This window comes from Cardiocondyla obscurior, linkage group LG20, assembly GCF_019399895.1.
Source record: "Cardiocondyla obscurior isolate alpha-2009 linkage group LG20, Cobs3.1, whole genome shotgun sequence".
Lineage (NCBI taxonomy): Eukaryota > Metazoa > Arthropoda > Insecta > Hymenoptera > Formicidae > Cardiocondyla > Cardiocondyla obscurior.
Window position 1 is genome coordinate 1,327,528 of NC_091883.1, and position 1,153,433 is coordinate 2,480,960.

The 1,153,433-nt window shown below is 42.6% G+C and overlaps 24 protein-coding genes, 6 long non-coding RNA genes and 2 other non-coding genes across 91 annotated transcripts in view; 14 read left to right on the forward strand and 18 right to left on the reverse strand.

The window, feature by feature from the left end:
* The first annotated feature begins 37,789 nt into the window (after nucleotides 1–37,789).
* LOC139110345 (uncharacterized) lies at nucleotides 37,790–73,559 on the forward strand. Its single transcript, XR_011546984.1, has 3 exons — nucleotides 37,790–38,058; nucleotides 38,171–39,376; nucleotides 70,559–73,559. It is a non-coding gene; the product is annotated as an uncharacterized lncRNA (long non-coding RNA).
* LOC139110289 (uncharacterized) lies at nucleotides 53,498–57,700 on the reverse strand. Its single transcript, XM_070669936.1, has 2 exons — nucleotides 57,520–57,700; nucleotides 53,498–57,213 (listed from the first exon to the last, which is right to left on the reverse strand). The coding sequence occupies exons 1-2, from the start codon at nucleotides 57,649–57,651 to the stop codon at nucleotides 53,866–53,868; spliced, it is 3,480 nt and encodes a 1,159-aa protein (XP_070526037.1). The 5' UTR covers nucleotides 57,652–57,700; the 3' UTR covers nucleotides 53,498–53,865.
* A 72,634-nt stretch (nucleotides 73,560–146,193) lies between the features above and the next one.
* LOC139110339 (organic cation/carnitine transporter 2) lies at nucleotides 146,194–161,147 on the reverse strand. Of its 2 annotated transcripts, none has more exons than XM_070670043.1 (11): nucleotides 159,417–161,147; nucleotides 153,905–153,993; nucleotides 152,990–153,137; nucleotides 152,603–152,822; nucleotides 152,398–152,504; nucleotides 151,512–151,666; nucleotides 150,643–150,832; nucleotides 150,172–150,304; nucleotides 149,639–149,951; nucleotides 148,574–148,758; nucleotides 146,194–148,347 (listed from the first exon to the last, which is right to left on the reverse strand). In XM_070670043.1, the coding sequence occupies exons 1-11, from the start codon at nucleotides 159,446–159,448 to the stop codon at nucleotides 148,141–148,143; spliced, it is 1,779 nt and encodes a 592-aa protein (XP_070526144.1). In that variant the 5' UTR covers nucleotides 159,449–161,147; the 3' UTR covers nucleotides 146,194–148,140. The 2 variants fall into 2 exon arrangements, with proteins under 2 accessions (XP_070526144.1, XP_070526145.1); XM_070670044.1 differs by lacking the exon at nucleotides 159,417–161,147 and adding an exon at nucleotides 156,173–159,352.
* A 1,203-nt stretch (nucleotides 161,148–162,350) lies between these two features.
* Klhl10 (kelch-like protein 10) lies at nucleotides 162,351–166,000 on the reverse strand. Its single transcript, XM_070670288.1, is given in 8 exon segments — nucleotides 162,351–162,663; nucleotides 162,736–162,940; nucleotides 163,216–163,374; nucleotides 163,472–163,641; nucleotides 163,930–164,099; nucleotides 164,200–164,652; nucleotides 164,733–165,048; nucleotides 165,243–166,000. Coding segments are annotated over 8 exon segments (2,013 nt in total). The 5' UTR covers nucleotides 165,470–166,000.
* Hn (phenylalanine hydroxylase) lies at nucleotides 163,216–174,519 on the forward strand. Of its 3 annotated transcripts, none has more exons than XM_070670047.1 (8): nucleotides 163,216–163,358; nucleotides 172,218–172,346; nucleotides 172,416–172,570; nucleotides 172,769–172,951; nucleotides 173,047–173,243; nucleotides 173,349–173,611; nucleotides 173,737–173,966; nucleotides 174,041–174,519. In XM_070670047.1, exons 3-8 carry the CDS (start codon nucleotides 172,485–172,487, stop codon nucleotides 174,201–174,203), a joined length of 1,122 nt encoding a protein of 373 aa, XP_070526148.1. In that variant the 5' UTR covers nucleotides 163,216–163,358; nucleotides 172,218–172,346; nucleotides 172,416–172,484; the 3' UTR covers nucleotides 174,204–174,519. The 3 variants fall into 3 exon arrangements, with proteins under 3 accessions (XP_070526148.1, XP_070526146.1, XP_070526147.1); XM_070670045.1 differs by lacking the exon at nucleotides 163,216–163,358 and adding an exon at nucleotides 170,294–170,746; XM_070670046.1 differs by lacking the exon at nucleotides 163,216–163,358 and adding an exon at nucleotides 171,068–171,972.
* LOC139110341 (mitochondrial basic amino acids transporter) lies at nucleotides 166,674–169,776 on the reverse strand. 3 transcript variants are annotated; one of them, XM_070670049.1, is made up of 4 exons: nucleotides 169,567–169,776; nucleotides 169,008–169,212; nucleotides 168,262–168,389; nucleotides 166,674–168,020 (listed from the first exon to the last, which is right to left on the reverse strand). In XM_070670049.1, the coding sequence occupies exons 2-4, from the start codon at nucleotides 169,045–169,047 to the stop codon at nucleotides 166,983–166,985; spliced, it is 1,206 nt and encodes a 401-aa protein (XP_070526150.1). In that variant the 5' UTR covers nucleotides 169,048–169,212; nucleotides 169,567–169,776; the 3' UTR covers nucleotides 166,674–166,982. The 3 variants fall into 3 exon arrangements, with proteins under 3 accessions (XP_070526150.1, XP_070526151.1, XP_070526149.1); XM_070670050.1 differs by having other exon boundaries at nucleotides 169,008–169,219; XM_070670048.1 differs by having other exon boundaries at nucleotides 169,008–169,256.
* On the reverse strand, nucleotides 174,475–179,590 carry Clk (circadian locomoter output cycles kaput protein Clock). The gene is made up of 12 exons (XM_070670040.1): nucleotides 178,906–179,590; nucleotides 178,504–178,617; nucleotides 178,282–178,430; nucleotides 177,988–178,079; nucleotides 177,682–177,886; nucleotides 177,496–177,591; nucleotides 177,228–177,303; nucleotides 176,916–177,154; nucleotides 176,616–176,851; nucleotides 176,062–176,490; nucleotides 175,823–175,996; nucleotides 174,475–175,588 (listed from the first exon to the last, which is right to left on the reverse strand). The coding sequence occupies exons 2-12, from the start codon at nucleotides 178,539–178,541 to the stop codon at nucleotides 175,178–175,180; spliced, it is 2,145 nt and encodes a 714-aa protein (XP_070526141.1). The 5' UTR covers nucleotides 178,542–178,617; nucleotides 178,906–179,590; the 3' UTR covers nucleotides 174,475–175,177.
* Nucleotides 179,591–180,658: 1,068 nt separating this feature from the next.
* Nucleotides 180,659–531,510, reverse strand: LOC139110336 (protein muscleblind). 22 transcript variants are annotated; one of them, XR_011546981.1, is made up of 10 exons: nucleotides 511,041–511,667; nucleotides 238,808–238,984; nucleotides 237,534–237,614; nucleotides 234,980–235,165; nucleotides 225,316–225,534; nucleotides 217,511–217,672; nucleotides 213,035–213,076; nucleotides 212,381–212,510; nucleotides 194,332–194,416; nucleotides 192,950–193,088 (listed from the first exon to the last, which is right to left on the reverse strand). XR_011546981.1 is itself a non-coding variant. In XM_070670021.1 (10 exons), the coding sequence occupies exons 3-10, from the start codon at nucleotides 511,224–511,226 to the stop codon at nucleotides 211,065–211,067; spliced, it is 2,499 nt and encodes an 832-aa protein (XP_070526122.1). In that variant the 5' UTR covers nucleotides 511,227–511,378; nucleotides 511,674–513,164; nucleotides 531,406–531,510; the 3' UTR covers nucleotides 207,675–211,064. The 22 variants fall into 22 exon arrangements, 21 of the variants coding, with proteins under 21 accessions (XP_070526140.1, XP_070526132.1, XP_070526122.1 ...); XM_070670021.1 differs by lacking the exons at nucleotides 192,950–193,088; nucleotides 194,332–194,416 and adding exons at nucleotides 511,674–513,164; nucleotides 531,406–531,510 and having other exon boundaries at nucleotides 207,675–212,510; nucleotides 511,041–511,378; XM_070670020.1 differs by lacking the exons at nucleotides 192,950–193,088; nucleotides 194,332–194,416 and adding exons at nucleotides 511,674–513,164; nucleotides 525,684–526,547 and having other exon boundaries at nucleotides 207,675–212,510; nucleotides 511,041–511,378.
* LOC139110338 (acetylcholinesterase 2) lies at nucleotides 483,795–616,598 on the reverse strand. 2 transcript variants are annotated; one of them, XM_070670041.1, is made up of 7 exons: nucleotides 616,414–616,598; nucleotides 612,136–613,331; nucleotides 587,829–587,971; nucleotides 585,405–585,557; nucleotides 582,897–583,060; nucleotides 581,840–581,997; nucleotides 572,175–581,573 (listed from the first exon to the last, which is right to left on the reverse strand). In XM_070670041.1, exons 2-7 carry the CDS (start codon nucleotides 613,304–613,306, stop codon nucleotides 581,443–581,445), a joined length of 1,920 nt encoding a protein of 639 aa, XP_070526142.1. In that variant the 5' UTR covers nucleotides 613,307–613,331; nucleotides 616,414–616,598; the 3' UTR covers nucleotides 572,175–581,442. The 2 variants fall into 2 exon arrangements, with proteins under 2 accessions (XP_070526143.1, XP_070526142.1); XM_070670042.1 differs by lacking the exons at nucleotides 572,175–581,573; nucleotides 581,840–581,997; nucleotides 582,897–583,060 and adding an exon at nucleotides 483,795–487,147.
* Remo (Remoulade) lies at nucleotides 551,059–558,597 on the reverse strand. Of its 3 annotated transcripts, none has more exons than XM_070670015.1 (13): nucleotides 558,487–558,597; nucleotides 558,049–558,257; nucleotides 557,836–557,979; nucleotides 557,691–557,762; nucleotides 557,527–557,598; nucleotides 557,339–557,410; nucleotides 557,136–557,219; nucleotides 556,731–557,060; nucleotides 556,516–556,652; nucleotides 555,603–556,457; nucleotides 555,284–555,530; nucleotides 554,919–555,212; nucleotides 551,059–554,810 (listed from the first exon to the last, which is right to left on the reverse strand). In XM_070670015.1, exons 2-13 carry the CDS (start codon nucleotides 558,231–558,233, stop codon nucleotides 552,482–552,484), a joined length of 4,821 nt encoding a protein of 1,606 aa, XP_070526116.1. In that variant the 5' UTR covers nucleotides 558,234–558,257; nucleotides 558,487–558,597; the 3' UTR covers nucleotides 551,059–552,481. The 3 variants fall into 3 exon arrangements, with proteins under 3 accessions (XP_070526116.1, XP_070526115.1, XP_070526117.1); XM_070670014.1 differs by having other exon boundaries at nucleotides 558,366–558,558; XM_070670016.1 differs by lacking the exon at nucleotides 557,527–557,598 and having other exon boundaries at nucleotides 558,366–558,558.
* Nucleotides 558,912–563,574, forward strand: LOC139110342 (actin maturation protease). Of its 8 annotated transcripts, XM_070670053.1 has the most exons (5): nucleotides 559,244–559,618; nucleotides 559,914–560,313; nucleotides 560,450–560,782; nucleotides 560,908–561,128; nucleotides 562,490–563,574. In XM_070670053.1, the coding sequence occupies exons 2-4, from the start codon at nucleotides 560,099–560,101 to the stop codon at nucleotides 561,107–561,109; spliced, it is 750 nt and encodes a 249-aa protein (XP_070526154.1). In that variant the 5' UTR covers nucleotides 559,244–559,618; nucleotides 559,914–560,098; the 3' UTR covers nucleotides 561,110–561,128; nucleotides 562,490–563,574. The 8 variants fall into 8 exon arrangements, with proteins under 8 accessions (XP_070526155.1, XP_070526157.1, XP_070526158.1 ...); XM_070670054.1 differs by lacking the exons at nucleotides 559,244–559,618; nucleotides 562,490–563,574 and adding an exon at nucleotides 558,912–559,063 and having other exon boundaries at nucleotides 560,908–561,753; XM_070670056.1 differs by lacking the exons at nucleotides 559,244–559,618; nucleotides 562,490–563,574 and adding an exon at nucleotides 558,973–559,114 and having other exon boundaries at nucleotides 560,908–561,753.
* LOC139110344 (venom allergen 5) lies at nucleotides 563,690–568,790 on the reverse strand. The gene is made up of 7 exons (XM_070670059.1): nucleotides 567,477–568,790; nucleotides 565,106–565,227; nucleotides 564,839–564,920; nucleotides 564,544–564,704; nucleotides 564,240–564,340; nucleotides 564,071–564,165; nucleotides 563,690–563,979 (listed from the first exon to the last, which is right to left on the reverse strand). Exons 1-7 carry the CDS (start codon nucleotides 567,571–567,573, stop codon nucleotides 563,933–563,935), a joined length of 705 nt encoding a protein of 234 aa, XP_070526160.1. The 5' UTR covers nucleotides 567,574–568,790; the 3' UTR covers nucleotides 563,690–563,932.
* Nucleotides 616,599–617,246: 648 nt separating the features above from the next.
* Nucleotides 617,247–629,835, reverse strand: LOC139110362 (uncharacterized). Its single transcript, XR_011546988.1, has 4 exons — nucleotides 629,631–629,835; nucleotides 629,296–629,487; nucleotides 620,938–621,043; nucleotides 617,247–620,817 (listed from the first exon to the last, which is right to left on the reverse strand). It is a non-coding gene; the product is annotated as an uncharacterized lncRNA (long non-coding RNA).
* A 1,026-nt stretch (nucleotides 629,836–630,861) lies between these two features.
* Nucleotides 630,862–636,942, forward strand: Scat (VPS54 subunit of GARP complex scat). 2 transcript variants are annotated; one of them, XM_070670176.1, is made up of 13 exons: nucleotides 630,862–631,120; nucleotides 631,358–631,736; nucleotides 631,846–631,948; nucleotides 632,046–632,209; nucleotides 632,301–632,500; nucleotides 632,638–632,823; nucleotides 632,937–633,063; nucleotides 633,151–633,405; nucleotides 633,492–633,914; nucleotides 634,010–634,290; nucleotides 634,531–634,748; nucleotides 634,877–635,090; nucleotides 635,173–636,942. In XM_070670176.1, the coding sequence occupies exons 1-13, from the start codon at nucleotides 631,023–631,025 to the stop codon at nucleotides 635,432–635,434; spliced, it is 2,910 nt and encodes a 969-aa protein (XP_070526277.1). In that variant the 5' UTR covers nucleotides 630,862–631,022; the 3' UTR covers nucleotides 635,435–636,942. The 2 variants fall into 2 exon arrangements, with proteins under 2 accessions (XP_070526277.1, XP_070526278.1); XM_070670177.1 differs by having other exon boundaries at nucleotides 631,116–631,252.
* A 96-nt stretch (nucleotides 636,943–637,038) lies between these two features.
* On the forward strand, nucleotides 637,039–639,780 carry LOC139110414 (cytoplasmic dynein 2 light intermediate chain 1). The gene is made up of 6 exons (XM_070670211.1): nucleotides 637,039–637,222; nucleotides 637,292–637,393; nucleotides 637,559–637,885; nucleotides 637,968–638,125; nucleotides 638,281–638,524; nucleotides 638,650–639,780. Exons 1-6 carry the CDS (start codon nucleotides 637,115–637,117, stop codon nucleotides 638,719–638,721), a joined length of 1,011 nt encoding a protein of 336 aa, XP_070526312.1. The 5' UTR covers nucleotides 637,039–637,114; the 3' UTR covers nucleotides 638,722–639,780.
* Numb (NUMB endocytic adaptor protein) lies at nucleotides 639,364–678,533 on the forward strand. 3 transcript variants are annotated; one of them, XM_070670206.1, is made up of 11 exons: nucleotides 639,364–639,780; nucleotides 651,553–651,597; nucleotides 670,285–670,449; nucleotides 670,540–670,611; nucleotides 671,015–671,233; nucleotides 671,594–671,780; nucleotides 671,904–672,161; nucleotides 672,364–672,384; nucleotides 672,787–672,972; nucleotides 673,096–673,592; nucleotides 673,717–678,533. In XM_070670206.1, the coding sequence occupies exons 3-11, from the start codon at nucleotides 670,312–670,314 to the stop codon at nucleotides 674,008–674,010; spliced, it is 1,872 nt and encodes a 623-aa protein (XP_070526307.1). In that variant the 5' UTR covers nucleotides 639,364–639,780; nucleotides 651,553–651,597; nucleotides 670,285–670,311; the 3' UTR covers nucleotides 674,011–678,533. The 3 variants fall into 3 exon arrangements, with proteins under 3 accessions (XP_070526307.1, XP_070526305.1, XP_070526306.1); XM_070670204.1 differs by lacking the exons at nucleotides 639,364–639,780; nucleotides 651,553–651,597 and adding an exon at nucleotides 658,039–659,843; XM_070670205.1 differs by lacking the exons at nucleotides 639,364–639,780; nucleotides 651,553–651,597; nucleotides 672,364–672,384 and adding an exon at nucleotides 658,039–659,843.
* On the forward strand, nucleotides 646,924–647,089 carry LOC139110514 (U1 spliceosomal RNA). The gene has a single exon (XR_011547011.1). It is a non-coding gene; the product is annotated as a U1 spliceosomal RNA (small nuclear RNA).
* LOC139110416 (uncharacterized) lies at nucleotides 648,461–649,741 on the reverse strand. The gene is made up of 4 exons (XM_070670213.1): nucleotides 649,593–649,741; nucleotides 649,347–649,529; nucleotides 648,990–649,262; nucleotides 648,461–648,784 (listed from the first exon to the last, which is right to left on the reverse strand). Exons 1-4 carry the CDS (start codon nucleotides 649,632–649,634, stop codon nucleotides 648,581–648,583), a joined length of 702 nt encoding a protein of 233 aa, XP_070526314.1. The 5' UTR covers nucleotides 649,635–649,741; the 3' UTR covers nucleotides 648,461–648,580.
* On the reverse strand, nucleotides 662,436–685,164 carry LOC139110421 (uncharacterized). The gene is made up of 3 exons (XR_011546997.1): nucleotides 684,750–685,164; nucleotides 684,579–684,622; nucleotides 662,436–664,077 (listed from the first exon to the last, which is right to left on the reverse strand). It is a non-coding gene; the product is annotated as an uncharacterized lncRNA (long non-coding RNA).
* On the forward strand, nucleotides 678,687–681,225 carry LOC139110418 (uncharacterized). The gene is made up of 2 exons (XM_070670215.1): nucleotides 678,687–680,087; nucleotides 680,203–681,225. Exons 1-2 carry the CDS (start codon nucleotides 679,911–679,913, stop codon nucleotides 680,419–680,421), a joined length of 396 nt encoding a protein of 131 aa, XP_070526316.1. The 5' UTR covers nucleotides 678,687–679,910; the 3' UTR covers nucleotides 680,422–681,225.
* Nucleotides 685,165–716,097: 30,933 nt separating the features above from the next.
* On the forward strand, nucleotides 716,098–1,113,043 carry LOC139110408 (CUGBP Elav-like family member 2). Of its 20 annotated transcripts, none has more exons than XM_070670183.1 (17): nucleotides 716,100–716,863; nucleotides 763,200–763,299; nucleotides 767,694–767,876; nucleotides 991,788–991,957; nucleotides 1,035,759–1,035,841; nucleotides 1,057,607–1,057,655; nucleotides 1,094,543–1,094,748; nucleotides 1,096,556–1,096,684; nucleotides 1,097,010–1,097,286; nucleotides 1,098,172–1,098,264; nucleotides 1,099,574–1,099,615; nucleotides 1,100,082–1,100,111; nucleotides 1,101,465–1,101,587; nucleotides 1,101,733–1,101,780; nucleotides 1,102,596–1,102,826; nucleotides 1,102,943–1,103,093; nucleotides 1,105,775–1,113,043. In XM_070670183.1, exons 1-16 carry the CDS (start codon nucleotides 716,764–716,766, stop codon nucleotides 1,103,068–1,103,070), a joined length of 1,992 nt encoding a protein of 663 aa, XP_070526284.1. In that variant the 5' UTR covers nucleotides 716,100–716,763; the 3' UTR covers nucleotides 1,103,071–1,103,093; nucleotides 1,105,775–1,113,043. The 20 variants fall into 20 exon arrangements, with proteins under 20 accessions (XP_070526289.1, XP_070526287.1, XP_070526284.1 ...); XM_070670184.1 differs by having other exon boundaries at nucleotides 1,105,778–1,113,043; XM_070670185.1 differs by having other exon boundaries at nucleotides 1,102,943–1,103,089; nucleotides 1,105,778–1,113,043.
* On the reverse strand, nucleotides 932,464–933,709 carry LOC139110420 (uncharacterized). Its single transcript, XR_011546996.1, has 4 exons — nucleotides 933,504–933,709; nucleotides 933,087–933,234; nucleotides 932,847–932,939; nucleotides 932,464–932,737 (listed from the first exon to the last, which is right to left on the reverse strand). It is a non-coding gene; the product is annotated as an uncharacterized lncRNA (long non-coding RNA).
* A 1,039-nt stretch (nucleotides 1,113,044–1,114,082) lies between the features above and the next one.
* Nucleotides 1,114,083–1,115,506, reverse strand: LOC139110422 (uncharacterized). The gene is made up of 3 exons (XR_011546998.1): nucleotides 1,115,106–1,115,506; nucleotides 1,114,869–1,115,038; nucleotides 1,114,083–1,114,547 (listed from the first exon to the last, which is right to left on the reverse strand). It is a non-coding gene; the product is annotated as an uncharacterized lncRNA (long non-coding RNA).
* Nucleotides 1,115,507–1,115,511: 5 nt separating this feature from the next.
* LOC139110407 (repetitive organellar protein-like) lies at nucleotides 1,115,512–1,121,185 on the forward strand. The gene is made up of 6 exons (XM_070670181.1): nucleotides 1,115,512–1,115,976; nucleotides 1,116,438–1,116,553; nucleotides 1,117,119–1,117,727; nucleotides 1,119,009–1,119,926; nucleotides 1,120,031–1,120,310; nucleotides 1,120,502–1,121,185. Exons 1-6 carry the CDS (start codon nucleotides 1,115,892–1,115,894, stop codon nucleotides 1,120,648–1,120,650), a joined length of 2,157 nt encoding a protein of 718 aa, XP_070526282.1. The 5' UTR covers nucleotides 1,115,512–1,115,891; the 3' UTR covers nucleotides 1,120,651–1,121,185.
* Nucleotides 1,121,186–1,121,670: 485 nt separating this feature from the next.
* On the forward strand, nucleotides 1,121,671–1,123,573 carry LOC139110415 (SPRY domain-containing SOCS box protein 3). The gene is made up of 5 exons (XM_070670212.1): nucleotides 1,121,671–1,122,270; nucleotides 1,122,380–1,122,585; nucleotides 1,122,689–1,122,917; nucleotides 1,123,013–1,123,240; nucleotides 1,123,327–1,123,573. The coding sequence occupies exons 1-5, from the start codon at nucleotides 1,122,228–1,122,230 to the stop codon at nucleotides 1,123,431–1,123,433; spliced, it is 813 nt and encodes a 270-aa protein (XP_070526313.1). The 5' UTR covers nucleotides 1,121,671–1,122,227; the 3' UTR covers nucleotides 1,123,434–1,123,573.
* Nucleotides 1,123,236–1,124,999, reverse strand: Ogg1 (8-oxoguanine DNA glycosylase). The gene is made up of 3 exons (XM_070670209.1): nucleotides 1,124,747–1,124,999; nucleotides 1,124,290–1,124,595; nucleotides 1,123,236–1,124,217 (listed from the first exon to the last, which is right to left on the reverse strand). Exons 1-3 carry the CDS (start codon nucleotides 1,124,875–1,124,877, stop codon nucleotides 1,123,629–1,123,631), a joined length of 1,026 nt encoding a protein of 341 aa, XP_070526310.1. The 5' UTR covers nucleotides 1,124,878–1,124,999; the 3' UTR covers nucleotides 1,123,236–1,123,628.
* A 462-nt stretch (nucleotides 1,125,000–1,125,461) lies between these two features.
* Nucleotides 1,125,462–1,129,932, reverse strand: LOC139110412 (uncharacterized). The gene is made up of 5 exons (XM_070670208.1): nucleotides 1,129,061–1,129,932; nucleotides 1,128,109–1,128,330; nucleotides 1,126,311–1,126,640; nucleotides 1,125,923–1,126,201; nucleotides 1,125,462–1,125,809 (listed from the first exon to the last, which is right to left on the reverse strand). Exons 1-5 carry the CDS (start codon nucleotides 1,129,075–1,129,077, stop codon nucleotides 1,125,617–1,125,619), a joined length of 1,041 nt encoding a protein of 346 aa, XP_070526309.1. The 5' UTR covers nucleotides 1,129,078–1,129,932; the 3' UTR covers nucleotides 1,125,462–1,125,616.
* Nucleotides 1,129,933–1,131,122: 1,190 nt separating this feature from the next.
* LOC139110419 (uncharacterized) lies at nucleotides 1,131,123–1,135,544 on the reverse strand. The gene is made up of 5 exons (XR_011546995.1): nucleotides 1,135,360–1,135,544; nucleotides 1,134,600–1,135,015; nucleotides 1,133,737–1,134,239; nucleotides 1,133,212–1,133,350; nucleotides 1,131,123–1,132,781 (listed from the first exon to the last, which is right to left on the reverse strand). It is a non-coding gene; the product is annotated as an uncharacterized lncRNA (long non-coding RNA).
* Nucleotides 1,135,545–1,135,654: 110 nt separating this feature from the next.
* Nucleotides 1,135,655–1,140,379, forward strand: LOC139110406 (zinc finger protein 432). 2 transcript variants are annotated; one of them, XM_070670178.1, is made up of 4 exons: nucleotides 1,135,655–1,136,087; nucleotides 1,136,182–1,137,865; nucleotides 1,138,163–1,138,322; nucleotides 1,138,515–1,140,379. In XM_070670178.1, exons 2-4 carry the CDS (start codon nucleotides 1,136,478–1,136,480, stop codon nucleotides 1,139,163–1,139,165), a joined length of 2,199 nt encoding a protein of 732 aa, XP_070526279.1. In that variant the 5' UTR covers nucleotides 1,135,655–1,136,087; nucleotides 1,136,182–1,136,477; the 3' UTR covers nucleotides 1,139,166–1,140,379. The 2 variants fall into 2 exon arrangements, with proteins under 2 accessions (XP_070526279.1, XP_070526280.1); XM_070670179.1 differs by having other exon boundaries at nucleotides 1,135,655–1,136,038.
* Nucleotides 1,140,380–1,141,535: 1,156 nt separating this feature from the next.
* Nucleotides 1,141,536–1,149,710, forward strand: Ypel (Yippee-like). The gene is made up of 5 exons (XM_070670214.1): nucleotides 1,141,536–1,141,792; nucleotides 1,146,031–1,146,391; nucleotides 1,146,563–1,146,606; nucleotides 1,147,152–1,147,260; nucleotides 1,147,341–1,149,710. Exons 2-5 carry the CDS (start codon nucleotides 1,146,290–1,146,292, stop codon nucleotides 1,147,428–1,147,430), a joined length of 345 nt encoding a protein of 114 aa, XP_070526315.1. The 5' UTR covers nucleotides 1,141,536–1,141,792; nucleotides 1,146,031–1,146,289; the 3' UTR covers nucleotides 1,147,431–1,149,710.
* Nucleotides 1,149,711–1,150,025: 315 nt separating this feature from the next.
* LOC139110411 (uncharacterized) lies at nucleotides 1,150,026–1,152,896 on the forward strand. Its single transcript, XM_070670207.1, has 5 exons — nucleotides 1,150,026–1,150,327; nucleotides 1,150,469–1,150,815; nucleotides 1,150,895–1,151,166; nucleotides 1,151,258–1,151,486; nucleotides 1,151,569–1,152,896. Exons 1-5 carry the CDS (start codon nucleotides 1,150,296–1,150,298, stop codon nucleotides 1,151,739–1,151,741), a joined length of 1,053 nt encoding a protein of 350 aa, XP_070526308.1. The 5' UTR covers nucleotides 1,150,026–1,150,295; the 3' UTR covers nucleotides 1,151,742–1,152,896.
* Nucleotides 1,152,897–1,153,407: 511 nt separating this feature from the next.
* The window catches only part of Trnac-gca (transfer RNA cysteine (anticodon GCA)), a 72-nt gene continuing 46 nt past the window's right edge, over nucleotides 1,153,408–1,153,433 (reverse strand). Inside the window, exon 1 of the tRNA in view lies at nucleotides 1,153,408–1,153,433. This exon is cut by the window's right edge and continues 46 nt beyond it. This is a non-coding gene — a tRNA (tRNA-Cys).

Consider the following 1,153,433-nt stretch of genomic DNA (forward strand, 5'->3'; position numbering starts at 1 on the left):
TATTTTCTGCTTGGCGTATTGATTATTATTTCATAACGTTATAAAACACATTAGCTCGCCGTGTGTTTCGGCATCGCGGTATATACCGAAATTTGTAATCACCGGAGCGAAAAGATCACCGCAAATTGAATATAACACATCACATCGATCGTATGTTTAAAAAACTAATTAATTAATTAATTATTAATTAAGAGTACAAATTCGTCATATGTACATAGTCTCGTCGAATTCCGTTTTAATTTCGTGAGTATTTTCCAAAATTTCAACGAAATAGCAAACGATGTAAAAAAGTCAAATATGAGATTTATAATTAGCAATGTAAATTATTTAAAAACAAAAACGGCGGCTTTTTGTGCTAAATAAAACACAATAATATTTAATATATTAATCGCAAGTACTTGTTCAATTGAATTATTTCTAACAAATTGTACGCGTATACTGCCCGATTTAAAGCTCTATTTAAATTAATAATTTTTTTTTATTAAGTACATATCACTATTTTATAATCTTTGAAACTTTTGCTTCATGCCTCAGGATTATCTATAACGAACCTCTAAATGGCTATGCCGCGTCGCGGAATGCGAGATGCGATCCCGAGTTTCATTCGAGAGATTGTCGCCCAGAAATTCGTAGTTGCGACTTCTAACAGGTGCCGAACGATAATTACTGTAGTGCCGGACGAGAGAGATGACCGCGGGAGATATACGACCTAGATGTTTTGATACTCCCAAGACTTTTGCGAGAGCGACTCCGCTTTGGGAACAATAGCACGAGAGACAGAGAAACTGTTAGCAGCTAAAAGAGCGAGTGGAAAGAGATAGAGGTAGAAGATGTAAAAAAAAGGGGGGGACAGAAAGAAAGGGGGACAATGGACGACGAAGGGCCGTGCATGGTTAGAAAGGCGAGATGATGGTGCAGGTAAAGAGAGAGAGAAAAAAAAGGAAGACGGTGGTAAAGGGGCGATCGATGGAGAGACGGGAACGGAAAAAGGGGAAGGAAGAGAGAGAAAGAGGAAGCGCCGCAGCTCAGTCGTCCTAATGAGCTCTCCGGCTCCGGGACGAAAATAATTATAGAAATTTCCTGCCGATGAACGAAGCACCTTAAGAAAGATTGCCTTCCATTAATAAGCCACAGACGTATTTGCCTCCAGAATTATAATCAGGCTACGAACGGAGAGCGCTCGTGTTTCCGTGAAATTCGTGCGCCGTTCGTGGCACGCCGGAACGGTTCGGTCTACAATAGATTAATATGCTTAGCCCACGTTCATCGGGACGATGAATCACGTCGCGTCTTATTGATTTCTTTTTTCCCCCTTTTATTTTTTATCCACGTAAGAAAAAAAAAAAAAAAAAAAAAAAAGAAAAGAAAAAGATACGTGCCGAGAGTGTTCTGGATAATTAGTACGTTTTAAAAATATTTTTGTACAATAATCAGTTGTAATTACTCGAATAGTCCGTATCGCGGTAGATGACTATAATATTCGAATACATTTACATCGGTAGAGTTGATTTATTGACGAATCTATTATCGAAATTGATTTGCTATTACTAATGGGCTGTGAATTGGTACAATGTGGAAACTGATTGATGATAACGACTCGCCATTACGGATCAGATAGTGAAAATGAAAGTCTCTCGCAACGTTAAGCCGTAGCACTTGCTTCGCTTGTGCGAGTTCTATAACTATTAATTACTGTCAGGCAGTTCGTTAATTATATAGCATAGAGCCATCTTCGTTAGAGTCCTTATTTCACGATGAAAAGTGCATCTATAATTTCGGCGAAATTACATTTTCGTCCTTTCAAGCTCGGCTTACAATCGGTAACATCATCAGGGTGGATACTACGGTTGATTGCACCAAACACGTATCATTCATTTAAAGTGATTTTTAATTATTAAACTATTCGATATAGAACTTTCGACGCGCCAATAATTTACTGTTTCGAGACTTTTACGCACCGCAATGTGCTCTCGCATTCCAGCTGATCGACGCATTCAAAGCTTTATCAAGAGATATTTATATAAAATATATATATATAAATTTTTTAATTAATATTTAGTTAATAACACGATGCTGCCCGGCAGCACAATAAAAACGGCTTCAAACCGTTCGACATTGAAGAAGATAATTAACGAGCTTCAGTTTTAATATTTCATGAAGTTCTCATTGCTTGCTGATTACTTTCTTAAATACCAAATGGTTTTCGAGTTCTTTTTACCCCGGTAGGATAGTAACCCCTGTCTGGTAACGCAATCGCACCGCGGCCTGACTCCACGGCACTTACTCAGACTGACTCAACAGACAAAGCTATCGATCGATCAAGACAAAGCGATCGATCAAGAAAGGGCGCAAATGGCAGCGCGGTGCTGCCTGCCGCTTCGGCAAACCGCCGCATCGATTGTCAGCGAGATCATTTTTCACTCGAAACGACGGGGCGGGTTTTCGCGCCCGGGACGAACGGAGACGAGCTCTGGAGCCCGCGGGACTTGCGGGCGCGCAAGTATTTTGCATATGAAAGGTTCGCCTTTGCTTTCTGCCAATACATAAGCCGCTAAGTTTGTTGTCACGCGGCAAGCGACGTGAGTGGCAGCTCGCGTTGCCGCACGAGTGCATTTCGCGTCTCCCCATTGCGTTGGTAGGGCGGGAGGGAAAGAAACCACTTCGATGCGCGGCGGTGATGCATTCTGACGCTCGACGCGGGTGTACGTTTCGCGGATCGGTTTCTCGAAGGCGCAAGAGCGATTCGCACCGATCGATGCGTCGGTGTGTGGGGGTATGTGCGTGTGTGTGCGTGCGTGCACGTGTGTTCATGTTTGCTTGCACGGCATGCACCGTCAGAGCGTGTTATGCGAGGAGCGACACGAAACGCACTGCAATTTGATCGATCGTGAATCTTGATCGTCGTACTGTTCGGTTCGTGCTAATCCGAGCTGGCTTTCATGACGAAACATTCCTCACACTCGAATGAAAATCAATCTTCACTGACATAAATTACTATTAATTAGGCAAAGGTGCGCCATTAATTAGCTTTACTTTTTATATTTACGTTAATATTTAGAAAAAAAAAAAAAAACAGAGTTATAATTTAATTTTTTTTTTTTTTATTGTTGCAATAATTTAGAAGGTTTTTAAAAAAATGCAGAAAAAAATTATATTAAGAAAGAAAAGAAAAGATAGAATTATTTTCGGATTGCTACCAAATCCTGAGGAACTGTTATTCTATTTAAGTTGTAGGGAGCAAATTAGTTGGACACCGCGTACATCTACGTGCGATGTTTATTTTAGTGTTCGACCGCGACTTATGTGATCGTGCAACGCAACATGACGTCGGACTGATAACAGTATTCGACGGCTAATACCCTGTTAGGAATTCATTTAAATACCCGTCTGTTTGGGAAGACGTCGAGTCGTATCGAAAAAAAAAGCCCGAAGCGTAACATATTTTTAATCTAACACCCGAGAACAAACCGATACGCGACGGTCCGTGGATCAATGTACGCGCGCAGTAATTGCTAATCAGAAATAAAGTTACACGCCCGTAAAAAGTAACGTCTCGCAATAACGTGTATATAGGATTTCACGGCGAAACCATTTCCACCCTCGATACCAGGGAATGTTTTCGCATCTCACGCGTCCACGAGCGACCGGGTGGAGATGCCTCGAGCCAGCGTGGCCATCAATATTCTTTAAGTTCGATTTATTTTACGATATCTGACGATATCTGCCGACGCAGTCGCTTCGCGTCCCGGAATGCCGATAGGTATCCTTAATCATTTTTTGCTGGCCGCCCGATCTGGAAAAGGAAGCGGGTAGTCGCTGACCAGACCGAGACTGATGTTTCCGAGAAGCATCCATTGTCGTCGGTTATCACGGCCACTCGTGCGTGACACCAGTAACAGCTTCGCTAAAACGTCACGCTCGTTCCGCTCTGACCTTGATAATGCAGGAATTTCATGCCGCTGACAGCCCACGGGCTTGCCACTTTTACGAACTGCAACTTTATTACGGGTCAATAACAGCGGTAGCCCCCAAAGTGTGAATTATGAATTTATAAAATCCGACCGACACGAAACGCGCATTACCTTCGAATTGGCGGAATTTTAGTGCTGTCGATTAATAAAATATTGATAATACTCGGCCGCGCTGTATTAACGCAATGTATCGCACGTAATGGACTAATTGTGCGCTTAATATAATAAAATCTCGTGAAATATATTCGGCTATCCATATCGCTTCGCGTCAAGTGGCATGATGAGCTCAACGACACATCCGAAAAGTATTTTTCGCTGAAATTGTCATCGAAAGAGCGACAAATAAATATCAATTTTTTCCCTCCCCTTATTTATCGTTTATATCTATCGATTAAGTTATGCAACTTATATTAAAGTCACCGCACGTTATTTGCGAAGTAAACGAATTACTTTATTCTCGTGTCTTCGTCAAAGTCTGTTTTTTCATTTTTTATTTTTCTTTATAATTAAAACGACAAAGATGGGCTACTGTGCAATAGATGTACGTAAGTATAATTTTCAAATATAATAAAGAAACTAATAAAACATTCATAGAAAAATACAACCTGGCGGACAAGTATCAATTCTCGTGTTTGAAGCACTGATTAAGGAACAAAATAATAAAGCGAATTGAAAATGTATATAAAAATGTAAATAAAAAAAAAAAAAATAATTAAATCTAAATTACAAGTTCAAATTTCACTCGAGTACTTGATAAAAGTACAATAGTCTCGTAAAAGTGCGGACAAATTATATTACCGTAAAAACGTGAGTGAGAAATTGCTAGACGCGCCTGTACCCCCGTAAGATATATCGTAATTCCGCTATTTTCGCGGCCGTTAGCAATTTCCTTCCCCCTTCGAAATTCTCGCGGATCGTTACAATCCCAGCGATGGATGTTTGGATCCCTCGCAAATATGAATTATTAAATTTGGACAAAGGTTCACGCCTCGACGGTGTACTCGCGCGAATGTACGTGCCTTACAATAAGACGACCGAATGCAGGCGAACTCCCTGTAATCAAGTGCAATCTCGGCGACTGCTTATTTACACCTCGAGACTCGTGAAAGCCGTGCAACGAGAGGCATCGCGATGAGGACCTGTCTGCAAAAATCGGCATAATTATACTTATCGGCACAAACGCGACTTATTTCACGTACTTATTATTAAAAAAAAAAAATAACTAACGCCCGAATTTAATTATGGCCGCGAATTGGGTGGAATTTCTTAAAAAGCAGCGTGATCGGGAGGCTAGAATAATCGAATGCGAAGTTTTAGTTTTAAAATTTGTTGAAAGCAAATACAAAGCCGCCCAATTAATACCGGTCGGAAAACGTTGTGATATAATTACAGAAATTATTCGCCGCACACTCCGGTTCCGATCGAATGTTTTGCGACGACTCGTCGATGACTCGAAACGGTTTCTTTTTTCTAAAAGTCTCGCTTTCTCTCTTTATTTCTTTTCGCTCGCGTGCGACGATTACGTGTGTTTAAAGGTGATAGCGCTACGTTACGTGATCTTATACACAGTACCTCAGGATTTAGTGACGATCCGAAAATAATTCTATCTCGCTGCGCTTACGTTAAGAACTTTCCTATCCGATTTGGAAATCAATTAGTGGCAGATTTAGTTTCAACGTAAGAGGCGAGTCGCGCGCGTTGCCGATGCGCAATCTTATCGTCCGGAATAGCGCCTGGAAATGGCGGGAAAAAAGAAGTTTTAATTAAACCTAGAATAAGAGTTTAATCGAGCAAGAGGGATTAATTGCCCGGGGGGGAGGGAGGGAGAGAGAGAGAGAGGGATTAAAACGACCGTAGGGTCAAAGGAAACTGGTCTCTCCAGTCTTAGTCTCTTCCGTGCGGTAGTCTCGCGACTTCAGAAATACCTCAGGCAAAGCCATCCGTATAAATATGCGCGTGAAATCTCGCTGTGAATGTTCTATTACGTCTAATTAACGGAACGCCTGACTTCACGCGCACAATGAACGCCGACGTGGGTCCCGCTTTTCATTTTCAAGCTATCTCATCCTATCAAATTCTTCTAATTCCCGACGATCCGTGGGCGAAACGCGGCTTCTTTGTGCGAAGCACGCTAGAGTGAACAGTGGCGAATTTAAAAGAACCTTATGACCAACTCTTTTTTTTTTTTTCTCTCTTACAAAAATCTCGTCACTGTTGTCTCACGCGGGGTTTTTTTTTTTTTTTAGTACGTTACAAATTTACTGTACAACTCTTTTCAGGTTTATGTTCGGGAGGCCAGAATAACCAGGTGTGAAATTTGGTTTAAAATTTATTGAAAGCAACGCGCCAAGTAAATTAATTGTGTTATTGCGTTCAAGTCTTTCGAGTATTAATTTTGATAAATCTTATTATTTTACCGAGTTCCTCGAAAGAAAATGGAACTATTTAATCTCGATTTGATCGAACTAGATATATATTTCGCGCTGTGCCAAGTTTCATTTCGAAGGTACGGTATATAACACGACCGACAAGCGTTTTTAATACTGCGAGTATGTTCTAACATTAGTTGATAACGAAGCAGACGTGTGCTGAGAAATAACAGGTTCGTTTCTAGAAGGCACCCGAGTAAGACTACGTATATCTTTGCTTGAAGGAAAACTCGTTGGATATCTACGGCGCCTATTATTGGAGCTATAACGATACACGATCGCCGTTATAACGATTTTAATTAAACGACTTCTAGAAGGATCCTCGTGTAATGAAGCGACAAATTAATTGCAATTCAAGGAAGCGTTTCATCTTTTTCGACGCGACATTAATGTTTAGTTATAATTAAATAATCTACGGCCAACAACGTGTTGCTGGTTCACTTACCTTTGTATCTTCCGGTTAGAGTTAGGTTGGGCCAGATTATTTTTCATCCTTCCTTCCTTCCTTCCTTCCTTCCTTCCTTCCTTCAGTGGCAGTTTCTGGATCATCCCGATGTGTTGCGGCACTTCACACTATATTATATTGTTCTGTCTGTCTTTATTGTCTTTAACACTATCACTCGCGAGACAACTGACCGAATAATGACCGAATAATTCTTCGGTCGGTTCTCGCCGGCGCAGCGAACGACTTCGAGAATATGCAGCAGGCGGCGAACGAGGCGGGCCGCGATACGAAATGTTCCCCGCGCACTTTACTTTCTTCAAGTTCTTAAGAAATCACTTGTTCGGAACGAACTGAGAACCACGGTCGCGACGAGAGAGATAGGCGAGGTGCGGATCTCTCACTCTAAAAGTGGCGGTTACCGGAACCTGCCGAATAAAATTCATGATGGGAGCCGGAGTCTCGAAAATACCCGAATAATACGCGGAGCAATTCACGGTGGACGCTTCGCGCGCGCCGCGCGCGCTACGTTACTTTGTCGTTTCAAAGCACTTTTTCTAGGCCCAAAACGAAGCACAAAACGACGATTGATGTAACATTGATGTGCAAAAAATTATTGTCTGTTCCCGACTCGACCACGTCGACACTTATTTGTACGCGACACTTTCCTATCCGCGACCGAAAATATGCGAAATTACGGAGCGATTACGAATACGTCCTCACGCCCGCGTGTCCGTAATTAGACTGACCGTTTGAGACTTCGGCCCTTGGATAGAGGGAGACAGCGGTATAAAAAAAGTGAGACAGCAATAGATCTCGACCGTCGTCGTTGTCCATGTCTCGCGGAGTTCCCAAAAGCGTCGAGCTCCGCACTGATAATTATGTATTGTACGTACGTGATTTTAATACGGCGGAGAACGTAAAAATAGTTGACGAATTGTTTCACGAATAATTTTAACTGTACAGTCGCCGTCAGATTTTACCAAGTATTGTTCGATGTCCTGGCACCGTTCACAACGTATACTGTGTCAAACAATAGTATGCTTTACGGTGATTCGATTTATATCGGATTTTTTGCCGCATGTTGCACATCAGGCGCGCCGCGTGGCCACGGCATGTCGAAGTCTCGTGTAAAATAGATTCACGTCCGTTTGCCAAACAAGTCTATCACTGCCAACGCGAACGGAAAATGCATTGAACGAACCCGTTGTTAGTACGATGACACGGTGCTACACGTATTAACTGTTTCACACATTTACAGTTTCTCGATGACGCGGCATGATTATTTTAATAAGTCTTAGCATCGTGTGTCATTGAATTATGCAACGCGACAATTTAATTTGCACGTAATATGTATTAATGTGTCCAGGCGAAGACGATCTTTGCAATTTTCCATCCTCCTCCTCACCCCTCACCCCCTCACCGTGCCTCACTCTCGCCTGACCTTCGCTCATGAGTGGTTGTAGTGGAACTACGTCGAGGCTGCGGCTAGGGAGATTAGAAACCCCTAGCGCGCCGACCAATCACAGCGCGCTATCGATCGCCAGATCGCGCCGACCAATCACAGCGCGCTATCGATCGCCTGATCCAGAGAGTTCGTACCTGGCATACGTGACTCCTCACATAACAGGTAGAGAGTACGTGTTGCACGTGGTTCTCGAGACGAAGATGTTCAGGCTCCTGCGGGTGTGCTCTCACGGATTATGATCGCGTACATATGTCTCGCCTTGCTCTGGAAGGTCTGTAACCTGCAATGTACTGCACGGGACACCGCCGCATTCATCCACCGATATTCAATCAAAGTAACTCGTCTCGTTCTTTATTCCGCCGTGATACATGCGCGTACTTGCAGTCGGGCGACGATACGAGAGTGAAAGCTAGAACGTTCGCATGAGAGCATGAGATCTGCACCTCGCTCGTCTCTCTCGTCGCGGCCGGGATTCTCAGTGCGTTTCGAACAAGTGATTTCTTAAGAACTCGAAGAAAATTAAGTGCGCGGGGAACATTTCGTGTCGCGGCCCGCCTCGTTCGCCTCCTGGTGCACGTTCTCGAAGTCATTCGTCCCGCTGACGAGAACCGATCGAAGAATTAAAAGGACCTCGCTCTAAATCACGCCCAATATCTTGTGCCAGGATTCTCAGTGCGTTTCGAACAAGTGATTTCTTAAGAACTCGAAAAAAATAAAGTGCGCGGGGAACATTTCGTGTCGCGGCCCGCCTCGTTCGCCTCCTGGTGCACGTTCTCGAAGTCGTTCGTCCCGCTGATGAGAACCGACCGAAAAATTAAAAGGACCACGCTTTAAATCACACGCAATATCTTGTGCCGGGATCAAAGACGACCGGAGCGAAGACCCGAAGTAAACAGTGCCACGAATCTTGAGAGTGTAAATAAACACAACGTATGGTCGTCCGTCGCGCTCAAGTGTAATCATAAAAAATCGCCGCGATAATCCACCGGCATTCTTTTGGTCGTTCGTCCTGCGAGTGATAGTGTTAAAGACTATAAAGACAGTCAGAACAATATAATATAGTGACAAGTGCTGCAACACGTCGGGATGATCCAGAATCTGCCACAGAAGGAAGGAAGGAAGGAAGGAAGGAAGGAAGGAAGGAAGGAAGGACGAAAAATAATCTAACCTAACCAAATTCTAACCGGAAAATAAAAAGGTAAGTGAACTGGCAACACGCCGTAAATTACTCAATTTTAATTATCATCTAGAAATTATTACAATTAAATAATGCGTCCAATTATAATGATCCACGTAAATTAAGATCTTTCGAAAACTGTGCACGCGTAGCACACGCAAGGTTTCTTCAAGTAAATATAAAAAATAAAATTTCAATTTTCTATAATTAACATTAAACGAGCTTTTCAGTGGAGTCTTAATTTAAGGCTTAATTTTTAAATATATTAGTATTGTACAATTCCTCAATTAAAAAGAAATAATATGCGCAACTTTTTATAATATGATTAATTTTCCGTGATATCCGTTATTAGTTTTATATTTGGGAAAAATTTTACGAGACGTAAAAGCTTTAGTGGCGCAATAATAAAAGTCTCTAACCAAACGTCGCGGAAGAAATCACTGATACGAAAGCAATCGGCAATCAGTTCGCGACTGTCTTTCAATAACGGAGAACGCCCGATGGTGGTATTTACAATTTATCGAAAGTTCGTGACGCACCGTAGACTCCACCGGAAAGGAGCAGTAAAGGAGAATTGAAAGCTCCGCTCGGTACAATAAAGTATCGGAATTTACAGAACGGTTCTCCGCGGTCGTGCACCACGCCGCGACTTTTACTTTTGAATAAGTCGAGCCGTCGCGACGCGTTATTAAAGCGTATTCGAGTATTTGCCGTTTCAATATGCAAATCAGCGGGTCGTGGGCGGAGAAACACCGCCGTTTCTCAAAGAAAAGAATCGCACGAGAAAGAACGGCAAACAGCAGCCACACGAGCGCGGCGGCGGCGGCGGCGACGGCAATGTAATATCATTAATACCACTTGTTTTAAATTCGTGAGAAAGCGAGAGAAAGAAACGCGAAACAGAACGAAACTTAAACGTGCAATTTCGTGCACACGGTACTCGGGGACGACGCGCGTTGAACCCCCGCGGAAAGTACCCCGGCGAAAAGTTTCTCGGGATAAAAGGAACTGCCGCGGCCAACACTTTCAAACGACCGTATTTCGACCGGTATTATCCGCGAGGAACGGGAGGAGAGAAACGAACTGCCGGATGCCGCAAATGAGACAGGCGCGCTTCCCTCCGTAAGAGCACGGGAGTTCTTCTTAAGGAGATTGACCATCAGCGTCGAACAAAGTCCAGAACCGCAATGCCACTCATCGGTGTAGACACCGATCTGCGCGTCGTTCCGGCTCCGTCGGAATGGAACGGCGCACGGAACTTTGATCCCGCCTTAAACGAATTCGCGAAAATTGCATTGTTGCTGCAGCACAATTTTGCCCGCGTGCCGACTATGATCTCATATCCGCCAGTTTCCGGTGAACTTCTCGCCGTCGCGAGTCACGGTGGCAAATAGCTATTTAAGTTTGGCCCCCTCATAAATTTCATTAGCGTTATAGACGTCTTTATGTACTTTGTTAGACGTATAACAAATGTAACAAGTGTTTACTTTTGTTTGCCAATTGGAGTATCCATGTAAAAAAATTCTTTTTTTTTTTTTTGTATTACGCTTTGCTTTAACAAAGTTTTGATTGTACATACATCGTCATATTAACAGCAATTCGTACGTAATATTAATTTTGTTTGATAGGATTCATTGTAATTCATATCAATTCTGAGATCGACGCTCTTTTTGTTAGAGCCTCTCATCCCTACATCGAATTCCAACCATCTACTTTGCTCGGTCGTATATTCGTTCAATTTAAATCGATTCTTTCATGTGATGCGGCACGTTGAAGTTTTCTTTTTCAACGGAAACACATTGTAGAGATACGTATTTCGCGTTAATTAAAATGATCTTTATCGAATTACAGCTATTTCTTTTATACATACATATATTATATATATGATATTAGATATTACAAAGCGCGCGTTCTGGGCACGTTATTTTTTTTTGCTCTACGTTAAATAAATTTGTTTTACATTTAACAATTTTCGGCTACAAGCCACAAATGTTTTATGTTATATGGTACTTTAAACACTTTCCGTTCCCTTAAATGTAATTTAATGTTAATTTCTTTGCCGGCGGTCGAGCGGGACGCAATGCAGTTAATGTACAAAATAATAAAAATTAAGCCGAAATTTTCTCTCGCCGCACAAAGTGAGTCAAACAAGAAAACAAATCGACGTCGCGATAAAAGCTGCAACAATCAGGCAACGTTAGAACCTCGACATCTTTTGAAATAGGAATCTATTAATATTTATATAGATATAGATGACAAAGCTAATAGGATTTAAAAGAGTTGCGCCTTGAATTTGATTTTCAATAAAAGCTCTGCGTCGCGTCTTTTGCTTCAAGTAGCGTTTTCTTCGGTTAATCTTTCCAACAATTCAAAGATTGCGCAGTGATGCGCGTGGATCGAACCCCGTACTCGAACCGCGGAAGACGACTTTTTTTTTTTTCTTTTTCGTCCCAGTAGTCATTCTAGATCGTTAATTTGACGTATAGAGAGTTGAACGTTGAGAATGCAAGTATAGACCGTATGTACGTGGTCCGGTTTCAATGCGGTGGAGATCCCTTTCAAGTTGCACCGGCAGAACCTGAACGACATTTAACCGGAAACTTGATATCGGGTGGACATTCACCGTTGTGAGTTCTTTCAATTGATTGTACCCGGCACGACAATAAGGATCAACGACATCGTGGAGCGTATCGCGAGACGGAAGAAACGGCAGTAAGCGCTGTAAACGCAAGAAAATGAAGCAAAGCTTGTCGTTCTCTGTGTATAATCGCGTCACATTGTATCGGTGAGGCTTGAATATTTCGATCTACCGGGCGTTCAGAAGTCGACAATAAAATAGAGAGCGTATCGCGGTCGCGGACCACGGGGAAGAAAAAGTAACGAGGGACAATAAAAGTTCTATTAATTATCGTCGATGGCGAAAAAACGCCAATTTTACCGATGACTCCGGCTTTTAACGATCGGAGATTCGCATGTCGGTCGGTCGACCGTGTTCAGCTTGAATATTCAAATCGCTTTTCAATGCGAACGCTGGTCGGAACGATGTTGCGCCTCCATCCGACAGGACGTGAATCAATGAGCTTCCATTATTATTTACTTCGGAAGATTGATCATCCCGAGTTTTTAACGTTCTTATCAACGTCCCGCGGTGAGCGTCGAATATCGAAAGCTGCCGAATTGAGGTAATTACTTGCGTGATTTACAACGCGCCGCGACAATTTCCTGTAACTATAGGCCCACGCATCGACCACGACCACGTACTCATACGACTAATAACTCAAAAAAAAAAAAAAAATACATCTTAAAACAACCGGACGTAAAAACATAAATACAATTAAATGCAGTAAATATTTATTTAATTTTAAATAATTTTTTAAACAAAAAAATTGCAGATTTAAATTTAGCGATTAATTGACAACGATATCTGAATATTCGTAATACACCGGAAATCTATTTTGCAGTACTCGCGGTGGCATGTTTGCATAGCGGTTTGAGTTGCAAGACATTCTGTAGTTTAGATTACAATACCGTTGTGACTACAACGCAATGCAACGTCAGATTTATATAGTATCTTCGAACATGATCTCAGCCATACGAATCGCACATTGGAGTGACAATGCATTGGCATTTGAATACTCAAATGTCGATACTAGACGTCTATAATTTGATTTCTAGATAATAGCATGAGTATCGTAAATAAATATTAAAAAATTCCTTATTTCTCTTATCGGTAAAATAAGAGAAAAGAAAAACAAAATTATATACATCTATTACGAGTGAAAGATACTCCATAATTTTGACGGTAAAAAGTTCTATTATACAAATCGATACTTACTAAATCTCTTACATCTTTCTCTGAGAATAAATCGATACTGTCTTATGAGCTGCACAAGCTCTCGTTTAAATAAAAATAAACGCCGGCGGCGCACGTAGCAAAGTTTCATTAAGTTTTCGAAAAGCTCGCTTAATGTTTGTCTTTGAAAGAACTACTTCGCGGGACAAACAAACCGTCCCGCGGGGATAAAATGAGCTACGCGTGCAGCAATGAAGGCAAGGCTTTCCTACATTTGAAAATGTAAAAAGAGAGTATCCTCGGCGACACAACGGCACTTAAAGAAAAAACAAATAGCATTCTTGTAAAAGCTTGCAAAGATATTAAATATTTAAAGAGGTTAAATTTACATGTAAATCCGTGTGTACCTGGAAAAATTTTACGCTACGTTCTATACGCTCTTTTTTTTTTATCATACACATTAATTTATATGATTTGATGTTCGTGAGACACATATTCCAAAATTATGTTAAACATTTCGCCTTTGTTAAATGTAAGTGCAAATAGAAAATTACTAAAAGAAAAATTACGTGCGAAATACATTCGATTAATCAGAATCTCCAATAAATACAAAGCGCCTTTGCAACGTTAATTGGAATAATTAAGATTGTCGTGTAAATGGAATAGAAGAATAATTGTCCAATGATAAAGCGATTGTGTTATCGATTAAATTTTAAAATAACTATCATGCTCTTATTGTATTTTTTCAAATTATTCATGTAGATGTTAATTTTATTATTAAACAGTTATTATTTTATTTAATCGACAATCACGATTTTCTCGCTTAATGCTATTTTAATTAGAGAGAAAGAAAAACACACACAAAAAAAAAAAAGAACAAACTGAGAATGCGGTGTGCGTAGTTAAAAGTAAACTTTCTTCGATAAGACGATTCAAACGGCAATTCGGTAATTACTCTTCTTGTTTCATTAATAAACTTAACACTTGCTCGTCTTTCATCGCCGTAATCCGGCGAGACGGCTGACCTCGATATAGAGTTTCACGGACAACAAACACAGTCAGAAAGTCGGTAGATTGCGCTACCTACTAAATATCATCGTGCTAATTGGCTCGAGTTTCCGCGGATCGCTTCTAATTACGCGATAAATGATTTCGCGAGCTTTCGAGACGTAGACGTATCGTGATACTCGATCGATTTTGCATTTCGCACTGACGACGACGACGACGACGACCGTGTCGACGAAATATCGATGGCGTTGTTACGATATACACAGCTAATTTCGAGACAATGGTCCATCGAGAGCCTTTGTTTCGTCGTAAGGTAGAAAAAAAAAAAAAAAAGAAGAGAAACAGCAGCAGCAGCAGCACTCGGCGTGTTTTCGTCTCGTAGACTAATGAGCGGCGTGTCGCGCGGGATAACGCGGGGAGCGACTAATCTAATATCGAAGCGAAATTACGCATAAGGGATGCAAATCCCGGCCGGTTCGCCTGCTCTCGTCCGTCGGCGCGCGTCCTAATAAACTCCTTTCATTAGAGCCGCCCCACACCGTGCCATACGCCGAATGAACAAACTGTGCAGTCGTAACACTGCCTTGGCGACAGCTGCGGGACGAAGTGGCTGCGCGCACCGGTAGTCGCTCAGCCTCTCGCGGTTTTCTCTCCCTTCGACGTCCTCGTTCGTTTCGCCCTGTCCCTCGTGTTTTCATCTTTCTTCTTCTCCTCCCTCCCTCCCTCCATCCCTATCTTTCTTTTTCGTTTTGTCATCGCTCTCTCCGCGCTATCCAGCCTCAAGGTGTCCCTTTCTCACAGCCGTCGGCGCATTGGCGTATCTCATTCTTTTTCCGTCTCTCTTTCTCTCGGGTTTACTTCTTTTCATCTCGAGCGCTACTGCAAACTTTCGACGTGTCTTCGCTGTCTCGCTCCCTCCGTTTCTTCTTCACTTGAGTGAATGATCTTTTGGTCCCTATTCCTCTCGCGCGGTCTTTATCGCGAGCTACGCCGCGAGCAACACAGCCACGGCGAGCCAGAGCGCGCACGGAATTTCCCGCTTGCTCGCTACCCTCGCTCTTCATTTGGTCTTCGAGCCGGTGTGCCGGCGACCGAACAAATATCAAATAAATGAGACGGCTGCGCGAAACCTCGACGTTTTAATTACTGGTGTTTAGTCGCGGCACACCGGGAGTCAAGAGCTTGCGTGCCTCAGCCTCCTCGCTTCGTTCGCGTCGCTGCTACTCTTGCCTTCTCCCCGTCTCCATCTCTTTTTCTTCCTCGGAGAACACTCACCACTGCTAATGCGCCGACGGTGTTCTCTCTACCTTTTTCCCTGAATGCCGTCGTAATGCCGCCGTAATGCCAACTTTGCCGTACCTCAACACTCGTCGACTTTCGGATGCATGTGTTTTTATTACGCGCGCGGTTCATTATATCCGTCCCGGAAAACTGACCTCTCGGAATGCGCGCGAGATGCCAAAAGCTTCCGTTCGGTTACGCGCGTACATCTGTATGCAATGTACGCAAGTGTACCCGCACATTGACTTCGCGATTATATAGAGATAACATTCCGTTGGAGATGGTTTAATTGCAAACCCTGAATTTTGCACGCGCTCGCCAAATACAGCCCGTATCATATACCATAAATAAAAAAACAGATCATTTCGGTAAACAGGACAACCTAAATGGATCGTGCATGCTCGCGTTATTTTCATCAAGATTATTTGTCACGCTTCGGAAATATTTTAACGATTACAGCGAGGATATTAGCAAACAAAAATTATAAACACGAAGCACGTCAAATATTACTCCATAGTTGTAAATTATTAAACATTTAAATTAATTAATTTTTCTTGGGGGGGGGGGGAAAATTAACCAAAAAAAAAAAAAAAGGAAAAAAAGATATTTGGTAAGATAACTCGAATTCCACTTTAAAACCGTCTTGAGTTTGTCTATTAAATATTCTCTTGTATATTTAATATAGTATATTAATTTAATTTTTCTCTAAGAAAAAAATTTCAAATATCAACTTTTTTACGTATTTAGTTTTCAATATTAAATACTGGAATAATTTTAACTTTAAATTAAAGTTCTTTTGAGATAAGATCTACAAATCAAGTGGCGCGTAAGTTTCATCTTGTTGAAACCGGTCAAATAAATCTCAGATGAAAGAAGAGAGTAGTAATTCCGAAACAACCTCTACTCTGGGTTCATATATCTTTTTTCTTTTTTTTTTTCGGTTATTGGCATTACAGTGCTGTGAATCTGCACAATTTGCGATAGCGAACTTTTACGCTGCGTTGTGCCATGGACATCAGTCATCAGAGAACGACGCGCTTTCTCGCCGGCCAGACTATCATGTGACATTTCGGCATTGATAAACGATAATAACATATTTCAGCGGACTGAATTTTTTCGACGGGTTTTAGGTGCGAAGCTCGCGGTTAAAAAGCATGGGCAAAAAAATATGTTATAAATGCGCGATGAGAACTCGATAATTAAAAAAAGCCATGCATATTTCAATATATGTAGTAACGAGATCGTAAATTCAGCGCGGTAGTTTGAAAATGATGTAGACATATCGGCAAAATTTAGTGATCTCTGCTATCCCAGCCACACTGATGACGCGCACAGTAATACCTTTTTTTAGGTAGATTCATGCAGCTGAGCGCTATTATATATTACAATTTATTACTATCTTTTTACTTTTCGCAAAGGCCATTTCCTATGTCGCGCAATGTAACTTTTCAAATTTTACCATCGAAGAAAGCTTCCAATAGACATCGACAGCTTTGCATACAATATTTCGAGTACAACTAGACTGCAAGTAAACCGCGCGCCAAGTACGAGAGAAACTTTTTCCTTATACTTGCTGCTGAGTCGTCACCTGCTGACTTCGATTTGTCGCGGTCGCGAAACAGCACTTAAGAAGAAAAAAAATTCTCAACAAACGAGAAAAATATATTTTTGCCAAGTTGCGAGCGACGGAAATTCTGCGAGGGGTAAAAATGTGGAGGGAAGATCTCTCACGATTGGAGAGATGAGGCGAAGAGCGACAGTGACGTAAAATAAAACCTCGTTAATTGCGACGGCAAAAAGATAATGTCCAAGTATAATTAGATGTGTCATCGCGTTGTAGCCCCCCTCTCTCCTCCCGGTACAGCTCGCCGCTCACTCTTGTCACATGCACGAAAGTCATTTCCTTCTTTCGCGAGTATCGATCGTGGTACTCGACAAGAGTTGCTTCGCCCGCTTCTAATAAATTCCAGACAGAACGGCGGCACTCGCAACGTTATACGAACAGACGGGGAAAGTTCGCAGACGATAACGTCGATAAGATCTCGCAGTAGACAAAATCCATAATTAAGGCCAGCCAGAAGCTTACAATTACGCGGCTCGGTGGATCCATAGCGAGTTGAAACTATACCCTGCTCTGTTCTCGCCGCGTCCGGTATAACGTTGATTCACCTTTGTAAAATTACTACCCCATTTTCAGAATTCTGATATAATTGTTAAAGTTCTACCTCTTTTCCTTATAAAATTCCAGAATCACTCGTATGCATAAAGAAATTTAGTAATTAAAGTATTAACGGCAAAGGATTCGAATTTGCATTTATACATGGGATACGAATTTTACATTAAAATGGATTACTAACTTCACAAAGGTTATTTAACAAATCGGAAACGAATGCGGAAAAAAGATCGATAAGTACACTGCGTTTTAAATTTAAATTGTTAACTAAAAGGTTACGTAAAAGGAACAAATTTACCAATGTAATTAATTCTGTTTCCAGCCATCGAAACAATTTAAAACAACGCAAAATAAATAACAAAGCCGAGATATATTTGTGTATAAAAAAGTAATTACGTTAAAAAAGCTATTAAAAAATAAACGCTACGTAAACATTAGGTTTCTAGTAATAACTAATGAAAATTCATATAAATCCGTCAGGAAATTATTCTCGAAATAGTCTTTTCTTTCATTCTAGAGATCGCAGAGCGCGCGCGTCATTTACTCTAGCTTCTTTCTTAATAAATACTGTTTTACATTTAATAACTTTCGACAAACGAACTACGGATGGAGGTATTCCACGCGGTACTTTTAAGTATCGTTTCTTTAAATTCAAATATATGTATATGCGGACATTAATTATATTCATTCCTTTAGAATGACTATGGTACAAAGTACAAATTATTGATTTGATCGAGGAATACCGCGATTGAAAAATCTGCCACTGGCGGAATATACAGCGGCCATAAAACGATATTAAATTGATATAGTGAATTATTTTTATTTGCCCGACGAAACTTCGCCGCCGAATTAATTCAAATCTATGGTTCCGCACTGCGTGTATTATAAAAGTTTCGGAACGCAAACTTCCTTCTCCCAACACCATCGTCGGGTGCTGTCGTCGTCGTCGTCGTCGTTGTCGTCTCGTTCTCGTTCTATACGTCCTCGTATATATGCAGAGCCTCATAAAACCGAGCAGGACTTTTTGTATTCATATACGTGACTGCAACTTTTAGCAGGAAGGGTCGAAAAACACGAGTTAAGTTTATTCAAGGATTCAGTGTCTCGAGAGGCGTTTTTTTCCTAGCACGTATCAAAGGGCTACCTTTTCAAAGTAAACTGAGAAAATGTTCGATCGGTCGATTTAATTTATTTGTCAGAAGTTACTCGTCACGTATCTACTTCAATGGCGTTCTATCTCTTTATTATTGCAGAAGCAATTCTTTTCTCGTATTCTATTCTAGTTATTTTTGTTTAAACCAATAATATTTTTCTTAGAGTCTTTTAATTGAAATTTATAAGTTATTCATAGCTTTAATGTAAGATATACCCGGTCGTAAGTGACTTCGCGAACGGCGGCGAATTCTTTAAAAAGTTCGAGGAGTGTGACTTCATAAAAATTGAAAAATGCCTTATCCTATTCGCGTGTCATACTTTTTTCAAGTACTTTTCTCATTCTTATGCGGCAGGAAGCAAGCGCCAATGTTGATCAAACGTACAACGTAAGCTATTCATGCTTTTTTTTTTTTATACGACGCGGCAATATTTTTCGCATGAAGAGACGATAAAAAGGTGCGCACATCGTTCGTCATATAAATCAGACTTATTTATCCAGTTACAAATAATATCGTTGGACGATAGGCAACGGTCCCGGAAATGGAAATATTCAGAGATGATGGTCGCTGAACTCATACCTCGCTACGATATCGACTGTTTGCGCGCTAGGGTTTAATTTCGTATTTCCGGCGTGGAGCCCATAGACGCACGAACGCACACATCAATACTAGCCGATACGGTCCATGTGTATTTGCACAGCGGGACGCTGTTTTTTATTATATAGGCAAACAAAATGTCGTTAAAAAAATTTCGTACGAACAGATATTTTACCGATCGGAAAGCACCACTCGAAATCGCAAGCGCTTTACTTTTGAGGAACTTGGTAAATTAGAAGCTTAACGTATTTAATTACTCAAACGCGTTCCGAGAGGTGTTACGCGTACGGTCTCGTATCTTCCGAGAATTCGTCGAGTTTTTGAAAAGGTCTGGGTCACGGAAACGACGGCAGAACCCAGCATATTGCGGAAGCTGTCGAGTATTTATCGTACTCGGGGCATTATTTGTGCGTGGAGAGGGGTCCGTTATAGGGACGTCGAGTGCATCGCTAATATTGGCACACCGTGCCAGCGCTTGGTTGAGCACAATTGGAGCATTGTGTAAGTACAGACTGCAGCCTCATCAATTACGCGTTCAATTAGCAGAACTCGAGCGAGCGAGAGGTACCGAATGCAGCCTAGACGTCGGTGTCTCGAAAATCCTTCGCCGCACACGGAAGATCTGCCTGTAAACGGTGGTCTTAACGTTTAATTAATTACCGTCGAGCGCGAGCGGAGCTTTATCGTCCTCTTTGCCGCAGAATCGCCTCGTTATCGACGCGCGTTCGCGCGCTTAAAACCCCGGTCACGCACTTATCGGTATTTCTCGGACCGGAGTAGAACATGGCGTGTACGTGACGGAAGACCAAAAGAAATGAGCATTTTTTCATTTCATTATGATTGTATACGGGAATAGGAATCGATTTTACTTTTATTACTTGAGTAGTTGAAATGATAAAATATACAATAATAAGAGAAAAGAAAAAAAAAATGTAAGAAACTTTATAATAATTTTGCGTCTCTAATAAAAGTGTGACGCTTCAAAAGAACACCATCAGCATAATATCCATAACTACGTGACAGAGATATAATTACCGCTGCAAATTTCTCTCATACATTTGCTTATTCGAGAGTCTTGGACATTTACAAATTATTTCAATTACATAGAGTGCAGAATATATTGCCAATAACAGTTTTGTGTCGATTGCATTATAATACATGAAATCCACGTGTCTACTATGAGAGTATTAATATAATAAAAGCTTTCTCTCACTCGCTCCCTCTCTCTCTCTTTCTCTGTATTCCAATTTCATCCAAATCAATATCGGAAAGCAATATATATAATATTATTTCTCCGTCATCCTATGCGCCATTCCAAATATGAAACTATCTATAGCCTACTAAAATTCGGGTGCGCATTCATGCATACAATAGCATGATGGAATTTGCTATTTTTGCAAGAGTCAAAGCGCTGATTGACGAAATCAAGTTCTATTGGTTTTAAGCTTACTCCCGGTGTTAGCGACTGCAATTAATTCGACCGGTGAAATTCCATCGCGCAACGAATACTGCCAAGTGCACCAATTAACAAACGATCGACGATTCGTCGTAGCCATCGATATCGCTTCGCGAGAAATTTCGTCGTATTTCGGAAACGAATTGTTTCGTCACTATCATCGTCGCTGACATTACGGTCGCGCTACCACTACCGCTGCGCCCCGCTGTACGAGAGTAATCCGAGAATATTAACCGGGGCTATTGGTAACAATATCCCAGGTCCCGGTAGTGACTAACTGATCAAACATAGCCTCAGGGTTGAAACGATGGAAAGAGACGGAGGGTTCTTCCGAGTTTTTCCATCCCCTGGTAATATCAGCCGTTGATGTATCGCGTGTGCATGTGCGCGCGCCCTCGCGAAAAATCATCTCTTGCCCGGTATCGCTGTACGTATACGTCCTAACTCTGATATAAGCGTACGTGCACACAAGCGGCAGAAACCGTCTACCTGGCGCACTCGGCGGTCGAGGGAGGATTGCCAATATTGAACGAATTTCAACGCGTTTATTATCGAGAGAACGAAGCGAGCGAAAGTAATTCTTGATTTATTGCCGCACGGTCGTCGATATCGCGTAGCCACCGCATTTAATCGCAATTAGCCCTGGCCTGTTGTTTTCTAGTAAGCATATTCGCACGCTGTGCAACAACTCACGTCGCACCTGATACATTAAATAACAAGACAGCTAACGATTTTCTTTCTTTAATAAAAATGTAATTAATTTTCTTACTTCCGTTATTCTTATACGCTATTGTTAAATATCTGCAGCTCGTCGAGGACAGATCTACGCACATTTTCGTGCAAAAGAGTACCTGCGATAATAAAAATACGCAACAAAAAATGTCAACTAAGTGAGACTATATGCATTACTCATAGTTGGAATTTTTTATCGCATTATCATGAAAATCGAGTTATTTAATATTAATTTATTATGACATCTAGAAATAGAAACGAATAAATTTTTTTGTCGAATAACTTTGCCAAAATGACGAATTAATATAGTGGACGTAGTTAAAAATTTTTACAAACTTTAAATTTTGCAAGCTGTTTATTTTCGTTTGCGCGATGCTTATTACTTCTGTAGATGCGGAGAGGATTTGGTGTTTTTCGCGCGCTTGCTGGACAAAATGCAAATTTTCGAGAACGTAGTATTATTTAGATTTTTCCATCTCAACCGCGACAGGTGGGAAAAAAATGTGAAAAATCCTGTATGAAATTTAAAAAGTTGTCAACGTTTCCTCACACGTTATATACGACTAAAATCTCTTACGCGTTGCAAAAATTTATTTTTAACAATATTTTTTATCTTTAGCTCTATGCCCATTTTTAAATAATATACGTAACTTAACATTGCAGTATTCACTATGCGAATGTGATTACGAAATATACCGTATAAAATAAATAAAATGTCCAAGAGAGTTCTCTAATTATTCACATTTAAATAAGTTCAAAGTGCACAAATTTTTTTCATAATTTAAATCCAAAAATAAGTTCATAAAAAAAAAAAAGAAAAAATCCTATGTATAATAATATATTCTATCTATCCTATCTTGTAGCATCTTCACAATTAAATTATATGTATTTCTTTTTGTTACAGATTGACGTAGCTGTCAACGAAAGTGTCGTCATCGTCGATATTATTAATTATACGAACCGCAACCGGTTCGTCGGTCGTTCCGGGAGTTCCGCAAAGTGTTCGGGCGTTATTTTTTCGCTTTATTCTAATCGTGAGTGCCGGACAGGAACGCGCGAGAGTGATTAATAATTTTCGCGATAGTAAAATCACGGTCGGGGTATTCGCGAGTGACTTGTGCGCGGAAGGATGACTCGACACGTCCCATCTGAAAGGAGGAGCAGGCTCGGGAAGGGCATCGTGCATCGGCGGAGCAACTTATAGGTAAATATACATTTTTTAAAATAAAATATTAAATAAAAACTTTTACCTTTTTTTTTTAATTAATTTTATGAACCAATTTACACGTCTACAATAATATATTTTATTTTATGTTACAGCCAACTGCAGAATTCTACAACTCCGCTGAAGCTCATGCAGATTGGTAAGTCAAATGAATTTTTTTTCATAATTTGTAATTAGGAGTACTTAAAAAATAGCGCGCGCTTAGTGCGCGCATGGTTTCTTCTAGTAAAAATAAATTTACATCATTATAAATAGATTAGGATTACGTACTTAACCGTTGAAAAAGCGAGAAGTATAATAGATCGAAAATAAGTGTATTTCGCGTATAATTTAAAAATATAATCTTTGCTGGAGAAAATGTGCCGAGTCCATCGCGTCGTTCGGAAATACGAATGGCGTAATAACGGTGCGACGACATATCCGACGGAGTCTCTTTCGCCGGTGTGTTATTTCGAAAAGATAGCGAACTTAGCGTTTTCCGCAAGCGAGAGACCCCCCTTAATATGACAATCATTCTTGAGGCCAGCTGACGCGCGACAAATTCTCGGCACGGAGAAGAACGAGAAAAAAGCACGGATTAAACGGGGTCGAGGGCATTTCTCTTGAGCGCGAGCTTACGGCCACAAATCCCTCCGGCGACGCTAAACATTATTTCAAACGACGCTCGGCGTTCTACTCTTTCCGGCGCGTCTTGACGGTCCAGTGAGCGAGGTAAACGTTCCGTTGTGCTCGTTGCTCTTTAAATTCATGGAGGACAGGGCAAGTTTCCTCTCTGCCTCTCTCGGTTTCTCTGGCTTTCCAGCTAGCGTCATGTCGGAACTGATTCCGCGATTCGAAATCGTTCTCTACAGAACAGAAGTTCGGGCCCGTACCCTCGGCGAACCCTCAACACAGAGAATTAGTCCTGACCGTACTTGAGCGAGGGCCAACAACAAGTGGTTGCGTCTAGTTAACTCGCGGAGTCGTTGTCGGAGACAGTTCGAAAAGACATTCCCTGTCAGTGAAACAACACGGACGGCGCGTTGAGCAACGGCCGGCAACAAATAGTCTGGGATTTATAGTATCGACTCTGGGTGTGTCTCGAACCCGAAACAGATGTACTTTGCGACTGAAAGAGCCACCGCCGCGCAGTCCGTATCTCTCTTTCTCTCTCCCGATCGCGACGTAGAACTGGCAGAATAAATCCCTCTTTCTCTCCGTCTCCGACAGAGTTTACGAATTGTAATATCAATATCTGTTCACCTGTTGCCGTGCGCGACCCAATTGCCGGTTAGCTGGCGTGTACTCGCTCGGCGCATTTATTCTGACTTAATGGAGCGCGAGCTATGCTTCGCGGGCATGACGATACGCTGGGGAATAAGAAAATAGCCGAATCGTTCGGTTGCGAAAGCCCTTTGGCGGTATTAATACATAATTGAATCCACTAATCGATACATATTATGCGATCCCTTTATAGAACCGCATTGAGTTGTGATTGAAGAGAGTACAGAGACTAGATCCGTCGAAATAGTCGAATATATAATACATGTCGGAGATACAGTTGCGAATCAGATGAAATATGTTTAAGTCGAAACAACCGGCGGTGTTGAATTATTCATATTACGCGATTTTAACGTAAAATAAAGTTTTGCGTTGAAAAATTTAACGTATGTACATTTAATAATCGCATTAATTTTTGATCTAAAAAGTCTTTTAGTACCTTATTATAAAAATTATCTTAGGTACAAGGTGTAATAAAAGATTCGAAAATTCGTGCAGAGAGTAATTTAACGGAAGAACTTCAATTCTTAAACACTATAATTTCCTGTTGGAAGTGCCGGAGCGAAAAATACGCTCCATATTTCGCCTTACCGCCTCAGCGCATATTCCGCATTAACTCGCGGACATGAACACGCATAATTCTCTCAAAATGTGGCGCATACAAGTTGTCCTCGCTCGTGAGCGGTAGAGAAAGGGTCAGGAAGGAAGTTGATAATTTTACGCGAGTGAAAAGCTACAAGACGCGCTCCCGGGTGTTGGTGGATAATTTATACATATTAAGAAATACGAATTTAAAATCGTGCAGATTCGCTGCAATGTGTTGCAAATTTGTCGGTCGGAGACATTTGTCACCTCGTTGACACGTCACGAACACGAGACGCGGTAAAGCAAAGGGCTCGCAGGTTATATTCGCCGAAATAAATACAATAAACCCCGGTGCTGCAGTCGCAGAGCTCTCGTTAAAACGTCAGTGTTAATTAACAGTTAAGAAAACCAGTTTGTACGCCCGGATCGCATTCATTGGCTCGTTAATAAAACAACTGGCGCAGTAAATAATATTCGATTCCGCGGGGTTCGTTCGAGCGAGCCGAGCCATCGGCTCGGAAACATGTCGCATCGGTCGCCGTCAGGAGTTAAATCCCGGGGAGAATTTTATTTCCGAGATCTCTCCCTCCCCCCCTTTCGTTTTAGCCACGACGCGCGAGACTCCATTAAGAGCACGGGGAAAGGCGCGGGACCGATTGTTCCTTTCGGTCGAGTGAAAAATTTTCTCTCCTCTCGCTAGGCGCCCCTTCCAAAGGCGGGGAAATCTCCTTAAAACGAGGCAATCTTCGCGATCCGCCGTGAAATTACACGGAGGTTTCGTAATGAACATTTTTACTGTGCATCCAGACGAGATCGCCCCCTTGGCCCTATAGTCACCGCATTAAGTTTATCGCACTTCTCCGCTATCCGTCTCGCATAGTTGCCGGGATAAAATGCCGACGGGCAATCCAGTGGAAGGCACGTTAACATACATATGTAGTCCGACGGCGCTCGTAGATTCACTCAACGATTGTTACGTCGTGAGTAACACTCGGCCCATTGTGATGTGCTCAACCAGCAAAATGTAGAGATAGGTCTTGGCGGTGCCATAAAGTCATTCGTGCGCTACCCCTCTTCCTCTCTCTTCGTTACAAAACTGCGAACGGCACTTTGAAAGGGAAATTCGACCGGAGCGCGGTGTCGACAAGAAGTCTAGTGAGACACGCTGACTTAGCTGTTACGTAATTTTCCCCGAAAAGCACCTCGAGAGGAATGCCGGTAGCGGATCGTTTAATTAATCGCAATCTAAGGAAACCCACTGTTCGGAACGACTCTTACTTCTCGCGCCTACTTCTTGCGTGATTATCGGCTATCGAGATATTTGTCATGCTCGCAAAACGATCGCGTGTCGTTGAAAAAAAAAAAAAAAAAAAAAAAAAAAAAAAAAAAAGAAATAAATGCAATCTCGATTAAATTATTATTTGCCGCGAAGCAGGTACACTTCGGAGAGTTGAAACGTAAGAATAAACACTTGCGAAAAAAAATGTTTCACACGATCGCAAAAGGAAAATGTCTTATTTATCGCGAGAAAATGCTCGCAGTATATTTATGCGTTAGACAATTTTATTTTACGAATTCGGATCCGTTCTAAGTGCCCCTTGTTTTTCCGTGCAACCGGCAGCGCATCTCTTTTCGTCGAGATGGATTTATTTGCATTCGTCGATATTATCGGAATTCGCACGATCGGTTTTCTCGTCGGTCTCACATTTCGCTCGCTTCGTATTACATTTCTTTGCGAAAGAACCTCCTTTTCCCCAAAGGGAAATCAATAATTCCGGTACGCTTGCCTCGTGTTTACGCCTATACGCGCAAACGTGTATTCTCAGCTTTTGCAGATAGTGCCGAGTCATCCTGTTGCGAGTTTGGGAATGGAGCATGTCATTGGCTCTCCGTCGATCCATTATAGTTTCTCGTAAAAAAGAATGGACTGATAATACGCTAGATAATCTATCTACTCAGCTCCTTTATAGCAAAGAATAGTGCTTGATAATAGGAAATCGATTTATTGCGTAACTGAAGGTAGTGCCACTCTTGGCAGTTTATAAACAAACCCAAGCATTACAAACGTATAGTTATCCCTTTTTTTCCTGTCGGCATACACCCGCATACACACACACACACACACACACACACACATATATATATATATATATATATATATATATATATTTATATATATATTTATATACCTAAATACACCGTATCTTTACGAAAAATATTTTCTACCAACTCACTGGCAAATCGGTTCTTGTTTTCAAAAGCGCGCACGTCGAACGTACACGATAAAAAGAGCAGCGCGAACTGTAAAATGCTTTATGTCGTACGATGTGTTTGCAGCAATCGGATTTGACCTGATTTAATGCAATATACTAGACAAGTTTACCATTTCGGTGTTTATCGAGAAAAATCCGATAATTTTGGCAATAAGCAACACGAACAAACTAACCGAGCACCGAATATCGAAAATCGTTATATTTGTAAGCTTCTAATTTTTCTGCGCAACATTTATTGTTATTACGCGGAGCTAAAAAAAAATGTCTCTATCTTCCGAGAATTTAAAATTGTAAAGCCATTTGGAAAGTGTTCCCTCAAAAAATTACAAGATGCAATTAGCAAATACAAAGTAGAAACGAATCGGTTTTCCCTATTCGGATTATCGAAAGCTAATCAATTTCTCATTGAACAGAAGTACTGACGGGAATTTATCGAAGTCACGACGCTTCGTATTTGTTCTTGCGATCAAAGAACCGAAGACAAAGCGCGAGCTTCAAAGCCGATTACTCGGGATTGCGTTTTGCTATTGCAATTTCCTTCGCGTCTGAGTGCTCGCGTTGTTCTCGTCATTAGTGCCAATACGTTTGAATAATCCAGAAGATAAGTATGCTGATAAATTCTTAATAAACGGTGCAAGCGACGGTTTATTTTTTTTCTCTCTCTCTCTCTCTCTCTTTTCAAGAAATATATCCGAGACTTGCACAACAAGTCGAAAAATATTCTAGTAAATTGGTCGCGTGAGGGCTGAACTTTGCTGGCAATCTCGTAAAACTAGTGAGAGAAAAGGAGAGGGGGGTGGACACACATTATTGATTTTCGGAAGTTCATCTAACACGACATGAATAGAGTTAGGCGGACTTAAAGGGTTAATCTTTAGCAGTCAATTTAGAACGCAGAGAGGAAGTTAGATAAAGTCCAGCGCTCTCTCGCCTGCCGTTGCTATTACGCAGGTAACTCCAACTGACTGAGGCAGCAGTAATCTAATTACATTCAATACCGTACGTAATTATTGTCGCCAAATACGGTTAACATGATACAAAGCTTCATCAATGGATAACGTTATTTTACTCCCTTCGTGTAATTGCGTAAACTTTTATTTTTATCCTCGCGCGGGCGTTTATCAATAATTATGTTTTGGTTGTATATTCTATACCTTTAAAAATCTATTTCAATTTATTTCTTATTAAAAAAAAAAAAAAAAAATTTATGTTAACTAGCAAGTGTTCCTGCATCCATTTAAAACGATTAAAAATGTATTTGGCATAGATTTTTCAACGTGCTACTACTCTTTAGTCGACATCGGCCTGATGGCATTGTGATTACCGGCCATTGAATTTACGCGGGGACGTGTGAACGACGTAACCAAGCCCGGACTCCGGTCTCACGGGAAACTTAAAGCCACTTTAAATTTAGAATTGATTTTAACGCGTAGCCCGAGCGCGCTGGCGGCATAATCTATGTACTCGAGTTGCATTTAAAATGGAAGAAGCCGCTTTAAATTATATTATTCGCGACGAGAAGCGGGTCAGCTGCTGCTACGGCGCGACAAATACCGAGCGCTACAAACACAGCCTTACGTTGCAGCTTACGAGAAAATTCACGAAGCAGCGTTAAATCGCGTTACACCGAAATCTTATTTCCGCCTAGCACGCGAACGAGCCACTTGGCGTGCCGCGCGTCCGGGCCTCGTCTCCGTCATGAAACGACTACAGGCAGGCAGGCAGGCAGGCAGGCAAGCACGACGCCCTTTCCTCGTATCCTTCGAGAGAGAGGATCGTAATTAGCTCCGGTGTAAACTGAGGCAGGGCCTTCTCACATCCGTCAGAGTTGTCTTGGGTTGGGCGTTGCTGACGAAAACCTCGGAGCCGAGCAAGTCAGACGCGATGGAGACGACACGATGAGAATAAGAGAGACAGGAAATCTGCGCGATGCTGGCCGAGGAATAAAGACCGACAGCATCGGTAAGAGCAGCGGCAACGAAGGCGGAAAAAAGATACATCGACGTCGGATAAAGGAAGAACGAGCGCGACGGACGAAGAAGTAAAGCCGCCGAAATGCCCTATAAAGGAAAAACGAAAAGGGGGTGAGGAAGGTTTATGCGGGACGAGTAAAGTGATTGCGAAAAGGGGGTCAGAAGGAAAATAGGGTACGGTGGTTTAATAGACTGAGCCATGATGGATGACAGTGGATCGATATGTACTTCTTCTGACTCGCGGTCCGAGTGCCTACCTACCGCGCCACGTGGCCGAGTATTCGTGGCATTTTGGAAGCCGCGGTAGACCGTACACGATATACAGTCTCGCATACCGGGCATTTTCGGTAGTGGGTACACACGCGCGCCGTTCTCTCTCGCCGCCTCTTATTACGCGATTTCGTCTACACGCGAGAGACGCCACCGGGCAAGAATTCGCGGTGGCGTCGCGACCGTGGTTTGCCGAGCCGCGAAAACCCGCAAGATGCGAACAGGAGCGACGCGCAGCAAATACGATCCTCGTGAATAACGATCGCCGGCGTCGCCATCACCGCGTCGCAATAGAATTTCCCCAAAGAAATTGCCAGCGATAGTTGCCTAGTGAGCCACGATAATTCTCGCCGCTGCATTTCGAATGTCATCCGGTTTTATTCGCGCGAAGAAATGGCCAAGATTTATGGACGACGATGAACCCTAAAGTAAAAGGGGCAATCTGAAATTCACGCGGGGTCAATCGATCGATGGTCGATAGCGGCGAACCGCGCCCACGCCGGACGTCCCGTGACATTGGCAGATCTATGGAGGATTTCGGAACATTCAGCTGTTTTCAATACGACTTTCCAATCGGTTATTTTCGCCTTGGATTTTCACAAATATTTATTCCACATATAAATTTGTCAAATACTTTTCAATTTTGTTTCTATTAGCCGGAATTATTTTAATGCATCGGGATATTGTACGTGTCTATCCTGCGTTTCAAATTTTAACGTTTCAATGTCTCTCGCCAATATCTTATTTACCGACCACGTTCTTTATGCCGAAGGCAGCCGGAAGGTAAACTTGTTTATCCGCGAAGGCGTCTCAATCGAAAGGAACCGGGAATTTAATTCGCCAGAAGACGGGATATAATAACCGAGGTCTGGCGCTGAAAAAATATTTGTCCCCATCGTAACGCCGGTTGCATTCGCAGTCGCAGTTGCTCGGTAGCCTGGAAAAGAGAGAGAGAGAGAGAGAGAGAAAATGATAAAGAGGATAGGGGGGAAGGAGGGAAGGAGGAAGGAGAAAAGGAAGGCGGAGACGGAGAGTATCGTTTCTGAAGTTCCGCCGCCCTGGGACACTCTCGAAAGGGGTATGACCCGGGGCAGCGCGGCGGGCAATATAAAGTTACTCGAAATTACATCTGCATATTATTTCAATTTTGTAGATTGTTTAACCCCGGGTAACGCCGGATACGAGGAACTCCCGTGAAAGTTTTCTTAGGATAATCTCTTAGGTGGCCCCCGCCGGGCTCTCGCTCTCTCCGTCTTGCTCCTTCTCTCTTCATCGTAATTCGCCGCATCTCATTGGCTGTCGGAAGAAATTTGTTGGCCCCGCTGTCTAAAATTAATTTACTAGCTGCGGTGGCGAAATAGGCGAAACCCAACGAGCCGCGAAGCGAATAAATAAGTGCCGACGTCGATGCAACGACGCGACGCCTGCAATTCCCGTCGCGCGTTAGCTGGGCGCGATCCGCACGGGGCGGAAAAGAAAAAAAAATGTGCAGGAAAAACGCACGTCATTCGGCCGGGAGTTTTCCGCGATAAACAGCGCTGAAAAACAAGTCGGCCGGCGTAAATCTCGCGAAAACTTTATATTAGATATTTTGAATCGACGAAAAAAACCGCTCCGCGAGTTTTCCCGCTGCCGCCCCGCCATCCGTCGCCGACCGCCGTCATCTACCGTGATAGACTCCCGGATGCATTGGCGCGTGATAAATCGATCCCATGAAACCTACCGTTCGCAAGCGGAAAGTACCTCAAAGCAGAGTATTCGTCCTATGTGATTTCGACAAATTTGAATCGAACGAAATGTTACGATGCAAAAAAAAAAAAAAAATAGAAGTGGGAATTCTCGATAATTCGTCGTCTTTCTATCGTGCACTTTTTCTTGTTGCGCGAGCATTAGTATAAATAGAAAATAAATTCTGTTAATACCTTATTTTTATATCAATCAGATTATCCGATTTTGACATTTATCAAACTCGAGTAATCCGATTTATATCGGATTATTTGGATTTAATAATCAAATGGTTATTGACATTTGTAATAGCATGATCTTAAAATTGTCACGAATCGTGATTGCACATAAAATATTTTTAATATTATAAACGTAACTGTTGTAACAAACAACGGAACGATACGAGTATTATAACATTCGTAAAAAAATAATCGATTTCATTAAAGGTTTTTCACGATATACAGATGCGCGAGTAAACTATAGTATATGCTACACCCGTTCATATTACTTTTCTCCCAACATTTACATTATACCGAGATATTTTATTTATCGCGCCTTATTTAACCGGTCTCTGGAGAAAAAAAAAGGGCGAGAGCTCGGGTTCTCGATCTTCAATTTCAATTTGCAAGACGCACACTTATCAGAGACGCGTCGGAGTAGGTGACGTTTGACGGAATAGAGGTACTTTCGAGATTAATTCCCGCACCTCTCAGCATTTTGATCGGCGAGATACGACGGCGAAATAACTTGGAACACCTTTACTTTTCTCCAATCACGGTAAGCCGGAGGTGGTCGGATAAAAGAGGGTGAGTGAGAAGAAGGAAAAAGGGCGCAAAGAGAGAGAGAGAGAGAGAGGAGAGGGGGGGGAGAAAAAAGAGGAGAAAGAGGCAAGACTGGCAGAAGATGGGAAAAGAGTGTGGGCAGCGTGTCGTTTGTATCAATTTACCCCAGCCACCCTAACGTCCATCGACTTGCTTCGGATTTAATCTAATGCCACGTCGAGAAGGGTAATTCATTAAACAAAGATCCACGGTTCCAGGCTGGCATCGCTATCGAGGCCAGACGTCTGCCATTACGGTCGGCGGTCAAAAGTAAATAATTAAATTCAGTCCGGTCGAATTTCGGGCAGGTTCGGGAAGGGCGCGGTTAATCCGGGATGACGTTGCACCCCGAGGCCGAGGTTCCGCAAAATATTTACGTCCGGCGTGAATACGACTAGATAAAATATTCTTTACGACGTTGAAAACGTGATCGCAAAGTTCTCGACATCTCGGGCGACGTACAAAAAGTAACGACCAAAGATACGCCGTTGATTTGCAAACCGCACAGAAAGTTTCACTTGACGCGAGACGCTTTCCGCGTCTGTTGATACGAAGGGAATGGTACGATCACGTTTGCAGTGTTGGTCGCGAATTCATAAGGATTATACGGGACTATGCTTTGAGGATTACTCTATTCATATGATCCGATGATTCGAGCGTGCAAATTAAGACATATCTCAATTTCGACACCGCCGACTACGGCCGTAATCACGGGGATATTACTCGTAAAGGCTCGCCCGCGCGGTAACTTCCGAGATATGAAAATTTAATTTGATGCGCACGATAATCCGCGGTGCACCCCGGCAAGGTTACTTAATCATCTCGGGGTATATAATATGATATAAGAGAGTTCAACATCGGATGAGGCGCCAAGGTGAATCACGAATGTCGCGGCGAACGGAACATTCGATTTTAGAAGTCGAAGTCGGCTGTACATCACGGAAATCGCCGGTGGATGCTTAAGCGCTCAGGCGGCAGCCACGCGGGCAACACGATTTATCGGCCGACCGCTCTTTCTCTCTTTTCGATTATTTATATGCTCGTGACGCCGCTTGCGGATCATTGAGATCAATTTCATTACCTGGCAACAAATTCGAGGAAAGCCGAAAGTGGCTATGCATTACTCGTGTCCGCGAGAACAAAATATTCATTCTGAGTGGCTCGTTAAATTCCGACGGCGCTTCCGCGCTACGAAAACTAAGCCAATAGATCACGCTAAACTTCCTGCACGTTCGTGCTAGCAATTCCCTCATCCCAAGCTAAGAGTCATGGATATCCACAAGAGAACGTGCGCGAAAAGGGAAGACTTGGTTCCCCTACGCCACCGCAAAAATGTTTTAGACTTCCAACTGTACTAGCTTTGCTAGATGCCGTATTTCATTCGATGTTCCTCGATGCCACCACAGAAAAAAAAAAAAAAAACCTGTTATCTTTATTACTTGCTATCCCTTTTTTCTTCGAAATCTTCTTAAGTTAAGACTCTTACCGAGCTAGAATCTAAAGGTATTATGAGTATCTTATTTTTGCACAAAAATTAAGTAGGTTCAAAATTAACGTGGACTTGCATTCTGCGACTTTAATAATAATATTCTATCGGTGGTTATCAAAACGATAAAGCTTCTGCTTTATGATACCCGTAAAATTATACTATCTGTTATACTTAATAACGTAATTATTGTAATAATTACATTATCAGGTATGACAGATATTATAATTATAATAGTACAGTATAAGGTTATTATAGTGATATTAAGTAATTTGCATTATATAGGTATAAATTTTCACAATTAACAGAGATATATATGCGTTGAATTGCGATAGAATTTAATTAATACGATAATAAAAAGTCTTTCGTAGGAGGTAAAGTAACGGTATATATCGATTAACTTTTATGGAAAGTATCGAATATACATATGGGATCGTTATTTCGCAATCTTAATTTCGTATTTGCTTTAATTTTAAATCCTTGGCCGTCCCTCACGGACGTTAGTCAGAGAAAACTCTAGGCAATTATGATAATATCTTGATCCGATAATGGGACACGGTCTTATTCTTACGAATTGTCGCGGGCTTCTCGATGAGAAAAGCGGGCTAGGCGACGCGGCACCGATTTCACGCTCGAAAACTCCGGGAATGGAGCTGGCAAAGAGGAATTAAGATCTCGCCAAAGGCTCCCTGACAATGCAAAGAAGCTGCCCAAAGAGCGAGAAAAGGACGAAGAGAAGATGCGGCGCGGAGGAAGCGAATGAAAGGCGGAAAGTGAGAGAGGATGAAAAGATGAAAAGTATGAGAACGAGAAAGGAAAAGTGAAGTGCCGCGAGATAGAAGAAGACGCTCGATGGTACGGATCACGTAGAACGAGGTACGCCGTAAATCGCGGGAGGAGAGATCGGAAGGGACATTATACTTGCTTCTCTGGGTAACCGGCTCTTTGTTTATATTCTGAGAATGGAGAGTAAGAAGGATCCCGTTTGACATGTCGCCGGTCGCAAAAGACGTCGGGGAACAAAAGGGGGGCCACGACGTCTCCGTTGCTCTTTAAAACCTCGCTTTTCTTCGTTCCGCAATCTGACCGATTCGCGTCTATTGAAGCGGCTGAATCGCGGTCGCAAGCTGCCGCACGCACGTAAGTGCCATATCATTATGCGGGATAATGAACCTCCGTGAAGCGGTGGTGGGTTAAGTAGCTTTCTACGTTGCGCGAAACGTGCGATCTACTGGGTATATCCGTTCATTTATACGGGGGACAAGGAAGTGCGTGTTTCGATGAGAAGCGACGTTTGCGGTTATCGAGCACGCAAGGCGAGATCGTCAAGCAGATGGACGACGGGAGCACATGTTTCGAGACGAACGATCTATCAGAATCAAGAGCCTCCGTTACGTAAATTGAATATCATCTTGTCAAGCTCTGCGCGAATACTTCACACTTTGCACGACGTGCACGATATCTCCACTAAACATACATTTATTTTTTTTTTTTTTTTTTACATATCGCTATGTGTAGTTAGTAATTTTTGAAAATTAGGTTAATTAAAATTGCTATGGCATTTTCGTGAGTATTTTCTTTGTTTATATTTTACAAAGGAACGCCTGAAAAGGAGCAATAATCGGGGAACAATAAAATCTCTTCATCTTCTTTTTAAATAGAGAGAACAAAAGATGTTTTAAAATATTTTTCTTACAAAATACAGTTCAAATAATGCCAGAACTTTCGGTAACATTTCTCTTGACACCGGACGCGAAAAAAATACGATAGTTAAATAAATAACGACGGCGAGATTTTTACGAGTTCTTAGAGCCGCGGAAGCCATTCAATCATAATGAGTTTTACGATTGACGTTAAAAACAGAATAAACGAAATCTAAGCGTCGCGCGAATAAGACGTCTTATTGAAAAATGCAAGTTATGTGGCCGGGTTTAGTCGCGGGTGGATTACCGTGAGCAGGGTGAGACTTATAATCTAACTTTTATCGAACCTCGAGAATATTTCAACATTGGCTGCGACGATCGTTAGCAATTCGTTTCTCTCTAGGGATCCAATAGCTGTTGCTTGCGATTTGCTCGCCCGGGACGGGATAAGTACGTTAAATTTCTTGAACTCACGGCAATTTCGTGCACCGCCGTAAATCGATAAATCACAGCCGCCCAATCGACATTACGGAGTTCGCGTTTCATTTCATTTTTCTATCGAACGAAAGAAACAAATAACTAAGCTCTACTTTGATATTACGCGTATGCTAATTTTTTTATAATAATTTTATTCGGCGCCGCATACAGCGCGCAAATGTTAATTTCAAGTATCACGTCTATAATAATAATTTTTCGTATTACGACGTCGTTATCTTTACAGCTACTTAAGCGTAACATCGATGTTGTAATTATATATTTAATTTACTTCCAAATGATAAATTTCTTTCTCTTTTCTACATTCTTCGTGTCTGTGCTCTCTTACTCTGTCAACTTCTTTTCTGGATTTGTCAAACGTACGATAATATCGAATAACGCCAATCTATTTTTAATGACACCGAATAGAGAGTCCAGTCGCGGCGGGAATGAAGCTGGGAAATTAAATATTTAGAGAGAAGATCTGTACATCTCACGTCAGCTTATAATACGTATATACGCGGCGGATCTAGTCGCGCGATATGGATATCATTAACTGAGCGTATTACGAATGTCACGGACTTTAACGGCCGGTATCTCGTGTACTTCTAGATAGAAATTAATTATTTCAAGGTAATGAAGTGTCAAGGGAAAGACGTGGGCAGAAGGGAGGCGACGTTGTTCCAAGTTATTCGACGGAAGATATTTCGCGCATAGCTATCGGGACGTCGCGAACCGGGGAGATATGTATTTCTAATTGCTAAGGTCGCCGCCACCGCGATGTATTAAATAGATTATCCGAATTAACGATCCCAACAAAATTAGCACTCCGTTTTCAGAGCTGTTAAATAATTTGTAAAGGCTTATACGTATATATACATAGACATATTTATAAAAGAAAAGAGAATGCAAATTCTTAATGTTAAAAAAAGAATTAAGAAAAGATGAGTTTTAATAAATAAATATAAAATAATTAATGTAAAGTGATTAACTGATAAAAATACGCAAGTCCTCTTACAATAAACTAAGAAGTGTCAAAATCTATTAATCTTTAACTTACTCTAGCTAGTTTCGATAGATAAGCGGAGAGAAAGAGAGAGAGAGAGAGAGAGAGAGAGAGAGCTTCCACGCTCGTGCAAATTCTCATTGCTTCCGAGGAAGTAGTTAGATCGTGCCAGTAGTTAGATCGTAACGTCCCGGTAGGGTATACGACGCGACATTCGCATTTCTTTGCAATCGCACGTTCCCCGGGACGCAGACATGAAAGCCCGGGATGCCGGTGTTTGTCGAGCGCATCGCCGTGCGGCAAACGGCCGCCGCATCGCGAAAGTGCATTACGCCGCGCGTCTAGAATACGCGATACCCTTTCGCACGGCATGGGTGACTCGTACGTGGGCATACAGCCGGCCAATGCCATACCGTATCGTAGGTGCATGCCGCGCACGCAGCGAATACGCAGAGCAAATTCGTGCCGTAAGTAAAGCACGGGTTGGTACACGGTCAGGGGGCCATAATCGTTATGAGAACTTGCGACATGATCTGCCGGAATTCGCCGCTTCGTGCGTTTAATACAGCATGCACGCGGAATAAACTGCGGAAGAAAACGGTCGTCGTTCTAAGACCACTCACGTATATGAGCGAGAGTAAGTCGCTGGCTTAACTATTGAAGAAGAAGAAGAAGAAAAAGAAAAAAAAAAAAAAAAACGAGTTCAAAGATAGGTCGGCGAAAGAAAACGCAAACGCATCGGGGACCCTTTTTCATCAGCAGCCAGTTTCCAGTCTCACCTCCGGGACGCGAACGAGCGATTCCTTTTTTTTTTTTTTTATTTCCATGCCTTTACGAGACTTCTCCTTTCCAGACCAGAGACTCGATTGGCGATCGAACACGCTTTTTATGTGCACGAAGCGCGGCAACGGCAACGAATGCAAAGTGCTTTCGTTTCTATCGCGTCTCAATTCCCGATGCCCATGGATGGTGCGAGCAATAAAAATATGCCAATACAAAAAGAGAGAGAGAGAGAGAGAAAAAAAACAATGCTATGCGGAGAATGGCCAAGTATATTGGAAACGAAGGCAGTCTCCAATATAACCGCGAACGTATATACCGTGGTTGAATTCGTAAATTACTATCGATTAATCTAGACAGTTTATTATGTCTAATATTTATTTAGAAACATCGAATTTTTGCGTGCATATTACAAATGAAATAATTTGATATCTCGAAAAAGGCCTGATATTTTTTTTACTTAATCTGTATTTAAAAAATCGGATTACGCACGAATTAATTAATTAATCGATTTTATTATTGCCGTTTATTAAATTATATATATTTCTTTTGTTACAGATTAACGTAGCTGTCAACGAAAGTGTCGTAACCGCCGATATTATTAATTATACGAACCGCTGCCGGTTCGTCGGTCGTTCCGGGAGTTCCGCAAAGTGTTCGCGTCATTTTTTCGCTTTATTCTAATCGCGAGTGCCGGACAGGAACGCGCGAGAGTGATTAATAATTTTCGCGATTGTAAAATCACGGTCGGGGTGTTCGCGAGTGACTTGTATGCGGAAAGATGACTCGACACGTCCCATCTGAGAGGAGGAGCAGGCCCGGGAAGGGCATCTTGCATCGGCGGAGCAACTTATAGGTAAATATACATTTTTTCTTTTTTAGAAAATAAAAAAAATAAAAAAGCTTTGCCATTACATTAATTTAAATATCAATATGTCTACATTAATATGTTTTATTTTTTGTTACAGCCACCGGCAGAATTTTACAACTCCGCTGAAGCTTATGCAGATTGGTAAGTCGCATGATTTTTTTTTCGTAGTTTTCTAAAAAATAGCGAGCGCGTAGCGCATGATTTCTTCTAGTTCTATCTATTTATCTATTTATTTATTGAACTGACTAACTATTTATTTATCTATATTCTTCTATCTATATATTTATTTTTAACATAAAAAAAGTGGTGTTACGCGTGAATTATTGTTAAAATAACGATGCATAATTGAACATTATATATTTCTTTTGTATAATTTCTATGAAAGAACTTGAGATAAGAGCTTGAACGTGATAAGAAATATTTAAAAGTATGAGTGGAATCTGTTTCCGAGACCGTAACACTCCGCGCAGCCCGTGCCGAGCGGGCCGTACCGCCTGGCGACAGTTCGTCCCAGTTCGTAACGGTCCGTAACCGTCCGTAACCGTCCGTACCCACTTGTAACGGGCCGTACCAGTCTGTACCTGTCCGTACCAGGCAGACAGCCAGGCACCTGCCTGCAGCGCATGCGCAGTTACTTTCTCGAGAGTAAAATGTATCTGCTACTGTGCCGAACTCCGGGTCGCGCCATGTTCCAACCTTTCAGCCGATCACTAGGTGTCGCAGGTGCGCAATAGTTACTCGCGAGTCAAGTGCAATTCTGATAATATATAAGGGACACAGACTTTGGCGTGTAAAAATAATATTACGGTTGTCCGTTCTTAAATCGGATCAAATTTTTTACTCGCAGTCAGTCGGTTAAAGTACGCGTAGTTGCTTATATAGGCACCCGTCGTCTCGCGACAACGCCTCCATAAATAAATCATTATAACTTTACTTTTATTAAGCGAACCTTGAGAGTGAAATAAATACTAAGTATGATCGTCGGTCGCGCTTAACTTTCGTAAAAATTCGCCGCGATAACCCACCGTCATTATTTCGGTCGTTCGTTTCGCGAGTGATGGTGTTAATGATTAAAGACAGACTATAAAGACAGAACAGTTTAACATAGTGTCACGTACTGCAACACTTCAGGATGATCCAGAGTCCACACAGAATCCAGAAACCGACACAGAAGGAAGGAAGGAAGGAAGGAAGGAAGGAAAGAAAGAAAGAAAGAAAGAAGGAAGGAAGGAAGGAAGGACGGACAGATGGAGAGATAAAACGATGGAAAATAACAATCGGAAGCTACAACTCTGCCTATACTGTGAGTAAAATAAATGTTACATATTTTATTTTCTTGTGTAGATACTAATTTGAAGTAGAAAAAAAAAGAAAACGTATAAAGCATGACACAATTATTTCCGTCGCAATTTGTATATTAACACATATTTAATTACTTGTCTGCTTTGAAATATTTTTCGGAAATATATTGACAAAAAATTCGGGTGGGATACAGTCCCACAGTAGCACTGTGGATGATATCGTATATTTCGATATTTTAATTTCGTGACGAATCGCTTAATCACTGAGTGAACGCATTATCATCCCTATCACAACGCGGCTAGAAAGGAATATAAATTTTACGTTATGCGAACGGGGGCAATAAAATTTCGTTACAGTGCATCACGTCACGGACTAAAACTGTCCAAACAAAATTAATATTTGACGCAATAAGCGAAGCGTAATGTGTATTTTGAAGTAATGTGAAGCGTATTGTAATCGTGCCATGTCGTTACGTCTCATATCGAGCGACGGAGAGCCGACGTCGATTCGTTGATATTGAAATAAACTCCGCGTAGCGTAAACGATTTTTTAATATTCCCCGCGTCGACATATATATACGCGCGATTCCTGGTTCGCCGGCAATCGATTTTACGACGCGCCGAATGGATTTTAAAATTATTTATCAAAGCGGTCGAGTACACAAACGCTATGCAGAAGTTAATATATCTAGAGTGTTCGAGATTTTCTGATGTAATTATTCGTATATTCTCTCAATTACAAATCAGGGTAGACTAAATTTCGGGCTGAATATTTGAAGAGATTGAAATAAGTGCGATTCAATTAAAACTCCAGGAGGGCTGGCAAACTGAATACGGCGTTAGGTGACACGTTAATCGGGCAAGTCCGTTTTTATGAACGCGTTGTATTATTAGGCAGAAAAAATTACATGCCGAGGAACCCCCGCGTGGAAATGGACCGACTCTCGGAGTAGCTAGTAGGTAATTATCCTTTAAACGCGGAGAAAGAGACGGCGGTACATTGTCCGAGGGAAGGAGGGGTCTTCGTTGGTCGACAGGGATAAAAACTGAATCGCGCGGCGGTACGTGTTCGCTCTCCGTTTGTATATACATATATTTCCTTGGGCATGCACGTGTGCATGTAAGTTTATAAAGAAACCAGCCGCACACGCACGCGAGGGGGGGCACAGCTGGTTAACGCGGCGGCGAAAGAGTACAGGAAAGAAATGTTAATTATCGCATTACCGACTAGTCAGCTATAAAATGTACCGTAGCTCACGACGCCTTTCTAAGTGCAAGGCGGAAAATGTTCAAGTGCCCTTAGTGCACGACGAAACAATACATTTGTCTCGCACAATAAAAAATTAAACGAATTACAATCGAGCCCCGGCTGTTGAACTGCGCGAGAAAAATTGTATCTCTGTTAGCGCTTCTGGGGTATATTTACGTTTCGGTCTTGTACGGTTCTTATCAATTTTTTTTTTTTTTTTTTTAATATACCTGGAGGCTCCGTGACTCGCAATACTCGAAAAGCACGCGTTGCGAATAGAAATAAAGTCGAGAGAAGCAAATAGCGTAGAAAAAATGGAGCAATACAGCATAATAAGGCAAAATTAAATCTCCGATATTCAGATATTTCTGATATTTTTTAATTCAATTATTTGATTTAAAGAATTAAGATTATTTTAATTCAGATGGAAATATTTGCAGCGGTAGCTGAAAGAATCTTGTTTTATATATTCTCAACGATGCTGCGACTAATATGTGATAAGTACGATAAGAGCTATCGCGTTTAATGGTCGCTTTAATCTTCGTTAATCTGATTACCCAATTCCGAACCCGTTAAACACCTTAATAATGAAGCGCGTTTAAAATTACGTCTGATTTCATAAATGTTAGGTGAATTATCAATTTTGCGATGTAATTTAATCTGCGAATCGCGCAGTGACAATAATTATACCGAATTCAATAACGTTCCGCTTGCGCGCAATCGATATTTTTATTCTCACTCGAAAAATATCAAAGGACAAATGACAATATAATCTTTTTTATTAATTTCTATCTGTCCGATTTTTAAGCGATGATTTAGAAATAACGTTTATTTTTACCACGATACCAATAGCTTTTCTCCGTATGCAATAATAAACCGATAGCAACGAGATTAAGTATTCGTTTAAAATAAATGTCGATACTATTGTTAACTCGCGTCAATTTGAGCTTTAAAAGAATCGCTGTGAACTATCAGAAAAGAGGCACGGAAATAGCTGGCATCCCATATTTTATGAAAATAAAGTGCCAACTTCGCGAGAAGCTAGCTCGAGCACTCCATAAAATGTCAAGAACTGTCTTTCGCTTTCTCGTTGCTGTTTCACGCCAAGTAAATCTGCGCCGCGCGTGTTTGTGAAAGCGACAGTGGGTCGACGGCGGAGCCCCACACCTCTCGAGCGAAGCGAGAGGATCTTGAGGCGCTTTTACATGGCCGTAAGTAAGGCTAACGTAATGCAGGTCGGTCGTACTTTATTGCCGCGCATTAGAGCTCGTTTTACACGTTTATCTCGTAGCCGAAAGCCAGGGATATCCGTCCGGTGCGGACGCGCAGACGCGAGCGTTACATCCGCCCAGATAGCCGGGGCAATACTTCAATCGCGAGCAATACCGAAAGGATGTTTTTATAGACCAATGTATCGCGATTCCACCCGCTACCCGGTCCCCTGGGAAATTTAAAAAATCCCGAACCTCACGCAGAGAGAGGGTCTGGGCGATAATAGCAACGCGTACACGGCCATTCGTCTTTCCGCTTCGCCGTTGTACCTGCCGTGGCTACGATTCGCGCCACGTGGATCGCGAAATTTCTCGAGGGAAGATAACGCCTACGTAGCGCAAGATCGACGCTCGTGTTCCCGAATGCCAGTCGTTCGCGCCGTCATAACGCTATACGAATTTGCCACGGGTTACGTTACGGGGCAACGAACCGACTCGACATCGGCAAATCTTTTATTACGTTGATCTTTCTTTTTTTTTTTTTTTTTTTTTTTATCGCGTCGCAAAAGTATCTCGGTGCGGTTATATTTTGTCCAATTTTAATTAAAACCGTGCAAAGTATATAAAATTGTACAAGGGGGAAAAAAAAAAGTATCGAAGATAAACCGCGTTACGAGAAAGAAGCTGACAAAGGAGCGATCGGTACGTGGACTCGGTTTATACGCGCTACTTCGTACGGACGCTCGTAAACCGTCAAAATACAAACTTCCGGTAGACAACGAATGTGCCAGCCGTAAAACCTAAAAGGCGAGACGGTGCTTCTGCGGTTTTAGCGATAGGAATCGTCGAAAGGACAAAGCGAACGTTAACGCCGCCTCCCACGGAATCTCACAGTCTCGGCGCGAGGGCAATGTGTATTTTAACAGGCAAGAAGTCACGGGGTAAAACTCGGCAAGTGTAGCGTTAAGCTAAATTCAGATCCGACGCCTGTCAACATCGTCTCTGACGGATGTTGACTGGCGGCGTGCGCAACAAAAGGAAGCACGCGTGCACGCGGAGAAAACGCTGGTAAATGTTGTACAAATAAACGAATAAAACCTCGATTTTCGATAGACATCATTAAATGGGACGTTTGCGAAATATAAACGAGATGCGCGATAAAATAAATCATCAGTAAAATAATAATATAGATAAAATACACGTTTCGTAATTTCGTTTAAAACAGCATTCGTACCCGTGCGTTCGTGTTGTAATTAAAGTAATCGTCGTGAAAAAGATGAATGATGTTATCGAGAAAATTTTAATAAACGCGCGGATTAAAGGTTATATAAATGTATCGAAATCGCGACGTTAAATGTCAGAGAGGACTACGAGGAAAAACAAAAGGAAATAATAAGATTAAAATAAGAAAAAGGAAAATCAATCGTGGAGATTCGTTAAACTTCCGTTTTCAATTAAGTTTTTAATTATTCCTTAACGGTCTATATTCTTATAAGCGCGTCGCGTTTCGATCGCGCCGTTAGAAAGATTACCTCGGGGCTGCGAAGAATTTACGGAATTAATTGCAAATCGGCAAGAATTATCGGAAAATACTGCAGGTACGAAACGCGCTCGTAAATATATATATATGACTACGTCCGAAAGATAAAAACAATTGTATTACAAATTTATAAGTTATGAGACTGAAAGAATATACAATTCGAAACTCGTCCACGTAATCTGTTCGGTCTGTCGGAGGTTGGTTAGTTGTTGGATGAGAAAGGAGCAAAAAGTTAGAAAAAAAGTTGCTCGATGTGTAGGGACCAGTCAGACCAAGTACTCGGCCAATCTGTCTATCGAGACCATTTTTTTTTCTCTCTTTAACCCACTGTTCCTACGTTAGACTCGAGTTTCAGATCGATCGTCTACTGCGTGACTGAAAACATTTCTGGTTCTATACAGGTGCGTTATACATATATCGTTACAAAAAATTACGAGGGTATATTTAAAAAAAATTATCATAAACGCAATTATTCGTGTCGTGTAATTGTTTTATTTTATTGTTTTCTTTAATCATTATTTATTGCCTCCTGTGTCGCAGCATTAAAAATATTTTTTTTTTTAGATTTGAATATTTCTTATTTTAATATCGCAGATTTTTTATATTTAGTTTATTTCGCCCGTAAATTCGTATCTACGTATATCAGGCTAATAATTCAAACAATCGGGAAGTTAATTCTCAGGTAGAGTCGTGTCGTAGGGCAAGAAAGTTGTATATCTCCGGCTTTTCGAAGTTCTAAGTGACGTTCGTGCCTGAGTAAACCGGGGAGCCTGCTCCACCTGGTAGCATATTTGCCGAAGACGTTTACGGCACCGGGGTACAGTTGATCCATTTCTCTGCAAATACTGGTGCGATAAGAGGAAATCCGACGCACTCCATACACCTTAATAGCGGATTTCGAGTTTCGTAGACGTCACCGGGGGAGGGGGAGAGATTATTTTTGCCGTCGTACTCCCGACGTTTACCTGTGCAATCACACACGAGCGAGCATTAGCTGCAACCGCTTTAATAAACTGCCGGGAGCTATTTGCATTTCTTTCGATGGCTGCTTACTCGACGAATAAAACCGTGGTTTTTTATTAAGGTCGGTTGCCTTGAATTATATCCGTCAACAGCTTTCTCGGGGGAATGAAAAATGGGAAGGGACGTCGAAAGCTACAATTATACCCAGAAGGCGGAAATAGAAATTAATCTTTTAAAATCGCATTTTAGCAATTACTTCAACGTAGTCGCTTAGGAAGTCCCCATGAACGTTAAAAGAAATAAACATAGTTACCACGGCTAACTTGGATTATGATGTCAGAAAATCAGATGTTTTTCTCTTTCCGTACCGTGCGAAATAAATGAGTTCTTTCACGCGGCATTGCCACTAACATTTAATAAAATAAACTCGTAAAATGTGCTGGCAATTTTTCGTCTATAAATAATTTTATATTTACATCTTAATAAGTATATTCTCTCTCTCTTTCTCATAAGTTACGTTGGTAATCTCTCGTAAATTTAACACGATAGTCTGGAATACTCTATAATAGCGAGCATTAACGTAAAATCTTAGTCTCCGGTTAGCACCTGCGTGTCCTCGAGCGTCAACTCGATGAGCAACTTTGAAGGCACGTCGCTGTGCTGGCGTATCGAAGAAATTAACGAAGCGGCGCGTTTTTTCGCAAATCCTTTGCCGAGGGATCTCGGTGCCGCGTAGGAGGGATAATAGTCGGCGTCATCGTCAAAACACGTCTGCCGCGCGTTGAAAATCGATTTCGCGCAGAACGGCATGGCGGCGGCAAGAGGAGTCGCTTCTTGCCGTCTGCGGGCTCCGATTCTGCTTCGTGGCCGTGGGGAACCGTTAATCGCATATAACCATACACGAAGGGAAGGATCAGGTTGTCGGATGACTTTCGCAACCAGCGCGAGCAGCCTCTATGCATCTATTCGGCTCGCACTTCTCTTTCGCGGCGCGCCACCGTGTATAACATGGACGTTTCTTTCGCGTTTGCGAGCGATTCGCAGCGAATTCGCTCGATGAATGAGGTATTCTGGTCAATAGTCACGGCATGGGCCGCGCAGATACGACACGAAAACGCGAATTCGCTCGTGCGACATGTTTCGCGCAACGTTTCATCGATATCGAAAACAATATTGCACGTACACGCGACGACTAACGAACCACGATACTCTCTCGCCGGGAAGAATCTTTTTACACTTCCGTTATTCGCCGTTCGGTGTCATCCGTTCATTAGGCGCAGCGAAATTGTCTCTTGTACGTTTTTACTTAAGTCTTCTGACGCCGCAGTTACCCGTAACGCCGAGACGTCAAGAATAAAATAGAAAACTCTCCTTTCCAATTTTACAGTTTACGCGTGCACTCATCTTTTTTAAGCACGTATATATTGAAATCAATTTTAATCTCCGTTACATTATCATCTATATTTAACTAAACGGAACATACGACGCGATTTAGCAAATGTACGAATTAATCATATATATTGTAAATTTTAATGAACTGTCGCGTGAGATTTATTTTCATTGAAAGCACACGAGATGCATATATGTATACCTATATTAAATTGAACGAGATTTCATTAATAAAGGAAATTGGAGAAGAGAATTATTGGCACATTTTGCAAGTGTGTTTCTCCGCTAGGTAGAGACGATATAAAAAAAAAACACACAAAAAAAAAGAAAAAAAGAAAAACTTATTTCGCTTGATGCATAGCGCAAGAAAGAAATTCATATGATTTCTCGCTCCTGACGTCATAATCCAATATAACTGCAGTGACAGACCAGCAGTCTTAAATCTAAGTGACGCGAAACTTTTCACAGCAAGAAGAGAAGCGTACTTGCTCTCATGCCGCGAATGTGAACATATATAAAAGTAATGGTTAAGGAGAATATTGCATTAAAGCGGTGTATGAAAGGAACGTGTTACAAGAAAGAGATAGCGATAATCGTGAATATCGCTCTGTGATTAGTACATGATTTATGAGACTTTATATTTCCACACTTTCAATTACATTTCGAGAACAAATGGTCCGTGCCCCGGTGAAATCTCGTTAAAATCTTAAGTTATATATGATGTAACGAAATGCAGCATACGGCGCAAATTTAGATCTAGCTTCGTAAAACAGTACTTCGAAATGTAGCAATTTATCACGGCTGGTGAGAATTCATTATTTTCCTAAAGATGTCTTGCCTTCAACCTCGGTCGGAAAAAATTATTGATCGCGTAATTGTTAATCATAATATGTTATCGTAATGTGTGATTTCTATTAAGTCACAAAGTAATCGTTTGTACCAATATAATCGTACGTTATCGCGGCAAAATTTATAGTAATTCTATACAATAGCAGTTGCTATATCGCGAGCAAAGGATTTTGCGGGATTTAATCCGTGAAAGGTCGTCATAAAAAGTTGCGCCGTCAGTCGCGTCTGAGCAAAACGTTGTAATGCTTCCGCAGCTCGGGCGAAGTTCTATAGTAAACAAAAGATGCCGGCAACAAGATTCACGTAAACCTGTCGACATGAAAAGTAGAATGCCTTAAGGACGGGAAACACGGCGAAAAAGAAAGATTTATAAAATTGCACAAAACTGAAATGCAAGGCAGTAGAGAGAATGCAAGAAATGTCTGTTTTTTAATATTAATCATTAGCGCTTTGATAAGATTTTGACAATTGTTGCATTAATGACGGTAAATTCAACCGAGCTGTAGTTGGCTCGCGGCATAAAATCGGCAAAGGATCGTTTTAAAGAGCAACGTCGATCTGAGATTTACGGCGAAGTTAAGCGGAAAAGTTCGATGCTCGCGAAATGAATTCGAACGTGGTAACGTAGGCGTAACGCGTTCCCGCTTGGGAGAAGCGATCGAGAACGCGACGGGCAGAGGTACTACCTTTATCCGAAGAACCGTGGCTGGTTTGAAAAGAAGGCGAACAGTGATGGCAGAGAGAAAGAAAAAGCGAGGAGGAAAAAAATAGGGAGAGCGAGAGAGAGAGAGAGAGAGAGAGAGAAAGAGAAAGAGAGAAAAAGTGGCGCGGTACGAGAAGGAGATTCGCAATCATGTGAACGGAATAATTGCGCTCAGGGAATTAACGTGCGTCGGGTATAGAGGACAAGCCAGCGTAATTGTTGACGCTAATTAATTAATAGCTTCGAGCCTGGCTGATTAAACAAACGAATGCGCAGGGGGCAACCGAGAAAAAGCAGAAATACGATCGTTTCTCTTTTGCATTTGGTTTTTTTTTCCTCTTGTTCCGGTCGACTGGTGCGAAATAAGATGTAAATGGAAATATTGCGTTGACAAATCGGCTATAAAACTGTTAACAAAACAATTACCCAGATGTTACATCTTTTTATTAACGGGGAATATTCTCGCTTTCGCGCTATTATTGTGACAAACTCTTCTGAAAGGGGAAAGATTTAAAATTGTTGGAAAGTTTGAGTTAACCGCGGGCGCAATAACTGTACATCCGCTATTTATACTCCCTGAATCTGAAATAAGCATCAATATTTTATCGTAAATTACTTTTTACTTGGGACGCAAAAAGAAATGTAGCTCACGAAAGCAAGATTTAATTTGATAAATTCGCGCCGTTTGATTAAAAGTAAATTCTTTTTTTTTTTTTTCTTTTACGATCGAAATGACCGTGTGCGAATCTCACGCGGATATTAAATTATACGCGGATATTAGTTAACACTAGACCTTTTATTCTTATCGGCCCGTCGTCGTTCGATCGTTAGACCGTCGTCTTTACAAAAGCAGACCTTCGCAGTAACAGGCAGATTCTAGCTCAGCAAATTATTAACAATCAGGCAGGTGTTTGCGCGGTTCACGAGATTTGCTAACAAGGCGGCATTTTCGAGGTGCGGACTTGAGGCATATAATTATATCCCTACCTCCCTATGCGTATGCATGCTTCGATACGAACCTCCTCTATATAGGGTGTACCGATCGCTTCGATAATCGAACGATACCTTTTATCCGGGTATTCGTTACATTCTTTGTGGCAAAATATATAAAGGGAGGCAAACGTCGGGTCTTAAATAAATATTAAAAATTAATAAAACGTAAAGTCAAATGTTTATACACGTAGAGAACTATTCCGTCTCGCGTTACGTTTCGTGTAACGCCTGCTACGTCGTTATCGAAGCTCAGAGCAAATAGCGACACAAGTTTATTATTAAAAAAAAAAAAAAAAAAAAAAAAAGAAAAATACAGACGTGAGAAAATAAAATGACGAATTGATCGAAATTATATATACCGAATTCAATTTACATATGAAAAATTGATTTAGAATGCAAGTGGTTGAGATGTAAATGAATCGAGCATCGGCTCGAATGCAAAGAATACGACAGCGAGATGCCTATCGCGGTACGAACGAATAGAAGAGTCTTCGATGCCTTGAGCAATTCCGCAAATCAATTTGCAATACGCGGAACAAGCATGCTCGGTGGCTAGGCGGTTGCGCGCGGACCCAGGGATGTCTGTCGGTTTCATAAATTGTTACTCGTTATGGTCGTCATTACACTTGCCTGGGAGAGATTTTACGCTATTACACAACTCCTCCAGCCGAACTAAAGCTGTGGTTCGCGCGAAGCGACTGCGCGCGTCGTTACGATCGGGGACTCCGCCGAAGTCTGGTAAGGGAGACGGGTAATACGAGATTCCTAAATGTTAGAAGCGAAGTACATTTCCGGCACGAGAAGGGACACATTAGCGCGACGTGTATACGCATTAAACGTGGAAAACGGTCTGAGATGTGCGGGTTATACCTGGGCGCCGTACAATTTGGCCACCCCGTACGTTGTCCGTTGTAGCGCCCGGTTGGCCGCGGCGTGAAACCGGTGGGTATGATTACCCACTTTAGTTAACGATCTTCGTAGCCCCATGGCAGTTCCGAAAGGTCAGAAAGAAAACCGCAAGGAGATCGGGAGAGAGAGAGCGGAACGCCGCCATCGACTCGCGGTCGTTGTCGGTTATATCCGCCTTTGCTTTTGTCCCGCGTATGCAGCTTTTTGCACTTCTGCCTTGCGATTTGCAAAGCGAATGTTATTTCTCTACGTTAAGATTCGCAATTATTACCTCGCGTGCAGCTCACGTAACGATTGTGAAAGTCGATTAGTTCAAAGATCCACCGAGTTTCACGGCTAATCGCTGCTTCGCAGCGCGTCAAAGCGGCTCTCTTGATTGATAATAGAATTTTTGCATTTCGGTCTAATGGCTTGAATCAACCGTGAAATAAATTGCAGGAAAAGTCGTCAGGTCGTCAATAAACTTTCTCTTAAAAGAAAATGATATAAATGAACGTCACGGCGAAATGAGTTGTCCGAATTCGTCCGCGTCGCGAGCCCGGGGCGGGAAACCGCGCGAGGAGAGACGGTTTCTCTCTCTCGAAACCGACGATCGTTCTGTAAAAACGTAATGTTTTATGACGATTATCCAATGACGTATTGCGGGCAATGCGTAAACACGGAAGTTGATACAATTCTCCTCTCGGCACGCTACACATGCGTGTGACATAACTACAGCAATCTCTGCCGTATTTCACTGGACGTGCGCGCCGTGTGACAGGCAGTATGCAAAACGTGTGCGTGTTCGCGGGCGTGAAATTACACGCCGTATGTACAAGTAACCCTGCCTCCACGTTAGGTACGTGCGCGCATATAACTCGGGCGCCGATCAACACGCGCGGAGATCAGTGCCACGGGGCGAAAACCCTTACCTCGGAATTTCGTAAATGGGCCCGCTGTGCGCGCAATTAGTGTAATAAAGTGCTGGATGTGCACCTGACGGCGGAATTGCGTATTCACGCGCGCGCTAATTCACACGGCTCTGATGCCACCACCGTTGATGTTACTGCAGCCAATACCGTCTCGATAAACCAGAGGTTCAACGTGACAAATAGAACGAGTGAAGGAACGTATCGACGTTACTACCTGATGATGCATTTAGCTAGAAAAGTCCGGCGGGGTTAGGAAACGATCGATCGGTTTACTTAATTGTCTATTAAAATGTATGATTAAATATTCTGATAGAGCCGTTTGAAAAATAGGCGATTTAAATGAAGGTAATGAAAAGAAGCGTAGGTCTCTCGAGTAAACCGCGGCTTTGCCGGTTGAAAGCAATTCTACGAAGGTTTTATAATATTTATGATGATTGGATGATCATAGCGCAATAAATACATTATTAACCGCAAGTACGCTCGGCTTAATGGAAACGCGGATGCGGCCTGATTCGTCAAATAAATGATCACGTTATGGCGATCTTGCGCATAACGAATTCACGTTTAAATGGAGGATAACGAGACCGTTCCCTTCGGTAAGTGTAGAAAGGTCGTACGCGATGTCTGTTTGTACGATCATAATTAACTCACGCGCTCTTTCCTCTTCGACATTTTTTTTTTTTTCTTCCGGGTGCTCCCTTCCGCCGGTCAGTAATTAATCGCATGGCGCGCGAATGACGTTTTATTTAATTTCGTCATTATATCTGGCTTCAAGCGTACGAACGGGGGAGAGCCGACGGTAATAATTAAAATCTTTCGGTTCGACAGCTCGCGCATTGAACCGTACGTCGAGATGGGAGCGTATTGTACGCGAGCGCAAAAGGTTCAACGTGGGGGCTTTGGTTTCATTAATATTTTCCGATCGAGCAAAAAGTCGCGCGACGCTTTGCGCCCGTGTAATTGTTGATGGACAACTGTTTTCGCCGAACATATCAGTTCGCACGCGCCGTTCATCACTCGCGCCGTATAATTGTCTGTTGTATTGTCGCAATTGCTCGCACGTTTCGCACACACGCTTGATAGGCTCGAACTTAATTTGGGAGTTTAATTACAAGTTACTCGCGTCGCTAGTATCGACATTCTCTTTGTCTCGATTAATATTTTAGTATTTTAGTATAATTTATTAATTGCGTTATTCGTTCGTATCGTACGTTCGCGTCACAAATATTTCTTCTTATCTTTTAACAAGTCCATGCTGTGCTAGATTTCAGCGTTGTACAAAAGAAAAGCCAAGCCAATGGCATCCATTCAATTAATTCGTCCTCTTGTTCGTTCTGATGAAATGTCAAGATACGACGTCATTACCTCAGGATAAAGTAAAGATGTAGAAAGGATGATACTGAAGTAGTTCTCGTTTTTCCTTGTGTAACGTATCTAGATATTTGCGTCCAAGCTTGGATATCATCAGATCAGATAAGCGCGCTTCCGCCGTATAGAAAAATTACAGACCGCGCTGCGCCGGGCGCGAAAAAGATGAATCAAGGCTCGCAATGCCTTCTGTTTGGCATACAGTACAATTTCAAGTATATCGTTTGTGGAAATAACGTCTGTTGCATGGGATTGGTTGAAATATCACGCCAGAGGAATACTAATGCGATGAAAAATTGTTTGCAATGCGTACAGGAAACGTGTTACACGAATAGATTTAACGAGAAAGAAATATATGTGAATAATGAGATACCGATGCTGCAAATAATCACGTTATTATATCAAACTGATGGCGACGAATTTTATTCGTATTTTATTGTCCCGAGGTTAAATTTAATATCACCCAGCGGAATTTCTTTATTCCACCGAGTTCAGAAATCTCTCGTGCTTCGTTTATGATTATTTCTCATTTTTCGCTCCCTCTAAGAATAAAAAAATGTAGAATCGAATAAATGTTATCTAATCAGCGTTGAGAATTGAAATTATTTAATTCGCGTCAAAAGCATTTAATCTAGAATTCATCGTGTAGTCTTATTCTGATAGAACGTGGTCGTTTAATTAGTGGAGCATTAAGCTAGGAGATTTGCGTCCTTATCTTCGAGCACGTACTAATGGTGCGACGTATATATGCATTAACGCAACGTCACACATGCACGTGTACGTGCGTATGTGCACACATCTGCTTGGTATTTAGAGTAATGTGCGTGATCGGAAACTTGGATAGTAAACCGTGAAATAAATTTTAACTCTTTAAATAACAATACGTAATAAAATAATTTTATTAATTTTGAATTTTTATTTATGAGAGAAATTTATATTTTAATATCATACATAAATTTGGTAAATTATTTGATTCCGTACACTTTGCATTAATTTCACGTGCGTAAATTATTACATCTTAAATTTAAATCGTGCTTGCGTGAAATTGACCGAGGTTTGTTTCATGTTTATTCGTATAATGATTCTGATCTTCATGATACGGGAAGACACAAAAGATCTTTACTGCACGGAATGTGCGCAGATGATACACGTAAGATACATTTATTTATATATGTAAGTGTAGAGTCATTTGAGGAGGCAAATCGCGATATATTAATCTTTTGAATGTGCGACAAACATTCACTGATAGGATGGATATGTATACTATCTATCGCAATCGTCGCCATCAAAATTCCGCGCTGTTCTGCACTCTGATACTCTGGTCTGATATCGTGGATGCAACCATCCATACAAATCGGATCTTACTAAATTGGAGTACAATTTTCACAAGCGGAGTTCCACGAGCTCGCGCTACGAAGGTAGGATAAAAAAAAGAAGGGAAGGGGGGTAAGATAAAAAAGTCTCTATCTCTCTCTAAGCCGGCCATGGAAGATGAAGCGAATCAAGTAACAGCGGTGGCTTACGTGCGATGCACCCCTAAACCGTCGCTGAGGGAGCATCATGTGGAAACGCGTTACCCACGAAAGGTCTGTGCTTAGAATTCTCAAGTTTGCTAAATTATATTTCATGTCACGGAACCGATGATTCTTGAAATACATAAGCCGCGATGATAATCTCATTTCGTTAGTCGCATTCGACAATGTCGTGACGTTCTTTATACATTTTCGGAAATGTACAATGGTAGGACGAAACACAGAAGTCATTAATACATATTTACAAGAGAAAATATGTTCAATTAAGATATTTTTTGTAAATATCGAAGATAACGTGCCTATTAAAAGTAAATTAAATTATATTAGCGAAATAATTAAACTTGATATTATAGAAATTAATATATAAAATATTTATAAGATTTTAGTGTTTCAAAGTTACACACAGATTAATATAAAATTAAATTATTATTTATATATTCTTAATAATAATAACTTACAATGCACAATTATACATATATTAAATAAATAATAAATCTATTGTATAATGCAGTCTTAATTTTATATTATATTTATATATAAGTAAGAATACACATCATAATTGTTACATATTTCGAATTTAAATTAAATTCTCTTCTGTAGAATTTTTTCAGTCTAAATTATAAATTAATCTTCTAAGTTTTACATCGTTACCACCAGAATTGTTAGCGTTGTTGTTGTCGTCATTGTTATTATTAGATTTGCTATCGTTTTCATTTTAATAACTAAGTATGCTGTTCTTTTTAGAACCATCATTGGATGCGTTATTGTTTCATTTACTATTTTCGGGAATGGCGTTATTTCCATTTCCATTTTTGGTGTTGCGTTCATCAGGTTCAGATATGTTGTTGTTTTTACCGTTAGATTCATTGTATTTTTATTCAGATGTGGGTGCACCACTGCTCCCATTCTCAAAATCAAGTGTGGTAAAGGTATCATTTTTGGTATTAGATTCGGTAATTCCTTCATTATTATTAACTTCGCTAACAATAGGTGTATCGCTGTCATCATTATCCGCCTTAGTTGAGTTATTTTCTTCCACGTTATCAGATTTACCATCGTTTTCTTCTCCGTTGCCTAATTCGCCGTTGTTTCCATTTTCGTTATCAGATTTATCATTGTTATTTGGTTCACCATTATTTTCTTCCCCGTTATCTGATTTGCCATTATTTTCTTCTACGGCTTCAGTTGTATTATTGTCATCAGGTTGGTTTATGTTGTCTTTTCCGTCATCAGATTCGCCGTTGTTTCCTTCTACGTCGTCCGCTTGGTTGTTTTCACTAGGTTGGCCGTCGGTGCCTTCTCCGTCGCCAGGTTGGCCGTCATTTCCTCCTCCATTACCTGGTTCACCGTCGTTTCCTTTTCCGTTGTCAGGTTGGTCGTCGTTGCCTTCTTCGTCGCCAGGTTGGCCGTCGTTGCTTTCTTTGTCGCCAGGTTGGCCGTCATTTCCTCCTCCACTACCCGGTTCGCCGTCGTTTCCTTCTCCGACGCCAGGTTGGCCGTCGTTGCCTTCTCTGTCGCCAGGTTGGCCGTCATTTCCTCCTCCATTACCTGGTTCACCGTCGTTTCCTTTTCCGTTGTCAGGTTGGTCGTCGTTGCCTTCTTCGTCGCCAGGTTGGCCGTCGTTGCTTTCTTTGTCGCCAGGTTGGCCGTCATTTCCTCCTCCACTACCCGGTTCGCCGTCGTTTCCTTCTCCGTCGCCAGGCTGGCCGTCGTTCCCTTCTCCGTCGCTCGGTTCGTTATTGTCACCAGGTTTATCGTCGTTTTCTCCCCCGTTATTCGGTTCGCCGTCGTTTCCTTCGCCGTCGTCTGGTTTACCGTCGTTTCCATCTCCGTCGCCAGGTTGGCCGTTATTTCCTTCTCCCTCGCTCGGCTCGTTATTGTCACTAGGTTCATTGTCGTTTCCTCCTCCGTTACCCGGTTCGCCATCGTTTTTTTCTCCGTCACCAGGCTGGCCGTCGTTCCCTTCTCCGTCGCTCGGTTCGTTATTGTCACCAGGTTTATCGTCGTTTTCTCCCCCGTTATTCGGTTCGCCGTCGTTTCCTTCGCCGTCGTCTGGTTTACCGTCGTTTCCATCTCCGTCGCCAGGTTGGCCGTTATTTCCTTCTCCCTCGCTCGGCTCGTTATTGTCACTAGGTTCATTGTCGTTTCCTCCTCCGTTACCCGGTTCGCCATCGTTTTTTTCTCCGTCACCAGGCTGGCCGTCGTTCCCTTCTCCGTCGCTCGGTTCGTTATTGTCACCAGGTTTATCGTCGTTTTCTCCCCCGTTATTCGGTTTGCCGTCGTTTCCTTTGCCGTCGCCTGGTTTACCGTCGTTTCCATCTCCGTCGCCAGGTTGGCCGTCATTTCCTTCTCCGTTGCTCGGTTCGTTATTGTCACTAGGTTCATTATCGTTTTCTCCTCCGTTACTCGGTTCACCGTTGTTTCCATCTCCGTCGCCAGGTTGGTCGTTGTTTCCTTCTTCGTCGCCAGGCTGGCCGTCGTTCCCTTCTCCGTCGCTTGGTTCGTTATTGTCACCAGGTTTATCGTCGTTTCCTCCCCCGTTATTCGGTTCGCCGTCGTTACTTTCTCCGTTGCTTGGTTCACCGTCGTTTCCATCTCCGTCGCCAGGCTGGCCGTTGTTGCCTTCTCCGTCGTCCGGTTTGTTATTATCCCCAGGTTCGCCGACGTTTCCTTCTCCGTTACCAGGCTGGCCGTCGTTCCCTTCTCTGTCGCCCGGTTTGTTATTGTCACCAGGTTCAGCGTCGTTTCCTCCCCCGTTACCCGGTTTGCCGTCGTTTCCATCTCCGTTGCCAGGCTGGCCGTCGCTGCCTTCTCCGTCGCCCGGTTCGTTATTGTCACCAGGTTCAGCGTCGTTTCCTCCTCCGTGACCCGGTTTGCCGTCGTTTTCTTCTCCGTTTCCAGGCTGGCCGTCGCTGCCTTCTCCGTCGCCCGGATCGTTATTGTCACCAGGTTCAGCGCCGTTTCCTCCTCCGTTGCCAGGCTGGCCGTCGCTGCCTTCTCCGTCGCCCGGTTTGTTATTATCCCCAGGTTCGCCGTCGTTTCCATCTCCGTTGCCAGGCTGGCCGTCGCTGCCTTCTCCGTCGCCCGGTTCGTTATTGTCACCAGGTTGAGCGTCGTTTCCTCCTCCGTTATCCGGTTTGCCGTCGTTTTCTTCTCCGTTGCCAGGCTGGCCGCCGCTGCCTTCTCCGTCGCCCGGTTCGTTATTGTCACCAGGTTGAGCGTCGTTTCCTCCTCCGTTACCCGGTTTGCCGTCGTTTTCTTCTCCGTTGCCAGGCTGGCCGTCGCTGCCTTCTCCGTCGCCCGGTTTGTTATTATCCCCAGGTTCGCCGTCGTTTCCATCTCCGTTGCCAGGCTGGCCGTCGCTGCCTTCTCCGTCGCCCGGTTCGTTATTGTCACCAGGTTGAGCGTCGTTTCCTCCTCCGTTACCCGGTTTGCCGTCGTTTTCTTCTCCCTTGCCAGGCTGGCCGTCGCTGCCTTCTCCGTCGCCCGGTTTGTTATTATCCCCAGGTTTGCCGTCGTTTCCTTCTCCGTTGCCAGGCTGGCCGTCGTTACCTGCTCCGTCGCCCGGTTTGTTATTGTCACCAGGTTTGCTGTCATTTCCGCCACTATTTTCGGCAGACTTATTATTTTCTTCGCTTTCGTTCGATTCGCTATTGTTTCCATTGTTATTTTCCTCTGAATTATTACTTTCTTCATTGGACTTACTATTTTTTCCTTCGTTACTATCAGATACATTATTTCCGTTGTCGCTATCGGATATGCTGTTGTTATCTTCATCACTTTTAGCTGTGCTTTTACTCTCTTCGCTACTGTCAGATGAGCTGTTACTTTCTTCGCTACTGTCAGATGAACTTTTGCTTTCTTCACTACTTTCAGATGTGCTTTTGCTTTCTTCACTACTTTCAGATGTGCTTTTGCTTTCGCTGTTAGATGTGCTTTCACTTTCTTCGCTACTAGATATGCTGCTTTCTCCACTGTCAGATTTACTAATACATGGAGCAGGTGTTGTTAAAGTACTTTTTGCGTATGCTTCTATGTGTACAAACATTCCTTCTCCACGTTTACCCAACACTAACACTGCTACATCTGATTCACTAAGAGATTTTGGTATAAACTGTGTCTGTTTATTTCTTTCGTTAGTGATTTTAACGTTAGTCAGTATAGCATTTGTTGGAGCTCTTACACCAACCGTAATTATCATAGGTTTCCATGGGAGAGATGGCTGCAAGTTACAAATAGAATTTTTATAATAAATTTTTGATGTTAATAATAAAAAACTTGGTTGTAATTATTTCGGTTATTTAAACTTAATTATCTAAAAATTTCTCATCGATAAAATAATGCATTATTTAAAATATCTGTCAAATTTTATTCTATGAATTTATTAAATTCAATCACATTATGTAATAAAATTATTTTCGGTTTTTTTGATAATTAATACCTGTATTATACAAGATTGTGAAATAAATTATTGTAAAGTTGACGTATACGTGTGAAATAATTTAGATTAAAATAGTGAAATTTTTACCTTAAAAACAGTTCTATTTGTAACGAGGTAATCTCCATCTGCACGTTCTCCTATTTCAAAATTATCCTGATAATTTAAGTGTCTGCAGGAAGCCAACGTAAGGCACAGAAGCACAAGGAATAAGAGCTTCATGTTGTAAAATTAAGTTTGCGACTGTCTGTTAACCAAAACCGTATTGTTCGATCGGTAGTTGGCGAACGTATTTATATCTTTGCGTTATCAGTTCTTATGCTTAACTTCTCTAAGAGACTCGTTATTAACTCACAGATTTTTACTTGTTGACAACAGATGTGACGACGTCTTACGTAAGAGCATTTGTTTCATCTTCCGTTTTTCTCCTTAAGTTTTTAGAAATTTTTTTTACCTAACATATTAATAATATTTTATTTTAAATTAATATAAAAATATCATCCAGATTAAAGTATTCAACGCTTAATGAGATTTATGGCGTTAAATTGACGTTGCTTCGAATTATTATTTTTGACTTGATGCTCATTGGGGGTCTGATAACGTTAATACCACCGATAAACATAGCACGTGTGATTATTTAAGTAGTAGCAGACTTCTCTGACGCAAGTACGTTGTTAATCAGGATCAAATAACGCAACCTGGAAAACAAGAGACATCGTATGTGATTCAGCGAAATAGTGGAATATTTCAAAGACTTTATCACAATTTATCACATATCCTATTTGACATTGTTCCTTGGAATGTGAACAAACATTTATATATTTTAAATTTACTCTATTATGTTCGCTGGTGGTAGCGCAATAATTTGTTAAAAAATTTTTACGTTACTATTTCGTAGATATTTTTTAAATTAATAATTATGTTCACTTTACTTTTTTCGCTTGTATCAGTATTATTGTCGCAATTTCTTTCTTTTTTTTTTCTTTTCTTTTTGTAATCCTCGTAACTCTGTCGGCCATATCGTGCAAATTAATTCCTTTTCATAAATTCAACACGAAGGAGCGTTTCATATTCAACGCCATAACTCGAAACGTGTTCCTCGGTACGTGTGTAATCTCGAATCTCAGACTCATCATTTTCAGCCGCGTCAGCTTATGGTACGTGAGATCGTAAGAATTAGCTAAGTGAGTAGCTACGGTAGTAGCTTTACGGCTTTTACGGATGCAGAACTAGTAATAGACTTTACTGAAATGAACAAACCATATAAAATTGACGAACAGTTTATCCTATCATCGTCGAATAAAATACGCGAAAAAATCTGAAAAGATGAATGTACAAATTAAACATTAAATAGATAAGAAATCTTATCTTGTTGAGATCACGGCTGTTATAATATCCTCATTATTTTGTTCAATTAGCAATCTATAAATAACTGGTGAGTGAATCAGAGATAATATGTCGTTTGTATTTCATTCGAAATGTTTGCCATGCAAATTGCAGTCGAATTAAATTGTGCTTTTTTTTCTACAACGAGTATATTCGATATATGACGCAAGAATATAGGATCCGTGTCTTTTATTAACAAATTGAAATGATTTATTTAATTCAATTATATTGATAAATGAACTTAATTTAATTTGACTTAAAAAAAAAAAAAAAATTTAGATAGTAATCTAGCAATTGCTTGCTTTATTAAAAATAATTAGAAGATATTTTAAAACTTTTATTTAATGCTACGATGGAATACAAGTCACTGTTATGTGCTACACGAAGAGAAAGAGGAAATGCTTAACGATCGCCTTTGAAACGTTTTTCGTCCCAATATGTAGATGCGCCGCACTATCTCATCTCCCGGTATTGCGTATGTGTTCACGCGGCTGCTGGTAATTACTCACGTCACGTAGCCACGCTGCTGCTGGCCACAGGGATGCCATTTTTTATACTATCAAGAGGTGCTAGCAGCTCGCGCAGCCCGCCGTCATCCGGCGGATAATATCGGCTGATGCTTTTTATTAACGCCGAGAAGAAGAGAGACCCGTGTATCGAACCAATAAACGCCGTCACGTCGGGCGAGAACAATCCGCTACAGAGGATAAAATTCTCCGCTTGATCTGACCGCGAGTGGAAATGGCACGTCACGTACCGGCGATCTCTTCTTTCATTAACGTTACGAACGTTTCACGCATCGCTCCTAATCACTGCCCGCGAGTACAAGCGATCACGAACATCGTGGAAAGAAACTTACCTTTTCCCATTCTTCTTTTCCCCGTACACGCGCGCGTATGCTCGTATTTCCACGATTCCCGTTCGACTTAAATCCCGACTATGCACTTTCTCGCATTTATCGGGCTGACTTGTTATTTCTTATTCTATCTTTCAGGCGAAAAACGTTTCACAGCCTTGCGTTAACGAGTTAAATGAAAAATATCTCGCATGAGTTACAATCGAAATGAAATATGAAGTAAATATCGAATTAAGTACGGCACATTTTATAAATTGCTTCATTAAACATTTTAATTTTACTATTAAATCCAACAAAGGGTATCGTCGAAAGTATTTTTGATTCATCGTCATTGGAACTAATTTCGTCATACGCTGACATTATTATTTCACGTCCATTATCGTCTACGCGTGTTGCGTAAAAATAGAGAATTTTATTCGCTTCATACTATAAATTTCCAAAAGCTCGATGTCAATCAGAGAGCATCAATTCGATAAATATTGAACTAGGTGAGGTATCAATCAACCATCAATGCATCTTGTCCTGAGCAGGCACACAAATGGCTGACTGTGAACATATTTTCTCCTTGCAGTGACACCGATATTGCATACGTATTACGCATCGTTTGTCATCATTATCCGTACCGTAATTAAAACTTTCCGACTTATGATGAAGGATTGCGCGACCTGATTTCCATGAAAATAGAATGGTCATCGTAAATATCACGCTTTGCCCCATATAAAAACGTAGCATTGTTCAAAAACTGTCATTTTGACCAGAGCGGTATGAAATACGCTCCGATTTGGTAAAACTTCGTCGCAAAATACTATATTAACTGTAATTATACGAATTAATACATGAAAGCATATATGAACTTATTAATAAATAAATTAATAAATGATCAAATAATATCTCTACACAATAAATGTATTATTACGTAAATATTTATAAAATAACAAAGAAATTACATATTAATGAACGGTAAAATAAAAGTATAGTAATAAAATAATTTTTATTTAAATTCATGCCGGGATTTTTACATTAAAAATCGAAAATACATTTAGTTCCTTTTTTTTTAAGATGGTAACTACCGGTATATCGTTGCAATAGAGACATGTGAGTTGGAGTAATACTGTAGATTATACATCAGTTTCTCGCTCAATGGCTTCATGTTCAATGACTCGTAAACCGCTATCTGGTTCATGTGACCGCACGTAATCGCTTGCCCAAACCTGCTCTTCGTACTTCTAACTAGTTTGCACTATCTGCCGTTAGTGTATGCATTCATATTTGCATTAAAAAACGAGTCAGTTAATTTGATAAATGTACGTACGAACGATATCGCTTAAAAAAGAAAAAAAAAAAACATTTATGGATGTATCGTTATAAAAATAATTTCAGCTGGAGAAACTCTTTGAGATATCGAAGAATCGTTCTCAAATTTAGTTACCAGCTATTCGAACAATTTATTAGGGATGCCAGTCGACTAACATAGACGAAAGTGTATTGGATTAAGCGACGTATCGGATTTATTTCATTATTGCGGATGACTCGCATCATTTCAACTCAGGGGGGCATAATTCCGATAGGAGCTCCTTGTTAGTCCACCGAGATAGCGCGATAGTAAGATCGATCGTCGAGGGTTGTACGGATGCGGGCTACTGTTGGATAATGGATCGGACGTATTCGCGAATTCGATCCCCGCGCGTGCGAATGTAGGGTCGGGGCTCTCCATCCGGCGGCCGTGAGCCCCCCTGTAGAGACAAAACAATTTTTATTGGCCCCAATATCTAGGCCAAATATTTTCATGAATTACAAACGGCGGTCTGGAGTGGTCACTTTCGGAAACCCGAATGGAAAGTGTCTCGTCGACGCGACGCCTCGGCACGTTCACGACGGTCGTTTCACGGTTTCTTTTCACGCTTGACGTATTGCCGATCCGAAAATTTCAAAGAGAACTCGGACGGAGTTTCGGGCATGATTCATTCGCGACAAGACGGTGAACTTGGACAGGGCTCTTCAAAGAACAAGTGAAAATCAAGCACGCGTGTATCAATCGCGAGTGCCAATCTCTGTTTCGACGTAGAGAGGGTTGCCTTTTATGTTCTTCACCTTTGATACCCGACTTCCACTCTATGCAATACCTTTCTCTCTATTGACTTTTATGCAGAAGTATGCGTCGACGTTATGTGGAAACTCTTAAACTTAATATCTGGACACCAATGCAACAGTTTCATCGAGAAATTTCGATTAACTGTTGAAAGGTGACACGAGAATGGGCTCTCTTTCTTCTTATCGCTTTCCCTCTTTTTCGCTCTTTCTTTCTTTTTTCATTTTTATTATAAAAATGCGTTTTATTTTTGTTTCATCCTACGAAAAAATATTCTTTTAAATACATTTTGTTATTAATACAATATCAATCTGCAAAGTTGGAAACGTATGACTTTCTCTAAATAAAATAAAACAATAGAAATGAAAAGATGAGACTTTATGTAAATTCTAATGTTTCGGATAAAATCAAAATTAATCCTCGGAATGAAAAATATATCCGTAAATAACGCGTTCAACTGTTACTGTGGTTTAATCTGTGGACGGTAAAAATAATACGTCGGGATATTTTTTCAAATGCTGAACAAAAACATCGGAAATATAGTCGATAACAATGCAATTTTATCGGGTAGAAACGATTTTTCATTGACATAACGAAGCAAACTGCAAAACTGCAGTTGCACTAGTCTTGATTGGATCTTTATTTTGCTTTTTTTTTTTTTTTATTTCGTACATGTGTATGCAATTGTAAATGTATATAAATTCGATCTATGTCAACTGTTAAAAATCAATTATTTTTTACACAAGTATATTTAAGCAAATCACTCGTACAACCGATGCGTTCACGAGGAACGGAAGTAGATTCATCGAAAGCGTATTTTAGTCATCTCCTGCGATATCCAACAGAGAAAGGTAAAGAAACTTCTCGCTAGAGACCCAAGGAGTCCAGTTTTTTTCTCGTCGAATCTGCGGAACGCTGTTTACTTCGAGGCGGTTAGTTAGCGTAAAAATGCGATGTCCGATGGTTCATTAGGAAAAACTGACCGCCGTTGTCGGGTTAGCCTCATGAGCGCGCGTTATCGGTGTGTAGATCCACGACCCGTGAAATTACGACGGGGGCGTCCGGTACGCCGGCGCGCACCTTGTAATTTTACGACTCGCGGGCCACTTAACATCGGGACCGTATATTTCCCATAAAGCGCTCCTCGGACGTTCCTTGTAGTGCGGCCGGACGGGCCGCGGCTCCTCACCTGAAGGTAAATCCCCCCGTTCGTCCGCAGGTAAACGATTACCCGCTCCCGCGGTCCCTGTTTCTCGCGAGGGAACGGGGCCCGGTGTGAGGCCGAGAGCCCCCGACGTCGCTATCTCGTTTACGAATCTCGACAAAATACGTCGTGTCGGCCTGTCGGCGCTTATTACGCCACGTGACGAAATGACAGTGCTCGTGGCAAACACAAAGAGGCATTCGTCCCGGCCGTGTGAGTCGTATAATCGCGTGCAGGCGGCTCCACGCCCAGGAGGCGCGGAAAATTTCACGCGTACGGATGGCGGGATGGTTTTTTTTTTTTTTTTCACATTGTAAGCCCTCGTGTATAGTATATGTATATGTATATGCTGGGCGAGCGAGCGGCGGGTCGTGTCGCATGTGCCGCAGAATATCTGAGGGGTTATCAGAATGGTTGCTCCCAGCCGACATTTTCCACGCGTATCAACATACTAATAGGAAGCGCAATTAACATTTTTTTTTTCTATAATAAGACACGTGCAATATGTCGCGGAACATTATTTGAATAGCAAGCGATTAATTATTATAATAGTAATTTGTCTATGCATTTTTCATTCGTTGTTTAAACTCAACGTATTATTTAAATTCAAAGTTTAATCTGAATATTGATTCGAATATTAATCTGAATATTTATTGCATTAATGTTTTAATAATATCTCGTATATAGGTAAGTCGATAATTTTTTTAACGTAGATAAACGTAAAAGACCAGTTTTTCAGTCTTAGCATATTTTGCTATACATTTTTTTGCAAATGCAAAAGAAAGATTTTTCTTTTGCATACGCTTACGCTAAGTAAACCGCTAAGTAGCATAAACTTATCGGCGCCGCAGCGTGCGGCGGGTGCAGGTAGAGACCCTTTTTATATTTCTATTTTTTACGCCAACAATACGCGAAGCGTGAAATCGTTTTTATTTTTAACCGGCAAAGACAGCAGGCAAGCTGCTCGTTTTTTTTTCTACGTGCATGTACATATATATGTATAAAGTATCTCGCTGAAAAACCTTGGTTCATCTCATACGCTACACGCGCGGCACAAAATATCGTTCCGGCGATTAAGAGAACGTTAAGGTCGACGTTACGGGCGGCTGTGAGATTCGTGCACCACCGATATTCGGGATGATGGATCGATACGGTGCCAACTGCGGTAATTTCTCTGAGGAGAAGCTAAACGAGATATGAACGACACGATTAATTCCCCCGAACGATCTTTTTCGGCACTGTTAACGGTTATCTGATTGGCTCACGCAGCACCCGACGCTACGGGTAGGTGCAATGTAACGAGCTACAGGGATCGTCTTTTTTTTTTACCGGCGGCGGCCGCGGCGCGTTGCATTCTTTTTGTGCGACCAGCGCGAACTCGGCTGGCAAGACCGGCTGGCCGGTTATTACCGCAGAAGAAAGCGTGTTGAGCGCAAAATAATGTTCGCGCGGATCTACAAAACGAACGTTTAATTAATAAACCGCACTCAATGCGCGCGTAACAATACCCTTTGGACTAACGCTGGGCTCGAACGTTTAAAAATAAAAGTAAAATTAAAGAGCAAACCGTTGCGAAATTATCGCGAACGTTCTGTTAACAGTTTAGCGCGCGCGTATTTTTGCGCGATGACACACGGCCGACCCGAGGTCCGTATCTAAATCACATTAATTTTCGTAACGTCGTCGTCTATTCACGAATATTAATAAATAATATTACTCACGCGCAGATACGCCCTGTTTGTTTGCTGCGTCGCGCGTGATGTTTGCAGGTTGCGCGAATGAAATATTGCGCGGGAGCGGTTTAGCACGTATGTCGCGTTCAAACATTTTATGCATTCATAACGACGCAGGCAATTATCCTCAAGTCGCCGGCGTGATAAGTACCGGGCTGGAAACATAAATCGTAACTCGTGACAGACGCCGCGGCATTCTAACGACGTGACAATCGTCATGTGGGTACCCATCTAATATCAAAGTATACGTACTCTCGTGACAAATTTTGGACTGCCTTTCGGGGGAATAACAATACGGGTGGCGGTATGTAGAAAACGGAATCGCGGTGTTAATTTCCCGTTGCGGCGCCGAACGAGTCAACAGGGAGAAACAAAGGCTCACATGGGGGATCTTCGTTACGCCTGTCTGCTCCTCATCCCCCGAATCGCATCTTGCGTCCTCAAAGGCGAAATGGGCACCCGTCGTGTTTGCGTTCAAAAAGCAATCGTGTCGTCAGCCGTAATTTTTTTCTCTCCGCGCAACGCGTTAAATTGAATAAAGTTTAAATAGGGAAGGGCAGCGGGATAAGTAGTCGGGAGTTGAAATCGACAGAGAAAGCGACAAAATTATCTTTCTCCTATCGATCACCTTCCGGAATAAATTGAATAAACAGCGCTACGGTACGCGATGTGAAGTGGCAATAAAACACGCCGGGTAAAATACGTGTCTGGGTGTAACAACGGGCGCAGCTAACCATGGCGGTACGAAACGAATGCAATTGAGAATCGGTTTAAATATAAGCGTGATGACCACGTTTGCACCGTGGAGTCCCTGTCTAGAGTTCCTATTATTGCTCACGTCGCCGTGGCATGGCCGATATAAATCGAGCAGGAAGAACATATAGCGCCCCATTCCCCTTTGCCCGCCGCGCTCTTCACGCTTTAATGCCTGGGAAAAGTGTTGCGAGCGAACGCGGACCGAAAAGTAGAACAGATTCGTACGATGCCGGCAATGAAAGCAGGGAGATATGAAAGGGGATTTATCCCGAGACACAGACTATTCCACGGAAACGATTCAAAGTGGATAGTTGTGAGACATTACAAAGATATAGGACAATCTTCTAGCACTACTCTTACAATGTAGAGCAAGTATTACTTGCGTTATATTCCTTTTCAAATCTTCTCCTTTTTTTTTTCTTTTTTTTTTTTAATACAAAATATAGATAAAGATCATAAAAAATTATATTTCTCGGGTTCCAAATCTTGATGATGAGATTACACTTTTAATATCACGACTGTATTCGTATGGAGAAATTGGATAGCGAATATCGAGCGTAATTTATTACCATATTAGATGTTCGATTATTCAGAATACTGCATCGGCTGCGGGATACTTTCTTGGCGTGGAAGAATATCGGTCCGAAACTTTACGAGATCGTATTCTAAAAACAGAAGGTCTATCGGTTTTATAGAACGCCATTTAATTGAATACATTTTGATAGATTTTTAAAAAGTCAATGTCTTTATTCGATCAATGTTTAGGAGCAGCGATGTGTTTATTGGCAGAATTTGTCAATATCTTTTGTTATCAAACGTCCAATAAATGTCGTAATTATATAAAGTAAAAATCAGCGAAGTGAAAAAGATTGTCTCTTTGAAAACTGATAAATCGTTAAAGAAGTATAACGATGGCCATATTTTCCGATGAGTGATTATGATATTGGCGATTTATATAATCTGCTTATACAACTCTTGTTTTCGCGATTTATGTAATCTTTTTTCCGATAAAGACATTCAACGAGAACTGATTTTCTTTTTAGCTTATTTCTTGCAAGATATAACAGAGTTATTTAATTTTAGACAAAATTTAAAATATTATTAAATCAATGAAATCAACAAAGATATGAATAAATTAATTTGTAAGATTATATTTTTTAGCAAATTTAATTTTCTAACTGAATGAATTTATACATCGCGGTTTTTTTCATACAGATTTCGCGTATCAATATTTTGCTTGCACAAACGTTGCGCAAATCACTCGGACAATGAGAGTCTCCTTCCCTGTTTGTTTTTTATTTTTTTATTTTTTAAAGGTTGTTGAAACGTATAAATTACGTGATTGCCAATAGTTTGCGATCTAAGCTTTATACGAATCATGAGGAAAAAAGCCATCGCTTGTAGGAATCACGGATGCAATTTCATTTCAAGCGAAAAGATCAGCTTTATCTACAGTCGTTTGTCAGTGGGAAATGTCGCTTCGTTGATACACCCCGTATATTTCGAATTGTACACACATACATACATACGTTGCAGTCCGGATTACAATCGAAAAGCCAAGGTAACGCCTGTCGCTTGCAGCCAACTATTAAATTTCCTTATACTTTGTAGTACCGTGTATTAATCGCCGGGAGCTCTTTTATCAAGCGGTTTGCGCACGAGTGAGTCGTCATACGATCGGAGAATCGCCGAGAAATCTCAGCCCGGTTATCATTCCCGTAAAAAAAAAAAAAAAAAAAAGAAAAAAGTCCAACGCATACCCACGGCTACATCAGTACGGCGACTTCTGGCTGGTTGCCCGTGCGCGATGAGAGCAATATTGTCACGAGGTTTCCCGGAAAAAAACTTTTTAATCTCTCGGGTGTGAGCTGATGAGCAGATGCTTTACGCGCGGTGACGACTGCCGACGTGACATGCCGCATTAAAGCGGCGGCAAGAGAAACGCGCGGCGCGGCTATCTCCTCGCGTTTTCGTAGAATTCACCTAGAGATTTCGGGCATCCGCTTCTCGCGCTTGCCGCATTTCACTGTCGCGAGATCGTCGAAACGTCGCGGCGAAATGTCACGTCGTTCGAGATGTCAAATAACGGCGCAACTCGTCGTTTACGAAGCCCATATCGCCAGTTCTTGCCGTCGAGAAATTGCGCGGTGCAAACGCGGTTGAAACGAACGAACGAACGTAAGTTACAATTGCACCGCAATTGCGTCGCCGGGAGAGAGGAACGTGTTCGTCGTCTGACCTCACGACGACGTCGTGCCCGAGAAGACGCTGATGGAAACACGTACGGACTCGATACGAGAGTCTACATGAACGCTTAGACGCGTTTGAAAAACGCGGCAATATCGTCCACTCTTTTCTCTCTTTCTCGCACCTCGACTCTCGCGGCTTTTTACCTCGTTCTCGACGTTTTGCCGAGAACGCGCAGCGTTCGCGCTTCAACGTTGAAACGATAGGGAACTTTTTTAATCTTCAGAGCGCGAACGAGCAGATGCTTTCACGACGATGGTTTCCCGACTTGACACGCCGTGTTAAGAGCCACCGTCGTGCACTGAGGGGATGAGAGAAACGCTCGCCCTCGGCGCCGCCGCCCCTCAGGATTCCGCCGGGCCGTGGACGTCGGAATGACGTGTCGGTAGAGATTTCGTTCCGGATGCCAGGAAGCGCGCTGCACCCAGCCCGAGAGAAGGCTGAATAACTGGGGGGGAGGCTCCGTGAAGCGCGCATTTACGTTCGCCAAGTATATAGCCCGCAAGACCGTAACTAGGTGCAGGATATTCCGGAGGGTCCACGTCGAGCGTGAAAATATCATTTTTAATGCCCTGTCGGAGGCGCGTTTACAACCATGACGTTTATCCTCTTTCTCGTCGCAACCAAATTCGCTTCCGTTTCGTTCTTGCCCAGTTTAAACTTTCCTCGACGCGATAGATAATATTAAAACCAGACGTTTTCTTTGTCAGCTCAATAATAATTAATACAGGGACAAAGAACTTGCGAAGTCGCGCGTTTTAATCGAATCTGCCAATGGCATTCATTAAACGATGAACGTCAGATCGAGGGATTCGAGTCTAACCGGATGATCAAGCGAAACCGCTCTTGCGGTGGTGGTGGCGGTGGTGGTAGCGCGAGAAATAAAATTAACGATGCAAAAAATAGCGGTCGTTGCGGGAGATCATTTTACACACGGTTACTTCTCGCGGACGACATCCCTATGCGTGATCGCAACCGCCGACGCATAGTAATTCGAGATCATGCACGGCGTTGACAGCGGCGGCACGGTTTTATCGCGTTAACGCGTCCTTTCGTTGGCCTTGTTGCGCGATAACGCATTATATACGAGACCCGAGCGCAAAGCTGTTCTCCGAGGAAAACCCGTTTACGATCTAAACTAGGCACGGATGACAGGATCAAGGATGACAGGTCGGTTGTTACAGTTTCGTTCTAGATGCTCTATTTTCTCGCGTTGCGCCTCTCGCGTCGGGTGCTTTCGCAAAATAATTCGTCACGGGGAAGTCGCTTTAACATTTCACCCTTCCGACATCCCTCGCGGTAGGGATTCTTCGATTCTGCCTTCGCGCGTCTTCGTCTCTCTCCTATTCTCTTCCTCTTCTATGGCTCTCCGCGCCGACTTCATCCCAAACTTCTAAAGGGATGCTGGTGAGCCTATCCGACCGCAGGATGGAGAACCGTACACGGTCAGCCAGTTACCGTGGTAACGCGATACAGAAACTAAATTCCGTATGTACTCGGGGACTAAGTGCACTTCTAACCGAAATTTCACGGCCTAAGCAAACGTTACACCGACGCTTAAACAAGATTTCGTATTAATGTTTAAAGCGATATACTGGCCGACCGTTACGCAGATTGCAATCAGTGAGGGATAGCTATGGTGTATAGCTGCGCAAGTATGGCGTATTGTTTGAAATGCTCAAGTGCCCGTAAATGCTCAGCACAGATTTTGCGAAGCTCGTCACGCGTTTATCGAAATTAAATAATTAAATAACCGAAATACATAATTTCGAGAATAGCTACAAATTATTTATCATCTGTAAGTTATCGATTTTTCGCTCTTGCTGCACATTTAAACTTTTGTTCCCTCGAAATTATTAAATATGTGTTTTTAATTAAATTGTGAATATTATAATTGGAAATGAATAAGTATTATATATGAAATTTGCAACGTAAATGATAGCATTTTTATTATTTTGAATTATAAACAGGTAAAATCAATGGTAAAAATTTCTTTTTATTTCAAAATAATTGTTGAACGATTTATTTTTAAAACAGTTTTCTTTTTTTTTCTTAATATATATTATGAATGTCGCATGTAGAAAATTAAATGATCGAATTACTGGGATATGCGTGTAGTCTCCTTTTTTTCCGCACGAGATATAGCGCAGGCATTTCCAGAATCATTTCTGCATCTTTGCACAGAGGTGTCTTGTAGCCTGCAAGCTGATCCGCTGGATTCGCGGGAGAGCCTGCAAACTGCATAGCGACAGGCTCTCTCGGTAGCTAAGAGCTCGTGCGACATTTTCTTCTTACCTGGGAATATATCGTGTATACATCCGTACACACACACAGACACACGCACACACCCCTTATTTGCGTTAGACGCGAAATCTCGGCTGCGCCAATGCGAGACTCTCCTCGGCACGTGTATTTGATCTCGCGCCGGTGGCATCCGTTCGACGGATTTCGCGTATCGTTTTTCCGTAACTCGCCTAACGCGAGTGCCAATAAGACGCTCGACGACGAGATGGCTCGCAAATACAAAGGACACGAAACAGACGACGAATATTTCATTTCCCCTCAGTCAGAAAGCGCGCACCGTCTGAAGTGTCAGGCTCGTCGTAATTTCTAATACACTACCGCCTGATGCAGCAAATGATACGTAAAAGTTATGTCGCACATAAGAGGATCACCAACGTCGATCCCCGCGCGTAATAGCTTCTCGCAATCTCCGTTAATGAAACTGCGCTTCTGTAAAATGTCACGTCGGGTTGCCCGAGTTTCGCGAGATCATTTAGACTGGTTGAATGTTATAATAGTTAAATAAGTGAATCATTATATATGTGGACCGTTAAAAGAAGAGTTCTAATTTTCAGGTGGTTCGTTGCTGACCTGAGAGCCGCCGGGGCGAGGTTTTTCATAACATTATTAAAGAAAAAAAGGGGATGTGCTGCGCGAGGCAACGAAACTTTCAGCAGCCTTCTGCTCATCTTTGAGGTAAGTGGTACTTTAAAAATTAACCGAGAATATTATATAGTTTTTATGTAACCATAGCATCTTGGTCGTATCACGTTTTACACTTTACGAACCAGCGAGCGGAAAGCTTCCATCCTTCCATCTTGCGTTTACATGGTATATACGGTAAAGCCCCGGTAGAAAATGACAAGGTGTCTGCAGTTGCGGTGATATAATTATTTTACGCTAATTAAGAGGAAATAATAATTGATGTCGAAGCAATTACTGTTAATTTTATTTCATATATATAAATATTTTTTAATATTTATAAAAGTACAAATTAAATTAAAAATATTAAATGATAGAAAAGGGCAATAATTACATTAACAAGTTAAAAAAATGCATAATAAAAGTATAATACGTACATAATGCAAAATTAAAAATAATAAATTATAATTATGCATATTTTAATTTCTGTTTATTAAAACGTATTTAACTCGGCGTTATTAAAGCTTCATTAAAAAATATGTATCTTTTAACGGGAGTATATTTTAATATTTGTAACTGTTTTCAATATAATAAGTTATAGCTCTACTGCCGGTCGTTTAACATTTCACATAGCATAAATTACACCCTAATAACTAATAACTAGACAGTCATTAAATAACAAATATTTCTTTACAACAATGGCTAGCACTAAGCTGATTACTAGCTAAAGAATGTATTTAATCTGCGCGATCTAGCCATTAACTGCCAAAATTAGAATTGGCTAGATGAATTTCCCACTCGGGTTTATGGATATATGTATATTAAAATTTCACACCGACCGAATCCATAAGCGTACCGTCTACATCTGCCGCGGATTTAATCCACGTTTTGATTTAAAACTCCAATTAGAATAATTATGGAAAAATATTACGCGACTAACTATTTTACATTAATGAAAGCGTCAAAGAAAAAGAAGGATAGAGAGAAGGAAAGTTAAAGGGGAGAAAGTTTTTCTTTTTTCGTGCTTCTCAGACTCATTCGCTGGACGGTTAATTTATTTCGAAATATCAAACTCGATTCAACACGGTGGAAAGGTGCGGGGCGTGCGCGCGCGCGCGCGAAGACAGCGAAATTATCTTGCGGCCGCTATGATCGAAGGCAAAGAACGGCCGACTGTGTGTAATGAAATATTATATTTCCGAGAGATAACTCCGCCGGAAATGCTTGCACGGCTGAACTTAACCAACGAATTTCTCGGCGCGCAAGCTGCGAGAATTGCATCGCGACGTTTAATTAGAGCAAAATAATTTCGCGAATCGTACTTGCGCTGCACGTAATATACAGGCGGTATTTTGTGGCTTTTTGTATACACGAGCAATATAAATAATACATATATATTTACGAAAGATAGTTGAAATTTACGCTCAGCAAATTTATTAATAATTTACACAGATAAATTTTAATTGCGCATATGTGTTTTACAAGCGCATATGTACATATATATGCACGTGTTGTATTAAATCGCACGTCTAAGAGCTTGTTCGAGGATACGCATTCATCCTTTCAATGGCCTAGATATCTACCTGTAGGGAACGATAGAGGACACCGAGACTACGACATCCTGCACATTACGAACTTCCGCGAGTCAACTTCCACTAGGTCGGAACAACGGCACATAATTCCTCGGCAGCGAGTAATTACTTCGGCGGGAAATTTCCGTCTCTAACGATGAATTGATGATACCCGCACAATCTAATTAGCATTACTTCTTTCCCTTGGGCTTTCGCGGTAGACTTAACGTGTTAACTTTTTGCACGAGAAAGGAAATGTATATACGTTGCGCGCCGCGACGTATATACCGCGAGAGATCTTGTGAAAATATTGTGCTGAAAAATCAAACCATGTTACGCAAATAAGAAAACACAAAGACATGTGTGTCAAGGACCGAGATGAAAGAAAACATTTCTTTGCTCGTAAGATAATGAAAAATGCGAACATCTTTACGAATATTACGAATATCTCGTCTTCTCCTGCTTATTCAATTCGAAAGTGATCGTAGCAATCGTATTTAAATTTAAATTACTAGAAGAAAAATTAATATATACAATATTGCAGCATAATCTAACGACATATGAGTTTTGAAAATAAATTAGTAAGACACGGTAGAACGATGTTTGATATAGTTGACGGCAAGATCGTTCCTTTATACTTTTCTTTAACGTAGATCTAATTATCTGTCCCTTTTAAGCTTTCTATCGCAAACTCGAACATCATAATTAAACAGCAGTGAATCGATATCTAGGTAGACGTTCCTGCTCAGAACTTTACATGACAGTATCTAATTCGGTAGCCATTAACCTGTCTGGCGCACAGGGAACAAAGTAAACTTCGGTCTGTGATTGCGCTCCGTTTAGTGTGCTCGTGCACCTTAACGTTAGGCTGCGCAAACTCGGTGTTTAGTACGAGAGCTAATTTGGCATTGACCAGTTACGCTTTGGCGCCGGCGGACTTACCAATGTTTATGTTGCCGTCGGTTCCGGACTGCTTACTGACAATACACCGACCGGATGCAGTCGTGACATTACTCGTTCCTAAAATACTATGCACTCGCAATTTCCGTAATTTAAACTGACCTGCTTTCTTCAGATGTAGGGAATAAAAATCGCACATCGATATCTCGATGATAACTTATGAAGTAAAACGTTAACAAGTATATTATTCAGCATTTGCAAAAAAAAAATTAAAGTCCTTTTTTTACAATAAATTTTTTAAATAATTATTATTATAATAAGTAGACAATTTGTTTTTAATTGTCTGTATTGACGGCAACGCTGATCACTTTTTCGCAGTCATAAAAGAATCCAGTTTCATTAAATACTAAAAGTACATGTACATATATAGTATATATATATATGCGCCATAAGGTGTAATAACTTATAATTGGATCATCATCGTGAACTAAACTTGCAGCAACTCTTAAGCCATCGTTTAATGAGATTATCACGCGTATATTACAGTCGAGAATATCGTTGATCTATCTCTCTTAATGGAAAGAGAAAAGTTCTGAATACATTTGCTTATCGTTTTATCACATATTGCAACGTGAATATTATTTTTTTATTTTATTTTATTTTTATTTATTTTTTTTTTTTATAGATTTATATTTAATTTTAATAATTATGTAGGTAATTATTTAAAATATATTTTTTTTATTTTTTTAAAGTACCAATGTGTGTGTATCCAAGCTTGATTCGTGTAGTAGAGTCGTATATACGCGTGCACACATCCGATTTAATAGTTCTTTACTATATTATGTTATTAATTATTGAAAAGCTGTGCTAATGAGTGATATAATGATTTCAATCATCAACTCAAAATTGTACTACTATTATCGTCGACAAATTCTACATATTATAACATTATCATTCATTATTCTATCAATCGAGCGCATCCCACGTTAATTAACGATGCTGCTCCTATAATATGCCACGCGACAATTGGAAATGCTGAATTAACTCGCGTGGTAAAAGATTTATTGAAGATGATTAATGGGCATTTCGGCTGTATATGTATACTAAAATATTTATAGGCAGTTTATGCAAATTCGCTTAGTGGGAGGTTCGTTTTATCAGACGATATGAGAAGAACGCGAGGCTACTTAATTCGACCCCGTACTGCTATTATCTGACATGAGACCATCGCTTTGTCACGTGTATCATGTAATCATCTCCGTCTTTGACACTGAGAAACCTTTTACGGCGTACACTTTTCCTCGTTACAACGATCTGCATGCTAACTCGTTCATACGCTCTTTGTCTCCCGCGTTATCTCGTATCTACATTATAAAAAACTAAAATGTAATAGAGAGACGACGGTACGGGTATGAGGAGAGAAAGAGAGAGGAGATAAAGAGTGGACGGAAACACGGGACTTTTGATGTTTTACAGGCAAGTTGCTAATTCAGCAAACGCTACCCATTTTTATAACGCCGCCGCCGCTGCCGCTGATCTACCCCTTTACGTTTCCTGCCTCCCGAGGCGCGCGTAGTAATTAAACGTTATACCGCCGACAAAGGGCACGGTAAAAGGGCTGGGGACCACGGTTCGCGGCACGGGGCGTCCGACAAAGAGACTAGAAACCGTTTGCCAGATCGTCCCGTTGTCCTTCTGGCAATAGAGTCAGCCGACCTTAGGAACAAACACAAAAGAGCGCGTTTCGCGACCGCCCGGTTAACTTATCTCGTCTGTCGTTTCACCCTGCCTGCCTACCTCACGTGCCCGTGGCGATGAACATTCAATATGAAATCCGTCCCAGACTTGGACCGTGCGCCGGCTACATGTCATTCCCGTTTTGCCTCGTTGTTCCTGCTGATCGACAACGGTCGAATCCGCCCGTATCACCACCGGATCTGTCCCCCGACGATGTTTTAACAGCCCTGTTCAGCGCTATGCGCGGTTTCCCAAATGCATCTGTGCAAGATCGACCCGAACGTGTATTTGTAGGAACAGTTGTTCACTAGATCGATTTCTATTTTTTTTTTTCCTTTCTTTCTTTCTTTCTTTCTCTTTTTCTTTTTTTTTTCTTTTTTTTTTTACGTTAAGATTTAAGATAAATTTTTTTTACGGTCGTTATATAAACTTGAACATTTATACAGCTGACTAGGAAATCATCATGCAATCTATATTTAAAGAAGAAAAAAGTCCGAGATATATGTTCAGGTAGATAAATCGATTTCCTTTAATAATTCCTTACTCCCTATATTCAGTCGCCAAGCAAAAAACTGAAGCAAGAGTTGCTTTGAAGAAGTTTACCTTCTGCTTCACTTAACTTCTATCCTCAAAGTATGAAGTTTAGGGTAAGGATTAACTTGAGAGTAATTTTTTAAAATAACTTCTCTGATTTTTATATCAAGTTTTAAAATGCAGAATTTAATTTCTTATTTGTTTATATGCTTTTAATTTAAATGATCGATATTTGATATTTCCAACAGTAATACATAAAAGACACATCATTTTATCTAGAAAACAATTTAATGTTATATTTTATTTAGATTTAAATTCATTATGATAAAATGCAATTACTTTTTAAAAATAATTTTTTCTCTCTCTCTCTAATGAAGCTAAAATCCAGCTAGAATGATCCAATTAATTATAATAATTAAAGCAGCACATTAAGCGCAGAATAACTAAAATTGTATGTCAAATTTCATTTGGAGTGAACGACTATTGTCTCTCTCTCCCCATTATCCTCCGCGCCAAATCGGCAGCTTGAATCTGCACTACGAGTTTTCCACCGATATGTTTGTTCCCCGCATTACTTTTGGTGTCGACCCCCGAGGGACAAAAAAGTTTATTATCGCGACTAACTCCGGCAAATTCGTTCATTTGGCAGAGATAGGGAATGCCGGCGTGCAAGTCCACTCCCTAACTTTGCGCGTTATAAGGACGCCGATAGCGATGCGATGGCTGTTTGGCTTTGACGCGGAAGTTCTTCAGCAAATGATATGACGCTTTCAGAAGTGAACGTCAAAGAAATAGTAAAAAAAAAAAAAGAAAAACAAAAAAAAACAAAACCCTCGTAGAATTTTTCGATCAAAGCTTTTTCTAAAAGAACAATGCTGTTTGTATTAAAAGAATAAGAGAGATCTCGCTTTAATCTTTGTCCCTATTGTTACATTTGCTGCGCGAGACAGATTTATCGTCTGTACTTTAATATTTGATATCGTTAAAATTAAATAAAATCAAATAACGTGTGCGACGATTTAATCTCGAATATTTTTATTATTCAAAGAGAGAAATTTACATATTATATATAATAGCGTAACTAGGATTGTACATTCCTATATGAAATCAGCATGAAGTTTAGTAGTTACGTAATGTGATAATCGTGATCATTCCGCATGGATGAAATTTAGGAGTTAAGAAGTTACGTATCTATAGCCGTTTAGAAACAATGACTTATTGTTACTACCGAGTTTCCAGGTTTCTGTGTCGAATCCATAAATCGATATTCTATATCTATAATTGAAATTCTAATAAAAATATGCAATCGTACAGTTAGTCAACATAACGATAACTTTTCGAAGAAAATATTAATCATTTAACATTCTGCAAAAGAAAGAAAAAGAATAGAGGTATTTTATTTAAAATGAATTTAAGGTTCAAAGCAACTGTTCGTATATAAATTTAGAACTTTAATATTTTCAAATTTATATCCTTTGACAACGTTTTTTAAACGTGGATTAATTTTATTTTCAATTGCTTTTGTAAACGTAATTAATGATAGTGCAGCTTTTTTTTTTTTTTATTGTTCTTATTGTTAGTTGTAACAGTTGTGTCGAACGTGACAATAGTCCTTTCCCCGAAAAGTGCAACTTTGTGTTCCGCCCGTAAATATAATATTTGCAATAACCGTGCCTCTCTCTCGTCATATATCGACGAACTAAAAGCCGCAACAATTTCTCCGCCAACGAACAATGCTGCAATAACAAATGGTTGTACGTGCGATTGCAATTCGTGTTCTTATATATTGCATACGTGCTTTGCCATTCGAAAATACGGCGCATTTGCCGATAAGCTCGCGAATAATGCGAAACAATCGCGACAGAGTTAGCAGCCTAATTCATTATCGCGTTACGACTGAATTTCTTGCCGGAACTTGGGCAATTCGATTAACACGCCGAGGCTGAGGCCAAGAATGCGAAACAATTTACTGGGACGACTTTTCCCAGACATTTCGGCCGGCGGAAAATAAATTTTTCGTTTTAATAATGCTCTCTAATTGCATGGCATAGAACCGACTTGTATTTCTGGTGGACGAAAGGGGACTGTGGATGGCACAATGCCTGGCAAGTTCGCAAAGTGGATTTCCACCCGAAAAGTAATGCACTGCATTTATTGCAGTCAGTCCTCGCAAATGTTTTTAACGTGTAAATGTACGACACAACTTATAATTATTGACCATTAATGGACTTAAATGTAAATTGTCATTTTACGCGACCACTCTATGAATTTGAAAGAAAAGTAAAAAAAAAAAGTAATCTGCATTTATACTTTTGCTAATTGTGCCGCCAATAATTACGCACAAAAAAAAATTTTTTTTATTTTAAAGCTTAAAACTCTGACGTCGAAGCAAAAAGCGTAAAATATAAATTCTTTGATAGAGATGTTTGATATAATTTTATATCTGTTTACTTAATAACAACACATTAATTAGTTTCATTCGCGTGATATACATATAAAAGGTATAATATCACAGAATTAAATGTATAAAAACTTTCATAGCAAATATATTCGCCGGGGTACAATTTGCTAATTAATTAAATATGGCGTTTTTAAGTCCCTCGTTGTTCGCGAATTGAATACGCAGGAGAAAATGACGAACGAATAGTCAGTATTTTCTTCTCTTTCGTCGACATTTGCTAATTACGTTGATGCGGAACTGATCGAGAGGCACTGTTAATTATTCTAATTTCACGCTTGCCCGATACCGATTCGAACGAATAGTGGAGGAAGAAGAATGCTTTTCGCACGCCGGAGAATTTCAGAGCAAATCTATTGGGTCGTTGTAAGCGTGGATCGTTACGGTGCGTTCTTGCGCTTTGCCGTTTTCGTTTGCAAAATAGATGAGGTAGTAATCGCTTTTATAATATTTTACACGATTATCAAAGGCACTCGCGCACGATCTATTCTTTCTGCCTCTCTATTTTCTAACTATTTGATTAACTTGTTAATATTCTACCAACGTTTCCGTCTTTTCGGTCCCTGCATCGGCGCTCATTTCTCTCCACAAACATAAGCAAATTTTATCGCTTACCCGTTTGAATCGAAAGTTGCGCGCCATTAGACTCAAAGCGCGGAAATAAAGGTTGCCACTTTGAAAGATCACGCGCTTGCATTTCGCGTAAGAATCGTATAAATATTTGCTTTCCTTTGCGTTTATTGGTATCACGAGGGGGGAAAAAAATCTATATGCCGTCAAGTATTATCGTTATTGGTCGAAAATTCGTCACGCTGTTAGCTCGATCGCGAGAGAAAAAGCATCTCCGACTTCGTACTTATTCGAATCGATATCTCCGGATCCGTACATTTCGGAACTGCGGCGAAGTAACGGCGCCGTATCATTTCTCGCCGGTGTGCCGTCGTGTGAGCAAAGGGAGTCTCCGAATGTATTCGGAGAGACGATCGGAATTGTTTTCTTAGCGCAGGTCAGGGTCCTCAATACGGAGCCGATTCCCATCGAATCCTTTTTGGATTTTTCTCCGGCTGCTTGAGCGAGGCAGTGGCGAAAGCCGGGAAAGCGAACCAATAAGGAAAATGCCCGGTCGATACTCCACCGGCGCTCTACTACGTGTACCATATAAGTGTCTGTCCCAGGGGTAGGCGGTCAGGGTACATCAGATAAGAAAACCCGGTCCCAGAATAGAGCGCTATTATGTTTCCTATAAGTGGGCAACCCCGGGGAAGCGCAGCCCTACATATACATGTATATATCGAAATATACCCTCACATATATATATATACTTATATAAGGAGATAAGAAAAATATCAGGCTGGCCCGCTGCTCGTAACCGCAGAAGTTGTAATTATACAATATACCGATGCTACTACCGAAAGAATGCGAAACACGCGGCCGGCTTCCTGCTCCAAATTGCTCGACCGAGCTCCCCTAAATCCGACAAGATAAGACAGCGGCGCGCATCCACCGAAGAAAGAGTGTTTACTGTTATCTCAAATTCATAGACGTGGCTTTTTACGAGGTCTTAATTAACCGAGAAGTTCCTCGGACTCTTTCTTGTCTCGGGCAACGATAATCTGCAACGCGAGCGGATATCTGAGCGAAAAGAAACGCGCGCGTTCGTCGAACGGCTGCTCAACAACACGCTGGGAAAACGACGGGAAAGAGAAGACCGTGTAAGAAGTAACTCGACAATGAACACTTTCGTACTCGGAGCTGTTCACGTGAAATATTTGACGTACGTTACTTTCCTCTCGACGTAACGTTTCCCCGGCGTTTTAATTAACAAAGAGTTGATAGCCCTGATCCTCATCTACGTTCCTACCCGTCTTTTCGCGGCATTCTCCCATCAGGCATCCTCGCGGTAATTGGAGCAATCCTATCTAAAATTCTAGGCACGATGCAACGCGAGAGAAAGAAAGTGGACGAGAAGGAGGGAGATAAATAAATGTCGAGTTAAATGATGTCGACGGTACCCGACGAGTGTGGCAATTATACAGTTGTGGCGCACCGAAAAGAACAGGAAAGAAACGAGAACGCGGAGCAGTTGTGGTTCGGGACGGGTTTCCTCCGCCCGACCACCGCCGAATCTGATTTAAAGATAACGCTGGGCGAGATAAGTAAGCAGTCACGAGAAGGAGTATTTATTGCTATCTGGGGCGCCGCGGCGGGACGTATGCCCCAGTGTTTTAATGAACAAACGTTTAATCAGCAGTTCCGTAAACTACCGGACGCTTTATCAGTCGGTCACGATTTGGCCCTTTGGCCAATTGGCTTCCGTCAGTTCACCTAATCGATTTACCGATGTCTCGCAATACCGCGTTTACTTATTCACATATGAAGGCACATTTCACCGGAATATATTCCGGAATATTTGCTAACGATTTTATGCTAAATTACATATTAACGTCGAAATTAATAGATGAGTTATCAATAAAATAACACCTAGCGCAATTATTGCATAAATAGGTTTACAAAATGTAACAGCTGCAGCAAAAGTTAACGGGGCCGACAATTTATATCGGTGTAACATAATTAAACGCGTCACCCCGAGTAATGTCGTGACGTTTAGTCACCGCACACGTGTACGCAAATTCCAATTTTAATTAGCAAAGTTATACCCTCCCCATCGACTGTGTATCGACAAAGTTCATCGGTAATCCCCGATATGCAGGAGGGGTCCGGCTGCTTTATGTAATACTAATTGGCAGAGTGGATACTGCTGTTAACAGTTACGCGACGCTTTGCGTAATCGCCTTGCAAATGCCGGTCACGAGTTCGCCTGTAGATATCCCAATGCACAATAGAGGACACGTGTACGTATGCACGTACGTATGATGCACCTATAAACGCATCACCGCCAGGTGGAACGAACGGATAGTCAGGAAATGTGTCATTCCCTGCGGAGGCTGGCAAGGACCTCTGCCGCCGCCGTCGTCCTTACCGCTGCAGTTACCCTGCGGAGAGACTCTCGCGGTGAATAGAACTTGTTCTATAAAACTATCTCGGACGTCCTGCAGCGTGTCCCGGAGCGTCACGGTTGGGGACGTATCGGCCACTTTTAGCTCGCACGGGATCGTTCGCGGGAATTATCTGCCTTCTGTTAGGCTTTGACGATGCATAACTCGGCATAACTCGCGAGTAGCATGTTATAATTTATCGCGAACTTGTCATATTATCAATTTTTTGTGTTAAAAAATGTTTTTTTTTTTATTTAATTTTTCAATAATTACAGATAAATGCAAAATTTCGTAAATACTTTTTGAATTTGATAAAATAAGAATAAAAATATTTAATTTGTACATACATATGTCTGTAAGAAATACTTTAGTCTCTTTTTTTTTTTTTTAATTATTAAATTGAGTTAAATCGAAGCGAGGTGATTTCTGATTAATATTAATATCTGTTCTATATGACAAGTTGCACTTTTCATATTCACATTTGTTTGGAATAATTGTATTTGCCTACGCTACGACGCAATCAGTACTTCTTTTACTCCCGAATGTATTCTGTTGCGCTGGAATTTACTAAGCCGCGCGGGCACACGGCATCGCATAATGCATTTTGTATGCAACTTTCGTAGTATTCGTAGTGCGACACTTCATCATTTCCCGGGCACTACATATAACTTCAGAGGCAACTAGAAGGATACATGGACCTAGGGAAGTACGTGGTATAAACATGAACGTAAGGCGAGTATCCCGGAGAGAGAAATGAAGGCTACGCAACGAAATTTGTGTAATGCTCAGTCGGATAACTATCTCTACTTCGCATTTAACGAATGAATTATGACGTATTAGCATAGTAAAAACCGTTTTACATTTGTTACTTGAAGAACTTAAATACGTTTTAATATTAATCGAAAATATGCTTCGTACGTCTATCGATAAAAAAAAAGAAAAAAAAAAAAAAATCTTATTTGAAAGTGTATCCTTCTCAAGATTTGTGGCCATTATGAATTTTTTAAGTGCATTTTTTAACCGTATGCTTAATGACTTCTAATCGTAATCGAGATATCTAATTAAAGCCGTTCACGAGGAGGCACATTTTCTTCGGCTACATTCGAGGCATAATTTTATCGTAAATTAGTACTTAAAATATCTCCCAAATGCGTCATACATAACTCACGGCCGTCTTGTATCTAATGGACTGTAGAAAATAACCCGCCGACAATAAATTTACAACAGACACCCATTCGGAACGGGGCGGTGTAAATTCAACATAGCCTTCCCATTTAGGGCATAAAGTAAATTCGGCCCACACAGCCCTATCTATAAATTTAACGGATGGTCCCGGCGATTACTCGTATATTTTCTCAACTGTACGGAAGTAAGAACGATGGATCTTCAGTCGACACGTTCCATCGCTAAACTGTCGATCGTAAGACTTACAGTTCAACCAGCAGCACATCGCGATGTTTTACCGTCTATAAAATATTTTACGCCCTTGTGGTTTCTTCCCCTCCCCCTCCCCCCCTACACCACCCGCCTCCTCCTCGCTTTCTCGCTCTCTTTGCGATGCCGCGCACCTCAGGTTACGACGAAACGGCTCGTATACTCGGTTTAAGCCCGAAGCTTGATGCGGAAACAACGTAAGGCGTCTTGATTTAGTACCGGCGAGTACTGCGATTTTCCTCATTACCACGTTCATCGTCGAAATCCCGGCATTAATCTCAAAAGGACGTACAACGAGAGTTCGGTCCTTTGTAGCTACGCAATCTGCTGGGATAAAGATCTGATGGAATCGTGCCCTCCGTGGGACCCACTCCACGGGATACTCCGTCACGAGGTCCAGATCTGTCCCGGTGATTATTAAACTTAACAAAGAGGCATAAAAGTAAAAAAGTAGAGGGGGGGAGGGGATTCGTGCTGGATACGCCTGTCGGTCAGGAATGCGCGCCGCTGCGGGATGAGCTGTGATTCATCCAAGAAACGAGATCGAAATTTCCGACAAACCGGCGCATGCCTAAACACTCACGTGGACCTTGTCTACGGCGTTATCATCCCATCAACGCGTCATTAAACATCTCACGTCATGTTTCGCTCCAAATCCGATTCTCGGCGGCTCAGGAACTGGATAGAAAATCTCGGGCATGCTTATCCCTCGGAAGCGTTAGGGTAGCAAAATTATCGGTGACCCGGACACGCCGGAACGTGAAAGATATTGATATTAGGGATGAAATGCGCGGTGACTTTTCGAGGATTGCGACTGGCGGGATGACGTTACGGTATTTTCTCACCTGTGCAATCGGGACGGGTCGGAAAGAGAAGAGGAGATTTTGTGGGCGCGAGAGACCAAAAATCGGCATCTCTCGGTTCGCCCGGAGGGCCACGAAGCCGCTTAAGACCGGCTAAGCTGCTTACGGAGCGGACTGCGCGCTGATACTCGGTGCGACTTGCCGTATGTATATGTATATGAAGCATTCGGAATACTAAAGCAAGCCGATCCTACTCACCGACCGGTTCTCCTCCCGGAGAGGAGCATCGTTAACACCGTGGCTTACTCCGAAAGCCACTTTACACTCGCGTGCGCGTTAACCTACCGCACCGAGTCCACAAATTCGCGGCCTTGAGACCGTGAATACTTCAACGAATAACATCGGTGAATTTATTCAAGATTATGCAGAACGACGGTACTATTAAAGCGCCATCGCGTCATCATTTTTCGCTGCGTTCTTCCTTTGATCCTGCTTGCTCGCGCCGTATGAGAAAAAAGAAAAAAAAAAAAATTACACGAATTAACTTTTGTTTCGCGTAGAATTTATTTAGTGAATAGAATGTCTCCCTTATTGAATGAACAATGCAGTCGCTCGTTTAATAAGTTCAATTTTATGTGATTACTTTTTTTTTCCTTTTTTTTCGTGTATTTAATTAGCTGAAAAATTTTTTAACGATTCTGTGTGTTTCACAAATATTACGGTGATTTTAATAAATCTTGTATGCTTCACTTTTTATTGATGTAAAATATTGTACTTTTATGCATTATGTATACAATCAAGAGAACATTTTTCATATCATTTAGAAGAAAGCGGTAATTCTATTTTTTTTTTTACGATGTCATTTACCGCGCAGTAGATCAACCTTGGCAAGGTTTATAAGAGCCGACACTTCCGCTTGCTCCTTTCGCTCACGGACGATCTGGAGATGTCGACTTTTTCCTCTGTCGCTGCCTGAAAGATATGAAAAGAGCCGGGCATCAGTCATCCCCGAAGTCGCGCGGGGCCAAATTGTCGCATCTTTGGTTTTTCTAGAGGGAAGCGCGCGGCATAATGGAACAGAGAGGAAGCTTGAGTGCCCACGAAAAAGGGCTCTTCGCGGTTGTATCCCTTTAGTCCGGCCACCCCTCGACTGTCACTCCGAATCAGTCGGTCTCTTTCCCTCTCATTTTCTTTAGCTCTCGCTCCGAGCACTGTCGCGATACCGATCTGGCATGAAAAGTTACATCGGTTCCCGTGCTGACAATAACGTCTCTTAATCTCCATGGGCGGTTTAGTCACACTCGAGAATGCAGGTTCACGGAAAGGGATGAGTATGATTCATCGAGGCATCGAAGCTAATACCAATGCGGATTGATGCCATCTTGAAGTCGGAATCCGTTAGAACTAATCTAAAGAAACGATCTCGATGTCGAATAACATCGTCGATCACATTATTATTCGTTTTATGCAACGTCCGCTCGCCCGTCTCGTGGCCGCACCTTACGATTGATATCGGTGTATCGATGTAATATTACAACGAATAAACCGTGGTAGCTGGCTCGGCTGATCAATCACTTGTTTGCTCTTCAAAGAGGAGGCAAATGGATTATTAAGAATCGGACAATCTTCTTAACAGAAATATAATAGCGCATTAAAATCATTGAATTTGAATGAAGGTAGAAATAGATACGGATATTTAAAAAGATATATGTTTTAAGATACCAAGTACGATAAAACGTACCTACATTTTCATTGTTACTTTATCGCCGGCGTAACGAAAAAAAAAGAAAAAAAAAAGAAATTATAATACCGCGGATATATATTTAAATATTATTAAAGCATTCAGAAAATTAAAGCGAACGTACAAGTACATGTCTTTCGCTCAGGTCAATTTACTGCGTAATTGCGAGTTTGGCGAGCCAATTATTCGAATCGATAAAGTGCTCCGGGATCTAAAGATCTCTAAGGATCTTGAAATTGGTCTCGCGAATTCGGTCGGAATAAATTGCGCGCCGCGCGTACGCCAGAGACGATCGAAATTCCCATGAAGGAGCGAATCGGAAATGGGAATGACGTATAAAGGAGCCAGAGCACGTAGGGTCAGTTTGCCAGGCAAGGCATATCCTGTACCGTGAAGAATCTCCGGCAAATCTTGTGTATGTCCAGCTCGTCACATGACCCTGCAGTCTCCACCTGAATACTGATCGCTGTCCTTCCGGAGACTCAGGAGACGCTTTGCGTCCCTTTGTAAAATCAGTAGCGAGCCTTCAGACTCCTTTTACTCCGGACACAAGCTCGTTTCCCGAGACCCTTTATAGTCGCATACCTTTATGTCGTCTTCTCATCCGCTGTATCTTCAAGTATGGGCGCGCGGGGGTCGTTACGTTTCGCCGTTACCACCGCGGCCACCGGGAGAAATAAGAAACACGCTTTTTGAATTAGCGTCTTACGCGCCCGCGAGCTTTTTGCGAGTAGACGCGGTAATAATAATGTCCCGTGTAGTTCCATCTTGCGTGCGCCAGCACTTACGTAACCAGCGTTACGTAACCATGGAGAGACATGGACTGTAAAAGAGATTCAGTTATAATGTTAAAAATGAGATATTAAATATGGAGCTCTCTCCGTGCAACTTTACTACTTTCTAAGGAATATGAAGGAAAAAGGGCTACAGATTTCGAGTAGTATGTAATTTTATCTTGATTTTCTTCAGGAAAATATAAAAAAAAAATTTTAATATATGGCGAGATATTAGCATTTATACGTCGAAAAGGAAGAAGAAGCGTGCATAAAGTTTCCCGTTCGTAGGAGGTCTAATTTTATAGGCTACTCCGTGACGTTAAAAGTTTCATAAATTCGCCGTACAAATTCAATTTACGAAACGCCGCATTTAAAAGTAGATCAAGAGCCATCCCGCGGTCCGTTGCAATTTTATCGTGGTTCGTAATGCATCGACCAATCGTTACACTTAAGAATTAAATCTAGTGGCGTCGTTAAACCCGAGGAGGATCGGGGCTAGTCTCCGACGATATAGCCGGCTTAATATCCTTGACGTAAATAGATTACCGTGGTGGCGGGTCGGGTTAGACGGGGCGGCTCTCTGCCGGCGGGAGAACGCGGAAGCGCGATAGAGCGAGGGAGCCTCGTGGAAGGATCTCTATGCAAGAGGAGAAATAGAGAAAGAGCGGTTCTTTCGAAGGAAAATGCAGAAAATTCGTCGCGCAGACTGTGCGACGGCGGCGAAGCATCGGCTAAGAGGGTAGCCGACACGGGGGTGGGCTTGCTGATAAGAGAGCACCGTAGGAGCTGGCACGCTTTGACAGCCAGTAAATTAAAGTATATTTCCACGACGCTGGGAGGCAGATGCACTGTACGCGGTAATCCGAGAGATTCCCCGAGAGCAGAGATGAAAGGTAGACACGAAAAGAGGGAATTTTTTATCAACGGAATCGGCATGCCGTTAGAGCTGAGTATAGCCGAGGGGGAGCTGGAAAATCATGTCCACCTGGGCGTAGGAGCCATCAGCCAGAAGAAATGGGAGAGTAAAAGGAGTTGTCAGAATCAGATGAAGAAGGGAAAGGGGAGGGGAAAAAGACTGCGAAGCACCCGACGCGTCCGATGGATTTCGCAAAAGCGAAAGAGGGAAATCGATGGCGAAGCTTCAAGAATACAGAATCCCCGCTCCGGTCGACCGAGGATTATCGCCCAGAAGTAGAAAGGAAGTTGCGCCGTTCTTAATTGGGTAATTACGATAATTTGCGCGTCGCGCGCGCCCGCACGCAGGCGCCGAGATCAATTGCGGATTAAATATATTCCTGTCTCCGTTAACTTTTGAAAATCAGAGTCGGTTGAGTTATTCCGGTAAAGTTCGCGCAATTATTTCTCCGATACGAGAAGATCGCTTTTCCGGCGGCCTCGCGCGCGAAACAGCTCGTTAAAAATTAATTGCCGATTTGACGCGGCGATATATTCGCTTTAACAGCCGATCGCGAGTACATTACTTTTACTGTTGTTACTAAGTAGGTACCTGCTTTCTTTTAAGCTACGCTATCTGTTTCCTCGGCAGATTCGGCAGCTGACCGTCGCGGTAGTGTTAGTACGTGCGTGTGTTTACATCGGCCGGCAGTTCTCGCGTTTTCTAAGTCCGCATGGTGGAGGACGCGCGGGCGGCGGACAGCGAGAATGTTTTGCTCGGCGAATTCGGCAGTCGACCGCCGCGATAGTGTTAGTACGTGCGTTTGTTTTCATCGGCCGGCAGGTCCTCGCATTCCAAGCTCGCAAGGTGGAGGACGCGGCAGGAACCGGTTTGCCAGACGAATTCGGCAGTCGAGCGAGCTTTGCGTAAGGTCAGAACCAAACATTAAACAAGTACGCGGCGAAAAAACGTCTAGACATCTATTTAGATACACGGTACACGCTGGACAAAAATTATACGACCGATACTAGACAGATTTTGTTTCCTTTTCTTTAAATGACAACCTAATTTTTTTGAAGATAAAATAGCTGAATGAATATTTACTGGGGCTACTCTTTATTTGTCGTAACAAATCATTTTTATAAATTACACCGAAAAGAAATATAGTTGTTAATTTTTTTATTAATTCGATTGTTACTCGATTCAACTCAGAATGCGCATTATTTCAATTTTTTTTTTTTTTAACAGCCGATCGCGATAGGTAGCATGCGAGACTAAACGCCCGGTTAAGAGGCCAAACGTCCTGGTATTACGGTGGGACGTTGCGGTAATATAGGAACTTTGCGAGTAAGAACTTCTTCCTCGTTCGTTTCCCATCCAAACTCGGCGTTGTTAGAAATTCCCGAACGACCGCGCCGTACTTTCCTTGGGTATAGGCGACGTTTCTCTCTTTGAAACATGTATCAGTATATATGTATATATGTATACCTCCGCGTTTCCCCTCATCATCGGAAGAATAGACGGGATGCATTCACGTAGCGGCAACTGCCAGCTCCGTATAGTATGCACGTTCTCTTATCCCCTTCCCCGTCTGAGTTACTCGCAGTTTGATACTTCCTTTTTCCTCTAGTTTCGCGCTTATTGCTGGAACGAGCGAGCGCGACGGCGACAGGCGACGGCGACGGCGGCGGTTCGAGCCTCAGGCAATTCCTGAACTCCGGAACTGGGATGTTCCTCTGGATACGAACGCGCGCGCGCCCACGCAAAACGAAGGGTTTCTCTTATCTGTTTCTCCACATTTCTCATCTGCACGCTCTCGTCCTCTCTCCTTTCCTCTCTTCTTCTTTCTCTCGTTGCTCCAAGACGTGGCTTCGTGCCTTTCTTTCGGCTTCCGTTCGCGCTTTTAGAGCTCACTCTCATCCTCTTTCGTCCTCTCGAATACTTGAAAGATTTCCCTGCCGACCCGTTGCGGCGAGTAAACACTCGCTATTCGCGGCTACTCGCGGCGGACTCGCGCTGAAAGAGGAAGCGCCGTTGATGATGGCTCTGAGATTATTTCCGCGGTGAGATTCGTTGAAATGAGCGGCTTTGTGCGGGTGTAAGTAAAACTACCCGCGGAATTGCGCGTTTATGTGGCGTGATAAAACCGCGTTTGCGATTGCGATACGCGAACAGTTTGTATTGTTTTTCTTCTCGGCCAGTAACGATTCCTTGAAGCGTCGATTAAGATCAAACAGCTGCTTCCGCGCATTTTTGTCGAGCACGTTCTCCACGATGTGATTTATGGTTGCGATAACCGGAACTGATAGTAAATCATTTCAGAATGGATCAGGAATAGCATCCATCACCGGTAGCATCAATTGCTAATTTTTATTTTCGATATACTAAAAAAAAAAAAAATATTAATATCGCAATATTATACGATATAAAAATAATTTTATTGCAATTAACAATTTTATTACACGAATTAAAAAATTGTAGTTGAACATTGAAAACAACTTTTTCGTTACGTAAATGTGTAACAAATTACAATACTTTAACGTAGTAATAATAATGTCAAGCGGCAACGGGGCATCATTAATTGTCCCTTTTTTTTTTTATTTTTTCATATTGCATATACTCTCATCGCAATCGGTACTTATGCAATTAAATTTCAGCGCGTATCGCGGATTTTGTGATGTTTATTAACAAATGCTCAATGTATTTACACAATATGTTATAATTGGACGAGACGGAGAAATATGTATTATAAAGTATGCATTATTCGCGAATCGCGCAAGCATTGTATACGTAAACAATATTAATTAGCCTCTTAAAACTTTAACCCACAATTAGTTTAAACGAGATTGATCAGTATTATTTGATGATAATCGGCATCGTAACACTTGTTAATACGTTGGATTCACCGCGGGGGCCGAGCCCGGGATCTAAATGCAACGGTACCTTATCGACCTAATTGCAATAATATATAATTACACGTGTATAATATATCCGAGAATTTATTTCGTATGTATACGTATACATATATATATATACGTATAAAAATAAATCCCGATTGCTCGATTACTTGAGTCTCCTCCGGGGTATACTATCAGAAGTCTATTCGTTATTCTTATCTGGTTGATGGTAATGAATGAACTTTTAGCATTATTTCTCGACGAGAATCGAACAAGGTCCATTCTTCCCCCTCGGGGGAGATGAGAGAATGCAGCAGCGATAACTGCAGGCGAAATGATTTATTAGCCGCTGCCCGTTTCGTATCGGATATCCCACATAGCTTATCTATATACGGCGTCAAGTGTACTACCTATTATGATTAGAAATATATAGATAGACGTACGCTAGCATCGATCAGAATTTTACTATTATTTTGAAATTGTTATTATATGGTTTTCACGCCAGAGTTCATACTTATCTAAACATTGTCGACGACTGCATTGCGACGAAACGTTCCTTATCGTATTTCCGATTCAAACGTTCGGATAATTTATCTTTTTTACAGCGGCGCATAATCAGCCGCGTGAAATAATTCCATATTGACGCATTATCGGTTACTGAATTTATGCGCAATCTTAACAAGCGCCTGCGGTAGTCGTTTCGATTCCATGTGCGTATGTGCCATTTATCATACGCATCTGTGACGAGGATTTGCAACAAAATCCATTCTACAAATGTCGTTAGGAACGTGAGCATATTTTCATACATAAATTTTTAAATAATATTTCGAAAAAAAAAGAAAAATGACGCGTATTGTATATATTATTAATTTAATATTAAAAAAAAAAAGATAAAGAAAGGCAACGGTGAAAATATATCGGTTTTATTATAATTTTAATTTTAGAGCAAAAATTTTTAAGTAATTTTTAAATATGCATTTTATTAGATATAATCTATTGTGGGTGGTATTTGTATGTCTGGGGTATATGTGTATATGCTAGTCTGGATTAACGTCTATTGCTGCGTACGCTATTTAACTTTGGTGCTGCATATTTCCCACAGGGCTCAGCGCGGAACATTCCGCGGCGTGAGAAAATCGATAATGCCATACATAACGTATAAATCTGTCCGGTTGATACATAATCACGACCTGCCATAAAAGTATAATGTCCTGTGTTGTCACAGCGCGCATACGTTGCCGCATATTTTTGCCGTTATCCGACCGTCGACGCGCTTAACGAAACCGGATGGCACTGCGGCCGTTGGATTTAGCGAACTCCATCATTTCTTCGTATGGAACTAATTATACGAGGGGGAAAAAAAAAAAAAAATATGGATCGACCCATTTTAAAGCGACAATTACAATTAAATAAAGCGAGAGATGTTACGAATAATGGGATTTTAAAATATATATTCTAGTTATTTCGGCGATAAATTCTCAACTGTTATGTACATTTATATGCGCGCAGAAATATGAAGTGAAAATTTATATGTTTAAAAAGCTGGAAATCTTTAATTAAAATATTGAAAGCTCGTTTATAAGAAAATTGAAAATTAATAACGTTTCCTTTCAAATTATCGTCGATATAAAAAGATTCTTTTTAAAAGGTATTTTTAATTCTTATAATGAAACCCTAATAAACGGTGACTTAATAAGAACTCCGCCTCCCGAAGAAACGCTCGATGAATTTAATAAAGCTACGTCAACGGCACTGTATAATAATATAGGTTATTCTGAATAGCCGTCGATAGTCAGAGACCGAAATTTTGCAGCGTGCACGAAATGCGATCGGTGTTTTTCTTTTTCGTTTTTACTTTTCTTTGCGCACTTAGGGCCCGTCTTTTTTAGATTAGAGTGAAATAATGAAGACGAGATGCAAAGTTAAAGTGGAATACTTCACTACGCGAGATGCCTCACTTGATGACAAGTGATCCTCGAAGAAGCGAGTGAGAGGAAAACATTGTTAATTTCCTTTGCAGATTCGAGTGTCTCTCGCACTTGCTCCGTCTCTCCTTTTTCGCCTCCCTTCCCCAAACCCGTCATGCAACTACTCGTTTCAGAATGCCGATTAAATTAACGTCTCTCCGTCAGGAGGAAACGATTGCCCGGGTTGAGATAAATCGAATTCGAGCGCCATGTAATACGTTGCAAAGTGACGCGGCTGACATATTTCGGATTTTCCAGAGGCTATTACGACGACACGAATGCCGAGAATAAAACTTGCGTATAAAAGGTAATATAACTGGAAGGCGTAGTTTCGTTCTTTATCGCATTTAATTTTATTATAACGCGGTAACGAAATATATTTATTGCTTCATATTGCTGTTCGAACAGTCGAGCAAAGCTATCTAGATCGTAGGCAGCTTATCGAATATCCGTTAAGAATTTTAACTTTCATATTTGCGTTACGTACCACTCGAAACTTTACTTTGTAACTGCTTTTATTAGCTTTTAATACTTAGAATTACTGACTTATAAATCCAATTACGACAGCAATAAAGTGAAGTTTCATAAAAGCTATTCAATGATTCAGACTATTGCCCCGATAATAAATTGGAAACTTTCTTTAAACGAAGCAAAAAGTTTGATAACGACTGTTGTGTATACGCATACGCGATCGCTCTTTCAGAGATTATTTTCCCCGGCTGCTTTGCGTAATTAATAAACTGGTCTGCCTTTTGATACCGACTCGTGTACCGGGAATATTGGCACGTTAATAACAAAGAAGAATATTTGCCGCGCTTCCCGACGAGAAAATCCTCTTTCTTCGGTAATTTCCACCAGCGATTACTTAACTACTGGCTTTATAATTTGTTTATTGCCGTAATTTTAATTTATCGGCTAATCTTATAATTATTTACGCGCACCAGGGCGTCACATCGAGCAGAAACGTAACGCACGTGCGATATGCCACTCGCATGGCTGCACTTGCGAACGCAACAGCTCAGCCACTGGACCAGGGTGTTAGAGCATTAGGGGATTCCCCCGATGTGCCTGATGATCATTTTATATTAGCCGAGGGGAATCTGCATGACAATGGCTGGCTCCATTGTGTGATAAGCGCTTCACACTGCGCAACCCCATCCATATGTTAATATCCTCCCGTGCTTACACCGACGGCTAACTCGCGAAAGTGAATTATGTGTACGCGAAAGTGCGTGATGGTACTTCTCTGTGTCTGTTGTCTCCGCGTCTGGGCCTCCCTGGCGCGGAACTATCGCCAGACGCGTTACACCACCCGAACCTTTCTTTCGCTGCTTCGAATTCTACGTGCGCCTTTACTCCGTGACATTCCTGGAATTGCAAATTACCAAGAGCTTTTAAAAGGGAATGTATTTTTCTTTCCTGACACGATAACAGTTTACAATTAACTCCGGACGAGTTGATTAAAAGTTAATTTCTTAGCGTTATTGCGCGTTGATCGGATATTTCTCTCATAATAAACATCTTTTTTTTTTTTTCTTTCGCGGATATTTATTCGCGAGTCTCTCTTTACAGATTCACTTCGATTTCGCTCAATAAGGTTCTCATTTTATTCCATGCTGGATCCTTTCTTGCCGTTTCCCGGAAGTTCTGGTTCTCGCTTCTGTCGCGATTTCAAAGTCTCCTTGTTTGCCGCGTGATTCCTGATAACCGGCGATCATTCGCGCGGATCACGGCAAGACGTGAGACAAAATGCGTCTACCTCGTGCACGCTTCCTTGCCAATTCTCGAAATGAACGTTTGTCCTTTGACTGGTGGATTGCGGTAATACGACCACCGTCGCAAACGTCGATTGTTCGCACGGTCGAACGCCCGACGTAGCACGATACTGCGGAATACTCTCGCATGCCTTTGGAATCGCGACACTGAAACGGGACGAGGGTTATCGCCGGCTGTCAAAGGGGTAGCGACAAGTGTGTCGGGGTTAGGGTGTTGGCAAACGGCGCAGCAGTCCCTTTATGACGGTGTCTGGTTACCTCGAGAAGCGGCGTGAGAAAAAAAAAGCCAGTCATAAAAATTAAGAGTGCACGGCGGCGAACGAATATCCATCGAGGCGTGACATAATCGTTTGATCGACCTTCGATATCCGCGTCGACGCGGCACTTGAGCCCACGCGGAATGCAACGCCGAACTGATTGCCTCAATTAAATGCGTAAACGCGAAATCGAATGAGCGTTCGTTTGCTCTTTGATGTGGATTTACTTCCACATTTTGGTAACGAGAATTCGCGGTAATTTAAAAATTGATAAAACAGCCCGCGAGACCCTTCAGGAAAAGGCAAACTACCCGAGGGAAAATCGAATCTAATTGTTTGGTGACTTGCTAGATTAATTAGCCAATTTATAGTTCATCTCGTGGCTGACTAGCAAAACTATCCAGCTATCATAATAGTTAGATAAATTTTCACTTGGATAATGCAAAAATGTTTATAAAAAAAAAAAAAATCGAGATAATTTTGATTAATAATTAGCAATATACGATTTAAACAAAGTGCAATTAGAATTTTTTTTCTTAATAAAGCAGTCGAGCTTTTTAGATTTCATTTATTTCAGTTCACTTTTTTAAATATTATTTTATATAATACATTGCACTTTTTTCATTGCGTTATTTTAGTGATTTGTAATTCATACTGCAGACATTTCGTGGCTCGCGAGCAATATTATTTCCATTTGTAATGCCTTAAGAAGGAACACATGCAATGAAATGGATCTGGCATGACGTGTGACACGATCGTTTGCAAGAATCATTTGCAAGCATTATGCACCTGTACCGTATGGCGGAATACGGACGGACTACATAGGTGACAAGCAAGATTTGTGGTAAGGTATATTATACGGGTCCGCAGAGCAATGACATTGTGACATAATATCTGCATTTCGCCGAGAATAATGCTTTTGCATACAATGCAGCGGCAATTGCTCCAATAAATATATTATAAATATTTTACCTTGCATACTTATATATAATTTTTCGAATTTTATTCGCATTTCACGGATAAAAAATTTTCTTTCTTTTTTTTTTAAAACCATATAACAGATAATATTGTTTCTCTACTAAATAATAATGATTAAATGTCAAATTAATTAATACAATATTATTTATACAACGCGTATATCATAATAATCCGTTCATCATGTATTTATGCGCGCGATATGAGGACTATAAATTTACATAAATGTCTCTATCGAGTCAGTACGCCCTACATAATACAACGAAATATAATGTACGCAAAGTGTAAAGTATATGTTAAGAGTATGTGCTACATACGTAAGTGCATGGGATTCTATTACATGACAGTGTTGCTTACGCTAATAAATTTTGATTTCGACCGCAAGTACACTTCCAACTCGGTTTCCGAATTTTTATTACTAAAAAGAACAATGGTATCAGAAATTGCAAAAAAAAAATATATATATAACTTGTCGCTCTAAATTTTTTTTGTTTTCGTATTGAAAGATGCCTTTGAAAAGAAACGACAATAGCGGGTTTCCGTTAAATGTGTAGACGAAAATGTACTATTTTATCAACAAATCCCGATACATCTCGATTGGATTTTGTATCTCGACTGAAAGAGTCCGAGAGCAAAAATATTGCAAAAGGAAGTCACAAGAATTAAAAGAAACTCATAAAGAATCGGGGAATCGAATGGTTTTCATTCCGAGCCGTCTTCGCAAACCTCTTCTTTCATCTTTGGCTTCTCTCCCGAACATTCTTCTCCTTTACACTTTTGACGAACTGCTCGTAAAACGTTTTCCCATAAAACGTTCTTCCTGTTGCTAGTGCCACATCGAGAATCGCTATAAAGAACGCTTCGCAGAAAATGAGGTCAAGTAGATGACAAAGAATCAACGACTGTTCATCAGTATTCTCTTTTACAATCATTATTTTAACAGATGACTTGGGTCATATTGGTTTTTAAATATACTGCATCGTTTTTTTTTTTTTTTTTTTTACGCGTAGCTTCCATTACTTTCCTATTTAAGTACAAATAGAAAATATTATCAAAGTAATAAAACTATTACTATAATTTGCAATGCGACTGTGGTTAATAAAGCGAAGAAAAAAAAAAGAGAAGCTTTTTTATCAAAGCGTAGGAACAAGAGCTGTGAATAAGATAAAAAAAAAAGTTGCAAAGTAGGCGAAGCATGATATCCCTATGTATCATGGTGAATAATGAAAACTCGCGTCTGCATGAGGTACACGTGCCGTTTTCATGATCACGATCGCATGTATCTTGGTGATTTTTGCGAGCCGCATGTTCCAACCAAAGTGCATTTTAGTCGTACATAATTTATGCGTGCTATTTGGTCAGAAGCATCTTGCTTGGTTTCGTCAAGTTAATCTTCTCATAAAACTTTTAGCTTTCGCGCGTTGAGCATTTTTTGATTTAAATTAGAAGAAAGGATTTATATTAAAATCGTTCATAAATAATTAAATGTCAGCGTTATAAGAGAAATTAAATTAAATTAAATATATATTGTTGCAATCGCTTGTCGTCCCAAATGCTGTCGATGAAATTTCAACCGTGTTAAATTACTGGCAGGAAAATTGATCAATCGTGAGTTACATTACAAATATACTGCGCCAATAAGTAACAAATTCAAATATTCGGAATAAATTGCTTGTGGAAGTTTGTGAGAAAGCCCAGAAAAATGTCCATTGCCTGAAGAATATTCATTCTCCGCGGATTTCTGAGCTTTTTCTATGCACAGCGACATCGCAGTCCTCGCAGCGCATAAGGAATCCGGAATACCAGCTTTCGCATTTGAAAAGGAACTGACAGAACGGCAATAGCAAGTAAGTAAAGCCGGAAGAATGAAAACGAAGCGTAGGGAAAGGAAAAGGAGTCATATAACGGAGGGATGCAAGTGCATCTACGCGATAAATAATAAAATTTCATTGCAATTGAAATCTGATCATTTTCATGAAATTTTATTTTCCATGCGGATACTTAATAGATAGCTTTAAAAAAATTCTAAGTGATTTAACTAAATACAAATGAGCAATGTAGAAAGGCGACAAGAATGAAACATCGATATCTTTTTTTTAAATAGAGTATCATTTATTTCCTTTTTGCTTTTCAAAGAAAATTCGAAAATAGATACAGTTCGATCAGCACGTTAAATTACGCGATATATCAGAAGATGCAGAATATTGTGGTACGGTGATCGATCATGTTACACGTCGTCATTGCATATAAAGTTCTGGCGCACAGGGCGCGAAACGTTTTGCGGTTGCACGCACCTCTGTGCAAATCGAAGTATCACCGCGAACAATAACGTTGTCACGCGACAACGAGGCGCGCGGAATGTAAAAAAGTTAAATTACAAAAATACATCAAGCCGGACGGTGACAAATAGCCGAACTTTTCTCGACCTGCAAATTACACGTATTTTCACGAAAGCCCGCCTCGCCTTCGAACACGCGGCACTTAGGGAACGACTTCGTCCTTACGAAGGGATTTTCGTCAGGACGAATCGCGCTCGCACGGAATGCCTGCGCCATCGTTCGCATCGCGCAATGAGATTTCCGAAAGTTTTTCCGACCGGAGCCATAACCGAATTCATTTGCGCTGACAAAATTCACGCCTCTGCTGGCAAAGTTACGTGCAAAACTTCCCTAAAACTTTTGATTCTAATTATAATGATTTCTCGATAAATTGGCAGAAATATTCCTTTACGAAAGATAGGGGAGAGAAAGATTTTTTTTTTTTCTTCACATGTTTTCGGGATCTTACGCTCAGCTCTGGAGATTGTAGACTCGATAAAAAAATTACTTTTAAGACTATATTTTAATATTTAAATATTTGGGTGCTCTTTTTATTTAAATAGGCGTTAGACGTAAGAGTTGCGAGTTAGGAGATAAACATGAAGTCCCCTTTTCCTAAATACCGCGAGCGATGAAAGGACATGGCGAAAGGCAAAAGCGCCGGAGAGTGATGCGCTTTCAAAGAAGGCGCGCGAGGACGGCCGAGTCGGTGGTCGAGCTAGAGAAGGCTGGTGCTGCGGTAAAGGAAAAGAACGTTAAGATATATAGGAGATACGCGGCTGGCGGTGCGGCTGTAAATAATGAAACTTTACATCAGCACAGAGATGCTTGCGGTGTTTTCATTGCGTGAAGTGGAACTGTCTAGACGCATTCACTGCTTTCCAACAGGCGAGCGAGAGCGCTTTTATAGCATCTTTTCCCTCCCCCGTCCGTTTTCCTCCTCACCCACCTTCCTGCAATTTCCCGCAACGCACTCTTTTCTCTCTCTCTTTTTTTTTTATCGCCTACTTTTTCGCGCCGCGTGCATCCTCTAGGTCGAATCATGCGCCGAGATGAGCTGGGCCGCACGCGTCAAACGCGCCCAGCTTTTTCCGAGTTTGCGAGTTGAGACGAGCGTATTTCTATGGGAACGAACGTGGCGTTCGATCGGTCGGAAGTACGCGCGGAATTCAACTCCCTGTCCCTGTACCTCTCCGCCTCATCTTCTCTCGCTGAACGGACCCGAAACGTTCCTCTCTTTTATTAAAATGGAATAGCGCCGGGCGCGTCGACGCAACGCCCATTGCGCGTAATAGCACGGGTCATTTGCCGAAGGGAGTGCGTGACGATTGGGTTGATCGAATTTACAGCTCCTACACGGGGTTGAGAATAGTAGCTGCGGAATTACCCCTTTCGGAGGCAAATATTTCCGGGGTCCCTCGCAGCAATTTCGCCGGGGGCTTTCCGAGGAATGCCATTACCTTCGATAGCCTCAAACATTTGCAATTTTCGTTGGTATTATTTCATCACGTGCGGATCAATGATTTTCAAGAGCGTAATATTTTTACGTCAGTTTTAAGACACCGGCTTTATTAATGCGAGCCGCACAGTGCACGGGACAAGTACTTTATTATTTATTATTTTATTTGCTGCACTGTGGACGTTAATCGTTCATATTTTATACAATTATAAAGTAATGTTTGTTTCACGCACGTGATAATGATTTTTTGAAATATTAATTACTGTTCACTCTGTTATTTCGATATATTTGCAGTTTATAAATTATCGTAATGTTACAATTCCGTTGTTGTGCAACATCGCAAAATAACAAATTATATTTTAATTTTCAGGTAATAGATCTGCGAAAATTAATTCAATATAATACAGCAGAAAAAGAAAAAAAAAATGATAAATATGTAGCATCATTACGCGCGCTGACGGGAGATAATTCGGCGGCGGGCGGTGAACTCGGATATTATTTTCCTTCGCCGCTGTGAAACAGCATCGTAAATTAGCGTCGGGCGAACGCGCCGAAAACGAGCGGAGCGCGAGCCGCGAGCGTTGGCTGGCGTTGGGTCACCGGTTATGCAAAACGCGGCAAACGGCCAGGATTAATTAGTCTCTCTTTTTTTTTTTCTTTGTTACGCGCTTACATACTCGACGCAAGTCGCGCTGAAGCGGCGGGCCCGCTCAGTCAGCGGCGAGGAAGGAGCCTGGCTTCCCGCGGAGGGCTGATAAAACGTCCGGGTAGGCGAAAGGGGGTGGCCCTGTTTCCACGGGAGTATCCTCGTGGATTGCGTGCGCGTGTGCGCGTGGGCAGCCGTGCACGTCCACTAATTTAAATTGCCGTTTCGCTCTCAAGTATTCCTAGGAGTAATCAAGCTCCGGTCGGGCCAGACGGAAAGGGCCATCCATACGCTGCAACGCGCTCTCCGGGGCAACCCTTCTAATTATTTTTCGTGAGTACAAAATTATGCCCGGACATCCAGGGTAACGCACGGCGGCCGTTTCTCCTCGCCCGTTCCCTCTCGGAACTCCCCCTCCCCCCCCTCCCCCCCGTGGATCTATGATACAGTCGGGTGTATGGCGCAACGCCACCGGATTTCATCGCTAACATTTGCGGCAGCGTTGGTAATTCGCCGGGCGCTCCGCAGTGTTTCAGAATGTAACTCCGTAGCGCAACCGTGTCTATATATTTAATGTACCTGAAGCTTTGTGTGATGTACATATATCTCACGTTGCAGAAAGTTTCTGCCGCGGATATAAGGAAACTGAGGGTAACTGCGTATATAGGGTACAAGTGCATATAATACTCTTGTACTTCTTTAACGAAACTGTTTGTGTTTCGCGTCTAGTCCTCATATAAATACCTACACTTAGCTCATATTTGTGATATATTAAACTCCTTTCCTTATACGACAGAACGGGAACGTGGACTATTTGCAATTAGCCAATGCGCAAATTCGCCAAAGTGCCGACAACAAATTCAAAGAGCAAGTTTCATTATGATATATCATTCGCTAAATATTGCAAGAGCTGAAAATGCTAATGTAATATGTAATTATTTGTAGTAGAGATATTTTGCTGTAAACAAAAATATTTCTTATTAAAAGTTGCTTAATATTTTCTGCGGTATTACATTTTAAAAGCTAAATTTTTATTATACTTTTTAGTATAACGTTATAACGTTATAGATCCATCGCGAGCTATTTATGATGCGATGAATTTCGGTTTATGTTCCAACAATCATCTTTGAAGCAATATCAACTACATATACATGTTTACGGATACACCTGCGTATCAATGTGAACGTGAATGTATGTGAGATATGTGAATACCGTCACGATCCTAATTAAGACCCGATAATTTTGGCGCCTACCATAAACGCAAATATATGGCTGATAACGCACGTGCACGTTTATGTGCACTATCTGGCTAAATCGCGATGTAGGCTCAGAGCGTAAGGTGTTAACTAGATATCGCTTTAATGCTGCATCTGTAATCCAACACAGATTGCATTTTAATAATCCTACATGTACGGAAGAAACGAAATGTGAATAGAATATTTTTTTGTTAAATTAAAAAGTCCGCTAATTAAATAATAAAAAATAAATTAATAAAAAAAATCTAATCACATATATTTACTAATTTTTTAAAATTATAAATATTATTTTTATAAAAATTGTTATTAAAATATTGGAGGTAGTTATTTAACGTGTTGTAAAATATAATCATAAAACCAATGCATAGAAGATAAAAAATATATATTGAACGGCCCTCGTTCTCCAAGATAGCGTGATGTTAGGTCACAGAGCATTGTTATCATCCCTCATTGAATGCCCAGCATCCGTATAAAGACTATTCTCTTCTGCCGACTGCCTCTGACATCTCGAGGATCTATATTTCTGGCTGAACCATCCATCTTTGGACCGTTCAGGTGACTAACGTGGAATATATTGTGCTTTGCGCTACATTTGGAAGCTTTGATGCATTGCTCCGCCGTTCCCATTTTGCGGGCGAAATTTTCAGAATTATATAATTATAATCGGAAGATATATATATATTTTTTTTTATTTAATTCCTACATGTACGTAAAATTTATATGAGCAAAGTATGCGCTCGCTCGTAATGGTGTGAGGCAGCAACGGATATTGAATTGTAGATACATGCATACAAATAATTCGCAGAGCATTGTATGGATATGCGGCACCGTTACGACCCTTTCTTTTTTATATCTGATCCTAAAAATAAAAATTGTAAAATATTTTACACAAAATTTAAATTTTATATGGGGGTCGCGATAGAAAGAGCGGTTCGATGAATATCCACTCTAGCGCATTCGTGTGTGTATGCTTTTCTCTCTAAAAAAAAAAGATGTACAGAAAATACGTCAGAGTATTGCTTTTTTTGTGCCAATTTTTTTTTTTTTAATTAGTTATTACTTACAGCGATTCCTCGCTGCTTCTTAATATATAAATATGTTCATAATTATGCTTCGAATACATAATTAAAAGTTAAAATATATATGAAATTAATTGAGATAGAATTGTCTCTTCTGCTATCAAAAAGAGAGACTCATAATTCATTAAAAAATAATTACATATCAGTAATCAAAATTATATGAGCTTACACTCGCGGAGCTGCCGCATATCTGTAAAATAATTAACCGTACACCGAAATAGCAAGATTATATTCACCGCTGTGCAAAGGTTGCACTTCTGATGAATTTGCAATTCATATAATTGCGCGCCCGTACACAAATACGCATCCAGAATTCGTGCGCGCTCTCGTAAAATTCAACGCTGATAGTATATCATTGCTCGTAAATATCTTAATATAAAAAATTGGTATTAACATTAGAATTATTATTTCCAGGCTAAAACGGTCTTCGAGATTTCCCCGTCCCTCGCCGCACCTCACCCGTCAGCGATAATATTTGGGCCACGTAGTCGGGTGATAGAAAATCTTAGAGCGCCGACCAATCACGGCGCTTCATCGATCGCCTGATCGCGAGCTCGCATCGGGCCTTATCACATCACGGACAAGAGGGTACGTCTGCCACACGGAGCATCGGTTTTCGAGACGATGTCCAGGAATCTGTGTGATCTCACGCCTTATCATCGCGTACCTACGTACGTCTCGTCTCGCCTTGGGAGCTCTATAAGCCGCAGTGTTCTGCAGAGAGATCCTTTCCGGTGGAAGTAAGTAACATGAATCTCGCATACGAATAAGCATCGACGTTGTATAGTCGGGTCCGAACGATCGTTCTCTGTGCTCCGCTGTTATTCTAATTATCGTTTTGCGCTTTATTTCGTGCCTCGAAAAAGTACCTCGGAAAGGAAACGTCGCGACAGGGTTACGTCGCGGGCGAAGTGCACGAAACTGTTAAGATGACGATGCACAAGTGGACATTATTATATTTCTACTGCATAATTTCCATGAAAGAACTTGAAATAAGAACTTGAGCAAGATAACGAATATTAAAAAGTACGATTCTGTTATACCGTGCATTTATACGTATATTTTATTTTCGCGAGACGTAGGTATACATATATCGTTATTCTATCGACTGTCTCACTTTCTCACGCGGTTGTCTCTTTCTCTCCAACGGCCGAAATCTCTAACAGGAACTTCAGTTCGGTCGCGGAGACCCGGGCGTGAGGACGTACCGCTAATCGCTCCGTAATTTTCCGTATTTTTGACCGCGGGTAGAATAATCTCGCATACGAATATGCGTCGACGTCGTCGAGTCTGGAGCGAACGATCAATTTCTGTGCTCTGCTGTTATTCCGATCATCGTTTTCGGCTTCGTTTCGTGCCTCGAAAAAGTATTTCGGAACGACAAGATTACGAAGCGAGCACAGCGCCCTGTGCATCCAACGGGTCTAACGTGAATTACTCCGCGTAATATTCGGGTATTTTCGAGACTCTGGCTTCCATCATTAATTTTATTCGGCAGGTTCCGGACCGCCTTCGCGCCAATTGTTAGTGTCGGTCGTTCCGCCGACAAGTATCAACCAAAGAGTTAACCTCGCTTTACATTGTACTCAGTTTCTTGAGTCGGGATCGAGAAAACCTCGTAGAAGTAAGTAACGCCACGAATCGAGAGGGCAAATTAAAACAATAAATAATCGTTCGTCACGCTTCTTAATTTTACCTGTAAAAAATCGCCGCGATAATTCGGTCGTTCGTCTCGCGAGTGATAGTGTTAATAATTATTAAAAAAGAACAGAACAGGGTAATATAGTGTGAAGTGTTACAACAGATCGAAATGATCCAGAAACTGCCACAGAAGGAAGGAAGGAAGGAAGGAAGGATGGATGGAAGGACGAAAAATAATGTACCCTAACCTAACTCTGACCGGAAAATAAAAAGGTAAGTGAACTGGCAGCATGCCTTCAATCGTAGATTAAACGAAAAGCCATTTAATCGCGTTAAGTTTAATATTTTCTTCCGGCAATACTAAAATTAAAAATATAGCATGTCAAACACCCGATGTTATAATCGCGTCTTGATTGATATCAGGAGAGGACTTTAATTTATAACGTAGGTCAATAGAGTAAGCTTCTTCCCGCGAGATTATTAAAGGCATTTGTCGCGCAGTATTAATTGCAAAGAGTGAATGATGTCGCAGGCGATTATTCCGTAAATGATCGCAATCTATACTCCCGGCACCCATAGTGAGCTCAAAAAATAATAAACGTAGCAAAAGAGAAGATATCGAAGCGCTACCGAAAATCTACTCGCGTAGCAAAGATTAAAAAAGTATTTCATACATATCTGATGGTACGGTTGTTTATTTTTACTTTATCGTTAGGCGCCCGCATCATCATTATGCGGACAACAAGCGTGTCCGCGTAGTAGTTCTTTCGTTCTTATCTCGATGGCGAATGCAGGAGAATACCTTTTTCTACCTTCTGCCGCGACCCTTCGCTTCGCGCGCGCAGGTGTAATCTAGCATCCATTTACAACGCGGAGACAAGGCTACCGCGTTAAGATGAAAAAAAAGAAGGAAAAAAAAAGAAGAAAAAAAAAATAGAAAAAACGTATGTAAAGTAGGGTTCGCTCTCCGGGAAAACCTGCTCACAGCTACAACGCGTTGGGCAACCGCGCGCGAACAAAACGATCTCTGTTTAGACCCGTGTCAGTGATCTTCAAAGCCGGGACAAACGCCGTCTCCGCGGAGGAGCGTAGGATATTACGTCGAAATTGTGTAGAATGTAAAATGCATGAGATATCCGCCACCGGTGGTGGAACGGGGGCGTGTTTGCCCACGAGGAACGAGAGTAATTAAATTCGAATGTAAACACTTTGAGTATCGACGTTTACGTAATTGTTTCCAAGAATAACGAACGAACTTCTCGGCGCGGCCGCCGTGGTTCCGCGGCGTCGGGCTTTCAATGATTGCTCGCCTTTCGCGAAAAGACCGAGAGAAAGCGAGGTAGATTGAATTCAGAAGGAGAGAGAGAACAGAAAATTACCGAGGGGAGAAGTAATTTAGTCTAACAGTTATCGGTACAAATAAACTCACGTCGGCGCTCGTTCTCTTACATCGCGCAAAATCGCTGTAAATCGGACTTAGCCGCAATATCTTGCGCCGTTACATAAAAAAAAAAAATAAATAAATAAAATAATAATAATAAAGAAAGAAAGAAAAAAGAAATCAAGCACTTGGCGAACGTGACTTTTGCCGACGAGACTCAGATAATTTTTCAGTCTCTATCCGATTCGATTCGTTAAAACGAGAGAACGAAGTACAAGATATACGCGTTTTATCAGAGAACACACATGTACGTCGATGATACGTTGAATTATGAAGGAAATATAATGGCGGATAATCTAAAGAGCGATGCGCTGGAAAACATTAACGGTGATTTATATCGCGGAGTAACAACAATAACGCAAATAAATATAGATAATGCGCGATGCATTAACGGTAGGTTGTTGTTAAGATAATTGCGAGAGATGTATAAAGACACATAATATGTAATCCGAATCTTCAAGCTTTAGTAATAGAAACTGTTTATCAAATACGTGCACGTTTAAGCGAAACACGCGTTTTCATCTTTCATTGTAATATCGCGTGCGTATCATGTGCTATACGTAGCTGCTTGAATAATCGGAGTGTGCTTTTACATTAATTAGTTTGGATTACAGGGAGAGCATAGCAAATTAATTATGCTTCCGAGCGTTCCAAAATATCTTGTTATTCTAAAACAAATCTGGAGTTAAAATCAACAGGGAATTGAGCCGCGTAACGCGTATAATATGACGACTTTGCGTCCTTTCATTTCCACTCTCGTGCCCTCTTCCTCTCTCGGGTGTCAAAAGGTAAATCGCACAAAAGGGACGCGTTGTACGCGCGGCGGGCAAGAAAATGCAAAAATATCGAGGCATCGAGACGAAGCGCGAATACGTAAAAAGAAAGGAACGAGAGTTCTAACACGTAAGTCACCGGTGACAGGCCGAGAACAGCGTCACCGCTCGAAACGACGGGAGATAAAGAGAATATCGCATTAAACGAGACACGGCGTAGCGGGGGGACGGCGCAGGGGCGCGCAAGAAACGCGATAAGAAGAAGAAGAAACACCGGAAAAAGGAGACGAAAAAGGAGAAGAGGCAAAGGAGCGGTTAAGCCACTGACTAGATATTGCGCAGTGACGCAAACAAAAACCACCCAACCCCAACCGCAAGCGAGCACCGCCGTCGCCATCGCCGTCGCGAGGAAGTCTTCCCCGTACGAACTCTTCCACACCCTCCTGTCCGCCCTGGTCCCATCTAGCCTAGCCCCAACTCAACGTCGGACCGGGATGAGCGCCGCTATCTCCCCGCAAAACATATAAACTTGGGCAACAGAAGGCAAGAAACTTAATTCAGTGGAAAATACACAACAGATAAAGCTGCTTTCAGACGTGTTGGTGAAAGGAACGAACGTCGTTGCTCGCGATGGCTGGGCGGTGCTTTCAGAGGCGATGCGCTAAATGAAGCCGACCGCCAAAAGGGCCACTTCTCGTCCCGTTGCTAGCTGCTCGCTTTAATGTTCGGGAAATAATCGTAAATATTTTCCATGTCAACTCCGACGATACATCTTTCACTTTTTTTTTTCGCTTCGCTCTGCTGTCCGATGTTCTGTGAGACAATCTTCTCTCTCTATCTGAAAAATTTATTGAAATTACGGGGATGCAAAGGCGGTGTACGTGTCAATGCTTGTAATTCTATCGAGCGACAGTGTCATTGATGTAACATATCGACGTATAACTCATGCGTCCACGAATATTCCTGAACGAACGACAAAATCAAGGATGCTTTTTGGCATAAAAAATTATAAGCTGTACAAGAATTTTTTTTTCATAATCGTTTATTATAGTCAGAAATAATTGTTTGTAATATGTGCAGCTTCTTATTTTATTTTTCGGATAAAAATTATAAAAATACTGAGTTCTATTAATTTTTAAATTCGCGTTTTAAAATAAAAATGTTCGAGTAAAGAGCTCTTGTAATAAAAATTTTCAATTAACTGTACTTTAAAATATATTCGAGATATTGGTAAGATCTTTCCTTCGCATGTCCAAATATTAGCCGGTTGTGATCATAGTGTATTATACGAAGCGTAAAACGCCACTCCACATCAGACAAGTGAACCCTAAGGGACAGAGGCAAAGCCAGGCATATTTGGGGCGGAAAAACAGCGGTCTCGCTACGCTAATGCTGTGTGCCACAGCGTTTCTCTGTGAAAAGCTGCATCAGTAGAGCTAGTAATTTGCAAAGAACTGCATCTATAATGATTATTATGTAAAATTATCATTTAAGCGGGTAGCTTTAATATTTTCCGTGAATAATTCGCATTATCATTTCTCGAGCGAACCGCGATAATAAAAACACCTTTTCTCTCTCTCTCTCTTTCTCTCTCTCTCTCTCTCTCTCTCTCTCTCTCTCTCTCTCTCTCTCTCTCTCTCTCTCTCTCTCTCTCTCTTATGTTTTACACTTGAAACTTCATCTAGATCTTGTTTGTGTTTCACGTTCCATTTCTCGAAAAGTTACAAGATAAGTTTAGAAAGCTTACGTACTATTTCTGGTAGATACAGGTCGTTAAACGTATCGATTGTAAGTTCCGGGATTTTTAAATCGCTATTCCATTGTCATCCGTAGCATTGGATTCTAATAAGTTATCTTGACGTTGAGCGAAATGTTTTTCTCGGGAAAGCGGGGGTTACTTCTGCCGATGCGTTCTAACTTCATCATATGATATTCCTGAAATCGATCGCGCCCGCTGAGACGGAGTGCGCACGTAGACGAGCCGCTTTCCTGACGCTCGGCAATGAATTCTATTTACGGTCTGATTCGCTTATTCAGTCTTATTGGCGCTGGCACGAGGCTCTCCAGGGCATCGCCAAGGTACGAAGTGAAATACCTAGCGAAAGGGAGCCCGTGAAACGTGCGCAAGGAAAATATACGAAATGTTTCATTTATCCCGGTCTGGGTGCGTCGCCGCGTTCCGGCGTACTGGCTCGCTTATAATGTTAGACCCCGACGCGGTTAAACTCACGCAAAATTACGTCCAGAATTCATGCGAAGTGCAGGCACGAAACTCGAGCCAGTAGAGCCGCATCTTGTTGCCCTGCAGATATTGTTACTCATGTGGATACACTAAATAAATTAAAGCGCTTCAGAAACAGCGGCGAGCCGTAATAAGTTAATCACTTCGCTTGGAGCTTATAGCGCGCGCCAACTAATGTAATTAAATGATCGAGATAGCGTTTCCCTTCTCGTCGCGGCGGCCGGGATCTTAGGCAAGGATCTGTGGCCAAGTGCGCCGAGGTATTCATGAAAGCTCCGCCTGACGTAATGGCGATTGCAGAAAATGTATTGTTCGCGTGGTGAAACGGCATGAACGAATAGTAAGCGCGACACTCGCGGTAATTGCAATCGGTAGAAATGATACGAGCGCGAAGAAGCACAACAATTCTCTAGTCCGTCAATAAAGGAATATCATCGTGAAACACATACCGATCACTCCAATATCTACGACCCTTCCGTCGTACTTCAAAGCTTTCACGTTTTACGTTACGCACCGCGCCACATCGTATTACATCTCGTTTTATGGTGCATCCACATCGATATTAAAAACACGGATTGTTTTACGCGTAAACAATAATATTCAAATATTATATTTTAATACATTTAAATCGCTGCTTTTTTTATAGTCAATTTTCTTCTAAGGATACGATTATATTTAAAGTAAATATATTTTAATAATTTTTTTTCTGCCTTTATTCCAACGAATAAGGTCGAATTGCACGCGTACCATTAACGTTGCAAACCCCGCGAGGAGACACGCGTAATAATTACATACGATATAAAGCAAGCGAGAGACGAAAACACTCGCTGTGCCGGAAAGTGTTCCGAGGATGTGGATGCACCATTATGATTTTCCGACGACGTCGAAACGTGCTTTCCTCTTACACAAGCGTGCACGTTTATTCGTACAAAGGACGTGGCCAGGATATACATAGGCGCACCCACGAGATCAAAGTCGAGACAGAATTTTGCTTCAGGGGTCTTTAACTCGACGTTATGCGGAGATCGAAGAGTCCACATTGTACATGCAAAATGCGTATAGCTGTATAGTAAAATGCGGACGAAAGTTGGAGAAGTAGAATCCACACATTGCCTTTGTGCAGTCGTCATTTATTTATCACGGTTATATAAATGTCGAATTTCCATTACTTCGGCTTTACTTGTACGAGATATATGAAAATATTAATAGCTCGTATTCGCCATACAATCGATGACAGCATCGTCCTTTATTACGTTTACGTATCGCGGCACAAATCGTAAGGCAAAAATCAAAGTAGCAACGTTTTCAATTTTTCATGTATAACTCGCTTCTGACGTTCGGTAGAACAATAAAGTCTTCGGAAACGAGATCATAGTGCGGGGACAGCGCGGAAAGTTTAACTAATAAAAGAATGGCAATAAAAATTATTCCGCTTGCGTTTGCACCTATCAACATCAGTATTAACGCGACGTTTACGACGTACTATCAAGAAGTTTAAACTAACTACGTTCTTTCGCGCTTACAAAACTAAAGTTTGTTCCATGAAAAGCTCATTCTCGCCAAGAAAATCCTTATTGTCGATATTGTTATCGATAATGAGTCTTTACGTTAGGTGTTAATGTCATTTTTTGGACTCGAGATAACGAAATAAAATATCATATCGGCACTGTCACGTTAAAAGAAAAACTTGCTGCTATCAGTCGTGTTGTATTTATTTTTTATTCCGCTTTTGTGAAAAGAATTGACTATTCGGTGGAAATAAAAAAAAAAATTTTATAATAATGATATGATACGACATCTCCTTACATTATCGTTGTTGCGTTATTTCACGGAATGTCATTACAAAGTTTGTCCCAGTTTGTCGCGCTGTGTTCACAGCATAATAATAAAAAAAAAAAACTTTTCTTTTTATTAAAACCCATTATAAACCATTATAAAACAACTTTGATTATAGACAGTGGGTTTTTTCACGCAACTCGCGGGGGATTTTTCGCCGGAAGAAAATTCTTTGTACGTCACAAATTCGAGAAAAGCTCAATGGATTATAAAATGAGCAATACGTAAAGCAATAGCAAACGATGTATTAAAAATTGTGTCGCGTCTTTAACTGTCAGGATTTTTACAATTGTATACCGGGATGATGTATGCGAATCGACACGTATTATTACGAGCGTTGACAGGTTTGACAGTGAAACCGCCACGCGAAACGAGGGCATTCGTCGGTATTTAAATCTGAATAATCTTTCGTTAATGTGTATCTCTTGAACGTCCACTATTTGTGATTATTTAAAAGTAGAATCCGAGAGAATGAGTTTAAAGCGTACGTAAAGAACATACACATACCATTTTCATATACTTTAATTAGGGAAAAGTTTATCGCAGGCAAAAGTACATGTCTAACTTCTTTATATTACTAATTATGCGGGAACACGTTCTGAAAAGTTTAATCCTGATTCAAAGTAAAAATGAATTCTTTTTTTATTTTTATTATTTTTTCTTTCTTTTTTTTTTTTTACTTTTTCACGATAAGATCAAAGTTACCGAGTTACAGAGATACGCAAACAATGTTCTTTAATTTTTGAAATTATGCTTATTTGAATAAAAAATGCGGACGCACGCTCTAGCGCAACGCTCTGAAAACGTGGACAAAAGAAATGAAAGAACTGATGCATTCATCGGTAACTATCTACGTTATGTGAACGGCGAGCATTCGGGATAAACCCTGAATAATTTCACGTGGTACTCCGCTCCGATTATTTCAAGCTTCCTTGCAATCTGCCCGAGGTTGCGTTTTAAAATTCTGCACCTAGTGCAAGGGGCCTCTCTGCAAACGGAGCCCTCCGAAAAAAGATGGAAAGGCTGCGTGGGTAGTGCGTATACACGTCGCCACTACGCGACGCCCGAGGCGAGCCATTAGACGGCGACAATGCGCACCCTTTTCCCGACTTTTATACGTATTTCCGCCATTACCGCGCATTCTATGTCGCGATAAATTCTTTCTCCGTCGCATTAAAATTCTTGAAGGGCATTCTGAATACTTGGCGCGACGCGGCAGCGATATTGATGTCCCTCGCTGCGAACAAAACGGTTTATAGCCGTATAACGCGACCTTCCCGGCTCTTACAGTCTCTTCTCCTTGAAAAGGCTAAGATCGTGCACGCCACTTTGCTAAATAAAGGGAGAGACTCCCGAAAAACGAAATGTCTGTGTGCGTGAATCGATTGGCGGCATTATCAGGTGTACCCTTCCGTTATTTGCAGACGAGTCCATTAGTACTGACGCTTCAAATTGTTTTATTGAATAAACAAACTTTCTTTGACTCGATAAGAAAGTAAAATCAATATACTCTTTTTTTTTCCGCTCTTTCTCAATAATTACTGCTTTCTTCAGTAAAGACTTTTCTTGTTAGACTGAATAAAAACGCTGTGTCAAAGTATCAAGTAAACATTGACTGTTGCTACTCGAAAAACCGAGGGAATTTAGTAAAAGCAGAAGAAGAAAAAAAAAAAAAAAAAAAGGAAAAAAAAAAGAACACTCCGCTTGATTAAGCAAGCTGCTTTTTCTTCGTGTCAGCTCTAATTAACTGTGCAGATCCCCGCGTTTAGAAGATAGATGAAAAAGGATTACGCTCGCGCTTATATCTTCTCTCTTTGTACGTCGTTTTGACATCATTTCTCTCTTAAATAAACATTAGATGCAACGTTCCTCTCGAATTACTCTATATTCACAGCGAAATATGTAATCAAATTACGTTCACCTCGACTCGCCTGTCGTTCTACTTTACGTATATACACACACACAAGACGTAATATTACTAATTTCGTCATAACGTTGTAATAACATGGAATAGCGAGGAAAATGTTTGCCAGCGTTGAAAGGCCGGCAAAATTAATTGATCGAAGGTAAGCCCACAACATTTTCGTGTGATGAGTAATTGGACGGGAGAAGACGATGCGAAGTAGGACCCTTTAGGGGGTTTCTGTATCGGGGAAGAGGTTATTCTAGGACGGATTGAGGGATGCTTTCATCTCATAATTACAGGTTCGCCCGTAAACTCCTGACCTAATGTGTCAATGATCTAACGGGAGTAGGTACTTTTGTATTTCGCACGCAATTATACTGATTGATTCTGGTATCATAAGTTAGTGAATATTCGCGGTTGCAATTTGTTTTTTTTTCTTTTTTTTTTTTTTTAATATCAGAAAAACCAACAACTCGATTAATTTAGGTGGGAAACTTAATTAACGTCGGTTCTTGATGGACCACGCAATGTTATCGCTCGGCGATATTATGCATATGCAAATATGATTCCGGCTTCGATATAATGTTATTCTGAAAAAGTTTAGCTGTTCCGTCGCTGTCAAAAGTTTCGACGTTTAGTTGTCAAATATCCGCAATTATCTACGAGCAATTTCGCACAAAATAGAGACCCATAATTAATGATCGTTATTCCGCGGCAGCAATACTTCATGAAATGTTTAAACAACTGCTCCATTGTACTCGCGGCTTTCCTCTTTCGACGCGCTTCCAGCTTGAATATTTTATAAATCAAGCGCTACATTTTTTACACATCGCGCAATGCAACGAGAGTCATAAAACGCGCTTCGACACGTCGCATATGTCCTCCTAATTGTTAGATTTATACGTATGAGCGGTCTACAAACACATATACGGGAGTAACGTGTCTAACGCCGATGAACGATCGGCGTTAGATTTTTATGAACGGCTCGCGCGTGTACGTCGGCTAACTCACATTTGCGGACGTGCGAGCTATTTTTCCAATACGCGACATATCGTCGTCATCGTGATGTCCGTTTCCACATGGGATTCAATCTAACCGCGGTCGCACACGTTCCACATCTCATATGCAATATTGGATTAATTTACATCGCGAGCCTGTTAATCGGCGGGGGAGAGGGGGGGGGGAGAGGGAGAAAAAAAAGGGATTATCCACCGCGAAATGAAATGAAAAAGCAATCTTCGCCTGGGAACGGCGCGGCTTAGCCTCTTGATTGCCCGTTGACTTGGAAAATCAACTGTACAAATTGGCAAGGTATACATCTAGGTGTGCACACACGCACACGCGACACACGCACGTGTCTTATGAGTATTAATCGAAATATTTAACATACGCTACCGTGCGTAAGAGAGAGAGAGAGAGAGAGAGAAAGAGGGAGGGACAGGAAGCATCGATTAACACCGCCCCGGTTTGATTAACATTGCCCGTTTGCATATTAATTCCGACTAAACTAAAAACAATTAGACATATAGCGAAAATAAATATAGAATTATATCGACAAGCGTAATAAACACGGCGCGCCGGAAATTACGTCACATTTTAATATTTAATTGGCGGTTCTGCATCCCGATGAAAAACGAGGGACGTTCGTTCGAAAAATCCCGTCGTTTCGGACGAATAGAGCAAATGTGCGCAATACGCGGGCGCATTTTGCATTTCGAAATTGGCACATTGATGAATCGTTATTGTAATACAATAGTTTAATTTCGCGTACGGGTAAATGATGGATCGCGTTCGTTTTGGTAGACGAGATGTATAAATTGTCAAAATTGTTGAACGAATATTAGGTCAAATTAATGTTTTATCAATTTCTTTCATATTAATTCACATTTCTGTAATTACTGATATAAGGTGCTGTTAAAAGTTTATCGCGCGTGATTCTCGGCGGAAGTCACATAGTAGCAGACTGCCACCGACTGTCAACGGGTCGCTATTACGTGCCATCCACACATTCAGACTCCGTCCTCGCGTTGCATACGCCGCGTGTTAACAGACGAACAATCGGGCGTACACGAAATTTACGCGCGTGTGCTTAATGCGTTCGAGTGAGAGGAAACTAGCGTGAAAAGCTGTTTGCTGAGCTCCATTGTTAGAGACACAGGGAACCGCACACGTATTAAATATTACGTGCGCACACAGGCGCAGGTGTAATGCGCGCTAATCAGAAACGTACGAGAAGACGGTACATTCGCGCAACAACGATTTCCTTGTTTATAAGCGAGTCTACTTTGTGCACGTTGATTAGAAAAAAGTTTCTGATTACGCGAAAAATTTTAATAACGCGGCGCAAAGATATAATATCTGTACCATTGATTTTGTAAATTGTAAACGCCTTTTTATCACAGCCTAATTTAATTAAAGAATATGCAAATGTCGCGTCGGTGCTGTTAGCATACGTTTTTGGTTGCATTAATATTAATGTAACCAAAATATGTACTAAAATGTACATGCTCAAAATTCGCGGGGGTACAGCGCGTGTTTTCTGTATATTACTTTCTGTGTACCGTATTAAAATAAATGGCACATCTCCAAAAACTTTCTGCCGGGAAACGTGGAGAAAATTAGTTTAAAAATTATTTATTTTAAAACTCAATTAATCTTATAATGGACATTTACGAGATATTGCCTCTTGGAGTTCGACTGCTTCTTGAGAACGCCGTGGAGACTCAAGAGGCACTTTACGAGAAGAAAAAACTTCCACAGAAATTCTTGTCAATTTATAATATTAAAAATAACGTATAACAATTTTTTTTAAATATATATTGATCACTTTTAGTTGTAAAATATTTGCAATAATTTTAATTTAATTATTTTACTGCGCGTGGCGCGTGAAACCGGGACGAAGATCGGGTGAAAGAAAGACGAAGAGAAGGCGAGAAGTGGTGGTACTATGGGGGAAGCGATAGCGCGAGCTCCAGATTTTCCTCCCCACTCTTTCTCTTGCGGCTGAGCTAGCGACACGTGCAGCAAGCTCGCTCCGTCCTTGCCTAAAGTAATACGTATTTTTCATCGAACAAAGGTTGAATTCGACGTGAGTTGCCTTCTACGACGAAGCTGCTTTATTGAGGAACACTTGCGAATAGTTTATGTAAGTGATTTTCCCATATATAAATTTTCGTTGCGTTCGACGAGCGACAGTCGGTGATGCGGTTGGGCCTGAAGGGTAGGGCGCGATGACTACGTCTTTCCTACTCTCCATAGCTAGCTGACTCGCTGCTGCGCTGGGTGCGTTGACTTACGTTCGATCTACGACAATATCGACGACGCACGGGACTCGCACGTGATTACGCCGTTCTCACTCCATAGCTAGCTGGCCCGTTGCCGTGCTAAGCGCGCTGACTCGTTCGACCGCCACTCGACTCACGCAATATCAACAACACACGAGACTCGCGCGCGTGTTTTTTTCCGACTGCTTCGCATACGATGACCCTACTAGGCAGCCTACGTCGCTAATGAAACTTTTTACGCCCCGAAAAGTAATATATAATATTATTAATGCATGTATTGATATTCTTTCTATTTTATTTTTATAATTTTATTGTACATTAATAATTAATTTTTTACTAACAAAGCAAAATTTTTTCTGTTTCAGAATTCACCCAGCCCACCATTCTGGACACTCTGAGAGGAGGAGGAGGCCTAGGAGAGGCATTTTGCATCAGCGAAGCACAACTCGTGGGTGAGAATCACTTTTTTTTATCACACAGAATTAATAGCTGTGTTATTTTGTTAATAAATAATTTTATTTTTGTAATTTTATTATATATTAATAATTAATTTTTTTTACTAACAAAGCAAAATTTTTTCTGTTTCAGAATTCACTCAGCCCATCATTTTGGCACTCTGAGAGGAGGAGGAGGAGGAGGCCTAGGAGAGGCATTTTGCATCAGTGAAGCACAACTCGTGGGTGAGAATCATTTTTTTTTATCACACATAATTAATAGCTGTGTTATTTTGTTAATAAATAATTTTATTTTTGTAATTTTATTATATATTAATAATTAATTTTTTTACTAACAAAGCAAAATTTTTTCTGTTTCAGAATTTACCCAGTCCACCATCCTGGACACTCTGAGAGGAGGAGCAGGCCTGGGAATAGGCATCCTGCTTCGGCTGAGCAACGTTTCGGTGAGTACAATTTTTTAATTTACTTTTAAACAACAGTTTTTTATATTTATTTAAATATCTTTCATTCTCATTCAATAAAAATTAGAATAGAAAATTTAATTAATAAGAAAATTAATTTAACATGTTTAGAAAAATTTAATTTACTACAAATTTTATTTAACCAACCAAATAACTTAATTTTTTTATTTTATTGTTCAATTGAGTAACAAGTTAAAAGAATAAAAAAATTTTTTTTTTAATAATGGAATTTTTCATATGCCTCTCTACAATTAATATTTTTTTTTTCTGTTACAGTATCATCGTAGCTGCCTTGCAGTAACTCAGCCGCTGCGCATCGAAACGGTGAGTCGCATGTTGTTTCTTATGAATGCTTTTGAGAAAAATATATAATATGTAAAACAAAAATTAAATTTTAAATTATATTATAATTTAAAAAACAATAATGAAAGCGGGTGGGATGAGAAAATAATTTGATCGTCAACTGTTTTAAGACAGTACAGTAGGTTGCGAATATTTTCGATAAATTCTCGAAAGCGACGCGAATGACAAAGGGAAAAAGAAGGGAATTTCTTTACATACGGAAAACACGAAGGTGTCGTCTTTGGCGATTGCACCATAGTGACATTCGAGCATTTCCTTCGGGACGGGAAGACGTCTCGAGAGTCTTACCAAACTCCGTTTTATTAGCTCGTCTTTATATTGTAATTCGTTTTCCAATAATTTTCAATTATTTCCTTTTTTCGCCGTCTTTGATCTCCGAGCAATTTAAAGAATTACAAAGCAAAGATAATTAATTATGTATTAAGCAAACTTTAGCGATATTACTTTTAAATTGTGGATGCTAATTTGTGAGCATTTACGCTCGTACGAGGTTGAGACAGCTTGCTGTTGTTCCCATATTGCAAGTCATCGGTTCAGAGCACCGCAACGTGCAACCGTAAGGCTAATTCACGGTTAACAACCGCGCTGCAATGTTACTCGATGTTCGACTTGAGGCGATACGGGTACCTGGTGGCGTCATTAATTAATCGCGAATGTATCGAAATATCCGAGACCGCCTCGTCGGATGTAGTTTGCGCGCCCCGAGCCACCTGCCGCGACGAGACAGCGTCTGTCAACAGTAGGGAACTTGAAGGATTTGGCAAACCGAAGGGAGCGGCGGAGAGACGCGGGTAGATGTTGGTTACAGAACCTGAGCACGCGCTTAAATATTAACAGTGTACTCAGCGGATACATTAGGAACGCCGGAACGACTTGAACACACGGTAGGAAATCACTCGGTTTTACATGCACCCGAAATGGGCGCCTTTAGCAAATCGGTCGCGGTGAGACGCGGAAAACAGATGTCAAAAGGACACCGATTAGCATTTATAATAATTCGTCGAGTCATGATATTTTTTTGCATTTCCATGCGGAATAAATCGATCTTCCCAGCCGGCGAGTGCGAAACGGCATTAATTCGCGAAACCATCCTCTCTCTCTCTTTTTTCTTTTTTTTTTAATCGCAAAACGGTCGAAACATTTGGTGACAAGAGCTAGAAAGAATATCACGCGGTTTGCCGAGCGCCGCGAGGCTTTTCGTAAAGGCAAATATAAATTTCCGGAATCCCCGAACGTTAGAAATTCAATCTGTTTACGAGGTAAAATATTCACCGAATTTGGAAGCAGGGAAAAAAACTGTGAAAATCGCGCGACGGTCATAACATGTTATTCAAGTATCCTGTAAAAAGGCTGATGCAAACAGATATAAAAAGCGGGATCTACGCAACGGCGGTGCGTTTTGCGATCGCGTTCCCGCAATGAGCTCACGCCGGATGAGATTAAAGTCGTCGCGAGCTACTGTACGTAACGCCGGGTAGATTCGCGTCGTTCTTGCCAGTGGCATTCACGGTTGCCGCCGTGTCCTCGACCCCTCCGAGAGCGGAAATAGAATGGAAGCGGAAAGATTAAAAGGGGTGGCGGGCTTAATGAGACAGACGGTTGTTTCGAAGCACGGTCACGGATACTCTTCGGTTCAAGTATTAATGAAATCGATACCGATGCTGGATAATGATCAGCTAACGATTTCAATGGCGGCGCCTGAAAAATGCGTGTCCCGTCGCTTTTGTTATAAACACGAATAAAAGCGCAAGCGCGTTAATTGCTCGATGACGAAGCACGATATAGACCCCCCGTCATATCGTATAATCGATGAACGAGTTGGAGAATTTTGTCGTGGGTCGAGCCTGTTACCCCGCCGTGAATTTAATGATAGATGCGCGGTAAACATTATAGCAAGCGAAATGTAAGAAAGTTAGAACGACGAGATTAATGGATTTGATGACGAATGAGAACTTTATACTAACGAAATTGGAATTTAAAAAAAAAATAGAATATATATTAAATATGTCATGAAGTTTAGTGCCTCGCGACGTACGATCCATTTTTAATAATCGTCTTTGATTAAAGAAAAAGAAATAAAAAAAAAATAAATAAAATTATAATTATTACTATATTATTTTATCTCTCGAACAATTATTTCGCTTTCTCGTGCTTTTACTTTAATCCGATTACTTTTAATCTTAATTACATATTTTTTGTGCTTTCTACCGTTGGTCTTTATTAACCGTAAAAAATCCTTGCGTTCGTTACAATGCGCGTAGCTAGATGTGCCGTAGCGATTAACGGTGATTTAATAACAGCAGTGTTTGTCGTTTGCTTTCGATCACATTGAAGGGCATGCGAGCCGATTTGCGAATGATGCATGCGGTCGCAAATGCCGAATTAGATCTGGAAATGAGGTCGTTGCCAATGCAACTGACGTTCTCGTTATGTGTGATGCCGACCAGCAACATTACGTCGCGCGTAATCGGATTTACAATACTTTGTATAATATGCGGATTAGTCCAAACATTTGCAGTTGTACGCTGAACTCCCACACGTAGCCGTGAACGCCGCAAATTACATGATATTCCATTACTATGCATATAACGTTAATTTAGAAAAGTCTCCCTCTTCCACTTCCACCCTCTCTCTCTCAGCCGCTTCCTGTCCCTCCATTTTCGTCTCTGTCTACCTATTAATTGTATTTATCTGGATGCCAATAATAATACGCGTATCGTATCTCTCGAATCAAAATGAAAATACACCTGATTGCCATTTTTCGTAATGGACAATACCGTACGTACCAGGTAGCTATGAATGAAACGGCACGATAATCTTTCGCATCGTCGAATTTTCAATTTGCAATCAAAATCCATTATAGTAGTAACGTTTGCCGGGCGAGCGTGGAACGGCCGTCGTAATAAAGGACGCTAGAAAGAAAAGCCGCGCGGAATAAAATGCGTTTATCGCGGCGGCGGAGGATATCGGTGCTCCGCTGACAATTATTGACTTGGAGTGGAAGAGAAGAAAGATAAAGCCAATATCGTCGACGCGGTCGAATGGAGAGTCATACGGTCCAGTGAACGGCCGACGATCTGTAACTTGCGGCTGGAAAAACCAATGGTTTTAAACGGCGCCGATAGGCGCCCCCGGTACTCGTAGCGAGCGGCCAAATTATTCGAAAAATAACAATTGCAAAAACCAACAACTAAACCAAAGTAAACGAGCGGCGTTTATTTTAACAATGTTTCCATCACCATCTATTTCCCCGAAAGGATGGAACTCGAAGCACCCTCGGTGAGGAAGAAAATTCGAAATTTCCACGCGGCGGGGTCTGGGAAATTTTTTCGAAATTTATTATCGCGGGACGAAGGAAACGGGATTCCGATTTGTCGTCACGGTCAGGGCAAATTTTCCAGCAGTCCGAATCTCGGTGCACGGACGTTGCTATCTTTCTAAGGTCGTCCAATCGAATCTGGCTTGAATTTTCTGGGCGTGATGGGGTAGGGTCGTAGGGTGGAAAATGCCGATATCGTCTCCGCAATCGTGCACAGTCCCGCGAATGAAAGCAGATGCAGGCAGAACCGAACGGGCGTTCGTGACCCCCTGTTACCCATAAAACCGGCGCTACGGACTTTCCCTCGGTCCGAAAATATTCGCAAATGAACACACGTATTGCGGTTTGTACGGCTTCGTAGGAATACGGGAGTTTGCTCGGGTTTTCGAGCTCGGCCATTATCTACATCGGTCCGAGAGGACCGGAGTTTGTCTAGCATACGTATGCGCGCGTGGACCCGCCGCGCCGCCTGCCCACACACGCGCTCTAACATACGTGCTTGCGAGAGTCGCCCCGTATACGAGAGGGGGATACGAGGATGCAAATATTAATGATCGGTCCCCAATGAACTAGGAATACATAATGCCTATTTGCATGACACCCCCGCATCGTCGCCACGGCCACCGCCACCGCCGAGCCGAGCCGAGCTTAGTTAATCATTCGCACGCTCTGATGTTTGCCGAATTCGCATTGCGCGTACACGCTCGTCCACAAATCACTCGGCCGTCGCGGCTAACAAATCGATAATTGTTTAATCATTTATGCCGCAGTTAAGAAGAATCGACGCCGTAAATTAAGTACTTTAGCAACGCGGCTATTTTAATATGCTCTGACGTGCGTTTGTCTTTCGCAATAAAAGTCTCGCTGCATGCATTTCAAAAGCATGAGGAGGAAGGGAGGGCTGTATATAAAATGACTCGAAAACAGACTCAATTTCGTTCGGAGATTTAACGGGGCGCAGAAGCAACGAAATATATCAATAAAATATTTAACCGTGTTTGAATATTTGGAATATTCAAAGTTTTTGAATATTTCATTGCGAAATACGTAAAAAATTGTAAAGACCGACGACATTGCCGTCGGCGCGACGGCACTGCATTTAAAAATCCGTGTCGCATGCAGGAGCAAAGTGCATTCATAAAAAGTTCGTGGGCATTATATATGGCGCTTTACGTAACAATTATTTTATAATTTAAAAGTGGCATTTTGTATTTCCCGTTAAATACTTTATTTATATGCCATCGTTCGAAGGCTCGGCGGCAAGCGTATATATACAGTGAGCATACATATAGAATTTTAATTGGTCTGCCGCCATCCAATTAATTCCGTTTCAATATTTCTGCTTCGGGTCGCAACATTGCGTAACATCGGGCGTAATTATCGAGGGATTCCGAAAAGTTCCAAACTCCTCTGAACAGTAGACGCACCTATAAATAATTTTTTTTATTGCATGTAAAATATCCAAGTGTTCTTAGTACGTACATCTGCAAACAACGATAACTCTTTTTCTCTGTCGTATTATAAATGTCGCTACGATACTAACATCTAGACAAATATCTAGAAAAAAAAAAGATAGTAGGTAGGCTTTATATTCTCTGCTTTACGCAACACCGCGGAAATAATAAAAATTTAAATAAATGGAAAGCGAGTACTTTCCCGAGGTCTCTCGATCGTGGAGAAAAATCTAGCCGGGAAACGGGCGTTTCGCAACTAACCGAACGAAAGACTCGTTGCCGTTCTCGTGTCTAAGGAACTCGGCGAGCAGTTACTAGACAGCACGTGACTTTTCCACGTGCTGAAAGCGACGATCTACGATGACAATTTTCGCGTCGGTCGGACGGTAACGGCGGGAAAAGGCGGGAGTCGAGACACGAAGATTACCTCGGTAGAAAGTTGCGTAAAACGAGCTTCGGTAATGGCCGACATTGCCGGTAAAGCTCGAGTGCGCGCTTTTGATGTGGTCGCCTCAATGGGACTCCACACACGGTCGCCCGTAGCCCCCGTGTACTCCGTAGGGGGTAGTGAGAGAGCGTACATATCCCGCACGATGACGACGAGAAGAGGAGCTTACCTCGTCTGAGTACTTTGATGCTATCCGGAAGGGTTTGTTAGTACGAGCCACTCGTTTGATGTGGCTAACCATATTTGCCGTGAGATTGAGCATACGAGGCGAGAAGAACGCGCGAATGTTACCGTTATTTTCACTCTCCCGTGGCATCTTAAGATTTCCTCCCGCGGACGTAAGAGAAAATCGGTGGCTGGGCACTCGCCGGTTAACTTGCTCGTTATCGCTGAAATTACGGGGCGGGTAACGTCAATAACCGCGCTGCTACGGTTTTTCACAGCGATTGAGAGAGCGGGGAATGGAAGCGCCGGCTGTCGGCGTGAACACCGGCTCGATAAAAATAATTAAGAGAAATATAACGCGTGAGTAAGAGGCGTGGGATTCAATATTTTCGGTGCCGCGACGCTTGTGCGGGATGACGTAATTATATAATAGATCGCAAGGCGTTTCCCGCGTCCCTCGGGTTTCTCCGTTCGAACGTCGCGATAAATTTTCGCGATAAAGCCGGCGCGGAAGAGCCGGACTCCTGCCGATGTCGAAGCAGTTTCCGTCGCGTGCACACACGCCAGGTGGTACGATCGTAGAGAACGAGAGAAAGAAATAGCGGTCGTAGAACGAATTTAAAAAGTACTTGCGAACTGGTGGCGCATTCGGTGCACACCGTTTGGTCCCAAAATTTTATTCAAATATCTATGTCAGCACATACTTATCTTCCCCGACATCGCACTCCCTCGTCGCGATTTCCCTGTCCGACTCTCTTTTCGTAGACCCGAGCACGCACAGCAAATATTTTTTCACATTACCGCGTTCTTTTTTTTTCTTTTTTAATTTTTTATTTTTAGGTATTTTAACTGTGCGTAGAGAAATCTCGCATTTAAGTAACTAGATATTATAAAACACGCGCGTCATTTACTCTCATTTTCTCAGCGTTAAAAAAAAAGGCCTGTTTTACAATTAATAATTTTCGGCAACGAACCACGGATGTAGTACTTATGTACATGTCTTATTTGATACTTTAAACGCTTCGCATGCGCAACGTATGCGCCAGATATAAATTTGTAACACATTAAAATTAATATTGTATATAATATTCAATATAATATTCGATATAATATTTGATACAATATTCAGTGTATAAATTATTTTACAGCACGTTAAACTGAGTGAAAATAACGAGTAAATATTTGTAACCGGTTGCGGACGATCGAGCGGTTGATCGGTTCGTACGATATTTACATTACTATTGCCGTATTCTTTAACCAGCGATCGAGCAAATTACACGTAGGTGGATTAGCTAGTGTTCTATACGTACCGAAAAAAAATACAATCGCGTGAAAGATTAAATGTACTTTTACGAACAAACTACAACGACGCGCATCGTTTTCGAAGACCGGAAAGAAATCCAGCCATCAATGGCAGAATGCGAACGCTGCACATCTTCTGCGAACGTAGCGCAATAGAGATAGGGTTCACGAAGACGGGCAGGCGCGGAAGTGAAACGGAGGTGAATGCGGAGAGAAAATACGGGACGGAAATAAGGATAAACGTTCGACCGAGCTTTTCGCAAGGCGCGTCTGTCATCGGTTCTGGATTATTAGTCGCGATAGACGAGGGGGAAAACGCGCGCGTATAATAAAAAGCCATAAAGCAGCCGCGAGTGGCATAAGCCGGGACGAAAACGGAAGCCAACCTGTCGAGAGGGAGGTCCGCCGGACGTGCACAATGGTCCGTAAGTACGGCAGTTTTGACCCCTGCCAGCAAAACGGCACTGCAGGTATAATAATCCGAATCGGTTGGTTACCCCCCGTATACGCGCGCCGGTCGGTTAAGTGGCCACAGATGGTTAAACGTTACATCGGATACATCGGCGCGTTTACAGACCAAATGATTCACGCTTTCGGAAGGATCAGCGGGCTTAATTAAGCGGAACCACTTGCGTTCGGCGCCAATGGGACCGCCACGTGGCCACCGTGACAGCCGTGTCCGTTTAACGCACGATTAAAACGTAAATCGATTAATTTTTTATTTATTTATTTATATATTTATTTTTCTTTTCTTACCGATTACTACCTCGAGAAAGAAGCGCGCGCGCGGGCTAGAAAACGCCATCACGAATATTAATGGAAAGGATAAAATGCGCAAACTGTTTTGCGAGGGCGATTGTTCATGAAATAAAATGAAATAAATGGATATCGAATGGATAATGTCTCTTTATGCAGTGAATTTTATATGATTAACGTATATGTGCTTATTACGTAGACTTATTATTCCGTTTTAATTATACATAATCTCTCTATCTCTCTTTCTCTCTTTCTCTCTCTCTGGTGTTAAATCCGAAGCTTGCACTTTTCGCAGCGAACCGAACTAATGTATATCGGCCATGATGATATGAAGCTACGTTATGAATTACACCATGACATCTGAGCAAACAAATATCAATCAATTAAAGCACTGAATAATACTCGAATATTTAAATCATAATTGTACTACAGCAAGAACCACCATCTCGTAATGCGGATTTAATAACGAAGAATACACGTGCATATTATACCGCGATGATTTATCATTTCGATCGTGAGGTGAACTTAAATATGAATAACAAACGCAAATAATAATTCCACTTATTGCGTATATATAACACGTTTATATTATCGATATCGTAACGTAATGTAATATAGATTTATCGAATCAGGTCTTTGATTAAATCATTTTGCTGAAAAAGATGTCCTCGAAGGTACAAGGCAAGTGCATGAAATATCGGAAAATACTTTGAATAATTTCACAAGAGCAAACGTTATTAGACGATATCAATTTCGCCTGTCTTTATTAATAACATTTAAACTCTCGTTTTTTAATTGTACAATTAATCAAGGGTTATTGAAAATTGAATATTATCATAAATCATGGAAATTCATTGTCCTTTATTTCTACTTATTACGTTGTACATTGTTACATTTCTCATTATTTTCGTTTGTTTTAACTTATTACATCACGCATTGTTCCATTTCTCATTATTTTCGCTAGTTTCTATTGTTACGGCTTCCTTCTAGTGGATTTAGATTTGCGAAGTAAATAACTTCATGAAATAATCTCATTTTTACTTTTAGAAAATACCGTCACACGAAAAAAGAATGCGAGTTATTAAAAAAAAAATTAAGTAAATTTTATTTTTCCGTATAATAATTTGTTATATGTATATAAATTATTTTTGAACTGCATAATTAACAAGGATATATTAAAAAAGGACATAAAAATTATTAAAAATATAGATATCTGTCGGAATTATTTTCAGAAATTAGTATTCAATTTTTGGCTCTTTTTACTCTCGTCCCGTGCATTCCCCCTATTTTTACGAGCCTCAAAAGGGCTGTCCCTTTAATAATTCAGAAACCTATTAAAGCAACATCACACATGCGCACAGGACATAATTCTGCAAATGTACGAAACGAAAGGACATTTCGTTCCCCGACGTTTTTTTCGTGCGTACGCTTAATTAGTCTTCATTAACCGCCTTTTTTGCCGGGACGCGTAATAAATTCGCCGTTTCGGCTTTATCGAATTATTGTGACGGGATGTGTTTGCGCATACACGTGCGTGTGTTACTTAAAAGAACATTTTTTTATTTTTTTTATTTACGCTCGCCCACTTGCATGACTTCATGAATCATTATTATTATAATCGAGGAATACTGAAGCGCAATTAGCCGCACGTTTCTAATGAATTATGCCACGGACATTACGGGGAAAATCATTCTCGCTACCGATTTCATTTCGCGTGCCCACATACCCGCGCGCGCGCGTATTTACTCTAGTCTGAGTAAATCTACACAGGTCATAGTATTATGCCAAGTGCAGCGCCCTTAACCGGCATAAGCATAGTACCATAAATCCTTTGTTAACGGCATACCGTGATGCGGATTGTGCGCAACCTCAAACGCTGCACGAGCATCTGCAATATCAAACGTAAACTAACTAATGAATACCGCCTGCTAATTGCGCAATGAGTAAGTAGACTACATCGTTACGCAGTACGCGCCATTACGTTAAGCTTTTTACTTAAACCTCTGTCACATTTTCGACATACCGTACAATGCACGTCATATTACTTTCAAAAGTCATTCTTATGCAATTTTTTTTATGCCGTCTATGCGAAAATATTCCCCCAAAATGCGACAATTTCGACGCGTACTTTATCACATTACTATTGTATCGGATAACTGGATTGAACGAATCGGGACGAAAACGCGCATCCCGTTAACGCATCGAGACCGCCACCCCTCTGCAACATTTATCGGTACTTCTACGAGGACTTTCTCATTCTAGTGTCACTGATTCGCATCACGAAACTGCGGCGATTCGCCACGCACATGTGTCCAAATCTAATGGTCGTTCTACTGTGAAAGCTACTTAATATCGTGATCGATATCCTCCTAATCCGTTAAAAGCAATGCATCACGGCACGGGTTTAATGTGTGATATACGAACAAAAATTAATGGCGCAAAAGGAAATCGAGTCGAGCAGACCGAGATTTATAACTGCATAAATCATGAAATTCGCGTAAATAGTGATATCTTATCATGATATTGCATCCCGTTCAGATACAGATATTTAAGACCGAATTATGTTGATGCTTGCGTCACTGCAATTCGAAAGCTTCGCGAGATAATAATTTTTTTTTTTATGACATAGTATATATAATAAAAGTACACGCGAAATGTACTTACTTGGAAATAACTAGCACTGCAGCCGGAAATAATTCATGTCCCATGGGCCATCTTTGCTAAAATTATCGCGCTGGCCAAAGTATTAAAGTTGTTAAGATATTTAGGGCTCTGCGGAGATTCGTTGTAACTTATGGTAGCGAAAACACGCAAGTAGTTATGCGTGTAAAACTTTAAGACGTCGCGTGGAATTAATTAAAATTATTATGCTATACATCGTCATGATAATAAAACATAGCCGGGCAGGTAGCCAGCTTTTATGTATGCTTGAAATTGAAATTAAGAGACTCAATTCTTTGAGACACGCCGCAAAAATTTAAGACATCACTTTCCCTATCGTTTCGAGTTATACTTTCGATCCGGATAATAAATTATTACCACTAAATTTTATTTTATTTTTTTTTTAACTTTTTAATAGAACCATTAAAATTCTCGCAGTTAATTAAGACCATTAAATACCTTCTTGTGTTTATATTTTCTCTTTCCGGAATAATTTCACCGTCTTAGTTGTAATGTTCTCCCAACTTACCCGGCCGAATATCATTAAGAAATAGCGTTGGCGAAGTAACGCGAGTTCAAGTTGCGAAGATAGTATCCGGTAAGCGAGGTATTTCGACGAGAAAATGCAAAAGAAAAGAATATTCGTCTCCGATTTAACGATCGCGCCCCTTTAAGAGTTCCGTGGAAAATGCATCATCCACGCATGGTGTGCACCGGCACTCGGCGAACCGGAAACATTTTTCAGACGCATTCCATAGGCGCCGTTATCACCTTGTCCCGCTATCCGCCGCATGCACCCGTGTGCACACGTCTGACGAATGGGACATCCCCGACACCCAGGCTGCTGCGAGCGCGCGAGTCGCGCGCGTGCACCCCCGCTTGCGTTTTAATCAATTCCGCTCGTAACGGCATATTCGCGAACTTAAATCTTGTACGCACGATGGAGAACCATTCGCTTTCCACCGTCGAGAATTCCAGCAATATTCCGAACGATATTTTCTGGCTACCGAGAGAGAGAGATCGCCGAGAGAATACGCTTTCGTGCTTCCCCCGCGAGCTTTCGCCGTAACAAAACACCTTCTAGGTGTCGTCGTTACTCTAACGAGTGGCACGATTAATTGAATTTATCGGACATTGACACGTTATCGGGGAAAAATTATCGGCATTCATCTGCAATTCATTCGGCCCGCTGATAGTATCCTTCCGTTGAATCTTCCGCGTCGTATATCAATCCAAGCTTTTACCGCTCGTGCAATTGCATACGAGATATAAATTTTGCGAGCAAAGTTTCAATTTGTTACCGGCACACACGCATACATATTCTATTTTAAAAAGTTGGTTTTGCCCAAGAATAGATAAACTTGTAAGAAAAGAAAAAAGAAAAAGAAAAAAAAAAAGTAAAATTTTAATAAAATAAAATTATATTAAAAAATAGCGCGCGCATGGTTCGTTCTAGTATTATTAAAATGAATAAATATAATCGAAAAAAAACGAAACAAAAAAAATTATAGAACGTGAATACACGACAATATATAAATGGCTTTTCTCGTTCATTTTAATCAGGTTTAATTTGACGGCGATTAAATATTAATTAATACTTAACTTTTAATTTTTTATTTTTATATTTAATTGAACCGACGACATTTTATTTTACACATTTACACATATATATACACACATGCCCAATTTATGACATATGCATTTATTTTCATTTACACGAGTCTCTTGCACATTCTTATATATAAGTTTTGAAATGCAAATTGAAATGACGTTCACACTCGGTTTGCTTGAAAATTACAACTAAGTCTTGGCTCGAGAACCATTACTACCGTCGACTCACGACCATTCAGGACGATTCGTCGGGATCCGCGTTTCTTATGCGGAGATTTATTAGCCCAACCGTGTGACGACAAATGCAGCAAACAGAGAAAGTCGGTTAAGCTGCCAAAATATTATTCCGCGGTATCTCCTGCACTGGCTCTCGAGTTTACGACGTCTATGTTTAAGCGGCTTCACTTATCTAAGGCTCCAACGAGACTATGGCCTATGATGGCGGTCTTTTTACTATTCGCAGTCATTTTCGCCACCGTTTCCGTAACGCGAGCATTACGCCAAGGAACGTGAGCTTTGTACTGAACAACGCGGAAGAATTTTACTTTATTTTTCGTAATCGATCAGCCCGCTTTTCATTCTATAACGCGCCAAAATCACTTTTTCACAATAACTGATGATGAAATATCGTGACAGCGAATTACATTTCGGTTGAATACCAGAACATTCCGGTAATCTTACTTAGATCCTTACAAAAATAAGATTAATTGCAACATTTGACATATTGAAGAATTGCGTGAGGCGGACATTGAAGTGTCAGGTCTGAGCACGCAAAAGAAGCGATTCATCAAGCCAAGCGCAGTCGACTTCGACGGCGCAGGAATTAAGCGCCGCCACCCCCGGTAAACCTTCCGTCGGGCTAATTCAGCCATTGCCAAGTTTTTCGGCATATCTATTTATCTCTCTGTGAACGAAATCAGCGGGATCTATATTAAGTCTCGTAATTTACCAAGTTGCTCCGCGCCGTAATTGTACGCCGTAAATTCAGCCTCTCATTTCATCAACGTAATCTTCCATAGTGCTGAATACCAAATTGAAGTTTGTTTAATCCCAGATTGAGATTATTAACAGCATCTTTGGCGCTCTTTCCCCTCCCCCCCTCCCTTACCTTCACTCCGCGCGATACAACGAAAGATAGAAGACGATATTCACCCAACTAATTTCGCGCAAACGATACGATTACGGTTTAAGTGTCTTCGCTCCCTTTCTCGGGAAAGATTTTCGTATACGCAGGTTCGGCGGACTTCAAGGATAAGTTAAAGCACGGGATCAAAGTGAGTCCTGTTTGGATCCTCGTGTCGGTCTTCCCCATAGTCGTGTCGCCGGAAAACACGGCGGATGTAACCGAGGCGACGGACGGTTCCGGCAGCGCGCGCGAAAGTTAATCAATTCCAGTCGCGACGGTGTTTCCGCAGACTTAATTCGTGCCCCGAGTACAGCGAAGCGCGAGGCCCGTGTTCTCTCTCTCTATCTCTCTTTCTCTCTCTTTCTCTATTTCTCGTCTCCTCCTTTCTAGGCTGACTTTCCCATTATTATCCGGCATATACGGAGGGTAGACGCGTACCACAAGGGAGTCTGGTGCCGCGAGGAATCTTCCAAGGATGAGACGGTAGCCCCCGTCCGCCGAACCGTCTCCTTCTCTTTCTCTTCTCATCCCTCATCCCCCTCGTCGCCCCCGTCGTCTCTACCACACACCCCCGCGGTTCTCCTCCACCCTTCCGTCACGGCCCTCGTCGTAGCAACTTTGTTCTCCGGAGAAATTCCCCGAAGCGCTATCTACATATTTGATGTCGCCTCGTCCACTCCGCTAATGCTTCTCGTTAGAAACTTACCGCTTACCTGCGTCCCGCGCTGCTCATTCGCCCTTCGCTTCCCTGCTTTCTCTTACATCCCTCTCGCCATCCGGTGGCGGCTCCTTTGCGCGTCTCTCGCAACGTGACTGCGCCACATGTCTGGAGAACAGCGTGATACCGCTCGATCTAGCGAGCTAACCGTCGGAATATCGCAATTTCAAGACCGTTGGTCGCGACGACGATGCGAATAAATAAAGCGAGATATCAGGTGGCGGCAGAGAAAAAGCCCCTCCGTCCTCTTACTTTTTCATCGTTCCGCGAAAAGAGCGAGCGCGGTATCTTTTCACCGGTAAAAGCACGTACTGCGCTCAACATTTGACTTCGTTGGTAACTTACTTTCAATTTACTAGCCGCCTCACCCGTAACGACTTTTCGCTAGTTAGCAACGCGGATTACCGATACATCCCGACACCCTTTACAATCAGCCTCGAATCGCGCACCCGCGCACATCGCATTACGCGGTATTACTAACCGGGGACTGGTCTAATTCAAACTTCCCACCGAATAGTGGAATTAGTTAATATGTAAAGCAGCCGCAGCCGCGAATCTCAGGAATTCTCTGTCGTCGCGAGAGATCTACGTTTACATCTTACTTATACTTCAAACTTTCCCGAGACCGCCCCACCGCGCTCTGACATAACTCTTGCATATTACTTACGTCTGCTAAAGAATAATAAATACACTTCCCTGACAAGTTACGAAACGGAGATTGCGCTTTAATCCTTTTGCCATCTAGTTTTCATTATGATAAATGTACTCTCTTCTTATTTCGCGCAAGCATACGAAACCACTCCTTGTTGCGAGATATATCGCGGCCGGTGTGCTTCTGATCTTGAAATTAAATACCGATGCTAATGCGAAATAATATTCTCAAATCGCCACTGCTATTAATTTATATCTCGATAATAATCTAGACTTTTTTTTAATGAATTTATTTTTAATACGTTTCAATCTGTGAATTGAAAATCGGCAAGTGACACGGCAATCTGTTTCATAAACGAATGGGTTGAATAAAAATGCTTGAATTAAATTGAATTAAATCAACAACAGCTAGTGTTGCGTAGGCAAATTTAGAAAAGTGACTCGAACGCGAATTATTCCTAAAATTTAAAACTTTTTTAATTAATAATAATATTAGATTAAAAGCGTTAAAAAACACACAAACACATTTTTTTCTCTCTCTTTCTTTAATATTTTTTAAAATATTTTTGATCACCGTATTTTTACTGATACATTATTTTTAAAAACGAGCTACGAAATAATTTTTCACTCGAGCACAATTCTAGCATACGTCTATTATTACGAAGTTAACAAGCGATTTGTATCGATTGATATTCCGGTGTTCCGTTTCGTGAGAAGATGTCACGCGAAGAGCAGGTCTTGTGCTTATCGAAGTCAGTCAATCGGCGAAACTAGGCCACGCACGGAGAGCGTCACCTCTGTGACGCGGGGATCGAAATTAGCTCGCAAACGAACCTAGAAAGTATTCGCCGCGAAAGACGGGGGGAGAGAATTGTGAAATAAAGGCGGACGGGAATATAGAACTAGCTGACTGGTACAACGTGCTGAATCAAACTAAGCGTAACGCATTGGGGTGAACAGGCAGCGAGGGAGCGAGTGTAACGAGAGTAAAGACTGTGGGATATCGAGAGGGAAAGGGCCGGCGATGGAACGACGGGTTAGGTGAAAGGGACGAAAGGGGATAGAATGGCAGATAGCGGGTGAGGCAGGGCGGATGCTTCGGGATCGGTGAAGTATAGGAGCCAGAAAAGGGATGCGCCTCTCAGCAGCTTTCCCCCGCAAGATGAAGCGAAGCTTGCGGAAGGAAAGGGGTGCAAAGGAGTTGCGCGCGGGGCGAGCGAGGCAACGTAAGACGGAACGGGATAGGACAGAGAGGGCAAGAGGCGACGAGAAAGACGTAGCCCCGGATCGCGTCGTCGGGCAACGGAGAACTTGGATATACCTCACCGTGTCATCAGCTCTCCTCCTTGCCGAATGGAACAGCGTCTGCGGAACGAGCGAGCGAAACCCGACACGTCAGACGCGCTTCCACTTAACGGAATGGAATTTGTCAACGCTTGCCTCGACGTCAAATAAAATTCAAATAAGACGAGGGTCAGCCAAGGCGATTCGCTCGCCCGCTTTGCTTTCGCCCGACCAATTTAAGCCGAGCGGCGTTAAGCACTTTCACGTCACGGACCTCGTTCTCTTTTGCGAGGGAAGAGGGACGAGTGTCAATTGATCGAAACGTCGCGGCGGTCTTGAATAAGCAACGTGACACCCGAAACAAAACTATTACACGTCTACGCGCCGCGCGTGAGGAGGCGCCGCTTTTACTGTCGCGTTATCCTATTTGATAAACAATACAACAAGCGTGTCAAATGTAGTTTGCACAGGCGGAGTTCATGAAACTATAAATACATGCTATTTCGAGCAATTAAATAGTGCATCGTGGTAATTAGCCGTCTACCATAAAGCCTTTTCTCTTTGTAGGATAATCACTTTGGGATGCGGCGCGTTCCGTTATTCGTCGGCGGCTCTTAGCCTGCTTCCAGGAGAAATTTTAATTAGCAAGTAGACATCTTAGCATCGAAGCAGGCAGGCGGACTATTAATTTCCTTCTCGTCGTCTATAAATGTTTAACTTTCTTTGTTCGACAAACAACCGACGTTTTCTTAGAGATTTTCATCGTTTTATTCCCCCGCGCTTTGAGCTCTTTAACAAAACTAAATAAAAATGGCCGGTTTAGCTGCAAATCAATTGTTTGCAGGTGCTGAAATTAGAGCGGCATGATTATACAGAGACAAAATTTATTTGCCGAGTAATTAAATTAAAATTTGATATAATTAGGGTATAATTAAACGTGAGATAATATTAATCTTGGCAGAGGGAAATATATATGAAGAATATTCAATATATAAATATATTATATACAATTTAACGTATACATGCTATATCGTTATACGTTTTATATTAAAGCGCACTCTCTTTTTCGTATTCGCATTCTTTACATAATTACGTTGAGGAAATTACATTACTTCATCATGTCTGGCTCGAGACATAAAAGCCTTACCTTTAAACGAGGAGAACGGTTGACCCGTGTGCGTTTATGTTTAATATTCGGCGATTTCGTCCACTTCAGAGAAAATTTCATCCCTCCTTACGGGAAGATTAAAAAGGAGATAAAAGAAGCGAGCGCGACGGCCCTTTATATCGTAAAAAATTCCACGCCGTTACGGAGATACCGTAATCATTAAGTTAAATATTCTCGGCGCACTGTTAATAAAGAAACCAATATGCCCGGCGAGATTCATTAAAAATCCATCGGGAGGAATTAAGAAACTTAGCCGTGGGGTGACGGCGCGCGAGTAATATTTTTCAAGACGGTTTTGCGTTCTTTGTTTCCCCGTTTGCGCGTTTCCCCGTGAAGGAGATACTAGATCGCAATATTCCACAGTATCGCCACGAACCCGTGGATGGTAAACGGCTCCCTTTTTGCGCCGTTGAAAGAAGAAACGTGAGTCGCGGGGACGGGAGTTTCATCGAGGGCTGGAGGGCTGCATTCAGACTCTTGAAGTATATATCCCGCGGCTTTGACATCGGGAGAACTAACGAGAGGGCATTCCGAGGCCCGGCTCGAGGAAGTTTATTTTCTTAATGCCGTCCGCGACATTAGTCTTCCCGGTTCGTGAAATCGTGAATCCCGTATTCGAAGGATTTAATTGAGAACGATATTTGCCATTTGATTTTTCGTTCGTCGCGCTATCTTACTCTTCAGAGATATGATTCGGTTTTGCGAATTTTAGATGACAATTTTGATATATGTTTAATGAAGCAAATCAAGCATTGATTAACATAACGTGATTGCTGTTGGAAGAAAAAAAAAAAAAAGAAATTTATTGGAATTATTAATTAAATTATATCGATTAGGATTTCATATTATTTCGTTTACTGTCGTGATCTTTGTTAACTCGCAGCTTAACGTTAACGCAAATCCCAAATGCACACGTCTGCCGATAATAAAGACAAATAGAGGTAGCCTAGGCCGTTAACCTCCTCATTTGCACCGCTTTGATCCACCCCTACTTTCCGGGCAGACAGCAGCAGCAGCAACAGCCGATGGTTGTTCCCCTCGACGTCGGCTCATCATCTCCCGACGATCCAATCGATTTCGAAACACCCCTTCATTTGATGCTAACTAATGTCCCTGCCTCTCTCCCCCTATACCCCGCGATGCGATACAAAACGGATCCGACGATAACCAGATTGGTTTGCATAAATAATTGCGTACATATTACCAAGGACGCGCGCGCTAATCAGTACGCGCAAGGCGTAAACGCACGTGTAACACATAAACCGTAACCCGATGATTACATGACGGCTGTATAAAATTGTTTTCGGAGCGCAAACACGGCATACTTAAATTCCCGCAAATTAAGTGCGACAAACGTGCGCGTTTGTAAAATTTCCTTCGTACGTTCGTAATTATAAATATAAATGTTGCAATACGCGCGCAGTTACCGACGATTGTAAATTGCTGGAAATGATAGGTCTCTCGCGAACTAAGTATTTTAAGATAATGCCGGATAATTAGCGGAGCTCGTGTCGCCCGGTCGAATTCGCATTTATCTTATTTTTCCAGATTTTTAATTTAAAAATATATAAGTATCGCGATATTGATACTAAATATTAAAAGCTTATTAATCAAATGGTTGTTTCTTTTGCGAGTTTCGTTTAAATGAGGTCGATTGGAAATTAAAACTCATCGCTTCGAAATATAGTTGATAATATTAACGTATAAATATTTGAGGAAAAAACATTTTTTTTTTTTTTGTTAAAAAGAAAATTGTTGAAAAATTGTGTGTTAAAAAATTTATTATTATATTCGGCACGATTTATTAATATTTATACGTTATAGAAAATTAATTTGCGAGCGTAAAGCATATAATATAAAGCAAACGCCGCACAGCCGCAAGTAGTTAACATTAATGCAGAAATAACCATCTAAAAGGTGCACGTTGAAGGAAGGTAATGTTGGGCACTTGTGAGTGGCAACGTCATTACTTCTTTGCCTCCAAAAAGACGATATAATGCAAATATAATGATAATTACCTAAATTTACATCATAAAATTATTACAGTTTTAGTTTCTTACAATTTCTTAATTAATATATGCACTTGAAGCGTGCCGTTGAATATTTCTGACGAAACGATAAATTACACTGGGATTCAGTGTCGAAGATTGCGTCAATAATTCAGTCAAAATAGTGTCCGCGAAAGTGTAGCGGGCAACAAATGTAGAGAGATAAAAGATACGACATTCGCATTCGGGAAATTTATTCGAAAAAAAGGCAGGAAGAAAATGAGAAAGAGAGACTCATTTATCGCTCGAACAACCGGCTGAGCGCGTAGACTACTGACAATACCCGTGACTACTGACAATGCGAGAGCTCGAATGCGAGAGGCGCGAGAATATCCGGCCGAGCGGAATTGCGGGAGAACGCGCGACGATTCGTTTTAACGACCGTTAACGCGAGGAATGGAGAACGCGATGTTACACTTGACGATCGTTAGAACTTAACGAAATCTCGCCGCCCTTTTCGCGGGGAACGTATGGGGGTAGTATGTTACACGGCGGGCGAGCTTTTCGCCCCCGTCGCGTATACACGCCTCCAGATCCGCGCCGGGCACCCCCAGATCGACACGAGGGGACAGAGACGCGGCGGTAATTGCGTTCTCACTTAACGCAACTGCCGCGCAGCTGCCGGACGAATTGAGTCCTCCCCCTGTTTTCCAATTTTCGCCCGTGCTATAACGGGAACGGGCCTGACTAGCCACGTCAATCATGAAAAAGGTTCGCGGGGAGCCTCGGGATCGTCGACACGATTTCGAGAATGCATTTCGCATTCATACGGAAATTTCTCGCTCGCGAATAGGTATCCGGGAGCGGCTACGATAATTTCAGTTGTTACGAAGTGTACTTTTCCAAAGATACAGTTTGTACGTTGAAAATAATGCATCGTCGTAATTAATATGTATTTTACATCGCCGACAACATGTAAATAACTGGATAAATTTTACTTTGCGCAATTATTTAATTTGATAATTGTTTCACTCTTAGCTTATTTATACAGCTTGATGTTCACTGAAACAAACAATTTATTGCATATGAATGAAAAGTGGAAAAATTATTATTTGCCGTTCGCATCCAATCATTTGGTGAAATTTATGGTAAATGAAAAAGTTTAGAATTTATTTAATTTTGCGTTTGTGTGGGTTTTTTTCTCTCTCTTTTTTTTTTTTTTTTTTTTACCAATCATAATTATTGAGTTAATATTTTTGGAACATGATGCAATTTTACAAGATCTAATTGAGTCTCAGAAATTCATTTAAAATTTCATCTAAAACTTTATTTTTGCAACTAATTCAATTATTTCTATGCTGAAAGTTCGTGTTTCCTATCGTGTTCTGGTTTTGTCCCTTTCTCAGAGTCTATGAAGTTCTCCATTATTTTAATTGAAATTTGAAAACTAAAAATCCGATAGGAATTTAAATTGTTAGTAGTTCGTTACCCATTTTTTATCTATCTAAAATGGAACAGATGGAAACGGTCGTTGAATCGCTGTTGAAAGTTATTCGAATCGTGCCAAGTACCTTCAACGTACGACAGCATAAATTTCATGAAGTGCGTTTTTACAACGTACATAATAAATTACGTGTACATTTTGTTACTTCACTTTTTTTTTTTACTTTAACTTTTACAATTTCGACGTACGGTCTATGTACAACGCAACCGCCGATAAACAAATACTATGTTAGATATATGTTTGCGCAATATAATAGAAATTCGGGGACTAGAAGCCGCGTGTAGCTCGGGAAGAAAGAATCTGGCGGGATGAAAAGCGTCAAAGCGGAAATACCGCGGCAAAATCTGTTTGCCGAAAATTGACAAAGCGTATTCGGGCAAAGCAGACGAATCGATATCTACTGTCGAGAAAATTAATATACGCTCATTGCAACGGCGTAGTAATGGCAGTAATGATCGTGGCCGTATGTACAATAGGCTCACGGTAGCCATCGTAAATTAGTTCACCTAAAGTGCAATGCATAATTAAGCGAGTAGCATAAATGACTCGCGCATTGCGATCGGACAAATTAGCCACGTATAACAAAGTCATCCGTGAATCATTACGAAATTTCTATCTTGACATTCGCGATTGTATTTGATGCTTCAACTAAACGGTTTTCTAATTGAAACAATATATCGCAGATATCACGCGATCCAAGCGCAGTTCATTCGATCGTGAAGTGAAAACGCTACGTCGCGGGACGTTTTTCAGCAAATTTATTTTTATATCTCATTACATTAAAATAATACGATCTTCTTTAATAGAAATTAATTTTTTAAAACAACTTTGGATTTATTTGCGACGGCTTCTGAATTAACTTTCCATTTTCTTTAATAGAAATTAAATTTTAAAATTAAAAACTTTAAATTTATTACGTGACTTACTTCTAAATTAACTCTTAAGCTAATAAATTATTTTCCTCGTATGTCATAGTATCCTGCCAGGGAAAATGCATCCCCTCGGTTTCAGGCCAATGACCTAAACCAGAGGCGGATCGAGGGTCACAATCAGGGTAATTGTGACTCGGGAACGAAAGTATTGCAAGAATACGTATATAGATATTTTATATTTAATTTATATAATTTCTTGTTGAATATTAAAATAACAATTCAATAATTACTTTTTTTGCTGTAACGTAGTATCGTTGCGTGCGTTTCATTAAAAAGGATAAATAGAATTATCTTGCATAAAATTACTGTATTAAAAAGTTATGTCGCGCAACAGAAGAGCTAAAGGAAGATCGTTTTCATCTAACAGGCAGGGATCGGAGCAAAGAATGAAAAAGAACCGTGTTCATCTCTCTCGCGAAAGCTTGAAATGACTGAAACGCGAGCGCGCGAATTCAGAGTAAAACAATAATTTTTTTTCTGTCCCTTTTTCTCTCTCTCTCTCTCTCTTTCTATTTCGTACCCGTCGTCCGGTGCGGTTCTTCAACATTGCGTGCGCAAAATTATTAACAGTCGGACGAGCGAAACGTAAAAAGCGACGTTAAGACTGCCATTTAATTATCCCGACAGAGCCGGAACACACGAACTCGAGTAAAACCTCGGACTATTCACGCAGTGCGTATTTACGCTCTATTTGCCAGAGAGGCAGGCAGGCGAGAGAAGGATTCTGCTGGAAGCAGTATGGTGTATCAAGTCCTTGCCGCCGCCGTCCACCAATGCCAGATTCATTCCATTTGAAGGTCTGTTACCGAGCGAGAGATACGCAGGGTACGACCCGCGATAAATCCCGTAATCCACCGTGTCGCGTTAGGAATACAGATCTTCTCTCGTAGCGGCGACGGCGTCGGCGACGTCGACGGCGACGGCGACGCTATGCGCATCGACGCGAGAGGGACCGGGACGAGCGCCAGGCGTAACGTAACGCTGGAGGAGAAAGATTGCACTTTTTTATTAGGACCCGGGGGGGGACGCGGAAGAGGGTAAGGACCCAGCGGAGAACGGCCTCGATCTTCCACGCAACGTAACGCGAACAAATTACACGTCCCGCAAACTCCCCGGGCGCGCGTACACACGCATTCTCGCGGACGATGTGCACGTGCGTGTACGAACGCGCACCCTCGAACGCGACGGCGAACTTACGCACACTTCGGCACGTTCTCCTTTTTTTTTCTTGCACACGATGAGGCTTTTCCCCGTCACGTGTAGTAATACACTTTTACGTCGTACTTGCGAGGGGACCGCGACCCCTATCCCGCCTCGTCAACCCCCCCCCTTCCCCTCGTCCGTTCCGTCCCGCCGGATGATCCCGCCGATTCGATACGCTCCGACCTTCGAAATCGTCGAATCGTTCCTCCGAAACCAGCGGGATATCTGGCTTCGACCCCTCGCTCGACCCGCACGATCGAAGGCTTCCTCGCGAGGATTCCTTTTCACAGTTAGGTTTGCAAAACCCGACGCGGCTGAAGAATTTACGACTGATTCAGGGTCGCGCTCCACCCCTGCGACCCTCGACGCGCGAGTACTCGTCCGGGCGAATAAATCGCGAAAGCTCTTTTAAATACAAAACGATCCCTTTTTAGAACTCGTACTGTTACGCAACTTTTGGCGTGTGAGTGATGTAATCTTATCTCACCAAAGCGGGATGCTCGATAACGAACGGCCGCACTCGAGAGATTTCTCATCGAATGGGTGGAAAAAAACGTTTCCTCCGTCAAGATCTCGTTTAACAAATCTCATTTCCGTGGGTTTATAGATTTTCTTGGATTTGTAACATTAACCGCGCAACAAATTTAATAATTAATTGTCAAGTGAAGACAAATTTATAACGAAATCTTCTTACAATTAAACGAAGTGAAGGAAAATTAATTTATCTAATGCGTTACGTACAATTTTAATTCATTCGATTTTCTTGACATTTTCTAAATTAAAAATCTTTGGGAAGTCGTGGGTGAAATAATAATTAAATAAAAATTGCTCGGAAAAGTTTATTTATTTATTTCTACGCGTAGATTACTTCTTTCAATTTACAGGTTTTAATAAAGCATTTTGTCCTGCAAGATGTATTTCTCTTCTGTAGTAAATATACATATACGTTATTCGTGTACCGGATCTCGGCGTAATCATATTTAACTCGCCATGTAAATCGCCGGATGGGAGAAAATCAGAGATACCGCTATTCATTTATGCAAACCGCTCATTACTCGATTAGCGAAATTATCATAGCCAATACGACGAATAATGACGCAATAGGGAAAAACAGAATAATATATGGATGTACGGACATCAATTTACGTGTACTTATTTAATATACAATGGCGAATGGCGATTCCCGTGAAATCATCGCCGCTCTCGATCGAATTTGAACCTTCGAATTCCTACCTACGGAAGAATTGGGAATTCCGCTGAATTGCATAAAAAAAAAAAATGACGGTTTAATCGTTGAAATAATTCCGCGAGATCGTCAACTAGATTTCCTTTCATTCGCGGCGATCGTCCAGCAAATTGAAGATAAAATTGGAGAGCAAAGTAAATGGAACGTTAACATAGCTTTGTTCTACATATTCATATTAGGAAACTTACCTAGTACGGGACACTCGTATACGTTTGTGTTATTATTGCGGCAATCCGGAATATTTCCGTGCCATATATTTTACGTCGCATTCAAGGAAAGTCTAATGCAGTTATAAACCGTGCGCGATATCGCGGGGACTGCTCTCGAAATCATCGCGCGCCGCCCGTAACAAAATTCGGAGGACCGGGGGACGTAAACGGGATTGCTCCCGGTCGGCGTCTACTTAAGGTGGGACTTGCGATTTTAATGTACCGCGGGTAATGCGACGTTACTGTTGCAATGACCTAATTACCGCACTCGTAACAGCGTAACAGCGGAAGACGTGAACCACATGAAAGCCGAGCGGCACAACTCGGAAACTTTGTCCCCGGCGTAGTCCGCCGGCGTGTCTACCTACGGTGCAGGTAATTAACTTGAGCCCTCCTAATGCACCAATATCTGAAATATGTATATCGACGAAATAATTGAATTACAGCGGATGTCTGCACACAGATACCGCGCGCACGTCTATTATATCGTCCTATTATATCTCGAAGCGAGCGTAACGAGCCGCGACTTACGACGGGGGTGTACTTATTCGGGGAAGCGACGTGTTCTTCGGCAGTTATTAGTCGCGTCATGTCAATGGCGCAATTTCTATCGTTATCAAAGCACTTATGTGCCACCAAGGTAAATGCATCCATTACATCGAAGCCGTCTTTGGCCGCGTAAAGAGCCCGTCTGCATGACGCTCGCGCGTAACGAGATGCCGCGACTTTCGTCAGCGCCGCAACGTACGCAATTTTCAAGAAAGCAGATTCCACGCTCACGTGCGAGCAATTAATATAAAACAAAGTGATGCAGATTTTTTTTTTTCGCAAGGGTCCTTTTACACGAGCGACGGTACCTTCGAGGGTCGCAAACGCGTCTCGTTTCGGACGGAATAATTTTCAACGTCGCCGTATTAATTAGGCAGCAAGTATGCCCGGGAATCCCCGGGTCCGCGTTCACAAAAGTGGAATTGCAATTGAATTAGTAATATCGATATCACGTTGAATAATGCATGAAGTGATATTCCCTACTATACCACCGGCGTGCGCGCGCGAACGTTGCACACCGCTATATGTGGCTTCAGACCCGACCGACGTCGGTTTTAAATAAAACACGTCCCTTTTTATGTTCCCTGTTCCTCTCCTGCGTGTTCTATGTTCCGCACAACGACTGACCGACGTCGTTGCGGGCACCCTCTTGTTTTCTCCTTCTATCCGTCTCTCTCTCTCTCTCTCTCTCTCTCTTTTTTTTCTTTCTTTCTTTCTTTCTTTTTGTGGCTTATGTAATCAAATTCGAGTCGACGTATCGCCGCGAATACCGGGACGCATTCTCGCGAGCATCCACGCATCGCCCTGGATTACTTTCGAAGATTTATGTCCTTCGTCTAATGTGGGCGGTCGGTAGTGACGATAAATGTGCTCCGGAGCGTTCGTACGCAACCCCCTGCGCCACCGCAGAACGTACCCGGACTTTGTAAACAGACTTACGCACCCGAGCTTTTTATTGCGTTCATTCATTCGTTCGTACGTTCGGAACACCCCTTGAACGTAGCTAACCGCTAAAGCTTGATAAACGACACCCCGAGATTACTGTGTTATTGGGTTTTACGTCCCGCGAGAGGGGTAGTTTTCTTAATATTAACACAGCTCCTGCAGAATCTTTCAACTTTATCGGTAAGGCTGTTACCGTTTTGCAATTAAAGTAAATCACCGTGATAATAAAAATGATTTCGTTACATTCTAATTTAATGCATTGCGCGACGATAGGCGATTGACATTCGTTATTTGCGTTAGTTCTTAATTGTACGCAAGTTTTTTTTTTTTTTATTTAAGACTTCTTGATTTTTAGATCAGATATCGAAATACGTGCATTTATAAAATTATCCCGTAAATATACACGCTTGTTAACATGAATAACGGATAATCATGTTATTAACGGAATCATTCAATTACACTGTCACATTACGGTTCTTTTTTCTTTTTTTTTTTTGTATAATCGTGGAGATCCGGTTATGTCATCAGTGTAAATTGTACCCGCGTGAAAATACCATTGGACATTTGAAAAATTATAGCCAGATATTGGCTTTATTTTTGAAAATTGATTTCAACGTTCGGCCGAAATTCATTTACGACTTAAAAGAAATAATTAAATGCGGTATTACGTCAAAGTAATTACCTTCTAAATCATAATTGCCGTGAAATTTTTATTACAGGACAAATTTAATTATTAATTGGATCAGGCTCGATTCAAAGCCTGCCCGTGTTCGCGTCACGAAATCACGTAATTCATTTTTCGTCGCGATACCTACTTTGTCGCTTATTATAAACGAAGTAATGCTAAGCCGCTGGAAGTAATGCGTATCGCGTAATGAAAAATTACAATGCTTTTTTCCCGCCACGGCAACAGAGTTGCGTAATTAAGCGTCCTCCCGCCGTTGCCTTATCCAATTTATCGATCCGCTGATGCGGTAAAGCACCGTTCCAATGTCTGCGCTAATTGCAGCGGAACAAGCTACTAAATTATTTAGCTTACACATGTTGCAACAGAGAGCTGTGAGTGTGTCTAATAGCGTCCGAGAAAGAAAAAGAGAGAGAGAGAGAAAAAGAAGGAGAGTATGTGTGTGTCAGGGAAAGAAGTGAAAATAGATACTGATTGCACACGAAAAGTCAAATGTAATCGCGCGACCTTGTCGGCAGCGGCTACGTGCGATTTACGAGATCTGCTTGCCCAACTGAACGTGCAAAAACTAATTCAAGAAAGTCAGACATTTTCGCAATACGACAAATGCTTTTCTTCAACGTTTTTATAATCAATCGCGTGTACATGTAACACACATAAAATTGATTTAAAAAAAAAATATATATAAAAAATAAAATAGTTGTTTTAATCGGAGAAATAACATCACGTCGACGTACGTGATACATAATGCATATTGTTATACATTGCAAATTTAATATCTTTTATTTCATTGCCGTTAAAATTATACAATTATGTTGGAAAATTGATAAAAACTTATTATGTGTTTGCGTACAAAAAAAAAAAAAAAAAAAAAAAAAATGGCACAAATTTCAATGATAAATGAAACGCGATACGTTGAAATAAAATAATCACTACTTCGTTATGCAATTTCTTTATCTGCCTTTTCTTTTTTTCTGCAACTATAACTCGAGTCGTAAACGTTCAGCCGGGCTGCAGGCAAGTAATCGATTAGCGGAAAAGAGAAGACTAAGTTTTTCATACGCAAACAGCAAGAAAATGATTCATTAATGTTAATGAATTATTAAACGTATTCGCACGTTCTATTTATATTCATATTAGTTATCGAGCTCATTTTGTGCAGTTGTGCCAAACACAACACGCTGCTACGTCACGACCAACTGCGCTCTTATTTATGCGTATAATTTTCCTCTCTTGCTTGGATTTACATACAGATTTTCCTGAAGATAACATTTATGTCGAGCGAAGTTTATATAAATCGGCGTACGTACCTTCGGTATCGCAAATGTTTAGCGGTATAAAAATTCGCCGTTTCTTTCTTTTATCCATTTGTAAGCGTAATTGAACCCGTAAACTCGCCGTTCGCTGGCCGACGAAATTGACGTCGGAGGAACCACTTACATGCCTCGTGCAACGAAGGGTATTAGAGGAGGCGCGGAAAACGCGGTGGGAAGACGTCCCGCATTTTCCGCAGTTCTCGGCCGAGACTCGAAATTAGCTTCTTTCAACTTGGCTTCCCTCCCAGAAACAAATGGCGGTACCGAAGAGATCGGACAGGCGTCCTAATACCGTGGCACGTCGCTCGTTCTTCGCCGCGCGAAAGAGATACGGCCGGGGGACTTGTCTAATGGAAACTCGAGGACGCTTTAAATCCCCGCTTTGACTAATTTATTTGTTGGCCCGTTCGGCGAGCCGGTGGCGGTGGCGGGCGGTCAAGACGCCGCCGCGCCGTCGTTCGTACGGAAAATCGTAATTTCCGAGACGAGTCACGCGTAGTCACCCCCGCCGGGACCGTTTACCCCCGGAGGTCACGGAAAAATCGATGATCCATTACCGCGGGTTACGATTGCTCCCCCGCGGGCCCCGGTACGCCAATCATTTTGCCCAGTACCATCATATCCATTCCACATCCATTCTGACAGTGGCTGATTTACTCGGCTGCACCCCCAGAGAGTAACGTCGGGAGCGCCGTTGCCTCCCTTAGTGCGCGCGTTCGACCGGAATTCTTCCTCTCTGTGCGCGGGATTGCAACTGCGCGATATAATCACGCAATCGGCCGGCCGAAATCCACCGGGAGATCACGTCGCGGCGTGATCGAACGCTGCCGACGATAAGCCCGCCGTTACGGTGTAATTATCGTCGGTCACATGTATATTTCTCGAGCATTACGTCAGTACAAGGATGCTTCCGACGCTTCGTACAATTTGCCGGGATACCGTAGCTCTTTACTCTTTATTTTTTATTTGGGTTTGTTTTTTTTTTTTATTTCGTTTCCTCTCTGTCAACGCTTTCGATTTCTTTAAAATCGTCGGTCCGGAAAAATCTCAGCCTCTTATCGGAATCACTCTTTTACTTTTTATCGTCCTCTCTTCTTTTCTTCAGTATGCAACCTCTTTCGCGTCGAGCCTCCGAACAAAACTGTCTGCTCGCTGAGCCAATTATCTTCTTCAACATTACATTCGTTTTGCGTGGATACTTTTATTTTTCACGACTCAGCCTCGGCGATATTCAGTCGAGCGTGTTAACAGCGTTACGCAACCGGCGGATTCAAGAAGTAGCTTATTAATATATTAACCTTTTAATGGAATTCTAGCTTCGGTTACGTGATAGAAAAAAGATTGATCGCGCCCTGCTTGCACCATTTCATTCGGGGAACGATAATCAATATGCATACAGCGACAGGATTACCGTCGATTTTGAATAAAAATGCATCGATAGCTTTGTACGGTACGTGTGCAGTGACAGCTTCGATTTCAGCCCGACAGTTCTAATCCACTCCGCAAGCCCCAGCGATTCGGTCGATACGTAGGTAGATGCATCCCGCTCGATCGGAATTCTTTTACGGCCCAGTTTGCATTTCACAATCTATTCCGAGTGAGGCATCGGCTACGAAGGCATTTTTATCAAAGTGTCCTTCGGGCAGCGTGCGAGCTGTCATCTATATGCATTACCGGGCTGAAGAAAAACTGCAGCACTGTTTTGTCTACGTAGCACTTTAATACAACATGTCGGTTATGTTACCGAACAGGATGTTCGGTCCTCTTTTTTATTTTCATTTACGTCGGCTTTAAACCCTTTCGCGGCCGTCCTCGTAACACGTGGAAATGCGAACAGCGATCCGAACGCTCTGATTAATTCTTTATCGCTAAAGTAAATTAAGTATTAAATTTATTTTAATTAAAGAGATGAAGAGGGAAAGAAAGAGAGACAGAGAGAGAGAAAGACAGAGACATAATGTGAGTTGTATTTTGTAAAATGTTCCGTAAGGAGCTTTATATTATTCCACTAAAATTTCGATAACGTTAATGGAACAATGCGTTGCGCGGCAAATCCCTTTTGTTAATGCGATATAACTCTTACGTAATATCGGTTCGATCGTTCGCACTTGCAGTGCGTGGCATGTGTTTGACAGGTGACGGTGCAATTGTTTGTCGTTAAAGGTTTCGGTGGAAAAAAAAAAAAAAAAAATTTCGTACCGTTTCCATTAAACGCGGCTACCCGCTGAACAAAAATTGCGCTTTTCCACCAGCTGGTCGCCTGATATTAACAACGTAACAATGCGCACTCGTGAGATCTCTCTCGATTTAAAAAAAAAAAAAAATACAAAAATAAAAAAAATATATAAAAAAAAAGTGAACGCGACGCGCGAACTACAAAATTGTTTCCATTTCGGTTACGCGTGTTAATGCACGCTCGTATAGACGCGCCCACTTATCCTTTGCCCTTTGCAAATAACGCGGAATGTCTCCTATCTCGAATCTGATTGTAAGAAAATTAAAGCGCCGACGAGACGTTATCTAAAATGCCTTTTGTCGCGCGGGAGGATCGCTTCCACGGAGGAGGTGACATATCAGAAGATGAGATTCTCAATTTCCGCCTTCAAAATAGGCATTGATTACACTTACACGACTTTCATTCATAAATTAAGAGCGGCGCGATTATCTCGGTCAAATGCAAATGTTTAACGATGAAAATGCATGAAGATGCAAAGGCGACGGAAGTTTGCTAATAACGTCGACTACCGACAGGGACTTTGCTCTTGTCGGTTTACAGTAAAATATCGCTGCTGCAAGCGGTAAGCGTTCAATTATCGATATTTTTTTTTTATTTTTTATCTTCTTCCTTTCTTGCATATCACCGCGGCGTTATTAGAATTGTCATATTTCCATGATGGACGGGATGCTCTTTTCGTATACGGCGAAACGAGAAGCATCGTGTATTTGGTGAAGTAGGTATATAATATACATACGCGGGACGGATCGGAACTAGGCTGAGGGGGTGGTTAGTTAATCTAGGATAAGGGTTGTACATAAGTGCACGTGCACGATACGTAGCGCTAAAGATCTGTCCGACACACATACGCGGATCTCGGGGATTTATAGAGCACCGGCTGCATCGAGGAACCTCGGCACTGTGGGCCGGTAGATCGTAAACACAGCTGATTTCTCAAGCCAGTGGAATGCAAAGCGAATCGATTGGATCTAATATGATCTTCAGTAATTGTGACGAGCTAAGCAAATTTAACCGCTAATATCGTTGCTCGAACAGACTTGAAACACGTATCTGTGATATGAGAACTGTAATATTACATGTATAATAGATGATTACACCGTCTGTTTCTATGTACAAATTATTGACGCTCGAATTTGAGTATCTAATTATTAAACCGATTATTTTCTCTTATCCGAGATTAAAGAGTAATAGGAAGGAAATAAAAATGCTATAATTTCATATAAAGAATAGTTCATATTTGTTTTTAATATTTACACGTATATTACGTAAATTAATAAAATAATTACCTTCTCTAATCAAACTAACGATTAATTATAATACATTATTTCTCACAGTTATATTAAAAATCACGCAATTAGCGGGCTTTTTTAAAACTCGTAATACTTATTAATATTTAATACTTCGCAATACAGTGTATCTAACGTGGAATGTGTAAAAAATGAATGGAATTAATTCCATTTAATGTAAAAAAAATTAAAAAAAAAAAAAAGAAGAAGAAGAAAAAAGAAGTTCTTTTCACGAAGAAACTTCTACTATGGCTTGTAATACTTTTTGCATTCTTATGAAACACTCCGTAGCTTTCACACACACGCGCCACACACATGCATATAAGAAATCATATTAAAACTAAAAATTAATAAAGTACACGTAACACACGCGCATACCTCGTCAGGAATATAATTAAAATTAAATTACCACAACAAATCAGTGAGTTCGCTAATTAATTCTATATTACAAAATGTTTAGTTAAATGCAAGAATGTAGGTCGGGAAAAAAAAGAAAGAGAACGGTATTTTTTTTCTGCTGCAGTATCATTCAAATTAAAAATATGAGATTGTTTGAAGTATTGTTAAATATATGCATACACATGTAATCCAACAATAAATAGATTTGGTACAATTGATAAATAAATATAATGTAATTTGATTTTGCGCGTGATAATGATTATTATGATGATCGTCTGATAATTATATATTAATAGTTTTTTTTCTTTTTTTTTTTATTAATATTTTGGTGAAACGGACTTTCTTTTGAACTTGGTCGGATTTCAAACTTCGATGAGTGGCACGCTGCAAAATTTTTTATATTAGAAAACACAATAATTTTGAACGAAAAATAACGCGCCGCAAATTTTAGTCTCACAAAATACCCTTGTTATGGAACGACCAACGTTAAAATTTACATTTAATTATACTTTAACGAAAACATAATTATTCAAGCTTATTTATCTTCTCAAAACAGAAGAACAACAATTTGAGAATTAATATATGACACAAACTCGTTAATTAAACCAAACTACGAATTTTAAACTACGTTAAACTTGATACTGAATAAAATGAAAAACTTTCGGCATACCTTCTAACAGATAAACATTAATTGTCAGTAAAAGGAAAGAAGGAAGGAAAAAAAGGGTTGCGTTAATCGTGACAATTGTTTTGCAACGTCGTGAATGCGTTAGAAATAAAAATAACACAAAAAATCTTTCGCGGGAAGTAAATGTTAAATACGAAATTTTCGGCGAATCTCGTGTTATCAGCGAGCGAGCTTACGTCATTACATTTTTCCTCTGTCCATTTTCAACACCACGCGAGTATTGCGATTTACATAGCGAAAGATAATGCGTAAAAAAAAAAAAAAATATTATATACAATCAGGTAGAAATTCGACCTATGTCCACTTAACACCTCGCGAATTGCAGACGCATGCACGTCGAGGAGATTTCGGAAGATTTCGAAATACCGTGGGAACACCCGGACTTTACCCGGAAGATATTATAATCCCTCCCTTCCGCGCGCCCGCGCGCGCGGATAAACGCGAGGAGTAAGACAAATGACGGCGGGTGTAACGGTGGCAGCGAAGGGTAAACAGTTACGGGGAGGAATATGCCGTGCTTATTCAAATCGCCCACAGATAAAATCAGCGAGCGTGCGTCGTGTTGCGACGAGCACGGCGAGATTTCGCAATTCTCTTTCTCCCCCATCAATTGTGCGCCCTGTTATTTTGGCCGAGCCTCGTAAGGACCCACCCTCTTATCTCGATTCGGTGCGACCGGGTGCATCTCGGGACCACAGCCGTTATTAAACTTTTAACAAATCCCATCGTTCTTTCGCCACGGAAAAAAGAAAAAAAAAAAAAATTAAAATAAAACGAGAAGTAAGATTTAACGTTGCACTCCGTTCTCTCTCTCCGACATGGCGTTAAGATCTAGAGTTTTGCGAGTTCCATTTGACTTGCCAATATTCTCCGCGTCCCATACGGTGTCCGGGAGTTTCGTTCCTAAAGTTTCCGGGAAAATTAGCGATAGGACGCCCGCAATCATTCCTATGGATCCGAACAGGATAAGCGGCAGCGAAGGCATCAAGTGCGCCTGAAACGTAAACGAGGACACGTGTAATTAGGAAAAAAAAAAAAAGTTCTCGTTAGCAAAAAGAGACGTCGAGTTTAGTTCGGGATTACGGAGAAATTCCGATCGTTTAACCGATCCGAAAGACACTTGTAACATTATCGAGGGGCGCAACATTATCGAGGGGCAATTGAGAATACACGATGTCGAGAGAGCATCTGTTTGTTGTAACGCGCGTCTGTTGACTCACCAGAAGAGGCGTTTGCGGCGATAAGATTGACCCGATACGGCCAGTCATGCTGCAAATCCCGAGCAGGGAATGCCTGAGCGTCGTCGGGAACAGCTCCGCCGTGTAGACATAGACGGTGGCGAACGCTACGGTGATACACAGCTTTCCGGCCATATATAAAAGTAAAGGCCCGTAACTCCAGGCTCCTGGAACAGAGCGGCGATAAATCACCGGGATCGCGGCGCCGTGGCATAGCGGCCCATTATAACCGACATAATTACGCGAACAACACGGCCGCGACTAAGCCGAACGACGCCGGCACGTACCGCCGTCGTCTCAACGCGCTTTTTGCCCCCGGATCCGGATTACACACGTAATATGCAACGCGGCGTATCACACATTTACAGCTTATATTATATTTTCGCGCGATTATAACTCATATTCGTGCGCGCGCGCAAATGCCTGTGATTAAACTTGGCAATTTCAACGAGGGACGCGTGCAAATACGCGGGTCGTAGCTCGACCGGAGGAGAAATCGACCAGAAAGAAAACAACGCTTGTAATAATTCCAAACGCGCGGGCGGCGCCTCCGTTCCCTCGCGTCGGCATAAAAGTTGCGATTCGGAGCGATCGGGAAAAGCCACAAGCGTGATAAAAGTACCAATGAAATTTGTCGGGGAAGAAACCTGGTTATACGCATTTATATACAGCTCGTTTGTATATTTATTCATGAGAGCACGTAGCATTAATGAGCATGAGCGAAACAGCATTGTACCAAAGTCTTTTTTCTTTTTTTTTCTTCTTCTTTTTTTCTCCCTTTACTTTTTCCGACATGTTACGTCTACCCCTCTTTCGCTCGAGAATGAATGGGATAAGCATTTAAATAGCTCGATGATGAAGGGAAGACACGGTAGCGCGGTACATGTCGGCGGCATTAATGTTTCGAAAAATATCCCGAAATTCTCTCGAAAGTTTCTTTAGCGCAAATTCGATTCTAACGGCTTTTCACAAGCGCCCCGCGAAACTAGGAGCCCTGCTGTCTGAGAAATTTTCTCTCTCTCCCTCTTTTTTCTCTTATCTCTTTACCTGCTGGTACGAACTCGATGGCGAGGCAGAACGCTCCGCTCAGCAGGAACGCGCCGGAGAGCGTTGGTTTACGGCCAATGTGATCGGTCAGCACCCAGGCGAGGCAATACGCCGGTATCTCGACCGCCGCGACGAGCATGAAATTGATGTACTTATCCCCGGCGAACGCGACGGAATTCAACGACAGTCCGTAATAAACGAACGTGTTCGTGAGCCAGCAAAACGAGCAGACCAACAGTCGAATGAGTATCACTGAACTATGTAAAACCTGCACGATCGGTTTCCTTTCGTCCGAGATCACTAGCTCGCTTTTCTGAAAGATCGAATCAATCGATTACGAACAGTAAGCGTAACGTAGACTTCAACAGATAAATTTACAGAGGAACTACTTCTTTTTTTTTATGTCACGCTATAAGAGAAAATCAATCAGCGCCGTGGAAAAGCGGCAACAATTGGGTAACAATGAAATCTCTATCTATATAAAAGATAAGATAAAAAAAAGAGGAAAAAAAAAGGGATAGAAGATAGCGTACCGTTTCGTCGTCGGATACGTTTAACTCCTTGAACTTATTGATGGCCTCATCCGTTACCTGCAAACCATTCATTCGAGCCATTTTACGGTATATTTTCTCCACTTCGTCGTGTTTGCCCTTTGACAATAGCCACCTTGAAATCACGCATTGTACAATTAATTCGCAGATAAAAAGAACGTTCGTTGAATTGATAAAAAATTCTATCGCATATAAAAAATTATTTAATAAATTACATTTCTTCGTTTACTAAAAATAGTTACGTTAAAGCAATAAATAATTATAATCTTTCAATTTTTTTTTTTTTTAATGCAATTAATTACTGTCAATTAAATTCGCAATAAATATCCGAGAAAAATCAACCGCTCACGTAAATCCAATAAATTGCAGTAACGTTCGATTTAAAATCTCGCTGATCGATCAAAAGTGATGTCTCAGCGGTAAGCGATTGTTCATTAAGGTTGCAAAGATTACCTAACTGACTCTGGAACGAACAGAGGCAAGAAAATAGCTAGCAATGCCGGTCCGTACACTACCCTAAGAAGTGTTCGCCAAGATCTTAGCCAGCTCGCGATCAATCCCAGCAAAATTTCGCCCACGGCAAACATGCAGCAGATAATAGTGCTTCCGAAGACTCTGTTTTTCACTCCCACTGTCTCCATTCCTGATAGGGAACAAATATGTAAATTATTATATCGCAAACGTCGTTATCGCGCGTAAATCATATTGAAAAGCAGCGCAATGCTAAATCTCTCCAGATCGTCCACGATAAATTTAATTAATTTATCGATTGATTAGATTTTAATAAAAGACGTCACCGATAATGCCTCGGACAAAGGTCAGCCATCAGTGAAAAAAATATTTAAACAAAAAAGCGCATTTGTCGACTTTCATCGTTTCGCGAGCCGCACGTTGCGCGCAACATTTTTTCTCTGTTCATTTTCTGCAAGTGTGATCTCGAAAAAATTTTCAAGGGAAAGCTTATTATCTTTCGCGTGGCTCGTCAGTTTTACATTTTCCGGGAACGTTTTGTTTTCGCGGAGAACGTATTTTCATAGAAATCTAAATGCGTGCCGCATAAAGCTCGGGCTGTAATTTTAATAAACGATTAAATAAACACGTGGTAAATCCGGAATAAATAACTCGAAAATGTCTACGTTACGCGTGTCGCGTAATTTGCATTCCAAACGCGAGTAAAGAGCGTCGCATCGAGAATTCGCTCCGCCGCCCGCAAACACTCGTAATAGGGGTAGGAACATAACGCTCGCAGGCGTCGCATATTTTTTACCCCACCCTTCCCCACCCGCGCCGCGAACATATTTATTGTCCCGTTATTAACGCACCTAAAATAAATCCCGCGCTGTAAATTCCAGCCGCGATGGTGGCATCGAGGAATTCGAATGCGAGAAACATCCAATAATTCACGGAAAAGGAATGTATCAAGCCACTGACTCCAGACAGAGACGTCGTCAGCGTCAAAAAGATTCGTCTCCCGTACCTGAAAATAAAAGAATTGAACGTGGATGTGCGCCTCCCGTTTGTTCCCGACAAAGCGCATTTCTACCGTGCCGCAATGCGAAATTCCTCGCCGGCGATACGCCGCGCTTTCTTATCGGGAATCCGTGAAAATCGACCAGTTACAGAAACGTTGTTACGGATCATCCCTATTATCTCGCATTACGTAGAATTACACGTATGTAACGTGCTCTCGGCTAAGAATTTTAATCTCGGGGATCGATTGTGATTTATTTATGCGTGCGAGGAAACGCGCAACGACAGAAATACAATACGTTGAATTATCCGTACGAGCGTATTTACAGTTCCCGCGAAGTAGAAGATGTAAAAATATCTCTAATAAATATTTATAATTTTATATATATAGATTTATCGTTACGAAGGAAAATAGTTTGCGAGAGAAATAATAGTTCTGAAAAATGTAACGTCTTAAATTTACCATTCACGGGTATCATTTTTCTCATGTTACACCGCGCGGCGAACTAATTAACCGAAACATAATCCTAAACGTACTACAACAATTAATTATTTAATTAGCCGGTTTATCACGCGGTGTAATCAAAATTAAAATTACATTTTCTCCTTTATGTGAAGATGTGAATGAAATGAAAGCACGACGGCGCCCAGCCGCTGTTTTCCGCGACGAACGTTGTGGAAATATTTTGTGCGAAGTTAATTAATTAAAGCCCCAGGGATATTGCGCTGATCTCTCACCTGTCAGATATGTACCCGGCGAACATCAAACCGACGAACTGACCGATGTTCTGTATCGTGCCGACCAGCGTGAGCTTCCATCGATTAGCGTCGCAGGTAAATTCCCACTGCCGTCGCAGAATAGAGAAGACGAAAATTAAAAATCTCGGCCGTAAAAATCTCGACCGTGGAAAAATGTGCGCTGATTGCCGCGGGGCTACGTTACCTCGTTGAGTATCGTACGCTCGTCCGGATCGTAAACCCAAGAGTCGCAGTCGCGTGTAACGTTGGTGAACGACGCTTCCGTACATGCGCCCGGGTGATCAGCTCGCACCTCGTAACGCTTGCAGCTGGAGATGATTCCGTTGACTTTCGGCGCGGAAGCGTTGATCCACGACGGATCGAACGTCGTGTTCCCCGCGTTCTCGCATTCCGGCACTAAACACCTTGAAATTCGTACAAACGGATCGGTTATTCCTTTTCGTCCTGAACTTTTTTTTTTCCGCGCGCGGCGTCGACTCTCAATGCCGCGTTGTACGTTTGAATTATGTATAGCGATTACGTGCGCATAGGTGACAGCTTGAACAATTAGCAAAGATGCAGAAGCACGTACCTGTATTTAACCTCGCCCGCGGTAAATATATAAGACAACGAAAATCCCGCCATGAGCATCAGTGGAATGCTAATACACGTGAACATCATTATCTGATAGAGTCCAAATTTTTCTATGTCGTTCCCCGCTGATGACTCTTTCGCAGCTCCTGCGAAAATAAATTATTATTCCGGTTGCAGGACGCGCTTGATCTTCGATTATAAAATTACGTAAAGAAAAAAATTAATTAATTAATAAATCACGCGTCGTCTTGCGTTAACCGAATTATTTTATAACATTAAACGAGTTAATTGTTATATGCGATGTAGGTGATTATGTGACATCTAGGAAATAGCGAGTTATGCAGCATTGCGAATAATCGGATATGTGTAGTCTACGCACAATTACAGCGTAATCTCCGACATCTCTTTAACAAGCTGGCGTCCAATGTACGTGTGTATACGTGTATACATAGTAATTTAATACCACTGTTAAGCAGTGATACTTAAACAACGCTAACTGGAAGAATAATCCGGCTGGAAATATAAGCCCACCTTAATCGTCTCTTCAAACGAGTGGCTGTGTATATAAGACTTCGTACAATTTGCCTGTGTTACGCAAGTTAGAGTACCAGGCAACATTTATCGCTAATTCGTGTAAATCCTGTCGAAATTCAGATATTGAATGTAAGAGATTTTCCATTTTTTTTCTCTCTTCTTCTTCTTTTTTTTTTTTTTTTTTTTTTTTTTCTGCGTCAAGTCAGAACTCGCGAGAAATTTAATACTTAATACTTCTCGCACGTGTCTTATTGCGGGATATTTTTATCGCGCGAAATTCTTCTCAGTCCAGGATTATTCGTCCGATAGTCCGACAGTAGAGATCACACTTTAGCATTTCCATTTTATGATTACGTCAACGTGCAAGTATCATTCGTACCATTTTCAAGACCCGACGACCGTAACGGGTCAGCCTCGTCCTTCTTCGAGCAGCACAGCCGCATACTGTCGTCTTTTACGTCCCGTAAGCTGCAATCATATTTGGAATTTATACCATTTGCCGGGAATCGCCGCCGCGGCGGCCGATCGAAACTTCAACCTGGCGCTTTATGTTTCAAGTTTCCTGGGAACATCGCGAATGAAAAATGATGCCAGTCGCGCGCGCGTCGGACTTGGGCGGGCATTACATAAAGAAACGGGATCAGTTCGCCGCGCGAAGGCGGCTACAGAAAGCTTTTCCCCATAAAAAGCGCCGGAAAAGAAAGAAAGAGAGAGAAAAATAGAGAAAAAAGAGTGGCGTTGGAGGGCGCGAGAGAGAGAAACTGCCCTCGGAAACGACTTTTCTCCACCGAGCAGCCGGAGCTATCCCGGTGGTATATAAACAACGCATGCATATAACGACGATGTTGCAGGTGCTGGGGAGTTAGCGAGCCAGCGGCAAATAAATGCAAAAAGTGCGATGCATTAGAAACAGAATTATCAGAGCGTAATAATTATTGAGGAACCGAAAAAGGAAGCGTAAAGCTGGCCGCGCGCGATGAGAAGCACTCTGTGTTCTCACCGCGTGCGGCGATACGACAGCACGAAATGATAAAACACGGATCGGACAATCGCTTTGTACGGAGTACCTCTCGCTGGTTCGTTCTCGGCTTTTCAATTTGCGAGAACGGCGCGAACGCATTGTGTGCGTTTATGTGTGTGTACGCAAACGATTACCGCGGAGAGCGTTATCGTGAAAAAAAAAAAAAAAAAAAAAAAAAAGGCATCTTCGCAAACACTGAATGCACAATAAATCTGTTTTACAGAGATTTCTGCTGTCAGGTAATTTAAGCGTGCGTTTTAATGCGGAAATCCGTAGAGAGGAGCGATTCTCACTCATCCGACTCTCCGCTTTCGCAGAGCCGCCCGTTTTTTCTGCGAAAATAATACAAAATATACTGTTTAATGAACGGATAATTGTAAAATGTTTTTTTTAAATAAAAAGTGCCTGGAGGGTGGAGGAAGGAGGGGTAGAAAAAAAAATTCCCTTTTCGAAAGCTGCGTGCTGACCTCTCGCAAGTGCGCGTTTAACTTCTACGCGGAGCACGTGGGGTTATTGATTTCCCAGCGGTACCGGAAGCCGGGAAACCGTCGTGCCCGGAAGAGGGTGGCCGAAAAGAAAATCGGGACGTCGAACCAGATAAAGTAATCTTCCAATTGTGCCAAATCGCTGCGCACGAAACAATTGTACCAGTTTATCTCATTGCGCCACGAGATATGAGTTTAAACCACGTCGGGCAGTGAAATGCGCAAAGGGAAGTGACTGCCGGCGCGTATTCAGCTTTATGGCCGTCCTGATATCGCATTAAACGCGCACGTCGCTGCCTCGAAAATCTTCAGCGAAGTTTATCCATTCTCGCGATTTACGCGCCGACGGCCATTGTTTTCGCGAAAACGAGGTTTACGAGCAACTAGACAATGTTAATAGATTAATGGAGCGTGGCTTGATATTCCGATTACCATTCGCGCGAGATGAATCAAATGGTCGAAGTTGATCTCGGAGGGCGTCGAGGAGGTTTAACGTTGCCTTTAGAACGCGCTTGAACGAGGTAATAAGAACGACGAACTTTCGTAACTTTTTTTTATTTTTTTTTTGTTTCTGTTTAAATTTGCGAACGGAGGATATTTCGTGCAACAGTCGAGCTCTCGTACAATTTTGCATGGACTCTAAATGCAACGTTAAACAATACATTTTGTATTTTGAGTCTTCTCTAATTTTCATGCTTTCGAAGCTCGATTCTTCTACATACGCCGTGTAGTTATCACAGAAGCACTAATAATATAACGACCCGTGAAATACTTTGTTCCGCGAGCGATAACGATAACAATTATCGGCAAATTACACTAGATCGTTTTTCTTTTTTTTTCCCCCTCGCGTATCACGTGCACTCGCGCTTCGCGGAGGAACTTACGGAGGCGACGTTTACGATCCCTTTTATCGCGGTCCAAAAGCCGTAGAATGCCTTCCGTACGCGTATCCTTGTCCGGACTGTATCTACATATTCTATTACTTTAAAACGGAACGCTCGAGCTCGACATCCGTCACGGGTACGGTAGTTCGGCCTTCTGAACGTCGTAAAACCCGTCTCTGCGCGCGCGAAACACCAGCCTGGTACACTTTTTGTTCTATCCGCGTGGACGATCGCCGATAAGCGAATTAATAAATTACCGCCTCCGTCACTGCCACCACTGGACCTCGCCGCACACGTACCTGTCTTCCGTCTTGCAGAGACAAGTACTGTCCACGTCTTTGAAGGTAAATGCATTCCGCGGTAGTGACCACATAATGTTTAGACGAGTGGGAGACTAAACAATCGGTGGGGGAATAAGGGAATGGGGGAGTTCACTTTAAAGTTTAAAAGAAACGAGCGTGGAGATTATTAACGTTACGTATTTCCGATCGAACGAGCAATTTCGATCTTGCGGTGAAAATGTTTGGGAGATTCCTTACGAAGATCTTCGGAAGATAGCGTTACCCAAGGTTACAGATTATTTGGCGATTTGACCGCAGGATGTCGTACAGAGTATTTAATATTAATATTACATAATTGCACCACTACAAAGATACCAACTTGCGTCATCCGCGAATTATTATCTCAGAAAAATATGGTAATTTTATTTTACATAATCTTTTGTGCGGCGAAAATAAAATCGTAAATAAAAAGCGAAGATAAAAAGGGAGCGAATTGTTAAATACTCGTTAATGAAATACGAATTTGATCGAACAGTACGATTTTTATAGAAAGGATATTTTCAGTATTATCTAGTGCATCGAAAGGTTCTGAAGAAATATCGGGTGTGTAACTGGTTTCAACTAGCCGGTTCCGGTCTGCGTCGCCTTTTTCGCGTACAATCTGCAATTGCTATATCGTGTGAAAGCGAATACAGACCAAATCGGAGTTAAAATAAATATAATCTGTAATCATTCACGAGTTTTTATGAACTTTTTGCAGTTGGCTCGCGAACGTTTGTCGTAGTTTTCAACATTATTTTAACGATCGGGAGATGCCGTACGAGTTATATTTTTACGTATTTTTCACTCGTTTCTTTCTGATCGAGTAAAAGTTTTTTTTTTTTTGACAGATATGATAAAAGCATTGAAGCATAAAAGGAGCAAAACAGTTTGGGTCAACAAAAAATTTATCTCACTCATATCTTACCACGATATTATTATTTTATCACAATGTATATTTGATTGTGAAATCCAACTGATATTTTATACGTTTGTGATAGATTTTTATAAAAGATTCCGTAACCTTACTGTTCATTATTTGATTGATGATTTAATACGATCCAATCTTTAATTACTTAATCGATATTTAAGTCTAAAGATACGTGACACGTCGATGTCATTATTTTGCAGGAAGATTTATATCATATTGTGCTGCATTTTATATAAACGTCATTAGGAATATTATAATCGCGCCGTGCCGCATACGTACGAACACTTGCAGAACATATAAAAATATAAATAAGAGCAATTAAAAAAAAAGAAAAGACTTGTTATACGTAGTACGTTGCACCTTATATGCACGCTTAATTAGATAATTAATCGGCGACATTAAAAAAGAAAAATTTATTTACATATCTTTATATTTAATTTACACCGTCTTCTTTTCTTTTCAATGAGATCGCTACTTATCGCCGCGCCGGCAAGTACAAAATTTTGTCGCACAACGTTCGTTATTAATGTCAATATTACTGATTTATTATTTCGTTATTATGACTAACAAGATTACACAACGAGAATTAGTCGCGAGTCATGAAATGATAAAATGCAAAAGAATTAGATTACGTAAACTCTCCTCGTCACATAAATTGCGTTTTCATATATTTCGTCCGGTATATATGAAGGAACAATGGAATTAATTTACAAATACGAATTTTGTTTCACCCGTACGTGAAAAAGCGGCTGCGATATACGCATCGGTAATGAAAATACGACGGGAGCCGAATGAAATAAAGTTTCAAGTGTTGACCTCGGGTCCAAGTCGGCGTTCATCATGCGATACTTGAACTGGTTACCGAACCTTGATCGCTATAGATGTACGTATCGTGACAATGAACCGCGAAACATACGTGATGGGTTTAATAAAGAGGCGATACAAAACGCGAATACCAAACACGAAGAAGGTGTCACGTACTAAGCTACGAAAAGAATTATATTACGTGACTTATTACAATAAAACTCGTATAACTCGCGATAAAGTCTCTTGCGATTTTCAAAACGTTTCGCGAATAAACTTTCACACGGCAATATTTCAAATTTATGCGACACTCTATATAACATTTCACACGCGCCAATACACACGCGTGTTGACCTAGACATTATCTTAAAGACACGCAATTCAGTTCTGAACTTGGTTCGGCACGTATAATGTCTTGCTTTTCCACGGTTCGAATATTCAATTTACGTTTTGCGCAAAGCTAGCCGGCTTGTTCGATGACGTTGACGATTGCCACCGCATAAAACAAGTTTATTAATATTAAGAGCATAACGCTAAGAATGTGATCCGGTTTAATCGCGCTCATGCGAGGGGACAGCGGAATTTCAAATTCATAATTGTTATCTATTTATATTATGATAATGTGACATTATCGCGCCCGCGAGTATTAACGCGGATGCATTTTTTTTTTGCACGCGACAAATTCTATTTAATAGTTTTAACTTTATAAAATTGTGCTAGCCAGAATTTCGACATAATAATTGGCGCGCAACCGCTCATTTTAATGATATGTTTATTCGTTTACGATTCAGCGCACGCAGTTCGGTATCCCTCTTTGATATTTTTACGCAGCAACGCACAGTTCCGCGTCCGTTCGTATTACCGTATAAAGTTACAACGTTATATATATTAAATTTAGAAATTGGCCGAAGCACTTCGCTCTCCATATACACATTACTTTGAAAATATACATATTCAAATTTAATATGAATATAAACAAATAAAAATATTACGTATTAGCTTCGTTTTCTTTAACGACTCGTAAAATTTTCATAAAATTCCCTTTGTTACAATTATCTACGACTGACTAATTTGAACCAGCCAACTAAACATGAAACGATGATTTCATACCAATATAATAATTATGGTAAAAGTGTCGAAGAAAGTGCTAAGCTTATCGTCAACGAAAACAGTTAACTTATCGCGCAAAAAAGACAGAAAAAAGAAAAAAAACATCTGTACAACGCGATAATCATTAATATCTTTAATATATAAAAGATGTGATCAAGTTCATTAAATATCTAATCTATATCCACATCGTACAAATTTTTCGTTATAATCAGGCACATGGTGGCAGAAAAAAAAAAAAAGATATTTCGCCCGCAAAATCCACGCGCGAATGAAATCTCTAAATGAAAACTTCACAAAGATGCAGATGACTAAAGTAATCTGGCGTAGGGTACTCACCTTCCAAGTCCCATGGCACCGTATCGCGACATGAACACTTTGATCGCGGTCTAGTAACCCGCGTGCGAGAGAAGAAACACGCGGGAAGAAATTTCACGTGCGCGGGAATGGAAGGAAGGAAAAAAGGCTTCGCCTCGTCGCGAACTCGTAGCGACTTCGTTCTACATCCGCGTATCACAAGCGTGCAAGTACTTGAAAATGTTTCTCGCCGGTCGTGTTTAATCATACGTCGTAACGCGTTAAGAGGTCGTGCCGTAGGGGTGGGCTGATGTGGTAGGAGACAGCGGATGCTGTTGGTGAACGTGGACAACAACGTCGACGACGACGACGATGATAGAAATTGAGGCACTGGCACGTCGTCTGTCTTTGGCAGCGGAACGTTTTTCCCGTCGCCGCCCTTATCTGGCTCATTATCTGAAAGGCTGGGTCAACAAACCGCGAGATGCAGCCGCGCCGTCTGCACCGGATTTAACCGCGGACCCTGAACGCATCGCGCACTCTCGGCGGGTACACGCACCGGATCCCGTAACGCATCTGCGGCGTAACGTACTCTCGCTGTAATTATTTGAACGACTGTGCGCTGCTTGCGACAGTTCGAGGCTCATTGTTCGCGCGGTACTTCAGTGCCACTCGCTGTGCACGTGACGGACGAATTATCAGAAAATAACTCTAACCCACAACCGACGGTCGAACGACAAAGAAAGCGACGTACGGTGAATCATGCTGCTTCCACGCGCTTTAAAATTCCGGGACACGCGGGCGGCGCAGAGCCTCGTTATTCGCGACGGAACGTTTATCTAAATAAAATCTGGGGCTACTTAATTAATCTAGAAATGCGTTATCGAAGGGCCGGTCGTGAAAGCGCGCGTTTTTCATTTCCGCGGCCAGTGGTCAAAATCAAAACGGAATTTTTTTACTCCGGTCTCCTGATGAGCCGAGCACACGTCGTATCGCGGAATACAATATTATTTGCAATTCATTAACTCGGTGCAGTTGCTTTCAGCAAAAAGCCAATTTCACGAAACAATCATAGATGCATAAAAGTAATGATCTTTTTTTTTTGACTACTAAAATTAAACGGATACATTTTTCATTTACATTTATACGACATGGGGTTTGCCAACGATTTCTTGAATTTTAACGTAACGTCTACATCTACTTTAATTAACAATATGATATAAAAAGTTTATTCTGCGAAATGTGACTTTTAATCTAACTTTAATTTAATAAATAGCTCCACGTGTCTTTTTTTTTCTTTTTTAATACAGAGAGATTTGTATTACTACGTGAATTACGAGTTTCAATTACGAGCGTGGATAATAAAATTGTCAACGACATCGGCAATAATCAATCTTATTTCGTTCTATTCTAATTAATATTTTATTTATGAAGCACGTTTTTCTCCGCATATTTGCCCACGACACTACGACTTGTTCGCGTTCAAATAGTTTGACCTCAATTCACTCGGCCAATTAAGTTAATTCATGCATCAAATAGTATCAATTAAATAGATCAATAAGTTTAATGCGAAAGCATGTATGCACATGAATATTACTTGGAGCTCGATGCATATTATAACTACTGTCCCAAAGTAGCATTCAATTCCCAATTTGCAACACTAATCTGTATCGTACTGTACATTCTTGTCCCTATAATTTCCTAAGTATTATTTATAATCACTTATCATTATTTTATCACAGTCAAGATAAGACCTGATTGATAGCTCATTTAAAAAATTGGGTGCTCGAAATGATAACTTACTTGACCGATCTACATTTTAACAATTATTAAACATTACAGAGTTCGTTACTTACTCTTGCTTCTACGTTAAAAAATAGTTTTACATTTAAATAATATTATAATAATTTTATAATAATTAATAACGAAATACGGGCGTACGTATCTTGCATGGTACTTTAAGGACTTCTCGTTTAAACGGACTTTTCTTTGAATTTAATAAAAAAAAAATTTTTTATTTAATATTTAATAAATAAATTTATTCGGTTTGTTTATTTCCGCGGTGTCGAGTGATCCAAACGAGAAAATAATTCGATCGGCTGAGCTACTAAAAACTACCTTTCTCGCCGCCGATATTTCTCTCGGCTTTCGATAGTCTCGCTTTTATCGGGAAGTTATGATAAGACGCCGCTTGTGAACTCTGTTTTATCATTTCTATTACCATTGGATAACATACCGTCTAACTATTTATCAGATGGTGTTGGTGGCGGCGGCATCCGCGGTAAATTTTACTCTAATTGAAATTGGAATAAAGCTAAAAATGCAAAATTAGTAAAATAATAATAAAATAAAAAATTGCATAAGAGTATTAATACACAACACTTGTATACGTTGCAATTTTATTTTATTCTTGCGTAAAGTTGTTCGTACAATATCATGTTTAAGTAACGCGAAATAAATATTTTTTAAGCGAATAATTTTTCACGTTTGTTAAAAAAGTATTATCATTAAATTTGGTATATTTTTCAATTCGTTTAGTTAGTTAATATTTTATACGCCCACTGCGCTTATATCAATTTACGTAACAGTTATTGCAGTAATTGAATCGATATCAACAATCCCTAAAAAAAATGTAGAGTTCCTCCGTTTATCCACATTATTAAAAATAGAATTGTGCAACGCACGTAAAATCGCAAAAAGGCTTTATAAAAATATCTGCAGTAAAATAGAAAAAGAAAAAAAAAGGAAAAAATTGAACTTAACAAAGATAGATAAAAGACTATCTGAAAAGTTATATAAATATTATAAAACATCTTCTTTGTATAGACATAAAAAATAATTATCTGAGATGTGGAAATGGTTGTCTCTGCGTTATTAATAACTGATCGGCTTTTCGTTCTCCCGATCTCTGTCTTGTACTGTCCGGAAGCGATCGAGAACTTTTGCAAATTATTCAAACGGCAAAACACGGTTAATTTACATATAATTATAATGGTGGGTCAAAGTTTCGGTGCTGCCGATTATCATTGTCGCCGTTCTCGTTGACGATTAGCGGGGCAGAGGCGGCGGCGTTGGAATTATTTGGTTCAGTTGCGAAGCATGTCGCGGCTGCTGTTGGTCCTGCAGCTGATGCTGGCCCCGACGTACTTCGTGGGCCAGCAACTTCTGACGCTTCTCCTCCATCAGCCGTTCACGATGCTTGTGAATGTAATCGTACACATTCGGCAGGCCCATAATCACGCAGGCCGACAATGCCGATCTGCATATATTCATGTCCGTCGCCTCGTACCTGAGTTCGCCGATTAATATCAATGATCTTTGCTACGGATTATGAATAATAAAAAAAAAATATGTTAATTACCATTCGTTCGTCTTCTCGTCGTAACATTCCACCTGGTACGTTGTGGTAACGCCGTTAAAGCCGCCGATAGCGAAGATCATGTCGTCGATTACTTCGATTGCGAAGTTACTACGTGGATTATACATGTCGGGAATGTGGCTCCAGCTGTTCGTAGAAGGCTTATACTTTTCTCCGCTGCACATTCTCGATATTCCGTTAAAGCCACCTTTTGTAAAGTATTAACTTTTTATAATTAAATATATAGCAATGCGAAATGAGAGAGAAGAAAAATGCAAGAGAGACATTTATAAGAAAACGGCGTTAAGACATAAATTTAAAACTTTTTAGTATACGCGAAATACTCGGAGCTAAATTTGTTTTCTTACGAACGAACGGCGGATACGTGCGATTTACATACACGAGGAAATAATTCCATTTATGTGTAAGTAACACGAATATAACATGAAAATTTTCTTTTGCAGGATGCACACGTTTCGTTACCAATAACGTAAACACAGCCGTGATAAGATATGCACGACACACCGCTTCTACGTGACCTCATCGCCGTTATCATCGTCCACTGATTGATACTTGGATCGTAAACCTCAGCCGTATTCATACAATCGTGTCCATCGAAACCGCCGGTAATGTATATCTTATCTATATCGCGTATAAGAATTGTAATTCTTTTGAATAGATAAATACTGTCAGTACGTTAGATAACTCCGACTGGCGGAGATAATGAAGATTTAAATACCGTTTAATGCCGTAGCACTTGCGTCAGATCTCTGCACGTTCATTGACGCGATAAGCGACCACTGGTTCGTCTTGTAGTTGTAACGCTCCGCTGTTTTTTGTCGATGATATCCGTCATATCCTCCCATTGCGTAAACTAAGTCGTTCAAAACCGCCACGCTAACATAACATCTGTGGCAAATGAAAAGAATCTGACGCGAACTTTTGTGAGTGATACTGTCAAAGAGCTAGTCACTGAACTTTTGATTTTGTGACATTTTTAATTTTTTTTTAGATCTTAGATACAATCTTTTTTGATTTTTATTATGCACGTAATAGATCTTTTATTATGTGTTATTGCAATATTTTATTTCTTTTTTTTTTAATTTTTTTTTTTTAATTTATCTATATTATGAATGGCAACAAAATGAAAATTATTTAAATGGCACTAATGACTAGCTCCTTTGAAATATATTCGACCTTCTAACGTTCATGGGAGCAACCTCTCGCCACACCTTGGTCACCGCGTTGAAACAACGGCAGCTGTTGAAATAATCGACGCCGTCAAATCCCCCGATAACGTAGATATCAAAACCAACCACTGCAAGCCCGTGATAAGCTCGCGGCCCGGTCGGATCTGTCTCCTCGATCTGAAGGGCTCGAGATTTCATACGAAATAAATTATCAATACTTTCGCCGAGGAGGAACAATCGCTTTCTTCTTTTTATATCGTTTTTAAAAAAGTACTACCGGAATCCATCGATCTGCTCTCGTGTCGTACGTCTCGATGTAGTTTGTCGGGGAGCCGCCGCTCCAGCCGCCGATGGCAAACAGAATCTCGTGCGGGACTCTAGGGCGAGCGATTTCCGGGGTCGGCACCTCGCCGTCTTTTTGGGTGATCATTTCTAAGTCGTACAAGAACTTGAGGGTCTCGATGATAATGGGTCTGCACGCGTCGTTACCCACGACGTAGGGATGGTCCTTGACGTTCTCGAGGAAAAACTGCGTGTCCAAGAGACCGAGCCTGATGTTCCTCATCAGATCGACGATGTAATATTTTCTGGGCTCCGGATCGTAGTTGATCCACTTCAGAACTAGCTCCCAAACCGTCTGCTCGCTTTTGACGTTCAGCTCGTCGGTGCCGACTAACGGCTTCAGTTCGTCGATAGACAGTTGCAGAATCTCTTCGCTTCTTTGCGACACCTGAATTTTATTCGGGACAAAACGAAAGATTACGAAGGGACGAAGCGTTCCATAAATGAATCGGTTGAGCTGATCGCAACCTCGACGAAGTGTCCTATGGTGAATCGGTAGGCGTCGTTCTCCAACTTTTTACAGAAATGCTGCCGGGCGAATCTCATCACGCCGATACAATTTTCCGGCGTTAGACTCTCTCTTAAATACTCGCAGCATAGATCTAGAACGCCTACGATGCCTAAGTAATCCGCCGTGATCAATAGTTCGCATACGTTTTCGTGATTCACGTCGACGGATCGTAAGTATGCGTATTCCAGTAAGAGATTCATCATCGGACTTGTCACGCCTGGCAGAAGAATATCGGTCTTCTCGCGAGAATGCAACGTGGTCGTAAATAACGTCCTGGAAAAAGTTAATCGGGCAATAAAAGTTTTGATAGCCGACATAATATTTATTAAGAACGTTTGATTATTTAATTCATTAATTTATTATATATATTATTGGTCTCAAAGGGAATAATTATTTTATGCGTAATAAATTAAATAAATTATTTGATGTAAAATCCGTAAATCCGAACGCATTGATTAAAATGAAACCTAAAATAAGCGCTGCATGCTGAAAGTATAGCTCGATGAATCGGAAAAACACCACCGTCTTCTAATCTCAATATTGCGTCACAGAGCAAATTATTTTGTCGGAAGTTGTACAGCGATTGCATCGCTTGTGTGCTCATACAACGGCCGCCACTTTCAGCTATCAACCTTGGATTATTTGTATTGCATTTTTCGTTCTTTTTGTTACTGGTTGTTGGTTCCGTATCCATATCAAAATGCAAACGATCGAAGAGCTTGATTCCCGCGACGAAAGCGAAACAACGAATTTCATTTAAACAGTTTAATTAATTTAATTGACTTCTTCAACGAACACCTATAAAAGTAGCTTGGCTGTATTACGATATTAAAAGAGGTAAAAATATTTCAAAAAGTTACGCGGAGATACAAAATTAAAATTATTTTGCTGCCTCAGTGAATTTAATAAATTACTTTCGGCTGCATTGGTTAAATACACGGAATACTGCTAATGCAAATTTATTTAAACTACTTCGAAATCTGATTAAATTTCTATTTTTCAAGCTTCATACTCGACGTTCATTAATATAATTAATTACCGGCAATTAGTTATTAATAATTTATACTCACCCAGTGCGAATGTTGGTTTCCTGAAAATTTCGTGCAAATGCGGGAGGTTAAAACAAATCGCATTGGCCCTGCGATTTTGATGCGTCTGCAATTCCGCGACTTGTGAATTTTTCGATCCCGATGAGAAACGTGATTACGAGGGAATCTTGATCGCGGCTAATTGCCGAATATCGCTGGCGATGGCCGTAACGTGCCGCCGTGTAGATTCATACGTGCTGCGAATTTGGACGTGTCAAAAAAAAACTCTGACACGTGGGCGGGAGCGGATCGCAGATTAATTCGCGGATCGAAGAGACGCGCGAAGGGGGAGGTGAGATTGGCAACGGGGGATAGGGAGGGGTTGCAAAAAGGATACGGGCTATTTTGCGGTGACTTTAAAAGCGAATTAATGCCGCGTCCAGCCGTGACATGTGGCCTCACATGTCTGCCGACCAGTCAGAAACTGTTGCTCGACAAAAGAGATTCTTCTGTCTCTGCTTCATAGCGAGCTTGCCGCAAATATTAATTGTGCTCGTTGATTTTGAAGGTTAGATCGGTATAATTAAAAAAAAGAAAAAAATTATTAATTTTGATAAATGGAATAAATCAAGCGGCTAAAATTAAAATGCGTTTACGCAGTCGTTATAAATCATACAAGATATTAAAAAATTGAGCTGATCGACGAATACCGCGACGTTATTCCCTACGTGTCGTGCAGATTCCGGATACTCTGAAATTAATATTCGACATAATATTTGATATAATATTCGGTGTATAAATTTCTTTATGGCGCATTAAACCGCACAGGGGTGAGGAATGTAAAGGCTGACCGGCATTACACGCGATGAATTAATAAGTAAAATTTTTCTTTTTAATATTAAAAATTAAACTGACATTTACTCTCGCGGCATGAAGTGAGCCAAACGAGATAATCAATATGGATTGAAACCAACAGCGTTGCTCGCGGTACCAGATATGCTGCAAGCGTGTCACTAATCGAACTAATTTACAGACATTTTTTACATTAATATTTTGCGTTTTTTTTTCTTTTTTTATATCCTATTACAAAAATACACTTCGTGTTATGGCTGCATCGATTACGACCTTCGTTGAGCAATGATATTAAATGTCGCTTAGATTCAAGACATCCGGCATTCGCTAGAGATTACAAGTGCACGTGTTTATAACAATCTTTACGTTTTCACAGTCCTTTTTCTCGTCAACGTGCTTGTGCTCTTCCATCTCCTCGTCGTTTCTCGATTTTTTTTTTCGCTCCTCTCTGCCCTCAAACGTGCTCGATAAGTCGTTCTTGCAACCCCGTCGTTTACAGTTGTGAACCACGCAGCCACTGTTGTCCGGCATTGCTCTACTGATCGGCAATACGTACCCGAGGGAGTACGGTGAGGTGACGAAGTCGTTGCTTCTCGAAAAACCGTCGAAGAACACGTTCCACTTACTGGCGAGCGACTCGCTTCCCCTCGTTTGGTTCGGCGATCTCAGAGCGACATCCTCCGCAGCTCCTTGCTTATTTGGCTGCTCACCGAATAACCGAAACGTCCATGTGACCACGGCGAACGTCGCCGCGTTCGTAGGGAATGCTCGAAGAATAGTCGAGTTCAGGCCTCGATACAGACACCTGTATCCCTCGGCGCGTACAGATTTTCTGAAGCAGTCCAATGCTCCAGAGTAACGGTTGCTGCTTTCCGCTTGAAGCCGCGACTTGATAACGTCGAGAGGGTAGGAAATCACCCAGGAAGCTGTGCCGGCGAGGCCGCCCGCCAGCAGAATGTGTACCGTCGAAATCGGCTGATTGGACGACGTCTTCGTGAGCACCTCGTAGGTCACAAAATACACGCCGTAGCCGGGTCCTTCTCTGAGAAATGTAACCCCCAGGCCCTTGAAAATCCCGCGGCCGCCCTCGTGCCTGTAGATATGCCTCAAGCACTGCATCGGTCCCTGAAACTTGAGCGTTCTTGTATTCGTGGACTGCAGCTGGAGTCGCGTTTTCGCCAGTTCTATCGGACTCGCGATGGGAGTCTGAGCAAGTCCGGCAGCTGCGCCGGCCAGGAAGTAAGATAGCAGTCGGTCGGGCTCGGGCAGGTTCCGTTGCGTGTATCCGTAAACGCCGAAGACGATGGCGTTGACCGCGGCCACCCCTGCGATTGGCGACGACATCCCCTTGTAAAGGCCACTCATCTGTACAAGAAATATAATTATATAAATTAATTAAATTAATATTATTAATTATTAATTAAATCCATAAAATCAGAGAAATTAATTAATTTTGTTTGCAAGCGCGAAAGCGACTCTGAGCCTTAGGACCTAACTTGCTTTAATTAAAAAAGAAAAAAAAGGAAAATTGAAATATTAATTAATTTTGTCTGCACGTGAAATCGATTAATTCTTAGATCTAGCTCGCTTTAATATAATTCCATACCGATTCTTTCGCGAGTATGGTGCGAAAGCAATCCCACGTGCCCCGATACTTTGGCCGCCGACCATCTTGAGTCTGCATGTGGACCTTAACTGTATCCAAAGGATATCCCACAATAATACCGGCACATCCTGGAAATCATATAATCGCCTTTTACAGAAATTAAAATTACAGCTTACCGATAACTTATTAGATTAAGATAAAGCCCGTGTTTGTGGCATATCTACGTACGCTTCAAATATATCGCGCTAAGCTCGCGTGATGGAAATATTGAAAGCAATAGAGCAAAATTTAGCAATAGATTTCTCTATTGCGCCATGTGACAGCGCGAAGCTGATACGGACGTTAGTGACATTACTTGCGTAAGTGCGATACAGCAGGAAATCGCAGAAAATTGTTTGTTTCTATGTGCGTTATTCTTGATTTGCGATAACGAAATCATATGATAAAATAACTGTTTTTATAACTACCATGTGAACAAGTCGAGTAGACATATCACGAGTAGTCATTGATAATATTAACTTCGCATCGGCCCGATTGAAACTTTTGTTTAAGCAATTCCCGAACGTATCGCGAATGGCGAGTGATAATTTTAACATCCTATTAATGTAATTACTCTCTTTTATCGAGTAACAAGAAAAAAAAAAAACAAAAAGAAAACGAATAATCTCACGGCTAATAATGCGAGAGATATTATACGTATATAAGCGCAATGAAACGTTTCGATGGACGTGTAACAAAAATTTTACCTCCCAAACATCCGGCAAAGAAATCAAGCGAGCAGGCCATCTTTGCCCAACGTGATCTGCAATGACTTTCCACTTGCAGTATCGCCTGCCTCTGGAAGGCTTATCTTCGAATCTAATTCCTTTCAAGTACGCATCGAAAGTTGTACAAGTTGTAGATCGGTTAATTATAACGGCCAATAAATTCGAATCCATGTAAGCCTAATAACTAATTCCTTTAAATTAAACTTTAAACAATACATTTGCTTATTCCTGGAAAATAATTGGTCGACAATAAGCAAATTTATCACTTAAAAACTAGTACTTTTATGTTATAACAGAAATTGATATTAAACATTGGCGTAAACGTTTTGCAAGTTAAATTAAAATTATTACAAATTAAAAAATGCGTTTATTTCGTGTAATTTAAAGACACGTTTAAACTATTTTGCCAGATATCAAAGTAATTTAATTTAAAAGTATTTAAATATATTATTTTAATCAGCGATTCGCATTTTTCGTAACGCTATGCTTTATCCAAAATTTATTTAGCTTTACGAAGGGATGTGGAAAGTTTACTTACCAGAAAATACGGCGATTAAGTTCTAACGAAACTCTTGGTCTGGCTTGGTCCTTGCCAAAAACTCACGTATGCAAAATAAAAACAAAATTAAATCGTTTTACGCGTGTTTCCCTCATCGAATCTTCTTTCTTACTGAAGTCGGTTTCTTCCAGCTTCCTCGCAGTGCACAGATTACTCCGTTTGCATTATCAAACCACTAACATACTCGCATCCGTTATAACAGTGTGCTAAATATTTTTGAAAAATATATTAGTGAGACACATATGTATATCGGCCATCATGGCACGCGAACGAAGCGTGGGTTAAACATCTCGCGATAAGATTGATCGGGTCTTAATAATGTTACATGTATTTTATTTTGTATTGGCACCATTTGCATACTGCAAGCAACGATTGTTGTTACCAATATTGCGATAGATACCGGCGCCAGTTATTTTGGTATTGTGATGATAAAACGACGAAGAGCAATACACTTGGATAATATAGTACGATCTAATTAGATAGTTATCACATTGAAATCAGTTTATTTTAACATTGTAAAATAGATTTTTCTTAAAGCTTATTTGTTAATTTAAAATTATTCTTAAGATAATTACTTGCATATATTTTTAAAAGAATTTTTTTTTTTTTTTTTTGTGAAGAGATTTTGCCGTATATTTTTATTTATATGTAAAATTGTATATGTGTAATTTCTGAAACATTAATGTTGCGATTAGGGAGGCGATTAAGAGTTACGATTAAAATTAATTACATTTGTGTGCGTGAAAGGTAAATGATTTCGTAAAGTTCGTGAAGGACTGTTAAGTTATCGTACGCGTTACTTTCACGATAACTTTTTGACCCTTTACGACATATATCAGTAGCAATGCACTTTTGCTACATATGGCCAGTTATTGCTCTTATTATTTCGCAACGTTTTTGTTGTATCGTCTTTTTTTTTTTCCTTTTTTTTTGTACTCAGTAATTTGTTAAAACTGATAGCCACGCCGTTCCGAGCATCAGTTCTTCCGTGTCGATGGACGGATGAAGGACAGTTGGCGTCTCGAAGTTAGATATTCTCGCGCGGATATACTTAAATTTTTGACACGTGACAATGTATGCACCGGCACGACGACAAACGTTAAACGCAGATATGAAAGAAAATATCGAATCAATTCTCAGCAGTTCACCTCCAGATAAGGTATGTACTTGTTGTACATACTTTTAATTTTTTTATTTCTATTTAATTTAATAAAACCATATACCTACGTTGATTCTAAATATGAATTATATTTGCACGTAGCTAATAGCTTTTATTTTAATAAAAGATTTCTCTTTAATAAAATATTAAGCTTTTAATAAAATTTTAACAATCAAACTTTACGACATACTCCGATAGAGAATGTTTTCGAAATAATGTGTGCAAATCCGATAAAATAAAAAAAAAATAAAAAAACTTACGCGTGACAGACGTCATCGTAAACGTCAAATCATTGCTTTATCGTATAAATGAACTAATCATAATTATTGTATTAGATTTTAAGTAAACAATACTCATCATTTTAAATGCTGATTAGTGTGTTTAAATGATGTGGGCAGATAAAGCAGTAAGTAAAGGCGACAGTAATAAAACAGATGTATATAATTAAGATAATACTAGCAGATATAGAATTTTAAAAGACAATCGGTACTATGTAATTGTAATTTAAATTAATTATCACTAAAGCATTTTTATTTCAAATATTTACTCATGCTTTCAACACGCATGAGATCTGATGAAATAAAATCTTTCATTGCATTATTGGGCGTGTTCGTAATCAAAGTCATTAATGAGCTGGCGCAATTTTTTAGTTCCTCGCACAATTAACAACAATATCATGTATTATGTCAATGACGCGAACAAACTTCTTGATAATAATTATTCCATCATGTACGACAAACTAATTGACAGTGTAGCACGATAAATTTTTATCCATTCCAAACAAATTGCTGGGAGAAATCAGCCTTGACTTCCAAACCGTCCTCTACAATTAAAATGATGCAAAACCTTTCACGGATTACAGTATTTGGAATTTTATACTTTTTTCTCTCCGCATAATAAAAAAAACGTAATCTCGCGCAGCTAAACAGTTAGTTCTTCTCGTATAACGTCTGTAGTTTTTGTGTGCGTGTAAAAAGAACTGATTACATATGCAGGAATCATCGAGATTCTCGATTTACCAGAATTTCTATCAAATGCACGATGGGAATGTTAAAAAAAGAGAGGGAGCTCTTGCAACCAAGTATATATATGGAAAGATCGCGCGCACTCAATCGTAGTTTTGATTCGTCGGTTCTTTTTGCAGTTTACCTAATTATTATTGTGCGCGAGCAATTAAATCTTAAGAGCGCCATTATTTAATAATGGTAGATGTGATGGCACCGGTGGTATGTGTCTTTTATTAAAACAAATTATTAATATCGATAGACATGCGAAAACTTTTGTATCGTACTTATTTATTTTAATAGGCGTCTTCATCAAATAAAATATTAAAGATATATGTCGTTGATAAAACATCTTTAAATAATAAAATTTCCATTTTTGCTAAATAAAATTGGAATTTCTTAAAACTGAAATTTAAAAAATTAATAAATACATTTTTATAAATAACGATATTAAACTATTTTTACAGCCGAGATTAATCCATGGCGGAAATTACATCAAAGAAGGCAGGGATTCAGCTAAAAGCACCTGCTTAATTTTTTCTCCGTATGAAGAAGACGAAGTTGGATCACTGGGAAAATACCTTCAGCTTTTTGTCGTAAGTAAAACTAACTTTTAATTAATAAATATATCGACGAGTGCATAAGTTAAGCGCCTTATGTTTCAGAAACACAAAGTGAATCTTTTGCACATCGAGTCGAGAAGTTCTCTTAGGAGACCGAACAACTATGAGTTTATGGTTGATTGTGCACCAGGTGGTAACATCGCTTCTGTAATTGAAGCTCTGCGAGACCAATGCAGCTATTTTTCAATAATATCTAGGTAAACATTTTTCACGTTCGTTTAAAAGTGTACTATTAATTTTTAACAACTTTATTTTAATATCTGTGATTTATTAATTTAACTCCTTTTAATAATTAATTCATAATTTTATTAATCAAATTTATTGTTCGTACCACATTTAACATATCGTCAAGACGTGTATAATAAAATTTAACATGAGTTGTGCATTCTTTTTAGAAATCACAAGGATAATATGAATACAGTGCCATGGTTTCCAAGAAGAATACGCGATCTCGACAAGTTCGCTAATCAGATTTTGTCTTACGGTGCCGAGCTGGATAGCGATCATCCCGGTTTCACAGATCCCATGTACAGAGAAAGAAGGAAATATTTCGCAGACATCGCCTATTATTATAAACAGTAAGTGAAATAAAATACGACGATATCGTATTTTATAAACGGCAAAATTGCAAAGTTAAATATGCAGATAATTACAAATATGCTTTACGTTACAGCGGGCAACCGATTCCAAAGGTGGAATATACCGCTGAAGAAACAGCTACGTGGGGCGTAGTTTTTAAAAACTTGACCAAACTTTACCCAAAGTACGCGTGCAAGGAGCACAATCACGTTTTCCCGTTGCTCATTGAAAATTGCGGTTACCGCGAGGACAACATACCGCAACTGGAAGACATATCCAACTTCTTAAAAGGTAACATTTCTATATGGTACAAGAAACATTTTAATACAAGATTAATTTTCCTTTCTTAAAAAAGTAAGTTCCACTTTCCATTCTCTTATCTTATCTCGTTTTCAGACAGCACTGGATTTACACTTCGCCCAGTGGCAGGATTATTATCCTCACGAGATTTTCTGGCAGGATTGGCTTTTAGAGTATTTCACAGCACGCAATATATACGACACAGCAGTAAACCCTTTTACACGCCGGAGCCGGACATATGCCACGAGATTCTAGGCCACGTGCCGCTCTTCGCTGATCCATCTTTCGCGCAGTTCGCACAAGTCATCGGCCTGGCGTCTCTCGGTGCTCCGGATGAATATATAGAGAAACTTGCAACGGTATCATCAAATATCTTAAATTAAAAAAATAATAATATTAATAATAAAAAAAAGAGTATTTTGTTGAAAAAGGAGATAAAGATTGAAATAATTTTATTTATAAATGTGATTTGTTGTTCCTATAGTGTTTCTGGTTCACGGTGGAATACGGTATATGCCGGCAAAATGGTGAATTGAAAGCTTACGGTGCTGGTCTGCTCTCGTCTTTCGGAGAGCTGGAATATTGTTTGAGTGGCAAACCGGAGCTACGGCCTTTTGACCCACCAAAGACTGCGTTGCAAAAATACCCAATAACGGAGTATCAACCCGTGTATTATGTTGCTGAGAACTTTGAAGATGCAAAAGAAAAGATGATGTAAGGTCCATTATAAAGTCGTAATGTAATAATTTAATAAAATACTAGAACTAACTCTTTTTTTTTAATTTCAGGAAATTTGCTCAAAGCATACCTCGAAAATTTGGAGTCAGATACGACGCTTACACGCAAACCATCAGCATCATCGACAGCAAGCAACAAATAGAGGCTCTTGTTAATAACGTGAATCAAGAAGTGCAAATTTTGATGGATGCCCTGAGAAAATTGCATCATTAAAATGAATTTTGCTGTGTGATTCGTACATAATATATTTTAAAATAATGTCGCACCTTATAAATATTTTTTTTAATAATATATTATCGTACTATTATGTTATATGAATGTGTAAATGAGGTTTTTTATAAAAATAATACGTGTAAAAGATATATATATAATATTACATATTAAAATATTTTATTTTTGTACTAATGTTCTCAAAAATGTTTTTATTGTTGTAATTTTGATACATAGAAGGGTTATTTTTATAAAAAAATAAAATTGAACTGTCTTCCTATTCTACGGTTTAAATATATTAAATAAATATTGTACAGCATATATATATTTCTATCATTTCTTGCTAAAAATAGCAAATTTATATTGGACAAATTTAAAGAAAGCGTTATTCAATATTAAGACCAATAAAAACCTTTGTAGATGTCTCTTAAATTACTAACAGATAATTATTTAATGTACATTTATATCAAATTCAACCGCGATCGTGATATAAAATTGTCAATTATGTAAATAATTTTTTGCTACAAGTTTTTTATACCGATCTATTAATTTTAAGTATACTTTCAGGTTTTACGCAGTCGTCTTACGAATATTGTCATCACATCAATTTGATCGATGTTGCGCTTTTTGGTCTGCATCAACGACATACCGATCGAACAACAATTACAAAACGCTATATTATATTTAGATATAACGAATTACATACATTTATAGGAGAAACTTGTAACATTATACATATACACAAAATATATATATATAATATATACATATATTACTTCTTTTCGCTATCGTATACATGTACAAATATATGAATACACCCTGTTCCGAAAAGTGTGGAGATTGGTCCCTCCTCCGCGTTGACTCTCACGACACTTATTAGAAAAATAAATTCAATAAATACATACAAATTAATTTAAAGATAAAAATATAATTTTTTAATTAAGAAGAAAGCAATGTTTCTTTTTTTCTTTCTTTCTTTAATTTTGTGAAGACCTTTGTTGTGGATTCGCAGGTGCTTCCATATTACTATATAGCATCTCGGCCTGCTGTGGACATATTTGGAAAGGCACGAGATCAGCGTTATTGTTTTCTTGCTGCGGTGGTCCCTGCGACTGTTGCGGCTGCTGCTGATGCTGCATTTGCGAATGCTGTTGCTGCTGCTGTGGCTGATTTATAGCGCCTACATTACCGTGCGCCGAGCCCGACGATTGATTCACTTGTAAGGAGTGTGAAAATAATTCCGTAGGCACTATAGGCACTGGTACGGTAATTGGTATTACGTTCACGCCTTGCACACTGTTGGACGTAGATAATTGCACATTAGCATTATTGGTATTGCAATGATTCGCTTGTTGACATGGGTTTGGCGAATTGTACGGGATACTAGTCTGAAATATAAATTGCATTTAATGAGTCAGCGTCGTCTTTACGCTTGACATAATACTTAAATGAAAAATAATTTCAACTTTTAGCTAATAAAATATTTAATAAATATTTTAATAGTAATATTTGGCATATATTTTTATAATTAAATGCTCGTCTAAAATAAAAATAATTAAATGTTTAAAACTAAAAGAAATTAAACACTTTCGTAATTTTTTTATTTAAAAAAGTATACAAACGTTTAGTAGTGGCGTGAGAATTCCATATCGGGCGATAAATAACTGCTCCGAAACCCTTTTTAGTTCTTCTTGCTGGCGAACGATCAGCTGCTGCAGCTCCTCGTGCTTTCGTTGCAGCTCGTCCTGTATTTGGTTTTGCGCGGAAGTCATTACAATACTTTGCTGGTGCAATATCTGCAAGTTAAGAATAAGATAAATTTTTTTGTAACGCTACAAATGATTTATTATTCAATTATTACTTCGTGAGGCGGTACAGATGAAAGGATTGGAGCGGCAGGTGTTGCGAACCCCGTCGTGACAATCGACTGCAGATTAACTGTTGCGTATTGCGCGGGATCCATAAAATTAATGCACGATTGATTGACATCGAGTTGATGCAGCTGCTGCTGTGTCTGCTGCTGCGGCTGCTGTTGCGGCTGCTGCTGCCTGTTGTCCGCCGACACTATCGGTTTCGACACCACGGAACTACTTGTGTACACGGAAGCTGCGTTCGACCTCGATCCGTGTGTTATTTGGGACTGCGGCGAGTTCCGTAATGAAATTGATATCGATGACGTGTTGGAACCGTCGCTGCGATGCCGGAGATTCGAAGCGACCGTCATCGACTTCGACGTTCTCGACGACTTGTTCGACCACTGTGTCAATGGTGTCTGGCAGGATGTCATTGCCTGCGAAAATTCAAGATCTATTTAAATATACGTTTGCGCGAATGCAAATTAGATTAATCAAATTATAAAAAGATATGCTTGAATTAAAAATCGTGAAATTTAAATAGCGCTGCCTGTCGTGTTACCTGTTTCACGGGTAATAAAATCTCTTGATTTTGCGTCTTATCGTAATCCTCCGATTCCGCGCGCATTTCCTTCAACACGTCTACGTAGCTGACTACGTAGTGAGTGCACACGATAAACTCCGGCTTCGAGTTCCACTGATTGTAAGTGATGTAGAACCTGGTCTGCAGCCAGATCCACTGCTGGCCCTTTGTGAGAAATCTGTAGTAGCAAGACGTTCCCTCGCCTTTCTGCATCACTGAAAAACGACGAGATATAATTGACGATCAAAACGCACAATCCGTCGTTTTCGCAATACTCACACGACTCGTGGCACGTTACTACATTATCCAGGTCGTCCACGTGGTAATAATCGTAGCCAGAGGTGCCTAAGACTTCGAAGGGCAAGTAACCGATAATCGGCGGTGCTCTGTGATCTAAGAACAAGAACTTCCACTCGAGACTGTGGCGGGATGTGAATTCCGACTTCGCGTTGTCCGTGACGGATAGTTCTCGGATCAGCTGCGGGGTTTGCAAGCGTCCCGTGCCCACGAAGACCAATCTGCAAAATGGAAGATGAGTCCGTTGCCTTGTGATTTTACTTTTCTAGTTTTCTACACGACTGGACACAGTACTTATTATCCGAACCGCCGGTATTACTGAGTTTCTGATTTGGCAATAAATTATCAACGTCGTTGTCCATAGCGGAACCTGTAACAACGCAATGCTGCAATGAGACTCGATTTTGAAAGTAAATTGACGCGACAGAGTTACTTTAAAGCGTAGAAAATTATTAAATGGCAAAAGCAGTAGATATAAAAATGTTAGATAAATTTAATTCTTAATTTATTACATAAAGTTGCCGCTCGTAAGTCTTAAAAATTCGTAAAGTGTTTTACTTACGGAAATATCCGCTAAACTGCACGAGTTCGTAGCTGGATTCTTCCCGAAAGTCCAGTCCTCCTCTTTTTATATGACACGTGAAAGAAATTTGGTCCTCTGGCGATTTAGAAAATTATTTTTAACAAAGATCACCGCGTCAGCATATTTTCTAACTTCTAATAGCTGTAGAAAACAATTTTTATTTACCCTTTTTTACATTGTGCCTATCTCGCGTGCTTCCAGGGTTTAATAAAACATTATACAAATGCGGTTGGTCCTCTTGATACGTTATATCATAAATAGTTGTGTTCTCCAGCTCGTTCGGGAGATATCCGAGCAGAGACGTAACGCCTTCAGAAACGTAATAAATATGACCATTCGAAGAGAAAACCATTATAAATCCGTCCAACGCCTATATTTGCAACAAAAAAAATTTGCGTATTAAACATTTACGTTTAATATTAAATTTAATTTAAGTTAACTAATATAATACAAAACTTGTACTAGCTTTACCTCTAATATGAGGTGAGTGAATTCTTCGTTAGACAGAAAAGATGGTTTCCAATCTTCTTGAATCTCGTGGACTCTCGACCTAACTGCTATTTCTGAAAATAATAAATTATGTTAGTAATAAAAAAAGAAAAAAAGTAACGAAGAGCGTTCAAATAATAATATCATAAAGTTCATTTTTATTACTTAATTTATTACTTAACCTTTACGTTTGCTAACGTTCATCGATATAAATTAAAAACGTTTACAAATGTACTCGGGATTAAAGTACTGTATAAATGTCGTAAGAAATCTTACCATTATGATTCTTTAAAAATAGAATTGTCGACTTTAACACCGTGGATTTATCCATCTTTCGCGTATTGGCACTAACCATACTGCCGAGCTCGTTCACGAGCATGTTGAACTGATCTCTGCGCTTCTTTTCGCTGAGATTACGCGACTTCCTGAAATAAAAAACAATTACATGTTTAACATTCATCCTGATAAATCATGGAAGAATTTTAAATGAGCCTTTACCGCTTCGTGTCGTCTTTGTCATCGATATCATCGTCCATGATGCTGCGAGATGTATGATTTCTTAATCTAATGTGGTGGAACTTGTTGGAAGAACGAAAGCTAACGCGATCACTTCTGCAATGAGAAAAGACAAATATATTAATAATAATTCTACAAAGTTAAAATTAAACTTCTATAGATACTTTTATATTTTAATTTTTATTTTGTAAGAAATGAACAAACGTGCAATATTATAAAAACATAACGATCTAGAATAAGTATTATTATTTCAGATAAACTAAAGTAATTGAAACAATAATCTTATATATGTTAAAATAGCAATTATATTAATCAAAATTAATTAAATATAACTAAATTAATAATATAATTTTTACTCAAATAAAAAAAAAAAAAATTGTTTACCGGCTTATGACGCGATAATCGCGCCAAGTCGTCACATGATCGCCGCTGGCCCTCGGAAAAGGAACACTTGGCACCCTCGTCCACTAATATCCTCGTAACATCTCAACCAGTGAATTGTCAGGCTAGGTGCGAGTGCAAGCTAGGATCTATAACAATCCGCCCGCGGTACCTGGCGTCTTTAATCGTAATCGCGATGCTTCAGCGCGGTGATACTGACAACGGTGGGAGGAGGACGGGCTCGACAGCCGCCAAGGGAAAGTCACGGCTTGCTGGGATGGACCGTCCAGGTGTCTGTCCGCCCACCGACGTAGGGTCACAGGTGTTTCACTCACTTCGGCCGACGAAAGGGCTGCTCGTCCTATGCCAATCGTACGCACGCGGATTGTCGCGGGATCCGAAGTCGTGGCGGCACGTCGACCGTTCCGCGACGGAGTCGCGTTCGCTAGAACGCAGTAAACGTTCCCCGCCGTAGGCACCGCGCCGCATTTTTCAGGAATAGCGCACCATCCAGTCTTCAGCCGCGCCGGATTCTCACGGCGGAGTCGGTTGCGCGGCCGGACAAAACCCTGGCAACGACCGTAGCGCTCCGCGTCGTCACGTTCAGGTTCATTAGCCGCCGAAGACCCGATCGATCGCGAGCGCGATCACGCGTTTTTTCTCACCCGCGATTCCGCGTCGCGAAAACCCGTGCGGTACACGCGGAGAGTAGGCCAGGCAGAAACGCAGGCCAGAACTGCCAACCGTCCTGGCGAAAGTTCCCTTCGCCAAGCACCGCCGATGACGCTGACGATGATGCTGATGACGGTCCGTTTAATGAGCGTTTCTTAATTAGCGACCGGACTTAACTTATCTCGAGTCATTCATGCTTTGGACCAGAAGCGTCTGGCGATGTATTTTAAAATCTCCGAGGGGGACAGAGGGGGAGGAAATTATTTCTGATACAAATGCTGTCTTTTACGTTAATTAAACAGACTCCGTTTCAAGTAGACACTTAAATTAGTTCGGACTTTGATTTTTAATTTGTGTCGCAGTAACGAAACGGCTAGTGCGATCAGGCGCTTTTCATTAACGCCGTGATCATTAAAACTTCCACTGAGGATTAGCAGCGTAACACGCGAAATGATTGGTTTTCTTCATTAAAATGTATGTTGTGTCACGCGGTTTGAAGAATGCGCATGTCGACGCGATTATAATTGTTAGTCCAGTTTTCATTTCGAAACGCGATCACGAACTCTCCACGTTTTCTCCTCGAAATTTCGTTGGCGGCCAGATGAATCTGCAATTTCCACTCATGTTTCCGTGCTATCGACCGAGAGAGGATCTCCGCCCGCGTCGTTCGCGTTTGGACGCTGTTACTATCGAGGCCAGCCTCAGGATGGATTTTCACGTAGCGAAAGTGGCGGCGTCCGAGCTATTTTCCGACTTGACTGCGCAACCGCGGCTTTATCGCTGCTATCGTGCCACTCGGTGAACGTGCGATATTATTTCGCGGTGCACGTTCAACTGGCCGCGATTAGCTGCCGCGAATGCGGCTTGGCTTTCAAACGCTGAAATCCGCGAGAGATCCCGCGACTTCAAAGGCGCCTGAAAGGAGGCGTGAATTACACCGCGTTTTATTTAATATGATACGCAAATATACGGAGAATTAAATATCATTAAAATTAAAAATTGAGAGCTATTTTTAATCTTCGCTGTCGGAAGTCTTCCAAGTCGCGCGGAGGATACAAGGCGGTGCAATAAAACGTGCGCAGGGTTCAATAAATTTTACATAATATTTATTATTTATAGTGTACTCAGAAATGTCGGGCCTCAACCAGTGGGCCTCCTTCTTTTGACATATTTGATCAATGAACATCACAATGTTAATTTTCCTCTAGTCCGCACACTTACTTCTCTTCTCTATCAAAAGCGACGCGCAATCCGTTCGCGCGAACGAAATTTGCGACCGGTCCGACCGCGTCCTGCGAAATATCGCTGCGCGTTCGACGTTCTCGGCTATCGAGTCGCCGCTGTTCTTTTTTCTTTTTTTTTTTTCTTCGTTTTCTTTCGGGAAAACGACGAAGTGAAGGGGTCGTTGCCGTGCGCGCGAAAACGCGAACGCCGCAAGCCGAGCCGATTGCGCCTCGCAGAAAATAGATACGTCCAGCTCCGCGACTCCTGGCTCTCACCCACGATTTAACATGCCAGCATATTCGTACAACAAAACATCGAATAACAACTGCATATAAAAACAAAACGAAAGAAAGAAGTTCTATCTCGGCCGCAGCCCGTCGTAGTGGATTCTGAATTACGCGTGGCGCGCAAACACTCGGCGGTCAATCGTGCCCGACAAGTGCGCCGAAAAACGTAACGTACTGATAAACGTTTTTTTTTTTTTCTCTTTTTTTCCTTTCTTTTCTTCTCTTTTTCTTTTTCTCGCCTTCTTATTTTTCTTCGCTTCCTTTTTTTTTTTTTTTTTTTTACGTATTACATTAGTCTTCGAAAATTTACACAGTCGTTTTCTCGCCGTCGGGGAAACATCTCGCTTTGCGTTGAACGTATCGGGCCGACAATCGAGGGAGTTTCCAAAAATGATGGACTCAAAAGTGGAAGGTGAAAAGGGGAAAAAAGGCAGGAGGGAACGGGGAAGTGAGTTTTGACTTTCCTTTTCTTACTTTTTTGTTTCTTTTTTTTTCTCATTTTCTTATTTTTTTTTTTTTTTTTTTTACTCATATTATAACCAACCATTCCCGCTGTACACGTCTCGTTTCTCTGTTCTTCGTCCCTTCTGCGAACAATGAAGAATTAAGATACACGCGGGCCGGCCTCGGCGAACAAAGCGCCGGAAATGGATCTCGATCGCGTCGCTTTGGTCCCCGCAGCGGCCAATTGAAAAACATCCCGCCGGCCAGTCGTCCGGAGATTCGAAATCAACGGATGCGTTTTTTATCTATTATTTTCTGCTCCATCAGTACCGCCTAATTGTACTTTATTATAGGACGGGAACAACCGACACAGACTTGGCTTCGAATAATTGCCGAATTGAGGAGTCTACTTAGAGAAACGTCTGAAAATCAGAAAGGAGACAGTCCCGTTGTCCCCCGTAAAGTCGCGTCCTGCACACGGCACTCCGTCCATCGGCAATAAAATATATTTTCCGTAACCCTCGCGTACCTACATAAAAAATATACCGTATTCTTCCCCGTACGGTCAACCTCCCACCCAGCGTGATGGCACGATTTTGCGTCCACGCGAATTTCCTTCCCTTCCCGCGAAAACGAAAAGGAGGCTCGGGCATGACCGCGGAAAAAATTTAGACCCGCGAAAAGAACGTCAATTGCTCCCTGAATCTAAATTACAACGAAGGCCCACCTCAAGGATCCGCAGTAAGCGCGCGGCGATCGGTTGTATCGTTTGCTGTTGCTCGTGTACGTAACGTACGTTTGACAGTGCGTGCAATATAGTATAATGTTGGCTGGTTGCTTCGACATTTGTACGAGGTTGAACACGACGTGAGCTCGAGCCGAATCCCGACGACTGGCCCGGGGCGGGCGATCGCTAATTAACAGGCGCGGGGGGTTGAGCCGGCGGCGGCGCGGGGACGCAAGTTCTCATTATATAGGAAACGGGAGATCTCCGATATTCGAAAAACCTGGTAAAAATATCATCGTGGGGTCCCGCGCCGCGCGACGCGCCCGATTCGCGCCTGGCCCACCTGAATATAATTCACTTAGACCTCGAAAAGACGCCTCTCGTCCTAGCGCTATACGAAATGATCGTTACAATATGATAATATATATAATATATATATAATATATATATTATATTCTACATTACATTACTATGTTCGAAAAATAATATTACAATATATATAGTGTGTGTGTGTTACGTGTATTATCATTTTTGTTTTATCATCTTATTCCTCCTCTCCTCCGATAGTTCGCCACACTCTCACTTATCGCTTTTTTTTTTTTTTTTTTTCTTCTTTTTTCCTCTCTTTCTCTCTTTATTTCCTTATTATACGCGCGGTAATACCTAAAATTTACAATTAGTTATACACGGCGGCCGACGCTGCTGAGAGGAACGACGTAGGGTAGCGAAATCGAGCTGCGGATTCTCTCGTGAACAATTATGCGCCGCGGATGCGATCGGAAGTGACTCGACGTGTATATAAAACCGTTGCGTAATAATAAACAATATCGAACTGGTAGATTGACGGTGCTCTCCGGAGAAGCGTTTTGTCGTCTGGACCTCAGTTTCCCACGACCGGTGATCGTTAGCAAGGGAAGGAAGGTGTTGCTTTAAAAGCTCCGAGACTCGAGCGAACGAGTTCTGAGATGCGCAAGTTCTTAAGATGCTCGTGAAATTAATTTATTAAATTTATTATTAAGAAAAAAAAAAAAGACTCATGTCGAACATTAGAAATCTTATAAAAATTACGTCATTGGAGTATCGGTTTCGATCGTCAAATTGTTTCCATGCAAATTGACCACTTCGAACGCTCTTCGAAACCGCGAAAGACCACAAAAGGCTTCGAGAGAGCGACTTTGTCATCTACCACGGAATGCCCTATGAGATTTAGTCTCAGTACATGGATCGGATCGCTCTCAGCAGCGTGCGCAGTCATACTACCAAATCCATTTTCGGTGTATAAGTGTGGATGTAAAACCGCTAGGCGCTTTTTTTTTTCTTCTTTCCTTTCTCTCTCTTTTTCTCTCTCAATCTCTCTTTCTCTCCCTCTCTCTCTTTCTTCTCTCTCTTTTTTTTTTTAATTTGAATAACAACCATTTTTTTTTAATTTGTTTCACTAAATATATCACAAACTGCCGATGGCTAATGCAGCCTTCGCACTTCCGCTAAACGCGACGGTCGCCGTGGTGAACGTCCCCGAGCGTCGCCCACCGGTACCGAAAACACGCCGCGGCGTTCAGCGGCAACGCGAGAGCTACCACCGGAAAAATATAACGTTAAAGGATTACGTGTTAATAGTTACATCACTGTCGGAAGACGCAGCGATCCGAAGGATCGTCGGGACACTTGTCCTCGCGCTCGCGTATCCAGAAAATCCTTCGTCCTCGTCCCCAACATTACGGTTAGTTTAAGTGTCGAACTAGTAATTTTCTGTATATTATGCTGCCACAGAAGATTCTCTTTATTCCTTAAAGTGTAAATATCTTTTATAAATTCATGACCTTAAATATTAGGTGATTTTTTTTAATTAATTAATTAATTAATATTTTTTTTTTTTCTTTTTTCTTTAATCTTACAGATTCCCGATAGGATTTACTTCAATTTAGTCTTTAAGCGTTGTTCGCCGTTTACTTTTACTTATTAATTTTTTTTTTTTTTTACTTTTTAATTTTTATTGTTTCTTTTGTTCGCAGAAACTTGTAGTCAAGGGGGGCGACCGTGTTTATTACGTTCAGAGGGGCAGGGAATAGGGATTAGAGATCAAGCCATCCTCGCAAGATGTAAAGTAAAGTGTTAACGCTGAACCGTTTTTCGTTTTCACTGATAAAGGCACCTGGGAACTAATATTGCGAATAGAAAGTACATCTCGCGTTGTAGTATCGAGGAAAATGCTTGACGGCAAAGAAAGCATTATAAAAGACGCTCGAAGGATAACGCCAACTAATCCGCGATAGTTGTCACCGTCGATTAAAAGAAATTTCGCATTAAAGCTCGATTTTTCCTTCGTACCGAAATGTCTCTGATAAAAATTGGAAAATAAAAAGGCTGGCAAGTGCCGCGGAGAAATTATTCATTTCGAATAAATAAATCGTTATTGTATTTCACAAACTTCAATAATTTCTGCCAGCAAATAATCACAGAAAATTTAATTTTTTTTTTAATGCAGAATATTGATTAATATGGGCCTGACGTAAAAAAAAAAAAGAAAAAATAAAAAAAACAATGCCATTTTGCGATCGCTTTTAAATCGACAGCCGAAACTACGGCGAAGAAAATTGTCGACGCAGCAAGTAGCAATAAGGATATCATCTGTTAAGCGAGCCGATCTAACTACGCGCGCACATTCATTAGGAGAATCCTCTATACGTAATTATCCTTAGCGTGGCTTCTTGGGTATGCGAACATGCCTACTAGTGAATGGGGTTGAACACACTAAATCTACGGCGTCAAGTGTTATATATTCTGTATATTAATATATTTATGTAACTACGAGGCGCGTGTACGTGTTGGCGTACGTGTGTGCGAGTCTGTACGCGAACGTGTTCTTGTAAGTGGATCACGGGATCTAAGAAGCATCTCGCGGGAGGCGCAAAAGCTTACACAACAAGCGGGGAAGAAACACGCTCGACTTGGATCGGTAATCAACGCGGAGATGACGACCCGGAGATAACAGGAGGGTGAACTCGGAAACCTACGTAAGTGTTGAATCCGGACGAAACGAACTCCTGCGCTACCTTCTAATACGTTAAACACTTCGAAATCGCTGGGCTAAGGCGCGATTACAACTGCCTCGTAATTCGTAAGTAGTATATAGGGTACTCTTCTACGCGAACTAGCGGGTTAAAGGTTCACCGGCGAGAACCGGACCGGATGTTCCGGGGTGAATTTCTGGGGGGGGGCGGGTGACCGGGAAGCTGCTCCGGACGCTTTTTCTGTCGTCGATTTCGAGCCGAAGGTGCGCGGCGAACGTTTCCCAAGGAGTATCGTCGGCCGCGACGTGTCCGTCTCCAGCGAGATGGAATATTTCCCGTCGAGGAAGCGTGCCTCCTAGGTTCGTCGCGAGAGCTCGGTGGAAGCGTTCCGCTCTTGCTCGTTTAGTGTTTCACCTCGAGTACTCTAGTTCATCTAAAGTCATCGTAAATAGTATGTCGTGTATAATATTACGGAGACATTAAGCATTACTAGCGCGAGCGTAACTCTATCTCGCCTTTTCTGCCGTCCTTTCTCTCGCGTTCTTTTGTGTTCTCTCTCTCTCTTTTTTTCGCTCGCTGGTGAGGGGACCAGGGGAAAGAAGCCGCGGGGAGAGCGCATGGAAAGCAGAAATGAAGAAGTGACGAAGGAGCGAGCGCAGGGATATCCGCGGGCTGCTCTCGTAGTCTCTCGTCGCGGCGAATGGGGAGGATCGCAGGGCGAGTGCCTGCGAGAGGGCGACCTAGCGGCGACAATCGCTATCTACTGAAGCTACCAAGCTTACGCTGATACATCGGCATGCAATTAGTTCATCGGCAAGAATCGCCTCCTACTTTGCGGGGGATGGGGGCTACTATGTATCGCTAGGTGTTAATAATCTAATTCAAAAATATCCATAGTCTTCGTTAGCTTAGTCGAAAAGTTTTACGTCCGTCGACATCGAGCTACCGATGTCGAGGCTCTTTACCTAGAAAGTCGCTTAAATGTTCTCGTTATTATTATTATTAATTATTTTTTTATTATTTTTTTTATATTTTTTTTTTTTAATCGCTTTCCCTTTACCTAGACAATTTTTCCCGCTACGTTTGCGGATGTGAACTCGCGGGCCGTTCCTTGCTGGCGGCCCCTCAAAAATCGTGACGTCGGTGGCTGCGGATGACACCCGCCACCGCTCACCGAAATGCGTTTTTCCTTCCCGTCGCTTTTTTCTCCCGCGATCTCGCGCACCAGCCAGCGGAGGAAAATCGCCCACGTGCTCGAGGGAAAAAAAGTCCGTCTACATATATGCAACAGTACTCTGAATAAAAGGAACTCTTTTGAAGAATCGCGTACAGCATCGAGGGAGCGATTGCTCAATTCCGGAATGCGTTCACATGCACGTAAGCACGTACATACATGGGTACATGTATGTGAAATAACATCCGGCTACAATTCGCCTGTTCTGTAAAATTCATCTCGTTTCCCGTTTCCTCTACAGCATTATATACTCACTCCCGCCCCGTCTCGATACATCTCCTTCTTTAATTTCTTTTCTTAGTCTACGCGACTTCTCGTTTTACACGAATTGTCACGTAGGGAAAGAAAAGAAAAAAAAAGAAAGAAGGAAAAAAAAAAAACGCGCACTACACGTGAGAGCTCGAAACGTCTCTACAGAGAAATCCAGTAGTGGTCGTAATTATTCCGCGACACATTTTACATCGGTGTGAATATTATTACGAAATGACAGAGATATTTAATTAAGAAGATAGCTCATCTCCGTGAAAAGTAAAACGCAATATATAATTTTGTTACAAAGTCTAATCAGTCTAAATTTAATATTTTAATCGACTTTTGTCATCATCTGAAATACACTTTTGTAATAAACTCACTTAATTAAAGATACAAACTCAACGCACACAAAACAATAATCATATTAATTATCTCAGTCGTTTAATTTTCATAAATATAAAAGTAATATAATTAGCATAACGTTTGATTATTATCTCGTCTTTAATTAATTTAACAGGAATTAATTTTAAAAGTTTTAACGCGACATATAAAGTAAATTAATGCACAAGCAATGATAATAAACAATTTGTCTTTCCCCGATTTTCGCATTTCCTCCATCGAAAGCAACGTTCAAAGAAAATATTACTTCGTCCACGATATCATCTCTACATGTTACGCGATAATCGGTCGAATTTACGAATAACACCTCCATTAATCTTGTCAGGGATTTCGCTCAGGCAATTTCGGGCACGCGGCCGCCGCAATCGTCGACGGGCAATCTTGATTAGGCGGATTAATAGCTTAAACGCTCGCGTTTGTTTCCCTATTTCATTCGAAATAATCGCGACTATCGCTGGCCGGGCCTTTCCGGTTCTCTCTGTAGAGCTTGGTAACGTTTCGCGCTTCATCGTTCCCATTTCCTTTTCGGCCTCACTCGGCAAATCTTTAATCCGTCCTCTCTTCAGCCCTTTCCACGTTCCTAGCAGAGTCAAAAAATGCGTAGCGCGTAGGAAGCTAGGTAGGTACACACGAGCGTATGTGGCCGACGAGCGGCGGAACGCACGAGAGCGGAGTCCGGAAACGTCAACTTTTGCTCGCGCGGGCTCTGAAAGTTACGAGGGAGGAAACTGTCGCGTTTGTCATCGAGGGCTCCGTCGCCGATAACGCCGTCGACGGCTGCGTTTAATCGCGAATTCCCGGTTTTACGACGGAGGCGCGCGCTGATCCGGAATCGCTCGGAAATTGTAAACCTTCGATCGTGAATTAACATTGACGCGAATGAGTCTTTTCGCCTCCGCGTTTCTCGTGCGATTCGGCACGCGATCGCCGGCCGTGCGAAGCAGCGTTCTCGTTATACGTAGATATACAAGCGGCAGCGTATACAAATCGCCCGCCGAACTCCGCGCCGCGAATACCGGGCGCGTTTGTCTCGCCGACGGTCGCTTTTCCCTCGGGAAAGGTATTTGATCCGCCGAAAGACTCCCCGGCGCCGGAAAACGAGCCCGGAAACACGGCTTGCGCCAGCGGGCTTTTCGCTTAATTACATATACAAATAATCGTTTTGCTTTGTGATTGCTTGCTGCAGCAGCTAAAACCCTTGACTCAAGTTGGGAAGCTCAAACTCCAGTGGATTTCATCGCGACTTTTTCACCGTGTTCCTCATTGTCTTCTTTTTTCTTTTTTTTTTCTTTTTTTTTCTTCTTTTTTTATCTTTTCATTGTTTTAGTTATCACTTTTTTTTTTTTTAGAATGACCCTCGCGGCATTTGCATCCGTAAGTCGGAGTAGCGCTTCGATTCTTCTTTCGTTTATTTTTTCTCTCTCTTTTTTTTTTCTTCGCTCATCTCTTTATCATTTTGTTCGCGCAAATATTAGATTATTAATTACAATATTCGTTCATGTATCGTGTACTCGCTAGAGCGTTTGGTATTAAAGGGAAAGACGGGTAGTACTGACCGACCGTGAAAATCTCGCGCTATCAGATGCGTCGTCGCGTACGACCGTTTACCTAAAACTACTTCACCGCACGGCGATCGGGGACGAGAGAAACCCGAAAGTTCGGCGAGCATGTCCCGCTCGTTTTTCCCCCGTGCTCGAGCGCGCCGGGATCAGGACCGACCTGAGCTTTAACGAACCGTGCCATCGCGAAAGGAGTTTACTTCCCGAAGGGGACCTCGCCTCGTCCGAGCAGGGTCGCGCCGCTTAGCGCGAGGACGCGGCGAACGGGGTCCGGCTGCGGTTTAGTCGAAAGAAGAAGAAGAAACGTCCCGAAGAACGGGGCGCGAGGGGCCCCTCGGGTCTCTACGAGAAAATATTCGAGCGTACCCTAAGTGGAATCACAATTGAAAATATCTCTCCTCTTCGTGGTGTCATTGAATCACTTAAATGGACATTCATAGATTATTGTACTTAATTTTATAGAATATAACGTACGCAATATACGTATGTATAATATAACGTATGTCTCTCTGACGTTCTCTTTCTCTTCCTATGCGTATCTAATTAAATCTATATACATACTAAGTATGGGCACGGAGGAACTCGTTCCTATATCTCTTTCCCATTCGTTTCTCGGTCGCGCGCGCATTTCTCCCGAGTCGCACACTCCGCGGTAATACAAAGACAAAACGGGTGAACGAAGGCTCGAATGGCTGCGGGCATTTGGAAAGAAACCGGTGTCAAAGGGAGAAAGACATTAAAATGATTTCGAACACATGACTAGAATCACAGTGTCGAGAAAGAAGCATGTCGATAAAAGGGAAGAGTTCGAAAGGTCAGCGCGCGAAGGTTTTACAGGAAAGAAAGAAACAGAATGAGAGGGGAAAAAACCAAAAAATAAAAAAAAAATTAAAAAAAGAGCACGCAAGTTATAAAAGGGATCACCGCGCCTACAAAACGCCCTTTCCGCTCGTCCGGGTTTTCTTGGCGAACGACTTGAAGGTCTCAATGACGCTCCTAGAATATACTCAGTACTTTTATTCCGCCTACGCTAGAATCGCGAGTTATCTCTCTCGCGCGATAATACTATCTTATGTACACGAGTAATTTACAAAGTTGAACTTCCGGCTACGTTCGCGCCCACCGGCAGCCTCGGATCCTTCCCCTCTAATACCAAAGGTGTATAATCTGTGTTTCTCCATTTGCTTTGATAAGAGTGTCCTTTGATTCTTAAATGCTGTACAGGAACATTTACTTGCTTAACTCTTTAATCACTCGTTTAATGTGTGTAATTTTTATTTTTTAATTTTTTTTTTTTCATTTATTTATTACTTTATATCCGTAGGCTTACTTACTTATTTTGTCGTTAGAGTACTTTGTGGTATCCCTAAATTTCGTTTAAATAATCACGCTACCGTCGAAATGTCTCGATTGAACAATCGGTGTGTCAACCTAGAATTTATAACAAAAAAAAAAAAATAAAATAAAATAAAATAAAAACGAAGGGAAAAAGGACGCATTTAACAGTACAAAAAGGGAAGTTCGTGAAGGATCCAGTCCCATCATCATGACTAGTTCAAAAGTGCATTTTTCATTTTCGCAATGTACCCCGGTAATGAGTACCCGATAGGTCGTATCATGTCGTTGGTCGGGAAAGTTGGTGTAAGCCTCTCCTGGACGGTAAAATGTCTTTCAAGCAATTGCCACGTATTTGTAAGAACTCGAATACGCGTAGTGAAAACTTTCGGGGGCTCCGGGCCGATCGCGGACCCGCAAATCAAATTCCGAGAGATCGGCTCTCTCTCTTAGTCGATCTGCGTCGAGTGGGCGACCGTACCGTGGAGCACTTTCGAGGAAATTAGGTCCGCAAGCGTGCCTTAAGATTAATATTTTCGACATATATATGTATACCTCGTAAAAAAATATCGTTTCGGAACATTCTTCCTTTCTGGACGCGAGAACGTGTCGTTAAAAATTTTCAAACCGCGGGGAAGAAATGAGATTCGCAGGCGCGAAATTCGTGTGTGTATATAATATATAGATGCATAGTGCACGCGTAATCGTGACGAGAGTAGCTCCAAAGATGCAATTAAGCGTGCACGAAGAAGTCGCCATGAAGAATGCATTTAATGACGAAAGACTCGATCGATGGAGGAGGTCCTTCACGGAAAATAAAGAACCGTCAGATTAAAGGATATTAATTATTAAATTATTCACGAAGGGTCGCGCGTCCACGAAGACTGAAACAACGTGTAAACTTATTTCCTATCGACCGTGTAAACCTATACGCGATCTAGCGGATCGATTGTTTCTTTTTATGTGTGTGTTTTTTTTTTGTTTCGAACAGCAGATATAAAACGAATCTTCCATTTTCTCGGCAGCCTTTATTCGCTCCAGGAAAGTACTATGCGACGTCTCATCTCCTGCTTCTAACTCCCAACTGCCCCGAAGTCAATGAAATACAATTTCTTATCGCGTGAGTCCTGTCATATACATTTCGGGAGTCAAGTGACCGAATCTCCGTCCTAAGGCTTTCCTCCGAGAATTGAAATCACTCGTGCGATCGGAATCAATCGAGGCCGAATCGCCGCCAATTAATCCGCCGATTACCATACTCCCCTGCGAGCGAGATATCGCGCTGCCACCCCCTCGCGTATCCATACACATACATGTACACGTCTCCCCACGTACGTATATACACACAGGCGTTTACGTTATTTATCATAAAAAACAAAATATAATTGAGATTTGTTATATACGAGTATAAAAAACTTCGTTATATGCGTTTTTTTTTTATTTTCTCGCCGCGCTAAATCGTCTCGTGTAAATTTCCCCCTGTCGTCTCGGTGATATCTTATCGTCGTTATAGCATATAATATCTTTGTATTATATATGTTTCTCTCCTCGGTGTTCTTCGATCGTTTGTTTCATCGCGTCAGTCCGCGGCTTCTAGCTAGTCTACTTATGTGATAAGATTACGATCTCTTTCTCGCTCTCGCTCTTTCTCACGCCGCAACTTGGCGTGAATATATATATAATTATATGTATAATAATAATAATAATAATAATAATATGCCTTTATAGAACGATATTTCGAGACGAGCTCTCTCCGGCTCCTATCGCGGGCATGTCTCGTGAACGGCGAAAGAAGACACTCGGTGCGCGCGGCGAACCAGGAAAAGGAAGAAAATTGTAGTCTCCTTAATGCGAAAATATCGTTACAAGTACCTCGCTGGTACCGTTAAAAAACAATTGCTGTATAATAGCACGGAAATAAAAATAGATAATACATATGCCTTGTTTCTTTCATTTCTCAATCGCTTCGACCGCAGTGCAATTAAAATTGAATTCCAAGAGTAAAAACGACCCCTTTTTTTTTTCTTTTTCTTTTTTTTGATTGCCAACTTTTGGCGCCGTTGAGAAAACTATCGCTCGCCGATTACCGATGAAGATCGAGAAGGGAATCTGGCGATTTCGCAGGAAGTCGCGAGGACTTGGCGCGGGTATCGTTGCTCGCCAGCTCTCCCGATCGCATGAAGAACGGGCGTTCAAAGTTTCGTCGCTGTTTTCCCCGTCTGATGCCCGACCCGGAAGAGCCGATCGGTCGAGCTGGCGAAAAACGGACGTGGCGGAGGCTGGGACGTAGCGCCGATTTCTCGCTCGGAGCCCGATACGCGGGAAGCCAAATGTAAATCGAGGGAACGTAAGGGCGACATCGAGGAAGACTTTGCTTGCCAGCTCGGTACCGGTCGCAACGAATTTCCGCGAAGAATACGTCGGACTGCTCGAGCTTTCCAGCCTCCACGCCGATCATCCTTTCCTCGCGCCTTCCCTTGGTCTCAGCTCTCTCCTCTTCGGCAATTTATCTCGCGCGCAAAAAGGACTCTCGGGCTTACGTTTCTTTTCTCCCCCGGAAATCTACTTTCTCTTACTTTTCCTGCCGCGTGCTATTTTTTTCCCTCTTTATCTCTCTCTTCTCCACCCCTGCGTCACCTGAACGCACCCTCGCGCGTACGTGCGAGTGCATTGTAAACGCGTGCATCGGAGAGGAGTGTCGCGGAGGAATATCGACACCCTGTCGGGGCGAAGTCGGGTCGACGAACAGGAACGACGGCGCTCTTCGCTCCTCTTGGCGCCCAACGGTCTCTTCTCGCTCGCTCTGCTCACCGCCGATGGCCGTCCTCGATTCGCGAACCCGGCGTGCAAGTTATCGGGCCCTTTTTTCCTCGTTTGTCCACCGGAAGCAGCCCTAAGGCGAGGCGGACGTTGCGATCGCCATCAGAGGTGCCGGCGGCAGCGTGACCGGTATGTGGTAATATTTACACTGAGGTCGCATGCACGCACCCTTCACTGCGTCCCTGCACACCGTTACACGGTTCTCGATCACCTCCACGTTTCCTAAAAATTCCGTAAAGAAAAATTAGATTAGTAGATTGCTCTCGCGCGAGCCACGCGCACGCAAAAAAGTTTCTAAGTGGCTCGGGTGCGCTAAGAAAATACTCACAGCTCGTGACAATCATAATTTCACTTTGGCATCGAATACAAAATTAAAATGCACCTTCAGATATGAAATTAGACCGAGCCAATAAGCGCTGTGTGTCGTTCCAGGGCGGCGGAAAAACTATCCCGGCGAGATTATTATTTAAGAAGCGTCGCATAAATATAAATGTATTTAAATGCCCCGTGCCGCGCATTTAATATTCAGAGAAAAGGAAAACACCGAACATTGATTGCAATATTCATCGAGTATGAGCGCGGGGCATAAATATTCTCAATCGGCCGACGTCAAAGGAACCCATGCAAATTTTCAGCGATAGAAATAACGCTCGTTATTCGAGTGCATATTGTTCGCGATTGATCGCGCAAAAAGTATCGCTAATTGTCGAGAAAGGAGCGCTTCTGCCTCGTCTTGAGTAACGTCGGCTGGCTCATTATCGGGACTGGAATCTAATTGACGCGGCGGCCTCGGCAAAAGAACTCGGTCGTTACATCCGCGGGAGTCGTTCGCGCGCTAAACGCCAAAGCGCGAGCGATAACGCGGCGGGATAACGAAGGCGATCGACGTCGCAAGACCGAAGTTTAACGCACGGGGCTCGTTCGTGCGATGAAACCGCGAGTGATTTATCGCTCGTAATCGCGACGACGACGCGTCCCGCACGCAAAATTGGCAAATTCGCGCGAAATCGACCGGCGGCACAAAGGACGATGGGAGGGCTGTTCGCCAGACTCCGCTCTCGCGGGGGATACTTCTGTCGCGCAGGAATTCCAATAGCCGAATTTCTGTCGCCGGTTACTTCGCCGAAACTGTCGACCCCGCCGGAAATCTCGTTGTCGATATCAATCCGCGCAGCCGGAAAGGAATTTGAAAACCGCTCAAGTGCCCGATGAATATCAATCGAATCGGCGCTTCCCGGATTATTGACTTGTATCCTTATTCCGGATTCGATAGCAGGGCGCAATTTCATATTTATTCGAATTTGATACTGGTGATTAATAATTTTAATTAGGCGCAACCGAGAGGAATAGACGATTAAATACGATTAACGCGTTATCAAGAAATAATCAACCTCGCGCGCAGTGATAATACCTCTCTCGCATTTGAATAGGCAATTTAAATAAACGCCACCTCCCAATAACTCACCGTCACTGAGATGAATAAACTTGCAGGCGGGACGGTTGCACACTTGTCGATTAAAATCTTGGCACACCGGGAGGGTGTCCAGTAACTGAAAGAAAATGTGCCAGACACTCTTATAGCGGATGAGATCGGTGAATGGGGAACGATTTGCAAAAAAGGAAAAAAGAAAAAAAAAAAAAAAGAAAGGAGAAACTTACAGTACTTCACACACACACATACACACGCGCATACATACGTATGAACTTTCCTGCAAATGTCACTCACGCTGGTACACATACAGCCGCATCTGTTCTTTCTCTCTCTCCCTCTCTTTCTCTCTCGTACAAGACTGCTAAAAAATGTCGACACCCGAAAACCGAGTTCATTTCGTTCCGATGTCAAAGTGGATTTGAAATGGAACGCTTTAATGACCGTGAGTTTACTCCCGTACTTCGTTAATCACAGAATTAGTTGACGCATGCAAGGCAATCTCATTTATTGGACGAGTGAGGAATAAACGTTAGCGCGCTGTTCGATAATGCTCGTCAAACACGAGGCTGTGTACCTATTGGTATTATTGATAATCCAAAAATACCGGCAAATTGTATTAATTGATCTGCATTCGATACAAGCTTTATAAAGTATTCATTATTTTTTTCCTCATTTTTTTCTTTTTTTTTTTTGTTTTTAGTTTTTGAATTCAACGCGCATCAATCCAATTTTCAATTTATTTAGCCATAAAAATTAATTAATAATTATTGTGTCGTGTCGGGTGACTCGGTACATTTTTGAGCAGTCTTATGGTCTCCAAGATTTCTCGCACAGCCACACAAATCACGATTTCTCAGTGTTAGAGCATATTCATAGTTCATTACATGCTCTAGGAGACCCGTTCGTATATTATTAATTAATTGCTACTTAATGTGCCAATAATCGGCGCGGTCGAGTTGACGTTTAAAACGAATAGCGTTTCCAAGCGACGTTTCTTTAACGTCGAACAAGAGTAAATGAGGAGACCGACCGACCGCCGAGTATTCGCACATGCGAATTAAGTGATAAATTTGCAGTAGAACTTTGGTTTTCAAACAGGACATTTGTTTTTTCTTTTTTTTTCATTTTTTTTTTCTTTTTGTATGGCACGGTATACGTCGTGGTGTAAAATTAAAATAATTCTAACCGACTGCAACAGAGTCGTCTGAGTCGTGTTAACTCTACCGAGATGGACACATTTACGGTTTGCCGGGGGATGATTTTGTTTTTGCAATTTAAAGTTTTGGCTTGACTTTGGGCCAGAATTGAAGGAAGATTTGCGTATTGCGTCTGTGCGACGCGTGCCGGTTTCGTGTGTGCGTGTGAGATTACTTCCGTTAAGGCTAATTCGTGACATTCCGGAACGGCAAGTGTGAGGAGCGCGCCTAGAAACAAGGATATGTGTTTGATTCGCAAATTTCATCTCGAGTCGTATTCGCGGGCGCGAATTTTCCGGCCCGGCCGAGGTTCGCTCGGCCGTGCGATAAATTTGCCGTACGCGCCGATTTACTTCCGCCGCGAACTGCACTTTGATATACTTTCGCGGGGAAAAGTGATTTTCGCCGCGCGGGAATTTGCGAATCAGGTTTGGAAGCCCTCTTCTCGGCGGGCCATTCAGGCACAACGACTAGACTGAAGTTTTAGTGTTATAACAAAATACGGGAATGCAACGGGAAGAATCTGCCAAAGGGGATGCTTGAAACTCTCTGCGCCTCTCGCTCTTTTCTCCTCTCTCTTTTCTCTCTCTCCCCATCGCTCTCGAGAAACGATGTTGGAACGCAACGTGAGCCCGGGATTCGCGCGAGATAAGAGCGACAATTACATATAGAGATGTGTGTATGCATATATATAATATGTTCGCACATGCTACGCGGCCGCGCGCATCGGCGAGGGCGGAAAAACGGTCCGGAAAGCTCTATTTCAAATTTCTACGCTCCGGGATCGTTTGCGAGATCGCCGGCGATCTCCGCGGGTCGCGAATCGGAATGTACTCCACGTTCGATAAACGTAACGGAGATAGACGTGAGCGATCTGCCGAAGGGACGCGATCGAGGCGAGACCCGGAGTGAAGCGGTGACATTTCCATCACGGTTGCAGCTACTGCCCGGCCCTTTTGCTACCCCACGGGCAAGAGACGTATGCATATTATATGTACACACACACGGAAACACACACGTACACTCGTATCTAGAAGAATTACTCGTATATCCGAAATATATAATATATATAATACGTAAGAGGCAAATGCAGCAAAGTAGATTAAACATCAAATTCCAGAGTACGGTTTTCGTGTTAGCGTAAAAACGTTAGGTCAAAGCATTAACAACCTACCAGACAGATATACGAAAAAAAGGGGGGTGTGAAGAGCGGGGCGGCGGGGGAGTGACAAAAATCAATCCGACAAGAGTATTCGAAAGTGAGGTATATATAATCGCGCGAAAGTATACCATAGGCTCACCATAAAAGCGTGCAAAATATATGAGAACGTAATTACGCGGAGATGCTGACGACTCGTCCGGGTCGTGTGACTCTCGACGATCGCGGCAAAAAATTCGTTATCTCGCGCGCTCGGAAAAATCGTAACGGCAACAGGAAGATCGGTCAACGGAAAAGTAGAAAAAAAATCTAAAAAAAAAAAAAAAAAAAAAAAAAACCCTCGAACGCAGGAGTAACGGAAGTGATAACAGTCATGATAGCATTAATAGCAACAGTATAATAATAATAATGATAATCGTAATAACTAGTGATAAGTGGTTTAACCATAATATTAACCATCGTAATCATAGTAAACAATTCTTGCAATTGCAGAAGAGGTAACTCGCTACGAACACAGAGTCTGGTCATGCAAATAATGGCCCGGGGAGAAGGGGGATCATCGTTGCTTGGGTGATCGTCGGCGTTGCCCGAGATATCAGGTCGCCGTTTCCGGCGACGTGGCGCGTTCATCACCCAAGCGTCAACGTGCCGCCGGAAGCCGGGCCGCCGTCAGGGTTTGGTTCGCGTGCGTGGACTACGAGACACACACATCCACTCACTACTGAAGCCACGGAGGGAAAGGGTCCTCCGGCTGGTCCACGCCAGCGAGCCAAAGCGATCGGGGCGACCGCGGCGGCCAGAGAGGGTGGAAATGAAAGGCTTGGAGAGTTGGATAATCAGCGGTTATCGGCAATATCGTATAATATGGATGTGGGATGTCGTAAAGCCGTTAAATTAATAATATTCTACTGCAAATAAGTTCAACACACTATGTCAACTGCGACTCCGCAACCATAACGACAGAGCTAGCCAAAAAATATATATATATAATTGTGTGTAGGTAAAAAGATTGTTTTCGACGGACGCGCGGCGATCGGTCGGACCCGATCGTTCTCCGGGGAGAAAGCCTTGTCACAAAAGTGGAAGATGATCGTTGGTTCGAATGACGGTCGGACGTAAGCTCGCACGCGTTTCTCTGTTACATGCCCATGTATACTATATTCTGTACTCCCGCGGCAAGTTAATTGCGTCGGAAAGCAATCAGTGTGCAAGCGTAAGAGACACGTTCTCTGACCAGAGTAAGCGGAAATGAGCGATTCAACTGGAAGCTGCGTGTGTACTTTTGCTCTAATTCGTGACGTCGATCTTGACCCGTTGGTCGAGAGATCGATCCTCGAAAGCTCGTATTGCGCTTTCTTTAAAGAAAATCACTCGAATTCTGTTCGTGTTCAGTACGACAAAGTAACACGGTCTCTCGCAGCTATATGCTAATTCGGAAAGCAAAAGAGCACAAACGCGTCACGTCGTGAATGGAAGAACAATGTCGTGCGTCAATGTCCCGTCAATGTTCCGTCACGAAAATCACAGCTTTTTTTCTTTTTTTTTTTTTTTGAATCTACGTATCCTAAATCACGCCATTGTCATAGCTCGGTGAAATTACGAACGGCCCCGGCTTCGAAATAATCGGCTTCTTTCGAGAATGCGAAACATTTTAGCATTTCAAGTGATTTACCCGGCAAATTCACGCGTTTAAATTCCGAAATTATTGCGAATATCGCGAATTCTGTGTGGATGTCGATGCTCGCGACAGCCGAAAAATATTAATTTTCTGCTATAAAATTATATTGCAATATATACGATGACGCGACTGTTATATATAATTTTATATAAAGAATTATCAGAGAATTTAATTTAAGATTTATAACAATATTTTTTTAATTTACGACAATATTTTCTTGACAAACTTTATCTGCTTTTAGCGACAAAAGAAATACTGCAATGCTATAATATAAAAATCGATTACTCCAAGCAAATTGACGATATTGATAAGAAACATTACAACAAGAAAGACTCGTAATTTCCGCGCAACAAAAAGGACTTTCGCGTAAAACTACGACTGTACTTCGTACTCTTCGGTATCTCAATTCTTTTTAGCATTACAATGTTAATGAGCATGCAATATACACGCTCGTCGTTCGTAACGGTCGTCCATGTCGTAATTGCTACTTGCACTAAGATGCACTGCGAGAGAAAAGAAAGAAAGAGAGAAAAAAAAAATTAAAAAAAAAAAAAATTACAAATAGATATTGAAGCGTACAAGGAAAGTTGCTCTCAGACGTGGCATTAGACTCAAGTTGTAAACGTATACAGAAAAATGTTTAAAAGACATCCCGACAATATCCTTCATCCACAAATAACGCGCAACGTTAATCAGACAAGCGGTTCAAGACAATGGCATGATAGATATATAATAATATATATGTATATATATATATATATATATATATGTATATAATATGTATGTAATATATAGATACATGGCAAACTGTTTAATGGCAAAAGTACTAATCATACTAAATTACTGTAAAAAAAGCGTGCATCTCTTTCTTCGTGAGTAGGTTTCTGTTTCGTGTGTGCTCGTTGTTGCGGGCGTATGTATGTCTGTCTTGTATGCACGTGTGGGGAAAAGTTGTGGGCCAAAGGGGGCGGGCGAGAGGGGGGGGTCAGATGGGGGGCGAAGGTGACGACAACGCTTTCGAAATAGCATAATAATAATTATTGGTATAATAATAATAGACAAACACCAGATAAGGCAGTGGTTATTCGCAGTTATAGTTGCGGTGAGCAGTCGTGAGGGAGATGCCCCCGAAAAGCTACGTGTTAGCCAAGGCTACCGAGAGATGCGGATTGCGTGTCGCTCTTCGAGTAAAAGAAAAGAAAAAAAAAAAAGACACCAAACTAGAGCTTTCTCACCGATCGAACCAACACGCGAGGCGGGAAAGAAAATTATCCGTTCGTCCAGAGTGACCGTCGGCGACAACATCCTTTTCTCTCGTTAGCCTTGAAGGTTAGCAGCAATTAAAGCTCGAGCTTGCATCAGAGCGCTGCGTGATTCCCAGCTTTTAAGTTCAAAGATTTTTCCGCGGGCCGGATAAGATTATCTTCGCGACTTGCGCGAGATTTATCGCGACAACGAACAGTCGCGCGGTAACAAATGAAGTCCGCGATTCGCATGCACGCTGAAAAACCCGGCTGTGCGAGCGGCGCTTGTGATGCAAATTCGAGACCGGATAAAAAACTGGTTACAATAATGAGTCTACCTGTCCGCAGCTGTCTGTGTAGACGACACAGTGAGCGTTTTGGGGGACCACTTGGGCCCCGACAGTGGCTAAGGCTGCTAAGGCGATCCACATGCAGCAAACGAGGCAGTGTTCGTACGGTTTTTTTTTTTTTTCAAGTATCGGTAGTTTTTTTTTTTTTTTTTTGGTGGTCGTTCATTACCGCAGTCGGTTGAATTCGGTGGAGAAGGCACCAGATCAAAGGAGACACGCGTAGAGCGTGTCTTCGGAGCATCCAGGTACACGTACGGCAGCGAGATCGAATTCGTTTAATCGTTTCAGGTCCAAAAGAAGAATTTTTTTCGTGCGTTTTATTCATTTAATTTTGCGTCATTGTTATGATGATTATTATTAGTATGTTTTTTTTTTTTTTTTTATATAATTAAGCACTCCACGAAGGAACACGACGATGTCGGTTAAATTGCAGCATCAGTCGTTCGTCGTCCCGATAAACGCGCCGGTGTATGCGAACAACGAGCAAAAGGGCGCGAGAGAAAAAAAAAATGAAAAAATAAAAAAATGGAAAGCGTAAATTACGGAAAACGAAAGTGTGAATCGTCGGCTTGTCGTCGTGCCCGTCGTTTATTTATTTATTTATTTGATTTTTTTTTTTTTTTTATTCGAGTTCGTTTACACGCACGGTGGCCGTGCAAACGAGAAAAAGGGGGAATTTCAGAGCGTTGGTCGCCACGCGCGTGGGAGCGCAGTGTAACGCACACATATTTAATTCGACGGATGCCAAGAGTTGCACAGGCATTAATTTCGATCTCGTCCACGGGGACGTCGAAAGAATCCGTCGAGATAATGCGGCGGTGCACACGTATTAAGCCAGCGTTTTCGAGGATATATCGATACATGTTCGTCACAAGTAATACATAATTCGTGTGTATGTGTGTAGATACAGAGAGATCGAAAATGGGAGATTACGTGTGGATGTATGCACGGCCAGATGGAAGCGAAATCGGAAAAAATCAATCAAACCAGTCGGATCGAAGCACGTGATAAAGCGGAGAACAAGAACGCATGTGTCAGGTCGCCGCCGACCGTCCGCGATGTACGTATATATGTATATATAAAATCGGTATTATCATATCGTTTATTTTTCGTTTTATCACCGCGGACCGTCATTTCGGAGTCGCGACGTTGGAATCCGCGCGTGTCGTTTTATTTCGTTCATTCGTTTGCCAAATATTTATCAAACGATTCGGCGTGGCCACCAACGAACGAAACGAGATCGGCGATTGTGAGGAACGAGAGAAAAAAAAAATAAAATAAAATAAAATAAAAGGGAAGAGGAAAAGCATCGGCAACCCATCACCACAGTTTCATTCGCGATTGGTTAACGAACACGAAGGGAAAAAAAAATGATTTCGCATCAAGTGGCGTGCAACGGTATCGACGATGTGTTACGCGATTCATTATTATACAAGGGATAGTTTTACAGATAAACGACAATGAATTTTTTTTTTTAATGCGGCGCGTTAAATTTTTTTTTTTTTTTTTTTGATCGCGGAGTAGGAGAGTTGTCACACAATCGCCACATGTGTAATTCGGTAAGGCGGGAACGCGACAGGATCAGCCGTGGATGGTTTCAGGATCGGTGAATTAGGAGATTGAAGATCGTGCGCCGAGCGGGCCGCACAGGGATGGACGTCGCATTGGTCAGGATGAAAAGCATCGGCGGGAGGTGGATCAAACAGTATGCGCATGGTGAATTTTCGGTTGAAAGACACGTGCGATGGATATCCAGGCGGAGGCAAGCATGAAACAGAAAGTTGAAAGAGAGATCATGAACGATCGCGCGTCACATGCACCGCTGTGTGTGTATGTGTGTATAGCATGTGTATATATAGATATATACGGGCGTTACATATATGTGTTTGGCTGGCACACATTCGTCTCGTACAGAGCCTGTCGTTAGAAGTCGTACGCGCACGCCGGTTCATTCCCTTGCGCTACAAACGAACGGCGGAGAGATAACATAATGTTGCATCGGCGGGTTAAACTTGCACGTTGTCCGTGCGTCCGGCAGCCGTGGCTGACGACTAAAAGTAGGCAGCCACGGGCGGCGGAATCCTTCGAACGAGTACGCTCTCTCGTGCAATTCTTCTAAGAAGCGTTTCAAGTACACCGTGTGTTCGCATGCGCTAGTGTGTCGTCTAGATCGAGTTTTGTCGAGGTGACAGTTTGATCAGGCAAATAGGTACAGATGACTTCCCATTTAAAGCGACCGGTGCATTTCCTATGAGAACCCAGATCCGCGCGAGTCTAAATCGCTCCGAGCGAAGAAACTCACTACCGATTTAATTATTTTTAAAGCCGTTCGTTGTAAACGAAATAATAATAAGCGTTAAATAAATTCCATCGCGCGTTTTAATAAAGCGAGTTAGTCGTCGTGGAGCACATCGCGAGCTTTACGCTCGAAAATCCTCGGTAGCGAGTTTGATTCTCACGTTTGGGTTCCGGGGGGAATGCACACGGCGCGCAAATCGGAGGCTATTTATTAATCTAGTTTTACGCTGTACGGAAAAGACGCAGAATGTTGAAGGTAAGCACACAAAATTCCGCATCGCCTACAGAGTGCACGATTCCGTGCCAACACACTCTATAAGAAAGGTAATTAAAAGAGTAATATTAAATATATTATAGAGTAAATACAATTAAATGAGACGGTGGAGCTAAAGCTTGGCGTATGTAATACAATAAAGTGCTACTGCGATACTTACATTGGAAAGAGTGGTGCACGTCGATTTTTAATATCGGCGCAGGTATGCGGGTATGCGAGAAGCGTCGCTTGCGTTCAAACTCTTTAGCGCAGAAGAAGATAGGCAGCGATATACTGATTATTATTAAATGGCGAACATCTGGTAAGGATGATGAAGATGGCTATATTACAGAAGCACATATAACTTTCATTAGCCGCGCAGCGCCGAGTGGCTCGCACTCGTGTCACAGTGCCGGCGGAACTGCCACCAGGATCATCGGAAATCGCGGGCTTCTCTCAACCTCCACGGATGCGTTTATACGTAAAAAAATGCATGTTCCAAAATATATTGCAAAAATATATTCAGCTTCGTTACGCGAACAGCAAAAAAAAGATCACTTAATTTCTCAATCATATTAATTAATAACAACATATATAATTGCATATATTTCGACGTATACTTTTGTCATATAAATTCTTCCGTGGGGAGGGAGGCGTAAAGCACTCGTTGCAGGAGCAGAGTGCGGTAACGAACTGTCGAACTGTCGCGAACGCGGCGACCGCAGTTCCGGGCGAACTTGCCTCGCACGAGCGCAAAGCCATAAACTTCCGTTTACACGCATCTGCTTGCTCGGCACGCGCGCCGCACCCGTCAAATTGCGTCGGCCGCACTGAGCTCTTTTTCTCAGACGGCCGTGTCGTTCTTGTCGCAGCATCCGCCGCCGCGCGATGCCGCGCGGCCAGACGGGACGTCGAATTTGCGACCGACCGATCGGTTCGTAGCGTGCGTAATCGCGGCGAAATCACGCCGGCGGAGAGGACAACCTGCGTTTACTTGCAGATTGCGATCCGCTGCGAAGGGGCTCGGCCCGCCGTACGCGGCGGAAGCGGCAAAAAACAAAGCGCGACTAGAAGCAGCTAGCGAGAATTCATGGCGCTGCGATAAAGTACGAGGCCGTAACTGACGAGGCAAACTTACACTTCTCGAGCTCTTTTCGGTGACATCGTGTAAATTAAAATGTTACTTTGAATAAAAAATGTTAGCCAGAATTTATTGCAGCATTCTTTCTCTCACCTTTCGCTCTCTCATTCTCCCTCACTTTTTTTCGCACTCGCACTCTCAATGAATTTTGTCCAGCAAATGTAATGCAAGAGGGATGGTTTGGAAAAACGTCATTTACTGCCTCTTAACTTGTAACGCAGTTGCGTAGCGTCGTTTACGGCTTGCGAAGATCGGTAACTCCAACGATAAACCGCCGCGCAGATGGTACCTCGCGCGTCAGAGTGCAAGAAGCGATCACGTATTGGAGCTACGATCTTCGATGTCATCGAGGCTTCGTATTTACAGGAGGCTCATTGTGCCAAGCGTTATAGAGGAGCTCATTAGGCACACACGCACATTTTACGCAGGCTTAGCGATGAGGTGAACAAAGAAAGCCGGAGGGGAAGCGGAGGGAGCGCCGGAAAAGTCTGTGGTGGCGGGAGGCATCTGAGTAAATTGAAAAAGGTCGCAATAAGTGAAACGAGTCCGTTATATCACATGCTTTAATTACCCAATATCGGAATAATAACCTTGTGTCTTGAACAATTCTCGCATTCTAGCCTTCGGAAAGGTGCCAAATCGTCTCCCGGGAGCAGAACGGAAGCCGTGTACTGCGAACGTAGCGTGAAATAGCATCGGAACTTGGTTCGAGGCAAACGCGAATTTAATTACAGCCGCGTCTTTAAGCTGCTCGTTAAACGGCGTACAAACAATCGCCGGTCGAGATCGACGTTGCAAGCGAAAAAAAGCTCGGTGAGTGGAAAGCTCGCGCGCCGCAGCTCGTTCTTACCCCACGTTCGGAATATACGACTTGCGAAGGCGCGATAAAACGCGATAAGAGCGCCGACCTTCTTCTCGACGACGACCGTCTTTGCCGGGGAGAGCGGGGCTCGATGTGGCGATTGTAGGGAGCGAAGGGACCGTAGAGGCCGGGGAAGCGACGCGTGATCGGGAGGACGTTAAGCATATCCAGATACATCATTATCCCCGAGCCTCGGGAATGTCGCAACTAAAGCGCGGGAGAAGCCGGGAAGGATGGAAATTGAAGGAGAAAATAAAAGGGCAGCGAGTCGTGAATCGTATGGCACTCTTTTTACGGTGTTCGCCATAGAAAAAGCGGCTAATATCTACGGTGGTTTTAAGAGGACCCACGTGCTTGGCGTAACTCGCGGCACTCTTGGCGAGATCGCGGAATTCATTCGACGCGGTGGGAATCTCGCAAAGGGTGCGCACTGATAAAGAAACACCCTGGGTCACGGGCGACCTGGGGAAAGAGCGGCGAAATTAGTACAAGCGCAACTGATCCGCGAAAAATGGTGATCCGAACAGAAACAATAAAAATTGACAAACAAATAGAAATTCTTTCGAAAAGGAAATGGTTACGCAAGCAGCGAGTCGCATAGATTTTGAATAAGAGGAGATTTAAAAACGAGGGAAGCAGGAAGCGAGGCTAAGACTGTGAGCAATAATGGGCGCAATATCGAATAATACATAAGTATATATATATATATATATATAAATATTACAGGGGATTAGCGAGTCTCGGGAAGTTTTCTGCTTCATTTTTTCATTTTCTTTTTCATTTGAATCATAGAAAGAGATGAAATAAGAAGAAGCATTAATAAAACAAATATTCATGCATTTCTCAAGCATTATTATTACAAATACTGGCTGACTCCTTGACAAACCCCGCGAGCGTGCACGCGCAGAGAGAGAAAAAAAAAAAAAAAATTAAAAATAAAATAATTAGACAACAGAACGCAATTCGAGACCGACGAGATCGGACTGCGTCTTTCTAAATCTCGAGTCGGCGCAAGCTGTCGCGTTTCATCACTTAATCGCCGTGCCTCGCGTGAGGACGAGATGCTGTTAGGTTCTCTGGTGTCGCATCAGCGCGCGCGCTCGCGCGCACACACATGAACGCGTGGAGTACGCACAGGACGACGGCGAGCGTCGGAACGGAGGAACTCGGGCGTACAACAATAGTCGAAGATGCGCGGCGGACGTTGTCTTGGCGTCCGACACCCCCGTGCCCGTGTTACGTACTCCCGGACCACACGTCGGCATTACATATGCGCGAGCATCGCGTATGTGTGTGGATATACATATTTAAATGCCTATATATATATTTCCACGCACACACACATATAAATATATATTTATATATATTTATATATATGTTAACATACGTATATGTATAATAATGTACAATGAGAAGAATTATAAGAGACAGTATAGTACACAATAATAAATACTATCTGATGTGTGTATAGTTATAGTCGTAAAACGTTCATCTCTTCCTCGTCGTAGTGGCGTATTCGAACGTGTGTGGGTGTGAATGTATGCGTGAACATGTGCGCACGTGGTTATGTACATATACAGATACATAGTCCACAAAATAGTTTTTCTGCACGTGTGATTAGTTAGTTACCTTGCGGAGTAAGGTTCTCCAACGTTCTCCAATCCTTCCCTTCGTTGCGTTCGCGGTAACTTACATGCAACAACGACAGTAAGTGTCTGCGCGTGTATGTGTGTATGTGTGTGTATTTTGTGTGATTTATCTTAATTACGGGTATATAAATATAATTATATATCGTGTAGGTTTCTTCTTCCTTTCTTTCCCTTATCGTAGCGCTTCGCTGCCGCGCCGCGTGTCTAAATAACGTAGGCATCTGCTGTATACATGTCCTCTGTGTGCAATGCTTGTATAGAGTGCAAGGGGAAGGCACTTCCGCTGTTTCGCCGAGCCGCCACACCGAGAACGCGGCCGCTCGCGCCCTACGCATCCTTTAAAAGAACACGCTCTCCTAGCAAAATATAACAAACACTTCTTTCGCGGAAGTAGTAGTGGTGGCCTGGCGGCAAAACAATCACAGCTCTAAGGAAACGTTTCGCCACGTTTGGCTGCGGCGACAGAAGCGCGATTCCGGATTCTCGGTGTGAGCTTTTTTAAAAAAAACAAAAAAAAAAAAAAGAAAGAAAGAAAAGAAAAAAATTCCGCTATCCTCTCAACAATGTACGTATATAATTTCTAGACATCAAATTCAGGAACCCTAAGAGTGTCGGTCCGTAGTCGGTATCTTAGGCTCGACTTTCGCTGTCTGTATCCTACAGAGTCGCCGGCGGGCCCTCGCAAAGGCTCCGCGTCGCATCGTCGTTATCTCGCGGCCCTTTGACGCGCCGGGGGCGCCGAAAAAGGGCTTAGTCATAGACCGTAGTGCCGCAATACCACGAGCATGCGAGGACAGTGTGTGCGTGTACGTGTATATCAGTGTGGTACAATATATATTTATCACATAGGACCGCTGCACGCGCGTTGTCGCAAGGATAGAAACAATTTCTTCCCTCCGGGACGGGCGCCTCTCGTCCGAACTCCCGCGGTCACCGCGATACGAAATGCATTTTCTCGCGTCGCGCTAGGTATGGAAGACTCCGTGATACCCTTGAGAATTCCCGACTTCCGGCCACCGACTCGCAGATATCTCCTTCGAACCGAACGAAATTCGGGCGCGTCGTTTTATCGCGCGCGCAGCTGGCTCACCGTCGATGCTAGTTTGAGACGCTCGTTATTCGAAAGGACGACTTTAGACCGTGGAAGATACGCGTTCGCGATATCTTTAAAACTCTAAAAGATAGGCCCGTTTACTTTACTTATTGTACACAAAGTTAGGCGGCGACAAGTCAAGCGTTAGGCATACGAGAAATATCGTTCTCCGAAGTCTGAAAACGTCTCGGCGTTCCTCCGAATCGAGTAGTTCACAATCATCCGCGGATTTATTTCTGCGGTTCGTTACAATATTAAAAGTTAAACGTCGCTAGTCTAAGCTCACGGGACAACCTCGTCCTCTAAATCTTTGTGCGTTTTCGGCGTAGGTGACGTTTCGCGGCCCCCTGGAAGAAGTTGTTTCTAGCACCGCGGAAGAACTGAAGGGATCTCGAGAGGATCCACGTTCGATCTGCAATTTGATCGGCGCGAATTTCTCAGCGATCGCGAAAATTTTCTTTTTCTTTTTTTTTTTTTTTTTCTTCCGAAAGAAGCTTTCTGGAGAAGCGAACTTTTGCGAGGTGATAAAAGGTACATCTCGCCCGCATACGTGCCGGGATTCTCGAAAATACCTTCGCCGTTCTTCCGCGTTTTCGTGTACACAAATTCCTACCGTCTTACAATTCATTCGTTCGGTTCTCTTTTTCGTTTTTTCCCTTTTTTTTTAATATTTAATTTTTTTCTTTTCGCGAAAATTACGATATGACCGTTTCGCTTATTTTTTTTTGCTTTTTTTCATTTTTTTTTCGCCGCCGTACGTGCCAGCGAGTGTGCTCTTCGCATGTGTGTGTATATATATAATCATATTTCATACACATGACGCACCGTGTAAGAGATAAATATTAAAATATATTATATATGTACACAAACATTTATATATTTTTATATATTTATATATTTATCTATCTATATGCATAACTTTAAAACATACGACAAACATCTTTCAATTTCGTCCGGTATATAAAAGAAAAGAAAAGATATTTACAAACGCGTGCGCACGTTCGCAATTATGCGCTTGGACTTAAACAAATTTTTCAAATCACTGGCAGACACGTGGATGCGGACACGCGGGAGGGAAGAGGGCCGGACGTCGGGCGCGAGCTTGTTCCTCGCGTTTCCTGCGTAATTCCCGCGATCACCGACCGACTTTCCGGTTTCCTCCCTCGCCGCTACACGCGCGAATTAATAAAAATATACGCAGTGTCTATCACGTAAATTATGTGAGTGTCTTAGGTGTAATGTTTGTGCGGTCGTGTACCACGATGCGCATGTTAACTCGTATCCTTGCCGCCCTCGAAGGGTGATTTCCTCTGCCCGTCTCGCCGCCTTCAAAGCTCGACCTTTTTTTCTTTTTCCATTTTCTTTTTTTCTTTTTCCTCATTTTTTTTCCTTTACTCTCCCCGCTTTATTTCCGTCAACTTTCACGTGAACATGTTTGCTCGTCCCGCGCATTGTTCATAATTTGGTTGTTTCTCAGTTTTAATTCCCGTGGCTCTCTCGCTAAATGCATAAGCTCGTAGGTCGCAATTGACGAGGTTCACTGCGCGCGACAGACTCCCCCGAATTGAATCCGCCGGGACAAAAGAGTACGCCGTGTCCGAGCACACTTACGCTAAGATAGCTAAAGATATACGCTAGATATAAAACAAATGGCTTATCCTAAATTCTACGCGTGTTACATGACAACTAAGGACCGCTCCGGAAGTATTATCCGGCCGGACTTCCGCTCGTCGATGTGCAAGGTGTCTCTAGGAAATATACGTCGCCACACCTACAGACGTAATACATATGTGTATATATATTTATCTTTATGCTAGCTAACTCAGGAGAAGAGATATAGGTCGAGTCGATAAAAATTTTTTTAAACAATTCTTTTTAAATATTAACAAGTATCACGCACGAGCCTCGTGTAATTGAAAATTAATAATCCAATAACGAACAAACAAAAAAAAAGAAAAAAAAATTTTGAACGCGCCACGTAATGCCGAAATGTTAAAATCAATGTACTCCGCACGACTTTCCCTCTTTTTCCGACTTAACGTCGACTTAATTTAACGTCAGCCTCTCACCGGGGCCAACAGGTAAAATAAAACTTTGAACGTACCGTCGCAATACGTAAAACAAACCGTGCTCTAACAAAATAATCTAACCCTCTAATCGCGAACGTTAATTAATTAATACTACGGACTTAAAGGCAAGTATCGCGCATAACGTGACATAAAGCCGAGCGTCGTTTTCATCTTGTTTCGGACGTTATACGTTAAAATTTGGACGAATGGCTATAACAAAATTTTCTTTTTTTTAATCTTGTGTAATTCCGACGTAGAAAATATTGCGGCGCCGCGGCGCAAAATTGACTTATTTACAATTTAACTTACCGAAAGAACAAAAACGGAGTCACGTAACGACACATAACATTTCCAATAGTTCTCTACAGTAAAACAACGCTGATATCGGTAAAGATTAACTAAACATTATCACTATCAAGTATATCGCAAAAAAATCTATAGATCTAGAAAAAAAATAAAATAAAATAAAATAATAAAATCAAGTAGTAAAATAGGCGATTAATCCGTGACTTCGGCCACGCTCAGTTTTGCTTTTTTTTTTTTTTTCTTTTCTCGCAAGCTCCCTTCGCCGTCTCTCGTACGCAGTCTTTACCGGCAAGTCGTGAGACTTCCGCTCGAAATGAAATTCAGGCTCACCTCGGCGGAAATAAGATCGGAACGGTTAGTCGCGTCTTCCCTCAGTCATTTAGCAAATGGGCTTGCGCGTCAGGGGGAGGAAAAAAGTATCCCCCGCGCCCACCTCGCGTCCGCTCGCCATTCTCTTCTGCTCTCTGTTGTACGCTTATAATGCTCCAAATGGAATTAGGTCAATAAGGCACTGTTCACCGACAATGTCTGACTAGAAAATGAAGCTATTTTCGGAACTTGTTCTTTTTTTCTTTTTATTATTATTCTTTTCTTTTTGTTTATTGGTTGCGCTCGTCTCGCGTTCGCTCAGCCGAGTATTCCGTTTCTCTCGCAAACGAGGACCGATTGTTTTCTCTTCTCGAGCACCGGGCGATGGAGATAAGAATCTTAAGACCGCACTTCTTTTTTTTTGTTTTCCACGCTTGTCGTCTCGTCGATGTAGTCGATGTAATCGAACGTTTAAATACGTAAACTCTTTTTTTCTTTTCCCTCCTCCCTCCCCCCATCAATACCGAATAAAATTAAAGCTAACAAATTGCATTTTAATATTCCGTACACGGCGCATAGAACGTATCTGTTAAAATATATACGTTCTGCTATCCCTTCCTTTCTTTAACTTTTATCAGCCGTATATAAAAAAAATCAAGTAAATAACGCGCGACAAGAAGTTTCATCGTCTTGATCTCCATGTAACATTACATAACTCCTATGTAATTTATGACGAAAAGTTTCAAGACTAATTTTCCCGCGAAATTAACTGCAAAACTAATATATCGAATATTTCATTCACTTTATTTTACGGACCTGACGTGCCCGGGTAATCTTAGAAAGCTCTTCGGCGAACGTCGTTATTCCCTAAGCGCGATTAGCCGCACGGAGTGAAACTACGAGACTATAATTTACGAAAACACAATCGCGAAGGTCTATTCGGAGCGTGACAACTGTTACGCTCCGCCGTTTGTCGTCCGCGATCGAACGCTAATTGTAAGAAGATATCCTAGAATTATCTAAAAACACCCCGTTGATCGTCGAGAATGTCGTTCGCTTGTTACCGCGAGGGAGAGAACGGTGGGTGCTCGAAGAAGGTACCGGCGCTCTCGCGAGAGGAGACGAATCCTCCCGAGACCGGCAGGTGTGCGGGGCGCTCTTACGACGTCTTCATCTTCTTGTACGGCTGCATAATTACTCCGGAGCTAACGGGGATCGCCACCTGCGGCTGAGCCGCGATCGTCGCCGGATTGCCGATCTGCGGTATCTGCGGCACGGTCGGGACGCCGGCGGCCGCAGCCGCGGCCGCGACCCCGGTCGCCACTCCGGGCACGCTGCCCACCCCGGGTAGAACGGTATACGGATTTTGGACGTAGGGCGAGGTGTGAACCGCCGCGGCACCAGGTACGGTTGCCATCGACTGGACATACGGGTTCGGCAGGATCTGTTGCCTGATCAGAGAATACGGATTAATCGGGGTCGCCGTGGGCGGTGGTCTCGAGTACGCCAGGATGCCCGCAGACAGCGGTGAGGTCAGGGCGCCCGGAATACCGGCCAGACTCGAGATGACCGGTCTGGGAGTCGCTGCGGTGGCCTGCAGGCCGGCAGCCGCCGCTACCGCGGGATTCCCGGCGGCCGCTGCCGGATTCACGAGGTTCTGCTTGTTCAGAGCGACGCCGGTGTAATTGAGAGCGGCGAGCTGGCCGAGGCCGTAAGATTGAGAGGCTTGCGAGAGTTTAATGGCCTTGGCGTAGTTTTTCTGGGCGACTTCTTTGGCGAGAGCAGCCGGGTCGAGGTGCCCTGGTAGCCCGGACGCCATCCCGAGGCTGTTGAGCATGTTCAGGCTCGCCATATTAGACGCTGCGGCGTTGTAATTGCCGACGGAAGTCATATTCGTTATCGGCGACATGTTCGCCATGGATACCATAGACGCCATCGAGGCCATATTAACCACGCCGGGCATCGAAGTTAGGCCGGCCATCGAAGTCAAGGGACTCATCGCGGGCGGCAGCGCCAGTTGATTAATTTGTTGCTGCTGCTGTTGCTGCTGGTGTTGCTGGTGTTGTGCCTGAATCTGCTGCTGCTGCTGCTGTTGCTGCTGCTGCTGCTGCTGGTGGTGCTGCTGGTGGTGCTGCTGCTGCTGCTGCTGCAGCGACGACGGACTCGAGTGATTCAATTCGGGGGAATTACGCGCGTTTTCGACATCGTGATTCTGCGTAACCGATTGTTTGTTACTGCCGTTACTACTGTTACTGTTATTGTCAGCGGTCGGAGGTGGCGGCGGCGGATTGTTGCAGGGATCCATCAGCACGCCATTGTTGGCGTCGGCGCAGTTATTGACATTGGCGCCGGCGGCTCCCTGGGAGGACGAGGACTGCACCACCATCGCGTGGTGGTTGCTTTGCACGTTCGGGGGTTGCACGACCGATTGGTTAGAGGTTTGGGTGGGTAAAGGTGGTGTTCCAGTGTACTCACATGACACAGGCACGAAGGGCTGCTGCAGCTGCATTAACTGTTGATAGGTCGTCGCGCCGGTAGGTTGATAGACCGGCACGCCGGACTTGTCGGCCGCCGGTCGTTTATACGGAACCATCCCTGGGAAGGCCTGGAAAAAAAATTGCAAAGAAATATGCGATTAATACGGGCTCGTGGCGCGAGCGGCGTGGGCCACTCGAGCGGAAGCTTCCTCCATGAAAGCCTCGACTCCGTTTTTTCGACCGGGGGCATATCGACTTTGCGTGCTCACGAGCTTTCTTGATCCAGTCGTGCAGGGGGAGATGCCGGGTATTACGTGGAAAATTAGCGCTTTAAAATGGAGCTGACTTCGATGTATTGTCACGGCGATTGCTTCTTTACGATTTACGAAGAAACGATCGCCGTGGTCCCGCTAAGGCCGGCCAACGTTCTTCAAAACGCCCGCAAATTTTCACGGCGATTAAAAAAAAAAATTTTGTCAGTGGTATTTTTACGTTTTGCTGCAAAAATTAGTATTTTTTTTTTTTTTTTTTGCTAGCTGCCCCCCTTTGAACGGGGGAGGGGGGAGCTGAGACGAGTCGCGAACGGAGTGACACGCGCGAGGAAATGGATCGCTATATGAGTTATGATTCAAGGCTTAGGTTCTGCACTTACAAAGTTCTCGTAGTAGAACGACCCGACAGACTTCATGTCCATCTGCAACAAAGACAGGATCGGTTTCAACTAATTTCGAGGACGAGGCGCGTTGCGTCTGTATAATTGAATTCTCGAGGCGAGAAAGGAGGACGTCGGTGCCTCAAAGAAACGGAGGGAGAAGGGAAAGAAGAGTGAGACGGTGAGAAGGGCCGCTGGGTTGTGGTAGTGTGTAAAAGTTGTGCCGATGACGCAGCTTGCGGCGACGTTCCCAAACGACGGCGTTTCGTTGTTGGATAACTGCAAAATGTTTCGTTCGTTCGTTCGTTCGTTCTTTCTTTCTTTCTTTCTTTCTTTTGCACTTCTCCTCTGTTTTCTACTACTGAGAGCGCGTCAGAAAGACCAGCCATTGTTAGTATCGAGGACCGTGCGCGGCTCGATTAAAGAGAGACCGTCGCCTTGCGTTGACAACACGGCGGAGGTACCGAACGGGAGGCTGCACTGCCGCCTTCCTATTAAGACTATTGCGAGAGCGAAGAAGCGGGAATCGCGCTGCAACAAAGTGCCGATGCTAATATCCGATCTCAAAGCTATTCGCCCATATTCGCGAGATAAACGCGAGGACAAATAAATCTCTTCTCCTTTGCGAACGAAACGGAGAGACTGAAGAAAAAGATATAAAGAGAAATAGAGACAGAGAAAGAGAATGAGAAACAGAGAGATAGACAGACAGAAAAAAAAGAAGAAAAGAAAAAAAAAGAGCAAGATCGACAAGAGATTATTAATAATAGGCGCAGTTGGGCTTGGCTCGGAGAACAAAAGGCTTCGCGATACCGAGACGTGATGCGAGAGTTGCACAACACGGATTCACGAAAGCTGGCAGGCTTGCAGTGATACTTGGTGAGCGGGCGCTTTGGTAAGTCGTCTGCCGGAGACAGATGTGTGCGCAACAGAGAGGGGTAAGCCAAATCAAAGTCTCTATCGAGGTGTGAAAACACGTTCGAGTTAGAAGCTGCGGTAGACGAGATGCAAAAGCTCAGAAGCTGACTTATAATAAAAGAAAAAGAAAGAAAAAAAAAGGGGGGGGAGAGAAAAAAACGGCCGGGGTGAAACAGACCGTCACACTGCGGCACAGATACATACACATATGTATATGCGTGTTAACACATGTCCCCGCAAAACGTTTGCTCACCAACGGAGGACTCGGAGCCGCGCGGACGCGACTTTCAAGGACCACGAAAACGATTTCGAACTCGCCCTTCGCCGCGGCGTACACTTCGCAGCTAAAGAAAAATTTGGCGGAGAAATAAACGTAACCGTGAACGTCAATAAGCGCGAAAATCAATCGGCGTAACACTGCTTTGTTTGCTTGAAAATGTACGGAAAAAGAAAAGAAAAATTATTTTTAAATTAACGTACTTTAGAATTATTAATAAATCTAGAAATTATTTAATTAATTTGGCGTTATTTTAATTTTTCAAAATTAAACGCAATTTTTTTTTTTTTTTCTTAATTTTCATTTGCGATCTGCATATAAATTTATTTGCAGCTTGCTAAAAACTTTCCCCGTTTTCTCGCGTTGCAATCGTAAAAGTTTCAGCTCGAGATTCGCCAAAGAAAACGCACATAATTCCCATATCTTACAATGCATCTTATTCGCGTACAGTGAAAATCCATTCGCGCTCGGCCGGCCCCGACATTATCGCGCTTCAAAATTTTTGTTCCGGAATATTGATACGTTTCTGCAACGAGAGTTTGCATTCTTATGAATTTATATGGATTCCACGAAGGCGCTCCTCCTTCTTTCTCTTCGCGTATTGAAAACTCGCGTACCGAAAATACCGAGAAGTTATGCGCGCACGCCGAAGGGAAGCCTCTATTTGTACAGTGAAAATCCATTTTCGTTCCGGCGCGCGGAGTTAGGAAGTTGCGCGGGATAAAATTACGTCTCGAGCCCCGAACGGGTCTGTCGATCGCGCCTCGGATGCTGATTGACAGCATTAGCGGCGGGGGAGATAGAGAGAAAGAGCGAGATGTATATAATACGTGAAATATTTCTAAAGACAGAAGTGAAAGAAAAGGGGTGGTATTAAAAAAGATAGCGAGTGTATGTAAGCGGTCTACAGTGCTTTTTTTTTTAGCAGATCCGACGTGACTCTAGAGAAGAAACAAGGGATATGTGGCCTTCACGGCCGATCTCACGAAACGCGTCGCGGCGATGAGGGCCCCGCTCGACGGTCCTCCGCAACGATTCCTCCGGAAGTGCCCGGCGAGCCTCGGCCATCGTCCGGAGCGTCGAGGGGACGACGTCACGTCCACCATCACCTCGGTAGTCGCTTAAGCACAACATGCATCATCGGCGCAAGCTCAGAATTTACACAAATCTAACGCTCCGTAGGCGCAGCACCGCGATATGCGGCGCGCCGTTCGTGGCGTGCCACGAAGGACGAGGCCTCTTCAGAGCCCCGTCGTTCGCCCTCTTTGCTCTCCTTTTCTTTTTTTTTTTTTTTTTGTACATAATGTTTTTCTTATTTTTTTTTTTTTTATCTTGCGAGAAAGGTTCTGACATACGGAGATTAGAGTCGACGGTTTTCTTACCGAGCTCGCATTGAGACACGCGCGCACCCACGCAATTTCAACACGCGTCTTTTACATTAATTTTTTCATTTTTACTCCGTCTCGTTAATCCCTTAACTTTATAAAACCTTTGGTGCTTTAATCCGCGAATTTTCAAAAGTTAATTTTATTTTTTAACAAGAATTCAGTGAAATATCCCGAGTGGAAATTTATTTAACCGTCTTGAGTTTGCAGTTGGTGGCTAGTTTGCGTAGATTAGATATACTTTTTAATTAGTAACCAACTTGGTGCCAGCCATAATATAATGACTCAATTATTTACTGTAATAAAAGAAAAAAATCAAGATCCTTACGTAGTTACGATCGCGTGAATTTAGTTAAAGGATTAAACACAGGCGCGCAGATAACTGCAATCAATTTAGATCTTTCTTAAACGTTTTGGCAGCGCGTGCGTGTCTCGAAGTGTAAGCGCGGCCAGCGAGCGGATAACAATCGCGATGAAAAGTGCGCTCCTTTCACGCGATCGCGATTCGCTGATTCCGCTGACCGGGGAGTCGCCAAGGGATAAATATATGTTAAATCATATACACGACAGTCGCCAGCCACGCTCGGCGCGTTTTCGCATCTCGGTTACTTCGAACATATATATACTTTGCATGTCTCCTAGCAAACAGAGAGAGATTTTCTCTGCAATCGCGATTATTAACAACGTGGCTGACGATTAAAAAAAAGTAAAAAAAAAAAAAAGAAAAAAAGTAGTAAGCGATCTATAAATACATTACGAGGCGTAAGCTCTGGTACGAACAACATTGCAACGAACGATAGTGGAAAGCGAAACCAAGAGAAAAAAAAAAGGTAGAGTTTTTAGAAATTTTATCCCGCGATTGTCTTCGCACGGCAGCCGACTTCACGACCAAACCGAGAGCGATACGAGACTTAAACGCGTTTACAGATCGTCTCGCGAAGGCACGTGAGCTTCGGAGTATCACTTAACCGAAGACGATCCTCGTCGCGAAGCTGCGCGTGATTCTATTAATATTACAGAATTTTTCCCAAACGAATTCTTTTCAAACAAACTTCTCGAGAGAGTTTTCTTTTGTGTGATTACTTATCGCGCCGCGAGGGACTCGATCGTGACGCCGTACGTGATGCCGTTGGTATCGCGAAGGTTTCTGTGATAATATTGTGCACGATAGGCATCGGCGTTGGAAGGGCTTCAATAATGACGCCGCCGTGGCGTCGCAGGGCAGAGGGCTTCGGATACGGTTTCCGCGTGTGACATTATTGGAATTCCGGCACGCACGCTGCGATCGCGGGCGTCACGTACCGCCACCAGGTTTGCGCGCGTCGGCTAGAAGACACTTCACGTATCGCATTTTCCAGCTGATAGAGTAACAGCGGGACTCTTGATAGAAATAAAAAAAAGAAAAAAAAATAGAAGACAGGAGCTAGAGCTCTAAGCGCGCTCGGCAGTGTATTCACAATCGCAATAACTGTACTCATAACTTAAAGATACGACTACGTCGGGTCTCCGGAAAATGGCCTGGAGTCGTTTCGTCGCGGCCGTTCCAGACTTCGCGGACGTCGCTCGTGCCGCGAGATCGATGACACGAGACGTTGGCTTAACCTTTAAATGGAACACTGAATTACGATAACCCAGGATAATTTCGAACTTTTTTTTTAATTATTAATATAATTGTTTTTTTTTTTTTCTGTAATGTTGGCGTGTTAATTGAAAAAAAAGCAAAAAGAAGTAGAGTCACTGGAATGGCGTGCCGTTTAAATTTTTGCTAACCCTTTACTTTTTTTTTTTTAGGTCAAAGCGCGAGAAGGGAAATTTAAGAAATGTGCGTTGAGGCCATTTTGCCGGAGTCCGGCTACGAAAAAAAGGAAAGTGTATTCCATGCATAAGCCGTGGTACCATTAGCAGATCATCATTGGTGTCGCGCATCCGCTTCTTGCCGAGCTCGATGCTCGCCATACCGGCGCTCTGAAGTCCTCCGGGCATCGCAGTTGCCGGTACTCCTGACACTCCGCCAGCCAACGTACCCATTCCCGTCACGTTCGTCGGCATCGTCGCCGTCTGCGTTTTTTTTTTTTTTTTTTTTTTTTTTAATTGTTTCATTCCGTATTTATGCATACAATTTTTTTCCATTTTCAGTTTCACACGTTTGTTCGATTTTTCCGATTCCACGTTTTTTTTTTTTTTTTTTTGTGTGACATTTTTACGTGTGTACACAGATTTCGGGGTTTTTACAGCCGTACACAGTTTTCCGTGCGCCGACCACATCCGTTTCCGTTTCAGCGATTTCCCCGAGACGTTTTCCAATCGAGACATTTTTTTTCCGTGTGTTAGCATATTTATACATATTTTGTTGTATCGTTGCAGCGATCGTAGGTGGTGTGCACGTTTTTATTATTATTTTTTTTTTTGCACATGCGTGCGATTGCGTCGACCGATCGTGCATATTATTTACGTTGGGTTTTATTGTTTTGCGTTGGTACAGTTTCGTTTTTGTGTTTTTTTATTTTTTTTTTTTTTTTTTTTTCGTCCGAGTTTTCGGTCGGCAATGTTTCGCAGGCGTTAATTGGCAGGTAGCGAAGCGCACGAAGGTATTGTCAGCAAGCATGTAGAAGCATCGTCAGGCGGAAGAGGGCAAGATAAAAATCAAAAAAAGAAAAACAGACCAGTTGAGGCTAAGGCGAGAAACGACAGTCGCGATATATTATTAAAAAAAAATTGTTTGTAGAAAAAAAAAAAATAAAATAAAATAAGAGAGACACATACTCCTGCGTGTATGTGTGCGCGCGAGCGTGTGCGTGTAGATACGCCTGCGTGCGGATTCGCGGATCGCTGTTATCGCGGTTTATTAGGCTGGTCTCTCCCGATCCTCGTGTGTGCACACGCGCGCCACACGCATACACGCACGGGGCTTTATCACATTTTTGGATAAGCTCGTGCGATCGCACGCAAAACGACGTTTCGCCAATGCGTGAAATAAATAACATCGCGTATGAATTATAATTATTTCTTTTTCTTACTTTTTTCATTTTAGTTTTATCTATCTTTCTACAGTAACGTTTTTACGCGTAAACGAGATCTTTAACTCGCGAGTGGGAACGATTTCAGTTCGGCGCACGATCGCAAGCTTCTTTGTCCGATAAACGCGGCTGATAACGATAACAAAGACCCGACTAGTTATTGAAATGCAAAAGAATTCTTTTTAACATTTTTCTTTTCATTTCTTTTTTTTTTTTTTTTTACGTTGAGCAATGCTACGAATTTTCAATTATCAAGAGCTCGTCTGGCACACGTGTGGCCCGAGCGACTTGACACGTTCTTTTTCGTCTCCAACGCCGCGTTTATCGGCCTGCTATCGCGTCGCCCATTCGAAATTCAATGCAGCGACGCGACAGCTCTTAGAACGAAAAATTCCTACGAGACAAACACGAGTATGAACATCACCGATTAATAATAATGGCAATAATAATGTAATAATACTGATAAAGATAATGATAATAATAATCAATAATCAATAATAATAATAATCATAGCACGTTAGAGAGATAAGACCAATAGACGTAGCTGGCGTCAGCGTCAATCTGCGGGCTAATTAGCACTAATTCGTTATTTGATCGATTAGGAAGAGAAACAGACGGAGAAGTGTGACGTGACACATTTACGGAGCACATCTATCAGTGACTAAAAAGAAAAAAAAAAGCGCAAAGATTTTAACAATGGTTGGAGAATTAGAATCGAACGCAGAGCGTGACGGGGGAGTTAAAGGGGAGGAAGAGGGCACGTAGATACAAGGGGGACGCGTGGCACGGAAAGAAGACTCCGGTCCCACTTCATCGTCCGTCGACATCGGGCCTTCGGCTGGCGTTTCTGACTGCTTGCGGCACCTGCAATAATCGAGGCACCCGCTCGGAAGTTGATTAGTTTTGCGTCCCCGTCTCTCGCGATCTATACTTGCGTGTTGGAAGATCCATGTACTAGACATATACACGTACATATATACGCACAATCGCGCACACATATGTAAAATGAAACTCCGGCCTCCCCCGCTTTCCCTCTTTCGCCCAGCATCCCGGCCGCCGGTTCGCGCTCTTCTTGCTCGGCGTTCCTCTCCCGCGCGTGCGATACGGAGAGGCCGGCGAAGAGAGAAAAAGGGGAGGCGAAGTTTATCTGTACAGCACGGAAGTAGAAAGTCACAGGGAAAATGCGTGCAAGAGACCGCGAGGGGGGGAGAGAAAGGGGGCAGGGTCGTCTCTTAGGACCCGCGTGCACCTCTCGTCTTTCTATCTTTACGAGAACCTGAAAACATTTACGAAAGAGACATTGATTTAGTCTGGCAGCTAATTCGCACCGTTCCCGGCGACGTCCAGGCGAACGGTTCTCTTGTTCGAGTCTTCCTGTGCGAGAGCTCGCTGTAGTCGTCGGCATCTTCTTTAAGGAACAGGATAACGGTGTATGTGTGTGTGTGTGTATGTGTTAATATGTAATAATGTTTCTCGTGTATGTTTGCACAGTATGTTTCCATGTGTATATGTGTGCATGTGTGGATGTGCAAGTTTGACATATGTACATGCCGGTGTGTATTAACATGTGCGCAATGACTTTATTGTACAGATCGAGAGCGCGCGGACCCGCGCAGCTCGCGCGTGACGTATTCGGTGAACAGATCTGCACCCTTACGTGCTTAGGGAACCTCTTGTCGTACACTTGACAAACACTCAGGTATGGCGTACCAATTCCGAAGAGTGCATCACGTCGCGACGACGCGGCTCGGCCCTCGCTGGCGTCGGACAGCAGTACAGCACACGTCGAGATCAATCACGGATCTGGTTATAAAACTCGCGAGTCGGTAAATATTCCTCTCGTCGAGAAAAATTTCGAGATATTTATTTCGTATCGTATAGCGGAAAATTGAAACTTGGCCGAGATCATTCTTAATTAGAACGCGTTTTATTCTCAAACAACGACTATCGTCAACTTTTGGCTACAAAATCCTGCTTTTTTTTTAAATAGAAATTAATTATTTACAATAATTAATAAATTAATAAATTAATTATTTACGACAATTATTTTTGCAACGAAGAGCCGCGTGTAAAAATTTAAGTCTTATCGTGTCTAATTTAAAAATTAACAGTCAAATTTGTCGGATAAATTTTCTCGCGAGACGCCGAGCCACCGACGGGCCACCCGGGGAAAGAAATAACGCGGGAAAAACTGATAAAACTAACATTTTTTTCCCCCCGCGGTCGTGTTTTTTTGTTTTCTAGGTGGTTCCCGTGCCAGCGTGCGAACCCCCGAGGCAAATTCGGACGGAGGTGATTCCGTCGGTACGCGATATGCACCCTTGGGAAATTGAAAACCACTTTTAGAGAATGAGACTTCCCTGCCAACAAGCTGGTCTGCCGCAATCATCCATGTGAGACTTTTCCTCCATTGTGTCCGGGTGTGGCTGCAGGTCTTCCGCGCGACGTCGCTGAAAGTCTTTCTCGCTCTTTCTCTCTCTTTTCGTGTTCCTGCTTTCGTTTTTCTCTAACCGGTACTTTCCCGACAATTTTTTTTTTTCCATCCTTCAAATCATGAGCGCGACAGCGTCCCGGAGACAAGTTCGCGGATCTAAAATACTATGATCGAGTCCGCAGGTAACGGAGTGCGTCCATTCCCCGCGCTGTCTACACAAATACGTGGTGACTTCGACACGACGTTCGGTCAAAGCCCTCGCACAAAACGCGTTCGCAAAAAAAAAAGAAAAAAGAAGAAGAAAAAAAAAAAAAAACAAGAGAGATAAAAAAAATCGTGGCCCAATCGATCATACATTCATTAACCGGAACGAGCTCGTTAGCCGAATCGTTAGCCTCCGCCAATTTATAAGACTGTAATTAATCATCCTTCACGTGAAACAATAACAAGGGTGGCCAACGAGAGCGAGAGGGATGCTTGATCGACGTGACTTTTCCAGGTCGGAGGCAGCCGAAAGACACGCAGCGGCGGAGAGACGATCTCCTAATTTAGAAGCTGCTCTCACCGCGAGAGAACGAGCACGCTATCAGCGACTCTTTGCGTAATTCCGCCGCGATTGTCAACACGATTCCTTCGTGCTCGAGCGCAGTTATCGCGACCGCGAAAATCGAGAGACAGATTTGACAACGGATGCTGGACTGAGACAATCTTTTATTCGCCTGGCCCACACACCTCCCAACAAACCCGTCGTATCTGTTTCGTTTCCTTCTACTGTTTCTTTTTTTTTTTTTTCCACTGTCTTCTATGTATATACGTATTTTTCGGGGGGAGGGGCTCTTAGTGTAGCGTTTTTGTGTGGGGCAGCAAAAACAGCAGCGGGGGTTGATAGCCGGGTTTCGTGCAGCACAGCTTGTCAGCAGGGTGGTGTACGTGTCATTCGTAAAAGATATCTTTTCTCAACTACTCTTATTTACAAGAACGTGACCACGTTCCATTTCCGCTTCCGCGTTTCTTTCTCCGACTAAATCAATCGACTGGCGAACGTTAATTATCATTAATCATATAGTTAAATATTATATAATCATTAATTCACTGCATATTGCTGTATTTATATATTACGTAATTTTGTATTAAAAAAATATATAATGATTTGCGTAGAAGTATCTATTAAAATGTTAAGCAATTGTATTTAATATTGTAACGTTACGTCGATTTTGATCGAGCGAAATAATAATATATTATTAATTTAAAGAAATCAAAATTTTTAATCGATATTTTAGTACGTCGGAAGGAAATGGAACGTGCGCACAGCTGCAAAAGTATCTGTAATTATTATGACCTAAGTACCGAACAGGTGATTGGTGTATTGCAACTAGTTCTTTGCACCTGGATAGCTGCGATAGGCTGCTAGAAAGAGAGAAATAGAACAGTGGTGTTTTGGTGATGTTAACAAGAATTTTGCCTCGTGTACTACTCACTACACACTACAGAAACGGCTGAACATCATACAGGAAATGTAAAATATGGACGAACACAAAAGCGACAAACATGGGACGAGACTTATACGATCCCTGGGAGAAAATCAAATAAAGAAAAGGGGCCGAGAAAGATTGGGAAGTGATCGGAGAGAAATCTCGGTGGTGAGGAGATCGAAATAAAAAACTTGTCTGTGGCGGTTATGCAGGCGACGACGATCACATTTCAGTTCGTACTTTTAACCTGTACTCTCCAAAAAGTCAATTCTTAATTAAATATCATAACTCTCAAATACGACGCTGCGGAACGAACCGGAAAGTCACCGCACTCGCGGCACAACCGCCACTCGCGATTCTAACACTGCGCAGCAATTGGCCAATATTATCGTTTTTTTTAATCCGTCCCACGCGACGACGTCGCGTGTACAAATATCCGTGACGGATCGACGTTTTACAGAACTCGATACGCGCTCGATTGCGTGTGAAGCACGTGAAGGGACTATCGCTATCAAGGGAGAATTCCGACGGCGTACACACTCGACGTAGATTGGCGAAAAGCGGCGCAGCAACGAAAAGCTTCTTTTGACACAAAACTGGGAAACTGAAAAGAGGTAGGTAATGATAAACATGAAAGAGAAAAAGAAAGAGAACCGGAGACAGAGCGAGAGAAAAAGGGTTTTTCGGGATGAAAGAAAGGCACGGGATAGGAAGAAAACAAGAGTTGAAAAAGGAAGAGTTGCACGGGGGGAAGAAGGGAAGAAGGGAAAAGTGTGCGGTCGAGGAGAACATGCGTGCACTTCGAGTCTTTTGTTCTCGGCAGGCGACATCCTCGGCCTGCACAAAAGACTTTTCCGAAAGTATCGCGAGAAGCGTATCGATATTTTCCCTCCATCTGTTCGATTTCCCGAAACTTTTGAATTTTTCTTCCGTTCAGGCGTGTTTCTTGATAGACAAAAGTACAGTGGGATCGTGATACAATCGTAATGACGCTCTGGCGATATGTGGGATATAATTAAAAAATTAATTAATAAATAAAAGACGATTACCGACGTGAAATAAAGCCGAAGCGATATCGAGAACTTGTTTAAGAATATAAAAAAAAAAAGAAAATAAAGCAATTTCTTTTAAAGCTCGTTAGACGGAAGCGTAATGCACTTTCTTCCTCTTTATGATTTTTTTAAATGTGCGGAATGTTTGTTGCAATATTTTACGCGATATAACAATTTAATATCTTGTAAAATTTAACCGATAAAAAAAAAATAATTAGATAACAAGAATTACGCGGCACGAAGCATATTTGTGTCAGTGCATTTAAATTAATTCACCCCTTCTCGCGATAATTAATAACAATATAGGGACACTAGAGGCAGCGTGTTTAATCAACGTGCAACGTTACATTTATATCATCGTATCAGTCCGCACAAAGCTATAATTAATTCTCTTTCGAAAGAGATGACAGAACGTAATCCGTTACGCCATTCTGGGTCATAGAGCACCCGCACTTCGCAATAAAGACTTGATAAAGATCTCTTCTTAATAATAGAAATGCACCGCGGCAACAAAACCGTCCGTGTGATACGTGTCCTCCGTCATTTTCTTTTCACGACAAGCGACATCAACACCACTGTACTTTATTATCGCAGCCCAACAGTGAAAAGGATAGAGCATCGGGCGCTACTTTACCCTTTTCGACATCGACTAATTTTCAGCGGAGAGATAATTAAAAAAAAAAGTGAAAAAAAAAGAGAGAGAGAGAGAGAGACGACACACTTGCATGAAGCACACGCCACATGGAACGATCTGCAAGATCGAGGCTGGAAAGAGGCAGAAAGGCAGAAAAAGAAGCGAGTAGAAAGGGAAGGAATAAAAAAAAAAAAAAAAGATTATTAGTATTCTCGGTTGACCCATTAACGTGAGGAATTTTTATAATATTTGATATCGCGTGCTACGTCAGACAAAAAAAAATTTGCGAAAAACGGCTTTCCCGTGGGTGTTATATTTTCATTTTTTTTCCCCTTTTACGTCAACGTGTAATGCGCGAGTTTAAATAATGTTTCTCTGTCAAGATTTTCAAGTAAATTCTGTCACGGAAACAGCGGGTTTTACAAAACCATTTATATTCATAGTGATATTTTGTTTAATGGGACAATCGTTGACACAGAATACGGTGTCGGTGTTTTGACGCCAGAAGCCAAAATCTTTTTTTCGAGTTATGTTAAATTGATATTTTACTTTTGTCAGATACTCCGTGCTTTGTAACAGAGTTCTGTCGCAAACCACCGACACCTTGGCTGGAGAAATTAAAGTAGAGCGGACAATTTGGACGTGTGACGAAGAGAAAAGTGAGGGAGAAATAATTGGCGTCGTCTAAAAACTTCGGGGAGGATCTGAAAAAGTAAAACGGAGCTCGTTATCATATGAGGAGGGAAATGGACAAGGTGCTCGAACCAGTTGTCATATTAAGAGATATATTTGGAGAGAATAGAAAATAAAAGCTCAAACAAAAAGTAGGGGAGGTGAAAAATAATTGGGAACAACGTGGAAGAAATAATGAGAGTTAATGTATCAAGAAAGAGAGTGAGAAATGTAAGTAGAGTAAAGAATAGGAAAAGAAAGAGGTAGAAAAAAAAGAGAGAGAAAGAAAGAGAGAAAGAAAGAGAGAGAGAGAGAGAGAGAAAAAAAGAAAAAGAGAGAGAGAGAGAAAGAAATAAAGAAAGAGAGAAAGAGATAGAGAGAGAGAGAGAGAGAGAGAGAGAGAGAGAGAGAATGCATTACCGCAATGCTAGCCCGAGATTGTGCGGCCTTAATGTGGGCTTGAAGGTGCAGAGGGGGGTGGAAATAGCGGCAGGGGTCCCGATTGCATCGGCCCTTGACAGCGTCCATGCAGACCGTCACAGAGCCGTCCTCGTTCGCCTGCACCGTCTCGAGGGGGTGCGCAAACCGGCACTCCGTCTCGCCGCGTTTGCACGCCCCGCGTTGAAACTCGCGACATACCTACAGCAAGAGCGAACACGCATGGCATGGCACTCTATCTATGTGGGCAAAAGGGGTTTGGGGCTCTAGGCTAAGGGCTGGCTGGCTTGGCAGGGTCGGGGGCACAAAAGTCAAAGAGAATAGAAAGAGAGAGAAAGACAGAAAGAGAGAGAGAGACAGATAGAGAGGGTCGTACAGTTGTTGAAAGGGTAGCTGAGGATAATAGGTTAGATCATTGTTAAAACGATCGCTACTTCTCCTCCGATCGTATGTCACTTGTTCGATGGTTGCTTACAATTAGAATTAGACAGGTGAGCTGATGGACATGTACATGAAAGAGGAGAAAACAGTGAAACGGATGCTCTCTCAAGTATTTAATAATGAAAGAACGATGACGTCGTGGTATCGTGACAATTGTAATATCGAATGCGACTGTATTAAAAAATTTCGACTTAAAATTTTCTCCATTCTATTCGTATTATTCATAAAAAAAAGCAAAGATCTCGAAATAACAACTGCACCCGGAAGTCAAACGCTCGTGTCGACAGTTAGTAAAGTCGTGGTCGAAAGTAAGTGCGTTAAATAATATTAATAAAAATAACTGTTTTCAAAAGCAACAAAAAATACATTACTGTGCTGTCGCCAGTGTTCGTGACCGATGTGAACTTTTCTCTATCGACGAAAGATCTTCGCGGAGAGTCGTATGAAAGGAATTCCGGGCTGACACGAACGGGAAACGGTCGCCGATATAGAACGGGGAAGGTAGAGATTTTTGTGAACAGCAGATACACTGAGGATCGCTGGCGCGTTACGGAGGTTTGGGATTTTTCTACTTTGGCGAGGACGAGCATTCGCCGTGGATACACGTTGTGGAACATGCGAGCACGCAGAAAGTCAATTAATGACCAGCCGGTACAGTAAACAACTTCAAAGCGCCACCGCGTCGTAATTTTACGACGCGGCCCTTAAAAGTCGCGGACTTTATTTTTTTTTTTTGCAGAGAAAAAAAAATTTTTAATCCTCTCATCACGGATTAACTTTTACTGTGCGGAGCATTAATTTATTAAACAAACGAGATCTTTCACGTTGCCACGCGTTCTTATTCTTTCTTTCACTTTTATCACACGGGCTTGGTTAACGATTAATTCAGCAATTTACGTTGAAGGAAAATTCACATAAAATTTTAAAAAATACTACGACGGAACAATTATTATGTACATTGTTAATATTAAATTAAAAAGAAATTTTATAGATTGATTTATGAAATAAATAATTCGTGAGAAAATACTATGATCGTATGACTTTTGCAATGCACGTTGAAGTTAATAAAAAGAATTAATACTAAAATAAAAATAATAAATGAAACTAATTGTGCAGAGCGGAAATTTCGGAATCGCGATAACGTGTATCCACGGTTGACACCTGGCCGCATAAAGACTACTGGCTAGGCTTTTAGTGTGTTTAGCAGCCACAGAGCTCGTGTCGAACCTGGCGATATACAGGCGAGACTACGTCGTTCTTTTTATACATGACGAAATGTTGTATATAGTGAGGCAATGTACGCACAGAGGGAAGAGATACAAATGATCGGGGGGCGGATGATGAGTGAGACAGAAAAAGACAGAGCGAGAAGAGAAAGAGTGTTTGAAAGAAATGAGAGTTAGAGTAACGTGTAGCTAGCGACTGGGCCGAGTGATGCGAAAGAGCGTTCCGTTTGTGGGCTTCGGGTCTGTTTCGGGGGAGGCGTTAAAAAGAGCCAACCTGACTTTTTCCTCCTATCGGTAAGCTTTTTCTTCTTTCCTTTTTTTTTTTTTTTTTTTTTTTTCTTTTTCTTTCTGGCCGTTGGTACGCCGTTCGAAGCACTCGCCAACTCGCTCGAATTGGCCTCAATTTTTTAGCGCGGCTGCAGGACGATTTGTTCGCGAATAAATATACGTACACACGCGGGAAAAATCGTCCGTGAACGCGAATGCGGGTAGTACTTTTCGCCGAGAGTGGACGAAGGGGACCGCCGACTCGTATTACCGGAGATAATTTTAGCGCGAGTGAGGGATCGGTGCTTACCAACGCCCAGAAAAGGGAGAAATTAGATCACTCTACTCTCTACTAATGGAGCTGAAATACCGTGTTCAAATCTGTCAAAGAGGCGTAGAGCACGCCGTTACTCGGTGCACCCTCGCCCCGCCCAATAAGGTCGAAGGACACGGGGGGAGGTAGAGATGTGGTTGGCGATCGGGGAGGACAGGGAGTAATAAATGCCTCCACGAGCATCCACCGGTGTATTATCAATCGGGTTAATACACGCACGTGTTAAAGGAAACACCGCACATGCATTCGTGTACCATTCCCGATGCATTTCCGACCTCCCGTCGAGAGAAGTAGAATGCCGAGTGACACCTTCGACGATGTTTACCGGAAGAACCTCCTTGCAAATTTAGCTGCAAATTATTATCAAAAAGCAGCAGTCGACAGAAAAAAAACAAAAAATTTTTTTTTAATACGAACCGATCATTAGAGATCGTTGGAGAGTTGGAATAAGCGTCTACTTCTCTCAAAGTACGAGAATCGGAGCAATCTAGAGTACCATGCACATTATCTCGAGATCTACACGTTGAAGCGCCATTCATTAGCAAGCGGGGAACGCTCCTCGTTAATTTCCCGATTAAGCTCCCGCGCTCTTTTCCGCGAGTTCGCTTCCGCTCGATCACGCTCGTACGCGGGATCACTCGCGCGTTCACGCTCAATTGCGTAATAAGCCTGATAGCGCATCCCGCGAGCGTCACTTCCGCGCGCGGAGTGCCGCTCGCCCGTGTTTGCTCGACTTTGTTAAGGCGTGTTAATTCGAGGGCGCGCATTCGGGCGCTCGAGTGTGAACCACGGGTTAAAGTGCGCGCTTTCGGCAAGCTGAAAAGCTCGTTAGGAAACGCACACGTATACAGCGAACGGTTAACGAGAGAGAAAGAGAGACACGCGCCCACATAAACGAACAAACACACACACACGCGTACGCACACTCGCGTACATATGCAGAAGACACATGAGCCGTGCAGAAGAGATACAAAACATAGCGGCTTACGGAGGCAGCTACGGAAAGAGAACGTATGTAGGTGCGTATACGTGGTGTGTGTATGAGCATATATACGTGTGCGTCGCATCGCGGCTCGTCGCGAGACAGACAGCGTGATACCACGGCCGAAGAGACAGGTGTGACGAATGGGTCCTTTCAAGTACCTAATTAACAACCCCGCACGAACGGCACGCGCGCCGCGAGAGAATCAATCTCGTCCTGGATCCTTTCCCGGGAAAGTTCCCACGGATATATATATCCCTTCCCTTCGTTCGTTCGCTGCTCGACCGGGTACGATATTGTTTGAAATTGTACGAAAACGTTTGATCGGTCGGCCATCGACTCGCTACGAAATGTTCTTTTCAAACGAAGCGTCCCGAATTATTTAACTTGTCGCAATTGACAGATTAGCCCGCACCTGCAATGCGTTATTCGCCGCGCGACACGTGTAATCCGCGTTGTTTCCCACGTTCCATCGCCGCTCGCAAATCTGTGCTTTAGAAATTTTTTTTTTTCTCTTTTTCCTTTTCATCGGGAGTCTCTTTCTAAAACGAGAAGCGGCGCGAAAAGCAGCATCAGCAAAATAAATAGCGACGGCGACGTCGTTCCTCGCGAAGAAGTTCGACGCGATATCGCCAGCAGCCATAAAATACGCGAAAAGAAACTTACTATATTGCGCAAGCTTACACGCAGCATTGCAGTGGTTGCAGAAAAATGTAAAAAAAAAAAAAAAAAAAAAAAAAACAAGTTACCGCGGAAAGAAAAGGGAACTTAAATCCGTGAGGAACGTGCTGTGCCTCGACGTGTGTGAAAAGTATATGCGGGTGTCCGTGTACGTATGGTCTGTAGTGTACAAATATATGTCATATGTAAATACACAAATATATACATATATATATAAAAATATATATATATGCAAATAATGCGCCAATAAATATCAAAAAATTCGCATGCAATCGCATAATGTAAAGCACCTCCTCCTAGCTGTAAGAGTAAACACATAAAATCGCTCTGCCGACAATTAATAAAATTAGTAAATAAGTGAACGCGCTTTGCGAAAGAGAACGAAGGCAAATCATAAGATATTCCGGCGCTGAAATAAAAAAAAAAAGAAATACGAGAGACACATGTATGTATGCATGTATATATACGTGGATGGTAATACCGCCAGCAACAACTTGTAAAGTCCATACTTGTACAGAGAGATGTATATATAAAATATGTATATACACATACAGTCGCAAAAAATTATATATACGGCCGAGATACACAACGTGAGAGCTGTATGAAGCTGTAAAGAGGCGCATTAGCTTTGTGCAATTACGCCGCGAGCCGGTCGTGCACGCCGAATGCCACAGTTCGGATACGCGATTCGTACGGTCGTACGAAATCAGAGTCGGCGAACGAGGTTAACAATCGTCGGAGACGTTTCTCGTCTCCTGCAAAACTGGAGCTGACGGGCTATCGGCGTGACGGCCGGCCTCGGCCAGCCAACGAAAATAAATGTAAATGCGTGTGTTACTACCAACAACAGAAACTAAATCATTGGGACGCGGGAGAAAAAAATGGGGGGAGGACGGGAATCGCTAATTGCCGGTGAGAAAGGAACCAGAGGGGGAGGGACCACTAGTTAAGTGCCGGCCTGTGAGAAAGAAAACGATATGTATGCGCAGAACACGTCGGCTGCTTGTCCGTTCGACGGGTTGCCGGTGAGAGCGCACGTAGCAAGAATTTCCGTCAACATCGAATGAAGGTAATTGAAAAATGTACGGATATTTATCTACTCGTCATTCACTAATCATTCGCTACTACGTGTCGTGATTCATGTTACCGTATTGCTTTCTACGCTTCCCTGATTGGTCAAAAACTGCTCGCGACGTAAAAGCGCGACAACCTTTTAAATATACAAAGTAGATGTAAAAAAAAAAATTAAAAAAAAAAAAAGATTATAGAAGTGACGTGAAAATCTCGAAGACAAGAAATTAACAAACGCAAAAAAAAAACATAAAAAAATTGCTATTGTTCGTTAACTTTGGCCAATCAAGGTGAGGAGACATTAATGTACTAAACAGCGAAAATCCAAACGTGTTTAAGTCGATATTAATAACATTATATATAAACAGGCAGCAAGCAATTAATTCAAAGAGCATTAATAAATAACATATCGTCCGGGGAGGACGCAGATCTTGCGATCTCGTCCCTTTTTTTTTTTCGTTCCTCGCAGGTGCAGGGGGGTGGGGTCAGGAAGGCGGAAGGACGAAGTGTCCAGACGGGACGGGTCTCAGAGAGAAGTTGGGCAAGCTTCGACGTCGTCGTCGACATAGACTCGGGATTTAGCGGTGGACAGAGTTCTCGCGAGAGGCAAGTTTGATACGCAGAGATTACGTGACTGACAGCCGATTATTAGCACAGTACCGACCGAAGTGTGTCCGGCTTTCCCTAATACGCAAGAAGACTATATTTTATTTGCAAGCGGAGTGCACTACAAAAGAAAGTTCGTACTTGTCAAACAGAAAAGGGAAAAGAAAGTGATACACAGTTCTGAGCATACTTCGCGCAAATTCGTATCAACCAAAAAAGAGCAAAGGCAACGGAAAATAACGTATAATAAATAAGAAAAAAAAAAATCTTTTTTTACGAGAAGACTAAGATAAAAAGACATACAAAGCACACAAACTTCTTTTTTTTTTTTTTTTATGGTCATCAAGTGAACTTGTAAGAATAAACAGTCTGTGCATCGTTTCCAGTTTCAATTGTATTTCCTTTTATTTGAATTCATCATCAATAAATTTCACGTGACCCGAACTCAGCGCAAGTCATCGTAGTACATCACAAATAGGTATTGTTATGATTACTAATTACCATCGTTATTGTATGTTACCAAATATTATAATAAGTGTTACCGTAAGACCAATCGTAATTAGTTAATAAATTGACCATATATCTCCGATCTCTTCTATCTGCAATATTTAATTAATTATACATTGTGTGTATACTCTTACTCTTTTCCGTAAACGTCTCCTTTACTTAATCGTAAATGCAATTGTGAAATCGATCATATATTCTCTCGGACTAGGAGATAGAGAAGAGGGGGTAGGGTGCTATCGTTCTCACTATGGTGGATGAAAGATCAAAGATGAGAAAGGAAGGGCAGCGGAATGGTGTGATGGGGACCACGATTCGTGTAATTATAAAATCGACGAGAAGAGAGAATCTCGAGATTCGCATTCCTAGGTTCGCGCCGAAAGTAATGCTTTGCGTCTCGCCCAGGCTGGAAATTCATAATGCGAGCGCAGAAATGCACGATCTTGCAATCGATCGCTTATCGTACGTAAAAAAAAACAAAAAGAGAAAAATAAATAAATAAATTAAAAAAAAAAACAACGAGCCCCTATATTGCACCGTTCTGCAGAACGTTCCCTTTAAACGCAATACAAAAGGAGACGCGATTGAATCCGCCGCGGTGAGTTCAATACGGCGAGCTATATTTTTGCTCGGCTCTCCGCCGGCGCGATACAAAATACAATCAATCAATTAATTAATTAATTAATTTGTTAACCTACCTACTATGTACACGTGTATCACTATGCGCGTATGCATGGATGGACCAGCGCGGGTTGGGCATCGCGTATATGATTCTGCATACGTACATACATATTTAAATATCCGCGCACCACGAGGCGCTCTGCAAAAAAGTCGTGTCTCGCACTCAAGTGCTAATGGCTCGCGAGAGACCCGCAAGTTTTCCCGTTCGTTGTTTTATTTTTTTTTTTTTTTGTTCGATTAACATAGCAATAGTCGCGACGAGTTCTTTCCCGTTTTTTTTTCCGTCTAGATAATTACTTATCTTTTTTTTTTCTTTTTTTTTTTCTTTTTAATAAGCACGCGATTATCCACGTTACAATCTTTCACTATAAGTAAAATCTGATATATCAATTCGATGTATTTACTTTGTGAAATTGCTACTTTTATTGACGCAAATTGTGAAGAAACGTAATCGAGAAACGATCTTTGCTTTCTTTTTTTTTCTCTCCGCAAAACATATACCAAATTTAGAATTCAGCCGTTTTTAATATCCGCGACTTTTTCACGTTCACAAATCGTCTAGAAAATCGTTCAAATATTCTTCTCCGTACACGTAGCACAATTTTGCAATAATATAGTTTACGTAAATGTTCAAAATTACTTTATAAGTTTTCTGTATATTTTTTTGTTTTTTTTTGGGTTTTTTTTTTAATTCGTTGCTATTCGGTTACACTAATCGAGATCATCAAATCGCCGCCGTCTCGATCCCGTTCGTTCTTTCGCTTCGAAAGGAGCCCCCACGCGAGAGAACTGCCCCGTGAACACCGGAAACTTGTTAATTTTGCGAGTGCTGCCAGGCGGGAGAAAAAGAGACGGCTCCGGGGAAATCTGCGAATCCGCGTATTACAAAACTCCAGGTGCGCGCGAAGTTTCGCAGGGCGATCTTGCTATTGTTTTCCGAAAGCGTTCCTCGCACCGAAGGACCGATATCGCGCATTCGGCGGCTCGTATCCCCGCGAAGATCGCGGTCCAATCTCGCAGACCGACTCCGTGTACTTTCCTAAGTGCTTACAGAAGTATAAGTACTAAGATTACTCTACGCCGAGCTACGTTTATTCCTAAATATCTTTGTAACGTGTACACCTAGGGAGAAATAATTAACCCGAGAAACGGACGTGTTTAATAGAAGTGTCAAGATTTATCAACATGAGGTGTCGCGTGTCACAAATCGACGCGAGCTTAAAAAAAAAAAAAAAAAAAACTCCTGTAGATATTCGAAACTTAAATACCTAGCGTTGTTAATCGCACATTTGCAAATCCGTCTACTTCTATCAATCAACCCGTGTATTCCGGTCTACACAAATTAATCGTAATTACTCGTCGCGTTTCGCCGTTGCCGTTATCGCCCCGTCGTGTGGCTTTAAAAATCCACAATATTCATACTTTTTAGACGTGTCGGTTATGATTTGTAAGAATCTATATGTATGTATAATGTGCGGTGACTTAAATTATCTCCCTTGCCGCTACGCCTTATTAGAATACCGATATATTACCGCACAATATCATCCCCGTCAACTGTCTCGCGCTACAAAATATATGCAGGAAATCTTTATCGCTTTCTCACAACTTGACCCGCTTCTCCCGCCGCTCTCGGGCTTATTCCTTCCCTCGAAAATTGCGTCGCGCGATTTCTACAGTTATCTATTGCAAATTACTCGCCGAAATATCGACTACGTGAGACTTGATCGCCGTCACTACCGCATCTGAATCGTGAACCGCAATTTCGACGTGAAACGCGTTCGCTAATCGTCGACTACTGTCGCTAATCTCGAAATCTATCGTTTCTACCGTTGAGATACATATATCCATATGTCTTTATAGATCCACGTACATATATGCATACGCGTATATATAAAGACATAGAAATATCACATGCACATATCTTTGCGATCGAACACGTGACATTAATTGAATGAGCATATAGAAATATATAGCGCTTTGTAATTCTAACTAGATGCTCTCAAAGCTCTTCCCGTTGCAGCCCTCGCGCTTGCCGAGTGCTCTCGACGTGAATTTCGTCCGATTTCCAGCCCAGGGATCTATCGGCGCTATCGATCGCCGCGACAAACATAAGCCGTCCGGCACGCGTAATCAGATCGCCTTATGGATCCACGCGGGCGTAAATTACTGTAATTAGCAAGGCGCGTCTACGTAACCTGCCCCAGAAAATCAGGAATATTCCCGGTGCCCGCTGCAATTTCATCCGTTGTCATCGTTACGCTCTAATCACCACGGGCGTTTCGTTACGCCGCGCCTGATTAATCCGCCTTCCTTCTCCTCCTCCTCCTCCCCCCCCTAACCCTGACATAGCTCGCGCGAGAAAGAAAAAACCGAGAAACCGAAAGAGAAGGGCGTGGGGGAGAGGGGAGGGGAGGGGCTGGAGGTGAAAGGGTAAGAAGAATGGAAGGACGAAAAGAAACGACGTGTCGGATCTATCCTCGCCGAGTGTTCGGGCCTGTCACCTACACTCGGCGCCGAGTCGAATTCTAAAAGGTCCACCGCGGCCCGTGAGCCTCTCTAGTAATACGCGTGAACGTAAATGAGGTTGTGAATGGGATGGTGGTGGGCATGGGGGTTGTGCAAGGGGGTGCACAGGGACGTCGTGGTGATGGTCGTGGGGGATGGCGGGTGATTGACAGATTGCATCGTGGATACGGGCGACACCTGATTGGGGGGACCGGCCGGCACTTGGTACACGGTACTTGGCGCGGCCATCGGGCACCTAGCGGCCCCGGCGGCGCCGTGTTGGGCCCCATGCTGTTGTTGTTGTTGCTGTTGTTGTTGTTGTTGAATGTAGTTTGGTGGTAGACATACCTCGAGGCGGTCGGTACGCGGCATCTTCTGCGGCATCGCCACCGTCTGCGGCACCACGCCGAGCGGACTCCCGACGCCCGTCGGGTCCGCCGGACCCATTATCGCCGGCATTATCGGGCTGGGCGCGAAGTACGGGCTGTACGTATTGCCAACCTGCGGCATACCGGTCAGGTACGGATTCGTCGCCTGCGAAAACACCCGGAAGGTATCCAGGTAACACGGATTAGAACACACCTGGCCCCGCCTTCGCTTCCACGCGCTTTTTTTTCCGAGTCCGCACGCGTTCGCCGCGATCCACGAGACACCGTCGCGTTTCACACGACCGCTTGTGCGCGAAGTATCGCCGTTCACGGTGGATAAAGACGGAAAACACTGGGTCTCACCTTACAAAGCGAATTGATTTTGTCGAGAGCGGATCTCTCGTTAATGCAGCCGCGTTATAAATTTATTTGCAACCAATTTGCTTCGCTTTCACAATGTACATTGCATATTAATAAGTATGCCGTGAGCTCGGTAATAATTACGATTGACTGTGCAACAAATTTTAACTGCGAGCGATTCGAAAAATGTGTAATGATTTCGGGAAAAATTTTCTCGTTAGGTTTTGTTTTAAATTAACATTTTCCAGCGAGAGATCAGTGTTGTCCTGTTTACACCACCAATTACCAAATACTCCGTATATGCGATCTACCATTTCTGAATGCCAGCGTAAATTCTGCTGCGAGGCGCATTAAAGCTTTGCGAGCAACGCTCTCCGGTGTTTATCAACCTTAAGATGGGCAATATCACATCGCTCGGTTTACGAGCTGCCGTCGTGCTCGGTTCAATATCAAATAAGCAACATCGTCAATATCTCGTGTAATAACAACGTATAATGAAGGAAAATTATATGTATATTAGTATATCACTGGGAATTGATACGCGCTGATTTCGAGCATCTCGACGTTTGCTCACGAAATTCTACAAATTTAGAATAAGTAATATAGACAAAATATTAATTCAAATATAGCACGAGTAATTAAATGCACGTCGAGCTAATTTTCAAACTACCAGATTTGACTTTAACATATTTGATCTCAAATAGTTAAAATTAATTATCGCCGAAATTTTAAGAAATAAAATTAATTTTATCTCAAAAGTGAAATATATATACGTAATAAAAAATTAATAATTTCTTAATATTATTTCAAAAGTGTTAGATTAAAATTTACTTGAAATAAAACGCATATAAATTTCGTGTAAATTTAATGGAAAATTATTACCTTATTATATCTATAAAATTAAATTTTAGCTACTTCGTAATTCATATCCCGAGATAATCCTTCTTAACGTCAAAGCTCGATAAGTAAATTCATGAAAATGATTTTTCGGCAAAATATCGTTTTAAAAAGTTTCACGATTAATAATACATGAAAAAAATTAATTTGGAGTAATAAACTTAAACAGAAAAAAAAAAAAATAAACGCGACGTAGACAAAAATTTGCAAAGAAAGAGCGTCTCGTTTACGGATCTCGCAAAGCCTTAATCGTCCATTTTCTCCTTTTTTCGCGCCCTCTCCTTTACTTTTAACGACAAGCGTACGTTCCCACACGAAGCGTTTGGTTTTGCAGCGAGAGTTGGCTCCCAGAAGCGAAGGCAGGTAATTTCAAGCGCATCCGAACGAGCAGAATACTCGTTCCTTCTTCTCAAAAGCCTCTGGTATCCTGGGAGCTTTCGTCGTTGTGAAAAAAGCTTCACGGAAACGTGGCCGGGTAATCGTTGGAAAATATTAACTGAGCAACATTTGTAGAATCTACATTTTTTTTTTTCGGAATGCAGGAAATTAATGTTTTATCCCTAATCGATTTAAAGTATCGTAAAATTAATAATATTTGACGTTAAATTAAAATATTACAATATCAATAATTCCAATATATTCCAATTCTGAGATTACCACGCCTCGCATCCTTTCCCTTCGCCTCTTTGACTCTTATATATTACGTTCTTATTGCGCTCAAAAACTCCAACAATCATTATATTCAAATATCAAACGTTTAAACGTTAAATAGAAAATATAAAATGTAAAATATTTCCAAAAGAAAAAAAAAATAGAGTGAGAAAGAGAGAAAACGTTCGTCGTTTTCAGAGCCAAAGAGCGCGCAAATTTTATTTAGCCGCAATACACTTCATGCTCGTCTCTTCTACGGGAGAATTTTACGAAAACGTATACAAACAAATTTTTTTTTTTTTTCCTGAATAAACAAACAAAAACATTTCGTAAAGCATGCAAATAAGTCCGCGACTTATGCGGCGCGCTCGTGAAATAAAAATTTAAGCTTTCATACGGACGCTTACTAATTACAGGCGCATCGCTCAAATGACTACCGGTGGACGGAAATTGCTCGCGGGAGTGATTTATTTCGCATGAAAATACTGCAAATTGAAAGTAAGCACACTCTACCAATTACCGGATTCACGCGCGAGTGACGAGCACCCTTACGTCCACCTTTAGCCAGCGTGGCGGTAAAAGTAACTAAAAAAAATTAGTGGAAGCCAACCAAAACCAGGAGTTACCATAAAGGCGTGAGTAGCGAGAAGTTGCTGCTGGATTTGCTGTTGAAGGTGATGGTGTGGTGCCGGAGGTGCCGTCGCCTCCTGTTCACCAATGACGTAATTGGAGAACACACCAACAATCAACCACAACCACGTGAGCCACAGCGGCAAACATAAGGGACAGACAGGCAGTCACAGTATAGGGTTTGATGTCACGTAGCAAAGAACATGAATATATGAATGGAAAAAAAAAAAAAAAAAGAGGAGAGCAAACGTTAACAACGAGAAAACTCATTACTTTTTTTTTTAATTAAAAATAAAATAGTAACAATTGCGCGCGCGAGGGGGGTTCAGAAAAGACGCGGGGAAATTTCCTCAGCCCCTCGAAAAGTTCGTCAAAATTGGTGCGCTTACGCGTGAAATTTTCGACGGGTCGGCGAAACTTTCCCGCGCACAAAAACGTTACTCGGTAGTTTGATATTATACTTTTCCCGTAATTAACGAGCCTCCCCCGTTGAATGATAAGCGCGAGCGATACGAGAGATATTCGCGATGGGTGTCCATACCGAGGACTTTGTCTGCATTTCGCGGCTTTTGAAAGGGTCGATTTAACTTTAAAAACTTGCGAATGTGAAAAACATATAGATATTCGTAATTAAAATTTAATTAAAATTTACTGGCTTAAGAAATAATAAAAATAAAAGCTACGAGTGTCATCATAATTTCAACGGGAGCCGAAATGTAAAGTAACGACATCAAGAATTAACTATTTAAAAAATAAATTGACTGTCCATCGAAATTTGTGGATAAGTCGGGTTTCATTTTAGGAAGTGAGGATGACACTGACCAAAAACATGCGACGTGCTGAACTTGAATTCGTAAAAAACCTCTGCTTCGCGGTGCAGTATCCGCAAGAAGTAAACGCAGGTAAATATATGGACGGCGAAGTACGCTTGTGATTCGAGCCTTACCGGGTGAAGCTTGCGGATTTTCAATTCAATGTAATAGACGAAGTTGCGTCACACAGCTACTGCGTTAATAACAATTAGCGTCAAAATCTTTAACGTGACAGAAATATACGGAAAGGAAGCTTGAACTCTACGCCGTCGATAATCTACGTAGCGTTGCCTAACAAAAAAAAAGTAGGGGGGTGGAAGAAAAATATAAAAAAATCTAGTGATAAACCTCGGACACAGATAATAACCCAGATATTACGGTCGTGATAAAAGAAAGTGTGTGGATGTGTGGACAGCAGAGAAAATGATGCAACGATCGCGTTAATTTGTTGGACATACCACTGCGGGTACCTGTCCGGGCACGAGAGGCTGACCCGGCGTGAGGCCCTGTTGAATCTGCTGCATCAGCGCGTTTTTCAGCGCCAAGTGATTGCGCCCGTTTATCAAGAGTTGGTCCTTCAGATGCTGCGGGGGATGGAAATACTTGCAAGGTGGCTTCTCCCGATTACATCGGCCCTGAAACATAAATGGAAAACGCATTTAGAACACGCTATCACTTTATAACATTTTTTTATGTATATCTTTTTATGTATATTATTTATATCTAGAAAAATAAAAAGAATTACTGATAAATGACAACACATTTGATTCGCGAATTTTTAATGACATTATTATAACGCTTGACGTCAAATAAAAATTAATTTTCGGCAAGCGAGGGAATTAAAGCGCATAGTTATTACTGCCAGCCGATATTAAATTAATAAATCAAATCATCTAGCAATTGTAATATCATATTATTCACTGAATTTCTTCCCGGTTTGCTTTCCTCGGATATGAAATTATTCCGCTGCTGCCTCGGCAATTAATATTGAAAGCTGGACGCCGTAAATATATTAATAATGAAATTGAACAAGTGGTTGCAAAATATAATCCGGTATTCGGTGTTCTCGCGGACATAATGATCGACGAGACACCTGATATTTGTATCAACGATTATGTGTTACAATAACGCAGGTATTAATTCTGCAACGTGATGAATCATGATTATAACGCTCTTATAAACGCGCATATAAAAACAACATTATCATAAACGAAGTCACGCAGTCACAGGTTTTCGTCTACAATTTCGTCGCGACAGAAGTAACATTGCGTACAAACGATTCTCAATATACAGATATTTCAAAAAAATTAATTAAAAAGCTAATTTAAAGCTATTCCGCTCGTTCATTTTTCACATCGGATTCTCGTTTACTTCGTCCCTTCTTTCTTTCTACCCGGCTTCTCGTTCTCATAATTCGAGTGTTGGGGACGAACTGTAACGCGGTTTATGAGGTAAGTTGCGGGCGCCAGGCTGGAATACGGAGGCAGGAAAGTGGAAGGAGCGTCGTCGAGAGTGCCGAGGAAAGGAGACTCGGAGGAGCGGAAGCCCACGGGGGAGACGAAGGGAGGAGTTGCCGCCTGGGTGTCGCGGCGGTACTAATTAGACCTTAACAATATTAGTTCAGGTAAGACGTCTATGTGGGGACCGAGCTGGTGGCCACCGTCAACCGCCTGTGCTTTCTTACGGAAATCCAGTGGCTTTCGGTAATAGCGGCTTGCGACCATAAACTCCGCCGGAGACAGAGGAGCTGCAACAGTCGGGGAGCGACAGGACGAGGCGCTCAAATATCGCCTAATTAAGCACATTCAAGAGTTTCGAGGAATAATGTGTAGGTACCTGAGCCACGGGAAAGTTTTGACCCATTGAGAGGAAACCGCTTCCGCCCACCCTGCCATCTTTGTCACCGCCGATATTCTCCGCGTCGTCGCGCAGTCGGAGACCCGACTTCTCGTTGACGTGCGGGCGGTTTAAGCCCGACTAATTGCACTAGACAAGATCCTGAGCGCTTGTTCCTGCACAGGCTGCACGGCGACAGTCAACGATATTCGGCGTGCACAACCATATTCGGCGTATAATTTCTCTTATAACAGTCTCAACTTCGTGGCGGATGAAAGGACGAGACGAACAACCTCACCGAACGTCGCAGCAGTCGCAGGTCCGACTTGCGCATGCGCGGCGGTGCGCCGTGCCTGCTTGCAGATAGTTCGCTTTCATTCCCGTGCGGGACGCTGACCATGTAACACCTCTGCGCGAGACGTGCCGTCGTTTGAGGTTAAATCGAGCCTTATTTATTCGAGATATATTTACTTTCACAGGCCGATCACGAAGGTTGCAACGTATTCAAGTTAAACGTTTTGCGTAGCGGGTGAACGATGAATAGAGAGAGAAGAAGATCGGTCGTACGGGCAGCGTACGCGGCTCGCTCGGACGCGGTGGAGTACGTGGCTCGCGCGCACGGTATCGAGGTTTGCTCGGACGGCCGGCATACGGCGCTCGCGCGACGGTGTCGAGGCTCGCGCGCACGGCAGACAGACCCGCAGACGGCTGATCGCGCAGCAGTCGAAGTAGGGATAGTCTAAACAAGCTCAGTTTTGGCCTACTTTCCTCGCTACCTGTCTCTCTCGCACTTGGGCCGGCGACCAACTACAGCTAGTGTCGCCAAGCGGCAGCCGTGCGACGTACAGCAAACTTCTCGACGGCGATTCCCGCGCGCGGTGTTAATTACTTTACACAAAATGGCTGACGCAACGTATCTAACGAATCTCGCACTTAATTAAACAAGAAACTTGTTCCAGATAAAAGGATTGAGAGGAGAAGCGACGAGCGAGGGGTATGGTACGCACAAAAAAGAATTCATTCCGATATATTAAGAGAAAGAACAGACCTCGAAGAGTCATACATCGGCGGAGCAATCCTCAAGAGTAGTGAGCATTACTTTATACTTTCGTAAAATCGATAGTCAAAACTCGTGAGACATTGTAACAAGGTTGAAAATAATATTTGCAAAATAATCAGCTCGAAACTTTTTACAGGATTTACTCCGAGGTACGAGGAATGTACACAAACACGGGAGGGCGGCTGGCGAGCGGGCGGGCGGGCGAGCGAGCGGCTGACGGTCGGGCGAGCAGAGAGTATAACCTTGACGACGCATTCCCCAGCCGGCAGTCAAGTTATTTGCGCTATCACGCGACAAGCCGAGCTATTCCCATTCTCGTCGAAAGGTAATTCGATTCTCGCAAATTAACATCTCTGGTCACTTCTCCTTACGCGTCGAGTATTTTTATTAAGTATTTCCCTCGATAAATGTAGATACTTGATTAACCGTGTAAAACACTTTTGTTCTGTTACAGGGAAAGCTAAACTTGTACAGTACGCCGATGAACGAACCGCAGTCGGTTCGTTGGGTTTTCCGAAAGTGTCAAAAAGTATCCGGCGAATGTAATTTAATATTCGAGTGTGTCGCGAGTATCTTGTGCGACGAAGAAGGATCCGGCTCAACATCAGACTTGTTCAGAGGAGGAGGAGGCCTCGGAAAGGCATCCTGCATCAGCGGAGCAACCCGAAGGTAAAAAAGACTTTCTTTTTGTATAAAATTAAGCTTCTCGCTTTTTATTGCTTTCTCTTTCCGATACGAAATTAAAAATAATAGAAAATGTTATGATTAGTAAAAGAAAAAGTTTTAAATTCCAGAAAAGAAATTAAATCTCTTAGAAATCTTTTTCGCGCATAAAATTGTCTTTAATTTGATTAACTTAAAAATTAATTGCATAAAACCGCGTAGAAATTATTTTTTTAAACAGTAAACATAATCTTCAACGTTTCTATAATTTATGTCTTGTTTTTATGTTACAGATCACCGTAGCAGATTAACTCCGCTGCTACGAATCAGCCGGTAAGTCCAATATTTTTTTCTATAACGTATGTATTAAGAGGAACACTGCGTTACTCGTAAAATAAATAATATTAATCTATAAAATTGTAACATTAAATAATACAACACAGTACACACATAATAAAATAAATATGTGTACGAAATAGAATCACATAAAAAAAGTATAAAATAATTTTAATGAGAAACAGTTCACATAAATCGTAAGGTATATTATTAAGAATTAATGCTTGCTATTAAATAATTATATCATTAATTACTCGTATATCTCGCTTACCGTGTGCGATATCTAAAAAGACGCCCAAACAAATCTAGATTATTAATACAATTCGTGTCGCATAGTTCGGAATTGCAATCTCGTTAAAAGGCGATAAAAAATCAATCGACGTCGAGGCAGTAAATAATTTTCCGCTGTACGTTTCTTGATAACTCATCGGCGCGAAACGAGCAGGTGCGGCAAAGCCAAAAAATACTTCCAGTCGACTCGGAACGTAGGAACCTCCGTGCCTTCATTGTTTCAGTCTTCCGGCATTACAAAAGAAACGCCGTGGGCGGGGAGGGCGGTCGGGGGCTCGAGACCGACTCAATTACAGTCGCTGAGCGACGCGATAATTGGGATCAAGATTGATTGTCTTCCTTCCCTTCGCGCTGACCTCCTACTAACACAGGCTACCTGGCACGTGCATTTTCTTTTATCCCGTCTCGCGTAAATAAACCAACGTGGAAAAACAAAACGCGCTCGTCCAAATGGAATACGGTCTCTAGCCGGAAATTTTTTTTTTTTTTATTTCTGCGATCAACTTTAGAATACACCTGAATTAACCCTCAATTGGAAGTACTTGGCCGTGGTAACTCAGATATATTTCCAAACGTTGGAAGTTTTCGAAACTTTTTCCGTATTTGCAAATATTTTAAATACTCTTGTTCCTCAATGTTTAACATGTCGATTTAAAAAAGGGCTTTAAAACTGACGAATTAAATCCCGCGATATAAGATAGCGCATCATTTGAGGGCGAACCACTTTGCAGAATTGAAATTCAATCAATGTAGATATGCGTTCCATTGACAAACATGAGATAAATTTGATTTTGATCTGAAAGTAATCCGACACGTCCGTCAAATTTAATTAATTTGCCTCCGTCATCCCTGCAGTTCCGCAGAATTCTTTCTCAATTAACTACAAATAGAAATAACGAATAATCGATCGAGTAATCAAGTTAACGAATTAAATACCTCTCGGCAGAATAGATCACGCGGGTACAACGGTTATTGTACTGCGTCGGAGTCGCATAGGAAATTCTACAAAACGACACGCTCGCCCGGCGATCGGCGGTATAAAAAAATTTTATCGGCGTCAATAACCGGTACGAAATTACGAGGATCGCGTGAACGTAAGAACCGCGACAGTAAAACCGCGTAATAATAATTCGTCGTCGCGCGAGAGAACACCTCGGTTCGTTTTTTTCCATCTCGTTGCGCCACGGGGGTGAAAGAAACCCCCCTATCCCCCTCTCGTACGCGCGAGGTAGAGGCGACATCGGCGGGAACGATTCGATGACGGGATGCAGGAGGGAAAAAAGCGAGTAGGTGGTGCCAAGCGGGTTTGCGGGATGGTTGCTCACTTCATGGCGGCGGGAGGTCGATGTCGAGCAACCTTTTTCACCTCGATAAAGCCTCCGTCGTCGAAGGTGGCCGACGAGCACGATCCTTCAGACCCGGGCTAACCCCGTTTTATAACCTCTCCGCCCGTCTGCCGGTGTTAGCCCTCTGTCGCAACCTCGGGCGCGCAACGGGGGCACGCCGGTGAAGGAAAGAACGTGTTCTTGCTGCCGAAATGAGCGTCGCAGACAGGATGACGGAGAGAAACTGCGCTCGAACCGATAGGGAAGGCGGGCGGAGGGAAACAAGGGCGAGGGGGGGAAAACGGAGAGAAAGAAATTGGGTGGATAAGAGGTGCGAAAGGGGCCGAGGGTGACGAGGTGTATGCCATCCACTCGTTGAGCCGTTGCAAAAGCTGCAAGGACGGGTAAAGCGAGATTACTGGGATTTGCGCGTAGATTTGCATATCGATTTTCCCGATGGTACGGTGTCGTATGGCGGCGAGGGTCCGCACACGATCTGCCTTAATTTCGCCGCGGGAGGTATCCGCCACATTAGCCCCGATAGTTGTAGCTTAAGCGCGGCTGTTTCACGGTATCGCGATTTCAAACCGCTCGAGATCGCCGGTAATAACTCGCGAAGAAACACGAGTCTAAGCCGAACGTTAAGAGGATTTTTCGGGAGGTAAGAGGAGCCTCTCCCTCGTCTACGCTGCAATCTTCTCGGAGAGATAGAGAGAAAAAGAAAGGCGTATTTCGCTCGCATTACGTTTCCATTTAGGAGGCATCAGGTATATAATATAATTGTATAGTATAATTATTATTTAATTCGAAATCTTTTTAAACTTGTCGAAAATGCGCGCGTACAATTAGAAAACTTGTCGATTAGGTGGGTTAACGAAGGTGGCAGAGGCCGCCGTGCGGAAAATTAGAGAGTCGACGGGGGCGAAAAAAAAAAAAGTTTCCTCGTTAATTGGCGCCAAAGAGTAACTGCATATCACGGGGCGCATAACGTAAACTAACTTCGTACAAAGGAGGTCTAACCGCCCGCTTACTTCGCAATACCCTTTCACGACGGCCGGTATCGTAATCGGATCAACTACGAAGGGACTCCGACGACGAAGATATCGGGACGTAACCGGCGGATATTGGCGCGATGATAGGCCAGATTGAGAGGAACTTTGTTATCCGAATTACTTAGGGGAGTAGGAAAACATGGCATTGTTCCCCGATCGAATTTGCAGCATCCATACGTAGCATGCATAAAAATGACCGCCGCTCGAAAATAAAAGCGAAAACCTTATTTGTGGATATTTCATTCTGATAGTGATGCGTTTTTTCATCTTTTTAGATAACGAACAAATAAATATATAATTTCATATATTATTAAATATAAATGTATAACATTATAATTTAAGATATATTTATAATTTACCAAAGTATATAACGGCAGCAGATATACGAGAAATTATTTAAAAAGCGCACGAATAAAATCAACTATACGTATATAGCTCGCAGATTTAATTCGCTCTAACAGCTTATAAATTAAATAAAGCCCGATTATTTAATAATGCGATTAGGATTCTTGTTATAAATTTATTTCGTTGCAAAAACGATACGTCTCAGTTTCGTTGCGCGATCTCGACGCACATTGTATCACGTTGTTTGTATTATTCGTCCGAAAGTCCGTCCCCGCGTAATTCCCATAAGAATCTGGAGTAGCCGGGCGGAAACTAGCGCATTAGTATCAGCAAAAGAGAGAACCGCCGGCGAAAGCCGATTGCGGCCGATGCGAAAAAGCTCGCGCCCCAGGGAAACGAGTTTTAGCGAGATTTCGCATTGCGGAAGATAGACAACGGGGGCCGCATACCTATTGCCACCTCCCGCGGGACCGGCGGGAAGATAATGAATCGAGCGAAAGAGTCGATAACGCGGTCAGTTGGCGAAAGAGACCGATCCAGCGGATCTTTATACTGGATCTCCTCTTCGGGCTCAGGTTTGTCGCGCTTTGATCCGGGGCTTTGCGGTCGCGACCAACGTCGTCTCTACAACTCGCTCTCGAGCTCTTCCTTCGACCTCTCTCGGTCCGGTCTCTCGCTCTCACGGGCGATGTGTTTTAGCTAAGGCGAGCCGGCCGGTTAATTCGAAAAGTGGCGAGCTCTCTCTTCCTCCGCGCGTATCCGACCCTTCTCTTCAACCCCGCGCGCGGCCGCAAGCATCTTGGAGAGCCACCCGGACGTCGGCAGAAAGCCGGACCAAATGACATTAGGGGTCTCGTTTCATTACGGCGACGGACGTGAAAGCACAGCTGAGTCAGTGGCTATACCCCTGGTGTATAAAAGGAAGTCCGTTCTTCCTCCCTTTGTTTTTTATCCCGCCCACGTCCCCTCCCCCTTTCCCACCAGCGGAGATCTTTACGGCGTTACGGGACAATTTTCTTTTTGTTTCGAGCATTTTCATTACCGACATCCTTCTCCGTTGTGATTTCGGTATTTGTCTTGGACGGGAAGTAAACGGGAGCCCTCCGGTCGCCGAGGCATTATCGAAATCATACGACGGCGAGTTCTCTTTTTCAAACTTGCAAGTCGCAGAGATTCAGTTATTTTTGTACGAAGTAAGGCCTTACGTTATAGTTTGTTTTAACGAAACTATAATATTTGCGAGATAAAAGATATTTTAAAATTATACAGTTTAAACTAGGCCAGGGGTATTTACGATGATTGCGCAGTATGCGAGAATCGCGAGAAATAATTCGACGAGAGCGAGGGTTATACGTAAACAAACATATGTCTCTTTCGCCTACTCAACGTGTTATTACTTTGTGTTCCGGTATTCGGTTATCTCGAAAACTTTTTATTTTTCAATATTTAACCGTGCACGACCGAAAAACCACTTTTTCCAGTCGAAACTGCGAACGAATATTCGAGTTCTTTTTTCTTCTCCCCTCAATTTCAGTGGAACGGAAACCGAAGCTTTCGCGCAGTCATTCAATCTAACCCTTGTCCGCGGCAACATTTCGCTTGGCATTATTTCCGAAATCCCGACGGTTAACAACGCGACATTATTAACGGCACTCGCCGTTGGCCAAATTAGCGGGGACAACGAGGAGACGAACGTCGCCATCGCGGGGGAGGTAGAGGGGGGAGGGAAATTCATTCCGGCGTCATTCGCTCTCTCGCGGCGCCTTCACACGGTACATATTAATGAGTAAAAGTTAATCCCCGATACCCGGACGATCCCTTATGTAGATCACGAACTCTATTAGGCGGCGCCTCGTGACGCCGGTTATATTAGTTTCGGATCCTCCTTTGGAGGAGTGCGGGATGTTCCGACGCGATTCTTCGAGGAACTTACACGCGCGTGTCATTACGCGGGATGACATTACATGCGGTGCACGGTGGCGGAAGTTCACCCCCCGATCGGCATATGAAATGCGCGTTACAGAGGGTGAAATTGACGCAGACGTGCGCATATATTTGCGAAGCTATATACCGGATCCAGCGTTTGCATTCTAAACATGGGCGAAATTATTGTTCTTTGGTTTCGATTGCACGCGGCCGCGGAGATTTAAACGAATAATAATTTATTTTAAATCGGATATTTAATAATGTTTAAAGCCGTAATAGATATTAAAATAGGCAAATGTTTCATAATAGATAATTGGTAATTAGATATTTAATATTTAATATTTATTTAAATAACAATCGCTAATAGTTATTTAAATAGTTAAATATTTGATAATAGATAATTAAATCAATAATATTTATTTGTGTGACGATTGCTGGCATCTAACGCGCGATTACGTTTATTCTTTACTAAGTCAATTTCAGAATTTATCGTCATTTATTTCGTCATATATGTTGCGAGATAATAATCTCGCAAAAATAGTTAAAAAGTAATCTCAAATTTTCAACGGAAAGAAAAAAAATTATTGCTTTGGTAATGCTTTTATCTCGGCTATAAGCCGAAAGTTTCGACTGTCAAAATTCATAAAAATAATTGAAAATTTCCAAAACCTACTTCGCAATTAAAACACAGAAAGTATCTCACACGTTTTTCTACCCATAAATCACAAAGTGTCGGCGATTGCGCCGATATCGAGATAACGACGTCATTTTGACGTCGACCGATCCAATTAAAAATAATGAAATCGCGCGGCCGTGTAATTCGGCACGCCGCATTATGCGGCGGGATCGTCGTCGTTTCGGCGCGTCGACATTGACGGCGCGCGATTATAAATACTAATTAAGAGCGCGAGTGAATCTTGATCGACAGCCGCCGCGGCCGCGATCGCATCGGAAACGTCATACGTCGCAGCCCCGGGAAGTGCCGTCCCCGTAATATTCCACGTGCGCGCGTAATTGAAGCTCAAACAAAAGGACAGAAATCACGCGCGGATACCGAAACTGAATTCGCTTCGCGTGAAAGACGAAACGCGATCGGTGAATTTTTTTTTTTTATTTTTGTAATGCGCGCAATTGGATTTTCCCCAAGCTGATATTTACGGTCCACCATTGCGCCGCGTATCGGCGGAACATAGTTCAAACATTTCCCCGAGAGGTATATGTATATATATCATATATATATATATATCATATATATGTATGCGTTTTTTTTATTTTCCATTTGCTCACGCTGAGTAAGTTCGTGCCGTGGCAAATAATAACCGATACGGTCATTCAAAGGATTTGGAAATATCAATACTGTACACGCGCCTCGTAAAACTCGGATGTACGTATCTCGGATTTACACGACAAATTGGCAGGGGCAAACTGCACTCGCGCAGTTAACATTAAAAAATATATACGCGTATTTGAAGCACTGGGTGTCTAATCTGTCGATATAAAATATACGAAAATACTAGTAGATTCGAACAATCAATTTAAACGTTCTGTGTCAAGCTCGATGAACTCCTGGTGAAAAATTCAGATACGCTGTACGTCGACATAAATCACGGATCGGTGCTTGTTAATTTTTTAGAGCGTTTGATAAATATGACCCTCGACTTTATAATTAATAACATTAACACCGAAGCCGCACGTGTGTATCTTCTTCTAATGAACCGAGAAGCATCGGGCTTCGCCGTCGGGGATTATTTGCAGGCTAAATTTGCTCGCCGGTCGCACGATGGCACTTCCTTCGCGCAATCCACGAGTGTTGTGCCTTGATTGTCGTTAGATCGACAATTTAACAAGACGAATCTCCGAGTGTGAGTTATCGTTTAATGAACGCCTCTTCGACTTCGGAGTGTTGAAGTGCTCTAGACTCTAGTGCAGCGTGCGGGGCTGGTCTTACCACTCGAGCAAAGGGCTGCTAACCCTCGATTCTCCCCCAACCCCTTCGCCCTTTCCAGCCTGCACCCCGCTCTCTCTCTCTTTCTCTCTCGGCTTTTCTCTTTCTTTCTCTCTCGCGGTATCCACTGGCCTTTTCCCGCTTCTACACGCTCGCGCCGGGTTCTCCCGTTAACCGATCCGGAGGAATTACGATAATTTGCAGAAGAGAACGGGATGAGGGGAAAACCAGCGGTCGAACGGAGAAAGAAGCGGATGGAAGGAGCTCGGAGGAAAAGAGGGTGCTCGGGGGCTTCGAGTTTTTAGCCGTTTGATTCGTCAGCACAATTAAACGAATTAATAGGTGCCGCTCCGCTCGTTCAGCCCTCTCTTTCTCCGTTCCCGGCGTTTAATCCACGGTTCTCTTTTTAACATCCGTAACAATCACAGTTTGCAAGACGTACTGATTACGGCGGCTGAAATGATTAGTTTGTCGAGGAGGAGAGATCCCGCTGTAATTTATTTTTTTTTCTTTTTTTCCCCAATGCCGCCGAAAGCGCAAAATTTGACGATAGATAAAAAATCACGCGGCATTCCTGGCGTTACCAAACTGAAATTATTAACATCAATTCAACTGTCTTAATGATTACTAATCAAGTTAAATTATGTTACAATAATATAATTCATCACTGCAAATAATTTTCCCTCCACGTGAAAATAATAATACCCACGTAAATCCAGTAAATCCACGAGCGTACCTTCGCCAATCAATTTCATCGCAATCGTCCCGTCGCGGTAGAATAAAATTTCAATTTATACATTAACAACATTAAGAGATTTATCCGCGCAAACGGCAGCGCGATCTCCGGCCGGCGCGGAGGAATTTCCGCGTGTTTGTCTTGGCGGCGACGAGTGGCGGAAAGCTGGTCCGTGACAGAATAACAATTTCGCGAATTAGACAGATCAAAGGGAATAAAGTTCGACGGTGATCCAGGCGGAAAGGAAACCGTGCAGGGCAAGACGAGAGGAGAACAGCGCGAGTGCGCGCTCGGGTTCAAAGGCGAAGAAAATTTTCTCTCCCTCCCATCGCCGAGTTCTAAGTGATAGAAAAAAAGAAAAAAAAAAAAAAAAGAGGAGATGTTAGAAGGCACACTGCGCTGCCACTCGCAGCACTCGTTTCTATAACGCCTCTCTCCTCCGTGCTGGGCTCCCTTCGGCACTCACCCTCCCGACTCTTCCTTCCGTCATCCGTCGCGCTAAGAGTCTCGCTGAACATCAAAGGCTTTTGCGCGGCTCTCTCTGCACGATAAAATAGACACGATGTACCAAAGGCAAACCGCTAAGCCTCGCCGCCCTGATTCAAATCCGGCCCCGACGTGACACGATAATTATTGCTCGCGAGAGTAAATTCGTCCTCCGACTTTCGCGCGACAACTGCGGGCGGTCGCGCGGAACGTTATTGCCAGAATTCCATCCACGGCGAAATTATCGCCTTTTGAAATATTTAATTAAAACGTCTTTGGAGAATCTTTGCAAAGGGAGACCTACCCGAGCGGATATTCATGTAGCTATTCTGATTTCACTGCAGCGAGTGATTAGATCGCGCTGATTAGATATGTACTTTAGCTAGTCATTAAGCTTAGTACTAGCCATTATTTATGAAAGAGACCCTGTCGTTCTATTATCATAAAATCGCGATAATAAATGTTAAAATATTGAGTGCAAGTAAAAACGTAATGACATCCGAGTGCGCGAAACGTTTGGCGTGTGGGAATTAAGAATTTATCGCTATTAGCAAATCGGATTTCAAACAAATGCATGCATGTGCAAAAGTAAACAAAGTGTATTGCCCGCCGGCTATTATCAGGCCCATTAATCGATAATGGAACGCATTACACGCGGCGTTACGCGGCGTAATAAAATTTTACAACGTATATTCATCGAATTGACCAGCACGTCCCTCGCGAAGTAATTTCGTTGTTGCGCGACGCACATTGCACTTGCGAACTCGAGGCGGCACAATGTCGCCTAATATGCATGTAAATCACGCCAGCGTGCAGAAACCGGCCGGCTGCGGTGCAATCTCTAGTCGCGGCTCGTAGATTCATGCGATTTTCTGCGGTGATTACCGGCGATGCCTCCCTCGCGAATCGGCCCATCATTTTTTATTCGCATCGCGGATTACTTCTCTTTCTCTCTCTCTCTCTCTCTCGCTCTGTTTCTCTCCTCTCTCTTTCTTTCTCTTTTTTTACGCTCGCGATAAATATTTAACGGCCCGCTTCGTGGCCGAAACCGCAAGCGGCGATTTATCGCGTTAAACAATCGCGATCGACATTGTTGCGTCGTTCCGAGATAGAAGCGTACGCGCCTCGAGCAATCGGCCGAACGCGAATTTTCGAATCTATCGGATCTACGCTTCTCTGCCGGCGTTTAGAAGCGCATTACATACGTTCGACTGGCTTCATATCGGCCCCCACGGTACATTGATTTAATCCCCGTTTCTATATAGAGTTGCGCGCGGCCGTGCGGCTATATCGCGTCGGGAACAGCGGAGTGGGAAGAGGAAATAAAAAAAAAAAAAAGCGATTGCGCTGATGTTCGTTATGTGCGCCTCCCTGTTCGAGATTACCTGACCGAAGCGGATGAGTCCGACGACAAATCGCGAATAATGAGCGCGGCGGAAATAACGGATCCCTCTGTTTCGACAATATTATAAGCATTCGACCGGCAACTTCGACTTTTCTGAACTCGCAATGGGGAAACAATTATAAAAGGCAAAGACCGTAGAAATAACTCGGCGATCAAATAAAAGTTTTCCAAATGAAAATCAAATAGTAACATTCGGCTGGAATTATTTCTAGTACAATAATCACAGTAATAAATAAAGTATTTGCGTTTGAGATTATTTCTCGCTGAAATTGTTTTAATTTTCGAAAACAGATTTCTATGGATTCTGTTTATCTTGCATTTATTGTTTATTCATTAGCAATTGTGGCCGAAAAAAAATTAATAAAATGGCATTAACTCCATATTCGTATCGTAAGTTTCTTCAAGCAATAATAATTTTCGTAGCAAAAAATTTTTATGTGACCCAAATAATTAAATATAGAATTGTTTGTATAGATTAAATACAATTTTTCTGTCGCGTGAAAAAGGTTAAATAAAAAAAAAAAATAAAACCCCCTTATTTAAAGTTTGTTCAATTATTGTTTGAAACGGACATCACTCGTATATGACTAGACAAAACAAATAATAGAAAATGAAACTGCGTATCGGTTGGCAAACAGAGATTTTAATCGTTTAAAATTTAATCACGACGCTCGACATCGCGCTGTTTGACTTTTGACGCGATCAAACATGCGAAAATTCTCCAATGCAGAAATAGTGACGCGGTCGGTCGGTTAGCCACGCGTGGCATAAACAAAAAAAAAAAAAAAATGAGAGAGAGAAAATATTGCAAAAGTGTAATTCGATGCCGCAAAACTGCGGCTTTTGTATCACGATCACGACACTTCCGCTGTGATCGAGCGCAAAATCTGACGAGATCCGTTTACCGTAAAACAGTGGATTTGAATGCCATACCGCGGCGTTGGCTCTAAAAGTTAAGTCATTTTTACGCTAATTAAGAACCTTTTTTCGCTATTCGTCTGTAAGAACATTGCTCGGTCACGAGAAAATAGCGTCCAGTTTAATGACATCGATCGCGAGCGCAATATTTTCGAGAGCAGCCGCGTGAAACGGCGAGAAATTGGCAAGTCACGCAAACGCTCGTTTTTCAAGCCGTCGAAGTTATCGATATTTGAAGAGAAAAGTGACACGACAGGTGAGAATGTATCTTATCTGCGTGCTCTATTTTTCTGAAGTATTGGACGAGAATATATCTCGATGGCGTTTATGCAAAGAGTTCATATAAAATCCGTAAGTTTAACGTAACTTGAAAAAAAGAAGAAAAAGATAAAAGAAAAAAAAAATTTTTAATTAAGAATAAACGCAAAAATTATCTTGAAGAGATTTATTAGAACAGTTGTAAATGTCGTTCTTTTCCCGCAAGAATAAACGTCGGCAATTTGGCGACGCAAATAATACTTCTGACTTATCAAATGGACTAGAACGTCATTTTCGGATGACGAATAAGGCCAATCTACTACGGCGAATACGACTCGCCTCGATGGACAGATGCTATAACCGAAAATCAGACGGCAATGTCGCGTGAAAGCTACTCTTGTGTAAACCGTCGAGCGATCTTGTTATCTAGAATAATGACCTGTTTTCTGTATGCTAAAATAACGAAAATTTTTTGGACTGTTCCACAAGCCCTCGTAAAAAAAAACCCAGGAACCCGAAAACATTCTATTTTCTATTAATTTCGAAGTTATATCTAGCTCAATAAATTAATTGTTAATACTAATTTTAATTAAAGATAATTTTACATATTAAACAGCAACGCATGTCTCTAACCAATATCAAAAAACTCTGTAGTAGCCATTATTTAACGAATAACTATGCTACCTATAAAGTAAAATTGTATTATGTCTTGCACCGAATAAAATAGCAAGTGCGATAATAGAACATTTAAGCACGAGAATACGCGTCGAATATTTGCCACACGTTACTTTGATGCGCGATAGAGGCGAGAGATAAGGGAGCGATGGTGGGGGTAGCCGGAAGAGCACCGTAGGTGCTAGAGCGTAGGCCGCGCAGACTCCCCCCACTCATTCTTCCTTCCGGCGGCCGAGCGCAGCGCACGTGCTAGAGAGCCGTTCGTTCTTATCGGAAGTGATACGCATATTCGGTGGTGCGGAGACGTATCCTGATGTGATTCTACTTTCTCGGCGAACGCGGAGAGGACACATGAATAGTGCGAAAGACTTTAAAGCATGTTTTAATTCCATATACGCGTTAATCATGTCCACGTGCCTGAGACGATTGCCGTACGTGATCCGCAGACGATTAGCTTCGATCCCCTTCGACCGAGCTCCGGATAAGCCGATCGGGTATTCAGTTTTTTGGTCGATTTAATGTAGTGCGTAGCGGGTGAGGAAACTTAGAGACGGTGGCACGGGCGGTACACGTGATTCGCGCTGCACACTTGGCTCTCGCTGCGTAGTGGTATGGTGCGATAATAGAACATTTAAGCAAGGGAATACGCGTCGAATATTTGTCACACGTTACTTTGATGCGTGATAAAGGCGAGAGATAGAGCGATGTGAGGGTAGTCGGAAGAGCACCGAAGGTGCGAGAGCGTAGACTGCGCAGACTCTCTCCACTCATTCTTCCTTCCGGCGGCCGAGCACAGAGCACGTGTCGAAGAGCCGCTCGTTCTTATCGGAAGTGATACGCATGTTCGGTGGTGCGGAAATGTATCCTGATACGATTCTACTTCCCCGGCGAACGCGGAGAGGACACATGAATAGTGCGAAAGACTTTAAAGCATGTTTTAATTCCGTATACGTGTTAATCATGTCCACGTGCCTGAGACGATTGCCGTACGTGATCCGCAGACGATTAGCTTCGATCCCCTTCGACCGAGCTCCGGATAAGCCGATCGGGTGTTCTGTTCTTTGGTCGATTTAATGTAGTGCGTAACGGGCAAGGGAACTTAGAGATGATGGCACGGGCGGTACACGTGATTCGCGCTGCATACTTGGCTCTCGCTGCGTACCTAGCGCGCGTTGTGTTTATACGAGATCACCTTGGGCCGCTGTGATTGCGCTAGTAAAGCACGCAGGTAGGCAGATCGGTTGCACACAATTTACGTAAATCAGCGACGAAATAAACTTTAGATTTAGTAATCGTAAGTTGTTAACTGAGGTAACTAAATAAAATTTTTACTGTTTCTGTTTCAGATAAGGATCGAGAAGAGAATCATTGAGCCGAAGGATGACCAGTCCAACATCCTGAGAGGAGGAGCAGGTCCCGGATGGACATTGTGCATCGGCGAAGCAACCCTCGGGTAAAAGTCACATTTTTTTTTTATTAATAAATTACTTAAAGGCACATACATTTTTTTTTTATCAGTGGATTTTTTTAACATGCCTATAATTTGAATTTTATGTTTTATGTTACAGAGAATCATTGAGCCGAAGGATGACCAGTCCAACATCCTGAGAGGAGGAGCAGGTCCCGGATGGACATCGTGCATCGGCGGAGCAACCCTCGGGTAAGAGTCACACTTTTTTTTATTAATAAATTACTTAGAGGCACATACATTTTTTTTCTATCAGTGGATATTTTTAACATGCCTATAATTTGAATTTTATGTTTTATGTTACAGATCATCTTTAATTCACTCCGCTGTGCATCGATTGGTAACTACTAAGCCTTTTTTTTTCTTTTCTTATAGAATTAAAACATTCGGGTGGGAAAATAATTTTACACACACAAAAATATTTAAAAATTCGCGTTAAACAGAACTTCGCGTAAATCTGACCCTTTGCGAAAATTATAACTTGCCAATTAGTAGAATTCTTAGTAGTTTTTATATATTTCCAAATTATTATGTGCTAATAGCTTTGTTACAGCTTTATTCGTCGCCAATCGAATAAACGAACCACGGTCGGGGTTCGTCGCAAAAATCGTATTAAAGTAGTCGGGCGATTTTATATTATACATTTTTTAAAACCGGGAAAGTCGACAGTATTCGTGCGTATAACTTTAATTAATTCACAATCCGCGCGCGAATCGCGAGTGTCGCGAGTGACCAGTGGATGGATCTGAGTTCTGAGAGGAGGAGCAGGTCCTGGATGGACATCTTGCATCGGTGGAGCAACGTTGAGGTAAAGATCTTTTTTCATTTGTTAAAAAATAAATATTTTTCCTGTGAATTCGATTAATTTTATTACCTCAAAAGTAAAAAAAAAAAAAAGAATAAATAATTGCAAAGAAAAAAATAATTCAAAGTTTTTGAGAAATATTTTCTTGTAAATAAATTAATAAATATATTTTTGAATATTATTTAGAAAAAATAAATTAAAGTCGCGTATAAAAATTATATTTTAAATCAATAATTGATATTTTATACATGTGTTTCATTTAAGTTTTTTTTATTTGTTACAGAATATCGTCCATCATCCCACTATCTTCTGAAGCTGAACTCCGCCGTCTCATCGAATGTGAGTTAATAATTTTTTTAGCGAGGTAACGAAACTACGATTAAAACTCGTAGATTCGTTGCCCGCCAATAAAGTAGTGTAGTGTAGAACAACGTAGTTTTTTAATTGGCAAGACATTTCGTTTTTTTTTTTTTTACTTTTTGCGGCGTAATCAAAAACTTTCCCTAATCGCTTACGCTCAATAAAAAAAAATCTGTTCTGTAAAAAGAATCGATAAAAAAATTTTTTAACTCGTCTACGAACAATAAAATACTTATATCTCTTTTTTAAATAAGTAAAAATAAACAATAAATAATTTTTTATTAATACTGATATTTTATGACCAACTAAATAACCATCTAATTGCGCTAAGTTAAATACCGTGCCTCTTCCAGCGACGTTCAAAGTTAAAAATATAACGTATCAGACACCCGTTGTTATAATCGCGTCTTGATAGATATCACGGGAGGGCTTCTAATTTATAGCTTAGGTCAATAGAGTAAGCGGTTTACGACAGTGACGCATTAACGATTTCTGCGAAGTCGACGTTACCGTAACGGATGTACCACGGTAATAACCTAAAGCTAGGATGATAGAGTTCATCACCTGGTCACCAGCTGTTGTCCGCCGTCTCACTCGGACAAATGCACGTCGCAAATAGCCGACCGAATTTTCGAAAGTCGTAGGTAGTATCTCTGGCTGTTCTCGGAATTCCAATATATACCGACGAAATTCTATCCCCGAGATTTGGCGAAACAAATCAGCGAGATATAACGAGTAATGTAATAACGTGGATGTAATATCGTTTTCGCACGTTAAAATACGAGAGGAAAAAAAATGATAAAGATTTTTATCGTCAAAGTATTATAAAAGAAAAAATAAAATTTGACCAAATCCGACATTAACACGCGATATTAGAAATAGCCCGCGTTCTCCGCGCAAATTAAAATATAAAACAAAATTGTTAAATGCGTATTTCAGCTCAGCGAAGTAATTGCGATTTTAATACTTCGTTCTTAATTCGGATCGTTCTCCCGTGACGACGTTCTCAGTTGCTATCTTCAGAAGCCGGTGCGAATGTAGAAACGTGCCCGGGCCACCCCATGCGTGAAACAGCACTTTTGCATATCAAATTCGCGTTGTATGCGACTCGCGGCTCATTCCGTTTCCTATTCATACGCCGTTTCGGTGCACGTAGAGGTGAGAGAGAGAGAAAACCCGGCGGACGCGGAGACCATCCTTCGTCGTGAAATACGGAACAATCGTACACGGCTCGCCTACGAAAGATCCAGGTGCATGGCCACCTGCTGCTGTTAGCAGCGCCGTTACCCTCGAAATTCGCGATTCGCAAGACAGGCGAAACATTGCCGGCCGGAAGCCGGTGGGGAGGGGGTCCTAGACAATGCCAGCCCGCTTCCGGGAGTCGGCACGACTGTTTTAACACGCTCCGCTCTTGCACCGCGTCGGGACAAGCCCCGGGCTGGCGGTATCGCCGAAGATTTATTCGAACACGCGCGAAAGTTGAGAATCGCGCTTGGGAGATGTGTTTTTTGAAATGCAAATATTGGCTCAACCGCGCCTCTCGAAAGTGGAGAGGAAAAAAAAACTCGACAGGTTTTCTCGCGATACGCTCGCTCGTTGCGCGTTTTTCTAAGTTGCACATAATATAACGCGCGTTTCCGCACGATGTATTCTTGAAGGAGTGCGATAACAAAAGGGGTACGATAAAATTTTGCGCGGCACTGAAAACGTCGAATTTAACCCTCGCGCAATTAAACGTCCGATTATTCGCGAGGCGCAAATAAAATCGCAGAACGCCGAGAGCAAACGCTCCATGTATACTCGATTTATCTTTAATTCTGGCGGTTTAAGTTCTACAAACGCGCGGAAATGTTGGCGAAATCTTGCGTCTTAATATTAAAGATAACACGCGCGATTATTCCGAGGTACACACTCGCCGTTCGCGAAACAAGCTCTAGATATAAAGCGCGGAGAGAAAACAACTGCTCCGAGATAGTTACGTCAAGAAAAATATTAGAAGTAGCAAGATTCTCTTCGTGAGATGTGAAAAAGCGAAAGAAAAGGAGAACGAAGGAAATTATTAAATTATCGTTATAATTCTTGCTCCCGTTGCATTCAGGGAAACGTTATGTAATAATGTTCTTCATTTCGAAATAATAATTTAATTGCATTAAAAAAATTGACAAACTTGTCTTCAAGTAATTCATACTGTTTTTCAGCAGCGCTCGCTGATATCTTCTTAGTTAAAAAAAAAAATAAAAATAAAATAGAAAAATAAATTAGATTTCTAAAAAATTAAAATTATTATGAAATTAATATTAAATATTAGATAATAATTTTATATTATTTATAATTATTTTAATAGTTTATTTTCCCGAACTTTTTAAAATCCCTTTTTTTTTAATCTCTAATGTACAAAACAATGTGCTTTGTGACGGCTGAACAATGCCAAGATTTCTCGAAAGAACCTCCCTGCGGATGAATGGGAGATATATCGACATGTGTGATAAAAAGAGTCTTCATCGACAATACGCGGCGAGATAATAAAACAGTTTCACGATCCCCGGGAGTTGTAAACGGGTGGCGGAACACGCGATAGGGGTGTGCGGCAGTTGCGAAATCGCGCGACTAAAAATGTATCACTGCGGGACCCCGGAGGCTGCGACAAACTCCTCCGTTATTGGCCGGAGGCCGCGGCCCCGTAAGTCACGCCGCGGCGTCATCGCGTCGTAAAATATTTTCAATTCCTCGAAAATAACTCGAGTATTCGCAGCACGCGTGGCATCGTCCTGGATACACTTTGTTCGCGTTTTATTCATGGCACCGTAAATCACCCTGGCCCACCCCCCCCTCTCCGCCCGTTCCCGTCCCCCTCGGGCTCGCCCCCTCCCTCCCATTGCCGCCCTTCTGCAACGCAACTGCGTTACCATGTAAATGTTGCGCAATTAGTCATGGAAACTTTGTCACGTGTAAGTTACGGGCGCGGGCGCCGGGGCCGTTCTTCAAATTTACGGGAGTTTCCGGGGTACTTGAAAATAAGGGTGGCGGCCGTTAAAACGAGGTTAGAGCCGACGACGGGCGCGAGCTGCCACGGCGAGATTTTAAATCGAATTATTTCGGAGGGCGATCCCGTCCGCGCGCGCACTTTTGACCGCGAGGGAAGGCGAAAAGGGTTTTGCGGATGGACGGCGAAGGGTACGGTACCAAGCCGCCAAGCGACACGTGCCGGGTTCACGACGAGTCTCGCGAGCGTGCAGTCGGTGCAGGCTTTTTGTAAGGTTCTCAAAGAGAAAAGGGCTGGAACAGGCGAGCGGGCCGGCCATTGTTTCGACGCTTACCCGCCGTTATTCGCTTTCGCGGCACGGGCAAACGTTATTGCTTATTAAAGAGATCGCGCCTCCGCCATCTGAAAATCCAGCAAACGAGGGGCGCGCGAAAGGCGGACTGTTACTATATAATGATCGTTGGGTTGGCTCGCGCAACCACAAGTCGAGGTGTATAATCCGATTCTCACGCGAAAAACGTAAACGTGCCCCGCTTTGTTGCCCGGAAGCTAAGGACAATAGGCGCGAAGTTGCGTGAAGCGAGAAGTCTTACGGCGATGTTCAGTCTTCCGTAACGAGATAATGAACAAGCAGGGAAAAATATAATCTCTTCAAATTAAAAATAAAATCAAGTTAATATTTTACGCTAGCATCACATGAGTAGATAAGAGCTACAGAATAATAAAAAAATAGAATGCTTGAAGAATTTTCCGAAGTTTCGTTTTCTACACTTGAAACATTCATCATTTAAATAATTAATAATTTAATTGCAATATATTAATAATGCAAAATTATTATTTCAAGCATTAATTGCATTCAAAAATATGCGGAGTACACAGTTTTACATTGCAATTCAATTAAGTCAAACGCGAATTCCGCAAGAAACTTACGGTTTCTTATCAAACGTAAATCGATTCCCCTCGCAAAATTAGACGTTTCAAATTATTCGCCCGCCCCGCAAAGTGGAGTGCGCGGATAAGAAATTTCAAGAAGCTTTAAACTAATAAGCTTAATGGCGGACGAAGGCAGTCGGTGGCCCTTTGTGCAGAAGTAGAATCGGGAAAGTTCCACGTGGTACGACCGCACGTGAGGGGGTTTCGTGGGCGCGCGTAAGTACCCGGGGAGGTAGATTGCGTCAAGGTAGGAAGACATTCGGTCGCCATAGTTCTACTACTACTCCCTAAAAGGGAACCGAGTGGAAAGGCTAGTTCGCTCGGGTCCGCCGTGTGAGTGGCGCCAACACATTTACGTAACTACACCGCCTTATGGGCAACGACGATTCGGGCGAGTCTCTCTCTCTCTCTTTTTCTTTCTCTCTCTCTCTCTTGGTCTCTGTCGCTTTCTGTCTCTCCCTCCCTCCCTCCCTTTCTCGTTTTGTCTAAGCACGAGCTATTAGAGTAGATCCCTGCGAATTTGCACGTGGTCGAAGTCGCAGGGAACCGCGAAGTTCCTGCGAAAGCAAATCCGGAGTAAATCGACTGCTTAATCGAGTGACGTGAAATTTGAATAAAGTCTCGGGATCCGATAAATACGGGGCGCGAGTTTCCCTCGTCGATTCGAATTGCCGGCGCGCTAAGAGTGACGGGGGCAGCAAAAATTCAGAGCGTGACGTTGTTTTGAACAAACACAGTTTAAGTACCTGTACATATAAATTTAATTGTTTCGAAGATTAGCAGTAGTTATGGCGGAATACATTTAAGAAAGAACAAATAAAACAATTACAATTATCTTTTTAATAGTTTAAATAGCTCGAAATAAAAAAAAAAAAATGAATACTATAGTACCTTTGCATTTTCTTTTCTCAACTCAAACCGCAAGTTAAGAGATTTTATTCATCCAGAAACTGTCATCATTATTTATATTTTACTACTTAGCGAGCGCAGATATTGATTATCGATCAATTACTGTCGATAATATGAATAATTAGTATCAAATTATTTGGAGATTAATTATATTTAACGATCTACAATATTATGTGTCCACGTCAGCTGTCGCCGGCGAAAGACACTTTCGCGGATTAATACAGAAATAAAAGGAAAAAAAATCTCAGACACAAAAAAAAAAAAAGAAAAACCCAATAGTGAAACCAATATTATATCGTACAATTAGACGTCACTTTCCAGACTTGCGAAGTAGCCGCATAACAACGCGTCGCGGAAACTCTTTGAGAATATTGGAACGCCCGGCGGGTTCTCGCAAAACTAATAACATTAATGAACGCGCGGAACGTTCTTTCGGGCGCGAGCAACGCGGGCAAGAAAGACATTTGCATGAGGCACGTTCGCATGTGAATTCGTGGGTACGCATTCGAAGTAGATTGCGCCCGAGACGTCGGGACATCTGGTGCTCCTCGCGTCGCAGAAACCAGAGGCGAGCCGCATCGGTGCGCGAATCCTTTCGGAGACCGGCGATAGGAGAGGCAGGGAGAGGAGACGCGAGAAAGGGGGAGGCGAGAGGAAGAGAGCGCGAGCTCTTGCAAAATGTCACCGCCTCTCTTCCGTTAGCGAGAGGCGTGAAGAAGCCGAGGGGGGAAAGAAAGTACGCGCTTAGTCCCCGCAGGTGTTTCTCGCGAAATATGCAAAGCCACACACGTGTCTGACGTCCTAATGCGATCACCCGATGCGAGAAGACGTCAGCGAGGAGTCCCTTGTAAATGCGCGCGCGTTCGATATTACAAATTCTTTAATGCCATTGAATCTCAGACGCGCGGAGAATTCTCAAATATCCGCGAAGTACGTCATACTTTAATTTCGCCTTCTTGTAAGAAAAATAGGGCATCAATATTATTTCTTATGATAAATATAAATCCAGCTCACTTCGAACGAATTATACCGTTACCTGTACCGCAGCAAAGTGCTGAAATTTATGTATCACATACGTATTTTTATTATAAAGATTTTTATTTGAAAGAAAGGCATCTTTTCTCTCTCTTTCTCTCTCTCTCTTTTTTATATAATACACAAATCTATATTTTTCTCTTTAATATTATACCAACGAGACCGAAAGATCGTTCAGCTGCGACTTAAAATTTTCCCTCCCACATTTCGCGAATAAAAGCATCTAAAATTTCGGATGCCTAGTCCTGCAGCGAGGTTTGTCACGGCCGCATGTGAATTCTCCGGGAGGTATTCGAAGTTGATTGCGTCGAGGTAGCAGGACATCTGGTCCTTTATATATGCCGGGCGTTTGCATAGACCGAAATTCCTTGAAGGGGAGCCAAGCAGGACAAGGTCCCGTGAGCTTAAAATGTCTCCATTTCTCGAGCAGGCACGAATCCTCACGCAGATGTTCTTTGCCTTAGATTATGCCGGCGCGATTGTAACATACTTGTTCTCTTTCTCCCGCGTGCGAAAGCGCCTTCGTCATTGTTATAAAAAGCATAAAAAAAAATTACACGTGCTCCTCAATGAAAAAAAGGAAAAAAATTAATCGGATAGGGTTGCAAAAATTTGATCAAATTGCCATTGTCAACAGTTCTAGCAACAAAATCTAAACCTTTCATTAATATGAAACTCACGCAAGATTATTTAAAGTAAGATAGATTAAATAAAATAAGACGAAAGAAACGATCGGTCTCAGATTGTTGACACGACGATTGTAATAACGTTGCATTATTATCACACGTCTTGCATTCAAAAAGACGTCTCGCAATCGCCGCGAATTACCAGGTTGAAGTTGATGCACTCAACGTTCGCGCGTACAGCTTGATTACGTAACCCGCGTTTAACGACGGTCCTTCGGAGTGTCTATCGCCCGGGGTCTAAGGAGTAACGAGCTTCCTCGTCGCGAATGCAGATCGGCACGGAAGATTGAGCGAAGTCGTCGGGTGGAGCGGAGGGTTTTTCGTCCTTCCCTCCCTCCGAACGGTAAATCGCAACGTATACGATGCGCGGATGCATTTCCATTCGAGGCCGTCGCGCGATTTCAACTGCAACTGCTGTCGGCAGTCGGATAACGCATAGCATTCCGGCATGCAACCGGTCCGCGCTATGCGACATGTAAATTTTCCCCGGCGACACGCGCATAAGTCAAACTGTCGGCGAAGCATGTGCATTTGCAGAGCACACGATCGGTTCAATTATAAAATAAATAAGTCCGCGATGTCGTAGGGACCGGAGTGCCTGACATGGAATCGCGATTTGATTTAGTGATAATTTTCAGACAGCTACACCGTGACTTCGGAAATTATTAAGTCGACGAAGACTCCTAAATTTTATAAACATATGAATATTATATTTGTAATAAATAGTATAATTTTAGATCGCGGAGAGATAGATCTCGGGATTTAAATAAATTACAGAAGAAACGGCGAAGAGACGGAAAAAATTTATAAAATAAAAGATTCCTTGCGGGATTTTAATAATTGAAATCTCGTCGATCGCCGCGTGGAAACTCGGTCGCGCTGAAAAAAAAATGTAAAAAAAAAAATCTATTTGCGACTTCCAGAACCGGCGACATGGTCGTTGATTTCGAGCCCTTGGCGGCTTAGCATAAAGATCTCATCCAATAAACACGAGATTCGGATAAGCGCTCTCGGCACCAAATGCGCCGTGAACATAGTAATGAGACTTTTTCCTAGATCGCGAGAGCGCGCGCGCTATTTGATGGCGTAGTCCGATTACGAGCGTGGCAAAGCGGCGATGAGATTTTAAAGTACTGAATGCACTTACACGTGGACCCCGTTAGCAGAGTACGGCAAAGACGGGGGAGGGGGGAGGGAGCGGCGCGAAGGGGGCGGCCGCGGACGGAGAGAGAGACAGAGAGCAACAGGTTGCAAGTGGAGCTCGCGGATGTCAACCGGTAGGGCGCGGAAGAGTGATTCAAGGCAGCGGCCGATGTAACTGATCTCCTTATGACAACTTAAATTACCAGCCTCTGACCGCCGGTGCCCGTCCGCCGCCCGAACTCCCGTGGCCTATTTCCGACGAGCGCGTCGTCGACCCCCCCCGGGACGTGATCCGATCGCTCCCGGGATATCGGAATTATTCGTATCCCGTTTGAGGCGGCGGACGCCGCTCCTGAATATTTCAATTTTCCATCGCACCAGAGACGCGTCGTCGCACAATCGAAAAGTGATGGAATTCGTGAGCAACGTGCCGGGTTGCGCGACGCCGGAAAGATAATAATTGGGCGTAACTGAATACATCGTTCCCCTCCGTCCTCCTCCACCTCGCCGCGCGTGCATTGAATTTTTCAGCACCGCGGGACCGAATTACCCCGCCGCGAAATCGGTATCGATTTTACTCCGTGTGCGCATCTGTCGCCGGCGTGCTCTTTCCTCGTCCGCGGGATTTTCGCGCGGAGCCTTCGCTCCGGAACGTAATATTCACTTTGACTCCGCTCGAGAACCGTCACTAAGGCCGAATCGCTAAGTGCGCGATTAAAGCTTCTCTTTCTCCGTCTCTCTCGACCCAATCGCGAGTCTAATCGTCTGGAATAAATTCTGGCCGCCCTCGTAAAAGTGCTGAATTAATGAACGCTTCGACAACGCGGCCGCGAAGAGCCGTCGATTGAAAAGCGCGCGTGATTCCTCGCTTTTCACCCTTTCGCGAGCTCGCTGCTCTTTGAGACTTTTGTGGAAACAAATTCATTCGCCGGCTGGAGATTATCCCGTGATACGGCATGTTACGTTAACGATGCCGTAAATTGCGTATCCATTTCACAAGCTACACTTTTCACTATAAATTACGCGAATATAAAAAAAAAAAAAAATTATGCAGCCTTACACGATAATTATCATAAATTTACATGATTTTTTTTATATTCACACAATTATAATGAAACTCGCATTTATTATTTATGTAAATTTATTGAAATGTGCACGGTGTAATTTTGCATTTATTATAATAATTCACGTGTAATTCTTTTTACAACGCGATTGATTCGATTAGCGCAAATCCTTCGTACAAATATATTCCATTGTTAACGAGTGATTATCACTGAATATACGGAAAATATACAAGTCGAGCGAGTACCTTGTCTTTGCACAAAGAACGTTCCTCTAAAGTGGCTCCTCGAAAAGTTACAAAGTTAACGAACACCGCGAGACTTCAAAAACACACAAGGGGAGACGGTGATCGCATCTTTTCGACCAAAACTGAATTCGTTTAATTTAAATTCCGCTCGTTAAGCGATACTCTGTTAACGTTATGCGGTGGATAACCACTTTCCGGTTTCCGCATTACAATCGATTCGTCACAAGAGCCGTCGCCAAAATTGCGCGGCTCAATTAACCTTGAAAGCCAGCCGTACAACTAATTACGCGAAATCGAATTTCGAGCACTTTGCGCAAAAAGTGGGATCAATCGTGACATTTTCCCAAGCTCAGTTTCGCTCGTTCCTCCCCCGCCGAAAGAAAAAAAAAAAAAGTACGCGCTATTAACTCCTATATCAACGCCCAATTAACGCTCGATAGAACCAAATTAGACTGAATTGATCGTCGAGGAAATAAGACGGGTAAACTAGAATAGCGGAATGATAACTGTAAAATAATTAAAAACCGTATTCTTCTTCTTCTCGCTTATTTATAATACTAATCATGATAATTTATTCGTTCGATAAATCACGATATTTATGCTTTCCATTAATTACGCGGCCCGAATCGAATTTAATTAATCATTAAAGCAATAGGGAGGGACGAAATAAAGAATACTAACTCGGAAAAATAATTAGAAATCGCGCTCCTCCTCTGCGGTTTAATTACAACGTTAAGAATGATGATTTAATCATTTAATATACTTGAAATACTTTTGGTCCCTGTTAATTAACCTCGAGTAAGTACATAATCAATACTCTTCCGCGGAAGCGGAATAATCTCTACCTGGTGGGTGGAAAGAAACCGCCGAGTTTAAAGTACCCGCGTTTCCTCAATTTTCCCCGCGAAACTTCGTGCGCCGGTACAATCAATTAGCTCGGGATCCAAACCGACGTAAACGACGCCCGTCGTGTAGGAACGAGTCGCGCACGGGAAGTAACGTTTCTGCGGACGGGCGCGGGCGAGGTAGCGCAAACTGGCGTACCACGGCGCGTTCGTAAATTACAGCGGGAATAAAAGTAACTGGGAGGGCTTGCCGGCACGCGCCCCGTAACTTATGAATTCCGCGTAATTAGGTGGGCAAACAGCGGCGGCAGCTGCTCGCGTAGATTTCGTCCGCGTGCGAGAGAAGGAGAGCGAGAAAAAGATGGTCGTCGGCGGGAAAGAAATGGGCACGAAAGACGAGCGAAAGGGAAGGGAAGAGAGAGAGAGAGAGAGAGAGAGAGAGAGAGAGAGCGAAACGACAAGGGTGGACCAGCTAGGATAGATGTACACAGCGGACGATGAAGTAGGTGTAGTCGCCGCGTAGTCGGCTGGTGGGCGCAAAGAGGGTCCAACTACCCCGGTTAGTTTCTATAAATACTGCCCAGGGACTAGCCGCGCATCCTACGTAAGTCTTGTGCCACGGGGAGAGTAGAGAGTCAGGGAACGATCTGAAAAAGCGCGTTATCATGACGAACATTTCGAGGTCTAATTTGTCTCGACTATTTTGACAACGGATCGATAGGCGGGCTCGTCTTCTTGGCAGATTTTGTAGCAGATGATTCGGGAAAAATTGCGGTTGACCGACTCGTTTACCAACTCCATTGCAGAAACCCAGAAAATTCGTCAAAAGTGAAATTACAGAATTTACGGAAAATTCCTCGCGGCAATTTCGACCGGAGATCGCGCCGCTACTCCGTCGCGCGTTCTCGCGCTTGTTTAGCACCACGGCACGTTGCTGCGTGCCGCGACGACAGGCGAGGATGTATTAAAAACGAGAACGGGGCGGAAGAAGGAGAAAGCGGGGGCGGACAGTGAGCAGAAGCCGAGACGGAAAAGAGCCGCCTGTTAAATTATCCTTCGCCGCAATTATCACGTTCCGTCTCGTCTCCTCCGGCCCACTTCGTATTCCGCTCTCGAGCTTCTCTTCTTTTTTTTTTTTTTTACGCCACTCGTCTCCCCCGCCCCTTCCTTCCGCCTGTCAACCCTCCATTTCGCCGTGGCTTTCCAGGCATCTCGAACCGCGGAGCTCTCGCGGTAAAATCAGAACCGTTATAAATATCGCCTTTGAGCTCGCGTCTCCTTCATCTCTCCTCCGCTTTTTTTTTTTTACTCTCTTCCCCGCCAATTAATTGCAACGTTTAAAAAGCGCGATGCTAATCGACCCGCGTTTTGCCCACCGTTCGCATTTAAGATCGTGCGAAGTCTAGTCTGAAAACTTTGCTGGCTAGTTATTTCAAGACGAAGCTGTCGCGCGTAGCCGGGTATTTTTCCGCAATTAAATTAATATAAGACGAACTTTCATGTACCTGCTCTATTTATACGTCGTGTGGTAAAACAAGACACGAAACGTATGCAGAAAAACCTGTTATCACGTCATCGGTCAGGAAAATAACTTGTAATATATAATAGTATGAAATTTATAACTCTTAAATCCATCTGATATATGACTCTTCGTTCAAATTTTTTTTTTTCATAAGTCACGGCTACGAAACGAATAATTGCGAATTATTGCAAATGACTGTGTGACGCAATATTAAAATAACGATTGTAGATTTTCAGCGGCAGTTTCGTAACTGTGCAGCTTGAAGAGATTAAATTACGGTAGATTTTCTACCGGTTACTCCAGATTTTAATTTTAATAATACGCTAACGGTTTATCACAGGAAATACGAGTCGCACTCGTAACTTTGCATAATTTTACTCGGGGAACGGGAACAAAATTTTCTCTTCTACGTTTAGTCGCCGTCTTAAATGTCCTTTCTCCATAATGAGTGAAAAAATAACGAATAATAACAGCAAGTATAATTCACCGTGCAATTTTAATGATTTGCGTTTGAAATAATTGTGTCGGGAAGCTGAGAAATCAAAAGGAAATGATATACATATGTAATTTTCAAGCGATATGCCGTTATTGTACCATTTTGCTTTCCCGTTTAAAGATCGGTAATTATTAATAAATTATTTATTTGTATGTAATGCAAAATGTATCCGTAAAAAATATATAATAAAATATGCATTTATACGCAAAAGTAAAAAGCAAAATAATACGCGAACCGATAAAGTTAGATAATTAGTAAAAAAAAAAAATGTTAGCGATAACGGAATGATAAAAATTAATAAGACACAGACAGAGATAGGGTTAAAAATTACAAAAAAAGACTTTCTAACGAAATAAAAAAATAAAATAAAGATAAAATACATAATGCAATGCGACATAAATGATATTTAGATACACAAGGCGAAAAGAACCGTAATGTCCGCTTTAATCGGTGTCGCGCCGATATCAGCTATAATATTCATTCGTCTTCCTTATATCAAACTTGGTGGAAATTAATTCCAATTATACGCGCTACTCTGAAATTCAAGTGAAGGCTGAGATCGGGTTGCGCAGTATATTACTACAGTCAACAGCGGCGGGAGATATTTACGATACGAGTAACATGTTATGATGTCGTGACGCAAATCGAGGATACGAGTAAAATAACTAAATGGCAACGAGTTACCGAATTATTATCGCAACAAACTTCTCTTACGAAAGCCGGCAAAACGCGCAAAACGAAGACGTGAATAACGGGTGGAATTGTACCGGTCGGGAGATTGCGTCTAAAAATTTCAAGAGAGCCACGTGCAGATTGGAAAGGAGACGGTAGGAAAGTAAAGAAAATAAAAAAAAAAAAAAAGAAAGAAAGAGCAAAGAAGAAAGAAAGGACGTAATTCGGGGCGGCGTTTAGAATTGCGGAAGAAACAACTGCCGGAATATATTCGACACAAGGCAGCTAATAAATAACAATTCGCACCTCCTAGGATAATTTGAATCTCGGCCGGTGGAGGTAACGGATAGTAATTCGAGACGCGCGGGGGTAGAGAGAGGGGTAACGCGCAATAATTCAAATCCCGGGCAATTTTTCTCGAGAGAAGCGGGGGAGGGGGGGTGTAGGTATGCCTGGCTATTTGTAATAAGGCAAGTAGTGATGAAGAAGGTCGGAGAGGGAGAGAGAAGAGCGCGAAGGGCACGCGTGCGTGCGCGGGGGAGGAAGCGAGGAAACGAGAGGGTGAAGGAAAGAGGAGGATGCTGGGGCGCGGGTATATACCCCAGGGGTGTGATAGTCGTACGATGTATGGTTATTGGGCGGCTGGCGGCATCGATTCTCACGACGAGGGAGCCACAGATCACCCGGAAACTGAAACTCCCGCCGTACCGGCGCGCTCCTGCATCTCCTCCACGTCCTACGCCCTGCCGCTTCCTTCGCCCTTTCGTATACCGTACGGCCGTCTCTTCGCCGGGCCTCCGCGTTCGGCTAAATACTTTATTAGGGAGTTATACGATTTCCTCTCGGCCGCCGTAATTCCGAAAACGCTCGAGCGGTCCGCAAAAATTTGCGCGAGAGAGCATCGTTGCTCCGACGGTCCGACGAAAAAGTGAGCGAGCTTAATCGACCGACCTGCGAAATTTTCATAAAGTTTCAAGCACCCCCCCGAACGGTATCGTCGCGAAGAAAGGCGAACGTCAATAATTTTCGTTACGCAGCGGATTTCAATATTTAACGTTGGGTTATACTTGATTGGAATCCGATTTTAATCTAGGGTAGATATATGTGAAAGATTAAATTAATATGACGATTTCCGATATTATGTAGTTCGTCAATTTCAAAACGTATTTGGAGAAGCACATTTTCGCAGCATTCCGCATGTATCACGACGCCCGGCAAACAAAGCCCTCAGTCCCTCTAATGCGGCTGTGTAATTTTCCACTGTTCCACGTACAATTTGGCGAAATCTAATCTAATATTGCGCACGCCGTAATACCGGGGATATCGAGCCAATTAGATCACAATACGTAATTATTGTGGCGCAATGTTCGTTGCTATTTGTACGGGGAAAAGCAAAAAGACTATTTGCGGCCGCGCCGTACGAATTTCATTCTGATAACCGTATGTAAAGCATTTACGTGTAAACCGTGACTACGGCGCGAGGATCTTTAACGCGAATGGGACTCGAACGTGATGTAGTAATGTTTATAAAAATACCTGCGGCGACGCGTTAATAAAACAGTTCAACGATTAACGCAATCGCAATTAACAACAATATCAAAAGATTGAATTACCTCACATTTCTAAATAATAATTATAAATCCCGTTTTAGCAAGAAAACAATTCGGAATTTAAAGTTAGTTACTACATAAAAAAATTAGCGATAAAAGTATAAATTAAATTATATAATTTAATTATTTAAAAAATTATAAATTTGTACTTAGCAGTTTTACGTTCGAATTATATTTGCTCGTCGAAAGAAAGCTCATTTCAAACCAAGCTACGTGACGCCCGAGCACATCAGTAATTCAAGGTACAATACCTCGTGCGCCGAGCCGTCCAAATATCATACGAATGCATCAACAGCCAGCAGCAGCGTCGGGTTGCGCTCCGTGCTCGCGCAATTTCGCGAAATTCCGAACTGACGCCTGGTAAACAACGGGCGCCGGGCTCCCTCGTGCGTCTACGTAATTCTCGGGGACAATTTGCCGAAATCTAATCTAATATCATACTAACGCCGGGGGAGGACGCGGAGTCAATTGCGCGGCAATATCTCCGCCGGCTCGTGGTGTGTTGCGTTTGTCAACCTTCTCGTATTTGCGCATCAGTAAGTAATGCCCCGTTGATTCAAGGGGTCTCCTCCCGCCCGGGATGGATCGATGATCGGCACGAGGAGATTCTCGATCGGAACTTCGTCCCCGCGCGTCGGTCAAATTGACCCTATCTCCCTAATTGCGCGAGGCGTCGTCGGACCGTCGCGAATCGGCCCCGGATCAAGATCGGCTGGGAAAGGGCGCGGGGATGTAATTCCGCCGACTTGGCCGAAATTAAACACCCTTGTCGGAATGATGCTTAAGACCGCGGTCGATCGATCCCGCGATCCGCACTCGAATTCACTACGTGGAGGGCGTCCGGACCTGCACGCGAGATCGTGTCCGTCTGTATTGGTCGTCGTCGATTCGCACCGTCGTATTGAAAGTCCTCGGTTATCGGTGCCGAGTGAAAGCTGCGTTAATTAACCGCGGGTTTCGGTACAGACAGCATCGCTGAAGAGCGCGATTGCGGGAGGGTATTTACTACCGGCGAACCGCCCGCGATTTGTTTCGCAGATTGTTCGTCGAAGATAAATTACTTGTCACTAGTATAAGTACGTGCGTGTGTTTACGTCTGGTCGGCAGTCTTCGCGTTCTAAGAATCCTAGTTCGCAAGGTGGAGGACGCGCGGGCAGCGGACGGCGAGAACCGGTTTGCCCGGCGAATTCGGCAGTCGAACGAACGCTGCGACCGTCGCGGTAGTGTGAGTACGTGCGTGTGTTGACGTTTGGCCGGCACCTTGCGCTCGAAGTTCGCAAGGTGGTGGACGCGCGGACAGCGGACGGCAAGAACCGGTTTTTGCTCGGCGAATTCGACAGTCGAGCGAGAATTGCGTAAGGTCAGAACGAAACAGTAAACAAGTACGCGGCGAAAAAAGTTTAGAGATCTATTTAGATAACCCGGTACAGGCCGGGCAAAAACTATACGACCGATAATAGACAGATTTTGCTTTTTATTTTAAATAACTTAATTTTTTTAATTTTCTACCTGGAAAATTGTGGTATTTGATATAATAACGAATATGATTATTCTCAAGATATAAAAAATAATAAATAATGTATGTATATTTAATGAAAAGTTTTAGAGAACAGGAAGCGCGACCGCTTCGTTTTATTCGTTATCGATTTGCACCGCCGTTCGTGTCGCCATCGAAACAAATATGATCAGTTATTAGGCGTTTCGTGGATTAACTTCGCGTACGTTTGCCAAACATTAGCTGTACATTCGATCGGCCGGGCAATGTAATGCGGCGCAATTATGGCGTCGTTGATACGAACAGTACTCATTAGAACATGCCATCTACCTGGGCTTCATCAAATATACGCGCGCATAGGGGAGGTCAATGATCAAGTATCTAATTACTAATTGATGGACAATGATACGCGGGATATTGCATAATTGCCAGACAGTCATATTTTGTTATAATATTTACTTATTTGCAGCGTACGCGCTGTTTGACGTACGTAACAATACTGACCGCTCGTTATTGTACTTACATACTCCGCGTTTTTTTTTTCTTTTTTCTCTTTTCCCCCTCCCCCCATTACTCGTAATTGTCATCTGCGTACAGCTTAATGCGACGAGCTTACCTGCAACAAAAAAATAAATTTCACTTTAATCGTATATTAACATAAATATATTATATTACATAATAAATTATATAATTTTTAATTTTATTAATTTTAATTTTACATATTATCAATTAAATAATTTAAATAATTATATACATATTAATACTGTTTATATATTTATTAATATACAAGCTGCAAAGTTCGTTTACGAGAAGGAAATGTTTCTTCTTTAACGATTTTTATTTTTTTTTTTATTTTTTTATTTTTTTTTATTTTCCATTAAACATCGACATTAACTTCTACCTACTATTTCGTTATTTTGCAACGACCTTATTCGGTACCACTGTGCATAAAATGGCGGAACAGTCTCGTTTGAAAGTCGAGAGGTAAGCCGTTCAGTGAAAAATTCTCGAAGGATTTCCCTTCTTTTCCCGGCGGTATAAAGGTTACTAACAGAATCGCTTAAAACGGGCATGTAGAAGTTGCACGGCAACCGGATACTACACTTCGCACGCAATTTTATTTCGCAACATCACAGCGATAGTCGCTCCCGGAACTCGGGGGGGAAAAGAAAAACTCAGACGTTATTATTAGCAATATCATTATGACTCACGTGCAGCGAGTTCCACTAATCAGGCTACGTATCATCGTAAAACTGGCATAAAAAAATAAAAAAATTTATGCTCTTATCGCATAGAATATCCGCGTCAACGAGAAACATTCACTCCAATTAATTCTACAATCTCAGATCTCGGAATCATAATTTTAAAATATTTAATCTTTGATACTGAAGAGCCGCGAAGGGTGATAACTTCGCGTCAAACCTCTTCTTATCGAATAAACGCTGACCCCGAATAACAAACGGTACTCCTCCAACTCCCACCTCCCGCGCGGTTGAACGTTGCTTGCAAAATGTACTCGACGATCGTATCGGTGCTTTCTAATCCCCGAAACTCTTGGTATAAATGTAACGGCGCGGGTGCGGACTCAGCCAGGGTATCATAAAAGTCGCGCGAGCCGGCGGGCGGGAGAATAAAGAAATTCTCCGAGGACCTCTTGGGCTTTCCGCGCGGCGCGCGTTAACAGATCGCATAAAGATTACTAATGGAATCCATACGAGCGTATAAAAGTTGCCCCCGGGTGTGTGCCGGCTGCCGCGATGCTCCGGGGTGCAGCGCTAGTGCGGCATTAGCGGGTTCGCGCGTATTCGACCTTGTCGGGGTGGTCTTAGGTGAGAAAATACCGGGGGTGAGGGGGCGGGAGGAAAGAGGGCCGCCGGGGCGAGAGACTGCATTTCAGCCGCGGAGCTCGCCTCGACGCCGGGGCTGATTGGGGAAAGCCCCGGGGAGCCGTTTCGTCGTCTTCCTCGCCTCCGTCTTTTTGGATTCTTATTCCACGTGCCGAGCCCGGCCATCCCCGGGTGCCCTCCTCCCGCTCCCCCGCCCTCCGCGATCGTTTTACGCGCCGACTACACACGAGGAAACGTGTGTAAATGGTGGACGTGGGTCCGCCGTAACCACCCAGGTACACTTCCCGCTTGCGCAGGATCCGTTGAAAATTTTACAGCGACCCCGAAGAGACGGAGGAAGGAGTTAGACGTCCGCGTTCCGGGCCGTCGAGAAGGGAAAGAGGGAGGCAGGGGGGGGGGGCAAACGGTAGGCGCGCGCGGAGTGGCGCAGCCCCCGAGAAGGCGGAAGGCTCGTTCGAATTTTCGTGTCTGCGACGTTTTAATAAATTACGAAAGCTTCGGGCGCACTTTCGCGGATAGCTCAACGGGGGATCGTTTACGGCGGCTTCGAAATGAATTTGTTATCGTCCTCGAGCCAGACGGCGAACGTGAACTTTCCGCTACGTGCCCGTCGATCATGCCAACGTCGGGCGGTTAGTAACTTGCTAGTCGATAAGTTCCCCGGAAATAACACAAGCGGTATCGGCGCGCGTTAAATTATTACGTATTTAGATAACTTCGCGGAACAACTCTTCCCTCCGCTTTATTTCGAGTTCATTCACCATTGAAATAATGTAATCGTTCCGTCGCGAGAAACAAACCCGTCGCGCATTTTGCAACGGCAGAATGCCGGGCTATCTAAATTCGATCCGATGCTCCTTGACTTCGAGCTTCCCGGATCGTATTCATCAAGAGGTCCATCACAGTCGTCCTCGGAGAAACAAAAACGTAACCTGAGAGCGCAAATGACGTTTCCCCTTCAATTCGCGTCGTCGGCTGCGCGTTTCTTGCACGTCGCCCGACGACGCATTATCACGTCAGAGAGTCGCTGCATACGTAATCGCGACACGGCCGACTCTCGCCAAATCGTTACCCTGGAAACGATAAGCCGCGCGTGGAGTAAATAATTTAGCGCCTCGCATTAACTCCCCGATCTGATCGGGGCAATTAACAAGGGGTCAAATGACACGGGTCTAGACGAACGTCCTAATTGAACGCGGAACAGTTCGGAATTATTTGCCGGCGGTTGTCGGTGGCTTTTACGATACGATCCGACCTTCGATCGCACCCCGACGTCCACTTACGTCGAGAACTTTTGTACCCGACGTCATCCTCAGGGAGAAATTTGTATGCAAAAAATATGTATTTAAATATGTATTCAAATTTTTCTACAAAAAACGCGTGCTCGCATAACGTAATTTTTATAAGCGATACGTATACAATTTCGCAGTTGTAGCAAATAATTTCTTATTGGAATTATAATATAATTTTTAAGAACGATAAAAGTGCGATGTTACAAAATTGCCTGCGTAAAATTTAAATGCGAATCGACCGTGATATTCATATATTCAATGTCCAATAAATTTTTATCGAAATAGATTTCGCGCAGACGTATTGTCATTAATAATTCGTCCACGTGTAAAATATCATTAGATTTTTAAAAATTATATTTTCCGGAATTTTTAGACGCGTTTAAAAAAGGGAAATACTTGGAGACACTTTGTATACTTGTTTATACAGCATTTCTTCCTCCCTCGATATGATATCGCATTTATCCAGTCGCGATATAATCCTCAAATAAGGACTAGCATAAAAAAGTGCCTTAGCGTAAGCCGGATAAAAGTGACATGGCGCGAGAACAGAGACAACTTCCTCCTTCGACGAAGGGCAAAAAAAAATTGCACATTTTTTCATACTTATACGAAACGCGGGCGTTCCTTTACGACGATAAGAAGCCGAAGTGTCGCGCGACATAATTCAAACGGACGGTGATACGAGTCGAGCGAAAATGCGCTCGATGATGCAATAGCGCGATAAATAAACCGGAGGGAGCGCGGAAAACGCGCTCACACACGCACGCGAATATATCTATGCGCGCGTGATTGAGTGGAGCGATTGCTCTCGATTTCGCCAAAATAGAAAGGAAGACAAATAGCTTAAAAAAACCTCTTTGTTCGTGCTATTTCAATAAATCTCTTTGTCTCGTTCCCCGCGGCATGACGGCCAATTCCGGTCGGCGCTCCCGACTGTGACGAGCGCAGTTTTAAAATCGGCCGGACCCCATTTCAGTTGCAGTTTGCGGCGCCAGATATCGTAATGATGCCACGCATGAATGGCCAAGGTGGTCTCCATTGGGGGTCGCGTAGGAAAAGCGAAACGAAACAAACGCCCGATCGAGGGAGAGGTGGGTGGGAAGGGGGGAAAGCGCGTCCGCCGACTTGAGCCTCGAATTACAGCGAGAGGAACCGGCGAAATTGCGCGAACGGAATATGCGAGCGGGAGATAAACGAAAAAGGAAGAGATCCGGCGGGTAAAGGCGCGATGGGGAATCGAGAGGGAGGGGAGGGGGGGGGCGGAGTGAAAAAAAATGGCGAAAATAGGGTAATGTCAGACTAGAAGGGGGGAAAATGGCGAGGCGAGGAAACGGATAGAGACGGTAGAATTGTAGAATCTCTCTTGACAGGAGGGTAGAGAGACGGCGGGGAAGAGTTTTCGGAGGGCGCGGAGGTGGTATAAAAGCGAGGTAGTGGAAATCCGGACTGGCTGAAAGGAGCGATGCGGGATTACGAAAGGATTTATTTGAGATTTTCTGCTGCCGCCGCCACCAACGCCGTCGCCGTTGCCGTGGCAGTGCAACAACTCGGCTCGGTTTGGTGTACAAATAACAAAAAAATAGGAAGCCGGGGGAGCGACGGGGAAAAGAGAGAACGGAGAAGGAAGGATAACTCCCCCGGCATGCAGTCACTAGGACGGACAATAAAATCATACCGATTGGCGTATCGAAACGGCAAATGCAACATGTCGCGTTGCTGCATTTGCCTGCACGTAAATCGGATTGCCTCGCGCCGTATATCGCGTACCTCGCTATTGTATTTGCTAACAAACCGTTCGTTTCTTTTCCCGGAGCTTACGTCTGACATCGAATCTCACGTGAGCGGAAGCGATCCCGACGGTGTTAAGTTAATTCGCTCAAAAATCTACCCTTTTCAATACTTACATCGCGATATTATATCCGAACCGATTTCTTCTCTTTTCTCTGCTTTTTTGTACGCGGTTCTATTTTAATACGTAACAAAATATTTTTTTTTTTCTATCGTTCTTGGGAAGTCCAAATATCTTTTTAAAAAAGCACGCCCGTGATAGAACGCTATTATTCTTCAAATACCGGCGCAGCTTTTCTCGCGGCGTATCATCCGATTTAAAAACGGAATATCGGTTTTAGCAAATGTACACTGATAAAAATGTAATAGAAAGATTTATTACAAAGTTTTTACTAGACGATATTATCACGTTTCTACTACAGATTGCATTACCCGCTACTATTTGTTATAATCTTTACCCAACGCGCGACGCGAGCTTTGCATACAAACTCTTAAAACTGAAGGGGGAGGTTTGATAAGTCTCTGAATATCGAGTCGCTCGCGAATGGAGGTGTCCGTCAAAGAATGAGCCACCGTCTTCGTTATAATCTCGGCCGTACAAAAGTTTTCGTACTATCGAAAATACGTCAAGACGTATCGGGATTCGAGGGAAATGGCATCATCGTTATAGCGGAACTAGGCACCGCAATTAGCTTCGTTCCTTTTCCGCGTTCTCTCTCGCTTGTCAGCTCCGATCTTTTTCCTCCCTTCCCTTTTCGTCTTGCAAAAACGAGAGACCGCGAAGACACCGAGGAAAAAATAACGAAGGGCAAACGACGAAAATTAAACGATCATCACGTCGCGATTTAAGGACGGCTGCTTCTGTTTTTTTCTTTTTTCTTTTTTTTTTTCTTTTTTCCTTTTTACGTTGACTTGACGCCACGGTCGATTAATTGACGTTTTCGCAGTGATTTGACGTGATCGATTGACGCGCGTCTCGCAAAGAGACTCAGGGACGCGACGAAAAGCGGAGAAAAAGAGCGGCGCGAGAGCGGACTCGACTCCTTGGCCGGACACAATTGCAAAAGTGATAAATTGATATATTAATAACGGCAATGTGTCACGATTTTGCGCCTAGCCGGGCGGACTTACGCAAAACGTTATCGGTGATACTTGATCTTTTCCGTGGCGAAGTTTCAAGATGACTAATGATCTCCAGATAGAACTCGCCTCCGAGCACGTCGATATGATAGTCACAAGTTTATTAAGCGCCAGCATTCTCCCTTAACCGGCGTGGTAATAGTATTAAGTACCAGTTTCGTGTCGTAAATTAGTTACTTGCCATATGACTGTCGTATTACGTGACGCCGATCTTGTTATTGAAACTCGCACGTACTCGGTAATAAAGAAACTTTAAGACACGTTAAACTATTTTAAAATTAAAAAAAAAAAAAAACAGAAAAAAAACAACTAAAATATTAACTAAGATAAAAAAAAGTTAATAAAAAAAAAATAAAAAAAACTGATCACCTTAAATGCTTTCGTAATAAACTAGTAGAAGCGACGCTTTAAGTTTCCCTGACCGATATTATGAAATCGATATTGCAAGAAGGTAAGATAAATTGCGGAGCATTCGAAATATTAATAGCCAATTGAGGAACGATTTATGAGAAGCTCCAATACCCGGGGTGAAATTTTTATCGCGTTCTAATCAGTCCGCAAATGGTTCGAAGTCGAACTAAATCCTGGCTGCGACTTGCTAATGGCGCGTTACAGTCGGGACAGGTGGATGAGCGCGGTTATCAAACCTCGAATAACATCGCGAGAGACGACGTTCGCTCCGACGACACTCGCAGTTAGGGCAAGTGAAGTAAAGCACGTATTAGCCGGCACGGGGCTCCCGTCCGCTCGCGCCAACTTCGAAACAGCGATTATTATCCGTGCATACCGAGATGTATGTATATTAGTTGGAGAAGCGCCACCGAATTGCCGGCGCTAATAAAACCCGGTGCAGGTGCAACCGCTCCGGCGTTTGCGTGCACTGCATATCGTCACCGCAGCAATTAATAATCATTACATTAGGCGGGCGGTTCTGCCGCATACCGAAGTACCTGCCGCCTGTAATCTATCTACCCTCGAGGGGGGCCCAGGGGGACGGGACAACAGAAGTAAGACGTCTCGAACTTGCGACGACATTAACCGTCTTATTCTTGAATAATGCCTGATACTCGCGCATTCGTGGAGTCATTTCTGAATAACACTGGAACGCAATGATTAATATGAATTTATTTCAAACTTCCTTGGGGTTATCGTGCGCATTTTTTTTTCAAATACATTGTCGCGCAGCTATTTTGAATCGTTACGATATAACGCGACGGAAATTAGGTTTCTCCGCGAGAATTATCTGGCGAAATAAAAAATATAAATTTTCGGTTAAAATTTTTTTTTAATATTTTGATTGGTAGCGAGAAAATTGGTACGACGACTTGACGCAAATGAGAAAAAATCCCGCAGTCCCGACGAATCGAAATATTGCGTCGCCCTGTGACTGCCGTCGGCCGCGTCGGCGTTATCTTTTTGCCACAAAGGCGGTAACGTGAGCAGCATCCCAAAATTGCGAAACTCATATTCGTGATTGATATTCCAATCGCATCCACGGTGTAACCGATCATCCACATTGCCACGTCTTGGTAATTGCATCTGGCTTTGCGACACCGTGGCTGTAACTCAACACCTGACACGGTCGCTCTTAATAGAACACGAACTGGGAGAGACAGACATAATGCGTGTTTCATGTCTAGTAACCGCGTCACAAAAGAAACATATTGGTATCGCGAACGAAATTATTACTATTACAATTAAAATAATACACTGGCAGGAATTACAGTCGAGCAATATCGTGCGTGATCTTAATGAGCTGCAATAGTCTTTTTAATTATTTCTATGTCAAAAAAGAAATCAAGATAGTTTTATTTTTGCCAATGTCATTATAGCAACGTAAATTAAAGCGCAAAATTTATTTCATTAATAAATCATAATAATCATAAATAATTGCGAAACCAGAATTTCTTTCAAGAAATTTTTTTCCAAGATTATTTATCGAACAAAAGTTCGCAACTTTTATTATTTCAATTATTCGCGCAGAAGAAACCGCACTTCATACGCCGAGTAGTTCGCATGAAGTACTTCATCTCGATATACATAATTCCGCTGATGTATTTGCGCAAGAAAGTACTTTGAGATCGCGATCGATCCCCAGCGAAGCCGATACAATCGCTGAGACACAGCGCCCTTCGGTCGTTGATTCCGCGCCTAACTGTCCCATCGCCGCCTGCCCTTCTTCTCCCCGGCCGTTTCCGTTCCTCGGAATTCGCGTGCGACCGCGAACGCTTGGGGAAACCCTCCGGCGTTTTATACGACCTACCGGGCGCCAGAACGGCTGCTCCAACCCGCGGAAGTCGTCGCGCTGGCGATTTTCTCTCCGCAAGTCGTAGACCCGCGCTTTCACCCGCCGCTCGTTTTACACGCTCGCCGCCCCTCGGCCCCCTTTTATCATCTCGAGGCCGGTGTAGTCGGAGGCCGTTACGGACGACACGGTCCCGCAAATTGTTTCCAGGTGAGGCACGATCGTTAACGGCTCCGCGAACGAAAGTGACCGCACACGTCGGCGGCACAGCTGATGCCCGCCTACTCTGAAAGCTCGCCTGCGACGCAGGCCGTACCGCATACATCACGTACACGCGAGCGATTCACCCGCGCCGGTCGAGGCATACACTAAGAAGTTTCGCCCAATAGCGTTTCCAGAGCGGACGATTAAAGGGAGTCGCCTCTGTGCGACACAGGAGTTCGGGTTATCAAACGGGATACGAGGGTAGTTAGGCAAACGTGTGTGCGTGTATGCGCCACGTTCGTGCGGAATCGCGTGCACGTGTGTCGCGACGCGGGGACGTACGTGCAGGCGGACTGCATCGTGTGCGAGCCACGTTGAGGCGAACAAGGGTGGTACTGAGAGCGAGGGACAGCAGGGGGTGGCGGTCGGTTTGCGGGTCCGAGGGGCGCGGGCGGCGGGCAATAGTCGGAGTGGCGCCGCGACTCCCGTGACGTCTGTCGGCGCGTCGGCCAATCAATAGCATCCCCATGGCAACCACAGATAACATCGGACACACACCGTGCCGCGCAACGACGCCGTCTTTCGAGCCTTCGGCGCTTCCTTTCGCCCGATGCCCGAGCGAAGGGCTAAGGAAGGTTCGCGGCCTACGAGCGCGAAGCGAAAGCGCCGCCGGAAAAGATTTTTCAGAGACTCCCCCCTCTCCCCCTCTATCACCCTTGAGTTATCCGGAGCCGATCTTCGTGCCGCCTCCGCCGTTTGCACTCTCTCACGTGCACCTCTTTTCTCCCTAGCCGCCTTCTTCTCGATCTAACTTTTCTATTCCGTCTCCTCACTTTTATCTCTTCCCTTGTCCATCTCGATCCGCGCGATCGGCCGCGTGATACTCGTTTCGCCGGCGGTTTTCTTTCGCACCCGTCTGCCTCGCCACCTGCGAGCTTCTCATGCCGCTTCTTCTGATTACTCCTTTAGCGAGAACGCTCTCTCCGCCTCCCGAAATCAACTCCATCGTTACTGCGAACCAGCGATGTACGCTCGACACTTTCCAACGCCGCGTTTCTGTATTTATTGCGTGTTACGAGGGGGAGGTACTTCTTCCGCGCGCTAGTTCCGTTCATCGAGATTGAAAATCAACGGAGCGTGGCGCGTGCGAAATCGCGAGCCGATCACCGAAGCTCTAGCCCTTACGTCTATCTTGACCAAGCAATATACCCTTCGCGCCGTGATTGGATCTTCAAGAAGCGTCGACACTACCCCACTAAGCCGCGGAGAGCCCTGCGAAAAATGAACTCGCCAATGTAATCAGTTCTACTCTCCAAGAAGATTCGAGACACGTAATTCGATCTCGGGGAAAGAAAGAAGAAAATACGTTCCCCGCATCGCGCGCCGTTACATATGGCTTGATAATGAGAGATCTTTGGAAAGTAGCACGGGCCCGCTAATCCCTCTTCACCCGCGCGTAAATAGAAGGCTTTAATTTCAAACATAGCTTTGCAATTGTCACGCGGCGAAATCTGAGAGTCGAAAGATTTTAGGACGAAGCCGGGTCTATTCTGGGGAGAAAACAAATAGCATTTAGAAATTAAAAAAAAAAAAAAAAAAGAAAGAAATAAAATTAAACATACATAATTACATATAAAGTAAAGCGAAGCAAAGTTGACACAAGTCGCGAAGAATCGTCGTACCGACTATCGGAGCTATTATCGCATCCAATTCGATTATTTCACGTTTCGGCGTGCGCGAAAAACGTATGACAAAACAGAATAGAAAGCACATGTCGATTTAAACTAGCTCGCGTGCGCGAGACGTCTGAAACTGCATGGCTCCGACGTCAAGCTCACATCCGTGGCGCTTTCCCTAGCTTAAAACGTACGTATCGCAGGGTGAACCGTAACGAAATTGTGCAGTAATCGTAGCGCGGTGTTCGCGGTGTTTAATGGAGGCCCGTATTAATCACTCGACCGTGTAAAGTTCCCCCCTCATTGCCAAAAATACAGCCGCTGGCTTTTCCAGGTCAGAACTATAACCAGCTTTAATGCCTGAGAGCGCTCTCTCTCACTCTTTCTCCGTCTTTTTCCCCTCGAGTTCGCCGTTGAGGCCACTTCGGTAGCGTACGCGAGAACTATTTCGGCGAGTTCCGGACAAATTATGTCATTTAATCTCGTTTGACCAGAGAAAACTTTCACGAGAACCGGCCTTCTCGTCGTCATTATGAGCCCCGTGTGTCGCGCGGTGACACACCCAAGTCCGCCTATTGGACACGAAGCCCGCCGTTGAGAGTATCGTTGACCTTCCATTGAATGTTTGCCGAACTCTACACAGGGCACCGCAGGACATAACGAGAGAGCCCTGTTTGTTCGACGGTGAGATACGCGATCCCGAGCGTCCTTAATGTCCGAAGGGAAAGATTTCCGTAAGGCCGGCCCTCCTTACGAGCCTGCCCCCGCGAATCCCAGAGCTCGGCGTCGCCTCGCAACAAATATCGTCTTAAGGGGATGATTCTCCGCCAAGATGGTAAATTATGCGCCGCAATGCAGGTCGGGGCCGCTAAATTAAGGGAAAATTACTTCTCCGCTGACTGGAAGTTAACAATGCGAAATAGTTTCCGCGGGTTTAATAGTTGCGAATTTCGAGAGATGAAGCGAATAACCTGCGAGGCTGGAGAATCACATACGCGAGATAATTCGTATTTAATAAAAAATTGTTGCAAACGTTTTTGCCGCTGATAATTAAAATAATAATAATGAATCGTTGAGAATAACAATCTGTATAAAATATTTCATTAAATAAAATGCAAAGCGAGGCACTTTGCATAAAAAAAAAATAATTGAATGATACGTACAAAAATCAAACACTCGGACATGAAAATAATAGTTAATTTTATCGCAACTAAATAAAAGAGAGGGCAATTCGTTCTAAATGAAAGAAAACATTCCATCGCCCCGCAGATGGAATCGAGACAGCGGTACGGAAGGTAAATTAAATTCAGAAATTTCGAATCTAAAGAGGAAGGGACGAGAGGAAAAAAAAAAAAAAAAGAGTGTAATAGAATACAGGGAGGAAAAAAGGGACGGCGACGTGATGCGAAGTGATTTTCCTGTTTTCAAGCGTGACGGAAACGAGCGTCGAGCTTAAGCGGGGAACGCGATGCCGAAGGGCTCGCGGGCGAGAATGTGATTTAACGAGATGTTTTCGTGAATTGTGCCTGCGCGGTGGTAACTAATAATTCGATTTTACGAGCGGACGCGCGCCGCAAGCGCGTGCGAAAGAGAGAGAGAGAGAACCGGTGACGTAACCCTTTTCCCTCCTAACTGGAGAACGCCGAGCGGCGCCGCTCGGACGGCACCCTCAACCCCCGACGCCGCCCGCCCTTCCATCTATACGTCCGTCGACGGCCGGTCAGTCGATCAGCTGGCCGAGAGACTGTCGGGATTCCGGAATGCCTGGACTACGTCCAACCGGGTTACCGCACTTCGCTCTCCCCCGATTCCTCCCGCCGACCCTCTCACGCGCATCGACGTTCCACTTCGCAACCCCCGGGGCCGCCCCCGCCTTGCCGCCGACCTTTGCCCTACGACGGGGCGTCGTCGTAAACCCGGCGCGGTTCGAAAGTCGGTCGCCTTCGCGGAGACTGCTTCCCGTCTCTCTTTCGCCGCGTCTCCTCCTCGCCGCCCTTTTTCAGGGCGAATAAATTTGGGGCAGCCGGTCGCGCTCGTGGACCGACACATCCGAATTTTCGCGGAAACGCAATTATCTCGCGGGCGCATGCACGCGCCAATTACTCTCCGGCGGCCGGGCGCTGCGACGAAAATGTTCGTTGATAGATGACCCCGATGGCGATGTACAATAATTATGTTACTTCGCGTGGATTTTGCGGTACAATGACAGAGCGCGCATTTCGGAGGGTGGCGGCGGCGTGATGGAGCATCGAAATATCGGCGTAAAAAGAACTGCGATTATAAATCGAGTCATCCGCGTGGGATTTTGCTGTTTATGCAAATTACCGCTGAACTTCACGTCCGTTTTTGCGAATAAATTAATATCGTAAAATAAAATAATAAATCAATCCTATTTATTACATTATTATTTATTACAAAGAATATTACATTTCCCGTTGATGTAACAAAAACTTATAAATATATAATTTTTTATACACAAGATTTATTTCTCGGAAAATTACGAAAAATTATATACTCGAAAGGTTGCAGTAAATTTCTTTGCACATTTAATTAGCGCAATTTATTTTTCACGCGTTATTAAATGTTGAGTCGAGGCTATCGAGCGCAATATTAATGCCAATTGATAATGCACCGCGTTCGTTTCTGGGTTTATTAGCGCGACTGTCGGACGTTACCGTGAGGCTGTAAACCGGAAGGATCGGTTTAAAAGTCGACCGTCGTCGTCGCGTTAATAAATTTCACCCGCGAAAGATACGGCAAGGGATAGTATCCGGAGAGTTCCACCGTACGTAGTTGCGGATACGTAAAATTTTGATGTCGGAAGTGAATGTCAAGCGGAGTTTCAAAGTGGATGAACAGTATGCGGATACTCGCGTCGTATAGCTAGAAAGTCCTAAAGATCGCACGCAATATCGCAATATCGAGAAAGCCTCCATGAATTCAGCAGAAAGATCGTAAATTCAGCTGCCAAGACGACCCTAACGTTCCACAATTTCGCGCTTCTAGAAATAATTAATTTTATTTCTACATTCTAGTCTGATCTAAGTATCGATTTAAATTATTTTATTCCCTCTAAAAAAACCTTCTCGCATAATTAAGTACGAACACGTTGCTGCGTTATTACTTGTAAAATTTTTCATGATTGCGTGACAAGTATTTCGAGCCAATCTTTAGCCTGACGAAAACAATGAATTTTATAATTTAAGAACAGGTTGCAAAAATCGATTTCTTTATTTTTTTTTTATCAACAATAAGCTTGAATAGAAAGACTTGTTTGTCAATTACTTTTTTGTCAAACACTTTTTTGTGCGTACCCGCCTATATTGTTAGTGCTATAAATTGTTCAAGCTAATTGTCGTGTAAAAAAGTAACGACAATAGCCGACGAGATGAAAAAAAAAAAAATCGACGTTGAAATGCCGAAAAGTGATTCTGTCCTAAAATTGAGCGACCTCGCGGTAGCAGTGCCCATTACGGTCGTCAACAGTTATCATCATACGAATAGTCGTGACAACAGACAACAGATTTTTCATTCACGTCTCACGGCTCGTTTTATTCGAAAGGGAGGGAAAAAAAAAAAAAAGTAAAAAAACTGTGGCGATGAAAGTACTCTCACTAAATCGCAGCCTCGAAGTTTATCTACGAAATGTATCATCAGCGGCGCATCAAACGCTATTGACAGTTTCTTTCCTGAATTCGAAATTGATTTTTCTCTTCCCGCCCCCCCTGTTGATTTTCAATTAATTAATTTCAAACAGACCGCTTCAAATGTTGATTTTTGATCAATTTACGTAAAATTTTTATTTAAACTAAAATTTCGAAAGATCGACAATATTTAACGTTCGTAGAAAGAAAACGATGCAATTTCCCGGCGCGCGGAGCGATCTCGTCGACCGGGCGTTAAATTTATCAGAGAAATGTTAAAACTTGACGCGATAAAAGCGGAATACCTTATACGTAACGCTGTCCTTTATTCATTCTAACACATCGTTCCGCACCGAGTCTAGGGAAATAAGATGGGAACAGCGAAGCGGAGAAAAGGACGGGGGGGGGGAGGGAAAAAGAAAGAGAGAGGCCCCGAAGTCGATGCGGTCGTTTCCGCGGGGCGAAGCTCTCCTTGGTAAAATTCCAGAATAAACAAAAATGGAGCCCATCCCGGGCTTTATATCCCGGATGGCTGACGTGGAAAAGAATCCAGAAACGCGAGCAAGCTCGTAAATCAAATGTGTCTGCACTGCGTATACGAGAGTCGAATCCGCGAACCTGGCGGGCCTTTAATCCCGCATCCATTATTGGTATGTCACGGATAAGAGGGTGCCTTCAAGAACGCGCGCCAACCCCCTCGACCCACTCCCTACCCCCCTTTTCCCGGGTACCGCCGTCGCCGCGCGGGGTGGCGGAAACGCAGAGACGGGCGGGGGAGGAAAGTGGAGGATTCCCTCGCTTCCTCGCGACCACGCATTATTTCCTCGTCGTGGCATTCGATGTAGATGGCCCCGGGCATTCCGAACGTTTGATTGAAAATTTCTTGAGACTCGAGAATGGGGCGCGCAATGCGACCGGCCGCGGCACTTGGTCCGCAGCTTTATCCTCGGCGCGGAGAAAGAGGAATCCATTTATTTAACATGTAGGACCGTTTGATCCCCCTCGGACGACGTTCGTGGCCGCGTCCGTGGCTCTCCTCGTAATCTACATCGAATAATTCCGTCTTCGGGCCGAGCCGCGACGTGCGAAATCCCGCAAGAAGGATGCCTGACGGGAAGGACGCGCGTAATGCCCGGTAAAAAATAACGCTTCACGATTCTCTGCCCGCGGCGACGAACGACGTGTGCGCGCCGACGTCGTTGATTCCCATCAGCGATTCATTTTTACATCTTTATTCCGATTTTCCTCCAGGCGACTTTGATCCAAGTAAAGTTAAATAAATTTCCAATATTTATCTGTTTTAATAAACGTCCGGCGTAACATATTTGAAAACCGCGGAAGAGACGTCCGTAACGTTTGAGGAAATACCACTTCTGACATTATGCAGGCGTATTTATTTTCACCCCTTTCACGTGGACAAACGAGCGGAATTATTATGCGATGCGCCGTTAATTTGATAAACTCCAGGGCCGCTTCGCGTAAAGGTTAACGAGGAACGTATCGCGCGAACCACCGCGGTGCAAATGACGTATATATGAAACGAAACATATAGCGCTCGGCGGTAAAACATGATAATGTAATAGGAATCGTGGAAAAGCAGGATCGTAAACTGTAATAAAGTGGGATGCAGGGGCCGGAGCTGTCGGTCGATAAGTCGACTCTCCCGCGTAAATGGACCGCGTTATTTATTTCTTTTTTTCCTTTTTTTTTTTCTGCCTCTCCTCATTCGCCCCGCGCTCCTGTTCGTCCTCAACCCGTCTCGCCGAGTCTCGCCCCGGCGGCGGAGCGAAAACGGCGGTGCCGATCTTCGCGTCGAAGTTGCGCCAAGTTATACGAAAAGTTGAGGCGGAAAGTGGTGTGTGGTAGAAACTACAGGAATTACTGGCAATTACAGGAATGATTTATTAACTTTGGAAACTGGCTATCTCGAGCCGCGCCGCCGCCGGGTGCCTCCGCCGCGGTTCTGGATGGCGCCGCGTCGAAATATTCTAATGAACGCCGCAATAACCGGCCGCGCTCTTGCGCGCGATAGCAGATCGCGCTATACCTTCCCGCAATTATAAGTATTAAAAAAAAAAAAAAAAAGAAAAAATTTTTGCCGCGCCTGGAAAATCAACGACGGTTCTCTCCCCGATGAGTACAAGGTCTCGCCGGCGTCGATTCTGCGGGGAGCCCGCCGCGCTTAGTAATTAATTAATCTCACCTGACTTAACGTCGCTCATACGCCCCGTGCGTTATCGAGCCCGGCACAATTTTCTTTCCCGCTTTCGTGAAATTATTTCTCGGAGCAACCGGCTGCGAGATAGTCGCATTAAAGAATGCATTGCAAATTTGCCGACGTCGCGATTACTCCGACTGCGCGCAATTGCTTCTTCATCAAAGGGCGCGGTAGAAAAAAAAAAAGAAAAAAAAAAGAAAGAAAAATTGTTACCAAATTAGAGCCGATTTAGTTGAACGTAATACGGTTAATCATTATGGTATGTACCTTCCATTATTGGCGCCGGGGCAATAATAGCGCCGATGATCGCAAAGCAATCGATCTCCACGCTGGCGTTAATGGAAAATGAAATTGTGGCCGGAGTATTATCCCGAGAATTTGGATTATCCTAGCGCTTAATAGAAACTCTATTAATAGCCGGCATATTGTTTCTACCGACGGACAATGCCGAAGATCGTCTGATCCGCAGTTAATGACGCATTAACGATCGCATATGCGCGCGACCAGGTCGGCGCAAAGTGCCACGCCGCCAATTGGCACTCTATTTCAGACACTTTGTGACGTGCATTATGTTATATTGCCGCGTAACGGCAAATTATTCCAATCACCAAGATACACACGCTATACGTCACGTGATTCAATAATATTCACCCGTTTAACCGTAACATTAATTAAGTTTAATCATCAATCAAGCGTCTACATTTTTTTTTTTACAATTTCCTAAAAGAAAATAAATAAGAAAAAAAATAAAACACTTGATATACGCGATTTTTTAAAGATACATAATTGCGAGTTCTTTTCACCCGAACAGTAGAACTATAAAAATTGCAATAGGAAAGACAATAAAAAAGTTCCCGCTGGAGATCCCGTCACTCTTTACGCGATTTATTGCCGTACAAGCAGGATCTTATATCGCGTCGTCGAAGGTAGATAGTCGCGCGGCACAAAAAAAAAAAAAAAAAGTAGGTTTAAAGAAGCAATTTTAACGGCGCCGGAAGAAGTCTATCCGACGATACTGCCAAAGAGGCGCAAAGTTCGAGGGCGAAATACTATCTTAATCGGTGGATGTTAATCGCGACCGATTCAGCCGAAGCCCGACGGGTCGAAACTTCGCCGCGAGATAGCAAAACTTGCAATTCGCGCAAATCACTCGGCGGGTGGTGGGAGGGGGAGGGATCAAGAAAAAGTGTTACGGGGTGATGGATGCCGCCAGAAAGTTCGTCGAGTTTCAGGTACGTTTACAAAATTCACTCGGCTGACGAAATTACCGGTTGTTCCGCCGCGCCGGCAGCCTCGCAATACCGGCGATCGAGGGGGTGGCTCGATGCTAAAACCCTTTCGGCCCGACCCCCTTTTCGGAAAGCAATTCCTACCCGAAAGTTCCGTTCTCTCAGTACCAATGCAGGTGGTACCGTACCAGTCGCGTGTTACTGCCGGCGTCATGTTCGATATCCGGTATGCCGCACACTACACAGAAACGTTCGGGATATTCTTTCACTTCCACGCTCGTAAATCCGTGAACTTGGTCTTATTACGATATTACCATCGCCCGATGCCCGACGATCCGAAATTTCTAATTTAAACCGCGCAACCTGATTACGAGCGGTTTAAAGCCCGACGGCCGCGGAACAATCCCGGCAGAGTTATAAATTGAAATGTAAGTGGTTATATCGCCAAAAAGTTCATCGCGCGCGTACGCGGGTTATATTTTTCCTACGTAAAAAATATCAAATTATATCTCGCGTAGGTTTTTTTCGGGGGCTTTTCTCTTTATGAAATTGTGGGGCGGTAAATAAATTCAGCTCGCGTTTCGGAATTAAAATAACTTGTCATTCCCGGTGTAACTCAGCGAACGGCAATTTGCACAAAGGCCGGGTACGCGCGCCTGCGATATTACGTTGCGTGAAATAACGAGGGCAGAAATCTTTCGCGAAACGAGCGTGGCGTTCGGTTTCGGAAATACCTGTGACGTTTTATACAACGAGGAACGCTCCGGGATCTTAATCAAAAATGTAAATAGATATAACCCGTAAAGGCACAAGACACCATACGCCTCGGATGGCTTAGACATCTTATTGTCTCCTAAGCCTTTCATTTATGTTTCGAAGCTCGAGATCCCGAAGCTCGAGATCAGAGAACAATAGGTCTTTGACAAAGCCCCGCGAGTTTTGGGGACATCTCGGCGGCAAGTTTGCGCTGGCTGCGAACTGAAAGTGAATGCGATAGTCTGCACAATCCTTAAAGCACTGCGGAACATATACACCTATTGTGCAATAGTAGAAATTTTCTCTCCTTTAGTTTTTGCGAGATTCTGCGCTGTATCAGATCGCCTCTCTTTCTCTTTATCTCTTAATTCCGCGAATTACGTACTAAACTCAATAATCGAATAACTATCGCTATCAACTTTTAATTAAATTATTACGTGATTTATTTAATTGATTTCATCTTAAAAAGATTAAAGCGACAAATATTATATCGTTCTGTGTCGCTCGATAGGTTTTTTTTTTTTTTTTTTAACTCGCGGAGCAAAACGACGGCACGTTTTTCGAAAGAGGATAATTTTCGAGCATCAACTCGAGCGTTTCGTCGCGGGAGGCGTGGGGGTAGCTCGCAACGCGAACGACAATAGGGGGTGAAAACGAAGAGGTCGGAAAACACAGTCCTATCTGCAATTGCAATCGATAGCGAGGTCGCCCCGAAGTCTCCTACGTCGACTGCGATATTTAAATGTCAGGCACATAACACGCGTTTGCCACCTCCGCAAGGGATAGGGTACCCTAACATTTATACCTTCGCCCTCGTACTCGAGCCTACTTTTCTTCCTTTTCTTTTTATTTTCTCCCTTCGCTCTTTGTCGATTTCGTCTTACAAGCATGCGAGATAACCGTATATAGACAGAAAAATAGGGATAGAATAGAAGACAGAAAAAATACCGAAAAAAAGGACAGAAAAAAGAAAAAAAAAAAAAGAGGGAAGGCGGGCAAGAAAGGGAGGAAGGCGACGTTATTAAACTCAAGGGTTTTTGACTTCCTGCAAGGATGGGTAAACACGCGGTTCTATCTCAAGCCGTTACAATCCGACGTGGGTGTCGTTGGCAGTGATAGTGGTCATGGTGACGCCGGTCATTCTGTATTCTGCGAGGCCAACAGATATTCCGGCCGACGGAACGGACCCAATTTTCCCGAGCAGTCACGGGGGGCTGTCCGTTCCCTTTGTGTCGACGCGCGCGAAAAAACCGTCGGCGGTAAAATCTTTGTTCGACGAATGGACATTATTAATCCGAAAACGGCCACCTTTGTGGAAAGGGCCGAATGGCTTCATCTCGCGGATCCCCGGCCACTGCTCGAGGCCGTGCCATAACGTCGACGGTCATGCAACCGGAAGCGAAACTTTCGGGTTCGCGTGGTGCACGCGTACGCGCGCTCAGCGTTACGTAATCCCTGCGAATGAGCAAAGTGGTTAAACCGTGATTGCGAGGTAAACACATCCACCAACATTTGCACACCTCCGCCGCGTTTTCCCGGCAAAGCGGAGCCGTCAGATTAACAATAAATAAATAAATTGTATTCCGTTTGTCGGTCTTTGTCTTAAATAAAAAGCCGCGTTACTCCGGTAATATTTTCAACAGCAATGAGAAAAAAAATTAAATTAAGAAAAAAAGAAAAAAAAAGGTAAAGGAAAAATACAGTAAATTTTCCTTAAAAAGTAGAGATTTTCTTCCAGACACATTCGTTTTCATATTCCCGCTTTCACGGTGTTAACACTTCGAGTGGCGGTCGAAACATTAGTTAGAAAGTGCGGAACTTTTATTCGCGATGAGATTTCGCGGGGGCTGGAAAGAGTGACGCGGGTATCTCGGTAATTCGATCGGATGGCGGACGCGCGCGGTGGGCGGAATTTTCGACTTTACGCTAATAGAAGAGATAAACACACTGCCGCCCGTACCTGGTATTAGATATTCCGGAAAGACGAGGGAGTGAAGGGAAGGGCCGCGAAAGGGCGCGGAGAGCAATTTTCGTCGGGACTCGAATATCCCGTCGCGTCACGACGTGCGAAACCTTAACGTTAAGATCTTTTTAGAGGCGCTAACGTTATTAATCCGGGAATGGTACGGTTATATCCGGGCACACCCTCGCGACTCCTCGGAATGCCGGAGGGTGGCTCGGTCTCGCGCGGAGAGAAATAAATGACGTCACGCCTCGGGAAAAGTACTTCCCTGCGGTCTGCTATTCGACGGCGAAGTTCGAGACAAAGAAGAAGAAGAAGCCGCCGTTCGTGCCAAATGCCGTTGCTGCCGGCTGAACACCCGTCGAAGCTCGTAAGTCCGGGCATAATTGGATCCCGTATTTCTAATAAAGAGTTAAACGACATTTTTTCGATAAGAAAATCGAACGGGGCATTAAATTGGAACGTCGGGGCGTCGAAAAATATAATTAAACGACATATCTTCGGGATCGCTGTCGGTACTCGTTTTTTTTTTTTTTTTTTTTTTTTTCCGAGAAAGACTCGCCGAGACAAATAATAATAACGTTTACAATAAAAGTAGCGCTGTAAGAAAAGCTATATACGTGTAGATTATTAAATGCAACGAATATAACATTGCATTTTACAGACCTAGTTAAAATTCAGTAAATATTACGCAAATAAATAATATTTAAAAAAAATCATGTATTCTCAAATTACGTGCAAATGCACTGAATGTTTTTACAGCGCGGTTTTAGATTATTATATTTAGCAATTTACACGCAGTCCTTTTTACAGCGTGCCTATAAGTGCACTGTAAAACAGATTGCCGTGCGTGTCTTTTTGAGTTTTGCGATATTAAATTTTTTAATATACACCGTTTCACTTTTAAATATCGCTTACGTCGCTTGACACCTTTTTCATCTCGGCGTGCAATTCGTACCGATTCATATCCCTTGTCGTAATGGTACGCGATTACAGTGGAGGCAGTCATAATTGAAAACGTCCGTTCTTTATTGAGCGGACGCGCGCATGTCGACGTGACCCGAAAGTGAGCTAGTGTCCTCGCGACAAGCGAAGCCAGATAGGTAGAAGTTTATGACTAATTCCGCGTAATTTATGACGAGCGTAGCTGATAGTATTGAATAGGCCGTAGTCACGCGCTCGCTCTGTCAGCGCCGCTCGGTCCGTTTCCGTTATTAAGAAAGTCGCACAAAGAGAACGACGTCGCCTCTGCGCACCGCGCCGCATATTTTATTTTATTTTATTTTTTTTCTTTTTTTTTTCTTCTTTTCTACTACAATGGAATCGAAAGTGGCAATGCGTCAATCCAATAACACCCCCAGCATTTTGCCGATTAACACATAGATAGGAAATATACGGATCGCGCGAGAGGTTCACGTTCACGAGAAGGCATCGAACAATGAACGCGTGCACAAAAGTGACGAGAGAGAATTCGCGAGTGGATGGGAACTTGGACCGTTGAAGACCGTAAGTTCCGCCCCGCGCGGTAGCTCGTTGCGTCCGCGACGCGGGCCTTTTTACCGGCGTGCACAAAGTGATTTATAGTTGGCTAGTTTTTCCCTATTCCGTACAAAATGACAAGGGAGCTAATTAACTCCGCTATTGTTGGCCCCGACCCCGATCCTTCAGCCGGCAGTCGCAAAACTATTATTACTCACGCCATGTTACTGCGCGGTAATTAACGAACACGGCCGGAATATTCGACTCGGTGAGGAGGGGGAGGGGGAGAATTCGCTTTCGCCGACTGTCGCGCAACTTTCAGCCCCGCTGTCTCCCGCTGAACGTCTCCCATTCAAATGGAACGACGCCGCGACATTCCGGCGTAAAAAAAAAAAAGAAAAAAAAAGAACTCTTCCGACTTCTCCGACGTAGCGCGATCGAGTCGGGATGGCGTACGAATTTCGGGAATGATGATTAACTCACGTTTCGTCGAGTAACCGTTGAGCCTGCAGTGGCGACGCGCCGGAGTTGCCGAAGTTGAGACTCAGGCCGGAGATGAACGGCGCAAATTTTCGTGTAACGCGGAGTAAACTTGTGAATAATTAATTAGTAATACGAGACGGGGGTTGCTAAGGGCCGGTCGCTCGGACGCATCCTTTCCAAGCCGCCACGACAGCCACGGCGCTTGGGTTTGAAATTGGAGTCCCCTTTAGCCACGGGGACCTCTCCTCGTTCCCTGAGCCCCGTCTTCGAATGAGGCACGCGAGGCGACGGCCACGTACCCTCGCTCACCTCATTATGCTAATTATTTAAATCCCCCAACGCCACATTATGTTAAGCCCCGGCGCACTTGGCAACGTGTCCCCGCGTATGTGTATAAATCATCGTTATATCCCGTAGCTCGTTAAGAAAGTAAAGAGGCTGTGCCGTGCAGCGCGAGAGTAATATTATTCGATGAAACGCAATTAACTCGCGAATCATTTCCGCGAACTTCGGACTCACGCGCACCTGCAATCTACATATCTGTTACTTGGTATAATTAATAGAAAATAAACCGATACTCGTTAGTACATTCGTAACTCTTTTAAACCTCGTAGGCAGCTCATATAATTTTTAACAATTATAAAAATCACGCAAGCGCGAGTATCGAGGCCGCGGATGATCGCAATCAAACGGGACGAGAGGCGGGGGAGAAAAATATATATTTTCGCCGTAGTCGCGGGCTCGCGTATACGCGATACATCGGGAGGAGCTGAAACGTGAGAGAGATACACGCCGAGAGGGTCAGCCCGCTCGCAACCTTAGTTTCACATGCCCGGCGCATTTCGGAAAACTCGAGTTCAGCCGGGCTTATAGTTGAAGTTTGATACGACGTTGACGGTGCGCGCGTTTAGCGAAACGGTTGGCAGTCTCCGCGCGGCATGAATAAAACATTTTCAGGGTCGTAAGCTGTTTCCTGCGTTTTTTTAAAGGGTCGACTCACCTCCGGTACCGACTCGTGCTCGCGCGCGGCTTCCTGAAGGCGCGGCCATTAGTGCCGCGCCGGGCGACGGCGAAGTGTCGCAATGGAAATCGTGGCAGCTGGATGCTGGTGTCGCGGCCTGAATGCGGGACTGACGTCGGTTTAACGATCCGTTGCTCCGCGACGGCTCGACTCTCGCGTTGACGTATCCAACTGACGCGACGTAGCAGTAAAACGCCCTCGATGTTTTCGACCAGCATATATATTTCTGACAGAACATTCCCTCCCGTAAACCGGCGCTACCAATTTTCCCGGCCGACAGCGCTTAAGTCCCATGTACACTCGTAAAACAGATTCAAAAGCATTACACGCCTTCGCGAGGGCTAATCCGCTTACAGCGTCTTGAATTGCAAATGACACGCTCGAACGAAAGCGGGGCTGATAACGCATAGTTCAATGGCGCGTGTAATATGTCGCCGTATCGTTTCCGCGTATCTGATGCAAAGTTTCGGGGGAAACTCGACGCGCGGAGTTACATCGGGAATCACGATGAGCGCGCGTGTGCGCCGCAGCTGCAGGGAAACATGATGAATCAAGCTAAATAGCACCGGGCGAAGCACCTGTTTGCCCACGTTGCAGTTTCGAACGATTCTGCCTGGCTCGCCCTGCCAAGGCGCAACTTGCGAAATTGATCGTAAAACATTATTATATATAGTTTGCCGAAGTAAGACGTCGTAGAAGGGCCGTTCAGTTTGCCGCGATGATCTCAAATTAATTGCCGGATTTAAATCCCGTCGGCACAAGCAAAAGCGCGCCGCGGCGTTGAAAATAACGTCGACGTATTATCATTCATTAAAATAATATTCGCTAAACTCTCGATCGTATTTATCAGCGAGACAATTGTAATTGAATCTCGCCGAGTGGTCATTTTTATTTATTTCTTTCGATCGCTCATATTTAAAAAAAAATAATAATAATAAAAATAATTAGCCGCTTAATTTTATATTTGGCGCGAAACAGTTCTATATTTATCTATGCGCGTTCTATATTTCTATCCGAACAGTTTGATACGCTGGCTCTCTGCAATTTTCTTTCGCTAAACTTAATTAATTATTAATTATGCTCCGCTCGGCTATCTCCCGGCTAATTACAGGGGAATCACGGCCTCGCGCGCGCGCACGCGCGCCCTGCGAAGGTCGATGAACGCGGGAGGGAAAAAGAATATTCGCGGCGTTTATCGAGACTGATCACCTTCATTTCCGGCGTCGATCATCTCGCGCGCGATATCGGCCGCGCGATTCCATCTGGAAGTTCGCCGGCAACAGCAATACGCAAACTTAAGTGGAAATTATACCGCCGGCTCGCCGCAGCTGCCGAGAAAGAAGGCGAAATCAGACTTAATTTCGTTCCGGACACCTGACTACTGGCGCCTACGCCTATAGCTGATAGTGAAATATCATTTCGCAATTTCGTTTAATTAAAATCTGATTCAAAGTTCGCGAAGAACAGCCATCACGCGGCCTCGCCAGCCCGGATGGTTCCCCGTTACACCGGCTGCGGTTAATGCATCAGCGAAAGAGTTCGATTCTGTTTCTTCCCCCGTCCCCCGTCGTTCGCCCTTCTTACCGCCACCCTACCTCCCCTCGTTACGAAAGGTAAATGATATCTCTGCGAAAACGGCCGAGTTTTGTTTGCACTCGCAGCGAGTGACGGCAGTATAGCATACGATCTTGACATAGTCATTTCAATTGCATGCAAAGTGGAGGCTCGTTGAGACGATGAAACCGCGACGGAAGAATATTGGATAATTACCGCTCTTTATTGAGGAAATTATTAATTATCATCTTTGTATTTTTTTTTTTTTTTTTTTTTTTTTTAATTACTCGCTTCAGTGATAAATCTATAATTTTACCTCATTACGCTCTTAAATATTAATTAACCCTCGCTTTAAAAAATACTGTACACTTTTTTGGAAGCAAAAGAAATACAACTGAACTCGGTCCTTTTTTTTTATTTTTACACCCAATGTACGTTTTCGAATTTGGCCATATACGCGGTCTCGAGGTGGAAAGCGAACTTACGTAGTTTCGTGAAATTGAATAATTGAATATAAAAAGTTGACGGGTCGTCGCGCAGGAGCCATCGCGACGACGTATCCTAAGAACCGCGCCAAGGCGAAGCCCCATGATATACCTGAGATGATGTCCCGCATTACCGATAATACTACAAACACGCCTCCCTTAAGAGATGTCCTAAAAGTCTCGCGCAATAAAAGCCGGTGCTCATAAAATATCGCGTCCGCCACCCTTCGGCGTCGCTTATCCGGTCCCCGGCCGGATGAGAGACGTAGGTACATAAAGTGGGTACTCCGGCGGATTGAAATATAACTCCGAATATTTCTTTACGCCGACATTCGATACGTATACTTACGGCGCGATACTCTCTCATGATTACACGTTGACTTTCATACGGCGCCGCGTCAACGTTCGACGCAACACGATCGGCCGCGACGCCCGCGAGGGAAGTTATTAAAAAGATATGTGCGCCGTAACGCGCCCGCCATCGACTCTCGCGTACGACACGCCGGGGAACCGCGAATTAATATTAATACGACCGCGGCGCCGACTCGCCGGGGAATCGAAGGAGGCGGTCTGCGAAATTTCGAGCCTCCGGCGACTCCGAGAAAATTGCATTCCGCGCTTTTATCGGGTCCCCGTTGAATAGCGATCTATCGCGGGAGTCTTCCAATTAAAATCCTTGCCCGGCGAATTATCAATTAACTTGAGCGAGATGTCGTATCAACTGATTGCGCGCAGATGGAAAGGAAAATAACTGTAGTTTTCATGAATCAAATATACCGAAATATTTTGAGGCGAAGAAATAAAATATCGAGGGGAAATAAAAATAATTTATTTCCAATCACACGCGATTTTTAAAACGACGTGTGGTTAATTTATTAGAAATTACGCGGGTCCACGCGAGGAGAGATTTTTTTTTTTCCTCGGTAATCAATACGCGCACTTTCATACGTTAAGTATATTCTGTCCTGAGGCAGCCGCTTCCGTGGAACGAGGACGTATAATGCGTTCTACGAACGCGATTTACAAGCGGTGTATAAGAGTAAGCGGATGGGGTTCGGCCACGATTACGAAGGGCAAGTCCACCTGGGTATTACAGCAATAATCGTATAACAAAGAGCGGGGGAGCTTGAGTAGGGTCACCTGATGGTCCTTCCGGGTTGAGTATGGGTGTGGTTTGTTAGCGGCCAAGTTTTTCGACGTGCGAAGTGGAGAGTGCCGGCGAGAGAAAGAGGGAGAGAGAGAGAGAGAGAGAGAGAGATTATATAGCAAAATCGCGTTCTCTTTTTATCATCTCGCAGTTACATTTCCATCGCGTGAAAAAAATGGTTTTGTTGCCATTTCGTCAAATCAAAAATGTGAATACATAATTCATACGTAAATTCAAAAACATGCAAACATTTGCACATTTGTACGTTTGTATGTTAAATAAGAAGTGTCCCGAGATAATTAAAACGTGTTACGTGACATTATAAATAACATATGAGAACGAAAGCAAAAAAAAAAAAAAGAAAAAAACAACAAATTAAAAATTAAAAAGTTACAAAATCTCGTTATCCCGACTAAAACATTTTTTATAACTAACTCACGCAACTCAACGGAATATCAAGATACAAATGTAACGCTTCCACCCACGGTGTCCGAATCGGAATAAAGAGACGGTGGAAAACGCGCGAAAGGGCCAATTAAAAGATCCGCGAGGCGCAACTTAATAACAATCGCGATAGCGCGCGGTGTCTGTCATGTGATTTTCTGCGGCAAGCCGATGCAAGGAAAATATTTAGCCAGGTGCACAGCTAGCGTGTGAATGGAAGGAATCGGAGCCGCGCGCTCTGCCTGTGCCTGTATAACGCGCATTAATTAACTTAATGAAACACGGAAACGTATACGGCGTAACGACAGCGAGCGGATAAGCATAACGCAATATGTCGAACAATACCGCGCCCGGATAACTTTGCGTACGAGATTACACCTCCGTGCGCTATTTACGCGCGCCTCCTCGGAATCGACCCGACGGCGGAGCGAAGTTTTACCCGCTCCTCTCGAGAGGTAGAAGCCGTGCTTCTTGTCCGAAATGCTTAATACAGCGGGACGCGGCACTAAATATAAGCTTGATTTATTATCGAGGGGTTATTATTAAATTCGGTCAGGCCGCTTCTCCCGTCCAAACGGAGTTTAAATCTTTTTCTCGCCGCCTCTTTCTCGCACGTCCGTCCGGCTCGAATAAAAACGAGGATAACGACGTGAAAGAGCGAGAGGGAGAGGGTGGGACGGCAGGAACCGATGAGGGAGAAAACGTTTCGGAAGAGTAAAGCAAGCCGACGAATTTATTAACTTTAAAAGCTGCCAGCAATGCCATCCTGTTGGAGGCGCTTTCATGGCTTTACGATCCGGTCCACCTCATCCCTCTCGGAGCTGTCTCACCCTCCCCTCTCCCTCCCCCGACCTCGCCCGTGTACTTCCCGACTTCCCGCCGTCGCGTCCCGTGAGCTACGATGCGCAACTTATAATTTTCTTTGAAGCTTCGCGGCTTATCGATCGGGCTCTATGATTGGAATTTATAATAACCTCCGATCTGAGTGCCGTTTCACCGCGCGGATGCAACGAGAGTAACGGAAGATAGAAGGGGAAGGTAGCTGCACTTCCCGGGTTTCATATCGTCCCGACCAACGTCGGTCGGGGTAGGTATGAGAATCCAATAATTGAGTCACAAAGATTTAGTTTCCTACTTTCGGTATCTTCGCGGCGAAAGAGGGACGGCAATTATCGCATTACTCGTCGTTACGTTTTTCGATTATTAATCCGCTTTGTGTAAAATAAAATTAATTTTTATTCACGCGCATTTTAATAAACATCGTAATTGGTACATTTAAAAGAAAACACGAAAATCGCGTGTTTCATATGTCTTTCATGGAAATTGTAGCATCGCTAATTAATCACTGGCCTGAATTTAAATTTTCGATGAATCGATGATGTTCCACATATTATAAAAAATTCTGGTATTCAATAAAGTTTGAATTAATTCCATCAAAAGGTATTATAAAAATATGCGCGTAAAATTAATATCATTTTGAAGCAACTAATTTATTCATCTAATAATTTCCACAATTTTATTTTTTGTTTTTTTTTTTTCTTTGTTGGGAAAAAAAGTTATAAGACCGCGGAGAGTTTTCCTCGTTTCAAAATTGTAACTGGCAAAATAACATACATCCCCCGACAACCGTTATGTATAGAATGCAGAAACATGGAGAGATCCCAGAATTGATTTGTTTCGATGAATAAGGATAGGGCGAATTGAGCAATCGCAATTCCTGGAAACTATAACACTTCGCAACGACCACCCATTTCATTTCTTCGTCGAATAATCTCGTCGATAAATCGAAAAAACGCTCCTTCGCGGTAGCAAATGGTGCATATTTTGTAGGAAATATCTTTATGTCCTGACGAAATTGCACTGTTCAAGTAATATTTCCCCATTATTGTAGGAATAATTTTTTTAACAGGTTAATAAATGCAGATAATTCGAATTTCTTGCAACTTTCAAATATTGAACCGAAATTAATAAATGACTGATGAATTGCTGTAATTAACTTGATATAAATATATATTTTAAATTTTATAAATCTTATAAACCTACAAATTTTTTATTTTAAAACGTATAAAAATAATATGTTTACATGCACAAGACCGTATATTAATATGCAAAATATATAAAGTTCGCTTATTATTAATAACGTTAATAATATCGTATACGAATTATTCAATAAATTTTTGTTGATTAAAATATCATCGGTTTATCGCGCGGTCAATTATTAATGTTTACTATAAAATAATCAATATTAGCATATCGAAATTTCGGGCCCGAATCGTCGATATCGAAACGTGCGACGCGATAAATACTGGCATCGCGCGATTATGATAAATTGTAATCTCGTCGTTACCACCGGCCATTTATCGAATTTCATTCCGCGCACAGATACAGTTGTAAATAATGAGCCACGAAATTTCGGGGTCGGAAAGATAAATTGCAGTTGTCACGCGCTGGAAGTTCGAGCCGCGCCGCGCCGACTGCGGTAAGTTTGCCCCGAAGAAGATTCCCAAAAGAAAATATTACGTCCGGTTGATCCCAATATTTTTTCACGAAGCGGAGAGCAAAAAAAAAAGAAAAAAAAAGAAATAAAAAGTTTTAGTACCTACCGATTTGACTGATCTACAAAGTGCCGGATAAAATAACGAGAAGCGATAAGAAAACTATAATTGCGCCAACACAGCTGACCTCGTAAATATTTCTAAGCTCCCTCCCTCCTCCTCGGCAAGATATAAATTTCTTTTTAAATATACGGTGGCATTAGTTAATTAGTTTCATTAATTAAACATATTTTGACTCTAAATCATTCGCAAGTGGGATACTAAATATATTAATCACTTTACTAATATTACGAAATACATCAACACAATCGAGTGCTATTACCAAAATATGAAATCAAAAGTATTTTGTTATATCCCATTCAAAGCCGCTGCCAAATTTGCAATTAAATATGGTTCCAGCGGCCACAAAACGCACCGTTAATGCCTCGTTGTTGGCACTATCGAGTTAATTGCTTCATTATCTCATTTCCCCCGCGTGAAATATTCTGTAATAATTATTTCGACCATTTCCGTATACGGATCTAATTAAGCCGGATTAATCCCAGCGCGGGCGGACGCGTCAAACTATCGAGGGAGGTTTTGTCGCGCCGGAAAAACATAAAGAAAAAAATATATATGTAAGGAACGGCGGGGAGAAGCGGCCGTGGCGGAACGACGTTTTGCGAATGTCGCGTTTAAGGGTTTTCCGAATCTAGCGGCTAACTATTCAGCACGACGTGGCGCGATGTTTCACGCAAGACGAATTGCAGTTGTTACGCGACCGAAGTTCTCGTCGAGAGAGAGAGAAAGAAAAGTGTGTGCGAGAGAGAGAGCGGACGACCGTGGTCAGCCGCACTGGAAAATGAATCCTCCAGGAATATATTACACCTTCCTGCTCCGCCGCCACTACAAGCACTAAAATCCCCGCAGCAAGCTGTTAAGAAAGCCACGATAAAAAGCGCCGGTCACGAGACGCGCCTCGTACAAAGGATTGTGACTTACTGCGGGAAAGCTGTAACGCCGGAACGTCAAATTCTTTTTTTTTTTTTTCTCCCTCCCTGTTGTAGTAAAAATAAAAAACGCAGAGTTTCCTCGCTCGCCGCGGCAAGCCTTTACTCGTCTCGTGAAAGTTCTCACTTTCGATGGGCCCAATGCAATTTTGACGAATGCATTTCTTTTCTCCCGATTTTTTTTTTCATCGAAATTCTCCCGAATACCGTATACGAATTATAATTTTATCGCGTTAATTAATAACGCGGCGCGTTCGAAGAGAATGACGTTCCCGGACGAGCGTGAAGTATGCACGTCGCGCGTATCTCGAACGGGGAATCAAGGTGGGTTATTGTACGCGCGTTACAGGGGTAAGATGAGTTATGGTGGCCGAGTGATAATTTCGTAAACGCTGACGCGAGCGCGTGACGCGATCCTGTCCGGCGCGAATCTCGGCGCGGGCGAAACAATGGCGGGATTCGTTCGCCAGACTTCCGAACTCGAGAGTAATGGCCTCGTGAACGGTGCTTCACGCAAGACGAATTGCAGTTGTCACGCCGTCGAGGTTCCCGGCGCGGCGCGGCGGAGCCGTGGTCAACGGCGCTCGAAAATGAATCCTCGAGGAAGATATTATATCCGCCTGATCCCGATCCATTCCGGCGGACAAGAGAATGATGTAAGGAGGCACGAGGGGTTGCCGTGCGCCGTCACGGCCGGCGAGAGGGACGGAGCGAGGGAGGAGGTCGGCTTTACGGGGATACCGAGTAAATGCCCCATGAATGAACGATGAGCCTTGGGGCCGACCATACCCCCGGCCACCTTTGGCCTTGCTTGCTCCCTCCCCCTCCCCCCGCCCCCACGTCGCTGCTCCTGTACGTTCGTCACCCCTTGCGAATTCGAATCGGATTTCAAGTCGGTGTCTCGCGCGCTCCGTGGAATTGCGATTAGAATCGTCGTAGGGCCGGATCCATATTACATTCTCGCGAGAGCGACAAGCCCTTCTCCCTGAGCTCCCCACGGTCCCGCCGACCGGTAATGAGATTGATTGCGAGGAAACGAAAATAGATGCGCGAACGAGAGCGGTCGCCGGGTGAGGTAAGACGCCACCCCGATAGAGTCCTCGATCTTCATGGTCGCGGGATTAACCGCGAGGAAAAAAAAAAGGGAAAAAAAATTGAAAGGATTTGTTAAGAACGGCAGCTGACGCATAAATATTCGGCGCGCTCGCGCGGCTTCATTAAATGTTGCTTCGCCGGCATATTGTTTCGGCTCGCGGCTCGTGATGCGCCCGCTATTAATATTAATCCGCTCATTCCGCGGCGGACAATACGCGAATGAATATCATAAATTATGAGTGACATTATAAATTGTAATACCGCGATTATACAGACGGGCCCGCGTAAATATTTTAATTATATGCGATCGGCGAAAGCGCCGGTTGTCGCGCGAATCGCCGACAGGTCGCGAAGTCGAGTCCGACGGCTTATCGGGACGGTGTTTAATTGAGAGCGACTTTTTTTTTTTTTTTCTTCGAGCTCGCCCGCCGTTGGGCGCGGACGCCCCGATTCTCCTTTCTTCCATTACGCCGTCGGAGTAAGTGGCAATGTAAAACGTAAGGCTCGATAACGCTTGAATAATTCAGGAGTCAACGAGACGCTGCACTCCTGTTATTGGAGCAACAAATCCGCGACGCATTAGCAAACAGAAATAGACTTTTACGGGCCGTTGGCCCGACGCGGAGGGAAGAACTTTTCGTCCATCTCGAGGATTTTAAAATACGGCAGAAGTGCCTCTCGGTTCAGATTACAACGCCGTTAATGCCGGCGGTCCAAGTAATTACGCTGATGTTGTTATGCTGGTTAACTTCTTGCATTTCAAAAAGTAAAATTCGACCCGTCAGTCTCAATTGAAAAGAAAAAGCGTTCGTAGTCGGGAAAGCTTTCCCTTTATACGAAGCTCTTAATCCCCCGCGGCTTCCTCAAAATTATACCGGTTGTTTTGAATCCGGAGCAAAATTAGCATCGCGAAGGTCCGCCCCCTCCCCCGTTCTTTTTCGGGGGAAGGGAGGGCAATAATGGACCGACCTGCGGAGGCGATTACCAGGAAAATTACTTCGTACGCGAGGCACCGACTCGCGCAATATAACACGAATTACAAGAAACGGGATTAAATTGAAAGAAATAGTCGGAGATCGGCTTTGCGCGTCAATCCCCATTAAACTTCAATTCTCCTGCGAGCGCGCGAGGCGAGTCCGAGCCCATAAAAATACGAGCCGCCCAGGACGAACGTGCGCGAAGCGAAAAGGGAGACACCGAGTACAAAAAGAATAAGAAATGGATCACGAGAATCGCTACGACCGTAGCATTGTGGCGGCGATGCCGGCCGGAATACGTTACCCCGGCGATTGACAGATTCTGCTGACTGATAACTCGAAGCGTCGGCTCGCTGGGATTTCCAGGGAACTGCGAAAGGCAACTTGGGACCGAGCGGAAAGAGAGAAAATAAAGAAAAGAGAGAGAGAGAGAGAGAGATAAAGAGAGAGGAAGGGAGAGGACGCGGCTAAAGAAGTAAGGGACGAGGAGCGATTGACGCATGAAAGATTCATGGCCCGCACCGATGGCCACATCAGAAATGCCACGAGGCGAGTCTCGATTCTCCTTTCCTCGTAGCTGCCGAAAGGTATCTCGAATTGCCGGTCCGGTCGCCTCCGTTAGCTGCCTCGGTTAAACGTCCTGGGCCCGTTAAATCCGTTCAGGTAATCGCGCCGCGTCGTCGTCGGCTGATTAGCTGTCCGGAAACGAAAATCGCGGCGGAAAGAAGGGAGCGAGGGAGAAACGGTGATACGGGGCGAAAGAGAGAAGATTCGGCGAGAGAAATCAAGACGTCTCTCCTTGCTCATGGCCTCTTATCGTAGAGAACGATACACATATATTGGTCCCAAGAGAGAGAACAAAGTTCGTGTACGTGTTGCCCACATGCCGCTGTGCTGGCCGACTCTACGCCCGTGTGGGTGTGCATCGCCGCCCGTGTTTCTCCCGAAGTTACGTGCGGGGCTTTGAAAATGGCCGACGCTCTTATGAATTGGCATTAGAGGATAATTACGATGGTGATCCCAAGACGGCGATATATTACACTGTAACGTAACGCGAGCCCAGACGAAGGGCTCGGGATCACGAGCGGCGAACGCGTAAGGAGTCACGACGCCTTCAAATTGATTTAGGATACTGAGACGTTCTTTAGCGGATTAGTAATATTCGACGACGGAAAAATAAAAGCAAAAAAAAGGGGGGAAAAAAAGAAAAAAAAAAAAAAACAGAAATTATTGCTAAAAAATGTCGCGATTTTTTTAAGCTAATCGACACGCAAAAATCTCCAATATCTTTATACTGAAAATTTGATTTACCGCTGGCACATAGTTTATAGATAAAAAAATGATTACAGTTAAAATTATCACAATTCAAAATTATTACAATTATTAATAATTGTAATAGAAAATATGGACTTTATTTGGTGAATAACACGCCGTAAATTCAAGAAATTTTTTTATCTTCGTTCGTTGTTGATCGATTACGTAATTTCCAGCTATCTTTCGCAATATTCTTTCTTCGAAGATTCTCGTTCGCCTTTTGAAGGCACGGTTTAGAGCCGCGTTCGATGCACGCTCACAATGCAATAATAGCGCAAGGAGCGAATGAGAGAAAAAGAGAGCAAAAGGAGAAGCGCGGAGCGTAATAGTTTGACGGTGATTTGTGGAGGGCGCAAAGTTGATTCAGGGGTGAGAACGGCACAGCTTTCGACCGACGAAAATGAGCCCTAAATCAGGGATGCCGGGGAAAACGGGTGTAACGAAAAGGCTGGCAGGAATACGCGGGGGCCCACGAAAGATAGCGGGGTAGCGGCGGCTTCGCTCGGAGGAGAGAAAAGTAGGATGAGTCGACGAAAAGATGGAGACGCGCATCTCTCGCGAGCCAGCAGAATCCAGAAGAGGGATTTGCCACTCGAAAATCGGCGCAAGCAAAAAAAAAAAAAAAAGAACAAAGAAAGATCGAAGAAAATGACTCTGCGGCGGCGGGGGGAAAGACGGGAGGGCAAGAGGACGAGAAAACGGGGGGGCCGCCCCCCCGGCTAGAGCAATGTGGCTGTCGGTAAGCCGCATCGAAGCGAAAAATACGGTTTTTATCTTTAAGTAGAACCTGGTAATTGCGTAATTAATTACGGCTTTTATCCCACGGCCAACGTCGTCTCGCGCGAGACGGAGGTAACTTACCTACTTTGCCGGCCGGCACCTGGGCGATCGTGATTTACGCCCGCCTCGGTAATTAACATAGATAGAGACCGGTGTCTCGTACCGACCTCCCCTTCGACTCCCGTTCGCCCCGCTGCTATTCCCCTTGTCTACCGTCGCCCGTTCTCCGTCCACCATCACCGGCCGCCTTATCGGGCGGCGCGACATCTAAACCCCGAGATCGCGCCAGACTTCTTTCCGCGAATGGAGGGAAGTCATTCTCAAAAGCTCTCGGAGCTCTTTTCCCATGCAATTGTACCAAGAACGATAGCCAAACTGTCTCCAAACTTGCTCGAGTTCTCCTTATTCCACATGAATACTTTTTAACCGATTTACACCCGGCGCCTCCTCGAGAGATTCGGATCAAACTTCAGAAGTGCGCTCCTCTCCGGTAAAAACGGAATCTATTCGCAAAAAAAAAAAAAAAGGAAAAGAGGAGGGAACTTGCTCGAATAATTAGTTAATTTGCATTTAGCGTTAATTGACACTCTATAATTTTGACAGATCAACTAACTCGTAATTTATAAGTCTAATGCTCGAAATAAAAATACGAACGGCTTAAACCTATTAAAAGATATCCGAATAATCAATTTGCAAAATAATTTCTCATAAAATCAACGTTTACTTCCGACGCATTTACTCTCCGCTTTTTGTCCCAGACTATTTTAATTTTCCACAGCCTTCTTCAACGCAATCCGGATTATCGCGAGATAAGAGCGTCAGTAGATTAACATTACGGTGGAGGAAGCTACGTAGAACGTATTTTTAGCGCAGGGAGGGACGAGGGAAGGGGACGTAAGATCTCTCGGGGTGAATTTCCGGCGAGGATTCTCCGCTTCGCTCGGCCATACTTCTTCGAAAGTATTCATACGAGGGAGTCCTCGATCCCCGAACATTCGGTAAAACTTTCATTGTTCCGCCGGCGATCGGTGTTCATCATCGGCGAGCTCATGCATGTCCCTGTTGGCGCGCGCGAGAGCGATGTACAGGCAGACGAAGTGGAACGGGCGAGTCTCGCGCGAGAAAAACGGCTCTGCGGGCTCGAACGGGTTGTCCGAATAGACGCCCGAGGAAGTCGGAATCTTAACGGCGACGGCGATCTCTTTATCTTCGAAAAATCCCGTGAGTCTCGAGCGAACGCGCTCGGCAGAAAATTCGCTCGTCGATGACGATCGCGTGTCGAAGCGATCGTTCGTAACGGATCTACTCGTATTTAATTTACGACCGAGAACCCGCGGCGACAAATAGCGCGATCCAAATGGGACTCGCGAACGAACGATCACCGGGAAAAATAAAAAATTTTGAGCGTCGACGAGAAAATCGAGACTGCGAGCGGAATATAAGATAAAGAATGAGATTTTTTTAAGCAACTCTGGAGACACGTGAAACGGAATAATGTAGAGAGGCAGCGGCGAAGACGACGTCAATCGAGGTTACTCAAACATTCGCGAATTTACATTGTGACGTACTCGCCGGGAAATGTTACTCTATTTGCAAATTATGCAGGCCGCGCGATTTGACGGCGCAGCCAATATTTGTGGACAATTCAAAGGCAGCCGAATTAATCACTAATGGAGCGGACGGTCGGGCCGAGTTGCATTTAAGGCGACAGAGCAACCGCGAGGGGTGCAGCCGTAAATTTCACGCGGGACATGAAATTTCAATAACAATTCAGAACCGGAGTCGCAATTAAAGTCATCAAAGAAGCTCCGAACGCACTCGGGCGAGCGGTAACATAAGTACTCGCCGAAAGTACTTACGTACACACAAAAGATACCCCGGCGCGGAGACGGAAAGGGACGGTAAAGCAGGGTCAACGCCGGCGTCCGGTAACTGAATTTCCCGGTGTCTCCTCGGCGTTACCTTGATCGATCGCGAGATCAAAAGTCGAAAAATTCTCGCCGCGCGGACGGCCGAAGTCCCCGGTCCAATTTGATTTGCAAGCAAAGTACGCCGCGGAACTCAACGAGGAGAGATCGGCGGGACGCGCGGGGATCGGGAGGCGAAAACCCGGCCATCTCCTGGAAAGGGACGAGGGGGAGGGGGAACAACGACGAGAACGAGGAGAGAGATCCCGTGTTAAAAAACGCGGACGAGGCAGAGGTTAAGGAGAACCGCACGCGTCCGAAATCTCAAGCAGATCTCATCGTCGTCTACCGCCCGCCTAACGGCGGTTACCTTCGTTTGTAGTCGTTTAACTTGCCTCTCTCCTCGCCAAACTTCGTCCAGGCAATTCCCGAGGGTACGTCCGCGGCCGCCGCGTCTTAACCCCCGCACTCGAACTCGCCCCCTGACAAAGCTCTTCTTTATTTCGACCGCTCTCTGGCTCGACGCCCGATATGATTTTACGACGACCCGATGAGCGGGCGCGATAAGGGGCCGACTGGCTTTCATTACTATTCATTACGTCCGTTATATGTGATGCGCGATATCAAGTCGGAATTAAACGGGAGAGAGAAGAAACGGGCTCGGGAGTTTAATTACCCGAGTGATCCATTAGCGAAGACGAAGAGACGATCGCGCCTCGCGATTTCGTAACTAGAAAATCGTTGTTGAGAGAAACTTTAACTTCGTAAAAAGAAATTTAAAAATAATAAAAAAAGAATAAATAAAAAGAAAAAAAGAAAGAAAAAAAAAAATTTGACAAGCGTGAAACATATCACGTACATGATATACGGCGAAGCAATAAACCCGGGAACCTAGTTTTCGTCTAAACTTACTAGGGAGACAGGGAAAGCTGTTTGTATCCAGTCCGAGTACGACGTGTGTCGCTGAATCGAAGATAAGCATTAGAAGCGACCTGCTCGATATCTTATGCTGCACACATGCACGTGGCAGGGGAGGTCCGATTCGCGTCACGCGTCCGAAAAACTCGAAAGTGCTATCCTCGATCTCGTTTTTGCCCTTCCCGATTCTTGCTCGCGTCGTCGTCCGACGGTACGGCAGCTCGCGCGACTTCGCATGCGAGAAAAGTTTATCGAGGATAATAAATTCCACGGCGGGGCGGGGGGGAGAGGGAGCGTTCGAAATCCGGGACGATCCGGAACGATCGGCGCGGCCAGAAACAGTTTAAAGCCGGAGGGGGCATAAGTCTCGAAGTAGACTGGGAGAAAAAAAAAAAAAAAAATTACGTCGTTTGAATACACGCCTCATATCACCGGGAGACTTTGAGCGGAGCTGCGATACGATAGCGGGGGCTGCTAGTGACTAACGTTATCCGGGCGGACACGTCGCGTGCGTGAGTGCAAGGCAGACGGTCGAGAAAGAAGAGTTCGGGGGGGGAAGGAGCGCTTGCTACTTGTGCCTAGGTGTATATCTTGGCCGAGACATGAAAAATGCATCTAACGGCCCTCGAGGCACTTCGCCATTCAAGTCCACAGCTATCCTCCTGCCAACCTGCCACCACTTTTCAGATCAAAAGTTACCTGCTCGCGTAACTTTCCCGTGCGCCGTCTACCCGCACCAACAGACCGCCGCCACCATTATCAGTACCGCCGCCCCTTCCCGATTCCACCCCGTCCGTCCAGGAAAAGCCTCTGCCTACCTCTCGCTTAACAAAGCACGCGAAACTCTATTACACACCGAAGCCATCGCCCTCCCCTCCTCTCCTCCTCCTCCCCCCCCCCCCGGCTTATGTATTTACCCGATGCGACGTACCTACGTGAGCGTGAAACGTTCTCCGCGTTCGACGTGCCGTAACGCTTACCAACAGCCACGCGAATTACTTTCGCGGTTTCAGCCGAATATCCGCGTTGGTCGCCGAAAACCGACCAGTTCCGGCATGAGCCGGATGAAACTAATTATCTTCCCCCTCGGTGTTTTATGTGATAAGGCCGAATTCGCGTGCCAATTCCGAACGGCGGTTCTTCCGTTACGTAACTCCCGTTCGCGGCGGACTGCACGCGCGTATTGCTGTCAGCGGTCTGGAAAACTGCTGCCAGCGCACAACACATTTTGCAAGTAAAAAACAAACAAACTCCGTCTCGAGCAAATAAGCGTATGGGTACTAATGATCGCCGCGGACTGCAGCTATTCCCGCAGGTTTTTCTAGCAATTAGCAACGCGCTTTCTCGATACCGTCATAAACGACGCGCGATGGTACCTTGTTGCAGGTTCAAATAAAAAAATTTTATTCTCGCGAAAGGGTACGATCAAGCAGACTAATACTCAGAGGTAATTGACTTACTTTTATCCGGCTGTTACCAATCCTTCGGCTTTAGAATCAAGAATAGATGAAAGCATTTGCTTACCTGTAACAGACAAAATAAAACACAATATAAAAACTCTTCTCCGTTCAAATCCTTTAAATAATATATTAATCCTCGCGTGAAATATGAGAGGAAAACATTTTTTATATTACAAAAAAAAAAATATATAAAAAAATAATAATAAAAAAATAAAAAATAAATAAAAGAACCCTTAAGAACGCACTTTCTAAAACGCAATTTTCTAAAACATTTATCCTCGCAAGTCCTATTTCGAAAAATTATACACGCCGACCATCGTATTAGACATTCACAAGATTACATATACCTATACGTGTATACATATATGTTAAGCCAGTCGGCCACGAGTTAATATAGCATTTATTTGCGGATTTCCACGGAATGCAAATTGACGGAATCCACCCAGTCCATTTTCACATTATACTTCTTCCCTCCCTCCCCACCCGATGATGTTGCGAGAGCACACATCGCGGCACTCCCACTCGCTAATTTTTAGTTAAGACGGCTTTTAAAGACCACCGTCTATTATTACAACGTACACATTACGCTAATGATACCTGTCGCGCGCATTACGTAATTAACATCGGCGCGATACGTTTGCTCATCACCGGCGCTCTTGGTGCGGCTACCTCGCGTAAGGGAGCTAATCACTATTTCACGCTATTATTCGCGATCTCTAATTTACCGTGTGTTTATCCAATTATCCATCAGGCGGTTTTGCGCGAGAACTGCTACTTGCCCTCCCGCCCGAGTCCAGGACGAAATAAAAACTGACACATCGATGATATCTGTGTTGCGTTTACCCCTCTCGGTTTCATTTCCGAACGGAAATACCGGGCCAACGCGCGCTTTATCTCTGCAATATTTACGCGGTTAAGTTTAATTCGCGTTATTTAAACTTGGTAATTGGCAGGGCATTCGTTTAATCTGTTTCAATTATATCTCTTTAAAGTTCAGAGTGTACCTATTGATTATGACGCACTGGATAATGAGACGGGGCTGCAAACAATTTCTCGACGGAAGACCCTCGCGGATAAATTCACACCATATGTAAAAAAACATATATTTTTTTAAATGTATTTTTCCAAAAAAAATAATTAAAAAAAAAAATAACATTTATAATTCCTGTCAAGCATCCACGTATTTTACACGTGAATCAAATATACGTATAACAGACGTAGACATCGTACATATTTTTAAATATATTTTCACGAAGAAATTTTTTCCACGAGGGAAAGGATCGGCGAAATTAAAACGCTCGACCTTTAAAATTTGTCTAAAAAATTAAGGCGCATTAATTACACGCGCGAATTGGTACGTCCGCGATAAAGTCCGTTTAGAAGATCCGATAAACAGCCGGGAGGGGCTCGTAACACGGCGCCGCGAAATTTGGCCCGGCCCGCTCAAATTTTTCCGGCCGCCAACTAATTCGAGACCGTCATAGATACACGCGTATGTATCATGCCGGGCGAGCCTGGCGGTTGTACGCGCGCATATATATATATTTCCCCGACAATGGGAACCGGAGCCGGGTTATCTCGGTTCTTTGTATTCAAATTGCTGCGGAAATACAGCCGGCAGATTATGTGGAATAGGCATTTATCGTGGGATTATGAAACCCCGTATTGTAATAATAATGCAACGTTACTCTCGCCCGGTTTTAATTACTTTTTTTATACGTTCCCTTAATCGATGACAAAGATTGTAAGGCCGGTAAAAACAGAATAATTACCGCCTCGTCGTGCTCGACGGCGCATTCGGGCGCGGTGGTAATTACGCTTTGAACGCGAAAGGGAAAATGCAATCGGTAACTTGTAAATCCCGCGTGAAAAGGATCAATGTGTAACGACTCCCCATGTGATTTTCGCTAACAAGCAGTTCTTACGTAAAATTATCACGTCCTCGCTGTCTCGCATCTTGCGAGTAAAATAAACGTAATTACAAACAATACGTTCCGTAATTTCCGTCCGTGCATCTCTATTAATTACGTCCTTATTAAATACTTTCCGTATCAATCGAGTTAAAATTATATACATTCTCTTAATGTAATAATGCCCTAAATGCGTTTATCATTATAGTTTTACCTTTCGTTTAAAAATCCGGAATTCGAAGACCGAATAAAAATTTAGCTCATAATAAATATTAAGCGTAAAAAAAAAAAATCTTTAAACAAAAATAAACCCGAGATCTTTCGCGGAAATATAAATGGAATATGTCGCACAGCTGCGTTCATCGGCGACGCAGCTTTCGGCGTCTGGCAATCGCATCTCGCTCCTTGTAACAAACAATAGAGAGAGACGGGGATAAGACGGAGTAAGACGGAGAACCCGAAATAGTGGCCAAGTTATAAGACGCTATTAACACAAATGATAGAGACGCGGGGACTGCGCATGATGAACGATAATCCTCCCGAACGCTACACTTGTCGGCTCGCTGATCGTCCCTGTCGACGTGGTTGATTCATGGCATGCGAGAGATTCAGCGATAACGAATTCGGCGGTACATTACGCCAACTGTCAGGCACAACCGAATGTTTGCCGGCAGGATCGGCAGATTTTCACGTGGATTAGATCGTCTGGGCGGGCCAAATAGACCCCGCGCGCCGTCGGCGAGCTACGCGTTGCGCAAGAAAACATTCGAATAGCGCGGTGACGACATCGCGCAAACAAGACGACGATATTTCGTGACATATAAGATTACATCGCGGACAAGCGCAGGTAGCGCGGCAAATTCGGCGCTCAACATCCCTCAATTTAGCCGGTGTTATATAATTATAAAAGCTCCTCGGGGTCTCGCAGCGGATAGCTTCGCGGAAGCGGACAAAAGGCGTCGTTATCGAACGCGCATATAAAACGCGTCTGGTCTTTTCTTTTTCTTTAATTATTTATTTCCTTGTAACACGTTGTTACCATTAGTATTATTATTCTTATCTAATAAATTGCGACAGTTAATTTGGAAAAACTTCACGGTACGTTCTCCCGTGTAACTAATCTCGGGATTTTTGTCAACTTAATTTGGGTCGCCTTAGTCAACCCGCAGAACAACAGTCCGATACTTAATGGCCAATTAGAAACGGTGACCAGTAGCCCGGCGATGTTCACGAGGCTTGCACGCGATTAAAATTCATGAGCCGATTACCGCGCCGGAGGATAAGCGTGCAAGAACAATAAATAAAGAAACTCGCTCGTTCATCTTCTCTCGCCGCGACCGCCCTCCACCCTTTACTTTAAAAACGTATTTCAGTCCGGGGCGATTTGTCGCGAAACGCGCGGAAGATCCGTATAAATAAAAAACACACCAAAAAAAAAAAAACAAAAAAGAACATGAGAATACCAGCAATTATGAAGGGAAAGATAAACACCAGCGTCGACCGGGGTTGCAGTAAACTCCGCGGGTTTGTTAATTATAAAAAATACGTTTGCGCCGGGGCCAGTGACCTAAGGCTGGCAAGAAACTACGCGTCAGCACGGCGGGTTTATTAATTAGAGAGGCAAGAGGCGCCATCGGGATAAAATGCAACGGCAGTTACGCGGCCGCTTGTATCTCGAGCTTCTCGCGGCCGAGACGGCGTATTAACCAAAGGGAATTAAAAGATGCGAGAGAACGCCAAACAAGAGAGTCGCAAAGACGAAAGAATCGGGTCGAGGAGGGTCAAAATCACTTTTTCGCGAGCTCTACATCGGATTGATTCTATATTCGATTTGCCGAACAAAATAGAGCGATATATCAATTTCCACCGGGACGAGCCGACACGCACGAGTCAGTTCGACGGCTTATGCGAGAGCTTATTGATATTAGTTCTGCGAAGGAACCGACGGGGGGATAAAAAAAAGAAAGAAAAAAAAAAAACTAAGAAAGGGAGGGAAAGGCCGGCGGAAGCGAACGGGGTGGCCGAGGCAAAGCTGCACTTAGCAACATCGGCAGACCTCACGGCGACGGCACAGTTAACACGGGCGCGCACGATCAGGGTCAGGCGACACTATCTGATTACAGCGAGTTCGTTAATTGGCAAATTGCGAGCGTGAGTCATGCGCTGGGCAGGCTAGGTACCTTCGGTGAGTCACGTGAAATTCTGCGCTCCCTTTGCTGCTCGCACGCAAATGCAGCTCGCTGATCGGCCCGGTTATATGCACGCGCCGTTCCCGCCGAGCGCGTGTTACAACGATCGGGTACATCTCGCTTTCCCCGCGTACCCCCGGGGTTGGATTACGTACTTCTTGGACGGCGCGTGGATTGATAACGCGCGCGCGCGCGTTATCTCCGACTTGCCGTATATCGGGGCGCGATCTCGCCGCGCGTGCACTTTCGCCCGGCATCTTCCAGCGACATTTGAATTCCAAATAGAGCCGTATCCGCCGGCAGCTGCCGACGGGCCGAAACGACACGTGGTACTTTACATCGTGTCAAGGCGACGACACGAATCTTCGGTTAATATATTATAGGGTTATTATTATTCAATCGCACGTCGATCACTAAAGCACTCGAAACAAGTTATTTTAATTTGCCATTAAATTTTTAACAATATTTTATGAACTGTCCCTCTTGTCGTAATCATATTTACATAAACAGCAATTTCTGTGTTTTAGTTCGTATATTGAGTAGTTAAATTAATTACTTTCGTTTATCTACCGAACGTAATACACGTTTAAAAAGCAAGAGGTATTTAATATGATTATCCTCAAAATTGTAGCGCTAACGGCGCACTGAGCCGAGTCGTTAAATTACGTCACAAGTCACGCGTTTATCTTGCCTCGGACGCGATTACGCAAAAGGGAGCCGCGCTGCGGAGTAATAATTATATAAATATAAGAATGCGGGCGAGACGGCGGAGCAATCAACATAAGTCCCAGCCTCTCTTCCGCGTTGCCGCTCGCGTAGCACGTAAGTAAAAAGTCATTTTCCTTGGAAGATACGTTTCCGGCGAGTTCCGACGGATCTCCCGTCGCGGAGGCCACCGTTTTCCGGCCGCGCCGTGAGAGAAATAAATTGCCGCCGGGTAAATCGTATTTTATTTCGCGCTGGTAAACACGGCGGAGTGAGTTTACGCCTGACAGGACAAACAGTTACGTGTAACGATATTAATCCAAATGAACGCTTACTTGTCGGCATATTTCTCGCGCTCTCCCGCTCGCGACAACGGGATTATTTTTTTCGGGACCCGCGACGCAAGTTAAACGTCGGGCGCGCTTAAATCCATCAAAACGACAATGATCGATCTCTCGGTTCGAATGGATAAAAAATTTTTTTTTAATATTTTTTTTTTACGGCAAGCGAGCGAAACGACGAGATGAAAGGGTTTCGATATGAACATTGATCGCGCGCGCTGCTTCTGCGAGTTATTAAGATGAAATTGTCGGCGCGCGACGATTGGCGATTCGCTCTGTAAATTAAACGCGTCACCCCGGCCTCCTCCGGCGATAATTAGAGCCACCGATCTCGTCGCGCTCAAATTAGATTCGTGTTTACACGAACGGGCGTCGCCGGTTAAGAACCGTCGCGCCGGCTAATCAGAAGATACATCTGATTAGAGGAGTCGATGCAGCTCATTAATTAACGCAGCGCGTTCCCCGGGAACTGATCTCGCCGGCTGAATATTTAATACCGTCGGATATTAGAACTGCGATTATCTCGCCGGGATTTATTCTTCCGGTCGATCGAGATAAACTCGCGGCGGAGGGACGGATTTCCTTCCTCTCGCGCCGCGCGAGCAAAAAAAAATTAAAAAAAAGGGGGGATTATCATTTATTGCGCCCGTAATTGAGAATATAGCGCGCTGTTTTGTCGCCCGGCGGAAAGTTTTCCCGCGCGCGCGTGTCGCGGAAAATATTTTCAGGTAAAGCGCAAAAACAGCAGAAATACCCGGCGAACGGATAAAAACGCCGGCTAGCTCGTCCGCTTTCGTGCAACGCATTTGTTATTTTAATAATCCCTCCCCTTCTCCCCGTCCGCTCGCTCGCTCGCTCTCGCGCCTCCCGCGCGCGCGTTCTTATTTATCATACTTTTTTATTTTAATAACCGCGCTCTCTCACGCCCTCGCCCTTCTCTCTCGCGCGGCTCGGCTCGAAAACGAGCCAACAGCCGGCAGTAAATAGTCGGAAAAATGAAAGTCGTCGAGTTCCTGGTGTATCGCGCAGTTAGGTGCTAGCCGGGGAAAGAACGGAGGGGAAAAGAGGGGGCGGGAGGGGAAAACACCGCGAATTGTCGTAAATATTAATAATCCGGGAGTCGTCGACGAAGGCGGATGTCGGCGGCGCGTAATTAGTACTCCCTTCTTTTCGCGAACCCGGAAGAGGTCGAGAAAATGTTTACGCCGCGCGCACAACCGTCGGAGAGGAAGAAATTACGGCCGAGATCGTCCGTACTAGAAATTCTAGTCGCCTGATTAATCGCGCCGGCCTTCGTTTGAGCGCGAACAAGGACGCGCGACGAGACGTCGTCGGGGGAAGAGAGCCGCCGACAGATGCGGAGTCCGCTCTTGATTGGGGGCATTATCCGGCGATTTCCTAAATTATAGTTAATAGCTTCGTCAACCTGTACGCGCGCGATCCAGCAGCGATAACGCAGATTGCGATACACGTTAGCGCGAGCTCGTAATTTAGCAGATAAATTTACGTTACAAGTAAGCTCGCACGTTCGACTTTTACGTCTTCTTTTTCTTTCCTCACTTTTATTTAAATTGCAACAAACTAAAAAAAAAAAAGAAAAAAAAAATAGAATTCTTCTCGTTAGTTTAATTTTTTTATTTTGTAAAGGAGCAATAATAACATAATCGAGACACGTTGTTTCGCGTAAATTTCCTTTCGAATCGTGCTGCTTTTTCTCATATTGAAAAGACAATGATCAAAACTCACGGCGGAAAACGTAACACGAGGGGGAAGATTCAAATAAGGGAAGGCAAAGTTTAAAGGACGAGATGCCTTCAAAGGAACCGGAGAAAAGAGAGAGAAAGGGAGAGAGAAGTAAGTGAGTAGCTGGTGCAGAGGAACGTGCTGTTTACGGAAATTAGCAATTCTAATATTTAGGCAAAGCGAGACAAATTTATTAATTAAGTCTAAAGTCTGGTCGCACGTCGCAAGATACTTTTCGTCCGTGTTGCGTTCGTGAAAAAGGACAGTTGAGACGGTAATGGAAAACGAGAACGCGTAGACGATAAGAAAAAGATAGAAGAGAAAGAAAGAGAGAGGTGGGGGAAAAAAAAAAGAAAAAAAAAAAACAAAAACGAAAAGGTGGAGAACATCGGACACTAGTTCGAAGAACGAAGATGAGAGACGAGAGAAGGGCAGGGGGAGAAAACGAAAAGAGAACGGGACGGTGTCCTTGGTCATGCGTCGCTCAGCGGGAAACTTTTAATTCCGTAACTCCCGGATTAAATTATCACGCCGAGACGATTGTCCCGGGAAAGATTAAGAAAGGAGCCCTGGCCCGGCTCGACGGCGACGGTAGTTCCTTCGCAGAACCACGCACAATCGCGTTACAGAGACGGGCGGAGGAGGCAAAAGGACGAGAGAGACAACGAGGCGAAATCTCTTTTTCGTTTGCAAGACCGGTTGTTGCGCTCGGTTTAACTCAACTGCGACTTGCGGAGAGAGATACGGGACGCGGGCGGGAGGGAGGGATAAGAAATAAGGAGACGAGAATGCGAAGGGCGGCAAAAAGCCGGGAGCAACTCCGCGGAGTAAGATGAAGACGCAACGTTTATGTAAGCGAAAAAAAAAAGAAAAAAAAAACAGAAAATAAGGAAAATGGAGAATGGAGAAGCCGAAATTCACGATTGGAATGAGGACAGTTGAAGCGAAATGTAAGATTCATTACTAAGCGAATGTAAGATTCATTACGTAATAAAGGAAGAAAAGGGAGATAAAAGATCTGACGGAAAATGCGAAGGAGAACACGGCGGGGAGAGAAAAAAAAAGGCGGTTTTTAGTAGGTCCTCTTTGCGAGGTACTTCGATGCAGGACGAGACTAGAATGCACGTGTCTGTGCAACGAAGCACGTCTGGCAAAAGGAAGCGTGTTCCTCTAACACATTTGACTCGCTGTTTCATCGGCGGATGAAATAAAATTGCATTTACTGCGACAAATCTTATTGTAAGACTAAATTCAGATATCAGGGATAATCTCGTTTTCAATAACACGATTATGTTATCGCGCGATAACGCAACATATGTAACGCATAGATTATTGACAAGTCTCGCGGAATCTATTACGAGAAATTCTATATTAAATATTTTGCGAAAGAAATCGAATCACGTCGCAACTGTCGTCGGTGCACTTGACGAAATAGTAAAACGACGACATTTGTCTTCGATCGGCAACGCTTAGCAGACGCGACCCGGAACTTCGAAACGCGACATGCGAGACACGTCGAAGCGGCGTCTGGAAAAGAGCGAAACTCCTTTAAAGAATCCTCTCTCGACTCGAGGCGCAGCCCGGAGGACTCGGGTCGTATCGACGCCAACGAACGGTCCGAGGAGGCTTTCAAGGCTCGCGAAACGTCACGAGATATTGTTTGCCGCAATGCCGCCGGGAACGCTCGTCGCAGGTGAGAAGGGACGGCGAATCGAATCTCGCTCCGATCATAGAGTCTTTGAGTGTACTTCCGCGCGACTTGGCACACAGAATTGTTTCGATATCGGGCTCGCGGGAGGAACGACTGCAACACTGCGGCAATTCGTAATCCCCCGGAGCCGCGCAAGAAGGTGCGTATAGAGCTTCATAGCTTACACAGTCGAACAAGGACGGTGCCGCCCGAATAGCGAAGGGAGAAAGGCCGGGTAGAACGCGACTAGACGAACGGAGGGCGAGACGGTAGGACGACGATAGGATATATACGGAGCAACTCGTGCCTCGGAGAAAGGAACTCGATGCATCCGAAACAGGGATTTCGTGGAAATCCTCGGGCACGCTTGGCTGAGCAAAATATCCTTCTTCGTTGCTATTCCCGGAGTTTCGAGGTTCTCGACGGCCGTCGAGTCGGGACGCGGGGCGTTACGTAGGGCCGGAAGAAGAAGGCGGCCCGTCGGAGGATCCGACTGGAAAGAAAACCCGAGGATCGAGAGAAAAAACGAGGGAGGGCAGAAAAAAAAAAGGTAGATAGAAATCGAGACAGAAAAAGGGAAAGAGAGAAGAGAGAGAGAGAGAGAGAGAGAGAGAGAAGAGAACGAAAGCAGGGAGAGGTCCTGCATTGCGACAACTAATGAACCATCTTGGAACGGACCCCCGAAGTCTCGTGGGACGTGACGGCGCAATGCAGTCACCGGCAAGCTAACGGCAGCGGCGACGTCGGCGACGTCGTCGTCGCCAGTAGACGACTTTTTGCTCTCATCATCCAGCACCACCCTACCAATTTCTCTTCGCCGCTCCTATCTCCGGGATCCTTCTCCACGGCGGACTCCTTTCGAGCTCGTCTTATTCCCTTAAAACGCCCACGTTTCCCATCGGATTCTTATTTGAATTCCCTACTTGGTCGGCGACCGAATCCCCTTGCAACATTTTCTTCTTTCTGATCTCAAGTTTGACCAGAAAGAAAACGCGAGGCCGGGGGAGGGGCGGCTTGGGCAACGCGGTGAAACAAATTTACGGATGAAGAAGCGACGACGAGTGGAAGGCGGAGCGCGGTCCTTTACTTAGGGCAAAGTTACTTGGCAAAGAAATGGTTAAGTCGTCAATTATCCGCGCGCCTTGTAATCACGTAAATCTTACCGGTTGGTTCGGCCCGAGTTTACATTGGTAAAGAGTTCGTTTCGAATATAAGTAAAGCCGAGTAATTGTTCGCCGCCAAAAAGAAACAGACTTTACCGTTCCGACGGGCGAGCGCTTATACTCTTCAATCGATTGCAAAGGCCTCGAGAAACTTTTACGGATTTTCTAGTGAATTTTTAATCAGCGTCAGCCATGAATAAATTTCAATAATAATAAAATAAGATAAAAATAACTGAAGTTATAGGCTTTGCTCGTGCGCTGTAAAATTAAACCGCGCATAAAATAATAATTTCTTTCGTTATATATTTATTCAACAAATGTGACAGAAACTCGACGAATAAGTAATAAAGTTCGAAACCAACGAGGGGTTTCAAAGTCTTTATCTTTTTCTGCAAATATTTATGAAAAGAAAAAAAAAACTAACAACAGCCGTGCCTAAAGAATCACGCATTATAAATCGCGTTTGGACTTCCGGCTGACCGCACGAGCGTGACGGCCAAGCATGCGACATCCCCCTCGGTTCGACGGAAGTCGACAAAGGGACGCGAAACAAGGTGGCGAAACAAACGCGCGGGGATCAAAGAAGAGCGGGAGCGGCGAAACGCGCTTCGGAAACACTCGCCCATTCGCCCTTACCTTTTTCTCCTCCACTTTTCCGCGCGCGGCTAATCGGGTTAAAGCGGACGTGCTCGAAACTAAACTCGATCCGTCCGATCCCTCGCAATTAGAATTCCGCTTTACGCGAAAGCTCGAAAACGACTCCATCCGGCCAGTCCCGCCAGCGCCGTCATTCTGTCTTGAGCAACCCGAGTCCCTCGCAGCTTTTTCGGTATTTACCTAACTCCGCGAATCTCCCGGCGGCTCCGTATTACGACGTACAAACAGAGAGAGAGAGAAAGAGAGCGAGAGCGAACGAAATTTTCGATGAAGAGAGATTCCGCAAAAAAATCGCGTCCCCTTCTCGTTATTCTTTACCTCATAGCCGAGCGGTAATTACATTAAATGGAACAGGATTCCGGCGAGTTGACTGAAGATAATCTCCTTCTTCCGTCACTCCGCGTCAGCGTCCTAATTCTCTCGAGATATCTTACGAACGAGCCCACCCGTGCCGCGTTCTTATTCGTGCTCCAGAGTGCATTCGAAGCAAGGAGACCCTTCCGATCGTATTATGGATATTACTGATATTCAAAACGTAACGAGGAATAATTAAATGAGACCGAGAGAAATACACGCGGTGGACGCTCGAGAATTTTTATTTCCCTTTTTAGCATTCTCCTGATTTCACGAAAAAAGAACGAGGCAAGAGTAGAGTGACGAGCGGTGACAACCGCCGGTGATATTTTTCAGATCTTTCCGTCCACCCACGTCGTCTGAATTTCTTCCTACGTGTGGCTCCGTCCACATCGACCCCGCGTTTTTCCACTTTTCATCAAGTCGGCTTTTCTCTTCATTCTATCTTTTTCTCCGTCTTTCTCTCTCCCTCTATCCCTTCAGTCCTTTACCTAATAAATTTAATTACCATGTCGGTAAAAGCACGCGGAATCCTTACGCAGCGGACTGTGATAAGGTCAGAGTTCGCTCGCGCCCGAAAAAAAAAAAAAAAAAGAAAAAATCTCGGCGAGAACAAAGAAACAAAGGCGCAGAAGGAATCCTTCATGGATTTTCGCTTTTCCACCCCCTCTACCCCCTTCACGCGCTGTCTTCCCGAGCCCTTCAGACACGGAGGCGGTAATTGCATTAAAGTGGACGTGGGTTACGCAAGAGCCGCCCCTTCCGCACGCGGAATAATAAATTCTCCGCGCAGTAACGAAAGTTAGGGCCCGCAGTCCTGTTTCCCGGTCCGTTAGCGGCCGAGCGGATTTCTCTTCACCTTCCAGCTTCCGCCGCCTTCGCCATTTAGCCCTTTTTTTTCTTCTTTTCCTCGGCTCGCGTCCCTCTCGCTCGAAAATCCTCCGATCGATCGGGGCGCAATAATTCACGACCCCGGCCCTCATCCGTGTCGATTACCGCGCGCTTGTTCTTATTTTATCTCCGGCAAGGGTACAAGTGAAGTTTCTGAACGCTATTTTTTTTCCCCTTTCCCTTCGCCTCCACCGAAAATGAGGAAAACTTCGAAGTGAATGCATACCGTTAATTCCGGCGATCGAGTACTCAAAACCGTCGGAGCCGCGAAGTTCTTTAACTAAGAGACGAGCAACCGTTTTCAACCGCGCAAAATAGATTAAGCTGATTTAAACCTCCGGCTATATGTATACTTATGTTATATGTCAGTTATACAAAATAATAAAAAAAAAAATAAAAAAATGTAAAAAAAAAATAAAAAATAAGAAATAAAATAAAAGTGAAAAAAAAAAAAAAATAATAGATAAGTATTGTTAAAAAGCGACGTACAAGTTACGTGGCCCGCGAAGATCCTCCGACAGCTGCCCGTTGATTTCAGACGATGTTAAGACCACCGCGCGCGTAACACCTCGAATTCCCGTAGTAACGATCCGGCCCGTCTCGGGCAGCGCGGCAAATTTGCAGAAATTTAGTTGAATATTGTTCGACTGGGGGATTCGTGCTCCAACGAGCAGCGGCCGTGGCCGTTCCGCCGGGCCCGGCGATCTTGCGGTTCTCCACTCTCTCTGCGTACCCGAATTAACGCGGGTAATGGGAGGGAATCGAGCGTATCGTATTTTCGAGGATCGCCCGTCGGGCGAGGTAACGAAGTGCCAAGAATTTTAGGAGATACGGAGAAGGACGAGAACCCGCGCGACCGGGCAAGGGGGCGGAAAAACGGCGCGAGAACAGGGGGAGACGCCCAAAGAATGCACTTTCGCGCGATGGTGGAGGACAACGCGCAGACGAGGTGGAACGGATCACGTATCGGATGCCGCGCGTACATACCGAAAAGGAAAACGGGAAATGTCACGTAGCGGGTGGATCGCGCGAGCGCTCCGCGCGACGAGGAAAAGGGAAGTTGGCGAGAGAAAAATAAGAGAACGCGCGTTTACGTGCGTGGAAAACCTGGAGGGAAGTATCGAGGCCGTGGCCGCCGCGCGGGGAGGACACGGGGGGTGCAAATACAATAAAGGAAGCGACGGCGCGAGCGACGCGGAATGGACAAAGAGCGACATAAGCGTCGAATGAGGAGGAAAAATGAAAGCGGCGGAAAATAAAAGAGAATGAAGATTCCGCCGCGCGAAGCCAGAACAGCGAGAAAACAGGGAGAAGTCACCGGACGCGTTGCGCGAGGGCAAAAGTGGCGTCAAGAACGAAAAAAAAAAAAGAAAGGGGGAGGGACGGACGAAGATTGAAAAACGAGGAAAAGAGAAATAAAAAGGGGAGAAAAAGGGGAAAGAAAGAGCGGAATGTATACGCGAGATAGGCAGGAACGAGAGAAAGCCAGAATCTACGCGAGAGGACACGTTTGTTCGCGAAATAAAAACGAAAAGGGGGAAAAAAAGAAATGGGAGGGAAAAGAGAACAGCGAGATGAAAAGCTATGTGAAACAAAATCCGCAGGGAGAAATAACAATTATGAGATAATTCACGCGTGCGAATATAAGAAGAATAAGAAGAGATGTTATCAAACGAGATTTCGCGTTTGCTCAAAAACAAAGAGCGCCGAACAAAAATTAAAAAGGAACTACAATATCGCAAAGAGAACGTTATCTAGACAGAAGAATAATAGAATAATACAAAAATGATTATCAAGTGAATAAAATCGAATAATTTACAAAACCAAGTTATGAACGTCTCTCCTTTGCTCTTTCGTTCTTTCATTAAACATTCAAGAATTAAATTGCAAATAAATTTCATTAAAAATTTATCTTTTAAAAATCATTCTTCAAGCTCGTCTCTCGTGTTTCACAATCTGTTTAGTTAGCATTTTTCAGATTTACATTTCTTTCATTTTCTATCTTTTCACATTTTTTTTTTTTTTGCAAAAATCAACCCCGCGGTGTGAAAACGAAACCATATTCCATCCGTAACAATTTTTAATATTATCGCACGAAAAAAAAAAATAAAATAAGCGTGAAATAATTCGTCCACCGTCCGATTCTTTCGCTCGCGTGCTCCATCTTCGCAGCTTCCGGTATCTGGAGCCGGGCAAATCAGTGACCAAGAATTGTCGGGCTCTGACCGGCGTTATAAATCGCGCGAAAGTATGAAAATTCAATAGCGGCGGAAGAGAATTCGCCGGTGGAAAACGCAAAAGGACAATACGGGGAGAGCACGCGGAGCGGAACGGAAGCGCACGTTCGACCGCGTACCGGAGAAACGACGGAGGAGAATGCTCGAGCGTAATACGGAAAATGTATTTCGTGAGGGCGGGAGGGAGGGAAAGGGTCGCTCCATAGCGCTGCGACACTACTGCCAGGTACTGCTGCCGTTGCAGGCTATATAACGGACAAGCCGTTTCACGCTACGTTTACCATTTTATTTTATTTCGAAAGGTATATATTTTTAGATTTTATTGCGGCTTCGGAGAAAGAGAGAATGCCGTGCTTGTCCAACCGATGTATCACGAATTCCTTTCATGTTTAATGACTTCCGCAGCAGCACTGAAATCCACAACTGCGCTATAATGATTGCCAAAAGTTCTCCGATCGTAAAATTTTTTTTTTTTTTTTTTAATTTGTTTTAATACTGCACTTCTATTTTGTTACATGCGCGATTCGAATGTAGAAATTATATTTAAAAAAAATTGCAATAGGATTACTTAAAACATAGCGCGCGCGTAGGGCATGATTTCTTCTAGTTAAATATTAAATTTAGCGTAAATCGTTTCAATACAATTTCAAATTACGCTAAATTTATGTTACGTGCGCCAGTAACTTTCAACATCAACTGAAAAGAGACGCTGCAAGGTATTTAGGAATAATAAAGTAGGTTTACTTCCATAATCGGACGGTAACGATAGCGTCGGGGCTGCGCGCTCGGTGAACGTCCGCCGCGAAAGCTATTCCTGCCGACAACTTTTTATTATCTCGAAAGCTATTTTGCCGGCTGCCTACTCGCTAATAGGATTGTCACTCGCGTGCCCTTTGCCGGCGGGGGATAGTTCCAATTCCCGGTATCGCGCGCCGTCGTCGGCGGTTCAAGATATTCCGGGTCGCACCCCCGCTAACTTCGTGCCTCATTATGCGCCCCGTTCGAGGGAAAATGGGAAAATGGGCCGTGGAAAAGCGCGATCTTCGGAGCGCAATCCGAAGACAGTAACGATCGGCACGAGTTATTCACCCCTCGGCCGTCGCGTCCCGTAAATTAGCGCCATATGGACGATCGCGAAGAAAAAATGCGAAGAAAAAAAGAAAGAAAGAGAGAGAGGGACGAGAGAGGAAAGAGGAGGAAAGCATCCAGAATTCAAAGCACGATTTCTAAACTTTTTCGATGGCTCAATTCCGTGTGGAGACTCGCGACAATTCGCTCCGCGTTCTTCTTCGGCGGCGAAGAAGAACGAAGGATACGGGTTAATGTCGCCCGGCTGAAAAAGAAGCGGAAAAAAAAAAGGAGAGGCAAGAAACTTGCCGGCCAATTCGCGGACGTGCCGTAGAGTCTAATATGTTTCGTATATCCTACTTGGCCGTTTGTTCTCTCCGCCCTGTGCCGCGCGTGGAAAAGAGAACAAAAGACCCAGGAAGACGACCCGGGAAGCAGCGGGGAAAAGTGGCGCGCCCGAGATACCATACCGGCGTTTCTCGCTATAGCACTCGAACCCGATCCCACTTTCATAAGTTCTCTTAAGTTCTGCGGCAGCTAGTATCTAATAGTCGGCTTTTCTCTTCGTCTTTTCCTCGCTCGGGGTCGTACCTCTCATCGGTGTCTTCCGTTATCGCCGACGCTCGTACTTCTTGCCTCCCCGCAATTTTTTTTCTTCACATTTAACATAATTAAACGAGCAAAAATCGTGTGTACTTTCGACGCAGAAATTAAACTTTTCTTTTTCGTACGGTTAAAATAAATATTAACTCTCGTAATATTAAATTTTTATTTTTATATATTTTTTTTTGAGAACTCATTACTCACGGAATATTTATTTTACAACTCGTAACGAACGGATGTATCAAAAATTATTTCAAATTATTTTAATTATTTTAACGTAAAAAAAAAAAAATTAATAAATAACGTTCGGAGAAGACAAATTTATATTCGGAGGAATATCCTTTTACGATGCTTCCTAATTCTATCGGTTTAGCTACATTTATCGCTGCAAAATCATTGATGTACTCTTTTATATCGCAACATTTAAAATCACGTGTAGGTAGTTGTTGCTGGCCCAACCATAACTCACGAACTATCCTCGTAATAACTCACGATCGTGCCCGGGTCTCTCCAACTTGATCTGAAATTCTACGTGCCATTCTTCCCCGTTTTACTTCTTGTTCCACTACTTTTCGTTCTTCCGTTTTCTCTCCTCCCTCCCCCCGGTCTTCTAACCCGTCCTTATCTGGCGACGCGATATCGCCCTTCGCGAAACTCGGAAGCGAAGAGATAGGGAAGAAAGCTCCCTCGAAGCTTCTACTTGACATCGAGTAACTTTTGATAGTTCTAAGAGGCGAGGCGAGGAAGAAGTCAAGATGGTTGAAATTACCTTCGAATACTTCGTGACAAAATTCCGAGATTAATCTAAAATGCTAGTGGCAATGACAACGACAAGCAGAGACTCGTTAAAAAAAAAAAAAAAAAAAAACGATGCATTTAGGACCGCGCATTAAAAAATTTAATATTAATTTCTGTTAGTGCGAGATAATGTACGGAGAACGTTTAGAATAAAAAAGAAATCTGTCTAGAATCCGTCCAGCGCGGATCACGTAGCGAGACAATTATTACGGGTTAATAACGAGCTAGAAGAGCTAGATATCTAAACGTTTTTCGCCGCGTACTAGCTTACTGCACGTACTGACCTACTGTATCGTGCGCTCGACCGCCGCGATCGCCGGGCCCGCTGAATCCCGTCGGCCGCCGCGCACGCCGTGAGCACGTGCACGTGTTTACATCAGCCGGCAGCCACAACATGGCGGAGGCCGCGTGGGCGGATGGGCGAGGGACGCGCGGGCGGCGGGCGGCGGGATTCAGCGGGCCCGGCGATCGCCGCAGTCGAGCGCGTGTTAGCTAGGTCAGAACGCGCAGAAAGCTAGTACGTGGCGAGGAACATTTAGATATTTAGCTTATCTAGCTCGTTATTAGCTAGAAATAATTGTCAAGTACTTAGAGCGTTACATTTTTAGCTCGGTGTTAAACAGTTTTGTTAAACAACCACGGAATAAACCATGAGAAAATTTAAACTTTAAAAAAAATAAACTTCTGCAATAGGCGATCATTGTACTTTGGTTTCTTTTTAGTTAAGTAATCGATATAAAAATATATATAATTAATTTTCGCACGCCTAACGAAATTGTTAAATTAAAATTGTGCTGTACTGCAAAGTACTCGTTAAATCGAATTATCTATACAGTGTGTAAACATTGAGCGGGGATTCAAACTTCATTATAGCGAACATTTCGCTTCGTGTGTACTTCGGTGTAACAAAATTTCACTGTAGTTTGTTCATTAATCACGGGCCCTCGGTAGTACTCCCTCGCCCGTTCGGAAACGTCCTTTCCCTTTAAACATTTCGGTTCATAAAAGAGATTCGATAAATCTGCGGCGATAAACGATACTTGGAGTAGTTTGCTCACGATATCACGAAGTGAAGTCTATTATCCTGACTTCGAAACTCGGCCCTTTTTCGCTAACAGCTATTCCATATTTTTTAAAACAAAGTCCGATATCAACGAGCGCTCTTTCGATCTCGATTGCTTTCTATTACGTCTGTGCAATAAATCGCCCAGTCATCTTCGACGTGCTAAGTTCCAAAAAGACTTCGCAGTAAGAAGGGGATTATGAAGCTATCGATCGCTGAAGTAAGGAAGATTAAGTAACCCGAACACTGTTTATAAAACCTCTCAACCCTCTCCGTCAATTTCGACGTCACTAATACCCCCTTCAAAATTGCGAAAACGAGGTCATTTTTATCACGATGAAGAGCGGTATTAACACCTTGAATTATACATACGTCAATATAAAAAAAAAAAAATTTTTTATAAAATATTGTTTAGATATTAAAAAAAAAAATATTCCATGAAAATTTTTTGCGAGTTTGAATCAAAACGCATTTTCGAAACTGAATCGCGGTAAATAACCGATCTGTTTCGCTAATGACTATAAGTACATCATTAACGGGTCCGTTTAATCGAGCGAAAATTTGTTTTCAACTGGCCTAATTACGCGCGGTAACCAAAATGTACGGCCCGGATAAACAGACGCGTAAATCGAAATCGACAATGTTCCTAATTAATCGCCTGTGTATCACGTGCCCCCGCCGGAAATGTTTTTCCAATTTTGCGGTGGCTCGACGCTATGAGCAATAATATCCGCAAGTTGACGAAGCTCACTGGTGTTCGAATAATAATAGCAATGACGCGAAACCGCGAATATATATGTGATTGCCGGGAAAATCCCCTGAGTGTCGTAAAAAAAAATAAAAAAAAAAAAACCCTGCGAAGCCAAAGTTTGCGCACCGCGATGTAAAAAGTTTTACGTCACCGCACGCTCGCGTTAAAGCGAAAGAGATCGCTGTAACATGAAAAAGCCACCCCGGTCCGCGCACACGTACGTAATATTATATGACACGTGTTCTGAGAATTTAATAATTCCGGCCAAGTAAAAAAGAAGAGCTGAAACTGAGGAACCGTACCTCTCCTTTCGCATACCTTGCAACGCGAATCTTCCACATAGTAATAATCGATTACAAAACTCTCTACACAATTTGCTGAATTACTCTCGCAATAACTATTTAAAATTACTTTTAATTACTACCTTATTTTACCCAATACTTTCATACACGATTTAATAAGTCGAGAAAAAAAAAAAAGAGTACATAATTCCATTCGATTAACACACGCATAGATTAAATGCATTTATTAAAAAAAAAAAAAAAAAAAAAAAAAAAGAAAAAAGCGCTCCATAAAACTATACATCAGAGTTCAGCTTTCTTATGCAATTCGCGCGAAGAAAGAGGAGTCAAACGACGAGCGTTATTTCGCGTGTTGTCGCGTAAAAAAAAAATCCGCGAGACGTGATGACGGCGGATGTAAAATACGGGCTCCGCGACCCCGGGCCGTTTCGCGACGGTTTATTAGATTCACGCGGCGAACGTAGGCGCGGACGAAGAGGTTCGTTTTGAGGAAAGCGACCCAGCCAGCCGTTCCAGGCGCCGGCGAATACGTTTGCGCCCCGGGTTGATTTGTGCCCCGGGTGCACCTCTTATTTCGCGGGCGCGCAGTCTGCCGAGAAAGCGAGGGTCCGCGCGCATCACGTACCGTTGCAGCCGAAACGTGCTTCAATTTTCGGCGGCGCCGGGCGGAACAATGCGGGCACCGCATCTATTCACCGGGGAAGCTGGGGGAAATGTTAACAACCGCCTTTCACCGACTTCTCGCCGAAATAAAAGCGCAACCAGCGACACGCAACGAGACTTCCATCTCAATTTTCAGCCGCCCGGCCCCTCCCCTCTCACCGCCGCGATCCATCGTCGTTCTTCCGTAATAATATTAACAGGCACTTGTCGCGGAGACAAAGCGCCGAGTGAAATAAAGCTCACTTTTCGAAACAGTTCCGAGCCCCGCGTGCTAAATACTTCCCTTTTCTATTCGTTCGCAGTCGCTCTCGCCGCATTTATTAGCGAATTAAAATAAAATCATTTAAAATTAGAAATCGTTTACTTCAATCGTAGCTACTAATCTAACGATCGCGAGAAACTGATGTAAGCGTGGTATCTACGCGTAACAAAGCAAAGGAGCTTTATACGGCGATCTCAATCATCACTTTCTCAAGAAAGTTCAAGGGAGGCGACTTTAGATGCACAATATCTTTCATGAGGGTATCGCGATAAATACGTCCAACTTTAAACTGCAGCTAAGAAGCGCATAAGCCGCGGGTTCCGCGGAACTTCCGTGAAATTTTAAGCAGACCTTAACATTCCGCCCTAAAAAGGAGTTTAACTCTTTTGAGGTATTAGGAAGGCTGCCGGAGTGAGGCGGCGGGGTCGGTCGGGGGATTTCAAAAAGTAATTTCGCAGGTTCGGTTGTGTCACGCGCGTTACATTTCCCGTGGGGACAAGCCCGACTCCGGTACATAAAAAACATTTTTCCCCGCGACGTGACACAACGTTACGTGTTATTCGAAACGGACGGAGACGGTCCGGGAAACAGAAAGAGAAAAAGAGAGAGTCTCGCATTCGTCTATTAAATCCGTGCCGCGTGAAACTCGCACCGCGATAGATTCTCCGTAAATATCGAACAACCGAAGCTGTCACGCTCTAACCGAAATATGCGGCCCGAATGGGATCGAGGAGCTTTTATCACGTTAGATTTTCTTTATCATTCTCGATTCCGGGAAGTATCGGCCGGGACAGCCGGGAGAGACCGTACGCGTTTGTTGAAATATTACATTGCACCAACGTAAAATAAACTTGCGAATGCCGTTTTATGAGAGGATAACACACACCTGTTTCGTCAAATAATAATAACAGCTCGAACATCCGGCGTGTATTAAGTTACGAACTAGATACGATTGCTCGCACGCGGGAACGCTCGTTAATTAAGACTGCAGAAGTCGTCTTTGTGGGTAGGGAATAATCGGCGGGGTTCGTTAATTCGATCGTTTATATATATTTCCAACGGTGGAATAAAAACCGCTAAATAATACGTATGAAATACGCGAAAGTCGCGTATCGAGCACCAAGCGAGCTGGATACCCGGATCCGATTAACCGTTACAAAATCAAGCGCCGTTTAATCAGCGATATTTTAACGCGCGATATCGAATCGCGCCCACGCGAAACGTCGTTACACGAGTTTTGATACGACGCAACTCCCGCGATTCCGAGGGAATCAAAAATGCATTCAAATTGTAGCCGAGCGGTCCATCGGAGTTGAAAAAAAAAAAAAAAAAAAAAGAGAAATTCCTGCTAAACGCGATATCGGTCAATATCCTCTGGCGAATTAATACGTACTGACGCAGCTCGCACTTTTCGCACAGAAACAACGCGACCAATTAATCAATATACGGCGGTCGGGTACGCGGCTGCAAAAATAAAGTAAAAGAAGCGTGACGGACATATATCGTGCGCGAGGCGCGATAAATTTTAAGCATCGTCGTGCCCGCAAATCACCTGTAGATCACGTAACATCGCGCTGAGGGTCTAACAACGAAAATGCAGCTTCCAATAAATACTATAAATTAATTGCTGAGGACGCATTTACGCCCGCATGCGAGTAGAATAAAAAAAAATGTACACGCTGGACACGAGCTACGAGCAAAAATAATCGTTCTAGCGTTAAGAGTTTGAAACCTGCGGGCGCAGAATTTCGGCATTTATAGCATAGAGACTCTTCAACGCAGCGATAGGGTGGCGCGGGACGTGCGCCGGAGAGGTGAAAAAAATAACATGCTACCGGCAGACAGCATCACTCGAGAGCGCAGTGGTTAAAAAAATCGTCAGGAGCGGCCGGGAATGAAGTGCGCGTATAAAATGTGAGCGATAAAAAATATCGGCGGGATGCACGCGAACGGTAAATAGCAGAGCGGTCGTCATAATATCGAATGAGCACGCGTGCACGCGGAGGGAAAGCGCGATTAAATTGTTTCGAACGTAGTAAGAGGGAGGTGAGAAGAGAGAATGAAAGAAAGGCACGAAGAAAGGCAGCGGGAAGAAACTAAATGGAGAAAGAGAGGAGAACATCTTCCGCGAACGAAATATTAGCCGTCCACGCGAAATGAACCATTCATATCGTCTACCCAGCGATTTTCTCCTCCACCCCCGTTTCCCCTCCCCCTCGCTCTTCGCGCGAAGTCGTTGCATATTAATCGCGAGTGTGCACGCGCGGCGGTAAAATTTGTAAATGGAGTTACCATCCGGCGGTTGACGAAAGTTGACCGCGTTGCAGGGAAGCGGCTACTTTATTAGACGCGGTCCGCGTTGAATGAATGTGTCGACCGCTCTGTCGCCGCGAACAAAAATAAATCGCACCCGGGAAGAATCTCTATTTAAGCGACGGTTACCGAACTCACTTCAGAGATATCGCGTTTTCGCCAAAAGCGGCGGGAAAAAAAAAACATTTTCGGCGGGCTTTGGTCATCGATGCCGCCGCGCGACGCCGGGGGAATTTTCTCTAATTGACTCGAAGGGCTCTCCCGTCGTTAACTCGGCTGGAATGCGCCGAGGACGCCACCCTATTAAATTCATCCGCGACGGAAAGACTACGCTCTCTATCTGCCCCCGGCCTCCCTCGCGTCTCTTCCTTCTCCCTTATCATTCCCGGCCGTGGTTTATACCGCGCTCGTTCCTTTTCCCGTTTTCATCCCCCTTTTCTATGCCGTCTCGCCGGGCCTTTCCCACTTTCGTTCTCGCCCACGCCGACGTGGTTCAATATTTGCACACAGATCGATAACATGGGGGAGGGGGGGGACACGGGGGAGGGAAGGAGAGAAGAGAATAAGGGGGCGGAAGCGGGGGGAGTAGACAATACTTTCCTTCGACGGCATATCAGACTCGGTAGATAGCGAAACGCGGGGAAAGGGGTGAGAAGTCGGTACCACGGGCTAAGATGAGAGCGCGGTTATGGGGGAGGCGGGGGGGTCCGCTGATAGGTTTGCACAATATTGATTCAATAACGGGTGAATTCTTTGCCGCTTTACGGGCAAGCGGCACGCTCTCCTTCTCCCCGAGCGATCGGCGGCAAGAGAGGCGGAAAAGAGATGGATAAAGGATGGGAGAATTCGCGGCACTCGAGGTTAACGTGGAGGCGATAGAGATACCGCCACCCCGGTGATGGTGGCGATGGTGGCTGCGATGCGGTAGAGAATGGCGGAGGGAGGACGGCTGAGCCGTGGTATTTCGGCTTCATTTCATCCTTTATGCCGGGAACGAGAGGGACAGCGAGGGGTCACAGAGAGGGACGGGGAACGAGGCACGTTGAATTATAACCCCTTACGAGATACCGCAGAATTCGCGTTTAAGATTAAATGGACGTAAGTCGTTCCACCGAGCGGCATTTAACAAACTTAGCTTCTCGCGATGTGAATAGCGCTACCGAGCGCGCCCTGGACCTGATTACGATTCGAATATTTATAAGATATACCGATGCGCCACTTCCATCTTTCACTCGCCCTCGCAAACTGATCCCGTTGCTATTTAAAGATATTCCAAATCAAAGTATACTTCGATTAATTTCTAATAAATTTTTTTTTACGTATTAAAAATTAATATTAAATTATTTTTTAAAAACACACATTAAAAGAAAGCAAAGGCTACGTGAGATACATTTTCTGTGTCTGTATTTCAATTAAAGGCTCGTCGTTTTTATCTTCTTCGTCAACGTATAAAATGCACACTTGGTACATTTAAGGATTTAAATTACTAATCTATGTAATATGCGACGCGCACACGTAGACGGCGAATTCAATTAATTTATATATACGCACCGGAGCTCTCTCTTTCTCGCGGCGCGTGTGGGAAAACGGGAAGGACGAAAAGGTTAGAGAGGAGAAAACAGAGGCGAAGGCGTACGGCGAGGAGAACGGGAGGAGAGGGGTACGCAGTTAATCTTCCTGGTCCACTAGACGGCAGGAGAATCCGGCAATTAGTTCGTATCCACTGCATTGTCTTCCGCCGCTCTCATCCTCGCTAATACTTCATACACGCTCTTCCGGTCGAGATCTCCCGACAGCGTCCCGTGCAGAAGGCGACTAATGTCTTTCTGACTGTACGCAATTAACAAACGAATATTCCCGACGACAATCTCTCCGTCTCTCGAGACCTCTCCCCGCGTCACCCCCCTCGGTTGTCGCTTCGTGACACGAGTCGTCATTGAAATTAACTCTTAAAGAAACCGACCGTAAGAAGGGCGACGAGAAAGCTGCAGCGAAGGAAAAAGATAAATGACTGTACGTATACCGAAGAGGCAGATAGGTATGTGAATTTGTAAAATATATTTCCAATTCAATTTCGAAATTAGCTTCGACGCGAGGAGAAAATAAAAAAGAAAAAAAAAAAGGATAGGCCACGCACTGAAAAGTAGGACGAGATTAATCGACCGGAAGGAAAACAATTAGCGTTCCAACGAGGCAAAAGAACGAAATTATTCCACCTCGTTCTGAACGGAGATCGAAGAAATGAAGCGTCGCGGTGAACAGAGGGGGAGAAGAACCAGATCCGGCGTGTCGCGCATTTAAAAATATCTAACGCAAGCACATACTTGCGTGATATAATATTTAAAAACGTCGTAAAAATATGTACGGTTTTATTATACGAGCGATAAAAGTGATTTACTTTCTCCCCGAGCTATTAGGTGATACTTCACGCGCGCATTAGTACAAAACAACGCGCGTGCTACGTCCACATATTGTTAAATATATTTTGCGTGTAAATTTTTCCATAAGAGACGTCTTTCGATCGCCGCCAAGTCCCAGCGTAAAGTACATTTCAATACCGTCGTTTCTGCGACCGTGCAAGCAGCGACGTGCTCATTTTTTTTTTTCCTTTTTTTTTTTTCCTTCACCCTGGCGCGGCCCCATCCCTCGCCTCAATTTTTTTTCCCCCGTCCAACTCCCGTGAAAGATGATAGCGTTGAGAACGGAATGCCATTAGCATTTCTCATTTCTGCTTTTTGCCGCCCCTCTTATCTGCCTACGGCCGCCACTATCGCCGCCGCGGATTCCGCGGCACGTTCGGCAGCGCGGAATATTCGCGAGGGGTGAATGAATATACACGGGTTCGCGGCTCGCGGCTCTCGACCTTTTTTTTTTTTTTTTTTTTGTTCTGGCTGGACCACTCTCCGCCGTTACTCCCGCCGTCGCGCGACAAGAATTATTCGGTGCCGAAACGTGACGCGTCGCGTAATTACGCGGGACACGCCGACGGAATTGCAATCACGTGCCGCCGTTACTCCCGCAATTGAACTTATCGTACTTTTACGCAGATAATAAAATTACCATTGATTTTGTATACCGACGTAATTATCTGATCTGTGACACCGTTCTTCCGCATATTTGCATATTTGATCTCTCTCTCTCTCTTGCGCGACAATTGCACCGGTCCGAGCTCTCGTTGTAAAACAACCTAGCGTAAAACGACAAATATTCGCGCTTTATTTAATTACCCGAAAACGCCCCGCGTACGCACATTTGTATTTAATCCAATCCTCGTAGTATAGAAATAATATCATTGGCACTGTGAGTAGCTTAAAAGCGCATGAATTTAATAAATAGATAGAGCGATAAGTAATATATTTGACTTTCGCGATTAGCTCGCTCGAATTCAGTCGGTGATATAATTGTTGCGGAATAAACGTCGCGGTACATTTATAGAAGCTGCACATGCGAAATTTGTTATCGTTTCTCCATCAACGTGGCTTCTTTCCGCGAAGAAGCTGAGTGCCGGAGAACGGGAAACGAGAGAATTGATAAAACCGCGCGAACGCGAATCTCCTTTCGAGCTTTCACGAAGGAACAACTAGCGAATTCGGTTTCTGTATCGTCGAAGTGCGCGTGGCTGCAAGACGAATCTCTCTTTCGGAATTATTCATTATTCCACTCTCCGATGTACCCGACCTTCCCTCCCCGCGACGTCCCGGCACTTTACGTCCACCCACCGCCAACGGGTCCTCTTCCGCAGCCATTTTGCGACTCTGCCTTCTCAACTTCATCTACTCGAACCCAGTGCGACTGCTGAAAGTTACATCGCCAAAGAGAAAGAGAGAGAGAAAGAGAGAGGAAATGGGACTCGTCGGCACAAAAATTGAATAGTTAAAAATTCATTAAAAATCCAGGCTCACGCCCGTGGAAATGGGGACAAGTCCTGCATTCCAGCAGAGGCTTGCATAACAAAGATCCCGTAAACAACGCGGTATCTCGTACAAAAGGGAAATTTAAATCGCTGGTCAGTCGATCATGATCGATTCATTAAAGAGACTCGTTGATGACCACGAGGGAACTCAAAATTAAATATCTGACGCAATTAAATATTAACGCAATTTCATATTAGCGATTTTTTTCTTTAGTTAACAAAAGCATTTGGCATTTCGTAAAAAAAAAAAAAATGTTTGACACGAAAACCGAAATATAAAAAAGAATCGCAAAGTGCATTTTCAACCTAAAATATTTCAATTTAACTGAAAAGTTCGAAAGAAAATATATATTTCTTCTAAGCAATAATTTCGACGACATCATAGACGTCCGAATCGAACGAGCGAGCGCAGGAATCCGAGTAGTTCTCGTATCAATTTTGGGCGACATAAAGAGTCATAACCATTGAGGCTTGCAAATATCACCCGTGTCCGGGACAAACGGCCGCCGTAGGTAGACGACGGATTTCATTGTCCGAGTATAACGAACGACGTCGCTCGTCATATTCGGCCGCCGGTTTTTCGGACAAAAAGTTTTTACGATCTGTTTGCACGTGCGCGACGCGACACACGCGCGAACCGTTCAACACGAGAGCGGTCCCACGTGGGAATAGAAATAAAACGGTCGCGACAAAGAGCTGTCCGAACAAAAACGTCGACGCCGTCCAGCCTAGGATCCCTCGCGACGATCTAGCGTCACTTATAAATAACAAACGTCGACCAGGTTAAACCGAAAGATGTTCTACGACTAGAATTATTCGATCGACGCACGGGTGTGCTTCGTGCGACCGTAGTTTTCTCGCGTAAAATTAATCGCGGCACGTGAGGTAATTAATATTAAAAATTAACGATGAAGATTTTTACCAGCGCTCGTTTATCTTTCTAATCGAACAATGATTTATATATTAATGATCTGCGATATGATGTACGGAAGTTTCTCAAGTATAATTTTCTGCGCACGAGGACGTCGAATTAGACCTCGAGCAAAGGTGTCGGCGGCAGGTGGCATCAAAACTGATAAAGATCCGAGGATACACGGCTAGGCGCGTGTAAATAAACCTGGCACGGATCGATAGATAGATGAAGATAAATACGGATAGATAAGCAGATAGAGAGACGGATAAGCGGGAGGATGGAAAGACAAATAGATACATCTATCTTTATTTCGCGCCGCGCGGACACGTGGGAATACCGTCGACGCCGGGGGTTTAGTCGTCGTCGCCAAAAATCTCGGCGCCTCGCACGCGCGGAGGAAAAGCTGTTTCCGCAGCTCGGGCGTGATTCCGAGGAACAAAAGCAGGGTTCCTGAAACGTTTCGACGTATTTCGACTTTATATCGGTATATACGAAGCCAGGGCCCGAGGTGATTCTCGCAGATGCCGAGGCCGACGAGATGAGAAGCAGTCCTCCGCTATCGTCGCGTCCTTATCCTCGCTCTCGTCCTCGTCGCCGACGTTGTTGTAGCAAGCAAACAAAATATCGTGGTGTAACGGGACATGGGATTCGACGCTAGGGGTCCCGAACCAGGAAAACCCGAGCAAGTGCTCGAGCAAACAATGACGGCGGAGCAGTATTGTTCTCCAAGTAATTGAATCCAGCCTACCATCCCTTCGGCCATCCGATGCTCGGCCGACTACGCCGGAGAACTCTGTTCCCTCCGCGTCGTTGCATTTTCTCTCCTCCTCTCTGTCCCTAGCCCACCAACAGCCCCCTTTTGTCGAAGTCATCGCGCGCTCCGTGCACCGCCATTCCGCGCGCGTGTGTGCGTACGTTCCTCCCGCTAAACCCCGGCGATTTCGTGAAATCTTCTTTTTCCATCTCGCCCCGAAGATAACGCCGGGAAGATACAAGGCTCCGTTTTTATCGCGTCGGTGCTAGGATTGACCCTCGTTAATATTTTATCGCGTATGCAAACGTTCACGGGGTCTGTGGATTTTCTCTTTACGAGAAGCTCAAGAAAGAAAACACGTATAGAGAAATTAATAATTTTAACTGTCACATAAATTAGATAGTTGCGAGATAATTACTGACATTAATTATGCCTGAATAAGCATCCCTCAGTGGTTACAGCCGGGTAACCGCAACGCCGCTAAATTGCACGTCGGTTAATTACGAACATACGCTCAGCAGCGAACAAAAACTTACAAATCATCTTGAAGGATTTCCGCTTTGAAAACCGACGGAGGCCGCAATAATCGTGCAACTTCCTTTTCGAAAAGAAATTTTTTTTTGCGTTTACTTTGGTCGCGTTCGGTTCCTGGGGGAAAAAGGAGGAAATTCTTTCGGGTAACTCGATGTATTAATAATGGCTCGTTACACGAAATATAGATTTCGCGCCAAGCAGACCGGAAATTCTGGACGATAAAATTAAATGACGGACGCATTCCCGTTTCGCGGAAACGCGATTGAAGGGACGTGATAAACGCGCTCAATATGCGAAAAAAGACGCCTCGACGTGGTAGTCATATAAAATAATAGTATCGCGGACGTTAACCCAACGCGGTCCAATGTCGTAAACAGATATCGATACTGTCATATTTGCAGGCCCGATGAACGCTTTCTCCGGCGTTCTCGTTGACCAGGCGCACGTGCGACAAGTATTTCCAAACATTTATTTGTAAGTACTGCAGACAATCACGTCTCCACCCGTTTAAATGCGCAATTTCAACGCGTTGAATTTCGCAAAATTCTGAAAAAACCGAGTGCTCAGAAAATTTTTCATAAGCGACATTATAATTAAAAAAAAAATTTTTAACTTACTATCGATATACCATAAATACCATTTAATCATAAACCAGAGATAAATAATTAAATTACAAACTAAATTAAATTAGTAACAATAAAACGAAACATAAATTTCCGCGTACGCATCGCGATAAAAAAAATCATTTATCTTTCTACGTTTCGCACGAAATGCCCGAAGGAAGAGTTACAGCTGTTTGCGAAAACAGCGTCAAGTACGTGGGAGATATCCTTTGCAACTAGTGTCCGCAGCGCCGGGGAACAAGCGTATTCTACATCGTTTCGTTTTTCAACTTGCGATCGCAAACATTTTCACGCACACGGACGCACTTGACAATATCCGTCCCCCGTATAGATTTATTTATGCGACGCGTCAATTCCTTGCGCGCGGAGAACCTAAAACAACCCGTCGAGCTGAGTTTATTGTGCGTCGCGGGGGGAAAGGGAGGGGGGGTTTTCCCGCGGACCGACAGTCGGTCCTTTGCTTGCCGAAGGCGTGTGCAATGTCGCGCATATAGAAGTTCTTTTGTTTGCGCGAGATGAACGCGGCGCAATGCGAAAGAGAGGAGGGCGAGTTTGCGTACGCCGGACTATCGAATTACCCGCGCGCTGTCGGCGCCCCGCTTGAGTTCCGCTAACAACTGCAGCAGTCGCAGCTACGTCGCGCCCATTGTTGAAAGCAAACGTAACTACACGTGAAATCGTCTTCGAGGCGGGAGGGACGAGGGCCGGCCAATGTACCTTCGATAGCATGCGCTCATGAGCAATGTCGCGCGCACCCGGCACGTGGTGTCTCCCATCGCAAACCGCTGTCACACACACGCGGCGCAAGTTATCACTGAATTTAAACAGTTCCGATCCTTTAATTCACCGTGCAATTTCGCTGCACAACGTGTAATTCGCTGGCGGATTCAGCGCTAACTTGTGGAACTCGATATTAGTTTACTTGCCGTACGATTATCCGCGAATGTTAACAATATATCGTTGAAATATCCGCGGCATTCGGATCCGCTCGCGCATCCCTCGATATAGACGGCAAAATGTAAGTGACACGTGCGCAATTTAGCGCAATATTTGCTTCTTTAACGCGAAGCTGGGCTCTTTCGTTTCTTTTAAGTTGAGTCTTCCGTCAATTAGAAAATATCGTCGAGATGCACTTCCGCGCGAAGGCGTTTGAATCTACAAAGAAGATACCCGGCGAGGATCTCGCTAAAAATTCAAACTATCCACTCAGCGGATTAGTATCCCGGGTGAATTCTGACGACTGAAAAATACCGGTTCGCCGTCGCGCCAACGAGCACTTTGCGCCGCCAGTACGAGTTTTACTTCGCAATTACGAGAGCCCGCCGCGGACACGTCGTTGAAAGCGGACAGTCCGGCCCGCTCGTTTACTTCGTTTATTTACCGAGGTATTCGCGACTTGAGCTTTACTCGAGTAATTAGACTCGAAGCGCTGTCTTCGAAAGCGAACGAAATGTCAGGCCCGTCCCTGGGTGCTCTATCTCCATCTCCCCGCTGTCCTCTCCCCTCGTCCCTCGCCCTCCCTTTCGCATTTATTTACCGCGTTACAGCACACTCCGCTCCGATGGAGTTTCACTTACAATCAGGATAGAAGCTTCCGAGATAACGTTCCTGGAACGGACGGAAGGGACCGTGTGTGCCAGCACGTCGTCGCCGGCCGGTCTGTCGCGGATTTACTGCGCCCCGGGTTCGCCCCCGTCCGCCGACGCGACGCCGTGTCCGTTTAAAATTAAAGCCGCGGCCCGCGGAATTACCGCGGCGCGGCGTCACGCAAGCGGAAGAATTCCGAACGGCGGCCGGCCCGCGCGGCGAGTTTCCGCGCCGTATTGACGCGCCCGCGAACTTCCGCGCGCCGCGGAATTCCGCCCGAAACTATGGCAGATGTTCGGGAGAGCGTATCCGGCGGCGTTTTTGCCGGCACCCGATAGGATTTACACTTCGGCAGTAATGGCTGATTGCACCGGCATCGCTAGCGGCGGCTGGGCGCGAAACCGATAGCGAGGCAAACGCCGGCGAAAAGTTGGCCCCCGTTCTCCCTTTTTCGAAAGCAAATTTGTGTTCCGCCGAATGCTTCGTGTAGTCGCGAAAACGCGTTCCGAAGCGAAAATCCGGGCGAGGGACACGTGCGCGGCGATATATAAAGCAAATTGAAAATAATTACGATGGCGCCAGGTCGATAAATTTGTAATTTCACGCCGCTATTATTATTTCTTCAAGATAATGCGCGAAATGATGGGTTATGAAATTGACGGAGTAAAACAATATGTTCGACGTATCAATGAATAATGAGAGAGTTAACAGTTTTAATCATTAGAGCGTTTTAATTATCTTGCAAATTAAAATTTATTTATATTTATCGCGTCATACCTCGTGAGCTACGTAAAGAAAAATAATTGCTGATTGCCGATAGATGCGCAGTTATCGATCGGTCTGTCGATCAAATCACTAGCTAATATGCACAAGTAATTTACTCACTCTACTCTCGACTAGTGTAGAAAAACAGCGGTGAAAAACTCTGTTACATACCTGAAACACAAAAGAAAAAGACAAATTTAGTATCAGTCTTCGAGCGACTACGGGCGTTTTTATTATTCCCTAGGCTACTTCGAGATAAAACTCTCGAAATTGAAATATATAAAAAAATATTTAAAAAATATAAAAAAAATATCTAAGAATCTATTTAGATTAAAGTACCGTAGGGAAAGGAATAAAAATGTGCATTAAATCGTATTGTTCCTTCACTTTCCGAATGCTGCAATTTCTTATTTAGAAGATCAAAAGGTAGTAACCATCATTATATTGAATAAACAAGAAGAAATAGTCGGTTGTGTCTCAAATTGAATTCGGATATTGGTCGTCGCCGCCGCATGCACATGCAGTTACATCAAATCGCATATTTAATTCCGATAGGAATATAAGCCGCGCATCAAAGGAGCCTTTGAGCATCAAAGGACATCTCCGGGAGAGGAGCCAAGCATCGGCTGTCGCGATCTAGTTTACATTCAAGCAACCTCCTACTCTCGAAGATGGAGCCAAGGAAAATTGTCGGTAGAATAGACGACGCAATATCATCGAAAAGAAACGGTCTGGAATCTCCGCGAGACGCTCTAAATGCAAAATATTATATGTTATCGTATAGCATAATTCGCGAAAATTTTAAATCAAAAGAATTTGTTCTCAGCGCAAGCCAGATTATAGACATAAAAAAAAAGAAAAAAAAATAACGTGTAAATTATTTACTGTAATAATTGTGAGATTGAATTCGGACATGTTTGCGATATCACGCCTCCGCTACTTTATTTCGTAAATCAACCGTAATAATTAAAGGTTAAATTTGAGAGCGAAAAGTTAAATTCTTAAACGCGTCGAGTCGAAGTTTATATCTACAATTAGGCTTCAATTGGAACCCGCCGCGTAAGTGGATTTATGTTGGAAAGGGTCCCGAAATGTGCACACACGCAGGGCACGAGGATTGCCGCCGTCGAGGAAACGTTACGTACTTAGTTATCAAAGGTTTGCAAGGGCAGCAGCACCCTCCTCCGCCACTAAGTTTCCTCTGAGGTCTTAAAGGTGTCCCGCGCGCCGCACGCGAATTTCTCAAGTTATGATTTAGTATCCGGTGGGCGGTCTAAGGTGAGATCAGAGGGATACATCTCGGCGGGTACGCACGCGAGAAAGAGGAGGAAAAAGTGATATCGACGGTGGCGGAAATACAGGACGCGATATTTCTGTAGTGCTACTGGCAAATTTTGCGAAATTACTTTCTTAAAAATCTATACTTGATAAGAGCCGGCGAACGGAAAGAGTTGCTTCGCTTGATATAACAAAGTGAGATTATTCGCCACCGTCTAAATTACAATTTATTCTACGTCACTGTTGCGGGATTTATTATCATGAGAAAATGCGCGGACCCTCATACAATGAACGCGAACGGAAAGAGGCAAGAAATAAAGAAACTAAAAAAAAAAAAAAACAAAAAAAAAATCGGAGGGAAAAAAAATCAAACGCGAAAGGAAGTTAACGAAAAGTGAGATAGAAGAGAAAAGCGAGAATGTGTATGACATGACATAGTAAAAAGAGAAGTATATATAAAGAAAGGAAGAGACGGCAAATCGCACGAAGAGCGTAAGTGGCGGTCGGAGAAGAAGCAGACGGTGTATAGCGGTGAAGGGAACGGAAAGGGGAGCGGGATGAGAACAGAGACCGGAAGAAAAGGAGCAGGTAGGAGAGGAAGGATGCGAGGTCGAGAGGAGGAGTAACTTCCTAACAAGGCGGTTAGTTGCGGCTTAGCAACGCTATGAACGCGAAATATTGCGAGTCGACGGGTTCCCCTCGCTCTGCTTCCCTTCTTCCCTTCCTCCCTTCCTTCCTTCTGCCCTTTCGCCGACCTGCGCTTACTCCGGCTGTCTGTGTACCGTATGGTCGTCGTCTAATTCCCAAGTACTGGCCGGATGCAGCAAAATTTCGATACGCCGATAATCGATTCTCTCCCGGCTCGAGACGCAAACGACGGTCCCCCTCTCCCCCCTCACTGTGGCTACTAATGTCCACAACTATCGAGAAAGATATATCTGCCAATTGTTATAATTTTATTTGTAAAAACGTAGCGATTATTTTCAAGCTTACGAGGTGTAAATCCGAATACATTTAAATTCCGAAGGAATAAAAACTTTTTCGCAGCCGGTTTAATTAAAATAATAGCGATTAAATTTTTTTTTTAACGCTAGTTTCAACTTTTGAAAACGCAGGAATTCCTAATAATTCGCTAATCGTATAATTTAACAAATCGCTGCCAACTCGCAATCATCCCGGCAGTTAAAACGTAAGATGACCGTGCGGATTTTTCGCCGACACCTGCAATTCTGCATCGTAATTATTCGCATGGCTGGCCGCCGCGAACACGAGCGGCAAGTTATCCATGAAATCGGCAAGTCGACAGCCGACACATGAAAATTTCATAAGATCGAGCGAAACTGTTCCGGCTCTATGGATTTTACATCGTCGCAAATAAAAGCCCGGAGCGTCGCGTAACGTTCAGGAAAGTTAAGATTATTCTAAATAAAATGTTGAGCAAACATTTACCAGTCATCCATCATCCGACGTTGCTGTAGAATCGAAAATGAAATATCCACCGACAAAAATGTAGAAACGAAAAGGACGTCAACGATGTCAGGCAACAAATTTTCGCAATTTTTTACGTTCGAAAAATCGACTTCGTGCGCGTACGCGTGGATAACTTTAACGCAATACTATTATATTACCACATCGGCGCCGATATATAACTTTTTAAGGACGAGCGAATAGAAATTGTACGACCGACTAGTTCAATTTTGAGTTCGCCGGGATATTTCCGCAAGCCGCAAACCGTCGAGCTCATCTTAATTAGAACGTAATTTGTCAGCGGAGATCTTAACGTCGAGATCAAAGGATATAATGAAGGGCATTGGAAGTTTCCGCACGAAACACAACTTCTTTGAGAAAGTTCCGCGAGTGATTCGATTAAATCCAAACGGCATGCGCCCTCCCCCTCCCCCCTTTTCCCCCCCTTTGACGTCATGATCTAATTACTTCCGACCGTCGTTGTAATCGGTACAGCGATTGCGAGCGGATGCGGAAACTTGTCTGTCTTCATTCGACGCGCCTAAATATGTTAGTCTAGCGTGCCTGTTGCACCGCAATTTGCATAGATGCGGCAGGTCGCAGGCTTCCAACCGCCGCTGCCGTGATCCCGTCGTTTTCTTCGGCCCTAATCCCCGTCCCTTCAGTTTTAAGCCCGTCTCGAATTACGTGAAATTACTAGAATGTGCGGCGTGCGCGCCGAAGCGCGCCTCACGCGGGAATAATAATCTCGATCTTAATAGGATATTCATAGACAGAAGTTCGGATCGTATCGGCGCGGATAATCATCTCGCCGGGGTAAAAAAACAAAAAAATATCAATTTTTTCCCCACACCTACGCAAGGACCAACTTGACTCGTTGCCCATATAAATCTGGCAGATCGCGGAAACGACCGGTGCCACGCGTGCGTGATAATTTAATAATACGCCGCGCGTCTCTCGTACGTAAAAATCGCTTCGGGCGCTCGATAAAAACGTCACGACCGCACGGCGGGGATTAATATCGTCCGTGATCTATTTAGAGGCGCGGCTGTAAATCGTTACACCGTATAAATATCCGAACAGAAAATCACGGCGCGAACGGCGGGGACGATTGATTTAATCGGCCGTTTAGCTTCGCGAGAGAATCGGCGAGAGCGGGCGCGAGACTACCATGTTACACGTCCACCCGCGCGTTTCGCCCCGGGGATAGATATAATTTTTATTTATTTACACAAGGGTCGGCTATCGCCCTTAGCCCCCGCGTCGGATCGCAATAGAGCGGCTGGTTTATATTTTATTCATCCCCTATTGAATTCGGGCTCAATCTCGCGAAAGTGTCTCTACCATGGCCACCCGGTCCTCGTACTCTCTTTGCTGTGTCTCTTCTGACTCGGATCAGGATTCTCCCCCCCCCCTTTCCCCTTCACCCCGCGGTCCCCTTTCCCGTCTCCGCAGCTTCTCTACGTGGTAGGTATTCCAATCTCACTATACTCCGCCAGACCTCCTCGGTTTTCTTCCCCTCCCACTTCGAGAGAGAGAGAGAGAGCAGCCTCTCGTTCTCTACTCGCTTTCCGCCTGTCCTCCTCCCGAGGACCACCCGGGGCTTTAGGTTCTCTTTAAATCTGTACCACGATACCTTCGCGTTCTCTCGACTTGACAATCGCTCGCAGCCTCCCGGCAACACATGTCGCTTATCGGGAACGACTCCGCGCGCGCTGAATTGCTTTTGTATGCGCGAATCCCCCGGAACCAAATCGCCAGCGAACGTCGCCGAGGTGACGGCCGACGGGTGCGCGCGATTTATGACATTGATTTGTTCGAGAGTCCAAGTGCTACTCCGCGCAAAAGAGCTTAACTCAAGTGGAACACTGCGTTTGCGGTAACCCAAAGCGATTTTCAAACGTCAGAACTTTTAGAAACCACCTACTTTTTTTATTTCTTCAAACATCGCATATTTCTTTTCCTTCGCGCTTGGCGTATTAATTAAAAAAAAAGAAAAAGAAAAAAGAAATACATATATATAATAAAATTTAAAATAATACATTATAGATCCCGAGACAAAAGCGAAAAAAAAAGCAACCATGCCGGCGCGCCGTTTGACGGTTAATTAATATTAGATAATTGAAAAATGTGATTCGAAGCAATAAGCGACCGCATTTTCCATTACGTGCTTGAGATCGCGCTCGAAGTGATGCATTCGTCGCGCAATTCTGCGGTAAGCAACGAAGTCCCTTTTTCCTCCGTCTAGGCTCGCGTCCCTCTCGAATCCTTCACGCCTTGCAATTTCAGAAGTGTCGAGACAGCACTCGTACCCAGACGCTATTAAATATTGAGAAACTCCGTGCCCTACGAGCGCTCCACCCTCCGCGCTAGCGCCCTACACGCGTCACCGTGTTCTTGTCCCTATATCTATCCCGCATACGTGACAATGCGCGTAAAAGATATCGCATAGCGATGCGCGTGCCGTCGCATCGTTATAGCTTTAAACTTCAGCTCTTTTCGCGACGCGTCAGCGAGCCCACTTCGGCGGTCCAGCTCGAGCTGAAACTCCGCGTCGGAAGCCACGGCGGAAGCATCCGTCGAGGCGAGAACGCCACGACGAATAAAACCGGTTTTCGTAGCGACGTTGAATCCGCGCCATGCCTGCGAGCGGTGCTAAACGTGCCGCGGAAGATAAAACACGCCGGTAGCCCCGGCCGCGCGAGACGTACGTGTGTAATTGTCGATTGACCGTCTTATGAACGTCCGAGAAAAATGCGGGCCCGTCGACCGTAATTCGTCGCGTATCTAGAAAACGTTGGCGGGCGTGAGGTATAACCCGAGACAGGCTTCGATAAAGTCGGAGGCGTACGTGCCGCGGCCGGGGGTCGCGCGAATAATCGTAGTCGTTTAGCTCTCCCCAGCGTCGGCCATCACCCGAAATTTACGATTTCGTGTTTATTCCGCGGAACATAAAGTAAAACAATCGCCGATATAACGGCGAAGTCGACTCGCCCGTACGGCGAGAGTTTATTCAGGAGAAAGTCGCGAGAGATCTTAATAGGACATTACGATCGGCGCCATTCTTACGGCGACAGCAATACCAATAAGCGGACAAAAAGCCTTTTAACAGACCCCTCCCCTCAGTTTTTTTTATAACACTCAAAGGCGTTAGAAAAAAAAAAAAAAAATTCCGGGCGGCACCCTCGTTTGGGTGAATTCGAAACCGATATCACGCTTTTCACGGGAGAAAGGTGAAAAATCAGGTTTTAGTCGCTCAATCCGGATAATCGTCCGCGCGTGAAATTCGCCGGGAGGAAGAATTTTCGTACGCCGAGCAGATCGATCGAGCGAGCTGTTCTTACCGGTTCGCGTGAACTCGCATTACTGTTAGTCTCTGTCCCTATTGCGCGAGACCATTTTCTCTTAATGACGCGGGCTTCCTGAAAATAGGCTTTATATCACGCGCTCGTACCCAGCTTCCTGTATCTCTCTTTCTCTCTCTCTCCGCATCGGCGACGCGTACGACGCACCTAACGACGCCGGTACCTTTACGAGTGCGGCCGGTCCTTTCGCGCGCGATAATTGCAGCATATTCTCGTAATTATTCGAGTCCGAATAATTCCTCTCCGCGCGCGAACAAAGACCGCACCGCCGGCGAATGTCTCTGTGAAACGTCCTTCTTTCCACTCTCCCGACGGACTCGCCTATTTGCGCTACGCGTATCACCATTTGAGCTCCCCCGCGCGCCCGGAAAGTGCCGAAAACACGAGGGTACACGGTGACGATGGTGTACACCGCAATTAGCAAACAACTCGAGGTCGACGAGAGGGAGGAGACGAGCGAGGACTAGAGGAAAGACTCCGCGGGCGAGACGAATGCCGAAAGAGATGTGCTTTTAATTATACTAACGCCCGGTGTCCGATTAAATGAACGAAGGAGCCGAACTCGCGAGGCTCGGTGCAAATTTAATTATAGAGAAGCAGAGCGAGGATGGGCGCGAAAGGGGGGTACGGGGGAGGAAGAGAGGACACGAGCAGAGACAGCGAAGACCGACAGTTAAGCTGCAGACTGCTGCGAAGAGAGAGAAGAGGGAGTGTGGTCGATGTACAGAAATCTTCAAGTATTTATATGATGGCAGTTTGTTTAGGCCGCTTATTAATGGGACGGAAGAGGGTCGTTGTAATTAAGGGAACCCGGGATTCCATACCGCGCGGAGAAACGCCTTTCGAGGACGCAGCCGAGCGAGTTGCGCCGCCGACGTCTTCCTCATCTCCGACTTTTCCGTCGTCTCCTCGTTTCTTCTGCTTTTCCTCCTTTCGGCCCCCGAACTCTCTCTCTTTCTCTTCGTAGTTTCGCTTAAGTCGGCGAACGTCTTTTCCCCTCATCTTTCGGCGGGAAACAAAACGAGGGAAGGAAAAGGCCTTTATCGCCGCCGCTGTTCCATTCGTCGTCCGCTCATATTTGCCATTCGAAGAGACGTCCCGAACAGGCTCGGGAGGGACCGGGACGAGGAAGCCGCGCACGCAGCCATTAAATTAGCGTTATGCAAATACCGATGTCTGAGCGCGCCTCGCGAAAGAGAACGGCAATTAGAAAATTATACTCTAATTAAACGCGAGCGAGAACCGCGCGAGTAACACGCGCGAAAGAGTGGTCAAGCGATATCCGGCTTAATTAGAGCTAAACTCTAAATCGCTCTCGCGTCACCTCGAAAAATAAAGCAGCGCAAGCGGAATTAATGCTGCGCCAAGTTGCCACTTCACCTGAATTAACTGTGATAAATAAAATCAATCGCACGTACGTAACATATTATGCTTCGCATTACCTGCGTATTTTGTAACATCCTAGAATAACCGCGAGTGGTAAACGACAATGAAAGAAAGAGAGGGAGAAAAAAAGCAACGTCGCTTTTATTGCAGCGCAAATGCAATTTTGTATTTGCACTGCATTATAATTAGTTGAATATGTTTTACATCAAGGGTTCGACTGGTATATAAATAAACCGCCGTAAAAAAAATATCGCAGAACAGTAATATTTTAATGTCCGTTAAAAATGTGTAATTAAAAATGCGTACTTTGTGACGCAATCTGTTTGATGTAGCAATTAATTTCAATTAACTGAGAGTAAGTACTAATTGCCGATCACAATAATTTTTCTCCCCCCTTTCTTTTTTTTCCCCTTTTTAAGTATTCAAGTCGAAGGCCTCTGTGTGTTAATACTACATTTTCACCCGATACGAAAATTCGCGAGGGAGGAGAAACGCCTCTGCCGTTCTCGTCCGCGTATCGCCTTTTAAACTCCCATTCCGCGGAAAAACAAAGCGTATTCAAAGCAACGTACTGTCATTTATATTCATACGACTGCACCCTTCCACGTTCTTAAGTGTCTCGCGATGGAATAAAATACTCTCATTGTCTACCTCAGTCCCTCGAATTTCCCTCCCCCATCGCCCTTTCCGTTCTTACGCATTTTTATTCGTTCGTTTTTGCCCGTTTCTTAAACAAGAAAACAGAAGTTCGCTTTATCGTCATAGGATATTCCTTAGGAATCCTGCCGTTTTCGCGGAGGGGAACGATAGTCGCGTACTTGTCGACGCAATTAAATAAACATATTCGAGAATTAATCGCGAATGCTTTAGTTATACATATAATATTAATTAAACAATGCGGGATAATTAGATTGTTCTAAATTCAATCGCGTGTATTAAATACGTTTATAGGATTCTCTCTCGCGAGTGAATAAATTTCTAAACGGCTCTAAATTGTATTTGGTCTCGTGCAAGTTTAAAATCTTCTACATTTATTACGGAAGAGTGAAATAATTTAAAATAGTTAAAAACGGTATAAAGAGATCAGTCACATATACATAAAACACATTTTTGAGACACTAATAGTCTCTATATATTTTTACGCTGAATTACATGAGAGAGGAGAGAGGCGAGGGAGCGTTAGGGTGGGGATAGCCGTAAGAGCACCGAAGGTGCGAGAGCGTAGACTGCGCAGACTCCCCCTCTCATTCTTCCTTCCGGCGGCCGAGCGCAGCGCACGTGGCAGAGAGCCGTTCGTTCTTATATGAAGTGATATGCATATTTGGTGATTCGGAGATGTATCCTGATACGATTCTACTTCCCCGGCAAACGCGGAGAGGACATATGAATAGTGCGAAAGGCTTTAAAGCAAGTTGTAACTCCGTATACGCGTTAATTATGTCCACGTGTCTGGGACGATTGCCGTGCGTGATCCACAGACAATTAGCTTCGATGCTCTTTGATCTAGCTCCGGATAAGTCGATCGGGTATTTAGTTTTTTGGTCGATTTAATGTAGTGCGTAGCGGGTGAGGAAACTTAGAGACGATGGCACGTGAGGTACACGTGATTCGCGCTGCACACTTGGCTCTCGCTGCGTACCTAGCGCGCGTTGTGTTTATACGAGATCACCTTGGGCCGCTGTGATTGCGCTAGTAAAGCACGCAGGTAGGCAGATCGGTTGCACACAATTTACGTAAATCAGCGACGAAATAAACTTTAGATTTAGTAATCGTAAGTTGTTAACTGAGGTAACTAAATAAAATTTTTACTGTTTCTGTTTCAGATAAGGATCGAGAAGAGAATCATTGAGCCGAAGGATGACCAGTCCAACATCCTGAGAGGAGGAGCAGGTCCCGGATGGACATTGTGCATCGGCGAAGCAACCCTCGGGTAAAAGTCACATTTTTTTTTTATTAATAAATTACTTAAAGGCACATACATTTTTTTTTTTTTATCAGTGGATTTTTTTAACATGCCTATAATTTGAATTTTATGTTTTATGTTACAGAAAATCATTGAGTCGAAGGATGACCAGTCCAACATCCTGAGAGGAGGAGCAGGTCCCGGATGGACATCGTGCATCGGCGGAGCAACCCTCGGGTAAGAGTCACACTTTTTTTTATTAATAAATTACTTAGAGGTACATACATTTTTTTTCTATCAGTGGATATTTTTAACATGCCTATAATTTGAATTTACGTTTTATGTTACAGATCATCTTTAATTCACTCCGCTGTGCATCGATTGGTAACTACTAAGCCTTTTTTTTCTTTTCTTATAGAATTAAAACATTCGGGTGGGAAAATAATTTTACACACACAAAAATATCTAAAAATTCGCGTTAAACGGAACTTCGCGTAAATCTGACCCTTCGCGAAAATTATAACTTGCCAATTAGTAGAATTCTTAGTAGTTTTTATATATTTCCAAATTATTATGTGCTAATAGCTTTGTTACAGCTTTATTCGTCGTCAATCGAATAAACGAACCACGGTCGGGGTTCGTCGCAAAAATCGTATTAAAGTAGTCGGGCGATTTTATATTATACATTTTTTTAAACCGGGAAAGTCGACAGTATTCGTGCGAATAACTTTAATTAATTCACAATCCGCGCGCGAATCGCGAGTGTCGCGAGTGACCAGTGGATGGATCTGAGTTCTGAGAGGAGGAGCAGGCCCTGGATGGACATCAGGCATCGGTGGAGCAACGTTGAGGTAAAGATCTTTTCTTATTTATTAAAAAATTTATATAAAAAATTTTTTTTCCTATAAATAAAATAATTGCAAAGAAAAAAAAAGATTTAAAGTTTTTGAAAAATATTTTCTTGTAAGAAATAAATAAATATATTATTAAATATTATTTAAAAAAGAAATTTTTTAAAGTCGCGTAAATTTTTTTTTTTAAATTAATAATTGGTATTTTATACATCTGTTTCATTTAAGTTTTTTTATTTGTATGTTACAGAATACCGTCCATCATCCCACCATCTTCTGAAGCTGAACTCCGCCGTCTCATCGAATGTGAGTTAATAATTTTTTTAGCGAGGTAACGAAACTACGATTAAAACTCGTAAATTCGTTGCCCGCCAATAAAGTAGTGTAGTGTAGAACAACGTAGTTTTTTAATTGGCAAGACATTTCGTTTTTTTTTTTTTACTTTTTGCGGTGTAATCAAAAACGTTCCCTAATCGCTTACGCTCAATAAAAAAAAATCTGTTCTGTAAAAAGAATCGATAAAAAAATTTTTTAACTCGTCTACGAACAATAAAATACTTATATCTCTCTTTTAAATAAGTAAAAATAAACAATAAATAATTTTTTATTAATACTGATATTTTATGACCAACTAAATAACCATCTAATTGCGCTAAGTTAAATACCGTGCCTCTTCCAGCGATGTCCAAAATTAAAAATATAACGTATCAGACACCCGTTGTTATATTCGCGTCTTGATTGATAAGATGCAGTCGATCGAGTTTCGCGGGGCAATTTTTTTTTCCTCTCCACCATTCACGCGCCGATCGCCACCAATTCCCATTTCGCACGCGGAATAAAAGCACGCTTCGAAGGAAAAGCAAACTGTCGTCTATATGCATACGCGGCACCGTCCTTAAGTGTCTCGCATCGGAATAAAATACGCGCTGCGTCTCGCTCGCCTACTCGTCACCGGAACCGCTTTTCTCATCGCCATTCCATTCCGCAAAGAGAAGAGGCGGCGAGGCGGAGGACGGGCGCCCGGCGAAGGGCTGAAAAACGGAATTCGTTTAACGGTTACCGAATACATTTCTTTCGACAGTAGACGTCAATTAACTACACCCGATTCGAGCTGACATTAAACGGGTACGCGCGGAGCGGGGGCGGGGAGTGAGAGAGAGAGAAAAAGTGAGAGAAACGGCGAAGGGCCTAACGAAGGAAAGGGACGAGCACGACAGGGCGAGGTCCGCAGGGAACGGCGGACGCGGGCGGTAGATGGATTTAGTCCGTTCAATTATGTGACTCGAGTGGAAAAGGACGGCTCGCTCGACGTCACGTTTCGCCACGCCGACAGTCGGGATAGAATTTCAACGCGGAGCGTTTATTTCGCGTCACTCGATTAATTAATCGCGCATTAAAACTCGATGGGCATCTGCATACGCGGCGCGCCGCAGCCTCGCGATCGATGCGCGTTTTCGGGAGGAAATCGATGACGGCTGGCAACCGCGAAAAGGGAAGATCGGAAGGAGCCCGCGAGAATCGGTCGTAAAGTCGAAACGGCGTGCGTTACGTGCACGCGATTGCTAATTAACTGTCGTGAAGGGAATCACGACCGGTGCTTCGAGTGAATGCCCTGCTCGTAATTACGCTTTAATTCGTTGGGATTATTTTAATTACATCTTCTCTGGCGGGTGTACAGCGACGTTCTGGCGAAAGCGCGCTACGTAAAACCGTCTCAAAAACCACTCATTAAATGCACACGAATAGTACACGCGCACGCGTGTGCTACTACATTGTATGACGCAAGCTTTCACTGTTATAATACTAGTAGAACAATTTTACGCCTCGCGTGGCAATTCCCGTGATTAATTTATGATTTTTTTTTTTCCCCTTTTCCTTATTATTTGTACTATTTGCATGGAACGGCAATAACAAATGCGAATTGCAAATTGCAAATTAAAACGTGAAATTTAGCGGCCATAAATTCCGGGAGGCAAGTGTACCGTATATTTATTTAAATAAATGCCAAATAATCTCCATTAATTCGACGGCCGAATTACTCGAAACTCCGTGATTTTTGACGAACAAACGGCAGAATTAATCATATTCGGTGCTTGACCGAAACGTGCCGTCGCAAAATCGAGGCTGTGGCAAACGCATAAGTCATGAATATGTACGGCATGCCGCGCGATCATAAAATTTTAACGACGCGACTCGCGAGAAAATTCAGTGTATGATATCTCAAAAATTGCTCACGTAAAAAAAAAAAGTCGAAAAATTGCGAAGCGCTTGACGATTACAGAGGGAAAAAAAAAAAATAGGCAATTGTATTTCAAAACGTGGACGCAAGTGACAAAAATATATTATCAGGATATATTTAATTTCCGGGTCTGAAAAATTAGGTGAATATTTCGTAAATTCCATGAATATTAATTTTCTTAAAATAAGATTTGGATTTTTAAAATATCGCATATATGTATATGAACATGCGATAGAAAATTCGAGTTTTAAATGCAGTTGTTTCGCTCCCAGCGACTTATTATCACTTCGCGTATCTCCCATTATTTCAAAGCGTTAAAATACTACACTTCACCCGTACGTCAGAACTTAACGTCGCAATAATTAAATTGCATTCGCGACGCATTAATACGCAATTAACCGAAGGGTGATAATTATCCGGCAATAATATCTTATCTCGTCAATCATGCCGATCGAATAAAGACGCGAAATTAACGGCGCTACGCCGAGAGGAAGACATAGCCACTTTCGAACCCAACAATAATTTTATAATATTTCTAACAGTAAATACATAATCGGGACAATTACAAATATAATAAAAACATCGCATTTATTGTTAAAAAAATACATTTCTAACGATGAATATGACCGACTTGATTAAATTTGTAATTTCTTTGATCGCTCCAGTTATCGTTAGGAATATCAGAAAGTCGCGGTTGGGTACGATGGTATTTTTCACCGCGCACGCCACAAGGTTCGGCATACGCGATATACCGATTTTAAAGCTGCGGCGATGCATTGGCGATGCATCGGCGAACACGAACGCGGCCATCAGAGCGTGTATCCGTGGGCGCAGCGGCGGCCACTCCCGAATACAAGTTTCAGAATATAATCGCGGGCATCTATAGTCGTGCCTGTCCGACATCGTTGTTACATCCTCGCAGATTACCATAATCGCCTGTTAATATATGTGACGGATCGAATTTAATTCCCTTTTATTCGTTAATGGAAACGGCGCGACTGGAAAGGCTCGAGATTCGAAAACACTCGGCTAAAAGCGTATCGAGAATCGGCCTTAATCCACTCGCGGATCGGTATTCTCACGATTTCTCGTCGTTCCGTTCCTTTCTCAGTTTTAACTAAAGCGCAGCCGACGCGTCAGACTCCATTCGAAGTGTAGACAACGTTTCTAATGATTACGAAGCCCGCACGCGGACCCGGCACTCGTATTTTATTTCGACTTAAACGATTCGTTAATCTAGTTTCGCTAATAAAATATACATCGCTCCGAGAGAAGATTGTGAAAAATACGAAGAAAAAAAAAAAAAGAAATATTCTCCAGTAATAAGGAGGTACCGGGCAGAAAAAGGCTTAATGTTTCCAGATTCAGCGTGAAAAACTCTCTCGACGCCAGCGTTAAAGAGCGGGAAAATTAATTGCGCAATAACGGGGGCTGATATAGGAAGCGATCTCGAGATGATTTTTAGTGTTAAATGCGCGAGAGGAAAAACGTAAAATTGATTAACGGGGCCGGGGAAAAACAGAGGAAAGAAGAGTGACAGGCGAAGGTGCTCCGGGCACCCTAAGGTGCGGAATAAGCTAGAGCTAAGGTTGCCGGGACGTAATATTGCCGCGCAAATGTTTTCGCTGCCCGACAACGAAGAAAATTACGCGTCGCAGCATTGAGGCATTAACTCGCCGCGAAATGGACGTACCCGTGAATTCTAACGTTATTTGCGTTCAGCCCGCAGATAGGTTATCGTAGGCGACGCAGTATCGGTAGACTTATTCCAACACATATTTCCCCGAGGAGCGTCCCTCCCGAGGGTGCGGCCGGGTTTATTCTCGAGGAAACACGACGTGATGAATTTCTAATTGGAAAAGCGAAAGGTCTCTCCTCATAAACAACGCGTTTTCTTCTTCGCGTCGTAAGATCCCTCCCCCTACTCCCCTGTAGCCCCGGCTGAGCCAAAGCACGCCGTTAATTAACAATTTATTAATCAAATGTAAATAATCGCCTTGCTAATTAGAATTTCCTGCAAGTTTTAACGTCGTTTCAAAGAATTATTTAAATCACGGTCGACGCCCGTGCAATATTTTAGGTTCGAACAAAATATCCCGAGCGAGTGTGTTCTTGCGAAACTAGTTCAGTTTTGAAATAGAATTTGAAACGTGACGCTTAAATAGAACGCGTGTACAGTATACCTATATTTTATTTTTATATATATTTTAACACAATTTGAACCGTTTAATTGAATCAGCTCTGAAATAAGTGGCTTTTATAATTATTACCATAAATAATTTAAGCGCAATTTGATGCGATATATCATGATTTCACCCGTTCAAATCTCGCGTTCGAATAATTTACATAACCGATTAATAACATCTCTTTCAACAAGAGCCAACTCGAAACGAAGGAAGTTCCTAATTCTCGCGAGGAAAAGAAAAAGGAAAAAAAAAAAAAACTCTAATTTGGCACACATTTTTGAAACGCGATCTCTCTAAATCTAACGTGCTCAATCATTAATGAGGTTATTATCATGCGCGAACAAAAGCTCGGCACTCAAGGTCGTAACCGTGTCAGGTCAGTGCTCAATATAGTTGATCGCCGGGGACTAAAATTACTTGCAACCGAAGCATGTAAATTTTCTCGGAGTATGCACGGGCGCTTAACCCCGTCGTCGGCAAAAACTCTCAAGGACGTGTTGCCAAAGTACTTAACGAAGAGGAAGTTCCGACGATGACGACGACACGACGGGAACTTGCCAAAAGTCCCTTCGTGCGACGACGGGGTTCGCGTGCGCGCGTAAACCTGTATGTGTGCGAGTACGTATGTGTGTGTGTATGCACGTCGTTCCCCATTAAAACGAAATGCTGTTTCGCTATTCGCGGTGCGCCATTAGGTGTATGGAAATGGCACATAACCAGGACGATAAGTGCGGAAGGGGTTGAGAAATGAGGAAGTTCCCTCACGGTAACCGTCCCCGGTTCTTCAGCTTATCTTGCGCGACTCGTCGACATACATGTCGCCCTTATCTCCTCCGTACCATATTACACGCCGCGCCACAACGGCGGCCGGGCTATTTTCGAGTGAGAAACCGGCCGGGCGCTCACAATGGAGAGCCGAGGCACTTTAAACATAAAGGGCCTTAACCTCTCGGGAGATTAGATTTTTCAAGCCCACGCGAACCCTGACTCGCGTTAGTCCTCCCCCCTCGTTGGTTACGTTTAAATGACCGATTGAGAGAAGCATTGGCCTTTCTTACTGAGTAATTGATTAATCGTTGATAATCAGGAATTTTTTTTTTTATTATACGAACTTTGAAGCCGCATTCTTTTCGGGTTAAATTTTATTCAATAAATTTATCATGATTTTATATAATAAATTAATTAAATTAAATATAGAAAAATTTCTTTTTGTCTTTATGACGTTTTTGATTGATCGTACGGTTGCAACTTCGCGGTCGTTGAATTTAAGTTGCGCAATACTTGAGCAGGATGCTTTAAATCACACGGAGGCCTGTAATACACGGCCGAGGACGTGTCATTGATCGCGAGTCGCGCCCACGACTCCGGCCCCTGCGGTCGTACTCAACCGTGAAATTACAACGGCACAGTGGCAAACGCGACGTGTCACCGTCGTCTTCCGGAGTGCGAAACTGGCGAGATTACTTCCACCCGGTGCCCAAGTTTTTCTATGCAAATTCGCAAAACGCGCCGTGTCGCCGTCGACCGTGCGCATCACGCCGCCTGTCTCGCGGGTGTCGCCCGCCGCGCGTTAAACGACACACGAATATTACTGGAGAACCGTACACTGCGCACTTATTTAGACGCTTTTCTCCCTCGCGACATCGTTCCCGCGCCAGCAAGTTTGCCGTCTAATTCGCAACGATGACTTAGCAAAAACAATAATGAAAATAATAAAAAAATAGAGAGAGCGAGGAAAAGACGAAGCAAGTAAAAGCAGGACAGTCACGTAATTTGTCGCGTAATTCGACGACGAAAGGCAGGTTTATTTCGAATCGGAGGATATCGTTGGCGGTATTTGCCGGAACGACGCGGTGGGTTCGTGCGAGACGAGCCTAGTCTCACGATTGCACGATGCCTGTCTGCGCCGGTAATGACTATCGACCGAAAAGTTTCCCACAGCTCGTCTTTAACGCTGCCTGCGTTTATATCGCGCCCGTATTTCCTGATAGAAGCCAGACAAGCCGCCGCGTCTCGACGCGCCGACGAAAATCAAAGCGCTCACCCACTCCCTCCCCCTCGCCTTCGGCAAATTCTTTTTTTTTCGGTGCGTTACTTCGCGTCGATCATTTCGGTAGTCGACCTGGAAATAGCTTCGCGATCGCGCGATATCGGGGTGATTTGACACTTGCGCGGGGCGCAAATATATTAAATTACACTTATCGCGTTTCGCTGAAAGTACCCCGAGAACGTGGGGAAACCGAGTGGATTGAATTAGCAAAGGCGGCTTCTCACGTGCGCGATTCAACCGGCCCCGGTGAGTGTAAACTAATATCTAATCCTTTTAAAGTTTCTCCAATATACGGATCGGATATAAGCCGCAAAATTAATTCGTAAAATCGTCATCGCGAAAAGAGATATATGTTCGCGCGCGGTCACTCGAGCGCGGGTGGAGTCGCCTCGCGGAATCAAACTTTAATCGATCGAAAAGTGCTGTGTCCACATAACGCTAAAGCGATATCTTCCGTGCTCGGGGGTTACACGGGTAGCAAACGAATCGCTCGATTAAGCGCCGTAATCGCGAGGCACTGCGAATCGGAGAGCCCGTGATGCACATGAAGGGATGTAAACCTAAGCGATTACGTACGTGAACTCGATAGGTACACAGAGAGGCAAGGGAAAGAGGTACAACGTGAAAGAGAGACGAGTGTGCGCGCGTTGCGTGTATATGCGCGTGTGTACACACGCGCGGTTTTAACGAAGCACGGAGAGGGATGGGACGAGTAATCGGAGGATGTCGGATCGCGAGTCGAAGCCGTAATTAACATAGGTAACGCGTAATTAACATAGGCAATTGCGAAAGTATGGCGTCGTACCGGCCGTCAGGCCGTCACGTCGGTTTCAGCTCGCCTACGCGAACCACTTCCATTTGCGGGATGATTCGGTTAAACGATCCCGCCGGAATCGCGGCGCCGCTAAAGCGAGCGTGAGCCTCTCTCTTTCTCTCTCTCTCTCCACTCGATCGGCAGATTATTTTGCGAACGACGAAACGATTACGCTGATCTCATTGCGTCTAATCGCTTTCGCAAATGAAACAGCCGCGATGTTTACCTTGGCGAAAAAAAAAAAAAAAAAAAATAAAAAATATGAATAAGCTATAAACGTTGAGGTCAGTCTACCGTAACTTGACGCAATTAATCATTCTCCGTTAGAATCTAAAAAGCCACCAGCTGGCAGAATCGAGAGATCGCAAAATTATAATACAAAATTAAAAAAGAAAAAAAAAATATATTAATTAAATTGAAATAAAATAGTAATGAAATATAATTGTACGATATATTATATGATTCAATAAAGTTATAATTAATAAAAGAGATTCTTATGATCGTGCGCGGGGATCATGTATGCCGCGGTTAGGAGAATCCAGCCTGCCACGAGCGATCGCATAAATTGCTCGATGTGCGTGCCACGCATTCGTTTACGAAGCTTCTCGTTGCAATGCAATTAATTCGAGCGGACTAGAAATCCCCTGAAACCTGCGCCCCGCCGATAGCCCTCTCTTTCTCTTACCGCCGGAGTGTCTGCGTCGATTTCGCGTGCGTAGGATAAACCTGATCACGGAAGGGCTTGCCAAACAAGGGTTGCGAGCATCGGGTGAAGTTGCGCGCTGCCGACGTGTATGGGTACGTCTAAACTTCCCTAAGCCTGAAACCGGAGATTTCTGTAAACCGCCGCGCGGTGGAAGACTCGGTCGGGACTTTATTTCTTTTCTTTTTTTTTTTACTTTATTTTATTTTATTTTTTTTTTTTCTTTCTCCCTTTTTTTTCCACATCTTTCGCTAAGTAGTTCGATACTTTGATGGGATATACGTGTCGCGTTATAGAGTATAATAAAATGCGGAGAACCGTTGAATCTCGAGAGATATTAATTAGTCTCTATCTGCAATCTGAAAGTTTAATGCATTTGGTATGCGCGAGGATATACGTAAGTTACCGAGTGAGAACTTAAAAGAGAATTGAAGAGAGTGAGAGAGAGAGATGGAGAACTAACATAAAAGATAAACTTACATAAGCGTTTCGGTATCGTTTGTCACGTTGGCACATCTGATATTTTTGCAAACTACCTCGGACGGGAAGTCGATAAACGTCATACATTATTTTCAGAAATGCAGTAAGCTATTGTACCGCAACGAAGACGATGTAAGTTTTGCATTTTTATTGCCTTGCCCGGCGCCGTACGTATGTGCCGCGGCTAAGTGTATGCGTGCGTGACGTGCGAAGTAATAACCGCGAAATACGGGTACACAAATAATATGGACGTATGGGCCGCGGTGCAAGGGCGAAGGGAAAAAGAAAATTTGTCGCGAAGGACGAAATCTCGCTCGCTTATTCCTCCGATTATTACTCGACTCCCGCGAACGCGCTCCATTTTTTTTCTTTTTTTTCTTTTTTTTATCTCGCGATTGTTATCCGTAACGACGTTAAAGGGGAAGAAATGAATCATAAAATTTCCAGCAACGTACTGCGCGGTAATCCAATTTGGCGGCAAGTCGATTCCGAGGATCGGCCGGGCTTGCCACGGCTGCGAATGCAAATCAGCTAATGATATTATACAACTTGTACCTGACGCTTCTAGGAAGCGAGGGGACATTCCGGCAGGACCCCGCGCCTGATCAGGAAAGCGTCCTGTGTGTATGCCCGCCGGATAACACTGGCTCGGTAATTCATTTCCGAATGCATTACACCGACGTGGCTTCAAAGCGCCCTAGCTAACAGGGGTCTCGTACGCGGAACTGTAATTGATTTACTCCTTGTAACCTTAACGGATTGAGTTGTATTGCTCGGCGTGTCGTATGCGCGCCGCGAAAAGAAAGACGCGCAAACAACGGACGTGAACTGCCCGCGGGGCAGCCCGAGTTCCCCCCCTGTCGCGTCCGAGCATTTGGCGATACACACGTGACGGTATATAAATGTGCGTATGCATATCTATACAGCCACATGAATATACCTTTCGTTGCCGGCCTCCGCCGCTGGACGCGTCATTTCATAAAGTTGGCTTTTTCCCTCCCTTCGCGCGTTAGAGCGCGCGCACCGGGTCCATCGATAAAAATTACAGTATCCGCCACCGCTGTGCGTTCGCGATTGCACTTCGCTGGGGTCATAGCGTGACAATATGGGAATTTAATACCGCAATGTGCCGGGGGAAGGCGGCCGGAGGGGTTGAAATAACGCCGTAATAACTGCCTTCGGCGGCGAACGGGGGAGAAAGAGAAAGACGGGAAACTGACTCGCATCCTCGTCTGGTGCGCCATCCTATCGACCCCACGAGGCGTTTGTATCGCGCCGGCACGGGCAAACGGAATTTCGTTAATTTCCCGCCCGCTCCTCTTCCGCGGGGGCGCTTCGGCGACGGCGCATCGTAATTTCCCGCGCTACGCGCGTTTCTCAAGTAAATTGCCCGTATTATAATGTCGAGCGGACTGCTTAATTATCGTTAGCCCCGGACACGGTAACTTTCTTGTCGCGAAATAGCACGCGATGATAACTCTGGATTCTGCGCGCACTTCGCGTGTACGCGCGTGCGAAAATGAGGCCCCGCTCACCCCGCGCGCATTGTCTTGTAGAACCCATTGAACGGAATCCCCCTTTCATTGTGCAAAATTGACTGGCAGCGTGAGATAAAATAAAACGAAATACGTTCCTCTAAATACTTTTTTTTTCTTTTTAATTATTACGTATGCTCTCGCGAGAAATAAAGACTTATTGTTTGGTAAAAATAAAACGTGCTGTTAACATTATTTTTAATTATAGAAATATGAGAACACATTCCCGGTTTACATCATAATTATAATATCGTTAAATTTAGAAATATATCTACAATTTACGAAAAAGTGTAATACGTACGTTTTTAATAATTTAATAGGTTCCATTTTAATTTCTAATTCCCGTTAATATTACTACATATAATTCCAAATAATAATTCCAAATAAATTAATTTATTAATTGTTTAATTCCTAATAATAATCAAAGCAACTTGCGACCAAAATTATTATTTTAGTCTATATTATTTTCTTGAAACAACTTGATTAACATATTATATTTTCTCTTCCCCGAGGCGTCTCGCAATTTTTAAAAACAGATTACAGATTTTTAAGATATTCGAAAAGAAAAAAAAAAAAGGGTAGGCACTTCGGCGTCATTTCGCCGGATCAGGGACAGTAACTTTGCCGTTGTAGGATGTGAAATTGCGCTGAGAGAGAAAATATCGAGGTAGTTGTATTCTCCCGACCGCTGAGCTTCTTCCTCGCGAGGGATCTTAAATCGGGCAGCAGGTGCGCATGATAGCGGCAGAAATTTAATCAGGTGTATCTTGCTATTACGTAACGACCACGAGCGCGCAGTAAAGAATTTACACTTCTAATTGACAGTTTCGTCGCGTATTTACGAAAGTAACGCGCTGTTTTATCGAAATGCATTAACCGAAATATCGAAAAATCCGATTAGGCTTATATTTATCGCAAGCTCTATTTTTTGTTCTTTTTTTTTTTTTGAAAGAGTTAAAAGCCCTATGTGCGTCGTATAATAAATTTTTTTCGCTCTCGATGCGAATACTTTTTGACTGTATAGTGAATGCATTAAATTTTGAGCACATTGTACGTACAATATCTTTACTTGCGATACCTAAATATTTCGATACTCGCATTTTTTACCATTGACGACATTTAATATCGGAAAAAGAGGCGCGCGCGATTGCAGCTGAATTTTAATCGACGCACCGTAACTGAAAACTTCTTCTCGAAGATCCCGGGCGGAATGTTCGCGCGAGAATCGGCATTCCGCCGTTAAAATGCAAATCATTGAACATCATGCGAATTCCCGGTATCGAAAATTTTAATATTACAACGTTCGCGCGCGTGAGCGGTCGCTTGTTCGCGCGAACGCGCTGAGAGGCGGTCGGAAGATCGGGAGGCTGCGGAAAATGCCGCCGGTGAGGGGCGGGGGGAACAACGGGAGAAGCGAGATTGCGGTACTTATGGAAATTAAAATCACTCCCCGACAAATATTCGCAAGGAACAACTTACGAAACTCCGAAGTTTAATCTTGAATTTGATTAAGCCAAGCTCGCGGCCCACCCGCCGTCACGAAAGTCGCATTCACCCCCTCCGGCTCTCGCCGTGTCTTCGCGAATTAACTGACCGTGCTCGGGGATTGTTCGGTAATAAGGTGAAGGCGGTTCTCGTTTGCTCGTGCCTTAACGGCAGACCGATATAAAATTAATTTCCGGCGTGAAGAAGCGCGCGTAAATTGCACGGCGCGTAATCGGCACGTACCCCCGTTTCTCCGATCGAATAGGCTAATGAGACAGAGCAGCATCCCTCGAAAATGTACCTTTCACGTTTTGTCATTTAAAATAAAAAAGTAACATTGCGTTTTGTTACACACTATAGAGAACAGAGCGCGCGCTTTGCTCGCGACATTAAACTTGGGCATTAATTAATTATATTAATTTATTTAAAATAATTACAATTGAGTGATGTATACAACCTACGGCGTTCGACATCCTTCCTTCCTTTCTTCAACAATTTTTTTAGACAGGCTCTATAAAAGTTACTTTCCGCGCGTAATCAAAGGCGCGTGCCATGGAAAAATTAAATTATTCCGAAAATGTTACAAACAGGGGCGATATTAATTTGACATGCTCACGTTAGAGGCGTATTAAATTATTAAGCTTTGTGCCACGGCTGAAAAATTCAAACCGCGTTTGTGTATCGAAATTGCGCGAATTGTTGGCACGGGCACAGCCGAGTGACTATCGTCTTGAAAAATATAACTTGTCTATCTTTTTTTTTTTTAATAAAAGATTACTTTTACTCGCACGGCCGCTCGACCTCAATCCGACGTGATCGCGTCGCCGATAAGCCTGCTATCAATCATGCGCCTGTTACAGGTCAATCTCGCGATTAGTCTCTCTCCCGCTCGCGCACGTTATCTCGAATATCTCCTCGCTGCGCTTTGTCGGCGTTGTTGCGCGTCGTTCACGCGACTCTTTGTCGCGACGCTTCGCTCGTTTGACCGGCTAATCATATCAACCTCGCGTCGAACACCCGCGCTTAGGATACCTTCACCCCCATTTCCACCGCCGTAAATACCCGTCTCCTTTACTCTCGCTTCGTCAACGTCGAGTGCTGACGCGCTCTGACAGCTCACGGTCCACCGATCTCGTCACTGCTCGTCGCTTCAACGACGCGACAATGCTCTCCCGCCGGTCTCGATTTACCCTCCGCGGCTTTTCCGCAACCCTCGACGGCAACTGCGACCGAGACGGCGGCTCCGTGCCGCCGTTGTTGACGCTCTTTGAACTTGTGGCGGCGTCGAGCGTCACGCTCTTTCGTCGCCACAGCTTGCGTACATCCTCCGGTATCCGCTCGAGCTATCGCGGCAGGTAGTAATACCCTCCGGATACATTTACGGTAAACGTAGCGAGACGAGTTACGCCTGCGTGCAAGGAAAATGACCCGGAGGAGCTGAAAGTTAGCGCGTTAGACTGTCGCGTACTTCGTTCCTCGCGCACGCATCCTGGAAGCTATGCCTTTTTACCGGGCCGAAGCGAGCGAGCGAGCGAGGAAGTTTGTTGGAGAATTTATCTGTACCGAGCGCAGTATTCCGGGAATGTTTGCGAGCGTGCGGGGCTTCCGCCGACGTAATCTCGATCGCGAACGAAACTATCGAAAATGTAAATTAATGGGCGGATCGAGGAAGCGAAATAAAATCGGGCCGCGATTTTGCGGGTTCGGTAAAAAATAAACGTAACGGACAGATCGAGAGAGCGAGACCCCGATATACGGCAGCGCGGAAAAAGGGATTATAAATAATAATTAAATTCAGCATCAGGGTGCGCCGCGTGAATAATATAAATAACGAACATTTTTTTTAGAGCGTGCTAAAAAAAAAGAATATTCAGAAAAGTTTTAAGGAAATTGTACAGTCCCGTCAGTCATAACTTTTGAAATAAAATAATAATTATAAATAAATCCCCGGGTGTGCATTTGAAATTAATGCACTTGACGATATCACGCGCGACAAAAAAAAAATAGTACACGCGCGACAGAAAATATCAGGCAATTAAATGAAACACGCGGGAGAGTCGCGCGACGCACGTGCACGCGGGCCGCGGAGGTGCACGCATCTGCTCGCTGGTTGATAATACGCGTCTCGACGAGGCGCATGTAAATGACGAGAGCGAAAGGGACGCGAAGGGAACGACGATAGCGCGCGGAAGAAAGAGAAGAGGAAGGGCCAGGGGGTGGGAGGTGCCGGGGACGCAGGGCAAAGGGCGCGGAAGCGAGACAGAGGGCACATTCAAACACTGATAAGAGACTCAATTATCGAACTATCACAGGGCGGTCGGTTCCGTTTGCATTTCCAATTATTTGCTGGGAAACGGTCTGCCAATACCGTGCCGGGTGCTCTCGATAACGCGGACCTCTCTCCGCATCTCGGACACCGGTGCGTTGTCTGCCTCCCGCACGTACACCATTTTCCACGATACTCCAACTTCCGTCTCTGCCTTTCCCTCTCGGACCCGGTCGCGCCAGCCAGCGGCACTGGCCTAACTAACTGCGAGGTCATGATTCACTGTCGCTTTCGGGATTACAGCCCCGCGCGCGGACACGCGAGTGTTACAGCCGATATTTATAAGCTAAGTGTGTTTATTTAATTACGCGGAGAGGGAGGGGGTGGAATGAATTATTACAAAAATAACACGGCGTAACGAAACTCCCAGGATGCGGCAATTTATTTGAAATATAAAATTTTCCCGTACACGAGAAATTGGTTTTTCAGCGCTTCCGCAAGTTTCACTTTGCAATTTGTTCGAGTACTTTTCGCGTGTAATTGCGAGATAATTTTCGAAAGTGACTTTTCCGAACTTTACGTCACATTCTAAAATAAAATATCGCGAAGTCAGTATTTTCTGGTGGGTAAAGGAAGAGCTAAGAAAATATTATTAACAAATAGGCAAAATTGCGAAAGTGATTAGAGCCGCAGGATATCTTTTTGAGAGCGCGAGAGCTTGAAGTGCGCAATTATATATTTATCGTATCGCGATATAAGGATTATTAGGTATTCCTATCGGTGGTAAGGGCAATAATCTGAAAGCAGGGATTGCGATCCATTACATAATCTCCAAGGAAATCATTGCGGATCCTGTTCTGCGCGCACCGCGATGTCAATGGGACTGACACGCCATAGATTACAGGCCGCCTGATTACGAGCCCGGATCCGTTAATCCGAAGGCAGGGCGGTATCCGGCGCGATCATTATATCAGTCGTGTGCTTCGAAGCATTAGCAAACGCGAGCATGCTTGTACGAGGAGCAAAGGACCAATTAAAACATCCGCACGAAAGCCGTTCGCCGGCTCCGATTTGCCGGCAAGAGAGAGAAGCCCTTTGAGTCGTTTCCGCGCAAAAGCTCAAGGCAAAACACTAATATTAAATGTTATTTACACGGTGCACAATGGCTCTCGTGGATCGGGAGGGCCGTTACACGGGAGTAGCTAACGGAAAAGCATCGCCCGGTACTTTGGATTCACGCTTGTATTCGAAATAGGGCGAACGTTACGCGGTGTAAATTAACGCGCCGAGGCGGCTGCTAATTTATTAAATTTACACCCTCCCTTAGCGCTCGCGCATTAATTTCGGCCTCGTGGCCGCGTAAGATGCAGGGAACAATTGAAGGTACCTGATTAAACGCGGGCGTAATTATTAAAGAGTGCAACAATGGTCGTAGAAAGCGTGCCGAAACAGCGATATAACAATGAGAAATAATACTTAAGTTTAAGTGGATTTTCATCGTCTTTATAAAAATTTAAACAGCGTAAATTAATTTTTATTAATTATTATTAAAAAAAAAATCTCCGAGGCGAATAAATCAAAGATTTATGTCAATGTTCGTTCGACGCAACGTAAGTAATCGACAGATATATTTCTCATTCTTAGATATATAAGAATTGACAGTGCGATCCACATTCTTTTTTATCCCCCTTCCCCATGGCGTATTTTCCGCGTAATTCGCAATTCGTTTGCCGATTCTTCCGGTGCAATTCCCGCTCTCGCATGAGAATCATTAATTTAAGAGACCGTCAGAAGAGACGCGCGAGGAGGGTAGGGTGCCAGGACGGGGAAATCAATCGTCGAGGATCAGGGAAATAAATCCCGAATCTATAGAAAACGATCTTATAACTTTTTCACGCCGGCCCGACGTTCCGCGATTGTTTTCTCTTTCATTCCCAGAGAGTTCGGAATCGTAGAAGATGAGGGAGAAGGGAAAAGGGAGAGGGGGGAAAAAGAAAAGGTCTTCCGTGAATAGCGTAACACCCCCGATTACAGGGAACCCTTCCCGGAATGTATCAGCGCGAGTTTCGCGGTTAAACATCGTCGCGAGCCGATCGACGGCAAAAACGCCGCTCGCAAAGACGGAGCGACAGCGATTACGTCAGCAATGAGGTCGCGATGCGACGCGCGTGGGCGACCGTTGAGGAGGGACAGCCAGAAAGGGGGCAAATCCCGGGAGTGCGCGATGATCGATTGAAACGTTAACGAAATAAAGCAGCGCATCGGTCGCGAGATCGCTCCATTCGCCGCCACCCGGCCTCCTCTGAAGGCATGATTAAAATTCGAGAAGGGAGACTTCAACGTGGACACTCGAGGCCCCCCGGATGATAAGTCAGCGTGCCCCTATCCCCGTCTCCCCTGCGCGACAGTAAACCGTTAATCATGCGATTTGACACGGAATGACATCAAACGCTGATTTACAATGGCGAGAAGAGCCCCTGGATTTCTCTCGACGGCGAGCGGTGAGAAATTGTCCCGGATTTCGTTGCAACGTTTATTGTATTGCACATTGAATTCTATCGTTACTTGTAAAAGTGAGAATAACACGTAAAGCAAGAGACAATGGACCTACCAGCGCGGATGATAAAATTTATTTGCGAAAGAAGTACGATAACGCTCAACACTTAACAACGGATTTTCGTGCGATTATCGCGGGATTGGCGATTCCAATTCAAATGTATTCTAAATTTAATTTTCCCGAAGAAGCAAACGTTTTTGGAGACAGTCGAGTGTTTTTATAAAATTTAGATTGAACGTGCCGCGGCCACGGTGCAATCGATACGAGCTATTAACGACGCGAGAGCGGATAGTAGAATTCGAAATGACGTGCTTATATGCGATAAAAGCGGCACCGAAAATGCTGATAAACTCGATAGAAGTTTCGTTAAGCGATTCATTCTATTTTTACCCACGTGAACCCGTCATCCCGCATTATAGAGTGGATATACAACGCGGTGACTTGAACTGTCCATAGGATATTCATGAGTCACCGTCTCGCATTTACGTTGATCGTGATTTTTTAGCAGACCGTGAGCAATAGCGGGCGCCGTAGATGTTATTTAATGCAGGCGCCTCCTCGGAAGAAAAAGAAGGGCGCGCAATAAATATATTTAAAGAGCGAAATGAGAGACAACAACTCGCGTTACAGCCACTTCGGAAGGAAATAGAATCCTGCTTTAAGAAGTAAATAGAATTCTGCTCGTTTCTTTTTTTTTTTTTTTATCTTCGGTGAATTAAACGTCACTTACCCCTAACCTGAAATACAACTTACGTCTGTTTTCAATGACTATTACAAGATTGATAATAATTTCTGCGGTACCAGAAGTCGCTTATTTAAAATTAAATCGAAGAACCAAGCGTGCCTTCGAGCGTGAGTCGAAGGATCTCCGGCGGATGCGGCGCGTTAGGCATCGCGAGGTACGGAATTTCAAACCCGCACGCTCGCCTGTCCAACGATCCCGTTCGAAACCGTGCTCGACTTTTATAGGTTTCGAACGAGGGTCGAGAGATCGGAGCGTGATATAAAAGTCGGTCGAGCGTGGCTGGGCTGCCTTCCTCCTTGCTTTTCTCTAAAGCCGGCAGCGTAACGCGGACGATATTAACTTTCTTTTCGCAGCACGTCGATTCTATGTTGATAAGACGAGCGCGGGAACGTGAGCGAAAAAACACGCCTCGCCCTGGGAATCCCGTCCCTCCCTCTTCCTGCGTCTGCTAGGTAAAAAGGGAGGCAAAAATTCGCCAAGAAAAATGTGATAACTTTTGATGCGCGCCGGCGAGATTTAAAGCAATCATTTAGAACGGTCACGAAGACGCTCTCACGGCGAGAGTTACCTCGCGAGGATTTATTTGCGCGACGCGAAAAATTTCCGGTATCGATGATAGTGCCGGCTGTACTTTAATTGCTATCCCTGTTGCGAAAAAAAAAAAAAATTAAATAATTTCGAGCTCACAGGTATCCGAATCTCGATCGCAAGGCGGATCAAACGCGATATTGAAAGTATCAGGAAATATAAAATTAGGGCTAAACATTATTTTAATATTATTTACGTTCTCGAAAATAAATCATGAAAATTTTATCTTTAATAATTATTAGGAGAAAAAATCATTTTATATCTTTTATATTATATCCGAACATTTGTTGCCGCGTACTAGTCTACTGCGCGTACTGATAGATGCCACCGCGCGTTCGTCTGCCGGGCCCGTCGGCCACCGCGTCCGCCGTGAGCACGTGCGTGTGTTTATATCGGCCGTCGCGTTGCACGTCCACGTGGCGCGGGACACGCGGGTGGCGGAACCCGGCTGGCCCGGTGTCAAGAGCGCGTTGACATAGGTCAACGCGCGATGAAAAACGTTTAGATATCCAGCTTTTCTAACTCGTTATTATTCACTATATAATGAACGATAATTAACATTCATTCTTAATTGCGAGTTTTGGGAGTATCGATTCCGTTTCGTTCATTTCGTCGTCAATGGGAAAGTTTCGCGAGAGCGTTCGCTGTAATAAATATAGTACACAGCATTAACTTGCGGGCGAAAGAAGGCATGAGGGAGGCACGAGTAATAATAAGATGGCGCCTAATAATCTCAGTTAAGAAGAGTAAATAATCAAGCCGAATGAATGGCTACCAATTTAATCAGGCCGCTACCCGAGATTACGAATCCAAGATTGTTCGTTTAATTTAAGTAGCAACTTCCAGCTCCCGCGCCCGCCGCTAATTCGATAAAAAGGTATTAGCATCAATTTGCGCCGCGGAAAATAAACCAGATATCAAAGATAAATATGGCTTCGTTTATACCTGTCTCTTCCATTTGACAGTCTAAAGACTCGCACTTTTCGAGAGTAAGATTTCAGTTGAGCGACCAAGCGAAATAAAACTCGAATACGATGGCCTCTATCTTTCTCTTAAAGCAACTTTCCATAAATTCATGTCTTAGTTTAGAAAATATTGTAGAACGTTAGGTTCGCGTTTGAGTGAGTTAAACATTAAATAAGACATGTGTAATTAATAAAAAAAAAAAAAAAAAAAAATACCAGCCGTCTGATACATTATAGGAAAGGTCGCGTAGTCGTAATTTTATATTCCATGTCAGCCGGCTTCGATATCAAACGCGGATTTAATTCGCCCGCAAAGATTCCGGGGGACGGCGACGGGAAAAGTATCCGCGGGCCTCCGCGGGACGGTCGGGCGATTGACATTTCGCTCACGTTCGCGCGGATTCCTTGATATTCAGGTTGAAATCACGCTAATTCATACCGCGCCGCGAAATCGTCTTGCGCGAGGTGCCGCGCGCGGACGGGGATTCTTCGATATTCAAGACCCCGCGTCGAATTTGCATTTAGATAAAATACAACGTCAATATTGGCGAGGCGGCGATCGGATACTGTACACGTGAAAGCCTAACGTAATAAACAGCGTGTCTTGCCAAATAATTCAATAAGCGAAACGGTCAGCGGGGGCTGATTAAATTTATTTCGCCTTTTAGGCGAGCCGAGCGACGACCCGGAAACCAAAGGCTCGTATAAAGCGTTATACGTATATTCATATAATTAAAAAAAAATAAATACTAGAAATAAATTAATAAATTAATATATGCTTTTGTTTTTGCGGCGCAAAAATACCACTGGGTTTAATTCTGCAGCCGTGCTACTCGGATTTTAGCCGCAGAGGCTCGCGTTTTTCTGCACGTGAAAATCGTTCTGGCTACAGTCCACAGCGAGCGCGACATCTCGCATGGGATGGCATAAAAAGATTAAAGTACGGATAAGTGCGTAATTGCGGAGCTCGAGTTAGCTCATGCACGAAGATGGAATCGGGGTTATCGCCGCGCCAAAACGGCGAGACGGTTCGAGATCGAAAACAATCGAGGTTCGTTACTAGAGCGGTAACTCGATAGCCGCCGCTTAATGAGCGTTTTCAGCAAAATCCTAAAGAGGTATTTGCACAAAGCCCCGCTGTTAATCGGAACCTAATTAAGTGAGGATGAAGCGGCGGAGAGATGGGCGCAAAATAAACGGCAAAACGAGATAAATAGCCATCGGTGAAGGATCCCCGCGCGGAGAATCTTTATCCGCGTTTATGCGCTGATTCAAATGATTTATCTTCATTACAGTTCGAAGCGATCTCGAGTTGAAAGTCGTCGATTCAATATCGCATAGACGTTTTTCAATCTTAAAAAAAAAATCCAACAAAATGATAATATACATATAATCGAAGCTCTGCGTTCAAATAAATATAATTCCCGTAAATAAAAATACCAAAAGTCCAAATTCAGTAATAAGGCCAAATTTATGCTTAAAATAGAAAATTAAATTACCGTTGAATTAAATTTAATTTTATGAAATTATACCATTTCGAATTTCCGCGTGTTCGATAAAAAAAAAAAAAATTCGTAAAAATTATAGCGTGAATATAATTATATTTAAAATATTGCGTCTCTTTATAAAATGCCGTACCGAATTTGCCGTGTATCGCAATCTCAATCTCGGTTACAATTAATCTAAGACCTCAGAGAAAACGGAGCATCCAACAAATTCATGATTGCGACAATTTTTCATTGTTATTCAGATAAGTGCGACTAACGCCGGGATGTCGAGACGTTTTCTTTCATTTTTTTATTTTTATTTTTTAATACGCCACGACTTTACATTTCCTAAAAGAGCGTGCGAAGAAAAACGAGCGGTCGCGAGGCGCGTTATCTCGTTTCATCGCGACGACGAATCGTCCCGTCCCCACGAGTCGCAGACTCACGAAGCGGACCTTCCCAAATTAGGCGGCGGATTCTCACCCGGTCGCCCCCGAGTCCTTTCTGCTCTCGTGCCCTCGTGTAAAATGAAGTCAACGACCGGTTATCACCGGCAGGAATCAAGAATCAGTCGTTGCCGGGGTCCACCCACGCTTCCCACGAGCGCCTTGATCGTACAGACTCACGCTCGACTCATCATAACTAACGGCAATCCGAAAGTATCGCTCCATCTCTTTTTCTTTTTTTTCTTTTTTTTTCTTACGAGAATAAAAATAACGGAAATTATCCTCTTTTGGCTCCTCCGTGTCGGAGCCGTCTTTACTTCTTTCCGCTCGGTTTCGCCCGCGATCGAATGTTTCGCAAAACGTTAACGATGCTCGGCACGCGTGATTTCGGGAGCGAATTTAGAAGACGTTATTTTCCCCGGATCATCCCCCCCGATAGTCGCCTCGTCTTTTCGCGCTTTCTCCGGCCGAAAGTTTCTTCCGCGGCGCGGGCAGGGGAGGAAGATATTGAAAGTCAGGGCGCGACGTGCGATTCTGTTGTATCGCCAGGTGACTCAGCAGTCCCAGCACGCTCTTTCGTGCTCGTTCGAGAAATCATGAACGGACACACGGAACGGGGCGGCGGTGCCTGCAGGAAGAAATACGCTTATCATGTCCCGGCGGCGAAAATACGGAGGTAAAATAAAATCCGCGCGGACGTGAAGCCTAACCGTGCGCGACCGGCGCGCCGGGCATAAAACCGGATTGACATTTACGCGCGACTCGAAAGTGTGCATAACCGGACGGGGCGTAAAGTGTCATGATATACGATCGGTATACGGCCGGGTCGCGCTTATGCGCGAACACGGACTGCCGGGCGTTGTCACTTTACACGTGACGCATATGCATTCAAATCCGTCTTCGAGCATTTGTATCGCTATGCGCCTTATTTCCGTTTAAATACACGCGAGCGTTTTTTTTTTTTCTTTTGAAGTCGCGTAAAGTTTCCAAAGCAACGACAACGTTTCGCCCACCGAGATGCATGCCACGTCCCTTGTACATATTTCAATTTCTGTGCATGGTCATGGTGCATTAGGTGAAGTTTCTATTATGTAACTTGAGTTTCTGGCGCGTATATGTGACCTGAAAATGTTGCGGGTGGGAAATAATGAAATATAAAATAAATAAGATATTAAATATTGAAAATTTCGGATCTGATTAAATTAATTAAATTTCTCACGTCGACCTTTTATCCATTCGATTATATTCAAGCACGTCTGAGCGAGGAGAGTGAGAAAACGTGGCTAGCGCGTCGTTCCTCTTTATACGCGAAGAAACGCAAAAGACTATCGAGCGTCGTTGCCGACCAAGAAGAGGGTGTTAGGTTCTGCTACGCGGAATTCGAGCGGGGCGCCACGGTGTCGCCGCGTTCCGCTTTTATCACGACCTCCCGATGAAGGGGTCTCTGCCTGCGGTGACCGCGTATGGTCCAGATAGGGAGGAAAGAGCCGACGATCACGTTGCGTGCGCGCGCGTTATACAGGCGACGCGGCGTAGCCGTTTTGGCCGCTCACAAATCACGCCACGCCGCGACTCCCGTCATACCGTGATGCATCGCTGCGGCACGCGTCTGATGACACAGCTACAACGCGGTGGAGAGCGAGAGAGAGAGAGAGAGAGAGAGAGAAGGGTAAGGGGAGGGTCAAGGGTCAGAGGGATAAAAGCGCACACGTGCGCGACCGCGAGCGTGGGGATGTCGCGCCCCGGGATCAGGTAAAATCATCCCTCGACCGACGACGGGGATAATTTAGAATCGAGGCCGCCGGTGAAAATCATCGGCGCCCGTGTAGCGTTACGTTCGGTCCGTCATCCCGTTTCACGACCCCGCGCGGCCAACGAGCGAGAGCCCCTCCTCCCCCGTTAATCCTTGCTTTTCTCCAATTTCGATTCCAGTACCGCACGCGTAAAATCGACACTCGCTCCGATGCGAAACGAAACGTAACACCCGCGCGCCGAGCGCGCGTTACAGGTGGCGGTTTGAAAGCGCGGATGTGTCCCACCCCTTCGAATTCGACCCTTTGCTCCGGCGAAATCTTTTCATCGGTTTTCGTCCTGTCATTACGGTACCGCGCGGCAGCTTTATGAAGATTATTGTATCGCGCGGAATCTTCTTACGTGCTCCTCGTGCACCGAGCGACATTAGGACGACAGGGAGGAAATATGTTAGTGGCGCTACGAGTTTCCATTTCATGGCGCTATTTATAAGTTTATTAGTCGTGAGTTACCATTACAGCTTGTGAAAGCTCGTGAGTAATACGCTCATAAACAGCGCTATGAAATGGAACTTGTAGTCGTAGATCGTGCGCCTCAATTGCGATTCTAATCCGCTCGTTACGAACGAAATCCGTTCCGCGGGGTTAACGGCATAACTTATTAGCGAATAAGCCGTGACTTAATCTATATTTACGGCGCTGTCGTTGCGGTAAATTTCGCTGGCGGGGCCGGGAATAACGCGAAAAGTTGGCGGTATCGAGCACACGAGATTGCGGAATGCGGCATCGCGGCTCGCGAGAGGGAGAGAGGACCTCCTCCCCCTCAGACCAGGATATTTTTCTTCCGCCGCGTTGATCAACCCACCTTGGCGCGAGCACATCCGTCCGTAAAGAGAAATTTACGTTTACTCTAACGCATATAGAAACGCAGAGTCCCGCTGGTTCCAATGCACTTCTCGTTCCTCCTCTTTCTTACCCCCTTTGCGGCACGCACCCGGGAGAATCCGGGCAGCGGCGTAACGGAACGCGACTGATTCAATTCGAGACTGGTATGCACCGCGCACCCGAAGATGAGGACACCCGAGCGGAAAAGGGAATTCGCAATTCGCGTCGATTCGTGTTCATCCGGTGGTTAATTCTTGCGCCGGGTGGAGAAGCGCACTCCCCCTCCCCTCCCCTCCACCCCGGACCGAGGCACCGAACCGGACGCGCACGGAGATTGAATCCGGGACCAGGTTCCGTCTGAATTGAAGATTGGGCGAAATTACGGGAACTCGCGACGTCGGTACAAACGCGATTACGAGGCCTTTTTGAACCATCGCTGCGAGGACTTCCGCGAGAAACCTCTTTGTTTTTAGGGGAAATACCTCTGTTACCGATACACGTCACGGCGAGCAGCGAATTCAAGTCACAAGTATTAAAATAGTATAGCAAAAAAATATAAACGCATATTTATTACATCAATGTTCGCGTGCGATGGACTACAGAGTCACGAATATCCCGACGCATCTTCATATATTATTCGTATCCCTCGAACTCTTTCCTTGCAAGTACACTCTGCGATTGTGAAATACATCGAAACGTGTCGCCGCCACGTACGGGTATTGTATAAAAAAAAAAAAGTAACACTAACAGAATAATACCAATGTCGGCTTTCTGCTCCGATAAAAGAGTTTTTCGCGCGTAACCGCGCGGCTGGATAAACACGAAGCCGCTTATGTTTCTGCGCGCGGTATAAACCGTCCAGCTACCGTTGTGTATACAGTGGACGATGCACCAATCGAGATTCGTGATCGCCTATTTCTTCGTGACTTTAACAACAGGCTCGCGGGAGGAAAAAGAGAGTTAAAGGTCGAGCAACGTGATTACCTGGATGGGGGTACAGAGCATCGAAAGAAAACATGATACCGCCCCGCGGCTATGCACATCACATATACGGTGCTCCCGAAAACACTGCTGCAACTTTCAGTGTCAGGTTCGCAAATTCAAGAGCACAGATAGTCGAAAATAATATCCGAAAGTAGCAGAAAAAAAGTGACAAACGGTTAATAAGAGCTTAAAATCCCTTTGGATTAAGAACGCGAAGTTATTAAAACGTGAAACAAAATCGTTCGCCATTTAACTCGAAATAAGACTTCACTGCGCTGACGTCTTCATTTAGCATTTAATAATTAAAAAAAAAAAAGAAAAAAATTATACATAACTTATTTTTTAATTTGACGAATAAATATATAAAATAAATAAATAGCCGTAATGTAACGCGAGAGTCTTTCATTAAATCTTCGCGAGGAAAAATTCTATTATCCAGGGAAATCGATGTTTCAGGACACCTTGTAGCCTAATGGATAGCGCGATATCGCGAGCCCGAGCCGAGATGTATTTTCTCCCCTCGTAATGCCTTTAGATCCTTTTTTCTGGACCCCGTGTACCATTGCTTCTCCTTTAATTCGCTCTCTCTCTCTCTCTCTCTTTCCCAGTATAATTTCCTCGCCGCGTTAGAGCTAATAACATAAAGTACTCGGTGCTTTTCGTACAGACGCTGATGCATCTCCGGCCATCCGGTTAACAGCGGGTAAGATCCTGGAGATATTACCGACTCGATTATACGCGCGGGATGTTTCACGGCGAACGAAATAATAGCCGCGCTATATTACAAGAGCCGCCGAAGTATCTCGCTTCGAGTACGTATTGTTCGATAAGACATAGGGCAAGAAGGAAAAAAAAAAATATATACTATAGTATACGTATAATATACTATATACGTATTCCGAAGATTGATAACCGCGATGAATTCAGTACGGTCGACACGCCAACCATCCATTTGAAAAGTACTCCAAGCAGCTTAAAAGCTTTAACGCCCTTAATTTTTTAACATTTAACCTCATCCTCTCGAAGCGTCTCTTTCTCCAAAACAAAAAGACAAAGCGTTTTTTTTCTTTTTTTTTCGCGATCTCGAGATTCACCGTCACTTTTGAGTTTTTGAAAAAAATGTATATCTCTTACAAAATCACACACAGTAATATTGATAGGAGACGTTTACTCTCCTTTGCACGAAGCGAGCCAAGCGAGAAAACCAATTAACGTCGCGAAAAAGCGACGGCAATTAATAACTAATTTACGCGTAGCACTAATTTTTTTTAGATAGAGAATAAATATATTTCGCGGCGTTTTTATTTATTTCTTTTTATTTCTTTCTTGAAACGTTGGTTATTACCGCGCTATTATTCTAGTACCAGACGTTGGTAAATATCACATTCTAAAGAAAACTGGAGTAGCAAGAAATAATTAGTAATACTACACTCCCGGCAGAATTAATTTCAACGAAAGAAGTAATGAAGGTCATAAAATGCAGCCGGCAGAAGAAAATGCATAATATATACACACATACATTCAGAAACGTATACAGAAGAACGATGGCGCGCATAGGAAAGTTAATAATCGCGCGCTCTTTTCGTTTTCTTTGAAAATTAATTTACTATAATCTCTTTTTCTTTTCTTTCTTATTTTTTTTTTTTTTTTTTTTTTTTTTGGCACGGAAAAAAATGTGGTTAATTTCGAAAATTTAGCTATAAATTTCATAATTATTCTAGCAATAAATATAGTCGGCAACCGTATTTATTATATCTCAGCGACAAAAATATAGTCGAGTCGAGTACGTTTATTGTCGGCGTAACTGTTGAATTACGGCTCAAAATTAACTATTGTCGCAATCCTATCTTTATGGATGCGGCGTGCCGCGGCAATTTGCAATTAAAAACCCATGTTAAAAGCGCATTGCCCTAGGTAAGAATAAGCGGATTGTTCACATATTGCGCGACACACGCGCTCCATGCTGCCTACGCAAAATCGTTGTCCACGAAGCCTACATTCCATATCGATTCGTGGACGGTGTCACGGAAAATGCCGACATACCGATGCGCGAATGCGACGGGGGCGAAATGGATGGGCACGTGGATCGGTGTGCTGAATGTGCGAGCTATGATAGAGAAATAACAAAAGGGGGACAAACGGGTAAATAGACCGTCCGACCTTATTAGCGAGTGTTTGATTACCGTCCGAGAAATTAAAGTTTTAAACTGCGAGATCGAAAACGAGCAAGAAGCCTTTGCACAGAACTTATTAACGTCTAATTAGAAATCAGCGAGTGAGTCTCGAATTAAGAGGAGCAGATTAAAAAAAGAGAAAAGAAAAGAAAAAAAAAAAAAAGAAAATTATATAATAAAACGTTGTTCTTCAAGCAACGACTCATTTAACTTTTTATTTAAAAAAATTTTCTTTTTTTTTATTTGTATCCTCGTTTGTATTAGAAGCTAAATAGCTAATAAAGCTACCGATGCTGTTATCGAATAATGAAAGAGAGAGAAGAAGAAAGAAATAAAAAAAGAAATTTTGCAAAGCGATCGGAGAAATTATCTGATGCGAAACTGCGGATGCAAATAGTCTCCGTGTACAAGGGAATCCGTGTTGATAAACAGACCGAACGAAATTGGATGATGGAAATCCATGGGATGGGCATTTATTAGTGCGATCTAGCGTAAGTCTATCCGGGATGCCCGTAGGACGGGCGGCCTTTATAACGCAACGCGATCGCGGAGCGGCATCGTTCGAAATCTCCGTTTTCCATACTGTTTCATTCACGGCTCGTTCTAATTATCCCCGCAGGCTGGCCGCATGGTTTAAACATCGGGCACACATACGCGTACGCACACGCGCCCGTGTGAACGCGGCGAGATAAGGTTTGCGCGCAACCGGTAAATTTCATGGGAAATTTGTGACATATCACAATGGCGGGCGTAATTACTGTCAGATATGACCGTTAACGCTTCATGAACCGGCGAAAGAGGTCAATGCCGCGGTGCAGATTGCCCCGCTGGACCGAAGAGTGAAGGCGGGGAAGGGGGAGGGGGAAGGGTGGTAGCCGGAAATGGGGACGTATCGCATTGCGGAGACGTATCGCACCCGCGCCCGCCGGTGCCACCGGCCGATATTAATCACGATAATAAAACGCGCCGTCGATGTAACGATTGCCCGCGATTACGCGACACCCCGGATGACTGGTGCGCGCAATTATCGAGATTCCCAAAAGCGATAAGCCGCGCGCGGGCCGATCGCTTATCGCCGCTTCCTCGTTCCCCGCGCGCGTTTCTCTCTCTATCTCTCCCCGAGCACGTTAAGGCGGGCGCTAAATCACATTACCGGAGGCCCGGATGCAAAATTCATGAGTATATACTTTCCGGACGAGAGACAGATCGTCAAATTTTTATTCCACGTTCGGTCGATTTATTACGCCGGGAATCGCGCGCGCCGGAAGGCGATAGCGGCCTCCGGAAACGGATAATGCAAAGATCGGGCCGGCACCCGGGCTTACGTCTGCCAGAACTATTTGAAAACTACTCCGGACTGTCGGCTCAACTGAAAGTATGTGGCGGCGAGGATTGTGCCCGGCGAGCCGGTACATTATTCATGGGGTAAGCATTACGAATCTCCGCCCGAGAATAATGCAAGGACGTCCGCGGCGCGAGCGGCGTTATAAGATTAACGGGAAACTTATTGCGCTCAGCAAAAATGTATATCAGACCGCGGGAAAACGCGCGGCCTCTTCCTCCCTCGGCCGGCCGCTTTCGTTTTGCCGCTCCGGAACATTTCGCATCGCTAAATTCACACACCGTTCACGCGTTTCTTCCCGCCGACGCGATCATCGCGCTTGTGCGCGCGAGTATGCACGAGTGCGAGCGGACAATAAAAAACAATGGTTGCGTGACACATCGTGCGTTTACGGAACAGGAAGCACGGAATTATATCACCCAGGCACGTTAAGCGAAGTTATTTTAAACGTGACATAACTGTACTTGGCTCCGGGAGAAATGTTACATTTAAGAGGCGCGATCGCGAAGATTTTTCGTTCTCGCAGGGTAAGTCTCCGCGTCGTTTGGGAATCGGGAACAGCGCGCGGGCCATTATTAAAATAGCGTTTTCCAATGTAAAGTACGCCCGAGAAAAATGCCTTTCGCGGCGAAGCGAGACGAGTAGGCGCGTCGTTGGGCGACATTACGCCACGCATTTGTTTCGTCATTTCCCGCGGGAAAATCGCATCGACGTTCTCGCATCTGTCGGCCTGCAGTTACGATCGAGGCTGCCCCGCATAATCTACGATACCGCTGTGCGCGTCCTAGCGAAATGCAGACCGAGAGAAAAATATCAGCCATAAGGCGCTACGACTTTCTGCCATCGCCGGACTGTTTTCGCGAGGCGCTCACTTTGCAAGAATCGTCGCAATCATACTCGTTCGCGATGTACGCTGCAGCAAATGAGGCACGCGATACGAAGCGCTCGATAATATCTCGTGATTTAAACACCGCGTTTTGCGCGAGCAATCGTAATTTATTTATTAAATAAAAAAAAGAAAGAGAGAGGTATTAAATTAATAATAATAATAGTAAAAAATGAAATATTATTCATAAGATAAGTTAACGGTAACGAGAACAAGTTGGCATTTGCGATAATTAGGAATGATAACGATATCAGCAATTACGCGGATCGCAATAAGAAACTCACGGCAGTTCATTCATTAAACAATGCGGGAAATATCGGCGGGGAGTATCTATCGGGCAGCTCGCTCTTTCACGAGACAGCGGCTCTCGTGTTTTAGAACTTAATCAATATACATGCAGCGCGAAGTAGCGACCCTCAGAATTCCGAGTGGGAAGCAACTCTCGGCAAGGCGCGCGCGTAAAGTAGGATATCGACTGTGTTCTACGTGCACCCGCGGTTGTTTACGAAGAACCCATGAAGAAAGGCGGAACGGGCCGCGTACGCGCGAACAAAGCGAGAAGCACCCGCGGAGGGAAGCCACTTAAAGTGAAATGTTTCTTCGCGCTGCTGGCGAAATTTTCGTCCGAGAGTGTCGTTTAGATCGGCGATAGTCGGCGAGATGAAGACGAGAGAAGATTGGCGGGGAGGAAAAGAGAGAGAGAGAAAAAGAGATAGAGAAACAGAGACACGATGATGTGTAACGAAGGGCGCATAAACGGTCGCTAAGTAAAATAAGAGAAATGAAGGAAACGGAAGACAAGATTGAGCGAAAGTGAAGGAGACCGGGAGAAAGAGCAACGAATGAAAGGGGACGAGAGTAAAGAGAGAGAGACAGAGAGAGATCGGTAACCCTCGGGTCAGGTAACCCTAGATTGCCCATTTCCAGTTTACTGCTAATTCATTCAAATTGTATTTGTTCCCAAATACACATCCTATTCTCCGGGCCGCCTCCTTCCACCCATTCCCCTATACGTTTATATACAACGTGTTCTACGCTCCGCGCGGCTTCGCGTAAGGAGCAACACGAAATAGATTTCCCTCAACAATATCGGTGGTATTGATTGGCTAGCCCGAGCGCGCGCCGGATCGTGGAAAAAGAGAAAAAGAAATTTTCACTCGGCAACACCACGCGCGGAACCTTTACTTTAACTGCGATTTTAATCCGAGTGAGAATTAATTGTCGGGGCAAAAATAACCGTGGGTTTGAAAATTATTCAACGGCGAGAAGATGCGGCGCCGTCCAATTAAATATTCGCCGGGGAAAAACCGTTTCCGAAATAGTCGCGAAATCTATAAACGAGGAAAGGAAATACGGGGCGGAAAACTTGGAATACCTCGTATTTATGTGCGACGTTATTTGAACGTGCGCATTCGAACAGCGACGTGTGCGGCGTATTACGCGACGAACGCATGTCTCGCTCCGTAACAAATTGCCGCTTCGTTGCACGTTTCGCAGAAACGAACGAGCGGCTACGAGGGCGGGAGGGATAGCGAAGCTCCGCGAAGCACGAAGAAACTTCACCAAAATTTCGAAAGTTACGGGCACTCGCTTTTCGTCTATCGCTGCAGAGGAAGCCGGGATGTATTCTGTTTCGGCAGCTGTGAAAATTTCATGCCGCGCGTATAAAGTAACGTTCGCCAAATCCGATGAAATCGTTAGAATGCGCAAAAAGAAGAAAAAAAAAAAAAAGTATTAATATTAAAATTTAATGAAAATGCGAAGGAAAATGTAACGCGCTGAAGCATAATAATGATAATGACCAGTAAACACAATTTGTAATATTTAAGTAATGGTACGTACACGGGTAAATGTTGCCTGTAACATAATTATTACAACTATCACGTTACGTAATTGCCGCAAATCATACTGAAAATGGACTGCAATTAATAATAAAATGAATAAATCAAACGGAGAGAACATCGAACGTTAAAAATACGATATAACTCACGATAACTGAAAGCGAATATTTAAATTAACTTGCAAAAAATTTTGATTATACATTTCTAATTGAAAACACAGATAGCGTGCTTCTAATTTAGCTCGATACGTTATGACACTCATTAAACTCGTAGCTCTTCGGTAATTATTAAGTTGAATAAACTCGCGAAGTAATTAACAAATACGGGCAGATCAATGTATACTTTACGAAAGTTGCATTTCGCGTAATGGCATCGACTCATTCGATGGGAAAGTAATTTTTGAGGGGGGGGACATTAAAAGAACGTACGAATTCGTATCGATATTCGATGAAGGCGAGGCTCCAATTCGCGGGCTCTGGACGCGACGTGGATGAATTTCCCCGGCGTCTTTATTTGCGCGGATACCGCTTACATCCCGTAACCTCTCGCAACAGGAAAACATTAGCGCGCGAGGTCCTCGCAAAATTAGCAAATTGCTACCGTCACTCAACGTGTTAAAGCGCGCCGCGGACGAATGCAAAGCGAAACGATGAGCAAGGTAATCCTCCTGGCAGGCAAATGCTCGTGTCACGAAGACGACATGCTGAATGACGCAAGTCTCAGGAGCATTTAGCGCTATGAATATTTCGAGAAGGCGCGGTTGTATTGTGTAACGTCAAGAGACGGCTGCAACAGCCCCGGAAGCTCGTGATTCGCGCATTTGATACACTGTTAGAGCCAAGCGATCATGTTCACCGCGTCTTACGAGCGCGCAACAGCTGTTCGCCGGTGATACATGCGCATGGTCGATCAAGGAGTACTTATAAGAAATTGTGTAACACACGAGATTGGGCCCGACCGTCGGTAATCGATAGACAATGAAGTGAGCTTGAATCTCGCTCAAGTCCGTTTACATTGAGAAGAACGTGTGTACGAAGTTCTACTTTTGCCCGTTTTTTTAATATCTCGATCACCTTAATTATTATATTAATTATTAAATATTTATTATTACAATTTTACATATAAAAGATTTAAAAACGAGGAGAAATACACGAGTATTATAAATAGAGTAAATCTTTTTCGCGTAATGAGTATCGCGTAAAAACGTTAATGAGTCAAGCAGCCCTTTTCGTCCGCCAAGTTCGGTTCTAGTTGCTTATCACTCGCCAAAGTGCACGCGGTCTAAGATGAGCTTGTCAACGGAGACAAGCTTTCGGAGCTTTTGCACTCGAGCGGGTGTGTGGTTGTTGCTCTGGGACTGGAGCGTTAATCCCAGAAGAGAGCCAAGATCAGCGAGCTTACCGCTTTCTTCGCTGTTCGTTGTCGCTTCGTGACGTGGATGCGAGAAACTGAAATGACCGCCGACTTTTGCAAAAAAAAACGTCATCCGATAAAAGAAAAAGAGAGAGAGAGAGAGAGAGACCGAGGAACATTTCGTTAATTTTTATCGGAAGGAAAACTTTCCGAAGGCGGCACAAGCGAACCGATAAATTGCCCGAGAGCCCGGAATTGACGCATATGAAAAATGTAATTTAATTCAGAGAGCGGGCTCCCCTTCGGAAATTTCGCCGGGGCTGCCGGTAAGGGCTCGGCTATCAGTAAATTATGCGAGATTAAAAAGAAACGAGCCTAAAAAGATGCATTTTCCGCCCTTCGCGCGAGTCACGCCGCGGAATTTCTGTTATCGCAAAATCTAAGAAAAACATAAACTAACGCAAAACTAACATCCGCGGCAGCACAATGCCGTGCTCGCGCGCCTCATTGCGCACGGCTTTTGTGCGAGTGATATTTATATTCGATCAGCGAGTCTGTTTCGAGTAGATCCATCTAGTCCATTTCGAAAGCATCTTAACGTCGCGGGGCCCGAGTCAGCGAAAAGAGAAGGAAAGCGGCGGGGGGGGTTAGAGGAGAGGGGAAACGATCTCGCGGAATAATACACCACACGTCGGGAAAATACCGGCGGTCCTTACGGAGCTGGTTACAAATGAAACCTTCGAAATGGAAAAATCCGCGGGACCCGGAGTGCTTTCCGTATCGCCGCCGCGATCGATAGGAAGTCATCGAGATTCCGTTAGCATAACAATGCTCTCTCCTCGGGCGCCGAGTTCCTTTCGATACGGGCGGCATCGAATCAATCAGAGGCACGCTCGACGTCGCCCGAGAGCCGGCCGCGAAACCGCGCGACAATCGATATTTCATCCCCGATCGGCCCCACCGGCCCTTGCGGCCGTCGTAATACCGAACCAAATTACGCCGGCAGACATAACTGCACTCCATAATAATAAAGGTTGCGCCCGCTATTTGAATAATTTACTTTGAAAACGATATAAAATCCAGTATCGGCATCGCGATCGCGGCGGCATACCTACGTTTTATCGATTTATGTATTCGAATGAAATTCATAGTGGTTCCGAAACTAGATGTACCTGTCGCACTCGAAAGAACCCGTCGTTTAGTACCGACTGCATCGACGATGCCGGAAAAATCAATCGTAAATCGAGTAGCTCAGTGTCGCTATCTGAATAATATTTTTATTCGTAATTTGTACGTGTAAAATGTAATGTAAGAGAAAACGAGAATGAATATTTTAATTTGTAATAGAAACGATAGAATTGACACCGTTAAAGCTCAATTAACAACCTAGTTAAATATTACATTCCGATACTTAAATAAATGGCTGATCGCGCGAATAATTCGTCGTTTCGAAACTGAAAAGAGATTCCTTCCGAGATATCCTCGCGTTACAAATTCATCCCGCAGGTGCGATTGTAAGCGCACCTTATGATACCGGTGTCGAACCCCGGGAGACGTACGTACATATGTAACTCGGTCTCGCGGTACCAGCGGAAAGTCGTAAAGACGTTTCTACTCGCAATAAGATTCACTGGAGGGTCACGGGGCCCCTACGCGGAAACGGGAAAGGTGGCGGCGTTACAGGCGTACGGTATAGAGTGCCGTCGGAGAGAAAACGAGAGGACAAAGGGAGGGAAGAAGTCCCTGGACGCGGGGTGTTCGGCGGTGCTCTCTTACGGATTTATGGATTTCATTATTGTCGGCCCGCGGTTGGTTACGGAGGCTGACTAGGGCAGCCCGAGGAAGGGCGAAAGGAGGACAGGACGCAGCCGGGGGGTGGCCTCGGTGGCGCGACGGGGGAGCCAAGGGGGCTTTGCCGCCTGAACTTAAACTTGGCGCCCGTTTGCATTTTATGAGCGAGCGGCAAGTTCCTATGGGCCCGTAGGAATCCCGCCGGCGCCCGAAAGCGCCGCACATTCATCCCCCGCTGCCCCCCTTCTCACCCCCGTCGCGTTTTCTCGCCGACCGACCTCCGAGACCGCCAGCGTATTCTCGAGCTACCGGGAACCCGGTCAGACCGCCCATTACACCCGGGCGTGTAACCCGAATTACCTCTCCGTGAACACCGCGTCTTTCCTGGCCGCCTAGGTCGCGCGCAAAATAACGACACCGGCGGACTTTAAGGGCTTACGAAGGGCTGAGTTACCTGACACGGCGCGCGGCCCCGAACACGCGCGCCTCCGACCGACTTCCCAGGCAGCCCCGCGCGATATGACAAACTGCGAAGTTATTCATATACACCCGCGCTTCATTTGTACCGCGTCGGTTATCGCGACTGATTTAGAATTCCAACCGCGGCGCTCCGCGCGTAGATTAGATTGCATCTGATTACCGACGTCATTAACGAGCCATATCGCGCGAGAGATTCCTCCTCGCACGTGACCAGTAATCTGGCGCTTTATCACCGCGGGGCCATGAAAAATCGACGCGCTTCCCCGCCGTCAAGTCGCGCGAAAACGAATATCGTTCTACCTCCGTCGCGGTTGTGTAACCCAGGGACGGTCGCCGGTAATTAAAACTTGGGCGAATTTTAAAGCAAACTTCGGTAATGTAATAAAAAAAAAACAAAAATTAATTAACTAATTAATAAAATAAAAAAGGCGAAAAGCAAATTTAAGAAAGTCGATCGAAGTAAACAAACTAGCGTCAGTCGAGTACCGTAAACGCTGCACGTTGAAGCGCGTCATCTATACCACGTTCGTCTTTTACTCATAAGGGTACTTTGCGTTTACATCGTCGCCAATTACACTCGACGTACTCTAATTACCCTTGACATTAAACAACGAGGAGATCCCCGGTGGGACCGTCGATGTAACCTTTTCTATACATATTAATTGCCCACGTACCGCCGCGCGTCAAACCGGAGATACTTTCGCCGGAAGGGGAGGGAACTCGGCGGGATTCCATTATACAAATCCAGAAGACGTGGGCTTCCTTTCTCGCCCGCGCGAGCGAGGGAAATAATTTATACCCCCGGACACGTGGAACACGTCGCGCGATCCGCACACAGACCTTCTCGCGCCGGGGCGAGCGCTGGTGGTAGTCTACTTCGCGAGACAATAATACGCGAGCGGGATTGAGCCAGGCATAGGTGTCGGGATATGCGAAGGAGGTAAGCTAGAGTGCAGCGTTCAATAATTCAGCGCCCACCTCATCTCTCTCTTTTTCTCTATCTCTCGCCGCGGCGTAATGCGTTCATCTGCCGCGCGCGATTGCGTACGTCCACATGTCTGGGCGCGTACGCGAAAAGAAGAACATAACGTACGGGAACGCACGGGGTTATCTTGCAGCGCGCGAATAAATTTTTCAGGCTGGATTCCCTGATAAATTTGGAATCGTCAATATATTATGCGTTGAATATCCCGCGGAACGCGAGGAGCGCGTTATACATATTGCGTGCGTTTGCTTAAACACAGACGGGGGAGAAAAAAAAACGCGTTTCATATAGAACGTATAGATGATATATCGCTGTTGGAAAAAAAAAAAAAAGAACCGTAAAATCTGCCTCCGTCGTTTATCTAATTTAATTAATTCCGCTGTTCTACTATTATTTTTTTTTATCTAATTTAATTTAATTAAAACACCGATATACGCTCGAGTTCGAGGTGATGTTAATTTGTACGTGTTAATTTCCGTGAAGACTGACCTTGTTACAATGCACTTTTACACCCGATACTCTACACTGAGGAAAAAAAATTTAGTTACGTTCGGACCCGATCAATTTTGTGATATTTTTAGCGATAAATGTGATTGAGTGAATTAAAAATATAATCAAGTCGATCACATTCATCGTTAAAAATGTTATAAAATTACGATTGGGCAAAAAATAACTGTACATTTTTTTCTTTCCAATGTACTTTTCGCGGAGAAAAGCTGTCTTAGCAACAAGACGATTATTTGAAAGTCAGCTAGAATTGAAAATAATGTTTTGAGAATTTTTTTTAATCGTTAATTAATCGTAATATAATTATTCAAAGATTATTCCGCTCTTTATTATTCAATCAAAAGGATAGTACTTTAGGCAGATAGGTTCTGAAACGTATCTTTCGTAATTTGAAACGTATGGAATGATTCCTGTGAGCGATAAAATCACATTACGCGCCGTCCATGTAAAAAGGATCAAGCTTCACCGCGACATAATATCGCAAAAGCGCGAACATATAGCGCACTTACACGCGCCGTGGCTCGGAAACCGCGCGTGAACGAACAATTTAGGTTTGTTCAAAATTTAAAATAGAGAAAAAAAAAGGGAATTTTTTAATTAAAACCAATGGCTGCGAAAGTAGAATTTAGGTATTGCTATTTCAGCCGAGTTGACTGCACTAGGTTCAAGTGTCACCTTTCTCTCATTATATTAAAACGAAAAAGATGAACTCTGATTTTACACCGAGAGAAAGTTAATCATTACTTTTAAACCTAATCACAATTTTCGGATAATTATAATTAACGCAGTTAATTCAGCTTAAAATAAAATTTAAAAAATTAAAAAAAAAATTAAACAAACGAAAATAAAACGAGACAAATGTTTTGCTCCTGCAAGTACAAAAAGTAAAGTCGCTCACCGTACGTTCGCGCTCGTTTACTCGGGTTAGATTCGGCTTAGCGACGCCGACGTCGAGACGCGCGACGCCTTGCATTCGTATCTGTCAAACCTTAGTCGCGGAACGCCGCCGGGAAGGCAGGCAGCATTCGACGATATTTCGTCGTCGACGTCATACCGTCTCGAGCGCGTCACATAAATAACCGGGTTGGCTCGGTCAGGGCGGGCCTCCCCCTCGACATACGTTGCTCACCTACCTGAAACAAAGAGAAGAGAATCTCAGAGTCTGTGGCTGGGGATGTACATATACGCGAGTCGCGCGGTCTATAAGTAACGCGATCACCCGAGCGTGTTAAAAGACGTAAACGGATCGGTATGCGTGGCGGGCGAGATTTATGCGATTACGATAATGGCGTAACACCCTGCGTAACAACCGCAACCGGGCCGCCCTTATTTAAGGCGCCCGGCTGCAATTGAAACAATTGCGCGAATTTCGCACCGCAGCTTCCGGCGCTGGTGCAAAGCTCGGCTAATTCTCCCGAGCTGTTATTTTCCAGGCGTCGTTATCGGAAATGTAATTTCGGATGTTATGAAAATGCTAAATAAATGGCCGACTCGATTGTCAGTCCGCAGCTTCGGGATACGCCGAAATATGTTAATCACCGCCGGTAATAAGCGGCTATTTACGTATGCATAATGTATAAATTTTGCAGATCTTCGCGCGCGAAGTATTCCTTCGTTCGACGTTAGACTTCGGCGAGAAGTTCTGAATTCCACGACCCATATTCGGCGGGCACGCGCATGCTTGCGAGCGGTAATTACGGCTGCGAAACTTTTCCGCGAGCGTCCTTTTTATTTAAATCGCCAGGCAGGACCCCGGCGTTTTCTCCTTTCGTCGGCATCGTCGCTTCGGTGCCGCCGGTTTTCGAGCCGCCTCGATGAGAGCAGCCGGGAACTTTAACGGGCGAAATCCATTCGTGCTCGTGCCGCACATAAATAAGAAAGTTGCGAGAGTTAAAACTCGAAAGAAGCGAGGAGCCGCCGTCCTCCGGCCGGGATTTATCACCCTGGGCGCTCGCGAGGGGCGGCGGCGACGCGTTTTTCCTTCCTCGCTCTCGTTTTTGTTTATTACCGGGCTGTCATGCGAGCTGCCGCCGCTCGATTCCAAGTTAAACGCTGATTTACAAAACCAATAACGCCCGGAACGAGATTTGAATTCGTTGCGACGAAAGTTAGATTATTGGTAATGGCAGTTAAATTCGCGCCGGGAACAAAGAAACGAGGCCTCGGCTCGCGCGAATGCGCTTGACGTAACCCCGCGATCAAGAACATAAAAAGCATAATATCTCTTGTAAGAATGTCAAGCTAATAATTTCATTACCTTCTTTTTCTTTCAAACTACTTGTACATAATAATCCATATTTTAAATATATCGCGTATATAAAATTAATGTTTAAAAAACTCTCATATTACATTCACGTAAACGCAATGCGAAACGGCGCGATAATTAAACAATGCGATTTCCCCGTGATATAAATGTATTATTTTAATTTATAATCGTGCAAAGAAAAGCGGGCAAATCGAGCTGTATATTTTAAAGCCCGACGTGACAAAGGCTCTCGACAAAATTAATAAAAGACACCTCGGTCCAGGGTTTCTGATTAAAATTCTAAATTTTGCGATTACACCTTCCCTTCCTTCCCTCCCTTCCCTCTTTTCGGTATTCGTAAATGGAATCGAATACTCGTTCCGGCATAACAGTGCTGAGCCGCTGTGCGGCGCGAACGCGAAAATAGATCTCGCGTACGTGCGTGACGCGAAAACACGGGGGGCAATATTCGTCGCGCGCGATCGATTGCGTACACGGCGCAAATTATGAAATCGACAGACGATACGTATAATACGCACACGTGTGTACGTCCTCTATTTTAAGCTCAAATATTTGGTAATGAATATCGTGGCGCGCGATGCTGATAGACGGCCTCGAGGCGGTGCGCGGGGGAAAGGGACGGGAGACGAGCTTTAATACTCCTGATTGGAAATCTGGGGCCTAAATAGCCCCGGCCGCTTGTGTCCGTTCGATCTCGCTCCTCCGACGAAACCGGCGGGTTCCACGCTGAAGCTAGCAATCACGAGCGGCGGATATTAGCTGGAGTAATACATCGCGGGATTTTGTGAAGTACGAACGGTATCGTGCCTTTTTCCGGCACGCGGGAGGACTCTTGTCCTCTTTCCCTCCTCTCGCCCCTCCTCCCACGCGAGGAGGGAGAAAGGGGAAGACGATCGAGATGCTGCAACTTGCGCGATATGGACCGCCGCTGTCGTACCACGGTATCGATCGATCGGGCGCACACGGCAAACAAGCGTATTATTCCGGCGCCCAACAGCTCCCTTTTAATAGAAAGTAACGAGACAAGGAGTGTAAGAATGTTTGTAGATTAAATGTAAATTGACCCCCGCCTCTACGGCCCGACCTTTTCCCTCGGATCGCCATTGTAACGCTGCACCGTTCTCATTTGCCTCGCCGAGGTGCCGCCCTCGGTGGCACGGCGGTAAGATTTTAAGTTAATTTTTCAGGAGCACGGGGATAATTCAACAGTGAAAAGTCTCGTTTTATATCGCCCCGGAAAAAAAAAAAAAAAAAAAAAAGAAGGAGAGTTTCATTTCCGTCTTACAACGGCCGGCCGCTTAATGAAATCAGCCGCGCCCGCGCGGCTTAATTGTTTCGCTACGAATTTCACTTCTCGCCACGCGTCACGCGAATTTATTCACTTGTACTTTCGCCGTTTTAAGCACGTCTATACGAATTCTTTTTTCTTGCATTTACATAAACAGGCGCGCGCGAACGACTGTCTATTTTACACGACAGCTCCGGAACGTTTCCCGGAACGGCTAGCTTCAATTTTATATATCTCGGAAAATTTTGCGCGTTTAATCTTTTACAAACCCGGCGTGGCGTTTAAAATTAAAGACCAAACACGCGTGGGATCTTCAATTTTAAATGCCGCGCCGCGTTTGATATTCCGCCGGTCTCGCCCAGTCTCGTTCCCGAACCCTGGTAACAGTCGAGGTGCCGTTCAGAAAATTAAATGTCACATACTTTCTACTTGTTAACGCGCAGCGGGTCAAAGGAGCTTCGAGGCAAGACAAATCGCGACGGCGGAACGGAGCCGCGCGAATCTGTCGAATCATTTATCAGGGCGATCCGAAGCGACGCTGTGTTCCCTCGGCGAACAATCGGGCCTGGGGAAGTGAAGGGTCCCGCGACCTTTAACTCTGACTCTGTTCTCTTAATTCCTTGTCAATTGCGCGCGATCAAACGATCGCTGCACGCACGAAGAAGCCGGGGCTCGACTCGTTCGAGCGACTCGGATACTTCGGGCGATCCGAAACGTGCCGGGAATATTTCGCCAGCGAGACGCGTCGCGCTGAAAAATACCTGGACGTTGCCCGAAAGAACTCGAATCGACTTCCGTCCGATAAAACACTTACCGACCCGATCTGCTTTCTGCAATCGTTGCAAATACTAATCACCGTCCCCAGCTTCGAGCTCCCGAGAATCGCCCGTGGCGCTTTACGATTCTTTTAATTCGTCCCTTTTTATTTCACAAAGGCATTCACTTTTGCTTCTGCTACGTTAAAGAAAACTTTTGAACATTTTATAACTTCGAGTAACTAGCAAACGCGTTTGTTGGTTAGGACCGACTATTCGAGCGCGAGCAGCGCGAGCGGCGCGTGCGCGCCGTCTACTACCCGCGGGCCCCTAGTCGTCTCTCTCTCTTTCCCTCACCGGCCGCCGACCAGCACGCATCTCCGCCTGTCTCGCTCTGTTCGTCGTAAGCTATACGCGTTTTAAAGGACCCACGACGCGACCACGACGTAACACAGCTTCTCTTATCCATACTCTGCGTACGGAGAGCACTCAATTGCCGTTTTTAAAGTAAGTTTTATTCCCGTTTGCGTTTAATTTACGTTTAGTTCTATCGGACGATTACGAATGACCGAGCCATACCTACGTCGACGCATAGTCGTTCTATGATACCTGCGACGCAGCCGCCAGTGGTAGAATTGATCTTTTAATCGTTAATTTAATTCGGTCGGAACTACGTAGCGGGTGAGCGACGGATCAGAGATCGCCGCGAGAATCATGTAGCGCGCGGGGTGCCAGAATATCTCTTGATACAAAATGGCCGACTTCGAGCGTCGTCTATCACGTAGATAACGTAGCGATCTACGGTAATCCCACCGATCTTTGTAAAACAATTTCAGAAGCGTACGTGGCTCTCGCGCGCTTCGTTTCATCGCCTCGTATACGCAAGATAGAAGGACAGAGTATTTTCACTATCCGAATCATTTGCGAGTATCTTATGTTACAGATTCGTCATAGATTTAAAGCGCTGCTATATGTAATATTCGTCGAAATATTTTTGTACGTGTTATTGCCGTATAGCGGGCGTCGTGTTTACTTTCCTCGAGTTGAAATGCGAGGTCGGTCTGCCGGCTGCCGAGCTCGCGGTGGAACGTAAATAATACGCGCCGAGTTTTTTACGTGCGCGCGACCTTGTTATGATTGTATGTATAGATAGCAGAAAAGTACTGTAATACTATTTAACCGAATGAATGTTTTTTTCTGTTTCAGATAAAGACTCAAAAGAGGAGCAGTCTACTACCATGGAAGATCAACCAAATATTCTATCATCCTGAGAGGAGGAGGAGGCCTCGGAGAGGCATCTTGCCTCAACGGAGCAACTTTATGGTAATCATCTCTTTCTTTTTTACATATTTTAATTAATAGCTTCGTCATTTCTATTACACATAGATACATGATTAAATTTAGATATATTAATGAGATTGAAAAAGTAATTAAAATCGCGTAAATTCTTTTTTTTTTTTTTAACAGTAATAGATATTAATTCAAATAAATCTATAAATATGTTTTTTTTATTTGTATGTTACAGGATTATTGACGCTGTAACTCCGTTGCTGCGCATCGAACTATCAGTATGTTGCATGGATTTTTTAAATTAACAGCATGGGAGAAAATCTACTCCACTAAAAAAATTAATAATATTATGTGACAAAATAAAATAATAAAATACACCTTCCCCCCACCGCATTTAATATAAAAATATATAATTAATAAATAAATATTTTAAAAATCGCGAAATTCGTACGTAGGTCGTATTTTCAAATAGGTATTAGATAGGCAGGCATTGACTAACCAAATGTATTTTAAAATGTCATTAATTCATAACAATTCTTTCAGGAACATTCTAATAACTTTGTTTTTTGCTTAGATAAAAATCCAAAGGAATTTTTCAGAACATTTTCGCCGCCGAAATATATGAAACAAAAAAACGAACCGCGGCCGGTTCGTCGGGCGTTACGGGATATCCGCAAAGTAGTCGCGCGTAAGATTTTGTTATCTGAAATTTATAAACGGGAGTGTCGTAAAATGACGCGCGAAAGTAGAGTAAAAAATAAATTCCCGCGATAATTAATTCGGTCGCGTTCGCGAGTTACTTGTGCGCGGAAGGACGACTCGACACGTCCCATCTGAGAGGAGGAGCAGGCCCGGGACGGGCATCCTGCATCGGCGGAGCAACTTATAGGTAAATATAAATTATTTTTTATAAAATCTTTAAAAAAAACCTTTACCTTTTTTTTTAATTAAATTTATTAACTGATGTATCGTCATGTCTACATTAATGTTTTATTTTATGTTACAGTCACCGGCAGAAATTTACAACTCCGCTGAAGCTCATGCAGTTCGGTAAGTCGCATGATTTTTTTTACAATGCGATTGATAATAAGACATACATATATTACATAGGGAAAAAATAAAAATTAAAATTCTAAAAATAATAAAAATTAAACGAACATTACCGCAGCTATTAGCGCGAAAAATGTTCTCGTTCTTCAATTATCTCGTGGATTATCAAAGCATTTCTCTTACGCAAACGTAAACCTTGCCATTAATTTTGGCACCTCCAGCAATACCGAAAGAAATCTCGTTTTCGAAGTTTAACGTCCAACAATCGCGCGACAATTTACTCAGCGACTTCTTCCCGCCGTGAATTCTATACATAATAAATACCTGAATTTACGGAGGCACTTCTCGACTTATCAATCGCGACGCGCGAGCTCGCGCTCACGACGTGCATTTTCGCGACGAAACGCCACGAGGATCGAGCAGGTGGAGTTAATTCGCGTGCGAGCGAGCAAAGTTTATCGCAGGCGCGCTTCGATTTGCGATCAGTTCGTTACCCCGGTACGAACCGGGAACCGGAAAAGCACCGGCGGGGGGAGGGAAAGGGGGGGGGCCCGAGAGCCATCCGCGTAATTTTGTTTGCTCCCGCCGCTCTCGTCGGCCCTTTGTTCGGCCCTTCGCGTCCTGCTTCGTTACATCGATCCCCGGGATCGATGCCATCCGGCGACAGCGAGACGCGACGCTCGCGTGGCGGAGGATCTATTAACGCTCGTCCGCGTTACGGGGCTGCAAAGAAGAGCCGCGGGGGGAAGGGGGTTGATTTAATTCGACGCCGAATGCGCCGGCTAAAAATTGTGTCGCGCGGAGAATAGTTCGTTATCCGGCCGAGAAGGACCCGGGGGCCGTTGACACGACTTTTTGTTCGCCCCCGCCCCGATCTGTCATCCGATTTACACGGCTCTATCGACCGGCGGAGGAGAGAACGAACTGGGACACGGCGAAGTATACGTTCGCGTTGATCCGCGAATTTGACCCCTCAAACGCGCGGAGTGAAGGGCCGCGTGTAGCCTCACGGAGGACAACTGTGTTCCAGCATCGCGAATCGATTTTGCATTTATGATTCCGGGTTACAGCGGAATAGTTCCGAGTGTAAACCCCGAAAATTTAGTTCAGTCAGAACTGAGTTTCGAAACGCGAGCAATTGACTGCAGAGTTTTCGAGAGATGCGAAGAATACACTTGATATTATATCACTGCGCGATTCTGTAGGTTTTTTTTTTTAATAACAAATCTTGCGGAATATCGAAGCGTTACTTTTTCAATTTAAAGCGCATCACTCTTATCCTTTCCAAAAATATCTATATTTCCTGTAGGTATCTAAAATTCTCGCACGTTGACGAAAAATGTATAACCCTCAAAACAATATCATTAAAAAAAAAGAATACATATATAATTAATATTCTACTTAATATATATAATTCACTCCATTTTCCCCGGCGCGACGTTAACAAACGCGGACAGCGGTGTGTAAATTGTGTCGGAGGAGCGTAAATCCACGAAGGAATTAATTCCGCGATAAAAGCTCGCGGGAGGGAAAAAGTTTCGGACGCTCCGACGTAATCGTTCATTCGCCGGGCCGTCTGCACGGTCCGTTCGCTTCCGATTTACGATTGATACGAGCGCCGGGGCGACGTGCACGAGAGCGCGGAAGGTCCGACGGTATACCTGGCCAGGCGTCTCTTTCCCACGCGGGCGGCGGCCGAGTTAATTTGTTCCCCAGTAATAGTACATATTCGGCGGGTGCCGGGCAAATGAACTCCATACCGCGACGCTACGTCGAAAGATAAATGTGCCGACGGGGAGAAGCTTGTCATTCGATAACAAATGTCAGCCGCGCCGTTCCGTATTTATCGCGACGGGCCGGGCTGCAGGTGCGCGTCATTTTTTTTCGCGGTCCACCACGGCCGTTTTCGAAAACGCAGCAGGACCGTGCCGTTATTACGCACTATCTCACCGCGTGATCCTTTCGGGAATTTAAATGAAGGTAACATAAACGGGGAATGAGTTATTTTTTGACGGAGAGAGGGAGAGAGAGAGAAATAGTTACTTTGCATTTGCGAAGCTCGCAATAGAAGCTACTCGGGTGGGTGAAAGTTATTAGCGAGGGGAGAAAACAACGGCAGGTAATTTCAAGCGAATAATTAGATAACGCGATCGCATCGGGCCGATACGTGCGGCGTGTTTCCGTCCCGGCCAAGTTTTTCACGCCGTCAATCAGCCTCCGGGAGAAACTCATCGCGAAGGAGCCGCACGGATAATAACGTCTTCCCGGGAGACCAACCAGTAATAACCGAGTGGCGGCTGGAGATTGGGGGGTCGCCGATGGTCGAGGAGAGTCGAATTAGGGTGAAGGGTGTAGGAGAGGGTGGCGGCCGCAGCTACGCGCACGAAGGAGCCGCCAAGTGGAAAGCGAGTCTTCCGAAGAGGGTCCTGTCTCCTTACCCCTTTTCCCGCGGAAAGAGGAAGGAAGCCGGGGGAGTGAGGAATAACATTCATTATTTCCCGAAGCTTTCAGTAATTCGCGATCGGAGGATCCTCGCCCTTAGACCTTCGCCCTAAATTACCGAACGACGTTACATACGGGAGACCGCGTTGTTTTTTCTTTTTCTCTTTTTTTTTTCTTTCTTTTTTTTCCCTTCCTCCGTAATGTAATTTTAACGACTTGAATTTCGAGCGAGAGAAATAGGCTCGTCGTGACTTGGAAGAAAAAGCCGCGGGCAAAGCGAACAAAGAGGAAGAGCTTTATCCCGAAACTTGGGCGCGACCGTCAAAGGACTTCCGCGTCGGTGAGACGAAGAAGTCTCGTTGCTCGCGGCACAAACGACCACATATTGCCCCCGAAAACAACCACCCCGCTGGCACGTTTTTAATAACGCTCTTACGTGACTGCACTCCGCGGCGCTCCTTCAACTTTCCCTTCAATATACCGTCCACCCGATTCCCCGGCTCTACGATTTACATATCTCTCCGGGCGTTCGATGCTGCGTAGACAAATACGCCTGCTGTGGCGTAATACCCTTTTCAAAATATTTAAAAGTTAATTTAAGATCACACGTAACAGCGATTCTTAATTCTCAAGCTACTCTTACGAAAGAAAAAAAATTATTTTACAAAATTTAAATTAGACAATATATTATAATCGTCATAAAATTTATATAAAATTATTATACATGACAGTATTTAATTTATTAAGAAAGATATATCAATAGTTCGCAAAATCATTTTAATCTACAGCGATACCTTAAGATATTTTTTTAAAATCATTTATATACATTTGCAAAACAGAGCGAAAACCGAATATTAGACAGTAAAAAAAGCGCAATGTCTTCTTTCTTAATAAGAATTCGACTATACCGGCTTCGGTGAGATTCAAAGTTTCTTACAATATTGCGCGGTGGCTATGCTACATGTACCCCGTGCACTTTGTAAAATGTTCGCGGAATAACGCGAAAGCGCACCCTCACGTATTCGCGGTATTGCACCCCTCGTTCGTATACGTGCGCTCGATAATATTGCGGTCGCGTTTTAGCCTCATATTTTCGTTGGTCCGAAACGGCATCTAATCCCGAATGACGTTGGATCGCGGGGCGTAAAAAAAGTGTTCAACGTCGTCTAAATCTGTGCCGGGGAGCACGGGTTACGATTAGATTACCGCGGCTCCCGGCCGTTATCGCCGCAGGGTTATCGCGAAAATTCGGCGTCCCTAATTCGCGAGCGTACCCCGCATAAAATCGCGGCCGCGTGATAACACGCGAAAGTGCGTATCAGTTAAACGGGGGGGAAAGGGGGGGGATGTGCGGATCGCGATTTACCCGGATCGTGCTCTCCCGTCTCGCGCAACCTATATCGCCTCCCGCATTTTTAATTAAAAATCTGAAAAAGCCCGCGCGACCAAACGACGCGCCCGGAAAATAAGCGCATATCAAAAAGCGGTCGGTGCTTTCTTTTACATGCCGAGCACGCGGCGTCGTGTTGCGAATAATTGCGAACCGCCTCCGCTATTATCCCGCTCGTCTGCGAATTGTCCGAACAAGGGCTTGCCAGAGGAAAAGAATCTTGAATTCAATAGTCACGATACACGTTATGGCGCCTTGTAAATGCATTTCGGTAATTTTTTTTTTCTTTTTTCTTTTTCGAGGTAGTACAACCCTCCGAAAATTTTAGCGCGGACACGTACTGCTAAACATAAAATAATTTAATTTGAAAATACATGTAGAAGTCACATGTAAATAAACATAATTAAAAATTGTAATTTCTTAATAAAATATTAATATAAATTTTAACAAACGGGACGTCGCGCGTGAGCTTCGCGCGTGCCGCTTGACTTTTTTAATAATTCGCGAGCAGCGCGAATATTTTTTTTCACGCACAATAGTTTAGTATTTACCCGCGCGATAAAAAATTCAATCGCGATATTAATGATTAATGGTATCTCCTGCTCTCCGAAGAATTTTTTTCACTAAACTTTAGTCAACTCCACAGAGGAAGTAGCGAGCAATAGAAGCGTTATCGAATCGCGCCTTTGAGCTTCTTAATGCGCAAAAAATTCACACGAAATATCTTTTTAATAGTTCGGGCTCCCCGTGTATTCGCGACACCCTAGCGCTTTCCTTCTCATTGTCTCCTCGCGCGGCCGTCCCCCGCGTTTTTCCCCGTCCTTACGACGCTATCTCCTCGAGACTCGTAAAAGACCCATTCGTTTGACTTACGCCGTAGCTCGTTTGTTATTACAACGCTCGTTACGGAGTCAATTCTGGCACTCGTATTCGCGTGCACGACCCTTTATGGCCGGCAAAGTACGCACGACGAAGGACACGAGGGATAAAGGCCGGGGGAGGGGGGCCGGGAAACACAGGAAAAAGGATCGCGGGGCCGCCGTTAAGACTTCCTTTCGAAGGCGCATTTCGAGCGAAGATATATATTCGCTATATATCGCCACGGACGCTTGCGTAACGTCTCGTTCGCAGCTACGCGGAAAATTAGCCTCGCCTTGGCAAGCTTTACGATCCTCCCGATGGATTTTTACGCCGCGAGCGAACACCGGCCGTTGCAGGAGACAACGTCGGAAAATGCGTTAAAGTAGATTACCGACGATGAACAGCAACGTGACCTAACAACGTGATTAATATCGCGCGATATTTACTAAACGGTACGATATTACGTGATCGCGTAACGTACGAAAGCCACGTCGTTAACGTATGACTGTTATCAACGGCGGTGCGCGATTTGCCGGGGACTTCAGAACTCATGATCTCCCCCCTCGTTCCTCCGCCTCTCCTCGCGAGTTAAGCACTGGGAATATCACCGTGCGAAGGGAACGGGATTTAAAAAACGGTCGAACAAGCGCGCGCGCGGGATTTAAAAGGCTTTCGCATGGCTGGAGGGAAAAAAACAGGGCTTAAAATGAATTTTCTCTCTGAGACGAAGAGTGAAATCATCTGAGCGCGCGCGTCCCCGCGAAAAGAGCGCGGCCGGCGCGGCTTCCGCGAGCGAGGCAGAAATATTTCCCGTATGACATAATATCCATTATGGCCGGCACAATGGAGCGTACGCGGCGCTTAAATATACCGAGAATGCGCGTTACAATTACCATTGTGCGCTAGAAAGTAATTAGCTCATTGTGCCGATAAATCGCTCACCTCGCCGCCGACATATGTCCTATATAGTAATAATTAATGCGCGCGGTAATGAGCTGATCTGCCTACGCGCGTCACCGGAATTTATATTATTCCATTGAGGACGCGGAATTATCAATACGCATAAACAGAAATCGAAAACGATATTTTGTAAGTCAATGAGAGACGCCAATCCGCTTATTACAAAATGCATACGCATTTAATTTAGCGCGACGCAAGGCCTATGCCGTAAAGCTAGACCACACTGTCTCTATTTACGGTCTTGAAATTCCTATTTACATAAACCGTAATTAAAGCAGCCTTTTTTACGACTGTCATTGAGTTCGTCCGGCTGGGTTCTTTTTTCCGCGCGACAATCCAGGCAAACAGATTCAACGCGGGGCATAAAAATTTATATTCACGAGCAATTAGCAGTTTAAAAAAAAAAAGAAAAAAAATGTCCACACTCAACCGAGCATTATTTCATAAACGTTAACCGCTAGTGAAGTCATACCGCTTCGGGTGGGAGATTTAATGGACATTGCCGGTGACTGATTTCTCATCCTAATTCGCGGCGACAAAGTCGCGATGAGACGCACATAAACGTTGCCGAAGCGCCGGAAAATTTTCCGGAAGTGAGCGGAGAAATGAAAGAAACGACGGGGGGGTCGGGGGGACCGAGACCTTCCGCGAGAAGGAGGGGAAAAGTCAAGGACCAAGGACGACACATTGACGAGACTCGAGGAGATAGTTTTCCTTTGTCGTGACTCTCGCCACACACTTCAGAGGACCCTCGCGGCCGGAAATAAATTACCACTCGAAATCTCCGAAAGCCTTTTACGCGCGCCTTCCCCCCCCCTTTCCCGCGAGATCGAGTAGTTGCGAGGAACAATTTTATTGTATTTCTAAGTCGAGGCGGAGACCGGGGCCCGTCGGATAGACCGGAAAGGAATAGAGCGCCGCCGGAGAATTCGAGTGCGCTGACGATATAAGCTTATGTCGAAGGGAACGAACGGAAGAAAGGCGGCGCTAATACGATCGTTGCGGTCGCGTCCGATGACGCGTGCTAGAGAAAACAAGCGGAAAATAGCGAGGAAGAGTAGAGGAGCGGAATAAAGCAAAAGAGCAGAAAGTCGGAGCCGTGGTTAACTCTTGAAAGGCCGGTGACCCTCCGGAGTGGCGATATTTTTTTCAAAAATAATTCTTTAACTCCCTCGACGTCTGACTCGAAAATTTTATTACAAGGAAAAACAGACGGCGGGAGGATAGAACAAATTTTTTAACTTGGTTTGTAAATTTTTTTTTTCATCCTTTCGCTCATCCTGTTATTCCTTGTGATAAAATTTTTGAATTAGACGTTGAATTATTTTATACATATTGCTCCTCTTTTCTTTTAATAACGCGAATGAACATTGTACGTTGAATAAAAAAGAAAGAACATTTTTTTCTTTTTTTTTTTTTTTTGGCCGAGTTACAACATATTATTTTATCGCGTAAGTTCTTTCCAGATTTTATAATTGCAAATAATAAATGTTTAAACGGGAGGGAGACTAAACTAAACGCAATCCGGAGCGATGTGAAATACTCCGCCACTTGAAAGAAATAATTACACTTCTCCGTCGTTATATAGAAACTGCCGGGAATATAATATACGAGGTATATAAGTTCGTAAACAAAACAATTTGGAGATATGACCTTTCGCAAGCTCTCTGAACCACGCGACCGCCCTGTAAGCGTAACTCGTCGACGAAACAGCGAACTTAATACGATTGCGGTAAACCGGGACGCGGTCGGTGACAAGCGGATAGAAAGAAAGAAACGGATGAAGGAAAACTAGCGGAAGCGAGTCGGCGGGATAAAGACAAACGGTGAGAGAAAGACCCGGGGAGGGAAAAAGAAAAAAAAAAGAGAAGAGAGAAGGAAAATTGTACGTCGTGGGGCGCGGGAAAGGGAGATCCAGCCGCGTTTCCATTACTTCATTTCCGAGGCTGAAAGCCGCAGGACAATGGGGCGCCCTCGAAAGGTTGACACGACCGAGAGCCACGGGATATCCCGATCGCACCGAATACCGGCGGTAAAAAGGAGACGAGACGGTCGATAGACGGATGTGGCGCTCCCGCGAAAATTACTCGACCCACCGGTAATACCAATCGATCGATTACATTTCATTAATCCGCCCGCCCCGAAATTATTTCCGACGCTCGAGTGAAACCGTGAAGATGAAATCCGTTTAAACTATTAGCCGGCGAACGAGGAGGCTCGAAAAATACAGAAAGCGCGCGCTCACCTCGCGGATATCTCGAAGGCAAAATGGGGTTCTCGGCGTTTTTAGTTCTTAATTAACAGCGCTTTTGTAAGGTTTAAATAGAAAATCCTGGCGTTCAGAAACTGTCGAATAATGACGCTAACCAATTAAAAATAAAATTAAAAAAAAAAAAAAAAAACAACTTATTCCTATTCATTTTTATATACATATATATTTTTTTTTCAATCGTCACACGCTTAAAACTTTTACGGTTTGATTTTAAATAAATAAATTAATTAATAATTGTTTTAAATTTCAATTTTGCTCGTCCCAAACTCGCGTAACGATCCATCAGAGCGATTCAGGAGCCAAACTCTTTCACCGAAATGCAAAATGTTCAGCTCTTGTACGGTTTATTTGCGCGTTCGTTTCGCGCGGCACATAGTGTAAGCGCATTAAAATGCGACTTACACAATACAATAAATTGCCACGCACAGCGTCTCCCCCCCACGTCCGGGCGCGAACGTATATCGAAAAATCGTTCGCCGAGAGTGTTTTCCGCCGCGGCATGCGTCATTACGGTGTTTATTATACATCCATTTCGCAGCGCAAGCTCGCTCGGGCGGCCAGAATCACCGTGTCATGACGCGACGGTCGCGTGTGATGGTATCTTCGTGCTCGATTGTCATTCGCTCGGAAAGTGTTTACCGCGCATAACTGCAGAAACGCAAGCCGAAGTTGACCGGCATAATGGCGCGTTTAATAACGAATAAACTCCCTCATTGCGTCGCAATTATCGCCGCTGACGCACGGCCGCTGTTTTACCGGACTGATCGGTTTAGCCGATCGACCGGCGGGTCGCCGGTAACATTGGCAAACACCAATTACGAAGCGGTAAACATTTAATATTGCACGCGCGAACGGTTTTTCTACCCACGCCCGCGTTAATAAAATAAAAAGGATTATTCATCGATTTGGCGAGAGGCGCGACACTTCGAAGGGGAAAAAATAATATTTCACTCTTCAGCGCGTTATAATAATTCTGAAATCCCATCTCGCTTCCCTTCTCTTGAAAAAATTGTACCATCTCTCGCGCCCCGCCGACGTTGTCGTCGATATCGCTAATTCGAGCGCGGCTTCGGAAATAAAAGACGGACGTAACGGAAACGGTTTCGCCGAAGTAAATGACCGGCAATAAAAAATGCATCGGAATGCCATCGCTAATATTAGCTGTCGTCCGGCGCAATTTTTATTACTTACGACTTCGGTAGGGAAGGAAAATCGAGTTCCGCGATCCTTAAGAGATTCAGCGGTGCCCCGGCGTAAAAGGACGAAGCCGTCCTTACACCGGGCACAGTATATCATTCCGGAAGTGAAAAATGTTCCCGCCTCTATCCAATTCTCCCTACTTCGCAGCTCGCGATAAGAGTATTACCCGATGATATATCGCGGCGCGTGTTTACGAGGATATTAAAATTGTTTAATAAAGATGAATAACGTGGCGGGCAACAATTAATCGCGCATCAACAAATAATGACGAGGATCCCGAGATTTTCGTACGCGCGATTTCGTACGGTTATCGTTAAACGGAGGAGCGCCACTTTATACGGACAGTAAGCTCTCGTATCGGATTTCGAACTGAAATAACACGCGTCACAATTGTTACGCAAAAAGCAAGAAAAAAATTTAATTATTTTAATTAAAAATATTCGCGCTTTTGGTATTTTTCTCCCCAAGTATTTTTCGATTGATATATTTAACCGGTGCTTTTTATTAAAATCAAATAATATAATATTTTAAATTCTCAAAATGAAAAATGTGTTCATTATTGTTTCCTAACTTGAAAAAAATATATATAAAACCGACTTTATGCCGACGAAACGAGAGCGGGAAGCGCGACGGCGCGTCTTTAAAGAGAAAATCACATGGGGAACATACCGAGAATGTCGGTACCAGCAAAAGCACTATCCCGCGGAATTTTCAAACTGGATAAGTTACGCTACGACTGCCGCGACCGGTATTGGCCGCACGTACCGCTGCGGAAAAGCGCCCGATGCGATTTTGTCATTATTTTATTCCGCTCAATGGCCCTTGGAATATCTCGATGGTCCCGGATCCTCGTACGAGATGTTCTCCGCGGCGAGGAAAAAGAGGGAGGCAAATAACCGTGCGCTTACTTATCGCTCGATCTCGCATTAACCTTGCCCGGTCACGAGCGCGCGCTCTGCCATCGCGAAAATAGAACGGAGCGAAAGAATTCGCGTAACGCACGCCGGCGGGGATTTATCCCCGGCGAGATACGGCCCGACCTGATAATTCAGGCGATCGCAATTTCGGCGCATCGGCGTCAAGTTCATTCGGTCGCGATAAAATTGCCGGATATCACGCCCCGTTGCTATAATTTTATTTTATTTTCAACAAACCTCTTCATTTTTTTTAAGATTGCAAACGACGTTTGTTGACTCGGTTTTTGACCCAAGTCCCTTAGCTCAATCAGTATAATCCATTTAATCTCCATTGAATAACGAAATGTCGCTGGTACTTTAAAAACTCTCGAGATCGACAAAGTCGAAACAGGGCACGATTGGAGATATCAGAAATATCGAAACTAAAAAAGAAAGAGAGAGAGAGAGAGAGAGAGAGAGGAAGGGAGGGGAGTATCGGCAGAGCGGCGGCTGCAATTTCATCATTATTTCATTCCGCTCGATGGCATTCGAACGTTTCGATAGTGTCGGCAACGCGAAGTGTTTTCTTACCGCGGGAAGAAGAATAACCGCGTGTTTGCACAACTTTGATTTCGCTCGATCTTGATCTCGCGCGTTCCGGGCGGAAAAACTTTTTCCCCCGGCGCGCTCCATAAAACCGCCCAGGCGTATCCGCTCATGCGATTTTTCGTAGAATATTAATTCCCCGAGATATCTCGGGGAGTGCTCCAAGTTGCCGGCGGAGATAACCCCAAAGCGAACGGGCAAAACACTCGGTTACACTCCCAGATAGGTAACAGAATGCGCCCGGGGCGGCGGAAGAAACGACGGGCGGGTCGACAACGGCGGAGAGGGAGGGGAGGGGAGAGAGTGAAGGGGAGGTTAAAAAAAAAGGGGTGAGCGGCCCCCGAACCGTGTAGTCTTTAAATGTTGGAAAAGCGCGGAACTGTTTTAAAAACTGGGAAAAAGTTTCGCTCCCCCGGCGCCTTAAACTCCCGCCGCAGAAGTTCCCTGCACCTGGACCCCTTACAAGAGAAACTTTCTTATTGAAAACTATTTGTTTGCCTCGGTCGATCCGCGACACGCCCGGAGTCGTAAACGAAAAATAATGCGATCTAACAATCTTTGGGATAATGAGCGCCGCGGCGGGACGGCGGACGATCGAAACTTTTCCCGGAAATCACCCGTCCACTCGAGATATATATTCCTATTCCCGTTGAAACTAGATAACAACCGTAATACCCGCAGTGCCCGCTTCGGCGTCACGGCTAATTCCGACTTTTGTAAATTGTCCAAGGTAACGGCCGGCCCTACGTTTGCCGCGGCTTCAAAACTAACGGCTGAACTGAGAAACGCATTATTTCATAATAATGTCGCGCATATAACGAAGTTAATTCCGCATGCCTAGCCATTAAAACCCGACAAACAGTCGAGCGCACTTCAAAAACGGGGTAGTACTATGTAATTGGGAAAAATTAAAAAACAAAGAGGCAACCACTTTAGTAAAACTAACAGTCAGTCGCGCGTATATCGCGGTCGTCGCGTCCAGAACAAAACGCGATTCACGTAGACGATAAATTACTCGGAACGTTTATTTGACGACGATAGTCTTCAGTTTGCGACACACGAGAGACGTGCAGTAAAATATCGTTCGTGTAAGTTAGTGCCTTTGCAATAAAGTTGCGACGTATTTTAGAAAATGTGAAACGAATTAACGACTCTAATAACCGAGACCTTTTTCTTTTTCAATTATTTGTACAAATTATAAATTTCTATAACTTGTCGATTTTATCATATTAAAAATTAAATTGCATTTATCAATTCTTATACTTTATATTTTAAATTTCATTATTAAACTATAAATTAAAATTAAATAAATCGTGTTTCGTTATACCTTCGTATATTATTTTAAAACACCGTGTCGCGAGTCCGAATAGTGCAGCAAAAACAAATCTTATATGTAAACGATTTTTTTTTCTGACCAAACTAGGTGCGCGGAGGAAAAAAAATTTTTTTTTTTCTTTTTTTTTCTTTTCTAAGCTACAAAATTCCGCGTGTTTACGTCCGGTCACGATCAAACGGTGGGCAATTTACGGTCAACATCGCTCGGCGGTGCATAGCGGAAATTCATTTCGCCCTAGGGACGACGCCGATAAAATATAAAATACACGAAAAGCGAGGATCAATATAGATAATGGAATGCCAAGCGGGGGCGGGCGTTAAGCATGGACACAAATTGGCGCGTCGCACGCGCAACAAGGCTTCCAGTCCGTAAAATATTATGTCATAAATATCTCGAACTCGGATTAATGTAATCACCAAAACACCGGTCGCACCCGTGCGGTGCGTGCGCGAGGTCTTACAGATTTATCGCGACTATAACTTCACGACCTGCGGATTCTTCGGTGAGGTTAATTACTACGTTACCGCGACCTGTTGTACGCCGTTCGAAGCAGCATCGCCACCCACTTCCTCTCGGTTGTTTAGGCGACTTACCTGTAACAAAGAAAAAGAAAATTTTATTACTTTGATGTACGAAGCATACGAGTCGGAATTTATATACTTGTTATCATTGAACGTTATAATTTAATAATTATTTTATTTTTTTTAAGCAATTAAAATAAATTTAAAAGCGAACTTGTAAAATAGTTACAAGTTTTATGCAATTTTTTTTTTTGCATTATTTAATAAAAATATCGGCAGTTAAATTTTTCTCCTTCGTCGTAAGCGTGAGCTTGAAAAACTATAATAACGAACTAAGTTTCTTTAACACTTAGCCTCTTTGATATACCATTAACAACGTATAATGGCATGTTCCTACCTGTCGTAACTAAACTTTCTTAATTTAGCACTTGACAGATTCGAGAGTTCCCACCTTTATTTAACAAAATTGCGCCCGGTTGGCAGAACTTTGTTATGCCAGAAATATCTGCTAGTTTCATATTCGCGTGATGAAATCGGAGCTATTAATGTCGCACGCTCTAATTTCTATAAAGATAGACGTACAGAGACAGCGAAATGCCAAAGAAAAGAAAGCCTTAGCGGTGTACAAAATAATAATTTTATAATCGTTATATTCCATTCTCCATTTCTCTATTTATTTCTTTCATTTCCTCGCATTTCTTCCCAAATTATCTGTATACAACGATGAACTTTAATCTCATAAAAAAATCAAAAAAACAATTAAAAGAGAAATTAATATACGTTGCGAAACGATGATAGCCGATTAATCGAAACTAGAAAAAATAAATTCGATACTAGAGACACCACGTGCAGGCAAGGGTGTTGCATTCGATTTTCAGAAATATGAATCGTATTGTCGAGCGACGGGGATCGCGTTTCTGCGCCAGAATGGGGACCGGCGCCGATGAAGCGAGGAAAAAGCACGAGGGCGGACCTCGCGTAACACGTCGCCGAGCCATACCACGCCAGTAACCAGATGCTTCCGGTTTCATAATAGACGGCTCGTGGTTACTGGCGCGAAATGACACGGAAGCGGCAGAGCGCGGCTCTTCTAGACGAAGCGAGCGCCCGTAGCGAAGCTGGTTGCCTTCGTGCTTCGATGCGCCAATTCAATGCCGCCGCGACGATAATTTGAGAGACAGCGAAGAATCCACGGGAGCAAGTCGACCCGGTGGCCCCGCGGCCAATTTTTTCCCTCGCGCTTCGTCTCTTTCGTTCGCCAGACAAATCGCTCTGTCGTGATATTCTTAATACCCGACGAAAGAAAAAAAAAAATTAAAAGAAAAAAAAAAAATTAATTATAAACAATGTTTTAATCAAATAAAAAGCATCTGACTATATTACATTTTCGCAAATTGATAATTATATACTTGACATTATCTTCCTCCACGCTTCTTCGTCCGCGGACGCACGATAGCGCAAAGCTCCTGTTATTACTGTTTATGTATACGCGCGGTGGCATAAATTCCATTTCGTGCTCCACTAACTCGAATACTAATTTTTTTTTTCCCCCCGTCATTTTGGCATAACGGGAGGGTCAAGGAAGTATCAGCGCGATACGGGTCCACAAACAAACGTCCATCCCTCCGCGCCCAGGCTCTCTCCCTTTCTCCGCGATCGCCCTCTCGTCGCGGAGGAAGTCCTCGAAACGTTACGGTGCACCGCGCAAATTTACTATGCAAATTAGCAGATGTATTTTCCGTTCCCCAGCGAAAACATCGGCCAGGGACCGTCGGCAAAAAAACGCATCCCACCGAGACGGTCGAACAAAATGTCCGTCGTGCGAAGAATAATTACGTAATCGCGGGTGAAATCCGTCGTCGAAAAAGAGTCTGGGAAAAGACCGCGTGATCATGAGCGCCCCCGACAGGATTTCTATCTGGAAACTCCGCTAAAACTTCTGTTATTTCGGAAGTGCGGAATTTACTGCAATTAACTCGCCATTCGCCCCGCGAGGTATCAAAATTTCACGTCGCAATAACTATTTCTCGTATCGAATAAATTTCTGTAACGTCCCTTACATCTATCTCTTTTATTTCCCATATCGGTCTTATATCTTACAACTTGAACGTTTAGAGCGCAAATCTCTTGGCAAGAAATTCCGAAACATTCTTTAACGAAAGAGATAAGTCACGCCGTTTTCGACGGCGATAAATAATTGAATTTTTCGAAGTAGGATTGCGCTCCAAAGAACTACACCGTGAAATTTTTGCGAACGTCGAACGCGACAGAGGTAATTGCTAGACGCCGAGTTCCCGAGAATTTTTATTCCCTGAAAAATTCACGAGTGACAATACACGTCGATCGCGACCCTCGGGGACTCGGCGAAAGAAGTGTACGTGGCGCGAACTCGCTCCGGTGCTGTGTTCCCTGCAGCCGAAATGCCGCGAAAATTCATGAATACAAGAGCGTCGGAGGCAAAAAGGGAAATGATACGCGGGGTGGCAAAACGTCGAGTCTTGTAAGTTTGCTGGTGTAATGGAGCGACGCGACGCGCGACAAGAACGAACGACGATATTAGGCAGCGCGATTTCGGCGTGATACAAATTTTAAATTACAACGCGAGTCACGGGAAAGAAGAGGAACGACGGGAAAAAAAATAGAGCGAGAGAATGAGAAAGAGAGAGAGGGAGGGAAGCAGTCGCCGAAGATAATATGCAAAAGAGAGGCTTAAAAAGTAATTACCGCTGAAGAGCGCGGGCTGGTTAAAAATTGGCGTACATAAAAAGTTTTCTAATTTCGGGCCGGTCGAGGACTCCCGTAGTTCGAGGGGCGGAAACGCTGGGGAAAGAGAAAGAGAGAGAGAGAGATCGCTTAAGCCGCGTAGTTACGTGCATCCCGTTGTACGTAGCGCGTTAAGCGTGCCCGGCCGCGTAAAGTATGTGCCGGCGAACAGCGAAGTGCAATATGAGCAACGCGGTCTCGTAGATTAGCAGTTCGAAGTACTCCCGACTAATTGAGAACTGCGATTTTACGCGATAAATTTCGCCGTCGGCTCTCGCCCCGCCGCGTAAGTAAGCAGAAAATTATACAGGCAATCAACAGCTCGTATAAACGTTACTACGCCGAGTATCTTAAATTTATATCATGAAACTTTGATGCTGATTAAAAGTTACACGCCACCTAAGCTTAACAATAATATCACAAATTAAAATATATGATCTTTATGCATTATTCTTTTCTCTCTTTACTAATAATTTCCCCTCTCCCCCTGCGTTAAACGTCAAGCTTAAAATTTTTACAAAGAGAGATCGAAGGCTCGCCGGGGACGCGAATTTTCAACGTAAAAGATTAATCGGGACATTATATGTATAAATAATGATGAAAATGAGAGCCAGCGGAAAAAGTAATTTTCCGCGGATAGTAAATCTTTTAAACAATTTTGCCCGGCGACAGAGAGTGACAATTATCCATTACGTATGTTATTTACTACAACGGTGCATTTAGTTGAAAAGAATTTATTCAACGTGACGCCGTTTCCAGAAATAACATTAGCGCGCGCGGCGCGGGGGGTGAAAACTTGTTTGGGGAAATAGTAGCACCGCAGTTTCAAGCGGAATTCTAAAGTGCGCGGAATGGCGCGTTAGTATTGCGCTAAATTTAAAAAAAAAAAAAAAAAGAAAAAAAAAATTGCGTAGCGCAGTGTCATTCCATTAACCTAATTACCGCCGGTTATTATCGCCGCGGCGATTATACGGGCGGAAAGGCTTCCGTCGCGAGCGTATTACCGGACCCCGGCTATCCGACGTGTAAACAGTCGCCGGTGTTTTCTCACCCGTGTAAATGCTAATACGCCATTAATACCGGAAAAAGATATCCCGGCAAACGAAAGTAAGACGAACAAAGGTGACTGTAATTACCTACAGGACAACATGTCCCTTCGTTATTAAAACATTACGCTGCGTCACGATAGTCGCTCTCTCACTCTTTTTCTTTGTTCTTTCTTTTTTTTTTTTTTTAACATAACGTGCGCCGAAAGTGGTCTGGGAATTTTTCTCGTGTTCCGAAATACATTCGTGATCAAGTTCAGCGGTCTGAGTCACAGATTAGCGGCAATTGTGAATTAATGACGGCGCACGTTCTGCGCCTGACAGCTCGCAGCTCCGATATTTCGCTTGAAATGTCAAGAGTCGGTGCATACTGTAAATATCGCGTTGCGTGCACGAGCGAGGGTTCGCCAGTGCGGCGCGTACAACGGCGAGGAGAGTCTAATAAAATTTAACGGCGATCCCCGACGTCGCGGGCTCGGGACGACGCACGCAACGCCGTCGTTTCATTAACACGCTCACCTCGAGCTCATTATCGCGAATTTTCAAGATTCCGCTTACGCACGTTTCCCAGTTCCCGGTTCCTAAACAGTCGGGATTCCTTTCTATGTCGCTGGCAAGACGCCGAGAGCCCGCGCGAGAGTTCACGTTGAAATTCTAATTATCGTCTGTCGGCGATGATTATTTTACATAATATAATTCCCAGCGCACGTACGAGAAACGAGCTGTTGGGTAAAGCGTTACCTCGAGCATTACGTATCTGTCGGCGTGGTTGTCTCTACGAATAGGTAAAAGTTAGCTTTCATCGAATATCGTTTAGGTATTATTATACATAAAAAAGAAAAAAAAATTTGTAATATTAATACTTACAATAAAATATTTCAATTACTATTATTAATAATATTACCAATAATTAAGATTTAAATTAATAATGCATTCTATACAAATTTTTACATATTTTTAAATTAAATTTTTTACTCCAATATGCGCATTATTCAATTCTTTTTGTCAGGTTTAATTAAATTTTCATATTTATATTTTATACATTCGTAATTATATTCTTTCACCTACTTTAACGCCCATGATATTTTCGTTCGCGAAACGTTACAATTCCCCCTCGCCCCTTGAAATATATTGTGCTACCATCGGAAAGTTATTTCGACGTAATCTACCCATCTATTCGCCCACGTAGTCTCTCGTTCATCTTCATCGAGGTCGAGCCTCGCGTTACTTCACCTCGCGCAATTTCATCTCAATCTGCCACACGTAGCGATACGATCTACGAGAACGTCATTAAAAACGAGGAGGCTCCCCTCGTTATCGAAATCTTTCCCGGTATCGGAAGGCAGGTGGACGACACATTCTCGCGTCGACGCGGAAAACGTCGCGCATTCGATACCGCAGTTTTCTCGGTGCCTGGCGCGTTTTACCGGGAGCTTTAACAACAGCTTGCGGAATATCACTGCGAGGCCTCCCCCGTTATATCCCGCCCTTCGTCTGGAGGCATGACAGCCGACACTCGAGAGATCCCTTCCCCTTTCTCTTCTGGTCCTTATTGCGTCTTACATTCCTTTCCATCCTACCTCCTATTTCTTTCCTTTTCACTTCCTTCGCTCTATCCCGGAGTCTCCCTTTATGCGCCACATTTTTCAAATGTGTCTCCTCCGAAGCAAAAATCTGACGGGGTAAGGAGATCAAGTGATCTTACTATCCGCCATTGTATAAAATCCTCACGAGCGGACCATCGGTTCCAGGATACTCCGCGAGCACGTTCACGGCGAACGAAAATTATGTTGCGTGCAGGTGTCTCGTCGTCTTGCTCGCTTGCAAACCTCTTTCGTATACGTGCGCGAAAAAAAAAAGAAAAAAAAAAAAATACCATATATTATAAATATATTTTAATATTACGCGATATTAATTAATGATTAAATATAAAGTCACGACGTGATCCAAACAAATTCAAATCGTCCATATCGCGTAACCATTCTACACACAAAATAGCTTTGTACAGATCACCAATTTGCCTAGGCAAATAGAAACCAAGCTTCCGCTATTTATAGAATATTATTGAAAGCCTTAATGATTTCCCATCGATACGCTACTTCGGCTACATAATAATTGCTCCAATTGACTCATCCACCGCGCTATGTAGTTCTATCTATACTTTAATTAAACGTTGATCATTGCGCGAATAAACTGTTATTCGATAATTCCTCCGACCTCCGTTCGGCGTAATTAGAATTGCGCTCTCGAATTCTAGTTTTTGAATTATTTAAACCGAATTGGTCAGGCAGCGCCCTTCCCGTCAGTCGTTAAAAGTCCCTCTCTATTTAATTGTATGTGACGCGTGTAGCGTTAAGCCGAAATTAAGGATTGACGATCTGCATTAAGGATGAACTTAAAATCTTATCGATCGCGAGCGTGACTTTCATCACGGCTACATGTATAATCACTTAACATAAATAAATTCTGGCGAGCGCGCTGTCACACATCCCCACGGTGGACAACGCACCCCAATAATGCGTTCATTACGAAATTTAAGGGCGCTCGACTGCTACCGAAGCTGTCGCGCATGGAGTAGGGTTCTCCCGGTGAATAACTGCGACTCAACGGTCGACTTTACTCGAGTTAATTAAACCCAACATCGCCGGAATAAATTCACTTAGCTCCGAAACGACGGCTTAGTCATTCGGTAATGCGATATCTACTCGCGATCGTCATTATCATTAAATATTATTTGCCCCAGAGTATTCCGATGGAAATAAATATACCGAGCGCGTTATCTGCAGTAGAACTTCGTACTCGTTAGAGGTAACATTTCGTCCGAATCTTTAAAAGTCAATTTCTAATTATGTTACACGATAAATAACTTTGTTCTCAACGTAAAATTGTGACGGTACGAAAGAACGATGTCAAGAGAAAATGAAATAAATTTAAATTCTCGCCTCGCTAATGTCTTTAGTCAAAACTGTAAAAAAAAAAAGAGAGAGAGAGAGAGAGAAAGAGAGTGAGAGAAACGACAAGAAAGATAGAAGAGAGGGCGGAAAATTAAGAATAAGTATCTAATAACTGAAAAATGTGTCCCGGTATCTGAATGCGAGAGCCAAGGGATGAGGCAGAACGTGCGGGGAAAGTCAATGAGGGGATGGCGAGTCGACGACGCAGAAATGAGGGCCGTACGCGAGGAATGACAATGGTATGGAAGCCGAGAGGGTTTAAAACTTCAGCCCCTCGTGGAAAATTTACAGCGAGTCGGATCCGGCCGCGTCATTAAACACGTTGTTTCATAATTCACGCCGCGATATATTTGCGTCTTTCGCCCTCCTCTCGGCCATGTGACCGCTCGTTAATTCTTCCGTTCTGCGTCCCAGTTGGACGAGTGTGAGCGCGTGTGCGAATGTATGCGGGGGCCAGGCGCGTGTTCGAAGCATTTCAAGAAATGTCGAGGCGAAATTAATCTCTCATTCTTCGCCGATAAAGTATCGAAAGATAATCAGTTACTTCGGCGCGTTTCAACTTCGCAACAATATATATATATCCAATTTCCAACTCCAGTCCTCGAACCGAAGAAATAAATTTTAGCTCGTTCCTCTCAGTCGTCTCTGCGCGCGTAATGTTTTCTTTTCTTTTTTTTAAATAATTAAAATATAAACTCGGCGATTATTAATCTTCAATCAAATTAATTCCGCGTCGTCTTCGTTTTTATCTAAGCGGTTTTATTTCATCTTTCTTCCCTCGTACGACTTCGTGCAACAAAGTTATCTGGTACCGCGATAAGTCGCAACCGAAATAGTTTGAATATTAACTCGACAACGCAGGAAACGCCGTGGCTATCAGCGAGGCGCGAGCGCTAGGAATCACGAGGGTATCAGGGGCTACAAATTGCGCCGATATCTCTGATAGTTGGGGTGACCTTTCATAAGACGCCGCGGCGGAGGTACGGTGGCTTTGCGAGGCCGCTTTAAGTACGATATTGGGGGACACGGGAGTCCATTACGAAGAAGTTGCGGTCTACATTGCCTCATCAGGAAGTCGTTAACCTAGCCCGCCGACACCCAGCAACGTTCCCCCACGCCTCTAATAGTTGCCCTTTCCTAGCCGCGAGAATCTTTAAACACTGTTTAACATGACAGCATAAAGCTTATCTTGGATACGCTGAAGAACGCACATCGCAAATTCTTTTTAAAGAGAGTCTTCTATATTTCTCGCGGTTACTTTTATATACAAAGTGGCGATACGAGAGTTTTTATTTCTTTGAATGTACCGCATTATCCGTTTTTTTTTCTTTTTTTTTTAACGCTTTCACGACGTTATTACGGACATTTATGCACGACGCCTCGCATACAGACTTACGTAATAATTCGCAATATATTTCGACGAGAAAAATTTGATTTCGTTATTAAAATACTGTCGCTTTTAATAAAGGACTTCCAGAATGGAATATCCAAACCCGGGATCGAGGACGAGCATGCCCGGGCTTGTTTCTCGATGCAAATGTCTCGGACCTCAATTTCGTGTTTTCGCGCGACGAAGCGCGCCGTCGTGAAATATACTGACCGTCGAAAGAGAACACACCCGGAATTCCCAGACGGAAAAGTCGACAAGCACGGGAAAGCTCTCGCGAGGGCTCTTGCGTCAAAGAAAACTGAATTCCGCCGGAAGTTTTATCGATGCAAATATTCCTTTTGATTTAGACCGCGCCCGGCGTCGCGTCGTCGACTCTCTCTCGATACGAAACAACTGGTCCACGGCGGATCCGGCCCCGCGGGACGACACCTCGCAGATAACTGAATTTCAAACTCGTCCCTCGAACTTCCACATATCTATATATATTTTTACCCGCGATACAGTGGAAATATTGTACGCGCGACGTCCCAGAGCGATATTACAGGGCGATACGGAAATCCGTGCGCGTGCTATGTTCGAAATAGCAAAGTAAGCCATTCGCTGACACACGACTTCGCTCGCGTTCAGCCAAATAAATATTCGCGAGGCGAGCGTAATTCGTGCCGCGAAATTGGACACTCTTGGCGCCCGACGACGCTGTCGAAGGGGCGCGACTTCGCGGCTCGAAAACGGCGAGTCCGATCATTCGCATTCGGTCCAAAAGTAAAACGGTATATTTTATAGCCGCGCTCGACAACGCTTTCGCTCGCTGTCGGATGGAAGGGCTAATGCACGCGGGGAGTTTTCTCTTCCGGCGGCTGCGTGGCCGTCGCTTATTCGCGCGCACCGCGGTAAACACTGGACATTATCTAACATTGTCGAGAGTAAAGTACGCAGCTTCGTGGCGCGTCAATTATCGAAGACGTTGACGACCGTGAGCGACGACGCGGTCATAAAGATCCGCCTATCCTCGGCGCGGCCGATTCGCGCCGACGGTCCAGCTGACGTCCTGTATTTCACTGTCACAAGTGAGAATTTAGAATGCAGCCGAGGGGAAATAATGTACGCCCCGGGGTTATTTATGAGCGCGTCGCGGAGGCAGCGACGGTGGCTGGGGCGAATCTCGTGAATCGCCGAGGCATCGGACCGAATTCGCCGGTCGACGAGAACGATGACGACGAAAGCGGCAAAGAGGATCGTCGGAAACTTCTTACACTTTCCCGACGCGCAACTTTTTCACGGGTGAATGTCGCGGCGGCTCCCCTCCCCCCCCCCTCCCCCTCGTGCCAATTTCCACGGCTATTGGATTTTTCGCCGCACGTGGACGGCAGAACGCGTTTCCCGGCGCCTTGACTGGCCCTTGATAGCCCCCCGTAACGAGTTCCCAAGTGATTTTGACATATTATATCGTGGAATCGGCGATAGAAATAAAAGGGTAAACGGGCGACAGGTCGAAACGAGATTAAGGAACGGAGACGGTAAAGTGTGGCGAGATTCAATCCCGTTTTCTGATTAAATTGCACTTTAACTCTTTCGAGGGACGCATTTCGGTACACGTGGCCGTCGTCCAGTTTAGACGTATGTAAAATAAACGAGTGCGTGATTTCGTCCGCTTCCGGTTAACCGACATAAATATAATTAGATCCGCGAGGGAAAGCGATATTTCATCTCCATCGGGATTATCAATAAAAATTAAAGGAGTCCGCTCCAATCTGTCTATTATAAGAAACCCACATTAATAGTTTCACATGGAAAGGAAGTTCTATTTCCAAACATCGTAGGAAAGCAAATAAAATGAAGGGGATATAAAATATAAAAGTAAAATAAAATAGAATATAAAAATGTGAGATTAAAATATTTTGTATTTCAATATTCTTTTATATCATAAAACAATAAAGCGCAGTGGCGGCTGAATTGCGGAACTAAAGGCGTAGGCAATATACCACGCGGTGTCGAAATTTTTTGGCAGCTCGGATCTAGCTCGCGTGTCGCGGATCGTAGATATTCACAGCGGAGTGCCGCAGTCTCGAAGATAACCGCATACGGATCGCATAAACTAAAAAATGCACAATGAATTCCGGCCGAGCGGAGAAAGAAAAAAAGAAAAAAAAAGGAAGAGAAAGAAAACTAAAGCTCGTAAAATTTTACGAGCGCGCGTAACATCCCCCACAAGGGACGCGAAATAGCCCGTAATGCTCGTATCAAAAATCCGCAGGTGTGTTACGACGTGCATTCAAAAACAATAATTTTACAAATTTTCTAAAAACTTATCGCCACTTGAGAATTAAAGTTTTAGCGCCTGACGGGCTCGCGGCGTCCTTCGAATTTAAATAAAAGAATTATTTTACAAACTTAATTTTAAAATACGCTTATTTATTCAAAAAGCGGCGCAGGCCTGCTGCATCGAATTTATCGCGTAAATTAGTGTATAAATAATTTACGGACGCCACACGGCCGGGCCGGGTTCCCGTCGCCACTTGGACGTCTTTTCCCGGATGAAGCGCGTTAAAACGAGCGTGATGAAACGAGTATGCAATTTGCACGAGCGTCGAGACCGCGGGCGGGGGGGAGAGCGCGGGCGACAAGCTCGCTCGCTGAGAAAACGCCGTATAATTCCGTCCAAGGCCGGGCTGTTGTCCCGTGTATACAGTCGTGTAAACGTAAGGGGTCGCAGTTTCGACGTCGCGTAATCTCGCGTAATCACGCTTCCCCGACGTAAGTACGGCCGCGTTTTCCCGGGCTTTCATTGGGGCGTACGATCGCACCCGGGTATCACGGGTGTAATCCGCGGTCAGCGCGGTATCTCACGCGCGACGAGCATTCCGCGGCTCATGTCGCGCATATAGAGCGAACGGCCGGCACAAAGTCGGGAGTAAAAGAAAGCGGGGCCCTTGGCGGCCGAAAGGGACACTTGGACGGTAAGCCGGCGGTAAAGCGGCCGCGAGAGCGCGAATTCGACGGCGCCTGCCGCGCGCTTGATAAGAAACGTTTACATACGTCTTAAGAAAACGCCGTTACTTTAACGCCCATCGCGACCCATAAAACACTACGTGTCCGAGAGATATATGTAACGGCACGGCCGATGTTCGATCCCCGATTTTCGTTGCGATTGATGTTAAATCCAGCTAGAACCCCGCCGATAAGAAGGCATAAAAAAATTTAGCCGAGTAACTCTGCGAAAAATTAAGCTGGTAATTTAGCGCATAAAGAAAGGAGTTTCGCTTCTCGCCTCCCCCTTTTTTTTCCCCACCCTTGCGTTTAATCACCACAATTGATTTTGGTATCTCGAATTATTTGCTTTCGAATTCGAAATAACGTCTCGCTTTTCCCGTGACGTTTAACGCGTTTATCGAACATATAAATTGCAAATTCAGCTGCGTCGTGCTTTCTGTTTCATTACCAAAACGATAATAAAATTGTTCACAATAAAATGTGGAACAATAGCCGGTTGAGATTTTTACACAACAATACGGCCGAGTTAATATTTCAAAGCGTGATTTGCGAATTATTCTTCAACTGATATGTTCACGGCTCTTAAAATAATAACAATAAGCGCGATTGATTTGCCCATTTGCATACGCATGGGAAATTTATCAAGCCCCGCAGGACAAGCTAGCTTCAGCGCGTCGCGCCGGTAGTGAGAAAGAAAGCGAGATCGGCTATTACTAGAGTCCATTTTATAGCGCGATGGAAGGCGCGAGGGCTTTTAATTACGCGAGTAATATCGTGCGTTTTTAAAGAGACACTGCGTTAATCCATTGTCTCTTGAACTCCCGGATAAAAAAAAAAAAAAGATAAAAAAGAAAGGGAAAGGAAAAAAAAATGCGCGACGGGAAAAGCCTTCGGAGAATAGAGATTGCACCGTTAAAGGTGGTTGATTTTAATTTCACGGAGCGCGAGTCTTCGGTTACGCTACGAACATGCGAGCCGCCTAAGTGCCACCTTCCTGCGCCGTGTTTTAAAGTGTGTGAGCGTATACATGTAGGATCGTGCGTTCCACACGTACGGACGGTCCCTCGAGAAAGGCGTATACCATTTTGATGAATAACGCCGCCGCTAGGAAATTCGTTCCGTCTTCAAAGTTACAAACCGCGTCAGCATTTTTAACGACAGCTGACACATTAGGGCTTATCACCTGGCCCTAAACTCGAACGCGCCTCGAAAAATAGCCCGGCGACGACGATTAACGAAAATAATAATGAAAAATTATATATATAAAAAAAAAGAAAAAGAAAGAAAGAAAGGATGCATACGTAATTTATCAATAAAGACAGGAGGGTGTGGTCCGTCGCAAAATTACGGACGCCGAAGATAACACGGGGGAATAACGTAATATCGTGAAAATTATATACGTTCTCTAGTATTTCTTCTCTATACTTTATCATTGTTACCGAGAGAAAGGTACAGGCGATAATTTACAAAGTGCCGAAAAGTATATACACGGTTGCGTTTATGAAAACGGATGTTTGCCGATTTCGCGCGCGGGGTTACCGCGTGGCCCTCTGCGGCACATACGTAGGCGAGATGCCCGCGCACTCGCTCGCGCCGGTAACCAACTCCATAGTTTAAAGCCCCGACGTGGCGGTCGTGTACACGTGCACGCACGGCTAACGATAGGAGAAACGGAAGGCGCAGCGAGGCGACGGAAGGGAAGAGTCTGCGGGAGTGATCGATGGGACGGCGTCCAAGCGTGTCTAAATAATTAGCTGTCTCTGTTCCGACCCCACGCCGTTTGTAGCGGCCACCCTATAGATAACACAGCGGCTGTTCGCTGACTGTGCGGTCGCGGGCGAAACAAGAGCGTAAGGGGGCGAAAGAGGGCACGAAGGGAGAGATCGCGGCGCCCGGCGATCCTCCGCCTGGCGCAACGAGTCGTCATCGGCGCGATTTTTTTTCACCGCTCTTTTACGGGGAAACTTGGCGGACGCGTCGTCCTCATAAAGGGAGGGAACTTCGGCATCGAAGATTATTCGCGCGGACCTCACGCAATCTCGCCGGAGGGGAGGGGGGACCGCGGGACGTGTAAATATTGCATGAATGGGCGTAATCCCGGCGAGTGAATTTAAGTGGAAGCGAGATTTTATAGTCGCGAGTGTCGACTGGCTAAACAAGTTTATAAAAGTTTTCCCTCGGAACGACTCCATTATCGCGCTACCGCGAGATATATATGCGTTACGTGGAATAAGATTATATTGGCGGGAGTAATTTTCTGCCGCAGTAAAAAGATAGGATTTTTTTTTTTCTTTTTCTTTTTTAGTATCCTCAGCAAGTTGGAGAGCGGGAGATGTTTTTAATTGGGCGTACAATTATTTGCAAGGGTAACAGCAGCAATTTGTCTGAAGTTATTCCTACGTAATATATTTTAAATGTAATTACATAAATATATAAAATTATATACCTTCGTAATAATATTAATGCGTTAGACAATATTTAAAGAACCGGTTGCAAAAGTGTGAGATTGTACGCGTTGGAAATTCTCTTTATAAACACACGAAACGAACATGGTATCGTTTTGTTGTTTTCCACTCTCGAACTGCACTGGGGAGATAGATCGCGCACTTACGTTGCACAACGGTATTATACGGCGGGAGAGCGCCTTCATTATCTGTTAACGAGCTCGTAATCTGTTTTTGTCGTTATTAGCGCGCGCGATGGATCATACAGACACATTAAATGCGTTAACTACATACATGACGCTCGAAAAAGAACCGGCGTACGTCGATTCTCCGGTTAAACCAGCGCTAAATTCGCCGAGCGGTTAATTTCGATAACAGTTTTCCCGTAAATTAATTTGCATCGTGCGCATTTTTTTTATTAGTGTTCATACCGGTCTACTGTTTTTTTTTTTTTTCTCCACCGCTTATCGTCTCTAATGACGAGCCCGGCGCGTTTGTTGCGCAATCGGTCCGAATATAAAACTCGCCGCACGCGTTCGAACGTCCGCGCGGCGGCAGATTGTCAAATAATTATGCAGTTAGAATAACACGGGAGTTAGTAATTTTAATTAAAATCGACGCGAGGCGCATTCGTCCGGCGTTCCAATAGTCGTCGATGGAAAGCGCGACTACTGAGCGATGCTAATTAACCGGGCAAACGTACTCCGCGATGTTTTTGTATCAAGCCCGCGGAACAAAAACCCGGACGACCAACAAAGGCCTCGGGAAAATTCTCCGATTATACGGCGAAAATATCAGAACTAATTACGGACTAATTCGGACCTATTCATGGACGGGCGGCGCCGTCGGTTTTTCGCGTGCCCGGGAAATTATGCGGAATTACGTTGCCGTCCCGATGTAATAGCCGAAATTTAACTCCCCGAAATTTCATCGCCCCGGCGTACGCGGCCGGATAAATGACGATAAAAATGCATTTGCATACATTGCCGTATCCATCTGAGTGTCGGGCGCCGCGTACGTTATTCGGCTTTTATGCACGCGCAAGCGACGTAACAGCGTTACAAATACGAAATGCCCCAACAAATCCGCGAAACAGCAATACGTTTAATATCGAAATATTTCAATCAGAACGAAATCACATCGCGCTGTGTCCACCAATAATCCCATGGTCTCGTAAACACCGCGAAAGAATTCGCTTCAGGAATTTTTATTTTTTATTCTTTTTTTTTTATTAACAGGATAAGGTACTCTTTGAATAATTTGTCCAGCCGCGAAAATACGTGCTTTTAATTTTAAACTTATTTATAATTATGCACATTTTGCATAAGGTAAAAGGACACATTTAGAAAAATCGCGGGAATATTTACAGTTGTTAAATATGTACATGTATACCTAATCTCCCTTTCGTTATTTTTTTTTTTTTTTACATAATTACATAGTTTCATAACTCATAACTAAAACGCATTTAAACAAAACGTAAAGCCACAAAACAAAAAAAAAAGGGAATAATTTTTCTGTATTTTAACCGACACTCTTTTTCTACGTTCCGCACAAACTGGATCACGCCTGTATTTCATAATTAAATAGGAAAAAAAATTTTTTTTTTTTTCCTTTTTCCAAAGAGAATTTTTCTTTGTGTTCTTTTCCCCGAGGAAACTCGCCCGGATTATCACGTAAACGCCGCCGGCGCCCCTTCACGCATTAAGCTAAGAAATTCCATCATTCCCTCGTCAGTAACAACCGGCGAACGTGTCCGTCGGCGATCCCAAATCGCGTACACGCGCCGTCACGTTGGCAGATTTTCGGGCCGGCGCGCATCGGGATACACGCGCGGGCGCGAATAGTTATTTACTACGACTCGTATATACGCGGGGCCGGTTATATCGCACGTGAGCCGCATTTAATGCCCCGGCGGCCAATAGTTTGTAAGTGTTTTACCGTGTAGTTTTACGGCCGTCGGGGCTGAGTATTTCGAGCCACCCCCGAAAAACATTTAGGAGAGCCGGCCCCCGACACTCGTCAGCCGTGTGCGTAGACGGCAATATTCTTGGCTCGATAGAAGCCCATTCTATCCGTTCCCTCCGCTCGGTCTTTCCCCGCTACCCCTCTGCCGTCGATTCTCCACCGGCGAGATTTCTTCCCGTTCATATCCCTTTTTTTTTTCTGGATCATTTGCCGCCTCGCTCCTCGGCGCACATATCAAATTCACGCGGCACGAATGGGCTTGTTCTTAAATAATCCGCCAAGTTTCGCCGATCTAACAAGGGAAGCACTCTCTGTCCGGACACGATTACCCGACGGAAACTTGGGAACTGCCGTTTCCTCCCTATCAATTCTCGCTCTCCTCCGATCTATTTTTCTCGGCGAACTTCATAAACGCGTCTAGATGAAATTAATCTGATATCTTTAATAGGTTCGCAGCGGGCGGGTCTTTATGGTGAAACTTGCGTGCCAAATTTTGATTCGCATCGCGAAACGTAATAGAAACGCGAGCGAAACATCTTTCTCCGTTACGGGAAACTTTATCTTTAAACGAATGCAAGTTGCCGGTAACCTTAATTCAGCGGGCGCGCGAGATGCTTTTTACACCCGAGACTTCCGAAAGACTTTCAAAACTTTCTGAGCGCGTTTCGATATAAAACTGATTTTTATCGGGAAAACGGTAAAACTAATAAAAGTCTGATTTGTATATGTATCCTAAATATAACTAACGAAATGAATAATATTAAATAAATAAAAAAATTATTCGTTTGTTTTTTTTTTTTCTTTTTAATTTAATTAATATCCGTTTAGCCACTGTGTAAATTCACATCCTATGCGCCTTACGTTTAAAATTTTGCGTCCATTAAAAAATAAAAAAATAGTAATCTATTTAGTTATTTCTTTTCTTTTTTTTTTTTGTACACTCGATAATTTTTACGCGCGAATAATTCAAGTTCGTATAATTCAAGTTTACGCCAAAGTTGTAACATGATTCCCATTACATTGCATCATTGCGTAATCCCGCGCTACTTCGCGTAATAATATCGTTATTAACACCGTCGCGCGTAATGTAAAACGCACCGCGCGAAATAGTGCAACGGTAGAGTATTATTTCCGTGCAATTTGAGTACCGGCGCCGTGAAGTAAAACACAAGCGGTGACCTGAATTCAATCGGCGAGTGAAAAAAAAAAAAGAAAGAAAAAAAAAGAAGGAGAAGGACGCGCGAGATGAGCCTCGTGACGGGTCGCAGACAGAAATAAAGACAAATCTTAGGCGAACTTTCTAAATGAAAAGCACGGAGAACGCTGACCCGTGAAACATACATCAGCCGGCTGTCAGATATCATATTTTATCTCACTTGCGCACTTGCGATCGAACGGCGAGCCTCCAGTCGACCTCGCCATTAACAGCTTTTGGTAACGAAACGAGAGACGCGCGCTCTCGGTGCATTGAAATTTCGACGATATTTTCGCCAGAGAAATAACCGCGACATTCCATTCATTTCCTGATAAAATATTCCTGGAAATTGGCGAAGTGCTGAATACTTTTGCTGATATAAATTTGTAAAGCAATAACATTTAGACGAGACGATATCAGTTTTTGGTTGTTAAAAAAAAAATAAACGCGCCGAAAAAAATGGATGCGAATTTCACTGAGAATACAATCAGGGTGCTGTTCGAAAATCTCGGATTGCTCTTCCGAGAATATCTTGAAGAGTTGCGTTGGAGAACGCGCTTGAATTAAAATTGGGGCTCGGATAAACCGGAAGCTACCGAAATAACCGTATCTCGCGTGCTCCGCGCGAACAAGAGCGGTTGCTGTAATTGCCGCAAAGCTCGACGCGAGCTGGGCAACACGGTCTCGGGGAAAGGAGCTGCGGTAGGGCCGCGTCTCGCGACAGCGCGTCGTGCTTATTAGCGGAACTCGGCGGAATTGCGGCACGCGGGCTCTCCCTCGGCGGACGGCGTATTGATATTCTTCGCACCGCGTGCGAGTCGAGAAAATTGCGCGAAGGGTGGGTCCTTCAAAGCCGCGCGCGTCTCCCGCGAAACAAATTACCGGGGCTACGAGCGGGGATGCGGCCGGGCGCAGCGTGCATTTTGAGGAGCCGCGTGCGAGCAGTCGTAAAACTAGTTTTCCGCGAGAGACGTAGGATTCGCGGCGCGCATTCCTCCCGGCAGAATTGCGGCGCGGGTCGATAGTCTCGATGAGGAAAGGCATTTCATTAGATGGGCTCCAGAGAATCCCCGTAAGCGTGCTCAGCGATATTCGTCGTAACTCGACGTAACAATTTCACCACCGCGTTTTGATTTTCCGCGACGAGCCGGCTCGCCCCAGTACGCGAATTCGAGGACGCGTATCCGCAAGATACGTTCGGTCGCTGCCTTCGCGGATCTTCCCCGTGAGAATTCGATTTGGAAGCGAGGGCTGCTCGGATGCACCCTCCTCCTTCCGTCGCTTTCTTCGAAGTAAAAAAAAGAAAAAAATAAAATAAAATAAAATAAAATAAAAAAGATGTGTAAAGGGGAGACGCGCGAGTTAACGCATACGCGCGCAAATTCGCAGGCGTGCGGCGCGGGCGACGCGATATATAAAATGTATACTTAATTTGTATTCGAGGCGCGCGCGGCCGACTCTGCCTAGCCGGCGGAATACAAAATTTCCGCATTCAGATGCCCTCGCGACAGAAATTGACTTTATTGAGGTTTATTGATCCGCAATATTGTGTTCCGCGCGGAACGCCCGCGGTGCCGGCTGCTTCCTCGCCGCGGGTTCGCGCCCTCCGCGCGTACACGCGTGCACTTCGCCCTCCGTCTCCCTTCGGTCGGTGTTCCCGGAGGTGCAGGGATTCGATTTAACGGAGTATGGATACATCTCCTCAGTCAACGTCGAGCACAGAGACTGCCGATATTAGTCAATATTTGCTCTAAAAGCACGGTGATATTTCGGCCCGCTCGCGAAAATAAATTATTATTAAGACGCGGACAAATCGGGTTCCTCGCGCGAACGCCGCCGCGTGATAAGTTCTTCACGCACATCGCGTATTATAACGACGTTTGCAACGCGAAGATTACGACTGGTATTACTTCGGGGATCTGTCAAAGTGCCGCGATTCCTTTAATTACGCGCATTATCACGGCGAAATCGTCCGCGCGCCCTTTCACCCGGACTAATTGGGCCACCCGGTACATATCGCGAGCGGCCGGGCCGAACAAAGAGGAGCGATCGGAACTTCGGCGATTTCGAGAAGCGGGGTTTCACGGAGTTTCGGCGGACGAACAGGTTTTAGTTCTCACAAAGGAGAGGAGCCGGCCGGTCTATACTTGCAATATCGCGATGGCCGAAACGTAAATGCGCCGGCATAACGACGCGTAGTTATAAGTTATAAGCCGTGCCGAATCGAGATAAGCATCGCGAATCGCGATCTCCCGCAGCCGGCACCGTTTCTTTTTGTCTCCCTCCTTCCCCGCGTTTTTTTAAATATTTTTTTTTCGCCACTTCCCGCGCCTCTCCGATTATCGCCGGCAATTTCGGCGACGATAATTTTAATGTCGTTTTAATATCGCTGATGGAATTAAAACGCGACAGTACTTTCGCCGGGGCACGGCGGGGACTGAATTTTCGCATAAAACGAATTTCACTTGACATTACGAATGCCGAATTACCGGCGCGGCGACAAACGAACGCAACAATGTCCGGTAAATTGCGAGCGCGAATATTCACGTCGGCCGGGCTGCTTGCGAGTCCGCGATACGTGCCTGCGAAACGCTTCAGAGATTTTTACACCTCATTCGCGATGCGCGATTACGAGCCGCTGTTATAATTTCCGTGTTAAATCGAAAAAGGCTCCTTCAAACACAGCTCCGTTCTCACGCAACAGTCTGTCATCTTGACGCAATTATTATTATAATAATATAATATAAATTATACATTTATTTAATCGGAAGTCCCCTATTATGTTCTTTAAATACTCTCGTTAGGAGATTCAGAACGTTAAGTTTTGGGTCGGAAATATATTAGATAAAACGATTTTAATTGATTCCTTGATTGCCCAATCGGGCGTGGCATTAAAGCACGGGGAGGGGGGAGGGTGAATATTTTCGCTAACGCGATTACGTCCGGCGTTTCGCCTCGCAGTGAGAAACGCGCCGCGAGACGTAGCCGTGCGACATAATTTATTTCCGCGGCGAGAAATGTACAGTCACTTTTTGGCGCGACGGCGGCGGCGGCTGAAGTTCCTACCGGTAATAAGAAGAGAGTCGCTTACTGGAACGGAACCAAGTGGCGCGTTTCGCGCGCGACAGAGGGTAGAGAGCCGCCCGCGCGCGGCACGTAATTATCCACTTCGAAAACTCGGCGCCGCTTTAAACGCGGAAGAACGGCGGAGATGCGACTCGGCGCGAGGCGGTGACAAAACACGACAAATTAATGGTCGGAATGCGCTGATGTTACACGTACAGCCGACCGTTTCGAGCTGCAATACGTGTCCCGAGAGGAATTTCTATACGAAGTATCCTGTTTCCACCGCGTCGGCTTTCGTCCGCGAACTAGTCGGACAATTCGATGTGAAATCTTCGCCGGCAAAAATATCCGGACGCTGTCTACGGGGGCGAGAGCAAATTTTTTTTCTCGTACAAGAAAAATTATAGAAACTTAAATAAAAAAAATCGCAAAGTTGTGAGTTAATGCGTAAATGTATGCGTTGGAGATGGAGTTAGTTTACCCCGATAACAAGTAGGATATTCCGATGCCATCACAGGCGTCCCTAAACGCGGTTGAATACGCATTATGCGTTTTTACGAGCGCTTGGCGGTGTTCCGCCGGTCGTTTCCGAGCGACGAGATACTTTCGCGACTAGTCCATCATTCGATGAAAAGGAAAAGGCTCGGGCGAGAGGGCAAGCGGTGTTAAAAGAAAAAAAGAAAAGAAAAAAAAAAATGTCGACGGAAAAAAAGAACCGGGTCACTCTTCCATGGTCTTTTAACGGACGCGAAACTATGTTAACGCGCACACATGCCATGGTAATTGCGACATCCGCATCGAGTAAGCGACTGTCGTACAACGGACCTGTAGTCGCATAGCCTGTTCTCACTTATTTCTAAGCAGGGAAAAAAAAGCGGAATCCCGACACTCGCAACGCTCAAAAGTGTTTCGGGACCTGCGCGACGGTGACTGTAAAAATAAGAAAAATAAAAAAAAATTTTTTTGATCCTCCGACGAAGTCGAAGTGGTACTTCTCCCGGCGCGAAAAGATATTACAAGACGTTTACTTGCTATAAGCCTTTGATTCCTCGCGTTAAATCTTGACGAGCTAATCTCGCATTTCGCATTAAAGTGCCGTCAACCTGCAGTTGACTGAGAAACGAAACTTCGCCCTTTATTAATCACTTATTTCAGAGCGTTCGGTATACTTGAGCAAAATTTATTCTTCGGCGAATAGAATTTTCTCAGTGTAACAAGGAGTTTTAAATATAATAAATTAAATTGTAATTTAAAAAAGACCTATATGATCGAAACAACTGTCCGTGCTATTGAAAATTATTAATATCTTTTTATTACATATTAATTTTTTTTTATCTTGTATTTCACGGATAACGGTAAACGTTCGACGCGAAACTGCGAGTATGCGAAATCAGTCTGCCGCGGCGAGGTATATATTATTATCTCCTCAAAGTTCGTCCGACAGAATCCCCTTTATCCTCGAAACAAATATAAGACTTGCATCCTCTTAATTCCTAAATATTTTTTGCGATACAGCCCGGAGCTCAACTTGTTGCGCTTTACAGGCCCGTCACCGCCCGCTGAAATTCCTATTTGTTTCAGCGGCGAGGGGCGCGCGATAAAGGACGAACTGCGGGCGTGGAATGGAGAAAAAAAAAAAAAAAAACGCTGAAAAGATAAAGAAAGTACACGTGGAAAAGGATATGCGAATTGGTAGGGAGGTAGAGCGTAACATCTTGATAGAAATAAACGCGTTTTCCACTCCCGGCACATAGTTTCTCCCGCGCGTTAGTCAGTGGGCGAGTCATTAAATCTGACCGTAATTAGTAATCAAACAAAATTTTTTCTTCGTTGAACAAAAAAGTAATTAAACAGTAAAAAATCAGTCATATATATTTCGACGAAGTAAGTTTCCTAATTTATTAATAAATGTTCACAAAGCTTATAAACAATACGATATTAATTAAATATAAAAATCAGTACGAAACTAATAAGTTTTAACATCACGTTATTTATTTTATTTTATTTTATTTTATTTTTTTTTAATTTTTTTTAATGCGAAACGCTGGTCATAACTGTTTCACTTCAATCAGCCACTTCGTTATGAATTGTTGAATCACCGGTGAATAAAGAACGATCAGATTTACCGAGAATTCGGACGTAATCCGCTTTCCCTTCGCCGCGAGTGATTCGTGCGGGATGACGATCAGGAGCGAGCCATGTAAATTTCCCTTTAACTGATTCGGAGGTGAGAGAGGAGGCGCGGGCGAGCGTGGAGCCTCAAGGGCGAATACGGCGGCACCGGTTTGCAGGCAAAAAGAGAAATAATAAGGGCGGGGCCGTGACGGGAAGCGGAAAGAGAAGTAGTAGAAGGACGCGGGTGCCGCCGAGGGACAAAGAGGAGGACGAGGACGCGAGAACGAGGACGAGCTTAGGGATGCGCGGGAACAAATTGGAAGGGCGGCGAGGGTGGCGAACGGTAGAGATGTTTAATGACAGAGAATTGCAAGTAATGGCGAGTAACGCGGCCTATTTAACACCCCCGCCTTATCCTATCACACGAAATAACGTCTGTGTCCCCGTTAATATTTTCTTATCGTCCCCGGCGAAGGCTGCTCGCCGTAAAGCAGGTCCTGAGCGGCGAGCACGAGCCGCCTCCACGTGTCCTCATTCGACTCGAGTCGCCGCGCACGTTGCATTTAAATAAACAAGAACGATTTAAATAATAAAGTTGGATTGAATTTCAATAGAGAAATATAAATGTAAAATAAATATAAAATTCAACAAACTGGAATCGACGCCCGTGTTAGCTCGTTACAATCCATTTATCAGGTAACCTTTACGTGTATCAGGCTTTCCCTTGCAATCTTGGAGCCGCTCGGCCGAGCAAATTATTATACGCTCTCCCAGGATGCAATTTCTCCCGCTTTAGAATAGCGTAATAGTGTTTGCCTCTCCCCCTCCCCACCCCTCAGGCTCACCGGTGTTATCACGAAAAATCGTTGTCGCGCGCGCATTTTTCAACTTAATCGCCGGTACTCAAAATGTTCGTCCCCGATTCTTAAGCGAGAAGCTATGTCGCCCTAGCGAAAGAAGCGTCGCTCGAAGTGCTCTCACGAAGGAGATCCGAAAAACATAGATTCCACAAGGCCTCGCATCGATTTTCGACAGAATCGCTTCCTCGACCCGTGGAGACTTGTAAACAATTCGCCTCGGAAAATATTCAAGGAGGAAAGCCTCGGGAAATGTGCTCGCGTCGCGCGTGACGATCGCCGAACGAGTCGCGTGAAATCGGTTTTGGCCGGCACTTGGGGAAAAAAAAACGCCGATCGGTTGCTCGTCCGCGCCCTAACGAGGCGGTAATGTCGCCATTAAACGGACGTCGTTCGTAATTTCATTTTTTCGCGAGCGAAAATCGATTTACTCGGCCGAGCGCGTCGGAATAATTGAACGCCGCGAAAAAAAAAAAAACGCGGACATCTCGATCGCGGGGCGCGAATTTCCGCGGATACACACCCGGTCCTTTCCCTGCCTGGGATAATTTAATCCCGCGAATTCATCGACGCCAAATCGCGGATTTGACGAATTTACCTTGCGCCGTGCGGGGCAAATCAAAACACCGGCGTCAATATTCCGACGAGACGAGACGGTCGATTGAGCGAACTGTCGAAAGCCCGCTCGTCCGCGGCCGAATCATCATAAACGTCATTTCAATCAGCGCGCCTCTTCCCAGGAATTTATCGAAAGCGAACCGAAGATGATTTTTGCTTGCGTCGTTTAAATATTCCTCCGCTCAGGTTTCTTTGTTTAAAAAACGAATGCGATTTCAACATATCGATTTTTATGCCTTTTAAAAAATAGTAAACGGTAAATTAAAGTACAGCGAAAATTTACGAGTCCCTACGGCATTTGTATAAAAAAATTAATAAATTCCACTACCTTCAATGGCTTGATGTAAAGTCGACACAGCAGAATCTCAAAAAATCCCCGAGCAAATCGCGGGGCCGTCGTTTCCCGACGAAAATCGCTGCGAGATCCTAAAATCGCATTAAGCGGCCGAGTTAACGAAGGTGAGCGGAAACTAGGTACGAGGCGAGCGAGTTGATGGACGAGAAGAGAAGGAGTCGAGGGAAGTGCAAAAAAAAAAAAAAAAAAGGGGGGATGAGGAGGTGAGGAGGGAGACGAGAAAAGAGAGAAAAGAGAGAAGAAGGAGAGACGTCGGGTTCGACGTCGGGCGAGTACTCGAGTCAAACCGAGGTCCGGTCCCATGAACCTTACATAAACCAGCCTTGTCCACCCCCTTCTTTCCCCCTCGCCGCCTCAAGCTGGCCCTCTTTATCTTCGCCCTTATGGTCCCCCATTCTTCCCGTCCTTATCCTCCCTCGTAGACCGCGAGGCAGCGCGGTATTAAGCCGCGCTCACATAAAACGCTTTTAATTTCGTATTTCTTTCTTCGGCACGTATCCCGCCGGCGTGTCGTAACCAGTTTATAACCGGAGTCAAATGCGCGACGCGCGATATAAATTATTTATTTCCGTCGAAGCGCTATCGCATAATTCCGTCGAATTAACGGCGCGCGATGTGCCGTAAAGAGAATAGCGGAATGATGGTTATTTCTCTCTTTATTCTTTTTATTTATTTTACGCGGACCGTGTTGTAAATCGATCTTGTAACAAAGCGGACATTCACGGGAAAGGGGAAAAAAAAAAAATCTCGTCGACGAATATCCGGTGAGCATATTAAATCTCAGTTGGGGCTCTTTTTTTTCTCTCCACGAGTTTCAGGTAACATGCAATTTATTTATTTTCCTTTATAATTCAAATCTTTCAGCGAAACAACGAAAAACTTCATTAGAACGTCGCGCCGATACCGTGCAGAACGTTGGGCGAGATCGTTCGTCGAGTAGATACGAGAAAGTCGCGACGAAACTTCTGTCGCGAGTCAGAAAGTGACACCTCTTTCAATTTCTTCCCCCCTTTTTTTCTTTTTTTTTTTTTTTTTTTTTTTTTTCTTTTTCTCCACTCTACCCGCGACCGCGAAACGGAGGAAAACGTCGTTGAAAATATTCGATTTCCGCAGGAAACCGGCGAGTTCTCGTCTCCGAAAGTAGGCAGGTCCCTTAAAGCGTTTGGCACGTAGTAGAAAACCAGGGCAAAACGATGCTCAACTTCGCAGCGCGGCTATAGTCGAGGATACCCTCTCACCCTTTTTGCGGCCAACGATCGTTTCCCCCCTCGTCCCCCTCGCCCGTTTAGCTTCTCGTCCGTCCTCCTTCGCCTTTCTTTTCCCACTTCAATTGTGTAATTCGCAAATTGAGCAACGTTTCAAACGGGAGAAACCCGAATCTCCAAAAATCGAAAACTCGAGCACGTAAAATGAACAATTGGCACGATAAACGAAACGACTTCCAAAGAAGACATTCGACGTGTCCGAGAAATTTAAGATACCCTCCCAATATTATTTTTCATATAAATTGAGTTATTAATTATTATTATTATAAATTAAAGAAATCGTGAAGACAATTTTGTCATTTTGCAAAGTTATTGAATCCAATAAAACCAACGTTCGAGCGATAAAAAAAAAAAAACAATCTTTAGAGCCCGTAATTGCTAAGTGTAACCATAACGTCGCTCGTTGACACCCATTGACATTCATTAGGGATATATTCAATTACAGTAACCATTAACGTGATTAATCATACCTTTTACGTATGTATAATAAGCGTAGGAAATTGAAATGATTGACCCGGACACGAGGTAATTAGAATAATATTCTTTCCTTATCGTTACGGTATATTAAATGCACCTTCAATTAATAGGACAAGAAGTTAGATCATATACTTGTATATCTATGCCTCCTTCAATTTAAAAACTTCCCCCTCCTCGAGGATCAAAACAATTGCGTAATACATACATCGCGTATTATAATTTCGTAATCGCGGTAATTTATACGAATAGCTTGGCGCGACAATTTCCGCGACGGTTAAAGAGCACAAAGGAACGAACGCGAATGGGAGAGCCGAGCAGAAGCGATTTCAGGCTGACGGAACGGATCGGGTTCCATACATCGGTACGATGCAAAGATCGAGAACCACTGTCGAAGAAACGAAGCCACAATGCCAGCCGATTGATTTACGTTGCTCGTTACGCGGTCCACTGCTCCGAAGAGAGAAAAATAAATTGATAGAGAGGAGGAGCGGGGAAAGGGGAGACGAAGGTGGAAAAGAGCGAAGGGGTGAAGGAAGGAAGGACCGAAGGGGGACCCCGCCGGGCGAGAAAAGAAAAGGATCGGGGAGAGCGTCGGCTCCGCAGAAAGGGCACTCCTCGTAGAGAAGAGAAGAGAAGAAGAAGAGAAGTGCGGAAGAGAGGAGAGCGAAAGGGGCCGCGAAAGAACGAGAGCGGACCAAAGAGCCGCATGATGGGAAATGCAAAGTAGAATGAGGCCGCTTTGCGGCGCAAAGAGAAGGAAGGCTCTTACCGAGGTCACGCTCGTGCGTCACGTTCGCTCGACTAATCGCAACTTCTATTACTACCGCTCGCTGATTTACTTCCGATCGCCGGAACGAGCGACGGCGGGATTTCGGCTGAATTACCGCGAGCCCGTAATAAAGCGCCCTTTCTTTTGCCTCCACCCTCGCCGCCCCGATCCGGCCCATTGAAAACTATCGTCGGAAGACTCGCGCGGCAAAATACGATCCCGCTTGTTATTTTCCCTCCCCAGAACGTGCACGCAGCGAAATATTCCCGTCCATCGATACGGACGTCTCAGATGCGCCGAAACCTCCATCTCCTCGTCGCGTCCTTTTTTTCAGACGTCAGTATTTCTAATTTTATATTTATACTTCGTTTATTATTCGCAAACAATACACGTATAGACGTCGAATAAATCACGTTCAAGCGCCGCGTGTAAATTTTTAACTCGTTAATTTAAAAAATTACTTTCACGCTAAATCGCCTTTACCTTTTCGACCCGTGCAGGATTTTAATATTTTTCAAATTACACTTTGCTCTGTTAGTCCGGTAAATAACTTTTCCCCGGCAGTAAAATTTAAGATTGTCATTTCGTATAGTCAAACAAGATAGTTGTATGCAAAAGTTACCGACATGAATTCGCTAGGAATAGAGATTGCCCGAGAAGGTCCGAAAGGAAGAAGCGCATGTAAAAGGACACGGAGAGAGCCAGCGGGCTCCAAAATGGCGCATGATGGAAAATGCAAAGTAGAGTGAGATATATCTTGGCGGCGAGTAAGAAGATTTCTACCGAGCTTGTGCCCGCACAGTCACGTCCGACCCATAGATCCGTTAACGGGGTCCGTTAACAGTGTCACTTGCGAGATAAAAAAAGTACAGACTTGAAAGTTGGAATAATTTTCCGCGCCGCGGGAGTGCGTCGCGGTGAATAATTCTTTTTATCTTTTTTTTTTTGAGAAATAATAAAATAATCCGTGAGCCGACGGTGAAAAAGTCAACATTGTTACGCAGATACGAATAATCTGCCTCCAAAATGACATTTTATATTTATAAATGCACAGCAGGCGCATTTAATAACTTTGTTTTCGATACGCCGTTATATAAGCGAATCGATAGCAGAGTTATTAATAAATTAATTAAAATGGGTATCTATATCTGCATTTCGATAATCTCATTTCTTGAGTCAGAATGAATATTGCGCGTCAAACGTGAAAGATAAATAAATTAATAAAAATAAATTAAACGATGAAATAAAAAGTTTAATATTTATTAAAAAGCGATGGTCAACGACAAGTTACTCTCTTTCTCTCTCTCTCTCTCTCTCTCTAACTTTTTTTTTCTACATTATTATTTTAATTATCACGCATGAAAATTTCAAAAAGATATTAAAATAATGTTACGTAACTATATAATAATATTACAGATTATATTTAATAATATATTGCATAATGTTTAATTAGGTTTTTAGAGTATTTACTTTATTACCTTTATCATTTACAAATAAATTAAATTTTTCGAAAAACCCATTGCACCGTGCATAAAAGCTAATCCTGTGAATTCCATAATTTCACACGCTCCCGAAATTTAACGCACGTTATCGCAGCACATCGTAAATTAATATATTTGTAAATTGGACATTAATTGTTACATACGGTCCGGTTTATTCAAAAGGAAAAGTCTCATCGTGAATAACAAATTGAAGAATCAAAATAATCAAGAGACGTTTTTCTTTTTTTTTTTTCCTGAAATTTTCCTCGCGAAGTATCGTTCACGTATGCACTTCCGCAACGTTCTTAGCGTGCTCTCCTTATCTAAATCCACATAATGCGGCGTGACGTGACTCCCACGAATCTCAGACAAAGGCGAGCGGGAAGAGTGACGCGCGAGCGAACGATATTCACGCCGGTTCATCGATATTCGTCGCGGCGGAAAAGAAACAGAAATAAACGAGAGGCTCAGAGAGAGAAAGGCGAGCGAGAGTAGATGCAACATCTTTCAAGAAGTAATACCAGTCATTAACGTCGCGATCGCCTCCTCACTTCGATCACGCCTGCCTGCTCCGCAGCTCTTTCGCGCGCCTCGCCAAAACCGATCTCTGCCCGCGGTGAGTAATGGATTCGAGAACTGCGCCCGATTGTAATTGCAGATTCAGCCGGTGCATACGGATGTACGCAATCGCCGCGCGGGAATACGTATCGAGTGTATCGCGCCGATTATCCGCCGTCGTAAAATGCAACCACTACAACGGTGATCTTTATACACTGAATGGGGGATCGTTATCTCTATGGACAATAGAAAATCTCGGTAATTCCTCCGCGTATTCTTTTCCCTTTTTTTTTTTTTTCTCCTTTTTTATTCCAGAAAACAGAGTAATTTAATCAGACAGAAATAGCGCGAATAGAGCTTCACGCGTGTGTGAAACATAACGTAGAAATAAATGCCCGCGTTTATCGCGCACTGGTTTATCATCTACGACTATCGATTCGCCAACACGGCGTACTCGGTGAACAGCTGCAGTATCTCGAGAAACGAAACAATATCACTGCGGTAATTAATTGAAAGGATCGGCATTTATCAGTAAATATTCGCTAGATATCAATACAGATAGACGATCCCGTGTTTTCACGTTTCGCAATAATTATCAGCTAACAAAGCTGTTATCTGAAAGTAAATTGATATTGCAAGTTACTCCCCCTCGTCTCCTCCGCGAACTAAACGTTGCATTCCTCGCGATCGAGGCGTATCGCGGAGCGATCTGGGAAATTCCGCGGCGAGGCACGGGGGAACTTGGCCAACAGTAAGAGGATGGTTGCGACCGCTAAAACTTCGATGCGCGTCCCGATAGCGTCGTCTACACGTACCCGCGCTCTCTTTATTGTCATCCGAAAATCCGTCCGAGACTATTAGCCCGCTTTTACGGCCGTCAGGAAAGTAAAAAGTAACGGGCGTGTCGCGACGCATCGTATCGCGAGGAAACCCCGGAGACGAACGTGAGAAGGTCGCTCTTAAGACGAAGGGAGGAAGCGCGGAACAGATACGAGCAAGAATCACGAGCACGCGCGCAGTAATAATATGTGAAACGAGCACACGGCTCGCCGAGCAACAACCACTTTTACGATAGAGAGCCGCTTCCGCTTTCTCTCTCGCCCCCGGTAGCTCCGTCTCGCGCGGATATCGCGCCGGTATCCGAGTATCCGCTCCACCCCAGCAGGTAGCTGCTACGGAGGAAAATAGAATGAAACGGCCGTGCGGGAGAGTGAAAAAGGTAAAGCCGACGACCACCGTCGTACCGCGAGTCGAGGCTAACCCTTTGCGGCCCCCTTGAACCCTTCAAAAGGCGTATCAAAACATGAAAGTGAAAAGGCGCGTATTACACCCCACATTATTTATACTGCAAATATTGCAAATGGTATAATAATTTTTTTTTTAATATTATTCATCGTTGCGTACATTTTAGAATATTTAAACAAATTAAATTTTTAATAACTTTGAAGGAGGTTCTTTTTTTTTTTTAAATAAGAAGTTAGAGTTTCGGAAGTCTCTGAGATGTAAAAGAACACTCGGTTGAAGGGTTAATTTGCGAGGGAGACACGGAGAGGGCAGGCGCGAGTGAGGTCGAGAACGAAAGTGCGCGCGTATGTTTCACGGGTCTTCCTCCGTCAACGGCGAGGTTACGTACGGCTCTTTTTTGCCAGCCGGTAAATTTAATCAAGCCGCGATTGACGCAACGAGGTGAGCTCGGGCGGAGACAAGGAAAAGGGCGAGCGCTTTAGGCCGAAGCTTTCAATCAATGTCTAGACCGTCCTCTTGTCACGAAAACTCGCGCTACGGGATCCCCGATGCGTCGAGGGCCGGGAGAAAGGGCGGAGGGGCGGGAGGAAAGAAATTGATAAAACGCTCCCCCGAGGTCTCGAGAGGCACCGATAAGAAGAGGGACTCCCCTGAACGCGACGCGTGTCGTTACGTTGGCCGCGGCTCTTCGATAAAGCTCGGAGCTTGCGGCAAATATGCGCGCTCGATATCCACCGCGTGATTTATCGCGGCCAAGTGCCGGTGCTCGCGATACCGCGGTATTTCCTCTATTATTGAATATTCCCCGGGAAATAAAGGCGGCAGCCCCCGAGAAGTCGTCGCGAGTCGAAGGAAACGTTAATTGAACTTCGAGGCGAGCGTTAACAAATCGATTCCCGTCACTTTCGTTTCTACGTTGCAATTATTTCTTTTTCTTTTTCCTTTTCCTCGTCGCAGAGTTATGTGATTTAACTGGGGCACGGGTGTTACGAAATCAAATCGCGGCGCGAGATCGTCTCGCAGTTTGCTTTACATATAACAGAAGCGAACCGATCGCGATGTCTGTAGCTCCGTGCAATTTCGGGGTGCCGTAAGACGGAAATGTAATGGTGGAAAATCGATGCCCCCCCTCGAGCTACCTGCAGTCTCCTTCGCGTTTCCGCGTCGCCCGGCCGACGTCTACCTAAACTCCCCGGCGTGATATTCGAGTAACTTCCGCTCCGACGAGGCGGCACGAAACTGCAACGACGTGTTTGGACGTTTGACTTACAGGCTCCGAAACTTGTTTATTCGCGTTTGCGAGGCGCGCGTTCGTCGCCGCCGCCGCTGCCGCTGTGGAAAATGTATGGAATCGTCGGCAACTCTCGCAGACACCCCGCGCGAAACGGAAACTTCCGGCCGCAGAACGAAATAAGAATCGCGAGTGGAAACGGCAGCAGCGGCGTAAGTCATCGTCGCTATAAAAATACGTCATCGCCGGCGAACGCGGCTTCGATAGTCGTGTCGCGGTTTCGTCGATATTCGCGGGGCTGGTAAAACTCGCGCGAACTTGGGGAAACATTTCACACGCAACTTCTGAGCGTGAAATGCCTCGGAAATTGCCGGCATTCCGGAATCGCGCCACCCTCGACGTACTTTCGTCTCCTTTCCCCTTAAAAAAAAAAAAAAGTCCGACACCGGCTGTTACGAAAATAAAAAGAAATATAAAAAGCAGCTCGACTAAAAGTAACAATAGGCCGTGATAATTTTAAACGCTGGCGCAGAATGAAACATTTGACGAATCTCTGGACTTCCGATCTACCTCTGTCGATAGGGCCGGGCGAAAATTTATTGAAAATTTCGTTCGTTTTTTCGGTTAAATCGCGATTCCGGCCCCGCGCGTTACGCGATCGCTGGCCCCGCGCCAAATCGCACGCGCGTCTTTCGGCCCCGCGGATCCGCCGCCAAATTTTTCACCGTCGCGGAGAGGAACGGGACCGAGGGATCGATCACTCGCGATCGACGTGCAAACTAGCGGCGTCTCGAAAATGAGTATTCTTAACTTCGGCGGGCGCGGAGCTTTTCCACGACGATAAGACACTGATTTATTGCTCGACCGGCTTGAAGTAAACAGCGCTGCGCAACACTGAGCATTAATCTGTAACCCATTAAGCGTGCGCTGACTTTTAATTAATTATTTTCCCGGGATTTGCCCCTCTCCCCCGTCTACCCTTCGGCCGAAAGCGCTAAGCACCGAAAATAAATGCCGGCTGGTCTTTCACTTTGTATGCGCCATCGATTCGCCGTGGCGCCGGCGATTCATCGGCGATCGATCGCTTCTCGTCGCCGTCGATTTAGGAACTTCAACTAGATGAGTAAAGCGGAAATTTATGGCATTGCTGGCGTCTAATGGATCCACTTTGTGTCGCGCAGACGCGTTGAGTGACGTGATTTCGAAACGTGACATCAAGCCGCGATCGAGCTAAAATTTCAAGTCTCAGGTTGACGTAATCTTTTAAATTTATTATTATTACTGTCATATTATATTTAGTTATATTATCATTTTTACCAAAGGTAGAGTAGAATTAAGCGACGTAAAAAATTATATTTAAAATACAAATTTTACGAGAAATTTATTGCCGAAATTATAAAGAGCCTTTATCGATTTTCCACGCTAAGTTTGAAAACGCGGAAAAGATATAAAAAAAAACGTTGCGCAACATCTACACGTTTTTATTTTAAACTCCGCGCAATTGTAGCGGAATTTTAAAACTCCAGATTTGTCCCGTAATAAATTCATATTCGATAACGTTAACGAGGAACCTTTATTAAAATCGGAATATCACTTTTTGAAGAAAAAGGAGATTATCCGCCGGCTATAAAAATAAATAGTATGAATAAATAATACGAGTGGCGGGCGAGGAGCTACGTCGAGGTACCCGGCCAAGGCATTGTGTATTACGGGGGACAATTTCCATTTCCTACGCACAATTTCGCCCGCTCGGCGGATCCCACTTTTGTTCGCGCTTTTTGCCCGCGCCGCGCTTTAAAACAGGCGAACGTCAGTCCGTCAGCTTTAATGCCTATTAGCCACGTCGGAAATTGGACACGCCATAAAAATTTCAGTGTGGAGAGATGACGAGGAGAGAAAAGGAGGGGAAGGGAGGAAGGGAGAGATAGAGAAAGAAAGGTGAGACGAGGGGGGAACGGGTACGCGAGAGAACGAGCGAACGGGACGGTAGGATGATATGGCCGTGTACGGCGAATAAGAAGTGGGAAAAGAAGAGACCCGGAATAGCCGTGAGTACCGAGGGGTGGCGGGAGGTGAAAGGAGAACATGAACGTCGGAAATCTCGGCGAAAGCTCTCTAACAAAGACGTTCCATATTTTTATATTTTCGGGGGAGGACGGGCGGAGGCGTCTCGAGTGAGGTTTTATGGTACTATTACTCTGTTTGTTATTGCGGCAAATGTTACTATCGCCGAGGCCGAAGAGGAGTCGTCGCCGCGAAAGGAGCACGTTTGCGCGGGAACGTGTACTTTGTCGGACGGGCAAATATGATCTGTCGTCTACTTTCCGCGCAAAGGACCGTTCCGCCGGACGGTTTAAACTGTCGGGAGAATCCGCCGCGAGACGCAAAAGGAAACATTTTTCGCGTGCGTTTGATTTATTTTCCAAGCTTCGTGCATAAATTAACGGCTTCGATCTTGGCGTGAAATCTACGGTATAAAAATTAGTTTTGCAATTAAAAAAAAAATTAAATGCGAAAACGAATAATTCAATGCGAAGACAATTATTCTCATACGGAGAACCAAAACGTATTATTTTAAAGAGAACTCTGAAAGAAATAAAAGGTAGAAGAGGATTAAAATAATCATAAGAAATTTAAAAGCAAAGGGATTACGATGTATGTAGCGATGAGGAAAAAGGTGACCAACTTGAAAATTTTTTAATAGAAATTCGAAAAAAAAGAATCGGCGAAGAGATGAATACTCGAGCGACTGAGAAATGCGAGCTTTGAGCGCAATAAACGATAATTGGATGCTTAAGACAAATTGAGAGTTATCGTCGAAGGAAAGAAGTTAAATGTTCGCTCGCTGAAGACTGCGAATAACATTGGTGAAATAATCCAATTATTTCCATTTCTAATTGAAATCGTGTGACTGACTACGTTATAAATGTATAGAAGGTTTTAACTTTAAAGAAACTGATCTGTTTCCGTCCCATCGTTATGTTTGCACGTCTCTTAAATGAATGAGCCTTACGGCTTCATTATATTTTTATATTACTAGAGATTACAGAGCGCGCGTTGCTAAATTCGGACGTTAGTAAATTATATTAATTTCTTTGGAATAATTACAATTGAGTGATCTACGGCCAACGGCGTGTTGCCACTTCACTTACATTTGTATCTACCGATTAGGTTAGGGTAGGTCAATTTCTTTTCGCTATTCCGAGCTCAACCGTCACCAATTTTTCATGACTTTCTTTTTTTAGATAAGAATTGATCTGTAACTTCACTCTAAATAGCATTACGATATCGATGATAAAAATTAATGATAAGATAAGATAAATAAGAGATACCACTCCGTTGACTTTGTCTTAAAATTTTTATAGCCTTTAAGAAAAAAAAAAAAAAAGTATCTTTATCTTCTACATTTTCCAAGATTAAATTTTCCTTCAAGTATTTTTTTTTTTTTAAGTATTGTTGTATTACAACGAGGATTTAGTTAACGATTATGCCACTTCTCTTTTACAATCTTATTACTATAATAAAAAAGCAAGGCACTCGAAGGTAATGAAATTTTTATTACAAATAGCTGAGCGTTAAAATGTTCCTCCCGCTTCGATAATGTTGAAATTAAAGACGGCAATCATCTTCGACGTATTAAACACGAAAAAACGTACCGCTCGGTTTACGCGCCGGTCGACGTGCGTCGCGTCCAGAAACTCTACTAAGGAAACTCTTACCGGTGGCGTCTCGAATCTATTTCGGGTCGAAAATAGGATTAATCGCTCCGCGAAAATTTGCCGAAGCTCGTAAAGTTGTAGACGTCCGGTTCGCGCGCGTTTTACGCGGCCTCGGCGTGCGTCTTATCTGCCTCGAGTATCGGCGTTTTACGGTCCGCGTGGCGGAGGCGTTTCTGCGACGAGCCCCGGCAGCCAGAAATAAATGAGAGTCGAAAATCCTACGACGTCGATAACAGACTCCGAAATTAGCTGGCCGTACCGAATTCCCAATGGAGATCGAACGGGCTCGTTGCGCCTCTCCTATCGTGAATAACTACGTTTAGTACGCCAAGCGGTAAATGGGCCTGCCACAGTAAATGGCCGAATGTGTACATACACGCGGTACATATATGTATCCGTCCATAGAAAATCCCGGTAGCCCGGAATTGCGAGGAAACACGTGATAATTAAAGTTACAAAAATAAAGGGAAATAAAAGATCGGTCAGGTTTGAACGAGGACGAGGAAAATGGGAACGGAGGGAAGGCCGCTCGGCGGCACTTTCATTGTAATTATCTTTGTAATTACCCACCGCTACGCGACAAAGGGGGAAAAAAAATTATGGGAAGAATGCTTCTTACGTTAAACAGAAATATCTCGGGTGTACACCGGTCGTCAGAGGGGGAGGGAAGCGTCTCGGGCTTCACAGGGAGCGCTCTACGGAGGGAAACGCGACGAATTAATCGGAATACTTGTCATCGTCATTCCCCCGCGCTTACACATTATCCCAATTCTCTCGGGAACCGACCGCTAAAGGATATAGATTGTCCAAGAAGCCCGACGCTATCTCTCAACTACAGGTACTAGAAGCCAAACAATGCGGACTCGTGGTAGTTGGAACGAAAATGGGAATTAAACTCCTCTGCGCGGCTTGACTTCGGCGATTTGAACGATAAATTTTTCGACATAACGCAGACGCCGTAAATCATAACGATAAAGCTCACTCAGCTCGGTACTTTAAATAAATTCCAATGCAAATTAGATTTTTAATTATTAATATTATATTTATAGAGCGTCGATATAATAAATTTAACGCGTAAAAGAAGTTCTGCGGTAAATAAGTGTAAATAAAAATGCAGTCGGCATTTCTTAAATTGGAAAACCAATTGAACAAGCCCAGCCGAAAATAACGAGTTTAAAGTTAAAAAATTTAAGTTTGCGAAGCGCAATAAATTTACCGGCAAGCTTATCGGTAGTGCCGATACGCACGATCGACAATTGACGCGTTCGTTCAAGCAGCAGGCATATTCTCAAACGCGAATTTGGAAATGCAAATCTAAGAAAACGTCGCCGGCAGAGAGCGTGATTACTGGCGATGCCAAGAACTCGTCTGTGAAAATGTCATCGTAAGCAAAGGAAAGAGAGAGAGAAAGAGAGACATGCTTTCCAACGTGTGTAGCATTTTGCGAGACCAGAGGAACCAGACATTGGTTATCGATTGGGAATGACTTTCACGCAAACGTGTCAGAAACGAGAGGCACGATAAACGCGATAAGAAGCGAGCGACGATGTCGAAGAGGAGAAAAAGAGAAAAATAGAGAGAGAAAGAAAAAAGAAAAAAAAAAGAGAGAGAAAAAGAACGAGGGACAGAGAAAAGCAGCGCGAGAAGAGGTCTCCGCTTCAAAATTGCAGTCTTCTGCTCGCGGCGACGATCGACGTTCCACGATAAACGAGAGGGAACGACGACATCGTCGTCTTCGCCGAAAACGGCCCCGCGCGCCGGTTTCCCACCCGTTACCCGCGGAAATGGAGGACAAGGGAGCGCTGAAAAATGGGGAAATAGAATTTAAGGGCGAGCGCTGCTGCCAGGAGAACGAAAATACCTCGAGATCGAAGGCGAGAAAAGGTAGCTGGTGATAATTGAAAGACGGCGAGCTCCTAACGAAACATCGCGACGCGAGAGAGAAAAAGGGCAAGTCCCACCGGATATATCGCCGCTCTGGCCTACATTCGTATTTCGCGCATTGGGTCGGCCAGCGCGACCAGCGCCCGGCACCGTTCCGGACAAAAATTTATGTAAGGGTCAAAGTAGGAAACGCTCGCGTCGCAATATGCCGCCGGGATGAAACAACAATCGCGTAAAAGAGGAATTTTATCCCCACGCGTAACCGGCGTAAGTTGAAACAGTTTTCGTTAAACTTGACGTAATCAGCGTATATACAATCGCGCGTTCGGAGAAGCGTGTTGCCAGGTCAATAACACAGGTGCAGTGGAAGCGCATCCGAGATGGGGGACGAGGGGGAGATGCGGGTAATTTGTTGAAGATAGAGGCCTCGACAAATCGAAGGTAAATGCGACGGAACAATCGCGGCGGAATCGCGTGCGTCTGACGGTCCTGCAGGCGTCGTTATATCCATCCTTCCCTCCTCGCCCTCTCTGTCCCTCTTTCCGCAGTGCCTCTGGCTCGAGCCTCGCGGAATAGTCTCCTAGAGATCGAAGTAGGCCTCGCGACTGGGTGAGACGGCTTTTCCGCCGCTGACAGAAACACAAGACGGACAGTAAGGAAACGCCGTGGTTCGAATCGGTTGTTCCTGACGGCTCGGCTGGGGCCCGCGATACTCTCGTCGCGTATCCGGCAAAAACTTGAACGGCTGCACGCGTTATTAACTCCTTTATTACTAAGGGAAGCGAGCAAAATGCGCGTTCCTCCGTTAATTGTCAAAAAAGTAAGCGGCGCTTTTCAGACGGGATTTCACACAGCCTCGACGCGCAACTTAGAGTCGGAGGTAGGTAAGGCGGTACGAACACTGCTAGACGCAGGATCAAGGAAAGATATTCTATCTGAAGAACCGACGAAGCGATTTGTACTAACTGCTCTTTTCCCTCGGTCCCCTTTGAGAATATCGGTCTGTTAGGCGCGCCTATGTCTTTGAGTTAGCTACGGTGCCCGTTTTCCGTCATGCTATGCTCCTCTCGCTTTTTGGCATTTGCAGATCGCTCTTTTTCATCGTTCTTTAATTTGCATGAGTTATTTCCGGAGTTTTAAACGGACACTCCGAACGCGGCTTTCGCATCTACATGTATTCCAGCCCCTCTCTCTCTTTCTCTTGTCTTTCTCTTGCACGCGCGAGATCGCCGCAGATGCACAAAGTGCAATTTAAATTTATGTATATTACGACGTTGCACAGTTAAAATTCTAATATTCTGATATCACTCTCTCCCCCTTGTTATTTACGATGCCCGACGCCGGTGTCTGTTTGCAGGAGGAAAATGAAAAGCGCGAGAGACAGCTCGGCCACCCGGTGAAAAATTGATACGCGCAATATATATCGATTACGTGTTTACGAATAGATAAGTTTCATGTTTTTTCAACACGGCGAGTAGAACTGGAAACTACAAATAAAGGCGTTGATATTTTATCGCTTTACTTTGCGCTGTTTTTTAAATGTTCTTCGCGCAGCTAGCAACGCGTTTTTAAATTACAATTTTCTATTTGCCGATAATACTTTTTAAATATAGATTACATTAATTATCTTATCGTACGTAATTAATGATATGGTTTTTAATAATTTTTCTTGAACCATTTTTTTTTAACGAGGGCTTTTGTTTTACTAAGAAAAATATTTTCTAAAATAGTAAAAGCGTTATTCGCAACTGACGCCGGCACGGATTCGGTTAGTCGTATTCGACCGATGGCTGCGGTTCATTAATATCGACGTAACATGTCGGAATTCGGTGGAATGCATGCCGCACGTCGAATTTGCGGCGAGCAAGTAATTCAACGGCGACGGAGAGTTTGCGCTAAGAAGACTCAATTTAGAAGAAGTTACATTCGCGTGTAACATCCTCGTTTACTAGATATTTTTTTCCCTCCTCGCCAAAATCACACGAAAAAAAGTACAAACCAATCGCGAAAGTAACTCGACTCAACCACATTTATCGTTAGAAAAATAAAATTGCGACCAAGTCCAAAAGTGACTATATTTTTTCAGCGTAGGAATCTAATTCTTTTTTTTTTTAATTTTTTTTTACCTAAATTCAAGAACAATAGCGTTACGGTTCATACGGATTTGCATCCGCCGTTTTCTCCGCTCATTCTCGCGACCGAGAAATCGCGAGTCCTTCTCGTCACGTAGAATCTGTTATTCGCTCTTAGATTTCGCGGACCAGATGAAAACTCGTCCCCTCCTTTCTTTCTTTTTTTTTTTTTCTCCGCCGGCCTTTGTCCCTGATTCAAAGGCCGGGGTAATCAGATTTGAGTTTTGCAAACTTGATTGGCCTGCGCTTCGGTCCCGGGGCTACGGCGAATTTTATTACGGGCGCGCACAAACGACAGGCACGACGGTGAAACGAAAATTCTTCTTCCGGCCGGCGCGCGAGGATCTGACGACGAAGCTAACGATGAGGGTAATGATCGCACCCCCCCTCTCCCCGATAAGAAAAAGTAGAGTCTTGTTCATTCGATTGTATTGCGACATAGGTTTATTAAATTTACTTATTACATTTATTTATTAAATTTATTTGTAAAGAAATTATTACCGTAAAAAAAAAAAAATTGCTCGCTGGGTAAAGATATAAAGCTCGCAAAAGCAGGATAATAAGTACATAAGGTAAATATTAATTATTGTATAAAATTTGTTGCAACTGTTGAAATTCGGCTTGATACCCGTGATAAATCGGATAAACCGTAAGAATAATATTTTCATTTACTTCTGCTTAATGCCTTAATCTCAAGAGGGAGAACTCACGACAGAATGTCTATCCGCCGGTGAACAGAAGCGAACGTATTCCCTTACTTTTCCCCGCGGACCGACCCTTTCGTTTTCTCTCTTTTTTTTTTTTCCTCCCCCTTTTCCTGCTTATTTTTAGCTTTACCAGTGCGCTTCGATTCGCCTTCGTGCGCGAAACGTACGCTTGGCAGGTCGGATTTCGTTCGTCTCGCGGAAAACGACCTCCTGATTGCTGAGAAGACATCTTCCGCCGGTGGTTTACAGAGTCCTCCGTTTTCGTGCTTTTCCGTCCCCGAAGAAGAGGATTCTTACGGCCGGCGATGAACATGCTCGGTCGAACGCGTATTTTGCCCGTCGAGGGTAGAAACAACCTGAGAATCCGAGAAGGCGGGGGCGTAGGGATAGGATGGCCGTATCGGCAGGCGAAAGCGATGTTCTCCCGAGGTTTATCGAAAAACGTCGCTCGTTTATCGACGACTACTATCACCGGTCGCTCAGGAATACAATTTCGAGAGTCGAGACACCGGTGGCGAATCGTTCGGTCTCCTCGTCACTCCTCGCCCGACTGCATTTTCACGTTTCCCTGCTTTTCATTACGTAAGTTTCGTTCGGTCTTATTTGCGCTCCCTTTCAGACTTTATTTACGCGTTTACGTATTTGTCATTTTTAATGCAGAATGCTCAACCGAGTCAAACAAAGTATTTATCCTTCTCGCACATTTTTGCGAGTTAAAAAAATATATTAATATCGAAATTTCATAAAAAATAGAGCTTGAATTTTATTACATTATATATAAATAATAAATTTTAATTTTAATTAAAATTTCGTTACCCAGCTGTATACTGAAACTTAATTAATTAAAATTTCTTTTACTTTGTTTTTTTTAAAGAAAATAATTTAATTTTGTTTGACTCGTTTGAGTCGGAGAATTAAAAAAAAAATTGTCGAGCATACAATGTCATATAGTTGGCATATTAATATCACAAGTTGGTGTAATATGGTACCAACGAGGCTAAGTTTGCGTCACGCTAAGGAAAACGGTGTAACAATGTTGAGTCTTTAAGAAAGTAATCAATAAGTTTCAAGGTTCACGGTACTCCTTTTGCTTGTTGATCGCCTTCTTAACTTAGCGGAGTTTGCGCGGAGTTTCTCAAACCGAACTCAAAATAGTTTATATTAATAAAACCATAATAAAACTCCTTACGTGCGCATTTCGAGAGTAATCTGCGTTTTAATAAATTAAAGTTATTAGAGTTACTTTATTCGGATCAAAGAGGTCATTAAAGAGAGAAAAAAAAAAAGAAAAAAAAATAAGAAAAAGAAAAAGAACGGACGAATGTAAATATATCACGAGTAAAAAGAATCTCGCGTGGCTAGTAACAATGTAATAAATTGTAATTACATGCGGATTTTAATGCGGATATGCGTCACGTTAGAATTTTTCAGTTTCGCGTTTCTTATCCGCAGTGTCCAATTATACATATGTATGCGATCCGCCGAATTTCTATAGAAACTTTCCCGCGGTATCGCGAGCACTCCAGCCCGCAGATTTTTACACAATAGAAAGAGACACCAAAGGGCGAAAGGCGCGGATAAAACTGACCTCTTCGAGTCGCTCGACGGAGCGGCGAAGATACAGGAGGAAGCGGAAGTTCTTGCGCGGAGTTCTTACCGAGGAAAATGGAATTCGTTTTCCCCGAACGATCTCGTGCGGGTATATATACGGAAAGCGAGGCAGCGCGCACCGGCGGGACAGTTTATACCGCGGTATCCAAATGCGATCGAAGAGAAGAAACCCCGTTCGCACAAAGGCGGGCGAGAGATAGTAAGAGGGTGAGGCAGTACAATGCCGTCAGCCGCGCGTTTCCTCATAGGCCGCGAGACGCGAGGAAGATGCCCAAGAAGGGAAAAGTAGACGCGAGGAGAGCTTGCGAGGAGAGCTTGCGAGCAGCCGTAGCCAGCAGCAATAGTAGACAGGGAGGCGCGAGGGGGGAGGGGAGGGGGGAAAGACGACCGGCCATAACTTTCGATCCCTCGGCAATCTCGGTTTATAGGGACCGCCTCGCATGACAATGCGGAACGGTTCGGCAGGTGCCGGCGCGCTAGAAGCCTAATTCGACCGGCGGCACATGCCGCTCGTAAACCACACCGCGCTACATAGGAGAGAGACGTCGCCATGCCATTCGTACGCGCGGTGAACGGACGCCGTAAATGTAATTTGGACGAGCGATCCACCTCGAAATCCAAAGAGAGCGTAACGCGCGGCTATAAAGGTAAACATAATGCCAGCCATTTGTAGTAGGGAATACGAGGTGTGAATTACTTCGGGTGCTCTGTACCGTCGCGGCGTAAGCGTATCCAAGTAACGAGTAACTGACTGAGTCATTATTTACGGTACATTGCGGCGTAGAAATATTCTTCTATCCTCCTCCGTAATAACGTACGATGCAAAAGAAGAAAGGAAAAGAATTCAATATAAAAAAATTAAAATTAAAAAAAAAAAGAAATAAATAAATAAAGAAGAAATAAAGTTTTCACTGTAAAAGTATTCTTTAGAGAGAGTTTTTTTTTTATGTGCTTTTTTGTGTAAGAAAATGTTTCGCGCAAATGGGAATTTGTAGTTAATGAAAAGCTCGCCGATCAAATTACCAACGCGAGAGGAGAAAAGGCGGAAGGAGCTCGGTGGCTTAAGATATATTGGTCCAGACTCGTACTACGGTTGTACACACGTGACCCCAGACTGCAACCGAGTAACGCGGTCGCGGCGATAAATAATATAGTGGCGGGTCTCGCAATCAAGGAGGGTCGAAATAGATGCCTAATTCGGCCAAATTCAACCTGAACCTAATCGGATCAGCTCTCGCGTCGCTCGTAAACTACAAAGACGGCCGGCCGCAGCGGTATACGATCCATCATTCCGCGCGGGATCGGCCTCTATAAACGTAATTCGGCCGAACTGAGATACCGTAGGCTGACACGTAACGAGGAAAGGTTAACGAGAAGCGCGGAAAAGGGACACGTGTGCCCGCGCAGGAACGCTTGGCTGGCGCCGTTAACGCGCTCGATATGGATATACCATCGCGTTTGATCCCGTCCTTTTGTCTTTCCCACCTCCCCCCCCTCCTCCGTTCAATCGTATTAAACGCTGCGAACTAATTGAAAGACTGGAAATACGGTAATACGCGACATTTACCCAGCGCCACCTCCGCCGCTTCGTATTTCCGTCGCCTCGAAATCGATACTTTATTCTATCAGGTCGGAATTAAGCCGAATATTACACACGCGAAGTTCTATTGAGCCGGACAAATGTGGAATGAATTTTTGTTCTCACGTCGAGTAACAATAGCGAGGTAAAACATGAAAAGTTTAGGACGCGTGTATATTTATATCGTTTTCAGTAAAATAATTTTTTTATCCGACCGTTTGAGAATAAAAAAGGACTTTTAACGGCGGTTGTATTGAAAATAATAGAGAGGAGATTTATAATTAACGTACCCAGTATTTCATTAGAGAGTTAAACCCCGCCTATTCACGAACACGCGAGAAATGTTGAAACATATAAATAATATTTTTACACGCTCTTTCTCGGGGCTGAGTTCGGCTATTTTTTTTCTTTTTTTTTTATCTCTTTTTTTTTTTTACCGCGAGGTCCGCGCTTTCACGTTCTAGCACAGTCCGGGGCGTCCTCATCTCGACCATCTTCGGTCGCCGTCAAGAACCGCTTCAAGTACTATCCACGTACCACGGGCACGATTAGAAAGTTCGTCATGCGGGAGGACGGTAGTCCGTCGACAATTTGTCGCGCGAAACTTCAATTTCCCGTGAACTCCGCGACCCTCTCCGTAACTTTATTGTCGCAACGTCTGCCAGCGGACGGAAGGGAAAAGAAGACGAGGAGGGAGGGAGAGGAACGGGACAACGAGCTAAGTAAGAGGCGGAAGAAGAACGCGGCATCCCTTGAAAGCTACGAGAGCTCGCGCGCGCGTTTACCAGCACTCGTGGACCTTCGCTCGAGTCTTTGCCGGAAGGACCGAGTCTACAATTCTGTCACGTACGCGTCATAAGTCCTTCGCGCCTTTAAGTAAGAAGTAACACCGTGCCGTCGGCGCTATTCCTTGTACTCGTGTCCCTAAGTATCTCGGGCTACGTATACGCGATTTATCGTCGGAAGAAAGCGGGACGCTGGCGAGAGCGCAAGCGTAAATATATTTAATTTACAAATAAAACGCGATATAAATTTGCCGCGGCGAGTATACGGCTGGTCGCAAGCCTCTCGGCCGGTGCCGATGGCCAATAACGACAAAGTCGGCGGCTACTGACGTCGCATACGCGCGCGCCTCGAGAGTCGTCGGGCAAATGGTGCCCGGCGCGGAGCGTTAAGTGACGTTTATGAGAAAATATCGGCCTGGACTGTAATTACATAGCTTCGTTGTAACGTACACCTCGCCGCAGTATCCTTGATAGCGTTCGCCGGCCGTTCCGCCGTAACTTCGGGAATATCTTTCCGGCATACGTTCGAATTTGCGGAAGCAGCGTGAAATAAAACGGGGAGGGGAGTTGATAACAGATAACGTACGGATTTTTAATGGAATTAGCTCTCGGCTTTGATTGCAATTACGCCTGGCGTAATGTAGTTGTAGGAGCGTCGCCGGAAGTGATACCTTTATGCGTGCTTAGCGATGCACGTTCCGCGCGACTTCATTCCACCACGCTCCCCGCGACCCTTCGCCACGTGACTAATAACTTAGTTTCGCCGGTGGCGGGCATAAAAATATTTTTCACCCCGTGCGCGTGCTCGTGTTTCGCGACACGATGAAATGTTTCGCAATACCAGCTTTTCATGCGCTTTCATCTACGGTGGTAACAGAAATTAAAAAAAAAAAAGAAAAGCGAACCGAGTTTTCTTCTCGTTTCCCTCGTCCCTGTCGCGCTTCGCATCGCGTTTCAATAAATTTCAAGTGCGCGACTGGCCGTAATATCAGTTACCCCGAGCAGCGCTAATGGCTCCCGTGAACAGCTGCATGCTTATCCGACAGCGAAAGAAGCACGAATAACTTTATTAATGTTGCAGTCGAAGGCTGAGAGAGAAGCGTATACGAATCACAATTACGAGGTAGAGTAAGAATTCGCCATTTATCGCGATATTAAACAATAGTTGCCCGAGTGTCGACTAAAGTCCCGAGGAATTCGAGAGATCGCCGGGAAAAGATTTACCGGATATTACAGGCGCTCCGGAGCCGGGAACGCTAACGCGAAACGGATGATCCACTTCCCTGACAGTTGTCTTACATCTGGGCTTGTAAGACGGCGCCTCCCCTCGGCTCGTACAAACGCAGGTTGGGTGGCGGGTGCGCTTCTTTGAAACGGGGAGGGCAGGAAAGGGAGGAAAAAAAAAAAAGGGCGGGAGGAGAAACTGGAGATTCGCGAAACTTCGGAATTAACGAGGGAAGGAGTTCTGCGGTGGCAGAACTTTTGCGCAGACTATTCAACTTCCAGCCGTATAACCTCTCGGGGTTGAAGACGCGCGCCATAATCCGGGGTAACAACGCGCTAGAAAATACCCGTCGCTCTCTCGCCGCATTGCGAAGAAGGGCCGCGGTCCCTCCGAAACCGAGCAGAGCGAGCCCGGGATGCTCCGCGAGTTTTGTTCCGACTCGTCGTTACTCGCTCGCGCGTCACCGTCACCGTCGCCGCCGCCGACGCCGCTCTCGAAAGTAATTTCGCCGAGGAATCGAGCCGGGGAGCGAAACGACCGCGACACGAATGTCGTCGGCGTCTTGAGCCGTCGCGTTACTCGACGAGAGTCAGTAATCAGCGCGCCTAGAGAGGACGATTCAGCACAACTGCTAATTCACTTCGTAATAATCTAATAATTATTATGCTTTTATTTCTTGTGACTATTTTATTGTACGTATACGTCGATTTTAAATAGATATTAATTTTTTAATTCTACTCTGATTATTCGAAAACGCTCGATATAGTATGCCGGTTCTGTAGCCCTGCGAGGTCCAACGTGCGAAATCTCATACAGCCGAAGACATCGCGCGAAGCGCGTCGGACGCCGGTCGCCGTCGTTTATCGTTCGCGTTTCACGCTGGAACGTGAGAAACGGCTTTTAATCTCGACCTACAATGTTCGCGCCGAGACGGAAATGAGAGCGGTTCGACTCCGGCTTTCTGCGTCTCGCGAGATCGGCCGCGAGCCGCGCGTCGTTCCCGTCACATCGACGTCGACAATTTTTACAACCCAGTACCCTAAATTCGTACGTATTATTGGAAACGTTGACGCTAACGGCGGTGTAAAATTCGCAAATAATCGGCTTCGTTACGGAACCGCGCGGCTATTTCGGCGACGTTTTTGACCGCCGCTTTTATTAGCGGCGCGCTTCGAGATCGCGCGCGAGAGTTCCGGATAAGCCTGGCGAGGAACGAGGCCTTAAAAATAAACTTACAGGGCGATAAGTGGATTTTTCTTCCGGTTCTGTAGCGTCGGCGTGCCCGCGGTAAACCAACGCGTCCAACAGCGGCGGCTGGGTCACGTTGCCGGCGGAAATATAGATGATAAACTCGGGAAATACGGCTGGGATTCTTGCAAATTGCAAGTTACAATAACAAAGTGGCTGTTCCGGCGCGACGGCCGTAACTTCACGCGGGCGTTCTCGCCGGCGTATCAAAAATACAGGTGTTGTAAGTCGCGCACATATTAGATTACCGCGCGTCCGTGTGCAGCCTCCTAAATATGGAGGCAAGCGACATGTATACGATAGACGTTAAAACTGTCGAGAGGCAATAACGAATGCGCGGCATCCTCCGAATACACACCGAGAGAAGAAAATAATGTTACTTACGAACTCAAGCCATATAATTTCGTAACTAATAAATGACCAAATCAATTACAAAATATACTTACTCGAGCTTATCGTATTTATCGGTAAAGGTGATATCATGAGATTACGATTAAATCTAAAAGTGACAATTTATCTCTCGGTGCAAATATCGGATCGTTCCGGGATTCTCGAGACTTGCCGGCGAGTCGCAGAACCGGTGCGAGATTATGAATAATTATGTTGTGCGATAATGACAACCGTGAAAGAGCGAAAAAATCGTCGCGACCGTTGAAAACAAAGTCGGCCGCGTAGGCGCTCTTTTCCCTAGCGGATAAATTGCGTTGCACTTGAGGCGACTTCGCCGCGAGCTCGATTACGCAACGATGAAACATTTTATCGCGCGTGGGTACGGGGAGTGCGTCACGTTCCATATCCGTCCTAACAAGGCTGGCCTTTATGTTGCCCGCGTTACGGCGGCGGTGACGAGGCGCGTTCGATAAAAATGTTCCGCGAGATCGATACCTGTCATCGGCACGTCGCGCGGCTGTCGATATCGGCGACCGGCGCCGACGGCTATTTGGGGGGGAAAAGTTGACATTTAGTAAAAATGATCGCGAGCCCCGTTTAACGCCGCGAGCGTCGTCCCGAAAAGTCACTGCGTAATGATCGAATCGCAAAGTCCTACTCTCTCTCTTACGCAGAAGCGCACAAAAGCACGCAAAAGCACGGCGGGCGGTTGGTCGATTACAAATAAATTTTAATTGCTTTTTCCTTTAACTTTTGACAGTCCGACTAAAAAAAAAAAGTTTTGACTGAAAAAAAAAAAAAACCCTTTAACTGAAATTTAATTCAAACCGGACTAAACATTATTTATTTTATTATTCACCTTTTTACATCATAATTTAAATTAGCTTAAGAAAGTCATCGGCTTCATTCCTATCTTAAAAAATTGGTGTAACGCGTAAATTAGCTGTTAATTTTTACCGCTTAAAATCGACGCTGATTAGGCTTGCTTCACGACGCCAAGCGAGAATCAACGTCGGCTGTTAAGTCGGCAGTTTTGAGGTTCGATTTAATTTTAATATTTAATTAATATGTCCAGGCAAAGACGGTCTTCGCGATTTTCGAGATCGAGAACGATCTGGTGAAAGTACCGTCTTTGTCTGGACATACTAATTAAATATTACACTTAAATCGAACGAGAATAACGAATAGATAGGCGCGGGGGGAAGCGGGGTGAGACAGGGGGAACCGGGTGAGAGCGAGCGCGAGCCTACATGTCGCGCGCTAGGTATATTCCCCCACTACTCCCACTCTCGCTTTGTCCTTCTCCAGCGGTCGCGCGAGCATACACGTACTACGCACTGCACAGCGAGCACATGTCTCCGTACCGAAAGTAATTCGCGCTTCCCTTTAACGAAAACCCTTCCGGCACGATAACTACGATTAAACTTGATATCTCTTTCTGTTACAGATCGACGCAGTTGCATCCGCTATCGTCAACGAGCGTCGTCACCGCCGATATTAAGATATATACGAACCGCAGCCGGTTCGTCGGTCGTCCCGCGAGATCCGCTGAGTATTCGGGCGTAGTTTTTCGACATACGACTTTCTTTTAAACGCGAGTACCGAACATGGAACGCGCGGAAAGTGATCATTGAGTAATTTTCGCGATTAAATCACGGTCGGGGTGTTCGCGAGTGACCTGTGCGCGGAGGGATGGCTCGTCACGTCCCATCTGAGAGGAGGAGCAGGCCCGGGACGGGCATCCTGCATCGGCGGAGCAACTCTTAGGTGAATATACATTTTTTAAAATAAAATATTAAATAAAAACTTTTACCCTTTTTTTTTTTTTAATTAATTTTATGAACCAATTTACACGTCTACAATAATATATTTTATTTTATGTTACAGCCAACGCCAGAATTCTACAACTCCGCTGAAGCTCATGCAGATTGGTAAGTCGCACGACTTAATTTTTTTTCGCAACTTGTAATCGAGGTCTCAAAAAAAAAATAGCTCGCGCGTAGCGCATAGTTTCTTCTACTTTAAATAAAATTAAAGACCGAAGTGTCCCGTGCGGGTTAAATTTAAATCTCAATCAGGAGGAAAGGTGAAGGTCTCACCGTGGATTAGAATATAATCGAACACCCAGCCGTAGTGTAAATACCTCGAGCAACGTCACCGCGATGGTGTTGCGCGAATCGCCGCAATGTGTTTCGCATTTAAGCGCGCGACGTGTTACAAGCGCCGGGACTCGATTTTGTAATTCCGCCGAATGCATCACGCCGACCGCCCGGCGTCGGGTATCCGCCGCGAATAGCCGAGCCAAGAGCGAGCCCAAAGCGCAGCCAAGATAACCGCGGGGTGCATCAATCACGTCTGCACAACGACGGGTGACCGTATTTATAATTTATCAGCCGCGCTACGTCGCGAGCAAGTGTGCCGCGGCGTAGGCGTATTCGTTAGAACTTTACTCGCCCCCGGTCGTAACGTCTCATTAATACGTAAACTCGGATTGATTGGACGGGATCGAGGGAGGATTCGACAGTTCCATCAATGCGTTTCCCGATTAACAGCGCAAACAATTTGCGCCATTATCTTTGACTAAAACTAATTGCGACCTAATCACGGCGACAGTATTATCACCGCCGCATCAATATCCATCGGCTTCCAGGACGATCGATCGCCGTTGCCCCCGCGACTTCGAGGCGTTCCGGATTCCCACGCGATTATAATCGCCACCGCAGAAATCTCATTACGTCACCTCGCGAATTCGTAAATCCGCGTCCGAGGCACCGTCGGGTAATCGATGGAGAGAAGCGAAATGATTTTAAAGCTAGGCAAACACTCGCGATAATAAAATATATAAACGGAGAAAATGAAATCGGCTCCTCGGGAAGGTATATCTTAATGTTTAAAATCAGAAGGAAGTAACGTGTCATTTCGTAGATTACTAAACAAATAGAATCAGGTTTCTGTGTCGTCGGCGGAGCGCGAGCAAGAGTCAACTCAATCTTACAGAGAATGACATTGCTTCTTCTTGTTTTTTTTTTCTTTCTTTCCCCCTTTTTTTTTTTTTTTCTTTTCTTCGTTTCTTGTAAAGTAACTCGACAGAGAAAAGGAGATCTCGCGCACCGAGAAAAACATTCGACAAACAACAAAGTCGAGAAGCTAGCCGAGGACGAAGGACGGTATCGCCACACGCCGTTACAATTTGCAATTATTACATTTCTCGGCAAATGGATTGCGCTCGCGGCCCGCTGCGTCCTAGGAAAGAGGAACTACGTACGTGATTGCATTGGGGATTTCGCGATACGACTTTACGGTCCCAGATATGATCCCGGCGAAAAATTCGTCTGATGGCCAATAAAGCTAAGTGGCGTACGTGTGAGCGTGGACGCGTTAGTATGGGTGGGTACGATGCGAACATGTGACGAGCGGTGTACGTTAACGAAACAGTGGCGCGTCGGATGAGTTATCGGTATTACTTTTATCGTTTCGGCCGACACAAGTTCGCCGCGCGCCGCGCCATATCCCCTTATTGGCGGAAAGTCCGCGGGAAATGAAGAAAAATGCACTCCCGAAAGGTTACCGTCGAGAAGGCGCTGAATATCGGCGATAAACCAAGCGAAAGGAAACAAATAGTGATCCACGAGAAACAAATGTACTCTAATATATGTAGCCCATTCTCGAAAACGATGCCGGATAATTGCGCTTTATCGCCGCCCTCCTTTCGCAAAACTCGATCGGTTTCTATTCTTTACTCGATATATCCAGCGTCAAAAGAAAAAGAATATACCGTAGGAAGAACGTTAAAAATAAATAAATAGATAAATGATTAAAAAATAAATAATAAATAATTAAAAAAATTAATAAAAAATTAATAAAAAATTAATAAAAAATAACTGCAAAAAAGAGGGTTTTAAAAAATTTCAACGTTTGAAAATCGCGCCGGGGTTATCGTAACCCACTGTACTACGGGGATTAAATGCGGGTGTGACCCGCGCCCAAGCGGTCCGTCATTGCAATCGCGTTTCAACCGGCTCACGAGCGGCTCGCAGCCCTCGCTCCGGTCGACTCGTAGCAAATTAGATTAACGCGAATTAGCGAGCCGTATTCCATGCCGCCGGCTAGATTCCACCGTCAGCCAGTAGAAAAGGGTGGCTAGGTTACGAGCCACCTACCACCATTGGGACGGCCACCACCGGCATTACTACTACGCGCGCGTTGCATCGAGATGTGCTGCTACGAGCCTGCCTCGACGTTAACACCACGAAACTGCCCAATGGCATCGCCGCTCCCGGCAGAAAGAGTATAAAACGCGCTCTCGAACCAGGATCTGTAATTACCACGGCCGCGACACTCCGCTCGTCTCCGGGATTTCGCGGCGAACAGAGACGTCTATCTTGAAATAATTTCGCGATTATCGTTGCGCATAAAATAACGCGATACATGAAAAAATAAAAAAAAAAGAAACCGCCTGGAACGGCACCCAGTTTCGTGGTTTCGACAATTAAGGGAGTCCGGAAATAATAGAAGGGAGGGTTAACAAGGAACGAAAACGGATAGAATAGGCGCCTTGATGCTGCGGCGCAAAGACGCGAGGAAATTTGAAAACGAGAACGCAGGCAAAGTTAGGTAAATTCAAGTATCCGTGGAGATAGGATAAAATTCCGGAAAGAGAGAGAGAGAAAGAGACGACGGCGGAAAAGGAGAAGGCGACGGAAGACGAGTTTCGCTGAATCGGTTGATGGACCGAGCGGAAATGGAATGTAACTTGACGCTACGGTTCTTCCTAATAACGTTCCCGGCGTTTTCCAGCGCGTTAAATGACTGCCGCAGTGATTTTTATCACACGGGCTTTATTTCGTTCGTTTGCTCGTCGCCCGAATCGAAGCGCTAATTGCGATCGTCCCCGCGCGTTTACGTTTCTCTCCTGTCGCTTGCTCTCCCTCGGGCCCCCTCGCCCTCGTATCATATTTTTTTGTCCTTTTTTTTTTACACGACAACGGGATGACAGCGTCACAATGAGCGCAATAAAAGTCGAGCTTCCGCTAGCGTTATGAAAGTTGAATCAACGCCGATCGTTAAACACACCATTAATTTGAACTGTTCGCGTCCTGACGAATCAAAAATATCCCTCATTGTTTGCGCAATCGGACAAATGCGCGAGCGCGGCACAATACTGTTTCAACGCTAGGCACATCGTGTAATAGTATTTAACATAAAGACAAAGTATCGTCAAACATCGTAGCCGTTTATAAATATATTCGTGGCGTTCGCCGTTAAAAGCTCTCTCGATTGGGAATAAAAAGTACGTCCCGTAAAAAGCGCAGTTATAGGTTTCGCCGGCGATACTTGGCGGGTCCTTTCGGCAAATAAATAACGCGTTACTTGCGCATTTGTTTCAATTCCGCTCCCGTCGAGGAGCGGGCGCAATAATCGATAACGCTCGGGAAGAAAAAAGGAGCTTAAGAAAAGAGGCGGTGTGCGACGGAGAAAGAGGTGGTGAGTAATGTACGCAAGCACGCCGCGGACATAATCCACCTGGTTCTTACTTCCCCATAGTTCCGCACATATTTGAGCCCTTTCATAGAGTCAGCGGGTGGGGAACAAAAAACAGGAATACGAAGAAGAGGGAGGACAATGTAAATGCGCGAAAGGGTACGGCCAACCCTCCGGGTTCTTTCCTGCAAGTCACGGCGTATAAACCCCTCTCTCACCTGCGCAAACTCTCGCGGGAAGTTAAGAGAATCAGTTCCCGATCTCCCTGTGAAAAAAAACTGAAGGGAAATTATCAAAAAGTGAAGGAGGAAACGTTTCCGCTGGTCGCGAGACGAAACTGCGCGCGGAAAAACCGGGCGATTTGTATAATTTACATGTATACATCTTTAGTTCTCCTTCTCGCTTTTGATATTTGCCCGCGGAAAAAGCACTTTGCGATCGCTGTATCCCTTTGCATCTGTTTTATAACATTTTCTTTCTCCCCCTTCCCTGTCTCGTGTACCTCCCGCAGGAACCAGTTTCAAAATTTCGACTTTAGCCGGCTCGAAATAGCGATGTTATTTTTAGAACGTATATTTCTCCGCATTTGTGTCGCGTTTTATCGCGTCGATCCGATAATTCGCCGAATACCCCGGCGGACCTAAAAAGCGCGGAAAAAAAGTGCGAGCGAGCTGCGAAAAGAGGTAAAAAAAAAAAGAGAAAAAAAAATAAAAAAAAACAGCGGAGGTTGCAGGCGAAAGGGAAGGGCGCACCGAAGAACGAGATAAGTAACATACACCCCGGGTACTCTCGGCGGCATCCAGCCGGTTTTTGCGATGCTTAGTTCCGCGCGCGGAGATGCGCGAAAGAGGCAGAAAAGGACGGGAAAAAAGGCGACGGCAACTGCGACAAAAAAAAAAAGAAAAAAAAAGGCTCACTCGGTTATCCGACGAGACGTTTCGGTATAACACGGCGCGTGTACACAACATGTATCAAAAGCAACGTATTCTCTTTTTTTTTTCTCCCCCGGTCGCGGAATTTTCCGCGAATTAAGAGTATCCGCGAATCGCAGAAAAGAAATCCCCGGTGAGAGGACCGCGCGCGACACGCCGCACCGATCCCATTAAATAATAAAATTAATTAATAAAACATTTATCGTTTAAATTAAAAATGATAAACGTTGATTTATATATAACGCCATAATTAATATTGTTAAAAATAAATGACTGCGAATGTACGCTTTGCCCGCGTTCCAACAACAACTCTAACTTATCGAGGCGCCGTGAATCTCGATAAAGCGCCGCAATATGCGTTTTTCAAATTACATGCCACACTTACGCACATATAAGCCAATTTGAAAAATCTACGATACTGCACTCGGTCGAAATGCAACGTAAACGCGCGCGCGTTAATATTATTTTACGCTCCGGCGTACGCCGGGGGCATTATCAACTTCGCGATCGGCGCGAGTCGTTGTCATTATATCAATTACGTCGTGCCGAGAGTAATAGCACGTTAGGTGAGCGGCTGAAAGTAGCACCGAGAGATAAGCGGCCCCGTCGACACGCAGTTACGTGGATAATAAGAGGTGCACGCCGATGCCAATGAAGAAACATCGTCCGTCGCGCTTTAACCGCCGCGAAGTTATATATAACCGAGCTATCAGCGAGCATCTTACATAATCGACCTACATATTCCCTTCCTCTTTCTCTTCCTCGTTGAATCTCCGCGGCGCTGAATCTCCGAATGCCGAACTGCTAATCCGACAACGCGTCGAGGGAGATCTGTTCAAACATCGCCGGTACAAATAACTTGGGCTGCTCGCGAGAGAACGATAAGATAACGGAGCGATCGCGACCGCTCGGCTATAGAAATAAACGAATAGAGAGAGATAGAGAGAAACAGAGAACAAATACTTTTAATCGGCCGAAGCAAAAGACGCTGGAGGAGAAAGCGACAGTTACGAAAGCGAAGGCACTCGGACTCCTCGGCCGTTTCCTATATGGATGATCTCATTAACAGCCAATGAGACGGATGCTCGTATACGTACCGCGCGCAACGTGACGCAACACGCATGAATTAATGAGTCAATTGCGCGCCCGCCGCGGGGATAAATCTTCTCGGATCTTCCACAATTAGTGTCAGTTAACCGATTCTCCCGTCGAGGCCCGCGCTCGGTATACTATAATACGAATTGCGTGTTTTAATTGTAAAATAATATCTTACGTATTAATCGCAGGTGTTTAATGACGTTGATTTTTTTTTCCTTCGTCGCAAGTGAGTCGATGTTCGTTTTTTTTATATACCGTTTTGAATGCGCTAACGTAAGTGAAACTTGGAAATAATGTCGTTGGAATATCGGAAAATTATAATTGAAGCCAGAAGGGGATTCTCTAAAGTTGCGAAATTCGTAATACGATTGTAACTGATTTATATTCAGTGTCAGACTAGTTGTCCTTCACATTTGATGCGTTCGTCGGGCGCGTAGCGGTACGGGCGTAGGATGCTATTATGGATTCACGCCTACGATCGATATGTCATAACGCGCTGGGTTATTAGTATATTATTAAGAGAGGAAGTCCATGTAACGGGCTCAAAGAATCAACTTATACGGAACCTATTTCATTTTGGGGACGGTCAGCTATTTTTGAGCGAGCTCTCTCACAATAAGGAGCTACAACTCGGCTCCCGGCAGATTATTACGTTCAGTGGCGCCGGCGACTTATGAACTTGGTACGCGCGTTATGGCGCAGGGCACGTTATCGTTTTGTCCGCATGATCCCCCCGATCGTGCCAGATTTAATGGTTTTTCGTTAATCCTCCGCAACCCTTTCGAAAGTAGAAGATGATGAGGGGGCGAGTAAGGGTTGGACGTGGGCGGCCGGACGTGAGGTGGATGAGAGCAGCGAAACGCGACGGGGACAGAAACGAGAACAGACAGAAGAAGAGATGTCGACGGGAAGAGAAAAAGGGAAGAGAGACGCGGCGAGGGGGAGGGACGGGAGGAAACGTCGAGAAAGAAAAGAAGGAGTTAGGGTTAGGGTCAGGTTAGGGGTTGGAGGAGCAATAAGGAATTATTGCGGTACGATCGACAAACGGCGACTACGTGGCCGCACTACGGAAGATTCTCTCCGGCCGAGCGACTTTCCTTCTACCGTCGTTTTCTCTCTTCCGCCTTTCTTTTTCTCTCTCTCTCTCTTTTTCCTTGCTCTTTTGGACTTCCGCTCTCGTGTCATGCCGCTTCGTTCGCAGCCGCGGCCCTGCCCACGAAAACCTTCCAGACTCGTCAATATGTAATGCCCGAGAAGCCGCGCGCCACGCTCTCGTCCGGTCGTTCTACGTGGAATAGAAGATTCTATCCGACCTTGTATATTTCAGTGGACGCGCCGAGCAAACCGCGGTGGGACAGGTCGATCTTGTAAATACACGACGCTTGACGATTCTTTATATGATCGCGGACAAATATTTTTAATGTTTCGCTTGTACGCGGAGTTTTTCACGACCGCGCCGGTTTTATATTTTTTCTCTTTTTTGTTTTCTTTTTTTTTTTAGACGTTGACGACGATGTTTGAATATTCAGAAATGTTAAATACATCGGCATTCGAGTCTAGACGGTGATCTCGCAAATAACTTTGCGATGCAAAATGAATAACCTTTTTATAAACTCAAACATTACACGGAACAAATCAAATTTATGTCCGCCAATTTATTATTCGCGAAATAAATTAGTGAAGCCTTCGCGATTTATTTCACACGTTCGTGACAATTTAACGTTCAGCAGTATCCGTGTCTGATATTTATATCAAGTTACAAGTAGGCAAATGCAATAAGGATCGAAAGTATTTATCGAGCTAACGTGCGACGTGTTCAGCGCTAAAAATACCGCGCGATACGCCCTCGACAAAGTTTTATCGATGCATCTGTTTTGTTTGTCGAGGGAAATCCAGTTTGTCGCCGTCGTCGTCGTCGTCGCAAAACCAATTTCGTCTCCGCCTTCGGGGCCTCCATATCGGGGCGTGCATTAAGCGGCGGCGTGCAGGCGAGCTCGATTTATCAACGCTTCGTAAAGCCTCCTTTCTCAACGAGCCGTGTTTCCGCTCTTGATAAGAACGAATACACGTCCGCGGACGGTGCGCGGGGTGTCGATTGCGAGCGCCGGGTACCGGAAGTCTCACCGGTACTTCATCGAGCCGCGATTAGGCTCTACGATTATTCGGTTTATCGCGGACGCCGCCACGAATACGTTTCTTCGGTCATTTTCCTCGACAGAAACACCGTCATCGCGAAGGCCGCATATTGTCGTGGGCGGGTAACATGTGCGCGTCGCGTGATTGCCACGGCTCTCCAGCGGTAAATTGAAAAATTATGCGTGTACACCGATGTTGCCTTCGGCGACGGCACACGTCGATGGAAAGTAATACGACGCGCGTGCAGCCGCGAGCGTGAATTCCCTGCCGCCTCGCGTATTATCTGCGGTCGCGCGCGATTTTCTCTTTTCTCGCCTGCGCTTTGCGATTGAATCACTTCGGGATAATAACCGAGCCACCTTCGGGTGCAATTCATTACCTGCCGAATTTTCATGCGTCAAATTAAATCGCGCGAGAACGCGCTTCAACGATTATTATTATTATCCTGACGACTTTCTTTTTTCCTCGCATCTCGGAATTTAATTTATTAATTTAAAAAAAAAAATAAATTTTCTTGTTAATTAAATAAAAAAAAATTTCTTTTTTTCTTTTTTGAAATTAAAACGTTTGAAAAAATAGTCTTGTGTTACTGCTTTATTTGGGGGTTAATAATATCTCTTGCGTGTAAAACTAATAAACGTGGTGAAACGGCGATGTGCAAGAATATTGCGCAATAATTAGGTCGAAAAATTTTGTTATATGTTATAATATGTCCGGGGCTGACAGAGCTGACAGGTGTTATCTTTCCTGTTCTAACAACACGACGATGGATGATGGCTATTCTATGGTCGTGGCTGTAGTCAATGTGAAGGATTATTCATACTGATGCGCGCATACATATGTATGAAGCGGAGAGCTTCTATCGACATTAAAATTTCCCGTAGTCGGCTTCTATTGCGTCAGATGCGCCGGACAACAATATACGAAATGATTCGCCCGCCAAAGAGAATGGATCGCGAATCTGCGTTTTAATTGAGGGGCAAGGGCGTTGCGTAACACGACGCGCGGGAACTAAATGGCACGAGTGCGTGAGCGGCTTCGCAAAATTCCGAAACGATCGGGCGAGAACGGTCTCGCGAAATAAGGCCGTCGTTACGAAAGCGCGAATTCAATTTATACCGGCACGAGGTTTAGAACTTCCGCCAGAGAGCTTACCCGGTATTTTCAAAGCTGCAGAAATGCGGATTCGCGTTGTAGTACTTATCTCGTGTCCATTTTGGCAAGCCCCGTACGAAAGAGGTAGCGTTTACACGCGGGTAAAAAGAAAACGCGCGTTTGCGATGCGCATATGTATGACCAGGTAGCGCCAGACGAGCGAAGTTTCGGGTAGTAACGTTGCGAAGGGATGATAATGTACCCTGGTGAGGCTCGTATAGCCCGAGACCGCGCTGGAACAATGCCTTATCGAGCAACATTGTCTACTGCCGGGTGAATCGGAGAGTTGGGCGTGCGTGGAACAGAGAGAGACATATATATATACGCGATATGCAGAACGAAAGAAGGAAAGGGACGCGTTACCGCGCGACAAAGAGCGAGAGAGACGGAGACGAGATAGATGAGGATAGTAGTAGGTTGCGCGAGCAGAGAGATGCACGGGGTTCGAGCATTTCGGAGGGTTATCTCGTGCATGGTGTACACACATTGTCCGTTTCTACACAAGGTTGGCCGTAGAGAGACGCTGCGGTTTTCCGATCAAATTGGATCTACTGAGAGAGTTCGGAGTATCGGGTTGACCGCAACGGCGCAAATCCATGGACGACCACGAAATATTCCGTGGTCGCAATCCCTCCCGCCCCCCTTGACTCCTCTCGCGAATCACCTCATCCCCGTGTCTTTTCGCCGTACGCCGCGGATGTAGAACGTCGGTTCACGTTGCCTCCCGTTTTCTCCCCCCCCTCGAGATTCCGCATAATTTTGCCGCGACGCGAATTAAGGCCTCGCCGAAGAAGAGGATTTCAGGAAGCGGGTTGACTTTTAAAACACGAATTATTATTTTACCGAGGATATTACCGGTTCGGCGAAAGCGCGCTCCTCTTCTACTAACTTCGGAAGGATAATTTTTTTTTCTTTTATTTTTTTTTTTTTTTTTTGAAGCAAAACGTTCATCCCGAATTTTTTACTTTACCACATATCGCTTGAGATCACGTTTTTATACAATAGATTGAGTGTGTTAATTAGAAGTCCGCGCTTGTAGGGACGTTTCCCGAGAATACGAAGGAAGAAACAAGTACTCTTGTAGATTGATAAAAAAAAAATCGCGTATTTCGCTCGGCTAACGAACAAATTGAAAGTTTGTTTCGATTATCTCGCGTCGAGTTGCATTTAGAGCGCCGAGTGAATCACACTTAATCAAGAACGATCCGGAAGAGCGCGGGGAATCGATCGCTTCGTTTTTCATCCCGCCACACTCAGACATCACCGAGTGATTCGACGAGAAGTGTTATCGGTGAAACGGAGAACGTCGGAGACAATTCGAGGGTGACGGCTGATAGTTTTCTAATCTGTTCTCCATCGATACTTCCAATTGTTCTTATTAAAAAGCCCGTGAAATACTATCTTCGCGACGCGCGGAGAGAAAAAGATAGTTACTTTCGACCTCAATTATATTTAATATTATGACATTTCTCACGAATAAATAAAGTCGATTAAATTATTATGGCGGCATAAAAAAATTTGCGGCTCGAAATAGTAAAATTAAAGTTGGATCAAATTTATCCTGTCGTATTTTATTCCCACCGGTAGCCTCGCAAAATTAGCGCCCGGCGTATACGAGTTTTGCACAAAGAATCATCGGCTAAAAATAAAAAAATGTCTAATTGCGCGTAGGCCCCTGATGGTCTTTCCGAGAGATGACTCGTCGATATCGAGTGCTCGACTATGGTATTACCGCGACTCGCTTTGTCTCGCCTCGAGGCGAGGAACGGCTCTCGATAAGAGCGGGTGTTAAGCAGATAGAGAGAGACAAAGTCCGTAGGAAGGCGCGTGACGCAAGGTAGCCTCGAGCAACGCCTCCGGAGGGTGTTTCTCACCTCCCTTGTCCGCTCAACCCCTCGTACTCAAAGTGCTAATGAGTGTCGCCTCGTAAGCCAATTAATACTACCCCACCCGTCCCACCGAAAGGTGGCTTGCGAACGAGCAAAATGTAGGAAACCGAGAGGCGCCCGGGCGTCGCAGGGGGAGGAGGGAGGGTAGAAAGGTAGGCAAGTCGCTCTCTTGGAAAGCTAGGACCCCCGTACCTACTACATGACCAGAATACCCCACGGATTTGGTATGCCGGCCACGCCTGACCGCCGCACACCACCTTCTCGTCAAGTGAACTCCGGCGTAAGGCGCTACCAGCCACCCAGCACCACCTCCACCCACCCCATCCTCCCATTCGAATCTCCCGGAACCTCCTAGCACCTTTGGCGCCTCCGTTCGACCGCTACCGCTACCGCCGCCACTCACGCACGCCTAGACGACTTCTTGAGGAGCTTGCGACAAGGTGTGTGTATAGGTGGGCGGGTCGCAACACATCGCCTGAGCCTGCCCGAGTACTTAGAGAGGCGCTCGTGGTGCTCGTCGAGCGTACAGCGGCACGACGACGTTACTTCTTACTTAAAGACGCCAAGGACTTATGACGCGCACGTGAACGGAGTTTCAGACTACGTCGAGTCAGCTCAGAACGAAGGCGGAAACTTTACGCCGGACAACGCGAGAACGTCCCCGAGCAGAATTTTTTAGGTCACCTCCGATTGAGCGTCGTAAGTCGGGGTTTACGAGATCGAGAGGGAGGACTTCTTCGACTACGGATCCGCGCGCGCATACGGGCGTTCCTTTGACGCGCACTTGAACAGAAATCAAGGTGTTCGTTTCCGACGATAAATTTACGAGCCGCCGTGCCTTGCGATTGATTGCGTCAGCTTTTTGCTGAATCGAACTCGGAATAACCGGCAGGGGGAGAACACCGTTGTTAATCCTGCCAACTTCCCCACGTGTGATTAGAAGTTTTTATCGTTTTCATCAGGCACACACGCACGCAGAAAGAGAGAGAGTGAGAAACGAAAAAGCGAGAGAGAAAGAGAGAGAGATAGAGCAATAGGGGAAGAGGGGAAAGAGAGCCGAACGGCGAAAGGGTGATAGGTCAAGGGGAAAGGGGCGAGCGGGGTAGCTCGCAATTTGCGTAATTGAGCCTTGAATTATTTACACTGTCGGATGCGTCATACTTCCACTCGGTAATAACTGACAGCCTGGCGTAAATGCGAAATCGGTTGACATTTAGTGCGCCCAAAATTACGACGATCACTGACAGCGAAAGCGCGCCATTGTCTGCGTTCAACGTTGAAACGCGCGAGTCCGTCTGACGGACTTTTTATTTCCTCCCTTTTTTTTTTTTTTTAGTTGACCAAATAAAGCAGCGCCGATGAATTGGTATTCGCGGCGCATCAAAAAAATTCCCAATTCCAGCCAAGTTATTCTCCGACCGAGAAAAATATTTCGATTGCAAGTCCGTGACTATTTCAAGGTGAATACGAAATTTCAACAGCGCGCGCTCTCGCTTCGGGAAAGCACGTAGTCCTCGAAAAGAGCAATTTTTACGTCCGCGTTACCGACCCTCCGCGAATTTACCCGCGCACGTCGTTAAGAAGTTAAATTATCTTCGGAAAAATGATTAGCTATTCCAAGTGAGACGCCCGGTCGTGCCGCGCCCGTCTTTCGCGGCGTAGACCGTGCTTCGGAGCGACGACGCACGTTAAGCGAAATGTTAAAGCAATCAAATCGTATTTATAGAGCGGACACGGTGTTTACTCGGGTCCTTGAAGAAGCCCCGTTTACTTAGCAAGTCACTTAGCGGCTGTGCGACAAGCGAATTCGCTAATCCGAGTGCGGAGTACGGAATCTAAGCGCGCGGGCACAGTAATGCACTCTCGACGGGCTCTCGTCGCGAGCCGCGAGATTAGCCGTTCTGTCATGCAAAGTGGCCTGGGAGCCGTGAGGTGCCGGCGGCGGTGCGCCGCCGCTTCGTAACTCGGTTTTCCTTCTTCGAAGGCGCGCCCGTTCATCCTGCGAAGGAAGGTAGTCGCAGGTAAACAGACGAGCTAAATACCCCGCGCAAATCTCTGCCGTCCGTCAAGAGGCGACGCGTCACGCGGCCGCGCTCGCTAATCTCGCCCGTCTTGCGCCGTGCATTAACGCTTTATGCGCCGTAAATAATGCGGAATCTCAGAAAGGGGAGGCCAGGAAACGCACGTAGCCGGCGGAGAAATCGGGCGGACGTGCGCGGTGTGCGAAGCAACGAGTGCGCGAAGATACGCGGAAAACTAAAAGCGAGAGAGAGAGAGAGAGAGAGTGAGGGGAAAAAAAAAAAAAAACCACGAAATCTCCCAACTCCCGTTGCAAATATTCATCTCGCAATCTCGCGCCTTCCCCGCCCGCGGTGCCCTCGTCTAAACATATTGCGATGCGCCTCGCGCGGATATTTCGGCGCAACGAATATGGAAACGGGGAGGAGGCAAATGAACAGCGCATCGTGGCTACAATCACGGCGGAGAAATAGCTCGAGATTCAAATGGCAAGCCCGAGAGAGGCGCAGAGTTTACAGATAGATAGGAAGCTCGCGTGAAATTCCATGCAATCTTCTAAGATTCGAAGATAAAATACGTCGTCGTATTTAAATGACGATTAAAATAGCGATCTGCCTTGCGTTAATCTAAGATATCGTTAAAGTGCGATCGGATCGCTGCTTTTGATTACGAGAACGATAAAAAAAGAAGTCGTGTAATAAAAATGAATACGGCGCGTTGTATAAACCGCGCGATTCTCGGCACGCGGAAACTCGCGTCTCCTCTCAAAAATAGCGATTTATAAGCGGCGGGTATTATTTAACGAACGAGCCGCGCGACGTCACGGTACGCGGCCGTATGAAAAAACCAGATGGCCAAAAATCGCGTTTTATTCGAACGGTAGTTGGAGCGCGGATGAAAACCACGTGCAGAACGAGCGGCCGCAAATGGCGTAGGAAATTTGTTTCTGTTATCGCGCTCCCCTATCGCAACATCCCGCCACTCGATGCACTGTCAAAACGAGTCACTGTCCGCTCGGATCGATAGCCTATTTCCTCGTCAGGGTTTCCCGATTAACCGGCCGCGCAGGATTTCGACGACTGTCGCGCCGTAAAAGGTGAAGGCTCGATATTAACTGCGAAATTCGAATCAATAAACGAGCCTCGGGTTTGGCCGCCCTGTCGATGCTAGAAACGCGTCGCATCGTGAATCAGAAACGTTTTCGAATCTCGTGACAACGAGAGGTTCTCGTTAAGCTTTGATATCGTTGCGAGTCGCGACATCGATGTATATACGTTAAGTATTGAGATAAAATATTATATCGAGACTGAGAATAATTGATAATATTAGTTACAATAAAAAAATAAATAAATAAAAGTAAAATTAATTAAATATAAATATTAAAAAAAAAAAAAAAATTAGTTATAATAAAAAAATAACTTTTTTTTAAATCTGCGATCGACCGACGGCAGCGGAACTTTAAAATGTAGCACACTGACGATTGAATCGAATTGTTACTTGTTTCGTTATCGGCCTGTTATCGTTCTAACAGATATCCGTACCGCGCCCGGTAAAATAACAGATGTCTATAAAATGTCAAGTGCTCTACAATGTTTTTGAATGTTAGTTCGCGGCGGGCCGACCGGGGCCTCTCGTAAATCAAATTGGGAATTATCCGCAAACATTTGCTCGAGAAGATACGGCACTCCGCAAGATATTCCCTCCTCTGCGAAAATTTAGAACGTTTTCATTATCAATCAAAGCAACGGCGCGCGGCGGCAGCCTCTCTCGAATCTGCCGGGAAGCGCTATTTCGAAATACCGCGGAGCAGCCGGGCGAAACCGAGGGAATAATAAATTCGCGAACGATTCGTTTTACAACGGCCTCGCGGAAAAGCTCGCAGTTTTACGTAACGTCGCGAAACGACGCGTCGTCGCGGCCAGCATCCAGCTCCGCGCGGTTACGTACAAAAGCTTATTCGCCAGAATATTTATTTACGGTCGTCGAGCTTTCAGAGAGAGAGAGAGAGAACGCGGCCGGACCGGATAAATTTTCAAACAATTTCGCCGCGGCGACGGACGTCGGGAAGCGTCGACTCTGCGGAGGGCTTTAGTCAGCTGATAGACAGCACGATGAGCCGGCGCGCGCACGGAGAGAGGGGTTGTTAATGGAAAGCCATTGTTCTCTAATCAAATCATTTGCTCGGCGCTCGGAAGAGAGTAGAGAGACGGGACGTCGGGTGGAGCGAGCGCCGAATGGCTCGAGAGCAGGTGTTCCCATGATCAACCCTTCCGCTCGTCTCGTCGCGCCGATCCGCATCGCTGTCTTATTTGTTCTTAAACAAACAAGCCCCGGTGAACGTCACCGCCACCTTTATTATCTCCGATTCGACCGAAATAACGAAATTCGCGTGATTGAACCCGACGTGATATCCTAACTTGATTTCGATATCGCCGAAATACGGCAAGCGAATTTTTATCAAATCTAAAGCGGTCTCTCGTTTTTTATTTTATTTTTTTTTTTCTATTAATTATAATTGATATGTTTTAATCGAATAAGTCCCTTCGATTAATTCCGCGACGTTATCTCGTATTAATTTACGTTTTCTAATAATTTTACGGCTTTTACGGCCGCCTGAAATTCGAGAAGTACCATTCGAGGCGTTCAAACGGCGTACTCGCTATCGTACGCGACTGCGGAAGGGCGGACGACGTCGGCGGATAATTAAGAAACGCAACGGCAGTTTTGCGCCAAGTTTCGGCCGGGCATATATTATGGCAGTTTGTAAACGACATTAAAGCCCGATTCCAGGGAGAAAATACATAGCACGTACACGTAGGTACGAATTGGTGGTAATGCGGATGCCGATATCGAGGGTCGATAATCGTTAGCCGACGTTAACGGTACTTACGAAGTTAGGCGGTCGGGTATATCTCGATAGGTCTTAAATGGAGGGCGGGAGGGAGATGGGGGAGAAAAAAAAAAAGAAGGAACCACTCGGAAAAGAGAAAATCCTGAAAGTGACGACGCCTGATCACTTGCGAAACCGCAGGAAGAAAAAAAATCAGTCTCGATCCCGAAAATCGACAGGAAATATAATTGTTCGTATTTCTCTTTTTTTTATTTTTATTATTTTTTTCTTTTTTTACCGTCCCAAAATTGCACATTGCAAGCAAATCTCCGGTGCTTGTTCGAGTCTCTTTCAGTCAGTGGACCACCCAAGCCGAGGATCATGACGAATGATCGGCAGGCCGCGATCGCGTGATTGATTAACTATCAAAACGTGAAAAATGAACGTAGTGCAAACGGCGTTTTGTAATAATCGCGCCGGTTTCGCAAATGATCTGCCTAATTATAGGTCGTTCGCAAAAATGTTTCACCGTTAGACGTTAACAATGGCAATATCGTGACGTAAAGTAAAATAATTTAAATAGAAATCGCGTTAGCTTTCGTCAAGTCTAGTCGAATAAAAATTAATTTACACGTACATTTTTAGAAGCATCGCCGAGATATCCGTCCGGTTCAATAGAACTATTCTAACGTACTCGAGATATATTTCCGCTTCAATACGCGCGAGTGTAATACAGACGTGCACAAATATAACGTGCGCACGCCGGTATAAATTATTTCTAGCTTCGAGCGCTCCTTGAAGCACGACGCTTCGTAGCCAAAAGCAATAATGCACGATGCTTTATATCCTAAACGTGCATTCCGATGGTCATCGATCGCGCTGATGGGTACCGTGTCGAGAACATTTGATAACCATTCGTTGCACCTGCGCCAGTAATCGACTTGGATTTTGATAGATGCGGGCCTCGATAAAGGAGAATATCGCTTTTGTTTTTTTTGTTTTTTATTCCGCGGGATCGGCGTAATGAATTAGTAGTTTGGTAAGTTATCATCGAGCCGCCGCGGGCCCTCGCCAAAAAATTGCCAATCCCATTTAATGACGGGACTTTTATTCGCGCCGAGGATCATTTGTCCCGCCGATGCGGACACGCACGCCGGGGAATTGTTTACAACGGCAGCTGCTGCGCGACCGACTCTGTGTGCGCACTTAGAGAGCACGTGACTCACGGTGTGTTGATAGATTAGATACCGATCCATCTGCCGCGACGAACCGATAGTCGCGTCGCCTGCGCGTCGCGTATTAATCACATCGGATTTTGATGATAAACGAGCCCGGTGACCCGGTGCGGCAGATTACCGTCTCAGAAATCGCGCGTTTAACCGATCTCCCTCGGCCCAGCTATCCCGAAAATCTTCCGAGTCCGCCGACTCGCCGATCCTCGATAAAGTCATTCGGCAAAAAAAAATCTTTCGCAAACCGAAAACAAATTAATTGCGAGCCTCTTTAAAGCGGCGTAAAAATGCGTAAAAATAGTATGCAGCTGTGTGACGCCAAGACTTTCGTTAGTGACATTTGTTAGATTTCCGCTAAGCTAAATTTAATTGCGCGAAAATTAAAAGAAACTCCTGCGCGTCGAAATTCATTTCCGTTCCTGATATTTATATTCACGGCGGATTAAGCGGATAAAAAAATTAAACGTCCGCTCTCCTTCGGGAACGTAACGAGGTTCGGAATATCTCGTTACGGCAAATACACGAGGCTCCTACGTGCGAAGAAGGCGTGGAATCGTAAAATCGGGGAGAGCAGCGATGCGGCGGAAGCGGGCGGTGATTGCGTCACTGATTTCTTAGGGAGGCGATGTTAAAATCGCACGACAGGGCACAAACGGCCCGATGTAAACCGAGCGCGCATATATTTAGACTGGCACCGTGCTTCGGTGATCTATAACGAAGCGCGCGCGGGCGCCGGCTCGCTTCGTGGAAAGCCTGTATGTTGCGGCGCAATTTTAATCTAAATACCTGCAAACGGCCGCGGAACAATGGCGCGCGCTTTGCTTTAAGCATCGTCGCGGCAAAGTGTTGTCTCACCGATGCAGATAGGTCATTTTGTGGATTAGCGCACGGCTTATATTAGATACACACGTGTATATATATATGTTTCCGAAGATCAAAACGTATTGGCGAGATGGATATTAAAACGGATATTTCAGCTTTTATATATTTGACATTTTAATGCTTGGTAAATTGAAAAGTTTCCCGTGCCGAAATAAAAAGCCATTTTATCTAACAATTAAATTAATAACAAATTCCTAAAACTGACGTGTATCAGTTTGCGGGATAAAGATTTTAATAACGCGAACGGATCGATTGTATTGCGGCAAACGAAAGGGGGGAGGTTTAAAATAACGGAGACAATGCCGAAAAAAATGCAGCCGATACACTTAAAAAAAAAAAAAAAAAAAAAAAAAATGTGTTTCATTAGACAACAAACAAGCAGAAATTATGAAATAATTGGTCTTTACGTAACGCTACCTTTTAGTCTTAGACAACTCTTTACCTTTAACATTGAACCGAACGTGCTGCGTGCCAATTTCGAGAGCTCTGCGTCGGCGATCTACCGGGTGTGCTCGATTAGATTCGACCGAGCGACGGTTGACATACGCGAAAGGTGAGATCGTCAGAAGATATTGTGTACATTAATCAATTGGTTTGCCTGGCGGTAATTACAGTAATTGGAGCGCCAATTACTGCTGAACGGACGATAACGCAATTCGTCGGACAATAACGCGGTCGCTCGGTCACAACTATTTGTTGGAGAGTTTCCCTTTGGCCGCCTCGCCCATTGTCCTCGTAGCCAGAGTCAGAGTTACATCTCCAATTATTATCTCCCTCGTCGCGATGCGTAATCCGTTAAATTGCGGCCGGCCGCTCGCGCGCCAGCACTACGGTGCAAATTGCTCGCGTATTTGTTCGTCTAGCCGGAGTTGAGGACGGACGGCTGCAGTCTGCGCGCTTGAAGGACGCGGCAGAAGCAGCCGTTCGAGAGACCCTCGCTCATAATCTTTTACGAGAGACTAGCAACCATTCCAACACAGGAACCGCGAAATCGCTCTTTCCCCTAAATATTTTCTACAACTTTACTGTCCGAGAAAGCTAAAAAAAAGGAAAAAAAATATATAACACCGAACTTTAATGTTGAAATTTATCAAGCTCATTTTTATGCGCGCGTCGACTTCGAAATCGTTCGAAAATAATCGAGGGACCGGATCGAGCGTAGCGAAATAAAATGCAAAGGCACGTCGAGCTACTCGGGAACGCTGACGATTATTTTGTCAATATCTTGCGCGATCGTAAATTTGGCGAAACCCCGATAGCTCCGCATTGTGGTCGGATGCCGCGGCTCGAAATAGTGAAAGTTTCCGAGCGCCGGAGTTTGTGTACGATCGCCGGGTCCTTCTGCCGGGTAATGGATTATGCAAGCGTGTCGATAAATTTTTATTTCCTGCGGGGGGAGGGGAACAAGTCCGCCGGCGGAGCGGGTGGGAGGGGAGCCGGGATGAAAAATCGCTCGGCTCGAGAGTGTAATCCGTGTAACTCGTCGTTGCACGTCGGGTGTTATACGTGTAAATCGAGCGAGCGAAATGCACGGTAACGGCCGCCGCGTTTTCCGGAAACTTTTAATCAACAGCATTGTAACGGGGAACTTCGCAGACTGTTTATGAAACCGTCGAGCCGAGGTACATCCGCGGCATCGAGGATGTACCGCGAGCCCGTCGAGATTGCACTTTGATTTTGAACACCGCCGCGGCGATCCCCGCCAACTTCGCGAATACCGTAAGAACTCGCAGTCGTTGAGTTTAACTGCCGGCTCTCGCCGCTACACGTCGGCCTTTACAGCTGCTCTAATTTAAACGATTTAATTATATCGCGTTACAAATTATTTCTAGCGCGGTTTTATTAAAGTTTCTTGCGATATACTTTGCACACAAAAGAGAGAAAAATATATCACGGGTGTTACGTATTGTAAAAACGAATTGAGTCGTATATCGTTTCAAAGACAGAAAAAAAAAAAAAATAATTACGTGTCCGGTTGGTTTATATTTTTTTTTAATTTTTTTTTTTCCTTTTTTTTTTGTTTTTCCCTTTTATTGTAATACGCTATTCAGCGACGGTTTCGAGGGAGACGCGGGATCGCCGAAAGCGCGGCGTACTTCCACGAACACCCTGTATTACCGCAGACGTCGTGGACCCCGGAGTAAACCGGTCCCGGGGCTCTCTCGGAGTCGTCGACTCGTGACCTTCGAAGCATTAAGCAGCGGCGAGTGCCGCCATGCAGTTACCATGCAATATCGTGCTGCCCCCTCGTACGCCGCTCGCGAATCCGTCGTCTTCTCCTCGCCGGTCTATTTCCAACAACGGCGACATCGGGATCGATTTTCTTGCCGTCGGCGTGCCGGCTACGCGGGATAGGAACGAATAACGCCGATAAACCTTCCGGGATGATAAAGGGACGCGAAATGACAATCCGCGATAAGAAACCTAATGCGCGGAAACGCTTTCCTTTGTCGTGGACCGAGAGTCCGTCGGCGGAAGAAGAGAAGCGCAATAAATGCACCGCTTTTTTAGCTACGCGACGTTTATCGGTGGACAGATTCTCGACGCGTGGAAGCTGATCTGGAGCAGAGGGCCGATTTGCTTTCGAAGGCGAGTCCGTTGAATCCGTGCGAAATGCAGCAAAATCAGGCACCGCCGCGCGACGCCTTATCGGTGTTATTATTCGGCTGCGTTCTGTATACCTAATGGGATGACATCACGGTCTAATCATAACGTTAACGTTGCACGGAGTACGAGCTCGTGATTAACGTGACTCACCGAGGCGATACGTAACAGCGCTACTAGAACAAGCGAGACTCTTCCGCCGTAAGAGATTTAATGAAACAAACAGACTGATTAACACGTTTGACTGCGGGCGTGGCAATTTGCTACTTTGCAAAACTCCGCTGACATCGAGCCAAGTGTGTACCGAAGTGCATAGAAAAAAAAAAAAAAAACTTTCCGCCAAGTATAAATATTTAACAATCTCGAGATTATTCTAAACCATACCGGCGGGTAAGTAAAAGAATTAATAGAGTGATTGACTCATTCGTTTTACATTTACGAGGCAACTGATCAGAAATACTGCATGCACTTTTTTCCGCTGAGCACGTCCTTACGTCGTTATCCGATCGCACGAGTCCAGCTGACGTAATGGTGATTGCGGCGGCCGGAGAGGAAGCTCCGCGGGAGTTTCGCGGGGCCTTCGCGATTAATGAGGTCTCGCCGGATTTTGCTCTTTAGCCAGGAGCGTGGAAAAGTACTCTCCTCTCCGCGAGAGAAGGGACGCGACGGACTTCGGTGGCCGAGAACCGGGGACCGACCCGGGCGGGAACGAGACGGATATTTTTCGCGATGGCCATCGCTGGGTCTTGGCCCGGTGGGAGGACCGGTTTCACAGTGGCTTAAATCCTGTTATACTCGCGCTGTCGTAAGCGACGCTTTCACGGACGAACGACGGCCGTGCCGCCGTTGTTTTTCCCTTTTCGTTTTTCTACGTCCCCTCCCCCCCTCGCGATTTTTATTTCCCTCCCGTTTCTCCGCCGTTTCTTTTTCCTCGCCCCCGTCGGTGCGAGCCGACGGCGGCGCATGCTGCAAACGACGCGTGCACCGTGCCGGCGAAGTTTGTCCTGGAAATAAGGACACCGTCGCAGACGTTGTATCGGAAAGACATCGGGAGAGAGGCGCAATCGTTCGAGAGTGCGAAACGTCCCCTCCCCCCTGTTATCGGTAACGACCTATTGTCCACCTAGGAGTTCTCCGCGGAAAAGGCGAGAGCGAGCAGCCTCGCGAGTAGCGTAGTTTTTTTCTCTTTTATTTTTCTTTTCTTTTTAAAGTTTTATTCGATATACATATGTTTAAAAAGTCGCGTCGCTGTCTTGAGAAAATTATTGTCCGTTTTTATTATCGACACATAAATCAGACGGTGTCAGCGGCAATTAATTATAAAATTCACCCGTCATTCGGCGACTCGCGGATCGAAGTCTGGAAATTGAAACTCCCGAAGTCTACTTAACAGCGGCACCGAATGCATACGTTCGCGTTATAACGCGACGCTATTATTCTAACGATATCTCTTGACGGTACGTGCAACATATCCGGGCGGATCGTCTGAAAATTTCGTCGTTGCGCTCCCTTAAATGCTCCCCGGCGGCGTTCCAACGGGGTTTAACTGCGATCGTTTGCTTCCGAAAATACCTCGTTTACGGCGGACAAAACGTCGACTGTAAATCTCCCCGACGCCGCCTGGAAAATTCAACGGCGAAGTAAGTAAGGTGAATCGCGCTGAACTTCCCTCCAGCGCGATCTCGTTTGCGAAAGCGGAGCTGGCTTGCCGGCGATTGGAGAACGGGACCCACGAAATGCGTGCAATTAAAGAGCGTTAATTCCGTCATTCAAAGATAAAATTTGACAATAATCAAAATTAAAGGAAATAGCGAGAGCGAAGCGTCGCGGAGTCTTCCAATTATTTGCGCGATCCCTTTAATTCGTCGTTAATAATTATTATTTATTTTTTTCATAATTAATCGCGGCAATTAATTACGTATGAAATTAAAGTTCGCCATCGAATCCGAGCCGTACATTATGCAAGCCGCACGCGGTATTTTCTCGCGCGCGTTCGAAGCGAGGAGACGAGCTCGGAAGCGGGAAGGATTAAGCGCGAGAGACCGCGGAGAAAGAGTATCGCACAGGGGCCGAGGTCGACGCAGTGTAGGCGGAGGTTAATGGGTTTCGAGGACAGCCGCATGTTACATCGTGAGATCTCGCGCCTTCACCCGTTGAGAATGACGGCGGGTCTTTGTCGAGCCGTTCGCGGAACGTGAGGGGGCAAGAGGATTTCTTCTTTCCGCGGTGATGCCGAGCGTTAAATTTAAACGGCCGCTGGAAAGCGGAAGCTCGCGCCGCGACACTTTCGCCGTAACGTGCCCGATGCTCACCGATGACAAACCGCGATTCCGAAATCTCGAACGGTCGCGGTCGATATTGCACGTCGGAAAAGCGCGTCCCCGATGAAATCCGCGAAAAATGTGAACGTCGAGAGACGAACGCTGAATGTCGACGGTAAACAACCGCGCGGCGGGGCGCAATCGAACGATCGAAAAACCAAAGCTCGCAAGAGAATCCGCAATTTTCGAGAGACTAGCGACCCCGGACTTGCGTTTCGAAATCGGTTTTCGGCACCGCTCTGGGAACGCTCGGCGGCCGCGGGAAATATTGTCCGTCCGAAGTAGGCCATGGCGGCAAATTAAAAGGACTCGCCGGCAGTTTCCGCTTGGCTGGAGAACGACGTTTCCGCCGTGTCGTGACTAATTGCGCCAATAACACGCCAACGGGCGCTGAAAATAAATCGTTTCGAAGATTTTTTTCGCGGCCTTGGACATATTCTACGATCGATCACAATGCGAAGGCTCGATTGGCGTTTACGGCTCCTACGTGTCGAGAACAAAAACGGCAGTAACGATTGCTAACAACTGATCGTAAATATTACCTTAACTTTGCGACGCACTCGTTCGATAAAATTTTAATATTTTCCCTGTTACTTCTACTTTTGTTTGTACGCCACAGAGGAGAGTACTAAGAGCCAGAAGCGGCTGAATTTTACATTAAATTCGTTTTCGTAGGGGAGATGGTTTTGTTTCTTAAAGCGAAGAGAATATCGTATGCTTCTTTCGCCCGACTGTTCATATATCAGCGACGTCGTCGCGGCGGAACGTTAATTGCGTTTCTTATGCATCTTTTACAGCTCGCGGTTTGCGAGACGTAAATGCAACGTGTGAACGAAGATACAATAGTTCTGTAGGAATCGAATTAGTGTAGCGTCGGTTGAAATAAAATTAAATTTATCATCAAGTTGAATACGATACGCGTTTATCGACCTACTCGCTTTAGTGGGACTCAAGGTTCTTTTGATCCAAATAAATAGGCGTCATCGAATATGTAAGACAAACTTGCCCGCGGGACTAAAAAGAAAAAACTCCAAGTAACGTTAAAAAAAATATAAGTATAAAAATAAATTAAAACCACCTAAATCCTACAATAATTAGACGCAACCTGCGCGCCGAGAGTGCGGGATCGGAAGAGACGTTCGGGAATTTTCACTGCAGGTAAAGATATCGAAACTGCAAACCCGCAAGAAACCTCAAACGGAGGATTAATTGTTGAACCCATTAGTAGTAGCAGAAAGCTGACTCGCTACGAACCAAGTAACTGAGTAAACAACGAAAGACGCGAACTGTCGTGCTTAATTAGCTCCTAATTCTTAACGCATTTTGAGGTAAACTGATTTTTATCAAAAATATTACAGAATTTAATATTTATTTCCTAACAATTTTGTCTATAAATACATGCCTGGCTTTATCCGTTCCGAAAAAAACAAATTAATTAAATAAATGAAGGCACATAATTACGTGACGGACAAGTCCACCATAAAATTAGCACAGCGAACTCTTTAAATCTATTAGGCTTCACTCTTATCGTCAACGTGTAGCTTCTCTTTGCGCTCTAAGAGCACCTTTCGCGAGTGTACGGCACACACCGTTACGCCGGCGTCATTACAATAAAAACACGCCCTCCCCTCGCCCTCTCTCCCTCGCGTCGGCGATAAGAGCGAGTCTCCAGAAGGAAGAGCACGGAGGATCCTCTCCAGGCGACATAACCTCCTAATAGATCTTCTCTGGGCGACATAACTTCCCAATAGATCTTTCTCCGGGCGACATAAACCTTCTAAATCCCCCGCGGACGAACCGTTCCGTTCGCACGTTATATCATAGAAGAGAGACGTACAGTCGGGGCCGTAATCTATGCCGCCGCCCGATAACAACGCGGTACAAAGGACCAAGGGCTAAACCGTACAAGCAACACACCCGGTATACACGAGCGGAAAAACATATGGCTATTTTCGGTTCATCTTTTTTTTTTCGTCTTTTTTTTTTTTCTTGTTGCTCTAACACGGGAATTACGTCCCAGAAGTTCGAAAGAAGGCGAGCTTTCGTCACCGCGATAACACTTGGGTGTTTTACGATCGCGCGCACTCTCCGCTCCCGAGACCGAGTATAATTTGAAAAATATAGCAAAATAAATTCCAAGTTTGTACGTGACCGAAATAACCGACGCCCTTCTTCTCGCCGTAAAAGCGCCGTGCGGCAATTTCCAATTTTTTTTTTTTTTTTTTTTTTTTTTTAAATAACATATCGCGGGGGTAAATAAATAACGCTCCTCGTCGCGGTCTTGCTGTTTACGGGCTCTCAGGACGCTGGGCGTATCGTAAAGCGCGCGTGGTAAACGGGAAGCATCGCGACACGGTGATAAAATATAAGAATTACAATATTTATATGTGAATTACAGTCGGTGTTAGATAATACGTATCGCAGTATCGCTTTATGATCGCTCGAGATAACGCGTATAATTCTTCCATTTAAATGCATTTATTACTGTCGCGCATTTTAATGGGCCATTTTAAAATTCCAAGTTAACTCGCGCATAAATGTATACTGAGAAGGGACTGCCCCGGCCATTTAGGAGCCAAGGGACCCGGCGCTTGTCGACCTCGCCGAGGAATTATTGGCAGGCCGAAAGTTCACCGTAATTTACAGATAATGCAGCTATGTTTTCTCTCGATGTTATTACGCGCCATTAAAAATAGATAACTGCGCGGGATGTCCCGAGTCCCTCCCTCTCTCCCCCCGCCACCCCCCCTTCGTCCCCAAGACTCGCTCTCGGATGAGGGAAATTTCGGAGGGCGAAATACGGAAGCTTCGCGCGATCTTCTCTCGGCGACATAAACCTCCTAAATCCCCCACGGACGGAACGTTTCGTTCGTTCGTGCGCTATCCCGGCGAGCGAAGTCACCCCCGGAGTTGCAGTGCAGTCGGGGACTGCAGCTGTGACTCACCCCGGGCACTGCGGCGGTCGACGGTGCCCGTTGCAACGAATGGCGCCGCGGCGACGCCGATGAAATTTTCAACGAATTTTTCGCGAACACGCGGCGCAGTCTCCCGTGTCTCTTATGCTAAACACGGTTACGAGAATATATTGGACGGTGTGCGAGAGAGCCGCGACTCGACTCTCTTCGAGGAACGGCGCGATTCTTCTCCGGCATCCGAGATGGCGGTCCCAAGATAGCGTCCCAGCTTCTCCACCCTCGGCTTCTTTCCGCGAGCGCCGAAATATCCGTTCGAGAGCTCGACCCGGCGCGTTCTGTGCGAGAGTGCTGAGTACAGGCCGTTTTTCACCGAACCGCGAGGCGTAAATTGCGAAGAACCGCGGGATAAACATGTGTTACGTTGATCAGGTCTAATATAGAATAGGCATACGTAAAATGCACGCATGGAGAACATTTTTCTAGTTAGAGTTGCTGTAGCGTCGAGGTAATTGCGGACTATAAAGAAACGCAGCGAATCTCTCTCGTTCATAATTTCGGGCTTCGCAGCTGGGTAAAAAATGGCGGGCTCGCGGTACTCTTGCGCAAGAGTTCACATCGAGAGTTCTGAAATACCGTCGGGTCCACCGCCGCGCGGCGCGGATTAAGAAACGTTCTTTCTATCGCGCAATTTATCGCGCCGTAAATAACCCCGCGATGTAACTCAGAAGTCCAGAGGTCCGTCGGGGTCAAGAAAAAGAGCGAGCGCAGCTTCTTTTATAAACTGCGTCGCTCAAAAATCATGAGAGCGAGAAAAACACGTATTCAAAATGACATAAAATATATCTCTGATAATTCCGCGACTCTGACGTGCGATCGTTTGTCACCAGCGGACAGATTTAGTGGCGGGCAGCGTCTGCAAACACTGGACTCTTGTATTTCCGTGCGTTTTATTTTCGCAAATAATTACACGCTTTTACAGTCCAGTGATTCAAGCGCTGCGAGTTAACTTTATCTTCGCGACTGTTCCTTTTTGTTTACATCTCGAGATTTAGCGCATCGATTTTGAAGTCTTTTCTTCAACAACAAGAAGAAAAAAAAAGTATATATATATAAAAGAAAAATATAAAATAATAAATAAAACTGAGCGAAAGGGTGTTTTTTAAAAAATTCTAACGTTTGAAGACAGTCGTCCTGGGTTACCGTAACCCAGTGCTCGATTTGATGGGTTAACTAAAGCGAGGAAACGGAGCGCGAAGAAGAAAGAGCGAGGACTAAAACGGTAAAATATACATGAAACAAATACGAAGTCTGTCAGACGGTGCGCGAGCAGTTAAGGGTTAAAAATGGCCGGGGGTGGTACCTGAGAGACCGTCCTCTCTCGCGCCGGAGACGAGCTATAGCTAACCTAACCAGAATACGGAAGTTTCGTGATCTCCACCTCTCCCAGGCCTCCAAAATCCTCCGGACCTAGCCTCCGCCTTCGAGCTCGATCTGCACTCGTGTTTTCTCACCCTCCGCCGCCCTCCGTCTTTTTCGCGCCCGCTCACCCCGGTCCTTTGTTTCCGTCTCTTTCGCGCGATTACAGTCTGAAGAGCGCCCAGGCGCCATTCACGCTCCAAACGAATCGAGTTTACTGCGCGAACGAAACTCTTGCACTTGAAACGATGAAGAATTCATCTGACCGCGAATAAATTTTCGATAAATTCAACCGGGACGATCGGCGATTAATAAAAGTGAATCGATAAAGAAATAATTTCTGCAATAATTTCTGTAGGAACAATTTTATTTTTCCATACTTTCATGCGTTACATTGATACGTTTTTTCGCCCTTCTTCTCTTTCTATCTCTTAACAAGAAATCGATCTTCTTTAAAATAATAATTAATCGCATATTCTTTATATTGTTTCGTTAAAAATTTTATTTCTACCATCTTCAATTTTTTTTTTTATTTTTTACCGAGTTCTCTCATCGTAATGAATAAGTCGAGGATTCTGCCGGATCGCAATTTCCTTCCGATAAACAATCGCGGTCTTAAAACAACACAGATGGGAGGTATCGGGTTCGCTGCATGTCGCAAGAATGATGCAGTATTCATGTCGATAGGTGCAGCTCGAAGGAAGCTCGCGAGCCGACGCAGTCGTCCTTCGTAACAGCGGCGCGAACGACTGCCTGAAATTTTCAATGACGCGGAAAAACGCCGCCGGCGCGGAGCTAACTTTCGCGAGATCGACGGCCGGAAAATAATTCCGCGTGCAGCTACGTGAGGTCACGGAGGGCCTCGTGAAATATTTGGGCGTCTCTCGTTTCGACGGCGGAAGCGGGACGGCGGAAGTGCTCGGGAATCCGTGTCGTTGTTCGGGGCCGGGGCGAAAGCGGGAACAACGAACGACGCCGCTCGCTAATTCCCCGTGAATCCGTTCGCACGTTGAAACGCATTGGGGAAATTCAATTGCGCCGAAATGAATCCGGGGCGTATTAAACTCGCGTAGGCCCCGGGATAACGGGGAGGCGGCTGGCTGTTTTACTATTTACAGTCATCGGGCGCGCGATGGCTCGTACCACCGGCGCGTAAAATAGCTCGTCGATTCCATCAGCGTTCGACAGCGAAGAGACCGAGTCGATCCCGGCGTTGGTAAACGTCAGCGACGAGACACAAAGGGATCCGTCTTAAGACAAACCTTTTGGAACTTTTCCGTCTTTGTTCGGCTACATCTCTACGGAAATTTGATTCCGTCGAGAACTTCTCGACACTCCTCAACCGCGCGTGGAAAGACGAAGGAAAGAAAGAGAGCGAAAGGAAGAAAAAAAAAAAAAAAACAATGAGAAAGAGAAAGATAGAGGAGGAGAAGGTAAAAAATAATACGAGTGCTACAAAAAACGCGTACCGGGGGACGAAAGAATGCGCGTACATCAGCGCGAGGAATGACATGCCAGACAAAAGATGGTTTCATTTGTACCGTAGACAATCGTTTACACACGCATTTTTTCTACTTTCCGCGACACCGGGCTCATCGATCTACGCGCAAGCTATTGCCGTGCCAAGTTTTCTATTTAATTTTATTTAATTAATATATCCAGTCAAAGACGGTACTTCCGCCGGGTCGTCCGCAATCTCGACATAAGAAACTGGATACGATGTAAAGCGAGGCCCTTTCGATTCTTCGGGCGATCCGGTATATTAAAATTAAATCGAACAAGATAATCGAACAAGTAACGGATAGGTAGCCGGGGGAGGCAGGGGGTGATAGGCGAGCGTAAGCCTACGTGCCGCGCGCTAGGTGTATTCCTCCACTACTCCCACTCTCGCTTTGTCCTTCTCCAGCGGTCGCGCAAGCACACACGTTCTACGCACTGCACAGCGAGCACATGTCTCCGTACCAAAAGTAATTCGCGCTTCCCTTTAACGAAAACCCTTCCGGCACGATAACTACGATTAATCTTGATATCTCTTTCTGTTACAGATCAACGCAGTTGCATCCGCCGTCGTCAACAAGTATCGTGACCGCCGATATTAATCATACGAACCGCGGTCGGTTCGTCGGTCGTTCCGCGAGATCCGCTGAGTATTCGGGCGTAGTTTTGCGACACGCGACTTTCTTTTAATCGCGAGTGCCGAACCATGTAACGCGCGAGTGATCGTTGTGTAATTTTCGCGGTATTAAAATCACGGGTCGGGGTGTTCGCGAGTGACCTGTTCGCGGAGGGATGACTCGACACGTCCCATCTGAGAGGAGGAGCAGGCCCGGGACGGGCATCCTGCATCGGCGGAGCAACTTATAGGTAAATATAAATTTTTTTTTTTAATAAAATCTTTAGAAAAAACCTTTACCTATTTTTTTATTAAATCTATTAACTGATATATCGTCATGTCTACATTAATATGTTTCATTTTATGTTACAGTCACCGGCAGTACTCTACAACTCCGCTGAAGCTCATGCAGTTCGGTAAGTCGCATGATTTTATTTTTTTTCGGAATTTGTAATCAGGTCTCTTAAACCGATAACACGTCGTCGACCATAGATTACTCAATTATGACGCGTACGAATTCGAAAAATAGTGGACGCGAAGCGTACTCATGGTTTGTCGTAGTAATAATAAAAAGGAAAAATTCGGGTGGGTGTTTTCGACGTGCCAAGTCACGTCGCTTATTATACCGATATTATATCTGTCGAAAAGTGTCGATGATGAAATCGCTCACAAGTCCGCGCGATAGCAGAGTTCTCGGCGTCAACTCGCGGCAAGTACTCTCGGGGCGTTTTATCCGTTCCCTCGAGCGCCAGCCATATTTACACGCTTATCTGGCCTAATAATTTCCTGTCGCTTACGGGTTACTGGCTCGAGACAATATCGACGAAACTTGCGTACAGTTACGCGGCAGAATTACGCGAGATGACGACGGCGGCGGCGGCGACGATGAGAATCTGCAACGACGAGGGCGACGGCGCGCTCCGAAACATCCGAGGATAGTCGCTTCGCGCAACAAACTTTTGGATATCCGACATTATCTCAAGCGGACTAACACGAGATCCTTTCACCGTGCGACCAATCGACGCCGCACTAATACGACTGCGAGATTATACGTCACGTTACAACAACTTCGGCCCCAAAGGGGACACGGCGCGCGAAACGAAACAATTCGATCGCGCCAAGTCAACCGTGCACCTGATTTCGATTAATTATTTTAAATGTAATTTTTTTTAAATATTAGATTCTTTTTTTCACTCCCTATTTTTTCTTTCTATCTGTAGACCGTAAAAAATAAAATATATACGGTAGTGTTGCGGGATGCGCCCTAGTCTATCGTCTCAAGTTTTAAGCGTATGCGGAGAGACAGTTTTGCTGAAACGCCATCATCTCCGAATATTATAGAGCGCGGAGCATCGATGAAATTCGGTAAACGCGACCGTCTCGGAAAGTTCGTTTAATTTTTAATTAAGTCCACGGGGAAACCGGCGACGGGAAACTTAATTCATCCAATGTTTTAGCATTAAAGCATCGACATCGTTTTGCGCGCTAAACCTACATTCAATGCTTCTGCGGAAACTTTGCAGATAAAACTGTAACTTTTTGCCCGGAAAACTTTTTTACGAAGATTCTTTTAACGTTTGAATGCGCCCGACATTGAACTAAAAAAAAGAAGAAAAAAAGACTAAAATGTTTAGAATTATATTTCTTATTATTTTAATATCCAAACACACTTTTCAAGCAGACTTAAAAAAAATTGAAGCAACAAACAGCTGTCGTATCTTTTTACGTCTAAATTTGAGAATGATCGACTCGTTTATTTTTACTGAAAAGAAAATAATTCTATTAATACGATTCTTAACGCGAGAGAAAAGAAAAAAAAAATAGAAAGAAAAAAAGGGAGGAAAAAGTAAATTCGTAACTTAAACATCGAGACGGAGAGAACGGCTTTATAACGATATTTCTCGATGCACCTGTCGGCATACATCCGATGCGTTTGTCGGGGGAAGGATAAATATGTTTTTGTCGCTGGGAAATCATTCTTTGTAAGAATTGAAATATTAAGATGTCTAAAGGTACAGACCCTCCACCCTAAAATAAAAGTTTTCCACGGTACGGACTGCCTTACAATATACACAGCTTTGACCGTGGCGCGCTCGATAACGGGGACGAAATTCAAAGGATCTTGAAATCGCTCCGGCCGTGCAAGAATACTTGACAATATCGGATCGCCGTATCGTGCGCCTGCAGTCCGATTCTTCCGGAGAAAGAACGTTAGAAAAAAGAAAAAAAAAAGGGAGAGAGAGAGAAACGGAAAAGGGAGGGGAGGGAATGGAGACGTTTAAAGTATTTCAGGGGATCACGAGAAAGAGCTATCATCGAAAAGGGATTTCACCTCGCTTCTATTCTCGCCGGCAAGAAGTGCCCGAGTCGCCAAGTTTTGAGCGTCTATCGGAAACTGATTTGTCCTCATCGGTCATTCGTACCGTCTGAATTTCATCCCCGCGACGTTTTCCCTCCCACGGGGAGGGAAGAAGTAACCCGGCCGAAAAATTACGAGTTTACGCGCCGCTCGCGCCGAGCGTTTTCACGGAGCGGAATAACGGAAGAGAGCGCCGCGAGCGAAGGGGAAGCTCTCGCCTCCACTTGCGTATTTACGGCGCGAAAATTGCCACGACCGGTCGCAAACTTTCCTTTTAAAATAAACGCGAGCGGCGACAAAGCGAAACGCGAGCTCGTTTATTAAAGTAAAGAGAAATACAGGCGCCGTCGCCGAGAAGCGCCGCGCGTATTCGGAAAGACGGTAGCGCCGCGGCGCTACGCTCTAATCGTTCAAATTAAGAATTATAGTACGTCGTACCGCCATCCTTTCCTATTCTCTTTAGACTCCCCCGGACGCCAGAGTGGTGCTTGCCTCTCCGTAGAGGTAATAAAGTACTCCCCCCCGATTGTCCCCTCCCCTCCCCCCTCGGTCGAGCGCGGCTCCGCGCGAAAGAGAAACGGAAAAGACGGGGAAGAGATAAAAGATTAGTTGCGCCGACGATGAAAGCGAGAACTCCGGAAATTAAGGTCGCGAGCCAATACCCCGAAATTGTCACGTGTCGCCGACTTCTTTTGTTCCGCTGTTATTTGGGTTAATAAAAGCCCCGTGTTTCCCGATTGCGGGACGGTTTTCGCGCGAGCGCAAACTTCGATTTTTTAGGAAACGATTCGAAACGGATCGTCTTCGCTGCGTCGGTAGGGTACCTTTTTAAAGAAAGGCCACGAAGGGAAGATCAAATGATAAATTATACAATATATTTCAGAGTACGTTCTACGATTTGTAATGCATTCGATAAGCCTTAAACAACGAATCATAGACTTATTAATAATATATATTTATAATATTATTATCCCGAAAGAAAGCGCTGTGGAATCGATAGTATACTACATTGTCGCCTTTCTCGCGGACCTGATTGATTTTCTCGTCTCACGCGCTTGTCTTTCCGCGCCGTGTTTACTTGAAACAGCTGTCATCGCGCGCTCCGACAGTTGAAATATCAAGGGAGTTCAGAGTACACCGGGAATTCTATTCGTTATGAAGAATTCGATATCAATCTACCTTTCAAAAGCTCGAGGCAATCATCGTAACACGCTCGTTTTCAGCTTCTGCCGGTCCGTGCGCATACCTAATTACAGGGACGGGAGTGCGCCAGCTCTTATTGCTAACGGTTAACTTTAATTACAGCCGCGAAAACCGTCGCAGCTGTATTTTAATAAATCTTCGGGTTACAATTAAGGTAACGTACTCGCTGCCCACGGCGATACAATTAGATCTCGCGTATTTCCGCAGCAAAAATGTGAAAGCGGATGCTATTCAACCGGCCGGCCGGTTCATTGAAAGAAGAGGCATAAATAATGCATGCAGCGAAGAAAGAAATAAAGAGTTTGATCCTCTTCGCATGAATATTTACTCGGAGCAAGCTCGGAATATCAATAATTAAAATTCGACCGTCTCTTCGCGAGAGCGCGGAATAAATCGCGCAAAACAATCGGTAACAGGCCGCGACGAGAAAGAGAAAAGAAAGCCGGCTCTTCTCGCTTTGCGATTCGATATGCATATTGTTTGGCTTAGAGCCGGATCGGGAGAAACGAACTAGCTCCGCTCGTTTGGCGAATATTTGCTTATCGATTGCGCCGCCGGCCTATGTATAGAAATATCGACCTTCGCTAAGCCTTAGAAGTTAATCGGATTTAGTGTAGTGCCCCGCGTATAGACGCGATCCGCGACCTAATAAAATGTGCTAACCCGAGAGCACGTGATGGAACCTTTCTCGGAAATAGGGAACAGGGCGGATCGATCGCCGGCGTTTCAACGCCGACGTTTAACGGCGATATGGTTTTATGCTTCTTAAAGCGGCCGCGCGATTCTCCTGGATTATAGAAACAACTCTAACTTAAATCGCCACTTCCTCGAGATCCCCGTCGACGCGAAACGCTATAAACCGTGATACATTTCCCGTTTCCGCGGAAGTAATCGATTACTTATGGCGAATAAGTAGCTCACGTACAGATAACACGGCACGTTTTTTTTTTTTTTTTTAGTTTAACACGCGACAACGCGGACAGTAATATCGCGACGTTGTTATTGCGAATTGTATCTCGAAGCTGGTTACCTCGCGATTAAAACGGGAATGCCGTTGAACGTGGGAACGTTTCGAGAGCTGCGGGTTCCGGTAGCGAAATAGTTTTTAATAAATAACTGATGGGCGCTGCTTCTTCAGACGCGATTTCGCGCGCGGGAGCTGAAAGAGACGAGTTTCCGGACTTTCCACCTTAATTCTCGCAAGAATTTTCTCGCGCTGCAAGTAATTCCAGAACAAGCCACATAGCACGGCTGCCCAGTATCTTTCCTCACACTTGTAATCAGCTTCCCGAATGGTCTTGGAACTTTTATTGCGTGCGAACGCGAACGTAAACGAAGAATCAGCTCGATGTAAAAAGAAATTGTTTTCCTTCGTTACGCGGATCTTGGCGCTTCGCATTTATGAAAGAATAAAGGAACGAAGTTCTGACGTTCTCGATAATTGACGCTAAGCAAGAAGCACGTGTGCGAGTTACAATTTCAAACTCAGAACGTAGGAAATAATTTTTCTTCGCGGGCGAAACAGTATATTTAAACATTTTTCAATCGCGAGACAATAGCTTCGCGCGAGAGAAAAGCTTTCGAAAGCGAAGAATCGGCGTTATGTTGGCGATATCAATCGGTCGAAACTGGTTTGCATCGAGAAAGACACGAACGAGCTCGAAGGGGTTAAGCGGCCGGAGCAACGAACTATATAATATGAACCCGTAGCGCCTCGGGGTGTTGCGCAACGATGCGAGACAGGTGGTCTCCCGTTTTAACCCCGGTGAGCCGTAAACCCCGACGGATCCGGCCAGGTTGTTCGTCTTACGTACGTCCGAGCAAACGTTATATACACGCCCGTATCGAGCAGAACAAACTGCCGTATTACAGCCCTGCCGTCACTTTCCGGCGACAAGTGCGAACCGCTTGTATAAACACGTCTTTAATAAAGATTAATTAACATCCGCGTCGTCGAGCTCAAGTACCGCTATTTCTTTTTCACGTTAATATAAAATAAAATATTCATAATTCTTCCCATTCGAAATCTGACCCGCAAACTTTCCCAGGCGTTTTTCGTCGCGCGTAACTTTTAACTTCCGCGGTAATATTTTCTCAAACGACGTGTAATTAAATTATAATGTAGATTTCAAGAACTTTAGTCTGAAGTAAATATTAAATTAAAAAAAAAAAAAAGAAAGAAAGAAAAAACTTTTTTTTTCGTCATGTAATTTGAGTATAAATTTAATTTTCTTTACGTTAAATTATATTTCTCACGTCAATAAATCCGTCCGCGTGGAGCCGTACGTGAACGCGCGCTTCAGTGCTCGACGGGGAAGTATTATTTTACGTGTGAGCTTATGGAGCGGGCTCGTACAATTGCGGAATGAAGAGCGGTCGATTGCTGCAAACCGCAGCCGTTGTTGTCGCGGCGTAGCCGTCATTAATAGTAACGGCGGTAGCGAGCTAGCCCGCATCTATCTTCGCCCCGGCCTGGAGAAACTCTAGCCGCTCTAAATACGACCGGCCGGCATCTATTTTAATCCGATCGGGTGGTTTACGCGCGCCCGAAAAGTTTTCCCATAGAGAAGCCTGCACATGGGTGGTCGCTTCCGAAGCGGATCGCGGCGAGCCTCCGACCATACATCCGCATATTCCCGTACTTTTATAATTTGCGTGCTCGTTTTTTTTTTTTTTTTTTTGTCACATTTGTTATCGATGAAATACGTTTGCGCGCGAATAATATCGACACCCGGCTTAGATTAACGCGTCGACATTGCGTTTTCCGCAAACCGCAGGAATGTTTCCAGAAATATTTCGCACCGAGAGGGAAAAAGACTACTTTCAAAATGCAATTCTGAGTTGCTAAATTTTTCTTTCTTTCTTTTCTTTTTTTTTATTTTACGATTAATTCTTCAACGAGCGTTATTCGGAAAGTTTCAGATTAAATAGCACGAATTATATCGGTTTCATATCCACTTGAGAGAGACGAAGAAAAGAGGTATGGGTCGGAGAGATCATATAACAAAGTTTGTTAAAATATTCTATGATTATATAGTTGGACCTGCAAATTCTTCAAAGCCGTTTTAAGGAAGTCGGACGAACATCTGAGTCGGCTTGTTTAATGATTGCAAGTTAAGCCGCACGGTATGCTATTATAACTTTATATCCTCGTTAGACTTTCTAAGAGAGCATCTCTGAAAATAACGTATTTTCGAGATACTCCGATTTACCGGCTACCGAGAAATATCGCGCGGAAATACATACTTTCTAAGAAATTTCTCTAATGTGCTCTACGCATGAAATAACTTTCAAGTATTTTTAATCGCAAATTAAATATTTAAAAAAATATATATATGCATATGTATTTTACTATAGGCCGTAAGACGTGAACGTTACCCTCGTTAAACGCCGTCTGCCGCAGCATCCCATCGATAATCGCGGAGGACTTTTATAACGCAAGTTCTTCCAGCTTCGCTCGGTTAATTAAGACAATAATATATATCCGCGCTTTGTTACGATCGTCGTATAAACGCGATGTCGACATGCGTCCGTGATAGAAGTTCCGTTCAAAGACGCCTTCCCATTAAACTTATCTCGCTAACGAACTCCGAATGCGGCGCGAAAAACCGCGCGATCGAGAAAGTGGCGGCGACATTAGAGAGGATCTTGACTGGCCGTACGCCAGCCTCCGGGACAGTTGCATGGCGTTCCGGCCGATAGTAAACAGCCAATAGAGAACCTCTACAGGTCCACCGGCTGACTCTGAAAAGCTGCTCTCCGTGTGTAACCATTGTACTGTGATTGAAGAGGCTAATTTAGATGGACGCGAGTGCGCGCCGGGAAGGAACGAAGGTGGAAAGGCCCTTCTCCGGAGCGGAGCGCTCTCGCCGCCAGACAAATGATTGGCGACTGACCTTAACCACGTTAAGAAGATTGAACGTTAAATCACGACGGCGGATCTTGCGTCTGGAGAGACTTTGCGCGCGGTTAAAAAAAAAAAAAAAAAAAACGTCCGATTCAAATCGGGGCGGGCAACCCTCTCAACGAGGGAACGCTGTTTGTATTGTTGTAACTGATTCCGAAGCGGCAATCTCGCGACAAGAACGCGCGCCTATTAATCTCAGAGTCCGAGCCGAATGGCCGCGGATCGGAATCCGGCGTAAGAAGAAACACAAAACGACCGTATTATGCTACAATCGATCGCAATCTCCGACGTAGCCACACGGATTTTTAGAACTCGCTCGCAATTTATCGTTCGGCTTGGGGCTTTGGAAGATGGGACAACGTTATATCGGCCCCGATGCTTCTCCTTTTTCTTTCCTTTCCAATTTCTGACGACCTTACGGAGGCGAAAATAAAAGAAAATATTTCAAGACCAAAATATTTTCTGCGAATCGAAAACGCGAGCAAACTATATAAATTAATTATATATTTTAATTAGTCGGAATATAAAATAATGTTAGAAATTATTTTAAAAGTATTATATTAAACCGAGAAACGTTCTTTAAAAAAAAAAAATTATCTTTAAAGCGTGGAGAGAAAATAGTCCAAGCAACGTGTGAAAAGTATTCGGGTATAGAAGGAACCGCCTTCGAAAATCTTTCGAGTTGCGAAAATATCTTTTGAAACCCGTAGAAGTGAACTCGCCGTAAAGAGAATCTCATTGACGAATCTACCGAACTCGCAGCGATAACGCGCCTGTAGAAATGGCTATTAGCAGCTTGAGCAACGTTATAATTGCGTGATTACGGCGAAAATACGTCTTGATGCCGTTACAACAGGACCAATCTATTCAGCGCGGAGTGGCTAATAACCTCGTAGGAGAATTGATCTTGCTACAGTGTTATCCGCCGGTATTCCTAATGATCCACCATTGTGGTCCGCGGTAGCTGCCGCTATAATGGAGGCAGAGAGTAATGCTATTGATTGTATGCGCGGATGCGTCTAACTGAAACTAGCCGCAGTCGGCGTCCTCACGCACACGCACTATCGCGTCCTCCATCGCAATTCCGCGCGAGATGCGCCCGAAAGTGGATCTCCTTTCGAGAGATACGATTCGAATTCGAGGACCGGGGAGAGCAATAGCGCTTCATCCGCCGCGAACTTGCTAACGCGGCTATCTCCTGTGTCTCGCGACGCGATTGTATCTCCCGGGAGATTCCCCTAAATTTCTTTGTCCCTCCGCCCGGCGCGTCTCTTCCCGCGCGAATCTTGAATAAGCTCTAATTTCAATTGTCAAGAACACTGAGGGCGAACGGGAACGAATGGAAACGCAGCCGGGAGCCGAATGGCGGTACGGATTAAATGATTTGTGGAGTGTCAGAAAGCTTTTTCTTATCTCGGGAAATGGCGGCGTGAAAAAGCAAGAGGAGAGCCTCCCCCCGGCTCACCGCGCGCCGGCTCGGTACAATATTGTTTCATTTGCGCGAATTTTGGCCGGCCGTTACGTATTTTCTTCTCGACCGCGGCTCTTTCCTCCTTCTCCCGGGATCTCTCGCGCATTTTTAGCACTTTTTATTAGACTCTATCTCCGTCTACGTTTCACGGTTATCGCCATATGTAAACGACGGTGGCGAAAAAATAAAGGACTACGGCCGTGTGAAAAATGCTTGCATACATTTAATCCGTCCGGTCCACCAGCGCGATGGCTCTCCGTTTGATAAACAGACTCTTGGCCTTTTATTAAAAATTGCCGCTATAAAAGTCGGGATTAAAAAACACGAATGCGACGGAAAAGCGAAATCGAATTAACTCGTCACCGGGGAAACAATAAGTTTACCATCCATTGCTAATAAACCGTCGATGATAATTTGCATTAAAAAATATTGCGTGCGACAAAATATGCGTAAAACATGTGTGAGCTGTTTCAATTCAAATTCGAACCGCGTAAAAAGACTGCAATGATGGGAGAAAGCACACGTCCACTCGTGCCTCTAAAATAAAAACCTCGCAGGGAAGAAAAAAAAAAAAAAGCAAAAATTTATTGAAGACTCTCTGCGGCCGATTCGACGAATGAAAAAAAAGGGGGGTCCTTTCATAAACTAAATGTGAATTAATCTCGAAGGCTAATCGGCCCGGCATGACGAGAACTGGACGCGGGATACTAAGATATCGGGTGGCCTATAGCGCGAAAAGAATGGAGCCGAAGGTAAAGACGGTATTGAAACGATCCGGCTAGGAGGAGGACTAACGAGGAAGCGCGCGAGGGACGCAGTGACAACAATGTGACTATAGTTTCAGGGAACAATGCTCTCATTATAATGCCCGGCTAGGTGCGCGTATAAGTGCGGCTGCATACCGGATCGGACAATGGCAGACATTTTGTCGGCTCTCGCGGCCACGTCTTTTTGTTCCCGACGATAAAAAAAAAAAAAAAAGAAAGAAGAGAAAAAAAGGGAGAAGAAGGTATCGCCTCTGACGGACTCGTCTCATTTGCGAACACGCTCGGCCGCAGACGCCTCGCGCCGATTTCTGCGTTGAGCGATCCGGTTTAATTAATTCGGAAGCTGCGAGCGGGACGTAATTTCCGGCCTGCTATTTCGACGTGACGTCGACGAGCGATTTTCGACTTTCGATTCTCACGCGCGTCAACTCTTCGGCTTCCGCGCGAAGTCCCTCGGCTGCCAGGAACGTTTGAAACGCGGCCGTCGAGGCGCTGCTCCTAATTGCACGTCGCGATTTTCCACTTTCCCAATCCTCGTTTCGAAACGCGGCGATTTATGCCGATTAGACACGTTAAGCGTCCGTGGGTGGAACACGAATGATAATGAAAACAATTAGAAGGCCGTTTTGCGCGGCGGCGGCCATATGTGGGTTAATTATTCATTACGCGGGGTCGATAGTTACATACGCGAACCGATAATGGCAATGCTTACAATGTGCGTCAGTAGTGCGGCGTATTAATATATATATATAAACAAGAGAGAATTTCCGACGAAACCGGATTAACGAAAACGCAACTTAACTCGATAAATGCGCGAGCGCACGGTGGTAACAATGCACGCGGTACGATTCGAATAGTTACAATGCATCACCCGAATATATTAATGCCGGCACGGCCGGCAGGAACACTCCCGTTGGAATAGATTAACTGAACTGCTAATGTAATGCGGCTGCTAATTTCGCCGATTCGCCAAAGGGCGTTAAACCACGAACGAAAGTTCCGGGACAATTTGCCGCGGTAAAAACCCACGAGAGGACCCACCACTGCGAAGAGCCACGGGAGATAACGAAAGTAAGTGGAAAGCGTCGCATTAACATGAAAGTTGCGACCGACCGCAAGTAAGATAATACGAGGACGCGGCATTAGTGCACTCCGCGACCGCAGCGGCGAGAAAGGAGGATCTCGCGCTCTCGAAAAGAACTGCTCGCGGCATTTTTCCTCACGCAAGAAAATCAGCTAAACGAAGTAGAAATCGCGGATGAGAGATCGCGCCGGCGAATGGCCCTAATGGAGGCGTTAATCGACGTAGCCGTATTTCCCCCAGCGAAGGGTCTAGTCGAGCGTCCTCGCCCTGGCCGATTGCCTGAGACCCGGCTCTACGAATTCTACGTGTAACGGGCGTAGCGGAGTCTCGAGCCGTAAGAAATTAACCAGTCACGCCAAACTTTCAGAAGAATAATCGAGTTGGTTAATTTCTCACGTCTCAAACCTTGCCCCTACCGTCGTACAATAGGTCTAGACTAGTGCGACGAGTCCGAAGCTCTACCCTCTTGTTACGTACGGCGAGAAAATACACGTATAACATTCCCTCCGCTTCTCGCCGCAAACTTTTTGCACAAAATGTTGGAGGTTTCAATTTTATTCCACCTGTTTCGTATTTGTATAAAATATCTTATACGTACATTCGCGGATTGCCTTTTCGACCTTGAGCATAATCTAACCGCGGAGAATAGGAAAAGGGGAGAGAAGGGGGGGTCGCGCAAATATGGTTTAAAAAGATCGAGGGATTTGGGACGGCGGACGATAGAGAGCGCGGTTCTATCTCGCAGATTAATGCATCCCGCAAGGCCCGCTGCGTTGTCTTGAATTGCTTCGGAGATAACTCGCGGCCACGTTGGGCGGCCAGGTTTACCGGGGATGCAAATACGACGAGCTGAGGGGGAAATGGCGTGGAATTAAAATCACCGGACGAGAAACTCGCGCGGGGGAGGGAAAACTATTTCAGAAAGCTAGGCGGGCATTCCTATATCGGGACTCTTTCGCGCGAGGAGCGACGAGGAGGAGCAGTATTTTCGGGATTATTGTGTTCTCCGATCCGGGATGTTGCGCAAAGACAACAAAAGGACGGCCGGAATGCAAAAGGCGAGCGGCAAGGATTGCGGTGCCTCGTGTTTGCAGGAAGGGCGGTCGATATCGCTGCGAGAAATGTTTCTTGTAACATCAGTTCCGGAAAGAAAGATTCTGGGGCGGAAATCGGATGCGCGAGGACAAGTCGAATATGCACGCGCGATTAACCGAATTCTACACGAGATTGCGTAAACGTTGTAATTTTTTTTTGCTTCTGTTATTTCAAGTCTCACTCGTCATTGCGAATAAAACGCGAAAAGAAAATGGCGCGACTATTTTCTGGTATTTTACGAGTCGATTATTATAGTCAGTTATTATAGTAGATCACGGAGATCGCGACGTTTCGATTTGACGAAGCGAAGTGGCAACGGTATTAAAAAAGAGAGAGAGAAATTCGATATAACGGAAAAATTGTTGACGCTATGGGTGTTGATCACGATAAGAAATTGAGAATGTGATTGGTGACACAAAGGGAGCGCGAAAATCCCGCGCTAAGGCGGAAGAAGCGGAAAGGCTGAGAGAAAACTCCTCGCGCGGATAGTTCCAGTTTGAAATACCGAGAAGTCTAGCGCGATTCAAAGGCAGGATGATGCAAAGGATCAAAGGAGGACGCGGAGGTAGAGGGTGGCGTAGAATCGATATCACGAAGGGGTACTTGGTCGGAATCCGTCGTGCGATTTCACTTGCATTTTAGTGAACAAGAAGATGAAAATGTTAATGGAGAAGTTCCGTCTCAAAGCCGGAAAAAAGAAGAGCGTACTTATATGCCGAGAGAAGTTGTATACCTTGGGAAAAATTTCGTCGCAAGGGCTTTTAATAATCGTGCGATATGCGGTTTTTTATTTCTTAAATAAAAATAATTTATCGACGACTCTATCAAGTAACGAGTTCAAAAGAAAAATCTGCGTAATTACGCGCCGCTACTTTTCCCCTGATTATTCTAAATAATTGCCTAATTAACCAAAGACTCGACGTTGAAATTAACGAATGGGAGGAAAATTAAGAGTTAAATGTGGTCTCGCACGTGAGATAATGTAACTTTTAATTAACAATCCATTGGAAATTGTGAATCGTACCTGTTTCGGTTTTATTTCGCGTCATTTCCAGAGATATTAATTAATAATTAAATAATCTCAAGTTCGTATCATGTTTGATTATCACATTTGTAATAGATACTTTAAATCAGTTTCGTGATAAATGTTCCAGTTATAAATACGTAACATAACGTTACATGTAACATATACAAAAGAAGGAAAGCAAAAAAATAAAACGTCCAGCGGCTGTTAATCACGTACGAAGGATGTGAAAGTCAAAACATTTGTACATACTCCCGCGACGACGGCAGATAGAGGAGAGAGATTGAGAGATCGCGCGGAAATAAGACGCTAAGAGTTAACAGACGTGTTTAAAGAAGTTACTCTTCATGTGAGAGCCGCGAGATATTGCTTTCGAGCATACAAGTACTCGCGGAAAGGATAAAAGACATTCCCGTTTAAGTATCGCCGGGTTTCTTGCGGGTGTTTATCGACTTAAATTCTTTTCGAGCTAACGTAAACTGATCGAAGACGCGGCGGACGACGTCGAAATTATAAAAGTTATCCGAAGGAATCGGCACTTGATGCAACCGGGCGGAGGAAGCCGAAAAGGGAAGCCCACGAAGTCGGAGGGAACGCACTAAGAGAATCGAAGTGAAAGAATGCGGTTCGAGGAGTTATTATATCGCGCATATATATATAGATATATACTATATAGACGAGTTCATCGGCTGACGTTTATTTTACGATATCACGGGTCACTGGGGATGAAGAGATGGTCTATCGCGATGCAGAGAGGACGACGACGGCGATGACGATGTCGAAAAGAGAAAAGCGAAGGGGAATAAAGGCGGACCCGTCTAAGCAGGCGAATCGATAGTAATGGCAGACTATCCGGGGAAGGTTTATAAACACGATTCTCGTTTATAATGTAGGAATCGAATTAGTGTAGCGTTGGTTAAAATAAAATTAAATTATAATAGCCGTTGTCAAGTAAATACGCGTTCTTATAGTCGTGTGTATAGTCGAGCAGGTCGTTTAGTAAAACTCGAGGTCCTTCTTGATCGAAATTAAAAAAAAAAAGATCGAGTACGTAAAACGTGCAATTGCCCGCGAGACTAAAAAGAATAAACTACGAATATAGTACTATCAAAGAAATTATAAGTCTAAATTAAATTAAAACCACCGTAAATCTTATATATCTTATTGTAAAAATATTAAAAAAAAAAAAAACAGACGATTAATGTGATGAATGTAAATTATTAAATGACAATTGTTAAATGTTTTGCGTTTAGACGATAAAGTTGCGTCACGTATAAAATCGGTTACGCGGAAATTCAGCGAAGCTGGTGGAAAAGGAAATTTAATTAACCATAATTAGCATTAATGGACGTTAATGCATTCAAATCTGTCCAAGCCAAATCCCCAAATCAAATCGAGTATTTTACGATATCGATCGATGCGTTACATTAATAATGCTGAGCCATTTCTCAAATTTAGGAATATTCGAGGCGCGTTATTGAGCGAGCTGGTTTAAAAAGAAATGTTTACGTGCGCGATTCGGGAAAATTATCAACTCTTTTCCCCTCTTTCTACGTCTCGCTTCATTTATATGATGGCCGTGCATAGTGAGCATTCTGAAGGACGGAAGAGATGGAAGTGAATAACGTCCCGCGGTATTCCATCATTACGGTATGCAAATTCCCGCATACGGTTGAATTTTATCCGAGTAATCTGCCATGGCGTATAATTCGGAAATTCAGACCTCGCCGCGGCGGTGGTCGTGCCGTGAAACGTAATTAATGCATTGTTAATCCAGTATCTCGCGCTACGCGTCAGTCGCGCGTGCGAGGATAAAGAGGAAGAAAAGGGCGCGCGAGGGAAGGGCGAGGAAGCGAAGATAAAACGCCCGAAAATCACCAACGAATTTTCACACTTCCCACCGCGTTCTCTTGAGTGCGTGTCCGCCCGATACCCTCCTGCCGGCATTCAACGAGAGATTCGTGACGCGTTACACGCACACATGCATGAGAGAGAAAGAGAGAAAGAGAGAGAGTGAGAGAGAAAGAGAAGGGGAGGAGGGAGCCGCACAATTCGGTGATTTCGCTCCGATAAGGCAGTGAATTATTCTCCACTTCGTGCTTTATCGAGTGCGATGAACATTCAAGCTTGCGCACAGCCGCCGGGAGCGAGCAACATAATTCGTAAAATATTGTCCCTCAGTCTGAATAGAAGCTCGTAACACGCGTGCGAATCAATGCCGAAAAAAAAAAAAATAAAAAAATACATAATACAGATATACATATATGTATATACATATAGGTAATTATACTGTGTTTTATATATTATAATATAATAAATTTCAATGCTGAAATCGGTCAACTACACGTTTTACAAGAAATAAGATTTTTAGCGCGTTGTAAAATATAATCGTTAAAATGATCGAGCGGCGTGATCCGTTAAAGTTTCCTCCTCGACTTCGAAAACTTTTCTCGGGCGAAATCGATTAGTTGTTACAGTCCCTTTTCCGCTACTCTTTGCTGTAAGGAATACATGCGAACGGAATTATTGTTGTTCAGGTTCTAAAGCTCGCGTCGCCCGTTATCTTATCATTTCTCGCGATGTAGATAAATATAACGAAAAAGAAAAGAGCAAACAGGTGTCCAGCGATCTCATCGTCTCCCGTCAGATGACGGCAATTAAATTTAACGACTGCTCACGCGCATCTAATTATACTCTTCCTCCCTGCGGACTCTTTCAAATATCCACATTGCATTCAACTGCGAGTCGCAGCCCCAATACGTCACCGCATTAATAACATAAAGTTCGTAACCCTACCACTTCGTTATTTTTATCACGGAATTCTCGATATAATCTTATATTTCTTTCACATAATCTTTCCTCGCGTTTCATACATTTGCGACATTCGCCGTGGACGCGAGTAAAAAAACGGCCGGCAAATAAACTACCAGTGGTCTCGAAGCGAGAGATCGCGGCGGCCAAAGCTCGACGAAAGAAAAGAAAAACTTAATTTTAGATAAAGGCCGCTGGAAGATCGTGAAGTCGGGATCGCAGCCAGCTTTTAAAGAAATTGATCAACGCGGCGCGCACTCTCGCGTCTCGCGAGCGTTGCATTTGCGGAGACATGCCGTCGTCTCACCTGCCAGCTTCCTTCGGCTAGGCAAAATTTCTCCGACGTTCCGATATATCAGTATCAATGCGCCTCGGCGGCGGCAGCGCGCGTGCTTTTTATCAAAAAATTCGGCGGTGTTCGATCATCCGCGCGGCGCCGCGTTCGCTCACGGTTCCGGTAGGCGAAGGTAAAATCAACCGCCATTCTCCCGCCACTTTCTCCGTCATCGCCGAACCTCTCGCCTTGTCGCGTAACATTTCCAGCGAAATGTAAAGGAAACATCCTCCCCCGTCCTCCCTCTCTCTCTCTCTCTCATCCCTTTCGCGCTATCCGGGTTCTAATACGCCCTCGATGTTTACACGCCAACGTCACCCCGGCAAGACGATGCGTCGTAAGAGAATTTGTCTCGTAAGAAACGCGCCTATATATAGCCAACTTTTTAGTGAGAACACGTTTTTGTACTCAAGCATCGTCTCAAGACCATTTTAGCATCAAATGATGTAACTACGCGAGGAACAAGCGCAGAAGATACAGCGCGTAGACGCGAAAAGCGAGGGCAGACGTGACGATACTATTATTAAACTGTGGACGAAGCTTTGGTCCCTGCTCGTACCTTTCCGCTCATTTTCCCCGAGCAAGTGATATTGACTTTCGAAAAGGCTGCGCGGCCGCAAAAATCGCGGAAAAATTGAAAAACAGAAAGTTAGGGTAAATAGGAACTGAAGACCGCAGCTACATCATTAAAAATATTCTCGACCTTCTGTCCCACGTACGAGTGCATAACCTCGTTGTAAAACCGGCGTGCTTCGCGCAAGGACGATTTTTTAGAACGCAGTCGTTGATTATCATCTGTTTCCCCGCATCGTCGAAAATGTCAGAGATGAAAATCACTTTAAATCCGACGACGGGGCGACCGCGCGTTCTCGACCCACTTTAAAATTCTATTTAGACGAATACATCCCGTTAAAACGTGACGCGCTGCGAAATTTCCAGGATAGAAAAGCCAAGATCTCTCGGTGAACACGATGAGAGTAAAAGAAAAAAAATCTCTCTGATTTCTATAAAAATGTGCGTCGTTGTCTTTCTTATTTTCGTATGTTACACAGGAAAACGTATATCGAGTCGTTTGATAAAAATATTATCAGAGTTTTAAACATATATTATTAAAGAAAGGAAAAAAAAATAAAATAAAAAGTCTCAAATTATAATCGCCGAATTAAACGCGATTAAACGCATTTGCTTCGTCGCGCGTCAAACGGTTAACCCGTGATAAGCCAGAAAAGATTGTCAACAATGCGTCGGCAGGTTTCGCAATCGCGTTACTTAACCGAGAAGCTCCGCAGACGGCACAAAGCGCGGCGCAATGCGTTACGCGGCCCGCGAGTCGTCGCGAATCACGCAATGCACGCTATAAACGCGAGTCGCATACGTCGCTTAGAGTTCCAGATGTGCGCACACGCACGTAACACGCGCGAACCCCACACGGAAGAAACGAAACGTGAGCAAAGCGTACGCGTACAATCTGACGAGGGGCCCCTTCACCCTAATGAAGCATCACGATTTATCAATTAGACCGATACGATCGACTTCGGGATTACGGTGTGCGGCGCGCACGTTGCGTGATCCTTCATCGAACATTCTTTCATGCGCGGCCTTTCCTTCCTCGTTCAGCTATCGACTTGAGCGCATTTTTCTCCCTCTCGCGCACCTTTCATCTATTCGCAGCCTAGATACACAACTCCTCGAAGGGGAAACCACTTCCTCTATTACGCGTCCCGCGTGTTAACGTGTCTCCCGGACTGACTTGTAATTATTCTCAGGCGGGAGGAGGAATGGCGCATCGCGTGTCGCGTGCGGCCGCGATCGATAGATAAATTTTTCGTTGCGTAAAGCCCCCGATATTCCTGCCGCACGCGGTGGCATCCGATACATTCGCGTACATTTGATGCGCCATCGCGGTCGAAACCGACGGAATATGATCACGCGGGGCGGGAGGGTGGCGTAGATACGCGGAATAATGACCGTTCGCGGGGACGGTAACGCAATCCAGCGACGATAATATAATACCGTCTTCATCGTGCCGCGATTAAATAAATAATAAATTACTGCCTTTGAGCGCCGTATGCGGCGGATAAAAATCTCCGTTCTTACCGATTCCCGCCTTTACACGCGCTATACGCAAACAATTGTTACGATTACCTCTTTACATACATAATCGCTGGCTTTAAAAGCGTCCGCGGATATCGATTCATCCGTGACGCGCAACGTTAATGCGACACGCGATGAAGAAATGCTGATTGATGAATAATAAATTCTCTTTGTTCGCTTTTTTTTTGCCGGCGAGCTAAATTGTATTGAGAAACAAAAACGCGAGTTTAACAGCTACTCCGAGATCATAGTATCGAAAGCTGCGGGGCGGGGAATCGGCTCTAAAGCGATACAAGTCGACGGTCGTGTATTCGAAAAGCATTTAGGTGGATTGTCTAAACTCGCGCGGTACAATAGATGCAGGTGGGAGAAGAAACGAAGGGGGTAAGAAAGGCAGAAAAAAAAAAAAAAAAAAGCAAAACGAGAAAGGCGAGCAACGGGTTTATCTCGCATAGCTCGGAATAGAGGTAACTATATCGCGCGGCTGAAGCACGTAGGCGCGGGGTGCGCGGGACTTCTGAGGGGAATCGATAACACATGACGGCACATAGGCACATACTGAACTGACCGCAGAATGCCATCCGCGCGCCTCCCATCGCCAGGGCCTTCCCTCCCCTCGCGTCTCTCCCGTATCCTCCACGCTTCCCTTCTGCCCTTGGTAGTCTCCTGAATACTCTCCGATTGCATCCCCCGCGACACGCATGAAACAGCCGCGCAGCTAGGAAACGATCGCCCCGTACGCCTCCCTTCTGGTCACCACATATCCTCCTTCTCCTCTTCGCTCGATTTCGACCGCTCCATTTCGAGCACTGCCGCCCGTTTCGACCGTTCTATTACAGGGACAAGCATTGCGGCTAATGCCGGCTGGCCGTAAATTATGTGAGAGCGATAGACGCCGGCCTAGGTAGCGTCCTGCACCTGCACGGAGGGGGGGGGGTTTTCGGTCACGTACACACGTGAGCGCGGATAAACAAACACGCCAGCGGGCTCTTGACCGCAGACTCAACCTGCGAGGGATTCCGAAAGGCTCCACCTGCGATACCTGCCGAAATTTATCCAACCCAGGTCGCTTGGTTTTCGGGAACCGATAACGAACAACCGTGCGTCAACGAGCGTCCATTCGTTCGCGTTTCAATCACGCTCGACATCGACGAGGTCTCCCCCCTTGAAATCCCTAATCGGCAAAATTAAACTCAAGGTAGTGGCGACCGGTATCTTTCGCTTTTACCACAATTTTATTCCGCGCGCTTAGATAGATTTTTGATAAATTCTTCGAAAGCCTGATAGAGATCGCTATATTTCTTTTTTTTTTTCTCTACCTGCAGAAGTTACAAGCTACGAACGGTGAAACGCCATATGGCGGTCGGATTATTTCGTGACGCACGAGGTAATCTGATCGCCACGAACGCGCCGAGTGTTTTTGAGAAGGCGATTAGACGATCGACGGTGGTATGACAGCATTTGATTGCACACGCGAAAACGACGTCGGCTCCGAGATGAGGTGTCGCGAGAGGGAAGAGGGGGAGGGGGAAAAAAAAAAGAGACGGCGAAGGTTGAGCAGGTAGGAGATGGTCTAGAGAGCTCTTGATCTTCCGGGGCAATTAAATGAATTTCCACTCGGTTGGAATAGCAAACGTTTAGACGGCTCTGCGTAAGATATTCCGGGAAGCTCTCGGGAATATCAGAGACGTAATATCGAGAAGGAGAGGCGAAGGCGTAGTTTGCGGGCTAGAAGTAATACACGGGGAACCTGCTCCGTCTGTCGCAGTCGGCCTCTGCTCGCCTACTTGCCTCGCCTGTCTGTCCGTCCGTCTGTCTTCTCCATCTGTCTGTCGGCATGTAAACCTGTCCGTCTGCCTGCCGTGTGTCGCGAATCGATTTTCAAGCGAACAATGCACGCCCGTGCAGATTCGACCCCTCCCAGTCCGATCCCTCCCGGTTTCCACCTATACAACGTAATACAACACGCGTTGCAAGATCCCGTAACTTTTCGGCGCATAAAAAATTCCAAGATTTCTAACTTTTCGAGGTGAATAGAAAATTCGAAGCTCCCAGCTTCGCTTTAAAATATTACCGTTACTCGAAAAACGGCATCAGCGATTAACGGAGAGCGCGTTCTATCTAAAAAAATCATCAGCTACCGCTCGTCCATAAGCAAACCGGCACAATTAACCTGCTCGATTCCGTCAATCGCGCCGCGATATTTACTCAGACTTTACATAATAACGCGAGCTATATCTTGGGTGCGGAAACAGCTGCAGAAATAATATATCGCGCGGTTTATAAATGGTGCGCGCTCACGGTTAAAGCATTATCGTAGATTTCCGTTTAAAGTATTCATCGTGCGAGCAGAAAGTATAAGCGGAATCTAATCAAGAATTTAGACGAAGGGGGAGGGAGAAGGAAGGGTTTATTAAAACGCCAAGTGGAATAATCGAAGTGTTAACGATCTCATTTAGAAGGGTTTGCAATATGCATCGTGATATTTACCTAAGCGGCGCATCAATAGTAATACGGAGCTATGTCGGATACTCGGAAAGGGGTGCAGAAATAGTGCAGTCCGCAGTTAAGAAGTAATACGCGAGAGTCTGCCAGCCCGCCTTCGCTTGTCGTGACCCGAGCCTGTCTATCCGCCGGCGTGTAAACCCGCCAGTCTGTCTGCCGCTTGTCGCCAATCGGGATCGATTATATAACTAACGACATAACGTGGGCCCCGCGTCTTCCATCCCTTCGCGCCGCTCTTTGATAACACCCTTTGCGCCGCGCCGCGTCTTCGCGTCCCACTTTTCTAATTGCATTATTCAGAAAGATGAGACGCCAAGGCGAATATTACACCTCTATCTAAATCTATATAAACACGGCCTTCATTACAGGCAACTTTATTTGCGGAAACGTATTAAAGCGTTTCTACCTCGGCGAAGAGAAAACTGCAAGGGGGCCTCGCTTTCTTTTTCCTCCTAAAGCGTGAATTTATTATGGAATTATTATGGAATCGATGCGTCGCGCGGCTGGAAAACGTGCGGCTGAAACTTGCGAATTTAAAAAAAAAAATTATCCTGAGAACTGTTTCTTTATTTTGCTTCTCCGCCCGTCGCGACTATTTATAACCGCGCCTGCTAACGACTAGCGCTCGGGTGATTGTCGTCTCTTTGCAATCGTCTTTAAATTCGTACCGACGCACGTATGTGACGAATTTACGGTATACCAGCGGTCACATACCGCGTAAAAAGTCAAACGAGTAGCATGCTTTGTGTGGCCCCCGTTGAAAGACGAGAGGCCAAGATGACATAACGTCGAGCAACTCGCATTAAGCGGAGTAGATCAAGTGAGACTATTAAATAATTAACGTTATAATTGTAACAATTAAATCTAATGAACGTTGCAGTTTGATTTTAATTATTTAAACAAAACGCGAATCTCGTAGTTAATTTCAAATGTACACGTATGGCAAATCTGATTTTATTAGCAGCGGCGCGTCTCGCGATTCCTCTTTTAACGCGCATATTAATTTCGGTTGGAAATTAAACTGACAAACGCGGGCAATCAATTTATCCGCAAGAGGAACTTAGTCATGTTGAGTTTTTTTCAAATTATCCTGTACATCAACGGTAGTACCATGTATAAAGCTGGTTTGGACGGAGGAGAAAAAGGAGGAGGAAAGCGCCGCCGAACAAGAAGCCCGTCTTTCCGCATTTTAATCTTCCTAGGCGAGAATATTGAAAAATTCTGCGGAAAGCGAATACTGTACACTTCATCCTATCAGACAGGTACATCCTGTCGAGTGTTCCACCGGGAAAGAGAAAAGAGGAAGCGCGAAGGGGGGGAGGGAGGCGGGGGAAGAGAACGAGAGAGCGAAAAAGCAAGCGAGTAAAAGAGCAAGAGAGCGAAAGAGTCTGGTAATCGTTGGCAGGACGATTCCGCTCACGATCGCGTCACGCCGCTCGCTCTCGTCGTCGTTGTCGCGCGTTCCGTATTTTAGTCGCGCGTTAACGGACGCGACAGGTGCACAACTATAGCCGACGCGCCGCCGCCGCCACCGCCGCCGCCGACGACGACAACGACGACGACGACGACGAAGACGGCAGTAGCACAGCAGCTGCTAACTATGTTTCTCGTGTCTAGCGTGAAACGCGACGAACCGACCGGCCTCTTCTCACTCTTCCGCGCGATATTCCGATCTTCTCTCGCCAGTCGCGGAAATACGACGTTGCCCAGCGAATCCCGCGGGAATGTGACGTTACTATGCGCTCACAAACCGAGGAACCTGCTTTCGAGTGCACGTGGATTTGAACGGAGGTCGCGTAATTCTTGCGACAAACCGAGAAATTGCCGCACGGCCCACCGGGTCGTTTACAATTTTCGTGTTGTTGATTCATTTAATTTCGCAATTTTTAGCACAATCGCGACGTCGCGTTTAACTGAGAAAATTTAATGAGCCCGTGGAGAAAAAAATGTGTTTATTTATATTAAAAATATGACACGCGGCAGTAATTGGAATCAGCGCCGTTGAAAATTGGATAAATCGTAACTGAATTTTCAATGCAAATCGTTTCGATGGTCGATCTGCGCGAAATTCCGAATGTTCTAATTTCCGTATTTAAATAGCGAGAACGAGCGATCGCGCTAGAGCCGCGATTCCGACGAGCAGGCGAGTCAATTTAATTCCGAAAATGAAACAACATTGGCTGTTTGATTTATCTCGTGCCGACCCCCGGCCGCGCTTTTGGAATACAGCGAACTTATATCACTTTCGAAATTAGAGTCTCGCATAATGTTGATATAATATTCCGCCGCGCAAATATTGGTAGTTCAAACATTAAACTTGCACGGCAAACGTCGCTTCCCCGCAACGATATTAACATTTCGGTCGGCTTTATTAAGCGGCGCAACAAAGAAATTTTATCGCGCCGCCACCTGTTTATCGTTGCTCTCGAGCCGGCATCTATTTTATTCCCATCGAATTTCCCTAGTCGACGCGCCCCTGCCCCGTCGCTGTTATCGCCCGGCCGTCATTTATCAGCGTGAGAGCGGGCTGTTATCGCGCCCGCCGCGAGCATGTGCGATTCAAAAAGCGAGGCGGAAGAAAGACAGACACGCGTCATCGGTGGCGGGCCGTAACAAATCGACGAAACGAGTTTCCACCCGCGATTTCTAAGCGCGAGACTAAGGACGCGAAAAATGTCCAAGATTTAACAGAACAAGACTCGCGCGCACCGCACGCGTTGCAGTGAAAAACATTTCCCATCGAACGCATACGCGAGGAGATACCTGGCGCCGTTCTACGTCCCGCGCAGAGGTATTCGACATCGATATTAAATTTCGCCCGCCAGCATCTGCGCCCGAGAAATGGCCGGCGGCCGTTCCCGCGCGTAAAACGCTCGACAGTCGAATTAATTGAAAGTTTTAAGGTAATTGGAATCGATAACGCGCCGAGGGTTGAATAAGAGCTACGGGCGTGTGCGAAGGGGGGAAGCTCTCCGCCGGAATATCCAAGTCGAGAGGATAAAAGACCCGCGCGCGCGCAGCGTACTCTCCGAAGTGACGACGCCGAAGAGAACTTGGCCGCATCTAACCCGGTCATATTCCCCTTTAAATATAGGCTGGGACGTCGATGCACCGAGCCCGGCGTCGGAGGGCGTAGGGCTAGACGGCGATTAAACCGGAGGTCTACTTTAATACCGCGCCGCGCCGTTCCAATCGGCCTAATTGGAATCGAACGTGCGAATTTCACGGCGGCGGATGGGATCGTAACGTCGTGAACGCGAACGATTTTAACGATCGAATCCTTTCCTTTCACGCGCGCCGTGGCAGCCTTATCGGACCGAACACGTGTACTAAGAAAGAAGAACCCAATTGCGCATTCTAACATCGTTGATTTAAATGGATTTTTAATTTCTCGTAGCTAAAATATCGAGACGTGAGTAGTGATTTAAACATTGCGTGTTGCGAATAAAGAATTGGTGAAACTATTATTAGAATTATAATTGGAAGTTTATTATAAAATGTATATACATATGAATAGTACATTGGCCGAGAAGCGAAACGAGCGAAATAAAAGAATTTATATTCACCGTGCTCCGCAAATTAGACGTCAATTACAAATCAATAACAAAAAAAAAAAATTATTTCTGCCGTGTTTTTCTTTTAATCACTTTTTGCATTACGCGAATTGTGTTTTTAACGAATAAAAACGAAACACCGTGCTTCAACGTAATACACCGTTGGAAATAAATACATTTGAGCGCTTTTGTATGTAACGAGAGAAGGTCCGAGGCGGATACGTTACGCGAAGTAACCCCGCATGAAGGCGAAATCATATTTCGCAACTAATTAGTTTCTGAACAAACAAGAATTACATCGCGGAAAAAAAAATAGAAAAAAAACTGAAGACGCAGCGACGCATTCCGTGCAATAATATTAAAAAATCAAATCTTTGCCGTCTATTTCTTTTTTTATTACTCTAGCATTCGATTTTTTGCCATCGACGTCTATTTTTCTTTTTAAGTCCGCGACTTAAGATCGGGGGAGAAGATAAAGTTTTAAATTGTGTAGCGCTGAAGAAGATAATCAGCAGGCGCAACAGTCATCTCGCCGTGACAGTGAAGCATGGAAAACGCTTATGGATCACATTAATAGTCATTAGTGGGTTCTTGTGCGACGCGAAAGTCACGGGCGAAGCGAAAGAGAGGGCTCGCGGGTCTTCCTTCATTCTGCAGCGCGTAATTCTCGCAGTTAACATGACAATGGATCTTCTTATCGGGGCGCGTACCGGCGGAACGGGTCTGCCGCGGAGAATAAAAGCTAGGGAATCGATGCAAACACGCGGACGACGACCGGACTAAACTTATACTCGTGTTGCCCGTCCGGCTCGTGAAATTAATCTGGCTTTCGCTCGGAGATACCCATCCGCGCCAAGGGAGGAGCGATAAGACGCTGGAAACGGCGATAGCCACTCTCCTTTATTTCCCAGTCGAAAAATGAGACCTTATTTCATCGGCGAAACGAGAAGGAGCGGCGTTTCTGGCACCTAAACGGCGCGATACGGACTCTGTGGAAAAGCCGCGGTAGTCGAGGTCCAGTGTACGTAATGCAATGGTTTATCGCTAATATTTCTTCGGGGTAATATCGGCGGCTCCCGAGAGTGCCTGGCTTTTCTCTATATACCGCGGGGAACTTAACAATGTCTCGGATTCGAAACCTCGGCATTACTCGCGAGTACATCTTGCCGTGGAAGTTAATTGCTTTAACAGAAGCGAACCTTCTGGATCCCCAATATCGAACAAAGTGACAGGGCGATTTTTTTTCTTTCTTTCTTTTTTTTTTTTTTGCCGGAGAGCAAAATGGACTTGGAACTCGCACGAGAACGCATATCATATCGCCGATGCGTTGGCATCTCTTTTGAACCACCTTTCTATAAACTCTACGACGCGTACTTGCGCGGCCCACCCGTCGCTCCATTCATTCGGAGCGATTAAACGTGTAACGAGCGCCATTATCGAGGAAGAACGTGCGAAGAACAGAGAGGCAAAGAAACGACCGAAGTTCGACGGACAACGCGGCTTTCAGGCACTACCCGCGACATTAATAGCTTCTAGAATTAAATGCGACCCGGCCCCGTTTGTCGCGACTCGCACACGTGTGCTTGGAACGTATGCACGCACACCCGCGCGCACGTGTGTTCCTTTTTTTTCTATCTGAAAAAAAATCGACCATAAACACGCCTCGAAAATATTCGGATAGCATAGCGGCGAGCCGCTCCCTTATGTGTGTTATCTTTTTGCCATTCGCTATCTAATCGCATGTTCGACGTGTACGCGCGTGTGTTCGTGGCCGAGTCTAAAAACGACGGGCGACAGCGCGCATAAGGTGAGAATTAACAATCGTAATCGCAAAAACGGGTTCACCACATGTTATGAATACGTATCGCAATCGGATTAGTTGGCAGAATTGAAATTGACAATAATGTTCTTTCTTGTACAAATAAAATTAGGTTATAAAATATAATTAGATCTAAATGTGGACTTTTCCTTTAAACGAGTTTAGGCGATATTAATAACGACCAGATTGTACGTATAAATTTGTACACGTGCTTCGATATTAATGACGTATGTGAATGAATAATTCCGAATGTCATTGTTTTTTTTTGTTTTTTTTTTATATTAAAAAACTTTTAAAACCGCCATTAAATATACGCAGGCTCATTTGAGGTGAAGTTTCTTTTGCCAGCATTATTTGCAATGCTCAATTCAAATATTCACATTAAACTTTTTATTTGTACTCGTCGGAAAAAAAAAAATAGAGATAGTCTGGGATAAGCCAGGTCGCCCCGCGATATTATTACAAGTATTATTTCTTTTATCTTTATTTACGAGCCGATAGAGCCCTCGCTATCGCCGCTTCGAGTAAGAAATATCGGCGATTGCGTCGCGAGTGAAATTCAGTTAACGCGGAATTATCCGTATCCGCCGTTATTACAATCTCGAGGAAAACCGTTCCGATTTCCGTCCCGATAAGACGTCGGGATTACACGTCGAGCTTGATTTCGCGCGAGAGCGCGGGCGGTGGGCGAATTGATGTTTAAGGCCGAGCAATAAGTCTCTTATCGTCGAGATCGGCCTTCGGAGGGAGACGTTCGGTTTATGGATTTTAGAATGTACCGTCTCTCGTACGCGCTTCCCGAGGCGAGGCGCGATTAAATGAACGCCGGGAAGGAGGAAGAGAACGGCTTCGGGGCGCGGCCTGACGTCTCGGCAGATATCGAGCCGAGAATTGAATTCGTAGTTATTAATAGCGACAATTATTCAACGCGGGGGAGCGAGGGCGCCAATCGACATCGCCAATAAATCAGGCGGGCTCGGGGTGGCGGCGGGTATTATGTAAAAATTGAAGGAGACTTCTCGAGCGGCGACGTCGTCTCCGTCGACGGTGCCACATTGTCTGACGGCACCTATACACGCATGCACGCGATTAGATAAAGCGAGGCGTGTGTGAGTACCGCGGCACACACGCGATACGCGCGCGTGGGGTGCGCCAGTCGCGTAATTGCGAACGTATACCGCGAACATTGATATATTCTTCCGCAGTAAAGCTTCGTTATCTTCCTCCCTCGGTTAATACAAATCTCGGTTTGCACGTGAAGGCGAGTTAACAAGTCGCCTACAGGTATTCGTCAATCGTTGGCTCCGCGGACTCTTACGCGCCGCCGATTCAACTCCGTAACAATCTAACGCGATTAAAAAGACCCGAGCGAATTAGAGTTAAGGTAGGTCGAGAAATACGATAACGTAGATAAAAGTTTTCTCACGCTTCAAATTTTGACGCGATGAATAATTTAAAAAGTAGTCTTTAACAAAGCACACCGGCGGACACTTTGTGGAAGTAAGAAGAGCTCGAGCGGCAGTAACAGGCCGCCCCGCGTTCAACGCGCATCGACGCGAATACGTTGCGATAGCGATAGAGTTTCACACTCGATCGAGGCGGCGAAGATAATTCGGGCGGCGGGTTTGCCGAAGGTGCGAGATAAGTGAAGGTGGAGTTTATCGGCGGCGAGACCGGTCCGCGCGAACGCGCTCGTTACGCGCGACTACGAAAACTCGATTATGCAATGGTTCGTTACCTTGATACTGTCGTAGCAGGCGGTCACCCGTCCGTTCTGCACCTCGACGTTGGCCGGTGGATGGGCGAACTTGCACTCCGTGTCGGGTCTGGTGCACTTGTTGCGCTGGAACTCTCTGCAAACCTCCAGCTGCAGCCACCGCGAGTCCTTGCCGTTTAATAGGTTATTCATGTTGACCATTGCCATTCTTCCACACGCGTAAGATCGAGAGTCCCCGTCCGTAGGCCTCTACCGTGAGAGAGCGACGACCTCTCTCTTATCTCTTTCCCCGTACGAAACTTCCTTCCTCGTGACGATCGGCTGGCCTGGACCCGGTCGCGCGTACTCGCGGCGTCGATCTTGCGAAGAATATAGACACGTTTCGGTATATGACCACTCGGAACACGAGCTCGTCGGCACTTGCTCACGGGATTTCGCGACGTCCGCTACTGAACCCTTTCGTTCCACCACTTTTGCCTCGTCAGCCTCTTTCACCGCTCGTCCACGCGCACGCACACACACATACACACGCTCACACGCCCCTTTCCTCGCTCCCTCCTCACCTTCTCCTACCACTCGCGCTCTCACACACGGACACTGCGCGCGAAATCCCGCGTGTGCCTCGGAGTCATGCAACTACTTGAGATTATATACCTTACGGCAGAAGATCTCTCGTTTAAGCGCGATGCGGCGATCTTAATGTCCCATGTACGCGACGGTCTTCCTGTGCGTAGCTCTTCCGCGTTGAAAATCACCACGTCTCGCGATTTCGTTCTTCCTCACTTCGCGCCTTGCTCTCTCTCTCTTTCTCTCTTTCCCGGCTGTATCGAGCGTGACTTATCGCTGTTATTTTCTCTCCACCTGATACCGGCGTCGTCTATTCGCAGCTCTGCGAAACTCCTCGCTCTCGTAGGCCGTTTTGACAGCGATAACGCCACACGCGTCCTCCGTTCGGTGATCTCTGAGAGCGCGTGAAAAGCCGAGCGTAAACTTACGGGAAAGGTTGGGAGAAGCGAAAAATGACGAAGCTATATGTCGACGGATTAGGCAACGGTCGACTTTTAAGCGGGATGGCGGCCGCTGATCTCCGTGATAAGGCGGCGTGATAAGGCGACGTTGTAGGTCTATCGGCTCCTCGTACACTCGACTTCCTCTGTTCTCCCTTGATCTTGCGGCGCGCTCGTGAAGCTGTAGCTCGGGCGTAGTGGTGACGGTGGATAGTAGTAGTCGGGCAAAGCTTGTAAGCCTTCGAAGCTAAACGTCGGCCAAGAAGAGCGTGCTCTGTAGACGCGCGCGCTTTTGCACGAGTATCTCTTCTTCTTTATGCGTGCACGAGCAGCTGGCCGTCTCAGTACCGAGGGTGTACCAGGTCGTACGTAAATGCGTGTGTATGCGCTCGCCTACGTATGCGTGTCTCGAAAAGCCGGTCGTGGCGTCCTTCAAGCCGGTTTGAAACCAACGCGTGTGTCTCGGCGAAAGTCCGCTGGAAGGGGTAGGGCGACGATGGTAGTCGTGGAGGAGCTGGTGCAGGGCTGGACTGCGCTCGTTCACCACGGCGGTCCGCCGGTGCTGCTGATGAGGGCGACGGTGGGGGGTGAGAGTAGGGCCGCTCCGCACGTGGAAAGGTGGAGGTAGTCCTTACGCGCCGTTCCGCCGAGATTGGGAGAAACGGCGAGACGCGGGCCGGTTCGTTGAAAATCCCGCGGACAGGATGCCGTGGGATGCCGAAGAAGCGTGCGATGAGAGTAGCGTCGACGGAGATGACCGGTGGGGGTGGCGTAAGCACGTGAAAACGGCGAACGACAAAGCGGGCGTACAGGCGACAAGAGAGGGCAAAGGTCCGGTAGCCAGGTCACGCCTGAGGTTCTTCGGGTCGTGTCGGGGTCGGTCCCGAATAGAAGAGGGAGAGTTCCGGGAGGGGGCCGGGCGCGGAAACGCCGAGGCAGAATAAGGGAAGAAGGCTTCCCGGGGAAGAGGGTAGGACGGGGGGCGGGCGGGGGACCGGGGAGGGCCGGGCCGGGGGGGGAGGGAAGGAGAGGATTGCGAGTTAGCGAGTGACGTTGCGCTTCCGTTCCTCGGATTTACGTCATTTATTCGGCGCGCTGCTGGCTGCTCCCGCGCGGTCCAACTCCGACTCTTGCTGTTCTGGAAACATACCAAAAGCGAAAACTCGCGTTACTGCGGATGCAAAGGCTTAAAATGCTTTCTGTTTCGGGCTTCTAGGGCGGTCGGTGATGAGGGGATGAACGCTGGACGGGGGGAGGGTTAAGCGCAAGCCGCGAACAGACGGATGAAATCGGAAAAGCGCGGGGCTACGCAACGCACAAGCACGCTCGAGAACAAACGACAGACGTTATCAATGTCGGCATTGCGAACACGTCGGCGACTCAAATCCGAAAACGCTCTCGTTCTCGTCCCCTTTTCTCTTACGCCGGTACGCGCGGCGAACGCATCGAGAAGCGCGGGGTCGCACGCCCAAGAATCTGCCAGATCTCGATATAGAAACCCGAGGCGTACTCCCTGCAGTCCACGATTCGCGAGACGCTTAAATCTACGGCGCTGATAAGTTGTCGAAAAATTTACCGAGGACGTTCAAAACTTGCACGGCGTATTTGCAAGCGCGCTGCAATTTATTTCGACCAGAGAAGCCTACTAGAGAGGTAAAAACGAAGCGACTAGATCGATTTAGCTACAGATAATAAACGTACCCGATGCGAGTAATTAAGATAAGTCGGAACGCGAGAGGTGGGGCCCCCTCCCGATCGACCGAACGGCGGTCCGGGTACAGAACTTGCGCCATAATTCTCGACGACGCTCCGCGTACATTAGGCGGAGAAAAACCGTGTTTGCTCACGCGGAGCATAAACATTCGAGGCGCGGAGTGTTCCGGGGGTGAAAGGGAAACGGGGACGGGGGTATTTTATGCGCGACGACGCAGAGACAGTTAAGGCGAAGAAAAAGGCGCGCGGGCCCGCGCCACTGTAGTACAATTTTCCTTCGCGCAAGTAAGCCGCTTACGAAAAGCGGGGCTGGAGTCGTCGTTTCTCATGTTACCTGGCGCGAGTTATAGCGACGTATGTGTGCGCGTCCGTCGCGCACACCCCGGCGACCGCGCCGGCAAAGAAAAACGTTTCGAGCGCGATTGTTCGTTTCCGTTTTGTTTTCGCCGGGATCCCGCGATCGCGCCACGTGACATTTCAGGCACTTCCCATTTTCACCTGCATCCCTCGTATTAATTTGAAATTTTATACAACTCTAATGCAATGTTAAATGTAATTCGGTTTCGTTCTTTAATGTAGCGTTATTACCTCGCGCGTTTTTTTATCGCGTGTAAAAGTCTCGGAAAAATAATTACGCTTTGATTAAAATTTTTTTTTACATGACGCTGTCGTTAAATTGGACCACATTAGGATATTAAAATTAAAATATTAAAAATTAAAATATTAATATTTATTATATTAAGTACAAATAACAATCGACATAATAATGCATACAATGTCTCGTGCTTCAGAAAAGTCATACATTTATTCCTAAATGTCTAGTTAATGCGGCGCACCGAGCTATATTTAAACGCCATCGTCACAGCGTTAAATTACTTCAAGGAAAACTGTTTCGCCGAAGAAAATATAGTATACGCTCAGATAAGGGCTTAGTATCTCCGCTGAGTCAGATCGCGCGTGTTGTTGATACGGAACGAATCGTCGGCGATATTGCCGCAGCGACGACGTGAAATTTTGATCGAGAAAAACGGCAGAGGGTTCGGTTTTATCAATAATTATTACGCAGACCCAGGCAGGTAGGCACGACTAACGTTCAGATATTTCTCCTCTCGTGACTCGCGTGCTTGAAAGTCCCTGTATCCCTCTCTCTCTCTCTCTCTCTTTCTCTCTCATTCTCTTGTTCCGCCAGTCGAATCGATATACGTGCACGAATGCGGCTTCAAGCTTCGTCCACTTCTTCTTTCACGTGACTACCGCAGGAAAGAGGGCCGGCCGAATCAATATCTCACACAGAGACGACGTTTCGACCTCGTCCTCGTCGCTGTCGCGCCGCGCGGGCTCCTCGTTCCCTTCGAAGGTCGTTCTCGTCGACTGACAATGAGCCGAAATCCGGTGGTGCCGAACGGATCTCCGGATCTCTAATTAATCGACCTTTTTGCTCGCGCCGCCTGACGCGCGCGAGAATCGCGCACGTGTAAGAGAGCACGTGTGGCCGTTTCGAAACGTTAACGATTCTTGAGATACAAGCGCGTCGTTATCGCGCTTATCGCGACAATCCGGGTTTTTTTTTTTTTTCGTTACATTTCTTTATCACCGTTCGACGAGTGTCATTCTTTGCCTCTTGCGGTTTCATAACTTTCAAATAAATATTTCATAAATAAAATCGTCGCGGATATTAGTCTCGTATAAAATTCCCGTAGGAGAAACATCTGTCAGAATTAATTGAAACAAAACGTTGATTTTATACTTTTGGTTTTGCAAAACGCATCGGTTATTAAATGCGTTGAAAAATCAAGAGAGATTCGCTAAAAATAAATTAATTCGTCATTATCCTTCGTACGTATTAATATTTTACGCGCACGGTGACGAATAAAATGAAAAGAAAATAGGAAATCCCCCGGTGCAATTTGAAAATGGCGAGTGCGTCATATACGCGTTAACCAGAGATGCGGTTTTCGCATCCCGAGCTTTTACTTGTCGACCGGTTCATTTATAACGTTGCCATTATAATGCGTCGGTTGGATACGTGATTGCGGTCGATTGGACAAATCCGCCGAGCGATATGCCGAGCGAGTGCCGGCGCAATTCGATCGACAGAGGATGAGCGAGCACGTGAGAACGAGAGAGAAAGTTAGTAAATAAAGGTACACGACGCTGGCCGGTGAGAGAAAGAGAGAGAAGAGAGATACAAAGAGCAGTGAGGTAAAAAAAATGATTTTTAACATTTCCGATAGATTGCACCTGATTACCCGGACTGTACGAGCCGGCACGTGCATTCTGCATGCGGACAGCTGTGTACGTGTAAGTATATGTACGTGTACGTGAGCGCCCGCGCATATACATACACGAGTGCGTGCCGGTGAGCATGGCCGTTCATTCGATGGGTTTCCCTTTGTGCGCGAGGCCGAGAGTAAAGTAAAAAAAAAAAAAAAAAAAAAAGGAGCAAAATTAACGGAATGAAACAATGGGAACGACCGAGCTTAAGGCTTGCCGCTGGCTGTGTAATGGAATTAGGTCCGATTAAATTAGCTAAAAGGATTTTGGGTATGTACCGAAGGAGCAAACTACATTTTCGATATTATCGTATTTCTTTCTCGTACTCGCGAACACAACCGGAACTCGGCCCCCTCTGTCTCCGTCTCTCTCTTTCTTTCTCGCTCTCTTAATGCGATCCCGATAACCGCCGCGTAACTTACATTCATGCAGACTGTAACTGAAAGTCTAAGTATCTCTTTCTTTCTTTTTTTTTTTTTCTTTTTTTATCCTGTAAGTGGACAAAATACGAAATACTTCACACGCTTGTATTAAAAGTTAATCGTAACGTGTGCGAGCGGGTGCGTGTGCGAAATTACGTTTAATAAAGATAGAGATTAAACGTGTCTGTCTAATGTTGCCGCGTTTGTAATAAACGGACGGGCGCGGTCCTAAAATTTTCCATCTGTTACACGTCGGGTAACATTCTCGAATTAATAATAGAGCGATTGTTCCCACCTGTTTGGCGCGCTGTTGAATATAGATATATACATATATATGTATATGTACATGATTTATCGGAAATATTACAGAGAAAAGATAATAATTAGTAACTGACGTATAAATTCATTCATTTACGCAATGTTCTATAATTTTAATTGCAATTCATATTATGCTCAATGAAATAGTGGGAGCGACCAAATTACAAGCTAAAATAAATCCCGAAGTCCCGCGGTCTAGATGACGGGTTATCCAAATACCTTTGATCGACGGTTAATTTTGAAACAAAATAATGAAAGGGAAAGGGACAGAAAGACAAAGAACGGGCCGAAAGAGCGAGAGAAAAACATTCGACAAAAAGCACCCGGAAGCTTTCCCGCAACGGAGAGATATCCGGGTAAACACGGTGTGCCGCGCGTACGCCAGTAAGTGAATCTTTTTGAAAGGGTTGAGAATTCATGCAAGAGCGTGTCGTAAAAATAAGACATGACCGCGCTCGCCGCGCGTACTACCATCGCAGAATCATCGGCGCGGATTCGTATGCACCGATGCGCTATTTTCCGCTCGGTATTTTTCTTCTTCTTTTTTTTTGAGCTCGCACGCGTGTCTATCTATTGATATGTACCAACGATTCGCGAAACGAGCACGGCGAGCCCGTCTTCCCACGGTTAGATAACCGTCGTTCTCAATATTAACATACGACTTACGCCGCTACCGGAGAACTCGCGGAGAAAGACCGGAAACGCGCTCCCGCTCGCCGTCAGAGCGCGGCGGCCGCCGAATTTCGTTCATTAAGAAAGTTACCGACCGCACGAAGTAACGCGTGAGCGCCAGAAATAATTGACAATCGGCCGCCGTATCGTGGTCGGATAATAACCAGCTGGACTGCGCGAGCTGAGCTCGCAGGATGCAATTTGTCTTCTAACAAGCTCGCCCACCCGACTTCGGATTCGCGCGCGACTCGCTATTTCATCGCGAGCGGCAATTAAACCTCCCGTTCTCGAGTCGCGGTTTGGGAATTTTTGTTGTCCAAAACGAGGGGAAAAAAAATAAAAAATAGAGTCGAACTTTCGTTTGAAATCTTCCCCATCCGTCAACGCGACAGGCGGAACAAATAAAGAATTAAACCGCTTGTAATTTATTCCAACGTAAGCGCACTTTAATAATGCGACGAGCGTTACGTGTGTGAGCGACCTATGTAATTTGCATCTCCATGCGTACGCACGCGAGAATGCGAGCCGATGAGATAATTCGCGCTGGGGAAAATGTGCTATTGAAAATTCTAATTTGACGGTAACGACGAGCTTCACTAAGGATACGTTGCGACGAGGAACAGAATACGAAAGCGATGTAAATCTTTTTCTAATGTTAACTCCACGTAAAAGAAACAAAACGGCAAACGTAATTCTAGCCGTTTACGCGGCATTCTAACATTAAGTGCGTAAAATACAATACAGCAGCCGCAGTCCAAAAAATACGGTATTAAAAAAGAAAAAAAAAGAAAAAAAAAAAGAGCCAGGCGTAAAAAAAAATTTATCTTGCGCAAAAAAGTGGAATCAAGGGGGAAAATATGTACTTGACGTCTAGCAAATTTTCATTAGACGAAAGATCGTGCATTGCGCATCGTGTCGCCGCGCGGTATCATTTTCAGCAAACCCGCGGCGTTCATTTTACTGCGTGCCTCGCACGCAAATGGTTGCGTGCAATTATACGGGGGATATTTTTCGTTCCAACGAGTTTCCGCACGCGCCGTTTTCGAGCTAAAAGCATACCGCGTATAACATTAGGAGCGGTAAATCGCCGTGTTTGCCTTTTTTTGCGAGCGCCCGCGTTAAAAATAACACGTACGTGGAAACTTATTTTCACGTTACTTCATTAATGCAAATAACTGAAATTTATATTTGGCGGAATTTCGTTTTAGCGTAGACATCGGTGCTCGAGCAAGACGTCAGGAAATAAAAATTGCGCGTTTCGCTTTTTAAATAAACACGGCGCTTGTATGTGTATTTAAATAAAACCTCCGCTTTAATTAATAAAATGCTAAATGCGAGGCAGTCGCAATTGCGAACAAAGTTTCCTAGCATTTTATTAATAATTTAAAGATATAGCCATCCACAAAATTAACAATGAACTTAATAAATGTAATTAATAACGCAATTTAACAAAGTGCGGCTTGTCATAAAAATAAAATCGCGATCAAATATATTGAAAACTATAACGTAATTAATCTCGCGCGGTGTAAAAATATTCAAGACACTTTAAGACGTGTTTTTCTATTCATACTTTTCGCTCATCAAGTACATCAGATACACCGATATGCTTAAAAAATTATCGACCTGTGGCAATGTCTTTAAGAAAACGGGCGAGCGAGCAGATTTCTTCCGCGAGCACATACCGCGCGGCAAATCGGTGGATGAAGTGCAATTAGAACGCAAAATTGGTCGCGTGTAAGAGAGCGAGGGGTTAAAAAGCCGTTCAAAAGCAATTTGACGTTGCGTGGTGGATGCATCGGGTCGCTTTGAAGCCATAAATTCGCGACGGGGGTGTGCAATCGCGGGTGCGACGGGGGTATTCGAGTTGTCCAATCGGACGTTGCGCTCTGGCTGCTCGTTCATGCGTTCCAACGCTTGCAAATCATTCATTCCGACTCATTGTCGGCAAGTCTGCCCCGCTACACGCACGTTGTCACATCACACAAAATGCATGCCTCCCCTTCCTCTCTCTCTCTTTCTCTCTCTCGCTCTCTCATTTCACACCACGAAATTCCTCGGAATAGGACGCAACGGGGGGACTATGCCCTTGAATATTTATCGTTCCCGCGGGATCGAATTCTGCGTCGACGAGCCTGCCGTCGGACCGCACGGAATTGGCGCGAAAACGCGGTCATTACGATGCAACCAAGCCACGAATCGGAAAGCGACATCGTTATCAAAAGATGGAACAATTATGCATCGAGAAAACGAAGGGACAAAAAAAAAAAAAAAATAGAGAAATAGGGAGAGATATATTACTGGTCGATAAAATTTTTCATTATTTCGGTAATCACGCCAGGTGGTTTATTTACCTATTCTGGCCACAGCTCTTTCCATTACGTTCGTTACATCTATTCGTGCCTCCAGTGCGGTAATATTACAATAATTATTACAGAATGGCTTCATATACTAATGATAATGTACATACAAGCTAATACGCGCGTAAACAAATTATGATTTATGTATCAAATTTAAATACCCGCACGTGAAATCACAATTTAACAAATTCACCGGGCAACAAAGTGCAGCTTGCCGTTTTTATTCCCCGCGTTTCCGAACACTCGTCGAGTTTAAAAAGCACGGTAAATTATTTTCGAGCGCCTTCTAACTCCATTGCACAGCTTCATTAGCGATCGATCCATCTACCCATCACCCCGAGCAAAATGGAATGGAATTCGCAGTGATCTTTGTTATTTCAAAGCGGACACGTGCAATTACATAACTTTCCACCCTTTCTTTTTTTGCCTTTTACCTCGCTGCTGTTCAGGGGGAAAAAAAAAAAAGAAAAGTGAAAATTTTTGCGCGCCACGCAGCTTTTATTTTCAGCGAGAAACCGTGAGGATTCGATTACGGAAGACTGGGTCGCGCGAGAATTCGAAACACGACGACGGGCGCAAAGAGCAAGAGAGCTGACTGACAATTGCGCGATCGGGCCCGCATCGCGCGTAATCGCGAGATACATCGCGCGCGAGTATAACGGATACGTCAAATAACGGTCTTGCTTTGCGACAGGCCGTAACGCTGCAGTCGGTTATCGGCTGTATGAAGGGAAGGTTAACAGGCCACGACAAGAGGAGGGCCGGACACGGGCGAAAAGAAAGACGCGAGGGGAAGAGAAAGAGGGAGAGAGAAAGAGGGAGCGAGAGAGAGAGGCTGCGAGCTCGTTCGAGCATCCAAAAAAGGGGAACGCAAGAACGCCCGTGGATTTACGTTGATGTATTGCCCGAGGTGAGCGAGAGCGAGAAAGCCGCGAGAAAAGGACGAAGGGCGAAGGGAAGGCGGAGGGCAGAGCAAGGGGGGGGAGAGAAATATTTGTAGATTATACCGGCGGGTCAACGCCACCCGCCTGTTCCTCACGAGAACGTGGCCCGTCATGGGACTAAAATTAAAACGAGCTTGCACTCCGACGTGCGCCTAGAAACGCTCGGGACACTTCGTGTCGATTATTATCAGAGTTATCGAAGTGTGCCATCATTTTGATTTCAAGTTCACTAACTCGGCTGGGCGTTGCCGTGCTTCAGATAAGATACCGAATGCGCTCATTTTTTCTTTTTTTTTTTTTTTCCAGAGACTTTTTAACGATTTTGCTGCACCAACTTGCAGTAATTCAAACGCTATTTTTTTCCCTCGTATGTTAGTGCGAGATAGGCGGTCAAAGAACAAGCCCATTGACGCTAGAAAAAATTTAAATACCAACGTATTCACGAAATACGTGCACACACGTACACACGAAAATATCTTTTGACCTGACAATGGCGTGCAAAAATTTTCAGCATGCAATATCCAGCTTTTGATGTTTCATGACTTAAATATGACCGCGATGAGTAGACGAGAGAGCCTTAAGCTGTTTTAGTATTCCTTACACGGAATAGTAGAACAAGGCAATTGGCAGTTCTTGGTTCATGAATCAATCACTCGATTGTATTGCACCGACAAGCTTTTATCAATTAAAATTTGATTATAGAAGCTACTTATCTGTCTTCATAATTTAATTAGCTAAATTGAATTTTCATCAAGGCAAATTCCACTTCTAATTAACCGAGATAGAAGGTTTTATAATAAATTTTTACTCCTCCGGCTAAATCAGTCAACGTCTTTTATTTTTTTCATATTGATTAAATGCTTACATAAAACATGAATTTTTTGCCAAACCAAAATTGATGCATTTATTAAAAAAAAAAATAAAAAAAAATGACTCGATTAGGGCTGCAATCAACGCTTTTACAACATATTTTTCTTGAAAAATAACATTATTATACCAAATTAACATATGCCGCGTGACGTGAGTTTCGATTAATGTCAGTTGAAAACCGAAAAAGAAAAAAAGAATCGCGCGAGGACAGCCCGAGGTAGGCAGTTTGCCTGAGATAGTTTTACACGCGTTACGTCACGGCTCGTAAAACAGGCTCCGGATTTCTCTACATGACGGTCGCCGACGATGATGTCACGTCACAATTGACCGCGATGACGCCGCGGAAAAGAAACGCACACAATTCGGTAATTCGCCGCTGGGCGTGACCGGCGGTAAATTTCGACCGGCACGAATCCTCGAAGCGTATTACGAAATTGCAACCTGACCTTTGATCGGATCTCGGTTAAACGAGCTGCAGACTTGCTCACGTTAGAACGTTGCAGCGGGTCTTTCGTGCCTCCTGGGTGACTTCCGGTGGGGTGGGGTGGGGGGGGCTAGCTCGCACGTAACGCGCCCCGAAAAGTGGAATCGACGACGTCTGTCAGTCAATACGGCGATAATGTCCCGTCGTTTGGGGATTTGTCACGTCTGTCGTGCCCGCGGTCAACATCCCGTGGAGTCTCGGGGCTAGACTCATTGTGAAAAACGTATCGATTACACGGGTATCGCTGTAAAGACCTTCGAGCCTTCGGTAGGTAGGTGCGACTTCCTACGGGTGCCGTAAACACGTCGAAAACCACCGGCTAAACGCCGGCGCTAGAAAAAGAGGTCCTTCGCAGTGGGATGAAAGACGGTCGGCGAGGTCGGAATGTCAGTGGAACACGCCCATTCGAAGGTACTGGTAATTTGATGCGTTTGTGCGCGGATGCGCGTCACAGTCGAGCGACACATTTACGCGCCGCTACCTGTATACGCGTCTCTTTCTCTCCCTGCTCGTCCGTCTCCTTCTCTCTGCCTCTCTCCCTGCCACCGCGACGTGAAAATTATCCACCCACGTTACGTCACACAGAAAAAAAAAAAAAAATATATATACCGCGTGGCCGACGCGCTCCGGTTATACCGCAGAGAAACGCGATCCGATCGAGGACGTCGCGACGAGGGAAGGGAGAAGAGATGTATGCGTTGCGAACGCACGCGCGCACACGTGGTGTAAATATCACGCGCGGCTCGTCGAGTCGCAGTCATAAAACGAATCCGGAGACTCAGGTTCGAATAAACGAACGAGGGATATTCTCTCCTCTCCTCTCCCCGTAAAATTTTGACTTTCATCCGCTTCTACGGGCAGATGAAAACCCGTCTCGCGTGGCGTGCGTAATTTAACTTAAAATTCGGTCGAATCTCGAAATCAATTTCTGACCAGTCGGTGAAATTGGCGGGCAATTAAGCGTGAATGAGAGAACAAACGATGGCCGTGTATTATTAATAATTTAATTCTCGCAAATTAATATCGCGTAACGCGATCGCGATAATCGTTCGCTACGTAGAATGTATTGATTCGATCGCAGAATGTAATGATTCATTGACACGGTTAATTAACACCGGAGAAGGAAAGATTTGCGATTCATCATGTTGCTTGCACGTATCTGCGATGCGACAGCTCGGAAAAGCGCAATCTTGCGCGCCAACAATGCTGCGAGTTATCACGCAAGGTCTTTTCCTGTCAAACATTTGTCAAATTACTCATTCCATTTCTGAATAATCCCAGCAAAAAAAAAAAAGTACATAATCGAAGAACAGACAGTCGTAGCTTCGCGTTTTTCAACTCTCGCTATTAAATCCCCTTTTTTTTCTCACTCTGAAACGTTAACGCACGTGCCGTTATCGCAAACACGGAGGCTAGCTCGAAAAAGTGTAGCTGATAAATAAACTTCTCAGCGATGAGGCTTGCGGAAGCCTTCGAGGCGCCACTTCTGGAAGCTATTCCGAAACGCAGTAAAACGCACGCGAGAAGACGCACGTACGTACTTCAGCGAACGTCGTTCCCAATTGACGATTAGTGGTCGGCTTTACTTTTCACGGAGCCGCGTCACGCGACCCGGCAACGAATTTCTGTCGAACAGAGCGGGCCTTTCTCAATGCGGTAACCGGCGAAACCGCGCGGAATCCGCTCGTCACGGTGAAACATGCGAGGACGGAGGTTACGTGCGGCCTCAGCGAGACGGAGAAATAAATGAAGCGCGAGGCGGCGTGTAGCGGGGCGCATAATCGCGGCTTGCGACGAGTCCGAGCGTGTTTCGAAACCTCCAGCTATCGTCACGCGATAATTCGGCGGCCGGCGACAGCGGCGATAAGCGCGAGAGCCGACGAGAATTCGTGCGGCCGCGGCGGAACTTTTCGCTCGCGCCGCTCTCGGTCTTGGGTGACCGAGCTCCAGACCGGGCGTGCCGTCTCGATTTCACGCGCCCGAGATTACGTTCAGAACGCCGCGGGTATCGCACGCACCGTAATTTTAGACGCGACGCACACGGGCGTTATCTCACCACCGGATCGCGTTACCTTTCATATCTCTCACATCCGTCGCTTGCTTTCAGTTTGCGCTTGATTGATTGCGTTTCTGAACGTGCATTTTCCTTTTTTTTTCAATTTTTTTTTTTTTTTTTTTTTTTTTTATTCAACCGCCAAACGAATTTCGCAAATTACCGGGCGATATCGGCACTGGCGCGACGAAATCTCAGGAGAACACGATTCGGGCTTTATAAAACGCGAGCGTACGACGTCGTTGATTTAATCAGTATCATCCGTTTCGGGTCGAAATAGATTCCAGGGGATTATAAATGCTCGGCCGTCTGCCGTGCGTATCCAGGTACCGCGCTACGTCGAGTAATTGTTTCCTTCCTGCCTGCCTTTCTCGCGGAACATTTTTCGCCGCGACCAATGAACTCTCGGCGATAACAGTTGTCCAGATTTGACAGTCGAACGAACGTATGTAGGGATTTAATTGCGCTATGAGTGTCGAACTGTCAATATGGAAATGACCGGCCGATCGAATTTGCTAATACCTCGAGCGTATTCTTTTGATGGCGTTTTCAATCGCAGCGATGCAAATCGCGACGCGATATCCGACCTTCACAAAGTTATGCTTGATTAAATATGTATTCGATATGTGTGTAAAAAGCGATCGCAGTGCATTTCCCATTTTGCATTTGACTTTTAGATTTTAATTCGGAGTTTTGGGCACGACGAGCGAAGTATAAATTTATATGAGCCTCGGAAGCGAGTCGGGCTACTTTGGGTCCATATTACCGCGATTAAAAACCGCACGTAAATGCCGCACGACTGCGACGCGCGCGGAATAGCTTGTGCATCACTTTCTGTCGTCCGGCAGTTCTCCGGCCGGTTCAATTTCGCGTTAGGAAACCGATAAGGAACGCGATACCGTATCTTCAAAGTAGGAAAAAAAAGAAAAAAAAAAAGAGAAGTCGTCGTCGCAAAGTATCGTGATAACTCGCGTTTTAAGACTCGCGTTCTCATTAACCGTGCGTGACATCGGCGTTTATCGGAAACTCTTGCAAAACCGAGACAGATATCGCCGCGATTATCGCGTGCCTAATTCAACTCGTCGCGATAACGACGCGTGTTTTTCTTTTTTCATTTTTTATTTTTTTTTTCCTCTTTTTTTTTTACGAGAGGAATACACAGTCGCGGCGTAGAGATGCGTCGTTCTCGAGCCGGGTGACGTCATTTTACGAGTGCGTGCGTGTGTGCACGAGTACCACGTAAGAGTATCGAGAAAAGAGCCCGCGCGGTATCGCGCGCGGATATTACACGCAGAAACGTACACGCGTACCACTTATACATACGCGATGGTGCCCACGCGGAAAACGTCGGCCGTCGGAAGATCTTACTCAATCAGCCCCGCGGATCGGTTCGCATTCACGGGGCCGCGGCTACGGGCGCGTCACACCCACGTCGCCTCGCTTCGTGTACGCGCAAGACGCGCGCGAAGAGGACCACGCACACGCACGATAAGTGTGCCCCGGGTAGGTGGCAGACCGCGAATAGGGAAACTTCTGGTTTGTGCATTTACCTTGTTCCGAAACACGCGAGGAACGCGATCTCGCCTCAATGTCTGCCTCGCGATCGTCAAACAATCGCAGACGACGACGCTCTTTTTTTCTTTTCGTCGTCGCTTCTCGGTGGTAGACTTTTCTGCGCCAACGAAATCTCGGCCGACGACTCGATCACCAATATTTTCACAAGACGGAGAAAAAAAAACTGCCGTCGGACACTCGCGGCTGTGTATCCCGCGGCCGCTGCGATCCGACGTTGAACACCACTGCTACGAAAAAAAGTATTCCCGGCTCTCACTTTATTGTAGTATTCACGATGTGGCCTCGCGGAGACGCGACGAATCGCGCACGGACGACGGTCGTACGGTATCCGTGCGAGTTATCGCGAATGGGAAAAAAAAACGACCGCTCTCGCTCTCGCTCTCCTCTCTCTCTTGTTCTCCTCACACGTTAGCCGGCTCGTGTGCGCTTAACTGACCCGCCACTGCACCAATGTTCCAACTCATAATCAGCTTTCCCCGATCTCCGCGTAGTTTTTTTTTTTTACTTTTTTCGTTCCCTCGGAGCCGCTGCCGCTTTCTCTCACTTGCTCTTTCCTTCTGCGCTTCCCACGCCGTTCCTTTCTCTCTCGCGCCTCTTCCTTCTCCGCGCTTTCTCTAACCCGCACGCGCGATGTGTTTCTGATGTCGCTGACGATCCGGAAATGTCAAACGTCAATGCGAGCTACCGAGGTGACTACGAAGCACACGCGACCTGGGCGAACGTTGCAGCAGCACGGCAACGACGACGACGACGTACTACGTGTCGCGACGATGACGACGACGGTAATAGTAGCAGTGACGGCGACGACGACGGCGACAGCAACTGCGGCGGCGGCGGCGGCAACGGCAGCAGCAGCAGCAGCAGCAGCGGCGGCGGCGGCGGCGGCGGCGGCGGCGGTGGTGGCGGCGGTGGCTACGGCAATGGCGACGTACGTCAGGGGCGACGGCGGACACAACGACGTCGTTGGTGCGGACCGGCGTTTGAGCGGAAACGGGTGTATATTATGCAGCTGACGGAAGCCTTCGATGCGATTTTTTGAGAGAGGGTGAAGAAGTAAGGCGAGCAATGCTGGTTAGGCGACGGGATTGCGACTGCTTGCTTGCTAGCCGCTAGCGGGGGCCTGGCGCGACAGCAACTGCCCGACGGCAGCGCCCCTCTCTCCCCCCCCTCTTGATTCCAGCGGATTTTCCCCTCCGTTCGTGTTCCCCTATCCTCCCCCTTTGCCGCGACCCGCCCGCGCGTTGAGCCACCAGCTCGCCGTTCGTCTCGCTCCCGCGCGCGATATCGCCGCGCGTCTCTCTTCCGCGAACGATCCCCGCGTTACCTTCGCACTCGCTCTATCTCGTCCCACCACATTCCAGTCCCGCCGTCGCGCTCGCTTCCCCATCCACCCGCTACGGCATGCTTCTCTCCTTTATCGCGCCGCCACCTCTCTCTTTCACCACCCCGGAGTTCGACCGTCTCGCTCGCGTTCACCGGATAGCTCCGCTTTCCCTGTCTCCGTCCTCCGCAGCTATCGCGCATCCTCGCGCTCGTTTTGCTTCGTAACGCCGCCGTCCTCCCGCGACATATTTCTCTCTTCCTCCCTGCCACTCGTGGCCTCTCGCTCGCTCGCGTGACGCCACGCCACCATCGCCGTCGACGTCGCGGCGGTGGTGGCGACGATGAGGCCGCCGACCGCCCCTCTCTGAAGCTCGATAAACCGCCGTCGCGCGCATGCCCGCGTCTCCCCTTTATGTGGTCGTATCGTTCCCCATATGACCGTAACTCCGTCCTCGTCTCGCTCCCACAGCCCGACGACCCAGCCTGTCTACGTGCGCGCTCGCTCGCTCACCCGCTTCGCTGGAGAACCGGCAGCGGGGTTAGGTTGGATTTGGTCGCGTATCGCCTGCTGACTATCACGCCGTACGCGGGTGGAGGGGGTCCTCCGCGCGCCGTCTCACTCCTTCTGGCGTCTCGCGATCTCTTTCCTTCCGCCGGGCACCAACATGGTGAAGGAGAACCTGCCGCACGCGTTCTGCATGTCGGAATAATCTTGTTTCGCCGCGCGCGCGAGGAGGAGTATGCAAAGGAGAGAGAGAGAAAAAGAGAGAGAGAGAGAAAGGGAGAAACGAAGAGAGAGAGCGAGACAGACGAAAGAACGGGAGCGATAAAGCCCGAGTGCCGAAAGGGAGACGGAGAACGCGTGAGGCGGGGAGAATCGAACGAGATCCGAGGAAAATTCTTTATATCAGCGCCAATGGCCCTTCAGCGCGCGGCGAGCAACGGGAAAGATTCCCTAGCGCGACGAAACACAGGACCATCGCGTATTTTTCGTACCCGCGCGAGAATGACCGAAAGATTCGTTGCCAGCCGCTCTGTTGAATTTCGATCGGCTACATCTCGCGATCCCGACTGTTTTTGCGCGTGAACTGCGAACCGTGTTTTCGCACGACGAGGAGAGCGGGACGAAGCGAATTTACGCAACATCGCATCGGCCCTGTTCAGACCTTCATTCGTACCTAATCCCGGCTTGCGTGTATTCACGCGTACTGCTCGTAATCTAATGTCTTCCGAAGTTTCTGATTCAGCAGAACAGCCTAAATTCGCGAAAAAAAATCTCGAGAGCTTAACTGCCCTGATAACTCGAACTTTACGCAATATGAAGCAATGTACTATTTTTTTCTTCCCTCTAGAACCGCTCAATATTTTTTTCGTCGCTTTTAAAAATGAATATTTAAAGTTAGAAGAAGCAAAACTTGAAATTATAAAAGACAAATGCGAAAATAAACGCGTTGCAATTTATTCCTATTTTATTTAAAAAATAAGTAGAAAAAAAAAAAACGTGAAGCGTGCACAACTGCGTAACTTGTAACGCAGCACCTTTAATATTGCGGTATTTAGTTAAAAAATTAGAGGCGCGTATAATCTTTTTTTTTTCTACTTTTAATTATTCAGAAATAATTCTTTATTAAAATCTCTACAATTTAATTTTGTCTCATTTATTTGTTTCAGATCAACTTACGAACACTCCGCCGAAAAGTGTCGCACGCCGAAACTATACAAATACGAACCGCAGCCGGTTCGTCGGTCGCTTCGGTAGTTCCGCAAAGTATTCGGGCGTGATTCTTTTATATAAAAATTTTGTAACGGGAGTGCCGTGGACTATCGCGCGAATTAATTAATTTTTGTGACAGCAATTTATCGGGCGCGTTCGCGAGTGTCCAGTGCGCGAAAAGATGACTCGACACGTCCCATCTGAGAGGAGGAACAAGCCCGGGACGGGCATCATGCATCAGCGGAGCAACTTTTAGGTAAATATAAAATTTTTTGCCATAGAAAATCTTTGTAAAAATAAAATTTTCCTTTACGTTAATTTTAATATTCACGTGTCTACATTAATATATTTTATTTTATGTTACAGTCACCGGCAGAATTCTTCAACTCCGCTGAAGTTTCATGCAGATTGGTGAGTCGCATAATTCTATTTTTTTTCGTAATTTGTAATCGAGATCTATTAAAAAATAGCGAGCGCATGATTTCTTCTAATTAATTTAAATTACCCGATGCGGGAAAATAGAATTAAAAAAAGAAAAAAATTATTATATTTTAATATTCAAATCCGGAACGCCGAAGTAATTCGCGTATCTGCCGCAAAGCGACCTTCGCGGTTATAAATTTAGATACCGCGCTCTTTTCGCAAACTCGACTAGTTTTGCTTCCTTTTTCGTTTGATTTATTCGCGAGAATTTCTTTGAATATACATTATGCCCCCGCTGCACATATTATTATAAAATAAATGACATCATGAATATTTTCAACTCATGAAAATTCATAGAACTACTTAAGTATTAACGCGCCGAGTGTCGGCAAAGTTTTCTATGCAAATACGAACCTAACTTTGTGCAACAATCTCGTCTTAACAAATAATTTCAAATACATACGTGCTCGCGCAAATTTCCCGTCAATTTACTCAAATATATTTATTTATTAAATGCAATCGGCACATCGAGAATCGCGAAGGCTGAACTCTTAAAATCGAGCGCTTCACTTATTTTAATGCGGAGCGATTAAATCGCTATCAACACGAATTTCTTTGTGGTAATTCAGTAAAGAAAAGCGGACAACAAAAAATTGGTAGAAAATAAATAATTAGCGAATAGAGATGGAACGAGAGAAAAAGGAGGCAACTTTGAACGGCTCAATCTATTAATCTCGCGCGAAGCGCAATAAACAACTTGAAGATGCAACGAATCGAAAATAAACGGCTTTCAATTAACGCGCCGGCGATCACGGTCGTAAAAAAATTACGAATAATTGTCGCAAGAAAAAGAAAAAAAAAAAAAAAATAAAAGAAAGTTACAAACTTCCGATGTTTACTTTAAATTTTTTTTTTAACTTGTAAAGTGTCGCCTTGATTGTAACATCAATAATCAATTCTTCACGGTGTTTGTGCTCGACAGTCACTTCGATAGCTCGACATTCTAATCGCAGGTACGTCGATTTGCTTTCGCGTTACGCACGCGGTATCTCCGGTTCGAAATTCTTTCTCGAGTGAGTTTCGATACCTCAGCGGAAACGGAAGCGCGCCATTCCTGCGTCGGTAGTCTGTGATAAGCCAGGCTACGTCTACTTCTACTTTTAGGTGGAGATAAATGCACTTTACATTTTTGAAATCTACTTACACGCCGAAGAGGAGTATATACCTGTCTACGTAAAAAGGAATTTTTCGTTTCGCCTCCGTAATTAATTTTTTATTTTATTATTACATTAATAATCTAATCAAGATAAATTTTTCTCTGACCCTTGAAAGTCTGCGTTTGTAGAAATATTTTATTTAGCATCGATCGCAGGTGATTAAAATCTCGGAAATTCGTTTGTCAATTTATAAATTATTATTATTTTTTATATATATATATACCGCGCAATTTATTACGTATCGCCGCCGGACACACGTTGGCGCACCTTAAAATAATTACGGATATCAGCTCGCGCGGCATAATCGCAAGTGCGGGAATTGTTTGGCATACCAAACGCCGGATCGCGTCGTAACGCTTGAAAAATGAATAGCGGACTCGCGCGTGCCGTATGCGAATCAAAGACACGTACGGGCGCATAAAGGCGAGAAAGACGAGGTATAAAGGGCGAAGATAGATACGTGGAAGGTGGCCGACGTACGCGAGATAGGAGGGAACTGAAGGGGGAAAGGGGAAAGGAAGAAAGAAACGTAAGAGCCGCGCGGTAACCGAGGTGTGACACGGAACAACGAGGGGTGCGAGGTGATATTTTTCACGAAGCTGTACCGAATAAATTTTTAACAAAAACCGCTGACTCGCCGCGTTACGCTTCTTTTCGTTTCCTCCCGGTAGTCACAGCCGGCTGGGAGGTTTCTTATCCCGCGGGGTTCCGTTACTCGACTTCGAGAGTTTGCCGCATTGTGCGGACACAAACGCTTATGACGTTTCAACGCTATCCGAATAGGTATTCGCACTTTACCGCCCGACGTACTTAACGATATTATCGCCGAGATACGATTATTATTCGATATCAACTGTCCCCCAATTGTCGCGCCCCGAACGAGAATGAAAGAAGGCGGTGAATTAGACTGTATCATTATTTTATGATTCCGTTAAGAAATTACTTCTCTCCCGATAAGCGTAAGCGATACACGCGAACGAGAAAACTTGCCGACGGCGGCCGGCGTGTTGTTTTACTTACATTTGTCTGTCGAATGCAATTTTCCTTCGCCCCTTTGTCTGTTCGCTTGTTTCGTGCCTTCGAGTCGTCCTTCCTTCCTTCCTTCCTTCCTTCCGTCCTTCAGTCCTTGCGTCCTTCCGTGGTAGATATCCGGATTATCCTGACGTGCTGCACTTCACTTCACTTCACTGTATCACTGATTTTTTTTTTAATATATATTTATATACACTATCACTAACACTCAAGAAACGAACGACCGAAAAGATTACGGTGGATTACCGCGGCGATTTTTTACGATTTAAACTATAGAAACGCGACGGACGATCCCCGTTGTACGAGTCTATTTCGATGTTCTCAATGTTCACGGCACTGCTTATGCCCGACGGATTTTCACTCGCGTAGTTTCCAACCTCGGGACAGTAGCTGCGATGTTCACGAAGACGGTGTTGAGAGCGAGGTCGTTGTCGCTTTAACATCGGCGACCAACTCCCGCTGGCGAAATATACGACGCCGGGAGCGTAACTCAAGCGGCGAGCGAGGCGAGCCGCGATACGTCGAACGAGTATTTCGTGCCGAATTGTTTCACCCGTGGCTGTCTTTCACTAAGTCCGAGATTCACTTTTCGCAAAGAAACTTAGCCGCGACCGGTGCGCCATCGGTAGTCTCGCGATCTCATTATCGGCAAGATGGTCGAACGCCAGGAAGTTGCAAGCGGACGGCGAGCGAAGCAGGTTGAAAATGTCAGACGCGCGCCCCCTTCAGGCCGAACGCTTCGTCCTCTATTACGTGGGTCCGTCCGCGAATATTTTCCAGTCTTTTTTTCAACGCGCTGAACGATGCGACGAAGAAAAAAGCAGTGCGGAAGGTAATCGTCCGTATCCGATACGGAAAGCGATGTCGATACTCCCTATTCGCGACCGAAGAAACGCGCTGTTGCGGAGCGATTGGTAACACGTCCTCACGCCCGGAGCTCCGCAACCAGACTGAAGTGACCGTTAACTGCTCCGAAATGTAACGACAGGTCATGAAGTATGACTAGAGTAGTGGGAGATGTCGCTTTTTAAGAAAAGGACAACCGTGTAAAAAAGCGAGACGAGCGATAATCTCAATCGCTGATTGGATCTGTCGATCGTGCGATTGGTTTCGCGTCTTGCGAGTATAGACATAGTTTGTGCAAATGAATTCTCGGAATCGGAGCATAACGGCCATCTCGGCCGAAAAAAAAATGATGAACGCAAGCGCTCGTCTTGCGAAAGACAGAGACCGAGCATGTTTTTATGAGAGAAAAAATACTAATCTCCTTTCTGACGATCTTTGAACGATCATAAATTACTTACGGCCCGTCGAAAGTGACAGATTTCTGAGAATGAGCTAAATAATCTTCACTCGCGGAGTAAATCTTTCTTCCGTTGCTAGACATCTCGCTTGGCGACCGTTAGAAACCCGAGCTGTCAACGTGCTAAAAAGTCAAAGAGGTGGTTAACCGTTGTTTTCACGAGTCGCTCCGTTCGAGAAACAGACCAGCGGTCACTCTCGGGCCTCTGAATATCGTCGTATTTTATAAAATCATACAACATCGGTCGTGCTTCGTGCGCTTCGCGAGCGCTGGTGTCCCGAGAGGTCGCGAATAAAGCTTCTTATTTTCGCGATGTAAGCCGATAGCGGGTGAATACGATTGATCGGAGACACGGGCCCGTTTCAGCGTACATTTTTCCACTGCGGCACTATTGAAAGTCTTCCGAGAAAAGCTTAGTTTTTATATTTTTCCGTGGTTTACGGTGTCGGCATGGAAATACGCGAGCGAGGAAATTGGATGTGGACGCGATCCGGCGGTCGCGGAAACGTTCCGCAAGGTCTGAAACGAAACAGCATACTTGTAGCTTTGTGCCGATGCATTGAGCATGTCCGTTGCGCTTTTAATAACGTCAAAATCAGTCAAAATACGCCTACCGCATAATCACTTTTTACGAGTTAACGGAAAAACTTATTGGGCAGGCCTCTCTTCATGGTCCGCGCTCTTGAAGAATGCGGAAAAATTGATCACGTGATCGATAAATCCGCGGAATTAATTTAGGCATCTCTCCATGGTCCGCGCTCTCGATACTGCAAAATGCGGAAGCATCGATCAGCTGATCGATAAATCCGCGGAAAGAAAGTGGGGGTCTCTTCATGGTCCGCGCTCTCGATGCTGGAAGGCGCCGCGATCGAGTAGAATATTTTACTATTTTGTACTTCGTAGAGTATCGTGAAGATCGTTTTAAGCGCAAAACGTATTCATTCTAAGATGGAGGACAAAGTCGGAGGAAACGCAGCCGCGAAAAGCAATGCTACGTCTGCAAAAATCGCTGAGACAATGGTATAATTTCTGACAATAATTATGATATATTTATAATTTAGTCAATTGTAAGAAATTAAATGAGGTGTGTTAATAACTAGACCGCGCCGGCCATCGCGATTAGAGCGCCAGTGGAAAGCACAGGAATGCGGAAGCGCCGATGATGGTTCATCGATAAATCTGCTAAAAGAAAATAGGCTTCTCTCCATGGTCCGCGCTCTCGATATTGAAAAATACGGAAGCATCGATCAGCTGATCGATAAATCCACGGAAAGAAAACCGAAGCACTTGCTGCTGGAACGTCGAAATGTACGGATCGCGAACTATTTAGTTGCAACAAGTAAGGGTCCTCGACTCACTCCGATATTACGCAATCACATTTATTATTAGCAATATCATAAAATTATGGTTAGGTCTAAAAGTAATTATATTTTCTTTTCCGCGTATGGATTTGTCAATTGTATTTACACCATTACTCGTTAAACAGGCACAGATCTTCTTGCGTTACATGATGTCGCGTGTGGTCACGTGTCACGGACGCCGTTGTTTGCGTTGGAAAATTGAACGGGGCAGCAATTTTAAAATGCACACTCTATTGTGACGCCACGTGGCAGGATTATACTACGTTGACCCGATTCCACCCGCTTTGAGGAAGTACGACAGTCGTATCTACTAGGTTACATTAACTGCCACCACCCGCGTCTCCGCTTTCGCTTAATTAAACCGGTGAGTGTTCAAACGCCAAATTAATTAAGACGTATTCGATTACCGATGTTAGTTCAGCGAAATAAGGAAAATACATGAAAACATTTCCATGCAGACGTCACACCCAAAATTTATCGTTAATTTTCATCGTTCTTAGAACCTTATTTGCTGCGGAAAATTTTTATCTCTTATTTCTTTCATTCTAAAGTAAAATTTAACGAAATGAAAATTCTTGACGTAATGTAAGCGGAAAAATTCGACACGGCAAACGTATATATACCTTCACGAGAACAGATAGACGAAAACTCGTGCGATTTTTCTTTTATTGGCTGAAGGAGCATTCTGGTATCAATGTTTCTTGCCGACCGACGTATTTTCCGTTTCATGTAAATGGAAGATTTGCATAATGCATGCGACGCGCGGCAATGCACATTGTGATACGTATTAGTAACTCATTACATGCCGATGTATATACGGTACTTGAGATAACGTAACGTCTTCGCTCTAGAACGCATAACCTAAACATGCAAGGCGCAGTGGTGTGAGTGGCGACACAGATACGCGACCACGGGAAAAAGGACGTGATACATAAGAATCTGTTTAAGAATCGGTTTACATCTCATTTGTACGACGCGGTGGATGTCTCATCGCCGCTTCAATATGTGCATTGCCTCGTACCGCAAGACATAACACATTGTGACGTCCATATTCAATACCTTTACGTTCATTATTCGCATACGTATATATTTATTTATTTAATTAATGATTTAATTCGCGGAATTCGCGAATGTATCCAAAGTGTCGATATTCGTCTCGCCGAGACTCTTCGGGCAAACGTACTTAGCGCCTAGCGAAAATAAAATATTTCCTCGGCGACGTTCAGACAGAAAAGAGAGATGGGGAGAAAGAGAGAAATAAAACAAAATAGAGATTTTCGACGATGTAAAGTACGAATAGGGAAATAGCGATTCGATCTACACCCTCGGCGTCGTTTCATTCCGTCGGGACGTAGCCCGAACTGTGGAACAAGCGTAACGCATCGCGCGAAATAGAGAGGAGCCGGACGAGAGTGTAAAAACCCCCTCGGGGCTCGACTCAGCATCCCACGATATCTACATCTATTTTTGGCCATGGTCAAGCTATAGTTGCACGGCATTAGCATAATGAAGACGGCTCACCTTCTCTCGTTCCGCCAGCACATGTCCGTCTCTCTCGTTCCACGTGCGCACACGTGCTTTCTTTATCGCTCTATGTTGCTCAGGGAATTTTATTTTATTTTTATTTTTTTTTATTTTCTTTTTTTTATTATATTCTCTGTTATATTAAATGCGCCCAGCGTTCGTTTGTTGCGAAAATAAGATATTCCGCGGAAGCAATCACAGTCCTTTAGGAGGTCCGCTATAATATTGCGCATAATTTTCTTATCCGGCTATATCCACGTTATTGATTTCTGATGCAAAGAACCGACGTTTCCCCGGCAGCAATAGTACCAAGAAAAAAAGAGCCGGGAATCCTAATTCGTTCATTTTTCCTAGCTTATCGTTTTTTATCGTCGACATATTTGACCAGACTCCCACCGTAGCACGCGAAGACGTAATTGATTAATAAATATATACATCCGCCCGACGGTATATTCTCCAAGCGAGCGATACGATTATGTAAATCACGTCGCCTGATATACGCTGCTTACCGAAATGCCGCGGCTTTGTACCGGCGCACGGCCCTTCGTGGACGGCGACGAAACAGCGCGATGATAAAATTCCACGATATTTCGCCGGGCAGAGACGAGGAGTCGCGCGATGGTCGCATCTCGTGGACGATTTACAGGCAAGTTCGGCGGCTAAAAAGAGCGCGGCAGAGTGAAGAGGGTTGCCCGGTGCAAGATGCTGGAGGAAAGATAGAAGGGGAGAGAAATACCGATGACGAGGCAGGACGAGGCTCCGTACAAAGGAGCAGCGGCGGATGAGGGGGAAGCGAGGAGGAAACCTGCTCCAAGACGGCCGCATCGTGTGCCGCGCTAACAATACAATAAGATAACAAGCTACGGGCGGAGGGGCCCGTCGCGCTAGCTTGACTTTCGTGGATTACTCGGGGCATCGCTCCACGGGGCCCGTAAACTTCGACTTCGAGCCCATATCGCGCAGCCGCTCTCAGCCACCCTCGCGGAAACGCGTTTCCCTGCTCCTTAGCCCGCTCCGCTTTCCTCTGCCCGCTCGCCTAATCTCCGCGAGAAGACTCCGTCCTCATAATCCCTCTCATAGCGATAAAATTGCTCGTTACGCCACGCGTGATCGCGCCGCCGAGAAGGTCTCGTGGGAGACTCGACACACTCCGCCTTGTATACACGGCAATCTCTTCGAATTTATTGTGAGTGATAAAAACGAGAGCGCGATTCGTTATTATCGCGGAGTCGCAATCGCGTCGGTCGATTCTGCTAATAATCTGGCGATCGGCGGGCGAGGAATATATCACTCGGTATATCATTTTTTTTTTCGAAATTCCTCCCCTTCGTGATATCTTCGTTCTTTATTCTTTCTTGTTCTATTTATTCTTCGGCAGGTATTTGTTATACTTTTTATTGGGAAGGCTAATTTTCAGAGACGCATAAAATTAAATTGATATTTCTTTACTGAAAATTGCTTTATAAAAATATTAAGTTTTTTAACAAATTGCAATAACAATTACTTTATAGTTTAATATATAAAAAAAATGTAATCGTGCAGTTACAGATTATATTTTTATTTAAACCGAAAATTTAAACGGTAAATTTTTATTTACCGACTTTTCGTATTGTATTTCGTACAACTTTTTATTCGGTTACGAGCGTTGGGTTGCATAATTATGAGCATTCGTATAATAATTGACTGCCAGGGAATTTATCCGATGTAACTGAATTAATGCCGAGAGTTGGTCAATAGGTCCCGGTAACTTTTTTCGTAGACACAAACATGGCCATTAATTGCTGCGTGTTCCAGATTCTGTTCGTAAATACCATTGCGGTGGTGAATACGCTCCCCATCGCGCATTCTGATTTACTCTAGATCTTTTATATTTCACGCGCTGAATATTATTCGATCGGATTACTTCGTATTGAAAATATAGCGGCGAATAATTGTGTCATGACATTCGTGCTAAGATGCAAGTACAATATTACAACGTTTTACATACAATTTATATATTTCGAGACTATAATATTTTCCAAAAAAGATACATCATTTAAAAAAAGAAAAGAAAAATATTAAAATGCTTTTTATAATTTTAGAAACCGAAATTAAGATTACTAAAAGAAAAATCAAAGTATTTTGAATTATTGAGAATTGTGAAATTATTAGTAAAAGTATTAATTCTAATTATTAGTGCCCGGTAGTCGAGAGTAATTAACGACGCTGCGTCGTTTGTCTTCATCAGCAGTCGCGCTTCCTTTTAACGTCGCGCTTATTAATGAACGTCGCCACGCAACGTACCCATGTTTCCCTAATTAGAAAAGAATTTAAATCGTCACCAAAGTGGATCAACAGATCGCCGATAACTCCCGAGGGTCTTTCGAATCTGTATTTACTAATTAGCCGGGCTTAGCCCGGTTTAAACCGAACCTGAAACACTTTGGAAACAGTTAAATCTCGTGCACGCCGGCTTTTAGGGACAGCTCCTTTTATTTAACACGCAATATTTATAATTAAAACGCTGAGTGTCCACGTTGCGACATTTTGTTCCGAGTGTCCCGCTTAGAAAAAACGCTTTTTAATGCGAGGCAACGCTATAAGTACAGGCCTAAGCTGCCGATCGCGCCCGAATACTCGTGCACTAAATCATTCCGCTGATGCACTCGACTTTCTTGGGATTACAAACGATCCACTTACAAGCCGGTCTTGGGATTACGACGGCGGCAATCGATTAATCAGGGTATACTTTACACGATCGACCCGGAGAGCGTCTGACCGCCGCGAAATAAGCAATCTCGTCTAATCGGGGAGGGGGTCCGTTGCGAAAACCCGGCTGATGATGCTCTATCGCGCGTGCTCGTAAAACTTGGATCTAATAATTTTGACGGCAAATCCACAACGCCGAACTTTGCGAAACGCGCACCCCCGTCGCCTACTTCGAAAGGTCGTTCTCTTTCTTTTTCCGCTTCACGCCGCTCCCATCGCCTTTCTCCGTTCAACCTCTTTTCTCTCAAGGATTCGCGATTCTTTAAGTAGGCCACGAGTCACGGGAAATTTCAACGTGACGAATCGCTTGCGAAAATATACGGGAGGGAGGCAGGGGGGGGTTAAAAAAAATTGTGTGTAATATGTGACGTGGAATCGTCGCACGTGGAAACTTGAATATAAATGAGAATCCCCGTCTTCAATTTTTTTCCAGTCGTTCAAACTATATAAAGTTATCTTAACTCTACGGAACGAATTAATCTGATCGGTGGGTGTCCGTTCGGCACCGTGCGCTTCTGAGACGTTCACTTTTTAAGAACTTCGGACCGAGCCCGAAATTAGTAAGCGACCCGCGGAAAGTATTTAAGTAACGTTTTGCTTTATCATTTTTAAGAAACCGCGTCGAATTGAAGAAGCGTAAATAGAATTAGCTGTGTGTCGCTTTTGATCGTCAGTTCGCGCGGCTCGAGTATTGACTCTCCGGGAGAAAGGATATATCCCGAGGTTCGACCGAACGAAAGTCGCGTCGTCCATGGGCGATAATTACGTAGAAACGGAGGGAATAACGCGAGAGGAGCCCTCGCACACGTTCGCCATCGTGGAATCGCATTTCGTTGCCCGAGTTCCTCGTTCTTCGGCTGGCTGGACGGGCGTTATCCCGCCGACAAATAGCATTTGCTATTGCGAACACGGGCGCCGGGGCCACCGGGACAAATTGATCCCGCTGCAGTCACGTACCGGCCCGTGTCGGAACAACATAAAAATGTAATTACTCCCGGGTCATCGGGAACGCACGAGAGGCGGAGGCGCACGGGCGGGAGGAGTGGAATTGAGAGAGACGTGATGTTTAGTTTGGCAATGCGAGCGGAGCCCGCGGAGAAGTCGCGCCCGAGGAGAGCAAGCGGGAACGCCAGAAAACTTCGCCGGGGATAAATCTCGTTAGTTAGCGAACGGAGATCGTTGTTATGTATGATACTTGACCCGATATTGATTTTAGAAATTACGAAGACTCCGCTCGCCCTTTCGGCGCGGTCGTGAGTGGATAATCAACACCGAAAGGCGGCCGGCGAAACGCGAAACTGTCTGGTACGCCCTCGGGTCGCGTTAGCTACGCGTTGACTTAGCGCGAAACCAGTTGCAATTCCGCCGATGTTAAGTCTCGTAATACCGCGAAATGCGATTAGCGACATCAACAGGTATAACTTCATTAATAACCAGTCGGTTACCAACTTCGTTGCCGCCGACCGGCTAACAGGCCGCGGATCGCGAAGAAACGTTTCAACCGTGTGATTTTGAGAGAACGAAATGGCACGGCAACCTGATGAATATCGCGACTGAAACTGAGTAATTGCCTTCTTGAGTATTACATGATATTACGGTCTTTATTCATTACGGCACAAAGTTGCTTCTGCCGGTGTAATGGAGCCTCATCCCCATTGTACGGGAAGTTGCCGAAGACTATTAACTAACTCACGGCATTAATTCACGTGTATCGGACAACAGGGAGATATTAGTTAATTATTACGGAATTAACGAACGTAGGAGAGTATCATGCCGCTCGGACGTTACACGTTGTCGACACGAGAACGCCGATGCGCGGGGTGGGTGGGAACGAACGAAGAGGAGCGTAAAACGTACGTGGAAAACTATCGCAGCGTCCGGTTAAGTAAGTAATCGCCATCCGCGTGGCGAAATTATTGATCGCGAAGTCGTGGGGCGTACTCGCGTAAATATTCAGCAACCGCCCTCTCGTTTTATCATCGTTTCCGCGAAGACGAGATTCAAACGAGGCTGACGCGTCGTGCACGAGAAACGCGAGGACCGCCCTCGGAGGAGATCTCTCATCTCCGCGAGTGATATTCGCCGATCATTCTTGCGCCCGATGAGTCGCTGCCAAATTTCCCGACGAGTCGATAAAAGTAAAATAATTCTGTCTGTGAGTCCAAGTACGCGCGGCGAGAGAAAAAAAGATTTAGCTTCAACTATAATTTTAATAATAAAAGATCTAGTATTTTAGGATTTTTTACGTTCGGCACAGCTGACTCAATTGTTAAGGCGATAGAAATGGTTTAATTAATTTAATTTATTTGTTAGAACTAATTACGGAGATGCTACAAAAATTAAATCAACTAATTATTATCCCGCGGTGTAAATAATTATTTCTTTTAATAGTCTTAACACGGGTAATTTTATTCATTAGACATGTATCAGAAGGAAAGTTATCTTTCTTTTATTAGAACAGCAGAACTAACTTTGATTAGATTTTAGAGAACTCTACAAAAGTATAAAAGAAAAAGAAAATGAGACGATAAAGTGCTGAATAGCGGAAAGAGCGAATAGGACAGGGGAAGAACGGGCGGGGGGAGGGGATTTTTGACACTGTTGTCACAGGGGGTTTAAGAAGACGGCGTAATGTAGCGGGACACGTGGCGAGAATAAATTCTGATCGAAACCTTTCATCGCCCACTTGTCAACGAAGCTTTCGACGCGAGTTTACGATAAGAGCGAAATGAGGATTCCTTCGGGAAACTTTGCTCGAACTCCTGCTCGCCGTCGATTGGATTCATCCACCTTTGATCGGTCGCAATTCTGCGCGCGCTCTCTCTTTCTCTCTCTTCCTCTCCTTTCTCTTTTCTCTTTTTTTTTTTTAACTGATCAGCTTTCATTAGGTGCCGGTGAATTCTTAGAGAACCGCTGAGATTTCGGTTTTATTTTATTTTATCTCCGCGCATGTCATTACAACAGCTAATTAAAGATATGTATATACTTAACGAACGAACAGCGATCGCAAATATTTTAAACAAATCAATTAATAAAAAATTAACACACATGACCGAGGAACGTCGTGGTTGCTGTACTCGTTCGCCAAATGTATGCACATCTTAAGACAGCCAGTTTTAAATATTTTTTCAAAAAATTTGTCTGAAAAATTTAAATTAAATTCTTTTCTTTTTAACTAACGATAGTTTCGCAACAGCCGCTTTCGTCTAACGAGTCCTGCGAGATAATAGAATTTTTGATACACTTATTTACACGCCAAGTGCGCAAATACTCTTCCCACCTTTCGGCGGCGCCGGGGTCGAATAAAGTGTAGCCGGAACTTTCTCGTTTAGTGACCTAAATGTTGCGTCCCAAATGCAACTTTCGGGCGCGCCCGCATCCGCTCTCGAAAACCGGGGGATGTTTTCGAGAAGAATTTTCGTCCCCGTTCACGTATACGCCGGCCATCGGCGCGCGATCGTCCCGCAGCGATCTAACGAGATCAGCAGCGCCAGGACACGCGGTGAGAATAAATTCCGACCGTAGGAGACGTTCCGTCATCCACTGTCATCGGGGGCCTTAAACGCGTTTACGATAGAACTGACGAGGACACCCTTCTACCCCAGTACGAGCGATTGTACCACGGCGCGGCTCTCCTTCGCTCGCTCATGTTCGATCGATCGTAATTTCCGTCAGTGACTCACGAAAGAAGAAAGGGAGTCGCCGGACACAGACGCACACAGACCGCGCACGCATGTGTGTACTTACGTTGTACGTAACGCGCGCGAGGAGAAGAGAACGGAGGGTGGTAACGCGAGGGCTGACTAATCGCCGAGTTAAACCACCCCTTCGCCCCCGTGCCGGTCTCTTCTGAGTTCTGAGAATCGACGCTAGGTAGGGGACGAGTCTTGCGTCGTGGGTTTTATCCGTCGTTTATATCCCGACGTCGAATAGGTGGACGTCACATCGCCGGACGGTTGACAGATATTATCGCGTCGTTTCTCGGCGAGACGTAATAGCAGCGTAACACTCGCCGGCGGCCCTCGTTATTATCGGTCAGACGTTACTGCTAATCGGCCGGGGGTGTCGTTAAAAAATTGCCGTCCACTCCGGGGAAACGCGATGAGCCAGGGTTATCCCGGCGGAACGGCGCGTCGTGGACGTTTGCTTACACATTACTCGCGAAAGTTGCGCCGCGTATCAGCGTATTACTTGATATGTCGCTCATAAAGCGAGAAGCGTCTCAAGGCGACAGTCTTGTAATATTGTCGTCAGTGCTAGCCGCCTATAATAGTACATCATGCGTCGGCCACGCCGGCGCGGCGTATCGAATCAAGAGACAACGGCAATTTGTCCGTGAAATGATTCGGCAACTGCATGGATGCCAGGAAATCGATCCAGAATGATATCGCATACGTATGTGCACACACGCGCCTGGCGCGCATCCAGACGCGTTTGCCGATGGGATGTTTTTCCGCGTCGCGGAGCACCGCTGAATGTACAATAAACATGGAAAAGCTATTACGCGACGCGTCCACTTGCGCGTATTGCTCGGCCTCGAGGACTTTACGGTCTCAGTTCCGTCGATTCGACGCGTTAAGATCCGATTTGATTCGTCTTTACCCGAAAATTTCCTCTTGCGTAAAATAAACGCTTAGTTATTTTCGTCGGTCTGTCAATGAATCCCGTCGTTTTAATTAGCCAAGCCGCGCGTCGTCATAAATCACCGGCGCATAAGCGGGCCTCGAGATTGCGAGATCGACCGGCTGGTCCCACGGGTAATGACCCGCGCCAAGGAAATAAATGTAAAGATTGTCTATGAGATTCCGGACACGCGTGACCCGCGACTCGTTCGCTCTCTCGTTCCCCTCGCGCCGTTCACCGCGACTGCACGGAAGTTACACATCTCAGGCTTCGCCCTCCGCCTCCCCCCTGGCCTCTCAGCTCGTTCCTTTTCAGCGGCCGTTCAACGGCCATGACCAGTCTCAACGTCGCTCGTTCCTGTCATTCTTGCGAGCCGGTTTCGGAAGCTACCCCCTCGAGAGAGGCTCTGCACGGTGCAACCTGGTTGGCACACCTTTGACCCCAACATCCTGCATGCAGGTTGCGCGAGGAAGCTCGCAGGGCGTTTAATAGAAATCGAAGGAGGTCCCCCCCGCTGGCGCAGATTTTCTGCTGGAGCCGGTCTAGTTTTTGGCGCGGCTCCAGACCTCCCGGAATACGTCTTATCTTTCTCGCGGTGCGACGCTGTTGACGAAGACTCGATCACCGCCCTTTAAAACGCCGTTATATATGTACGCAATGCGGACGCCGCGAAGTGACGTCTGGCGTGCTCGAAAAGGTTCCGCGGTTCTCGCCGATGACGCGGATGAAGGGATTTCGCGCGGGGTTTAGCGCTAATGACGCCGTATACGAGTAACCAGCTTCGGCCGAGCCACTTATCTGCGAGAGTCGGCAATACCATAAACCGGGCGAAATCGTTCCCCGAAGCTGGCCCCGTCGCGAGGCTTTGCGAGCCGTGAGTGTCAAGTACGTTTATCGGTTAAGTACGTGCTACGGCCGGTTTTAACGACGCTGCGCCGAGATATAGTAAACAATAAATTAGCGAGAAGGTTTTACTCGCGTCGACGCGGCGGCGGCGGGAGCGGCAACTTCGATCGAATTATTCAAATTCGGTAAATTGCATCGGACTCCGCCGCTCCGGTAAGATACCTCGCGGAATTGTGCTGCGTACAGCACCGTCCAACAATGCCAGGCTGAGAGAAGTAACGCGCGTTGTAACGTACCGGGTTACGGCGGCCGTAGACGTTTCCTTCCTCGTCTCGCATAATCCGTTTCGAAGGAGCGCAACAGTTTCGATTTTTTAATTTGCCGGGGTGCATAACGTCGGGACCGACCGTTTATTCGTGAGCAATACTGTATCAGGCAGCTCGCACAGGCTGCGCCGGCAAATCTTCGTGGAGATACGAGATATTTCGCAGTTTCGCCGACGTAATTGCTTTTATCCGATTTATATGAGAGACGTTTAAAAGCGTCGGAATTAATTCGGACGGTTGTTTACCGCTTGCTGCGCGGTACGTACTCAAGCGTTCTCGAATACTATCAAAGTCTCTCTCTCTCTCTCTGTCTTTCTATCTCTCTCTCTCTTTCTCTCTTTGAAGTCGGTCAAATTCTGCTCACGCATCTTACGACCGCGGATCGGAGAACCGCTACCGGTTTGTTCTATCAGGAAATTGGACTGCGCCAGTGGTTCCTTGCCCCTCGCATTATACTCCGAGTATGAAAAGGAATTTAAAAAAAGAAATTTGTATTGTGATTATGTAAAAGTAATGCAGTTTTGTTAGCTTCCTGATACGTAAATGTGCATACGCGAATGTATTTTATTAATTTGTTTATAATAATTATACCGCAACGATGACAATGTACTATTCTATTTGTTAGGGAACTCGCGCTACCGTGCACTTGTTATTCACGCGTTAATCATCGGAATAATTTCGCATACGTAAACATAAGCACGCAGTCACAGAGAAGGACGTGCAGAATCCTGGTTGTAAACGCGGGAGGGCGTCCATTAAAGCTGTTAGAGTCGTTAGACGCTTTGCCAAACTGGACGCCAGAAAGATTACGCAATTAGGAAATGGCCAGCATCCAAGAGCGTATCTCCACCTCCTCGAATGCATTACCCTGCCACGCGGAGTATCACCGTCTTTCTCCTCCCGGAGTTCAAAGAGTCTCGGAGCGTGTTCGAAAATAGTACAAAGTATACATAAGGCACATAGTAGAGCAAAACTCGTTAAATTCAAAAACAAACAGAGACGCAGTGCAACGACGGTTCTGCGCTCGGACATTAAAGTCATGTATTGCAGCGCACGAAAGCTTCTTTTGGGATAAAAAGTTTTTCTATTATGATTGAGAAGTTCATATTTTGCTGAAAACGTTCGCGAAGTTTCGAAATCGTATTATTAATAACGTGGCATTTAGCTACATTTCTTGACACGAATTCAAGCTCCGTCGTCAAAATTAAATATACAAAATGCTGAAAATACTGAAGGGAAAAAAAAATGAGAGCGAGAGAAAAAGAAAGAGAGAGAGAGAGAGAAAGAGAGAGAAAAATCGGAGCCACTTTATTACCTTAACGAATGTATCGATTAAATAAAACAAAGGGGAAGAACCGTTTAATTTCAGTTTTCCGCGAGACAGAAAGGATTTATTTTGCAAGTGGTTAATTTGTTAAATGTATTTACGAGTTTTCCTTTTGCAGTTTGCATCTGCAGCCAGGTAATCTCATTACCGCGCGCGGTCCGGCTTGAGAATGACAATGTAACGTGATAAAAAACTTACCGTGCGATTTCGAAATTCGCAACGTTAATACACTTTACGTCGTTTACTCTTCGGCACGTCGAACGGCGGCGGTGCACCGGGAGTCATCGGTTGCGCAATATTGCGTATTCCCCGCGGACGAATATTTACTCGGTTGTTTCGGCAACCTTACCCTGGCCGAGAGCGATCATTTGTATTCGCAATGTATATGCTGATCGGTACACGCGTTACGTCTCGCATAATCGCGAGGAATATACGCATTGAAGAGGCGCGCCCGCGCGCGCCTACACCGGGCGACCAAAGTCCACACGTGTCGAGAGCCAATTTCTAGACGTGACAATGACAAATTTTGGGGGATACCAATGACGTGCGAGAAACACATACGCGTACGCCGAGAGGAAGGCATTATTACTTCTGGACCTAGCCATAATTTTATAAAATCTCTACAGATGTGATCGAGTCAATTATAGATTTAATCGGGTCGATCGTATTTATCGTTAGAAATATCAAATCATGGGCGCGAAAGTAATTATATTTTTCTTTGGGTACGTCATACACGTGCACGATATTTTGTTCAAATTCGTTTTGCGAATGAAAAAAAATACGGGCTATTCCGAGCCGTTTTAAATGCCCTAATAAGCGTGGGACTTATCTCGCGTCACGAAATTGTGATCCGTGCGTATCTCGCGTAACGCGGCGGTCGGTTCTAACGAGGGCTACCTACGTAATCGGCAGAAACGATCGCTCACGGCTAGCGCGTTCCTTTCTTGTTGACACACACGTACCGCGCATAATCGCGAGGTTACTCGCGCTAAGAAGGATGTGCGAGTTAACTTAGCTCGCTGCATTAACGGAGATGAACTCATTCCGCCTATTTCTCTCCGGCTGTCTCTCTCCGTTTCTCAATGTTCCCTCTCGTGAAATGTGCCATCCGCTTGTTCTCCCGAGTCTCTGCCACTCGCGCTGACGGTCCCTCTTTCTGGACCGTGGACCGCTCGCCGTCGAGCGTTACTCTTTATCTTTGGCGGATTTAACGAACCTTGAAAATCACGTCTCGCGAGAATGTTTACCGAAGTTTCTCTGCCGGTGGGCGCCGGTATCGCGCCGTGCAACCAAATTCCAAAAACGTGATGGGTATAACAAGCGCCCGCTCCGCCGGGCCGGTAGTTCCGCGACGAGCGTCCTGGAACACGGTTATTTGCATTTTACGCGGGCTTAAACGCCGTTAATTCGCAAAGGAGCAGGCCGCCGCCGCGCGGAGAGTCGATACGAAAGTTTCGAGACGACTTTAACCCCTTCACGCCGGAGAACTTCCTTCCGCGAGACATGGACAACTAAATTACTAACGGATCAATTAAATCTCGCCCGTCAATCTGTAAACGGTGTCAAGTAGCGCTAACGATTCGGCGGGCGTAAATATGGCGATTGAATTAAACGTCGTTTAAAATTCACCATCGGAAAAGCGATAATTAATATCTTTCTGGCTGAAGTATCCTTTTGCACTCCGCGCTCTCTTCTCTTTTCATTCGTTCCTACTTCTTAATATAGCGCGAATCGATACCCTAAATCTTAAATCTTTCGAATTGGGATTCGCTATACAGTGCAATAACTATAATTATTTCATTGTTTAACATTGTTATCTAAATATTGAGTAATAATAATTGCATTTATTTTATATGAGCGTTTCGGGAAAATATATCCGGTTAGGCGTTACTTAAATTCATTTCTATTCAAATAAAATTTAATCATTGTGACGTTTAAAATCAATTTTTATCACTGCACATTCCGACGAAAACAAAATGTTTCATTATTTTTATCCGTTATATATTTCTATATTAAAACACAGCAATTTATAACATTCACACGTGTGTATTTTTTTTTTATTTTTTCTTTTTTTAAACGGATCGAATCGCGTTCAATTATAATTTATAGATTACAGTCTCTTTTTTTTTTAATTGTACAAATAATTGAAGTTAAATGTCACTTGCCACTTGATTTATTAATTGGCTAAAATTAAATTGTAAATATGTTTGTCGAACGCATTTTTCTGCATCTAATCGGTGCCGAAATGAACTCGAGCAAATCCTCCACCAGACGTATTTACATCGTGAGATCGCAATCTCGTCAGGAGGATTTACGTCCTGAGAGTTAGAAAAAAAAAGGAAAAGAATTACATCCGCGCCGACTCGATTCCGCGAGCGGCGGCGAATTAACTACTTAATCATGCGAACGTGCGCGGGTCACGACCGCGGATTAACCCGAATTACAAAGATAGATTCGAGAAAATTATACATCCCGCGCTCTCCGTATCGCGCGGGAACGATACACCGCTTTCCAATTGGGGTGGTTTAAAGATCCGCGGGATGAAATATTAAATCTGGAATATAGGAACGGCTGATGGCGGCTCGCGCGAGCGCTCGGTAATATCGTCCGATTAATAATGGCCAGCCGAGCGGCCTCGGCTCCGGAAATACGTGAAAGCGGGTACGAGTGGCTTCATACGTCCGTCGTCGGCACGAAAATGCATTTAATCTACTTGCAAATTAATGTTACACGCCTGTTGTACGGTCTATTTTGGATCGGAGCCATGGATCTGAGTGACGTATTACTACACCCTCCCAATCGGATTTTTGCACGCGATTTTCCTTCATCTCCTTTCTGCGAATTTGCGAGCTCGCGAACGGTGACCCAGTTAATACGATAGTTTTTATACTCCAGACTCGTAATTAAACTTTATTACTTGTTTCTCAATTGTATATACATTATATATATTTATATGTAATACATCTGTGATTCCACACGGAAAGAAAAGAAAAGAAAAAAAAAAAAAGAAAAGAAAATGATGACCTACATTTGATTTCTTCTTCAGTAGAAACGATATAATTAACTTGGACGTCGGTTAGATATAATTATATAACTTGTAATTTTCAAGTCTGAAACAAAGTTTTGTTAACTGTCGTTACACTTAGGTAGGCGTAAGAGATAAATTTTCTCACCGAGAGCTAATGTTATAATACGTCTAAGGTCAGGTCTGTATAATTTCCGTATATCTTCGATAATAACAGCGAAGAAGGTAAAAGTAAAAAAAAAAAAGAAAAGTCCGCTCGCGATCGGACTTTGCGTGCTGCCCCAATTAGTAGCGCGGTCGTTCTTATTTCCCATCCGCAATGTCGCGTGTCGTGTGCGAAAATTGTTAAGAAAATTTAGACCCCCGATGAAGTAGCATAATCGAACGAGAGCATGCCGATCGTGCGCGGGCCACTTTGCTCTACAAATACACTTTGAATGTGTGCACGTTCGATGACCGGGATGAAGGAGAGTGAGAGGTAGGATAATTTTGATGTTGCAGTATAAAAATCGTTAAGCGTGAAGCAAACGGCGGCGGAAAGGGGTGAAGGGGCAAATTTTCCGCGGTAATTTCGGTCGGCTAAGTGGCGCCGTTGGCCGGTCTTTTTCTCTTTCCTTATCGTCTCTTTTCGGCTACCGTTTGGGATTTAACGTAATGGTTAGACCGTGTACGACGACCACGACGAGGTCAGATCCCAATCCCGGTCACGAATAAGTCACGATCCGAGTCGCGCAGTCACGAAGCCGCCGCTCGATTTCTACGGGTCTCTCCTTCTTCCTCTTTCTCTGTTTCTCTTCCTCGTGAAACCCATTATATTGCCTTCCACGCCTCCTTAATACGCTTTGATTTTCTTCCCGTATCCCGTCAGTCTGCCTTCGCTTTTGTGCTGCGTCGTTGCGCACTCTTTACCTGCATTACAATAGCTTGTCGCGTGCAAAAGCTGCATCAAACCTGACAGCTTGAGGGTGCGTTCCGAAATATATCTCGCCAACTATTTTTAAGAGTTATCAAATCGATATCTCTTTAATTAATTTAATTAATTTTAATAATTTTTCTTTTTCGCTCAACGAAAATTATTTTCATTAAACTTTGCAGCTAATTTTTCCCGACGTTAGGAATTTTTCACGTTGTTGTAAAACCGACATTTTACTTGCAACACGCGATATATATACGTATATACGTGAAAAATAGTGAGTTACCGGAGAAAAGCGCGTTTGATATCGTAAAAAAAAAAAACGAGTTTACGAAACATTGTACGTGCTTCATTGTTAATTTCTTGAGTGGATATATAGCCCGCATGTGTATTCTAACACTGTTCGTTATGAAACGAGCGTTCTCCGACCGTGTTCATCGTTCACAAATTCCGGCATTGGACACCAGTTCGCGAGACACTCGCAATAAATACTATATGTAAAAATTATTGGATCGCAGCCAAAAAATCACTTAACGAGTCCAATTCAAGGTATACAACAGTAACGCAATTGCCGTATATATAAAGCTATATCGTAGTTACAGCTATTTGTGTAAGCAGATAATTAAATTTCACGATTTACTCACGGCATTGCGATTTTAACTCTGAAATGGAGCACTGGGTTACGGTTTCCTAGTATTATCGAATATCCCGAAATTATTAAAAAAAAAAAACGGTCTTTCGTTTTCCTTTAATCTCCGCGGTCACATTGGCGGGCACGGCGTATCGGCGAGTACATATGAAAATGGAAGTGTAACGCAAATTTCATTGCGGCTTCAAGGCGGGAGAGAGTAATATTCGTTAGCACGACTTAATGCGGAGACCGGGAGAACGGACGCGGGGACTTGGTACGTGTATAATGCCCAAAGGCGGTGGGACCCGCTTTCCCGCTGGCCATTGGGGGTAATTATCGTGGCCCTTGGAAAGCTCTCTCACGCTCGTGTCCCTTCCGGCCACCGGAGGCTCGCGAGCACAGTTACCGAGCCTCCCCTTTAAAGGACCTTTCGTATCGCGTCGCGTCGCGGCCGGCAGCAACCGGTAATTTTTCTGCAGCGAGATCTCTGCAGCGGTAGCCAACCACTGCTCGCCGCGCACCTCATCTCACCCCTTTCGCCGCTCACCCCCCGGGGGTCAAGGGTGAGCGTCATTCCCAAATAACGCGGAATAGACAGAGCCCTTTTTCCTGGACCAAAGCTGCTTCCTTTTTAAAGAACGCGGCCGGCTCTCTCGACGCGAATCGACACGCGTCGCGTTCCATTTAGAATTTCGCTCGAGTTCAATCGACACATTTTTGTACTGCTAGGAAGAGTTAGAGAGTGTTTTATACGTTTTTGAGTATATTTATCTTTATTTTGTTAATTATTTTTTTATTTTATATAAAGTTTAACCTTTTTACTGCATCGTTAATTTTTTTAGGGGGAATATTAAATTATTATTTTCGTGTAGCTAAGGCAGAAATTAAAATGACCATAAAATTCCTATTTTCTGATATATTTTAATTAATAAAAATATATATATTTAAATATCACGTTTGATTTAAGTGTGGCAAAGTGTACTCGAGGGTGTTATACTGTGTCGACTTGCGTCACTTGAAATAGAAACGGATTATAAATATCACTCTTATTTAAAAATTTTCTGCAACTAATTTTTTAATTTTTTTATTTTTATATAATATACTTAAGACTTTTATCGAATAGTCCATTGATATATTTATGCGTGTAATAATATCGAACAACTTTTCATACGATTAGGTACTTTATTATATTCGTATAAGTAATGAGTTTTTTCACAAAGAAACAAATATATTCCACTGATAATATACAAAACAATCATGTAAGAATTAAACCATATCGCGTTATGGCATTCCATGCGTCAAAATGTAAACCCTAGCGCTCTCTTAAGGTGTTTATACGTACTGCTTAGCTCTTAAACTTGTTCTCGTTTGATACATGTCGCTCAGATTAAAAAATAATTATTTGCAATAAAGATTTAAATCACATAAGTTTTAGGTTACGCTTACTTTTTACAATTTCTTTTTCTTTATTTTATAATTTTATTTTAAAATTATCAGGCACGCTTTGCATTCGGGAATAAAGATCGCAATCTTATATTCGTCCAAATTCATCTCGATGTGCGGACCACATCGAGGCGCGTTTAATCCGATGCGACAGCATCACGCGAGACATAAAATCCGAATTACGGCCCGAAACGGCGCAGGCCGTGGTCCCGTAGCCCGAAGTTTCCGTTCTTACGTCTTGAAAATTACATCCATTGAGTTTCGCTGCTCGGATCGTGGCTATTTAAGCCTCGCAGCTTAAGATGGAAACGTCCGTATACAAACTGTAATGCAATGTTATAAAATTGAAGTAATTATCAAGTAAATTTCTCGATAAAATTCAGGAGAAATATTTCACAGCCAAAATGATTTTACAATCATGTCTCCGCATGACATATACAGGATAGTTCATTTGTATTTAATTTAATTTAAGTGAAAATTCAAATTGAAATAACTTTGACACTTAGCGGAAGTACTTTTGCAGCTTTTTTTTAAAAAAAATTCCTTCTAAAACTTACAGGTCTTTTCGATAAATAAATTAAAATGAGTAATCCTGTATATTAAAGAGTATTGTTCAGGATGTGATGAATAATTATGTTATAAAATTGAGTTAGCTAATGAGTATAAATATGAGCACTTAAAATAGTAGAAACTAATTTCGAAAAATACAAAATGTGCTAATCTTCATACTGCGCAATCTACGAAATTATGCATAAAAATAAATATGTTATTAACGAACAAAGTGATGATCTATTATTATTATATATATGTACATAACTCAATAATGGTTATATATATAAATATAATAATATAGATCATCTATAGATAATAATAATTACAATTATATCCTTAATATATACATATTATTAATATATATGATAAAAATCATATATATTTAATAATAATACATACATATGTATATATATTGATATAAATTATATAACATACAATTATATTAAACGCTCGTCTCTTTCTTAACTGGCAAATGGCTCACTGGCTCATCAATATAAATCTCGTTAGCCTCGAATTCTTGTATATCACTTGATTCTGTACGTTCTGCACATATATTCATTTCGTCGATTAATTTGAGATTATTTATATCGCGCGAGCTAGACCTACTAATTGACGGAATATCAGCGAGAGAACTAAAGTTCTTTTCCAATAGGAGGTCTTTCGAGTCAGGTGCATTAAATACATTGTGATCCACATTTGGCAGTTGCGATTCCTCGCGAGAATCAGTCTCCTCCAGACTTTTGTCGGAGATGCAATAGATATTTGTGAGGGAACAAGCGTAAGGAGTCTCCGCGTGCGGTGTTAACGTACACGGATTATCACTAGTCAAGCTATTTATCTCGAAGAGCGAACGGTCAAACGATTCTCGGGACTCAGGAACTTCTTGCCCGCACAGATTCGAGCTGGTTGTACTTTGTACGTCTATGAGCGATGGCTTCGAGAACTCGCGATGCTTCAGATTTATCAACGACGCTATGTCGTTCAATGAATTGCAGTAGCTGCCCATCGGCGGCTTTTCCTGCTCCGACGGTAGGCAATACATACTGTTGGAAAGATATAGACGTCCTACATTTCTCGACACGCGGTCCTCCTCGGCGATTTCATTCACGCTAGGACACCTTTTCCTCGAGAAATGTTCCTCCTGTGACGCTTCCACGTTTTCACAGATCTCCGGTAAATTGTGGTCGCTCCGCTCACTGGTCATTTGTGTTATAGTATCCATCTCAGAGCTGTACTCCAAGCTGCACTGCTGAGAGACGTTACGCAAGTGCCGTTCTTCGTCAGTTTTCGAAACGTCCACGTCTGAATCATTTATTGTTCTTCTTGATTGTGGCGTTTCTATTGCATTAGACATCATGACGTTAATGTGCGGACTGTCTTGCGCGCTATTGTTGATCTTTTTGATATGCATCAGATTCTCCTGACCAATAACGAAGCGTATGGGGATGTTTCTCTCCTCGGAGATGCTGCCGCCACTGTCTGATAGTATGTTCACGTTCTTAATATCGTTTATAGGATTCAGTTCGACGTGTATATTGGTATTGTTCACCTTAGCACTGCTACTTAGGATGCTGCGTTCCAAGCTATTGTTAATCTTCGCAGTAGGCCGAGGTATAGAAATGCAACTACCACCGTCGCTAGTAGCCCCTCCGTCACCCTGCTTTCTCGGGCCGAGATTATTTTTCTTCGCGGTCGCGTGTCTGCGTTGTTTCTTGAAGAATTTCCTGGCGACGCCGCTCTGATGAGGATTATAAAACATCTCTACGCAGGCTGACGACGGCTCGGTGTACGTAGTGACGGAATTATTAGAACGATACTGATGACGATGCATTACTATCAGATTTGCCGCTTTCGCATTCACGGAAATGGTGGACGCGTTCTCTCGATTAGCCGTAAAATCTGCGATCTTCGAGCTGTTGTAAATTTGTTGCGAAGGATTGGTGTTTCTCGATGAAGTGACAGAATTTGTGTCGGATATCGCTTGAGTTGCTTGCGAGTTCGACAATGGCGGGACAAAATTTTGCACCAGAGGTTGCGTCGGGATCGCAGCGTTCGCGTCACATACACTTCTAGTGCGACAGCAACGGGTCTTACGCTTTTCTAACCAGCATCGCATTTTTAGCCACTGACTCCGGACGTCGTTACGAGCGATCCCGTAGAAGAACAGTACAAATACACCCAGCGAGCTCGTAGTAACGGCATACATCACAGCAAATACGGTCTCCTCAAACGGCATTGAATCAAATGGCTTGATCGTTACCGCGACCGCGCTACCCCAGGATATAAGATATAGCACCAGCATTATGACTTGACCTTTCCATTGCGTAAATTGTGAGTGTTCTGGGTCCTCAATATCGGAAGACACTGTTTGCGTGCTACGCATGCTATTTCTATCCCCGGAAGGATTCGCGTTTGGCTCCAATAATTCAAGATCCATATTCTCCGTTGCTTGAGTACCTTCAGATAACTGTGCGTTTGTGTCAACATTTTGAATCGCGCGTCTAATGAGCAATAGGAAGATTAACAGGTACGCGATTAAAATTCCGGACGGTATAAAGAGCGCAGCGAGCGCCGGGCCGGACGTAAGGAAGCAATGAGAGTAACTGGCGTATTCGCGTAAATTGATCGCTCCAGATATTCCGCAGATTATCAATGCTACGCCCCATCCAACTAAGTAGAGTCCTAACAAGGGCTTGGGTATAGGCTGATCCGGAAGTTCATCGTCGGGTATTACATTTAGGCCTGGTTTTGTTAATTTCTTGTACATATTGCTGAAATAAAAAGATCGCGGTTAATAATGCTTAATTTTATTAATTTAATTATTTAATTATTTAAAAATGCTTCATTGTCGAAAGCACACATTTACACAATATATTTACCTTGCAGATACTGCCATCCACAAAAGGCAACACAATGATAAATAATGTAAAACAAGACCAACACCCTGACAAATCTCAATATGTTCTGTCTGCTGAATGCCGATACTATATAGGAATGATAAGAGTGCCATGGCAAACCAGGTGTTGATAACAGAGTGTTTCGCCTTCTTAGGCATTGTAATAGACGTATAAGAAATAATATACGTCACGGACGTGATCATCAAGCAAGTTATCGTCACGAAACTTCCAACATATATCGCAGGATGCGAGTATCTAAATTTCGCTCCGTGCAAACTACAAAAGTACATTAATAATTGAGTGATAATGACCGAAAAAAAAATTAAATACATAAAAAAATCTCATACCTATTCCCATCTATATCAAAATGCGAAACTTCTTGCAAGAGTCCGTAATATCCCAATCTATTGCAATGAAAAATTATCAAATTATTCAATAGATTTGTTAAGTAGCATCCATCGCTGGTCCATGCTCCCATATTATTCAACGTTTCGTCCCATACTACTGGCCTCGGTCTTTTTCCGTTGTAATGATGCAATGGTGCCTTTAGCATAACATAAACTGGTTCGGAAAGATTTCGTATCGATGTACCAACTGTAAAAAAAAATTATACAATTATTTAAAGTCATGGAAAGTAAATTTTATGTGCTACGATTTTCGGCTTACTTAATTTGCTGCCAACGATACACGTTGATATATCCATGCTATCATTTACAATTATTTTGGGAAATAATCTGCTGTCACTGTACATAGATATCATAAGTTGTTGAGCTATTACACTGTCTTGCGTGTGTTGTAGCAAAGAGGCAGGTAATTGAATGGAGGCTTCTATCGTTTTATCTTTCGTACTGATCGGCGTTGTTCTGTTTATCGTTGTGCAGTGTAGAAATCTCGCACCTGAATCAGCATTCGTATCGATATTTGTGTACCACGTACATGTTAATCCGCCAAAACTGTCGCGCTTAACTCGAAATTCCTCAAGCGCCATGTATTTTTTATGAGACTGTATGGACGGCGTAAATTCTACAATACGTTCGATCGCTTTAATCAATCTCGTACAGGCTTTGAAATTTAATTCTGCTCTTTTCAGCATCTCTTTTGGCAATTTCATCATCGAACTGACGATATCGATCAGCATAATTCCAAGTTCCTTTTCTTCGATCAAGAAACTCAAATAATTCTCTATGGTTCGTACAATGAAATAAACTTCAACCGGATCTGTTAATTTTACCGAGCCATTTCCTGTGTAATTTTTAAATCTCTTTGCTGTCTCCAATAAATTACTTTTCGTCAGAGACAGATTAACTTTCGAAAATTGCTCTAAAATTTTCGTTGTATGAGATATATACGGGCATGATTCCGTATTCAAATTTTCCCACTGACCACTTGCGTTACAATGATAGAAAGCTTTCAAAGGCGTTTGCATCAATCCTGACTGAAGATTACCTTCACATGGCAGTTCCGCTTTCCATCCAACTATCGTTTTTGGCCACGTATAAATACCTTTGTTGTTTTTTGTTACTAAAAGAAGATTTATGATTAGTAATTTTTTAATGTTACGAGATATTAAATTTATTACCTGCTAAAGGACAATATCGTGTGTGTTCGGATATCACGATAACACTGACTGCCTTCGACTTGTTGCCGTTTACCGAAACCAATAAGCAATTCCATTGCCCATTATGTTTCTCATTGATCGGGACTATACTAAGAGCACTGAGAAACAGCACGAAATATAAAATGATTATTTGACATACCATATTTTTTAAGATAGATATAAGAATTTTATATTACCTGTCTACAATGCCGCTATCCGAAAGATATCTGTTGTCTACCTTAATGTTAGGTAAAGTCTTTCGCGGATCTTTATACGCATTTAAGTCCATAATTTCAGCAGAAGCGTTAGGGTACCACAGCCAATTCAACCTGGCGCTTTTGTCTACCGTGATGCTAGGAGCTCTGCACTTCAAGGTAATCGAATCTCCAGCAAAAACCACCTGATTTTGAACTGGACGAATTTCAATTGCCGGCGATATCCATTCACATTGAAGCTCCTCCAGAAATCTTATTTTCTTTAACGGCTGCCCTTTGGCGAATGCAGGCGACATACATTTGGGCGTTGGACTGAAATATCAAATAACATGTAAAATATTGTCGATATAAGTAATTGCAACTAATGAAGTCTGCGAGATACGTTACTTTAATTTAATTGAAGAATTGGAAATCCAATTGCTGAACCAATATAGATCGCAATTACATTTCCAAGGATTGTTAGATAAATCTCTGAAACAAAAAAAGTTGCGTTAATAAATTTCATACAAATATACCAATGAAAAATTAGAGCTGTAAAAAAAAAGTAGTCACTACAATTACAATTAATCGTAATTGTTGGTTATACTCACAGTTGTTTTAACATTTTGAGTCCGTGAAACGTTCCCTCCTTCAAAGTAATTAAACTGTTTCCATTTAATTTCCTGAAATACAGAAACACACGTTTGTAAAATTAATAAACTGTGTAATAATACATATTCACATAGAAAGCTAATAAAATCAATATGTGCTGGCGTAAATAAATTTTGCGTTAACTTACAAACGATCTAAGGCCAATAAATCATGAAATAAGGATGGCGCCAGAGCAGCAATTTTATTTCCGGATAAATCGCTAGAGCAACAAAGCAAATAATGCGTAAGACAAAAAGAAACATTATTACAAAAATATATTTCTTTATATCGTCTCTTTTATTCTAGACTTACAGTCTTTTTAGGTTTATCAATTTCTTAAATGCATAACTGTCTATTGTTGAGATCTCATTCTGGCTCAAGTCTCTGAAATCACAAGTAGGTGTGAGATTATAAGATTAAAGCAAACTTGTTAATCATTTATGTAACCGGGTCTTACAATCGTTCCAAATTTTCTAAGCCATTGAAACAATCCTCGCCTATAGAGTTGATCCTGTTCTTTGATAAATCAAGCCGCCTAAGATTTGTCAGATTTGCAAACGCGTCCGCTTGGATGATGTAAATGACATTTTTGCTGAGATCTCTGCAATAATTTGGCTGTTATTGCACCATTGTCAAAAATCAAAAGTGATAAACGCAAATGCGGCCTTACAATTGTATAAGCTCGACGCTAACTTTGTTAACGTCCACATCTTTTATTTCTTCGAGGTGATCGCCACACTTCAGACGCAGCCATTCGGCCTGGGCACCAACCGACTTGCAGGAGCAATGCTGTGGACATACAACCGCACCAGCCCACGTTGGAAGCAGTATAGCAAACAGCAGACTGACTCTCATGATTACAGAAGAATGGCCATGGATCTGAAAGGCAAAGATGTAAGAAACTAAAAGCACATGGTGCATTAAACAAGCACGGATGAAATTACGAATAAAAGAGTGAAAATAAAATGTAAAAAAAAAAAAAAATACTTTGCCGTCACTTCCAGACAGACGTGCGGGAGAACGCCATGGATTATCGAAGCCGGATTTTTTGCAGGTTGCACAGAATTAGTGGCCGCAGGATGGGAGACGGACACGCCGAAATACTCACGGCTCAATTAAAGATCGCGGCCCTCACATTGTCGGATTTTAAATAGCTGCATTTTATTTGGGTGGCCCGAGTGCTATTGACGCTAAGAATCAGGATGGACTAGGTAGAAGAGAATCTGGAGCCAGAGAGCCCAACTCGGAATCGCGGCTTCCACGCGTACACATGCAGAGGCTCGTACGTGTGAAGCCAGCGCTTCGGCTGCCGTCGAATAGAAGAAAAAGCCAGAGCTGTACACTGTCTGTCCCTTTCTTTCACGGCGTCGCCAACAGTTATCGCAGATCGTAACAATTTCTTTTGGAAAATTGGTTTCTCACGGGGCCAATAATGTGGCAGATAAATTTTGTTGGTTCCAAAAGAAAATGCCACGAGGTGCCGCCGTCGTCGCTGATATCGCAGGCGGGTGTCGGAACCAGTAGTGATGGGAGTCAACTCGTGACAGATCAGACATTTCGTTTTTCAGTAGCGCGCATGTACGTGTATATTTTTGGCAGACGTCCGACGTCGTTCGTCGACATTCGTCGACTGCCCGTCGACGGACGTCCGCGAGTCGGGCTCGAACGCCGAGCTCATGTTCGAGGTGAGGGTCGCCGGGAGGGGACGATTACCATGTTACTCAGAGGAGTCCGCGGTACTCGTAGTTAAATAAACGTTACCGTATAGTCACGGTCGGGAATAACGGTGCGAGCTCTTTCTGAAGGCGCGGAGAAGTAAGCCATGATGCGAGTGCATGGCCGAGCGTGCTGGGTATCTGACTCTTTCGTCGCGGAATTATATAATGTACATGCATGAGTCACGGATTTGTCGCACGGATCGAGTCGCGCGAGAGGCGTTGGGTGGGAGTGAGCGCGGTGGTCGGAGGGACCAGAGGATGGGACGTAGAAATGTCAAAGTCATACGGCGCGACATCACCTCGTTGCTGCATAACAAATAAGATCAGCCGGCTCGTTTTCATTACATTTCGCTCTTCCGCAATTGGCTTCTTCGTCGTTCAGCACTGCTTTCGCTCGTGATTAGTACGGAGCGTCTCCCTGGCTCGATACGTTTATATCCTGTTCGGAAACTGATCATTATCTCTTCACGTTGACGGACTGCCATTAGAAATTTCTCGGTGAAGGCGTACGGTTTCCTACATGTAACACGCATCAATGTTGTTTTTCCGTAACGTTTAATTTTGCTATGTTAATTTCGTTTCAATAATGGTACTCGTAGTCGTTTAAAGCTGAGCGCTTAGTAGTCTATATATATACGTACATATATATACATTTTGATAATGATCTTCCCTTCAGATTGTTCTATAAACAATAAATTTAAAATAAGAATAATTTGAGCTATTAACGAGAAATGTATTTTTGAAAGTCAATTCCGTTTCGAATATAATTACATTTTGTAAGATTGTGTAAGTTAATATACTTTCGTAAATTTTGCAGGGGACTCCAAAGCACATTTTAGTATGAACAAAGAATAGACATATTGAATGTTGTGGGAAAATCACTACGAGCAATGATCCAAATAAGGCTCTTCACATGTATAAGTAGTATTTCGTAGCTGTTGGAACCGTTATTTTTTTCTATCAAATTCAATAATTTGTTGATCTGTATTTTGGCATTGAGAAATGCCAGCACCATCTCCAACTCTTTCGAGCTTGTCAGAAGCATCTATGTGTGAGAAAACAGAAGTCAATGATACAGACTCGTTGCCCCCTTGGGCCAAAATCACGCTTACATCTGCAGAGGCTGAAATTGAAAAATTGATTTCGAGAAATGAGTTGAAAGATGCCGAGGTGACTTACTTCTGTCAAGTAGAACCAATTCTTCAAGATGGGCCACAGTGAGTATCATATAATCTTTCTGCTTTAATAAAAAAATATATTTATATATATATATATATATAAACTGTTTTTATTTAATTATTAATTTTTTTTTTAACTGCAGTTGTTTTAATTATTAAAATAAATACTTTATAGGTGTGGTCTAGTGGCACTTTCAATGGCATCGCAAGAATATACAAAACCAGTTTCGGTAAATCAACTTCTTGCCGAAGCTCGTGTTCGAGGATTCACACAGCATGGCGAAGTATATAGCGTCGATTTCATGGGAACGTTAGCTGCGGAATACTTACCCGATCATAAACCAGATATTTTAGTAGATTTACAACAGTGTCCGGACACGTTAACTCATGCTTTAGCACATGGAGCAATGGTGCTGATACCGTACGATTCTGATTTCAACCATGCTCCATGTTTAAAAAAAGGTCACAAAGCACATTGGGCATTGCTTGTGGGTCTAATCTCTTCTAGGTATAATCTATGAATAAAAGATTCTATTAAAAAGATAATTAAACATTTTTTTTGCAAGAATATATCTTAAAATAATAAAAAAAACGTGTGGAAAACGAAATATTTTATAATATTAATATTTTTAGACAAGGATATCATGTTCTGGCACGTCACGGTAAATCACGTCATCTGGCCTGTTGGCCCTTACGTGATTTGATTGAAAGTAATGGCAACTTGGAAGAAGAAGGTACGGCAAGACACGCAGGAGGATATGTTATACCAAAGGGTGGCGTTGGAGGTCAAAAAGGCTTACGCGGCAGAGCACTGGCATTACATCCGTACATATAGAGTTATATGAAAGAAAATTGTAAGTAATTACTTTTACGCTAAGAACAAATATTTGCTGATATTCTGTATTCAGATGTGCTAAATATTCGAAACATATTTGCATATACACATGGCTTCCATCGCAAGGATCAACTGATAATTGTGTGTAACATGCAACGCTTTAATTAATTAATTAATACGTATATTTCTATTCGCGCAGAATATTTTACATGTTAGTCATAATATATCAACCAAAAAAAGCGCTCGATATCAGAGATGCAACTCTAAGTGGCATTATTTTCGTTTTACTCGGATTATATAATGTAAATAATAATTACGGCAGGCCGAAATATGTGCACGTAAAATATAAATACAGATAATTGTCTCTCTTGATAGTAAATTATGTCCTATTAGATGGAAATGCAAAAGTGTACGCATGCATAGTAAGACAAATGAGACACAAAAAATATTTACGTAAGTAAATATATATATATATGCATATATGCGTGTGCGTGCGTGCGTCTGTAGCAAATTGTTATTGAAAGTGATAATTCAGAAGAAAAAGATCTAAGTATATTTCTTTAGATAAAATATATGTGAGTTTTCAACAATTGTGGTTACTCCGTCTTATGTTAATGCAATAAATAAAGAATAATTCTATTATATCACTTTTACTAAACTATATCTTAGTTACAAAATCATGCTACATTAACTTTAATATACAAGTTTTAAAAAATTTAGATACATACAAAGTGTTTAATTTAAGTTAATTAATTAAAAGTTACATTTCTATAACTTGAAGAAATTAAAAAACATTTTTTTATACATATACGTATATAGATTGATAATAAAAATGCAGTATTAAATTATTTTTTGTTATGTTAAAAATAGCACGTTGCTTGACGAAATTTTATTCTTTATTTTTTTAAATTACATGTTAATATTGTAATATTTATTTATTGTTATACAAAACTTAATTATTTATAGTTTTAAAGATACACCTACACATACGCACACACACGAATACACAAAATAAAAGACTAAAAAGATACTCAATGACTGGCTGGTCTTTTCAGTCATACAAAATATTACATACATACCATACGTTTTATATTAAATCTGTCAATATGATACTCGTAATAATGAAAACAAATTTAAAGAGATGCTATAAATTTGTAGATTTGGTAAAGCTTCGAATTAATCAAAAGAAGCCTTTAAAATAAATTCTACCTAAGTGCCGTGAAAAGACCGAAGTCCATTTATAATAGGATATGTACACTGCATTAACATACATTGCCTCATTTTCAAGCTTCTCCTACTATATCAATATCATAATCAAAACGCTATAAGAATATTTATTCATATGGTGAAACATAGACATTTTTTTTCTGTATTTTACAGGCATGTAGACAATACAAATAATTAAAAATTGTCTAGAAGAGTTGTCTAAAATAGAAGGATGTTTTCTAAACTACTTTATGATGTCTGTTAAATGTTTGTGTTACCTGGATAGTATCGAAATGAATATCTTCTTTTACAAAAATTATCAATATAAACGCGATATATGTAAAAGTGTAAGATATTAATGTCTTCCGTTACCATTGCGATACAGTCTTCAGATAAATCTTTCGCAAAGTATACAAGTAAAATAATATACAATAAGTATATAATTATCTGCTTTAAATACAATATAGTCGTTTAAAATTTATATTAATCTTTACATAAAATTATTTATATAATTATAAAAGTCACATTCTTCTTTTTGTTAAACTAGTGATTTTACGAACAATAATTATACAATTTTTAGAATACAATGTTTATCATCACGACGTTGATTATTGTTAATGATTATTGTATCAGCTCGTATTTGTGTTATTTATTGATAGCCTTTAATTTAAATTTTAAAATACTTTAAAAGCCAAAAAATTTATATAATTTGTATTAAGAAAAATGACTATATCTGATGTAATTGGTGCTACGCTCGAATAAGTGAAAACGATCGCCACATTTTTCTGTTTCTATGAGAACAATTAAATTCCAGTTATGAGATTAACGTGCAACGAATATGAGTGTAATAACGTTTTAACGAGGATTATAATTTGTAATGTCCTCGGCGTATACGTACCACCATACATATATTGTATTTATAAAACTCAGTCATAACAAATTAGGTTTTTAATTATATTTATTATTTATTCAAATATCTAGTTATTAAATTTTCTAATTGGGGAAATAAAAAGCCATAAAACTAATTTTTATTATTTACGCGTTATATGTAATGTTCATATGTTAATAAATCGAAGAAGTGGTGGAACCAGTTCGTTAATTAACACGAGGAAAAAGTAAAAGTTAACGCACATAATTTCCTGTAAATTTTTTGTTAATATAAAATGTGTGCAGTAAAATGTGTTTCTCTAATAAGAAAACTTTTCACTACAAAAACTGGTCTGTAAAGTGAGCAATATAAAGTTTGTTGAATTCTCGGATCTCTGTCGTATATTATACCTATTATTAACCTATTGCGAATACATGAATTTCTTAAGCAAATTGGAGATACCTAATGACGAAGATAATCATTTTAAAGTTTTTTTTTTTTAATGCTAATTATTTTTATAACACGAACTCTCCTTTTACTATATAATAAATATATTTCTAATCTATAATCGTGAATATTACTATCGTATAAAATTATAAATAACATAATATACGTCTTCTTTTTTAACCGCAATTACTACATTTTGCATGCGTTAGAAATAATTTGACAGATTTCAATTCTAACGAAAGGTGATGAGTTTTAAAATTTGCATTCTTCATACATAAGTATGAGTATATCCAGTCTTCATATTATCCATATGCACATAGAGCGCCCAGATAATAATAACTTCCGCGAGCTGTAATCACATAACATTTATTAATATACGTAAAGGTTAAAATCATTTATAATATCAAATTAACTACATGTTAAAGTTATATGATACTAACAACATAATCCGGCATATCTGTTGCTGTAAGACATCCCATAATTGCCGCATGCAGGCTGCCCTGATTTATAAGGTTGAAAACCGAGCACGTTCCCACTGAATTAACACGTTAAAAAAAAATGTAAAATCTAAAAGGGGAATAACAATATGTTTCGAGATAAAATTCCTACCTCGGGCCATAGTTGCAGACGTAATTTTTGGTGTAACCACGAGCCGGATCGTAGTAGAAGGAATATCCACATCCTATCAAGAAAGTGTCGCCCCATACCACCTGAAATTAATTAAATGTATTCCATGTCCTATCTTAAAAAAAACCCTGTTAGATCAAATTGAAATTATTGTTGCTGCTTCCTCGCAATCTAAACGTTAAAGCTTATGTCTTTAACATAGAGAAAACAAAAGTTAATGACGCGCACGAAGTTCTGTAATATCTAGCAATAATAAATTATGAGCTCACGAGCTTCAGTCGCATACCTGCGTGTAATGTCCGGTGATTTTGCTGTACCCCGAATGATAATATTGTACTTCGTTAAACCAGCCAGAAATTTGTCGCCTCCAATTCGGCTCACCGTCGTAAGGTCCTGGAGGTCTAGTCGTCCACGAGCGAGCAATGTTTTGTCCCACTGCAAACCTACCTGCGAATCAATTTGCTTTGATTAATCAATCGAAGCGGACATTTGTGTTAAACCGATAAATATCGTAACGCAGTTGTATAAAGTATAATGCAATAATTATTTAAACAATAACAGTTAAGAATAGCTTTACTTACGGACATTTCTTAAATGGTCATGCGACTCGGCGCAGTAATCTGCCCATCTCTGTGCCATCGCGGCAAGCTCGTCGTCCCATATCTACAACGATTGCATAATATTAGTTGGATGTGCGGTTTTTTGGGGGTTTTTTTTTTTAATAAATTAAAATATATCCTTATATCCTTCCATTCCACATAAATTGTTATATGGAACCAATTTTTTTTTTTTTTGTGACTTTGAAAGTATCGTCTTTCTGAAAGATGACGCAAAACGTGTCGACTTACCATCTCCATCATATTTGCCGCGCCCGGTTGGCCATGTATCTGTCCTAATGCTACTAGTTGCCTTAATCGATTGTGTTCGTCCAAGATAATCTGTTTTTCCTCACATGATATACCACCGGATCCTGTAAAATGATACGTATTATTATCTGCTACTTTCGGAACGAATATATTTCTATCTCTATCGCTATTAATATTGTTTATCGAGAAATATATTAATATTCAGCTCTTTTTTTCCGGAAATATATATATATATATATAAAATTATACGAGATGCATTTGTAGTTCACGATTTTATACACATTTATATGTGTTTAATATTTAACAGTAATTTTTTTTTAAGCTAGATAGTCAGATATTATTTTTAATTTAAAAAAAGAATGGAATAGAAAATAATATCCCAAGTAGTTAATTTTATTTTCATTCTAAGTAATTTTTTTCATTGTATTAGATCTATTTGTCCCTTTTAGATTTTTCCTTGAATTTCCGTAATCTTTCTTCTCCGTGCTTTTCTTTCACAGCGAGTTGCAGATTGTGCAACCACCCGAAAAACTTTCCATGGAAGTTGGTTTAGCGACGTTTCCCTTGTCTTTCTGTTAGTGCATCGAGAACTCCCGTTTCGTAAGTTTAACTTCTTATTGGGCTGGAACTGATGGCGCTCCTTTTATTCAGCACTTTATTATGTTGTTTCCAAACGTCGGCTCGCGGTCCAGTAATTCCGAACGATTCACAATTAAGAAAAAAAAAGGAAAAAAAAGAAAAAAAAATACTTGAGGCTCCGAAAAGTTTTCTTTATCAAAAGTAGATGCATCTTCGATTCGCGTGGAACCGTTTGCGAATTATGTGTTCATTGTTCCAGCGTTAAGACGCTAATACGAAGATATTATACTCGGAGTATGCCGTCATGAGTTTAATCACTTTTCTCCGCGGAGTATGCCCGCAACAACGGGCATGATCACAGAGAGAAGAACGAGAAAGGTGAGTAATTGCATCCTTTGTGAAATGGACCAAGTACGAAAGCCGGGCAAGTCTTGGCACCGGGTAATATGATCGGTCAGAGAGACAAAGAGAGTCATCTACACTCTCCCCTTTTTCGCCTCCCACATTTACGTGCATCGCTATCGCGGCGAGAGTTAATTGTTACATGGGATAATGAAACTGCATATCGACAATTTACACCCGTCACGTCCGGTAAATAGTTTTAATTAATTTATCTCGTGCGATTCGCATTACGTATCCCTACGAGATTCTTTCCGGACAGGCACCTAAGATAGATTTAATAAGGTAAGCGGACTCCGTCGACTTCGCTCCTCGTGTGGTTTCCTCGATTTACATCCATACATTCAAGATAGGAGATCCCACGTTTACGTTTGAGGAATATACTTTCAGGAAACCGTCTCTCGTCGAGAAATAAAAGGCAAAATTCTGCTAATTAATTTTTATAAAATCTTGCTCTAGATTTTTCTTTCTTTTTTTTTTTTTTACGTTTTTATATAAAGCTCATGTTTAATATATTTTTAGGAAATAATAGAGCGACGCGAATCGTTATGTTATTTCACGTGTTCATACATTAATACAATTTTAACGGTAAACGGGTAAATAATAGAGAACCTCCGTGCTTTACAGTTATATACAAACGATAGATATTTAACCATTCCGAAATCAGATTGCGTCATTAAAACGCGGAGATTTCTCCGTAAATATATTTCGTACTCGAGGCACTCTCGATAGTAATCGACGGTTTAAATTTACGGCAGCTGTCGGGTTCTATTTTAGACAAAAATATTCAGGCGAATACAAATGTCGAATAATTTCGCGAAGAAGCGACCGCTAATTGATTTCCGAAATTAATTTCTATCCTAATCGAGCGGAGTAGGTTTTCTTGTTCCACGATTACATATGTATTCCATCCAGAAATTCACGCTACGTCGCGCTACCGGATAAACACGCAACGCAATATAGATTTCGGCTTGATTACTTTTGTAATTTATTATCGATTTTTTAATTCAATTAAAAGTTAGAATGAATAAACGATAAATTATTCGAGCATGTCATTTGCTCGTTTACCGGCGATTGAAAAGGTGAAGCGAATTCGACTGTATCTGTGCACGCCCGATTTCCGTCTCGCTATGATGGAAACATCAGTTTCTTTTTTTTTTCCGTGCCGGAAATGAGATGGGCTTGGTATCGAACGTAACGTTACAATTTGACCTACACCTGCTGACTTTATTCTGTCATCGTCAAATATCTTGATAGTTAAAATAATCTTCGTGAAAAGAAATTCTTTTTTACTTTTAATATTATTATTTCTTTTTTTTTTCGACGCTATGCTTGACTTATCGATATTGAAAAATTGTTGAGATATTATACTCACTCAGTAGAGTCTTTCCGATGCACGAAGCTCGGCAGTGATCCACCAGCAGGCACGTGAAAATTGTTAAGAAAATACCGGCATTTTTCTTGACGAACATCGTGGTAACGGACGAGGAATCCCACCAACTTCCAAAAGCACGAAAGTAGACGCTGGAGGCGAAACTGGGAGACTTGATTAGGATGGCGATCCCGGCAATTGGGATCTCTTCTTTAAATCTCGGTAACAATCAAGAAGTAAGGCAAGGATTCGAGCTTGACACGTGAAGATTCAAGTTAAACGTGGAACTCGAAATCGTTCGCTTCGGCACGTGTTAGTCGATTGAATCGGTCAATTTGCCAATTGTCCGGAGATATCGACGTATAGGAAATCGGAACCGACCGCAAACCGGTCGGTGGAACGATTCGAACTAATAGCCGGCTACGCCGAACGTCGATTCCTCGTGACTTTATATATCGTGCCACCTGTGCCGTAGTATGTCCATGTAATTGTTAATGAACCAGTCGGTGCAGTGAGGAGTGGTACTCATATGTGGGAATAGGGTAACTTTGACACATAACTTTAATACATATACACTCAAGGTTGAATGCAGATTCAGTGATTCGAAAAACTCCTTACGATCGATTGATTTAATTGGATCCAATTAATTGTTTCATTTTCAGTCCGCGAAGTTAATAAAGCCGAGCATGACTCTTGCACAGAAATGCTATCGTGAGCAATGAGAGCTTCTTCAATTAATTATCTCGAATAAATAAAATTGTTCAACTTTAAATAATTAATGCACATGCATCTCGCAAAGGGCTATTATCTGAATCTATTATCTGAAAGAAAAAAAAGAAAGAAATTAATGCAAACTTCAAACAAAAGCATGGTATATATATATGTCTTGTCTTTTAGTACGTGAACGAAAAATTTATTGTACGATATGGATATATAATTTCTTTCTGCCTTCGGCAACATTAGTTTCAACAGTTCTTTATTAATTTATTTTTCGTTACTTTGTTTTTGTAATGTCTGAACAGGTTTCACACTTATGCGAATAACAGCTGCTGTGAACTCAAAATTCAGCTCTTGTTTTTCGACACGATTTCTGAGAATTGCTATATCCGGTCATTTATATTTGAATTCAAGAAGTCTATTGGACGAAATTGCAAAAAGATAAAGAATATGACTTTTATAGTCGTAAAACACCTTCTAATAAAATTTCGCATTCACGTGTGCAATTAATTGTCTATCACGCGAGTTCGCACATTTTTCGTTTTATTTAATTTTATTTTTAAAAATTATTATTCCACTGTTAAAAAATAATGTATGTATACATAAGATAAAATAATTAAAAAAAACAAATTTTTATCTGATACCACGTAATATAAAATTATCAGTCGGATAATTAATTAATATCATAGAAATGATTATAATCTATTCGAACTGCCAGGTAGTAGTTCGAACGTTTCTTTCGAGTACGTCCAAAAATTGGCTGCAATAACAACCACGATAATTAAAAAAAATTATCTATTAAAGTAAAGGAAAAGTTTCGTAAATTCCTTGTACACTTCAGTTTTGATGAAGACACCTTTGAAACTATATACATGCAAACCAGTTCTATGATATGTAAAATTTGAATAATTATTCTCCGTTGGCGTCGAATTATTTATCTGTTTTTGGAATCGAACAGGAGAACTGGTGAATGAACGCCTAGTCTTCTTAACGTGTGGACGAAACCTTTTTTTTCTTTTTTTTTTTCTCTTTTTCTTTCCTTTTTCCTCTTATCGGGTGTCTCCTAAGTTTTACAGCTACTTAGCATATTTAAAGTCTCATAAAAAAAAGTCCCTCTCGTTCTATGACTTGCTCCGGAGGTCACCCAGAATCACGTTTTTCGCCTAATGAACAACGTTTAACCAGCGAGCTGACTGGTTCAATTAATCAGAATGTGATTTGTCGTCGGGACCAGACAGTTGGGCACCAGAAACCGAAGTATGTCCCGTCCATCCGATGTATACGTGGTGGTCCGCGTAGTCCTGCACAGTTATATTTAAAAAAATTCCAATCCACTCGGTCGTCTTGAAATAATAAAAAAATATATTAGCCAGAAGCTGCAACAGATCTTGGTAGATATTAGTTATTTATTATAACTACACACAATAATTTCTTTTATACAGATCATTTTTTTTTTTCTTTACATAATAATTACATATAATGATATAACGTCTAATATATTTTTACGTTTACACTTAACAACACTTAACGCAATATACGCCTTTCCCTTCTCTTTCATCCCTTTTCTCTCTCATTCGCCCACTCACTCGTTCGCACATGCACTTATTTATTCGATTACTCCCTCGTTTTTGTCATTACTGCTTTGTTTCGCTTTTTATTTTACAAAGCAAAGCAATCTTGTCTCGTATATAATGTAGGTGTATATATAAGGTGAGTTACGCAGTATGGACGTGTAATAGCTTCTCATAAAAGAAAATGACCGACTCGAATTGCGTGTCATTCGTTTCGTATATATGCATGTGACATACACGTGCAAACGACCTATTTCGTGTAGAGTACCAATACCAATGTATACCTCAAAACACTTGCATAACAAAATCCAAAAAAAAAAAAAAAAAGAAATGACAGACTTTGATATTTTTATTTCAAATTGCAGAAATGATTAAAGTGTGCTCTTGCTGGAATTTAATTTTTACTTCTCTCGAGATAAAAACGATACTTATATATATTAATTTATATCCTAATTACGCTAAATTTAATTACACGTACTAAAATAACGTTTAATTATTTTCAACACTATTCTAGTGTTAGAAAATAAACATTTCCTAGCAGAAACTTATGGATAGTCAAATATTCTTGAACATAATTATCTAATATCTTAATCATTCTCATTTTATATCTTTTTATAATCTGAATTAGATTAGGTGTTAGAAGATACAGTGCAGCCTGCTAATGTTTATCGTTATTAGACCGTTTTAAATCGTAGATGACATCATCGTTATTATTATTATCGCCATACATAATCTTAATTAATAGTAATTCTGTCCTAATAACGCATGTTCATGGATAAAAGCATACGCGAAACATTCGATAATATATTTTGTTTGTATGTGTATGTATGTTAATGGTGCCCATTAGCACTTTCCATATATGAAACAAGAGAAATTATATGTGCAACTCTTCCCTCTTTTTTTTCTTTTTTTTTTTTCTTTTTTTTACACATTTGTTTTATTATGTAGAAAGTTTTAGAAATATATGATTCGAATGTGTAACGACTCAATATTTATCTGTGGGAAAATGGGTGCCAATGCGATATATAGATAGGTGTGTACCTTAATTTATTAACGTTTAAAAATTTGATGAGCATAGAAGCGTTCAAGTGTTCGCCTAGGATCAATGCAAACGAGCCACTCATTTTCTCGAATAAATCGTGTTTCATCGATTCCTTCGCGTTTGCTCCTTCAATTACCTGCTTAAGTAGACTACTTCTAAATTAAACTGCCTCATCGAAATTGAACTTATGGAAAACTGTTTGCCGAAAAAAAGAAAAAGAAAAAAAAGAAAAAAAGAATATATATATATGTTTGTAAATCATTTACGTAAAACAGAAGTACGTGGTGAACGCAACAATAAATTATCGTGCACATGTAACAAGCCTTAAGCTCACAAGTTATCACGTAATTGACAATTTGCGGTCAATTAATTATTTTCAATTGGCAAAGTTCGTTTATCTTCACTACGTCAGATTGTCTATCACATTGACTGTATGTCGCAAAAATCGGAGTTTATTAACTATTAGTAAATTTTATCGAAAATCAACACTCACTATACATATATACGTATATACATGTGTATGGGCGTGTGTGTCTGTTTGCGTTGACTTTTTATATCCACCTGATCGTTTATTTTTAATACATCCTTTATATACGTTCTATAAATTTAATAAAAATGAAGAATAAAAATATATGACGCTTCTTTTAGTTCGTTTAAATATTTTCTTTGAATATTTAATGTAGTTTATTTCGCTAGATAGCTTTTACATACGATATAAAATAAAATCTTTTTACTTTCCATGTTTTATAAGCAACATTTATCACCGAGTTATTTATCTCTAGGAAAAGTAAAAGTGTTTCTTAGCGTTTCCATTTTGATTCTCATCATTGTTATTGAAAGGTTAAAAGAAAAAAGAAATTTTCTTTTTTTTTTTTTTTTTTTTTTCTTTTTTTTTTTTCTCGTGTGTGTGTTTCTACCCTGTAAAAATTTTCGCGGACATTAATTTACGCTAACTTATATCTATGTGGTAGGTCTTCATAGAACATTAAACTTTGGTTTACTGACAAATTGACTGACTTCAATTTTTCGCAGGCTTATTTGTTCACTAACAAATGTTATAAAGGTTTACCCCTTTATGTAGGATGCATCCGTGAAAATGCATTTTTTTTCACTCGGATAAAAAGTTATTAACTGCCTAGCTAATTATTATTGACTAAATCTTTATGGTTAAAAGTTTAACATTAATTACAATGTCAAATTGCAAGAGAATCACTCATTGATGATACAATCATTTCTATTCATTTTTTGCAACTCATATATTTCTCATATATTTCAATGTCAGTTATAGTTTCTTCACTAAAATATGTAGGTAACAATTAATGCAGTTTTCTTTAATTAACGTCTAACAGGATGCTGTAGGTAAGCAAGATATTTTTCTACTTTTTTTTTCTTTTTTTTTTTCTTTTCTTTTTAAATTACTCTTCCTTTTTCTTTCATGCAAATTTGTTTTCATAAATAGTGTATCTCATTCTATGTTCTAAATACAAAGTCTTTGTAAAATGTGTCTAATGTCTATAAATTTAATGCGTGATTACGTTAGTCCGAAATTAATTCCAATATAACTTATAATATATAACGTATATTTAATTCTATTCGTTAAAATAACAGTAGCTTTTAGAATTTTTACATTTATTGTTATAATTATTCATCTATGTATTTCGTTTAGTTCTTCATTTTTATATCATTTAAAAATATTCATTGCAATCTTCAGATCTCTCGTGAGATCTCTAAAAGACTAGTAATTCTTGTGTAAATCTTGTGTAAGGAAACGGGATAAGTACATGTTTGTATGTTAACTTATACTTCGCAAAATATTTCTTTTTTCACTTTGTTTTCCTTTCCCATTTAATATCCATACATCTAATTAGTTTTATCATTTAATTGGTTATTTTATTAAAAATTTTATTAAAAAAAAAGTAACCATAAAAATTCAAAAGGTTTAGCAGCACATTAATATTTAAAACAATAATTACTGCTCCAACGAAGGTAATAATTTTTCATCTCTGTTTTCTGAATAATAACCACAGAGAGAAATTAAATTAAAAAGAAAATTAAGGATCTCTGTGATCGATCCTTGTTATTAATCATATTGATCTTTGTCTGTGTGTCATTACTTTCCCTATTTTTTTTTCTATTTTTTTTTTTTTTGTTAAAGGAATGTACACCGAAGGGCAGATGTGGCATTTTCTGCGGCCACAGCGGCTAGCGTACGTAATCCTAAACGGCAGAAACAGGGGATGACAAAAAGGGGAGAAATCAGTCATCGGCAATCCGGCCGGCGCGGTATATACTTGCGGTACATGTGAAACTTGACGCACACGAGGCTAAAGTCACGTTCGCTAGCTGTCGTCGCCAATCTGCCTTTCAGCGTATACGTAGATATATCGACTTGTAATTTTTGTTAACAGATAATTACGTAGTTAATAAGTTGTATTATGTGCAATAAAATTAGAAATGCATCGGCCAAAAAAGTTCAAAGTCTATGCAAGTCGTCAATTACATGATGGTAGTATAAACTGCGTCACTTGTTGCATATGCTCTCTCGTTGTAGCACGTAAAATAAATCGAAAATAAAATAGTAAAGAAATACTTCACACGGTTCTCAATTTCATCGACTTTATCGGTGGATAGACTATTTTTATCAACGTACTACAACACGACACATATTTTAGATTCGATTTTTAGTTATGTAAAAAAAGTGTGTTGTAATATGTAAAGAGACTGACATTAAAATTTTAATTGTGTAACACCATGCCTTATCGTCGCCTTATTGACATTTGTAGTATAGTTTATAAAAGTATCTCTTTTGTTTCTCTTGTCGTATGTAGGCTAATTGTGTGTAAAAAAAAATCCGTAATCAGAAAGACATAATATTTATTGAACCAAATAGAGAAATCCTTAATTAATATTATTTGAAAAACCCTTTGATTGATTCTATGTATATACTACAATTCTGAATAGAATTGTGCGAAAAGGACAAATTTTCTTTTTACTCTACAAATTTAATATTTTATTATTACTTATTTTTTGGACTTGCACATCTTACACAGAATTAATTACGTTATTAATAAAATTACTAATTATAAAAAAGTAATTTAAATTTTCTAAAGGCACAATAGAAGGGAGATGTGTACGCTAAACTAAAATATAAAATAAGCAAACGATATAAATTATTATAAAATTTTTAATACAGGAATAAGATATTTTAATTTTGTTTGTTAGAGTTCTCATTTCCTATAACTTTACTAATACGACACACAAGAATATAATATTCTTGTAATTAAATAATTCGAATTTATAACATCTTTAAACTTTTATTAAAATCTTATTTTACAAATGCATAATTTTTCAATTTGATTGGCGTTTTAATCAAATTGTTAAAAAATTTTTTCACCAACATGCAAATAACGTAAGATACTTTAAGTCTAGGATTTGAGGATATTTCGGTATCTGGTCTATATCTATTATGTCTCCATTCGAAGTTAGTACCGTGTCATAAAAATATTATTAGTGGTTAATATAGATTTTTGTTTCACGTGTAATTTATGATTTAAATATGTCAACACATAAATATATAATGTACACTCACGAATCAACTATGTTAGATAGATATTAGATTCGAAAAATACAAATAAAAAAGTATTGCAAAATTCCAAACTATCATTATACATTTAAATAAATTTACTTTGCCACAGACACTGCTATATTAACGAGGAAAAATAATCTTACTTCGTAACAATCGGATACAACCACAAAAATGATCTTTGACATGTAATTAGTGAAAGACTATTCATAAAATGCCTTCGAAATTTTGTGCAAGGGCTCTATAAAATTCCGTCTTTTCTTTTTTTTCTTTTCTATTTTTTTGTTTTTTATTCCGTCTTATTTCATAAGTAACGGAGCACAACGTCTTAATTTATATCACTACGCAACTAATCCTCGAACATGTCGTTCGTCGAGGCACTGATTCTAAAGTTAATTTCACGAAATGCTTCGATGAATGAAGAACTATCTAATGATATGTATGTGAATTAATCCTTAAATATACCGAATGCTAAACAGTCTATGAACAGATTCTATTCAACATTATCTTGCTCTAAAATTTGCTGTTTAATTCTTTCTCTCTTTTTAAAATCATTGAGTGATATACATTGCACGTAAATGTATATCGTATCTATATCTATCATATATATATATATATTTTTTTTTATTTCTCTTCTTTCATTTCCTGTATGCTCCTTGAATATACACTGCAAAAATCTTCTAGTGTACTTTTATTTTATACAGAGTATTTATCCCTTGCGTATTTCTTGATTTAACTCATTGGTTTCTTTGATCTTTCTCTAAGATTACTAGTTCTGCATTATCCAAGCTACGACATTACCCTCCGCATTTATCTATAAAAGACTCTCTCTCCCCCTTTTCTTCGTCGTATATAAACATATGTCCCTGCTAATAATCTATTCCCTGCATGTGCTGTACATAGTGTCATTTGAATTAAAAAGCGAAAGCTCATCTTGGTGGCGATCACGGTTTCGTCGACAAACTCGACCGGCCTTCCCCTCGCACGAGATACCGGCGGCTTTAAAAATCGGTGCTACCGAAGATCCCGATATATCGTAATCTCCATTATACACGTCGATGCAATTAAATTTCGCCCCGGTATCTCCAGTCACATTATTCGTTAATGCAAGAACGCGGCGGCAGATTGCTCGTCAGAGTGACAAAGTTGTGCAGGTGCACCTGGTACTCCCGACAGTGCCATCGGAGGAAAATGAGGTCATGCCTTTGTGATCCATCACGGGATTTCAAGGGAACGATTTAATGGTGGCGCATCCGCGGCGCGTAAATTGCTCGTAACTCGCCTTTTGATGGGCATTAAGGTACTCAGCGAGAACAAATTCTGAAAAATTGCTAATCGTTACCGCGGGGGCCGATCGGTGTTAAGCGCGATTATCGATTTCGCGCAATTTCACACGGACTGTCGCTGATAGCTGTCACAGAAAGCTCGTTATACGAGTTCCATACATTACTCTCAGCCTTATATACGTATATATATAAAACGACGGGACTCTTTGTTATAAAGATTTTTCCATTTTTCATCTTGTATTTCTTTTTCTCTCTTTTTTTTTCTCTTTCTTTCTTTCTTTCTTTCTTTTTTTTTGTAGATCAAGTTGCTACGCTACAATACGAATCGAGGATGATTCCAAATTCACACACGAACACGCGCGCGCGTACGTACGTACGTACGTTGTAAAAAAGTACATAAATATGCACATACGTATATATGTATGTATGTATATACACGTACAAGCACGCACGCTTATGCAACACGCACGCGCATACATATATTCTTTGTATGTTAAGATGATATGTAAGAAATGGAAGATATTATTTCGATTGTTTCATTCCTTCCTAGCCGTCACGAAATTTAGACCGCGCGTTAACGAGATGTGTGCTTATTCTACCTCACGTGTTCGTCAATTATTCATGCCGAACAGTTTCACCTGTACAAGCTTAAGAAACGCAAGCCGTAAATGGACTCTGAAATATTTCGAGCCGCGAAATACCTTTAGTTAAATATTCGCGGATTAAATAATAATATAAAATAATCTGCGCGCCAATATACTTCGTGAAATCATAGTACAGATTATAGAAGCAATGACCGAAATTGACAAGATTTATTCCGATGTTACAACAGATTCGGTGTCATCGGTGTCCGCATTAAACTTGTGCTGCTGGCAGATGCCAATATAATCTGACAGCAGATTGCCGGCAGAAACCGAATAGAATATATATCACTTCGTAAACGGCATTTAAAGAGTATACGTCATTTAAATGGCCACTAAACGACAGATTCGGTGTGTTAATCTTTCCAATCAACGGTTATCGTTTTTGTCGCGATAAATAATTTTGGCTCGAGCAACGAGACGTTGCATTAAGTATTTTAGAAACTTTGGATACCGCGGGAAGCGAGGAAGGAGGGCAGAAACAAAAAAAGAAAAAAATAAAAATACGAGAACATATTTGTACGCGCGGAAACTTTTCGAAACAGGACGCACTCGAAAGGTCTGGTAATATATTTGCCCTAAGTGACGTTCTCGTATCTCGAGATATTTACAGAGGAGCTATCAACTTCAGATCAAAGCGGAGAAATTATGTTTGTCCGTGCGCGACGCTCACACGCGTAACGCGTACGTGGAGGCGCGTTTATTTGAATACAATTGCAACAAGCGAGTGACGAATAACGAAGCGACGTATGTGGTTTAATGCCGCAGTATTGCGAAAGCGCAAAATGAAATTTCCCTCCCGAAATTCCTAGTGCCTGATTAAATTTCTCCCATCGCCGTGGCAATCACTCGTTCGCGTAAGTTTGACAATGCGCGTATACGTACGTAAAATTAAGTCGATAAGTTCGTTTCCGGAAATATTTCAGAGCACACTTTGTCCACGGATGTGTCGTGTCTCATCGGGATCAACGTGCAATTGTGTTGCGGTATTGAAATCGACGCGCAAAATTTGGCGAAGGGGGTTCTATGATTTAAAAATAAATTTTTTAATTATTAAAAAAAAAAGAAAAAAAATGGAGCGCAAAGTATATCGTTATCATGATTTTCTAATCTCTTCTTGTTACGTAATTCTTTTAATTTGTACAATACGTTTTGATATATATATATATATTAATTCATAGGACACCCTGTACATGTACGCGTGTGTAAATAGTATGGGAGCATTATGAGCAAGTTTCTACTACTATTACAACTTGTCGAAATACAAGCTTAGAATTTTATAACGTCTAGTCTTATAATTGCGATAGCTGCGCTTTAATCTCGTACAAAAACAATAATATACTCTAAATGACAATTGATCAGCTGTGAAATTAAATAATCGTCTTGATCGCGCTGATCGCGAAGTCGCGCGTCGATGGCCGATCGATCGTCATGATTTGAATATTTATTATAACCGCGAAAGTAAAGACCGATCGGAAAAGTGCAAGTTAATTTAGAATTTATCAGAGCTTCGTTTTCCCTTTAAATCTTTTATCTCCGTTATATATTCGGAATAACTTCTTTAACGCTCAGAGTCTCTTGACCCCCTTTTCTTTCTATCCTTCAACAAATGCATCTATTTTTGCAACGTACAAGCGTAGATAGTAACAATATCTCCAATTTAAAATTGATTTGCGTATTTCTTTTTTTTTTTCCCTTTCTCGCGATATAAAAAAAAAAAGCGATATAAAGTGACAACTCGTTTAAATGCTATATCTACGAGGTTTGTACTATTCCACTGGAATATTTCACGATGCAGTTTTATTTGGATTCCCATTACCGTTAATTGAGAATTAAACTACGCAAAAGTAGCTGCGCGTCTCCCGTGAAAAGGTGAAACGCAACCACCAGATATAAACGAGAATTTTGATGCGCCCCTACACACTCCGTAACCTTTAAACTCTGGCGCATTTGCATCGGGAACCACTTTACCTCCTTGATTTTATTCGAGATACTACAGTTCGGCGCGTCGCCTGCAAAACGGATAAGCCGAGATAATTATTGATTTCGGATTTCTACACTGTCTTCTTACGACATCCTTGATGAGCAATTTATAATGCATATTGATTGAATTACCAATTATGCGACATATTTTACACATCTCACGAACAAACGGGCGGGATTAAATCCAAGGACTTTGATTTGCATGGGACCGAAAATCAAGTTTGTAATGCGACGTCACGCTTCGCAGCCGGGCGCGGCCGTTACAAAGGAGTATCCGAACTTTTCGACGCAGCGATAGAACAATGATCAAATGCTGCATAGCAAGCAGACAGTGTATCTACCGCGAGAAACAATATTCAAGATTCGCGAGGCTACGTTTTCGTTTCCCTTTTATTTTTCAACCGAAAATCAAGTAAAGTGCACACAGATCTTGGCTGTTTCTTTCGTGAGATACTCTCTCAAGCATCGCGGAATACAATATAGTCTGGCTTCATCTTTGCACACGGAATCCTTGATATTCTGTCGAGGAAACTTCGGGAAAGAGTGCGTTACCGAGACAGCACACAGAGAGATCGAGACGATCAATTCAGAGAAAACGAGCGGTCAGATATAACGTTGCAGTTTGTTCTGATAAAGACAGATGACGGTTGCAGATAACGTTTTGCGTTATTTTTTTTTTTCTCACGCTGATTATGATATGTTTTATATGTACATACTTGAGTATACTTGATTGGACCTCAACCGTACAAATCGAATGAATTAATGGCTAACGAATAGATTCTAAACTGTTTTAATTATTGGAAAAGAAATTAAAAGTTTCATGTGATTAATATCGATATCACTCCTTTCCTCGTTATTTTTCGTAATTTATTAACTTTTTTTAGTTTTAAAATGTGTGTGTATGTGTATACGTGTGTCCTGAGTAATTTATGAAAAGTAACAGATATAAGAGAATTTTTTTTTTTAAAGTGTCGAACAATTAAATGAGTATTTTATTATGACGATGGCTCGTGCTATTTTACTTATAATTAAAAAATTTTTAACTTTATAACTCATTCACGAAATTAAATTTATGTATTTTACTTATTTCTTTTTAGATGTATTATTAATCTTCCATTTTCTTTACCGAGTATCGAAGTATTTATACATGCACATATATGCCGTCCGTATATATATGCGTGACGCATATATACACACACGTCGGCACGCACACACGCAGGCATGTACGCATGCACGTACGCAGGCACGCATACTTTTAGAGCAAAAGTAAAATTTTCGCAAAGTTGTTTAAACAATCAGATAAAAGTTTAATTTTTTATATAAAGCATATCAGTTGATTTGACTTTACCAATATTTTTTTTTTCTCATTAATTTTATTATTTTTCTTAAAATAAATAGTTAATATAAAAAGGTAATTTTTAGGGCCGACAGTTTGTGCGATAGTTACGATTAGCAGATTAATTATTATCTATTAGGTCTTCAAGTTGTTTCGGTATTTTTTAAATTAACTTATCAGTTATAGCTTTTATTGAATAAGCAAGTCTTCGAAACAAAAGTATTATAGAAATTTCAATTGATAATGCTATCATCCATTCTCTGAAGAATTTATCTGAATCAAGTAGAATTTAAAATATGCTCGTAACAAAAATCAATGGGCATTAATATTTTTTTAATGATATGATCGGCCACATAATCGATTTCTACTTTAAAAAAAAAAATTCCTTTCTTTCTCAAAGGAAATTATTTACACAATTACAAATATTTAACTCCAACATGCAATCGCTAATTGATCATGCTTTCAAAATTCAAATTCATATGTTTATTAAATAATCAATTATTAATTAATTCGTCAAATTTTATACTTGGAATTATATCTTATCATCAATGTATTGTCAGATGTAAATACAACTGATACACAGTCAGCTGATTGTAAAACACTTGTTCTAATACAAAGATATGCGTTTAATTTTGCTCTGTTGGCTTGATTTAATTTTTTTTTTTTTAACGCTCCTTTATCAAAAGCGGATTGAGTGCTCAAAGATCTTTTTAAGAGAGATTCTCTCGCGATTGACGGCTGGCGGTAAAAATCGCGACGTGTTATTAATCATTCGCTCTCCAGCTTACCAAGTTCAGAGTTAATAACCGCGCCCCTTCCATACCGATTAATTTTCTTCAGTTACGCTACGTTCGTTATTTTACCATCTTCGTCGTTCTCTTTTGCTTTCTGTATCCTGTAATTGATATTGCATATAAAACTCGATCGTGCTAGTCAATCTACTACTTTGAAAACTAATTGTAAGAGATCAAATATATTACAAGATGTTGCACCGGTCGCAGCTGGTTTCTTACAATTAATAACGAAGAGATTGACCGCGCCATTGTTACAACTTATCTCGTGAATTCGTTAGAAATACGAGTATATTACCAAGTTTCTTGCCGTCCGCGTTGGATCAAAGTTTGATCCTCGAGGACTCGGCAAATCCCGAAAATTACATCGCGCCCAATCGTCAATTATATAATTATGCGTATAATTTAGCAATGTGCTGCGTAATTGTCGCGAGATCGAGATAGGTCGCCATTTGATTCTCTCGCACCTGTCAAATAATTTATTATATATAAAATATAATTAAATAATATTGTGTCCGTTCGTCAGGAGTCTATGCCGAGGGCTCGCCAGCAGTTGTGCCACCGCGAGATATACCAGGCAACGAGCCAGACATAGAAACAAGATCAATCGAATCCAAAGATTTTTTTTTTTTTATTAACGAGACTCTATGAGAGGTAATTTTGAAGAGTGACGAATATCGGGAAAAGAGCTGGGTACCCTAAATCTGAATCTGGCTTCGATAAAACTATCCAGCGCGCCAGAGGCGCAAAGCATTTGATTATCACTCGCTTTAATATCGCGCTGTGCTGCCCGTGATGTAACGACACGGCGGAGACGGACTATTGCTATACGATGATGAGCATATCGTCCTACGGCGACCTATCGATCTACAAATGACGACTGCTAATACGGCCTTGAAGCGTAAACAATGCTCATTATAGAACCTGCTTGTCGGACGGTAGCACCGATGGAACTTTTCTGCCCAGTCAGGTACCTGCCAGCGATGAAAAGGGTTTTGTCGACGTGGATGAGTAGCCTCTTATATAAATCTGTATACTGCCAGCACCGGAAGTAAGACGATAAACGCGATCGTTAGCGAGCCACGCAATCTGTCACCATCTGCAGAAACACTTGACGCCATCGCGCTTTTACACGCTTCCGGCGTGGGATCTGTAAAAAGAATGCAAACGAAAAAACGTATACACATATTGTATATATATATATGTTACGTTCTTTTTCCGTCCCATTTTTTTTATTTTACTTTTTCTTCTATTTATCCGAACACAGCGCGATTAACAAGAATTTCCTACGTGAAAACGTGCTAATTGCAAATACAACTTGTTGAAAGCGTACAACTAATCGAACTTTAATTAGTTCATCAAGCTCCTGCGAGCCGGTAGAAAAGGATCTTTTGCTACTCTTATTTTGTTACATACCGGGAATCCCCTTTAGACGCGGCAAGAACTCGTTCCAAAAAGCACAGGCTGTTGTACGAGGACCTCTACCGAAGCCACTCTTTTCTGCGTTCCAAATAAAATACTCCGGATGATCTCTAGTGTAAGGTGGCCATTCGGATTCATCTATTGTCGGCATTCTATAAAATAAATTACAATCTAAAAGTTATAACTATACCCGTTGTACTTTCATCTACATCGCATTCTAAATACAAATTTTTATTTTTATTTCACAAATTGTAGTAAAAATAGATTTCAAACGTCGCATGTAAAAGCAATATGTTTCAATGGCAAAAAAAATTTTGTGAGATCGTACTCGTAAAAAAAAAAGAAAAAAAATAAGAAACTTTCTACAGTCAGTACGCGCAGCATTAACATTTTCGTATTAGCAAATGGAAATTTAGAATTGAATGTGGCGCGAGTTTCTGGTGAACTTACTCCTTTTTCATAGTTACACTTTGAATTTAAATTAACTTCGTTTTACACATCAACGAACTTTCCCGCACACGTTAGTGTCCATCACGTGTCACTTGAGCATATATGTAATTTTACTTTTTCAAATTGTACCGCATTAGCGTGTGCAAATTTTTATAAAATATTAACTTGAATTAAATATTTAACTATTTACACATATCAGCATAAAGGTCCATTAAAGTGTCTCTTGTGCGACGTAGAGCGTAAAAATGCACGTGCGAAAATTAACGGCAATTTATAAATCATTCTAGAGCTTTTAATGGACGTTGTTTAAAATAAAAAAAAAGAGAAGCTGAGCTATTTTTATATCTTAGACATGTAATTTGCGGTCTCTAATGCTTGTAAATTAGTCAATAGAGCGACATAGTCATTGTCCTTGACAAAATTGATTCCAGCGTTTTCTTTACACATCTACAATGTCGTATGTCTGGCTATTAAAAATACCGCTTGCTCTTTAACGTAGAATTCTTTTAGCTGCCGTCGCGGCACGAACATTTCTAAATTTCAAACATTTATTATAGATTAACAAATTAACACATGGCGTTGCGCGATTCGTAATGCTTACCCAGTGTACGCGAATCTGGAGAAGTACATGATCATTCTCAAGGATAGATCTCGTTCTTTGTCGGTGTATTCCAGAGATTTATTCAAGGGATGTCCGAAGACGTATTCCACTTCGTCACCATGCATCACACCCATCCATTCGCCCCATACATTCGTGCTTGTCCTCTGCAACACAGTGCCGCACTTCGTCATTATTTCGCCGATTCAATATTATACACATGGCTGCCGCGCCCCCGTTGATTTTTAAAAAAACAATTTCCACGTCGAATTAGTTTATTAAAATATTTAACCGAACGCGGAAAGCCATTAATAATTTTTACGATAAAACGTTGGAATTGCAAACGATTGCGTATCGGTGTGCTCGAGGGTACGAGCCGTGCGCTTTGATTCTGGTACGAATTGCGACGAATTGAAGGAATGGGAACCAGGTTACGCGCACCGGCGGCTGAGGAAAAAAAAAAAGGGAAGCGAGCTTTTTCGCGCGAGTCTTCACCTAACCAGCGCGAGCGGGTAAAGCCGTTATTAAGATTACGGCAGGCGCGCATGAGTAATGACATCCTCTTTACTTCCAGCAGCGCTTCGGAGAACCAAGCGCTACTGCCTGATAAATTACCTTCTCCACTAATTGCTCGAGCCTCCGTATCGCGGCGTTTCGCTTACGTGCGTTTCATGGCCCAAGGGCTGCAATGAAGATAGAAGGTGGTGCGAGGTAAGGGAACGAAAAAGAAGGGAGGGAAAATGAAAAAGGAAGGGTTAGGTGAAAAGTGCAACGCGAAAGATTGCGAAAGGGATGTTGTAAAGAGAAAGGTGAAAAAAAAAGGGAGATAAAAGTAGAAAAGGGAGAAAGCCGAGGAAAGGAGATGAAAGGTATGCGAGAAAGTGTTTGCCCGTAAGATGGAAGAGGTAAAATAGAGCGGTGAAAAATAGAGAACGCGTCAATTGAACGGAGGAAGTGGAAGGCAAAGGAAAAGAAGAAAAAGAAAAAACAGCAAACAAGACGAACCTGATGAATGACTTACGCAATCTAGAGCCACTAAATCTTATTATTAGAAATCGATCGATCGACTTTCGAACTTGAGAAATTCACCGACTTTCGACACTTTGAGTATTGTTAAAATTTTAATTTAAATGTGTTTCAATTTAAATTTAATTTTTTTTTTTTTTTTTAACATCGTAAATGATTCTATACCGCGTTACACATTCTTCAAATTGAAACGTTTAAGGAAGAAAAAGAAAGGAAGCCCAGATTTTCCAGTGATTTCGGGATAAGTCGGATCTGGCACGCGGCCAGACTACTTGTTACTGGATTCAGTGATAAATTATACGTCAATTTACACGCTCCATGTGTTTTGACTATTAAATCTTCATTTAAAAAATTCCCCCGTCGATCAAACTCCTCCCAGTTTTATTTCAAATTCCCCTTCAACAATATCTTATTGCTGTTAAATAAGTTTCTTAAACGCATTTTACGTACGGGATGTTTATTGGGGGCTTAATTAGGTTATCGGTGCAAGTGATTTTATGTGCGAGATTAACGTGACAAACAGCCGAACATGACAGGACGGTATGACGGTAAATGCGACATGTTATAATGTAGGAACGTAGTGTATATAAGCCTCTCCCGCGTGAGTTTGCATTTCAAATAATTTCGGTGGTCGCGAGGAGACAGGAACGGTAATTGTAGAGCGTCATGAATGCGCACAATTTGTCGCATTCTGCATTTAAACATTACACCCCCTCCGTGACATTGTAGAGCGAGTGCATTATCTTCCCCGTGCGATAACACACTCGCAAATTGGCGATCAACAAAACAGTAAAATAAATCAAGCGCGTACGTGATTCGCGCGTGATTGATAATGCGTGTGTGCTGACGTCTGTACTCTGCAGTTATTACGCCGCTGCCCAAATATTCGCCGTACTTTATCACAGCAACGGCAGCGCACCGGTGATTGATTAACGCTCTAAGTGAATTCCACGCGGCCAGAAGATATCGATAACACGTTGTCACTTACAATCAAAGACAATTGGTTTCATTTGTGTCACGCGTATCGCATTCATTTACAGCGGAATCGCCTCGATACCGTTGCAAATTTTTATTTCTTTTATTTTATTTTATTTCTTTTTTTCTTTTTTTTTTATTTCCTTTCTTTCCCTCCTTCAGCTGTTTCCATTACAAAATCTTCTTATTGCGTTATATATATTCAAGCGGTTCAGAATCCAATTTACATAATACTTTTGCCGTAATTTCCCCAGTCTTGTAAACTCCGTTCCTTCAATTTATTTTAAGGAAATAACGACATAAGCTCAATATAAGAATCACAATTTAATCGAGCCTGTCTGATTTATCGCGCGATGCTTTCAACGTCATTAAAAAAAAAATATATATATATAATTAATCATAAATATGAACGTAATTGTATGTTAGATAATCGTTTTTTTTACCTTAGAGACGTGCTCATTAAATATTATCTGTTTCATGATTAAACGTAACGATAAAAAATAATATTACCTGCGTGAAAAAGTAGTAGTAGACCTTCATGCCGCGATCTGCGAATAATTGCGCAAAGTGCGTAGACGGGCAGATGAAAAAGTAATCGCCCACGATATCAGCTATTGCTCTTTGATTCTGATAACCATCATTTACCCGGTCCCAGTCGGTATACTGAAACAAAAATTCGTACAAATTTCTATTTAAAAAATCATTCGACTCGTGTTCGAAAACTATGAGCGACGCATCGATCATTACGTGAAGAATTATTGTACGATTGAAAACAACCGAAAAGTACTTGGAAGTTAAAACATTCTCCATTAAAATAAATCTTTAACATCTGTTACAGAAAAAAAAAATTATATCAAATGAAAGTAAATATTACAAGTGATTTATTTCTTTCTGTAACGCGCGAGTTTGATTGCAGTCCTTTCACTTTATCACCCGTTCATTAATAATTCCCAAAAAATTAAAAAAAAAAAACAAAAAAAAACAAAAAGAATAAAAAAAAATAAAGAAAATATCTTTATCTGAACGAGACGCGTATAGCCGACGGGTTAAAAGGGATTACTAGGATACATCGGTGGTGGTTACGCCGGATTACTTTGTATCATCAATTTGCTTTCAATCGAAATGGCAGTAAAGTGCACGCTTTTACGAATTCATTTCGTTCGATCACTCACGCGTAGGTGGGATCAGCAGACGGCATGAATTTATCAAAGACAGGAGTTTCCGGCGACCTTTACGCGATACTGTATGTATCATCGCGAGAACGAACGGCATCCAACGTTCCGGCGTACTCCTTGTTCCCGGATACTTAATGAAATGTACACGGAACTCGAGGTTTCACGCAGCCATGAAACAGCCCTTGACAAAGCAACTTTGACGTGCCGTTCTGCTGATCGGAAAGTAATTAGCGGTCAGCCAGCAGAATGAAGCTCTTTGAAGAGTGACATTACCTCGGTACATAACGATATCGATTTTCCTCGTAACCATAGCCAGCCCGTTACGCACTAGAAAACCTGTTAGTAACGTCGTATTCGTTCTAGCAGCGCGTTCCCGGCCTCTTTGTAAATTTTTACGACTATCTAGTCTCATTCTTCTTCCCGAAGATCAAGAATAAATGCAATTATGCGTTATATATGCGACGATAAAACTCGCTGTTATTTTTTTATTACAAAATATTCTACGTTATATCCACATACGTATATCGAGCACAGGACGATATCGTCTAGCACGTAATATCGCCACTAGTAATATTTCGTGAAGATAATATCTGTCGGCACTGAACTAAACCAGCAGCTAAGCATATGTAAGAAATACGTATAATATTAGTTGCTGCGGCGCGGGATAAAAGAGGAAAAAACGCTTTTATTCGTTCTTGACGCGAGTACGAATAAAACAGCAATTTAATTATAATCGTTCGTTACTGTTAATGATTAAAAACACTGGCAAATATTCTTCTGCAAATCAGAGAGAAATTTAGACTTTACATGTCGATAGACGGCATTCTTTGTGATTAAAAAATATAAAAGAAAAGAGTTGTGGTTCGTTATAATCGCAATTACACAGGGCACTGTCTCTGACTTGCGGAAAATCAACGCGCGCACAAAAAAAGATGGAAGCGCGGAAAAAAAAGTCGTAGAAAAAGGAATAAAGGAGCAGTGGAGTAGGCGTTCCAATTAACGGTTTTTCACTTTACGCCCGTCCGTATCTGACGCGATACGCGTCAGTGAGAAATGTACATTTAATAATATAATCATGGCTGGTCATTTCAGAAAAAAAAAAACAAAAAAAAAGAAACGAATAGGTGTTACAGATTTACAGTAAAATATTTCTTCACGCGTGCACAGCACATACGACGTACGTAGCGACACGTACGCGTGCACGGTATATTTGATTATCAAGAGATATATATATTTTTTTTTTTATCTACTGGCAAATTGGAGGGTAGTTAAAGTGACATTTGACGTATGATTCCCTTGTTTTTCTATGCCGCAAAAAGAGAGGAAAAAAAAAAAAAAAGAAGTCTGGAACGACTTAGTGACAGTTACAAGTTGTAGTTTACTAACAAGAAGAACACTCGAGGCCAATGAATACGGCTGAGGTCTCGCTGAGTGGTTAGTTTGCAAAAAAATATGGGTCGCAGAGCGCCGCTGTGCGCCTCCGGTTGTCGCATATGCATATATGTATAATATTTCTGTGCGGGGAACATAATTCGCGCGCAATCTCAATCCCGTGAAAAATCTTTCCGTGGCTTTATAGCGCTCGGCGCTTAAGTCCGCTTTTAAAGCATGCTCTATTTTTATAAATCCCCGATTAAAATCGTTATTATTAATATTACTTTCTGATCGTTCGTTAATTCTTTATGAGCTCGTGATATTTTGCGAGTGCTTCGAAATAATGCGTAGCTCGATATACGAATATGTATGTAACGAAACTTACGTGGAAAATGATGGCCTCGCGTTCGATTTGCGACATATTCTTAAAGATAGTATTGATGATGTTGAGAAACTTATCTCGCTCCAGAAAACTGGCCTGATCTTTCTCGAAGAAGTCAATGAAGTCGTACAAGATAAAATACGTTCCTGAAACAGCAAAATATATATTGTATAAGTATTTGAAGACAAACGAATGGATTTATGTAGCGAGAACAAAAGTGGCAACTTTTTAAAGTACAGATGAAAATGTAGTAAATCTTATATCTTTCGAATTACACTTGATAAATGTGCAAAAGGAACATTCTCGTTTGTTAAAAAATATTAAATTACGTAATGAAACATGACCCAATACATTATATTTAAAAAGACGTATGGAAAAATAAAGCAACGCTCTATATCAGCGCCGTGTTCGCAATTTGACACATGCTACGTGCTTGCATCGTACTCGGCTACTGCATTTGCCCAATAATACATCTAATGCCATAAGGTAATAATGAAGACAGATATTCCTGATTGCACGCGAATATGTGCAAAACATGTAGCGCAATGTATAATACATTTTGTAAACGCGAAATATTAAAATAAAATAAAATAATAAAGAAAAATAAAAATATTGTAGATGCGTGTGAATGAAAAATTTTCTATAAAAATACGCCGTGCTATCTTTTTACATTTCCTTATTAGTACCATCCAAGTTGTACACGGTCGGCCAATTTGTTCTGGTTTACCGAAACTTGTGTGCGCGCGACGACCAACTACTGGGAACTACTGCAGCAAAAGTGTCAGAAACACGATTTCAAAATGCTTCAGCTTGATTTAATGAAAAAAGTTGACCACCACACATTATCATACATTCTTGACTCTACGGTGTGAAACCCCGGATTTCCGGCTGCTTACACGTGCACAACGCGGAAACTTCATCCCTTTCTGGCGAACGAGAGTGTTGCCTGGGGCGTGTGCCACCGTCTTTGAGATCGTGCATGATATGGAAACTTCAAAGGGAGTGCCTCTCGGAAAGAAAATGTAGTTTTCCAATATGAAGAATTTCCTGTTAAACAATACGTCCAGCGATAATGGGTTGGCAGTCCCGACATTTATGTTACACACATATAAATATATAGAAACGCACTTTCGCCGGACGTAGATTTTTCTTTTTCTTTTCTTTATATCGCCGCTAGGGAGTTCGAAAGATCAGTAATCAAGATAAACGAATATCAGTAATTAGTCAGTAATTGAAAATGTTATAATAACGTGTTACGAATCAGCTTTTATAAAACGTTCAGAGCTACACAAACCGCAAACCGTTTACGGAAGTAAAACAAAAGAACGTTTTCGGTAAATGATAGAAAACGAAAGATATTAGTATTTATGAAAAGGTATCACCGCGTAATCTTCCATGTGAGACACGTACGCGGGACGTGCGTGAAATTTATTTCTTCGAGAAGTGCTAGAATCCAGTTTTACGTCCAACGCAGTCGACGCGTGTCACGAGCGACGATCTCGCGCGGACGATGCTGTTCTTTCAGTTCTTCTCCTTTTTTTTTTTTTTTTATTTCTTTTCACTGTGAAACACTGTTCGCGAGGCTGCATGTACCAGTGTATCGCGGAGATCCTGTTTAGTTTACCAGAAACTACTGTAGTAATATTGCGTCCGACAACAAAGCTGGAAACCGAGTTGACTCGCCCGGGGTAGTTTTTGTTTCAACCCTTCAGCTTCCGGCTTAATGGACATTTCGAGGGGGGAGAGGGGCGAAAAAAGTTGTGGAATTGAGCTAACAAACTGACAATCTTGACGAACGTGACATTGTATTGGCGTGATTTAAACAAAAAAAAAAAAAAAAGAAATGTAGCGTCAAGAAATACATAAATATTCATTTGAAAATGTATTAAAAAAAAAAAAAAAAGAAGGTGCATTTCTGCTCTACTTTTTTCCGCATCTTTTATGTATATAAAACGTTCCTTTAAAGATTTAGGAAGAAGAAGTATTATTTGGTTGAAAGGGATACAGATTCGTGGCTCTGAAACGAAATGGCATTAAGACCCGACCGCAAACATCGACATAGCATTACGAACTCCACTCGGATTGACTTTCGAGAGAGAAGCCGTTTTAGTAATAGCAAATTCAAGGATTTGTGGTGTGCCCGTAGCTGCCCGAATAGTAATGATTTAAGATAAGATAAAACCGAGTCGCGTGATACTCCACGATTTATCTACGTCATAATATACTATAAACTGTACAATAAAATTGCCAAATTCGTGCTCGCGGTGAAATAAAGTCGCAAATAATTCAAGTAGAATTATATCTTTCCCTCCATTCTGTTTTCTCGTCCCATTCCTCCCAACTGTGAAGCGAACAACAAAACTTTTCACTTGCTTTAGAGACTTCTTTTAAAGATGCTCTTAATGAATCTTACACAAGAACTTTTTCAATGTAGCCATTACAAAGAATGTAATGCGAATAAGTAAATCACATTTCTTTATAACTCAAATTTGTAAATTGTCGCAAAGATAAATAAAAGACGAAAAGAAGCTCGCGATAAAAAAACGAATAGAAAATAGGAAAGATATGACTTCGAGGAAACTTTGCTGCTTAAGAAAAAGATTGACTTTATATAAAATCCCCTGTTTTCAATTAATACCGTAACAAAGCGGAGTAGGAAGTGAGGATCGATATAAAATAAAGAATTTACTAGAGCCCTTCGAATCTAATATGCGCGGAAGCATATTTCCATCATCGAAAATGGGTCCGGTGCAAAAGAACTCAATTACAGGGAACTCCCTGAAGCACAGCAGAGTGGAGAAGAAGAAAGGAGATTTAGCCGCGCGGGCGATTTCAGCGCGATTTCAAGCTTGACGAATAGCTGGCGAAGTTGAAAAAGAGAAAAGGTAGATAAGGATAAAGGTAGATAAGAGAAATAAGGATAGTTAAAGAAAAAGAATAAAAGAAAAAAAAAAGAAAGAAAAAAAAAAGAGGGAGAAGGAAGGAAATGAGAAGACGAAAGGAAAGGCGTGAAAGAAGGTGTAAGAATGGAGCTTCAACGATGAAGCGGCGGTTGCACGCAGGGATGAAAGAGAAGGGTGGAAAGAGAACTCGAGCAAAGAGTAGCAGGGGCTGCCACGACCTCGTCTGCCTGCTTGCCTCTACCTATCTACCTCCAGGCTCACCCATCTCTATCGATTCAACACTACCAACTTGTTAACTATTTTCACTGCCGAAGCCACCGACAATCTCGCTACGTTCCCTCGAAACGACAGTTAATCCTTAAGTAAACGTAACGATCACCATCGTCGAATGAATAAATGATAGACAAAGACAAAAAGATACGTACAGATAAAAAAAAAAGAAAAAGAAAAAAAAATAATAAAAAGTAAAAAATGAAACCAAACCGATGAGTTCGTCATTGGATATCGCGTTGTATTTATTTCAACTGTGACAAAACAGAAGTCTCATTCTTCAATGATTGAATTTTTTTACGTTCACCGTGGCGAAGGATTAAAATGACAATAATAATGACGTATTTCAAAGGCTATTCAGTCGCATGACTGCGAGAAAGAGGACGTCAAATTCTTTAGGAAGATATTTTACCAGAAAAGAAAGTAGGTCAGGGGTTCTGAGAGTTTTCTCACCTTGAGGCTGTTGCTTCGGCAAACGGCCAGGAGGAATGGCGAGAGCTATAACAATAAGTACATTGTTTTTTCCCCTTTCCGGCACGTTTCCATTTCTACGTCTCATTCCGCTCTCGTAAGATTCGCCGTTGCCGAAATTCACCATTTTATCGCGCAACGGAATTGTTTCTACTCCAGTTATGCGCTATCACGGGTTCCGTACTTTAATTAAATATATTTCCTTGAAATATTAAAATTTCTTTTTTCAATTTTCTTTGCCAATAATCATTTTAAAAGCAACGGGCGCTTTATTTTTATAGAAAAATAACACATATTATTTGTTGAGGTATTTGCATAAAAGTATCTGACATTTGCATTGAAAAAACATTGAAAATATGAAAATGTGAAAAATAAAAAAAATTATAAGAGACGTATAAATGTAAACAAAATTGAAATGCAAAAAATTTTTATATTACTTGCGCGAGCGTGTATTTCCCTATCAAATTTGTCTTTTTTTTTTTTGCCTAAAAAAATACGAACTTAGTACATCATATTTACTTAATTCTGAAAGGCATTCGGTCCGATTAACAGGCACGTGGGGTTTTCGGTAAAAGTTGCGGAATTACGCTCCGAAACGAAAGGCGCGTTCGCGCATAGAATCACGAACGATCGGGGGCTCGCTAGGAGCGCGATACGGGAGCTAACTAGTTGGTCGGTATGCCCGATACGTCAGCAATGCGATTGAGGAGTGGAAACAAGCGGGACGCTATGTTTGAGTAGATAATGAGGAAATGATAGGACGCCGTCGTGCCGCACCTGGCAGCCTCGTTGCTCAGGTCACTGTGCATATACCCACCTGTTCGTCCTTGTATATACGCGTATGTGCAGGAAGCTCTGCCGGATGCCTAGAGCAGACTGCAGAACGAACGAGGAAGGCGATGGAAGCGAGGGAAAGGAGAGGACGGTCGCTCACAGAGGGTGGTTTGTCGAAGCATTTACATGCGGCTTCACCTCGTACTCTCGTGTGTCGAGCAAGTCGCGCTACATTTACACGCCGTAGGCTTACCGCCCAGGCGGAGTAAGATTTATGCAACGATTAGGGTGTAATCCTTTGCGCATCTCTAGCTTGATGAAAGAACAATTTACCGCTACCAATATCGGCGAAGCATGCAAAGCTCGATAACTCAAATTTTTTTTTTTTTTTTTTCTTTCTTTCTTTCTTTCTTTTCTTTTCTTTTTTGTATGTAAAAAATAATATTTAAAATTTTTAACTCGTGACAACACCTCTCCTCGGTGTATTAACAAATAAATTTCAATGTAGTTCGGAAACGCGGTGTTTCTCTGCGAGAATTGCGCTGGTCGACATTGTTTAACGTATTACACTACTCTGACGTGTATCTACAAATGCAAAATCCGTCGTTGGTGCGTCACCAGAATAGTTCGTCGCTGTGGGTGTTCGCGTTTAAGGATGTGTGTGTATACGTGTACGCGCACTTTATATACGAACGTGTATGCATTGGACGGAATCGTCGATGCACGGACAAATATGTCAGTGTTCCCCCCTTTTGTTTGCGATCCATCTAATTCTAGACTACCTTCGTGAAATTTGTTGCTGAAGATGGTGACGAAGGATGCTAAATTGGACTGCCTCAACCCTCGGTGTAAAAAGCGCTTATCGCCCTCGCAGCGCTAAATCCATTGCTTTAAACTTCCGATAAGGCAGTGAAAAGTAAGAAGGTAAGGTTTCGTTCCGCAAGTAAACTGAAAGCCCGTCCGATAAGCGAGAGTAATTATTTAGTGTGTATTTCGTGCGAGTTAATCGCGCGACTGTGCAACAAACGCGAGTGAGTCCGATTGTTCGTCGCGATTACATTAAAAAAACATGGCAGGGTAAAGTTGGACGACTACGTTGATGCTTTATACTAAATATCAACCTGCCTACCATTACGCAATCAGCAGTAAAATAACGTTCTGTAAAAAGTATTAAAAAAAAAAATAAATAAATAAGTAGAATTTTTTTTAGCAAACTTTGTTATGAAAACGATAAATCTTTTTTTACATCTATGTAATTATGTGTTCTTGTCAGAAATCGTATTCACTCTCATTCGGTAAATTACTGATGTAAAGATTTCATTTGATCGATGAAGAATAATGTTCTCGGTTGACAACCGCATCATGAGACAAACAAATTGATTGAAGTAAATTGCAGCAAATTACAAGAAATTACGAATAAAAAAGTAACAATCGAGTTCAATTGAATAAAAAATGAACTCTGCACTCGTTGTGTCTCTAAGAGACTTGAAATCAAACATTTTTATGCATAAAATATAACTTGAAGAAATAATGAGTTAAAAAGTTTCCTTATTTTAATTAAAAAAAAAAAAAAAAAAAAAAAGAAAAAAAAGCGGTATTGGCTTTAAGAAGAGATTCATCTCAATCTAAATAGCTATATCGGTTATTCATACAGTTGGAACGCGAAAGTTTCGCGTTCTGCCGTATGAATAGCTACTATTCCGAAGTTCTAATTGACCGAGGGACAATCAAAGCTGTGTATCGGAGAATATTCGGTAAACATTGCGGCCTGTCGACGACCAACTAACGCAGAATGAACGAATGCACTGGTAATGCAGTATAACCAACTGCTAACTCGTGGTCAGTGGAAATGCATTGCACCGTATGCATCGAGTTTCCACTAGGTTTCAAACCATTTAAACGTTCTATGTAACTGCGGTACATACACAAAATCAACATCGTCGATATTCTTTGTACCGTGAAGGAAGTGCAATATGATAACAGCATTCATGATAAATTAGTGGTGTGGTCAATTTCGTCGTTAAAATATTTTCTACATCACCTTAACAAAAATCGTAATTTGATAAATGAAAATGATAAAGAAATACATTGTCGTTTAGAAAAATTACGTATACGATTTTTGATAAATCTTGGAAGTAATTTCTTTGAGTATGCTAAATGTGTATACAGATTTTATAGTATTAAATATATTATACATATATAATGGAACGTGAATACGTGTTCTCTTAGGTATAAACCCGATTTCTATGCCGAGCACAATCAGTTAATCGGCTTGCCAGGATGGTCCTTTGTCCTCCTTCTTAGTCAAGCTTGACAGTTTGCGGTTTGTAGTTTGCCAACTTTATCGGAAGGAAATTCACCACACCTCTTTGAACACTTGCACATTGATTTCTCTCGAGCGCCGCGATAATTATAATGCCACAAGAAAGTTTTGCATTATTAATTAACCAATTAATAGCATAAAACTTATGAATAGCGAGCGACGCGACGTAAAGATATGTCGTAACAAAAAGAAAGAAAGAAAAAAAAAAAAACTTGAAACTTTATTAATGTCAAACTTTAGATAATAACTTTAGAATCCAATAATCCTCGTTTGATAAACGTCGAAATTCTCCTCCGAGATCTCGAAATTACAGAAATTTCCTAAACTCGAACTATCCGACCGACGTCAATACTTCATAGACATTAATTTAACGCGTTGTCTTGTTTTAAATCGACCCGCCTTCAAACGCACGCGCTTATTTAAGAAATATTTCGAGCGAGGTAATAGCATTTTTATTCTTGATGTCGCTGGCTAATAAGATTTTCAATGTACCTAATACGATAAATAGTAGCACGCTCCAAATGTCTGAATCGGCAATCTTCCTTTCGTTTAAATTATAACGATGTCTTTATAAATTAAGTTGAAAATAACGAGCGCGCACGAACCCAGCCGGCCATTTCCACCGCTCGATACAATTCAAAGTCGTACAAGTTCCAAGCGAGGTAATGAGATTGTCGCGCACAATGTAATGATATAAAGGGGTCGTCAACTAATTACACTGGTAGCACACTCTGCTTAATATCAGTAGGTTTAACGGCCGAGTTTAACAGAAGCGATAACATCTGAAAGCGATACGCGTCTACCGATAGAATAACTTCCAAACTCCCTGAATTCCATCAAAATAAATTTATGCAGCGATACTATCAACACTCCTTAATTTTTTTTTGTCTTTTTTTCGTTGACCCGCAGTGCTTCTAAATCTTTTAAAAATTCAACGATTAAAATTGTTCTCTATTTAAAAAGAAGACGCAGGGATATTATCGTCGTTCGATTATTGCCGCTTTCTCGCGATGCCGATTGACTCATTCGTTCGGCTCAATTTGTGTCGCGAGAGTAAACTTCAGCTTAATTTTTTTTTTCTGCCCTAATTGCGTACCGTTCGATCGCCACAAAGGAATGTGGGAGCCATGATAACAAAGTTGCGTGTGTTACCCGGTCGCCCGACCTTTGTTTGAATATCTCACCTTTACGCAGGTTAACGCGCTGTAAAAGACGTATACGAAGAATATTACGACGAATAAAGTTACGAATATTGTATCAAATATTAATTTGAATATATCATGAATCTGTGGTTGATGGATACGTCGCGGTATTCATCTTAGCATTTTTATTGTTAAAGAAATTAATATAATTGATATGCATTTAAATTATATTTAATGAAGCGAACAATGTTTAAAGTATTACGTAAGGTACACGTATCCGTAATTCGGTACTGGAAATTATTAAATGTACAGCATATTTTTTTAACGTAAAAAAAAAAAAACAGGATTAAATCACGTGCGCGAAACACGCGGCCTGCGACGTCTAGTTTTAGTTCGAACTTGCATAAAACGTTTTGTATTTGTAATTTTTATAAAACAGTAAAAATATATTTGTATAACTAGTTATTTTAAAATTTAAGAAAAAGAAATATAAAATTAATTTAGCTTTTAACTTCGTACGTACTTGTATTTATTTTACATCTATTTATTTTACTTTTATTTATTTTACTGTCAATATGTTTTATGTGATATTTCCTGTTCCACTTTTCTATTCGTTATATGTTCCTCGATTGTTGTATTCGCGTAATCGAAAATAACTTTTACCGTAATTAAATTTTCCATGCCCAGATATAGAATCGCAAACGAAAAATCAATAGACTCTTCAATGTAGACTCTCAATAACTCGTGGCGCATCGAAAAACAAATTATCCTATTTTAAGTGGCTGCCCTATTTAGAAAGTGTTTCAAATCAATTATCATATATAAAACAAGAATGTAACGCGATACAATTTCAAATATTTCTATCGTAATTAAAGTTTTTAAACTATAATCGTTACCATCACTTTACGCGTTCAATATCCACCGCAACAATAAAGGTTTGACCCAAAAAAAAATTAAATAAAAACTATAAAAGAAGAAAGCGCAGTACGCGCTAAAGTTACAATTAAAAGCTCCGATGTCTGTTACTGTACCGCGATGTACACATAAAAAAAGAAATAAATTTCATCCTAAATGAAAGTTCCGCGTGTAGCTACAAGTTAAAATGGAAAAATAACAAATTAAAATGGCAGAATAATAATTTAATCACCCGAGTAAAAAAATTGTTCTTAACGGTTAATTTAATAATTAGCTGGCCGATCCGTGGTTTATCTCGTGGCTGTCTACCAAAAACTGTCCAGCACCGAGCCAGATACGTAACGTCTCAAAACGTCTAAATACTGAACAATTATTCCTGGCCCTTAACGAGCTTAGAAAAGCTAGTTATCCAAACGTTTTCTCGCCGCGTGCTAGCTTACTGCGTGTCCTGACCTAGCTAACGCGCGCTCGACTGCCGCGGCCGCTGACCTCCGGGCCCGCCGGCCGCCGCCACGCGGTTTCCCTCCACGTTGACCGTGCAACAATGATGGCTGCCGACCAAGGTAAGCACGTGCACGTGCTCGTAGCTGACCACGGCGGGCCCGGCGGCCACGGCCGTCGAGCGCGCTGGCGTAAGTCAATTCGCGCAGTAGGCTAATACGCGGCGAGAAAAAGCTAACAGTAAATGTTAAATACTATCTGCATGGTTCCTAAATAATATTTTCTTAAAAATTACGGTTAAAAATTACGGTACCGGAGCTAAACCACCACCTACGTAAGAAACGTATCTAATCTGCGTCATCTAATCGCCGGCTAAAAAATTATAATAGCCAGATGAATTTCCATTCGGCATTTTGTCTGAATTGCTTCTCGGCGTATACATATAGAGGCACGCTTTCCTTTCGGCGCCGTGCATTAGGTACGACGGTAGACGATCGCTTTCAGAGAATTACATAGGTATAGCGCAGGATTGACCACTTGTAGCTGTAATGACGACTAAGCCAGGTCGTAGCATGCAAATATCTCACTCAAATGAGAGTTCTATTAAGAGGCTTCTATAAAGTGTTCAAAATTGGTGTGTGCAGAGGATCGAACATCCGTTACCGTTTGAATAAATTTTCTCAAATTTAATTGTACATTTTTTTTAACAATAAAAACGCCTAAAATTGAATCTTCTATTTGTACGTGCGCGCATACATATTTATGATCTGTATCATATATTACTAACGTGTGTATATTACCTCGTTTTTACCTTTAATTGAATTCATCCAATAATTTACATAATTATAGATTCGTTTAAAAAAAAAGAAAAAGAAAAAATAAATTATATACATCGTATATATTATATAAGCATGCTAAAAATCATCACAAATGTAATTAGAACTCTAGAAATTTTGTATTAATAAAATTAGTCGAATTAAATTCGACAAAAATCAGGGAATAACATTACAACGTATTACGATATCAAATAATAATTTCGCAAAATTATTTCGTAACATAAATACACCGTACGAGCGTTTAAATTGATTTCTGTAGTAAAATGTTTGAATAATTAAAACCTGCTCTCTCGGCAGGTATCTCGAGCAAGCGCGAAAGTGACACGACAGCTTTCCATTATCAATTAAAGCATGACCGGACCGAAATAGTACGGTCGAAATGATATCGAAAGGAGAGCAGGACGAAATGAAAATGGAGAAGGGAGAACAAGAACGAAGAGTAAGAGGGAGAAAGAGCAAAAGCTTGAGAATCGATTTTATCACGAAAGTCTGTGGCGGACACGCGGCACCACGAATTGGCGTGCGTCAGAATCGTTTACCTATTCCAGTCGATAGAAATTGGGTCAAAAAAAAAAAAATAAAAATAAAAAAAAAGGTGCGAGATATAAAGTTATACTTTTCGAATCTTTAATTTACACCCCCGATTGATTCCAATGTCACGTTCGTTTCGAATTAATTCAAGTTAAAAACACTACGAATATAATTCTCTTTCAATTTCATACGCCCGCGATAATTAAGAACGTAATATATTAATGTAAAATGGTATCAGCTAATAAATCTAGCAATAACATAACCGACTGATACTGAAATAACGTGACGGTCTCGCGTTTAATGTATCGAACACCATCGCCGCATGCACGAACATCACAAGCTTCTACCGGTTACGCTATACTTTCCGCGCTATCGTATCGCCGGATAAATCTAACGTGGCCGTATATCACGCATAACTCCAGATATACCTCGAACGTAAGCCAAACATAACTCAGATGTAATTCAGATATAACTCAAATGGCAGACTCTTGGTTGACTCGGATTTAGCCCTGATCTAATTCGTATCTAGCCCACATCTTTCATGCTAAACTCTATCTCACGCTCTCCCGACCGAAAGGCATTACTCAGTCTAAACTTATTGTCACGATTAGCTCGGATTACAGCGCGCCCGGAGTAATCTCCAGGCGTTATAAAAAGAACTGACTTCTCGGCGCGGCGTACAATTTTTCTTTTCCATAATCTACCCGGGGGATTGAATTAAATTCCAAAATGATTTCGGCTGCGTTAAACGGTAAAATAAACGTTTACCGCGCGCTTTAGTTACTCCTGCACGGCGTAAGCGCCATAAAGCGAAATGACCATAGTGTCCTCGGGATAATTGGAACGAGCTATATTCCCTTGTTGCGTTAGCTATTCATCCAAAGCCATAGATCCCAAGATATTCGTCAAACCCCTGTGCCATTTTGATCCGCGTCCCATTCTGTTCTATAACCGTGCAGAAATTTATACGATCTCCGCAGACGCGAACACGTCCGCGGGCGTAGCGTCGCGTAATCCGATTCGTACCCTTTTGCTTCGTTAGAAAGTGCAAACTTCGTAGTGGCAATCAGAAATTTAATATACAATGAAACCGCAGTTTCATTAGTCTCATCATGCCGTATGTGCATGTGTATTCTCGCGGGACCGCGTTAAAGATGCAACGTAATTGCGCGACGAGCAAAACTGTTCGATAGTCTAGCATATTTAGAAGCATTTAATTTAATCGTGAATTATCTGCACGCGACAACGTTAACGAAGAAATTTTTACCAATTTTTTTTTTACAACGCCGCGGATCGCTCAGGCTTTATTAATTTATGTGATTTTTATACCTCGCGCTCGTTAAAACGTTCATTTTATCAATCCAGTCTGATTATTCCCGTAAATCTTGTTATCTTAATGAAATCTTACGTTGCCTCTGAGTAAAATGGTGCTGGCGCTTGTTTCCCTAAATCTACGATGTCCAGAACTGCAAGTCCGATAATACGTGACACATTCAATCAAGACTACGATCAGACATAAACACGAATCCGGAATAGCCCATATATCTCAATATCCGTGATAATACTAAGGACATGTTTAGCAGCGTTCACACACCGACGGTATTCGCACCATTTTGTCCCTAAGGGCGTGTTTCTGTGCCGATCGTTTACGGTCAAAGATCCGTTTAATTATCGATTGAAATTACGATTCGTTCATCTGTCACGTACGTCATCGAAAGTACATTGAAATTATATAATATTGCATAAGATAAACGTAAAAAATATATATAAAAGATACATTTTTTTTTACACAAAGGTACAGATTAGAGATATGATGAGCTTGAATCAACAAGAGAAATTTTTTACGTTAAATTTGTAAATTAAAAAGCGAGAGAAAGAGAATTATTCTCGTAAATTGATCTCTACTCTAAAAATCTTCAACGACTAAAAAATACGCAAAATTGTCACTTCAGACCGTCACCATAAAAATTTGCATAATTATTAGCAATGCATTTACCTCGATGTCGCAGCCTCGTCATGAAAAGGCAAACGAGATTTGTAAAAGTTTGAAAATTTCTAGCGAAAATGTCGTTTCCATTAACATGTTATACCAATCTGCAACTTGTACAACAGGTGATTGGTGCGTGAAATAAACTGCGCGCAACATTTCATGAACAGAGACAAAGGGTGGTTCTGTCAGCAAACAGTATTACGTGAACATTCGTTAATAAGCAACGCCACGTGAATACACGAGTAAAGACTGCTAAAACTGAAAAGCTTGAAAAATCTGATGACGTCGTTAAGATAATTTAACTTTGCGCACATGTAGTTTGCCCGTAATTAAAAAAAAGAAAAGTATTACTTTGACTCGACTTAGATATTATTAGACAAATTTAATTTAAAAAATAATCGTCTGTCCATAGTTAATAAAATTAAAATAATTATAAATCACGTAGAGCTCGTCTAACAACATTTAAAATGCAGAAAAATAATGTAATGCCTTTTCCTCCTAAAATAGAATGTTCAATGAATGTTTTATGACAATATGATGCAAAACACTAAATTTACCATAATATAGTTCTTCTAGGATTCTCTTGGTATCATAACTTCAGTAACGGGCGCCTTTTAAGTTTAGAATATCATCACGCGACGCCTCGAGTAGTTTCGCGAGCAGAAACTTTACTCATGAGGCACATACAGATTTTCTTAAAACTCTTGAAACTTACCCGTGTATTATAAATTGCCGTTTAAACGGTGTTCTTAAAAAAAAAAAAAAAAAAAAAAAAAAGTGTCTAGATTTAGACCAATGTATCTCAAAATTAAATTTGCGAAATATGACATTTCTGGATAGTATAAAGTTGTAACAAAAATGCAAGTTCACTCGCGATAATGCGACGTTTAATAAAATAGTAAAATCGTAAGTATACTAATCTAATTTAATTATAATACGAAAATAATTTCTAACAATAAGCTAAATGGGATGTTACAACACTGTACGCAATTGGTATTGTTATCAAGGTGTGATTGCCGCTAATATAATCACTCATATGCGACAGACTCAATTGACCCTAAGCTTTGATCAGATTAACGTCAACTATTGTAAGACAAAAGGCGAGGCGGAGTAGCCAATGAAGTTATTGCCATTAGAAATATAGATCGCTTCAACAAGAACGATTTATTTACCAATTTGATAAAGCAAAAGATTTTCGTATGTATCGTCATCTGTCTGATTTCCTTAAAAAAATTTAACATATCGAACAATTAATACATCCGCTTTATAAGCTTGCTCATATATTTTCTAAGTGCTTCATGCAGCCGTAATGCGTACGGCTAATGTCACGATCGCGGGTGGAAAATATTTGTAACGCAATAACGCGCAATGCAGATAGACCTCGACGCGGGAAATAAATGTGCTCGAACTGCGCGAACTCGTGTTTCGTGATCGCGACTCAATCAAACGATCTCGCTTAGAGGAAGAGAAATCCGTAAAGCGCAACGTGTTCGTGTGTTTTCCAATAACTGTGACGTTTATGGCACAAAGCTGACCTTGCTCACGCCCAAACGCTCTCGGAATTGAAAATGGCGAAAATGTTTTTCCTCAACAGTTTTACCAAAAATTAACTACGAACTCTGGGGAGACCCGCCCTCGAAGAAGATTAAAGAAAGAAACGGAAAGAATTTCTTATCCGCGAGATACGTGTGTCCATGAATAAAAAACTACAGTAACGAAATTTATATTGTGCACTCGAAAGAGAAAAGTTAAATTTACATTATGCATCTACATCTCAATTTTATATATATATATAAAAAAAAAAGAAATCTAGCTATTTATGCAACAATTTCATTTCCACATATTTCTATTTGCTATTATTGTGCAAATTATCAGATATTGCGAGTTGAGATATTTTCTTATCGTCAAGACGTCGATTACCACGACGCAAAACGACAGGATGATCTACCAATAAAGCAGCCCCTCGACGATGACGACTGATGTTTCATTGCGCTATGAATTTCAAGGGTAAGATTATGAACAGTTGTTACGAACTCGTATAATGTCCTCTTTGCACAAGTGATTCATTGCCGCTAATTTAGAAGTATTTTACTTCGATTAAACGAATCATTGCGATCTCGAAATAGTAGTAATACTTTGCGCGGCACAATTTTTGACCCGCCTTTTCAATAATTTAACAATAGAAAATCATTTATTATTAAAAAAAAAAACCCCCTCTCGATTTAGAACCGACGATATATAAATTGAATAATTTAATTGAAGACGCCGAGGGGAAAAATACCAGACAGCTTTTATTATACCTCGGCTGCTACTCGAAAGATATTGAAAAATAAAAAAATAAAAAAGATAGTAATATAAAAAACCTACGAGGACTATGGCGAACGATGAGTTACGATAGATAGTTAACCCGTTACGCCGTTAAGGCGAGGTTAAATTGAATCGATCGATTTCTGCTGACGAGTAAGCCTGAAGTCACAGCCGTCGACTTCTTTACTGACATCTTGGCAGCTACTGCTCTATCCCCTTTAAAGAGCCCCCTCGTCAATGCCATTTTCCCACACACGTGCTTCTAGCACCGCGGTCCCACTAAGTTTCGGTCCGAACCGTGAGTATACGTCAGGGAATGCTTCACCCTGAAGCCGCTTCACGCATGTGCATAAAAACTTGGCACCGAGGGGGAAGGAGGGGGGAGGGTCACGGTGGAAGCCGTTGTCGTTGCTCGATCTCGCGGGAGCATTTCTCATATGTTTGTCATACGTTCCGCGAGCTACTTTCATGAAAAAAGAGAGGACACTTGGGCGCGCGTGCGATGAAGCGCGTTACGGGCAACCGGAATTCTTATCGAATATCCATCGCGTGTTATAGACAAAGTTACAACGGGACAAAAGTTTGCCGCGGATTCTCAGCCCTCGAGTTTAAAAGAGTCAGCCAATGTTACGCTCGTTCAGAAATCGCATTAACTTCTAGCACGGCTCATAGTTGATAAGTCACGTTGTCGGGTCGCGAACGAGGTTTTTCTTTCTTTTCTTTTCTTTTTCTTTTAATTAATTACGAGCAATACTTTTAATTTAACAAGGTTTAATAGAACGAAATAAATTACGATAAAGAATAGATCAATCGTATCAGCTGTTAGTTTAATATATCCTTCGATAAAAAAAGAAAAAAGAAAAAAAAGAAAAGATAGTAATAAATTTTTAATATAGATCTTTGAGACTGAATGTTGTTCGTGATACGTTCAGAATGAAACGTTCGACGTGAGAACTTTTCAAGTCGAGTATATTGGCCAGAATCGAGAATATTCGCTTTTGATACATGTGTATACGCGCAAAAACTCCTCGGGGCGAATCGTGAAAATACAGCTTTAAGTTCTCGAAGCCCGTTCCTCATCTGTGTCCCCATCGACGAGTTTTCAAGCCCGTACACTCCCGCTAAAGGCACAAGAGCGCATACGGGGGATTCTTATCGGAGATGCATCGTGTGTCACTGCTAAAGTTAGAGGAAAAATCTTGCGTATAGCTCTGCCGAGACTTTTCAGTTGAATTTTAAGGAGCCACGTAACTTCCAGTTTCGCGGTGCGGTATATTAGCTTCGCGCTGTCGCTCGACTATCTAGTGGAGAGAGATCGAATCGATATAGTTGGAAACCAAACTTTCTCAACATAGCCGGGGAGAGACTCGGTGTAGAAAAATTTTATTTAAAAAATTTCTTTCAAACCTAGATGCATTACCCGCGGCCGTTTTATTAAACGCGTTGCAATAAAAATATCTCGCAATTAATAACTTTTTCAACGCTTTTGTTATAAATTAAACTCCGCAGAGATATAATTGCCCGTACTTCGCGTTTTAATCATATTATTTAAAATACTATCGCGAAAGATTTATTCTAGCGAAAATGTAATTTATCACGGGGTACGCGTGCTTTTTATTCGAAAAGAATGCGCTAGTACTTAATTTAAATAAACAGCAATATTGTTTTCACCATTAGTAAAGACGCATTTACGTTCGCGGCACGTAGCTTCTATTTGTCTCACCGCTCACGTACTCTACTTGGTCGTATATTGAGACGTATTCTTTAAACCGCCATCAAAGATACGGAATTTCGCGTGACGTGATGAAACTTGGGGGTGAAATCTTGTTTACACGGATATGACGTTTGCATTATGTTCAGATTCACCGATAGCATGGCTGCTAGATAAGTGTTGCACAACGATAAGCATATTCGACTTGTAAAGATAATTAGAACTTTAACTCCGCCACGAATGAATAAATTATAAGTAAAATACCACGCGTGGCGCACTATAATACATATACACATACGACTGCATTTGATTTGAGGAATTATCTCAATTTTTTTAAATGTCTCAATAAAATATAGGGGAAGAGAAAAAATTTTTAATTTTTCGACCGTACGACGAAGTTAGTCAAGTATTATCGAATTGAAAACTTAACAACGTTACGTAGATGAAAAGACTAAGGTTGCTGTAATATAACAACTGGATTGTACTGGCAGAGTAAGTATCGATCAAAGTATGACTCACGTTGTACATAATAAATCGACTGTCGCATTTCCTTTTGCGCAAAGTGTCTTTACCATCATTCACTACACGTGTGTAACAAAACTTTTGAGCAGATATGCCTGACGGCGAGAAAACAAGTAGGTGGAAGTACGAGAAGTATGACACCGAATCGAAAAAAAAAAAAAAAAAAAGTTATCATTACATTAAGAGCAATAATAATGGATAACTTTATCCGTTTCTTTGCTAATGCGTATTCGATTCGCCAGTAAAATCAAGCCGGGAAGCCACCTACACTTTCATTTCAATCGCATTAAAGCATTAAGGTCGTCATACGGTATTGTGCAGTAATAATTCAAAAATAATAATTACGCATTCATTAATTCAAGTTTCAAACTATAACGCGCGTATAAAATATTACTAACGTTTCAAAACTCAAATATGAGAAGATTCGTAAAAAGATTGAGAATGACATAACTGGAATAATTTTTTCTTTTCTTTTTTTTTTCTTTTTAGTTTACTTTTCCATCAGCCGTTTTCGAACTATATACATTTAAAAAGTTTATTTAATTATAAGACGCGCTTGATTAATTATTCTCAAAGGGTTCTTGCACTTTAAAAAAAAAAAAAAAAAAACAAAGAAAGTACTGTCACATTGGCCTACACGTGCAACACGTGTCAAACAGGACAATGGATAGTTCATATGTTCCAGGTGACTTCCGCGACTTTTAAACCCATGAGAACTTAGCTTGAGAATTTATCGATTGGTTGATTAAAACATGACGATGGTTCAGATATGTAGGGTAAACCGTACAAGTATCGACCACTTGACAGTTATTCGTTATCTGAGCATCTAACCAGCGCAATGTTTCACCATTATAAAATAAGTTTGCACGCAATCGCTATAAGCCCTAAGTATCTGAATTATCTTATCCACGCGAACTACAATTTACAAAATATATATATATATAAGTATATATAATATATTTCACGACAAACCGACGAAATATGCTAGCCCTTAGATTATCAGCTAAATGAAAATGTAGCTTTGAGAAAGCGATACAATCCGATTGGTTATCTACCTTTGAACACTAACTCATCTCTGCTATATTGTTCTCTTTAATGGAATCGCCATATTACCTCGCCGTACTAATTTACATTATTTAAATCATTTGCATCAAAAGCACAAAACGCAGAAACAAATAAAATATAACAATGAGAAACGTCAAACGTCAAAATAAATTATACATGTATCAGTAATTTCGCTGTTTTCAATTTCACAATAGCTTCTTGTAATTAAATATTTTAATTACAGTTATCATAATTATGACAATATAACTGGTGTTAATCGCGATAATTAGATTATGTCAAAAGTGAATAATGCGGGCATAAAAAATAAATGTTGTACGTATACTAGTTAACGTCGCGTGTAATATTCAGGGATAGAATAATTCATTGAAATATCACGCTGTCTTAGAAGAACGCAATAGGTTATTCACACCGTGAAATCAATTAAGTGTACGTAAATGATAATATAATATACTATCGCGAGTATGTAAAATTACATCATTCAATGAGCACGGATTTATGCATTGGCGAGTTGCTTAATAAACTGTAAGTAATAACGATCAGCCGATAATCCGATGAAGTATGGTCCGCATTTTTTCAAACAAATCCCATATCGGAAAAACAATTTTTCTATTACACCGATACGTATACTCCGAATAAAATATTTTGTTGCCGGCGCATTTCGTTACGTTTATTACCAGAATAATTTAAATAACTTGCATAAAGAATCAAAGTTTCTTTAAAAAGAAAAAAAAAAAAAAAAAAAAACTCTCAGTCGTGTTCTCTCGGATAAAGCAATGACATTAATATAAATTAAATGTATCTTCATCAAGAACTGCAGGATCATAATTTAAAGTACACGATGCTAGGCGTGGTATCTTTTGTGTCTTTGCAGCTTCCCGGTCTCTAAAATATGCACGTCCTCGGTAAATCGCGGGCACAGCCCGCGAAAGAACTTTTCTTCAGTTATTTAAAATTCCGCGTGACCACCGTATGCAAATCACTCAGAGCCCAGGGTGTCTGAACTGATATTACCGTCCGGAGGAAGCGGAAAGGCGAAAAAACGGTCGGTGTAACTAAAAACTCTGTATATATGTACGTATTGCGCGTAAGAGGGTGACTTATACCATCGTACAGTGTGTGCTCGCACGTATATACGTTCAATTCATACGCGAAAGAAATTAGAATTTTAAATTGCAAAACTTTATAATACTAAACTCATAATTTTTTCAACTTTAACATTTAACATTTTCTTTTCAAAAAAAAAAAAGGAAAGTAGCAAGCGGTGATTGACGAAGTGCTGTTCGAATTATGTCGCTACACGACCTTATGGTAGTCACTTGAGATGCCACGTTTTGAGCGCAAGTAGAACGAAGTACGTATGGTCAGTTGAACGCGAGTGAGTAAGCGGAAACCGGCAATTTGGAGAAAACGAATAGACTGAGAGAAAGATCAATTAAGAATTAATACCAAATTCCATCAAATTACACAAGTATTTTATACTTGAAAAAAAAATAAAATAATAAAAAAAAGAAATTCGGTTTTAGATAACGTAAAAATTTGCGATTACATTAAATCGACATTCAGCAAGAACTCTGTGTAACACGCACGTGTGGAAAGTTGTTCTAGTAGGTCTTGCGCAAATGTTAAAACAATGTCAGAACAATGACTAGAAACTGGTTGCCATATAAGGGGAACAGAACGAGCGAGTCAAGTTGTCAAGCGAATAAAACAGAACAAGAAGTCTGAAGAAATGTAACGAAATAAGGTACGTTCGTCTAGTAGCATACGAAAACGCGCCATTTTGTCAAAACGCGTAAAAAACATTCAAGAAAATTGGAATTTTCTTCTGGAAATAAACTTTCATGATTCAACTTATTTGATTCAGCTTATGCGTTCGTATATTTTGCTGCTTTTCTATTTTTTCTTCTTTCTTTCTTATTTGTAATAAAAAGAATATCGATTAAAGACTAATTTCATATACTACATCCAAATTTATCCTTTAAAAAAATATAGAAACGTTATTTTTTTTTATATAGTATCACGTACATCAGTGGCACGTTCTATTAGTGTTTCGAAGTCCTTTTTTTCCCCTTTTTTTTTTTCGTTTTCACATTTTTTTTTTATCGATTCGCCAGAACACGCAGTGTGACGAATCACCAGAAATAACTTGAATTTTTTTGACGTCGGCTAGCTCGATTGGATCATCTCTGCCGCCCGTTAGCTAGCTACCATGGCGTGGAATGTAAAACGAAAAATTGTTGCATGAAAACTGTGCTCCGTTTACAATAGTCGTATTAATAAAGTTGCCGGGCGACCGGAGGATTTTCGGAAATATGCGTACCGCGTTGTGTGTTAAAATTATAAATTTAATACAAGCGGGGAATACGAATAGCCGCAAATACTAGACGTGGCAATCATTCGCGCTAGATTTTATAAAACATACAACGCACGGTCTAATTAACTATTATAGTAAAGCGAGGTAAAGTAATTCATTTTATCACATCGGCAGAAGCAATCTGTAATGTACTTTTGGCATAATTACTTTTGCCTTTATTTTTCATGCTACACGGGCATATCCGGAACGAAGAGATTTTATGCACGAGACCGTTCGCTTTTAAAAAGGGGGAAAGAAAAAAAAAAAAAAGAAGTTCTTTTCACTCTCGTAGCATGATCTACGGGTCGGAAGCTCGAATTTTTTCGCGAATGTAATTAACCGCGATATACTTTCAGCGTAATTAAAATTACAAAGTGCGTAAAGAAATTAGCTTAGAAGATGCGACATATGTGTAAAAAAAAATAAAATAAAATAAAAATATATATATGTATGTATGTATAATTAAGCAAGTACTGTTTTTCAAAATATCTGTTATGACCTGTTTAATTATCCGTTGCACACTGTGTTGCACATAGCGCGTACGTAAAGAGCCGAGGTAACAAAGCGACGAGCTTTCATTTGGCAGCATCCAAATAATTAACCAAGTATAATAATGATGAAAGCTTTGTCATCTGCTTCAGAAATTCGTATTTGCGAGAGAAACGAAATTGTGGCGATTGCAATTAGTAAAACATTATTATCTTGATTAAAAAATATACTACTTAATAAATGATTTTGGTAAACTGCAACGTTGATCGCGTTAAAAAAAAAAAAATTATATTAAGCAGTATCTCGAAACAATAAGCTTTTGAAATTTAACTTATACGAATTTTTGTCGGGAAACATTCACGAAATTTAATGCGTTGGCTACAGCACCGCTATAAGCTGATCAAACAAAATATTTAATTCAAGAAATTATCTTTATTGACGTATTTCTTCAAAAAGATTTTAATTTATCGAATGCTCATAAACGATGGCGATTTAATGTCCTAAAGTGCTTTAGTTAAAAAAAAAAAAAATTAAAAATAACGTCAGTGTGGCTGCTACTATTCGAATATCGTTAATCAATTAACCCGACCTTAACCCAATCATAAAACGCATTCCGTGGCTCTTTTCCGTTATCTACGCTTTAAAGTGGAACGTTCGTTGTCAAGCGAAAATATCCAATAATGGATGGATCGTACAGTATCCGTTTATGTGTGCGTATAGATATTTGTTGAATGTAATAATAATTTGACTATATTGAGCTCGGCATTATTAAATAGCGACCGACCGTTATTGCAGAGACCTAGCGTTAATATTTCACACGGGAGTCACAACGTGATGCAGTTTTATAAAGTATTAATTTCTTCAAAATTCTTGTTCTTTTTCACGTAATAACTGTAACAACATTTTGCCATTTCTCACGTCAAGTCAATCGTGAGAAATATACACGTATATATTTATATAAAATAATATTCAACGCTTGTCATTTCGGATTACAAAATTACATAGAAAATATGACTGCATCAGATAATCGAGATGCATGTTGTTAATCAAGAGCGTGAAGAGGAATACGAAATCTACTGCAATAAATAATATTTTATATTATGACGATAACATTTATCCATGTCGTAATAAATAAAAAAATATATATATTGCGTGCAAAATTATTGGTGATTTTATGCAATTTTGTATGGTAATTATACGAGATTAAAAAAAGAAACGCAGCTGCATTAGACTTAATTTCAAACGTTACTTAGCTTCTAAAGATAATCATTAATTAATTTTGAATTAATTAAGCCTTGTGGCGGAAAATTTTTACAGAAACTATTATTTCTCTCGCTTGACAATGTCTTAACAATTCTTTGGCTTTAAACGCTATAATAATTAGACAGATTAAATCTCTTTGCCCCCCCACGTCCTTAATTAAATTTTTTTTTATGTCGGTGTGTACAAGATTAAGCTCCGGGAGCTCGGCAAAAAAAAAAAAACTACACTTTTCACGAGCTTATTCTATCCTTGATTCACCATTAGTGGGAACCTGTTGCCGATATCTAGTGATACGTGCAAAATTTAATCCAATTTTAGAAATGGTTTTAACCTTTTATTCTTGTTCTACTCGCGCTATTTAATTTATTTTACTTATCGCTTTTTTCTTTTTTTTTTTTTAATAAATTAAGAATTACCGCTGATCGGGTGGACGGAAATCGATTCAAACGACACAGTATCTCAATGCACTGTCTTTCCCGATCTTCTTCAATTTTCTTTTACGTTCTCCCTCTCTGGAGAATAAATAAAAGGAGATAGAATTGCGCGCAGAGATAGCTCCCTGTCGATACCAAACTTTGATTAACCGATTTCGCACAGAAAGCTTAGTTATATTTCGAATTAAACTCCGCACGCATTAAACATGTATGCGTGCACATGGTCTCTACAGACAATACCGATTTATCACTGCAACACGGCATTTGCATGCACGATAGATGCGCCAGAAACAGAGAATGTCTGGATAATCAAACATAAGATAACGATCCTGCGTGGGAAGCAATACGGTCATTAAATCGACGGTAACATTTGCGTGTCGAGAATAAAGGTGTATGGTAGCGACGTATAAATTTGTGATTGAATTGTTAGAATATCGCTTACGTGACAACGTAATAACGATTAATAAGAAAAAGCACGCACCCTGCATTTATTAATGTGACTAATATTCGATTAATAAAAAGAAAAGAAAAAGAAAAAGAATTAATAAATAGTAATACTGTGCAGCTGTTGCAAAAATTAGAATTATGTTTTTAACAAAATTTTGCGTATTATATTTGCGTACTTTGTTTCAATTTTGAAAATTGTTACGTAAAATACTCGCGCCAAGAATTATCGTGCGCGCACAAAATATATGAACAAATTATATAGAATAATCGCGAAATAAAAGTTTTAATCGGAAGCATGTTTTAACAAAGTAATAAATAAAATTATTGGTTCTAACTATAACGTAAAATGCAATTTATGAAGATTTCTGGGATTAAAAGGATTTGCGTAATATTAAAATATTTATAAATTAACATCTGTATAAACGTTCCATGTCGACGGTATAATTATTTGATATATCTCTGTATTAAAATTTAATGCTTTACGTTATTTTAAAGCGCGGATTATTGAAAGAAATAGTCTCGAAACTAATTTAAAAAAAACTTTCGAGCACATTTTTAATGCGTTTAAAGAAAATTAAAAAATCGTCTTTCTACTTTATTCGTCAAAGAATTAAATGTGTTTAATACGTCGATAAAATTTAATCATTTAAAGACAGTTGCAACGTAATATGCCCACAGCTCGTATACGTTAAAGTACGATTTTATATATCTTATATACTTGAGTTTATCGAAAATATCTAAAAATGCTAGACTGAAAAGTGAGATAAATATCACAGAAATATTTACATATATCTAAGGTCCAGAAGCTATCGCGCGCGTATAAATCTCTCTCTTTCTTCACATTGCGTAAACTGAGTTATAGCAAACTGCAGTGCGCTATTGATTTTTCATATCCATATGATACCGGATGTAATAGTAATCGGAAAAGGCCGCTCGGGCCACTCCACCATTTCATAATACGAAGAACGCGAAGCGGGAAAGGCACATATTCTCATTCACAAACGGTCGGTGCCGTATAGCCTGGCTTAACCGGGGCCACCGCGAAGTCATAAACATAGCCGGCGGTAATTCCCACCCATAAAACAAATACTCGTACACGTCGCCCTCGCCCCGGTGTCCTTACCTTCGTTCTCATTATTTCCAATCAAGATCTCGGTGTCTTTGAAATCCGCCTCTCTGACCAAGTCCAGCGGGTCCTTGGGCAGGAATACCCCGTCGATGGTAGGCGCCGACGGAAAGCCGAGGATGCCCCAGTAACTGTTCCACTGCTGAACGGAGAGCGTTTTCGCGTCCACCGATCTCATGCAGGCCATAACTCGCGCCGGGTTCTCTTGCAGCATCGTCGAATTGCATCCGCAATCGTCCACCAGGACTTGAGCTACCTCGTTCGCCTTCTCGCCGGTCATGTAACTCCACGGGGCGTTGAGAGTGCCACTCTGGAGGATACCGCGGCGCACTAAGCCTTGCGTGACCGGCGAGATGAGATGTAGAGATACCGAACTACCACCCGCGGACTCGCCGAAGATCGTGATCAAGTCGGGATCGCCGCCGAAGACGTGGGCGTTGTCACGAAGCCACTTAAGGGCCAGAGCCTGATCCCAAAGGCCCATGTTTCCCGGCGCTTCCTCACTGTTCATAAAATGCTGATTGAGGTACAAAAAGCCGAAGGCTCCGACTCGGTACTGTATCGAGGCGATGATCGCGTTACCGGCCGCCGCCATCATATCGGCGTCGTAGACGTCCAGGGTGGCGGTGCCGCTCATAAAACCGCCTCCGTATACCCACACTAATATCGCCATGCCGTTGTTACCAACACTGTCCGGTGATTCTTTGTGGCGTAAGCGTAATTTCTGCGGCACCCAGAGATTGAGATACAAGCAGTCCTCGGATATGTTGGTGTTCGGATTCCACATCTCTTCGCCCTCGAAGCCGGGAAAGTATTCATAGCGTTCTTGATAGCAGCTATTGGGCAAGGTAGTCGCGTTCAAAATTCCGTGCCATGGCTCGATTGGCAGTGGCTTGCGAAATCGCAGCGGCCCGACCGGAGGTTTCGCGAACGGCACTCCGTAAAAGACGTGCACCTCACGATCGAGCACCGTGCGCGAGAAGCCGCGCATCAGACCGCTGGTAGTCTCCACCACTAAAGAATCGTGACCACCACCGTCGTGACCACTCTCGTGACCGCTGTCCTGACCACCGTGTTGACCGTTCGCTCGCGTGATGCACGCGCTGTGCAGGCTCAAGCCTAGCAGCAACAATAGCAACGAAGACGGATAATTCATCCAAGAACTCATGATCGGACCGGATATCTTAGTCGCGCTTGATAAGAAAATTTCGTTAATCGACCAGGGTGTCTTCGAGTGTCTCTTTGAAAATTCTCGATATTGTATCTTTTAGATTACGGTAACAGGTGCACACTGCACGGCTCGGCTATCTGAATCTGTCCATCGGCTCGCGTACGCGATGTCACTCCCGTGATCGTCTTTACGCAGAAATAAACTTGTCGAATTTTCACTCAATATGTGTCGGCTTTTTCAGATTTCCAGAAGAGAGAGAGAGAGAGAGAAAGAGAGAGAGAGGGGGGGGAGGGAAGGAAAAAGAAAGAGCAATGCCTCGAGCAAATTGTCTCCAGCGACGTCTTTCGTCGTTGTCGTCTTCGTTTTCGTCGTCACCTTCTGGGAAGGAGTTTCCTCTTATGCATACGATGCATCGGAAAGATCGCGATATCGGACGGGGGATATCGAGAGAGTGATTCTCTGGCGAAGAGTAAGGCGATTTTGAGGGATAGAGTTTTCTTAGGAATCGTCGATCTTGTTCAAGCTGCACTCAATGCACTTTGCGTGTTGCTTTTTAGCAGAGAAAAACTTTACCACTCCATAAAAAGGTTACTTTTACCGCTCTGCGCATCTATATCTGATATCGGTTTTTTTTTTGGAAAACGAAAATTGATAAACTTTTATACTCTGTTAATGTTTCAGATAAATAATGAATGTGATTCAATAAATTCATATTTATTAGACGATTTGATTTCCCTAAAGGCACAACTGGCGTTAAAGCATATTGTACAGCAAGCCAAAATAATGAAACAGTAAATGATAATTCGCAATTGTGCCATCGCTTATGCAACTAACTTTTCATCTGCAATAATTCAAAATTCAGAATAACAGAGTTATAAAAATCAGCTTCACTCTTTACGCGATTACAGCATTTTAATTATATAAAAAATTAAGATAACGTAATTATATATAAGTATATGTATACTTTAAACATTGTTACGAAGAAATAAAAATGTGCCAAGTTCATTAATCACAATTCGTTAGAGAATTGCAGCTTCCGCAGAAAACTTTATTCCTCCAAATGCTCTCTACTCTTCTTAAAAAATCATTTTCGAGCGTAGTAACACTAATCCTATGGGTTATATTTGCTTTACGAATATTGATAACAGATTAATTTGATTAAAATCGGTAATATATTGAAATTATGCGATGTAACATCAATATATTATGATCTCCTCGATATTCCTTTTCGGTACAAAATTTTATAGGTCGTTGAAAAATAATAGCCATGTAAAAGATTTAGAATTGTCATAAAGTGATTCCCATGGGCAGCGTATCTACCAAGAGAGAAGAGGAAGAGAGAGAGAGAGAGATAGAGATGGAAAGAGAGAGCAAAAGATAGAGAGAGAGAGAGAGAGAGGAGGGGAAGAGAGACTCAACAAGTTAGCGAGTGGAAAGCGGCATTTGCGCGATGGGACGGTAATTTTTTTACTGATTCTCTAAGTCTATTCAATAAAAAGAAAAAAGATGGATGTGACGTATATACACCCGTGTCAGATAAATCAATTTACTACCGATAAAGATTCGAAACAAAGTGCATTATGAGAAACGGCCTAATGTAAAAAAAAAAAATAATTCATAGAATTCCTTTCTTTATGCAATAAGTTTTCTTTTTTTTTTTTAAATAAAATAGTATTAAAAAAGTTATATCATTCCTAGTATATCAGCGTCAATTAATCACTCGTGTGTAATTTAAAATTATTTTTTACGAAGATACGATATATAATTACATAACGCAATTATATTTCACAAATAAATAATTATTGCTATCGCGTATAATAATTAATTATATATTACGAAAATTCGTCAGATTAATATCATGACGTAAACAATTGTCTGCATATGATTAAAACTTTTTACTTTTAATCGAGGCAATTTGTTATTAATTTACTTTTTGCTTTCATAAAGCTATAAATCAGAGCTGAAACAATGCCCGAAAACTTATTAGAGTACGAAAATCAAATTAATATTCGCTGAAAGCGTATGTGTTTCAATTAATAAGCGCGTAAATTATGCTTCGCGAGCGGATAGTCGCGAATTCCTATAACTTCACTTTTCCGATTATCGCATTACATGACAATTTGCAACACACGATAATAATTTCGTATTTCGCGAATCAGTTCATACTTCCGACTATAGTATCCGTCGTAAACCGCAACGCTGGAATACCACACGGTGTCGATTGCAATAATGCAGTCCACCACGAATCATCATTAAACCTTCATGAACCAAAGATAGTATCCCGTGACGGAGTATACAGACTATTTAACCGCTACACGTTCGCCGCACAATATTTAAAATCCGATCAAATTTAATGCCCAAAACCACGATTAAAAATTCCTTGAAGTTGAACTTCTTTGATTAAAAATCCCTTCAGCATAAAAAAACATAAAAGGAAATCTTTCCCTTTGAAAATATAAATCCTATAAATCAGATTGTCAGAGTTGAAATCTTGTATTAATTAAGTATTAAAGAAAAAAGAAAAAAAATAATAAAATGTAGAAGAATCGCGATTCCAAAACGGGAGAAGCTTTTCTTAAAATTAAAATGAGCGTTTTAAAATTTAAAATACAACTAAGAAATATTCTCCGACACGTATTCTTCATATCACGAGAAAACGAACGTTTTTCCGAGAGAACGTAAAGACACGTTCTCCGTCTTGAATAATGGATCACCAACTATTTTGTAAAGAGCAAACTTCGTAGCTTCTTTACACTAAATTGCGAATGTAACGGCAAACAGTTCCTCCGAGATACTCTCTCTCAAATAATCCCCTACTTGATCAGCTAAAATATAATAATTCCAGCGCTGTTCTTTTTCTTTTTTTTCTTTTTCTTCTAAAGGGGGGAGGGTGCGAGGAGGGAACAGGGGGATGGAAGAGAACGCCATTGCCCGTTTTCACCATAAAGTCACATCAACAGCGACAAGCTATTCCTCATCAAACCGCGATCTCCCGAACGGCCAATTTCCACCTTCTAACCCGATCATCCCTTTCACGATCATTCTTCCCTTTTTTTTTCCCTTCGTTTCCTCTTTCCTTCCCTCTTCTTACTCTCTAAACTCACCCTTTCCCTCCCACACACACTTCCGTGCACAATATACACGCACGCGCGTAGGATATAGAGCTTCACCTCTCAAAATCGCTTCCGCTTACTCGCCCCGCTTTTACCACCCCCCCGTCCCCGAAAGTATGAAGGACCGCTTCCAGAGACGACTTGACGTCACTTTTGCGCGACGTATTGTCCTATCCTCTTACTCTACTTTCCGACGATAATTTCTTGAAATTTGCGACTTTGGACTTTACGATTCCGGCGGGCTTTCGCGAAGAGCGCACTACGTATATGTATGTGGAAATAGTATCACGCGGCAGCCGGCATGCCGCGATGCACGGGGTCGACTGATCGGAGAAGGCAGAAGTGGAGGTGGTGCTGATGGTGCTGGCGGTGGCGGTGGCGGTGGTGGCGGCGGTGCTGGTGGTGCTGAAGGTGGTGGCGGAGGGTGGCGGCGCTGGAGGTGGTGGTGGTAGTGATGGTGGCGCACGCTTCGTGCGCTCATACCTACATGCGACCCAATCTTCAAACATTGTCCTTGCTACCTCTCCCCCTCAACCCCTCAATCTTTCTCTCTTCCCCCTCCCCCCTTTCCTCTCCTCCCCCCCGCGGTTTCGTTCATCCGCACGCCCACATCGTTTCTACCTACAACGGCGGTATCTCTTTACCCAGCTTCAACCCTCGACCCTTAATCACCCGAGCGCATGGGAAAGCACTGAATGCCACCGAAGAAATCGTCGCTTCTTCCTGTTTCGATAAGGAGCGTAGACGCGATTCCGCGCCGCTCGGTTTCTTCTCCCGGATCGTAGACCGAGATGAAGCAGCTTCCAGTTAACTGTTATCGAGGGAATGTTGGCGCGAAAGTGTGTTTCATGCACCAGCCGCTCTCTGTGACACGTGATACGCCACTAAAGGTTTTCAGTCTCACCGCTGTGATCCGATTCTCGAGACGGAAGTCTCAAATGTTGACAATACGATCTGTTCTTTTACGACTTGATTCATTTTACTTTTGTTTTTTTTTACTGCTTAGATAATCCGCCGACGTAATCGAGACTTCACGTTATAACATCGTACGGCGCTTTATTGACGGCGTGTCGTAATATTTCAAGTGCTAACGCTAACAATTTTTATATGTTTCTCTATTTTTCTCTATTTTTTTTTGTGCAAATGTAATACTTTTTTACTTCTCAACTGTAACCGTAATAACAGGTATCTTTTTATTGTGCTTAACTGATATCTGATATCCACTACTTTTTAGTCGTTGCATCCATTGTCACGATCAAACGTAAAAATCATTCTCGTGTTTCTGTGCAATTGGAATTTAAATCCATCAGTACTTTACTATTGCGCGTTTCGTATTTGCATTACATTTTGCACTGATCATATTTCACATTCTCCCTGCGATCACGTAAAGAAAATATCGTCCATCTACAAATGTAAAGTACCGTTCTATGTTTCTCTGTCATTTAATTATTCTTCAATGACATCAAATTTGCTATATTTCTTTTATTTTTAATACGATGACAAAATAGAGAGAAAATATGATAATAGATTTCTAAGTAAACGATACGTAATATAAAATAAAAAGTGGTAAAGTATTTTCCAAATGTTCAAATTTTATATAATGTTCTTGCTGCTATAAAATGCCATAAAAAAAAAAAAAAATTAATTGCGAAGTTGCGCGATATTGAGAAATATTTCCTAAGTATTTTTACCTCAAGCTAGTAATGTTTTTAATTTTAGCGAACTCTATTTGTAGCTTATACCTTTTACAATCTAAGAAATCGAATGCCAAAGATTGCATTTTAAATTAAGTATTTTATAATTCTATTTTGTTTAATATTTTAAGAGATATTACTCTATACTTATAGGATTTGTCGTTTCCGGTTGCAGTAATTCACCGTAAATCTTAAATAACTTAATTATTACCCGGAGATTACAACCACGAGAGTAGCAAGAAGAGGCAATTATCTGGAAAGAGATTACCTGGAATTTCGTTTTAGTCTTTTACCGATTTTATGGTCTTTATGCAACAATCACAACATCATTCCTTTCTAGTCGCGATTAAAATATTCCATTTTCGAATTAAAGTACGATTCAATAAATTAAAAAAAGTTATTAAACAGTAATTTAAATCAAGTAAATAGCGCGTATTTTTAGAAGAAGATTATATACTTGCTCTATTAATAACATCCGTCTAAAAGAATTGGATTATCTTCTCTATCTTAGGTTTTTTGGGTCACTTAGCTTGGATAATCCTGTTTTCGAAAGAAGAAGCGAGATACGCCTGAATCCTTTCTTTTACAAAATTGCTATGCTTTAAGAAGAAAATTATCACTTTTTAACTAAAAATGTTTCGAGTTTTAAAAACAATTTTAACTTTTTAAAAAGTATAATATTAAAAAAAAATCGTATTACAACGTATGTAATTTGAGAAAGATAAATTAATATTAATTTCTTCTAGCAATTATATATCGTATACTAATGTGACAGTTTAAAGATTTAATTAATGCCGATGGAATAGATTATTAATCGATAAGTCATTAACACGTTCCGTGTTACGGATAGTAGCAGCAAAATATTAAACGGTTTGTATAACTCGGAATAATTCGGAAAGCATACTCCCATGTATTATATGATTCAAAGTAGAGAACATTATGTTACAATAAAATATTTGATGCGCGAGCATTACATAAGATATGAACTTGCAAGATTTGCGTTTCACCCGTATCTGCACGCAGCATGAACACGGAAAGATGTTCGAGATGCGTGATGTTATTAACGGGAAGACCCAACGGAACGCGCACGGAATACTTAACGACATCTCACCTGCGATTGCATGGCCCTTTCAAAGATATCTCAAAAAGAAAGAGATAAAGAAAAAAGAAAAAAAGGAAAAAAAAAAAATGTGGAAAGTCTCGTTAAATAATAAAGACTTAAAGTTTCTAGCTTTATCTTGAACAACTACTATGCTCCCTTTCCGACAAAAGCCTTTCGCGATTTTTTAATAAGTTAATAAAAACGAGAATAATAATAATTCGCTGAGGGTTTGCATTTAACAATAAGAATAATTAAATTATTGAAATTCTATATGCTTAATACGCGTTCGATCAATGCGCTAATATAAACTGATAGAGAATAGCACGTAGCGGCATCTCATTTCCAATCCTATACCAACATCCGATTCTCTCCCCGGAGGCTTTCTTTACAGAAAAATATAAATGCATCGCCTCACTCGCAGACTGGTATCAACTTTAAAAGATTGAGGGTAAACAATACATTTCCGTGCTCTTAAAATAAATTTACATAAATAATTTTAAAACGAATAATTATTAAATAAATTTAATGAATACTCAACAAATAAAAAAAGAAAAAAAAAAAATACTAAAGAATCTAAAATATGAACAGATGAAAAATGAAACTGAACTGTAACGTTTCTTTAAAAGATTTCTATGCCTGGTGATTTATTAAATACGTAACGGAAAGAAAACCTGAATGAAAGAACGTCGGATAGCATCACTTAGGGTCGTTTTTCCAACTTTCTCGCAAATTTACTTGTCGAGTATAAACATGTTTCTATCTTGATCTATTTAAAAAGAAAGATTAAGATAGACATATGATTACTTGATAAGTAAATTTATCAGAAAATTGGAATAATCTGTCCTTAAAGACATCGCGCACCGTTATATATGAATAAAAGCGATGCTAATCCCTTGATTTTACCACGAGAGATCTATTCACCGACACCCTCCGTTACATTTTTGTGAGCTCTCCACCCCTTAGAGAGCAAAGTAAATTTTATGTAAACCTGCCTTGTAGCATGTGAAACGTCTCACGATTCATCGAATTGATTACGCGTCCGTCAACCTCTCAATTGAATCTAAAAACGAATTTGCTTGCGCTGCACCTCTGCGACAAATAATCGGCACACTTGATAGAACTTAACCTGGATATTGATTCTAAGCCACACAAAGACGTTTTAAAAAAAAAACTCGACCAACTTAAAAGAAAACAGATTTGTGGCAACCGTTACATAAAGACGTATCTGTGCTCTTTAATGGAATATCAGGTATCACGTAATCGTGAACGTGCCCCCTGGATCGATGGGCATTACGTCGAACGTGGATCGCTTGCCGATTTTACTGATAAAGTAGAACGTATTGAGCAAATTCATAGCAGGTACCGTCTCGTATCGTAGAATTTCAATTTGAAAAATCTGTTATCTGTATTACTACACATATATTTAGTCGCGTTAATTCCGATAATTTAATAAATTTTTGGGAAAAAATGCTAACTTTCATATCAAATTCACATTTATATATATACATATTTTTTAACAGATCCCAACAAACTACGATAAAAAAATTATGCAACTTACCAATCTGCAGCTTCAGCGGAGTTGATGATATCTGCCGGTGACTGTAACATAAAACGAAAAATATTAATGTAGACATGACGATATATCAGTTAATAAATTTAATAAAAAAAAAAAAGTAAAGGTTTGTTCTAAAGATTTTATAAAGAAAAATTTATATTTACCTATAAGTTGCTCCGCCGATGTATGATGCCCTTTCCCGAGCCTGCTCCTCCTCTCAGATGGAAAGTGTCGACACTCGTTGACGACTGCGGATGCAACTGCGTCGATCTGTAACATAAAGAAATATAAAGTTCAATTGTGGTTATCGTGCCGGAAGGGTTTTCGTTAAAGGGAAGCGCGAATTACTTTCGGTACGGAGACATGTGCTTGCCGTGCAGTGCGTAGTACGTGTGTGCTCGCGTAACCGCTGGAGAAGGACAAAGCGAGAGTGGGAGTAGTGGGGGAATATACCTAGCGCGCGGCACGTAGGCTCGCGCTCGCTCTCACCCCGTCCTCCCTGTCTCACCCCACCACCCCCCGCGCCTATCTATTCGTTATTCTCGTTCGATTTAATTGTAATATTTAATTAGTATGTCCAGACAAAGACGGTCTCGAAAATCGCGAAGACCGTCTTTGCCTGGACATATTATATAAATATTAAAATTAAGTCAAACCTTAAAATCGCCGACTTAACTTAACTTAACAGCCGACGTTGACTATGTGCGATTGTCTGGCAAGAATTTATCGAAAAAACACGCTTCAACGTCTTCTCGTAAACTCTTCTTTATAATTATCTAAGCGCACATCATATGTCACGTTATTTCCAGTGCATCATATTTCCCCACTAAGCCAATTACGGTTAAATGAATTTCGCGTACATGCATCGACTAAATTATGGCAGCTGTGATTTACCTATTTCGAGCTTATCCGAAGGTGCTCGCTACTCTACTGATAGCTCATCAATAATTAATTTCCAGACTCAGCTACTTATCTCCACCATTGATCAACAGAGTAAAACAGGCAATTAACAATTACGTGGGAGATAAAATAAGTAGGTGTAAATTTCTTGCACGGCGCATTATGTAATAAATTATTACGCGTGTATAAATATTTTATCTACCCTTCCGCTCTTCCTTCCCGTCCCCCTCTGTTCAATACCGTGCATAAATAACGCGATCAAATATTACGCGTAAAATTGGACATATATTTCAACAGATAATACTAGAACTACCTGCATAAAAAAGAAAATTATATATATTATAAAGAAAGTTTTTAAGATTGTAACTGCATTCGAGGAAAATTTTATTCCGTGGAACAAGTTCGACGGCAACGACGTAACTTGGAAAGACCGATGAAACAGAATTACACCGTGAAGACGAAATTTAGGCGTTCAACTTGGAGTTGAAATTATCGCGAGCACGATCGGGAGATTGCACTACGCTCGAATTAGAGATACGTTCCTTTTTTTCTTTTTTTTTTTCTTTGCTTTTCTCTCTGAAACGTTCTCGATGCGCTCTAGGTTTATATCACGCCTCGGGGTTTCAATTAAAAGCCGTGACACTGACATAGTTATCTCAAAATTATTCCGACGCGTGGTTATAAAGTCAAACTACGGTACGAAGGGGTCGGCATAAACCGTGGGTGTGTTCTATGTGTTAAATCTCACATCAATAAAACCGACAGTTCCCAGATAGCTCCCTGCCTCCTGCGTTTAATATCGGCTCTGCGCGATGTCACGTAGCCGATATATACACGCGTTTCTACACGCATAGGCACAAGGCACAATTAGGAACGAGTAACGCGCAGTTTGATTGGTGCCCATTCCTCGCGTAAGGTCAGCTTTCCCGGGAGAAGAAAAAGTTTTTGCACAGTTTAACGTCATACTTTGTATTATGCATTTTGCCCGGCGCTAATTAAACTTGCAAATTGCGAGGTACAATACTTTATTATATATATTCCAGACAATTTAATTTCTTACTTACTAAAGTTATTATGCCTTGACAGACATCAAATGTTATTCAACTTTTAATACGATAAGGCTTACATAAGCCTTCTTTTTTTTTTTTTTTTTTAAAGAAAATTGAAGTTTCAGAAGAAAGGAATTAAAAATCATTTTTAACAGATAACATTTAAAATATTGTTAAAAGTTAACATTACTATTGGTATGATATCAAATTATTATTGATAAAAGTATTATTACCATTTATTAATATTACTAGTATTGTTTATCTACTTGCATAAATATGTGTGTGCGTGCGTGTGTGTGAAACAACCGATGTTACGCACCCACATGCACAAACATACATGTTTGTACATATGCAATCAAACTAAAGTTTATTCATTATTCCTAAATATGCGCGCGTGCATACGTTATATAAGCGATGTAATCGATTAACACGTGTATGGTGTGTTCATTAATATTTTACTATAAGAAATAATTTGATAATAAAATACTGTGCAAATGTATAACAAATTCATTAGCTTATACATTCCCGAATGAATGATACAACAATATCATGTATTAATAATAACATGTCCATTAATTTAATAATCTAGTTAACTCTTGTGTGCATGCGTGTAGAAGGAGGGGGAGTTGCGGTCTAATCCTACAACCAATATTTTTCATACAAGTTTATAGATAATAATTAACTCTTGGTATTTTTTTTTTTTTTTTTTTCCTATATAAAAATTCCAATACGCGAAAATTAAAACCTGGAACGCATGGGATGAAAAGAAATCGCTCATTGCCTCGCTGTAGTTAGAGATATTGAACCGCACAATGATCACGAATTAAGATAATAACGATTGGTTGGTTCGGTTGAGGGGATATAACAAGTGTCTTCCGCCGACAATTGCACGACGGTCCATTTGTAAGTTATTCTGATCGTAAGTAAAAGACGCCCGCATCTTGTTAGACAGGATGCACTCGGCAATCAGTTTGTCCATACCGCTTAATACCGATGCGCATTTGAAGATAAAAAGTTTAAATCTGCCTACAATTGCATTTCAATTCCGTCGAATCGAAGTTCAATGTCGTCCCACTTTGTAAATTTTACTCGCAAAATTTTCCGTAACAATATAGAAACTACTAATAACAGGTAAATAGAACGGTTATACTCTAGATTTTGCTCAGTCGTACACATTTCGAACAATCGAAAATGTAATTAAGAATTCAATTTCAATATAAATGACGATCGAAATTTATAAAGGAAAGTTTTAAAATAAAATTAAAAAAGAGAAAAAAAAAAAAGAAAAAGAAAATAAAAGAAAGGCGATTAAAAGGAGATTAAACTTTACTTCGGGCGGATATCAAGAATGTGTTTACTCGTGTTTAAAATTTACGTAGTTAATAGTATACCACCGCTGTACTCGACTGCATAAGAACTTGACGTAAGTCTAAGAAATAATTGATTATTTCCTGCCAACGGCAGCATTAATTCACCACAAGCCGAAACCGCTCTCTAGTTCTAATTGATCTCAATTTTTAATGCCGGCGAGCAAATTGTATTCGGTGGCTCGCTACACTAGAATCCACGGGCATTAATCGGTTCCTTCATTTTACCTTCATAAACCGCGGTAGTATGTGCAATGCCGGTTGTGTGTTTCGTATATTCTCTTTGTAGTCCGTTCATGAATATTACATTGACTACTACCGGTTAGATCACTAAATTTCAGCGAGGAAACGAATAAACGCGTTGCACTATAAACTACCACACTGCCATTAATAAAATACATTGTTTTTACGGATAAGGGATGCGGTGATAAACGCATACTCTGAACTGGACATGTTCGAGAGACATTACCAGCGACGACTTTTCTATCTCGGTCTGATACGTAATCGAAATCTGTTGATTTAATTATAACGGTAATGTAGAGAAATTACGTCAGCGTATATTAATTTTGTTTTTCCTCTCCAACGAAACGCGAAGGCCAAGATTGACATCGATATTTATCCATCGGAACTGGTAACGAGATTATCGATAATCAAGGCACAATTTTGCACTCGCGTGGGAAAAATTATAACGCCAGGTGTGCCGGAGTATCATAAATTTAATACAATCGTCGGCAACCGGGCAAGAATTTTTCGCGAAACCAGAACGGAGGATGGGGATGGAATCGGAAATTGCGAAGCAAGCTAAACGAAAATAACCGTGGCCGACATGCAGGTCATTGTTTACGTCACTAGACTCCCGCAACCTTTATTCTATGCTTTCCACGATGGTCTTTCTTCATTTGCACACAGATCGACTCGAACGAAGATTGGCACGCCCTGACCTTTTATACGCGAACGCGATATGGCAACTGTACTGCCTAAGATGCAATTTTTAAGCTGTCTGTTTCGGGAAGAGTCTTCATCCTTTAACGATCAAAAAAAAAAAATCGGCTGGACAAGTTCGCTTACTTATTCACGCTATGTTTGCAAAAGTTTCTTTATGTATATAAGTACGTATCTATTTTTTTTTTTATAAAAATAATAATAAAATATAAAAAAACTCAACTCATATTCAAGAAAGGATTTACGGATTAAAAATATCGAAATTACAAATATCTCGACAATTTATTGCTACTATCGCTGTTAATATTAAGCATGAATAAAATATCAAACAGTTTGGTTTTCCCCCTTTATATTTTTCTTTCTTTCGGGAGGGAGGGAATTTTTTGCATATGTGTATTTTACGCACGTGTGAGACGCAATAGTCAACACGTGTACGAGAAATAGTGAACTGCGACTTTTTTGGACCGTACAAAGTATACGGCGGTTAAGAAGTCACTTGCGAGTACACAGGCCACTTGATCACTCTCTCGAAAGGTTTCTTGTCGCTTTAACCGATCACACAGTGCGGTGCATCTATCTTACAACCTTCCGCTATCCGTTTGAGAGAGCGATCACGTAGATTCGTCGAGCCGCTTGCGTGAACCACCCCAGCGATTCCGAGCCCGGGTAGATTCGTAAGAAATCGATACGCGGCGAACCTGCCACCTGCTGGCAACCTCCGGTCCACCCTCGTGCAGGTTGCTCCAGTAGCTTCTTTGCGCGTTCATTTCCAGGACACGGAGACCAACCCCTTAAAAGTCCAGGGTTTTCCCCGGGATTCTGGATAAAGCGTGCCTCGAGCCGTTTACTGGCTCGATACGATCGTCCTCCTAACCCGGCCAGCCACCTACCTCCATCATTTGCCTAAACAACGAATACGAGCGACGATTCTGTCAGGACGAGCATCCCGTCGCTATGCAAAGCGGAAATAGTAACACGAACGCGGAAGATGCGTTATAAGATTATAGGAAACAAACTTCCGTACCCATCTAAAATACAAGCCTTCGCGAAAGTTGATCGTATATCAGATATATAATTAAAAAAAAAAAAAAAAAGAAAGAACTATATATTATTAAGATGTTGATCTGACCTCTTCAGATCGAAAGATGCGCCGATCTATAATTTTATAATGCGCTGGAAAAGAAACATTTCGTTACCCCGCAACGTTTATCCAACGCCAAAGTTTATATTTTTAAATTTAACATTGACCAGAGCGTACATATAAATTAACAACGAAATTATAGAATCGATTGCCCAGCACCTATTAGTTCACTAAATGACATCTTTCGCAGATGACATTTGAGGGAGGTTATAAATAAAATGACGAACCGGAGCACGAGCTACGAATATGACAAATAAATTTCCTAAATATACATTGTGACCCACAAAATGTATTTAGCAATGGCCATCCTCTTTTTTTGATACATAAATTATAGATGAAAGTCTAAAAATACCAACCCGACGAATCTCAAGCCTATCAACTATTGGTGGAAAATATTTATACCTCGTCATCCTTTTTCGTAGACGTTGCATAATTAATCGGAGCTTAAATAAGGAACTAAGTGTGAATATCACAAATTTTCTTCTTCCCTCTTCCGTTCCCCTCCTTTGTATTTAATAAGATATTTTTACCGAGTAATACTCCGGTCATTTTTTTCAGCGATAAAGCACCTATAACGTACTCTGACACATAATACGAAAAGAACACTCTTCTCAAACTCTCAAAACTCCTTGAACTCTGACAAGAGAAAGATTAAACAGAGAGCTCGGAAGCGCAATACAAGTGAACAGCAAAACACACGATGAAACAGTCATTCTATTTAAATTTAACTTTATTTGCACGGAAAAGAAAAAAAAAAGGGAAGGAAAAAAAATGTCAACGGAAAGATTATTTTTTAACTCTTCCCAACTGTGTACTATGAATTATTGTAGAGCGAGTGAATCGTCTGACACTTTTATAAGAACGTAGATGTAAATTTGTGTACCTAGATTGATTTATTTTTTATTTAATAAAAGTTATTCTACTTAGTAAAAGAAAAGAAAATTAATTAATTAACTGAGTTATTTTTCAATTAAAAAAAAAAAAAAAAAGAAACGGAGATACGAGTCTATGATACGCCTATTAAATTAAATTGCAACTACGAAAAAAAATTTGCTCCGTCTAATTAGAAAATACCTGAATAAAAAGAAAATCTCAGATGCTTTATGTAACGTTTCGTAATGCTCGAGCTTTGTAAAGCTTTTTCCACCCCAAATGTTCTTCTATTATATTTCAGCCTTTTCATCCGAGGGGAAGCGTTGGCGCAAAATATAAATTGGATTGAAGGACGAAGACTTTGCTCTTTTTTTTTTTTCTAAAAAAATTTCCGTCCCACGCAGACGCGCATCGTTACTTTTACTTCAATTGGCAAGCTATTGTAAAAATTATCATCGAGTGCTCGCGCGCGACCTCGTTTTCCCCGTCGTGCTAGGCCGACGTGCGATATGAAGCGGTGCGTTACGTTAATGCGCGCGCGGCAGCCTTCTTCAAGTCGAGGAAGGATTAAACTAGGAGGAAAGAAAAGACGCGGGCCGTGGCATACGGGAAACGGGAGAGATGCGTTTCTGCGCGTCTATCGCGCACGAAGACACGAGGAGCGGTTGCGGGTGTTGCGCTCGTACAGATATTGATCGCTCGGGTCACGCAACAGGCTGCTTGTCAGGACACCACTCGTCAGGTTGTGCTCCAAGGTAGCAACTCGGCTGAAGGACCCTCCGAGTAACCCGCGGAGTCGAAAACCCACAATAATTTATTAGACGAGGCTATCGCGTCGCGCCGATCGAACGTTACAAAGCCTTTTCGTGCCCGGCCGCGTTCCTTGTGCCGATTCCCGGGCATTTGTCGATTTCTACCCTGACAATTGTTTAACAACGGTCTGTTTTAAGATGATTGTACGCTCAGCGAACAAACAGCGAACGCGAGTAATCTCAAACAAATCAGTCACTAAGAAAAATAAATAAATAAATAAAATATAAAAATATAAAAAACACCGACGAATATTTGTAGTAACTGTGTTCGTTCGCTAAGAGCTTGTACACACACTTACACGTTCGTCCCTAATCGAGATCTCCTCTCGAGTAAAAGTGAGGAAGATTGCACGAGAATCGTCGGGGGAGATTTTGCAATGCGAAAGATGATATAAAAATCCTCTAATTGCGACGATATTGAAACGGCTTGTTTCTATGCCATTTATATAGGATTATACACGTATACATGAAAAGCGTGGAGGGAATACGAAAAATATCGAGCTTATAATCAGTGTACTGCACACGCACGGATCGATGCAACGTTCGAAATTATCGCTTTGACAAACAATTCGCTCCGTGAATTCCGTACAAATATGAGCGAGCGAATATCTGAAAAGAAGCAACTCGATTTTAAAGCCGTACCCGTTTTACGCATGATCGAAATCGCGCCGATCCTCCGGCGAAGGGAACGATAAGCAGCTCCCTTCCGCGAGACTGAGCTTCGGTTCTCACCTCATCGTTCCGTTCGCATCGCAGTACACGTTTCCATTCAGCTACCATTTTCTCTTCATCTTTCTATCTAGCGCCGAAGCATCCGACTATGTATCCGATTTTTCTGCCTGCAGGTGGAGCGTATCATCTATCTCGAATCTTTTTCATAACTTTATCTAAAATGTACGGCCCGATATTAAATTATCACCTACTAGACGCTGATTAATTAAACCTCCCGGACCCTTTTCTATACCGTGCAATATCGCTGTAATTGCACAGTAATGATTTATTAGGACGATCTGAAACTGCGATTCTTACAGATTTTTCGACTCTACATATTTTTGATAAAATAAAAAAAGTGTTTTAATAAAATATTTATATTTCTTTTTAATTTAAAAAAATGCCAAGAGTTAAGTGAACTTTTCTTTTTAAGTGAGCTTTTGCCTAATATTAACGCAAGTATTATAAAAAATAATTTAATAAAGAATCCTCATATTATAAGTGGTTTTAGAACAAAGATATATGTGGAGTGTACTATGTTTGAAATAAAATTAAAGCTGAGCAATCACAGATGATGCAAGTAGCGACCATCTATGTGCTGTTCAGTGAATTAAAGCCGTAGTCGGTAACCCATCTCTTGTGGTAAAGAGCCAGTGCGGCTCTTACAGATGGCAAAGAAATACAAGTTGTATTCTATCTCAAAAATGTAAATTAAAAAAAGACTCACCGTTTCGATGCGCCGTGGCGGAGTTATGCACGTACATCCAAGAGTTGCTGTCCAACTGTTGCTCCGCCAAAGTCCGATGTCTCTCCAAGACCGTCTGCTCCTCTCAGAACATCCAAGAATTGTCGGAAGACTTTCTTCCTCTTCTCGAGTTCGTTGTAATCACTATCACACATCGCGCACAGGTAACACCATCTGTAATGAATAAAATTCAAATTAGTTCTCGAATTTAAGTACAATTTAATGTTAGCAATATTTTTTGGATTTTATTATTTAATGTTAATAATATTAATAAATTTAATTTATAAATAAAAAAATTAATAAAATTAATATCTTACCTCACTGTTGCTCCGCCAAAGCCCGTTGTCTTTCCAAGACCGCTTCCTTCTTTCAGGGCATCCAGGATTTGTCGAATTACTTTTTTCCTCTTCTCGAGCTCGTTGTAATCATTATTACAATTCGCACGCAAGTAACACCACCTGTAATGCATAAAATTCGAATTAGTTGTGGAATTTAATTACAATTTAATGTTAGCAATATATTTTGAAATTGATTATTTAATGTTAACAATATCTTACCTCACTGTTGCTCTGCCAAAGTCCGTTGTCTTCCCAAGACCGCCTCCTCCTCTCGGGGTATCCAGGATTTGTCGGATGACTTTCTTACTCTTCTCGAGCTCGTTGTAATCATTATTACAATTCGCACGCAAATAGCCACCATCTGTAATGCATAAAATTCAAATTAGTTCTTGGACATAATTACAATTTAATGTTGACAATTTAATTATTGCTTGTATAAATCGTTAAACAATTTCGCAATGGAGTTAATAAATATTACGCGATTAATGATACTACCGAAGTTGGTGTGCCGTTGCTCGATGTTCTCTTAGGCCGCCGGTGCCTCTCTACAGATCCCGTTAATTTCGCGCAGCACAGATTCTAATTACAATCTCTCACGCTAATTACCGATATAATCACGCGATGCGGCAGTCCCGGCATCGACCGACGTTGATTCTAGTACGATGCGACGAAGCAGTAACGATGTAATGACGACACGATCGCGCGGCAATAAGAGTACTCGACATGGCGCGAATAAGAACGGCGCGAACGTAGTTGCGACGCGGGACGCTCGCGGAGAATCGCGGAGATGTTTCGCCCGCATCACTCATATGAGAGTCTGAAAAGCAGCATTATAATTACCGTATCTGTCTCGCGCGCCTGTTGAATTCATTATATTTAGCAGATAGGACCTCCTGCCGTTATATGTACTGCAAAAAGACGACCGTTGATGCGAGTTCGATCCGCTGCCTGCCCGCGACTGCCCGCAACGTTCCGGAAGAGACGCAGCATGGCGTCGAGCTTCGTTTCCGCGCCGAGTAACACCGTGAGTCGAACCAGCGTCGCCATTTCGTAACGCAAATGGACTGAGTAGTTATCGCGCGACGCCGCAGCAGCGCCTGCGAGGCTCATGTGCGAGAAGATGGTTAGGAACTTTCGCCACGCCGGCCGCCTCGCTACTAGGGTGGCGAACGTGCGTACCGTAAAACGTGTGCGTTGTAAGCGGCGGGGGAGGGGCGGGGGGGAGGACGTGTAATCGCCAAGTGGTCGCGCGCTCGAAACTGCAGGGGCCAACGCGGACCCTGGAGTCGAGGGGCCTGGACGGTGGGAGGTAGTGCTGCTAAGTGCGCTCGTTGATGCCGCGATGGTGAGCTGAGGGCCGATACCGGGGCAATGGCGAAAGTCGTGAGAGGGTCCGACTCGGTGCCCCCAGTTTTGTCATGCGAGCATTGCGTTAACCAGACATTCAAACAGGTTCAAGATTTCGTTAGGTGGGTCCATCTGCTCGACACCAGTCAGTTACTATGCTCTGCTTTGTTCAATTACCGCAGGGCAACACCTTTCTTATAATCTATCAGCTGTTCGGAGACATGTCTTTGAAGTGGCATGAGCATTTATGTGTTGTCAGTAGTTGTCAAACGATTTAGAGAAAACGATTATGATATACGTTAAAATATTCATACGGGGTTAATAAGTATACGTATGCATTATTTTGTTGGTTTTTTTAGGCACTTGAGAGATCAACATTGTTCCAGAGAAGGTGGATCTTTCGTCTGCCTTTATGGTTATAATGGAGTATGCACTAGTCTTCCCGTGGAAGGTGTTTCTGACAAGGATTATATAGCACACGCCACCAAGCACGCAGTTATGCAACAACAGAGAAAGAGCAATGGTCAGTTATCTGAGGCAGGTACTTCATGGACTGTGTACTCTGCAGTGCAAAATCTCCCTGCTGTATTAAATGATCCATTCAAAGGAAAGCAGACTAACTTTTTGACCCGCACTTGGGGAGATGGATTTGTAGAGAAAGTTGACATTCCGAAAAGTCCATATCTTCCTGAGGTCACAATACAACATTTTGAGATGTATCTCAAAAAAATTGCAAGGGTAATATAATACTTTTTTAATAATTTGCAATAATTTTTTTTTCCTCTAATGCATTTAATATTTTAACAATGAATCTATATATTCTATATTTTAATATTTATTTTTCCAGAGATATCGAAAACATTCGCGTATGAATTCAAATGTCAATAGGCCAACTACTCCAAATGAATTGCTGCAAAATTTTCCTAATCTTAAGAAGGTGAAATCATTAGGTAAGATTATTGTAATTATATATTATTATAATTAATATAAAAGTGATATAATCTTTTTGTCATTAAAAATTGCAATTTGTTTTTTTTTTTATTTTAGATCGCCTGCAATTTGATTTAGCTAATATTCCAAAGATTTTCTTAGTCCCGAATTTAGACCTTTCACAAAAAGATAACTTTGATGCTGTGTTTCCATTTGCAAAAGATGGTCTTTTAACTGAAGACTGCAATATTGTTATGAATGTAAAACAAATGCAAGAAAAGGTATGACTTGATGCAAATTAATTAAAGAATAAAAACATAGATTTTACAAATCTTTCTATCAACATTATTTTTTAAATCTATACTGATATAGCTCAGCCATTACTTGGATGTTGTGGAAGTACGAATAGCAGAGCAAGTTGCATCTAAATCCCAAGCCTTCTTCCACGCAATGACATCCCATGATGTGCTTATGGAACAGCTCACTCAAACAATTACAGTTTTGAAAGCACTTAGGAAAAATATTAATGAAGTTGATAAGCATCTAGTCAAGGATTCTTTACAAATTTTACGGTAAGTTTTTAAGCAATATTTTTTATTATTACATATTTTTATAACTTGTTCAAAGTTTAAAAAGAAAGTTCTTTCAATTTTAATTTTTTAAATAAATTAAATATTTATTTAACTTAGAATCTGTTCTTTTCATTTAGCTTGGAACGTGTTAGGTCTAATAGATTGTTGGTTCATCAAAAATTAAAACTTATGGCGACCGTGCATCAAAGTCAACCTATGATACAATTACTGTTATCTACACCAGATTATGTTGCAGCATTAGATCTTATTTCAACGACACAAGAAATTCTTTTGCAGGAATTAAACGGCATACACAGTTTCAGGTATGGAATTTTGAAGGGAATAGTTTTACATTTAACTATTTGTTTGAAATATTTTTGTTATTATAAAAATAATTAGATTAAAACGTGTATAATTATACGTTTATATGATTTAGACATTTAAGTTCTCAACTAACCGAGATGGAGAAGCTTGTGGACAAGATGCTTTCGACTGAGTTTCAAAGATACGCAACGGCGGATCTTAATAGACCGTTAAGTGATGAGAATACCGTTTTAGATGGCGTAAGTACGAACGCGATATTATGTCGCATTATATTTCGAGTTTATACTAAATATATTTTACGAAATATTATTTGTATGAATATATAGGATAAGCTGATCTCCATAATTTCTGGTTTACTACGTCAAAAACATTTTCAATTTGTGGACACGTACAAAGAGGAAGCTGTAACCACTATAAGAGCTTTAACAAAGCAACGAGTGATAGAGGCTCTAGCGGCAAGCGATTGCTGTAGCGATCAGCAAGCGGCAGCTCTGGAAGTCGGAGGTCTCTCTTTGACGGAAAGATTAACTTTGCTTCACAATACTATACAGTCTTTCACGTTTCTTTTATTACGAGTTAAGGTATATAATATTTAATATTAAATTTTATGAAGAAGATAAAGAGGAGTTCATACAAAATGTTTTGTGAATTTAATTATTTTTATTAGGCAGTTCATGATGTAATGAGAGACACCGCGGACTTGTCGGCGGGACGCTTATGTGACGGCACGTTTGACGAATCAGTACCTGATCGATTATTAACTCGAGAGGAGCACTCGCGAGTGATCACTAAACTCGGTGATATGATTACTTCTACATGTGATTACTGTCACGAGCGAATGGGAAATCTACTTTCAGCTGGGAACGAGAAAGATAAATTTAACAATGATAAAGACAAGATAATTGCTGATGTTTCGATAAATAAATTAGAAGATAAAGAATGTCAGACATGGAATGACAAGAGCTCTTGGTTGAGCGAAAAAGCAACGACCGCTCAAGTTTGCCAGTTGGCTAATATGGTCGAAGAATTCACGTACGCTTGCGAGAAACTTTGCGGCAAGCAATGTACCGCATTACGATCAGCATTTAAGGTAATCATTGTTCGTTAAAAATAATTGTACAAAAATTATTTGTTCGTTAAATTAACTTTTCAACTCGTGTATCATTTATAATGTTTAATTTACAGGCACAAGCTAGTAAATTTGTACAACGCTTTCACAATGAACGTAAAACTAAATTGACATTATTATTGGAATCTGAGAGATGGAAACAAGCTGATGTACCATTAGAATTTCAATCATTAGTTACGTATGTATACGAAAAAAAATGTTTACCGCTCAAAATACCCACATGCGAGGATGATACAAAAAATGACAGTGTAGAAAATTTTATTATGGTTGGCGATGAAAAATTCGCCGTTGTTGGAACTGCCTTGATGCTAGTGCAGATGATACACGAATACTGCAGGTAAAGTCAGATTATAAAGAATTTTTTATAAATTTTGTACAATATAATATACATCATACACAGAGTGCGCACGTTGCGTGCATCATTTACTTGTTTTTTCTACGGTAAAAAAAACTGTTTTATATTTCATAATTTTTACTAATAAACTATGAATGTTTAATATATATTTAAAAGAAAGCGACAATGATTTCGATTTAATACGGTTTTTTAAAGATAGGATAATATATGATTTTTTTTTAGGACTGGCAGTGAATTAGTTGCCCTATCCGGAACTATCGGAAGACAACTAGCTGAATTATTGAGACATTATAATTCTCGATGTTGTCAACTAGTTTTAGGTGCAGGCGCAATGCAAGTTGCAGGTTTAAAAACCATCACGAGCACGATCCTCGTATTAGCGGCACGAAGTCTTAAGCTCATATTATGGCTTATGCCTTTTGTCAAGGCACACTTTCAAGGTAATCTTAATAAACCAAATCTTTCTTTTACATATAATTAAAAAATATGATCTTTAGTAAGGAATGCAATACCAAATGTATAAATATTCATTTAATAATCTATATACTTTAATGCATTTAATTTTTAGCACTTTCGGAACAAAATCCGAGTCGAGGATTCGGCGCGTCTGGTATTAGTGGAGGAGTAGCTTTATTAGATAGCGTTGAAAGAGATATTCGCGCGCACGTTCGTGAAATCGAAGGAAAAATTCTTACTATCGTAGACAATTTGTTAGGTGGACAAATATCAAAGTGGACAGCAAGACCCCCGGTGCCATCCAAATCTTTTAGGAATATTTCTAGGTAAGAGATTTCAGTATCGATTATGATTTCTAATTTTCTATTTTTCTATCTATTTTTCTTTTAATTTAATTTTAATTTATAGTTACCTAATGAAACTTCATGAAGCCGTTTCTGGAATTTTGCCTACCGTCGAAGTACAATCTCTTTACCGCACGGTAAACTCATCTTTCAAGGAGAAGCTTAGGGAGCAGCTGGTTAAAATGAATATAGTGAATAACGGTGGTCCGCAACACGGCGTGGTTACATCGGAACTTACGTTTTATCTCGAAGCCTTAAGACAATTAAAAGTTCTACCGAGTGAAGAGTTAAATGACGATTGGATGAGTGATATATGGACTAGATAACATGCAGAGCGCGTGATATATTGCATTATAGAAGCAATGAAATATTATCGAAAGAGGTGACTAAACAAAATCTGAACATTTGTCTTCCGTTTTGTTATTCATTATATTTAAAATATGAAACACATGATAAAGTACTCACTGGTTATCTGATGATAGATTTCATGAAAGAAATATCATTTATGACGAACTTTAAACATTACGAGCACTTTATTGTTAAATCATTATTTGTTAACATAATTTATTGAAATGTATGCACTGTTCGTTCTAAGTTCCTTAAAAAAAAAAAAAGAAAAAAAAATGTAGAATAATATTAATATTTTTCGCAATTTGTAGCCATAATGTACGATTCTTGTGTCGTTAATTATATGGAAGACACGTGTTTTAATTCTGTAGTTACTATTTTTAAGTATGCAGTTGCATATAATAATTTATAAAACGTTGAGTCTTGTCACGAATTAAAAGATATTTCATTCCTGATTTTATCTAGTCCGAGTTGTACAAAATGTACACTGAAAGGCAGAAGAACGCGCTCCACTACTTTTTCCCCCCTCGTTTTCTCGATCCCTTCTTCCCTCGTCTGCCTAAAGTCACGTACGCTAGCCGCTATCGCCGCAGCAAATGCCATATCTGTCTTTCAGTGTATACGCAATCAAGATACATTAAAAGGTTGATTTGTTTCAAAGTAAAAATTTCTGAACGCGTGTTATGCGCCATGATCCAACGGAGACATGTTAGTACATTATAAATCTCTGGAAACGTTTTTTACATAACGAAGAAATCGAAACCGATTGAAAAGTGTTCAGTGCTAATTATTACAAGAACACTTTATAGATTTCTTTAACAAGACTGATGACCCTCCGTTTGATCATTGCGCATATAGTTACAGCGTTATACAGAAGAATGATTAATGTAGAAGTAAATTATATATTATATGTACTATCGTGCATAATATATTCTGAGTATAAACATAAAAAAAAAAGAGAAAAAAATTAACGATACTGCAATTTTCTAATTTTCAGACGGTATATTATTTAAATAAGTATCCCGAAATGCCTACGAAATTTTTAACTCAAGACTGGATATCGATAGGAACTAATTGTTCATTACCCATTTCTAAACGGCTATGTGAAAGATAAACCGTTGTGCAATGCGTTCTACGTTTAACTATAGCAATTTGCAAATTTATATCGCTAACGGGAATTGGGCTTCTCAAACGATCGCACCGCATTACTCTGGTTTCTATGGCAATAAAAAAGTAAAACATATCCATAACCTAAAAATTGGAGTTTGCCTGAACGGAATTACAGTACTCGGTAGTTATTCTACCTAAAGAAACATGGAATCGTGTGAATAAAGCTCAATATCGTTCTCTAATCCTTTTCAAATAATAATGTCTGCAGAAAATCGGTGATTAATTTTTGTTACGCGCATTGAGTTTGTTATGCTTTGTAAAGAAATATGTATTATTACAATATATTATTAAATAATTATAATCTCGTTATCAGTGATATTTGTGAAATTACTTTTCATTGTTTCACGCCGCTGGTTATGCGATAACGTAATTTAATCAATCTGCAATTACTTGCCATATTAATTTATTTATTCATTATTAATTAATTAATGATATTTTCAATGCATCAAAGCTAACTCGAATAAAATTAACGTTCCAGCGAAGAGTCTATGCGCGAAACTGCATTACGGCTTGCCGTGGAAGAAGAAAATAAACGAAAGACTGATCCCAATGAAACTCACGAACGGTCCATTATTATCCTTGGCAGCAAGGGAGTCGTAAGTGATGAAATTAGGAACGTACTGTACCAACGCGACGTACTTTGCATTTTCAATTGCAATTTCTAGGGCAAAACAACAATGGTGTATCGATTTCTTGAAAAAGACGAAAGACCGAAAGCAACTATAGCGATGGATTATTCATTCGGCCGAAAAACCGTAAAAAGTTTAGTAAGTAGCTTGCGACGACTATAATTAAGTTTCAGTAAAAGTGCATTTATAAATTAAAAAAATTTAATGTTTTTTTTTTTTTAATAAAAAATTCTGAATATACGCAAGCATATATTTATACTCGTCTACTATGAAATTAAATTTCTAAATGGTGTTCTGCCGCAGGTAAAAAATATAGCGCACGTGTGGGAAGTGGGTCACTTGGCTTCTTCTTTGGTGTCCGTCGCGATGACGGGATCTACGCTAACGCACTCGCCTCAGCACACCGTGTTATTAATTATGCTGGATTTATCACGACCGGAGGAATTGTGGTCCTTCCTCGAGGAGGCGCTTACCGTGGTGCAAAACGGTTTGAAAATGAGCTACGACTCTGAGGCGATTCGAGAATTGCAGAAAAAACGTACGGCAGACAGAAAGAAAGAGTTGGAACGTGGGGTCGATCCGTTTTTAATGAAGATGTGTATCATAGGCGGGCGATATGACGAATTTAAGGTATTTGATACATGCGTACAATTTATGTATGTTATATTATATTAATAAAATTAATTTTTATGCGTATTATCTTCTGCGACAGGAGTTCGATTCGAGCAAAAAGGAATTCATTGGGAAGATATTGAGGGCGACCGCTCATAATTTAGGCGCAAGTCTTTATTACTACTCCGCCAAAGATAAATTTCTCGTACGACGGCTTAAGGATCTATTGTCCCATTACGGATTTGGTTCCCCATTTACGTAAGTCTTACGATGAAGTTTCACCCGTGATGAGAGTCACCGGTAAATTTTAATTCTCATCTCTGTCTACATTTATTTTACATCTAAAATTACTGTCTGTGCTCTGTAAATTAAACTTACGATTATTACTTACTCACGCCGAATGAAATTTAAAGGGAGGAAAAATCCACGGATTATGAGAAGCCGATCATGATGCCGGCGGGCTTGGATTCCTTCGGCCGAATCGATTTGCAATTCCCTCAGACGAGACCGTCGGCAATTTTAGACACTATCAAGCAGATCTACGTCTCGCGTATACCGCAAGTGTCGAGAAGCGACGAAAGTACTTTGGAGGATCCCAGTAACGACCCTAACTTTAACGAGCCTATTATCGATAGACTAAGAACGCAGCGGGAAGAAGTACGTACAACGCGCTTTCGCTCGGTCATTATCTTTGCATAGCGTTGATAAATGTTAGCTTGCTTAAAAGGTTAGTTAATTCCGGGATGTTATGTAAGTAAACTGAATGAATAATTCTCTTTCAGGAGATCAGTGTACTCTTGAACGATATGATGGAAGGTCGTATGCCGAAAATTCCCGTGCCCGATCCGATTTAAAGAGCGCATACCCGTTTGATGATTTATATTTGGATTTTGTTTCGAAGCCGCAACCAGAAGAACACATCTCGGAATATAGAATTACGAAAGGACCGTTTTATGAATCAATGACGCTAATATTCTTTTCGAAGATTACAAGAATATCTCTCCTCGTTTTTTTTTAATGCTAATCGTCAGACGAAGATCGCTGCAGCGAATGGACGGGCTTTTTCATGCGTCTTTATTTTATTTTTAACGATTAATATTTCCAAAACTCGGAGTACCGTCAGGGAGTTCGTTTCGTTCCTGCGTTCTCCTTTCAACGTCGGCGCTTTTAAAACTCTCGTCTCTTTCCTATCTCCCACGCCGCAACCAGCTGACAGAGCTGGGGGAGAAGTGCGTCCGCCCCCGCGCGCCACCGCTCATGTAACGCCGCCGCTGATAAGAGAGAGGCGCCGCGCTCGCGTATGCCCGTTGTGAAGTGGAGGCGCATGCGTATCCTAGTGCGGTTGCTCCGGATACCGCGCAGGGGTATTCGAGCATTTACGAAAACGAGGCTTCGACCTGGGGGGGGTCTTCGAGCCGCGCGAAGAGCCTCCTCTCGTTTCTTTACCGCCGTTTCCTCAGTGAAAATGCCGCCGCGATAGAGAGCCGCGCGTGCCGTGTGCTCTCCTTGGGCTCTGGTCGCCGCCACCGCCGCCCTTCCCCCTTGTGACTAGAATCGGCTGCCCCGTCGCAGAGAGAAGCTCGCTCTCGCGAAAACACCAGCGCTGGCCCCGCTAATTACGGCACGCCAATCAATCCCGCGCGTGTAGCTCGCTCGCGGTTCGATCTCCCCGTCCTCTGACTCCCGCTACGTTGTCATTCCCACCTTCCCCGTTCCACGTCCCTTATCACGCCACCCTTCCGCCGTTCTCCCGTCTCACCCCCGCGTTTCTCTTACGGTGCTTACGCGCCGCACGCACCGGTGCTGCGGTCTTGACAGTCTCGCGAGTGTCACGGACCAGATTTCGCTTGCCGCGCGTCCGCGGACCGTGGAACGCCGCTTCTTCCGGAGAAACGGCGCACAGGTGTAGACAGGTGAGTTGCGAGACATGTAGCAACTCCGTGCTGCCGAGAGTGAGAGAAAGAGAGAGAGAGAAAGATAGGGAAAAATAAGTGCGACGATGCAGCGGATCCGTGCCGTGGGCGAGAGGAGGCCGAGGGGTAAAACCGGTCGCGATGAATTATCCCGTCGAAAATCGCTGCCAAATGTTGAACCGCGGAGAACGTGGGCGACCGCGCGCGCGCGCGCGCACGTTCACACGTCACGCGACCCATTTACCTGCCCGCGTACGTCGCGATCGTCATCGTCGTCGTGGCCTCCCCGCGACGCGCTCTCCGCCGCCTTCCTCGGCGTTATCGATTCCGTGGCGAACGCGCCCTCCGCGCGCCGGCCGCTGATATCTCGCCCGTTTCTTTTTCCTCGCCGCCGCGAAATCTTGAATCGTCGTGCGTGCAACCGCCGCCTGCGGTACCCGTATCGCCGATCAATGACTGCTTACGCACGCGTGCACGTGAGATTTACGCACCGGCCACGCGCGCGATCGTTTACGACCGAAGATCGTCCCGATTGCACGCATCTGATTAATAGCCGACGTCCATTTACGTCAAGGCTCAGATAAACTCGCTCGCAACGTAAATTCCGTTCCTCTTTAACATTTATCAAACAACAAAGATAGAGCGACGTCGCGAACGAGAATTGGAGATTCGATGGAAATGGAAAAGCGGCAAGTACCTATCGCGCGTCGACGGATTTCCCTTGTTCATTCTTTCCGCGCTTTTATTTATTTCGCTCATTGAAAGAAAAAGGAAAAAAATAAAAATAAAATAATCTCGCAGCCGCAGCGGAAATTGTCCGGGCGTAAAAAAATTCACTGGGTAGATCAATAATAAGCAAACATTAATATCAATTTTTTTTTTTTTTCAATATTAATGCTTCGATGATAACAATGGAGCTCCAGCTCGCGTATTATCTCGGCACAATTTCTCTACTCTTTTTATCTCGAACGTTTTACCGCGTTTGTTTACGTGTAAAAAATTATTACACAGTGCCATTAATCTGAAGAGTTAAGCGAGTCGTGCGTATCGTTTTAAATATTTAATTGTCAGCGATTATTGATCGTATCGCACAATTAAGTGCTCGTGACGCGTTCGCGTAAGAAAATCCTTTTTATAAATTCAGCATTATAAGTTCAACAGTTTCCCCGATCTCTTTTCGCTCTTTGTACGAAACTTAATTAATGACAAGTTTTAATAGCCGGTGCGAAAGGTGTTTGATTTTCGGATTGCCCGATATTGCGAGAGTTCTCTTACGAGCTCGCGTCTCTTTGTTCTCGCCTCCGTTTATTTAGTCGATTAATAAGCCAGTCCCGATTGTTGCAAAACGGGCTCTTGACGCTTTTCGTTACACTTTAAACGCAGCCTCGCTCGCCGCGTAAATTATCGTTTACGTTAACTATTTCGTGATAATGTAGTTCCTTCGTTCTTTGTCTTCTCTTTTCCCTCCGCGCAATATATCTCTTTCTTTCTCTCTCTTTCCCTTTGCGATATGAAAAGATAACTGTTTCTTAAGCATAAACGAGTGGTTTGAGCGAACGTGCCGAGATCGCTTAAGACCGGATATTACGTGTCCACTCGTGATTTTGGACGCTGAGCCAGGCACTTCTTGGTCACGCAAATTTTTCCTTTTTGTTATTCTAATATGCCATGCGTTCGTATTAAATATTTTTATTAATTATCTTATGAAATATAATTTGATTGTCTTTGAAAATTGGTAATTCAAATATTACCTTAAAAAAAAAGTATTTAATAATAGCAAGAAACTTGAAAATAATTAATTAAAAAAGTGGAACAGTAAGAGATTAAATATATATATTTTTTTTTTATCAAACGTTAATTCATTGTGCTTGCTAAAAATGCGCGCCTTATTGTTAATCGTTCAATCGACGAACTGGTTTAACTAATTCTGGAGTAATGATCCGCGACTCCTTTCGCGGATAATATTTCTACACATATATGGAGCGAAACGAAGTTAATTAAAATGAACGTAAACGAATGGTCTGTTTCGATGAATCGAAAGCACTTCACTGGTTAAAAGCTAGATTTTGTTTCAATTATATTCCTGCACTTTTGTTTTGTAATCGGGCATTCAGTGAATTAATATCTGATGATATTTCACATATATATATATATTTTTTTTTTTTAATTTCCGTATGGAAAACGTTTTGCGATCGATTAAAGAGGTGACCTGCTTTCGAAATTGTGATTCGTTGTACGATTATTATTTTGTCGTTTACGTCGGTGTACTATTAATCATGAAAAATTATTGCTTATACTATATACGCTCCCTCACGTGCGTTATTACGAGAAATATGTATATACGTACACCGAAAGACAGATATGACGTTTTCTGCGGATAGCGTATGTAACCATAGGCGTCAGAGACAGGGGATGAGAAAACGAGAAGAAATCAGTCATCGGCAATCCGGCCGGCGCGGTATATGCATGCGGTACATACGAAACTTTAAGCACACGACGACTAAAGTCACGTTTGCTGGCTGCCGTCGCCATGTCTGCCTTTCGGCGTACGATATAGTTTTGTGCGGCTAGTAAGCTCGAGGTCAGTTTTAACGTTGGCCCTTTTCGCACAGTTCACGATTAACCTTTGCGATCGAGCGATCTCGGCCGAGTGATTGCGGGATAAAGCGCTCCCGTTCGAGGGCTAACGTCGTCCGGGACGTCGATCGAAAATGAACCTCTCGCTCCCCGGTGGGGTGTCCTTGCTCTTATTTCGGGGCCGGTGGCAGGACCCTGGCCTTCGCACCGCCGGCGAATTTGATTTAGCGACGTAGATTATTTCCCCGTGACGTCACGCTCCGCCCGCATGTATATCGCTGCGACGGGAATCGTTTCGGCGCTCACTCGTAGCGTTATCGATCGCAGGTGAACCGCGCGCCGATGCGACGATGAACGGTGTGCAATCGCGTACGTGTGCGAAGTCAACAGATGCGGGATTGCACATGGAAAGCGAGAACACGGCGGGAAAAGTGAATATGTACCTGGCAGGGCCAGGCCACCAGGTCGCACGGCATTGCGGTATTTTCCTGGACATTAGCTCTTTCAAAGTGTTCTCGACGATTTTAGTCATTATCTTTTTTTTTTTTTTTCTTTTTTTTTCCACGCAACGAGCGACGAAAAACGATCGGGAATATCGACTCGGTGTGTCTGCAGTTTCGCCCAACTGGGGTGCAATAATTTGAATTAAAGGAGAGAAGCGCTGCACGTTGCGTGACGACTAATTATACAGGGGACAAAGAATAATTAAAGGGGTCGAGTTATATTTTTATATAAATAACATCGGTTTAGATTTTCGATTGGCGAATTGGTGTTTGTTAACGAACGAAGGGAATTAGATTTAGCTGATTTTGGAGAACGAGCTCTTTCAAGTAATTTAAGGTTCGAAGAGTAATTGTTGGGTTCCTCTGATGTTATTCGCGTGACTTGCAACATTCTAGATAATAGCACCAGGTAAAGCACCAGCACATTGATTCCGCGATTACGTACTATTTTTACACCTTTCTCTTTTCTGGGACAGCCACATCGGGGCGATATCGTGTCAAAATAATGTGCTCACGCGCTTACCGTGGACTACGTTTTTTAAACATTCAAAGCTGTGATATACCAAAGCAATGGAAATATTAATATTTTTCTTTTACGCGAGCTCGCGGTTAACATTGTGCAAGATTAATTTATTTCACTTTAGAAACCGAGATGTACCTCGGAAAGTTCTTTTTCTTTTTTTTTTTTCTTTTGTTCTCCACGGCGATTAAATATCCTTAGGAGTAGAAAAACGATATAAATTATTTAACTTTATTTCGCAGCGTTGAAGTTTATTGTTACAGCGATATTTTGCATTTATTGCGTAACTATATGACCTGCCGCACTTTCCTCGGGTCTAATGCGCTTGTTACGTGCGTCTACCGGGAAATGACGTATTTGCATGCACTTCGGAACGGAGGGTTTCGTGCGCCTTCATACGAAACGAAGTCTCGGCGTCATTAAGCAAGATGTCCTCCCACACGGTGAAGAGAGGTGTGCACGTAATAATTCTCGAGTGCACAAGCCGGCGAAGGAAAAGACAAGCTTTGTCTTGCGAAAGAGAGGTTGTTCCTCGAACCTGACCGAAGATGGTAGCAAAGAGGAGCGCGTTATCTACCGCTAAATTTGCAAGTTAATAGACGCATTATCCGTAATGTTGCATCGTTCAAGGTTGACGCTTTATCGGTTGCGGTGTTTCTTTTTTTAATTTTGTTTTATTTGTATGTGTGTTTTTTTAAATAAACATTTTAGTGGCAATTCCGGTATCTTGTATTTTTTTTTTTTACACATAAATTGTATTTCAACGAGTTGTAGTTTGTACGACAAATTGCAAAGCGAGGGGACGAGATTTTTCTGCCACGATTTTGATTATCTCGCGTTTCTGCATACGAATTAATACCGCGTCGGCGTTTTCAGCGCAGTTGAAGGCACGTTCCGGCACGTGGCGATCAGCACAATTATGCCTCCATAACGAAGCAAACGTTCGTTACCCTACGAACAATTGGTTCGTTGTCCTAGGCGAGAGCCGAAGAGCGTGAAGCGCGCCCTTAAAGGGCGCAGCGGTGCACGCCGGCCTTTCAAAAGAAGCGGAACAGTTCGAACTAACTAGTCCGTAGCTTTCATCAGAATTATTTTCTTGTATTATATTCATATTATTTGTACTGATAACTTATTTTTTTTTTTTTCTGATTTGAGAATATTAAAGTTTAAAAAAGAATTTAATACCGAGTTCTAATTTTATTTTTACGTTCCCTCACGATTGTGTTTACGAGTTTTCGATTACCTGAGCCATGTGCCGTTAGGTTCATTAGCGATAGAGCACGTATAAAATAAAAGCATTGCGACTTCATGAAAGGAAATCTTTGAATGAAACAGAGCATGATGGCGCAACACCACTTTGCGATGTTCCGTATGAAATCACTGTATGCTTGGCTGGAGCCCTTCCTTGGCATCTCAAGTTTACATTTGCTCGGACACTCCCTTTTTCCCTATAATTTCAGGCTGAATTTACCGGCCGGCGACCGAACCTCAGCTTTGCGCTCAAGTTAATCACCGGTGACTTCAGCTGTCGTTATCAACACTTTTTATTCTTCCGCGTTTAATATTTATTAGGCAGCGACGGGTAACAATTGCGACATTGAATTTCAAGATGCGATTTGTCGTTCGGCACTTTTACAAATAAATATCTAAAAGATTAGATAATTATTTCATAATAATATTAATTAAAAAGAAATTCTCGTGGTTTATCTCCTGCGATATATATCGGGAAAATATACTTTCGAAAAATATCTGCTGATTAAATGTTTTCCGATGGTGAAACGTCTTATCGTTTATATCTTATTCGCTCACTTCGTTATCGTTTCGTTATCTTGGCGTAAGTCACATTTTTCGCTACTTCTGGACGATATTTGAAAACGTTCGTATGATCTTCGCAAAGAAAATCAATAAATATATTTCAAATATTTAATTTAAATATATTTCAAATTATTAATTTAAATTTAATTCACGTATCTTTTTCTTCCCTCCCCCAATTTTTTTAAATTTTTATTTCGCGTCTCTATTAACAATAATTATTTTATCGCGTTATTTCATCGCGTCGTTTCATCGCGTTATTTGATCGTTCGGAAAGAACCGTAAAGTACCGCGGTCTGTATTTTAATAGAGTTTATAGATTCCTTTGAAGTCGGCTTTATCTACATACTCGACAGGCCCCTATACGAGGGGACAGAATGAAATATTTCACGCCGATCTCCGTCCGGTCGAAACGATGCGCGATATATGTGTCGTTTCGCTCGTGCGATAATTCCGCAGCCACGTTAGTCGGTCGGCGTTGATGCGGTATTTCCACGTTCATACGTGACATTTATTTTTACAGTCACGCTTCCTACATTACCGCGACAAGAGACAGCCATCCCGCGGTACGCTGCAATGCAGTATCAGCGGTATTCGGTATACGTCACATCTCGCAACTCGATAATACCGCGTATATAATACTCGAAACGCCCCGGGGAACGATATTGATGTAAACAGGACGTAACGAGCTTAAAGGGACTAACGCAGTTTCGCCGTGTACGAGAGCGTTTCCTATTTCAGGCTGTTCTCCAAATAGCTGAGCCGAACAAAAGATCGCGCAATTCACGCGAGAATTTTTTTTTTTTTCCCCGACGTGAAACAGTGGACCGCCGCGAACCGAGCAACGCCCGTCGCGATTTTTTTTTCACCGGCTTCGCGATCGTTTTCACATGGAGGAAGGGGGCGGGAAGAATACTCCCCTTTTGTCACCTGAGTTTTGCGAAAAATAATACGGGCTTCTTCGCGAGCACGGTACAACGTTATACATTCACGCTCGCTTACGTGTTTACGTAACGAAAAGGCATTCTCGCGTTGCCGCCTAATCGTAAGAGCGTGACGGTAACCGAGCTACGTGGGGTGACCGTCTACCTCTCTTTCCCTTTCCTCTTCCTGAATGGCCTCTCGAGCACTTCTCTCGCAAGTTCATCCAATTGTCGATAAATCAATACTATGACCACCTGCCGCAGGAGGTGTCATACGTGCACACAAGTTAAATAAAAGTAACAAAAATCGCGGGACTTTCCTCAAACCTGATTCAATCACCCCTGACGAATTACATAATTAAATAATATCAAAATTAATAACTGTCGCCTGATTTAGCTTGAACAAGCCGTAAATGAAATATATGAAAATACATTACGTTCCGTCCGATATATCTTCTCGCGTGGCATTAAAGAAGATGCAATCAAACGGCGTCGAAATTACCACCGCTCTCTTTATTACGTAAATCTCGATGGGATTTATCTCGGATATCATTACGATTATTTACGCGATTTCACCCGGCAAGAGTAACCCACCTACGCGTAAAGCTGAAGACCGTGTTATTCTCATTGCGAGTGCCCCTTAATTATCCCGTGACGCGTGTGAAGCAAGTCGCCGCCACCGCTTTTTGTTTATCGCCAATGATGATGTACCGCGACCGCTAGAGGACGTCGACTGATAAGAGGTCTCTCGTATGCAAAAAACGGTCACGGGTGCAATTAAACCCGATCGCCGGACCGCGACGTCCTATAACTTACTTGGCGCGGAGGTTACACCGTGATCACGAAGGCGGTTCCTCCTGGGTGAGGCCTCGCCATTGCACCGCGGCGAGGCTGACCCTTGCGAATACTCCTAATGTGGGTATATCGAGCGCATAATTTTTGACAGTCGGGATCTGCGTACGCGCTATCCCGGGTACGCGAAACCAAAAAATAAAACCAAAACCCCCGTTCACTTTGATATTCTTATTGTGACGCGCGCCCGCGCTCGTCATGTAACATTCCGCGAGAATTTGACTGACTAAAATATGGCCCCGAAATTTTTTTTAATTAGACGCGTACTTAATGAATAATTCGTAACGATAACAAATTACTCTAATATATTTTACGGCGAGTTCCCCCAGCGAGATTTATGACAAATTCCTGGCGGATAAGATCGGTGTAACAATGAGATGAGCAGAAAGCGTAGCGTCAATGCGTCACGGAGAGTCACGTGAATTATATCGAAATAACCTGCGATTAATTCTATTTTTTTTTTCTTTTTTTTTGGAAAGAATAATGCATGTTGAACATTAATTCGTTCGTGATTTTTTTCGTTCCGCGTGTAACGAAATTTTTACGCCTGCTGAGATTGAAGTATCGACGGTGTAATTGAAAAATAATCTCGAATTTACAATTATATTAGCTTTTATTGGGCGAATTAGTTTTCTTCCTGCGGACAGATCTGTTGTAACGCGGCACGTATTGATTTTCAGAAAGGGTGGATGCTGCAAGATCGCCGAGGAGAGAAATATAGGGAAATACCTACTGTCAACAGTGCCTTCTTTTTCTTATTTTTTAATATCTTTGTATTACTAGCAGAAATTAATAAACCATTTACACGGAGCGAGTAGACCCACGTTTTATCAGCTCGGCAACGACTTCGCGACGATATCTCGCGGTTTGCGGTTTTATCCTCGTACGCGACAATTCTTGGTAATACCGTAAAACTGTCGTGCAAACGGAAAATGTATACGGTGCTTCGTTTTAATGTTCAGGGCCATGAACTCGCACCGATAAAAGGAAACAAAAATTAGAATCTTTTAAGAATAAATCAAATCTAAAGTTTGAAAAAAAATTCTTTCCTAAAGCAGAATTATCGTTGTTTGCGCGATATGAATTTTATAAAACGTGATATAAATTTGCGTCTCCTGGCATCGATATCAATTAACGTGAGAAAACAGCGTTTCTTTTACAGTCTAATTATTGTGTAACCTTCTGTGATAAAAACAATATGAGCGTTGTGGTTCAACGGTGACATTGATCGGTTCTTCTGGTCGCGCTGGTTCTTCGTGCCGCACCTATCCGACTGTTTTGTACCATACACTATGCTTACAAGTCCGTAATATTTTTCTTTTGAACGTGCTCCTCCTTGTTCACCCTATCCGCTCATTCAATTATTTTTATTACTTACATATTTTATTATTCGATTAAATATCGATTATATTTCATATTTTAAATGTGCGGGGGGTGAAAAAGAAAAGGAATCTTACATTATTATATACGTATGTAATCACAATAGCGATACGTGTAAGACATATTGTAATATATATATTTTTTTTTTCTTTTTTTTTTCTACATATATATATTATATCACAATATATATTGTAACATAATTATAATTAAAAGCATATTAATTGATAAATAGTTTACGATGATTGGACCGCCTTAACTACATTCCTGACACATTGCTGTCCATTCGCGACGAGATTGTAAGCAGCCGGGCCGACTGCTTGAAGAAACGCCGATTCGTAGCACGTTCTTAGACTTACGAAAATACTGGGGATATCTAGTGCCACTTTCGCGGCATTGTTAATTAAGGAAACTACTTGTGGGATAGCACCTTGCAAAGCCTGAAAAGTACATTAGGTTTCTTTCGTAAAATCATAAAAAAAATAAATTATAACTTAACATTAAACTCTTAAATGTATTAAATTGCAAAAGTGCGTTTTAATATTATTAGCGTTGTTTTATATTATGACGAGAACTACTTATAGACTGTTATTTTTTTTTTTTTATGTTTAAGATCGGAAATAGTAATTAATTGATTGTACTTACATTATACACGCATTGAAATATTTCGGCGGGATTGGAATTATTTTCGTAACATTGGACAAGGTTTCCAAGAGTGCTCGTTACACTTGCTTCCACAGTATTAGCTATATTAATCAATTCTTGATAATCCTGACCGGCCGACTGTGTTTCTTGCGAGAGGCAAGACTTAAAATTCGATGCTAATTGACTGACCGCTTGTTCCCCTTCGCTTTTCAAATCAATGCACGCTTCAGAATTTAGTAGCGCATCTTGAGACGCGGCGTATTTCACTTTCAGCTATCAATAAATTTTTTTTTTTTAATTTTACATTTTACTAGTTTTACCGAACCTGAATCAAATCTCTTTATTTATTAACTTTACCTGATTTCCCAGGGTTTTTACCGTGTTTGAAACTTGATTGTGCACATTTTCATATACAGAGTTTAGCGGTAGCTTATCAAGAAGCCCATTTCCAAGATTGTTAACACCATCCAATACCGCGTTCCGTTCCGATCCCAACTTCGGCAAATTATCAAGTAGTCCAGCATACGCCGTTTGCAAAATCTAAGGTTAAATTAATAATTGAATCGACACTTGTTTTACGTTTAATAATCGGGAGACACTTACGCAAACAGCTACGAAGACGCTTGCGACGGTAATTTTCGACATTGTTTCAAGTGGCGTATTTCTTGCGGCTACCGGAATAGTACTCTTTACGCCAAACAAAAATTCGCGTTTATATAAGGCATTCGCTTTCAACGTCTAGGATGCATTATCGTGGTGATAAGCAAATTAACTTGTCAAATTCCGAATGCTTACATCAATATGCAGTTACTCTAATTGGCTAAGGTAAAAAATAGCAGCGGCGAACAAAATGTATTACTCACGGAACGATTTTATACTCCTAATTTTATCAATTATTTAGATTCATATTTCATACAATTTGCTTACAATAATTTTACACGCCTTGCATACGTGAATACGTAATTAAAACTATTAATCTTTTCCGCCGTGGAATTTTGAAACGCAAAAAACGCACCTAAAATGTGCACACCCTCTTCCGTATATATTTTTAATAACAAATTACGTGCTATTTTTTTTCTTTAATTCTATGGAAATTATAAATACATGTCGAATAAACTGATTTTCATTGATAATTAAATATTCAAGTATGACGGACAGTTATGGAGCGATTGTATGTGATGGTAAAACGGTAGTAAATATTGTGTTATCTTTAGAATAATGCAAATGGGATATTGATATTCACTATTAATGGAGTTATCAATAGATTTATGCAGTTGCTCATTTTATTTTGAAAAGCATTTTTTTTCTTTTTATTTTTTATTTTAAATAGATTACCATTTTATTTTTATATCAATGACATTTAAAATGTATGAGAATACATTAAAATTATATTACCTTTAAGCGAATTTGATTGAAATTTGACATTAAATCGTTTTTTATTGCTATTTCATATTTTAAGCGACAGCCACGAAAGGGAGTGTAAAAAAAATCGTTAAATCTCTCCATGCGTGACGCGAATCGTCTTAAAACAACATCGTTGTTTTAATCATCATTTATCTCACATCGCTCAAATAAAAAAAATTTCGGCTGTATATTAAATTTAGAAATAATAAAAAAAAAATAAATAACTACGTTGTTATTTTATTAAGTTACGAGTTTCGACACGTATAACTAATTGGCTGACAAAATTGCGCTGGTATTTTTTTTTTTCCGTTCTCATAAATAAAACGTATCGAGAATTCGTGTTTCGTCAGTGAAAATGCGAGCACGTTGATTACCGTTAGAACCAGCCTCACGAGACGTACGCGTGTGTGCGGCTCACGCACGTACACGCACGTGCTCACGCGCGGAGCGTACAAATTCACCCTTGTAAAATATTCCCATAGAAGAGGCGCACGGGGTGTCGTGGGAACGGTCGCGCTCGATATAAAACGCCGCGCACATTTTTATAGGGCATACGTATACGTTTAAGCAGCTCGGGGATTCCTTTGTAACGAATCGCCGACGAGTCTTTTCGCCTGGGAGTCGCGCATCGAGTCGATCCAACGAGAACACTACTCTTTTTTTCTTTCTTTTCTTTTTTTTTTATTTTTCTTTTTTCACTCTTAGAAACGAGTGTGTCACGGCAGGCAGAATTCCAGTTTTCTACAGCCGCGCGTTCGCTGGCTGGATAATTATCGCACAGAATTTCGTAATACGCGTGAAATAAATCATAGCTGTCCGTCCCTCTCGTTGTTCTTTCGAAGAATGATCGCTACTAATACATCATACGGCGATGTTACCAATATTATTTATTATATAAAGCGTCTCCATTCAAAGGGATAATTAATTTAAAACTTTGGACATGTATATCTGATTGGACAAGAGCGTTTCCCTAAACGACTCTTTTCTGGCAATTAGTTGAACCGAATGCGTAATCATAAATTTTACGTTAACGTCTGTGTAGCGTATTAGCAGGTGCACGTTTTTAGAAAAAAGTTTTCAATACCTTTTTAAATAATATTATAATAAAAAAAAATTTTATTTAATATGTAATAAATGCGTGCATTTTTATATTTTTCAGAAAGAAACCTGGGCCGTTGATCTGGAGTGAATTATAAAATTTTCGGTAAGTCGTTTCATTAATTAGACCTATTCGCGTTTCGTGCTTCGAGTATACATTGATTTTTCGTTCTCCGGCTCTTAATTTTCCGTAAAAATATGAGTGTCGAGCGGGGCAGTGGAGAACAGGTAGTAAAATCGAAACATCTGCTCGTTCTGATTCATTTCCTGTCATGTCGATGACATGTGGCCGCGATATTTTATGCGCTCTTCAAAATATACAAAAATTCTAGAGTGGCAAATAACAGGCCGTGGAAATTATACGCGAAAGCAACGTAAAATAATATCTTGCCGGCGCTTTGTGAAATAAACCCTCCGAGGTCCAATATCGCCTATTGAAATCGCATCGCAAACGCGCCGCGTCGAGCATTACCTTGGGTCTTTTGGATTCGTTCACGTGCCGAGGGATGCTTCCGTTTTCCTGCCGATTATCGAACGTTCACGAAACGTGGAAAAACGTGCCGTTGAACGCGGCACGGAGGTCAGTTTGCCGATCCGATCGACGTTGATCCGCGGCGCGGGTGGCTGGTGACGAAACGTTATGCTTCGTTAATTGCCATAACCCGATTTCACGTCGTGATTAAGCGCGTGTATGCTCGTTTATTCCCGTGTACAAATAACAATGCTAGGCTCCTCCGCGGGTCCATTGTTGCGCGGCACTTATTGTGCGAACCACGCGCGCCTGAGGGGAGGAGCGGCTACGGGGCCTTGACTCGGAATTCCCATGACAGTTCCCTCTTCTTTCGCATTCCACTTTACAGGGACAGCGAAACGAGTTAAATTAAATATTATTTATCCAACTGTTAATCGAGATAATCGGGAAATTAGGAGGCGGGGCAAATTCCACGATGAGTTTTACGTTCCGTCGATGCGATTTCCCTCCCTCCCCGGTTTCTTTCCGCTCTCCCGGCGGGTTTCGACGTTCGAGATTATCGGTCAATTCTCATGAATATCTATTGGAAATGACTTATTATCGGAAAGGCCGCGTTTGCGTCACGCTTAATTTGTTGAATCGCAGTTGACTCGCGGTAAGAAGCGAGTAACGGCAGAAGAAAGCGCTCGTTAGCGCGCAATCTCAACCGGTGAAACTGTCGTGCTCGAGACAAAGGCAACTACCGGAGTGAGATGAATAAGGTCTCGTTGTATAACTTGCACGGTGTCATTAACATGAACAAGACGTTTTTCTGGTTGTAAGCGCAACTTCTTTATTAGAGCCCTGCGCGATTACGCCGTACGACACACGATGCTTATCAAGCGTTGACGCAGAGCTTTTACGTAATTAATATCATCGAGAAATTTTAATTATAATTATCATGTACTTTCTTTAAATGGTAGTTATTTTAATTCCACGAAGATGGAGTATCTTTTATAGGGAACGTAATAATAAAAGTGTCTCTTATATAAAAACAAGTGTCGATTTGAGAGATAAAAATGGAAACAGCCGCCCTTCGTTTGTTTGTGAAATTTTTCTTTGACACGGTCCAATTACAGAGGTAAGCGACGAGGGAAAACGTGAAATACGATCAAGCGATTTAATTCTTTCAATTACCTGTTAATGTTTAATCATTAATCGAAAGCAAATTTTCCGCGTAATTCCTGCCTACTCGCCGGCGAGCGCACTCGACGTATCAAACATTTCATCGCCTCCATATTATTTAGCTACAACGTCCACAAATACTCGTGAATAAATTTTAATTGAGAACGCGGTCTCCTGGGATTTGCGTTCCATATTATGAATTTGGTTTCCCTCGTCATTTTCGCTGTGACAATTGGATTCCACGCAAGATTAATGCGAGCACGATGACGACTGGACTGTAACGTTACTCCGCATATTCCGGGAGTGTCGATCCTGATAAAAAAATTTAATTTCGCGACATTTGCCCCGGGAAAGTTTTTTGTAATATTTTCTAAATATAATTCCCTTCATTTCTATTTAATTAATAATGTTAGAACAAAAATATATTTTGATGAAACGTATGTGGGAGGAAGTATTTACGAAATCAACGTTCGAGCTCGCGGAACCCACATTAATTACCGAAGTACGATAATTGCGCCCGAAGGTCTGCACGGAGAGATGATGTACGCTGAAACACACGCTTCCGTTGGTACCTGTTAGTTCGATATGCATGGGAACATACCGGCATGTGGTTTTGTCACCATATGGCGCGGCCGTAAACGCACGTGCGAGAAAGACTCGCAAGATGCGTATATTCCACATAGAACGTTATTATTTCGTACTCTTTCCGCGCGATGGAAAAGTGCCTTTCGAACATTCTAACACAAAAACGTTAACGTTTTAAATAAATTAATAATAAAATATTATGTTAATTAATTTTATACATGTTATGATATTTTATCGTATTTTTCAATTAAAATAAACGCTTTAACGTTCGATGTTGATTGTCATTATTATTTTTTTTTTTCCCCTTTTTTTTTTTAACAAGGTGTAAGTCGTTAATTAACTGTTCACGCTTTGTCAAATGTAGTTTATGAACATTTGTATGTCCCTAATGAGTTTCTATTCGTCGTAATAAATTCATCTGGTTGTTAATCAACGGTCGAAATAGCATAATGGACTTTTGCATACGCGACGTAATAATTATTCGCCTGTTGATACTGCGCTAAATAGATTTTACATTAGTACATCACGTTCCAGAAACCAGTTATTATCAACGTCACGTCGCATGCGGTAACTGCCTAAGTAACTTTGGGTCGAATATTTTGAACTCGTTTGCGGGCACCTATAATTTGTAAGTGAATACATTTCGGGCCCGACAATGTCTTCGTTACTGCCTCTTGCGATTTGTATGTGCATATAATCGTTAAAATATTAGCATTATTATGAAAATGCAGCAACGTGATACTCGCGCTCGAAAGTATACCGGCGCGATAAATTACCAAGTTCCACCAGCCTGGAAATATTGAAAAGTTTGCGCGCTGTCGTAACTTTGACTGTGGGAAGAGCCGTGTTCTCTATTTTCAACGAATTTGTCGCTCGATACCAGTAAAAAGGCATCGGGAGCTAATATAATCACCGATATTTTTACGTCGGATTTATTTTTAAAGTTCGAAAGTCAGTCATATTATTTCGAGTATTTTTAAAGCCTTTCAAACGCGTTCAGAATTTTGTAATCATTTTTTTCGAACGTCGTATACGTATATTCGCTCTATTTATAGATATTAATAATCGTAATTTTTCTTTCTCTTTTTTTTTCTTTTCTTTTTTTAATAATTTATAATTACATGACACGCCAGTTGAATATTAAAGGTCCAGCGGTTCGCACGACGGGCGAAGGATATTAACATAAAGGGCGCTACCGGAATAGCAATGGCCTATGTTACCGTAGTCGTAGACGCAGGTTTCATGGAAGATGTTGGGAGTCGCCCTCCAATTGTCGAGACACAAGTGCACCTACCGTTCGTTACTCTTTACACCTGTGCTCGCACACACTCCGGTGTGCGTTTCGAGTGTGCGTGAGCATTGTAAAACGCGCTTACGTGCATAACTGTGAGCGCTGCATGCAGGACACGGGAAAAAGAAAAAAAAAAAAAAATTCGACCGAAGTAATCGCAACTGCAGCACGATCGCGGCTCGCGCAACCTTTTCCGAAGCGGAGATTTCTACCGCACGTAAAAATAAGGGACAAGGCCGGCGATCACAACGCGCGCTAAAATAACGATATTCGCGCAGCGTCAAGTACGGTGAAGCGTACGAGAAGGACAAAGCATTTAATTTTACCCAAGTTATTTTCGTTTGCGTTGATAGAAATAAAATGTCTCGTGCATTTGTACTTCGGGCTTCTTAAAGATAAGAGAGCGGCAAATTTTTCTTTTTTTTTTCTTTTTTTTTTAGCGTAGGAAGATCTCTTATTTCCTTTGTTACTCTTATTTAACATTTATTTTAAGTGAAAGATACGTTCATTATGTTTGTATCATTAAAAAGAAAATACTGCGTCTTATTTTGTGCTGAAGAATTTTTTTTTAAACTCCTTGAAATCCTGTTAAATCTAATTTCCTTTCCCAGGTTTGACGTAAATCTAAACGTAATTATATGCGTATTAAACGTGGAAAATCTTGGGGGGAAAAAATAAGAAGAAGTTTCCTACATTTAATCGTGTTTAGCTTTCAAATCCGAGTACGGAAACGCGAAAGAACGTAGGAGAGCAAAGGCAGATGTTGGATTTCTTTCGTGTCATTTTCACCGCGGGCCCTTAGACGCGGAAAGCAAATCCACCGATCGCAGCTGCCTGAAGGGCGCACGTCATTGAGAATTTTTAGCTCCGTCAGATATTAGATCTACGCTTTAATTAAAGCTCAAAGTTGCGCCGCGTGCAAGTTGATTAAAGCTCCAATTACGTAATAAGAATTGCAAAATAAGATTATATTCCCGTTTGAAACAAGTGCTAAATTCTGTCGGCGTCGCATAATCTTAATTCTATTTTAACGTTCTTAACTTTTTTTTTATTTATTCGCTTAAGTCGAGTTATTATTATTTGATAATAAGTCGCTTTTTACATTATTCGCAGCACTGAGGCGTGCGGGCAAGCTATCTTTAACGGCTACTGGAAATGTTATTTTTTAAAATATTTCTTTTATAGCTCTCTCGTATATCTCGAGGAAAAACACATTGCTCGACGAGAGAGAGCTAGCTTCTCCGTTGAACTCCGCGGTCAACTTCTCTCCGGTCTCAGCAGATGTACGTACGAGCATTTGTCTCGGCAGCTGCTCCTCTCACCGCCGTAAACTTTAGGTATCCACCCCGGCTTCTTGTTTTGACAGCGACTTTTCGTCATCGTCTCCGCGATCTAACGTCGATTATCCGCGTAAGATCGCGGCCGCGTGTCTTCGCGGTTCCACCTAACCGACGCGAGCTCCTACCGGGCCGGCTTAGAAATCGAGCCCGGAGTCATTCTCTCCGAAGGTGTGTAATCACGTGAAAAACCGGTTTCACCTCGCCGATTTAATATCGAGCGGAAGCCGACGATCCGGGGTACTACCGAGGCTAACTATATCCCTGAAACGTACGAGGTGGGAGAGGAGGAAGCAACTTGGGTCCAAGTCGGGGCCAAGGCATTCACGTTGGAGAGAGGAGGGATTAATTTTCATCGACTGGTTTTCAACCGAGAGGGTTCCCTTCTGTCGTGTACATTCCTGAAATTTTATATAAAATGCACACGTTTCCTTTGTACATATGCATTTTGTATAAGTACCATTTATCTACCTGCGCACGTGGAAAACGTTCGTTTAACGTAGAACGTTGGTGGTTTAATTTAATTTAATTTATTTCAGTAAAAGAAAATTTATTAATATTTTATTGATAAATCTAATAAATGGGCGAATAGATTTTATATATTTTCTAATGCAACGGCGTTCTATCTGGCGAGCCTAGGGAACGGCAGTGAAATATCTTTAAAGGAAGGGTCTGAAAACTCCACATCTGTCCCTGACGTACAGAGGAGTGGGATAGAGAGGCCTGGGTCTGTTGGACCTCGGCACTCGCGTCTATAGTCTCTCAGGGGGGGTTTGTCGTGTATCCTGGCTCGTTCGGGTGCCTACAAGCGTACTTCTCTCGTCGATAACGTACGGTGAAAGTTCGGACGCGGTGGTCGCGTCGTTTTCCGCGTCAAAAGTGAAACGGCGCGACGCTTGGTGACCCCTCGCCCAAATTTTTAACTACGCCGACGAGCGCACGACGGCTACGGTTCGCGTCGTCCATGTGGAATTGTTGCATCGTTGAATCATCTACCTGCGCTACCTGCGACTCCAGATGGCGTGGCCGGAGCGTGAAAACGTTGAGCCTGCATTTGAAAGCCGTGGTGCCGTCACCGCCCGTTGGATTACCTGACAAAGTTCTCTTTCCGCGCTAATCACCGCACCAGGGGTTTCTTTTTTTTTTTTTTTTATTTCCAACCAAACGGTCTGTTGATCTTTTAAACCGCCTCCACTTCGTCGAAGCCGAGAAATCACCGCCGTGTTGTGCGACTAAGCGTCTATTCGATTGCGTAAATTGTGCCCGGAGTGGATAAGTGACGCGTGATTTTCCCCGAAGATGGTCTACGACGGTGTCGAGCTCGCAGGCACCTCGACTGGGCTTTCCGCGCGAGATAGATCAAACGTACTTTCGAGTTCCGGTGGGGTCGCCGGAAGTAGCTGAGCGTGACGGCGACAGTGCTAACGGAAAAACGTGGGAACGGGCGTCGTATTATAGCCGCCGCCTCTCCGCAGCTCCATTAGTTGACGCGCGCTAAACGACCTCGAGGATAATTGCATTAAACACTGTGCGACAAGTGTTTTTTATCAGCCGGGGAAGTCTCTATTTCAAGTTAATACCGCGCCTTACCGATAAATAAAACCAGTACATTAAAGAGGAAAAGAAAGAAAAAAAAAAAAGAAAAAAAAGGAAAAAAGAAAGAAAAAAAAGGAAAAAAAAATTTAAAAGAACATTGACGTATATGAAAGTTTAATTTGTTGACGCTTCCCGGGCGTTTGTGTTAATCACTTCGTTGGAATGCGCCGTATTCAATGGATAACGAAATAAATGAGAAAATGCTGCGTCGGCTGAACTGCAGGAATCGACAAAAGGACCGATTAATTAGCGATTAATTAATACGTTAAAGCGGAACGTAGACCTAGCTCGATTAATCGCACGTAATATCTCACGAGCGGAATCCACGGATGGAGCTTGAAAAATGGCACGTTCGAAAGTTGAATGGAGCTGGTTCTAGTCTCACGTAAAACCCCCACGTCCGTCCCGACGTTTGCACAGTTGAATAATCCGTAACGATTCGTGAAATTCGCGCCGCGAGTGCTTTCGACGACAAGGTTGTACCTCGCGGAGGCGCGACCACGAAGGACGGAAAGGCAAAACCGGCTAGAGAGCCCGAGAAAAATACGATCGGAATTCGCGATGCTCTTTGTGGCGACGGCGAGCGTATTGAGGACGCCGACAGTCATCGTTTAAAAATAACAGAAAGAGTTCGCGGGGACGACGTCGTCACGTAAGTCGCAGGCCGGGTGCATTGTGCGAAGCGGACGTGGCCCTCCACTGTTATTCGCGAGGTGTTCGCGACGTCTGCGAGCGACGAACAACTACGGCGAGAGAGAAAGAGAAAGAAAAAAAAGAGATAGAGAGAGAGAGCGAAAGAGAGAGAGAGCGAAAGAGAGAAAGAGCGAAAGAGAGAAAGAAAGAAAGAAAGAGAAAAGTTCCCCAGCGAGAGGAGAGACTTGGATCAGAAACGAAGAGAGAGACTCGATCGGAATCCCACTCTTCTAGGTGGAATCTCTGACGTCAGGCCTGGAGCAAGTCGCGCAACCAGTTCGGGACCAGCTCTCTGGTAAAAGGAGAAAAAGAGGAAGCGGAGGGAAGAGTAGGAGAAAGAGGAGAAGGCAACAGCCTCCGCTCACGTCTATCTGGTTTCTACCGGCCGGTCCTCGCGAGCATCTCGCGTCGCCATGTCCAGCACACGTCGCAACGCACATCACCACTAGTAGCATTCGTTCCTACCTACTCCTCTCTCTTTTGCCCTTTCCCCCTCTCTCTCCCACCGCCTTTTTCACGGCGTCCATTCAGTGACCGTTGTGCCGGACTAAAATTATCCTGGTCGGGCGCGATCTACGCGGAGTATTGGCTCCAGCGCGAGGCGTTTCGAAGCTGGTCGCGGTCCAGGCGTACCTGACGCACGGACGGGTCTCTCGCGATACGTCGAGTGCGCGAACGGCCGTCGCGTAAAATCGAAGTGAACTCGCGATAGATTGGTGCACGAGTGATACCCGTGATATTCTTCAAGCTGTTCCCGGGGCGAGACGGTTTACGGAATGCCACTCGAAAGGCTTCGTAAATAACGTAAGACGCGATAAAGTAGAACGAATCGGAAGGTCAGCTGTTCCGAGCCAGCTTAAAGCCGAAGCGAAAGAAATTTATCTAAGTGCCCGCGGTGTTGGAGGGGGAGGCTTCCGAAGGCTCGATGTGTTCGCGTACGCTCGAAGAGAAGCCCCGTCGATCTCCTAAAAGCTAAAGTATAAGTGCGGATCACACCTGTGCTCATCGGACAACCGCCGTTGGATGTTCGCGACGCCGCACCGGTGCGTTAAAGGATACGTGGGGACCGTCGGCGATTCGTTTGGATACTTGACGCGAGTGGCTACTACTCGTTCTGAAAACACTGCCGTCTGAGAGAAATGGGAAACCACCCGTCCGCCCACCAGCCGCTCGAGAGGGCTACCAGCCATGCTGGAAATGGTCTTCGACTCTCGGTATGTCGCGCCCGTTGCTTTTACGTCAGACGTGTAGTAACGTTCACGGATTTACTTGCGCGTGCAACCAGTGCTGTCGCGCTCTCGTATCTGAGATACGAGACGAGACTGTCACTTGCGCGTGCACGCGCGACAGATGTAACTTCGCGGCATTATCTGGGGATGTTTACTTTCGGTACCCCGTCAACGGTGGACGTCGAGTCAACCTTCTTTTTATCGCGCTAAAAAATTGCGCTGGTTACGGTATAATATTAACGTTACGATACGGTATAAAATTCGCGAATGTCGGACATAAACAAGCGAGTAAATTCTAAATCGCACGTCACGGCGATGGCTATCAAGGTTTTTCCTATCGAACGTTTTGCGAACGAGCATGCGAAGGGACGGTTCATTCCACGCTTCATAAAACCCGAGATTTGCAGCCGACGGAAATGACAGTTTCGCCCTTCTTATGACTTTCATTTTTCACCCTCGTGCATCCTCATTTCTCATTTCGTTTCTTTGCTAATTTTTTTTTCTTTTTTTCTTTCTTTCTTTTTTATTTACAGCGACAGAAAGAGATCATTAAAATGCTGGTTTATTTCGCGTATCGAGAAGGATATAGCTATTGATTTTAGAAATTAATTCCTAAAAATTAAATAGGGATGGTTTTCTTTTTTTTTTTTTTTAAAGAAAATGGGAGTAACTGCACGGGTATAACGTGTTTCGTGGGCGCGGCGCTGTTATAAATCTATGAAAAATTTATGCGAGTGAATGAAGCGGTAATAAAAATCGATACGCGCTCTCTCATTCTTAAAATCGCTGACTTCGCCGCCCGAGGTATTTTTGTAATGAGGAACTTCATTAGCGTCGACGGATGACGTCAATCACGTTGGTCATAGTATGACTAATATATTATTTGCGCCGGGCTGTTAGTGTCATCGTGAATATTGCAGACTTGTGGGAATGCAATTTCCGCGACAATCGAGTATTCCCAAGCGCGGTTGGAAGGAAATCTTCGCGCGACCTTAAATTAAATCTCTCGGTACTCATCGCGCCGGGACTATCAATGCGCTTCCACGTGAATTATGTAAGCCGGTGCCCGCCGCATTCGCGCAAATCCACGTTTCGTAGACGGGATGACGCACTTCATGCGTGACGGTTTCAACGGCGAAAATGACGATACGACGAGGTGCGGTCCCCGCTCGCGTTTCAATGACCTTTGCACGGAAGCACGTGTCCAGAGCCGACGTTTCATGCACTGGACACCGCGTTCAGTTTGTAACCGTGAAAAGCTGCGTCATGCATGATTAAAAGCTTTTCAAATGCTTATTAATTAATTTTATGGAAATTAAAGCCAGAGAAGAAATTCATATATAAATGTAACTTTTAACCCGTAAAGCTAAAGTGACTTTCTTTCTTCATTTTTTTATTATTTTGTTTTATTTTATAAATGAAATGTATAAAATGTATTTTTATGAAGTCAAAGGGAGAATATTACACTCTTTGCTTTGACCCAGCAGCTTTGAGATGTGACACAACGTGCAAGGCAACAACGAAAAAAAATAAAATAAAATAAAACAAAAAAATCTCATGTGACGCGCGCGGAAGAATACCGCTGGGGTGTTTTCTTTCGGGGAGAAAAACGGCGTGGATTCGTTTCCCTCGGACTCACCATGCAGTATAATTACATGACATTCGTTACGCGCTTTAATTGGTGGAATTATTAGATTACGCGTCGAGACCGCGGAAATCTCATTTTTGCCGGAATTCGCGATGTTCGATTCGGGGGCGACACTCGCGAAAGGAAACGATTCTTATTCATGTATTCATTCGACATTTTGACGTAACTCAAATAACTTAAAGGCCGGGGCAATAAATCGATACCCTGAAAGCTACCGTTGGCTCAGCCGCGGTAAATAATTCTGTAACGAGCTCAAACTACAAGGCCTGTGCAAACACATTACAACGTCTTGTGTACACCAAAAAGCAGATATGGCATTTTCTGCGGCGACTGCGGCTAGCGTACGTAATCTTAGGCGGCAGAAGAAAGGGATGAGAGAACGGAGAGAAATCAGTCATCGGCAATCCGGCCGGCGCGGTATATAAATTTATTTTTATATTTTATTCGCAGATCCGTGTGCTCAGCTCGCTCTTTTATCGACAATTATACGCGTCAATATTTAAAATTTTGTGGTAGATTATATTTAACGTAACTTATATGTAAAATATGCACGCTTATTACATCAATAAGTAATAAAAAAAAAAAAAAGAGAAAAAAAATTTCCGTCTGCTTCTTGCCATAAATCGTATATTAATTTAATATAAATGAGAAAGCATATTTTGAAGAGAACGTAAAGCCGGCGCTAAAGCCTATTTCTTTCGAGGGGCAGAACAGTAGCACGTAAATTACGGAGATCCTGGCTAGTCAACCGACCGGTATATCGCGATTACGATACGAGTCGTGTTTTACGCAGAACCAATACACGTGAATCTCTAATCCGCGGGCGGGATCCAGACTCGCATGCGTGCACACGCGTGTTCACGCACACTCTAGGCCCAATCGAATCGGGGGGATCGAACTCAAGGATAACTGGTGCTGTACGAAGCGCTCGCCTCGCAAACGATAAAGCGAAAGAGATCCAGAAGTTGCTTCAAAACTACCGATTACTTATGCGTGAATGAGCTTTTATTTCACGACGAAACGCTGCATACCGTATTTCAAAATTATATTATATTAATTGATTAATTTTGTCATAAATAAATTTATACTTTATTAGCAATAATTCTTTTTCTTTCTTTTTTTTTTTCTGAGTTTGTTATATTACGGAATGTAACATTTAATTATACCTCGGCGCAATCGATTGCGCAGGCTGAAAAACCACACATCGCATTCCTGTACTCCGGTGTTTCTGTGTTACGCGACGACAACACGATCGCCACGTCGCTTTGTGCGAAAGCCTACTCGTTGCATTTTTCAGCGTACGCGCGTATCCGCCTCTTATTGTGCGCGTAGACACCTGCCGCGGTGAAAGGGCCTCAATGCAGATTTACACGAGATGCGAGCTAGGTGTCATTCAACGTCTGGTATGCCACGAAGATTATTTCCCCCCGTGGGTCTTCATCGAACGCTCGGCCGTTTTGTCCCTCCGCGTTAAATCGAGGGGTTTTTTTTTTTCTTTTACAAACACCGTCGCCTCTCTGCACTTTTTACTTTCTCAACGCCGAGATGCAGCATCTTTGCTTTGTGATCTTGACTCCCGAACTCGTTTCGTATATTAATATGAGCCCGGTCGGAATTTTAAATATAAACGTGTAAATTTATACCGCCGACAAAACGTTGCCAGCTGCTTAAATTATAGATTTCTTATCTATGAATTCAGCGGTTATTAAATTTAATTCGATATAAAATAGAATTGAATAATTATATAAATCGAACGTGTATCAACTTCTGTTAAATTTTTCTAACGTGCTTGACGAATCCTAATGGTAATCTGATTTTCGAGACGTGCTCAGCTGATTGTGAACAGATGCCAGGTGGCGAGCAAGCTTTTCGGAAAATTCGCCTCGACTCTTTTGTATTATTATTATTCACGAAGCGGTTTCGATTGTCGTTTGAAATAAGGGCTCGGAATATCAGGTTAAAATATTCACTTTATATTAAAAATATTAGCCTTTAAAGTAATTAAATTAAACGTATGTTCCGTTTAATTATTACTAGAAGAAACCATGTACGTGTTAAGCGCGCTATTTTTTAGGAAACTCCAACTACGAAAAAAAAGTCATGCGACTTACCGAACTGCATGAGCTTCAGCGGAGTTGTAAATTTCTGCCGGTGACTGTAACATACAAAAGAAAATATTAATGTAGACATTTCAGTTAATTTATAAATTTAATAAAAAAAAAGGATTTTTTCTTTTAATTTATACTTACTTAAAAGTTGCTCCGCCGATGCAGGATGCCCGTCCCGGGCCTGCTCCTCCTCTCAGATGGGACGTGTCGAGCCATCCTTCCGCGCACTTGAAACTCGCGAACACCCCGACCGTGATTTTATAAACCCGAAAATTATTCAGTGATCACTTACGCGCGTTCTACGTTCGGCACTCGCGTTTGAAAGAAAGTCAATATGTCGAAAAAATCCGCCCGAATACTCAGCGAACTCACGGGACGGCCGACGAACCGACTGCGGTTCGTATAATACTTAATATCGGCGGTGACGACACTCGTTGACGACAGCGGATGCAACTGCGTCGATCTGTAACATAAAGAAATATAAAGTTCAATTGTGGTTATCGTGCCCGAAGGGTTTTCGTTAAACGGAAGTGAGAATTACTTTTGGTACGGAGACACGTGCTTGCTGTGCTGTGCGTAGTACGTGTATGCTTGCGCGACCGCTGGAGAAGGACAGAGCGAGAGTGGGAGTAGTGGGGGAATATACCTAGCGCGCGGCACGTAGGCTCGCGCTCGCTCTCACCCCGTCCCCCCCGCTTCACCCCGCGCCCACTCTCACTCCGTCCCCTCCGCCTCACCCCGCCTCCCCCCGCGCCTATCTATTCGTTATTCTCGTTCGATTTAATTGTAATATTTAATTAGTATGTCCAGGCAAAAACGGTACTTTGACCATGTCGTTTTCGATCTCGCAAATCGCGAAGACCGTCTTTGCCTGAACATAGTAATTAAATTTTAAAATTAACTCGAGCCTCAAAATCGCTAATTGATTCGTGACGCACCAATTTTTTATAGAGAGGATTATTATTATAACTTTTTTTTTTAAATAGAGTAAATTCGCATTGTGAAGTTATGTGAATTATAACGGATCAGCGGATTTCATGTACGTATTTATATTGGCATTGAAATATTTTTCCATGGAAAAAGTGCACGATCATAGCGCACGTGCCGTGTGCGCGTGTATTATTTCACATTACATCGCTCTCGACAGAAACAGGCCACGGTTCTGGTTTCGTTTATCGGATCAGCACAAATAAAACGTTTTCTGATGATACATTGCAGACCTTGCACGTGATAATCGCGCAGTTAATTAAGCAACTCTTTAACGTATTGTACATTAGAATATATTTCCATACAATATATAAGTATTATTGTCATAAAATAATAAGAGAAGTTCAAAAGGTTAATAATGCAGGCTTCGCCCTGCATAATTAAATCTATTTAAAAGAATTTAATTTATACGTGAATAATTTAAAAAAAGAAATAGAAAAAAAAAATTGTGATAGGTAGGAATTTTTAAATGACGGGTAAGCTTTTACCGCGGAACCGGAAATTATTATGCAAAATTTGTACTTATATTACATTTATGTTTTATCATGCGCACGCTACTTGCACCTATAATACTCCGAGATGCATTCTTCACCACCATCTTTCCTTTCACGCCTCAAGGTTTCTGGCTGCCGATTATCATACGCGAGACACTTTCCGAGAAAATCTTTATCGGCTACCTTGCCTGCACGCAAGATGCATAGCAAAGTCCCAAAGTTTCCGGTTCATGAATACAAAAAGAATGTTAAATTTATCGTAAAAGATTAAAAAAAAAAATAACAGCTTTATTTCAATATATATATATTTACGTTTTTGTTTTACCGTCTTTAAAAATAGTACTTCATAGACAGCCTTCTATTAAAAGCGCTGTGTGTTAGTACGTTAAACGATAAAATCAATAACGTCGTATGGTTGTAAATTCTGCCTACGCTTTCCTGTTTTAATTCTTTATCCTTGTATCCGCGCCATATATATAACACAAGCGAAAATACTTGAGAATTTTTTTTAATTATTTGTAACTTGTTTCGCGCGTGTAAAATAATAATTAGATAAATTTCAACAGTAAAGGCATCGGCGCAGATAAATTTAATCACGTTCTGCCAAAAATTCTTAATGAACGTAAGCGGATATCACGAATCTTTCGAATTCCTACACTGTTAGTCACAGTTCTACTGACTAATGATATCCGAGCGAAAAGAAAGTTGCCCGACTCTCACTGGATATGAGGGATATTCATCAGAGAAGCCAAGACGATGATTCACTTGTTTCTAATATTTTTATTTGTGCATCCCGCACGTCCACGTAAAATATCATTATCTGCGCGTATTATCTGATAACGTTCGAAGCCTTTCTACTAAAGCTATTGGAATTTTATCAGCCACCTAATTTTACGTCGTAAATAAATGCGTATGTCTTACGAACAATGCAATTTATTTTATTCCATGGTTAAATTACGTAGAATCCTTTTTTTTTTTTTCATTAATTAACTATTACAATGACACAAACGTTATAATATTAATGTCATTACGCGTATTAATTTCGGAATTAATTCTATTATAACCGATATGCGAAACCGAGCGCGTAGTGGTCACGATATTGATTTTCCCCGACGTCGCACATTGAATAATAGCCTGATTTCGGTATCAATTAGTCTCGATGTAACGATTGCTTGAACCGATTTCGTCTGGAATCGATCAAAAATCAGTTATTCCGATTATAATGATTATACATGCTGTGCCCGGCCGTAATGTAATCGCCTTTTGAAATTGAACATTGTTTCGCAAAGTCCTAGTTTGCACCATACCCGACCACTATGTTAGCCAAGGAATATTTATATCACAGTCTCTCCCCGATTGTGCGGCTATATCCGCGTGCAATAAAAAAAGGAGCACGATCGATAGATTTGTAGCGTTATCCAAGTACATCACCGTGGAAGACAAATTCCATCGCGGTGCATGGTACTCTTTACGTTAAGCACGCCGTAGCGTTAGACGAACAAAGCTGCCGAATAACGTGGATACGACCGACATAATTATGCACAATAATGCTCTCGCAGAGAATGAATAATTTAGGTGATACCTAATAACTGCAGCGTTATTTAATAAATAATTTATTATAGTTGGACCATTTATTTATATTATTACGCGATAAATGTACATTATATTGTTTGCGAGCGGCATAATACTGTTCTATCATGAATAAATTATTATATTACACGGAACAATATTGATAAAATAACGTACTGTAAACGATATAAATTATATAAGTGAATTATAACGACAAAGTTTCACAAATTAGCTTTTAATGATTCTTAAAAATTAGCAGAATTATTCAAATATGAGCGTATATAAATTTTTTTTTTTTTTTTTTAATTTTTCCTAACGCTATCCAAATTTAACGATCTGATCCCACTATTCGAGTTTACGATCGCTACGAGTTTAAATCCCGATAATCGTCGGAATTGCAATTTCGCGATCGCGTCGAAAGGCAACGGGAATCATTACGCGGTGGAAACGCCACGCGTCCCCGTCGCGTCAATTAAAAAGCAGTTATGTGTGCATTGAAATGCGTCGGCGCAGTTAAATTAAATCTCTGCAAAGCGTTACAACTCCGCAGACTAATTTGGCCGATCAAAGCCGTTTAGCGTGGCGCTAGACCGTGGTATTGCACGACGCGATCCCGTCTTTCTCGTCGTCACTCGCTCGATAAATATCACGATAGACGTCCGGCCCTCTGCATGGCGGCAGACGCCGGGACACGTCGATTACGCGATGAATAAAACGTCGGGGCGGGCAGGACCGCGCGATCGTTTTGCTGTAGCGCACCGGTAAGCCTATTAACGTACTAAGTAAACAGTATCGTTAAACCGATTGCATTGAGAGCGTTTACTTTCGCACGTGTGAGCCATTAGTCGCCTATCGTCCGATATCGCTGCACCATGCGGCATCGAGTATTTTCGCTGGACCGATATTATTCTGACCGTGCACGGGGGCACCCAGATGCGATCGTTTCCACGGGAGAAGTGTCGCCACGAAAAAGAGAATAAAAAAAAAAGAACCTGGGACACAGCTACTTGTGCGTGATAATGCCCCGGCCTGTCCCCCTCGATGGCCCTTCACGAAGGACACGTGACACGCAATCTAAACCCTACCTCCCCTTAATAGACTGCGCTTTATCGTACTTTCATTAGTCCCTCTTGATGCGACGGCGCTCTCGATTTAATAACCGTGTGATATTTTATTAAGGATTTACTGCGTGTCATTACTTCGTTCGTATTATCGTTTGAATTTTTCATTGTTATTCGACGCTTACGGTTCGTATTAAAAATTTTTAACAAATTTCGTTTTAATGCCCGGAAAGATATGCGAATAATTCGAAATATTAAACACACGTTCGATTCATATGCATAACGCGCTGTCTCATAATACTTTGTATTTTATCGTGCAATAAAATTTGTAATAAAATTACATTATCTTTGTGCCAATATTGGAAGATACTTTTTGTATCAAATACATTCGTATGAGATTTAATTTTCGTTATCGTTAAATATACAATGCTGCGCGTTAGAATTCTCTCTCTCTCTCTCTCTTCGATCGTTCCAATTATTTTTGCTTCACGTTCAATACTTCACATTTCTGCTCCGAACGCCCGATGAAGATTTACGCGATTGCGATACGCGGTCGCCGAGGTGAAAGTGACTTTTATGAGCAAATCATACCGTTTATAGAAGACGTCTTGCGTGTGTCTGGCCTCGATCCGAAAATAATGGTTATTACCAGTCGCTTATTGCAATATCATCGTTAACCACTGTCGTTCGTTTGTTTTCGCGTACTCGCAATCACCTGCGACCTTTCTCTTCCATACTTATAATAAAAAAAAAAGAGAGAAAAAGAAAAAAATAATTCTCTTATAATTCACAATCTAAAAATTCACACGATGTACGTATACTATAAATAAAACATGCTCTGTTCCCAGATTAGAAATTTAAATGGAACGAATTCAAAATACATGCGTCTGCTTTAATAACTGTTCCCATGTCATATCCAGAAGAAGTTATTTATGGGGAAGCAGTCGTTAGGGGATGCATTTAGATCTCTTTGCCGATATTCATTATCTGGAGCGCGGCGTAAAGTCAGGTCAACGTGCTCTCGTATTTTGAGGGTGAGATAAGGCCGACGATTTTTCTAAGCTGCCGCCTGAGCCGCACGTGAGGCTCTAAGTTCAAAGTTTAAAAAAAGCATCGCGTATATAACGTAATAGAATTATCATATTATACGTATATACGTAGTGAATAAAATAAAATTTCTTTTACAGCGATACAATAACGATTTGAATTTATCGGCTCAAGTCAATCAAGAGGTCTCTCATTTTACGCAAGTACATCCAAATGGAATTACAGCGCGATACGATCGTGCGCGGAAATTAATGTGTGCCTTAGCGTGCAACGCTTGTACGTTCGCATACACACGGTGACTTCGTTATTTGCGTTTAGCGTTGCGAGTTCGAATTATCAGCTTCGCTAACTCGATAAAGTTCTAATTACGTTCCGACGTATCAAGTAATACGCAAGTGCATTAAACGAGTATGCGGGCATCCATCGCTAACTCGAAATACATGCAGCATGTCGACTCATGTATGATGTCATTCATGGAATCCTATCTGTACGACCGGTTGCGTCAAACACGTGCGAGTGATATCACAAATGTGAAGCGTGCTGGAATTTCATGTTGACACATTTCCTTCTGCCTTTTTTTTTTTTTTACCCAAGTATAACGCGCCCCGCGCTTACTTTGCAGAAACAAACGAAAACCAGGCACGTCAGTCGTAACATTTATTCATTCGACGATTCTTTAAGCCTCCGTAAAAAAAAAAAAGTAAAAGAAAATAGGGAAAATGATATACCGATTCGGAAAATCGCGTATCTGGGCCAATATGACAAAGCCGGCGAATTAACCTCGCAAAGTCAGATAGAGAAACGAAAAACGTGACAGAGGGAAATTACGGAGGGAAACGCAGAGCGTAAGCGAAAAAGGCCCTCTTGGCACGTCTCCGTTCTCAATCCGCCGGCTCTTAGGGGTGCCGGGCAATTCGAAGGGTAGATCCGCGGTCGGTATTAGGGGAGACCCGATATAAAGGAGGGGTCCTGATATAAAGGATTCTTTGGGAACGGGTCTCAAGATTCGATCACAGGGCTTTGTCAAGTTGGCGATTCGGCTGCAACGGTTAGGCCCGCCAGACAGTGGCCGTTTCGGACATTTTCTCAAGCCCCGCACGCTCGTAACGATCCATCGCGGGAATTCTGGACGCGTCCTTTGGGAGCTAACGCTACCTCGCCTTTGACTGATTACCGATGTTGAACTTTATCAAAAGGCAATTGCGGCCCGCGGAGATGTCCGTCCTCGTGGACACCGCGTCCGTCGCCCTGATCTCATTTCAAGATTTCCCTACTGACTCGACCCCCTCTTGCTAATCTCTTGCAATTTTGATAATACGTCCGTGGACGATGCGCGGCCTTATTAGCATTATTAAACGTCTTCGAATTTCTTTTATTATTAATTAATTTTTTTTTTATTTTGTACCGAAAGATATTTCTTTTCTCTTACGAAAAACAGCATTTTATTTATACGGTTGAACTACCATCTAAATTGTGGGAAATAAATAGAGGTTTTATCTTTCGCCATTACAGAAGCGCGAGAGGTCGCCGGGAAAAAGAATGGACCGCCTCCGACGAAGTTTCCGGGACAGCTTCCGTCGGCGAAAAGACCCTCATGTACCCGAATCTAGCAAGCCTCACCAGTGGCAAGCGGATGAAAGTGCAGTGCGTTCAGCAACATGCGCTTTTCACGTTAAAGTAAGCATGAAAGTTAACGTTGAGAATTTTTACGAAGAAGCGATTGTGTTAAATAAAATGTATTAAAATCAATATTTAATTTTTTAACAGTACTTGGGATGTGTGGAAGTCTTCGAATCGAGAGGCATGCAGGTTTGCGAAGAAGCCCTTAAAGTTCTTCGAGTAAGTATTTTATAATAAAATGTTTCTATTTTTTTTTAATAAATTATAATTTCTTTGCAAATCGAATTAAAAGCGCGTTATAAATTTTTTTAATTATTCGCACGCACGATTATATATTTTATTTAGGTGCCCGGTTAACATCTTACGTATACAGTTCGATATTCGGGATATCTTTTCACGAGATGGCACTTGACGTAAAATATTCAAGAAGCCCCGTAGAAAGTTTTGCAAGTCTCGCGAAAGTCAGGCGTACACCACATTCACCGAGTCTTTCGCCTCGGTCTATATTTAGCGTGGCGTATGTGTCGTGTCGACATTGACACCAAAACGACCTGAAAATAAATCGGCGCAAAGGTCAGAGGGCAATTCAGACGGCCGGGCTAATTCGCGGCTAAATTTCCAGAACTCGAGACGGAGGCCGGTGCGAGCGGTGCTTCACGTTTCTGGGGACGGATTGCGCGTAGTCGAGGACGAAACGAAGGGGTTAATCGTCGACCAAACTATCGAGAAGGTGTCGTTCTGCGCGCCCGACCGAAATCACGAAAAGGGATTCAGCTACATTTGTAGGGACGGCACGACGAGACGGTGGATGTGCCATGGATTTTTAGCGTTAAAGGAATCGGTAAGTTGGGACGCCTTTCCACTCTGCCCTTTGAACGGGAAATTATTTTCAGCGTAAAAGGGATGCTCTGTCGATAAGGGGTGAGTTTATTGACGCGTTGAAACTGCATATTATCGCATGTCGCAACATCTGATGGTACGCCGATGGCGATGATAAAAATGTGTCAAAAGCTAAATACGCGATGGATTAAAATTTTAATATTTTTATAATTTATATAATATACGTCTATTAAATTGTAATAATACGCAAAATTATATATGACGTTTGTAATTATTAAACGTATTTCTTAAGAATGCAGCTGGAAATTTTTATTATAGAAATTGTAAGCATTTTGAATTTACTTGGTATTTTATTATTAAGGGAGAAAGATTGAGTCACGCAGTGGGCTGCGCCTTCGCGGCATGCCTCGAGAGGAAGCAACGACGAGACAAGGAATGTGGGGTTACAATGACTTTCGATTCGAAGACTTCCATCTTCACCAGAAGCGGAAGTTTCAGGCAACCGAATCTCGCGGAGCGATTGCAAGAGGCGCGCGATCGTGCGGCTGGTGAGTTTTCTTTTTTTATTAAAAAAAAAAATTTTATTTATCGATTTTTATCGTCGGTTTTAAAAAATAGTAATTTAAATAATAATTTATAATTTATTATACGGAGCTACGTTTACGTTTCAGAAATTCCTCCAGTTAGGCAGGTGTACAATCCGTTTGCGATCGAGAGGCCGCACGCTACTCTATCTATGCTAGAACGGCAAGGCTCTTTCCGCGGTTTTTCACAGCTAAGTCAAGCATCCCCGTTCAAAAGGCAGCTCAGTCTACGAGTCAACGATCTTCCTAGCACCCTCGAACGCACACGTAGTCACAGTCTTGAACCGACGGATTTGGCGCGAATGCCCTCAGCTCATGCGCATATTGTACCCTCGAAACCTCCAGGTGAGCCGCCACGAAATCTCTCCCTTTCTCAACTTTATTTATCGTTTTTGTTTTTGTATTAAATTAATTATTAACGAGCGAGCGAGATAGAATAAAACTCGCAAAGCGCGCAAACTGCATATGCTGTGATTGTATTAATTGGCCAGCGCCGTTAATTAATCGACCTGACTAAATAACGATGTACTTCTCTGTCTTGCAACAGAATTCGAAGGATATGACGAAGGTCATTACTCCTTATTCTGTTAATTTTCATTGTTGCTTGCTCTCTTCGATGTATCCCTTACATAGGCTCATTTCTCGCACACGGTTCTTTGTGATTAACAGGCATAAAACTGGTACCAAGACACCAAGCGTGTAGTTAGAAAACCTTGTAATTTTAACCCGCCCTTACATGTCCGTACGTCTATGCTTGGAAGAAAAAAAAAAAAAAAAAAAAAAAAAACTTAACCTACACCGTATATTCATCGTTCTACGCTCTCACTTTGTACTATCACCCACCCCGACATATATTTAGAATTACTGATCATGTGGCATGCCTTTCGTAGATGCGCCCTAGTACTTAATGTCGCGAAATTCGATAACGCCCGAACGCATTGTAAATCTGGAATCCTCCGTTTCTTTACAGTGAGCCCGATCCCCGAAATATTTCCCGGCGATCACGACAGCGTCTCCGCGATGTGTCAACAACTTTCGCAAGGGCTCTCTCTGCTCTCGAGCAGCGACGATTTCGGACCAATGCCGTCATCGAAACCCGCCAGCAGCTCTGTCGCCAAGCAACTTTTCACCAGCACTACTACTAGCTCTCCTCCAGGTACGAATTTTTCTCACGCGAAAGTTGCTCTTATTTCTCCAAATTAACAATCGTATGATAACGTTTAAAAATCGCACGGTGTTATAAATCTTATAATATATATATATATATTTTTTTTTCTAGTGACGAGTAGCAGCTCGTTGGACGAGATGAAATTACAGAACGGTCCCAATATTAATAACAACGATAATAACGACAAGAATGAAGAGCTAAGCGGTCTGAATCATGTCGGGCCCAGCTGGCAAGAGTCCGCGTCGCCCGTTCTCGCGTCGAATCATAGGCTCACGCCTCTTCTAAAGTCGAGCAATTTGAGTCCTGTTCTTCCAAGAACGAACGCGCCTACCCCGGTCGTAATGAGCACGCCGGCATCTGTCTCCTCTAGCGTAGGTGCCTTCGGCACGCCACCGTCTGCGGCGAGTCCCGCGTTTAGCACGGCTTCTACGTCCTCTCTAGGAAATACATCGACGTCGGCCGTAAACAGGTCGCCGATCCCGATGAGCTCCGTAATCACTTCGAAAACAAGTTCCCCTAGCACCAGCATAGCGTCCGTTTCCTCGACGGCACCGATTTCGACCGACGTCGCTCAAGTCTCGTCGACGAGTGGAATACCGACGGCTTTAGTAAGTTAAACGCGTGTCGTAGTAAGTAATAAAAATCGCTCTACTTTATTCGGCAAAATTGCGTGTCGATTAAAATAAAAAATAAAAAAAATTCTATTATTTTTCTCACGAATTTATTTAACAGGTGCAGCCGCTTACTACGGCAGCTGGCTTGCCGAAACCAGAGCAGTGGCTGGGCAGCATAACCGGCTCCGTGCCGTCGTCGCAGCAAGCGGCCGTCAGTCCTCGGCGAGCACCTCCTCTCCACACGAGGGCGCATTCCCTCGGCTCGGCCGCAATGAGCCTGACTTCCAGAGGACCTTCCGATCCCTTCGACGTCGAATGGGCGGAGATCGCTTCCAGAAACATGCAACAGTCGACCACGACGAATCCCTTCATTATGCCGAACGCGACTCAGGCATTCCAAGTGCAGTTGTAGCGTCAGGAGTTTATCAATAACGTCGCCAAGTATTTCCACTCGAGCACATAGCGGCTACATAGCGCCCGCCCACGCTCTGATCTTGCGCACGATCGAAAGTATTACACGTGAGTCGTGTTTCCTCGATACGATCGCGAACACCGTCGGGATTCCGGATGGATAGTAAATAGCGCGCCGAGGGTGCCGTCAAGAAGCTCCCGAACTGACGCGGAAGGATAGAAAACCCGGGGGGTAGAAACGCAACCCTTAGAAACCGAGGATCACAGATCTCGCACCGGTAGCAGGCTGCAATTATTGAGCGCTGTACCCGTACACGGTTATTTTCGCTTCGGAGTACTCGCGATTACTCCGACGTAGAGTAGAAAATCGAAGCGTAATTGCGAAGTAATGAAATTGTCAGTGCTAAAGCTCAAGATACTTTCCGAAAAAATTATTAAATGCTTCCGCAAGTCTTTAGGAATGAGATGTTAAAAATTATACGAACTTGTAAGTGGCATTTTAAACGTAGAATCGCTCAAGGGACGTACAATATTCCTGAAGATGCTCAAGAGATCGAGGGATCCGTTCTTTAATTTTTACGAACGAATCGATGGACTTTTCAATCGATAAAAGTATCGAATAAAATACATGACATTACTTCCGAGATGTTTTTTGCAAGACATATCGCACGGATGCGAAAGAGCGTTTATTAGATTGTTAAATAAAGTCGCAAGGTAGTGCTACTCAATAATTGAAGCGCCGCACCGTTTATTAATATACTTATAAAGAAAAAAAAAAAATGCTTAGAATCTCTCTTTTATGAAATCTCATTAATGCATTATCGCTGGTTTCCGCTTCGCGGCGTCAGTTTCGGTAGCTTCTCGATCGTACCTTTTAATTTTAACACGATACCTTTCGGAAAAAAATGAAAAAAAAAAAGAAAAAAAAACTGGGCCGAAGGAGCGCAACGATTCGTCGAATCAGCCCGCTCGGTAGCAACGACGGTAGCAGCGAACTGAACCAGCACAAAAATATATCAGCGTAAAATATACTTAAATAGATAGCTAAGTATATACGCGCACAGCCTTAACGACCTCAGTAAAAAATAAAAGTAACACACGCTGTATATGCATAAGCGGACGCCCGGACGACGCGGCGGGAGATATGAAGTTTCACGTACCGATAATAACAGGCTGCGTCTCGTCAGCCGGCTAAGTAGAAGCAATAGGTGTCGCGGGGCGCGCTTGCAAGCAGGGGCCTCCGGGCAATACGGATAATATCTTACACTTAAATGTCTATCACGCGATATCGTAATTGGATATCCTAATTATCTTGAGTAGAGTTAGGCTCGGACCGCGAGCGATTATCGTCGTTCTGCATGAAAAAAAAAAAACGAAATTGTACGCACTCAAGATTACGCTGCACCCTTACTGTTATTTTTTTCAAAAGAGAAGAGAAACATATATATATACATATATATATAGCTGCCATTTCGTGATCGTATCGCGACCTGAATCACGAAGTGAGATGACCGTACCTTCTACAGGAAGGGAAACTTGCATTCCCGGCGAATTCGCCCGGCTCGGACAGACGTGGACGTAATCACGCGAGAATGGGGGTAGGTAGTCAACATCCGCGGGAGACTGTGATATTGACGTGAAGTGGCCAGTACTTAAGCGATCAGGGTTGAACGGAATTAACGTGACGCCGTGAGGAACACTTGCTCAAAGTTGTTCGCGCCGCGCACGGCGGCGCGGAATGAGTGATCGGGCACCGCAGAGACTGTCGTCCCGCAGCCGGAAGCACCCCGCAAGTTACTTAAGATTAGCCGAAGAGGGATGTATGCGAAGATACGTCTTACACCGTCGTTGTCTATTACACGTACGATCGTGCCTCGTATTTATCACGAGGGCCGAGGGAACGGGACGATTCGGGCGCGCAAAAGTTCCCGCACGAAAGCGACGCTCGCGAGGGATAATCCTCTCTTTTATTTTTTCTTTTTTTTTTTGAAAGTCCGAACGGTGCTTCCGGTCTGTAACGACGACCGCGAGAACCGCCTGTCGAGCCGATCTTCGAGTGCGAATTCATATCTACGAATTAAGATATTCCTAAGGGCGCGTGGCGTTATTTAACATTCTTATTAAGTGTGCTCTTAGATTGTCGAATGTACATTTAATATTCCAGGATATTGAATAATATCGCGCGCTTGCAGGGTGCAATCTGATCGCTCGGCCGCGTCGCGTAGCGAGCGAAGGGTGGTTTTTCCTCAGTCCCGTATAGTAATCGATAGTGTACCCGTGAAATATCAGTATTGCGCCTCGCAGCTTTCTGTCTTTCAAGTTTAACCGCTGCACACTTTTCGGTTTTTCGAAACGGATCGGGGGTATACGCCGAGGAAGGCCAAGGCAGGATTCCACAAAAGCGGGATAACTGAGGCGCGTGTGTATGCATTGTATATAGACTAGTTATTTAAAGTGTAACGCAACCGTATAAGAGAGCGTGGAGAAATTGCAGAGAGTATGTGTCATTCATTGAGCCGGCGACTCGGCAATGAGGTGAGAAAGAGAAAGATGGAGAGAGAAAGAGAGAGAAAAAGAGAGAGAGAGAGAAAGAGAGAGAGATTATTATTCCTCCTGAAGTTCAATCGAAGCGAATAATTGAAACGCGACCATAACGATATTTTATAATTTTATAAACGACGGGAGGCGGGAAAGCGGAGAGAGAACGGCGATGCTTGATACGACGACGAAGAGAGATCTGCTTGTTTGTAAATTACAAATTAGATATCTTAAATTGTAAATTGTAAATTATGCGTTTGGTGACGGTCCTGATTCTTGCGTTACTTTTAAGAGCAATAATAGATTGTCGCTCGCGCGCGGCAGTTCTAACAAATTAATACGTAAAAATTGTATGTAAATACTTTCCGCGATGCTGCAAATTTTTATTGGGACGCAGCGTTCGTTCTAATACGCGCGCGACCTTTTTTTTTTTATTTCTGTTTCGTTGGCGCCTCGTTTAGCCGCGCCGAGCGTTATTTATTTAATCGCGGCGAATATCGAGAGCGCGCATCAATATTTTTCCACGCAGGTAGAGTGTTAAGGTTATTATTGCTTCGATTGGTAGTAAAATTCAGATTGGGTAATCGGTCGAGAGGGAATTAATTATCGTCGGCGATTAGCGGAGCGAGCGGTTGCGATTTGCGCGACAGGATTAATCGCCGTCGCCATTGCGAGTTGCTCGGCGTAAATGGACTTGGGTCTTTCGAGCCACCTTCCGTCCGTCCCGAAAATCAAAAGGTAATAAAATAAAAATAAAAAAAAGAAGGAGGAACGAAGTTTGAGCGAAGGGAGTTAAACGAATAATAATTGTAAAGCAGCACAGGGAGCGATTCGCTTAGGTACTTATCGCGGTACTTACGAAAAAAAAAAAAAAATGTCGTTTAATCAATGTACTTAAATATTAACACACGTAGATCGTTGTTAGCGAGATCGTTGCTAATCGGCGCACACCGTCGATGTGGTATTCTTTACTCGCCCTCCGTAATTCTTATTCGTTTTCGTTTACCACGGACTGACATCTCTTCCGTTTCCGCGCATTCCGCGAGGAAGCGCGCGAAAGGAAAACGTATGTTGTACATAAAGCCAGCGTAAGGCCCGCGTCAGATTTGAGATTAAGACCAAGATTAAATTGGAATTCGATCAATCGGAAGAGAAAGAAAAAGAGAGAGAGAACTTAACATCCGATTTAGTAAACTTTGTTTTAATTCGCTAAATTTTTATCTACTCTCGGTCCTAATCTCTAATCTAACGCGGCCCTGACGTATCGTTGTAGCATTATTATTTTCACGTACTTATTGTTTCCCTATTACGTTTCTTAGTCGACGTGCGCTAAACTCCGCGGATTAATTTGACTAGGATCGAGAAGGAGCGATTGAGCGGCGGCGTCTTGGCTGGCCCTCGCGCGACGTTCCCCGATTACTTTTCTCTGAACGCCGAATTCCGTTTTTGTAACTTTTTCACGCGACATTAATGAGCGTCGTCCCCTTAGACGTCTCTTACTTTTCTTTTTTCTTTTCTTTCGCTGCCAGGGCGTCGCGGGGACCAGCCAAGACGCGTTCCGGTGTCTCGTTTGATTTAAAACAAGCGAGTGCATTTAAAGAAGCGAACGATAAGTGGCATTACACGTACACACCGGACACACAAGCGCGCATACACACATGCATATACATGTATTCGCATACATATATATACACGCGGTTACGCGTACTACGAATGGACGAACTTAGAGAGACGCCGGGACAGGAACGTAGGCGATTAGATGCACCGCGTGCCAAAATTCAAAAGTGCAACCGCGTTGCCTGCCAGTTGGGACGGTAACATCGCGCACGCTTACGTGGTTGTGTTGTATATAATATCGCCGGTCGATTCCTGGATCAACGTGCGACTTAATGCGTGTATATTTCGTAAAGATATCATTGTTCATTTTACACATTGTATCTGCCACTGTAAAAAATACGGTTTATTATATAATATCTGTTGTGATTACGAACGCATTGACTTTTGTTTCCTTTTTATTATTTTATTTTTATTTTTATTTTTTTTTTAATATATACTTGGCGCAATGCGAAACTTTTTTCCAACGGGAGACGAACGCAGCCTCCGCCCATTTCCTCAGGATTCGCATGGGATAAAGGAGAGACCGCGATTCTTTTCTTTGTGCAATTAAGTGAATTAATTATTCGTTTGAATACGAGACGCCTAGTTTTGTACGCGGCGTCGGAGCGTTTACGTTTCTCATGTTATTTATTGAAGTACGGAAGTTGAAGTAATGAAAAATTTTTTATTACGAAATGCATTTAATTAAGTAACCGATCTCATTTATTATTATTAGCAGCAACGTTTTACGTATAATGCAGCAAAAGCAGGGAAAGAAGGGAACCAAAACTAAATGTCTATATTTTAAATATAATATAGTTTTTAATAGATAATAATATAAATCGTTGATTGTAGAATTTTTCCACAGTTTAAACTCCTCTATTTTTTTTTTCTTTTAATTATAATGTACGTAAAAATAAATTATTTAAATATTAATTTGTCGCGGTATGTAATCTCGCCAAATTCACAGTAACACAACGACACGAGCTGTAACACAAATTGACGTTGACATTTCGTATTCGTTAAATCGAAATTAATATTTGTTAAAGAGCAAACAATGTGACTGTAGAAAAGTAAGTACAATTAAAAAAGCTACAAACGATGTCGGACCTCGAAAGGGCTCTCGCAAAATTTCCACCTAGTGTCACTTCGCGATGCTATTCAAAATTATCTCGCACCGATCATGCATGTCAAAAGTATTTCTCCGTTGTAACGTCGCGTCCCTATGGATCTGCCGTTCGATTTCAGCTTACATATAACTGTGGCAGGTATGTTACTTAAAATGATTTTTTTTTTTATACTTTACATTAAGCGGAACAGATCAAGACGGCAGCATTAGCTTGCTTTATATATTTAGATAATGTTGAAAAGTAGATTAAGGTTATGCAAATAAAATTGAAGAACATTAAAAAAAAGACAAAAAAAAAGAAAAAAAAACAATTTATAAAGACTGGTATTTGAGTATTTTTTATAGAATATCTTATTCGCCCTGTTATTTTCCTGCCACTCCACATTGTCATTCTCCTGATAAATCATTAAAGAAACTAGCTTGCTGTTATTTAAAATGATTTAATATCACTGGCAAACCAGTTTTATATCGTCAAAAAAATTCTACGTAACTTCATTAATTAATAATGATACGCGAATTAAGCTGCGAGAAGTATCGATTTTTTTAAACAATTGCTAATAAAAATCGCTAATCGACCAAACGTGCTATAAGTATTAATAACGACGATCAAACGTAACGCCTAAATTTTTCAAGTAAAAATGTTCTGCTGCAGTACGAAATTGCAATGTCCCAAAGAGAAGAAACCGATCAGTTCATTACCCCCACCGTGCTGTCATCGCAAAGAGATACTATTTTACTGTCCAGTAAACGTCTGTGTGTCGCCTGAACCGAGGCTTCGTAACCCTCGTCATTGCCCATCGTCATTTCCATCTTTGGTACAAATAACGTTTATTTTTCTGATCTTAAAACGGCCGCGTTAAGTCGGATTAAAATCTTAAGAGTTTAGAATATAATAATATTTTATGCGATTTAAACGACAACTATTTTTAGACGTGTAAGCCGAAGCCGGAGTGCTCGCCGCTACCACCTACTATATGCGTTGCCGGACCCTGCTCGCAACCATCGGCTTCAGAATCATATTGCCGCCCGTCAGCGCCAAAAATATTGCCGCCACCCTCCCGCGTTCAATTTTGCATTCGATACACGAACGAAGGATCAAGTTCCTACCCTTGCTCCAATTTACCAAAATGTCCTGGCGAAATATGTTAGGATAATCTAACAGCGCCCGATAATGCAACCTCGAGAAAATGCCGCTAATTTAAATTAAGGAATAAAAGAAATTTACATTCACATATTTATGTTGCAACGCGTTTCTTTTTTTTTTGCAATTAATTAAACTTCAAACAATTTAATTACTTCTTGCAATTGTATCGCGACTGCAGTTAATTCATGTTTAATATTTGTTGCCGTGACATTTCGTCGAGCAACGTTTGATATAAATCGTTCGACATAAACCGTAGATGTCGTTCGGTAAATTACTTGACAAGAAAATCTATCAAAATTAGTTGGCATCTGGTGCTAATGAGTTTTACAACTAATAATCCAAGTTTCAAGTTTGACACTGTTCCAATTACGTAAACGTTATTTCCTTACACAAGGTTTGATTAATATAACTTGCAGCAGCCTCGCGACACATTTAATACACTACGCGAAAGATATTTTTAAGAACCTTTTTTCGTAACCTGAGAAAACGCCCGCCCTGGAAGTCGATATGAACTCTTCGCGTCGAGTAAAATACCGAAACAATTATTGCGAAACAATATTTCGAGCGAACTGTGAACGTGCCATTTATCTGCTACATACATCGTTCGACTCTTCGGCACGCGCGCGTGTAAAAGGATTGGAAAGCGTACGATTTGGATTAAAATCGCGCGATTAAGATGCGTCGTACGAGGGGATCGCGTAGGCGACTACTATGCGGCGCGATTTTTAACGGAAAATCCTCTTTCGCCGTGTTAGCATCAGCGGTGACGTCCTGTCAGGACGTGCGGGACTACATGCAGGGTGCAGCGCGAGGAAACGTCGCTTACGGGCAATTTGTTTGGCCGGCGTGCAGGCGGCCGTTAAGCCGATTAACGCAATCACGCGCGAGGCAGATCGGGATCGATGGCGAGCGTCGTCCGTTTCGTATAATACCCGCATTATCTGTCGCCGAGCGCGAGGTTGGCCGGCGATTTTACACCGGATCGCCACCGTTTTGTCCGCCCTCCCATCAGACGACGCGGCTGCTACATATTTTACATCTATCGTCGGCTGGCCGCTCTTTTTTTTTTCTTTTTTTTTTCCCTCCCCCGCGCGCGGTCCCTCAAAGTATCGCCCGAAAAAAATAAAGTTTCGTCAATGCAGCCGAATCCACAGTGGTGTGGACCATGACAGCGCATTACAGGCTGAATGGAGTGCTTTTATGCGGTTCGAATTTCGCAGGCACGCGCGCGTTTACTGGCCGCGGCCGGCTATAAAACGGAAAAATGAATAGCTGAGGGAAAACCTTGGCCGTCGTTATTTCGCCCCCGACGAGATATCCTTTGTTCTCGAGCTTTCCCCATTATTGGCAATCGCCGGTTTTGTCGCGCGTGAAACATTACGATTTTTATTGAGAACCCCGCCGACGGATCGGCCGCATGAATCTTCGGGATAAGGCGGCGGTGGAATAATTTTTCGAGGCGATATCGAACACAGATTTTTAAAGAGGAATTTTTAGCTGACGATTTACATGCAATTTTTTTTTTTCCTTAAATATCCCGACATTCGACATGCAAAATCCAATCTTTCCGGCCTCTGTGTGTGTGCGGACTCGGAATGAATAGGGGAACAAAAAAAAGCACGTATATATATAGAAAGAGATATATATATATATACATATATATATATATATATATATATCGCTGCGGCGACGGGGTAAACGATGTTGCGTTGTCAACGAAAGGTAGGTAACCATCAGGCGGAAAACCCGGCGGAATCGCATTAACAATAAGTGCATTAAAGTGAGAGTCCTTCGAGCGAGTCCGGAGAGGTTGAAGGCGGACGAGGAGGAAAGGCGAGGGAAAAAGGATGGAGGCGCCTAGCACTGAGAAAGTGCGGGACCCAATTATTCAGCCAAATGGGAAGGATACGTTATTTTCCAGACGAGCCGTTTCCCTTCTGCGTCGTCCTTCCTGTGTCGCGGCGTATCCCTTTCCGCCGTGTCCCGAAAAAAAAAAAAAATCTCCCCCCCCCCACCCCATGGGCCTTTGAAGTACATTGGTTTCCGTGGGTTCTCTAATTGCGTAAAACGTCAAAGCGTTTAGGCGGGAAAGCGCAAGAACCAAAGTCATCAGGTGTAATTAAGATCGTCAGTTTGCTCTCGTTCCATCGCAAATAACGCTTTTTTCTCATAGAAGAAAAGAGATTTCGTAGCGGGACGTGTGTGTCGCGTACGTGAGGGAGATTCGGCCAATACACCGCGTACATTAATATCTGCATTTGCGACGGTCACTGTTACGCGCGTTGAAAAATAAGTTTTTAAAACCGTAATGATTAAATTGCAGAAGATTACAAGTTCTCCTAGGACTAAGTTTGTACGTGAAGTAACACCTCTAACGGTATGAATTTCTAAGGAAGCCAGTAGTGCACGAGAGCTGAGCATTCAAGCAGATGGCTTCCTTGCGAAACGAGCGAATCTCAAAGGATTAAGTAATTAAAGCTGTAATTAAATTCGTTATCCTCCTAATCTCCCGGTAAAATTCGTAATTAAATTCGACGCCTAATTCTATGTATAGTTTTCAATGTTGTAATAGATTCTTTTGTAAATATTAGCCGCTGTTTTATTAATAACCCGCTACTTCTTTGCTTGTTAATTGAAATACATGTCGCTTCAGAAAATGTCAATAATTTTTCCAAGCACGGCAAAGTTTAACGAACGATGTGGTAACTTATTTATGTGTTCTCAATATTATTACATATTTTATTCAATATATATATATATAAAACGACACATCCGCGCGTTCAAAAAATACAATTATCTCTCCAAGTAATATCTCGAGGCGCCGAGACAATTCGTCGCAAAAGTCGGTCCCTGATGGACTCGGGGCGATGTAACGCTATGCAAAGAGACGAGGGGACGCGAAGAAATAGAAAGAGGAGAGGACTGCGGCGAAATGCGCCTATCTGTCGATCCTCGAGATGGACGTTCGACACCGAGTTATACTTTGCGCGACGACGCGCCCGATCCACGTGGGAGTCGCGGAGTGTCCCGGAAATCGACAGGAAAGCCGCGGGAACCCGCTCGCGTCTTCCCAGCGAGAGAGCTGCCATCCGCTCTCGTTGTCGTTTTAGCCGCGTTTATCGACTGTAAATCGGTCGCCGATTTACGTAGCGGGAGATTTCTGTCGGAAAGCCGGAAAGAGAGGTGTCACTTTGGGCCGCAGAGACTGTCGACACGTTACAGGGAAAAATCTACCGTGGGACGAAAATTAGATCGGCAGATTTCGCGCAAAGACGTCTCGCGCAGAGTCACGTTCGCTGTCGCGCGCCGGCGAGTGAATAAAATATGTAACTGTCGAATGGAATCGTAATGCTCATCATGTAAATAGAATACGTGCCTGTCGAATTGAATTCCCGTGCCCGCGACAATTTTCAAATAACTCGGGAATTTATTTCATCACGTCAATCTTCCTACGGAATAATTTTCTTTGAACGGCCGACCGCCCGCGCGACGTTATATGGCAAAGCTATACCGGGGGTATGTTAATTGCAGCAAAATGGGCTTTCAATTATTCAAATGTTTGCGTATAGCTCGCTCCTGGCACTTTCTCTTTAATGGAACGGAGGGATTGCGTCAGTTACTCAAGTAGATACGCAGCCGGCAAGCGGGTCTCTCTCCCGCGTGGTTGCGCAAACCGTATTGTCTCGCGCCGTTTCCAAGGGCACGCATGCTGGCGTGACTGGGTGGCAAAATGGAATTTAATCGACAATGCGTTAAGATATATTACGCGCAATCTCAATTACGCGGAAAATGCAAATTTAATATATATCGGCCGGTCGACGTCTTTGTGAATCGGGCACCCCGCCGGAAATCCTCGAGGATAGTTGGGATTCCTAGGCGGCTACCGCCAGAATCGAACCACTTACGAAAGTAAAGCGATAACGCTAAATTTTCAGCTGCGCGAAACACCCCTTTTTCTCATTCCGCGAATAAATAAAACATTTATTTCACGTGTTTGCGCGAAATGTTTGTCGTGAAAGCGCCGTTTCGCAAAATTTTATTCCACCTCCGATATGCGTTAAACGCGGACGACGCGTTTATTAATAACGACGCCCGTTTCTATTTACAAATTTCGAACAGACGCGGACAATTACGAACCATGTAAAAAAATTATGGGACTTACCGATCTGCACGGATGTCAGCGGAGTTGAAGCAATCTGCCGGTGACTGTAAAATAAAAAAATATATTAATGTAGACATGTATATTGATGAATAAATTTAATAAAGAAAAAAAAAAAAAAAACCGGTAGTTTTTATTTAATAAAAGTTTTATCAAAAAAAAATTGATCCTCACCTACAAGTTGCTCCGCCGATGCAGGATGCCCGTCCCGGGCCTGCTCCTCCTCTCAGATGGGACGTGTGGTCATCTTTCCGCGCACTGGTCACTCGCGGAATAGTCCACGCACTTCCGTTAAGTTCTTGATCTCGACACAGGAAAGCGATGTAAAGCGAAAGCCGAGAATTTGCAGCAAGCGGCGAAGGAGTCGGCCGCGACGCAAAATGTTCCCCGCGCACTTTTTCTCCCTTAAGTTCCTCGATAGTCACTTGCTCCGAACATGATGAGAACCTCGGCCGCGACGGAGAAGACGGGCGAGGTGCAGATCCCGCACTCTGTCACTGGCGATCGCCGGAACCCGCCGAAGAAGATGGCGAATAAAACGGCCGCGATAGCAAACATTCCCCGAGCACTTTTTGTTCCTCAATATCTTCGAAAGTCACTTGCTACGAACCGAATAAAAATCTCGGCCGCGACGGAGAAGGCGGGCGAGGTCCAGGTCCCGCACTCTGTCACTGGCGATCGCCGGAACCCGCCGAAGAAGACGGCGAATGAGATGGTCGCGATATAAAATGTTCCGCGCACTTTACGTCCTTCAGTTTATCAAAAATTACGTACTCCGAACGTGATGAGAACCTCGGCCGCGACGGAGAAGACGGGCGAGGTCCAGATCCCGCGCTCCAACAATGGCGGTCGTCGAAACTCGATGAACGTCGCTGACGAAGATGGCGAGTGAAGCGGGTTGGCAACGCCGGACTCGGCGAGCTTCACGTTAGACGCTCCGCGCGCTGCACTTGCAACGTAACCTTGTCGTTCCGAAGCACTTTTTCGGTGCCCGAAACGAAGCACAAAACGACGATTGACGTAATTCAGGCGTGCAAAAAATGATTCTCCGTTCCCGACTCGACAACGTCGATGGTTATTTGTACGCGAGACTTTCCTATCCGCGGCCGAAAAAATGCGTAATTGCGGAGCGATTACGACTACGTCTTCGCGCCCGAGCCTCCGCAACTAGACTAACATGGCCGGAGCCCTTGGAGAGAAAGAGACAACCGCGTAAAGAGAGTGAGACGGACGATAGACTCGATCGACAAGTAAACACTGTCCTTCTCGCACTGAGTTCTCGTAAACACCGAGCTCGACGCCGAGTTGATCGTCACCCGATTACGCGTGTGAGAATCCATCGCGGCGGAATAAAGAGCGTATCGGTTCACTTTCATTTACCAGACACTACGTTTCGTAGGGCTCTAGGGCGAGAAGAGACGTAAGTACTCGATGGATAAGTCGAGAGATGCCTCAACATCCGTCGTCTCCAAAACCGATGATCTACACGTGGCGTATCGTCCCAAGTGCGCAGCGTGTGTCGTGTAGGCCGTTCTGGATCAGGCGATCGATAGAGCGCTGTGATTGGTCGGCGCACCTAAGGTCACCCATCTCTTCCCCGACCGTGGTTTTCTGCTTAACCCGATTACGTTTGCTGGTGGTTGCGGGTGAGGGGCGGGGAAATCGCGAAGACCGTCTTTGCCTGGAACATATTAATTAATAGAATTAAATATAATTAATTAAATATAAATATTTAAAAAGAAGAAGAAAAAGATATGATAGCATTGTCCAAAAAAAGAGCCAAAAAAAAAAAAAGAAATAGCGTTCGGTTCTTTTCAACCGAAAATTTCTGCGGAGTATTTTATCTAACGTAGCGTATCGCGATATAAGCGATGCTTCATTAAATCCGAGATTGCCCTCGAGAGTTGACGGACAGCAGAAGGGCTTTCTGAAGGGAAGGAAGGCAGGGAGGACTTTTCAAAGGACAGGTCTCGTTAAGGCGACGCAGCATTATAATGCTTCATGCTTGTCACTAATGCTGACAGACACGCGGCTGCTCATCGGCGTATTATATCACATTTTCGTGACGATATGACGAACGCCATTAGGACGTCGAAGTCCTTAATAAACTGCGAATCAGTCTCCGAGCCTGTTTACGACAAAATTAACCATCCGAACGTCGTGAGACAAGCGATAGAAATAAAAATTCTTAATTACCTAACGTATCACGTTTAATTAAATAAATCAAATTACTTCGCTTACAAAAACAATTGTCAAAACGTTCATCGTCGCAACAATTATAACTTCTTTTTTTTTTATCCATCCTCCGTGGGCGTTTTAGTTATTAATTTAAAATATTAATAGCGGTGGGTTGGTTCACATTCATCAAAGTGAGCACGTCGTGACGCAAAAGGCATTCGGAATATGTCCCGCGCGGAATATATCATCCGCATAGCTGTATTAAGCGTGCGATACGCAGCGTCTCAAGCTCGCAGCGGCACACCCGGCATTGTAAAGTAAACTTTATCTTGGCGCACTACAATTATTTAGCCTCCTAACAAGTAATTAATTAAAATTAGATATCCGCAACCTGCGCGGGCAAATTGCAAATATTTATCAGTAATTAGCTTCAAAGTATTCGTCTGAGGAATTTCGCCGTCTCCCTGCCATATTGCGTTCCCTTTCGAAGGAGGTATTCGCAACGTAATTAGCCCTGCGAAGTCTCTCTCAATACGTTCGCCCCCGTAGTATCACGTTCACGTCGTAGACGGAACTGATCGAACTCACGAAGACGTATGATTCGGTATCCACGTTACACGGCAAATAATCAATAATTAATATTTACGAGAATGTAATTTCAACGATATCCTGCCACGGCTCTTTACGAGGCAATTGAAAGTACATTAACCGAAAGAATCAGATTAACGATTTACATGCACGTATATATGTATTTTAACGTACGTACGTACGTGCATGTTTTAATTGCTTCGATTGTTTCAAATGTACGGATAATAAATTACGAAAGAATATATAATAATAATTTATACACACGGGCTGTATTAATAACAGGTCATTGATAATTAAATCAATTTTTCATTACAAAACAATGATAATTAATTTATTTAAGCGCAACATATATATAGATATATATTTTTTTTTTTTTTGCAGCACGTATAGTCGAAGTCAAAGATACCGAAAGTGTTATCCGTTATAAAATGCAATGCGGGAATAATCGCGAAAAATAATAATCACGTCTAAGGTTCAAGCGCGGCCTGAGTAGTAAATCAGTCTTAATATTCGCTAACGAGATTAATGACCGGCAAAGGCTCCCTTTTTGAGGCAGAGCGAGAAGCGCAATTAGCGCCGGGGAAATCCTTTATCTTTACGATTTACCAGCACGTACGAGTATGAGCGAATCGAGGGGGGGAGGAGGATGCCTGCGCTGCTAGAGGGACGTTCGGTTCCACGCGAAACCGGCCGGGTAAATTGACTCCGTCGAGTTTCGTGGATCCAATTCCGCCGGAGCGGAATCTTGCTGCCGGCCGATTAGGTTTCACTTCCACCGCGATTCCCTTTACACGTAATTTACCCCCGAGCGACCGGCGTCCGCAAAATATACACCTGCTCCGCTCCAGCCGAACAGATTTTTAAGGGCGCCGCGGGCGTCGCGTTGTCGTGCATTTTTATAGGGACAGCTTGGCGATTTTGATATTATCCGGCGCCGTGCTGGCGCTTAAACTCCGATGCGAACGAGACCCCGCGTACATCGCGGTGGGCGAAAAAAATTAAAAGCACAATTTTATCAACCGGACGATGCTAATTAAACGTCAGAAACAACGATAAGTGATAACTTAAATAATAAAAAATAGCTGCATCTTCAGCGTTTGAACTTAATTTATTTCTGAATTTTTCCCGATTTTATTCTTGTCTAAATTATTATGTTTCCTCCCCTCTGCGTTCTTTCCTTTTCGCAATTCGCGTGTCTCGTCTTATTTCTCGTCTCGCTTTCTCAGTCTAACGATAATTCTGAACACCCGCCGCGTCTCCTTGTACGTGCGCACCCGTGGCGTCTCCTCTTGTAGTTTACGCGGCGCTCGTTTATCTTCTGATAGTTTACCAGTCTTGAGAAAGTTTCGGTAAGAGAGGCTCAGGCCGGGGGAGTTACACCGTGGACCGCGCGGATAGTTTCGCCTCGAACGGAACGTTGTGTTAGGTGCACGGGCGCACGCGACGCCTCGAATTCTTAAGTCACACTCTGCGATATATTAGGGCGATGGGTAACTTCTGTAATTGCCGCGCTATAATAACAGGACGATATTGGCGTTTGAACGTTCCCAGGCCGTAAATCTGCGCGACGCAATTTATATTTACCGAAGGGGAAAGTGAGCTACTTAAAATTTTTATTTTTAAACGGATAGAATAGATTTCTATCGAAAACAGCCCGAGTGAAAATTGATTAACATCTAATAATTAGCTAGCCACTTCGTGGTTCGTCTCGTGGCTGTCTAGCAAAACTGTCCAGCACTGATTGTGAGCCAGAAATGTAACACTCAAAACGTACTACGTACCAGATAATTATTTCTAGCAAATAACGAGCTAGAAAAGCAAGATATCTAAACGTTTGTCGTCTCGTACTAGTCTACTGCGAGTCTTGATCTTATGCAACGTTCGACTGCTGACCGTCGCGATAGTATGAGTACGTGCGTGTGTTTACATCGGCTCGCAGATCTCGCGTTTCAATCTCGCAAGGTGGAGGACGCGCGGGCAGCGGACGGAGAACCGGTTTGTCCAGCGAATTCGACAGTCGAGCGAACGTTGCGACCGTCGCGGTAGTGTGAGTACGTGCGTGTGTCAACATCTGACCGGCAGTCTTCTTCGCGTTCCAAGAATCCAAGCTCGCAAGGTGGAGGACGCGCGGACGGGGGACAGCAAGGACCAGTTTTTGCCCGGCGAATTCGGCAGTCGAGCGAGCGTTGCGGATGGTCAGTTCACAACAGTGAACAAGTACGCGGCGAAAAACGTTCAGATATCTATTTATATACACGGTCCGCGCTGGACAGTGACTTAGACGACGACCGATACCAGATTTTTGTTTCTTATCGAAACGTTTTCCTCGCCGAGCGTCTTATTGCGGAACGAACGGCGCTTTGCTCCCGGAGACGAATCGAGGGCAATCTCGAGCACGTTCGCGCGTTTGCATTCAACTGCACCCGAAGGGAAACACCGACTTCGCGGGATCTCGCGGCGAGCTCCGTTTACCGAGCTCAGCCTCCGCGTAATCCCGGGCCCGCTTGGATTTCTTCGGCAATGGAAGCGACGATGCGTGGTACGTTCATTGAAAGCGCCGATATCGAAGCGAGGCGGCGCCCTAAATGTATCCGCTATTACTTCCGACGAAAGGACGACTCTATTTTATCGATACACCCCGATCGGATCGCGCTCACATACGCGAACGGTTACGTGAGATCCGAAGAAGTCGACCCACCTTGAGCCGTTGGCACAAACAATCCTCTCATTCTCTGGTATCGCACGGCGCAGTCCCTCGGGAGCTGGTTAGAGACAAAAGGGGAAATAAATCGCGGGCCACAATACCCTTCCCTTCCAACCCCTCCGCTTGTTCCCGCAGCATCCGCGCCGCTTACAATACTCTCGCCGATGATCACGGGGACTCGCTTCCTCGCAATTCGTACGTCTGTCTCGAACGACTCGTCGCTGCGCTCAGTTACCGGCCCCGACGTATAAAACAAATTATTTCTTTTTTTTTTCTTTATTAAACTTAAGAAAATCTCCGGCGCTAAATTATCTTCTGAATAAAGTAGTGATTTATCGTGTCTATTAAAATATATGTAGGTATGAAATAGTCGATCCACATTCCGCGCTGCGTGCGGCGAAAAGTACGCGAGAGTTATTAACACGGGCAGTACGAAATAAAATTATGAAGCTGCGCGAAAATTGTACGGTCTAGAAATTAGTTTCCGGCGTTTCCATTTGTGCCACTCGTTCACTGTCATAAGGTGAGAAATACAAGGGTAATATAGGTATCGGGACTCGGACTCTGCGACAATAACATATTGCGGCGCCGCTTTATCGTCGCGGATTAGATTTTCATAGGCGGCAACGTGAAATACTCCGAGCTTCTTCCACTCGTATATGGCCAACAATAAAAGCTCTATATTTTTGCAGAAGCCAATAGCAATATTTCCTCCTTTATATACGGTTTCCCGTCTCTGCCGCGCGAAATAATAACTTGACACTGTTTAGTACGACTGCGAAGTAATATTTAATACGTATTATTATACTTGTCATTCGCGGCTCACGAGATATCGTTACTTCATTAAATGTTTATTGTAATTTCACCGGAGCTTAATTCGGAACGGAAACCAGCGCTTCAAAATATTGTCAGCGATCAGATTTTTTTTTATTTTTTCCCTTTTTTTTTCCTCCCCTTCCGACGCGCCGCGCGGCAAATTAATTTTTGACTCGTTGATAGTCAGACTCGGATTAATCCCGAAACCCGATAGGGAGGCATTTGCGAAAATGATTCGGACATTACGGTGCGTTTTTGCGCGTCGCACGCAATTTTTTTTTCCGCCGGACGTTTTACGAAACAGAAGCCCACCCAAATTGGAACGTCAAAGAGAGATTTACAATTTGACGATCGCTGCTGCAATCGAAAATCATTGGCTGCGCTCGGCAGAAGTGAACCCGGCTTTCGCAACTGTTGTAACTCTGATTAGTACGCGCGTTTAGATTCGGCCGAGATTAAAAGTGCGACAATTGAAGTCGCGATACGGTCGATATAAACGTAGGCCTCGGCGTCGCCGCCGCCGCACACGCGTTAACGCGCAAATGGTCCGGCGACCCGGATGCGCATTAAATCGCCGGGTAAAACGCATTACGCATTCGCCAAACAACTCGGTCATCGTAAATCGTGCCTCTAGCGGTCGCCGCTCATAATTTATCTCGGCTCGTACCTCCACTTCCTAAACACAAGCGGCCGCGGCGTCGCGGAATTACGAATTCAGACGGTCGAGATTCTTGGTTTATGGGATATCTCACCCCGGCAAACCGTTTCAGCCGAGGTAACTTAATAATCTCGATCTTACGCTGGTCAATAATCAATGATCAAAAGACGCTTAAATGCTTCATAAATTTATCTTTTTCAAAGTATTAATAAATGTGTCTTTTTTTTCTCGTATATAAATAAAGCTGACGCGGATCGTCGATGATCAAAAATCTCACCGCGTTACACTTAAAATTCTACGTTAGCCGTGTGTTTGTAATTAAATTGCTCCTCATTTATTAGTGGAGAACGAGATTTTATCCGGCGACGGGTCTATCGAGAAATATCTCTTCTCAAATTTCCAATAACTTCGTCGGGCTGTCGCTCCCGGTTATTCCGAAACGAGATCGTTCGAATACCGAGCATCTTCTCTAGGGGCTCTAACCCGTCAAACCGTCTCGTTGTTAGGGACTGCGGCCTTATCTGCTGCGAGATATAACCGGCGAGCATTCGACGGGACAATCTCATTACGGGGCAGGCCATTATCTGCGCGCCCGTCGGGTAATTTAATATAAACGCACTAATTGGAAAACTCCGTCTTGGACGCGCCTCGGACTACGGTGCGTGTGCTGATACGTCGAGCAATATTCGCCGTTAAAGAGCGCGGGCGCAACGGGAAATATATTTCACAAGTATTAATTGCAAACCTGTCTGGGTGCCCCGGCGCACGATAGATCGCTGTTTGAAAAATTCAGATATTTATATAATCATTTTTAATGATATACATTTTATCTCTGGATTCAGAAATTGTATGTAACGAGGCGCGCCGTAAATTAGAGTTCGCGATAATCAAGGGAAATTTTAAGGCTCACGGTTATTAAATCTGTTGTCTACTAATTGTTTGCCTCAGACAAGGGACGGAACATTATTAGAACAAAGCGAGGATGAAGTTTCTTCGCGGCGGATCATATTTGTTGTTTAAGTTCTCGACGAATCGAAATATTATATATACATGTATATATATATATATATATATATATATATATATATATATATATAAATAGCGAAATAACGGCGCGGGATCTGTTGCGGCAGCGTACGCGGGGCTGTAAATAATTAAACGAAGTGAGATTTAATCCTGTAAACGCGAAGTCCAAATTTAGAGAGCGATACTGATCAAACAAGGCGAAACCGTGCGAGGAATGACCATCCGTGATGTTGTAACGCCGCCACGCATTTTCATCAAACCTCGAATGAGAACGGCCGTGGACGCGGAGCTTCAACAAAATGAAACGTAAATATTGGCTGAGCCACTCCGGGTAGGCTAACTTAAAACTCTCTCGACGGTCCACCCTCGTATTAATAAAGATGAGCGCATTTCGTACATCCGGCGCATCGTACATACAGTATCCGGTACATACAAACTTTCTGCAGCTTCAACCTGAGCGCGAGCAGTTGAAATGCCGATTTGAAAATGAATGTAAAGCAGGCGATAATGATTAAGATCGAAACCTTATTTATTTATAGAAACGGGCTAACGTACGTAACGGACGTAATTTCTTTTTTTTTCTTTTTTTTTTTTTTTTACACCGACGCAGGTTCGAAATGTCAGTTTTGGATTGGATAAATTAGACGCGAGAATTCAGACTGCATTTCTGTTAAACGCTCTCTCTTTCCCGTCAGTGTTCGTCGCGCACGGCGGTCTTATAATTTCGGTGGAAACGCTCCGTAGTCGTGGAAGTCAATTAATTAATGCATGCACAAACCGTCGCGCACGATTTCTGAGCATGGTGACTAAACTCAGCTACTGATTTCTTGAGTACACAGTAAACAGAGATGAGGGAGTAGTTCGGGTTAACCGCTGAGTAATTGCACTTTAACCAAGTTAAATCGTACTCCCGTTATTATCGCGAACTCGAAATGTTACGCAGCGGGTCTAACCCGATCAAAGCAGCAGTTCGTCGAAGCTGCTCAGAATTTCTATAGAATTGGTTTCTATGGATTCGTACTTCGCAACGATACATAGTTGAATCATACTCAAAGCTTAAACTTATCTTTGACACGTCGAAAGGAATAATTTAATAAAATACTATTAAATAATAATAAAAAAAGAAAATTATTAATATACTTTAAGCCAAATAATTTTTTAATGCCGATGACTGATTAAATAGATTTAATTCTGAATTCCTATGAAGGAGGAAACTCAACGTGATCAAATACATTCTATTTTTATTTTTAAAACAAGCCAGCTACAATCGCGCGAGTGCAGTCGAGCGTGCAACTTTTTCAACAACTGCAAAAAAAATTATTGTTGCATTCCAAAAGTTCTTTTAGGTCGATATGTGTCATATTCGAGCGACTCATGCACGATTTATCAGCACCGTGGCTGCTCGGTACAAACAGAACTGCTTTATCGAACGCTTATCGCGAAGCCCATTATAATACCGCTTATTGCGTGCCGGGAGAAATACAATAAGCTTCAACTGATTTGCATAATGGCCTTGCACTGTATCGTCTAGAAAATTCCGATTCCGAATCCAATAATGCTCGCGACTTCAGAATTCAAAGACTCAATACTCGAAGAAACGCGCCGTTACGAAAATCCATTAAATGAGTTCCAAATGCAGTAATAACGTTACGTATAACAAAATAAAGTAAAAAAATATTAAAATTATTTAGTCAAAGAATAAGCTTCTTATTTTTTTTTTTTAAATAATAATCTTGATAATTTTACTTTTTTTTTATTATCGTGATGACGTTGATGCGGCTCAAGTTGCGTGTATGCTTCGCGCGGCCAAATGTACAATTCAATTACACCGGGGAATTTTTTCCCCCTCTGGAAATCGTAACCACCCGAAAGTATACGTCAACGTCAGCGCGGGGTATTTTTCTCGACTGCAAGAATCGGTCATAAAAAGGCGGCATCGCTATTCGATTCGATGTTGCGAACGGCTATAACGTCTCCATTTCCGCGCGTTTACATTTAAATCGGCGCATTAGCGACTGCAATTTCATTCCAATTTACAACTTCACAATCCCCGGTACGGATTCGGCGGATGAGTTCTTCACATCCACGGTGTTCGGGCTCTCGCGGGCGCGCGCGCCGCGCACACACGCGCATTTAAAATGGGAACGAAGTGTTTCGCGACAAAAGTACAAATTTCCGCCGGTAATCGAGCAAATTCTCATACGCACATCTATTTCTGACGTAGCCAGCACCGTCCGTTTCGCATTCAGCCGAGCCGTTCAAAGACGTCGACTAATAATTATCTAAAATAAATGCATAAAAAGCATTTCCTCTTCGTGACAGCTAGACGTAGAATTGTACATAATTTCTTCTAACCTGCGCGTTACTCTTAAACTTTTTAAAATATTAAACGTGCACGTGTGACGTATTAAAGATATATGTATATTAATATCACCGACGTATTCATACCGAATTAATGACCACCGGATCAGTTTTCCTAATTTATTAGCCGAGCAAAATTAATTTCCATTATCTCGAGGATATTAAAAAAAAAGAAAGAGAGAGAGAGAAAGAGCTGTACGCTTTCCGCGTAATGATTGCAGTGGACGACAGGTAGATTCGAGAAAGTAAAACGAGAAAGAGGAAAGAGGAAAATGAGAAACGCGAAAAGTAAAAACGCGAATAAAATGCAAATGGCTATTACTTGATCCTTGAGCAGATGAATACGAAGCAGGTCGAAGGGTACTTTTTGAACGACGGTTTACTATCTATTACCGGACGACGGGAGTGATGGTGATTCTTGCGCAATTACTCGGCGACTGTTTGACGATGTACTCGAGAGCAGAAGGGCGAACAGAGGAGATTGTTTAAAATATTCGTCGAAATGTTCCCGGCAAGAGCAAGCGCACTTCTTTTACCTCGTTTCAACCGGAATAAATTATAATTTGAATTTAATCGCGACTGTTGTTGCAACAATTAATGAATAATTACGGACGACGCCTTTAATTTCTTTGAAAAATTGTAAAAAGAAAAAAAATCCCTCTGCATTTCTAAGGAAATATTTTATATCATAAATATTGCAACAGAGTAAAAAAAAAAAATTCTATCGCTTATTTTATTTAAAGCAATAATGATATTTTTATATGTAATAATTTAAAAAGCTGTTTTGAGGTTTATTCAGTTTCATTCCAATCTAAAATCCAATTCAATTTTCTTTAATAAATTTAGGAATCTGGTTTCTCACGCGAGGAAAATAACAAAAAGTTTTTTGCAAAAATGTCATACAGAGGTAACGCGAAACGAAAGAGTTGGATTAATATCAAGATTTAGGAGATGTGGTAGATCTCGTTGCGGTGCTGGCAACAATAATAAGCGTTGCGCACGTGTGCACAAAAGCTCTACAAATATTTGCCGGAGTTTGGTAAGACTCTCGAGACGTCTTCCCGTCTCGAAGGAAATGCTCGAGTGTCACTATGGTGCAATCGCCAGAGACGACACCTTCGTGTTTCCCGTCTGTAAGAAATTCTTATCCCCCTTCTTTTTCTCTTTGTCATTCGCGTCGTTTTCCAGAATTTATTGAAGATATTCGCAGCCTGCTACACTGTCTTAAAACAGTTGACGTATATTTTAAAACTACATCGTTATCAAATTATTTTCTTGTCCCACCCGCATTCAATCTTGCCGCGTAAAACTACGCGGTCGGTTTTAACTTCCATACGAATAATACAGAAATTATATTAACGGTATATCTATTTTAATGTTTTTCAACGATTTCGGCTTTTGTTATCATATTAATCAAGTAAAATATGATATATATATATGCATATAGAAATTTAAGCCGCCAGCGCAATTAATTTGGAATTACGTTTATGGAGGATATTTCGTACGTTCTTAATTCAGCTCGTTACTCCGTACACATATCCGCTATCAATATTAGTCAGTGCTCTCTTTCAGAGCGCAATCCTACTGCATATTCCATGCCCGTTGAAAACTCGCGCGCACCGATTACTTTGCAATCGCTAATGACACGCTGGCTGATGACGGTGTTTTACATTAAAATGCACGTGCAACTGCGTTCGTAAGCGGCTTACTGCGTGCGCGCGTTTCACGCGCTATGTCTATATTTAATTGGTATCTACTACCACAGTATCGTAGTGCCTAATGAAGTCGAAACTGTAAGAGGATCATCGAGCGACTACGGAAAGTAATCTAAGCCTTTGTAATGTCACAGGAAATTCAGCCAGACATACGAATGAATCAAAGCAGGTTTCGGCCTGCTCAGCTATTTCATCTCGCTAAAGATAATTGGAAATAAAAGCGTAACGAAACATTATCTCGTCCTCTCGCAATTTTACGTGACGAATCGAGATCATTTAATTTTAATATTAATTAATTATTATAGAGTATTTACGTTTAGAAAGATAAATAATTAAAGAAATTTACATCTCCTACATATATGCATTATATTAAATATTTCGGAATTAAATTTTTTATTTGAATTTTAGAACGGCCACTATAACAATTGCACGATCAATGTGAATTATTAATAATTTGCATAACTCATAGTTCAACTGTATGGCTTGTAATATTAATACACAATAATAACTGTAATAATGGCAATAGAGTGATAAGAATTACAATGGTAACAATAATCATATAATAGAATTATTAATATGATGCATGTACGTATGCATGTATGTACAAGAACATAATGTATTTGCGTGCAACATGGAAGACATAATATTGAATCGTGTTCACGTTTAATTAATTTTTATTCTACATTTGTGTATTATGAATGTAATATAATAAAATAAAATATTCCACGTTTTAATGTTCCTTTTCTTTTTAATTTCTTTTTATAAATAAGACAATTGTTTACCGAGTTAAAACTAGGAACGAGCTCGTTAATATTTTAACTCGTCCCTGCGAATGAAGTCTCCGTATTAACGATTTCCAAGCGACGCTATAAAATCTTTCTTTAAATAATTTAGCATAAGTATTTCATTCTTGAGGCCTTTTATCGTAAGCACGAAACGGCGATTCTCCGAGCGGCACGCAACCGAAATTGTGCACGCGAGGCTCTTTTTACGGTTGATGAATGAGCAAAACGGAAAGGAGAAATGGGATCTCATGTTGTGCTAAACGGTCGACCGGTTTACACGACTGTTGGTCGGGCACCGAAATACTTAATAGTTACATGTAGTTAACAACCTGCAGCTGCAAATGAGCGTGGAGTCGCGCCAGCAGCGCCGTTACATAAGCAACGTTAGATATCTATCGATGTATCGAGACTTTGAGATATTACCACGCAGCACCCGCGAGTCCTCATTAAAAGCCGAGCTTAAACATTTGTTTGGTAGCTTATTACGCTATTAACCCGGCCCGTTTTATTAAAATGCCCGCAGGGAGCACCGTTTATTAAGACGGCGGTTAAAGGGACGAAGGAAAGAATTTCGAGATCATTAACTAATCCGCGTTGTTTTACGGCGCGCTCTAACACCCGCGAATGGCAATGCGAATTGAATGAAGACGCGCTATATCTCTATAACAGATATTTCGCGTATATGCGCATATACTGGTTGTTGGTCGCTTACTTCGGAGCCGACGAATCCGTTCGACGACGAGAGAAGCCGCGAATTTCCCTGGATGGAATACGTACGGTTTCTGGGCATAACGGGGTGCACGTTTAATCCTTTGGAACGAGTCAATTTCGGTGCGCCACGAACCGAGGGTAAACCCTCTCAATATACTACGAAGAGAAGTAAACCCTTTCAGATTCGATATGAGATAGAAGGATTCGTCGTGATATATCAGAAACGGGGGCCGCCGCTCGGAATCTATTGTTCGCCGTAAAAAGAATCGATTTACGAACCGAAAACAATAAGGATTTATTACGTCGATTAAAACAGATTGAACGTGAAATATTTAATTTAATAAAAAAGCAAAAAAAAAAAAGATTTATAAAAATTTCTTTTCATTAAACACACGATATCGACGTCAGAGAAGTCGAGCCGAAGAAGATCCGAGGGTATATTAGTCTCTTAAAACGGTACCCGTTCACCAAGTAGATATAACGTACGCACAAAAGAAATCTCATTTTGGCATTAACGCTACTTGAAATAATGCGGCGTCAGAGTTGCGCTCGCGTATAAACCGTATACGCATGATATTACAACCAGCGGTGTAGCAAGTTTTAATTAAAAACGGAAGACTCTTTTCGCGTACTTTTAATTAATTCGCAACATCAATGGCCGGCAACTTGTTTAATATTGACGGAGGTACCGACCCGTAATATCGACGTCCCTTTTCCCCTCCCCGCCGTCGGAAGGGACGCTAATTACACGAGAATAACGTAATTGAAGGCCAATCATAAGCATCGGCTTACATTTCACCGGAACGCAACGATGCAAACGCGCTGATGTCCGAGGCGCGGCGGCGCGAGAGGGTGAAAGCCAGCGGATTTTCATACATCATATCGCCGTCCGGCGGATCCGTTGATACATCGCGAGGTACAATATACGAAAAAAAAAAAAAAAACCAGGCGAGTAATTACCAGGCGCGGTAGACACGGCGCCTCAACCCATGCCCGTAATTTAATTCATTATCGCATTAGCGGCGGCAGAAAGTTTTCCCCGGCCATTATCATTTTGCATACATAGAATTACGCGCGCGTAGCGCTCGCGGGTCTGGCCGCGAGATCTCCCCGAGCTCCTTGAAACCAAGGGCCGCTCATTAGGGCCCCCGGGTTCAACATGCACGGCGCGCGGCCACCCGACGCGAAAATCCAGCGGCGGTCGAAAACACGCCGCCTATCGCGGCCCTCCCTTTTGTTCAGCCCGATGAAAATGTTAAAGGTCGAGGGAATGTTTCTCGTTTCCCTCCCGTCCCCAGATTACATACGGCGTATGAAATAATAATTAATAATGAATTTTGCGTCGATACCATGCGCTCGGGCTTGAAACCGCGCAATTTAATGCGCGTTCCCGATGCGCCATTGTATTCCGAATGAAAATATAAGTCCGCGCGGGGGTGCGGGCGTAAATATTTCAATATTGTTTATCCACAAATGGGATAGCCAATTTGATTTAATGCAAATAGGCAACGACGTCGCGCGCGCAATAGGATTGCCGCCGCCGTCGAATATAATTTGTTTTCGATAATTCGTCGATGCATATTTAAAGAATTGTAACGATCAGCGTTTCGCAACGCTCACGTCGGAGATAGCTCGACGATTAAATATAGAAATAAACTTTCTCTTTAATTCAATTCAGGACACATCCCGGGAAAGATACGCGGCATCTACGCTCTATCGCCGTTGCGCGTCTATTTTTATATCGCTTTAATAAATTCTGCGAGCGGTCCGCGGTCACGCGCTATCTATAATTAAAAGGTTCTATCGAAAAAAGTGTCTTTCGCGTCGTTTTCTTTTTTGCACGAGAGGGAACTTAAAGGCTGTCGCAAAAATTGTATCCAGGTGTATATTCTCTTCGTAAGGCGACTTACGTATTGCCTAATAACACAGAAGGAACGGCTGGGCGAGAGGGATAGAGGGAAGCCGCTCGATAAAATTACGGTCCGATCATCCGAGCGGATCCGCGCGGAGAGGTTACCGGAAAATAGGAAAACAAGAGCGTTCGTTCTTCAGATAAGGGGCCGTCAACGCGAAACGATGTCAAGTGCCTGACCTTACCGGGAACAGATTTCTCTCTCGGTTTTTCCCTCCTCGCGATTCTTTAGCACGCGAGAGCGAACGCGAGAGCGCACCCGACGGTTGCGAGCTATATCCACGATCGACCGGCGGCTGCGGGCCGAACAATTGGGCGCTCTCCGCGGAGAGGAGGGTTAACGGATGTGACATCAGCAGGCGCAATTTCCCGTGCAAATAGCAGAAACCACTAAACCCGAAATTGTCCCGAATTGCGCGCGAGTCGTCTTACGTGGTTCATAACACCCCGCGGTTTAGCGTAATCTTGCCTGTCGAGCCTGCGCGATCATAGGGCATCGATCGATCGTGTAGTCTAATCGGAAGGGAGAATTACCGCGACGCCGTACGACGATGAAATCATGGCGCGACGCGAGCGCACATACCGTAATTCGATACGCGAAGTAATAACGACGTACTGCACTTGATTACGACGATAAAAGCGTAGATCCGAAGCGCGGGTGGTATTATATAATTTTTTTTTTCTTCGCGAAACAAGCTGCGAAAATTTAATATTTGTTTCTATTAATTAAAAAAATAAAATAAAATAAAAAACACATTGCAAATCGCTTGGCAAAGATCTCAACGATATTGGAAACAAGCATTTTCTCTCGTCTGCAGTGAAGAACACGAAAAATAGGTCGGCACTATTCTCTGCTACGGTACACACTTGACAAGACGACGACAATGACGATGACAAGGGCGCCAAGAGCCGAGAATCGCAGATTATACGAGAGTCGCTGACGCAGTCACGGCCTTTTATATGGTAGGATTAATGTCGGTTGTATATCTGAGTATCAAATTGCCTTTGGCGACATTGTCATCGTCCGGAGAGAAGCTTCGTAAAGCAACAGATTTTTTTTTTTTATATAATTGAAAAAAAAATGTAACATTGCATTTTTTAAATTAATAAGAGTGAAAAAAATGACTAAAAATGAGAGAGTTTAATTGAGACAATTAATTAATATCACCTCATTTAAACTTATTAAATCTATATTATACAAAATTAGGAAAGACACTAGTTTCTCTTGTGTTACAAGCTTAGTTTTAAGAATCGCTGTTGAGAATCGCTTAGTTTGCGATAAAATCGCAAGTCTGGCATAAGGGAAAAAGGGGAGAAAAAAACGTCATCATCTGGCGTGAATCCAATCGAGGGAGAAAATGCTCGATGTCTGCCGCGAAGTCTTCTTCCCGTTTATTAACCCGCGAAGGATGCACCCCTCGTGTTATATCTGGTTATGTCAAGTCTTCCTATTCGCTTGATATTATACGGATTACATTATTCATGCTTTTCTTTATTCGGACATTTTTTCGACGAGGACAATGCTGCTGACGACGATTGCAAGCAGAGAAAAAGAGAGAGATAGGAGAAAAAGACCGTGACGGCGCCTTCGCCGATTTAACGAAGCAATTTAAGCGTCTGAGTTGTCCGTTCAATGCATTAAAAAGGTTGACGGAAGGGAGGGTAGCAATAACGGAAACACCTTGCCTAGAATGGGAAAAGATAACTCAAGCCCTAGCGCCAGAATATTTCTTACCACTCTCGCGTATCCCTTTCTTTTCTATTTTTATTTTATTTTATTTTTTTCCCTACAATCTTGCGAAAGAATAACGCATGATTTTTCGAATCCACTTCGCTCATACGTCGAACATTTAAGGCCTTGCATAATTTACAAAGCACGACTTCGCACTCAAGGATAGACAACCGTGCAGTAAAGTCTCTAAATGCACCTACATAAGCAAGCGCATTATTTCCTACTCGAGTTGCTTTTTTCTTTTCTTTTTTTTTTTTCTTAAAATACTTTTACGCAAGGGCGCGGCTATTCTTTGAATTTCCTTTCCGAAACGCCGTCTGATTTGATAATGTAGAGAGCATATTTCCGAGTCGACTAACATTCCGAGAAGATTATCGCCGGTTTTATTCGCGATTAATGCGCGAATTCTTTCACGGACGAGCGCCTTCTTGCTAAACGTTAAGGATCCCGACCGTAGCTGCTTATCGCAAATGGCAAAAGGAGACGAGTTCCCCGCCCTTTCTTCCCTTGTTGCATCTCGCAGCCCGGGCCATTAAGTATGCCGCGTCGTACTCGGGTAAAATCATTGTTCTACTTGTAATAACTGAGAGTGCTCATCTCGCTCGGATGATCTCGAGGAAGAGACGCGTATCGTTCGTATCCGCCGTTCGCATGTACCGCGGGAGCGAATGAACTGCTTCAGACTTGCAGTCTGTATGCAACTGTTACTTGGATCGCGCAGAGGCCATTTACATTGCATGCATCGTCAATCTAGCGAGTTTTCTGAATCCGTTATACTCGCGTTATTTCGGACAATATTGAGCTTCGCTCATTGTTTCGCTTATACGTATACGAAGAACACATTTTCAACTTAAGATTAATTCTTTTTTATTTTTTTTTTTTGTTTCTGTGCACACGTGCGCGCAACACACAGGTAGTCCTCCACGACGTAAAAAGGACAAATGTATGAAAGGGATAAAAAGAACGTAATACAGACGGCGATAAATGAAGCCAGTGAATAATTGAAGCGATCTCATTGTTCCTCATAATTCGAGTCACCGAAATTACTGCGGCAGTTCGGCATACGTAGCGCTTTATTATGCAAAGTGCCGGCAGTTGTAGGGATAACGAGCGATAAGCTTAAGACGGGGGCGGAAATCGACCTGGCACCTACTAGCAGCTACTATCGCGATATTGGACCCCTCTTCTTCGCGTCTTAGCCGTGAAAGATTATGGCGCGAACGCTGAGGGGGTGAGGGTGAGTCTAGACGGCCCGGGGATGTCCCACACGGGTTTTAAGGAGGCGTTAAAAGCTCCGGTTTTCACGGCTCAATTCTCGCGGAGCTCTCGAGCGGAGTTCCCACGTTTAATTAAGTGTTGATCAATGCCGCGAATCTGCAGTGTAATTATCGCTAATTACTATTGCAAGCTGACACGAAAAATTTAATGAAAGTCGGACTAGGAGAGATTAATGGATTAACGTCACCGATCACGAATATCTTGATAATTTGAGCCGGCGATTCTTCGCCCGACAGCAATAGGTATAATAAACGAGATAAAATGTAGAATAAGTTTAGATTACTAATTAAATAACGATCTGGGGGAAAACGTCTTAACGAGTAATTCAATTTTCCTTTCTCATCTCGATAATCTATGATCTTGCTGGCGGAGTAAAAAATAACTTTGTTTAAATATAAACTTTGCAGCACGTATACCTACGTGTAGTTCTACATATAAGATGGAGATATCAGTTTTGTACATTTTCAAAACCTTTTCTTTTTACTTTTTAGAAGAAGAATTTAATTCACTTTATTAGTTATAATATTCAAGAGTTCAATAAAAAGAACAGATTCGAGCTTAAAAAAAAAATATAAACGTAAAACTTATCGATAAATATTAATATACTGTTATATTGATATATTTCACGATGAAAGTTATAGAACGAAATGTCTTTCGTAAAATTTAATTACGAATTGATAAGGCTGACTTTTCGTCCTTTATTCAATAAAACGGGGAACATTTCTTTTTTTTTTTTATGCAGGGAGATTGATAACTCTCGCGTTAAATGGCAGACCGACATTTTTCCACTTCGACTATGAATCCCTTTGCGAGGACGAGCCGTCCGTTTTTCCTTGCCCGTCTACTTTCCAACGCCTTTTAAAGAACGACGTAAAATTGCGCCCGGTTGTTTACTCTGCGGGCGAAAGAGCCCGAGCTCAAAGACGCGCCCGCGAGAGGACCGGCCGCGACGTCGCGGTCTAGAGAGAAATTATTGAGATTCTTGTAACTGTCCCGGCGTCTCGGTGCGCCAACGTAAAAAGATGTCTTCGATTTAAGGTAACCCCCCCGTGAAACAGTTGCGGTGCTTCTTCAGTAGTACGACGGGGCAGGGGGGCAAACATTGGCGAGCCCTTTTGAGCGAAACTCGTTTCCGCGACCGAATTCCGGTCTCCCGTTCCATCAGGAATTCCCTTATTCGAAATAGCGGGTTCCCGCTGAATCGCGTTGAAGTAGGAGGAAAGAACTTTCTTTTATTCAATCGCGGTTACGACAAAGTCTCGGACATCTCTTTATAGCAACGCTATTTATAATATACGACAAGCCGCTATAAATGTATCGAGTGATAACGGAATAAAATTGCGGAAAGAAATGTGAGAAACGATCTAAGAAATTTTACGCACGATTTTTGGCACGTGTTATATTTTTATTGTCACGGTAAAAAAAAAATTTTTCGGGATTATTATGCACGCGAGATTTGCGCGGAATATAATTTCTCAAATATAATTATCAAAGGACATCGCGGGATATTAGGAATAATACTGGCACGCGTACGCGTACTAGGAATGCATCGCCTGCAGCACGTTCGAGGAATTACCAGACGAATTATCCTTCGAGCATGCGTTCGACTCCCTTCAAAACGGAATAAACAGGAACAGCGTAATAACGAAACTTTATTAACGCAAATACGGCTGAAATTAAGCGAATATAAGCTTTCCCTTTTGCAAACATGCTCGCTGCGCTTGGATTCGCATGCCGCAAATCCATGCGCTTCACGATAGGAAAAGACTTGCATAAACCACGCTTCAAATATAATTTCAGCAGACATGTAGCGTATCAAACGTTTGTAATGGATGGCCCAAATTCAGTCTGGTTTAAAGCGAAATTAAAATTTGACTCGTTTTACCTGCGAAAACTTTTCAAAATTTATATAATTACGGGACTTCTTTTATCTCTATTGCCACGCACAATTTCTACCGTGAGAATATAACAAAAGCCATCAATTATATAATATTTTATCTAAGTTCATTAAATCATGTAATTTTCTATTAGAATTAAAAAAATTATTTTGAGTTTAATTGTAATTCGTCTTGTAAAAAGTTTCCTTTACGTTTAGCGTATCGGTACCCCGCCATGTTTGCGTTTCGACTTAGCTGGCTTGTTGCGAGCGAGTCGTTATAATTGACGTCCGTTGCCCCATGGTAATTGGCTGCTCGCAATATTGCTACGCAGATAGTGACTGATAGGGAGTGAGGCTACAGACGTTGGCAGCTGCGTCTGGGGGATTATTCTCTGTACGTTAATGCGAACGTATGAGTCTCGGTTTACTATTCAATCAGAAACTGCTCGCAAAGCCTATCTCGGACTTTATGCTCCAAGCGCCTCTGGTCATTAGAGCGTATTCTGTGAAAATGTAAAGCTCTTACAGAGAAATACCGCGAAAATCTGTCGATATATCTTGATATGGTTGACTCAATTCTGTAAATTTTAACTTCCGGTTTCCAAGCAACGAAGACATTATTATTATTAATTTTTTATTAATACTAGAACAAACCATGCGCGCGCTGCGCGCGTGCTATTTTTTAATTTAATTTTTATTTTCCAAACGAAAACCAATCCAAAAGATGTTTTAGTAAATTAAAAAAAAAGAAACCTGATTTGTTCTAGTCTCCTATCTTAAAAAGTTGATGCGTTACGTATCAATTAGCTTTTTAATTGTTGCTCAAAAATAGATGAAGTTTTAAAGAAAAAAAAAAAAAAAAAAAAAAAAATTAAATTTAAATAAATTAAAAAATATAATATAATTATAAAGGCTGTTTAGCCGAGTGCCTATGATAGTAGTCTAGTGTCCGGAGGAGCGCGGGGGTACCGGATTCGAATCCCGGCATGATCATTTTTATTTAAATAAAAAAAAAAAAAAAATTAAATTAATCGAGTGATGTCACACTAATGTCTCTGTGCTCAACTGGAGTTGTCTTTCGATGACTGAGTTAAGCAAGTGTTTGAAGTTTGGCAAGCTAAAAAAAAAAAAAAAACCATTTTGCACACTTTAAAATTAATTAATTATTTCATGCAACGTTCGGTATATGGTGTACAGTTACTACTTATTTAAGAACTGACTTAGGTTAAATGTAACTGTACTTAGAACTACGATGTTTAAACGTGTAAGAAAGTGAGGAAAAAAAAATTTTTTTTTAATTAATTAATAATTAAATATTTTTTTTTTTTTTTTTTTTTTTACTTTTCTTACACGTTAAACTAGTTCTAACTAGGATGTTTAAACGTGTAAGAAAAGTAAAGGGAAAAAAAAAAAAAAAAATTATTTTATTTAATTATTAATTAATTAAAAAAAAAAATTTTTTTTTCTTCACTTTTTTACACGTTTAAACATCGTAGTTCTAAGTACAGTTACATTTACCTAAGTCAGTCCTTAAATAAGTAGTAATTGTACACCATATACCGAACGTTACATAAAATAATTAATTAATTTTAAAGTGTGCAAAATGGTTTTTTTTTTTTTCTTACAACTTCATCTATCTTTGAGCAACAATTAAAAAGCTAATTGATGCGTAACGCATCAACTTTTTAAAATAGGAATTTTTCTTTGTTATTAACGTTACAGTTTTACGTTAAACGCAGCACGTTGTTACAGACTACATATAATATCGCGTGTATTTCTCTCAAAGCTAATGGTACGACGCATGGAATTTGCGGACGGCAATGTGTATCCTATCGCTACTACGACTCTCTTTTCCCGCAAGACTCTGATTTCTGAGTGCTCATTTCTCCCGCGTCATACCTCGTTTACATCGTCGATGCTCTTCTTAAGAAAGATCGATCCTTTAAAATAAAATTTCGTTATGAGCGCTCCCTCTACGAATGTCGATTTGTCTTTATTACGACGTCGGGCGCGTTGTAATGGCAATGCAGACGAGACGGCGGGCATACGTATTTAAATAAATATTTAAGAAGGGTAGAAAATGCGAAGGGCTCGTCAAGTGATTTTCTTTTCCTCTTCGCAGTGCAGAGCGTGCAAAAATTGCGTCGCGCAAGAACTTCCAGCAATGTTTAATTAAAAATATTCGGAAGGCTGCTTGCGAGATTGAATTATTTAGGCAGATTTATGCAACTATTAAATATTTTTTTTTTTTTGCGCTGCCAAAGGCATTTCGGAAAGTACACGAGTGTCACGAATGGTTTGAGAGAAGTAACGCGTATCAGGTCCCTCGGGAATCCGACGCGCATTAATTATGCATCAGAAACATAGCGGTAAAGAAAATTCTAAACACTTGAAATACTGGCACATAATATATAAAAATAGAACGAGAACTTACAACGGGAATTTGCATGAAAAATCTGGCTGCTTAACCTATCATCTGACATGACCATGAATCTTTCGACAGCAGCTTCTTTACGCGGCAGGGTTGGAATTCTTTCACGCGAAAGATTTCTATAGCCATCCATCATGTTTGCGCTTATTTTTTAATATATTTCACGCATTTTGTGCTGGACGTAATATTTTTTTAATTTTATTTTTCTCCGTTTCGTCTTTTTTTACTTTACGAGATGACTGCAGAGCGCAGCGTTAAATTAACAATGCGCATAATATTTAATTGCTTTGCTATAATTAATTTCGTATCGACGTGGTATTACAAGGTGACGCAGCGAGCTCGAAACAAATTATTGCTAACACACTAATCGCACAAACACAGTCCGCTGGTGATATTACTTATTTTAAAATACGTTGCCGTACATAGAGAGCTTACAGGACGGTACCCTCATTTAGGGTGGCCTCCGCATAGAGGGGATTATAAAGGATTATTTTCCAGCGTTAAATGAATTCGCTGGCGGTGAGTGCCACGGTAAAATCTGCTAATGGATGCTGCAAACCACCGTGCGCGCGATAAATGTAAAATGTATTATCTGTCAATCAAGAAAGAATTGTAAATGCTATCGTCGTCTGACGCGGGCGTCCAACGACAATTTAATTAAGTTTCAACATATGCTTCATTAAATTGGTGCTTGCATCTCTGCCTAAAAATAAAACCGTAAAACGCCACGCTCGTCAAGTGAAACGTCACTTTCACGTCACTATCGACCGTTTAGACTTTTAGTTTGTTAAAAAATTTACGATTAATAAAGCAATAACATCGAACGATAGTCCAATTAAACTGACTTCGAAATACATACCAGCGTAATCGCGATATCAAACTCTCGGTGATCCGCGTAGCGCAGAAAGCAAAAGTCCCCGTAGAAGTACCATTAACGTCGTTTCAAAATCTACGCGCCTGTTATTACAGCATTCGCGCGTACCATTCAGTGAAAACACTGAAGAAAGAAAAAGAAAGAAAAAGAAAGAAAAATCTTTTCAAATATCGACGCGAGGCGCGTCGTGGCCTCTCTTTTTCCCGTTCGACTCCCGCGCATTTTCAGATTTTCCGTCTGTCGTCACGCGCATTACGCGGCTCCCGCGAAAAATACCTCGCCACAAGTCGCGGCGGTTTATACGGGATTAGTGCGGGTGGCACCGGAGTTCCTCCTGTTCCGCGGAATAATTCGGAAAAAGTCCCGCTGACGAGCCCGCACGGGATTTATCCCGGCGGCGGCAGTCGTGGACCACGAGAGGGAATGCGTTATCAGCGCGGGATAGCGCGCGCCGGCGAGAGAAGAACGCGGTGGAAAGAAAAAAAGTTGACCCGATGCAGTCGGACTCGCGGCGTAAAATACTAACGAGCACGAGTCTCGTTCTCGCGAGGATATCGAAGGCGAATGCGCACGTTTCTCGAATGCCGCGGTTTAATCTCAAATCGAGTCGCGTCGACAATCCGGAACGCCTGGCATTGAATTAGCAACCTTTACTTTCTGAATTGTAAGTAACATTGAAAAAGATATAGATTCGAAGATCACAGGTGCTAATTTTATTTGAGTAAAATAACGTTTTTAATTTTTATTAGAACTACGAGTGATATAAATTCAAATTTATTTATTATTTCTTTTTTTTAATAGAATTTTTACAAAGCCGTCTGGAATGTGATAGATTTTCAAACAGATTTCTGGCTTATATAAACTCCGTAAAATATGTTCGTCACTATCAGTACTATTTTTACTGGCCTTGCCGTTAAAAAGTTTTAATCCGTGAAAACTTGAAAAATTTTTATAAACGAACTGAAAAATAGCCGAAACTTTTTCATTTCTATCATTTTACGTACTAATTGCTCTTTTTAAAAACATAATTTTTCTTCCCTACGAGAACTATAATGCTATTAATTATATATTTTCTTTTAAATCAAGTATTTAATACCAAGTTTACCAAAGCCAAAAATAAAATTCAAAGAATATTATTTAACTATCGAGAATAACCGGGAACGATTTCTTTTCTAATTGCTAAATTAATTATTTTTAAGAAACAAGAGTAAAAATTTCTTTGAACCAGCGAACGTTGAAGGTGGGCTTATCGTTACTTATTAAAAATACTCCATACTTTTAGCCAAGGACGCGAGGTCTCTTCTCTCCCGCAGTTTAAAAAGGCTTAAACAAAAACGCGTACGCGTGCAATGCATTCACTTTGGCCGATTCATCCGGGATGATCGTCGAGAGCGAGCCGCGTAAATTTGTCTTAAGACACCGCGGGAATAATTAACGGCATCCCGGCTAGGTAAAGGGAATCGACAAACGCCCGCGCGGTCCCGGGGTTCTCGTGCAAGAAACCCACTGCGTCGACCCGTCGACGAACAATCGAATTATCAGGCGGTTGCGAGGTGCAACGAGGGCCATTTTTCCGCTTCGTTTTTCCGCGGCCCGAGGGTACGCGAAAGTTTTAGTACACGGGCGCAGCTCTCTCCGTCCCTCCCTTCAACCCTACGGTCGATCCGACCTGTACCACGGGCGGCAATGCGGATCACGGTCGGCGTACCGAAAAAGCGGAAAACACGGCTTCATTAATCTAACAAGACTGATACGCGGAATACATCGCGGAATATCTCGCCGCGCGGCATAATGGCCTTCGAAGCGCGTTTCTCAAAATTTCACAGGCGTAATTATACCGGATGATTCCATTGTGATATTTTCGGTTCTATTACAAGTGTCAAAACCCTTCGCTTTTGCATTCGCTATTATCTTTTTTTTCTCTCTCTTTCCTTTCCTTTTTTCCTGCCACAATATTATGCATCGCGTCGTGAGCGCGTCTCTAGAGAATGTCAAGATAAAACCAATTCAATTAACTCGTCCACTTCGACGTCGCGCGTACAGAGGTATCAGAGCGCCCTTTTCGAAAAGCCGCTTCCGTCTTCGTTCTCGTCTGCGACTGCCGAGCGCGCTTTGGCGACCAAGTACACGTCGTCACCAAATGGAATAATAAATCACTCTCTTAACGGCGAAATATCGCGCAGACGGTCGAGATTTTATGCAACCAGTCTGCAGAATGCATATACTCGGATGCATTAATAGCAATCTCGTTGCATTCATATCCAGCTGACTTAATGGGACGTACGGAGTGGGAGGAGAGAAATAGAGAAAGACTAAGAGAAAATGGCCGAGGGAAAGAGAGAGCCTATTCGTGTGTGTGCACGTAGACGTGAGAACGTGCGTATGTGTCCCGCGACAGAGGGTGAAGGGGCGTAAAGGGTAAAGATACGAAGCCGAGAGAGAGAGAGCGAGAGAGAGAGAGGAAGAGAGACGCGGTGGATGAAGAGAACGTGCGGAATAGCGACGGACGAAGGAACAGGGACAGAGAGAGAATTCAATTCCACGGTCGATTATGCAGCCAGTCTGCCGGATTACTGCCGGTACGCGTTTCCGTTTTGCGCCGATGAAGGGATTACCTCGCGTGTATACTACATCCGTGCGGGTGCACGCGAAACCCACGTGCACGCGGGAATGTCGTGGATATAAATATATCGATGTCTTTAAGGTCTCGCACTTTCTTTTTTTTTTTTTTTTTAATCTTTAAATCTTGAAAATATAGACGTCATTACGCTTGCGCTGTCAAATTGAATACCGCTGTATTAAAATTTAATTAAAATACAATTCCACGGAATGTAATAAGGAGAACGCCAATAGCGAGCAGAGATATTATTTCGCAGCTGGAATACAGCGTGTAGTAACAACGTAACGTTTAAACGTGAACTCCTCCATCGCGAAAGCGGTGACCGCGTTCCGGTCGACGCAATATTTCTAGCCGTGGCGAAACCACGCGGGGGACATATATTCTCGCTGGAAGCGTTTATTAACGCTTTTTCTACTTGTTAATTTCAAGTGGGGAAATTGGTACACTCCATTTACACTGAATCAATGTCACCCCGCCGGGCGATCTCCCGGCGTATCAGCGACGTTCGACGCGATAATTCTCGCGACGCGCGAACAATACCGACAGTCGAAGTCAATTCATTCGTTAAACCCGGCGTTCTTTCATTTCGCCCCGAAAACTTCGACTCACGCGGCAGCGAGTCTCTTTCGCCGGGAATTTCCGCGAGAATAACGGTTAGAATGCGCGACAATCAGTCGCCACGATTTACGACGCGCAATAAACCCTTCGGAGCACGATCGCTCTTATTATAAACGTTCTCGCTCCGGCAGTTTGTACGACATATTGGAAAAAATATATCTGTATATCGCGAAAAGTGTACAATTTAAAACTAATCAGACTTTAAAAAAAAAAGAAAAGAAAAAAAAAAGAAAATCTGAAAGATAATTTTAAAAAGACTATTAGCATCGTAGTAATAATTCTTTACTTGTAATAATATAATTTTCTTGGAAGTCTAATGGAATATCGGATTTTTTCATGCTTTTTGCAAGTAACGACAGATTAATTTTTCTAAAGGTATAATTTCACATCGACTCTTTTACGCGTAAAGAACGAATTACATATTAGTCATTTAACCGAGAGTAATTAAGTACAAGAATTTATCTCAAAAGAGACTTGTAAAGATCGACTGCACTTTTCTTTTTTTTTTCTCTCTTTTTTTTCGAGTTTTTATTATCTCGCGTGGCTGTCGTGTCCCTTAAAATTACGGAATCCTCTTTTTTTTTTCTTTTTAGACGTACCGTAGATACACTACGCGCGGGCGGTTGCAAAACCAGAACGCCCGCATTTTTCTTCTTCTTTTTTTCCGCCGCCTTGAGCGGCGATAACCGCGGGAGTTATCATTGTTCAGCCGGCTAGCGGTCGGCAAAAAGGACTCATTTTTGCGGGGAAAAGGTCGCGAGATTCCATCGATTTTGGTACGGGACACGACTCCTACCCCGCTCGGATAGTTTTTATCTCGCGGACTTCAGGCCTCGTGCCGGTACTAACCGCGCTCCCGTAACTTCGCTATGCATGCAATTTAAACGGCAATTAGTAACGCGTTTCAACACATCCCGATTATTACGTGAACACTGATATTAATCACACATTATTACATAGTAATTAAATTAAATTTATATTGCATACGTAGCGAGATACCAGAGATACATGATTCATGTAATACGTTTTGGAGTTAATTAATGCGCCTGTTAACGTTGCTACCGCGAAACGCGGGGCGCCTTTATACATTAAGTAATGTCGAACGGCTCTTCTTTCTTTACGCACTACGATTTTTAATTAACCGCCCGCAGATACGTAGGTTTTATTAGGATTACATATGCGAGGAACGGAACTTGTTACCGCTCACATTTATTTCCAGACGTTATTTAATTACACAAATTGATATATGTAATTAACTAATTACATCCTAATAACCAAATATATTTCTGTTAAACTTTTCTTTTTTACTTAATATTTATTAGCAGCGCGTAATGTTCTATTCATTTATTTTTTAATCCATTTTGTAAAATGATAGAGTAATGAAATCTTGATATATGTATGTATACGTATAATATTATTTTTTTTTTTTACATCTATGTAATTAGTGTACATACGTACAATTTAAATAATTATTATGTTAAATACAATATGAAAAAAAAATGTAAATGACGAATAAAAGTATGAAATAAATATATTAATAACATAATTTCACTTGTACGTCTTCATTTTTAATATGTACCTACCTAGATTTATTTATTATATTTTTTTTATTATATCATGCCTTTTCATATACACATCTCCATATTTATTTTTACCCATCGGTATTCGAACAGCACAAATATAATATTTAAATTACTTCGTGTCATGTCCACAACATAACGCGTGAATTTAATCCGAAAGTAATAAAATTGTAATAAATTGAATCATAATGCGTATAAAATAATAATAAATTATTTGTTAATGTTTCATAAAATTCAATAATAGAATTACATTACACTATCATCGTTTGTAATATTATTACCCGAAAATTTATTAAAAATAATGAGTTTATACGGACAGCTATTTGTTAATGAGGACTCGATTCAACTTTGAACGAGTTTAAATTTTATAAATCTGCCCCGTCTTTTTCTCGCCTTACGGTAAGGTCTTCTTCGTTAATATCGAATTCTCGTGCCTTTAGCGATTCTCCTCAACGGGGGCGACGGTATGTTTAATCGGCCGGGTTAATTTCTCCTCGCGAATTAACTCCCGTGCAATCGTATCGCGAACGAGAGGGTATAAAGACCTCTTTTGGGCGGAAGGCTCGACGAGGTAAGACGATTCAACGATGCTCGCCTGTAAATTCCTTGATCCTTAAGAGGGCCGCGAGATCTCGCACTTGAACGTTACGATATGCCGCAAAATGTCGCTGAATATTCTTCCGACCTTACTTACGCGCTCCTCTTCCGAGAAGGAACGGGGGAGAAATTAAATCCGTCGCGGACGAGCAAGTGGAATATCACGGACCGTCGGAACGGTGCGTTTTTATCGCGTTTTCGAAAAATTTATCGCCGCGGAATGGCTCCGGCGGATATTTTTATCGATTATATCGCGGCTGGAAAATTGGGAACGGTTATTATTACTGGCGTGCCGCGCGTTGTTGAATGAGCTTTACGCTCGGCGGTGGAAACTTTTGGCACAATACGTGCGTTTTACGCTTTTTATTACGACCTTCTGTCACTTAAAGTACTGCTTAAATTACGACTCCGGGGAACGTAAATGCTCGACGTTTCTTTTTAATGCGCGTGTTTTGTTAGACTTCCAAAAGTAAAGAAACGTTAAAGTAAAATCAAATTTATAAATGTACAATTAAAATTTAAATTTAAAATAAGAACGTATTACGCGGGCTGATAGTTAAAATAGAGCCGTAGCGATCTCAGCGGCGGAATGACATTTAAATGTTTAAGGAATAAAAACTTAAGGCTTTTAAAGTAGAGAGAATTAGAATGTTGAGTGCTAAAAAATTCAATGTACACATATATGGCGTAGACTGAATGTTTCATAACTGTTTTCAAAGATCCTTCGCTTACTTTTTAATTATTCTATTATCGCCTAACGAGATAGTAATCTCATCCGAATTATATTTAATTTTTATATAATCCAGATATCAAGCGAATGACACTCGTAACAAAATTAGCAAAAAGTTTCTCCTCCGCAAATATTATTCTTCCCTTATGGAGGTCACATAAACTTAAGAAAAATTCATCGCTGCGAATGGCAAAAACTTGTTTGCAAGAAATCTCCTTATTTCTAACGAAGTACCGCTGGGGAAAACTTAGCTTGCAAGCAATATTTTGAATTTAGTTTCTCCGTGAGTTGCGGAAATTAAAATTAATAGGAACCTGTCTTCATCGGCGACCCGAGAAATAATAAACGAAATATAAAAAGAATATAGAAAAATCTCAGAACACTGTCCCTGGACGTTACACATTTTACTCGCAACGTAAAAAGTGTAAAAAAAAAAAAAAAACGGAAGAGATCTTTATACGCTTAAGTCTATCTATCTTCTCCCAAAATTTTTCCGAACGTTATAAATTTCTAAGTAGGATTTTTGTTTCGCAGCTATAAAAAGAAATTTCAAATAAAAAATCTTAAATATAACGGGGAACAAAACGTCGAGGATTACTTTCCTTTTTAGGTAACGCGAGTCTATGGCGGTAGTTTTAACTGTCTCGCAACAAAGTAGCCGCACCGCGGTTGGTTAGCAACGAATCTCGCCGAGTTGCTCGCGTAAGACGGAGGGTGGTCGGTCGGGCAGATAAAAGTGGCCCTGTTAATAGCACGAGACAATGTAACGCGGGAGGATAATACCAATTAGGCGGCAGGACTAGCCCAGTCGGCGGCGCCCGGCGGGATAAGGTTATTTATTTGACGGGTTAATTTATTCCGGATAAAAAGAGCTCAGCCCGGCCGAGGTACTCCGTCGGATATACGGCCTTAAATTAAAATCCCTCCTCCGATACGTTCCTCTGATGCAGGAAACATTGCTCGGCGCTATCTTGCGCCCGCGTTTTCGCGAGCGGGTCTCTCGACGCGAGTTCACGCATCGCGTATCGATACGCCACGCTTCAACCGCTGCCGATGGGATTAATTTGAATACCAACAGTCTCCTCGAGCGCATTCGCGACTTACGCGGGTAATGGCTAACGGTACGAGCAAACGGGAATATTTCTGCTGCGCGGAAAAACCGCGGGATATCGTAATATTCCTTGCGAAATGTAAGATTTTCTCCTGCGCTCGCCGGCATTTCTCGTATTACGCTCTTTTCTCTTTCGATGGATATATAAAGTAGAAAATAATAGGATTATTTTAATGGAAATTCAACTAGTTGCCTACTAATACAGTCAGCGCGCTGACAAAAGCCTTATCGTTCAGCAACGACGCACGGACATGCGAGCGTTCTTTGCGACCGCTGCTTTTGTCTTACAATTTTTCTTATCGCTTTTTTCACGTTAATGGAGGCTCGTCATTAATATAAACCGATAAACAAAGTTGAAGTAAAAATTTATAAGTGTCATTTTTCACGTCGGTGACGGTCTCGCTGGTTAACGCGAGGTAGAAAAGGCCGGAGCAAACGGAAAGAGAAATACGTATCGCCTGCACTGCGAGCACCACGGTGGAGGAAGAACGGTATCGAAAAGGGGGGATAAAAACTTGCATCATGTGAAAACGGAGACACGTCCACGGCCGTTTGGCGCGATAACGCAGCGAAACTCGCCTTGAGCGCAGGCGACGCGGTTTATGTTCTATTTCAGCCGTTTTCGGAGCGTTCTTCTTATACGGTCGTATCTCGCACCGATATCTTACCGTTGGACCTCGCGCGGCCTATTCCCGCGAGACAATCGGGACGTGAAGTGCGAGGGTGCGGTGATTAGTGCGACGTGAAAGTTCGGTCCACGTGAAAAGTTTTTTAACGGCCGCTACGCGCCCGGTAATTTCGTCGCAAGCCGGACGGGCCCGGGTCGTGAATCGCGTCACCGGCGAAAGCCGTCGATAAGCTCGACGTTCGGTGTCGGCCGTATCGCGCGCGCGTTGTTAACGAACTCAAAGGCCCGGTGAACGGCGCACGGGCCAATTGATCTCGCGACTGCATAATGCCGCATTAAATGCCGCGCGTCGCGTCAGTAACACGTTCCCCGATTTCCTTACCTAATTGCGGTATATCGGACGTTATCGCGTGCAATTTTATATACGGTCGAGCCGAAAAAACGTTTTGAGTACCACACGCGTCGTCTTTAAAATTGTCTTCGTAATTCGCGCTTATTTATTTTTATTAATTTTTTTATTTTTTTTTATTTATTTTTTTTTTTTTATGAAACTTTTCGCGCGCGCGTAAAAATGCGCACGCCAATGACATTCTGTATGACTCGAGTGACGTCGATACGGCCGTCGTCACCTGTTGCTGGCAATTAACGAATGTCTCATGCCGACGACTTCATGGAGGCGAATCGAGTCCTTAGAACGAGCGGTATTACGCCGAGCCTACCGTTTATCCCGACTTGCACTCTGTTATCGTTACACTGGTGAGTTATCGTTGGAAACTTGAGTTCGATAAATTTAATGAAGACCGAGGACCAATCGGAAATAAAAATCTTAGAGCGGTTGCGCAATTATTAATTTTCAGACTGCTTTAAATATTTAAATTATAAAAATCGAAATATGTCAACGATATACGCAAGAGAAGAGAAAATAAAAAAATTTTTGTAATATTTATGAAACTCGTTATATTTTATATTTTGTTTTCAAGAGTAGTCGATATGATAATAACCAATGAATAAGCTGCTTTGCACGCGAATAATTCGAATGCATTCGTTGCTATCTAATCTTTAGTTTACGCAAGTTTTCACTCATACGGTTCATGCCATCGCAGCTCTTATCACGAAGACTTGTTTTAGTTTTTATAAACATTTTACATCATTGGATTCTTGCTTCAAAAGTTAAAAAACACACAAAAAAAAAACTATCGAGACAATATTCCGTGCAGCTGCAATGGCTCGAATAAAGATATATGAGCGGTACAAATCATTTCGCTTTTTTTTCCCCCCCTTCGTTTTTCTCTATCTCGTGTTTTTCTTTCTTTGGGATTTTTGTTTTTCCTCCACCTTGTCTCGAAGCCGTTCGATCGGCAACTTCGGCCGAGTGTTTCGTAGTGACGAGTTTGAAAATTGATTCACGCTGGCAACCGAGCTACACCGGCGTGTAGTTCCAAGGAAATACAAATACGCCCTTGAACTCCGCATCGATAGAACTGAACTGGGCTTAGGCCACGTAAGTCCACCCGGAATGGATGCCAGACAGACTTATACAGTCTGGCTTACAATTACCCGACGTTTATAGGTCGAGCATGCCGTTTTATGTTATATACCTCTTGCCTACTGATCTCGATGTTGACGCTAAGTCGGTTAAAACTTCCACCGAGATTGGAAGCAATTCCGTGATCGACGGTGAAAACGTCGTTACGTTATAAAAGTTGGAAGGAAAAAGGTTGCTTCCGAACTCGGTCGAAAGTATACCGACGTCAATGTACACGGAGATAAAATAATCTCAAATTGAGAATGTTATTCCGAGTATGATTCCGTTTATTTTTAATATATCAGTTTTACCTCGTAATTAATTTCGTTTTTCTTCCTTTTTTTTTTCAATTTAAAAAGTGCTAGTTTCAGGTCGGAACTTAAGTACTCGCACGTTTGAAACTTACGTCGGTGGACTGCGAGTGCGTCACGAGCGTGATCAATGCGTCTTTATCCAGCAACCTGCATTGTAACACAGGCGCCTCGCGAGCCGCGCCAGATTTCATTGTAACGGCACACGAACGCTATCTTTTTCAATGACGGCAATGGAAATCGGTGGACGATGACGACCGGGAAATATCGCCGCTACCGGATAGACACTGGATACAGCGGAGCGTGTCAGTAAAACGATCGATCGACGTTTATAGCCCGAATACACGTCGTTTCTCGTTATTAGTTATGACAAGCGATCTCGATGCCGGCCGAGTTTGCACATAATTCCGCGTCACGCGTCGCGCGGGTCGAATTTATCGGATGTAACGCACCCTCCGCCAGCGGTATTGAACGCCGCGAAAAAGAAAGAGAGAGAGCGAGCGAGAGAACAGCGCGAACGCCCCCGTAGAAAAAAGCTCTCTCCGCGTTTACTGCCCTACCCTAAAGTCGCAGCAGTAAACTGGACGATAGCCAAGTACGACACGTTTTATTCGTCCCGGAGTAGTTTTCTTTGTAGCCGCAAATGTAAATGGAAGCAGATGGCGAAGGACGTCTCTCTCGCGCGTTAATAAGAAACGACCGGTGGCCTTAAGTCTCCTCCGTGACGCGGCAAAAATGACGGCACGTGTGTGCGTTAGCCGTCGAGTTAGATTGGAGACAAGTTCAAGAGTTAGCTTTATAAACTTTACGTTAACTTGTACCCGCGGCCCGACTGACTTTCCAGTTTAAACCGGCGTCACTTTGCGGAACTGGCGATACAAAACGTGAGAAAATTGATAGATCGCAGTGTAAGCGCGAATAACATTGATATAATAAAAAAGAAAGAAAGAAGGAAAGAAAGAAAAAATTAGTTGATGCAATATAGATGCACAAGAAAAATAATTAAAATGAGAAATGTTAATGTATTCGCGTAAAGCGCGGAAAATCTCATAAGACGTAGCGTTATGAATTTAATTAAAAACTATAAGGCAGCGATATTTCCTACTTTAGTTTCAGAATTAATTCAGGGGTGGGTATTTCTATTTCAAGTCGTACGTTAACAGTGACTCTCGTCACCGGTAGGATACGTTGGAACACCTCGTTTCTAGTAACTAGTGAGACTTAGGACGAATACACACTATAAATCTAAAGTAACTATAAAGCCTCACGCTCCACCACTGAGGGAGAGTTAAGTGAAGCCGTAAACCCATGAGCCCATGAATCCGTAATTCCATGGTCAGAGTTTATGGTTGGCTCCCACCATATTTACGGCTATCTCTTAAGTGTATTTGTGCAGATTAGAGGCGCACAGTCGCCTTCATAAAGTACGTACGATTAACTGCGCTTTGTGATCGATCCGTCTTAAAACTGACGCCGGTCGCGGTTCATCGGAGAATCGGCAGTCCGCGCGGATCACTTCCCCGTGCCGAATACATACGCGCGTAATAGATACATATTGTAAATAAATTCGTTCAGAAATCAAGCGACTTTAGTTCGCGCTCTAGCCATCGACGGCGACTGATACGGTTTAGAAATCGCACGATTTGTTACGGCGGAAGTTAAGGATTTTAATTAGAAAATTAATTTTGATTCGCTGCGATACCGCTTTATCAACCCGGTTTTAATTCGGTACGAATGCGGTAGCGAATACTCCGCGCATCTCCCAGCCTAATTTCGTGGATATCGTTGTTTCTGGAGATCAGTTGCATATGCGTTTAATAATTATGGCGCTTGGCACTGGCCACTGGTATCCACCGTGCCGGAAGTTTAAAGCGACGACCGACCGATAACGTTCTGTCGGAACTATGTAATCTTATTTGAAGCCCAGCGCTCTAATTACCGCGGCTGCAACCTATGCTACGAAAATATGATTCGCCTACCATCTCGCGTTTCCATCTCCGCGCCTGCTTGTATACGCTCGCGTCTAACTATTACTCTAATTATTTTTATCTGCGCATTATAAAGACCTCTTCGCCGAAATTTCTCGGGTTTAATAACAAGTTTCTAATTTCGAGGTTCAGTAAAAAAGAAAAAACCAAAAAAATATTTTTAACATAAATAAAAAGTTTTTTAAATTATTACAACACACCGGATTAGAAATAATATTTTAATAAGCAATTTTTATTATCATATTTAGTGCGCACGGTCGTAAAACGATTACGGCAAGTTCGAGTCAAAGCAAAATTTAAAAACTTTTAAGCTTTCAAGAGAATAATACGTAGAACTATAATCGATACGGACGACGCTTCGTCAACCAGTTACACTCTCATTCATATTGCATTGCACGCGTTCATTCGCCATACGCCATGCCCTAATTCCAATAAAATAATATGGTCAACGGAGTAGTTACGCATAGCGTAAGTACATAACGTTCGCTGCATTGTAACGCGGAAATTGTTCACGCGACGAATATATATTTCCACTTATACATATATGTACAGCGGAGCTTCGCAAACGCAGCGTTATCAAATCGCGAGTCAAACGTAATTAAGAAATAATTACAAATGAAAGAAAGAGCGTCTTCCCTTCGTCGCCCCCAATGTACATTTCATATTAACAATTTTCTGCAAACAGGGCCGGTATGCAAAGCTTGTTTGGTCGTATGAATGGTACACGCGGCGTTATTTACCCGGGAGCGAGCATAGTATAATTATCGCAGTAATGTAATGCGTTTGGGTAATGGCTCGCGCGATTTAATGGAATTACTATTATAACTTGGCGAGCTGGGCCCGTAACCCCTTCTGTCAAGGAAAGCGAGGGGGTGTAGGGAAACGGGGAGGGAAAATAGCGACCTCGAATAATTCGCGGGCACGCACTCAACCGAGCGATATCGCAGCATTTCGACGAAGCGGGACGAGACGTTCGCGAGCAGCATGGGTCCGCAAATAACTCCGGGGATGTCCGAGATCGCGTTACTTCGACGACTGCCTTCCGGTAAGCCCGAAGCGCGACGAGCGTTAGAAGAGCCCATTGTACCGGACAAACGAGATACTAGCTTCCCTTGGACGCGGTCCAAATCTTCGTCCGCGCGAATGTCTCAATTATTTTCGCTGGATCTCGCAGCCGCCGAATCGGACCCCGACAACGGCACAGGCGCAACGCGCGGGTCCCGCGTGTGTTAACTAATTTCTTCCGATTACAACGCGGGATATGAATTGGCAACAGCGACATTATTGCGCGCGAAGTCGATAATCAAATATTGCAGTTGAACATATGTTAGCTCATGCACGTGCGTGTGTATCCAACATATTTCTCCATCTATAATATTTGAATATCGACATAATGACGTTACTGTTATTAATTTATTTACGCGCATTAACACAAACAATAGAAGATCAATAAAAAAAATTATTAAAATAAATAATAATTATTTGTCTTTTTTTTACATCCCTCCCTAGAAAATTTATAAATTTGTATACATTATCTTAAAATGTATTATATTTTTACTTTCGTGAATAAGTTAGAAAATAATTAATAAGAAAATTCCTTGCTTAATTCAACTACGTTTTCGTAATAACTATGCGGAATATAATAGATTTCAAGACGTCAAGACAGAGCGGAGTCCGTTCCCGATCGTTTCGGAAATAATTAAACGCATTAGTCTAAACGTAATTAATACGTTTTAATTTTCCATGAAAACCTGTCAAATCTGACGTTGATTGTCCGATTGCTTAACGCGCGATGCGTACCGTGTCTGCCTGGCTTCTAAGTAATCCTTCAGACCGAGAAGAACGTCAGCTCTCCTTATTTCTGCGCACTCGATTCCGCGGATCGATCAACGTGGAGAAACGGTACGGCAGGGTGGCGGAGAGGGGTGGGGAGGGGGGAGGGGAGTCGACCGGGGGCTTCAATACGAAGATAGAAAATGGGCGCGTAATTAATTCAGTGGATACGAATCGATTCCGGCCAGTTCACTATACTCGGTGGATCGTCGAGACGTGCAACGGCCGCATCCGCGTCGCGTTACGTCGCGGGATTTCACATTGCGCCGGAAACTTCCTTTTTCTAATTGCGGAGACAATTTAATCGACCGAGCCTCGTAACTTATGAATGACGTTCGTGCCGCCTGCCTCGTCTTACAGATGAAAATCTACGGTGGAACGGAGCCGATACTTTGCAATACGCGGCAGCGGCCTTGGCGGCCGACTGATCGCCTGTGCAGTTTTAAACACGTTGGCTTTAGCTTAAGTACGACTTTGTTTGTATATGTACTAAATCGGCGGGATGCATTTTATATATAAAAAGAAAAAAAAAAACATTAGCCCGCTTTTTGATCCGCGACTCGAGGGTGATATCGGGCCATCTTTTTTGGGATGATCGTAATTAAAAGTATATCAAACTACGTGGTGAACTTTAGCCGTTCTTTAATTTGCTATGCTGTATTCGTTTCGACGCAAAGAACGTTAGCACGCCCTCGCGTGATTAATTAAATTTAATTCACGAATAAATAATATTAAAATTACATAGCTACGCGTAGTTATTTAACTGTCCGTATTTGAAGGTATATTCAACATTTACGAACATTTTATTTTGTATTAACAAGATAAACGGCGTCGCAAAATAATTAATAAAATAAACAGATTCATGCATATGAAATAAAGTTATGTAATATTCAAAGGAAAAATATTCGTTATTGAATGCTGTTACATTTGTATTCGTTATTTATCCGTTATGTGGAATTTGAAAATTTTGCCGACTTCATAGAAAATCTATTGAGACGGCAAATGAATGTAATCCGATCGATTGCGTAAGATACAATTGTGTGCGCTTAATCCGGATATAAATACGAGATTATTCCAGTGATTAGCGTTTGGGTATTGGTAACGCCGAGGTGATTTGCTATGTAGCCGTGCGCTCAACTTGCGTACATAATTAATGCCGCTCGAGCGCGAATATGTTCTCGTTCGTGTAGCATGATCAACTTATCCATATCTGGAGATAATCTTAGAGTACTTCCAAGGAGCGGACGAGGCAATGCTCGGCTGCGCTTTATCAGGTCAAATTGTGACGGGTCGAATTTCAATTTACGAACCGCTTTAGGCCGCGTTAATGGATTCGGTTACGGGAAATGTAAATTATGTATGAGCCGCAATTCTGCCATTCTACGTTTTCAACGGGATATTAATTTTTTGCTCGGAGGTACATTTCTAACGAAGCTATTTTTAAGAGCAGCGTATTCTTAATTTTTATGTCGGATCGATTAAAGTATAATATTACATTTGAACCCGGATGTGAAATTTATTAAAATTAATTGCAATAGCGGACACGGGCCGAGGTGCAATATCTTGGCTCCAAACGTTTTAATTCACACGGTCAAATTGGCCGATAAGGCCGGCCTATTTGCGAAGTGTACGATAAAGAAGTAGATTAACGATCTCGTTTCTTTATACGATGCCGGGGTTTTAGATGATTACGGGAAGCCCGGAGCGTTGGGTAACGCCAAGGCTCAGCGATATCGTGAGTCACAGTAACGATAACTGCGCGGATGCCGGCACGACGAGAGCGGAGTATTGAATTGCAATCTTCAGAAATGGCGTCTCGATGCGTCGGCGCGCGCCTCTGTAACAAGATTAGCGAGCCCCGGATCAGCCAAGTGCTACCGTATTCTCTTTTCGGCGCGATCCCTTCGTGTAAATCCCGGATGAAATTAAATCGAGCGTTTCGCCATTGTTTGCTATTCCACCGGAGCCGCGATCGCTTTTCTATCCGCGATTCAGAAGTCGAGAATGGATCAGATGCAATCGAGATTATTGCTTTCCGATTTGTCCAAGTACCCGTGACATCTCGCGCTTTTCCACCCCGCTTGTGAACTCGAAAGTCAATCGCCACAATTATAAAAAAAATTATAACGAGTTATAAAATTGTATAAATAAATTAACGATAAACAGTAATTCTATTCGAAAGTCGGCAAAAAGTTTGTCATCTATTTCTACCCTCGTTCGATACCTCTAATTTTTTATTTTTTTTTTTATTTTTTTGTCGGGCCGCTGGTGTGATAGTACGCCGGTAAGAAATTGAATTGAAATCATGCGATTCTTCAATTTATGGTAAAGTAATTTCTGAGCTGACGAAAAAAATTGGCGGAAAGGGGTCGCGATATTAATATTCCTGGGAAAAAAAAGAAAAAAAAAAAAAACGCGATTGGTACGATTTAATCTCGACGAAACTAGAACGGAGACCATATCGATCTTATGCAATCGATGCGCATACGCTATGCACTGACGTTGACACGCCGTGTCAATCCATTTGGTAAGCACTTTGATATGTCACGATGGGTTGCTATTGATTATTAAATCCTCTGACCATACGTCCTCCATTTTTAACGCACTCTGTATTTTTATACTTTCGCGAAACTAACATTGGAGATGTAATACGCGTAATTTAGCAACGAGGAGAGATAATGATAGCGCAGCAATAATAATATTATAATATTCCATATCGATATCAAATAATTAACAATAATAATAATGAAAGAGTAAGAATTTCAACGCCGAACGATAATCATATGTTTGTTAGCGGGAGATCTACGCGATGGAGTTTAATGATTTGTTACTCGTGTAAAATCGTGCCCAGCCGTGGTAATTCAAAATGCAATCGCGAGCGCAACACGATGTCCACGAATGCGCACGACACGCAGAAACTCCGTAGGCTCGCTTTGTAATTAGTTTAGACAGAGGTGTTGCGGTCGCGGAGATCGCGTGACGTGTTGCCCGCGCCGTTTTAATTGCTAGGGTGGCCCCCGGCATTTAGGCAAGTCTTGATAAGTAGGCGGGTCGAAAGGGCGGACGCGATAACGAACAGCGGGGGAGGGTCTCGTCCGGAACGAAAACTCAACTCGCTCCGGATATTCCGGAAAGCTGTGCCGATGCGCCGATGTTCGTTGTCAATGCGCGAAAAGCTACATATAACCGATTTATCGGCCAACGCTCGAGTGGACAAATTTAGTACAGGATATCGTAACGAGATTATATTTTGATTTTAGCGAATGTCAACCGTAGTGTAGAAGCTAGGCTTCGGTAAGTGTCGACCCGCTGTTTGTTTCACGTCTATAATCTATTTCCCCGACTCGAGCCACGTAAATTATTACGATACTTAACATATTTTCAGTAACGCCCGCGCAAAGTTTTGTTATTTGCACGTCGCGCGAGAGCGCAGGCAGCGAGGAAAAATTTATTTTCGTACCTTCCGAGTGACACCACTGACGGCATTGCTCCGGGCCGGATTCCGCCACCTGATTGGCGTTTTTAATTTTCCATTCATCCGAGCGTAGTGGAGCCCGCGGGGCAGCCGACGTTTTACGCGCAAATCCCACAGTGCGCTCTCGCACGAGTTGCTCCGATTGCGTAGGTACGCGCTTAATAAAATCGAGGGAAAATTCGCCCGCGCTGCAAGTAAGCCCTGTCTCATTCGAACGGACGTCACCGGAAGGCATGTAATTTATTCGACGTTCATATATGAGAAAGTACGTATCGTAATGTAATCCTAATACGAGCGCGAATTATATTGTCTTCTATTTCGTTTTTGTTTTAGCAAGATCATCGAGTTATCGGTAATTTGTACGACGTGAAACCTACTTTCCATAAAAGTGTGTAGATATGTATATAAAAAATCGATGGACACTTACGTATTATTTTATACATATAAACTTTCTCAGAAAAAAAAATGTATTAAAAAGTAAAATTGTGAATTATATAAATTATGAATTATTTAAATAGAAGTTTGAAATATTTTTGCAATTACGTCAACGGGCACAGCTTAATTAATGCTTTTACGTAACCGGTAATGAATTCGAGCAACTTGTTTACAATTTGTTTTAAGCAACTTATTCACGAAAATGTTAGCAAAAATAAATTAAAGTAAAATGAAATTTGATTTATGACTTTATTAAAAAAATTATTTTAAAAGTATTAAAATGCAGTCACTTGTAGTTATTGCGTTATTATTTTATAATTACAGTCCATATCAAGCAAATACAAATTTTATTAAACATAACAGAGCAATTGAAATTAATATTTCATTAAATGTATAATTTATAAAAGGTAAATATTATTTTATTAAACTGATAGTTTATAAATGATACGCGCGTGTTATTAACTGAGTATTTAATATTTGGTATTCTCGTTACGAAAATTGGTACCCGGTAGAAGCAAATTGAATTTATTAATATCATATACATTATCGACTTATCTGTGCATTTTTAAATACAGATATTATATATTTTTAAAATAATATCTTAAACTATGTTTAAGTTACTGTGATTATTCTTATTAAATAACTATTTAATTATCCTGGCTAATAATCGTCTCGTACTAGTCTACTGCGAGTCTGACCTTATGCAACGTTCGACTGCTGACCGTCGCGATAGTATGAGTACGTGCGTGTGTTTACATCGGCTCGCAGATCTCGCGTTTCAATCTCGCAAGGTGGAGGACGCGCGGGCAGCGGACGGAGAACCGGTTTGTCCAGCGAATTCGACAGTCGAGCGAACATTGCGACCGTCGCGATAGTGTGAGTACGTGCGTGTGTCAACATCTGGCCGGCAGTCTTCTTCGCGTTCCAAGAATCCAAGCTCGCAAGGTGGAGGACGGGGGACAGCAAGGACCAGTTTTTGCTCGGCGAATTCGGCAGTCGAGCGAGCGTTGCGGATGGTCAGTTCACAACAGTAAACAAGTACGCGGCGAAAAACGATCAGATATCTATTTACATACACGGTCCGCGCTGGACAGTGACTTAGACGACGATCGATACTAAACAGACTTTGTTTCTTTTTTTTTTTTAAACGACAATTTTATTTTTTTAAAGAATGTCATATATTTAATCTGCGCGATTTAACCACCGGCTGCAAAATCAGATTAGCTACATAAATTTCCGCTCGGATAATGCTTTGAATAATTTTTAATAAAATTTGCTTAGAACGGGCTTGCAAAAAGTAAGGCGGGGGAGTCGTGTTCGCGGTCCCTTCAACATTCTCGCGAGCAAGGGAAAATTGTTTCCACCGAGCATTGTAAAATCGGCCTTGTCTTTGGCGTGAGGAGTATCCGCGACCGTCGCGTTGTACGAGAAGATGAAAACTCGGAGCAGCCGGGGCCCTCGACGTTGGGAATCTTGTCGTCTGCGCGACGACGACGACGGTAGCACTCGAGAAATACGTCGTTGCCTAATGCCACGACTTTCACGAAGCGTGAGTAATACGTATTGTGGCCCGCAGTCGTGTCGTGATTTTCACCGTACAGACGCGCCGGTGTTCCCGGGGGCGGTCACGTCTTGCGCGAGATTCAATTTGCCGCTAACCTCCGCTCCCCCGCGCGCCCACCCCGTTCCGTTCCTCCCGTTCTCGTTGCCGGCAACCACCAGCCACCCCCTTCGAAGTCTCCCGCTCTAACGCGCGTCTCTTTTCCCGCTCGTTTCGCTCCCCCCGAGCCCCCACCGCCCCTTCCGGCGGCCTCCGTTTCAAATCGGTAAGGTAGTATAAACGATCGTTCGAGGGAGGACGAGCGGAGGGAATTTCTGTTGGCCCGTCGTGACGCGGATCCGAGATTTCTACGGGGAAGTCAAAAATTCATCGTTGTCCTCTCAACGAACACGTGGCATTCGCGCTGGGATTACGAGGAGCCGGGTCGAGCCTCCTGAGAATCCTCTCCCTAACGCGACTGGCCCCGTTGCCTTTTCATGCGCGGGAAAAGAGATTTTCACTCGATCGAGGAAAGTGAGTTTACGCGCAATGGTAATGCTCAACGTTTCAAAGCGCAGATGACAAAGCCGATAATCATATTAAAAAAAAAAAGAAAAAAAAAAAAAAAGAGGAAAATGTCTCGCTACGTAAAACTTATAGTTTTGTTTGTATAATTATATAAATTGTACTATCATTATTTTTCTCTCTCCTCAAATTAAAATAAAATTTCTTTTTTACAACGTTTTATGTGTATTTATAGTATTAACGTGGTTATGTTAGAATGTTCAGTCTGCTTTTCTCGTCGCGTTCGCTCGTTTGCGAGACGTGTTTGCCTTCCGAAGGCATGAAAAATTGTAGATTAATTTTTTTTTTATTACGGATTTATTACTTTATTACTTTTTTCCGCGCGACGTGAACAATTACAGATTTATTTTTTTTATTTCAAAACTGCGCGCCGCGCAAATTTCGTATCATACGAGTAAATTGGATTGCGGTAGCCAACATGTTGTTCTGATCTTTGTTCTAAATTGGCAAATACCCTCGTATTTGTTCGATGTGTGAGATATTTCTTTCACAGTTTACTCGCACAATATCATAAACGTGATTACTTACAGAAAAATTAAAAAAAAAAAACAATTATTTGCAAATAAATTGTTAATAGAAAAAGAAAAAGAAATAAAAAATAAAAGTCTCTCAAATATTAAAAAAAAAAAAAAATATGCGTTATTAAAATTTTATTTCGCAAGAGAAACAGCTTAAAAAATTCGAAAGGAATCCACGAGAAAGAATGTACGATACCGGCGAGAATAACAGTATGAGATTCAGTTAAGATTTTTAATCCCACTTATTTAATCAGTGGTTTAGCCATTCTGATGCAACGGTGTAAGTCGGGTCTTCTTGTACGCGGCTTTAAAACGAGGCAATACCACTAATGGATGTAAGCACGGTTCCCTCTAAGCTGGCCAGTCGCGGCGGCCGGCGAGCGTATTCGACGAAGCGGGCGAAAAAAGGGCGGAGGAGAGAAAGATAGAGAAAGAGAGTCGTAGGCGGTCCTGCACGCGCAAAGTGGCAAGGGGAGAAAGGAAACCGCCGAAACGATCAGAAGCGGTGCGAGTAGTAAAGCCTAGGACGCGTCGGACACGCGCTATAGTCTCTCACTGTCGAAAGTTACCGGCTCGAAGGTCGACGAGCAAGTGATTACGTTAAAAGCACTTAGCACCTATTTTCCTCACCGACCTACACTTACGGCGTCGCAGGCGATAAAGTACAAGGTAACGCGTTATAAGTCGAGCGCGACTTCGCTCTCGCCGATCTTTTTACCGCGATCCCTCATTTGCCGATCGTTCGCTTTAACTTTATTTCAATCTTCGCCTCTACTGTTTTCACGTACTTTTATCTCTCACTTTTATATTTTTATCGGTATATCAATCCAATCTCGTCCCGGATGGTCAGTGTTGCGGTCAGATCTCCTTACGGTAATCAACGAGCTCTACCGTTGATTTTTCCCTCCCGTTTCTATCGTTTATTTTCTTTTTTCCTCTACGTCTTACTTCCCGCCGCGGTGGACGCACACGGTTCTTCCTTTTCGCCCGGGTTTATCTAAAGGCGGGCCCCCTCCCCCCCGTCTTTGCTCTCCTACGAGTCTCGCGCTCCTTTGCCGATCGTTTCCGCTTGCCTGCTGTGTAATTTCTTCTTTCTCTTTCTCCTTTCACGTACCACCGAGTTTCGAGTTTTTACCGGCGAGACGGCCTCGCTTCTCACCGCTGCTTGCCTTCCGCGTCGCGGCGTATTTTAACAAGAGAATCAATGTCTCTGATTACATTACCTCGCACGCGGCCGCGTTTAATCCGCCCGCGGATACATCCAACGTGTCAATTACAGTACACCCGGCGTGCACCTTATTACGGGGTTGACGTTCGTGACCCGCTTGTAAATTTATAAGGAGACACCACGCCGGCGAGAGGCAGAGAGAGAGAAGGGAGAGAGCTTATGCCACGCTGAGAAGAACGGAGTCAAACGAGGGCGGCTGAAAGGGAGCCCGAGATTGTGACCCGTAGATACAGTGGGAAAACTTCGAGGAGCTCGTGTTTCTCGCGCAACGGCGCGACGAGTAATTCTCGAGAGACATGACTCGAAATTATGTGCAGCATACGAAATAAAAAAAAAAAAAAAAAAAACAACCGATATTGAACAGCGAGAGTTTCGAAATCGATGGCAAGGGTGAAAGAATACGCGATGGAAACGATTGCCGGGAAGTTCCGAACGTCGATTTCTAAGCGATACTTATAATAAATCCACTTCGTGCTGTTTTATGTTTTTTAATAGTTAATATTTACGAGTGAATATCGGACACTTTGGAAAAGGCCGAAGTTACGAATAGACATTAATTGTTTCAATCACGCGCTTCATAAGTGAATAATTCCTTAATTAATTTTTCTCTTTTTTTTCTTTCTTTTTTTTTTTCCCCCGGCAGATTGTATCTGAACAATGTAATCAAATTAGAAGTTTTTTCATCGCCGGCAATCCTTTTCCTATCGTTTTTATTTTCTCCGTGCCTTTCACTGCGCCCTCGCCTCGCCCGCCCTTCGTTTACTCGCCCTTAGCCCTGCCTGGAATTACGGCACGCCACATCGCCGTCGCGTTTCTTCCTTAATAAACGTCGACAGCGATAATGTGCCTCATAGTGCGAGGGATATTTAGCGCACTTCGCGTTGTAAGCTCGTTGAACGTGAATACTTGCGACGTCCGACGTTCCGTCTTAGTTCGTTGCATGTAATGTTAAGCTCGTAATTGCCATAAAGTAGATCGTAAAACTTAGCTCCTCCGCGGAGCCCCCTGTCTATTATACGGTCTCGGAATTTTCAAGTCTGCGGCGGGTAATTTTCCACTTCTATCCTACTTTCATACGGCTCGAAAATAATCCTCTTGTTGCTCATCTTGGAGCTTCTTAAATACGGAATATCGACTAAATGGAAAAACGAGATTCGTTCTCTCGCTGTTTACGTTTATTTCTTGCAAGTGCGTAGGTGCATTATTAAAAAAAAAAAAAATGATTAATTCAACGAGAGATTACATTAAGCAAGAAAGAATTTTTCTCTACTACTTTTCATCATTTTAATAATTAAAAAGAAAAAAAAAAAATTATACCTAGCTCAGTTATTAAAATTATTTTGCTCTATTAATTTTCCGAGACGATTGCGGATAGTTATAGGTTTTAGGGTCAATTTCGGCAGATTACTGCGATCCCTTCGTTAACCGAGCGGTCTCTCTTTCTGATCGGCAACAATAGACAGCGTCCCGCAGTCGGGCTTTATTCTCCAATTGCCGAATACCAAATTTATCGGATAAAACGTCGGACGATATAGGCGACCGGCGCGGTGTGCTGGCGACACGTGTCCCGATAACGGACGCACAGGCCGCGCCGCAAACTCATTACGAAAACGAATCGGCCGATCTGGGTCGTTCGATTCCCCTAACGACACTGTTCGCGTATAAAGAATTCAGTGTTAACGTGAGCCCGCCGGGTCGTACGTGCGCTCACGTACTGGAAGCATTACGTTTAATTATGTGGTTAAATATCGAGCCGCGCGACCACGATTAACGATGCTAATGCTCCGACAACCTGCTCGCGATTGGTTCTTACCCGGTCGAACGTTTAGACGTACTACTGATCGCAGTAAATACCGTCTTGGTCCTGGCCATTACCGCGAAACGAAATTACCGCAAGGAGGAAACGAGCTCGTGACGATCGTGTCATCAATTGCGAAGTTTCTCAAACCAGGATTTAATTCTATGACTTCTAATTCTACGATATCGGTTTTGAACATTAATTGTTTTATAAAATATAATAAAATTAAATAACTGTTACATGTATTGTATGAAAATAAAAAAAGATATATAAAAAAAAAATAAATAAAAAAAAATCCGGGGATTTGGTAGAATTTACGGCAGGCGACAACTCTTATGGTTAAAGTATGGAAAGACGATTGGTGAGAGAAGAGAAAAAAAAAAAAAAATTGCGAGATATATCCCGGCGACAAATAACTGCCACTGTTGACCCCGACCGGACCGATCATAGATCTAGCTCGTCTCTTACCAAGTTTCCTTCGAATAACGGCGCCCACCCCGAGCACCGCGGGTTTAGAGGGATAGTAAAGCGTTTTTCATTATGCAACAAGGAAACTTGTGTCTTCGGAAAATAGAACAGCCTCGTACAGGCAGCGTAATATAATTTTCATGAGACTCGTAATTTCTATAAAGCGTAAATGTCAATCGGTAATGAAATATGTTCTTTAGTAAATAAATTGCATACAAAAATTTCAACTGGAATTACAAGTATGCTCAAGCAAGCCTCGTTAGTTCGAAGAAATTTTAACAAATTAGTACCGAAAGACGTGAGTAATTAAAAAGTATTATTTTCGAATTTAAATAAATTTCAGAAAAAAAAAAAAACGTAAAGAAAGAGGTTACATCAACTTAAAGTTATACCGAGATACTTAATATTGAAGATTAAAAATTTGTAACTTGTGTCAACTTAAAATTAAATTCTTTAAGTTGCGAGAAAGCCAATAAAGAAAAATTTTTTTAAAAATACATGCTCTCTTTGTCGTTCTATAAAATATGTGGTATATGCAATTTATTTAAATCTTACGCTTAATTATACAATTTCTACGCTATACAAAAACCACGGCAAGTTGCATTTTTATATCGCTATTAAATAATATGTTGTTTTCGTACCAAATTAAAAAAAAAAGAAAAGAAAACGTTAATTAAATTGGCGATAATGTATGATTTTTTAGAGTATTTACATTAACTTATTAGCTTTTCATATCTCTCGTTTCATATCTATTTTTTCCTCCACGTGTACCTATGTAAGCGCGCAAGCGTGTGTGTTCGTACGTGGCGGACAGAATGATTTAAAAAAAATTCTATTTACTTTCTTGGTCTCTTCATTTCTCAGTTCGTTATGTCGAGTAATTCCGCGTTGATAGTGCCTTTCATATGCACCGCTCCGGGTTCGAAAAAATACGGAAAGAAATCCGTTTGCGAGAAATAACTACGAGAGTTGCACTGACAGAACCAATCATGGCCTCGGATGGTTTCGGCTTTTCTGGTATCGAGAGAAGCCAAAACGATTCGGCCTCGCGAATAAGGGAGCCATCGGCTCCGGTTTGTAACGTTCCCCGGGTGCACGTTGCACGTCTAAACGCGATTGCGTAACCGAAATTTTCATACACACATGTAACATGTTCGAAATAAACTTTTTTAAAAGCTTTTTGGGAAACGTCACGTAATACCGGCGCTATTTTCTCCCTAAAATCCACTGCCGTTCGTTTATACGATAAATGAGAAGAGCAACGTTTATATCATAAATAAATTAATATTATTCATTTTTATTTTAAAGTAAATTTTACGGTATCGATGTTTAATATAAATAAATCAATGAGTTAAAAAAAAAAGGGCGTTCTTGCGTGAAAAATTACTCACGCGCGCGATATGATCTCGATCGATAAGGCGCGATTTTCTTAAAATCTTCGGCGGCGTGCACCTGTTGCTGAAACGTCGCGCCGAGCGAGGTAAGGCGATATCGCCGGCGATATCTTTTCACGAGACGGCTGAAACGCACCGTTGAAATTTGCCGACGATATCGCGGCGCGAGGGGCATTAATCGGCGAGCACGTTGAGCGAGCGACTTTAAAATGCGCAGGGACGATTTAAAGGGCGGATTCGTGCGCGGAAGTGGTACGCGTAACGTCGAAGCGTTTCGCGGTCGGAGGCATTAGGCGAGTGGTTTCATGGAAAGGACGGATCGGATGAGGCGCAAAGACGGGGTGCGGAGGGGCGGCGGCGCACCCCGAGATGGACTCGCCATTATGCCCGGACTAAAGCCGGGGGTATTCAGCTATCCGCAAGCTTATTAGCATGCAAGCGAGCTCGTTGCCTTAGGTGGCTTGAAAGCCCCGTGTGTCACATTCACGACGTGTTACCCTAGACGTGCAACATACTGCACCGCGCGGCACGATATACTGGCAGCAACATCCCACCCCTCTCGCCACCCCGCCCGCCCCGTTCCCTCCCTTTTCCTTCTCGTGTTCCTTTCACCCGACTGCCTCGTCTCTCGTCGTCTCGGAGTGCATCATTGAGTGATGCGCGAACGTGCCCAAATTATACGCCTCTTTCGTCCGACAATCCAAAGCTAATTCCTCTAATTGGCCCGCACGTGTATTTGCCCTTTTAGGTACGTTACACGGGACAGCTATGACGACGCCGTGCGCGGCAGTGCAGCGTGGGATAATGTTACCTCGGCATAAGCCACGAGCTCGCGTAAATAGATCTTCTATTACATAAAATAGTTGCTATTTGCCGCGCGGCTTCAGCGGGAGTAGAGCGTACGATGATTACCCAGACGTAACGTTTACGCGAAACACCCGGTCCTTTAAAACATGTATTTTCCCGTCTCTGAATTTTTCTTTCCGCTTAATAGTACAATGTATAATACAAATAATTTAATTTGTACTCCTAATAATAAATTATATTAAATTTAATTAAAAAAAAAAAAAAAAAAATACAATAAAAATGTCAATTAAAAAATTATTACTGTATAATTAAATAAAAAAAGTGTCAAAATTATTTTTTACGTTTAACTATTCAAATACTGAGACAAAGGATATTTGTAATTGATATATCGGCAACGTTTTTCACCGAGAGATAAATTTTCTTAGGAATTCGGAACACAAAAGACGGCTGTGAACAGAGCTAGCGATAAATGTCCCTTCGCGCTGACTAATGACCCGCTCGTATAATTAGAGACAACGCGCAGTGACCAATGCAATGACAGCATTAGCTTTGGCAGAATATCTTCCGCGGGCACCTGTCGGAAAATTACGATAGAACGCGCCCGAGATCGCCGATGCGTCATTACTTGGTAGACTGTTAATTAACTGGGTGGCCGCCGCTAAGTGAACGCGACGCATTTTGGCACGCGACATCGCACGGTGTCTCCTGCCTGTTGACATTGATAAAGCGCGCCGATACGATTGCCAGCAACAAGTATCGTTTTAACTAACATTCCAATTTTAGTAGCTCAGAAATTTACAATACAAGACTTTATTAAGCTCCCTCTTTGTAAAGATGTTTCTTTTTTTTTTTTTTCTATAACAAATTCGTAAGTCGTCTTCGAAGTTGAAAAGTTCAACCGAATAGAAATATAAATTGTACCAAACTATCCTTTAGCGAAATAACTTGTTATGAATAAAAAATATTGTAGATCTGGCGCTTAAGCTTCATCCGAATAAAGTGCACACGGGCTGTTGAGTTTATATTTTTTTTAATTTAAACTTTTCAAATTGAATTAGCTTAAATAAGGAGTTAGAATTTATAAAAGAGTCTCTATATCTTGTATCAAGATGTTGATAATAACGTAACATTGGAGGCTAATGAGGTGACAATGTCGCTCTTTTAAATGCCCGACTACGAGGACTAGATATTTGGCTCCAGATAAGGTTTGATAGAATCTACCGCGGCTCTTCGCTGCTTACGTCGCAGCAAGACGGCATTTTTATCGTGTAAAAATCGCGTGCGGTATCTCCGGCAATCTCTAACCGTGGCTGAGCATATTTACTTGCCCGAGGGCAAAGGGAGATTATTTTTAGACCCTCTGTATCAGGTTCGTGCTACTTAGCACGGAATAGATTCAGCTTCGGCCAACCCTTGCCGCGAACTTTCGCCGGTTTTACTTTGTTCAAAATGGTGCGGTGTCAGCCGCTTCTTTGACATTTTTTTTTCTTTATTTTTCTTTTTTATTACACAGTTCACCGTTTTCGGTCGCGTAGCGAAAGAGGACATGCATATTCGTGACGTTTCTCACGTTTCACTGATACCGTGAGACACAATTTGCGTCACGTGAAGCACGAATAGCGAAGAATATATTTAGACGCTCGAATTTTTTTCTTTTAAATTAATATTTAAACTAAAGAGTTCTCGCGTATTACAGCGCATTCCGAATAATAAGTTACGATAATAAATAAATATATTGCGCGATCAAGAAAACGCTCGGCGATCGACAACGGTGCTGCGAAATCTATAAAATTCTTTAGCGAACATCTCACGGCGATAGCGCGCGAGGTAATAGTAAACTGCTAGTTGTACACTAACGAGTGCATGTATAACCCTTACAGCAACGAAACGACGTAACTTTAGTTAATCTCACTCGCCTAGTACCCTTTCCCATAACAGTTATGATGTACGTTACCGTTTACCATCTATGCTTACGGACGTGCAAGCGCGGCGTAATCCGACTAATGTCATTACGGAGCACTACATAGGATTAAATCGTTGCCGCTACTCGGAAAGGGGTCACGTCATAAACTTTGCATTTACCATGTGTAAAGCCGGACATCTTTCTCCCATCGTATGTTTTTTGTACGGCCCGTTATGTGACGCGGCGTTTTCTCGGAGCTTACGTTCGTTTTTCTTTTTTTTTTTAATTTTTTATCATTATTATTAAGTTTTTTTTTTTTTTGATCGGACGAGACGAGAAACGTGTTCCACCGATGACTTTAACGTCGAATTGATTTTATACAGTTTAATCAGACGCGTACGTGCTTTCGTTTGATTATAAGGTAATGCGTTGAGTAATGCGATTTTCGTAATAATACGTAAAGTATATAACACCGGTAAAATTTTAATGGGCCCTCGATAAAACACTCGTGCAATTAAACTATTAAAACGAGACACGATGAGAGTGTTAAAGAATCTAAGGGAAACTTGATACTTCGCATATTGGCTTTAGCAGCCCGGAATGGTTACGTTGAGTAGCCACTTTGTAACATGTAAATCAACGTGATTCGCAGAAAGGGCAGTAGTAAAGCGCAGAATGATTGACATTAAAGTCGACCGTTAAAACGTCATTCCGACGCGTTTGTGCTTTGAGCAGACCCCGGCGATTACGGCAGAACGCACCGGCAATAACGATGAAATGTATCTAATTGGCTCGACGACGACATAGCTATTTTATCGGACGAGCAGCTTCGATCTTCGTAACCTGCTAACGCAAAACGCGTTTTCTCGATTGTATTTTATTTTATTTTATTTTTTTTGGTATCGATCACTTTTCGTCTAACCATGCCGACACAATTTACAAACGTTTGGAATTATTACGCGTTGCGATTGAAGGAAAAATTCTGATTTAAAAGTAACGTTATGTTATTTCACGTATAACTACTTTTACGTATACCAGCGATTTTAGTGGGAAATTCGGACGGTGAATTGCTCGGAATTACGCAACAAATGTCGGCACGAAAAACTTGGGCTATCTCAATATCCGTGAGGGACAATCGCGTCGCGCGAGATCGAAATTGTTCGACCGATGTGGGCCGCTGCAGTTCGTTTCACTGCCGGTCATAAAACGCAGACGGTGTTTGGTACACCGGCGATACGCTCGTGTCTGCCATAGTGTCTCGCGTCACACTCTATTCCTAAAATCGTCTCTCCATCGTTTGCTCACTCGTCAGGTCACTAGCCGAACCGTTCGCGTCCACACTCGCCGAAATAGTCGTACAATATAGAGCGGACGGCAAACGGCGCTTTTAAAGCACGTACCCTCGTAAAACTTCTTCCATTTGACCCTTTCGAGAGAAGTAGCTTCATTTGTAATCGTACACACGTCGCGCCTTCTCTTTCCGCCTATTGGGAAAGCGGAATACGCGTACATACACACACACACACACACATGTACGCTCGTTTATGTACGCTGTTAAAAATATTATACGTTATAATAGATGTATGATTACGTTGTGGAAAATTCAGTAAGCCTACATGATTGATTATACTTTTGTTATACTGGGTTAATTTATCTATAATTGTTTATGTACAGCGTAAATTAGAAATTAAATTTGTTTTATTAAAAAGAAAAAAAATTTGTTGGTGTGCCAATTAAATATGTTATGTCGAGATATCACTGCTCAAGGGTTGAAATAAATCAACGCTTTACAAGACCGAATGCTGATAATTAATAATTAGTACTCAATGAAAATAATTGATTGCATTTACTACATGTATATTTATATTTGTATAAAAATCCCGAGAAATAGTGAGTGCAACATGACTAGAGGTAAATATACGCGATTAGATATATGAAAAAGTCTGGAGTTTATTTTTTTTTATATGCATATAGCATTGCGAAAACCTAGCGCGTATGCACCGTACATGAAAGAATGCTGCAGGTTTTTATTTGTAATTTGACAGGTGCGCTAACAGGTTATCAAAAAACATGTGCGAAAACTTGTGTAGTACACGTGCTTTGAAATATGATACGCCGTCGTCAAGCGAAGTGCCGACTGACTCTGCACTTGGTCACGGATCAATAATTACCAATATTTTCATGTCGAAAAATCAAAAATCAAACTAATCCTGGTCTTGTTAAAAAGCTAAAACGTTTATATTTTTGAAATAAGCGCAGGAACGTTTATTTTAATTGATTACTTTGTGATAAATTATCAATTAATTTCAGAAATAATATTAATTTTCTCAAAATGTTCATAAAAATATTTTTATACAAAAAAAAAAAAGAAACTAGACAACAGATTTCATTCTTAGGAAGTTAAAGCTGCGCTCCAAAATCACACCAATTTCAGAAAAATATTGAATTAATTCATTAAATTTATTTAACTATGTAAATTAATTTAATTTTATCTATTTGTTCATAAAATATTTTTTATCAAAGTCACAAATTGATAGAATCGCATAGAAAATATTTTCGTATAGACAAATATTAGCACGAGATAATTTTTATCTTGTTAAAAAGCTATAACTTTGATATTTTCATCAATAAATGCAGAGATATCTCGATAATTTGTTAGATATTGTCAATTAACGAAGATAAAATAAATATAAAAATAAAAGTTTACTTGAATCTGTTTCCGTTAAAATAAAAACCACTATGTGTGTGTATAAAATGTATTAAAATAGTTTTAATGCGTAACAGAAATTATTCAAAAAAATTTACTAAAAAACAGTCATAACAATTATACTCCAGTAAAAATACGTATCTTAAAAGATATTTAAAGTGGCACGTAATTATTTTTATCATCAATACTCATTTTTAAAAAATATTTTTATTTTCTCAACAAAAAAGAATATAATAATCTGAATAAAATGTGAGTTAAGTTACTCTCGATAAAATAAAAAAAAAAAAAAAAACTTATGTGTGCGTATATACATGTATTAAACCTCTAGGTGCGTACGCCTACGTGTGTGCAATATTATTCGCCGAAGCGGCAGACCCGGCTACGAAACTCAATCAACGAAAAATTTAATTTACCTTTACAATGTCCATAAAACCAGGAATATCATTCGTGTCGGTCAACACGCGGAAATCGGCGAGAGTCCCGCGATTATACGAGAGAGGAGATATCATATGATCCCACCCAGATAAAAGCTTTGTGAAGCAAGGCTTGCACACCATTCCCCTGGATGCGTTCGACTAAACGCTTTGTTGCAATTAGTCGTGATGCGACGGACTCTGATGCTCCGTGCTCAGCCAACAACAATCGGAATCGCATAGTTCCGCGGAGTTCAATCACGGCCGCGATGCGAAAGAGGACTTTCACATATTGGTTTGTCGCGCTCGTTCGCAATCGACATCGTTCTCGCAGGGCAACATACGCGAAACCGGCAATGACTATACATTTTTTCAAGTATTGGTTGATCCCTCCCGCAAACTTATTTCTAATATTATTATTAAAAAAATATAAAAAAAAAATAAATAAAAAATAAATACGTTTGACTCACCGGAAGATGCGCAGCAGCGGAGTTTTTGCAGCTACTATCTGTAACATATAAAAAAATAATTAAATTATAACAGCGTTCAAAATATTTAATATTAAAAAAAAATTAATAAATTCCGCGCGACTCTAATTAATGTTTGACTATAAAAAAAAAAGTTTTATTATTACGATTAATTATCGCAGTGAAAAAGCAATCTCGGAAAAACGGAAAACTGTTAATGTCATAAAAATATAAAAAAAAAATTCTTACCCTTGCGTTGCTCCGCTGAAGCAGGATGCCTCTCCTAGGCCTCCTCCTCCTCTCAGAAAGTTTGTCGGGCTGATTCTCCTTTCTTCCACAGAACACTCGCGATAACCGTACCCGAAAGCTACGATCGCGCGATATTATACGACACTCCCGTTAATAAACGTATAATAAATTCTGCGCCCGGTTAATTAATACGGTACTCCAGCAACGCACGCGACCGACAAACCGGCTGCGGCTTGTGTAATACTTTAAATGATGATAATCGACGACGCGGATCATGAAAATCGAACAAACCGTATACGACTCTCCCGTTCTGTTATTACAATACGCGAAATAAACGGCCGACGAACCACCGACGGTTCGTTTTTCACTAATAATACCGGCGGGATTACGTGGATCACGTCACTTTCATCTGAAACAGAAAGAGAACAGAAAAATATTAGAATCGGTTCGCGATTAGACGAAGTTGATTAAAAAATGTGCATGTAATTATCGATAATAATAAAATACGTGTATCTAATTAACGCCTGGCGACAAACCGACTGTTCGAAATTTCCGCTGATCGTGAATATAATTACATTACATCCTAATTATTATTAAGCAAAGTGGGCGATAGGTGATACTTTTACACGGCGCGTTCCGTGCGGGATTGCCGCCGAAAAAGCGGAAACGCCGGCGCACAATGCGGGCATTGTGAAAAGCACAGGCGTGTCTAGAATTCCTGCTGAATAAAATTTTAATGGAGAAATCAAGTATACGTTTGATCTCTCCGTTTCTACCCGGCTACCGCGCGGCACGAACAATCGCGGAAAGTATGCCGTGCATTTCGATAGTGAATTCGTTGCCTCCGTCGCCGACGCCGCCTGTTATACGGGAAAGCCAATAATTCAGTGAATTTTTACACGGTCGAGCACCACGCTCCCCAAATATCCACCATCGAGTCCATGCGAAAACAACGTAATAATTCATACCGCACGGCATTTCGGCATGCTTTACACGGCAGGGCTTTTTAATATACACCTCGATCAAGCTCATCGATTACAGCGTGAATTATTTTTCGTCTATATCAGGCGCGTGTCATTGTCCAAGTACATTGTTACTTCGGGATTAATTTATTAGCTATAAAAATTTGTCACTTCTAGTACAAATTATATATCTCGTACGACGTTTAATATGATTGTTATTTATTTAAGAAAAAAAAAAAAATAATGTACGCTATTTTTATGACAAAATAAAGACACGCTGATAACAGCGAGATCTCAATCGAATCTCTAAATAATAAACATCCCAAAGAAAATTACTATTATTTTTAGTCTGAAAATCGTTCTCGAGCGGCTGCGACAAGTATAACAAATCGTCACGACATCGCTGTCGTAAATTACACGCACGGTACATATCCGGTCTCGAGTCTCAGACACAGGAATTATTACTCGAAACTACGATAGGAAAAAAGAAAGAAAAAAAGAAAAAAAAAGAAAAAGAAAAACGTCGATATCGGACGTTTTCTCCGTATATTGCTTCTCGCCTAAGGGTGCTCGAAGAGAGCGAGGCGACAGTATCGTTGGCTCTCGGGTATCCAACGATTCCCCCCGAGATGACTGCGAACTGCGACGTAACTCTTGTTTCGCCGCGGCAAATATTTAATTCCGCAGTCCTGGAAAAACAGGATATTGCCAATGTCCCTCCGTCCCTCCATCCGACTCTAGCTCCCCTCCTACAACTTGGACAACCCGTGCCCCATCGCGAATGCTCTCGGCCCCAGAGTGGCTCGGACGTTGACGCCGCCGTTGGGAAATCTTATTTCGACGAAGAGCTAATTCGATGTACCTCATTGATACACTGGAGGCAAGAAAAAGCCAACGGCTATCGTATTCCTCCTCCGCGGTGGCTTTACAATTTTCCGTGATGTTATTTTAAAATAGCCGATTCGACGTACACCGGTTGGTTAAATGTTAAAAAAATATTTTTTATAGAAACAAGTTTAAGAATAATCTACCTGATAATATCGAATTATCGAGATCAAAATGTTGGTTATATATATATATATATAAAAAAAACCAAAGCCCTTTACGATAAATTTTCTTTCTCTCTCGTCTTTTCTTTTCCCTTCGACGCAATCGCGTTTAAAAGCGGAAGTAACCGGTAACCCTTTGCTTTTCGCACGCGTAAAGAGGCGTGGCTGTTCGCGGCCGAGTGTATCCGATCGGAGAAATCAACGATGCAAATATCGGCGTGCAACAAAGCGCCGATGGTTTGCCACATCACACGCGATCACAGCCGCCTGCGGAACATGTAACGTCCGGCCGATATTGTGCGGTTTCAGGTGTTTAGCAATAAAGAGGCGCAACGTGTCTCCGACATTCCGGCGTGTTGCTACGCGAATACCGAGTTCTCAGAGCTTAACATAATAGGAATATTGACGAGATCATTTGTACGAACGTTAGCGATAAATAAAAGAAATATAAAAAAAATAAGAGTAAAATAAAAAATAAAATACAACGATATGATTAAAGTAGCTTTGGACGGTAATGTGTCCGTTTCACAAACATAGCTTAAAATAGCATTCTTTTCGTTTCCGCACATTGCGCTACAACTGTTCCGTTCGTATAAATTGTTTGTACAATGTTTCAACGTGAAGTCAGACGACAATACTTTCGTTGGTGTGAACAAAAGTACGTTTTGTTTTGCATAAACGAATGACACGCTCCGGCGGAGAGCGCTCTTTCGTGTCCGCCGAAATGTAAAACTATCCGCGGAACAGGCAGATTTTGCGGACCGCTTTTATTACGAGCTTTGCTCTCGGAACGACGCTAATTGAAATCGTCGAATTTCGCGCGTTGATGATGTCCGCTTTGATGTGCCGCCTTTATGCAAACTGCTAACAATAAGCGAAACATTGGGATGAATGCAAACGAACTCGGCAGAGAACGCGATAATAAAAAGCATCAAATTAAAATGCGAGGTTATTCAATACGTTTCAGTATTTTATGAATTTCTCGTAAGCTAAAGCTGAACATTTTTGTATCGCGCGATATTAAAAAAAAATTTATAAAAATTAATTTAAATTTGTCATAAAAAAGCATCTTGCCTGGTAGAGGCAAGTAAGTTTGAGACATTGAGACATTGAAGTTACATTGAGACAAAGTTACTTTGTCTCAATGTAAATGCTTTTACTTTTTATTTTACAATTACTAAAGATTTCTTTAAGTAAAAATAAAGCGCACGTCATGTACGATTGAAATATTTATTTCGCAAGCGCGTAAGAAAGCGAAGAGGAATAATCTACTTGCGTTAGAGAATTACTGATTTAAGAGAAGCGCAATGTGGCGTACGTACAAGAAATTTAAGGCTTCATAAATGCCATAGCTTTCAACGATGCAACAGGTCGCGAATTCGTCGGTAAGAATTCCTCGAAGTCGTTAAGCTATCATGTTTCAGGGAAATTTATATGCATACGCGATTAGCAATGCCGACAGTGCGATGCAGTTACCGCTTTGCTCCCCTTTTTAATTCAAATTTTCCTTCGCTCGCTATTACTTTTTGTATGACGTCATAACACGCGTATTAACTCTTTAATACAGCTTTTAATTTTGTGCCTTAACAATGTTGTAAAATATATAATTTTTCGTGACCGCCATTGGCAAGACTTCTACAACGTAGCGCGTCATCGTCGTAACATCGTTAAAGTAATCTTATCGCGTCCACTCTTAATTATCAGCGGGCCACATAACTTGCGAGAACTTTATAAAATAAATAACATCGCAGTCGCAAGATTCGTCGGCTTCGACGAGGTGCAACAGGTCACGGGGGCTCTATCGCGGGAACGCCACCGCCTCGTTTAAACTATTATTCACGTTCTTAGTTCATATGCATGGAAAACCCTCATCGTCAAGAATTGGAGCAATCGAAGTGAAGTTGAAATTCATTTAACGCGCATTGCTCCGGGCGAAACGAAGATCGCGAGGAACTCCGGTATATTGCATGCATACACTACGCGTGTAAATATTATCGAGCGTTTAAGCCCCGGCCGGTGGAGTGTTATTGCGAAATACTTTGCGAATAAATTGCGCGGAATTTGTTGGAAAAACCAGAAGACGGGATTAGAGTGGGCGTTTAACTTTTCATCGCGGTAAATAAGTATATCCATTCTCTTAGGCGTATTGATCGACGTCCCGCCGGTAAAATATTAACTCAAAATGGCTGTTTGACTTTAAAATTAAAATTCCACGAGAACATTACCGGCGGACTGTATTGAAAATTCGATTAATTCGAGAACTTTTCTCAGCTTTGTATTATATATGCGCCTCTTACTTCTCAGATTCAAACATTACCTTTAATTTATAATCCGAACTATTACGATATTGATTTGGCGAATATTTAATTTGTTAAATCTGATATCGTTAACTTACTGAATTTAATATTATTTCCCCATATCGAACACGTTCCCTCGATTGTCGGGCAAACTTGATACCGAGCTGAAGCTCGCGCTATAATCGGCACCGTTCTACGATAGATCATCGAGATGTTACAACGTAGCTTAGAACGAAATCGAGACGCTGCACGACGGAATATAATACCTCGGCGTTGAACGAGCAACAGGTCATTTCTGGCTTGGTCAGGAGCAGCTTGATAAGTATTCTACGACCTCGTTAAACTATTAAATGCTATCTGCATTCGTATGCACGGTGAGATACGCGGATGTGCAAGCTCGGGTGTGGTTGCACGCGTGCAACGGAGTAGAATTTCCATTATTTTACGCAGACATATATGGCACGTCGTCGGAGGCGTTTCCCGCCCACCGTCTTCCTTTTCGAGCTCGCAGCCGGCTGCGTTGCGATACGAAAGCACCATGGAAAACTCGACGGCGGTAGAACACGGACAACGATGAGGCGGATAGCGGACTCGTTTGCATTCTACGATATCGCATTCGAGTAAGGTGGTCGAGTCGTGGGGCTGTTATTTGACGCCAAGAAGATCGAATCTCGAGGCGGAGTTCGAATGGCGGATACAACGAAGTGTGCGAAAATATTGAAAGAGACATCGATCGCGCGGAAGATGTATCGGGGAATAAATCGACCATTGGCAAGAATTTCTATGAGTTTTTCTGCGAGGCTGATGAGATAGAAAAATAATGGAGAATACGTTTTAGTCTGGGCATTATTATGTATAGTAATTATGTATAATAAAAAAGAAAAATTATTATGTGGATCGTCAAATGCTATATAATTATTTAAAATATAAGGCGATGTGAGCTGTGATTTCGTATTATTAATAATTAATTTATTAGACGTGACATTGCAATAATAAAAAAAATCACAGGAGAACGTTTATGACACAACGAACGCGTTGCGTGCTTACGTCGATCTCGTTATACATACTTCTCCATTATTTCTCTCAATCAAATGGTGTCATATAAAGTATAGATACTCGAGTAGACACTTCAGTTTGGCGTGACCTGGCTAGTTGCTTTTCGCTCTGATTCATCGCATTCAACTCCGAGAAACACGCGATAAAGGTTGCAATTGGACTGGCTACTCGTGTACTGACAAAAGCCGACGGAAAGAATGACATAGATTGTTTCACAACTGTTGCACTGCCGTTACTCACCGATACGTTATTTGACGCATGTTCGACTCTACACTTGATATTATGCATAGAAATGTAATGAAAAAGGAAAAATCAAGTTTCTTATAAGATAGAAATTCGCTCGAGCTTTCGTCATCGGCAAAACTTTAAGAAAAAAAATAAAATAAATAAATAACGCATCTCAAAACATCAAAGAACTACAATTAATATTATATAAAGCATCCTGTCGAGTCCTCAAATTTCATTTCAGGAAATACGAATATACGCGATTGCGGTATCGAATATAAAATTTGCGAAGTGTGCGCCGCGCTCCTAACGAATCTTTCAACGGCTCGATCGTCCCACGATAACATCCACGGGATCTCGTATTCACCCTCGGCGACAAAGCGCGTTGAACAAAGATCCGCCGTGGGGATTCTTCGTCCTTTCAATCGTCGGGGAAGGCGGCGGCGGCAACGGGGAGAGGAAGCGCGAGGGAAAGGGTGGCCGCGCGAACGAGGGCGCGAGGATTCGCTTCGTCGACCGCAACTAAAACGCGGCCCCGCGACAGAGCGAGTTCAGCTGCCAACCGGTAATGGGATTCCTCTGTTTCCCGGAACAATGATACGCTACGTCGCGGTATGAATTACGCATAATATAACGCCGACTGGCTCGGTCCGCGAGGCGTTGTATACGGGCGCGAAGGTGGAGAAGAGGGGAAGGGGTGGGGTTCAGGGTGAGCGCGCACTCCGCGGAATATGAAATTCAAAAATCCTCGGATTGAAGGGGGATGTGTGTCGTATAGTCTCGAGAGGCAGCGAGATCACGGGTGCCGCGCGCGCGCTGCGTCTGCGAGCTTCCGCTGGCGGCGGCAATCGTCGACAGGGCGATGCAAATTGCACCGGTAAAACCGACGATTGGGGCTGCCTTCGGATAGACTGAAATTGAAACGCTTCGCTACGGAGTTTAAAAATTGAAACAGCCGATTTTGAATTATATATCATATTTGTAATATATTAAAATAATATAGACGCGCAAATATAAAAAAGAAACACGTGTATTAAAATTTAGGAAAAAAATAAAGGAAAATGAAAAAGAAGAAGTTTCTGTTTGCTCTTTTAAATTGCTAATAGGCAACTAATATAAAATGCCAATTATGAAGCGTTTACTTTTTTTTTCTCTTTACTTTCTTTTCCGGTAAAATTAACGAAGGGAATAATTCATCGCCGGTCGCGGTGGAAAATTTGCAAACGCGAACGTAAATTTTTTTTTTGTTTTTTTTTTTGTTTAAAATCGAGATGTATTCCGAATCATTTGCGATTTGACGGTTCCACAATACTGCCAGCCGACCGTGTGCTCCAAGATAATATGCGGAAGCGAGATAAGCCGCGTATGTATCGATTTCGTGGCCGACGCGCGTGTGTAACTTTCGGGCTAGTAATAAAGCTCAACCGATTCGCAGGCACGCGTGGGTGCGCGGATAAGATAATAGCAGCGAGGAAGTCTTCGCACGCACCGGCGCGGCGACTCCCTCAGAAATTTTCCTCTTGGAAGCGTGTGTACGTGCGTTACATACGCACACCGGCGCGGAGGACCTGTGACATGGAGATAAGTTCGATGGGCTGGCAATATTGACCTTTCGACCCTCCGCCGTGTAAACTTGCGCACGGTTATCAGCGTCTCCTCTTATCGAGACCCGCTCGTTCTAGAGACGCGCGCGCGGAGAACTTTATTATTCCGCCGGGTTATTATAATGCCGCATCGAACTGGCATGCGCCTCATTAAATACGCAAAAAGATAAAAAAAAAGAAAAAAAAAAACGGCAGGATTAATGATTACGGAGGAGAAGACGGCTCTCGTTTCCGCGAGACGATATTAGAAGGGTGGGAACTTATCGCGCGGCAAATTTTACGGATGTTTGTAATATCTGTGCCTTGATAAATTTTAATAAACTTTAATTATACTCTGTCTTTGCCTGGGAGAAGGTGAGCCTTATTTTGACGAGAGGAAATTTCTGAATTACATCGCGAATAAAATACTGTCGGTTCATATTATATTTAACATTTCGTGTACTTGGACGTCATCCAAATATACGAATCACAGTTTGTACTCGATAGTGTTGAATAAGTGCATTGGTCACACTTGCTTTGACGATTCCAACACCCTCGAAATGCCACGCGATCACTAGAATCAAGATGATCGACACAAGATCCATGCACTTGATATTCATGGACGATTCATAGAGTGACACCCCGACTGACCGTTAGAAGAGGCTCTTCGTTATTGACGCTATAATGGATAGTTAAGTGCATCCATCATGCGAAAGATATATTGACTTTGTACAAAGTTAAAATAAAATATTGCATTAAATGTGTCGGCTTTAGACTCGAAGTATAACGTTAAATGTATCAAAGCACAGCGCACAAAAAAAAGAAAAAAAAAAAAATAAATAAATAAAACGTGCCTATTACGAATGCAGTTGATATCGTTAATATATTATTGAATCTCGAAATCCGATATTTACCAAATAGATTCTCTTTCCAAATATACGTGCTATTTGGATTCTATAGTCGGGTTTTTCATCGCGTTGCAAGCCCCTAAACGGCGCAGAGAGCTGTCCGTATCAGCAAATATACGAGCCAGCCGAAGCATACGTAATTTTTTATGATACATCACGCACCGTTGGTAGACGACAGCCCAAACGAGACTCGTTAGAAATATCGAGTCACAGAAGATTGTCCCGGATATCGTTAATAAAACTCGCGTTTTATTTTATATTTTTGTTGCACGTCACAAGAAAAAATATTCGAAATTTTATTCCGTAAAATTGGATGTTTTTTTATCTTTCGATATTATAATTAATAGTAAAAAAATATTTTTAGTTTGATGTTTATAATTATCCTCCCTGTATTATATTTTTAATCTAAGTATAATTAGCGCTGTTAATAACTCTTACCAAAAATTACGATAACTCTTGCTGCTATTTTATCCATATATCAGATTTATAATTACTCGAGCATATACTTTTTCCATTTTCTTTTACCTCTAAAATATGAAAAATGGTTCGAAACATATTTTTCCTCGTGTATATTTTTCAGCATAAAACTTTCAAAAATAAAAAAAAAATTATTTTATTAAAGATAATCCCGATACTGTGTGCCTTAACGTAACATTGTTGTTTCTAGTTCAACCATTTCGCGTCATTGGTTTAAAATTTCGCGGACAAACGGTTCTCATTTTCCGAATCCATATTTTGATGCGGCTTTGTATTGCCGAGCCACAAAGAGTTAATCTGTCGAGGCGAGATACACCCACTTTGAATTTCGTGGAAGCTGCGCGCACGACCCATTTAATACACAAGTGGAATACCGAGGGCCGGGTATGAGCGAAGCCACGAGCGTAGATGACCACCAACGGCATTATCCTTGGCAATTAGCAAAATTGCATTTGGCGTAGCGTATGTACTATCGCATATCCCGTCACTGCAAGACGGCCTAAGGGATGTCCGCAGGCGTTTCTCCGTATCACGTTCTCTTTCGCCGTCCCTCTCATTCGCCCCCGCGCGATTATTCTCCAATATAGGGTTTCTCTCTTTCCGACAATCCTCCTATTCTCTTATTGCTCTCTCGTCTCTCTGGCCGTTCTTCCCTCTGACCATCGTCATTTTCAAAGTAAATTGGCTATTGCGAGATACGGCGCAACAAACGGTTTTCCGGGAAATCCGTCTTAAACCATCGGACTTACGAGAGATCCAAATCGTTTGAGGATCCTCCCCGGTTAGTTTAATAATTATAATTGCTTATGAACAAGAGTGTTTTCAATGAACTCCGAAATAAAATACGTTGACAAATATAAATGATGCATTTAAATATATATATATATTGTATATATATTATTTTAATAAATTTAATATCTATAAAATAGCAGCAATCGTTGAATAAAATTAACGTTTATATTAAAATAGTATTTGCCTCGTGCTTTTCACTCATTATATTATTTATCTTAATTCAGAACGTTGGACTTTTGACAGTAATATCGAAATCAATTATCCTCGGTGGAGAAGTTACGGAGCGAATTAATTCGTTTAACAGCGGAGGAACCTTCACCGACGGGGACGTTCACCAGAAGACCGTTAAAAGGATTAAAAAAAAAAAAAAAAAAATTTTTATTGTCGGAATACATCGGCCCGACAGGCTTCAACGACGGGAAGCTGGAGATCAATGTATCCGGAGCGTTTACAGAGCGTGTTTGGGAGTGAACGACCAGAGAGCGGATAAGATAACCTCGAGATCCGTGCTTGCGAAGTGAATTACCGAGCAGCTCCGGCCCCCCTCACCCTCGCCGCGATTCGCGCAATGAAATTCTCACGAAAGATTTTTCTGGTCTACGATGTAAATTTAGGATATCGGTAGCAAGAAGTTCCGCCAGTATCTCGAGGCTAAGTGCGGAGGTACGATAATTTATAGTTTCTCCTTCTCTATGCTTTCCACCGCCGCTTCCCTTCAGCCCTACCGCTGCCCTGTATTATTAATCCCGCAAGATATCGAGCGAAACACGGAATCCTTGCAGAATTCTTCACGTGCAAAAGGAATAGTGTCATTAATAATCGGAATTACCTTTTATCTCGGTAAATTGCCCCGCGCACTTTCCGTCGTGTCTCCTCATCAATTCCTTCCACCATCTTTGAGGAATTCCGCGAGAAATATGCAGAAAACAATTCGGTGTGCAACTTTTGCAGCGTCTCCTAATCGCGTGAAACAACGAAGTTGCCTAGCTATTTAAATTTTTGGAAATTAATAAATCGAGGGTATCGCAAACGTATTATCTTGTATCAAACGAGATCGCGTACTAGAATCGATCGATTTCGCCCGAGACTCCTCGGCCACTCGCGAAAGATCGCGGGTGGAAATGCGCGCCTCGTCTACTTTTGAGATTATCTTCTACGGTAAATCTCGTCGGTCTCATTGCGGTAGATTCAGTTTCAGTCTGAGGAATAAATTTATCCGGCGCCCAGCGATGGCAGTACAGAGGAAAAGGGCCGCGGCGTACAAAGGGAAAGGTGGCGGAAGTGGAGCGAGTCACGGGCAAGAGAGACGTTCGCACGTTACTCACTTTAGGAATACCTTAGCGGCTCAATCCCAGCCTGAAGGCACGCGGTCCGTCGAAAGAATGGCTCTAAGCGTGTCGGAGTTGCTCGAAAAAGTGAGAAAACGAAAGAAAGAGAGAAGGAGACCCGCGGGAGCGATTTCGCCTTGCCCTCGAAGAATTTCAATAACCACTTTTATTTCTATTACATTCGGGCGAAATTTTCTCGTTACCGCGGGTCCCCAATTGTCATTATGCCGAAAATAAAATAAAATAAAATAAAATAAAATAAAATAAATATGAATCAAAACGAAACAGCTAACATGAGTCGAGAACGTATTCCGATTTTTGGAAGTCTGACCCACCCATCGATTTAAGATCAAATTAAAAACCAACGAAAATACACTATCTTAGAACGTATTCCTCATCGCTCCGAAGACAATTAAACGATTCCGATTAGAGTACGTTAATTTAATAATTAAAACGTAACCTCAAATTGTTTCGGTGTGCCGGCAACCGGTATTTTCAAAATCGATTTTACAACGAGTCGCAATGGTAATTGATATTGATATATTCTCGTGGAAAATATTCCATCGTACGTATCAATTTTCCGTTACTGATTTTTAAACGAACCTTAAGCGAAATATCAATTCTTGACAACGGAAATATCGGTTTTACGGAAGGCGGAATATCAATTCTAAACAAGAATGCCAATCCATCGCTATCAATATAGAAAGAAACACAAAATCGATAGAACGCCAAATCATTTCTATGTGTATTACAATTATATACGTACATATACGCCTGTCATTTTATCTACTTACAACCGCGTTCAGCACTAATATAATTTAATGCTGCAAGTGCAAATTTCTTTTTTTTTTCTTTCAATTTCACGTAAATAAGCATTTTAAAGGAGTTTAAGTAAAATAGCATGTATTTGTTGGGGAAGTTGCTTCGTATTTTCAGTAGAATCCATTCTTATCGCGGCAGCGGCATATGCAAATTACTATTCTTATCGGATTGAATGAGAATAGATTATACGGAACGAATTAGATTATACGCGCGCGGCACGAATAAAAGTGATTTTCTCCCGGGCTTCCTTCGTCGATTCCGATACGAGCGCGAAGTTCGTCGGTGATTTGTGCCAATCAAATAGCACGCCAATTTGGCGCATTCAATCCGGCGCACGCACGCGCGACTAAACTTTCTCGATGCAACTCGTGCGAACGTGCGAAGAAAGAAAATGCAGCTTGGCAGGCCGTCGCTCACGCGAGCATTGAAAGATTATCGTATGAAATTTATTTGAGGGGGCAGCAAATTCTCCCTGGCACGTGTCAATCTTCGAGGCCCGCGCTCCTTCGCATACTGCGGAGTTTACGTTCCTCTTTTTATTTAATTTTATTTATTTTTTTATTTGTTTTTATTTTTATTTTTTTATTTTTTTATTAATCGCGAAATTGTAAGCGAAAGCGTGAAAGCGGATCGAATAACGAGCCACGTCAAATATTATCCGCGATCTTATTTTAGGAGCGCAAGACGCGTGGAAAAAGCTGAACATGCAAGAATTATTGACGATCCTTCCTTTTCTCTTTTCCGCGCAGACATTTTCACGCGCGACACATCTCGGGTGTAATGAAAAAGTTCTTGTCAATTCGTTATCGCCGGCGAGATCGAAACGTGCTTCAATTTGCACCATTCACCGTGCGTGTCGCCGAGCTTTTCTAACGTATCTGTGAAGAAGAAGGACGCCGCCGATCGCGCGAATGCAACGAAAGATTATCCGTGCGAAATTTATTCGATCGCGCGAGATTGCCGGGGACGTGGCTGCTTTCCTCCGCGCGCCGTCTGTATTAGTGGATCCCACATATACGCAAAGGTTCATATACGGCAACAAATCAATCGGACCGTAACAACTGTCACGTCCTCGCGACGTAGAAAATGCATTATAATGCATCGTGAAACGTGAGCGCGATTTCAATCGGCAGGCGCGAATTTATGGCAGACCGGGATCGCGTTCGGTTGCTCTAAATTGATTCTCGCAAGAACAACAGAGTCAAACTGTGCTACGGTTAACTTTACAAACCAGGTCACTTTGATACCACACGTGCAGATATCGTTCCCAATTTTCTAACACTTAGAAGATTTATACGTCCGTACGCACATTTTATCAATATTTTACAGAAAATTAATATAACCGAAAAAAACGTTCTTTTTCTACGCAGCCGTTCAAAAGTTAATAATTAAAATTAAAAAAAAATAAAAATAAAATAGACTTCTCGAAATCCGATCAGCTGAGCTCGCGACTATTTTACCACGGCACTAAACCAGTCGCACGAAATCTAATCTATGGAAATCAGGCGGAAGACTTTCTCGCGAGTCTCAAGATGCAATCACGGCGATCTCTGAACCGGTATTGCATCGATAAACGCACCTATGAGCTTCACCACAGAGGCTGTACGTAGCGCATATACGTTTTCTTACCACACGTCGCTACGTATATCCCCTGAATATGATGTCCCTGCACGGCATAACCGCGCTGCGAAGCATTCCCTTTGAAGTACGTGCCCCGATCTCATTTTATGAGAAAACATGTAGCAAGGGATCTAATATTATCGGGGCAATAAGTATATCCGAGATTGCTCGCGATGTGCGCTCGTTCTCTGCCAGTGATCAGCGACGGGGCGTTCGTAATAAGTATGCGGTAATTCGGAATTTTTCGAATAACCCGGCGGGATTCTCGAAAAATCACATGTTTCCGATATGCGCGGCCGTGTGTTCCTCATAACGTGAGCCAAGCGAACGCAATTTTCCACGTTCCATTCGTTTTATTTTCGCAATAACCTCGAGAGGGGGAGGGGCTGTTATAATTTTTCGTCCTACCGCTTTTCAACGAAATCTTCTTAGATTCATCTATGCTGATTTAATCGTAGAGGAACGGCTATTTTTGGACTCTCTTCGCAAAGAGTACGGTAGGGTACAAGGTACGGAATAAAGCAGGCTTAGAAGTTGATGCAGACGTAATAGATAAAAGATGTGCGAAGGGGAGAAGATGTAAGCAGCCCGGGTGGCAGAAAAAGCCGAACCCGAAGAGAAAACATATTGTTTCTTCTACAGAGAGGAGGATAATAGAGCTCTCCTGTCAGATCGAGTTATGAAGTTATGAAAATATGAGACGTTCTATATCCTTCTCGCGGATATAAAACGTTTTATATATTTTTTTTTTCTTCCCTCGCCTCGCTAACAATGGGATTGACACGTGGGGAGGCAACGCGAAAGAATTTCGATTACAGGGTGTTTATTAACGAAATATGTTCATAAAGTACGTAAATGAAGAAGACTATTAATTAGTCAAAATTCACGTCCGCGGCACGAATTTCCAGTCGATAAAGAATGCGGTTTTTAGCCGACAGTGCATTAATTCCAGCCGTTTCGCGGCAAACGAAGCGGGCACGCCGAGTTAAAATAAGAGCGAAAGGAGAGAAACCGGGTGTTATACCATGAAAACGCACGAGACCGGCCGCGGACGAAATTGCCGGCGGTGCCGCCTGCGGTCGGCGGCTGTTCTTGTCGTGTCGCATGCGAAGATCGGGTAAAAATAGAAGAAGAACAAAGTGGCGCTCTTTATGCGTGTCCGGCTGGTAAACACGCCGTGTATAACTGCATTGCGGAAGCGACGACTTCCGCGCCTGCAGGAATAAACGAGTTCTACTTGTCGTAGTGTCCCGCGGGTTTCTTTTCTTTTTTTTTTTCTTTTTTATCTTTTAAAACGTAATTTCGCGAGAGGTAAGGTGAGGTACGAATAAGTCGTCAACCTCTGCCGTATTCGTTTCTATAATGTGGAGCCGTTTGCAATTAGTCCGCGTTATCAAATGTTTGCCCTATTGTCAAATTCAAGTATCTAATTAATGTATTAAGTACGTTATTACTAGAATAAATAGTCATCGACCAAAACCCTTATGTGTCTTTTCTTTTATACCCTCGTTAGTTACAAATAAAAAGCGCACTCCCTAAAACAGCGTAATATATTATACATTTTATTTGCAAAATACATTTGCTCTCGCGGCTTGGTGCCATAAGTTACCCGACAGATACCTTTTCCCTCTGTGCTTTCTACCGTGGCGAACGCAAAACTTCCGACGTTGTTCCCCTCGTATCGAAAGCGCGCATGCCGGTATATCGGGAATGACACGCCACCCTTGTCTTATTCAGCGGACATTTCTGACGTGTTTCTCGTGAGTTTCGTATCAATGATGGAGCACGGCCGTCAATTCCGCGATAGGAGAGAGCTCCCGTGGATGTGCCCTATCGAGTTTCCATTTTCCGGACAGTGTGCCTCGCAACGTATGCCGCCGTTTACTTATTTAGCCGTTATTTCACCCTCTCGCTTACCGGCCACCGACAACCACCACGGAGCTCCGCCAACCGACCGACTTTTCCTTCCCTTTGGCAGCTCAAGATGATACTCTTACGCGAACGGTGAAATATTTAACAACTCACTTTTTCGATTGCCCGCGCTTCACTCTCTCCGACATTTCTACATTTCTGACCCTTTGTCCAGCCGGAACGTTACTTCACGATCGTCAAATAATTTTCAATCGCAGCGCAACGAATTGTACTATCTTAATTTATTCGCGACGATTAAGCGGATCGATAATAATAATATTTAATCGCGGGAAATAAAAGTGCAACATTTCTGAGTTAATTACGGTTGTACGTTTCCATTGGTGGAACCTATGCCGCCGAGGGTATTCTAGCGTGACACATAGTTCAGTGGTTAACATTAATGCCTCTTCAATTAATGGCATCTATTCCAGATATGTTGTATTCATTGAGCAACGCTTTGAGTCAACCGATAGTCCCGGGTGTAACCAGAAATTCCGCGTAATATCGCCAAGGGCCACGCATGCCGCTATAACGTAACTATCCTCAAACGCCACCAATTCGATAACCCAATGAACATGTTGACGAGAGAGCGCATCTATTGCGCACTATTCAATCGCGCGTAACTAATAAAGACAATATAATTCATTGTGAAAAAAAAAGAACGTGGATCAAATGCGATTTTATTCCGAATATTTAGAGAATATTATTTAATTTTTCAGACAAATTTCGATCGAATTATTTTACTAAAAATATATAACGTACATATTTGTCGGCTGTTTAATTAAAAAAATATTATAAACCTCCTTATGCTTCGCAGTTACGTTGCGCATATATTACAAATAGGTGTAAGATAATGCGATACCGTTAATGATTCGAATAAATTAACAACCCCGCGAGATAAGAGGATTAATGGGACGGCACAATTGGAGATAATCGCGGAATAACTAAAACGTTATGGGATTAGAGGGGGCGTCTATGTTTGGCGGGCGCGAAGACAGACCTGTTTGTCATTCGCAGTATTTCGCGAGGCGCGGCTTTATACAATTTCTTGAGCGTGACTGTAATTCTTAGGTTACACAGCGCGCGAGCTCTATTAGCTTGCAACACATGCGCGCATGTCGGGTGCATTTGGGCAAAATCCGTTAGTTCAACATTCCGCGTAGTCACGTGGCGCATTTACGGCGTAACTTTCCAGATTAGATCTGGCGCGCTACATACGTCTATATCCTCCCTCCACATGTGGACCCGAGTCGAGTAAGAGAGAGAGAGAGAGAGAGCTGGGAGGTCGCGGCGAAGTAAAAGGCGCCGCGAAAGGGTAGCGGTGGGCGCGCAAAGCCGCTTTCGGAAGGGAATATTCGTTGGCAAAGTTTACCGGCGAAATGAAGTTGGTAAGTTTTTAAATTTCACCCGTGCCAACTCCGGAATATAGATCCTTGGGTAATCTTGCGCGAATGTCCTCGCGCCCACAATGCGCGCTCCGGACCCCCGTCGGATTCTCACCGCCGCGTCGCTCGAAACTTTTATTCCCGCGCGTAATAAATCTAAAAATTTATCGCACGTAATAAGCGCGTCAAAATTTATTTGCGCGAGCGCGCGAATTTTTTGTGGCGACTCCCAATTCCTTTTTTCCTCGGGGAAACAATACGTTTCTTTCTCGGCGCGAAAACGTCGTGGGAGGGACGTCGGGCGCCGAGGATTTCAGGGCGCCCCGAAATCGGCGCGATATTGCCGGCGACGTGCTAACGGTCGGTATATTGTGCGCGAACGGTTCGCGAATGTAAATGTTCTTAAAGAGGACCGCAGGGCAGCCTCCTCGGGAGGAGGGAAAGGGGACTTCACCGAACTCATTTCGCATTCGGCGCGTTCCTACCTCTCGCGTTGGCGTATTTGTTAATAATTCCCGGAAGATAGTTCGACGGCGAACGGTATTGCGGTAACGCGGCGCGGACATTCGGACACGGCCCGAGGGGCTGTCGCCGTCGTGGCGGTCCAGCAGCATCCGATATCCCTTCCGTACCCCCTTAACCCCGCTCGCCCGCCGCCAAGGGCGGAAGGGCTTGCGCTTAGTTGCGGCTTAATGTGCACCCTCCTCGCAAGGCGCACGTCGTCGCGCTTCGAAGTTCGCTTATGCGATGGTGCGGGCGGTTAGCGAACTTAAAGTCAATCTTGGGTTATGCAAACGCTTATGCTTGGTAAAACGTTCGCTGCGGGCGAGATTCCGGTAACTCGCCGGAGAGAAGGAGAACGCGGGGTAAAGCAGAGGGAGGGCGAGAGAGAGATAGAGCGAGAAAATTGGCTCCGATATAGGGCGTTTTCGAAAGTTAAAGGGCCCCATCTGCCAGTGATTTCGCAGACTGACCGTTCCAACCTAATCCAACCGTAGCTTCGGGGTTATTGATGGATTTGCATAGCGAGGGGAGGAAAGAAACATTGAATAGACGGCGTACACGGTGGTCTTAATTGGATCGAATTGCGTTCTGGCTGCGGTTCACTTGCTTGTCACGTATTGTGCGCGTGTTACGTCGGCGCATATCATTGTTATAGACGATCGTTACATGCTCAGTTGTACGTGTAAGCTGCGATTTTTACGAACGAATCGAAATGCGCGGAAATCCACCCAGAGAAAATGTTGGTACGGGTACGAAAAAAAAAAAGAAAAAAAGAAAAAAAAAGGAAACCCAAAATCTATTTCGATTTTTACGACAGAGTTTAGAATTTTTCTCGTTTCACGTACTTGTTATATTAAATTTCACGTTTATTTTGTACGAGTTATTATAAAATTAAAGAAAAGCGATACGTTTTGCACTGCAGATAATCGTCTAAATTTACCTTCAAATCAGATGGGCAGTTAGTATTTATTACGAAAAGAAATTTAAATCAGCTAATCAATTTTACCGTCTAAAAATAAACATCTGGGCTAATCTTATGTAAATAATTAAAGATCGATTGTCTGACATAATTACGAAATAATTTCGAGCCTTATTAGAGATCGAAGAACGGCAATTTCGCGATGGTTTGTGGTCGATAGACTATCCGTTACCATGGCACGCGAATGGTAAATATCGTTCGACCAGGTCAAGCCATGTGACAAAATCAATTCAAGTGATATTTTATTTTATGTTTCTCTGTATGTTTTAGTCTTCATATATATATAAATTTTTTTTTACCAACGGTTTCGACACGGTTTCAAAATTCCTCTCGAGTTACATGTATCGGTTACATCAATCTCTGGACAGCAGCGTGCAGCTTGCATCATCGCTTCCGCGTCAAAGAGCAAAGAGGACCGGCGGTTGCTCGCGACAAGGTACGCTAGCCATGCAAGAAACGTGATTTCAATTGAAATCTTCGGTCGAACTTCTCGCGATCATTCGTCTTTGTCTCGGAAAGCGCGAGTCATACGTAAATCGAAAAAAATCCCGCATTTCTCTCGCCTGACTTCGACACACGGACGCATTTCCAACAGAAATAGTGTTTTCTCATGAAAAAAAAAGCGTTTAAACGTTTTTTTTTCTTTTTTTTTTTCATGAGAAAACACTTTCCACGTTTATTTCGCTGACGTTTTTTAATTATCGAAAGAACCGTTCGTTGCCAACTCAATTCGTTACCAGAGAATCACATAATTTTTTCACGACTAACAATATATAATTCTAAAAACATTTCTTGTTTCTTTTTTTAAGTAAATGTAAAATAAATATTCAATACCGTATTTTTTCTCTCTTTATCTATTTCCCGCTCATTATTGCAGCGTCTTTGTGCAAAATTAAAAAAGAAAAGAAAAAACCTATTCAACGAAAGAAAAAGGGAACAATGAGTTTATAGTGGCAATGCCGATTTAATCGATTTCTATTTCGCGATAATCCATAGACTCTGTCGTTATACGTATGCGCGTTATTATTAATAGTTCAGAGAGCGAAATATACATATTACAAAGTTACTATTTCAATAGATTAAATGCGCGTTTATCGATTTCGGCATTATGCACAGTTGGCTCGCAAAATGATGCCGATTCCACGCGTCACCGAGCGTTAATCACTTCAACCTGAATAAAATTACGGGTCGTTTTGTGTGGAGCGTCCGTGCGCTGAATTGTGCACCACTAATTACCGTTGCGTTCTCGCCGTTGTTATCCAACCATGCGGTGGACGAATACGTGCATTTATCTCCCCGGTTTTAGCTTTGCGAATCTCTTACGAATAATAGTCCGGGAAAGACCGTCGTTAAAATATAAAACAAATGACGCTGAACGAGTAAAAAGAAAGAAACATCCCCATTAAAGATATTAACAGATTTCAATCTTAATCGCTTTACCGTACACGTACATTTTGCAATTTGCCATTTTTTTTTTTTTTTTTTTTTTTATTTTTATTTTAAAGAGACAAATTTATCACGTGTGACGAATTTCTCGCGCTAATAAAGTAGCATTGCAAATCTATCTCGGTTTATTTGTCCTCGTATTTACGCGAGCAAGTAAAACCCGATTCTCGCGACTATCCGAGTACCAGAAATATATTTTTACGTTTTTACATTATGCAAAAATAATTTGGTATTATTAAGACTGTTGATTATTCGTGCAATTTTTCTGCAATCACTACGCGACGAAGAAAATGTTCTATGACCTACGTTTATTTTAACAGCTGCGTCTTTGCGACGTATAGACTCAAACATTACGAAAATAGAATGGAATTAGTGCCAACAATATTTAAATCTCGGTATTAATTAAAAATAATACATTTTCGTATTGAGAGAAAATATCAGTGCTGGGAAATGTATTGATTGTTAATCGCGTAATATTATAATAATATAAAAAATTACTTGAACACGGGCGTGATTGTCTTTCATAATTAATGGATGGATATTACAACCACGCGCGTTTATTGTATTCGCGGCAATAATATTCGTTCCTCGCCGAAATGTTAGCCGCTCGATAATTGTGGCATTCATATTATTTCTAGCGCCTAATTGGCTGATTATTTGAGCCAAGTTTCCCAGCTGTAGTCAAACAATGCGTCGCGCATCTTCAGCTTTTAACGCTTTGATGCGCGACACCAATTTACGAATCTGTCGCTCGTGCTGAATGGTATGCCTCGATGAATTTCGCGGCAATCAAGTTAATTCCTCTTTTGGTAAATGCTACATTCTGTACTAATATGCGGCACTAATGAGGCATTCGCGATCCCCTTGTTATTTTAATCGAGCGGCCAAAACGCGACGCGAAGAAATTTCGCTTCTTTCATTTCACAAATCTTTTTCACGAAACTATATTTAATAATATACATATATATATTATATACGTTTATTTTTTTTTTTTACTGACGTATTTCGAATCTTTCTGAACCTGCATCCATGCAACTGATATTTTCTACTTAAATATTTGACAATTACGCAATTCTACGTCCACTTGCCTTTTTTTTCAGCTCCCCGCAGCCTCCTCTCAGCTTCCGTCATCATTTCAGTCAGCTAATCCGTTATTGTCTTTAGCAGCCATCTTTGCTCTCGCATAATACAAGCACAACACTCACGGATACGCGACTAATTATTACCGCGTACTTGCATTGGTCGCAAGAATCGCACGACTTTTCTAACGGCACTCCCAACATGGTGGCGACAGTCCGCGAGACAAAAGATCGCTTCTAATGTGATCGACGACTCATTTACGGTTTGCTAGGCGAATTATATTCGACTCGGCGACAACTACCTTGTCTTCGGTCGCGAATGTCGCAGCTTCGATGCTCGCGATGTTTGAGACTCGTCCCGGAACACGACGTGATCGGGACATGAAATACTATTTCATGTCCCGTGATCGGGACATGAAATAAAATCGCGACGACTCGCCCATTAATATCGACCGACGTGGAAATAGCGGCGGTTTGCGCAGATGATTATGTATTCTCCGGGCGAGTTGACGACGAAAATTCGCGAGTAATCAGCTGTAGAACGAACGAATATGCACCCGGCCCGCACGTACGCCGATACTCGTCTTCGACACGGACCATGGAGAAGCGCCCGGCGCCATGTTCGAGTGACGCGGACCAACGACAGGACGGCATCCGACGCTGAGCTGCGCGCGCGTCTGACCTAATTATTCGCGGATCCGAAACCGTTGCGTGAATTACCGCGTCGTGATTGATGATGTTTCCGTCCGATTTCATACATCGACGACGAGCTATCCAGTCGGGCCCAGATGATTGTGCGCAAACAAATCCGCGGACGCGAATACGGAACCTCTGTATTCCCCGGGCGAGTTGGCGATAAAAATTCGCGAGGAACCGCCTATACAACGAACGAACGAACGTACACCTAACTGACCCGGCCCGCAGGTACGCGGATACTCGTCTTCGACTCGGACCATGGAGAAACGCCCGATGCCGAACTGCGCGCGCATCTGACCTAATTATTCGCGGATCCAAAACTGTTGCGTGAATCACCGCGTCGTGATTGATGACGCCACCGTCCGATCTTGTACATCAACGACGAGCCATTCGCCCGGGCTCAGATGACTGCGCAAACAAGTCCGCGAACGCGAGTACGAAGCCTCCGTATTCCCCGGGTGAGTTGACGATAAAAATTCGCGAGGAACCGCCTATACAACGAACGAACGAACGTACACCTAACTAACTCGGCTCGCAGGTACGCCGATACTCGTCTTTGACACGGACCATGGAGAAGCGCCCGACGCCGAGCTGCGCGCGCGTTTGACCTAATTATTCGCGGATCTGAAACCGTTGCGTGAATTACCGTGTGGTGATTAATGACGCCACCGTCCGGTCTCGTACACCGATGACGAGCCATCCAGCCGGGCCCAGATGACTGCGCGCAAACAATTCCGCGGACGCGAGTACGAAGCCTCCGTATTCTCCGGGTGAGTTGACGACGAAAATTCGCGAGGAATCGCCTATAGAACGAACGAACGTACTCAGCTGACCCGGTCCTCACGTACGTCGACACTCGTCTTCGACACGGACCATGGAGAAGCGCCCGACGCCATGTTCGAATGACGTGACCAATAAAAAGACGACGTTTGGCGCCAAGCTGCGCGCGCGTCTGACCCAGTTATTCGCGGATTCAAATTTATTACGTGATCACAGCGTCGTGATTGGTCGATTGGTAATTAAGTTATCTCGCGGTTCATCTCGATGACGCCACCGTCCGGTCTCGTACACCGACGAGCAGTCCGGCCGGGCCCAGATGACTGTTCGGAAGCGAGTCCGCGGACGCGAGTACGAAGCCTGCAAGGACCAGCTAGGCGTCGAAATAACAGTGAGGTATTGAAATATTCACGCGAATTATCGCCAGAAAGACAATTACGGCACAATTCGAGCCCTCGGTGGTACGCGGAGGCTCTCGAATACTTTCGAGAATCGGTCGGCGCCAGCACGACGAACTTTCTCGACCAATTACAGTCCGCGTAACGGTCTTTTGCAAAAAGTTGCAAAGCGGCTCTCAAGACACCGCCGATTACGATCTTTCACCGTGATTCTGTATGATTTGAAGCCACCGAGATCGCGTATACGCTCCGAGATACCGTTTCACCTAGCTGGTCGACCGCCCGCGAGCGTCGCGGGGACGGAGAGATGCCTCTGAGATTTCTTTATAACAGTACGCTCGTTCGAACGAAACATGATGACATACGACGTTCACGTAATTTATCACCGAGTAGTAATGCGCACCGCGAAGTAATTATTTTTCGCGACGATCGTCAACGACGTCCCGAATCGCAGATGAGATACGTATTTCTCGTCGGACTCTGAGTTTTTCGCCAATCTGAGATGCTCCAAGTTCAATTCGGAGTGACGATCTATCGTCGACGATATATCGTCATGGTCGTCGAGCCATTTGCACAATTAGAAGCCATTTTGGGACTGTTAATAATTCGCGGAGTCGCGAGTGCGCGTCGGTTTGTCGGGAGTGCCGCAGTAAGTGTCGCGCGTTTTTCGTAGCAAATATTATTCGAATGTGCGTAGTCGATCGTACATTGCACGTATGCAACAACGGAAGCTGAGAGGAGGAGGCCTGGGAGGCATCAGGTAACGTCGAGGCGACCTGGAGGTAACGCATTTTTATTAAATTAATTTTATCTCATACGTGCACGATTTCTTTCAGCAGCTCTCGCATTGCAACCCTTTGTTTTTCTGTTAAATGTTTAAATATTAATTCTGCACGGTGCTAATTTCAGCATTGCTTTTTGGATTAAAATATCGTACCTTGACAAAACGGTTCGATGAGGCTGATAGAAAAAAAAAGCCTGAGAAGCATCGGATAACGAGCTAGCCATTCAAAGGTATTATCATACGTTTATACGTTTTCTTTCTTAAATATGTATGTCTTTGCACAACAATCTTAATACTACAACCCTCTATTTTAATCTCAATTGTTTTATCATCATTTTTGCACGCTGCTATTTTCATTTATGTATTTTAGATCAATTTGGCGTACTTTGCATCGACAGTACACCTTACGGAAGCTCGAAGGAGACGAAGGAGGCCTGGGAGGTATCAGGCAACGTAGGATTTATTCAAAGGTATAGTCACACCTTAATGAATTTATTTTTATCTTGGATACGTGCACACGCTTTACCGCATCTGTTTTGGTGGGTCTGAATTTAAAAAAGGTCTGACTAATGCAGGAAGATGTAATATCTCATTATCCACTGTCTTAAAATTAATATGTGAAGATAGATTAATCAACTTAATACAAATGCTAATCCTGAATTACAATTATATTCCTGATAAATTATTTTTATTTAATAGAGAAATGGTAATAATTATTGCCTTCACAAAATTAATTCTAAATTATTATTAATTAATTATAATTATATTTATGTGTGAATAATAACGTTATTTATCTTCATAATGCGTCAATTCCGGTTTAATCTTTGGTAGTTTATCCATTTAGTTTATAATTTATTTAATGACTATTTTTAATCAATGTTCGCTAATTTATAATTAATATTAATGTATTCCAATATATAAAAAATAAAATTGTAATATAAATCGATATTATTTCAGGTAAGAATTGATAGAACATAAGAGAAACAGCATCTCTATAATAATTATAAAAGGAGCTCGATGACACGAATACATCTGGTTATCAACTGCAGTGCGAAATTCATTTATAAACGATTAATGATCGGCGTTATGATGTCGCGCTTGATCGACACGAGTTAGCTTCTTCCTGGCGAAGTTGTCATGAAATATTTACGTAATTGGTAAACAATGTTGCGTTAGAGAGCGAGTTAACACAAAATCTCTAAATCTCAAGGGACTACGGGTTAGCCGGCTTACTAGTTCGATCTCGTGATATTAGTAGGATCTCTGAATAATTCATTTCACGTTACAGTGCCATTAGTATCGCACTATACAGAATTTGACGTAGACAGTTAATTTGACGCATAACGACTGAGATATTTAGCTGCACTGGGCATACAATTATACGGCTTTCGTTTCCCTCTGTTCGTAAACGCCAGTGAACGCTCCGTATGAAATAAAAGTTAAATTCTGGCGAAAATCTAAACTTTATCTTGTCTATTATCGAATAGTATAAACAGGTCATTAAAAAAAATTGTAATTTGTTAGGTCGTTAGTAATTAATATCAATGCGAATAAGTTTTTGTAAAAACTGGAATATTCTGAACACTACGACAAGCACCTGTGTTCATTAAATTTATTTGTTTTAGTTTATTAATATGATAGCGTGTGTCGACTTGTTCATAATTAAGTATGCAATAATGTAATCTTTTATAAGAACCTTCGATAGTTACCCTTGTTACCGTCGTTACATGCTTACGTTTGTAATTTTATAAAATAATTCTCGGAGAAGAGCCCCGGGACTATTTTCACGACGTTCTCCGACACGTACTACTCGCATCCGCTATCAGACGCGGCCGATCGATCTGATTGAATCGCGACTCGGACGTGTCCTTGGTGCGTTTGCGGGAACACGCACAGTGGAGGCAAATGAAATTCCCGGGCTGTCGAAAACAAGTTTTATTTCGTGGCACTTCGGTCCGATTGGGGGCCGCGAAGGGGCGTTGCGGATTGTTGCGCCAGGCGAAGGGTTGCGGCTCGACGTTACGAAGAGACGGAGTCGAGAGAAGAGGAGGGTCGACGGAGTTCGACGATGGGCGACGAGAGTTTCCATTCTTCGATGAAACTTCTTGGCAACTCGTTTGAACGCCACGACCAGCCTCTCCACTTTCTTCCGGATCTTATTTTGCTCGCCGCCGTTGCCGCTGCCGCTCGCGAAACTTTTCCCCGATTTCTCGGAGGTGTAACATAATATTTTCGCGGCTCGGCTGGGGACCGCAAGAACCGCGCGTTGGAATAACGCGGTTATCGAGTTCCGGGATTTTAACGTTATCAAATTCGTTATCGTGCTCGAAGCGATTACGAGGTTAGCATCGTGACGTTTTGCCCTTCGTAAGCTCTCTTGAAAAATCAATTATTGTATGTATTGGCTGCTACGAAAAGATCTATTAGTTAATGTACGTGTGTTACGTTTTCTCTAAGCACTTGTAATTATTTTATAAATTGCTTTCATAATTTAAAAAAATTCTCGTTATAAAATACTGTCATATATTACTTAAGTAGTGTAACTACTGCCATATAAAATTATGCAACGTGATTACTTTGTACACAAATACGCGTTTCAAACAAAACAATTACTACTACACGTCAAAATTTTCTTACTTTGTTGAAAAAGAAAGTTACAATTTCGCAGCCAATACAATAAAGATCAAAGACGATGTTTGTTAAGCGGATTCACAATCATTTAACGAAATTGTTACGCGACTGGGATCTCGCCTGGTAGTGAGAGTCCACGTTGGAATGGCGAAAGTGTGAAAACACGTTGTCGGCGGACTAATTAAATTTCTGCATTATTACGAGGACGGCCGTTCCCGCCACTCGGCGAGTTTTAATCTGGCGGAGTAATATCTTAGGCTACATTAGGTCTTACCCTTCGCGCCGACCGGTAGGGTGGCAGTCGGTTGAACGGGAAGATAAGGGGTGCGAGAGGCCCAGGCATAAGCCGTCTGCCTGCCGGCTAATCAATGATTCAACTCGCCAATTACGGGAGCTCTTCGAAAAATATCCTCCCTTTTCCCGTTTCCCCGCGCCTCTTGGCGCGCCTGAAATATTCACGGATTCTATCTCCTTTCAATTCTATTCCTACCACCTTTACCGCTCCGCTCGTTTTTGACGCATTTCGGAGCCTCCCGCTTCAATCCTTTCTAAACGTCCGTTTACGCCCGTGACGTGGAGTATTGTAGCAATATCAACGTTACTTATTCATAATTCGGTGCTGTAGTTGAAATAGTTTAGATAGCTCGGTGCTTTTTTATGTAATTGGTTGCGCACGTGGATTGTTACAGCGAATGTTAATGCGATATTTATGACGAATAAGGAATTTTTACTAATTCTGTATTTATTTAAGAATATGCGCCGAGGTAAAACTTGTAAAACTCAGTTGTAAAAAGTTTTATTAGAATTTAAAATAATTTTGACACAATGGAATCTCGTTATCTCAAATTATCTGTAAGACGTTTCTCGAGAACAAAATCGATGTTATCTTGAAAATACTTGTCGCGTCTTCGTTATTCTGCGTTTGTTATCGCGAGATTTTATTATATTTAGGAATGTTAAAATGTTTCGATTACAAGAGTTTATCCTCGGCGTACTGCGAGATGGGGGAAGGGAGCTCGTTTAGAAAAGTTCCCCCGGCCGATCAGCAAACGGCCCCGCGTACTGTTCGCGCTTGAAGACTATTCGCTGCTATTCCTCCTCGAATTATTCTTTCGCAATTTAATCAACCGGTTATAAAAGAACTTAGCTTGACCTTACAACTTTATTTTTGCATCCCGGCGATTCTCACTGGCTCTCCGTTTTTCCTTCCGCGGGCGCTCTAAATTAAATTTCCTTTACCTTCGACGCCCAGGTTTCGTGAGCGGGAGGAAAAACGGTCGGAGGACAGCCGGGGGTCGCGGCTAAGAGGAGAGAGAATCCGGAGAGAGCGAAAGAGAACGAGGCGCGAGAGTGAAAAGAGCGAAGAACGGAAGATAGTAGAAGAATGATGTAAAAGCGAGGTCGGATGGCAGAAGAGGAGAAGAAAGCAAAAATAGAATGTACATAAAAAATACACGGCTGCGAGCGGTAGCTGCCTCGGCTCGCGCGGCATGAAAGATTCACTAGTTGCCCTCTTATTGCAATCTTCGTTCGTGGAATTCTCGCGAAATTTAGCCACCTGCCCCAGGACAGAGAACGGACAACCCGAGCCCTCCCTTCACCGACGTACACGGGCCCTTTCTTTCTTCCGCCGCGTTTCATCTTAAGAAGACGTCCTCCGAGCCGCGCGCTACGACTAGCATCAGAGACACAGAGGCTGCCTTGGCCCTTTTTTCCCTCCCTGCGCCCGGAATGATTTTATTAAATTTGCTCTTATCATTCTGCTCGGCGGTGGCGTATTGGCCGAGACGACGGTGCCTTTGCTTGGGAACGGAGCTGGATACGCAGCATTGTTCCTTTTATCATAGAGACGTACGACGGTATCGAGTAAAACGCTGTACGCTAGATTGAATCAAGCTATGTATTAGACCGAACCATTATGTTGCATTCCATTGAAAGCATTTTAAATTAGCGACCTAACTCTGAAGTCCATTGAAATAATTATTTGCGTTGATCACGAGGAAGAAAGAATGAGTGGAGAAATAAATAAAATATATTCTATCGGCGCAACGAAAATCTTAAAGAATCTACTTAAGTTTATATAACTGATAATAGTAGCTTATGCTGTAAAAAAAATTCATCGAGCTCCTTATATAACAAAAATATTGCTTATGTATATATATTTTTTATGTAACTAACAATATTCTGTTTTTTTTTTTTTTTTTTACATTTAAATTTGCGGTCGCGCGTGCAGTGCATCAAGTCTACCAAGTGCCTCAAGTTTGTCAAGTGCTTCAAGTCTATCTACTGCATCAAATCTTAAGTGGATAAGATCTATTCAGTGTATTCAAGGGATCGAGCTGTGCATCGAGGCGCGGACTGCAACATTCGGACCGGGACTTCTACGGCTGGTTCAACATTGCCCTGGTGCGCTAAGGTAAGCATTCACGGAAATGAGCACGAGGGGAGTGTATTTCGCGAGGGCAACGCGCGTGAAACGACTCGCCGCTAAAGGGTGGCAGGGGGATCTCGCGGAGGGGGGGGAGGGCAGAAGGGAGAAGCTGAGGAGCAAAGAGGGTGACGCCGACGCGGCGACGGATAGTTTGCAAAAACTTGGTTAAGTCGCTTACAAAGAGGCAAAGTGACTGAGTCGGAGTAAAGCGAAACGCCGCGGTAACTTCGGGGCACTTCGTTATAAAGTTCGGAGTTGAATAATGTATTTTTATTATTTACCCGAAGCATGCCGCGGTGCCGGCCGCGGTGATATATCGGATAAAGTCGCTTGTAATTTCCGGCGAGCGTTAACTTCCCGCCGAAAGAAATCACACCGGATCACGAACCGCAACTTTCTTCAACGCGGGGATATTTATACGGCCGTTCGTGCGGCACGCAGGACGTGTTTATTTGCGAAGTTCCGCGCCCTCGTGCTCATTAAGATTTTGTAACCATCTGTATAGGTATAATTAAATTAATGTCTGAATTGCGCGTAGGAGATAAGACCCGAATTAAAATCCTGAAAGAGTAAAAGCAGCAAGCTCCTCTCGGAAATTTTTTTTTCCCCTTTAAAGTTTCGAATTTAAAATCGGTAATTAATGCTGATTAGCTGCAATTACAAGTGTCCCAAGTATCAAATATCAAGCGGCTTCGAACGCGTTCTCTTCCTCCCCGCATGAAACGGTAATTAATTCACGTATCTCGACGTGGGAGTTACTTCTCGCGAACACGAAACACGCATGAAAGATTGAACGCAGACGGCGTTCTCGCATTAACTCTTTAGTGGACGCGTCAAAATTAAAAATATAATAGGACATACAAAATATAATCGTGCCATAAATAATTTCAAAGTCTTCCGAAGAAGAAAAAAAGTCGTTTTTCCAGAACGGGAGAAAATCTGGAATGCGAATATGCGCGCAACTATCGAATGGTTAAGCAGTCGAAGCCGCGAAAAACACCGGTCGTTTAATGATACATCATCGCTTTACACTATTTTATGAAAAAATGCACCACGTTCATCGGCGAGCGATTAGCTCGTGTGACGTACACGCAAAGTATAAATCTTGAGGCATGACGCAGATTTAGGAGGTCCGTTCGCCGAGTTCGTTGCAGATCGATCTGAAAGAACGGGGTCGAGTCGCGGTCTTTAATTTACGAGACGGTTGAGTTAAATTGGAGAACACCTCCCCCTCCCTCTTTTTTTTCGCCAAAAATTCTTCGGTTTTAATTCCGATTGTAATTGACGCTCGGTCCATACACTATTGCCTTATGTTTACGTAACGACTTTAGTTAGTAATTCGCCTAAGTCTAAAATAGTCTACGCGCTAGCTGGATTAGTTTGCTCCGCTTCGTTGCATCCGTGGTTGAAAGTAATGAGAAAGAAACAAGGAGAGAAAGAGAGAGAAAGAGAGGAGGACAAGAATTTTTTTCGTATAAACGGTCTATGCAGCCTCCTACTTTTTACTCTCAATTAATAATTTTATTAATTTAAAGACGATTAATATGTGAGAAACTATCGCGAATAAGTATTAATACGTCTCTCCAGCTGAAAGCTACCAACGCGTATTGGGAGTATCGAAACATGAAACGCTATCAAGCTACGGTTAATTAGAATGCCGGTACCTTCGGAAATTTTCGGCCTTTGAGAGACATCTCGTTCAAAATTTTTTTTTATTCTTTTTTTTTTTCTCCTCTGATCCGTTTGTACTTTCGCGACTCAGTCGCGAACTCATACCTATGCACACACACGTGCATCTATAGCAAACGAAATGGAATTTTAAAAATTGAATCACCGAGACTTGCGCTTTTGCGCTGCTGGCGTATTACAAAAGCGCGGGGGGCAATTTCATTCATACGTAATAAGATGGGCGCATCTGGTGCCACGCAACGTAACGGATGCCTTGTCATCGCTTTTCGGAAAGGCCGAGCTGTTTTCGATATTAAGGCACTTCGCGTTATTTATAAACTATCGTCGTCTCTTCCTTACGGACCCTTTGTCACACTCGCCCGTCCACTCTTTCTCTCTCTCTCTCTCTTTTTCTCTCGCGTTCTCTTCCGGTATTCGGGTCGAGAACAAGCGTATTAGATATTCCGTTATAAAGAGGCGGCGTAATACCATACGGCCACCAGGCCGGGCGCGGGTGGGCGAAACAGCGCGGAGGGTCAGGATGAGGGAATGGGCGGGAGGGGAGGGGAGGGGGGACCGGTCGTGAGGTCTGCTACGAAAATTAGCATTTTTTCCATGCGACCGACCTGCGTAGCTAATATCGCGGATATAAAGAGGCAAGCGAACGGTGGCTGGAGGGAATCCGCGGCGAAAAGGGGAGAGAGGAGGGATAGGGAGCAACCTGAAAAAAGCAGGCGTATTTACTGCGGAAAGATTAACGTGTAACGAGCTACCGTGAACAAGCTGACGTTAAAGCTTTTTACATAAACGCACGCCCGGTTTTTGATCGCGCTCACGCTTCGCCAATGTCCATGGATACGGGGCTCTGTGATCGTTTCATTGTGCCTCCTACGATAGTACACGCGATTGCGGAAAGAGAGAAAAAAAAAAGGGGGGAGAGGGCTTACTATCGATTTTCCCCGGAAACAACGCCGAGCACTCGCGTGTTTGCGTCTCGCAATTTCGAAATTGCAAAGGTGTCTCTATGTAAAAGCAAGAAATTATAATTAGTTCGCACGTTACTCGGAAAGAAAAAAAATAAAAATAAAAAAAAAACCCCTCGCAATTTTTATAAAAGAGCCGTTACGGGGGATAAAGCTAAATAAGTACCGCCGTTTTGGGGAAAAATTGTTCTCTTTCATCAGATTTTTTTTATAAATGATTTTAATTCTAAATTGTATTTTCTCAACACGTTTTAAATTTTATATACTTCAAAATTGTATTCTTGTTTCTTTTTTTATTTTTTTTTAAACTTTTAAAGGTTTGAATCATTAAAGCGTACGGCAAAAAAAAATGTGTACCTCTTGATTAAACGATTTATAATAGTTTATCGATAATTATCGGCAGGAATCGGAAGTTGTCTGACGTGCGTTCGAAATCGTGTCGGCGGATTCGCGGGCTATTTGTCAGATTAATGTAATTCGCTCTTTAACGCTCGTAATTCGATGGGTTTCGCCGATACCTACGTCGCGATGACGGTGAAATATTAACGTGGCGGCTGGGCCCGATGTATCATGCTCATTTCGCGAAAACCATCTCGCACGCTGAAATGGCGCGGCCGGGTGACGAATTGCAAAACTAGATAAACGCTCCGCGCGACATCGGAACGCACGGGCGCGCTCCCTCGCGAATTCGCGGCCGCAACATTTACTATCGGCTAGCATTTAATAATTGATTAATCGAATGATTACGGGAGGGATCGAATGATAATGCTGCATTATTTAGGGTAATCAACCTACATTATTGAGTGTCCGGCGAAATGCGGTTAACGCCATGCATGTTTGAAAGATGCAGCGCAGGTACAGCTGGCGTAAAATCGTTATACCTTTTCTATGCGCGAACGGTACGGTAATTAAGATTAACATCGGCTATGCGTTACGATTTCTGATACCTTAGCATCGGAACGAGCACGTTCATGTATTTATGACGGAATTAGGTCGCACCCGTTATTTAAATGTTAATGAAACAATATATCAAGCTTATTAATTTTTAATCCCGCGCAAAATACGCCACGACGTGTCTACGATTAATTTCGGTATCCGATAATTTGTCGGCTGAATGGCAGAACGGCCGCGAACAATGCTATTAACATTTTGGAAAATAGAAATATTTGCGCTGCGAGGCCGATAACGAGAGCAGAGTTACCCGCGCGATTATCCGACGCGCGAGAGTCCGAGTGTTTCGCGCTTGTTAATATTTCCTACTCGTAGACGTTTTCCACTTTGGAACTTTCGCGCTTCAACACTCGAGAATTATCGCTCGGTCCGTGGCCGCGGGAGCCAACGAAAAAATTTTCATTTTCGACCGCGCGCGTAGAGACCCGTCGCGCGGCTTAACGCGAAAATTTCTCCGTTGACGCGGGATAAAGTTCGCGACACCTCTTAGTTCCGGCCTCGGGCGGCCCCCGGTAAGCCTGTTATTCGACTACGTGCGGTTTAAAAGCGACCGCTGAACCGGATCGCCGTTCGTAAATGCATTGTGCGGGGAATGGGTACACGTACGGCGGACACACGTGGATCATACGGTTCCTATTGTCCCGGTCTCTTGTCACTCCGCGGTATATCCCTTGATACCTGTGGGAAGGCACAAATGCTTTCGAAGAACATCTCGATCTATGTAACCGTCTGCGCGAGGCTATACGAGCCCGTAGAAGGCGTCCATCAAGCACCCCCGGCAGCCTACTCTTCTGCCGGCGGGTCTTCCCTTTCATCAGGTCGCTATGAATGAGGGAGAGGGTGGTATCTACCGAAAGTACCTGTCGCTCGTATACGCGTCGACGACAGTTTCGAAATATATGCCTGACGATTAATTTAATAAAAAATTTTTACGCGCTCGCGCGCAACTTTAACGCATCGACGAAATATTTTTTTTTTAATTATTTTACAAAGTTCATATTTTGCTGGCGAAGCGTTTCTAAAAATCGATGCTATCGGTCCTTTTCGGAATGAACGTTTGTTCAAAACTTGCCGCCTCGCTCGATCGCCCTTGGGCGTTGCAACCATTTTACGGCAAATCGCGACAATCTTTCATCCTGCCGCTTGTAAAAAATTGCCGAAATAAACTGCACGATACATCATCGGGCGGAGTCGTACAATTTTTAGATTCTCTACTTGAACGGTAACTTAATTCAGTCACCGTGCGCCGCACTGTAATTCAGCGGAAATTTTAACATGTTTGGTATTATTTCCATTAAATTTGCAATCTAGATAACTGTTTTATTGAAATATCACGTATTAATTATACGACGAAATAAGAATGAAATTGATTTAACAAAACGTTCCCAACATAATGAGACTGCCAACACGGAGTCGCGCCAAAAATTAGCTCGCCAGAAATATGATATACGACCATAAGTTTTTGGTGCATAATTTTACTTGACAATTTTCAGCTCTTATAGCGAAGTAATTAACGAAGTTACCTCGACTCTTTCGCTAAATTAATCTCCCCCTTTCCCTCCCTCCCTCCCCTCCTCCCTCTCCCCCTCGAACGGTGCTTTCTTTTCCCGAGTTCATAGGCGCGCTGTCGTTTCGGTTCGACGGGTATATCGATTGCGAACAGCCGATGGCAGTCCGCGATTCGTATCGGCAAGTGTGATAAAGTCGGTACGCACGCACGGAACTTTGTTGTGTGCGAATGTGATAAATTAGTCGAGCCTTCATAAACATTTCACAGCTGTTGCCGACACATCCAGAGCCCACCCCGAACACCCCAATCGGCGGGGCACCTCGATGTTGCAGTCACCGGTCCCTCACCTCGCCGCCCTTCGCCGCGCCGCGTGTATTGTTCCGCGGTCCTCGTGTCGGACAGAGAGAGAGAGAGAGAGAAACGATCGTGACACTATTCGATACTTTATAGCCGCGGTTTGACTGGTGCCAGTGAATTTTTTTCCGGCCGGACCGCGCGACGGGCGCGAATGGAATCCACGCGGCATGATCAACGGATGTGTAATTTATCGACTGGAAGATTGGAACCCGTCCGCAATGGTTATCGACCGTTTCGCTGATAAACGCACCGCGCTCGCGGCTTCGGCACGTAAGGCTTCCTCAAAGAACTTGATTTCTCTTTGTCGCGAGAGCAAACGCGGGATTTCCGCAAGTTCTGCGAATGTCAGAGCTCCCAGGCTGTAGCAGCTCATTAAAGCACGACTGAATACACCTAAGTCCGGCTACGCGGGCCGAAGTTGGAATGAATCGCAACAATCGGCTTAGTTAATTAATTCTGGCTAGCGATTTCGATCTATACCATAACTTCAATTATAAGTGCGAGGGAAGAGGATTTAGTCAATTAGGAGGAGATCTAACTGATATTAATGTAACCCTTAATTAACTGGCGTCGATATCGCCGGCTTTCATCTTTGAATTATATCTTTTGTTTTAAGGTAAAAGAATAGCGAGTTCGGTTCCTGGCTGTATACTTGCGATTAACGCCAATTAAACTCGCCGCGGTCTGACAAATTTAATTTTCTTTATCACGGCGGTATAAATTAAACATTTGCGGGCAACGTCCCGCCGGACAAGAATTATCGAGTCATAACGTTACATGCGACGCGTAAAATTAAATACGATATTGCGAGCGGGGAGGAAGTTCAATGCCAATTAATGGTATGCCGGTAAAATAAAATTGCGCTGGGAATTAGTTAATCGCCGATGGTGAACGTTTTAAAAACATTTTTATCCCTGGGGCTTCGCGACGGTCGATATCGAGATACGGTGCAGGTCAACTCGCTGGGATTAAGTCCGTTTTCCTTGGTTGTTAATGGTAGGAAGAGAACGAAGTTATATAAAAGAAGAAAGGATGCGTGAAGGGGCTGGCACAACGAGTGGTTACGAAAAGAGAAAGAGAAAGACGGATACTTTGTCGTTCGAATTGGAGGCGAAAGTTCTGTTAGAACCAGGTCGTAATTCTCGCCGGGCGTTCGCAAAGAGACCAAAGAAAACGGCTGGCTGGCAAACGGGAAAGAACGAAAGGCGGCGGTAACCTAACTCCCTAACACGTTCCACGTAACGAGCTGTAAATCGTGTTTATGTTCTATGATTTACTTTCCGGATAATAATTATGCGAGTGTGACGAAAACGTAATAACGTAAAGATAGAACCGTTGCGTATTTTGTAATTGGCATTTGGTAGCAATTATTATTTTATTTTATTTTATTTTATTTTATTTTATTTTAATTTTAATTTTTTTTAATTTAAAATAAAATCTTATTTAATCACAGATAAATTATTTTTAAATCTTTTCGATTGAAATTTTTATTAAGACTGACGATGAGAAAGCATTCGGCTAATTAAAACGTATTGCCGGTGCGTATTCGTTGCCGCGCCGTTAGTACGCTGAAATTTTCGGAAAGAATAATGCACCGCCGCGATGGAAAATGTTGGCATCCGCTTGCCTCATAATGCGTAATTACCGAAGACCGCTACAAAAGTTGAGCAAACTCACGGGCGTAACGTTCTCGCTTTTCGGCCGGCCTTATATTTGGGAGGGAATAATTAGTAGAACGAAAGTCGGCGCGATGGGGTATAACGAGGGCAACCAAAACAATGTTCTTAAACCGCCCTTCCGGACCGGAATTCTGGCCACATCCGCCGCTCGGGTCCAGCATAAACGCGGACCTTCGCGCTCACGCATACACGTTTAAATATCCATGCAGTTCCCGTGTCTATGAGGCGCCGTCCACATACCAAAATATAATCCGGTATATTGTAATAGGCACGATATTAAATTTAGTTTGTCCGGAAACTCGGCAGTAAGCACACAGTCCGGAGCATTAACTTAAACGCCACTGTTAAGCCGCGTAATTAATTATCGTCGGTTTGCTTATACATATACATACTCTCCGGCGTCCGAGCGTTTCTACTTCACTAATTACAATGCAATAATCAGGCACCGCGATCTGTCGAAAGGAAATGCAAATGGGTCTTTGCGTTATATTAACGTAAGGGAATTATACTGACATATTTCCTATACCACATTACCGACCCAACTGTTAGACTTAACAAAGTTACGCACGGTTACTTAAAGCGCAAGAGGGGACGATCTTTTAGTCAGACAATCTATACCGAAGGGGAAATAAAATGCATCTGTTGTAGACTACTTTATTGAATCATTCCGGTGATAGACATAGATTGTGCCGCGGCAAGTAATTCAGGAATCTGTTCGTTCTCGTTCGCTTACTTTCCTTTCGCTTAGAATTTTCTTCCGCTCTCGTCTATTTCATCCGTTCTGCTTTCACGTGTGAATCTTGGGGCGTCATAGTTACCGAACCCCCCCCCCCGCGGGCGTGAAAGCGAAAATCTTTCTTTCGATATTTCAGATTTTCTATCGGTGGAAAAAGCACCGAATGCTTTTAGAAGATTAATTTGCGCGCCGCTATTTCGCTTCGGAACATCGATGAAAAAAAATAGGTCTATATCGGTCGGGAAGATATATCGACAATGTTTCCATTTAGAAAATCCGTAAATCTTTATTTCGGACTTTAGAATTTATTTTCCCCTGGAAATTGAATAATTTGATTTTCTTAAATTCCCGCGGCTCGATTAATTATCTTTATCTCGGTCTTTATAATTAGGGGCTGCTTAAGAAGTCACGTTACCGATAATCGTCGATTTGTAAAAAAAATATCTTTATCTTTCGGTTATTTCGATTTGCTTTGACAGGAAATATCCATTGTCGATATATGGAAAACTATGAAGTGCAAAGTTCAGCATAGTTTTCTTTTAGAAAGAAGAAATTCTCCCGAGGAATTGCTTTCTGAACTTTCTTCACTGTTGCAGTGCAAATCAAATCTTTATACGAGAAAAGCAAACATATCGAACCTGACATGTACCTACCTCTCGTTTCTCTTTTTTTGAATAAAAATCGGAGCGTATTAAGTGACTGAATAAACGATAAATTAAGCGTCTTTATTACGTTTACACATATATGTAATTATTGTCGCAAATTTTTTTTTTTTCTTGTTATCCTTCAACGTTCATATAATAAATGAGCAATTTATTATCAGACTTTTGGCTCGCAACGTTTTTATAGTCGCGCCATTATTTTCACGTCTTTTAGGGAGAAAATTCATGTATGTGAGAGAATTAGGGAAGGCGTTACAAGGCTTTTACAACGTGTTAGTATCCGCGAACTGACAAGGGACCCGCTTCTATGGATTTTGGTTCGCTTTAAGGTGTCTCGCAAATGGTACCTTAGAGGCCAGTAGTACTAACCCGTTCTTGTCCGGCCTCTTTCGGAGTGCCCTAAAGTGACTAAACTTATGTTGATTCATACAAAGCGACGTTACCTCGAAAGGGACCGTTCTCCGCAGTCATAGTTTTAACGATAATTACATGAACTTCATAGCGGGTTGCGCGCATGTTTCATATTTAGATTGAATAAATGAATATACATATAAATTTTACAAAGGCCGCCTTTGTAAATCGACTTATTTATACATTTACGTAATTCAAGACGGCTCGGTTTTAAAGGCATTTGTATTCTTTGACGCCCGACACTCTGCATAAACGTGAACGTAGTGAAAAAAAATATATTTGACTCACCGGTTCGATGCGCAGCAGCGGAGTTGTTGTACAGCCACGATGATTCTGTAACACAGAAACAAAATGTTAATTGTAGGAGCGTCGAAAGATGTTCTCTGTTTGAAAAAAATTTTTTTTTTAATTTCGCTTTTAATTTATTTTTTATAAAAATCAAAGTTATCTGTTACTTAAGCTTTATTCTAAAAGAATTAATTTATTATAAAATTAAAAATTTCTTTTCCTTTTTTTTTTTCTTTTTTACTAATTATTACACTTTATTAAAATCGAAGCGATAAAACGATTGCAGATAAGTGGCAAGAAAATGTTAATTTCATATAAGTAAAGAATAGTACCCTGGGGTTGCTCCGCCGAGGCAGGATGCCTTTCCTAGGCCTCCTCCTCCTCTCAGGATGTCAGGGTGACTTCCTTCCGCGCACAGGACACTCCGCGACCGTGAATTTACATACGCAAAAGCTAATGATCGCATAAAATCGTTCGCGCGACCTCCGACGGTACTCCAGTTCTTAAATATCGCGTAAAAAGCTCGCGCGATCACCTCAACGACATTCGCGAGATCAGCCGAAAGTACTAGACGCACTAAAAGACTGTACAGAATATTCGCGTGAACCCGGACGGTGCTCCCGTTCTCGAATATCGCGTAAGAGGCTCGCGCGATCACCTCAACGACCCTCGCGAGGTCAGCCGAAAGTACTAGACGCACTAAAAGACTGTACAGAATATTCACGTGAACCCGGACGGTGCTCCCGTTCTCGAATATCGCGTAAGAGGCTCGCGCGATCACCTCAACGACCCTCGCGAGGTCAGCCGAAAGTACTAGACGTACTAAAATACCGTACAGATCGGATACGCGACGAACTACACGTGCTCCACGCGAAATACTCGCTTTGGAAATACTCTACGTGTAAAGGGGAACAATTGGAGATGATAATTCGCGAGAACCGATATCTCGAATCATTGAAATCAACCACTTTTCGGCGACGAACGACGAGAGCTCCGCCTGCCGCGTGGAACACGTGCGTTGTGAGTAGCGTGCGGGGCTCGACTTCCGGGGGGACTAGAGCGCATGAGGCTGCGCACGAGGCTGCGCACGAGGTTGCGTTCGCCGACTACGTGACCGAGGCATGTTTTTTTTTTTTTGTGTATATTCTTTACCTTTACGAGGCCGAGCTTTGTTTATGTACATTTCTTACCCTTACACCCGCTTAACGCGCTTTTAAAAAATCTATGCCGAATATTATCTCGAATACTATTTTGCATATAACATATATTTGATACTATAATACATACTAATTTCAATGTATCGCGATTTTCTAACCGATGGAGACGTTGTGATATTCGTCGACTACTATTCAATTACTTTTTTTTTTACGTAATTAATTTAGACTATTTAAGGGAATAAAATTAATTAATATTCACAAATGTATATGTATAGTATAAATTACATTTAAAGAAAAGGGAAGTATTTAAAGTGTTATGTAAGATCCGTGGTTTATTACTGAAAATTACTAAATAAAAGTAGCTTCTTTTTTTTCTTTTTCTTTCTTTTTTCAACGTAGCATAAGCAAGAAAAAATAGCCCGCTCTAGGCGCGGGCTTTGTAATGTCTAGTATTATAAAATACATAATGACTTCAAGCTTTTTAAAAAGCTTCTTAATTCTTCTGAAGTCTAGAAAGCAACTATTATTGCCTTCTTCCTCTATATAGATAGTAATTAATCGATCGGAAATTTGGCATAAGCTTCTTAATGGATGAAATGAGTCTACTTTCAATTAGCTTCAACAAAGCCAAGTAGAGCTTTTAAAGACTTAACTATAAGGATCTGATATTTTAGTCGCAACTGCTCCATTTCATTATAACGCATTATATTTTAAAGTTTCAACGCTACTCCACCGTTTGATAATTATTTATATTATTATCCGTAATATCACGTTGCGCATATTAATTTTTATGTTCGCTTAATCTCAAAGTTATACATTGAAATTAATCATTCTTAAAATAAAAAATAAATGCACCATTGACATTTTCCAAGTTACGAGTCGCTCGCGCGAGATTCTCTCTGTTTCCTAACAAGTTGGCTAGGACGCTCCTCTGTTGCAGAATTTTATTGCAATGTCTAATTCTGGTGCAACCATTAAAACTCACTGGCGTGGAATCCGACGAAACCGCGGTTTTCCGCAGACGGAGATCGCGAACGACCTACTTCATGTCGTTTCGACGGTTATTTATGACTTCGGCCCGAGGCAAGAGCAATCACACGTTAATCGAGTTTATGTACGTTCGCCCGCATTACTCGCGTCAATTCAGTTTTGAATATGACCAGCGTATACGTATGGAGATACATCTCGCAACCTATAAAACGTTTCAAAGAGCTAGGGCAGTTGTGGAAAAGTCCGCGTACATATTTATAACCGCGCGTTCACATTTTATATTTCGTTAAACAGTCTTATCAGCGACAACGAGCTGAATAACAATTTACCGAAAAATAAAATTGCTCGGGCATCTACGTACGGTAAAAATTAATACCGCCGTAAAATACATGAAAGATTCAGGTCGATGCAAACTTTATGAAGCCGGGCAGTTTACGCGCTAAATATTCATATTGTTTTACGATTGGCACGATTATGCGGTAATGTAGTCCGTTTCGGCGTTAGTTTTTGCCGCGATTCAGTTGTCAAAAAGACGCGAACTTTCGCTGATCAGTTTTTATCAGGCGGGCTTAAACGTGCGTTGAGAGCTTAGCTTCGCGCGGACCGCGAGAAAAATATGAGTTATGCGGGCGGGGGAAAAAAAAGATAAAAAAAAAAAAAATGGAATTGTTCGCGACGTAAAAAGTTATCATGTCGCGATGTGGACAGAACTGGTTCGTATTGCGACTATCGCGATCGTGGAGCAGAGTCGCCGTCGCCGCGCGCGCGTTCGCTTTAATCTCACTGAAAATCCAATTAAACTACTTTGCGATTGCGGCGCGTCCCAGCAGCGTGCCGGTTCCCCGACATACACGAAATTCGTAACTCGCGCTCTGTAACTTGTTTGCCTCGGCTTTTGGTCGCCTATGCGCGCTCTATTACGTCGAAATATACCGCCGTCCGAACCGTCAAGCTCCTCTACAAATTGATACCGGACAACGTTTGTATCCTAACAACGACGTTGACGCTGTCAATACGTTCCGCCGTCGCTGCGGCCTTCGTCAAAATCGGTCAATACGGTGCTTGATAAATTGTACGATAAAAAGCCGTCACTGCCTCGCTCGTTGATTACTTCTTCGACGTTTTTGCAATAGAATCTTCGCGGACGCCGGTTCGTCAATTAAAATCATGCCCGCGTGCGAAGGGACGAGGAACGTTTCTTTAACACACGGTGCGATCTATTAAATATAATTAAATGATATTTAATTAAATACGTGACGCCTTCTGATTTAGGAGAAACTTATCTTTCGCGCGGATATAAAATATTCCGTGTTGAATTCCGTGTAAAAGCTGGTACCGTATATCAGTCGCGGCGGGATATATATTTCTGGTACACGTCCGTTTTTATTTTCGGCCTTTCATATAACAGAGTGTGGATTCACCGCCGTGAAAGGGACAAGGATTAGTCCGCTTTGCGAAAACACGTACGGCGTTTCGTTCGACGAAGGAGAACGTACGTAATCCACGAGAAGCTTTCTATTCGATTTCGAACGAGAGCCCCGGGCGAGTCCATCTTGAAATCTCGTCTATATGCGCATCCCCCTTCTTCCCCCCCCCGGAGTACTTTTTCTTTGAAGATTTGTTTTTATAATATCGCGAAAGCGGTGGCTTTCCTCTCGCCTGTTTTTCGCGCGTATTCGTTATTCCCGCGGCGATTTCCCCCCCGTCCTGTCCCCCTAATTATAAAAGGCGAAGAAAATTTTCGCCGGGTACAGGGCAGAGGCGGTAAGAAAAGCGAATTGAGAAGAACGGCGTATCGGAAAAGACGTGAAGTGGCGCGGCAGCTCGTGGCTCTCGAAATTTTAAACGTTACCTTCTTCTCTTACGGCCTCTTAAACCGCCAAGCACCGGTTTACTTTGCACCTTCCGGCTCTTTAAAGCAAGCCGGGATACCTTTTTACGGAAGGCACGTGAAAATAGGAGTCGTCGAGACCGGCAAGGGGAGATTTTAGAAAGAGATAGAAACAAAAATATCCAAGAACTCACAAAGATGAGAAACTTCTCGTGCCTCTTATCTTCGCGCGATTTTTTTTTTTTTTAGTCTTTAAAAAAAAACCCGAGTTATTGTAAGAAAAATCATTCGGAATTATATTTAAAAAAAAAAAAAGAAAGAAAGAAAGAAAGTCAGTTCGCCAGATTATACCTGCATTTTAACGTAAAACCCAGTTTTATAAAAACCCTCACGGCGGTCACGTTAGAAGATCTTATAATTCGACATAATCAAATCTTTATTTATGCAATTATTTCTAATCCCGCGCATACCGGGGAAAATCAAATCAACGAAAAGGGAACCCGGTTCATAATTAATTCAGTGTACCGGTAGCGAAACAGTATAAAATTTGTTCGAATTTGTTAATGTTCGTACTATCGATGTATGAAAGTTTAATGCTATCGAAGCACCAGCCGAGCTCCGGCAATTTTCGTATCTTTAGCTCCTTCCCGCGCTGAAGAACCCTCTCGGAAAGCTGGTCGGTACCTCAACCATCGGAAATCGTGGATTACTGTCCTCTTTTCGTTGTGTAAGAATATCACGGCGAACTTCCGCCGCGGCGAAAGAAAAATAGATCTCGTCGGATACGATCCCTCGAGAGATAACTTTTATATTTATCAAAAAAGGACTTCTCCCTCTCTTTTTCTCTTTCCCTCTCCGTATTTGTCTATCTATTTATCTATCTATCTATGCGCTATTCAGCAGTTTTCTTGTATTTCTTATATATTTCTAGAAGCACTTTGAAACCGCGTGAAACTATCGTAATTGTTGATTCCCGTTAGATATGCCCGCCGTAAAATATCATTTACGTATAGCAAATATAAAAACTAAATTACAGATTTGTGAAATAATAGATTGCATTTTAATATTGTACGAGTATTATTGCGTTTCTGGGACTTTTAAATTAGTTGAGTTACCTGGTGTAACTGTAATAATTAAAAAAAAAAAAAAAAAAAAAGAGAGAGAGAGAGAGAAAAAAAACCGTGAAATTGAATTGTCTTGAGAGCCGCGCTGTATCATGACGGTTACATCGCATGAATTTACGGAGGCGTTACACAGTTATACCGCAACAAAGAATAAGTGCGCAGTGGAAGAAGACTCGATTATTCGGCCTCACGATCTCTCTCGCGCGCGTCATCGTCCCGCTACGATTTTTCTCTCCGCCGCACGCGGAATGCAGGCGAGCGCTGTAAACAACGACGGGGCTATGCATTTACATATTTGCATTAACAAAACGGATAGTCTGATTTGCATGTTGAGCGCTTTCATCTTTTTTATTTAAACGAGCTCGGGATATATAAACCCTTCCCTCAAAACGCGCCTCGCCCGTTTCCCGGCCCGGCGGTTTTCCCGCGCGCTTCGAACAGTGACGGCTTCATCGTGTCGTCGCGGTAATTAAAACCCGTTAAACATAAAAATAATACGCCGTTCGTCGACGGGCAATTGGACGCCCCGGTGGCGTAATTATCGGCGGGGTAATTAAGCGACCGCTCCCCCGCGGTCTTACGACGCGAGTAATGCGACGTCGCCGGGCGCCCCGCGGTCCGCGGGAACAACTCGCAGGCGCCGCGATCCCGTAAATCTGTCCATCTCGCATTCGTTGCCGAGCGTTATGCATCCCGGAAGTTTTCCGAGCCGGCCGTACCTGCGGGGGCTTCGGCTGAATGGACGCATCGATCACGTATTCCGAATGCGCTTCCCTCCTACGGACCCTCCTCTCGGCGGGCTCTTCCCGCGCCACGGCCGATCGCAAATCGATCCATCAACCCCCCCCGCGAGTCACGAATACTGACGCGAAAGATACTTCGACGAACAGCTATTGGCTCGCCCAGCAACTAAAATGGACACCGCGCGTTACGCGTATAACCCACGTCACGCTAACTTTTGAAATAGATCGAAAATGTGATCGCGTCGAACTTTCCTCTTTACACTGACGCTGGAGTAAAATATATTTGCACAATACAAGCGCATAACGAGTTTATTCATGACCTATGAATATTTGCATCATGGAATAAGTTGTCTCGAATAAGATAAAGAAAAAGAGAGGGGGGAGGGGGAGGAAAAAAAAGAGAGAGAGAGAAGAGCGGGGGAGTCTTTACTTTTAAATATTAATTTATATATAGCATGCTCCATTTCAGTCCGACTTTATCGTACCTTCACTTCATTTTGCTTTCCCATGTACTCGAGTTATTTTCAACTTTGTTCATTTAACTTTTATTAAATCAAAATTTTTTTAATAAAACGAATAATAAATAAATTCACACATTTTTTCAATGTGATTAATTCTCACTTTGAATGTGTTACCGTCTTTCATATTGAAATGTAGCGCGGGAAAAAGTTCGGTCAAAGCATTTTGCAATGTATTACACATTTTATTCTTTATTCTTTACGTTTCGTGAACGTTTATATTAAAATTATTGGATATTAGGCACGACGGTCCCGCGGGTATTTATTAGAAAGAAGTGCGGTGGACGTTTATACGTTTTTCGTCTAAGAAAAAGCGGTGTTCCAATACTTTATCGCGTTAATGAAATTGCCGGAGCAAACACCGGCATAACCATTGAAATCGCTGATGCAGGATTTAATTTAATGTTTAACGCTACGACCGGCGTATATTATTTCGTTTACTCTGAAAATGTTAGACAATCTTATCGAATGTACTAATGAACGCTCGTACGTATTATGCGATTGCGATTGCGATTATTTGCGTTTGATAACACAAAATTTGATAAATTAAATTAATTAGCATTTTATTACATTTTTACGTGGTAAAAAAAAAAGAAACTTTTTTTTTTATAATAATTTCAAGAAGTTTGGTTAGCTGTAAACGTTTTCCATAAATTGCGTCAATACGAAGTCATATTTTAACCCGCTTTTAACGTATATAAAAGAAGAGACAAATCAGAGGGCGCAAAGGACGAAATCCCCGCAAATCTTCTACCCTTGTTGAAATGAAGCGGAGATTCTTTGAAGGATTTTGTAGATAACGATCCGCGTTAGACTTCCCTCTTATTTTTCCTCCGAAGACATTCGACGTGCATCATTATTTGCTCTGCTTTTTGAAACACAAGACGGTCATGACGACGGCAGTCGGAACGGGAATTTTGCCGGCGTTATAATGGGAAAGACGAGTGTATCACGACGATTGACGCAAAACGTCAATCTGGTATTCTATGACAAACAAGTCGGCAGCCGGCATATTTCGCTTTCGCCGGTAATGCTAAAATAACAAACCCACATTATGGGAGACAGTTGTTTTATCTCGCGGTTCCTTTGAACTGTCGCCCCTCGTTTGTACTTATCAAATCAAACATGGCATAAGGACGTGGAGGGGAAACTCAAAGGTGCCGTAGAACGCGAATTCTCTGATTAGATTCAGATCGCTATGAGGAACCTCCCTCCCCCTCTCCCTCCCCCTGCTCTATTAAATCGAGCCTTGCGGATTCGAAATCTCGTCTCGGCAATACGCGAAAGAATCGTAGTTCTGCCTCGGGACGTTTGTAACAAAGTTTGTTGATCTTCCTCGTCGCTATTAAATATTAAATCAAGGCAGTTTCTCAAAGCAGTTGAATCTTGAGAGAAACGTTTCTTATGTATAACGTAATGTTATATTCATTATATGTATATATAAATATATATATATATATTTTTCAGGTATTGACGTTGGTAGTTATTTTAAATTAAATAGCTAAGCGGTTGTCTCGTTATAATTCCCCGCAAATACTAAATGTGAGCGTAATTTAATAACAATCCCTGCCTTTGACTTACCGTAAATCTTATTTTTCGAGAATGTTACGGTCACGTTCTCCGACATTGAAGTTTTTATTTATTGTTTCATTGCATTATACGATTATAAACGTGAAGTTTCCAATAACGGAACAATTGTACGGTGCGGTATGCTCTTTATAACGCTTACAGAAATGCACTTGAGAAACCAGTTACATATCGCCGTTTATAATCATGAAAAGCAATTTAGTTTTTGCGCGGCTAAATGTTCTTCCAATTCAAATACTTCGATATTGGAAATTTCACGTTTTATTTGGCTCCAAACTTAAGGCATATATCCGCCGGCGTAGCAAATTCCCTACTCTTTAAAATATTTACGGATGTATTGTGCAATTACTTGAAAATGTGCGCTCGCCACCGCAGTCCGCAAGTACAACCAAAAAAAAAAAAAGAAAAAAACCGATCATCTTGTATATATGGAGCCCATTGAACGGCTTCGAATCGACAACCCATTGCGGGCGCTGCTTCCGAATTATTAGTTTCTTCTTTTCTCTACCTTCGTTTCTTTCTTTTGCGCGTCCTCTGTTCCGTCCGTCCGTTACGGCCTCGCGAGAGCGTTCGTGCACGAAGCCCGTGTAGAAGGACTTGCGGCCTACCTATCGCAGCCTTGATAAACAGCCGACCCTCGCTGCGGCGGAGCCATTATTGGAAAAATTAAGAGGACTATCCATCCTCCAAGGTACACTTCTTCTCGTTCAAAGCCGGACCCCGTCCCGCCGTTTTCTTTTCTTGCCTCTGACGAATGCAGTGACCGCGCTTTAATGTTAGAAGTTTTGCTCGTTGGCGAAAGACGGACACTCGATTTCGGGCGTTTATACGACGCGCGATTTAACCGAGGTCGGATTTGTTGGAATTTTATTGCCCGCGGTGGCAATTAATTACGCCGAATGTATTAATACAGAAATAATCGTTAATTAAGCAACATTTGCAATCGAACGGGGATACGATAACGGCGAGTGCGCCGGGATCCTGAAATATAATCGAGTTATTTTGAAATCCCGCCTGACTGAATTGCGAAAGTACAGAAAGAAGAACCCTTCCATTTTCCAGTATTTGCAAAAATAAGTCGACGGAAGAGACTCGAGATAAATCTCCGACGAAGTCACGCTCGTCTAACCCCGCAATGCGGAGATAATCTCGAGATATTCGCCCCGCGGAATACAGATGAATCCATCGGCACTTTTCACTTATGCCCGCGTTTCAATCTCTCGGTCGGGTTCCGCTCTCGCGGAAGACGAGGAAGAAATGAGCGTCGCGTTTCTCGAGCGCGAAACATTCTTCGTTTCCGTGCGCTCACTTCATTTTCCTCATCTTCCTGCGCGTCTTCTTCGTCCGACCTTTTATCTCCCGCTGTATTCCGGGTCTTTCCTTCTCTTTCCCATTCCTCTTCCTACGAATTTGCACATTCTTCCCTTTTCTTGCGACGCCCGTGCATAACCTACCCTTTCCATTTTCTTCATTGTTTCATTTGCATCCCTTAGTCCCTTTTGTCGGCGAGTCGATTCCCTCAATTCCGTTGCCCATTTGCCTCCCTCGCCCTCCCCTTCCCTCCCCTCCCTTCACCGCGTTTCAAACCTAGCGCGTCTTCTCAGTTCTTTCAATTTTGTTACTCGCTCTCGCTCTTCCCTCGTCAAGTTTACGACTCCTCGCGCGGTGGAAGCTGAAAACCACCCGCAATTCTTGCCGCGAATTGCCACGATGGTTTCGAGATTTTCTTGGCTCACGCCGCGCCTGGTCGCCCTAATTTCCATGCGGCGCCGATTCCCGATCTCCAATTTCGCCCACCGATAAGCAGGCTCTTGATTTTCACAGCCCCCGGTTTCTGCCGATGGACGCAATATAGCCCTTCTGAATCTACCTTTCTTTGTCAATGTTTCTTTATCTTCCTTCCGCATCCAACCCTTTCAAAGCGCTCGGCTATTACCCTTCTTTTCATCATTCCCGCCTGATTTACATCCCCCGGTTAGCTTTTGACTAGTCCTCGCGATTCCGTTCACTTTCCGCGCAATCTTTGCTTTGTTCCTTTCGTCTTCGTCCCGGCAGCCACCGTCCCACCCGATATCCTCGGAGGGAGGCGACTTCTTCGCGCCGACGACACCGCGAGAGCAAAAACGGTTATTGAGGACGATCACCGTCAAAGAGCAACGACGGCTGCGTCCTCGCGCGAATCCTTTATTAAATTTCTAATAACGGAAATAATTGTTATTGAGATCGAGCCCCGGCGGACGATGTTTGCCCGTGGACCGGCCCCGAGAGCGAGAAGCAGCGGTAAAGGATAGACGGAAAATGATCGAAGGTCCGGATGGCGGGAAGATGAAGAGCTCGATAATTCCATTTAATGTCTGCGTTCTTGTCTTCGACGTCGGTCGAGGACCCTTTGAACCCTTGTCCCGGACTTAGTACAGAAACTAGAGTTTCGACGGCAAAAAGCGAGCTCGATTTACCCGTAATTTATAGTTGATCCTTCTCTCAATTTTTGTAATAGCCGCATCGATGCTCGCGTACTATTATCATGCAGTTCATCTCGAGCTATAAGATTACAATTATTTTTCACCGTTAATTGCACTGTCTTTCTACCTTTCGCTCATCTTTTTTTTTTTTATTTTTTTTTTATTTTTTTTATTCACTTGAAATAATATTTCTTTCAATTTTAACGCACGTTTGCAAATGCTTTATTATATTATATTGGATTGAATTATCAATCGTCTGATTAAAGCGCATCTAAAATTAATCGTACAATTTTTCATTTGTCAATATTAAACTCTTTGTTCGTGCTTTGTTGCTTTTTCCGAAACAACGAGAGTAATTCGATTTGTCCGTATGCATAAGAGACATGTGCTTTTGTAAATTATATGCATTTTTAACTTTGCCGTGTAATATTGAACATTCGCGATGGAAGAGTGAAGTCTCCCAATTTTCCGAAAGGAGTGACGTGGAACAGGCAGGTTATTTATAATTTACTTCGTGAATTATTTCGCGAATAGGGTTATTAATTTTATGCATCCATCGTACGAATTATCTGCCCGATAATAGCAGAAATAGAAAGACGAAAGCCAATAGTGCTCATATATCATGAAAATAAACGTAGGACGTCATGCACATATAATAGATTGATAACCAGTCATTCTTACTAATAATCGTCTGGCGTTGTTATAAATAGATGACGCGCTTGAAATTTGATAACGAGCGTCGATTTTATTAAAGTAAATTTTGTCAAAGATGGACTTTTCAAATATTAAGATTTGTTAATAAATAATTACCACTGCAGTATCAATTCTTTCATAGAAATAAAATTATTCAACGATTATTGAAAAAAAATTTGGCGCACTTGAGCGAAAATTGAATACGTATCATTCAAATAATAATTTACGTGTAGGAATCGCGGTTAATAATTTAACGTAAGTATTCCGAAAGTAAAAAGAATGAATTGACGAGTACGAAATTAATAAGTAGGAGCTAACATGAGAAAGGAATTAAAAATACAAAGATATAATAACACAATTCTTTTTGCACGGGTGAAATAATAAAACATTGACGTGTGTCAGCGCTTCTCGCCACTTTGGCGCGACGAAGTATTTTTAGCGTCGGGACGAGCATTTTTCAGTTCAAACGTGACGCTCTGAAAAGGCCGGCGCGGGCGAAAGCGATTTAGGCTGGTTTGATCGAGATCGCGGATGTAGCCGATCGAGTCCTCTCGCAGCGTTCGATCGACGGTAAAAACGATCTCCCTCCGCCCGCCCCTCCCACCCTGTCTTTCGGCGCGAGTGCAAACTCCTTGAAATCGCGGCGCTCGCACGATTGTCATCCGGGATTGTCTATTTGGCGCCCGGGCACCGCGATGCAGCGCGGCACCCGGCGATCCGTTTCATTGGCATTGCAGATGGCAAATCGCGCGCGATGTACAGCGAAGTCCGAGATCACAGTAAACATAGGTTGCGGCGTGCCATTAGGCGGTTAGAGAGGGATTCCGTGTTGCTTCATTCTAATCAACCGACGTCGGCGTCGCTCGAGCCTCGGCGTCGTCGGCGCGCCAATCAATTGCGCGCCCAGAAATCTCCCTGGTGGCGGCTCCGACGCCCTTTCGCCTCTCGCCCGTTTCACTTCCTCCGTGGGGCTCCCCTTGCCTATTTCACGTTCGGTCCTCTCCTCCCTTCCCTCCCCCTCTCTCCCTCCCCCCCTTCACCCCGCGGCGCTGTTTTACCCTCCAGAGGATTAGCTAATGGTCCGTCCGCTGTTTTATCGGACAGATTCGCATCGCTCCGGGCGGGAGAGGATGTGAAACGTCGACGTGGTAGCGAGCGGGAAACGAACGGAAAATCCGAGGTAGTCGAAAGCGTATGCGAGCCACCGCCTCGCCCTTTTTTCTTTTTTTTTTTTTTTTTCACGGCCCTACGGTTTTCACACGTGGCCACGGTCTTTACATATCCCACAGAGTGCTTTATAACTGTCCGGTGCAAATCGACCGGCCGCCCCCGCCCGCCGCGCGCCCCTCCTCGAGATCGCGAGAAGATAATATCAAGCAGACGATATGTAAATCCGATTAGTCGCGCCGATTAGACTTACATTGTTAATGTTGCTTTCCACGCGCGCTCAACGCGGTATTTAAATTTCTTACATTCAACGTGATCTTAATTACTGGAAAATGTTCCGCCGATATTAAATCAGATTCGATATCGGTCCGAGGTCTCCTTTCCGTCAAGTGTCATTTTCGACGGCTTGTCTGCGAAATATGCGAGTCCCGCCGCAATTACGTGTGAAGCTTCGGATAAAACGAGCTGGACTCGAAAGCGGAAGCGATCTTTCGTTACGCGCCGATCGCTTTGATCTTCTTTATTTCGGGGAAAAGCGGTGAGAAATCCATTCCAGGGCACCGAGATCCGGGGCTAGAAATACGGGACGGCGATTGAAGACCCGTGGCGAAGTGCCGGGAGTACTAATCGCGTTCCCCGCACAATTTACATTTAATCAAAGGGAAAGCCCATTGGCCGCGCGCGCCTCGTGCTATTTGCTTGCCATTGAAATCTCTCTTTCTCCATTGCCCGCGTTACCCACCTGCTACCTCTTCTCCTGACGCGTCGTTCGTGCCGTGGATGGAATACATAAAGTCGCCGCCGACGACGCCGGGCTCTCTCTCTCTCTCTTTCTCTCTCTCGATCGCGCGAGATGAAATCCCCGCTCGGCGTTAAATCTACACCGAAGAATCCGCCACCGCACGCATCCACTTCTCGTCCGCTCGTCGCCTGTTTGTGAATTCGCCGGCGCGACAAAGCTGCAGAGATTGCGAGTGACTTCGGCACTGGCACTAAACAAGCTTAAGTTCCGTCACAATAACGCTCCGGAATACGCCAGCTATTAACCCCGCGCGAGATAAAAAGAACTTGAGGAAGAAAACTCTTCGCGAACTCTTTTACTTGGGACGTAAATTTTTAAATATTTTTTTATTTAGAAAAATATATCGACGCGTTATCTTTATATTGTTATTTAATTAGAGAAAAATCAATTAGTGATATATATTAACGGTTTGCACGAACGCATGCGGTTAGTCGGTTCTTGACCCTTGAATATTTTATCACGAGGAAGGGCTAAGTCGGTCAAGCACTTTTTTTTGTCGTTTCCGGTTTTGGCATCGGTCGCTGGAACGGCCGATCAGCGGCGCTAAGAAAATGCCGACAGGTCGCGATTAAAATCCAGACACAGTACTTCGGTAGAGGGAAATTTACAAGACTCCATCAAAACTTGGCGTAATCAAGGAGCGAGGAACGAGGCTGGGAGTTCGAAAGTGTTTCGCGAGGACTGCACAAGGAGCGCGGGGCGAAAATTTGCATTTAAATCGCGTCTCGTGCGCCTACGTGAAATCGTCTCGATCGGGGACCGATACGGCGACGGTCCTTCGAGTGTCCACTCGATTACTTTTCTCGGTTGGGGAATACAAAGGGTCCGTTGCCGGAGCGCGACGTGGAAGTGACGGCGATAAAAATCTGGCGCGTCGAGTAGAACAGCGCGGGTCTCTCGAACGGGCCGTCGAACAGTTTGAAGAGCCGAAAGGAAGCCGTTCGCGGTGAGGACTTGCTTATTATTCGGATGCCGTTTAATAAATTATCACCCGTCATAAAGCGTCGCCCGAGCGGAGCTCGAGATGGAAACCGGAAAAATACGCATCGTCCGTATCGCCCATAATGTCGAAAGCCCTGAATTTTCCATATATAGACGTCACGTAAACGGTGTCTCAGAAAAACTGAAAATTTACGGTAACTTCAAAGCGACTTTTCCGCAAAAGTTAAACTAATATATCATTGAATTGGTTGAGAGTGCGCATAAGTATTTGAAATTAAGTTTCAAGTAGCTGAATAGATAATAAAAAAAAATATTACGATTTTTTTCTTTTTTTTTTTTGTGAATCTTAACAAAATCTTAATTAAAAACTTATTTTGAAATTGATCTTAAAATATAAAATATCTGCGTTTACTTAGCTACGTAAATTTCTTTTAACGGCACTTAATGCGACGGTATATCACTCGGTTCTAGATGTTCCATTTACTTTTACCCATTTTCCCTCCGCCGTGGAAGGTTTTTCTTGGAAAACGTTCCTGTTTCGTTGAGCAATCGATAAGTAAATGTACTCTCCAGTCTCTCGAGGCTGGATTGATATCTATACCCACCCATTTGCTGTCTATAATTAGAGCGGTTGAGCGTAATGCCGCGGGAGAAGTCAGAACGCCGGAGCTTGGATACCATCCGTCTATCGGAGACATGCATTGTTCGCGAGAGTGACGGCGTCGTAACGCCGAGTAGTCGCCTCTCGCGGTCCGGAAATTAAATACCCCCTGGAGAACGAAGCGGGAGAGAAAGCCGCGCGTTTCCCCTTTCACCCCTCTCGCCCTCCCCCACCTGCGTTTGCATCGAAATGCTCGATTCCTCGATCGGTCCAGCAACAGCCATTACAAAGCTCTCTGCCCGTAAGGAGCCAATAAAGAGCGAAGGAAGCTACGTTTCAGCGTCACCGACGTTGTCTTTAAGATGCTTTTGCCTTTCAAGAAGAGACGTTTAAAAAAAAAAATCGCTGCTTATAAGTAAAAAGAGGACATTTATTTATATTTATCGAGTTCTGCAGCGTCCGCTCTGTAATTATTTAAAAATACGACGCGTACCGTCGACGATCGGACACTGAGAGTCGCGAATTCTGTTACGTGCGAAGGCCCGGTGAAATAAAAGCGCTCTCGTTCTCACATTTTGTAATGTTGACGCCTGGCATTATCGATCAATTGGAAATTGCAAAAGTTCTACCGTACGCAGGAAGGAAGTTCGTCCGCCAAGAACGGCGGAGGTGGAAAGCTCTCGAGTTTCCACCTCGCGCGCGGCTTCGAGGATTCGGTTTCAAATTTCACTCGCTTCGTTACCGATCGAAAAGCGGAACGCCTTAATCGCGACCGTCGGATGGCTAAAAACGCATTATCCAAGTTTTCGTATAATCGATCCCAGTTCCCGAACATCCGCTCGAAACCCGAAAACTTTCTTACGGCCGGAGGAACGCGTGTTTGGCTCAGTTGGAAACGTGATAGCTTCAGACGTTGGATCAGACAGCTCGCTATAACTCGCCGCCGAACTTGCTTAAATAACAATTTACGACGCCTTAGAGCGCGAAAGTTTCTCTATCAACTCATAAAAGTAAATAATTACTCTCCGAGTAACATTATGTCTGCGAAGTCTCTTTGAAAGCGCGTGGTAGCAATTGCGGAATGCTATCGATCTTCGGTACATACAATAGAAACGATAAGTTAATTAAGAAACAGCTAAAAAAAAATATAAAAGATTAATTTAATTCCTTCGACTTCAATAAAATTATTCACGTTTCGAGCTTCGGTCATTTTGCACATCGCGCGCATAATTCAGCAGCCGCGGAGGAAAAAGAAACGCGAGGGAAAGTTGACGCGGATGTCGAAGCCCTACAAATCGGTTGCGGGCCAAATTGAGGCGAGCTAGAAAAATTGCGGAAATTGCTAGAGCCTCGCTAGACTTAAATTAATTCGCTCGGACGGGCGGAGATGCGGACGACTTGGGGTTTATATTGGTGCAATTTCTCCTCCCCCGGTCTGTTCTCTCTCTTTCTCTCTCTCTCACTTTGCCTCTCGCTCTCGCCAAGTGTTTCTGCGAGGGCTGACTGACAAGGTTTCGCCATTTCCGTGACGCGTCCGGTAACGAACTTCGACCTCCATAACTGACAAAACACTTTGCGCCGACTACCGCGAACTTCTTCGCCGCGTTTTTTCATTTTTCTTTCGTTATTTTATACTTTTCATTTATCCGGAGCATGGCACCTCGTCGCTTTCGAGACAGCCAAACGAAATTATTAAAGACTAGCATTAGGTAACGTTAAATCGTAATGTATTTTAAATGATTCACGTTTAAATAATTTATTATCAAAGCGTTATACATATGTATGTATATAAATTTGGGGTTAAGAAGTTTAAGTGCTATAGACATTAGAGAAATTTTGCTTACTGTGTTAAAGCGGCGAGGCAAGATTCAAATTGGCTGACGCGTTAGTTATCATACTAGTCAGATGTTCAGAGGAGTCTTAGCCTCTGATTTAACGCTCTGACCGACTAAATTCAACAGACCAACTCTAACGCCTTCAAGTACCGAGGTTATAACGCGGGAGAGAGTTGGGATGTAAAGTGATCTTTTATAATGGTTATAGCGATTACTTCTAATCCCAGAACGTACGGATAATTCTGCAAAGCCAATAGAAAATATTGCGTACAAGCGATTGTCATAAAACTAAATAAAGAGCCCGGACACACGCGTGAAAAATATTTAAATATGCAAAAATCAGTTGTGTAAACTTTCTCCCGCGTTTTTAATACACTAGAAGGAACTATACGCGCGCTATTTTTTAAAAGAATACAATTACAAATTACAAAAAAAAAGTCATGCGACTTACCAATCTGCATTCAGCGGAGTTGTAGAATTCCGCCGGTGACTGTAACATAAAATAAAAAATATTAATGTAGACATGACGATATATCAGTTAATAAATTTAACAAAAAAAAAAGTTCAAGTTTTTATTTAATAAATATTTTATTAAAAAAATTGATTCTCACCTAAAAGTTGCTCCGCCGATGCATGATGCCCCCCGGGCCTGCTCCTCCTCTCAGATGGGACGTGTCGAGTCATCCTTCCGCGCACAAGTCACTCGCGAAACACCCCGACCGTGATTTTACAATCGCGAAAATTATCGATCACTTTCGCGCGTTTCTGTCCGGCACTCGCGTTTAAAATAGATCCAAAAAATTACGTCCGAATACTTTGCGGAACTCCCGAAACGACCGACGAACCGGCTGCGGTTCGTATAATAATAATATCGGCGGTGACGACACTTTCGTTGACAGCAGTGAACGCAGCTGCGTCGATCTGTAACAAAAAAAAAATATATAATTTAATAACTAGCAGCAATAGAATCGATTATCAGCAAATTTAAGCGTCACACAAAATTTTTACAGATCGGATTTTTTTTCCATCCATCTTTTATACAATCTATTGACATAATCGCTCGTATTCTCTCGCATCCTTCCAGATAAGATAACGCGTAGTTAATTGTTTTAAAGCTGGTTTATGGCCCCTGTAAGCCACGCTTACTATTTAGCGGATGTAATTAATTTATACTTGCTTGCGCGTTGTAATTGTATAATATCAGCGAGAGAGAAAGAGAGAGAAGGCGGAGGCACGGGATGCACAACAAATTGAATTTGTTGATGAGATTTATGTCGATAAATTGCGCTGTAAAAAAGTGATTGGTTGCCAGATTACATTTTTCCCCTTTAAATAGCACGTAACGTCATTTATACGTAATATAATCGAAAAATGATTTCTTCGCCGAAGTTGCGACTCTATGCGAATTATTTATACGGATATTGCGAGCGCTCCGCGGAATTTTCACCGCTACAAATAGCACGCGTCGCCATAGTTCCGCTCGGTGCGGCGCTTTCGCGAAAGAATTGCTCCGTCCTTTCGTTATTCCGCCCGTAACCTCCGCCGACCGAAACTCTTCGGTTGCTTTTTCTCTGGGGCACCGACGTCTTTTTAGGCTAAGAGCGAGAACTTTCGGTATAACTTTTCCTAACCGGGTGACGGTAGTTTCGCCGGCAGATAAGACGCTCCTCATAACCGCTCCGGGATTTCACGAGTTGAAAGTTTCTTCCCGAGAGCAAATCCGGCTACGTCCTCGCGTACCTCGCCGCAGGCAACTCGCGTCGCAGTCTCTTAAAACGTCGACACGATCGAATTATCGTTCTCGCATTGAACAAATCGGGAAATAATGAATCTTCCTCCGTTAGTATATTTACGGAAAGGATCTCGCGCGATCAAGCGATTCGAGTACCTGCTGCGATAATTACACCGTGTAATTTGTATGTAATTATTACATTCTTTTTTAACGGTAATTTTAAAGTAAAAATTAGAGAAAGATAAGTAGTAGAGACAAACCTTCTTTACTGGTAAGATTTATTTCTAATATCCTCTTAAGGGATAAAACGAGACAAATGTGTTCTAGCACATACCGGAGATATTTCTCTATTTTGCGCGCTGTGCCTGGTTCGTGTAGAAATTAGAGAATTGGGAAGAGGACTGTATTGTCGGTGCATTACCCTTTAACGAAGCCAAAGTACCGTGAGCGAGCACAGGCGTTCGACCTGTCTGGCAAACAGAATTGGAAGAGTTGGGATAACGGCCGTATCGTGAAACTCAATATCTTGAGTAACAAGCGTGGATTCAGTTTTCTCTAATGGCCGACGTGAACGAGCACGAGGACTGGAACGACACGTTTGAAGATCCGGGAATTTGTCTTGTCTCGCGGGCACGTGAGAGGAATGATAAATGTCGATGCGAGTTAACCGGCGGCCCGCGATATCACGGAAACGAAGGACTTTCGCGTCCGCCTGACGCGCGTTTAATTGACGATTTTACTTGCAACTTTAATTTACACGCTCGCCATATCCGATTTTCCAAAGCCGCGGGAGACTAAGGGGGTATCGATCGCGCGGGATTTAACGTCGCGTAAGACCGGCGCGGATCATTTTGTTTCACTCGAAACGGCGTCAGGTGTCTCACTTAAATCAACTCCGTCTAATTTCACTTAGGTATATCCAAGGCGCGCTCCGACCTGCCTGCCCCCGAGGATTATCGAGCTACAAATGAAATTCAATCGCGAAATTAGAACGCGGTCTTTATAAATACGCTGTCACGGAAAACGTACGCGTATCCAGACACATTTAGGTTACGAGAATCAATCGTAAACGTATTGATCGATGACGATAACGGTAAGTCATGAAAGTAAGGAACGGTGGGATCTTTTTTATAACAGCCCGTTCGCGCGAGCTTCTTTATTAATTTTTCCTCAGACTCGGGTCTGGAGATGTAATTTCGCCAGGACAGCTGACAAATACCGAGATTTACCGCCGGTCCCCGGTCATTAACCCTTCAGTGAGCGCGTGAGGTGTACTTTGCACCCGAGACTTTTATCTTTCCAAAAAAAATTATTAATTTTTTATTTATTTATTTCTTTATTTATTTTATTTTTTTTTTTAAGAAAACGTTAAAATAAAAAATCTAATTTGTCGATGTAATTTAAGATACGTCCAACACATCTTTTATATTTTAAGTCTTTACCCGCTCACTGGAGGGTTAAAAATATCTTCGTATTATGCGCCCGTGTACTTCGCTCTCGCTATCGAATATCGCTGTTCCGCTTTTCCGACCGAGGGAGTTGTTTTGTTTTATAAAACGCCAAGTACATTAAAGGCATATTAAATTACGAACGAGTGCGCAATAAAGATTTCATAACTGCTATTCTTCGAAAACTTTCCGCAACATCCTGTCTTTCACAAGGAAAGGGACTGTTCTCCGAGAAGAATTGTCTCCGTTGAGGAGTACTTAAAAAACTTTCGACCGCCGTGCGCCGAGCCGGGTCGGGCCGTTTAATAAAAATTAATTAGCTCGGATTTCGTGCGCACGGGACGGGTATCTATGAACTTTTCGTGATAGATCCACAGTGCTTCGTTTATAATTGCGTTCAACTTTCCTTGATAGCTCTCTCGTCTGTTATCTCTCCCCCATGAAGTCGTTCAAACGCCGTTTTAACCCGCTTCAATCTCAAAATATTTCGGGATACAGAAGTTTCATGTTAAATAAATGACCGGCGAGCGCGGACGAATGTACCGCCCGAGAGCGAAACGACGCGAGCGAGATCGTCTGTTGGAACTGCATTTGGAAGGACATAATTCTTCCCGCAACAGCTTTATTGTCGCTCGAACGAGTGATTTTGACGGTTAAGCGACGTGGATCCGACGCGGTGTATCGCGGCGCAAGAGACTTTATTATTCCAATTCCGCGCAGGTTGACTTCTCCATCTTCGAACTTTCTCTCCGTTTTGCCTCTCTTCCTTTCTATCCGATCCGAGTTCCTTATCCGTGTTCGTTAACGAGACACATCAAACCCCGGGTTAAACTTTCCTCGCGAAATTTCGCCGGCCGTGATTAAGGCTCGAGATCGCGAGGTTGAAAAGGGAAGGAGGGAGGGGGGGAGAAGACACGCGATAAGAAAATTTAATTCTTCATTAAGCACCGCCGGAACTTCGCCGGACAGTTAATTGTCGTCCATTCGTAATAATTGGGCGAGTGCAACGATAGAAATTGCAACGAAGTGTCCGCGGGGGAGAAACCCATTAAAATCGATCGCGCAATGGAATCGCTGGATTGAAATAAAATTCATAATTATCGGTTTTTACTCTACGAATTGATGGAAGTACTAAAGAAACCGTTTCTCGAGGCAGCCGCGGTCCCTTTAGCGAAATACACGTGGCCTCGGCCTTCGTTAAAAGCTGGCCGCGCGCGTCCGCGACAAACAACGTTGCATTTGTTATCGTCGAATTTATTAGCCTTTCCCTATGCCTCGGTGAACGCGCTGATCCCGATATGACGGGACCGAGGCTCTTCGTGACGCCGGTACGCGACAGAACGCTCGTTCGTTCGGCTCCATTATCGGAGGACTTATCTCCGCTCGCTTGATTGGTTCCTTCCGCGGCTATGAAGAGGCGACTGCATATCCGCCGGTGCTCGTGGGAACTCTTACCGGTTGAATTTGCCACCGAACGTCACGCTCTTCCCGTAGATACCTCGAACCCGGCGGATATTACCTCGCGTTTTTCTCGCGCCATTATCATTTTGGTTTAATACTTAAAAATTACGGCCATGTACTCCGCAATTAACTCGGTTACCTTAATTCACTTCTCTTAATTCGCCCCTTTCCTCCTTACTCGTTTTATTTTACAGCGTAATTTAGTATATTAAAACAACCGGTCTGGGGAATAAAAACATTAACTTTCTCAATATCATGAAAATTATTTTACACGCATATATTAATTTATTTATATGTTTTTCTTTTCTTTTCTTTTTTTTTTTTTTTTTTTGTTAACCTGAATTATCGCGTTCAGAATTTCGGGCGTGGAGGTATAAAGTGCGGGATGCATAATTTTTTGTAAATATATGCAAATAGTCTCGCGGACGTAGGACAGCCTGTCGAGAGGTTATCGCCGCAGCTGATCTGCCGGGCGACGTCCCCAATTTATGCGAGCTGCGCCTGCTCGAAAGCTCGCCGGTGTGTTTACGGCGAGGAGATTTACCGGCACCCCGGGGTGAAAACGATCCCGAAACGTTTGTCGGGATACGAACAAGACGACCCGCCCGCGCTTTCCAGCATCCGGCTCGCCCCCGTGTCTCACGGTTAGAAAATACGATATATGACACGCATGTTGTATGGACAATTTAATTTCTCTTCTAGAAGCAGCGTCCATCTCGCAAACGGATGTGCTACGGACACTGGAAATTTGTTTTTCAAGTCTTTGAATAGAACGAAACTGAGGAATTTAATTAAATTTCGGTATATAAAAATACATACATATTAATATATTTTATAATTACGTCAAATTTTTTTTTCTTTTTTTATCGGTTATATGAATATACTCTTCAAGATTAATCAACATATTGTTACCCTCTTTTATCTAGCGCGATATAATTTGCCGACAACTTTTTCGATTACATTTAATGACGCTCGGCAACATGATTTAACTCTTAATCAACGTAAGTTCCCTCTCGGCGCCGATCTCGCTCGCGTGTAATGAATTCGTTCCGAGTTGCCAAAGCGTTCTCGATGCGCAATGTACGCGGGTCGTCGTTTTAGGCACGATCGGCTCGTCAAAATCAAAAGGTGGCCCCGTCAGGAAGTAATCCGCCGTGCAAAAGCAAATTGAAACGCCGAAACGTGCCGCATGTAGATTAGACCAACTGGTTACCGTCGTGTCCCCTTTCGGCTCGCTCGCATGTGGACACGAGCGTGTCAGGCCCGAAGGCGGTGGTACACGCCCGACTCGGATTGAAGAGACACGTGACATTGAAAACTATGAATAGCGCGAGGGACCATCCCCTACGGCGAATCAATAGTCATTTCAAGGTGGTCTCACGGGGTGGCCGAGCACCCTGGGTGCCCTAAAAGGTGTAGGATCGATGACGCATAGGCTCGAGCGTATCGCACGCGATGTACTTAAAAATTTATGTTGATATAATTAAAAATCATTATATTTTTCTGTATATTAGGGAAGTCGTTTCTGAATACCGTTTGCAATCTACTCGTCTACTTAGAACCGAAAATACGAAACCGTTTAGTTAAGATAGATATATTTATTAATGCAGAAAAGTGAAGCTTAATAACTTTTATTGACTAAATAAAGTTTGATCGAAGTTGAAAGATGGAAATAGCGCCGGCAATGTATTAAAATTTCATATCGCGGTGACTTGTTCGAGGGAAAAGATGGAGAAGCGGTCGGCGCTCGCTTGCTCCGAGGACATCGATCCTTCATCGCGGCAGACGAGCGTTGAATTTCTTCCGCTATGGAAAGTACACCGCCGGCAGATTGGATGCGACGTCGCTCTGCTTTTCTTTTGCCCGGCAGCGCCGCGCTGTATGTACTTACTTAACTCGGTCATTGTCTCCGAAAAAATATGATTGATCGCGAGCCACCGGCGACGAGGCAAAGCGGTTAGATACACATACGGGGGCTCGAAGTTTGCGCACCCCCTTTGCACGCGATCCACACACGCGTGCGTCCGATTACATAGACATGCGTTAAAAAAAAAAAAAAAAGAATAAAAAAGAGAAACGTAGAAATTAATTAAAATTATTTCATATCTCCACAATTAATAATGAAATCCGCGCAACTACTATTTGCGAAATAATTTTCTGAATGTTTTACGGTGAAGTTTCATATCTATTGTAGCGAAGATATTTTCGAAAGAGTGGTCGAACCCTAGAGCTTCACGGCGCGTATGACCGACGGTTTGTCAGTCGCACTTACCATGTTTTTTTATCGCGTGCGCGACGCGCATTCCTTCCATTATTTTCGAATATCCGCGTTAAAAGCCGCTCTTCGAGTGTTCGATCCCCTCATTTCCGTGACCCTCCTTCGTCGTTATGCATGCAGCCTCATTTTCCGCTCGGCTGAAACGCTCCTAATCGATCTTTTTTTGCGCGTCAGCCCTCTCACGTTGATATGGCAGTCGGAATCGTCCGTTTATACAGCGAGCCGACCACAATTCGTTTCGAATCCATCGTCCGCGGCGGAAGCCGGCGATATCGGAGAAACGGGAGTGTGGCTCGAAAGAGATCCGCGGGAATTGAAAAGATTCATAAGCATTAATCCATATTTGTCCGTTTTTCGAGTCTACTTTTCTGAATCTACCTTTACATTACGTATGCACCTGTTAATGCGATATTTTTATTCAGCCGATCTGCATTGAGAAAAACGATATCGGATTTCAAGTCTTTTATTAAAGTTCTCTTAGAAATCTGATATCAAAGTTCAATTTGTTTTAACCGTAAGAAAGATTTCGTAATTTATTTATTTATTTTTTTCTATTTTTTTTTTTAAATATTACTTTAATTGAAGAGTCTAATCTCGCGCGTAATATATTATCGCTTTTTATATTGTATAAAATAACGGTACGAAAATTGGCCGCTCTGAAAAGTGAATATACGGGTAAGACATTTTTGCGAAATACACGTGAGCGTTTCCTTTGCCACGGCGGCGTCGCGCGCCCTTATTTTGCCGTCGCGTAACAAAAGTAGCGTGAAGAGAGGAATGCGCGGAACAAAGAGAGAACGTAATGAAATGCGTCCGAGTTCGAGTTTGACGTTGCAGTAGCGACTGCAAGGACGGGCGAGGCCAGGCATCTCCGCACCTTTGAAAGTGTCTAGTTGCCGTGGTTCCTACGACCTTTGTTTCCGCACATCTGATAAGTACTCTTCGTTTTATTCTTCGTCCCTTCCGCAGACTCGGTCTTTTTCGAGCGAGGTCCACGAGGACAGATAGACGGATAGGCGAGGCGAAAAGACGGGGAGAAGGGCGCGGGAAGGAATTAATGGCCATGGCGAAAAGAACGGGCGAGTTTGCCCCGTGAAAAGCACGATCCGGTAATTAACGTCGACGAAACGACTCTTCCCTCCCTCCCTCTTATCCCTCCCTCTCTCTTTCTCTCTCTTTCTCTCGCCCGCTGCGTCTCCTCACGCCATTGAATCCCTGTCTTTCGACACCCCGCACGGTTCAGCCACCCTCACGCACGACGCGTATAAGTTCCACCGATTCGTTGGACTCACGCCCGACGACGATGATGGACATATCGCTACCGAGCAGGCCGACCCTCGTCGAACCGACGTGACAGAGCGGACGGCATTTCGCGCGACTTTAATGCTCACGCAGATCGACGCCGCTCACGCATGACGCAGCAACAATAGCGCGTCGGCCAGATAACTATAGATTTTTCGTAGAATCGGCGAGATGACGGCTCATTTTCGCCACTGCCGGACGACAGCGAATGTTATTCGAGCAAATAGCAGTCGAAAATAAAAGAAAAAAAACGCGTGGGCAAACAAGCGTCGCCAAGCAGAGAAATTGTTTAATATCGCAATCCAAACTCCGGGTCGATATCTCGTACTCGAGACTCGCGGAGTCTATCTGCCGATTACGTGTAGCATGATAATAAGAGAACGGACACAAATCCATCTCCGAGCGAAGAGAAACCCTGCTTGAAATACTCCCCGCGTATAGCATCAATCGCGGATATCGCATTATCTCCATCTGCCCATAAAATCTGCTGTACCTCGTTAGCCACGCTTGTTACGTTCCGCACCCCAAATTTATCCCTGCCGCCGCCGCGCGGCCTGAAACGAGCCCACACCGTGCGTAATGTTAGCCACCCCTAATTACGGCGAACGAGACTTTACAAGTGTCTCAACCTCGGCATTACGGTCGAAAAACAGATTTGGCTATTGTTTAACGTAACGCATTAATCAGCGCCGGATGTCTTCGTTAATACAATTTTAATTGAGCTCTCTCTCGAACCAAGCGTTATGAAGCAGATAGCACGTATTTGCTTTTTAATTTTTAGAAATATAATATAATGCTAAAACCGAAATATAATGCTAAAAGCGAAAAATATAAATATACAAAAACCTCATGCTGGAATATATGTATGTTATTAAAAATTTTTACTGCACTTACGCAGGAAAAAAAAAATAAAATAAAATAAAATAAAAAATAATAGAATAAGTATTTAAAAAACGATCAAATTTTCGGCAGCCTGGGGGCGCATATTTTTCATTTTCTATAAGAGCAATGTATTTGCGTTGACGTTCACATCCTTAATGACCGATTGTAGACCGCCGAGTCGACAAATTGAACCTGAGGCTCATTTGCTTAAAACGTATCGCGGGAATTACTAGTGGCGTAACACCTGCTGCTCCATTATAATAATTATAACCGGGCCGTCGTAATTTATTACATCGGGTATGTCGCGCGTTTACCTGCGAAACTTTGTGGATGTAAGTAATATAACGCGCTCTCACATCGCGCGCCGACAAATATGCCGTGACGTAGCGCGTTAAAAGAGCTTTTTACACATTTTTAAACGCACGGTTGGGACACGTACTAAAGTTCTCTGTGGGCAAAGCGCGAGTTTAACAGTTTCAGTTAATATACCGGCGACGACGTAAGGAGTTTTCAGTCTAAAGTTTAGACAAATGCGTTTGAATATCACATTTCTACTTAACCGTCGAATAAGTCCGTAAAAAAAAAAGCGTAGAGCGTAATTTAATGACACTAATCTTTTTATTATCTTCCTATCGCGTTTATTTTTTAAAAAAATGTTTCCTATTTATTTTCTTGTGCATCTAAAACATTTTTCTAATTTGAGGTTTTTTTTTGTTTCAGGTTAGTCATTTTCGTGATTTAAAGCCAACGTAGGGAAGACTCAAATATCGAGTAAAGGTACCCTTATTCTTTATTCAAAATATGTTAAGCCATGAACCTCGAGACGAAGTTTGATTCTTTAAAAATGGAAATTAACTTCACGTTAATTATTTCTTTACCGTGTGGACGCAAGACGAGAATTGTAAACGACATGCGCGTAGAAACATACGCAATTCCGCAGTTAAAATAACGAATGACGGACATTCGTTGCAGCTACGCGATAAACACGCGTTTGCATAACAAATTCGCCACGCGAGAGTTTATCGGCCGGTAATTACTTTTGTTCACCGGAAATATTTGTATTTGGCACGCGACGCGATGCGAGGCGGCGTTTATTAGTACGCCCGCGCGCGAAAACAATAAGCGACGCGCGGCAATTTTTTTTTTTTTTCTTTTTTTTTTACGTTGCATTTTGAAGTATCACGTTTCGGTGTGGGCGGAGGGGGGAAACGGGGCGCCTACAGCGTGTGAATTATATTTCTGTGTCGGAAGTTTACATTTCGGATGATCGATACGTCCATCGAGTGCGCGGGCTCGTCGAGGGCGAAGTGCTGACAAACGAGCCCGAAATGGTCGAAAATGTTTTCGGGACGACCGTCCTCGCGCGCGCCGCTCCGGATGGACGTCCCGTTTTCGGGGTTTCGGAAATATTTTCGCGATGTCGATACGCGATACGTACTCCCCCTCCCAATCGGCTCGGCGATATGCCGTGCGAGAATAGAAATCTTTCGCTCGCGATCCGCCACGTAAACTACGCGTGCGTGCGCGTACAAAAATATATATCGCAAAAAGAACACGAACGTTGGCGAGCCCGCGTTATCTTACAAAATAAATACCAGCCTTTGTTTAAATGTCGCGTGCGCTATTGCCGGCATGTATCGTTGCATATTCGACACGAAGTTAAATTTCATATTTTTCGAAAAGGAACGAACGGCCGAGTTCGACTGTTGTCAAACACATGTTTTAGGCACGCGCTACATATTCCACGAGAGCTAGGTGGCGAGTCGGAAAATAAAAATCTAATAATGGCCGTGAATTGCATTAAAAAAAATATTTTTTCCGCACGCCGCTAATTAGTTGAACGAATAAGAGGCGTGTGACACGGTTGTTAAAAATAATGAGAATATATATACCGAAAATCCGGGGGAGTCAGAATTTAATTAACAGTGAAACGAAGTGGTGTAGGTGTTCAGCTCGTTGACATAATTTGAAGAAGTATATCGTTTGTTTCGATAAACGCTTTCTAAAAACATATTAATGCGACATATATGTCCCGAAATTTAATTTAATTGAAAAATAACGCGTGTTAAATTCATTTATGCGCTCAAAACTGTGCCAGACATATTTGAATTTTAATGATAAATACCTTTATAATTAGTTTCCAATCAAATTTTCATTAAATAATCCAGAAACCAATTTCAACCTTTTATTGGGTCATCGCGTAAGTAATATCTTTAAAGATATTTTCATAATAAATTAAATACTTTAAACATGTTCATTTTTATCCGAAATATAGTTTCCATTGCCATTTATAAATTTTCTTCATTTGAAATTAAAATTTTTTTATTTTCTGTCGATGAAAATCTTACGGTCTCAAATTAAAGAATAAAGAACGAGGCTACCGAAACGCAGATTCTTTTTGCATCGCATTATTTATGAGATAATTAAATACGAAACTGAAATAAGAAAAATATTAAATTGAATTAAAGTTTTTGTATCCAAATTATAGGCTCTTTTAACTTTGCTTCTATATTACGTTTTAAAAGAGAAAAATTCGAGAACTCGTGTGTTTATTGGTGTAAAACTGTTCGTGAACAAACTCAAAAGTATCAAACTCACTAACGCATCGCCCGTAGCTAATTGCTAATTCTCCGAATTTCTGCGCGCGTTTACGCTTTGCGCTTCTCTCTCTCTCTCTCTCTCTCTCTCTCTTTCTCTCTTTCTCTGTCTTCTCTTTTTATCACTACATCCTTTTTAATTTACCAGCAATGCTAGGTAGAAGTAATTACGCTTCGCGTGCGAAACGATCCAGCAAACGAACCGACGGAAAAAACACAAGGAAACGATAGCATTTACGATCGCGTTTATCGGCTTCCTCGTTACAAGCTCGTCGCGGAGCTGTTTCTTTTTATTACCCTCGCCCATGTCATCGATTATCGTGGCGAAAAATTGCTGGTACTTGGCGCGAATTCCGCATCGTTTCTCAAACGAATGACATCATAACTATCTACCTCTTCCTATCAAATCTGTGTCAGAATAGCTCTGTGAAACTCGTATAAGGCGTCTTTCACTATTTTTATTGCATTCTGCAGAGAATGCCAGTTAACATTTATTATCAAGACTTGCAATTAATATATTTTAAAGATCATAAGTAATATAGGTCAATGCTAAGAAACATAAAATTGACGAATCAAAAACTGTTAGCAAATATATTACATTATTATTTTTTTTTCGACCGTATTAAAATAAAATAGAAACAGAACACCACTTTTCTCAGTTTGTAATTTAATCTAAAGCTCCGACCATTAATTACGATTACTTTAAATCAATGCTAAGGCTTCAATCCGTCGCGAGTATTTTAATATCGTTGTTCTGCCAATCGGGATCTCTCGTTTCACCAGCTAACCCCCGGCAACTTGTCCAGTCTGCATCTCACCCTGCTGGGACACCGTGTATGTACACTCGGCATACGTGTTTTATACGGAGGGAGGGACCGGAAGAGGCGATAGAATCTCGCACGTTTAAGGATTCTTTAGTAGGGACCGTATGTAGAACTCCCCGATGGATTCTACCGGCTCGTACGTTTGCCGGAAAATTTCATAGGTAGCACGTGTCTTTATGGTTTATGCGTCTGGCCGAGCCGCACGGATGAACCCCGAAGATATAGGGATCGGCGTCGCGGTATTTTATTGTGCCCCGAGCACCCCCGCCGATTTGATGCGACAATAAACTGCCGAGGCGATACACGGCTTCGTTCCTGATGTCTGTCAAACGATACCGCCGATTGATTTTTTTATACGCACAACTTTTTCCGCCGGAAAAGTTTGCGGCTATCCGATACGAATCCGGTGAACTCCGATCCTGATGGAGTCCGTCGGCTTACCAGGTATTTCGCCATCGAATGTTAAATCCGAGTCGTTCCATTTTCTGTCCCCTCTTTTTCTTTTTTTTTCCTTTCTTTCTTTTTTTTTTTTTTTATCATTGATTTGCATAGCGAGAGTTAAAGATACACGTCCGTTCGTACACGTCCGCATTTCTCACCGGCTTTCCTGGATTTTTTTTTATGACGAACTCTTGGACATGTCGATATAAAATATCGCGAAGCACGATCGCTCTTGTCGCACCGACCATTCGAATTCAGTTTATTTACCGGGGTCATTTATTACAGACGGAAACGAAAAAGTGCTCGTATTATCGGTCATAGATTAATGATAAGAATTTATGTGCATAGAATTTTTTTTTTTTTAGACTCACGATTTTATTCATTGTTTAATATTATTTATATGTCGCAGTAGAAAATATTTCGATCTATAAAAATGACTTATTAATTTATGTGTGCAACAGCTGACTTGCGCTTCTCGTTTTCTTTTTTTTTTTTTTTTATTAAACTGTGTTTGTAATGACAGGTAGTCTTGCCGTCGCAAGACGATCGTTCTCAATTCGTTTCTAAACCGCGATACAACATTTCAAATCAGATAGACCAGGGAAACTTAGATGGGAAACTTATACCGAGCGATATCAACGACGTTCTGGCCGGTTGCCCAGTATCTCGGAGTCGTTTTCACTTCGTGATTCCGTTCCAGCTTGTATTGACATCGGCTCGCCCAAAGCCGGACAGTTAATACGCTCTCGATACTCTCTCGCTTCCGGATTCCGACATGGAGTTTTAGTCGCCGGAAGAGCTTCCTGAATAGAGAGATTTTTACAGAATGAACCGACTTAACCGGCCGCGAAAATATCCGATAAAAAATGTGCCCGCCGAATAAACGCCGGATTCGAGAGTACCCGATAGAATATCTTTTCATTCTTCTCTCGGGCAGCACTAGGATTTGCAGTGTAAATATTTATATCAGATTCGGAAGCGGAGTTTTCTGTGAAAAAAAAAAAAAAAAAATTTTTTTATCCGTCGCTTTCGATTTACTTCCGAAATAAAATTCTCTCCTTTGATCGCGTCGTCATCAGTTGACGGAAATCCTTTGCATATTAATTCTAATTGCTAAAAAATATTTTTAATCTGATTAAGTTGCCGTTCATTCATCTCGCCGTCGGTAATAATCAACTCCCGAATTAATCGCGCTCGAGCGGAATATTATATTTCACTTGTGACTTTCGCCTCGGAATTTAGATGTCAATTTTCATGGGACAAATTCCAAAACGACAAACTCGCGCTGAATTTCCATCGGTCTCGCGGCGCGGCCGTAAATTGCGTATCTGGCAGGGAATCAAGGGAGAGTCTTCTAGTCACGCCACATTATTTCCTAGGTTTGACGGGGTACAGCGAGGTGTAACGACGACCACTAGAAAAGTTTTCCTGGCAGCGCGCGGCCGACCCGTCGCTTTACTCGGCATAAAGATTCTTAATATTGTCGTAATTTTATTTCGTCGTGGCGCAACGACAGTTAGAGTTAATTTTTGTCTAAATTTTTTATCAAACGACGAGCGGCAAAAAAGTGCACGATAGTCATTAGCGCGGACTGTATTATATATGTATAACTTTGTGAATTCATGGGAGGGGGAAAGATTCATGGGAGCTAAACACGTTCAAAAGTACGAATTAAAATTAAAAAAAAAAAATGTTCTATCGCGCTACGCGATTCACTCGAAGTTGGCCCGGTAAAAACATAATGTCGCTACGCGAGAATGAATAATATGAAAGAGGCTTTATGGTCGTAATACCGTAATGAATCTTCACTCTTTCCAAAATATATCGCCGGCAGAGTTTTGTGCCGCCCGTAGCCAGATTGCTGCACCATGAAAAATACCTTCGCGCGAAATACAGCGGCAAGACAATTTTGTCTCGAAAAGGGAAGCGTTTAGCTCTCCGAAATGGCGAATTTTACCGCGCAGATTTATTCGATAAATTTTATTATATCAACGCTACCTTTTATCGCGACCGGATACAGCAACAAATTCTCTTTCGACCATTTTGCCATTCATCAAACTTTGCAAAGCAACGCATCGCGATGCGTTCCCGTAATTTATTTACTTCACGGTATAACAAATAAAAATAGGATGTTTTGAATGCATCACTGTAGAAATAAAGACTGAAAAAATATTGCACACGCATAACGGAAAAAAAAGGGAAATAATTTTTTGGCTTCTGGTTGAAATAATTCTTGTATACTTTTTCAATCATCGGTTAGAACGTTTTCTATATTAATAAAAAAAATTTTTGTTTGATTTATAAAATGTAATTGATTTTCTTCATTTATATTTATAATTATTAAAATTTTAATTACGGCGCTCGTAGTGATCTGCTGTCTTAAAATTATCTCTTACGTTTGCAATTATACTATCTGCTAAATATTTTTGAGCTTTATGCATGTAGATATTCTCATAACCCGTTGCTGAAATCTCGCTGAACGGATTATAACAACACATGGACACACTCGGCTTGCGAAACACGTAGATAACATTGAGTCGAATGGTTGCCAAAATTTCGTTACGAAACCCAAAGGACGTTACGGCGGTTATTGGTGATCATAAATACGACCGCTTGCATAAGTCCCGTTTCATTGTATTCGTGTTGTACGTTATGGATTATATCGCAAACGTGTTGTTCAAATAATATAACCTTTTTTATTATTTTTCTTTTTTTTTCTTTTTATGTGTCATAACTACTGCAATTCGTTCGCCTACTTGCTTTTCATACGGCAGCCTAACGCTATATTTCGAGCTGTACGATGTCCATTCGGACGTAACGTTAGGTACGGACATATAATGGGAACGATACGTTATCCGCGACACGTAACACGAGAACCCGGCTCCGTTACATTATTTATCACTTCGTGGTCATTTGTACGGCTCCAAATATTTTCCGCCGAGTTGAATGCCGGCTCCTCCGAGATCAGCTGATTATGCAATTATTCGCTTTGATTAAATGACCTAAACGAGTACACATACGTAGGTATGCGAGAACTAGCTTACCCGCGAACGCAGCTTTTGCCAATTACTTTTCCCTATTACGACACGCTTTTCCACAACTCCGTGGGTAAGGCCACCACCTCCCCGTTCTCGCCCTCCACCGGCCTGGTTCCTTTTAGCCCTTCGGTCACCCGTCTCGAGTCCTTATCGATTTCAGCCCGTATACAAATCCACCTTCAGGTAACATTAGTCACTCCGCGCTTCCACTGACACACAGTGGTGTTCCGGCCGGCGAATCCCGCCTCGCTATATAGCGGACTTCGAGAGACGTCGCTATAGAATCAACCTTTCTCGCGCTGGTATGCATCCACCCTCACGCCGGCTTTCGGCACCCCCTGTCCTCCTCGCTCTCGCGACTAACGCCCGCGCCCGCTCTCGCTCTCTTCCGCCTCTCTTTCCGCCTAAGCCTCCGCGGGCTACACGTACGCGCCCCGTGCGTGCGTATGTGTGTGTGTCACGTACTTACGTAGCTGCCGCCTATCTCTCTCTTCCACCCCGGTGACAGTTACAAACGACGCGTTATCTATAAGGATTGTACGCCGAGAGGGCGAAAATGGGGAGCACCTGCTCGCTCCATATCCATCCTAGCACCGACCCTACGAACTCCTTCGTTTCCTACGTCATCCCCTTCGACGTCGTCCCCCTCCCCCGTTTCCTCCGCCCTGCTCCTCCCCCATCCTCCCACCCCGCGTGATGCGTCGTCTCCCGCCGGTCTATAAACTTGTGTCAATGGGAACGCAATCACCTCCAACTCTTTTTCGAGACGCCATATACTCTAAGTGCGCGGAGAAGCGAAATACGATCGATAAGGAAAGAGCCAAGCTGGAAGTTGATTTGGCCGAGGACGGAGAATGAGAGACGACTGCTGTATACAAATGGGAGAGCCGTCCTGGTCGAGATTAAATCGACCAGGTCAGATTGCACACAAATATCATGAGATATATAGAGACCCCTCGCGTCTTTGATACATCTTTATAATCGTTTCCAAAGGTAACGCTTATTCCGAAAATGTATATATTAAAAGTGTTCGCTAATAATTTTAATTAAATATATGAGGAAAAATTTTTCGAAAAGTTTAATTCGAGCATTGCGAAATAATACAGAGATACTTTAAAAATTAGAAGACAAAAGGAAGGAAAAAAAAAGCAAAGGATAATTATATTTTTCCGGTGAGACTAAAGGTATTTTTTTAATATATATCTCAGATTTTTTGCGATATTATTTATCCTGTAGCTTAATTTTTTCAAGTATTGATTGATCCCAATTTTCACATTTACGTATTTATATCGCGTCTCCGAAAATGACAATGCTGCAGTTATTTATCGGACTTGCAGGCGTAAAATTCCGAAATTCCTGTGACTTTATGCATAGACTTAGCGCACGAAGCATCGTAAACTTCGCGAGAGCGCGCGAATTCCTCAGCACTTTAGTGCATCCATAACCCGGATAAATATAAGCGTGACGCGAATCTTGGCAGCGGCCACGCGACACCGCTCTTCTATCCACCCGCACTCGATCCATTACACGAGCCGAACAGGTGTGCGTGTATTATTGGCACGAGCCGCCGGCGGTCGTCTTTTTCACTCCTTTCGCGACGTGTCGCCGCCGCTCTTCGCGTCCGCGGCGAGCGCGTGTCCCGCCCCCGTTTTTCGTCTTCGCAACCTCTTTAATTTACCGCGCCGAGAGTAGGTACGTCGACACCGGAAAATATTCGTTCGCGGCGAGGAGTTGCGTGGTCGGATGATGAATGCGAAATTGTGGAAGGGCGCCGTCAAAAGGGAGCCGTCGCCGAGGGTCCATCGGGAAATCGGCCGAAGCTGATGAGACTACTTTTTTTTTTTTTTCCTGCCTCCATTTCGCTCTTTTTACGACGCGCACGGATTCCTTTTTCGTGTACACGCTCGATCTTGCCTTTGGTTAAAAATATATATTTCGCTGAACTGTGTATACCGTGCACGTGAATGAAGCACGACATTTGACAAAGTTCGCAGCTTTGAATAAGAAAGAAATACGAGAGCGGGCGAAAATTATTTATTATCTGTATAAAAAATAAACGCAACAAAAAATAGTAAAGATACCGCGCGGAAGGAACTATATTTTAGTCTCGAATGTAATGTAAAGTCAAAATTTTTATACGCTTTTATGTGAGAATTATTTAAATAATTCCTCTGCAAACTATATATATATATATATATTCGAGACTCATTATTTTATTTTATTTTTTTATTTTTATTTCCTTTTTGTTTCTTTAGCTGCGGCTGAATTTATTTTTTGATAAATTATCAGTGTGCCGATATGCGGCCGAAAAATACACGAGAGCGGACATTTCATTGAGCGCAAATGCGTACATGGCGGCGCGTGGATAATGATAACGGAATAAATGCTTTTCACCAATTACGATCTCGCAGACAAAACTGACAAGTGACACGTAGCGCGTGATAAGTGCGGGAGACGAGAGTTCGTATTTACACGCGCGAAGTCAACCGTCAAATTGAATAGTGTAATGTAATATGCGGTTTGCAGTCAGGAGCGAGCTTTCGAGCTTGCTTGCACTTTTAACAGTTGACTCAATTACAGCGCGCAGTGGCGTCGTTGATTGCCGGTGTGTACGGCATGGTGCGAATTTAATTACATAACCGTGGTTTACGCATCCATGTTCCATTATCTTAAACTGATATAATAATCGCTACATTTAAACGAAAGCGACAAAACCAACTTTTGCATTTTTACATAATACGTAGAATATCTTTTCACCGATGGCGCTTTACGATAATTTTCTAATAAACGACGTAAGAAGAAAAGGAAAAAAAAAAAGAAAAGAAAAAAACTTTCGCAATTAGTCTAATGTGAATCTGATCTCACGACTCGAAGGAAGTTCGAACCCGACAGAAACAGAAACTCGATCCGGGAATAACAGTCGTCCTTCATTTAGAAGATCATTTCTTTCGGTGGATATCCGCGAGAAGAGCGCGGTAGTTTTCTACCATCTCTTTCCACGTAATGCCTCGCTCGCGGTACTCCCAGAGTCCGCGGAGAAGATACTTTCTTTGCGCGCGGTGGCGTTTGAAACTTTCACTATTAAATACTGATTCCGCCGAGGATCTCTCGGGTATTGCTGTCGCTCCCCGCTGTCCCTAGACACGCTCGGGTAAACACGAGCACATGCACCCTCGCCATATACGTAGACATATACGGCGCGCATATCTGGGATCCCATTGATCTCGAATACATACGCGGACTTCGGTAATTAGTCTCGTATCGTTACTAATTTGCTAATAGATCGATATGAGGCGCGATTATGTACCACGGCTCTCGAGAACGCGATTGTACTCTCCCCAACGTTGAGATCACATTTTAGGATGAAATGCCACGGACGTTATTGATAGCATATTACGATTCGCTTACAGTATCTTACGATACCCACGGTTATTATGCTCGCTAATGATTAATCCACATCGCTCGGCTCGGACCGATATCGAAACAATTAAACAATTTAATCTAGTTGGGATGTTCTTTCTTTTTCTTTTTATTTCTTTTTTTTAAATTTTTTATTTACTCTCTCCGGATAAACTGTCGAAGCATTCTTTGCGGTGTTCGCGAAAGATGCACGCGTGAACGATCGGTCGACGGAATATCTTGCTCGAAAACGGGTTCGCGGGAGGCGAGGTCCGAGGTTCCTTTGAAATTCGCAGAGCAGCTGATTAAAAACGGGAGAGCCGCGGTGGGGCCGTCGCGGTGAAAGGATTTCCGTGTAAACACGCGTAGGGGTGCGTTCGTGAAATAATATCGCCGTGATTACGAAAGACGGGAACGAGTGGCGCGTGACGGCCGTTTCCATCAAAGCGATTCGTCGCGCGCGCAACTGTCGCGCGAATTAGGGTCACTTCGATGTCGCACGAGAACCTACGTAGGTTCACGTCGATAAATATCGACGCCGCGTTGTCCTGCACGGTACACACGGCACGGAGAGACGGCAGGACGGGACGCGGGGAAAGGCGCTCAGGTTTGGGGAAATACGAGCCGCGTACTGTAACCCTTCCGCTATCGGTGCGGCACCTCGATGGAGATTGGTCACGGTATACGTGGATCAATATCTTTATTACGACATCCCGTATGTCGCCCCGGGTCGAAATAGCGCGATAGTTATGGGGACGGACGTGCACAAAGCGCCCGATATACTTGGCGATGCGCATAACGATGCCTCTCATTAATACTTGAATCGCCTTCGTTTTTTTTTTGGTTTTTTTTTTTTTTTATTATTATCTCCTAATGTTCGCGCACGGAGTTTTTACTGCTACGCGAAATGCACCTCCGCACCGCGACACGCACAATTATTGATATTCGATACGCGCGGTATCGTATTTTGCCTTAAATCTCGCGGATGCAATAAAATTCCATTCGGAATGACGCGTGGCTTTGTTGCGCCGATTACGCAAAATTTTTTTATGCGAGAATGACGCGGTTCGCGTTCGCGCGCGATAATGTTTCCCTGACGTACGGGCGAATTAGAAATTTGGCCGCGCGGCGAGAGACTCCCGCCAAGAAAATCAGATGCGATTTGATACGTAACGGAGTCAGTCAGACAGACACGCGATCTCTAGTACCGGGGAAGACTCGGCGGGAAAGATTTGAGGGGACGGGGGGTGGTGGGCGGCGGCGGCGAACGGCATATCCGCGAGCAAATATTATTTTCCATACTGAATGCACGCGCTCGAATGCGTCGGGAGCGGCTTAAGCGAGTGCGTCTTCGTCGGCGATGCGATCCGCCACGGTTCACTTAATTTCTCATCTCTCTCCTTATAGCGGCAACGCCAACGGCGCGGCATTATTCTCCGCCGACATGCAGTCGAGATGTAAAACCGATTTACCTTTCTTCCTGACTCCCGCGTATGTATACGTCGGAAAAACGCGGTTGGCGCGACTCTCGCGCGCGGAATCCCACCGCGCGCCGGGGATCTTCCTTGTCGTGAGATCGGATTATTCCGCTTCGTGATAATCCAACATTGTTCCGACGGCGTGCGCGTCGTCCGTTGGAAATACGTTTTCGTAATCTTCATTGCATGAGAAGTCGTATCGCCTTGTCGTAAGTAACCGCGTAAAATGCAGCGAATCTCAAGCGCGGGTTGCGCCCCGCGCGCGGTTTTAACCGAGTTCGGCTCTAAATAAAATTTCCGCGGGCGGAGAGGAAAATATTTTACTTTGACTTCGATGAACTTCAGAGGGGAGATATAAAGGTATTTTTCTACGGCGAAATAAGATTGATTTATAAAAGCGGAGTGGATTTTTCTGGGAAAGAAACAGAGATGTTTTTAACCTTTCATTTGAGTAAAAATGACGACGAAAGATTGATAAGTGTAATCTGTTATACTTTAAACCGCTACGACATTCGAGCACGTAATGCAATTTTTTTTTTCAAGACACTAGCTTGTAATAGAATTTTCTTTTGCAACTGTAATGCAAAGTAATAACTACGTCTGAATAATAATTAATTATCACAAAACCATCGGTTCTTTCGTAAAAAAAAAATGATTAAAAAATTTAAAAAACTTAGCAGTTACGTTGAGAGAAATCGGAAGAGCCCAAGCGGTTTTCTGCGGATCCAATAGAAGTGTTCACAAATCGTTTGAAATATTCATGACAACATTGACTGGAAAATGTCACGGAGACGTCGCGCGAGGTACGCTTTCACGATTTTGAAGGAAGACGAAAGAGACTGGAATAAAACGGGAAAGATCGTCGTCGCGTGTTCCAGCACACGCGATCTCTTTTCGAGAATATTGCGTCGCGAAAACAACCGGAAGCGCGCGGGCATTTTCGATTCATCTCGCGACGCAACTTCGGACAAGTTGGATGCTTGCTCCGTGGCCGACTTTCGCAAGAAGTAGATGCCGCGTTAGGAGAAAGGGTTGGTTGGCGTTGCTTAAACGAGGGGGGAGGAGAGAGGGTGAAAGGGGGGGTTTTCGGAGGTCGAGCGGAATATTCCATCGTGGAAAAACGCGAACGAAGAGGAAAGGAAGGCTGTCGCGAATGCTTTTGAGGCGTCGGGGTCGAGCGCCCCGTAAAAAATGTTATTAAAATGTGTTTGGAGTTGCCGAGGGGCAAAGACGTTATGAATATTAAGCGGGACCGTGGAAGCGCCCGATGCCGCTATCTGGGTATCGATATATGCGCGGGTTTGCAAGCAACCGCGTGCACGTCGCGGCGAGATTGATTCTCCGCGGAAACAAGCGGACCGTTGAACGATCTCGCTCGTGATGATCTCTTTCTTTAAAGCTTCTAAAATATTTCTTAGAATAATTAGATCTGCCACGCTCGCGCGCTAAATTCAGCAGTAATTTTTTTAATGTATATTTAAATTATAAAATTTATATTTATCGCAGTTTTAAGAATTCTTTTTCTTTTCTTTATTTTATTTATTTTTTTTTTTTAATCTGAAAGAGTAGTGCCTTTTGTTTCTTACATCTTTTTATCGAATTATATATATGTTGGTCGAAACGTTAATTAAAAGACTACCGGAAAGTCACGGCGTTGGTCCACCTACTTGGTCCAGCGCTGTGATTTGCTATATCTAGCAATGTTGTGCAGCGATGCGCGAGAAAAAACGAAGAGCGGAGGCTTCGCTCTCTCGGCAACGACGGAAAAGGAAGCCTTTTGTTCCTTTGCCATGGGCCACGACCGGGTTAATTAATGCTACGGGGATAACCCGAACTTCACTGCCGGTCGAAGTTGCCCCAGAAGCCAGCTAGTGCACCGAAAATAGAGTGACTTCCACCGCGTACCATATTACCGCAGAAATATCAGTGGTATTGATCTATCGCGTCTGTTTTAACTCGAAACTAACAGCCCGCGAAAGAAAATTTTCAATTCTTTTATTTTTACCTCATCGTAAATTAAAATACATTAGAAAGTATTCAACATTTGCGAATATTTGCGATCTCTCGTAAATCGACACGGCCATTTCAGTCGGTCCCCGACGCGACAACTACGATTATAGATAAGTCATTCATTGAAATCATAATAATCACGATTCTATCTGCACCATCAGGCCAGTCAACTATCTAATGGAACGTAAGGCGTACGAAGGGCTGCCGGTTAATCTGCTTATTCTCGCATTTAAGCTATGTTCTACACTAGCTATTTTAGATGTAATTCCCGACTGACGTAAATGAGATTGTGCATTATTAACGTAATTGCCGGCGAGCGTTCGAACTAGCGGCGTCTCGCTAAAAACGATTTGAACCTAAGCGCCAAAGGGCGCTTTCTTACGAGCGTCGCGAGCAAAACGACGGCAAATAGAAGTAAAGTAAATATTAATAACGGCGGAGTAATGAAGCGGACGCTAAAACGAGAATTCGTAAGCTTTCGAGAAAATCCAATTAGAATGCGAAACACGAAGCCGCGTTCCGGTGGACATTATTACTCGTGGTAATACACCTACGTGACAATGCAATTAAAGATTAATACCGCTGTAGAACCGCATGCTTATTGCTCGGGCACTCTTTGAGCGCCCAAGAGCTACTTAGATTAAAGGGAGTGCGACTGAGAAAATAACGTGAACTTGAAAATTAATGTGTCACGACAATAGAATTTAATTTCCGGCGGAAAAGCCGAGATTTCAGATCGAGAGTTTTCGTTAATTATTTATTTTAATTATTATCCAACTCGACGGATTATATGTATATTGCGCAAGATATTACGAGATATTATCTTTTCCCTGAAATTATCGGATTATTAACCTCTAAGAGCGATCGATCTTCTTTTACCGCCGCAATGAGACCTTTTTGAATTCTGCTCATTGTCGGAGCGGAAACTAAAACTCTCGAGGGCTAATCTCCGCTCCTTCCTGCAAAGTTCTAAAAAGTTCTACTTCGGAGGTGGCAACTTCGCCTTCAGCGGCGGCATTCTTAAGGCTTAGAAAAGGCTTGCTGCGCCGGCTGAAGCCGCCATCAATTAAATTAGAAAAGTAATATTATACGTATACATATTCGCGTTTGCGCGAAATCGATGCTCGAGAAAATATCTCGATCGAAAGTTCCAGTTTTCCGCCGGCTTGCGCGTATTTTATCCCGCGAGAGCCTCGACGGGTCATAAATAATGTTACAACTAACATCGTTATTATTTAGTTTCGACGCAACAGTCGGTTTTTCAAGCTAGTCTCACATTCTCACCCTTTTGCTTTATAAATAATAGATAACGCCGGTAACCATCAGAAATGCAATTTCACTTAACTTTTACGGCACGATGCGTCTGTTATTGCTTTAACTTTTATTAAATATGCTTGGCAAATAAATAATTCGCCAGCTTTAATAATGGCGTTAAAATACTTTTGCACCGAACGATTATGATAAGTGCAATTTGTCCAAATTTTTCTCCCTCCCCCCTGCGGATTAATTTCCGAGATGTTACGTGTATAAATAACAAAAGCGACGCGATTTAAATGCTTTGCGCAGCTGTTGGTATCAGCATCAAGCTGTCATTTACCACAACTGTGCACAGCGAAGGTGTCACGCTACGTGGACTCGCGGTATGTTACTTGACTCATTTTCCAAACTTTACTCAAGTGCGCGCTATACCGCCGTCATATATACTTTAGTACACTATCTTCGGACGGGAATATAAAAATTTTATTGCTCTTAATTTTGTCAACTTCTTAACGAGTTTGAATCAGTAATTAAATTTGTAAAAAAAAAAAAAAATTCCATACAACTTTCCGCTCGTTTATTACGACATAGCGCTGATAATTTTAGCAATTTTGAAGTATAATATAAGATAAAATTAATGCCGCTATAATAAAAAGAAAGAGTCTCACTAAAAAGAACTCTAAATATAAATTGGTATTTATAATTTGTTATCTCAATTTCGCGCGAGTTTAAGAATCGTTCCTCTTGAAAACGTCTATGAACTCTTTGCGAGGGGAATAACTAAGCGCGCTAAGAAAGTTCAACGTGAAAACGCGTAATGGATTATCGTTATAAAGAAATGGATATTTATTGTTACGGCTTCGATAACCGGCGATAATAAGTCACTGATATAATTGCCGCTGCCAATAATTTGGGCGTGCTAATGCAGCTATTTAGGACATTAATCCATTTACGCAAATTTTCGGCGCAGATAGAGTGTTATGCGCGTGCTATGATCTTTATCAAACTTTATCAATGTTATATCGGATTAAACGTGTCGAGAATTAATATTTTCCAATCGACAGATCGCACCGGCAATAACCAAAAATTAACTTTGCCACGTCAGAATATTCGTTATAAAAGCACAGCTTTTATCAAATTTATTTATTCCGATTATTTTAAGTATATCAACGTCACGGGAGGGGAAATCGATCGCTTTCGTTTCAACGGCATCGGCGTCTTTTGCAGCCAAACTCCGCATCAGTCAAGCTCGGCCGCGAACCTCCGAACGCGACTGCCGTTGCTTTGTGCGCCGAAGGAAACGCCGCCTGTTAACGGCATTGCCGCTCCAAAATTGTGGCAAAGGCGAGACGTTGGGTGAAAGCCGAGGAGAGGAGGGGGGGACTGGCTCGAGGGGGAGCCGAGGATGCATTAAACCGGGCAAACTTGCGACAGTCGTGACAAATGGCCAAGTGGCGGCCATTCGCGGGTGCATACTAACGTCATAATGGTACGCGCGAGTGCAGGCGTTCGTGCGCGCCACCAAAAACCGCCTACCGCATAATTATGGTTCTTTGTAGTCGACCCCCGTTTCCCCCCCCTCCCTCGAGCCAGTATTACGTAACCGTATCCGAGCAACTTGAGGCGCCCGTGGACGTGGACAACCGGCTTGCGCTTCGGGAACGCGGTCGCATCTCGTTGCAGCTTCTTGTCCGATTACTGTCGCTCGTCCTCGTTATAAAGTCGGTATCTCGTAAATGCAAAGCGACCGGACGCTCCCTACGCGACGGAAGTCATCCGGGACGGACTGGCGAACCGTTCGCGAAGCGCGTTGAGAAACTGTCGAGCGAGCGGGAGAGAATCCTTTGCCGTTCGGATGCCACTGCGGTGGGACGGCTGCCTGCGTTTCGTGGCGTCAGCGTTTTTCCTCTAGGCGGTAACGACGACGCGGTGACAGAGCTCAGCGGCTAGCATGCGGCTCCCATCCTGAGAACGCTAACGTCTCCTCTCTTTCTCTCTCTGTACGCGAAACGGCGGTTTCATTTGCTCCGGCTCATTTCTCGTGACCCGTTTTGCATATACGCGACGACAGCCGCAAGTTTACCGCCTCCGACTCTTCGAGGAATATCGCGCTCGTGCTTAGCCGTATTATTGCGTCCGCATAAACGCGTAATAATCATATTGCGCCAAATGGTATCAGTGAAATATTCCCTTCTTGTTGCGACAAATATAATATTAAATTTAATTCACGGTAAATAAAAAAATTATGAGACGACACACGCCTTCGATAGTCGCTCTCCGTTCGCATTGAAAAATCTAGTTCTCGTTCGTGACGTCGTTCTATCTTCTTCCGTTTGGTAAATGTCAAAGAAAGGCGGGATTGCGTCACGGGCGAGAATTTAGCCGACTTTTGATGCAAATGGAAAGCGACTAATATTGGTCGAATTGCGTCACGACGTCCACCCTCGCGGTCGCGCAGGGACCAAATGACGCGGTGTCGAGCTTTCGCGGGCTCGCGAAGGGACGCCGAAGGGAGGGAGGAAGGGTGAGCTAGTGAGGGTGCAGGCGTCGGTGGCGTTTCTGCGTTTTGGTGGGGCGGCATCGCGGCGGCGGCGGCGTCGGCGGCGTCGGCGGCGGTGGCGGCGGCGGTGGTGGTGGTGGAGGCGGCAAAGCAGGGACGGACAGGCGCGAGGCACCGTATCCGTGCCACCTCAGTCGACGTCAAGCCGTCGCAACGACGCGTGCGTGTCCCGTTTTACGTCCGGTTATTACGGAGCTCGCGGAGATTCGCGTGTTCCGCGCGCGACGTGACTCGCCGAGCGTGTGGCCCACCTGTTCGGCGCCGGCGAACGCGATCGCGAGGGGGTGGTGGTCCCCTCGTTCCCCTGCCCCCCGTGCTATCGCGGCGAGTGTGCCCCCTTTTCCGTGTCTCCTGGCGCCGGGCCGAGCGCCTACGCTTGGAAAAATCGCGCGTGGCTCGCGGGAACTGTCTCGATAAAAAGCGCGACTGTTCGAGTGGCTAGGTTCATCTTGCGATAAATAGAGGAGCCGCCGAAGGATACACAAAGTCCTCTTGTGCGCGGATACCGACTCGCGCCGCCTGGCACTCCAGATCGTATCGATCATCGTTCGACGAGGAGCGGCACGACTTGCCCGGGTGATCCATTAGTCAAGTTTGTTTCGTGTTGACTCGCTCGGACCGGTGTAAGGATTACCGAAGAGACCGTAACCGTGTCTCTCGATTGGCTCGTCGCGATATCGTTCTGTTTGCGTGATCATCCCGCACCCGCGAAGGCCACGGTGCTCCCCGGTAATCCCGGTGGTAATCGAGTAACGTATCGATTGATCAGCAAGATAATCATCGTCGAGGATTAAGGGCAGCTGGAATTCCCATCTAAACGTGATCGCGTGATGATTCGTACTTGGCGGACGTGCCGCTGATACGTCGCCCGGTGAGAAACCGTGCGCATCCGGCGGAGAGATCTCACAGAAGAGGAGAACAGCTCTGAGAAAAGGCTCGCTGGCTCACGGTGAAAAACAGCCGGTGGATTATGACCGTTGGGTAGGTAGGCTATTAACGATCCACATTGTTTCTGGGTAGCCGCGGTAACGCGGTTGAAGTCGTCCGGCCGTTGATTCGATAAGCGGACAGCTGTTCGGCCGTACGTGCGCGGCGGCGGCGGCGGCAGAAGTGTGCACGCGTTTTCCAGTTATTCGCCGTGTCCGAATTCCCGCGTTCCACGCCCGGCTCTATTAATGCGCGACACGGCTTTTACATCGCGCGTTCCCTACGGCTCGCCGCCCAACGGTTTCCGTACGTGACACGTGACATTTAACTGCGTTTAGCTCGCGCCGCGGTCTAATGTGACTTCAAAGTGGCACGCCGTACGCTCGCTCGGTTCCGTATGAATTTCCGGATCCGCGGCGACAGCGAGCCATTGTGCGAGAATATTTTGAGCCGGAGAGAGAAAATTGAGGGGTATACGGTGTCGATTATCGTTATCGGAGCCGGCCTTCCTTGCAGACAGACGTGCTACTTCTTTCTCCGACGAAGGAAAATTATTCGACGCTAGGATTTTACGCTCTTTCGCCAGACGCGAATGCTTCATTCATAAAAATAAGTCAAGGCGCGAGTAGAAGAATCGTCCGACTCGGTAGCGATCAGCGAAAAATCGCTAATTATTTGAAGGAAAAAAAAAAAGAAAAAACGAGCGCGATCTTTCCGCGGAAGTGCCCTCGGACCTCCACGGAATACCAAAGCACTTGGAAATCGAACGGCTGAAAGACTCGGCCTTATCGGTTGTTAGCGTGCGACGTCCTTGAGTCGCGCGAGGCAGAAAAGTCGGCGTTACCATTATTTCGCGTCTGCGAGTTATTACGTTCGCGAGGGGAGGGAGGCTCCTTCTCCGTTCTGTCGAAACGTCGCGTACGCTCATTTGCTTCTTTATATAATACTTATTAATAGCAGATGCCGGACAATTGTTCGCGCGAACGTCGACGCTGACCTTCTCCACTTGATGCTGTCACGAGCCGTTCAACGAGCCTCGCCAGTTGTTACTCGAAGTCGTATCGATTGCGCCGGTCGTATCGTCCGCTTCGTTATACGCTACATTAGAGCCCGTCACGCGCGGTACGCATCGACAATGTTAGAATTATGAATGCGTCGCATTCATGAATCGGCCCCGGAGCCGGGCCTCGTGATGGACCGCGCGCGTCTGTAAGCCGTTTGTTTCGAAACCGGAGCGTCATTTACATTTCGGTGATTTAGCCCCCTTTCCCTCCCTTCTGTCTCTCTCCCGCTCGCTCGGACAAACGTTCGGCCGGAAGATATCCGGAGGCTTGCCTTTTACCCGCTATCTCTTTCCAGTCGCAATTCCGCCGCGATCCGGCAGTCAATTAAACTTAATTAATTTCAACTAGCGTTTTGTAGAAATAAATTCCGAGTAAATACGTTTCGCGGCATTGAAAACAGAAATCTATTGTTTTACGAACATAAAGCAAGAGTGCATTATTGAGAGCGTTATTTTATTTCAACTTATAATTGTTGTAAATAATTTGGAAAGTCTCGGAAAGTTGCCGAGTGGAAAACTTCTGTCATGTCGTTACTCATCGTTTAGAAACTACAACAGACTATTAGTTAAATATTAAGCAGCGGGGCGTAATCGGAATACTCAAAGTTTCATAGTGAGACTCTTAGTTACCGGTTATAGGCGGTACACGTGTTACGTCGAACATTATGTGTTCGACTATAGCTGCAGCAACGTAACGATTAAGCCGAGTCTCCTTGATTAATAAAGACAGAACTTTTTTTTTAACGGAATAATAAATTTATACGTGAATGTACTTTCTCAGAAGTGAACGGTATTTTAAATTAAATATAATTTTATATTTAGCTCAATTTTAATCCCTACTTTATATCTCAGATATTATTACATTAATAATTAATGTCGTATTTTTTTTTTTTTTTTTAATTCTGAATTTATATTATAATATTCATTATATAATTGTAGGTATACCTGATAAAACGAATACTTAGCAGCGCGTTATAGTCGTTACACGTACGGGAAGGGTTGAATCCGCGAGACGCGATTCAACGTGTTGAGCCCTTAGAAAAAGACTTTCCCGTCGCATTGTAGGTCGATCGACCTTGCGTTCCCGACCAGAGGCACGTTGCTTTATCGCGGCACGTGACGCTCGTGCCAAAGTCGCGCCGGCAGTTCACCGCGCTTCGCCGGTATTGTTCCGAACATAGCTCGTTGCTCGGCGCCTTCTTTCGATAGTGAGAAACGACACGACGAACCGAAGGACCGAATTGCCGTTCACGGAAGTTCTCGCGCTCGCGGGACGAATTGAGAAGAGGTCCGACAAGCGGGACATTGAGCACCGTCGCGGCTTGGGAAAAAGCTCCGTCGCAGCTCCTATTTTTCCCCACTTTGTAGACGGAGCACGAACCCGAAGAGGTGAGCACGAGCTCGACGGTATTAGCGAAACGGCGCCAAAACAAGTGGCGTCGTCCTCATCCCCGACGTGCCGACGTATCGGCCTCCTTTCGCGAAATCTGCAAAAATCCGGGTTTCCACTTCGCACTTGGAACGAAAAACGATCGCCGACTTGCAAATCGAACGCAATATCGAGCTAATTGCCGGCGCAAGGACGTGATACTCTAGCAAAGAGACTTCGGTGTACTTCAAAGATCGAGATTAACATTAACATAATGCATACGTTACGATACATGATAATTTCATATTGATTGAACATAATCGTATAAAAAGGTAGCGGCATGTTGCACACAAATATAATTGCGATAATAAAAAGCTGATCGGTTTTTTTTTTGCTGAGATTAAATGCTGTGGAAATAGTCAATACTTTTTTATTTGCGCTTTTGCATAGATTTTTTTTTCCTTTCGATATCTTATTATGTTACAATATTATTATTACAAAATACAAATGCAGATTAGAAATTTTATTTTGCCGTACAGATTATCGTATCTGCAAATATATTCTATACTCATTCCGTCTATATTTATTAAAATTATAAAATCATAAAAGGGACGTTATAATGGAGTATACATATATACTTTTTTTTTAACATTACACATTTTTAGGAAAAAAATATGAAATATTTTTCGCTAGTTAGACCCATGAATTCGCAAAATAAAAGCGGCAAAACTAAAATTTTTTTTTTATATACCGCGGAATATATATAACCGCCGAAATAAAACATTTTCAAAATTTACTAATGCGCTTTACCTCGGCATTTTTATATTTCATTATTGCACGTCGTCGAAATTCGCCAAGCGGGATAAAACGCGTAGCAGCGTGCGCTTTCTCGCGGCGCAGTCAACAAGGCCCTATCGTGCGAAGGAAATCCCCGCTTAATTGCATTAATAATACCGTCGTATCGCGCGACTATGTTCGGAAATTGAAACTTCTTAGTTCGCGGTGAGCCAAGTGCCTCCTCCTTCGACGCCCTTCGCGCCACCGCCGGAGTTTCTCCTGGGAAGAAGCGAGCGGGCGGGCGGGGGCGGAGGCGTTAAAGGCGTTCTCGCCAGCACCTCTATAATTAGGCGCCCGAATTTGCCGACCTCCCCCGAAAGAAGAAAACCCGGAATAAGTTTACGTAACGTGAAGTCGCGAAACTATCCCGGGTCCGCCGTCGCCCCGTCGTCTTGTTAACGCCCGCGAAGTTTCGACCGCGGCCTCGTTCACGAAATCGTGAAAAGCGATTCCCGGCGCGTTCAGTTTTCAACGCTAGACGGCCCGAAAATTTTCCCGCCGGTGGAAATTTTTTTCTCTCTTTCTCTTTTTTTCTTTTTTTTTTTTTTTTTTTTCTATTCCGCGTTCTATCAGTACCATTGCTGGTGATTGATGCTGTATATTATACGGGTGTGTACGTTCCATTGTTGCGCGAATGGAGATATGCTTGTTGTATCGGAACGCGTTTTTCAATTTCTGGTCTTCAAATTTATCCGCTACGTGCGAATGTAACTAGCGGACGCGATAATAGGAATGAACTAAATAGCGTGTATCATTATTTTCGTTATTGCAACGTTTATACGGTGCTGTAATATTTTTAGTTCGATGCTGTATGGGTAAACGAGAGCGCGGGCAAATTTTATTCCGATAGTGACAAACCGGTATTATTAGATCAATGCTGTAAGGACAGGTCAATTGCTAATTTAAAAGTCATATGTGCATTTCAATTACATGCTTTGCGACAAAAGCACTTTGGCTCGTGTCATACGAGATAAATTAAATTTAAAGATTGAAATTCCAGTTATACGTGACAAGTATCGTACATAGAGCTCAGGTATATAATTTCCAATTCCCTTCCGTTTTTATGGTAAGTGTATGGCGCTGCTTGTAAATTATAAAACGTACAACGAAAGCAATGCAGACGCGGCTAAATTAAATCCTGCGATATACAACACCCGCCAACCTACATTTCTGTAATTTATTATTCTTTAGCTAAGCCCGTGCATCGATGCGCGGCCCCTCTTGTTTCGTTTCGTAGCTCGGCGATCGCGTTCTAAATGTTTAAGTGTTATTTACACGCAAACGTAATGCGGCTCGTAAAACGTCGCGGGGATGCATACGCCTCTGGCAAAAATCCAATTTCAAAGTATAAGGCGATCGAATTCGAAGATTCGTGAGCGGCGAGGCATTCGCATATGAAAATCAAATGGGAAATCAAACGGATATGCGACGCAATTGGTCTGATCGCCGCGAAATGCAAATAAAACGCGGGCGGTGGAATCGAGGGGAAAAGAGGAGGATAAAAATTTCTTTTGTACGCTTACATAGGTGGCATCTGTACGCGCTCTATATATACCTCTTGCACTTGAAAAAACAAGAGCGCTATTTAAAAACCAATTTCTGTGTGCTTGCCAATCGTGCGTGTCATTGTGCGCGAGTTGTCGCTAACGAAACGAGACGAGAGGACTGAAAAATATTTAACACCCAAGCGCTGTAGCATTATTATTTTACGTAGGCGGCGACTCGCGTCGTTATTAATTTCTTTCGCGCGAGAGTCTCATTGAAACCGATAAGGGCGGGACGGCGGGGAATTGATTAATTAGTTTCGCCGGGCACAGGTACCTAAACACCGCCGAATGATGTCTTCATTTTCGGACATCGGGATAGAGCGCGCGCGGACGGACGATTGGTTTATTCCGGATTTTAAAACGATTCGTTTTGATTGAAAATAATCCGCGGCAGCGCCGCACCGGCGACGCGTTCTGTGTTCCCGCGATTTCGACAGTTTTTCAGCTGTTCCCGGGGTTTAATCTCGGAATTTTGGATAGCCGCAATTTTTGCGAGACAGCCAATCTACTGCGCCCGCTAGTTGATTACAACGCATTCGCTCGTGCAGCGTGTCCCGTCGACTCGCTCGCCGTGCCGATTTTGCGCTTTTACACGATTCCCATCGGCTCTCGCGGCCGCAAAACGCGTATGCCGAACGTCACGGAAATTATTTCCAACGTACAGAAACGAACTAATCGAAGCGCCGGCCGTCGGGACCGCGTAACGAGCGCACTTTTACAGGGAATCCTTCTCTAGATCGGATTTCGACTTCTCATTTCGTGTAGCAATTGGTCGTATTGATTAATGAAAAATTGTATAAGAACAACGGAAAGCGAAATATTACGCTGACGTGGGTGCGTTCAAAACGGATGCATTTTGCTCGGTATTAGTATGGTTGCAACGCGGAGGAGGAAAATAAAAGGAAAAAAAAAAGAGAAAAAGAAATAGAAAGGTCTTCGTCGTTTCTATTTCTTTCTGTAACGATCGTACGGCGTACGGGAGCTGCCCGGCGAGACACAAACGTCTCCGACCGATTATCTATGCAAACGTTTCGAGCAAAATTGTTCTCCGCATGGTTTATCAAGCTACATATCACACAGTCATAATACAGAAAAGTGCATGTATTACCTTCAACGTATTACGCCGTGTCTTCGACTCGCTATCACCGTAACAGGATATACCCTGATGCGCTCGCTTGAACGGAAGATCAAGTTTGCTTCTAGTTATTTGTCTCTCTTATTACGTCATATCGTGTCCGTTTATTATTGCATATTAACGAGATATACGGAGCGTATCTGAATAAGTAAATGTATAATACATATTTTAATATCGGACGCACGATATCTCTGAGCTGTCTCCGTGGCGCCGTAATTTCTTTTTTTGTTTTTTTTTTTTTTTTTTTACGTACGTATATCGAAATCCTTCTACGAGGATTAATTGTTAAAATATAATTGCGATATGTATATGATTATTAGAATATAAGTGTTCGTCGTTGAAATGCAATTTAAAATATTTATCGCAGTCTCGTGGGTTCTAAATTCGCTCATTCGTTCGCACGTGATTTCATTCGCAAAATCGACGATACACGCGACGTTGCAAAAATTGTCTGTCGCGGGTCACGTTCGATAATTATTACGAGCACATAGTATGGGCGCCCGACGACGATAGCCTCGCCAGAATGTAGCGCGGCTAGGTATTCTCATAAACAACGTCATGGACGGAATTCAAGCACACGAGTGGTTTTTATCGTACGTAAAGCCGAGGCACCTGCCGCGCTTTTTCAACAAGAATCTCGAAGTCGCCATGCGCTACAATGCCCTCTCCGTTTCGATGCTCTTAGAAATAATTCACGGGCTGGCTATGAAATGTTTTACATCTCATTAATGTTTGCGGAAAATTATTTGAAAAATATTTACGTCGCTCGCGTAATTAAATCCGCGTTGGTTGTTTTTAAACCTTTTTTTTTTTTTTTCTAAGCTTCCCGGGCACACTTATATAGAATCTCCGAGATGCACAATTTATAAACAGGAATATCGAAATAGAAATGTCGGCCAGAAGAGCCGCATTTAGTAAACCACCTGAAAATGTGTCATAGGTTTATTGAATTATTAATAAAGTTTTCCAATTTTAACAAAGCTTTCTGACTTAATTACAATGTTACATATATCTATCCAATCCCAGTGCTTTTTACTTTTTTTTTTTTTATTTCACGAGTATCAAAATTAAACGGTAAGATGCATTAATTTATTTTATGGTTTCACGTTGCGTAAGTGACGCGATAACAATTACTTTTCCCAATCGTGATCTCGGTTATTCTTCGCGTCGCAGGGACGTAGTAATGAATACGTGTCGCGTACAAACCGCGCGGCAAGGATTTCGATGAAGATCAGAGCATGGTGTTGAGAAAGTGCTGAGGCGTGCTGAAAAATGCAACGGTGCCTACTGCGACAAGCAATGGCGCGCGAATGCCGCAGCCCGAATGTCTGGCTACGTACGCGGGCAAACCACTTCTCTTCTCACGCGAAAGTGCTTACGTCGCCGCGACGAAGAAGCGTTCGGGAAGAGATTGCGGAGCTCGCGGCAAGAGGATTTTTTCCCTCTTTTTTTTTCCTTCTATTTTTTATTTTTTTATTTCTATTTTTTTTCCGAAGTTTTTCCTATCTTTTTTCCCCTCCCGCGGTCTGGTTTTTCCCTCGTCGAAACCGAAGAGCCCCGTTACTCTCTCGCCCCTTTGTTTCCCACGCGAAAGCGCTCATTACGTCGTTTCGTGTCGGAAGGCGAAGCCGTAGTTACTAATTTCGCTCCGCCACCCTCAACTTTAATTCTCATTCACGAAAACACAATTCGCGGTGGCGCCGTTGCCGGTTTAACGGAGAGTTTCCTGCCAACAGATCCACCCACGGCAAATCCGCTCGATGTTCCTCACATTTTTTCTTTTTCTTTTTTTTTTATCTTTTCTTTTCTTTCTTTTTTTTTTTTAAGTTCGACCTTCAGAATTTAAACGCGAAAATTTCACAAGATACATTTTTACTTAGTTTCGTGTGGTGACGTTAAAACTCCTCGTCACCGTTTGCTCATTCGGATTTTGCGCGTAATAACGGGAAAATATGATAGGCATCGCATACGTTGATAGACACGATTGACAGAAAGCGAATCGAGCAAAGATAAGAATCCGCTTCGAAATCCAATCTATTTTCTGCAGCGTTATGCGCGTGTCTCTTTCCGTTGAATTTACAAAGTTAATCGAAACACGAGCGGTTATAAAATCGCTTCTTGTATCAAATGTTGCAGCTATCGACAGTTAAGACCGCGACTGTCTTGCGTGTTTCCTGTGTTGGTGTTCGATTACGCGCGCCAGCACTTCATACGCGAAAACGCGAGCGCCTTGCTTCGCGGCCGCGAAATCCCGCGATGCGCTTTCTCTTTCGCAGCGGAATGTCGCGCGGAAATTCATTACGAGATGTGACGGGCGGCGGGGCGAATTTCCACGACGGTTTATGATTAAAGTTGCAACAATGAACTTCTGTAGGTCGCGCAAAGTGGGACGGAGCATCGCATTGGAAATAATGAATTTTCTTTAGAAGGATTCGACAATTATCAAAACATGTTAAACGTCATTTACGAAGTAAGAGTTAAATTATATTATCGCGAATCTAGTTTCTCAAACCGCTTTTAATATTATTATCGCGTACCGTACGACTATTGATTAACGGCCTTGAATACGTTTTAAAAGAATCGCAGATATTAAAGTTCGCGGGACTTCAAAGGGGGGAAAAAAAAACTCACAATAGCTTTGCGAGTGTGATGGCAGCTTTTCCAAACAATTCTACGTACGTACCGAAAAAAAAAGAAAAAAAAAAAAAAAATAGTCGCGTTCACGTTAACCTAATCACCGATGTACGTGCAACCACGAGTTTCGCATTTGCCACAGACCATTGCTTCCGCTCTGAATGCAGCGCGGGTCTGGGAGAATGTTCGAAACCACCGGAAGCTACACTAACATTTCCATTTGACCTTCGAATAAAAAAAAAGTCCAAGAAAAAAAAAAAATTCTATGCACTCGGGCAAATTCGAATTCCACAAGTGCCTTTCCTATCTCTTTTTTTTTTTTTTTTCTTTCGTGTGTTTTATTTAGCAATTACTTTTAACATCTGACGTTCTTGCGTAATATAGACGTATATATTCCAACCGGAAAAATAAAAAATTAATGAAAATGATTTTTATGGAATATCAAACTTAATATTTCAATATCAACTTTTTTTTTTCCTTCCTTTTTTTTCTTGCTCACAATTAATATTGATTCTTCGAACGATTTTTTCATGACAAGCAGGGTGACAGTTCTGGGACATTTTATATAGAAAAGCGACTGCATTTCCTTGCGATTTCATATCGAACGACATATAGTTGGTAGCTCGGTGGGCATTCGGTAGATATCCACGTAATAGCGCCCATCGCCGCGCGAGCGAAGGAAGGGGAGCGCATTCAGCATTATCTGCCGCATCGTAATAAAATACTCTTCACCCACTTCCACGTTTCTGCATGCATGCACGTACGTACGTACAGAGATGCCCGTGCAATCCAACGTTACAACTCTCTGTAGGATACGTAGTGTGCCTTGGATATATTCGACATGAACACGAACGCGTTTCTACTCGCTACGGTCAGTCCCGGGCTCTCAATATGCTCTCCATATACGTTTAATAACGAACAAATCTGTTTAATCTTTGTTGCAAATATTGCGAAATAACTCGTTACTTTGGCAAGCACTAAAGTATGCTACGGGAAGTTCTGTCGAAATTTAATTAGTTGGCTCTCCTCAAATTAGAAAACTTGAAACGTTAGAAATATTTATCTACCTTCGACAGCTTGAAATATTTTCTCCTCATAGGTGAGAGATATTTCATCGAGAGCCGTTTGAAATGTTAAATACACCAGAAAGAGATAATTATACATTTGTAAATTGACTTTGATTCATGAAAGTTTAATGCAAATATTTTATTTATATATATTGTATACGATATACAAATGTAAAATTATTAAAACCGAGTTACACATCAACTATCTATTAATTTTCGAATTAATAAACGGCAGAATATTCCGTTATTGAAAAAGTTAAAGTGTCGCAAAATGATACAACAGCGTCATTAATTTTAGATCATCGCCGTTAATTAACTTATTAAATCAATCGACATTAAAATCTACCTCGACGGGAAAGAGTCGGATGTTGCATAAATCAATGCGGCCCGTCGTTTCCCTCGCACGCGGGAGCTAACGTTCGCGTTCTGAGGGACTTGGACGGGCGGGCGATTGGTATTCCGTCTCGGTTAAAAGATGTTTTCCCGGGGATGCGGTTACCTCGCAAATCCCGTGCGTCGGTCCTCGTCGCGAATGTACGCGTGCGGGAGAGTCGATCGATAATTATTGGCAGGTCAGCGAAGCCAAAGTCCGCCTTTCGCGAAAGTTCGTTATACGGTGCGCTTCCTCACCGTAGGCACTTCCTGTGGCGCGGAGACGCGCGCATACTCGTCGTTATAGGTGAGAGGCGGACGCCGAGTCCGTGCCGACGTTAATTATTATTGGCAGTTTCACGAAACGAACTTGCTTCTCACCCTATCGAGCATGCACACGCGACGACGGCGACGCGGACTCTATACGACGGTTAATTGCATTCGGCCTTTGCGGGCTTTGACAAATGAGCGTGGCGTTCCCGAGATGCTAATCAAGGCCAGCGATCATGAATGCGCGATCGTAGGTCCTCCCGTTTTTTTTACACAGCGCGCAGTTCGGAATTTCTTCGAGGACCGTGGCGCGTCGATTGTAGTCGCGTCGCCGACTGGAAAATACAGCGGAGCGGGACGACAATAAAACTCCACTTTTAACAAAGAGACGTAGGGATTTAATCACCGGCGAATTTCTACAGCCGCCACCGGTTCTCCGTGTCTCGGGCTCACTTTCGAGCGTTGGAAATGAATGTCAGTTGTCGAGGAATTAATTTCACAGTTTTTTGAACCACCGGGGTTATTCGAAATACTTTAATTATTAGTTCTCGGACTCGGTAATCGCGGATGTAAAAAAATTTATAGGGGTCGTTAGCAGGGTTATTTCCGGAAGAAAGTTACGTTTATGCGTCAGGTGGGGGTTTACTCGCATCCGATGTAAACGTGACGTAGGGAGAGAGAGATATTGGGTCGTAACGTTCTTGATAGGATCTGCGAACGATGGCGAGGCCCGTCGAGGATGTTTAACGGGTACGGTTAGCGTAAAATATAAGTCACTGAGCCGGCGACTTCACGGCTTGACACGCACGTTTTATCAACCCGGGAGATGAAACTGCGACATATACAGATTGTTTCAGGTTTACCGTCACCTTCATCCGTCTCCGAAGGCTCTTAAAACTGGATTTTTTTTTCCGAGCAGCAATTTAAATTTCTGATTCCAATTATTTCTTTACGATTATTAACTTGGATATTTTTTTTCAACTCCAAATTATACTTATATATTTTTTATTTAAAATCTTTATTTTTTTTTTTCTTTGAATAAAAAATAAAAAAAAAGAGACAGAGAGACATCTGATTGTTTAAAACTTAAATTTTGTCCATTACTCGACGGCTTATCGACGCCGCGATGGAACTTAATTGGAAAAAGACGAATGAAACGTCCTGTATAATCGCGAGCTTCTGAACATTAAATTATACACGCTCGGCGGCGAGCGCCCGACCTCTCTTCGCCCTGTTGGTCGTCGTTTATCCCACGTACTTCTGTCGTATATTATGTCTACTGGGCGTATTAACCGGGCGCTACCGTACACCTGTTTACTTTCAGCGCTCGAGTATTATTTCTATTAACGAGAATACATCCGTGAGCGCGAGTATTACCGCCCTTGCGCGCTGCACGGCTGACACGCTCTAGGGAGTTACGATCCGGATGGAAATGGGGAAAACGCGCGGTCGAAAACGTCGGAGCCGGCCGAAAATTTTCACGAGAGCACTCGCGAAACGGACGCTCTCGAAATCGATTTCAGCTTAAAGAGACATTTGACACTCCTCGGTACGCTTGATATTTAAGCATGCAATTTTTTTTCTTCTAATTTCTTTTTATTTTTTAGACATTTCGTGCAAACGAAACCCGTCGCTCGTGCATCGCGAATGTAATAATTTGGGTAACACATTGAGAAATAAAAATTAATTGCCTGTTGAAAGTGCGTTCTCGTGACACGTGACGTTTAATTTATTAGACAAAGGCGCGAGAAGTATGCCTTGTTAATAAATGTAACATTTTTATTATTAATTATGAAATGGGTTACACTAAACGGACGAGAGGAAGTAAGTGGTGGGAAAATTGCAAGATTACGAAAGCACTTGCGGTCGCGTTTCATAAAACATTTTCCGTGAATAATATTAAAACTCTAAACACAGCTTTCATTAAATCGAACCTATTATGTATCGACAGTAATTGTTTCGTTAGAATTTTACATCGCGTATTTGTGCGTTTCAAAAAATATGAAAATCCGAATAGAATTTTATTCTCAGCGAATAATATACGTAGATTGCTTAAGTATTAGCCAGGAAATGTAATTAGAACACGCCGCGTATAAAAGGTTGAAATCGGGGGCTGTATCAGTAAAGAGGATTAAAAGATTAAGAAGCCCTTAGGATAGTGCTTCGGTCTTCGTATATATTGGACATCTTCGCCAAGTATTTACTATTGTGGTCAGGCAGATGCGCGGTTAAAAGAGAAAAAGGGAACCTCGCCGGTGAGAGCGGAAAACTTTTCGGGCGCAACGACGTGCTCCGGAAACTCGCGTCCTTTCCATCCGTGCGCGCGGATGTCCTTCGGGATACGCCGGGCACAGACCGGGATAAACTCCACGGGCATCGAGTTTACTTTGGCGACCGTCAATCCTTCGGGCGCTCAGTTTCTGGGACACGAGGAAGCAGATCTCGCCATTAACGTTTTCAGGGCAAACAAATGGAAAGCCGCCTGGTTCGTTACGAGATACCCCGCCACGATTCGATGAAAGCAACGTTCTGCGAGATTAACGAGACGAGAAATCGATTGATCGTGTGTATGTGAGACACGATTCCGGGGGCCCCGCGTATCTCTCTCGCTTGCGGGATTTCGCCGAATGGTTTCTCGGCACGATTCGACGTCGAAAATACGCTCGCATTGCCCAATTATCCGATTGAATTCAAATTATCCCGCGGTCCTTTAAATCCGAGTGCGGCATATTGAAATTTACGTAATTTACAGTAAACGGAAAAACAACGCGAGAGAATTGGCTCTCTTCTCAGGCGACGTCAGAGTTATTATGAGATTTAATACATTTCGTGGTTCGAGCAAATGACGACGAAAAAAAAAAAAAATCTAAGCGATAAGAAATGTGCATATGTTACTCTTCGAAGGGTAAAGGATCGTACAATATCCAGCGCACTTCGTGGTTTCGAAAGCGGGCGTAATTCGACGATCGGGGACGGGAATTAGATCGAGATATTTTCTTTTTTCGTTTTTGAATTTCGAAACTCGAAGCGAGGAGGAGGTAGCAAAAACGAGATAAAAAATCGCGTGAATGCAAATGGCACGGTATTGAGAGCGTTTCGATAATCCTACGATCCGCGGCAACTCCCGGTAATGACATTCGGGCAACCCGACACTCGACGAGTTAAGATTGCAGCCGCGGCGGGCGGATATTTGCCGCGCCTTGCCCAGGCCTTAATCTACTTAAGCCGCTTAATTCACGGCGCAGCTACGTAAAATATTTACATTGTACAAGTGCGCACACGGCCGCAGGGTTGTTACGCGTGTACGTAAACGCGGCGCGTGATGCGCGCGGGCGCCGAGACGAGGGAAGCCTTAGTCGAGAGTTGGTAACTCCGCCGGAGCGATATAACGAACACATGTTGCAACGGGAGTCTACATAATCCGCAACAAGCTGCGGAGGCGTACGCGACCGTGCGCGCGCGTGTGTGCGTGCTCGCGTAAGGGTTGCGGGGTGGGCCATGCACGCGCCCTTCTCTCATTCCCATGCCGCGTCCTTCCCGTTCGATCGAACGCGAAACTGGCTCATCTGCAATTTTATCCCCTTCTCCCCTTCCCCCCTCCCTCTCATTTGATTCGTTCCAACAGCGCTGTTCTTGTATTCGTAAAATAATTTATCCGACTATAACCCTTTGAATTATGTACCGTAACGCGCCTCGTGAAGATGTCTTTAAAGGAGACATACATTTTTCTTCATTTATTCAACACTTAAAAAATTGTTGCGCGAGCGAACGAAAGCGTACACGGATCGGTATGATTTATTACAAGTTAAAACGAGCGATGGGGTAATCTAGCACCGTTATAATTAAGACTAATGCGACTGCGAAGTCACTCCGTAAACTTCGACTCCAATTCTACGGAACTACATCTTTATTATTTTATATTAATTTTACTTACTTTTATTTTACTACAGAGATAATTATTTTTAATTGACGGGAAAGAAATTATTCCGTGGGAACAAATTTTTCCAAAAAGAAAAAGAAAAAAAAATTTTTTTTTAAAGGCTAATGAAAGCAAAGTGATACATCGAGGTGTCACGAGTGCAACTTTATTGTCGCGTAAGACGGCTGCATAGGAGGGTCACGCATTTCCATTTGTACATACGGGAGGCGCCGCGGAGAAGAGAGAGAAAGAGAAAGAGAGAGAGAATGGAAGGTGCACACGCACGGGCGGAGGTGATCGCACGTGACACGCAGGCTAATGCCGGTTATGCGCCGCACACCAGGCGACTCCGCGTGTGCGAGAACATCTGTACCAAGAATCGAGCTCGGATGGGATCTAATAGTTGGAACTCGTTAACGAAATTGTTTGCGCTTTCGTGATTTCGTTACTAAACAAGCCGGGGGCCCCTCGTTCCATAACTGCGACATTCAATCTTTCCCACGACCGCCGACATAAACGCGATAAGCGTACCCCTAATTTTTGATTCCGCGATCGCGCGGTAGAAGCGATTTGGAAATACATCGAATCCACGCGACGTTTAATTCGTACATTTAGAATCGCTTGGCGGCACATCTCCCGCGCGGCTCGCATTTATTTTTCCGTAATTACGCTTAAATTAAAAATCAATTTGAATTACACTATTGATTTCTACGATTTATTTGCGTTTGATATTCGTTGTTCTGTCGAGCGCGCGCGGCGGGGAAGCCGACGAAAAATTTTCTGAGGCTTAAACGGGTGCGTATGTTTTTTATTTTTTTTTTTTATGGGATTAATTTTGCTTGGGCACGGCCTATAGTGAATTAATTAAAAATGATTTCGTATCGATGATCCTCTTTGTAGACAATGCAAATGTGATATCAATTTATTTGCCGAAGTGCTACTTCCACTCAATTTTCTGTCGCGAACATTACCGTCGCGTCGCGCTTCCCGTGAAAATATATTTTTGACGCGCAGTTTTTCACGCCGGCACGGCCGTAAGCGGATGATCAGGCTTTTATGGAGTATCGGTCGCCAGTAGCGTGCTTTGTGATGAACCGTCGACAGGCATGACTTTCCAGTGCAACGATGCATCGATTTTTGCTGGTTACATGGCACCGAATTGAAACACCGTAGTTCCAAACACACAATCGCGCTGATGATATCGCGCTGCGTCGAAATTTGTAGAGCCGGAGTTGATTTTATTCGCGCTAAGATGTAAATGTCTCTCTTTCTCTCTCTCTGTTTGCTTCGATTTTATTTCATTTTTTATCTCTTCTTTTTATGCAAATCATTACAATGAACGTTTCGTTTTAATTAACGGTGTAAGGTAATTTTTCAGTTTTTAAGCTCTAATCCTTTAAGAATCTTATTCCTAAGAGACGTTCTAAAATGAAGTACCTAAATATTATCGAAATTGGATGAAATACGAGAAAGTGTTCGACCGCATTAATTAGCAGGAGGATCGTGAGAAGGCAATGCCGTTACTCTCAGTTGCCAATAAAGATAGGTCGAGGCTCCGTGTTCCGGGAGCGATGAGCGCGCTTGCATGAAACGGGCCGGAGGTTTAGGTCTGGTAAGCCGGTGCATTTCTTCGGGGGAGAGGATCGCTTTGCACGTACGTACCGTGACCAGTTACGCGGGACACGACCGATGACACAGAGCGGTCGCAGCAGTCACTCCATCGCGCATGCATGAGACGTGATATGAATTGCAAATATCTAAATGCCGCGCTGGTAGGGTTTTGTGTGTAATATCGGTGCGGTCTCTCTTGCCAAGTAGCTTGTCAGACCGACCGCGGAGACTGTATGCTTTATTTCTCTAAAATTTCGCTGTGAAATTTCGTCACACAGGTTATTTCCGTTGTCGGCGCACGTGACAATTTATATTACTGTCACGAAGGAATCATTTAATATGATAAAGACAATTTTACGATGAAATTCTCTTGGTAAATCGCCGCGGAGGAATGAAATAATAATCGGCGTAATTAGTCACGGTTCCGCGTAAACAAGAGATAGGGCTCAATTTACGGGCGAATAATCAAAATGCTATATAATTATTAAATATTGCGGTGTAAACGTTATTCGTAATATATGCACGGCCGTAAGTAATACAAGACTTATTTATAACAGCTCCCGTTTCCTCGTGTTTCGAAACGCATTTGAAAACCCGTTGATGTAATGCCCTCCGCAAATTAACTTTATAAGCAATTCAATTAAAGTTTCAAATTTACGAAGAATTATTTTGGAATATCCGCTTTGCTCTCGTCTCTGTTTCTCGGCGCTAGCTCAGATGACCGTATTAGACATCCATTTCGTAGAACGCGGTTACTCGTCTCGTGAATGAGTAAACTGAGCCCACGAGTCTCTTCCGCTTACACTTTGTCGACTTGCGGTTTCCAACTGTTTGATCCGCTCAAAGAACCCGAAGAGTCAAAAAATTTAGGTCAAGCGACAGCGAAGTGTATCTAGATCTTCCGTCGGATTAACCTGCGGCTAAAGAATTCAGTACCACTCTTTCGTTTTAAATAATTATAACGGCGTCACAATGTAAGTTAAAATTTTACGCGAGGAAAGCAATTCTTAAATTTTTATTGATAAAAAGTCAATCGCTCGTAATAATTTTGTAAAAGTTGGACAATTTCTGGAAACTGTAAGGGAAGTTCGAAATTTCAGCGAGAAAATTTCAGCATTTTTTATATATATTTTTCTTTTTTTTACGTGTGACATTTTTCCGCACGTCCACTCGGGTTCTTTCACCTGGTTTTTCAAAACGCGTCTTCGCAGCGGCAAATTCTATATTCCCTGCTCCATCGAGATGTTTGACAAATGCGCAACGCGTCACGGATCGCGTCGGGGATTTATAATTTAAGTAATTTGCGCGGGGAGGTAATTTACTCCGGATCGAGAAATTAAGTCCGTTTGCTCGGTAAACTGCCGTTCCGCGAGAAGCGAATTTCGCGTGCAATTTATTCGAGCATGTCGAAATCGACTCCGTTCGTGGCCTTCGGAGCTACAATGAAGTCCGAATTTTCCAGCGAGATTTCAGCGGGATATTTTTGTGCGCGATATCGACACGAGCTGGAACATTCTCTCTCTAAGTACTACTGCAAACCGTTCTCGAAGGTACGAAAATAAACGTCGGTAAAATTTTCCATGGATATCTCCAAGGTGTGTAAGAAAAATTATATAAAAAAAAAAAGTGCACTAACCGTAATATAATTAATTCATTAAAGCAAAAGAGAGTGTGAACTATCATAGCTACAATTTTCAAACATTTTATTTTACTTTCTTTTTTTTTTCTTTTTTATGCAAATGAATCAATTTACCTCCGCCGCTGTTATCCATTTCTCTTTCAATTTTGCGTTTTTAGTTATTACAAAATTTTGCCGTTTGAAGATTTTTTTGAAAAACTGCAAGCGGGACGCGAGCAGCGCGTTTCCTCGCACCGACTCACTTCTCCGCGCAAGTAGAGACCGTGCCCGAGCTACCCGCGACGTTTCGCCGGCCCGTTTCGTTTCCTTCCTGCGTCTCCCGGTTTTATTCCCCGCGCCCATTTCGGGATCCATTCCCGCGGAGTTTTACTGGCGGCCACGACTCGAAAAAATCTCGGCCGGGCACGAACTGTCCGCCGGGAGAGCTCGGACTCTTCCCGCGGGGCGTCAAAACGAAGAATTTATTACGGTCACTGGATGTCCGGCCGAGGAGAATCCACTCGGGCGCGTATCATCACGCCGGGCGTGTTGCGCGATCCTTTCGCGGTCGACGCGAAATTTTTGCATGCCCGCCGGCGGAATCGCGACGCGCCGCGCGTGAATCTCCTCCGGTGACACGCGTGGAATTACATCGCCATTGTTCGCGCGAGGAAGCGGAAAATCGCGCCGCCGCGTTGACGACGTATCAAGCGTCGTCATTACGCTACGCTCCGAAACGAAGAGGCATTTCCCACCTCGATGCCGCCGCGACATTTTTGTACCGTCGAGTATCACGCGTACCGAGAAACCTCGACACGGTGCTGGCCGTGAAACATATCGCGCTATCGCCGCAGGAGTCTAAATGAGAACAATATGAATAGTCGGACATCGGCTTCGCCATCGCGATTAAAAAAACTCAACCGCCGACGAAAAAAGAAAAAAACAAAAAATAAGAATTATTCGGACGAAGAAAAGAATTAAACTTTTAAATTTGATTCTAATTATTAATTTCTAGAGTTTCAGAATTTGCGATTAAGTTCACTCATGCAAAAATAAAGATGGGACCTGTAACTTTCTTTCGCACGTACGTTCCATTGAAACAAATTCAATCTCTGTCAGGCTTCGCGATTAAAATTTAACGTGACGTCTCGATCTCGATTTGATGCCCGAAACGGTCCAATATCTACTCATAAATCTTTCTATTTTTTTTTTTTTATCTTTTTCCCCTTTTATTTATTTATTTATTTCTTTTTTCTTTTTAGAGAAATAAAACTTTCCTGCAAACTCACGTAGACGGACGCAAATACCTCTGCAACAGTCGCGTTTAATTCATTGTTTTGTCTTCTCGGATAGAAGACATTTTAATTATCGGCAAGGCCTCGCTACTTTACGTAAGGCGACTAAGAAAGATTATGTTTTTGATGCTTATCTTCACACCTTCGTGTCGTATCGCGCGCAGTTGGAACTTTCCGATACGTTGCTGCACGTTCCCGTTACGAGACGCAGAAAAGTAAGCGCAAATAATGACGTTAATTAACTGGCGAGTTACATAATCTGCAATTACGAGCCACGGGGACATCTTTAAGGTGGTAAATAATAGTCGGCGGAGTATCGATCGTGAGTTTACGAGAGTTAACGCGTCCGACTGACATAATTATCGTGAGCACGCTTGATGAAGATGTCCGAGGAGAATTGCAATTAGGAGAGGTCACTGCGCGGAGCTTATTGTTTCAGTATCGCATTTTCACGAACGTTTCACGCATCGATCGACCGAGTACTTTCCGTATTCTCCGATTTTTACATCGGCGGGATTCGAGATCGCGGTTAGGTATATCAATTCTAGCCGATTGTTTCCTTGAAGCGGTAAAAAAAAATTTAATGATCTTAACAGATGCAATCGTGATATTCTGAGCCGTGACATTCTTGAGAAACGTATCGCGGGGTAATGACGCGTGGCAATGAAGGTTGATGTGTGCAAAAAGCAAGGTTATGCTAGTAACTGAATAAACCGGTTTGAGTGTAACAATGAACATGATGAGTTGCATTAATAAAATTGATCACTAACGTGACAACGTTAACAGTTAATAGTACTTTAATTTTATTTTTTTTTTCTTTAATTCGGTAGCGTCGAAAAATCGAAGAAGTAGTAAAAGCAACATATAAAGCTGGTTTATTTGTCACGGGCTAGATTACGCGAAGCATATTTATATAACGTTTTGTCGACGATGTTGCGAGAAACGTAATTTCAGCACGGAGCTGTGTTCTCGCACGTGGCGTTTTCGTTTTTGCGGCGTCGCATTTACTACATATGCATGGCGGCACGAAAGATGTAATTAGGTCGTGACGTTTATAATTCGATTTAACATGACCCGCGCAATCCGCTTTGGAATTGCTCGTTTACGTTTTACTTTACGGAAGACTCGTGGCTATTTGTTAAACATGCACATTTCTACCGATAAACATTTTGACAAACTAACCGTGTATGCGCTCGTAAATTTAATTTAATTTCCCTTTTTTCTTTTTTTTTTATTATTCAAAAAAATTGTTTTTAATGTACGAAGGTGTGAAACACAGAAAAAACAAAAAGCAAAAGAATCGCATATTAATTTAAAAATTGCGATACACCAAATTCTCTTTGGAAAAAAAAAAGAGTTTCTGGTTTGCATTAAAAAAATTGAATATGCAACTAGTTCGCGACAAATCCTGATTTTCAATAATCTTTCGCTCAGCGTTAGCATTGATTCTTTCATCAATTCATTGATTATTATTTCGGCAGGTAGCCGAATCGATTTGAAATTTTAAACGCGCCTAAATAATATTTTTTTTTTTTAACTATTACAGTTGCGAAACAGACATTTAAATTGCTCGTACATTGCAAATATGCGATAAAACGCTAAAAACGGAGTGCACATGTACAAAGGAAGTTTGTATCGCTAAACTTTTCCAATTAACGCGAGTAACGCGATACAAAATTCGATACCTGACATTTGAATCAATAATTTTATATTTTAATTTATCCGATATATCTGGCCGGCGCAATTATTCGACATTTATCTCTGTATTTGTGAATTTGGCTCTCGTATTGATGCCCGCCGGATTATATACCGAATAATCGATAATTCTCCCGCTTATTGGTAAATCTGCGTTATCTCCCGTTTATTTTCGGGAGCTTTTAAAAACAACATCGCCCGTCGGTATTTTTTGCGTAAATTGCGTTCGGGGCGAGGACGGGGAGGGGAACGAAGTGGACGCGCCACGCGCGGCGGTCCACGGCGATTAGATTAGCCGTAAAATCGGATATCGCGGGAAAGACAGATCTACGATGTTGCTAGACCGGGTTGGAAATATATCGCGTGGCTGAAGGTGGAACGAATGCACGTCGGCGCGTATCACACGACGACTTTATGATCATAGAAATAAATGATCGGGTCGCGGTCCGCCGCGCTCGAGCGTATCTGGAACGGATTATGTCTCGCCGTGTCCGCGCGAAAACGTATCGCATGCAATCCGTCACGAGCGACGATGATATCCGCTTATCGTTTTCGATCGTTACGTTTACACGTTACTTCCTGTAGATCAGTTTGCGAGCGTGCGGTCGCGCCGCGTCACTAGCCGTCACTTTTTGTCCCCAACGTGGCTATTATTTACTTTGCGTCATTAGTTCTATATCTGGACGAGTATCTTATTTTTTTTTATTTACCTTTTTATTTATTTATTTATTTATTTATTTTTTTAATTAAAGTTAAATTATGTTTATTGCTATCTGCTGATGAGTTGGAAGGTATAGCGCGTTGTCGATATATGTTATTGTCTCAGAGTTATAAAAGGAGACTGATATTTTCAGTAAATTACCGCAGCTTCGATCGTTAGATACTCGAAGCTGGGAGAACACGAGCTGCGAAGAAACGTGAAACGCCGCCGCCGTGCCGATAAATAACACACGATAAATAAGCCGAGCCAGCGTGCAATGTGCGAGCATAAACTATCAACGTGTGAAGGGTGTTTACCGTTAAAAGGGGGCGTTTGCGGCATGCGGCATGGAGGTGCCTTATCGCGACTATATGGGTGGATTGCGCGGCCCGGTATATTATCACTTCAGCTGTATCATTCGGTACCATTATGCAGATACGCACTCTACCGCTCGATGCTATTTCCTTTTTTTTTTCCTTTTTTTTTCTTTTCTTTTCGTCTCTCGTATTATTTTTCGAATGTCGAAAAAAATTATCATATTTTAAAAGAAAAATAAAATAAAAAAGTAGGAATATTGAAATATATTCCTCCCTGAAACTTTGTAACATTTGATATGCAGTGCGTATCTACTTTCCGTCAAAAAAAAAAAGAAAAAGGAAATGTTTCATCGGTCTCTAAGGAAGTCATTTTATAACCATAACGAACTTTGATCTACGAGAACCAAAGGCACTATTCTTACTAGCGTCAGGAGACTGAAAGAAAAGTTTTCTCGGCAGCTGCGATTATTTACTTCGTCTAAGTACAACGTGGATTCGAACACGATTATTTAGCGCGCACCGAAACAGAGACCGGCCGATTCGCCATTTCTAGATATTAAATTGCCATAATTTTTTTCTGATATTACCGCCGGCGCGGTTTCATTACGTGCCGCGGCATTTGTCAAAACTATTCTCGCTGTAATTGCGGAGTGCGTTGCAAATATTTTCAAAGTGCATTAAAGGATTAAAACTGTTAAATATCCCACTTAGCAATTAAAATAATACTTAGACATATTGTCTACAAGGAAGCGTATTTTAACGTGCTTAATTTGTTAAGAATCTTAATGCATCTGCAAATTTTAATTAAAGGATACTATTATTTAGTATCAAGTGGAGCGCTAAAATAATTTCCTCTCTACCAAACTTCCAGCCAGTGCAGTTCTGACTGTGCGGTATCATCTTCGCGTTTACCTAGCTTTTGCAATACGTATCCTTCTTTTATTTTATCATAAGTATACGCTTTATTATCGCTAATCTCGGAGCAATTTTTATCCACCTCGAAGAGAGAAGGCTCGCTCTCCGGGAGCTGAATACCTGGCATTTGCATTTTCGACCGGCATGACGGACGGTCGAAGATAAACGCGGACGCGCACGAGATTAGAAGAGCTGGCGGAAAAGGAATGGTTCAAGTAGGGTGCGCGCGCGAAGGGACGGGGGAGGGATGGAAAACGGCGGAGTGGATTGCTATAAAGTTAGCTGGTTAACTCGACGAAACAACGGTACCAAGTTAGAGCGCGCGAGAAGTTGGCGTCAGTTGGCACCAACGTGGCGCAGCCGTAGGAGTCGCCGGGGTTGAAAGAGGGAAGTGGGCGGCGAGAGCCCCGGCACCCCTAACTATTTCATTGTTTCATAATTGAAGCATTTGCGGTTTCACCGTTATGCATATATCCATTAAAGGGGCCGGAGCACGAAAACGCAGCGTCGTCGTCTGCGAAACTCGCCTCGTTATGGCGGGCGTAGCCGTGGAACGTCTTTTCAGAAACGATCGTTGAACCGGCGTTTCTACCGTGCGCGCGTATCGCCTGTTCCTCGATAATTAGATCGCCGAATATCGTATTGCGTGTCTACGCGATTAAATTACGTGATAAAGAGAATGCTAAGCCGATGCGTTCCCAATTAACCGACGTGATTTTGAGAGGCAAAATAATCGATCGTAATTAGAAAATATATTTAAAATAAGAAAAGAAGGAAAGAGTTATTATTTCTTCTAATTATTATTTCTAAAGCTAACATCGGTAATATGTGCTTAGATTTATCGATTGGATTTGCGATTGGATTATATTAATAGAAATTATTACTTTTCGTTAATATAATTTGCGCGGCCAATAAATTAGGGTAGTAATTATTTAGTAATTTTTCTGTATTTTTTTCTTTTTTTATTTTTTAAATAAATTAATGTAATGATGGAAAAAGAAGGGCGACGCGCGGAACTATTTGTGGCTCGTCCGTAAAATTGAACGGCAATTAAATGAAGCGGAACGACGAATTGGCTTCAGGCACGAGTGTTCAATTTATGTAAATCAGATTAATGTCATCAGCCGTCTGTCCAATTCCTATTATCGTACTTTCTATTTTTGCTAGACATCTATATATACGCGCATTTATTTTTATATAGCTTAATAATGTCGCAGACATTCAGAAATGCCTGGAAAATTAATCTAATAATGTCGCATATTCTTGAAAATAATTGCAATTGTACTTTATTATAATTATCTATAAGCGATCGCTTAAAACAGACTAACGTTGCTTAATGTTAACGATTAATAAAAATAACCAGAGATTAGAAAATTTTTTTTAACGCGTAGCAAGAGAACGTTTATCAGGAATAAATCCAGATTTAGCAAAACCACTTTGAAATACTTATCGCCGTGCAAATAAATGCGATTAAATCCCGTGTGCTCTAAAGAATCACAATTATCTTCGAAACGAATAAAGTCGACGAGACAGTTAATATTATTTAAATCTTTCCTGCAATTTTCACATTTATTAACAGACGGCTCGTTGTATTCATTAAATTTTCCATTGCAATTGATTGACCGTGCAACACACACTTAAACGCAGAAATTCAGTAGAGCGGCACGCATAGCACGAGCGGGATCGAGTTTCGAGTTAATGTTGATTAACTTATAGCCCCTCGTCGTCATTATAGCGCGCTACCATGCTATTCGCGCCTCGTTTCGAGTCTTTGACAGCGGTTTAATTGCGCTCATCGAACTCGTCGAGCGATAAACATTTTTTTAACCCATCCTCCCCCCCCCCCTCCCCCCACCGTCGCTTTGTGCTTTTGCCGAGTTTTCACAAGCACTCATGCACGCCTCTCTGTTTGCACGATCGATGCGCAAAGGTCTACAATCGTGACCCTATCGTGAAAAATAAAACATTGCGAAGTTTCGTAAAATGGAGATGTTGTTTTTGCGTGAAATATACGAGGCTAACGTAAAATGCGTATATACACGTTTGCCTGAAAAAAAGTCACCGCCCGTAATTCCCGTAATTTATATTAAAGAATTAAAATCAAAATCGCTTTCTTAAAAACTGACGTATAAAGTAAAAGATACGACGATGTTATACGTGGGTGCTATCGATACTTCGCCGTCGGATTCGATATTATTTATGCCCGTAACAATTTATCGCCCGAAAAAAACTTGCAATATTTTTGTTACCCTCCCGAAAGAGATACGAAAATATATCAAATAAATTGCCAATGTTTATGCGCCGGGTGCACTTAACTGTAATATTAAAACACCCGCGGAATTAAAAATATTTTAGTAATTCGGCTTACTTATTTAAAAGTTCGGGAAAAGAAAAAAAAAATACGCTTTGACGCGTCTCCGTGCGCCAGTAATCGAAGCTTTTCGAGAACCCGACGGGATGTACAATTGGGAAACGAGAGCGCGAACAAACGCGAACGCGGCACGCGCGGGCGGCGGACGGGCTTCGAGACAATTAATCGACGTATCCAGCTGCAAGAAAGGCAGCCGCGTCGCTGTTAACGTATATAATCCCCGAACTATCTTCAATGGCGTACGAAGCCAACGATGCGGCATGCGAGCGTGGATGCGACGCATTAGTGAATTAGCGTTTCCTGCCGCTGCAATCACGGTAATGCGGCCGCGCGACGCGCGCGTGGCCACGCTCTTCGGCCGCGGATAAAGTGACGCTTGTAGCGTGCACGCGACGTGCGAGCGCGGCCGAGACGATTAACAATTAACAAGTCCGGTGCCGCGCAAACTGCCCTCCCGTCCCTCCCCCTTGCCTACGCGTTTGCGGGCTCGCTTTCACGGATCGTCCGATCTGCGAACTTGCGCGCATTTTCGGTGCGGTAGAGAGAAAGCATCGATCGTTTCCTATGAATACATTACACGCCGACGGAAAAATTTATATACTTTTCGTCGTGATTATATAATTCTGTAATGTATCTGACGAATTATTTGACCTAACGCCGCGCTCACCGCAGTGGTTCGAGAGCCAACTGGGTTTATTAATATTTATGGAAATTATGTAACGTAATAATTTACAGAAAGGATTATATTATTTATTTAATGTTAGAAATATTACAGTTGCAGTTGCTACGGTTTTCTCTCGGTGCGCGATTATTAATAAGCGTGTTTTTATGAATTACGTATAGGCTACCTATACCGGGCGAGTTTGATGCTAAAAAGACCGATATATTTTTTTTTTATTCAACAAATAATCTCTCCTTTATTGAATGAGTACGTAAAAATCATCGCTGCATACAATTTTTTTTTTCTTTTTTTATCTCCGATTAAATTCTCAATCACGTTCGATTCGATATTTATTTATAAAAATGTTTCCGCTCGTGTTTATTTCAGTTTTATTAATTTATTGTATTTTTATAAATCGATTCGTGTGGCCTTTCGTTAATAAATGTTTCAGCGCTTTGTGTCGGGCGCGGCATCTTTCCCCGCGATAAATTACATGCCTTTTTTCGCCGCATGTAATTCGATTTCCATTTGATTTTAATTTACAATCGGGACAAGCACGGTGCATCGTGCGCGCTTCGCTCGGCGTAATGATAAAAGTTTTTTTTTAATTCTTATTTAAATACGAAATGTAGAGATTTTTATTATGTTTGATTGTTGCTGCACTTAGGCGATTTTAATTTCTTGTCACGCTTGACTCATCCTTATGCCGCGAGAACAAATGTCGGCCTAATTTTAATTATATCGCAATTTATAATTATTATTTTTTCACGTGTCGTATGTTTTCCCCAAAAGTATATGCGCAGAAAAAAAAAAACATGCGACTCACCGTTTCGATGCGCAGCGGCGGAGTTACGGCAAGGCAATTACGATGATACTGTAACAGAAAAAGAAAAAATATTAATTGTAGAGAGGTATACGAAGAATTCCATTATTAAAAAAAAAAATTTTTTAATACTTTTTTAACTTGTTTTTCAATTGAACAATAAAATTAAAAAAAATAAAGTTATTTGTTGGTAAAATAAAATTTCTAATAAATTAGAATTTTTCTAAACATGTTAAATTAATTTTCTATTCTAATTTTTATTGAATGAGAAGGAAAGATATTTAGATGAATATAAAGAACTGTTATTTAAAAGTAAATAAAAAATTATACTCACCGAAACGTTGCTCCGCCGAAGCGTGATGCCTTTTCCCAGGCCTGCTCCTCCTCTCGGATGGGACGTGTCGAGTCGTCCTTCCGCGCACAAGACACACGCGAAAATCGCGCCCGTGAATTTACAACCCGCGAGAAACAATCACTTAATACGCTGAACACTCTGTCGCGCGTAATAGTACGGCACTCGCGTTTACAAAAATCGAAAGTAAAATTTTGCCGCGCGATTACTTTGCGAAACTCCCGAAAACGCCGACGAACCGGCTACGGTTCGTATGTTGTCATTTCGGCGATACGTTAAATTCTCCTTCGGATTTTATCGAAGCGAAACGAGAGCTTTGCTTCGATAATATCCTCGAAGTGGTGAGCTGAAATAATATCAAGTTAAATTACATACAGTCGTATGTAATTTATATTGATACTGTTAAAAAATGAAAATTATTTACACATATTATATCTAAATTGAACGAATTTGTTTTAATTTATATTTTATTCCGACCTATGTGCGTTCGTATTATTTTATTTTATTATTTTTTTTTGCGGACAATATAATTTTTCCCTCCCAAAATCTTAAATCTAAAAGAAAAAAAGCTTCGACTCACATATCGATGTGAAGCAGCGAAGATCTGCTAATACGATGAATCTGTAACATATAAATAAAATTTTGTTATTGTAGAGATGCTGAAAAAAGACTTTAGAAAAAATATTTAAAAGTCTTTAATTAAATTTTCAATAAAATAAATAAAAGTAAAATTATTTATTAACAAAATAACACAGCTAGTAATTCTGTGTGATAAAAAAAAGTGATTCTCACCCTTGAGTTGCTTCGCTGATGCAAGATGCCTCTCCTAGGCCTCCTCCTCCTCTCAGACTCTCCAGGATGGTAAACTGGGTGAATTCTGAAACATAAAAAATTTTACTTTGTTAGTAAAAAATTAATTATTAATATACAATAAAATTATAAAAATAGAAAGAATATCTATACATGCATTAATAATACTATATATTACTTTTCGGCAGGTAGAAAGTCTCATTTGCCACATAGGCTACCTAGTAGGGCCATCGTATACGAAGCAGTCGGAAAAAACCATACGCGCGAGTCCCGTGTGTCGCCGATATTGTCGTAAGTCGCGCGGCGGTCAACGCACCTAGCGCAGCAGCGAGCGTACTAGCTATGGAGAGTAGGAAAGACGTAATCGTCGCGCGCTGCCCTTGAGGCCCGACCGCACCATCGACTGCTGCTCGTCGAACGCAACGAAAATTCGTATATGGGAAAATCACTTACATAAACTATTCGCAAGTGCTCTTCAATAAAGCAGCTTTGTCGTAGAAGGCAACTCGCGTCGGGTTCAACCTTTGTTCGACGAAAAATACGTATTAATTTAGGCAAGGACGGAGCGCGCTTGCTGCACGTGTCGCTAGCTCGGCCGGAAGAGAAGGAATGGGGAGGGGAATCTGGAGCTCGCGCTATCGCTCTCCCCCCCCCCATCGTACCCTCCACTTCTCGCCTTCTCTTCGTCTCTCTTTCACCCGTTCTTCGTCCCGGTTTCACGCGCTACGCGGTGTAAAATAATTTATACGCTGTAAAATAAATTATATGAATACTATTATATATAATATTTAATATTAATTTTAATGTACCACGAACTTTATGTAATCAAGCTTGCAAGTTAAGAATATAAAGTACCTCACGCCAAGTATTGGCTTCGTAAATGTTTTTTTTAACTGCAGAATTTTTGCTGTCGCTCGCTGACTGAACGGATATGGATGATTATTTTTCAAACAGCGCGTTCCCTTTTTTTTTTTTTTTTTCCCTCTTTTTTTCCCTTTTTTTCCCTTTTTTTCCCTTGCGAATCTCGCGATCGCGTGGTTTTATAAACTGTCGCTGACGACTCGTGCGTAAAGTCCTGCATAAAATTTCATTTATCGGCACACATTGTCATTCGCAGTCTGCAATTTCATGTAAGCGCCCGGCAAAGCGAATTCACTGTTATCACTTGTCGCTTCCGTAATCGTTTCGCGCATGTCACATTTATTGGACGAACAGCTGTCTACACGGTACAGCGGGTGTGCAGCGAATTGCGCCAAATAATTTTACTACGCGATGCCGTTTACGCGCTGTGCGTGGCCGAGCTTTTTTTTTTTGCGAACTCTATCGATTTTGTAGTCGATTACCCCACGCTATAACAGGAAATATATTTTCCCGTCGTCGTTTTCGAAACAATTAAAAATAATACACTACTTTATTCTTCACATAAGACTCAAAATATTCTGAGCATTTTTCGTACAATTAAAGTAACGCATTACCGAATCGAATTGTAAATCAATTCAAGGGAAACTTTCGCGCAAGAATTTTATTTAAAGAAACACGAATGCATATCAGCGCATGGGAGCATGTAATCTTTCGAGTACAAGTACGAAATTTACGATACGGAGCGGAATACGGGGAATAATGTTCTTAAAAATACTATTTCCGAGAAACGGAAAATGTCTCGAACCGACAATATTTTTATGACGCAGAGATTAAAGGAGGGAAAAAAGGCTTCGTTTCGCTTAGCTATGGTAATTCTTTCCTGATAAACCGGCGGAGCTTCTTACGGTACCAGGCACTGGTTGCGCAATGAACAGGGCGTGTTGAAGGATCGTCGCGTAACACGAAACGTCGTTCCGCGCAGCGGAGTTCAACCCTGAAGGGCTGCAGCATTTCTCGGTGGCTTCAGCGCCGAGGAAAAAGCGATACGCTGACTTGTTCCCTTTCCCTTCCCGGTCGAGAAATCTCCGGCTGTCTCGTTAAAACTTTTCCTCTAACACGCGTCTCGAGAGCACTCTCGCCAAAGACGGTTGCATCCGCGTTTCGTCATCGTCTTTGCCCTTACTCGCGCGAGACGCGTCGAGAAGCAGCGGCAGCCTCTAGATATGTCCCTGCATGTGACAAGTGCAACGGAATGACATGTTTTCGTACCCGCGTTATTCACAGAAGTAGTCCTCGCGTGGTAGATTCGACCGACCCCGCGAAACGACGTCTTCGTTAAATCAGAAAATCGTTTGCGGTCAGTTTCCTTTGTGGCGCCGCGAAAGGATTATTTTCTCGAAACAATTATGTAATATAATCGCTTGTTAAAAAATTTCTTTTTTTTTTAACCGAGCGCCGAAGTTATTAATAAAATTTGCATGATATCTAATAACTTGATTTTATATTTGCTGAATAATTTTTATTCCGCATCCGCGATATGATATCAATGTTGCTAGTTCCAATAAAAAAAAGTTAACGAAATGATATCTTTATCTTATAGACGTAGATGCTATATCAATATCCCCTATCGATATAAAGAGAGAGAGAGAAAGAAAGAGAACGGAGAAGTGGATCCGTGCGTGAATTCGCTTGCCGATTCCGTATTCATCCGATACATATATCATTCGCCATTACTCCCTTCAAAAGATACCCCGGAATAAGAACGACATAAACCGTCCCCGGTGAAAGTGGTCGGTCGTCCGGTGCCACTCGACGGAGATGCTATTCCCGGAGGACAAAAGGGCCGGCTCGCGACCATAAAAATGGAAATCCAGGTGTATGGTTTTTTTGTCGACGTATCTCGATCATGGCGCGAGCCCCCGCCATCTTCGTGCTCGGTGTAGCGTACAGGGTGGCGTCCCCGTAATCTCCCCCATTGTGCGAACGCTGCCACGCGTGTACGCAGATAGGACCGATTCGGACACTGCGACCAGTAAACGCGTCCTGCCGCAGGCATTAACTCGCAAATCTGAACCCCGCCCTCCCGCTGGACTCCTCGACGCTGTATCAACATCCCGTCGATTTGGATTAACCAAAATTTTCACTTTCTATTTGGGACAAGCAATTTACTGGCCGCTCTGATTTTACACCACGCGAAAAAGCTATCCGTTTTATCCGCCTGGTGCAATTAACGTTCCGCAATTTTTATTTATTCTACTTAATCGTAAGGAGACGTTTTATCGTTACGAGGTTTTTGACTGCAGGTACCATATGACGCTCGTTTAAATCAAACAAAATTATGAAAATGCGATAGCACCGATAACGAAAACGTTTGATCGTCAGATAATATTTCTAGTACTCTGTCAGAGTTCCAAATACCACTTCGGAAGCGTATCATTGGTCGCTCCGGCGCTTTTTAGACCGATCGTGAAAGAGGAAGTCCTCGATAACCTACTCCATCTTCTCCACGACCCATTTTTATCGCGAGCACGTATACGTGCAGATGCATACACGTACCTCGCGCGCCTCCCCGCTTCTCTACGTTTCGCGAAATCGTGGGCCGTGACGGCGACGGATTTCTGATGCGCGATACATCCACCGCATGAAAGCGGCGAGCTTACATCTAAAACTCGTTCGTGCGCGAGCATAAAGCCAGGCTTGCCTTCCTTACGAGCTGAACGAAAGGAGAGTAGATCGTCCTGGATGGTACAAGATGTGAGCATTGATAAGTACTCGTGTCCAAGGCAAGGATCCATTCGCGTCCTCGCAAGCGGCGTGCTTCCGCCACGCGCTTTTATCGAATCACAGATATCATAAAATCGAAACTGAAAAGGACAGCATTCAAGCGCCGAGAAGACGCCCGGCGGAGAACAAAAAGATCCGGCGCGAGAAGACACGTGGATTCATTTTTGTCGAATTTCGCTCTGATATATTTTCCGAAAATATTAGATTCTCGCGGACCGAGCGCATTGTCAATATTACACGTTTTCGAAAAATATAAAAAGAAAAAGTCGCGGAAGTTGGGAAAGTTCAGATCCAGCTGAGGAGGAGGACCGCCACCGAGTGGAGTTCGGCGAGGAATCCGCGGCGCGTGACGCTCCGTGTACCATATTCGCGCAACGAGCACGTGCCGGTGCCGTGCATATGAATCGTATATGCATACGCGAACACAGGTGCATACACGTGCGAGGCACCCATAAATACCCTACCGCTCCGCACGTTCGCGCGAGGAATTTGAGCACGCGTGCGAAGATCCCGGCGCGAATTTACAACGCGAATGTACGACTGCATTTTCCGAAGCCTCAAACGATCGGAACAAACTTTTACTTCCAACAATAATTAATTTAATATACATAACGGATGACAATTTTGTTTGTGTTTCTTTTTCTTCTTTTTTTTATTTTTTTATTTTTAATGTTTTTAAGGGGGAGGGGAAAAATATGAAAAGTGTGTTACATCGAATACTTCAGCCACATCATAATCCCGCGAGCGCGTATTTTGACAGTTTTCATACGCTGGTGATAAAATTGCTTATGGAGGCAGTAAACGTTGCTTGGGTCAACACTAGAATCGACATATGCGCAACTATTGCTGGGGCTTACATGTGCCGGGGCTGTTTTCATTGTAAACAGTCCGATAAAGTTTACCATTCATTGATAAAATATATCTGCGAGAGCGCACAACCGAGCCCCAAGTTATATGTCGTTTGTTGACAGTTATGTTGGCGTATCATCTGACCATTCTTTGTTCCGCAAAGATTTCGAGCAATAAAAACAGAATTGATAACTAGCCGAGTCGCAACGTCACGTTTCGTCTGGATGTTATTTTCGAAAAGTGGAGAGGCACTGATACATGTTGCAATAGTAACAGTCGTAATAAATTAATTTACATTTTTCATATTCATTACTTTCTGTTATTAATTGTAATAATAGACAGAAAAAAGATATTCGAAATGAGTTTTTTTTTTTTACGGAAAACGTTAAAACGTCGCCTACAATTTTTTTTATTAACCAATAAATTACATATTGAATAAAAGTGTCTTTTGTATTATTATATTATATTATATGTAATTGTTTGGTATAATTGTCCGCGTGGGCGTGTTCGTGCTGTTAACCATATTTCCGTCATTTACTAACTGTATGTTATAATATTGCAAATTACCGGATACACGCCTCGCGAAACTTAGTTTACATATTAATATATGTAATAATATGCGATATCCTATGTACGACTTCAGCGCGCCGTCCAGATACGGTTTCACGTTTGCCGGAAGTTTCGCACAAAATTACTTTCATTCTACACGGTTTAATTTAATCTAATTTCCACCAATTTATTCGCAACTAATTTTAACCGTAACGCGATAGCGCGGAGTTTCGCAGCGACATTGCGGCGCCTTGTTATACTTAATACAAAGACGCTAAATATCATTTTCCGCGCCGGTCTCACGTGTCGTAATAAAAAAGGTTCAATTACGTCGTCGTGCACGCATCCGATACGCGTAAACAAAATAAGACATACAAACGGGAAGACACTCTTGGCCGCGCTCGCTAAAATTTGATTTAGTCCTTACTCTTCAAAGTAAATAGCAGGACCTGTTGCACGCAAGCCAAATCAAGCTAGCTCGGTTGATGAAAATCACCGGTTGCTCAATTCACTTTCTCAATTTACCTTATTTCTCGGGCGCTTCTTTATTTGCGTACTTTGTCGCCGTATCGATTCTCGTTCCGCGGAACTTTAGCCGCTCGTAACGTGAGATTAAAGCGGAAACTCTCGCTTGAAATACCTTTCGTTATGTGCCATTGAATGCACTTAATTTTCCCTAAGCTGGAAACAGTTAGGCGAGCTATCGGTATTTTTAAGTGATTGGCTCGTACTCGCACTGATATCGATGCGATTTATGAAGTCATATGGGAGGAACGCAGTGGCTATTAATTCTCTTGAAATCGTATATGCGGCGTAGATGCAAATTATGTATCGGTATTTTTTTTTCTTTTCTTTTTTTTTAATTATTTACTGGAATTAGCTTCAACTTTTTACGAAAGTTTTAAGGGATCTTATATATTTATTTTCAACGAGACTTAAATATAGAGACATCATTGATGCGACCTGAATTGTGGATACAATTTTATTTGAACAGATGCGCTGCTCGTTGTGAACTTTATAATTAGAGAGTAATTTATAAAACGAACGCCAGTCTCACTCTTTATATGCTAGTTATATCAAGCTCGTGTGGAGAAGAATCTTTGGGCACGCAAGTTTTTCAAACGGTATATACTTTTTTGAGAAATATAGAATGGTACACAAAAAATGGACGCGGCATCAAGTGAAAAATGTAAATTGGTACAAAACGTTGTTCCCTTTCGCATTTAACTCTCAGAAAGCCGGGCGCACACAAAGCGAAGTACAGCGACACGAAAATTTCTTTCGTTATTATACCACAAAAATCTGGCACTTTAAAACCAGTTACGAGAACCGTCCCCTCCCTCCCCCTCCTCCCCCCCATCCAAACTCGGTGGTTAAAAAGTGCTCAACTAGTTTAAAATACGTGTCGTAAAGTTGTATTTCGAATGAAAGTTGTTACAAGAAAATTGCGGTAACAATATGGCCCGAGCTTAAGGGCAAATTAGAAAAGCGGAGAGACACAGCAAGTTTTCTTGGCTCATTATTGTATCGCGGAGATTTGCTATTCGAAACTCTTCGCGCAAACACAAATCATATTCTCATTACGTGGCGCACTCGTTTCCTCAATGAATCCTTTTTCCGGCATAATTATACGTAATGCAAATTTTTTATTTCTATGTAAATTTAATTATTTAATTTGAATATCGCAAACTAGAACGAATTCAATAATTATTTAATTCGATCCTTTAGCGTCGTCGAGTTTTAATCTAAATACTGGTTTCGTTAATTAATAGGTTTAATTATTTTAATAATGTAAGTGATAAATTCACCGATCTTTTTTTCTTCTTTTTTTTGCCGTCATAAATTTCACAGACACGGACTCAAATTATTGTTATAATAAAGCTCAAAATATTATATTCCACATCACTGGAAAAGGATATGGCTCGTAACTCGCGCGAATACTCGCGCGACATTTACAACATTGTATTTCAAAAGTTAAATTTTATGTCCGACAGAATGCGAGATGCAACGTTATTGCACGTTATTACGAAAAATCTACATTTTCATAATTTTTTAATATTATACGTTAGCTTTCTCGTGCATTCCGGCGGTGCACGCATGTAACTGTTATAGGAAAGTAAAAGCGGCTTATTACCCAGAGGTAACATTATGCAGTGGCGGATTATATTTAGGATGACAAGCATTTTATAAAAATAAGTACTGCATTTTTTACAATGAGCGCGATGAAGTCGGTTCTATAGAACGTTCACGTTTGTACATCGCGACATTCCTTTCAGTTTTTTTTTTCCCCTCCTGCTTTCGACGGGTTTCGCACGTGGACTACTTTACGGAAGGGGTGCAGTTGATAAATATCGCTCTCAGATATTCCATAAGGTTTTTTTCCCCGGACCGTAGAGTTTTACCTTCATTTACCCTTACCACGCGACAACAGATACCAGAACGGCGGTGGAAATCGCCAAAGCCTGCCTCATCACCGAGCTAAGTGACTTTTGTCGTGTCACCGAGCACTTGGCTTGGCCGGAGGTAGGAAGGGAGGAGGAGGAAAGGTGTGGGGTGAGGACCGGCAGGGTCGGAGGATAAAAAGAAGCGAGAGGGACGGCTTATCGAGGGAAGAAGGACGCCCGCCGGGGCCCCGCAGGACAAAAGTTTTAAACGCACGCGCGGGGGAGAAGATTAACGCTCGCAGTTTAATGTCCCAGTTTAATGATACGTCACGTGCCCGCTGATGACGTCCATTTAAATAACAGGACTATTATGATATCCGGCGACGGGCGCAGCTGGAATTATTTGCGGTCGCGGCTGTCCGCTTTAATCTACTTTTTACAATTGTTCCGGCGCATTAATGCCATTTCTTCTGGGCTACCGCGGAGGAGTTCCAGTCCGAGCGGGGTATTCGCGCTCATTTTTGTCCTGCCGGAGATTAAAATTTCGATGAGGGATATGGAGACACGGCTGGCTGCTAATTAACTGGAGAATTCTTCTTTTATTAAGCGACACGGTTTACGGCGATCTAATTAAATGAGTGATATTTCCGACGATCCCGAAATTGAAACTGAACATTGCCAATTGCGCTGGATATCAAAATTTATTGATTCGCTTTACGGGCGGTGAAGACTATTTTTTTTTTTTTTTTAATATCGAGACATGCGATAAAAAGCTGCTCGTTGAAGCGACGTATTATTTTGCAACGTCTTCGTATTGGCTTTTAGAATATCCCGTAACAGCAAGAAATTAAAGAACGGTTGCGCAACGATTTTTAATCAGAGGGCCATTACATTTACGTCGACTTTGCTTCAACTGTACTCAATCAGATTGAGCCGGGAGATACATTTAAGCTATCTATCCCTCTTGTCCTGTTACCTTGTCCGTATTGTCGGTACTGGAGATAATCATTCTCGAGGGTCGTAGTCGCGCTTTTTAATCTGCCTTCGGTCTCTCCGCTTTAGCAAATAAGAGGAAAACGGAACCGCCGAAGAAAGAGCCAGCGCGGCCGAGAACGGGAAAAGCCGGGCTGCAATTGAGCAATTTCGTGATTGAAAATACTCGGCGGGAGGCGGTGCGTAACCGTTGTGTCCACGTCAATAACGTTTATCCCCGTTCGGGATCAATCCCGCGAGAGGCGTTTCTTTCGTCGCAGCTTTTTCCCTGATTTCAGGCCGCGCCGCGTCTTTCGCCGGATTCAGCTTTGCTTTGTGAAAAGCTCCGAGCCGTCGCTCTTTAGCGCGACCTCGTATCAGACTTGGGGTCGACTCCAGATTACGGTGGCAGGTTTACTTCGCGACCCACCACGGCGCGAAATTTCATCGCATTCTCTTATTGTATAATATATATCATCGAGGATAAAAACAATTTATCTTGTCTGTTAATTGATGGATTGAGTTCGAAGCGAAGTACATAGATTTATTTCTTTTTCTTAAAAATTCGAAATAATACAACGGAACCGTAGAACCCGAAGCGAAATGCTTTCAGCTGATGTCGACCGACTGATATGATTTGGAGCACTCACCAGAATCTGTAATGCACATGTATGATCGTAGCGGATCGGAAACAGCAATCCATCAATATAGCAGAGGACGACCGAGCTTTCGTCGCTAATCACTAATTAATTAGTCGCGCTATCGGTAATGGGCATTGCTGTCATTCGGTGCCTTGCATAAACATTTCTCACTTATCAGAAAGGGATCGGCTCGCGTAAAAGATCTCGATCGCACGGCATGTAATATTAACACGCGACGTCGACATCTTTTTACTTTTTTTTATTTTAATATGCAGCGCAGTTTATCTAAAAGCTTATTATAATTATTTCACAGAAAGACCACGTTTGAAGTTCCGAAATATTTACTCTAAATCTCCATCGCGCAAATGGAGTACACGTAAATGATTACTATACTTGTGCGCTAACAGTAGGATGTAACCAGCGGGTAACTAGAATATAATTGTTTATACGATAGTATTGTATCATATTGCTGCATTAATTATCGGTGCTGTTGTGCGGCATATGTTTAAAAAAAATTCTAATATCAGTTGAGACGCGTCGATAAACTGCATCATAATGGCCGCTCGTCGCAGTTCCAAAACAGTAATCCATCAATACATCCGCAACGATAGAACTAGCATCCATCGTTAATCTCTAATTAGTCAATTAGCTCACGCAATTTTGCTAATAACGCGGCGCACATCGTCACCGGGCCGACGAATAGTGTGGGGCGCACCTGCTACATAACGTCCGCAACGACATATCCGGCGAACTATAATGCTCTGCCTGCGGTATTCCTATTATGGTTGCATTTATAATTGGCGTTATATCGACGAACTTTAGTTATTCGACGGCTTACGCGCCGCATTTTACCGCGATCCCGCGTCTTCGGCGGCGCAGCCGACGCGCGCCCGCTAAAGTCATTTGTGGCTTATAATTGCTGTACGTGTAATCTTAAATAACAATTACGTAATAATTAAATTTGATCGTAAATTATTAGCCCGCGGCGTAATTACCGAGCATGAATTAGCAAGTATAAATTGTGACATGGAGATATACGTTTAATTAGTTATTGCAATTTATAGGAACATGAGAATCGTATATTAATAGAGTAACGTGTGGTTTAATCACCATCATATAAATGACTGATCATAATAATACACAAATTTTGAACATTAACTTGATTAAGAAAATTAAAAAAAAAAAAAAAAGTTTTTATAAAAAAATATAATATTTTCTCTTCTTCCTGTTATATGAAATTTCAAAATGTGTTTAGAAGTAGAAAGGAAATAAGCAAGTACACGTGAAAACGCTCTTTTAGATATACCTGCATATTTTTTAGATTTTCTTTTTTTTTTCTATCTTTTTTGTTAATTATATCAAGCTATTTTCCGTGGCATCGGTCTGACGCACTTCGTCAATCTTTTCGAAAGTACGAGTTATATACTGCTCCACGCGAGCGTTGCATACGCAGTCGTTTTTATACGGCATTACGCTCGTGCTCCTCGATGAGATTTCGCATCGCATTTCGATATAGAAAATGGAACAAGTTTGAAGAGTAAAAAGCACGCCGCGAGCTGCGAACCGCAGGGGAACATTTCCGACGGGTTGGAAAACGCAAACCTGCCTTTGGCAATTCATGGCGGTAATAACATTCTTGTAACTTTTCATCTTCACACTCTGCATCCTCGCCTCCCCGCGCCGACCGCGCCGTATTTCTATCAGGTGAAGTATCTCTTCCGGCGCGCATTGGAATTCTCGCGCGGACATTCGCGGTTATAACTTTTACAATCGCGAATATACGATGTATTCCTGCGTGGCGCGCGGAGCCGTACGTGTACGCGAAGCACCGCGTAACGAGCATTCGTATTTAATGCATTAAACGGCCGAGCACGGTTTGAAAAGATTCGATCGCGGGAATATTTGTAATCGGGTCAGAGGCGCATTTGCCAAATGGGCCGCGACGAGCGCAATTTTGTTTAGCGGGGGGGAAAAATAAACGCGCTGCTGGAGCGCACAAAAACGAAATAATGTAACGCGCGTAATATTCCGGATAAACGTAATGCCGTGTAATTGTAATTGTACAATAATTTTATCACCGTTCCAACAAACGTCACGTTTTTCGCCGGTTATTGCGCGATTGCGCGCTTAAGTTGGCTATTGACGATATCGACAATAAGATTTTTATTTTTAATTTTTTTTTTTTAAACGCGGGAAACATGTATTGATCAATGTTTCATTATTATTATTTTCTTTTTTGATAATATATTTTATGCGTAAAAAATAATGCGGAGCGAAATGGCGCGGAAACTGATACATATTGTGTCGGAAATTACGCGGCACGAATAGATTCCATTCGCGTTCTCGCACGTTACGTAGATAAAAATTGCGTCTCCCTCGGAAGAGTTTCGTGAAAAACGGGGAATTCATTGATCCTGGTAAGGTCGAGTCGCCGAATGCTTATTGAACTGTCGTACTTTTCGCAAACGACTTTCAGAAAATTTCTCGTTCGCGACTCTCGAGAAGCTCGTGGGTCAGTCCCCGTTTCTCGCGTCGGATAAAACGCCGCCACCCTCGAGAGATTTGTTGTCGAGATCCAACTGGGACGATAACTTATCTGGACTCCGTTGCACTTTAGGGCACGCCGTGGAAAGTTCGCGTGAATAGCGCCAGACTCGCGCGAGTTCTTGTACTTCGGTTTCATTGTTTCCGCACTCGATTCCTTCGGAATCGGTGTTGAAAGAATCGCGATGACATCTCTATATAAATAATAAGGAAAGCATCTCTATAACGCGCGGACGCGCTCAAAGTTTTTTGATTGTTATTATTTTTTTTTTTTTTTTTTTATAAATCGATATCAAAGAGCTGCGCGTCAATTTTATTACGTAAATTAATATATTCTTCGTTAACATGTCGTTCGCTATTGAGATCTACTGGCGGGAGGGGTGCCGGGGAAAGTTTTGCGAACAGATGAAGAAATAAGTGAATCAGATAAATTATATTAGATACGTATGATTCCCTCGCGAGGCACGACTGTCCCGAAGCACGTCATTCGCGGAGAGTCGCACGAACTTTAGGATATGATGTTGAGTTAGGCCGTGTAAATAGTAGGAACCGAGCGTGCTGGAGAGATCCCTCGAAAGAACAATACCTCTTTGTCGGTTTGCAAACGGGACTGTTTCGCCCCGGCAAACAAGTGATGGTTGCTTAGCTATGCAATAACGATACTATCCTACCGCGTGCATTGTTATTTCGGACGAGAACTAGGTGCACACTTCGCTCACAGACCTGCTTATATCCGCCCGTTATTTACGTCTAACGTGCTTTAACGGCTTCAGTCGTCTCTACACAGTGTTACGTCAGATGATAATTCTCAATCGATGACTCGCAATAATTTCACTTCTATGTCCACACGTATCGTGCTATTATGGAATTATAATTTTATTCTATTTTATTTATTTTTTTTTTATTAATTTATTTCTTTTTAATATTTTTTTTCCACGCAATTTTAAATAAAGTCATAAAAGTTTTATCATACAAAGAATAACGAACCGCCCCATGAACTGAAGTGTGACGAGGAAAGTCCCGCTTGAATTACAATGCTTTATTTTACTTTTCGACGAACAAATTTTGCTTCCGTAACTCGTTTCAGAAGCTTACGGACGCTAGGATTGTATCGGGCGGTGCTGCGGAAACTTTTAGAGGGCTTCCCTCTCGATGAAAATATTGCATAGTTAAATATATGAATTTACTCGTATTTGCTGTGTTTACCGGCATGACAATTTCTTTGCAGTAATTATCGATTCCTCTTTATAACGTAATATCGAAATGAAATGTATCACGTATGCAAACGCTCGCAGTATCAATCGCGACGAATTTTCAATTGCTATATTGAATAATGCTCTGTTGTAAACGCGTTTTAATATTTTGCACATCTTTGGTTTGCCGGTATCGCTCATCGATCTGTTATTATTTACCTGTCAAATTACGCAAATTATAAAATATGTAAAAATATTCGCCCTATAAATCTTTCCCTGAAATCATTTCAAAATTTATGTTTTTTTTTTCTTTTTTCTTTGTGCAAAGACTGCTAATTACGAAATGGAAAAAAACCTAAATAAAAATAATGCGATAATTTAACGCTCATATTGGCGCCGTAGCGATGTTAGATATAATTAGATTCCTAATAATAAAAATTTATAAAATTTTTTTTACGTAATTACTAATTTCACATTGTTGTTTCTCCTTCACGATTAATTTTCTCAAGAGATCGCTTTCTCTTCAAGTATTAATTTACGTATTACACCTTTTATCGAATCGTCCCGCAGTTCTAAATTATTTAGCCGCGTTTCGCGCCTTCCAGCCGATCCGTTTTACAACTTCAATTACTTCGGGGCACGAATAACGCCCGCAATATTATTATCGATGTTAGTATATTACGCGATGCCATCCGATGGATCCGTAGCGGCGTTAATCATCGTGCTTATCAGTCAAATGTTGTACCATATGACGCATACCGCACGATAACCTCGGACAACATTTTAAAGTTTTATACTGGAGCCGCTCGAGGATTACGGAAGTGTAATTTAGAAAAAAAAAAAAGGAAAAAAAAATAAAAAGAACACCGCAACGAGCGTCGTTCGATTGTTCCGAAGGGCAATAATTATATAATCGCGAGACTGCTTTCCGCGGGATATTTCTGTTACTTTGGTGGTTTGACGCGCACATCGCCGAGACGCGCTCACTTATACAATAAACGTCAAGTATTTCTTGCCCCGCTGCATCCGCAAGCGCTGCACCGGCGCCGCTCCGTTCGACGGCGGCGTTCGTTGTGCAAGTCACCGCGGCGGAGCATACCGCGTCTTATCTAATCTCCGTGAAGCCGGTCGGTGTCTGCTTCATCGCCTCGGTCTGGTAGTGAGAAAATATTGACGAACATTCTTTCGCTTTTAGCCCATTTCGTTAGGCGCTTCAGGCCCGCTCGGGTCCGGCGTCGCCTCTATTTACGAATCGCGCGCGTGTATTAACGTGTGCTGAGGTGTTAATTAGGTTTTCAGTTCCGCACGTGACTCTATTTTTGATCGGCGTGGCATCGCGATTCCTTATCGCCGTTATCTTCGCTTCGAGAAGGTTCCCCTCTAGTTCTCAGCGTGCGCGCGCGTGTGTTTATCAGGTAAAAATTCATCCGCGCAATCTGAATAGCGAGAGGCGCGTTTATTTTTAACGGCCCGTATCTAACGGAGGATGTCGCGGATTACATTTGGCCTTTGCGTCTTTCGACGCCGGACGACTTCAGCGTTTGACCGCGAGAAGGGGGAGCATGACTAACTGTTGAACATTCTTTGCAGATGACGATCGACATGGCGACGTCGTGAGATCGACACGACTCCTCGCTCTTTATGGATCGTAAGTGATAGCGGGAGAAAGAAATGATCGTCGCTGTGGAACTCCGTGAGAAACGCGCTCCTTAACGCGAAATCCGTCCTGTCCGAAAAACGCCGCGAGGCGCGTCGTCATGACGCGTCTGGATCGCGCATGAACGATCGCATACCAAAGATTAGCTCCGTCGGCAATCCGGGATAAGCCGGTGACTCGAACGGCGCGTCCTGACGTCTAATAGTGTTTGACGTTGGTGGATTCAGGTGCATCGTAAAAATAAAAATAAAAAAACGCGGGGAAGCAGTGAGAGAGTTTCGTTGCCAGTGGCAGAAAAATACGCGAGTGATAAAAAAGGAAAAAAAAAAGAAAGAAAAAAAAAGAGAGAGAAAGAGGAAAGAGAGAGAGAGACTCGCGAGGGATGCGTTCCATGAACGTAGGGTGGGGTCTCCGGGTACCGATAAGGCTTATCCAAAGATACGATGGTCGGCAGCCGCGCTCGCCGAGCCGTCAGTCGTAGTGCTCAGGTGCCGTCGGCGAGATCGTTTCGTCGCCCAGGTCACAGGGATCCCGCGATCCGCGCGTCGTTTTGCAGCTCCGGCGAAGTGTCTTGAAAGTACCGCATCCAGCCAGGCGTGTCCGGTGGTATCGCGTGAGTTCAAAAGGTACGAGCGAGTCGGCTTGAGAAATAAAAAAAAAAAAAAGAAAAAAATCGGAGAGGGAGGCGAGACGCGCCGTAAAATCCACGACGCGAGCGAGAACGATAACGGGCAATCACAGCCACGAGAGCGATTAATCGCCGCTTCCAGGGTGCCTCGAGTTTTTAATTTGACGCTTTAGCGCGTTAAGTGGGCGGCGACAAAGAGCGCCCGCGTGTATTGAGGGTAACGAAAAAGAGCGGCCGAGGGTGGCAAGGGCGAAGGGAAACTTGAGCAGAGAGCCGTGGGAGGAGGCAAAAATGTGTGCAGGACAAAAGGCTTAGGGTGTAGCATATCAAGATATAGTTTCCACCCGCCTCTCCGCTTCGGCCTTGTCTTCCTTTTTTTTTTCTTTTTTTTTTTTTCTTTTTGTTCCTTCTTCTCTCGACTTTTTCGCCGTCGTTTACGGCGTGAGCCGCGGCGTGTGCTCCGTCCTCTTCTCGACTTTCCGTATCGCTCTCGCCGCATCGCGCGCTTTGTACAGCTTCCGCTCTCGCGTACTAAATTATGTGCGATCTCTTTGATATTCGACAACCGTTGTACTTCCGGTAATTATATCCCGTCCTCGCCGCGAATTCGCTCGTTCACACCTCAGCTCGCATTTTTTCTTTTTTTTTTTTTTTTCCCCTCTTTAAACCGGCGCTCTCTCGTCTTTCGCCCTCGTCAGACCTTAGAATGTAATTTCCCGAAATCTCTTTACCGCGAGTTCTCACATTTGCCGCGTGGCCTCGCTTTCTCCTTCGACGTTGCATCCTGGCAAAAGTTCCTTCGCGGCAAGTCGAAAACTAATTCGAATTCTCCGGCGACGGATTCGCCGGTGTGTCGTTTCCGCCGGAGCTTTATCGGTTTCTTCCCGCTGCGCGTGTCTCGCGTGTTCTTGGCTCTTGCCCACTCAGGATTTGACCCGCCGAGGAACGTGCGCGAAACAAAGGGGGGGAGTTCGCGGGGTCACGGCAATTCGGGCAACTTTGGGAGTTACGCAGATGAGGAAAGGAGGCGAGAGGCGGACTGCGAGAGAAAGGCCGAGGGAAGAATACCGAGCGGTAAACGGGCGAGCCGCACATGACTCTAGTTTCTAATTAAACTTAAACTTTTAATTGACTCGTTGTAAAGCAAGTTTACAACGCACGCGCTTGCTTAGCTCCGATACATTTTTACTGTCAAAAATTTGAATACCCGGGAAGGTTCATTCGAAATAAATTTTCACGAAATCGAGTTGAACAATATAAATAAACGCTGAAGATGATAATATTAAAACGGAATGAAAAATAAATGTAATGGAGAGTGGCGTGTGATAATTATATTTTTTTTTTTAATAATTATTATAATGCTCAGTCCGTATCGACGGTATTGCGCCACGTTAGTCTACACGAATCCCAAACCGATAGCGAGCGCTCGTTGATTAAACTTAACAATACGCGCGTCGATAAATGCGTAATAACCCATCCACGCATGTAGATAAAATCTTTATCAGTCACCGATACTTGTCCACAGGGCTTCGTACTCCCCACCCGCACCTGGATCGTGTAACAACGGATCTTGAAAGACGCTCATAACCCGTCCGAGTTCTTAAGTGTACGAAAGATCGGATTAATCGCTCGTACGCCGCTCGTGCAAATTGAACGAGAGACTTGAGCGCGGAAGCCAGCTTTTTTCAGCCTGCGTGACGTCGCGTCGTAGTGCTTAATCTAACGTGATAAGTGTGTGCACCTCGCGCCGAGGTTTCGGGCGCGAGATCGCCGGCTCGCGGAATCAAGAGTAAACCCCCCGTGAGTGCCGTTCGGAGTTTTCGCCCCGGGACCCCCGAGAAGTGATTTTGTTCGCGCCCGTGCAGTTGAGTTTGAGGGTTGACGCCTTCAAACCGTAAGCGTAAATCCTGTCTTCCTCAAGGATAAACGAGGCCGAGCGAAAGAGGCACCGTCAACCGGTCGCCAAGCGGACTCCCATGAAAATGCTACAGTCGCTGAATGCTCTGGCGGGCAAAATCTCGCCGGGCTCACCCACCGACAGCAACGCCAATAAGGTGCACATGCATAACAACAACAATAATAACAACAACGTGCACCACCATCCCTACTCGAAACAGCAGACCCAGCCGTCTCCGTCGCACTCGGCAAACGGTGACCAGAAAGAGAACACGTGAGTTTCTTATCATTGCTTTTTACGCTACGAAGTTGCAGAGGGAGAATTTTTGTATGCCGTTATTATATCATTTGATTTTTAATAGGTGTATTTTTGAGGCAAGAGAAGAACTTCGACCGTCGACAGTTAATTCATCTCCGTTTTTTTTATATTTTTTAAATTTTTTTTATGATTATTAAATTTGAAGAAAATAATAAAATAATTGCCGTCATTTTCTTGCAAGTACTTCGAGAATCATGAATCGCGGGGTCGTCCCGAGAAAATTGTCGTTCCACGGGAATATTAAGTAACAATAACGTTAAATTATTTGCCGCTCCGGCAAATTGTTAATTGCAGTTACAAAACTCAATGTTGTTCATTAGCACGTTGTTGAATAATTGCCGACTAATGCGAAAGTAGGTCGCCCATATTGCGATTACTCATTTCGCACTGATAACACGGGCTACGGAAATTTCTGCATCACGTCGGATTGGCAAATCTCGCGGCCCATTGGCAATCTGTTAAAATGTTTTGTTTACACTGCGCCGGCTTATGTACATCATGCAGAAGTTCGTTGTTATCGCTGTGTTTCAGAGTTAATTAACATATTCAAGAGGCGGTTGCAACAACATTAACGTTAACCGCGCATAACTAGAGTTTCTTGCTTTGTACTAATGATATAACGCAGCGCGGTGTCGCGCGCCGACGCTGTTATTATATCCAATAACAGTTACTTAACATACACATCGCAGGTGCACGTAGGAAAGAACTTCGCAGCTGATTAACCGGCGCCGGGATTCAATTGCGATACAACGGCGGCTAATTAAATAATTTCTCCGAACGGAACTTCGTTGAAACGACCGAAAATAATCTCCCGTCCGAAATTATGCCGGCGCGATTAATCTAATAACGTTGACAAAACAGCTGCCGTGACTTCGAAACGAGTTTAAAATTGTTTTACGGCTTAGGAAGTTTTTATACTTTGAGGGAGTTGAAGCAACAATCGTCGTTTCGGCTGTAACAGTTACGAGGATTCTTTTATATTCGCTAAGATAACGCTGCGATCTTTTTCAAGTAATCGTTGATTTTTAATTTTTCTCTTTTTCCTCTCTTCCCCCCCGTTTTTTTTTTCTTTGTTATTATTCGCGACGGCGAGTGGAAAATGTAATTTAACGCTTATCCTGTGCCATTTGTGGCTCGCTTCTTCTTCTCTTTTTTTTTTTCCCCCTTTTTTTCGTAATTTTATTGCACGCGAAAGCCGAGAATGAGATACTTCTTGGCACGGAAAAAACGTGCCGTGAGAATATTCGATACGAGACTTCCTTCGTAACGGAAATTCAAGCGGAAGAGAAGAGGAAGCGCATATAATATTAGAGGCACAATATATAAGAAACATTACGCTTTGAAGCGCTCGCGCGCGCGCTTTTCCTTCCTGTCGAGTAAAGAATTCCCTGTAACATTTTGATGAAGAACGACAAGATTTCGTTAAAATAAACAACGTAGAGATCCAAATTCCGCTAATTGCATTTTATCGGCTTTCAGGCCGAGAGCGCTCGAAAGTGTGGCCTTACGTCATCGTAGATAATCCGTAACTTTTTCATAAGCACGGCTTTAAAAAAGGCTGTTTACGAGGACAAAGAGGCTCCTAGAACAAGAGCTCGCGTTTCTGCGCTATGCTCTTTTCTAATGGAAAAAGTATTTATGCGCAGAAAATGTCACAACGCTCTTCATCATCGTAAAGTATTCCCTTTAGCGTGTGCTCCGGTATTCTTTCAGGAATCATAAAAGAGACCGAGAGAAAAATGGCAGAAGGGCGGCGGGGGGGGAGGGGAGGAGGGGAGATAGTGTAAAGAAAGGAGAACGGTAAAGAAAGGACGACAGGAGAGCGTTTATAGAGAAAATATTTTTTTTATCATCGAACGTCGGGGTGAGCGTTGTCGCGGTCGGCGAAGGGGTGCGCCGCTTCATTATTTCGTTACGTCGCGTTAAAGTTCGGCTTCCGCGGAACGCCGATGGGCAGGGGCCTAGGGTAACTCGCCGACATTCCTCGATGCGAGAAAGCTAAATCCTTCGGTCGCGCCGTTTCTCACGTTTAGCTCGTCGCCGTTTCTAAGACTTTTTCATCTACCCCCCGCAGGGTGGAGGTCGCTAAAATATGTGCTTTATGTAAATCGAGAGGGACTTAAAGTGTGAAATTTCCCTCCTTCTTTCTCTTTTTCTTTTTTTTTTTTTTTTTTAATATTTTGAAGCTAACTAGAATTTTAATATAATAAATACCGAAAAATATATACTTTGTCTTTTTTTTTCTTTTTTTTTTGTTTTAATGAATATGTGCATTTATTATTGAAACCTATAAAATTTAAATTTTATACTGTACGCTGTCGAAACAGTGTAAAAGCAAATCATTGAATGGGATGGTTGAAGTGTAATGGTATTTCGTCAGAGAGATAAATTCTTTTTTTTTTTTTTAATATAATTACTCGACACGCTGCCGATAAATCACATAAAATGGTATCGCTAAATAGAAAGCGCGTAACACATTGTCACGTATAATGCCGGTAACATAAAATAAATGATATATCGATGCGCGCGCGCGACGTATGATGTTTATTTTAATTTTACGCCATGCAAATATGCGCCGATATCACTATACGACTGATATTATTTATGGAGTCATCTGCGATATAATGTCGCAATGAGCAGTTTGGTTGTGTCATTTGCTTTAATAAGTGGTGCATAATGCAGCAATATTATTACAATTTTACTTTTATATAATACAATATTGCGAAATAATAATACATCATTTATTTTATATTTTTATATATTTAAATTAGTTGAATATAACAAATAATAAAGAAAAAAAAAAAAGAAAAAGAAAAAGAAACTGAAGAAACACGATATATATTTCTTTCGAGTCGAGCGAGGGACGATTGTGAGGTAAATTGTTACATCAGTTTACGAGAGCGCAGTAACGGTATACTAGGTTCCTTGACAATTGTAGGGTTTAAGTGATATGTGCGGCTCTAGGGAGGAATTCGTTTAACAAAAGGGTCGCTGTGGACCCTAAAGGTCGCGCGGGGGGGTTCCTTTATCTAGATTCGAATGCTTCACCACGCTGGAAACACATAGAAATTAATTTTCACTTGTCGACAGGTACGATTTCTATCTACTTGCCTCGGAGAACGATTAGGGTATCCCGCGCAGTTTACTCACGGTGAATTACGTAAATATTTGTCGTTCCCAAGCAACGCGAATAGTGTCTTACGTTCGCGCATTCGTCGCATTATCGCGCCTGTATCTGGAGCGTTGATAACAATCCTTATCGAATCTTAACGTCGCCATATTAGTCTTGGCGGAGATAAAGAGATACCCGAGCGCGCGGCTTGCTGCGCGGCTTGCATTTTATTTCATACGTATTCGGTTTTAATATATGCATATACGAACGTTCGTACGTGCGCCGTTAATCTGCGAGATACTTGCGGCGCGAGAGTAGCACTGCGAGATTGGAAATTATATTATCCAACAGGCGAATTGGAACTCTCTGCAAACAGTATTACCGCGCCATCCATCTTCCTATCGGCACCTCCCCCCTCCTAACAAACTTCACCGATAGATCATTTTTCTATCTTCGAGTTGTCGTATCCGGTCACGTATCCTGGCGATAGATTCTCGTATTCTGCCTTCGTAGCAGGGCTCCACGGGGGCCGCTCGAATCGCCTCGCGTACTCGCCGGTCTCGCGTCCGCTTTCACGAAAATTAAATCCGTATCGATGAAGCGTCGGACGCAAAAGGTCCGAGAGTCCTCTTTTCCGCGTTTTTACCCGAGGGTGAAATCGATCGCGCGCGTATGCGACAGACATCGTCGCCGTCGCTTTCCGCTCTTCGCGGGGAGAAATGAGAAACGTTTAAACGTCCACGCGAAGCTGGCGAATGCCGCAGCCCTGTTGGCGGAATCGACAAGATTTACCGTCCTAACGGGAATCAAGACACCGAGATTCTGCGGTACCATTGTTAGGCTTCGGCACTTCAGCACCTCTCGTAGCCGACAACTATTTTAGCGACGTATGCGATCGTTTCTCGGATACCGAAAGAAAGATGAAACAGATAACACATGTCCGGAACATGCTCGCGTTTTCTGATTCAACAGAACGAAATCGTTAAAATAAAATTATTTTTTTCTTAAGCGGTTTAAATATTAAAAAATAAATTTTTTTAAAAACCCACCCATTAAAATGTAAACTAAATTTGTCACGTCTCGGAGGCTTCAAATCTGGCATTTTCATTCTTCGATTTATTTATTCCGGGAGGAGCTTGTCAACACGAAATTCTGCTAAATCTTTTCAAAAGTGCTCCAGCATGCCACTTCTGGCGAGCGCACGAACGAGAGACATAAAGAGTCAGGCAGGGGAGGAAAACGGAGGAGGCGGAAGACGATCCCTAATGCTGGTAGTAGTCTGGAGTTGCAGGCGGGATGGGAGGGAGGGGAAGGCATCGTCTGAGGAAAAATCTGACAAATCCGACAAATCCAAATACATAAAACCCCGGCGAGCACGCGCGCCTACACACCACTTCGAGGGATACGCCGAACTTCCTCTTTTCCACGGCTACGGCCAAAACCAGACCTGTTCCCCCTCCTCCCCCCTCCTTCCTCTCACCTTGGCACGTGTGCAGAAACGTCCTGCTCGTGTCGGTGGTTACGCGTTCTCCTCGGCGGAGCCGAGCATTGGCGTTGCCCGCGAGGCAGCGTGGCACGTAGCCGTGATATTGTCACATGCCTCCGGCACGAAAGCTCCAAATTGTATCGTCGTCGCGTCGCGGTGCATGTGCGACCGACGATTCTCACCCTCCCCGCGTGTGCGTCTGGCCTCCTCTCTTCTTTCCGGCCCTCACCCCCTCGACGTCACCCCATACCGTTCGCACCGACGACAATAATATCCGACACGCTCCAGCTATTCCTTCTCTTTTCGAGCTGACGGCATTGTCTTGCAGTTTTCCCCCCTCTCGCCCTTCCGCCCCCCCCTTCTCTCTTCGGTTTCCACCGCGCGACGATCGGAACGGCACGTTCGAGAACGCGGGACGTAAGAATGCGCGATTGGTAAACGAAAGAAAAAAAAAAAAGAAAAAAAAAAGTTATTACCTTCCGTAACGGAGTTCCGTTAGAGCGAGTTCTGACACGTGATATTTGCGATTTTATGTTAAAATAAATTTCAACGTAAATTTATTGATTTTATTTTATTATTGCAGTATTAATGTGTAACTTTTTAAAATGTACGACTCGGAATATATTATTAAAAGGCTTTATTGAAATTCTAGCGGCGATTTTTCGTCGATTCTAAAATTTATTAAAATTTAATGTTATTACGGATATTCCAATATTCACTTACGTTGTGATTAAATTCTAAAATAATAATTCGTTTAAATTATATTTTTACGACGTGAATATAATTTCTAACAGTGATCTGACGGATTCTTCTTTTAACGATTACCGTTTTAATAATTTCCAAATTTACGCTCGACACAATTATTTTCAATAATTAATTGAAATTTAATATTATTGTATAATTCAATTGACTTTACTATTTAATTCTAAAGTAATTCGTTTACATTATATTTCACGACGTAAAGTACAAATACTATTTCTGACGATAAACCCGACGAGATTCCTGTTCTTCGGACTATTTCAACGTAATAATTTCGACATCGACGTCTGACGCGTTTGTTTCAACGTTATTTTAAAAAAGACACTTTCCAGAGATTGAATCTCGCGTAGTCTCGCGTCACCATTCATGCTTCCGGTGACAAGCTATTATCCTCTCACCTCAGACGCTCGTGCCGCGCCGGCACACTCACCGGATATTCGTTCATCATAATTCAATCTTGCCGTACGCCGTTCGGTGGCGGCGGCAAGCCGATCAAATTCTTCGCGCCGGAGGGCAAAATTTTACCGACGAATCTATTTAAGCGGATAACGGAGTCGTTACTTCCCTCGCTAATCCGCCGGAGCTTCCGGCAGCGCGGCCTCGGTCCGCGGGCACCGCTCTCAGCATCCGGTAATCTCTCGCGGCGACGATCTTCTCAGCGAAACAGCGGGCGAAGCGTGGAAATAGGTGCGCGGAAGACGACAGGGCGATTTGTAATATGACGTAACTCGCTGGTTCTATAAACCGACCGCGAAATAAGCGTAATCACTGACGGACAAGCATTCACCGGGGTTGTAACGCGACCATACGACCCATAGCATCACGTTACCGCGCTATAACCCGGATGGTCAGTCATAACATATTCCATTATGTTAACCTGCTGTCATTCTCGCCATTACGGCGACATAAAATCGAAACTAATTTTAATCTATATTTTTCTTTTCTTTTTCTTTTTTCTTGCTCGCTCGTGCAAATTAATTGACCGGTTATCGTTTTCCTTCGTCTCTCTTCGCACGTTGATAAAATAAATCAAGCTCCTCGAGAATAATTAAAAATAAATCAGAGAAACGTGCGTTTGTCGTTTCCCATCGAATTTGCTCGGTGTTATAATATTAATTGAATGATCGCGGCTCGAACAACGGCGCTAAATTCTCGGGAACCGCGCGAGTCTCTTGAATGTAAAACAAAACTGTGTCCATTACAGCGGAAAGCAGGCTTAACAAAGTTGGCTATTAGAATAGCAGCGATATCGATTAAAGCAACTAGCGTCGCGGAAAAGTTGAAGACCGGTATCCGAAAACGTGTTACGAACTTTCTGCCAGTACCTACTCGTACGTGCACGTTGCTTCTTTTGTGCCCCGCGCCGAATGCGCGTCGGTTATTAATGTGCTCCCGTTAAAGGGAAACACGCGGCAGCACTTTTATTAATTATAGAAACAAAATTACACGTCCTGTTGAACAAATGTTGTTATGCAGTGCTAATTAAATTTTAATTGAAACTGTCACCTGCTCGTGTCGTTGAGTTATATATGACGATGACGCGCGTGCAGCTCAAATCAAGTGACATAATTCTGTTGACGCGGCACCGCTCAATAGTTCCGCGGAAGTATTTTTCCGTATCAGTTACGGAGTATAAGACGAGAATTGGTTTTTAAAAAGGGAAATGCCGACTAGGGAAAAAAAAAACCGTAGGTGTTTCACGCGGAATGAGATCACGCGCTGACTTTTCTGAAACCAGCGGCGGAATAACGCCTCGTTGATATACTGTTAAAATTTATAATTCGCCGTGCTCGTTAAAATTCAACGCGGAACGCCCGTTCCTCGGTCTTTCATGCGATATTTATAATATTGTTGAAAGAGAGCGCGCAGGCAGTTTGCCGCACGTTCGGGCGTTCTATTTACGCGATAAGTGTAAATGCATCGGCAAACTCGCGGGGACGACAATGCGCAAATTCGCGATAGAATTCGGTTGTTACACAGCCCGTCGATGCCGCCGCGTTTCAGCATTGCCTCCGATTCATTATCAGCGCGTAGCGCGAGGAATCGCGCCAACGGGAAAAGCGCATTCGCGAGGATGCGGCGGACGAGCCCTGCCTGTGGCTGAAAGGAAAAGTTACTTGTCCTAGCGACCTACTTTTCCCGTCGCGTTTGTCGTCGTCGTCGCCGGCAACTCGGCTCGTGTTCCCGAGCGGGGTGGCGTTCGTTGTTTACAACGACGACGGTCCTTTGCAAACGAACAAGGAGCCTCTTTGTAAAAGGGTTATAATCGAAGCGGCATTCACCCCACTGCCGCGGGGGCCGCTCCGCATCGCCTGGTATAAAGTATCAATGGGTATCTCTACCCGTGAAGGAAAACGGAAGCTCCGCTGTGCGAGAGACACAATTAGCTACGCATAAATTACAGCGCCGTCGGTTCGATCGTGATGCCGAGATTGCGAGCGATCGCTTTGAAAAAAAAAAAAAAGAACGCCGTTGAGTCGAGACCGCCGCGTTGCAAATTATATTCCGAAATGTACCCTAGACCGTTACGTGCTACATTTATATAACGTGTGTCAGTCGATGAATTTTTCCAGACGAGTCGCCACGAATTGCGAAGATAAGCACAGGCGGCGGGGACGCCACGTAACGAGATAAGAATAACTGATATCCGCCGCGGGGCGTTTTGACACGATTTTATTGTCTCGGTTTCCCTCGGCCGATCGAGTGACCGTTTCATCGCGCCGGGGAAACTGGTGCCCGCCTTCGCGGCGTTCTCGTTTCCCTTTGACGATTAGGACTTTACACGCTACGGGAGCCATATGAATAAAGAATAAGGGCATACGTAACATAACGTCGAGACGGCGCGCGTACGTGGTCGTACGTACCGTAAACACGTGCCGACACGTACTATCGATCTCGTGCAAAATTAAAGTGCACGCCTGCGAGTTCCCGCAGTCGTAGCGTTCATAAATTATTCTCGCGACCCGAGCCCTTGACCTCCGCAACAATTACCGTGATTCCCGTGAACGTTCCGCCGCGGGCGTCTCGCGTTTATCTCGCGGACCGGCCGCGAGAGTTCCGCCGGCGTGCCGCCCGCCGCGAGTTCGGCAACCGAGCCGCCTATTAAGTCGCTCCGGAGTGCTTGAACTTGATTCCCAGGGCACGCGATTCTCTCGGCCGATCGATCGATTCGCGCGGTTCACCTACCTTTTCCATTTAGGAACAGCACCCGCCGCCAGCACGAAAAGGATTCTTATCACCTGCTTCAACGTCCGCTCTAGATACAATCTAGCCGTGCGAAATTAAGCCATATCTAATTCATACGAATTTAATTCCACGATAAACTCCAACCCGGACTTCGAATACTCCTTTGGGAAAAAAAAAAACTCATGCAAATCCGTACGCATTGGTAATAAATATATTCCCGCGGTCTGATCGCGCGATTTCACGGCCATGTTAAGTTCGATAAAATTCAAGGAGAATCAAATTAATTTTCTTTCACACCCGCGCGGAGTGCGCAGGTCGATTTGTTGAATATTGAATTAATCCCGTGACTAACACCACGGTATTAAAATCTTTACTTCTATTCGATGGTGAGTTTTTATTAATAAAAACCTGTAGTTGAATAAACGTTTGCGGCTTCGGAATAGTTTCCCGTACATCTGTTTATCGGTCGAGCTTTGCATATTTCCTCAATGATTTATCACGTTGCGTGTAATGCAATTTATTTTTGCGTCGTGTTACGCAAAGCATATTTGAATTTTATTCGAAATAAATGCTTCCCAAAATATCACTAGTCAAGTTAAACGAGGTCCGGTGATAATGACTATCGTGTAATTTATCTCGATTAGCGATATGCCCACGCAACATGAGAATGATCGATCGGCTCGCGAGCTTTCCAACCTATCGAGCTATTCGCGTTCTTGTAATGATATAACACATCATTAACGTAATCGTGAATAATCGGTTCGTACGAGTAATATTTTCCGATTACACTTTGCCATACATTATTTACGCGTCTCATTTATTCAGGAAACGTTACGGTTGACATAATCAGGAAGAAATCGATTTATCTTTAATTGAAATTAGATATAGACGTCATATGCATTATTTAACCTTTTTATTAATTGAAGAGCGATATAATAGTATTTGATAATTAGAAATAATTCTGTTCGAAAATTACGTGGGATAAAGCAAAGCAATTTCTTTCTGTTTTCTTTTTCTTTTTTTTTTTTTTTCGGCGTTTCTCTTTTTACGATCGAGATAAGCAACCGACTCTAGAAGAGAGGCACTTCATGGTTTGGTATTTTCTGGAACTTATCCTTTTGTTTTAGATCCGTCTTCCTACAGAAAGCAGCTACACGAAAGTCCACTCCAACCACTTAGCGAAAACTAAGTTACGAAGTAATTTTTCATTTTCCTTAACTGCCAGGTGTCTTACTGTGTATCGGTTGATTCGATGAGAAACGTAGAGGAATATCAGTAATCCAGTTAGGAAGTATTTCTCGAAGCCGCGCTATTAGATCTCTTCGATTCGCTTCTATCTCACCCCCGACGTTCTTCACGAGAAGCTGTTGCAGCAGATTTCACGATAACTTACTGAAACGCGACGTTTTTGACCAATAACAAAGCTAAACGAGGAATTAATTTAATCATTCCACTTGTGATACGATATTATGTAGACGTTAAAAGTGATTAAAGTATATATATTACACGATTCAACTATTTAATTTAATTTAATTCCTAGTCGCGAAAATTATATAAATAGCGACCGTAATTATTCTTTCCGAAACGGTATTTACATTTTAATTAAATAATCATATCGAGAGCGCCATTAATTTTTTTTTTCTTTTAATTTTTGTTTCGTAATCGCCCCGCAATATATTTCTATTCAATAATACGAAATCGATATTTCTCCGCGACGTTTGAAATGTCACGCTGGCAGTCTGTTGCTAACTGGTGGCACGTTCCGTGAGTATCGGGGTGAAATTTATTCGATGGGCTAATAACGCGGTCGGGTCGCAGACCGCGGTAGTATCAAATTCTGCCTTCGATTTTGCCCTTCCGCAGTTTCACCCCCGCTTGGCGGGGTCCCTACGAAGGCCCTACCTACCCTATCCGCTAACATCGGCTCCACCTATGCTCAATCCGGGCGCCCATTCGCATTAGCATGTTATTGGGCGGTTGTTTACTTCGGGTTAATCGTCACCTCTGGCGCCAACGATGCGGCAACCGGGTGAAAAGTAATGGAGGGCCGTGGCGATTTCATCGAACAGAGTCCCTTTCGATTTACCGGCGGATCGTGATATAGTGGAAAATTAATTATAATCGTACCGAATGCAATTATCATTCGATTAAACACATATATATATATATATATGTTTTACATGGGAGAAGATAGATTCCGCATCCATCAGATCGGGACGAAGGGACTCGAGCGAGCTACAAGGAAAGGCAATTAGGAAAATTGCTGTGAGAATTACAGCGCCAGACGAGATTGCGCCGGTTGCAGGCGTTTTTAATAAATAAACATTCCGACGGACGGACGCGCGTCTTTCTTCCATCGTAACGTCACAAATGAATCGCGACCGGATTTAATCCTGGCAGACAGTGTCGCGTGTCCCGCCGGTGTTAAAATCTGCAAAGCGCGAGCGCGGGAAGGATGGAGAGTTAATTAAACGAATAAATAACGTAACAAAGCCTCGGGTGAGGAATCCGGAGACGTCGAGGAGAGAGGAAGGGAGACGGCGCGGGTGGTTGAGAGAGAACGACGTAGGTAAACGGGGACGGCGTAAACGCGAGGGCGATGTACGGGAGCAAGAGAACACGACCGCACTCCCCGGTTCTCTTTCAGCGACTCCGTGTTACAGATATATGCCATATTGTCTGCACCTTCCATTCTTCTTCACCCTCAGCCCGAAAAGCACGCGATGTCCTACGATCCTTTGCCTTTGCCTTTCATCCCGTTTGTCATTATTGCTCACTGCGCCTTTGCCGCGTCCACGGGCGCCTTCTCCGCGGACTCTTCGGCAACGAGCTGATACTTTGAGCATTTCGGAGCGTCGTATTACACTCTGTTTCAGTCGCACGTTAATTAAAAAGCGTTGACGTATAAAGCTATCCGACGTATAAAGATCCGCGGCGATGGAGATACCGGCTCGACCAGAGCTTCGAATTGATTTCGAATTACTTGAAGATCGGAGAACGGCAAATTGAGGAAAAAAAAACAAACTGTGAAAGCTATACTTGCAAACACGAATTTTTTTTTAATATTTTTGCCGTGTTACAATTTTATATATATTTTTTTTCCCCAATTTTGATTACTTACAGATTTTTACATTTAAAGCCTGCGAGAGCATTTAATTAATTTTCGGATTTTTCACACAAAAATCCTTATCGCGAGACTGCGATCTTCAAACTGGGAGAAATCCGTCATTTTAAACTTGTCTGCGGCAGAAACGTTCAGGCTTCGCGGAAAGAGCTTGCCGACATGCAATTCGAGAAACTACGAATTAGTCTCTTTGGATACTTTCGTGGTACGGCGAACCGGTAGGGCCATAAAAATCCGCGATTGCTACCTTGGTCCCCTAATTCTGCCATGCCACGTAGTCGCTACGTTGTCCATGAAACGTCGAGAGCACTTCCACGAGCGGATTGAGCACTTTCATGAGCGGCAGACACGCGAATTGAATATGACAGTGCTGTACGAGTCCGCTTATTGCAGAAACGAAAGCGAGACGCGAGGTCTTATTGTTTTACTTGAAAAATTACGGCTCGAGAAAACACCGAGACACCTACGCTAATATAATCGTGAAAAGATTGAATATTGTTATTGACATGCCCGAGGATGCAAATGAGACGATATTTGAGTCTTTCCGATATTGTTAATCGTATGAATATTAAAGCAATCGCTTTAATAAATAATTCGTTAAGGAATATGATTATTTAACTTCGATACTTAATGTTCGCTAAATGTTTCTTTTCTACTTTCATGTCGTCTAATGCTAAATTATTTTTTTTTTCTGTTACAGGTGAGTCACTTTATCTCGAATACCATACACAGCGACAGTAATTTTAAGTGTACCGCAAACGGGTGAGTGAAAATGTAAAGATCTTCTTCGCGCAGCTTCCGTTCGAAGTCTAATCAACGCTGCGAGATTTGACCGTGGGAAATTTTAATAAATTTGCATTCAGCTCTATTATTCTTGCCTTTAAATGAAAATAAGAGGGAGCGTAATCTCGCTTCTCCCTCCCTCCTTTGTGCTCTATAAATCATTAGTTTTATCAAGCTCATCCGCATACGTGCTTCTGTTTTATCTGCCGGACTAACTGGCCATTCGTTAAAAGAGAGAGAAAAATTTCGAAAACAATGGGCGGTACGCATACGAGGATTGTTTGATTGGAAGCTCATACGCGAAAGCCGGAAAAATACTGTCGCGCCAATTGGACGGCAAGAGCAATCGACTTGACCGTGAGCGCACATTAAACGTTGTCACAGATCGAAAGTACACAATTGTCGAATTAAGCGTAGTGTCGTTATAATTAATACGTCCGTTTTTATCAAGAAGATGCGAAATAGATACAGTTCCAAACTTTTTTTTTCTTTTTTTTTTCTTTTTTTTTTTGCAAACATAAATTAAAAATTTATTTGCACGAGTGAACACGTCGCTTGTTACGCAAATTTTTGACATTTGAATATTTGTAATCGGCTTAATGTAATATGGCAATATTTTTTATTCTTTGGGGAGAGTACTGAAATATACACGAGACTGTAACGAACGAACTGCATATCTGTACTTTATTTGTTAATTTTATTTTTTTCTTTTATTCGCAATTATGCAGGACATTTCTATAAATGCTTGTCTCTGTCTAAGTACACGAAGCACTTGGGAAGATCGTTGAGCGCTAATGACGAGCACTCATATAATTACCAGAATGCAATTGAATAATTAAAGTTACGTTTACGGTAATCGGAGACCGAGTTGCGTTCGCTCGAGCAGAGTTAATCGAAAACGGGTTTCTCTTTTTTATTATTATTATTTTATTTTATTTTTTTTAGCAAATATAATTAATCGTATAAACCTGCATTCGATTTGCATTATTATTTTCAAAATAATCTTCTCGCTAAAGTTTTTTTTTCGGGGGAATATAAAAATAAATTTCGCGAAGAGGAATTATATTTGACAGCCAATTACGACAGCAGCCGTTTCCCGAGAATGTAACTGCTTGAAATTCGTCAACGCGACAAGATAATGATCTTATGACATTAACGAGCGATTCGCCCTCTCCCCTTTTCGTCGCGCCTGCAATGCCGTCGCATTGGAAAAGAGGGTGGACGTGTCTGACGAACGGGTGGGTTGACAGTTTTGTAACGTCAGGAGGGATTTAATAGTCCAGTCAAGAGGCGCTAACCCCTCTTTCAACCAACGTGTCGGGAATGCAAGATGGGAAGAGCGCGGGCGGGGACGTGCGGGCGAGAAGTAAAGTAAAACTTTCATGTTACGTTTTCCCATCCGCGACAGTTCGCGCGTTGTTTTATACCGGTGAAGTGCACCCTGGTATCGACGTTTTATGATCGGCAATAATACAATCGTAGCGCCGGCCTGTGGCGATGACGATGCCTCGTTCTCCGAGGCAGTGCCATAAAAGAGAATTACTTTGTAACTTCAATATTTTACTTTACAACAATAGCGCTCTAAGGTATAAGCATGAGAATTCGAAGTTTTTTTTTTTTTATTTATCGTAACGTATCCCGTTGTCTAAATTTTACACTCTGCACTTAGCGCGAGGGCTGAATTTTCTTTTACTTTAAAACGTACGTGCTCGTTGGAAAATAATAATTCACGAGCACGCAAATTTGTTTTAAATAGCAACTAAAATAATTTCAAATATATCCGCTCTGATTCGCGAATATTAAAACGTAAGACAAGGAACGAGGAATTTTTTTTTTTCCTTTTTTCCCTTTACTTCGATACGTCGATACGTCGATGTTTTGCGAAAAATACCGCGGCCTTGAAATAATTTGCAATAACCGGCTGTCAGGAGCTGCCAGGAAAATTCATTTTATTGAAATTTATTCGATCAATCAGCTGGAAAATGCGCGACGCGTATAAACTCGGTAAATAGGCATTCATTTAATAACGTGCGAGAAAAAAAAAGGGATAGAATTATACAGGATTCACCGAATAAGTGAATGGTATGATATACGCGCCATAGAGCGTCATATAATTCATACGGCGACGTTGATATTGCATTGCACATTTTTATCGCTGCGTTTTTTTTTTTTTATTCCTCGCGCCATATATCATCCCGCGATCGTAGTGTCCGATGGCTCGAATAACGACTGCGACAAAAATATAATAAATATTGAATTCTATACCTACGCGAGTGATGGCGGAAAGTTCGTTAATTACTTTCTATACATAAAACGTTTTCCAAGCATATTCCGTCAATCGCACAAAAATTTGTATATTTAAAATTATAATATTACAGTTTTATGATAGAGGAAGCTAAAGTGAATGCCGCGCTCTGCAATGTCTGGCGCAATAAAAGAGAAACGCGCGCGTAAAAGTAAATTTCGTAGCGATTAAAATTATTTTCGATCTTTTTAACTTTTGAAGGTTAGTATTTCGAAAGTGGGTATGGTCAAAGTCTTCGGACAGCTTCGCTCGGACAAGCTCGCGCGACCTCTTTCTTCGTATTTGCATTAATTTGCACATGGAATAGAGAATAGGAGCAGCTTAATGTCACCGTCCGAGCGGATCGACGTCGTTTACCGTTGTGCCTCCGAACTAGAATAAAATTCCAATAAAGTGCCAATGAAGAGTAACGGCGTGTACGTAAATTTTTACGGTTACTTTAACGCGCCGAGCGAAGCTACATTTCGGGGGCTAACGATAAATTGAAACAAATACAAAAATTCTTCTGCTACATTCCTTATTATCGTAGCATTTTCATCCGAGACGTGACGCTTTTAGATAAGATGTTACCAGTATTGTTTTATTATTACACGGTATTTTAAATTCTATTTGCAATTCTATCCACTTCAAATATTTTTATCTTCCTTATTCTTTCGCGTTTGCCCTCCGCGTTACATCGAACGTGAGCCATTTGTTCTGAAATGACGCTAAAGTATTTTGCATGTGGAAATTGTCTGGAATTAAATGTGCTATTTATTTTTTTTATTGGTTGATTATACCAATTTCGTGCAATTTTATTTTATTTTATTTTATTTTTTTTTCTTTTTTTGTTACGCGAGACAAACTGTGACAATTCTGACCGAAGTTAGCAATGTGCATTTGTGTGAACGCGGGAGCTCATCCAACGTATTATTATATTTATTATGCAGTTAGTCTTACTATTTTAGTCGAGAGACACCACAGGTGACTCATTCGAAATGCGAGCAACGCGTAACGCTGCCACGTTGAGAGTTGTTCGTTTTGTTCCTCTCGCCCGTTCCCTTCCGCTCTTTCACGAAGAATATGTTTAGACTTTAGAATCCGCGTGATATATGTATACTCCACCGCCTTACATTCAAACAGCACGGGGCTGGGTGGCCAAGTGTCAAATTACCACTTTAGTGTAAACACGAAACAGATCCAAATCTTTTAAGCTGCTTTCCGCGCCTGTTTTTCAAGCACTTTTAACAAATGCTGCTTTTAATTTTATGCATTTTACGTATAATTACGTAAAAGATTTCACAGGACAACGCCGAATGTTTTATTTTTTTTTTAATAGATGGTTGAAATTTTCATGCTAAATATACTTTAACGTCATTTTTTAACAGAGACTCTGGCCATTTTTTTTCTTTTTTTGTTTGCAAAAATTGAATTTTTTATATTTCATACTTTATGAACATGGCATTATTATATTTTTGGCAGATTTTTCAATCGCGTCGACATTGAACACACGGTGAATTTTGTGTAACAATCCGGTTGCATAAAATGAATTTTTTTTCACTTTCGTCCGTCGGTGAAAATCGGCGGCATTTTATTCTACCGTCCGCTTCTCTTTTCCATCGACAGATCTCGTAAACACGCGGCGGCAACTAACACTAGAATTGAAGAAAATAGAAATTCCCCGCGATTTCAACGTTCAGTGTCGCTCGACACTGAAAGACATTTACCTCGTGTGGCCACCTCGAATAGGACTTGTCGCAAGTGTGCGAACGTGAATCGCGTTTGCAGTTCGTGTAAAAAAAAAAAGAAAAAAAAATCCCCCGATAAAAGTGCAAGCTACAGCGGTGATATCAGATCGATTGCGCTACGCGTCATTTCGCGGTGTCGGTATTTAGATATATAAGATATTTCGCGATATTTAAGAGACAAATAGAGCTTTCAATATCGTATTTAGTGTTTCTTTTTAATAAATAAAGCGCCTAAAATTTTTATTAATCGAGCACGGACTCTCGAAGCATTCAGCGCGCGTTGCATAATGCCTCGGATAGTTGCAAGTGTATAAAATATGTACATATAATAAATATATCCCTTTTTTGCTCGCACAAAGTACGGGGGAGTAGATGTTTACGCGACGTTATTATTTTTCAATGGATTTATATTTAGCGAGTGCGCGCGAAATTTTTAACAGGCCGAGAGAGAGAAGGCTTGCACGTCGACCTCGAAAGCGAGAGGCCAAAATTTGTATTTTTGAAACGTCATGCGATGCCGCTGTAAAATTTGAAATATAAACGCTCCACGGCATTCGCACAATCGCCCTCGAACGAACCAGACAGTTCGCTCTGTCCCTTTTTTTTTTTTTTTTTATTTCAATGCGTTTTTATCGCTCGTAGAATGGTACCTGCGTCGTTTTCATCAAAATTCTCTTTCTCGCTCTCTTTTTTTTTTCTCTCTCTCTTTCTGTGTTCCTATCTCTTTCTCGCTTATTTGCACACCAAACTAAAATGGGTCGAGAGGACGCAACCGTTGCTATTATAACGCTGCTACCTCGTTCCAATCACTCGTTGAAGTCCGGCCAAGTTTCAATATATTACGCAGCGTCTCAATGAGTAGAAGCCAGTTGACACGAACTGCCAAAGAGGAGGCAATCGCATACCAGTCTTAATTAAGAATTAACAATGCTGTTTTTCGAAATAATCCAGACGACTTTCAAATGCATTTCGAATGCTAATTTTCTATGGAAATTCTATGGAAATGTCCGAATCCTCACCAAATCGATAGCAAGAGTGATTTCTGTGTCACAGAGCTCTATGCGAGTTTACGTGCGCTATGTTATTGTTAGCAAGCTGGCACGACAATATGTTCCACTTTAAAGCGAAATATTTTTTACTACAAGTAAAATATACAGATTTGAAAGACGAGCGTGACGTCTGATTAATTTAACATATCAATTTGAAGTTATTAATTGCGGTAGACTTTGACATGTAAATTTTCAAGCTCTCACCCCAGACAATTAAAATATTTACTGAATATGCCATTTCTTTAAGTGACGGTGACATCTTTTTTTATTTTTATTATTTTATTTTCCTTTTTCTTTAGTAAAAACTTTTCTGAATTAAAAAGAATTGATATTTTATTTTTTTTTATTAGCTGCAGTTGTTAATTAAGCGACTTTGATAATATCACAAAATGGATATTTCTTAATGGGCGTTGCTGAAACATCGTTACAGCGAAATAAGTAAAAGTTGTCGCGCGATGTAACTGAAAGTTTCTAAGGCTCGGTACCGTTTGCGACTGTAGATAATGTTTGTTTGCGAAGGAAAATATTATATTTCCTCTCAATTCGCAACATCAGAGTGCAGTAATGTTAGACGACATAATGAGAGGTAGCTGTATATATTTCATAAATTAATTTTCTGTGCACCGCTTCTCTTTGTAGGAAATGAATAATTTAATGGAGCGACGGAATTACGCTTAGTCTTTGCGCTGTAAACGAACGCGAAAATATAGTTATTCTTTGTAATACAAAGGGAAGGTGATATAAAATTATCCGCGTTTTTTTGCCCCTGAGATGACTTATCAGTCTAATTTTAAACCAATAATTTTCGACGAGCAGCCGGCGAAGAAACGAAGTTTCTCATCAACGCGGTTAGTTCGAACAGAAACAAATATAACTCCAATTAATGGAGAGAGTACACGAGAGAATATTATTTAATAATATATAACAATTAATATTCTACATTTAAAAAATAATTTTTAAACATTGTTAAACGATTTTAGAATTTTCTGTCTCTCCAGAAAATATTGTTATACGTTATTGTCTCGTTATGTTACCGCAGAATATTTCAATAATTATGCTTGTAATTAAACTTTTATCTGCTTGAAAATTGATTGAAAATTGAAATCTAATCTATAAGCTCATTCCATTAAATTCTCTTCTTTAGTCATGTAATAAAATGCAGCAGAATGCTAAAATCAAACGCCACAATTAATCCGATACTGATTATTTGAATATCGAGTCTATCAGTCGATATAAAATATCTGTGTAAATAAAGATTTTTTATTTATTTTAAAATATAATAACGTTTTCATATGTTTGTAACATTTTTGTTGAATCCGTATCTCATTTCCGTTTTCGCGTGTTAAAAAAAGAATATTAAAAAAAAAAAAAAATTAAAAAAAAGCAGAATATTGTAAAAATTTGCAGCGCATATTTAACCCTAAGACGACGTTTTATTTCGTTGCATTCTGCCGCAAGCGGCGTCCTTTTTCATTATCGCCGGAACGGGCTCCGGGGCGTTGAATTCGGCACAGCCGGCATTTAAGTCCCTGTCCCGTAAAAATCCGCGGCAACCTGAAGCTCTTGCGGGCGCTCCCTTATTGCTCGGGTTTCCTCAAAATAAAGGAAGCGTTTTCCCAGCGAGGAGCGCCGAGTAACATCGCGCGAGCGGCGGAGGACGGGAATGAGGACGCGGTAACGTTACTTTACGAGATGTAATTCGTCGAGGGTGTGACATGTGACACGTAAGAGCTCAATCTTTTCGCTCTGTCGCCCGCGAAAATAAAAGAGAACCCGTCTCCCTCTATCCCGTTCGTCCTTTTCTCTCGGGCCGGGTTTGACGTCTCTTCCAGGGAAAACCAAAACCTCCCTCCGTCGGGGACGACGCTTTTCGAAACCGAGGGAAGAAACGCGGCGATTTGTTATTTGCGCAAGAGGAAACCCTTCACTCTCCGAGTACAGACGGATGGCCACTAGAGAAGCAGAAGCTAAGGAGTTGCTTTATGAGAAGTAATTCATTGCAGACGCGACACAACGACGGCCCCGGTCTTCTCACCGCGCGTCTTCCGAAAGTCAGAAGGAAGGGCGCGCGATTTTTCTTCCTTCTTTTTCGGCCGTCTCCCCCCCGCCTTCTTATCTACCGTCTCGTTTAATAGTCGAGCTCGCGCTTCGCTCGTTTCATTTTGAGCCGTCTATTGACACAAGTTTCTTGAACTAAAGGCAGGTTTCTTGAACTATAACACTTAGAGGGATTGAATGCACCTGCCGGGAAGAAAAACACGGAGAGAACGTTTCTTGTGCAGATAATTCCTTAAGAGGAATTATCCGCGTAAGCGCAAACTTTGCTCTAGATTCAGAATGTTGGATAATTAGTGATACAACTAGAAAAAAAAAAGCTAATTTCTTATTGCAAACTAAGTTGATTGACAAGTTAATTAAAAGTTTTTTTTTTTTTTTTCCCCCCCAAAATATTTGTTTTCTTTTCTTCTTTCTTTCTTTTACGTTAATTCTAATTTGGTGCGCATAACGTATGAAATTAAAATTTTGTAATATATCTCACTCTATATTTATTAGAACTTTAGAGGAACTCATTTTTCATAGAAAATTAGTAAAGAAATTTTACTTCCAGGCGGGTCGCATGCATCAACTCGCGTGTTTCTAATTATTCGGACGCCACGCTGTTTCCGTATGAAATATTTCGGCCGTTCTACTTCTCGCATCAGTTGTCACATTTATAATTTCGCATTAACATAGAAAATTAACGAGCGGTTTTGAAATCGTGCATTTCAAATCGCTTCTGGCACATTCCGCGAATTATTTCGCTTCGACGGAGGTGGAACGGGGAGAAGAAAATTTCCGAGGGGGGGGAGGAGGGGTGGCTCTTTATAACGACACGTAGAATGAGGAAACGTGAATTTTTAGCACGTAAACGCGCGCGCGAGGCGAACGTTTCTGATTGACGCCGACGCGGAGAGAAAAAGAAAAGAGAAATTATTTGCACAGCTAGTTTATTGGCAGATCCAATTTCCGGGATCAACGATGAACCATGACCGGCGGTCGAAGTGCGCCTTCCATCCTGCAGGTACACGCGATTCGTTTTATGTCGGATATGAGAGCCGAGCTATTCGTGCGCTCACACGGACTGTTTTCCTATGAATTTTTAAACCGCACTCTTTGCTGTTTAAACAAAGCTAGTGAGCTCAGAAGCGACCGTTCCGGAATTCGCAATTTGTACCGGATTATATAAAATTCGCTACCGCGGCCAATCGAACCGGCTAACGCTGTAATTGTTTCGCAAAAATATTCGCGGCTAATTAAGCCGCGCGTTAAATTTTCGATGATTAAACTCGGCGTTTTTGCCGGCGGGTATTTTCATTAGGTTACCTGACAGCATGAAATATGTTACTACGCGCGCAACAATGTACTAACACTTCGAACAAAATTGTTGCACTCGTAGCTAGAAAGCTGCAAGTTCAAAGAAAACGGTGGGCGCGCTGCCAGGAAAATAGTAGCTTAATCGTCACGACTTGGCATCCAATTGTAGACGAGAGGGAGAGATATTCAGAAAATCCGATTAGTCGGACAGCGATATCACAGTCGTGTGTTTCGAAAAGATTTTTCTCCATTATAATTAATGTCATTTTTATGGCGACGATAAAATTAAAATTTTGAATCGTGATAACAACTGAGCTTAAATTAGAGAGAAAAAAAAAATCTAGAAAAGACGCCAGAAAAGCACCGCTTGAATTTAAATTCTTAGATCAGATATTCGGTTATTTCTTAATTAAATTTAAACGTAAGATTAATAATTTATAAACGCGTTTAATTTTCTTTGCGAAAACGAACGAATTTTCTCGTGAATTTCGAAACGTCAATTTTTATTATTTCAAGTTTGTTGGAATATCCTCTCGCGTAAGTAAGAGCGTTGTATTTTTAGTCGACAATTTTAGAACGTAATGGCTTAACCGCCGGTTATGCAACCAGTTAATTTCAGATTAATTTTGGATTAATTCCGCGTCCGCGTAAAAGGAAGTCTGCTAACCTCCGTGTGTCCCTAGGGAGTCCTTTCTAAAGGTGTAAAATAGTATTTCTGGATTTTCGCACTTTTCGTCCCCGGAGGAGAGTCCCAATGGTACTTTGATGTACATTTCTTTAGAATACGTACCTGCGCGCTTGCATTTCACAGTTATCTGTTCTTATTCTCTTATTCTACCTCCTTCGCGCTATAATTACTCGTGTGCTAATGTACTTTTTATTATCACGGTTTTATTCTCTCTATCTCGGGCTAGTCATCAAATGAGCGAGAAATAAAAAGTTCATTATTTTTTCCTGTAATTTATTATACTGTAAATTCTTAACAAAATAAAGCTTTAGTCGTTACATGATTTCTTCTTTTTTTTCCTCCCCCTTTTTTTTTTTTTTTTCTTGCAATATTAATTAACTGATTTAAATTATTAGTAAATTTATTCCGTTCGTTTACTCGGTAGAAAATAATATTAAGACATTTTTACTTTACTCGACCGAAAGTTATATCGCTTAATTTTCGATACTTTTGATTATCGTGTATTGTACGAGCAGCAATTAATTGCCGTTGGTCAACTGCAGTTGCCGAAAGAATGCTGTCAGTAGCAGCGATGCATATTTTGAGCTAATAGACGTAAAAAATTGTTCGTGTAAATATATCTGAAGAACTGGTGTCACAACACGAGCAGGAGGAAAAATTACTCGCAGAGGCAGTCTATTGCCAGATTCAATTTCCGGATCGCCGGACTGCCGCGCGCGTTACGACCAATTGTATATATGGTACGCACGTGCACGTGACTCGTTTTACGAGGGATATGGGAACGATTCATATTTTTCTTTCTTTGTTATTTTTTTTTTTTTTTTTTTACACTCTCGTATAGACAATCGCATCTTTTTAATACGAGTTTCGCTTCTTTTAATGTGACTCGTTCGCGAAGTTAGTTGAATAAATCTCGACATTTTCGGTCTAATGGAAAAGAATAGAATCGACTATACGTCTCGCATAATGTAAGAAGTTAGCGAATCGATAAATAAAACAGATCGCAAGTTGAGAAGAAAAGGTTGTCTAACATATACCGCGGTGTGCATTCGACTGTTACACGATTTTTTTTATTTTCCCGAAATAAAAAAGTTCAATTCTGAAAATCCGGCTGGATCAAGTGTTTATTATCGCCTTAATGCATACGCTCATCTACCGCTGGGTCGCGGGCATTTGCATTTCGTAAAGCTCTGCGCTGCATTCCGACATTCGGAGTCGTCGGTTATTGCTCCTTAAACGCGAGGCGCAACGGGTAAGGTATTTAGCATCGTGGCGTCACGTTCGGACTGGAAGCGCGGCGGTGTCGTACGTCGCGACGTTCTATCGAATGTATAATTCAAATTTCGTCGTATGAATAATGTGCAGTGATGCACTAGGGTCGAGCCAGGGTGGGAAAGGAAGCTGGGCGGGAGGGATCTGGCCAGCGCCACGAGCGGAGGAGCGCCTTCCCTCCCTGTGAGTAACGTAATAAATAATAGAGCCCGGGGGTGGTCCGTTCCCTTGGTGGCCCCTTCAGGCAACCACCCCGCTGTCGCGTCCTATCGCTGAAATATTCAACGGTAGTAATGGCCTGGAACTCGTCGTCGTCCGCAAACCCACCTGTCGTTCGCGTATCAGAATCGGACGCTTGTCGCACCGATCTTGCGGCTCCTGATTGCTATTGATTTTCCTACCGCAAGTACACTGCGCACGATTTTTACCGTTGCCGCGACAAGCTGGTCGACGGCTGTGATCGCAACTGCATTGTTTTCTTTTTATTTTTTTTTATTTTTTTTTTTTGAATAAAACATTGATGGTGTAAGAAATATTAATTCTCGCTATCGTTATAAAGCTTCCATAATTAATTTTATCGATTCAAAATTATATTAATATAAATTTGTTTGTTAAATTTGTTATTTTATAGCTTGTCGTATATAAATTTTGTTAATAACGATATAAAAAAACGTGAGTCGCTTCGATTTATTAGAACTGACCAGCTTGTCGCGCACGAGCCGCGGGAGGCCGCGAAAGAATAGCAGGCGTATCGATGAAGGGATCGATAATCCGGCTACGCGTATCTACCTAACGCGGTCGAGTTCATAGCCGAAGTTCCTCGTCGAAAATCTCTTCTTTTCGACGGTGAACTTTACCGGCTCCTCGGCTCACCCCCGGGAGAGCTCCAGGGCCGCGAGTTCACCTTTAAATTTTCCCGAGCCAGGCAAAGTAAGGAAGCCCACGCCGCGGCTCGGTAGCCGCCTAACTTCTCTGTATATGCTCTTGACGTCGGGGCTTAATCCCGCGAAGCGGCCCGCGGAGAACGATGAGAAACTTTCCGCGACGACCGTAAAACTCGGACCTTCCTATCAGGTGCCGACCTCCGGGGGCAGCGTCTTCGGACTCGCGAGATCGCATCCCGCGCATTCCGCCTAACTAACTTCGATTCATACTTCATTACCTCGGCGATCTAGCCTCTCCGCTGTCGCGCTTTGATAAAACCAATTAACGCCGGCCGTTCTCGTGACCCGCTTCGCGGCCGTTCTCGTCCGGAGTTTTTCGTTTTTTATTTTATTTTTTTTTTTCCTTTTTTTTTCTTTCGATCTCTCGGAAACCACCACCGAATTGGACGCGGCGTCTTCGTTTTGGCCCTTGAATCTCATCGTCTCCACGGAGGTATTTCCGTCACGTAAAAGGCCCTTTAATCCACGTTTTCCAATTTTTCCGCTGTCAACTTTAGCTACCCACCGTTCCCTTCTCGACCATCCACACATTTCCAAACCTCCTTTCTCTTTCTCTCTTCCCGGCGCTCTCGTTCAATCTTCCTTTTTTATCTTTCAAGCGCATATCCTCCCGGTAGCTAAGCTGATGGTTCATGCTCGAGAGAATGAGAGGATGCCGCTTAGGAAGGACATGGGGGGTAAGTAAAGAGGCGCGGAATAGACTGGTACCAATCTGCATCCTTTCCGGTATGCGGTAATTCGGAGCGTCTCCGATAATAGAAATTCACGGTGTGAAAAGGCACATGTCTGAGCACATGGTACATAAGGTACGCTCCTTTCATAGGGCTTTTGATGCCATCGAGGCTTCTGACGTGCTCCTCACAGGGGTTCATCGTGGATTAAATGATTTTCGCACGAGCGCGCACACGCTAATCACGCAATTAGAGGAGACTGTATTTTAAACGGCAATAACTACTATCGAAGATATGGAAATTACGATAATCATAAGTTTAATTAGATCTTTTTTTTAAGCGAATAAATTATTACGGGGAATTTAAAAACGCGTCGCACTGATTAAAATCTTTAATTCAAATAGTCAGATTTCTGTTGAAGCTCCTTGCATTTTTCAAGGTATCGCATTCTGTCGATAACGGTACAAAGTCGTACAATACACGAAACGTTACTTCGATGCTGCAACGTCGGTATAAAGAAATGACGTTATTTTTTTTTATATTATCGCTGAGAGATGCAAGATGTCAATTTTGGATCGAAAATAAATAAAAAAAAAAAAAAAAAAAAAAAAAAGATAAAACGGAAACTAGCAGTAATAATTAAGATAGTCGAAAAATTAAAGGGACGGGCAAACGTGAATTTTGTATAAAGAATGCGGGCTAACGTCGGACGTAATATTTTTTTTTTTTTTTTTTTCTTGCATCCCATGGGAGACCGATGGGTTTCAGCGGAGCTGGCGTGGAAAGAGATTAAAGGATTCCGGAAATAATCTAGCTGAGTTTTTATCGAATCCCTGCTCATGAAGCTGCACGATACTGCAGACGTCCTAAAGAAAAATATGTACGTCTCTATGATAAATAGACGCGCAATGACATTACATTGAAACCGCCCCCACCGCCGCCGGCCAGGTGACAATGATGGAACTGCCATCCTCAACCGCGCAGTCCAACCACAAAAGGGGAGACGCGAGGCCGTAAGATATAGCGCGGTCATTACGCCAACATTTTCTAGCCAGATCGATTTATGACCTCGCGCCAGCTATTGTTTTGCTCGTCGCGTTAAAATAGTTTTTGTCGCTCCGCCGCTCTCGTGATTAAAAATAAAAGGACGGCGCATCAACATAACAAAGAATCATCTTGGTACGATTTACCGATTTTTGCAAGGGCGCTTTGTTCCTCCCGCAGTTCTCTCCATTTACTTGCAAACTATACGAAAACGCGTAAAGGGCGAAATAAAAATACTGACACGGCATAATTGTATTTTAAACACGTGGGCGGGTGGGTGTTACACAGGTAGTATCGCGTATATAAATTAGCAAGACGTATTTAATAATCAAGAAATATAACTGATTTAATTAAAACGCAAAACCTGACACGTCTCGCATTATTAGGCTTGTCTGAAATATATTTCCACCGTAAAAGAAAAAAAAAAAAAAAGGAAAAGAAAAGAAAATAACAAAAAATAATTTAAAAAAAAATAAAATCGCGTGAGACAATTTTGTTCCGTCACTTCGGATAATTTGTAACGCGGCACGTAAATTTGTCGAAAAAAGCTCGTGAGACCGGGGTACTTTGCTGCTCGTTCGGACAGCATCGATCGACCGCGGGCGGCGTATGCAGTTTCCGCGTCCGCGGGCTTATGCTTGTGAAAGGGACCGGGATAGTTTCATGCGTGGTCGCGCTTAGCCCGGCCCTTATCGACGTAGCGTGGAGAAGAGCCGCGCGCACGAGCGATGATCGAACGAATGGTATCAAAGCGACCGAAGTACGATTGGACGGCCGCCAGCTGGCCATATAATTGAATATCGCGTTCCCCTCGCGTGGCTGCGGCGGTCGGGTGCTGCTTAAGCGTTTCGCGCTACGTGCATAAATCAGGACAATTAGTTGCGCGCCCGTTCCTCACAGCCGCGCTAGAATGTCGCGCCGCATTTACCGCGTTCCAGCTTTGCACGCGCACTCCTTCGAACTTGCGCCCCGCGTTACGACGCCGTGTCTCGTAATGAGAGAAACGCATAAATAAGCGCGATTGATGCGCACCGCGACGGTCCATTCGGGCCCCTTCGAATCGCATTAACGCTAACGTGACAAATATTCATTTACCCGCAACGCTGTTTACACTTTCGGAGTATCGAGCAACGATGAATATCCAGAAATTGAAGGAAACTGAGATTGTTATCGTTAATTTAATTATCTAAGTTAGATTTATATTGTTTCTGTTAAGTATTCAAATTTTCATTGCGATATTATTAACGCTTCTGCATCGCTTACTTTAACTTAACGATCGAGAGCGTTCGTGAAATCTGATAATAAGATTACATTTATAAATTGATCATTTTCTTGAACAAGTTTATTTAATCTCCCGGGATATTTTATTAAACGATTTATGAATAATTTTAATACGACCGTACGTCGATAGAGATTATAATCTTGCCAGAGCGTCTCTCTCTCCCTAAACAATTTAGGATGGCAAATGACTTATTGCCTGGATCGAGCGAGATGTCGGAACAGTTATTTGACTACCTGCACCAATCTAATCCTTTGCCGCGCGCTATCTGTCTCCGGCCGCGTCGCAGCCCCGGCGGGAATCGGGCGAGTTTGCACGGGATATACGTCGAACTCGCGTGCGATGTTGATCGTTTGCCAGACTGCCAGGAATTATCATCCCTCCCCCACCCCTATCCCCCGGAAGTGCCCGGGAATCGAGACGCCAACGCGAGGCGCGGGTTTGCCGACGTTACGCGCGGGCGAAGATAACGCCGGCTGGTCGACGACGTCGCTCGTCGCTCTCTTATTTGAACATCTCCCCATCGCCGGCGAGAAATTTATGTTCTATTTACCAAGGTTTTATGCGCTGGCTTCTAAGGTCCGTGACGAGGCTCTCGAAAGGTCTACGTCGGTTATATATCACACAATGCCACCATAAGATGCTTGAAGAGCACCTTTAATGCAGCATCGCGCTGCACTCTGCCGCTTTAAAGCGCAGAGATGCCGCTTTAATTTCCCAAAGTTTTTCCTATATATTTTTATTTCTTTTGCGTTGCCATTTATATATTTTTTTTATTAAATTAAATTAATCTGAATTACGGTTGTAACTTGGCAAATTGATTTTTACGAGCATGGACGCAGCGGATTTTCTTATTGAGTCGGGGCACTTAATCTCTGAAGCTCTCTCGCGTTTCGAAACACTAGAAAACACTTGAAATAAATTTCAATGAAGCTGACTTGTCGTCTTTTATACGAAACGTCCGTAAAATGATATCCGAACGGTGCAAAAATAATCAAATTGCAGTTTCAACCGATGGACATTTTTAACCGACGTAGAACGATGCCGTGTCGTGCTATTACCGGCTAAATATTTCTGTCGCGAAGTCACCGAGAAATGTCGGCCTGCTTACGTAATTAAGTATAGAGAAGACGGCTGCTGCTACTACGATCTGCCAATTTCGAGTGACGGATGACGCCGTGAACGACGAGTAAAATTAGCCCGCACATCCGTGTCAGCGAGCTTGGTCGACCGTACAATTTTTTTTTTTTTTCATATAAATCAAGAAAATTGGCACTTGTTTTCGCAATTCATATTTTACGTCTTCTTCGACTATTCAAAATAATTTTTATTATTCCACGAATTGCGAGGATTATATTTTATATTAACGTAGCATTTTTTTTCTCTCTAAATTTTGCGTAAATTATAATTACATGTGTACAGACGAATCTTTATGACGGTAGAAATACATATTGAATAAACATATATCATTTTGCATCGCGAGTAAATGAAAAATCAATGCCGTAATGTGAAATTTTAATCAACGTCGCGGCGGAAAAGCTGCGGGATGAGCGCAGATTTCGTAACGATAGCGTTTACGGCGATAACGGCATTAAAATCGAGGACACGTCGAGTCGGTCGGACTCGCGAAATTTCAATTAATGCAATGTGCATTAAATACGGCGTCGGGAATTAAATACGATGCGTGTCGCGGGATATTGGATCGCGGCGGGTCGGGAAAATATTGCGCTGTGACAGTTTCATTGTCGCGAACGGCCGGGCGTGTGTCGGCGAGACACGTACGTAAATGGAAGGCACGTGGACACGTACGTAGTTTGACGTGGGATGCGTGTCGGGCTACGACTTTGGAATCGATGGCGTCACCCCGGCTCCCCCCCTCCCCCTCGAAAGTCCCATGGTAATCGCGTGGCGTGAGGCACAGTCGTTAGAAGACCGAGAGAGTATAAGCCGGGCGACTCCGAAATTAGGGAGCAATTCCCCTGATACTTTTGGTTCGACCGTGCGCCTGAGATATGTACCCTACGTCTCCGTCACGACCCGCTCCTCTCGCGCGGCAGTCGTTTCGTGGTATATATACCGCGACAATCGAAAATACTGGCTCACGAAGACGGGCGTCGCGGTCGCAAATTGAATGCTAATGAGCGCCGCGAGGCAGACTTTCTCAGCGGCCGCCGTTTTTTGAGGGAGGAAAAGAGAACATTCGAATAAACAGCTTGAGATAATGAAGCCGCGTTTATAATCAGTTTATCGGTTTTAACGAAACAGCCCGCGAGCGGCAATCGTTGCTCGTACGTCTCTTTCGAGTGCCAAATGCTACGCATCGTCATTATTGTACACTCGGGACTTCTTACATATTTATGTAAATTATTATTAATCACTATAGATTATATTATGATTATGTTCCACATCGTTCACGCGACCTGATGCGGCTTGACGCGAGCAGATGGCTTATTTTAAATCGCCTTTACGAGCACTCAGCGTAACATAATCGCGTGACGCGCGACGCGTAACGTAGATTTCCCGCAAATTGCGTCGCTTTATACCGCCGCGAGAAACGCCGCGACCGCGCGCGCCCAAATCCACCCCGGCCCGCTCATTCATCCGAGCGCAATTAAGTAGGTGTCAGAAATTGCTTCATTAGCGGCGATAATGGCAGATAATTTCGCCGTGCCGCGTAATTAACTCGTAATCGCCGAATATTACGCGCATCGCGCGCTTAGCGCGGTGCGACGTTACCGCAAAGCGCGTACTAGAAGAGCAACCCTTCTGCTTCCGATCTCCGAGCCCGGTCGGGTCCCTTTCGCCAAAGCCGCCGTCGCGTTTTTGCATGCGTTTAGATGGCAATCGCGACCGCCGGGCTTTCATTGCCGACGATCACGAAAGCTTCTCCCCCTTTGAAACCGGTTTCGTGCCGCTCGCGCGGACAGATTTGTCGTGTTCTCCGTATCCGCTTCTGCATCGTCGGCAACACGTTTGCGTCAAAAGTTTCGCCGTTTCGACCGTCACGATCCTCGACCTCGGCGGGGTAGTAATGGCAGTTGTCGGCGGGGAAGGGCGAGAAGGGAAGTTGATCGGAAAACGCCCCGACTGCCGGCGCGGCAGCTTAAAAGCGTCGGGGAAATACCGTGGGGGAGAGGGGAAGAAGAGGCGACGGAGCGCCGCGGCGCGTTTTAATAATTGAAATAATAGGAGCGACTTTTCGGAGGAAGGGATGCTGGCGAAACTTCAAGACGGTTAGAGAAGATGATAGGAAGAGAGGCTAAAGGATGCTGGGGAAGCCGAGCCAAGCCCGGGAAAAGCTCGTCCGTCCCCAGCCAAAGCGAGACTCCTTGCGCGCATCTCTCGACCACCTAAGTAGAAAGTAACGAGCGCCGGTTACGTTAATACCGCCGCTAACGTTCGCTGTGCACCCTGCGACCGCAACGATCCCGAATACGCGAATCGCCCGTGCTCTTTTGATCGCGACCGCGTCTTGTCTCGTCGGTCCGGCGATTACTTGGAACCGATCGAATCGAAATTAAAAAATTTTAATACCTACGCTGCTGTAACTAAAACACGAGACCCTCAGTATTTATATATTAATATTCGCGGTGCGGTAAAAATATATTCGTTTCAAATTGGTGGCGCACATTAAGCGTATTTATTGTACGAACAAAGGTGTTACGGATAAATTAAATTAATTAAATTAGTTTTAATGCAAATATTACATATTATATTTATTAATTAACTAAATATATTACCTTTAAAATGACGCGAGTGTTTACGTTAAACTATTAAGTTAATATTTCAGCTGCCGCTGCGGTACTTCGTGTTTAGTATTTCATATTGTTTCTGGTTTTTGTCATAAAACTGTAGATACGTGCGGTACAAATGCGGGCGCTGTGTTTTCCATTCTCTGCTCGTACTTATCTCGAGAGCGGCATCGTCAAAGTGAATAGAACGCGGCATTTTTGTTTTTGTGCGCTATGTTCAGCTGTAGGTGGAGGTAACCCCTTGAATCCTCTTACGTTCTCGATAAACCTTAACCGCATCGAGTGGCACTCGTAGCAGATGTCGGACGTCGGAGAATATCAGGTGTTATATCACTCGTTTCGTAAGCCGGTAAAAAAAAGTTTATCGCGGCAAGCACGCGCTTATAAAAAAAAACCACCTAGCCACCTGTCTCGATAAGTATCTACGGTAATAGCGAGATTCGCATCCTGAATGAAACTGTTATTATATTAATATTTAAATCATTTTATTTGCAATTTTTTTATTTTTAAGCTAGGAATATTTTATTAAAAAAAAATTGAAACGTTACATCGCGATAATTTTCAATCTTCGACATTTAACTGCTATTATAAATAATCGAAAATACAAATACAAAACCGAAGGGATAATTAATTTTTTAAAAGTTATCAAGCGAATGAATTTTTCATGTTGCCAAGTACATGTTAATATTTAAATTGATTTGTGCTAATCGGATTTTATTTAAAGTCTATTAACTCTCCCAGTTTACCGCTTCTCTTTTATACAAATGTATTTAATTATGTTTGAAAATGGCTCGCGTGCGCGGTGTCGCGTACCGATATTTTAACACCATTCGGTCCTATTGGATCCTTGTCGAGAGGAGATGGAGCGCGAGTCTCGCGTACGATATAACCCTCTCGAACATCCTGACAGATTTATATCGCAGCCACGCCGATAAAACCGGACGCAATGATCCGTTTCGTCATGCGAGGATCCGCGCAACGCAGATTTCCTGGATGGTCGAAGCGTTCGGAAAAAATTTCGAGAGCTATCGGGCCGCACGTTGACGTATGGGTAACTTCGTTACGATCGCCCGATAACTCTTCATACACGCGGCCACCGTGCGTGATACGTCGGGGCGTTAATGGCATATGGCGGGATTCGTATGTGCTCTCCGGAACGATAAGATAACGCCCATGCATTTGGTTCTTATCACGAGCGGCCACATCGGATCGCGCAGATAACGCGCTGTACTCTGTCTTTTTTTTTTTTTTTTTTTTGTCTATTCGAAAACTGCACCGTGCATCAATGGGCAATTTTTTTTTTTCTTTTGCCCGAGTCGATTAAAATACCGTAGCATTTAGTTTCGATCGATTGCGAAATTCAAGACGAGTTAATCGACGGCGGACGAATCTCCCGATGGATTCTAGTGTCTATGAAATTTTTTTTTAAAGTTTATTTAATTTTGGTTAGATATGTATTAGGAAAATAGCGCACTGATAGAGATATGCATATGTATATTGAATTGACTGTTTACTGTTTTACTGTGCAAAGGAAAAAAGAAGAGTTTAACGAGGCTTTGGATAATTTAATTATAGATAATCCGCGATCGAGATAAGTAATCAGTTAATATTATCAGTCGGTTGTTTTTTTTTTTTTCTTTTCGCTCGTATTCTTTTTTTGTTGTTCACTTTAAGAGATATGCAGTAGAAATGCTGTGCGATATGCGTGAAAATACAAACGCTCTGTTGCATATGCTGGTGCATTTGCAGAATAAATAAACGTATAGTAGGTTGTATCGTTGGGAGAATCAAAATTTTGATAGTATCTAAAATAGACATTGCGTTAATTTGCTTGTGTCTTTTAATTTCGTTATCGGTATGTAAGTTAATAATCTTAAATTGAAAAATAAAAAAGCCTTACGATCTTTATATACCATTAAAAAATATACAAAAAAGTATGTAATTTAAATTCTTTAGTTTTTGAACATTTACCTTTTGCAATTATACTTATTAAATTTTTTTCTTTTTAATATTTCGAAATATACATCGCATACGCTTCATTATAATACGTATAGTATTTCCACAGTATTAGTTCTAACTTCAGTAATGTGCTTTATTATCTAAAATAATGGGAAAAGTTTTTAACGTACACGGACGTGGAAAGCTTTGTTTCAAAAGTACAAGTTTAAGATATCCCAAAAAAATGACTAGCTAGTCAATCCGTGGTTTATTTCGAAGCTGTCTAATAAAACTAGCACTGAGTCAGAAATAAAATGTTTAAAACGTCTATATTGTCTACTGGACAATTATTACTGATTAATAACGCGTTAGAAAAGCTAAATATCTAAACGTTTCGTCAAATCGCCAAATAACGCGCGCTGGAAAGTAGCTAGACGGATACAGATACGATACTAAATAGATTTTTACTTTCTTTTTTTTTTAATTAATATAGCTAGATAAATTTCCACTCGAGCAGTCCCAATAATAAGACAAATTTCAGAAAAATATTAATAGATGCAGAATAGCAAATGCAACAAGTAAATACTTAATATGAAATTTTAGAAGAAAATTTAAAAGAAATTACAGCTTGGTTGAAAAATATTAATTAAGTATTTTTTTTTTTTTTTTAAAGAAAAAGAAGAAAGTTATTTGCATTTCTATTTAAATATTACTGTTAAATAAATGATTGTAATAAGGAGAGCACTAATGTCTACCATTTCTTTGACAATCTCCTTGAAGAGGGGGAGATTCTAACGATGTTGCGGCGCAAAGAAATTCAAGTTGTTTCGAAGGCGCTCTATATATACGACCGTAGCAGAAATACCGAGCCAAATATGCTTTTAAGAACACAGCTGGTCTTGCATAGCGAAGGTATTCTTAACTCGCCTTTGTGAGGGTCTGTCTAACCCCCTCATACTCCTACTCATCTTCGTTCCGCACTTCCCTTTTCCATCCTCATACCTATCCGCGTTCTTCTTTCCGTCGCCGTGCCACCGTCTCGCCTTTTTCTTTTTCCTCTGATCTAGCGTGACTCGCTTTTCGTATCTCACCTACAGGAAAGATGCATTGCCCGATGTCACTGCAGTGAGATCGATCAGTCGGCTCTTTTTTCGGTTACCGCACTACCGTAAGACAGAAAACTATCGCGAGAAAAAAGCGATCCGGAGAATTATGAATTTTAATTTATGAATCACGACGAAGGGGGGAGAGGTAGGGTGAAAATCGTGCTAAATTAATCGGGCGCACCTAATTACAGAGATAGCTCGTCGAGATTTTATCCTACACTTTTTCCGACGATCTAACGCTCTCGCAAAAATCCCGTTTTTTTTTCTTTTTTACCGGCATGCGTCGCAACATTTTACGCGGAGAGTGTTAACCCTCTAAAAAAAGAAGGGGTGACATCTGTAAATCGATCCCAGCGGTTTTCGCATGGAGCAAAGTACCCGCGAAAATCGGCCCTAAACGTCGGGCGAACTCAGCCAGCGGGGGAGTGTTATTATAAAAAGTGGCGTATGAACGGTGGTAGGGCGAGAAGACGGGAAGTACGGTTACGACAGAGGGTTGATGACGAGATAGGATAATCGAATAACCGTTGCACCGTAGCGCTTTTGCTCTCGCAACGTTCCACTCGCACGCTCGCGCATACCCGAAGTTCTACACCAATTCTCCGGCGTGTCTTAACTTACGATATTACGCGTTCAGAGCCCGGCGACGACACCTTCATCGAGCACTTCCTCCCTTAATCTACGCGAAAGAGGATCGTTTGTAACGTACGAATTGTTTTGCGTCTCATTGGAATGTGAACGGCGGTTCATTGTAACACGGGCGTCTTATGCCGCGCGACTTTGCAAATTCCGAGATATTACATGAATAGAGATGCACCATAACGTCTATGTAATGCGCGACAATTTCGGGCAGGCCTCGTCGTAAATTGCAACAAACGGGAAATTAATTTGTAACTGTTACTTAATTTGTGTAATTAAAAAAAAATGTTAAGTTTAATTATTTTATTTTGTCGAAAATGAGATATTCGTTGTTAGACCAAACATTGCGTTATTTTACAATACGTTGTTCCGCGTTTGGAGATTTAAATAAGAAAAATAATAACTCGAAGTTTAGAAAAAAAAAAATGTGTCGCGATGTAATAATAAAATTTAAAAGTAATTACTGAAAGAAATGATTTTTAGAGGAACGTCTTTTGTTGAATTTCTCGTGAAAATTATTATCACATTTTATGAGAATTCTACTTTATGAAACTTCGCAGGTAACACTTATCGCAAGTCCACTTTATCCTTCATGGAATTTTCCATGTTAAACTTATCAACGCTCAAATAATGATAAGATTCGGCGCGGAACTTTGTCCTCCCGAGGGACGGCGGGAGAGGTTCATCAGATTTGATGACAAAAACTCGACGCGCTCCGATTCCGAACGTTGGACTTAATTTGCGCAATGCCCGCTCGATCTGGACGAGTAATTAGCTTGTTTGCAAAACCGCTCGAATCGGCGGGGTGATAATTTTATCAAATCTAATCGCCCAAAAAAAGTTTCCGAGTCTTTATTCACGATCGGAGGGACAAGCGAAACAACGTAAATAGATATATATATATATAGTTTTTGCTTTAATGAACGTTGGAAAAATCGATGCGATCGCATATCTAATTAATTAGCACGCGCGTATCATTAACGTAAATTACACGTTTCGTTTGCCCGGCTGCTGACTCACTCATTATTGAAAGATCGTTAAGTGCTCGATGAATTATCGTGGCGGAAATGTAGCTCGACGAGTGGGCTCTGTGCCGGTGAAAGTGCCACCCTAAATCATTAATGGAATATTCGGTGCCCACTGGCCGACCAGGGTAAATGGCAATTACTGCTTTACGCCTCGTGGTCTGACCTCGAGTAATTTTACTCGGTGGAAATTGGTTGCGATACCAACCAACTACACGCTACCATTAGCCCGCCTAACATTTGTTATACTTTCTGTTTATTAGACAAGTTAACGTGATTGACGCGGCGATATCGAAAGAAAATCCCAATAAATAACTCCGCCGGTCTGCTCAAATTATATTTATCCTACTACGTGCTCCAATTAATCCGCTAGATTCGTTTTAACGTGTCGACGGTCGAAATTCGGATAAAATGCCATTCAAATTAGATAGTTTAATCGAGCGAGAGCTTCGCGCGAGTAAAAAGCGGACCGCTTGTAAAGTATTTTTGAATCAGCTAATAGCAACGGCGCGGATGATAAATGACTTCTTTTCCACTCCGTGGGTATTCTTCATAAAAATGAAAGTGCACAATCTCGTTTACTTTGACTGCAACACACGGAGTTGCATCTTTTGCTAGGCTGGTATCATAGCCGCGGAATACACTTTTATTGGCAATTTCGTGCAGAATAGTTTGCAAGTCTGAAACGCGAGGAACAGCGAATTCTGCATACCCTCCAGGCAATCATGTATGCTATCTACTCTTCGTGAATTGCTCTTGTTGTTCTTCAATCCGACAAGATGTAATAGATTCTTCTATAGATACGATTGAACGCACAATTCCGGCCGGCAGCATAATTTTCATGCATCGTAAATAATTGGCTAATATTTATGAAATTATTTCGAACGGTAATTAAATTTACTCTCTTAATTCTCGATTATTAAAAAGTATATATATATATTTTTTTTTAATACTGATTGATTATAACTGGTGTTAGCTGACGGAAAAAAAAATGTTTTTCCCCCCCTTCCCGTTTCAATTATAAAATGAATCCGAGAATGTGCAGTAACATGTGACGTGTATTTTCGATAAATATGACATTGTTTCATTTGACGTTGGTAAAATTAATAGGCAGCAAGCGGGCGGTTCTTATACGGGGGCGATTTAAAATATCAGATTGCTCGTTAGTTCATTTACCGGCTGCAGCTTGACTCTATTGAAACGTCATGTTCGCAAGATAATTGTCGAGTATTAAATTTCAAACGCTTACATCATTAATGACCATTCTCTGACACGTGACGGCGTGTGTCTATATTTACGTCGAAGCATGCGTTTCGACATGCCGCGCCGGCACGCCGCTCGTTCTGACGGCGCAGTCGGTTTAATTTTAACGCTAACTCTCTCCAGCCGCATACGAAACGAAAACATCGATAACGCTTTCACGAAATAGACCGTCGGAATTAGATGCCGGAAGTTTTACGAGTTTGAGCCTCGTAAAACATATGCAGAGGTTTAAATCGCGCGGGCATAACATTCGAGATTAAAGAAACACGCATACGGTGCCGGCCGTATCATCATCCGACGATTTATGCATGTGCAAAATGAATGTGCCTTTAACGCCCCGGCTTGATGAACGTACCCAGCCGAATGTTTCTCGTTATTACCGTAACTACGAAAATCGCAAGGCGTATAATCGAGCATGTGAATATTAACAAAGTTAAGTTTCAACGTTACCGTAATTCGACGGAGTGTAACTTTTGTTCGGAGGTTCCCGTTCGATTATCAACCACATTCTTCGATCGCTTCAACGTCGAGTCGATCCCGGAACGCCTCTCTCTCTCATTTCCAAGAGTACCGGAGACCCGCTGATAATATTCTCCCGTTATCCGTGTACATTTTGCGAAATCAATAATCTCCGGCTTTAATAGCGCGCTCTAATATTTCACGAAAGATATTTATCAGCCGTTTGTCATACCGGCGCTTTTACGCGTGCACGTGAATTTATAGGCCATTAAGAAATTTTGGCCGTTACAGAACCGTGCGGCAGGACACCGTCGCGAGACCATAACGGTCGAGGTCCGAAGCAAACATGCACGTTCCTATAGGGCATGATACTGCACAATGACCATTCTCTGCGCATTGGCACGGGGCCAGCTAACACAAGGAAACACGTGTTCAAGATTAGCCGGGCACGACAGGTGCCACCGCTAGCAGGCACCGACCAAGTTTGCGTACGCGCGTCCCTGTTGTGTTTCGGCCCTGCCACGGTATTACGAAAGAGCTACGATTCACGAGGAATTCCTTCCAAGTTCGAATTGCATCGCGCAAATTACCGTCCAGGCTTCCGAGAATGTCGAGTCCACCGCTCCCGCAATCTTACCGTGCGCCAGCATTTCAGGACGCGTGCAACATGCATCAGCACGGGTCCACTCCACCTCGCGCGATATTATGCGCGACGTATAAAGCGTTTGTCGCGAGAGCAGACACATGCCAATAGCAGGATTCTGTCCACCAAGAAATTTCAAACGTCCCTTCTTCGGTAAGAATTAGTATTACGACGTAATCGTTTAGAATATCAGCGTGCAATATTTGCACTTAATTTGAAGAAATCTCACTCTTTAAAATTGTTTTTTCTTAATTATTATACGGACTAGATATTATTTTTGTTTACATATTATTTTATTTAATCGGCGATAAACGATAATAATGAGAAAAGGAATTTAGTGAATGTTAAAAAATATTATTGCTATATTTTATTCGTTCGGATTGTATTTATTTTTAAATACTGTATTTTTTTTTTTTTATAAAAATTCTTTGAAAAGTCAATAAATTTGATATTAAAACATTTTTATCTTCGATTGAGTAAATGAGTTTTAAATGTTTGACCGAGAAATATCTTTAATTAAGAATAAATATATGATTTGGAAGAAATCTTTTAGAAAGAAATCTCTTGCCATTTCGGTCTTGGAACGAGAAATCAATAAAGGTGGACGCGGTTATTTAGGTTACGATTCCATATCGCGTCGGTGGAAAATTGATAACGCGAGCGCTGCGAATCGTCAATGGCCAACGCATATAACAGAGCAGCCATAACGCGCGGCAACGTCACCTCCCATTTTCACCAAAGCGCGCAATAATTTTCCGGAGTTTATGGCCACACCTGTGGCGTGATTGGTTTTGCTGGAGATCGAGACATGTGCATCAAGTTCGCATGACATTTATGCATGTACATCAGCTGCGGCACGCGTTTCCGCTCCGTAATGCTCGCATCCGCATGACGAAATAGGAAGCGACCCTACCGCGCGATCGATCATTTATTATATTATTCGAACAACAACCGGACAGGAAAATGATTAATTAGACGTGAAAAACATCTCGCTCGTGTTTTCAGTAATGCTATTTTACGCGTCACTTGCTTACGTTATATCGAATCCAATTAGAACGCAAGGTGATTAATTCGAATAAATAAATATATTAGTAAAATTATATAATATATATCGCGCTGCGGAAAGTGATGTTTTTGCGACTCTTTGGAATAATAAAACGGCAAACTGAGGGAAGATAATAAAAAGCGTCGAAACGCAGCTCGTCAGTGCGCCTTTTAAGAAAGTGCGCGCGAAAGAAAACGAGAGGAAATAATATTTTCACTCGTCGGATGGCCGATCCTAACGACCAGCGGTTGCGAACGTGAAACTTCCGAAACGATGAAGGAGCTACGAGCGTCCGACTCGTAATCGTAACTCCGCGTAATAGCGTTCCTAACGGAGGTCGCGCAAGACGAGGGAGAGACAGAGAGAGAGAAAGCTGCGAGTTACAGCTGACATCGAACCGACGGGCTTTAGCTCTTGTCGGTCCTGACGATTCGCCGAGAACGTCTTACATTCATGACTCTCGAGCTCACGAGAGTTCTTCCTATAAACGCATCCCTGTCGCGGTAATCCGTATCCGGTTGAATCTAGGATTACACGCCCGCGTATTTGCAATTTCTGGGAGATTCCGGCCGCTTACTTCCGAAGTCTTTTTACAGCGACACATCGTTTGTTTAAAAAAAAAAAATCTTTTTTTTTAAAGACAGAAACGTGACGAAAAATCGAAGATTAACTTCGTGCGACAAACGAGCGATATTCCTGCCGACATCTCTCGCGCCTCTCGCTTATCTTTTCCGGGGGAATAATTCTGCGTACTCGAACGATCTTGTGAAAATAGTCGGGGAAAAATACTGCATAAACTCGTTCATTATCCTTCGAAATTCTAACGCGCTGTGCCATCTTAACTCGCAACTTTCGCAGACTCTCAATCGCGTTGGTAGATTCTTCGTGGAAATCTTGAATGATTTTCCTGAACTCTTTCATTTCGAGTGGCTGTGCGCGTTTAAGCCGGAAATATAACCGAGTTGCTTGCGATAAGTTGTTTTTTTTTCTCTTTCTTTTTCTCATGAAAATCAAGTAATATACAACCTCTGAACAATCATTAATATCATAAATAAATAAAAGTTTAATAAATTAGAGTGTTTTAATTGAGACAAAAGCACGTAAACGATCTCACGTTATTTTTTCCAGAAACAAAAAAAAAAAAAAACAATTCAATCTTTCAAATCGATAGCTATTAGGTCACTGAACGAACGCATCTCGAGTGCATCGCGAACTGCATTGCGGAACCGGCGGCTCTGAACGGCATCGAGCAATCTACGCAGGTGTATGTTTGCAGGTCTTACGTGACGCGTATTACGTAAGGACAGAAGGATAACCATCCATGAGCCGGATAGGAAGATAGATATGTCAGTGTCTCGCAGCGACCCAGCCGCGTTAATTACGTCTCCAGTCCTCACTCCCGGCTCTCTCCGCCACCGTCCACGTGCGGTATACGTGATGCCGCGTGCGGAAGCCATCGATGTCTTAGAAGCCACCGAAACGTCACCGGTCTCATGGCTACGCAGTAATTGGAAACCCCATGGCGTACCGCAACAAGGCGGCTCGCGTTTACCCAGCGCACGAGCGCGAATGTCAAAGAAGTTTATCGTTTCCCCGAGAATTTGCGCGTAATCAGGACAGACAAACGGTATTGTTAAATATTTAATCTCGGCCCCAAGACTCGGTAGAAAATGTATTTTTTGTTGATTAAAATAATAACGCGCTGTGTCGCGCGATTAATTTATCGCGTTGACAAAAACGAGATCACGTAAGAAATAAAAGGCATCGATTGGAATCAGTAAGAACGAGTCGGAATAAATTAATTTCGGAGGGAACTAAATTATCCCGCGAGTGACCTGGCCGCATATTTCAGATCACGAATCCTCGGAGCGGTTCGCAAATACTAAACTTCGCTTTTTGAAACAGCCTTATCTCATGAGCCTGCGTAGCGGCCATTTCTCTCTCGTCGAACCGCCCGTTCGATGTTTTACATCCGCTGCGCGCGGGGTCGCAGGTGGACGGAAGGAGAGCGAATTCAAGTGGCTCATTCCCCGCTGGTTCGCCCGGCCACGATGTACGTACGAATAATATTTCCACGGAACCCGAACCCGGCGCGTTTCCGCGCTCGTGATCCGCGCGGGTAATAAAGGAAGACCCCGGGCCGCGATAATGACGCTTGGCTCGCGTAATTACCAGCTATGCGTCGATGGTATATGAGTCGGGGCCGCGCGCTAACCCGGCCTACAAGCGACGGGGTTAAAGCGGAACGGTAATGCGTCACTGTCGTCGAGCCGCAGCGCCCGAATGGTTATCGCCGATGTGCGTCGGTGTCTGCGGTAAAGGAGGACACGCGGAGGCCCTCGTGCGAGAGAGGATCGGACGCGTCGCCGGCCGCGGATACAGTTAATAACGGGGCCAAAATGTCGTCCGGGGCAGCTCGACGCGCCTCATCGCCGCGGAGGCACTGCGGATTCGCAATTTCGCAGATCCGACATTCGGGGGGGATACCTCGCGGCGCGTGCAAGAGACTTCTGGACGCCGCATCCGCTCTGGCATTGTACACGTCAGATTAATTAAACGTTTTGGTTACGCGCGGTCGAGCTCTTGTAACTGCGCGCGATGTCACGAAGACCGCGAGGAGTAATTGTCGCGCGGGAGTCCGCGATAATTAATACGAGAGGACGTAGGATCCTGGACGATTTTTTTAACTTTTTTTAGTTCTTTTTTTCCTCTCTCTCATTGGAAAGAACGGCGGGTTCGAGGTGAAGATCAATCAGCGATGGCTTCGCTCCGATACCGGCGGAGAATAGAAACGTTGTTTTCCGAACGACTTCGATTCGACGAATCAGCGTTTTTCGGCGGCGGCAATTATTCCCGCTCTAATTGAAAAGCCGTCGAGTTAAGTCCCTCATTAGGAGGTTCCTCGTGCCCGCGTCACCGTTTGATTCCATCAATCGCGAATTGATGATCTCCCTTTTAGACGAGACCCGACGACGTCGTTGATCGTGACAAGCGTCGAGCATTTCTATCGCAAGTTCGACGTTCAAACGAGCAGAATTTTCTCTTGGTTTGTATTCGTAAAATGAGTTTCTACCTTAGTCGCTCTTATATTCGATCGATCGATACGTTGTAGAAGCGTGCTTCTGGAAGGGGGTCATCCTGATAGGGCAGAAAGAGTGGCGAGCTTCGCGTGTCCTTCTTGATTTATAACTACCGATCGAGCCTGGTTCTCTTCCCTCCCGTAATGCTCCGCGATTCGCCAATAGCGATTCTCATATTTCTACCTCCGCGCAAAGTAATTCGGGGCTCGAGAAAATATTTCCCCTCGATATTATGTAATCCTTTTGCGAAATAAATAATTAACTAATTTTACGCACTTTATCTTTTATAAGCCTGTGCGCCGAGTAAACGCGCGAAAAATTAAAATAAAAAAAAAATGCAATTAACTTTGTTTAATTAAAAAGGATCAATTCCTCAGCTTTCAATTTTCGTAAGATCGCGCGGAGATTAATAAAATTACTTCTTAAGTGTCCGACTGCACGTTTATTTCCATCGAACGTTTATGGTGGCGATTACAAAAATCTCTTGAACCCTCTTTTTCATCCACCGTCTGTCATCCACGTCAGAAAATTATTTTCCAGATCTCGGGGATTAACTTGTCGCGACCGGGAACGTATCGACCCCTTGTGACCGAGGGCCCCCGAAGGGAGAATCCCCCGAGCATCCCATCAGATCCGAAGTACGTAGTTATGCACGCGAATAAGAAGGGTCGATCGTCTTATCGAGGGGCTTCGACGGGGTGTATTTTATCCCCTTTTGTATTACATGCCTATTGCATTACGATTTTCATCAAAATACCCAACCGGGTTACCGCGCGTCCTCGCCATAATAATGAGACGGGAGGAACGGGCGAGGAGAGGAGAGAGAGCCAGGCTGAATTGGCGAACGGGAGAAAGCTATTCTTCTCTAATTGGCATCGTGGGCTACGCCGGGGGTGGCGCCGCATCATATTTTCTCATTAAAAGCGTTTAGCCGAACGGAAAGTTCTTTCATACTGTCGAACCGTATCGAAAGTTTCCGCGACTAACTTTCTAAACAGGCCGAAGGGGGAAGGTTCATAGACACGGGCCCGAACTCCGCGAAGAAGTTGGCGCGGAGCCGCTCGCGGATTTCAATGCCGGCCGGCTCTAAATAACATCTGTCCTTGGCGCGACGTAGCTCGCGTTGTCGAAATTTATTTGCGCTAACGCGTCTTACATAATCGAAGCTGTCTATAAGCGTTTGTTTCGAAGTACAGCAAGGATGACGGCGATACACCGGATTAGATCCGTTATAGCTTCGCCCGATTAAGTTGGCCTCGATACATCGCTAAACGCGTAGCACGCTGTATGTGCTCCTATCTCATTTTAAGCTTCCATTTCCATATTAAGTTTCCACTGCGAGAAAAAAATCCACGGGGAAAATTCCATAAAAGAGGGCATACATTAGCCCGGAAAGCTCTTTTTATACTAATACTTTTCTGTATCAGGTTATTCCTCTTCGATAAAGTAAAGTGAAACGTTCGTAAAACGTCGGAATTAAATAAAAAATTTGCGCGGTTCAAATACGGAAGGCAAGCTTAACAATATTTTCCTAAATGCATAATATACATGTGAATTGTTAATCTAATGGTAATAACGTTTATTAAACTTACATCCGGCAATTATTATCTACTTCGTAGTTTTATAGAAAAAAAAAGAAGGAAAAAAAAAAGGAAAAAAATCGCGCGGCTATCGCGATCGTTTCCAGCGTACCGCGCGAGAAAGTAACAGTTATCGCGGGAGATGTAGTTTCCTTGAATCGATGGTATGCCGAAACTTGGCGTAAACTACACTCGATACTTCCCGAGAACGATATCGCCATGAATCTGTATCAGAAAGTGCATGAGATTCGAAAGAAATACGACTTTAAAAAGACAACTATACTTTACGCCAGTTCGTCGATACTGCGCGAACTTTAAAATTTTCTTATAGCTCGCCATCTAGAATAATATGCTAAAGCGCCTCGCGATCTTTCGGTGACAAATATAGATCGTCGTGAATTTTTACGAGTCGCATTTTAAGTGAAATAATAACAATGAAATAATAATAATAATAATAAAAGTCTTTGGGATGCGCAACGAGTTATTACTTCTCCGCTCTACTTTTGCCTCGACTCGAACGAGTCCTCCCTTTATACTTGCATTTAGAGACTCAGGGCACGAATTTCAGCCGTGAATGCTGCATCAGAATATTCCGTGTCCTTATCACCAAAATTGCACGCTCCGCGCCAGTAAGTTGGCAGACAGAGCGAACGTGCTTTTTGTGGCACGTAAACGGTATTATGGCGAATAATTAGTTTAATCTTCTGTACGTGATACGTATGGTAATTTTATGAAAAAGACCCATTTGGTTGACCGCGCGCCAAGTAACAACGCCTAAGATTTAGGTGCCGTCTGCTGAAAGCGCCGTATCGCGCTCGCTCGCCCAAATTTCGCGCGATTGTCCGCGACGAAGACGCGGATGCTGAGATAGCCGACGGTGTAACCGAGGAGAGCGGTCGCACCGGCGATATTACTCCTCTTCGAGATTTGTGGCCGTCGCGGGAACTTCGGGAATCACTTTGACACGCGTGCCGGGTAAAGCTAACGGTATACGTATCGTGTCGCGCGCGATAAAACACGAACGGCGTGAAATCGCGGCGTGATCGGTGGTGGTTCTTGAGCGGCGCCGACTGTCACGTGCACTGGTCGCCGGGAATGTATGCGCGGGAGCCGCGCGATGATTTACCCGCAAACTTGGCAGGACACGGGGGAGGAGCGGGCGCGTCGGCGGTGAAAATTTACGCGACGTGCTCGCGAGCGGAAAACGAGGGAGGCGCGCGCACGTGCGCGGAAACGTGTGCAGCCCCGGCTATCTGTGCGAAGTTCCAGCATCGGCTGTCTCCTTCGTCGGTATTCATGCCGGAGTTCCGCCGAATCGGAACTCCTCCGGCGGCCGGGGAACCGACATAATGCCGCATTAAGCGCGAATGGACCCGCGCGCCGGGAACGCGACGCGATGGGACGGCAATAGCCAGCGATGCGCCCGCTGTGACGTTCTCTTTTACACGCGGTGAAATAAAAGAACAAGAAAATAATAAGAAAGAAAAAAAGAGAGAAAAAAAAAAAGAAAAAGAGAAAGAAAAAGATACACGCTCGTTGCACGCGGCGCAACAAGTGTGGCGTGTGCTCATCGCGGCAGCTTCCGTATCGTTTCTTACGTACCCGTGAATACTTGGCGCATCTAACCGCGGAAAAGTATGTCGATCGTGTCAGCTGCAATGGGTAATAATAACCGCGCGATGCGTTAATTAGCTTGATCGAAATGCGTCGGATGTGACACCTTTTATTTCTTTACGAAACTTTCAATCTCGCGTGACCGCGGCGAGGCTCGTTCCAGCTGATTCAACTTTTACGCTACGGCGCTCGAAGATATTTAACCAAAAACGCTCGGCGCGATGTTCCGCGGCTTACCGACAGACTTTACGCGTTTCCGCGCCGCGCGAAATAAACGATACACGGCCTCATAATTCCCGAAGTAGTCGTTAACCGGAATTAATCAACTCGCTTCGAAACGGAACGCCCCGCCGCGACGACGAAATAACGGCGAAATACCTGCGTTTGTTGGGCCTCGACTTTAATTACTGCGCTAAAGATTTCCCTACCGCCGTCGCGCTCGCTCGCTCTGAAACCTTCCGCCCGAATACACCCGGCAATATGTAGCGTCGGCACAAATTACTTCGCCGAGTAACGCGCCCGGAGAATTTAATAAATTCTCTGATTCGCGCGAGTTAACCCAGTTGCGCGTCACCGCTCGGCATCCGCGCCCGCGTACCTATCCGGCCAGAAAGTTCTCATTTCCTTCCGAGTCGTTCCATGCGCGCGGCATTATTCCCGCCGACATCCTCGAAATTATCGCGGCAAGTTCTCGCCCGCCGCTATTAGCGTCCCGGCCGATTACGCAGCCCGACCCAGGTTACGTTAACGTACTGCTGAACCGCGCTTGCTCGTAATTACCGCGCGATCGCTCGCGGAATCACCGCGCGAGCGGAAATGCGCGACCGCGGAATTTAATAAACCTTTACCCGGTCGCGTTAACCCATACGCGCCGTACCTATTGACCTAATTTGCCGTACCGCTGTCCCGCGATCTTTCGCTCATGTGGCCACGTTCTCCCCCGGGAGATCTGAACCCCGATGTTTGCACACGACCTCGCGGATCGGTACGGAATTGCCGGTGAACTATCTGCGCGTGACAGCCGCCTCGGGCCCCGTTCGAACTCGTGACTATTCAATTCCGGTCCGGAAATTCGGACTCTCGCGCCAAGGCAAGCAGCCTGCACGTTGCACTACCGTGTGCCCTGGTCCGGAGCTTCCAACCCTTCGATACTCCTAGCCAGCCTCGCTCTCTCACGCTGTCGCTTGCGGCGAGAAAAGAGCGGCTACCGATAAATATTTACGGATAAGTGAGCCTCCGTTCACGACAATTCTTTAATAGTTAACACGAGCCATCGTCCGATTTAAACATTCAAAATCTTTGTCAGAGGGGCAAAATTCTAGATTCGTACCGCGTGTTTTAGTACCGTGTTCTAAAATAGAGATGTCAAAGAATTGTTTTCTTTTTCCTTTTTTTTTTATTTTTTTAATATTGCAGGGTAAAAATTTTTGAAATTTAATTCACGTAAGAACGTTTATATTATCAGTTAAAAAACTCTGATGACATCGTATGGTTTATTTCATACGTCGCACACATCATTTATTAACGCGGGCGCAAATATCCCGAGTAAACGTAGTGTGACAACTGCCGTTTGCCAGTTATCGCTAATTAACGACCTAACGAAGTACCGATCGCTCGTCGAAGTATAATAACGTCAACAAATTGAACTAATTTGAACGCATCGCGTCGACCTTAGACTAATTAAAACGCATATTGCGAAAACGTTTAATTAATGCAAACGTGCGGGAGTTGGATATTATTTTTGCGCCCGTCAACTAATAATCAATATAATTTACAAGACGCCGACCTACTTCTGTTGCCTTTAATATGCCTGGGCTTTGCGCCGCCTAGACAAACTTTAAATTAAATCTGAAACCGCGGAGAAAACTTCCCGCTCGAGAAAATCAACTCGCGAAACGGCGCAGCCATTGTGTATTCGCGTAATGAATTCGGACAGGGAACTTTGATGGATTTCGGACAGCACTTCGCGAATAGCACGAACACGTGGCAGATGTTAGGCCGTCAGCGGGCCGCGATGCGCGTCGGCGCCCGGCAGTTTCTTACGCCGCCCGGTCATCGCTAAAACGGTGCGCCGTTTAGTTCGCGTCAAATATATGATTTAGTGTTCAACTGAACTGGCGCGTTAGTGACACTCCTTTATCGACTTCGTGGAAGTAGTGTGGCAACTGAATTGACGTTTTCTCCTCTCGTCGGATATTGATCTTCTAAAAATAAGACCGCAGACTACTTTGCATTACTCGCCTGGCGCCGTGACTTGTAGCCGAATGACAACCTCGGTGAGCGATAGCATCGTTTAAACCCGACGTATTAAACGTGTGTATATTTAAATATTATAAATTTAAAGAGTGTTTAAGTAAATTCCCTCCCCTGAAATAACCGCGAGAGATATGTGTAGGTGATATTACGGAGCAACGTCGTCTAACAGTCTCTCGAGAAAAAAAAAGAAAAAAAAAAGAAAACAAAAATTAGTTTCATCGTCGAAAATAATGTCTCGCGAGATCTTACTCTTTCAAAGCGCCTTTCGAATGTTGCGGAAAAAGAAAAATTTGTCGTCTACTCTACGACCTCGATACAAGCACTGCCATTTCACCGCAGCCGCGGGAGAAAAGGCTATTCCAGCCTACATCGGTGGCGTATAAGAAGCAATGGGTTTCTCCGGCGACGACGGGGGCGGAAGTCGCGGGGGAAGTCTGACGACTTTACACACTGCCAAATCACATATTTTCAATTCAATCTGCCTCCGCCCGCCCCGACCGACACGGGACGATCGAACGAAAAACCATTATTCTTCTTCGGACAAACAAAGAACGGGGGGGGAGGGGGGAAGACCGGAGCGGAACGGAGAGAAGAGATCGCCCGGGTGAGGCTCGCTCGCGCGGCGACGAGGACGAGACGCGACGAGCGGATTCAGAGACGCAAAGGTGGAAGGGGCGGACGCGGCACTAAAGGACGGCCGATACCATTGTCGGGGTCGGTCCCTCCGACCACGAAATATTACCGGTTATTCCTGACCCAACCTACGGGCTCCGGGATGCGGCCATCCACCGATAATCGTACCGGATATGTCGTAGATCTTGCTGGTAATATTTACGAGCTATTGCTCCCCGTATATTCCCTTTTCCCCCGTCTCTTTCTCTCTCGCGATTTATTCATTTTCGTCATTTCGCGGCTTTTCTCTTTTAATAAGAAGGATTACGGGCGCGGTGGCGAGTTTACGCGCTGCTGGAAATTCGCACTTCCGCCTTCGAGGCCGTGCGGAATTTTCATTTTTATCTTCGCGCGGCGTGTTTGGAAAGGATATCAGAACGCGGCCCGGCCAGTCGTCCGAGTTATTTATTAACGTCGGTTGTTGAACCTTCGTGCGCGAGCACATATTGGATTCGGTTTCACTGAGGTTACCCGGAATAGCATATCGTTTTAAACATTTTAGTGGAGAATCCCCGTATCGATGCTACATGCCTCGGATAATCCGTCAGATCCATTCTTTATTGAAGGTATTTGGCTCGTATCCGACAGCCGGGGGATCGATCGCGCGTCGTGTTTTCAGTACGCCCCGTGTATATACTTCGCTCGCGAATCGATCATCTTGATTACGTTCCGCGGTATAAAAGACTACTCCAAAAATACGACCGTGGAATCTGGAATTTATCTTGGGAAGAAATCGGGGAAAATAACCGATGGTTCCCGGCAATGGAAAGAGGGGAGAGGTAGAAAACCGTCGCTTCGGTACAAACCACCCTGAACGAAATAAAATATCGCCGTGGATGCTATCCATCCCACGTAAGCCGATCACGGGATGTACCTGTAACCGTATATGTTTAAGATCGCTAGATTCGAGAGTTGCCTCTTAAGAATCTCTTCCGATTATTGAGACATCTTCCGTTTCCGTCAAGTCTTTTCGACTTCTTCGTTATTGCCGATCTCATTGTCGTCGTCGCTATTGCGCTACCCCATCAAAACGCTTTATTTTTCTCCGATATCTACGATATTTCCGCCGAAGGATATTATTTGTCATGGAGACTACGGCTACAATAAGCATTATTTTTATTCATCTTGATCGATCGCTTTGGAGCTCTTTCCATTTTTTAAAAATTTCCCCTCTCCTCTTTTTTTTTTTATTACAAATACGAATTAAATAAATTTTTCTATAAAGTTCGTGCCAAGCGTGATAACACAGCCTTCGACAAGTGCAAAGTCAATTCTCTTTTTACTTTAAACTTTAAAGGGAAGCGTAATTACTTAACCTTGAGAATTAAAAACCTTTGATGAGTAAAATTCTCTAGGGCTACGAATAATAATCTTCTAATGGCAGCGGAAAAAAAAAGAAGAAGAAGAAAAAAAATTAGGACCTTAATAACCAAGTAAACCTTATTTTAATAAAATTTTAATTTGAAGCTTAGTTTTGCCAAGACTTAATATTGAAATTGCGAAAGTTAAGAAGAAAGATAACGTTTAACCGCCAAATTTCTGCCAAGAAAAAAAAATACACCCCAAGTTTTTCATGAATTGCTGAAACTAGATACAAAAATCCTGCCGGACATCTGTTGTAAGGGTAGCATGTGCTGAATGAGTAAACTAAAACTTTGTGTAACTTCGCGAATAAAAAACGCTTTTAAGAAATTTATATATATTTATAAATACTTAAGCATTACGCTGTCCCGTAATTTTCTACTTGCCAGGCTGCAATATCATAATTCTCGTTTACTGTAACATCAAATTTTGCTAAGTATTTTATTTCTTAGATAATGATCGTTTTATATTCACGGAAGGAGGGGGGGATTAAAAAAAATAACGGCTACTTAATGCGTTACGAATTGTTATAGGAGCAAATTTGTTTCGCTGCTACAGCGAGTTGAGTGACTTTTTTCCCCGCGTACGGTTATGCTGCATATGCAAATACGTATGTAAATACGCCTAAACATGTCGGCGCTTTAAAACATCTTTGACGAGCTAATGGAGTTGACGGTGGGAAAGGAACTTTCATTGAAATTTCAGTCGGAAAGTGTTGTACAACGAGCTCGTCGAGCGCGGAGAATTTTTTTTTTTCCTCTTTTTTTTTTTTTTTTTTTTTCTCGCAACGTAAAACGCGTGCCAGTAATTTTCGGCATAACGGAGTTCCGCTGTAATAATTTCGCCGAGAAATTATCCGCTGTCGGACCAGCTCCCGCGCAGCCTCGCCATCGTTCTCTTTTTTACGCCCGTATCTCATTCCGCATTCACACTATGCTTCATCCCTCCCCCTTCTTCCCTTTCGTGTACGTTTTTATGCACGATCTCAATCGTATGTCGCGCACGTGTTCTTCGCATTTTACTGCCGAAATTCTATCATCGTTAAAGCCCTATCGAGATCTGGCTATTTCACATGCATTTCACTCGCGTATTCTTTTTTTTTGACGAATTGGGAAAATTTTTGTATTAAGGGGAACGGTACTAAATTATAGGTTAATAAGTGCAAAGAGTGCTTAATATTAATAATATCCTACCGACAGAATATTTCGATATAGAAACATTTCAGTGGTACCTAAAAAATTATCCTGCACAATTTTTCCTTGTAATTATTTAATATCCTTCAAAATTATGCGCTTAATCACTGTGAAATATTGTCTATCTGTACTCAGTCATTAAAAAAAGCAGCGACAGTCCACGGCGTCGCACACGTTATATAAAATAATTAATTAATTTTCGGGTATATAAAAATTTTTTTTTAATTCTCTCGCGTTTGTAGTGCGAGGCGCAGCTAAATTTCGTCTTACTCATCCCTCCCAAAATTTTTATAGTACGGATATTCATTTTTTTGTTCCTCCGCTATTTTTTTTTTCTTTTTTTTTTTACATTCTATCGATTCGTCTATATATTTCTCCGCGGCCGACCTCGATCGTATGTCGCGGATGTTTTCTCTCGTTTTATCTCCGAAATTCTATCGTGGTCGAACTTCCATTGTGATCTCGCTGTTCAGTATACATTTTCCTACACTCCCACCTGTATCTCGCAGTGACACCCTCTTTGCCGCTCTCCTCTTTTCTCGCATTTCCATTCTGTCTTTCATTTTTTCGCGCTCTTTCTACGCCACGCGGTTCTATCTCCGGCTCTCTGTCCCTCGCAACGGTCGGATTCGACGCATTCTCGCGCAGCTTCGTATAGTTGGCCTCTATGGCAGTAAATAAATAAGTAGGATTAGGCGCGACACGTTTATTCCCGCTCGCGCGCTCCACCACCGGCGCGAATTTCCGGCTGGTTTTCACGCCGCCACTCGGATTTTGCTTGCCTCTACGGTAGTCAGCTCTTGCGAAAAAAGAAGAAGCGAAAAATAACGGAGCACCAATCTCTTCCGCTTTCCTTTTTATTTATAGGATCGCCGCGTCGCGCCCGGTGGAATAAATATAATACCCCGATCCGATACGATTTACCTTTGTTTTTCTGCAGCATAAATTTGATCAGACATCGATTGTCAATCCGGATACCGAATAAACATGCGACCTGAACCGCGAGGGGCGAAATCAAAAATAGTAAAACAAGTGTCCGAAGTAATTACAAACTATAACAATGTATTGGTCATTTATATATATAGGAAAAAAAAAAGAAAAAAAAAACCGTTATTTACGTCTCGCGTGAGAATTTTTTATTTGACATTTTTTAATTTTTTTTTTAATATCAGAGAATACAGTATTTTTTTATTTTTTTATTTTTTTATTTTTTTTTTTTTATTTATTTATTACCTTTTATCGGATTTATATTTTCGGCCTGTTGCCCGAGACTATTTCTACATTAAATTTTGTGTGTCATGCTCACCAGACATGCAGCTACATTTGTGTTTTATTATTCAAAGCGCTCGCATTAATATTCATGTATGTTGATAGTTATAGTTACAAGGTACTTCCTGCAAGTTTAGGTCTAACCGGAACAGTCGGGCATAGAACGCAACCCGCAGAGGTAACGCAAATTCGTGCCGATAATGCCACTTTGCATCAGAGGGCTGCGACCGAGGGAGAGACTAACTAAATTACAGATGCAAATAACAGAGGCTGCTTCTTACCGAGATTTACCGGATCGAATGTGGGAGTAGCTGCGAGCCACTTATTGAGCTATTAATTTGCACGTACAAACAGGCTCGGTTTGCCTGTCACTTATTTAAATCGGGGATAAATCTGTTGTTTAACATTTTGGCAGTGCCGATCGGCTCGGACCATCTCGTCGATTCACTTGCATTCAACGCGCACGGAAACGTTCGATATATCCCAAATAAAATTATACTCTTTTTACGATAAAAAAAAAAAGAAAGAAATTTACGTGGACAAAAAAAAAATAATATATTTAATACTCTCAAAAATTTCCTATAACTTTATGAAATAAACTAAGTACGTAGACATTTCTCATAATAAGATTAAGGTACAAATAAAATTAGCGTCGCGTGAGAACTCGCCATTTCAACTTGATCTGTATCTTCTATAGATATCGCGGCGTTCGGGCGATCCGCGTAAACGCGGTTAATGAACAGCTCGTGTTTCCATGTCGTATAAAATTGTAGAGGAAAAGAAGAGAAAATCGTACGGCAAAAGTTTCAACTTACGTCACTTATATTATCTGCGTTCATAACCATCCTACGTCGTAAACGTGCACTCGCTCGCAATAAATCTAAAAGATATGTAACCACCCATAAAATTGCGCCTAAATGTCTCTACATTTCATTCGATGAAGTAACGAGAATTGTCATAATTTTTTCTTCTTTTTTTTTTCCCTCTACTTAACCTTTCAGCGTTTTACGTGGAATTACGAATATATAAAAACTAGACGGAATGCATTTGACGGACGTAATTATAAAACGTAATATCTTTACTTAGAAAAAAAGATTATATCACCTAGCTACGTTCTCCGTTTTAATTATTCACCGGCGCGTTCGTTGCACTCTATCGACATGTGCCACGGGAAGGGAACGCGTGTAAACGTTACCAGATCGCGAATCTTATCACGAACGCCGCCGAGTGTCGGTCTGTCACCTGTTCTCCGTGCATCGGCGGGACGAACGGCAAACATCAATATCAATAAACCGATTGCACACCGGATGTTGCGCTCCGGCGTCGCGGGCGACTTTGGCGGCGCAAACAATCGCGCCCCGACGCCGAGGTAACCGGGATCTTCCATGACTCTTCCTCCGGGCTTCGTCCTTTATTTCGCCTCGCTCTCCCCCTTCCGTTCCCTCCACCCGTTGTTGTTCCGCCCGGGTTTACTGCACCGAGATAACCCCTACCGGCGACCTCGCCACTCTTATCGAGGGCTTCGCTATGCGTTATCCGAGCGCGAACTAACGAGTTTGGCGCGACGGCCGAGATGTTTGGTTCCGCAGTTTCGCCGGAGATATTACCTCGCCCTGACGATCTCGATCTTCATCGAACCCGCGTCGTGATTTATTCGCCCGTGCGGCGTGCGCGATGCAGCGAAAGAAAATTTACCGCCCGACAGCGGCCCGGTATAGAGGAGTTTTTGTACGGAGCGCGGCGTGAAACGAGCGGAAATCGCATAACCACAATTCTTATGTAATTCGTAATTTCGCGGCGGTGAACTAACGTCGTAGTAAATACATTGGATTATTGATAAGTATTATTAATAGAAATTCTATTAAGAAAATCGCAGGCCATTATGTAGCTGGAATTTGTTTTTTTTCTTTTTTTTTCCTCGGTCAATCATGTCGTTAGTATGAAAAATTAATTCTCCCGGCGGATATAAAATGAGAAAATTGTCCGGTTATTCCGAATCAAGCGAAGCTACGGCGTGGATAATTCCCGGAATAAATTTTCTAAGACTAATACTACTTGTCGTCGCACGTGTCGGTATCATTAACCTTCACCTCGCGAGAGTAATTACTTGGTATTTCAACTCCCCCTCCTAGCGCTCTCGTTCTATTCCCGTCCCGCCCTCGCAAATACCAGAAATCGAGTGCCTAACGTGTCTGTCGAGACTTAATCGTCAGGGGCATAATTTTCGCGAGTCGTCCGAAATCGCGGCGGAATTTCGCCCCGCGCTGTGGCGCGGAACGGAATGAGAATGGCGTACGATTCGTAAACGAAAGCCGCCTCGCGTTAAGGGAGCGAGACGCCTCGTCGACGGGACCCACGTAATTTCCAGCTGGATATACGGTGCGTGTAAAAAAAAAAAATAGTAATAATGGCGCTAGCTTTGTCCCCGTCGGCCTTTCCCGCCTCCCTCGTTTCTCCTATCCCGCGAGGGTTGCCGATGTTCGTTGTGTAGCCCTCTCGCCTGACAGCCACCAATTTCGCCGGACACACAAGTGTAAGAGAGCGCGCGATCAAACGCGGTGATACGGGACGGTAGATTTTATCGTCACGCATGTTTTCACGCGCACGCTTTCGTACCTTGCGAAAGCCGATCCAAATCGGAGAAATTTGGCTCATCAATGCGTAATGTAAAACGATATATTTGCACGCGACGCGTAACAGTGATCCCGATTGTTTTCGACTGGCTCGTAATTCTTTTAAAATTAATGTCAATGTATCGAACGATTTTCTAAATCTCTGCGATCTCGACATAAATAAATATCGCATCTTTAGCCGTGTATCTCACGTGCAGAATTTTGTCGAAAGTTTTCCGCCAATTTTCTTTGATGTACATTGGCCGCGCTCACGCGAAATCATGCACTTTTATCGTTTTGCTGTAAACGTTCGTAAGAATCTCTGCGCTATAAAATTCGAGGCTTTTACAGCGAGGCCCGAAATCCACGCGTCGGGAAATATTTACTTTTGAGCTTTCACATGGTCCCCGGGGAATACGGATTTAACCGAAATCCTTTTACTTCCCGAACGTCTTTGTCACATTGTACTGGATTTACTTTGTCGGAGTGCTTCGAAAAATGTCACTAAAACAGCTCGTTACAGCAGCCGCAACTTAGCGTTATTCGACCTCCCGTACGATTTTACGACGATATTCTAAAGCCGTTCTAAAAATCGACGCTGACTTTTAAATGATCAGCCGACATTTATTTATATTTCTACATTTTTATAATATTAATATTTCACCGCTGCAAATTAATCTAATCGAATCACTCTTGCCCCGTCATATTTTTTAATAAATTTATTTTTACCCGATCCGATCCGAAGGTGATTTTTGCAAACGTACGAAAAATCAAAATAAATTTTGTCTGCTTATTTAAAATATTTAATTAATGTCATAAAGAATTCACCAGCCAGTCGAAAATTAATACGGGATCGTTAAATGTTTTAATTGGATTTTACTTCGATAGAATCAACTCGACGCGAATTGTGCTTATCCGCGTATGACAGCACTGAGACAGCGTGTCGTACACTAAATTTATCGAAGTGATTCGATATCAATCGAGACCTCCATTGTGTCTCAATGCAGCGTAACGTCAGCGAGATGTGTCCGGCGAAATTTATGCCCACCGTGAACGCTCGGCGTGTCGTAATAAACGGGCGATACCGCTATTTCGAGGGGCCGCGATATCGTGCCGTAATAATGTTAATTTCGTACGAATTCTAGATAGAGAGGCTAACTATTCGATTCCCAGCCGTGCCGAATGCTAAACGGTTTTATATGTCCGCACGTGATTCGTTGCCGATATCGCCGCGATAATCCGGCTGGGATGTGAGGCTTTTATTTTCGCAAAAATATTCAGGGGTTAGATACTTAAAAAGTGATAAATTTAATAAAGTTTATAATTTTGCTATCTCCGAAGGGAGAAGTGGGACGGGAGTTTTGAAAACTTTATCGAGGAATGCTTTTATAAAAATGATACATACGATGGCGCGTTTGATATAATCCCTATCGCAAACTTTTGTGGAATAATCGCCTGCATTGGGGCATCATTAACTTAACGCAGTTATAATATTGCGCGATAATTGCCCCGAGTAATTTCCCGTTGACTTAATTCCGGCAGTTTATTCAGTTTAATTGTTTTGGTATTTAATATTTCAGCTAAATGGTTCAATTAAATTTTTATTGTAATATGTAGTGGAATTTAAAAACGATTTTTTATTTTTAAACGGAACTTTAAAACGAAACGGAAGATAGTTGGGATATGTCGGCTGTCCTGTAAGTAACCGGAAAATACGGAACGCCTTGCCATTTCTATATTTTTCTACACTACACTACATTATAATACTTTACTGTGCGAGCAACGAATCCACGAGTTTTAATCGTAGATTCGTTACGTCGCTAAAAAAATTCTTAACTCACATTCGATGAGACGGCGGAGTTCAGCTTCAGAAGATAGTTGGATGATGGACGATATTCTGTAACATACAAATAAAAAACTTAAATGAAAAACATGTATAAAATACCAATTATTGATTAAAAACAAAATTTTACGCGACTTTAATTTATTTTTTTTTCAAAATAATATTTAATAATATTTCTTACAAGAAAATAATTCTCAAAAACTTTATATCTTTTTTTTTTCTTTGCAAGTATTTTATTTATAGGAAAAAAAATTTTTTTTATATAAGTTTTTAAATAAATAAGAAAAGATCTTTACCTCAACGTTGCTCCACCGATGCCTGATGTCCATCCAGGACCTGCTCCTCCTCTCAGAACTCAGATCCATCCTCTGGTAACTCGCGACACTCGCGATTCGCGCGCGGATTGTGTATTAATTAAAGTTATACGCACGAATATTGTCGACACTCCCGGTTTTAAAAAATGTATAATATAAAATCGTCCGAATACTTTAATACGATTTTTGCGACGAACCCCGACCGTGGTTCGTTTATTCGATTGACGACGAATAAAGCTGTAACAAAGCTATTAGCACATAATAATTTGCAAATATATAAAAACTACTAAGATTTCTACTAATTGGCAAGTAATAATTTTCGCGAAGGGTCAGATTTACGCGAAGTTCCGTTTAACGCGAATTTTTAAATATTTTTGTGTGTGCAAAATTATTTTCCCACCCGAATGTTTTAATTCTATAAGAAAAGAAAAAAAAGGCTTAGTAGTTACCAATCGATGCACAGCGGAGTGAATTAAAGATGATCTGTAACATAAAACATAAAATTCAAATTATAGGCATGTTAAAAATATCCACTGATAGAAAAAAAAATGTATGTGTCTCTAAGTAAATTATTAATAATAAAAAAAAATATAATTCTTACCCAAGGGTTGCTCCGCCGATGCACGATGTCCATCCGGGACCTGCTCCTCCTCTCAGGATGTTGGACTGGTCATCCTTCGGCTCAATGATTCTCTGTAACATAAAACATAAAATTCAAATTATAGGCATGTTAAAAATATCCACTAATAGAAAAAAAAATTGTATGTGCCTCTAAGTAATTTATTAATAAAAAAAAAAAATGTGACTCTTACCCGAGGGTTGCTTCGCCGATACACGATGTCCATCCGGGACCTGCTCCTCCTCTCAGGATGTTGGACTGGTCATCCTTCGGCTCAAGACTCTCGCGAAAGCTCGAATAAATTAAAATCGCGCGACCTTGGACGTTACTCGCGGAAAAAAACCCGACGAACCGCCGGCGGTTCGTTTATCAATTATCAACGAAGATGGCATTTGATTCTCCTCTCGATCCTTATCTGAAACAGAAATAGTAAAAATTTTATTTAATTACGTCAGCTAACATCTTGCGATTACTAAATCTAAAGTCTATTTCGTCGCTGATTTACGTAAATTATGTGCAACTGACCTGCCTACCTGCGTGCTCCACTAGCGCGGTCACAGCGGCCCAAGGTGATCACGTATAAACACAACGCGCGCTAGGTACGCAACGCGAGGCAGGTACGCAGCACGAGGTACATATACAGTAAGAGTTACGTACGCCGCTCGATCTCCAATTCTCCCCCACCCCACCACGCAGCACGAGCCAAGTACGCAGCGAGAGCCAAGTATGCAGCGCGAATCACGTGTACCGCCCGTGCCATCATCTCAAAGTTCCCTTGCCCGTTACGCACTACATTAAATCGACCAAAGAACAGAACACCCGATCGGCTTATCCGGAGCTCGGTCGAAGGGGATCGAAGCTAATCGTCTGCGGATCATGTACGGCGATCGTCCCAGGCACGTGGACATAATTAACGCGTATACGGGATTAAAACTTGCTTTAAAGTCTTTCGCACTATTCGTACGTCCTCTTCGAGTTCGCCGGGGAAGTAGAATCGTATCAGGATACGTCTCCGCGCCATCGAATATGCGTATCACTTCCGATAAGAACGAACGGCTCTCTAGCACGTGCGCTGCGCTCGGCCGCCGGAAGGATGAATGAGTGGGGGAGTCTGCGCGGCCTACGCTCTCGCACCTTCGGTGCTCTTCCGGCTACCCCCACCACCGCTCCCCTATCTCTCGCCTCTATCACGCATCAAAGTAACGCGTGACAAATATTCGGCGCGTATTCCCTTGCTTAAATGTTCTATTACCGCACTCGCTGCTTCATCCGGTGCAAGGCACAATGAAATTTTACTTAATAAGTAGGATAGTTAAATAATTGCTACTACAGTCATTTGATATTGCTCGGAGACACGACGAAAATCGGCGTTCCGAAGTTTCCTTTTGAAAGTTAGCCTCGCTCGCAATTCTGCATGCTCTTAATGCTCTCCACGTTTGAAGTTGCAGCGCTAACGTTGCCTCTTACCACCTACCTCCTCCGCTTGGATTTCGAACTCCGGAGGACATTTTTGTCATGTCGCGCTTCGGAACATAAAGACACCTTCGGGGACGGCAATGAATTCCAATTCTACGCTCGCACTCTATCTTATCTGGCGTCTTATGTGCCGTAAAATACGCCGATGCGCGGTGAATAAAAATTTCCAGCGGCTTATTCGATGCGAAAGTGACTTATTTTGCTTGCCGTAACGCGCGCGTAAATTGCAAAAAAAACCGCATTCTCCTCGATAAATTATATTGTCAACTTATCATCGTCAAAAGTCAATCGTCGCCTTTTTCCGCGCACAAAGAAGAAACGCGTAACCCGCGCGTGGCTACGATTTCTTTGTACTCGCGTAACACCTGCGAGCCGCGATTGGGCGTCTTTGATCTCGCGCGAAAACTGCCGTTCTTGTTTCATAACTTCGTGAACCAGCGCGTAACTCAATTCCTTTTGGAAATCCATATGCAAAGTAGAAATCTCCTACGGGCCGAGGCAGCGTTATCAATATTTTTCGACGACCCTTTCGGAAAGGGCGTATAGCGGGGCCCGCAAGCTCTCCGGGGCAACGGAATCCAATTGCGCCGAGCCCGCGACCCCGCGAAGCGAAGTCGCACCACAGGGGTGTTCTCTCCTCCGTATCCTGGGACTCCGGGATTAAATGACATTATCCGAACCCTCCGACTTTCGCCCCGTAAATACGTAATTCTGGCGCGCGCGCGAAATCCCGCTCGGTTCCCACAGGTGGTGGTGGGTGCAGCGCGCGGCATTGCTCCGCTCGCCGTTAAATCTCTTTCGGATTAGGGGCACGCGATGCGCGTAATTCTCGAATCAGGCGCTATTATTCTGCGCTATACGATTATTATGTGCCGGCTCGCGTGTACACCGAAGAGCAGATATGGCATTTTCTGCGGCGACAGCGGCTAGCGTACGTAACCCTAGGCGGCAGGAGCAAGGGATGAGAGAACGGAGGGGGAAAAAATCAGTCATCGGCAATCCGGCCGGCGCGGTATTATAATACATGCGGCGCATGTGAAACTCGACGAACACGATGTTAAAATTGCGTTCGCTAGCTACCGTCGCCTCAGCAAATGTCATATCTGCTTTTCAGTGTACGTTCTCGCACAATGTCCTGCGAGAACTTTCAGCCATTTCGATTTCGATATCGTTTGAAAATAAATTTTTCTTCGCAAGGGACTCTTTACTCGAGGACAACCGGAAAATTAATATCTTTTTTTTATTTTATTTTTAATGCATTTCTGCATGCATAATATTATAACGCGTAATACGTGTCGCGTAACAGAAAAAGGAAGACGGGAACGGTAATGTAATGAAGTTTATTTTTAAACCGAGATATTAAATTTTGTGCGTCGGTGTAAGCATATTCACCGATTAAAAAAATATCGTATCGCATCTCAATACTTATTCTCGTCAGTCACGTAAAGGAATCGATATCCTGTTCTTTTGAACGCTCTCCCCTCGCTCACGCCTCTCACTTGACGTAACCGGGACAGTAGGAGAAAGTTATTTGCCGGGAAATAATGTGATACGAGCGATCGATAGTCTATTGTTCCATTGCAATTTCATGTTGTGTCGCTAGGCGTGTATCAAAGTAATTCAGGGCGGTACGCGTTGGTAACAGAGGCGACATCGCCAATCGGCCGATTAAATTTACATAAGCTTTCTGGCAAACATTTATGCCGGCTGTTTACCAAATCGATGAAATAATAACCAAGTATGGAGCGAAGAGCCGGTTAATGACGCGTCTGCATTTTTTTGCTGTCGCCGTACGCGCCGGGGGGTGAGCCAACATTTTAAAAAGGAATTACTTAAAATTACAACGTTACAGCGAATGCGTCACTCGACCGGCATTCCTTCCGCGCCTCGCTTTATCTTCCCGGGAATGTGTTGTTCTTAGAATTTCTTACGGCCACGCTCCCGCGAGCCGGGAGAATTTATCAAAAATGGATAGCGCAATTGTTGACGTATCTCCACCGTTGATTTATCGACGCGTCGTGCCCGCGTTTGTGGCGCACCGTGTACTCCGCGTGTATTGACCAAAGCGCATATAGACGTGGAACCGTGAGCCGGCCGAAAAGCTCGATCGCAAGCTCGGACTGCACCGCGCGGAGTCGTCGAGCCGGCGACGACGGTACGCACGCGGTTATTTACGGCGAGCTTAGGGTGCTTTCTCGTCCGACTTCATAGACCACGAGCATGTGTGCTCGATAAAGCCGCTCTTTTCTCCTAGAAGCGGCGCCGACCTTACCGAAACGGCGCGGGCGAGCGCGAGAACGCCTGATATTTCCGTCTGGCGCATCCGATAAACCGCTGGAATACGCCGACCTACAGATTAAAAAATTTACCTCCGTATCGCGCGGGTGCGCGCGCCCTTTCCAATCCCCGAAGCGTATTAAAATTTCAAACATATTTCACGGTTACGGCACGACGATGGCGGCGGCGGCGGCATTCGTGCAAAAATTTGCGATTATTTATGGCGCGGTTTCCGCGCGTCGTAACTTTTTTTTTTTTTTTTTTTTCGACCTTATCGGATACGAATAACTCTTTCCTACGGACGGGTGCTTTACCGCCGATGCGGATTGCGCTTTCCATACCGCGCGGGCGCGCGGCCGAATCCGAACGTTTTCGTTATTCGAGCTCTCTGCCAGAACATCCCTTTCCTCCTTACGAGAGAACAAGAAATACAATCGCTCATAACATTAGATTTTTATCGCCGACGTTTTTTATCGCGTCGTTGGGCGCGATGGTATCACGGATTCCGCCATGCTCACTCGCTATGTGCTCCACGTGCTCTCGCCCCTCAATCTAACGTAATAGAGCTCGTGCCAGATATTATCGCTCTTTGAGAACTTCCGCGCGAACGCGCACCGTCACCAAATCGAAAAATCCCTTCCGACAACTTGGACCCTCCGGCAGAAAATACCTTCGTATTTTTTTTTATACAAGCCGTAATAAGATTCTTTATTTAAATATTTCTTAAACAGTTTAAAAATATATTAATAAAGTAATATTGATCTTTTTATATATATATATATATTTTTTTTTTTTTTTTCTGAATCAACTGTTGGATGTTGCGAATTTTAAATGGAGGCCCGACTCGTTTTACACGCTTTTCGCGAGACCGCGGGACGATGAAGCTGTCCCCGTGGCAGTTCGAAAACCCATGAACCGAGTCTGCTGCTCCCGACATTCGCTTTCGATAACCTGCCGAATAACATCGAACCTTAGATTAAAACATTCCGCGCCATTCGTTCGATCGTTCCCTCGCTCTTTCCCCCGCTGAAATGTCGCCCTCGCCAACCGAGAAACCTCTAGATTAAAACGCGAGCTTGATCGGTTTGACTGCGTGATTGAAGGTGAGAGAGAGAGGGCCGAAGGGAAAGTGAAAATAGAGCGGCGATCGAATTGTGGTTGTTCATACGAGACATTTAATCTTTAAACGAAACGCCGGGTTGCGATAAGAATAATTATCGAATGTCGGAATACTTTATGTATTCGAGAATTTATCTCTTGCATCATTTATGCACGTGGCAGAAGATCTAGCTTGCGTAAATAATATTCGATTTTTTATTTATATATATATATTTTTTAAATTTAATTTTAATGCCGGCGGAAAGCTGTACTTTTTTTTTTATTCGCCCGCAGCGAGAGGCATTACATGAAATCCATTTCACAATTTTACTTGCCGAGTTCCGAATGAAAGCGTAGCTGTATGGTTATTCAACGATATGAATACATAGACCAATTCTGTAAGAGAGAATTTGGAGATAATTCGAGATAGACGTGTTGGATCATGGGATGTACGCCCGCGCGATGTGGGGAAGAGAATCCCTTTTGACGAGGTGAGCCCAGTCGAATGCGTGCTGTTCGTTGATAACAGCCAGGCCATGTTTCGTAAAATCCGAGAGATTCGACTTTCCCATTTCGGTACGAAGACGCGTCACAAGGAGGCATTAGCCGCTTAGGAAAAATGACAGATCAATTTGACGGCGATATTACGTGGATAAGAGTTGACATCCTTATATAAATCGTTCGTATTGATTCTTATTAAATTCCCGAAGCAAGAGTTGTAATAATTTTCTTTTAAATATCAACGCTCTCGTTCCGAAAGCGAGATTAACTATCCGTTAAATAGAAGCCCGTATAGCCCGTTGTATTACATTCCCTCGTAGTTTTGCGTTCTTAGATTTCGATCTAGTTTACGCTTGCATTTTGCGCACGCATGTCAACTCGGTTGCCAGCTATAGCGGCACCAATGTTAGCCTCGGGATTCCACAAGCGAGCTTCAGCTCGTTGTCTGTCGGAGGTCTGTCCGCCGGAAAGATAGACATTGCCCGGATGTCTGCGGATCCGGTATCCGGCCTTCCGGTATGTCCGGCTGCCGAGCCTGCCGGAGTGCATTGGTATGCGACGAGGTGGCGCGCGAACGGCCTGCGAAGTGTTGCTTTGGTATGTCGGCTGTTTGTACAGTTGAGTGGAACTGATCTATTTACTTCTACGCTCGTATTACATCTTCGACCGTGCCGCGCAAATACGATCGGGCGTAATAATGTCGCGTAACAAATGCAAATTTAATGCACGTTAATTATCGATATCAAACGAATATTCATAAAATCATTATTTCATCGCGTTATTTATGGCGCGAGTGACGGCGCCGGAAGTTCCCTCGCAGAACGATCTATCATGAAACTAAAATGCCGCGACAGGTTTTCACGGGCTCGTGCACATAGATATAAGAGAGCACGCTCGTTAATTCCGTCGAAGATACGTGTGTAATAAATTTGTCTCGGCGACGGCTCTCGGGATACGTAGCAAGCGAAGACGCGAGAGTTCGAGGGTAAGGTACTTCCCGCACGTGTGCGAACTCCGTCGTAGACGGATGGCGTAATTACTGTGAGGTGTGCTGATAGTACGGCCTTACCGAGACCTGAGCTGGAGGCCGAACCCCTTCCCCCCCTCCCCTCCCTCGCGAAAGCACCCTTTGCTCGCTTTTGAACCCACCCGATCCCGCCGTCCTTCGTCGCTAGGTGGACCGTTTCGATTTTAAAAGCGACGGGAAATGAGATTTCGTCGAGTTTTCCATCCCCTCTTCCCTCCCGACGTGCGTTCACCCTGATTTCAGCGACGAGAAATCAAGGGAAGGGGGGGAAAATCCACGGCGCTCCGAATACGACCGACTTTACGAAGTTGATTAAGGGCGCATTCGAGCGCGCGGCAAAAATTGTAAGGAGAGAATATAAAGCTCGTGCAAATCGCTCCGAAACCGCTTCACCTCCCCCGCACGGTCTTGCGGAAATAAAGCACAGCTCGGCCGGAAACCGGCACCGTGTCGCGTGATTGTGTCGCACTCTTGCGCCCTTACGTTCTTTTTAAGCGAGCGAGACCGGCTCGAAGCGGCGCTTTGAACTCTCCCCAACGAATTAGTACCTTCCGCGGGCACTCGTAATTGATGGTAGCCATGAACTTCCGGACGTTCCGAGATTTCGTCGTGACGGGGCACGTATTTTCCACCCGGCTCCTCGTCGTTTTTTTTTTTTCCTTCTTGCACCATCGCCGCACGTCGCGGCCGCCGAGCGTGGTGCTCCCCCGAGATGGCGAACACGCGCCACGAATTATTAAGGAGCCTTGCAATTAGCGGCTACTCTGCCAGTTAGTTAATCGTGGTATGCGGTGAGCGCGCCTAGGGACCGGATCTCTCAACTAGGAGAGAATATATAAGAGGACGTCTATTCGTCTGCCGAAATGCTCGACTCCGGCTAAAATACGACCGGGCAAATCCACCGCACTCGTGAAAACCAAAATTGAATTATTTCTCTAAGAAGACTCTTAATTTTTATTCGACTTTTAGAACGGGATAAAAGAAATAGGAAACCTTTTTGTGCCATTATTCTCTTTGGCGGCAGAAGAACCTGAATGGTTTTTAATTAAATTTTAGACCTTATATTAAAGGATTTTCTTTCTCTTTATTTAATTATCATACCTGGCTTCTTTTTCTCTCTTATTATTTTATTTAATTATATTCTGATTGCAGCGCTTTATAATAGAAATCGTATTTAAGACTTTGTTATGCTCCTAAATTTGAAACCTCCTAAAGCGATAAAAATAAAAATTTTTCAATTTTATTATTTTTAAATTTCGTTCGTTAAAAAAAATAAAAATCCACCGATTCGCCTATCTATGTTAACGATTAATAAACTTTATCAAGTAACCCTCTCTGTTCCGGCGATTAAAATGTGAACGAGTTAGCCGAATTTCCGTCGGAATTTACTCGTCTTTACACGTCGATGGTACGAAGATGGTGGATGAAGACGGTGGCCAATTCCCACGGCACTAAACTCGGTGACCAAGTTTTCATCTACGAACGACATATCATGGCCATCGGAACCGTCTCCGTGCCGTTCCATCCGGACGATTCGCCCGCGCTCAGAGCTATATAACTGCGGAATCTGAAATTTACGATCGGCCCGTCGTCCGTATAAACGCCGCCCGGTAATCGTATTCATAAGTATACCACGGAGCTTTAGTGCGGATAGTTGGGAGAGCAGGAGGGGCAGGTGTTCTCGATCTCACGGCGGGTGTTGCTTCGTAGAAATGCGACGCGAGACCCGCAACATGCCCGGGTGGGCGCGAGGGTGGAGAGATACATCGTGTTGCGTGAAGCGGGCAAGGATGCGCGACGACAAAACTACGGGAGAAAGAGAAAGAAAGTGCCGCGCGGAGGACGAGAGCGGTAAGAGAGGAGAAGAAGAGGGTGAGAGGAAAATACGGCGATAGATAGCAAGAGTCGAGAGAAGAGGGACCCCATTGTATAACTCTAGAAATACAGGCTGCGGTACGCGCGGCGTACATCCTACAAAGGACGAAAACGGAGGACCGACGGGTGGGCCCTTGATTACCGCATAAATTAGCCTCTGTTTAGTTGCAAACGGACCGTCTACCGTTTGTTAGAAATACGAGCCTCTAAAGCACCGCGAATGGTATACGAATTTGTATACACCGCAACACGCGTGTTAGTCACATAATGAATCTCAAAGACAATTAGAATAGCTATCGTTATTGTTATTAATGCATCTCGGTACATCCTGATACTTTTTACCGTGAGCATCTCAAACAATTACCGCTTCTCGTGATCGAAGTCTCGCGAGAATAAGATTTAAAAAATATTAATAATGTTAAATATATACTTTTTCAATATTGTACAAGATAATTATATTATCAGCTTTATTTCACGACTTTTTTTCGCACGAGTATGCCTTTTCTCGAACGCGATCGCGTCGATCAACAGGGAACGGGGATTTAAAAACAGGGGGGGAATTTTCCCTCGCGAAAATGCAGTTTATATAGAAGTCGCGAAAACAATTTTGCGTCTCTATTATGGAGATACAGCTGAGCGCACACTTGCCAAGTGGTCTCTCTATCACTGCTACCGCGTATAATATATGCACGCGTGTGGCGTGCATGCACGCGAAGAGCTAAAGTTCGATTGTACTAAACGTACAATCCGTGGACAATGCATCTGGCGGCCGGCCAACGCTACCCGACAAACCTAGCCATTGTCCGAACTACCTCCCGTGCGCCCTATATCAGATTCTTCGATGTATAAGCGCGCCTCCACCGGAAGAGGCCTTCTCTCCCGATCCCGAAATTTCATAGTGACCGGAGAAAGAGACGCGAAGAGAAGAACGCGAGAGAATTGCCGAGCAAGCGATTTATTCGAATCGCTGGTTTATTCGAGCCTTCAAGCGCGATCGAAGTTTTTCCGCCCCGTCCGCGCCTCATCTCTGCCCTGATTCTCGACGATTTCGTACGTGAAGTTCCGGACGCAAGATCCATTGTCCGTTTTAACGGCTTATTCTTCCGCCGTGGATATATTACGGCAAACTTGAAGAAAGCATTATGGTCCGCGTAAGAGGCTGTCTAGCGAGGAATATGTAGATGTATATGCACGATGAGTTCTCGGTTAAAGGAAAATATATATCGCACGTTTTCGCGCTGCCTCGTACACAAAATGGCATATTATTTTGCAATTTGTATTCGTATTTTTTTTATATATATAAAAAAATGGATTTCCATAGAAAAAGGAAGCTAATAAATTTTGTAAAAATAATAGCGAATAATAAAAATGTTACAAAGTATATGAATATGTACATGTAATGATAATTCTTTATAAATATATATGTAAAAGTAATTCTTACCTTGTGGGTGGTTGTTCTGTTATTAGCCAATACTTCCTAGACCTCCTTTGGTCCTTGGAGCCTTCGCAAAGCGGCTTATCACCAACTACGTCCATCTGTATAATACAAAACCGGAATTATTGCAATGTCCGAATTAATATTAAAAGAATTAATTAATGAATTAGGATTAAGATAAAGGACCGCGAACTGTTTAGCTTAATTTACCTTTTGGGTTGTCTTGCCATTACTCGATGCCTCCTAGGGACTCTTTCGGTTATTTCAGCTTCCGCAAAGAGACTCCTTACCAACTATGTTCATCTGTATAATACAAAATTAAAATTACTGCACTGTCCCAATTAATATTATAATAATTAATTATTCAATTAGGATCAAAGTAAAGAATTATAATGCAAAAACTGCTGTGACAAATTGCGCATATGCAAAATACAAATAAATTATTATTACGTTATCTGGGTTGCTTTGTCATTGTCCGATATTTCTTTGGATACTCGTTGCTCGTCGTCGTCTCTTCCTCCTTATTCTTCTTCTCTTCCTCTCATTGTTAGCTTTATTGTAGCATACGGACGATCCACATTTGCCAGTACGTGGTGAGCTACAATCAATTGCGTACTATAATATTTGTCACAAAAATCGTGAGACGCATTTAATAGCGGTTTCAAAATCAACAATAAAATATTTCTAATTAATTCTATTACGGTTTCTCGTTGCAGAGGCTACCCGACAATTCGCGACGATTGACCGATACTCGCTCAATTTCGAAATATCTTAGATCGGTGGTAGAATTCGAGCTCACGCGAAGTATGCATGTCACATAAGCCGAGTCGAAACGTCGCGTTAACGATTATTACGAGAAATAATTACCTTGCAATAGACGTACTGTATGAACCTCCACTTTCAATTTCGTCGTTCGTCGCCATTTCACGTATAGTGCGAAGCTGCCGCGGATGACGTCGGCATTCTTCCGCCCCTCTTCCTCTTCCCCTCCGGCGCTGGCCGACGTCGGCGAGTTAAATACGCAATCAAACTGAGCGAATACGCGGCGATCTTTGGTCTTTCCACTGCGAACAGAATCGTATAAAGAATGTAAAAAAACATCGAGGAGAGAGCGAGGGGGGAAAGAGGGGAAAGAAGCTCGCGCGTCCGAGCTCGCGCGTCCGAGTTATCGCGTCCGAATTCGCGCGACCGAGTCCACGTTGTTGAACTCGCCACGGGCCGATTTATGTTTCTTGTACATTTTCTAGGCACCCGAGACGAGCCGCGACTAACATTATCCTAAGAACGATAACGCTCGTATAATGCTTTTATACCTGAATACTTTTTCGACGAAAGACGCTTCCGCGTTCGCTGGTCCACAGCGGAGCTGACCGGCGCCGGTCGTGACGTTCGAGTGTGACCCAGCAGATGGCACTAGACTGACCGTAGCGTGATAAAAATTTATAGCGCGCTGACCAATCACGGCGCTTCAAGATCGCGAGCTCGCGAGCTCGCGAGGAGGCTCTGCTCACTTCACTCCTACAGTCGAGGAGACGCGGAAGTATCGTCGGCGTCGGTTCTCGAGACAATGGATTCGGTATATTCGCTTGGCGCGTTCTCGATCCGTTTCTCGCCGCGTATTTGCGTTATCCTTTTACGAACCACGGTAGTGCTCAGGACTTGCGATTCCCGTCGTGATTTCATCGGGCGCACCTCAAAACGCTTCTCCGTATCGGCGACGTTCGCAGGCAGTCAACCAAGTAAGCGGGCGAACGAACAAGACGAGTCCGTAGCACCCGAGGCGACCGGTAACGTTATTCTTTTTCGGCGACGGTCTAAAATATATTTAATCCGCTTAATGTTTCGAGATAAAGACTTCGTGACTCTCTCTTTCTCTCTCTCTTTTTTCTCTTTCTTTCTGTCTTTCTTTCTCTCTCTCTTTCTTTCTCTCTCTCGCGCGTCAGCGAACGTTCTCTTACTCTATCGGAAGTGCCCGGCGTCGCGTAGAGATGGTGCTAATCTGCCCGCGGAATACAAGTCCTCAATGCGCCGACCAATCACAGCGTCCCAAAATCGCGAGCTCGCGGACGTCTTCCACTTTCTTCCGCAGTCACAAAGAAACGGTAGGAGGAATCGCCGGTTTCCTCGGCGTCGGTTCTCGCGGCGGGCATTTCGGGATATCTGCGTGCGTTTCTCCCGCGGATTTTCGTCGCGTATCTGCCACCTCGTATCGCTCGGGAAACCTCGAGTACCGCGGTGTCTCGCGCAGGACATCACCGTTGTCCATCCACCGATATCCGACCGAGCAAGCAACGGGAGCCGTTCCGTCCTTTATTCCGCCATGTTAGTGTCGAGTGCTCGCAGTCGGAGAACTATATTGGAGCATCGAAGCCGCAATATTCGCCGTCGAGATCTTGGAGAGACTCAAATTGGAAATAAAAAAACGACTTTTTTAGTGAATCGGCATAATTCGATCGATATTACCGTCGTTTTCCGCGCGTCGCGTATGCCGATCGGGAATTTTCTTTCGTGACGAATATTATAATACACTTGGTCGTCGCTACGTCCGCGTGTGTGTGTGCGTCTTGTGTGTGTGCGATCAGCGAGGCTACAAGCATAGGGAGATGACCTACCTCACAGAGACTGAGCGGACGAGGCTATTCTGACCCACTTTACGAAAGACGAGTAAAAGAGGGGGGCCTAAAAGGCATCGGGCGTCCGCGCTTCAACCTGAAGGTAAAATTATTAGCTGCAAACGGTTACGTTTAAATTAAAAAAAAAAATCAGTTTAATTTTATAAATTTTCTAAAAAAATATAAAAACAGTTTTCCATGCGAAAGAAATTTAATATGAAATATTAATTTATAATTTTCAGTGGAATAATGACGAAACTAACATTAAAATTATTATTTTGATTTATTTATATATATATATATTTTTTTTTTTTTTTGCAAAGATATAGTTTCAGGCGAATTGCTTTATCTGTCACAGATTCTATATACTTTGCCATCATTTATAAAATATTTAAATAATTCAAAGCAATGATAAGAAAATATAATTTTTAATATGAAATAATAATATGTTTCAATTTTGTATTTTTATTAATTTAGTAAGCGGATAACTTAATTTAAAAATTCTGTGAAATAATACTAGATAAATTACACATATTCTCACAAAAAAATATAAAATATATATACATACATATATATTTCCAGAAATAAACTAGTGTGTTTTATCTTGGATTTATTTGAAGTATGTGTTGTTCGAAAGTCTTTGAACGTTACGATTTTAAAATGTAAGTTTAAAGCGTGCACTGTATCACGCGATATTTGCAGTCAATATATTTGTTGCGATCGCGTACTCTGGTTTTCCCCTGGTCTTATGCAGAATTTTTATTTATTATTGCACATCTATATGCAAATGTACGCGGCTATTTATAATATCGTAGAATATCTCGGAAGTCGATAATTATTTCACGTTAATCTCCCCGTGATTCTCTTTCGCGGATCGAGAAAAGGGAAAACGAGGATAAAAGTATATGAACATTATCAACAGACGCGCGGCTTCACGAACCGTTACACGGGCCGGACATTTGCGTGGTTAATGGCTTTTCACCGGCCGTAACTTTATTCGGGGTTTTTGCAGTGCGCGCGTACGGCAGTCGGAGGTTCGTTAATTAAAATTTCGTACACGTGAATGCGGCCAATCGAATTCCGCCGATGAATAAGCGGCCGCGAAATTGAGCGGCGATCATGCCGCGGCATATTTACACGCTCGATATTCCGCCAACGAGGCCCGGTTGCTTCTCGTAATTTCATCAATGCCGATTGTTTGTTTCGCGAAAGACGCTAAGGGGGTGAGGGATCTTCGCGCACGCATTCGTATAAATATTTGGACGTCCCCCGGCAACATTTAGATCCCGCCTTTCTCTCGCTAATGAGGTAATGACATAATTAAACACAAATATACGCTTTACGGCGCGTTTGTGGTGGTTTACAAGTTTCCTAGGCGTCTGAGGACGCGGTAACTTAATCCTTATGCGCGCCGTCGGTTTGCAGAAGACCTCGAAGTAATGATTGAAACACGCTCGACTTTGTTCGCGACTTTGTAAGCCCCGTCGTACGAATGTCTGTCGAGCTGCGTCGTCACCGGGAAAAATAGTACGTACGGGAAAAAGAGAGAGAGAGAAATAAAATAAAAAAAGTAACACGGGGATCTCGATATTATCGGATCGAATTATTCCTCAATTTTTTAAACGTCACGAATTTTACTGAACACGTTTCATTGAAATTGCTCGTTAAACGAACGCAACCTTTGATGATTTTGACGTTTTCAATTATCACTCTTTACACCCCCTGTCTCTCGTGCTCGCTCGATGCCAAATACGATCGTAGCTTGAAAATTAACGAGCTGTCATGAACGAGTTCTTAAGCGAAGGCAGCATGTGTACCGTGGAGGGGCAAAAGGGGGAGGGAGCGGGAAGATTAAAAGGGAGAGAAAAAGTTAACGTCACGCAGCCAAGGCCCACCGTATTTTTTTTTTTTTTTTTTTAATCCGAGCGTACGTGATAAAAAGTGCGTGCGAGGGGGGGGGGAGGGTTTCGACGCGCGTACCGCAGGTGTCCGACTGGCCGAATCGATCGAAACCAGGGGAGACAGGTAAATTAAGATTTAGCCGGTGAACATTTACGCGTCTCGCGGCGATAAACGGCCCCTTTCATACTTCGCGAACGCATGAATCGACATTTCGATTCGATTAAGCGTGCGTTCCCTCGATCAACGAGCTTAATGCCCTTTTACTTTTCAAAAGCGGTGGGCAGGGAATGCGTGTCGGCACTCTTTTTACGCAAAACCATTGTTTTCCCCACCGAGGTACTTGCACAAAATGTTTGTTCGAGGCGCACAGTTAAATTACACGGTTCTCTCCAGCGAAATTAATTCGAATTGAAGTTATTTATTGTAAATTAATAACTTCTTTTAGAGTATTATTAATTGTTATGAAATTATAAATTTTGTAGAGCTCTTAATTATTCTGTAAGACTGAAAAAGTATTTTATTTTATTTTATTTTTTTTAATAAAATGTCAGGAGAAAAATATAGACAATGACGTCGATACTGTAGATAATTATAAATTCATGTCGCTACAATATAACTCTCATTGCAGGAAATTGGCAGTAATGCTCGTAACAATTTTAAATTAAATAACTACGTGCGCTTTAGAATGTTTTAAACGCGGTTCGTGTTGCATGACGCGTTTTATTTTGATATTGCCATCGAGAGTAATTTAATCTGAAAAAAAGATGATATATACAACACTTTGGCGTTTCAACGAATATTTGTGGTGTTCGTGGTTATTCATTCGCTTCTCCATTTTCTGAACATTTGTTTACGTGAAAATATTCATTGGATTAAAAATTGATCTTAGTTAATTAAATGCTTTCATACTAATTGCAATGGGGGAAAAAAATATCCCCCAGCTTTTTGAAATTAACTTAACGTGTATTTTATAATATAAATAAAAGTTCTACGCTGGTATAAAATTTAATGCGATTCTATCTGAGATAAAAATAAATTTATATATCTATGCTTAATTGACATTTGTTCGTAACGTCACAATTTTTTTTTTGTAGATATTAAAATTTTATCCTATTTTTATTATACGCTATGTATAATATTAATTTTTTTTTACGCGAATTTTTATGCATAATTTTTTTTTTAATAAAAACAGCATTGAAGTGCAGCATTAAAGTGATACGTCGCTCGTGTCGTTTATCGATAACGTGGAAAATGCACAAGAAGGAGAAGAACTTAATTAAATGTTTAAACAAAAAAAGGAAAAAAAATACCCAATTCAATTCGAGACAACATTTACCCTAATCACTAATTAATGCTAAATTAATCGAGCTGCCTCGCGTGTTCCACGCGACGTGGCGGCGGCCCCCGCTATATTCGCGGAGCGAAATGCGCGCCCGGTCGATACCGCGAGATACACCGTGCTCATCTATAATGCATCAGATCTTCCCGAGACAAGAAAGCGCCCGCGCCCATTGCCGTTCGCCATACTTTCCATCGTTACACCTGGTCCGCCGCCATAATTCCGCGCTAAAAACTTCTTACGGGCTTGTCCGCCATCCCGGCCGGTCCTCGGGATCCCCCGACCACCTCGAGTGCATGTTTTTCCGACGGTCGGACGAACTTCCTAGACAATCCGCCGTCTCATATATGTATCGCGCGTTACGTCGAGAAAGCGGAAAGTCGCGCGAGGGGGAGGAGGGGGGGGAGAGGGGGAGCCTTTCGGAGATACAGCTCTATTTCCGACGGCCCCTCAAAATCGAGTTCGAAAGTGAGGCGCCGCCGTCTAGGCGGGCGATCCCTCGCCCGCTTCGTTGCAGCCGGCGAATCTTAATTAACTAATTAATTAATTAATTTCGCACGCAGTTATCAGATAGAGTGCCGGCTCTCCCCAGGAAACTGCGCAGACACCAGATATATCGGTTTAGTTTCTCGGCACAACTCGAACTCGTCTGCGCCCGTTACCTCCGCGCCTAACGAGGACCCCGCGTTGTTGTTGCCGGCGCTCTAGCGCTTTTCCCCTCCTTCCCCCCCTCCCCTCTCCCGTCCTTTCGCGGGATTACCGCGGAAACTTGGGACCGTGCGAACAAAGCCATGTCATGACCACGTCATTGCTTTTATGTTAAAATAAAGTTCCTTACTCTTCATTATGCTGAAGCGCCGAGCAGCTTCACGTCTCTGGTAGTGATCGATTAAGCGCGCCAGCAGATTACCTCGATCGTTATCGCGGCGACAACAACGAACGAAAATTGTATCAAAGGTTGAAAAGTGTGTTACCGCGCATTGCACGTACAAAATAAAACTAGACGAATAAATAGAGCGGTCAGCATGGCAGATAATTAGAAAAATATTTAAAAAAAAATTGTGTTTATAAATAATGGCGTTGCATATTTTAATTATTACTTTGCTTTTTTATTTCAGGTGAGTCATTCCGTCACATTTTTCGACCGTTATTTAGCGAATGCTGTTGTACGTAAGTCTTGCATTTTTAATAAATCGATGAATACGGTATAAACTGAGAATATTTTAGTGAATATGCAAGTAAATGTAGTTATATTCCAATTTTTTGGAAAAACGTTAAATTAAAAGCTGATTAAAATATCTATTTGATGAAGTTCTCGTGTGCGGTATTTTTTTTTTTCTTTTTTTTTTAAAAAGCTTTTATGCGTCTCAGCTTTAGAATATATGGACTTGATGCATCATTTAGAGTCCAGTTGTAAATTTTGTACATGGGACAATGAACTTTTACTAGACGTACGTTGTCCGCTCGGTAACGCATTTTTCTTGTGACCTCAGGGTTGTTTTACGACCTTTATTTCGTACCGCGTTATACTTGCAACGGTGTTGAAAAACGGATTTCATCGTCGGTCGTCGCGGTGCTTATACACAGCCGGTTTTGCGGCGTGTTACGACTGCACAGACTCTAAACCTATAATCCGCGAAAGGTTAACGGTGGGCATAACTGGCGTTACTATATCTTATCCGGTATGAACTAAAACACGCTTTAACCACCCATTAAATTGTCGCGTCCTTAACTCCTCAGATGACCAATTTTATGTGCGCTCAAATCCTTCGTCTTTCCCGTCGAAAACGTTGCTTTTTATTCCACGAATCACACGCATTTTGTTAATATTATCACGCTAGATTAATTTCGTAATTCGCCGTAGTAGCTTGCAAGATGCAAAATAGGAAAAATGTTCGAGTGTTTTTCAATATACTCTGGAAACAACCTTCCCCTCTTGGCTCGAAAGATAACGCGAAAAATAATCACGCCTTTGGAAAATTCGTCGCTCGATTGATCGATTAAATTCCAATAAAACTTTCAATTTCAAGCTGTTGGTTTGTATGCGCTCGAATACGTTTAGGCCTCTGCATTTCTGTCCCTTGAATGCGTACGTATGCCAAGTGAGAGTTTTATTAAATTCCGATGGCGCGCTATGGAATGAGAGAAAATGCTTTGTACCAGCCGCGACCCGATGTCTGCTCGGCAGATGTCATAAAATAAAAAAAAAATAAAATATAAAAAAATAAAAAATGCCTGGTAAATGTCTTTCGAAAGCGTTATACAAAAGAATCTATACGTGCCTTGAACGAAAGCTGACTGATGTAAAAAAATTTTACGTTTTTTGGTGAAAATCTGGGAAAAAAAAAAGTAACACGCAACCGTGATTTTGGCTTACATACGGGAATAACGTTCTCAATTTGAGAATAACGTATTTTTCGCGCGCGATACCGAATTAGGACGATTAAGGGAAAGAAAATTGGCGCCGAGGAAAAAGCGCTTTTCGTACGATTTGTGTTCTCAGCGCTGACTGAACTTTCTCTGCGGGCGTTCAGCGCGGAATAAAGCTGACGCGATTTCTTTTCTTTCCGCGAAAATAAGCATGAAGTCGGCCGGCGGAGGAAACGACCGTCCGGTACCTAGCGCTAACATTTTTCCCGCAAGCCGTATCCGCGCTTCGAGGAGGAAAGCTCTGTCGGAAGTGCGGGTTAGAAATACCGTAATCAGGAACGAACTCGGGGGGGGGTCCGGGCGCTCAGCTATTTCCACGGCGAAGAAGTAACGGTGCCACTTAGCCGGCTGGCTTTAATGTTTACGCGTCAGAACTTCGGGCGAGTCTCAACTTTTAAATGCCGTCTTCGTTAATGCTTCAACTAAAACGTTTATAACTTCTTCGTCGCACACCGAATTGCGGCCCGCCCTCTTTCATCGCGATAAAGCCCGCCGAAAATATTCGCCCGTCCCGAAGACGCGCTTTAGATTTTGATTACGCGGCCGTGTCGCGAGGGGAAAAACTTCCGGTGGAAATCCTTAAACAGCCGTGTTATTTCTGCGCCCTGCAATTCGCAAGCGGCGAAAGCTGTCCCGGCAACAGCGGCGTCGGAATGATTAAGACGGGCATTGTGAAAATAATATTCTTTAATTGTTTTTCTAAGATTACGATTTTTTTTTTTATAAAAAAAAATTCTGTGCCGCAATTTTAATTTAAAACGTTCAGTCGAAACGTCGCGGTCGCTGTGTTCGTTCGGTGTTTGTTCGCTGGGTGTATGCGCGCCTCAAGAAACCGGGCGTGTATCGTTACGGTTCACTCGTTAGAACGCGCGGAGTAAATGCCTGTTCCGGTTCTAATCTGCTAAGTATACGCGAACGATTTATCATTCATGGCGCTCGGGGATCTCGGCTCACCGAAGGAACCGCTATCGAAACCTAGTCCAACCGTCCTCGTGAATGTGTTCGGCGCTCGCAGATGCGTTTGATGCGAAACTGTGAGAGCTTATCAGAAGCGCCTAAGTCGCGGTTAGTCGGTTTGCGGGGTACTAGCATATCAACGACGGTCGGAGAGGAAAGGCGAATGATCGGGATGAACCTTTCGCGGAAATCTGGCGGACTTAGCGTAAAGTGCGCGTCCGCGGATTACGCGGGAACACGTTAGGGGTAACTACACAATAGATCGGCGTTGCATCGAGCCCCGGCGCACGTGCACGTGACGACGAACGGGGGGCGAGGTGCGCAGGCTTCTTTTTCCTTGTCGACGCGGCCGCTGCCTTCCTTACTTCGCCTCCGACGAGAGCAATTCGCGTTCTTACCGCCGCAAAAAAAGAAAAAAAAAAGAAAAGAAAAGGAGAAGGCTACGACGAGCGGGAGAGGAGAAGGGAGGCGATAGAGGACGGGTGGCCCCTTATTTGCAGGAGCTTAACGATAGATCCGTTTCGCGAACGGAGCAAAAGGTAATTTACATTCAATTCAGGAAATCCCAGATGTCTATTGGCTAAAGGACCGGCCCGGAGAAGAATACCCGACTACTTACATCGGATATCCGGTATCTGCATAATTCTGACTCCGGTTCTTTCTATTCCGCTCCAAACCCGCCCTCCTCCTCTCCCCCGGACACCCCCGCGCACCCTGGTGCTCTTTTCATTGAATTCGATCGAGCGCTGCGCCCTTCGTGTCGCCCACGGTCTCTTTCAGCCACCGTCGCCGCGTTCCTTTGGTGTCAGATCTTATCGATTAAAGATTTCCCGGCCGGCTTGGATCGCGACCGTGAACGCGCTCGATTGCCGTCGCGACGGGATCGATCAGGTGGGTCCGAAGGTACATGCAATTAAAGTTTCAATCCCCCGCGTCCTACCCCTCGTTACCCAGACGCCCAGAGTCCGGCCACTCTCCGCGTTTATACCGGAAGGTGGCGAGAGGGAACGGGGGTATCCAGGGCGCTTCTATTCAAATGTTTTCGCTCGCACGCCACTCTCTTCTTCGAGCAAAATCCTCTCGTAGCCTCGCTCGCGCTTCCCTTCCGCAATGCGCCTCTTCGTTTGCATCGACCTTTTTCTACGTCTCTTAAAGGATTTTATCTGCCGTAAGCGCGGCGCGGATACTTCCCGCCCGACGGGGATGTTTAACTTGAAGGCGGCGAAGGCAGAAATATGGGTATCGAGTGGTATCGTTGAGTACAACAATATTTTCGGAAACGTTTTGAAATGCACATCGCGGCGCCCGTAATGATTACGAATTATTAATAATTTTCCGAGCAACGACGGTACTTCAAACTGATGTATTTGCCGGCGGAACAAAAGGCAGCGTAATAATTTTAAAGAATATATTTTACGAACGGAATATATTTAATTCGCGGAATGTGGTTATTCAAAAGTATCATCGGACGTGTGACATCGGTTCTTTTTAATACGATATGTCTCTCGCATTCGTCGTGACTTGTTTCGCGCGCAATAAGCCGAACGAGATAAATCGAGTAATTTATTCGCGGCATAAAGTCGTACTTATTTGCGCGAATAAGTCTTAATAGTTACGGTATAAATCTCGCGTCATAATTAGTAGGGTGGAACGAAAGTGGCTTCTGGACTGCGGGAACTTTCAGATTTATGTCCTCTTATAGAAGACTCCCTCTTACAGAGGAGAGTTATATTACGCCCGTGTATCTTATTATAGGAGGCGGGAAACAGTTGCGCGTTGCAGGCCGAAAACTTATACAGACGTCAAAATAGTTCGTTTCGCGGGATGCACAATAGCGGAGGGCGAGCGGTTTTTCAGGCGCTCGCCGAAGAAGAATTACCGCGAGAAAGTTGAGGGAACTTTATGATTTGAAGAGAAAAAAAAAGAAAGAAAAAAAAGAAAGGGGGAGGAGGGGGGAAAAACCGGGGGGAAGAACGGAACAGAGATAAATCGGCTGTTCGAGCGACGAGAGGAGCGTGTTCGCCTCCTCTCGTTCCTTCCGAGGCTACGTCTTCTCCTCCCGCGCTCTCCCTTTTTTTTTTCCCGAGGACAAAAGCACCGCGCGGCACATTCTAATTAGAGAGACTTCTATTATGCCGCTGAAGACAGATAATGGGACCTACAGTGTAAAACTCTTGCGTGCGATCTCTCTTCCCTCTTCCCTCTCCTCACCGCGACGTAAATCGCGGTTGCTGCCACTCTCGCCTCGCCCCTCCTTACATTGGTCGCGCGACCCACTTTCTTAATTGTTCCTCTATTAAAATACACTCTAATTAATATCCATTATGCCTGATATATATTACTCCGCCGGTAACGCGGTGAGTACGAGAGAGCGGCTTTGTGCCTTGCGAATATTTCAGAAAATCGCGCCCCGGGAAAACGCGAGCTCGACCGTAACGAAAGAAAGGACGTCCTAAAGCGCGGAGAAACAGCTTCAGTAAACCGACTATATTTTTTTCAAGCCGATCGATGGATGAAATGAGGTATCGCGAAAGCCGAATCAGAAGGGTTATCGTCGCAGATTTGTAATTGGTAAATTCACGTTCTAAAAATTACGAGCATTAATTATTCGTAAGATTAATTTCTTAATTCCTTAGCGGTAAAAATAAAATTAGATGACAAACGATATTTATTTATATTAAAACGCACGAGTTCAGTCTGCTTGAGAATGCGTATAAATTTTTAACGTAATCCTCCCTGCAGCATGCACGTCATGTTGTGAGATTGTAAGATTTTTCTGTAAATGTCACATCAGCGACAAAATGAATCATCGTTATGTTTACGAAAGAGACAAATTGCACCGAGGTTGTTGTACTTCAACGAGATACCCCGAAGACAGCGTGTCTCTCATATAGCAAGAAAGAATCGTTTCGGTTGTATATGAGCTGCTTGTCTGAAAAATGCGGTAAATCAGGTTTGAAAAATTTTTGTTGGAATTATTAGTTGCTGTCTTCAGTGACAGACTTTTTTTTCTTTCTTTTTTAAATTAAGAAAAGACAAATTAAATAATGTAACATAACTACACATTTATTTGCACGCCTAAAAAATTATTATATATTTAATTTTGTTTTCTAATAAAATTCATATTTAAATAATTAAAACAATTTTGTAACGTGCGTTAAAAAATATTGCGCTTTTAAATATACCTCTTCGCTTTATATTCACGCGAGAAAAATGCGAAAGAGACCAATTCTTCGACGTGGTCCTCTACACATACCCGCTAAACCTAAAACATAGTTACGACATTCTCGGGATAAGCAGCTCATATCGCCCTTTACTTGCCGGCGTACTTTCGCGTTATCCTTTCTTCCGACCTGTCGGCGCGAGATTACAAGACCCGGCTCCAGGAAATCGGTTTGCGTGGCCCCCGTCGGTTCGCGCCCTTCCTCCTACCCCGGGAACCTATGCAAACCCCGTTCGAGACTATGTAAAGCAATGCTAATCCGCCGATAAAACCTTCGTCGACGACGGGCACCCAGCGCGGCGCACTTCCGACTAATTGCAGACACAAGATGGGAAAATATTTTGGTGCGTTTCCGGGTTATGGAGATGCGAGGCACGAAACGAGCCTCCGCAGCCGGAGGGATAAATAAAACTACGCGAAATGACATTAAAGCGTCAGTGACTTACTACGACTTATTTTATATTTTTCTTATTCATTTTATTACATTTCATTATTCTTGTATTTAAGACAGCTCTTAGAATTTTAATTTAGTTAATGACATAGACGTGGCACAGACGTGAAATTAATAATCTTAAAAACCTATTAGAAATTATAAAACCTAATTAAATTTTTTTTTTATTAAAAATTTAATTCCGGAATCGATCTTTAAATTCTTCCGTGGAGTTTTTCCGCTTTCGGGTCTTACCGAGTCAAGAGTTCGAGAGGCATTTTGCCGTTACGTTGTTTGCGTCGTAGCTGATCATTCACGAGTAACGTGCACAAATTGATCGATTATCGCAGCCGAGAAAAGCAGTCTCGCGCACACCGCGCGTTTATGTGCCGTGCAAATTAATTGGTCTACACCCCCTCCTCCCCCTCGGACCGCTATCATTCGCATTTACATAAGCGCGAGTTTGCGCCCGCGTTTTCCGCGTCAATTTCGTTATTACTTGAGTGCCCGGGCAACGGCACGCGGTTCTCTCTCGTCCAGTACCCGCAATTTCACGCCGACCTTCGGGCCGAGTCGCCCTATCGAAAAGACCTGGGTGTTTCAGACGAGGCGTTAGTAATGTGTGCGAGCGCGATGAAATGCAAACAGGCGCAATATTATTCATTGTTCGCCCGGCTCCGCACGTATCGGGCTCTCTGTCGGCGCTCGGCAGGCTCGGAGTAACGCCAGGGACGGATTTCTATTTGCTTTACGACGGAAAAACGTCCACGTCGTAATTAATCAAACGCATTTACCCGGTCCGTGTACCTGGGCCCCCCTTTTTTTCCCCCCGCATTTGCGTCTCGCGCGAAATATCCGCCGTCCGTTTACGCGAACGAGAAAGCTTCGAGCCGCACCGCGCGCTCGCTTTCAGCCGACTCCCTCCGTATTTACAACATTTGCGAAAGGGTGGTATTGTGCACAATTTTACAATGTGTCCCGTCAGCTGTATTGACGCTCGCCTCCGCGTGTCGTACGCGTGACGAAAAACAAATTCAATCGCGCCGCGCGTTCCAAGAAGCATTAAATATCAATATTTTAGCGAAGCGCAGAAAAACAAATTGGCCTCTAATTGAGAACGTTATTCCCGTATATCATACGAACCGCGGTATAATTATTTATATCGCGGGCGCGTACGCGTTATATAAATTATTATCGGATGTTCGGCGAAATTAAATATTAATAATAATAAAAATAAATACGCCGTGATAAAAAATTTCGCAAGATAAATCATGTAAAAGCATGCAAAATATCGAATTCAAAAACTTTCCCATTCCGCTTGAGGCCCCTGTTAAATTATTTGCGAACTCGGGTCGTAATTACGGAACAGCTCACCGCAGTTCTATAATAAGCTTGAATTTGCGTGTTACCGCGTTCGCGAAATGACGAACCGCGTCTGGTTTTACTATTCTGCAGATGGGCGAAATTTATCGAAATGTATCTCGTTTCCTTTGCTCCCCGTTTGTTTTACTGTTTCGCATGACAGGGAAATATCGATGGTCCCCGGAAGCGCTTAAATATTAAAATAACGTCCCGATCGAACGCCATCAGCGCTCAAGGACCCGCTTCACAATTCCGAAGGACAATAATTGAACTGCAATTACGTAACCGCGATCGAATGTGAAACGAGTTCAAGTTCACGTATATAATGCGTCTAAAATATTTTACGGCATTCCCCCGTTCATCGCGCAACGTAGAAATAAGCCGTTGCCTTCGGGTTCTAAATTTTCTTGGCAATTATTTTGTTTAACGATTCTTAGCTTCTCGGGTGGATTATACCTTTCGTCGCGATACGAAAAGAAAACTCTATTCGCCGGTAGCGCTAAGCAGAGTTGGCACGACCCGATGTTAATGGATCGCGTTTCTCTTTTTCTAATAAAACCCGTATCGCGTCTGCAAAACTTTTCCTCGAGCCAATTTTACATTCGCCCTTTGGCGACGTAGGTTCCTTTGTAACAAGTTGACTCGCGACAAGCGCGACGGTGGACAGGAAAATAGTCGACCGGGCGAAAAAAACTCCGCGAGAGCGAGAAAAGTGAAGGAGGGGCCGCGAGGCGGTGGCCGCTACCTAAAGCTGCAATTCTAAATTAGCTCGGCTAACGTAACTCGTTGAACAGTTGAGGGACCTTCCATAAACTTGCGTGGAAAAAAGCGGGTTCTCGTTATTGTATGCGGTATCTTGTCATACTTAATTTGGATGCAGTTAGTTCGTTTTTATCAATCAATAATTAAACGGTTACTTTATAATTCGTAGTATAATATTGCGGTGGAAGAGAAAAATTAATTATTTATTTCATATTTCGCAACATTTATTTTTATCACGGGGAGGGGGGTTCTTTCTAATTTTTTTTTTTTTAACTGATTTAATTACGAAAGCACATAAATTTAGTCAGGAGGAACTCTTTGTTCCACATTGTCTTCTTATTTACAAGTAATCTAATTAAAGAAACCGCCGCGGTCCAGCCGCGGAAAACCGAGTATGAGGCGAACATACGTCCACTCCTCAAACATGACGTTTCATTTTACGTAATGAAAACGCCCCGTCCTTATTCTGCCTTTCGAGCACTGTCGAGAAGTTTTCCCCGAGGAAGTTAAGAAGTCAAGCGCGGCCGCGTAATACCTAAAAACTGAAGCGATGCGAGGAGGATGTCGTGCTACGTACGTCGAGACCCAGTTCACCCGCGAAGCGGCGAGTTGCACGTCAGTTAAAAAACTAAAAAAAAAAAAAAGAGAGAGAGAGAAGAAGAAAAAAAAAGAGGTCGAAAGGAAGATTGCGTACTTTGGTCGCTCGCGCTTCCGCCCTCTTGCTCTTTAAACCTTCGAAGTTTATTCCCGCGCCGTTGCCGGGCTGAAGTACCAAACTGCGGAAATTACTCGCGGCGAGATGGAGGAGACGCAAGTCGCGCGAGAGGGTGGACCGTGCCAATATGTTTTAGCTACTCGCGCGAGAATATTAATTATACGCGCTAAATGTTTAGCGGCTCATGTTATTACAGCGGTCTTATATACGATCTTTAGCCGCCGACTATATAAGTATTAATTAATCTCGTTCCGCGTATCTTTCCCGCGTTGCGATTTTACGCGGGTAACCTTTGTTCTCGATTGAATAATCTACATTATTTCGAATATCTTAAAGTACGTCTTGCGCAACGTATACGCCGTGGAAAAAAAAAAGAAAAGTAAAAAAATTTACATGCACCTTTTATGCAAATTATAATACATTGTTGCCCTTTGCCTCTTTTATAGCTCGTGAATTAAATTCCTTCGTTCTTTCCTCCTTACTTTATTTGAATTCTCGCATTTTTCCCGTGCTTCCTTCCGACGCGAAGCGCAAACGTGCTTTCCGGCGTAATTCGAAGTAAATACATAATTATTAACAATCGCATTTCCGCTCTTGAAATTTAAAACGTCGCGGGATATCGCGCTCGAGAATGACTGTAACGAGATGTCGGGTGTGACAAAAAATTTGTTGATCTCAATGTTGCAGGCGCGGCGAGCATTTTTTTCGGGCCGATTGTCCAAAATTCTCTTTGACGTAGACGGAATAGGGCGTTGTAGAAATATATGCCTACGGCGTCAAAGCCGGCGCTGTATTCTGAATGAAATATGACGCAGACGGTCGACAGCGCCCGGTGGAGAGAGAGATTATGTGTCCGTGGAAAAACTAACTCTCCTCCACCGGTAAATAAGATCCTCCGCGTTCTGCCACTTGCTCTTCAGTCCTTGAATCCAATCCCCGGCACCCTCCTACTTCGCTTCCATCCCCGAGGTACGAGGAGTCGTTGCTTACTTCGCGAAGGTGGAAAGCGCTCTTTTTTTGTGCCTCTTAAGCTCGGGCTACACTTTTCTCGCCTCGGTGCTTCGAACGGAATATCAGTTTACGCGCGGAGCCTTCTCAACGCTTCTTCTTCTTCCACCTTTGTAGTAGAATATGGCCGCCCACTCGTGCCGATCTTTAAAAGATTCTTCCACCGTGTTCGCGCAACGCGAGGGCATATCCGATATCGTTGCCAATAAAAATTGCGAGTTGTTTCAGTCCCACTTTTGCGCGTGAGATAGGGAAGCGCTCGCGATAGTTTGATGCGAGTGCCGATATTTTTACTGCCAATTACATCCGATTGCTTTGACGAGATAACGGCGAATAATTGATTTGGCGCCTTTTAATTATTCAATTATTTATTTCGACGTTCCGTTATCTCGAGCGGTGATGTCTCACATGCTCGCGTAATGTTTCCAATATTATACGCATTAAGAAAATTCACGGAGCTGATTAATTAACAAGTAGCATTCTATACGAGAGACACCTATTTTTACATCGGTCGAATAAAATATCGAGACTACTTTTTACAGCGATTCTAAACATGTATTGCAATCTGTACTGCAATGCTACAAATTTTATTATGGTTTTATACCATTTTTTATTACCCCAGTGCTTTATTGTTCAATTTGGCCGTTACGTTCGTGAGGTATAAAATTCTTTAATTGAAAAAGAAGACATTTCTTCAAATTCTTTAATACAAAAAGTCTTCAGCGATATCGAATCGTATTTAATTTTTTTACAGTCGCTCGAGGTGCTCTTTATTTCGCCGGCGTTCTCGTAAAAAATTAAAGGACACCCGGTATAGTATTGGAAACATATTTTCGACGAATTTCTGCCCAAGAATGTCGAACGGTTCCGTTTATGTTTACGTACGCGGTCTACTTGGGCTATTGGTAACAATATCGCGCTTCGACCTTAGTTTGCGGACGTACCGCAACTAGTACGCAGTTAAGTTTGTGCCGCGGACCAGTACGCATACTTTTGATAGTGTCCGGGGTTCGATTTTCGAAGTTCGGCTAACTCCAAGTGCTCGTATGCACCAGACGATTTCGGCTGTGCCGGTACACAGTGCATTTCTCTTTGGTAAGTAAACGAAAACGTAAACCCCCTCGGCCGCGAACGTTCGTCGGGCGATCGTAGAATTTTATAGATTTTTTTTTTCTCACTCGCACGGTTCGGTTGGTTATATTCTAGATACGTTGCGCAACGTCGTAAGAATATTCGATTTCTCGGGGATAAAGTGTTCACGAAATATGACGCAAAGAAAATTAATTAGACAACTTGATTGGCTAAATTTTAAATCTCTTAAAGTATTATCGTCGGTTTGCGCTTTGTATTAATCCCTCGGGAGTTTTCCTTGGCTTTCGCGTGATTTTAATTTACATTATTTCACGTTTCGCGATGTTAACGGAAAGGGAAAGAAATTTGTACAGTTACGATTGATCCGTTTGAAGTACATTAATATTCGAATAACGATGTCCTGTTAATATTATTAATACAGCGTATTGCTTTAATTATTGATCGCGCAAGGGTCCTTTGCGCCCCGGACTGTGATCTCCGTCGATATCGCGTCGAGTGCGTTCATTCAAGTTAATTAAACGTAACAGGACACTCTTCGTCTCCGATGAGGTTCACCAGTTAATAAAATTTGAATTTCAAATTCCGCCGTCGCGAATCGGTGGCGAAACGAGCAGCCTCGAACGGCGGCGGTTATCGGTGCCGCTGACATTAAACGTTTGAAAACATTTTTTTTTTTCTTTCTCTCTCTTTTTTCTTTTTTTTTTGTTATATCGATTGCAGTACACATTGCGTAATTTGAGAAGGAACGATCAATGTTCGAGCCGTGCGTGGAGACACAGTTGAACGCGACAGACTCAGAAATTATGCTCGATTATAAATTGTTCACTAACGGGACGATGCAGCTGGATCAGAACAACAATAGCAACATGCTGCTGCGTCAAGATTGGTAAGGAGAATCTTTATATTAAAATACGCAGATAAGAACGACCGGTGGGATTGCATTTGAAACACGAAATTGCTCGGCAATTTTACGCGACGCTTTTAATAAACTGACTCGAATGTTTTTTCAGAGAATATGTTTTCTTTTTCGTAAAGAATATTTTACTAAAAATTAACTATGGAATGAAAGGACTTAATGCAAAACTGCATCAATAAACGAGATAATTAATAATTAATAACGAAGACAGTCTTGCTTAAGTTTCTTGCTCTTACCGAGTTCGTTTGAGAGAATCGATTATAAAGGCAACTTTCGCGCTCAGCTTTTTTTCCTTGTGCTCAGCTCTTTTTAATTGGTTGCCCGCCTAGCATCGTGGCCCTTTAGCCAATTAGTACATTACAAAAAATGCTACGGTATCTCTCCATCGAAATTTTTTCAATGCAAATTTTTAATCGACTTACTTCTCCCATTTGCATGTATATTATGCGGGTATTTTCCGTAATATTTGAACGGACAATGCATTCTATGCTTGTGTACTCTACACCACTTTTTAAATTTATATTTTTTATTAATTAACTAAATATATTAAATTAAAAACAAACGCTTTTATGTTGCAAAGTAAAGTAAAAGTATTACTTTTGTTTTTTTTTTGTTCCGTTTTGATTAAAATTTAATTAAAATTTGATTTTTTTTATGTACGTTTTGTTGATGCGTGCGATCGTACCTCTATTTTCTCTATTTCGTTGCGTACGTAGTCCCGGTCCCTCCCGCCGGATCTTGCCCTTGACGAAGAATTGAAACTCGCGAGAAATCTATCTCGGAAGTTCCGTCAATTACGCGAGCGCGAAAAAAGATATCTCGCAGTCGCGAGACACGTCAATAATTTAATTGCAAAGCTAAAATTAAAAGAAATAAAAGAAAGAGCAGGAGGAAGATGTAAAAGTTCGGAATACGAAGGTAAAAGGGCATTACGCGGCGCACTTGAATATGGGAAGGCTGTTTACTCCGCTCGACAAAGTTACTGATGAATAAACATGGATTTCTTATTATTTGTGGTAGTACAGTTTAACATATCCTAACGAGTCGCCTTTACGTCTTTAAAGTCGAATAAGCGAAGTTGGAACAAAACAATTCTGTCTCAAAATAAAATGCGATATTTTACTTCAACAGTAGAGTCGAAAAGAAAATAATAGAATTCAAAAATGGTAGAAAAAAAAAACAATTTAAAATCTAAAAAAAAAAGAATTAATGACAAATGTAATTAAATGTTCTAACGGATGAGATTATCTCGACGCGGTATTTATAAGCAAAAAAATAATAGCGCGATACGCAACTTGATCACGCTGCTGATCGAAGATTCAATAATCGTGGGGAAGTAGCTCAGAGATGCGATATGCCTAGCGGCGTCCAATTACCGATCAGTAATTACAGCAGAATTTCTGTTGAGCTCAAATTTGCGCGTCGCTGTTCAATCTGTCTCTACGGTCAGCTGCCGACTCCGCTATTCTCGGTTAATTAAATCGACCAACTTTGCCTTTATAAACACAGATATATATACATTTTTTTTTTTTGCGAGAAAAAAAAAACAAAAAATTAATAATAATAATAAAACCGCGCGACAAAGCTATTCGTGCAATTTAATATTTTTTCGTGTAAAGGTTTTCGACCTCAGGGTTAATTTCCACAGCGCGCTATTAAAATATTGCACGGCGTGAAGAGTCCCGCGGATTCATGAATTTTTATGTTACCTTGATGTCTCACGGGGTTTGAGAGACGACAGAAAACTGGTCCAGAAAATTTAAAAACACCCACGCGCACGTACACGCGGGCTTGATAAAAAATTGCGGTGACCTACTAAAGAACACAGTTCGATTACTGTTTCGAAGAAGATAAATCCGATGCGAGACGGGAACAGCTTACATAGGGAATTCTCTTTGAGCAGTTCCTGTCTCATCTAACCGCTGTAAGACATCCTTCCGCGCATTTCCGTTTCCCTAATTAAGAAAGCTCGTCGTTCTCCCGGTACTTCGGCATGACGATGTCGTTCGCTTCCTCGCGACGGACTTTGATGGCCATTAAGGCATCTTAGAGCGTCTTAATCCCTGTCGGCAAGAAAGTTTGGCGATCATATTCGAGAATTCGTTTCCGCGCGCAGAGCTGATTACGATGTCTTTGATTATGACGTCGTTATACGAATAATTTTAGAAATATTCATTAAAACGTCTGCTTTATGCTGTATAGAATTTAATAAATTACCTTAAACGTTTCCGTAAATATTATAAAAAGCAAAATTTTCTTGACTACCGGGTTAAAATGTGAAATATCTTATTTTGCTGATTTATAATTTAATATTTCTTGCGTAATACGCTTTTAATTTTTATTTCTAATTTAAGAGCGTTACCTTCCCCGACGTTAAATTTATTAAAAGGAACGTTATACGTATTACATTATTTTTCCTTTTCAATATTAAACAACAATACTAAGCTTTTCATAATGAAAATTATAACAAATCCTATTCGTACAATCGCATTTGTAAAACCACGACGATATTCGTTATTCGATACAGCATTATTTTTTCCTTTATTTTTTTATTTTACCCTATAATTAAACAATGAGAAAAATGTCTCGATTTAAGGGACACGGTCGCCGGCGTGCTTATTCGAGATAGCTGGAAATTATTCCCGAATCAGCCGTTTCGCCAAACCCTCCCGGCGCCCCGAACCACCTCAAATGTATGCGCGACGCTTAGGGTGAATTTGCCACGCGGTTAGTGTTTCGAGCTTGGTTGGTTGCAAAATGTTCCTTGCCGAGTATACTCGTATAACTCGGCGACAATTTAAGCGTCGCATTATCGCCGAAGTCGACGGATATAACCGCCGACTTCATCCGCGCGGAATTAGCCGGACATTCGTGTCCTCACGTTGTTCTTCTATTCCTCCCGAGCTGTTGCTTAATTGGATCAAATATTTAAATGCCACACTTTCGCGAAACTAAGAGAAACATTTTTATACACCGACGTTTAAATAAAAACTCGCCGGTAAATAATTAAACGCGTCACTTGATTTTCGTAAATTTATGTTTAATATATCTTGATATTGAAATAGTTAAATTAATTTTGTTTCGCATTAAGAAATTACGTACATTACAAAATTCTCTTATATCGTCGATAATTAAATGCCAATCGAAACGTTCTCGCTGACAAAAATATTAAATTAATCACAATTTGTTATACACGTAATTTCAATTTGCACATTACGCGGTTGATTGCGTTAAAGAATTTTTCAATCACGCTAGATCGGCCGTTCTAAACTATTACGAAGAATTACAAAAGATACACGGGGAAAATGCGCGCTATCGGAAAATTGCTCGCGGATTCAACGGCGGATTTTCATTACCTACTTGGAAGCATGGGGGGAGGCTTTTGATAATTCCATTTCGCAATTTCTTTCTACGATTTCATCATCGGAATGAGAGATAGCGATGCATAAAGCTTCATTAGACATTCCGTGCTCGAGGACGTGGTCGTATGTTGCAAAAGACACCGCGTACGGTTATACGCGGCCCGTGCGTTTATCGCCGATAATTAATCGTGGAAGAGCGGCCGAATCAAAGGAATCAAAGGAACGAGTCGATTCGGCACGAGCGTGGATTATACGAGGGGCACGAATTTAATTTCCTCCCTCTGTCTGCCAATATACCGGAGGGATTCGTAAGCGAACTAATTATTTTGCGAGCCATCCGGCTGGCGGACCGGCCCAGCAAGGAAAAAAAAAAAAGGTAGAGAAGGCGGAAAAGGGAAAGAAAAACCGGATAGGAAGTCACGGATGTCTCATGTAGACTTTGCTTTGAAAATTTATTCTTCATTATTAAGTAGTTATTTATTATTAAATATTAAAATATCAATTTCCCGTTTTTAATACCGCGAGATTGGCATAATAAAAAACCAGAAAGCGTACGCTGAGATGCTTGAAATATTTACTTAATATCTTAAACTTTATATATATTTGATTTATAAAATGTAATTTTGAAAGACACATAAAATTTATTACGGTCGTTATTTTGATTCAAAAATAAAAAAAATTATATAAAAAAAGAAAAAAAGAAGCGTAACGTCTTCGTAGCGTTGCAGAAATGGCTCGCCAACGTTATTATTCATTTCATTAGTTCGCGTCATTATTTCGTGTTTCAAATGTAAAAAAAAGATTTCCCTCGGATTGAGTTGTAACCTTATTTCGTTGATATTTTCAAAGAAAATGCAATATTACAAAATTCGTCGATGCAGCTCTCTCTCTGCCAGAAATGGATGGGCGATCGAGCCGCGCAATAAGCGAAAGTTATTTTGCCGCTGCAAACTCGCGGGGGGGGGAGGAGGGAGGGGGGAGCGTTCGCGATAAGCGGTTATCGGAGTGTAATTCAATTACTGGATCTTCACAGTGCCCGAAGCACTATTGTCCCGTTTTTCCCCTCTCTATTCCGATCCCACTGTCCCCGGAACGAACCTCCACCGACTTCACTACCCTCACACCCTTATCGGCGTATAGGCGCTGATTCGTTATCACCCTTTACCCGCCGCGACACAATGGCGTTAAACAGGAGATAACCAAACTGATATTGTGGGTCTGCCCTCGAGTTCATCGCGATGACGACAACTTCGTTAACGTGGCATAAGAGAGAGAGAGAAAGATAGAGTGAGAGAGAAAGGAGGAGGGGAGGTGGGGCAGAGAAATACGCGTTCTTGATAATTAACCGATTAAATACGCGAACCCTCATATCTCAAGTGTAGGCACGTCGCTTTGGGATAATTAATGAAAAACAACACCTTACAGCACACGTAAAGGCACGGTAAAAAAATTTGAGCTAATAAAAAGTTTTGTTTTGGTGCTCTCTATTTTGGTACGTCCGGTTCTATTCTCTTTTTATTGTGTTTTGAACATCTCGTAAGGTTAACTTGAAATAATCAAACTAATAGGCGCCTGCAGTGTTGCAAGTTAATGTCTCTCACCGTCGCAACTTTGTTAATGCAAGCGAGCTTTGGAGAAAAAAAAAAAAAAGATGAAAACAGAATTACGGAATAGAAAGAGAAACAAAGAAAGTCGACCGAAACTTGATGGCGTGAAACTCTTTAACGACTCTTGCTTACGACTTCTTCATTAAAAATGTACAAAAAAGGGATACAAAATAAAGACAGAACGGCAACGAATATCATGTGCATATTTCTTGCTCGTAGCTCTTCAAAGAAAGATTAATTTCAAAAAGAACAGATCTAGGCTAAAATATGTGTCACAGTAGCACTTTAATTTTGATGTACAATGCAAAAAAAAAAAGGGAAAAAAAATAGTACAACGTTCAAATAAAGAATTAAAACTAAACTAGACATATTTTACGAATAAAATTAATACCGTTCCTTACAAATTTCTTTATAATAAATATGAATTGCTAAAATACTGGAAATTAAATAATTAACTTTACGTGTTAAACTTCCATGTACGCGTACTATCGCACGCATCTCGTAAAACCATCGACCGTGGCGAGATTATTTTGCGAGAAAATATTCCCTTTACATGCCCGACGTGGCGAGACGCGTGAAAACGAATTAGACATATCCACGTGGCGTGGCGTCCGACGTGGGCGCGCAACAGGGGTCGGGGCCCGCAGACTAGCCGAGTATCTCTTCTCATTGGAGTGTTGTTTGCAAGAGCATACCGCGTACGTGTTCTTCCAACCGCTCACGGAGCTTTTCCTTGTTTTTCGGTGTCAGAGCGGCTGCCACTCGCGAGAACGAAAGCAACGTGCTGGCACGTATGAGGAGCTTCAAGCGGTATACGACGGCGAAGCTTTCGCGGCGCGAGCGGCAGCTGTGTGTGCGGGCGCACAAACGTGGATATGGATACAACGGGTAATTGTATATATGTAGATACGGGAGAAAGTTTCGGTGAAAACGCGGTGGAAGGCGCGGGGGAGGGAGAGGGGGCGGTGGAGGAGGGGGGAGGGACGGCGTTACATATGATACCGGGACGCTGTTAGAAATGTAATCGCGATGCTACGTTCTCTATAGAACGGTAAAGCGCAGACGTGTAGCTTATCGCAGATGCGGAGAAAACTCGAGAGGGTGCGAGATAGCGCCGAGCCGGTGTGACGCGAAGATATTAGTATAGATATGAATAGGCGAAGTGCAGGGCGTGAAGTACGGAGGCGCGTGATCGTAACTTTCATTACGTACGCGACACCGCGGCTAAGTTTGAGAGCGTGGCTGCGAGTTCGCGCGCGGCCGGAGCGAGAACGGACACGCGGGCGGACGCGAAGCGGATGGTCAAAAAACTTTGTATGCCGCTCGTATCAGCGGACACTACACGTGACCGGCCTAACTGTGCTCGAGGGCTTCGAAATGTGTGCGATCACCCGTGTCGTGTTCCCCGCTCGCCGCTAGGACGGCGAAATCGATGAGCGTTTTCGATTTTTGACGTACCGCGGGTCAATGCTCTTCGTGATCCGTCCGGGAGATTAGTCTCCCCGCGATATCCCCAACTTATTCCATCAGCGTTTATTCCAGTCATCCGTGATGGTAATTCTGCCAACGGTTTTTAATTGCTAACTAGGCGTTAGGTCATTAAATGTTTTGAAGTAAATAAAACTGTATTTTTTCTTTTCTCTTTTTTTTCTATTACAATAAACCGTGTAAATAATTAACGATTAAAGTACGCGTTTGCGATCGTAAAAAATCGAGACTTTCGCTGTGTCGTACTTCACGTATTTTTCTTTATTAACGTAAGACGTCTCCGCGAACTGAAAACAATTATGCAAATTCAATCCCTTTACCCACCGGAGTTTCCGAGCCGCCGTCGCGTTCACCCTTGTCGCCGATGAGACGCTTTAGAACGTAGAATGTGCTCGCATCGCAAGCGTGAAAGGCCGCGCGTGCAAAAGAGGGACGTCGGTGGCAGGTATAAAAAAATATAAAAAAAAAAGTAAAAAAAAAAAAAAGGACCGCGTTGCTCAAAAGAGAGAGCCCAGCTGTCATTTTCACTAGGGCGCGGCAACAACCGTGAAACGGCGAAATTTTCGAAATTCGACCTCTCGCCGATTATTCCTCACCCTTCTTCTCGCTATGACGCTTCCGGAGTTTTTCCCAAAGGGGCCGGGAAACGGACGGGGCTCTCGCGGCTGTTCCCGGTTAATTTCCTGCGGCTAATGAAAGAACGTACGCATGCCGCACCGAAACACGCGCGCGGCCGTGTCCGTCCTCGCGCGCGGCGTAATTGAACAAACCCTCCGGATTAAGCGACTCGGCGTTATTGAAGAAGAAAAGGGGAACGCGCGCGCTGCTTAGCCCCCGAGCTATTTTTCTTAATTATTGGGCGAAAGACGCACGCGGCATTTCAATAGCCCTTCCGCACTCGACACTCAATATATCCCAGAAATTTAATCCGTTCGGAAAATACGGGTCTGTACCTTCGCAGTTGTGATAGATTAATCTCTTGGATCGTGTCGCGATGCGCACGTCGCGTGCTGTCCCGAAATGGAAATGCGTACTCGGCCGAGAAGAACATTTTGTTTGATAAGTCTTCCAATTGTTTCGGACGCGTAAGTCGCGGCAAAATAATATCCAAGTTGTTACGAGGAGGCCGCAGTAAAGAATTTTAACGAATAAAATTTACATTTGTCGTCGCGTTTGGATAAACTCTGTAATTTCCGGATACTTTGAACAGTCTTACAATTTACGAAATAAGATCCCGGGGTATATTTGGCGAATATTATAATCTATACATATGTCGCGTGATTTTCACAGCCGCGCAAGATATTACATGCCTCAAGTTTTCGACGAAGTTCGAAGATAGTTAAGGACCGGGGACATCGAACCCTCTAATATCGGTGTACATAGCCGCAGGCGATACGAATCTCGATGTAACGGGTAACGAAATCGCGTTTCCGCGCTGACGAGCCAAAATAAACTCGGAAATTATCTTCTCTCGCGGAGCAATTTACCAGAATCTATAACGAAGCGATCAAAAGAATAGCCATTTATGATCAATTATGAATTTCGGGCCTGCGATCTAAAGTGTTGATCTTTTAAAAAATAAATTAGAGAAAGCGAGCGATACGTGGGGATTTTTCTGGTTCAGTAATAAATACTACAACGGATCGTTCGCTCACCGCGCGAGCGTTTCCTCGTCGCTGTAACGCATTCGGGACCCCATGGCTTTAATCTTCAATTACTCACGTCTGCAAAATGGTACGACGTTCACAAGCTCTTTTCTCGGCTCGGCTTTGTCTACTTTTCGCGAATGCGAGTGCGCTGGCACTCGGCCCGTAAATGAGAAATACACATTCGCCCTCTTGCATATGCCGCGCGCACACGCTCGCGGGGCTCTAAGAAATTGCGATAGGTGCGAGTGCATCCGCGCGCGGTCGTGGGTTCTCGGGAGAGTCAAAGGGAAAAATGGCTGGGCGAGCAAGAATGGCGACTCGCTGGAAGGAAGAAAAATAAGAGATCGGGACCGAAGAACCGTGCGACCTCTCGGCGACGAGAAAAATTTGCGAAATGCAGGCGTCAGCCGGTTCTTTTGTGCGCGACGCGTTCTCGCGTTCATTCATTTCTCGCGGAGTTGACGAAAGCACGTCGCCCTTGCCGCCGCCCGTAATCGTCATCCCCCGGCTGTTCTTCACCGGCGAGCAAACTCATCTTCTTCGTTACATGGAGCTCTTTTATTAATGGCCCCGAGCGGCCGGCGGCACTTTCAATGACCGGCCGGGCCGGTCGATTAATCGGAATTCGATATCGCGCGCGCATACGATCGAACTTACGACGCGACGCGCGGGCTCCGCATCTGCATTCATTTCGACTTGTAAAGTTAACGACCCACTTTCAAGCTCGTCAACTTTATCCGGCTAAAAATTTGTAGGGCGAACACGTACATTTCGTAACATGGAAGCTGATAAAAAAAAAAGAAAAAGAAAAAAAAAATGCATGCAAACGTTTCCTCCTTGGAATACAGTGTAACATTTATTAACGCTGATCCCGGGAGTGGTATAGATATTCTTCGCGCTATCCGGGCTAATCGATATTCGATGACGCGGCAGCTTCTGCTTGGATTCAAGTTAATAATATGCATTAAGTATCATACGAGGTACAGCTTGCATAAATGAGATGGCTGGGGTTATCGGATTGTCTGATAGAACTAACGCAGAGTGTTATTAATATCAACTTATAATCGTGTTCCCGCGAGGACAGCTGAATCGAAATTAATTAATTAAAGAACCTGGGCGTAGGTCGGTCGTTGTTTAAATTATTAAGTTTGAATTTTAATTACAGTTCTCTTTAAATTTTTATTCTATTTTATTTTATTTTATTTTTTCAAAAAAATACTATGTTTATCGTGCTTACTTGAAAAGGTGAAATAATTAACATTCTCCCATTGTCGGAACATAACTTTACGACGACTCGGCGGCTCGTAAAAATATACCGTTTATAAAGTACTTAACGGGACCTTTTCCTCGGTGCGAGTCGTTTTGCCATGCTTCCGATGAGCCCTCGCGGTTATTAAATTCATTTCTCGACTTGATTAACGCAGCCGCCGGCAAAAACGGCTGAAATATCGGGACGTTGTATAAAAACGGCGGAGCTCGCGTGGTACTCGCGCGAGTTGCGCTTAATCCTCTTACCCCGTCGGGCAGTTACAGGCGGGGTCGGCGTAGCCGGTACGCGTAGCCGGGGCTCGTGCTATATTACGGACTTACACCGTTAAATTGATGGCCGCGGTAGCAGACCACCGCCATAACCAGTGGCCGAAAACCCCCCTATGTTCGGAATTTACATTGAACAAGTCGGAAGGCAGGGCTGGGGTGCTCCGGCCCCGGGTTTCCTCGAGGCGGCCGCTTCGCGCGCGACTCGCAAATATTTTTATTCTGGATTTTCGTTTCATCGATTTTAAATATCCTTTACACGGCTTCCTCTCCCCCCCGCGCGTGTTAAACATCGCCGAAATCTGGCGTGCGTTTCGTTCGATAATTAATGCCGGTACTCGACGAGCGTGCATGGTGCGTGAATGAAATGAATTCACATCGTCGTTGTTAATTGACACATTTGGTTAATTAATATCCGTGGAGATATTTTGCGCGTATAACTCGAACCAAATTCGCTTTACTTCTATCAAATCCTTATTCATCGTCGCGTTAAAATTTGTGTCAAATTTTTTTTTCTTTTTTTTCTTGTACATCGCTCGGCGTTATTTTATAATGTTAAAATTTGAGACGTGTCGTGCGAAGAGCTCTGCAGAAAATTGCGCGTTTGTCAAATCATTGCGAATTACCTTCGTTTACTATCCTCAGTCGCGGCACGGTCGACAATATCAGTAAGAAAAATGTACGTGCGTGCGTGTACTTAAGCGTGGAAACGCCGCAGGCGGCGAAGCAATTTCCTGTTACGACCGATCAAGGATAGCCGTCAATGCGTACAGGGTGTGCAATATCTAAACTCGCCAACTTTTGTCCGCGAACCGCGATCTATTTAAGACCGTTTTTCTTTTAAAAAAAACATTACGCAAACTTTATATAACGAAAGCATTGCCATAAATGGCTCGGGTCAAAGATTTCAAAGTAATAAATTAAAAAAAGAAAAGAGAAAATTCTTCGTTATCTTTCTCACTTAATTTTCTGTGCCTTTTATTGCAACGAAACTTTTTTTCTCGAGCTTTGATTTATTAAGGTTTAATGTTAGAGCTCGGTGAAATAATTCAGAAGTAAATAGGACTCGATTCTTTTTGCACGGGCTGGGGAAAGATTTGTCCAAGCCTAATCGGAGCATTTAAGCAAGATCGAGAATGCCACGGCAGATATGTGGCACACCCTGTGTAGCACATTGCACACATACACGTGCGCGCGATGCACGTGCAGGAATCTCGAGCCCCAGGGGTGAAATAGTGGCTGGCAGTAAGCAGCGCCGTTCAACCTGCCAGCAGATAAAATTCACTGGGCAGCGATACATCTTCGACAATTACCGCGGCAACGAGGAGAATCCGGCAAGTTTCCTCATAAATCCGCGATATTTTTACGCGCGAAACTTTCCGCGACCTATAATATCAGTAAGAGCCCCGTGAAAACGCAGGACCCTTACGCCGATTTACGACCCATCCTCCCTCCCTCCGCGCCTTCCTTCCGACGTATCCCCGACCGGTCCTTGCCAGCTTCCTCTGGAACTTATCTAGGTGGTCAAGCTTCCGAAAGGTTTAGTAAACTGTCTCTCGGGGACGGTTAACGGCTAACTAGCGAAATTGTCTTAATTAGAAAGTTTTTATCCCGCCGGCTTTCCGCCGGATTTATTTTCGACGCGATTAACATTGGGGGGAGTAACTCTGTTCTATGCGATTAAAAAAATTTGAAATTAAAGAAAAAAAAAATTAATTTTTTTTTTAAATTGTTCGAAATCGAAAAGGTAAAGTGGTAGGTTTTTTCCTAGACTTATATTTTATACAAAAATACATTTTTTATTTCTTTTTTTTCCGCTTAACTTTATTTTACCGGCGCATGTCGTATAACTGAAAAATAATTATCTATCCGCTAAAGTTCTCGCCTCACCTTCATATCGCTTTATAATTTTTTACCGGCATACTCTTCGTGGTTTGTCGGATCTCGAACTGTAACAGCCTATCGCTCTTCATCGCGGTTTTTCGGAAAAAAAAAAAGAAAAAGAGTACGACGAGGTAACCAGCTTCGCGGATAACGCGCGCCGGCAGACCGCAGTCATTAAAATTCACGAGTAAAACGAAAGTTGGCGGAGTCTGGGGGCGGCTTAGCTCCCCCGCGCGCCGCCCGTTTTTAGCGTCAGTTTCTGGCGCGGGATAAGGGAGAGCGAAGCGGATCGGCTCCGGGCTACGGAACGGTGTGAAAGCGGACCGGCGCGCGCGACGGGGTTCGAAGCGGATGGGGCTGGTTTCGCCCGGGGCGGGTAGAGAGCGAGGTGGATGTATCGTGATTTACGAACAAACTTGCTGAGCACTACGAGCCGTCGGGCGTCTGTTCGATATCAATTTCCTATCTACTTCCCCGCCGCCGTTCCTAGTCGCACCCTCCCTTGTTTCCGCGACCGATATCGATAGGACAGGTGTAGGAAAAAGAGTACCGAAGTACTTTTTCTTACCTCAACCTGCCTTTTTGTGTCGCTCGGTGGCGACACGATAGCGGAAAAGAATCTACTCGATAAACTGTTTTTACTGAATTTGCGCGAAATCAAATGATACGGTGTAATCATGTGCAATAATCGCGCGGGCATAAATTATTTTATGTATCCTGTCTTTAATTGATTTATAATTTATATACAATATTTTTATTTAGATATTTTATTATATATATTTATATTCGAGATTTATAGACGTAATTGCGGGGGAAAAAAAAATAAACGGAACTTTTTGCAACAGACTTTTGGCGACTATGATTTAAATGAGTTTAAGTCGCTTGAATCGCACTTGCGACGAGGAGGAACAAAGCGCGAACATTCCTTCGTGGGAAACCGGTGCTCTCGCTCTCCTGTTTGAGGAAACTCCTATTAAATCGAATCGAGGTTCTGGGTCTTCGGGAAATTACGTAAAATTGAAAGGACGCCGCGTCCCACCGTTCGTCCGGAACCACGTAGGATGGGCAATCTCGCGAGTAAAAAGGGGCCGGCCGGACCTTCGCGATCGACTTCGCGACGATTCGAAATCACTTAATGATACCGGTGAGAATCGAATTCCTTTGGCCGGGTACGTGACCGACCGGACCGACGGCCGGCGCGACGGCCACGAATACGCGGCATCGCCGTCTCCTGATAACGCGATGGCATCCCGTTGATGATTAGCACGTGGCCCGTGCGCGCGTGTATACGTGGCGCGCGAATGCCCGTGGCTTTAATTAAGGAAACGCGGCACACCGATTGAAATCAATGGTACGCTAGTATTAATCAGAAATCAAGCGACTAGCAGACGCGTTCAACGGACCGAGCTATTTGGAATGTCGAATTTTTTTTTTTTTTTTTTAACGGTTTTTTTACGGTCTGCAACGATCTGGGAAAAATTACCCAACGTTTTTTTTTCTTTTCCCGCTTGTTAATGCACATTTTTTCTGCTAGACCAAATAACAATATGGTGAATTATTTATTTTTTATTATATTTTTTGCGCGAGCTACTCGCGTAACACGCGCACACATCGGAGGCCCGTGATAAATTCCCTCCACTTTTCCTTCTTTAATTTCCAGCAATTAAAATTGATCGTATCGCTGTAGCTTAAAAGCGTGGAATAAAAAAAAAAAGCTAATCCAAAAAGGAGATAATGGTTCTTACTGGGTCACGGATTAAAGCCTTGCATTCAAGAATAATCTTGAAAAATGGCTCGCTATTAAATATTCCATTTTTAATTTAACATTTCTAGCCTCGCATAATGTAACAATTTTCCCCCTGATATTGTTTCGCAATAATTTTTAGAAATATAATCTGCATAGGTTGAAAGTATTGTGCCAAGCGATTAAAGAGATAAAGTTAATTGGTTTGTCTTTATTATCAGTTTACTTTGATATGGAAAGAAGAGCAAGAGGGAAAAAAAAAAAAAAATTAGGAAAGCGTTTCTTTTTTACATTTTGTGCCGACGAGTGGTTATTATCTTCAGAGATAATTATTGAATTAAAATCTCAGAGAAAGAGAGAGAGAGAAAGAGAGAAAAGAAAAGAGATGGGACACGCTACTCTTACAATCGACACATCGTAAAAGACTAGTCTTCTTTAGCCTTTGATCGATCCTAGTCGTTATCTTTTTTTTTTTTTTTTTTTTTTTAATCGGATATTGCGATTGGCCGAGCCGCGCTCTACCTTGGGGCTTCGAAGGAGCTTTAACGTCGTTAAATCTATACAACTGTTACCGCGGGATTGCGGGACGCCGCGAAAAGCCCGGTTTTAATCGCGAACGATTGTTATTCCCGTTAATAATGAACGACGATGATCGCAACGAATAATCGCGGCATCGCGTTAGCGGCCGATTGCCGTCGTCGATACTGTTTCGAGTCAGTGGATAAACTCGGCTGCACGGAATATCATCGGGGCTAGCTTATTTGCATGTAAATTCGAGATAGACGCGCGACAGCGGTGTCCCGTGCAGCCGCTTTTCAGCTGTTCTCCCTCGACTTTATAATTAGCGCATATCGTGGAAGAAACAAAATTTTCGTTAAACGTCAAAAAAAAAGGAAAGAAAAAAAAAGGGGAAAAAAATTGCAAACGTACGCGTTCTTTCGCGCGGTATTCTGCTGTCTCGTCACGCGCGTAGATCTGAATTCGTTTCACGAGCAGGGCGAAATTCGTGCGCCCCGGGGGCATCAGGGCGAATTGTGAAAGTTTCGTGCTACGTTAACTTCATCATGAAGAGTAAGAAATACCAATTTCCAATCTGTGTTTAACTTTTCAACTATCCTCCGCGACTGCACGCAGCCCGAGTGCTTCGCGGCGCCGGGGAGGAGGTGGTGATAGCGCGACGGGAGTGGCGGTAACGTCTACGAGGAGAGAGCCGCAGAGATTCCGTTTCTTATAAAACTTGCATGGACGTGAACGTCGTATTCTTTCCTCGTCGCGAAGCTGTACCGCTTGTCTCGGACGTGGACGGAGTTAAGCAATCATCTAATGCAGCGAGCTCTTACGTAGGTCACCCTTTGTGTCACCCTTCCGAGATAGCGCAGTGATTTCGACGTTTCACGATGATTCATCACGTGATGAAACTATCGCGCTTGAAAATCTGACAAGTTTTTTTTTTCTTTTTTTTTTTTTCTCTTTTTAATTTTTAGCTATAATAGTTCAGGAAACCGTGCATATCGCTGATTGCGCTTTGGAATATTTTACGTAATAATAATTTTACACAAGTTTATAGAAATATATTAACGTATGTTTTTTTTTTTTTCCTTTTTTTTTTATCGAATCAAGTGTCGAGAAATTGCAAGAGTTTCTGTATTTTTGAAGACAGTCGCAAACGCGATCTATTGCGTGACGAGATTCGCGCACTGAAATTCATTGTTAATGAAACCGCAGTCACGAACAAATCAAATCAACCCGTCTTGCATTAGTGATAGGGGCCTGATGAAGATACGTGCGATCGTGGCCTTATTGAATTTTTATATTTATATTAAGGCGTTCTTCAGAGTCCTTACCGAATTCCGACCAAAATAATCTCATTAACTAGTAATAAAAGAAAGCTTATTTGGTGGCTATTCAGGCGAACCCCGCTAGGGTAAACCCGAAGAAAAAACTTCATTAGAAAATCACGACACGTTCTACTCAAGATATATTATTACGTTATCGTTTCCGTGAGAGATTCGCGAAAGAATTAAAAGCTGCATTACGTCGTACAAAATCTAACATATTCTACATATATTTTTAAATTTTTTTTTTAACTACAATTAAAATAAATAATTACGATATAATTTCCAAATGCATTTTAAATATCGCAGTTTAACAATTTCAAAGAGAACAAACGCACAAGTAATGCGTTGTAAAAAAAAAATAGTTTTCGACGTAATACAAAACTCGAAAGTAGGAAACGTCGTTATTTGAGTTAGGTAGTTTTTATCGCCTAACTTACGGGAAAGATGTGGCGAACGCGCGGCTTCGCCACGTGATTCGGCGCGGTACCATTAAGACAAGTGCCAGTGTAGTCCCTTATTATATCTTTATAGCTGTTCACGTGTCTTACGGGATCGCTGTTGTTATTCTCAACGGTAGTTACCTCGCACCGTGTAAAGCACTCTCGCTCTCTTGTTAGGCGAGTTTAAAGTACCGCAGCGTGTAAGGGGAGGAAGCCCGGATCAGGTTGCGGTATTTTGCAAGGACGCAACAAGCTCTTTGCTCCACCCGGTCCCAAGCTGGCTCGCCGATAAAATATTTTGCGTTCACGATCACGCGGAAAAATTAAAAATTCAAAAAAACGTACTTTATTGCAAAATGCGTAACCTATTTTAAAAACCAGCTGTACAAATTTATCTTTCGTCACATTTTTTTATGTAACTGTTATGTGTATATTATTTTATTTAATGTAATTTTTGCTTAATTGTACGATTTGTAAAATTTTACGTTCACGTCGATTCATTGTTGAGCATTAATGAATATAAAAGTTTCTTTTATCGCAAATAAAGCAAGAGTAAATTACGCGCGCGTTTAGTAACATAAAAATTGTAAGAGAGCGCGCACTTTGAAACGTTTCGAGATTTTCAGACGTAACAATGCATTGCATTTTCGTTGGGGCGCATGATACCGACTCGCTAACCGTAAATAACCGATGAGAAAAGTCGGAGAACGTAGGAGTGAATATTTCGCTATGGGGGCCTGGATAGAAAACTCACGAGCGGGTGCATAAAATGGTCGTTGCTTCTGCGGCAAAGTGAATGTCCACGACTGGTCCGTCCAATATTTATGCAGTGCCACGGCGCGCGATGTTTATGGTTTTTTCGCGAACCATCGCGGGATGCAAAGAACGTCATAAAATAGAAACGTTACCGGAGAATGAACGGTCTACGGCTACCCGAGCGCATAAATTTCGAACCATGTGACGTGCGCGAACGTATTTTTTCCCGCCGAATGACGGACTCCGTGGCACTGTGTTCGCGACAATCAGCCGGATCCTTGAAAAGCCTTTTCTAAGAAGCGTAGGGACTTAAAAGATAATCTAATAATTCACGTTTTATGGCAGAGGGCCTCGGAAAATAATAAATTTATGTAACACAAATCATAAGTCTTCGACAGGAATAAAATTTCTTTAAAATTATAATTGCAAAGTAGACGCGGGCGGAGAACGTGGGAATATATTTCGCCGCCAACATAATAAATCGATCACTATTTGAGTAATGACATTACAAACGCCTAAATACGCACGTTGAAATAATTCTCACGCAAACGAGGAGCGAGAATAATGGGGTAGCTTTGAAATACACAAATTGGGGCGCGTTTTATTCGCGTGAACGTAAGGGCTATAATTCCATTTCCACCCTCGTAACGCGAAATTTGAGAGCGCTTAATGTCGGCGAAAGAAATGCGAACGGTACCAGGCGGGGATACAATCGAAAAATAATCTCCGTTAATAATACAGTACATTAAATTGAATGCTGAAAACTTATTTTTCCCGCGGCATTTTCATGGCATTTAAGGGGACGGTTTAGTTCAACCAGGTGAGAAATATTGTTGAAAATATCGCGACGGCGCATTGCAGTATCAGATGGACGCTTGTTATTCCCGAGGGAGTGCGGATAATCTCAATGAGATTTCGTTTTCCCATCTTAGGAAAAGTTTACTTGTTTCGTAGCGAACGGAGTAGAGTTAAAGGCGACACGTTCATCGAACTTAGGGACTTTTTGAGAGAAATGGAGCAAGTTCGATGCAGCCTAGATCGGGGATAAAGATACACACCTACCCGTAACACGAGCGCTACAGCTTTGCTTTCATCAGTTAAAGGTTTTTACGCTTTCCGGAGAACAGGGTGTATCAGACGTATCAGTGGCCTGTGCGCTTCTTTCATCTAAGTTTTTTTTCTTTTTTTTTTAGAAATCTAACCACGAACTTATGCAAACAAATACTTTTAATTTAACTTTGTTTAAAAATTATAAATTATATGGAAGATATATTTTTTTGATAAAAAAAAATTAATATTATTATTCTACTATGCGGAAATAATATTATTTATTATTCAAAGACTAGGATAAGAAAATTACTTGCGGAAAATGTCAACCCTTACGTTTTGTGCCTCGGCTTCGTTTTACAGGTTTCTGTAACCTCGTGCCTAAATGGCATTTTTGTTCCGTTGGGAAATCAGGGGTTCGATGAAACGTGTTCTCATATGCCATCGTTAATTTTATTTGTAGCTATTTGCTTAACTTTCCTTCAGCATCGACGATATAGCGGAGCCGCGTCCAATATGACGCTAATCTATTTTTGCATTTTGTTTGCTTATCCTTCCTAGTTCGCTCTGTTCTTTTTTTAACATCTCAATATGTTTGGAGAGAAAATTAAGTTAATGGTCCCTCGACCAATTTCGTAATTTACGAACAGAGCTTTAATTATATAGTTACAATTTTTTTCTTATTAGACAAATGTCATAATCTCAGAACCGTATTTTTTATTTTGTTTATTTCCCTTAAAAAGCATTTTAAACTAATGACGTAATTTTTTAAAAAACGTTTTAATAAAGCTAAACGATATAATATAAAAATACAATTAATTTTCGGTGCGTATAGAGATCCGTATGCACGATAATCTAACGCGAAACGATGACTGGACACCGCTTGCGCGAGCCTCGTACGCTGCCGAGATCGCCGTAAGTCCCCGCGTTTGTCGCATCGCGGTCGGTCAGCTGAGCAGGGCAATGCCCTCCACCGCGCGCGCGAGACAAGCACACGGCCCGCTGCTCGGTCGCGATAGACAAACGTAGTTCGCTGATAGAAATTATTAAATATAAAATCTTATTTTTTTCTATTCTGTAAGATCTATATCTATATAAATAATAATTACTAATTGCTAAAAAAAAAAAAGTAACCGGTTATTCCGAGGCTCGCGTCATACATAATCGAACGCAACGACCGGCGTCGCCGCATCGATTCATTGAATCGAAATGACATTCAAAGCCGTGGAAAAATTTTATTTTCCCGTCCGTTATTCTCCCTGTAAATTGAGCGGCTCCTTGTGCAAATTCATTCTTTTGATAAATGCAGGGAGACCTCGTTCGACGATAGTGCACCTCGAGAATTCCATTTTCCACGAGCTCGATAGACGGCGATAACCAAATCCCGCGTAACCAGGAAACGGCGATGTTTTCCGATACAAAATACAGTATTTCCACCCCCTCGGGCCACCCCCTTTTCTCCGTACGCCTGCCAGCCGGGCGATGTCTTTCCCGTCGCGACAGAGTCCGGCGAGGAAAGGGGGAAACGACGTGCCGCGCGCAGACGATTAATTATGTCGCCGGCTGTAACTAATTCCGCGAGACAATGCAGTTGAGTCGCATCTTTGCGTCTTTGATAACAATGCGCATTGAATTCGATACCCGGGGCGACTCCACCTTCCGTTCCCTCTTCGGTAACCGGCGAACAATGCCATACCACCCGCAGGTCACGAGTCTCTCACCATCGCGGAATTTCCTCGATTTCCTTGTTTTGCCGGGCTTTACTACGAGAGTAATGCGATCGCGAATTCTTCTGCGATGTAACGTTACATCGCAGGTTACGCCGAGGGGACTTCCGAGCGCCTTGCGCAAAATTGGCAAGAAAACGACAGTGTCAACGTATCTTTCCGCGCCAGATCAAAGATTGTAATTTTTTTTTTCCTTGCCCCTTTTTTTTCCATTTATAAATTCGGTAGAATTTTAATAATATAATTATTAACGTTTCTTTATTACGTAATTTTCTTAACGAATCTGAGCCCGCTTCGTCGCCTCGTCGCCGTCGTGAATAAGACCGATTCATTAAGTCCACCCGCGAGAATGGACGCCGGAAAGTTCAACGGAGGACGTGCATTCATTCGGTAATCCAGCGTATGTGCCGGCATGCCGGCGTTATTACCTTGGCTACGAGGCGTGAGTCTTGCGAGATTGAACGCATAAAGCTAATTAACCGGCGATACAACGCCGGGTAATCTGCCGGCAGCACTCGCGCAAGAGATACGCGCTCGCCTACGTGTAAAGGGTGTCTCAAAAATTTATCTCTCTCTCTCTCTCTCTCTCCCAGCATATTTACCGATTGACCTAAAACCAATTTCCTCGGAAATAATTTAATTCGACCTGATTTCAAGTTTATTTAATTTCCAATCCCAACGCTAGTTTCGCGAATGGCATATATTAATTATTTCGTCGCTTTACATAATTGAAAGCAGCATCTCCTTTTTGTGTTTCAATATTTTAGGAAGCGGGGAAAAATAATGAGGTATGAACGACCGTCGGGAAACGACTGAGTTTTTGAAAAACTGGGTTATCGCCGCTGTTTATCTTGATTTTAAAAACTATCGGAGATCACCTAAAGCGCGGCATAATGGATAATATATGAAAAACGGAGATGGGGCTCGATGTAACGAGGGCAAGTGGCAACAGCGGTCATAAATCTCGCCTCTCACGATTGCAAAGTGCTGGGTATCGACTTTCCTGTTACGCCTGTTATTAATAGATAGCTAGTTCCAAATTACGTCGAATAGTTTTTCATTTTCACATTTTCTGTCTGGTAGTTTTAATAGATTCTTCTTCGAAATAAATATATCAAAATAATTTGAAAGCTATACGTGGTTTTAATATTGTTGATTTAATCTTTCTTTTTTTCCTTTTTTTAAAATTTGATTGAAAAAAAATCGAGTTTTAAAATATATTTGCGATTACGAAATATATTTTCGTTTACGAGGTTCTTCGAAATTAAATTTGTTCTGTATTATTTTTAGCCTAACAATCTTGCTCCGCTACAAGTAGTTTTAGCTTCCGGTATCAGATTTTCATCAATTTTAACGAAATTCCGAAAACGATGTGCCCAGGGAATTTGTAGAAATATCTTATACATATATAAAACTAAATGTATATGCTCGGTATAGGAATTTAATGATATATTTCGTGCAATTTAGCGCGCACGATAAATTATTATTACTATCGAGTATCGGAAAAGCAGAGCTGCATTTTCGATACCGACTGATATTTATATGCCACTTAAATACTAGGAATACCTAAACCCGCAATTTTGCGCCCGCCAGCTCCATGAACTTCGTGCCCCTTTCGATTACAGAGTCAAAAATAAACATATTGTTCGGTTAAAATTGTGAATGCGGCGTGTATGCGCGCCAGGTATAAATTACGGGTGTGTATAGGTTTGGAATATTAGGTGGATGAAACAGTCGCGCGCACGCGAAGCTGCACAACGATCTCGCCTCGAGATAATAAGAGCAAGGGCAGAATGGATTGCGAGAGAAGAGAAATTAAAACCAACTAAATAATGCTCATCCGCTTTATTCGCAGGCGCAAAAAGTAATTCCTGCTTTCTATACGTACGGCGGTATTAGTACATTTTTATGCATCGATAATGTATATTATTATGTAAGAAATTAATATGTTTCGGACGCGCGTGATTATTGCCCTTAATTAAAATAAGAATCTGAAATTCGCGGCGTGTTCTATCCGTCCGGAACTATTTTTACCGCAAATATCAACCGTTATTGACTACTCTTGTAAGAAATTTCCTCTGTTTGCTAAAGGGTATCGAGATCGAAGGCATCGAAGTAGTGAACACACGATGAGTCACGTTAGCATACAACCGCAGTACCGTGTTCTCCATTAGATAGCGGCGTGTTGTCTTAGGCTCGACCTGAATTCGAACTCATACCGAACGAATGTGACTCATCGTAACGGATAGGTGCGCTGTTTTGACGAAAAATATAGCAACGTTATAAAGCAATTTTTTTTTTCCTACTAACGTAATTGCCCGTCATTTTACTTAACACACGCATGTGAGTACCGCGCTTATTTTATGAACGTTAGATCTTATCTGCATTTAAGAAGAATATTTAAAATTTATGGGCTTCCAACTCGGGGCGTCAATCGCGAAATAATCTTTATTCTCGTCGCTTTTGGTCTCTTGCGGATACGTTTATTAACCGACCTCCGAACTTGTTCGTTTTTAACTTGTTACGGGTCGGCCGTAGTCACTTGTCAAGTGACAGATCAGAGAAGCTGCGACGGTGATTGAAGTCGCGGTAGATTGTAGAAACGAAGGAGGGAAAATCGTCTCGGGGGACGAGGGAAATTCTAATTCTGGATTAGGGTTTATGTTCGGCAATCTCGCGATGGGCTTCGACGTCTATGACGCTGGAGCGCAGCGCGGGGGACGGACGACGTCGTTATCGGAGGTGCTTTCAAATTAAGCGACCCTTCCACGGTGGCTCTTCATCGTGGCTTTACAACTTTATCCACTCGCGAGCAATCGTGACTGTCGCAAACGCAAAACCGATCGACGCGGGGACATCGCAATTTTGAAACACAGACAGAATTATGGGCGAAATCATGGCTGAACGCGTTCTCGGTTTATCGTTATTTCGCTATAAAGATAACGTCGAATCGTGGGCAAGAGTTTGTGAAATATAAAGCTGATTAAATTTTTTTCCAAGTCTTTATTCTCACATATGTAAGTTTGCGATAAAGGAAAAGAAAAAAAAAATATATTTTGGGAATAAATGGGAAATAAAAACGCGATACTGCCTTCGATTAAAAATTATGGTGTTATTCGTTGGTTATAGAAAATTTTCAAATAAACCTTCCCTGAGAACGTTCAATGATATAGCCGCGGGCCCATGTCGCTCGTTATAAAATTAAACCACAATAATTAATGCCACCACTGAGCGTATCGATCGTTCATGAGAATTATAATTACTGGAAACTGCAGCGGGCGTATCGATGCCTCGGCTCGTCAATTAACACCAACATATTTTGCGTGAAAGGTATAATAATCGGTTTTTTATGTTTTATGTGTAAATTATAAAAATATTCAAAAATCTAGATACCTGTTATTTTACTTTTTAATATTTTTTTATATATATATATATAATTTATTATTTTTTGCATTTTTTTTGTGCTTTTACACTGGTCAAATGTCCTGTCCCGAGCGATAGAAAATTTATTATAACCAGAAGAAACCATGCGCGCGCTATTTTTTAAAAGACCCTAATTACAAACTGGGAAAAAGAAATTATGCGACTCACCAATCTGCATTCAGCGGAGTTGTTGAGTTCTGCCGGTGGCTGTAACATAAAGAGAAATATATTAATGTAGACATGACGATATATCAATTAATTAATTTAATAAAAAAAAAAGGTAAAGGTTTTTTCTAAAGATTTTATAAAGAAAAATTTATATTTACCTATAAGTTGCTCCGCCGATGTATGATGCCCCCCGGGCCTGCTCCTCCTCCCAGATGGGACGTGTCGAGTCATCCTTCCGCGCCGCGCACTGGACACTCGCGAACACCCCGACCGTGAATTTACAAACGCGAAATTTACTGATTACATTTGTGCGTTATTTTTCGGCACTTCTGGACACTTCCGTAAAAAAGATCGTAATAAAAAAACGCCGGAAAACTAGCGGCACTCCCGAAACGCCCGACGAACCGGCTGCGGTTCGTTCAAATCATTTATTTCGGCGATAACGGCACTATAATATCTGTAACAGAAGAAAGATACAAAATAGAAATTAGTAACATTCTGTAAAAATGAAGTCAGTCTAAAAAAAAATTTTTTTAAGTAAAGCCGAAGTGATCCTTACCTTCGAGATGTTGCGTCGATGCCCGATGCCTTTCCTAGACCTCCTCCTCCTCTCAGGATGTCGGGGATGTAGAGCATACAAAGATCCTGTAACAAAAATTAATATTAAATTGCAGGAGCGTTCACATTAATATTTATTGAAAGACTATTAATATTAGAACAATAAAAAAAAAATAATCCTTACCGTGGAGCTGCTCCGTCGAAGCACGGTGCCTTTCCGAGGCCTCTTCCTCCTCTCAGAATATCTAGAATAGTATGCGGTACTTCAGCTTCTTCTCATCTGAAACAGAAACGAGAACAACGATTATTAAATCACGATATTTGTCGGTGCGTTTTAACTGCGTCCTCGACACGCAGCCAGCGCGATCAAGGTTATCACGTGAATACCACGCGATGTTTTGTGTCGCAACCGCTCCTCAACCTCACCCGCTTCACCTCGGTACGCGTCGCACGATGGAATTTATACCGAATCGGGTTGCTCGAAGCTTGACCGGAACAGAATCAATCTACAGCGATCGACGAGCTAACAATAAGATGACCGCCCCGGATATCACGCATATACGTATAACACGTAAACGGGGATTAAACTTACTTTAAAGGAACGGTAACTGTTCGCCCGTATTCTTCGTGTTGAGGAAAGAGTGGAAGATGTAATTCTTGTCGGGATACGTCTCTCTACATCGAATAATCATCTTACTTCCGGTACGACCGCGTGCTTTTTTAACTACGTGCTGTACAGTCTACATGTGCCGAACGAGTGAGTATGGTGGGGGAAGCACGTACGTGCGAGCGGTAGGCGGCTCGAGCTCACCGCTAGCCGCCTACCGCTCGCATCCCCACCACTCACCACCCTACCTGCCCCCGCGCTCGCCTTGTACGTCTCACCCTTACGCATATTTTATATCTTGATGTTAATTAATATAATACAAATTTATTTTTAATTCCACATATATATTTACACCCGTTCACAGATACGTTTTAATCTTTAAAGAAGAATGCCCACGGTATATTAATTAAATAATTAAAAATAATTTTTTCCATTACGATAAGCTATTAGATTTGTATTTCAAAAAAGTGATTCTTACCTCTGGGGTGTGCGCACACGTGTACCTACACGTACGGCGGAGAAAGAAAAGAAATTTTTAGTCGTTGCGATTTTCTTTAAAGGGTTTTTACGCGCGGTTCGCAAATGCATTAAAAAACCGCGGCTTACGCATACACGTCCGCTTTCGTATCGTAAGACGAGTACGTGTATGTCAGGTGGAATCGAGTGAGAATCTCCAGTCGTCGTCGGTGGGCTCGACGTTGCGTAACAGGCCATTACTGCCGGCAACGGTTGCTTCGTTCGCGTCGTGTCTCGAGCACAGCGGGCGGCGGGCAATTTGCGATACAATTTAAAGAAGACAGCTCCCGCATAACCCCCTTGCCACCCTGCTCCTTCGGCGTGCCACCCCGCCGGTTACCTCTCACCAGCGGCGCGCTTTATATTTCGTGCTTGTAATGGCGAAACTTTTCCTTAACGACCCCGCATCCGCTTGAATTATGCACGGCGCACCGCCGACGACATATTTTTTTCTCCTTTATCTACGTGACCGTGTCCCGATCAGTCGCTGCTTATTCTCACTGCTTGTTGCTTGAACGCAAAACGTAGACTCGAACGCGTCAGCTGGTCGAACGGCGTTAGTCGGATTATCAACTCGATTCGCGAAATTATCGTTTCACATTTATTATTTATTTTATTATTATTTTAAGTATTTAAGTATGATAATTAAAGACGAGGAAAAAAATAAAATGCGTGTAGCTTACGTGCGTAGCAGTCACTTGTACTGTCCAACGCGGTGGTTATTTGTCAGTGTAAATCTGCTAGCTCTCCCCATTCATACAAATTCCTCCACGCACACTATTGCGTTGTGCCGCTCGTACGTTTAATGGATGCAGCACCTCCTCTCGGGGGACCGGCGAAGGGCGGGGGGAGGCGAGAGTACCGGCAAAGGAAATGCAGAGAGGGCGGCTAGCGCCGAGCATCGGAAAGCAGGGGGATGACTCCAAACGTACGACCCGATAGGGAAATCCAACATACGTCGCTTGCCCTACCGCGATATCTACTCTCCACTCTGTATTCCACTGACGATAACGTTCCCCGAGTGTTGTCTCCACCTCCGCGTTTCATTTTATTCCCTAACTTACGCACTAACTATCGGAAAGATTTCAATTTTCGGTTCTACGAAAGGATGTCCTCTCGATGTAGATTTACAGCTGAATAGCGAAATTGCTGACCAAAGAAATTTTTATTTAATTTACGATTTACATCGTATGTGTTAAATTTATGCATTCATTAATAAATATTAATTTGATATTTAAATACATTTTTTAACGCGTTTAAAAAAATTTTCTATTTACGGCGATAGCTATTTTAAATAAAATGCCGTGTGTTATCAAAAAAAATATATATGTGTGTGCTAAAATAAGCAAGTAATTACATCTAGTAGTCACAGAATGGAAAGGAAGAAAAATCAGGGATAATCTCGGGATTTATGATTCAGTGGGGAAATCCCGGGTACACTTAACGTGATGTATATCATTCGTTTTTGCGTTCCGGCTTTTTTTCAAAGTCTTCCATATCTGTCGTAATTCGGCGACCGATCTTGCAAAATACGCGAGTGGGAAATTAAACCTTTGTCAGGGTCGCGCGATAAAACGTCAACGGTCGAGGCTCGGTTCGTTTCTTCAGCATTGTACGCCGGACCGGGAATAATATTAAGAAGCGCAATTTCGACGCTGGCGTGGACGGAATTTACGATTTGCCTTTTGTTGCCGGTGGCACCGGGCGCCTTTATGCATTTTCGCGGAAGCGACTTTTTACCGAGTTCCTTTCCAGGCGAAACTAATCGGAAAAGGCTTCCGCGGCGTGGAAACTTTTTTTTTTTTTTCCCCTCTCCGGTCTCCGATTCCGCTGCTTTTCCACTTCTAGAGTAGCGAAATGATTATCCGACGCTTCCTCCTTTTCAAGGAGGTCCCGCCGCCGCTGCGCACACTTCGTCTTTCCTCCTTCTTCCCTCCCGCATTAGTGTGTCCACAGCTACCGTCGTTCCCGACTACCCGGGCTCTATCTCCCGCTCCCTATCTTTTCAAGTCTGCGCCCACCCTTACATGCCGTGTCCCGTGACATCTTTGATCACGAGGACACGTCTCCAGAGGCGACGCTATTCGCGATAGCCGGTGACCATCTAAGATTTGAATGGGGATTCGATGCTTTTGATGTCTCCCTGCTTACCGTACCGGCCCGCTGACCGTCATCTCCCGTCTCGGAATCTCTCCTCTGCCAATTCAATGTCACTTCGGCATATAATCACGCATCGGAGCACCGGCAGTCTATTAACCAAGGCCTGACCTTCGCGAGAGGTCTCTGCGCTTACCTCCGTATTTTCGTTTGTCCGCGATGCCACTCGGGACCGAAACCGATCGGCAACTTCGCCGACGAAACATTTTCGGTCGACGCGAAATTTGAACATCGCGGAGATATTCGAGATTAACATCAAACGCATTAACTGATGGCTTGAGAGTTGAACTTTCATGAATACGCCGACTTGTATTAAACGTCGTATATGAGTACCATTTAATATTAAACTGGTAATTTAATTAAAATTCGAAATTTAGAAGAATTATTACTCGGCAAATTTATATATATTTTTTTTTTTTTAGTTACGTATAACGCTGTTGAAAAATAACTATTTAAAAAATAATCTAATGCAGTCTTTACTTTCCACAGCTTTGCTGTGTGTAAAGAGGAAATAAAATCTGAATAACTTCGCGACGGGACATTATCGACAATGATGCGACGCTGTTTCAAAAAGAGAATCCAAATCGCGATACGCTCCGCTCATGTTCCGCAACGATTCTCGCGCTCTTATCTCGCGTCGTATTCGCCCGTAAAATTGCATGCGACGTTTCAAGACGACGCGACGTCGGGACGTGCGCGACGATACTTCGCCGGTGGCCGCGATACTTTTTGGTCCCGCTGCGATTCTGGCGTATGCGCGACAGCGAAGCCAGAATTCTTGTCGGATGTCGTCTCGAGGGGATGCAATTCTCGAAGCCGGTCAACCACTTCCATTTCTCCCCGATACGCCCGCACGTAGCGTTCTTTATGCCGAGCCGATCCTCAGTTACCCTCGATCGATTACTCGCGAGCTTGTGTCTCGTCGTTTTCGGTAAATTAGCTTGAAACGCGCGCGCGCTTGCGAATAACCAAATTGCGCTGTCCAGTTTTAATTACGTCGCCGTACTCTCACCGTGAAAATGCATTCTGTTTAGAGGTGAGTGACACTGACATTTGACTTTCATCGCGTCTCTCTGATCCCGGAATTTGATCTAATGCCAGGACCCTGTCGAGCGTCATTGCGAGATAAATGATACGATAACCGTAATAGTGAATACGATGGATATTCCACGTCAAACGGTGCATAGGTCTTTGAAATATAATTTATTTTTATCTTATCGATAATATATTGCATTAACCGATGTTAGTTAAACGATCATTGTAATCTATTAAATTACTAAACCTAGTTGAATTAATAATTCTTCGGTCAAATTTATTTTTTATGATACATGTATGCAGATATATTTACGTGAAAAAAAATTTTTTTTTGTTCGTTATTTATCGGTTCGTTCAAGTACGAAGGTAACAACTATTCAATATAGCCGGGAGTTTATTTAGAACACGCAGAAAGAGTGGAGGTTCGTGTAATCTCTCATCTTTCAATACGTCTTCCGATTCATTACCCAACAGGACCATTACAGCAAAGCGAGAGTTCTCGACGATTTATTGGAACTCTTAACGAAGTTCCGACAGTTAGATGGCTAAGTTACTCGTTAACGTCCGGCGGAAGGGCCGTGGTTTCGCGGGAAACAGCCTGCGAAAAATCGCAAACAAACTTCGTAAGACGGCCAATCGCCGGACGGCGACTAATCACTCAAAAGTTATAACGAGAAAGATCCGGCCGTCGGTTATTACGCTGTAGAAGTGAAGAAAACAGGCGAGAAAGCGGAGACAAAATCGGGGCGGGGAAGGAAAAAAAGGGGAAACTCTCGCGGTAGTCGTCACGTGGTCAAGCTTCGTGATTTTCCGCGAATGAAATTGAGTTACTATCGCGCACAACTTCGAGATACCTTCGGTAAAGAATTTAATAACATTCTTCTTTTACGATACCATTAATAATTATTATTAAAAATATTATTTCTGGATTTTAGAAACGCTCTATTTAATAATTTTTTTTATTTTATTAACTTTAAAAGCTTCCAACGTAAAGAAATGTTAATTAAAATATTACTTATTCGGATATTACAATGTATTAAGAAATATTAAAGCTTTTTTTTCATATTTTAAGCTGTTGATAAATTTTTAGTTCGATTTTAAATAGAAGGGTTACGTTTGATGAACAAAGCGATATTCTTATACGTGCTATCACAGAAGGAAAGATTGCAAAAGGGTAATCGACGGTAGAAAGGGATGGCGCATGACGTGGTCGGGGGTCACGGGATCACGAGGCATGATTTCACGGGACGGTGGTTGGGTGAGTGTCACGCCGCCATCCGATGGTAGAGCTATGTGCTTCATGCATCATGTACGGCAAGCTGAGAAAGGGGCGGGCGAGAGTACAAAAAGAACGGGAGTTTGAAAAGGGAACGGAAACGGAGAGCGACGTCTCCGCACAATGTGACGGAGAGCGTTCGATTCGAAAGCAGATGTCGTTTCCGAAACACACCGCGTGTCCTGCATACTTATCCGCATGAGACGCCGGGCAATGTTCTCCGCGAGGAACTGGCGGCGGGAAAGGATAAACGATTTTCGGTTGGTCCCGAACGGAGATTCGCGAGATTTGATCGCCCCCAAAAGCTCGGTGGATGCAGTCGCCGCGCGCGTTTTACTGCTCGATATTTGGCATAAAATTCGCATCGGCGTGATTTATGCGAAAGTTAAATGGCGCCGCGAAATGTCTATCGCCCCGGGATACGGTGGGTGAAATGATAATGGAAATATATCGAAGAACGGGCTACTTAGCGAAAATACATTTAACAAATAGTGCCGCTTAAAAATGAGACGGCGGGGGCGGGAGAGGGAAGGACAAACGCGGTTAACGGAGTCGTATTTAGGGACGCGCTTCGCGTAGACGACTGTGGAAAAAGCGGAACAACGAGTTTATCTGTCCGCGAAAAACTTTGAACTCGGTGCACAGAGGGAAAATTTTACTCCGCTGATGGTTCGTTAGTAATGCCGGTTTTGCAGATAGAATCGCACTTTGAGAGCGCGGGCCCGCAGCAGAGATTTTTTTGTCAGTCGAGTGGAGTGCAGCGAAACGAGCGTGTCAAAGCTTCCGCCGTGCTTCACTCATACTTCATATAATGCCTGTTCCGCACAAAAGTTAAGTAGGATGGAAACGAATGAATTTACATCGCGTCTCGCGGCAATATTGTCCGCCGCGCGAATTCACCGAATGAAACGTTCAGCTTCTCCAATACCTTCCTTCTGTTTTTTTTCTTTTTTCTTTTTTTTTTCTTTTCTTTTTAACCCATTTGCACAAAATATTATTATCGTAAATGGCCGCGTTCGGCGGAACGTTTATTTTGCAACCACCGGTGATTTTCTTCGCGCTGATTAGATTATACTTTTAGATCTAACGAAATAATCCCGTCCCGAGGAAGAGATTTTTCGACGGCCGCAAAATAAACGTCATGTTCAACACGGGCATCACTGCAATTAGAACGAGTTTAGATATTCTTGTACGAGTGACGCTGCCTCTAAGTAATTAAAAAAAAATATATATATATATTTTAATCCCTTATCTCTCTAACGCCTCGCGTTGAAGGAAAAATTTTTATTCTCATTACACGACGGAAAGGTGTTCCTACACGAGTGTTTGAGGAGGGCAAAGTGAAGGGGTTGCTACAAAGTTGCGGCAGAGCCTAGCGCGCGTATGGCTCTCCCGCGCATTATTCACGCTTCGTGAAACACATTCACGTCAATCCCAGGCGCCATAGTGCGTACGGTACAGGTCCCGGATTCCCCAGAACTACCCTTCTGAGTATGATCTGTGTACAGCTGTGATTGCGGGTTCTGTATTGCAGTTACCTGTCCATTGCTTCTACCTACATGTATGTTCGCGCATCTCCTGCTGCCGACACATCGTTCCGGCGGGTTCGCGCAGCAACGCTATTTTTAATAACGCGACGACACGCGGTCCTTTAAACGAATATTGTTCAAAGAAAATCTTCCGAATTAAGAATAAATTCGTAGACGCGAGACGAGTAAGCGAAGGCTTGTTTACTTCATATTATAAACTCCACTCCGCTGGGAGTTATTTTACGACCGAAATTTACTTAACAAATAGAACGATGTTTACATATTTTGATAAGAAAATTACTTTGAGTATAGATGAGCTTACTCTTAATTTTTTTTTTTTTTCAAACTGATACGTTCCGCAATTAGATAGGTTTCAACGGTATTTCTGTACGCGGTTTTTCGCACCGTGCGGATGTGCAATCTTTATAATGATGCTTTATCACTGACCTTTTGTTCGCGTAATGTCATAATATTACTTTTGGTATAATAATTTGAATTTGTCACCGTCTGTAAGCCGAAATTATGGACCCTTTTCACGGAATGCAAACGAGGATCACTTGGAAAGCGGACCATAAACGATGCAGAAACTTCGTTATAGTCATGGAAATCTCACTTGAGAAAGGCTTTCAAATTTTTCTCTGGACCGCCTTTAAGCTCGGCGATACTTATGCAAACGTGCCTCGTGAATATGTTAGAGAGCCGACCACGTAAATGAATGCCGTATGAAAGGACTCGTAAACAGGGCAGCCTCGATGAAGACAAAAGAATAATGGCGCTTTTTCTAATTATCGCGGACATGATTAATGAGCAATTTTAAACAATTAATTTTTCAACGAAATTCTTTGGTGCTAAAAGCTTTTGCATGAAATTCTGATATTAACCCTTCTCGGGACAAGTTATTTTTTTGCAACCTGTCCGGTCGAGCAGTGTCATACGGGTACTATATTATATCATATGCTTATTTATCAGTTTATTTTACATACTTTTGTTCTGATCTATAGACGTCAATTAAAAAAAAAAAAAAAAATGACATTGGAACGAAAAAGTAACCTGAGAAACTTAAACGTGCTATGTCACAAGTAAAATCCGTAAATTTGAGATAAAAGCGTATCATACCCGACTACTACTGACTTTTTTTTTTATTCATCTCTCTATCTCTTTTTTTTTTATTTTTTTTTTTCATTTTTTTAACGAAATGTCGCATGCCGCGTCTTTCACGAGAGGACGGATCTGTCAGCGTGTTCGTTACAGCGAACGCTTGGCAGCGAGCATAAAGCACGAACCTCCCAAATAAATTGAGCAAACGAAGCGATTCCCTGACTGGCCAAATGTCGGAGAAACGAGTAGAGCGAATCGACAAAGCAGGCGAGGAGTAATAAATGAGGTCGGAGCGTGCGAGTCGGAGTTGGAGGATCGGCTAGTTTTACGTGTGTCGTACGAAAGAGCGTGGTCTTCCGTCAAACGGAGACCTGACGAAGTCGTTGAGACAAGGCAAACAATTATACGTCGTTATACTTAATTGCACGAACCGTCTAACGCCGCTATTATATCAGTCCCCTTTTTCGTGCTTTTTGATAGGAAAATTAATTTACCCTCCACGTTGTTGACGCTCAAATGACGTAATAAATTAATGATAATGTAACATCGCAATTATTATTATTATTATTATTATTATATCGTGTCTTAGAAATTGTTTAACGAAAAGTGTGAATCTCGGAAAATATGATCCGTAGAAAAAGACACTGATCGCACAAACGTGATATTTCTTGCCGTCCGAATGAAAAGGCCGCGCTTTAGAAAAATACGGGAAATACTTTGCGCGCAGTCCCCAAAGAGGCATAACTCCGTCGATGGCTGTCGTGGAATACACTGCGTACAGCAGTTGCATCTCGTAGTTACCCTCTTGCGCACGTGACTGGATGCAGTTTACCCACTCGACATTTCAAACACTCAAAACTCGAGTTAATCGCCGAAGCGAGAGGGTTTACTCAGAGCTGTTCTATGTAGGGATGGTTGCGCAAGTTGCCAGCGGAATGAAAAGGGTCGGTCGATGTAGTGAGAGAGAAAAGGGGGAGAGAAAGAGAGACGAGGGCAAAGAGAAATAAGGAGAGAAGGCCCCGGCGCGGGGAAAGATGTCGGGGGGAGAGGGTGGAACACGGAGAGAGCGACTCGACGTAAGAGAGGTAGAAAACGGTTTACCAATAGCAAACTACAAGCTTACAACTTGGCTGTTTTACCGGGGCGTAAACTAGGTCGAGATTTTTTTTAAGTTATCTCGAGGAAAACGTGCCGGAATCAAAGTTGCACGAGGAGATTAGGGTACGTTGATGCAATTAGGATAAACATACCGAGAGATAATTTTGCAAGAATATTCAGTTTGCGTTTATATTTTTGATGTGGTATTTTATAGGGACGTTTAATTATTTATTCATATTTAGAAGTGTATTAGGAGAGCGATAAACTATTCATTACATTTGTCTGAATTAATTTAAATTTATTTTAGAATAAGAAAACTTTGCGCTTCGTAACTTTGCTGTTATTAATATTTTATTATATGAATATTAAACGTATTAGTGTCACACGGGGCATCGCACGTTTACCATTAAATAAAAATCGGTAAAAAAAAAAATTTTAAAAAGAAAAAAAAAAGAAAACCTAACGAGGATCACAATGCCGCATGAGAAACGCGAAAATTTTAGTGCAGTTTTTAAAATTAATCACATCGGTTGGAGAAATCGCGAGCCCGCTCGGTGGCTTGTGGGCGTGCGCTGGGAGACGGAAAAATAATTAAAATCAATCGGCGAAGCGCGGTGAAAGGGTACGGTATAAGGTGCATGACGGGTGGAAGGAGCGAGAATAAATACCCACCTAACGAGCGCGGAAATTGACGGACCCGTCTGAGGGTGCTTGAATCCCGGTACTTTCCCATCGGAATGTCGGAGGTCGAGCGATACCTTTGTCCCTCGTTAAATTCCAAAGGCAGAGCGATATTTTTGCCCTCGACAACGCCCGCGCCGCACCGTTCCCGCTTCCCGTTGCGTGCAGGACGTTCGCCGTGAACGAAAAAAAAAAAAAATAAAATAAAATAAATATGACACCGAATTCGTTTTACGGCCGCGTCTTTCCTCGAGTTGCAGATGGTAAGTGCGAAGGGCCGATTCACGCGAATTCTCTTCAGTCACGCAGACTGCGCTATTTTTCGGTTATGCTATTAATGCGGCGACGTTCCAATTAGCGGCAATATCGTGTACGGCCAAACGTCCGATCTCTGAACGCTTACACCAATTAGAACACTCTAAGGACGAGAACGTCAGCCTGCAGTCGATCCCTGCCCTTCGGCCGTCCCTTAGGGTCCATTCACCGCATCCTCGCCCTCTAATTAGTCTGTTCGATAAACTGGATTACACCCATCTCGCACACATCCTTTATCCTCGTTTGCCGCGACGTCGTCCACTTCTATAGAATTGCCTCGCCGCGTTTCGACATGTTCGAATAAATATTTCTCTTGCGCGTGGTGGAAAAAAAAAAATTTTTCCCGGCCCCCAAATTACTTTTAGCTAAAATATATATTCTACGCGGCGCAAATTTAGAATTTTAATTTATTAAAAAATTCAGATATTGCAAAAAAATGTAATAACTTTTTTTTCATACAAATATCAATTCCCTGCATTATCGATTTCACGCATGTTGTTCATAAATATATTTTATATCTTGACAAATGTTTAACGAATATTGAATTGCTTAATTATATTGTTATTATAATATTAAATTCTATAATCATGTGTGTTTGAAACCCATGCAAATTTAAAATCTCTTTTCTTCTTTATTTATCTCTTACGCACACGCATGCATCACGTTCTATGCACTACTAGAATATAAATTATACAATACGGCAGTTGTGTTAACACGTAAATTAAAAATATATTCATAAATGCATTATTTTACGAAACTGTATTATTCATAAATATGCAAATTAATTTGGGCTGAATTTGATCACAGGAGATCGCAACGTTGTGTGACGGCTCATCGGGGGGAGAAAAAAAAAAAAAGTATTTGTTCTAGCCCGGTGCAAAAATGTTGAAATTCTATTACAGACTTTATAAATTACAGACCGGACGTGTCAAAGGTATTACACATTTTTGCAATATCGGTGACAATGAAATAACAATGTTTTTTTTTTTTTTACGGATTGCGGATTAAGCGAGCAATTTCAAAATTAAAAACCACACCGGCGACCGAGAAAGGTGCACACGCCCGGCGGATTTACGATCGCAATGCTGATGGCTCATCTGTGGGAATGGCGCAATGCGTCTTCCTTCAGACGATTCCTATACACTTTATCTTCGGGACATTTAAACCGTTCGTAGCCAGATAGCGTTGCAAGGTCGTCCCCGTAGTAGTGTAACGCCATTGGAGAATTCAGCCCTACGGCCTCTGAAATATCGGCGAAGTTACGAAAGTAGCGGGGCCTCGAGAGCTGTGGAGCGAGACTCCCGGAGACCATTGTTCGCTGGGGCCGGTAACTTCGCGGAATCGCCACATACATTACCTGAACGAGTGGCGAAGGGCGACGCTCCAGGTATCTTTAACTTTTCGTCTTTCCCCCATTTTTCAAGCCACCTTAGTGGGTGCCAATAACGGCCCATTCTCTCTCTCTCTTTCTCTCTCTCCAATCTACCTTTATCGCGCATTCAATAGCGGATTCTATTAAAATTATGTCTCGTTTTTAAGGACGTTATTATAAATTCGACCGTGTTCAGAATTTATTTTTTTGCGAATTACATTTAGGTTCTGTAAAATATTATTCAACAAACATTGCAATCACCCTCGCAATTTGTTGACCGTTTACAAACACAATTTAAATTAATTTTTAATTACTTTTGATTAATTACTAAAAAAAATATGTATATGTTATTTTTTTTTTTTTTTAAATTACGTAAGAACTATTTATACACCCATGTTATCGCGTATATTTTATTATACGTATAATACTTATATAGCATCGACGTACACGCATTATGTTTGCGCTGCCCGTGTACATCTATTGATAAAATGATGACGATCAAATATTCTTCGTTCGATCGGCACCGAGTCAATTAATTAATCGAGAGAAAAAAAAAGAGAGGTCGTTGCCATGACGAACCCCCGCACTCGATATTCATTTACGTTGACGGCTATATTACGTCGAGTGCTTTGCTTGTTTCCCTCTCGTGCTATTAGTGATGTGTAAAGAGACGTCCTGGCGGTATATTACTTGAGCTAAATTGCACGTCGGGGCACAAAGGAGAAGATGGGAACGGGATCGATTACGGTAACGCGTTACGCGCGGTTTGGTCAGCGGAACGACCGCCGCCAATTTTCTTTTTCTATCGCGGACCAAGCTCCACAGATAATCCTTCGAATCGCTTCGCTTCTCGGCCGAGTTCGTACGTAATATTTCGCGCGACTGTCGCCCGTTATCGCAGGCCACAGTATATTAAGCTCTATCTCTTACTTTCGCCTCCTCCCGTCCGAATCGGGGGAAAATGCTGACTTTGAATGTGAAGTGTCCACCATTAATTTCGGGCCTTCGGCGTTCGTTTGTAATGGCGAATCATCGACGCGTCAATTACGCCCGCGTGATTAATGGTTCGTTCCGCGGTCATCGGTCATCGCTCTAAAGGCGGTAAACGGCACGTTGTTGAAAGCAACATTACGTCCAAACGCGTAAATAAATTCCGTTTTGATTCGATTATTAATCAGCGACTTATTCAATTAATTCTTATTTTGATTATTAATTTTTAAATCGATAGCGATTAAAAATTACAACTTTCTCAAAAGTATCGAAATAAAAAAAAAAGAATAAAAAAAGCGTTTATTAAATTTTAATATGTTATCTCTGCAACAAATTTAATTATAAAATACTTTTTTTGAAGTATTGATTTACGTTGTTGACGTAAACATCGCACGTTCATGGATTTTTGATACACAAAGGCTAAAATGGGCAGGACAAGCTGAAAAGGAAGAGCGGCAAAGGGTATTGTGAGCGCATTTCTTTGATGTAACTCACTTATCGGGGTGAAACCGTCTCCTCTTCCTTCCCGATTTCATTCTCGCGAGATAGGATATCATCTCCCTCTGCCTTCTCTTTATCTTCCTCTACTATCCTGGCATTTCTGTTCGCCTTCTCGCAACCTTCCCGACAAGGAGAGCGGCGTTCTCCATTACCGATAAGATACCGATCGCGATGTATGTACACCCACCGGCACTAATCCGCGCGGTGATCTGATAATTGAGCGAACGCTGGATGCCGGAAATACGTAACAGCCGTTACTGTCACAGTAACGTCGATGCGGGATTACGAGTTGTTGGTCCTTGCTCGTAGCCGGGGTCAATTTGCGGTATCCACAAATCACGCCAGGGATCACCGGAAGTGTCCGGTGCGACGTGATTTTACAAAACGACGCGGCGAGAACGGTGCGCTTTTTCCGTAAAAAGTCAAATGTATTTTAATGAATCTCGCTTTTTCAACGACTCGCGATGGAATAAGCCAAGTACTTACTAGTTTAAAAAAGCAAGCGAATCATGGCAAATTTGTTTTTTATCATTTTATATATCTGTACTTTAAACGTAATTATGTATTAAGATTTTTAATAAATTGAAAACGGAGGCGTCTAAAGTATTTATTGCATATTGAATTTATCGTTACTAAATTACTTTCGAGCTATTAAAAAGTATTTCTATAATTTCGTCAAAGTAAAAAAGAAAAAAAAAAGAAAAAATGCATTTATAAAATTTGTGTAATACAAACCGAAATACGTTAATTTAGACTTTGTCGTTATAACGAAAGTGTCGCCTGTGTTCTACAATTAGCTACGTCGCGTAATGAAAATTTAGCATCATTACGAAAATTAGCAATTATTTATTGTTTCTATTTTGAAGCGGGGTATATTTTAATTACTAACGCGCTCGCGCGAGAGATTGTCATTAGTTTCGCGCTTTACAATTATATAGCGACGACACCGGGCAACTTTTCGACCAACTTTCCCGAATGATATCGAAGCCAGTTTTATCGGCCACCAGCAATTTAATTGACCGGCTGTTTTCCCGTTCTCATTAATGCAGCCCCGTCACATTTATTGCGCTATTTTATACGTCACTTTAATTCCGGGCGTCTCGATTTCGCCGGTGGGCCGGCGAAGCGCCGTTGCTCTCGTATTTCGACCGGGACAGTCATTCCCCTTCCGGAACTTCGCGATAAATCTCGATTAATCCAATCGAGGAGCCATCGCGCGGACTCTGGCGCGTGACCAATCCCGAGGAAGCGATTGCCAATCGCCGCTCCGCTCGCCATGCCAGGACCTACCTCGTTTAGTTAACGCAGTCGCTTCTTTGATTAGTTAACCCGCTCCCTGTCTTTGTTCGCGAAAAGGGGAATGGACGAGGCGACGGGATGTACAGTTCCCCAGAGGGGTTTCCCTCCCGTAGGCGTCCCTCCGCGCGAAGCCTCCTTTACTCTTTACAGGATCCTCTCCGCCGCTCCATGGACCGAGGATGAGAGAGCGGACCGCTCGGTCGGAAAATCGCTTTAAACCGCGCCGACTAATATTAACTTTCTCTTATCGTTTCGCGAAATTCCCGAACTCTCTTTTTTACCTCCTCTTTCTCTCCCTAAGCCCCCCCTCCGCCCGTGGCGCATCCTGGCAGGCGGAATCGCAAAAGCTTCCCTTCTCCCTGCGGAGCCGCGCGCGCCGGACAGCGTTCCGAAATTTCCTTATTTGCCGTTCGGACGAAGGCCGGCTTTGTGTAAACTCCGTTTTATCCCGCAAACGCCGGAGTGTTTTCCTCCGACCCGTCTTTCCGGCTGCGCGATCGATGCGTCTGGAATTTCGCTGCGAGCAGGTAGATCGGTGATACCAGTCAGTCACGTGTGATTATTCAGGTTGCACGTATAAATAAAAAAATCAAACAGAAAAAAAAGAAAAAAAAAAGAAAAGACTGACGTAGTTGACCGGAACTTTCGATGCGTCAACGACGACGATTTAAAACGCTTAACATCGCGAAATGGAAATGGCAAAGAGGGGGGAAAAGCGCCCTGGTTCATTAGGTCACCGTTTCAATCGGCGAACTTTATGCAAACAATTTTCGAGTGTAACAAACTGCCACGCTCGCAGCGAAATGGTAATGCCTTCCGCTCATATAACCGAGTTGCATTCTGCAACGAGCATACTTCACGCAACTAACCGGCCGGTAAAGCGTGTCGCGCATATGCGAAAAAGCTTAAATGTCTTCCGCGCTTTTCCTCAAATACTCCTGACGTTCGAGAGTTACGACTTCGAACTAAAATTGCTCAGCCAATAAGCCCCGACAGCCATATAATTTTAGCTTGCTGAAGTGCGTTAAAGTCGCAAATAATGCAAAACAAAATCGCGCGCGACGAACTATCTTGCGTCGAGAAATAAAAACACCCGGGCGGAAAATCAATTTCGCGTATTAGACTTCGATCAATCGGCCGTAGCGAAAATATTGGCGGATCCCTGCGACGTGTAAAATTGAAACTGGCGGCGGGGAGGGGGATGCGATCCTTTCCGACGTCAGACGGATCGACGCCCGGGAAATCCGCGTGACGCGACCGTAGGACGTCTGCCGAGTCCTTCGCGTTGGTGGGATACGGCCTCAAACACGCATAATCCGAGTGAAATTACTGGGTGCTGGCGAAAAGCTCCGCGCGTAAGTTTCGAGAGCGGACGAGCCCGCGCGCGGTCAAATATGTACTCTGGGGTAACCAAACACGCCGGTAGTCTTTTACGTGAGCGACGCGCTCGCAGCTGTATGCACTAAAATACCCATGGCGACATACGTCGCGTACAGCTGCCCGGGCTGCGCGCAGAATGCAGCATTAATCCGGTCGTTCAGCTGCGAGCAAATCTCCCTGCGAAAAATTTCGCCGAGAGCCGCAGGTCAAGCATAAGATCCGTACATCGTTCTTATATTTATTTATTCGTTTATTATTATTATTTTACTTATTTATTTTTTATTTTTTTTTATTTTTATTTTATTTTATTATTATTATTATTTTTTTTTTTTTCTGTTACGCGATTTAGTTCACGCGTAATAGACAGTCGTGTGTCGAAAATATAGTTTCTCGCCGTTACGCTAGCAGAAACTGCGTTTGACATTTGTGCATATCGAAAGTATTGAAAATGGAAAGTTGAAAACTTGCCCGGCGATGATGGATTTCGACGAGATTTTCTCTAACGGCAAATCGGTCCGAAATTTGTCAGCCCCGAAGCTGAAACGGCATTCAATAACGACGGGCGGCGGCCTGTATATAAAATAAATCATATTCATAGGGAACACGCTACCAAATATTCGCTCCCAATATTTTTCCATTCGCGATATGATAACTTCTAACTCACTTTGCGGCCATTCGCGGCCATATACATGTCGCCGCAATAAAATCATCCTCCGCTTCACTTTGCGCAGATAAAGTGCTTAATATTTTAATCGCTCGTTTAACGAGCGCGATGCCCGTGAGAATATTTCGCGCTTTGCAACGTGTCCAATCAAAATAGTCGATTGGTTTCGGGATCGCGGGATAGTCGGGGCCGAATAAATCCCGTACGCGAAAACCATTTTGTTCGTCGATTTTATACAAATATTATTGCTCAAACATACGTAATCTCTGAATATTAGAGAATGTCAGCTTATAACGTGTAACTTGACCGGCGAAGTTGCCGGAGACTCCGTACGTAATTGTCCTGCATTAATTTCCACTCGAATTTTTAATCTACATTTTTCGCGCACGCTATTTTTTAAAGAGACCCCAATTACAAACTACGAAAAAAATTAAAAATGATGCGATTTACCAATCTGCATGAGCTTCAGCGGAGTTGTAGAATTCCACATATTAATATAGACATGTTAGTATTTAAATTATTATATAATTATATAATTTAATAAACGGCATCAATAAAATTTATCATTTATCAATTTAGACGTAGCACCAATTTTTTATAGATAGGATTAACGTATTTAACGTACACGTGTGACGTAATCTTTCTTTCTACATTACAGCATAATGAACAACAACAGCGTGGAGCAGCCAGATCCGGACAACATAAAAATGTTTGTGGGGCAGGTACCTCACGACATGGATGAAAATGATCTGAGGACGATGTTCGAGGAATACGGCCGAGTGCATCAGATAAATATTCTGCGGGACAAGATCACCGGCAGTCATAGGGGTAAGTGACGCAATCTATTTTTTTTTTTTTTTTTTTAATTGACCGTTGAGACTCGGTCGTAATTAGAATTAATTCCGAATACGTTTGATATCGCAAGAGTCGCTCGGCAATCGAATACAGTTCCGCTAAATGGCATAAAAACGATAGCGTATTATTTTTCTCGCGCTTCTAGCAGTTAATTACGACGCGACATGATAATTCTGATAAAATGACGAGAAATCTGCCACCAGAAAGATACATGGCAGACGAATTATGCGTGTGATGCAACTCGATTACCCAAATAATCGGAATTCCGGCTCATCTGATTTTTGAAAACTGTTCTTCAAGTTGAATTATGCCATTGAATTCGCTAAATAGGGGTTCATTCGCCGAAAATCATATTTTCCATTAAGCTGAACCTTCAACATTTTCGATGTAATCGAATTTTCAATGTAATTGATGTTGTTGCGCTACTATTGATATAGTCTCGTAATGGAGCGTGTCAGTGTCGATATTAGGTATTATTCCGAACAATTTAACTTCTTTTTTTATTTCTCTCTCTCTATCTCTCACAATTTTAACCTATTTGCTAAACGAGTACAGTGTAATTAAATAATCCTACACGGTTTAAATATTTCATCTTAATCAAGTGTCACTGCAAATTATCTAAATGGAAAATGCGATAATTTGTAGCAAATAATATATTTGATGTTATGAGTTTAATAATTTTTAAATGACTTGTAGCACGTTATATCATTTTACGGAATGAAATAATATTGAGAAGACAATTTTTTTTATTAAGATTTTTTAAAATGTAATTGATAAGGCATCGGATAAATAAATTAAAAATACAAGAACGTGCAACAATTCGTGCACGGGTTAGAAATAGCCGTTGTAGGTAAACCTTCGTTGGCGTATCGATCGGAGAGCAAAAGAGCAACCCCACGAGACTCCCTTATGTCTCCCCACGTCCGAATACAGGCGCGCTTGTAACGCGGCTGTCACTGAAATATGCACGTGCTCGCTAATAACGAGCCTTAATGCCCGCTAAACGTCGTCCACACCGGCGAAAGTTTGCGCAATTACTTTCGTTGTACAGATGACTTCAAATTTGCGGCCGATGTGAGAGTCAGGGCATTGTGCAACAGCACGATTGCCCAGTGTGCATGTTAGGAATATCAATTACAACCGCGACCGAACTTCGTTCAGATATCGCTGAACACAATTATAAAATTGCTTAGAGCTTTTTATAATAATGGCCGGAACAACAACGAAAACAATACCGCGGTAACACCGAGTAACATTAAATTTTATTAAATTTTCGTAATTTGCAGAGAAATTATTTTAGAGATAAAATAAATATAATCGGTACGCACTTTGCTTCGTAGTTCCCGGTAATTTAAACGAGTTTTCTTAAGGGCAGGCTTCCGAAATCTTTCGCGGATAAGTAGATCTATATATAAAATGTACGCGATGCACTATCCGAGTCGGAAGGCGCGAAATGTTAGGATTCTGAGAACTTCCGGAATAATTAATGTGGGCGAATTGTAAACGTCATGCGCACCTGCAAAATTGATGGCGGCAGGCAGTACAACTGGGATGAAATTCGTTCCCCATTGTGAAAATTTAACTTGATTACCATGACGTAATGGTGAATTAATGTCCCGCTCGCGGGCCGTTTGTTTAATGCACCGCATTTTAGATTCGAAATCTCTGTCAACGTGCAGTTTCAATTTTACAATAAAACGAGCTAATTACTGTTTTCCAATTAACTTTTGGTGGGAAATGTCATATCAGGGCAACCTCCTCGTCGTCTTCGCCGTTGAATTAAAGTCGAGATAATAATACGTTAAAATAAATTGATTATTAATTTATTAATCGCATCGTGTACTTTTGAGTCTCATTTTTAAGCGTTGAGTACACACGTGCGCATACGTAATCGGTATAATTTATACTACTTAAGCAAAATGCATACCAGAATAATATACTCGACATGAGATGAACGAGCTCGTCTGTCGTTGGTCAAACAGCGAGTCGGAAAGTAAATTCCACGGTGCATCGAGGCGTTTTATCTCGTCGGTGGAAATAAAACACTAAAATTTCCACAAATTCTATATTAATTAAGCCGCGAGGAGTCGGACATAAGCTTTCCTAAAAATTAACAAAAAGTACCTCTAGAAACATATTTGATTTACACTGGAATAGATTTAAAATTCAAATTATTCACTGGAACAGTCGTAATGTTGCATAACGTAAAAAAAAAAAGGAAGAAAAAAGAATTACTTCGGCCATTTCGCTGGTAATTATAAAAAATGCTTTAATCCGTTTTTTTTTCATTTAATTTTAGAAGCTTCCAATAAAGCCGATCTTCGCATGATATATTCTGTTACTTCGGCAAAATGTTTGAAATTAAATATAAAAAGAATACTCTTGAAAATTCTATTTATAATTAATCAAATTACGTTGAAACTTTTAGATGTGTAATTACAGCATGTCAGTGCCATTAATATTTAATATCTGTTTTTGTTGACCGTCCTCTTTGATTATTCAATTAGCCGTGGACAAATATATATTTAACAATTTTACTTTTTTAAATTACTCCGCGGGATTTCTGATTTACGGTCCTGTGACGAAATCAATGATTAAGAGACTTCCATTGCAATATGCATATTAAGGCGGGCTAATCCCATCACAAAGTAACTTCACCGGACATTAACATAATTAATTCGGGTATTATCATATTAATTCGGGCGCGGCCCGTTCGCGAAATACGAGATTTATGCGAAACAGATTAAACGGCGAAGTCATTCGGTTCGAAATCAATACCGGCCGGTGGGGTGAGCAATCCGTGGAATGTTCAATTTGCCGAATCGATAGGAGACAGCGTACTCGCGGGCCGGGACTTCCTTTTATGCCCGATTAAAACAAGTGCGGAACCGTGTTCGCAATGAAGACCTTCGAGATTGCCATCGTAGCCAATATATCGGAATCCCGAAAGTGTCCGACTGCGCTGCTTCTTGTCGCAAAGTAGCGGAATTCGATACTCCGTTACTTTGTGAGACACGATATGGGAACGATAAGGACGACAATAGGATTCTCTGCAAACGCGGATGGATGGACGGGAGGGGGAGGGGCGAAGGGTAGGGGAGAGGAAGGGGGACGAACCGCCGTCTCCCGGGGCACGATTTTCCGCGAATTTCCCGGAAACACCGTTGTTCCGCCCGGCGAAAAGACGTCGGGAAATGTTTTAGTTAAATTAACAGAGGCTCTCTCTCGCGTCGGGACGATGTTGCCCTGCGTCGATTGCGAGTTTCTCTTCGACAAGCTTCTCGTTACTACGCGGGATGTATCGTTGCGCGAGCGGCGCGTTTGTCTCTTGCATCCTCGCTTCGGAAAACCTTCCGAGGCACAGCCAGAGGTACGCGAATCGCTCTTGAAATTTGTTTGTCTTAAACGGAAACGCGAATCACCCCTACCGCCGGCCCCGCTTCGCGCGGAAGTGCGCTCTGCTATTAATCACGCGGTCCTATTAATCGTCCTTAAGTCACGCCATGCTCGCGTCATCTTGCTCTTTCGCGCCGAAGAAAGCCGAACTTTGTCAACGTTACTATCTTTAAGAGCTTCTATAAAGATCGATTTTACTACCTGCAAGTTGCGTGGAGCATTCAGAAATTGCTCGAGAAAATCAATACCTATCTTCTTAAAATTGCATTTCCACGATTTCGAATATTCGAATCATGTTTCTGTTCTCGTGCGGAAAGAAATTATTTCAAAAGAAAAAAAAAGGAAAAAAAATTCCTTTTTTTTTAGAATACATAATGATAGAGACAATAGAAACACAGAGGCGGCCGTAATTTTGAGAGCTAGGCATTGAATTTTTACCGAGCAAAATTCCTTTAGTTCATTCTGCATTATCTTCTTTCGAACAATATCGCCATAAATCCTTTATTTTCCGCCTAATGGTTATTTTCTCGTGTCTCTTTGTCTTCGAACTTTTCCAAAGGCTACCGAAATCGTGAAGAACGTCGGAGTCGCTGTGCGCGCCGTCGTGCACTTCAGGATTACGCGAGAAACTTTAAACGAAACTCCGGCGCGGAAGTATCGCAAAGCTGCTTCTGAGTGTGCCCGTGTTCCGACACGGAGCGGGCCGGATTCGAGGTAGTTGTTGGTTCTTTTCGCCAGGAGAGTAACGGACTTTTCGAAGACAGATAAATTTTTCAAGTCCCATAACGGCACCGCCGAGCTGATAACTGAGCGTGCCGTACATATATATAATATATATATATAAAATATATATATATATAATATATATATATATATATATATATATATTTTATATATATATATATATATATATGTTGCGAGTCAAAAAGCTTTAGATAATTGCACAGGGATTTCAAAGCGCGAGGATACCGTATCATTTTTCTCAAAGTATCAAAGAACAATGTATTGAACGCGAAATACACTTGCCTCAGAGGAAATTAATTACCCTTCGTGTTTCAAAGATAATACTGAGCGAGTATTTAAATTAACTTTTGTACAAGTAGTTAAACAAATTTTGCAAAAATATGACAGGAAATTATTTTTAAATAGAATCGTCTTGATCAGCAACCTACGATTCAATTTCACTTAGCGCGGGATAAAAAAAAAAAAAATAAATATCTAACACTGTATTAATGTGGGACTTATTTCTCGTTACGTCGTTCTCCATCTCTCCTCGCGAGTTCGCGGTGCCGAAATTAATTGCGGTGGCGGATCGACGATACCTACTGATGACACCACCGGAAACAGCTCTAATTAATTGGCAAACTGCTCCCGCGCCAAGAACTGGCACGTGCTTCCAGTCGGCAAACGGCACTTGCTTAGTATTTCCGACGCCCGCTCGTCGATCACTCAGTCTTAATGACGCCTTCTGCCCTTTGTTCGTCCCTCGAGTTGGATCCCACTCGGGATTCCATTCGCGCTGCAAGTGCGTGTAAATACAAAGACCGGCTGGTAAATCTCGCGCGAATTAATCTCCGCGACGTGCTTTGCATCTTCAGAATTCCCTCGTTATTATTATTATTACTTTTTTTGTTATACTTAAAAGACGCTAAAGACGTTAATTTGCTTCAAGGTATGATTTCGATCTAAACGCGTAATTTGTGGTATTTAAATAAATTTTTTAGAGTCGATTACTTCCTAATTAATTAATCTTACATTCAGCGTGTCTTTATCTTTCATTAGAAAATTTATTTGTCGCCATTCACAGTTCGCCGTTTTGTTTAAGATATCTCGAAATATTCTTTTATTTAATATCATTTAATAAAAATTATAATTGACCGGTTTTTAACAAACATTTAACAAAAAGTTGGAGGACTGACTTTGTTTTAAATCCCTGTACTGGGATTCGAGAAAATCTCATTTTATTTTAGCAGCTTACCCTGCAAGGGGAAGAAGAGGAAAAAAAAAAAAGGTGGAAGTTGTTACACGCAATGCCTCTTCGTTCTCTCCCTCTTCGTTTCTTTTCTACGGATCACAAAAATGCCAACTAGTGGGATGATAAAAACACGGAAGGCGGGCGAAACGAACTGCTTTAATTTAAAGTTGCGTACGGGATTTGGGACTTTTACTTTTCGAGTCACCCCTCTCTCTCTCCCCCTACGACGAGGGGCGGCTCTTCCCTACGGAATCCCTCCGCCGCGAACTCGTTACGTTTTCGTCGTAGGGAATTACGCGACTTTGACTAAAGCCAGTTAAAGTCTCATCGGAGTTGCGACTAAACGGCTCCTGATCCCCGTAATCTTGTGGAACTCACGGCATCGGCCGCTACCGGGGTGCAGTTTCGAAATTTCATTGATAAACGTCGACATTGTTAACCGACAACGTTTCTTGAGGTGCGCCCTCGAGCCGGAAAATAATCGAGTGTTGCGACTATTTTCCGGTCTCGCTCGTCGTACGCAGGAATTTACGCCTAACGGTAAACGGTAAAAGTTCTGGCTGGCGGCCAGGATTACGAGGAGCGTCGGGAAGTTTAATTTCTCGAATTCTCGTCGAAAGTCTCGTTTCTTCTTGCTTTGCGTTCGTACTTTTCTCCCCCTTCCCCTCCTCTCTCTTTTCCGCTCTCCTGCCGCAAATTTCGTTTCGCCCTTGGCTTTCCCGCTCGTCTCCTTTCCGCCGTCTCGCTTACCCTCCCTCACCCTCCCCCCCCCCTCGCGTCTCTTTGTTCTCTCGGATACAGGACCGCGAGAATTTCTCGCTTCTCTTGCCATTACGCTGCGGCAAAACTGCCATCGATTACGCAAATATTTGAGCGCCTCTGCGAGGGCAGGCGGGATAGCGGAGAGAGAAAGCGAGCGGTGCAAGCTGGAGTGCAATGTAACCGTATTTCGGCTGATTCCGAAAGTAAGTCGGGTAAATTTGCACGAAGCTTATCTAACCGCGGCAGGTGTCGACTACCTTCGAGACTTGGAGATATCCGGTTGTAGTTAGGACGCCCAACAGTTTCCGACCATTACGCGTGTTTAACAGACGAAAAAAAAAAAAGAAAAATCGTGTCACGTTCGCTGCCAGCCATTCGTTGATGGTTTACGTTTACGCTCGAGGTTTTTCAATTAAAAAAGCTGTTACATTCGGTATAAAAGTCACGCGGGGTTCAGACCCGGGTTTAAAATACATTTAACATTTGCAAACGCGAATTTTCAATCCGGTCCGCGTGGCATTTAAACGTCGGGCATCGACGTGCATAAATGCTTGTCTACAACTTTATATTATTCCGTCAAACTGTATAACATTCAGCGAAGATTCGCAGCGCGAGATATTCCCGAGCTCGCTTCGTAATCCGTTTTCTAAGACTTTCTCTATTTCTTTTGTACGATACTAAACTTACCGGCTTGATAAAATTATTTAGACTTCTACGAGAGAAAGGAAACTATTTCGACGCCAGAGGCAGATTTTATTTATGCACATCGTATAAAAATACACGCCGTGCGGAGAACATTTTTAGGTACTTTTATTTTGTTGTTTTAATATAATTAGAAGTATATCACGGTGTATTTTGTTACTTTTTAGATAGAGTCCTTTATCCGGCATTTCTCCCTAGTAAAAATTCAAGAGCCGTATTTTCCTATTTACGGATTCAAATATATTCCGATAAAGATTGTACTATACGCCGCGCACTATGCTTTTCCAAATCCACAAAGAGAGCACCATTGGATACAATGGTTTGGAACGGATCCCAATATTATCTCCCATTATGACGTACATCGGAATCTTCCAGGCAATAAGATCTCCGCCTGAATTTATGGGGCCGCACTCGTAACGGAGACCGGCGTAACAAATTGCGTCGATTTATCACACGTTTTTCACCCGGTCAAGTATGGCCCTATCTATGTGCCAGATATAAATACAAACACCACCACACGCATAGATAACGATCCGTCCGACAAAACCTAACGCAACCCACAAAGCGCTGAATCGCGCGCGCTTCGCTCATTTTCCCTGGTCGAGATAACGTGCCGAAGACACAACGCAAATATACGTATTTTTTTTTTCTTTTTTTTTCTTTTTTTTTGTCGCAGCGTGTTCGTCGTCGCGTTTCGTCGATTCGATAATTTAAATTGTACGCTAACAATCGCGCTGAATTAAAAATATAAATCGCGGAACATTTATATTTTAATAATTGTTTATATTAATAAATTTAATATGCTGTGCTAAGAAAGAAAAAGTGCACCGCGGCAGATAACTTTATTCCATTTCGTATAAGCAACGCGACATCATTCTCTCAATACTTTTTACAAGATCTGCTTCCTCGCGAACGGCAACGGTATCGCCTGAATAAGGAAAAAGGTAATATACCCACGCGAAAACGGGGTTGACCCGATTCCACAGTGGAAACAGTAGATCAACTCGATCAGCCGCTCTTACGTGCCCCATTCTTTTCCTCGGTCGGTCTCGAGCGAAAACTATCCGATAAAATAATATCGAGTCAAAGTCTTCTTTCTCTTTTTACCGTAGTCGACACAACCCGGGCTGCGCAGTGTGCCCCCTCGTGACCTCTTACACAAAACGTTCCACAATCTTTTTTGCAAGATTGCTTGACGAATGAAATTCGCTTTTCGCCGAACAATAAGTTTCGCAACGCCGCGTTAAAAAAATTATTTTTCTCTGTCACATTACAACCTGCAGCATCCCCCTGATTTTAAGATGCACCGGAAGCATTCCGCGTATTCCACGGAATCTAAAAGCCGTAAAGCAAACGGGGGTAATCAGCGGAAAGTGTGTTCGCCACGTTTGACTAGACCGCGTTTCGACAGGCGTGAAAACAAAGTACTCGCGTATGCTAACTGGATGTGCGGCTCGCGAAGAAGCTTGTTGCTGAAAGATTCGTCGTCCCAATCTGGCGCTTGCCTCAATGAAACGGCGGAGCGTACGCGCGGTAGGGCACGAGAGAACGCTAGAAAAAGGAACGGAAGGAGCGTCGGCGAGGAGAGCAGGCGCGAAATATAAGTAGGGCGTTGTCGGCGGACGAGAAAGGCCGAGAGAGAAAGAGAGAGAGAGAAGAAAGAGAGTGTGGAAGTGGAGTACGACAAAACCTCAATCCCTTTAATGGAGACAAATCCCCCTCTGCGCGCGACCCCCTACGACGCGCCGGCAGACAATTTGTAAGAGTATATCCCACCCACCCTGATATTAGTACTTCGCGACCGTGGGTGGCTCGGGCAGCCAATCATCCGCCAACCTCTTTCTCACCTTTCTCACTCATCTTCTCTTCCCGCTTTCTCACCTGCATTCCGTCCTTTCTTTGACTTCCTTTTTTTTTCTCTCTCATTTTCTTTTCTTTCTATATTCCTCTTTTTCCAATCTACCCTTTCATTTTCTTATTTATCTCTCTCCCTCCCTCCCGGTTTTCAGTCGTCCCTTTGTAACCCCTGTCTTACTTATCTTTTCTTCTTTTTTTTCTCTCTCTACCGTTTCTCACCCTTTCTCGTATTCTTTTTAGCTACTTAATTTTATTCGTATTTTCTTTTTTTTTTTTACGCGAATTTGACTCTGTCTCACTTATCACTCCATTCACCGGTGAAATTATAAAATTAACGAGTAGCATCCATCACCGAAGTATAATACGAAACATTAAGCTAGTTGCCTCCGTGAAACCGAATTTTCGTGGCTCGTTCAATCTTGATTAAAATCAAATTCTCCGTGCAAGCTTGTGTGCCAATCTTTATGATTTCGCGCTTAATCCGCTCGACAAATTTCGCGTATTTTCCGTTTGAATCTTTAAACCAAGTCGATTATTTTTTATTTTCTAAATTTGTATTTGTAAAAAAAAAAAATTATAAATGAAAGGACAACATGATATAAATTTAACGATTAATTGAAATAATAATTTATCTGAGTTAAATATATTTTAATCCGATAATATTTTTATACGAATACTATTTCGAATTCGGGGAAAATATTTGGAGCGTAATAAAGTTTGAAATAAAATTTATACAGAAAGTATCGAAGGATCTGAAGTCCAGCTCGAACAGGAAACAACTTCTTTTCTAATTAATTATTTCATTGAAACGGAATAGAAAAGTTTAGCCGATTGGTTTATGTTTATCAATATTTGAGCAAACGCGTTCGCAAGAAATGCATTTTTACATCTGCGATGCACAAAGGTTAACCCTTTTTATCGTTGTCGGGCGAACAAAAGCTCTCCCCGTCGCTTCCATTATCGCGCGTCTAAGCAAAACTTCTTCGTGTCGTAGAAATAATTAATCACGATGGCACTCGACAACACGCGCGCGCGCGCAGGGCTTTTAATAATTTCAACGTATTCCCGGTAAGATGGCTCATCGCGATAAATCGTTATTAATCGACGCACGGTTTTCTCAAAGAAAGCGATTCATCGTGCGCGACAAGAACCTGACCGTATCCGCGGCGAGGGGGGTTTTTTTTTTCTTTTTTTATGTTCCGCGCTTTAGAACATACGTTCATCAAATATCGGTTGACTTGAACGACCGGCTGAATGGTTTTTGAAGACGACTTTGAACACCGTGACGAAGATAATCCTTTAAAGGATCCTAAAGTAGGTCCCTTGAAAGTCCTTTAACGTGACGCCTCGCCCCGTGGTTGTAAGCGGACTCGATGATTGGTCACCGGACAGGAAGTCGATAGTTTAGGTTTGAGTTTGCCGGCGTTCGTGGACGACCGGTGGGCTAACACGGACATCGGCGCGGTAAGATCGCGGGCATCTGTTACGACATGTATTCGTTTCGCAGCCGTTACCCGAATTTCTTTTTTCGTCGTCGTCAATTATTTTCGCGCCTAATATTAAAACTGCACAAGGCGGTGCTTGTGAGTGAGCCGCAAATTGCCGCGGGAAGCTTCCGAGGATCGGCGATCCTCTCTCTCCGACGGTTACGCAAATCGGAAGACGCGGATACGTTAGTAAAAGCAAGTTTCGTACACTTTTTAATCTCGCTCGCTTCGTGCAATAAGAACAAATCATTGTGACAGGGTGTTTTCATATAACAGCAGAAGCCCAGGGCCAGACGTGGCCCTTGCGGACTACTCAATCATCCCTCTTAATCCCGGACTAAGGTCTAAAGGACTAAAGGTAATCAAGATAAACTACTGTCCTGAGGGAATTTGAACCTCCAGTTGCTCGAGAGGACATCGAAGTAATTAATTCGTATCTTTCGCCTCTTATCGCGTGGCGTCGTCGTCCCGAATGAAATATCCTGTAAAATGATTCTTTGCTCGTCGTTGTAAGACGAGATTACGATATAACGACATTTTCAATTAGCGAAGTTCTCCAGTCGGAGGACTTGGCGATTAATTCAGAACGACCCAGCGTCGCGAACGATAAAAATCCCGGCGTATTGATTCGTCAGAATTAATCCTAAGTACGCACTCGTATAAGAACCCGTCGTCGTTTTGCGGATCCGCGAGGGTTACGACGATAAAATTTAATTTTCCACGAGGAGAGAAAAAAAATTAACATGCTAATTATCAGAAAAACAGCGTGTACGATTGACGAAACAGTAGACGTTTTTTCTTCTTCTCTTTTTTTTTTTTTTTTTTAATATTAAAATATCTAAATCGGTTGCGGGTAACATCGTCGACATGGGATAAAAACTTTCGATCTAAGTGTTGCCCTTCCGCGTGCTCGAAAAACTATTGAATCGCGATAGAATTATTCAACCCCCTCAAATTCTATTCTTTCGCCGTCAATCCGCTCGGCTTTTTGTCAAAGTATTCGTCCCGAGCTCGCGCGCGCTCCCTTCTGTTCCAGGCCGCACGTCCCAGTTTTTATCAAAGTGCTGCGCGATTGGTGTGGCACCGGAACTGTACGTGGACCGTAAAATTATATGACATTAATGTGACCGATATACGAGGTGTGCGCGCGTAAAACTCGTCCCTCGACACGAGATATTTTCCTGCCTTACACTCTCACGTGTGCATCGCGCCGTGCAGCTATTCGCCCATTTCTAACGTCGTAAGAGGCCATTTTAAACGTCAGCTTCATAGAACATAAATACATCGCCCGATCATATAACCCGGCGGTGGCGTGTTTATAAAACAAACATCATACGTCACCTAAACGACTAGGCTGGTGTGAGTTAATATAAACGGAAGTGGCGGAAAAATTATTCAAAAATACGAAGCTGTAAATGTAAATTGTTCGAAGGTACAACGAACAGTGACCCTCGCGAATAACGGCAGTGCTGATTAGTTTGAATTTTTCTCGTAATAATTAGGAAAAAAAAAAAAAAATTAAAATAAAGAAGACGAAATGCATTTTAAGTAAATATATTTGTTGAACGTGCGTATGCCGAGAGAACCGGGCGACAGTATTTTCTCGTTTCTTACGCGTTAGAAGTGTATTTAACAAGTAATTACTTTCAACTGAATAATTAATTACTCGTTGAAAAAAAAAAAAAAGAAAGAAAGAAAACAAAGAAAGGGATGGGACCTCATCACCCGTGCGAAATAACGACGAGTCCTAGATCCGCCGGTAGCTTTCATTGGCCCGTTGGTGATTGCGTGCCGTAGATTATTCTCAACGGCGCTTAATGCGCTCGTGTCCCACAGAAATTACATCCCCCGCACACCGACGCGACCGACGCGCGGTGGATGCATAAAACCCTACACGGCATGTTTAAACGTGCCACGAGATGTTTTTGTCCAGACGCGATTCGAAACAATTGCGCGACATAAAAGTACGCGCTTTCGGAATTTATCGCACGACACCGATATTTATTTCCCGTGCCACATGCGCGATAAACGGGACGTCAAAGCCGCAGTAAACCGAAACCTAATCAGAATTCATTGCTTGCTTTGTGATTACGCGAACGGAATTGCGTACCTTTACACGTCTCTAATTAATTTTTCTCTATTTATTTTAATCTACGCGAAATGTTGAATGCTATAAAACATTTTCCTATCGTACTATGGGAATAATTTTAATTAAAGAAAAATTCTATTTTTTTATACGTTCTCTATTAGAATAGCTGCTGAGCTCTTGAACGCGCTGCTACATCGAACAGGTTTACCCGATTAATGCGTCGCGCTTAAGTACGCCTCGCCGGTGCGGGGGTTAAATCGGCACGCTCGACAAAGACGGATTCTTTTAATTTCGCGGTTTGGACTCGTGTCGCGAACGGTCGCGGCCGCCGGGGCAGGACGCGCCGCAGGAATTCACGGTACGTTAGAAAATCCCCGATGGGATTACGAAGCTTGACGAAGAAGAACGGTGGCCGGCAAGAGAGGGCGAAAGGCGAGACGGCCGCGACCGGGGCTGGCCGTGGAAATTCCTGCCGGCGAGAGCTACCCTGCGAGGATATTTATATTCCTGGCACCTATCCCCTGTAAATCCCTGGCCGGCAATTAGGGCTGTCGGCCTACTAGCAGTCCCGTCTCGTCTCGTCTCGTCTCGTCTCTCTCGCGTCGTCCCGCGCGTAGCTACCCTCTGCCGTCCGGTTGCAAGCTGCAAGCTCTCGGCGGTCGTTAACGCGAGCTATCGTTACTCGGGGCGCCGGGCGTCTCGTTCTACACGTAACCGCCCGACTCCCTGGCTACACGTCCTCCCATCGTAATCGTTAACCATCCCTTAGTCACCGCAAAATGCGGTCGAATTATCCACTTCCGCGCCACCGGCTGCACCGTGGCGCGCAATGTCAGACCCGTCACTCGATTCCTACCCCCCGCACGATAAATCACAATCGGTGAGCCGCTCACGGGTCGCACGTGCAAGTAACGAGCCTCTACGAATCCATTTTTATTGCGGCGCCTCACCGGACGTACAAATATTAATTACCGGGCGGGATTGAGGGATAAGAACACGTCTACGTTAAGCTCTTTAAAGTATGTTGTATAAATTAGCTCGGATAATATTTTTTACTTAATTCTAAGGGGTTTCGCTGGTCTAAACTGTTTGAAGAAATTTTTTTTTTTTTTTAATTTCTCCCTAAATCGCAGCTTGGAGATACACGCTTTTTCCTCGTTTTCCCTTTCGCGGGTCCATCTCGTGCTCCAACATTACGCGGCCTGGCTACTCATTAACCCCCACCCTGATTGCCGCAAATGTTTCCGGATCTCGCTGTCGGCAACCCTCGCGACACGGACTCGAGCACGTTGCACGCACTTACGCGAAGTGACATCAGATTTGTCACGTACGCCGTGACGAGAAGTTCCCGGGAAGTTTTAACCGCGCGCGCGCGCGGTTTATACCGCGCTGTAATTTGTTCGCGAACCACGTGTCTTTATGCCCCCAGACAGGTCAACTGCCGGCTCGTTAAAGCCCCTCACGTGCTTCTAAAATGTTACCCCGATTGTCACTACTGTCGTCCGCGTCGCCTTTGCACGCAACGTAACCCGGTGGCTGGCTCTAAAGAAGAGAATGCGCCCGCATAATTCTTTTTCAAACTCGCGCCCGTCACTTCTTTTTATTTTCAATAACAAAGTTAGGAAACCTGGCGGAAGTAGCGATTGCAAAATCGTAGAAAATAGTCCGTTAAACGTTAAAATATCTTTCGTCATTAATTTATAATTTATTAAACAGGTACGGTAATTGAATAGTATTTCGGTAATTGCAAGCTGACGTTACGTTTAAGTGCACGGTGGAACGCTTTGCGCTATGGAAGTAGTAAACAAGCGGCAGAACAGACGAGCGAATCGCTCGAGTCGCTTGTAATAACATCTCGCGTTAAGTCTTATCTCGTGATGTCTTAACTCCGAGGTGGAAGGCGCGTCCGTGGATTCGCGCGACGCGATATCTCGCCTTTCCGCTCGTAAAACAAAACGCGATACCGGAGTGCTGAAGGAACGGGCATTATTTAAATTCCTTTTCTCGGACGCGTTAAAAACTTCCGGGGAACGGAGAAGGTCCATTATCCGTTAGTCATTCCTATGAATTCGCATCCGGCAACAGTGAGAACTGGAGGCACGATAACCCCACGCTTGTCCCCCTCCCTTTTTCGATCTCCTTTCGCCCCCTCCGGCTGGGCTCGTGAAATTATGCGCGATCTCTGCCGTTATGTCCTTTTAATGGAATTAAAGCGCGCTAAACGGCACGTGAAATCGGGCGGCCTTTACCGCGTCGAGACGGCGCGCGGCACGGTTTTATCGCGCATCGAAGCGTGAGAGGTTGTATGCGGCGGCCGCACTTGCGATAAGAGGAACCGAATACGTGAGTCGGCAGTCGACACGGAAGTGGCTTCGAGAGATGCGGGTGGCGCTCAAGAATCAGCCTGCAGTTTTTCTTTTCTTTTCTTTTTTTTTATTATTATTATTTTTTTATCGTGATCGGCGTACTTTGTAAGATGCATTTTCATGGCAGCTGATCTCTATAATTATTGAAATTTATTTATTTAAATTATTCTTTTTTTTTCCGATAGCGAAATTTTCGGTGATTACAGAACGACGCGAGATTCTTTAGTTATATTTTTAATCGAATTACAAACATGCTTGATGTTGGAGTAAAATAACAATTATATTTGTACTGCATTTTGTATCAGCAAATTAAATTTGAAGAAGGTAAACGTAGCGCTGTTATTTTACAGCACTTTGAAGTGAAAGTTTTCTTAAGGGATTTTAATGCGAAACTGTGTATTCCAGAAACCGTTTATGTTACTTCGAAAAGTATGCAGCTCGTAATTTTAACGCGATATTAATTATTTGTAAGATTATTTGCAGTTATCATTGCCATTCTAGTTCTCGTTTTTTTTTCCTCTCTCTCTCTTTTAATCTCTCTTTTGATATGATTTATATTATTTTACAATAAGGTTTTAATATACTTGTATAAAAGTTATATAGGAAGCACGGGGGCGATGTAGATCTACTTGGTACTGTCACATATGTTCATTTATGACATCTTTCGAGGAACTTCCACGGCAGAATTTCGCGTAGAAACAAGATGGGATTAAAAGTCTGCCGCCAGCTCGTCCGTCGGACTGCCGGCTCTCGTAAAGATCCTCAATCGCGTTTTTCTATTACACGCATATTTCAAAAACTTATGATCCGAGAAAATCCCTTCGCGAGAACTTTGAACTTCGCGAGCGCGACTATAAATTCAGACGAGGATCTTCTCATCTATTACTTCAAGATGATACTTTAAAAAGTCACGAAGTCACTCGTTATTTCTCGAGTGATGCCTTTTCCCGTTTAGTTTTCAATTTCGAGACTTGGTAAAGATTTTACCGATATCTTAATCAGCGAAAAATTCGCGGCCTTCGGAAAAATTGGGGAATAACTGGAAGAAAGTAATTTACGAAATCGACCGAGGGAACGTCTGAATATTATAAACGCTCATTTAGCATGAATTTTTGCGAGAGAAAATTTTAAGTCGTATCATAACATTAAAGAAGAAAAAAAAAATCTACGTAAAGATTTCAATTTTATTGAATTGTTAAAAATAAAAAGTGAATTAATTTTCCAAAACTGTTTGTTGATTCCAACAAAAGGATTTTTTGCACCCGTTATTCTCTTTCGTGTCATTCAGCTTTTGCGTCCTTTTGTCAAACGAATGGTTGAAGTTAATAGCACTTATGGGTACTGGAGATATGCGTTAAATGGTACGCGTGTTTATTTACTGGACTCTGCTTAAGAGCAATTTATTTTCACTTGAAAAGGTCCGGTTCGATCCCTCATATACGGATTGTTTCATAAATCACGATATAAATCAATTATGCTCTGCAAAGCTTCGGCGAAACGTGGAAATTTATGGCGGCTTTAGTAATTCAAAAGCCGTATTTTTACATTATATCTCAGCGTTATTAGAATTATTATTATTTAATAATTAAACGTATTTCTATTCATTGTTATATCGAGATAACTTCGTTAGATTTGAATGACATTTAAAATGCATTTTTTTTTTTTTAGTAAATTAAATAGTTGTTTTTCTTCTGTGATATTAATTATTTTAAATTTATTTAATAAATTAGTTTATTTGCATTTACAAATTGTTTCGCATATTATGCGAATGGTTTAGTATAATAAATGCAACTGATACGATTATACACGCGATTGGCAATTGCCTCGGGTATGGAGCAAAAATTATTGTCATAGCGCAAAATGATTTATCGTCCCGTATCGTTACATTACCGTCGTTCAACGCATCTGATCGTTACGCAACGTTACGTTAGTCAGGTCCGATCAGCAATGTAGATCGCGAATAATTGTCACTGCAGTTTCAGCGAATGATATGGCTGGATGGCGAAATCGTAATTGGTTCGTGGGAGAATGAAAATACGCGTGTCATAATAGCATGCTGCGATTTACGATAAATCGTATCAAATTACAGTAACGCGCCGTTAAAAATCTGTGATTGTCTTAATTAGAAAAAAGAGAAAGAAAATTCATTACGTAATAATTAGTCATATCGTAGTTAGCACGGAAACGCGATGTGGCTAATAAGAAAAATAAATCTCTGGCGTAGGGAATAACTTTGGCGATATAACTGATAGTTTGTTCTCGATGTTCACCGATAGCAGTTCGCGGAGCACCCATTGAAAAATTCCATGCATACGCGAGCAAGAGATGCGTAGCAATAAGCGCGAAATGGTAGCCGCTTGTTTCATCCTTGGAAATATACATACCGTAATGTCTTTCATTTTTCACGACGCTATTTTTTTTTTTTTTTTATTCTGGCACTACTACCTCTTTCTACTTATTACGTGCAAATTGCTGTATGCCAGCTGTCAGAATTTATTGAGAGGAGAACGGACATCGAAACGCTCGGTAAACCTAATTGCGAATTATGCCTAGCAGTTATTAATCACGCGAAGGAATTAAATCTTAGAAACGTACTATTATTTTTATTTTTTTTTAATGACTTCCACTCCCTCGCTCCCTTTTATTTTAGACCCATGGTCAGCTAACTACTAACTCGTTTACAGCTCTTTTGTTGGGAGCGAGCAAGTGTACCGGAAACTATCGCCGCTGCACTGTCACGAATTGCGCAGAAGGAGCGCGGCGGAGAGCAGCTCAGGCGAATGGGGGAGGGTGGAGGGGAGGGAGGGGAAAGGAAGGGTCGGACGAGTAGAAATAGCTTGTTGCATTCAGAGGAGGATAAACCTTGGCTGGTTTCATCGTGTTTACTTTGTAGAATGGCGCGCTCCGGTATTCGGCTTCGTAGCCACCCTCCCTGTCGGTACTGCAAACGTTTGACCGCTCGTAACCAACCCTCGCGCCGGCGCGGCGCTTTTATTCCGTCAGTGTCCGAATGAGTTGTACCGTGAAATATGTAAAGGAAAGCACGAGGTAGAGAGAGGTCCATTTCACTCGGCGAAAATGGAGACGGCGGATTTCTCTTTTCTCTCCCTCTCCTCCTCAACCCCTCCCTCCCCCTCTTACCCCTCCATCCCACGCGGAGAACCTTTAATTGAAACGATCTAATCTTACCTGGTATTTCAGCGCAATAGGAGAAATTCTTTTTCCATTTTATATCCCGCTCGTTTAATCTGCTAAAGTTCTTTATAAGCTCGCGCGTTCAAAATAGTAAATGTTATTGGCTTTTATTTTATCGCTCTGCTGCGAGGTATATTGGGAAAAGATGTTTGTGTAAATTTGGAGAAGAAAATTTTGTTTAATTTTTTTTTTTTTTTTTTTGTTAGAGTTATTTATAAGAGTTTGATAAAAATCGAAGAACGTGCGTACGAAGCGGCAGCGTTCGAGTTATTTATTTTACACGTAGTTATTTGTCCGGAGATAAGAAGGTTTGCGTTCTCGCGGTATCAGCTTTCAATGGTACGCGACTCTAAGCATGATGTTCATTGTTGTGATTGAGTAATATGGGCGCCTGTTGTACGGTAATACGAATCGGTCAACAACGATCTTAATATTCGATCTGTCGCGTAGATGCGCTTCCACGTTGCTTCGTCGATATAAAGCCATCCCGAATCAGTCGGCTAAACAATGAACGTCCAAGTTTCGCTTCTCGTTTCATCATCGAAAAGCCATTGTCTGCCATTCACGTATCGTTGAAGACGAGGCAAACAAGACGGTCGACTCCGCAGCCTCCCCCTGCTTCGAGATTGTATCTCCGACTACATCATCGAGCTGCGAATACCAGGCGAGTGATTTCAAACTCTCCCGTGATATACGAACGGAATCTCGAACTATGTTACTTTAACGCTCTTTGTAGCGAAACTCGACGGTGGAAGATCGCGGAAACGACTCGGCACTTCCCTGAAGCGGAACTCTAAGTTGTTTAAAATCAAATCGAGGGAGTCTTATTCTCCTTCCTCCACCCTCCATAGCATTCGCAGCTGATTCAGGAAAAGATTCCGCGATTGAAAATATAATTCGTCGAGAAACAAATCCCGTGCGTAGCCCGTTTAAAGAAATCGCGACTAGGGACGAAAATAGCGCGGCTACGAGCACAGAGGCGGGTGTCGTGGGAATCGCGAGAGAGAGTGTTGCTCGTCGACTTATTAAATTTACCGAGCCACAAATTCCAGCCCCGGGGAGATGGTGGATTTTGGGTCCGCAGCCGGCCTGCGTAACACCGGCTGCAGACTCTTCTCTCTCCCTTCCTCCCCGGTGGATGGAGTATAATGTACAACTTCAGGACCGCCAAATTCCCTCCTAAATACCCCGCCTAACTGGCTTACTGACTGCAGTCGGAACCGGAGCTGGAGCTGGAGCGCGCGCTGCCGGGGGCGGCTCGCCTTTCTCGAGCTTACCTCGCACACGTGTACCGCCACGCGAGTTCGCAAGGTCCGATATTACCCGGCGAATATCTCGTAAATACGAGTACCGGTGTCGCGTCGCGGCACGGGGCGCGTTTCCAAAGCGCCGATTTCGCACCTCCGCGCGGGATGTTTATCTATCTGGGACAAACGATTATCGCGAGAAGAGAAAAAACTCAACGGCCCTAGTTTTAGCACTTCAATTTTTTTTTTACGGGAAACGCAATTCTTTTCAAGACGCCGCGCAATGTTGAAGATAATAGCTTAACGCCACACGAATGTATTTTTAAATCTTTTTATTTATATTTTATTTATTGAGGCAATCTTTTTTTATATCTTTTGTATCTATTTTTGTGGGGGAAAAAAAAAGAGAGAATGGCGAGTAAAATTTGCAACTTCTTCTTGATTAAAATATTTATTATTATTTTTTCTTTTTATGCAAAACATATTTGTGGACGAAAAAATAATTTGAGATATTAATTACGAAGTTATATTTGTATGAAAAAAATAGCGGTGGTAATTTTATAACTTTTTTAAAGTCGTGATATTTATATTTCAACATCTACAAATATTCTTAATAAAATATAACGTCTTGAGTGTATATGCTTGAAGAAGTTGTTTTTACTTTGAGCTGTTTAAGCTCCCGAGTCATTAATGTACCAGGCCGAACTTACCCTTCCTCGTAATAAGGTCACTCATCGTCTTTTATAAAGTTTCTACGTTATGTCTTGGCGAATCTCCTCGTTATCTTAACGTTTCTTGTAGGTTTTGAATTTTTAGCTGGATCGCGATATCTCGCCAAAACAAAAGTGTACTCTCTCCGCGCTTCGCCGGGAAACTTTTCCGCGAGGCAGTCAAGTTTCAGCCCGAGTCGCGGATATACATAAATTAAAATGCAATTGCGATGAAAACGTTAAAGTCCGTTAATAATTCGTAAATGTGCCGCGTGCCCTCCCTCCCTCCCTTCCGCGCCGATCATTAATTATCACTTTTCCCGAAATAACGGCTCTCGTCAGTTACATTCTCCCTCGTCCTATTTCAATTTCTGCCTTGCCGTCGAGACGGAGCGGAAAATGTCCTCGGGAGGAAGAGATACAACAAAAAGGGTCCTGCAGACGAAGGGATTCCAAGTGACCGAAACCTCACGCAGACTCGTGCCGTCTTAACGAACTTCGAACCGCTCTCTCGAAATGAAGCTGCGCGCGGAGAGGGTGAAAGGTCGATCGGAAGAGGAACACGAGAAGGAGAGCCACTCGACGTGAAGGCAACGAGACAACCCGAATACGGGCGGAAGACGGGAAAGGACGCGAGAAAGAGGAAAGACGGGGCCTGCCATCCGAACGACGGGAGGACCGTAGAATAGAGAGACAATACAGTCAGCAGCAGACGCGGCAAATTGCCCGTTAATAATCCGTACGAGGGCGGGCGTGGGTGGGGAACGAAAGGATAGAGGCGACGGAGGCTGGTTGCACAACCCCCGTCTTTCTCGTTTTCGTCGGATGAAGGGCGCCGGATGAAATATTCCACTCTGATCCGATGTAATTGCGACGTCGTGCTTGAAAATTCTCCCGAGTCTGTTCCTTCCCCGGGTCCTTCGCCCTTCCGCAACTCCCTATCGCTATCGCTATCGCCATTACCACAACTAGTGTTAGCCTTTCTTACTCTCGTTTACTCATTCTCTCTTTTTTTTTTTTTCCTTTTTTCTTTTCTTTTTTTTTCTCCCCTTTTTCCTACTTATCTGAATATTTTTCATGAAATAAATATATCCTAAAATTACCTTATATAGCATTAAAAAATATTTTTTGAATCGTAAAGAGCGTAAGATATTTTTAAATAGCTAGCGAATAATTATAAAAATAAAAATCGATTTGAAAAATTGTCGTAGAACTCGCATTGCTCTGACAACTCAAGGGGGAGGTGGCATGATATACTTTTGCGTACTGGAATTTGTTGGTAATTCGCCAATCGAATAGCATTATTTCGCGGAAATTAATTTACAACAGTAATCAGATACTAATAATCTAATGTGAACGGATGATCCAAATGTGCAGCCCGGCGTGAAGTCGGTTTTGCACGCGACGCGTGTGCATTACACCCGTCGTGGCATTAATTACTCACGCGAATCTTCGAAATCAATTACATCATCGTTAATTTCTTCATCGGTAAATTATCAAATTAATTATCGCCGGGCATGTACCGGCTATCGGTCGAAATTAATTTTCATATCCCACCCGAGCTCCTTCAATTATTTTAAATTTATCGTTCTGCTTATACGTATACTTCGCCTGTCGCGAAATGCGAACAATAAAATATCCCGTAAACGTTATTTCCCGTCTTTATCACGATGCTTTTGACAAATTGGAGTTCTCAGCTCGGCAGATTAGTGCTTTGTCCATTAAATTACTTTTAAGATTATTTTGTATGTTTCGTAAAAGTTTGTTTTCGTGGCATATTCTTTCGTAAAAGAGCCGGGGAAAAAAGTATGTTTACCGTAGTATGTGAGCATGTAAAGTGGTGGAATTTTTTAGTAGTTAAATTGAAGACGGTAATAACTTCCGTGTCAGTTACCGAGCCGGGCCAATAAATAAAAGTCCGAGAAGGTACACGAGTGTGGCGTAAATAATTCAACTTTATTAGAAAGTTTAAAAAGTTCAATTTTGTGATATAATTGTATTAGTCCTAAATGATCGTTTTTTTTCGGGTAACGGGGGCATAAATGCTCTGCCAAACAGACGAGCTATAATTCTTGATCTTAAGAAAAGTGCAGACACGTAATTAAACTTTCTTAGCTGCATCTGCACCGCGCGCTGGGGAAGTTACATAAAAGTTCTTTTGCGTTACAAAGGAGAAGCGCACTCGCGCGGGGTGACATCGACTTCTAACAAAGATCGAGATAAAATGGAAAGGAATAAGAGATCGATGTGATATCTCCGTGAAAGATGATACGTGGTTGTCAATAGAGACTCTTTAGAAGGCTTATGTATCTATAAAATGTATCAGAGGCTGATAACGAGATGAAACAATCGGGGGCTTTGCGAGAAAAATTAAAAGGATGTATTTTTATTACAATGTTTCGGAGGAGAATTTTTTTAAATATTTCTATTTATTGAACAACGGCTTATTTTACTTGTTTTAAATAGCATGACTGGGAAATATTAAATTTTTCAAAAGCGATTAAAATATTGTCAGTTTACTAAAGTGGAAGTCATTTAATACTCGCTTTATTCCACGAGCAGTATAATCGTAATAAAAGCCATGACACGAGAAGTAGCTACGGTCTATTTCGAAAGTTTTCTGACATTTATTCCCTGAACATTTGCGCGCACGTGCTATTCGTCGCTCCCAACTTCTCCCATAACGCGCATCGTCGGTTCATCGTCGAGATATTGTTCGTAAATTGGCGCCGATGTTCGTCGATTTCCTTCTCCGTAAAGAAACACAAGCGAGAGAATCGACGCGCGAGGCGCGCGTACCTGCGGAAAATTAAAAAGAAAAAAAAAAATTTTCGTAATCTCGTCCTCGGGAGAGAGGTGAGAGCGAGACCCTCCCCCTCTATCGCGTATGCCGGGCGTGATTCGAGCGGAGGGCAACTTTCTTAACTCGCGTCCCGGAGTAACTGCCTGTCGCGAACTAAAAACTTGTTCCGCGAAATTACCTCGTAAGTCGGGGGCCCTCCCTCCTCCCCTCGCCGACTACGGACTCCACTCGGCTCCGGAAGCATTTTCACGTCGACCCTCGCTTCCGGCACGCAGCCGAGCCCCACGCGAGGCATTGTCGAACATCTCGCGATGTACGTCGAATTCTCGATCGAACGGACAATTCGCGAGATTGCAGTGGCACGAGTGGACTCTAAAGTCGCTTCGTGCAGCCTTTGAATCACTCGCGAAGCCGAAGATCCGATCCACATACATACGCGACGTATCGAAATAATTCCATTATTTGTGCACGCGTCCGTCGACGATACCAGAGATTTTTCAATCGCTTGGAAACTCGACCGTTAATATTACTACGTGCGAATAACGTCTTTCGGTTTTCGAAACGTAGCTAGAAACAACTCTGCGCGTATAAATTATGTAAATATCGATGTTATCTAAAATTCGATATCGAATGCGAAGGGAACTTATATGTTTTCACGATCGATTTCCGTTCGCCGAGATGGAAACCTAGATTTAAACGCACGTCATAATTGAACGCTTAATTATGTCCGCAGCTGACTCGATTAATGGCGCGCTTTGTAATTTAGATCGGACGGTTAAACACTTGGACAGATTGGATATAAGTATTCTTCGCGAATGTAATAAATGTCAAATTAATCAAACGGTTCATTAACATCAGAAACATTTGGCATTTCTCAATAAAATTAAACGCGCTCGATTTTTAGAACAGTTTTATTAATTTTATATATGTTCGATTCAGTCTCGCTTAAAAAAAAAAAATATGTCGTGGTAGAAAACCGCGACGAGTAATCGTCTTAAAAAAATACGAGGACGCTCGGCGAAACTGTTAATATCGGAAGTGGCGCCGCAAGTTTCGCGGGTTTCAATATCGATAGAGCAAATTTTGCTAAGTTATGTTGTTAACGCCAAGTTCTCGTCGTGATTACTTGACGTCGCGCGCCGATCTATATTTCAGATACCCCATCGGAACTTGCGCTCCCAAATGACTTTGTAAATGCTCGATCGAGGCAGGCTTAGCCCGGGACGATGTACGCGAAATACTCGGCAAGAATGGCGACACGAAATTCAAAGAGCGTGCGCAAAGATAGATTCTGAAGCCGCCCGCATCCCCTGAATTCGCCCTATTGAAGTGAGAAATGTGACGAACGATATCAGATGAACATGCACGCGCGCGCGCGCACACACGCGGTATAATACACGGAAGGTTGAACATTTAATTAAGTTCGCCGTGAAACGAAAAATCTGCCTCGTCTCTCAATTATCCTCCTTTTAATTTGCAGCTTTTACTCTATTTGATTTAATCCTATTCGTAGTTTGTGTTATTTCTTTGTGTTTTAATTTTTTTTTATTTCTTTAAATTACCATTTTCTTATTACGAAATTCAAATTAATACGAATGCAATTTTTTGTTTCATAATTGATGTGTGATTTACGTGATAGACTTTTGATTGCTTGCGTTACGAGTTTTTCAAGATATCAAAAACGAATAAGAATTACGATATGAGTAATACGAGTATAAGCAAACGATAATTAATTAAAAAAAAAAGTTATTTTCTAATTTTATTTTAATTACGGTAAGAGGATAACAGCAAATGAATTTAATGTTTATCGTCTCGTTATTAGGATTCATTATTATTTAATCCTAATTATTTAATCCGTTATTAGGATCAAATAATATTTAATCCTAATGACCGATGTAATAATACACACATGTATTTCTAATTGGACTAGAAATTATTATTTTATTGCCGGATATATTGTTCCGAGTCGTAAGAGCCGAATGGAACATTCGTGCGCGCATTTAGATTTCAAATACCGGAGCTTTAGCCGATTCTTCTGGATTAACATAAATCCAGTCAGTCTTTAACGTCGTCACCGTTTTATGGCGTCTTCGTGTCTCGCTGCTTTATTATTTTCATCTTTTTGTACCCCACGTTCGTTCACTTTCTACTCCTTCAACGACTTCCACTGATCCATTTTACGTTTTCTCGTCGACAAAAGAATCCTCATATCCCATCTCTCTTGCTTTCGTTGAAGGACGTTAATATCATCATTGTTCACAACCTACTCCTCTCTTCATAGATTCAGAAATTGTCTTTGCTCGCCTGCCCCGGCCCGGTTCCCTTTGGTATGAGTAAAAATGAATTTTTCTCTCTATTATCTCGTGTTTCCTCTTCACAGCCGTTTCCCCGTCGTTTTTCTGTCGGTCTGTTTATTGTTCCGTAATATGCATTCTTCTTTCTGTTTACGAACGTTTATCTATCGCAGCTTTCACGCATTTTGTTTGCTATTCCCTACATTTCTACTTTATTACAAGAGTCTTGCTGCATAATTTTTTTTTTACCCCGCGTAATGCCTCATATCATTCGGTCTCGTTTTTCAGAATCAGTTCAAGCATATTGGTTAAATTTTTTTTTCTTAATTTTTGTGGAATGTGCATTTTTAAAGAATTTAATAAATAATTTCGGCATCGGATACCTATGCGCTTAATTTTTTTTATTACGATCCAAATAGCTTCTCACCTTTATCATTTATTAAACTTTTTTAAATATAATTTTATTAACTTTTTTTTTCTTTTGCATTTTTTAATTACATACTGTACACGTTATAATAAAGTCAAGGAATTTGTAAATATCGTTTAGGCATGATAAGGTTTACATATGTGTAATTAATTCTTTTAACTACATGATTTAATACTATCCTTTTTTATCTAATAAAAAAAATGGACTAAGTTCTTAATTAACGTACGTGTTTAAACTATTAAACATTTTTTTTTTTTTTTTTTTTTAAATTATTTTAATACCGAAATATAAATCCGACAACAGTTACGAAACAATTATAAATTTATAAAACTATTTTACGCAATTATTATCGCTATTTTAAAATTTATCATTTTGCGAAATAATAAAGCCGTGAAATTACACAAAAATTTAAATGCAGAAAAATCGTAAAGCTTTTGTATAATTATATCGTAATAATTATACGTTCGCTGCAGCATGGAACTAAATTAAGTAATATGTTAACGTGCGCGTTTAATTACTAGCGATATAATTTTTATGGCGAAAGTTCAAATACGGGTAGGTATCCGTTTGCACATGCACGAATTAATAGCATCGAACGTCAAAATCAATTTATTAATTGTCATTCAACCTCGCCGATCGTTGTCAAATCGATATAATTATTTTAATGCGAAACGGTCGCGATATATAAATTAGTGCAAATCTACATGATGTGGACTGCGGGTTATTTAAATATGTATCGCGGGAAGGCAAGTAATTTAAAACAAATGCTCACTCACATGTATCCCCCGTCCGTATCCAATTATCATTTGCCAATCTCGTGCCGCGGAAAATCTCGGACAACTGGCCTAATTAATTAACAGGTTAAATATCAAATTCGTCCGAGAAAATTAATATGAATTTGCTTCTTATTTACATGTATCATATTAATGACGATTCGTAATAAAACGCGCGTGAAACAAACAGACACGGATGAAAATGTTTACTCGCTGATTGAAACATCGGTTTCTTTTAAAGCTTTGTCGCGGAAAAGGGAAATCATTTTATATTCGTATCAATTTAAATCCTAGGAAAATGTTTTCGCGCGATATCAAAAATTAATCTTCCTCCGTCGTAATAAATAAAATAGATAGAATCGCCGAGGATAATCGATAAATAAATAGGTAATGCTGAATACTCACGCTCGTATGAAATTTATCGCCGCGTAATTATCATATCCAATAACAGCTCCGTTTAACGCATTTATCATCGCTAATGGCGACAAATTTACGTAACATCATGTTACGCCGCAATTCAAAATTCAAATTTTCTCCCGGTGGCCGTGCAGCGCGCGGGGCGATTCGATCTGTTTCCCATTTTCCTGATCGACCGCGTTCGAAACCGGCGTCGAAAACGCGCGCCCGGTAATATGAGCTTCAGCATTCCATCGCGTTTCTCCGGCGTCGAGTTTCCCCGGGCGGGTTAAAAGCGAGTCTCTTCGAATAAAGCTTTCGAATAGCTCCGAGCCAAAGGCAGTGCGAAATACACTGTATATACATGTGCGAATTCGCGCACGGAAGCACATATATAAATCGAGAAACACGCCCGCGTCTCGTTGCACGCACACAAGCAACGCTCGCGCGAGCGTGCCGGCGAGCCGTGCACAGACACAAAGTGCGCCGGGGTTGTTGTGAATCTCTTACAAAACTCATGACATGGGGATAGCGAGAAGAGATTACATTTCCAGCGTGTAATACGCGGGACGAGGTACCTAACTCTGCCGTCTAAAATTTCTTTCCGCGACGTGAAACGAAATTCTGCATATGTATTTCGTACCGGGTGATTTCGTCAAATTTACATTATGCCGTCGTATTCTTTTGCAAATACGAAGACCGCGTTCTCTCTCTCTCTTTCTCTCTCTTTGTGAAAATTTATACCGACATGTTATCGCGAGATTAATTCGATGTTATAAATAAAAATTTTCGACTAATGGATACATGGTAAAAATACATTTTTCGTTATTGTTACATAATTTAAGAAAATTTTATAAAATAAATTTGTTATCATTGTATAATCAAATTTACTGAAGTTTTATAAAATAATATTTACATCAAATTGATCATGAAATAATTTTATATTACATCTGCATTATGCATGTATGTGTAATATCGATGCTTTAAAGTACGAAACAAATATAATGTAAAATATGAGAAATTACGATTGTACGTAAAAACCGTGAAACCCATTGAAATAAAATTAAATCGCATAGATATTCAACGGGGCGAGCTACGTAAGTTGCATCACTGCATTATTAAATCGTTATTCATTTTGAATCGAAAAATTTGAATACGCGTGAGGCCTTGTTAAATTCCAAGCTCATTCATGCAGGCGATTTTTTTTTTTTTATAGATCACGAAGGGATTTGTAATTTGCAACATCTCGTTAGGAGAGAAGGATCGTTTCCCTTTTCCCATCTATCGAAAGCAAGAAACCAAAGTCACGTTCGTCAACCGCAGCGAGCTGATTGCTCGTCTCTTTGTGCCCTCGGCCCAGTTTTCCTCCTTTGTGCCTTTCTGCCACTCTCGCGGCACATCCTTCCGTCTCCTTTTTCGCCGATTCTTTCCGCGCGCAGGATGCCCTTCTTTCCTTTCGCTCGAGCTCTCCCCGGCTCTCTCGGTCCACCCCCGACATTACCCTGTCTTTACTGTTTTTTGCGTCCGACGGCTCGTTATTCTCCACGGCCGCGGAAGAAAACGGCAGTTTTATCCCCGAGAACGCAGCGTCGACACTTTTGCGATGCATCCGGGTCATTTTGCCTGAATGATCTAGTAGTAATATGCTTAACTTTCTAATCTGTGCCCTCCAGAAAATTTTTCAACTCGCGGAAATATCACCCGACCGTCGAAGACGAGATTCAGAATTAATTTTTCTTTAATAATATATTTTATATTAAATATAAAAAAATTATTTTACATTTGTTTAAAAAGGTTTGCGTAATAATAACGAAATGCCATTTTTATGTAATATATTAAGACCAAATGAAAAAGCGATATTGGACTGACGAAATACGCGCATGTTCGAAAAGCGCAGTGAAGGTCTGGCGGGGTTTTGCGTGATATTTGCTCGTTTCATCGCGCTCCTCTCTCCCCGGGGGAATAAGTTTCAGGGGGAGGGGGGATGAAGTGAAACAGTCACGCTGCATGTGCTCCTAACAAATTCGCGAGGCGGTTCGCACCCTCCGTTTTTCCGCTTAGCCACCCTCGCCCATTTTGCCCTTGCCTTTCGGCCGGCACACTTCGGGGGTGCCACTGCAAACACCCGAAGCACTCGAGTCGCCTAGTCGTGTAATCCGATATCTTTTTGCTTACTTACACTTACCATTGGGACCGGATAAGTGCTTCGGTATCGTTACAAGATGACCGAGCTAATAAAACTACTTTTCGCACGTACATTTGAAATGCTGTTAATGATATCTTACGTAGCCGCACGTTTGAAACGCACGAATGTCGAAAAGCGCAAGTCCTTTTCATTTTTAAAATAAATATTCTACGCGATCTAAATGATGAAAAATCATATAACAAAATGTAACAGAATATAAGTTAGACGAAAAGTAAGCAATACTATTTTTTAGTATTACTGTTAATATTAAAATTGAAAAATGTTTTTTTAACGAAACTTTTAATATACATTTTTGATATTAATACTTTCTAGTTAAGTAAATATTGAAATATAAATTTCTTTTTTTATATGTAATTTATTATGTATATGAATATTTATTTTTATTAAATAATTTATATACGGAAATGAAGGAAAACAATGGCGGGAGCAGAGGTTTTTTTTTCTTTTAAATTGATGTAATTTATACTAATGAACAAATCTCAACGAATTAAATGTTAAATAGTATGTGAGATTTTTTTTGTTTATTCATTGGTCTCTATAAATTAAAAAATCAACAGGCAAAGAAAGGAGGAGAGAAAACGGTAAAGGGAGTAATCTGAATGAAGTGTGGGAGGAATATCGTTGGGTTCGTTTTACTGCCAAGGTGCAAAGGATCGTTTGCCTTCACACATTCATGCGGGGTTACGATTTATAACCGTCCTCTTCTGCTTTTATTGGTGGTTTTAGAGGAAAGAAGAAAGAAAAGCAACTTCTTTTTATTTCCTATTTTCGTTACTCTTGTTTTTTATTCCGCGGATTTTTCTTTTTTAATGAAATAAACGCCCGTTCTCCCCGAGCTTCTTCACTTTTGTATTAACATTCGTTCGAGACTTCGCGCCGGCTCCTAGACTTTTATGCGGTAATTTTCAACCTCGCTTTTCGCAATATAATCCTATTTTTTTTTTTCAAATGGAGATTGCAGAAATTTGGGCCGCCGCTTTCTCGCGATGCCGATTGGTTCGCTCGGCTCGGCTCGAGAACAACGCGTGTGAAAAAGCTGCACACGACTTATACTGTACGTTAAACGCGCGCGTTAACACGGCTGCAAAAGTCGAGATAATATAAAGTCGAGTCTAAATAAGAAACACGATTCGAGAGAATACATACCGAATATCATAAATTACTTAAATCTCGGCCGCATTTTCGCAGCGCCAGGTTGCACTACTGAATTATCTAAACCCCACTATTTCCAGCCCGTAATAAATTCTGCCCATTCATCGCACTAATTAAACTGGCATAGCATAAGAAAGTTACGCGTAAGGAGATAAATGTTGTGCAGAAGCACGGCTTAACAAAATACATGATCTTATTACATTACCGTCATAATAGTCATAAATTAGTAAGCGCGTTGCAAAAACAAAGAAATTCAGTCAAAGTAAAATTATACAATACAGCGGGGCGATATTTTAAAATTCTCTCGCATTCAGAATAGCGATAACTTATATACGTCTTAAGTAAAAAATATATATACATATATTTTTTTTCTCTTTCTTGCCGTTTCCACGTATTGGCAGTTATTTTAACGTTCTGCCTTATAAAAAGTAAATAAATAATATTCAGTTATCTTTGCCCTCCCGATATTTTTCCTTATTTTTCGTATCTGCAATCTGTCCGACTATCAAAGAAACGAACAATAAACGTCTTTCTGGCCTGAAATCAATGCCGCTGGATGCTACGGAGAAATCGGAAGCAAAGCGCACTCTTGTCTGCGCTTCGCTTTTCCCGACCGGCTTTTCTCGAAGCGACTTTTCGATGCCGGGCGCGGGCACGATGGGGAGGTTGCTTAAAGCACAGAACGTAGGAAAACGTCGGAGCCACAAAAGCGGAAGACGCGGAGGAGAAGTGGGCTACGAATTTCGCCGATAGAAAACGCGCGCCCTTAACGTCGTTCTATCGAAACTGAAGCACGCTCGAACGGCAGCGGTACTCCGGCAAGCAATTATCCCGAAGCTTTGCGGCGCAAGCTTTGTGAGCGTGAATCGATTACGCAACGTGCCGCGTTATCGTACACTTATTTCGTCGTTCCTGCACGCACGGGTAAAGAGGTCTCGGTTCGAGAGCGTTGTTCACGGTATTCTCGCGCGTAGAAGAACCCGACGATCGCGTTAATTCGAAGATATTTTAATAGACTAATTTCTCACAGCCTTTAAAAGACCGCGCCGTCCCGGGAATGCGACTAAGCGATCATAAATATTAAATCGCGTCGAACGTACGTATCCACGTCGTGGCGTTAAGCATTCGTGGAAAAACTCGACGAGATGTTAAAAATGCTTCTACTGAACGCCATTATTGCACTTTACTGTACCAATACCGAAACATTCTTGCGCCAGTAGTCACGCTCGTACGTTTCTCGATGCCGTTCTGCGGTAATGGCTTTACCCTCCGACCGACGAGCCTCATCGGATTCCTATCGGATTTCTTTTCAGCCACCTTAATCGGATAACGAACGATACACGTCCTGGTAACTCTAATAATTGGTGCTTATCCGTCGTCCGGCTGACCTCACCCGATGCCGACCAATTGCGCACTCGGATACCGAGTCGCCGTCTCCTTTTCCCGCGGTAAATTCCGGGCACGCAATTATCGTTCGCGAGAATGAGAATATAGCGGGGGAGAATATGGAAAATGATGTTGCTCTAGAAGCTAATTCCGTAAATCTTCATTACGATTCTCAATATTCCTACGAGAGCGAGTATATAATCGCGGGCGTGAAAAAGTTCTAAGACGTAAACTGAATTAACGCAGAGCGCATTTTCGCCGGGATTTTATTACGATATTAATTATATTATTACTGTTACGCGGTGTAATTTAATTGTAAATTGATATTACCAAAAATTTAAGGTAATCCTTTTTCCAAGATCGCCCTACGCTTCGAAATTAACTGTTCGTGAAATATTTTCGTTTGAAAGCAATCAAGAACATATCCCGCCCCAACTCCCGATTTTTCCCGAGTGCCGGCTTGTTAAATCTGGATCACGCGCTCTTTTGAGAATTACATTCCCCAGGTAAAGGCAGCTTCGAAATAGAATAGATCCATTGATCTTTCGCACGGCGTGACCGAAATCCGCACGTACGCGCTTGCCTCATAAACTTACCCGCATACACGAACCGCATTCAGGGAGCATAATCGAGATATCTATCCCGGTGATAGACGAGCCAGATAGGAGTCGCGACGTGAGCCAAGTGACAGGTGGGATAACAAATGTCTGCGCCGAGACATTCGGCATGTATCTAAGCTTTGTCTCTGTCCAGGCAATCTCTAAGTGATAATTATTGCTTGGACTGCGCGCCTACAGATACGTGATTTTGGCTTATCTAATCTCATCGTACGCGAAATATAAATAACCGTACGGATTAATCGAAAATTCATTGATTCTGGTCGGAAAAAAAAATAATTCTCGAGCTGCCTTCATCGTAAATTTCTTTTAATAATTGAATTTTTATTTCATAATTGTAATATTAAGATAATTAATTTCTTGTTACTCTTTGCATTTAATTTTTGAACGTTTATGTTTTCACAAATTTTTTTTTTCTGTTTTTTTTTACTTTTAAAATCAGAATTGATCTTCAGCTAAATTATTGCGATTAATTTTTGCAACGATTGATTGATTGATTGATTTTATAAACGACGTGTTACTCTTTCTAAAACGCGGCGTGAAGAAAATATATATTACGGAACCTGGTCGCGAGGATGGACGTGCTGCATCATTTATTTATGCTTGACATCGCTGACAGGACACCTTCTCGACTCTCTCGCTCTCTCGCGGTGTTGACGGAGACTGATTCGTTTATTATACCATAAATGGCTCATACGTTATCTCTTACGGCAGGCATAATAATAAGCAGAACATAATATGCATATGTATTATTTTGCAGCGTTGTGACGCGCATCAGGTCGCATTTATTTTCCTCCTATCTCAAAAAAGCCGTCCGTATTACATCGAATCGAATTTATTGTTATTCCCGCTTTTCCACGATACTAATTTATGCCGCGAAAGTAAATGCTGATCGAATTTTTATTATTCCGTCAATTTTGATTATTTTTTATTATTTTATAGATTTTAATAATTATTTTTACATTTTTTTTCCCCAAAATGCATATTGTAACAAAAAAAATGATTTGACTCACCGATCTGCATGAGCGTCGACGGAGTTGTAGATTTCTGCCGGTGACTGTAACATAAAAAAGATCTTAATGTAGAGACGTTGAAAATAGTTAATGTTTGAACAAAAAGAATTACGTGTATGTAATTGATTTTTTAATATTAAAAAAAAAATAAAAATTAAGTTAATAAAATAACAAATTTTATTTTAAAAAGAAATTAATTCTTACCTAAAAGTTGCTCCGCCGATGCATGATGCCCCCCGGGCCTGTTCCTCCTCTCAGATGGGACGTGTCGAGTCATCCTTCCGCGCACAGGTCACTCGCGAACACCCCGACCGTGATTTAATCGCGAAAATTACTCAATGATCACTTTCCGCGCGTTCCATGTTCGGTACTCGCGTTTAAAAGAAAGTCGTATGTCGAAAAACTACGCCCGAATACTCAGCGGAACTCCCGGGACGACCGACAAACCGACTGCGGTTCGTTTAATCGCTATAGCGGCGGTGACGGTACTTCCTCCTTCGGATTTATAAGTTGAATTAATATCAATATAAATTACACACAGTTTTGTATGTAATATATATTGATATTGCTATTAAAATAGGAATTAATGGTTACACAAATTATATGAATGAGGTCTTTATAAATTATTTTAATTTGTATTTTAATTTTTTCCCTATTCGACGCGTGTATATTATTTTATTATTATTTTGTATTATTAAAATTATTTTTTTATTATTTTATTAATATAGATAAATATATATTTGTTTTTTTTTTCCCACCCGAAATGCTTAAACTTAAAACAATGAAAAAAAAACCATGCGACTCACGGTATATGAAGATGCGCAGCAGCGGAGAGCGATTCTGTAACAAAAAAAAAATTGAAGTTTTAATGTAGGGGGGCTGAAAACAATTTCTGGCAAAGTTATTAATTTTGTGTTCAGAAAAAGCGATACTTACCCTGGGGTTGCTCCGCTGAAGCAGGATGCCTCTCCAAGGCCTCCTCCTCCTCTCAGGTTGTTGAGCAGGATCGTTTTTCGGCACGCTGTATTTTCTGGATCTTGATCTGAAACAAAAAAAAGTTTTATTTAGTTAATATTACAGTTAACATTTTCAGTTTATTCCCACCAAACCCACCGCGAAATTAATCGTACCTATGAAGCGAAATTATTTCGTAATGTGAAGTCAATCAAGAAGAAAAACGAATATTAAAATACAAAATATTAAATTGTTCGTTCTGAATAATTATAAGTAATTATACCTGTTCCGTGTCACGTATTATCTTCATAGGTACGATACATGTATAAAGTATCGATCGGAAAAGTTATATTCTTAACGAGAAATATTTTACGATTACTATTCTAATGTGTGTGTGTTATTACGAACTGAGTCGAGCAACCTACGCGCTCGACCGGCGATCCTGAGATTCCACGACGATCGCATGTAAACATACCGCCTCCTCAGCCTCCGACAAAAGAAAGAATAACAAAAACGCTTTGCAGCTTAACGCGTTAAAAAAGAACTTATATCGAACATAAATTAGAATACATTGCAAGTATTTTACTGACGATATTTTGCAATATTCGTCAATTAGATCAATTATTTGTACTTTACATAATTACATAACTACAAAAATAAATGTATATAATGCCTGAATTTATATTTTAATTATATTTGATTCGTTACGCGTGATAATCTAGCACGAGGCTGAACACCGCGCGCGCGAGCCGCCGAGATCGCCGTAAGTCCCGCGCTTGTCATAGGTCGTGTCGTAATCGGCCGGCTGAGTCGGGCAATGACCTCGGAGTGCACGTGCGAGCGTACGGCCCGCTGCTCGGTCGCTAACTGAAACGCGAGAATAGAGATGGCGCGGAGAGTAGACTTAGCGCACCAACTTCACCTATGTATCTGACCTGCTACAAATTTACACGATCTGGTCACGGAAATTTCCTTCTCGTAATTCGTTTTTCAAGATTTTTAATTGTTAAACTGTTTTCTTTTACATAGAAAAAACCAGAGTAAATGACGCGCGTAATACTTTTCTTTAAAATAAAATAGTTATTTAATTTATTCGTGAAAGAAATACGTATTGATATTTTTAATCCGACGTCTCTTTGCCAGTTCGCCGGTTCGATTTTCACGAAATATTTAAACGCGATTAACGTGCAATTATCCGAGACATCTTAATTCCACCCGCCGCGTCCTCGAGTTTGTAGGACGGACGGGACACCTGCTTCACGGCCCCTTCTGGCGTTGACGTCGACACATCCATTTATTATATCGTACACTTGATCATCACGCGGTCCCTACTAACCGTCCACCTTAAAGCTCGCCCGTGTTACTTGCTCGCAGAATCCTTGCGTCAACCCGCAACAAGGATGCGTGCACGCGTACGAATTAATATCGTCAAGATTAGTGGTTGCGCCGACTAACTAACTGGCTGCTAGCAATTTGGATTATTTGCCCGGCTACACTGCTTGCGGGAAGCCTAGCCATTAATTTTCCCCGTGGTCCAGAAATCGAAATGAACACGTGAGTCAGAGAGGAGATATTGGGATCTTATGCGATTAGTCTGACGTAGTTTTATATCCTAAATCCCTTTTTCTCTTTCAAGAAAAAGAAATTACTATTTGTAATTAATTACGTTTATGTTTTCGCGAGCGAGATTATATATTTTTTTTTTTTTTTAACGCAAAGCATAAAATGCTTTCTTCGTACGTCCGAATCTAAAACACTCGCCGGCAATTAATTGCAACATTTGTTTCAATCGTTGCCTTCATCAAGGCGACACGAAAAATCGATGTTCATTCTTCTCAAAGCCTCCTACGGAACTTCGGAGGATTTAGGGTTGGCGGCAATAAGGGTATATATAAGGATACATATTGCAAACGGCAATAAAAATCCCGATAAAGACCAGCGGAAAATTGTGACCGTCGTATTTCCTGGATCCTGAGCTAGCCGTTAAATTAAACTCTCAAATGTCCGCGCGGTCCCCGGCCATTTCTCAGCACTCCAAGTGCCGTATTTTGCTCCGCTTTGTCTCAAACGTTAGCTCGCTCCGCGAAAACGAAACGGGGAAAAGCCCCGGCGCTTGATTGCGCGAGAGATCTCGGCGGCGACGTCGGTGTTATCGATTCCGCGCGATTGCGAAACTTATTGCTCGCGCGGCGAAAATAATCGCGGGCCGGCATATATCGCAATAAGCTTAGCGACAAATAGGAAATCTTATCGGCCATAGGCTGACCTCCGCGTTCGTGCGAGGCAAGGCGCACGGATAAACAGGAGCGGGTTACCGTGCAAGGAAGCGAAGTGGAAAGCGGCCGAAGCGGAGCGCCGCAAGCGGATCCTTGCAAGGGATATCATCCCGCGGGAGAAAGCCATCTTTTACGTGACCGGAATATCAATGGCGAACAGATAAAAGTATATCGCGATACTATCAAGCCAACAAATGCGTATTGGAAACCCGAAATTTACATACAGGCACCTATAGAGCATCTTTTAAATTAGTTGCCATGGCGGCGGACGTTTCCGACGAGACGCCGCGTGGCTGGCGACCGCCGGCTGTTCTCTTTATCATTTCGATTTTATTTAACATTAAAATAATGTTTAATCGACATAAAAAAAAAATTATTTAATTTTGCATTTAATTATCTGTACGTTGATTCGAAAATATACAACTTTCGACAATCGAGTCTTATTTTAAATTAATAATCTTTACAGCACGAAGAAGTTCGTAATTAAAATTTTCTCATTAATTTTTGCCAAAATAAAGCATTGTGTCGATTTTACATTCTGTTATTTTTGCGAGCAATTGAGTTTGCGAATTAAATTGGCCTCGCTGGATAAATATCATAACTTTGAATTGCTATTATTTCGCGCTATGTACGTGGAAGAGAAACTTTAGACACATACATTTACATACTCGTGCGTATATGTGTGTATATGTTTCACACGTACATTGCCGCGCGTTGTCTCACGTACATAATCTCGTGGCAAAAAGAGCTTCGCGTTTCTCGAGCAAGCCGGATGCACAAAAAGTCTCGCGGGAGCTGTGTCCTTCACACGTACGACCCTGCAAAATCCCACATGACACACCTGATTGCCTCAATTCGGCCAATTTTGCACCATCAGGGTGCGCAACTGGCATACTGCTAACGAGACAAAATGTAATTCGAAATACATTGCAAATCTTCGTTTATCTAAAAGAGTGCACTCTACTTGCTCGGCTCGATTGTAACCTTTACGCGGTTATTTAAAATATAATTATTTAAAGGTGCATAATTATTACGAGGTGCACGAAGGTGCGTAATTTTTTATACTGCTGCAGGGAGATCCGGAAGATCAATTTTTAGATAAGAAATAATTCAGACTTAAAGCGAATAAAGGCGGTAATAATTAAGATAATCGAATGGCGTACGTAACATTTTAATATTTATCTATTATGTATTTTAGAATTTGAGATTAAAATAAAAATTGTCATTTTATACTTTTTTCCCCGCAATGTGTTTTCCATTTTATCGAACTCGTAGAAATATTCGCATCCCCTTTCGGATTTGCGGTGTAAAATTTCTGCCGTTTGAAAATAACTTCGAATAACCTGATATTTTCGTCCAAGTTGCAATTTGGTCGCATCGCTGGCGATTGCATCTACAGAATTGCTGAGAAATCGCGGGGGTCTCGGGTTTATCGGGATGATGTCTGCCCTGCCCACCACGTCGTCTTCTTACGTGGTTTCTCGGCTACGCCATTTCCGCCACCGAGACGTTTCTCTCGTTCAGATAACTATCATGATCGACAATACAAGGGACCAGATCTTATCGTGGTCTCGATCTATCCTCGATCCTTAAAGATCTCGATATCGAGCTGCCGCGGCGGCAGAGATCCGAAAACCGACGCGCTGACGAAGAAGAACTCTTATCGAATGTAAAATCAATGCGTGAGTGATTGCGCCGAATCGCATGTTTTATTCTTCGCAAGTTTTACGAGTAGTCTTTGACAAATGAAGACGATTGTGGGTCTACCCGACGTTTCTCACTCGAATTCTTATTGATTTCAATTGTCATTTATCTCAGTCAATGTCGCACTAAAGCAAAAAATGAATTTCCTCAAGTATTTTACTATGATTTGCGTTCGTAATAACCGTTTACATTGCAATAAGAAATTACGATACACGGCGATCTAATTCAAGTAACTGGATTGCAAAATAAATTAATTGCAATGTATATTTGTATAAATTCGTCGATGTATCAAAGATTGTTTAGTATTTGGACGTAGAGAAGTTATCTTATCTATTCTCTTCAAATGTTGACCGCCACGAGAAACATCTTGGAGGCAGCGTCTTCGTTTGATCTTTGCCCAAATCAAATCTGAGTATATCTCTCATAGGAGAGTGCATGGGAGAGGTATTTCGAATAGAAAGGTTCGTATCGCAAAGGGATCCCTCTTCGATCCGGGTTCGATCGTTTCGGCGCAGCTGCAGTTGATTGTGATCGAACCGGGTTCCTTAGAGACCCGGCTTTGTTCTCGGTCTAATCATAGAATTTACGTTGCTTGATCGGTCAAAGGTAGCGATGCGGCTTGGGGGCGCACGCCCGCCGCGGCACTCACACACCTGAGTCCGGCGAAGTGCCGAGTATTGCTGATACTGTTTACACCTTACAACGACGCCCCGCTTGATATCAAAGGTCAAGCATGGCCGCGAGATAACCGTGGATATAACTCAGTCTTATCTTCCTTCGTTAAACCTGATTTACGCATGCTGAGGGAAGGGGGCACGGGTGGGACTCGAACCGAGTTTCGGACAGTAACGCACCTTCGAATGTCCGTCGGGTTCAAAACTTCGACGTACGTCCACCGCGATCTTCGATCGGGAAATAATTTTAGCGCGTTAAACCGCAGGACGGATTTTAATTCAATTTAAATAAATGGTAAATCGCATTTTCCTCGCGACGAGACCTTCGCTCCGTTTTCGTAAATCTATCGTCCAGATCCGTAACTCCGTAGAATCTTTGTTGCAAAATCGCGCATAAGTACAAATATTTTAGACGCTCTGTATTTTATCTCGGGACGTGAACAAATTCCATGCATAACGTGAATGCGAATATTCCCCTATGGTCAACATGACTCCGTCTTTATTTCTCGGAGCAGGTATGTGCGCCAAATACTTTGCGTATTATAAACCGCACATTCTATCGATAAAACTTATTTCTGCCATATAGGAAAAGTTCTATCCAAAGTAAATTCCGTCATTCGACATACGTTAAATTTCTGTATTCATTTTTCGGTCGCATTAGAATTTATCGCATGTTGATGTTAGTAGAGGATTAGTTAAAATTTGTTAAATAATTAATAGCTATAGAAATATGTTGAAACTGCGTGTATTTTATATTTTAATATATATTTTAATAAAAATGTATTGAAAGAGGAAAGAAAGTAAAAGAGAAAGAACTATTGCTCTGCTTTTCATATCCGCCTTTATTGCAAAACATATTTCATCATTTCAAGACATATTTTAGTAAAAAATAAAAAAAAATAAATTTTTTTTTCTCTGTAATTGATCACGTTTTTCACAATTGGATTTTGTTTCAATTCTTTAGTTTATCTCTAGAAACAATAACTTGCAATAATTGGTAAATACAGCTGAAAAACTTTTTTTCTTTTTGTAGCAAATTTCTATAATAAAAGATTAATTTAATTTGCAGTAGAAAGGAAAGATTTGTTTGTTCGCGATTTTATATTCTAATGAGGATTTTTTTTTATTATATATTGTTCAAACTTTTATAAAATTATTCGCTGTAATCTGAAAAGTTTCATTTCCGCTCTGAATAAAGAAACACGACGGTTATTCGGATTTATCCTTACTGCCATGAGTAACTAACAAACACGACGTCGTAATCTACTGACTCAGCGCGAGTCTTCTATCGCACGCTCTTTTCTCTTCCCGAAGTATTCTATTTCAGAAAAAACGACAAGCTTCATTACTCGGCATGCGCTCATCAGATAATCCCGCATTTTGCTACTTCACAAAGAAATCGAATTCGAGGCGGTAATAAAAAAAAAAAAAAAAATATTTGACGGCGGTGGTTTCGACGAGAATCCGGGCATTGTTTCGCAATTAAAAATGTCTTTTTCGGATAGGCGATATTGATTCGAATCGCATCAAAATTACTTACATTCGTGTTGGGCGCGGAAAAGCACACGGGGCTTCTGAGGCAGAAACGAGCATTAGCTCTCAAACATGTCCGCGGTAGATTTCCCCACGGACACTAATCACGTATTGGCATCGAGGTATTAGCCGCGAGCTCGTGGGACAGGTACCGTAGCTTTCCAGTTACCGATCAACCGTACAGTGCAGCTTATGGCTTCCTTTCTTTCGGGTAAAAAAAAAAAAAGAAAAGAAAAAAGAAGAAAGAAAACCGTGCGCTTTCGCGGTAGTGTTTGCGTCAAATAAGTTCTCGTTAAAAATTGCCATAGTTCAAAGACTTAATTTATTAAATACGTATTTTAAACTCTCGATCGTGCGATTATAATGAATAAAAGAATCGACTCCCTGTTCGCGGTCCTTCATGTCCCTCGCAGCTATTCCGACGCCGCAATCCTCTTCGTAGCTTTCAGAAATACGTATGGGGCGTGCATAATTCGCGTCTCGAACAACTCGAGCGTTTTCACGCGACGACGAGTGTCGTCCGGATATAATCCGGAGTCCAATTAGCGATAATTACGGCGTGAATTGGGAATTCTAATGATAGGCACCCTCCCGTTCGTTCGTTCGCACTCACCGTGATTTTTGCAGACGGCGTAATTCGCGGTGCAAATTAAATCCCCGCTCATAACGCCGACGATTCGTTCGTCCGCGCGCGAACTGCCGGATTTTTAGTTCAACATCCCTTTTCTCGGTCTCGCGTCCGTCACTTCTTAAAACTTTCTCCGGCCGCGGTCGCGTAAAGCGGGCAATTCCGCCCGCGTTTCGGTCTGCAGTTGCAGTTTATTAAAGTCCGAGCTGATATTTCGCTTACGTGCGATTTTCGCACGGCGCCATTCCGCGCTCGACCCCGGCGTTCGCGTCGCATCGGCGGCTGGAAACGACGAATTAACGTATAAATTGGTTAATAATTCGGCGCATTGGTTTACAATCTATATTGCGTCGACATTAGCATTAAACCTGCTAACAATGACTATTTTGTTCGGTACTATGAATAATTCCCTCCCCCCGATTCGCGTATACGTGGTGACATTAAGCGCGTTGCCATTAATATTTCATATTGCGTTTGACGTCGCTGTTTTTCCGCGACCTTCTTTCCGAAGTTGTCCAAAGTTTTCTTTTCTCGTGTAATTGGATTTTCCTAAGCTACAGGCGAGCTACCGGCGATTATAGTGTCATTAATTTTTTAGACGTTTATGTACCTCGATAAGCAACAGTCGCTCCCAGTTGCAGTGTTTAACAAAGGCGGACGTTTTTATTTATCGCGTATTATTTTCGCGATATTAAAGTGATATCTCGGTTAAATAATATCGGCCCCTTCGGCGAAGCCTCGCTCCACGAAATGACTCGGCAATAGCCGTTACTCTGAATAAAACATGCCGTTTAAACTAATTCAGGAAATTACACCAGCGTGTGCGACTCGACACAGTCGTGGAAACTATCGCCATTCGGACCGTGTTGCAAGCGCACTTGGGAATACCCGGACGCGCTATCGCGTAGCTTAATAATTTACTTATTAATTATTAATCTCAATTCGCGCACGACGCGTACGGGGCAATCGCGATAATTGTATTGCATCTCGCGCGCGCATTGGTTTCGGTAAATTATTGAAATTATTTTCTTCTACGTTTCGCGCAGGATCTAGTCGGGTCGCGTCGGTTTCTCTCTATCTTTACGTATCGACGCGTTATCTTTCAGCATCGTCATTCTTATAACGATCGATTGAAATTAATGTCAAAATTTCAAAGCGGTCGCTATAATTTTCGTCTGATAATTGAAATAAATTTAAAAGGGATAATTGTGAAAAATAAAAATTAATTATTTTACGTTTGTGTATAAAATAAAAAAGAAAGAAAAGGGAAACAAAATAGATTGAGGAAAGGGGCAAAATAATACGTCAATGATAATGCGGGAGCAGACGTGAATTGACGTTAGCATCTTGATGAACGAGGTCATTTGTAGACACGAGCATTACAGCCGATCGATGGACGACGCAAGGATGCACAGGGGCAGTTTGCAGGCAGTGATTTAAAGGTCTACGGAGCGATGATGCCTTAAGATTACTTACTTGCCGGAACATAATTTCCCGGCTCCCGGCTGCGTCTTCATGCCGTAATTTACGGAAACTTGCCGGCAACACGTTAAGAATGTCACTTCCCTCGCTCCGGCATGCACGCGAGGAACTTTATCTTATTCGGAATAAAACAACCACGATTTCCGAAGTTCTTCTACCTTACTTTTAGCGAAAGATTAATTCCCGTTAAATTTTTTTTTTTATTTTTTATTATTACTTTTCTTTCAAACATTTTATTTCTATATCGTTAAAATTTTATATATGTTTTATTTCGAAATTTTTCCGCATCGTTTTTCGAGTTCTGTATAGATTTATTTCTATTGTCAATTATTTCCCCTCGCCACTAGATTTTCTCCGTAGAATCTCGTGTTACGCGGGGGTTGAAAATGAAATATTATACGCCTGAAGCAAAACTCCTTTTTTCGATTAGGCAAACTTAATACGTTTCGACTCTAACATTCCGGACCATTCCGCTATGTATCGGGTTGCACGATTTGCAATTATGCATTCATCGCGGTACCATGCGTTATTCAATGCGATATTGAATATCGCGTTACCAAACAAAACATTGCGGAATATCGGGATTTCCTCGAGTAATTGGAAGGCTTGTTACCGAAACTATTACCGCGATCGCATTATAATTACACCCTCTGTGCTCAGTGCGGCGTAGCAGGTTTATCATAATTTCGTATACGCCGTAAATAGGAAACCTGTTAATTGAATCTGACCGTTATTAACTTGCGTCGTCATTAACTTTGCGATGCCTTAATTATCCTCGCAACCTACTGCTCGGCGAAGAATCTTATCAAGATTATTATCTTCTAATATTTTTTTTTTCAGCTACGTAATTTCTTAACGTGACATTTACATCCGTATATATTTTTGATCTTACGGAATTTGGGATTTGCGATCTTGTTATACAATCGTCACGTGAATAAAATATTAATTATAGGCCATCTTTATTGTACGTCTAAGCTAATGATTCATCTGAGACGGTGAAGATATCGAAGGGAGAACACGGGTCGAATGTACGGTTCGAGTTCGGGAAGGAGGCGGGGATCATCGGCGAGAGAACGACATATCGAACTTTTGGCAACTTGTAACTATCGACCGGCTAAAGCTTGGATAGCGTCCAGCTTCGACAACCAAGGGATACGGAAGACCCTTGATGAGGTCCCCGAGAGTCGACTTCACTCTTTCCCCTCTGATCGTCTCTTCCATATCGAACCTGTCACCGGTTGCACGAACTCGGCAACCATTCGCGTCTATCATAGTTTCTTGTTGGCGGCCACATCGGGTATGATGACCCCGAAGTGTGCGGAAACTTTTCATTCGCTTAGAGCCCCGAAAGTAGCGCCGGAGTTCGATAACCTTGTTATTTCTCGTTCCTTCTTCCGATATGTTGTGAAAATTTTATGACAGTTTGCTCTCGTAATGTCGATGAGCGCTTTCGCAAATTAATCTGTCGATAATCGAACCTTCTCCCTCGCGAAGGAAGCCGACCGGCAAGAGACAAACGGTATAATGCCGGTTTTAATAAATAAATTCCGGACGGAACTGTTTAGTTAATGAATAGAATTATTAACATTTTCTGCTGCGATCAATACGCGAAATAATTAATTAATTTGATGCTCTTGCTAAATACTCATTTAATCAATTTTCTGTTGCAGGATGTTGCTTTGTAACCTTTTACACCAGGAAAGCGGCTTTAGCGGCGCAGAACGCTCTTCATAACGTCAAGACCTTCAGCGGGGTAAGTAAATAATAATAAAGAAAAATAGTAAAAAAAAAAAAAAGGGAAAAAAAAAAAGAGTCAGGTATACGCGTCTTCCGCTCAAGATATTCGATACGAAAATTTAACAACGATAAATTATCTAACGCAACAATATTATAATAAATAAAAAAATAGTTTACTGTAAATTAAAAATTATTAAATTAATAAACAAGTCGAACCGTTTCGACTTTATGCAATAAATCAATTGCAACGAACGTTTATGATAAAGAACTATAAAATTACTTTGTAACGTGAGTGAATATAAATTACAAAACGTAATTACGATATCATGCTGTTCGCGTTTCGAGCGTGCGCGATGGCCGAGCGGGATTATCTTTTAAATCGAGCGCAAGTTTAGTCACCTCTCGACACAAATCACGGCTGTTGTTATCCATGTACGAGCATCGCTGTCGATAGAAATGTTTAGATAGCTCCGACGTACGCCGAGTACTGAATCAATTGCTAGGTGCATCCGCTTAGCCGAATAATGAACGTTTACGCAGATAATTATCCGAGTGCCGATGATTGACCGAATAATGAATATTAATACGGTTGATCGTTCGAATAAATTATTCAAATCAACATGAGCGGCTCGATGAATCTTTGAGTAATCATCGATACAAACGAGCGGCTCGTCGCAATATAGCGTCTATTTGTACTACTTGAAATCGCGCCTCCCGGCGCTTTTCTTAATTGCCGAATTAAATCTCACGGGTTCCTATCAAAAGTTAAAATCCGTAAAATTTAAATAAGACCGAGATGTTTGTTCGCGCTATCAGCTTCGGAACGGGCGCGCCGGTGCTCAACGAAGTCGGGAATTAAAAGTGCGATCTCATACGAATCTGTGTACCGAAGAGAGCCGCAGTGTCTTATACGAACGAGAAAAAATTTCGAGCGATCTTAGTCGCCGGCACGGATTGATTTAACCGTGGCGAAGGATTAGGGAAAATTTCAAACGACGCTTTTTCCACGCTCCCCGGTTCCCTCCTTTCGAATATATCCGAAGGCCGAGGGCGCTCCATTATGAGGCTCGCGATTCTCTTTTCGATTCGAGATAACGCCCGCCCCCCTTCCCTGTTCCCGCGCCGCTTGGAAAAATATTCCGTCGGGAAAAGCGGCTTTTCTTTTCTTCAGCCTCTCGGCGTGCCGTCGATTACAGGCGACCGGCGGGCCGAAGATATCGTTGGAAGTAAGCCCGCACGATAATTACAGTTTCCCCGGAAACTTTCAATGCAATTACGAGACGTCATTATGAGCATTTAACCGAGCAGGCATGGCAATTCCGCCTGCCCTATTCCTCTCTTCCCGCCCCCTTCCCTCCCCCCGCTTTTCAGCCTGTAACTCTCATACACGCGTGCTCATGCTTGAATTTACGAGAATAATTATTATCGATTGAAAGAGCGAAAGGGCACGCGCTGAATGTGTGACGATCCCTGCAAAGCTGCGCTCGGATCGTTAATATAAATGCTCGATATGTTAAATGCGGGATAATCTTCTCTTTTTACGTTAAGAGGTTTTCCGCGAATTCAACAACACGCGGCGGTCGCTTCTTTAATTATATGTATATTTATGTAAATTGCATAGTCCTTTGAGTCTCGCTAATTTATTTATTTACGTCTATCTTGAGAATATTATATTTGCTGCAATACTTTTATAGTATAACGCTAATATATTAGAAAGATTTTGATTAATGAATTGTTTTATTAATTATGACTGATAAGTCGCAGTATAGAAATTAAAATTTTTGTGGGGCCGACAAAGCGAATCCAAACTTCCAAATTCTTCGCATTTATTAAATTCACTTCTCTCACGCAGCAGTAAAAAAAAATTTACAAATTTGCGACAAATATCTTGCAAAATTATTCAGAAAAAAAAATAAAAAGTTTCATTGATCCATCGAGCGAAGCGAAACAACGAGCTTTTCTTACGCATCGCGCGGCGGCAGCATCATCTTGGCATCGCCTCAGACACCTTTTCTTCTGCATAGATGACTGATCCGTACGGACATTTAGCTTTAGTGGACTCGCACGTTCGAGCTCGATTGCGAATATATAGTATAGCTTACGCGAGTAAAGTGCAATAAATAAATGGGAAGAATTAAAATTAAATTAATTTTACTTATTAATTTTTTTAATAGAAAGAATAATTTTTTTATTAGCCGACAGCGCTCCTCTAATTTACTCGATGCTTAGTACATCAAACAATCCCTACCTCATTTTACTCACGAGAGTAAAAAAAGAAAAGAAGAAGAAAAAAAAAACAGCGACAGAATCCACTCGATTCTCCTCGCTTCCGGAGAGGGTCGCGTGCCGTGAAAGAGGCCGAAACTGAGATTCTTGTGCCGGCTATTAATTAAGGGAATTAAATAGCCGGAAGTCGAGCAGTTACTTTCGGAGAAAGAGTGTGCGACGGGCAGTGCTCAATCAGGAATAGAGTGATAGAAAAGAAATCTGGAGTGAGAAGTTTCTCTATGACATCAAGAGAAAGAGAGAAAAAAAAAGGGGGGGAGGAGAGACAAGACAGTGAAACGCTCTTGAACGACGTACAAAAAGAAGGAAAGCACGAGAAGAGAGAGAAAGAGAGAGAACAAGGGAAGCAAAGAGGAAATGGAAGAGGAGGGGGCTCGTGTAAGAAGCGAGAGAAAGACGAAAGGTGAATTGCAGAACGACATTTTCGCAATGAAAAGGGTTGACTGAGTATAAGTGGGAAGCTGAAAGGAGCAAGAGTCGAAAGAGGCGGCGGAAAACGAGGAGGACGCTCAGGGGATTGCAAACTCCGAAGGGGGGGGGAGGAAAGGGGCCGTGAGACGAGGGGGTGGCGTGCGCAAGAGGGTGGATAGGGGAGGGCGAATAGAGAACGGCTTGTGCATTTGAAGGAGTTTAGCTTTTCTCGTATCAGATTTCGTTTCCACGAGTGGCGTCGAGTTGAGAGGTCTATGTTGGCTCGGAGAAATGACTTGAGAGCCCGAAACCCTTCCCACCTCCCTCTGCCCCCCCCTTTCTCTTTCTCCTCTCTCACCGCCGGTTCCTTTAGTCACCCTTTCGCAATTTTCCCGCTCTTCCAAGTACGCCAATGTGTTCCGACGCTGTCCTTATCCGATGCCCAGCGGCTGATTTACCTCGCGCGGGTATCAACGCGGGTAGGGCCGTGCACCGTTTCCACGCACGCATTGCACGCACGCACGCGACTCGCGCAGATCGATTTCTAGCATCGCGATAGTTCGCGCGGACGGTTTACAGTTTCAATTGAAATTATCTGCCTATCGCGCGGCCGCTCGGAATCGCGTTTTAATATCGGACGGTTTTCGAATATCGTGTCGTGATTCCAGGAGGGTATGTTTTGTTGTAGTTGTAAAAATCGCGGTCTATTTTCCCTCCGTGTAGAATTCATTTTGTGTGCGCTTTCAAAATTCGTTTAAAAAAACGTTGCGCGCTATTTTTCCGTTGACAGTGAAAGTTCTCCTCGCGCGTGTAAATCAACGTCGCGGCGAGGGGGTGAAAGGGGCGAGAAGGGAGGGAGAAAAAAAAAAGGGGTGTTCGCGTCTATAATTGAAATAGCGGAGTATCCCATGGCGATTTTGCGGCAAGGAAGGGAAGAGGAGGGCCGCGTCTGGCTCGCAGCCGCGAAATTGGCGGAAAACCGTGGCGAATTTACAAGCATGCATACCGGGCTCGCAACAATGCGTAATATTATTAAAGCGTGGCGAGACGAGAGATATTGGAGCGTTAGTAGGCAAGATACGAATGAAAAATGAAAACCATTATACGGCGAACGCTTTGACTCGATCGATGAATACGCAGAAATGACGAACAAAAAGTTCTCTTTGCGACCGATTACTTCGACCATTTCTTTTTTTTTTTTTTTTTTTTTAACACCTCAATTTACGGTCAAAAATAAAAATATCCGTTCTTTGCTAATTTCTATAAATATTAAATATGAACTTTTGCCGCCTGTAAAACTTCTTGAATAAAAAATTCGGCTGGCAGAAGCCATCGGGATCAAGATGGAAAATGAAAAAGGCACATTCAGATCGGCGGCGGAAACGAAAGTGGCCTTCCTTACTCGACGCCGTCCAGTCTCGTATCCACGGAGTGGCTTTAAAATATTCAAGATAACCCTGAAGTCGGTCGGCCGGACATTAACGATCAATATCGATGGAATGTCTACTGAATGTCTACTGAAATTCGAAATACATCCGGACAACGGCGGAGGCTTTGAGAGCGCCTCGGCGTCGGCGGTGGGACAAAGACGTGGGCGAGAGAGAAATTCGATAAACCGCTATGACACACTCGATAATTCACGTTAATAATACAGTCCGCCCTGCGCGCGATCGCACACATATGCAGATGTATACGCGATGCGTGCACAGCTGTATTGTCGCGATAACGCGATGAGTCACGCCGTGACACTTTCCGTGAAATAACGATAATCGATGCAGCCTTCGGCGGCGAGTAATCGCGGTGACTTCGCTTATTTCGCCACATTTTCGGCGTTACGATCTTCGAATATCGATATCGCGCCTGGCGCGCGCTGTATATTATTCCGCGGCAACGAGAAATCAAATTGGATTGCGATCTTACATATTAATCCATTAAATCGGGCAACGGGTAGCGAACAGGGGGGAAAAAAAAAGAAAGACATAATCGAATCACCTCTTTTTCCCATTTATCTCCGGACAATTTTTATCGTGGCTTTGCTTCACCGCGCGCAATTAAAGGCGCTTACGAAATGAATTTATTATTTATTATTATACACGTGAAACGGATTCTAAGAAATAAAGCAGCGATCAATTATTAATTCGCGAGTACCACGTGCGTGCAATTGTAAAAGCAAAGTTTTAACATTTTTCCATTTGGTAACACAATAATTAAAACGGATATAATTTTACAGTTAATTTGTCTGTCCAGTTTTGTAATAAAATTAGTATTATAAAATTTCACATGTAATTTATTATCATGTGAGGTTATGAGATAAATTTTAATAAATAATGCATTATATCGGCGATCAAACTCGCACAATCGCAATGATCATAATAAAACAGACATATATAATTTATTCTTCACGTATTCATCATAATTATCGTCAGAAATTTCTGTGAAAATAATCTTTAAGTATTGTTTCGCGAAAATAACTTTTTTTTTCAATTCAATCTACAGTTGCAAATCAAATTATACTACGGGTAAAATACGTTGTTTACATAAAAACCGGGCACCGCATTTCTCCGAGTTACAAGCGCCAAGCTTCGAGCAGCGAAAAATATATTCTGCATTATTAACGAATATTAAACGCAAATTATCATCGAATTTCAGTTAATAAACAGCGGCAATTTAATCGCCAGTTTTTGATTTATTGACACACGGATTTCATCGGATATGCGATTTAATGAAGCGCGAGCTACCGGGCTATTAAATCGGACGTTTACTGTATGCAATCAATATATTTCAATTGAAATAATATGACTTTGTGGTCGCGGTAGGTACAAGCGGGACGGACTTAGGTATTGGCGGATGCCCAGCAGGTGGCCAAAAATAAATCACCGATGTTCGTAAAGTGACATGAACACGAACTGTGTTTCCTCTGTCTTTCTTTTTCTTTCTCTCTTTTTTTTTATCTCTATTCAATGTGTTAAAGATGAAGGAGAAGAGCAAGCGAGACGATAATGCGCGAACGAAAGAAGGCTTGACCCATATTTCTGTCTTAAATAACACTAATGGTTTCAGTCAGTCGGTTTCTCAATCATCGTACTCGTCATGCATTTCTATGCCAAGAAATCGATTTCTATTATCGGCTGACATTTGCTATATTCACCGGTAAAACGCACATAAACGAAAGCGTGAATACTTCATTCTACTTTCCCACGAAACTTTGAATCTGACTGAAGCAACGCTTTGTATTTAAAAATAAATGTTAAAAAAAAAAAACATTGTAATAAACTGTAGGTTTCTATTAAAGAGTTTGAATTGCAATTGTCCACTAGTGCGAAATTCGCGATTGAAAGAAAATTCGATAATCCAAAAGCGTAAATTTGTTAAAAATAAAAAATCATGATATTCACCGCCACGTACAACATTGTACGAATTTAATTAACAAAAAAAAAAAAAAAAAAAAATTTACACAAATTTAGAAAATACAATGACTCTTGCCATTCGATAATTCGCAAACAGGAGCTTGAACCGAAAAAAAAAAACCTTATAAGCATCGAAACTATAAGTGCGTAAATACGAAAAGGTAATAAACTAAATAATTAACTCCTCCGCCTCTACTTTTTATGTCTCTCGCGTTGTTTATGTCGCGCCTTAGAGAATTATGACGGGCCGAGCGTGTATAATTCGTCGCCAATTAAACGGTCTCGCTCGGGCTTCTCCAATTTCTTTCTCTTTCGCGCGCTAGTCTTTCCGTGACGCCGAATGCGATTGTTGGCTCAGAAAAACGGAGTCATCGACCGTCGGGTGTGGGCGCGAAGAACCGGAAGCGCTTCCACTTCGCGAATGTCGTAATCGCATAACGACATCGTATGATTCTCCGAGGCGCTAACGAACACCCTCTGTACTCCGACCCTCGAGCCGCCATTACCCTGTACACGGTGCAGTAACAAAAAATAATGGACGTCATTATCGGTCCGAGATAATGGTCGCGGATGAAGAGGAGGTGCGGGGGCGACGTTCGACGGATGGATGTGGGGAAAAAAGGAAAATGCCGATCAGCGAAAACGTCCACGCCCCGGCGACAATCGCGCTCTTCCCGGGATCGTTTCGATTTTTTGCCGGACTGCATTCGAACAGAAATTCTCGCTCGACGTCGAATTAAAAAGAGAAAAAGGGAGCAGTCGTGATAAGATATTAAATATTATTGTATATAGACCACGTACATGAAAGAAATAAAGGGAGGAGAGATAAAAAAGAAAACGAGAAAAATACGAACTTGAGAAGAAAAATTATTTGCTCGTTAAAGATATTTTATTAGGTCGATAGGTGTAGAAATGCAGAAAAGAAACGTGCTTTAATTTCTTGAAGCATTGTCAGCGTTTAACAGCTGAATGCAACGTAGCGACCCGTTTTTTTTTTTTTTCAATAACAATTTTTATTCCGTCGAATAACTCGCGTTGCGCCTAACGGCAGAAGAAATTGCACATTTAAGAGTTGATTGTCAATATTCGTAGTGGAAGCCGGCAACGAGTTGCCCGGCGTTCTAGCGGGATTGCAAAGCGGCGACGATAGCGTGAACTTTCGCGAGTCGGTCGGCGCGCGGTCTAATGAGTGTGAGAAAAAGAAAAAAAAAAAAGGAATAAATAAATAAATAAAGCGCGGAAGGCAACGGCGAAAGAAGAAACGCGGAAGAATTCGATTTGCGTCGCGGCGGGCTCGATTATCGTCACGAAAACGTCGCGCGTGCGGCCGCGGGCTAAATTGCGTCCCATTTCTCAGCAACTTTTTCAATTTGTCGCGGCTCCGGCAACTAATTACCGGCCAAAATGACTTTTACCTCGCCGCGGACGGCGGGCCCTAGCTATCCACGGCGACAGCAACGACGACGACGACGACGACGACCACAGTGGCCGACGCCGGTCGCGGCCGACCGATTTTTTAAATGCGCGACCGCCGTGACGCGACCACGTGCGACTGGCACGTTTGATGCGAAACCAATGAGACGGGACGGGAGGCGTAGAGAGGAGAGCTGCGAAGCGACAGTTTGATTACGTCTACTCGGACTTGGACCGCGAGCGAATCGAGCGCGAGATTTTCACCGGACGCGGTGATAACGCTCGCAGGTGCCGCGTCCGTTATCACTCGTTAAACGCGTGGCACTGACGGCGCTTGCTTTTTGGAGATTAACGTTTCGCAGTATCGATCTGTGCGAAACTGGCGCCCGTGAGGAAGCTTGTTGATTGCTCGTTACATTGCGTCCCCGTGAATCGAAAAGAGACGCGGGCGGAACTGGAAATACTTCCCTCCCCCAAAAGTCGAAACGTGAACGCGTTCGGTCGCGCGAGATAATTCTGAATAAGTTGTTGATAATTATTCTCATGAAATAGGGTCCCGCCCGCATACTGTCACGCTTTGCGTAAATTTATGGTATAGCGGTAGCATTTTTGTGAAAGTCCGAAAACGCTTCAATAATTCGGGAAATAGCGATTCGTGTGCATTAATTTCGAGCTTTTCGATATCGATATCGCGTGTTGACGTTTTTATCCGTCCGGTTTGTCTATATCGCTATTGATAAATCGTAAGAGGCAAGAGTTCCGTTCCATTTCCTCGGGATGATTTTTCATCGTGAAAGATTTGTTGTGCGGGGCACGAGATGAACGTCCGTTCTGTCGCGTCGCGTCTATGCCGCGCTGGACCGCGAGATTTCCTCGAACAAATAGAAAGGAGAGAACTGGCACTCCCGCTAGGCTTTACGTCGTGTAATCTTGGGCTGAGTGACACGAAGACAGCAAGTACCGGATAAATTTGCCGGAAAGAAATTGGAAAAAAAGAAGAGAACCGTGAAAGAGAAAGAGAAAGGATAGGTGCACACGTGTCTCTGCGTATGAGAATGAACTGGAAACGCGGATAAACCTGGAGCACTTTAAGGAAAAGAAATTGGAGGGAGATATATGTCCCTTCGTAAATCTCTGTTAAATTTGATCTCTTAAAATTACGAAAAGTGTATTAAAACATAAATGCAAAATAAATGTTTAACAAAAATGCTATTCGTACGAGATTTATTTGATAAATGACGGCGGTCCTTTAAAAATTGATTTGACTTCGAAAACATTTTTTAATCCATAAATTATAATGTTGCGAAAATCTCATTCTGCTTTCTATTTTTTTTTTTTTCTGTTATCGCAATTGATATTAAAATTTAGTATGCAGTTCTTTTTTTTTTTTCGCGCTGGAATCGAAATTGTAATCCATAGCCGAAGTCCAAGTCCAATTCAATTATGAGATGCAACAATTATTTGGGCCAATTATAGGAATAATCCGGTATGATTATTGAATATTGAAGTATCGAGCGCTTGAAACAAATAGCATTAGTAATTTATGACAACGTAGCGATGTATAACTGCTCTGCAACAATAGCCGATAATTTTATTTCGTCATCCGTTCGCTGACGAATGGAGAGCACTTCGCCGACAATTATTATTTTTCCACCGGGCTTTTATTTTCTACTGAAACGGTGGTAACCGGCGCACCGCTTTCTTTGTTAGAATTGAATGTAATTTCATAAAAGACACCGTGTTCCTCCTCGCCGATCGATCTCTTAGTTCGCAACTAGGTCAGCAACTTCTCTATAGCGCCCTCGTATCGTGCACGTGTAGCAATACATTTAGAAACACACGTTAATTTAATTATGTATCCGCGGTAAAACAAATAATTACCACGATTGACCTCGTACCGATAATTTGCAATTCGCTTACGCGACGAAAAATTACGAGGCATGTAAAAAGCAATTCTAGAATTTGCTCTTCGCTACGAATTTTCATCAATTTCGCCAGCGCACATTCGTGCACGTGTACGTACACAAACTCCAGTTGCGCAAAATCGGTGACTTAATTATAGAGTTGTTCAATATTAAAATGGAAGAACGCTGTCGGAATTTCAAATATTTAAAATACAGTAAAATATTTACTTGACTTTTAATTAATTTCAGTATCAGAGCGCCGGTAGGAAATTCAAACTTATTTATCGAAACAATTAAAATTCAGACTCGGAAGAACGTCGGCAAATTGATCCCCGCCTCCGCGGCCGCGGCATATAATATTCCTCCGCGGGGATTTTCGTTTTCGAGTACAGCGGCGCTCATTAATGAAACGTTGATCGACGAAGTTAATCGCAGCCGGGCCGCGATCTCGCGACCGGGTCTCACGAAAATCTCTAATGACCGCGAGATCCGCGTAATCCGCCGGCAAATCGGGGGCCGCCCGGCAGCTCCGCGATGACAAATGAAACGCTTAAGTCGGATGCAAATGGAAATACACGGGGGATGAAATCGCGTCAGGCGGAGGATTACTTCCGCGCGACGCTCGGGAGCGGCGGCGCGCCGCAGGGGAGGGCGCGATTCCCGCAAAAATCTGATTCCGAAACAATTAGTCATAACGGCGATCCCGCGAATAACCGATTTGCTCTCGCGACGGACGCGCGCAATCGCGACCGCTTGCTCGTGTGCGCGTTTCCGCGGCGCTCCCCGTGTGTGGGTGACCTCAATCCAATCTTCGGGGGGATATTATAACGTGGGCGTATTATCCCAAGTCGTCGAACGTTCCCGACCGCGAGGACCGATCCGAGGGAAGGACGCGAAATAAAGAAGTAGCGTACGCCCGCGAGACGAATCTTCGCGAGCCGCGGCGTTCCTTTCTTCATCTTTCAGACAGGAAACTTTCAATTTCCGGTGTGCTTCTGGTACGTTTCGAGTACGCGCGATACAATAACGTTGGTTTATTGGCCCTTCTCCCGAGCCGATCAAACTCTTTTTTTTTTGTTTTGTTATTTTTTTTTTTTACTGAAAATCGCTCGATCTCTCCTAACTTTTTGATCTCGACACGCGAATGCAAAATATCCTGTTTGTTTTGCATATATCCGCAGTTTTCTTTATCGTGTTAAATTTACGGTGTATTTTTTTTTTCTCTGCGTGGTGTGATTTTTGATTAAGTATCAACAGACAATTAGACCGCTGTATGTAAAAGAGTCGGACGGGAATATAAATTTCTTCGCAATAATAAATTTAATAATACGTTACGTTAAGCTATTATTTGTAATTATACGCGTTCGATATTTTCGGCAATTTTTTTTTTTTATTCCGTTTGTGAATCTATCGCTTTACGAATCGCTTGAAACTCTGAAGACAGGAAGGCAGCGGCGCGTCGTACATGCCGCTGTAAAGATATTTCGTGGACAGTGAAAAAGCGCACGTTTAGAAGATCGGGATGGCGAAAGAAAGGCGCGAGGGGTTGATCCACCGGAATGGGACACCAGAGGGATGACCCGATGCGCCCGGGGACATACAGGCGGAGGGCGTGTTGCCAACTGCAGTTTCGCAGCGGCGTTCTTCAAATCGATTCCCATTTCCCTGAGAAATGCGGCACGCTGACGGAAATGCCCGCCCATGCCGGATAGAATCGCGGAATGGAAATTGATAGCGCGAGCGCGAAACGAGCCGGCGCTACGGCTCTTACGAAAGTCATCGTGCAAGTAATCAATTGCAATTGTATTCCTCGCAGGCGAAAGATTGCGAGCCGTGAATTTCTCGAAATTTCAGCGCAAGAATCACGAGAATGAAGTGACGTACAGAGGGCGGAGTACACGCGATGCCGGTGGTACCACACGTTATACGCCGCACGTCGAGAAAACGAGAGAAAAAGAGGCGGAAATAAAGTATTATTGATAAGTTGAGAAAGACAGTTGGAGACGTGAAAAAGAGAGAGAGAAAGAGACAGAGAGAAAGTGGAGAATTGAATATGCAAATAAATAACCAAACGCGATATTAAATTTATTTGAAATATGTTTCTTTTTTTTTTTTAATTTTTTTTTCACATTTCTCTTTAAATAAATCGACCTCGTTGTTCGTCCATTATTCGTTCATTTTTAATTTATTTTTAACACGCAGCGTATTTAAATTCGTTGATTCGGCTGGTCTAACGAGAACGTCGTAGCAATACGCGCGTATACTATATCCACTCGCGTGTGCGCGTGTCGAAGGGAAAGCGCGGTGCGTTTTGTTTAAACGGTTCATGCCGGTACGCGTTCCTTCACGCCGGACAGCCGTGTCTGAATCGCCGACGAAAACCGGCCGATCCTACAATGCCGGAGTAAATCTGTGGCAAGTAAACAGACGTCAGTCACGCATAAACGATTACGCGTCGTTCGCAACGAGCGCACACCCGCGCGTATCAATCACCGGCCCCGGTTTACCGAATGCCTGCCCGCCAAGTAATTTAATCACTTTTAGTGCCCGCCGGTATTCCGGAAAATTTAGGTAATCGATCGCCACGCGCCCCAATCACGTCCGATATTAAATTATATAATTCATAACCGTAATCGCGCGAGAGGATTAGCGTCCGCAGTCGAAAGCTCACGGATAACCCGCCGATCTCTAACTCTTTGTTCCGTTTAGTTTCTGCGCAGCGAAAAGGTATCAATTTTTTTTTTTAATACTTTTAATAATGTCAATTTTGCATAACGCAATCCACTGCTGTATAGAAATGAATGTTTAATCCTGTTATATCGCGAATATATAGAAAACGGTTTACTTTTGAAAACAGCGATCGATGATTTCAAGTAAAATAATTATTCGCCCCTTACATGGGCGCGGAGTAATTATCGTAATAAATGTACGAGTTGTCAAAGGGTTTCCGCGACAGAGCTGGGAACGGGAAATCCGGAAAATCCGCCGCATCGAATTCGATCGCACGCGTAATTCGTTGGGCGTTAAATTACGGCTCGTAACTATACTCCGCGTTTTCTATGAAAAGTGGAGACCATAATTTTTTTATTTCCCTCGCGGAAGACATAAAGTTTTTTATTATACCTACAATTTTCTGGAACACTTCCCTTCGACCGGCTACGGGCACCAAGATTTACGCGACGTAACGTCAAACTAGAGCTTTGTTCAAAAATTTGTCAGTGGGAATCGTGCCATCGATTCTGTCGATGGATACTTCGCGTAAAGATTAAATGAATAAAATTAAATGAACTAATATAAGATTATTATAATATTCTTAAAAAAATTCTTATAAAAATTCCGACATATTAAAACGCTGTTTGCTTCGCAACAACGTGTGTTGGAATAAAAAAATGAATTCTGCAACAAGAAAAGACACCGTACGAACTTTAATCGATAGTTCACGGTGTAGCTTTGTCACATCGTGGTTTATTTGCGAGATACATATAAGTGGGATTTGTATTTCATTTTGCAAAGTCCGAAGTAAACGGATTTATATTCAAATACATCGTTTCCTTCTCCCCATCTCCCTCTCTCTCCTTCACGCTCTCGTTCACCGCGGGTTCAATTTCCGTTCATTCGGTATGAGAGAAACGAGTTAGGTTGAAGAACCGAATAAATACCGAATCGATCTGTCGAATTTATAAACCGCTCGGCAAAATGAGTGCGCTCGCTAATTTTTCACGTGAGGACTACGTCAGAACCGTCCCTTGCCTACCCTCGCGCTGGCTTTCCGCTTTCCGGGTTGACGAACTCCGCGAAAAGCCGGTGACGCGCGCGGGGCGGAAATGAAGACGAGATCGCGGCGCGCGATAAGTCGCGAGAACTCTCAAAAACCCGCGGTCACGCTGAAAGGGGGAGCGCCTCGCCCGAAAGAAAGCCGCGCGGCGGAAATTGAATGACGACGCGTCATTTACAACTCCGCGCCGGAAACCCGCGGCGCGCGTCCAGGTCTCCGGTTGTGATAACCGTGACGCCGCGTTGCGATAAAAATTTATGCATTCCCCGCGACCGGCGATAAAACGGATGGCGGCACACCAAATGCGATAACGCATCGTTTCTATCGCACCTATCTGTATACCTGATCGCTCGCAAACAGACGTAAATTAGACGAACCCGCGCGGCCCGCGTGAGAAACATTTTCGTGGCATTTTTATAATTAGGTGCATTAATGAAATAGGAAGTGGGAAGCACGTCTGCGTCAAGGAATATCATAATATTGACTGTTTAACAAACAGTTAAATATCGCTCCTTTTATGCAAATGCACATACGTATTTGTTAATTAATGTTGTTGACCAGCTAGCAATTAAATTTTAATCTTCGTGCTTACAGCCTAGTTGACGGTGATATTTAACCAGACAGCTTGATTGATTATTCAGCGGATATTTAAATAACTGTTTATGAATAAAGTCTGGCGAAATGTTTAAATAAATTTGTTCTACAAATGTATACGTTTGTGCTTGCAGATGACCGTGTTGCGTTGCGATTTATCGTGCATTTCGACTGAAAATCGTTTTTGTTATTTGTCACGGCGGCGGCAAAATTTATTTCGCGCTATGTATAACGCGACGCGGCGGGAAAAGGGTTAAAAGATCACTTTTTTTTTTTTTTTTTTGTGAAATGCCCGGAATTGATCGTCTATAATCCATATTGATGTTTATCTGCGTTTCTTCGTCGGATTACATTACCACAAACAACCATTATTCATAAATTTGATAGACATGTTTGCTTCTATCGTAGCCTCTAACAACATTTCGAGGTTTTTTATTTTTTTTACTTTTTTATTTTTCTTTCTTTTTATTTTAGATTGCCACGCCATCAGCCTGGCTGCTTTTTACGGTTATTTTAGTAAAATAGTTTTAGGAATAGTGACAATTTCATTTCCACTAAACAGAAAATCAAATATTTAAGACTTTCTTATGCGTCTGATATATATAAAACGGAATAACGTTAATGAGAAACTGATGGTCTTTATTTGCGAATATCCGCTTGCGTTTATCTCTTTTCTGTTTGTTGATAACATTGACGATTTTCTGATAGCGTTTGGAGTAAAGCACATTGATCTCCGTCATGAATAAGAAATGTCTACTCTTTTTAAATAGCAGCGTATATACCGTTTGCAATAAGGTATTTTCCCTGCGAGAGAGTTCGCAAGACGATTGATTTGATAATTAATTATCGTTATTATTAAGCGTCTTAGCTACCTAATTGTGATGGTAATTCGACTAATTTTGTAACAATATCTGTCCCGCAAAATAAAATAAGAACGTAGGTTTACAGCGGAATCGGGCGGAGTGCGGTTAAAGATAAACGACATTGATGAAACCGGCCTTGAGAGGCAGAATTACCAAGCGCGGCCATAAATTCGATGAGCATGTTTGCCCCCGTCGCGCAAAATCGACCAGAAATTGATCCTTTCTCACTCCTGGCTGCCGGCGCGCCCGTATTTCATGTTTCCCTTCATTGAGAACATCGGTTTCGCCGTGTCGCGGCGCCCACACCCTTTGTCGGTTCGCGCGGGTGCACGTGGCGGCCGCATTTTTTTCTCCCCGCTGCGTCGCGTCGTCGCTGAAATCCATGTAGATTTTTCACAAGGCTCTCTCCGCCGTGCGCGCTCGCCATCGGGGTGAAGGGGAGGGAAAAAAAGCACCCCGTCGGCCAGCCACTCTGTCCCCCCGCCGTTCTCCCCCGTTCCCCTCTAACCGTATCTTTTTTTTTTTTTTTTATTCTGTCGACGCTGCCCGACGTGGCGGTACGTGAAACGAATTTATAACCGACGATACGACGGCCGAGCCCTTGAGTCGAATACGTCGATTTTAATACCCGCTACCTACGCGCATCCCCCGATCGACCTCCCCCTCCGCCTATGCGCCCTTGTCACTTTCGGGGCAACCCCTCGAATGTCAAAGCGCGCCCTGGCCGATCGGCTTTTACCGCGTGGATATTGAATTTATACCGCACAGCCGAGAGATCTGGTGGGAAATATGCGGGCGGAGATGAACAAAAGCGAATTTTTCTTGATCGCGAGGCACCATCGCCGTTGCCGATAGTGTTCAAAATTGACAACTTTGTATTTCGCGGCCGTACCACGCGGGGGATTTCTCGCAGGGTTAGACGGCGAAGTGCAGAGGTATAAACGCGCGGAGCTATAAATGTTTCTTTGTGTCTTCGTGACGCTGGCACGATTGCGCAAAAGGCAACAAAACGCGTATTCGCAAAACGTCAGGCAAATAAAATATTTCCTGATAGGATTGAACTTTCTAAAAATATGCAGTGAATATGCATGGCTTTTCACAGAAAATTGTAAATGAAAACGAAATATTGTATATGTATATTCTTTTGAACTTTTGGCTGCAATATTATTTGCAAGTTCTCTCGACCACCATATCGTATATACAATTAGAACATAAAAATTTATTTATTTTTTTTTTTTTAATTTTCTCGCAAAAATAAAAATTTTCTAAATAAAAAGAAATGATTTGTTGCGTTTTGCAAAACCTTTGCAGCAATAAATACAGTTTATTATTGTACGCTATTGAAATAAAAATTGACTGTTACGTAGGAAATATAAATTGACACTGTATAAATATGAAATATATAAAACCACACATGCCACATCGCGCATTTTAGATACAATAAAATATTCTTGCGGAGTAGCAATTTTTATGAAAGCAGATGAACAATTTTAGAATTTGAATATAACGCAAAAATTTAAAAACCAAATTAAATAATGAAAAAGAGATCTGTGTAATGAAGAAAATTAAAATTTTTTTAGTTTAAAAAGTTATGTCTCTAATTATTTAGTTTTATTCTTGTTTAGAATTATGAAAGTTATTTTATATTTTTGCATTTTTTTTTCTTTTTTTTGCGTTTCAACGACAGATTAATTTTTATCTCCGAGTGCTTCGTTTACAATAGCGTAACGTTTTTTATTAAATTTAATTAAAAGTGCGAAATTATAAAAGTATATCGAAAAAAAATATATCAATTAACTAGAAGTATTTGTAAATATGTCGAGTCTAGTAATTTTCTTCTTTTTAACGACTATTTTTATCCACAAAATTTTACATTCTGTACATTTCATATCCAACTACTCCAAATATTTCGGCAAACAAATACGGCGCAAATATCACGAAAAACATTCACGTTTCGATACGAGCGAACAAATCCTCAAAATTAAAAGTCGCCGAGAATCAGAAGTCGCGTAAAAAAATAACAAGTACTAAAAAATAAGTACTGTATCTTTTATTTTTTTTTTTAATCTCGTCGACGATCGAAGAGTACCCGAGTTAGAGCTTGGTGTTCGAGATGACGGTAGAATTTGCACGACGCAGAACGAGCTCGTGGTGACGGAAGGAAAGAATGAGACTGGGTAGGTCGGGCGCGAAGACGCGCGGTTCTTTTTAAAGCGTGACGACGCGGAAAAAGGTAGGACGGCCGCGGGGTTTAAAATCCAGCCGTCACGGCATCCCTCGTCCTCACACGGGGATTATAAAAATTACCCTCCGCCCGCCGTACAATGGGGTCGGGATTAAAAGTCACGAGGCCGAAGTCGCGAGCGTGTCGTGACGCGGCGGCGACGGAGACGCCTCGCCGAGAAAGCGGAAACTGCTACTTTCGTAGTCCGGACGCGGCCGTGCGAAGAAGGATAAAGGAGCTTCGGTACCCCGGAAATGAGCGAGACACGAGAATACGTAAGCGGAGGTGTAACTTTAAATCGAGCCTTCTCTCCCTTCGCTCTGCTTACGGAGGCCACGCGGGTCAACTTCCGGCAATGGAATGCGAAAAACGAGAATGATACCGAAAGCGTTTGTCCCTCCCCAAAGCGCAGGCGGCGGCGATTTATTTATTAATCTTGACCGCTGCGAAGTTTAACGCGTCACATTGGAATGTATATTGCCAAATATTATATATTGGATATTTTAATTTTAATGATTCTATAAATCACATTTAAAGAAAGATAATTCTTAAATATTATTTTAAAAATTACTAATTATTGACGTGGTTGGATAAAAATTTAGCGAGATGAAGGTAAATGGTCGGGTCTTCGACTTATGACGTGGAAAAAGAATTTTCGCGAAAGAAAACTTGCATTTCCTAAATGAGGATAAACGCCGTAGTGAAATTCACGAGTGTTACTCCAGCTCGTGCCGGCTCCTTCTTTTACGCGAGAACCGTTGAACTTCATTTCTTGGAAAGAGTCTAGATTAAAAATCGAGAGCAGCGGTCCGTCAGAAGATTGCACGTTCGAAAGGTCGGAAAGCCGATTACGCTTCATTTGTTCCAGATATTTTATTATTCTGAAAATATCAGCGCGTTTCGGCGAACACTTTAGACCCGCGGGATCTCATTTAATTTCTTCGCCGGATATCGCGGTATATCGTTTCACCCTGGGAAAAAAAAGAGCCCGTCTCGGATCGCTAATTTTATTCACATCGTATAAGCGAAGCTAGGATCCGTTAATTTAAATAAATAAATTTTAATTTTTTATTAATTATTCCTAAATTAATAAGAATTACTTTCGTATCAAAATTTTTACATATTCCGCAGATTGGCGCGAGTATCGTTTAGCTTATACGTGGTTGTGAGAGCCGACCATTTTTCCTTTTACGCGCTTCCGAATTTCTCGCCAACGCGTTTGTGCTGCTGCTCGGGGACTCGTGCCTCTCGAATTACGACGCCTCGATAAAAATCCCGTCAAGAGGACCGAGTTTATCCTCTCCCGTCGGCCCAGGCCATCCGTCGACTTTGAGCGGAATTGCTATGCACGAAATTACCGAATCGGCCACGATATAAAGGTACGATGCGGGAGGCACTAAACCCGAACGCGCCACGCGCTTAGCATAGATATGAATTTCAAGCTGGCTCGCGCGTTGCGATACGAGAAATTCTTTCGCGTTCGGAATATCGTTGGGGGGAAGGAGGGGGAGAGATTCGCAAATAGAATATTCCGAACTCACTCGCAACAAGATATCGCGGGCCTCCCGTACGGGATACGTCTTATCTTCGGACAGAATTTTTCTTCCACGCTGTACTTCTCGCGATATCAAAAACCATTCTCTCGATTCTCGTAATTCATCCGGCAACCTCAGACTTTTCTCAACTTACGTATCGATCGCTAAATTTTATTCATTATACCTCCAGCGCTAATCATTTACGAACGATAAGCCCGGCGAATTCGTGCAGCTAAAATAACAATGCATCCGCGAAGATAATTCCCAGACGACAGTTATTGGTTTTCGGTACGGACATTTCGTTCGTTGATTTAAGAGGCCGACCAGCAAGGTATTTCACCAAGCGTAATCGAGTCATTATTTATGCCCGCTATTTATAAGCGTGTAAAATACTTCTAATAGGTTTGATCGTTTAATTTATATCGACGGACACGTAGTGGACTAACGAAAAAATTTATTATGACAATTTCTTAGACGAACCGTACGCATTTCTCGCCTAATTATTATTTTGCCGTCTTAAGTAACGGTATTTTATTTTATTTTTTTTCTTAAATTAATTATATTTCAACGTCATGTTTTTCTTTCTTTTTTTTTTAATTAAACAATGTACTTAAATTAATATTGTTATTACGCAATGTTATATTCTGCTATGTCTCATATTAGTGAAGGTATACCAGCTTACTATTGGTCTATATAGCGAATCCGGCGCCTCCAGATTGCATCATCGTTGTGGTATATGGGTCGTTAGTCGATGCGCATAATCTTCGATCGCAATCGTGGCTGGCGAGCCGATTATACCTGACTTGGCGTATCGATCCCGCCGGTCGATACGGATATCGAATTCGAATCTTGAGATGATCCTTGCCGGCACAGACGGCCGCGAGATAGAACCGGAGGCACAATTGCGAGCAACCCAGTTTCGGGAATGAATGGCAAATGAGCGGAGTTCTCGGCGAACACGCCTCGCGAGGGAAGTCTTAACCCTTTCACTTCGAAAAACGATCGTGACTACCCGACGGATCATATCAAATGCAGGGAGTTGTGAAAACGATTGTTTGCAGAGAAGCCGTCTATAAACGATCGCGATTGTCGTTGAAAGCGCATATATAATTTTGTAAAAGGATAAAAATATGGGTAGTAAAAGCAAGAATTGATAGATGATTTATTAATGGCAATTAATTCATTCTTTTTTTTTTAAATAAATTAATACGTGTTATTTTCAAAAAAACAATCGCGAACGTCGACTTTTTAGAAATACTAGAAGAAACCATACGCGCGCTATTTTCTAAGAGACCCCAATTACGAACCACAAAAAAAAATTATATGACTTATCAATCTGCTCAACTATAATCAATTAACGATGACGCGCTGACGAAGTATACTTCTTTCGTTTCTCGCAACGCCGTGAGTCATTCATTACGACTGGCGGTGCATCGAGGATCTCTCGAACGTTTCCCATCGAGCTTTCTCATCGCCGTCGCAACTTAGCGACGGCGTTAAATTTAACGAGCCCAATAATTAAATTAAAAATAAGGAGTGCGAAAGCAGCTCGGACCGTAATTCCCCGTTCATCGTCCCCGTTGAAGTATAAATTGTTCGATCGATATAATTCGAGTATCGTAAAAACTTACGGCTTATTTCTCCGGTGTGTAATAACCCCCATAATAAATGGAAATGTTCGACTGCCATTTCCTTCTAAAGGGAGATTCTATCGCGTCGTACCTATAAATGATATCTCTATTTTTCTCTCGTAACCCCTATCTCTCTCTCTCTCTCCCTCCCTTTCTTTTTCCGCCGCCATATAGTTATTTTATTATGGCTCAATAATGCATCATCTCGGCTGGAAAGAGCTTAACTTTATGACATAGCCATTGCATTTTTATTCACCGAGAATAATCACCCCAGTAATTTTTTACGAGCTTGCATAAGACAGCTAGTGACGGCAATACGATATTGCGTTAAAAAAGTTTTATTTTATATATAAAAAAAAAAAGAAAAAGATGCATCTACACTGCGATATGATATAGTAATTAAATACCGTCGGTAAGCATTTTGCGAATAATGAACACGACGTTTGTACAAGTATTATAAACGAAACGGTTGGAGTCTATCGATTATTGTGCTAATTGTAAACTGTTGCGTCTGTATATATGTATAAAAAAAAAAAAAGATAATTTAATTGACCGTACTTTTTATTCAGAATACTCAACGATATTGAAATAATCTGTGAAAACATTTTAAACGTATTAAAAAAAAAAAGAAAAAAAAAACTTGACAGCCTGTGCACGTGTTCGGTTACGATAACACTCACAGGCGCTTGGAAATTGTTTACAGTCCGTGTGCCCGGTTTCAATTGCATAATTGCTAAAACATTCACCCGCAATGAATTTCATCCCGTAGGAAACCCCGCGCAATTAATGTAAACGACGTCGGTCGATTTTATCGCTACGTGCGATGGTTAATCGCGCTACTGTACATCGACGCTTCTCAATTCTTATCTGATTATAAATATCTCGCGTGTATTTGTCGCGGACCACGTGGCCGGTCGTCGATTCATTGCACAGAAAATCTCATTGCACTGGTTCGTACGAGTGGACTGAAATCATTTCCATATTCACACGAGCGATTGGTCATACGATGAATCTACTTCTCTAAACTCGATTTCCATATTCACTTATAAATATCGTTTATGGGGGAAAAAAATATTTAAAAAAATAAAAATAAAAACTTGATCCATTTTATCGTTATAATAAACAGTCTTCTATCGCGATGTGCACCGTTATAAAAGTTTGCGTTAAAATTTTAGTAATTGCTTTTTTTGATGCTCCGATATATTCTCTGATTTTGTTAGTTTTATGAATTAGTAGTAAAATTTTGTTTGCATTGATATTCATTATATATGTATATATATTTATTTCGAGTAATCGTATTTAAAGAATCGATAAACATATTGAGAAATGTAAATTAGGCATAACGGGGAGAAGAAGCACACGTTTCGTTGGCGCAGATAGGTGTTTGGCGCCAGCGATATGGCGCTCCGCGAAAACGCTCCGGCGATTTCCGGCGTTCGATTTTCGGTCCCGCGTGCGAAATAGGAAAGAATCCTTAGAATAAGACCGGGTGAATTGCGCTCGCGCTCGTTCCCGTGTAAGTACAACGACAGCGAAACCGCAAACCACGGGAAACGGCTTCCCCATCGTTGCATTTTTCAAAAAGCCCGAAACGAATTTCGCACCCGAGGCCCGCGCGCTTTCACGTCGACGATATCGACAGTCTCGTTAATAATAAATGCCACTTTTATTACACACGCTCCACAGCTCTCTAAATGCGAAAACGCAAATTATATCGTTCGTCTTTTTTGTTTTTCAGATGCGCCATCCGATCCAAATGAAGCCGGCCGACAGCGAGAACCGGAACGGTGAGTGAAAATTTAAACCATTTTTATTCGGGGAACAAAGAGGGGTTGAAAGAGCGTTAAAAAAAAAGAAAAAATTACAATTCTAATATCGCGACGCGTACGCGATATATTTTAAGTGAATTAAATATCGAATTAATTTTTAAACAAACCGCGGAAAATTAAAAGCGCTCCGTATCGGTTATATTATTCTCCACATTCTCCACAAAGTAATCCGATTCGTATTTTATTAAAAGCGAATCGAATACGGGAGAGCCACCCGCCCAAATCCTAATGCCGAGTCTTTTCCGAACGTCGAGTGTAACAATAAGATTTTCGAGGGTCTTATTTAACGATCGCTCGATCGCTTCGCAATTTTGGCACGATTAAAGACGGAATTCCGAGGGGCGGCCGATCGTGAAGGTAAAGTTAACTCTCTTCGCTCGGCGGAGAATGCAGCTCAAAGCGCGTTCATTAGATGCTAATTAATTGGTTGAATTGAGGGGCTTGTCGAGATTGCGTAGTCAAAGAAGACATAAGCGAGCTGCGAAGCACCGAGTGGTAGGACGAGGGTGAGGCAGGTCGAGGGGAATTGCGGCGTAGGAGAGTGGAATGGAGAGAAACGAACAAATTTTGCCGGCAACAATACGGCTACCAAGACCGAAAAGGTTCGCTTACACGCCGATCCTTACACAGCACGTTTCTCTCTTCTTTATCTTCCTGATCCTTTTAAATTCTCGACTTCCATCAGCGAATTTATACTTGGGCGATGTTATATTGTTCGCAAAATACCGCGATAAATATCGCGATAAAACGCAGACGTAACGAAAGTGCCAGATATTATTCCGGATGTTGCGTAAATACTGTATAAATAGTCCATTCGGACAATAATGCTATTTTAATAATGAAGTAGTAGAAATGGACACGAGAGCACTAGCCGATAATATTTAAATAATAATCGCTAGACACCCACCCGCAGGCGCGACAGAGTGCCAGATAAATTGCAAATAATACCTATGTTTTTAATAAAGCTTATCGAATGTGTATAAATCGATTGTAAAAAAAAAAAAAAAGAAGGTAGAAGGTAGATAATCATTTCTGCTGCATTAATATTATTCATGTGGAAGATTTTACTTCGAGTTTACTGCAATTTCTTTCCACCTAGCGCCGATCGGAAAAGGGCGTACGTAAAAATCCGAGAACGTCGAAAAGCGCGTCGGATAGCGCCGCGAAAACCAACAGGGGAGTCAACGAACGCGGCAAAACGTGCGATTTTTTTTTTTTCTTTTTTTTCGATTTTTTTTTATTTTTTTTTTTTTATACGGATAACTGCGCCGCGTTAGCAATAAAAATTCGACTACCGGCTGGACGGGGGTGTAACGTAAAGCGTACATAAAACCAGCCACGTCGGTGGAACGACGCAAAACGAATGCTAATGAAATATTAACGACACCCGTCACGTGCTGCGCTCGGCTGGACCGCTCGGTTTCTCTCTTTCCTCTCCCTTTTTCTCGATCCTCTTTCTCTCGCATGATCGTTCACTCTTCCGTTCCGTGCTTTACCCTTTACACTCCTTTCTCTCTTTTTGCTCATCCCGTTGTCTTTCTCTTTCTCTTCCTTTTTTTTTTATTTCTTTTTTTATTTTTTTTTTAGCGTAAGAATTTGTCCCCTCTTCTCCCTAAAGGATACTCTTTTTTTTTTTTGTTTTTCTTTTATTAATGCGTAACGCCCGTTTCGGGCGATACCGACACAACGCCGCGTGCAAATGACACGCCAAATTGTAATCACACCAAGATTCAAGCGGCTTTACACCTCGCGTTTAGCGTTAACCGAAACCTGATTCTGACACTTTGTTTGTTACGGCCGAGCTTGCGCAGTTGCGCGAACAAGATCCTAGATCAAGTAACCGCGTTACATGGACCAACGCTCGATCCCGTTTGCCAACAGTTACGCGTTAAACAGAAGTTACTTCATCGGTTAACCGTTCAATCGCGACGGCTTCGCAATTGAACTCGCATTAATTTTTCAATTTAATTTACGGGAACCGCTCAGGATTTTCAAACGTTAATAAAATTGCCAAAAATGTTCTATTGTTTTATCTTCTTTAACATATTCTTTTTCTTTAATGTCTACCCCGTTCATCAATGAAAAAAAAATTTTTTTAATAAAAAAGAAGAAAAAGAAAAAGATAGAAAATTGACAAAACAGCGTATTTGAGGGTTAATTTATTTATCCAAGCAGTCATAAAAGACAACGCTGCGCAGTCACGTCGATTGCCCCAACTTGTCGGCTTTATCGTCGACCGGCAGCGGACTCTGGTTTTACTTAACTGAACGAAACTGGGGTACGAGTGCATAACGTGTCCCCGGTTGTATATAAAAATGAATTGACACGACGTGGCGCGACCAAGACCGAGAATCAAGCTGTTCGTAACCGCGCGCACGTACAACACGAAAAAGGATTTTTCTATATAGAGCCGCGGAACGTGGCGGCGGCCTCGCCGCGGATAGCGCCCGTTGCAGCCACATGCAAATTCGGAGTAAAACGAGGAAACGGCAAACAAGAGGAGAGAGGAAGCGTTATCCGGTATCGGGGAGGGCATTATAGTCGCCTTGTCGTTAGGGGAATCTTGTGAACGTCGCCGCGACTGATGTAAGCCGCCGTTCGGATAAAGCGGCGCGCAACCTCGCGTACAAAGCGCGAGATTAGTCGTAAAACTTACTTTCTCGGAAACCCGTTGATACACCGCGACACGGTGCATCGGCGCTCTTACGTAACCGAACTATTTCGCCGCGGCTTGCCCGGAGATACGATAACACTTACGCCGCGTCAGTATCCGACGTTTGTCAGCTCGAATTTACGAATAGGCTTTCAAGCGGAAGAGTTAAAGATATCGGAAGAGAGGAAGATAGAGAATAACAACAGGACTTATCAGTAGGAACGCTCGAATGACGCCTTCGTCTGGAGGGATAATTTCGCGTAACGATAATAATAATAATAATAATAACGCGGAATAACTTGGATAATTAGTCTCGTGTAATTAAGAAAATGCACCGCGTGTATCCTGCGACGTGGCGCCCTGCTCGCGACCGAAGGAAACCACTGAATGGCGGATCAGCGTTATCGCACCACCTATAATTATTCCCGTCAATGACGTAACGACGGGTGAACCATTTTAACGATGTTTCCGACGCGATGCTGATCAAGGGACCTCTGTCGCGACGTCAAGCGCGACAGCCCAACGAAAAGAAGAACGAAGAGAGTGAAAGCTTTATTTATATCCGTGACATTCTGTTTATTTTGGCTGACGAACTAGGCTCGCTCCGGGCTCTAGCTGGTCACGGGCTCTAGCCGATTCCTTCCGCGCGAAATCCCAATTTTCGCCCCGACATTGTTAAAGCCACAGTTTCGCGAAACGCGGGGATCTCGTAATCGCGCCGCGGACCGTAGGTGCCTAAGCGAAGAAATCAATTGACGCGAGCTAATAACGCGCATCTGTTCGCGATTAGAGCTTTTTTTTCTTTAAACGCCGCGAGCCGCTCCTCCGTCTGGAGTCTGGCCACCGCATGTTCTATCTCCGCTGTTGCTATCAACCAGTGCAACGCGAGAGTAAGCAAATAATACAGTCGTAGGTAAATACCGTTTCGTTGGTCGAAAATACCGGCGAGAGGTGACAGGTTTTAATTGAGTAAATTTAAATTTAGCATCGCTGAGATTTTCACTGCTTCAGTAAACAGGGGGCGATTTTTAATCTTCCCGCGTTTACGATTGAAATCTATCGTCCACCACATATTATCCTTCCGCAGCGAGAAATAATTTGATTATTTTTCCTCGTACGATACTGATGCTTTTTCATCGGCGGGGATAAATACAATAAATGGACTTATCCTCTCGAGTTTCGCGTAATTACCCGAGATGCAATATCCGAAACGTTTTTATAATTCAGTCGACAGAAATTTTTAAGTAACGAAGCCGGTAGAGCGAGCAAAAAAAATTGCCAATTTCAAGAACTTTGTTGAGAAAACAATAGCTCCCGTAAATTATAGTTCGGATCAGTGCTACGTCGTAGAAAAAAAAAAAAAAAAAAGATTGATCTTATTCTCATGCATTCAGTTCACTGAAACTCGCATTATTCCCTATTCACGTTTATTAAGCGTTACGAAATCATTGTTTGTGCACGCAAGCCGCACCGTTCCTTATATAATTGCAAATTGTAGGAAATTCATTGTGTTGTAAGCACACACACACAATTATTGACCAATTGTTTTTACAGTAATATCAAGTTATTAGATAATTTTGTTTTTTTGTGAAAAAGTACCCACGAACATTATAAAAACTATCGATTCCACGGAGCAGTTAAGTAGTTAGTAGAATAATTAGCCCGTCGGGCAATGCGATCAATTTTCGTTCGAAACGCGATTGATGGAACTGTTCTACGATCGTAGAAAATAGTAACGTAGAGTCGAGGCAAAGAGAGAGCGGTTTAGTCTCGCGCCGCAACCATCGGCGATAAGCCTTTATCTTATCGGACAAAAGCCCGGTGAGTCAGCGATAGCCGGTTCGTAAGCAAGACACGTACCTGCCGTAATCGTACTTCGTCTTTCGCCTCAGTCGAATACCTTATCTATTGTTTATTGCATCGACGCAAAAACCCCGTATGGCGGGCAACGTTTTGCATTTGCAGCGACGGCGGAATCGTATTAGCATGTGAAACAGACGGAGGCGCTCGCTCGCTCGCTTTCTGGAATTCTCGCCTCTCGCCGCGTCAGGAACGACACTTTTCCCCATTTCTCGCAATGCCTCTACAGAGTTAATCTAATTGCGTAATTATAATCTACGTAAAAAAGTCGATCGATTGTATCGCGTGACGGAGGGCGAGCTATATTTCGATTCCTGAGAAGCGATGGGCTTTTTCCACCGCGCGAAAAACTGATAAAGCGTTCGCACACTTGAGAATCATACCGGCACGTGGCACATTACGCCACCAGACGCGAGTCATATTTTTAAGCCTTTCGAGATAGCGTCTTCAGAGAAGTGCACAACGAGCAGATTCTCTCGAGCGGCCGTTTTTAAGCGCGGCCTGTGTTCCTGCACGCGCTACCGCAGCCGATAAACATCCGGCGAATCGACGTTTCCCCACTTGCAAAAGAGCCGGGTGTTGTAACACAGCGTCAAAGGGGAGAGAACTGGACGAAGCTTATAACACGCTTTGTTCTCGTTTGTCGTTGAAAGTTCTCGCGGTATCGATTCCGAGCGCAAACAATAATAACGCGCGCTTTTACTACGGCACTTTAATGCAAAATATTTAATATATTTTTATCCCGCCTTCTCCTCGACGTTTTCGAAATGAGTAGTTTGAATATTTGTCAAAGGTATATTTTTATTTGGGATAAAAATCAAGGTATCCTATCCGGCCGAGAAATACATCCGCGAAAACTTAACCGAGTTACCTGCTTTCGGAATCCACTGTTTCAGGAATAATTTTTGGCATATGTGGTTCGAGAAAATATTACAATAAAACTTGTCTATGAACGCGTTTATATTTTTTATAAAAATAAAAGGTATTCCCCGGCGTATTTGTTTGCGCGTGACTTGTTTAACTTTCTTCTTTTGTAAAAATAAAATACATCGAGCTTTCCGCGTGTAAAGATTATTTTGTAAAAAATTATACTTTATTTCGACGTAAAAGAGTTACATTGTTTTATCGCGAGGGAAGACTTTCCTCTCCGTAATTTATACGTATGGCAAAACCGGCCGGGGGGCTGCTTTATAATTTTCATTTTCCGCGTTCGTAGATCATTGCGGAAACAATAAAGCAATTAATAGCGCCGACTGAAACTTTCCATAGTGAAATATTTTCTCATTGTACGGGGGCTGTTGCTTTTTCGAGGTCCTTCAAACAATTTCGCCCCGGCTGCTTTGAAGTTTCACGAACGCTCCGGTGGAGTGGTACGCACCGCGGCCACTGATCTGGCGCTAACGAGACTCTATTTGGACTCCTGAATATGCATAGAGCGAGAGAGCGCGCGCGAAGTGCCGGAAAGTAGATCACGAGGATCGCCGAGTAAATAGAATCCACTTTGGTAAGCTTAAACCGCGACTTCGAATCGAAGTTTATGCACGGCGTTGTATACTTCGCGAGATTATGGCAAGCACGTGTCTCGAAAGTTAAGCATTTAAAGTGCGCCTAAGCGCGATTAAATTTGAAATATTTAATTCTTACGCTAACATTTAATAAGAACCGTCCGAGGCTCGCGTTAAGTCTCGGTCTCGTCAACTAAGAAAAATGCATCGAGGCGCAACTTTTCGATGCTTACAACTGAAACAATGTCGATTTTTTATTTATCAAAAAAATTCTGACTGATAGGAAACGTTCGTTCGGGTTGCACGGGCTGATTTGATGTAACGCTGGAACGCGTACTAGATATTTAAGTGCCGAAAATATAATGATAAATTTAAGGTCGTGATAATACGCAGTAATGCGTTTGACGATGCGCGTGCACATTGGGAACCTGGCTGAATGCGTATAACGGGATCCGCTTTTAATCCGGCCGGCCGATTAAAAGCGGCGGTTGCATACGGCAGTGTGACCTATTGCGGCCCGACAATGCGTGTCCACGCATTTATGATTCGGACATGCGTTTGGCATTCGTTCCGCGGGCGTGCAGAAATATTTTGGCGTTGCCATAACGTCGCGCGGATCGCCGTAATGACTTCGACGCGCCGGTGGAAAACCCCGCGTAAAAATGGAGAGCGCAAATTCGAACGCAAATATCCTCGCCGCTGATAAAAAACAGGCCGCGGTTTATCACGCGACAACAATTTTTTTTATTTTTTTTCTATTTTCTTTTTATTTATTTTTTTTTTTTCACGGAATTTCAGATCGCCAGAGCATAGATTATTTTTGTTACGCCGGTGCATTCAATGTACTGCACCGACCGGGATGTCATCCCCGTCAGTGGTTTGTATTCCGAAGTAAACATTTTAACAAATGCGAGACGTGCCAGAAATGAAAAAGGTTTCGTTTTAAATGTTAATGTTCTACGCATTAATTTTTTTCTTTTTTTTTTTTAATTACACGTATATGTAACAGAATTTCTAAGAAGCTAAGAACTGCGAATACAATGAAAAATTAATTATATCGTACTTTTCGAGTTATCACGGTTATGAATGTCGACTGTTAATCCACTCAAGGAGACCGAGTGACACGGGCAATTAAGTTTCTACGCTAATGAAGGCGCGCCTATTGTAGGCGTCGTGCATTCGTAAAAGAATATGTGCGTGCTAACTTCGCGAATGATTACCGCGTAAGAAAAACATACGCTTAGGGAATAGAGGAGGGAACCGTGCACCGAAGTCGACTGGAACCGGGCCAATCACTTATATATCGTGTCCACTAACACCTACACTTAACGTTCGCGTTATATTACAGTTCGCGCGTTTAACGCTTGCTACATAATAAAATCGTCTCTCATCGGGACACTAAATATCGCTAACCACGAGATCCATGTACGCCGTTCAGCGAATGACAAACGAGCCGCTGCTTGTTAATAAATTGCGCTACGTTTTGAAAGTTTCAGAACGTAAGATGAACTATCTGCGCTCACACATACGCAATGTGTATTTAAATTAATCTGTGGTCCGGAGTCGCTCGTATATGTTGCGTAAATTGAAACAAAATAGAAATAAAATGCATGGAGGAATGGATTTTTAAATAATCCGCCGTCAAAAAGACAAATGTTCAAATATAGTATGCAAATAAAAAATATTAAAACAAAAAAATAAATATATATATATATATATATATATTCTTTTTTTTTCTTTTTTTATAAGAATTAATGCATATATATTATGCTCTGATTTAGCTGGAGAAAAGCTTTCAATCGTTACAAATTATTTCGCATATGTAAAATCCATTTCGCATAATAATCTTCCCCGATGCAATAAATGCGTGCAAACCAGCTTTATTTCTCGGTAATCGGCTGCAATCCTCTTCCGACTAAAGAGTATTAATCGATTTTATTTATTATACTTGACGGATATATATTCTCTCGACAATGATCGACCATTTAAACAGTGGATATTGACTGCGCATAACATTAACGGCGTAATATTCATTCCGGAATTATTATTCATTTTAACAAAGCTGGCGTTTAATGTGCTGCGAAAATACTCCACTGCAGAAATGTAGAATCTCAAAAATAATCAATATAAATCCCCGCCGGATAATTAATACCCTTTCTGAAATTCGGCTGCTTATAAAATATTTGCATGCGTAATACGCGTCAGAAATTAATAATACTCGAATGCACATTTAAATCGCATCTTTCGCTACATAATATGTCTTTATCTCATTAAAAAATATTACCTAATTATTTATTATTATTAATATTTATTATTATCATTATTATTTAGAAGAAGGATTACCGTTGTGCGATTAAAATCTTCAATTTTAGTAACGAAAAACATTAAACACGCATTTAACAGCGTTAGCGATTCTTAAATTTATAAATCCTCAGATCCCTTTCTTACGGTTTTTATCTTCTCAGTTTCATTAAGTTTATATCAGCATAAAAGCTCGCGAGCTTTGTCGAGTCTAGAGAAACATGACGTAATCTATTCTTTAGAATAGCCATTCCGGTGTTTCCCTTGAGCTTCCCTTAACGACCTTTCGAAGACCGACGACGACGTGAAACTCGCCCGGAGCTGTAATCTTCCTTTATCGAGCGACCATAAATCCGGGTACGAAATGACGATCTCGATTCCGGGATTTCGTTAACCGATGAGAATGCTGGAGATGGAGGACTAATGAAGCAGGTGTTGCCGGGAGGAAATAGCGACGCGAGTAATACGGTAGGAATCCCGGTAACCCAACACTCGTCTACGTCTCTGTTTATCGCGGCTCAACGACTGTGAAACGTTGCCAAGTACAAAGCGTAGAAGGAACTGCATTCGTTACCGTGATGAGTGCCCCCCTCGCGTAAGGCAGTGGCTGTGCGAATTACATCACCGTTTCCGCGCCACCTTTTTCGAACCAACGAGGAATATGTATCGCGAGGATGAATCGAACAAGATTTTGGTAGACGCGAGAAAGAAATCGTTCAGCGAAATCAGGGCAGACCTCGCGAAACAGATGACAGACAAAATAACCGGATCGGACGTCTCTGTCAAAATCGTAAAGAGGATTGCAATTATCAGAAGTGATACTCGAGCAAAGCACGTTTCTTCCGCGATACCTTCTATTGCGCATGTAATCAGTAATAGAAACGTTTTTACGTTTGTACTTGTAATTGGAGTTCAAAAGGGCCGATATATCTGTTCGGTTGCAGTGGTCTTTAGCCGGACACGCGACCTATTTGCAAGAAATTAATCGCCGACGTTAATATTCATGTCGGCGAATCCCAATGGCATCATTTATATCGCGACCGTCATGGGATTGGTTTAATGTGAAACGAGGTAGAAAGTATACATAGACGTATATTAGATATGGTATTTGCCATTGCTATTGACTCCGACGTGCACGTAAACACAAATCACTGGCATTGCAGATCGGAATGGGAATTAGATGCAGCAATTGCATCGGGCCAATACTGTTTGTGTCAAAACGCCGACGTTTCGCATCGATTGCCCGCAACTCACGGTATTTGCCTCTCTACTTTCGTCCAGCCACTTGATAGACAAAATAAGGATTTGCTGCGAATTCAGGGGGTACAATGTGCAAACGGAATAGAGAATGTAATTGCAAATTACATGCAAATTGCCGACTAAAATAGATGTGCATTTACGTTGAAAGTTCTATGAGTATTATACAAATAACAGTTCTCAGAGCTCCATTATTAAATGTGGGAATATAAAAGAACAAAAAGTCGCGCGATTTCGTGAAATATAACATTGAAATTAAAATCTTATTTTATCCTGAAAAAAAAAAACAAAAAAGAAAAATTATCCGCGTAATCTCGCGAACACGTGGAATGGAATATCGACGAGCGTTCGATTCTTCTTCGTGGCGGCGCGATCTCGCGTATACCGAGACGGCAGTCGAGGATCGATGGAATCGCGGGAAGTCTGCGTCAGAAATTCAAAGGAGATTTCTCCAAATGTCGGCACACGCGGTTGCTTGCATACGCGCCGATGCACGCGAGGATTCTCATCGATTATGTGCCAGGTTAACGACGACGGGCACGACGACCACGGCGACGGCGGTGGTATATGCGGGCGCGTATAAATAATGCATCATCGTGTCGTTCGAGGGAGGCAGCCCACAAATATCCATGAAACGTCGATGGCAGCGATGACCTCGTGGCACTCGTGGATCAGTAGTTATCGTTCAGCCGCTTGTTCCGACGCCTTTAGAAATATTCGTTCGAGGAGGTTCGGTGACGTATATTTACTATTTTCGGTTGGACGTAATGTATTCGGTGAAATAAATTTAAACCGGTGGACAAATTTTAACTTTGGAAAAAAAAGAAAAAGAACTGGATAACGTAACGCCATTTCCGTCGTAATAAAAAATTTACTTACTTAGTCCGGACATTACTAAGGTTATATATTCTGATTAATTTTGATTCGAAACGGGAATGTTGTGAAATAGTAGAGCGTGATTAGTTTTGGGTTTGAATCCAGCTGTTTTCTCTTACTGATATAGTTCACGTTGCGCGTATTGATATATTTCTACATTGTGAATGGAGCTCGGTTAACCGACTTTTGATTTTACCGCGTTTCGCATGCAAATTCATAGCTAAAAGTGAACGAGTTTTGGCAGGAATTTGCACGTGCATTAAGTTCACGAACTGATGCAGAAATAGCGTGAATCAAAACTAATTTACGCGGGAATATTATGGCATCTGAAAGCAGGGTTGCGCCTTATTACTCAATTTATCGATGTTTTTGCATAAAACAAGAAAAACAGTGCATCGCTCGGTCGCGCAATGTTCACCCGATTGTTTATGTTGCACGCATACAACGTAAATACATGCCCGCTTTGTTCGCAAATGTGGTAACGATGATGCATATTTGGCACGAGCTTTCCGATGCGTCTTGTGAATCGCGTTACGCAAAACGAGACGTATGTCGCACTTTAATACCATCGTTAAGAAAAAAAAATAATAATAATAATAAGAAAGAAAGAAAAGAAAAAACGCCATAAAATAAATTTTACTTGACGGCATAATTAGAACTAAAAAATCGAACAACTAATTTCTATCTTATTACCTCCGTGCACACGAAATGTCTCTAATTGAAAATAATAGTTTACTTCTTAATACTGCATGCCGCGTACATCTAACATAAAAGATTCTAATTAAAAAAACGTCACGAAGTATTTTATGCATAACATTTGCAGCCAGTTATGCATATGCCGGGCTTATTTATTTTCGGTACGTATGTGGAATACGCGAACGGGCTTGGCAAATATTTGGTAAAAGTCGGTCTGCGGGTTTTTGGCTTCGGTCGTGAACTCCAAACATGATCCAACAGGCGGCGAGAAACTATTTCGTTACCGGGACGGAATTTAGGTTTTCCGCTTGTTTCGGGAAAAGTTCCGTCGGGTTCGACGACGGTGGAACTTCCTTCGGCAACAAAGCGACTATCCGGCCACCGCGGGCAACAAATAAATGTCCCGAGGGAATTGCCCACGATAATCGACGGTGTTCGCGAGCAATCGAAGTTCGGCGGCTCTTGGACCGTGGCGGTTTCTCGCGAGTGAGAGAGTGATTAGACGCGAGCGTCGTATTTTCCGAACACCTCGTTAGCGCTCGTTAGCTTCGACTCGCAGCTGAGAATTTTTTCTTTCTCATAATTCTCGATACTTCGACCAATGCTTTACTGATTTAATAAGAGTTATTATTTTTCGATCACAAATCTAATAATACACATGCCCTACGGTATTTTAAAACTCTCTCACAGCATATTTGAGATAATCTCAATTTTATTATTTCAATAAATACTTCTAATTATTTTTTTTTTATAATATTTCTAATTATTCAGAGACGGAGATCAAAGATAGTCAGCGCGCAGCGTTTGCATGTACGTTGCAATCGGTCGGGCCTTTACTCGTTTTGTTTGCTATTTGCGAAGATCGCGTGCGGCTTCGGAAGCGAGCGAAACGGTGCATGAATTGTGACAAAGGGAGAGAGAAGGAGAGCGGAGAGCGAGATAGATCGGCCTCGCTGAATCACTATGAACAGATACCCGAATGAAACATACAAAGCGGATATCCGGTGCGTTCCAAGGAAATTCCGAGTTACCAAGGGAGGATCGACTGTAATGCTGCAGCGAGCGAGCGCGCGCGTGTGTGCGTGCGTGCGTGTGGCATCAGCTGCCGAGCTGGTATCAAATCAAATGCAAATCTAATATCGATACCGGCGATCGGTGACCTTAGTCCCGTACAGACGTACTATCGCGTTGATACCAGGCCGATACGAGGCCGCTGTCAAAACGTTAATCGAGCACGTTCAAGTGAATATTAAATCAACGTCGCTGCAACATTCGGACGAAGATCTCCGTGGAAGCCGCGCGTTAAATCGAGCCAGATTCTGAACAGATCGAGAAAACCTATCGAGTAGATTTAACGGCGCCATCAAGCCGTTGTCGACCCGCGCGAGATTAATTATCGAAGTGGTACTCTTAATGAGCGGGACGATCTCGCTGGCCTCAGGTGGACACCGAACGGTTCTCGGAGCGGGTTCTAAACTGTCGCGAGCGTTGTATAGGGATACCAATTAAGAGCGTAGTTGATCAGGAATTATTAGTCATCGTCGGCAAACACAGAAGGCGCAAGCCGCCTCGGCGCACGGTAGTCCGACCGGCCTGACAGAGACGTATGAGGTACACGAGTAAGAGAGAAAGGAACACGCGCTTTCGAAGCGGAGCCGATGCCAGACGCGTGGGAGGCTGAAGGAGACCCGACGACGGGCGCTCGTGCAATCGTAGTCGCATATATGCGCCAGAGGAGGCGGCCGCGAGCTAGAATGAAAACACCACGAGGAGTACCGAGACCGAGGGAGTGTTCGCGGCGGCGGCTGGGTAGGAGTCACAAGCGTGCACGGCGGGGCGACGTGGCGGCGAGTCGGTAGCGGCGGTTCTCTCACTTGTTGAGTGCGCCGAGTCGACGGCGACGGGCAGAGCGCGCGGACCGCTGCCGGAGACGACGTGCCCGCCTCGGCGCCGAACGTGTTCTCGTCGCGAGAAGCCCTGGTCGCGCGCGCGGGTGACCGTTCAAGGGGGTCGAAACGCGCGGAGTCGATACCCGGGGGTGGCCGGACGAGACCCGGCAAGGGTTGTCGTCCACGCGGTGCGGCCACGTGTGAGCGACGCGCGCACCGACGACATTGTCCCCCGCGATAAGCAGCCGGCGATACGGCGCGTGTGAACGAACGCCGGCATGCGCCGCGGTATCGCGTTATTAATAATAAAAGACCACGGCAGACCGCGGGAAGGGCCTTCCGGGAAAGGCGGCGCGGCTATTTTCGAGTGCGAGCACGAGAATTTCCGTCGCGCAACTGCTGTCGGCGAGCGAGTGACCGTCGTGATAGAAGGTGGACCGGAGTGGTATCGCGATGACGGATTATAGTCGCGCGACCTGAAGACAGCGCGGCAAAGTCCCCTTCGAGCGGCGCCAACCGCTCTTAACTGCTTTACTCTACCCGCGACGATCGCCGCCGTTGTGTTGTCATTCGTTGAAATCGCACCTTCGTAGTGGATTTTGTGATAGCGAGGCCACCTGTTTCCGTCGAGAATCGTGGTGCTCGTTAAAGTGAATAAAGTGCGGAGGCTCCGATTTCGAGCCGCGAGCGCCGATAGAAATCACGGATCGGCTCGCTGCATCATTCGCGGCGTCTATCATTGTTATTCCCGCCCATTGTTATCTCGCGCGCCGTGTATATCGAGATTGCATAACCGCCGGATGATACTCGGTTACGCAATAATTCAACGGTGATCGAGAGCCCGACGTGCGATTACCGAAGGCGGACACGAAAAGAAACAAGGCTGCACGTGTTGCGTACAACAGTTCGGCTTGCCGTTCAAGCCTCGTCGATTCGATCCGGAAGTCGGCGAGGAGTTTCGTGTCGACGTTGACAAATGCGGCGTGTCCTCGCGTTTTTTCATGAAAATAAGTCGAGTTTTACCACTGGTCGGACTTGCGGCGTGCGTGGAAAAAAATAATTCGTGGGATTTAGGTGAAGGAAAACCTGAACTGTGACATGACGATAGTCTGACGGCGCGCCGTACGAGCGGAGCCGGGAACGTTCGGCGGAGTGGAAATTTCTCGGAAGAGCGACAAAGAAACCGGAAGTGACACGCGATGGCGATGAAGAGCCAGAAACACCGGCACGGCACCGGTACCAGCATCGGCTCACCGAAAACTCATTATCCGGCTATCAGCCAGGCTTATTGGGCGCCACAGCCACAAACCGCGCCTTATTCCGTTCCAGGTACAGACTTATCAATCCCTAATGACGCGTCGATCCGCGGGATTAAACGCGAGAATGATAACCAGAGTTCAAGAGTCCCTTGTTATTCGCGGGAGGTCGAGGACCCCAACGTTTTGCATTTTTTATTTTTACGTACGCGCCGAATTTTTAATTTGTAATTTTTATTATCCTTATATAATTAAAGATTTTTTTTTTTTTTTAATTACATAAACTGAAGCTTTGTATATCTACTGACCCGTGCCAAGATTCTCGCACACGATTACGCCTTGCGAATATTTTTATAATCTCATATCAGTTCAAACGCGTGATCTGTACTGTGTGACTTATTATTAAAAAATAGTCTTGCTAATGTAAAAATTTCGGGTGGGAAATTTATTATGGAAAAAAAAGAAGCTTGTAATAGAATTTTTCACTTTTCTTTTATTTTACTTATACCTTTGTATTTAAATTATATTTAAATCGAAGCACCGACGTGTCTCCACCAACAGGAAGCTACACAACGAAATACGTCTATCTTCTCGCATAATATATTTCCCTTATTTTGAAATGGAAAGTTTCTGGGTATATACGTGTCACGCAAAGAACTTTTTTTTTTTTTTTTTCTTACTGATGGCTGCCTCTACTATCGCTTAGATTATCTACTTTTTATCTGCTTTTTGTTCTGATTATCATATATTGAATTACATGCGACATTATGTTATCTAAACCCTAAATAAATTTTAAATTTCAATTCAGAGATAAATAACTGTTCTAACATTATGTGTGGGTGCAATTTATATATCTCAAGATTATTTACACGATAAGAACTTATCTATGAGTAGTGTTTCAATACTTGGTCAGTCTAAATGATAAAATTGTTATTACGATAAGAGGTATGTAAATACGTTTAGCATAAGTATTTTATGCGTGGCCCACGCAGCTCGATCCACGAGAACAAATCCGGCGAGCGCTTTGCCGATCGTTTATCCACGTTGTAAAAATAATTGTCGATAATTTCGTTAACCTGCTTAGGCCGGCAATGACCGCTTTTATTCGCGCCGTAATTCGCCCGAAATTCGCTGACGAAACTTCAATTTATCGGTTTTGAAACGAGTAAAGGCCGGTAGGCACGAAAAGTGACATCCGTCCGTCAGACTTGGTGACGTTATGAATAGTCAGAGGCGACTCGCGAACTGTCGAGGAGAATGAATAAGTATGTACATACGTACTTGCATAAATATACGTGACCGCGTTGCGTATGACGCTTGAGCCATCACTATTAATAAAATAAAGGTATCCTCCGCCGCATCGGACGTGTCGTGTCGTGTCAGTACGTCGCCAGTCAATATCCGCGTCTCTCCAAGACGTTCGAAGGGAATCCTCTCTTCGGACTATTTTCGGCCGATCGTAACTGGCAACATACATCGCTGACATTTGAACCCTTTTAATGGCTCGCGGCCATGTACAACGGTAACTATATATATTGTTTTGCGTGAATTTAATTGTCCACGATAGAAATTAAACTTTTATGCTTTTAATTTAATTTAATTTAACTTAATTGAAAAGTGACTTTAAATCTTTGAAACAAATTCTTTTTTTTTTTCTTTTCTTTTCACAAATGTCAGTTATTCTCGATCGGCAGAAAATGTGCAATTATTAAAATCTTTTCTATCTTTATGTTTTGAAATGCAGCGAGAGTTAGATTATGAATATTAATATAAGCATTTGCGTTGAACAATAGCCGCGGATTTGGCAAGAGCGAAAGTGTATTTGCAACATTCTCATGAAGCAGCCATTGCACAGCGGCTGCATTACTGATCACGTCGCGGCTAAAATGAGGTTACTCATTCCATAGATTTCGCGTGCATAATACGATCAGAAGGTCACGTTCATCAGACTTGATCGACTGCGTGCTTACCGCTCGCGCTTAACCTGATTATCGAGAATGTGTATTATTTTAATATTTGGATACGAGTTTAACCCGTAATTTAATTAATAAAACATTCTCAATCTTATAATTAGACACAAGATTAAAAAAAAAATATTTATCTTTTTATAAATAATTACTTATTAGATTACATTTCGTCTTACTCTTTCATGCCTAGGACAGATATGCTTGAAATCTTATACGTATTATCTCAACGCTTCTGATAATTTTGTGAAGCAAACAATGTGTGCGTGTCTCAGGTTGAAATTATCTCAAGTATCCAATATTTTTTTTTTTTTTCCTTAGTCTAATTAACGCTTAAAATTATGAAGCTACCCACTGCATTGGCGAGTCGAGTGAAGGAACGATTCGCACAAGGAGAACCGAGTCGATTTTAGAACCGGTCGTTTTCGGGGATTCTTTTTTAGATTCATAAATCACGCGTAATGATTTTAACGTCGTGCAGTGGTGGTAGCGTGCACCGTGGGGTATTTTATTCTTGCAGTTTCCATTTCTCGCCGCTTTGAGACACGTGGGCGTTTCTCGTCAAGCGCGTTTACTCGACAATAGATTTTGCACGAGCAGAAGCGCTTTACGACTTGCCCGGCGATGAAGATAATTTACGGTGATTTGTCGACACGTTATTCGCGCGCTATCGTCCAAGAAATTTACGCTGCTTCCACATGCTCGCGATATATGGGCGCGAAAAATAGCACGTAAAAGTTTAATCATTCGCCCTCAGGCACGTAGTATAACCCACTTGCCAGGTTTTTTTTTTCCCCCTTTTTTTTTACGTTCGGCCTCGGTGGTATCTACAATTTCCATTTGCGGGAAATTACCGTTCTCCATAATGAAATATAATTGTGCGCGTAATATGCGCGCACGGGATAAGAATCGTAAAACTTTTTTTTCAACGTCTAAACTACCTTCTCGAAAGCCCGCCGACGTTAACACGAAAAAGGGTAATACTTCAGGTTTCGCAACGACACGACTCACCACTCGAGATACGACATGTATATCTCCTTTCTTTGATTTCCAAGTCAAACGACATTATTGTCCTAGTTCTTAGGCATTGATATTACGAGCATGCAAGCATCCTTGAAACAGTTGCAAATTATAATAATGTCCTGTAATACCGCTCAGCCAGTCAAAGGACTGGGAAATTGAAATCGCATGAAGTTTTGTGTACAATGTCAAACGGAATACAATATGTCGTGACTCGACAACTACTGCGCAACTGCTCCACGGTGGATCCTTCGTTCGTCTATTATATTAATACATTTTGCATCCTCTTAATGCAAAGCGTTCTGGATGTTATAAAAATTGCGTTATTTAAAATAAGCGAAAGTACGGTCGGATAAAAAAAAGAAGAAAAAAGAAAATGAAAGAAAGAGCTTTGGACGAAATACTTTTACGAAACTCGCCGTCGTAAATCTATTGAATTATTTTGGTAGAGTTGCACGTGTCTTATCATTTTATTCTCCCTCGAATAGTTGAAACGGAAGCGAACAATCAGAAGTGCTCGACGTAAAGTAGCTCTGCCGTGCATGAGGCAAGGAGAAACTCAAATGCAATTTCGCTATTGACTATCGATTGAAAATGTACGCCTCGATCTCGAGCTGTTTGTTCGACAACTCACGCGATTTCGTCGCTGTCAATATATCAAATGACATTGCGTTTTATTTCGCAAGCTTGCCCACGTATCTCTGAATAATCAATGTGATTTTGAGCAATTCTGCATCGTTGAAATTTTACGGAACGGAGCTAATGACCCTGCCGCTTTTTGCGCGGCCTGCTAAATTCGTCTTTGGCTTTTTCCGCGCGGACAAAGCCGCGGAAAGGAACGCCGCCGCCGCGCGCACGTATTCTTATCGCGTGTTCATTTCACGAAGGTGAGGTAAAAATATTTAACGCGTTTCGTAAGGCGCTAATTAAGATGCAACGGGCATATCCGTTATCCAAATAAGCCGGCGGCGTGCGACGACGTGACTTTTCCAAGTGGTTCAACGTTGTCGCGCGTATTCTTCGTTCCTCGAGCACGGTTTCATTCTAAAACACCGATCGACGCGAGAAAATTATTCTGGTATTTACCAGCTACTTTATAATTCGCACGGCTTTCGAAAATCATTTTCAGAATTACCGCATCTCCGTTCTACGATCTAAATTTTATGAGAAAAATCGCATGCAAATTTTCAACTGTAAAAATTCAGGTAGTTACCGCGGATATAATAATTGTAACGACTTTATTATTGAATGTGTGAATAAAAAATTTTTAATTTACGATTGGAAAATTATATTATATCTTTATATTAAATTTTAATACCCTGACGAAATGAAAGAGCGGACTAAATCAGATTTCCCCTTCGTTAATATCGTCGATACTTCATCTAACGTGAGCACACACGTCTCACAATAACAAACTCCACGTTGAAAAATGATAGCGTTGTGTACATCAACGCAAGCAATATCGGGTTGCAGCAACGTGAGTATCTTTAGCTAATAAAATTCAATAGGCTGTCATGCAGTTTTTTTTTTCTTTTTTTTTTTCGCGAGGAAGTTATCGATATAAAAATCACGAAAAGTAACGAGGCTGCGGAGAGAAAAAAAAATTCAAGAAGGGACGTTCGATGTCAAAATTTTATTAATCGCGACAAAATTGCTTTGTCAAGCTGAAGAAAATATAACGTACTCCCGAAAGCTTTGCAGGCGGCGTGAAATATTCTGAACAACGGAGAGCGCGACGGTGTTTTAAGTCTACGTGAATTTTCGCGACGTTCAATCTGAATAAGGATCTTCATTAGGGAACGTCAGCGATGTCGCGGCTCGATGCATCGGTTCAAAGTGATCGATAGCAGGTGTCGCGAGCGAAGCGGAAAGCTCGGATGAGAATTGCGTGGAATTCCGAGAGAGGAGAATACAATAACGAACACACTTTCAAACATCCTTGACTTCCTTATATGCAGGCACGCGGGAAGTTACGTAATGAAACCCGTCGAGTCACGGCAAAGCTGGTAAGAAGGATACGGCAAGAAAACGAGAGGAGATATCCCCGTGTAACAGAATCCTTTGTCAACGTTTCTGCCGCGCCATACGGATTGTCCCGCGGAATTAGAAATCTTTCTTTGAAGCGTCGTCGCTTCACCGCGATCTTTCTAATGAGCGTCTTGCCGATTAAAATGCACTCGTTCAATTAGAAAACACTTGGACGAAAATTGATGACTTGTCGTCGCGTTCGATAAATTATTATGGAAATACATATGGCTTGACTAGCACGTTAAAGGATTTTTTTTTTTCTTACTTTTACACGCCAAGTTATGGATGCGAAATGTCAAATTATGTAAATTACTTTTATATAAACGTCTGCATAAATATTATACTATATCAAGCCGTAAAAAGATGCCGGAATAATAGCCCCTATTATCAATAATGTCTTTATTTTCACGTGACTTGAGTCACATCTGCTAATAATTTCACGGCTTAATATATGCGTGACTGGAAAATTAATATTGATACGGTGCGGAGTAAAAATTGAATCATTTTTTTTTTTTTAATATATCACGATCAGTTTCGTAATTAAATCGATGTATTTAATATTCCATTAAAATAAGAGAAATCTATTAAAACTGGGTTCGTTCTTGTCGCATAAGTTAATCGAAATGATTTTCGCTCGGCGATTCATTGCGCTAACTGAAATTTTTCTCGGGAAGTGGACGACCTTGCGGCCGATGAGAACTCGAGAACGTCTAAAGAATACCTAGCGAATTGTGTTATCGTAAACGCACCATTTTTATGACGTGCGATGACTCGCTTATATTGTGTATGTAGATATTTTTTACGAGTTCCTCGACGGTGTGGCTAGCTAGTTTAAGTATAGTCAGGTGATGTACGAGTTTCCGACGTGTGTGTGCGCGCTAATGGGTTGCGTAACCAAGACGAGTCGCTACGGTTGCACGTCGATGCCTGACAAACCACACGTTTCTAATGCACTCGGTTACATTTAGCAGGCTGCGACGGCGACGCGGTATTTCTTTAGTCGTGGCTTCGTTTACGCGGGCTGTAAGTCCTACTTATCACGTTCGCCACGTTCCGAGGCGATCGAAAGAAGAAAAAAAAAGTTGAGAATTAGTTGATTGAGACATTAGAGCGTGACGCGATGTAGGCAAATAATATTGTAATTTGCAGCTGAGTGGGTATCTGATGAAATGTCTAATTTTTATCTACCGCGAAGGCTCAATCCGAATCCCACCCATATTTCAAAGTTATATAATATTTATTAGAAAATAAAATAAAATTTATGTGTATATATTTATTCGTGGAGCAGTTTCGGAAGGACGCTCTTTTTATTTCAAAGTTTTGCAGTGGATGCGTGGTGCGCAGATATTTCTTTTTCTTTTTTTTTTTCTTTTATTTAACCTCGCACTTATTAATGCGCGTTAGTAAGTTTGCTGCATCCGATTATGCAATATGCAGGTAAACGCACGTCGCTCGGTGAAACTCACGTCGAGGCGGAAGTCGCACGTCGGTCATAATATTTTCCCGGGCATAATATGCATTCGCATATTTCTTCGGAGATGTTAAAAAATTAATTTTTCTCATGCGCGGTAGGGCGGGACATCGTTTCGTTTCGCGTCGTGTCCTTCCCGCGGTAGCGGCGCAACGTCATTCTCTATTCCGCGAAACACCGAGCCCTCGAGCGTTTCTCTCAAAAGCGCAACTTTACGAACTCGGGAAAGTTAAGGTTCCGTACGATGCGAAACGACATCGCGTCAGTGTGTCAGTAGACCGGCAACGAAACGAGTTTCTTACCCGGCATTTAAACGTAACCGCAAGGTACGGCTCCCTTCACCGTCACGATACGGTATATTGTCGATCTCTTTAACTTCCTCTTCACCGATGATTTACATTCGGAAATATCAGCGCGAATTACGAAGCCATAAAATTCGCGTATCAAGTCAGACGTACGAATTAAATCTCGCAACGGTACGAATTAATGAATTTTTATTTAATAACCAAGACGAAATTTTACCTAAAATTGCGTGCGATAAAAATTATTGAGTTACGTGTTAAACGAAATTATGTAAATCGTATAATAGAGCAAGGTGCGCGCAACAGATTTGCATTTGTTACTCGTATTACTTATGCGACTCGCGAATTAAACATTGACAATAAAAGCGAGCCGAGGTCAATGTGAAGTAGTCGTACTTTTGCCGGTTGCGTTCCGGTGAGAAATGAATTGGCAATGGTAGGGAAAAGGCGCCTCCCATCGCTTCACGATTTACATGTGACCTAGTCTCAGCTGATCGAGAAGTGTCATTGGCCTCAGCACGAGCCTTCGCATCGTTTGGCTCGCGCGCGATAAGCGGCTGCATTTGATTAAAGTGCCCGTTGTGTCTGTTTCGTAAACTTCGACTTTACGTTCTTATGCAAATGATTAAAGTGAACTTGACTAACTTTCTTTTCGTGGGAAAACCATTATTTGTCGTAATTATCTAGTCGATACTAATGAAATATTTATCGAGCGATTTAAATCGCTGTGTAAAAAAGAAACGCGACAATTAAGAGAATGGTCTGAGCTGATGCAGTAGAGAAGGATTTCACTTGTGACACTTCTTTGCACATTAATTCGTATGCGTGCGTGTTCCGCTTTCACTCGTATCGCTCGGTCGTGCCGTTCCTAAAATAATCACGTAATTCGTTACGCTTGGCGAATTCCTATCCGGCAAACTCGACTAAATTGCGGAAAAATAAAGCGCCAAACGTTTTTGACTATTCCAATCGATCGAAAATAGCAATTACAATTTCCGCCCGTTATTCAAGAGCTGTCCCAACCGTGCAATAATTTATTTCGCGTTATATCTATCGCGCCGACGGTGTCACCTTTCTTTGCACGTAACGCTATAAACTCATTAATTGCCTATTAAAAATTGCCCATTAATAAATTATCAATTCTTTTCGAGGGCATGCAAATAATTAATAATGCACCAACTACATATTTCTTTATGAATAATTGCACTTGTAGATAAAAATTTGCAAGAAATAGAATTTTTTTTATTTTTTTTTTTCATCAGAAAAAGCACATTTATTAAATTCGCATTTACGTCTCGCTTAACAACGCAACGTTAAATATGTGGTGCTCTACTTTTAAGATTTATTTATATGAGAGGCATAAAGAGAAAAAGAATCGCTGCAATCTGTATGACGGAGAAAAAAAAACAAAAAAAAAAATTATATAGTCGTATATTTAACGTTGGACATGCGACGCAAAATTCCGCTTTTGTGTTTTATATTTTAATTCGTCGGTAATCGATAACTCTTTACGAGGGAAAACATTGATAAAAAGAAAGTAACAGCTGTAATGAAGAAAAGAAAAAGAAAAAGAAGAAAAAAAAAAAAAAAATAGCTCTCTCAGCGGCGTTTCTGTGTAATGCTTGTTTTTGTGGTCGGTCATTGCAGCCTGCAGGCTCCAGAAATTTATCAATGGAGACCGTTATTACGGGCACGCGTAAAAGAGAGAAAGAGAGAGGCGCTTATAAAGCAGGTTGGTAGAAAATGAAGGCCACGAGAACTCCATTTCAGCTGGTGATGTGCAATATTTATTTGAATAAAGTTACGTCAGTCTCTGTCGTCATCGTTACGTTTTTAATCTTACCGGGGATTATCTAATTATTTACGATCGGATTTTATTTGCAATATTTAAAGAAGCCTTCGAAAGTAAATCTTGAAATAAGGATCTCAAACGATTTAATTTTTGTAAGTTAAATACGACGAAAGTAAAATTGAAATAAAAAAAAAAAAAAAAAAAAAAGAGTTGCTTCGCAGGGAGTATAATTAATGAATCCTTGACTTGTCGGTTTTAACTCGCGTGTAGAAATTTTTGATCTATTTTCAACAGTTTGTCGTTATTTTCGTACTGTGGTTAGTGAAGCAATTACGTCAAAAGTATCTGATCGTGCACTCGAAGGGACGTTTATCTCGATGTACTTGAAGGCAACGTATGGCGTGTAGTATATTTGTTATTTTTAAATAGGTCATCGCTGATAAAGATTCGCTAAGTATAGAAATACCGGTCTAATAGCGATAACAGCTAATGAACTCGCTTTTAAATCGACCGTGACCGATCTCTAGGTACTTGTATCTCTCTTGCACAGTTGCATCATATATTACGCAAATTATGTAATAATCAAGCTAAACTAAAGTGTGGTATCTTTAATGAAAAAGAACGATTAAAGAATTAAATTCGAATAGATAAAGGAACAAGATGACTGTGCGCTATCAATTTTGAGTCACGACTTATTAGGAAGTGTAACCTTATTTTTTTTAATAAACCATATATTACATTTATCTGTTGATTTTATTGAAATTCAAATCAGTCGCGTATCGGTTTCGTCTCTTCTTTGTCTGTTTCCTGCCTCATAGCCGCACCCGCAGGCACGCAGCGACTAATAACTGGAAATTACACGAGAGCCTGGGTGTTCATTTGATCGACCTAATAACGAATACTCAGCATTTCGACTCGCGGCCAACCAACATTTCGCGATCACGGTCGTATGAAAGCGCGGCGCAATCCGCTCGTAACGCAGCGCGTAGCGAATTTCACGCGCAAAAAGGTGCGCTTGTGCCAGAATTTATTATTAATCTTTGTGTCTGCTAGAATATTGATTGTCGTACATAGAATTTGCAACAGAAGAAATAAAGAGACTGATTTTTTTTTATCTTTCTTTTTTTTTTACCTCGGTTAAGATCGATTTTTTTCAGGACGGGCCTTTTGTCTAATCGAATCTCAATGGCGCGCGAAACGGGTGAAGGCCGAATTAACGTCGGGATGTTAATTACGTTCGCATTATTACGAGAGTCGGGTGGAGGCACCTCGAGGATAACGGCGTGTCGGTGTCGCGTGCGTGTCGTCTTCGTTATGCAAACAATATCTCTAGCGCGCTAATATTGGTTAATGGAAAGAACTGCAATCTTAGCCGGCGCGGTGACGTCGGCCTTGAAGTGGACGTCAGAGCGCCTTGCTTTTCCCCTACGTCCTCCTTGCTTAGGTAATGTAAAATTCCGGGATACGCGGCGTATTATCGCGCGCAGTTTATTCAAGAAACAACGCTCCGCAGGCTACTCTACATTACGTCGACGTGAATTAGCGCTAATTTGTGGCTAATTAATTTTCCCGCCTCGGCTGGCGTCGGCGTCGCAAGCAGAGCTACAGTGAGAAACGTTGCCCCACGACTCAATAAAAAAAAAAAAACAAAAAAACAAAAAAAAACCCTCTGTTATTTATGGCGCTGATGTTGTCGAGGACAATTTAAAATAAATCAAACTCCTTGGTTTTAGAAAGTCTTTCTATATCCGCGACTCAAGTCCGACCAGGCGTTCTCGACAGCCTCGCGATTATCACCGTGCAAAATATTGCTCCGAAATTAACGTGATTCCTCGATAATCGGTACCGCGGTGGAATGTCATATTCCGGAACGCAATCTAGCTTATACGTTATAAAATCATGCATTCCGAAAATAGCCGAGCGCGACGGCGATCGCGAATCGTTGTTTCGCTGAAGGCAATCGTTCCGTTCTATCTGCGGGAACTGGTGTAACGCGCGAATCATCGTTTTTTCACTCGATGACTCCAGAATTCGCGGTGGATTGCACTTGACTGCGCACCGCGTACGAGGCGCACGGGACTGACGGTCTATCCTTGAACGTTCGTACGTAATAACAACGCTGTTCAACCTGCGCAAAATAACGCCCTGCAGGCACTTGCGTAACACTGCGCGCGAAATATAGACGTGATCTCGGTGAACGGCGATTCGCGGAACAATTATAAGAATACCATGATCGAGTACTTGATGACTTTCAAATATCTCGAAGCGCCATATTTATTTATCATTTTTTTAACGTTTTAATTATGCAAAGGAATTTCAGCAATTTCTTTTTTTCTTTTTTTTTCTTTTTAGCAAATTTAATTTAGCTGCGAGTTCTATGAAATATATTGATATATAAAATATCATACATTTACGTAAAAATGTATGATATACGTTTACGAAAATTCTTCCTTTGTCATAAAGTACTGTTTTGTGTGACGGAACAAGACAAATGTAGGTCAAAAATATTTAAGAATCGGACAGCTCAAAGAGCAGCGTATTGAAGAAACTCGCGACATTTTTCCATATACGCGGAACGCGCGTTCCGCGAGAACGTTTGAAGTCACGACGAAACTGTATCCTTCAAAGGTAGGTACGTCGAGTTTTAATGATCGCCGCGAAGCAAAGTATAGTCGCGGTATGTAAACGATATTCCAAAGTAATTTTAGTCGTCGCGAATAAAATTGGTGGCCATGCCAGTCTCGATATTAAAAATGTTATCATACGGAAGGGACTCTGTGTCCCTCTGGAACATTTAAGATACTCGCGTTTCATAAGCGAACATGTTCATAACTCAACGTCATCCAAATGACATAAATCGCGGTGAAATATATTCACGATAGCGACGCGGCGAGGAGAGGGAGATTTATTTCCATTAAATTCATTCTTATTTAATCTGTTGCGAAAATAATAATAAACGAATGAGTGAGCCGAAGGGACTACGTTTCCTCTCGTGGGTGAGCCGGGGATTTCGCTCGAGGGATTCCCGGGCGATGCTAACGAAGTCGTTTAACCCAAGCCGAGCCGAAGCGCGGAAGAGTCCGCGACGGCGAGCTTTTCTCTCTCGTCTTTGCACGGCGAGGCGGACAGTTCGCAGAAAGCGGCGGCCGTTCGGTTACGCAAGAAGGGATTGCGATTACTCTTCGGTTAGATTCTCGGTTCGTTGCCGTTTGCCCCGCGCCATAGTACCGTACGACGGAACAGCCGCCGCATGCCGTCGTGCACAGTTGTGCACGCAGCTATGTGCGAGCCGGCTACCTGTAGTAGGCTCACTGATACGACGTTTATAGCCTCGGACGCACCGAAGCCTCGTTTCGCAAGTTGTTAAAAAAAAAAAACCCTCCACTCGAAAAGTTATTTAAAAAAAAAATTTAAATGCTTTAAAAGCGCCGCTTCTATTCTTCAACCTACTCGTATTCTAAATTTGATCGGTTTATTGTTAATTTTTACGAGGTGTTACGTATCTATATAGCCGCACGCTTGTCATGTAATTCGTTTAAAACTATTTGAGCGTGAGATTTTAAACTACCGCTTGAAAGTCCCGGCGGACATAAATGTGCCCGGCACAATGTCGCCACGCCGTTATCTTCTGACTGCAATATAGGCGCGTACCTTCTCGTACGTCCCGTCGTTGCGAAAGCAACTTTACGCGACTTATTTTCAACGCGCTCATTTGCGCCGCATGTGTTCGCCCGCGAAGAATATTAGCTTCCTCGTCGAGTGGAAGCGCGCCGTGAATTCATATGTATGTTACGCGATGCATTACATTCCAATGAGAACTTAGTATATTGCGGCCGCGTGACGTAACAGAACCGAATTTCTACGTGTAGTCGTAATTACAATTAATTGCTCGTAGACAACGCTCGTACGTCGCATCGTTGCGAAAGCATTTTATACGATTTGTAAAATGTAATTAATTTTCTAACAGTCGTCCTTTCAAGAATCATAACTGAAAAATTTTTTTTTTTTTAAGATATGAACTATAAATATATTTTACTGAATTTATAATTTGCTAATTATTATTTGCATTACTTTTTTTTTTTTTTTTTCTTTTAGCAAAACTGCATGCAATTAAATACAAATGTAAATGTATATCTGAAGCGTAATTTTTGTAAAAGAGAATGTAACTGTGTTGAAAGACACGGATATAAGCTATTATAAATCCTAGATGACATTAATCTATGCCTATCAATGTTATAATAGATAGAAGATTGTATAACAATCGGACTCTATATTTAAATGTTTTTCTTTTTTGTGAGGCACTGAACCTTGACTGTCTTGTATATTCATTAATGATAATTTATAACAAAATGTTAAAGATCATAGAAACCATGCAAATTTATTCAGATAATTATGCTAATTTGATTTTAATTAAGCTGGATAACGTAATTATTCTAACGTTATTTGCCTTCCATGATAAATGAGAAAAATGTAATCGTTGCGTGATTTTTTTTTTTTTAACAAAAATAAAGGGTTAACACAGGGAGAACTTTTGTTTTGGGTGCTTTCGCATGATTGATGATAAGCGTATCTTACGAGCAACTTGGTAACGCGTTGATGTGCCCGTTGCGGCAACCAGAAAGCGATTACGGCTAAGCGTATCGAGTAATTACGCGATTATTAAGACCACCGATGATTACTAGCAATCGGAGGCGTTCAAGTTCTTGTTCGCAGCTTGCAATTTCGTGGCGCGAGCGAAATAGAGAACAAAGCTCACGAAGGGTGGATGGCGATCCCGAAACCGGTGCTGTTCCCGCGACAATTTCATTTTACGAAGAATGTAATCGCTGACCTGCGTTTTACATATTCATAAGAGTTTTGCATAGCAACATACATATGATAAGTAAGCTGCAGTCAGGGATTAGTGTTCACCGCGTGTCTGACTCTACAGACGTCATAAGGAAAAAAAAACTTTCGAGAAAACAATCATTGGATTTGTAATAAAAAGTTAGAGCGAGTCAATTTTTTTTTTTTCTTTTAATAAAAGTGTAGAACATTGTAATAAAAGTTTGTCTCGTGAAAGTTCCATTTATGACGATAATTATAGACGTAAACTTTTTTGGCCTGACGGAAGAACAAATTTGCGAAATAATACGAACATCATGTATCTGAAGCTAACATAACTATAACATTATGAAGATCGGTAAAGGAAAGTAGGACACTACAAATTATTTCAGTATCTGAGAAATCGTCTTTGTTGAAACCCTCGAACGCAGACGATTACGTATGCGAGGAACGTTTCGGGGTTTCGTCAGATAAAAAGAAAGAAACGGGCAAGTTCACATGCGCGGACAATTTTACGAGTAGAGAAGTATGTATACGTATAGCAGAAGAAAAGAAAAAAGTAAAACGCTACTTATGCATTATTATCAAATCCTACTTTAATGCACCTCAAAATATTATTTACCTAATTTATTCGAATAAATAAATCGTGACAAAAATAAATTAAACAAATAATAAACAATCTAATTTGAAACGTTGTTTCAAGTTTGCGGTCAAGAAAATATTATTAAAAAATTCTCTGTAGTTTTAATTAATAAACCTTTCCAATTATATCAATTAAAAAAAAGTAGAGAAAGGAGTGATTAAAAAAAATTGTTTATAATAACCGGCGAGATGTAAAAGAGAAATTCGTTTAACAGAAACGAGGCATACGTTTTTAAGAAAGATGATAAGTACGAAGAGGCGGTAAGCAGAACGAATTGTACGTCGAAGAGAGGGAGTCTTTTCCGGTGAAAGGATGCGCGAGAGGATGAGGATGGCGTAATGGCTTTGACTGCAGGAGCCGACCGGAAGCAACGCGAGACACCGGATCCCATACAAATGCCCAATTAATGTACCCGCTTATGGGTCTTCGTAGCCCGCCGCGGGATAAACGCGGCATCGCTAAACTTCATCTACCATTCCGACGTGTATGAGGCGTCATTCGTATCCTTCGCGCACGTCCTTAACGACGATGATACTCGGCGCTCGCAGTCGCGATCCACGATTTATGGCGTCATTTGTTCTCGCCGGGCGGTTTCGCGATCGCGAGGTAGATATTCGGTGGTCACGAGGGTGACAGGGGCTTCCACGAAATGTACGTACCCGGCTGAGAATTCATAATGGGAATTTCGCGAAATGTGCACGTTCTGACGGAATTCGTCTTGTTCGCTTATTTACGAAAATATCTTGGGTAGAACTCTCTATTTTTAGGCCTTTCCTGTCCTCACTACAGTTTTCTCACGCGAGACTCAACATTGATTACTATATCAGATGTGATTTTGATAGGAAAGAAAATCTGTCTAAATTGGAATTAAATTTTCGAAGCGACATACATTTCTGTGCTCTTATTATCGACGTTGATTTTATTAAAAACTTTGCACCGTTATCGGAATAAAAAAAAAATCAAGATCGAGTGCACTCGCACGACAATTCCGTGGAACGGAATTCCAATGTAATACGGCGTTAACATAATTATGTTACGCGTGGTTGGAATGAAAAATAATACTCTGGTTTGCCCAACAAATAATTTAAACGGGAATGAGGACAGTTATGCTCCGCTATGCACATGCTAAGACAGTTTCGTTCGCAGGTGCCTCCTCTAACTAGCTCGTTTATCACTGTCCACGTATTAATCACCGTGACAGGATTGGTTTGTATTTTCATCGGGCCGCGAGTCTCCGAGTCACTGCATTATGATTACTGTCCGTAAATGTCACTACGTAAAATAGAACAATATATTTCCCTCCCCTCGCAATCTCGTGCGCCGTAAAGCGCAGTTTTACCGCCTCATTATTGCAATCTTCGAAGAGCCCGCTAATCGGATTTTCAAGCTGTCTATAAATCGCTACCCTACGCCCTGACGTCATTTCCTGAGAACTTCGCCGGCGACATACTAATGACCGCATAATTGTGACCAAACGCGAGGTGGATACACCTGTCGGCGCATCGGTTGCCAGATTGGCTTCGAGATGTGTGAATTTCTTTCAATTCCCGATTTAATAATTTATTTTTAGATGCCTTAATCGAAATTTATCAGCGTTTAATTTGTATAATCTAGATTTTTTTTTTTTTTATTTTAAAAGCGCTAAATTCGTATTTATTTTTATAGCGAAAGATTCGAAAATATTACGGAAAAAAAAGTTAGTGTTAATTATATTTTTCTCTTAGTGTAGGATCATAGATAACCGATTCCGTAGATCGCTTTACGGATAGAAAGTGCTGTGTGCACCTGGCAAACGTGGCAATTGAATTAACGCAGCGGATTCTCGTTTCTCCAAAGAAACGCGGCCTAATGATCGTAGTGCTAAGAGGGCAAGAATATTCCTGGCGAGATTATGTGCTACAGTGAATACGAAACCAGCAACGAGACAAATCTAATCCTCCTTAGTCGGTGGCAAGAAGCCAGTTTTAATGATTATTAATAATCAGTATTCATAGAGCGGCAAACAATTACGACGTTCTAGAAAAATGTAAATTAAATTTAATTAAAACTCACGTTTTGCAAACTTTTTCTTCCCCTGATAGCGGCTTTAAGGTATATCCGTAAAAAAAAAAAAAAGTCACCGCGCGCAAACAATTTCGAGACGATAATCTGCGCTTAGCAGATATTCGAGCAAGCTTTAAACCGAATATCTCGAATTTAAATTAATATATAGACTCCGACGAATCAAGAATTCTTTTTCTTGCGACTTTGATATTTTTGCAACATTTTCTGGCGTTTTATTCAGACACAATAACTCGAAATCTTTGACAAATGAAGCATCGAAACTTCTTGAAACGAGCTGTTACGGCAATCAAAGAAACACGCTACGCTCCCGGCGATGCCGATTCGAGTCGTTCTTCCGCCGTATCTCGGGGGAGAGATGCATCGAAATGCTTCTCAACAAAATTCCGGCGCTTCCCTCGCCCGCTCGCATTTGCATACACGATCCTAATCTCCCTGGTCCCTTTTTCGGCCCGCATTTGCAAGAGCGTCGGTTCGTTCGCGACGTCTCGCGCATCGATGCACCGTGCCGCGAAAAAATAAAAAAAAATAAAAAAAAAGCGAAATCGAGTAAGAAATAGCGGGCGCGAAGGGTCGTCGCTTGCATATCGGAACGCGGGGATCAATTTGAAATACCCGGCTCGGGAACTCGTTGGAAAACTTATCACGTCTCGCAGGCCGCGATTTAATTGCACGAGTTGCGAATGGGCCCGTGAGATGCATAGAAGGAGATCAAATCGAACAGAACCGACCGCATTGGCCACCAACCCGGCCGCAAGCATTTCGTTTGTGGAAGTCAGACACCTGTTCGTATCAAATAAACACTTCCACGCTGACGCGAGGGAAATGTAACTTATCATTAACGCCGTTTCTCACGGAATGCGAACGAAATGCTTCGCCACCACGTCAGGCTTGCGAGAATATCAGTATTTTAACAATATTTCTCCGTACCTTGATAACGAAAATTATTCCACGGGCCAACTATTAAATACCGGATCTAAAGTTTTTTTTTTTTTTAATATTATACGTCATATTTTTGAAAATTATAATCAGTTATCTAACATGTATAAAGCTGGGTCTTGTAACTTGCAATAATTTTTTTTTATTTTAATTTTTTTCTTTCTTTTTTTTTTTTTAATTACGCGTTTATTACGTAGATCTTACGAAGTTCAATCGATGGAATATGCGCAATACTTTGATGCACGTATTTCGCGACGACGTGCCGTAGACGTACTGACGGAATATTCGGTGCCATGCAAACATTCCGGCAGGCGCGATCTGCATCTCATATCCGACTGTGATCTGACGTTGCGTCATATCTAGTTTGCACGTGAATTACATTGCAAATGCAGTTACAGAGACCAGCGGATCTTATTTTATTTCCACGTTAATAGCCTCACGTCCAAATGTAATTACAAGCTCGACACCCACCCCACAATGGCACAGTGGAAGAATAATTACTTAGAATTATGCAATATAGATGCACATAAATTGCTATATAATAATTATTTTTTTTTTATGGGGAAATTTATAATAAATTTAATTAATATCGAAGCGAATTCATCTTCCGGTTGTTCCGCAACTTCACTCTTGACCTTCGCGCGGGGATAATATCCGTTCTTTCTGTCGCGGCGGCCAGAAATTTTCGGTTCGTTTCGAAGGAAAAGGGATAGAGCACAAACCAGCACCTTCGGTATTTAATAAACATTCCGCGAAAGCCGCAGTTTCGCTGGAACGCAAGAGGGCCGAGGGAGAATTTGTCTTCCACCCTCCCCCCTTCCCCCCCCCTCCTAACCGAAGCTGTCTTTTTGCACCGTATTTTCCCTGCGGAGGGAAAGGGCTTAAAATTTTCATTCGATTTCCGCGGGAAATCCGATCCGTCGCCGGCAACCGCGGGTATCCGGTCGCTCGGGGCTGCGAAATTAATTAAATCGTTAACTGCGGACGAGTTCGCCATAGTCCGAGCCCCGATATATTCAACACGCGTCCTTTCTACCCTGCAGATTCAACCTTTGTATGAATTCCCTCGATTTTCGGGTCTTGGTTTATATATTTTATTTTATTTTTTATTTTTACGTTTGGTACAACCTTTTTGTTAATATGACTTGATAAACGCGAAGGGGATAATTCTATTTCGACCGATTAAATTATTGTATCAAACAAAAGTCCTAATCGAAAGACTATGGTTTACAAAGAGAATCGATATTGTAGTAACACTTTGATACGTAGTAACACGATTGGTACGCATATAAACTTACAGCGCTGTAACTTTTATTCAAGATTTTAATATAAAAATTAATTATTGTTATCTAAATGTCATATATATTTTAAATTTTAAAGCAATGCATTTCGTATTATACATATATTAATGTTATTGATTACACAAATAAATTATTATTGACGTCATTGTCTAAATGTAATAACGAATTTCAAAGTGTATAATACATTATCAATATCTCTTCCGTTAAACAGTATTAAGCACTACAAAAGTCATGGAATTATTTACCGGTATCACGGGCCGTAATTATTTGCATATAAAGCGTATTGGTGATTTCCGGAAATGCGATCACACGCAATCGCACCGTATAAATTTGATATCAACTTCTACGGATACATCGCGCGCATTGTAAATCGATGTATGCTCAATTTCAATTCGCGCTAGTATGGCTTGAACCGTAGCATCGTATTCCTTTGATATTCCGCGAAATGGATCGCAACATTTGACAGCAGTCCACAATTTTCGCATATTAACGCTCGTCATGTCGAGACCTTTTATCGACCGGCAAATTTGCACAGTTCGATATTAATATTAATATGTTAGTACGCATTATGGGAGGATACTGAAATATTAATTAACGCGATGCGATGTTGTTGCGCATCTAATACTAGGTGCAGCATTCGTGTGAAAATAAATGAGCACGCGAGAAATCCTCACCTGGCGAAAAGCTCAATTTTCTTTAAAGGGAATAAAAATATTTGCGCGTATTATAAGTCGCGTAAAAGAAAACAGTACTATCTGTTAACCGGGACCGTTGAATAATTAATTCACGACTCGTAGAAAGTTAAAGTCTCTGACGGCGACTTTAAAAAAAAAAAAATAAAAAATAAAAAATTATTATTCCACGTGATGTAAATTCACGCGCGACACGTCGCGATTTCGCACGCAATGCAAAGTTTTGCCGCCCCGATTTTCCTAATGCGCGTTTCGCGGAGATGAACGCGGTACGTTAACACCGGAAAGATTCACGGGAGAATTGAATACGTACGACCGAGACGCGAGAAGCGAGGATAGACCCGAGAGATATATCCGAGTATTTTGCCTGGCCTATCCCTCGCGACGCCGAATTTACATAAGCGGCTTTTCTCCAGGCGAAGCTTTTCTCCTGGTCCTAAACAAATATTGACCAGGTCGGCGCTTCGAGCAGCCAGTACTGTCGTCAAATGGCCCGTAGCGAGCCACTGTCCGCATTATCCATAAACGCTTATTAAACGGCGAGTGAGATGGGAAATTGTGATGTCACTCGCGACCTCGACTTGAGACGACACGAGTCAAAGTTTAAGTACGTACGTCCAAGATTGTACATTTTTTTTGGATATGGGTTAGGTTTGCATTAATATTTAAATCTGTTTTTATTACAATATAATAATCATGTGTAAAACGCAATTTCCCATGACCCCAACGTTGTAAAAAAAAAAAACAGCATGTCTTCACTCACCGATTCGATGCGCAGCAGTGGAGTTACTGCTTGGCTCCAATGATGCTGTAACATAAAAATATAAAATAAATTATAGAGACGCTAATAAAATTTTCACAGTTAGAAAAAAAAAGAAATTAAAATTTATTTGTCTTTAAATAATGATAAACTCTTGATTTTATGTAAATCACAAATGATCTTTACCTTAAAGTTGCTCCACCGAAGCATGTTGCCTCCCCGGGCCTCCTCCTCCTCCCAGATGGGACGTGTCGAGTCGTCCTTCCGCGCACAGGACACTCGCGAAGACCCGGTTAATAAACTACAATCGCGCGTGGGCTAATTACTTATTAAAGTTTATTCGCGCGGCATTTTACGACATTCCCGATTAATAAAAATTATACAACAAACTTATCTTTGCCCAATTACTTGCGATTTTCGCGAGACAAATCCCGACGAACCGGATACGGTTCGTTTAATCCAGTGTCGACGACGAGTACACTGATAATCTGTAACATAAAAACGAAATATAAATTATAGGAGCGTTCAAAATTATATTTATTGTTTAAAATAATAATTTCCAAACGTTTATATGGAATTTATACGCGTGAAAGATTTCTAAGAGACTGGGATTTTTTTTCTGGAATTTAAAACTTATTTTTACTTACTAATTATAATTATTTCTATTATTTTTAATTTTATATCGGAATGAGAAAGTAATTAAAAGCAAGAAAAACTGTTAATTTCGTATGAAAAGAAAGTAATTTTTACCTTCAGGTTGCTTCGCTGGTGCACGAAGCCTATCCTAGGCCTGCTCCTCCTCTCAGGTAGTTGCCACGGGGATGTATGCTAGGTGGAATCCTCCCTCCGCAGGGCTGGGTCCATTTACAAGACTCGCGAAAATTCCGAAAGTTAATTTAATAACGCGCGACCTTGTTCGCAACTCGCGTAAAAATCCGAAAATTATTTTAATAACGCCCGACCCTGTTCGATTCACGCGAGAAAAACCGAAAAACCTCCGCGGTTCGTGTATTAAATCTCGGGGACGACGGCATGTCCATTTCTCCTTTCGATCCTTTATCTGAAACAAAAAGTGAAAAAACATTGCTCGTACGTATCAGCGAACAACCTTGGGTAGGTATGCGTATATTTATTTTAGCGCGTAACTACGTACTCGACGATAAGCTCACCTCAAGGTTATCACGTGAACACCGCTCGGCTCACCCTGCGTGGCACGTGCGCCGCTCGTACGATGTGCCCAGCGCGAGTACGTAGCACCCTCTTGCCGTGACCTCCACCTCCCTCGATCTACGCACCACAATATGCTCCGAATATTATATTCACTTACTCTCTACGCATTACGGGATTTTAATCATCGGACACGTCGCGGTACTAGCCGACCGAATTCTACTTCGACCGACGATTAACTTATCGGTACTGCGAATGATATCTCTCCTGGCCGTGGGCACTTCGGCTCGCACTCTTAACAGCGAAGAAAGATTGATCTCTAATCGGCTTGCCCGGAGCTCCGTCGAGAGGGATCGAAATTAATATGTCCGCGGGTCGTACGCACGTGTTGCAAAGAGACACGCAAGTACGTAAATGGAGATAACTTAACTTTAAAGGGAAAGATCCTTTTTCGGAAGTGCTCTTCATGTACCGAGCGTCCGTAGGAGACGTAGAACCATGCCGGAATACACCCCCGCACTATCCGAGCGCTGGTGTGACTTCCGGTAAGAGCAGTACCTCTCCGCCATGTGCTTCACGCTCGGTCACCGGAAGTGGAATGGAAGAGGAAGAGCCTCGGAGCACGCGCTCTCTCTCTCTCTCTTTCTGGTACCCCTACTCCGCCTCCCACCACTTCCCCACGCTACCGCGCGCAGCTCAACGCGCTGTAAAATATGCCGAATATTACATACGATATTATATCGAATATTAATTTCTACAATAAAAAATACGTACCTGAAGCATAAATATGTCCTTTTATTCGTCGATCAGATCAATCCTTCCTAGTTTCCGTAACTGTCCTGAAACAAAAAAGAAAAAAGAATATAATATTTGTCCGAATGCATATATAAATTATTTAAAGTAACGAGAAGCGTTTAAAGCACAATGTAAGTTACGTACGCGCGCGGTAGTTTATCGAACGTTATGTAAACGTTTAATTTCACGTTGAAGAAGCAAGATTAAATGACGCACGCGAAGCGCGAGCTCTGTCGAGTAAATTATAATAAAATACTCGGTTGTAAGAAGCGCAACAGAAATGAATAACGCACTTTGTTCTTTCGCTACGCAATTTCATGGATGATTTATTATACATTCTTGTAAGTGATAATTGATTACGGCTATGCTAACCATCGGATTGTACGATTAGTCAGCGAGTCACATTTTTTACTGACTAATTGCATGATCAATACGCGGCGCGAGGATGAATAATCGCGGTTATTTTTAAGACTTATGGTCTTCTAATGTGTCGTGAAATAAATTCCATGTAAATCGCCGGCCGCGGTAATGTAAAATCGCGCTGTAAAAATTCAGTGAGTCCACACAAATAGCGGCTGTAAGAGTCTCATTATTAATTAATGCGTGAATATATATCCAAGCGTAGTTTTACATCCATTGTAGCCGGCAATTGAAATGTACTTTTTTTTACGACGCGCTATTCCCGGTTCGTTTAAATCGTATAAATTACTGATGCATAATATGCGCGATTACTTTTTGTAATAGCGCGGTAGCCAGACAAACGATTGCTAATAGAAGGTACGTTTTATTACAGAACGCAAGCTGTTTGTTGGCATGCTATCGAAAAAATTCACGGAAAACGACGTTAGAAACATGTTTAGCGCTTACGGAATGATCGAGGAATGCTCGGTGCTGAGGGACAGCACCGGGAAAAGTAAAGCCTGTGCCTTCGTTACCTTCGCTAGTAAGCAGTATGCGATTAATGCCATCAAAGCTCTGCATCATTCCCAAACAATGGAGGTGAGTGGGACGAAACACTTAATATATACGCATGTTAAATAAATCTTTCAATTCGCAACTTAATATAATTTATGTAATTTAATCTGTCGAAGTACTAAAGTTAATTTTCAACGTTAGAAATTCCAAAATCGGAAGTTTTCCGCGGAAAGTGCGGTAACTAGTGTTCAAATTATTAGCAGCTCACTGCAACTTTAGCTGCTTTACCACATCTCGTTTAATAACTGAAATAGCATCGTTTGATATTCTACCTTCTAATAATAAATTCAAAATACGGACAGTTTCTTATACAAGAATAATGCCGCTTCTATAAAAAGATGACACCCTTTTCGCCAGTTGATTTAATCGCGTGTCATTCGTCTCGCTTTTCGTCCGTGAATCTTTTCTCGTCTTTTCTGTCGTTATCTAAAAATGAACAATTAACTTTTTTTTTTTTTCTGTGGAAATAATTAGCGGTCCAACGAGGATGTGATTTTGCTCTCATATTTATATCGCGAGGAGGAACTAGGTCGCAAGGACCTCCGGTCTTTTAATCGGGGAAAACAGTGTCGCGAAGATTGGCAGATGACGGCACAAAGCGGGCCGCGCACAAAGTCTTCGTGGACCGTTTCTTTCCGTGACAATTCAACCGAGTCGTCGGATATATTGGCTCGATGCCACTGTCACCCGATGAAACATCCGTGTGCATCCACAAACCGACTAGTCACCTCGGTGAAATATACCGATTTAACTCCCGGGGTAACTAAAACCGAGAGTAAAAGACAGCCGAACCGGTCGACGTGTCTTGGCGATTCGAAGCTCGCCAAGATTTCACCGACCCCCCCTTTACCTCCCGATGTTCCTCGGCACTCTAAACTTTCTTAAATGTTAAAATTGGTATGAATAGATTAATTATTTGACATCGTTTAAAATTAACGGAACGTTTTTTTTTTTTTATTATTTTTTATTCCGTGTTGAATTATAAATATAATAATATTTTATTCCGTATCAATGATAAAAATGTTTCGATTATGGCCGGAATATTATTTCTGTGATTTATATTTTTAATTTTGTAATTAGATAAACGGAATCGTCTATTCTTTTACGGTAATCTATATGAAAATGTCCCTTGGCAAGAAGATAAAAGATCTGAATTGGCACCGAGATTTGGTTTCTTATCCATGCGGTTCATTCAGTTGCTAAATGCAATTTATTAATGCGAGACTCGTTTAAATAGTTAACAACTTCATTAACCACCTTACGAGACGTATTTGGCGACGGCACGCCTATGCAGCGGACTATTTCAAATGGCAAAAGCGAGCTGTGCCAAGGCATGCGAACACGAAGGCAATTCCACTTTAATATCACGGAATATTTCCGGCGGTGGGTTCCTCGAACCTGATCGTTCGTCGCTACCGGCACAACCGTCACGCCGATTTCGCGTTTTCAATTCGCAGGCGCATTGTACGCGGTGCATCGACCTTGCAATTCGTGTGTATATCGCCCTGCGTTCCGTCGAATGGGCTTCTCTTTCCACCAATGCTAAGCTCAATCGGCGTCGAGTTTCGTTCTCACGCCAATGTTGAACTTGGACTTGAACCAATAATGTATGCCGGATTCAGGTGTAAAACGACGCTCGCACGAAGCACGAGTGTCTCGAGTTAACGGAAGGAATGTTAAACTGTGAGACAGACCTTTTCGGGAATTCTAATTGAAAAATTATAAAATATTATTTTTTCTTTTTTATTTGACGAACTAACTACCTTTTTTTTTGTTACTTTACGTATTCTTGATAATTACGTAGCGTTAATACTAGTATAATTTTCGTCAGGGCTGTTCGTCGCCGTTAGTCGTAAAGTTCGCCGATACGCAAAAGGAAAAGGATCAGAAGAGGATGCAGCAGCTTCAGACGAATCTTTGGAACATCGCGGGAGTCAACATCACGCCGCATTACCTAACCGTACGTGTGCTCAATATTTTATAATAAAAGCTCTTTGGCCGATATCAAAGATTCCATTTGCATCGAGAACGAGAACTCTTCGCGGTTCTATCGTCTCCACCGAGCGCCTTACATTCATATGCATTATCTGTCCTTTGTAACTTCCTGCGTAGCAATCTCAATTCTGTTATGCAAAATATATCTTTAAAAAAAAAAAAAGTCACTTTTAAAGAACATGCATTTTTTTTTCTTTCTTTTTACACTCAACTTTAAAATTTTTTTTTCTAGTGAACGTTTCGTGAAATTTTTATGATTGATGATAATCGCATTTGCATTCGTATTGTAGAACGACGCGCACACCTTGGCGCCTACGTCGTTGCAGCTTCTGCAACAGTTGCAGGCGACGACGAGTGCCGCGACTCCGGTCGCCGCGAATGCGGGAGCTGCGAACGCACTGTCGAACGTGCAGCATCAGTTGCTGCTGCAACAGCATCTTGGTCTCGGTGCGGCAACACCTGCACACGCAGCACCCCCCGCTGTCCCCAGCCCGGCGGAGATCAACCCCGCGAATCTGCAAAGCCTGGCCACCCTCGCGTCCCTGAGTAACACTGCCGGTGAGTACGGTTAGTGTCGACTGTTCTTTTATTTTCGTTTATTTGCGCTTATTCGGTTTCCTTAAATTCTTTTTTTTTATTCTATTTTATTTTATTTTTTTTTTATAACCATATATGTAAAATATTAATCTCTTGAATTTTTACAGTAATAATTAATAATTTAATATTTTTAACCACTTGTAATTGTTGTTAATAATTTTTGTACGTCTTATACGAATTTTGAACTTTTGGTTAATAAAAAAGATCTTTGTGGCATCGCACAATGCTTAATTAAAACACACCTGATATGTAAATTTATATCGCATCCAGATTACGTCAGTTCTTTCACATTTCTAATATTAGTGTAACTGTGACGTGTGCAATCTTCAATCTTATCTCTTTTTTAAGCGTACAAGTTTAACTTTGTCGCGTTACCTTTTGACCTCACGTTTCAGCGTTACTTATAGAAGACCTATTTTCGCGTACGAGTTAAAAACGTAAAACTCACGCGTAAATTTAAAAGTTGTATATGTAAATTCAAATGTGTAAGTCCTCCCAGAAGGCGATCTGTATCTCCTCAAAATTATATCAATTGTGCGCCATTATTCTCATTTGTAAAGTACCGTGGAATACGATCGATTCGCTTTCCCTGGAAAAAGTCTATCGTTATCTTTATCTCCGGCACATATATTTACCATTTGTCGCACCGACGCTCCGTTCTCTCTCACGCAACGAGATATCGCGTATACGCGAATCAAATTCGCTAATTAAAGGGTCGCGTGAAATTATTTTAAATTCAAACGAAATCCGACTCGAGCTAGTTTTCCCCGCCGCGTTACGCTCGTCGTCGCGGTGCGTATAAATCTAGAACGGGGTTTTCCGCGATACAATAAATTCCGGCGCATTATGTTGCAGCGAACGCGGGCGTGTCGCCAATGAGTATGCAGAACCTCGTCACTCTGGCAGCTATGACCGGTGGAAACGGCAATCTCCAGGTGTCGCCAAACAGTGAGTAGAGAATATTTTGCGAGACGCATAATCCGAGAACGCATTACGCACGTTAATGCGCCGGCCGTAGGCCCCGGCGCGGCGCCGTCCGGTGATTCGAATCACACGCATAACTTCGGTCCGCGTTATATTGTCCTCCCGCCAATTGTGCGAAACACCTGTATGCTTACGCGTCACGTACGTTACTCGCGAGTAAATCCGCTTAAGCGCAGTCCGAGTTTAATGATCGCACGCGTTGTTAAAGTTCCAGGCGAATGGGCGGAACTGTCCGAGCTTTTGTAGGTGCGCGCGTTAAAGCGGCCGAAGTCGTGCCGCGATTATAATGACAGCAATAACGCGGCTGCGTGTCTAAATGTGTCTTCGCAAACTGTATTAACGGCTTGTAATCGTAATGACGCCACGGCGAGAACAAGCAGCCCTAGAACCGTACGGTTTCACGTACAAACTCGTTTTAAAAGTCGATTAAGAAAAGAAAAAGAAAAATGTAAAAAAAATTGCTCCGTAAATTTATTTAATATTAATTTCGTTTGGCAAACGCATTATGCTATTATAACCAAGTCCTGCAGGTAAGATGTACGTTTTTGAAGTACGTTGCGTAATAATTACCGTCTCCTATTCATATCAACCGAACTACTAACACGTGGTCGTTATTTTGCATGTATGATGCTTTTTTCTATTTACGTAAAGTCAACAAAAAAAAAAAAAAAAAAAAGAGTAAGTCGCGTACGTAAATTACTTCATAGAGCTCTTCACATAAAAAGTTGTGCAAGTATTATTTGCACAGAAACGAGTTTTTTATACGGCCGCGACGTACCTACAGTTCGGTCGAATAAAAATAATCTTAATGTTGCAAAATACGAGATTAAAAATGTGCATATTTTTGTACTTTAGCAACTATGGCACACTCAGCCGCACTGTCAGGAAAGTGAATTATTTACGATATACTTTCTTTTTTAACACAAGCCGGAGTGCTCGAGTTATTTAAAGATATCTATTAAAACATAAAGTGAATCATTTTAAATTTTATCGCACTTCTAGCTGAATATTAATTTTATCAATTCGCGCGACATGTTGCAACGCGACGCTGATAGATATATTTTTTACGTCGCCGATTCTCCTTGCAAGGTTTGATTCATTGTATTAATTTGATACGAACGAAAGCGTTGACTTTGCTAATTGTTACCCGACGATTAAAAATATAATATATCGGCGGAAAATTTCATCAAAGCTTTATCACACGTGATCTTAACGCGCACGCACATTATCGGTTCCGCTTATCCTAACATCGCGAACGTGTTTTGTGTTTCAGCGCTAAGCGGCCTGGCGAATTCAACAGCAGGTATGTCGCTATGTACGTGTCGTATTGCCTGGTACAGTATTAACAATTACTAAATTAATTTCGATCACGTAAAACAGGCTCTAATCTCATTGATGGTCTGATTTCCCCATTTCGCTTATTTGATGGAGTAACGCGCACGTGTGCGTTCGCACATGTGCTCACACTTTCCTTTCCATCTCCTCTTCGCCTTCAGGTCTCCCAATATTTTCTATATTTATCTACATTCAATCACACTCTCAGTTGTCGTAGTAGAACACAAATTCATGTGTATGAATTTATAATTAATAATGATTATTCAGAGCTCGCAATATCGAGCGAGACAAAATGTTCACGATAAAGTTCCAATTAATTGCAATGAAGAATTAGATATAAAATTATTAACAGTCGAATCTTTTTTTTTTCTCTCTCTCTCTTTCTCTCTCTTTTTATGTATACAATTTTAACGCTACGTAATTTTTTTTGTCTTTTTCGTGCGTAGCTGCTCTTCTGGGAAAAACGGGAAATACAGGTGAGACACACGTAGGAAAAGAAGCTCTTTGGCTAATTCTTTATCGTATATCGCAACGTTGTAGATCTCTCTTTCAAATTCCTTTCTTATCGTTTCTCTCCTCTCTATTACATTTTTACATTATTTATTATTGGCTTCTGTAATTGTAATATAATATTAATAATTATTGTTGACTGTAGATCTCATTACTCGTACGGGTCTCCGGTTTCTCATAAAAGTAAACTTTATTTCTAACTCTTCCAATTTAAATATAAATACAAATGCAAAAATATTTTATGAGGAATATTAGAAACGTTAAGAGTAAAAAAGAAAAAATAAAAAAAAACAGCTTTAATTAAAATTATTGAAAAAAGAAAAGTACTAAATGTCAAGTCATTTAAATTTTCTAAACTGAAGGGGTTGTAACAATAATTCTGTGACGTCCTGTATATATTACGTCTACGAATATGAACAGCCAAAGCCAATTAGTAGCAAAGAGGTGTTGCATATTGCGTTGTAAAAATTTCTGCGGGTATTGAATTAATGCATTAATTGGCAAGACCCTCCCGCTTTTTAAGAACGTACAGATTTTTATTATCCGCCAATCGTTAATTGTAGTTTTAACAATACGTACGTGATCTAAATCATTGTGTGTGTGCGTGCGTACGTTTGAGATGTATTGGGGTATATATAGAACTATTGCACAGACGCTTATCGCAATTAATGGGTGCACGATTTCCCGTAATAAGAGTTTAATCGGCAACAATACCTGTGTATAATGAAAAAAAAAGAAAAAAAAAGGAGAGTAGAGAACTTTTTGTAAAACGCTTATTAACCCGGGTATTGGCGCGCGAAATTTTACCATATAATCGATCGTGCATGAAGATATATTATACTTTCAAACTTTTTAAAATTATCATTGTTAATATCTCATTATATAGCGATTTTTTTTTATCTTTGTATCGAAAAACTACAATATTGCTCCTGTGCTTTAAAATTGAAACTGGTATAATATTAAATTCCTGTTAAGCGAAATATTTTATATGTGCCGCACCAAAACGTTTATCATTTTATTCGTCCCGGTGTATTTTAAATTGGTTTATAAATGTTTTTCTATACGTACTTTTGAAAGAATAGCGGAAAGACACGATCATTTGAACTTTTCTACATAAATACCGCATAGAGATAGATTGAATTCATGTATCGCATTGCACAAATGCAAATTGCTTCTGGCCTGTAATAGCAATAACAAACTGAACGGCTGATATTCGCGCGATGTCGCACGTGAGGCATGCCTCCGAGATAACTAAGCTTGGGTATCAGAGTTTTACGCTCGAGAATCCACAAGAAGTAACCGTAATATTCATTTTCAAGGGTCTACTGGGGGCAGTCTTAGTCCTGTGACATCTCTCACGCTCAATTCCTTGACGGGGACGCCGTTAAACGGGCTTCAGGACTCGCTAAGCAACGCCTATTCTAGCTTACAGCAGTACGCAGGTAATTATACGACTCGTCAAACGACTTCGGATATAGAGAAAAAAATAAAAAAAATAAAAAATCGTTAAACGTCCGCGCTGCCTTTCCGTATTCGCGTGATTACGCTAAAGGTCACTTTCTAATAAGTAAACTGTGCGCATTAAAGCTCTCATTGGAAAGACGACGGTGACCGTGGAAAAGAAAGAGTTGCATAGTGAGTAATAATGAGTAGACTGCCTGAATCTTAATCCCTGATGTGAATCGTTTCGATATCGAGTCGCTCATGTGGTTGACTTTTGAATTGTACTCCGCTATGCGGCATTTAAAGTAATCTGATTGACGCTACGAGATACCGCAATTAATTTATGATTTAATTAAATTATCCGGAAGTGGGCCAGATGAGTGCTTGAACGAAAAAAAGAACTGATGGGTTTGCATGTGCCTGTTGGAATATCCATACATGCCAGCGCACAATATATACTCGTGAAAATTGAATTAATAACGTATGTGTATAGTGTCGCGGTTGCAAATATTATAAAGCTTTTAAAATTATCTCGTATCTTGTCTTATAATAGTGTACAATTTTTTTTTTAGATCACTGGATATTCAATTAATTATTTCCCCGTTTTATTTATTAGATATTTAATTATTTCTGATATTATTTTTATATAATGCGCTTATATGCTTGTATTTTTAGATACTTTTAGAATAGATTGAAATGATTCAAGTAGATTCACAGTCAATCGAACCTGTTTGGCGTGTCTCTGTGTGTTGGGACGCGTCAAGTCAATGTATAGAACTGCATTGATAACTAAAACTATTCATTACGAAGTGATATAAATCAAATTGTCGAGAAATAATTGGCCTGCAATTAAAATCCGATTTTAGATGCAAAGATTACTTTAAGTAGCGTTCTCTCGGGCAAAGAATTTTTATGTGAGATTTACATCACTTGGAAGTACTATACGCGGCTAAAGTTGCATAGCGCGATAACATAGTGCGAGTATTATCAACGTGTTCGAATTTCAGGGTTCCCCGCATTCACGGCGGCTGCGGCCGCTGCGGCGGCGGCGGCACAGAAAACCAAGTTCACCAGCACGGACAAGCAGATCGAGGGCCCTGAAGGCTGCAACCTCTTCATCTACCATCTGCCGCAGGAATTTAGTGACACGGACCTAATTTCTACCTTTTCGCCCTTCGGCAACGTCATATCCGCCAAAGTTTTCATAGATAAGCACACGCACATGAGTAAATGCTTTGGTAAGTAAAATCGGCAAAGAAGCGCAGAAGTTACGCTTCGCGATTAGTGCCATATGATACAACACGTGCGCGAAGAAAAATCTACGTATGCTGCATTTTTTACTATGTCGTTTTAGGTTTCGTATCGTATGACAACGCATCGAGCGCGCAAGCGGCAATCCAAACGATGCACGGTTTTCAAATTGGCATGAAGCGACTGAAGGTCCAGTTGAAACGATCCAAGGACGCCTCCAAGCCGTACTAGCTGACGTCACAGAACGTTCGTAGGTAGATACCCAAGGACTTCTCGGACACCTTGGCTCGACGGCGTCCTTAGTCGGGACGGCGCTCGCGCATTTAATTAACAACCGCGATGGTTGATGACGATTCCGCAGCGGTACCGCGTCTAGCGATAGGTCTAGGTAGATATGCGAAAGCATTAGGTGGCAGAGATTCCACGGTACTTTCTAGTCAAGCAGTATTTTCTACGAAGGTAGCGAGTTAACGGGCTACGGTCGAGCGTTCTCAGACGCCGAAGAAGAGACGTTGCCGCTCGACACCTTCGCCGTCCTATCGAAACAAGGCTGTGATAATCCAGAAGACTCTCTTGTCGCCGTCGGACTGACTTTTCTTCCGAGGTGCAGGAACGTAATTTACTCTTTAACGTGTCGCTTGTGCGAAACTGTCCCGCCGAACTGTCTTCTCTTTTCTACCTGCCGGTCCCATGTGTGAACATATTCAGTACATTTTTTTAATCCAACAGTCTGTCTATTCTGTTCACGTTCGTGCCACGTCGCGATTGTATGTCGTATCACATCTGTTAATTTTTCCAGTGCCAATGAGTTAAATATAGAGGTCCTGCTTTTCTCAATAATCCATTTCAGTAATTTTAACGAGAGACAAAGTAGGATTAACGAATCAGTAATAGATCTTTGTTATATCGCGTCATTTGATTTCGTAATCTTGCGATCATTGGTTTTAAAAATTACAACCGATATTTTTAGATCTCGTACAAGTAAAAATAGATTTAGTAATTCGACGAGATGTAATCAGGATTAATTATAATCATGCGCGATTAATCCTTTTAGAAATTAAATTATAGTTGTTTTTTTTTTGTGTTGAAGAGATCTTCGCTCATTTCAGATTTAGAAAAATATTTGTCAAATATACATATATTGTTTATTCTCGTTAAAAGGGCTTTTGCATGCAAGAAATATGTGAATATTTGATTACGCTTTCGTAAAAGACAAAGAAATATGCATGTAAAAGCTTCGTGATTGTACATCTATCCGTTTCAAATCTTTTAATTTCTCGTCTTCGCAAAAATTATAATCGGTGAAATTCAGCATTACAGCTAAAGTGGTCAGCGATTTTAAAGACTTTTCTATTTATAAAGAGACGTGTAAAGAATATTCAAATTTAAATTTGACTTGATTTTAATTAAAGTTCACGTCTAGATAAAAATTATATTAGATTCTATACAGAAATCAATTTAAAAGGCACGTACATTTAGCGTATTCTTTAATTCTGGATTCGGTTTATCTAGCACAGACACACAAAAAACACACATAATGCAAACGTGAAAATGGGAACAGCCACATTCATCGCTAAGTGCGTGCACGCTAGATGATATAACATGGGTTTTTCGAATATTCGCCCTTAATATCCGCGCGTACTCATCGCAAGGTCTCGAAAATATGTTCGTCTCTTCGAATCTCGAAGGTGTAAGCCTGGCGGCACGTTCCCGGATGATGCAATCAAACTACATTTCGTTGCAAAGGCTGCCAGTAAAGCTTTCTGTGCTAACTTACTGTTGCACAAAGTGAAATTACGTACGTGAAGTTCACTAACAACGTAGCTTTTCCCTTAGGAGAGTAAGACTAGTTTGCTTTGAATTTTCACGCAGCGTTCGAGTCCGTATCTCGTATAACCATTTGACGATTTGACTTTTCTCTCTTTCTCTCTCTCTTCTTTTTTTTTTTTTTTTTAAATTCTTTCTGTATTTTTTGTAATTTATTTCTTTCCATTTCTTAACTTCTCTATCTTGTTTTTTTTTTTATAGCAATAACCACAGTAGTTTGAGTTGATAAAATTAAGCCGGCAGATACGAGCGATCGACACAAAGATCTATTCTCACTCATTGTAATTATGTCAGCAGCTGTTATACCGCGTGTATCTCTTTCGTTTGTTGTTCGAGAAGCACAGAATTCGATTACGTTTCTCACGTGATAATAATATCACTAAGTTTTCTATGGTTAATCACGCTACGACGCTTTATTAGTTAGTAATACTAACATTGCTATGTGATTTTTTTGGGGAGGGAGGGAGGGAGGGACCGCAACCGATCGTCGCAGGCGGTGAGCGAATCAATTATTTCCATCACGATGTAAACCTAATTGACGTTCAAGAAGTCCCTATTTGTCATAAAACTGTTACGGACTGATGTCTAATTGAATGAACGACTACCACTATGTTGTTATGTGTAATCTGAATCTGGAAATGATTGACGAGCTTCGCTGATTGCGTTGCATTAGCAACGAGTTTTCACTGATGCACTGTTAAACACTTTGTTTCTCTTTCCTTGTGACTGTCTGTCAAGCTGAGTAAAGTGGACGCTCGTTGCTCGTGTTTGAAAAGGACGATTCGGCAAAGTACCCGCGTTAACGACGCACGGTGTCGTACGGAGGTCCCGCGAACAATTAAATTACCGTAACTATGTTTCAAGACACTGAAATTATATAGTTTTTTTTATCTTTTGAATGTATTTGCGGCGGGTAGTAACAACGAAACAAATTATACGTTTGTGGAACTCGTTCTTGTTGCTATCCAGCATCCGCAGAGACATTTAGACGCGATAGACTTTCGCGAGGCCTCAAGATTCGTCACCTGCGCGCGTTTGCTCGGGGATGAACCTTCATATCTGGTGTGTGGTGGTGACTAACATGTCCGTGTGTTTGTTTGTGTGCCAGCAGGTGGCCTGTGACGTTGTGACCGTGTACTCTCGATCGGAGTCGCCGTGCCATGTCAGTCTCAGTCAGTCGAATCGGTATCGGTCATTCGCTCGACCCGTTGATCGATCGGTCACGATTCCCCGGTCAGTTTCTCGATCAGTCTATCTGTATCTGTCAGTGCCCGTACAAAGAACAACATCCGCGCTCTCATTTCTGCCGTAAGATTCTCCGTCTTGCCGACTTCGTCTCTATTTCTTCATTTCATCCCCCTACGGCCTTTCGCGCGCCCGTACACGCCTACCCACGAAGTCACGGCATTGTTCGATACTTGGCGGCTGCACCGAGAGGATTGCCCCGCCGGCTCTCGAACGGTTGCACATCCTCTCGATAGCACCTGCACGTATAAAACACTGGACGAACCTCGGGCACGCAAGAGAGTTCACGACGCTGGGCGAAATAAAAAAACAAAAAAAAAGAGTCGCGACCGAAAAAGTACGCACGAAATGCAGAGGAGCACGATGAAGAGGGCCGAGAAAGCGGGACAGTAAGGAGGACGATGCACCGACGACCGACCTGGGTTCCTCGAGCAAAGCTGATGCGTTATGTTAATTGTCTGTCCAATCTCCTCCCCTCGTGTGTGTACAAATATATAAATATATTATACATATATGTATGTACGCATATATGTGTACGTGTGTGTGGTGTGTTGCGTGCGTTGAGAGCGCGAAAAAACTGGCTTGTTAAAGAACGGTAAACGACGCTAAAGAACACGCGAGAGAACAAATGAGAAAAGAAGATTGCGATGCGCGAGTCGCATGAGAAATTTTTCTTATACATAGTTATAAATACATATTTATAAATCGAATTGTCGACTGAGAACTATTTTTATCGGCTCTATTATCGGGATCGCTGTCAACGTTTCGCAGCGCCTATTTATATATATGTATATATATACATATATATAAACGCGTATGCATATACGTGTGTATGTATCGCGACAAGCTGGTCGTGTAGACGAGATAAATGTGTGTGTATGAAGAAGCACGAGAGACGGAGGCTGGAAAGGGAAATGCAAACGGACGAACAATGGTCGTGCGGGACCGATGCGCGTGCGATTTCTTAGGCTTAAATCGTGCAAATATACCAAAAACGAAACGGATACAAAGAATTAAGCAAATTAAAACCCGCTAGACAGCGAAGAAACGAATATAAGAGACATTTTGTAGTAAGACTTTGTGATAAGATTGTAACGTACAGGGGACCGTGGTTTCAAACTGAACCGGGTCACTCAGGAATCACAAATCAGGCGTCACACATTCGTGCACCCATTCTGTAACGACACTTCGCGTGTATAGACAAGTACGTGAGATGTGACAAATTTTTTAACAAATTTTAATATCGAACCAGTTTCCCGACCGCACACTTGCATCGTCTTTTTCGTCGGATTCATGAATTGCTGCACGTTTTGCGATTAATGTTAGGTCTTTGTGTAAATTACGTAAAATCGATCGGACGTATCATCCGGATCGATTTAACAAATTAAAAGTCTTATCAAAGTGATATACTATTAAATAAAAAAAAGAATTGCTATATAAATTGCGAAATTATTTTGCAGTTGAATCGAAAATATTCACTCACATAGATTTATGGCATTACATGAATTGATTCGAGTAATTAATCTTTCTAAAAATTAAATCGCAAACCTATTTTGTTGGTTTCAAATAATTAACAAAAAAAAGTATGATTTTATGTAATACTTTGCATTACGTCTAATATATTTTAATTTTTACAATCAAGAAAAGATAAACGTATCACTATTAATATTGCAGTTAATGCAATTGACTTTGATTAAAGATTTCTTTATCTTACTTTATAATGCAAATGATATATAAATGGTAAAATTAAAAATGGAATATTTGCGGAAACACGTGATAAAACTGTTGGTATCAATATTTTTAACTGGACGAACACTGCGAAAATTGGTTGCACGACGAAGCTGTGCGATAATTATATTCGAACGAAACAAATCAAGATTGTACAAGAACATATAATATATATACAGGGTTAGTGAATAAAAATGAAATCATTTTAAGTACTCTAGTCTGAATGTAAAAATGTATTGGTGGGTGTTAATTTAACGAGAAAATGTGAGACATTTTAAAATCGAACACATTAATTGAATTACATTGCATAATAAAAATTAACGTTTTGTAGAAGCTAAATCAATAGATTTCTTCTCTCATATATGATTCGTACTTGAAAATTTTATTTTATTCTATTGAAAAATGCATTTGAAACAAGAATTATGAGTTAAATGCACGCGTATTAAAAATGTTAATGTCTTTTATTTTTACTATTGTCGTGTCACCTTTCGTAATCGCAGTTCATACTTCCAGTTTTAGTAAAATATATATTCTTTAATTTGTTTTTTCTCGCATAGTCTTGTCTATATAGCAAAACAAGTTTGTGTGCACTCAATTAATAAGTGGCATTATCTATTTATGATTAAGTGTACGTAACTCTGTTTTGTAACCAACAAAATTAATATGCACACGTGCATCAGACCAAATAAACGGAGCATCATTACGAGGTAAAATGTGTGCAAAACAAATAATTTTGTCTAACACTTGCGATTGTTTTTGAGTAAAGAACGTCGCGCTCCGGATTACCAAAGATGTGTCTAATTAATTGATGTACCTACACCACTCTAACGGCTAATTAAAATCAGTGTTAAAAGTTTATGGTAACAACAGGCAAATCAATCTCCTAGCTTTCTTGATATGTGTGGCAAGCTGTTGAAAAATGTACAATAGTTTTAAAATTGCATGTAAAATATAAATTACAGGCTGGAATAATTTGACAATAATACTTAAATTATACGTGGACGATTAACACTGATTTACATCGATTAACTAACGGTAGGAAACGAGCACGCGTACACATTAGTCTTGTGCGTATATACAAATAGAGCCTAGTCACAAATATTGTTTAGCGATTGAAAAAAATCGTTTTTACGTTCGTGTCATTATCATCATTGTTCTTCAGCACGCACGTTGACAATGCTACGTTAATTATGGCTATTATTATTGCTGTTCATCTTTACTAATTATATCTGTTGTTTCAGTTTGATTATTACTAGTATTGTAAGGGAAAATTCTTATTCTTACTTAATTATTCTGCTACTAGCATCATTATATGGTTATTATTACTTTGTTACTAGTATTATACATTTATATTATCAGTACTCCTGCCAATGATGGCGATACCATTGGCATTTATTATTAATGTAATGACTGTTATTTCTATTACTTTTATATGTATTATTATTAGCATTTTGCGTGCGACAGCGATTGCAGTTCTCGCCTATTATCGTTGCTAATATCAATCGCTCGTGAATCTAATGTTGCAATGGCAGACTATTAGATTAGATCATGATCAGATTTATTTAAGTACTTTTATGTCCGTTTTCATAGGACGCTAGTATACGAGAAGTTAATTCATTATAAAAATAAATCGTGTGTCATTAAAATCAAAATAGGGTCAAATAAGGATCACTTATTAAAATAATTATTTTCAAATTAAGTATATATTACGGATAATACGGAATAATGTACTTACGATAAATGATTTATTTTTACGTTTATTTTTACGTTGGTTATTTAAAAATAATTCAAATTAATTGACGAAAGTGAATTATAACGTTTTACGTATTATTTGCGTTTGCTTGTCAAGATAATTGAATTTACTTGCAATTTTCCGTGCAAATTTCCGTAACAGATTGTATTAAGTATATATATTTTTTTTTTTTTAAAAGATACACAAATTTTGTGTCTTAAAAAAAATTAATAGATGAGTAAATGTTTCTGGCACTATAATTTGTTTTATGTAACTAAAAAGTAATCATGCTTATATTGTTTTCTGATAAATGTCTACTAAACGAATTTTGCGTTGTATTAGTAAGCTTGTGAAGCTTTTTCTTTTCTTACGTATTTGAGCCGATCGATTCGGTGATCCGTGACCATTGCCCAACATTTTCAACGTATTAAAAGTACGACTTCTGTCCGAATTACTATTACTTAATTTTTGTAATCTTAATTTGTTGATAGAATACGTTTTTGTTTTTAAATGTTTTCAGCTATTACCTCGTAAAATTACTGTTATACTGTTGAGTATATTGTACTTGCGTCGTTAACAATCTGTCGTGCTACTTTATTTTTATTTCACATGCCGAACCGAAGTTTTGTTCTGTTTCAATTTGTTCGTCCACCGCGTTTCTCTCCTCTGGTACAAAATGTATGCCTGTTTTATTAAAAGATAGGAATTGAGTGTCGGAATTAACGAGATGATGAATCGTGCTTCAATATAAAATCCAGATTTTAATGCAACAAAAATGGTCATTCAAAAATAATATAATCAGACTTCGAAGTTTAGTCAGCGTTTCAAATATTTATGATCAGTGATTGATTATTTTTTAATTTTTGTCACGAATATCATCGAGATGTTCCGATTAAATTCCACTCTTTTAATTAGATCAATTTAATTGTTAATAATCGAAGAATCACAAATGCGAATAGAATATTGGAACTTAACGTTGTAATTATTTCACATTGGCAGTTTTTCGCGTACGCGCGATTTTGTACGTGGCACACACGGACGCGCATTTGTATTCGGGCATTAAAAGTGTACGTTTCTTTTTTTTTATGTATAAGTCTTTGTGTATGTACAGAGTATGGAGAATATACGGATGTATACGTGTGAATGTTGCGTATACGACGATATTCGCCTTCTGTCGCCGCACCACGTTTATTCTATTTCTTGCACTTTTTGTTTAATTTTTCATTTCTCTATTCTTTTCTTTCTTTCTTTTTTTTTTTTTTCTTGATAGCTAAATACTATTCAATCTTGAACGGCTGGTGGCAAAACCGCGGAGATTGTCGGCGCGTATTGTTAAATATACTTATATATTTTCTTTTCTGTTTCGCTTAATTTACAATGCGATCAGCATGTGGCGTATGTTGAAAATAACAATATATATATTTATTTTGTTGTTTTAATTTTTTTTTCTTCGCTTTACTACCATTCCCGTAATCCCGATTCCTCAATCGCCTTCGGTTTTTGACCATCGCTTTAGCGAAAAGCTTTATATATTTTTTGCATTGTACATAACTGTATGTGTACTGCGTGCTCCAAAAATAACTAATGACACTACTATAGCGACTGATAAAACAATTGTATACGAATAATTAAATTTTATATTTAAAGTAATTTATATATCTTAGAAGTTTTTATTTCTTTACGTTCACGCTTGTTTTGCAAATAAATCCATTAGTATAATAATTTAATTAAAAAAAATAAATTTTTAATGAGATTCGACATCTATTAAATATTAAATAAAATAAAATTTTCCAAATAAACCCAAAATAAATGACTATTAAAATGTTATTCAATGTAAACTTTTCTAACTTAAAAAAAAATGTTCTTTATTTTAAAACACAAGAAGTAAAAGTATATCTGAGTGACTGATTGAAACGACTGATTTAATCAGAGAAAAACTAACAGGAAATATCACTTTTAACCATAATTTTTACACGTTATGTAAGTTTTGTATATAAATCATCAAAGTCATCAGTCATTAATACGGATAAATAGATATGAAGTCCTAATAATTGCTCTAACAGTTACTTTAATTCTGCGACTTTCAAATTAAATATAAGATCATTGTCAATTTTATTTTTTAATACACATATGTTAATTAAGTTAATATGTATGTATGTGCAATGCTCATTAAGTTCCTATCTGCACTCATGTCGACGTTGAAAACAGTATTACTTCAAATTGGAATGCAATCTGAATCCAACACTCAACACTCGTACATTGAGGACTTGACATAAAAAAGTCTATGAACGTTTATATTTTTAGAAAATTATTTTTCGTTGTAGAAGATTACGTGCCAAGACATATTAACAGCGGTGCGAAAGTTGTAACTGTTGTTACCAACATTTGTAAAGTACAAAATAAGAGTAAAAGAAATTTATATAAAAAGAAAAATAAAACAAAATAAAATAAAAAATATGAAAAGTATTTAAGTTGTACAATTAATTTTGTAGGATCTCTTTCTTTATATTAATAATCTTTTTTATGTATCAAGCCTTCGATTACATGAGTACACACTAGTTGTGAGCTTTCTTTTGCTGCTCTTACCAGATAGCATACGAGTTTTATGCAGAATCCGCACGCACACCAGCAACAATCATTCGACGAATTAGTATGTAGATTGTACATAGGCCGTATCTAGTCTATAAGAATATTTTTTGTACGCAGCAAAATCCCGAGTGAGTTACTGTATCGTTTGTTATAATTTCTGTGGAGAGTACGTGTGTTTACAGTGGCGCGAAGAAGACCGATGGTCAGATTCGAGACATCAATTGTAATAAACTCTTTAAATTTATATTACGGTGCATCAATATTTTATATTGTACCACGTAATTGCAAAAATCAAAGAAGCAGAACTGCAATCCTAATTTTTATCACTACGTGTCCGTCGTTAAACGGTCATGTACGTCGCAAATACAGAAAAATGCAGATTGTTTCTCAAATTAATTCTCTTTCTTAGAAATATTTATCTGTGTTAACGCTTCTTAAAGGATTAGGTATAGAGAACGAAAGAATTGTATCAACAACCTAGCTGCTGAATTTGTTACTTTTATCGTGTAAATATCAGTCGTGACGTTACGTGTTTAACTTGTAGAGACGAATTTATGTAACTATTGTAAATAGCAACGTTTGACGGACCACGATGTGCGTTTCTGCCTTTAACGAAACTCCGCCACTGTCTACACGCGTCGGCGATTATTTCCGGATAGGTGCATGGGAGCGTATAGAAAATTTTTGGAAGTCTACGCATAGTCTACGTGCAGAATATTTGAAACACTTAACGCTAATTACGGCAATTATGGTATCTTAGCGCTTCATTTAATGTTAAATGTGGTCGTATAATTTTCAGCTGGTAATAAGATTAAACGCAACACTCAGACAAATAAAACTTGAAACCCAACTGCCACATTTAATTATAAACACAATAGCTATTATCTAATTTAATAGCAAGGTGGTACCTTAGAATTCGATTTTCTATATATAATGACTGGATATTCTAAAAGTGTCAAAGTCAGAGAAAAAAATATGATGATGAAAAATCTTTTGATATCATTCTACATTAAGTAATATTGACCTAATTTAATTTTCTATATGGAACCTATCTATCTGCAATAAATTTCCTACTGAAAAGTACTTTCACTACGTACAATCCACTTTGTATATTCTATGCGCAGACTATTGTTTATATGTGAATGTTCAACGTCCATATAAGAGAATAAACACTGAATTATACGTGTAGAAAGAAAGATTACAAAATTAATACGTTAATGTTCTTATTTTTATTTTTTTTTTTTTTAATCCCGAGGTGTATCTTTAAACGGTTCTTTGGATTTTATAAATCGCATTCATTAACGGAGAAGAGATATAACGATGAAATTCGTTATCGATAGCCGCCGACTAGTTATTCATTGTATCCGTGATTCGCTTTTTAGTAAATTCGTGACTGGTTTAGATGTAAAGAATTACACTTAAGTGAACAGATAATCGTGTCTGCAATTAAAAAATTTCTCAGCTAATCAGAATTAAGGATAACCATCACTGAAATATGTGTCGTTCTCTATGTCCGAGTTGTACAATGAGAGTTTTTTCTAGACTGCAAGTGATTGAAACTTACGCACTTGTCATTTCGCGTAATTAAATTGATAATATTCTAAGATTACGTACTTCACTTTATCGCGAGATATTCATTTGAAGTTAAAGATTAATCTTTCTCATATAAATTATTATCACGTTCCTATTTTTATGAATTTACTCTTTATCATTTACAAAAACTGAAAGTCTAAAATCTGTAAAATATTCTTTTCTATCAAGATCAAGATCTTATACATTTTTTATGAGAAACGAGTTAGGATAAATAAAGAATGAGCAAAATGAATCGTGAAATGAAGTTGAATGTCCTCATGTACTATATCGGTTTCCTGCAGAATTATGTGTAATCATTGTAACGATGATGACGGTGATAATCGTGCACGGTCGAGCAACTCGCATCTACATTTTAGTCTAATGTAATTAACAGGACTTTTAAGATAGCGTAACATTTATCAGGCAAATCTACGAGTCACAGTGTCTATGTCTGTATGTATTTGCGTGCGTATACTTATTACGCATACCTATACAAATATACATACATACATACGTATACATATACATAGCAAACTTTTAGATTTTATATATCGCGTGTGCGAGAACGTGCGGCAGCGAAATGAGGGCGTGTAAATGCGCGTAAGTGCGCGCGCCATAGAATTTAGGTTCGGCAGGTTAATAAATCGTATTTTCGAAATAAATCTTGTACTACAAATTAATGCATCCTCTCCCTCTTAATTCATTTCCATAAGGGCGAAATAAATTCAAATACAAGTTAACTTTTCAGACTTTAAGTGGCATCTCTCAAAGCAAGTGTACTTGCTGGCCATATTTTTTTCACACAATTATTTTCAAAACGCTCCTATTTCAATACCGTCACGCTTTTTTTTTTTTCATTGTTTAAAGTGGTGACTTCTGACTTACCGGTCTGATGAGCAGTCGGGCGAAATTAATCAGCTACGATAATTCTGCAAGAGATACCTCAAGGCTGCGTTACTCGTTGCTCGACGCCTACCAGGCCGCCACGGCTTCCTTTTAGATCCAAATAATTTCACTGAAACGACAAAGCTTAATTAGAATCGTACGTACGATACTTCATGTCGCCCGCAACGTTAATGCTACTACGTTGCGAGAACTTATCGAAAGAAAGAGACGCGATCGTAAAAATTTGATCCGTTCGATATTATATAAATAAAACCCGATATCGACAAACGAGTCGTCGCACGAAATGACGATGAATGTACGTACGCCGAGAAGAACGCGGCGAACTGCGCCAGATTTACGCGTCGTCGGTTTCGTAGCAGAGAAAATGAAAAAAGAACGACGCGATCTTACTTTTCTACGAGTTTCTGTCAAATTTCTCTCTCGTACGTACCTTGATAAATCATCCGAGCCAGCTCGATCCGTTCCGCTGCCGCGTCCGCGTCTCTTCGTCGTGAATAGAACCCAGCGTCTCTTTTTCGAAGCAGAGCTGCTCCGTTAGACCAATCCGTGCCGCGCGAGAGTGCTTCTCTGGTCAAATCAGCACCGAGCGACGCTACTCTACTATCAAATTGGTTTAGCGCAACTTGCGTCTCTATATTCGTACTGAATTATCGCTCACTTAACGTACCTCGGACAAACGCGTAGATCCAGACGAGAAATAAATCCGTTAGCAAGTACTGGAGAGACTTACGCGGCCCTTTTCTGTCTTATTCCACGTTAAATGAATGACGATCCAGGGAGCGAATTTAGCCGCTGCCGCCGTCGCCGTTAGTCGCCGCCAGGAAAGGCCGACCACGGCAAACAAACTCTATAGATGGCCCACCGTGTCTACTCATATACGCGACTATCAGAGTGCGCTCAGGCGTTCGATGCTTCAAGGTTCGTACGTAACATAACGTCGTTACGAAAAAAACTATGGCGATACGCCTTAAGCGAGTTATGTTTTTTGAACGCACCCCGTCTTACGTAGGTTATTTCAGGTTATTTAAGATATTCTAATTTTCCTTAGAAAGGAAAGCAAAGGAAAGTTTATATTCTTTCTGATAATTATTATTGCGATATATCTTTACATTGTAATATAAAAAAAAAAAAAAAATACAAGCAAGCTGAAACAGAATAACATTAATCGAAGCTTGAAACGTGCATTTTTTCTTCTCTGCTAGTTGGATAAGTGTGGATAAATTGGCAGAAAGAGGTATTTAGCCCTTTCTCGAGATGAAGTGATACTGTGATAAAGACGAAGAGAGGGTCAGGTATTTTTAATCGCTTGGAGAAGTCTTCTCATTTAATTACATCTTGTTAAGGAAATGACTCTGTGTTTGGAGTAAAATTGTATCTTTGAATATATCGATAAAGATTGAAGAAGAGGCAAAGAAACAAATTCGGTCGATTTGCATTTTACCTGCGGCGAAATATGTCTGATGACATGGAACGAGAGATAAATGAGAGATCAATCGCGAGGAAACTCGAAGAAGAGGAAATGAAACGCAAGCTGACGGGTAATTAAATGTGTTTACAGTAAAAATTATGTTGCAGTTGGGAGCAAAAAGAGATTAGTTTTTTTATAACGTTTTGTAAAATATTAAACATACCCTGTATATGTTCTAAGTATTAGAACATATGTAGATGTGCAATTAAAAGATAAAAAACAAGTTAAATCAAGATTAAAGTTAATCCATGTTGGTAGAAATAATATATATAATAATATGCATGCTCTGGATTGCAAGCAAATTGTTCAGTTTTTTTTTACCTATGAGCTCCAGTTAATTAAAAATTGTGACTTGGCAATCCTACAATAAGAAAAACATTAAATGTGTTTTAGATAACAAATGAAAGAGACATTTGTTTATCCATAAGTTTAATTTTCACTTGAGTACTTGCAGAATAAAACATTTTATCTTGACTGAACAGATGTTGAAAATGTATAATTGTTAATAATTAACATTTTATTGTGCAATAGGTATTGGAATATATGATCCAGGATATAGTTATACTGAAATGAAAGAATTACTTGAGTTTGTCAATGATTCTCAGAATACAGCAAATATCACTTCTGATAATAAAAGTGTGCAAGAGGTTTGTAATTTTAATTCTAGTCAGTGATATGCTGGTGGCATATCAGTAGTATGCCAACAGATTTTCTTATGAAATTGAAACAGATTCCATTTAACTAAGTTGTTATTGATTAATGAGCTTGAGCTGTGTTTCTGCATGATGTGCCATTATAATGTGGTAGCAAAAATACAATAGAAATATGGTACAATATACTATTATAATGTGACAAAATAAACTTAATAACTATCAAACACAATCTTTTGGCATTATATGGCAGCAGAAACATAGTAAAAATATATCAGAAAATGTGCATTAAAAAATTATTTATTTATTTATTGAATAAAACTTGTATTTAATATTCTATTGACCGATGATATGGCATATATATCGCTAGCATTTTCTCAATATATATGACATAGAAGATTTTCATGATAAAACTTTCTCTGTCAGATATTGTTATCTGCAAATTGTATATTATTTTTTTGAAACTGAAAAAGCTATTAAATACGAAATATTTTTCATAATGTTAGTTATGATAGAAATTTAAAAATTGAATAATAAAGTCATTGATTATAAAACTTTTCAGAGGACGCAACATTCCGATAATGAGTGCCTGTCAGATATTATATCCAACATAAATACACAACAAAAGGTAGCTTCACAAGAGTGTTCAGAGATGCCAAGACCTTCATACTCATACAAGAATCGTATGTCTCCAATCACACATGAATCTAAGACTGTACATTACATCAACAGTCCGGAATGTCCAGTACTTTTCGAAGCACGGAACTCGATGCACAGGCATAACAGTTCCGACAGTGACGAGATATTCGAGAAACCATACGACAACACCAACTCTACCCACATTATGACTCGATATGGCTCTCTGAAATCAGGAACAGAGAAAAGAATGGCACAGGGTGCGCAAGATGAAATTATGCAGAAGCTGGAAAGATGGCGATTAAATCCACTCGATATCAGCATCGACAAAAATGACGTGCCTTTAAAACAACCAAGTCGACCTTTGGCTCAGGAACGTGCGCCGTTTAAACATTGCAAGAACATACACAAGTCTGACCAGTGTGATCGCATAATATGCTGCATGAGCCAGCATTTGAAGGACATGGCAGATTTGTGGTGTGATTGGCGGCGCCCAAATATTAATACAATATTTCAATGGGGGTCACCCATTCAGGTGGGTACCTCCTTACAATCCCTCCCGTATCGTTCATATCGTTAACGAACGTAAAGTGCTCTGCTTTTTGAAAAATGTATCTAGTACACGTTTTTGATGCATTTATTACACAATTCAGTATTGTCAGATAATTTACATGCAGGAATTCTTTTAAACATAAGATTTGCTTGCATGTAACATTATTGAAAGTATACTCAGCTTTTTAAAAACATTACAATTTTCTCTGCACAAGTTTTTAATATTTCACCGATCAGTGCACTAATTTGTAGCTTCTGAGATAATAATAAAAACTTTTTTTTTTTCAAGGAACACGGTTGACACTTTTGATGTAAGTCCATACGCGTCGTTTTTTAAATATAGAATTTAATCGTAACTTAATCGACACACTTCGACTCTGCTTGAGAGAAGAGCTGCAGTGTGTTTTTGATCGATTTTTATTTTATAAAATTGTGAATTAAACAAAAAATTAATATTTTTCTATATTTGAAAGTAAGTAAAATGACAATACAGTATTTTTGTGATATATTTCAATTAATAAATATATATTATATATATCGTGTTTTATTGAACCGTGAAAAATTGCGCTTGAAGATCTACATTAACTTGTGTCAACTTGTCTTCTTAAAAGCAAAGCCAAAGTTTAGTTATGAAAAAGATTTATCTTATGATAAAAAAGATATTTAATTTCATAAAAATTTTATAATGTGGGGTTTTTTTTTCTTTTTCTTTTTTATGAAGTATTATATCTGTATTGCAATATTATCATTGGATAAGATATTATTTCTCTCTTCATATTATTAAAGTACATATTACTTCTATGTACTACTTGTTACATATTGCATTGGTTTCTTTTAATACATTAACTTGCAACAAAATATATACGTAAAAAATCATTTGTGATTTACTGGTATTTTTTACCAAACAAAAAGAGCATATACACATAATATAAATATTCATACATGCGCATACATACACGCGCGTGCACATTTTATATATTTTATACATATACCGATATTATAAAAATATATATGGAAACATGTATAATGTGTGCGTGGTTGCGTGCGTGGGTGTGTGTGTGTGTGTGTGAGAGAGAGAGTGTGTACATATGCATGCGCGTGTATATATAATATACACGAGTGTTTACAAGAATAATACGTATAATTATTGAATAAAGTTGTAAACTGCAAAAAACATTTTTGAATAAATTATATTTGTCTACAAAAGAAAACTAGTTGTTTATTTTATTCGATCATATTCTGATTTTAATCCTTGTTTCTGTAGGTTGATGCCGCTAATGGTAGCTTGGATAAAAAACTCTTAACCGATACTAAGACTGAACCGAGCACAGCAAAATGTATATATCGGGATGGTTACGAGCGAGTTAGTAAACGTAAAGCGAATACTCTCATCACTAACTCGTACAGAGACAGCTCTACCGAGGATGAAGATGAAAGTCGGCATGACTTCGTTCGTGTTAAGAAAAAACCGCAATTGAACCATAAATCGAGTAACGCAGCGTGTGTTACGAATCATAGTCAGAAAACAGCATCAAACGCGGTTCACTCTTCCTCCAATGATAATATCGACATTGATATTGATAATGAATGTGTTAAATATTTATCTCAAAAACAAATCAACGAAAGAGATGAAAATGTTGAAGAAAATGAGATGAAAAAATTTGTTGGAAGAATATCGCCTGAATTAACAGCACATTCTAAAATGATAACACCGCCTAATCCTAAAATGCGTTTGAATCTGGCTAAACAAAAACGAGGGACCGGCATGTCGAAATTAAATGTGAAGACGCAGCACGTCAATGAGAATAAAGTTATTAAACAAATAAAAAATAAAAAAGAAAATAATACAATGACGGAAGAGGAAATCCGTAAACTGACGGAAGATTGGAACGACGACGAGGAAGAGAATGTTACAATTGAGATAAATAAAATTCAGCCGGCGCCTATACCAAGAGAAATTCAATATAAACTAAAGAAAAAGCAATTATCACTTTATAAGACAACGAAAAAAATGAAAACAGCGGTGGAGGAAGACGAAAGCGATGAGGAGAACCAAAAAAAAAGACTGAAATTCTATGAACAATGTAAGGAAAAGGAATTACGTAAAATAGAGAATAGAAATGGAAGTCGGGAGCATCGACTATTGTCCGATAACGAGGCTAAATCGTCCAAGATAGATCAAGTAAGTTATTAAAAAAAAAAAACATTACTTTCTTCATCGTCTATTTTCCCCTAAATATTTTACAGGATGTCACTGTTTTTTTGTAAATCTTTTTTTATTTATAGGAGTCTAATGTACAGAATGATGCTCTGCCCGATTACGCATCTATTTTGATAAAGGATGTGAGCTGTCCTATATGCAATAAATTGTTTTCACATAATGAAATAGAGAATCATGCTGCTGATTGCGAGCAATTCGAAACGTGTAGAAAAGAAGATAATAACGAAGATATGGATGAATTGGAATGTAATGTATGCGGCAAGTTTAAGACGAACATTGGAGTGAAATATGAGGAACATGTTCGTCTTTGTATAAAAAATAGGAATGATCAAAAGCATTTATATGGTACGTTCAGTATTACATAATTTAATTTGGTGATATATTTTTCTTTTTGATAAATCCTATCTAATCGCGATTATATTTTATTTAATTTGTGTAAGATACACTTGTTGGTTTGTCGAACAATTTTTCTTTTTATTTTAATTAAATGTGGTTATTTTCTTTTAATTTTATTTCTACCTTTTTGTTTTCTTTAGGGTCTGCAGATACCGATACCACTTCTACCTCATTATTTCGCAATTTTATACCCATCAGTCAACAGAAACATTCCGAAATAGATTACTTACAACAGTTTCCATCCAATAATACTAAAGATGGACATTCTAATAAGAAAAGGAAACGCTGATTAATCTCATATTTTTATAAGAACTTAAAATCTATGTTTTTCAATTTTCTTATTTGTAAAATGTTTTCTCGTTTTCGTATAGTATTCTTTTTCGTTGTACTTTTTATTTTTCTTTTCTTTTATTTTTTTTTTTTTTCTTTAAATAAGATATTTTGTTTGCAAGAAGACAAGATGATAGTTACGAACATGTTATTTAAAATTAATTGATATGTATCTTACATTTACTTATCATTCTTTGCGGTTTATATGTAGTAATATGCATAAACATAAATTGTTTCGTAACTGCGATATTAATAATAAATTTCCTAACATGTAAAGTCGATCTACAAATGAGAAGAAAATCATTATATCGTCATAAACTTGAGAAAAGTTTAAGTGCGCAGTGTGAAATTGACATTGCTAATCAGATTATATAACATTAATATATAATTAAGTAATTTGATCGATGTGTTTCGTTTTATACCGCGTGCATCTGGAATCAACTCGTAATTTTCGATATTATACTGTAAAGCCTCGGTCATTAACATGTAGATATAAAATTTAAAAAATAAAGTTTATTTGAAATAGCCTGAGATACAAAATTCTCTTTATCATGTTTCCACGTCCTTTTAATTAAAGCATACGACGTCGCGTAAAAGAATTCAGCTAATAAGAACAGCAGAACTAGGTCCGACGAATATATAACGACTTGAGAAATTAAATATTGACAAAATTAATGACTATCACGAGCTAGAGAGCTGTAAACGAACATTTTGAGAAATTAAATGTAAAAGAATCAGCGACGAGCGTCCACTAAGCTGCTGGTCGCGCTCGTCAGATAACGTTCCGGCTGATACGAAGCTCTAGACAGAGAGCCCAACTCGGAATCGCGGCTTCCACGCGTACACATGCAGAGGCTCGTCCGTGTGAAGCCAGCGCTTTCAGCCTGAAGCGCTGGCTTCACACGGACGAGCTTCTGCATGTGTCGCGTGAAAGTCGCGATTTCGAATTGGGCTCTCAGGTAGCCGCCAACAAATAGAAAAATCCAGAGTGAAATAGGTTATGCTTGCAGCACTTTACATTTTACTCTAATAAAAAATAAATTAAAAATCGAGAAATTATCCCGACTGGCAATTTTGAGATTTTAAACATCGATGACATTATAGCGTTGATAATTGTAACGAGACTGAAGAAAAACAGGCGCAATAAAATCATCTTTGCTAAACGCAGAGAGCAATCTTGCTCGCACCAATTATTTTACATTAAATTTTCACTGGAAATAAATTTAAATAATATTTCTTACCCCTAAACAAAGCCCTTAATTTGTATCTTTAAATCCAACAGATTACAGTTAATCAATACTTAAACTTTCAGCGAGCAGGTGCAGCACTTATGTACGTATCTAACACTTATCGAGAACGCGTTTGTGATTTCTTATTTTCCACATGAATACATCACGCAACAATTTTTCATATAAATAATAGTGAATAATACGAAGACGAACTGGCGAATCTGTCAAAATTGCAATTTATATTAATCGATGACTATGAAAATATGTAACGAATAAAAGGCATATTAGCTAATATAATTTATAAAATATGGATTCAACTACAAACAGTCAAGGTGCAAAGACAGAAAATGGTAAATTATTATTTAAACGTTGAATTGAAGTGTTGCATAAACCTTTGTTAGAAGAGTACAAACAAATTTGAAAGTAATAAATTAATTACCATTATGCATTATCTTTCAGATGCTGTATCCCCAAAGCATGAATGGACATGGGATGAAACACTGTCAACCTCGTCGGTTAGGTTGTCGAATAATAATTTAAATGTTATATTTCATCCTGTATATAGTACTGGCACAGCTGTTGCAAAGGGTAACAAACCATTGGAGAAAGGAAGGCATCATTTTTGGGAAATTTTAATGGCAACTCCTATCTGTGGCACAGATGTTGTAAGTTTTTTTTGGAAATCTGTGCTGAATCTACTTATGTATTAATTATAAATTCTCTATAATACATACCAATTTATTACTTTTGCTTTTTACCTTTTATTAGATGGTTGGTGTAGGAACTGCATATGCAGAACTTAACAATGCAGGTGATGATTATTGTGCTCTCCTTGGACGAGATCGAGAATCTTGGGGTTTTTCATATAAAGGATATTTGCAACATGATGGTAAGACATGTAAATATGGGAAAAGATTTGATAAAGATAACTTAGTAGGGATCCATCTTGATACCTGGGTTGGTACATTAGAATTTTTCATCAACAGACAACCATTGGGTGAGTAGTAAGATCATATCTAGATAAATTTGTCTAAATAAACCTTCAGTCATCAAATAATCCGTTTAGAGATCTAATTTTGATTTTTCTTATAGGTGTGGCCTTCACAAAATTAAATAACGTTACACTTTATCCATTAGTAAGCTCTACAATGGCTCAATCTATTATGCAGTTAACTTATAGTTGTTCAATACCGGTAACTCTACAAACTACTTGTCTAAAAGTTTTGTCACCCTCACAGAAAGCACATCTTTCAAAAACGTTTCCTGGTTTGCGTTATCTTACTCAAAATATTTTTGCCGATATATTACAAGGATCTGTTGGTAATTGTGATAGATTTTATTTTGAATAATTTTTAACGGTATCTATAAATAAACGAATAATTATAATATATAATATATATTAATAGATTGCGAGAACGAAGAAGACCTTGAGTTTCCTGCCGAGTATATTATTTTAGATGATTTTGATTACGCCCTTGTAGGACTTGGCGTGAAAAAGAAAAAACGTTTATAACGATATACTCGTGATAAATTATTCACACAGATGTTAAATCTAAAAATTAAAAAATCTATTTCATAAGGCGCATTCAGCTTTATATTAAATTAATCGTTTTGTATAATATATAGAAATATATACTTAATTCACAAAATAAAAAGCAATATACTATGTATGACTGAAATAAATAATTTCTTAAAATATGATTAAGCGTTACTTTGAGCGTTTTGCCTGTTTTACAGTTTCGTCATCGTTATTTTTGCGTTTTTTCTTTTCGATTGGTTTAGATTTGATATTAATTTTTGTAGAAAATACAATAGCTTGTGCCCATCCAGCTAACGGACCCCACAATTCTCTTAAATAATTACTTACTTCGGTATGAATTTTCGGGGTAACTGTTTTTTGTTTTTTTAAATGCGGTAAATAATTTGCTTGTGCTATTTGGAAAATATGAGTATCAACAGGTATAGCATCTAAATGATCTAAAGACATTAAACAAATGCAATCGGCAACTTTAGGACCGATCCCTGGCAAAGTCATCAGCTGTTCTCTGGCATTTTGGTATAAAACATTTTTTCTTTCTAATTTTAGCAACCAATCCTTTCCACCTAATACTGATAAACGCTCTGCGGCATTAACTATATACGCAGCACGATAGCCAAATTTTTCTCTTTTTAATATACTTTCTACATTTTTATCTTTTAAAACTTCTATCGTTGGAAAATCGTAATAATCTTTGTCTTCAATCGAACATATTTTACGACCGAACAACAAACACAATTTTTCAACCATATTTGATATCCTGAAAAAAGAAATGTTTAGTAAGCAATGTAAGTGCATTTTTAATATGCATTTATATAAAAATAATAAATACCTTGATATGTTATTATTAGAGCTACAAATAAATGAGAACAAATTCTCCACAACATCTTGCTTCAATATACGAACGGCATTATTTTCATCCAAACATTTTTTAAAATGTGGATCTGCTTTTGCCCACTCTTTATAATGTTTTTCTAGAGATACCGATAGTCTAAAATATTCAGATAAAATACTGTCATAATCGACAGAATTCTTTAACTGTCCTTCAACAGTATATAAAAGACGATTTTTGTCTTGAGATAAAGTCCAAACGCATTTGTTGAAGACACCTCTGTATCCAGAATCACAAGCGGTCCATCTGAAAAAAAATATAGTCGTTAGCACAATTTTAAAATAAAATTACATTATATTTTTAAGATTGATAACTATATCATTTTTTGATTTACATGTGTAGTTACCTATAGAAGTACCAATTAATTTACAATAAAAATAATTTTCAATTTTATCACCTGAAACTCTGGCCACCATGCAACGTGAGAGCAAGATTCAGTTCCGTAAATAGACAGGGTATACTGCCTTGTTTCTTTCTCGTCTCGCATGTGTTTTGCATTCTGAGATAACCTCGTGCAAGCTTGGTCATTTAAATAACTAACATATCGCTAACTTCGAATGTTATTTCTCTTTAACATTTCATGTATTGCACTACGCGTACCTCTTTTTTTTAACCAAGTTTTATGCTGGAATAAATTAAAGTTTTCCTTGTTGTAAAAACAAATCCCAGTATATCACGTGCGACACTTTCACGCGTATGTGTAACTGTGAACAGGTGTGATCGACCACGTGGCTATTTTAGAAAACTCGTTCATCTAAAATCTAAATATATATTGGCGACAGAATAAAAGTAATATTATTAATTTTAATCAAATCTAGATTTATCTTGTACAAGCTTATGTAACTAATATAAATACATATAATATATGTAATAACTTTTCATTACAAATTCTAAAACCTATTTTAAATATTTTGGTTATACTTATATATTTTTACATCTTTGGAATGTTACGAAAAGTTTCACAATTAATGAATAAAAAGTTCTTAAATTCTTTTTCTGTTAACTCGTTAATAGTTCGCTAATAATATTTAAAAGTGAACGCAAATTTTTATTTATACAAGTTTATTGTAACTCCGATCCAATGTATTATCGATCGTATCTTTGATGGTATAATTATTCGATTTAATTATCGACTCGTATTTTCTTTATCTTTTCTTCGACATATTATAAGTATTCGACAAAATATTACATCCCTGAGAATTGCTATTGACATCCTCGGAAGAATACTTTATGATTTCTTTGTCACAATATTTTAGGCTGTACATTCTTAGTAAGGAACACTGTCTCGTACGTAGGCCTGCTTTCGATATTCATGACGTTGACATTTACCCCACCAAGACCGTTTTATGCAAACCTTCTGCGGCTTTAAAACAAAACATTTTGATTGTAGCACGTCAAAAAAGATTTTTCCTATAAAATCTGCTGACGCAGTTCCAGCCATTTTTAAACATGTGCGAAATCTGTAAGTAAAAAAAAAAAAAAAAACAAATTGATAAATTCAGTTTTTATACATTAATATTCTCTCACAAGCGCTTCTTTTAAAATTATTTAATAAACCTTGCTAATTACTAACCGCTCATCGCAGGTGCAATGCATCATGCTCGAAATTCTCCAATTGAAAATGCCGTAACGCGATTCGAATGCCGGTATGTAAAAAGGACAAGTCGTGTCGTGCTTGCGGCAACAGGCATCAGCCATGCCGAAGCCGCCCAGATTGGTGTACTTGGTAGCACGGTCACCACGGCCACACCACTGCGTTCCCGGTATCATAAATAATTCTCTTCGAATCCGATTTCGACTCCGACTTTGCTTTTCATTACTCGCTGTCGCATTCGTTAATCGTGCGTATTTTCTGTTAAAAAAAAAAAAAAAGAATTTACTTTTACACATTTATATGCACGGGCATCACTTTCGCTTACGCAGGAATTATTAAGCAAGCCAACTTGAGGTGCTCGTCATACCTATGTCGATGTTGAGCCAAGGCTTGGCCTCGCACTCGCATCCTCATGCGATCGCACTGATGACGAAGCTCCAATGTCGACAACAGCCAAGAGAGATCACGGGGTATTCTCGAAATGTCCTTACCGTCCAGTTGGAATGCCTCGATCGACACCTCGTCATCGTCATCGTGATAGCGATAGACACCGCGAGAGCTGGGCAAACACTCGTTGTCGTCCCACCGCGCGAGCTTCTCGTCGATGCAATCAGTCAATGTTTCACCGGCATAGATCAATTGCAGCTTTCTGTTCGACTTGCGAAGCCAGATTTGTCGCAATGTCACGTCTGTATTTCTATTAAAAAATAAATATTATTAAGATCTCATTTTTTGTTAAATATTTCAATTATTAATAACATTTCTTTAAAAAAAAAAAATTAAATAATCGCCACCAAACAATTAGAAGTTAAGAGTAACGTTTAAAATTTAATTATTTATAAACCTGTAAATTTTATCACATATTTAATATAATATGAAATTTAAAACGAGGTGTAATATAAAGAAAAAAGAAAAATAAAATAAAATAAAATTGAGTTTGCTCAACAAATTATTTAGACGATGAAAGTAAATTCAGAAAGAGAGGACGGTTGATGAAAAGCACGTCGTGCACTTTCTTCACGACGGTAAAAGAGCTTTCATCCTGCGTTTAAGTGCAAAGTGACGCTTCGTGGTTGTGGTATTCCGTGGTATCCTCGTGAGAGCATCAGCAGATGAGTCCCATCTAGGAGAGTAAAACAGGACGGCGACCTACCGAACTACGTTTAGGTCCGGCGCGAAAGGGGCCAATCCGATCCCTATATAGAGGTTCCAGGACATCCGCTCGTCGCAGAACCTAATCCTTGCTTACTTAACTTGCCGCTTTTCGGCTTAAGAGCTTGGTTGGCTTTGCGGTGACTGTCAACGAATAAACATGATAAATTGTATCCCCTTTTTTGACTTTCAAATCTAATGAAATAACAATTATATTGTTGCATTTTGTGTACCATTTTATTAAGCTTTATATAATTGAATTCACTCTTGAGTTGATTTGCAGCACACTTTGACATTTTTATAAAATGTAACAATATAATACTATCTTCTTCCGTTTCTCTTTTATTTTCTATAAAAAAAAAATCTAATTTTAAAAGATAACTAAAAATAAATTTATTTTTATTGTAATCCGGCAGAAAAGAGGAAACAATGTGAATAAATTTATTCATTCGTTTGAGCATTGATCCCTTTTTTCACAGGCGTTAACGCAGCATTACAATTGTATTGAAACTTATTAAGGCTGACAAGGATTCACAAAGACCATTCTATTAGACTGTATCAGTGTTCTTCGCAGCACTGGGTGGCATTTGAAAGACCTAACCGATGTTAAATGTACATGTAACAGTCAAGCTTCCACATATATTGGCAATAATGAAAGGCAGCATTGTTTTCGTGGTTGCATACCGAGTTCCCGCTTCAATCCTCCGACTACCATACAGACGAGACGATGGGTGGGATAGGAAGAAGAGAGATTTGCCTATATCCGAGAAAATGTTATTTCAGGAAAGAGGATAGTCCAGGATATTATGCACATGCTAGTCTTTGTTAGAAAAACACTCGACACGTGTTCTATAAAAGAAAGCATGTTAGTGGAGGAACATCGGCAGGTTCAAATATTGATGCCCTACAATAATTGTTACATACTCGCTTTCGAATGCGGTTGCCTGACTGTTTAATTGCGTTTTAATATTTGTTATATTAGAATATAAAATAAGAAATGCGGCTACACTCACCCCCAAGTGATAGTGCTTTCCTTAGCGCAACCTTTGGACCACTGGATGAGCTGCTCCACTTGTCCGTCGGACAAGATCCTGATAACCGAAATAATGCGACTGGAAGATGTCCCGACGAGCTCAGACGAAACATTCGATCGTGCAAAATATGTACTTCGCGATGAAGCTCCGACAGACGATTGCGTGAAAATCAACCCCAATGCCAGCAGCAGCATCGGGTACCTGCGCCAGAAAAAATTATTACGCTTGTGTAAAATTCCTTAAATTTTTATAAACGTAGAGTCTTAAATCAAACTTATTGCATTTATATAATAACTTCATAAATTAATCTACCAATTATGTCCAAGAATTATGGCATAAAATCACGAAGCAATAATTTTACACACACATAACGTGCTGCAAGTTTATTGCCTGAACCCGCTTAAAAATTCTTTGATCGTGATATACAAGGTGGTCCAAAAAATTGAGTATTTTATTAATTCTATCGGATCTAAAGATGTGAAATATGTTAAAGAGTGGTTTAATATTGTAATAGCAACAAAATTAAAAGACATAAAAATTAAAAAATTTAAATAATTTAAAAATATAAATTAAATAATATTCATAAACAAACATAAAGTATATTTATGTTAGCGCAACATAACTTGTTATATAATTTGTGGTAATATTATCACGTTATGTTTTTTATCTTTTTTTTGCATTTATCTTTAGTTCTACATCGCAAATTCTCAAAGCAGAAGAGATCTTTTTTTCGTTGTGCTGCTATAATTAAAATTGCAATATCTACATCTATTCATATTTTTTCTTTTTTCTTTTCTTTCTTATTATTAAAATTATTAGAAGTATAAATAATTCACACAGTTAAAGTAAAAAATTATAGTTTTAAAAATAGCAATTACTTATTTTAAAGTTACGTGAACAACTGAAAGTAACGTGAATAACATGCTCATACCTCTTTGACACATTCATCTGTATTATCCAAGATTTAAAAATATTAAATTTGTTCGATCTTCAGGCACAAAGTGTTTAAATAATTCCATATGTATATTTTCACATAACGCTTGGCGGTTGAAAAAAAAATCTCTAGTTTTTTATGCGTCCACTTAACTTTGCACGTTTATAATCGTACTTATTATCGTCAAAAAGAGTAAAATTTTATTATATCGCGATAATTTAAAAGAAAAATCAACAAAAATTAATGGTGAACAGTCATGTGGCTGTCTGATTCACCTAAAGCAGTAACTGGATGCCAAAATTTACTGAAATTTATTGAAATTACTGCCTGAGATTATTAAAATTACTTATAGAGAATTTACATGTATAGACCACATTTTTTTATTATGTTATTGCTTATGTGTGCATATCTAAACGCGGTGCTTAACAGCACTTGGCGCCACGCGACTTGACAATTCGGCGAGTGTCAGTCCGCGAAAGCCAACCACCAACCGGCCGTACTAACAACTGGCGCGATACGCTCGCGGCTCTCCCTTAAATACCGCCGAGTACAGCACAGTTCGGGTAGTTCGGTTGTCCAGCAGAGTTCACCTATACCACCATCGCGGGTTCTGTCACTTACGAGCCTCTCTTCTCTCTCGCTTCTTCACCGCTCTATCCACCTATCTTCTCGCTCTGCTACGTGTGCACTTCCAATAATCTACCCTACTCCGAGTTTCCCTTCCGCAGTTCCTCTCCACCGGCTCGGACACCAACCAAACTCCACCTCGTGCCCCTTCTTCTTGTCCTGTTCCTTCACATCCACCGCCAACGAGCCGCGCGCCTGCCAAATCCAATCCCACCTACTCATCCTGGCGGGATCTAATCTCTGCACGGTCTTGCTCTTTCTTTCGCGATCTTACCCGCCAATTTCTCTCTTCTCCTTTCGGCGTGGCCGAGGCAGCGGAGGCCATCCGTCGATTTCTTTCAGCCTTCGAACGACTGTGGTAAATGCCGGTGCTTTGGTCCCGCTGATGCATCCATCACCGCGCGTCACTGCACCTCGTAGTCATCGATATTCGAGATCTCCAAGTCGCGCGGCGAATTACGAAAAAGCGCGCCGGCATAATATGCTGATATAGGCCGTGACCTTCCGCATATACTTATCACGAAACGCGCAATGTAATCAAGATACACAAGGTGTCCCGAAAACAGACTGCAAGTTTTGCAGACATGTGTTTTAATCTCTTCTGAATCCTCTGCTAAAAAAAAAAAACATTAATTCATCAGATTTTTGATAAATTACACACAACTAAAAATTTTAAACTAATATAAAATAGTGAACGATTCGGATAAAGTCAAGCTCTATTTAGAAAGTTATTTTTTTACTTACCTACAATCTTTACTTTCTTTTTTATTATTATATGAAACAATGATACGTAAATCGCTCGGTTACTATCAAGTAAATTATTCAAAACCGTACGATAAATAGTTGTTATTGGTTGCTTGTTTTATAAAATATCGTCCATGCAATGGTCATAGGTCATTTTTTAACCGAAACGTGCGATAAACTCTCGTCTCGATGGATTATTCATCGTGCAGTTACGCATATCTGCAAATTAGCAAAATTGTATTATTTAGAATATACTTTAATTATTATTAATTAAATTAATTAAATCGTAATCCACTTTTACATAAAAAAAATAATGCGTGATCTATAAAATAATAATTTAATCACTTATACTGAATATGGGAGAAGTAGCTGTGTACGCTGCATTTAAAAGCTTAAAGAGAAGAAGACAATGTAACAGTTGCAGAGTAAAGGAAATCAATTTTTTACTTTTCCGGTAGCAAAAAAAGGTACCTCTGGAAAGGAGTGGATGTGTAGTAATACCGGCAAGTGTAGGATGTCCGGGTCGAGGAGATTCGTACTTTTGTGAAACCGTCCGGCGATTTTACGCGCGTGGAATCACGGCGATCAAAATCATTTGGTAAAACGGATAAGTGGCTGAGAAAAGGCGGCACCAGCGGCGGTTTCTATTCATTGCGACCCTTGTAGTTATGACTTTGGCACTGTTAAAGAACAAAAAAAAATACATTATTTAGAAAAAACAATATTTAAAGATGTTCTTCCAAAATAAAGTGACATAAAATTTTTTACTAAAAAAATTTATAATAATAAAATGTTTTTTAAGTATATAATTTGTTATACACTTCTCCTTTTGTACTCTAGTATATCAATTAATAAATATTAAATAGATTAGGAATAATTTTGATTTTAATCGGCAATCAATGCACGTTATATGATTTAAATGAAAGTGTCCAAGTAGAAAGTCTAGTTTCAGGTGCAAAAAAATATACATGTCGCCTAGTGTACGACTCGAACGGAGGTGTAACAGAAGAAAAGGACTACGACAGGCAGAGGAAGGCGAGAAGGCGAAACGAAGGGCGAGATGAGGGTCCGTGAGTGAGGAGGCAATTCCTGCCATACGCGATTGTTCGGCTTTCGAGGGTTCGCGAACCGAGTCACGTCTTTATATGCATCCTGAGTGGTAAAGCAAGCTGGACCAAACTTATTCCCGTTATCCTAGTCTCAAACGCCAATGGCTTTTCCTCGATCTTCTGTCAGACACCGCCGAAAGCGTTTGAACGCTTCCTTACTAATCGCGAATCTGGCAGTGAGCTAAGCAATATCAATCTGATTGAAAGGAAATGCAATCGATTTTGAATATTCAATATATACGTATATCACTTTAATACAAGCTGCTCATTTGCCAAGTCGATTATTTTACAAAACACAAATTAGAAAATTTATTTTAAATATAAAAAGCTAGACATCAGATAAATGACAAGTTGAATAAAAGACATTTAATTAAAACATTTTGAAATTAAATCGACTTATTCCGGTAAAGGAATCTCGTCGGCGAGTCGTAGAATTGACCCCCTTTTCGGGCTGCTTTTATCGCGACACTCGAGGCATTCATAGCCGTCATTTTTCGCGACAATTACTGTACAATAATTACATAATTCTCGCCACACTCGGCACTTGACGCTAGAAGGGATCGGCGAAGGTAGTTAAAACCTTAAGTAGCGTTAGAGGAAGAGGGACGAAAGAAGAGGGACGTGGTTTCTGGTTTGCGTTGAATGTGCCGTAAGCGATAGACCTGGTTAACCCTACGGAAGCCGCAATGTAATTGCTCTAAAATGGCGAATAATAATGATTCAAATTATTGCTCAATTAAAAGCAGGAAATAAATTTTGTGTTAATAAAATTTTTTTTTTATTTTTAATTTCCCAGTGCAACAATTAAGAAAAAAACTTGACCACGAAACGAAACGCAACGAGAACTTCGAAAGCCTTGCGGAATCAATTGAGACAGTAAGAATAGGCGTTAAGATTTTCGAAGAAGCGGCGAAAATCCGCCGAATGAATGAGGAAAAGAAGATAGAAAACTTCGACCGTCTTACTTCAGCAATTTATCCACAGCATCTCTCTCCCTTCTACCCTTTCATTTTAGTTCGCGATGAGACAATGGGACAACAGTTGCAAGATGCGATAACGCCGGATTAATTCTCGATCGATTTCGTAGCTACTCCATCCACTCGTATTGTCCACAATCGATCCTGAGAGTCGTCAGCTTCACGTAGACGTTGCACATTGTATGCGTGAGTTGGTACAAACTGCAAGTGTGCATGTTGATATGCAGATACGCAAAGAAGCTGGGACCTAACCACCGGAGACTGAAGATTGAATTATTATTATTATCATAACCATCAGCACTCACCCGTGCCACTTCCGAAAGCTTAAAAGTTTGTTTGTTCGCTAGATCAAAGGAATTGTAATGTTGCGTTCTCTCCCGAGAATAGAAGAACCGTCCCCAATGGTGAGACGACTGTCAAATGAACAGTACGTGCACGCAACTAAAGTACTTCTGAGAGTAATGTAATCATAATTCGATTTCACGTTTTTTTTTTGTAGGTTTTTTTTATATCAAAATTCAACAGAAAATATATTTAACACAAATCATTAAAAATTCTTTAGCATCTTTTAGTTCTTTTTTTTTAGAATAATTTTTTTGCACTTATCAGAATATAGAAATAATTAAATACATTATATATATAAGCCCGAGTATTTTTTTATAAAATTAAATTCGTAGTTAAGAAAACTCACCATAATGTTAGGACACCGTGTGTGTAGACCTAGTCCAAGACTGGGGCCCATTTTCCAGAGAACATCGACGACCCTCATTAGGTAATCATCTTTTAATTAAGCCAGAAAGAAAGGATGCCGGCCAGTTCCGTTTATAGTTCTAAAAATAATTATCATATTTTAGGGAACGTATAAATAACTTAATGTGTTACAAAAGAATTCATATTTTATATTTAGAATTAAGAATCTATCTTTCGTGTGACAAAATACATATATCATTTTAATCTTTATTCAATTTCATGAAATTTAGTTTTAAAAATATTCGTGAATTTATCCTTTAACTTTTATTTGATATATATAAAGTTTGAATAGCGTAACAGGAATATTAGTGTATAGTGGTGTATGGAACTGATAGTAATTTATATTTTAAGCAATTTTGATTGAAATCCATACGTGAAAATCATTGGATCATTGGATCGCGATACAGAAGAGATAACGACATCATCGATGGTCCCTTGGTAGCGGGAAGACATAATTGATACGTACAAATCACCCCCTGCTGCTGACGCGAGGAGACCAGGGATGAGTATGGGTGTACCGAGAAGGGACGATCGACGAACGGTTGTTTGACGGCACCTCTCTCCCCCTTTCTCCCCCTTCCTCTCTTTGCCGTCCCTCTGTCCCCTCCTACACCGACGCACCACGTGAAGCTGGTATCGCATTCACGGTCCACTGCCTCAGGATTCGGGTCCTCCACCCCGCTTCTCCGCGCCGACTCTTCCTTGTAAAAAGAGAGAATACAGAGGACACACTACCACCCCTCGTCGGCGATCCGTAACCCCCGATCGTCAGAATCGAAGCTATCACACAACGAAACGTACTTAGCGAACCGCTACATAAATAACGCATCTGCCGCCGCACTTTGCTGCTATATACACGCTTTAAGCGGCTGTGCATTTTTCGCTTCATCGGAAAATCTTGTTCGCGCAAATGCAAAAGCAAAAGCTGCTAAATTCTCAACCTCCCTGTCGATTCAGGACACAGGAACGCTGCAAAAACAATTGGAATTATTAACTGAGACTCAAAAGATTATTGTAGAATAAATTAAAAGCCCGACAAAAAAAAAAAAAAAAAAAAAACAGTAAATGAAATTCGTTTTGACAGCGATAAATAATTATCTGGTTATTTAATTTCCAAACATTAAAAGAAAGAAAGATATAATTGAATCAAAACGAAAAAGATACATTCAGCAAATTAAGATATCCGAGAAAATATAGTAATACAAGCTTTTTAATGTCTTATTGCTACATGCAGTTTCATCAAAACGTTACACGTCTCCTTTCCGCTTAAATCAATTTCATTAACGAATACTGAATCAACAATTGATAAATTATAATTTATTTGATTACCTGCAATTGTCATTATGACATATGAGATATTGTCTGGTGTGCAACGACTTAAACAAGATACGGGCGTAAGCGTATCTATCATGCGTCAAGCAGCAGGATGATTTAACATATAATACACAAACGTCCAGAGGTAGGAATATGGGGGATGAACGTAAACTATAAGATTCTCGTTCTAACGGCATATATTGGCTTTTTGCCAAGCTACGCCGGGCCATTAACGAGCGGGCTTGCTTATCAGTTGCTGAGTTCGCGCTACCAGCACGCCGACGATGACCAGCCGTCCGATGAAACTGTTTCTGTCCCCGTATCATCCGGAGAGACCGCTACCAGCTCATAACTCGTCGTGTACCGGCTGTAAATGACGAAAACGATCGTCGTAATCGCCAACGCTGATGGCCGTTCTCGATGTTGATTACCTATTGATTGAGAGCACGTATCCTTATTCGTATGGAATGAAAGTGTCTTGGTGAATAAGCTGTAAGAATGATGTGAGACAGGCACGGTAATAAGGGGAAGGGGGAGGGGGTATATCTTAGAGGGAGTAGGCGGAATCACAACGAGTAAAAATCTTATTTTCAGATGGCCGATGCTCATCTTAACCGATCTTGCTTTCTCTGTACATACATACATGATCGAGCTCGAACCTTTAATTTCTTACATATCACTTTTCGTCAGCGTAATATTTTTACATGCTCGTTGTGGAAAAGGTATCGGCTCTCTCAAAAACTTGGACCGTAATAATTAGCATATCGATACTTACGACACTTCCCCATATTTATATAGGCGTAAAAGGTGAAGAAATGCCGCGAACAGAGGAGGGACATAAAGTAATAAAATATGAGGAAGAAGCGCGCGCGTGAGTGAGCGTAAAAGGCGCGTTCAAATATGGCGGAAAAAGTGAGTCACGGCGCGCCGTCGGCAAAAGAGAGAAAAGTGCTGGTATCACGGAGGCGCTTGGCGACGCTATCGGCGACTCCGCTCCCTCCAAAATCGCGCGTGCATTGGCAACATTGTTTTTTGGTAGTTTACAAATAAAATGGCCGATATGTGAGGCTAGTTTGTATGGACAATAAAATATGCAATTATGTAAAATTAATGACCGTCGGCTGTGCGTGCGTTCAAGCTAAAACGTCAGTTTGTGAGCGCGAAACACGGAAAGTGTGCGCGGTGAACGAGTAAGAGTGCGGGAGCGCCGCGGGAGGAAGGTGAAGGTTGTCTTTGAAGACCCGTGGACGCCGCGGGCCCGAAAGACCGAAACGAGGAAATCACTTATGGTCTCCAACACATAGAAGAGCCCCCGTGGCGGCGTGCCTTTTTCTATTGGTGTACAGTGGCGCGGCAACGATACAAAAAGCAGCTCCCGGCACCGCGGAAAGGCGTTTCGAAGACGGAACTCGGTGAGCCTACGAAGCGGCCGCCTTGCTTCGATATTTCTGACGGTACGGCTCACCTTGCCTCACGCGGGTCCGTCCCGACTCGTGTCCCGGGGTACGCATCGCGTTCTTGAGGGTCGCCTCGGGTGCACGCTGCACCGCTTTTATGACTGTAGCCAAGTAACTTTGATAGATTAATCACTTTGCAGCCCTGCCCCGGGTAACCGGACTAGCCGGGATACGCGGGACACCGAGTCTGTCAAGCTTGCATAGCGTCCAGTACCATCAGCCGTTCTCGGCATAGATATGACATCCGTATTTCATCACCAAGGCCGAGATACTGGAGCGTGACGGGTACGTTTACTTGGAACCACTCAAAATATTTCCCTCGGATCAGTTTGTCATAGTGGAGACGGCTGGCGCGGCAGATGAATTGACAGATACAGAACAGCGTACGAATACCGCGTCCAGCCAGACTAACCCATCTGTCACAACCTTGACGAATATGTGTACCACCCCTGGGAATGCTGGTACAGGATTCGGGTACGCTTGGTCCTTCGGTGGTCCGGGGACAGAGACCCGAGAAAACGCCCAGAGCGAACTCGCAACCAACATCAGTTACGCCGTCAATAATAATCAGGATCAAGGTTCCAGTCAGAAAATACAAGTTGATATCAAGCCAACCAAGATTACTGCTACCACTCACCGTCGTCCAATGTTTGCAATGAATGAAAGTTGTCAGCAAACGCCCACTACGCATCATGGTCATACAGGAGGAGCACATAATCAAACGACTCACGGTACTCACGTTCGCACTAAAAAGCATCACGACGTATTTTCAATAACATGTGACAAAGGAGGATGTAATTGTGACGCAACTCACCCGACACCTCCACCTTCTTTATTCTCAAATACTTTAGTTTTTACAACAGCAGACAAGCACGCTATGAGTAAGCATTTCATGACACCGATTGGGCCGTTGCAGCTCACGGCAGAAGAGTGCAATGAGATATTAATGAAGAGAGCAGCGGCTGCATCCAACCAGGCAAATGCGGCGAATAACGTTGCAACGAGTCAAACGGACAATACTGCCCATTTCGGGCATGTTTTGACTCATGTGAATACAACACAAATTGAGACAAAAGTCAAGCAGCAACAAGATATGGGAAGTCAGGTCCGTGTACCGAAAGAACGACCATATTCCTGTTCGGAATGTGGAAAATCCTTTCTTCTGAAACATCATCTTACGACACATGCGAGAGTACACACTGGTGAACGACCGCACATTTGCATTCATTGCGGCAAGAGTTTTGCGCACAAACACTGTCTTCACACGCATCTGTTACTTCATAGCGCCGAGAGACCGTATCAATGTCGCGAATGTAAAAAATCTTTTACACTGAAACATCATCTTGTAACACACACTCGCGTGCACACACGGGAGCGGCCGTTTATCTGTCAAGAATGTGGAAGAGCGTTTCCTCTCAAACGTCATTTAGTGACGCACAGTAAGTTCCATTCGGGAGAAAGACCTTACGTTTGCGAAGAATGTGGAGAATCGTTTTCGCAAAAGGATCATCTTACGATGCATTCACGCTTCCATGGTAGCCTACATCCATTCGTTTGCCACGACTGCGGTGCAACATTTCAGAGAAAGTTCGAGCTAGTTAATCACGGCCGGCTACATGGCAGAGTTCCACATTCGTGTACTGTCTGTGGAAAGGAATTTCTCCAGAAGAGAACTCTTTTAGCTCATATGCGTTTGCATACAGGCGAAACACCTTTCGCTTGTACCGTTTGTGGAGAAGCATTCCCTCGAAAAGCAGATCTGGTCGCTCATTCTAAGATTCACAACAATAATGCAAGTGCGGATGAAAAGTCTCTTACGTGCAGGTGAGATAACTAAGAGTGAAAATACATAATGTAGCTGCACATACGTAAAATTATATTAATTTTATTTTTAATTAATTCTCGACATACACCGCAAATTTCAGTGCTTATTTTCAGAGAATTTGTTATATAAAATTAAGAAAATTAATTGCATATATATGTAAAATTTAAACTGTAATTAAATGTATTAACATTAATTGACGAGTCCGAAAAAATAAATAACTTTTGCTTGCACTTAGAATGCGAAAAATAAAGAAACTGTATAATTACATATTTACTACAATATAATTCTTATTTTAGGGAATGTGGGTTGGATTTTCCCAACCGAGAAGCTCTAAACTTACACCAGAGGTTACATACTGGTGACCGAACGCTTGTAACGGATCTTTGCGGGTTAGCAGCTGCCTTCCAACAAACTCCAGCACATTTCCTTACCCCAAACACTCCAGGAACACATCAGGTAATGACGATGTATTAATTTTATTATAATTTAATATTTTATAATTATAATACTAAGATATATTTTAAATTTAAATGTTAAAACCATTTTAGTATTAATAAAATATCGTGATATATTTTTATATCACGATATTTTATTAATATTAATAAAATATTTATATAAAATATATAACTTACTAATTATATTTTTTAGATGAATGGACCGATAGGAACACCTGGTGTTAGCCATATGCATGGTGCGACACAAACTTCGCCGCCAGTAGGTGCAGGACCTAAACCTAAGCCACACGTTTGTCCTGATTGTGGCCGCGGTTTTGCACAAAAGCACGGCTTGTCGCAACATCAACGGCGTCACTCTGATGGCAGTTGTCACATAAGATCACATGTATGCGACAAATGTGGTAAAGCCTTCTTCCAAAAGAATCATTTGTTGTTACATCAACGTCAGCATATGGATCCGCCACCAAGTATACTTAGACAACAACAAAGGCAGGCTGCTCAAGCTGCAGCTCAGCAAGCGCAACAGCAGCAGGCGCAGCAGCAACAGGCACAGCAGCAGCAAGTTCAACAGCAGCAGCAGCAGCAAGTGCAACAAGTACAGCAGCAGCCGCAACAGCAGCAGCAAACGTGTACTGTCGACACAAAAACGATTCAACTACAGGCAATACAGCAGCAAGTACAGCAACAAGTGCAACAACAGGTACAGCAGCAGCAAGCTCAACAGCAGCAGCAACAGCAGCAGCAGCAGCAGCAGCAGGCTCAGCAGCAGCAGCAGCAGCAAACGCAGCAACAGCAAGCATGTTCCGTGGACACTAAAGCAATACAGTTGAATGTCACCATGTGAGACGGTATAGAAACAAAGGACTTGAGAGTCCTTGAAACAATAGCACTCCCAAATGCGCACCCTGCTGCCACCCTCTGCACGCACTTCTCTTGTACTAACAATATACGTTAGATATGTATTTATTATCTCTAGAGTCAAAAATAATAATCAATTTTATTACAAAAATAGGAATATACAAAGAATATACATAAATATATATATACACTATTCTAATTATTATAAGGCTTGTAACAAGAAAATAAAAGTAACCATATATTAGTGTTTTACATATACTTTATAAATATACAAATATAAAAAAATATATATATATAAATATATAAATATATACTTTAGAAATGTAAAATGAGACTAAACAAATTAGTTGCCTTAACGAGAAGAAGAATTTTAATGAACATATTAACGATTACGTTTGGTGATTTTTCTCATTTACTTTTATTTAGTAGGACATCACTTTATAAGGAAACACGTATTGAATAAATCAAGATAAAAAAATAAGTTTACCCTGTATCGCTGCTTTGTTATCCTTTTCAATTCATGTAATCATGTGATGGTAATTGAAAGGAAAATAATTGATGTGTGAACATAGTAGGTCAGTAACAGGAAGAGGAAGACTCTGTAAACGATTTTGGCGAAGAAAAAAAAAAGAGGGTGGCAGACATTGCGCATTTATGAAGCATTTTTAAAGCTTACCTCTATATAAGATAGCATTTTAGTCCCGCGCAATTTATATTTTTACGTTAAATGATACGAGCAAAATGTTCGTTAAATTTTAGAAATACGTAAGAATCCCGGTTTTATAAGATCCAAATATCAATAAATGGATGTAAATGTTTTTTCGTGAGAAATCAACGCGATGAATGAACGCCATCGATCTTAATATTACATGAAATAATTAATGCATATATTAGTTTCGCGTCATTAAAATTATATAAATCACAAGATTAATATACGTAAGTTTAATACGTATATTAATCTTGTTATACGTGCACTTCGCGTTTAGAATCCTAAAAAGCCTTTTCCACATGCTTAATCGTCTTTTGATTCAAACATTTTTCTTCGTAATTACAAAAGTGCGCGTCATGTGCAGTTACGTGTGAGATTGCTTAGCAGACTTCTAGTAAAAAGCAAATTTAATTTTTGTCAGTAAAAGTATATTAATAGTATAGCTAGAAAATCGGAAGAAATACGAATAAAGGTTTCCTACATAGTTTTAATATGTATCTATCTTTCTTTTCTAAAATAACGTAGGATGCTGGCGATATCTATATGCGTAAAAAAAAAAAAAAAAAAAAAAAAAATTAATAAAAATTGTGAAAGGAGTATGTTAAGGCTTCTGATAACTCGCAAATAAGTGAGTGAGTTTTTAAAAGTCGTCGATTTTTCTCGTCAGTCGTAATAAAAAATTGTATGGCTCCTTGTGGTATTTTTTTAATGCAACTTCGTATGATAAAACTGCAAGAAATCATGTGAGTTTTACGTTGCGGCTTGCGGTAAAAATCGACGACTTTTTAACATACTCCTGTAAAGTGCAAATTTGACTACGTGTCAGTTTTTCTGTTTCCATTTGTCTCGAACAAAAAACGAATCATAAATATTAATATATTTTGTTTTTCAACTAACTCATTGAATCTCAGAGCCTTTTTTTATTTTTTTCAAGTCGCCTCTTTCATTTTTTCTGTTTGTAAATTAATTAATATTACGCTCGGGAATATCACGGGACGCTACACCAGTATAAAGTAAGTACATCTCGTTACATTTGACCGTATGGAGGTTCAATTACGCGTGTAATTTCGAAAATACATGCAGCATGCCGGATATCTCGATATTTCGCGAAACGAGCTGCATAATAACAAAGCGAATTGAGTTCCATGAATCACCGTCATCGTTATGAAATTATGCATGAGTTATAATAACCGCATAATTGTTCATGCCTTTGCGAACCATTCGTTCGCGTTTTAATGTCACCTGGCTCCAATGTGCTTGAAAAATTTCCTTTCACTACACGTACTGCACGTAACGTTCGAATGCGAGATACAAGAAATTTTTATGCAAATCGTGACAGAATTAATATTTATTATTTCACCCGAAAATTCGTTTGGGAAATCATTTTTGTAATTTCTCGTGAAATCAAATTAAATAAAATAAAAAATAAAAAAAAGAAACAGGACAGAGTTGTAAAAAAGAATATCTACTTACTTACTTTCTGTGATTTTGAACGTTTACGGGTCCAAACAAAAGCGTTGATGGACATAATGGAGCGCGGGAGGTGGTGCGCCCTGACGATGGTGTCCGCAACGAACGGACGGTGCTGGACGCATGCGTGCGGGTCATCGTATGCGCGATTTCGCCTGCGGACGAACCGAAATAAATCGAACGACGCCGAGTGAGTCGACCAGCAAAGCGGGTACGGCGTTCGCTGGACGTCGCGTGTCTCGCGTTTAGTGATGATCAAAACGGACCGTCGTCGCCGTCGCCGTGGTCGCTCGTGGCACAGCACGCAGACGAGGCAGCCGTGATCCGCGATCCCGCGCTTCGTGTGTTATCGAGTCGCGAGGCCAGAGGGAAGACCGAGGGACCCGCGTCGTCGTCGTCGCGCTCCGCCGCAGCGGTCACGGATGCATATGGAGGTACGTGATGGAAGGAAACGCGGACTCGGCTGCCAACGGCGACGCTCAGGCCGATGAACGCGTCTTCGTTTACCTGCATCCGAGCGTGTCTCGGGGCCGCGAGCGCGCGCTTGAGAACAACGGACCCGCGCTTCGCCTTCGCGACGCTACGACGACACGGAGACGGAACGCGCGCGAGTGCGACGCTCGGCGTGAAATCGCAGCGCGGCCCTCGACGCGTCTCGCGGAAGGTTCAGACCTGCACGGTTTTCTCCGCCGTTCATTTCGACGTCGACGTTCGGCGTCATTTATTCGTCTCTCCGTTTCTAAGCGCGACACGGAACCGAGAGCCTACGTGCTCCATACTTGTCCGCTTCTCTCTGTCTCTCTCTCTCTCCGCTCGAACTACGCATTATTGTTTTCGAGGCTTTTCGTCGGACTCTAGGGGCATCTTCCTCTCTCCGCAGAGAGAGAGAGAAAGATAGAGAAAGCGGAGGATCCGTCGGCCGTCGACGAGCGCCCGTGGCTATGTCGCGGTAAAAGCATCAGGGGTTTGTGTACGTTCTCAGCTGACGGGCCCTGTCAGCTGCCTCATCCCGTCGTGCCCCGCGCCGCCTCCACCCTCCCCCTACGCCTGGTTTCGCCTCGCCTCACCTCATCTCGCGCCTCTCTTTCTCCCTCGTCTCGCGTCGTCTCGTTCCCGTCGGGCTTTGTCTCGCCAACCTCACCTCTTCTCGCGTCTCCCGCGAGATATCACGTCGGATTAACGATCCGCGATTCTTCCTTCCGTCTGTTATCAACCACTTCGCCCCCTTTCCCCCGATCTTTTCCGCGCGCCACCGAGACGGGCACCTCGAGCTGCGAAAAAAATTTTCGTCGTGCTAACGGCTCTGCGGTATTTCAGGACGAGCGACGGAGTAGCCGCAGGTACACGCTTCTTGGAACTCACCGAGACGGCGGGGTTTCTATTTGTCGAAACAGCGCGGCGGGCTTTCAGATCTTTACGCACGGAGCCTGCTTGGGATCGGGATCGATGCGTTTCCGGTCGCGACGCAAAATGGACCTGTCTGGACGGCGACGCTGCCCGTTTTTTTTTTCGCGCTTACGGCCTGTTTACCCCGAGCGCGTAACGGGATCGCGTGTTCCACGCACCCACACGCGCGCACGATAAGCGACACGGATACATGCTGTCACCAGATAATGCGCATCGGCTTGTTTTGTATACATTCACAGCTGATTGACGCGACGCGTCGTAAAAACATCGGGGTGATTATCTGAGTCAGCCGCGTCGCCTCTCTTTCTCTCTCTCTCTCTCTCTCTCTCTCTCTCTCTCTCCTTCTCGAATACATTTTCCTTTGCTTGCTACGCTCTGCATGCGTCGTAACTATTTCCGTAAAACGTTCTGCAATTATACCGTTTCCAAGAGTCATTCGTATGACTTAAACGCGTCTGGTTCGTTTCGCACAATGCGGCGAGGAACGGATCCGTTATTCGCGTTTCGTGGTTGTACAATCGACAGAGAATAGAGAGGCGACGTGCGACGGACGGTATTTATACTTTTTATTGTAAAAATTACTTTATCGCATTATTTTATTCGTGACCGTTTGACGAGACTTTAATGTGGCTCTCCGAATGATTGTTTTAGGGTAATTAAGATCCTTTCTTTTCCGAGAAGCACATTGTTCTCGGCCGTGCTACCTTCCAAGTTCAGTTTGGCGCGTGCTTGAAGCGAAAGGCCTTTTTGTCGGATGTGACCGATCGATCGAGCGTTATCATCGCTCCGCGGCCGTAGGAAGCGGCCGGAATCGCGCGACGATGCCCTCGTATGCGATGCTCGTGCACGCGACCCGATCGAACGTGGCGTCGCAGCGCGTGAACCTGTTGGACAACGGTTTTGTGTACATTTACAGCTGACTGGACTATCAGCTGACTGCGCGCGACGGAATTGCCGCCGCACGCGCTTGCTCCGCTATTTCTCGCCCGTTTTTCCTGTTGCACGCTCTTCTTTCGCCGACGGCGAAAATTCTCCAATTTCACGTCCCCGTGGACTAATCTCGAGGAATAATGTAAGAAACCTGATCCAAAGCACAGCACGGCGAGCATAAAAAAAAAGATTAGTTCGCTCCACACCTGCCTTCGAATTCGTCCCGCTCTGAATTCAACGGTATCTTTTTTTTTTTTTTTTGTAACGTAACGTCGGTATACTACGCTTTCCTTTTCTCGTCGACGTTCCCCCCTTTTCTCCTCACTTTCTTCAGTTATTTTCCTCGTCATTGGAGAGACATTTTTTCCTCTAAATCGCTCGATTAGGTGCCTGTCGCAATCTGCACTGTTTGCTCGAAACATTATCTCGGTCTCTCTAGAATCTTACGAAATTGTTGGATCACTTGGATAACAACGTGCGCTTTAATGAAGGCAAATAATGATTATTTTTCAATATCTCTCTCTCTCTTTTTTTTTTAACTTTTCACGTCAGAATTCGATGAGAACTCTTCGGAGTTTTTCCATGCGTGCTCGGCCATCTTCTCGGCCTTATCCCTGCGTCGTAATCGGTGGCGTTGCGACAGCGTTTGCGACGAGGGCAATGCCTCTCGCCCATTCGATCCTCGTTTGTAACGCAGCTAGTGCGGGGCGAAGGGGTGACGACTCGGGTAAATTCTCTTGTACAGAGAAGGCGGTTTATAAATAACTTGGGGGGGAGGGAGAGGGGGGGGAAGCTTTGCCCCCTGCTTTGGCCCTCCCGGGTCGTCAACCCCTCGCTCACTTCTCGACTCGTTTGTGGTAGGTAGTTCATTAGGAACCGCTTTTTCTCAAAAGCGTTAACGATCCGCCCGCGCACGATTGTTAGCGCTCGCTAAAATTCGACGGGGTTCCCGGCCAACGCACGACGAGTCTCGCCGCACTTGTGCGGCGAGAATAAAAAAATAAAAAAGAAAGAAAAAGAGAAGAAAAAAAAAAAAAAAAAATACGCCGTTGCGTCTACAAGTAGCAATGGCCTTGACTGGTGTATTGACTCGAGAGCCCCGTCTCCTCCCTTTGTTCTCGGACATCCGTTAGGAGACCCGTTCTCATACGTTCTCGTTCTCTTCTTCTCGCGGCTTGCACCATGGTCGCCGCCGAGGATGGGATTAAATTCAATACGCTGCACGCGAATCCGAGCGAATTCCGATACTCGACGTCAACATTTCCGCCCCGATGGAGTTGAATTACAAAACCGACTGCCTCGCTCGCTAGTAATCTAAAACGATCCACTTTTAAAGAGGAACTGGGTCTTTGAATGCACGGAGGATGTTCCTCGGTACTCGCCGACACTCGCCAGGATAGTTTCTTGGCAAGGGCCATCGTGAACCGAGTCTCGATTATCCGGCACCGTCTCCTGAGATTAGTATTTATGAAGCGTTTCGTTCTACGGAAGAATAAAGCGGAATGCGCGTCCACCCGTGTCGCATACAGAGAAAGCCTCTATCTTTAACGATTCATAATAACGTCCTTGTCTCTTTGTTTGAACGCGCGCCAGCACGTGGCGGTACACATCAGTCGATATGGACTACATCGATGCAATTGACTTCGAAAGCTATGTTGTCTCGCCTTCGACATCATTTCCGCGACTGTCGACCGCTAACTCCGCTGCTATATATATTTAATTTTTTTTTTTTTATATATATAAAAAAGAGACCAAGCGAGAAATTAAAAATTTAATTACACCCTTATTGTTCGCGAAAATTGGGAGCTTTGCGAACGATATGTTTCACGTGAAACAATTACTAATGAATGTTTGATACGACGCAACATCAAACCGCGCTACGTTTCAGATTGCTCCACTTAAGACGTTATTGTTAATGCAATTCACTCGCGGACACTAACAAATATTCATCGCGTAATTTGCGGAGGTGCGATCGATATGCCGTCGGCACGAAACGCGTGTATCGTGAAAATTGCAGGGTGCTATAACAGTGCTTGCCAATGTCAAGTCGTTGCCTGCAAAAAGCTACCCAACTCGCGATATGAATAACGTTTTATTAACTTTATTTCGTAACTTTCAACGTGATTCGAATCTGCGTCAAACTTGCAATGAAATATCTTTTACAAGATTGCGAGTATAAATTCTCAACAAAGACCCGACTGTCTCGCGTAATCTTCTAGACGTCCGATCGCAGCGAGAATCGATACGAAGTGAAAATCGACGTCGCGTTAATTTCTTTTTTTTTTTATCTTTTTTTTCTTTATACTTTCCGTGTCTAATTTTGTTTGTTTTACAGGTGTCCCCGAACCGGCGCTGTCTGAACCAGCTCAACAGCTGATCGGAGCACGAAGCGGCGGTGAACGGGGCTACTATCGCACCAACACCCCGCATTTCGGAGAAATTCAGTCTCGAAGTCCTCTAGATAAAAGATAAAGAAACCAAGAACCTGTATATTTCCCGGCGTGGAAAGAGATCCGTATCCTTACACCCGGCAAGAGGATAGGAGGATAGCGAGCAAGGGCGAAGTGGATTCTCACTCGCTTGGACACGCCATCATGGTGAAAACTTTTCAAGCGTACCTACCTTCCTGTCACCGCACTTACTCGTGCATTCACTGCCGTGCTCATCTCGCAAATCACGACGAACTCATCTCTAAGGTGAGTCGCACCAGAACGAATTTTTACAGCCAATTATTCACCTTTTTTTTTTCACCACAAGTCCCTGATCACTTGTTGGTAATTTTATAACAGCTAATAATAGGTGTAATTTTATGTCTTATCACGCGAGTGTATCAATGATATTAATTTTGTTCGTTTCATATTTTTCAGTCCTTCCAGGGCAGTCAAGGTCGTGCCTATCTTTTTAATTCTGTGTAAGTATAACTAATATGTTGGAAATAGAACAACTTTGAGATCTTTGGCATTGACTACCTTTATAACGCGTACATGTGGGATGTCCTAGAACTTTATTTTTATTACTTTGAGTTATTAATATATTTTTTAATCAAGTCGAAATTATATTTTTCTAATTAATTATTTTTTTTTTTTTTTAATTTGACGTAATACGTTAATGTTTTCTATATTTAATATCTTTATACATAATACTTTATTTTATTAATTATTATAATAGAGAAAAATTACTATGAAAATAATTAATAATTAAAATAAGACTTCTAATATACAGTGTGCAGACTAAAAATTTAATTAATTACTTATAGTAAAAGGGAAGCAACAATTTCTCAATGCAGTTTTATGAACATGATAAAAGTAAAATATTCTTCTTGATCTTAAATTTTTTAGTAATTATTGTAATTTGAGGGTATTCTTTGTGTGTTTTATGTCAACATCGATCGATACGTATACATATAACACAGAACACATATGACAGAAATGGAAAAATGATAATTACGTTACGTAGGGTGAACGTAGGTTGCGGTCCCGCGGAGGAGCGAGTTCTGTTAACTGGGCTGCACGCTGTCGCTGATATCTATTGCGAGTGCTGCAAAACCACGTTAGGGTGGAAATATGTTAGTTATCTGTTAATTTAAATTAATCCTGCATTGATAAACGTTTATGACATTAATTGTTTCGTGATATTCTTTTTTAGGAGCATGCGTTCGAGTCAAGTCAAAAATATAAGGAAGGGAAATTTATAATCGAACTTGCCCACATGATCAAGGAGAATGGATGGGAATGAAAAGCAGTGGGGAATAGAAGAGTTCCCCGTGCCTCTCATCAAACTTTTCCTGACAATGCCTACGACGTTGTTCTAATTGCAATGTACGGCCCCTCTCTATTCGAACCACCAACGAAAGTCTGTGATTTCATTTGTGATTTATAATCTTAGTAATCTTCGTTTCGGACAATTCAAACACAACATCGGTTTGCTTCTGATCAAATCGAGCAAGCGAAGGTATCGCGGCGATCTGTATTCGTCGGTGGACACATCACCAAGTATTGTAAAGAAATTATTTTTCAATGGAAGAAAAATATAGAGTAAGATGACGATGTCAAGTAATGGTGGAACATGACGATGAAGGTGCCATGGTGGAAATAAATACGCGAGATTGCTCGGTACGAGCAGTGGGGTGCCCCCCCTCCCTAATTTTGATTCATTATCTTTGTAGACATTGCGTGCAGTCGTGTGTCGACACTGAATGTTAAAAATTAAACGTGCGGGGCACCCCGACAATCAGTTTTATCTATTTTATACACCGGAACAGCGGAAGTGCCACAGACTTTGCCGGACTGATTGCCTGCCTGCCGCGTCTGTCATTGGAATTTCACTGCCGATATTCCTAATATTAATTAAGAATGCTACGTCGTATTTAGACGGCGCAGTGGTAGTTCTAGTTTAGCATACATTATAGTGTACTAAAGCCTATATTACATTATTATAGGACTTCGTGGATATAGAGCATAGGAATGAATAAGAGTAATGGAGGCAAGAAGAGTAAAAGAAAGGGTTTGAATGAGTGAGAAAGAAAAAAAAAAAAAAAAGAAGAAAAGAGAGATATTAAAAAAAAAAGTCTGGTTAAGTGTCACGCGTACATGTTTGGTTTTACATTCATCATGCCTGCCAAACTGTCTGTTTATCTGCCAGTTGCCACTGTTATTTCACTAGTATCATATTGTAATACTTTAATTTTTTTCATCGCCTGAGTAGGACGCGGTGTGATCGAAGTTTTCATTGTTACGTCTTAAAACTGCGCCTTCCTATGCACGCAATATGACTAAAATATTTAAAAAATGAATGATTGTACTCGTTTTCTCTGAATATCTTGATCTCGTTCATAAATATTTTATAAGATCCAACTGTATTCTTAGTAATAACAGTCGCGATCTTATAAAAAGATAATTCAACTTTATTAGTCAGCGAACTTTCGATTACACAAGTTTACAGCCCGTAATAAAGTTGTCGCTTGTTATATTACGTTGATACGTTTTCGATAATGTAGCCTTTGCGTGATAAATTTTCCCTCGAAATATCATAGAGGCTGATTATATAAATATAATGTATTATTTGTGCAGTATATTCCTTGACGAGATCTTCCGTTGCTATCTTCTTGTTATCATTTGACCGGGATGATAAAAATTTATTAGAAGTTACGGCTAATACACTTATTAGAAAATCGAATAAATTTAAGTTGCGTTTATGCGTGCGTGATACTTAACGGTTTAACTAATGACTTGTGTAAATTGGTGACATTAACGTTAAAGTCAACTAATGTGCATTTTTACCATTAAATATTAACTTTTTTAAATTTAATTTACTTTCCATTCCTTTTTAAGTTCAAAGAAAAAAATAAAATAATAAATTAATTTCAGATTAAAGTTAATCTACATTAATGAAAATGGACATAATTGGTGACGTTAATCGACGTTTTAAAAACCTATTTCTATTTGCGTTATTATTAACAGGAAGATAGCTTTATCATGTTTATTGCATCAAGCGATAATCCGTTTATATTGTATAAAGAACTTTGTATAATATCAATGATCTTCATTTGCACTGTTTTCCATTAGAAATTATATGTAGACGGATCATATATTTAACTTTTAAATGCATACATATGAAAGTGCAGTGTGTTCGTGCAGTGTACGTAGAAAAATGTTTGTCTATCTATCTGTTTGACAGGTTGATTGATTGGCTGACTATAAACCGACGAACCGATCGATCGATCGACTAACTGACTGACTGACTTACTTACTGACTGGCTGACCGAACGAACGAAAAGAAATGAATGAATGGATAAAAAATGAGTGTGTGTCGGCCTAATATTCACGCTGTCACTCAAAGAGTACTTTTTATATTAATGTGCCGATATCCTTATCTGCACTCACCTTTTCGGAACCTTGTTAAAATGTACCTATCAACACTAACTCTGTAGTCTTCAGCCTCCACAACTTCCACCATCACAAGATTTTGCTTTGTAAAACGTGTTCTTAATAAAAGGAAAGAAAATAATACACAAAGTATTGAAGATAATTTGAAACTCGTTCTCTAAACTTTACAAATCATCTGCATAGATAATTGATATGAATTAATTGTACAAAGATTTCTTAATTACCATTTGAAAAATAATAAAAAGCCAGTCACGTCTGTGAATATTAATGAGCAATTTTCTAATAAAGATTACAATATAAGAAGATCGAAAGGTAAGTCGATATATTAACGTTTTAATCTATTTCTTTTTATATCATTTTTTAATTTTTTTAGTTTTTATTATTTATAGATATCTTGAGCGCTCGATTTTAAATATCGCGAAATTAGATCTCACGCACGCGCGTTTCATTTCGAAGTTGCCACGCACAGCAATTTCTGTGTGTTGCATACACATACATATATATCATATGATGACGTATATGTATAGATAACAATGGACTCCGCCACAATCATTTGATCGTTTCCTGTTAGCGTTAGGTTCTTATAATTGTTTTTCTTTTTATTCATTTTTTGTTTAAGTGCAAGCAAATTTTTATTCATCGTTATTACGTATTTGTTAAACGCAATAGCTTAAATACTCTTAAGCTAAACATACTGCCTATTGTTTGAAAGTTAATGATGAGAAACGTAAAAGCCAAAAATGCCAGGTAATTTAAAACATGGAATTGTTATTGACTGCATAATCTTTTTTTATGCGATATATGTCATTTGCTGAGCGTGATAGAGGTTAATTTTGTAAATTATTGAGATGGATAAAGTACTTTACCATTTGTAATTCAATTTTGCAGAACATGCTTGGGACATTTTAGCGACGAAGGTGGCTTTTTTGACGTTGTCGTGCGACCGATGTTACAACAAGGACATGAAGGGGAATTATGCAGCTGGCTGAAAGAAATGAGTTTAATCTGTACAGTTTGGAATTGTCCTCATTTGGATTGCAATGGGCGTAGTTTGGTATGGAGTCCTGCTAGGATAGTAGACAAATATATTTGGTCTTGTCCCGACTGTTCGAGAAAACAATCCATAAGGGAAAAGTCTTTCTTTTTTGGAATAAAATGTGATTTGAAAATGTGCCTTCAACTGATATTAGGATGGTGTCAAAAAATTCCTCATGATCATACTGCTTCTTATTTAGGTTGCTATTTATCTAAGTTTCATAATTATTACGATTCTATACAGCATTATTGCATTAATATATATATATTTTTTTACAGATGTAAAAAAACATGTTGTTAGGAAAATATATGAACGATGTGATGAGGTTTCAGCAATTTATGTTAAAAAACATCCAGAAGAATGGCTATTAGGTGGAGAAGGTGCAATATTAATTGTGGATGAGTTTCCTGGTGGTTATATGACAGAATATCAGCCAGATGTAAATTCTACCAAAAGACGCAATAATAATTCGCATACAATAATATGTGTTATAGAGGCAAATACTATACCACCTCGCATATGGCTACATATGATTGAAGCTATACCAGAGGTAATGTTTCAATAGAACCTATTTGATTGCTAAAAATATTTCAAATGAACCTTAGATTTGCTTTACATTATATCATTTATATGTTTTATAGCCAAAAATTGACAAATTACAAGCAGGAGTTGATAAGAGTAACATGGTGAAAGAAGCTTTGAAAGAGATTGTGAAGCATACAGTACCGGGAAGTTACATTGTGGCAAATGAACGCGCTTATTGCTGCAGTTATGAAGTTTTACAGAATTTAAGACAATACCAAATTATTAGCGTTGAACAATTACAGAAATTTGATCCACCTGGCAAAAATAAACTTCTTGACAATCTCGGTAATTATTTATTTTAATAACATTTTATATATGTATATTTGTTTTTTTAATTTCTTGTTTTTTTTTTTTTTTTTATTTAAAGAAACGATTTGGCAAAGTGCTGTCGAAGTTTGTGAGGAAGTTCAAGAAGCTACGCATACATTAGGTCAACATATCATTGCTAGACACTTATGGACACAGAAATTTGGTACATCACCTTCCACTGCATTTCAAGATATGCTTAATCATATTGCAGAGTATTATCGATTTTTCTAAACACAAATATTGAAATCTCTTGATGTCATTGCATCATGTCATTATTATCATATATATCAGCAAAGTTATTTTTTTAAATAACATATTTCTTTATAAGTATATATATTTATAAAAAGATATTGATATATCAGTTTAAATATTTTAGATTATATGTGTTACAATCAAAACTCAAGAGAACTTGACAGACTTTGGGTTTTAATAGTAACATATACAAGTTTTACATATACAAGTTGCCTTAAATGAAATGTTAAATGATATATATACATATATATATATATTTTCCACAAAACTCACTTTTTATTTGTGGATACCAAAATATAAATAACAAATGGTTATATTCTTAAGTCTTCCAATAATATTGATTAAGGTTTAACTCATTACGTGGATCGCGAATTTAAGCGCTGATAATAATTGTTATTATATTAAAATTATATAATTAAAACAAATTTTTTAATATACTAAGAAAGAGTAACATGAGATGATGTAATTTGTGACAACTTATATTAATGTTTTTATTTGTGCTAATATCGGCAGAAAATAATACGAGAAGACTGACGTTTATTCTACAATAGAATATTAAAATAATTTTGAGCCCAATAACATAGCAATACTAGTAATACTAAATGTGAAATTATAATTGCACATATTCGTAACTTTTGTTTTTCTTTAATAGAAAAGATATTAAATTTTTTCTTTATTTTTATTTTAAGTAAACCTTTTGATTTTTAATATCCACAATGCGCACAAAATTAAATTTATAATATACTTTATATACGTATATATATATAATATTTTTATAGTATATATATTTCTCTATTTTAAAATTATTGGATTGTTTTTTCTTTAATTAAAAGTTTTTCTTAAGCTTTTATTATTACTCAATTGCTTTAGAAGTTAACGAATAAAAATAGAATGTATTTTTATTGAAACCACTCGAATGTAAATGGTAAAAAATCAGTAAGAGTAAAGAACTATATTCTTTTAAAGTAAAGGAATTTAATAATGTACTGTTTTCATTCTTATAGTTTCGTTGTTGCATATTATTTTATATGTATTTGTAAAACGGTCAAGCAATCTGCAAGACTATCATTATGTAATCTGTTCACAGTTTATCATTTATAACTATGTAATAATAAATTTTTTTAAGCAACTAAAGTGTTGTGCTTCTACGAATTAGTACTGAAACCCATCCATAAGAGTGAAAGATAAATTAAATTAAAACGTGTGTGTACACCATAGAGCAGATACGGCATTTTCTGCGGCGACAGCAGCTAGCGTACGTAATCTTAAAGACGGTAAAGACAGGAGATGAAAGAACGGGAGAGAAATCGGTCATCGGCAATCCGGCCGGCGCGGTGTATAATACATGAGGTATATGTGAACCTCGACGGACACGACGCTAAAATCGCATTCGCTAGCTGCCGCCGGCTGCAGCAAACGCCGCATCTGCGTAATCTTAAAGACGGTAAAGACAGGAGATGAGAGAACGGAAGAGAAATCGGTCATCGGCAATCCGGCCGGCGCGGTATATAATACATGAGGTACATGTGAATCTTGACGGACACGACGCTAAAATCGCGTTCACTAGCTGCCGCCGGCCGCAGCAAACGCCGCATCTGCTTTTCAGCTTACGTATGTGATGCGGAAGAGCAAAAAAATAAGTTTGAGGGGGCACCCGGGTTTGAACCGGGG

Coding starts and splice junctions, on each gene's coding strand:
- LOC139110406 (XM_070670178.1), top strand. CDS start 1,136,478: ATGTGTACCACCCCTGGGAATGCTGGTACAGGATTCGGGTACGCTTGG. Junction 1,137,866..1,138,162: donor GAAAAGTCTCTTACGTGCAG/GTGAGATAACTA, acceptor TTCTTATTTTAG/GGAATGTGGGTTGGATTTTC. Junction 1,138,323..1,138,514: donor ACACTCCAGGAACACATCAG/GTAATGACGATG, acceptor TATATTTTTTAG/ATGAATGGACCGATAGGAAC.
- Numb (XM_070670204.1), top strand. CDS start 659,769: ATGGGAAACCACCCGTCCGCCCACCAGCCGCTCGAGAGGGCTACCAGC. Junction 672,162..672,363: donor TGTACCCTCGAAACCTCCAG/GTGAGCCGCCAC, acceptor GTCTTGCAACAG/AATTCGAAGGATATGACGAA. Junction 673,593..673,716: donor GTGGAATACCGACGGCTTTA/GTAAGTTAAACG, acceptor TTTATTTAACAG/GTGCAGCCGCTTACTACGGC.
- LOC139110339 (XM_070670043.1), bottom strand. CDS start 159,448: ATGTCGCGATACGGTGCCATGGGACTTGGAAG. Junction 152,823..152,989: donor GCGGGCGAGGTTAAATACAG/GTACGTGCTTCT, acceptor ACGAATTTCAAG/GTGTTTAGTGCCGGAATGCG. Junction 148,348..148,573: donor CGCCGCAAACGCCTCTTCTG/GTGAGTCAACAG, acceptor TTTACGTTTCAG/GCGCACTTGATGCCTTCGCT.
- LOC139110412 (XM_070670208.1), bottom strand. Junction 1,126,641..1,128,108: donor GAAAGCACTATCACTTGGGG/GTGAGTGTAGCC, acceptor ATTTTTTAATAG/AAATACAGACGTGACATTGC. Junction 1,126,202..1,126,310: donor TTGGCTCAACATCGACATAG/GTATGACGAGCA, acceptor TTTTTTTAACAG/AAAATACGCACGATTAACGA.
- Ypel (XM_070670214.1), top strand. CDS start 1,146,290: ATGGTGAAAACTTTTCAAGCGTACCTACCTTCCTGTCACCGCACTTAC. Junction 1,146,392..1,146,562: donor ACGACGAACTCATCTCTAAG/GTGAGTCGCACC, acceptor CATATTTTTCAG/TCCTTCCAGGGCAGTCAAGG. Junction 1,147,261..1,147,340: donor CCACGTTAGGGTGGAAATAT/GTTAGTTATCTG, acceptor ATTCTTTTTTAG/GAGCATGCGTTCGAGTCAAG.
- LOC139110416 (XM_070670213.1), bottom strand. CDS start 649,634: ATGTCGAAAATTACCGTCGCAAGCGTCTTCGTAGCTGTTTGC. Junction 649,263..649,346: donor TAAAAACCCTGGGAAATCAG/GTAAAGTTAATA, acceptor ATTTATTGATAG/CTGAAAGTGAAATACGCCGC. Junction 648,785..648,989: donor TATTTCAATGCGTGTATAAT/GTAAGTACAATC, acceptor TGTACTTTTCAG/GCTTTGCAAGGTGCTATCCC.
- Remo (XM_070670015.1), bottom strand. CDS start 558,233: ATGAGAGTCAGTCTGCTGTTTGCTATACTGCTTCCAACGTGGGCTGGT. Junction 555,213..555,283: donor TTTGATATAGATGGGAATAG/GTATGAGATTTT, acceptor GTACTTTTGTAG/TTTGCACGGAGCGAAATTTA. Junction 554,811..554,918: donor TGGATGGCAGTATCTGCAAG/GTAAATATATTG, acceptor TTTTTATTTCAG/CAATATGTACAAGAAATTAA.
- Clk (XM_070670040.1), bottom strand. CDS start 178,541: ATGGACGATGATATCGATGACAAAGACGACACGAAGCG. Junction 177,304..177,495: donor GCAGTTTAGCGGATATTTCC/GTAAGTAAAACA, acceptor GCGTTGTTACAG/GTTCCGCTATGGACAACGAC. Junction 177,155..177,227: donor ACCGGCGGTTCGGATAATAA/GTACTGTGTCCA, acceptor TCCATTTTGCAG/ATTGGTCTTCGTGGGCACGG.
- LOC139110408 (XM_070670182.1), top strand. CDS start 716,764: ATGCCGACGACTTCATGGAGGCGAATCGAGTCCTTAGAACGAGCGGTA. Junction 1,035,842..1,057,606: donor ACGTCAAGACCTTCAGCGGG/GTAAGTAAATAA, acceptor TTTGTTTTTCAG/ATGCGCCATCCGATCCAAAT. Junction 1,094,749..1,096,555: donor ATCATTCCCAAACAATGGAG/GTGAGTGGGACG, acceptor AATTTTCGTCAG/GGCTGTTCGTCGCCGTTAGT.
- LOC139110344 (XM_070670059.1), bottom strand. CDS start 567,573: ATGTTCGTCAAGAAAAATGCCGGTATTTTCTTAACAATTTTCACGTGC. Junction 565,228..567,476: donor CATCGGAAAGACTCTACTGA/GTGAGTATAATA, acceptor ATCATTTTACAG/GATCCGGTGGTATATCATGT. Junction 563,980..564,070: donor CAGATATGCCGGATTATGTT/GTTAGTATCATA, acceptor ATGTGATTACAG/CTCGCGGAAGTTATTATTAT.
- LOC139110289 (XM_070669936.1), bottom strand. CDS start 57,651: ATGAAGCTCTTATTCCTTGTGCTTCTGTGCCTTACGTTGGCTTCCTGC. Junction 57,214..57,519: donor CAAATAGAACTGTTTTTAAG/GTAAAAATTTCA, acceptor TGTAACTTGCAG/CCATCTCTCCCATGGAAACC.
- Hn (XM_070670045.1), top strand. CDS start 170,660: ATGTATGCACCGGCACGACGACAAACGTTAAACGCAGATATGAAAGAA. Junction 172,571..172,768: donor TATTTTTCAATAATATCTAG/GTAAACATTTTT, acceptor CATTCTTTTTAG/AAATCACAAGGATAATATGA. Junction 172,952..173,046: donor ATCGCCTATTATTATAAACA/GTAAGTGAAATA, acceptor TTTACGTTACAG/CGGGCAACCGATTCCAAAGG.
- Ogg1 (XM_070670209.1), bottom strand. CDS start 1,124,877: ATGACCAAGCTTGCACGAGGTTATCTCAGAATGCAAAACACATGCGAG. Junction 1,124,596..1,124,746: donor CATGGTGGCCAGAGTTTCAG/GTGATAAAATTG, acceptor ATTTTTTTTCAG/ATGGACCGCTTGTGATTCTG. Junction 1,124,218..1,124,289: donor TCTAATAATAACATATCAAG/GTATTTATTATT, acceptor TTCTTTTTTCAG/GATATCAAATATGGTTGAAA.
- LOC139110341 (XM_070670049.1), bottom strand. CDS start 169,047: ATGGCCTGCTCGCTTGATTTCTTTGCCGGATGTTTGGGAG. Junction 168,390..169,007: donor CTTTGCCGGATGTTTGGGAG/GTAAAATTTTTG, acceptor TATGATTTCCAG/GATGTGCCGGTATTATTGTG. Junction 168,021..168,261: donor CCATACTCGCGAAAGAATCG/GTATGGAATTAT, acceptor TTTCTTGTACAG/ATGAGTGGCCTTTACAAGGG.
- LOC139110418 (XM_070670215.1), top strand. CDS start 679,911: ATGTTCTGCTGCAGTACGAAATTGCAATGTCCCAAAGAGAAGAAACCG. Junction 680,088..680,202: donor CATCGTCATTTCCATCTTTG/GTACAAATAACG, acceptor AACTATTTTTAG/ACGTGTAAGCCGAAGCCGGA.
- LOC139110342 (XM_070670054.1), top strand. CDS start 560,099: ATGCCAGCACCATCTCCAACTCTTTCGAGCTTGTCAGAAGCATCTATG. Junction 560,314..560,449: donor ATTCTTCAAGATGGGCCACA/GTGAGTATCATA, acceptor AATACTTTATAG/GTGTGGTCTAGTGGCACTTT. Junction 560,783..560,907: donor GTGGGTCTAATCTCTTCTAG/GTATAATCTATG, acceptor TAATATTTTTAG/ACAAGGATATCATGTTCTGG.
- LOC139110407 (XM_070670181.1), top strand. CDS start 1,115,892: ATGTCTGATGACATGGAACGAGAGATAAATGAGAGATCAATCGCGAGG. Junction 1,115,977..1,116,437: donor AATGAAACGCAAGCTGACGG/GTAATTAAATGT, acceptor ATTGTGCAATAG/GTATTGGAATATATGATCCA. Junction 1,119,927..1,120,030: donor AATCGTCCAAGATAGATCAA/GTAAGTTATTAA, acceptor TTTTATTTATAG/GAGTCTAATGTACAGAATGA.
- LOC139110338 (XM_070670041.1), bottom strand. CDS start 613,306: ATGAGTTCTTGGATGAATTATCCGTCTTCGTTGCTATTGTTGCTGCTA. Junction 583,061..585,404: donor ACTACTACTTTTTCACGCAG/GTAATATTATTT, acceptor ACTGTGTTGCAG/AGGACAAGCACGAATGTATG. Junction 581,574..581,839: donor GCGTCTAAAGGGGATTCCCG/GTATGTAACAAA, acceptor TTCTTTTTACAG/ATCCCACGCCGGAAGCGTGT.
- LOC139110414 (XM_070670211.1), top strand. CDS start 637,115: ATGCGCGAAACTGCATTACGGCTTGCCGTGGAAGAAGAAAATAAACGA. Junction 637,394..637,558: donor GAAAAACCGTAAAAAGTTTA/GTAAGTAGCTTG, acceptor GTTCTGCCGCAG/GTAAAAAATATAGCGCACGT. Junction 638,126..638,280: donor GGATTTGGTTCCCCATTTAC/GTAAGTCTTACG, acceptor TGAAATTTAAAG/GGAGGAAAAATCCACGGATT.
- LOC139110415 (XM_070670212.1), top strand. CDS start 1,122,228: ATGGATTCAACTACAAACAGTCAAGGTGCAAAGACAGAAAATG. Junction 1,122,271..1,122,379: donor AGGTGCAAAGACAGAAAATG/GTAAATTATTAT, acceptor ATTATCTTTCAG/ATGCTGTATCCCCAAAGCAT. Junction 1,122,586..1,122,688: donor CTATCTGTGGCACAGATGTT/GTAAGTTTTTTT, acceptor ACCTTTTATTAG/ATGGTTGGTGTAGGAACTGC.
- LOC139110336 (XM_070670021.1), bottom strand. CDS start 511,226: ATGGCAATGGTCAACATGAATAACCTATTAAACGGCAAGGACTCGCGG. Junction 237,615..238,807: donor CCGGACAGGTACCCGCAGTG/GTATGTCCAACA, acceptor ATTGGTGAACAG/GAGGCGACGGCACCTCCGGC. Junction 217,673..225,315: donor AATCTCGGGCTAGCATTGCG/GTAATGCATTCT, acceptor AAAAAAACGCAG/ACGGCGACGATGCCGACGAA.
- Scat (XM_070670176.1), top strand. CDS start 631,023: ATGGCGAAAGTCGTGAGAGGGTCCGACTCGGTGCCCCCAGTTTTGTCA. Junction 631,737..631,845: donor ATCTCAAAAAAATTGCAAGG/GTAATATAATAC, acceptor TTATTTTTCCAG/AGATATCGAAAACATTCGCG. Junction 632,501..632,637: donor GATTCTTTACAAATTTTACG/GTAAGTTTTTAA, acceptor CTTTTCATTTAG/CTTGGAACGTGTTAGGTCTA.
- LOC139110411 (XM_070670207.1), top strand. CDS start 1,150,296: ATGATGAGAAACGTAAAAGCCAAAAATGCCAG. Junction 1,150,816..1,150,894: donor TCATACTGCTTCTTATTTAG/GTTGCTATTTAT, acceptor ATTTTTTTACAG/ATGTAAAAAAACATGTTGTT. Junction 1,151,487..1,151,568: donor TAAACTTCTTGACAATCTCG/GTAATTATTTAT, acceptor TTTTATTTAAAG/AAACGATTTGGCAAAGTGCT.